At 39.3% G+C, this 914,903-nt stretch overlaps 14 protein-coding genes, 4 non-coding genes and 1 pseudogene across 33 annotated transcripts; 12 read left to right on the plus strand and 7 right to left on the minus strand.

Annotated features, from left to right (window-relative positions):
- Nucleotides 1–668: 668 nt before the first annotated feature.
- On the plus strand, nucleotides 669–138,556 carry UBR1 (ubiquitin protein ligase E3 component n-recognin 1). 2 transcript variants are annotated; one of them, XM_063089130.1, is made up of 48 exons: nucleotides 736–813; nucleotides 5,427–5,501; nucleotides 14,114–14,370; nucleotides 16,410–16,488; nucleotides 36,089–36,199; nucleotides 46,626–46,756; nucleotides 48,255–48,393; nucleotides 52,730–52,792; nucleotides 53,057–53,180; nucleotides 53,650–53,757; nucleotides 55,607–55,695; nucleotides 57,228–57,326; nucleotides 58,422–58,579; nucleotides 63,678–63,777; nucleotides 64,351–64,479; nucleotides 67,292–67,472; nucleotides 69,725–69,786; nucleotides 70,073–70,183; nucleotides 70,927–70,992; nucleotides 71,236–71,337; nucleotides 72,603–72,666; nucleotides 74,931–75,055; nucleotides 77,145–77,197; nucleotides 78,300–78,402; nucleotides 79,276–79,324; nucleotides 79,719–79,873; nucleotides 81,415–81,514; nucleotides 82,463–82,572; nucleotides 85,106–85,192; nucleotides 86,780–86,961; nucleotides 92,037–92,242; nucleotides 93,656–93,749; nucleotides 94,524–94,673; nucleotides 97,956–98,053; nucleotides 100,387–100,480; nucleotides 101,604–101,752; nucleotides 103,798–103,853; nucleotides 104,959–105,055; nucleotides 109,505–109,572; nucleotides 110,574–110,724; nucleotides 117,672–117,759; nucleotides 119,422–119,555; nucleotides 121,042–121,150; nucleotides 123,098–123,154; nucleotides 124,040–124,117; nucleotides 132,717–132,887; nucleotides 134,233–134,334; nucleotides 135,976–138,556. In XM_063089130.1, the coding sequence occupies exons 3-48, from the start codon at nucleotides 14,195–14,197 to the stop codon at nucleotides 136,115–136,117; spliced, it is 5,100 nt and encodes a 1,699-aa protein (XP_062945200.1). In that variant the 5' UTR covers nucleotides 736–813; nucleotides 5,427–5,501; nucleotides 14,114–14,194; the 3' UTR covers nucleotides 136,118–138,556. The 2 variants fall into 2 exon arrangements, with proteins under 2 accessions (XP_062945199.1, XP_062945200.1); XM_063089129.1 differs by lacking the exon at nucleotides 5,427–5,501 and having other exon boundaries at nucleotides 669–813.
- Nucleotides 138,557–164,890: 26,334 nt separating this feature from the next.
- TTBK2 (tau tubulin kinase 2) lies at nucleotides 164,891–311,459 on the plus strand. 2 transcript variants are annotated; one of them, XM_063089106.1, is made up of 15 exons: nucleotides 164,891–165,155; nucleotides 193,271–193,409; nucleotides 198,653–198,800; nucleotides 225,715–225,788; nucleotides 240,120–240,260; nucleotides 242,171–242,275; nucleotides 254,847–254,912; nucleotides 258,619–258,711; nucleotides 259,356–259,481; nucleotides 267,980–268,137; nucleotides 274,573–274,789; nucleotides 289,600–289,811; nucleotides 291,112–291,700; nucleotides 301,097–302,373; nucleotides 309,121–311,459. In XM_063089106.1, exons 2-15 carry the CDS (start codon nucleotides 193,341–193,343, stop codon nucleotides 309,581–309,583), a joined length of 3,738 nt encoding a protein of 1,245 aa, XP_062945176.1. In that variant the 5' UTR covers nucleotides 164,891–165,155; nucleotides 193,271–193,340; the 3' UTR covers nucleotides 309,584–311,459. The 2 variants fall into 2 exon arrangements, with proteins under 2 accessions (XP_062945176.1, XP_062945178.1); XM_063089108.1 differs by lacking the exons at nucleotides 164,891–165,155; nucleotides 193,271–193,409 and adding an exon at nucleotides 211,948–212,059 and having other exon boundaries at nucleotides 198,763–198,800.
- Nucleotides 242,915–243,021, minus strand: LOC134374166 (U6 spliceosomal RNA). The gene has a single exon (XR_010023041.1). It is a non-coding gene; the product is annotated as a U6 spliceosomal RNA (small nuclear RNA).
- Nucleotides 311,460–317,753: 6,294 nt separating the features above from the next.
- Nucleotides 317,754–330,259, plus strand: CDAN1 (codanin 1). The gene is made up of 28 exons (XM_063089738.1): nucleotides 317,754–317,843; nucleotides 318,028–318,524; nucleotides 318,753–318,959; nucleotides 319,155–319,324; nucleotides 319,453–319,557; nucleotides 319,646–319,724; nucleotides 320,150–320,270; nucleotides 320,426–320,535; nucleotides 321,002–321,091; nucleotides 321,757–321,832; nucleotides 322,330–322,535; nucleotides 322,870–322,990; nucleotides 323,128–323,274; nucleotides 323,437–323,603; nucleotides 324,170–324,257; nucleotides 324,489–324,578; nucleotides 324,783–324,837; nucleotides 325,033–325,166; nucleotides 325,250–325,353; nucleotides 325,587–325,745; nucleotides 326,140–326,203; nucleotides 326,383–326,461; nucleotides 326,607–326,755; nucleotides 327,901–328,008; nucleotides 328,157–328,220; nucleotides 328,349–328,530; nucleotides 328,768–328,875; nucleotides 329,475–330,259. Exons 1-28 carry the CDS (start codon nucleotides 317,754–317,756, stop codon nucleotides 329,598–329,600), a joined length of 3,696 nt encoding a protein of 1,231 aa, XP_062945808.1. The 3' UTR covers nucleotides 329,601–330,259.
- A 6,423-nt stretch (nucleotides 330,260–336,682) lies between these two features.
- STARD9 (StAR related lipid transfer domain containing 9) lies at nucleotides 336,683–476,034 on the minus strand. Its single transcript, XM_063090064.1, has 33 exons — nucleotides 475,988–476,034; nucleotides 471,082–471,151; nucleotides 469,229–469,345; nucleotides 418,326–418,442; nucleotides 417,093–417,125; nucleotides 416,942–417,003; nucleotides 415,268–415,380; nucleotides 394,499–394,568; nucleotides 393,049–393,121; nucleotides 385,798–385,865; nucleotides 384,524–384,621; nucleotides 383,896–384,105; nucleotides 383,611–383,708; nucleotides 382,581–382,658; nucleotides 381,933–382,004; nucleotides 378,131–378,310; nucleotides 374,800–374,851; nucleotides 374,331–374,468; nucleotides 373,469–373,551; nucleotides 373,089–373,192; nucleotides 367,642–367,832; nucleotides 366,675–367,158; nucleotides 355,071–365,288; nucleotides 354,678–354,881; nucleotides 354,088–354,265; nucleotides 353,544–353,681; nucleotides 339,087–339,204; nucleotides 338,766–338,887; nucleotides 338,425–338,489; nucleotides 338,051–338,253; nucleotides 337,710–337,789; nucleotides 337,306–337,464; nucleotides 336,683–336,784 (listed from the first exon to the last, which is right to left on the minus strand). The coding sequence occupies exons 1-33, from the start codon at nucleotides 476,032–476,034 to the stop codon at nucleotides 336,683–336,685; spliced, it is 14,145 nt and encodes a 4,714-aa protein (XP_062946134.1).
- Nucleotides 454,471–454,544, plus strand: TRNAI-GAU (transfer RNA isoleucine (anticodon GAU)). The gene has a single exon. It is a non-coding gene; the product is annotated as a tRNA-Ile (tRNA).
- A 12,406-nt stretch (nucleotides 476,035–488,440) lies between the features above and the next one.
- HAUS2 (HAUS augmin like complex subunit 2) lies at nucleotides 488,441–501,563 on the minus strand. Of its 2 annotated transcripts, XM_063090783.1 has the most exons (6): nucleotides 501,446–501,563; nucleotides 496,000–496,092; nucleotides 495,174–495,243; nucleotides 493,639–493,771; nucleotides 492,301–492,409; nucleotides 488,443–490,629 (listed from the first exon to the last, which is right to left on the minus strand). In XM_063090783.1, the coding sequence occupies exons 1-6, from the start codon at nucleotides 501,536–501,538 to the stop codon at nucleotides 490,420–490,422; spliced, it is 708 nt and encodes a 235-aa protein (XP_062946853.1). In that variant the 5' UTR covers nucleotides 501,539–501,563; the 3' UTR covers nucleotides 488,443–490,419. The 2 variants fall into 2 exon arrangements, with proteins under 2 accessions (XP_062946854.1, XP_062946853.1); XM_063090784.1 differs by lacking the exon at nucleotides 496,000–496,092 and having other exon boundaries at nucleotides 488,441–490,629.
- Nucleotides 501,564–501,632: 69 nt separating this feature from the next.
- Nucleotides 501,633–506,993, plus strand: LRRC57 (leucine rich repeat containing 57). Its single transcript, XM_063088515.1, has 6 exons — nucleotides 501,633–501,716; nucleotides 501,962–502,067; nucleotides 502,176–502,314; nucleotides 502,882–503,150; nucleotides 505,507–505,692; nucleotides 506,116–506,993. The coding sequence occupies exons 2-6, from the start codon at nucleotides 501,984–501,986 to the stop codon at nucleotides 506,155–506,157; spliced, it is 720 nt and encodes a 239-aa protein (XP_062944585.1). The 5' UTR covers nucleotides 501,633–501,716; nucleotides 501,962–501,983; the 3' UTR covers nucleotides 506,158–506,993.
- Nucleotides 506,994–507,320: 327 nt separating this feature from the next.
- On the minus strand, nucleotides 507,321–540,144 carry SNAP23 (synaptosome associated protein 23). Of its 2 annotated transcripts, none has more exons than XM_063088518.1 (8): nucleotides 540,039–540,144; nucleotides 526,851–526,921; nucleotides 526,231–526,272; nucleotides 525,767–525,815; nucleotides 524,839–524,956; nucleotides 513,995–514,147; nucleotides 512,736–512,880; nucleotides 507,321–511,781 (listed from the first exon to the last, which is right to left on the minus strand). In XM_063088518.1, exons 2-8 carry the CDS (start codon nucleotides 526,905–526,907, stop codon nucleotides 511,716–511,718), a joined length of 630 nt encoding a protein of 209 aa, XP_062944588.1. In that variant the 5' UTR covers nucleotides 526,908–526,921; nucleotides 540,039–540,144; the 3' UTR covers nucleotides 507,321–511,715. The 2 variants fall into 2 exon arrangements, with proteins under 2 accessions (XP_062944588.1, XP_062944587.1); XM_063088517.1 differs by having other exon boundaries at nucleotides 526,851–526,953.
- A 1,362-nt stretch (nucleotides 540,145–541,506) lies between these two features.
- Nucleotides 541,507–541,580, plus strand: TRNAL-GAG (transfer RNA leucine (anticodon GAG)). The gene has a single exon. It is a non-coding gene; the product is annotated as a tRNA-Leu (tRNA).
- A 1,575-nt stretch (nucleotides 541,581–543,155) lies between these two features.
- On the plus strand, nucleotides 543,156–605,776 carry ZNF106 (zinc finger protein 106). Of its 3 annotated transcripts, none has more exons than XM_063090386.1 (22): nucleotides 543,156–543,285; nucleotides 558,489–558,574; nucleotides 562,464–562,525; nucleotides 569,434–569,634; nucleotides 572,872–575,058; nucleotides 576,282–576,918; nucleotides 578,195–578,264; nucleotides 580,170–580,324; nucleotides 580,409–580,469; nucleotides 580,955–581,296; nucleotides 583,297–584,074; nucleotides 584,484–584,539; nucleotides 585,277–585,422; nucleotides 587,009–587,143; nucleotides 592,193–592,309; nucleotides 594,744–594,935; nucleotides 595,640–595,702; nucleotides 596,422–596,541; nucleotides 597,073–597,144; nucleotides 599,255–599,326; nucleotides 600,925–601,071; nucleotides 601,702–605,776. In XM_063090386.1, the coding sequence occupies exons 2-22, from the start codon at nucleotides 558,521–558,523 to the stop codon at nucleotides 601,756–601,758; spliced, it is 5,724 nt and encodes a 1,907-aa protein (XP_062946456.1). In that variant the 5' UTR covers nucleotides 543,156–543,285; nucleotides 558,489–558,520; the 3' UTR covers nucleotides 601,759–605,776. The 3 variants fall into 3 exon arrangements, with proteins under 3 accessions (XP_062946456.1, XP_062946457.1, XP_062946458.1); XM_063090387.1 differs by lacking the exon at nucleotides 543,156–543,285 and adding an exon at nucleotides 550,809–550,904; XM_063090388.1 differs by lacking the exons at nucleotides 543,156–543,285; nucleotides 558,489–558,574; nucleotides 562,464–562,525 and adding an exon at nucleotides 564,624–564,661.
- Nucleotides 565,664–565,736, plus strand: TRNAV-GAC (transfer RNA valine (anticodon GAC)). Its single transcript has one exon. It is a non-coding gene; the product is annotated as a tRNA-Val (tRNA).
- On the minus strand, nucleotides 566,690–568,464 carry LOC134371723 (GPI-anchor transamidase-like; annotated as a pseudogene).
- Nucleotides 605,777–606,298: 522 nt separating the features above from the next.
- On the minus strand, nucleotides 606,299–665,716 carry CAPN3 (calpain 3). 2 transcript variants are annotated; one of them, XM_063088423.1, is made up of 24 exons: nucleotides 665,097–665,716; nucleotides 631,714–631,783; nucleotides 630,099–630,217; nucleotides 628,436–628,569; nucleotides 627,556–627,724; nucleotides 626,566–626,706; nucleotides 624,566–624,649; nucleotides 623,560–623,645; nucleotides 621,347–621,424; nucleotides 620,375–620,535; nucleotides 619,076–619,245; nucleotides 618,734–618,745; nucleotides 617,860–618,068; nucleotides 617,038–617,074; nucleotides 612,749–612,766; nucleotides 610,685–610,798; nucleotides 609,593–609,670; nucleotides 609,137–609,194; nucleotides 608,987–609,051; nucleotides 608,448–608,516; nucleotides 608,278–608,356; nucleotides 607,961–608,077; nucleotides 607,282–607,340; nucleotides 606,299–606,911 (listed from the first exon to the last, which is right to left on the minus strand). In XM_063088423.1, the coding sequence occupies exons 1-24, from the start codon at nucleotides 665,403–665,405 to the stop codon at nucleotides 606,885–606,887; spliced, it is 2,463 nt and encodes an 820-aa protein (XP_062944493.1). In that variant the 5' UTR covers nucleotides 665,406–665,716; the 3' UTR covers nucleotides 606,299–606,884. The 2 variants fall into 2 exon arrangements, with proteins under 2 accessions (XP_062944493.1, XP_062944494.1); XM_063088424.1 differs by lacking the exon at nucleotides 612,749–612,766.
- Nucleotides 665,717–670,981: 5,265 nt separating this feature from the next.
- GANC (glucosidase alpha, neutral C) lies at nucleotides 670,982–734,809 on the minus strand. Of its 3 annotated transcripts, none has more exons than XM_063089838.1 (25): nucleotides 734,707–734,809; nucleotides 733,800–733,883; nucleotides 732,396–732,458; nucleotides 730,852–730,960; nucleotides 723,134–723,261; nucleotides 717,238–717,420; nucleotides 710,734–710,779; nucleotides 707,244–707,310; nucleotides 705,706–705,802; nucleotides 704,477–704,657; nucleotides 704,094–704,247; nucleotides 702,809–703,044; nucleotides 699,158–699,284; nucleotides 698,174–698,253; nucleotides 696,159–696,302; nucleotides 693,398–693,494; nucleotides 691,692–691,793; nucleotides 690,290–690,533; nucleotides 688,817–688,881; nucleotides 687,323–687,399; nucleotides 677,791–677,865; nucleotides 675,406–675,519; nucleotides 673,940–674,052; nucleotides 673,258–673,361; nucleotides 670,982–672,642 (listed from the first exon to the last, which is right to left on the minus strand). In XM_063089838.1, the coding sequence occupies exons 2-25, from the start codon at nucleotides 733,826–733,828 to the stop codon at nucleotides 672,533–672,535; spliced, it is 2,745 nt and encodes a 914-aa protein (XP_062945908.1). In that variant the 5' UTR covers nucleotides 733,829–733,883; nucleotides 734,707–734,809; the 3' UTR covers nucleotides 670,982–672,532. The 3 variants fall into 3 exon arrangements, 2 of the variants coding, with proteins under 2 accessions (XP_062945908.1, XP_062945909.1); XM_063089839.1 differs by lacking the exon at nucleotides 734,707–734,809 and adding an exon at nucleotides 734,525–734,534; XR_010022904.1 differs by lacking the exons at nucleotides 670,982–672,642; nucleotides 673,258–673,361; nucleotides 673,940–674,052; ... (2 more) ...; nucleotides 690,290–690,533; nucleotides 734,707–734,809 and having other exon boundaries at nucleotides 687,368–687,399; nucleotides 733,800–734,492.
- A 102-nt stretch (nucleotides 734,810–734,911) lies between these two features.
- On the plus strand, nucleotides 734,912–789,521 carry TMEM87A (transmembrane protein 87A). The gene is made up of 20 exons (XM_063089078.1): nucleotides 734,912–735,071; nucleotides 736,360–736,420; nucleotides 739,494–739,579; nucleotides 742,402–742,515; nucleotides 744,794–744,847; nucleotides 744,926–744,970; nucleotides 750,744–750,861; nucleotides 755,335–755,396; nucleotides 756,189–756,372; nucleotides 757,392–757,491; nucleotides 759,953–760,046; nucleotides 761,503–761,571; nucleotides 763,346–763,454; nucleotides 764,424–764,482; nucleotides 765,218–765,321; nucleotides 773,660–773,733; nucleotides 774,112–774,173; nucleotides 780,782–780,837; nucleotides 781,340–781,370; nucleotides 788,284–789,521. The coding sequence occupies exons 1-20, from the start codon at nucleotides 734,916–734,918 to the stop codon at nucleotides 788,323–788,325; spliced, it is 1,680 nt and encodes a 559-aa protein (XP_062945148.1). The 5' UTR covers nucleotides 734,912–734,915; the 3' UTR covers nucleotides 788,326–789,521.
- A 2,222-nt stretch (nucleotides 789,522–791,743) lies between these two features.
- VPS39 (VPS39 subunit of HOPS complex) lies at nucleotides 791,744–830,646 on the plus strand. Of its 7 annotated transcripts, none has more exons than XR_010022908.1 (26): nucleotides 791,744–791,970; nucleotides 799,306–799,371; nucleotides 803,978–804,042; nucleotides 804,338–804,380; nucleotides 805,745–805,839; nucleotides 806,909–807,007; nucleotides 807,521–807,613; nucleotides 809,630–809,813; nucleotides 810,700–810,820; nucleotides 810,929–811,049; nucleotides 816,335–816,464; nucleotides 819,504–819,646; nucleotides 821,612–821,755; nucleotides 822,232–822,373; nucleotides 822,502–822,588; nucleotides 822,923–822,996; nucleotides 823,343–823,441; nucleotides 824,248–824,365; nucleotides 824,877–825,005; nucleotides 825,677–825,779; nucleotides 826,005–826,050; nucleotides 826,926–827,075; nucleotides 827,240–827,374; nucleotides 827,621–827,712; nucleotides 828,537–829,527; nucleotides 830,297–830,646. XR_010022908.1 is itself a non-coding variant. In XM_063089867.1 (25 exons), the coding sequence occupies exons 1-25, from the start codon at nucleotides 791,898–791,900 to the stop codon at nucleotides 828,610–828,612; spliced, it is 2,628 nt and encodes an 875-aa protein (XP_062945937.1). In that variant the 5' UTR covers nucleotides 791,744–791,897; the 3' UTR covers nucleotides 828,613–830,646. The 7 variants fall into 7 exon arrangements, 5 of the variants coding, with proteins under 5 accessions (XP_062945937.1, XP_062945940.1, XP_062945941.1 ...); XR_010022907.1 differs by having other exon boundaries at nucleotides 828,537–828,708; nucleotides 829,385–830,646; XM_063089867.1 differs by having other exon boundaries at nucleotides 828,537–830,646.
- Nucleotides 830,647–832,652: 2,006 nt separating this feature from the next.
- On the plus strand, nucleotides 832,653–846,413 carry PLA2G4F (phospholipase A2 group IVF). The gene is made up of 20 exons (XM_063091473.1): nucleotides 832,653–832,763; nucleotides 833,632–833,704; nucleotides 834,393–834,529; nucleotides 834,634–834,762; nucleotides 835,293–835,333; nucleotides 835,621–835,663; nucleotides 836,129–836,195; nucleotides 838,192–838,361; nucleotides 838,487–838,600; nucleotides 838,810–838,847; nucleotides 839,110–839,245; nucleotides 840,959–841,095; nucleotides 841,375–841,597; nucleotides 842,458–842,572; nucleotides 842,791–842,928; nucleotides 843,012–843,119; nucleotides 844,105–844,299; nucleotides 844,603–844,769; nucleotides 845,661–845,847; nucleotides 846,161–846,413. Exons 1-20 carry the CDS (start codon nucleotides 832,653–832,655, stop codon nucleotides 846,379–846,381), a joined length of 2,550 nt encoding a protein of 849 aa, XP_062947543.1. The 3' UTR covers nucleotides 846,382–846,413.
- A 39,021-nt stretch (nucleotides 846,414–885,434) lies between these two features.
- Nucleotides 885,435–913,421, plus strand: PLA2G4D (phospholipase A2 group IVD). Its single transcript, XM_063090065.1, has 20 exons — nucleotides 885,435–885,494; nucleotides 890,149–890,221; nucleotides 890,379–890,515; nucleotides 891,099–891,230; nucleotides 892,026–892,066; nucleotides 892,423–892,465; nucleotides 893,748–893,811; nucleotides 894,183–894,319; nucleotides 895,283–895,393; nucleotides 895,522–895,559; nucleotides 895,742–895,877; nucleotides 896,234–896,370; nucleotides 897,535–897,757; nucleotides 909,668–909,785; nucleotides 910,160–910,297; nucleotides 910,560–910,667; nucleotides 910,807–910,998; nucleotides 911,287–911,453; nucleotides 912,088–912,274; nucleotides 913,174–913,421. Exons 1-20 carry the CDS (start codon nucleotides 885,450–885,452, stop codon nucleotides 913,419–913,421), a joined length of 2,475 nt encoding a protein of 824 aa, XP_062946135.1. The 5' UTR covers nucleotides 885,435–885,449.
- The last annotated feature ends 1,482 nt before the right edge of the window (nucleotides 913,422–914,903 follow it).

The following is a 914,903-nucleotide window of genomic DNA, read 5'->3' on the forward strand; positions in this document are numbered from 1 at the left end:
TTCAGAATTATTCCTTTGCATGTGCAAATATATAGCTTGTGGAAACTGGGTTTTTTTTTCTCACTTACTTTATCTTGGTCTTTTTAATATAGATTTACCTTGTGCAAGAGCTGCATGGTTTTCGATAACATGGATGTACAATAGTTTATTCTGTCTTCGCTCTACCAATGACGACTAGAGATTTTCAGTTTTTCACTATTTCCCCAGCACCACCCGCAATAAAGCTGGGCCCGATCTTTTTTCGTACGCATATGCAAGTGCCCACGGGCTTGACTTCCAAAGATGGAAGAGCTGTGAGTACTTTCTTTTTCATTTTGTAGCCTCTGGGGAACCACCGCACGTCCATCGGGCGACAAAACACTCCCAGGCCCCAAACCGGCTAGCCAGGACAGGTTCTCCCTTAGCCCCTGACAGCTTTCTTCCTTTCATAATGGACGATGAATTTGGTTTTTTTACCTCGCAGATGCAACAGTTCCCAACACCAAAACCAGATATACAAATACCCAGCAACCAAGCTGTACAACTAACAAATAACAGGTAAAAAGCCTCCAGCCCCCTCAGGTCGTGACGTTTGCTTCCGGGAAGCTGACCGGAAGCCGCTCCTCGGTTCTGCGTCAAATCCGACTTCAGGGACCGTCGTAAAAGTGTCGCCCCTCGTCTCTCGGACCCGCCACAGGTTTCCGCTTTCCTCTGGCCGGGGGTCGGGAACTGCGGGCGTCAGTTTACCTCAAGATGGCGGATGAAGAGACCGGGGGTGCGGAGAGGATGGAGATCAGCACCGACTTGTCCCAGACCCCTCAGCGACTGGCATCTGTAAGTCCTTTTAGGCAAGTTCCTTTTGTCCTCCCCCCAGTCCCTTCCTGCTTCTCTCAGGAGGGCTTCACCCCTTGTGGAATCTTCAGGGAGGGGAAATCATAAGGATTGATCTGGAAAGGAAGTCACCTAATAAAAAGTTATTCGTAACCGACATTCCTGCCAGCCTGGTCTGCGGAATATAATGACTTTGCCCTTTATTAGCCTTGACGAGCTTGAGCATGCATGTCTCTATCCTGAAGTAGAACGAACTGGTGATATTAGACGGTTTGATATGGGGCCGAACGGAGCGGGGTTGAAGAAAGAGCGGTTTTCCGATAGACGCAATGCTAACCTCTCTTGATAGGAATCCAGGACGCGGTACTTGGTGTTGTATTGCATAGCTGGCTGGATGGGACCTGATAGTGGCAGGGAATGCTGCCACTGTCAAGTCATGTCAAGATGTGGGCTGTGGGAATTGTAGTCCTTTATTATAGCATCTGGAAAAACCCAGGCCTGATCCTCAATGGATAAGCCCGTCATCCGTCGCTGAAGGGACTCCTAGACATTTCAAGTCAGAGCAATACTTTTAATATTGGAATGTATACTTTGCTCTTGTATTTTGAAAGAATGGGAAGGCAGAGATAGTGAGCAAATTCAATCAATAGTTTGGCTACAGGGAGAAAGCTAACTGAGGAGGATAAGAGGTAGCAGCCAATATTAGGGAATGTTCTGGGGGTCCCAGGCATCGAGCGGGAAGATACATAGGAAATATTCAAACATCAATCACTGCCTGTTGTTTTATCAGTTTGTCTTTATAGCTGCATATAAAAAGCTGTGGGATGTATACCTCTTTCTTAAGTTTCTTTGGTTTATAATTTTAATAAAAGCGTTCTTGACGTATTTTAACCCTGCAGACACTTGAGCATTGTTTTATGAGAGAACAGAGTGAGCTCCAGAAATGAGTCAACCCAGTGACTAGACAGACGGGCTGGAACATAGAAATCAGGTAGGGAGGGAGTTGGAATAAGAGTCTGGCCACTGTCTAGGTCAGTACTTGCAACCTTCCTCCACCCCTCACAGCAGTTCAAACTCACTTCACTACTGGTAGCAAAGGAGGAAGCATTCATTTAAGATGATAAGGAATTAGAAGATAGGACAAGTTGTAGAAGCAGCCGAAACATCTTGTCTTAATGGTAGCTTGTGCTTTTTACATGTTAGAAGGAGTAAAGAAACTATGCTGTGGCTAGAACAGTTGTAGTTTTGTACTGTTGAAGATGACTGATATTTATTTAAAGGTTTGGTATATTCATTCCTTTCAGATGGCACAGTAAAGCCTCATCAATTGGGACTCCACTAATTTGGAATTGGAGATAATGGTACAGGAATTGAGCTAGAATTTATGTGGCAAACTCTTTATTTCAAGAAATATTATTAGGCCGAGCCCGTGGCGCACTCGGTAGAGTGCTGCGCTGGGAGCGCGGCGACGCTCCCGCCGCGGGTTCGGATCCTATATAAGAACGACCAGTGCACTCACTGGCTGAGTGCCGGTCACGAAAAAAAAAAAAACGACATAAGAAATATTATTAGATTTCTTTGGGCAAGTCTTGGATTTTTCAAAGTAGTAGGTAGATAGTGTAATGCAGCCTCAGGGAGCTCAGTCTAGTGAAACAGATAATACAAGTTCTCAAAGAGTTTAAGTTCAAGATAGGGTCTTGTAAGTGGATATAGACCTGTGACTGTTTACCTTCCACCTTTTTGTCTTGAATCTCTCTATTTGCTTGAGGAACCCAGAGATCATCCTACCTTCCTTTTCTTTTTAAAGCTACTATCTTCAATTTTATTCTGGCATTGTAGTAAGATACTGGCTTTCCAGTTTACTACTTCTTTGTTATTAAGCAAAACAAGCTTAGTTTTTTGTTTTTGTTTTTTTAAATTTGAATGATTTATATTTTAAATCACCATTGAAGGCAGGGGAAAACAAAAATAATAAATACGGGAAGTTATAGACATTTAAGAAATCTCACCATTCCATTAGAGTCTTATCCCTGGTTATACCGTCTGAGTTCCTTAAATCAAACTTTCTTCTTAGACCCCAGATCATTTTTCTGTCATATTGCTATCAGCCATCATGAAAGCTGTCATATTCCTAACATCACCTAACATGCAATTAGGCTTAAATAATAGGTATGAATTATTGGACATTTATATAAAAGCCATTGCTTAAGAGTCACCAGGAGAGCTGATTCTGTAGGTCTGGGTTGAGGTCCAAGAATATGCATTTTCACAAGCATCCCCTGCTGATTCTGAAATTCTGGTCTATGGCCACACTTTGAGTAACACTTAACTAGACATTGGAAGTTATCAGTGCAGAATTGACAGTTGAAGTTATGTGAATAGGTAAGATCTTTGAGGAGGAAAGTGTATGTGTGTGTGTATATGTATACACACACGGGGGGGTGGAGAGAGAGAGAAAGAAGGGGGAGAAGATTCCAGGAGTGATTGAATTTCAGGGGTAGAAGATGGAGGAAGAAGAACTAGAGAAAGACCTGGAAACAGAACTGCTAAGCAAGTAGGAGGTGATAGTAGTGCACATAGGGTGTAGTTTTCAGGAGTGGATGGTTTATTAGGTCTATGATGATGAGGACTGAGAAAAATTGGGAATACAGAGGGTATGTGGTGTGGTCTGCCAGAACTTCTGCCTTCTTTCTTCTTTGACTGGATTTTCTTCCTTAAGTCCATCTCAGAAGATTATCTCTCGGCATAGTACCAAGCTCTTTTCTTTTGCCTGTCTATACCCTCTGCCTAGGTGATTTCACCTAGTTTTGTGGCTTTAAGTACCATCTGTATGTGTTCAGTTCCCCAACTTATACCTCTAGGTTAATCACCTCTGAACCCCAGAATCATAAATCCAACTGCCTACTTGGCATCTCCACTTGGATGTCTGATAGGGGTTTCAAACAGGGGGAGCAAAAAGGAAGTTACTGTAGCAACACTAGCCATAGTTGGTGTTTGCTCACACTAGGCAGATTATCACTGGAGATGGAGAGGAGTGGATGAATTTCAGAGATTTTGGAAGTATGGTAGAAGCAAAAAGACTTGCTGATGGATTAGACATGGGGGGAAAGGGATGACATCTGGATCCCAGCTTTTGGCTTAAAGCATTTGTGGTAATGTTTGTGTCATATACTGAGAGGAAGGACCAGGTTTTAGGAAGGAAGAAGAGGAAGGCAAATCAAGAGTTTTGTTATATTTGCCTCAGTAGATGTTACCTCCATAATAGCTCTTGAACACAAACAACTCTCTCTGTCTCCATTCTACCTCTGTAGTCTAAGCCACCGTCTGTTGCCTGGGCAACTGCACTGACCTCTTAACTGGTCCCTTTGCTTCCACGTTTGCCCTCTTCTGTTCATTCTCCACAGAGCAACCAGAGTAATCTTTTAAAGACTAAATCAGATCATGTCAGTCTCCTGCCTAAATCTTTCAGTGGCTTCCCACTGTACTTAGAATAAAGTTTAGACTCATTATAAGCCCTGTAAGTCTTTGCCTGGTCTGCCTCATTTCCTTTTACTTTCTCCACACACTTTCAGCCACCCTGTTGCTAAAACAAGCCCAAGTGCTGTGTTGCTTTAGGGCCTATGCCTTTGGTTGCTGTTCCCTTTCTGAGAGCTTTATTACTATGCTTTTTCTTGACATACACCCTATCTAAGAGATGGGTTCCTCTTATTCTCTGTCAAAACACCCTGTTTATTTCTTCCACTACACAATTACAATCTGTAATTACTGTATTGCCTTTACTTACTTACTGAAATGTCTGTCTTTCTCATCAGAATGTAAGTTCCATGAAGGAAGAATAATGTTTGACTTGTTCACTGATGTATCCTGGTATGTGCTTGATATGGCAGATACTCTTAAATGAATGAATAACTGAGGATTACCATCAGTGATTCATTTTAAGAAGATTGGTAGTGAGTGGGGGATGGAGGTTGTGGATGGAGGAAGGAAGGAGGGAATGAGGGGGCATATTAGGATAGTGGCTAATGTTGGAGTCCAGGCTGACTGGGGAGACAAACAAAGCCCAAACAGGGATTCTGGGGGCACTGGTGGGATTTGAAGTATTAAAGGTCATGATGTTGACATAAGTGGAAGGACTAAATATTATGATCAGAAAGGGGAATTTTAGAGTTTGAGAACATGGGAAAACATCAGCTTTTTGTGTTGGTAGAGCCAGGTTAAATGCACCTCTTATGTGTTCCTATAGCACCTTTTCCATACACCTTATGTATGTAGCATGTCTCAGGCTATATGCTACGTTACCTGTCATACTCTGTGTTACTATCTTTACTTCTAGATAGTAAACTCCTTGATGGAGTTTGGATGTATTGTTCTCCCAGAACTCATGTGGAAATCTGATCCCCAATGTGGCAGTGTTGGAAGCTGTTTGAGTCACGGGGTGGGGTGGGGGCAGATCCCTCATGAATAGATTAATGCTCTCTCTAGGTTGGGGGAGTAATGAGTGAGTTCTTGCTCTATTAGTTCCTGCGAGAGCTGGTTGTTTAAAAGACCCTGGCACCTCCTCTCTTTCTCTCTCTCTCTTGCTTCCTCTTGCCATGCGATCTGCTTGTACCCGCCAGCTATCTGCCACTATCTGCCATCGCCATGAGTAGAAGCAGCCTGAGGCCTGCGCCAGATGCAGCTGTCCCAGAATCGTAAGCCAAATAAACCTCTGTCCTTGATAGATTACCCAGTCTCAGGTATTCTGTTATTAGCAACACATAATGGACTAATACACTCTTTGAACTGTTCTTTGTTCACATCTGCATCTCCAGTACCTAGCACATTGCTTCAGAATTTTTATTGAATGCATGAGTGAATAAAGACACACTATATGAGATAGAATGGAGGGAGAGATAATAGGAATTGAAGAGGTTAAGAGACAGCCTAAAGTTTAAAATTGAATAGAGAAGTTTTTTTTTTTTTAATTAACATTATTGAGGTATATTTTACATACAGTAAAATGTACCAATTTTAAGCATTTGCTGAATAGATTTTGACGAATGTATATACCTATGTGATTACCACCAAATCAGGATATAGAACATTTCCATTACTCTCCAAATTGTCTCGTGCCTAAATGGGGGGACTTTTTAAGTTTAATATTGTTATGCTTATACAATAATCATGGAAATCAAGGAAAAAATTATCCACAGTCTCATATATGTAGGGCATCTTTAAAAGATAGTTGACTTTAAAATGTTGAGATATAGGAGTGATTTTATTGAAGGTGATTCACTTTCATTGAAGGTGATTTTCTATAGATATTTGGATCTATAGCATTTTAGGCCAGAGCACAGCTTTCTGTAGTAAGGACACACTCTGAGTGGGAAAACTGTGATGAAAACCTAGTTCTCTTGAGTCCTAACTGAAGTGCTTGATCACCAGATCTTAGCAGGGCCTAATGCCTGTTGGTTTTTCACCATCTCATAATTTCTATCATGGGCAGTTAGGGAAATTCTGATTTTCAGTACCAAATTCTGTAGAGTTAGATATGAAGTGGTTCTAAAATCCCAGGTCAAAGTGACAGATTCAGTCCAACTACTTGTAAGAGGGTGGGGATGGGACAGTATCTTCGTGTAGATGAGTTGGTGCTGGAAACTGACTTCTTATGTTTAATAACAGACAGTATACTGTAAATAAAGATTTTTGTCTTTAATATGGCACAGAGAGCCTGTCTGGGTAGATATGTATATAAATCAGTGAAGTAGGGTGAACCAGTGAAGTATCTTCCCGTCCTTTCCTAGTGTGCTGACTTTGAGGGTTGCCTCAGATTTCCCTTGCCATCACTTCGCCTATTTCTCTGAAGATGTTAATCATATTCTGTGCTCTGTGAAATAGTTTTCTTTAAGCTTTTAAACCATTTCCTCAGATGGCTTAGACAACATATTAGGAACTCTTTAGTCCCAGATGATTTACTGTGAACTTTTATGTGTTCTTTCAATATATTATGAATTAACATGCCTCCTTTTGAAGAAACAATACTTATTTGATGAGTTTGGTTTTTAAAAGTACTTGGTACAGTCTTTTTTTTTTTTTTTAAATGTTGTTACACACCTGTGATAATGGAAACATGCTGTACTAAATAAACATTACTTAAAGACTCTGGAGGAGTTATTGTGTTTCCCTAAGTGCCTACTTGCTACCTGGGAATGGCATAGGTCCTGTCCATAATGGAATCTACTGTTATTCACTTAAATATAATTCTTCTTCTAATGGTTTACTTAATACTGCTCTTCAGAACGAAATCTGTTTGACTTGTTTAGAGGAATGGGGCTATAACCACTTAATGTGTCTTTATGGACTAACTTTTAAAATGCCTTTGAACTTTCGGTATTTATGGGTAAGCTAGAAATAAGCCACAGGTCTTAATTTATCCCATTCATTTTTTTATACATACATGCTCTGCCTTGTAATTGAAGAAAAGATTTTAGTTGGTTTGCAAGTATATATTACATAAAGCAGAAAGAGAATGTGAAATATGTACCCCAGAGTTTAGGAAAGCAGATTTCATTTATCCAAAGGCTTCAAGGAGAGCCTAGAAAGTTGGGGCATGAGCTATGGTCAGAGATGAAAAAGGAAGAGAGTAGTTTAGGAGGGACAGGACACTTTCAAAACCCAGATTCTGACAGCATGTTTATACATTATCTCAACAGGAAAGAAAAGAGAGGGGCCTTGTATGTCACATGGCTCTATATTTGACCATGGCTTATTTTATCAATGCCATAAAGACGTAGAAGGCTTACTTATCGTATTTACAGACAGCACAAGGCTGGCAGGGATAACAAATATGTTATAGGGTGAAAAAAAAAAATCTCCTTACGCTGAAAGTTGAGTGAAAACTAACAAGGTGAAACTTAATTGTGGTAAGGCTTTATACTTAGGTTCATTTGTGTATAGGACTAGGTTTCTTATATGTGATTGGTCTAAGGGTTTTAGTTGTCTGCATACTAACCAAGTCATAAGTGTGATGTGGCTGCTGAAAAAAATAATCTTTTAAAGAAGTGTAGTGCCCAAGATAAGGACAGTAATAAATAGTCCCAATCCTCTGTATGGAAGCATATCATGCATGTCCATAAAAGAATAATCAACATGGAAAGTGGTCTGGATACCATATCTTAGGGATGGACAAATTTCTTTAGTCTCTTCATTCCAGATTAGTCCTGGAATGAAGAGGCTAATGAGAGACATAATAGTTATCTTCATTTATTTGGAAGGCTGTTTAATGAAAGAGCAGAGTGAATTGTACTAGATTATTTCAGGTAGTGTAGGATAAAAATTACAGGAAGGTGGATTTTGGCTTAGTTATGAACTGTAAGAATGGAAATGGGCTAAGTAGTGTTTAGTTAGCCTTAGGTAGTTAACTTAATATATGACAGGTGGAGTTTCCTGTGGGGTAAGCAATTGAACTAGAGTTTTTTGTTGTTTTTAAACTTTATGAGTCTGTCAAATAGTATTACAACAAAACTTTGTATAACCAAAAATTTCTTGTTGCCTAGAGATGCTCTAATGACTAATACAGTACTGGCTATGAAAAATTCTAGAGCCTCCAGTTTTTGTTTCCACTTCAAAAAAGAAGAATTAGAAAAAGAATTGCAGGGCTTCTGAAGGCTCTGTAGATTTCCAGCAGTTGTCTAAACAAGGATAAGTTGTGGTTTGAACAAAAGGAATCTACTGTTCTTAAGTAAGTTCCTTTTTCAGAATGATGTTCCCAGACAGGCATCCAAGTTCCTGGGTCAGAGTTGAGAACATATCTTTTGGTCTCCATGGGGATGAGGAAAATGTTTGGAATGTTTGGGAATTTAAGTGTTGTGAGAACTTGTTTTTACAGAGCAGTCAATTAGGCAAGCCTTCTCTTAATTCCAAATGTTGAAAAAATTTTGTTTTTTTCTGGACATAGAAGTAAAAAATTCTTAATTTTATTCCTGTCACAAATCGGGGAAAATATTAAAAACCACACAAAGAAAAAAAGTCAAACCTACTCCAGTCACCAGTGATAATTTGTGAACATGTCACCCAGTAAAATACATACTGTGTAATTTTTCTTATCTGGCAAAAAAAATTTTAGTTGAAAAATATTTTCCATAGTTTTGTGGCAATAATGGGAAAAAACTTTGTGAAAGAGTGTAATTGTACTTTGTCTTCTGTAAGGATTATATAAACAAAGTTATAGAAGGCCTGATGTTGTCAAAATTCGCTTTGTTCTCTCTAGTAAGAAGCACTTAGCATTTACCAGTTACTGAGAACTTTAGTCGTATACTTGTGCAAGGCCTGTGAGAGTTACAGGGATTTGAAAGGCAAAGTTCCTCTCCTCAGGGAGCTTACAGTTTAGTTGAAGAGGCTAGATATACGCATTCAAAGGTAACTGATGATATCAGGCTGTGGTGTAAGTACAGAATGAATACCTCCTTCAGTAAGTGCTGTATTGGAGATAACAGAGGAGAGAGATTTTCTTGGGCTGATCAGTGAAGGATTCACTAAGGTGGGCCTTGAGCTGGGCATTGAGGAATAGATAAGGTAGGGTGGAGGTGAAGGGATGGAGAGCTAGTGGTGAGATGGATGGAAAGGGTGTTTAAGGCATTAACACCCAGACTTTCTGCCCAAATCAACCAACAGTATAATGTTTTAAAGTATCAGTTCTTCATGCTAAGCCATGTAATGACAAAAAGATACAATTTAAGAATATTTAGTAGTATTCAGAAATAGTAGGTAGTTGTTAGCAAAGAGACTTCATTTAGAGGAAAAGATTAGAAAGAAGTCAATGTTTTTTGTTTGTTTGTTTGTTTGTTTTTGTCTTTTTCGTGACCGGCACTCAGCCAGTGAGTGCACCGGCCAGTCCCATATAGGATCTGAACCCGCGGCGGGAGCGTCGCCGCGCTCCCAGTGCCGCACTCTCCCGAATGCGCCATGGGCTCGGCCCGAAGTCAATGTTTTGTTTTACTGTTAATGTGAAATTGAACAAGTCAATAAGGGTAAATTTAAAAGAACTGTATATTTATTTTTGGTTTGTAGAAGGAGCACTGAACTCTAGGAGTTAGGATACCTGCTTCTGTTCCTGACTCTGATATTAACTGGTTATTTCATGATCTTGGATAAATCAATTTACTTCCTTGTGACTCAGTTTTCTCATCTATAAAATGAGGGGCTTGTACTGGAAGATCCTATGGGTCTTTGGTGACTTTCAAGTTTCTCCTATTCTTGAAAAGAGAATGTGAAAATAACTAGTTCCATGCCTTCTGTTACTGGGTAGGATCGAAAGGTTTTTTGTTTGATTTGTAGCACTGAATATAAAGGATTTTTTTTTTTTCGTTTAGTACTGTTTGAAGAAAAGAACCTTGGGTATAGCACAGAACATTAAATGTTATCTATCTGCTAGTTGAAGGTGTTGCCAGGTGTATGGAGAAAACAGGTTGGTCTGTGACTATCGTAGAAAAGTTGGAATTGGAATACTGGAAGGTATAGTTTTTAAAAAAGGTTTTAGCAAAATATTTTTAATTTTACAATTACAAAATTACTCCTCAAATATGGAATCACTGTAAATATATTCCATGACAAACAAATTCAATGAAAATATACTAAAATTTCATCACCCACCCCTGTTAACATTTTACTATCTATTCCTCATGGTTTTTTGCTATGTAAATATACATATATTTAACCAAAATAAGATTTTTTTTGGTGGCTGGCCAGTATAGAGATCTATACCCTTGACCTTGATGTTACAACACCATGCTCTAACCAACTGAGCTAATGATATCTAATTGCTCCTGCACCATTTTTGAAAAAACTATCTTTTCTCCTTCAAATTGGGTTGGTTCCTTTTCAAAAATCAATTGATTATGTATGTGTAGATTGATTTTTGGACTCTTCTGTTCCATTGATATTTATGTCTGACAATGCTAATACTGCACTGTCTCAATTAGTATAGCTTTATAGTCAGTCTTGAAATCAGGTACTACATATCTCTTTTAGGTCCTTTATATTTCCATATTCATTTTAGAATCAGCTTGTTAATTTTTACAGAAAGTTTGCTGGGATTGTGTGGAATTTATAGATCAATTTGGGAAGTATGGACATCTTAATATTCAGTCTTATAATCAATGAACATGGTATATCTCTTCATTTATTTAGCTCTTTTAGGAATTTATCTCAATGTTTTGTTTTTCAGCATAGAGGTCTTATACATCTTTTGTTAAATTTATGCCCAGATATTTTCCATTTTTTGATACTATGGTAAATGGTTTTTAAAAAATTTTTATTTTCCAATTGTTTGTTTTTAGTATATAGAAAGAATTGGTTTTTGTACATTGATCTTATATCTGGTGAGCTTGCTCAATTCACTTAAAATTTGTGTGTGTGGGGCCGAGCCCGTGGCGCACTCAGGAGAGTGCGGCGCTGGGAGCGCGGCAACACTCCCGCAGCGGGTTCGGATCCTATATAGGAATGACCGGTGCACTCACTGGCTGAGTGCTGGTCACAAAAAAGACAAAAAAAAAAAAAAAAAAAAAATTTGTGTGTGTGGTGTGTGTGTGTGTGTGTGTGTGTGTGTGTGTGATTCCTTAGGAAATTTTCTGAGAAGATGATAATGTCATCTGTAAATAGAGTTTTATTTCTTCCTTTCCAATCATGCCGTTTTTCTTTTCTCTTTTTTTTTTTTTTGTCTTATTACACTAACAAGGCTTCCAGTACAATATTGAATAGGAAATTGCCTCTTTTCCGATTGTATTGGTCTTTTTCTGTTGCTTATAACAAAAAACATGGAACTGGGTATTTTATAAAGAAAACGAAATTTGTTGCTTACAGTTTCTGAGGCTGGGAAGTCCAAAGTCCAGGGAACACAGCTGGTGAAGCCCTTGGTGGTAGCAACAGTAAAAGCAGGCTATCATATTGCAAAAATGGCAAAGGGAGCAGAGAGAGACAGACTCTTTGTGCTCCTCTTTTGAAACCCTCCAAACTATGCCCATGACCACCATTTTTAATCCATCCACTATGGTGTGCTCCTATAATTTCATCACCTCTTTAAGGCCCCACCTTTCAATTACCATAATAGATTTTCCACCCTCAACACTTACAATGGGGATTAAGATTCTAATATATGAAATTTGGGGGACACAATTCAATCAATCCACAGCACTGATCTTGGGGGAAAACATTCAGTGTATTCTTGCATATACTTTTCTGTCAATCTGTAGCTCTCCTCATTTTTTAAAACTATGTCCTTTTTTATTCACTTTTTAAATTTACATAAAATAAATTACTATTTATTGTTGTACAGTTTTGTGAGTGTTGACAACTGCCAATAGTTGGGAGACCACCACCACAATGCAGATACAGAACAGTCCTCTTGCTCTCAAAAATTCCTTCTCTGCCACTTTGTAGTCAACCCTGCCCCACACTCAACCCCTGGCAACTGCTGTGCTGTTCTCTATCTCTCTAGTAGTTTTGCCTTTGCCACAATGTCATATAAATGGAAACATTTTTAGCGTTTTTAAAAATTTAAATTATTTTAATTAGATTGTAACTTAAATGTACACAAATATAAAACTAAGTTTAAATACTTTATACTTACAGTTTTTACATAACTGTAAAACAAACATGAAATGCTAATAAAACCAGAAGGTGAACCAATTTCAGATGAACAGTGTTAATTTAATTGGAAGGATGTTAACTGCAATTAAATTGCCAAAGTTAGGTTGATAATAGAGAGCTATGCCCTCAGCTCTCTTTGTTTCCCCAGTCTCCATTCACTTGAGCCTGCTGTACAGAGTGGCATTAATAATGTTGGGCTGGTTGAATGGTTTAGGGTAATCAGACCTCACCTTTAAGCCCAAACTGCCAGTAATTCCCAAATGTCTATTTTTAACAGAGAATGCTCTGTTAAATGCTTGAATACCTAAAAAGATTCCTTGTTTGGTTGAAGATAAGAGTAAAATGGTGGTTTTATAGAAATCTGCATATAGTGGCTATTAAACCCACCGTTTGTGAGAATCAGGAATTTGGCACAAACAGAGATGGGCTTTGCTTAATTCACACAGATGCTCTCAACATGGTCCCACCTACTAAGAGGCAGTACATAGCCTTTTGGATTTGACTTCTTTAACAGTAATGCATTTTGAGATTGTCCATGATGTTGTGTGTGTTGATAGTTCTTTCCTTTTATTGCTGAGTAGTATTCAATTGTTTGGATGTACCACAGTTTGTTTATTAATTTATCAGTTGAAGGACCGTTGGGAAATTTCCAGTGTTTGGCCATTTTATAAATCAAGCCGCTATAACATTTGCATACAAGTTTTTGAGTGAACGTAAGTTTTCCTTTCTTGGGTAAGTAGTAGTTTGACTGCTGGGCCATATGTGTATGGTGAGTGTATGTTTCACATTATAAGAAACTGTCAAACTCTTTTGTAAAGTGGCTGTACCATTTTGAATTCCCACCAGCACTTTCCTATTCAACTTTCTACATATTTTTTGGCATTTGGTATTGCCAATCTTTTTTTTTTTTTTTTCCTCTAAAAGATGACAGGTAAGGGGATCTTAACCCTTGACTTGGTGTTGTCAGCACCACACTCTCCCAAATGAGCTAACTGGCCATCCCTATATAGGGATCCGAACCCACAGCCTTGGTGTTATCAGCACCACACTCTCCCGAGTGAGCCACAGGCCGGCCCTTTGCCATTCTTTAATTTTAGCCACTTTAATAGGCTGTGTAGGGGTATATCATTGTCATTTTAATTTGCATTTCTCTAATGACTAAAGATGTTGAGCATGTTTTCATGTGCAAATAAGCCATCTGTAATAATTGCTTTTGAAGAGCAAAATGTTTATTTTTGATGAGGTCCAATTTATCCTTTTTTTTTTTCTTTCTTTCATGGATGATGCTTTTTGTGTTCACAGAACTCTGGCTTACATTCATTTTGATCTCATTAAACACTATGGTTCCCTAAAACAAACTAAGAGTATGGGGAATGCTTTGTCTGTACAGTTTATAATAATAGGATCACCTTTACAGAGCAGAAGTTGGCCATTCTACAATGAAGGGTAATTCTCATCTACTATAGCTGCTCTTCTTTTTTTCAGCTGTGATATGTGGGCAACTGCTTATTTCCAATGTTAATTTTTTTTTTAATCACCCACTTTCCTTTTGTATAGGTGAAAGATAAAATATATAATAAATCACTTTGAGATTACAGAATTATACCATTATTTTTGCCACTAGATCTTTAAGAAGGAACTTGTAAGAAAGTCTAATCTTTGTCTTCTTTTCTTTCAGGTGTGGGATCAGCAAATTGATTTTTATACTGCTTTCTTGCATCATTTGGCACAATTGGTGCCAGAAATTTATTTTGCTGAAATGGACCCAGACTCAGAAAAGCAGGAAGAGAGTGTACAAATGTCAATATTCACTCCATTGGAATGGTACTTGTTTGGAGAAGATCCAGATATTTGCTTAGAGAAATTGAAGCATAGTGGAGCATTTCAACTCTGTGGAAAGGTTTTCAAAAGTGGAGAGACAACATATTCTTGTAGGTAAGAATTAGAAATTTATAGATTTGTTATAATTACAGTGTTGGTATTTTGTACCTCTTTCATGATGTACCTTTCTTGGTTTGTTACTATTTATAATATATTTAATTCTACTTCATTAACTTCCTTTTTCTGTATACTTATACGTATGTTTTTGCTATTACAGCTTATTTCTGAATATATGACTTCTAGTTAATCAGCTCTCTCACTTTTTCTTCCTGTTCTCCAAAAGTATATGTGATAGATTTTTGCCTTGTTTATAATGTAGTTGACACACTCTTATCTGAAACCCTTGGGGCCATGTGCATTTCAAAATCCTGAATACTTCTCCAGCAGAGTCAGAGCAGGACCCTGTAATCAAACATCACATTTCTGTAAGAAATCTATGAATGTTCACAGTAATTAATATAAATAAAGTCTTGTGTCAGGTCAGGTCATTTTTTGCCACCAAGTGAGATTTAGTGCAAAACCTACAGAAAAACAAAACCTTTCTGTTTCAGGACTTTTTGTATTTTAGAATTGTGGGTATGATATTGTGGGCCCGTAGGAATAGTTGGAATTTAGTTGAATAGAAAAGTCCAGTGGTAGGAAAAGTGGAAGCAGTTTTAAGCTTTTTGTTCTTTGTAAGAGCAGTTTCCTTAAACATCATGGTAACACAGAGAACTTTTTACTCCCTACCCCTGCCTGAAATTTTCAACTTTAAGATCTTAGCAGCACTTTTAGTTTTCTTCCTTCATTAGAGGTAGTTCAGGTTAGGAGTGTGAATTTTTAGACTATAATCCTAGGCTTGACTGGTGTATGTATAGGTAAAAGTTGTTTAGAACATATTTTCTTTTTTATACAGTTCTTAGAAAAAAAAATTAGTTTCTACATTTTATGTACTGTTTAGCTATGTATCATATAGTAAGTTTCATTTATTTTCTTATGTATTTTTAGGTAAAGCCCAATCAGTTTTAACTAAGGCATAGTGGATATTTATAGACCTCATGTCTCCGAAATTTTCATGGAAACATTTTTAATTATTACAACCAGGGGTTGGTACTGGCATCTACTGGGTAGAGGCCAAGGTTGCTGCTAAACATCCTACAGTCCCCTTTACTGCCAACAAATAATCTGGTCCAAAATGTCGAAATGCTGAGGTTGAGAAATCCTGTTTTAAATAGTTCAGAAATCATACGTATTTTACAGAATATTATTAAACAACCTTTATTTCCTATTAGCCTTTTAAATTTCATTTTAAAACTTCATAATTTCATCTCTTCAAAATAAAATACTTTAAAAATTAATCCTGTACTTTGCACTAATTTATATTGTTCTTAATGTTTCCCTGAAAATGTTAAATAAAATATTACATTTTAAAAGTTGTTATAGGAAAGGTTAAGAGGGATTAAATTTATTCTATTCATTCAGTAAATATTGAGTATCTACTATGTGCCAGGCACTGTTCTAGGTGTTTGGGACACATCAGTGTCAAAATAAATAAAAATCCCTGCCCTTATGTTGCATGCATTCCAATGAATTTTGTCTTTATCCAGTTTAACAATGAGCAATCAGAATTTGTAAAATATATTTATAAATGTAATAGGGTAAGGTGATGGCAGATAATGGAAAAAAATTGATCATTTTTCACAAAACTGATTTTGAATTATAACAAGTTTGAAACCAGCTGGTCAGTTAGCTCAGTTGGTTAGAGCATAGCCTTTTAACACCAAGGTCACGGGTTCAGAGCCCTTTGCCGGCCAGCTACCAAAAAACAAACAAACACAAACCAAGGCAGGAAACCAGGTGAAGTCTCAAAGTTATGAGGATGAATTAAACAAAATCAAATATTCAATCTTTACACTCAAATATGACTAAAATGAGGCTAAAATTATGCTGTCATTGTTGTCTTTTTAAAAAATATTTTAGGAATTCAGTTTTTGAAACATTTTCATAGTCAGTTTGTGCACCCTGTAGGAAACTCATTCACTTTATATTGTAGTCATACCTTAAGCAGCAATGGGAGTCATCTAAATTAAAATCTAATTATCGATCTTTTTCAGAGACTGTGCAATTGATCCAACATGTGTACTCTGTATGGACTGCTTCCAGAAGAGTGTTCATAAAAATCATCGTTACAAGGTATGAATATAGATTCATAAAATCTCTCAATTAATAGGAATCTGATGGCCATCTAGTCCACATTCTTTCTTGACCAGTGCTTGATTTCCTGTTATAACAGCTGTGATATGTGGACCATTAGCCTCTAGTTTAACATATCATATGATAGGACATCTACTACAACAAGAAGTAGCTCCTTAAAATTTTTTGGTAAGATATATCATTTTTATAAAAATGATTATATAAAGCATACGAACAGTTTTAAAGAAAATAACTATAAAGCAAATGGCTGTGTAACACTTCTCACGTCAAGAAGTAGAATATTGCTAGATCTCAGAGGCCCCCGATTTGTCCCTTCTGGATCATAATCACTCTCTCCTCCACTGAGAGAACCTCTCTCTTATGTTTTGTGGTAATGGTTTCCTTGATCCCCTCCCCCCCGTTTAGCTTGTCACCCAAATCATATTGAATACTTTTATTTGGTTTTGAACTTTATGTAGGTGGAGTCATATATATTTTTCTTGTTGAGTAGTATTATGTATGTAGCTGCATAGTTTGTCCATTGGCCTTATAGAGTTCAGTAAACCCTATTGTCTTTATTTGCTGTGGTGTGTGTGGATATGTACACTGTTTCCAGTTTGGGGGTATTATGCACAATTTTGCTCTGAACATTTTTCATATTTTTGGTACACATGTACAGGAGTTTCTCTAGGTTATGTATCTGGAATAGAATTGCTAGGTTCTAGGGTATATGGATCTTCAGTCATACTTAATATTGTCAGACTGTTTTCTAAAGTGATTATACCAATTTATAGGCTCTCCAGCTATATATGAGAGTTCCCATTGCTCTACATTCTTGCAAGATTTGGTGTTGTCAGTCTTTTTAATTTTAGCCAATCTGGTGGATTTATAATAGTATCATATTGTGGTCTTAATTATATTTTCTTAATTACATAATGAGGTTGAGGACTTTTTCCTTTCCTGTTACATTTTTAGACAACCTTGTTATTTTGAGCTGAAATGTATTTCTCAAATAGTAGTGCTGGTTCTGTACTCAGGTCTTGGACAGACATAATAATTGATGTTTCTACTTGTATGTATAACATGCCTAAAATCCTGTGTAAATGTAAATAACATCTTGAAGTGATATAGACCATATCTTCCATAAAGCTGAAAGTTTTATCATGTTTTTAGACTGGCCTCAATTACTCCTTCCATCCCAGGAAGTGATGGGCTATTGGTAATATAGGTTATAGGTATTATTGTACACAAGAAAAAACAATTAGGGAATCTGTGCCATAGTGAGATTAAAATGTTTTCCTAATATTGCAAAGCTAATCATTGGTGAAATTTACGAAGTTGATCATTGGTTATATTCCATGTTTCCCAATCTTCTCCATTTATTATAGTTTTTCTTATACTGGAGAATTCAAGAAATAATGCCAGAAGTTCAGACAAGGAGAAGTCATTAATTTCTTCTCATTTTTACTCTGACTAAAGGGAAGGAAGGCTCAAGATCAGAGTTTTCAAGTTCCTCAGATTTAAAGACTCCTAATCCAGTGCTTCCCAAGTTTTGAGATTTTGTGGGTCAATACAATTTCAGAAAACTGTGACTTTGGGTACAACATAAGGTTTCAACTTTTTATTTGGCCAACTAAGTTGAATTTAAATTAAAAAAAAAAAAAGGTCACACGAACAGCAACCAAAAAATACTTGCCATCTCCTGTCAGTTTATAAAGAAAACACATTTCAATTCCAAGAAATTAAGATAATTTCAGAATAAGGAATAGTTTTTTAAATTGAATGCATGTAGCTCTGTGAAAGGGCTCACCACATTGTCCTTTTTCTGATTTTTCTGTGGACTGGTCAAAACTTGTGTATTAATTTTTGGGAACCTCTTCACTAAGCTACATTCAGATATTTAAATCTTACCAGTTTACATCGCCACCACAAAGCACACTTTTATGGAGCATTCTTAGGTTTGCTGTCTTTGGGTTTTTGCAAAGCTCTACTTGGTGCTTACAAACCTTACACAGGAATCTCTTTAGTCATCAGAAAGATGGGTTATTGTGTGACTAATAGAAAATTATGTTTTACCTAAAGCTTTAAAAAAATGACCCATCAAAAGTGAATGTGAAGAGAATGGAACACTTTTGGTGGGACAGTAAGTTGATAGAAGCTTTCTGGAATACAAGTATATTACAATATACAAGAGGTAAAATTTTTAAAGGAAAGCGAGGAAATGACCAGTAAACACAATTCAGATGAGTAGTTACCTCCAGTGTAAGGGTATGGGACTCTAGATGATCACACAGGGAGCTTCAACAGTACTGATATTCATTCTCCCTTTCTCCCTCCCTCCCTCCCTCTCTCTCCCTCTCCCTCCCTCCCTCTCTCTCTCCTTTCTTTTTTTTTATCTTGGAAAAGAATTCCAGAAAGTATCGATATTCTCTTAGAGTGGATGCTGGGTTTATGGGTGTTCATTTTATTATACTTTGTAACTTACCTCTACATTGTGTATATTCTTTTGTATAATAAAATACTTCATAAAAGAAAAAAAGCCATTAAAAAAAGATTGGAAGACATAAGAAAGGATTATGTGTTGCTTCAGAGAAGGGGAAAAAGGGGAGAGTAATGGCAGGGGAAACTCAAGATTGGATATTATGTGAGGAAAGGAACAAGAAAAACAACTTTTGAAAACAAGAAAAAAACACAATTCTGAGTTCTTTGCTCTGAAGTGTGTAATGTGACACTACTTGGTGATCTCCAGCTTTTTAGTAGTTTACCTCTTTAAAAAAACTTACAATAAACCTTTGCATTTTTCTCTTCATAAATAAATAAGTAAATAAAAACACACACCCACTGTTAATGATTATTTTTAACACAGATAAATGTTTTCTCAGTGTTGTTGAATGAGTAAAGTGAGTTACATAGAGTATATTCCTACAACCATTTCTTCTAATCAGAAAAAATGTTTTCAAATGAAGTATACAAAGTTGTAAAAGAAAGAAAAAAATTTTATCATATATTTTTAAACGGAAAAAGCAAAATACATAAGATTGTGCATTAAGTTTTTGATATTTCTTTTAGAACTTATTGTGTGTATAATATTTAAGTGTATTTTAACACTTACCTGTAACTGGGGAATTTATTTGGGTTTCTTTTTTTGTTTGTTTTTAAAACATTAAACAGTGTTGCAGTAAACATCTTTATATGTAAATCATTTTTCCATATGTAGGATTATTTTCTTAGGATAGGTTCTCAGAAATGGAATTCTGGATTAAAAAATATGGATCTTTAAGACAATAAAGAGACAAGCCACAGATGGAGCAAAAATCTTTGCAGAATATGCAAAGAACTCTTAAAACTCAAGAATAAGAAAACAACCCAGTTAAAAAAATAGGCAAAAGATCTGAACAAGCACTTCACCAAAATACATACAAATGGCTGCTCTTAACGAGACCCGGGATCCCTTTGGAGAGGCCCTCGGGAGTCGGCGGCGGGGCTGTGAGTGGCGTGGTGTACACAGCTCGACGGTTCCAGTGGTTTGAGAGCTTCAGCTGACACTGGGACAAATATTGCTTTTCTCTAGACATTTTAAGTATATATAAGAAAAATAAATTCAAGGAATATTAGTTATGAAGCATGACACTACCACTGAGGCAGCCAAATCCGAACAAATTTGCCTGATTGTCAAAATTCAACATGAGGCGCTTTAGAATGATTACTGTTTCACTTCTGTGATAGTCAGGGAGCTGAATGTGCATAAAATTAGAAATTAAGTCATGTGGGAGGAATCATTCAACTCTTTCACTTATAAAATCAATTCATGACTTTGCCCTTGGCAGGAGAGGCTGCCTCATTTACAGGCAACAGCTTTGAAGTATGGAGCAGGAAAAGAACTGTTTCTTAGCTGCAAAAGCGAGTCTCTAAACAGGGAACACAGCGCCAGGGCTGCTGTGGATGCAGACAGGATCCCGGAGGCCAGGGCCGCGCTGAAGGCGGCCAGCGGCCCTATTCATGATTCAAGGTTTCAGGCCAGTATAAAAGAAGATTCCTGGGAGCGCCCGAGCTGCTCTGCGGGACCGACTGAACAGCCCGAGGCGGCAGCAGCCAAGAACGGGGAAGGCGACAAACCAGAGGCAGAGAGAGAGCACCCGACCTGGCACAGCCCTGTGAGTGACCCCTGGCCCAGCCCTGCTCGGGGGGCTGACGCCCACCCGGCTTCCGGCTGCATCACCGGTTCACGCACCGCCCCAGGGCTGCCTCCATTTTCCCAGGTGCTGGCAGCTCCGGCCCGGCTCCACTTGGTTCCTCACTGAGCCTTCCCACTTGCTTGCCCCGGCACGGGGCTTCCCGGGGCCTGCGGGCCGGCCCCCCCTCCCACTCCCTCCGCGGTTCTCTGGTGGGGCTGGTGGCGTGGGGCGTCCCCAGCCAGTGTTGGGAGGGCAAGGAAGTACGGGCGAGGCCAACTGTCATTCCACCACACCCTGGACTCCGGCCCCGGTGAACTTCCTGTTACTGGGAGGCAGATACCATCTCTGCGGCCACCTGTTTGGAAAAACGCCTAACCAATTTCTGGTTGGGAACAGTGTGGTAGGAGAGTTCCCAAGTCCGCTTGAACCTGCCGGAGAGATGGCTGCAGGCGGGCGCTAGACTCAGTCCATACCGGGGGGATACAAAGGTGAACAAGTCCCGAGAAAGATCTACACAGTGCTACAAAGGCACGCAGAGCGACCGGTCGTCTGTGCCTACCAGAAACCTGCTAGACTTCCTGGGCGAGGCGGTGCCGAGCAGGGTCTTGAAGGCCCAGCTGATAGACGAGGGTTGCAGAAGACACATCCCAGCCCAGCCCAGTGCGCACAGAGTGGGGAGACGTGCGGCCAGGGAGGGGGAGACTCGACAGAAACCACACACCCTGTGGGGTCGCCACTGCACGATCTAACAGCCTGGGCCAGAGCACACGGAACAGGGAGAAGTCCTGCACAGGAAGTGAAAGCTCAACAGAGATCACACACCCTGTGGTACGTGATCCAGCAGCCCATCAGAGTCCAAGCTGACCAGAAAGGTGGCTCCCCGGAGAGGCCCAAGACCTGAGGCAACCATACACACAAGGCACTAGAGGCCAACTGAGCAGTCACGGAGGTAGCCATACCAAATTGGCAACTACAGCAACATCTTAGTTAGTCAATAATCTCAAACCAGTGGACTGTGAAACCCCCTGCCACAATGAATAAACATCAAAAAAAAGATAGCAGAAATACAAAAAATCAAGAAAGTACACCACCAAAAGTTAATAAATCTCAAACTCTAGATCCTATAGAACAAGAGCCCTTGAAATGACTGACAAGGAATTTCGAGTGATAATTCTAAGGAAACTGAATGAGATACAAGAAAACTCAGCTAGACATCATGATGAAATGAGGAAAAGTATACAGGATCTGAAAGAGGAAATGTACAAGGAAATCAATGTCCTGAAAAAAAATGTAGCAGAACTTGCTGAACTGAAGAAGTTATTCAGCGAAATAAAAAACACAATGGAGAGTTTAACCAGCAGGCTTGTCTAAGGTGAAGAGAGAACCTCTGAACTTGAAGATGGGCTGTTTGAAATAACACAAGCAGACAAAAAGAAAGAAAAAAGAATCAAGGACATTGAAGAAAATCTGAGAGAGATATCAGACAACCTTAAACGCTCAAATATCCGAGTCATGGGTATTCCAGAAGGGGAGGAAAATGGAGATTCCATTGAAAACATATTCAACAAAATAGTGGCAGAAAACTTCCCAGGTATAGGAAAAATCACAGATCTTGAGATCCAGGAAGCACAACGATCTCCAAACGTATTCAACCCAAAAAGGCCTTCTCCAAGACATGTTATAGTCAAATTGGCAAAACTCAGAGACAAAGAGAGAATCTTAAAAGCTGCAAGAGAGAAGCATCAAATCACCTATAAGGGAGCCCCAATCAGGCTAACATGAGGCTTTTCATCACAAACCCTAAAAGCTAGAAAGGAATGGGATGATATATTCAAAATACTAAAAGACAAAGATTGCCAGCCAAGAATACTCTACCCTGCAAGGCTATCCTTCCGAAATGAAGGGCAAATAGTACATTCCTCAGACCAACAAAAACTGCGGGAGTTCACTACCACACGACCACCCTTACAAGAAATCCTCAAGGGAGTACTGGGTTTGGTTCCTGAAAAATAACTACCACTGCCATAAAAACCCACAAAAAATCAAAACCCACTAGTATAATGAAAATGGCATTCATGAAGAGAAAACAAGCAAACAAGAACGCTATCAACAACCTAAGGAACCAACAAACACAGGAAACAAACAGTAAATCAGAAAGCAAGGAACAAAAGACACCTAAGACAACCAAACAACCAATAAAATGCTAGGAATAAATCAACACCTTTCAATAACAACTCTTAATGTAAAAGGCTTAAATTCCCCAATCAAAAGACACAGACTGGCTGACTGGATCAAAAAGGAGGACCCAACTATATGCTGCCTACAAGAGACCCACCTCACCCATAAAGATTCACATAAAGAGTGAAAGGATGGAAAAAGATTTACCATGCAACAGAAAAGAAAAACGAGCTGGAGTAGCTATTCTTATATCTGACAAAATAGACTTTAAACTAAAAACCATATAAAGAGACAATGAGGGACACTACTTAATGATAAAAGGACTGATCCATCAAGAAGACATAACAATCATAAATATGTACACACCCAATGTTGGAGCAGCCAGATTTATAAAACAAACTCTATTAGACCTAAAGAAGGAAATAGACACTAATACCATAATAGCAGGGGACCTGAACACCCCACTGTCAATATTAGACAGATCATCTAGGCAAAGAATCAGTAGAGAAACACAAGATCTAAACAAGACTCTAGATCAATTGGAATTGGCAGATATCTACAGAACATTCCATCCAACAACCTCAGAATATTCATTCTTCTCATCAGCACATGGATCATTCTCCAGGATAGATCACATATTGGGTCACAAGTCTCAATAAATTCAAAAAAATTGGAATTATCCCATGTATCTTCTCAGACCACAATGGATTAAAACTAGAAATTAATAACAAACGAAACTCTGGAAACTATACAAACACATGGAAATTAAACAGCATTCTACTTAATGACATATGGGTCCAAGAAGAAATCAAGCAGGAAATCAAAAAATTTATTGAAACTAATGAAAACAATGATACATCATACCAAAACCTGAGGGATACTGCAAAAGCAGTATTGAGGGGGAAATTTATTGCATTAAACACTCACTTCAGAAGAATGGAAAGATGGCAAGTGAACAACCTAACACTTCACCTTAAAGAACTAGAAAAACAAGAACAATCCAAACCTAAAGTTAGCAGACGGAAAGAAATCATTAAGGTCAGAGCAGAACTGAATGAAATTGAAAACCAAAAAACAATTCAAAAGATCAATGAATCAAAAAGTTGGTTGTTTGAAAAGATAAATAAAATTGACAAACCATTAGCATGGCTAACAAAAAAAAGAAGAGAGAAGACTCAAATAACAAAAATTAGAAATGAAAAAGGCGATATTACAACTGATTCATCTGAAATGCAAGGAATCATTCGAGACTCCTATAAACAACTATACGCCAACAAATTTGAAAATCTGGAGGAAATGGATAAATTTCTGGACACACACAAGCTCCCAAAACTGAACCGTGAAGACGTAGAAAATTTGAACAGACCAATAACAAAAAGGAGATTGAAGCTGTTATCAGAAGGCTCCCAACAAAGAAAAGACCAGGACCAGATGGATTCACAGCAGAATTTTACCAAACATTCAAAGAGGAATTGACACCGATTCTTTACAAACTATTCCAAAAGATCGAAATGGATGCAAATCTCCCAAACTCATTCTGTGAAGCAAACATCATCCTGATACCAAAACCAGGTAAAGATATAACCAAAAAAGAAAACTACAGGCCGATATCCTTGATGAATATAGATGCAAAAATCCTCACTAAAATACTAGCAAACAGAATACAGCAACACATACGTAAAATTATTCACCATGATCAAGTGGGATTCATCCCAGGGATGCAAGGTTGGTTCAACATACACAAATCAATAAATGTGATACACCATATCAATAAAGTCAAACACAAGGACCATATGATCATCTCTATAGATGCTGAAAAAGCATTTGATAAAGTTCAGCACTCATTCATGACAAAGACCCTCTATAAGTTAGGTATAGAGGAAAAGTATCTCAACATAATTAAAGCCATATATGACAAACCCACTGCCAATAGCATCCTGAATGGGGAAAAGCTGAAAGCTTTTCCTTTAAGAACAGGAACTAGACAAGGATGCCCACTCTCACCACTCCTATTCGACATAGTGTTGGAAGTACTAGCCAGAGCAATCAGAGAAGAGAAGGAAATAAAGGGCATCCAGGTTGGAAAAGATGAAGTCAAACTGTCCCTGTTTGCAGATGACATGATCCTATATATCGAACAGCCTAAAACCTCTACAAAAAAACTCTTGGAATTGATAAATGACTTCAGCACAGTAGCAGGATACAAAATCAACACACAAAAATCAGTAGCATTTCTTTTCTCCAATAGTGAACATGCAGAACGAGAAATCAAGAAAGCCTGCCCATTTACAATAGCCACCAAAAAAATAAAATACTTAGGAATTGAGGTAACCAAGGAGGTGAAAAATCTCTATAATGAGAACTACAAACCACTGCTGAGAGAAATTAGAGAGGATACAAGAAGATGGAAAGATATCCCATGCTCTTGGATTGGAAAGATGGAAAGATATCCCATGCTCTTGAATCAACATAGTGGAAATGTCCATACTACCCAAAGTGATATACAAATTCAATGCAATCCCCATCAAAATTCCAAAGTCATTTTTCTCAGAATTCGAAAAAACTATCCAGACATTTATTTGGAACAATAAAAGACCATGCATATCCAAAGCAATGCTGAGCAAAAAAATAAAGCTGGAGGCATAACACTACCCAACTTTAAGCTATACTACAAAGCTATAATAACCAAAACAGTATGGTACTGGCATAAAAACAGACACACTGACCAATGGAATAGAATAGAGAATCCAGAAATCAACCCACACACTTACTGCCATCTGATCTTTGACAAAGGCACCAAGCCTCTTCAGTAAATGGTGCTGGGAGAACTGGATATCAATATGCAGGAGAATGAAACTAGATCCATACCTCTCACCGTATACTAAAATCAACTCAAAATGGATTAAGGATTTAAATATACACCCTGAAACAATAAAACTTCTTAAAGAAAACATAGGAGAAACACTTCAGGAAATAGGACTGGACACAGACTTCATGAATGCGACCCCAAAAGCACGGGCAACCAAAGGAAAAATAAACAAATGGGATTATATCAAACTAAAAAGCTTCTGCACAGCAAAAGAAACAATTAACAGAGTTAAAAGACAACCAACAGAGTGGGAGAAAATATTTGCAAAATATACATCTGACAAAGGATTAATATCCAGACTATATAAGGAACTCAAACAACTTTACAAGAAGAAAACAAGCAACCCAATTAAAAAGTGGGCAAAAGAGCTAAGTAGGCATTTCTCTAAGGAAGATATACAAATGGCCAACAGACATATGAAAAAATGCTCAACATCACTCAGCATCCGGGAAATGCAAATCAAAACCACACTGAGATACCATTTCACCCCAGTTAGGATGGCTAAAATCCAAAAGACTATGAACGATAAATGCTGGCGAGGTTGTGGAGAAAAAGGAACTCTCATACATTGTTGGTGGGACTGCAAAATGGCGCAGCCTCTATGGAAAATGGTATGGAGTTTCCTCAAACAATTGCAGATAGATCTACCATACGACCCAGCTATCCCACTGTTGGGAATATACCCAGAGGAATGGAAATCATCAAGTCGAAGGTATACCTGTTCCCCAATGTTCATCACAGCACTCTTTACAATAGCCAAGAGTTGGAACCAGCCCAAATGTTCATCATCAGATTAGTGGATACGGAAAATGTGATACATCTACACAATGGAATACTACTCAGCTATAAAAACGAATGAAATACTGCCATTTGCAACAACATGGATGGACCTCGAGAGAATTATATTAAGTGAAACTAGTCGGGCACAGAAAGAGAAAAACCACATGTTCTCACTTATTGGTGGGAGCTAAAAATTAATATGTAAATTCACACACACACACAAAACCGGGGGGGGGGGAAGAAGATATAACAACCACAGTTACTTGAAGTTGATACGACAAGCAAACAGAAAGGACATTGTTGGGGGGGGGAGGGAGAAGGGAGAGAGGTTTTGGTGATGGGGAGCAATAATCAGCCACAATGTATATCGAGAAAATAAAATTAAAAATAAATAAATTAATTAAAATTAAAATAAAAAAAAAATAAACTGAAAAAAAAAATGTAAAAACCAACTCTAGAGAAACACAAATGCAGTGAATAACAAAACAAGAGAAAAAACAAACTCCTGTTTATGAACTGACAAGAAAGTTATGGTAACCCAAAAATCACAGCATTGGCTAAATAAAGATCAATGTTCTAAACCAAAAAAAAAAAAAATTAAAAAAAAAATAAATTCACACATACACACACACCAAAAAAAAAAAAAAAAAAAATCGGGGCGGGGGGTGGGAGAAGATATAACAACCACAATTACTTGAAGTTGATACGACAAGCAAACAGAAAAGACATTGTTGCGGGGGAGGAGGGAGGGAGGTTTTGGTGATGGGGAGCAATAATCAGCCACAATGTATATCGATAAAATAAAAATTAAAAAAAAAAATAATAATAATAAAATCAATTCATGTGGCAAAAAAAAAAAAAAATACATACAAATGGTCAATTAAGTGCATGAATAGATAAATGCTCAATATCATATATCATTAGGGAACTGCAAATTAAAGCAACAGTGAGATATCACTGCACACTTATTAGAATGGCAAAATTCCAAAATACAACACCAAATGCTAGTGAGAATATAAAACAATAGGAACTCTTATTCATTGCTGGTGGAAATGTGAAATGGTATGGCTACTTTGGAAGATAGTTCAGCAGTTTCTTATAGAACTAAACATTCTTTTACCATATGATCCAGCAATAGTGCTCCTGGGTATTTACACAAATGAGTTGAAAACTTATGTCCACTCAAAAAACTGCACACAAATGTTTATAGCAGCTTGGAAGCAATCAAGATTCCTTCAATAGGTGAATGAATAAACTGTCGTACATACAAAGGATGCAATATTATTTAGTCCTAAAAAGAAATGAGCTATCAAGCCTTGAACACACATGGTGGACCCTTAAATGCATATTGATAAGGTAAAGAAACCATTCTGAAAAGGCTGCGTATTGTATGATTCCAACTATATGACATTTTGGAAAAGGCAAGCTATGGATAATATAAAAGATCAGTGGTCGTCAGCGGCTGGGGTATGGTAGTGAAAGAGTTTGAGAGATGACTAGGTGGAGAGGAGCATAAGGGATTTTTCAAGTAGTAAAACTATTCTGTTTGATGCTAGAGTGATATGTGCATGTCATACATTTGTCAAACTCAAAAATGTATAATACCAAGGGTGAACCCTAGTGTAAATTACGGACTTCAGTTCATGATAATGTATCAACATCAGCTCATCAATTATAACATTGACTCATCAGTTGTAACAAATGTACTAGACTAACACAAGATATTAATATTAAGGGAAACTGCAGTGGAGGGGAGAAAAGGTATATGAGAACTCTGTACTTTCTGCTCAGTTTTTCTTTAAACCTAAAACTGCACTAAAAAATAGTCTATTAATTTTTTTAAATGAGCTTTTTAAGGTTTTTGGTACATTTTGCCAATTTGCCTTAACAAAACAATTATTCCAAATGTATAGCAAGCAGCAGTGCCCAAGAACCTGCAGAAACCTTTTACCTGAAACCTTTCAATTGAATCTGGCTTTTGAAAGTTTACCATTGCTTTTGGAGTATATTTTGTTGATTGTTTTGTAGGTTGTGTAAATTTGTCTTTTCTTATTTTGGAAGGATGAGTATAGACTACTCTTGCATTGCTACTTAACTTTGCTATCTTTTTAGATAATAGGACAGGGTCTTTTGCTGCTTATTTTGCTGTCATCCTTGCAAATGGGACCAAGATTTTTGATTTGATGAGTAGCTAAATTCTATGAAGCCAGGGTCAGAATAATATCATAACATGATTGGGCTGACCCCATGGCTCACTCAGGAGAGTGCAGCGCTGGGAGCGCAGCAGCACTCCGGCCACGGGTTCGGATCCTATATAGGGATGGCCGGTGTGCTCACTGGCTGAGCACGGCACGGGTGACGCCAAGCTAAGGTTTGCGATCCCCTTACCGGTCACAAAAAAAGACAAAAAAAAAAAAAAAAAAAATCATAACATGATCAAATAGAAACCAAAATAGAGGCTGAGTTCACCTAACTAGGATGTTCTTGTATCTTGGAAGCTGACACCAAAAACCCACGCCTGCTTGTAACCTTGAGAATGATATGGTACTCTTTAATTGAACACATCCCAAAGCCAATTAGATTATATCTGGAGAAGAAAACAAAGGCCACTAACAATCTTCTTTTTCTCTGTCCTTTTCTTCTGCATGCCTCTATCTTCACTTACCAAATTGTAATGATACATTTGTGTGTCCTTCATCCCCACCTGACTATATACCTCTCAAGGAGAAGGCTCAGGTTTTATGTACGTTATACCTCCTGTGTCTGTCATAGTTTTTAGGACATAGAGGCTTTCAATAAATATTTATTGAATGAAATGCATTGAAGTTTAGGACCAGAAGGGCTACATCATAGGTAAAGCTGACAACTATGCCCTGGTAGATTAAAATAACCATCGGGATATATTTTAGCATCAGCCTGCTTTATACATTCTGTAATCCTACATGATGAGAATTTATATTCCCATATTGTCTTTGAAACAACAGCATTAAAAAAATTATTTACTTTATTTAGCTAGGCAATACACCAAAAACTACCTTTTTAAAAATTTCAAATAATGCAGAAGAATGTAAATAAAAATTATAGTTGCCTTTTTGCCCTATCATAGTCCTTCCCAGAGGTGACACTGTTAAAAGTTTAGTGTATATCCTTACAGATCTTTATTATGTTTAGTTGAGGTGTGTGTGTGTAAGTGGGATTCTACTGTATATTCTGTTGTTTTGCAACTTGTTTTTAACTTAACAGCATATCATGGGTATCATTCTGTGTTGATACATATAAGTCTTGGCTTTTAATGGCTGTAGATCTTCCTTTGCATGAATATATCATCATTTATTTCACCCTTACCCTTTTTCTAGACAACTAGATTGCTCCGATTTTTTTCACTGATCAGTACAATGTTGCTTTGAATGAACACATTTACCTTTGTTTTTATATAAACAAGTATATCTTAAAGAGTGCCTGAGGCTAGATTCTTTTTTTTTTTTTTTAATTTATTATTATTATTATTTTACATTCTAAGATGTGGAGCAGTTGGTGGGGAGGGGGAGAGAGGAAAGGTGAGAAGGGTAGGGTGGGAAGAGGAGGAAGGAGAGGAGTGTGGCCAAGGCCTGTGACACCCCCATCATTCTGACAGGGGAGCCCAGGGGGCTTCCAGAGGCAGCTCAGTTGTGGCTACGATGTGGACGTCGGGAGAGCATGGCTGAGCCCTTGGTACACCCAACCTGGGCTTGGGAACCTGGGACGCTTCTGGCAGCTGCTTGGTGGTCATCACTGGGCTGGATGCAGATGTGGGGGTGTGTAGCTGAGGCCCTCAGCATCTCCCCTCCCCCACTCGGGAGCATGGGGAGATTCCAGTCTTTCTAGGTTTTATAGGCATTCTTTGGTGGTGGTAGACCTTTACTGGTTAATATCAGAACTTTGTCTCTGATCTGTGGGAATTTTGTGTTCTCTTTCAGTTCTGTGTTGGATTATTAGCTACCCCCACCACTTAAACTCTGCACTGGAACTATAATTTGTTATCCTTTGCTTACTTCTAAAATGGGGGGACTTCTGTGGGAACCTGCACTTGAGCCCTGTGGTTGAGCTAAATTGCTGCTTTGCTGCTGATTCTCTAGGGAAGGCTTTTTGTGCAGCTCAGGTTTTAATTGTTGACCTTGTAAGCACTTCTGCATCTTGTGAGGTCTGGTACACCTGGGTCGTGTGAAAACTCTGGTCTGGGCTTGAGTCTTTTTTAGCAAACTGTACCCCTTGCAGTTCTATATTCCTGACCAGTCTCCATTGAGTGGGCATGTGCTGACTGGAGAGCAAATCAGCTGTCCTTGTTGTGCCCCGGTGTTCCCCTGGGGGGACCATCTCCCCCACTGCCCTCACTCTAAACAGTTCCCATGGGACAGGCCATGTACCGGTCCCGTGTAATGACTCACTGGCCTCTGAATGGCTCCTTTTTTCAGTTGTCTGTGGCCCCTGACTCCTGTGTGGGTCCATAGGAACCCTATTAGTGGTCTTGTTGGCCTGGGTGTCACCAAGGCCCTCTCTTCCCCTGCAGCCTCCAAGCAACTTCATACAAAGGGCACAGCAGTGACTTTTGCCAGCTTTTGCTCCATGTGCTTACCAGGGCCAGCCTTGAAGTGGCTGGGGCTCAAAATGGTTGAAGTGGTCCTTTCTTTCCCTCATTGTGGCTTCTCCCACCTTCATGGACTCCATAGGTCTCTCCTCCTCCACTGAGCTCTAGTGGCCCCAGCTTGGCAGTTGTTGCTTTTTAATAGTTGTAAATTGGTTTATTGTGGAAGAGGGTGATGCTAGGTACTGTTTATTCCACCCTGTTGATTGGAAGAAGCTAGATTCTTAAAGGTAGATTTTTCTGGGTTGAAGGGTATATATATGCGTTTAAAATATTGATAGATTTTTTTCCTAATTTTTTTTTATTGTGATAAAATACACATAACAAAATTTACCATCTTAACCTTTTTTTTTTTTTTTTTTGACTGGTACTCAGCCAGTGAGCGCACCGGCCATTCCTATTTAGGATCTGAACCCGCGGCGGGAGCGTTGCTGCGCTCCCAGCGCCGTACTCTCCCGAGTGCGCCACGGGGTCAGCCCCATCTTAACCATTTTTAAGTGTACAGTTCAGTGGTATTAAATACATTCATAATATTATGCAAACATTACCATCATCCATCTCCATAGCTCTTTTCATCTTATAAAAGTGAAACTCTCTACCCATTAAATAATAGCCACCCATTCCCACCTCTTCCCAACCCCTGACAAACACCATTCTGCTTTCTGTCTCTATAATTTTGATTACTCTAGGTACCTCATATAAGTGGAATCATACAGTATTTGTCTTTTTGTGACTGGCTTATTTCACTTAGCATAACATCCTCAAGATTCATCCATGTTGTAGCATGTTAGAATTTCCTTTCTTTTTAAGGCTGAGTAATATTCCATTGCATTTATATGCCACCTTTTCCTTATCCATATATCTGTCAATGGAAACTTGGGTTGCTTCTACAAAATTTTGATAGATTTTTGCCAAATGTTTTCTTGAATTGCTTTGTCAACTTACCTTCCCATTAAAAGGATATGATGATGTTCTTTCTCCATTCCAGTTCCCAAACTTTAATCAGTTTTTTTTAACTTTTGCCAATCTGTTAGTCAAATCATTTTATTACTGTAATTTACATTTCTATTATTACTAATATTATTAACATCTTTTCATAATTTAATTGTATGTTTAATTTCTTTTATATATTACCTGTTTTTATCCTTTACTCATTTTTGTTTTTCTCTTTTGGCAGCTGGCCAGATTGGTGTTATAACACTGCACTCTACCTTTACTCATTTTTCTGTTGCCTTTTTCTTACTGCTGTGTATATGCTTTACAAACATTTTCTCCTGGTATACTTGTCTTTTTAAAATTTTTATTTTTAAAATCAGATTTATTGAAGTATAAATTACATGCAATAAAATCCACCATTTTAAGTTTACAGTTTCATAAGTTTTGATAAACATATATAGTTGTGTAACCACCACCACAATCCAGCTATGAAACATTTATCCTAAAAAGTTCTGTGGTGCCCCTGTGGTGCACTCAGTCTCCCCACCTCCTTCTCCCTCAGCTCCTGGCAGCCAGTGATCTGTCTTATATCCCTATAGTTTTGCTTTTTCAGAATGTTATATAAGTATAATCTTGTAGGTAGTCTTCCTGTGTGGCTTCTTTCACTTAGCATAATGCCATTGAGATCCACTCATGTACCAGCAGCTTGTTCCTTTTTATTGCTGTGCCACATTTGTTGATGAACATTTGCGTTTTTTCAGGCTTTTGAATAAAGCTCCTATAAACATTCAAGTACAAGTCTTTGTGTGGGCATATGTTCTCATTTCTCTTTGGTAATCTAGGAGTGGGATTGCTGGATCATAAATTAAGTGGATGTTTGACTTTATAAGATCTGTTTTCTGTTGTTATTATTTATCTTATTGACATTTTAAATTTGTATGTTGTTAAATTTTCTAGATTTTTTAATGCTTCTAGATTTTGTGCATTGATTCTGTGGCATTCCTTATTCCAAGATTATGCTTATACTTTCTTTTGATACAGCTACATTTTTAGTAATTATCGGTGAGTCCAGCATTCTTTGGTATACTGTGTATCTGAAAGAAGAATTGATTTGTATATTTTAATTTCTTTTGTTACTTTTGTTCTATTGGTTACTTCAGTATTAATAATTTTATAGTGCCCTAATCTTTTTTCCCTTTACTTAACCTTTTATTGTCTAGTCTGTCAGTTTGAATGGTATTGTTTGATTCCTTCCTATTACCTATATAGTTGTCAATGATCTTATATTACTTTAGCTTTCCCCTCTCTCATTTTTTTAGTTTTAGTTTTTCTGATAGTCAGATCATATAATGTTTACATTCTTCTATGCCCCATCCTTGATTTGTTCTTCATAATTAAATAAATAAAATTTTATCCTCCATCCTTTTTCTGAAGTTTCCCAAGTCACCTCTTTTTTTTTTTTTTTTTTTTTTTGCCTTTTTCGTGACCGGCACTCAGCCAGTAAGTGCACCGGCCATTCCTATATAGGATCCAAACCCGCGGTGGGAGCGTCTCTGCGCTCCCAGCGCCGCATTCTCCCGAGTGCGCCACGGGCTCGGCCCCCAAGTCACCTCTTGATTGGATAAAGCTTATCCTGTAGAACAGGGGTCAGTAAACTAAGGCCTGTGAGTCAAATCTGGCTCACTACCTGTTTTTGTATGGCCTGCAAACTCAGAATGGCTTTTATATTTTTAGGTATTTAGAAAAAATAATAAGAAGAATATTTCATGATACATGAAAATTATATGAAATTAAAATTTCAGTGCCTGTAAATAAAGTTTTATTGGGACGTAACCATGCCCATTTGTTTATGTACTATTTATGGCTGCACCTACATTACATCAGTAGAATTGAGTAATTCAAGAGAAGCTATATGGCCTGCAAAACCTAAACTACTTATTATCTGGTTGTTTATACAGAAAGTTTGCTGATCCTTGCTCAAGTAGATGCCTCAGAAGAGCATATGTGTACAGTATTCCCTAAGTTCTGACATGTTCAAAATTGAGTTTGTATAGCTTGGCTGGAATTAATATCCTTAGTTTACGTTTTCTTTCATTAGTAATGTTGCTCTGCTGTTGTCTTGTTTTATATGTTATTGAGAAGTCTGATGGCAGTCTAATTTTTTTTACCATTTTAAAAAAATCTTTTTACCTGAAGGCCCTCAGGACTTTTATTTTTAAAATCTAATAGTTTTACTACAATATATTTTGGAGTTGATCACACTGGGTGCATTTTTCATCAGTCACTTGTGGGCCCTTTCAATGTATAGATTCAGTTTTCTTTTATTTCCTGGAAGTTTCTTAGTTCATAGTTTTGAATATTAGCTCTGTTCCAGTGTTTTGATTTTCTTCTTCAGTGACTCCAGTTGTATTTATGTTGGCTGTCTATGCCTATCCTCCATTTTAATCACTTTTTCTCTGACCCTACTTCTTTACTTCGTCTAATTTTCATTCTCTTGGTTATTTTCCTGCTTCCTTTCAATGCTATTTATTAACTTTCCATTTGAGTCTATATCTTACACACCTTGTAATTTAGAATTAATTTCTGGTATGATTTTCTCATTTTCTTTTTTCTTTTCTTTTTTTCTTGAGTTTAGTCAAGCCTCATTTTATTTATTCCTGTTTTTGTCCATTTCTGTTCTAGTTTTTATGTTTCTGATTAAAGTTGTTTTAGTCTGATTAAGGGTTTCATATACCCAAATGCTTGTTTGAGGCTATGTAATTCAGTTTGGAATATTGTTACACTTTTCTTCAGCATAGTAATTGGTTTGGGCCCTTATTTATGCTTTTTACTTTTTAAAAAAAAAAATCTGCGTAGATATGGTCTGCTCTTTTCTATTCTTTTTTAATTCATGGACAGGAGTCACAAGTGCTCTCTTCTGTCAATTCTGCCCTTTTCTGTATAATTTCTTTAATAGATGGTGGTGGTGGTGATGTGAGGGTTTGGCATTCTTTGTTTCTCTCTCATTTCTGTAGGATCCTTAATTTTACCTTTGTGTTTCCCTCTTTCCTTCACTGCCACATCTTTAGGGGTTACCACCTTTTTTGCATGTATTTGATTTTTCTCCTAAAGCAATGCTTCTCTGAGGTTGCCATCTCTGGTCCTGCTCACTTTCCCTGTGAACCACCAAGTCCCAACCTGTGTTCAGTTATTGCCCTTAGCATTGAGCTTTCTCTTTTGGGGGGTGATTTTTCTCTGTGTTTCATTTAAATTCTCTGTACTTCTCTGCTCTTTTTCATGGAATGTCTTAAGCTCCCCTCTCTTGCTGTCTGCACCTACAGGCTTGAAGTGATAGACAATGGGAACTCTGTTGGAATAAGTCATATGAAGGCTGTGGTATTTATTTTTGTCTCCTAATAGTGCTGAAAGTGTGGATTACATGTGGTTTTAGTGCATTCCCTATTCATTGTATGTTTGGGAGGAGGAAGTTTGGAGGAAGATTCAAAATCAAGTTGTTGACATCATCATCTACCTGAGTTTAGTATATTTTAGATAACTTTTTTTTTTTTTAGGAACACTGAAAGGAAAGAAGTTGTAAATAAGTTTTAGTAGCTGTGGGATATCAAAGTAAATGGAATGTTTTATACATTTATGTGCTATATGGTATCATTATAATGATTTTTAAATCTGTTTAATTAAAAAATCTCATCACTCAAGCATTCTAGGTGTTGTATATATATTTTTGCACACTTTGCAATGTGTCCTCCATTTTCCATTGAAAATTTAAACAACTAATTTTATATTAAAAATTAGAGTTATGTTTCAAAAGTTTATCAGTTTTGAAGGTCCGTGTTTGTTATGGTGAAATATTCAAGATTGGGGGGGGGGGTTGTTTGTTTTTTAGGTAACTAATAAAATGGTATATGTCACATTAAATTTTTATTACATTAAAGGCAATTAAGGTTGAAGTATTGGTTTGCATTTATTATTTGAGTTACCTTTATCATTCTTCCTTGCTTTTCAAATGTTTTGAAATCAAGAAAAATATTTCTTATTTATCAGATGCATACTTCTACTGGAGGAGGGTTTTGTGACTGTGGAGACACAGAGGCATGGAAAACTGGCCCTTTTTGTGTAAATCATGAACCTGGAAGAGCAGATACTACAAAAGAGGTAAGAATTAGTATTATTATATTATTATTATTATTATTTTAATTGCTAACTATTTTAAGCTTGCTAAAGTTAGAGAAGAATGTTTTGTGTATGGGTTAAACTGAATTCCATTTAGAATTCTGATACTTTTGTTCTCCACCTATGAGAAGTTAAAGATTTGATAGTTTCTCTAAAGAAGGAATGGATTTACAATAAAAAGATGAATAAGTAAGAGTAAACAATATATAAGCTTAAAAGAACAAAAGGAAGTAATTATTAATAGATAAGAGAAGAATGTAATGAATTAGAAAACAGTAGAATTGACATATAAATTCAATAACTGCTTTTTTTAAAGAAAAAAAAGTCAGATAGATTATTAAATAGATACATCCTAATCAAGAAAAAAAAAACTTGAGCAAGCTCAGATATAGACAGTCAAAGATGAGAATGGGGAAATAACCATAAAACCATAGATACAGAAGGAATTAAAAGGACTATGAAGATTCTTTGAATGACTCTCTGCAAATACATTTAAAAATGGATTATTTTATCAGACAATATAAAGTGACATAATTTTTTCAAAAGCAGAGAGAAAACTTAGTAACCATTGAAAAAATTCATATAATTGTCACAAGAAAATGCTTCCTCAAAAATGCCATGTTCATACAGCTTCACAGATGAATCATTTCAAAACTTCAAGGAATAAATACGTTTTGTACTTTTTAAACTGTTCCAAATACCCCTATAGCAGTGAACACCGCAAGGGCCTGGATGTCGAGCTCTTTAGTACCATTCCCCACTAAAAGAAATCGGGCTTGTTGTTAAAATACCTGATTCCAGGCCTGGGTCAGGAAATGTATAAGGAAAGCTTCTGTGGATGGATTTGTGTCAGAAGAACCTAGGACCCAGCGTGAAAAGACTCCCATTGACCTTAGTTGGGTAATCGGAGCATCCAAAACATAATAATAAATAACCATTATAATTAATTGAATCATATTGAATATATAAAAATCCATGAGTTCTTAATGAACCTTAAATGAGAGCTAAGTAACATAAAACCTTCTAGTCACCTTGGCAGTAGCTATATATCAATTCCTTACTCTAAAAAGTGGTAATTAAAAGGATTAAAATAAACATTTATTCTGCATTTTCAGTAGGAATTGTATTTCGTGGTAACTACATATTCCTAGTTCATCAAGAAAAGCTCTTCTTTTTAGAGGAATGCTAGCTAATACAGAAGGGATGATAGAAATAGAAAAATTAACATTTTACAAACCCTAAGAAAATATTAAGTTCAGACAAGGATCATTAATGGATGCTAAATCATTAAGACTTAGTTTGACAAGGAACTATATTCACATGGTTCTAAATTATTTCCTATCATAGATTATTTGTCTAGTCAAAAGGGAAAAAATGAAACTTTACGGTGGAGGTATCCTACTGTCATCATCTGAAGACAGTCATCAATGTTAACATCATCACTAATAGCAGAATGACATAGTGTCATAAGCTTCTCTATATTATGTAAAACTTAGTTTTAACATCTGAAAAATCAATCAATGTAATATACCATACAAATAGAATAAAAAACAAAACTACATGAGCAAAAGCATTTGACAAAATCCAATACCCTTTCTTGATAAAAATATTTAACAAAGTAAGAATAGAAGGGAACTTCCTCAACCAGATAAGGGCATCTATGAAAAACTCACAGCTAATATTATACTTAATGGTGAAACACTGGATACTTTCCCTCAAGAATAGGAACAAGACAAGGATGTCTCTCTTGCCACATCTATTCAATATTGTACTGGAGGTTCTACCAGGGTATTTAGGAAGAAAAAATAGTAAAAGATAACCAGATTGGAAAGGAAGAAGTAAAACTAGCTCTATATGCAGATGACATGATTTTGTATATAGAAATCCTATGGAATCCATAAAAAATTATTAGAACAAATCAAGTTCAGCAAGATGACAGGATACAAGGTAATTCTACAGAAATCACTTGCATTTCTATACATTAGCAATGAACAAAGATGAAATTAAAACAATTCCATTTATTATAGTATCAGAGAGTAAAATATTTAGGAAATTTAACAAAAGAAATGTAAAATTTATGTTCTGAAATCTATAAAACTCCTTTGAAAGAAATTAAAGATCTAAATAAATGTAAAAACATCCCATGTTTCTGGATCAGAAAGCTTAATATTGCTAAGATGGCAATACCCCCAAATAGATCTATATAGATTAAATGCAGTGCCTAAAAATCCCAGCTGGGTTTTTTTTTTTTTTTTTTTTTTAAGAAATTGACAAGCTAACCCTAAAATATATATGCAATTGCAAGGGACCAAGAATAGCCAAACAATCTTGAAAAAGAACAGAGTTGGAGGATTCTGCTTCCCTGTTTCAAAACTTACTACAAAGCAACAGTAATCAAAATGGTGTGTGGTATTGGCATAATGATAGACATAGACCAATGGAATAGAATTGAGAGCCAAGAAATAAATCTGCATACCTGTGGTCAACTGATTTTTGGCAAGGGTACCAAGACCACCCAATGGGAAAGAATAGTATTTCCACCAAGTGTTGCTGGGACAACTGGATATTACATGCAAAAGAATTAACTCAAAATGCATCAAAGACCTAAACATAAGAGCTAAAACTATAAAACTCATAAGAAAAATATAGAAGTAAATCTTCATGACCTTGGATTTGGCAGTAGATTGATAGATATGACACCAATAGCATGAGTTAAGAAAAAATAGATCAATTAGACTTCATCAAGTTAAAAACTTTTGTGCTTTGAAGGGCACTATCAAGAAAGTAAAAAGACGGCCCACAGAATAGGAGAAATATATTTGTAGATCACATAGCTGATTGGAGACTTATGTGTAGAACTTATGAAGAACTCTTAAAACTCAATATATAAAAAAGACAACCCAATTTAAAAAATGAGCAAAGGGTCTGAATAGACATTTCTCCAAAGAAATACAAATAGCCAATAATTCCATGAAAGATGCTCAACATCCTTAGTCATTAGGGAAATGCAAATCAAAACCACAATGAAATACCCCTTCATACCCTCTAAGGTGGTTATAATCAAAAAGGCAGATAATAACAAGTGTGTTGAAGAGGATGTGACAAAATTAGAACCCTCATATGCTGGGGTGGAAATATAAAATAATACAGCCACTTTGGAAAACAATCTGGCAATTCCTCAAATGGTTAAATGTGGAGTATATACTCAAAAGAATTGAAAACAGGCTTTCAAACAAATATTTGAATGTGAATATTCATAGCAGCCTTATTCATAATAGCCAAAATATGGAAACAACCCAAATGTCCATCAAATGATGAGTGGTTGAACAACATGTGGTATATCCATATAATGGAATGTTATTTGGCTATAAAAGGGACTGAAGTGCTGATATATGCTTCAACATGGAAGAACCCTGAAAACATTATGCTAAGTGAAAAAAGCCAGTCACAAAAGACCACATATTATATGATTCCATTGATATAAAAAGTCCCGAATAGGCAAATCCATAGGGATAGAAAGTAGTTGGCTTATTGTTTAGGGATAGAGAGGATGGAGGCATTGGCAGGGAGGGGCAATAGCTAAAGGCTGTGGGGTTTTATGGGTTTTTTTGAAGTGGTGAAAATGTTCTAAAACTGACTGTGGTAGTGGTTGATGTATCTGTGAATATACTAAAAACTATTGACTTGTACACTTTAAATGAGTGAGTTAATGGTATGTGAATTATATCATAGTAAAGCTGTTTAAAAAATTTAACGACATAGCCCTACTTATGAAATATTCTTGCTAAAATGTTTAACCTGAACTTCATAAAGTTTTCAGATTTAACTTCTGGTTATAGGAAATATGGGGGATAGATAAACGAGAAAAACAATAGCTGAAGGAAAATAAATTTAGAATGTGGGACATTTAAAAATAAATTTAGAATGTAGGACTTTTAATAGGAAAACTGGCGAGGTCTCCTTCATGAAGAACAAAAAGCTGAGGTGGGGATGGGAGATTCTTTTTTCCTTCTCCCCCCAATGCTGGGACCCCTTGTTTAACACGGTGATCTAACACTTGAGCTCAACAGTTTAGATGTTCACTCAGATTCATTTAGCTGTAAATTACTTAAAAGACATAACATAACAACTAAATGCAGTGTGTGGATCTTGTTCTCGCACACATTTATAATAGATTTGGGGGACAATTAGGAACATTGAATATGGTATAGGTATTAGATAATATTTAGTTATTGATAATTTATTAGATGAAATAATGGTATTATTATTTTATAGGAAAACGTCCTTTTCTTTTTTTCTTTTCTTTTTTAAAGATACATTTCAAAGTATTTAGGGGTGAAATGTCATGATGGTTATGTTTTACCTTAAAATACTAGGAACAGAAAAAATGAAGCACATATGGAAAAATATTACATTATTAAGTTTAGATTAAAGGTGTATTTATTATACTGGTCTTTCTATTATTCTGTTTAAAAATTTTACTAACAAAAAGATGAAAACTTAAAATTATCACTCAATTAGCTAAACCTAAACAAATAACAAAAGCATACAAATTGATCCAGAGCTGGGGATGAGGGGCAGTTTCCAAATTTGTTATAGAGGGGCCGGCCCGTGGCTCACTCGGGAGAGTGTGGTGCTCATAACACCAAGGGCCCGGGTTCAGATCCCATATAGGGATGGCCAGTTAGCTCACTGGGTGAGCGTGGTGCTGACAAATTTGTTATAGAGAGCCAACATTATACTGACCTCAGATATGACAAAATATAGAAATTACAGGTCATTTTTATTAATTATTATTATGCTGAAATCCTGAATAAAACGTTAGCAGGTAAAATCAAGCATAAAAGAGTAATGTAACGTAACCATTCTTACATTCCTGGAATGAACCCCTCTTGGAATTCACCTGTGAAACATTTGGGAATGTACTCTTTGATAACATTCTCAATTTCTTTCAGGGCTTTGGCCTCAAAATGGAAGCCATAAGTCATTATTAGTAGAGACCAGATAAAGGACCATTGTTACTGTTATTTAACACTGTTCTGGAAGTACTGTCAATCACATAGACAAAATAGAATGAACTAAGGTACATAAAGGAGGTGAAATAGTCATAATTGTATACCTGGAAAATTCAAGAAAATTAACTGATAAAGAATTAGAAACTACGGGCCGGCCTGTGGCTCACTCGGGAGAGTGTGGTGCTGATAACACCAAGGCCACGGGTTCGGATCCTGTATGGGGATGGCCGGTTAGCTCACTGGGTGAGTGTGGTGCTGACAACACCAAGTCAAGGGTTAAGATCCCCTTACCGGTCACCTTTAAAAAAAAAAAAAAAAGAATTAGAAACTATACTATAGTCCAGTTATTGGTTACAGAATTTATATTAAAAATCATTAGTTTTTTTATTTAATGAATCCAGCAATTATTTCTTGAATGCCCTTACAAACAATACTTTTTAGAAAATATAATGGAAGAAAAGATCTCATTCACTATGGCATCAAAAATGATAAAATACATAGGGAAACCAAGAAGAAATATGCCAGCTCTGCTTTAAGAAAACTTTAAAACTGTACCCTGGGCAAAAGAAAAAAAAAAAAAAATTGGAAGACGTACTTTACTCTTGGATTGGAAAATTCAGCATTACAAAGATAATTGTTTCTAAAATTAATCTATAAATTTAATATATTCCCAATTAGAAGAACAACTAGATTTTGGGGGGGAAATTGACACACTAACTTGGTTCTTCTGGAAAAATAATTCATGAGAATTGCTAGGAAAAGCTGGAAAGAAGAGTTATGAGTGTGAATAGGCCTAATAGATTTTAAAATTTATTCGAGAGCTGTAGTAATCAAAACAATGTGACTCTTGGTACACGAACAGACAGTAGATAATGGAGAATCTAAACCCAAAGTGGTGATAAAGATATCATTTTAGATTGGTAGGGGTAACTGGCTATGCATTTGAGGGAAAAGAGCTTAATATCAGATAAATTCCACAAATGTCAAAGATTTAAAGTTTTTTTTAGAGAAGAAAGAAATTATAAACTTATTAGAAGAAAATTTGGGTGAATTAAGAAAAAAAAAACTTGAAGCAAATGGTCTATTCTTAGATTTTTGAAAATTTCAGAAGCTATACAAAGGAAAAGATTGTCAAATTTGAGTCCACAAAAATTTACAACTTCTTTACAGCAAATAACTAAGTCATGAGGTAAGTGACAGACTAAGAAAATTATTGCAATATGTCGCAATGGGTAATGGTCTGTCATTAAGAACCCCCTGGTATTCTGTATATCTGTGCGATGAGAGCACTCACATGTGTATTATACCCTATTTTACAAAATCCTAAAGGGAAAGAAATCCAAGAATTATATTTGGAGAACTAAAACATCTTCCTTTCTCTTGAGTAGAAGCAGTAGACCACAATATCACAGGCACTAAGACAGGTGTTCTTAGTTTGATTTATAACCCCACAAAGTTCTGTGACTTTGGCAAAGTTATTCATCGTTTCTGTACTTCAGTTTCTTTCTCTAAAGTGGAAATATTAGCATCTTCTTCACAGGGCTGTGGTGTTAAAATGTGATAATACATGTAGAGTACTTAGTCTTAGAACATGCTTGGCATATTGCAAGAGCCCAGTTAATGTTAACTGTTATTGTTAGCTATCATCATCATCATCATCATCAATACTTTCAATATCTAGTTATTTTCCCATTATTTGTACTTACTCTGATACTAATAACACCTCTCATTTGTGTAATATTTTAGATTTAACAAAGTTCTTCCACATGCATTATATCATTTTATTCTCATTACTACTTTTATGAGGTAGACACAGTAGCCCCATTTTAACAGATGTGGAAACAGAGCCTCAGTAAAGTTAAATGACTTGCTCAGGTTTGCATATCTAGCCATTGGCAGAGTTGGGCCTGAAATTCAGATCTCTAGTTTCTAGGCATCAGCACATTTTTTTTAAAGCTTGAATTTGGAAATAATTTCAAATTTGCAAAAAATTGCAAAAATAAAAATATTACAAAGAATACACATATACCCATTTCCCATTCACCTATTGGGTTAGCATTTTACCCCATTTTATCATTTAGCACTCTTTTAATTCTGATTATTTTTATTTCCTCCTCTCAATATTTTTTAAAGCATATTGGAATATTTTGGCATATAATCAGAGGGTACTTTGTAACTTGATTTTTATGTCCTCTTCATTTCATAACTGGTCTTTCCAGAATAACATTTTTGAACTTAAAAGTAGTTGAGGAAGTTGGCTTAGGGAGTTTATAAAACCAACCCCCTGACCCCCAGCCATGGCATTCCAGTTTGTTTGGGGTTTTCCTGAATCATATGACCTCAGAATACTGAATTCAGTCCCAGACTAACCTGATCTTGGATTTCTTTGGAATTATAATTAGATTCAGAAAGTGATTGGTTATTCAGACTTATCCTGAAGGTACATCTGGATATTCTGGAAATGATTCATGATCTGGATGTGAGAGAAGGGCACCTATGGCTAGCATATAACGAATCAGTTCAGCAGCACAAACAGTTCTGTATACTTCGTATTTTGTTTATCCTACTTTGGTGAATGTGAAATCCATACTCTGCCAGGTGCATGGGCTTGTGCCAGGCCCAGTGGGGATTTACCAAGTGTAACCAGACCTGGCTGATACTAATAGCCTATCATCCAGCATTTGACAATATCTTTTGAAGAGAGGATCCTCTCCACTATATGTAAATGCAGTTTCTTTCTAGTTCTGCAATACATTTCTGGTTAATTATTAAGGTGTTTGTTTGTTTGTTTGTTTTTTGTTTTTGTTTTCATTTAGGTTATAGCCCTTTTTTTCCCTCTAGGATTTTATTTTCTAAGTTATAAATGCTTTTCTTGAAGATTTCTTACATACTCACCAGATCTCTTCCAAAGAAATCAGCTTCTGATACAATATGGAAGTAACGAGTAGTTTCTCTGCATGCTTCACCTCAGATTACTTATATGAAGAAAGGAAATGTTGAGCTGAAAAAAGATAAGAAACAGGAATGCAGTGGACCAATATTGGTCTTAGTACCTTAGCATTCTTTTTTTTTTTTTTTCTTTTTTTTCACATCAAGTGAAGCAGTAGGAGTGGAAAAAGGACCAAGAAATCTGTAACTGGTTGTGATCAATTTAGTTGTAAACACCACTGTGCTTGGACCTGCCTGTCACTCTTTTTTATCTCTCTCTAACAAAGGCTTCTGAGCAAAATCTCCAGAAAAAAGATGACATGTTGAGGAGAGGGTAAACAATTGAAATCATGAAGCTTTGGGGAGGGAGACAGAATAGATGCTAAAGAGTAAGTGGATAGGTTAGTGGTTTGGTAAACACAGAATAAATACAGTTTATTAGTACAGTCTGTAGAACCTAGATTAAAATTTGGTGTTTAAAGCCTTATTCTGAGTTGCTACTGAGTTTTTTTTGTCTTAAAGACCTACCTTATATTTTTTCTGTTTACTCCCTTTTTAAAACAGCTTATAGAAATGTAATTTTCATACCTATAAAAAATTTATCCATTTAAAATATATACAATTCAGTGGTTAGTATATTCAGTTTTGTAATCATCACTGCAATCAATTATAGAAATTTTCATCACCCCATAAAGAAACTCTGTACCCATTAGAAGTCACTCTCCATTTCTCCACAACTCCCCAGCCTTAGTTAACCATTTAATACTTTCTGTCTCTATAAATTTGCCTATTCTGGACATTGAAAAAAAAAATAGGACCATGTAGTATGTGGTCTTTTGTGATTGGCATCTTTCACTTAATGTAATGTTTTCAAGGCTTATCTATGTTGTGGCATGTACTTCACTCCTTATGGCCAAATAATATTATATTGTATAGATATACCATATTTTATTTATTCATAATTTGATGGACATTTGGGTTGTTTCCACCTTTTGGCTATTATGAGTAATGTTGCTATGAACATTTGTGTATAAATTTTTGTGTGGACATAGGTTTTTACTTCTCTTGGGTATATACCTGGGGGTGGAATTGCTGTGTTATGAGGTAACTATGCTTAACATTTTGAGCAACTGCCAAACTATTTTCCAAAATGGCTGCACCATTTTATATTTCCACCAGTAGTGTATAACAATCCCAATTTCTCCATATCCTGGCCACCATTTGTTATTATCCACAGTTTTTATTGTAGCCACCCAAGGAGGTGTGAAGTGATATCTCACTGTGGTTTTGGTTTGCATTCCCTAAAGGCTTATCATGGGGAGCATTCAAATGCATTTTATAATGGATTGGTTTGACAAGTCTTTTATTAATGTTCTGTAATGAAGAGAATATTGTTTTTTGTGGGAGTCAAAAGACCCAGGTTTTAGTCTAGCTTCTGCTATTTATAGACTCTGACCTTGAATGGGTTCCCTTTTTTTTTTTTTTGGTGTGTGGTTAAAAAATACTTAACATTAAATTTACCTTCTTAACCATTTTTAAGAATACAGTTCAGCATTATTAAGTATATTCACATTGTTGTGCAACGGAACTCAAGAACGTTTTCATCTTGTAATACTGAAACTCTACACCCACTAAACTCTAATTCTCCCTCCCCCCCGCCCTTGGCAAACCACCTTTCTACCTTCTGTTTCTATGATTGTGACTCCTTTAGATACTTCATATGAGCAGTCATACAGTATTTGTCCTTTTGTGACCGGCTAGGTTCCTTTTAAATGTCATTAATAGGGGGCCGAGCCCGTGGCACACTTGGTAGAGTGCTGCGCTAGGAGCGCGGCGACGCTCCTGCCGCGGGTTCGGATCCTATATGGGAATGACTGGTGCACTCACTGGCTGAGTGCCGGTCACGAAAAAATAAATAAATAAATAAATGTCATTAATACCTGTTCTGCCTTCTTACAGAATGGCCATAAGGATCTGTTGAAATAAATTATGAGGAAAGTTTTTAAAAGCTATAAGGAATAACTAATTGTTATATGATATTGTCATAATTAGGCTACTCAGAAAGGTAGAGAAGGGCCGCGCCGGTGCTCGGGAGAGTGCAGCGCTGGGAGCGCAGCGACGCTCGCGCTGCAGGTTCAGATCCTATATAGGAATGGCCGGTGCGCTCACTGGCTGAGTGCCGGTCACGAAAAAAGACAAAAAAAGAAAAAAAAAAAAGAAAGAAAGGCAGAGAAGAACATAGGGAGATCTGCCTTCTTTCCTTTCTGTCACCTGTAGCTCCAACTTGGCCACAAAGGGTTAAGCTAAATTCTTGTGAATAGCAGTCCTCTTGAGCTCAACTTGAATTTATTCCTGGAGGATGCTGTAATAAACTCATTAAAGTGATTATTTTAAAATAATAACATTATCTTCCTCATCCATTTATTTGTATACAGTCTTGTATGCTTTTCCCTGCTTCCTTACAGAATCCACGTTGTCCGTTAAATGAAGAGGTAATTGCCCAAGCCAGGAAAATATTTCCTTCAGTGATAAAATACATCGTAGAAATGACTATATGGGAAGAGGAAAAAGAACTGCCTCCTGAACTCCAGATAAGGTGGGGAAAATTGTCAAAAGGGATGAGTTTTAGTTATGGTTACATTGCAAAATAAGTGTTGAATAACTGTTCTTGTTGTTATTTACTGATTACCTTATTATCATTATGAATAATAGAGAATTATCTCAGGAATATTTTTATTTTTTATTTTAATTTTTATTTTTTTCAGGAATTTTTATTTTTTAAATGTCCATTTATATGAGATGCTTTGCTAGGCACTATAGAGAAGTTAAGCTGAAAGAGCCAATTGGGTTTTTTTTAGAATTTTTAGGAAAAAAATCAACATTTTGGGGTCTTGTTCTAAATGATTTATAGGGATCTAGCAGCCTCTCATCCTAGTATATAAGTAAATTGCCCAGTTTGGTCCTGGCTTAGACCAACTTCCAGGTTCTTCAAGAGGTTTGTGACAAAGGTAGGGAGTTCAGAACAGTGTGTCTCCCTTTAGCCTAGGTCTTTAGCCCAGGCCTTTAACCCTTTTACTGAGGAAGAAAAGTTCGATGATGGGAATGAGGAAATATTCCTTTCCCTGGTGCTTCAGTATCTAGAATTATTGAAATTGTAGGGATTTAACATTTTTTAGCTGAAACTCAGCAATTTCTACCCAGATTTCTTTTTTCTCCTTCTTCTTCTTTTTTTTTTTGGCAGCTGGCTGTTACAAGGATCAAACCCTGCAGCTTGTTGTTATCAACACCACACTCTAACCAACTGAACTAACAGGCCAGTCCTAAACTCAGCAATTTCAAATAGTCATAAATCTTTAAGTGACAGTAATATTTGCTCTTAACTCACAGATGCAAGGAAGAATTCTGGATCTGATATGAAAATACAGTTTGAACCTTATGAGAATTTTTCTACCTGTGAAGAAATTAGGAATTTAACATAACTGAAGCACAAATCTGAATACAGCCATTCTTTGAGTTTACTGGGTTTTTTTCTTTGTTTTGTTTTTAGAAGGAGAGAGAATTACAAAATTTAACTTATAGACATATAAATGTATTATTTTGACTCTTTCTGGGCCTTAAACTGCTTGGAAATAAAGTTTACGAGAAATCATGTCCACAAATATTTTAATTTCAAATAGGTGATAATGTCATTTAAACATTTTAAGAGCTTTGTGTCCAATGAATATTTTCTTTGAGTGTCATGTCAGTGCTCAAAAAGTTTTGGATTTTGGAGCGTTTCTGATTTCAGGTTTTCAGATTAGGGATACTCCACCTGTATTAAAGACAGACTGCCACTAAACTGACACTTCTGAAAGTAAAAAGGAAAATTGGAGGAAAAACATGGAAAAGGCAGTATTTTTTATCAGGGTTTTTAAAATCCCATGGCAGTATACCACTTAAAATCATTTCCTGTGTCAGTATTATAGTGTTACTTTTCTACATATAGGAAACTACATGGTGTTGCTTCAGCACAGACGTTGTAATCACTTTTGTCTACTTTTTACTTTTTCCTTTATTTGTTGCAGTATCTGAATATATATCTTTTTTTAAAACAGGGAGAAAAATGAAAAATACTATTGTGTTCTTTTCAATGATGAACACCATTCATATGACCATGTTATATACAGCCTACAAAGAGCTCTTGACTGTGAACTCGCAGAGGCCCAGTTGCACACCACTGCCATAGACAAAGAGGTTTGTGGTCTCCATTTGAATTACACTACTGTTGGGGCTGGCTAGTTAGCTTACTTGGGAGAGCATGTTGTTGACAACACCAGGTCAAGGGTTCAGATTCCTGTAGTGGACAGTCACCAAAAAATAAATAAATAATAAAAAATGAATTATGCTGCTCTCTTACATCAGCTTCTTGGCAGTCAGGTGTTAACTGAGCCCTTGCCAAGTGCCTTAGTATTATGTTAGGTACAATGATCCTCTCTCCATTTATTCCCTACGTCCTAGGTAAATCAGTTGGAATTTTGACTTTTTGTATGTATATGTCATAGTTTTAGATAACTATAACTTTCCTCTTTTATTCTAAATAATTAGAAAGTTACTGAATATGTTGACAAAGTATAGGTAAGAATGTCAGATCAACTTTCATCTGTTCCTATAATTATTCATTGAATGAATGAATAAATGCATGAATTATGAAAAGTTGATCATTTCTGAGGTTTTAATGTGATTTATTTAAATTAATTTTGGAAAAATATTAATTCTGTGACTCAGCTTTTATTTAACATCCTTCCAAAGCAAAATGGATTCTTCAGGTGATACAGGTATATAAAAGGAACATTAACCTAATCCCTGCCCTTGAGAGGAGTGTAATCTAGTGGAAGAAGCAGCATAACATTACTAACTCAAAATTCTTTATTTTCCTTGTATATATTTTTTTAAACAGGAGGTTTAATATAGAATTAGAGCTGGTGTTTAACTTCCTTTTTTGTGTTGCTTATGTATGTCTATGTGATTGCATATCATTAATGAAAGGGCAAATTAAGTAAAAAAAAATAAATAAAAGGATATGAACAGTTAAAAATAATAATATTAGCCAACATTTACCAAGCATTTACATGTGTCAGACATGGTGTACTTTATGTGTAATATCTTGTTTAATCCTGAGAACAACCCTTTGAGATATACCATTTTTATTTCTATTTCATAAATCTGTGCCTAGTACCTTGTGGACGAAGAGGATCAATATCTTGGCACACCTGTAACCCTTTCCAAGTACATGAGAATTCTGGTTAGAACAGTGCTTTCAAACTTTAGTTTTCATGTGAATCCTATGAAGATTTTACTAACAATGCAGATTCCGATTTTAGTAGGTTTTATGTGGGTTATTGCAGTTCATTTCTAACAAGTGAAAACCACTGAAATTGGTCATCCTCATATTGAGAGCAAGATATCCCTGGCCAATGGTCCTCTGACTTCTGCTCGAGTATTTAGAGAGTTTGGCTCTCTCTCTGTCTGCTTGTTAGACAACTTTCATTCTTAGAAAAAAAAGTTTTTTTCTATGTTCAGCCAAAATATGAGTCCATGTATTTTCAGACTAATTTCTTTTAGAACAACCCAGAAAAGATCTTTTTCTTTCAGAAAGCCCTTCAAATAGTTTAAGAAATCTTATAATTTCTTATGGCTGCTTTCTTCTATTTTCTTCAACTGTTTGTCTTGTGATAATAAACTGATACTGGTCAAGCTCTGTTTCCTTCTCTCCACCCCTCCCCCCGGATAAATACCGGTTTGTCAAAGACCCTCTTCAGATGTGGTACTCTGAATCAGTTCACTAAACATCAGTTCACTAAAGGCAGTTTGAGGTGAAAGATGAGTCAGATTGTTTTCTGTCTTCAGAGAATTATTCTCTGCCATTATTATGAAAGAAAAAAGCATTCAGGAAAATTTTAAAAATGTAATGGTAGTCTTTCCCAGTCCACATTTTGCCATCTATGTGCAAGGTTAATATTGTACATTGTAAGAGAAAATCTTGGTCAAAATCAAGATACAGTATTTCTATAGTATTATGGTGAGCTACCATGATCCTAGGACTCTGAGAACACATGCTGGTATGACAAACCAACTCTCTAGGAGAAGAGTTGGCTTGGGAAAGCATGGGACTGGGCTTTGTTGGCTTTCAAATAGAATGGAAAGATCTAGGTATCCCAAATCTTTGTCCAATCTCTTCCTAGCCTTTATCCCTTCCCCCACTTTTTTCTTTACTACTCTCCTCTACAGTCAAAATTGAGAAGGCTCGTGGCTACAGCTAACTTATCTACTAGTAGGTTGACTTGTTTTTGAGTCCCAAGTCTCTATAAGGCGATGCAAAAAAAGCTTTTTAATAAATGATCGCTTGGGGGTGACTGGTTAGCTCAATTGGTTAGAGCATGGTGCTGGTAACACCGAGGTCCAGGGTTTGATCCCTGTACTGGCCAGCCGCCATATAAATAAATAAATAGCCACCAAGTAAATACATACATACATACATTCATACATACATACATACATGCATCCTTATTCAAAAGGGAAAATAGGACATTAGGTAATGTATACGATATTAAGGTGAAAAATGTACTTCTTGGCTATATGAGATTGTGTTGCAGTCAGTCTGTTTAACAAACCTATAAAGATTTATACTTGTAATTCTGTTTTCAGCTATAGGATGAGAATAAAGGGAACCTTTTAGAAATCACTTAGGAATTTTTTTTCCAAAGTAGACATACCAGCCCAAACCTAGTAAATTATTAGAATTGGGGGTATATGGAGAAGAGGAAGGGAAAGAAAGACCCATGTATTTTGAAAAAATTGCCTCCCTCCAATTGATCTACTTCCATCCCATTTTTTTGGTCATTAAAATGAAAAAATTTTAATGGTGGTAAAATCCACAAACATATAAGTTAACATCTTAACCAATTTTTATGTGTACAGTACAGTAGTGTTTAACTATATGCACATGGTTGTGCAACTGATCTCTAGAACTTTTTCATCTTGCAAAACTGAAACTGTGTCTATTGAACCTCCCTTTTATCCCATCTCCCCATCCTTTGGCAACCACCACTCTATTTTCTAAGAGTTTAACTGTTTTACATATCTCATATAAGTGGATCATGTGATGTTTGTCTTTTTGTGACTGGTTTATTTCACTTAGTACAGTGTCCTTAAAGTTCATCCATGTTATAGCATATGACAGGATTTCCTTCTTTTTCAGGGCCGAATAATATTGTGTGTGTGTGTGTGTGTGTGTGTGTGTGTGTGTGTGTGTACACACACCACATTTTGTTTATCCATTCATCCATTGATGAACACTTGAGTTGTTCCTACATTTTGGCTATTGTAAATAATACTTTTATGAACATGAATGTAAAAATATCTGTTTGAGTCCTCATTTTCAATTCCTTTGGGTTTATATCCAAAAATGGAATTGCTGGATCATATGGGAATTCTATGTTTAATTTTTTGAGGAACTGCTCTACTATGTTATATAGCAGCTGCACCATTTTATATTTTCTCCAGCAGTGCACAAGCATTCTAGTTTCTCTATATTCTTGCCAACCCTTGTTATTTTCTGTTTGTTTTGATAGTAGCCATCCTAATGGATATGAGGCAGATCTCCTCCCCATTCATATTGAAATCTACTGCTTTAGGTTGATTGCCAGTATCTCATGCATATAAGCTTGGATATATGGCTATTATTGTCTTACCTCTTCTTTTTAAAATCTCTTATGGCTTGGTTTTTTTGTGCATTTTTTCTCCTTTGTAATGGCAACCTTATTGGTATAACTAATAGTCCAAATAAATTTGGGTAGTTCTTATACATACATACTAAGGAGTTAAAGAGGAAATGTTATAGAATGGTTAGAAGTGCAGGCTGTGGAGATGTGCTGCTTGTCATAGATTACTGGATCTACCACTTACTAACTTTCTGATTTGGGGACAAATTACTTCTCTGTGTCTTGATTTTCTCATCTGTAAAATGGGATACCTTCCTCAAGGGTTATTGTAAAGGTCAAGTGAGAAAGACAGTGCTTTCTAACTATTTTCACATGGCAAACATAGAAAATGGTAAATTTTTACAAGTGAGTAAAAGAATGAGCTACCGGGAAATCCTACATAGTCCTTGCTTGGCTGCCCCCAGGGCTTGAGAAATCAATAGCCTGGCCAGACGTCCAACCAGTTAACAGACCACAAGTATGTTATAGAACACACATTGAGAAGATCTAAATTCATTCATGAAAGTATTTAAAACACATAGTAGGAGTTTAGTAAATGTGAGTTATTATCTGATGCAAGTAAGGAGTACACTACAATAAGTAAAGAACCACCATTCTTGCTGGGTTTCTTGCCTAACAAATTATCTTCTAGAGGTATTTAAAGTTTTGATGCTCTGTAAAGGTGTTAAATATTTATGTGAATCTTATGAATTTCAGTCAGTCAATAAGTGATTAATAATTGAGAGCTTATTAAGTCTTTGGGCTATATATTACTTATTGATTGTGGTTATCATTCTACTACCTAATTGTCATTTTTTGTCTATAATTAGGGTCGTCGGGCTGTTAAAGCAGGTGCTTATGCTGCTTGCCAGGAAGCAAAGGAAGATATAAAGGTAATTTTCTGAATTAGGGACAAAAAGAGAATTTTAAGAGGAATGTACAAGAGCCTAAGTAGAATGATTAGAGTGATCATATTGTTGAAGTGGTTTGACATCAAATGTAAAGATAGGATTCGGTCACTTAGACCCAGAGATTTGGAACTGGCAGGGTTATGCAATTTGGTTGTTTTTTTTTTGAAGGATAGATCACTTAGCTAAAAGAAAAATTTAAATGCTAGTTTTCTGGTTTTTTGTTTTTTAATGTTTCCTTCATTGTAGAGTCATTCAGAAAATGTCTCTCAACATCCACTTCATGTAGAAGTATTACACTCTGAGGTTATGGCTCATCAGAAATTTGCTTTGCGTCTTGGCTCCTGGATGAACAAAATTATGAGCTATTCAAGTAAGCATATAGCCTATTTTTCTTATTTCTGACAAAATTCTGTGTTTTTTATAGCCACAACTTTTTAAATGTCATTGAGTATAACAAAAAAAATTTTTTTTTGATTTGTGCATTTTTATTAATTTTCAGGATTGCATTTCAAATGTGTAATATCAAATAGTATCCTTTAAAAACTCTTGAGTCTCTGATGTTGACAGAATTATTCTTTTTTTTTTTTTTTTTTTCCTTTTTCGTGACTGGCACTTAGCCAGTTTGTGCACCGGCCATTCCTATATAGGATCCGAACCCGCGATGGGAGCGTCGTCGCGCTCCCAGCGCCGCACTCTCCCAAGTGCGCCAGGGGCTCGGCCCGACAGAATTATTCTTGACATCAAGTGTTGGAGGATTAATGTTAGTCTTTTCACATGTTATTAATATAGGAATTGTATTTTTAGGAGAAATATTATTATAATACTTTTTTTGTTTGTAGGTGACTTTAGGCAGATCTTTTGCCAAGCATGCCTTAGAGAAGAACCTGGCTCTGAGAATCCCTGTTTGATAAGCAGGTTAATGCTTTGGGATGCAAAGCTTTATAAAGGTAGGTAGACCTTTGCTTATGCTGCTTGCCAGGAAACAAAGGCAGATTATGACCTTAAAGTGGATCTGTAATATCTTTTGTTTATTAAATCAGCTATTAAATCTGTGATCTTGATTGATAACCTATTATATGTGAAGGTAAGGTTAACCAATCACTATGTATTCTTTGTCAAAATCCAGGGATATTGCCTTTTAATTATAGTACCTTTTTATTTAGTCAGGGCCAGTTAAAAAGTGTGTATATGAGGGGACTTCAAAAAGTTCATAGAAAAATGGAATTAAAAGATAAAATATAAACTTTATTTCTCAATGTAGGCTTCATCAAGTTTAGGATACTTTTGTAAGTGATGATACCAGCCATTTAGTCCATCACTAAAGAACTGAGAATCCTAGGAATTTAACTATGTCAGTGCACTCTTTTTCACATTATTAACTGAAGAAAACGGGTGCCCTTTAAAGATTTTTTAAGATTAGGAAACAAAAAGAAATCAGAAAGAGCCAAACGAGGACTGTGAGGTGGATGCCTAATGATTTCCCACCCAAACTCTCGCAAAATTGCCGTTGTTTGATGAGAAGAATGATAGGAATGTTGTGATGGAGAACGATAGTGAAGCTTTCCCGGGAGTTTTTTTTGTTAAAGCTTTGGCTCACTTTGTCCAAACACTCTCTTAATAAGTAGATGTTATCGTTCTTTGGCCCTCTAGAAAGTCAACAAGCAAAATGCCTTCAGCATACTAAAGAACTGTTGCTATGTATGACCTTTGCTCTTGACTGGTCCATTCTTGGTAGCCATGGCTTTGATTCTGTTTGTCTTAGGCATCATACTGGTAAAGCCATGCTTCATCTCCTGTTACAATTCTTGGAAGAAATGCTTCAGGACTTGATCCTACTTGTTTAAAATTTCCATTGAAAGCTCTAGTCATGCCTGTAGTTATCTTGAGTGTTTTGGCACCCACTAAACAGGAAGTTTGCTCAGCTGTTATTTTTCAGTCAGAATTGTGTATGCTGAACCAATTGAGGTGTCTATAGTGTTGGCTATTGTTTCTGCTGTTAATTGTCGGTCCTCTTCAGTTAGAGCACAAACAAGATTTATTTTTTCTTTGCAAATGGATATAGATGGTCTGCCACTGTGAGCTTCATCTTCCACATCATGTTGTGCCTTCTTAAAATGAGTTATCCATTTGTAAACTGATGATTTCTTTGGGGCATTGTCCCCATAAACTTTTCATAAAGTATCATTGATTTCACCCTTCTTCCACCCAAGCTTCACCATAAATTTGAAGTTTGTTCTTACTTCAGGTTTAGCAGAACTCATGTTGCTGTGATAGGGGCTCTTTTCAAACTGCCGTCTTATCCTTCTTAGTGCCTCAGACTAGATCCTGTTTAGATATAACAAGTTAGTATGAGTTTACTTTGGGGCAAAAAATTTTTGAAATCCATGCCTAGTTTTTTCATAATACCTATTTTCCATGAACTTTTTGAGGACCCTGCCATTATTAAAGCTATGTTAAATTTCGTTTTAAAAATTAAAAGTCAAGGGAAAGACTAATAGGTATGGAGAAAGAAAAGTGCAGAAAGTAGTTTTGAGTGAAAAGGAATGGGAGGGGTGCAGAAAAAGAGGGAAAAGCAATATATGTATGTACTTTAAATTCTAACTATTAAATTAATGCAGCAGATACTTTCATATCTGAGTCCTTGAGGTCTATTACCATGTGAAATATTTTTATAATACTCTGCCACTTCTAATAGCTGGAATGATTTTTTTTTTTTTTTTTTTTTTTGCCTTGGTGATTCTTCCTTTACATCCCCCCTTTCCCCTCTTCCCCTCCCTTTCTCCCCATGATCTATAGGTGCCCGTAAGATCCTTCACGAATTGATCTTCAGCAGTTTTTTTATGGAGGTGGAATACAAAAAACTCTTCGCTATGGAATTTGTGAAGGTAATTGCTCTTTATAACTAATATCAATAAATAGATATAGAAGGCGGTCTTTATAGATGCAATAATGGAAACATGTGGATAATAATGAATCAAAATAATTGAATTTTATGATTCATTTCTTTATCAAAAGTTTATTTATGTTATATAAATATTTTCACAAATGGCATTTGGTAATATGGAAATAACAGTCTTGGAGAAGAGATAGGTGGAAAATGACCTATTTGCCCAGATAGAACAAAGGGAGGTTATCACATTCACACATATATTCATTTTTTCTAATCATTCATTTGCCTGTTAGTAAAATTATAACAAGAGTAGAAGTGACTTCTTGAAAAGAATAGTAGGAAAGAGGAATTAGACACATGCTAAGGGGAGGCAGGAAGGAATTAGGTGGCTAAAACACAAGGATAAAATTTACAGTTGTTTTATGTTGTTTTATTGATATATTGTATATCCCTTACACTGTTGTGTCTTTTCATCTATTTCCCAAGTTAGATTGCCAGGTTATGCAGAGGAGGGACTTCTTTGAATCTTCTATTTTGCCTTATACAAAGATATCTAATACATACTTGTTGATTTCCTCTGATTCTGAGTTATAGGCAGTTCTGTAAGACTTAAGACAGGGCATAGATAGGACCCAGGGTGGAGTTGGAAGCAGAGAGAGAAGTAATGATTGTTGTAGGCAGATGACATTTTGGGATAAGATACTTGCATTCCCTACATTTCACAAGTATATAGATAAAATATAAGACATTTGGTGTGTCTTATCCTTCAGAGATGATGGAAACTCAGGATGTCAACTTTATTCTAAAATTTAGAGAGAATATTGGGTCATATGTGCTATCTAAAATGAAATTTTGTTTTCTTATACAAAAGCTAGTCTTGCTACTTAGATGTTTGTTTGTTTTTTGTATACCTTGGTAGCATCTTAAAGTTTGTAGAAATTTTGGAGGGTAAAATTAAATATATAGGTCAAATATCCAACTCTGTGATTACACATAATAGATATTGGGTATATTATTATTTTTGTTCTCTCATTATATCAGAGTTGATTTTTAGGTGGTGTGCACCAGTATGGATAAGAAGTTGTTTGCAGCCAGCATTCTTTCTGTTTAAGTCTGGATTGAATCTGATTGTTTGGTTTTCTGGGTTGTATCAGTTCTTAAATACTTCGAATGTATCCCCTGCCCTATACCATTGGAGTAGAATCTGCTAAAGATTGCCCCAGATTCTGTTTGAAGAAGGGATAAAATACACTATTGCAGTCCTCTGTGTTTTTTTGGTTTTGTTTTTGTTTTTTTTAACAGTTCGCATTCCCAACTGCTCTAGATTGTACCTGAATTCATATTTGGTCTTTTGTTTGTTATTCTCTTTCTAAAATATTTTTGTTGATCATAATATCTTGCCTTAATAAATAGGAATTGTACTACTTATCATCTTAGAGATAGAAACAAACTGCAGCAGTTACTAAAATTGGGCTTTTAAAAGTTTTGATAATGACTTATAATTGATTCTCCACTTATATTTTTCAGTATTATAAACAGCTGCAGAAAGAATATATCAGTGATGATCATGACAGAAGTATCTCTGTAACTGCCCTCTCAGTTCAGATGTTTACTGTTCCTACTCTGGTATGTATTGATTATTTATTTGCAGTCTTTCTAAATAAAACTTGTTTTGCTTTTTAAGAATTTCACTTAATGTTGAGTCAAATTAAAACAACATCAGGGGCCGAGCCCGTGGCACACTCAGGAGAGTGCAGCGCTGGGAGCGCGGCGCACTCCCGCCGCTACGCTCCCGCTTCCACGCTGCTGCCGCGGGTTCAGATCCTATATAGGAATGGCCGGTGCACTCACTGGCTGAGTGCCCGTCATGAAAAAGACAAAAAAAAAAAAAAAACATCAGAATCACTAAGTTGGGCAGTTACCATTTGGAAATAATACTTCAGTGGTATCTGCATGTGAATAATATTTTAGTGGTATCCAAGGACTAGATAACTAGTCTACTGCTTTTGTCTAAATGTCCTGATCCCTGCAACTGACATCTAGAGCTGATTTGTCACTTACTAGGGTAACTTAGGAGCACTGCCTTTTTGCTACCAAAACTTTTCATTTTTTAAACTATTTTTTTGTTCTTTAACTATTGTTTGGGGGAGTGGGATAGATAGTTAGATAAAACTGAGAAAGGGGTGGCCGTGCCTTTTAAGCATTTGTGTGAGATGGTGTTACATAGGCCTGGGAGGAGAGTGTGTGGAAGATTCTGCTCCCTTTTTTGTACTACTCCTTTCCCTGTTTCTTCTGGACAGTTTGCTTAACTTTTCCTACTTTCTCTTTTTAAAAAGCTAGAGAAAAGGATGGGGAGGAGAAACTGGACTGGGAGTGAGGGCGAGATGCCAGAATAGATAGTAATGTGATAGGAATTATGAAGTATATCTTTGTTCTGCTTTGCTCATGATGTGATTACTGATGATAAGCATTTATCCAGATAACCAATATAATGGGCTTGGGGTGTCCAAACAGGTGTTTTCTAGTTAGTGAGGAGCAGGAGATTTTCACTTTTAGAAAATAAGTTAGCAGTAGTTGCTGTTCTGTGAGACTAAAGACTATGTTTAATGCACAGTAAACATTTGTTAAAAATGACTCCCTGACCAACCAAATGAATGAACAAAGTAAGTCCATACTACAATGAGTTAATGCTAAAGATAATATTCTTGAAATATTCTGCAGGCTCGACATCTTATTGAAGAGCAGAATGTTATCTCTGTCATTACTGAAACTCTGCTAGAAGTTTTACCTGAGTACTTGGACAGGAACAATAAATTCAACTTCCAGGGTTATAGCCAAGACAAATTGGGAAGAGTATATGCAGTAATATGTGACTTAAAGTAAGTTGTTCAAATCAAAAGGTGAGGGCATCTGCTAAACACAGTGTGCTTATTTGCTCTGTCTTATAAGTAAACTCTGATCCTTTGGGTTATCTAATATTCTCTTTATAATGATGGCAAGTATAAAGAACTATTACTGCCTCATGTTAATAAACATCTTCAATGAAGGCTTCTGATTGAGTTGTAAAACTAGGTTAATAAAAAAGGTATCGAAGAGAGGCCTGTCACAGGAACTTGGGGTCTTCTGGGATCACCACATGAATCTCCGTCATGATTACCATGCCTTTCACTCACTTCCACTTACATGCTTTGGTTCTGTCCTTCTTGTATAGTCTTTGTGCATAGTTTCAGATGACCTATTGATGTAAATTTGTTTTTAACTCCCTTCTTCATATGTATACCAAGTTATTGATGTTCATTGAGGTTTCTTCTTTATGTTTTTCTCCCTGAAGAGGATTGAGAGTTATTTTTAAACTGAAACTGAAATCACATGATACATCATACTTGGGATTGTTGGACCTAAAGGAAGATAAATTGCCATTTATTTTAGAAATAGAGGGTGAATATTATAAGGGTATGACAGACCAACTATTCAATAAATCATAAACTTCAAAAAATTATTTTCTTTGAATTATATATTGAGACAAAATATATTTCATTTAGTTTACAATTTAATAATAAAGAGCTCCATGGTATATACGATTATTTCTAGTCCTAGAAAAAAAATCATTCTAGTTTTATCCACTTCTTCTAGTGACCATGTAGGGTATAGAGGGATAGAAACGGGCTTCCGATCAAACTTAGAAATAATTTAGCCTATTTAAAAAATACCTTTGACAAATTTCTGGAACTATGTAGTAGATCCTTGATATTACTGAGGGAAATGCTTCAAGATCTTTTCAAATTCCTCAATTTTTAAATAAGAATATAGCATAAAAATCTTTCTTTAAAATTTAGTAAATTATGTTACCTACCACATCTTCAGTGCAAGTAGAAAAAGGTGGGTGAATTAAGTGGTTTAATCAACATATAACCATTGTGATTCAAATTTATTCCTCAGCCATATTATGCATAAATTACATGTTATGCAAGGCAAAACATAAATAAACAAAAACTCTAACAGTAGTACTTAAAGTTATTGTCTGCAAATATCCTCAGTCTACTTTACTGAAAAAAATCTCTACTGTGGCTCTCACTACTGTGAAATATTCTTATAACTGAGTTATTTTTATATCCAGATAAGTGATCTCTAATCACTTGTTTTATCATATTTTATGGATCTCTGACTATAATTATTCTCTACAGTGAATAATTTAGAGGCAGCACATCCTTAAATACCTACCCATGTAGTAAAACTTCAAGATCCCTGTTTGTAAGGTAACTTTAAAGTTTTCCCATTCTTCTGATGCTTACAACTCCTCTCCTACACCTTCACCTAAGTACAGATATCTCCAGTGACAGAGGGAAGGGAAAATTAACATATTTTGAGCACCTGTTCAGCAGGTACTGTGTAATTCACTCTCACAAGGATCTTGTGAAATTTATTAGAAACTGCTATGTGCTAAGGAGCTTTGTTTATTTTATCTCATTTTATTTTTGCTACATTCTTATATGGTAGGTAGTATAATCTTGATTTTTGATTTATAATTATTTGCCTAAAGGTCACAAAACTACTAAGTGGCGGGACTGGGATTTGAGCATAAGCACAATTTATCTGTAAAACTCATGTTCCTTTCACTATATCATGTAGACTCACAGAATATATAAACAATAAAACTTACTCTGAAATCTGGCCTAAAATACCAATCAGAAATACCCTTGGTTTAGCAAATGCTTATTGAGCCCATTTTCTCAGTCTCACATTGTAGAAAATCTATAGTCATATCTTGTTCTTTTCCTGCACATTTATTTACTACTTTTTCATGAAACCCTGCTTTTAAATCAGTTAGAAATGACACTTACTGCATTTTAATTGTTTGCAGAATAAAGTCTAAATTCTTCCAGATTTTGTAATTCTCCATAGTCTAGCCTTATACTTAAATGTGACTGTACTTCAGCATGAAATAAGTTTGTTGGTACTAGTAGATCCTTTGTTCAGCCTGCCTCAGGAAGTTTTCATTCTCAAAGTAGTGCATTCCAACCTTGGGTAACCCTTTCCAGCTGTTAGAAAGTTTATCATTGTATACTGAACTCTTTATTTTTGCAGCTTTCATTTTCTGGTTCTAGCTCTCCTTTTGTTCATTCAGAACAACTTCAATTCTCATTTAACTTGAAAAACTACAGTCATGTGCCACTTAATGACATTTCGGTCAATGACGGACTGTACATATGTGAAAGTGGTTCCCTAATGGAGTTGGAAAATTCCTGTTGCCTAGTGAGACTGTAGCACAATGCATTACCTTTTCCATATTTAGATATAATTAGATACACAAATACTGACCATTGTGTTATGATTGCCTGCAGTATTCAGTGCAGTAACATGCTATGCAGGTTTGTAGACTAGGAGCAATAGGCCATACTATGTAGTCTAAGTGTGTAGTAGACTATACTATCTAGGTTTGTATAAGTATACTTGTCATGTTTGCACAATTATGAAATCACGTAGCAACACATTTCTCAGAACATATTCCAGTCGTTAAATGACACATGACTGTTTTAAAGACAGCAGTCATATCTGCCAAGTCTTTTCTAGGTTAAGTTACATCCGTTTCTTTAACTGTTCTCATTTAATATTGTTTTAAATTCCTTCTAAATCATTGTCCTTATCTGTTTCAATTGAATTTATACCACTTACATGCTGAGAAGTGGATACAGAACTTCAACTGAGATCTGCCTAGTAAAGCACAGAAGGGAGGGATTACTACCTCCTTCATCCTAAATAATATATCTCTATTAATTTTGTTTTGTCACTCACTCTATGGAAGGTATCTGGTGGGGTATTCTGCTTCTCAGTTGCTAATTCATTATGGAAATGAAACTTAGAAAAGAGATGCAGTTAAACCTTGGTTCTATTAAGGAATAATATAATCTTTTTATTACTCTAACTTGTTCCTGTGTCCCAGTTCTGAAAAGTATAGCAGATTCTCAAACCAAGTATCTCACTCTCACTCTCCCACTCTATCCGTGCCTTTTTCCCTCTTCTCCCACTGCTTTTGCCTCCTATTTTTGTCTAAAGACTCCCTTTTCTTTCTCCTTCCTTGCCTTACCCCTTTCTTCTTATCCCTTACATCTTCTTTACTTGCTAGGTCAACTACAGAGGTCAGGCATGAACTATGTGAGGTCACTAGAAACTAGAAATGTAAATTCTCTTTTACTGTAGATCAGTGCTTCTCAGATTTTAATGTGAATACAAATCTTCTGGGGAGCTTATTAAAATGCAGATTATTTTTCAATAGGTGTGATTAGAGCCCAAGATTCATCATTTCTAAAGAGCACCCAGATGATGCTAATGCTGCTGGTTTGTGGACCACACTTTGAGTAGCAGTGCTCTAGAAAACAACCAAACTTTGATGCCATTTGTTCATTGTGACAGATTTTAAACTTTCGTCTTTTTTAACCTTTACTTTAAAAGATAGATTTATTTATTTATTTATTTATTTTTTAATTTTATTTTGTCGATATACATTGTGGCTGATTATTGTTGCCCATCATCAAAACCTCCCTCCCTCCTCCCTCCCCCCCTCCCCCCAACAATGTCCTTTCTGTTTGCTTGTCGTATCAACTTCAAGTAATTGTGGTTGTGATATCTTCTCCCCCTCTCCCGGTTTTTGTGTGTGTGTGTGTGTGTGTGTGTGTGTGTGTGTGTGTGTGTGTGTGTGTGAATTATATATTAATTTTTAGCTCCCACCAATAAGTGAGAACATGTGGTTTTTCTCTTTCTGTGCCTGACTAGTTTCACTTAATATAATTCTCTCAAGGTCCATCCATGTTGTTGCAAATGGCAGTATTTCATTCGTTTTTATAGCTGAGTAGTATTCTATTGTGTAGATGTACCACATTTTCCGTATCCACTCATCTGATGATGGATATTTGGGCTGTTTAGGTGGTAATTAGCACATTTCAAAGTTATTTCTTTGATAAGGTTCTGATCATTGTATTTTAAATGTATATTCACCATGATAACGGATATCTAAAGAATGGTAAATACTAAATCACAATCCCCACTATCTTTACAATTCCAAAAAATTTGTTTTTGTGTGTTTGTTGCCTTGTCATTTATGTTCCTACATTACTTCCTTTGTATGTTTCTTTTAGTTCTTTACATTGGATTGCAGCATGCACGATATGTATCTGTTTTTTGCACTGCACTTTGAATTTCCAGGGCAGAATGTGTCTTGTTCATGTTTATGTTCTCAATTCTTGTTATATAACAGAATGTATTTCAATTGGTTGAGAACTAAACAATTTTTAATAATTGCTAATGATTGCTTTTTGAGAAGTCATTCCATGATAAACCCTGTTCTCACTGGATATGAAACCAGCCATTGTCTTTACAGCCAAAAGAAATTTTTTTTATTGTAACGTAGTTGATTGTACATATCTGTGGGGTACAGAGTTGAATATCATTAAGAAATATTGATCTTCTAAATTGTAGGCTAAAATGTCTGCATATCTCTTGAAACTAGTACATCCTAATGTGTAAGGCAAGAAGACATAGGTTCTTACATCGTTCTTCCAGAATACGTCTGGGTTCTGAAAACCTGGTGATAGGAAATCTGTTCCAAATCTCCTGAGGCTGAAAGGATTTCAGCTCGCCCTTTGGGTGATTGTTAGAAGTCCTAGGAAATCTGTACTGTGATTGTCCAGAGTTAGCTCTGACAGGCTAGGTCAATTCTAGACTCAGTCAGATTAACCTCTGAGGGCATAGTGTGTGGAGAAGTCAGGCTTAGCTTTGATCTCTGTCTGTTGCAGAGCATTCACATTTTGCTGGTTGTATAATAAAGTAGAATAAATAATTCTAGCTCTGCCCCAAGCTTCTAATTATTGTAAAAAATTAGAATCCATGATTTTGATAAATCACATTGTTTGTAACCCTGAGAACCTTCAGATGATCTCAAAATAGGGAAGTAAAATATTTCTTTCTTTTGTGAAATGATAGGTATATTCTGATCAGCAAGCCCACAATATGGACAGAAAAATTAAGAATGCAGTTCCTTGAAGGTTTTCGATCTTTTTTGAAGATTCTTACCTGTATGCAGGTATGATGATTCTTCTGTAGATGAGTAAGCAAAATTTATTTTAAAAAATTTAACTCATCTTTTCTTCTTCATCTTTCTCTCTCTCTCTTTTTATAAGCAAAGTGTGCTTTTTATATGAGAAAGAATTTAGTAAAGTAGAAATAAGATTTAAACACTGACTCATTGATCCTGCTTTATAGATCTTTCTGTATACCTTAGTTTACTACTGCTACTACTGTTAATGTATATTGAATGTTTTACCGTGTGATAAATGTGTAGTATTATCTCTTTTGAGCCTTATAGCAATCTTATGAAGTAGATACTATTATTATTCTCATTTTACATGTAAAGGCAACTTAGAAATAATTTGCCCAGGGTCACACAGACAGAGCTGGGATTTGCAGTCAAATGTTTTACCCTGAGTAGTGCTCCCAAGAGCTGGAATTTGAACCCATGTATTCTGACCTACTGTAGCAACCATGTTGAAATGCTGTGCATATATGAATATGAATCCTGATCATTTTATATTTTGCCAGCAGGGGAGCAAAGAAAGAAGGCCCATATAGGTATATGTTGACCAATCTTTTCTTGCAGGGAATGGAAGAAATCAGAAGACAGGTTGGACAACACATTGAAGTGGATCCTGACTGGGAGGCTGCCATTACTATACAGATGCAATTGAAGAATATTCTACTCATGTTCCAAGAATGGTGTGCTTGTGATGTAAGTAAAATTTGTTAGTAGGATCAGTGCCTTTTTAAGTTCTCTAATAGTTAGTGCAGTTTTATCTTTTTTTTTTTTTTTTTTGTCGTTTTTTCGTGACCGGCACTCAGCCAGTGAGTGCACCGGTCAGTCCTATATAGGATCCGAACCCGCGGTGGGAGCGTCGCCGCGCTCCCAGCGCAGCACTCTACCAAGTGTGCCACGGGCTCGGCCCAGTGCAGTTTTATCTTGCAGCATCCTTGATATAAAGTTTTATTATTTAAGTAGTTTCTATTCGTCTTCTTAAATTTAAGAGGAAAATCCATCTTTTACACTTGATTGGAAAATGTGCCCCATGGTATTGCTTATTTGGGGGAATAGCAGGGTTTAAAAATATATATAGTTTTATTTGTACACACTATTTCCTTGAAAAAGAATAATATGATAATTAGGGTCACATAGGCTTTTAAATATTCCAAGAATGGAGAGGGGTGGATATTTATTCCATCAAGAGCTTCGTTATATTGGTTAAATTATTAAGAAAATTATTTTCAAAATATAGAACTAATGTATTTCCTTAAGGAACAATTTAGACCCTAACTCTCTTTAAACACACAATCCTACCCCAGATTCCCTTTAGAGAAGGTGACCTCATTTATTTCTTTTCTGAGAAAAATTGACATCTGAGTCAAATTCCTTCACATTCGCCAGTTTCTCTGTACCTGTCTCCGTTCACTGAAGTTTTCTTGTATTTTTCACTATTGGTCTCTTCTTTTTTGTCTCTTTCTTTCTAAAACTAATGCCTCTAGGTAGGTAGGCTTTTGGTCTCAACTTATATTACTTTTTCCTAGAGTTTGCTTCCTCAGTTGTCTCCACTTGTATTTCCCACTCTTTTACTCGCCTGCCTAAAAATGCTTAACTCCTGTCCTTAAAAACAGCAATAATAAAAGCCCCCTTACTTGTCTTTGTTACCTCTGTGAACTGTGTTCTCTCTCTTTTTACCTCTTCACTTCTGCTCCACTATCAGCAGTTGGTCACAGGTTCAGAGTAGCAGTCATACTCACAAATGCAATAGGCTTTAAGCTAGCACAGTAGCTTTATAGAACAGTAAGAACAGGAAATATTGTCCAGTAGCAGCAGTACTTATTTTTTGTCATGTACAGTTGTTGCAAGATGGGGTCAAGGTGTATATAGTTCATTTTAACATCTTCTAAACCTTGTGAAATCATCTGCATTTACTGTTTTCATTCTTTAGCTTCTAATACTTCTTTAGAGTCTGGTTTCTGCCCTTACCAATTGACAAGAACTGCATTTAGAAAAAAATCTCAAAGGATCCATTTAGTAACCAGATTCAGAGATCTTTTCTTAGTCCCCATCTTCTCAAACTATTTGTGACATTGTATTCTGTTGAGTACCTTAATCTTGAAATTTTTCCTCTGATTTTCATAAACCTACATTATCCTAATACTTTTATTATCAATTGCTCATTTCCATCAATGATTGCCTTTTTTTCCAGTTCCTTCTGCCTGCTAATATTCCCCAGTGTTCTGTTCTCTTTGTTACAGATCTTTTATTTCTGCCACTTAAAACCTCACAGGGATAACTCTCCCAAGCTATAGTATCATTTCTGTTTGTGTGCCAGTCATTCCTGCTTAGACCTTACACTTATATTTCAAACTCAGAATATCTTAATTTGATTTGTCATCATTTCCTTCCACTTCCAACTTTCATTTTCTCATCTTGACTTCTCTTGTTCTATTAATGACACTACTATCCCTTCATTCATTCATACAGGGAGTCTCAGATCCATTGTATTCTGTGTGTTCTATGTTAACAGATGTTTTGTTGGGGATTTCTGGGTTCACATTAAATTGGGAAATGTTAGGTTGAACAAATTCAAAGAGGATTTTTTTAAAGCTACTTAACTTTTGAAACCTTTAATTAGTCAATATGCTAGTTTCTAAGAGGAGTGTTCCCAATTTGTTTGACCATGGAGTTCCTTTTTCAAGATAAAATCGGTGTGAGAAATACTGTATTAAGAGAGTGAACTTTCACTTTTCTCTCTCTCTGCCATACTCACCCAGATTTGATTCTTCCTTCTCCCAAATTTATTTATAATTCTAATTTATTTTCTATGGGTTCATTCTTTTCTGTTCTGACTGCCCCATCCTAGTTCAAACATTTATCACCTTAGACCACAACTTTATAGTAATTTTCCTTTTGGTTTCCTTATCTCCTGACTTTACCCTGTCCAATCTGTTATCTTCAATGATACACATTAATTCTTCTTAAAGCAGTGTGGTAACTACATTATTACGCTATAGACACCACCAATGTAATCACATGCGGATACCAAGGCATATTTCCAGTTTAATTGCTTGTTAATTCCATCGATACATTCTTTGATTTATCTAGTTTTTATTTCTTTCCACTGCCTGACCAAGAGTTGTATTTTCCTTTATTTTTGTCTTTGTTTATTCTATATCTCTGCTGAGAATGCCACCTTCTCCTCATTTTTCTTCATACTTAAATTCTGCATATTCTTTTAGGGCCCACTCAAAAGCTGCTTTCACAAATATGTTTTCCCAGTTATTTGGGATTCTTTTCTTTACCCTCTTATGGCAACTCATTTATACTATTTACATAGTACTTACAGTTTTTACTTTGATTGTAAGTGTGTATATCTTATATTTCCTACTGGTTTGCAGATCCTGTAGAGATAGCCCTAGTAATACATAGAACAATTTTATACTCACTTAATAAATATTTATTGAATGATGAGTGGTAAAGTAAATAACTTGTCAACTTATTTGCATTTTTATTTTTCTTTTAGGAAGAACTCTTACTTGTGGCTTATAAAGAATGTCATAAAGCTGTAATGAGGTGCAGTACAAGCTTCATATCTGGTAGCAAGACAGTAGTACAGTTGTGTGGTCATACTTTGGAAACTAAGTCTTACAGAGTATCTGAGGATCTTGTAAGCATACATCTGCCACTTTCTAGGACTCTTGCTGGTGAGTGAGTGTTTTTTGCTTTTTCCATGTATCTGTTAGCTTTGTTTCCTAGATATTGAGAGTAGTAGAATCATTTCTATTTTTCTTATGTGTGCAGTATGTAGAGACAGATCAGACATCACAGTTAAGGGCTATCACTGTCACAATCCTTCAAGAACATCTGTCTAAGGATGCTTGTTTTTCTGGGCCTTTTAAAATCTGGATCAACTAATGGATTCTTATAGTATACACTTAAGGTCTAACTTGTTAACTCATCTTCCTTGTAAATTCAAATACAATAAAATCTTCTTGCTGGTTTTTAACCCACCTCTGTGCCCAATTTCACCACTGTATTGTCTGTCACTCTTCCTTCACTACTAAAAGAAAGTAATTATAGATTTTCTTTAATAATTTGTATTTCCGTGTAAATCAGCACTTCATCTGTCAGATTTTCTTTTTAATAACTTTATTGAGGTGTATATATTTATATTTTTAGTTGTAAAAATGTATAACATAAAATTTACCATTTTTAAGCATTTTTAAGTGTATAGTTCAATGGCATTAAGTACATTCACATTGTTGCACAACCATCACCATCATCCATCTCCATTACCTTCTCATCTTCCAAAAATGAAACTTCCAATACTGAAATATAATATTATTATTATTATTAAGTAATGACTCCCTGTTCCCACCACCACCACTACCACAGCCCTTGGCAACCACCACTCTCTGTCTATGAATTTGTCTACTCTAGTTACTTATTGAATCACATGGTATTTGTCCTTTCGTGACTGGCTTACTTCACTTACCATAATATCCTCAAGGTTTATCTGCATTGCAGTATGTGTCAGAATTTCTTTTCTTTTTAAGGCTGAATAATAGTCCATTGTGTATGAACATTTTGTTCATCTTTTCATCCATCAATGGACACTTGAGTCACTTCCACATTTTGGCTATTGTGGATGATGCTGTTATGGACCTGGGTATACAAATATCTGTACAGGTCCTTGCTTTCCATTCTTTTGGGTATGTACCTAGTCATGGAATTGCTGGATCTTATGGGAATTCCATGTTTAACTTTTTGAGGAAATGCCATATTGTTTTCTTTAGCACTGTACCATTTTACATTCCCACCACCTGTGCACAAGGGTTCTAGTTTCTCCACATCTTTGTTAACACTTTATTTTCTGTTTTTTTTAACAATAGCCATCCTAATGGGTGTCAAGTCGCATCTCATTGTGGTTTTGATTTGAATTTTCCTAATGATTAGTGATGTTGAACATCTTTTCATATGCTTATTGGCCATTTGTATATCTTTGGAGAAATATCTGTTCAAATGCTTTGCCCATTTTTTAATCCGGTTGTTTATTATTTTGCTATTCAGTGTAGGAGTTCTTTGTGTATTCTGGATATTAACTTCTTATCAGATATATAATTTGCAAATATTTTCTCCCATTCTGTGGGTTGCCTTTTTACTCTGTCAATAGCGTCCCTTGAAGCATAAGAGTTTTTTTTTTTTTTTTTTTTTTTTTGTCGTTTTTTCGTGACCGGCACTCAGCCAGTGAGTGCACTGGTCAGTCCTATATAGGATCCGAACCCGCGGCGGGAGCGTTGCTGCGCTCCCAGCGCAGCACTCTACCAAGTGCGCCACGGGCTCGGCCCGAAGCATAAGAGTTTTTGATGTAGTCCAATTTATCTTTATTTTCCTATTGTTGCCTGTGCTTTTGGTGTCATATCCAAAAAATCATTGTCAAATCCAGTGTCATGAATTCTTTTCTCTATGTTTTCTTCTAAGAGCTATAGTTTTAGCTCCTCTGTTTAGGTCTTTGGTCAATTTTGAGTTAATTTTTTTATATGGTGTAATTTACAGCAGGTGATTTTTATATTGCTTCTATATTTATTCTAAAATACTTAGATTAGTTTTCATTTCTTTTTGGTTAAGAGCAGAATATCCATATCTTGAGAGGTAGCATATTATTTTTATATAATGTATGAGCACACCTTGCACAGTGTAGGATTTTAAGTATGCTAGTAAAATTTTGTTTCAAAATTAGAAACCAAAAATTTGCATCTAGGGTGTTATTTCTTTTCTTTTTTTGTTTTTTTGTTTGTTTGTTTGTTTGTTTTTAGAGTGTTATTTCTAAACTAAACTAAAAAATAAATAAATGTATATTTAAATCACATGAGTTTCCAAACTTGGTAATGTTAACTAGTAAACAATTTGAGTTTAATTGCTTTCTCATTTTCTCTCTCTTTTTTTTTAACTTTAGGTCTTCATGTGCGTTTGAGCAGGCTGGGTGCTGTTTCAAGACTGCATGAATTTGTGCCTTTTGTAAGTGACTGTACCAAGTGTTGATTTGCATGTATCCTATTTCTAAACACTTCTTGGTTCATGGGTGAGAAGGAAAATAGTATTTTGAAACCCATCTGAGTAATTCCCTTTTAGTAATTTTATATCCATATATAGCACATTGAAATCTGAATCATGAGGACTTGGAAGTTATCTAGTTCAAGCCCTTCCACTTTACACATGAGAAAACTAAGGAATTTGTAGTGCCATAACTTTGAGACATATCCAAGCCCTGTGAGACGTAATGAAATTGACCTCACTGTTTCAGGAGGACTTTCAAGTAGAGGTGCTAGTGGAATATCCTTTGCGTTGTCTGGTATTGGTTGCCCAGGTTGTTGCTGAGATGTGGCGAAGAAATGGGCTGTCTCTCATTAGCCAGGTATGGCAAGGTCTATTATTTATATTGATGAATGTGTTAATTTTCTGATTTTTTTTTTTTTATAATTTTACCCTGTGTCCCCAGATTTAGCTGAGTATTTGCTTCTCTTCTCTTGTATAAACTCTTAGAAATGAGAGTTCTAGGGACCGTATAGGTATTTCTCCTTTTATTCTATTTATTGCTTACTCTATCTGAATTATAGGAAACTAGGGTACCTGAGTAAATAGATTAGATGAAAGCCAGTAGTACCACCGGAAGCCTCTCCATTAACATAGCTCTTTCATGAGCCCTTTAGTCTTCCTACCAGCTGTCTTAATTGAAGGCCACTTTATAATTTTTCCTTCCAGTTAGGAGTAAGTATGGAGAAGTGTGTTTCTGAAAAAGTAGAGAAATAGGACTTGTAAAGTTACCACTTGGGAAAAAAATGGTATAATAATTAAGTGTAGAAATTGGTTTATTTTTTTTGAAGTAGGTATTTTAAACTTAGGAGAAATACTTTTGTTGCACATGTTAAGAGTAATAACTAATATGGAGCATTTTTAACTCAAGTGTTTTCATGCCATATTTTTCACTTTATCCTCACAAATCTCTTAAATTCATAGATTTACAACTTATTTTTTGCCACTAAGGAGTTCTAGGGGTTTCTAGCTTAGAGAAAGTTCTAAAAATAGGTTTTGTTAAAAATTTTGCTCGAAATAAAATAATTCTTTTAGCAAGCATCTAGTCTACCTTTTATTTTATAGGTGTTTTACTACCAAGATGTTAAGTGTAGAGAAGAAATGTATGATAAAGATATCATCATGCTTCAGGTACCTATTTAAATTACTTCTGACATTTATGTCTTCACCTTCCTTCTTATATTCCTTGTAATAAGAGAAGATATTGTAATTATTTTTAACTTTACTTAAGTTTTTTTCACTGTTAGACTGAATATGATATCACAGAAGTAAAGTAACTTCAGAGTTACTTTATGATTTTCTGACATTTCTACTAGAGACAAAATGTTTCACCATTTAATACACAAGAAATGTGATGCTGGATTTCTTTCACAGATTGGTGCATCTTTAATGGATCCCAACAAGTTCTTGTTACTGGTACTTCAGAGGTATGAACTTGCTGATGCTTTTAACAAGACCATATCCACAAAAGACCAGGTAAGCAACAGAAACTATGTGAATCAATTTCAAAGGAAATATTGTTGTTACTGTTTTAGTCATATAAAAGTTTCTTTCTTTTATGTATACCTCCAAAATCCACATGTATACATATAGCCATGTACATATATGCACACACACATACTCTTTTTACTCTAGAAAAATTAGAATATATGTATTTTTTACTTTCTTTTTTTTCTTTTTTTCTTTTTTGTTCAATCTTTTTCTTATTATATATTTTTAACAAAGAGAAGAAAAATCACATGAAACACTGCCTCCTGGAAATTATTACTTTTAAAGTTTTAGAGTTATTTGTTTTTAAAGCAAAAATTGTACCATTTTGTATGTGCTGTTTTGTAATCTGTTTCCTTTGCTTAACAAAATGTTGTGATAAGTTTTTTTTAATTGAAGCTTAATCTCAACGTATGTACATCTTTAATGGCACTGCTATTTTTAATCTTTGTTGCTCTCATAGATGAAAGTTTTTAATTTTCAGTATAATTGACCATGTTTTCATTATTATTGGCATTTTTTTTTTTTTTTTGGCCAAGTGAAGTATCTGTTCCTGTCCTTCACGCCTTTTCTGTTTTTGTAAAAGCTCCTTATTTAGTGAAGATATTAACTCATTTATTACAATTTGTGTTTTGTTCCATGGTGTTTTGTCATATCTTTATTGTTTTAATATTTGAAGTACAAGCTTATAGAGTAGCCCTTGAATACTTTGAATTCTTAAAATCACATTATTTTATTCTTTCAAATTAGAAGTCACTTGCAAATAGCCAAAAAATAGGATATAAAGTTGATAGCTGATTTTTAGTTGTATGTTATAGTTAATTCGTGAAAATGAATATCTGATTTGATACAGTTCTGAAATAGGGGTGTGTTAAGGATGCGTACCCTGACTGTAACTGTTAGATATCTATTTGAAGCCACTTTCTCACTAACCCAGGTAAAAAGGAAAGCAATAGTAGAGTAATCCTTAAAAATTAAATTAGTTTGTTGACTTAAGACTATATAAGGACTAATGATAATGAAAACAATGACAATATTTAACAATTGATATTGAGTTCTTATTATGTGCCAGGTATTATGAACCTTGTTGAATTTGATGTCAAAAGGGGAACTGTTCATCTCTGTAACTATATGTTGTTGTGTTCTGAAATAAAGTACTAGATTGGATAGACCATGAATCTGATCCAGAAATGTATGTTTAATGGAGGTTTTTGGTTTTTATGAAACTAATTTATTCTTTTTCAATTCTATAGGATTTGATTAAACAGTATAATACATTAATAGAAGAAATGCTTCAGGTCCTCATCTATATTGTGGGTAAGATTAAAACAAAACAAAATGTTTCAAAGTAGAACATGCGTTATTTTTCAGAGAAAACATTAGTAAGAACTATAATTAATCATTTTTGTCCTCTTCCAAATACAGCAAAGAATGTTAATTAGAGATTAATGTGACTGATGTGATTGATACATTTAGAAACCCACCTTTAAAAAAGCACAGATCTTACATCTTTATTGTTTAGTACCTGATTTATAATTGTTTGGACTTATTTGGAGGTCTGGAATATAGTTATGCAAGGTAGACATGTAGATGGAAAAAACCTCATTTAGTGCTAAAAATGTTTTATGTATATATATGAAATTTAAACATAACACAGGTCTTAGTAAAATTTATTTTCATTACGTCATTCTCTTAAACTACTTTGTGCAAATATTGGCCATACTTCGCTTCATTAAGCTTACCTAGGGAAAGAAAAAAGAATGTTCTTTGCCAGAAATAAAAGTTATTATGACACTGACCTTTTGAAATGTGTTTTATAATTCAGCTAAAATTAATATAGGAGTTCCTTGCAGAAACACTTATAGATTCTAAACTATTGAATACAACATGGTCCCTGTTGATTTTGCCAGCTCGATGCATCAGTGCCATCATCTTGTTCTTGACTTCTCATTCTGGCTTTTGTTATTTACTTTACTACTTCAGACACTGTTTTGTTTTAATATTTCCTAATGAGAATTCTAGCCATTAGCTATAAGTTTGTAAACATGGTTTCATTTTCTTGTTTGTCAGAGAGCTGGTTGCTGGACTAACTGCTTGTCTCAGTAGAAAGTGTTGTAAGCTTTTATTGCTAAGTGAGACTTAAATCTTCCAGGCTGCTAACTTTTCCTGTCCAGAATATTTCAGTAAGAAACTGATGGGGAAAAAATGAGCAAATTAAAAGTGTATAAATGATTCTGAAGTTGATTATATACTTTATCAAATTATAGGAACTTGAGGGGAATTTTTGTGTTTGTTCTTGTATAAAGAATTTCTAATATTGTACTATAATTTTACTGTTGTTTTTTTTTACTATTATTGCTATTATTATTTTAATGTTATTGTGTTTATCCAGATTTATTGGGTTTTTCCTCCTACGTGATAGGATTTTTAGTTAAATCTTGCTGTATTCCTGAGTATAAGTTTGTTACTTTGAGGAGTCAACATTCTTGTTGAAAAGAAATTATAATCTCTGGTTTTATAGTGGAAAAAATATTAAGAAGTAGAAAAAAATTCAGGTTAAAAATCAGAAGATCCAGTCTTGGCCTTATTTCACCTATTAATAGTATGCCACTTACATTTTTTGGGCCTCAGATTCCTGATTTGCAAAATGTGGGGGTAATCTACATGATCTCTAAGGTTCCATCTAGCACAAAAATTCTAGGTGGTACTGTTTTTGGTGAAAAAAATATGAAAATTACAAAATATTTTACAAGTGTCAAGAGGATGAGTGTGTTGGAAATGGATTCACTTAACAAAAAGTCATTCTATGACAAATTCATAGAATTCATCAAATCTCTTAGGCCAGGGGTTTCTTTCTTTTTAACCCTTCTGTAGATATCATGGGACTTTGTGCAGATGTTATACTGTTGAAAATCAATGGTTGTCATAAAGCCAGATGTTGTAAATGTTGTAAGCCTTCTTGAGGCAACAGGAATTAGATGCTCTTTACACAAGTGAAGTTCCCATAGTTAATTTAGCCATTTCTCTCTCCATTTGGCAGTTTATTGTGATAAAAGATGAAAACCTGACCATGTGGGTATTTCCACAACACGAATCATTCCTGATACGTATTACTGTTTTGTCATTTAATCCATGAAGACATTTTTAAATATTTTCTTTTTCAGTTTTCACTTTGTTCTTTCTTAAATAACAAGTAGAGATAAAATTGAGGAACATCTTGAAAGAAAAGCTATTGAGTGATGGGCATCTGCCTTGTTTTCTGGATTAGAGACACATGCTAATTTAAGTGAGAGGCCTTGTTTATAATGTGTGAATATGTGTATGTATACATATGTGTGTCTGTATGTATGTGTGTATGAGTAAGTTAAAACAAGGCCGGGATTCTCCTTCAGGTCACTTCAATTTTTTCTGTCTTTCAGCAGATAGACTGTTGTTCAGATTTGGGAACATGTCCAAATAATTTTTGGTCCCTTTCTTATAGACCTAATTTAATACAGTGTTCTATGTATAAGTGCTCCTGGCAGGGAGAGATTTAAATAGAAAGCAATTAACTATTCTACTTTTTCTTTTCATTGTATTAGGAGAGCGTTATGTACCTGGAGTGGGAAATGTGACCAAAGAAGAGGTCACAATGAGAGAAATTATTCACTTGCTTTGCATTGAGCCCATGCCACATAGTGCCATTGCCAAAAATTTACCTGAAAATGTAAGTCCAATTTTGTTTTTCTCCATTTACTTCAAGATAGGATAGCTTTTTCTTTTTCTTTTTAGTTGGAAGCTACTTCAAAATTTTAGAAAAATTTGTTTAGCAAAAAGCCCTATATTATTACCTTACAGATGTATAATCATCATTCATTCTTTAGTGATACAAACTTTAATTCTGGGAGAAACTTCTTTTCATTTTCTTTAAGGTTTCTCCAGAGGAAAAGAGGGCTCCCTGAAATATTGAGACTGTTTGGGTGGTGTGTTAATCTGGGTCTTCTGAGGAGCAGATCTCAAGACAAAACATTAAGATTTTGTTCAAGAAAATGGTGAGGGAGCCGGAAAGGCTAGGGAGCCATCAGAGTATGATGCAAGTTCTGACTCCTGCTGAAAGAAAGAGGGAAGGAAGGTTAAATAGAAGCATCCTAGACTGCTGGGCTTTGGTGCCTTCCCACCAGTGTCTTCCCATGTCTCCCAGAGTGAGCCTGCTTTAGTATCTCTGCCTCACTCATTGTCTGGGAGTAGCTGGTGAGAAGGTTGGCCTTAGTGGGACCAGAACACAGCAGCCAAAGCACGTGGTCATTTATGCTCCCTCTAATTAGAGGTCTTCAAAGTGCATTCTCATGGCCTCCACAGGTGGTATTTGTCTTTGTATATATAGATATTGAAGTAATAGTCCTAAAGATTATGAGTCTCATACTGAGATTTGAGTATTAATTAGAACAATGATTCTTTAAAAAGAATTATACTTACCTATCAAAGTATCGAATGCTATTAAGGCTTTCCAGAGAGGTAGAATAGGGATAAGCTCTGACTACTCGTCATCTCTTCCCCCGCTTTCCCCCCAATTATTTGTATCTTTTTTCCAGTTTTATTGTTAACTGATTCTCAAACTGTAGTCATTTGGCATATCACCTTTATAATTTTTGCATATTCATCTACCAACTTAACGATTATTAATACCAAGTCATATTTTTTATATCAACTCACATTTTTCCTTAGTATCTTTCCAAGCAGTAATATCAATGAAATAGTATGCTTGATGTTGTAGATCATTTTTTCCCTAATATGTATTTTTTTGTTTTTTTTGTTTGTTTTGTTTTCTGGAGGTTGGCCAGTATGGGTATCTGAACCCTTGAGCTTGGTGTTATAATACTCCTCTCTAACCAGCTGAGCTAACTGGCCAGCCTTCTAAAACAGGTGAATAACTATTCAATATTTTAAAAATATATAACTTGTGATACCTAAAATAATTTCACATAATACCAGTGAATATGCATACCATACCTTGCCAAAAAAAAAAGAAAAGAAAATGCTTTAAGGCATACCCTAATTTTTGCTGCTTACTCCAAATACTTTTTTTTAAAAAGGAGGTTAAATTTCTTAATTTATACAAGACTGTAGGAATCCATGAGATTACTGTAGTAACTTGGCTGGTCCTTATTCTGATTTTTAATGACTTCATAAAAAAATAGTGTCTGTCTTCAAAGAAAAGTTGAGGCCAACCAGAAAAAAACATATAATTATAGAAGGTAGAGTACATTAAGGTAACTACACATGTGTTTTGCTATAGAAAGTAATTTGATCCCATTTATTTGGTTTTAGGGATTAGTACAGCGTGGGCATGTGCTTAAATGAGAGGGTGGTGAACATACTACATAAAGAAAAGCTTCCTTTCTTTGAACTATTGGTAATGCCGTTTGTGTTTGCACACACACGTGTACATATATACGAGGATACTTCAGAAAGTTCATGGAAAAATAGAATTAAAAGATAATACGAATCTTTCCACAACCTTTTTGTAGTATTTGAAGTACACTCATATGTATATGTGTGTGTTCACACACATATGAAGGCAAATTTAGATAACATCTCTTTCTTAAGCAGTTTATACATAGCTCTTAACTTTTAAGAAATTGGTCTCCCAAAACATGGCTAATTGGTTTCAGAGCTAATTTTTTAATACTGGAAATTGATCTTTTTAAATTATTTACAAAGTACTTCAGAGTTGCAGTTGAAAATATATTTCAATTCACAGTAAGAGAAGAGAGTTATTACATGAAGGTAAAAATGACAAAATATTATCTTTGCAGGAAAACAACGAAACTGGCTTAGAGAATGTCATAAACAAAGTAGCCACATTTAAGTAAGTGCTTAATATTTATGCTTATTCTAAGAGATAGATTGATCTTTGTTCATGTACTTTGGATACTTAGTGGAAGCTCTGTAATTCTTGCCTGAACTCCCAAGAATAAGAATGGAGTACAGATTAGAAAAAGTGAGAATGAGGGGCACACAGTAGGCACTTAACTTAGTACATGTTTGTTGAAGAAATGAGTCTATTTGGTAAATGAATGAGAAATATCCATTTGTGATATTAGATGATTTAGATAATAAATAAATCTTTCTGATAGTCTCTTTCCCATTAATTTGAAGCCATGACTTCATTTGTTGTCCCATAAATTTTTATTTTATATGCTTGTTTTATATTTTTCTCTATTAGAGCTAAAGCAGTATTTTATAATCCTTTTATTCTTTGAAGTATATGAAATGAAATAAGATTTTAATTGGATTAATTTTTAAAATTTGAAAAACTGATACTGATAGTGAATTCCTACTGGCTGTAGTATTGTGCTTATAGATAAATTACTAGTTTCAAATAACTTTTAAAATAGGATGTTGCTTTTCTTGTACTCTAATTATGTTTAGTGAAATATTTAACTTAAGAATTGGGTAGAAACCAAAAGCTATTTAATGTTGAGAACAAATGCAATGGTGTCCTTTTTGCTTTTCCTTATAGTACTGTATGATAGATACAACACTATATGTTCACCTACAATTTACTAAAGATATGATCTCTTCCTGCCATGTTGATCTTAGACAACAGATTGTGCTTTAGTTGAATAGGCAACCTGTAGGCTTCAGAGGTGATGAAAGAAGCCATAGGGATTTAAGTAGGGCATGGAATCAGGTCTAAATAGTATAAAACAAACTTCCCCAGATTTGTTTGAATTTCATAATTATAAAACACAACTTAGTAGTTATTAGGACTTTGTGTTCACATGTAGGCCTTTCTTTTTACTATTGCAGTGAAATTTATCATTTCAGCTTAAGAAAGCTGAATGAATTATAATTATGGGGGGGGTTGTTAAATTTTGACTTTTAGATTAATTTTTAGGTTCTTATTTTGTCTGTATGCTATACTTCAAGAACATTGCAATTCATCTCTGTATTTTCCATCTATTTAGGAAACCAGGTGTATCAGGCCATGGAGTTTATGAACTGAAAGATGAATCATTGAAAGACTTCAATATGTACTTTTATCATTACTCCAAAACACAGCATAGCAAGGTATGAAAAGGTAGCCTTTTCAGTAAATAAACCAAAAATGCTTTTTGCTTTCTAACTCCAGAGAAAAGTTCCTGGTTTTTCTGTAGTTTCCTGCTGGTTTTCATTCATAGAGGGTATTATCTCACCCGAGAAATTAAAATTGAATCAGTTATTTTATATATTATACAGGCAGTATTTAGATTTTCCTGATTATACCAAAAATGTTCTTTATAGCTGTCTTAGGGGGAAGAGGGTTCGATCAAGCATTATGCACTTCATGATCATGCATTTAATTTGGTTGTCATGTTTCTATAGTCTCCTTTAATTTAGGATAGCTCTTTTGTCTTCTATGTCTTTTATAACAATGACATTTCTGTAGAGTACAGGCTAGTTGTCTTTTAGAATATCCTACATTCTGCATGTTTGATTGTAGTCTCATGATTAGATTGAAGTTAAACATTTTGGGGGACGAATACTACATAGATGATATATTGCATTATATCATTAGGCACATGTCTTTTTGCCCCATGAAGGATCACATTAAATTTGATCACTAAGTTAAGGTGATGTCTGGCTTTGTCCTTATAAGATGAATAATTTACAGCTCACAGCACAGTACCCTGCACATAATAGGCACTAGGTAAATATTTTTCACTGAAAAGAACAGGGACTCAGTTCTTGACAAGGGATATTCCTCATCTGTTTTGCTGTGGGCTTCCCTAGAATGGCCATTTTGTTTCTAAGACAAGGTAGCATTTTGAATATGTGCTTCACTATATTAAATATTTTAGTAGGTAGTTGGGTCTTTCCTGCCTACTTTAAAGTATTTCATTTGTTTCATTCTTGCTAAGCAGTATGTTTAATGATAGTTTTTTGTTTGTTTGTTTTAAATAGGCTGAACATATGCAGAAGAAAAGGAGAAAACAAGAAAACAAAGATGAAGGTAAAAAGTGAGATTCTGCATGGACTCATTTGACTATTTTCTTTGGTTTCGTATCAGGAAATTACATACTGTTTTGTTTTTGTTTTTGTTGGCTTTTGATTGTGGGTAACTAAAGTGTAGAGAGCCTTTTGCTTTTCATTCACATATTAAGATGTGGCCTGTATCAGTGGTAATAGAATTTTAAATTGATAGCCAGTGGAGTTTATTTTGAGTGAATGGCATAGTGACTTAATTTCCTTGACATTGATATTTTCAATGCTTTAAAGGTAGCAAAAAATCCTGTGTTCTTTTGCACATAATCTATTATTTTAATTTTTGACATTTAGTATGCAGGATAATCCAAATAAAAATGTACCTGTTTGTCTCGTTTTGCATCCATCCCCCACCCCTGTAGCATTGCCACCACCACCACCTCCTGAATTCTGCCCTGCTTTCAGCAAAGTGGTTAACCTTCTCAACTGTGATATCATGATGTACATTCTCAGGACCATATTCGAGCGGGCAATAGACATAGATTCTAACTTGTGGACTGAAGGAATGCTCCAAATGGTATGTTCACCTGAAATAATTGTTCTACATTGAGTGCTAGAGTTCTTAGGGATCTGGAGCAGATTCCTGGCCTAACTTCAGTCGGAATCACATCTAGAGCAACCTGTCTCTAGGGGTCATTAAAAATAGCTTACATGTGGCCCGAGTTTCCTTAGTGATATATTCCCATGTTTTTAGCATCCTTACTTTTAGGAATTATTTATGTTTAGTAAAACCTACAAAAACAGGCCGAGCCCGTGGCGCACTCGGGAGAGTGCGGCGCTGGGAGCGCGGCGACGCTCCCGCCGCGGGTTCGGATCCTATATAAGAATGGCTGGTGCACTCACTGGCTGAGTGCCGGTCACGAAAAAGACAAAAAAAAAAAAAAAAACCTACAAAAACAAGAAAAGGCCTACTCATGCTAATAGTAAATTGACATGTCGTTATTGCATCATGATTTTTTATATTCTTTATGTCACTTGTATTATAAGGAGACAGTATAATAAGATTTGAAGACAGATAGGTTTAAGCTTGAATCCTGGGTTCCCCCCACCTTCCTATTTAGGAGCAAATAATAATTTCCTCATTAGTAAAACAGGTATAAGTGTAATTATTTCATGGAGTATTTACAAGAATTAGCTCAAGTGGAAGCAGTTATTTTTTCTTGATACTGTTATAGATAAATTACATAATCATGCCACTTTGTGGTAGTTGTAACTGGATATTTATTTCGTATCTGCCTAACTAAATTTTCTTTTTTCCTTGGATATTGTTAGTTTGCAAGCTGTAAATGCTGTCGTGCTGTATGTGTATTGCAATTTTTGTTATAGCAGTGATAAATACATGCACTATTAAATTTCAGACCACAGAGATATATTTGAAAATCAAGTTAAATTTCTCTCCCTGTCTCCCAGTACCCTACTTAGGAGATAAGCACGCTAAAGTTTTGTGTATTCTGGAAATCATTCCACATCAGCATATATAGGTCTCCCTTATTCTTGATAGCTGCATATTCCATTGTATGGATATACTTACTATAATGCATTTTACTCATCTCCTGTTATAATAGGTTCAGGTTGTTTTTAGGTCTTTGCTGTAAAAAAGAGGACTAAAATGAACATCCTTGTACAAATATCTTTGCCTACCTAAATGAGTATATATATTACATTAATTCCTGGTACTGGATCTGTACCTTTACATTTTTGATAGATATTGTCAAATTGGCCTCCAAAAATATTACATCTGCTTACTTTCCCATCACAGTGTGGTGAAAAGTGCTGGTTTTCCAACACATTTGCTAGCTCTGTGTTTTATTAAACTCTAAAGTTTTTGCCACTCTAGTGAGTGAAAAATAGGATGATATTTTTTCAACTCACATTTTGCTAATTTTAAGTGAGGATGAACATTTTTCATAGGCGTATTCATCATTTCTCTTTCTGTGAACTGCTTGTTTATAACCTTTGCCCATTTTTTACCTGTCAGGTTGCTTATTTTTATACCTCCACTTAAAATATACTTACCTAAAGAAGCATTATCTTAAAAGATCTCTTATTTTCCTCCAGGCATTTCATATTCTGGCATTAGGTTTATTAGAAGAGAAGCAACAGCTTCAGAAAACTCCTGAAGAAGAAGTGACATTCGACTTTTACCATAAGGCTTCAAGTATGATTAAGTATCATTTTTCAGCACAGTTCCAGCTAATTACCAATTTGTAACTGAAAGTTTAAATATTAAAGAGCTTTAATCTATCAATTCTTAAAATGTAGAAAAACCCTGAAATTGTCTTTTCCTAGCATCTTTAGATTTTAGCTAATATTTTCTAGTATGGTAATATATTTTTTAATCCCCCACTGCAGTCCTTTTACTACATGATCCCCCCTCACCCCCTTTTTTGGTTGCATACATTAATGGTTTCTTATTTTCGTTCCTTATCTCATTACTGCCAAGAATTTACTGCTACATCAACCATAACATTCACACAACCTATCTGTGGAAGATAATATTTTTGAATTTCAAATGATTGTAGAAGTCTGAATGAATGGAAAATGTATTTATTTTGCAGTTTTCAACTTGAAAGAACAGGTTTAGATTAGATTTCTAGTAAGTGCTACCTAATTAAGGTAGTTTTTTCAAAGACATTGATTGTAAAACGAATGGTTGGGAGAAAAGCATCTCATTTTCTATTTACCTACTGTATTTTTTAGATCCCTGAAAACATTATAAACCTATTCAGTTTATGGATTTAACATCTCCCACTTTGATATTTTTGGCAGTTTTGTTTCTCATTAAGCACTTTTGCTTAGACTGTGAGCCAAGTGAAGGAGAGGCAAGAGACAGATCATTAAGGGTAGATTTTGCTACGCTTTTTCTTTTTTGTAATTCAAGTCTTTCTCATATATCATTTTTAATTTATTACTTAATACTTTATATAACTGTAACTCAGTGTTTCATTTAATTTCAGATTCTTCCATTGAAAAGTTAATGTAGTTAAGGGATTGATTAGCACACTTTGGTTATCAATGTGAATAACATTAACTAAAAGTTGTAATTAGTACATAATTATGAAGATATATATTTACTTATGATATGTAATTTTGTGTTTTAAAAAAGGATTGGGAAGTTCAGCCATGAATGCTCAGAATATACAAATGCTTTTAGAAAAACTCAAAGGAATTCCCCAGATAGAAGGCCAGAAGGACATGATAACATGGATACTCCAGGTAAACTAGAGAAGTGAACCGATCTTATCTTGGTATAAATATTTAAGAATCCTGTGCTTGCCTTTAGAATTAAACCACTATATTCTTCAATTGTAAAGTCATTTACTACTGATTTGGAAGATTACTTGTATATTTCCATGTTAGTAATTTTTCCTATGTTTTAATGGAGTTTTTAAAAAAATAAAGTAAGATTTATTCATTTGTGTCATGAAAGTACTTCAAAAAGTTCATGGGAAGATTCATATTATCTTTTAATTCTATTTTTCTATGAACTTTTTGAAGTACCCTCGTATTTAGTCAACACGTACTGAATACCTACTATGTGCCATGCTTATTTCTAGACTCTGAACAAGAAAGACAAGTTATCTGCTCTCATGGAGCATATACTCTAGTTGAGATACAGACAGTAAACATAAGTAGGAAAGTATCAGAGTAATTCAATAGATAAGTAGGGGGTTACACTGGGTAATCAGCAAAAACCTCTCTCAGAAGGTGACATTGGAGCTCAAACCTGAATAACATGGAGTCAGTCTGGAAGAGCACTCCAAGAAGGAACAGGTTTACAAAAGCTCTAAGGTGGTCGGAAAGAAGGCCAGTATGACTAGAACCTAATGGGGGAAGGAAAGAAAGGTAGGTAGTGAGGTTAGAGGGGCAGCCAGGGCCAAATTGTGTAGAACCTTATAGGTCAGAGTGAAGTGGTGGATTTTACTTTTATAGATATCAGGAAACCATTGGAGGATTTTAAGAGACATTATTTGATCTACATTTGTAGAAAATCACTTTGGCTGCTGTGAGGTAGATGGATTACAGAGGACAGGTATGAAAGCAGGAAAAACATTAGGAGAATATTACAGTAATCCTAGTGAGAAGTAAGCATGACCTAGGCTAAGATTCAGGTGGTGAGAAGCCGGACTTATTAAAGTATACTTTGAAGGTAGAATCTATACTGGTTGAGTATCCCATATCCAAAATGCTTGGGACCAAAAGTGTTTCAGATTTCAGATTTTTTTAGATTTTGGATATTTTGAAGTCCAAAATGCTCCAGTGAGCATTTCCTTTGAGCATCATGTCAGCACTCAAAAAGTTTCAGATTTTGGAACATTTGGTATTTGGCATGCTCAACCTGTAGGACTTGCTGATAAATTTGTTGGAAGGGATGAGGGAAATTAAGGAATTGGTGTTTGAACAATTAGGTGAATGGCAGTGCCTTTAGGAGAGTGAATTAGAAGAGGCCAGGAATGTTACTTTAATGGAAAATCCTCCATATGGAAACATGAAGCCAAAGTTATAGAACTTCCTCCCTCATTGTATTCATTAAAATATTTGATTTCAGCTGGATGTTGTTTTGATAATTAGAATGTATAGAGTGCTTACTTTCCACATTCTTATCAATTGGAAATCTTTGTATTGATTTATACTTTGAGGTCAGCCCCTTTTACTACTTAATTAGAAACACTCCTTAAGTGAGCTTGATGTAATAGGATATATAACTATAAGATAGTGATGTTATTGTTAAGATTTTTCTTAAAGTAGATTTCATAAATATTAAGTACTGTATTTGTGTTAAATTTACCAGTGTAACCATTTTAAAACATACAATCAAAACAGAAACAAAAGAAGAAGATAACTATTCTATTCATTAAGAAAGTAAGTTGAGCTGTTATGTAGTTTGGCATTCATACCCTATAGGCACAGTTTTATAAATTGGAGATGTATTCCTGAATATTCATTTTTCTATTAGAATACCAAAGTTTATTACCAAAATATATGAAAAACACAAGTATCTGCTCTTAGAAACATTAGGTATTTTACCCAGAGCTTAAAATAATGCCATGTTGTAGTATTCCTCGTGGGATACTACATGACACTGAGGCTCCTTGAAAATATAAATAAGTTTTACGGATGCACCATCCTATTGTTGAAACCTTGACATTTATTAAAAGAATGAGGTAGATCTGTTGTGGAAATGTCTCCAAACATAAGGAAAAAGGAGGTATGAAATAGTACATAAAGTAGGATCTCTTTTTGTGAAAATATATGTAAATGTGAAAATATATGTAAACATAAAGGTTATATATGATCATTTTTTTCCAGGAAAGAAGTATTGATAATTTTTATTTTACTAGCTGCTTTTGGAGAGAGGGAGACTGCAATCAGGGAGAGGAGGATTTCACATTCCACTTCATATCCTTGTCTTTAAATGTCTTTGCACTAAAAATGTTATTTTAAGGTAAAAAAATTTTCTTTTCCCCTGGAAAATCTCTGTAAAGCAAACAATCGTGCTCAGAGCTGCACACTGAATCAGCTGATTTGCTACCAGTGACCCCCTCCTCAGCTGGATTACTTATTGACTAGGGGAGGTGTTTGTCACAGTCAGGGTCACTTTTCCACCCCCCGTATATTGAAATAGTTTAGGTCAAAGACATTTGGAGACATGATGACAAAACCAGATTAGTGAGTTTTTCTTTTAGTGAATTAGTGAATTTTTCTGGTCAGTCTAACCAAGTCTTAACATTTCATCTGTTTTTCACAGATGTTTGACACAGTGAAGCGATTAAGAGAAAAATCTTGTTTAATTGTAGCAACTACATCAGGATTGGAATCTATTAAGAATGATGAGGTAATAATAATAATAATGGTGACATTCATCTCTGTCTTTGAACTTTACTGGTATAAGGGAGCTGCTTCTTTTTGTTGGGAGGAACCTATTTTTCATAAAGTATGTGATGTAAAGCTACATGACTATGCCAGTTGTTGAGTAAGGCAAATCATAACTAAAGCCAAAATGTTTCATTATTTTAGTTATACTAAGTTTCCATTTGTGTCATCAGGGCTAGGGCTCAGACCTTTCAAACCCATTGTATAGACTGGGTCACCAGACACTTCACATGCCAGGCTGGGTCACAAGACCCCTCACATGCAGGTCCATGCTAGGTAATTGGGAAAGATCCCAGGAGCTGTTGGCAGATGACGCAAGCTCAGTCCTCAGCAACAGCAGCATCAGCTTACAGGTCTGGTAGTGACAGCAGCGGCATCTCAGGGCATCCCGGGGACAGTGGCAGTAACAGCTTACAGCAACAGCCTCCAGCAGCAGTAGTGGCCTCCCCGTTGCCCCCTGGAGGCATCCTGAGGGCAGGAGGGTGCCATGGATCAGAGACACTCATCCTTTATACTTAAGTCATAACCCAGGACATCTGAGTGCACATGCACAATTACGTTAGACAGTAACCAAGGAACATCTGGGCACATGTGCCTATCTACATCAATGCTTGGCAAGATTCTGAACATCTGAGGGGCCCTGACCATTTTCCTATGTTTTCCCAACATGTGAACTCTGTCCCTCTTTTATTCATTATGCTTCTGTACTTCAAGGATTAACAGTACTTAACAGATACTTATTCAGTATAATTTATGTATTTTTCAAAAGCAGAGGAAATTGAATTACAGTGGAGCTCTATTAGAAATACCTCATCTTATTAATTTTTAAAACATTTTAATGTGTAAAATTGGGATATGTCTCACAATCAATGGCTTCTCATGATTTATTAATGTTTATTAATTTATTATAATTTATTAATGTTTATTAGAAGAATGTAAGATAATGGTACATCTTAGATTCAATGAAATGCAGTAATATTTAGGTTACTAATTTCCATAATATAATGAATCATGTTTTAATGATTCTAGTCTTTAAATTATTAGAATATTATCACTAGGGGTTATTAACTGTCCTTCCTAAAAGAAAAACACACTGCAATTATGGTAGAATAGAAAATAAAAAGTCATCAAATACTTCTCAGGAACAGTGTGAAAGTTCTCAGTCTTAGCAGTGCAGTTATGAGTAACTGTTAGACATCATCGAGTTGTTTTAAATTGATTAAATGTCAGTGATTAAGTTGATTGACAAATTATTTAAAATTTTGTCCCATCTAATTTCATTTCTTGATGTACTTGCATTGAGTATAAAAAGCAGTTTATTGGATATTTAAAGGATGTGGCCTTTTACATTAAATCATTGAAATAACCAGAGAAGCTGTATGATGTCATGAAGCCTGCAATGCTAACTTTGAAACATAATTGAATCTAAGCCTTAAGGGGTGATCAAGTTTTTCAGAATCTTACTCTAGGAAATTTTGCCAACTGAACAGTGTATGTGTAAATTTTTAACAGTGGATCTTACCTAATTTTGTGGTTTCTTAATACCCAGATTACTCATGATAAAGAAAAAGCAGAACGAAAAAGAAAAGCTGAAGCTGCTAGGCTACATCGTCAGAAGATCATGGCTCAGATGTCTGCCTTACAGAAAAACTTCATTGAAACTCACAAACTCATGTATGACAACACGTCAGAAATGGCTGGGAAAGAAGACTCCATTATGGAGGAAGAGAGGTAAAACAAAGCAAAACTAAAAATTAGCAACTCAAATTTGGGAAAATTAAATATTTACTTTAAACCATGCTTTTCCAAAATGTATTTTATAGTAAGTGAAATTAAACGGTTTTTAAGCTTAGGAAGGTCAGTAGTGAAGGCTTTAAAGCACTTACTGAATGTAATTTTATGTTGATACATTGTTCGAGTGCATAATAAAGTTATGTCAGGAACCTTTATACACTGAAAGATATGAAGGTGGGAACAACAAAAATAGAAATCAACACCTGTTATTTTGTATGCATGAACATTTTTTAGATACACATCAATTCACAGATTTCCCAGCATTTTTATGATTTCTGATAAAAGACTGCAGGTTTTTATTTTTTTGGCAGCTGGCTGGTCCGGGGATCTGAACCCATGACCTTGGTATAATCAGCACCACACTGTAACCAACTGAGCTAACCGGCCTGCCCAACTGCGGTTATTGCAAATTGAAAACAAATTATTTGCCCAAAAAAGGTAGTTTATACAGTCCTAGTTTTTCTTTTTTTCTTAAAGAGAAAGAAGACAATGCCTATAGTTATAGTCATGGATAGCACATTGGAGTGGAAATCAGTAAATCAAGATTTCTGAGTCCTGACTGGTGTACTGTTAACCTTCTGAGCCATACTTTTGTGAGGCTGTTATAGATATAGTGAGAAAATGGAGAAGGCAACATAATGACACTTTGAAAAGCACTCCAAGAAATTTGAAATACTGAAAATACCCTCTTATGCCCATTTAAAAAAACAAGCTTTCGCTGCTATTTAAAACAATGTATATTGTGGATACTTTTAGGAAATTGTGTTTTTGCAATAATAGTAGACACATTATATTTTATGTAACATGTCTGTAACCCTGAAGCTGAGTATGCTAACAAGAACCATAAAGAATAATGACTATTTTAAAGACTAAAAATAAAAAGATATGAAGGTAAGCTTTCCTTCGCTGACTATCGTGTACTAAAACTAGATATAAATTAAAACTTTCAGTAACAAGCAGAAGTCCCAACTCTTGAGGTATTATGTATTAATGACGTACTATTTAGAAAGTAGTGAAAAAGAGACTACTATCAAAATAAAAAGATGTAATCAGGGCTGGCCAGTTAGCTCAGTTGGTTAGAACATGGTATCATAATGCCAGGGCCCATGGTTCAATCTCTGTACCAGCCAGCTACCAAAAAAAGAAAAGAAGATGTAAGCAAAGGTGTACTCAGAGTTAATTGACGGCTTTAATTGTTTCATCATTTATTTTTATTGCCTGGTTGATTGGACATGTAATTTATGAATGTGTTCTCATTGAAAACAATTCAAATTATGTAGTAAGTTGACCATCCTCTACATTCTTGATGTTTCTCCACACATAACTGTGGTTATAAATAGCCATTGTTCTAGACCTCTTTCTACGCATTTATAAACGTATACATAAGGAAATAATGAAGCTTGTTTTATGTTTTTTAGTGGTTTATTTTTATTTTACCATACATTTTGTCCTGTAGCTTGCTTTTTCAATGCCTTATAAATCTTTCTTTTTTTTTTTTAGATTTGAGGTGAATTTTCATTTTTTTCTTTTTTTTTTTAGTTTTATTAATACTATTTTTTTACATTCTATGATGTTATTGTAGAGCAGTTGGGAGGGAGAGGGAGAGGGGAAAGGGGAAAGAAATGGGATGGAAGAGGGAGGAAGGAGGAGGGGTGGGATTTAGGCCTGTGGCACCCCCCACATTCCCATAGGGGAGACTGATGGGCTTCCAGCAATGGCTTGGTTATTGCCAGGCTGGGTGCAGGTGTCAAGGGGGCGTAGCAATAGCCTGTGTCTCCCCCACCACCCCAGCTCAGGAACACGGGGCTCTTCTTGCTGAGGCTTGCTAGTCGTCACTGGGCTGATTGAGCATTGGGGGGGCGTGGATGAGGCCCTTGGCTCCCCTGTCTGTCTCCCTCCCCGCCCCCCCTGGCTTGGGAGAGCCCGGGGTGCCTCCTGCAGCAGCTTGGTGGTCACTACAGGGCTGGTTGCTCATGTGGGGGGTGGAGGGAGCATGGACATCAGCCCCCTGCCGCTCCAGCTTGGGAGAGCCCAGGGCTTTTCCTGCAGCAGCTCGGTGGTCGTAGTGGTTGCTGGGGTGGTTGCACTTGTTGGGGGGTGTGGCCGAGGCCAGAGGCACCCATCCTCGGAACTGGTTGCAGGTGTTGGGGGGCATGGCTGAGGTCCACGGCCCAGGGGACTTCCAGTCCTTCTAGGTGTTATAGGTGTTCTTTGGTGAAATGAGTTGTTTACTAGTTATCAAACTTTGTCTGGTTGTGGGTACTTTGTTTTTTCTTTCAGTTCTGTGTTAGATTATTTGCTATTCTCACCACTTAAACTCTGCACTGGAACTAATTTGTTGTCCTTTGCTTACTTCTAAAATGGGGGAACTTCCTGCAAGGATCAGTACTTGAGCTCTGTGGTTGGGCTAAATTACTGCTTTGCTGCTGATTCCCTAGGGAAGGCTTTTTGTGAAGCTCAGGTTTTAATACTCCTCTTTATAGGTACTTCCGGTTCTGGTGAAATCTGATGTACCTGGGTTGTATAGAAACACTGGTCTGGGCCTAAGTCTTTTCATCAAACTGCTCTCCTTGCAATTCTGTATTCCTAACCAGTCTCCTCTGAGTGGTCCTGCACTGATTGGGGATCAGATCAGCTGTCCTTGCTGTACCCCAGCATTTGCCCAGTGGGCCTGTCTCCCCCACCACCCATGCTCCAAACACTTCTCATGGGACTGGCCATGCTCTGGTCCCTTGCAATGACTCACCATCCTCTGAATGGCTCCTTTTTTTCAGTTGCTGCGACTCCTCTGTCCTATGTGGGTCCACAGGAACCCTGTTGGTGGTACTGCTGGCCTGGGGGCCACCAAGGCCCGCTTCTCCCCTGCCGCCTCCTAGCAACTCCATCTGAAGGGCACAGCTGCGGCTTTTGCCAGCTCCTGCTCCGTGCACTCAGCAGCTCCAGCCTTAAAGTGGCCGCAGCATGAAACAGTCGGAGTGGTTTTTTCTTTCACTCATCGTGGCTTCTCTTGCCTTTATGCACTCCATAGGTCTCTCCTCCTCTTCCTCTAAGCTCTAGTGGCCCCAGCTTGGCTGTCGTTGCTTTTTAATAGTTGCAAATTGGTTGGTTTGTGGGAGAGAGTGATGCTGGGGACCATCTATTCCACCATCTTGACCAGAAGCCTCTTATAAATCTTTTTATGTCAGTATGTATAGATCTACAGTGTAGATTCAACATCATCCTTTATGTCTGCTGCATAGTCTTTCATGGTGTGGATATATAATTATTTATCTGATTTTGGACATTTAGGTTGCTTCAATTTTTCCTTATTACAATTTGTCAGACCATTTCTGTAGGAACCTCCTTGTGCAATTGTGCAAATAGTTCTCAGGTGTGGAATGCAATAAGTGAAAGGGCTGGGTCAAAATTGTAATAGATGGCCACATTGCCCTCCAAAGTGGTTTTCTCAATTTCTACTTCCAGCAGTGTATGAGAGTGCCTATTTTCTTCATTCTCAAATAACTATTATCAGTGCTTGAAAATATTTGATATTGTCAAAATTACAAATTTGTGTCAATCTGATCAAATTTCCCTGATTACTAGTTAGTACTGACTGGTTGATTGTTCACTGACCTTTTACATTTTATCTTCTAGGAATTGCCTGTTATTATCCTTTGCCGATCTCTGTTGGGTACTTTGCTCTTGTCTTAGGACACTAAACTTTGTTATATGTGTTTCACATATATTGTCCCTATTTCTTTAACATTAATTATGGGGGTTAGCCAAAGAAGAGTTTTCAGTATTGATGAAAACATTTAGAGTTCTAACTTTTTTTTTGGCAGCTGTTTGGTACAGGTATCCAAACCCTTGACCTTGGTGTTATGACACTGTGCACTAAGTTTTAACTTTTTGTATCTTGTTTAAGAAGGCTTTTCCTATCCAAAATCACAAGTATATTCTCTTATGTTTTTCTTAAACCTATATTTTAATTTCATGGTTACATTAATACATTTTTTCTTTTAAAAATCAAGTTCCATTTGAGCACCAGCCCAAATCCTGGATCTCTTTCTGTTCTTCCTCAGAGATTCTCTGATTATAATTTTCATGTTTTCTTGTCAATATTTTTACTGTACTATTACATACAAATATATATAACCACAGAAATTATATAGTGTCATTCAGCTTTTTTTTTATTTTCATAAATGGTTTTATGTACATATCATTCTGCAACTTCACATTTTCTTTCTCTTATAGGATGTCTTAGAAATCTGTATATGTTCTTATATACAAATTGAGCTCAGTGTTTCTCAGTCTTGGCATTTGTGCGATGATTCTTTTTCATGTGGGACTGTTCCATGAACTGGAGGACATTTAGCCTGCTAAGTTTTTTTTAGTTTTAACAGCTACCAAAATCAAATAGAAACCTAAATGCCTAATGAGTGGGAATGGATAAAACTCTTAGGGCACATATACTAAGAATACTATGCAGCCATTTAAAAATGTTTCTAAAGAAATTTTAATGACATAAGAAAATAAAGATATAAAGCAGGATACAAATCTTTGTATGTAATGTGATCTTATTTATGTAAAAATGTATAAATAGAAAGCTGACTAGAAGGAAATATACAAAGTTATTAGTGGTCATCTATGTTGTGGGAGTATAATGCTTTTTATATTCTTCTTTATACTTTTCTAGATCTTACAAAATTTCTTCAATAAGTGTGTATTATTTTTATATTAAAAAAAAATAACCCATCCTGTTGGTACAGTACGTTAAATATAATTATAATATACATTCTGTTTTGTGATCTTTTTTTTTGCACTTATCAACAAAAAATGTATTTTCTAATAAGCAAATTAACTGATAAAAGCCAGAAAGGTCAGGGGGAAAGCTTTTAAGCTAATGTTGCTAAATATTATTTTTATTTGTATTCTTATTTTATTCTACAGTTACTTAAAATCTACCAAAATATAAAGACAAGTGACCAAAACATGTGTCCTCAGTCCTCATTTCTGGTCATTTCTTTTGGTAGCACCCCAGCAGTCAGCAACTACTCTAGAATTGCTTTGGGTCCTAAACGGGGTCCATCTGTTACTGAAAAGGAGGTGCTGACATGCATCCTCTGTCAAGAAGAACAAGAGCTGAAAATAGAAAATAATGCCATGGTATTATCAGCCTGTGTCCAGAAATCCACCACCTTAACCCAGCACAGGGGGAAACCCATAGAACTCTCAGGGGGTATGTATTGTTTAATAAATATCCTTTCAAGCATTTCTTTTCATTCCTATGTAATTAGAAAAAATACTATTTGAAAGAAATTTGGGAGCGAGGTTGTATTTAGTTTTATTTGGTTAGATCACGGTTTTACCCATATGTAAAATAGACTCTAGGTTTTTACATGCCATGTGGGCTGCTTTGTTTTATTTTTATTTTTTTATTTTAATTTTTGTTGGCGCTTGGCCACATTGCTCATTTTATTTCTCTGTTAGTCTATGTTTCTTTTTGCTGAACCATTTGAAAGTAGGTCACAGGTGTCATGACATTTCATCCCTGAATATTTCCACATGCATTTTCTAAAACTAAGGAAATCTATATCTACCGTACCCTTATCATATTTAAGAAAGTTCATAATTCAGAAATATCATCTAATATAAAATTCATATTTCTCCAGCTGTTCTCAAAATGTCTACAATAGAGAGACTTTTTTTTTCATGCAGGATCCAAACACATTTATGAGTGGCTTTGATTATGTTTCCTCTAGTCTATTTTAATCTAGAATAGTCCGTTGCCTTTTTTTTTCATGATAACTTTTTTGAAGAATGCAGGCCAATTGTCTGTACGATGCCTTTTACTGTGAATTTGTCTATTGTTGTCTCATGATTAAATTTGTGTTAAACATTTTCTTGGCAAGAGTACTACTTAGGTAATGTATTGCTTTTCTTACATCAGGAGTTAGATGCTTTATTTTTAAAGTACCTCTGGAAAAATAATGATGATAATAACAGATAATATTAATTGAATACTTAACATGTGCCAGACACTTAAGTGCTTTTTGTGTATCTATTTACTTAATCTTCATGACAGTCCTATGAGTTAGGTACCAATATTGTCTCCATTTTACACATGAGGGTAAGAGAGGTTATATAATTTGCCCAAGGTCATGAGTTTTAAGTGATGAAAGCAGAACTTGAAATTCCTTGTCTGTGCTTTTTTTCTCCTAGGTTATAATGCCCCTATATATCTTTCAAAATTATCATCCAGTCAAATTACTCTTAAAATTACAGAAGTAAAATATACTTGAGTCATAGAAAGTCATTTCAACAGCCAAGATAATGCAGCTTATACCTAATGTTCAAAATTAAAATGTTAATAAAAGAAAGAGTTGTTATTAATTCATACCAATTTTAGAGTCATACCTCATAGTCTAGCTTTATATTTTCTCTTTTTCGTTTTTTTTTTTTTTTTTTTTTTTTGCTATTAAGAATATATATCCTGCTGTCATGATATTGTGACACTTTCCTTAGACATTCCTGAGAAAGTTTGTGATTAGAATTTTAGACCTGATAACCTCTCTCTTTCTCTTTTTTCCCCCTTTATATAACTTTGGAAGCAAGGTGAATACATACTCTTATTTTTGTCTTCCTGTACCAGAAACCTTGGACCCACTTTTTATGGATCCAGACTTGGCATATGGAACTTATACAGGAAGCTGTGGTCATGTAATGCATGCAGTGTGCTGGCAGAAGTAAGTTGTTCTTCTGACATGTTCTTGAAAGAGGCTAGAAACATTGAAGTTCACTAAAGGCCAGAAAAAGGCATGTTTTCTCATGTCTTCTTTCCTTCCTTCTTATTTGAATAATTTGAGCAATTTTAATTACTAATTCAGTTTGCATGATACTAATTATTATCTGCCTTGGAAATTAATATGTAAAGTTGTCAATTTAAGATTTTCACTGTTACTTTAGGTGCTTCCTCTCCACAAACTAATCAGTTGCTCTTTATCAGTATTCATGTAAAAGAAGCAGTAATCTTTGTAAAGATTTCATTACCCTGAAAACATACAGTGAAAAGTAACTTTGAGAAAGAATAGGACAAGAAGTTCTAGTTCTATCTTTGGAAAAGATAAAATTCAGAAATGTAATTTCTGAGAAGTCTTACATAGGGTTTACCTGTTTGACATTGGATTAAAATATATAATTTTCCTGTGATAGCCCTTACTACTTCAGTTCATTGGAAACTGAGGAAAGTAGTGTCTACTTTGTATCTCCATGCTGTTGAGGCAGGAGACTAGTTGTGAGTCAGTAAACTTATTTTAAATTTGTATCTGCCATGATGTATTTTCCAGTTTGCCCCCAAAAGAAATGGGCAGCCTGTTTCTTCTATAATTATAACTTATGTATTTTTGCATTTAGGTTCTAAAGATGTTTATTGGGACAAAAATAACAGATTTTTTTTACTTGGATTAGAACAAAGTTTCATGTGCAGTTCTAAATGGACCTGTATCTCTGGAATTTTGCAGGTACTTTGAAGCTGTACAGCTTAGCTCTCAGCAGCGCATTCATGTTGACCTTTTTGACTTGGAGAGTGGAGAATATCTTTGCCCTCTTTGCAAATCTCTGTGCAATTCTGTAATCCCCATTATCCCTTTGCAACCTCAAAAGATAAACAGGTATATTTTAATTTATGTTTTGGTTAGTTTTTTAAAAGCTGTCTTTAATCCTTTAATTTGTGCCTGTTTTTGTTAGATTATGAGTTTCTTTTTAACTCTTTAAAGGAATTAATATTTTTTATTTCTTAACTTGTATCATACTTTAAAAATGTGACTAAAAGCCCAAAATTTGGTCTCTAAGAGAACTAGAATGTTTATTTACTCAAATCTATATGTTGTACGTATATCTTCCAACAGCCATTAAAGCAGTAGAACTCTAATCTCTGTTTTAGCCACTCATAGAAGGAGAAGAGATATAAAAAAAAAGAAATTCATTTCTTTCACATGGCCCCTTGCCACTAGTGGAGTTGCTATTTGGAGTTAGGTAGCTCTAAAGATCTTAGTATTACTTTTTTAATTCTACTATATATCTGAAGATCCAAATGCTATTTTAGAGACATGGACAAAATGTTATCTGTAAAAACTAAAAAATTAATTTAAAAAAACCCATTAGATTCATCATATAACTTTGGATAGTGTTTGAGTGTTTAGAGTTTTTAAAATTTTTTATTCTGATCATCTGTGAATGGATTTTAACAGCAAATTTATTAGTTTTTTTATGACAACTAGGATACTTAATTATATATTTCTGTATTTTCACTGTTCTATATCATAACAGTACTATTTATAATTGTTATTATTTCAGTGTCTTTGAAATTCACTGGATTTGTAATGCTAAACTAAGTTTTGCTAAAGAAAATGGTTTTGTTGATAAAAAAACCTTTAACATGTCCCTACAACAGGAGAGTTCAAAGATGATAGGTTTGGCAAGCAGCGTCAATAAGTAGTTATCCTGTCTCTGCTATTCCATGTAACTGGAAAACCTAATTGGGAAATTGTCTTCTTCAGCCTACTGGGACATGGAAGTCATCTTATAGGAAAAGGGTAAAAAAAGATTTATCTTTTTAGTCTTTGTTGAGTAATTACTGTGTTCTAGATACTCCACCAAGCACTTGATACATTATCTTATTTAATTCTCACAGTAGTTTAATGGAGTAGATACTGTTATTTCCATTTAAAAATAAGGAAGTGGTCTGGTGCTGGTAACACAAAGGTCAGGGTTCAGATCCCTATACCAGCCAGCTGCCAAATAAAGATAAAGATAAGGAATTGGAGACTCTAAGTAGTTTTTACTTGTCCCAACACAGACAAAGGATTTGAATTCAGACATGACTTAAAAGCTTTACCTAGCTATACACCTGAAGACAAAGGTAAAATAAATCATAATGAAATAAGGTGACTTTCCAACATCTTGTTAGACAGTACAAGCCTTTTTTACATAGTGGTTCCCCAAAATAAGGATTATTAAACATGCAAATTACTCTGAAGGAATATTCAGCAACTTCTTTCTTTGATGTCTTTAAGAATAGGATTCTTCAAGGAAATCCTTTCTAAAGTCAGAAAACTGATCCTTATGACCATGTCTCTTAGAACTCTGGGGCACTTTTAATCTATAGTAACAATTTTGTTAGTCAACAAATTTATTACTGAAATATATACTTATACATAACATGTTTATTAGGTATTTGAACTTACCTGTGTGGTTGAATATATTTGCCTTTTTGTATTTTAGAAAGTCAATATGAGTATAATGTAAGATATTAAAGGTAGAAGCATATGAAAACATCAAAACTAATATTTTTATTAAATCTATCAAAATTTATAATTTATTAAAAATTTAAAACTAATATGATAATATTTTTAAAGAAAATTTATCGTAACCAGTTATAGTACACTTTTATTTTTGAGAACTGAAAAAATTCTTTAGGTTGAATTTGTGCCCAGGTATATAAATTTCGGTACTGTTCATTATATATTTTGACTTCACTCAAGACTGTCCTTTCAATAAACAGATTTTTATTTTATAGTCTTTTTTAATAATGCTGTTTCTGATCCCTTTTTGGATCTTTAATCAAGTCCCTGCCCTTATGAAATTTACATTATAGGAAGGAGAGACTGGCAATAAACAAATAAATACAAAATGTTGAGTAGTGAGAAATATGAGTACTATGAGAAAACTAAGGCAGCAGAGTAAAGGCCTAAAGACAGACTGGGGCATGAGGCTATTTATGGACAGAGTTGTCAGAGAGCTCCTCTCTGAGATGGTGCCATTTGAGTAGAGACCTGAATGAAGCGAAGGACAAGCAGTGCTGCTCTCTGGAAGAAGAGAATTTTAAGCACGGGCAATATCAAGAGCAAAGGACCCAAGTTAGGAATGCAGTTGGAATGTTCTAGGAATAGCAGGATGGCAGCATACCTGGAATGGAGCAAGCGAAGAGCCAGATCATGAGAGGGCTTATGAGCTAAGATTAGAAGTTAGAATTTTATTTTATGTATGATAGGAAACCACCAGAGTGTCTTGAACAGGGGAATGATATGATCTGATGTAGATTTTTAGAAGATTCATCTGGCTTCTGTATGATGAACTCATACTTAATAATGAAACACAGGAGTAGAAGCAGGAAGAACAGTTAGGAGTCTTTTAAAGTAGTCCAGGTGATAGATGAGGTGACTGAGATGTAGTAGTGGTAGTGGTAGAGGTAGAAAGAAGTGATCAACTTGGGATATATTTAGAAGTAAAACCTGCAAGGCTAGCTAACAGATTAACATGTGAAGTGTGAGGGAATCAGAAATCAATGATAACACCTAGTTTTTGACTTGAGCAACAAGAATGTGACTCCACTTACTGGCATTTATTACTTCTGGGTGGTGGGTATATGGGTGGTGTCTTATTACTTGTACTTTTAAAATTCTCCTCCCCTCCCAAAAAGCTATCCTTTTAAGTACATGTTTCTTTTTTTTTAAATTTATCAGTATACAATGTAGTTGATTTTCATGTCCCTTTATCAATTCCTCCTTTTCCCCCTCTCTCCCTCCCCTCCCCTCGCATCAACATCATATCTGTTCACTTGTCTTAACAAGTTCACGGAATTGTTATGATTGTTGTGTCTTTTTCTCCCCCGCCACCCCCACTGTTTATTTGTGTATTTATTTATTTATTTTTATTAGCTCCCACAAATAAATGAGAACATACGGTATTTCTCTTTCTGTGCTTGGCTTATTTTATTAATATAATTTTCTCTAAGTCCACACATAAATACATGTTTCTGTGACCCAGAAGGTTAATCTGGAGGAATTTGACTTTTTATATAGCCATTTATCCAAGGAAAGACTCTACAAGTTCAGTTTTTCAGTTTGACTTTGTACCAATGGCTTTAATAATTTTTAAATATCATTTTTCAGTGAGAATGCAGAAGCTCTTGCTCAACTTTTGACCTTGGCACGATGGATACAGACTGTTCTGGCCAGAATATCAGGTTATAATATGAAACATGCTAAAGGTTTGCTTAAATTTATTTTATATTAGCTGTGGGAAAACTAAGTGTTAGGATTGCTAGTTAGCTCAGTTGGTTAGAACATGGTGTTGACCACACCAAGGTCAAGGGTTTGGATCCCTGTACTGGCCAGCCACCCAAAAATAAAAAATTAAGTACCAGAATCTTTAAATTTTTTTTAAAAATTATTATTATACTAAAATATGGCTTATAAGTACAGATTTGTTGAGTATCAGGAAATAGAGGTTTTTGAGGCCAAGACTAAGTTTGGCTTAAACCACTTCACTTAATTTAATCATTTTTCATACTAGGAGGTAGTATAGACAGAGATTAATCTGGAGTCAGACTGCACGAATTTAAATCTTAGATCCAAGATCCATCTAAATCCAGTAAACCAGTTTCTCTGGCCAGAGGAACTGGGAAAAGGGGTCCCTGTGTTCCAAAGAATGCAAGATGAGTCCTTATTTTTTTTTTGTCTTTGCCTCACAACTTCACCCCAAGGGCAGCACCAGTCATGTAAATCTGCATGATAGCATGCAAGACAAAAACTGAGAGAAACGTGTCATTTTGGCCAAAGGAACTAGGGAAAAAGGGCCCTTTTGAGCTAGAGTTTGGGAGAAATTCCAGAGAGGAGAGAACTGTAGAAGGGGAATCTCCTATTTTTGAGACCAGCTCAAGTCCTGGACTCACCTCCAAGCTGCATAAGTGCAGAATAGGCCCAAAGAAGCATAGCACAGTCTTTAAGAATTAAGCTGCATTTAAATCACCACTCAAGTCCTTGACTAATTCCATGAGTAGTACATCTGCTAGGCAGATCAAAATAGCATAGCATCCATTGAAGATGAGACAGAATTTGTTGAACCTGAGTTGATTGCCTACTAAAACACTTTAAAAATGCACATTTTTCCAGATGATTTTAATAGGACCTAGAATCTCAAACATAATATTCAAAATATCCATGATACAGTCTAGAATTACTTGACATACAAAGAACCAGAAAAGTCTGACCACCTCTTATGGGAAAAACAATCAAATGCCAATTCTGAGATGTTTTAAATGTTGAACTTATCAGACAAAAAGTTTAAAGCAGCTATATAAATGTAAAACATAAAGTAAAGGTAAACATTCTTGAAATGAGTGAAAAGTACATAGGAGCAGAAAAGTACAAACTACTTAAAAAAAAAAACTATATGAGATGATACGATGGTATGTCCAAAAGTTCATGGAATGATTTGTATTAAATTTCAATCCTGTTTTTCCACAGACTTTTGGAAATCTCATAGAATTGAAAAAATAATATGTGAAATAAAAGTTAACTACATGGGCTCAATAGGAGAATGGAGATGAGGAGATAAGTGTCAGTGAATTTGAATTAGATCAGTGGAAATTATCCAATCTGAAGAACAGACGGAGAAGAGATGGAGAGGGACTGTTCGGTTAACTCAGTTGGTGAGAATGTGGTGCTGATAACACCAAGGTCCAGGGTTTGATCCCTGTACAGGCCAGCCACCAAAAAAAAAAGAAAGAAAAGAGATGGAGACAGAGGGAAAAAAAAGAAAATGGGTCCTTAGGAACATATAGGACAATCTTTTAAAAATTCAACTTTTGTGTCATTGAAGTCTCAAAAAGAAAGGGAAAAAGGATGATGTGGAATAAAATCTTTAGAGAAATAATGGCTGAAAACTTCCCAAATTTGGTGAAATCATAAATTTACAGATTGAAGAAGTTGTGAACCTCAAACATATAAACTTAAAGAAAACCACACTCAGACACATCATAACAAAACTGCTGAAAACAAAAGATAAAGAAAAAATCTTGAAAGCAACTAGAGAAAAACAACCAATTCCATTTAGGGGAATAATGTTCAAATTTGATGAGGAAATAGAGCCGCAGAGAGGTTTAGTTCTCACATAAAGTCCTACTAAGTGGCAGAGCTAGGATTCAAATCCAGGCAGTTTGGCTCCAGATCCTTTACTCTTATTCACTGATATATGCTGCCATACTAAGAGAACACATATACATTCATTAAAAATGGAAATATAGAGGGAGAGTTACTGATATGGAAAGACATTCATAATATGTTAGGTGAAGAAGCAAGATGCAGAACAGTACTATATGGTGTTGTCTATTTTAAAAAAATTTATGTGGAGAACAAAAGAACATCACCGAAATGTTGTTTGTGGTTATCTGGGTGGAGAAATTTCAGGTGATTGTTTATTGCCTATTAGCATGTTCTAAGTTTTTTTCTAAAATGATCATATATCATTTTTAAAAGCTAGGAAAGTATATGTCAAGACTAAACCTATTTATGATTTTTCTTTTTCCTTTTAATTTATAAGGCGAAAACCCAACAATTCCTGTCTTCTTTAATCAAGGAATGGGAGATTCCACTTTTGAGTTTCACTCCATCCTGAGTTTTGGAGTGCAGTCTTCGTAAGTACCTAAATAGTTAAGAGAAGTTTGTAAATGGTTGTGAAAATAAGAATGAGAAATAGTCCTTCCTTTTTCACTTTCTTCTTTATTTGTAAAATTGTTTTATTCCATTTTTATCTTGTTTCCTTTTCCCTGGAGTTTTATTTGTAAATTTTATTGGTAAATTAAGTGGTTTGAACCAAAAAATCAGACTGCCACATACATATGTATAATTACAATGTGTCAATTAAAATTATTTAAGAAATTGAGTGATTTGAGATATTAATCTCTATTTGGGTGAACCATGCCTCTAACCAACCATTTTTGATCAACCAAAATGCCAATTTTGTGTGGTCTAACCTAAAAGAGGACCGGAATTTAAGAGACTTCAGTTAAAGTCACATCTAACTTACTCTGTGACTTAATAAAATGTCTCAGGTCACTTCACCCCACCCTCAATTCATTTTTCGTGTATGTAGAATTGAGGCAATAAGTCTATTGGAGAGATATTTAGGAAGACACTGAAAAATATAATGTTCCCAAATCAGGTATTATTATTTTATGAATACTTACTCTCTGGGGTTCTTTTTTCTAGTTGTAATCCTTGTTTATATTATCCCATTGCTACTGAAAATACTTGTTACAAATGAAGGTTCAGAAAACCAGAAAGTATCACTCCAAGTACACAATAGTCCCACACACACGCACACGCACACGCACATGCACACACACACACCCATATTAACACAAAAGTACTTTATCCCTTTTCCAAACACCAAAACATGTTAGGTCAGATCTGTTTCCTCTAAATTTTATTCCTTCTCTGTCCAGTGTATCCCTTAATTTGGACCTGAACCCTTCCAGCCGATCATTTACTGTATGTTTTATAAGGAGTGGAGTTATTTGGGTCATTACCATTTCGTAAGAGATATTTTTCTACCTTCAGGAGATACAGTTCTGTTTTTCCTATTTTTTTCTTACTGAATAAATCTTTAGAAGCTCTAATCTCTAATTTGGCAAAGAGCAGTTTATTTATGTCAAAAGGAGCTAAATTTTTTCTGTTGTTTCAGTACCTAATTGGATTTCTAAGTAAGTAACCCCTTTTAATAAATCATTATATAAATTTTTATTTTTTTATTTTTAGGATCAAATATTCTAATAGCATCAAGGAAATGGTCATTCTCTTTGCCACAACAATTTATAGAATTGGACTGAAAGTGCCTCCTGATGAGATGGATCCTCGAATCCCAATGATGACTTGGAGCACATGTGCTTTCACTATCCAGGCAATTGGTAAAGCCTATAAGAAAACTGGTTTGGAGGTTTCAGTGAAACAGAATTAACACTGATTGACCAAAAATTATTCCTTTTTTTCCCTGATGGCTCAAAATAGTTTTCCTTTTTGAAGACTATTAGTATTTCAGTATATTGGTATGGCCTTCTGCCATTTGATCTGAGAATTTTTTTATATTAATCTCTTTTCAACTATAATTGTGAACATATGCAACATAAGATAAAAATATTTTAAAGGGATAGATTGAAGCAAGCTGTATTCAAAAGCTGGCAGATTTACAACACTAGAAGATCAGGAAAAACAGCCAAATGATGAAGAATCAAACCAGAAATGTACAGTAATTTTTGTTTCTTTTATACTTTGAGAGAAAAAGAAAGAAAAACCAAAGTTACCTAAAAAAATAATTACCAGAAACGGGAAAGGAAGACAGGCAATCAGGAGAGACAGATTAGCAGGCAGAAACTAACCAGGTCTGATAGGAAGCCTACTGTCAATTTCTGTCATATACAAAACTTCTCAGAGAAAAGTTTAGAATCACTTAGATTTTTAAATTAGCACTTTTGCTCATTACAATCACAAAGTACAGAAGTATATGGAAAAGATTAAGAACTGTAATTCTTTCATATCTTTATCTAAGCTTGATCTCCCTTTCCAATATATATTTTTGGAAGTTGTTTTTAATGGAGTCTGCTAGACTTTTTTCATTTAAATATATTTTTGTAACAACACATTATTTCACTATTTGAATGAAGTAGCATGAAGCCACTGTTTTCCCAGAGTCTTCCTACATACCCGTCTCAGTCTCTAAACAAATTTTAGAAGTTACTTTTAAACCTGTTAGACTTAAATTGTGGGTATAGGATAATACACCGGTTTATATTTGGTATGATTAAATAAAATGAGAAATAGGAAAAAATAGGTTTAAATAAAATAGAATCTGAACAGATTGATAAGAAATGCAAAATATTCTGTTGGAGTCATGATCTGCTAAATCTCTTTAGACTTTCAGTGAAGGTATTTCATACTTTGCTATCTTTGGGAAGACAAACATTAGGAATCAGGAACTTATATTTAGATCTTGAACATAGAAAATAAAGGAGATGAGAAATTAACTAGAAGTAGAACTGAATCTTTTTATGTGTGGTTTGTAATCTAGTAATTGGATTCTAATTAATACAGTTGTATATTGTGTTCGATCTAATGCTTATTGCATTGAGCAGACATAATGCTCTGCTTTATTTGTAGTACATAAGCAGCTAACTTATCTCATTTCCTGTGGGGTTTAAGAGACCGTGTACAGGATGTGTTGGCATAGGATAACAGTTGAGGGATCATAACAAAGGGTCTTTTATTACTGTCCATTCAAAGATGGAAAAAGAAAATAGGAAATAGGCCTTCCACGCTCATAGCTATATCTGTTACCAAGTATCAGTGAAGATAAGAGCAAAGTACATTTCTAAATCCATAGTTTAAGTATTTTCAATTTCATCTTTTTTCCTATAAATCTGTTCTAATTCTTTTAAAATTGTACCTAAAAGAGCAATAAAGTTACTTGCATCTGCCTTACATATTATTTTTAAACAAAATAGGTTATGATTATATATAAAAATTATTTAGGGCTGGTCAGCTCACTTGGTTAGAGCATGATGTCATAACACCAAGGTCAAGGGGTTTGGATCACTGTACAGGTCAGCTACCCACCCCAACCCCACCCAAAATTGCTTATTTTAAAATGTTTTGCACAAAAGTGATGTTAAAAGGAGCTAAAATAAACCAGGCTACTTTGTTTTCCCTAAGCATTCTTTATAGATTGCTGCAGGGACTTTATACTAGTAATTTGTAAATGATCTACATTTGCTTCTCTAATACTCTCACTCAAAAATTAGACAATTTTGGCTTAGACTTAAACATGAGACCTTGAGAAGAAAAGTGCAGATTATTGTTCAAAAATATAATTAAAGAACATGTGTTAGAAACTAAGTACAATATACAATTATAGCAGTATTCAGGATATTTTATTTTTATGTTTTTCTTATTCTTTGAGAAAACCTATTGGGAGATGAAGGAAAACCTCTGTTTGGAGCACTTCAAAATAGGCAGGTATGTATATTTCAACAGGGTACATGTACTCCTGGTATGCTTTTTTTTTCTTTTTATTTTTTTTTTAGGAATTCCACAGTTAATTTAACTTCTAAAAAATTTTTGCTCCTTTTTCTGTGAAGATTAGCAGAATTCTGTAGGACAATAAAAAGGAGCTGCTTTAGTCTCATGGGAAACTGGATGACCAATATTGTGCACTTTACAGAGCTTACTCAATCCAGGTGGTTAAATGTAATTCACACGGAGATTTCAGGTGATACCTGATTACTTTTACTCCTCTTTCTGTTTATTGCTAAATCAAAATCCTGGTGTCTTCTATATTTATCCCCCTCACTAATTTTGCACCATTTTATAATATTAATTTTTTATAGTATTAATGCTGGCTTAGTTCTAGATAAATCGTCGTACTGAATTCAAGAATAAAGCTAAGCCATGGCTCCTTGATGGGCAGATCCTGACAATACTACAGAACTATACTCTTGCCTTAGTCCTAAGCCTCATATAGGGGACCCTGGAAAACAGTACTCAAGAAATGTGCTCAGTAGGCCTGTGAAGACAGAAGGGGGCAACTGAGGATTTCCTAGATGCCTGCCACCCCACCCCCCACCCCCCACGCCCCACCCCCCTGCCTGCTCCACCACCCGCCATTTTCCTCTTATTTTCCTGACAGCTGGCACGGCAGACTTGTAGTCCACAATGTGCTTCCCAACAGTTCTCATCCTCCTGTTAGGGAAACAGAAGATCTCTTTCAGTGGTTTTCTGTCATCATTCAGAGTTTTTAGAAATACATTTCCACAGGCCTCAGTACAATAAATTAGACCAAACATTTAAGAAATTGACTCTGGGCGAAATGAGTACTTAAATGAGAATTGGAATGATTATAGCTTTAATACATCCATGTCATGGGAAAATCTATTACAAATTTAGTAAGGTCATAAGACTTTTTACAGGTGTTAAGAATATTTACAGGTAATTTATTTGCAAGCAAGTAAAGCATACGATAAGTCTGCAGCTAATTCTGGTAGACTGGAATTGGTTTTTACAGTGAATGACTTAAATCTGTCATCATCTTTATCTTTTTATCTTCCCCTCTCTTATAATCTAGCATAATGGTCTGAGAGCCTTAATGCAGTTTGCAATTGCACAGAGGATTACCTGTCCTCAGATCCTGATACAGAAACATCTGGTTCGTCTCTTATCAGGTAGGATTTTCTCTGAATTATTATTATGTTATTACACACATGTCTTTTTCCACTGCATTTCTGGCACTGTATTTCATTAGGAAACAACACACTGCACTAATTTTGGCCACTTACTAATGAAATATTGCTGCCTACAGCAGTCTTACAATCAATCAATCAATCAAAAGAAATGCATAATTGCCCCTGTAATACTTGAAATCTTATTTTTAAAATCAGGTATTTTCCAAATTCGGTCACACATTGCTTAATGACAGGGATATGTTCTGAGAAATACATCGCTGTGCAAACATTGTAAAGTGTACTCACACAAACCTAGATTGTATAACCTACTACACACCTAGGCTATAAGGTATAGCCTATTGCTCCAATGATTGTCATATATCTGGTCCATCATTGACGGAAATATTATTATGCAATGCATGACTGTATTTTCAGCCTACGTTCCTTCTACACATCTTGGTTATTGAATCAGTGTCCACAACCACTGATATCCATGTATCTCCAGTCTGGTTAGAAAAGGTAACAATGATGTGGATAAATCGTTTTAAAATATGTTTAATTCTGTTGAAGTCAAAGCCATGTAAAATAATAGAAATGCTATGTGTGGTAATCTCAGAACTCAGGCCCATGCCATTTTCTCTGAGAGGCAGGCTATATAACAACTGGTCTTGGGTTCTAACAAGCTAGAAGTTTACTAAGAGCTCATGTGGTGTTCTCAATATAAAAAAATTTTTTTTTTTTTTTTGTCGTTTTTTCGTGACCGGCACTCAGCCAGTGAGTGCACGGGTCAGTCCTATATAGGATCCGAACCCGCGGCGGGAGCGTCGCCGCGCTCCCAGCGCAGCACTCTACCAAGTGCGCCACGGGCTCGGCCCAATATAAAAATTTTTAAAAAGGATAAGAGGTTACACAGCAGTAGAATGATTTTGCTTTCATTTTGGTTATCTGTATTTCCATTTGGGCATTTAACGTCTGCTACAAGAGCTCCTCTGCACCCAAACAGGTCAGCCTTAAAGGACTGTTTGTAAATAAATCTATTTGTTCATAAGTCCAAAATATCGTAGGTAAGGGAGGTTTCAGCTTGCATTTCGCAGATATATTACTACTAAATAAGAAAGTTATTCAGGTTTTTTAAGCTTTAAAGCCAGGCATAGTTTTCTTCTAGCTGAACTAGCAGGCAATTTTTTTCTAACAAGATAGAGCAACTTCTTTACCTTGAAAATATGTTGAGGCCGGTAACTTTCCTCCTTGTTAATCCCCACAAGCTTCTTAGGGAGCTCTTCCTGAGCAGCTTTCTGCTCACTCTGATGGTGGGGGGATTACACAACTCTAGCCAAGGCTGCCGCCCAAGTTTCATTAGAACTTCCATCATGATTAGCTTTTATATTTTCAGATTGACTTCCAGCTATCTCCTGAATTAGCCTCATGCTAATAGGAATCTAATGTTGATGGTGTTTACCTAGCCACACACTTAAAAGTTTTTCCTTTTTTTGCTTTCTTTTTTCTCTTGTTAGTCAGTTGCACAAGGCCCAAACTTTCCATATGTTACACATGCCTGTCTTTGTTCTTAGGAACTATTCCTGTTGTTGAACAACTTATCCTATTTGCGTATTACTGTTTGAGTTTTGTTTCTCAATTTTTAGTGTCTTTTTCATTTCAGTAATAAATTAGGTACCTTGTTTTATTAGCACTTACAAATAGTCTCTCTGCTTTTGCACTTGTTGTACATTATGGGACTTATATTGTTTAAAACACCTCAAAATCAGCACCAAACAAGGAGACTAACATCACACATGACAGAGACTAAAATGATGGTGTGTAATGTCTAATTTGCAGTAAGTGGTGAAATAGATGTGCTTTTGCTCTGTAATGTTGCTCAGTGCCTATTCGTGTGAAAATTTATAAGCAAGAAAATCTTTATTTGCAAGGTGTTAGGGCTATAAACTTTATAAAGAGGTATAAGATATGTAAGGCTTAAAGTTGTATTAAAGAAGCAGAACCTTTATTTTATAAAGGTTTTTAACACACATTATGAAGTAGCCAGATGCCAGATGTGTTCTTAACAGTTGCGTTCTTCAAAAATTAAGACAAGGACAGGTCAGCCCATGGCTCACTTGGGAGAGTGTGGTGCTGATAACACCAGGGCCATAGATTCAGATCCCTGTATAGGGATGGCCGGTTAGCTCACTTGGAAGAGTGTGATGCTGACAACACCAAGTCAAGGGTTAAGATCCCCTTACTGGTCATCTTTTAAAAAAAAATAAAATAAAAAATTAAGACAAGAAATCATCGTGGGGCTCTGGTGTGATCTCCTCTAATGGACTAGGATTTGAACTGAGCCTTGAAAATAGGGTACATAACAGGTAAGTTGAGAGGAACAGAGACAGCATTTCAAACACAGTGTACATTTGAACAAGATTGAGGGGATAGGAAAGCATGTAGTGTGTTCAAATAGACAAGTTCAATAGGAGTAGTGGCACCTATGTTTTTATAAAAATAAAGGACCTTAAATGTCCCAGTGAGAAGTTTGAACTTTAGGTAATTGGGAATTTTTGAAAAGTTTTGGCAAGAGTATTCTGGTGTTAATTTAAGGTTAAACAATAGTTTGGGTTGGATTTCAGGCGGAAAAACTACAGATAAATTATGTATCCAGATATAGTAGCAGGAATTAGGGAAGGAATTAGGGTGGGCTGGGTAAGGGCAAGGTTTTAAACTAAAATGAATAACAAAATTTGACAGAAATGAGGAAGTCCAGAATAGAAAGTTGTTTTATGTATAAGGTGATGAATGTTGTTTTACTCTGTTGATTCTGTACTAGGAATAGGACATACAATGCTTATTGCTAACTATGTGCTGGGCCCTGTACTAGAATCTTATTATGTAATTTCATTTCTTCTAATCACCATCCTTCAAGGAAATTATCATTATCCCCAGATACAATGAGAAAACTGAGGCACAGGGAAGTTATATGACTTGCTCATAGTCATAAAACCAGTAGGAGGAAGAACTAATATGTGAACCTGGGCCTGACAATAAAGCCGATGCTTTTCCCACTGTATCGCATAAACTTTGCCAGGATGTTTAATTTGGCATGAAGGGACCATTTGACCAATAAATAAAATGAAAATATGCATGCCAAGATTGACTTTTGATTTCAAAGTAAATATTTTCAGCAACCAGACAGAAAAATAGTTTCACAACTGCCTATAAGAACAATTTGATGACAGAAACAGTATTCCACTGGCTGAAAAGATAGTAGAACTTAGGACAAGGGACTAGGAGTTATTTATATGCTCTAAGAATAAAGCAAATTGTTAACACTGAGAAGAGAATAAGATAGGTAGTGTCATGGACATGCTAACTGACATATCAGAAATATTACTCAAAAATTTTAATATGAGAAAATGAGATCTAGAAACATCAGGTGACTTGTCAAGTCATACCACTAGTTAATGTCAGAGCCCTGTGATCACTTTATTTTATATACCCAATATTAATAACAGTTATTATAGGATTATTATATGCCAAACTTGGGATAAGTGCTTTAAATGCATATGTTAATGAACCTCCCCAAAATCTTGTATGTACTCTAGACTTAGAGAAGTTAAGTCACTTGGCGTATGACAAATAGTCACGGGCAGTACTGGAACCAATTTCAGTCTGACTTCAAAGCCCATGACCTTAACCTGTATGCTTTTTGTTTAGAATCTTGGATTTGGGGTTAAGAAATTGAACTAGTCTGAAAAGAGTCTTCTCTCCCTAATTTTTTAAAGTAATAGCTTTATTAAGATATAATTCATTATCTTATTTATATCTATATAAAATCATTCCTGTTGTCTTGACTTCTTGATTTCACTTCCTTGCCTCTCTTTCCCTTACTTCTGAATTTATTGCTCTTCTTTAGAGATTAACCAAATTAGAAAGACAATAGCTTTTGAGCTGTCTGTGCTACCTCCAGATCATCAGTCCATATATAAACTGTTACCTTATTTTGTTCAGGAGGATCTTCTACATCCTCATTTCACCTACACCGCTTTACAGTCTCCCTGCTCCCCACCTCAAATTTGTTCACATGTTATGTATCACAGAACATTTAGAAATGTACAGTTAGGGGGAAAAGTAATAAAGGGAACACTGTTAGAAGTAACTCTTCTTATTCATTAAGCAAGTATTTCTGGAACAATCTCTATTTCAGTTGTCCTAGTTCATTTACCTTTTCTTTCTAGATCTTATCTTTCAACTCTTAAATTGTATCCAAGGCTTTCTGGGAGCCTTTTCTCAGTTCAATTTTTCTTTCATTATGGTTCCCATATCTTAAAGGTCTGATGTACTAGTTTCTGTATTTTATAATCCTGTTATATTTTCATTTTAGATATTTCTAGCTTTCATTTTATTTAATTGTATTGCTATCTTACTGAATTACATGAACTTTTTGTTTATTTGTTTTAGTTGTTCTTCCTAACCTAAAATCAGAAGATACACCATGCCTTCTATCTATAGATCTGTTTCATGTTTTGGTAAGTGTTCAGTAATTTTTTTTTTTTAAAGCAACTCAGGTTTATAATTTCATTTCCTCATTCAAATGTATGCTGTCTAAGATTATAAATTATTGGTGTTCAGCCTATAAAATTTGGTTTCTTCTGTCCATTCTGTTTACAAATAGGTACAGATTTGACTGTGACCATCAAAATCACTTTAAAAATGAAAGTGCATTTACTTTTTCTTTGTAATAGGTATTATCTAGTTGATTATATTTGTTGTTTATATAAGCAAAATTTAAAAATTTCTGTATTATGCTTCCTCCCCCCTTTTTCTTAACTGGTTTACATTATTAAGCAGTGAGTGGTGATGGTGTGAGCTATCTTAAAATCATTAATTATTTGGTGATAGGGACCAGGCCATGCATAGATACATTTAGTCTTCCCAAAACACCTATGGATGGGTGGCAACTTTTGTGAGTGTCTTGCAGAGCTGTTCCATCCCTGTGATGATCTCATTACTTCAAACTGAATTCTATAGAGAAAGCAGTGGTGGGGTTGGGAGCATGGAGTTTATGTAGGGTTAGCTAGCATCCCCTTCCCTCATTATCTAGACCTCTACCGAATGGTTGTCCACCTTGACTGTCTTTTGGAATCACCTGGGGAACTTTGAAAAGAATGCTGGTAACTGGACCCTACCTCTTGAGATTCTGATTTGGTTGGGCTGGAGTGGGGCCTGTTGTCTCTGTTATTTGAAGAGCTCCTCAAGTGATTGTAATGTTGACTCTTCTGAACCACACAGCTGAGAACCACTATCTAAACCTAGACTAAGTAGAGCCAGCAAAGTAATAACCTATTTGGTGATGACTTTTGTCCTCCTTTTATGGTACATACTGGAAAAATATGGTGGTTAATTAAAAAAAAAAAAAAATCCCACACAAACACAGTGCAGCATCTGGTGCTCTTTACATTTAGCAGTGAGATTAATTTGTGTTGGTCTTTTGTTGTTACCCATGTTGATGTACATTTTTCTTTCATAGGTAGGTGCTGTGTTAGCATTCCCATCTTTGTATTGGGATGACACTGTTGATCTGCAGCCTTCATCAATTAGTTCTTCCTATAACCACCTTTATCTCTTCCATTTGATCACAATGGCACACATGCTTCAGATACTTCTTACCATAGACACAGGTAAAGTTCCCATCTGGATGTTGACTATAGATAACATATGCCCATGCTTTATTGGTAAAATTAATTATGCTAATGATTAATCATACTATATTTCTAAATTCTATATTATGTCTTTTGTTGAATCTATATTATGTCTTTTGTTGAATTTTAGATCATTCGTTTCTTGACAGATGCTATTTAAGCAGGGAATGGTAAAATAAGCTGTGAAAGGAATAATTAGCTGAAACCACTTAATTCTCTAACTTATTTGCAGCTGCTCTGCAGATATGTAGTAATACCATTTGGACCTGCTTTTCCCTTTTTTTTTTCCCTCAAATTTCCCATTCTCCAAGGTTTGTCCCTACCTGAGTACTTTCAACATTAAATCATTCTTGATTCCTCCAGCTAGAATAATAGTACTGTGTTCACCTTATAGCATTTATCACCTGGTATCTTCTTGCATAGTTATTTGTGGTGATATCTTATTGAATTTCCACTCCTTTCTCTGTTTCTCCTTTCTCTGTGTTCCTCCATCCCTAGTGTAAGTTTCTTGAAGATAGGGAACAATCAAATTTTAAAATCTTCCCTCTTAAACCTCAAGTATCTGGCAACCTTTGTTAAACCCAATAAGTGCTCATCAAATGTTTTTTGAATAAATGTTTATTTGAGAATACATGAGTAATATAACATTATGGAATTAAGATATAGTTGTCCTTTCAGAGTATGGTCTTTAATGGAAAGGAAAGTGTGGTTCTAGGTACCAGTGACCAATAAGAGCTACTGAAAGTTCAGGTAATTTAGAGTACAGATTGTTAAAGTCAAATTAGAATAAAATATAGCAAAATAATATATGCATTTACCCTTTGACTCACTAACTCCGTCTTTAGGAATCTATCCCAAAGCTTTTCTGGCAAAAATAGGAAATGATACAAGCACAACGTTATTCATTGTGGCATTATTTGGAGTATTAAAAAACCAGAAACAATTCAGTTGTCCATTAATGGGGAATTGGTTGAATAACCTGTGGTATATCCATGTAATGGAATACTATGTGGCTATAAACAGAAATGAACAAGATCTATTGATATGAATAATCTCCAGGATATATTATTAAGTGAAAAAGGCAGGGCATGGAACAATGGTTATAGTATAGCACTTTTGTGAAGGTATTTTATGTGTGTATATATTACATATATTCGTATTTGCTCATGTTGTTTATAATAGGAACAACAGAAGTTTAAACAAAAAACTAGGGCCAGCCCGTGGCTCACTCGGGAGAGTGTGGTGCTGATAACACCAAGGCCACAGGTTCGGATCCCATATACGGATGGCTGGTTAGCTCACTGGCTGAGCATTGTGCTGACAACACCAAGTCAAGGGTTAGGATCCCCTTACCGGTCATCTTTAAAAAAAAAAAAAAAACAAACTAAAAATAATTGCCCCTAAGGTAAGGTAAAGACACAAAGATTCAAGGAAAGGCTGCAATGAATGTTCTTTTTAAGTATAGTTTAGATTTTAGAGCCATAGAAATGTTTTACGTAACTAAAAAAAAATAAGATGGGGAAAAAAAAATTTTTTTTTTTTTTTGACCGGTAAGGGAATCACAACCCTTGGCACGGTGTGGTCTGCACCACGCTCAGCCAGTGAGCGCACCGGCTTTCCCTATATAAAATCCAAACCCGCAGCTTCGGCGCTACTAGTGCCACACTCTCCCAAGTAAGCCACGGGACCGGCCCATAATTTTTAAAAATTGAAAACAGTAAATGAAACTAACTGTTTTTAAATGATGTTTTAGGATAGACTAAGTAAGTAATTATGTCAGTGTCATTGGGAATTATGATTTTCAGTAAAAGAGGGAAGAGACACAAGAATAAAATCAGAAAAGTTAAGTAAGAACCCAATAATCTTTCAGTCAAAATCCCAGCAAGTTATTTTGTGGATGTCAACAAACTGATTCTAAAGTTTATATAGAGAGGCAAAAGACCCAGAATAGCCAACTCAGTACTGAAGGAAAACAAAGGTAGAGGGCTGACACTACCTGACCTCAAGACTTACTATAAAACTACACTAATAAAGACTGCTGTGGTGTTGGCAAAAGAATAGAGGAATAGATCAATGGAACAAAATACAGAGCCCAGAAATATACCCACAAAATTGTAGTCAACTGATCTTTGACAAAGGAGCAAAGGGAATACAATGGAGCAAAGGTAATGTTTTCAGTAAATGGTGCTGGAACAACTGGACATCCACATGCAACAAAATGAATCTAGACACAGAACTTACCTTTCATAAAAATTAGCTCAAAATAGATCACAGGCCTAATGTAAAACACAAAAATATATAACTCCTATGAGATGACATAGGCAAAAACATAGATGACCTTGGGTATGGTGATAACTTTTTAGATATGACACCAAAGATGTGATCCATGACAGAAAAAAAATTTTAATTATTGAAACAGAATTGATTGTACATATCTGTGGAGTACAGCATTGAATATCCATACCTGTGTGCAATATGTGATGTTCAAATCAGGATAATTAGTATATTCAATATTACACAATGTAATCATTTTTTGTGGCCCTTTACCAATTCCTTGCTAACCCTTCCACCCCCTCCCCTTTCCCACCTCTGGTGGTCTCAGTTCTGTTCTTTCCTTTTGCAAATTCAGTGAATTATTGTGATCATTATATCCTTATTATTTGTTTATTTTTTTTAGCTCCCACTTACAAGTGAGGACATGTGATATTTCTCTTTCTGTTCCTAACATATTTCACTTAACATAATTTTCTTTAAGTTCATCCATGTTGCTGTGAATGGCAGAATTTCATTCTTTTTGTATGGCAGAGTAGTATTGCATTGTGTATATATACCACATTTTCCTTATCCAGTCATCTCTTGAAGGAAATTTAGGTTGGTTCCAACTCTTGGCTATTATAAAAGGAGCTGCAGTAAACATGGGAGTGCAGTATCCCTTCAACATGATGATTTCCATTCCTTTGGGTATATATTCTGTAGTGGGATTGCTGGATTGTATGGCAGTTCTATCTGTAGTTGTTTGAGGAACCTCCATACTCTTTTCCATAATGGCTGCACTAATTTACAGTCCCACCAACAGTATAGGAGAGTTTCCCTTTCTCCATATCCTCACCAACATTTGTTATTCTCTTTTTGATAATAGCCGGTCCAGCTGGGTTGAAATGCTATCACAATGTGGTTCTGATTTGCATTTCCCTGATGTTTGGTGATGTTGAGCATTTTTTCATGTGTCTGTTGGCCATTTGTATATCTTCCTTTGAGAAATGTCTATTTAACTCTTTTGCCCATTTTAAAATTGGGTTTCTTGTTTTTTACTGTTAAATTGTTTGAATTCCTTCAAAGAATGCCTGTTCAGCTCCTTTGCCCATTTTTAAATTGGGATATTTGGTTTTTTACTGTGTAGTTAAGTTCCTTGTATATTCTGGAAATTAATCCCCTGTCAGTTGTATAGTTTGTAAATATTTTCTCCCATTCTGCAGGTTGTCCTTTTGCTCTGTTAATTGTTTCTTTTGCTGTGCAGAAGCTTTTTAGTTTGATATAATCCCATTTATTTATTTTTCTTTTTGTTGCCTGTGCTTTGGGGTCATATTCAGTCTCTGCCCAGTCCCTAATTCCTGAAGTGTTTGCCTTATGTTTTCTTTTAGGAGTTTTGTAGTTTCATCTCTTATATTTAAGTCTTTAATCCATTTTGAGTTGATGTTGGTATATGGTGAGAGATACAGGTCTAGATTCATTCTTCTTCATATGGATGTCCAGTTTTCCCAGCATTATTTATTGAAGGGGCAGTCTTTTCCCCAACGTATGTTCTTGTTGTCTTTGTCAAAGATCAGTTGGCTGTAAGTCTGTGGGTTGATTTCTGGATTCGCTATTCTGTTCCACTGGTCTTAGTGTCAGTTTTATGCCAGTACCATGCTGTTTAGGTTACTATAGCTTTGTAATATAATTTGAAACCAGGTAGTGTTAGGCTTATGGCTTTATTTTGCTCAGGATTACTTTGGCTGTTCAGGGGTTTTTGTCATTCCATATGTATGTTAGGATTTTTTTTTTTTTTTTTTTTTCTATTTCTGTGAAGAATGTCATTGGGATTTTGGTGGGAATTGCACTGAATCTGTAGATTGCTTTGAGTATAATATAGACTTTTTCACAATGTAAATTCTTCCAATCCAAGAATATGGAATGTCTTTTTATTTTTTTGTGTCCTCTTTAATTTCCATGAAAGAAATAATTGATAGGCTGGACTTCAGTAAAGTCAAAACCTTCTGCTCTGCAAAAGTCAGTGTCAAGAGAATAAGACAAGCCACAGACTGAGAGAAACTGTTTCCAAAGGCAGTCTGACAAAGGACTGTTATCCAAAGTTTACAAAAAAAATCTTAACACTCAACAGTAAGAAAACAAGCAGTCCAGTTAAAAAATGGGCAAAAGACCTGGCTCTGGCAACTAACCAAAGAAGATATACAGATGGCAAGTGATAATATGGAAAGATGTTCAACATCTGTATGTGGTTAGGAAATTGCAAATTAAAACAACAATGAGATACCACTACACTTTTTTTTAACTTATTTTTGTCATTGTACATGTTTGTGGGTTAAACTTCGTTGTTTCAATACATGCATATATTGTATAATTATCTAATCAAAATAGTTAGCATATCTGTCACCTAAACATTTATCATTTCTTTGTGGTTATAACAGTCCAGATCTTCTTTTCTGGCTATCTTGAAATATACAATACAATGTTGTTAGCTATGGTCACCCTAGGGCACCAGATCTTATTCTTACTATCTAACTGTAACTTTGTAACTCTATACCAGTCTACCAATCTTTCCTCAATTCCTCCCTCCCTTTCCCTGCCTCTGGTAACCACTCTTCTACTCTCTATTTCTCTCTTTTTTTTTCTCTCTTTTTTATTTTTCTTAATTTACCCATGATAATTGTACATATTTATGGAGTATAGTATGATATTTGGGTACATTCATACTGTGTGCAGTGATCATATCAAGGTGCTTAGTATATCAATCATCGCAGACATTTGTCACACCTATTAAAATGGCCAAAATTCATAACACTGATAACTCCAAATGCTTCTGAGTATGTAGAACAACAAGAGCTCTCATTTGTTGTTGGTGGGAATGCAAAAATGGTGTACTCACTTTGGAAGACAGTTTGGCAGTCAAAGCTGTACCTTTACCATACAATGTATTAGCCATACTCTTTTGTATTTACCCTTATGAATTGAAAGCAAAACTGCTTTTTACCCTGAGTGAATCATTGTGCAGTATATGCACATATTGAAACAACACACTGTACCCCCAAAATATGTATAAATAAATGTTAAAATAAAAAACTTTAAATAAAAATATTTTTAAAAGGAAAAAAGAAAACTTATTTCCATACAAAAACCTGCTCGCAGATGTTTATTGCAGCTTTATTCATAATCGCCAAAACTTGGAAGCAACCAAGATGTCCTTTAGTGGGTGAGTGGATAAGTAAATTGTGGTACGTGCATCTAAACAATGGAATAGTCTTCAGTGCTAAAAAGAAATGAGCTATCAAGCCATAAAAAGACCTAGAGGAAACATAAATGCATATTTTAAGTGAAAAAAGCCAATCTGAAAAGGCTACCTACCATATGAATCCAACTATGTATTACACTCTGGGAAAGGCCAAGCTGTGAAGACAGTGAAAAGATTAGTGGTTGTCAGGAAAGGGGGCAGGAGGTTAAACAGTCAGAGGACAGAGGATTTTAAAGGTAGTGAAACTGTTCTGTAAATAATGGTGGGTACATGTCATTAAACATTTGTCTAAGCCCATATGATGTACAACACCAAGAGTATTGTAAACTGTGGACTTTGGGTGATAATGATGTGACAATGTAGATTCATTGATTGTAACAAATACATTACTCTGGTGCTGCATGTTGATAGTGGGGGATGTTGTGCATGTGTAGGGATGGAGTATATGGGAACTCACTGTACTTTCCACTCTATTTTTCTGTGAACCTAAAACTGCTCTAAAAAAATAAAGTTCATTGATTGAAAAAAAAAGCACAATAATCTTATTTGTGTGTATACATTTGTCGTACTCATCAAATGTTGCACTTAATATTTGTACATTTTATTGCATGTAAAATTTATCTCATTAAAAAAAGAATCATATACAAATATTGAATTCTTACATTTGGATTGCAAAAAATCAGTATGAACTATGATATGTTTTTTTCTTTAAAAAAAAAGATGTGTATTTCCTAAAGAGATCTTATTTGGAAAATGAACTAGCAGTATTCATATAAAATAAGATAAAATTACTCAGGGTAATTTTAATTGTGACCTTTCAGAATTAATACATAAACAAAAGCATTTTTTTAAAAAGAGAGCACTATTCAAATGTGTTGTAACTATCCCTCACAGCAAACTGCAAGGTGTAGGCATTTTCATCTCCATTTTAATACAATAAAATTAAAGTTCGAGAACATAAGTGGCAGAGTTGGCAATTGCCAGAAAGTTTTAAGATGATCCTCCTTAAGGATAGGTCAATGGAAGAAAATGACCTCACAAGGCTCTTTTTATGGGGCTCTTTGCTTGAACTTGAAGGCAGAACAGCCACCTACTTCTTTCTAGAAAGGTTGAATTTCTACCTACTAGGGACCCAGAGCAGATAGCTGGCCACTAATTTATTTCTCTGGTCATGCTAATATGAAGTAAATATTAGACATCCAAGTTTAGTGATTCTGCTCTATTTGTTTCTCCAGTTAATATACAGATAAAGTTTGCCTAACATTTTTAATATTCACAATCAACTATTTAGATCGAGAACAAGAAAAAGAATTCAGATGAATCAATATTGTGTATTATCTTAGAACCATGAAATTAACACTTAATTAGTAAATTGAATAGCAAATTTGTAAATTCATCTTGAGAATTTCTTTTTCAGGTCTCCCTCTTGCTCAGGTTCAAGAAGACAGTGAAGAGGCTCATTCTGCATCTTCTTTCTTTGCAGAAGTTTCTCAATATACAAGTGGGTGAGTAGCAGTCCATTAATCCAGTCAATTTCAGTATTGTTTTAATAATTTTACATGTTTGTTCAATTGTTTGGCAGTATAACTCTTACCATTTTAATTCCAATTTTTAAAAATCAGTTAAGGGCCTTTAATATATGACTTTGCTACAGATGGGCTTATAGTGAAGAAAATTTACTTTGATTATTTTACCTTAAAGTAAAAAAAAGGCTGTAGGTTGGAATAACAAACTTGTTTCTGAGACTGAAACAAGTTTGACACATATTTACTTTTATAAACTGTTCTGGGAATATTGACAAAAGATGATAGAATTTCAACAAATGGCAGTATTTAAGTAAATGTAGAAAATAGGTCATTCTTTTACAGAAATTCATACAGTTGATGTGCTTGATGCACTTAACTAATTAGAGGTTTTTTTAAGGCTGTTATAAGTGATATAGGAAATATATTGTCATTTATATTTTAATATGCATTTTATATATACATATATGTATATATTATATAATAGTTATATATGTAACATATAATTTATACTTACATATAACTTGAAATTTATATACAGACGCTCCTCAATTTATGATGGGGTTACATCCCGATAAACCCGTCATAAGTCAGAAATATCATAAGTTGAAAATGCATTTAATACCCCATGAACCTATATGATTAAGTCAAAAAATCTTAAGTCCAACCATTGTAAGTCAGGGACTGCCTGTATATTTTACCTCTGGATAAAGGTTAAAACCAAAAGTACAGTAGGAATGATCTGCTGCCAACTTTCCCTCTTTGTTTTCATCTTCTTTACCAGTCTTTTTTTTTTTTAAGTTAATAGTTTTTTAGAGCCATTTTAGGTTTACAGAAAAATTGAGTAGAAAATACAGAGTTCCCATTTACTCCTTCTTTCTACCAATTTCCCCTATTATTCATATGGTTCTTTTTTTTTTTTAATAGATGGTTTTTTAGAGCAGTGCTAGGTTTTCAGAAAAATTGTTCAGTGTTCCCATGTACTTGCCCCCAGTTTCTTCATTATTAATGTCTTGTATCTTGTGATACATATGTTACAATTGGTGAACCAGTACTGATACATTATTAACTAAAATCCATGGCTTACAATAGTGTTCAGTCTCTGTGTCATTAAAATATTGTACAGAATAGTTTCACTGCCCTACAAATCACCACTCAATTGTATTATAAAAACCAGGAAAGTATAATTTCTGTAGCTAACTCAGTTGCTTTGATTAGTTACGGATAAATTTTTCTTCTTTACATTTCATTACAAAGGTTTGTAATCTCAAAAAAAATGAAAGCTTTAGCAAGCTTGAAGTTTTATGTTGAAGAGTGAACTTTTTTTTATAGTCACGTTTCTTTAAAGTAGATTCTTTTTTGGTCACCTTTTTGTCTTTGGTTTTGTGTTTGATCTCCACCTAAGAAAAATAGAGTAGTTCTTTGCCTTAAAAATGCACAAGATCTGTGGCTTTCTTTAGGAAATTATTAGATTTAAACACTGAAGCTACTAGCTAGTTAAGTATTTTGTTTTAAATGTATAAAAATTAAATGGGTAATAAATTATTTAAGTGTTTAGCTATGCTTTTGAAAGAGGATGTGCTTAAAATCTGGGGTTTTAGTCTGATAAGTCTTCTGTTCTATTCTGGAATTATTGTCTCTTAGCTGCATTGGGTGTGGTATTCCTGGCTGGTATTTGTGGGTTTCATTGAAGAATGGCATCACCCCTTACCTTCGCTGTGCTGCGCTGTTTTTCCACTATTTACTTGGGGTAACTCCACCTGAAGAACTGCTAACCAGTAAGTAGAAAACTGAAATTACAGAATAGAAAATGGTAGACTTTTTTTGTTCTTAACTTCGAGCTCAAGAATACAAGGTTAGAGTAGGCAAAACTGCTTCTCTATTTCCTACTCTTTAACCTGTGTTCACCCCAAACGTGTGCCTCTGTCCTGGTGTTAATAGTAAGGCCAAAAACCAGATTAGCCTCATAATCTGCAAGATCTACTCTTGGCTCCTATCTATGTATAGTTTATATACTTGAGCGTATAAAATGCCTGCATGGAAAATATAACTGATTGATATACAAGAAGTTAGAAACATTGGTTGCCTTTTGGGAAGAGAACTGTTTCGCTAGATAGGAGGAAGACTTTATTTATTGTACACCGTTATTTGAATTTTGAACATATGAACATATTAAAGAAATAAAATGCTGCTGGGAAAAGCCTGCTGGAACCAAGCAAGGCTGTGTATATTTAAGCAACAAGATCATTTTCTTTTTCATTTACTTTCCTCTAAATCTTGACCAAAGTGGAAAAGGCTTTCTTGTGGCTTTGTATGGGTAAAAATCAGAACATTTGTATGATTTTTGAAGAGTCAGCAAAATTACTCAGAGATTTTTTTACTTTTGTCCTTTGAAAATAAACTGACTAGTCAGTCGATTTTAATGGCTGTTAGCATCATTATCTTGAACTCAGTTCAATAGAGTTTATCTAATCTAGGTTTGTCATGTCTCCATAAAATAGGACTCCACTTTCCAGGTAATTGCCAGTGCAGATCTATTGTTCGCACACACACACACACACACAAATGTGTATTTATTTATATAGTAGTTGCTACAGTACAGCAGTGAAGAAAATAAAGTCCTTTCTTTTACTGGGAAGAAACCAAATATAAACAAACAGATAAATATATGTAATATAATGTCAAATGGTGATAAGTGGTGCAAAGAAAAATAAAGCAGGTCATGGGAATAGAGAGTCCCAATCTGGGGAACTCTTTGACATAAGTATGGAACGCTTCTCTGTGAGGAGACACGGAACAAAGAGCTGCATGGATGGGGTTGAACTAGACAGACAGATAGTTCAAGGAAGAGTATTCCTAAACAGAAGGAACAATAAATGCAAAGGCTTTGCTTGGCATAGTCAAAGAACAGTGAAAAGATGAGTAGGGCTGAAGCCTAATAAACAGGGGGAGGGTAGCAGGAGATGAGGTCCAAGAGGCAGCCAGGGGCTGAACATGTAGGGCTTTTATGCAATGATAAGGACTTGTATTTTATACTAACTGTGGTGATTAGACATTGGAGACATCTAATAAGGAGAGTGATGCAGTCACTTTTGTTTTAAAAGGATCACTGTGGTTTTTATGCCACTCACAGTTTTCTAGAATACAAAATATTCTTTCTGCGTATAGAGTACAGAAATGAGTATAAACAATGAAGAACCTCTTTTAACAGATTGGCCAGGTTAGAATAACATGCTTATTAAGTGTATTTTTATTCTTTTGCAGATTCTGCAGAGGAAGAGTACAATGCACTCTGTAGCTATCTATCTTTACCTACAAATTTGTTCCTGCTTTTCCAGGAATATTGGGATACTGTAAGGCCCTTGCTCCAGAGGTACTATAGGGACAAAACATCATTGTTATTATACAGTTTGAAAATTTTTAATTATTATTATTTGGTAAGCTTTAAGATTGATTAGCATTGATTGAAGAGGTGACCGAAGTATAGGAGATTCCTTATTCACACACTTAAGGAATAAGAATAAGAACAGCACCATGGGCAATTGGAATTCCTGCCTACTCCACATGACTACAGTTCATTTTATTTATTTTCCCACAGCTGGTGTCTTATCCCAATTTTAATTTGGGGAAAAATTTTGCTAGCAGACATAAAGTCACAGTTAAGTATCAAAAGAACCCAAATTGGGGCTATATCCAAAATGGTAGCATATTTCATATTGTAGCACATATCTCAGGAGGGTAACTTAAGACAGAGGGAAAGTCATTTTGTGAAACAAAGATGTATCAGAGAGAAGTGTGTCTTCCCTTCAGAAAAACTTCCTTTCCATCTCATTATTTACTGGCCTTCTTGTTCACTGTCAACCCTCCCAACCACTCATCTCCTTACCCTATCTTTGCCTACACATTTCCCATCATTTTTATAAACAGTTCTCATGCTGTTACTCTTAATTTCCCCCATGATTTTCTTTAATCCCCTTGCTTCTGCCTTTTTATTTCTCCTTTTTCTTCAATCAATCTCTTTTTCCCTCCATCCTCAGATCAGGATTTATGTGAATGTCAGCCTCTGTCTCCTGCCACCCTTCTTGTGCATTTGGTTTTCTGTGTTAGGTTCTTTTCTTTGTTTCCTCATTTCTCATGATGTATTCTGATTTCCAATGTGATAAAAATGAATTGTTTAAAAAAAATCAATATCATGCTTTGTGTTGAGTATAATTTTACTTTTATATTCTTGGAGTAGGTAAGATTTTAACTTGCTGTTCTAGTTTAGTCAAGTATTAAAAATTTAAACGTTGAAACAGAAAGTCCTTGCCCTTAGTATCATTCCTGGCTCTGCTTACCTCAAAGTCTTTCTTCATCCTTATCTGCTCTTTATTGCAAGAGAATGACCCCTGCAGGCCATATTTCCCAGTCTCCCTGTCAGCTGGCTTCTGCCTGGGTTCAGCCACTGGGAGGCACTGACAGGATATTGGAGGCCAGGAAGAAGAGAGAAGCCTAAGTGTTTAGGCTGCCTCTTTCTGCCTTATGGGGCATCTCTGACAGTAACAGAGTTCTTCTCTGGCTCTAGTTCCCACCAGATAAGCCTACTGTGATTCTCTAATCCACTAGCTATCCTAGTCCCTGGGCTCCAATAATACCACTGTTTTCTTTTGTTCCTCCAGCCTGGGAAGGGGGAGGGGGTGGTAATCCTTAGGTTGCCTTGCCTTTTTGTCTCATGGTTGGTTTCTCAACCCTTTCATTACTTTTAGCATACTTCCTGGTATAAAATTCTCTTATATAAATACTTAGAATAGTTTCTGTATTTTTCTAGTAAGACCTTGGTTGCTATACCCTTTAAAAAAGAAATCAATAAAAGAGGGAAAAAATAAATAGACACAAAAAAGAAGGGGAGGAAAGAAAGGAGGAAGAAAAGGGGCAAGATGTAAGAAAAGAAATGTAGAAGGGGGAACACAAAGAATTAGAGACAATGGCTTTTTGACAGATACTGACTGCACTGAAGTTGTGAGGATCCATTTGTTTTATTATTATTTTTTTAAATTTTAATTTAACTTACACAGTGTAATTGTACATACCTATGGGGTACGGTCTGATATTTTGATATGTATATGTTGTATAATAATTGGGCCAGGGTAGTTAATGTATCAGTCACCTTATGCATTTATCATTTCTTTGTGAGGAGAACATTGAAAAGCCTCTCCTCTAGCTGTTAAGTAATATACAAAACTTAATTGTTAACCATAGTCACCCTACTGTGCAGTAGAACACCAGAATTTATTTCTCCTGTCTAATTGTCATTAGCTTTTTCTCTTGGCTCCACATACAGGTGGTGTGCAGATCCTGCTTTACTAAACTGTTTGAAGCAAAAAAGCACTGTGGTCAGGTTGGTTTTATTATTCAATCCTTTTTCTTCCCGTCCACAAGTTGTGTTTCCTAAAGGAGTTGGTTCATTGAGCATACTTTCTAGTCTGCCTTCTTCATTCTCAGTACATTGTTTCCTACATTTCTGGTAGGTCTTTGCCAGAAATTAGACTCTTCCTACAATTGTTTTTTTCTTACAGTGGCTGTCCTGTATTTCATGTTAGTTAGACAATCTTCCCCAAGGCATGCAGGCAAGGCTTTTATTGTGCTTAGTGTGATAGGAACGAACAATAACACTTGCAAACATTTATCAAGTACTAAGTATATTATGTTTCACTTTAGTATCTCATTTAGTCCTCAACACCTCTGTGAGTTTCTTTGATACTATTATTCATATTTAACATTTCTTAAATCAGTATGAGTTCATTTAATGTAATGTTTCTCTTTTCTTTTTTGTCCTGAAAACTTATTATTAAATTGATGGTGTGTCCATGGTTAGAGTATAATATATTCATGCCCAGTTTACAAATGAGGAAATACAGGCTTAGGTTCGGAGACTTACCAAGTATCAGCAAGTTTAGTATTTGTGACCAGGTCTGATTTCAAAGGCTGTGTTCTTAACAATTACTTTATGTTACCTTCCTAGTCAGTATAGAAATATTGCTGGAACAATTTAGTCTTAGGAAAGAGTGGGAGTTGAGTTTGGAAAGGAAGCCTGCTGATGAAAGATTTGGAATTCTAGGCTGAGAAGTTTGGATTTAATCTAGTCAACAGTAGGAATTACTTTGGATTGTAAGTATAGATCCTTTCGTTATTTTTAAGATATTCTTCCTTCTATCACCTTGGTCAATTTTTTATCTGGGCTTATTTACTCATAAATAAAATTGCCTTTAAATTATATTTCTAGGTATCCTAGAAAAAGAAATAGTTTGATAGACCTTCCTGATGACTATAGTTGCCTCTTAAATCAAGCTTCTCATTTCAGGTAAGAAGAAGTGTGTGTGTGTGTGTGTGTGTGTGTGTGTGTGTGTGTGTGTGTGTGTGTGTGTAAATCTTTTAAATCTTTTTCTGAGCTTACAATAGCTTCTCATTTCAGGTGAGAAGAAGTGTGTGTGTGTGTGTGTGTGTGTGTGTGTGTGTGTGTGTGTGTGTGTGTGTCTGTAAATCTTTTAAATCTTTTTCTGAGCTTACAATTGATCTACACCACCACTAACAAACTTACTTTATTTAAAGCAACCACAGAGAATCTCTATAACAGTGATTCTCAATCTTTTTTTTTTAATTGAGGTAAAATCCACGTAACATTACAATTAACCATAATAAAGTATATAATTCAGTAGCATTTATTGTATTCACAATGTTGTGCAACCACCACCTATCTCTAGTTTCAAAACTTTTCCACCACCCCAGAGAAACACCTTATACCCACTTTCTATCCTCCTCATCCCCTATCCCCTGGTAACTAATAATCTTATCAGCATATAAGTTATTTGAACAGCATAAATTCATGAGCAGCACACTACCAATGAGATGTCACTGAATGGAGGTCTTTTGTTTGTATCTGCTTTAGCCACTGGGATGTGAATATTTCATATTTGGTTCACAATGCATCATAATAGTAAGTCAAAGCTTTTATTAATGCAGTTGTGTATCCTGGATACTGAAGTGGCATAACATCACCTCCCATAGCAAATCAAATTGATAAGGTGACAAGAAACTAGGAGTAACTTGTAATTAAAAGACAGGAATCTCAGCAGCCTGAAAAACAAAGCCAATTCAAGACTTTATTGATGGAGGGGGGGAGCTCCAGGCCCTCCTCCTGCGCCCTGAACCAGCAACGTGCAGGGGAGGCAGCCTGCAGCAGCACCAGATGTTAGAACCGGGCAGCTACACGCGGCCCCCCCCACCCCACCGCCTCGGACCCAGGCAGTAGGGGAGCTCCAGGCCCCGCCCCCATGCCCTGAACCAGCCTCACACAGTGGGCACGCCAGTGCTGGCCAGAGGAACCACAGCTCCATGCAGCTCCCTCACCTCCCCGCCTTGGACCCAGGCACTTGGGGAGCTCCAGGCCCCACCCCCACGCCCTGAAAGGGCACCGCGCAGGTGAACCCACCTGCCAGCCAGCAGAACCGTGACTCTACGTGGCTCCCTCACCTGGCTGCCTTGGACCCAGGTGGGGTGGAGGCAGCTCCGGGCCCCACCCCCGCGCCCTGAACCAGCCCCACACCAGGGAGCCCACTGGAAGCAGCCCGCAACAGCACCAGACAGTGGAACCTGGCAGCTACACATGGCCCCTCACCCTGCTACCTCTGACCCAGGCAGGGGGGAGCTACAGGCCCCGCACCTGCGCCCTGCACCAGCACCACACAGGTGAGCCCACTGGGGGTGGCTGGCAGCAACACCAGCCAGTGGAACCACACAGCTCCGTGCAGCCCCTCATCTCGCAGCAGACCCAGGGGGGAGCACCAGCCTATGGTTCCGACCCACTGAGTTTGGCCCAACAGAACTCCACATGCTAGAGGCTCATTCTACGACCACAGAGTATAGAACGGGAACCAAGGTGGTTTAACATAACCTCCACCACACCTACTGTCAAGCAAAGACAATTCATCCCCCACAGTAGCAACCAAGGCCGCTCCACGGCCAACCTCAGTGTAATAGAAGAAGCAAACACCCTACCAGATGACCAAGCATCAGCGAAAAAACACTATAAGCATAAACAGTCAAGAAGAAGTGCCACCACCAAAAGGATACAGTAATGCCCGAAAGTCAGACTCAGGGAATCCTTGAAATGTCTGAAAAGAATTTTGAGCAATGATCTTAAGAAAACGTGAAGAAATAAAGGAAGACTCAATTAGAGAACACAATGAAACAAACAAAAAAAACATCCAGAATATGAAGGAGGAAATCTACAAAGAGATTAATACTATAAAAAAGAGTGTAGCAGAACTTCTAGAAATGAAAGACTCACTCAGTGAAATAAAAAACACAACTATGGGCTTGAGCAGCAGGGTAGAGCAAGCAGAAGAAAGAATTTCAGAGCTTGAAGATGGTCTTTTTGAAATAAGTCAGGCAGACAAAGAAAGAAGCATTAAAAATAATGAGGAAAACCTACGAGAGACAGCAGACAACCTCAAGCACTCTAACATCCAAATTGTGGGTATTCCTGAAGGGCAGGCGAAAGGAAAATGTATTGAAAACCTACTCAAGGAAATAGTAACAGAATACTTCCCAGGTGTAGGGCAAGATACAGACCTTCAGATCCAGGAAGCTCAAAGGTCCCCAAACAGATTCAACTCAAAAAGATCCTTCCCAAGACATATTATAGTAAAATTTGCAAAGCGCAAAGACAGAGAATTCTACAAGCAGCAAGAGAAAAGCGTCAGGTCACTTATAGGGGAACCCACATCAAACTAACAGCAGACTTCTCAACTGAAACCCTACAGGCCAGAGGAAGTGTAATGATATATTCAAAATACTAAAAGAAAAAAGCTGCCAGCCAAGAATTCCTTACCCAGCAAGGCTCTCCTTCAGAAACGAGGGAGAAATAGTGTATTTCCCAGATAAACAAAAGTTGTGGGAGTTCACCACCACACAACCAGCCTTGCAAGAAATTCTCAAGGGAGTCATTCATCTGGAATCTGAATATGGTGACCATCATCACAAATATACAAGAAAGAGCAAAACCCACAGTTAAAACAAAAATTCCAGCAAGAAAGAGAAAGAAGCTAAATTATTCCACTGTAAATTCCCAACTCACATTAAAGGAGAGAAATAAAAGGGGAAACAATGATCAAAAGATATTTAAACCACCTAAACAAGTAGCAATTAAATGACAGGAATTAAACAACACTTCTCAATGACTACTCTGAATGTGAATGGACTAAACTCCCCATTCAAAAGACACAGACTAAAAACTGACTGGATTAAAAAGCTAGACCCAAGTATATGCTTCATGAGACCCACCTCACCTGTAAAGACACTCATAGACTAAAAGAGGGGATGAAAAAAGATACACCATGCCAATGGAAACCAAAAATGAGCAGGAGTAGCTATTCTTATATCAGACAAAATAGTCTTTAAACCAAAAAACATTTAAAAAGACAAAGAAGGCCATTATGTAATGATAAAGGGAACTATCCAGCTGGAAGACATAACAATCATAAACATGTATGCACCCAATACCGGAGCACCCAGATATATTAAGCAAACACTCTCAGACCTAAAGAAGGAGATAGGACTGAATATATTAATAGTGGGTGATCTGAACACCTCTCTCTCAGTATGAGACAGGACTTCCAGGCAACAAGTCAACAAAGAGACACAGGATTTAATCTACACTCTAGACCAGCTGGGCTCGGCAGATATATACAGAACATTTCACCTAAAAGCTAAAGAATACACTTTCTTCTCTTCAGCTCATGGTACATTCTCCAGGATAGACCACATATTACGTCTCAAATCTAGTCTCAGCAAATTTTTAAAAATTGAAATCATTCCACCAATCTTTTCAGACCACAATGGACTAAAACTGGAGATAAACAATAAGCAAATCGCTGGAAGCTATACAAGTACATGGAAAATAAATAATAGGCTCCTGAATGACCTATGGGTCCAAGAAGAAATTAAACAGGAAATCAAAAAATTTCTAGAAACTAATGAAAATAAAGATACATCATACCCAAACTTGTGGGATACTGCAAAAGCAGTACTAAAAGGCAAATTTATTGCAGTAAATGCTTATATCAAAAAATGGGAAGTCTCCAAATAAACGAGCTAACGCCATGCCTCAAAGAACTTGAAAAACAACAGCAATCCAAACCTAAAGGCAGTAGACAGAAAGAAAGAATTAAGATCAGAGCAGAACTATATTAAATAGACACCCAAAAAACAATAGATAAGATCAACAAAACTAAAAGTTGTTTTTTTGAGAAGATAAAATAGACACACCATTAGCTAGGTTAACAAAAAAAAAAAAGAGGGAGAAGACCCAAATAACAAAAATCAGAAATGAAAAGGGAGACATTACAACTGACACCACAGAAATACAAAGAATCATTAGAGACTATTATAAACAACTGTATGACAACAAATTTGAAAATCTGGAAGATACAGATAAGTTTTTAGACACTTATAAATTACAAAGACTGAACCAAGAAGAGATTGAAAACCTGAACAGACCAATAACAAGCAAGGAGATTGAAGCGGCAATTAGCAATCTTCCAACAAAAAAAAGTCCTGGTCTGCATGGCTATACAGCTGAATTCTATCAAACTTTTAAAGAGGAGTTAATACCAATTCTCATGAAACTGTTCCAAACAATTGAAATAGACACTACTCTCCCAAACTCATTCTATGAGGCCAACATAACTCTGATACCAAAACCAGATAAAGACACAACAAAAAAAGAAAATTACAGGCCAATATCCTTGATGAACCTAGATGCTAAAAACCTCAACAAAATATTAGCAATTCGAATACAGCAACATATTAAAAAAAATTATACACTATGATCAAGTGGGATTCATCCCAGGGATGCAAGGATGGTTTGATATATGAAAGTCAATAAATGTGATAACATCAGCAAGCTCAAGGACAAAGTCCATATAATCATCTCAATAGATGCTGAAAAAGCATGTGACAAAATTCAACATTCCTTCATGATAAAGACTCCCAACAAATTAGGTATAGAAGGAAAGTATCTATACCTAACACAATAAAAGCCATTTATGACAAGCCCACTGCCAGATTATTCTGAATGGGGAAAAATTGAAGGCCTTCCCCTTAAGGACAGGAACAAGACAAGGATGTCCACTCTCACCACTTCTATTCAACATAGTACTAGAGGTACTAGCTAGAGCAATCAGGCAAGAGAAAGAAAGGGAATCCAGATTGAAAAAGATGAAGTCAAACTTTCACTATTTGCAGATAACATGATACTATATATAGAAAAACCTAAAGACACTATCAAAAGACTCCTAGAGCTGGTTAATAATTTCAGTAACATTGCAGGATACAAAATAAATGCTCCCAAATCAGTAGCATTTATATACTCAAATTATGAATTAACAGAGAGAGAAATAAAGAAAGTAAGCCCATTTACAATTGTCACCAAAAAAATACTATACCTAGGGATCAATTTAACCAAGGAGGTGAAAGACCTCTACAATGAGAATTATGAACCACTTCTGAAGGAAATTAAAGAAGACACAAAAAGATGGAAAGATATTCCATGCTCTTGGATTGGAAGAATTGACATTGTGAAAATGTCTATACTACCCAAAGCGATCTACAGATTCAATGCAATCCCCATCAAAATACCAATGACATTCTTCACAGAAATGGCAAAAACAACCTTACCTTTCATATGGAAAAACAAAAGACCCCGAATAGCCAAAGCAATCCTGAGCAAAAAAAAAAACAAAGCCGGAGGCATAATTCTGCCTGACTTCAAATTATACTACAAAGCTGTTGTAACCAAAACAGCATGGTACTGGTATAGAAATAGACATTCAGATGAGTGGAGTAGAATTGAGAACCCAGAAATCACTCCTCAGGCTTATAGACATCTGATATTAGACAAAGGCAACAAAAATCAACATCCGGGAAAAGATTGCCTCTTCAACAAGTGGTGCTAGGAAAACTGGATATCCATATGCAGAAGAATGAAGCTAGATATGCATCCCTCACCATACACTAAAATCAACTCAAAGTGGATTAAAGACCTAGGTATAAGACCCATAACTATAAAATTACTAAGGGAAAATATAGGTGAAACACTTCAGCAGTTAGGTCTGGGCACAGGCTTTATGAACATGAACCTGAAAGCACAAGCAACAAAAGAAAAAAATAAACAAATGGCACTATATCAAACTAAAAAGTTTCTGCACAGCAAAAGAAACAATCAGCAGAGTGAAAAGACAACCTGTAGAGTGGGAGAAAATTTTTGCCAACTATGCATCTCACAAGGGACTAGTATCCAGAATATACATAAAACTCAAGCAGGTATACAGTAAAAATATTCATGACCCAATTAAAAAATGGGCAAAGGAGCTGAATAGACATTTTTCAAAGGAAGACATACAAATGGCCAACAGATACATGAAAAAATGTTCAACATCACTAGTCATCAGGGAAATGCAAATTAAACCCACATTGAGATACCAGCTCTCTCCGGTTAGACTGGCTGTAATCAAAAAGACGGTGAATAACAAATGCTGGCGAGGGTGTGGAGAGTAGGGAATACTACTGCACTGTTGTTGGGACTGTAAATTAGTACAACCACTTTGGAAAACAATTTGGAGGTTTCTCAGACAACTACAGATAGATCTTCCATATGATCCAGCAGTCCCTCTTCTGGGTATATATCCAGAGGAATGGAAGTCATCACGTTGAGATACCTGCACTCCCATGTTTATTGCAGCTCTGTTTACAATAGCCAAGACATGGAACCAACCTAAATGTCCATCAATAGATGATTGGATAAGGAAACTGTGGTATTTATACACTATGGAATACTACTCTGCCATAGAAAACAATGAAATATTCCCATTTGCAACAACATGGATGAACCTGGAGAAACTTACATTGAGTGAAACGAGCAAAGCACAGAGGGATAAATACCGCATGTGCTCACTCATATGTGGGAGCTAAGAGAGAAAGGAAGGCAGGAAAGAAAGAGCACAATAGTGCCATGATCCAACAGAGGGAGGGACCATTCCTAGGGCTATAAATTGGAGTTGAGTGGAGAGGGGGAAGGGGAGGGAGGTTGGGGGATTATTGGAAGGGGACAAAGGGTACAAAAGTAATTTCTGGTAATGGATATGCCCCCAGTATGAATCTGGCCCCACATCATGGGCAGGAGGGGGGACAATCAGCTTTGTGTCTCATAAATATTCATAATAAATAAACAAACAAATAAATAAAATATATTTTCTCACACACAAAAAAAGACTTTATTGATAATGTACTCATAACAAATCACCCTTTTTCCAAATTGCAGGAATTCCAAAGCTCAGTTAGGAGTTTTGTAATGTTACTAAGCATTGTGCATCAGCCAGACTTCTTAGTAAATTAATTAGTGCTCTCGGGAAACACAAATAACTCATATTTTGTTTTAAGGATACCAATTAGTAACCCTAATTAACTGCTTTGATGTAGTAGTCCTTAGTCATACTTTAAATAACTTGTGATCTTTTGAAGGAATCAGAGAAAGGGATTGTAGTTTAGAATCATTTTGAGGACTTGCGGAGCCCCTCTTTGGCCCTCTCTGAGAATCACTGCCCTGCAGAATGACTAAGGACATTCTCTTATTTAATTATAGCCATTGCTTTAATTCATGAGGCCACAGGATTTAACTGTCCCAGCAGAGGACTGGATAGCCCACACTCCAGCCTCCATTACCAGATAAAATTAACGTCGATGTTGTAGTTCCCTTGCTAGGCAGCCAGCTAAAGGAATGGTTGAGTTGCTTTACCTTTCCACCCTCAAAAAATTAGCTAGATAATTTCAAAAATTGCATCCAGCTCTAAGTTAAGTGATTCTCCTAATCATTGCTACCACAAAAACCCAGTGAATAGGTATTAGTTTCCAAGCATAAAGGGTATCAAGTTTTTGGCTCCTAGGGGTATCTGAGAAGAGTGTTAAGTCTTTAATCACAGTGAAGATCCTCCTAGATGATATTACTACTTACTAGTTTCAAGTAAGAATGAAAATAAATCCTATGATCTCTTCCAGTTTTATTGTCACCACCAGTTTCCATTAAGGCTGAAACATCTCTAGTTGGAGGCTGGCTGCTCAGTTGCTATACTTTAGGCACCCTCCCCCCTTTTCCTCTCTAGAATGGCTAGTAACTCGGACTCAGCCATCACCTGTTAAAGGTCAAAGATATTGGCTTTACCCAAAAAGGGCTGTAATTATGTTCTGAAGCACCGCTCCCCAGCAGTATAAATAGCCCCCTCCTTACCAGAAATGGAATGTGCCTATACATAGAGTTCCAATGCTCCTACGTAGACGATGGTGGTTTTATCTTGCCTGAGAAACTGGGCTTCAGAATAAACTGTCAATACCCTATTGGAAATTCTTTTTTGATGCTCTTTATTCTGACTCCAGTGTGGGCACTGTTGGATCTCTCTAATTGCATTTATTTTTTACTGCCCAAATTAAGGAATTCTTGATGTTTCCCATTGTGTCCATTATACAGCAGAGATAGGAGAACATTAAGGACACAAGTGTGACTAAAGCAATACGGGGGAGGCAATTGACTGGAAATTGGTTATGTCAGATGAAGACTGGATTCTGTAAATCTCAATTGCAAGGCATATTTAATCACCAGACTTTATGAAAATTATCAGGACACCATATATTTAATAATAGATTTACCATGGATTTATCAGAAGATTTTTTGTTAAGTTCTCTTAGGGGGAAGTATTAAAGAGGAATAATCTAATTAAATGTTTCCTTGTGTTTTAAGAGCTTTCTTTGCTGGAAAGTGGCCAGTGATGAAAACAAGCTTCATTCCTAACTGAATATATGGTGCTTTTTTTTGTATTTCCACCATACTAAATGTTTCCTTCCCTTTTGAGGTGCCCACGGTCCGCAGATGATGAACGAAAGCATCCAGTCCTCTGTCTTTTCTGTGGGGCCATACTATGTTCTCAGAACATTTGCTGCCAAGAAATTGTAAATGGGGAAGAAGTTGGAGCTTGCATTTTTCATGCACTTCACTGTGGAGCAGGAGTCTGCATTTTCCTAAAGTGAGTAGTGAGTGATCTGGAAGCTTCATAATGAACTTAGGGAATCTGGATCCAATCTGGAGGCCATTATGGCAGCACAGTGTGTTGACAGGAGATAATTGACCAGAAGTTAGAAGTATAAATCTGTTATTCACAGAAAATTGCACTTAAGAAGATATTATATGTACTGGCCAGCCATCAAAACAAAAACAAAAACAACAAAAAAGATATTACAGAATAAATAGTATGGGGGAAAAAAAGGTAGGATTCTCTTTACATTTCCATTATTTGTGGAAACAAATAGGCTAGACTTTGTATTAATTACTGTGGTGTTGTGTAATACTCAGGTATAAGGAAAGAACTTGGAGTCCTAAAACTTATATTTAAAAATTACATGTAAATTGTTACTTTAGGTTGTCCTTTAAATGTTTTGAGTTTCTTTATTTCCTCTTCAATCCACTATTTCCCCTGGTCTTTCAGCAAAGATTGAGAGTAAAAAAATAGTCACTAACTTATATGAAAAAAGAGTATAAGTTGCCTGAGAGAGAGAAATAAACTTCAAAGTGGATTTGTATGCTTTTCTTTCCATTCTTGCCATGTAATGCAGTTTCTATTTACATAAATAAATAAACCCAAATAGCTTACTAACTGTGGAATGTATAATCATTACTCATAGGCATCTTTTGGACCAAGGGGAAAGAATGCGTGGAAGCCAAACCCAAACACCTATTTTCTTCTAGGGAACCCACAGCAAGTAAACTCACTACCTATCCCAGCTACTTATTCTATAATTTCTCTACATATTACTTATCCTTTCTGTCTACATGTACACAAGCTTTTTTTATTCCTCCATTTCTCTGCTGTAAGAGTCCCAAGTGCCTTCAAGGTGGCAGTGGTTCTTTTTAATCTGCACTATTGGAGGCTGGCTCTAATCAGAAAAGCTTTTGCACTTTCCCAGTTAACGTTCTGTCTGGCCTGAGGTTTTCAGACTAGGACATGTTCTTTTCTTATTATGCTCCCTCCCCTCTCCAGGTTGTGATTCAGGAAATAGAACAGAAACAACCCCAGCCACCATTTTTCAGTGTCTGTGGTTTAAGTAAGACAGCCTCCTCTCTCCCTTCAGTGTGTTCAGTCAGTATTACGGATCTCATTTCCCTAAATCCACTAATTCTTTCCTATAGCTTCAACAAAAATAGCAATGTTTGTTCTCTTTTATTTAGACAAAACACAATTTAGTCTATCTGTCTATGCACAGAATTCCTAACAGATACTGGCCATATCTATTCTCTAGATTAACTTTGATGAAGTGTCTATTATTTGGACACATACACTTAATAATACTTCCTGTTGGTTCTTTTTCCTTCAGAATCAGAGAATGCAGAGTGGTCCTGGTTGAAGGTAAAGCCAGAGGTTGTGCCTATCCAGCTCCTTACTTGGATGAATATGGAGAAACAGACCCTGGCCTGAAGTAAGTTTTTCTTTTGATAGGAAGATTTCAGTTCTTTTCTGTATTGTCCTTTTTTTTAATTATAGTCACATTATTGTATGTGGATAATAATTCTTTAAACACAAACTAATGCTAAATATTGAGAGATATTTTTAAATAGCTGTAAATTTAAAGAAATATGATGCCATCCTAAATGTAATACATAACTTTCGATAACTTTGTGCTTCTCCAATATTTAAAGGTAATACTTCTCCAAAAATTTTAAAGACACCAGCCATCCTAATGTTTGAATTTTCTATTATTTAATCAAGCTTTCTTCAGAATTACTTAGAAGGTTTTACACTGTTATATCAAAGAAAGAAATTTGTAGTGTCCAGTGATGGAGTTTGGTTTATAGTAGATATTTATTATTTCCATTGCAATACTTAAACTTTTTATTAGCCAGCTATATCAACATTAGCGAAATATTTAGAAGTATAGAATACAACAGCCAAACTTTAGTCATTTTGGATTAGCTGTTACATCGTGTTGCAAACTGTTCATCCCTAGGATTGAAGTGTAGTATTGAAGTGTAGAATACTTTCCATGTTCTTCCCCGAGGTAGGATCTGGGGTCCTACTAATGGCTTATGGTAAATGAGGCAGTAAGGCCTCTTTAACAGTAACCCAAAAGTAAATACAAAGATTAGATCCCTTTATAATAAACTGTCTTTTTGTTTAACTGAAATTTTGTTCTTTTGAAATATTGCTCAGAATGAACAGGCTCACTAAATGGGATTTGGGATTTCTTTGACATAGAGTGTGACAACATTTGACCTGTCTTTAGGTTTAAGGAGAAAAAAACTGATGGTGAAAGTAGTTAAAGACTGAGGATAATCTGAATTGTTCTAGAAAGGTACAAAGAAGCAGAATTTTTAATTAATGAGGCAGTTTGAAAATTCCCAACCAGCTGAGACACTTGAATGCTTCAAGGAATGAGGAGGATCTCACAGTTCTCCATTATTGGCAACAGCCAAACTTTAGTCATTTTCGATTAGCTGTTATATTGTGTTGCAAACTGTTCACCCCTAGAAATGTAGTTATTTTGTTTATGTATTTGCTAATCACCAGAAAGTTTGTTGTATCATAAGAACAATTATAACCAAATATTTCTGAGTAGCAGAAAATAATTTGAGCACTTAGTGTTATACCTCAGTCCTAACTTCTACTGTGCAAAGCTCATTAATCAGAGTTGGAGAAGCTATATGAGGCCAAAAGCTATTAGAGTCCTATTCAGGCTAACAACCCAAAAAGAATAAATAGTGCTGCTCTAAGTTATAAACCTCATTGGCCATTTAAATGAGGTGCCATAATGCCCATGGTATACAACGATACTTCAGAAAGATCATGGAAAAATAGAATTAAAAGATAATACGAATCTTTCCAAGAACTTTTTGAAGTACCCCCGTACTTGACCTATTTTCTTAATAGTCAAGGAGTAAATTTTTGTTTCATTAGCTAAGTAACCTATCAAGTTCTCAGTGATCAACCATGAAAAGAAAATATCCCTTTTTAAACCTTGTCCTGGTGATTCCTCCCAACTCCAGGAATGCATACTAATTTAGACAATAAAAATGTAGCTGTTACTTGATTCAAACTTACATGTTGTTTTTTTTCCCTGAAGGAGGGGCAACCCCCTTCATTTATCTCGTGAGCGGTATCGGAAACTCCATTTGGTCTGGCAGCAACACTGCATTATAGAAGAGATTGCTAGGAGCCAGGAAACTAATCAGATGTTATTTGGATTCAACTGGCAGTTACTATGAGCTCCAACTCCGCCTCAAGACAATCATGAATGACGACAGTAATAAAGACCGATTCAAAATTATGGAGACCTTTCTGAGGGCTGGGGAAGTGCTGGAGGGTCTTTTACTCCATGTCCACATTCACGTACATCAGTAAAATATTCCTTAATAGAGTATTGCTTTCAATTAGCAAACATATGCTTCAAAGGAAAAAAAGGACATATATTACTGATCTGTTTTATGTTCTAGAACACTAAAGAAATGTTTGTTCACCCCAAGTGTCAGATTCTACTAATATTTCCAGGAAACTAATTCCCCTTCACAATCTGTCCCATTTCATTTCACTTCGTTCACCTTGTAAATGAAGTCACATCAAGCAATTGTGGACATTTTTACATGTTCTGCAATTTTTTTTTTTTTTTTTAATTGACGGCTGGCCTATAAGGAATTCCAAACCCTTGACCTTGGTCTTCTGCAATTTTGTATTTGATGTTTTCTACCCAAGTTTAGTTCAGCTAACATCAAATCATTGACAAGATTCTAATAATCTGTGATAGCCCTCCGTGCAGCTAAAGAGGAATTGCAGAAACCATGCAGTATACTTCAGTTGAGAAAGATTTCAAAAAAGTAAATATTTTATTTATCTTTTAAGGAAACACCCTTAATGTTCCACCTGCTGCTTTAGCCACAGATTAAACTAAATCTCTGTGTGAACAGCATGCAATTTTTACCAGTGTGGAAAAGCTTTTTTCCCACTGTAGATATCAAAAAGAGTTAGGATCATGTATTCGTTATTCATTCCTGATGGTACAGAAAGCCTGTAATCCTCACCTCTGTCTACAAATAGCTTTACTGAGTTTTGAAATAAAATTTTCCATTTTCCGAAGGCAAGTTTCTATAATGAGATCACTTGGATCTTGATTGTGGCACCATTATTTGACTCTCAGAAACCTGTGGCAGTTCTGATGTAAACTATTTGTAGAATGAGGATAAGAAAATTCTCCCGATGAATAGAGCATGACTGTTGTAAATTAAAACAATCAGTTTTAAGCCGGTTCTACAACCTTCTATGTCTTTGTAAAAGACAAATCCTTGACGTTATCTGTGTGCAACCTTTTCATAAACTCTGGTTTTATAACAGTATAAACAACCAGAAAAGCCATGTGATCAACAGTGTGCGTCCTATTATAACATGCTATGGTTGAGCCTCTTGTTTATAAATAATAGAGCTCTCCTGAATCTGTGCATATACTTCTTGGTTCTTGGCTTTAACTTTTTATATCAAGAACTTGAGATATAAAACAGCAGACAGAAGATAAATTGAAACCTACACTTTAGCTTCTCTTGTCTCTGGGATAACGTTAGGAGTTTGAAAGATGCATTCAAAGACTGTATCATATTTTGCCTTTGGCTACTATTGTCTTATAGATGTGTGTAAATGTTTTCCTACCTTTTTGTTCAGCAGAGGCAAGCAGGTAAAAATACATTTGCTAAGTGATTAATGGTGCACATTTGGGACTAGATTTCTTGGTATTTCTATATAAAGAAAAGTGGATTTTGTAGTAAAGGATTGGCATGAGCAGGCATCATAATCACATTCATGATTTTCTACTTGAATTATTACTATTGAGAAGTTATCAGGAATAGATACAACTCTAGCGAACAATTTGTAATTAATGGGCAAAGATCAGGAAACTCAGTATTCAGTTTGTCAGATTTGCCAGTATGGTTAAATGAATTGAACTTTTCCCTTTGTTTCTTATTTAATTTTGTGGAATGGATTGTTTGGCTGGAAGTCTGGGCTAGAATAGTCAACAGAAGATGCTGACTTCTGCCCTGAGTGGTCCCAGCTTAGCAAAGATAAACTGACTTTATTTCTAGTCTTTTTATACTCACTTGATAAATCCTGGAATTAAGCTCTCCAGCTGCCAGAAGGACTAGGTGGCAATGGCCAGCCAGAGCTTTACTGCCAAAGAACCCCCTTCATATTGAGTTCTGCTTGCTGAGATTGATTCAGATCTCTGCACTGTAGATGAACATATGTCTCAGTGCTGCCCCCAGCCCAAGGGATTTTTAATTATATTTTAATGTCCTAGTGGTTTGCCTTCATCATTGCAAACAATTTAATCATGCTTATGAAGTTTACTTACAAACAAGCAACTGAGTCACTTTATTTTCTTTAGTATAGTACGTGAAGGAACTGGATCAACAGATGGCTCCAAAACTGTGTTTTTCTAATGTTTGTTGAGGGGCTGGCAAGAACTTTAATGATACAGTGAAGAAAAACATATCTGTATAATTAATTTATTATGTTGGTGTATGGGCTGTGAGTTCACCTTTCAGTGGTCATTTGTCATTTCATAACAACTATGCATTTTGGTTCACTGTGATCTATATTTAGTGACTGCAACATGTTTATACCACTGATTCAAATTCCATCCATGATGAAATTATACAAATAATGCATATATTGATATCTTTTATTGCAAAAATGTAAATTAAAAACTTGTATAATGTTCTTGTGCTTTTTGAAATAAAATATATGTGTATATTTAAAAATAAAAAAGGGACTTCTCTTGTCTGGGGATTTAGGTTTGAATTATAAAACTCAATACCTAGAAAGGAGCTCTAGTTAAAAGATATCTTTGTCAGCATAAGAAAATGTTTTCAAATGTTTTAAAGACATAGGTTTGGGCCGAGCCTGTGGCGCACTCGGGAGAGTGCGGCGCTGGGAGCGCGGCGAAGCTCCCGCCGCGGGTTCGGATCCTATATGGGAATGGCCGGTGCGCTCACTGGCTGAGTGCCGGTCACGAAAAAGACAAAAAAAATAATAATAATAAAAATAAAGATATAGGTTTTTAGTGTAAATGGGTCTCCAAACTTTTTGACCATACACTGTATCAATAAGTAATTTTAAGCATGCACACCAAGTGTGTGTATGTATGAGTATTGTATTAGTACATTTTTGTTGCTTATAACAAAATACAGTGAACTGGGTAATTTATAAAGAAAATGAAATTTATTGCTTACAGTTTCTGAGGCTGGGAAGTCTAAAGTCCATCTGGTGGTGTTGTCAGTGACCCAGGGATCTCACATTGCAAGATGGTGGAAGCAGAGAGAGAGAGAGAGAGACTCCCCTCTTCTTTTAAAGCCCTCAGAAACATGCCCCTGACCACCATTTTTAATCCATTCACTACTGCATGGTCCTACAATCCAATCACCTCTTTAAGGTTCCACCTTCCAGTTACCATAATAGGATTTCACATCCCCTTAACAGTCACAATGGGGCCTAAGTTTCTAATACGTAAAACTTGGGGGACACAATTCAAACTTCAGGGAGTTTTGGGGAGACACAATTCAATCCACTACAAGTATATATATATGAGGGCTCTTCAGAAAGTTCATGGAAAGATTCATGCTATCTTTTAATTCTATTTTTCCACGAACTTTTTGAAGTACTCTCATATATATTCATGCAGTGCTGTACTAATACATTAAGTACATTATAAAACATAACTCCACAAAAGGAGGTTTAAAAATCAGTCAAAAATAGATTAAAATCTTTGCATCCCTTTGAGTATGCACACCCGATTGTGGAGACAGGTGTTTAAAGCAGCACTGTCCAGAAGAGCTGCAGTGATGTAAATATTCTGTGTTTGCACTGAAGTATGGTAGTCACTATCCTTATGGCTATTGAACATTTGAAATATGGCTAATGCAACTGAGGACCTGAAGTTTTTATTTTATTTTAGTTCATTCAAATTTAAATAGGCATGTGTACGTAGCTGGTGCTGCCATTATTGGGCAGCATATGTCTAGTGTAATGGTTTTTAAACTTTGCTGCTTTGAAGTCACATAGAGAATGTGTTGCTTTGTGTTGCTTCACCCCCCACGGATTTGTCACCCCACTTCCCGAGTGACGGAGACGCAAAGGATTACTCAAAGCCCATCTCTTCCAAGCAGTGAGAAAGCGACCCGAAGTGGTTAACTTTCCCCGGACCCTCCAGCAAGAGGCATCCCTTCCTTGGGAAAATTAATGCTGAATTGTGGTTCTCTTCCTGCATTTATTTTCCAGACCAGGAAGTTACAGGAAGAGAACAAAGGTGGGGTTATAGTTTAACAGTATAGGCTGGTAACTTTCAGTGAAACAAGCCAGATGACATTCTAGTAAGGCAATTAAATGGTCTTATCAACACAAGCTTGATCTTAGCAGACATTCCTTCTTATAGCAATTTCTCATTATCTTTACATAACAATCAGTACTAGTCTGTCTTTGAGCCAGCAACCTGCTGTGCCACAATTCTTATCTTGCAACAGAGACTTATAGCCTGAGGAAAATTTCCTGTCCTTGCAAGGTCAATATTTGAAACTGCAAGGCTTTGGAAAACCAGGCCCTGTGAAGTACATATCCTTTTTAGTATATTCCACAAGATTGTTGACAAAATACAAATTCCCAGTTCTCACCCTAGATCCTGAATCAGAAACTCCTGGGACCAAGCCTAAAGATAATCAGTGTGATTTCCTTCTGTTTCTATGCTGCAACTCTTCACTTAAAATGTAAGGCTTTCATGGGCCGGCCCGTGGCTCACTCGGGAGAGTGCGGTGCTGATAAAATGTAAGGCTTTCTTTCTTTATATCTCAGTGATTTTCAGACTAAGTGCCAGAGAGCTTCTGGGAGAAAAATAGACCAGAGAGGGGAAAGAATGCCAAACTTGGATAGCTGTGATTTTTCATTTTGAGTTTCTATGTAAGCTTTCATGTGAGGAAAGGGTACCTGGAGTTAGGGGGTGGGGGGAACATTGCTTTGGTCTTAGTACTTTAAAATATTCTAGGAGGGGTAACACTGGAGGCAATGAAGGAAGGTTTTTTAGGGGTGGGGAGATGAAAATATAAGGCACTTGACAGGGATCTTCTCCATGCTTATACTGGAGTAACTGGGCACTATTAGGAAAAACATCATACAACCAGGCAAATTGTACATAATTTGATTGCATTAAAATTCAAAACTTCTAGGGGCCGGCCCGTGGCTCACTCGGGAGAGTGTGGTGCTGATAACACCAAGGCCACAAGTTCGGATCCCTATATAGGGATGGCCAGATACCAGTCATCCTGTAAAAAAAATAAAATAAAATAAAATTCAAAACTTCTGTACAGCAAAGAGCACCATTAATAATTAAAAGATATCTAGAGTTAATTTGTATTATCACAACAACAGTATAGCTTTTAAGTCTCCCTAAGATTCTTCCTGAAAAACACACCAACCAGAATAACAAAAGAAAAAGGCCGAGCCCGTGGCACACTCGGGAGAGTGCAGCGCTGGGAGCACGGCAACGCTCCCGCCGCGGGTTCGGATCCTATATAGGAATGGCCGGTGCACTCACTGGCTGAGTGCCGGTCACGAAAAAGACAAAAAAAAAAAAGAATAACAAAAGAAAAAACCCAAAGTCAACATACTCAACAAAACTAGATAACAGGGTATCTGTCATACCCAAAACACCAACAACAGCAGGACTTGTGCAGTGGCAGTGGTGGGAAATGAAAGGGGATGCTGGGTATGAGTTACAGAACTAAAAATTTGCCAACAAATAACCTCCAAATAGAACCTCACTAAAGAGGAAACATGGACAATCAGGTCTGAGAATTCTCCAGCAAAGCCAAGAGAAGTCCTCACATACTTTAAACTGAGTGTAGATGAAAAAACTGCATAGTCTTGAGAGAATCAAACAGTGTGGTGGCAGTCTAAGTCTTCCTTATTCTTATAAATAACCATTAAGTACTGCCTTCGTTAAGGTAATAGCCTGGTTTCTGGAAAACTGCTAGAAACAGAAACCAAACAGAATAGCAGAAAGACTGTGAGTAATAAAGTTTAGATTGTGTACATGTGTGGTATATAAAGTAATACATTAGCAAAATGTAGCACTTAAAGATGTAAGTACAATAGAGTACTACTCTTATGAGTACTTGACATTAACAACAGAGGAGGGAGCCCTGGAGCTGTAATGAGAATCCAGTAGAAAATTGTGGCCACAAAGCATACAAAAATTGTATAAAAAATTAAGAAAATGATCGAAGCTTTGACAGAAGAACACACTCAGAAATGTAATAGGAGATCTTTAAAATGATATAGCAAAAGAACAGGAGGATGTGAAACTCAAGTAAAATTAGGGGAAAAATTTAGAAATGAAGACTAAATTAGAAGGAATACAAAAGTGAAAAGTCAACTATGGAAAGCACAGTAAGGGGCTAGCCCGTGGCTCACTTGGGAGAGTGTGGTGCTGATAACACCAAGACCACGGCTTCAGATCCCTATATAGGGATGGCTGGTAGCTCACTTGGGAGAGCCTGGTGCTGACAACACAAGTTAAGGGTTAAGATCCCCTTACCGGTTATCTTTAAAAAAAAAGAAGAAGAAGAAAGCACAGTAAAGAACTAAAAGATGAAAAGGAGAAACAGATAAAAAGGATTTGAGTTAAAGTGAAAGATAACATACAAGATAGGCAAAGAAGATTCAATATATATTAGAGTCCCTGAAGAAAACCAAAGCAATGGAGCAGAACACAAATGGAAAACTGTAATTTGATAAAACTTTCTTGGAAAAAATTTTTTATCATACACAAGTATTGATAATCAACTCTGTACTCCACAAGTATGTATTATCAATTATGGTTTAATTAAAAAATAACACTTTAATACACATTGAAAGGGAACATTGTACAAAGCAACCCAGAAGAGTAAATACCAAGAGATATCCTAGTAAAACTAAAGCTATTGGATTTAAAAATTGGAGAAACAAAATCATTTGGACATCCAGGCAAAAAATCCACATTGCTTATAAAGGAAGATTGTCATTAGGCTTCTTGGGAGCAACATTTTTAAGATACTCAGTAAAAAATTTCAAGGATTTTTATATACATCCAAACTGCACAAGTATAAAGTCTGCACCAATAGTTAAGAACATGTTAATACTCAGGGAGTATTTTTTCCCATTAGCCTTTCCTGAGAAATTTATCAGAGAACAAGCTTCACGCAATCACAAAATAATTATAGAAGCCTTGGCATAAGGTCTTGGGGTGAATGTTGCATATGTATAATTGTTGGAAGACTAAAGAAAGGGGGATAAGGGAGACAAAACTGTATGCTCTGATAATGTAAAATTGATACAACTAACAAAAAATGGGAGAAAAGGGGTGAGTAGGTAGAAAGTTAAACAAGCTCACAGATTACATCAATGATATTAGCTTGAAGTAAAATATCACCTGAAGATGACAATCAAGAAATAAAAACTTGAGTACACAAGTTAACACTAGGATAAAACTAATGGGTAGATGGTGAGAAAGAAGGAACTTGCTAAGAAGCAGTTTCAAAATTGCTCATATATTAGGGAACCTAGTCAGTATTTAAAGAAAGAGAATTTTACATAAAGATATTAGTATAAAGTTTACCACTAGAAATATGATACAATACCAAGGGGGGTTAGGGGAATACAAAATAGACCACATAGTAAAACAATACGACAAAATTAAGACCAAACACCAGTTCTATTAATAAATGTAAATGAACTGTACTTTAAAAAAAATCGGATGAGCTAGCAAACAGATTGAGGTTGAAAATGAACAGATGAACCCAATTTAAAATTGGGCAAAAGTTTGAATGGATATGTCTACAAAGAAGATGTACAAATGGCCAATAAGCACACAAAATGATGCTCAAAATCATTAGTCATTAGAGAAATGCAAATCAAAACCACAGTGAGACACCACTTCTCATCTACCAGGATGGCTGTAAGCAAAAAGATGGACAATAATGTGTTCCCAACGATGTGGAGAAATTGGAACCATCATACATTGCTGGCGAGGATGTAAAATGGTACAGCTGCTTTGGAAAACAGATTGGCAGGTCCGGAAAAGATTAAACATAGAGTTATCATATGACCCAGCAATTGCACTACCAGGTATATATGCAAGAGAATTTAAAACATGTTCACACACACACACGCACAATTTACACACAAATGTTCATAGCAGCATATTCATACTAGCCAAAACCTGGGAACTACCCAATTGTCCCATCAACTGATGAATGGATAAGCAAAATGTATATCCATACAATGGAATATTATTTATCCATAAAAAGGAATGAAATTCTGATGCATGCTACAACATGGATGAATCTTGAAAATATGCTCAGTGAAAGAAGCTAGTTACAAAAGACCATATATTATACAATTTCATCTATACCCAATGTCCAGAATAGACAAATCTATGGAGACAAAAGTAGATTAGTGGTTTTCAGGGGTTGGGAAGGGGGGAAATAGGAAGTGACTGCTAATGGGTATGGGATGATGAAAATATTCTGGATTAGATAGTGGGATTGTTGCACAGCCTTGTGAATATCCTAAAAAATACTGAATTATACACTTTAAAACGGTCACTTTTATGGTATGTAAATTATTTCTGAATTTTAAAAAATTAAAGCAACACAAAGCAATTTTTAAATAAAGGGACAAACTACCCAAATGTCCATCAAAGAGTGAACAGTTAAACTGTGGTGTGTTCATACCATGAAATACTACTCAGCAATAAAAAGTAATGAGCTATTGATACACACAACAATTTGAGTGAACCTCACAGAAATTGTACTGAGTGAAAAATAGTCAATCTCTAAGAATACATACTGCATAATTTGATTTATTTAACAACTACGAAATAGATCATTATATAACTAGTGAAAAGATTAGTGGTTGCCAGGGCTTAGAGATGAGGAGAGAGAGGATGAGTGTGGCTATAAAGGGGTGACAGGAGGAGTCTTGTAATGGTACAGTTGAGTATCTTAATTTTGATGGTGGTTATGGAAAGCTATATATGTGACAAAATTGCATAGAGATTTACAGACACACAAGTGAGTGGAGATATATACAAGGGTACTTCAAAAAGTTCGTGTAAAACTGGAATTGAACTTTTTGAAGTATCCTTCCTGTGTGTGTGTGTGTATCTTACAGAGTTCGTAGGAAAAACAGAATTTGGGGCAAGTATTAGCTTCCTGGGGCTATTGTAACAAAGTACCACAAACCGGGTGGCTTAAAACAACAGAGATTTATTCTCACAGTTTTGTAGGCCAGAAATCTGAACTCAAGGGATCAGTATGGTTGGTTCTTTCTGGGGGATTTGGGGAAGAATCCATGGTTCTGGTGGCTACTGGCAATCCTCGGCATTCCTTGGCTTGTAAACACATCACTCCACTCTCCTCCTCTATCTTCACAAGGCCTTCTTCCCCGCGTGCCTCTGTGCGTCCTCCTCTTCTGCCTGCCTATTCTCTCTCTTCCTCACTCGTAAAGATATCTGACGTTGGATTTAGGGCCCACCCAGGTGTTCCAGGATTATTTCATCTTGAGAGCCTTAATGAAATTTGCAAAGATGCTTTTACCAAAAAAGTTCACATTTACAGGTTCCTGGGGTTAGGACATGGACATATCTTTTGGGGTGCCACGATCCAACCCACTACAAGATACAACATTCAAAAATTTTGTCATAGAACACATTTTAAAAAGGAAACAAGGGCCGAGCCTGTGGCGCACTTGGGAGAGTGCGGCGCTGGGAGCACAGCGACGCTCCCACCGCGGGTTCAGATCCTATGTAGGAATGGCTGGTGCACTCACTGGCTGAGTACCGGTCACGAAAAAGACAAAAAAAAAAAAAAAAAAAGGAAACAAAATGGTAACAGTTTTACGTATGTTAAATGTTTAAGAAATGCATAAGTATAATAAATATGGTGCTTGAAATTTTTTTAATAAAAAATTTCATGTATCGAAAAATTATTATAAAGAGATGGCCAAAGATGGAGCAGATAAATGAAAGCTGGAGTTGTGATCTTAATGTCAGACAAAGTAGAATTCAGGTCAAAAAAGCATTCAGTGATACAAAGAATGACACCTTTTAATGCTAAAGGTTACTATTCACAATGAAGATTACTGTCTATGCACCAAATCCAAGCAGCAGGGTCAACAGTTCCATGGTTAACTATTTCTTCTATAACTCCTTTTTCATTTCATCCAAAGTTCACTTCCAGCGTTATCATTTTGTTTCTTTGCTGCACTTTTTATCTTTTTTGGCTATTCCCTCCTTTGATTATTCATATTTGTGAAACATCACATGGTTTTATCACTTGCAGACAAGTAGACAACACAACTACAGTATGCTTTTCTCTCTGTCCCTGAACTGAATAAACAGATGGTCAATGTCCAATCACTGACAGACTTCGAAAGAAGTGACATAATTGGTTAATGATCATGAATGACACACATCTGTTATTTAGTGGTTTGTTGGCTGAAGAGCTAGCTAGCTACAACGTTTGAACTTCATGCATTTACAGTTAATATATCAATGAAGGACCAATATTAATTTAATTATGCCATGCTAACTGAAAATCCTGCATGTAGGAACCATGCAAACTGAGGACTGCTTGTAATGGACCAGCAATTTTCATAAATCAAAACAACACAATATGGAAGGATAAAGAGACCTTAATAAAGGTGACTTTAACAAATATCTCCCAAACCTAGAATGATAGAGTGGACAAGAAATTAGTAAGGATATGGTATAAGCAGATACTGAGACAGATTTGGGAAAACAAATGTTTCAGTTGCTGCACTAATCCATTCAATCACAACTGGACAAAGGAGTAAGTGTAACTCATCTAAGATTCACACCTGTTCCTCCTTCCTCTCTTTATTTAACAGCAGGCCTACCTTCTGCTGATCTAGGTCAATTACCCCTGCCAATATGGTGACTCCTCTTCTTGCTTGCTAGTCCCTGGTCACTTGCAGTCCAAAGGGCTCAGGCTGCAGCCATAACTTGTAGTCCAGTAGGACCTGTGCTGTGACCTCTGGCAAGAGTGAGTCCCCTTTAGGGGCCAAGACCTATCCTGTAGAGTCCAGAGTTCCAGGGACAGAAAGCACAAAGTCCTCCAGTGGGCCATTGAGAATGATGTTGAGTGGGGCCATTCCTCTTCCACTCCTTGGTTCCTGAACCCCAGGTATTCTTCTGTTGGAAACATGGCACCATGTAACAATTTCCTACTCAGTGCATATACTGCATCCTGGAGGATGGCACTCCACTCTCACAGAGCATTGCCTGGCAGATGACACTTAAGCTGTACCTTCAGTAGGCCTTTTCAACATGCTGTCAGCTCAGCTGTTCCTGAATGGTGCAGTATACAATACAACCAATGTATCTCATAGTTGTGAGCCCACTCCAGCACTCCTTAACTGTGAAGTAGGTTCCCTAGTTGCATTCTATGTTGTGTGGAATTTTATGCTTGTGGAACAGATACTCCATAAGCCACTGGATAGTGGTATTGCCTGAAGCTTTGTGGGCAGGAAAGGCAACCACATACCCTGAATAGGTATCTATCCTTGTGAGAATGAATCACTGACTCTTCTAGGATGGAAACATCCCAGTGCAGTTCACTTGCCACCAAGTAGCTGGCTGATCTCCTTGAAGAACAGTCCCACATCAATAGAACATTGGTGTGTGTTGCTGACACGCTGGACATTCAAGGGTGGCAGTAGCTCTATCAGTCTTGGTAAATGGAAGTCCATGCCACTGGGCCAATGCTTAACCTCCATCTCTCCATTTATGTGCCCGTTGTTCCAGTTTCTAAAGGTTGCTAATGTCTGATTTTGACTACTTGATTTTTTAGTACTTCTTCTGTGATGGATGCTTTTGGTGGGTGTTAACTCATAACACAAAAATCTTTACACTTTGTGAACACACTTATATGCCCATCCATAGTATCATACAGTATATACTCTTTGTGTTCAGCTTCTTTTACCTTTGAGATTCATCCATTTTGTTGTATGTACCAGTAGTTCTTTTCTTTTATTGCTAGGTAGTATTCAATTATATGAGTATGTAACAATTTATTCATTCTTCAGTTGACGGACATTTGGGTTGTTTCTAATTTTACTATTATGAATAAAGCTGTTATGAACATTCTTATACAAATGTTTTATTGTAGACATATGCATTCATTTCTCACGGGGATAATATGTATGGAGATGTGTGTGTCTGTATATGTCTTTGAAATGCTGGGTCATGTATAACTTTTAAGACATTGTCAAGGGCCGAGCCTGTGAGTGCCGGTCACGAAAAAGACAAAAAAAAAAAGATGACCGGCAAGGGGATCTTAACCCTTGACTTGGTGTTGTCAGCACCACGGTCTCCCAAGTGAGCAAACCGGCCACCCCTATATAGGATCCGAACCCATGGCCTTGGTGTTATCAGCACCACACTCTCCCGAGTGAGCCACGGGCCGGCCCCAAATGTCTTTTCAAAGTTCCACTTGCTCCATATTGTTGCCAATACTTGGTATTGTCTGTTTTTTATTTTGTGTGTGTGTGTGTGTGTGTGTGTGTGTGTGTGTGTGTGTGTGTTTTGGCAGCTGTCCAGTCCCAGGATCTGAACCCATGACCGTGGTATTATAAGGCTGTGCTCTAACTAACTGAACTAACTGACCAGCACTGTTTTTTAAATTGTAGTCATTAATTTTAATACTTTTTCTTTAGATGCTTTTGGGATTTACCATGTAGATGACAAATGTGTTTTTTTCTCTTCCCTTCCAGTATTTATACCTTCTTTCTTTCTTTCTTTTTTTTTTTCTTCTTGCATAAACTAAAATATAAAGTATGGCAGCTTAATGGCAAGAGTGGAAAATGATCATGTAGAGCTTGTAAGTCATGCTAAGTTCAGTGAGGAATCACTCATATTTTTTCATAGTTGAACAATGTGTTAAATTTGCATTTTGAAAGAGCTCTCTGGCTACCATGTGGAAAAAAAATAAAGACACCAGGGAAGACTGGAAGGAAGACCAGTTAGAAGGCTCCTGAACATTGTTGGGTGGGAGGGAGGTGAGGGAGGAGGGAGGGAGGTTTCGGTGATGGGCCATAATAATCAACCACATTGTATATCGACAAAATAAAAATTAAAAAAAAAAAAAAAAGAAGGCTCCTGAAGTTGTGTAGATAAGAGATGGTGACCTAAGCTAGGGAAGCGGCCATTGGAATGGAGAATTGTTTTTCAAAAGATAAAATATATTTCTATCAAGTCTGCATCAAGTGTGATTTGAGTGAACCAACCCATAAAAATATGCACGTATTTTAAGATGTTTTGGGAAGAACAGACATTTCCTTAAGGGGAAATTCATCTCCAGAAGCCACTATAAAGAACATTCTGATAAGGATTTTTAAACTGTTAACAAATAGAACTTGAATCAAATGAAACAATTGGGTTCAATGTAAAATATAACAAGAAAATAATGAAATTCAATTAATGCAAAATCAGTTCCTGGAACTTATATTCTTATAAGCATGCCCCAATCAGGACAGGTCACAGGCTGTTTAGGCCAGCTTCTAGAACTGGTTAACTAAATTGTAGCAATAGCTGATGTGGCCCTTTATAAGTGATACAGATCAACTGAAAAAGGTAAATTACCCATGGCTGATATCAAAATAATGTCATTAAAAAAATGACATTCTAAGCAGGAGAAAACGTGACAAAAGCAGAAGTTTTGAATTATGGAGGAAGACAAAAGCAGGTGACTTGTAGAGAATGTAACTCACTTAGCTGTGATATTTATTTATTTATTTTATTTATTATTTTTTTTAGGATATTTTATTTATTTATTTATTTATTTTTTTGTCTTTTTCGTGACCAGCACTCAGCCAGTGAGTGCACCGGCCATTCCTATGTAGGATCCAAACCCGCGGCGGGAGCGTCGCTGTGCTCCCAGCGCCACACTCTCACGAGTGCGCCACGGGCTCGGCCCTTAGCTGTGATATTTACCCAAAGCATTAATAACTCTAGAACTGCCTGTATCTACTACTCATCCTCCTTTACTTTTTGTCTTCTTTACTTTAACCCTGAGCCCTCCCCTCATCTCACTTGTTTAGTGGATGCCCCACTCCTTAGAGCTTTTCGTAGCTTCTATTTCATTCTGCGTGAAAAATTTTCAAGTCTATGTGTCCAGTCTTGACCTCAGGTCTACATTTCCAACTTTTTACTTGGTAGTGCTGCTGGAACTTCAAGCTCACAGAGTCTAAAATCAAACTCATCTTCTGCCACCAACCAGTTCTTCCTGTCTTCTATTTCTGTTAAAAGAACCAGCATTCTCCAAGTCATGCAAGTTTGACATAGAAGTTTTCTTTGCCTCTTCTTTCCACAGTGAATCACTTGCCAAACTTGCCAAATCCCATCAATTGTTTCTTCAGATTATATCCTGCACAGTGCTATCACCAGTCCTATTTCAGGCCCTTCCTACACCTTTTCCAGAACAGTTGCAATAGCCTTTATGCTGGTCTTCTTATCCCTACTTTTTTAACTTTTTTGAACTAATTCTGAACATTGTCACAAAATTAATCTCCTAAAACACAGATCTGGTAATATTTCTGATTGATACAATGGCTCCCTAGTAGGCTCCCTTTGAGTAAAAACCTTCAGAGGCTCATGAAACTCAAGTCTCCAAAACATGGCTCCAAGTTATTTTTCTGGAATTTTCTTCCATTCCTTTGCAACTAGCTATACTCTAACTTAAAGTCAGTAATTTTAATAATTCTGTAAAATTTCCCATTTCCTCTCCACTCCTTAGGCAGGGGCTATAGATGGTGACTTTCTTTTTTTTTTTTTTTTTTTGTCGTTTTTTCGTGACCGGCACTCAGCCAGTGAGTGCACTGGTCAGTCCTATATAGGATCCGAACCGGCGGCGGGAGCGTTGCCGCGCTCCCAGCGCAGCACTCTACCAAGTGCGCCACGGGCTCGGCCCTAGATGGTGACTTTCTTACAAAGAACACAGGATGAAAAGGGGGAAGAGAGTGACTTTACAACAAGTTACTGCTGGAAGTGCCCACAGCTCCCCAGCCTGGGTGGGGCACACGAGGGCCTCAGCCACACCCCCTAACATCCATATCCAGCCCAGCAACAACCACCAGTTCACCACGTGAAGCACCCTGGGCTTCCCAGCTGGGGTGGGGGGGGGGTCCAAGGGCTTCAGCCATGCCCGCTGACATCCACATCTAGCCCAGAGATGACAACTGAGCCACTGCCAGAAGTGCCCCAGGCTCCCAAGCTGAGGGGGGGGGGGCCTGAGGGCCTCAGCCACACATTCCCTCATGTCCGCATCCAGCCCAGTCACAACTGAGCCACTGCTAGAAGCCCCCTTGGTTCCTCTGCTGGAATGAGGGGGGTTGCCACAGGCTTTGTCCATGCCCTCTCCCTCCTTCTTTGTCCTCCCACTCTATCCTCCTCCTCCTTTCTCTCTCCCTCTCCACCCCAACTGCTCTGCACCATCTTAGAATGTAAAAAAATAACAGTAAATTAAATCATCAAAAAAAGAGAGTAGCTTTACAGTGGAGAAAACAAATATTACCTCAGCCAGGTGATCAAGGTCAATATCAATAGTGATAAATCATGTTGATAGTATGTATCTTTGATGTGATATGATGAAAATGGCACTTTATGTGATTCCCTCCCCCCAAAATCCTTAACTCCAGTCTAATAATGAGAAAAAACATCAAATTCCAGTAGAGGGAGAATCCTAAAAAATCCTTGACCAATATACCTCAGAACTGTCAAAGTCATCAAAAACAAGGCTGTCATTGCCCAAGGAGACATGATTAGTAGATGTAGTATGGTACCCTGGATGGGATTTTGGAACAGAAAAAAGACATTAGGTAAAAACTAAAGAAATCTGAGTAAACCATGGACTCTAATAACATTGTATCAATATTATTTTATTAATTGTAACAAATGTACCATGCAAATATAAGATGTTAATAGCAGGGGCAACTGGATGAGAGTGTATATGGGAACTCTCTGTACTACCTTCTCAATTTTTCTGTGAATATAAGACTATCCTAAAAAATAAAGTCTGTTTTTTAAAAATCTTATTTCCAATTGAATATTATGCAACCATTTTAAAAATGAGGCAGGTCTTTATGGAGCAATATTGAATCAACTATAAGCATATTATTAATGAAAAAAGCAAGTTGCAGAACAGTGCACAAAGTGCTGCTTGTTATTTGTATAATGAAAAAGATCTATAGCTGTATTTGCTTGCATATGTGTAAGATATCTTTGGAAATATACACGAGAAACCAGTAATAAAAGTAGCGGAATTCTGTGACTGAGAGACATGGTTGAGAAGGAGGCTTATTCTTCACAATATACTCTTTTTAAAACTAGAAATAAAGCCTTTCTCTATAAAATAAAGGTTGAATTTTCAAAAGCACGAACACTGGAGGTGGTTAATATATTTGGTGTGAATGCATTCCTATCAAAATTAGAATGCAGCTGACAGTGGCTTAAAGAGATCAAGCTCTCAGAGGACCCCAAGGATTTGGCCTGAAGGCTGTAGTTTACTACCCCTAACCTAGAGCATTTATATGTGCTATATACGTATATTATAACAGTTATTACAATGCATTGTAATAGGATTGCATGCTTGCAGATCATTGCACAGCGAAACCTTTAAGGACAGAATTGAGTTTATTCATATTTGTTCTTTCATTGTCTAGTAGCGTGGTTAGCATTAGTAGGCCCTAAAAATTTTGTTTATAGTTTTGTTTGCGGATTAAGTAATGTTCAAACAGAAACTGGTTTGATGAAAAATGTAATAACAAGGCTGTTTGCTGGTTTGCGGAAACACTTGAGCAGCAATCCGCTATTGAGTTTCATGTTTCAAAGACTGTTCCCTGAGTTTTTTAAAACAGCTTTATTGATATATGATTAACATACCATAAGATTCACCCATTGAAAGTGTATAATGTGAGATTTGTTTTTAAACGGAGATAGAAAAGGGCAGGGGTTTCTTCCTTGAATTGCATACTGTGGTGTTGTCCTGGTAACAATGTCATATAAATGACCCATCTAGATAATTTCCTCCTTGGATTAGTGGAAGAAGCGTGGTGGACACGCTTAGTGGAAGAAGATAAGGAGGACACAAATGGAAGAAAAGGCAAAGAAGAATTCTCCTGTATATTATTTATTTCATGCTAGGAGAAAAGAGCTGTGTTGAAAGGGACTTTATGTCCTGTGTGGGGACTCAGTATAAATCTGAACTTTCATCAAACCCTTGACCTTAGTGTTATCATCATCATGCTCTAACCAAGTGAACAGGTCAACCCCCATAATTATCCTTTTTTTTTTTTTTGGTGGCTGGCCAGTACAGGGATCTGAATCCTTGACCTTGTTATGACACTGTGCTCTAACCAACTGAGATAACTGGGTAGCCCACGCCCATAATTATCCTTGAATATGCTGTAAGACTGATCCTAGAATCAGAGTCTTATTCCTTCAGACTTAGTTATCCAGGACACACATCACTAGATTTTAGTCATTCCTCTCTCCTTATTTTCCCAATCTTAGTGTACTAGTTATCTATTGTTGCTTGGCCAATTATCCCCAAACTGAGAGCTTAAAGTAATTATATAATTTAATATTTTATTATTTTATTAATTAATTAATTTATTTATTTCATCAATATACAATGTGGTTGATTATTGTGGCCCATTACCGAAACCTCCCTCCCTCCTCCCTCTCCCACCTCCCTCCCAACAATGTCCTTTCTGTTTGCTTGTCGTATCAACTTCAAGGAATTATAGTTGTTATGTCTCCCCCCGCCCCCCGGTTTTGGTGTGTGTGTGTGTGAATTTATTTATTTATTTTTAGCTCCCACCAATAAGTGAGAACATGTGGTATTTCTCTTTCTGTGCCTCACTTCTTTCACTTAATATAATTCTCTCAAGGTCCATCCATGTTGTTGCAAATGGCAGTATTTCATTCGTTTTTATAGCTGAGTAGTATTCCATTGTGTAGATATACCACATTTTCCGTATCCACTCATCCGATGATAGACATTTGGGCTGGTTCCAGCTCTTGGCTATTGTAAAGAGTGCTGCGATGAACATTGGGGAACAGGTATACCTTCGACATGATGATTTCCATTCCTCTGGGTATATTCCCAACAGTGGGATAGCTGGGTCGTATGGCAGATCTATCTGCAATTGTTTGAGGAACCTCCATACCGTTTTCCATAGAGGCTGCACCATTTTGCAGTCCCACCAACAATGTATGAGAGTTCCTTTTTCTCTGCAACCTCCCCAGCATTTATTGTTCAGAGTCTTTTGGATTTTAGCCATCCTAACTGGGGTGAGATGGTATCTCAGTGTAGTTTTGATTTGCATTTCCCGGATGCTAAGTGATGGTGAGCATTTTTTCATATGTCTGTTGGCCATTTGTATATCTTCCTTTGAGAAATGCCTACTTAGCTCTTTGCCCATTTTTTAATTGGGTTGCTTGTTTTTTTCTTTTAAAGTTGTTTGAGTTCCCTGTATATTCTGGATATTAATTCTTTGTCAGGTGTATATTTTGCGAATATTTTCTCCCACTCTGTTAGTTGTCTTTTAACTCTGTTAATTGATTCTTTTGCTGTGCAGAAGCTCTTTAGTTTGATATAATCCCATTTGTTTATTTTTCCTTTGGTTGCCCATGCTTTTGGGATCGTAATCATGAAGTCTGTGTCCGGTCCTATTTCCTGAAGTGTCTCTCCTATGTTTTCTTTAAGAAGTTTTATTGTTTCAGGGTGTATGTTTAATTCTTTAATCCATTTGAGTTGACTTTAGTGTATGGTGAAAGGTGTGGGTCTAGTTTCATTCTCCTGCATATTGATATCCAGTTCTCCCAGCACCATCTGCTAAAGAGCCAGTCTCTTCCCCAGTGTATAGGCATGGTGCCTTTGTCAAAGATCAGATAGCTGTAGGTGTGTGGGTTGATTTCTGGATTCTCTATTCTATTGCATTGATCAGTGTGTCTGTTTTTATGCCAGTACCATACTGTTTTGGTTATTATAGCTTTGTAGTATAGTTTAAAGTCAGGTAGTGTTATGCCTCCAGCTTTATTTTTTTTGCTCAGCATTGCTTTGGCTATGCGTGGTCTTTTGTTATTCCATAAAAATGTCTGGATAGTTCTTTCCATTTCTGAGAAAAATGTCATTGGAATTTTGATGGGGATTGCATTAAATTTGTATATCACTTTGGGTAGTATGGACATTTTCACTATGTTGATTCTTCCAATCTAAGAGCATGGGATATCTTTCCATCTTCTTGTATCCTCTCTAATTTCTCTCAGCAGTGGTTTGTAGTTCTCATTATAGAGATTTTTCACCTCCTTGGTTAACTCAATTCCTAAGTATTTTATTTTTTTGGTGGCTATTGTAAATGGGCAGGCTTTCTTGATTTCTCATTCTGCATGTTCACTATTGGAGAATAGAAATGCTACTGATTTTTGTGTGCTGATTTTGTATCCTGCTACTGTGCTGAAATCATTTATCACCTCCAAGAGTTTTTTTTCAGAGGCTTTAGGCTGTTCGATATATAGGATCATGTCATCTGCAAACAGGGACAGTTTGATTTCATCTTTTCCAATCTGGATGCCCTTTATTTCCTTCTCTTCTCTGATTGCTCTCGCTAGTACTTCCAACACTATGTTGAATAGGAGTGGTTGAGTGGTCATCCTTGTCTAGTTCCTGTTCTTAAAGGAAGAGCTTTCAGCTTTTCCCCATTCAGGATGATACTGGTGGTGGGTTTATCATATATGGCTCTAATTATGTTGAGATGCTTTCCGTCTATACCTAACTTATAGAGGGTCTTTGTCATGAATGAGTGTTGAATTTTATCAAATGCTTTTTCAGCATCTATAGAGATGATCATATGGTCCTTGTGTTTGACTTTATTAATATGGTGTATCACATTTATTGATTTGCGTATGGTTTTTTTTGGATTTTTTATTTTTTATTTTTTTTTTAAATTTTATTTTGTCGATATACATTGTAGCTGACTAATGCTCCCCATCACCAAAACCTCCCTCCCTTCTCCCTCCCCCCCTCCCCCCAACAATGTCCTTTCTGTTTGTTTGTTGTATCAACTTCAAATAATTGTGGTTGTTATATCTTCTTCCCCCCCCCCCGGTTTGTGTGTGTATGTGTGTATGTGTGTGTGTGAATTTATATATTAATTTTTAGCTCCCTCCAATAAGTGAGAACATGTGGTATTTCTCTTTCTGTGCCTGACTTGTTTCACTTAATATAATTCTCTCGAGGTCCATCCATGTTGTTGCAAATGGCAGTATTTCATTCGTTTTTATAGCTGAGTAGTATTCCATTGTGTAGATGTACCACATTTTCCGTATCCACTCATCTGATGATGGGCATTTGGGCTGGTTCCAACTCTTGGCTATTGTAAAGAGTGCTGCGATGAACATTGGGGAACAGGTATACCTTCGACTTGATGATTTCCATTCCTCTGGGTATATTCCCAACAGTGGGATGGCTGGGTCATATGGTAGATCTATTTGCAATTGTTTAAGGAAACTCCATACCATTTTCCATAGAGGCTGCACCATTTTGCAGTCCCACCAACAATGTATGAGAGTTCCTTTTTCTCCGCAGCCTCGCCAGCATTTATTGTTCATAGTCTTTTGGATTTTAGCCATCCTAACTGGGGTTAGATGGTATCTCAATGTGGTTTTGATTTGCATTTCCCGGATGCTGAGTGATGTTGAGCATTTTTTCATATGTCTGTTGGCCATTTGTATATCTTCCTTAGAGAAATGCCTACTTAGCTCTTTTGCCCATTTTTTAATTGGGTTGCTTGTTTTCTTCTTGTAAAGTTGTTTGAGTTCCTTATATATTCTGGATATTAATCCTTTGTCAGATGTATATTTTGCAAATATTTTCTCCCACTCTGTTGGTTGTCTTTTAACTCTTTTAATTGTTTCTTTTGCTGTGCAGAAGCTTTTTAGTTTGATATAATCCCATTTGTTTATTTTTCCTTTGGTTGCCCGTGCTTTGGGGGTCGTATTCATGAAGTCTGTGCCCAGTCCTATTTCCTGAAGTGTTTCCCCTATGTTTTCTTTAAGAAGTTTTATTGTCTCAGGGTGTATATTTAAATCCTTAATCCATTTTGAGTTGATTTTAGTATACGGTGAGAGGTATGGATCTAGTTTCATTCTCCTGCATATCGATATCCAGTTATCCCAGCACCACTTGCTGAAGAGGCAGTCCCTTCCCCAGTGAATAGGCTTGGTGCCTTTGTCAAAGATCAGATGACAGTAAGTGTGTGGGTTGATTTCTGGATTCTCTATTCTATTCCATTGGTCAGTGTGTCTGTTTTTATGCCAGTACCATACTGTTTTGGTTATTATAGCTTTGTAGTATAGCTTAAAGTCAGGTAGTGTTATGCCTCCAGCTTTATTTTTTTGGCTCAGCATTGCTTTGGCTATTCGTGGTCTTTTATTGTTCCATATAAATGTCTGAATAGTTTTTTCCATTTCTGAGAAAAATGTCTTTGGAATTTTGATGGGGATTGCATTGAATTTGTATATCACTTTGGGTAGTATGGACATTTTCACTATGTTGATTCTTCCAATCCAAGAGCATGGAATATCTTTCCATCTTCTTGTATCCTCTCAAATTTCTCTCAGCAGTGGTTTGTAGTTCTCATTATAGAGATTTTTCACATCCTTGGTTAACTCAATTCCTAAGTATTTTATTTTTTTGGTGGCTATTGTAAATGGGCAGGCTTTCTTGATTTCTCATTCTGCATGTTCACTATTGGAGAATAGAAATGCTACTGATTTTTGTGTGCTGATTTTGTATCCTGCTACTGTGCTGAAATCATTTATCACCTCCAAGAGTTTTTTTTCAGAGGCTTTAGGCTGTTCGATATATAGGATCATGTCATCTGCAAACAGGGACAGTTTGATTTCATCTTTTCCAATCTGGATGCCCTTTATTTCCTTCTCTTCTCTGATTGCTCTCGCTAGTACTTCCAACACTATGTTGAATAGGAGTGGTTGAGTGGTCATCCTTGTCTAGTTCCTGTTCTTAAAGGAAGAGCTTTCAGCTTTTCCCCATTCAGGATGATACTGGCGGTGGGTTTATCATATATGGCTCTAATTATGTTGAGATACTTTCCGTCTATACCTAACTTATAGAGGGTCTTTGTCATGAATGAGTGTTGAATTTTATCAAATGCTTTTTCAGCATCTATAGAGATGATCATATGGTCCTTGTGTTTGAGTTTATTAATATGGTGTATCACATTTATTGATTTGCGTATGTTGAACCAACCTTGCATCCCTGGGATGAATCCCACTTGATCGTGATGAATAATTTTTCGTATGTGTTGCTGTATTCTGTTTGCTAGTATTTTAGTGAGGATTTTTGCATCTATATTCATCAAGGATATCGGCCTGTAGTTTTCTTTTTTGGTTATATCTTTACCTGGTTTTGGTATCAGGATGATGTTTGCTTCATAGAAAGAGTTCAGGAGACTTGCGTCTGTTTCAATCTTTTGGAATAGTTTGTAAAGAATTGGTGTCAATTCCCCTTTGAATATTTGGTAAAATTCTGCTGTGAATCCATCTGGTCCTGGGCTTTTCTTTGTTGGGAGCTTTCTGATAACAGCTTCAATCTCCTTTATTGTTATTGGTCTGTTCAGATTTTCTACATCTTCATGGCTCAGTTTTGAGAGCTTGTGTGTGTCCAGAAATTTATCCATTTCCTCCAGATTTTCAAACTTGTTGGCGTATAGTTGTTTATAGTAGTCTCGAATCATTCCTTGTATTTCAGATGAATCAGTTGTAATATCATGTTTTTCATTTCTAATTTTTGTTATTTGAATCTTCTCTCTTCTTTTTTTTTTTTTTGTTAGCCATGCTAATGTTTTCTCAATTTTATTTATCTTTTCAAAAAACCAACTTTTTGATTCATTGATCTTTTGTATTGTTTTTTGGGTTTCAATTTCATTCAGTTCTGCTCTGATCTTAATGATTTCTTTCCGTCTGCTAATTTTAGGTTTGGATTGTTCTTGTTTTTCTAGATCTTTAAGGTGAAGTGTTAGGTTGTTCACTATCCATCTTTCCATTCTTCTGAGGTGAGCATTTAATGCAATAAATTTCCCCCTTAATACTGCTTTTGCAGTATCCCACAGGTTTTGGTATGATGTATCATTATTTTCATGAGCTTCAATAAATTTTTTGATTTCCTGCTTGATTTCTTCTTGGACCCATATGTCATTAAGTAGAATGCTGTTTAATTTCCATGTGTTTGTATAATTTCCAGAATTTCATTTGTTATCGATTTCTATTTTTAATCCATTATGGTCTGAGAAAATACATGGGATAATTCCAATTTTTTGAATTTGTTGAGACTTGATTTATGACCTAATATGTGATCTATCCTGAAGAATGATCCTTGTGCTGATGAGAAGAATGAATATTCTGAGGTTGTTGGATGGAATGTTCTGTAGATATCTGCCAATTCCAATTGGTCTAGAGTATTGTTTAGATCTTGTGTTTCTCTACTGATTCTTTGCCTAGATGATCTGTCCAATATTGACATTGGGGTGTTCAGGTCCCCTGCTATTATGGTATTAGTGTCTATTTCCTTCTTTAGGTCTAATAGCGTTTGTTTTATAAATCTGGCTGCTCCAACATTGGGTGCATACATATTTATGATTGTTATGTCTTCTTGATGGATCAGTCTTTTTATCATTATGTAGTGTCCCTTATTGTCTCTTTTTATGGTTGTTAGTTTAAAGTCTGTTTTGTCAGATATAAGAATAGCTACTCCAGCTCGTTTTTCTTTTCTGTTTGCATGGTAAATCTTTATCCATCCTTTCACTCTTAGTCTATGTGAGTCTTTATGGGTGAGGTGGGTCTCTTGAAGGCAGCATATAGTTGGGTCCTCCTTTTTGATCCAGTCAGCCAGTCTGTGTCTTTTGATTGGGGAATTTAAGCCTTTTACATTGAGTTGTTATTGAATAGTGTTGATTTATTCCTAGCATTTTTTTGATTGTTGTTTGGTTGTCTTAGGTGTCTTTTGTTCCTTGCTTTCTGATTTACTGTTTGTTTTCTGTGTTTGTTGGTTCCTTAGGTTGTAGATAGCCTTTTTGTTTGTTTGTTTTCTCTTCCTGAATGCCAGTTTTATCATACTAGTGGGTTCAGATTTTTCTTGGGTTCTTATGGCAGTGGTAGTTATTTTTCAGGAACCAAACCTAGTACTCCCTTGAGAATTTCTTGTAAGGGTGGTCATGTGGTGGTGAACTCCCACAGTTTTTGTTTGAGAAATATACTATTTGCCCTTCATTTCGGAAGGATAGCTTTGCAGGGTAGAGTATTCTTGGCTAACAATCTCTGTCTTTTAGTATTTTGAATATATCATCCCATTCCTTTCTGGCTTTTAGGGTTTGTGATAAAAAGTCTGATGTTAGCCTGATTGGGGCTCCCTTATAGGTGATTTGACGCTTCTCTCTTGCAGCTTTTAAGATTCTCTCTTTGAGTTTTGCCAATTTGACTATAACATGTCTTGGAGAAGACCTTTTTGTGTTGAATACGTTTGGAGATCGTTGAGCTTCCTGGATCTGAAGATCTGTGATTTTTCCTATACCTGGGAAGTTTTCTGCCACTATTTTGTTGAATATGTTTTCAATGCAATCTCCTTTCTCCTCCCCTTCTGGAATACCCATGACTTGGATATTTGAGCGCTTAAGGTTGTCTGATATCTCTCTCAGATTTTCTTCCATGCCTCTGATTCTTTTTTCTTTCTTTTTGTCTGCTTGTGTTATTTCAAACAGCCCATCTTCAAGTTCAGAGGTTCTCTCTTCAACTTCCACAAGCCTGTTGATTAAGCTCTCCATTGTGTTTTTTATTTCGCTGAATAACTTCTTCAGTTCGGCAAGTTCTGCTACATTTTTTTTCAGGGCATTGATTTCCTTGTACATTTCCTCTTTCAGGTCCTGTATACTTTTCCTCATTTCATCATGATGTCTAGCTGAGATTTCTTGTATCTCATTCAGTTTCCTTAGAATTATCACTCAAAATTCCTTGTCAGTCATTTCAAGGGCTTCTTGTTCTATAGGATCTAGAGCTTGAGATTTATTATCTTTTGGTGGTGTACTTTCTTGATTTTTTGTATTTCTGGTATCTTTTCTTTGATGTTTATTCATTGTGGCAGGGGGTTTCACAGTCCACAGGTTTGACACTATTGACTGACTAAGGTTTTGCTGTGGTTGCCAATTTGATATTGCTACCTCAGTGACTCCCTGTTCCGTGTGCTCTGGTCCGGGCTGCTGGGATGCGCCGAGGCACCGCAGAGCATGTGGTCTCTGCAGAGCTTCCCCTTCCCCTGCAGGATGTCTCCCTGCTCTGTGCGGGCTAGGCCGGGCTTGGGATGGAGCTGGGTGGCGGTGGTGAAGCCTACCTGCTGCTGGATTGCGCGGCAGCAGCGTGGAACCTGTGGAGTTCCCGCCTCCCCTGCCGGACGTCTCCCCACTCTGTGTGCACTGGGCTGGGCTGGGAATGAAGCTGGGTAGCAGCAGTGAAGCCTACCTGTTGGATCACGCAGTGGCGGCCCCGCATGGCGTGTGGTCTCCGTGGAGCTTCTGCCTCTCCGGCTGGACATCTCCCTGTCTCGGCTGTGGGTTGATTCGCTTCCAGTTCCAGGGACGCGGGTCGGGGCTGGGCGTCAGAAGTCGTGGTCACCGCTGCAGCCTGGGGTGACACACGCCTGCTCAGGCCTCCATGTTTCCACGTCTGCAGCTGCGGCGCACCAGTGGGTCATGCGCGCGGGTTGGGGGAAGATTCCCGGTTCTCGGCAGGGTAAAGACACCCTTTTGAAGCCGTTTCTTTGTGCTGATTCTGCTACAGCTGCATCTGGCGGGGGCCTCAGGCTGCTTCTACTCATGGTGGAAAAGTGGCAGGCAGCTCTCCTCTTCTACCATCTTGACCTCCAGCACCACCTTATAAGTATGAAAAACCCCTTCGTAATTATATAATTTATTATATCACATAGTTCCTGTGGGTCTGGATTTTAGGAGTGGTTTGTAGTGTCTCACAGGGTGGCAGTAAAGATGCCAGGTGAGTTTTCAGTCTTCTGAAGGCTTGACTGGGGCTGGAGGATCTATTTCCAAGAATGGCTCACTAACATGGATGGCAAGCTGGTGCTGATTATTGGTTCGATACCTCGATTCCTTGCCAGGAGACCTCTCCATTGGAGTGATTGAGTGTTCTCATGATATGGCAACTGACTTCTCTCTACATAAGTGATCCAAGAGAATATAAGGCCTGGCTGGCTGGTTAGCTCAGTTGGTTAGAGTGCAGCCTTATAGAAGGTCAAGGGTTTGGATCCCCTCATCAGCTAGCTGCCAAAAAAATAAAACAGACAAAAACAAGAGAGCATAAGGCAGAAGCTGCAATGTCTTTTATGACCTAGCCTTGATATTCACACACCATAATTTCTGCAAAATACTATTTGTTACACAGGTTGGCCCAACTCAGTATGGAAGGGACTAGAGAATACCAGAAGGCAGGGATCACTGGGGGCCATCTTAGAGGCTGGTTACCACATTTCTTTCTTTTTTAAAAATTTATTTTTTAGGGGCCGGCCCATGGCTCACTCGGGAGAGTGCGGTGCTGATAACACCAAGGCCCCGGGTTCGGATCCCATATATGGATGGCCGGTTCGCTCACTGGCTGAGCGTGGTGCTGACAACACCAAGTCAAGGGTTGAGATCCCCTTACCGGTCATCTTTAAAAAAAAAAAAAAAAAAAAAAAAAATTTATTTTTTAACTGACATGTATTAATTGTACATATTTATGGGGTAAGGAGTTAAATTTCAATATATGCATACAATGTGTGATTATCAAATCAGGGTAGTTATATCTGTCATCACAAAAATTTATCATTTATTTGTGATGAGAACATTTGAGCTCCCCTCTTGTCACCATTTGAGAGCATACAAAAAATTGTTAATTATAGATGCCTAGCACTAGTGTACACCACTAGAACTTATTTTTCCTATCTAGCTTAAGATGAGTATAGTTTATAAGAGTATACACACATCTAAGCTATCTCAAAGGGGATTCTTGTACCAAGTCTTGAATAATATATTACCTTGCCATTTAGCCTAACTGAAAAAGTATTTCTGGAGTCAGACCAATAATTCTTAAGTGGAAAAGACCAGAGAAACCAGGAGGCTTTTATTGCTAGGCATTATTTCAATGAATCTGGACATTTTCTCCTATTCTTTAATTTTAAAGAAAAATATTTACAGAAACCGTAATCTTTTCCTATTCAAATTACGTGCCTGGTCAATACTCTGAAGTAAACTATATTCTATTAGACAAAGTAATGGAAAAAGCAACCTGTGGTTTTAATCAGCAGAAAGAAAATAATTTTGCAACTTCTTTACATTTGAATAGAACAAGATGAGCTGCATTATCAATTGCTTTTAATGTAAATTTTGCCGTGCTTTTTATCCAAGGGTCTGAACATGACAGACAGTAGAGGCGCCTGCTGTTTTTAAAAGACTGTCAAGAGGCTGTGGCATTTCCTGAACAAGAAACAGGTTCTATAAGAACAGTTCTGAGATTGAATATAGGATTTACGACTATATTTAATCTTTGTATATTCTTAATCAGCTTTAATGATAATGTCACTTGAGTGAAGAAAAGGATTTAAAGTAAAAATGAAGCTTATAATTTATTACATCCTTCCTGTCCATGGCAGACCCCTGGGAGTCATGGTGAGTACTAAATGGAAATAGCATTGGACATGGGAGGTTTAAGAGACCTGAGTTTTGGTTCTGCCACTAATCAGATTTATAGCTTTCGGAAAATTGCTTAACCTCTTTAACTGAGCTTTCTTAGTAAATTGGCGGGTAAAGATGGGAGAGGGGCTTAATCTTAAGGTATAATTCACCAAAGCAGCAGACACAATCAACACTAAATACGAATTTATGCCACAGAGTCTCACTCATTGTTCCACCTTCCTCGGGTTTTTTTGTTTGTTTTCTTTTTTTCAGCCTGTTCTTGCCTAGTATCTTATACAGGTCCGCACTGGGGCTGCTCAATTGAATCTTTAGCTGGTGGTGTTTCAAAAAGGGAATGAAATCTCGTTTTTCGTGGGCTGTGAAACATTCCTTTACGGAAGTCCCCGTGTCCGTTCCTCCTCACACCTTTAGGGCTTTCCCCGGGCCCGGCGCTCATTTGCTTCAAGTGAGGAGGTTCTGGGCACAGCGCCAATTTGCGAGATCCTGGTTCTGAGGAGGTGGATGGGTCCCTTAAGGCATTGCAGGGCCTCACGATTTGGGGCTCTCCATCGCGACTGCCTTCGCTGTGTTAATTTGAATTGTGACAAAGCATTTCCGATTTTCTTCCGAAAAGCCCAACCTGGGGTCACAACCACACCTCTATAACCAAGTTAACTGCTGAGTTAGGAGAACACCTACGTGCGCCAACGACTCTTCTCAGAAGCCCTACTTTTCTCGGGACAGGCGGGCGGTTGCGGCAGTGGCTAGAACTACGAGGCCCAGAATTCCCGCGCGCATGCGCACTGCCATTGTGATGCTCCTTTCCCGGTAACTCGCCCTCTCACGCAAACCTGAAGATAGCGGCAGTTCTCCGGTGGGGGGCGGAGACGCTCTCTGACCATCTCTCCGCCCCCTTCGTGATAGGCAATGGGACAAGCCAACGGAATTTGCAGGCTCGGAACGCACTGCCCAATCAGCACCTGCGGCGGAGAGGTGGGCGTGCGCACTGGCAGGGCAGGTGTGCTAGGCTGTGCCGGGTTGCGAGGGGGGAGAATAACGTCGGGTCGGGTCAGCGGGCGCTGCAGTAGTCGCCGCAGCGGCGATGGGAGCGGTGGGGACAAGGCGGCGGCGGCGGCGACAGGAGGGGGAGCAGGGGCTGGCACAAGAGCAGCGGCTGGGGGCGGCCAGAAGCAGCAGTAACAGCGGCAGCCGCCGCCGCCGCCGCCAGTAAACGTAGACGGTACCCGAGGGGACTGCCCAAACGGTCGGCACTCAAAGCAGCGCTTGGGTCCCGCTGCAGTCTGCGGCGGGGGATGGGCAGGCGGCGGCGGTCCCGCCTGCTGAGGGTTGACCCCTGCCGGTCCCGGCCCTGAGCTGGTCCCGAGCCCTCCACCCGAAATCCCTGCGTCCTCCACGGCCCAGGTAGGACACACCCCCCGAACCCCAGGGCGCAGCGAGGTAGCCCCGGGTCCCACCCTCCCCCGATCCTAGCCCCCTCCGGCCGCACCCCTCGTCGAGTGACCGACCCTGGTGAGGACGGGAGGGGTATCAGAGATTCCTAGGTCGCTGCCCAAGCCCTGGGTTCGAGCCAGACCCGGTCACTCTCCACCTCGGAGACCATTCGGATTCTGTCCCTTTTCCCCCGAGGCTTTGGGTGTCTTCACTGAACTTGGAGGGTCACGAAGCTTCGTTCTGTTTCTCTCTCTCTGTGGTGACCCACATATCTCTTGTACTCATGCCGCTCGTGGTATTAGTACCAAACACAGAGGATGCTTAGGAAATATGAGCGCTTCTTTCTCACCCTACCTCCCCAACTGTAATGGAAGAGGGCATGGGACTATAGAATCTGTTTGCTGTGTTGTAAGGACAATGAAGGCCGTGACTTTCTAGTACTTTAGGGTGCTGAAGAAGTGACCTGAGGGATTTGTCATTTGCTTTGATAAAGATGTTGACATCCTTGCATGCTGTGGGAGGGAGAAAAGACAACACATAAATGCGTACTGTCAAATCAGAGAGGTAAATAACCCGTTGGGATGCCAGGATGCTTTCTCCTACAATGAAGTTAATTTTGTTTCAGTCATGGCTACATTAGAGGTAAAAATGACATTGAGTTGTACTTTGCTTTGAATTAAAGTTGATAGGTGGCAGCAATCTTGGTATTAACTCTACTCTTCCCTAGCTTCAGAAATTCTATCTTTGAACGTTAAAGAGGACGATTTTATTATACAACCTGTGTATGATGTAAAGATGTTTTGTTATTCAGTAGAAATTGATTTTGTGTGTCATATTACGAATGGGTGAATCGGCACATGTATACACACACACACACAGAGTATCTACTCAGTGTGTTTTATTAAAATGTTTTGTTCTGAGCCGTTAATAACAGTTGCGTTGGTATTTAAGAGCTGATTTGCCAGGATACACCACACAGATGTGTCTGCTGTTTTCTTTTGGCTACATGGAAAAGAGTCACTTCATTTATGGGGGGATGGAAGAATGATTTTAAAGTATTGAGGGAATTGAATGCTGTCTGTTGCTTTCTTTCCTTTTTTTGTTTATAAAGTAGAAGTAATGATGACAAATATATAAATATGACTAATTTTTCGAATAATAGTTTTGTGGACTTGGATCGTGTATTATGATATATTTAAATTTGAAAACATATTGAAATCAGTCTTTAATTTAGAAGCTCATGTTTCCCTGTATGATACATTTTTTAAAAAGGGATGTTTGAAGCATGATTATAAAGGAAAGTTTCTCTATCATTTTTACTTTTTTATAGAAAGTTAGGAAATGCTTTTTCCTCTTCTAGTTTTAGAAACATAAATTAAAGTTCATAGCTTCATTAATTTAATTTATAATATCAAATTGGAACAAATTTGATCATTGGTAGGGGACTAAGAATATCTTGCCTGTTATCTTGTACTGTGGTTAATACATGATTTAGTGAATTCTCTGTTACATTATGTGACCTCAGATTTGTGTGTCTTCTTTTAAATACTGATTATTTTAATATCTTAGGAAATCTTCATGATTATAGAGCTCATCTGCCTTAGCAGATTGAACTCATTTATATAGGTCTTCAAATGTAATATTAGAAGTGGAGTTTGTATAATTTTTAGACAATTTTCAAGGGTATTTTACATCTAAAAATGTACTAAAAATGTGACAGTGATAGGTTGTTGGTTTTTCAAAGTAAATGAATATTACAGAGCTGAGTTAGCTATGATCATAGAATTTAATTTTCACTTTGGTGGGGTATAAGCAATTCCTTATATGCCTTATATATAACTTTAAAAAGTAATATATACAGATGACAACTTGGTTGTAACTCGTGAGAGACCCTGAGCTGGAATAACCTTGCTAAGACTCTTTCAGATTCCTAATCCTCAAAAACTGTGAGATAATAAATGCTTGTTGCTTAAAAAAAATGTGTGTGTGTGTGTGTATACACATATAAAAAACAAGAAAATGTTTAATGAACATTATTGAATAGTGGGGGCTGTGTTGACCAGCAAAATAAAAAAGCCTTTGGGAATTCATGGAGAAGATAGCTTGCTTACTTCTCCACCTTTTTTGTTTTTTAATAGCTCTTGTAGGAAAAATTCTTTCATAGATATGTGGCAAACAGTCTTTTCAATTTGAGGGCATGTTACTCAAAATTACTCTAACCATGTATTCATTTTTCGTTCTTTTATGATTTTTGAGAAATATTCAAAATATAGCTGGAGCTGTTTTTGTTTGTTTGATTAGGAATATTGCAGGATATCGTCAATATTTATAGATTTTAAAAATTAAACACTTTTACTTTTAAAAGTAAAACACTGTTTTAAAATTTATACTGTTTTACTTCCTTGTCATCTTTTTGTTGTTGTTGTTACCAGTTTATTGTAAACAATAGTGATGTTAGTGGTGGTTTTTTCCCCAGGTTTCAGTGGATAGAATTTTTTGTGCTGAAAATAGTACTTCCTGGTTAAATGTCATACTTCAGTATTTGGTAAAGGAGATTAAGTTCACGTAAAAAAGGTGAGTTTTTTAGAGCTAAATTTTGAGCATAAGGAAAACACACATTACTATTCAGTGTAGTTTCTGTCCTTATTAAAATCTGGTGATCATTGATTGTAGACTTAGGATACTGATTGAAATTATAATATTTACATAATGTGAATGTTGACTTTGCCAGAAAATTTTATCATTTAGGCAGGTGATTTTTTTTCTATTTTGGGGGGGCGGGGTGTGGCTGGCTGGTAAGGGGATCTGAACCCCTGACCTTAGTGTTATCAATAGCGTGTGCTAACCAGCTGAGTTAACCGTCCAGATCAAGTAGGTGATTTTTAAGCAGACTTCTTGGTATATTTTCATTTAAGTTATATGACTATAAGTTAAACATAATTATTCTCTTTGTGGTTATATTTTATATGTTCTAGATATTTAATTGAATATGTAGTACTTACAAACTTAAGTGAACATTTTGGATTTTTTCCTATGATTTTTTTTTTATCATTGTATATAAGATCTTTGTTTTGGGATATTGATAGCTTTTTCATTATATTATTGGAATTTGCTTTCACTTCAATCAGGGTAAAGCTTCCCAAAGTAAAAAATTAAGTGTTTTTTGAAAAGAATTTGGGGTGTATTAGCATCTCCTGAAGAATGAGAGGTAGGTAATAAGTAGCTTTTTTGCTCCCTTTGGTAAGCTATCAAGATTTAACCTAACCATGTTTTAAGAATCATTATTTTTTTAACAGAGAATTTACATCTCTATTGAATAGAACAATCAGTATTTTATTAATGTTTGAATCAGAAAACTTATTTGCCATTATATCTGTTTTTACTGAAATGCTTTTTATCATTAATATTTTTATACTTGTATTTTTTATTTCTGCAGAGTTTCAAAGTAATCAACTTTTAAAAAAATGAGGATGTATTGATTCCTTTATCTTTTTTTAGCTATATGTTTATCTAAATACTATGTTTTGTTAATATTTGTCTGACATTTAGATTTCCACGCGTTGTATTTTATGGATTAAGTTTGTAAGGTCTCATTTTTTCTTAATCAACTAAGTGGCTTAGTTTCTAAAATATCTCAAAAATGGTTTTAAATATTTTTCAGTGATCATTAAGGCAGAAATGAAGGTAGGAAAATAGGAAAAAATGAATAACCAAAGACAAAAAATGTGAGCCTTGCCTCTCAAGAAATTTGATTTTAAAAAATCATCTGGAAGCTAAATTATATGGTAGATAGTAAACTAGATTAGGACTTCATTTCTGCTGGACTTCCCTAGCACTTAAAAAATACAACATTATCCAATACAAAAGTCATCTCTCTTTTTAACTTTCTTAATTCTGTAAATGAGGGTATCACCATTCAGTCAGTCACCCAAGCTCAAATATCTCAATTTTTTTGGACTCCCTATTTCTCCTGCACAAAACCTCTCCTTTTCATTTTCACTGCTACTACCTTAACTTAGCCTCTCTGAACCTTTGAACTATTGTAATAGCCTCGTTATTCATATTCATTAAATACTTGTTAGACATCTACCATGTTATTGTGCTGGGGGTTAGAGATTCAGCAGTGAACAAGACAGAAATAATCTCCTTACTTTTGGAATTTACAGTATAGTGGAAGCAGACATTTGTAGAACAAGGAATTATAAGTGTTCCAAATTATTATGAAGGGAAAGTGCAGACATGAGCATGTAACAGATAGTCCTAACAGTTGGAAGGTGGATTCAGGAAAGAAGTTTCTCTTTTATTAACAACAGTTTGTTCTACATACTCCACTAGATTCAGAGGTGAGCAGCTATATTATAGCTATAATTAAATGGTTAAAAATAAATAAATAATTGAAAAGAAATGTTTTTAAATAAGAAAAGTTAATAAAAATTAAATGTTGACACAATCCCTGAAACAGCTTTAGACATATCTTTTCAGAGCATCAGAACACTTTGGAAAGTTCTGTTCTAAAGAGTTCACCTCTCCGTCCAGTATGGGTTTCTACTTTGGGTTCTCCCATACCTCAATTGTTTAATTACTGATAGAGTTCCTATGTTAGGTTTCATACACTCTGTTTGAACCATCAGAAGTTAGCGCTAGGTATTACGTAGCCAAGGCATAAGTGGTTACAAGAAAGAGGTTTTCCATGTAAGTAGTTAAGAGTGTCTCTGTTGCTAGGGTCCAGCAGCTTATAGGTGATTAATTAAATGTACAAGTAATTAAAATGTAATTTGAAAATTTTTCTTAGTCTGAAAAATACATTTATAAACCAAAAAAATATATATCTTATCATACATTGGCACCTAGTTTTTGGTTTAGAAAATAAGGTTAGTATAGTCACTACTGGTAATGAACAAGTCCTGTGGGATTCCCCTTGGAAGGTGGGAATCCCTCACCTGTACAGGTCCAAGTGCTCACTGCTATAGGATTGCCAGTCACACTTGCCAGACAAAACTTAAAGGAAAGCCTTTTAATTTGGGAAGACATCGAGCGGGAGACAGAGGATAAAGTCCCAACTGCCTCCCTGATTGAGTGAGGATTGAGGTTTATATAAGTAAATGTATCGGGTGAGACAGCATGCTTTGAGAGATGTATTGGTATGTATTGGGCAAGACAAGGATGTCTGCTTTTGATACAACCTGAGTTAATCACTAAGGGTGAGCTATAAAGGGAAAACAAAGTTAGTTTTGTAGTGTGTATACAAGTGTGGGGGTTTTCTATGTTTGCACTTCCTCTTAAATGCTAATGTAATGAATGAATATAAACTTAATTGTGCATCAAGGTGGGATTTGAATCTGTTCTCATCTTCACTATAACATATCATAGAACCTTAGATTACTTAACCACTCTTTGCCTCAGTTTTGCTATTTTTAAAAAAGGAAGTTAATATACTTGAAATCTTATTATAGTGAAAATCATTATAGAGAAGGTTCTGTATTGATTTTTTTTTTCTTTGTCTTAGAGGGAGGATCGTAGAAATAATGCTTTGCTTGGTTTATCCGGTTACATATTTCACCCAAGGAATGATTTTGTTTAGCGTTTTTCTTACAATCTGGCCATGTAGGTTACACTGTACTTTTTTTTAAGGAAATAATTTATGCGTTGTTAGTATCGTAGCCAGGGAGAGAACTAGGTTGTTTACACTTTTATTCTTTTGTCAATAATTGTAACCATACTGACTTGTAAAGTTTCTCTTCACTTTCAATAGATATTTTACTTTCTTGGATATATTTATTGAGCTCAGAGAGGTTCCATGCTGCCAGTTTACCTCCTGTGAAAATTTAGAAGGGACATTTGAAGTGTTAGTTGTGATTAATGTTTCTTTCTCTTCTTTTGCTGTCAGCAAATAGAGTTATTCACACATCTTCATCTCTTCTTACTAACTTCAGAGGGGCTCTTGCTAAGACCTATGGGGTAAAAAAAAAAAAAAAAAAAAATTCCTTGAGTTTATCCTATCCTTGAACCTTATTTTTTGTTGCTTACATTAATTAGTTTATTAGATGCCTTAAAAAACTTAGTTGATATGTAGTCTTTGTAAACTTGTGTTTATATCTTATCTTGTTTTATTTTAAAACAATTTAGATAACTTTTTATAATGTGAAAAATGTAATATTACTTTTGTGATAGCTAGCTACTGTACATCTCACTATATTTTAATCTATTTTTGAAACATAGATCAGGTATTGTAAACTATTTACATAATAGATTATGATTACTTTGAAAACATCTGACCTTTTTAATAATAGGGGGTGTTTGGTGCAATTATAGTTTTGATCAAATTCAGAAAATTTTCAGACATTTCTTTTTCTTCTTTTTTTTCCCCCCCAGCTTGGAATCTCTGGACCCAATAAGTGTATCCAGAAAGTAAAATATCTATTAAAAGTAGAGAAAAACTTTTCAGACAGTATGGTTACAATAACTAACAACAAATAGAAGTATAAACAACATCTTTGTTCTCTCCCTCTGGGACTCCAGTTAGGCCTTTTGATGTTATGCCACAGCTCACTGATGCTTGTTCATTTGGTTTCCATCTTTTTCTCTATGTGTTTCATTTTGTCTAGTTACTTTTTAACATATCTTCAAGTTCACTAATCTTTTCTTCCACATTGGTTGATCTGGTGTTAGTCCCATCCAGTATATATATATTTTTAATGTATTTTTCATGTCAGATATATACTTTTCATGTCTAGTAGGGGTTTTTTTATATGTTACATTTCTTTCCTCCTCATGTTTATGCTTTTCTCTACTTTTTTGAACATATTGAATAAATTTATATGTTTTATTAAAGTCCTTGTTTAACAATTTAATCAAATGCAGTTTTTTCTTTGTCTGATTGGTATTTCTCCTTGTTTGCATTCCTGGTAATTTTCTTTCTTCTTTCTTTTTCTTTTTTTTTGGCTGGTTGGTACAGGGATTGAACCCCAGACTTCGGTGTTATGAGCACTGGTCTTTGGGTTGGTTGGTTAGCTCAGTTGGTTAGAATGCAACTTTATAACAACAACAACAACAAAAAATGATCAGTTAGTTAGAGCACTGGTCTAACCAACTTAGCTAACTGACCAGCCCCTGGTATTTTTTGACTGGGTGGCAGACATCATGATTTTACATTGTTGTATGCTGTATTTGTTTGTTTTGTATTCCTTTGAATATTTTTGGAATTTGTTCTGGGATACAGTTATTTGAAAGTAGTTGGACATGTTCAAGGCCCTGGATGTTTGAAGGTCTTTTTCACTCTGGCTAGTGGGTATACAAACTGTTCATAGCCCTATGTGAGCCTCAAGGATTGTTCTGCCTTTCCCTTTCTAGTGGTTCTTTCCTTGGCCTTGATCGTTTTCTCATACACATGTACTCAGTCATAAATACTCAGCCAAAGACTCAAAGGGAACCTGTAGTTCTCCAGAGCTTTCTCTCTGTGCAGTTCTCTCCTCTCCAGTATTCTTTCTCACAAACTTTAGCCTCCTTGACCTCCCCAAACCTCTGAAGTTCTGTCATCTCAACTCATTGAGACCTCTGGACTCTGTTAGGGTTTTCCACTTCTGTGCTGCAGCCTGAAAACCAGGCAGTAAGCTGGGACAATCATAGAATTCACTTCATTTATTTCCCTTCTCCCATGGATCTTTGTCTTGTGCCAGATCTCTGTCCTGTGCCACCCATTATCTAGCATCTGAAATTTTGTTGTTTTGTATATTTTGTCTGTTTTTTTAGTTGTTTAGGTGGGAGGATAAATCTGGTTCCTGTTACCCTATCATGGCCAAGAGCTAAAGAGGTCCAGTGGGTGTGTTTAAATCTCAAACAAAGGGCCGGCCCGTGGCTCACTCGGGAGAGTGCGGTGCTGATAACACCAAGGCCCCGGGTTCGGATCCCATATACGGATGGCCGGTTCGCTCACTGGCTGAGCGTGGTGCTGACAACACCAAGTCAAGGGTTAAGATCCCCTTACCGGTCATCTTTAAAAAAAAAAAAAAAAAATCTCAAACAAAGAGAAGTCATATTTCACACTTAGGCTGTCACTAGAATAGGTATTATGTTTATGCCCAAATTTATTTTTCTTACCTGTAGACTTTTCACAAGCTCTTTTGATGATTAGTTTTAGCACTGTACCCATTGAGATTAAAATCTTAGGTAGAAATAATTTTCTTGTATTTTTTTGTTAAAGAGAAGAATCTTATATAAACTATATACAACACTTGTAAAACCATGCTGTTGGGCTGGTCAGTTAGCTCGTTTGGTTAGTGTGTGGTGTTAGAACACCAAGGTCAAGGGTTTGGATCCCTTTACTGGCCAGCTGCAAAAAATAAAGAAAGGAAAATTTAAAAAAACCCGAAAACACCCTACAATTAAAAATGAATAAATAAGCCATGCTGTTTAGTGAACTATCTAGTTTTCACCTAAAACATAGAAGTTTATTTCTTTAGGCTGTCTAGATAATAGTAATAGTCTCCTAACTGGGGGCTGGCTGGTTGGCTCAGTTGGTTAGAGCACAGCCTTGTAACACCAAAGTCAAGGGTTCGGATCCCTGTATCAGCCAGCAGCCAGTTGCCAAAAAAAAAGAAAAAAAGTCTCCTAACTGAACTTCCCCTCCACTTACATTATATCATTCTCCTGTTCTGAAGTCCCTCAGTGGCTCTCCCTTGACTACTGAAACAGAATGAAGTCCATCCTCTTCCTAACCTGCTTTTTACATTCTGAATTCAGTTTACCTTTCAGGCCTTTGGAAGGCAGCTATGCTCACCACAATACCACCACTGTACTTCTTTCAGGCCTTTATATTCTTTCTTTCAATAAGAACTTTTTTCCATTTAAACTAATCTAATCATTCATTTTCCCATGCATATGTATGTTATGCTCATTTCCTCTTCTGTGCCTTTTTTTATCTCCTCAGTCAGTTAGCTTTTACCTTGAAACAAACCACCCCAAAATTTAGAGACTAAAACAATAATCATTTAGTAGTTAATCATTCTGTGGGTTGGCAGTTTGACTGGGCTCAGCTCAGTAGTTCTTCTTTTGGTCTTGTCAGGACTCACATGTGAGGCAGTCAGCTAACTTCTTCTCATGAGTCTGGGTTCCAAAATCAGCAAAAGGGGGCAAGTCCAGTGCACAAGTGCTTTTCAAGCTTCTGAACCATGTTTGCTAATGTCCCATTGGCCAAAGCAGTCACATGGCCAACCCCAATTTCAGAGATGGAGAAAGAATCTACCTCTTTATGGAAATACAGTGAGGTCATATTGCAAGGGATGTACATACAGGAGTGGGAGAAATTTGTGGCTGTTTTGCAGTTTACCAAATGGGCTCTAGAAATCCTATCTACTTCTTCTAAGAAACTTTGCGTGATGATCCTAGCCCATGTTTACCTTCCCTAATCTGATTTCTTGTTTGCATTTGGCCTTTACAATTTGACGTTGATTAACTTTTTATATTTTTACCTTTTAAATCCAGAGAACTGTTAATTTCTGTTTTTTTATTATGTGTTCTATTTCAAAGATTATTTTGGAAATAATTGTTTAACTTTTCTCCATCTCTTAACTTGATTGTAAACTCATTGAGGGAAAGCTATGCATTAAATAGACTTCTATCTACTCTTCTATGTATTAATGACATTTTATTGAATGAGTATATGTTAAAATTTTAAGTCAACTCTCAGTTATTTGCCAGAGGACTACTTAGTTTCATTTAACTAAATGTGAGGTGAAAGACATTTCATCTAGGGCCGAGCCCGTGGTGCACTCGGGAGAGTGCGGCGCTGGGAGCGCAGCGGCGCTCCCCCCGCAGGTTCGGATCCTATATAGGACTGGCTGGTGCACTCACTGGCTGAGTGCCGGTCACGACAAAGACAAAAAAAAAAAAAAAAAAAAGAAAGAAAGACATTTCATCTATTAAACATTATTGAAAGATTGTTCTGTGGTGGTGTGTTCTATTATGCTAGATACTAAGAATACAAAGATGAGTAGAACTGAGTGAGTAGATGCTCTTGACCTCAAGAAATTTATAGTTTGTTAGGAAGACATTGTTAATTATGTGTGTGTTTCTAAGACTGTCTCTTTACTCTGAACCTAGATTTCTGCTCCATGCTCAACTCATAGGCTAACTGGCTTTTTACCATTGCATAGATGGGGTACTCTCCTGCTGTCACACTGATAGATTATTGTTGCCTAACCTATTTTGTATCTGGCTTTAGCTGCCTCTGGTTTATATATCTATTATATGTTACTGTTCTTTTTATAAGAGATATTAATCATAGAGTTATAAAACATGTGAGGATACTTCAAAAAGTCTGTGGCAAAATGGGATTGAAAGGTAATACAGGGCCGGGCACACTTCCCTGACTTGGATAGAAGTCCTTCAGCCTCAGCTTGCTGCCCACACCAGAGCTCAGTTCCTCAAAAACTGTAAAACAAAAACTCAAGACAAAGAAGTTCAACAAGACTAGTGATTTCAGCACTGTGGCAAATTGGCCAACACCAAGTGAATTAGTGAACACTGAATATCAGAGTGTCGTCAGCCAAGGAAATAAGAAGCCACAAAATAGAAAAGAAAAAGAAGAAAAGGTTGAAAAGAGAAGTAATAAAGAAAACTGGGAAACAAAATTAGATGGTCCTTGTGAAAATGTCAGTGAGTATGAGGCTCGGTCAAGTAATCAATGGAAGAGAGCTAATAGGCGCAAGTGGGACCACTGCACTGAAATGATGTAAGGCCAGACAATTAAGAAAAACCTGGATCCCAGAACAGCTCAAGACGTCAACCTGAAGCAAATATATCACACATGAGAATAGGAGAAATGATACATGAAGTTGGAGAAAAGAAGTTAGAGAAAAGAAGAGATGAAGTTAGAGACAAGAGAGAGGATCAAGATGAAGTTTCCAGTGTAAGAAGTGAGGGTGGTAATATTCGAGGTTCCTTTAGAGGCCAAGGAAGAGGCTGAGGATGGGGAATAGGACAAGGCAGAGGAATTCCTTGATGTATGGCTTCATTTTTTGTTTTATTAAATTAGATAAACTTTGAAAAACGTGAGCAAGCCCTCGGTTAGTTTTTTATGCTGTTCTCTATTATGTTTTAACTAATTTTTTGTCTGATAATAAAGATGTTTTATATTTGTTAAAAAAAGGATAATATGAATCTTTCCATGGACTTTTTGAAGACCCCTATACTCATCTGTGTGCATTTTAAAGAATTATAAAGCCAAGAGTTCAAAAAATAGAACATTGCCAGAATCTCAGAAACCTGTTCCTGATCTCACTTGCCTTGTTTGCTCCAAAGATATCTATTTCCATTCTTATGATTTTTGTTTTAATCATGTCCTTGCTTTTCTTTATAGACTTACTACCTGTGTTTGCATCACTATTTAATATAGTTTAGTTTTACTTATTTTTGAACTTTAGTAAATGACTCACATTGTGTGTATTCTTTTGTCTTGATTTTTTTCTGTGTCTGAGATTCATTCATGTAGTTCAGCATAGCAGTAGTTTCTTCATTTTCATTTTAGTATAGTTTTTGTGGTAGGTGGAATAATGGTCTCCCAAAGATGTTCACATCCAAATCCCCCATATCTGTGAATATGTTACCTTACATGGCAGAAGGGACTTTGCAGATGTGATTAAATAAAGGCCTTTGAGAGGGGAAGATTGTTCTTGATTATCCAGGTGGGTCCAGTGTATCACAAGGGTCCTCATAAGAGGGAGGTGTATATAGTTTGTCAGAGAGAAATAAGGAGATGTGACAATTGAATCAGGGGAGGGGGTGGTGTGGGGAGAGAGAGAGAGAGAGAGATTGATTTGAAGATGCTACACCACTGGCTTTGAAGATTGAGGATGGGGCCATGAGCCAAAGAATTCAAGCAGCATCTAGAAGCTGGAAAAGGCAAGGAAATGAATTCTCCCCTAGAACCTCCAGAAGGAATGTAGTCCTGCTTACACCTTGATTTTAGCCTAATGGAAGCCTGGACTTCTGACTTACATAAATGTAAGATGATAAAACTGTTGTTTTTGCCACTAAATTATCACAGTTTGTTATGAGAGCAGTAGGAAACAAATAAAATTTTCTTACCGTACGAACATACTACAATTTATCTGTTCTCTTGCTGGATGCTTGGGTTGTTCCAGTTTGGGGCTTTTATCGATAATGTGACTGCAAACATTCTTGTATCTGTTGCCTTGTGCACGTGGGAAAGAGCATTTCTAGGATGTATACCTAGGAAAAGAGTTGCTGGATCACAGAGTATGCATATTTTCAGCTTGACTTTAAAATATAGAATTATTTTCAAAGTACATCTCCACTAGCAGTGTACAAGAGTCCTCGTTGTTTTGCTTTTTAATGATTTCTTCTTTGATGATATTAGCTATGATAATGCTTCCTTACTTTATGTAGATGGGTACTCAAACTTTTTTTTTAAATGGCTGGTCAGTATGGGGAACCAAACCCTTGACCGTGTTACAAGGCTGGGTACTCAAAATCTGCTTCAAGTTAAAATGCATTCGGGAACTAATTTATACTTTTTCCAATCTAGAGATAGTAGGTGGCATTAGTTTATTTTTATTATCTTTTTGATCAACTACTTTTCCTATTAATTTGAAAAGCAAAATTATAATATTGTAAATGCTGTAATTTAATTTGTTAATCACAGTTGTAGAGTAATAATTTTCTCTTGCCAACAAATATTTTTATATTAATTTGATAAGTAGTAGTTGTATAATAGGTTTCAATTCTGGGCCTCCATGCAAACGTGATCATTTCCTTTCATCAAGCAGTATAGAGACTGTTTTGGACAGTATTATGTCTGTAAATGAGACTATTTAACCTCCTATTGGTTAAGAAACATGCAAATGACATAATAAGTAATGACTACCATTTATTGAGCATAGTCGTGTGCTAGGCACTGTGATAAACACTTTACATATATCATATATTAGCATTTTTAATCCTTAGCCACCATTGTTATCCTATTTTAATAGATGAGAAAATTGAGGAACAGAGAAGTTAAGTAATGGGCCCAACAACTGGGATTTGAATGTAGGTAGTCTGGTTTCAATCTGTATTTTGTGAGGAGTCCCTGGAGTTAGAAGACAATAAGTTTACTGCAGTCTTATGTTAATTTCTCAGATAATACACTTGCAGGGAGTTCTCTTCATTAAGTCTTGTTTGGTCTGGTTTATGTTTTTTGAAGTTCTTATACAATTTTTAAAACATTTCCCTTTGTGCCTCTTATCATGTTTATTTTTGCTCTCTTTTTATAAAACTTTTTCCCTCTCTTATCTTTCTATTATATATGCATATGTGAATCTATATGACTTTACTTACAGTTTGATGTCTCATTTTGAGCCAATTAACTTCACCAAATATCTATTGATTAAATACAAAGTTCAATATTGGTTATGGCAGAGGATATAATGATAATATATGGTATTCATCTTCAAGGAATTTGTAGTCTAAGAAAGTGTTTACTTATTAATTTGTTGGCTATTTTCATCTCAATTTTTTCCTGTCTAACAAATGTTTCAAATGATTTTTTACCACATGTTATTTTATGTTTACAAATTGAATTCCCATTTAGTACGTTCTGTCCATATTTTGATCTTCTTTGAGTCTGTTTTGGCAACACCTCCAGATTTAGCATCTTTGTCAGAATTCATTAGTGTGTTATTTACTTGTTATTTTAGGTTGTTAAGGATATTACCAAGGAGGAATGTATTTAATTTCTCTGTAACAGTATCCAGTCTTCTTACTCCAAGACTGTTTATTTTTAAGTTATTAGTCTTATGGAAAAAATGAATCCAAAACAATTATTGACAATGTTGGTACTGCAGCCAAGTTACATTGGTTTTTCAGATACAGGTTGAACATCCCTAATCTGGAAATCCAAAATCAAATGCTCCAAAATTGGAAACTTTTTGAGCATCAATATGATGGCCTAAAGAAATGCTCATTGGAGCATTTCAGATTTTGGATTTTTAAATTAGAGATGTTCAACCAGTAAGAATTCTGCAAATATTCCAAAATGCAAAAAAAAATTGAAATCCAAAACTCTTCTGGTTCCAGGTATTTTGGGTAAGGGATACTCAACCTGTATAATCCATGATGTAGAATCAAAAAGGAACCTTGTGGTCATACATAACTTTGAGAAACTATTGCCCCATACCAGTAAAGCTTGATGTAGAGTTATCTATTGCTGCATAACAAATTACCCAAAACTTAGTGCTTTCATAATGTCTGTGGGTCAGGATTTTGGGTGTGACTCAGGTGGGTACTCTGTTTCAGGGTCAGTCACAGGCTGCAAACACGGTAGGCTGTAGCCATCCCAAGGCTGAACTGGGGAAAGATCTGTTTCCAAGCTCATTCTGATGGTTCAGTTGGGAGGATTCAGTTCCTGTGGGCTGTTGGACTGAGGGCCTCAGTTCCTTGCTAGCTGTTGGTACCTTAATATTATAAGATGAATCATATAAAATTCTAGTAGAAGCTGCCTCAGTTCTTTGCCATGTGGGCCATTTCATGGGGCAATGTGGCAGCTTGCTTCATCAGAGCAAGTAAGTGGAAAGAGCCAGAGAAAGAGGATGTGAGCAAGATAGACCTTACAGTCTTTTTTGTTGTTTTTTTTTGGAGGCTAGCTGGTCCAGGGATCTGAACCCTTGACCTTGGTGTTAGCAGTGTCACACTCTACCGATCGAGCTAATAGGCCAGCTCTATGTCACAGTCTTTTATAATCTATCTAGGAAGTGACATCCTATCAATTTTGCCATATTCTCTTCATTAGATGCAAGTCACAAGATCCACCCCACACTCAAGGGGAAGGGATTGATAGCAGGATATGGGGATCATTGGGAGCCACTTAGAAGTAGTCTGCCACACCTGGATATCTTATAGGATTCTGGGCCTTTCCCATAGTGTTCAGTTCCTAATTGGAACAGGTCTGTTCTTACATTTTTTCAGTTTTCTGTAGGACTCTACCTGGGATACCATTTTGTTCCATGATCTTCCCATTGGTGATTTAGAGTGACATAGTGAAAATTATTTGGCTTTTATAGTTATATCTAAGGGGTACCTAGTAGTAGTCTTATTTAAAATTTAAACTTTTTTATTTTGATACAATATACATAACATAGAACTTACCATTTTGACCATTTTTAAGTGTACAGTTAGTTCAGTGGTATTAAGTACATTAACATTGTTGTGTAGCCATCACCACCATCCATCTCCAGACTTCTGCATCTTCTCAAATGGAATTTCCATATGCATTTAACACTAACTCTCCATTTCTCCCTCCCCATAACCCCTGGCAACTACCATTCTATTTTCCGTCTTTATGAGTTTGACTACTCTAGGTACCTATTTACCCATATGATCCCTGGTGGGATCATATATTTGTCCTTTTGTGCTGGCTTCACTTAGCATAATATCTTCAAGGTTCATCTGTGTTGTAGCATGGGTGAGAATTTCTTTTTGAGATTGAATAATACTACATTGTCTGTATGTACCACATTTTGTTTATCCATTCATCTATTGATGGACATTTGGTTTGCTTCCACCTTCAGCTATTGTGAATACTGCTAAGTACTGCTAATCACTAATCATTCTCAGACTTTCTGTCAATTGTATAAATCTCCTCTAATTCATTCTCAGACTTTCTGTCAATTGTATAAATCTCCTCTAATTCATTCTCAGACTTTCTATCAATTGTATAAATCTCTCAGTGCATTCAGGTTCCTGCAGATGTTTTATCAATAGCACATCTTGAAACTAACTAAGGACTGTCAGCCATCAGTCAACTACTCATTAGCATACGAAAAGAGACGCATCACTTTGAAGAGTCCAAGGATTTTAGGAATTGTATGCCACTCATCTCACCAGTTTGTTTCTCTGTTTTGGAAAATAACTCATCAATGAACAAATTGGTGAGATGAATTATTTTCCAAAACAGAAACAAATTGGTGAGAAATAAGTTGGCATTGTTTTACATTTTTCACATCTCCTGAATGTTTGGCATTATAGAAGACAGCTGGATTCTCATGCTTCACTTTTAATCTCTTGTAATATGTTGCTTTTGTTGAAGTATGTGAGCAAAATATGGCCCCGTGTAGGTATGAAGCTGGAAAAGGGAGGAATATTTTGCTAGCCTTTTTATATAATTGTGGATTTCCTTTTAGAAACAAAAAAATTATTTAGAAAATTAATACATTATAAATGAACTCTTTTTGGGTATGATTGAATTCTTTTTTTTTTTTTTTTTTTTTTTTGTGACTGGCTGGTACAGGGATCGAACTCTGGACCTTGGTGTTAGTAACACACTCAAACCAACTGAGCTAACTGGCAGGCCCAATTCTGTGAATTCTAACACATGTACAGATTCATGTAACCCTCACTACAATCATAATAAATATTCATAATAGTTCATAGGTATTCATAATAGCTCCAACACACCTAAAAAACTTCCTCATACTATCCCTTTATAATCTCACTCTCACTCCTGGGATTATAACTCTTGGCAACCACTGATCTGTTCTCTGTCACTATAGTTTTGTTGTTTTGAGAATGTCATATTGTTACAAGGCATACTCAGCTTCTGGCTGAGGCTCCCCAAAATTGATACCAAACTCACAGGTCCTGCTGCCTGCTCCCAGACAAAAGCAAACTACTGAAAAGTCAAATGTTGGTGAATATGGAAGTCAGCTTTTATTTTGGAATACCAAACCTGAACGAGAATGGCCAAGCTTAAAGCCATCTCAAAGACTCAGGTTTACTGAGGGGTTTTTAAAGAGGGGGATGAGGGAATGGAACATGGGAAATGAAAAGGAGGAGGGAGAGGGACGTGAGCAGTGAGGGCTTCATGCAAGGTCTCAGGTGCAAGATCTTGCCAAGACTGGTTTCTGCTCCCATCCTTATCTCATGATCTGGGTAGTATGTGCAAGTCTACAGCTTCAGTCTGGCTGGAAAACAACTTTACCTTCATGTAAATAATGGTATCTTACCCCATAACCAAGGTTCAAAATATCAAATAACCATGGGAAAAGAGGGAACTCAGAGAAATGCATGCCAAGGAAAAAAAACTGTCTTTTAAAAATCTTATAGAGCCCATGTGATTTTTAGGTTCCAACAAGGCATCGGTCCTGCTCACTCCAACAATGTAAATATAATCATACAGTATGTAATTTTGTTTTGAGACTGGCTAGGGATGCCAGACATCCTTTCATGTATTTATTTGCAGTCAATATATTCTCATTGATGATGTGTCTGTCTTTCGCCCATTTTTAAATTGGGTCATTTGTTTTCTTACTGTTGAATTTCAAGTGTTCTCTGTATGTTCGGAATATAAGCCCATGGTTGGTTATGTGATTTGCAGACATTTTTCTCCCAGACTGTAGCTTGTCTTTTCATTCTTTTTTTTTTTTTAGCATTATTTATTATTTATTTATTTATTATTATTTTTTTTTAAAGATGACCGGTAAGGGGATCTTTTTTTTTTTTTTTTTTTTTAAATTTTATTTTGTCGATATACATTGTGGCTGATTATTGTTCCCCATCACCAATCTTTTCATTCTTTTAACAGCATCTTTTACAGAATAAAATTTTTGAATTTTGGTGCTGATAGCACCAAGGTCAAGTGTTCGATCCCTGTATTGGCCAGCTCCCCCCAAAGTAAATAAATAAATAATAAATAAACTGTGATGTTAAAAATTATTTGGCCGTATTTATAAATCAAGGTCAAGGGTTCAGATCCCCTGTGCTGGCCAGCCACCAAAAAAAAAAAAAAAAGGCTGTATTTGTTTGGGTCTATTTCTGGACTCTTTATTTCATTTACTATATTTCTGTCCCTTTGCCGATAATTCACTGTTTTGATTACTGTTGCTTTATATAGTAAGTCTTAAAATCATGTAGTATGATTCTTCCAATTTTATTATTTAAAAAAATATTTTGGGTAGTTTTTGCTTATGCACATAAATTTTAGAATTGGCTTCTCTGCATAAAATATTCTGTGTGGATTTCAGTTAGGATTGTGTTAATCTGTCAGTTTGTGAGAGCTTTTTTGTTATTTTAGATGCCCTTTATCAGTTTAAGAAAGTTTTCTTCTATCCCTAGTTTGCTGAGAGTTTATATTGTAAATGAATATTGAATTTTGTTAAATGCCCCTCCGACATTAAGTGACAGGTCATGTGGTTTCTTTTATAGACTGTTAATCTGATGGGTTTACATGAATTGATTTTTCAGTATTGAACCAGCCTTTCATCCCCAAGATAAACCATACTGGGTTTGTGGTGTATTATTCTTTTCATGTAATGCTGGATTGAACTTGCTAATATTTTATGAAGGATTTTCATGTCTATGTTCATGAGTAATATGAATCTGTTGTTTTGTTTTCTTATATTGTCTTCAACTAGTTTTGATATTGGGTTAATGCTGTACTGAAAGTGAGTCGGGAAGTGTTTCCTCCTCTTCTTTTTCTGAAAGTGATTTGTTTCATTTCTTCTTTAAATGTTTAGCAGAATTTGCCAGTGAAAAAAATCTAGGCCCAGAGATTCTTTTGTGGAAAGGTTTTAAATTATGGGTTCAACTTCTTTAATAGACTGTTCGCAGGCCGGCCCGTGGCTCACTCGGGAGAGTGTGGTGCTGATAACACCAAGGCCCCGGGTTCGGATCCTATATAGGGATGGCTGGTTAGCTCACTGGCTGAGCGTGGTGCTGACAACACCAAGTCAAGGGTTAAGATCCCCTTACTGGTCATCTTTAAAAAAAAAAAAAAAAAAGGACTGTTCAGACTATCTTTTTTATCTTGGGTGAATTGTGGTAGTTTGTGGTTTTTGAGGATTTGGTCCATTATTGTCCACTTTCTGTATGTAATTGTTTATAATATTTCCTTATTATACTTTTAATGTCTGTGGAGTCAGGAGTGATAACCCCTGTTTCATTCCTAATATTGATAATTTGTGTATTCTCCTTTTTTCAGTTTTCCTAAAAGCTTATGAATGTTACTGATCTTTACAAAGAACAAGCTTTTGGTTTCGTTGATTTTTCTCTATTGGTTTTAATTTCATTATTTTTCTGCTCTTCTTTCTTTCCTTCTGCTTGTTTTGGGGGTTTAGTTTGTTCATTTTTAGCTTTTTTAAGTTGGAAGCTTAGATTATTAATTTGAAAGTTTTTCACTGTTCCAACAAAAGCTTATAATGCTATAGTTTTCCCTCTAATCACTGCTTTAGCCATACCCCACAAATATTTATATGTTGTATTTTAATTTTTGTTCACTTCAAAATATTTTCTAAATTGCCTGGAGACTTCCTCTTTAAACTATGAGTTATTTAGAATAGGCATTGGCACTCCTTTTCTTAAGGGTCCAGATAAGTTAGGCCCGAGTGCCATAGAGTCTCAGTTGCAACTACTTAGCTGTACCCTAGTACACTAGTCCCCCTTCTCCACAGTTTTGCTTTCTGTGGTTTGTTACCCATGGTCCAAAAACATTAAGTGGAAAATTCCAGAAATAAACAATTCATAAGTTTTGCACCATTGTGACTAGTGTGATTAAGTCTTGCACGATGCTTTCCACTGGAATGTGAATCATTCTGTTGGCCAGTATATCCATGCTGTATACACTCTCCACCCATTAGTCACTTAGTAGCTGTCTAGGTTATCAGATCAACTGTCATGGTATCTGTCCGGTTCAAATCAGTGGTGGTAAGTAACAAAAGGAGCCAGGCAATGGGTTCAAGGCAAGCTTTAATGGAAGCGCTCTTGGGCGAGGTTCCGTGGCCTGCAAGGGAGTGAGGCCAGGGAAGTCACGCCCAGGGTGAATACAAACAGGTATTTATATGGGAGGGCTGTGGGTGGGTTTTTGCCCATATATGGTGTGGAATTGAGCAGGGTTCAGTTTCTGGTTCCCGCCTAACAGGGGTGACATGGCCCTGGGCCATTACTCTGCCAGGGAAGTTCTGGGGAGGGTAAGGGGGGAGGGGTGGAGTTAACAGGGTAGAGGCTCCTTGGTCACTTTGTCTCCACTTTCCGGTACTACTGATCCCACCAGCCCAGCAGTATCACATTGCTTCTGTTCAAGTAACCTTTATTTTACTTAATAATGGCCCTCACACACAAGAGTAGTGGTGCTGCCAATTCTCCTGTGCCGAAGAGAAGCTGTAAAGTGCTTCCTTTAAATGAAAAGGTGAAAGTTCTTTTCTTTAAATTAAATTTTATTTTATCAATATGCAATGTAGTGAAAAGGTGAAAGTTCTTGACTTAATAAGGCAAGGGAAAAAAATCATATGCTGAAGTTGCTAAGAGGGCTGGCTGGTTAACTCAGTTGGTTAGAGTATGGTGTTATAACACCAAGGTCAAGATTTGTATCTCATACTGGCCAGCAATAAAAATAAAGAAAGAAAAGAAGTTGCTAAGATCTATGATAAGAATGAGTCTTCTGTCTGTGAAATTGTGAAGAAGAAAATGTAAGTTTGTTCTAGTTTTGCTTTTGCATCTCAAACTGCAAAAGTTGCAGCCACAGTGCATGATAAATGTTTCCTTCAGATGGAAAAGGCATTAAATTTGTGTGTGGAAGACATGGACAGAAATGTGTTCCATTTGATGGCAGTCAGGTTTGGTATGGTTTCAGGCATCCACTGGCGGTCTTGGTGAGGATAAAGGGGGACTACTGTAGTACAAAAGCAGTGGTGGACAACATATAAATGAATGGGTGTGGCTTTGTTCCAAAAAAATGTTAGTTATAGAGGCAGACCCCTGGCCCTGTTGTTTTTATTTAATTTCCAAGTGTTTGTACAGTTTCTTATTATCTTGCTATTATTGATGTCTAGCCTAATACCATTATTATAAGAAAACATATTATGTGTGATTTCAGTTCTCATTGTTTTGTGACCTGGTATATTATATGGTCTTGGTGTATGTTCCATGTGCACTTGAATATGTATTCTGCTTTTGCTGGATGGAGTGTTCTATAAACGTCACTTTGTTCCAATTGTTTGGTTGTGTTCTGATTCAATTCTCTGATACAGTCTGGGTGTTCTATAATTCAGTTCAATTCTGACACTAATTGCTTCAAGTTAGTGTAGACCCCACAGGTTTCAGGGCTCAGTTCCACAAGACTACTTCCACTTCAGACTCCAGCCACAAGTCTTGGATGTCCCCAAGGCACATGAATTTTGCCTGGTTGGGTACAAATTTGGTACTTCCCACTAAAACCTTAAGTTCAATAATGACTCACAGAACTCATGAAAGTGCTATATTTAAAATTACCCTTTTATTATAAAGGATATGAATGAGCAGCTAGATGAAAAACAATAAGTGGCAAATCCGTAAGGATCCCAAGTACAGGAGCTTCTGTCCTCATGGAGTCAGGGTGCACCATCCTCTTGGTGCATCAATATGTTCACCAACCAGGAAGTCCCTTGAGACTTATTCAGAGTTTTTAATATCTGGAGTTTATTATGTAGGCCCGATTGGTTAAATCATTGGTCATGTGATTGAACTCCAGCCCCCCTTTTCCAGGAAAAGGTCTTGGGGTAAGGATGAAATTCCCAGCCTTCTAGTCATAGGCTTTCTGGTGACAGCCCCCATGCAGAAGCTTGGAGTCACTTCATTAGAATAACAAAGGCTTAGGAAATTCCAAACTTTGCCAGGAACTGGAGATAAAGACCCGTTCCCTGACACTGAAATGTAAAGTAGGAGAAAACAAACTTTTCTCTACTATTCCATTCCACTCAGTACTTCTGGCAAATGGCAGGGAAGTGGGATTTGCTAGAGTGGTTCACAGAACTCAGGGAAGCACTTTACTTATGCTTATTGTATGATAAAGGATACAGATAAACAGTTAGATGAAGAGATACATAGGGCAAGGTCTGGAAGGGTCCTGAGTACAGGAGTTCCTGTCCCTTTGGAGTTGGGGTATGCCACCCTTCTAACACATGCGTATGTTTACCAGTCTGGAAGCTCTCCATACCTCATCCTTTTGGGTTTTTATGGAGGTGTCATTAAGGCATGATTGATTAAATCATTGGTCATTGGTGATCAACTCAACCTTCAGCCCCTCTCCTCTCTCTAGAGCTTGGAGGGTGGGGCTGAAAGTTCCAGACTTTTAATCACAGGGTTGGATCCCCTGGCAACCAGCCCCCCTATTCTTAGGGGCTTCCCAAAAGTGACATCATTAACAAAAACTCAGATAAGGTTGCAAGAAACTATAATCAATAACAAAGATATTCCTATCACCTTTACCTCTCTGGAGCTATTTCAGGAACCAAGGATAAAAACAAAATATTATAACAAAAGACGCTTGTATCACACTAATCACTTAAGAAATTACAAGAGTTTTAGGAGCTCCGAACAGAAACCAGGGAGGAGGACTGAATATATATATTTTTTATTATAAAACAATATAGCAATCAAATATAGTTTTAAATTATACCACAGTGGTGCTGTTTAATCTTCTATAATCTTTCTGACTTTCTGTTTACTTATTTCTTTGTGGCAGGAGTGGTGAAGTGAAGTCCATAGTTACAATTATGGATTTCTCTATTTCTCCTTTCAGTTTGTTAATTTTTTATTTCGTGTATTTTGATACTCTTTTTTTAGGTGCATACACACATAAAATTTCTTTGTAGATTGGCCCTTCCATGATAATATAATGTGTCTATCTCTAGAGATTTTCTTTGCTGTGAAGTCTACATTGTCAGACATTATAGATACTCCAGCTTTCTTTTGGTTAGTATTTGCAAGATATATCTTTTCCCATCTCTTTGCTTTTAACCTACATGTGTCATTATTTTTGAAGTGATTTTCTTGTAGGCTCGTATTCATCCTGCTGATCTCTGTCTTCTCAGTGTTTGGGCCATTTGTATTTAATATAATTACTGACATGTGGATTTAGGTCAACCATTATTTGTTTTATGTTTATCCCTCTAATTTTGCTCTTTTGTTTCTCTTTTCTACCTTCTTTTGAATTTGAAAGAAAGTGAGCTAAGATGCTGGGTAATGTTCAAGCTTTATTAAAGAAGGAAATCTGCTGGGCTGTGCTCAGAATGGCACAGGGTCTGGGGCTGCCCTGAAAATGGTGGACAGCACCAGGTGTGGAGGTGGTAGAGCTTATACAGTGTGCAGGGGCTGGCTGATACCATCAAGGAGGATCATTATGCTAATGTGGATTGGGGTGGAGAACTGCATCCTTGCAGAAACAAAAGGGGTTTCAGTTTAAGTCAGGAGTCTTCTCGTAAAGGGAAGGCGGTAGGGGAGGAGGTGGGCGGCATCATTTGTACTTGGGCTTGTCTAAAGTGGCGCTGGTTATGTTGCAGATCTATTAGAACTAACTTGGGCCAACCCCGTGGCTCACTCGGGAGAGTGCAGCGTGGGTTCCGATCCTATATAGGGATGTCCGGTGAGCTCACTGGCTGAGCGTGGTGCGGGCGACACCAAGTCAAGGGTTGCCATCCCCTTACCGGTGACAAAAAAAAAAAAAAAATTATCTTAACATGTTTTGTATTTTACTTTATTTTATTTTTTTGCTTTTAATTATCTCTCTTTGTATAGCTTTTAAAGTGGTTGTGCTAGGCTTTAAAATATACCTACTTAACTTTTTACAGTCTACTTAGAATTATTGTATTACCATTTCAAGTGGAATGCAGAAATCTAAGTATCAACACATAAGTTCCTTTACCATTTCACCTTTTTCTGTTGGAGTAGTATTATGAATTATATCTATATACATTGAAAAATCTCTTTAGGCAGCATTTTAATTTTTGCTTTTAACTTTCAAACTTATTTTAAACAACTCAAGAGAAGATTAGTTTCTGTTGCTTTCCCTGTTACTCCAAAATTTCATTCCTGTTATTCCAAAATTTCCTGTTATAATTTCCGTTTTCTCAGAAGAGCTTTCCTTGGCAATTCTTTCTGATGAGAAATCCAGTCAATTAAATCATTGTTCTCCTATAAGTAATGTGTCATTTTTCACTGGCTGTTTTTAAGTGTTTTTCCTTGAGTTTAATTTTCAGCATTTGGTTGTGATGTGTTTAGGAGCAGTTTATTAATTTATTTTTTGGGGTACTTATCCTGTTCACTCAGCTTCTTCATGTTGTTTTATCTCTTTAAAAATTTTAGGAAGTTTCAGCCATTTTTCAATTTTTTTCTTTCCTATACTTTTCCCCCTCCTTCTATGACTCTAGTGACACAAATGTTAGAATATTTGGTATTGTCCCACTGGTCCCTGGGGTCTATGTTCACTTACAAAAATCTTTTGTTTTCAAATGGGGTAATTTCTGTAGATTTATCTTCACGTTTACTGACTCTTCCCTCTGACACCTCCATTCTTCTATTGTCTTACTAGTGAAGTTTTAAAATTTCCGTTACTGTATTTTTCACTTCTAAAATTTCCATTTACTTCTTTATATCTTCTGTTTCTTTACTGAGACTTTATATCTTTCTATTCATTTCCAAGGTGTTCACCTTCACTACTTGGAGCATTTTTATAGTAGCTGCTTTTAAGTTTTTGTCGGATAAGTCCTAAATTTGTGTAGTCTTGGCATTTGCATCTGTTTATTGTCTTTTCACATGTAAATTGAGATTCTCCTGGTTCTTTGTATGCTTGGTAATTTTGCATTGTATGCTCATCATTTAAAAAATTGTGTTTTGAGATATGCTTTGGTTTCTCTTCAAATCCTATAAACCTTTTGCCTTTTACTAAAAAATTATGTTTTGAGATCAGAGTTTTATATAAATTCTATGGAGAATGTTGATATTTTTTGTTTTAGACATCCAGTTGTGTTCAGGTTGCAAGTTCTGACTAGCCACCATGTGTTTTGGTTTTAATATTATTTCAGTTTTCAAAGCCTTTGCAGGGATATTCAGATCTGTTGCAGATGTGCATCACTAAGTAGCCAATCAGACCTGGGCCTTGGGGTCTAAGCCTTAGTTCAGTTCCCAAAGTCAATGGTATGCTGTTTATTGTCAGATCTTTTAGTGATGTTACGTTTGATCAGCCTAAATAGTATCAATCTCATCTATCCACTGTAAAGTTCTATGTTAACTACCCTTTCACCTAAGAGTTTTAGCAGCCACTAATATAATCATTGCCTGTATCATTTCATTAGATGCAACAAAATGGTGCATTTTAAATTTTACCATCATCAATTTCTTAGTTTCCTTGAAGTGCAGTTAATACACAAAAGATGGGATAAGTGATTGATTTATTTTCCTTTTATTTATACTCAGAGTACTGAGTTCTGGTGCCCTAACAATTGTTTCTAATGTTGATTAGTTGGGGCTTTCTCTCTCTTTTTCTTTTTTGAGTGTCGTTATGAACTCGGGTTTTTATATACTTGTTATGTTTCAATTCATTGCAATCATTTTTTTTTTTTTTTTTTTGATGCTCAAATTTTCCCACCTTTAACCAGTTCTAGCCCCTTCCAGTTGGCTCCTGTGTCCTTTTGACTTGTCCCCATTATCTAGGACACAGGTGGTGGATTTACATACCATGAAGATAATGAAACTTAAGCTTCCTGGTTCTTTATTTGCCATGTGCTTTTTTCAAGGCTTTGGGACCAAGACTGAAGCAATTAGTGATATGATTTTGTAAAATTAGGAAAAGTAAGACATAAAAAAGAGGGTAGGCGGGTGGGTACTTATATAAGCTTCAGGCCCCATAAAACCTGGATATGTCCATAGTCTTTGGTATGTTCCTCTTAAGCAACAGCAAGATTCTAGGCTCATCTTTTACATTTTGTGTCCCAGTCTTGGTAATTTCTCCAAGGAGCCTTGTTTCTTTTTCTGAGGGAAATGGTATTTTGAAACCTCAATCTGGATTCTAGGGGTACTGAATGCTACTGGGTTGCGTTGCTTTTTAGGATTTCTCAGTGGTTAGAGTTGTAAAATATACATTTAAATAAAGATCATAATGTTTTCATGTTTTCTTTAACATAAGAGTTCAGAATTTTTACCTAACCTTTTTGATTTTTATATTTATTTCTTTTTATATTGAAATTTTGACTCCTAATGACTTAAAATACTTATTTTCTGTGTCCTGCAATATATTTATAATAGTTTTTAAATATCAGTATTGATATTACTTCCAACTGTAACACTACTGAATGCAGTTTTAAGATTTCTTTGTGGTTCTTTTATTACTTAAGATATATCCCACTGGGGTGTACTATCAAAATACTATATTTTAAAGCCACTTTAATTATTTTCTATGTGATTATGCCACAAACTTGGTACGCAATGGGTTATTAGTTTCAGTTTGTTTTAAATTTTTAGAGAATATCCCCGCTCCATTTTTAGTATTTGTCTTTTCTTTTTTTGATTTAATTTTGCCTTTTAATTATCTTGAAGATGGCACCACTCAATATCTGAAGAAAATGCTCAAATTATTGTACATTATACAAGTGAGAGTTATGATTGTAGGACATAATATCTCTGAATGAAACAAACTGCTCATCTTTTATTGGGTTTTAGGAATTGTGAAGTTCAAGGATTGGTGAAGCAGGAGTATTTAGCAATTGGCTTATGTTTTGTTATACAAATATGATTATGAAGCGTGGCTGTTATTGATTGGTTGACATTCTGAAGTGGATCACTCATACATAGCTATCATTAATAGACCAGGATGAGTTTAAAGCCAGTTCTGATGATTCCTTGTTGCTATGGTCCTCTCTTGAATTTGGAGTACAGACAACATTTTTGTCTTATGTAAAACATTTACATGGTTCCAAAATCAAAATTATGTCACAGGTAGTCACAGAAGTCTGGCTTCATTCTTATCCGCTCCATCCTCTTTTCCTTTCTAATGAATAAAGGTTGGTAAACAACAGGCTGCAGGCCAAATTTGGCCAAGTACAAGTACTTTTAATTTTGTAAATAAAATTTTTTTGGAAAATAGCTACACTCATTTGTTTGCATATTATCTATGGCTTCTTTTGTGCTCCACAGGCAAAGTTGAGTAGAATGCATGAATTGAGTAGAATATATGGCCTGCAAAGCCTAAAATATTTACTTTCTGGCCCTTTACTAAAAAAATATGCTGAACTGTGCTGCTATGGAGAATAATTTTCATCACTTTTTAGCTTATACTCCCTTTTTTCTTTTTCTTTCTTTTTTTAATAATAAAAGCAAGGGGCTGGCCGATTAGCTCAGTTGGTTAGTGTGTGATGCTGCTAATACCAACGTCCAGAGTTTGATCCTTGTACCAGCCAGCCACCAAAAATAAATAAATAAAAAATAAAAGCAAATACTTACATATACTCAACATATACCTCCCTTTTACATAAAAGGTAGCATACTATAAACCCTTTGCTGCATCTTGCTTTTTTTCACTGAACAATGTATCCTGAAAATGACTCTATCAATATATCTCTTGTTCCTGTACTAGGTTACAGTTTTCATCTCCTTTAGGCCATATTTTTCTGCTGTATCTTCATTTTCTACAGGTATGCTATTCATTTTACATCTTTTTTTTTTTTTGGCAGCTGGTGGGTATAGGGATTGTGAACCCCAGAAGTTGGTGTTGTCAGTACCATGCTCTAACTTAACTGAGCTTAACTGGCCAGCCCATTTTACAATTATCCTCTTTTTCTTACAATATGATTATATCAGGATTGATCAACAGCCCTTTTTTGTGTTTGTGTTTATTTCATATGCATTTTAAGTGCATTTTGTAACATTAAAATATTATTAGCTCTAATGATGTTAAGATCTAAGTTACAACCTATTAAAACATATGCTGTTGTAAATTAGGTACCATGTCTTTTTCTTCAGCAGTATGTTGTACTCAGAATAGTGGTCAGTCTGGGTCAAGTGCCATTGACACCCTATAGTCTAGCAATCTCAGTTAATGTAAATAATTTGTTTTTTGATAACATTTTTATAAAGTCTAGCTATCTCATTTGGCATCTGTAATGGAAAGATATTTGCTTTTTTTTTTATATGCATTAAACAGTTTTTGGAAAGTTTGTGGATTTTTTCCCCCTCTTTTCCAAGACAGCAACCTAATTAATGTATAGGATTAGTAGTGCTTCTTGGAGCTGGAATGTTATTTCTGTTAATTAGTTAGCCCTTATATGTTGCTGCTGTTTCTTTTGTTTTAGGTTAAATGGAAACCATCCTTGGGAACTGGAATCCTGTGTAGCTAGCTTTTCACCATATCAGCGTATTGCAATGAGTGGGGGAGGAGAGCAGCCGGATATCCTGAGTGTTGGAATCCTGGTCAAAGAAAGATGGAAAGTGGTAAGTATACATGAGAGAGAGAGAGAGAGAGAGAGAGAGAGAGAGAGAGAGGAGAGTGTGTGGGTACATGTGGGGAAGGAATTTTTTGGTATCCTGATAAAACAGCATTTCAATTAGGAAATGTATTAGTCTGTTTTTATGGCTTATAACGAAGCACACTGAACTGGGTGATTTATAAAGAAAATGAAATTTATTGCTTACAGTTTCTGAGGCTGAGAAGACCAAAGCCCATCTGGTGGTGGTGACAGTGACCCAGGGGTCCCTCATTGCAAAACGGTGGGAGCAGAGAGAGCAGAGAGAGGCAGACTCTCTTCTTTTGAAGCCCTCAGAACCACTCCCCTGACCACCATCTTTAATCCATTCACTACTGCACAGTCCTACAATCAAATCACTTATTCAAGGCTCCACCTTTCAATTACCATAACAGGATATCTCACCCTCTTAACAGTTACAGTGGGGCCTAAGTTTCTAACACATAAAACTTGAGGGACACAATTGAAGCTTCAGGGAGTTTTGGGGTGACATAATTCAGTCCACTACAGGAAATAATACATTCATTGCTTATATGCCTAAAGCAGTTATTTTCTGATATTTTCTTATGATTGTTTATGCCCTAATTCTTTCTCTTGTTTCATATAGTAATAAATTATCCTAAGTTTCAATACCTAATATTGAGTAAGGTAAATAAATGTACTTAGGGAAAGAACAAATAAAAAAAATACAATGTTTGAAAGTACAGTGAACTACTCGTTCTTTATTTTTTAACTGTCTATTAAGGAAAATTGTACATGTACATAAAAATAGATGGATATAATGAACCTCCATGTATTCATGACCCAGCTTAAACACTCAGCAATTATGGTTAATCTTATTTCATCTCTTTCATATCACTCCCATAATATCTTGAAGTGATCTTTAACCTTAGCATTTCTTTTGTACATACTTTGTTGTCTCTCTAAAAGATAAAGACTTCTTTTTAAAAAATGTAATCATAATATTTATCACACCTAAAAAAAGTAGTAATTTCTTGATATCATTTAATATTCTTTCAATTTCCAGATTTCTCTGGTTGTTTTGTAAATTTTTAACAGTTTGAATCAATATCCAAATAAGGTCTGGATATTGCAGTTGTTTGACATCACTTATGTATCTTTTAATTTCTAGATTTTTCTTCATCAATATTTTTTTCTTTATAATTTATTTACTGAAGAAATTAGGTGATTTGTCTGTAGAACTTCCCATGGTTTAAATTTTGCTGATTGCTTTAATGTGGTGTTAACATTCTTCCCTGTCTTATGTATTTCACGTAAATTGGTAGTTATAGCTAGAGGCTTGCTTAGATCTGTGTTCAAGTTTGTTTTTTGAAGTGGGGGCTTTTTTTTTTTTTTCATAAATGATATTGTGAGCTTTCACCAGGAGGCATATAATGTATTATTGTCCATTTTTTTTTGTGGAGTTAGCAGCTATTGATGATCATTGCCTAGGTCTATTAATTCATTAGGGATTGCAAATTGGTGATGTTGTATCATTCTTTCATTTATTAGTTGAAATATATTTATAAAAAGAAATTGCCTATCATCAACTATTTGATTGTCCTGGGATACAGTTTAATTAGGAAAGCAAGATAAATGCTTGCTTGTTTTTTTTAATTTACCAGTTTTCAAAATAATGAATTGGTTTCCTAGCATCCTCCAAAAGTGATCAGTGAGATTTGTTTTTTAGTATTATTAAGAATTCATGGATATAAACATATTTGATATGTTTTAGTTCATTGTAGTTATTGTCTTTATAGATGTTCAAATTGTCTACTTTGACTAAGGGGAGACATCCTTCAGGTTGTCTCCTGAGTTCTTTTGATGTGATCCTAATAATCTTTTAATGGCTGATACTAAATGATCCCAACAGTTGGTAATCTTTTACATAAGTCAGACACCAGTGCTGCTTTGGTGGGAGCATTATACTAAGTACTATGATAAGGGTTGGCCGTTCTCCAGTAGACATATCAAAAGGTGACAAATAAACCTCTGCCTGGCGTGGTTCTCCTTTCCTAATAATTAGTGTTAATGTATTTGTGGAACTTATCCCCAAATTTGGGAAGCATAGTGGCCTTTTTTTTTTTTTTGACAGCTGGCCAGTAAGGGAATTCAAACCCTTGACATTGGTGTTATCAGCACTGCACTCAATAGTGGCATTTTTAGTAAGAAATCACAGGCTCATTGTTAAGGATGGTGTTTTAGTTATCTATTATGTAACAAATCATCAAAATTTAGAGGCTTAACACATCATTTTATTTTGCTCACAATTTTGTGGATTAGGAATTTGAGAAGAATTCACCTGGGTGATTTGTCTCTTAGCCATGTGGCACTTGCAGGATTGGTTGGTTTGGAGAATCCACTTCCAAATGGCTTCTTCACTTATTTGTCTGATACCTTAGGGCACCTTAGCTCTCCCTACCACCTCCAACCTGGTGGCTGATTTTCTAGGGCATCTCCACATGGTTATGGCTTCTCAGGATGGCCACACGTGGTGGCTGGCTTTCAAGAGAAAAGAAATGGAAGATACCAGAGCTGTCCTCAGAACTGTCACAGTGTGACTTTGCCATGTTCTGTTGGTTAAAGCGGTCACAAGATTCACCCAGATTTAAACGAATGAGAAAGTGGACTCTACCTCTTGATGGGGGAGTGGCAAGGTCACATATCCTTCTTCAGTGTGGCAGGTCTTCTTCACATTAAAGAAGAGCAAGATGGGTGATATTGTTGTGGCCATCTCTGTTTTTTGTTTGTTTTTTAAATTTTTATTGAATCAAAATTGATTATACAAATTTTTTGGGTTCAACATTGAGATATGTTGATCAAATCAATATTACTAGCATATATATTGTTACAAATTGTAATTATTCTTTAGGCCCCTTGTCCAATTTCTCCCCCCCCAATTACCCTATATTTATTTCTTCTCTCTTTCTGAAAGAATAATGGTTACTCTGTCGATTTGTTGCCTAGATGATCTGTCCAATGCTGAGAGGTGTGATCAGGTCCCCCAGTATTATAATAGAGCAGATGCTTCTTCTGTCACTCTGAAATGGGCTTTGTGGAGAGAGACGTCCTCTTCTTTTCTGTCTCTGCTGGTGATTCTCCTTGTGTCAATGCACTCCAGTGGCTGGCAGACCATCTGTGTGGTGGTTGTGGCATCTAGCCACTTTCGTGGCAGCCATGGTTATAGTGGTGGCTGTGGTGGGCCACCCACATGGAGGTGATGTTTTTGGCATCCTCCTTTGTGCTGGCAATGTGCCTGGTTGTGGGGAGTGTCTGGTCCCCGGATCCATGCCTTGGATCCCTGGGTGGGCCCTGAGGTGCTGATGGTGTGCCTGGTTGTGGGTGGGGGGGTTCCAATCCCTTTTTCCATGACTCAGGTCCCCAGGTGGGCCCAAGGCCCTGGCGCAGTGTGCCTGGTTGTGGGAGGGGGTGTCTGGTCCCTGGCTCCATGCCTCAGATCCCTGGGGTTGTGGCCATCTTTGGAAAGTACAATCTGCCACAGGTCTTACCTCTATTCTTTCTCAATTTGTGTACCCCTATCATACTAAACTGCCTCTGACTTTTTGCCTCACAAGCATTGGTAATGTCTTAGGGCTTTGTTAAGCCAATAAAAAACTTAATGCTCTACTAATGTTCAAATGGCATTATAGGAATAAACTAAGGAGCAAAAACATTCACTTCAGCCTGTATTTTTTGTTCTGTCATTTAGTAAGTTTTTTGTGAGGTAAAACATGAAGCCACTTCTCATTAGTCCATAATTAGAAGGATGTCCCTTTGGTACTATTGATGAATTTTTAAAGTTACACTAGGCTGTGTGTTAATGGACAAAATATAAAGAATCATAAGGACCAATCAGGCCCAAAAAAGAGTAACTTATTTAACTGAATATTTCTGGAACTTTTTTTAAATCCCAAACTCATCCTTTACTTCCTCATAGTATTCCCTTTTTATCACCAAACGAAAATAAAGAACGATTATGGCTCATATACACAAAGCAATAAATAGTTCTTAAGCAATAATTATATAGTTAGCACTTTGCCAAATGCTATGGGGGACACAAAGAAATAGAGCAAGTCACTCACTCTTTGAAGAAGCTTAGTTTCTCTGTAGTGGGGTAGGATATTGACTGGAAAGTTAAGCAGCATAAGAGTTAAAAAGCAGTATAATACAAGTGATATCTGAGGTATTGCCTAGTAAGATGATTAATTGAATGATTAAACAAATAATTATCATAGAAATTCAGAGGATAAAGAAATTAGCCTAGATGTGGTAATCAATGAAGATCCAGTAGAGAAAGAAGTAGGACATGAGCTGGGCCTCTTGGATGGTTAGGATTTAGGACCCTGTAGGCCTGTGATGATTTGCTACATTATATCACATCCTAGATGTTTGAAAATATGTTAAGGAGAAGAAGACCTAGTTTCAGGAAAAAAGAAGAGAGCTAATTTCTTGATGTAACTAGCTTGAAGTATATCACCCACCCACACCCACCCCAGTTTTTCAGAGCCCTACAGGTCCAGTTGTCACGAGCTCTTCAAAATTTGCTTATAATACTCAAAGATCCTGATGTTCTCCAGTTAAGCTAGCATGTTTTATGAGGAAGAATATTAAATGTTTGATGAAAGTGCTTAAATTGATTAGAGTTTACTGTTATTTGAACATATAGTTGTATAATAAACCTGGGATAGTTTAGAACAGGAGCTGTCTGCCTGCTCTGTGACCTGTTATTGCCTCAGAGAGGAGGATAAATTCTCTTTGGCTCCACCCTCCTCTCCACATCCTCTCAGATTGGTTCCAAATAAAATTTCAATTGGCATAAGGATTTCACGGTTGAAAAAGTCTGCAAACAAAGGCTGCCTTAGAATTAAAACAACAAATCTGGTTATTGAATGGCATTTGTGGAAAGTGATTCTTTCAGAAACTGTATTTTTTGTGACATTTCTGATGCTGGCTGTAGACTAAGTTTTAAAATTGTTGCTGAAATAATTTCATTACTTTTTGTGGACAAACCTGTTGGAAAAATTTTTAATGTTATTTCTAGGCATTTGTTTTCTTCTTGGCATAGACAGTTAATTTAACAATATTGAAATATTTCATCATAAAATAAAGATAGTAAAATTATATTTTATTTTCTAAATGTAAGAGAAGAATTGCTTTCCAGTTAGAATCTTCTGGTAATTTTGAGTGTGTGTGTTCTTATTTTCTGTGCAGTTGAGAAAGATTGGGGGTGGGGGCTTTGGAGAAATTTACGATGCCTTGGACATGGTCACCAGGGAAAATGTTGCACTGAAGGTGGAATCAGCTCAACAACCAAAACAAGTTCTGAAAATGGAGTTTGCTGTTTTGAAAAAACTACAAGGTAAGCTGCTTTGTATGATATGTAGTATACAATTTGTATGGTAATAGTTATTATCTTTCTGAACCTCGATTAACTGCTAGCTGAATAGTCTGGTGTCAGCTAGGTATAAACATGCTGAGCATTTTTTCTCTTGGAAATTTTGTCACTAGATAGTAGAGATAGAAATGTGTGATTGTTTGAAATAATTTGACCTTGGAATTTCTTTTCATGGTAAAGATGAGAGGAAGTGAATTAGCAGAAATATTCCACTGCTTTAGAAAGTGTTGCCAAAGTCTGCTGTAGTAAATTTCCCTTGTTTTTTTCTTTAAGGATTTTACTTTTTAATTGAAATGTATTGTGCATATTTATGGGATATAGAGTTATATTTTAATACATGCATATAATGTGTAATGGTTAAATCAGGGTAGTTAGCATATTCATCATCACAAAAAATTTATCATTTCTTTGTGATGAGAACATTTGAGCTGAACTAGATAGGAAAAATAGTTCTAGTGGTGTATAGTAGTCCTAGCCATCTATAATTAACAACAATTTATTGTATGTTCTCAAATGGCTAGAAGAGAAGACTCAAATGCCTTTTTTTAAAACAACCAATGCTAAACATGCTTTAATTACATTAAGGAATCTGCCTTCAAATCACACTGAAGGATATGTTAAAAATAACAGTATTTGTTATGTGTTGATTGTCATTAACTTCAGTTTCACAGAATAACCTCTTTCTGGTTCTGTCGTCATTTTTGAGGTCCATTTTACTCTCGGGTCCCTATTTTTTTACTATAAGGACATCATTTTTTTCTGACATCAATCCAGTGTTGTAAAACACTAGATTTGCGTTCATCTTTGTGTTCTTAGTTTAATGACATACTCTGATATTACTGATATTTTAATGTTTGATCTGAAACAAAATTAAATAGAGATGATCATTGCCCTTTGCCCTAAGCTTTCCAATTTCTCAAGTTTACCAGTTGGCTCAGTTGATTAGATCATGATGCTAATAAAATTATAGAACTGTTTAATAGTCATTTATAGCTCAAACTTAGCTTTCCCACAACATGGTAAATCAAGAAGTCAGTAGATAGATCAACATCCATTGTCACTACTAAAAAAATAAATAATCGGAGAAGGAAGAATGGAGAAAAAGACGGCTCTCTCTTTATCTCATCTTTCCTCCCTTCTCTCTATTTCTCTTGAGTTGTTCTTGATTCAGTGATGTAGAGGCCACAAACAGGTGCATTTGGAGCTACCTCTTCATGGGTTGCACAGATCTCAGGATATCCGTTCTACTCTCAGCCAAGTCCATAATGTGTATGTTAGTTTCAGCCTGGCCTGGACAGTGCCACTTCACCTGTCTTTCTCCTACTAGGCCCTGCAGAGATGCTTCTGGGTGAGGCAGGATACAGCTCTGCAGCCTCTTCAGGAGGTTCTCCATCCTGTTTTGGCCATGGTTTACTCAGGATTCTATGTTATAAAGCTTGAAGATCAGTTTACTACCTTTTATGAATGACTTGAAGACCCTTGGGTGCTAGCTCTCTCCTTTCCTTTTGTCTGTTAACTTTTCATATTATTATCTAAAATGTTTTTCCTACCTGCTTGTGACCATATGGCATGCTATTTCTCAGAACGCTTTATTTTCCAAAAATAAGTAGGTTTTTAATACTCTGGTTTATATTTCAATGAGGCAGCCCTTGACTCTGTCTCTTCTTTTGGCTTCTTAACTTATGCCTGCTGCATATTATACCTTACAATTACAACTTCTTTTTGTTGAGGGTGCTTTGAAATCCAGACTCTTTTGAGAACATTTTTATGGGGCTGAGCTGCTCTTGCGTTCCTGTTGGCATAATGACTTCGTATTGTATGACACCAATGAAAAGGCCTAGTGTTTAAGGAAAAGGTATATAACCAGATGTCAACCCTTTATAGGCTTGGTTGTTTTTAAGCTGGTGTTCAATTTTTAATAGCTGATGTAAGGATTTGGTTCTTTACAAGATAAAAAGATATTTTATTATGAATTTAACCTGAACCCAAGTATTGCTCTTTTTAATAAATTAATCCCCCTTCTCAAAATTGACATAATTCCCTTTTTCAGATTCCCTCCGTTCTCCTTTGTGCAGTCTTTCCTGTACTTAACACACCTAGATTTCCTCAGCTCATGCAGAACTCTCATTACTAGTATGTTCCTTTCTCATTGGCCCTAAAGTGTGAAGGCCTTCGCATTTTACCCCATATTTTCTTTTTTTTTTTTTAAGCGAACCCTTGACCTTGGTGTTATAACAACACCATGCTCTAACTAACTGAACTAACCAGCCAGCTCACTTTTTTTTCCCTTTTTTTCCCCGCATATTTTCTTCTGAGTGCCCATCACCACACTACATCATATTACTCTCTTTTCAAAGCTCTCTGAAATATTCTGGGTGCAATCTGTAATTCTCTATGAATCAAGCCGGACTCTTCAATTTTACTTAGTTTTTACAAATGTATTTGAATGTTTTAGTCACTTGTAAACTAAACCATCTATTTATAAGGCTTATTACGTAGTACTTCTTCTACACAAGTTATTATTCTCTAAATTGTCCCTAATAAGTAGAGCCATAAAACTTATTAAGCGTTTCCTTTTGGTTATCATTTTTTAGAGATACATCTCTGTATAACCATTTATTTGTGTCTCTTTCTTCTCTCCATTAGTGACTATCTTCATCCTTTGTTTTTCAGTTTATTTGATTTGAAAATGTGCAAAGGAAATAATTACCTCCATAGGCTGTTAGATTGTTTTTTCTTTCTTCTCTCCCACCTTAAATGTTTTATAGTAATAGCCTGCCTGTCTTCACTTCTCCATCTCATAATCTCTTGTGCTGTATCTCAACAAACCATTCTTCTTCTTTTTTCTTTTTAGTAAATATTGTTTTATTTGCAGTGCTGTTGTAAGAGGAGTAGTAAGTCTTCTGGCACATGTCTAGAATCCTGAAGTGAGATAGGAAGAGCTTCAATTTGCTTTTTCCCCTAATTTTAAGAGGCCTTATTTTTTAGAGCAGTTTTAGGTTCACAGCAAAATTGAGAGGAAGATATAGAGGAACATCACCTGCCTTCACATGTGCACCAGAGTGGTACATTTGTTGATTGTTGGATGTACACTGACACATCATTATGACCCAAAAGCCATGGGTTACAATATGGTCCACTCTTGTTGTTGTACATTCTGTGGGCTTGACAAATATACAATGACATGTATCTACCATGTAATGTCTTTGTATGGTTTGGTCTTAGGATAATGCTGATATCATAGAATGAGTTAAGAAGTATTTCCTCTGCTTCTGTCTTCTGGAAGAGATTGTAGAGAAGTGGTATAATTTCTTCCTTAAATGTTTGTAGAATTCATCAAGTGAAGCTATCTGTACCTGTGCTTTCTGTTTGAGGAGGTTATTAATTATTGATTCAATTTCTTTAATAGATAAGACATATTGTCCATTTCTTCTTGTTTGAGTTTTGGCAGATTGTGGCCTTCAAGGAATTGGTCTGTTTCATCTAGGTTATTCAATTTGTGGGCACAGAGTTGTTAATAGTATTCCTTTATTATCCTTTTAAGGTCCCTGGGATACGTAGTGACCCTCTTTCATTTCTGGTATTAGTTATTGGTATGCTCCTTCTTTTTTCCTTAGCCTGGCTAGAGGCTTATCAATTTTACTAATATTTTCAAAGAACCAGCTTTGGTTTCATTGATTTTTTTTTTCTGTTGATTTTCAATATTTCATTGATTTCTGCTCTCATTTTTATCATTTCTGCTTTAGATTTAATTTGCTCATTTTCTAATTTTCTAAGGTGAAAACTTAGATTATTGATTTTCGATATTTTTCTTTCGTAATATGTGCATTGAATACTATAAATTCCTCTTCAAGCACTGCTTTCATTGCATCCCACAAATTTTGATAAGTTGTTTTTATTTTCATGTAGTACAAAATACCTTAAAATTTCTCAAGATTTCTTCTTTGATCCGTGTGTTGTTTTATCTTCAAGTATTTGGGGATTTTCCAGTTATCTTTCTGTTATTGTTCTCTAGTTTAATTCCATGTGGTCTAAGAGCAGACATTATATGATTTCTGTTCTTTTAAATTTGTTATTGTGTTTTATGGCTCAGAATGTGGTCTATCTTGGTGAATAATCTGTTTGAGCTTGAGAAGAATGTGTTTTCTGCTGTTGTTGTGTGAAATAGTTTAAGATGTCAATTATATTCAGTTAGTTGATGCTGTTGTGGAGTTCACCTCTGTCCTTACTGATGTTCTGCCTCCTGGATCTGTTCATTTTTGATAGAGGGGTGTTGAAGTCTTTAGCTGTAATAGTACATTCATCTGCTTCTACTTGCAGTTCTATCACTTTTTGCCTCATGTAGTTTGAAGGTCTGTTGTTAGAAGCATATACATTTCTAGGTGTTTTTAGGTACATACTATATAGCTTTTTTGGAGAATTGACCCCTTTATCATTATGTAATGCCTTTCTTTATTCCTAATAATTTTCCTTGCCCTGAAGTCTGCTCTGTCTGAAATTAATGTGGCGATTTCTCCTTTCTTTTGAGTTTTAGTAAGGTACATAATTCTCCACCCATTTACTTTATATTTAAAGTGGGTTCCTTATAGACACCATATAGTTGGGTGTTGTTTTTTAATCCACTCTGTTCAATCTTTTTTATTTGGTGCATTTAGACCACTGATGTTCAAAATGATTGTTGGTATAGTTACATTAACATCTCCCATATTTGTACTGTTTGTTACTGTTTTCTGTTTGTTGCCTTGTTGTTTGTTTCCATTTTTGTCATCTACTCTTTTTCTACCTTTTTTAGTTTTAATTGGGCATTTTACATGATTCCATTTTCTCTCTATTCTTAGCATATAGCTATCTTTTTTTTATTACTTTTTTTAGCGATTGCTTTAGATTTTACAATATACATTTATAACTAATCCACTTCCAAGTAATTCTATACCACTTCACAGGTAGTATGAGTACTTTATAACAAGAAAATAATCCTAATTCCCCCTCCTGACCCTTGTATCATTGCTGTCATTCATTTCAGTTATACAGAAACATACATAAGCATACATACACTCACACACATACATAAGCATACATAATTGAATACCTAGTCACTATTATTTTAAAGAAATGATATCTGTTAGTGTAATTAAGAAGAAAAATAAAAATTTTTATTTGACTTTGACTTTTTCCTTCTTCAGTGCAGATCTTAGTTTCTGACCTATATTATTTTTCTTCTCTCTAAAGAACTTCCAACATTTCTTGCAAGACAAGTCTACTGGCAACAATTTACCTCAGTTTTTGTCTGTCTGAGAAAGTCTTTGTTTTTCCTTCATTTCTGATGGATAATTTTACAGGGTACAGAGTTCTAGATTGTGGGGTGTTTTCTCTCAACACGTTAAATATTTCATTCTACTCTCCTTGCTTGCAAGTTTTCTCAGGAGAAGTCAGATTCAATTCTTGTCTTTGTTCCTCTATAAGTAAGGTATATTTTTCCTCTGTTTTCTTTCAGATTTTTTTCTTTATCTTGGATTTTTTTGTAGTTTGAAAACAATATGCGTAGGTATAGTTTTTTTGGTACTTATCCTGCTTGGCATTCTCTGAGCTTCCTAGATCTGTGGTTTGGTGTCTGACATTAATTTGGGAAACTTCTCAGTCATTATTGATTCAAATATTTCATCTGTCCCTTTCTCTCTCTCTTCTCCTTCTGGTATTCCCATTATGTGTAAATTATATCTTTTGTGGTTGTCCCACAGCCCTTGGATATTATCTTCTTTTCTTTTCTTTTCTTTTTTTCTTTTCATTCTTTGTTCTCTTTTATTTTCTGTTTTTTTTTTTTTTTTTTTTTTTTTTTTAAAGATGACCGGTAAGGGGATCTTAACCCTTGACTTGGTGTTGTCAGCACCACGCTCACCCAGTGAGCAAACCGGCCATCCCTATATGGGATCTGAACCCACGGCCTCGGCGCTCCCAGCGCCACACTCTCCCGAGTGAGCCACGGGCTCGGCCCTTATTTTCTGTTTTGAAGGTTGCTATTGATAGATATCCTCAAGCTCAGAGACATTGTTTTCAAGTGTGTCTGTCTATTGATAAGCCCTTGGAAGGCATGCATCATTTCTGTTACAGTGTTATTGATCTCTAGCATTTCTTTTTGGTTCTTTCCTAGAATTTCCATGTCTCTGTTTACATTGCCTATCTCTTCTTGAATTCTGTCTACTTTATCCATTGGATCCCTTAGCATATTAATCAATGTTGTTTTAAATTCCTGCTCTGATAATTCCAATATTACTGCCATGTCTGGTTCTGATGTTTTCTCTGTCACTTCATATTGTGTTTTTTGCCTTTGAGTATGCTTTGTACTTTCTTGATAGCTAGATATAATGTACCGCATAAAAGGAACTGCTGTAAATCAACCTTTAGTAATGTGGCAAGGCGTGGGGAGACAGGAAGCTTTCTATAGTTCCATGATTAGGTCTCAGTATTTTAGTGAGCCTATGCCTCTGGACTGTGAACTTCCTAAGTGCTTCTCAGTTCTCTACCTATACCCCCCTCCCCACCCGTTAGGTGGTAAAGGATGGCTAGGGTGGACTGGAGCTGGGTATTTCCCTTCCTCCAGGTCAGTTTGTTTCCAATAAACTCCAGCAGGAGTTTAGAGGAACAGAGTGCTCTGGCATATTTCAAAATGGTTCCTTTTCTCTCCCCCCACTGGAAGTGTGAGGGAATTTTTCTCTGTTTACTATAAGGACCTGCTTGAACCTAGAGGTAAAACTCATAAAACACAGGAGGCCCCTATGACTGACTGGGTGCCCCTGGAGTTTTAACTCTCAGGCTTGTGTATACCTAGCCTTCAGCAATTCATCAGTTACAATTCAGGTTTCCCTACCCTGGCACTGGTTCCCATGGAGGCTTCTATGCTAGTATGTCATGATTCTCTGTATCTGCCTGTCTGTCTTTCCAATTTTGGGGGCAGCAGTTTGCTCTGTCACCTCACTTCTCTTCTAAGAAGAGTTGTTGATTTTTCCATTTGTTCAGCTTTTTACTTGTCAGGATAGAGTGACATCTTCAAAGCTCCTCACATGTGGAACTGGAAACCAGAAGTCCTTTCCTCTTAGGTTTTTAAATATAAAATAAAATGTACATGAAATTTTCAAATATACACAAAGATAGGATTATATAATGAACATTGAATTATATAGGAACAATGAAAATAGAGATAATTATATAATGAACATTCATGTATCCAAAACTCAACCTCAGGAAGTATCAGAATTTGGCCAATCTTGTTGCATCTATATCCTACTCCTTTAACATTTTTTCCCACCTTGCTGAAGTATTTTAAAAGAAATTCTAGACATTATATCATCTGTAAATACTTTAGTATGTATCTCTAACAGATGAGGACTCTTTTTTTTTTAAAAAATGAAAATATTCTTTATTTTATAGATGTACTTTATAGGATTGTGTTTTTAGCTAGTTAGGGAAAAGTGGGATTGGGGGTGGGGGTGTTTGGAGGTATATCAAAATTTGGCAGACACTACTTTGTGAGAGCTTAGTTGATGATTAATGATTTTGTGAATCCATTAAATTACATTTATTGGAGCATAGAAAGTTTTAACCACTTATCCATCACTCACACACACAAAAAGAATGGTATTAGAACACATTAGAGGTAACTTATGTTAAACATTAGGAAAACTTGGAGGATCCATATTGTGGAAAAAGTGAAATAATAGGCTCAGGCGACCAGTTTTAAGAATGGAATGGAGAACCTTATTGGAGAGGAAGCCCATGTTCCCAGTTTTTCTTTTTTTAATTAATGGTCTTTACTTTTTAGAACTGTTTTAGGTTAACACAGGAATTGAGCAGAAAGTACAGTGTTGTTGCTCTGCCGTCCAGTTTCCCTTATTATTAACATCTCGCATTATTGTAATACATTTGTTAAAATTCATAAACCAATACTGATAAATTTTTATTAACTGAAGTCCACAGTTAACACAGTTTTTCCCTTGAAATATAATTAGTATAGGAAGGGCAGAATACAGGCTTTTTTTCTTCTCAAAAATTTATCAATTTTTAGAATAATGAGTTGTGCCCTTATGTGATCAGTGAGTTGTTTTTTGTTTGTTTTGATTATCACCATGAACTCTTGTATTTTTATATATTTTATTTTAAAGCATTTTAGTCATTATCTTTTTGATGCTCAAATTTCACATTTTTGGCTAGTGGAAGCCCTTTCAAGTTGTCTTCTGTTTCCTTGTCATGTAACTCCAGCATTTTTTGATGACTTTTTGTTTTCTCATATAGCAAAGTATTTTAGGTTTTTCTTAAATTTTCCATTTGCCATAGTTAGGATCAGGAGCCCTGTTTCCTTGTATTAGGAAATAATTGAGAGACCATAATATGGCCAGTGGGACACTATTTGCTATTGGGCTGTCATACTTTTCTCAAAAGGTTTTAATAAGTACTATTATTTGGTCTTTTTATTCGTATGTGCACTTTTTAATTTTTTTTTAATTTTAAAAATAAATTTGTATTCTCTTTTAAATTACAAGCTTCTTAAAGGGCAGGGATTATGTGTATTTAAACTTATTTATATTATGCTCAGTGGTAAAATGATAGCACAAAGTAGCTTCATATTTAGTGATAGCATGCATTTGTAAATGTATTAAGAGAGCTTTTCTATTTCTAGTTGTTATTTTCTTCATAAACTTCATTGTTGATTTTTTCTAAGTAAATAAAAGAAATATTGAGGTTCTGGAATAATTTGTTAGAGAGTACATAAATAGAAGTTGATAAAAATCACCTTTAGATGACTAGAGCTTAGAGTCTCAAAATCATAATAGATAGAGATTAAACTCTTCATTGTAATGCATCTTCCAGAAAATAATTTATATTTGGTTTAAGAACTCGAGTTTCTTTCTTTCTTTTTTTGTTTTTTGGTGGCCGAACCCTTGACCTTGATTTTTAACACTGCACTCTAACCGACTGAGATAACCAACCAGCCCCTAAGAATTTGAATTTTTAATTTTTTCGTGTAGGTGGGTCTAATGTTTCGGAAATTCATAATATTGCAAAATTACTTTTTTTTTTTTTGAAAATGGAAGTCAAGTTTTATTCAGGAAGAGCAGTGACATGAGTAGAGATGTTAGGTTAAGACATTTGTCTGGTAAAAGTGAAGGAGAATTATCACACAAAAGCCATCTCAAAGACTCAGATTTAGTGAGGGATATTTAAAGAGAGGATTGAGGGAATGGAATGTAAGAAATGAAAAGCAGGTGGGAGGAAGAAATGAGCTGTGCTGACCCCCCACCCCATGCAAGAAACCTGGTGCTTGGTTTTGTCAAGTCTCTGTCCAGCCTCCGTTCTCCTCCTTGACACTATCCTAGGGTCCTGCAGGATCTTGATTTGGCTTGGGGTAGGATCAACACAGCTTTGCTGATGTCTTCCTCAGCATTTCAGGGTCTGGATAGTATATATCTGGTGGCAAATTTGCAGCTCCAGGCTAACTGATGACTTTACATTTATGTAAATACTGTCATCTTGCCCCTTAACCAGGGTTCATAATAGCAAGTACTTTGGCCAAGAGGACATCAGTAAATGTGTTGCAAACATAGGTTTAAAAATTACTTGCTGCTGGGGCTTGCCTTCTTGGACACAGTCATATTTGGATGAAACCTTGGACTATCCTTCATGGACACAGAATTTAGCCATAGAATCTGAGGAACAGCGTGAGGACAGCAGTAGGGTGGGCGCAAAATTACTTTTATTTATACTTAGTATATCTTTACATCAAAGGAAGTCTTAGGATCTTTAAAATTTATATGTTGTTTACTTACTTCCAATCGATATATAAATATATACATAAGAGTAAGAAAACATAATTTGTAAAAAATATTCTGTGCATATAATTTTTCACTAATTCTTAAGTGTGTTCCCTTCATAATATGTTCAATTTAACGAAGTTTGTTGTATTTATAAATCACTAGTTAAGTCAATGAGTGACTAGAAAGTCGTCCAGCCTTTCTGTCCTGTTATAGCTCCCTTACTTCATTCTGTGAATAATTAGCATCATCTCTTGTACTCTGTCAAAGCACCAACTTGAGTAAAACTGAGATTTTTCTGTTTATATATTCTCTTGGATAAGAAGATAATTAATTAAAGGATTATTTAATTAAGGATTATTTAATTATTTAAAATTTTTCTCCTTTACATCCTCTAAAAGCAAGTAAAGATTCTATTAATACCAAGAAATAATAGAGTAAATGTCATTGTTTAATAACTGAATAATTTTATTTTCAATAGATGTACTTGGGAATTAATTTGTCTTGACCCATATAATTGCAGGGAAAAGTTACCTTTTTTTTTTATAGCCCATAAGGAGGAAGTGATTTTGTTTTGATTTTGGGGGGACTTTTTTTTAACCCTGAAATATTGGTCCTGGATTTTATTTTTGCCCTGTAGGCTGCAGAGCAGAAGCTGAGAGCTGGGAAGAAGGGTACTACTACAGGAGAGCAACTATAACTGTCTGCCTTCCTTGCTTGAAGTCTGCAGCTACTGCTATAAAGTGTGACTACTCCCTTTCCCCAGAATATGAGAAATATGTAATTTCTGGATTAGACCACTGGTCTATCCGGTATAGAAGATCTTCTATGAAAGTTACTTCAAAGGGACTTTTTATGGGAGAGCATAGCCTCACTCTGAAAGGTTAGGGATACACCCTTAACCCTCAGTATATCCTTTAACTTTGTGTAAACCTATAAGCTGCTCTTTTGTTTGTTTCAACCTGTGCATTTTTCCCCCTGAGGTAATGTTTGCATTGTCCCATCAAAGGGTGCTAGGAGGTCTCTGAGAACTTTATCTGTTCATTTGTTCATTTTAACATTTTCTTGTTTGGGAGTTTTAACATTATCTGCAGGCTTTGGGATTTGTTTGTTTGTTACTCTGGTTATAGAAAAGTGACGTGTAGAGAATAGAATAGTCTGGATTATTTTAAGGAGCAGAGATTCATTTCTTTGCAATGGAATATAGTGTATATATATGTGTCTCTGCATACACATACACATGCAGATTTATATATGCTCTTTATGCACAAAGAAAGATTGGAATCATATGTAACTCAGGAAGCCCTTGAGAGTATTGGAATTAGATGGGTCAGAGAAGGAGAGGATCTTTTATTTTTTCCTTTATACCTTTTGATGTTTAAGAAACTTAAAATAATGCAAATATATCTCTTTCATAGAAAAAATAGACTATATGGTTAATTATAAATATCTTCAACATCCACTGTTACTCTTTCTCTTTTCTTTAAATTTCTGTGTGCTTGAAAATAGTGCAGTGTAATGTAGTTAAAAGCTCTTTTGTGTCATGAACTTACTTTTGTAAACAGTAATATCTTATTTGTAGGGAGATCAATAGCAGTGTTTGAGTACTAACTATGTGATAGAACAGTGCTACTGAATGTTAGGCTCATTCATACTTTATCTTGCTTTGATATTATATATATCTAATATGTAGGTCATACATAAGGCCTCCCTCCATTTTTTCTTTTTTTTTTACAAACTTTTTTAGGAATGTAAATGTTCACAGTAAAAATTTATAAATCAAGTACAACAGAAGAATAAAGTGAAAAGTAAGTTTCTTTTCTCTCAGCCCCTCACTTTCCTTCTCTAGAGTTAACCACTGTAACTGGTTTCTTGTGTTTTTTTCCAGAAATGTTTTGTGTGTTAGAATCATATTTATAGGTCTATTATACATATGTACACATAAACACATATGAAATAATATATATGAAATATATAATCATATATATGATTATGTATGTGTGTGTATATATAAAGTCTCCCTCCCTTACACCCCTCATCAACATATGGAAACTGTATTAGTCCATTTCTGTTGCTTATAACAGAATACCTGAAACTGGGTAGTTTATGAGAAAACAAAGTTGATTTCTTACAGTTTGGAAGGCTAGGAAGTCCAAAGTCCAGGGAACACATCTGGCGAGGGCCTTATTCTTGGGGGTGACTCTCCACAGCAAGGTGTCACATGGTGAATAGTTGAGCAAGAGAGAGCTCACCTTCTCACTTGCTCTCCTTTTAAAGCCATTAGAACTACACCATTACCACCCATTAAACCATCAATGGATTAATCCATTCATGATGGTAACAATCCTCCTAGTCTGACTACCTCTTAAGGGCCCCACATAATAGGGGTCTTTCAATTACCATAATAGGATTTCCCCACTCTTAACACTGTTACAATGGGGGTCAAGCCTCTGTAAGTTTTGGGGGGACGTTCAATCCATAGTAGAAGCATCCTATATATACTGTTTTGTGTCTTGGTGTGACCCCTTAGAATCAGTCAGTAAGACTCATTTTTTGTCCACCTTAAAGTTCTGCAGCAGGAGTGAACCTTCAGGCATACCTATCAGATGTGTCACTACCCAGCCCTTGCTAAAAGGATTCAGGGCCTTCCCTTTCTCAGGTGAAGGCCACACACCTTAAAGTAGCATATAAGACCCTGAAATGACCCGTGCCTGCATCTCCTGCCTCTTCCCTTGAAACTGTTGGGCTTACACTCAGAGTGCTTGTCATCCTGAACTGTTTTCAGTTTCTTAAAGTTTATAGCCTCTCACCTGCAAACTGCTCCCTCTGACAACTCCTGTTTTTTTCTTTTTTCTTTTTTTTTTTGTGGGGGAGGTGGGGCATGGCTGGCTGGTATGGGATCCGAACCTGTTACAAGGCTGTGCTCTAACCAACTGAGCTAACCAGCCAGCCCTTTTTTTTCCTTTAAAAAAAATTTATTTAGTCCTAATATTTATAAAAATCCACAGGTAAAACAAGATTTGGATAAATAAAGCAAAGTGCAATTAAGAATTCCACTTTTTCATAAACACTAATGTCCAAAAGTATATATGCTTAAAAAAAAGTGATCCTACTAGCTTGCTTTTTCTCTTTTCCTCAATAAGATTATTACAGGATTTATTTATTTTTAAATTTCTTAAAATCAAAGTTATACAAGTAATTTAAATAATCAGTTCTACAAAGTTTATTATGAAAAACAGTAGTCCAGGTTCTGGTTCCAGATAAGATGGAGTAAGCACACTTCGCCCTGTCTTTCCCACTGAATGCAGCTGTAAAACCTGGACAGAATGCTTGGAGTGGCTATTTGAGGACTCTGAAAAGTAAATAGTAGGAGGCAGATTGGGAAAGAAGACCAGAATGCAAAGTACCACTGAACCGGCGGTGAGTTTACCATTTTTTTTTTCTTCCAGTATGCCCCAGCCTGAACTTAATGTAGCCTGAAACTTGGAAGTGAGCATTAATACAGACAAAAAAGGGACCAGGAGAAGTCTGACTCAAGGAACAGGAAAGGGGTCCCCTAATGCTCAGAGAAAGTATGGATATCCCACATCTTTCTCTTTTTTTTTTTCTTCTTTTTTTCCCCTTCATTCCTTTACACTCAGGCCTCAAACAGTCCTTGGCAATGGCTGCTCTGGCCTCAGTGGGGGCAGGCAGGAGCCTAAAACTCAGAGGGAAGGGACCCTTTCTCTCATTTGGAGGAGCTGTGGTCTAAAGAGTGGGGCAAATCCCCATTGCTTTTCTTCTCCTTCTTGCCTACTGTTTGGCCCTGATGTGGGTATAGTCATGGGAAGTATATTGTAGAATGGAGTAAATAAAGCCCTAGCTTTCTGCTGGAAGGCTGGAAAAGGGGAGGACCAGGGAACTGAAAGATTGAAGAAGAGGGAGGAGCTTGGGAAACTGACCACTTAAAAGTTGCTCGTCAGGCTGGCTGGTTAGCTGAATTGGTTAGAGTGCAGCCTTATAACAGTAAGGTCACAGATTTAGATCCCTGTAATTGCCAGCCTCCAATAAAAAAATAAAATAAAGTTGCTTATTGACTCCTGAGCTGACTTCCAAGCTGTTTGCATGGGTCTGATCATAAACAGCCTATATAGATTTTGAGAATTGAAATATGAGATAGACCACTGCCCACATCCCAGACTGGACACTGTATGGGGCACTTATGGAACGCACTCAGTAGAACTGCAAAGTCTTTGAAAACTGAACTTACATTAGAAATATAACCCACAGAAGGCTGCTCATAACTTGAAGTGTGAACTCATCTGGGTCAAATACTGTCTAAAACAAAAATACCAACATTCTTGGTGGAACTTAAATAAGCCAAAATGTCCAGAACGCAATCTAGAATCACTGGTCTTTAAAAAGAACCAGAAAAATCTGAACTGAAAAAAGATAGAAAATAGATGACAATGCCAGGATTGCACACATCTTAAAATCATATCAAAAAGACTTTAAATCAGCTTTTATGACTATGCTCAAGGAATGAGCAGGAAGACAAAAAGTCTCAGTGAAGAAATAGAAGATATAAAGAAGGACTAAATGGAGTTTTTAGAACTGAGAAATACAGTAATGGAAATGAAAACTGGATGGGCTCAATAGCAAAATGGACATGACAGATGAAAGTCAGTAAACTTAAAAATAGGTCAATAGACATGATGTAATTTGAACAACAAAGAAAAAAGATTAAAAAAATAGCCTCAGGGACCTATGAGACAATATCAGAAGGTCTAATATTTATATCACCAGAGACTCAGAACAAGAAGAGAATGAGTTTGATGCAGCAGAAATATGTGAAGAAATTAATGCCTACAGATTGAAAAGGAGGAAATAAAACTGTTCCTATTTGCAGATGACATGATTGTCTATGTAGAAAATCCCAAGGAATTCACCAAAAAATTCCTAGAATAAATGAGTTTTGCAGGTGATACAAGCTCAGACCACAAAAAGCAATCATATTTCTATATATTAGCAATGAAAAATTGAACCTAAGAAATACTTAGTTATAACAAAATATATGCAGGCTCTTTATGCTGAAAACTATAAAAATCTTCTTTAAAGAAATCAAAGAAGATTTAAATAAGTGGAGAGCCTTAGCATATTCATGTATGGAAGATTTACTGTGGTAAAGATGTTGATTATCCTGAAATTGATCTATAGATTTAATGCAGTAATAATAAAAATCTCAGCGGCATTTTTGTAGTTATTGAGAAGCTGATTCTAAAATTTCTGTAGAGAGGCTGGCTAGTTAGCTCAGTTGGTTAGAGCATGATGCTAATAACACCAAGGTCCAGGATCTGGCCAGTGTCCAAGGGAAAAAAAAAAAAAAAGTAAATAAAAATTCTGTAGAAAGGCAAAGGACATAGAATAACCAAAATAATTTTCAAAACAAAAAATAATGTTGGAAAAAAATCAAACTACATAGAGTAGATTTTAAGTGTTCTCACCACAAAAAAGTATGTGAGGTAATGCATGTTATTAGCTTGACTGAGCCATTCTACAGTTTATACATATTTCAAAACATTGTGTTTACACAGTAAATGTGTACAATTTTTGTCAATTAAAAAAAAAATAAGCCCCCCCCAAATTCAAACTATATGATTTAAAAAACTTAGCATAGGGCTGGCCCATTAGCTCAGTTGGTTAGAATGTGGTGCTGGTAACACCAAGGTCAGGGTTCGATCCCTGTACTGACCAGCTGCCAAAAAATAAAAAACTTAGTACAAAGCCTTTGTAATCAAAACCATGGTATTGGTAAGGGGATAGACATATGGATCAATGGAATAGAATAGAGATTTCAGAAGTAGACCCCACAAATATGGTCAATAATTTTTTACAAAATTGCAAAGGCAATTCAGTGGGAAAAGAACAGTTTTTTCAATAAATGGTGTTGGAACTATTTGACATCCATGCACAAAAATAATGAACTTTAACCTAGACCACACACATGATACAAAAATTAACTTAAGATATACTACACATCTTAATATGAGATATAAGGCTATAAAACTTTTAGAAGAAAACATAGGAGAAAATCTTAGTGACCTGGATTTGGTTTGGTCTTTTTTGTCTGTTTATTTGTTTTGGTAACTGGCCAGGGAGTTGAACCCTTGACCTTGGTGTTATAACACCATGCTCTAACAAACTGATCTAACTGGCCAGTCTGCTTTTGGGTTTTTTGTGTGTGTGTGTGTGACGTGGGTTTATGCAGTAAGTTCCTTGGATGACAGCAAAAACATGACTCATAAAAGAAGCCCAATTTTCATTAAATTAAAAACTTTGCTTGCAAAAGATACTTTTAACAGAATGAAAAGAGGCAGGCTACAGACTGGGAGAAAATATTTGCAAATTCAGAATATGTAAAGCACTCTGAAAATTCAACAGTAATAAAACAATCTAATTAAAAGTGTTTAATAGGCTTTGGCAGGTACTTCCAAAGAGGATATAGAGTGGCAAATCAGCTCATGAAAAGAAGTTTAACATAACTATACTGTAGGGGAATGCAAACTGAGATACCACTGCACACCATTAGAATGACTTTAATTTTTTTTTTTTTTTTTTGGTGGCTGGCTGGATTGGCTTTAAATTAAAACTGTTGACAATACCAAGTGCTGAGGAGGAAATGGAGCAACTTTATCCCTCACACATTGCTGTTGGGAATGCAAAATGATACAGCACCTCTGGAAAAGAGTTAAACATATACTTATTTACCACATGTTAAATTTGGGCTTACTGTAGGACCCAGCAATCCCACTCCTAGGCATTTACCCTAAGGAAATGAAAACTTATGTTCATATAAAAACATGTACATGAATGTTTATATCAGCTTTATTCTTAATTACCAAAAAATGTCTTTAAAGGAGTGAATGAATGATAAACTGTAGTACAGTCATATGCTGCATTAACAGCATTTTGGTCAACAAGGGACCACATAAACAACAGTGGTGGGAGCAACAGGCTACCATATAGCCTAGGTGTGTAGTGGGCTATACCATCTGGGTTTGTGAAGAACATATCGCCGTCGGTAAAATAGTGCATGACTGTCCATGCAATGGAATGTTAGTCAACAATAAAAAGGAATGAACTATTGATATACCCAACAGCTTGGATAATCTGCAAAGTTTTATGCTGAGTAAAAGAAACTAATCTCAAATGTGTGATTATATTTATATTTATACAACATTTTCAAAAAGAAGACTTTGTAGTAATGGAGAACAGATCAGTGGTTGCCAAAGGTTAGGCATCAAGGGAGGGTGTGTCTACAAAGAAATGGCACAAGGGAGTTTTTGGGGTGATGGAACTATTTTGTCTCCTGACTGAGGTAGTGGTTATATGAATCTCTACGTGTGTTAAATCAAACTGTATACTTAAAGCATCAGTTATACTGTATGGTAATTTTTAATTGAATCAAAATTGATTATACATATTTTGGGGGTTCAATGTTGACATATGTTGATCAAATCAATATTAATAGTGTATATATTGTTACAAATTGTACTTACTCTTTATGCCCTTTGTCCAATCTCTCCCTATCCCCCTCTCCCTCCCTGCTCCCACCACTGATTACCCGAGATTTCTTCTCTCCCTCTGAAAGAGTAATGGTTACTCTTGATTTGTTGCCTAGATGATCTGTCCAATGCTGAGAGGTATGTTCAGGTCCCCCAGTATTATCATAGAGCAGATGCTTCTTCTGTCACTCTGGAATGGGCTTTGTGGAGAGAGACATCCTCTTCTTTTCTTTGATCTCTGCTGGTGACTCTCCTTGTGTCAATGCACTCTCTTGGCTGGTGGACCATCTGCATGGTGGTTGGGACGTCTAGCCACTTTCGTGGCAGCTGTGGTTATAGTGGTGGCTGTGGTGGGCCTTCCATATGGAGGTGATGTTTTTGGCATGCTCCTTGGTGCTGGCAGTGTGCCTGGTTGTTGGGAGGGTCCATCCTGTTCCATGCCTCAGGTCCCTGGGCAGGCCCCAAGGCACTGGCAATGTGTCTGGTTGTATGGTAATTTAAAAAGCGAAAACAAGGGGCTGGCCCGTGACTCACTTGGGAGAGTGCGGTGCTGATAACACCAAGGCCACAGGTTCGGATCCCTATGTAGGGAAGGCTGGTTCACTCACTAGCTGAGGGTGGTGCTGACAACACCAAGCCAAGGGTTAAGATCCCCTTACTGGTCATCTTAAAAAAAAAAAAAAAAAAAAATCAAAAATAAAAAACAAAAAAATGGTAGTCCGTTTCTCTGTGTCCCGTCCTCTCAGACCCTTTACATATCCATCTGACCCTCTCATTCCTCCTTAGCAGTAACCTTTTAAATTCTATTACTAGATTGTTTTGGTTTTTGCCTCTGTGTTTTTAAATAATATACCTAAATGCCACTTCTTGGATTATTTTTAGTTTTAGGCACCAGTTGTTTAAAATTTATTTCAAGCTGTTCAGATGCTTTGGACTTAATTTCCTCTTCTTAGGGAAATCTTTCCTAGAACTTTTAGTTTTCTCCAGTTAGGGCTTTTTATTCTCTATGTTCACAGTTATCATTCTTGGATCACCCCTTAACATCCTCCTGGGGATTTCCTTTGCTTCTCTTTTATGTTGTATGCTTTACTAAATTCCATGTATCTTTTTCATTTATTCTCATTTTAGTGAAGCATCCCTCTACTAGCTTCCTGAGTGAAGGGTACATGGGAGGTATATATTTAAATGAAAAACTGGCTGGATATAGAATTCTGGATTGAGGGCCTGGCCAATTACCTCAGTTGGTTAGAGCACAGCCTTGTAATACCATGGCTGAGAAATGGAATTTCATTATGATTCTTGTGACTTTGGCATCTTGTAAGTTCTTTTTTTCACCAGTGTTCTGCAATTTCATGATGATGTATACCTTGTTATGGGTGTATTTTCATCTAGTGTGCCAGGTTGTATCCTTTACTGAAACTCAAGATCTGGTTTCTCTGGAAAGTTTTCTTGAATTATTTTGCTGGTGATATCCACTCCTGTATTTTCTTGCTCTTCTCTTTTGGAATTCCTGTTATTCTGATACAGGGCCTCTTGGAGTGGTTCCACTAATTCTTTTTTTTCTCTTTTATTTTTACATATATTTGTTTATACGTTTTTGTAAAAGATAAGTACATTTTTGAAATAGATAAGGTGGTGACATTGTGCTTATTTTTTTCATTCTAACCACAAAAGCCTGGTGGTTTTAAATTGGCCATTAGGACAGGATAATAGAGAGTCTTGTTTAAATGATGGAATTCCCTGTGATGGTTATCTAGAGTGAAGAGTTTGGAAATTTCCTTCTGCCTTTGGCTCCTAGTGAGCTACTTATAACCTAGGGAATTGTTAGATGGGAATCCTCAAGAGCCAATGGGAGCCTTTCTTCCGTGGACTCTGTAGCTGAATTTTTCCTAGGTGCTTGATTTAGAGGAAACACTTTTCTTCTTTTTATATCACTATCTTAGCATTTAACTCAATCAAGCCCCGTTATTCCATGATGCTTTCTAATCCAACTAATCTATTGATTTTTCTGTAATGCTTAGTCTTTGTTCTCATTAATTGCCATTTGATCTTATACTGTTCTGTAATAAGTTTATTTCTTTCAACAAAATGACCAATTCTTTGAGGACAGGACACCATGCCTTATGTTTTTCTGTCTCCCATGATATAGGTATTTGACGAGTTATTATTATTAGGATGGTGATTTTTTGTTCTTTTGGTGGAGAGTGGATAAATATGAGATGTAGATGGTAAATGGGTAATGAAGCTAAGATTGGTTTTGTTGTGTCCTCTGCAGTCCAGCTTCACAGAATCCCAGTGTTTGCTAATTTTTGATTGACCTGGAATTTGTTCTTTAAATCCCAGAGCATTCCCTATACTGGGTTTGGAATACCTTTAGCTCAGCTTTCACTTAATTACTAAATGGGTCTTTTACTTTAAAAGGGAAATAATTGATATGCCTTTCTGATTGTTTTACTGCAGCAAGTCATGTACAATTACTTGACTTTTGCATGACATTGTTACTTGTATGAATATTTAATGCTCTGAGTAGACCACCACATCACCATGTGCCAGTTTTAGGCTGTTGAATGGAAAGCAAGAATAGTAGTTGGCCATCTGAAATTATAAGAACAAAGAGATTTACAAAATTTATAAATTCATATGCATTTAGTTTAGAGTACCTCGGATCTGTTCTTTTAAAAAGAGACTTCAAACAGTTAGAGATTTTATTACTAGCTGTCTTAGATGAGTGGGAGTAAAATCTATGTTTAACTGGCAAGGTGCTACATTGTCTGTAGTATCTGTATTATATCTATCTGAATTAAGTCTGCTTATTATTTATTTATTTTGGTTGGAGATATCACTGATCATTTCTCTTTTGTCAAAGAGCTTGGTGACAGACCACAAACATTCCCTGTTGGGTTAGAGTGGTCAAGAGCTAAAATATTAAGAACAAGTGTTAATGGTGCTATTTTGTCATGTTTGGTCTGGTCTAGTGAAGTGTAGTCAGATTTTACAGAATGGAGACAGGGAGAGGTACATGCTAGGAGAACCTGGTCAATAGACAATAGATAATATTCTGTTATAGCAGTATGCATCAGGAAATTCCAGTAGGATGTATATAAGAGACAGGCGAAGCCCAGGACAGGACAAACTGGCACCTGTCATTCCAGGATGCACTGCTGGCCCTCTAGTGGTGTGGGGGGAGGGGAGGGGATTGGGGGACAGTGGAATGGAGAAGAGGCAAATGGCCTTAGCCCTAGAAGGCCCAGGGTATTGAACAGTTGTGTAATCCTTACTTTTCTGTCTCTCTTCTTTCCTTCTTAGGCACCTGGTAAATTTGAACCATTATGCTAAGTGCTAGGGATATGAATAAGCATGGTGTTTGTCCTCAGCAGCTTAGAGTCAAGCCACACTGACACAGAGAGACTGAATAATGACCTTGTAGAATAAGTTATGAGAAGTATATAAAATATATAAAAAAGAGAAATATATAAAAAAAATGCCATGGGAGCATTGAGAAGGGAATGAAAAAGGAAACTAGGCAGAAGCGCAGTTAGGTCATAACAAAACTAGCAGCAAGGGTGAATGGACACTGACATTCAGAGTATAGTGGTGGATAGAACTCCATAAATCTTTTCTGCTGAGCATAAGGGAGAGAGTGAGGTGAGTTTGAGTCTTTAGGTGAGTTAAGTGGCACCAATAATATGGAGAGGAAGGATGTAGAAGCAGGGAAACAGTGAAGGCCTTTAAGTGTTTGGAGAACATAGAGGCAAAGTATTCCAGTTAAATGCTCTAACTATGAGATAGTGATGTCAGTCACAGGAGTGGGCAGATGGGCAAAGGATAAGAACTGGCAATTCATAAAAAGGAAACCTAGGGCCAGCCCTTGGCTCACTCCGGAGAGTGTGGTGCTGATAACACCAAGGCCACGGGTTCAGATCCCGTATAGGGATGGCCATTTAGCTCACTGGGTGAGCGTGGTGCTGACAACACCAAGTCAAGGGTTAAGATCCCCTTACTGGTCATCTTTAAAAAAAAAAGGAAACCTAAATGATCAATAAATAGATGAAAAGGTGCTCAGCCTCACTAGTAATTAGAGAAATGCAAATTATAGGAAGAGGAAGACACCACTTTATTACCCATCAGATTAGCAAAAGTAAAAAGCCTGAGCACACTAAGTTTTGGTGAGGATGTAGAGAAATTAGAGCTCCCTCATGTCCTGATAGTAGAAGTATAAATTGGTACAACCACTTTGGAAAGCAATTTGTATTTATCGTATAGTAATGATGTTAATAAAGATGTTACTATGTACCAGACATTGTTTTAAGTGTTTCTTTCAAAATATTGTTTAATTCTTACCACAACTTTGCCCCGTTTTATTTTAGTTTAGTTTTTTTCCCCCATGTTATAGCTGAGGAAAGAAATGAAATATTGATGCATTTATAACATAGATGAACCTTGAACACATTATTCTAAGTAAAAGAAGCCATTCACAAAAGACCACTTATTGTATGGTTCCATTTATAGGAAATGTCTAGAATAGGCAAATCTATGGAGATAGTAAATAAATTAGTCAATAATACTCCTTTATATAGATATACCACATTTTTTTAGCCATTCATCACTGGATTGTCCGTTTGGGTTGTTTTTAGTTTAAAATCTGTTTGGGTTATTTCTGGAATAATGGTTAAGAAGAAAGATTCTGGAATCAAATTGCTCCATTTTCTAGCTGTGTGATTTTGAACAAAGTAATTAACCTAACTAAGTCTCCATTTCTAGATCTAAAAAATACAGAAAAATACTTACATTATTGTGAGGATTAAATGTATATAATGTGCTTAATATGGAGCCTGGCATAAAATGTTTGCATATTATGTGTGCATATTTTATTATCTATTATTTTTATTAATTAATTCACAAATATTGATTGAGCATTTCACTCTTTGCCAGGTATTGTGCTAGGTACCAGAGCAAGATAGATATGGTCCCTATCTTTAATATGTACTAGTTATTATAAAAGTTATTTTAACAATTGCTTTAATGGTGAAGAGTTTCTGTTCCAGTTAAATTGTAGTTTCCCCATGCTTCCAAAAGTTTGTACATTTTATTGAACTAACTTTATTAAGTAGTTTCATTAATTGCATGTATATAAAATGTAAGAGCAGCAGTACACTGTGCCCTAAAGTAAGAGATAAGAACTCATTAAATTTTTACCTGAAGCAGTGAAGATGTATTGATGAATCCTAGAAAATTTGCTACACTCTTTGTGTTTTGGTTACTCAATAAATGGTTTATTCAATTTCTTTTTTTTTTAAAGGTAGGGTGCTTTTAGTATCAAGGGATAAATAGTGTTTTGGTATAACTTATCGAGATATTTTAAAAGGAACATTTTAAGAGAAGTTAAATTTAGTGTGGTCTTTTGTTTATAGATGGTTGAAATGTCTTTGTAATAGAGGTACTGTATGTAAATGTTACAGGGTAGGAAGGTAGAGTCTTAAAGAATGGATAATAAGGGCCGGCCCCGTGGCTTACTCGGGAGAGTGCAGCGCCGGTGGCGCTGAGGCCACGGGTTTGGATTCTATATAGGGATGGCTGGTGTGCTCACTGGCTGAGCATGGTGCAGACCACATGGTGCGGAGGGTTGCAATCTCCTTACCAGTCAGGAAAAAAAAAATGGATAATAGGAGGAAAACACTATTTAAATTATTTCTTATCTTTTCTGTGAAGCTGAGGAAAATATTAAATTGCTAACTGTCATTTTATGCTTTCCTTATTACAATTTACTAGATGACACAGTTTTTGCAGGTACATATAAAATATATTTGAAGTTATCAACATGTACTGTACATGTAAATTATTGTGGTCACATTGCACCCATTCTTGCTAGTTACAACTTTTTAAAAAATAAATATATATGTATATTTTTTACATTCTATGGATGTTATTATGGAGCAGTTGGGAGTGAGGGGGAGAAGGGAAAGGGGAAGGAAATGGGATGGAAGGAGGAGGGGTGGGATTGAGGCCTGTGGCACCCCCCTCATTCCCATAGGGGAGACCAGGGGGCTTCCAGCAGTGGCTTGGTCATTGCTGGCCTGGGTGGGTGCAGATGTCATGGAGGTGTGGCAAAAGCTCTTATCCCCCACCACCCCAGCTCTGGAACCCAGGGCCCTTCTTGCTGCGGCTCGGTGGTCATTACTGGGCTGGTTGTGTGTGGTGAGAGGTGTGGCTGAGGCCCTCAGCCCCCACCCTCCAGACTGGTTGCAGGTGTTGGGGGACGTGGCTAAGGTCCCTGGCCTTTCCGGGACTTCCAGTCCTTCTAGGTTTTATAGGTGTTCTTTGGTGAAATGAAACCTTTACTAGTTAATATCAAACTTTGACTCTGGTTTTGGATGCTTTGTTTTTTCTTTCAGTTCTGTGTTGGATTATTTGCTGTTCCCACCACTTAAACTCTTTGCTGGAACTAATTTGTTGTCCTTTGCTTACTTCTAAAGTGGGAGAACTTCCTGTGGGGACAAGTACTTGTGCTCCGGGGTTCAGCTAAATTGCTGCTTTGCTTCTGGTTCCCTAGGGAAGGCTTTTTGTGCAGCTCAGGTTTTAATGGTTGACTTTATAGGTACTTCTGGCTCTTGAGAGATCTGATGCACCTGGGTTGTGTAGAAACTTTGGTCTGGGCCTGAGTCTTTTCATCAAACTGCACCCCATGCAATTCTTTATTACTGACTAGTCTTCTCTGAGTGGTCCTATGCTGATTGGGGGGCAGATCACCTGTCCTTGCTGTGCCCCAGTGTTCCCCAGGTGGGCCTGTCTTCCCCACTGCCTGTGCTCCAAACACTTCCCATGGGACTGGCTGTGCTCTGGTCTCTTGTGATGACTCACCTGCCCTAAGTGGCTCCTGTTTTCACTTGTAGTGGCTCCTCGGTTCTGTGGGGGTCCACGGGAACCCTATGAGTGGTCTTGCTGGCCTGGGGGCCACCAGGGCCCTCTTCTCCCCTGCCGCCTCCAAGCAACTTCATCTGAAGGGCACAGCTGCGGGTTTCACCAGCTCCTGCTCCATGCGCTCAGCATCTCCAGACTGGAAGAAGCCAGGATTTGAATAGTTTGGAGCAGTTTTTTCTTTCTCTCGTTGTAGCTTTTCCTGCCTTCGTGCACTCTGTAGGTGTCTCCTCCTCTTCCCCTGAGCTCTAGTGGCCCCAGCTTGGCTGTCATTGCTTTTTTATAGTTGTAAATTGGTTGATTTGTGGGAGAGAGTGACACTGGGTACTGTCTATTCTTGACTGGAAGTCATCTGTGGACAAATTTAGATCAAAACTAGAAAGAATCACAGCTTACTCCCTGACCTTTCTCATGCTCTCCTTCCAGAAAGATTTGACCCTTCAGTTGCGCCCCTTTTTTATCCCAGGGACCGGGACCTAGCCCAGGACCTCGGGAAGAAGGACTGGCTTCTCTGCTCTTTGGAGATCCGACCGTCAAGATTCTGTGCCTTTCCTCACAGGCCCCACCCCCTAGTTACAACTCTTTTTAACCAAAGTACAGAGATTGAGAGAAAAAATAATAACTAATAATACAGGTGCAAAAAAGGCATGACATTATTAACTAGTAAGTTTTATTTATTTTTTAAGGTAATCAGTGGACAAATTATTTTTGAGTGTTTCATTATTCCATCAAATCTTTATCTTCTGGCTCTTGGCCTGTCATTCCCCTCACTTTACAAGCGAGCTTCTTCAAACATTGTCAACCCTCATTGTCTCATTCCATTACTCTTTAACTGATTATAAACTGGTTTCTGCCCCTTCCACTCACTAGTGACTTCCTAATTATTTATATTAGTGAGGACTTCTCAGCCTTTCTATAGCATTAACGACTGGTCATTTGCATCTTTGTGAGGGTACTTCAAAAAGTTCGTGGAAAGATTATCTTTTAATTCTATTTTTCCACGAACTTTTTCAAGTACCTTCATATGAAATGTTCTTTCCCTTGGTTTCTGTGAAACCCCTTTGTCAGAGTTTTCTCCTACCTCTGAGGCTATTTCTCTATTTCTCTGAGGAGCTCGTTTGCTTTTGCTTGTGCTTTAAATGTTGCATATTCTAGAATTGTGTTCTTAGGTTTCTTTTCTTATTTTTTATTCTTTCACTTGTCAATCTTCCACGTATGTTTATGGTTCCATCTGTTTTCAGGAACTAATGGTTCCCCAGTGTATATTTGGAGCTCAGCCTTTTTGTCTTAGCACCAGGTCTGAAATTACAATTTTCTATTGAATTCAGCTGGTTGTTCTCAAACTCAACATTCTCGTATCCCTTAAAATCTATACAACTTACTATATTCTCTTATTTTGATATAACTTTTCATTTAATTGTACCAATTTGTAGTAAAAAACATCATCTTTAGTATCTCTCAGATTGATTCTATTTTATCTGTCTCTGCTATAGTACTTACCCTTCAAACCTTATTCTCTCTCCTGGGGTATTCTTAAGTGTCCCCATAGTAACTTTTTTGCATCCAGAATTCACCCCTCTCTCTCTTGTCTAGCCTCCTCATTGCCATTCTAAAATGTAGTGTTTTAGTATGGGATTCCTTATCTTAAAACCTTTTAGATGCTTCTTATTACCCAGCAGTAGTTTGCGAATAAACATCCGTGGCCAGCCTGCTTTTGGATCATTTAGAGAACTTTTGAAAAGCTCATATTCTGTACCTTCCCCCACAGTTTCAAAATCAGTATAGAATTTAGGAATCTTTAAAAAGTTTCCCAGATGGTTTTGATAAACAGGTAGTACTGGAAAACACTGACCTCTACATGTGGTTTAAATTCCTTATCATGGAGTACAAGGCTCTTGAAGATCTGGTGCCAGCCTGCCTCTCTAGCACCATTTCACTCTGCTTTTCCTCACCTTATTAACTGTGCTCCATCCGGATGCCTTCTGGCTCTGGAATCCACCAGGCTTGATCCTCTTTTGGGACCTCTGTATAATATTGTTTAATCAGAGGCAGGACCCAATTTCTCTACCTACTCCACCTCTGCTCCCTCCTAAACCCCAGCCAGCACCTCCTTGGATTTCACACATGGATATAAGGTTAAAATCCACTGGGCTAATTCAAATCAATGAGTCCCAGAAAAATTACTTGACTTACTCAAGTCATATCATATTAATGGCAGAACATATCTAAAATTCAGGATTTATATTCCTAACATAGTTCTTATTTATTGCTCTTCTGTGCTTTCAAATGTATTGTGTCTAGGCAGTTGATCTGAATTGATCTTTTAATCCTTTCCTTCTTAAATAAATTACCATTCATTTCTTTCCTCATTCATGTATTTATTTGTTTATTCATTCAACAAACATTTATCTGACTATAGGAGCAGTGCTGGCAGGAGTGTGTGTGCAGAAAATTTGAATAATGTATATTTCCTCTCCTTAAGGTTCTCAAGACATATTTTATATATTTTATATTCAAACATAAAATATTATAAATAAATATAAATTATTAATTTTTTAGAAAAGAAACCATAGTATGTCCTTTTCCACTGTTTTCTTTCTTTTTGTTTTTATCCAGGGAAAGACCATGTTTGTAGATTTATTGGCTGTGGGAGGAACGATCGATTCAACTATGTGGTCATGCAGTTGCAGGTAGGTTACCTTGAAAATTTATCTTAAAGTCTTTCAGTTTTGATCAAAGTACCCAATTACAGTAAATACGAATAAAAATAACATTCTGGGTATCCTCTCAGAATGTTTTACACTGTGCAGATGGAACTTTATTTAAACAGACTTGATACAGATTTTCCAAAACAAAATAGTTGTCTTTGTCAGCTATTTTAACTGACCCCGTATCTTCACATATTGGAGATCTCTGCAAAGTTTTCAATCCTTTCATGTATTGTGGGCTATGTTAGATTTGCTCTGTCTCTTCCCCTTCCCCCCTTCATTACCTTAGGAATTCCAGTTTTCCATTTATGTTCTCAAGTACTGTATTAGTCCATTTCTGTTACTGTAACAAAATACCTGGAACTGGGTAATTTATAAGAAAATGAAATTTATTGCTTACAGTTTCAGAGGCTGGGAAGTCCAAAGTCCAGGGAACACATCTGGTGAGGGTTTTCTTTGGTGTTGGCTTGACAGCAATGCAGGGGTCTCACATGGCAGAAAATGGCGGAGCAAAGAGAGAGAAAGACTCCATGTGCTCTCCTTTTCAAGCCCTCCGAACCACGCCCGTGACCACTATTATTAATCCATTCCCTATGCCATGGTCCTATAGTCTAATCACCTATTCAAGGCCCCATCTTTCAATAACCATAATAGGACTTCCCACCCTCTTAACACTGTCGCAGTGGGGATGAAGTCTCCAACACATTAAACTTTTGTGGGGACACAATTCAATCCTAATAAGTACTATGTTCATTTTGTGCTGCTCTAGCAGAAAACCTGAGACTGGGTAATTTATAGAGAACAGAGATTTATTTCTTATAGTTCTGGAGGCTGGGAAGTCCAAGGTTGAGGGGCCCACGTCTGGCTGGGGCTTTCATGTTGCATCATCCCATGGAGGAAGGGCAAGAGAACATGTGTGAGGCTGGGGGGAAGGGGATCAAACTCATCCTTTTCATTAGAAACCCATGTTAGTGAATGAGCATTAATTGATTCATGAGGTCAGAGCCCTCATGACCTAATCACTTCTTAAAGGTCCCACCTCTCAGCACTGTTGCATTGGAGTTTAAATTTCCAACACACCAGCTTTGGGGGAAACATTCAAACTATAGCAAGTATCAACCTTGACTACTTGGAAATTTAAGCATTAGTTGAGATAGAGGAGAAATGCCATTCCTTTTTCTCTTTCCATCATTAACTATTCCCTGTTTTTTACATGGGGGTGTAGTTGGGTTGAGGGAGCAGAGGAAAGAAATCCATAAAGGGAATGTTGAATAATGGCTGCACCAGGGAGAAGAGAGAAACCATTCCATTTTCTTGGACACTTCCTATGGCCCTGAAAACACACTACACACACACCACACATACGTATCACACATACACACCACACACACACACACACACAACCTGAACTATAGTCACCCTCAAAGTTTAAAAGCCATGGTTCACTTTGCTGCCTAACTTAGAGTTCTCAGGTTATCCTTTCTTTCTTTCTTTCTTTCTTTTCTTTTCTTTTCTTTTTTTTTTTTTTGGACATTTGGTTCCTTTGTTTTTTTTTTTTCAACTTATCTATATAACAGTGATTTCAGAGACATAGTTCCTGGTCATGTGTGCTTCCTTTTCTCATCAGAAGGCTTTTCTTGTTTCTGGCAGCCATCCTTCAGCATTTGATTTAGATCTAAAGATATCAACCTCTCTGTAGACTATAGCCTTATGGTCATTTGAGTCTTGTGATTCACTGTCTCTGGAGCCAGCATAGCTTTATTTCTTGAAGCAGTTATCCCTGTACCTTTTTAGGTTATTAATGTGGACCCTGCTTTCTCTTTGGCCAGTAATAATATAACTTTTTGTATAATATTTTATAGTTTTCATCTGGATTTATCGAGATTTATCATCTTAATTGATCTTCCCATGGGGAGGAGAGGACAGGTTTTATCCCCATTTTGCAAATAGAGAGGCTGAAGCCCAATAGCTTTCTGGTTTGCCTGGGACTAACTTGCTTGATGGGAATTAAAGCTGGTGGAAGCCTGAGGCCAGTATTCTTGCTGTAATAATAAAAAAATTGTTCAGTTTGTCTTCAGGTTACTACTGACTGGAGAATTATGGAGAGGAGAATTTTTAGTCGGGAGAGTCTCTCAGTCTCAGCACATAGTCACTTATTTTTATTCTTACGCTTACCTAAATCTTACTGTAAATGGGAAGGCTCTTACTACTGGGAAAACTAAGGAGACTGTTGTGTATCCCGATGGCATTTGTGGCCTCTGGCAAGCTCCTGTGGATTCATCCAAGAACCTTTCCATTTGACTTCCATGCCATATTTTTTTCCTGTCATAAGAAAGTTAACCCACCATTAGACTCCCATCCCTATAGTTGTGATTGACTTGATTTGGGTCAAGGCTAAAGCTAGTATAACTGCAAGAGCATACGCTGTATTATTTAACATATGAAAGATAACTCGTAGGCTTCTCCCATACATTTTGATAAAATTCAGATGCTCAGATCTCGTTTCCCACTGATAGTTCTAATTTCTTACAAAAATTCTTTGTCTTTTTTCTTTTCTTCTTTCTGATGATCCAATCACATAATATCTGCCTTACAAATTGTAAGGATTAAGAAAAAAATTTTTTTTAAAGAAAAAAATAACAGTTTTAAAGAGTTACCCTATCTCTGTTGAAATTCTAGCTAGTTACCATTAAAATGAGTAACCATTAAAATGAGTCTTAATGGGCTTGCTGGTTAGCTCAATTGGTTAGAATGTGGTGTTGGTTACACCAAGGTCAAGGGTGATATTTTGTGATAAACATATCACCTAGGGAGGAGCAAAAAAATATTTGGAGTCCTGTAACCAATACAAATGTAGATCTAGATCACCTAACATAAAAGCTGCCATATTTTTGTAACTTTTAATTATTATAGGAAAAATAAAAATACACAAATGTAGAGAGAATAGTGTAATGAACACCCATCTACTTATCACTCAGCTTAAATAATTATCAATATTTGGCCAGTCTTGTTTTCAGGTGTATTATCTATCTCCTATCCCTCCCCAGATTATGTTAAAATAAATCCAAGGCATATTTTATCTGTAAATATATCAGTATATATTTCTAAGAGACAAGGACTCTTTTCTCCCCTCTTACATTAAACACTATAAATAATCATTTTTTAATAATAGTATCAGATATCAATTCAGTCTTCAGATTTTCTTGATTGTCTCTCTCTCTCTTTTATGTTTTTTACATTTAGTTTACTTGAATCTGGTTCCAAACAGGGTTTACACATTGGTTACCTCTTTTTTTTTTCCTGATTTATTTTTTATCTTTTACGTAAAGTTTTTTATTAGCATATTCATTATTACAAATCATGATTTTTGGAGGAGTTTCAAGATGGTGGTGGCTGCGGCGGTTGGCATGGAGTAGCTGAGGTGGAAAAGGCAGCCACTGGGCCTTAGGCAGCTGGGAAACTTGTGGACCTTCCTCTTGCTGTCTCTTAAGGGAGGACCGCTGCTGGTGGCCGGTTGTGGGGGCTGACCGCCACTTTGCCCTTGGTAGGAGAGGCTGCCTCATTTACAGGCAACAGCTTTGAAGGAAGTATGGAGCAGGAAAAGAACTGTTTCTTAGCCGCAAAAGCGAGTCTCTAAACAGGGAACACAGCGCCAGGGCTGCTGTTGATGCAGCCAGGATCCCGGAGGCCGGGGCCGCGCTGAAGGCGGCCAGCTGCCCTATTCATGATTTGAGGTTTCAGGCCGGCATAAAAGAAGATTCCTGGGAGCGCCTGAGCCGCGCCGCGGGACCGAGTGAGCAGCTGAAGGCGGCGGGAGCCGAGAACGGGGAAGGCAACAAACCAGAGGCAGAGAGGGAACGCCTGACCTGGCACAGCCCTGTGAGTGACCCCCGACCTGGCCCTGCTCGGGGGGCTGATGCCGCCCGGCTTCTGCCTGCATCACCGGGCCACTCACAGCCCCCGGGGCTGCCTCCATTTTCTCAGGTGGTGGCAGCTCCGGCCTGGCTCAGCCAAGCCTGTCCTCCTCGCCCGGCTCGGCTCCTCACTGAGCCTTCCCACTTGCTTGCCCCAGCGCGGGGCTTCCCGGGGCCTGCGGGCTGGCTTCCCCTCCCACTCCCTCCGTGGTTCTCTGGTGGTGCTGGAGGCGTGGGGCGTCCCCGGCCAGCGTCGGGAGGGCAAGGAAGTACAGGCGGGGCCGACTGTCACTCCACCACACCCTGGGCTCCAGCCCCCGGTAAACTTCCTGTTAGTAGGAGGCAGATACCATCTCTGAGGCCACCAGTTTGGAAAAACGCCTAACCAATTTCTGGTTAGGAATAGTGTGGTTGGAGAGTCCCCAAGTCCACTTGAACCTGCCGGAGAGCTGAATGCGGGCGGGCACCGGACTCGGTCCGCGCCGGGGGGGATACAAAGGTGAACAGTGTGCTGCGGGCTCCTCCCCCGAGGAGTTCACGCTCTGGTGTGGGAGATAAGACAAATATACAAATAACCGCGATACCAGGAGGAAGGTGATAAGTCCCGAGAAAGATCTACACAGTGCTACAAAGGCACCCAGAGCGACCGGTCGTCTGTGTCTAGCAGAAACCTGGTAGACTTCCTGGGCGAAGTGGTGCCAAGCAGGGTGTTGAAGGCCCAGCTGATAGGCGAGGGTTGCAGAAGACACGTCCCAGCCCAGCCCAGTGCGCACAGAGCGGGGAGACGTGTGGCCAGGGAGGCGGAGACTCAACAGAAACCACACACCCTGTGGGGTCGCCACTGCACGATCCAACAGCCCGGGACAGAGACAGGGAGAAGTCCTGCATGGGAAGTGAAAGCTCAGCAGAGATCACACACGCTGTGGTACGTGATCCAGCAGCCCAGCAGAGTCCAAGCTGACCAGAGAGGTGGCTCCCCGGAGAGGCCCAAGACCCGAGGCAACCGTTACACACAAGGCACTAGAGGCCAACTGAGCAGTCACGGAGGTAGCCATACCAAATTGGCAACCACAGCAACATCTTAGTTAGTCAGTAGTCTCAAACCGGTGGACTGTGAAACCCCCTGCCACAATGAATAAACATCAAAAAAAAGATACCAGAAATACAAAAAATCAAGAAAGTACACCACCAAAAGTTAATAAATCTCAAACTCTAGATCCTATAGAACAAGAAGCCCTTGAAATGACTGACAAGGAATTTCGAGTGATAATTCTAAGGAAACTGAATGAGATACAAGAAAACTCAGCTAGACATCATGATGAAATGAGGAAAAGTATATAGGACCTAAAAGAGGAAATGTACAAGGAAATCAATGTCCTGAAAAAAAATGTAGCAGAACTTGCCGAACTGAAGAAGTTATTCAGCGAAATAAAAGACACAACGGAGAGCTTAATCAACAGGCTTGTGGAAGTTGAAGAGAGAACCTCTGAACTTGAAGATGGGCTGTTTGAAATAGCACAAGCAGACAATAAGAAAGAAAAAAGAATCAGAGGCATTGAAGAAAATCTGAGAGAGATATCAGACAACCTTAAGTGCTCAAATATCCGAGTCATGGGTATTCCAGAAGGGGAGGAAAACGGAGATTGCATTGAAAATATATTCAACAAAATAGTGGCAGAAAACTTCCCAGGTATAGGAAAAGTCACCGATTTTCAGATCCAGGAAGCTCAATGATCTCCAAACGTATTCAGCCCAAAAAGGCCTTCTCCAAGACATGTTATAGTCAAATTAGCAAAACTCAGAGACAAAGAGAGAATCTTAAAAGCTGCAAGAGAGAAGCATCAAAACACCTATAAGGGAGCCCTAATCAGGCTAACATCAGACTTTTCATCACAAACCCTAAAAGCTAGAAAGGAATGGGATGATATATTCAAAATACTAAAAGACAAAGATTGCCAGCCAAGAATACTCTACCCTGCAAAGCTATCCTTCCGAAATGAAGGGCAAATAGTATATTTCTCAGACAAACAAAAACTGCGGGAGTTCACTACCACACGACCACCCTTACAAGAAATCCTCAAGGGAGTACTGGGTTTGGTTCCTGAAAAATAACTACCACTGCCATAAAAACCCAAGAAAAATCTGAACCCACTAGTATGATAAAAATGGCATTCATGAAGAGAAAACAAACAAACAAAAACGCTATTGACAACCTGAGGAACCAACAAACACAGAAACCAAATGGTAAATCAGAAAGCAAGGAACAAAAGACACCTAAGACAACCAAACAACCAATAAAATGCTAGGAATATATCAACACCTTTGAATAACAACTCTTAATGTAAAAGGCTTAAATTCCCCAATCAAAAGACACAGACTGGCTGACTGGATCAAAAAGGAGGACCCAGCTATATGCTGCCTACAGGAGACACATCTCACCCATAAAGATTAACATAGACTAAGAGTGAAAGGATGGAAAAAGATTTACCATGCAAACAGAAAAGAAAAACGAGCTGGAGTAGCTATTCTTATATCTGACAAAATAGACTTTAAACTAAAAACCATAAAAAGAGACAATGAGGGACACTATTAATGATAAAAGGACTGATCCATCAAGAAGACATAACAATCATAAATATGTACGCACCCAATGTTGGAGCAGCCAGATTTATAAAACAAACGCTATTAGACCTAAAGAAGGAAATAGACACTAATACCATAATAGCAGGGGACCTGAACACCTCACTGTCAATATTAGACAGATCATCTAGGCAAAGAATCAGTAGAGAAACACAAGATCTAAACAAGACTCTAGACCAATTGGAATTGGCAGATATCTACAGAACATTCCATCCAACAACCTCAGAATATTCATTCTTCTCATCAGCACATGGATCATTCTCCAGGATAGATCACATATTAGGTCACAAATCAAGTCTCAATAAATTCAAAAAAACTGGAATTATCCCATGTATCTTCTCAGACCACAATGGATTAAAACTAGAAATTAATAACAAACGAAACTCTGGAAACTATACAAACACATGGAAATTAAACAGCATTCTACTTAATGACATATGGGTCCAAGAAGAAATCAAGCAGGAAATCAAAAAATTTATTGAAGCTCATGAAAATAATGATACATCATACCAAAACCTGTGGGATACTGCAAAAGCAGTATTGAGGGGGAAATTTATTGCATTAAATGCTCACCTCAGAAGAATGGAAAGATGGCAAGTGAACAACCTAACACTTCACCTTAAAGAACTAGAAAAACAAGAACAATCCAAACCTAAAGTTAGCAGACAGAAAGAAATCATTAAGATCAGAGCAGAACTGAATGAAATTGAAAACCAAAAAAACAATTCAAAAGATTAATGAATCAAAAAGTTGGTTTTTTGAAAAGATAAATAAAATTGACAAACCATTAGTATGGCTAACAAAAAAAAGAAGAGAGAAGACTCAAATAACAAAAATTAGAAATGAAAAAGGCGATATTACAGCTGATTCATCTGAAACACAAGGAATCATTCGAGACTACTGTAAACAACTATACGGCAACAAATTTGAAAATCTGGAGGAAATGGATAAATTTCTGGACACACACAAGCTCCCAAAACTGAACCATGAAGACGTAGAAAATTTGAACAGACCAATAACAATAAAGGAGATTGAAGCTGTTATCAGAAGGCTCCCAACAAAGAAAAGCCCAGGACAAGATGGATTCACAGGAGAATTTTACCAAACATTCAAAGAGGAATTGACACCGATTCTTTACAAACTATTCCAAAAGATCGAAACGGATGCAAATCTCCCAAACTCATTCTATGAAGCAAACATCATCCTGATACCAAAACCAGGTAAAGATATAACCAAAAAAGAAAACTACAGGCCGATATCCTTGATGAATATAGATGCAAAAATCCTCACTAAAATACTAACAAACAGAATACAGCAACACATACATAAAATTATTCACCACGATCAAGTGGGATTCATCCCAGGGATGCAAGGTTGGTTCAACATACGCAAATCAATAAATGTGATACACCATATTAATAAAGTCAAACACAAGGACCATATGATCATCTCTATAGATGCTGAAAAAGCATTTGATAAAGTTCAGCACTCAGTCATGACAAAGACCCTCTATAAGATAGGTATAGAGGGAAAGTATCTCAACATAATTAAAGCCGTATATGACAAACCCACTGCCAATATCATCCTGAATGGGGAAAAGCTGAATGCTTTTCCTTTAAGAACAGGAACTATACAAGGATGCCCACTCTCACCACTCCTATTCAACATAGTGTTGGAAGTACTAGCCGGAGCAATCAGAGAAGAGAAGGAAATAAAGGGCATCCAGATTGGAAAAGATGAAGTCAAACTGTCCCTGTTTGCAGATGACATGATCCTATATATCGAACAGCCTAAAGCCTATACAAAAAACTCCTGGAATTGATAAATGATTTCAGCACAGTAGCAGGATGCAAAATCAACACACAAAAATCAGTGGCATTTCTTTTCTCCAGTAGTGAACATGCCGAACGAGAAATCAAGAAAGCCTGCCCATCTACAATAGCCACCAAAAAAATAAAATACCTAGGAATTGAGTTAACCAAGGATGTGAAAAATCTCTATAATGAGAACTACAAACCACTGCTGAGAGAAATTAGAGAGTATACAAGAAGATGCAGAGATATCCCATGCTCTTGGATTGGAAGAATCAACATAGTGAAAATGTCCATACTACCCAAAGTGATATACAAATTCAATGCAATCCCCATCAAAATTCCAAAGACATTTTTCTCAGAAATGGAAAAAACTATCCAGACATTTATATGGAATAAAAAAGACCACGCATAGCCAAAGCAATGCTGAGCAAAAAAAATAAAGCTGGAGGCATAACACTACCTGACTTTAAGCTATACTACAAAGCTATAATAACCAAAACAACACGGTACTGGCATAAAAACAGACACACTGATCAATGGAATAGAAGAGAATCCAGAAATCAACCCACACACCTACAGCCATCTGATCTTTGACAAAGGCACCAAGCCTATACACTGGGGAAGGGACTGCCTCTTCAGCAAATGGTGCTGGGATAACTGGATATCCATATGCAGGAGAATGAAACTAGACCCATACCTCTCACCATATACTATCAACTCAAAATGGATTAAAGAATTAAATATACACCCTGAAACAATAAAACTTCTTAAAGAAAACATAGGAGAAACACTTCAAGAAGTAGGACTGGACACAGACTTCATGAATATGACCCCAAAAGCACTGGCAACCAAAGGAAAAATAAACAAATGGGATTATATCAAACTAAAGAGCTTCTGCACAGCAAAAGAAACAATGAACAGCATTAAAAGACAACCAACAGAGTGGGAGAAAATATTTGCAAAATATACATCTGACAAAGGATTAATATCCAGAATATACAAGGAACTCAAACAACTTTACAAGAAAAAAACAAGCAACCCAATTAAAAAATGGGCAGAAGAGCTAAGTAGGCATTTCTCTAAGGAAGATACACAAATAACCAACAGACATATGAAAACATACTCAGCATCACTCAATATCGGGAAATGCAAATCAAAACCACACTGAGATACCATCTAACCCCAGTTAGGATGGCTAAAATCCAAAAGACTCTGAACGATAAATGCTGGCGCGGTTGTGGAGAAAAAGGAACTCTCATACATTGTTGGTGGGACTGCAAAATGGTGCAGCCTCTATGGAAAATGGTATGGAGGTTCCTCAAACAATTGCAGATAGATCTGCCACACGACCCAGCCATCCCAGTGTTGGGAATATACCCAGAGGAATGGAAATCATCAAGTCGAAGGTATACCTGTTCCCCAATGTTCATCGCAGCACTCTTCACAATAGCCAAGGGTTGGAACCAGCCCAAATGTCCATCATCAGATGAGTGGATACGGAAAATGTGGTACATCTACACAATGGAATACTACTCAGCTATAAAAACGAATGAAATACTGCCATTTGCAACAACATGGATGGACCTTGAGAGAATTATATTAAGTGAAACAAGTCAGGCACAGAAAGAGAAATACCACATGTTCTCACTGATTGGTGGGAGCTAAAAATTAATATATAAATTCACACACACACACACAGACACACACACACACACAAAAAAACCGGGGGTGGGGGTGGGGGGAAGAAGATATAACAACCACAATTACTTGAAGTTGACTCGACAAGCAAACAGAGGGGACATCGGTGGGGGGAGGGGGGAGGGAGGAGGGAGGTAGGTTTTGGTGATGGGCAGCAATAATCAGCCACAATGTATATCGACAATAAAATTTAAAAAAAACAAAAACAAAAAACAAATCATGATTTTTCTTTATGCCCTTTACCGGACCTGTCCCTACCCAAATCCCCTCCCTCCCACCTTTCTGCACTCCCCATCTCTAGTAACCTTAGGTTTGTTCTCTCCTTCTGAGATTTCAATTAATTTTAGTTTTTTCTTCTTTTCTTTCTTTCTCTTTCCCTCCCCCTCCCCCTCCCCCTCCCTCTCCCTCTCTCTCCCTCCCTCCCACTCCCTCCCTCTCCCTCCCTCTCCCTCCCTCTCTCTCCCTCTCCCTCCGTCCCTCTCTCTCCCCCTTTCTCTTCCTCCCCCTCCCTTCTTCCCTCTCCCCCTCCCCTCCCCCTCCCTCCCCCTCCCTCTCCCTCCCTCTCCCTCCCTCTTCCTCCCCTCCCTTCTTCCCTCGCCCCCCTCCCCCTCCCTCCCCCTCTCTTCCCTCCCTCCCTCTTCCTCCCCTCCTCCCTCTCCCTCCCTCCTTCCCTCTCCCTCCTTCTGCCTTCCTCTCCCTCTCCCTCCCTGTTCCTCTCCCGCTCTTTCCTTGTTTCTTAGCACCCAGTTATAAGTAAGAAAATGGAGTATTTTCTTTCCTAGTCTGACTTACTTCACTTAACATAGTTTTCTTGCTTATCTCTTACACTTCTTTTAATCTCTTGGTTCTCCCTCTGTCTTTCATTTACTCACAGTTTTCTTTTTGTTGTTGTATTTATTGTCATTGACAAAAAGTCATTTGGTCTGGCTGGTTAGCCCTGTTGGTTAGAGTGCAGCCTTATAACACGAAGTTCATGAGTTGGATCCCCATCCCCATACTGGCCAGACACCGAAGAAAACCAAAAAACAGAACAAAGCCCAAAGGAATCATTTGACATGCAGAAATTTCCATATTTTGGATTTTGCTGATTGTTTCTCTGTGGTCGTGTTTATCATGTTCTTCTGTTTCCTGTATTTCCTATAAGCTGATAATTAGATAATATTCCAGTTGTGTTTTATTTGGCAAGGATATTTTGGAAGTGGGTTGTGTGCTTTCTATTCCATTACATCATGGTGCAGTGTCTGGTTTTGTCTCTTTTAATGGTGCTAAGAGAGACACCATTGATCAGTGGGTTCAGGGACTGTCAGCCTGATCCATCCATTTTAAAGTTCCTAATGGTTTTATCAACACATTAGAATCATTGCTTAGATCCATTATTTCAATGAGGGGTTGCATATATACTATTCTCTTCTTTTAAAAAATTTTAAAAAAATATTTGTTATTAGCATATTCATTATTATAAGTCGTGATTTTTCTTTATGCCCTTTACCCAATCTGTTACTCCCCAAAATATATACTATTCTCTCATTTCTACTTCACTTATTAGCTGGCATTTTTCTTTAAAAAACATTCAATCCACTATTATATTGTTTTGAGGTACATTTTGTATAGAAAAGGTAGGACTCTCATTTGATTGTCTTAATTTACTGGTTTTCAAAATAATAGTTCATTCCCTAATATTTTCCTAAGGAGACTAATGAGCCTTCTCTCTCTTTTTAAATATAATTATGAACTCATGGATTTAAGATTCATAGTTGATGTCTTCCAATCATTGCAGTTGTTTTTCTTTTTAATGTTCAAATTGTCCCATCATTGGCTAGCAGGTCATCCTTCAAGTAGGCTTCTAATTCATTTTGACAAGATAAGGCTGCAGCAGTCTTTGATAGCATCTTTATTTTCTGGTACAACTCCATGTACCAGGCTCATTTTGTTTATTTCATGCTGCAGATCTCGAATCAGCCATTTCTTCATTAAACCCTGGTTCCTTTTAATAGGAAATAGTATTTAGAGACCACAATCTAGATGGTGTGGGTGCATTTTGCAATTGGGTTGGTAATTGTTTTTAATTCTTTCCAAGTGGGTGTATTCAGGAAATATTTTTTTTTTAAAGAGAAAGTATGCTGTGGTTCATATCAATGTTTCTAATTCAAATTTACAATGATAGAAATGCTAATAACTTAAAAATTTGTTTTATCTCTTTGCTCTTATGTACTTTTTAATATATATAGATGAAATGCTATGATTGGAATTTACATGAAAACAATCCAGTTTGTATGTGTGGGAGGGGAGAAGGGTATGTGTGAGGAAGTGGATAATAGATGAAACAAAATCCTTCATTTTTTAAATGGTTGCATATTAGTCAGTAGGATGATTATACCATAATTTATTTAACCATTCATTTGTTGAAGGACATATAGATTATTTTCAATTTTTTCTGTAACAAATAATAACCATTAGTAGTATTTACTCTGAAGTATAATTTGGTGGGTCAAACCTGCATATATTTACCATGTTAATAACTCTTTTTCCCATTCTCTTGTCAGCTTTATATTTATTTTTTCAGATTTTGCCAATGGATACGTTAGATTTACATTTTAAAATATTTGGCTTTTAAATCATTACTAATATCATAAATCAATTTTACTGATTTCTTTTTGAAGTTTTTTACAATGGTGGAAATTGTTTACAAATAAAGTTCTAATATTAGGTATATTTTTGGCAATCAGAATGTTGGTTTTTGAAGAAAGTACTATTGGAATGCTAATACAATTTATTAGGGGGCTGGCCAGTTAGCTCAGTTGGTTAGAGTGCTGCCTTGTAACACCAAGGTCAAGGGTTTGGATTGTGGTACTGGCCAGCTGCCAAAAACCAACAAACAAAAAATTATTAGGTACTCTCATGGGGTTATAACACTCATTGCTCTAAATTGGTGCTTATTTTGTATTTGCTAGGGATGCAGAGAACAACAAATTTCCCTGATATTGAAAAATAATTGTAAAGATAAATACCAATTAAATGCAGCTTGGAAAACTGCATTTTAAAAAGAATGTATGAAGTATTAAAGGCTCTTGACTTTTTCCTTTTTGGCTAAGCTGGTACTGGGATTGAACCCTAACCTTGATCTTATCACCATCACTCTCTAACCAAGTGAGCTAATGAGCCAGCTATGAAAGGCTTCTGACTTTACTGTAATTTTTAAAGTCTTAGATTATTTGAGTAGTATTTAATATTTGGAATGATGCTTAAGTAAGCTAAGAGTTTATTACTTTTTCAAAAGTGAATCAATGATGAAGTGATGGAGTAATGTATTAGTAGCATGGTAATCCAAACATACACTACAAAATTTAGGAAATAGAGAGATGGGGATATTTGAAGTGATAGGAGAGCCAGTCTCTACGTTTTGGGAGGTAGAACTGCAGGGTGTTAGCCCTACTCTCTTGTTCAGATTACTGGTTTGTTGTCTAAGTGGCAAGGAACTTTCTTTCTGAAAAAGCGCTGTAGAAAAAGGACACCTTTCAGTCAGTCAGACTTAGATTTGAAAAACAGATTTACCTTGAAAGGTTAACATTATGTAACCTCTTTGGACCTCAGTTTCCTCCTCTATAAAACAGGAACAGGAGCAACATCTATTTAAGGTGCTGTGAATACAGTCATGAATGTAATACATTTGGCACAGGCTAGATAGATATATCCATTGCTTTTATATACTGCTACAAGTAATTGAGTGTTTGTCATATCATATTTGGTCATAGTAACAAAAGTTAGCATTTGTTGAGTACCTAATGTATACCAGACAGTATTCTAAAAACTTTACATAGATCTTGTTTAATCTTCACAAAACTGTGAGTAGGTATTATTAGCCTCCTTTTATTAGAAAACTGATACAGGAAAGTTAAGTAGCTTGTATAGGAGTATATGTTAGGCAGTAATGAGGAATTACTTGTCTGGGTATATATATTTTATATCTTTTTAAATAATCCAGTCAGTATTTTGTTATGACATCAGAGATAAAGGGAAACATGATGAATCAGAAATATGATATGCTCAAAAACTGGTTATTCTTAAATTTGTTGAAAACATTCATGTTATTAAGAGAATCTCTTCTGTTGCGGGGGTGGATCACGATTTGGGTAAAAACCTTGCTATTTCAGTCAAAACATTTTTTAATGGTAAATGAGTAATTTCCAAATCTTTCTTACAACAGAGTTTTAGGACCATATTTGAAAGTGTTCATTTGGTTTTCACAGGGTCGGAATCTGGCTGATCTTCGCCGTAGCCAGTCCCGGGGCACATTCAGCATTAGCACTACTCTTCGGCTGGGTAGACAGATTCTGGAGTCTATTGAGGGCATCCATTCTGTGGGATTCTTGCACCGAGACATCAAACCGGTAGGGGCCTTCTCCAGTCAGAGCACAGAATGAGTTGTTTGGTACTCTCAATGTTATGATGGGTCACAGTAAATTACAAATGTAGTCTTCTGTATTTTCCAGGTTAAATACAAAGTAATATTTCTATTTCAGTGGAGACCTGGAAGCAAAAGTATAATTTACCTCTTTATTTTTTTAAAGTGATAATTACTACAACTTATTTTTAAGAACTTTTCTCATATAATGATAATGTTGCTCAGCAGCCAAATTAAAAGTGGTTTATGTTTATATTGTTTGTTAACATTGCTCATTACTTGGCCTTATACCAAAATTGGTAGGTTTTTTTTTTTTTTGGATTTTCTCTCCCTGATGTTGGTTAAAAAAATATGTATTTATGTTGCTTTTATTTTATTTTATTTTTTTAACTTGATATTTTTTACTAAATTGACTCCCTTTTATTTTATTTTGTTTTATTTTATTTTATTTTATTTTATTTTAGGTGGCTGGCTGGTACAGGGATGGAACCCTGGACCTTGGTGTTATCAGCACCATGCTCTAACCAACTGAGCTTCTAGTCAGCCTGTATGTTGCTTTTAGATGTTTGCATTGTGTTCTTTTTAAACTATTTCTCAAGTCACAAATTGCATTTAGGAGAAAACATCAATTGTGAAAGACCTTATTTTTCTCATGAGTGCTGCTGTGGAAGTACAGTGTTCTTTTGTTATTCTGTTTTTCTTGGAAATTGTCATTTTCATAACTGTGAAATATGCTTTTATTTTTTCCTTTTCAGTGTTTTATTGTTCATAAGGGGAAATGACCCATTTCTGATACACTGTATTTACTATAAATTTATCATATATTGGTGCAGTTGCAAAGTGTAGTCATCTGTTACATGATTTCTAAAATTAAATAGTTTACATGAAAATGCTAACTAAAATTAACATAGACCAATTTAATGTAATGTAGCATTTCTTCTGCTCTTATTTTTAAGCATCAATGTGAGAATCATGGTGATTGAAGAGTTTCGATTTTCATCCAACAGCTCCATAAGTAGAACAGTATTTTAAAAGAAGAGCTAACAATTATCTAGTAGTTTGGCTTTTACTTTCACAAAATCTCTTACTTACATATCCATCTTTGCAAGTTGGTGATTATTTAACATTATATTAATTTTTATTAAGGGAAGATGCAAAGTATATTTTCCTTGTTTGCTTTGAAATGTTTTCTTAAATTTTATTTTAATTTTAGACTTAGTGACATTCAGCTTTATGATGCTTTTAGGAAATTCTTCTAAATTTCTGAGACTTTTTTCCCCCTGTTTCTATTTTGTGTCATTTTAAAAAGTGGAGGTTGGGTTTTCTTTTTTTTTCTTTTTTGTGGCTGGCTGGTATGGGGATCCAAATCCTTGACCTTGGTGTTTATGACACCATGTTCTAACCAGCCAGTGCCCCTGGGTTTTCATTTAAGTAATGACTTAGACTAGAATTTCAAGGAACTTAGAGTTCTGAATCTAGTTAAGTCAATATTGTATTGTGTGTAACTTTATACAGTTGTTTAAATTATTTTTTGCTCAATGTTTACCTGGTACTAGGCATTAATAGAATCCACAACTAAATAATATATTAATATCTAGTAAACATTATTGATAAGAATAATATATTTGGAACACGTGTTTTATATATATATATATATATATATATATATATATATATATAATTTTTTCAAAATTATTTATTTATTTATTTATTTTTATTTTTAATTTCTTGGCAGCTGCCTGGCATGGGGATCCAAACCTTGGTGTTACAAGGCTGAGCTCTAATGGAAAGTGTGTTATATAGATTTAAAATAGAAAAATTAAAATATGGGAAGAGTAAGATGTAAGGATTGAGTGTTATTAAGATTATGTATGTTTTTCTTCTTTGTTTTTCTAGTCGAACTTCGCCATGGGTCGCTTTCCTAGTACATGTAGGAAATGTTACATGCTTGATTTTGGCTTAGCTCGACAATTTACCAATTCCTGTGGTGATGTCAGACCAGTAAGATTTTTCATATTATTATATATTTGATGATTAACCTATTATTTATAGTATGTCTCCTTTTAGAGAAATGATAATTATGTATCAGATGGATGTTATGTAAGAAATGGCATATGGGATTTTATGATTAAATTACAGTTTTGTTGTTTTTGCCCACTATTTAATTAGATTATTTGTTTTTGTACTGTTAAGTTGTTTGAGTTCCTTGTGTGTTTTGGATATTAATCCTTTGTTGGATGCATAGTTTGCAGATATTTTCTCTCACTGTGTAGGTTGTCTTTTTGCTATGCAGAAGCTTTTTAGTTTGATATAATCCCATTTGTTTATTTTTCTTTTTGTTGTCTGTGCTTTGGGGGTCATATTCATAAAGTCTTTGCCCAGACCCACTTCCTGAAGTGTTTCCCTAATGTTTTCTTTTAAGAGTTTTATAGTTTCAGTTCTTATATTTAAGTCTTTAATTGATTTTGAGTTGATTTTGGTATATGGTGAGAGGTATGGATCTAGTTTCATTCTTCTACATATGGATGTCCAGTTTTCCCAGCATCATTTATTGAAGAGGCAATCTTTCCCCCAGTGTATGTTCTTGGTACCTTTGTTGAAGATCAGTTGACTATAAATTTGTACGTTGATTTCTGGGGTAAAAATATGTAACACTTCATGAATTTGTGTGTCATTCTTGCCTAGGGGCCATGCTAATCTTCTCTGTATTGTTCCAGTTTTAGTATAGGTGCTGCCAAAGTGAGCACAGGAATCCCATTTCTATTGCATGTATCAGGTTTTTAGGTTTTAGAACATTACCAGATTATTGCTTATTCATTTATAAAACATATTTAATGAGTACATACTATGTACAAAACATGGATTTAGGTGCTGTGTCCACACAGTGAACAAGTAGACAAAATCAAGGCTCTCGTGGGTGTTATAGTAGGGAAGATAGATAATACACATAAGACTTACATTGGTTCAGCTTAAAATTTTTCAACTTTATGATAATGCCAAAGCAATGCACATTCAGTAGAAACTGTACTTCATATTTTGAATTTTGATCTTTTCCTGGCTAACAGTATGTGATATGAATATTCTCTTGCAATGGTGGGCAGTGGCAGTGAGCCACAGCTCCCAGTCAGCCACGTGATCATGAGGGTAAACAACTGATATTCTACAGTGACTGTGTTGCTAACATTTTTTGGATATGATTTTGACCACTTGTAGGCTAATATAAGTGTTTTGAGTACGTTTAAGGTAGGCTAGGCTAGGCTATGGTGTTTGGTAGGTTAATATATATATTAAATGCATTTTCAACTTACGATATTTTAACTTATGATGGGTTTATCAGGATATAACTCTATCATGAGCTGAGGAACATCTGTATGAATACATAATTTTAGATAGTGTTGCTATGGAGAAACAAAAAACAGGGTATTGACATAGAAAATGATGAGCAGTGAGGATATGAGAGTAAGCCATGTGAATATCTGAAATGAGAATGTTCTAGGCAGAGGGAACAGCAAGTGCAAAGGCTCTGAGGCAGAATAAGTTAAATGTGTTTAAGGAAAAGCAGGGTCACCGCTATGGCTATAGTATAGTAAATGAATGGGTAAGTGGAGAAAGACAAGATTGAAGAAATCAGTAAGTCCCAGATTGCGTATGACTTTGTAAGGAGATGGATTTGGTTTTTTGTTTTTCTCCCACACTCAGCTCTCCAAGGTAGGGTTTTATTCTAAATATGATAGAAAGCTTTTGGAAAATTTTGAGCAGGGGAGTTACATAATCTGTTACATGATCTCTAATGAGCTAACTATAGAGTTATATACATAAGTATAAATTATATTTAAGACATAACCACATGAGAATTTAAGTGCCTAGAAATTGTAGGGACACTCTTCAGTTTGGTAAAGTTCGCGTGTTAATTGGCAGCCATGCAGGTCAAGAACTTAGGTTCTGTGTAGTTTATTGGATTTGAATATATTTCTGGAGTCCCATTTCTAATCCAAATATTAGTTTTTCAGTTTTTAGAACTTTTAAAAATCATCCTGGCTACTATGTGAAGAGACTATTGAGAGCAAGACGGAATCAGAGGCAAGTTAGAAAGCTAATGCCATGACCCAGTGATAATTGATGGTGGCTGGGACCTAGCGCATTAGGGTGGTACAGTGATGGTAGTGAGAAATGGTCATAGATTCAATAAGACTTACTTCTAGATTGGATATGGGATGTGAAGGAAAGAGAAGAATAAGAATGACTCCTAGGTTTTTGTCCTGAGTGGTCATGCTATTTATTCACCATAATGGGGATAACAGGATGGGCTGTGAGTTTGGTGAGAGAAAACCAAGAGTTCTATTTTTTACAAGTTAAGTTTGAGGTGGAAATAACAAGAATGGTGGTTGGGTGTAGTAATCTGTAGCTAAAAGTAGAAATCAGGGCTGGAGATATTGTAAATTTAGGAGTCATTTGCTTCTGATGTTTAAAAATCAATGTGTTTTTGAAAAATGGATCTGGATGAGATCACCTAGGGAGAAGATATAGCTAGACAAGAAAAAAGGTCTTGAGTCTCAGCCACTGGGGCACTTTAACAACTTGATGATAGATAGGGGAGAACTATGAGCCAGCTGAGAAGGGTGAGGAGGATCAGCCAGTGAAGTAGAAGGAAAATCAGGAGAGTGTGGTATCTTGGCAGACAAGTGAAGAAAGTGCTTCAAGAATGGTGGAGTGGTTATCACTTGTGTCAGATGCTACTGATAGGTCAAGTTAGATGGAAACTGAGAACTGACCATTTGGATTTTGCAAGATGGAAGTTCTTGATGACTTTTACAAGAGTGGTTCAGTGGAGCAGTGAAAACCTAATTGGAGTGAGTTAAAGGGGGGAGTCAGGGAGAAGAAGTGGAGAAAAGGAATATAAGCAGCTCTCTGGAGCAGTTTGTTCTGCTGTAAAGAGGAGCGGTGAAACAAGGAAGTAGGTGAAATGAAAGCAAGATACCTCCCTCCACTCCTTTACTTTTTAAAAGATGGCAGTTATTATAGCATGCTTGTGTGTACTGATGGTCCAGGAGACATGAAAAACTGACGACGTAGGACAGAGCAAGGATCATTATAGGGGCCAGCTTCTTGTATAGCTAACAGGGAAAGAAATCCTGAGTACAAATAGGGAAGTTAGCCCTTAGATAAGAGCAAGAACACTTCTTCCGTTATAAAGGAGAGAGGGCAGAATAAGTAGACACAGATAAAGGTAGATATTTAGATTCAGCAGTGTGAAGTTGAAGAAGTTCTCTCATGGCTTTTATTTTCTCAGTGAAGAAAGAAGCTAGGCCTTTTGCTGAGGGTGAAGAGTTATGTTGGAGGTTGAAGGAGAAGAGGACATGTGAAATATTTATCTGGGAGAGAGAGAATAAACTGACTAGGGAAATAGAATAGGATTACTGGGCTGTGCTGAAAGGTCTTTTGAGTACTAAGGTAATTTAAGATAAGGTTGACAGTAGAGTTGTGTGTTTTTCCTCAAGCTACCTTTAACTATTTGTTTAGATGTAATTTAGTCCAAGAATTGGCACTTTGGAAGAGAGAGAGAAGGGAATTGAGAGAATATGCAAAAGAATGATTATTGAGGCTGTGTAAGCAGTGAACTCTCCCTTTATTTATGTATTAATATCTAGTTTCTTGTAGGATTTCATAGTTTTCTTTATATCTCTTAACTCTGCACATAGACCATCTGTCTGAACAAATAAAATTAAATTCAAATAAAATTAATTTCATACTTTTTTTGCATCATGATTATGATTGAAATAATTTTCTCATATTATTCCACTAATATAAATCAAATTTGCCTTTGTAGATTGTTTCATATAGTACAATTTTGTTTATTGCTTTTAGGCAACTTGAATTATTTAGAATATCTAGGTATGCCATCATGTTACCTGCAAAAATCTATCTTTTGATTTTGTTTATTTTGTCTTGCTATATATATTCCAGAATAGTGTAAAAAACATACATAAAAAATTTAAGGAAGAATAATAAAACATCCATGACCTCCATCTATGTTTCGAAATGTCACACTACCACCTTAGAAGTACACTGATCACATCCCTTTTCCTTCCTTGAACAACACTGTACAGTGGAACTTACTATGATGATGGCAGTGTTCTGTATCTGCACTGTCTAATGTGGTAACCACTAGCCACATGTGGCTAATTGAGCATTGAATTGTGGCCAGAGTGAATGAGGAACTGAATTTAAAGTTTTCCTTAATTTTAAGTGGTTATTATTTGGGCTAAATGCAGCCCTAGATATAACCTCAATTTCCATATTTTGCGTTAACCAATTCCTTGTTTTTCTTTCTTCTCTTTTCTGCAGACCTGAGGGTACTTATGTTGGAGTTAGGGAGCAGTTTCAGGCAGCTGCCAAAGCAGGCCTTCATGTCCAGTTTAAAAGTTTAACCCATTCTGCTTTTCCTTTTTATCCAGTCCCTGCTTCCTTCCCTCCCATATTTTTTTCACTCTGCTTTTCTTAAAAGACAATCATATTTACATAATACCTTTAAAGCTTGTCATTTTATTATTATTATTATTATTTTTGTCTTTTTTGTGACCAGCCGCACCACTCAGCGCACCGGCCATCCCTATATAGGATCCGAACCCGTGGCGGGAGCGCTGCTGCGTTCCCAGTGCCGCACTCTCCCGACTGCGCCACAGGGCCGGCCCTAAAGCTTATCATTTTAATTAAAATGTTTGTGGATAACAAATGTAGTTTTATTGTTACGGTAGACACACTCTTGGCTGACTAATAAGGAATAATAGTACAAAGGCAGAGGATGGGGGGTGGGGGACGATGCAAGGAGAACTCTAATAAAACACCCAATGAAAATAAGAAACTAGCTCAAAGTCAGCTGAAATTTGGAATGCTAATAGAGAAAAAGACTTAAAAATTTTCTTACCCAGGTCACTATAGCCCTAAGCACTGGAAGTTTCAGCTGAATGGTTAGGAAGGAAGTAGCAGGAGAAAACATGCCATTCCAGGCATGGCATGTTAGACCCAAAGGGCCAGTGTGAAATGCCAGGTGACAGGCTGAGGAAACTGGGGCATGCTTCAGGCATGATTCAAATCATTAAGCAAATAAAAGTTCAACTCTGAAATTGTAAAAATCAAAGTGTTGTAAATATACGCAGTTCAGGACTTCTTTGCACTTCACAACCCTATTTAATGTAACTAAAAAAATTTAAGATGATAAATAGTGAATGCTCAGGCTCTCAAAACCAACTGCATAAATACCTTCCTGGTGTGACAGATACTCTCTCCACTATTCCTTCTGTAAAGTGTTCTCACATTTGTGTTCTGAGAAAGTTTCTTTGTGGTGATGGAAAAGTTTTGTATAGTGATTATGGTGTTGGTTATACAAATCTGTATACATGTGATAAAATTTCATATACCATCCCTTTCCCTTTGGTTAGCAGTAGGCCAGGGCTCATTCCTAGGGTTCTTCCTTTCTCCTTCTAGATTTATTCTCCTAGGAGTTCATGCTGTCTCTAACATTCATCCCCTCCTTTACATTCACACTACTTCTGCCTTTGTACTAGTCTTATGGTTTCTTATTTAAATTATTAAAAGTTTCCTCACTACTCTCCCTATTTTCTCCTTCCAGTCTATCCTTCATACTTCGACCAGAGTTAACATCCCAAGCACTTCCTCAATCATAATCCTTCCATACTTAAAATTATTTGATAAATTGCATGTGCCTGCACATTATAAACCAAACAACTTAATATGACATTTAAAGTCTTTCCTAATCTGGCTCCAACCTACTTTTCCATTATTTTGTCTTACCATTTGCTTCAGTCGTACCAGATTATTTCCTAAACATTTACAGCACTTTTCTCCCTCTTTGCATTGTTCACCATCTTGTTTACCTAATGTGTTTCCTTCTTTTTATTGTAATTCTATCAGTACCAAGGTCTGATTTATTTTTTCTTTTTCATTTTCATTGAAATATCTAATTTATTTTAATAAAACAAGCTTAGATTGTTGAGCACTCTCTTTTTTCTTTTTCTTTAAAAATATTTTTCAATATAAATTTGAATTGACTATACTCATGTGCAAGAATAAAAGAATTAAAAATACATTGAAGTTAAACATTTCTGTTCTTTGAAAGACACTAGTAAGCAAATGAAAAGACAAGTCACAGACTGAGAAAAAATATTTGCAAAACACACATCTGACAAAGGACTTGTATCCAGAACCTATAAACGATTCATACAACTCAATAAAAAGAAAACAACCCAATAAAAATGGACAAAAGATTTGAAGACATTTTATTAAAGAAGATATACGGATTATAAATAAGCGTATTAAGAAATGCTCAACATCAGTAATTATTAGGGAAATGCAAATTAAAACCACAGATACCACTACACACCAATTAGAATGGCTAAAACAAAAAACTGACAATACTAGATGCTAGTGAGGGACAGAAATCAGTGGTTGCTAGAGACTGGGGGTGGGGAGGGATAGGTGCAGGGCCTGAGGGAGAAGGGATTGACTACAAAGGGGCGTTAAGGGAACTTTTTCGGGTGATGGAAGTATTCTGTATCTTGATTGTGGTGGTAGTTACATGACTTTATATCTTTGTCAAAACTCATAGAACTGTGTATACCTAAAGTATGAATTTTACTGTATGTAAATATACTTCAGTAAACTTGACTTGTAAATAATTGAAAAGGTAAACAGTAAAATACATTTTCATTTCACCCCTGCCTATCCCAAATCCATTCATTTCCAATACTCATTTCCTGGTCCTTCCCCTCACCCCCGACATTCACCTTTAGGTAGATATACCATTATAAGTTTCTTAATATATTCTTTCAGAATTTCTTTATGCACATGTAAGAAATACAAATGAATATTCCTGTTTTTCCTTTTTTGATTCATTAGGTAACATGATGTACATTCTTTGCCTTTCTTTTTTCACTTAGTGTGTCTAGGTGATATTTCCATGTCAGTATATAGAGCTTCCTTATTCTTTTTTGCAGCTGTAAAGTGTATTTCATTATATGGATGTACTGTAATTTATTTAAATCAGTCCCCTATTGGCAGATATTTAGGTTCTACCCAGCCTTTTGCTATCACAAACACTGATGTAGTAAATGACTTTGTACATCCACTGTTTTTGCACATATCTATAAGATAAATTTCCAGAAGTGAGATTGCTGAGTCAAAGTGAATATCTGTATTTGCAATTTTGATAGATATTGCCAAATTGCAATCAATTGGGGAAGTTTCAAAATAGCACCTATTTCAAGGCCCAGTAAAATGCTGCCTATTTTTAAGACTTTTCCTTTTTCTCTCCTACCAATTGGAACTAATCTTTACCAATTCTGAGCTTTCATAGCTCATTGTATTTTGTTAATGGTGTTCACTGTAAACTGCTCTGAATTAGAATTATTTGCACAGATGGCTGTTTTCCCCAATTGGGTTTGAGTTGTCTTTATTACATTAAATAAGGTGATTGAATTTCCTTGACCTAGTATTATTGCTTTGATTACTTACATCAAGATTTCTCTAAACAACTGATCTTTGTTTACCTCTGTTTCAACCATTCTGTGGTAGAAGTAAGGTCAGATCCAGGGCAGGGATACTGAAGTGGAAAGAATCTCCTGGGCTTGTCTAGGGTAGAATCCATCAGGGGTTTGATTAGATGCCCAATTAACTGTGGACTAGGCTGCAGAAAGTAATAATAGGTCTGGAGATTTTCATCCTGACAGTTATGGGAATGAAAATAACTGGGCAAAATTTCATGCTACAGAAAACAATTTTGTATTAGATGAAGGCTCTTGTAAGGTAATGAATAAAAGTACAACCTCTGAAATGTTATTTACTGAAAAGGATTGGTAGTAAGCTTTCCTATATCCTCTTTGACATTTTTCTTCTAGAAAGAGAAATCTTTGACCTCAGAGTTCTGTCCATCACACCGAGAATATTAGATATTCCTGTTAGTTATGATGTCTTAGGAAAATATTGAGATCTACTGACTATGAGTGTTAATGAATGGTAACTAAGAAAATAAAGGGGATTTTAAAAGATTGCAGAAACTTTTGATTACTGACAGTTGACATTAAAGAGAAAGAGAATGTTTTAAAAATAGTTAACTATTAAAATGAAAACAAAACAGTGTAAAGGGAAAGTATTTAATGAAAGAAGAAATTAAATTAATAGATAATGAACTTAAATAGATTAAACATATTACAAAAATGAGCAAATGGAGGGAGAGTACATAGATTGTTTATTTTATGCTGTAGCAAATGATCAAAATGATTCTGGTAAGTAGGATTTTATTTTATTTTTTATTTTTAAATTTTTATTTTATTTTGTCAATATACAATGTGGTTGATTATTGTAGCCCATTACCGAAACCTCCCTCCCTCCTCCCTCTCCCCCCTCCCTCAAGAATCTCCTTTCTGTTTGCTTGTCATATCAACTTCAAGGAATTGTAATTGTTGTGTCTTCTCCCCACCCCCCAGTTATTTGTGTATTTATTTATTTATTTTTAGCTCCCACAAATAAGTGAGAACATGTGATATTTCTCTTTCTGTGCCTGACTTGTTTCACTTAATATAATTCTGTCTAGGTCCATCCATGTTGTTGCAAATGGCAGTATTTCATTCTTTTTTATAGCAGAGTAGTATTCCATTGTGTAGATATACCACATTTTCCATATCCACTCATCCGATGATGGACATTTGGGCTGGTTCCAACTCTTAGCTATTGTAAAGAGTGCTGCAGTGAACATTGGAGAACAGGTATACCTTCGACTTGATGATTTCCATTCCTCTGGGTATATTCCCAGCAGTGGGATAGCTGGGTCATATGGTAGATCTACCTACAATTGTTTGAGGTACCTCCATACCATTTTCCATAGAGGCTGCACCATTTTGCAGTCCCACCAACAATGTATGAGAATTCCTTTTTCTCTGCAACCTTGCCAGCATTTATCATTCACAGTCTTTTGGATATTAGCCATCCTAACTGGGGTGAGATGGTATCTCAGTGTGGTTTTGATTTGCATTTCCCGAATGCCGAGTGATGTTGAGCATTTTTTCATGTGTCTGTTGGCCATTCATATATCTTCCTTTGAGAAATGCCTATTTAGCTCTTTTGCCCATTTTTAAATTGGGTTACTTGTTTTTTTGTTGTAAAGTTGTTTGAGTTCCTTGTATATTCTGGATATTAATCCTTTGTCAGATGTATATTTTGCAAATATTTTCTCCCACTCTGTTGGTTGTCTTTTAACTCTGTTAATTGTTTCTTTTGCTGTGCAGAAGCTCTTTAGTTTGATATAATCCAATTTGTTTATTTTTCCTTTGGTTGCCCGTGCTTTTGGGGTCATATTCATGAAGTCTGTGTCCAGTCCTACTTCTTGAAGTGTTTCTCCTATGTTTTCTTTAAGAAGTTTTATTGTTTCAGGGTGTATATTTAATTCTTTAATCCATTTTGAGTTGATAGTATATGGTGAGAGGTATGGGTCTAGTTTCATTCTCCTGCATATGGATATCCCGTTATCCCAGCACCATTTGCTGAAGAGGCAGTCCCTTCCCCAGTGTATAAGCTTGGTGCCTTTGTCAAAGATCAGATGGCTGTAGGTGTGTGGGTTGATTTCTGGATTCTCTTCTATTCCATTGATCAGTGTGTCTGTTTTTATGCCAGTACCGTGTTGTTTTGGTTATTATAGCTTTGTAGTATAGCTTAAAGTCAGGTAGTGTTATGCCTCCAGCTTTATTTTTTTTGCTCAGAATTGCTTTGGCTATGTGTGGTCCTTTGTTATTCCATATAAATGTCTGGATAGTTTTTTCTATTTCTGAGAGAAATGTCATTGGAATTTTGATGGGGATTGCATTGAATTTTTTTTTTATCACTTTGGGTAGTATGGACATTATCACAATGTTGATTCTTCTAATCCAAGAGCATGGGCTATCTTTCCATCTTCTTGTTTCCTCTTTAATTTCTCTCAGCAGTGGTTTGTAGTTCTCATTATAGAGATTTTTCACATCCTTGGTTTACTCTATTCCTAGGTATTTTATTTTTTTGGTGGCTATTGTAAATGGGCAGGCTTTCTTGATTTCTCGTTCTGCATGTTCACTATTGGAGAATAGAAATGCTACTGATTTTTGTGTGTTGATTTTGTATCCTGCTACTTTACTGAAATCATTTATCAACCCCAAGAGTTTTTTTGTAGAGGTTTTAGGCTGTTCGATATATAGGATCATGTCATCTGCAAACAGGGACAGTTTGACTTCATCTTTTCCAACCTGGATGCCCTTTATTTCCTTCTCTTCTCTGATTGCTCTGGCTAATACTTCCAACACTATGTTGAATAGGAGTGGTGAGAGTGGGCATCCTTGTCTGTTTCCTGTACTTAAAGGAAAAGCTTTGGCAGTGGGTTTATCATATATGGCTTTAATTATGTTGAGATACTTTCCATCCATACCTAACTTATAGAGAGTCTTTATCATGAATGAGTGTTGAATTTTATCAAATGCTTTTTCAACATCTATAGAGATGATCACATGGTCCTTGTGTTTGATTTTATTGGTATGGTGTATCACATTTATTGATTTGCGTATGTTGAACCAACCTTGCATCCTTGGGATGAATCCCAGTTGATCATGGTGTATAATTTTGCATATGTGTTGCTGTATTCTGTTAGCTAGTATTTTATTGAGGATTTTTGCATCTATATTCGTAAAGGATATTGGCCTGTAGTTTTCTTTTTTAGTTGTATCTTTACCTGGTTTTGGTATCAGGATGATGTTTGCTTCATAGAATGAGTTTGGGAGAATTGCCTTTATTTCAGTCTTTTGGAATAGTTTGTAGAGAATTGGTGTCAATTCCTCTTTGAATGTCTGGTAGAATTCTGCTGTGAATCCATCTGGTCCTGGGCTTTTCTTTGTTGGGAGCCTTCTGATAATAGCTTCAATCTCTTTTATTGTAGGATTTTAAAAATAACATTTACTACTATAGTCTTTTTCTGACTACAAAAGTAATACATGTTAATTCAGGAAAATTTGAAGTTACTGAAAACAAAAACACAAAAAGTCTACTGGTGAAAATTACTGGCTATGATCATTTTTAAATTTGTCAGTTTTCATATTGAACTGCAATGCCATCCATGAACCTTCAGGGTGCTGTCTTGATTCTTGTGAAGCAGTAGAATAGAAACTGTGTGATTTTAAATCGAAAGACCTTAGTTATGTCTGGTTTTATCAGTCACTGACTTTGTGTCCTCAGACAAGTCACTTCTCAGAGCCTGTTACTGAGTTTGTGAAATGATCAAGACAAAGACCTCCCAGAGTTTATACTCCATAGAATGGAAGAAGACAGACAAGAAACAAATTAGCATATAAATAAATAGGCAATAAACAAAGCTAAAATATTAATAAAATTGATTTTAGGTAGTAAAAGGTTTTATGAGAAAAAAATAAATCAGGGTAAAAGAATGGAGTGGTATTGCAGGTAGCAGGAGTAGTATTTTAGATTAGGGTGATTAAGGAATATGTCTCTGAGGAGGTGTCATTTGAGCAGAGGTCTTAATATGGAGTCGAAGAGTTAGCCATTGGAGGCATGCAAGGAGATGGCATTTCAACTGGAAAGAATAGCAAGTGCAAAGTCTTGATCTAGAAACAAAATTGGCCATAGAGAAAACTACAATAAATCCATTATGGGGGGAAGCAAGTGCCAGATCATGGGAAGTCTTGTAGGCCAAATTTTAAAAGTTTGGCCTTTATTCTAAGTAGAGCTCTCTGAAGGCTAGAGTCATGTATTATTCTTATTGGGCTTTATTTCCAGTATGTGGCACATACTACGTACCCAATAACTTGAATTTTTAATATATGAACTGCATATATAGGTAGTGTACAAGTTGCCACCAACTTTGAATTGAGTTTGAAGAGTCAAAATATGAATATTTTGTCATCTTAGGTTGCTTAGTGATTCCTCACGGTCTTAATATATTTATTTGTAGCCAGAACCTGAATATTAAAGTATATACTCTTGATGCTTGGCATGATTCTGAATATATGAAAGCATTTAATGTTTCCTGATGTATAGAGTTGTATATATTATCATAAATGCCACTGTATTTTAAAATGTAGTAGGAAATAATGGGACTCAAACAAAATTAAAGTGTTATCAGTGTGTTTTTTTTTAAGGTGTGATTTAGAGATATTCTCTCTTGTTTCCTATAATTTCACAATATAAAGTTAGATACTAATATAAGCAGTGTTTTATTGTGACAGTAATAGGCATGTTTCTCCCACTTACTTCATGGGATCAAGTGTGTTGAATCTATTGCTGTTTGAAATTCAATTATTAGGGCCGACCCTGTGGCTCACTCGGGTGAGTGCAGCTCTGGGAGCACCGAGGCTGCGGGTTCGGATCCTATATAGGGATGGCGGGTGCGCTCACTGGCGGAGTGGTGTTGAGTGCTGTGCGGGCTACACCACTCCAAGGGTTGCGATCCCCTTACCGGTTACAAAACAAAACAAACAGACAAACAAAAAATTCAATTATTATCCTTTGCTTGGCTTTGTTGTAGCCTCGAGCTGTGGCAGGCTTTCGTGGGACAGTTCGTTATGCATCAGTCAATGCTCATCGAAACAGGGTAGGTATCTGAACTAGAGTCATATCTGTGTAAGCATGCTAAATATCTTGAATCAGACTGACTTCTTTACATTAGAGTGCAAAGATGTGGAAAGTGCCTGGGAGCAGAGAATCCCCTTTACAGCTACAAAGTTACTTGGAATGGTTGTTCTAATTCACTTTTTTTTGTGTGTCACTGATGGTAAAGGAGTTAGTCATACTAATGAATGGTAAGGTGTATAATGGATAACAGATATGTGCAGGTGCATAGAAAATAAAAATTGGATTTTCCAGAATAGATAATAGCTAAGTATATTTATGCCTATGGGGAATCTCTGTCCTTAATTAGGTGTGAGTATTAACAAATTAAATATAGAATTTTGAAGAGATAGAACATCTGTGTTCTATTTTGAAAAATTATTTGGGAGTATCATACTGTCGATACCTAGTGAAATGTAGGGGTCATCATTTTATCTATAATATGTATATAATCTGTAGTATCCCCTCCCCACCAATTTTTAATTTTGTTGAAGATCTCAAGTGCAGACAACTTTTAAATTTTCATTTTATTAAATTATTCCTTCTTGGGTTAGAGTTTTAAAATGTCTTTCTCTCTTTTTTTATTTTGATTACTTTGGTCCTGTTTGTTGTTCTGCTCTGATGTTTTTTCTTATCCTGGACTTAAGGATTCACAATTCTTGAACTTACTTGCATGGAGTTGAAAAATTTCACAAGTGATTCCTTGATAAAATACAGTAATCTTTTCTTGACACTTTTTTACCTTGTTCCTGTTCTGTGAAGGCAGAATTGCTTTAACGAGAATTTGACCAATATGAAATATATTAGGAAGAGTGTGCTGTGGTCTTACCTGCTATGACTCAGTTAATTTGGTTTCTTATGACGTGATCATAAACTGGAAATAGTAAATCTGTTTTTAATATGCAGCACTATGTCAAGCATTTTAACTCATTTGGTTTGAGTCAATGTTCCTTTATTTTATGGTGTCTAGTCAGTTATTTTGCCTCAAAAAGGAATTTTTCTTTTTTTACAGGTAGATTCTTAAAAATTTTTAGAAATACTAGGTTTTCTAGTTAACTGTATTAAAGAATTATGTCAACATTGGAATCTTGTAAATACAACATTCTTTTTGAGATAAGCATAAATATTTTCAGAGATTATAATAGCTATGTGTTTCCAAAATAGCTACTAGAAAGAGATTATATACTTTTTTTAAATTTAGAAAGTGAAAATTTCTTCTAAAAGCCTTTCTCTCATAGAGTGCTCTAACAGTTACTTTGTTAACCTGCTTATAATTTGTTATTCATCTAACCTTAGCAGAGGAATTTGATGGTGTGTAGCAATGGTTTTTAACCTTCTTTTCTGCTCCCAGCACACACAAGGTCTAGAATGCTTTTCACATAACACAGCTTCACAACAATGACTGTTAGTTTATGTGGTGATGCAACTAGTGGAACCTCCAGAGTTGCTTGTCTAATTTTAAAAAGTTTCCCAGGTAATTCTAATATGCTTCTTTCTTTCGTACTCTGTGAACCTGATGTAACGATCTCTAAAAATAACATACTACATTTCTATATTTTGGGTTCCTTAATCTTAAACTTTTAACACAGGTAATTCCCAAACAATACAAGGACTTTCTCAGAACACTGAATTCTGTTCACTCTGTCTTATTGCTGTCTTACATTTTAATCCTGTTATTATTTGTTTTATCTCAATAACTCTGAATAAATTATTATTATTATTATTATTATTATTGGCAGCTGGCCAGTACGGGGATCCAAATTCTTGACCTAGGTGTTATAACACCTCACTGTAAGCAATTGAGCTGACCAGTCAGCCCATGAAGAAATTATTTTACTTTCTTCTGGCTCAATGGTTATTATTGAGAAAATCTTATCTATTTAATTATTGTTACTGTATATTTAACTTGTCCTTTTTATTCAAATCATTTTGACATTTCCTTGTCTTCTGTGTCCTGCAGATACACTTAAATGTGCACAGGTTTGGATTTTTAAATATTCTGTTTGGGATTTGTTATACTTCCTAAATCCAAACATTCATGTCTTTCATTGTCAGAAATCACTTCTTTATTTTATTTTTTATTTTTTAATTTTTTGTCTTTTTTGTGACCGGCTGCACCGCGCTCAGCCAGTGAACACACCGGCCCTCCCTATGTAGGATCCAAACCCGCGGCGGGAGCGCTGCTGCTCTCCCAGCGCCACACTTGCCACGGGGTTGGCCAAGAAATCACTTCTTTAAACATTGCTTCTCTAAAGGGACATGAAAATCAACTTGTATGTTAGACCTTCTTATTCTGTCCTCCATGCTCTTCACTCTCAGATTTTCTCTTTTTTGTCTCTGTGCTGCATTCTAGATAATTTCTTCAGATCTGCCTTTTAATTCATTAATTGTTTTTTTTTTTTTTTTTCTGCTGTGTTTGATCAGCTTTTTAACCTGTACAATGAGTTTTTAATTCTATAATTGTGCTTTTATTTCTAAATGTTCTTTTTGGTCCTTTTCAAATATCATTGAGTTTTTTTGCTTGTTTTTTGATAGAATATGGTTCCTTTCGCAAGACTTTGATTCTATTTTTTACTTAAACATTTAAAAATTTCTTATTTTGTATTTTATACCCTATAATCCTATGGATATCTTGGATATCTTATTAAGCTCTTTGGAGTTTCTCTTGACATTAGCTTGTGGTAGCCTGCTTCCTAATATATTTTATAGTTTTGAATAATGAGCTTATGTTTGATGAGCTTTTATATGTAGCGCTCCTTTGAGGCCTAAATTTAAGGGTGCTTTTATCATGAGAGAATTTTCATTTGCTTCTGTCATTACTGCAGGACACGATCACCTGGAAAACATTTGAAGTTAATTTCTGGTCTTGGTTTCCCAGACCACACAGATAGTATAAATTTAATCCTCAAATCTGAATGAGGGGCAGGCCCGTGGTGACAAATTCTCAGGGCAGTTTTTTTAAACCACCCACTTTGTCCCTCTGCTAGTGGTTATATTTTACAGAAAGAAAAAAAAATGTATACACACACACATAGCTATAATATATATATGTGTATATTTATATATATTGCTATGTAATGTACACACCAAAAGTTGCACTAAGGATCTAGCACTTTGAGAGTCTTAGCTATGTGGTGGTGGGAGGGGATTGTTTCAGTTACAATTCCTGTCTTGTGTAGGCACAAGGCCTTTACTCCTATCCCTTTCCTGTTTGATAAAACCTATGACATATGCCCCCGGAATGGCCAAAGCCAAAGCTTCAGCATCAGCTTGCTTCTCGTTTCCAGCTTTTAAAAACATTTTGGCTCAGAATTTTCTTTACTTCTTAATGAACTCATTAATTAATGTACTGTTAATCATATTATTTCCAGCATTTCTGGAGTTTTGGGTGGTATTTGTATCAAAAAGTTTTTCAGGCCTGGCTGGTTAGCTCAGCTGGTTCGAGTGTATTGTTAAACACCAAGGTCAAGGGTTCAGCTGCCAAAAAAAAAAAAAAAAAAGTTTTTCAGTATATATATTGAGCCATATAGGTTGCTATATAGCTATGTAGATATATTTACCAGATAATTTTATGGGAAATACATTAAAAATTTTAGGCCTAATAAGATGAAACAAAATGGTTAGGCTATAAACAACGTAGTGTACTCATAAGGAGTGGTAATGTGACTGATTCTGTTTTGTTTATGAAGGAAATGGGAAGACATGATGACCTTTGGTCCTTATTTTACATGTTGGTGGAATTTGTGGTTGGTCAGTTGCCTTGGAGAAAAATAAAGGACAAGGTAATTTTGGAAATAGACATGTCAATTTTTGTAGGGGTGGGACTAAAAATTTCTTCTGAATAAGCATTTTTGTCAAAAATATACTTAATTAAAAGACTTAGACTCTATAAGCACTTTTAGTATATCCCAATATGTGTGTTTTTCTCTCTATGAGCTGGTATTAGGGATCTAATTAATGTTAACACCTTTTTTTATGTACATGAAGAATAGATAGTAATTTAATCACAATCATTGCTTGTGATTTGATTTTTAGCCTTCCCTTAGCTTTTAATTTCACTAGTCCTCTTTTAATTTTGTAAGTCAAGTGAGCTTTTATTTTTTAATTGTCATATTGTTTGCTTTGAAAACTGTAAGCACAAGTGTTGATAAAGAAAAGTAAACCAGATTTAAGATAACCTCTTTCTTATGGGAATTGTCAATTCACTGATGCAGAACTCTTTGTTACCCATTTGGTTCTGAATTACAATTTTTCCCCCCTTTAAAGCACTGTGCATTAAGCTATTAGTGAGTTCATTTCTTGATTTATGCTTAGTTACCTGCTATCTCATTCCCTAGTACATACCCTTGAGACTGTTACTGAGGGGCTCTTAATGCATAACTGCCAAGAGAAATTGACTTTGGTTCCTTTTCTCTTTACTTCCCAGGAGCAAGTAGGTTCTATTAAGGAGAGGTATGACCACAGGCTCATGTTGAAACATCTCCCTGCAGAATTCAGCATCTTTCTGGACCATATCTCCTCTTTGGATTATTTTACAAAACCAGACTACCAGGTAACCATCTTCGTGAGTTCTGTGAGTTAGTTCTTCTCTCTCTTTTAGTATCTTCCTTCACTCATTGTAGCTTTGTGGATGTTATAAATGAGTATGAATAATTATACTGTTTTAATACATCCTGATAAATGTGATGAAATTAACTGACAATGAGAGTGTCAGTAAGTGTGTGTGTGTGTTTCTTTCCTTCTTAATGAGCTTACTTCATTGGAGTTTTAGGTTTGTTTACATGTAACATTTTACTGTTCCTGCTGGGATTTATCTAGCGTATAGAACTACTGATCGTTCAAATTATGTAGGTTCTATAGCTAATTTTTTGACCAGAAGTTAATGTCCATCTAGGTAATGTATCTGTTGAGGGCTTGAGGGCTGCGTATCATATGTCAATATGCTGTGTGACAGTGGTCAGTGAAAATTATTGGCTCCATTTTGTGTGTAGTAAGTGAGTCATTTCCTTAGAGCATCAGTTAATGAGGACTTATAAAGGTCACTAGTTTTACCACAAATTGTATCCCTAACCCCAGCCAGCTGTATTACAGAAGATACTGTTGCTCTCAGGGAGAACTTGGTCAGGGCTTAATGCAAAATAATTGGTACTGCTGAAAACAAATGAAGCCACACATAAATTAATAGTAATAATGTATATTAGTATATTATTTTATCTACAAACAACAACACATAGGCTTTACTACTTGTTAATGGAAGTTTTAAATTCTAAAGTGTTTTCATTGGGGCCGGCCCATGGCTCACTTGGGAGAGTGTGGTGCTGATAACACCAAGGCCACGGGTTCAGATCCCTATATAGGGATGGCCGGTTAGCTCACGTGGGAGAGTGTGGTGCTGACAACACCAAGTCAAGGGTTAAGATCCCCTTACCAGTCATCTTCATATATATATATATATATATATATATATATATATATATATATATATACACATGAAGAAAGAGAGAGAGAGAAAGAAAAGTGTTTTCATTGTTGTCCAGTCAAAAGACTTAAGAGTGTGTACAGCACAGTGAATTTATTTACATATGATAATTATTTTTCTGTGAAATGGCAGCTTTCATATAAGATAAAAACAGGACATAAAGCAGAGAGGCAGCATTTAACCTTAGATCCTTAGTGACCTTAATTTGGTGAGCTCTTTGTGGTATAAATAATATGGAATGTCTAACAAATTGAGAAATTACATTGCATATGAGTTGCTTTGTAATATGTTCTTATATCTACATTTTATATTTATTTTCTGAAATGTAGAGAGTTCACATTACTTGTAGTAAAGTAATGAAATTATACCTGCAAGCTAGGTTCAAGAGGAGCTGGAAAATGTTCCAACTTTCTCATCGTGGGCACTAATAATGTTTTTATTCTTAAAATTTTTATATGGGGGTAAAAAAAGTTTAAGACATTAAAACTTTTTTATCACATCTTCCTCTTAGTTATGCCTATAATCTAAAGACTCATATTCACCAGCTAAAGATTGAAATTTAGGCCTATAATTAATTTAAATTAAATTAACAAATTATTGTTCTTAGGTTTTTTTATTTGGACATTCTCTGAGTGGCTTCTCTATCACTTAATAATAAAACAAAGTATAGTAGTTTTTCTATTTTTAGAAGAGAGAGAGCAGGCATAACATTTTCTTCGTTTCACAGATTCTATAATCTGGTTCTTGTTCTCCGATCTTTCATAAGCAGTGAGTGGAAGCAGAGGGCAGGTGGATAGCATAAGGATAATTGGGAAGGAGATGCTGATGTAATTGATTGGTGTGTCATCAGTGTGACATCAGTGTGACACCAAATTCCAGAAAGGTCTGAGCGTTTCAGCTTCTGTCTTTTGTTTCTTGCACAAAGGCATGCTGGGGTCTTCATTTTGAGAAAAATTACTCTTCTTTGAATCTGAATGCTCTTTTGTGAACTAATGCTGTCCATATAGTTACTTTTACAGTTTGAAATTCATTCCTGAATTTAATCTTAATTACTTTTTTTTTCTAAAGTTTAATTTCCTTATGGGACAACCATTTTAGTTAAGAACAACAATAAACCTCCTCCAGCAGCAAGTGAAAATCAGATCAGTATTTAGCATGACTGCTTCCGTAGCTACATCAAATGTCAAATAGCAATGATGAATCTCCAACTTTGCATATTCTAAACTAAGACCAAAGTGAATATGTTTTTTCTTTATAATCAAGAGGTGTTGAATGGTGCAGTTTTACAGAGCCACTATCAGTTTGAATGTATATTTTGTAAATCTTTAAGAATTAGATTATTAGAACATTTAAAAATTAGAACATTATTACCTTAACAAGTTGTACATGGCCAACATCTCCTCCAGTAGCCTCCTACTGCTCACCCTGACAGCAGGTGTAGATCTAGAGAGAATAGCTATTTTGTTTTCTACCAGGAATCATTTATGCATGTCTCCTTTAGAATACAGGCTGACACTTGCTTTTGAGGTATAATATTGTTCAGGGAAATTACAATACGCTTATCTGTACTTAGTATTTATGTATGAGTCCATCTTCCTAACTGATTTTTAAATCCTGGAGAAACAACCATATCTGATTTTTTTAATCCTGTACTGTACCTGACACTGTGCCTGGCACCTAAATTTTTGACAAATGTTAGGTAAATTTAATTGAATCTTACTTTGGTCCAATAGTCTCCTACTCAGGAAACGTAAGAAAAATCAGCCCATAAGTGGCACAAATACTATTTTTTGTTAAGCTAAACGTGATAAAGGTGAAAATATCAGAATTATAGCCAAGATTAAAGCAGATATCTTATTACAAATATTGTTTTTATTATTAGATTCTGAAATATTATAGCAAGTATGAGTCAAATTATTGAGTCATGAATCTGCACAGATGGTAAAATTGCATAGAACCCCCCCCCCCACACACATACACATAGTGCACATAAAATGTGCTAAATTTGATAAGCTCTGTGGATTCTACCAATGTCATTTTCCTGATTTTGGTATTGTACTATAGTTATTTAAGATGTTAGCACTGGGGGAAACTGGATGAAAGGGGCCTCTATGTACTATTTTTGCAACTTCCTATGAATCTGTAATTATTTCAAAATAAAAAGTTAAAGTGCTGGGCCAACATTTTCAATAATGTAGACAGTGATAAAAATCTTCAATCTTGTCATGGCCCTCTAATAATTTAGGTAAATTCTTGTAAAGCGTTTTGAGAAAGGAAAATATCTCTGAGTGGTGCTAGGTAAAATCTTATCTTGAATTCCGCCACAGGAATTCCATGTATAGGTGACACTCTTACTAGTGAATGTGAAACTAAGAAAGCAGCATCAGGTTGGATAAAGAAGAACCCTGGTGCCATTACACATTATTTTCACAATAATGACACACAGTAATGTCACAATAATACCTGGGTGGTATTATTACCCCCATCTTATGGAGTCTTAGTTTAGGCTTGTCGCCTAGGATCACAAAACTAGTAGTGCAAGGTGGCATCTGAACTCATTTCTGACTCATTCAAAAAAGCCCAAGCTTTTTTCAGTTTACCATGCTGCCTCCCTTGGAGAGGTGACCACAGCACAGTAGACACTGTAAAGTAAATGCTAACATGACTTGTTAATGAAAATGCAGTAAAAGAACTAAAAAGTTAAACGAAGATTTACCAGAGATTATTGTCACAAGTGACAATGATTATTAATTCATAGTAATTAATAGGATCACATGATCCTGATAAGAACACAAGTAATATCTTTATTAGAGTGTTCAAATTATGTTAAGTATTATTTAGCAAGTTGTGAAGACTAATGAAAACCATAAATACACACACTGTTGGTGAGCCTGAAACTAAGATGTGTATACCAACCAGTTCACACAGTGCCACCTTTGCTAAAATCAGCAGATAAGACAGAGGAAATCCGAAGCCGAACAAGCTTCATTAATCTTAATAAACTTTCCAGGCTCAGGAATAGGACTATTTATACAGAAATTACATCAAAATGTAGTAGATTTGCCTCTTGCTTTGGAGGACTTAGAGCGGTTGTAGTATCCCCTGACTCTACTAACATCTGAGTTAAAATTTTCAGAGAGCATAGATGGACTGACTGCTTGTGAAGAAAACAAATAAGAGATTGAGCTACAGAATAACAAGGGGAAACCTCTTATAAAATAGGATGGTCAGGAAAGGTCTGTCTCTACAGCTGCCACCATTTAAGCCAAACCCCAAAAGATGGGACTGTATTGACCATGTGAAGAGCAAAAATAAGAATTTTGTAAGCAGAGAGATGAACAGGTTTGTAAGCCCTGATGTGAGAAAGGAGTTGAAAGAAGACAAGTGTGGCCAGACATAGTAAATGAGAAGCAAGAGTGGTTTGAGATGAGGTTGGAAAGAGAGCTAGAGCCCAGATGATGGAGGGCCTTATAGGCCTTTTTAAGGAGTTTGGATTTTATTCTAAGTACAACAGGAAGCCTTGGAAGTGTTATAAACAAGAGCATGGCAATCCACTTTGTATTTTAAGAGATTACTTTTGTAGTTGTGTGCATTCAAAATGAAGCAAAGGAGAATTAGAGAATAGTTGGGACGGTATTAAGATAGGCTGAGCTGTGCCTTGGAAATAAATCCCGCCCCCCGCAATCAGTGTCTTAACACCACAAAGGTTTATTTCTTGATCACATAATACACTAGTCAAGTTGGTGGGCTGGCTCTCCTAGTCAAATCTCAAGTGGTAACTTGAACATCTAGGCTCCACCCATATTTTGACACTGCTGTCTTCAATATATGGCCTTCACAGTCACCAGGAAGGGGAAGAGCAAGTTTGGATGATCACTTAGGAGTTTTATGGCCAGGCCTGGAAGTGATCTACAACACTTTGGCATACACCCAGGTAGCTAGAACTCAATCACAATGGCCGAATTCTAAGGCTGAGAGATGTCTCCCCTTGTGGCCAGGAGGCAGGAGATGATAATGGCCTTGACTTGGATATTAATAGTGAGATGGAGAAAAGTGACTGAATTCTTGCTTCTACGCATTTGCCCTTATCTTCGTTCATGCCCCATTGTACTTATGTGATCTAGCTACGTTGGACCCCTTGATGCAGTCAAATGGCACTAGTAGCCCTTCTCCTGGCATGCTCTGCCTGGAATGCCTGTCTTTCATAACATAGCTTGTCTTAAGAAATTGAAAGCCCAGCTCAGATGTCAACTTCTTTACAATCTCCTCTGATTCCTTCTGCTCAACTCTTAAAGCAGTACTTTGTTTTGTCTCCTTATTAAATAGGTTCCTTGAAAGCCAGGGCTTTGCACATTTATTTCAATTTCCTCAAGAACTTAGCACAATGATAATCATTTAATAAGAGTTTGCCAGATTGAATTAAATCTGCTTAATTTGATTATTGCTTTTATTGAATGTAAACTCACTGAAGACAGGACTGTGTTTTGTTAGCGTTTATATTCCTAGCATACAGGACAGTAGGCATTCAGTATACGTCTGAATCAATGAGTGGGTATTTGATGTAACTGTAATACAGTAGAGTCACAGAACAATCCTGTTTACCTGGCTCAGTTGAATTCAGCTGTACATTCAGAAGATAGAAAATTTTTAACATCTCTGATTTTGCCTGTCCTTTGACTCATCTAGCCATGCCCTATGAGGAGGATAACAATTCAGTGCCCTTTTGAATCTGCTATTCCCCCAGTCTTTTTTTCATTGACAGCAGCCCAGGGCCCCCAAATCAGGCTGCACCAAGTGTGAGTCTAATATTTGAAAGAACAGTACTTTTTTTTTTGGTATAATGTGACCACCAAATGCAGCCAGCCAGCTTACTTTTCCTACATTCATCTGAAGAAATAAACATCTATTCCATTGCTGGGGGAAAAACTAGCTATGTTGCACCTGTTGAAAGATGGTAATATTCTGTACTTCATGGGCATTTCAAGGGACTTTCGAGTATAATTTCTACTATATGCTGTTTTGCTTTGCCTGCTGACTGGCTATAACTCTTCTATAGTGAAAATAGCACTGCCCTTAAAAGACCCGTTTAAATTGGGGTTTTGCGGCACGCCATTTGTTTGACCATTCTAAATCTCAGTTTTGTAGTCTGACATGGTGAAAATACCTACCTCACAGTGTTGTTGTTATGATTTTAAAGTAATAATTGTGAGAATGATTTGCAAATTGTAAAGCATCATGTAAATGTAAGTGGTTTTACCTGTCCCTCAGTGACACTGCACTTGCTTATAATTGCCTCATTTTCTTCATTCTTGTATTTTATTCAACATTACTTCTATTTTAATAGAACTTCTTATTTCCTTTATGCTGCTTTGTTTTGTAAAGGCAATAAGAAAATATTGTTTACATTTTTTTATTGGCCTTGTTAGGTGGTGATGAGAAACCTTAGTATAGTATTGCCAGGCAGTTTACCTGTGGGCTGATTAAGCACCTGAAGGGGAAGGCATTGACATCAGCCAGCACTGTTGGCTGAGGGAGCAGTCGTGCTCAGGTTCTGGGGCTGCCAACCGTGGGGGCACTCCTGAGTTGCTTCAGTATCTTGATATAAATGGTGAAAACATCTAAAGCTCTGCAGCTTCTGTAACTCTTTCTCTTTATTTGGTTTTTATCTTTTGCTGGTTCTGTTCTCCAGAGGATGGGTGCAATTTAATTTTTTTTCCCTCTATCACTGGTGCTAAAATCCCTTGGAATCCACATTACCCTGTAATAGAAACAGATCTTTATTAACTTTTTTATGTCTTGAATAATTTGCTTTAGAAAAATCTTCTTATTGTATATTCCATTAGAATTTGGCTTAAGAAAAATGGACTGCTTCTTATTCATAAGTGCAAGTAGAAGGGAGATTGACACAAATAATCCACATCAGTGGTCAAATAAAAAGTAATATTGCATTTATGCCTATCTATACCCTCTTCAGGTTCTCCGACTTTCCCTTCCCTCATTTGCTTCCCCTCCTTGTTTCCATTCAAGGAAGAGTCACTTTCCTGATGAAGTTATGTTTTTTGTTTCTCGCATGATTTCATCAATGGCTCCTCTTATAGCAAAATATGAACATGTTTCTCAAGAGGTCTGGGAATAATAGCCTTAAAGTGTCAGCCAGAAGTCCAAAATTTCTTTGCATTCTCCGGGTTTATCTTAAAGGTTTATGTGAATTTTGCTTTCAAAATTTATTGTGTTCATTATATTTTAAAATATTATAATAACTATCATGCCTTTGAGTAAAATGCTCCAGGAAGCTGTGCCACATCTATCAGGTGACTTTTAAACTCTCTGGCATATGGTTGCATCCCCTGGTGGTATACTTCACCCTAGTTTGAGAAATCTGGACTCTAAATTTAGATGAGTTTGTATTTTCTAACAATATTATTAAATAAAAGAAATTCAAGGGTTCAGATCCCCAGATCACCCAGCCATCAAAAAAAAAATTTAACAATAACAAAAAATAAGTAGTAAAGGAGCCAGACATATACTAGATTTCTAGTGATTACCAATGGAAATATTCCTTCCTAGAGGGAAGTATCAGAATCATCTGGAAGGATTTTTCAGATTTTGCCCTGCTCTCTTTCCAGTTTGAAAAAAGAATGAAGGGCATTCAAGTTTTACATACATGCACACGCACACATGTACTACTGTATGAATCATTTATAGGGTAGTTACCTTATTATATTTATATTATAATAAGTTACCTTATTATTATTATTATAAGGTAGTTACATTATTCTCAGATATTTGATTGAGTAACTGAATTGGAGTTTTCTGGTTTTATTGTTTATCTTAGCCAACTGTGATATAATTAATTTAGTTACCAAAAAAGGTGAGGTGAGTTGTCTTATTTCTACTATCCCAATCTGATGAAGGTTGGGATTTAGAGCTACCCTGCTTATTTCAGGTCAGGAGCAGGAAATGTACAAGGTGAATCTTAGACTAATGGAGTAAGAGAAATGATAAGGAGAGAATGAAACCATAATCGTAAAATTGAAAATGGTGCATTGTGAAAGAAAAAGTAAAGGTATTTGTGAGGTCTTTTTCAAGATGAGTTGAAAATTTAGGAATTTGAAGACAAAAAAATGAAATAATATATAAATGTTCCTTCCCTAGACACTGGTCACTTATTTAGGTTGAACCATATAAAAATGTATTTTTTGTTGTTGTTGTTACAACTAAATGATCAAATAGATGGTTCAACTGAATACACACATACATACACATACACACAATGTATATTTCCTTTTGCCAAACCATCTGAGGGTAGACTATAGCTGACACTTCATTATCTATCTTTCAAAAACAGAAACATTCTCCTATATGACTATAAACAGTACCACAACTAAGAAGAATTAACATTATCATCATCCACATATAGTCCTTATTCAAATTTTCCTATTTGAATCATCAGTTTCTAAAGAAAATCATACTACAAAAACATTTTTGTGAGTCAGGGGTGCTTTTTCTTATAGAGGAGAGGGACTGTGTTTACTGTTGGTTTACTCTAGTTCTTTTTCTTTGTGGTTTAGCTTCTTACATCCGTGTTTGACAATAGCATCAAGACCTTTGGAGTTATTGAGAGTGACCCTTTTGACTGGGAGAAGACTGGAACTGATGGCTCCCTAACAACCACCACCACTTCTACCACCCCTCAACTGCATACCCGCTTGACCCCTGCTGCAATTGGGTATGTCCTAAACAGATAATTTAGTGGTGTCTTTTCCTTGTTGCATTGTGTTTTCAGAAATTTCTTTTATTTCATCCAGATTCCCTCAGATGACCAAACTCTAAGATACAGGGGAAAACCTATTGATTTCCTTACATTAACATTGTTTTCGTATATGCCTTTGGAATTATTTGTCTAAGAAAGTACTAATAGATCATACTGTGAAATGGGAGCTTAGAGCTTATGTGACTTGATGACAGATTTACAGTGGGCTTTCTTCAAAAGGAGAAGAGAGCATTAATGGCATTTCTAAAGAATATATAGAACCTTGGAAAGAATGAGCCACAATTTATCTAATTAAGCTGTGCTTAAGTTTAGCGGGAACAAAATATGTAGCATGTTCCTCTTAAGAAAGTGATTTAATTTTCATAGTGTGTTAGGAAGAAGTTAAGGTGTATTTCCATGTTCTTGTTTTTTCTTTTTGATGTTTTTTCCTCTAGTGCATTAAGTACTATTCCTTTTGTTTTTTATTTTGATTTGTTTTTTGATTTGTCTCTCTTTTTTCTCTGACCTATTTTTATCTGCTCTGGTTGCTTTTAATTGTTTGGTTAAAAAAAAGTGAATAGGGAAAAATTATAATGCAGTATAAGTTAATGGGGACATATTACTACTAACCCATTGCTTTGATTTTTTTAATATTGAAAGATGGGATTGGTAGGACTTACTGAATCAGAAAAGCTTGCATGGACTCATATAACTAGAGATGATGTCACTAATTATCTTGTCTAAAGGTTCCTAAATGTGGGACCTTGGCTAGCTGTGTTAGAATCATCACAGATACTTGTTTAAAATATCCTTTCCTGGAACTTTCTCCTCCTCCAGACCTACTGAATCAGTGTGTCTAGGGGTGGGGCACAGAAATCACTGTGCATTGAGTGAGCATTTCTCACGTTTGTCAGAGTTTGGGACGTACTGCGGTAGTCCAGCCACCCCATTTACAAATGAGGAAATAATCCTAGCATGGAAGTGAATCGTCCAACTTTAAATAAATATTAGTGGCAGAGCTGGAACCTAGAGTCTAAAAATTTTGATTCTTGTTTTAGTGCTTTTATGATTGTCTCAAACTTGTAAAAATTCAGACAATAGAACTTCGAGTAGCTGAAGACAATGAAGGCAATTTAAGTTACTGTCTCTCAATATTTCCTCCAAAATAACACAGAATGATAAGAAAGCAAAAAGAAAACTACAGAAAGACCTCAGCATAACTGAGATTTTAACTTGGAGACAGAGGATGCCCAAATTTTTAAATAACTGTAAGTAAAAAGAGAAAAAAACATACCAAATCCTAGTGCAGTTCCTCTCATGCTCTTGCCTCACCTAACCCTGCCAGAAGACTTTATAAAGGCCAACCAAGAAAAATTGTGGCGAAGAAAGGAATTAACAATGGGACTTAAGGTTGATCTAAAAGCAACACTAGAAAAACTAAACCCATCCTAAGAGTGAAAATACTCAAAAAGTGTCCAAACAGATCAGATGTGAGGTACAGGGAAGTAAAAATATGCATGATTCAAAGAAAAAAAAAAAAAAAAAAGAGAGAGAGAGAAGTGCCCTTTGTCAGTTGAGTGGTGAAGGAAATAAGATGTATCAGTTTGGGTTAAATCAGGAGAGAAAAACTACACAGTAATTTGAACAGGAAAAAATTGACATTACCTATAACAGAGAATTGGAATAGTATAGAGTTGACTAGTAACAAGTAAAGCAAAATGTAAAGAATACAGGAATAACAAATATAAGGTGCAGCCACTACTACTATGGTTGAGATTAAACATCCAAGGAAGAGCTGCCCTGTCCCTGTCCAAAGGCTGACGTCCGGATCTTGTTGAGAGAGGAAGAAATGAAATGAGAGTTGATTGAACTTAGGAAAGAAATGGAAGAAAAAGAAGAAATTATCTCAGAATTGAAGAATGTATTACAAACTGAACAAAGGAGAATAGACTCAGATGAAAGTTTAATAAAAGTCATTGAATAAAGGTAGGGAAAAAAACTCGAGAATGAAAGTGAGATAGAGATAATGTAAAAGGATTAGAGAGAGAGTAGTGCACATCAGAGGCAGACAGAGAAGAAATAACATTCATATTGTTGGAGTCCCTGAAGAAGAAAAACAATACTTATTAAAACTGAGAAACCCAATAGCAAAAGGTTAACTAAGAAAACAGAGAACTAAGCATTTAAAAAGGTATATGTTCAAAGATAACCATTGGAATAAAAAAGTGAAGCATGTAAAAAGGTATATGTTCAAAGATAACGATTGGAATAAAAAGGTGAACCTTTTGAAATACCAAAAAACCCAATTGTTTATAAATTAAAGTTCAAAGGATACCCATCTTGAAGAGAAAGAAATATGGCAAGTATAACAGAATACACATAATTATAAAATACTATGACAGAGTTAAGACCAAACATATCAGTCATAGCAATAAATATGCATCGGCTTAATTCACATATTAAAATTAAAAGATACTCAGGCTGGTTGGCTAGCTCAGTTGGTTAGAGCATGGTGTTGTAACACCAAGACCAAGGGATCCTGGTACTGGCCAAAAAAAAAAAAAAAGATTTTCAGTTTGGTTATAGCTAGGTATATATGCTGAATACAAGACACACACCTGAAAAAAGTGTTTCAGAAAGGGATGGACAGAGATATATCAGAAAAATGGAAACAGTCAGAAAAAAGTAATGATCCTGATATCAGACAATGTAGAATTCAAGCCAAACTTTAAAAGTTACAGGATGGAACGGCACTTTTTTTTTTTTTTTTTTGGGCAGCTGGGCAGTAATGGGATCCAAACCCATGACCTTGTTGTTACAAAGATGCATCTCTAACCAACTAAGCTAACTGCCAGCCAGAAGGACAGTTTTTAATGCAAGTACCACAATTCACAAGTGAGATATAAAGTTTATTAATATTTAGTCATCGGAATCATGACACTCACCTTTAGGAAGTAACAACTAGAGGAGATTCAAGGAGACATACACAGACACACACTAGTAATCAGGGATTTTAATGCACCACTCTCATTTCAAGACAGATCAAGTGAACAATGAGTAAGATAGAAGAGTTGGGCTGGCCTGTGGCTCACTTGGGAGAGTGCGGTGCTGATAACACCAAGGCCACAGGTTCAGATCCCTATATAGGGATGGCCGGTTCGCTTACTGGCTGAGCGTGGTGCTGACAACACCAAGTCAAGAGTTAAGATCCCCTTACCGGCCATCTTTAAAAAAAAAAAAAAGAAGAGTTAAACAACATGATCAGTAAGGTTTTATTCATATTTTTTGAACTCTACACACTGATGATAGAGACTACAGCTTGTGCTCAGGTACCCCTGGAACATTCACAAAAATTGATCAGATATTAGGTCACAAAAAATATATAAATAGTTCAATAAAGTAGAATATTATACAATCTGATCACACTGCAATAAAACTATATATTACTATCAAAAACAAAAATATCAAAGGCCTTTCCACCTGGAAATTAAAAAACCTCGTATGAAAATATTTTTGGATGAAAGGGAAAATATAAACTGAAGTAATAGAAAAGAAAATGATAATGTAAACATTATGTATCAGAATCTATGGGATAAATTTAAAGCAAAGATCAGAGGAAAATTTATGGCATAAACAAGGAGGTACATAATATCAATATGTCTTATTACTGATGATATTAATGTTGATAATTTGGTTACAGTGGCCAGATTTCTCCACTGTGAAGTTATTGTTTTCTCTTTGTTAGTAATAAGAAACTTGTGGGCATATACTTTGTGACTATGTCAGTTTCTTTTTTCTCATCATACTTTGCCCAGTAATTTTAGCATCCATCTGTGAATCTCATCCACAACTCTGGCTCTCTAAGAAAAAGTTTGCCAACCTCTGAATTATCTTTCTTTGCAAATAATATGGTAGAATAACCTGGAAAATCATAGAGAATCAATGTTAAAGAGAAGAATGATGATGTATGTCACACGACTCTGAATTTCTTAGTAAAGGGAGAATGAAAGTTCAGAAGAATGTAAGATGATGCTTTAAATCAGGAGTCAGGGCATGGCCTGTTAGCTTGCTGTTTAGAGCAGGATGTCATAACACCAAGGTTAAAGGCTCAAATCCCCAATTAGCCAGCGGTAGTGTCACCCACCTGCCCCGCAAAAAAAAAAAAAAAGGTATCAGCAAACATTATTCGTGAAGGGCCAGATAAATATCTATAGGCTATGCTGTCTCTGTCATCACTAGCACTGCCATTGTCAAGCCAGAGCAACCACAGGCAATATGTAAACATGTGCATGTGACTGTGTTCAATAACACTCTACTTTAAAAAATAGGTGGGCGGCCAGATTTGGCTTACAGGTCCTGGTTTGCTTTAAATTATGGGGAGGGGAATATAGAAAGGATGTCCATTCTTACTACTTTCCTTGATATTTCTTTAGTTCTTCCCTACGTCTTACCTTTTTTCCCCTTATCTGCTTCTGTTATATCTTGATTTCAAACACAGACCATGCACTAATAATACCCTCACATATACTTTCTGACTCATTCATATTCCTGAACATGATATAATTTTCCTGGAAAGGAATTATTTCTTTCCATATATCAGACTTCAGATTTGGATCAGAGTTTAGGAAAAGGAAGAAAATAATAATAATTATGGAAGGAGTAAAAAGTGGGGAATAAGTACAGACGAGAGGCTACTGGAGGGTGGGAGAAGAACCTGAGTCATGTGGAAGAGAACCTGTGTGGAGAAGATAGATGAGTTCCTTGAAGTATGTGGTATTATACTGAAACACAAGAGAAGAGAGGGACACTAGGATTGAATGAAAGTAGAAGCGGCTTCTAGGTGGAGGCATGGTTTACTTCCTGAAGAATGGGAGAAAGAAATGCCAAAGAATTGGGGTAATTAGAAGGAAGCAGAGTAGTGGCTAGGCAGAAGAGGAAAGGAAGAAATAGAAAAAGAGGGTGGCTAGTAGACTGAGCTTCTTGAGTTTAAATATTCGTCCATTTGCCTTTCCCTTTCCTCAGGGATAGAGAGAATTCTTTCAATAAATATTTGGATTACCACATAGCACATATATGTTAATGTCAGTTGTAATTCTTGCATCAGTAAATATGTTAATCTCATATCTGAAATATCTTTTAATAGCCAATTTATTTCTGATCTTTAATTATCTTTATAATAAATCTGTTTATTTTAACTAAGTCCAAACTACCTTTTTAATATGCTCTCATTGTCAGAACTACAGTGACTAGTACATTGCTAGGATATAAGGTTTTTTCCTGAGAGCCATTATCAGTGCTTTTCTAGATTATATGCCTATAACCTATTGATAATGAGGTTCATCTTCTAGCATTGACCCATTTAAGTAGAGGTGGTAGTGAGGGACATTAAGTCAGGTGGAACATGTACCTGACAACTCATTGATCATTTCACAAGCATATTAAGTATTTATGACACCTGTGTGAGTGTACCCTTAGAGTGGTTCATAAGAGAATGCTTATTTTGCCGCTCACAACAATTACATGTGTCAGTATAATCTATTGAAGACTTTTTGATTTTTAGACAGATCACTTCTAACAAGAGGTTTCATTGTGTGCTAAATATTGTGTTCAGTCAGCAATATTAAAAAGAAATAAACTAGTGTATAGAGTTATAGAACATTAGAGTTGTTGCAGGCCTTTTTCACTCAGTGAATGATAGATGAGAACTAGAAAGCCTACTCGTGGACCAGAGTCTTAAGGGAGAGATGACCAACCATGTAAATAGGATGTGGAATTACTTTGAAGGAAATGTACAGATAAATATACAGATTAATATTTTCTATTTTTCTCCAGGTCAGTTCATGCAGAACTATATGAATTATATAATTACCGAATTTCCAATTTCCCATTTAGGGCAAGAATTTTCTTCTTCCTGTTCATGTTGCTACAGGCCTTGTGTGTAGTAGGTGCTTAATAAAAACTCTGTAAATGAAAAAGCAGTACACATTTCATATTATAAAAAACATAGCTGATATGAAACCTGTTTATTTCCTTATGGATTAACATTTTACTGTTTATAATTTTTTTTATTCTCTAAGAAAAATGGGTAAAGAATAGAAATGTTATTATAATTGAGGAAAGCTTCTTGCAAAATTGGCCAAATGTTTCTAAATTTTAAAGTGATTTTAATTCAGTGAATTGTTGTATTATAATTTGTATTTTTAAGTCAGCTTGAAAATTCTAATTGACCAAAACTTATGTTTTATTTTGTGGAATTGGCATGACCTAAATTTTCAAGGTTTTTTTTTAAACGTTCTTAATTATGTATGAACTTCATGATTTAAATCCAGAAACAAAATGTTGGATAGTCTCATAGTAGTTTTTGATTCTGGTCTTTTAAAGTCCTACCTTTTTCTCTTCCCTTATTTTTAGAATTGCCAATGCCACTCCCATCCCAGGAGACTTGCTTCGAGAAAATACAGATGAGGTGTTTCCAGATGAACAGCTTAGTGATGGGGAGAATGGCATCCCTGTTGGTGTGTCACCAGATAAATTGCCTGGATCTCTGGGACACCCTCGTCCCCAGGAGAAGGATGTCTGGGAAGAGATGGATGCCAACAAGAACAAGATAAAGCTTGGAATTTGTAAGGTGTGTATTTCTTGCATAGGAAGTGATGTCTTTCTATATACTTATATTTTTCTCCTATTGTTGCAGCAAAGTATCATGATTGTCAATTCTGAATGAGAAGTGAACAGAATATTGTATTGCTAGTTATTTAAATAATTTTAATTGCAATATTTTGGCTAATTTGGACCATAACATCCAAACATTAATCTTCATCTTGTATTTTGTGGAAAAATTAAAGTACTTAAAAAAAATAACCAGATGTTGAGACTAAAAGAAAAGACATCTATGGAACAGAATAATGGGACGAGGCTCCGTGCCCTTTCCTTAGTATGGACCAGAGGAGCTATGAGTGTCCACTCTAAACATTTTCTTAAATGGAGGTGGGGAAGTGAGGGTTGGAAGTGTAATGCATCAAACTGATCATGAACTTACAATGTGGATATTGAGTAAATGATGTGATGTTTTTCTTCATTAGAATTGCAAGCAGGCCCACTTGTCATTATGGGGAGACATATACAAGGGTACTTCAAAAAGTTCACACAAAAATGGAATTAAAAGATAATCTGAATCTTTCCATGAAATTTTTGAAGACCCTTCATAGATTTCTGAATTATATGGCTAATTTTTAGTTATCTTGGGGCAGATTTGTCCCTAACTTTTCTTTATTCTTACTGTTCCTTGTCATTTCTCCTTTCATAGAAGATAAAATAAAGATAATGGGATAGAAGGGCAATGAATTATTTTTGATCCTTCTTAAGTGTTTTTATAAAGGTTTGGTTGGGAGGGAGGTTAAATTTACAGGTGTGAAATGAGGCTTTGGGCTCAAGCCTATTAAAATGATTGATAGAATGTTAGCTAGTCATGCTTTATGAATGGGGAATATATCTCAAGAAGAATCTTTCATGATCAGTTTCTAGGAGCTTGGCCTACCTTTGGAAAATTGTTTAACTGTGTAATTAAAGAAATTAACTTAAGGACATTGTTTTAGTTCATTCAGGCTGCTATAACAAAATACCATAAAATGGGTACCTTATAAAAGACAGAAATTTATTTCTCACAGTTTGGAGGCTAGGAAGTCTAAGATCAAGGCAGACTTGGTATCTGGTGAAGGCCTGCTTTCTGGCTCCTTCTTAATGTGTCCTCACACGGTGAAAGGGGCAAGAGGTCTTTCACTTGGGCCTCTTTTATAAGGACACTGATGTCATTCATGAGGGCTCCACCTCCATGACGTAATCACCTCTCAAAGTCCCCACCTCCTAATACCATCACTTTAGGATAAGGATTTCAACATAGGAATTTTGGGGGACACAATTGTGCAGACCATAGCAGGAATATACTTTCAGCCATGGGAGTCGCTGACAGAAAGTTCTCTGCATAGATGTGAAATGTCACAACGTGGTCTGGCTGTTGAATAAGTACTTCTCTGGACTAATAGTAATCAGGAATGAGTAGTGAAAAGTAGGCAGGGAATCAGTGTCAGATTTTTGTAGTGTCAACTGTGGCTGTCTTTAAGGCACCAGGAACAAATTCTTCTTATGGCAAAAAATCACTGGTGACATTTTCAGTTGGCAGCCCGTATGAATATCTGTGTATATGAGAGAGTGAAATGGCACTTGACATACAAGAGCTTAATTACTTTAGTTTTCTGTCTTTCACCCATTATCACTTTTTTTTTTTTTTTTTTTAAATTTTATTTTTATTTTATTTTATTTTTTTTTAATTTTATTTTGTCGATATACATTGTAGCTGATTAATGCTCCCCATCACCAAAACCTCCCTCCCTTCTCCCTCCCCCCCTCCCCCCAACCATGTCCTTTCTGTTTGTTTGTTGTATCAACTTCAAATAATTGTGGTTGTTGTATCTTCTTACCCCCCCCCGTTTGTGTGTGTATGTGTGTATGTGTGTGTGTGAATTTATATATTAATTTTTAGCTCCCACCAATAAGTGAGAACATGTGGTATTTCTCTTTCTGTGCCTGACTTGTTTCACTTAATATAATTCTCTCGAGGTCCATCCATGTTGTTGCAAATGGCAGTATTTCATTCGTTTTTATAGCTGAGTAGTATTCCATTGTGTAGATGTACCACATTTTCCGTATCCACTCATCTGATGATGGGCATTTGGGCTGGTTCCAACTCTTGGCTATTGTAAAGAGTGCTGCGATGAACATTGGGGAACAGGTATACCTTCGACTTGATGATTTCCATTCCTCTGGGTATATTCCCAACAGTGGGATGGCTGGGTCGTATGGTAGATCTATTTGCAATTGTTTAAGGAACCTCCATACCATTTTCCATAGAGGCTGCACCATTTTGCAGTCCCACCAACAATGTATGAGAGTTCCTTTTTCTCCGCAGCCTCGCCAGCATTTATCGTTCATAGTCTTTTGGATTTTAGCCATCCTAACTGGGGTTAGATGGTATCTCAATGTGGTTTTGATTTGCATTTCCCGGATGCTGAGTGATGTTGAGCATTTTTTCATATGTCTGTTGGCCATTTGGATATCTTCCTTAGAGAAATGCCTACTTAGCTCTTTTGCCCATTTTTTAATTGGGTTGCTTGTTTTCTTCTTGTAAAGTTGTTTGAGTTCCTTATATATTCTGGATATTAATCCTTTGTCAGATGTATATTTTGCAAATATTTTCTCCCACTCTGTTGGTTGTCTTTTAACTCTTTTAATTGTTTCTTTTGCTGTGCAGAAGCTTTTTAGTTTGATATAATCCCATTTGTTTATTTTTCCTTTGGTTGCCCGTGCTTTTGGGGTCGTATTCATGAAGTCTGTGCCCAGTCCTATTTCCTGAAGTGTTTCCCCTATGTTTTCTTTAAGAAGTTTTATTGTCTCAGGGTGTATATTTAAATCCTTAATCCATTTTGAGTTGATTTTAGTATATGGTGAGAGGTATGGATCTAGTTTCATTCTCCTGCATAACAATATCCAGTTATCCCAGCACCACTTGCTGAAGAGGCAGTCCCTTCCCCAGTGAATAGGCTTGGTGCCTTTGTCAAAGATCAGATGGCAGTAAGTGTGTGGGTTGATTTCTGGATTCTCTATTCTATTCCATTGGTCAGTGTGTCTGTTTTTATGCCAGTACCATACTGTTTTGGTTATTATAGCTTTGTAGTATAGCTTAAAGTCAGGTAGTGTTATGCCTCCAGCTTTATTTTTTTTGCTGAGCATTGCTTTGGCTATTCGTGGTCTTTTATTGTTCCATATAAATGTCTGAATAGTTTTTTCCATTTCTGAGAAAAATGTCTTTGGAATTTTGATGGGGATTGCATTGAATTTGTATATCACCTTGGGTAGTATGGACATTTTCACTATGTTGATTCTTCCAATCCAAGAGCATGGGATATCTTTCCATCTTCTTGTATCCTCTCTAATTTCTCTCAGCAGTGGTTTGTAGTTCTCATTATAGAGATTTTTCACCTCCTTGGTTAACTCAATTCCTAAGTATTTTATTTTTTTGGTGGCTATTGTAAATGGGCAGGCTTTCTTGATTTCTCCTTCTGCATGTTCACTATTGGAGAAAAGAAATGCTACTGATTTTTGTGTGTTGATTTTGTATCCTGCTACTGTGCTGAAATCATTTATCAATTCCAACAGTTTTTTTGTAGAGGTTTTAGGCTGTTCGATATATAGGATCATGTCATCTGCAAACAGGGACAGTTTGACTTCATCTTTTCCAATCTGGATGCCCTTTATTTCCTTCTCTTCTCTGATTGCTCTGGCTAGTACTTCCAACACTATGTTGAATAGGAGTGGTGAGAGTGGGCATCCTTGTCTAGTGCCTGTTCTTAAAGGAAAAGCTTTCAGCTTTTCCCCATTCAGGATGATATTGGCAGTGGGTTTGGCATATATGGCTTTAATTATGTTGAGATACTTTCCCTCTATACCTAACTTATAGAGGGTCTTTGTCATGAATGAGTGCTGAACTTTATCAAATGCTTTTTCAGCATCTATAGAGATGATCATATGGTCCTTGTGTTTGAGTTTATTAATATGGTGTATCACATTTATTGATTTGCGTATGTTGAACCAACCTTGCATCCCTGGGATGAATCCCACTTGATCGTGATGAATAATTTTTCGTATGTGTTGCTGTATTCTGTTTGCTAGTATTTTAGTGAGGATTTTTGCATCTATATTCATCAAGGATATCGGCCTGTAGTTTTCTTTTTTGGTTATATCTTTACCTGGTTTTGGTATCAGGATGATGTTTGCTTCATAGAATGAGTTTGGGAGATTTGCGTCCGTTTCAATCTTTTGGAATAGTTTGTAAAGAATCGGTGTCAATTCCTCTTTGAATGTTTGGTAAAATTCTGCTGTGAATCCATCTGGTCCTGGGCTTTTCTTTGTTGGGAGCCTTCTGATAACAGCTTCAATCTCCTTTATTGTTATTGGTCTGTTCAAATTTTCTACGTCTTCACGGTTCAGTTTTGGGAGCTTGTGTGTGTCCAGAAATTTATCCATTTCCTCCAGATTTTCAAATTTGTTGGCGTATAGTTGTTTATAGTAGTCTCGAATGATTCCTTGTATTTCAGATGAATCAGTTGTAATATCGCCTTTTTCATTTCTAATTTTTGTTATTTGAGTCTTCTCTCTCCTTTTTTTTGTTAGCCATGCTAATGGTTTGTCAATTTTATTTATCTTTTCAAAAAACCAACTTTTTGATTCGTTGATCTTTTGAATTGTTTTTTGGTTTTCAATTTCATTCAGTTCTGCTCTGATCTTAATGATTTCTTTCCGTCTGCTAACTTTAGGATTGGATTGTTCTTGTTTTTCTAGTTCTTTAAGGTGAAGTGTTAGGTTGTTCACTTGCCATCTTTCCATTCTTCTGAAGTGAGCATTTAATGCAATAAATTTTCCCCTCAATACTGCTTTTGCAGTATCCCACAGGTTTTGGTATGATGTATCATTGTTTTCATTAGTTTCAATAAACTTTTTGATTTCCTGCTTGATTTCTTCTTGGACCCATATGTCATTAAGTAGAATGCTGTTTAATTTCCATGTGTTTGTATAGTTTCCAGAGTTTTGTTTGTTATTAATTTCTAGTTTTAATCCATTGTGGTCTGAGAAGATACATGGGATAATTCCAATTTTTTTGAATTTATTGAGACTTGATTTGTGACCTAATATGTGATCTATCTTGGAGAATGATCCATGTGCTGATGAGAAGAATGAATATTCTGAGGTTGTTGGGTGGAATGTTCTGTAGATATCTGCCAATTCCAATTGGTCTAGAGTCTTGTTTAGATCTTGTGTTTCTCTACTGATTCTTTGCCTAGATGATCTGTCTAATATTGACAGTGGAGTGTTCAGGTCCCCTGCTATTATGGTATTAGTGTCTATTTCCTTCTTTAGGTCTAATAGAGTTTGTTTTATAAATCTGGCTGCTCCAACATTGGGTGCGTACATATTTATGATTGTTATGTCTTCTTGATGGATCAGTCCTTTTATCATTAAGTAGTGTCCCTCATTGTCTCTTTTTATGGTTTTTAGTTTAAAGTCTATTTTGTCAGATATAAGAATAGCCACTCCAGCTCGTTTTTCTTTTCTGTTTGCATGGTAAATCTTTTTCCATCCTTTTACTCTTAGTCTGTGTGAATCTTTATGGGTGAGGTGGGTCTCTTGTAGGCAGCATATAGTTGGGTCCTGCTTTTTGATCCAGTCAGCCAGTCTGTGTCTTTTAATTGGGGAATTTAAGCCTTTAACATTAAGAGTTGTTATTGAAAGGTGTTGATTTATTCTTAGCATTTTATTGGTTGTTTGGTTGTCTTAGGTGTCTTTTGTTCCTTGCTTTCTGATTTACTGTTTGGTTTCTTTGTTTGTTGGTTCCTTAGGTTGTAGATAGTGTTTTTGTTAGCTTGTTTTCTCTTCATGAATGCCATTTTTATTGTACTAGCAGGTTTAGATTTTTCTTAGGTTTTTATGGCAGTGGTAGTTATTTTTCAGGAACCAAACCCAGTACTCCCTTGAGGATTTCTTGTAAGGGTGGTCTTGTGGTAGTGAACTCCCGCAGTTTTTGTTTGTCTGAGAAATATACTATTTGCCCCTCATTTCGGAAGGATAGCCTTGCAGGGTAGAGTATTCTTGGCTGGCAATCTTTGTCTTTTAGTATTTTGAAAATATCATCCCATTCCTTTCTAGCTTTTAGGGTTTGTGATGAAAAGTCTGATGTTAACCTGATTGGGGCTCCCTTATAGGTGATTTGACGCTTCTCTCTTGCAGCTTTTAAGATTCTCTCTTTGTCTCTGAGTTTTGCCAATTTGACTATGACATGTCTTGGAGAAGGCCTTTTTGGGTTGAATACATTTGGAGATCGTTGAGCTTCCTGGATCTGAAGATCTGTGATTTTTCCTATACCTGGGAAGTTTTCTGCCACTATTTTGTTGAATATGTTTTCAATGGAATCTCCATTTTCCTCCCCTTCTGGAATACCCATGACTCGGATATTTGAGCGCTTGAGGTTGTCTGATATCTCTCTCAGATTTTCTTCCATGTCCTTGATTCTTTTTTCTTTCTTTTTGTCTGCTTGTGTTATTTCAAACAGCCCTTCTTCAAGTTCAGAGGTTCTCTCTTCAACTTCGACAAGCCTGCTGGTTAAACTCTCCGTTGTGTTTTTTATTTCGCTGAATAACTTCTTCAGTTCAGCAAGTTCTGCTACATTTTTTTTCAGGACATTGATTTCCTTGTATATTTCCTCTTTCAGATCCTGTATACTTTTCCTCATTTCATCATGATGTCTAGCTGAGTTTTCTTGTATCTCATTCAGTTTCCTTAGAATTATCACTCGAAATTCCTTATCAGTTATTTCAAGGGCTTCTTGTTCTATAGGATCTAGAGTATGAGATTTATTAACTTTTGGTGGTGTACTTTCTTGATTTTTTGTATTTCTGGTGTCTTTTTTTTGGTGTTTATTCATTGTGGCAGGGGGTTTCACAGTCCACCGGTTTAAGACTAATGACTAACTAGGATGTTGCTGTGGTTGCCAATTTGGTATGGCTCCCGCCGTGACTGCTCAGTTGGCCTCTAGTGTCTTGTGTGTGTGGTTGCCTCGGGTCTTGGGCTTCTCCGGGGATCCACCTTTCTGGTCAGCTTGTACTCTGCTGGGCTGGTGGATCACGTACCACAGGGTGTGTGATCTCTGTTGAGCTTTCACTTTCTGTACAGGACTTCTCCCCGTTCAGTGTGCTCTGGCCCAGGCTGTTAGATCGTGCAGTGGCGACCCCACCGGGTGTGTGGTTTCTGTCGAGTCTCCGCCTCCCTGGCCGCACGTCTCCCCCCTCTGTGCACACTGTGCTGGGTTGGGGCGTGTCTTCTGCACCCCTCGTCTATCAGCTGGGCCTTCAAGACCCTGCTCAGCACCGCCTCGCCCAGGAAGTCTACCAGGTTTCTGCTAGGCACAGACGACCAGTCTCTCTGGGTGCCTTTGTAGCACTGTGTAGATCTTTCTCGGGTCTTGTTCACCTTTGTATCCCCCCGGTATAAACCGAGTCTAGTGCCCGCCTGCAGCCTGCTCTCCGGCAGGTTCAAGCAGACCTGGGAACTCTCCTACCACACTATTCCCAACCAGAAATTCGTTAGGCTTTTTTCCAAACTGGTGGTCGCAGAGATGGTATCTGCCTCCCAGTAACAGGAAGTTTACCGGGGCCGGAGTCCAGGGTGTGGTGGAGTGACAGTCGGCCCGCCCGTACTTCCTAGCCCTCCCAAAACTGGTCGGGACGCCCCACACCCCCAGCCCTGCCAGAGCACCGTGGAGGGAGTGGGAGAGGAGGTCGGCCCGCAGGGTCCGGAAAGCCCTGCGCCAGGCCAAGCAAATGGGCTCAGTGATGGCCGAGCAGGGCGGAGCTGCCCGCACCTGGGAAAATGGAGGCAGCACCGGGGCAATGAGTGGCCTGGTGGTGCAGGCGGGGAGCCGCGTGGGCATCCACCCCCCGAACAGAGCTTTGCCAGGGATCACTCACAGTGCTGTGCCAGGTCGGGCGCTCGCTCTGTCTCTGGTTTGTTGCCTTCCGTGTTCTCGGCGCTGCCGCCTCGGGCTGTTCAGTCGCGGCGCCGCTCGGGCGCTCCCAGGAGTCTTCTTTAATGCCGGCCTGAAACCTCGAATCCTGGATAGGGCAGCTGGCTGCCTTCAGTGCGGCCCCAGCCTCCGGGATCCTGGCTGCATCCACAGCAGCCCTGGCGCCGTGTTCCCTGTTTCAAGACTCGCTTTTGCAGCTAAGAATCAGTTCTTTTCCTGCTCCACACTTCAAAGCTGTTGCCTGTAAATGAGGCAGCCTCTCCTGCCGGGGGCAAAGTGGCGTTGAGCCCCCACGACCGGCCAGCAGCAGCAGTCCTCCCTTAAGAGATGGCCAGAGAAAGGTCCACAAGTTTCCCGGCTGCCTGAGGCCCAGTGGCCACCTTTTCCACCTCAGCTACTCCGCGCCAGCCGCCGCCGCCGCCGCCATCTTGAAACTCCCCATTATCACTTTTTAATCTCAGTGAAATTTAAATGGCAGATGGTTTCGCCACTTAAGTCAGTGTCTATTATTTGCTATTGTGGTGATATGAAGTTTCTTGAATTTATAATGTATAAAGGGTCTTCAAAAAGTTCATGGAAACATTTGTATTACCTTTTAATTCTATTTTCCCACAAGCTTTTTGAAGTACCCTTGTGTGCTGCTATACATTATAAGCTCTCTACTTGTTTTGAACATCTAGATAAAGCATTAAGGTAAATATTAAAGAGAAGCCAAGTCATTACCTTCTTGATTCATTCATTCTTTCATCACTTCAACAAAGTTTAATTGAGCACCTTCTATTTGCAATTCACTAAGCAAGGGGCTATGCGGTTTAAATATATGTTTTACCTTTAAGGAGCTTCTAGTCTGTTCGGGTAGATATGTGTGTACACAACCAAATATAATACAAGGCAGAACATGATACAAAACAAGATCATTAAAAGGAATTGGAATGCATGCAAATAGAGGTGGAAGTTAGGGACATGCCTTATGGAAAAAGTGGTTGAAGTAGAAGTATAAGCAAAAGTATATAAATGAGAAAATCCATGGATGGAGATTGTAACTTTAGGAATTTATTGCTCATCTAGAAAGAAAATTCTAAGCAGCTATTTGTATTATCTTTTAAAATCTACTTATACTACATATCGAAGAGTATATGTATCACTTCAAAGCATAATAATATAAGCATGTAAACCTAGCAACTGACCCAAGAACTATAACATTATAACATTATTTCTTTTGTATTTGTGCCTCTAATTCCCACTGAGATAACCACTGTCTTAGGTTAGATTCCATAGAAGCAGGGCCACAAAACAAACCTTAACAATTTAAAATAACTGAAATTATACAGAGTATGTTCTCTTACCATAATGGGATTAAACTAATAATCAATAACAGAAAGACAACCGGAAAATCTCTAAACACTTGGAAATTAAACAACGGGCTTCTACATATTTATGGGTCAAAGAGAAAGACTCAAAGGAAAAATTTTTTAAAAATTACATAAAACTATATGAAAGTAAAACTATATCATATCAAAATATGTGGAAAAGCAGTGCTGAGAAGGGAAATTTGTAGCACTAAATACTTACACTGGAAAAGATAAGGTTTCATTTTCTTTTTTTTTTTTGGACCGGAAGTAGGATTTATTAATGGGTGCAGGTAAGGAGGGAGCTGCACAGTGAAAGCCCTCATGAGTGCAGGGCGTGCCACTTGTTCAGGGGGCCACGGTTGGGGATGTATTTAAGCCCACAACCATATGAATGAGCTGTTTCTCAGCCACCATGTCTTCAAATTCATCCGCATTAAACTTGGTAAAGCTCCACTTCTTTGAGATGTGGATCTTCTGGCGGAAAAGGTAAGGTTTCAAATCAATAATCTAATTTCTGCCTCAAGAAATGAAGAAAACAAAAGCAAATGAACCTCTGACAAGCAGAAGGAAGGAAATAAATCCCTTCGTTATTGGATCACAAAAATTTTGATATGTATTCATTCTAATTCTGCTCTATTTTTCCATAATGATTTTATTGCACATGAGTTGTTAAGTGCATACAAGTTTAGAATCTTATATCTTCCAGGTGAATAGAAATTTTGTTTTTTATTACATAGTGACCCTTGCTTTTCTAATCCCACTAATTATTTTTAAGATTAAAGCCAATTTTTTTAGATATTAATATAGTTATGCCACTTTCTTTTGGGTGGGACATGCCTGGTATATCTTTTTTCATTCTTTATCTTTTCCTGTCCTTATTCTTTATTGTGACTTTTGTAAGTGGCATATAACTGGATAGGCTTACAATCTTTGTTTTAATTGGTCAGTGTAATTTATTTACGTTTAGAGTTATTTTTATTTGAACTTTTACGTTACTTTTAAATTTCTATTTGTTCAGCCTTTTTATCTTTCTAGCTCAGTTTTTTTTGGATTACAGTTTTTATTGGTTTATTATTTGATTTTTCTGTTTTCTCTTTGTACTTATTTGGGATTTAAACATTCTAATTTTGTTCTTTTCATAGTTATTCATGAAATTTCCCATGTATTATTAACTTAAAGTCTGAAGTTAAGCAATATCTTAACCACCTTTGTGATATTGCAAGGACCTTAGAACATTTTAACTTTAGTGCCAGTATTTTAGTTCTTTTGTATTTTTTAAATTCTTTCCTTTTTCTTATTAATTTTTTTAAATGGTGTGCATGGCTGTGTTCCAATAAAGCATTATTCGTGGACACTGAAATATGTTCACATAATTCTCACCTGTCACAAATACTGTTCTGTTAATTTTTTCCCCCCAACTATTTGAAAATGTGAAATTTATTCTTAGCTCACAGGCCACACAAAAACAGGTATTTGGCCCTAGTTTGCCAACCACTGAATTTCACTGGCCAAAAAGCTAGAAAGGGAACCTGTTTGGTGCTGATCCCAATCTAATCATTCCTGAGCCCAACTTTATTCTCTGACCTTTCTTGTCTCTCTGCTGTCCTTGAGAAGGAGTTTTCTGCTGTAGCCCTTTCACCCACACCTGAGACACAACCATCTTTTGAACAACCTGCTCCTGGTTGCTGGCATTCTACTAAAGTAGCCTGTATCATGTCAGGAGAAGGCAGAGAATGTGCCCCTGGGGGCTAATAAAGCAAGTGCAGCCTGGAGAAACAAACTTGTAGATTATGTGGGGGTCCTATGTAAACTGGGTAAGAATCCACTCCTGAGACAACACCAGGGACTTCCAGCTAAAGAGGGAAAGAAGAAAGACCTCCATTGACTACACCAAAACAAAGAGGTTCAATAAATACCTGCCTTTTTGTTTTTATCCACATCCCAGCAACTTGACACAATAGCCGGAGAGAAAGTACTTATACGTAGCCTGGCTGGGGAGTTGGAGTGCTGGCACGTGGAATCTCAAGTCAGATCCCAGAACTGAGCAGGGACAAAGGCCTAGGATGGGAGCTGGAGCCAGTCAGACCCTTAGTCCTCCCTGTTTAGGACTGGGAGCCACAGATGACCCTGTGACCTGTCACTGCCCTGATCTGGGTTTTGAGCCATAAAGGCTCAGTGTCATCTTTAGTCACCAATAGGGTCCTGGTGTCCCCTCATCCCCCTTGGACCAGGACAGATAAGCTTTCCTCATTCCATGGTGATGGGAAAAATCTTCCACATCTCGGGGGACTGCGCTCTGAAGTTCACACCTGATTTCGGGGGACAGTTGCGGATGGGGCGGTAGCCGAAGCAGTTCCAGGAGCGCCTCTTTCTGATCTGTTGCCAAGTCTGTCTTGTAGCACTGAACCAAAGTCAGGAGGCACTGGTGCCAGATCACAGGCAGCTCCCGCTTCTCTGTCCAGAACCCCACGAAGTGGAAGATAAGGGCGTCCAGCACCTGGTAGGGCAGTGCATACTTCTTATCCAGCAGCAGTCGTAGGAAGATGCTGTTGGCACCACTGTATTCCATCTCAGCAGTCTTCAGCATGGCTGCACTGGAGTGCAGCACAGGGATGGAGCATTTGGTGATGATGCTACCCACGATGATGGCTTCCCGGAGGATACAAGTGCCTGATCGCACAATGGGATCAGGATCCCTGCAGGAACTCCAGCCCCTCCCTTTCTTCCCTGCCTCTGGGCTTCTTCTACCTTTGAACCAGACTCCAGGCTTGAACAGGGCCTTCTTGAGTGCCATGTAGAGGTGGAAGTTGAGTAGCTTGTATTTGGCAGTGTCATCTCGAACCCCTGGAAGCAGGACAAGGTTGTAGAAGTGCTGGGCTATGCGTTCCTTCAGGTCAGAGGCGAAAATCCTAGTCTTAATTCTTTCCTTTTTAAAAAACATACTCATCATTATTTTTTTCTGCTTTTGAAAAAATAACCTTTTATTTGTTTTTTACTTAAATTTTAAAATTTATTATTAGCATATTCATTCTTACAAATCGTGATATTTCTTTATGCCTTTTGCCTGACCTATCACTTCCTAAACCCTCTCCCTCCCTTTGCCTCATCTCTAGTATCCTTAGGTTTGTTCTCTCCTTCCGAAAGTTCAAAATATTGTTGTGGTCTTTTCTTTCTTTCTTTTCTTCATTCTTTCTTTCTTCCCTCTATCCTTCCCTCCCTCCCTCCCTCCTTTACTTCCTTACTAGCAGCCAGTTATGAGTGAGAACATGTGGTATTTCTGTTTCTTGTGTGGCTTATTTCACTTAACATAATTTTCTCTAGACTCCTCCATGTTGCTGCAAATAGCAGAATTTCATTTTTTTATGGCTGAGTAGTAGTCAATTGTGTATATATACCACATTTTCTTTATCTAATCATCTGTTGATGGGCACTTAGGTTGGTTGCATATTTTGGTAAATAGAGCTGCAGTGAACATAGGAGTGCAGGTATCCCTTTGACATAATGATTTCCATTCCTTTGGATGTGTATGCAGTAGTGGCATTGCTGGATCATATGGTAGCTCTATCTGTAGTTGTTTGAGAAACCTCCAAGCTGTTTTCCATATGGCTCTGCTAGTTTACAGTCCCACAAACAGTGTTGAAGAGATTTTGTTTTGGTGGCTGGCCGGTACTGGGATCTGATCCCTTGACCTCGGTGTTATAAGGCTGTGCTGTAGCCAACTGAGCCAACTGGCCAGCCCCTTAAAAACCTTACTCATTATTAATGTTGCTGTTCTTTTATACATGTAACATTCACATGGACATTCAAAGATGTTTACCATTTTCTCTGATTTCTGAAAGTCCTGGACTCATCTTTCTTCCTGAAATATTTCCTTTAGAAGTCGCTTTATTTCAGGTCTTCTAGTAGAGGATTCTTTCAATTTTTACTTATCTATAAATTTCTTTATTTCAGCCTTGGTGTTCAGAAGTCTGCTGTTCTAATTGGTTTTTTTTGTGTGTTTGTGTGTGTAGGTGATCATTTCCTCCTACCCCTCACCCCCATCTTTCTTTTTCAGCTGCTTTTTAGCTCTTCTCCTTGTCAGTGGTGTTCTGCATTTTAACTACAATGTGTCTAGGCATATATTTCTTTTTGTTTATCTTGCTTGGGATATCTTGTGTTTCCTGAATATTTTGATTCATATTTTTGTATAAGTTTTGGGAAATATACAGCCATTCTCTACCTAAATATTGCCACCTCTTCATTCTTTCTATTATCTCTTTCTGGGACTCCAATTAGATATATATTATTATGCCCTTTTGTTCTATCCATCATATCTTTTAATATATTTTTTCACATTTTTCTTCTTCTTATCTTGCTGTGCTTCATTCTAGATAATTTCTTTGGCTATTCTTCCTGTTCACTAGTTAATAATTGTGGCTTTTTTGTGTGTGTGTGTGTGGCTGATTTGCTGTTTAACTTGTTAATTGGATATTTAATGCTAAATTAATCAGTTAATTCCAAATAATCCTTTGTTGATACTTGTGATAATGACCTTTATTTGTTTAAATATTTTATCCATAACTTTTCTATATTTTGTATCTGAACAAGTTTGATATCTGAAATCTCTGGGAGTTTTAAATGTTTTCTTTTAAATTATTATTCCTACTGACTCTTAGTCATGGTGGCATGCCTTCTCATGTGTTTGATTGTCTTTAGTTTTTTGCCCATTAATTAATAATTGGTGAGAGTCCTGTAAACCTAAATTGGGGGGTTGGGAAACCTTCCTTCAGAGAAGGCTGGTTTCTGCTTCTGGTAGCCAGAGTGCACCCGCAATTTGAGACCAGTTGTGTCTCTTCTTAAGAGTTTCTAATCAGAATAGATGTCCCTGACTTCCCTCTCTCATAACACACCTGGTGTAAGGCTTCATTTCCCTAGTAATCGTGTTGCTGTAGGCATCTGTCTTTAGACAACCCCACCCCTTTGCGCTGCCTCACGCTCAGCCTTCTTCTGCTCTGCGCAGCTCCTTACTGTTCTTACCAGGGGTTGTGGTTGTTTGTTTTTTAGAGGAGGAACAAGTAGGGGGAGTGGGAATTCAGGTTCAGTTACCTCTCATAACTCTTGTGAGACTTCTTTCTCAAAGAGAGTGTCCTTCCCAGGTTTTAGTTTTAGTTTAGTGGATTGGGGTCCTGCAAACATCTAGTCAGACATAATATAAAAAACCAAGGTTGTTAAACATTTTTAGACTATCCTTGTTCCAAAAATATAAAAAACTAAAATAATACTGAAACTTAGTGTTAAGAAAACTTATTTAATAAAGATCAATAGACAAGAATGTAAAGAAGTGAACTGGACAAATTATCCTAATCTTCTGAAAACACATCTAATTATTTGTTTATATTATTTTGAAAGGCTTCAGTGAATCCTCCCATGTATAGTGCCTGGAATATTTTTCATGGTTTTATTTTATGTTTTGTCTAGGCTGCTACTGAAGAGGAGAACAGCCATGGTCAAGGAAATGGTATTCTCAACGCTCCAAGCCTTGGTTCACCAGTACGTGTCCGCTCAGAAATTACTCAGCCAGACAGAGATGTTCCACTGGTGCGAAAGTTACGTTCCATCCACAGTTTTGAGCTGGAAAAACGTCTGACACTGGAGCCAAAGCCAGATACTGACAAGTTTCTTGAGATCTGGTATGAAATAGTTTTTCTTTCTTTTTAAAGCTTTTAAACTACCATCTTTGTTGTTGTTATTATTATTATTGTTATTAATTTCTATTATGTAAAGTCTTGCAAATAAGAAATTTGTGCATTTTTGCAATACTGATTTCATTAAGCTCTCATTTCCATCTATGTTTTTAATTATTATCATCCTGATTCTTAATGTGAATTGTCTTCTAATGTTATTATAAATTCTGTAGTATAGCCTTTGGCTTTGGGAGCTGAGCAGTGGAACCTGGTAACTTCATAATACTAGGTACAAGTTAAAAGAACATTTTGCATTGACTTTGCTGGAAGGTTATCTCTTCCAAACAACAGTGTAGAGTTAGAGACAGCACAGTAAAAATGGCAGTAGTCAGGAATGAAGGGAATACATGTAATTTATGCACAAGGGACAGTCAGTTCAATCAAATTAGTAAAAGCCTTCTATCAATAAGCTGCTGTAGGAAAGTAGATATCAATAAGTTTATCATTCTTGCCCTCCAGAGCTCATAATCTACCTAAAGAGAAGGAAGTTGAAACTTTAGAGAGCTATGCATAGATGTTGACTGTAGTTCATGGTTATGAGGCACATTATCCCTACAACAAATTTTGATAACAGAAGACAGAAATGAAACTTTAAAAAGAGTTTGGGATATATTTATGAATTACAGAAGGCTTCAGTAGTATTAAGTATCTTTTATAGTAGTCATACCCTTCAATTGTACATCTTTGGTGGCTACTATTGGCAATGAAATATTAGAAGGACCATGGATTTGACTAACATGGTAGTTGCTGTATCCCAAGACAATTCAGCCACTTCTGGCCTAGTCCAATCTCACTTCCACTTTAAACAGTCCTTCACATATGTGTGTTCTTTCTCATATGGCAATCATTCAGTCTCATAGCTCTATGATGTAAGCTTGTGTCTACGTGTTGATATGATCAAAAGGATGGACTAGGCTGAGTTAGTGTTTTAAAGTTTTTGAGTTGTGGCTAATATTGGGAGTAAATATAAGAGCGCAGTAGGGCTAACAGCTTAGTTTGGTAAAGAATTATTCTGACAAAAGAAGGGAACTTAAAAGAGGGCCATGCTGAGGAAAGAGCTGAGCTCCATCTTCCACAGCAGGATTATGGCCGGTGGAGGAGAATATAACCCTGTGAAACTTTCTTTATGCTTTATCTGTATTTTTTTCTCTCATATTCATGTGTTGTTATTTCTGCATAGAGCTTACAGGTTATGGAATAATTGTTTCCCTAGGACAATTGATTAACTTCTGTCCATTTCCTTAAGCCTGGAGAAAATGCAGAAAGATTCCAGTGCAGGAAAGGAATCTGTTCTCCCGGCTCTGCTTCATAAGCCTTGTGTTCCTGCTGCATCCCGTACTGACCATATTTGGCACTATGATGAAGAATACCTTCCAGATGCCTCCAAACCTGCCTCTGCCAACACCCCTGAGCAGGCAGATGGTGGTGGCAGCAATGGATTTATAGCTGTTAACCTGAGCTCTTGCAAGCAGGAGGTTGATTCCAAAGAATGGGTGATTGTGGACAAAGAACAGGACCTTCAGGATTTTAGGACAAATGAGGCTTTAGGCCATAAAACAACTGCAAGCCCTTCTGATGAGGAGCCTGAAGTGCTTCAAGTCCTGGAGGAATCACCCCAAGATGAAAGGCTTCGATTAGGTCCTTGGGCAGAAAATGATCATTTAAAGAAGGAAACCTCAGGTGTGGTCTTGGCACTTTCTGCACAGTGTTCTGCCACTGTTGCTTCAGAACAGTATACAGATAGGCTAGAACTCCAGGCTGGAGTTGCTAGTCAGTTTATTGCAGCAACACCCACAAGTCCAATGGAAGCACAAGCAGAAGGACCCTTTACAGTGGTAAGAAATTTGTTCCTGTCATTATTTTCTGTTATCCACTTGAGGTGCTATTAAGAAAGGACCAACAGTTGATCAACTAAGATTCTTTAGCAGAGGCCTGAGTTTGACAAATGGGTATAGGGAATGATGTTTGGACTAAATTCTATATTCAGCTTCCAATATGAAATTTTTCAAAAAGTTGGGTTTCCTTTCATTATATCAAACTCAATGCATGAAATGTCATTATAACCTACTTTTAGAATAACATTTATAATTAGACCACAAGAACTATCTATGTATGTGTGTATATATAATGATTTTTTTTAAATTTGTAATTCTAGAGATTTTTATTATACATTTAGTGAGGAAGGTATGTATTTAACCATTTGGGGTTTGTTTTTTTACACTGTACACTGTTGCTAGGCCTAAGCCTTTTTATTCCTTATTTTTTTAACCCCCACCCAGAAATTTCTCATATTTTACATTTCTCTTAAACAGTAGTTTTACAGCTTTGATGTCCATTGTTTAAAAACAGAGTTCCAGTCCTCACTTCCAGAATTTCTGCTTTAGTAAGTCTGGAGGAGAGTGAGCTCAGGAGTCTTCATTTTAACCAGGAGGTGAAGGCAGTTATGATACAGGTCTTATGCAAAGGCATATTTTGAGGAAGCACTACTATTTACTCTTGTTCTTCGGTATACAGCTGGAGATGCCTGCTACCCTGTTATAGTAAGCAGTGATGCACCTACTGACTGTGTGAGCAGGAGGACCCCCAGAAAAGCCAGAGATGGCCAATCAAAGCCCTGAAAAGCCCCCAGGCAATAAGGAACTGTGTACACAAATCTCAGGCACTCACAGGTACATCTGTCCTTACATGGGTGGGAGTTACCAGGTTTCCTTAAATTCCATAATCATCTAGCAACCCTCCCTTTCACTTCACCAGAGGAAGCATTTTTCCCCGAACTGAAATGTTTTCTATTAGAACACAATTTCACATGCAGGTGCAAATCAGTGGGAAAAGATACCAACAAAATCGCATTTTGTGTACAGTTCTGTAGGAATTTGCCTGTGCTCCAAAACAGGGAAATAAATGCCAGTCTACTTCTTCCTCAGGGTTAGTTAGTTGGTCTTTGCCTTTTTCCCAGGACTGTTTTATACATTTACACAGGTTGTTCACAGCATAAAAGGGCCTAGCCAAGGGAACAAGTTGGGGCTGAAATCTAGCCCAAAATTTGCTTGCCAAAGTGTGCGTCTTGGCGCAGGGCTATTTCCTCTTTGAAGGGCATATTTTTCTAAATTGTACAAAGATAGCATGTGGGCTAGAGGCAGTCCTTACTACCTTCCTCCCTTCTTGCCCTATCTCTTTTTCTACCCCACCTTTCCTCTTCCATTCATTCCCTTTTCCACCTTCCCAGGTTCACCTTTTTCTTTTCTTTGACTCTATTAGGTGATGTACTAAGTGCTGTTCAAGCATTTTTCCAACAGCATTCTGGTGTGCGTCCCTTCATAGAGGCTTTCGAAAACCTTTGCTCCATTTCTCCCAGTATGTTTTGCCCCCTCTCATCAATGCTGTCCTGTCCACAAAGATTATTCTCAGGGTTCTCTTACACTATCTGCAATGTTTTTTTAGTCAGGTTGTTAATAGACTTACATTCATGTATTTGATAAATTTGACCTTACTTTCAGATATCTTTACATAAAATTATTTTTCTTAACTGAAAGTTTCTAATAAAATGTCAGGTGCATCACATGTATATTTATTTCTAAGGTATTAAACTTCCCATTTCTTTTATTTTTAGGGGCTTGGGATAAAATATATTTATCTTGATTCTGTTCCTGAGGCTTAAATTGAGAGTTTCCTTTTTCAAAGCAGATGTTATCATTTCACCAACTTAACACAGATACATTAAATAGGGAGCACTGCCAATTAATTTCTCCAGATCTCTTGCAGCTTTAACTTTACACTCTTGCTTGGATGATACAATAAACAATATTATTGTTCTATCTGAATATTTTAAAATAAGACATTCTTATGGGAAACTGAGTTTGTTTGTATTATTCAGGCTTGTTTCTTTTATATGATGATATGAAGGGGAAATATACTCATATCTTAATCTATAGAAATAGTCAAAGTTAAAGTTTAAATATACGTATTATAAGTATAGTTAATATTAATATGATAAGAGCTTCAGGCACTCTTTAGTTCTCTTAATTTCTTAGTGCAGACTTGTGAGCCTTGTTTAAGACTTCCTAAACACATGAAAACTGATTATCAAATAGCCTTTATAAAATTTTTGGATAAAGTATTTTGAAAGATGGATAAATTTGCTAGATTGTAAAGAAATTAGTTTGGGGTTAATATTTTAAATCAGATTTTTCCCCAGGATAAACAGTGATTAAATTGGCCCACTATCAATTATTTCTAAAAAGATGTTGAACAACATGGGTTTACAGGGAGTGAAATAAAACCAAGCTTTGTCTTACAGAAGAAATATTAGGGGCTGGCCGGTTAGCTCAGTTGGTTAGAGTACGGTGTTAGAACATCAACGTCAAGGGTTTGGATCCCCATACTGGCCAGCTGCCCCCGCAAAAGAAACATTAAATTACATTTTTATTAGCAAATGGAGAGGCAAAATTAAAGTGGTATAAATGAACAAGTGTAGAGAAGAAAAAGAAAACGACTTGAACCACTTCCAAAGGAGTTCTAACTACTTGTCCAGAATTGTAGTAGCTGTAGGAAAGAAAGTGCCTGGATTTAGGTGATGTTGGGTAATCACTGTTGATAGGGAGAATGGACCTGAACAGTGATGTTTGCAATCTTGCAGAATATCAAGGCAGATTGTACATGATCTCTTGGTTCTAGATAGTCCTTTAGAAAGCTTCATTTTCATATTACCTTCAGAAAGAGTATAAATGTGACTGGGGACTAATAGTACCACCTACATGTTATCTATTGCTGTGTAAGAAATTACTCTAAATTTAGTAGCTTTAAACAACAAACAGTCATTATTTCACATAGTTTCTGGGGTTTAGGATTGCAGGAGTGGCTTAGTTTGGTGGTTCTGGCTTAAAGGGTCTCTCATGAGGTTGCTGTCAAGCTGTCAGCCAGGGTTGAAATCATCTTCAGGTTCCACTGGGATGGGAAGATCCACGTCTAAACTCACTCACATAGCTGATGGCAGGCCTCAGATTTTCACTGGCTGTTTGGCCAGAGTCTTTACTTCTTCACCAATTGGTCCTCTCTGTACTTGACATGGCATCTGGCTTTCCCAGTGAGTGAGGAGAGAAAGAGACAGAGATAAGGGGACAGAGAACACACCCCCACCACATTAGAAGCCACAGTGTGTTTTATAACCCAGTCTCAGAAGAGGCATATCATTATTTCTCCTTTATTCTGTTGGTAACACAGACCAACCCTGCTGTAGTGTAGCAGGGGATTATACAAGGGTTTGAATACCAGGAGGCAGAGGTCATTGGTGACCACCTTAGAGGCCGACTACCTTATTACCTTACATTTGTGTTTTATAGAATACTTCCATATTTGGTCTTAACAGCAACTCCATGGAGCAAACAGAGGGAATATTATTATCTCTCTTTGCACCAAGGGCACCAAGCCTCAGGACAGGGAAATGATCCGTGAAGAGTCAGATGGCTGATGGACTAGAGTTGGTGTTCTGTTCCTCACACCAGGACATTGTAAACATACTACAGGACTTTCTTCATTGACTTGTTTCTCAAAGATGAGAAGAAAGGGGGTATAAAATAATGCACATAGAGCAGGACCAAAAGAAAGAGTAACAGAATTTTTTATAATCTGTTAGCCAGCATCTGTTGAGAGAATTCCTCTGATGATGTTTATAAGAGTACCAAAACCAGTTCTAATAAAATTTAAATTAGAAGTTAATTGCATTGCCTTAATTCTGTTCTTTTCATTTCTTCAGACCTGTTAAGTGTCTGCTAAGTTCCAGGCTTTAGGCTGTACTTAAGGGATAGAAAGTTGACACCAACCTTTTAGGTTGGCAGTGAAAGCCTACATCTGAACAGGTACCTTAAAAAACCTGAAGGGATTGTAGTGGAGTTATGTACAGGAATGAGGACACAGAAAAATCTGCCTAGGACTGAGGAGTGCGATTTTGGGTATTTTTATTTTCTAATTTGTTTTACAGTGGTGAAGATGCATTCCTTTCATAATTATGGAGGAAAGAAAAACTAAACATCTTTCTGGGAAGGTTAAAGAACACTTCAAAAATAAGCAGACTGAATAATGACTAAGTTTGCTGGAAAAGGATATGAGAGTGTCAGGCAAAAAGAATAGCATGTGCAAAGGCCCAGAGGCTTGAAGCACCAGTGTTCAGGGTATTTAAATAAATGATCCAGAAATGTTAGGTAAAAGAAGGAGGCTGAAGACAAGCTGTACAAGGTAAGGTTATAGTATGAAGGGCCTTGCTGGCCATGCTGAGAGATGGGACAAGAAACCATTGCACCATTAAGGAAGGGGAGCAACATGTTCTTTGACAGCAGGATAGTGGAGAATGGGCTGGGGCAGCAGTGAGGAGGCTTTGGCAGTAGTCCAGGGAAATGTGATGAGGGCCCGAACTGTGAAAATTTCAGTGAAAGTTTGAGAGACATTTCAGTGGTACAACTTATTTGAAATAGTAGCTCCATGTGGTTTTCCCAGGGAGGTATGTTTCACCTGTTTGGGGCCCTTGTATAAACTGTGTGAAAGCTCATGGAGTTACTCAGAGCCCTCATTGAAATAGGAATGATCCATAGATGTATTAATAGTTGTATACTTTAATAATGTGAAAAGGTGAAGACTTTTTGGATTGATTGCCACCTGATTAACTTATTAAAATGAATTTTTCAGGAGAGTTGAATGCATGTACATTGATTGGGCATGGCCAAATGTCCTCTGTTGACCATAGATTCCTGTTTTTGACCTGGAAAATTGGGTCATTATAATCATAGAAAGTTTTTTTTTTTTTTTGGCTATGAGATTACATCTCTGGAATGATCTTTGATAGTATAATTCAATCTATGTATAGTCAGAAAAAACTAGAGATTAAATAGACTGCATTGGGCAGTGAAGAAAACCCATTTTGTAAAGTGTTCAAATATAGACTGGACTTCCACTTGGGAGAGGTTTCATGGGAGGAACCCAAGCATTCAATGGTTGATCACTCTATTGAGCATCTACTATGTATCAGATACTGTGTGAGGTACTGAAAAGCCCAGTGAGTCACCTCACTGCTTTTGAGGGTCTTCAGTCTAGTAAAGAAACACAATTTAAGTGTTATAGGTGCTGTGGTAGAAATCTATAGGTGATGGAATTTGGACTAGATTTATCCCTAAAGTATCCCTCAATATTGCATGAAGGGGCTAGAAAACTGACTGTTAAATCCTGTAGCCATATATGTAATATGAAATTACATTCCTGTCAAGAAATATTTTTATTTTAGTCCATCTTTTTTAGGATTTCTATTCCTTGGGTGTGAGTTGTAGCTTGCTTATGATTTTTAGTACCCCTACAAAATTTTTATAGTTGCAACCCCCTTAAACAGACATTAACTATTAATAATGAGTGACATGTCTCTGGGGACTGAGATAACAAGGGAAGGAAAAAGGCAACTTTTACTTTTCATTTGCTTTGGTCTTGAGGCTTTAGGTTTTCAGTTTTACACACCTCTGTAGCAAAGACTGCTGCTGCCCTCGGCATCTTCCCCTCTCCCTTACTCCCTCTCACCCCCCAATCCACCCAAATAGGCCAAACAACTATGTAGCAATACTTCAGCATGAATAACTAATGTAAATGCAGATAGAGTAAGCAATATGTGTAAAGAGTGGGAGATAGCATTATGGCCTCTTAATATTCACATGTTACCACTGCTGTGGACTGCTTTTTATATGAGGGGTCTTCAAAAAGTTCATGGGAAGATTTGTATTATCTTGCAGTTCAATTTTTCCATGAATTGTGAAGTACCCTAAGAAATTAAAATTTGGTACATAAAATCATGGTTCAATAATAGTGCTTTAGTTTTATTCATAATTTTCAACACTTGTATAAATTGTTATAGAAAGATGCTTTAAACAAAAGAAGTCTCTATTGGAATTTGAATGGCCCGTAGAAATTCAGATGGTTAAAATTTAATTTTTTAATAGGCCAGGAATTTGTTTCTATAACTCAATTATTCTTGGCTGTAATAGGAACCAATAAATTATTCTATCTCTACCTCTTCTAAATTATTTGTCTTTGTCAATAAACCGAAATGAGATATGGATATTTTGTATACCACATACCTTTCATTTTGAAGAAAGGCTATTTGGTATGAATGTTGAATTTTCCAAAGTTTTTCATCTTAGTAGCATTAGAATCTTGAATGGGAGAAAAGTAAAAGGATAATATGTAAGTTGAAATGCAAATGTTAGTTGATTTGCAGTTCATTGTCTTTTGCTAGTGGCCAGTTCTAAAGTGGAGTGACTGGAAAATAATGAGGCTGCTTTATCTGAACTATAAAGTAATGAGACTGATGTTAGTAACACTTAGTACTAGGTGTTAATAAAAATAAGAAAATATGAAAGAAATGGAAAATATCAAGGTTATTTTCTAATTCTGTAGAAATGTATACATGATACAATTAGAGATTTGAACAAAGGAAATGCCTTAAATGTTTGTGAATTATAGAAATTAAAGATATAAAAGATGCATATGGCTTACTGGCAGATCAATTATTTAGTCCATTTATACAGAGTCCCAAGTATGGGAATTGCTTTTGTGTCTTTATAGTTTAAGGTTAAGAAAGCTATTTTTAGCTACACTTATAAGTAGCTCTCTCTTCTCTGAATTCAACTATTGATCCTGGGTTTTCTCCTTTTACCGTGTCAGATAATATTTCGCAGACTTGGCTTCTCAGACTTTATTTGAGAGTGTGCAGTACATGTCAGTAGGCTATGCTGTGCTGTGCACGACTTTCAAAATCCTGAAGTGTTATCCATGCATTTTCTTGGATGTTTTTCCTTATTTGTAAATTTGTATCAATAATAGTACCCAATTTAAATATAGGAAAGCCATGAAATGGGATTTGTCAATGATTTTAGAACAACTTTATAAAACTTAAAGTGCTTTGGAAATATTATATGAGAGTAATTTATGTACAGTTTATTTTAATTACTCAGAATCTTCAAGAAAACAAATCTCCTGTCTGGTGGTTCATAAATGTGAATATTGTCTATATACAAGATTGTCATTCCTTTTTTCATACCACACATATACATAGGTATGTATCCTGAATCTGAAAGGAATTAATCTCAGAACTGCAGAAGTTAACCCTAGCTTTAATCTCAGAAGACCAGTGGAGTATTATTTTATTTTATTTTTTTGACGTCTGGCTAGTATGGGATCCAAACCCTTGACCTTGGTGTTACTGTGCTCTAATCAAGTGAGCAACTGGCCAGCCCTTATGTATTATTTTTGTAAACACTGCTGAGTTCATTTTGGCAGATGTACTTAGAATTACATAAAATGATAAGTTGACTATTATTGGCTTATTTTGAATGTAGGTATTCATCTTCCTTGTTCTTTGGCATTTAATATCATTTCGCACCTGCTTTTCTTATCACGGTCACTCTAGGGTCTTAAAAAGTAAATTTTGAAAAGTGAATTACTATAAATTTTAGATTTGAATATCATTTAAAAAATCTAGACCGGCTGGCCAGTTAGCTCACTTAGTTAGAGTGTGGTGCTGATAACACCAAGGTCAAGGGTTTGGATCCCGCTACTGGCCCGCCAACAACAACAACAACAAAAGTACTCACACACACACACACACACGCTAGAAAAAATTTATGCGTACATCCATGCATTAGAAAATACCATCTGCCTGAATATATTTTGGAATATTTAAAGAAAGGTACAAGTATGAGGTGGCATCCAGAATGGTAACAGCACCAATTCAACTTCATGCTTTTCCCCAAGATCATTCTATGTCTGGGCTGTTGCGAGTGTTCATATCTGAACCCAAATAGTCTGTCTTTGATTAATCTGAAAAATCCTCAGGTCCCTGGTTCTATTTGGGAGCTATTCTAGAAAGTTAGTTAGGTGTTTTCTCCCTGGGCTGGGCTTAGGACAGGCTTTACATGTCTATAAACCTAATCATATTCCTGACACAAAGTGAAATAGATCTAAACACCTTAGCTGACTTTGGAACCATACCGATTTCTTGGTGTCTTTGGACTAGCGATTGAGTCTAAACAAAATCTCCTATGACTGTTCCAAATCCATTTTGTTTTGAATTCAGACCAATTTCTATAGTCTTCCTAGAACCTAATGGGTTTCATTAAGTAATTTGAGCTTATTTGATTTGTCAAAAAGGCTTTTTTCCTTACCAGTTTATGTAGTTATTTTCAGCCTCCTTACATGTCACTCTTTAACAGATGTGAAGATGTGGAAACTTTAGGTGTCTTAAGAAAGGACATTCTTATTAGATATTGAATCTTTTCACATAGAATTGAAATGACCTCAGTGGAAGGATGTTAGAATTTCACTTATCTTAGGCTTTATTTTAAAAAATTAGAGAAGACATGAAATATTACATGAAGTATCTGTATGTCTTTGCTTATAGGAAGATATAATGTTCCTAACATTGATAGATAGAATTTAGATAGAATTTATGGGAGACAACAAAATGCATGAAAATTGGGGGTTTTTCAATTAACAATTATTTGTCAATAATTTTTTTCTATAATCCTGTATCTGGACACTGGCAGGAAATACATGGCACACTGAAAGGGAGTTAAAGAGAACTTAATGAAAGGAACTTTTTACAGACGTGTGGGCAGAGTTAAGAGAACCAACAGGACCAGCAATAGGGAGGAATCCATTCCTACCATGAGTCCCAAAATGGTAAGGGGCAGTTAGTTGAACTTGGTGGGAGTCATGACTGTTGAAAGAGGGGCCACGTGATAGGAGCTGTGGCCAGGATGGTGTAATGTAGCCACCACCAAAACTGCAGTCCCTCAGGAAGTAAGCAGGGAGAACCATTACCCTGTCCTCTCTTTCCTCCCATCTTCTGATTCTCTCTCAGTGCTGCCCATTGGGCAAATCTAACAAGAAATCAGAAAGCAACACAGCTAGGATGGTGCAGTCTGTAGAAATCAGTCTTCCAGAGCACAGAGCATGCTACAGAAAGAGCAGGAATGAACCTAGAGGGAGACTGTTCTGTACAGTTCCTGAGTAGAGGAGCTTGAGTGTCATTCATTTTTATTCAGAATTTCTCTTTCTTAGTATGAGTTAAACAAATTGGTCAACATGTGTGTTACTCTTATAAATTAGAATTTGAGGTGCTGAATTTCAAATCGTGCATCTTCACTGATATTCCACATAATTGCGCTTTATTCCTGCCCTCCCCCCCCCCCCTGCTCCAGATTACAATTCCTAGACCTTCTGTGGCATCTACACAGTCGACTTCAGGAAGCTTTTACTATGGTCAACAACCAGAGAAGAAAGATCTTCAGCCCATGGAGCCCACTGTGGAGCTTTATTCTCCAAGAGAGAACTTCTCTGGCTTGGTTGTGACAGAGGGTGAACCTCCTAGTGGAGGAAGCAGAACTGATTTGGGGCTTCAGATAGAGCACATTGGTCATGACATGTTACCCAGTATTAGAGAGAGTGGCACATCTCAAGACTTGGGACCAAAAGACCTACCTGACCATAGTAGACTGGTTGTGAGAGAATTTGAGAATCTTCCTGGGGAGACTGAAGAGAAAAGCATTCTTCTAGGGTCAGATGATGAAGATGAGAAGTTAAGAAAAGGGCAGCATTGTATTGAAATCGCTCCTCTCCCAGGAGATTTGGTATCTGTGGAAAGGGATCACTTACCTGCTGCTGAAACTCTTGATGTGCCGAAGACACAGACTTTTAGTGTGGTGCCAAATCAAGACAAAAATCATGAGATAATGAAGCTTCTGGCAGTTGGAACTTCAGAAACTTCTCCAAGAGTCATTGATCCACATGTTGAAGGACAGATAGGCCAGGTGGCAGCAATGCAAAAAAGTAAGATATCTAAGGATGATGACATCAAGAGTGAAGATTTGCCAGGTCATCAAGGAGACCTCTCTACTTTTTTGCACCAAGAGGGTAAGAGAGAGAAAATTGCCCCTAGAAATGGAGAACTATTTCATTGTGTTTCAGAGAATGAACATGGTCCCCCAACTCGAAAGGATGTGGTTAGGTCATCCTTTGTAAGTAGACATAGCCGAATCCCTGTTTTAGCACAAGAGATAGACTCAACTTTTGAATCATCCTCTCCAGTCTCTGCAAAAGAAAAGCTCCTCCAAAAGAAAGCTTACCAGCCAGACCTAGTGAAACTTCTGGTGGAAAAAAGGCAATTTAAGAATTTCCTTGGTGACCTCCCAAGTGCCTCTGATAAACTGTTGGATGAGAAGAAACTAGCTACTGTTCCTGTTCCCTTTTCTGGGGAGGAAGTCTCCACTCCCTTTTCAAGACTGGCAGTAGATTCTCACCTGAGTAGGTCAGCTGAAGATAGCTTTCTGTCACCTATCATCTCCCAGTCCAAAAAGAGCAAAATTCCAAGGCCAGTTTCATGGGTCAACTCAGATCAAGTCAGTAGCTTAACTTCATCTCAGTTCTTGCCTCGGCCACCACCAGGAAAGCCACCCATGAGGCCTGGAGTAGAAGCCAGGTAATGCTTTGTGCTGTCCCTATGTGCTGTCCCTATGTTAAGTGTGTAACATTATTTTATATCTGCTTTATTGTACTATGTCAGTGGCATCATTTCTTTGTAGTCTGCTTCTGAGCCACTGCTTTCTTTCCTGCCTTTCCCAGGCCTTATAGCATAATGCAGTGGAAGTGGTCAGATTAATTCAGATTAATGTTTTTTTCTAATTTTTTCATTGTGATAAAATACACATAACATAAAATTTACCATCTTAACCTTTTTAAGTGTACAGTTCAGTGGTATTAAGTACATTCATTTTGCTGTGCAGTCATCACCACTGTCCATCTCCATAACTCTTTTCATCTTAAAAACTGACACTCTATACCCATTAAACAGTAAGTCCCCGTTCCTCCCCACCCCCCAGGCACTGGCAAGCACTAATGTACTTTGTATCTATGATTTTTACTACTCTAAGTACCTCAAGTAAGTAGAATTATACAGTATTTGTCATTTTGTGACTGGCTTATTTTACTTAGCATAGTGTCCTCAAGGATCATTCATGTTGTAGAATGTTTCAGAACTTCCTTCCTATTAAGGCTGACATAAGGAGGGACTTCTGTCATTTTGGTATTTCTTTTCTACATGACTTATAGCTTTTGCCTCTCATTTCCTGCATCATTGTCTTCTTTTGTGTTTAGTTGATTTTTTGTAGTGAAACATTTAAATTACATTCTCATTTCCTTTAGTGTATATTCTATAGCTATTTTCTTTGTGGTTACCATGGGGATTACATTTAACGTCCTAAAGTTAAAACATTCTAATTTGGATTTATACCAGCCTAACTTCAATGGCATACAAAACCTGTGCTCCTGTATATCTACATCCCCACTCCTTTTAGTTGTTAATGTCACAAAATTTTATCTTTATACATTGTGAGCCCAAAGACATAAAATAATAATTTAAAAACTGCATTAGTCTCTTAAATTATGTAGAAAACAGAATGTAGAGTTACAAACCAGAGTTAGAATGATGCTAGCTTTTAGACTAATAATTACTTTTTAAAAAAAGAATTGGTTTGTTAAATTATGCAGAAAACAAAAAGTGGAGTTATAAACTGTTGTTACAATAATACTAGCTTTTATAATTGCCCATGTATTTACCTTTATTGTGATCTTTATTTTTTCATAGGGCTTTGAGTTACTGTCTAGAATCCTTTCATCTCAACTTGCAGGACTCCCCTTACATTTCTTACAGGGCAGGTCTGATGGTAACGAACTCTTTCACCTTTTATCTGGGAATGTCTTAATTTCGCCCTCACTTTTGAAGGACAGTTTTGCTGAATATAGGATTCTTGGTCAACAGTTCTTTCTTTCTTTTTCTTTTCTTTTTTTTTTTTTAGCACTTTAAATATATTAGTCTACTACTTTCTGGCCTCCGAAGTTTCTGATGAGAAATCTTCTGATAATCTTATTGAGGATCTCTTGAATGTGACAAGTCACTTCTTTGTTACTGCTTTCAAGATTCTCTCTTTGTCTTTTGACACTTTGATTATAATGTGGCTCAGTGTGGGTCTCATCCTACTTGGAGTTTGTTGAACTTCTTGGATGTAATATACTTCTTGGATGTTTTGAAAGTTTGTGGAAAAGTAGAATGAAAAGATAATGAATCTTTCCACGAGCTTTTTGAATCACGCTCGTATTCGTGACTTCCATTAAATTTGGGAGGTTTTCAGCCATTATTTCTTCAAATATTCTCTCTGCCCCTTTCTCACCTTTTTCTGGAACTCACACAATACATATATTGGCCCACCTGATGGTGTCCCACAGCTCCCTTGCTCTCTGTTTATTTTTCTTTATCTTTTTTCTTTCTGTACCTTATACTCAATAATTTCCATTGTCCTGTCTTCAAGTTTGCTGATTCATTCTTCTGCCTGCTTAAAGCTGCCTTGAATCCCTGTGGTGAATTTTTTGATTAAGTGATTGTACTTTTCAGTTCCAAAATTTTTTTGGTTTCTTTTTAGGATTTTTGTCTCTTCGTTGATATTTTGGTTTGTTCATACATTGTTTTCTTGACTTTCTCCACATCTTTCTTTTTTGACCACCTGTAAGACAGTTGTCTTTGTCTGTTAGAGGGGCTGCCTGGTTAGCTCACTTGGTTAGATTGTGGTGCTGATAACACCAAGGTCAAGTGTTCAGATCCCCTTACTGTCCAGCTGCCAAAAAAAAGTCTTTGTTTATTAGATCTGACATCAAGTCTTTTTCAGGTATAGTTTCTATTGATCTGTTTTTGTTTGTTTGTTTGTTTGTTTCCTTCGAATGGGTCATCCTTTCTTGTTTCTTTGTATTTTCTTTTTTTACATTTTTTTTGGTAAAAAATAGGATATTTGACTCTAATAATGTGGTAACTGTAGAGATCAGATTTTCTTCTATCTCCAGGATTTGCCGGTTTTCATTTTTGTTTTTTTTTTGATGGTTGTTAAGCTGTCTCTGTGCTGAGGATCAGATTGAAGTATGAACTTAAGGTCTTCTCACATCTTTTCTGAGCCTGCACATTTCTCTGGGTACACATGGTGGCTCTCTAATTTCCCCTGTATATATGGTTGTTTTTGAATGTCCTTGTCGTTAATGTCTGGCTTCTAAAAGGGGAAGAGAGAAAAATGAAGGTGGAAAATAAGAGTACTAGCCACTTCAGCCAGTGGAGAAGGAGCCTGCAACAATGAGGGGAGATGCAAGAGTGACCGCTTGCCTTTTTGTCTACCTCTGTCATTAGAGGCAGCAATGAGCACTCAGAGCACACATCCCCAATAACTGGAGGACAGGGTACTTTTTGCCCACCCTGAGTCCGGCAAGCTGTTCTCAAGCTGCTCTAGGAACAAATACATAGCTACCTACCATGGGGCCGAGGTGGGGGACAGATAGCTGCTATGTGCTAAGATCTGCAATTGGCCAAAACTAACTGCGATTTATAGTCCAAGCCTTCCCCTGGAAGTTGCAAGCCTTCAATCGTTTCTAGATTTCCAAAATAGTTAGGTCGGACAGACTTTCCCAGTGGAGTTGTTGTCTAGGTGGGGAGACAGATTCCTGGTACTTCCTGTTCTGCCATCTTCCCAGAATCTTCCCTGATCCAGGTTCATTCTTGGCTCTCCCACATTCTAGCAGTGTGAACCTCAATCTCCTCATCTATAAAATATGTAAAACGTTTGCTTCATGATTTTTGGAGGATGAAATAAGGTAGCATACATCCAGGACTTAGTGTAGTACTTAGCATGCGATAAAGATTATGTCACTCTCTAGTTTATTTTGATACTCAGTGATTCTCTAGTTTTGTCCAGTCAGAATCTCATTATGTGCCATAATGTCATTTTGATGTCAAATGCTAGTGAAGTGCTAGTCAAACACTATGTCTATAATTTGATGAATGGACCCTGGTAACAGTGCTGTTTGTTTGATTGTCATGAATTAAACAAAAAATCCTATAGGTTTCCAAGGTCTGCTGAATATATACTACCATACATAATAAGGATATTATAAGTATACTAGCTTACTTAAATATTTTTATGATATATTTGACCATAGAATGTTTATATTTTGAAGAAGAGGGAAATATATTAGGAAGTTAAAAGTGCTTTTCTTGGAGCCATTTCTTACTTTCACAAAGAATGGTCTAAACCCTTGGAGAAGAAAGACAAAAAGGGTAGTCTTTTAACAAAAACAAAGTGAAAATCAAAATACATTTACATGAAAACCATAGCCTATTCTAGACAGTGTAACAGTAGGCCTCCACCTGTTGCAAGGATTTCTGGAGTATGTTATGATATGAGACTCTATTTGTATCATTCCCTACATGATAGTTTTGACTTGCCCCCTAGGGTTTCAGATCTGAGGGTAACTAAATGTTGGATTTGAAGTGGCAGTGGGACTAGACTTCCACAGAAAGAATGGTGATATATAAATAGCAGTCATTTAGCTGAGACATTTTAAAAAGGTGATTCCATGAGCAATATTTACACATCCCCTTTTTCTTCTGTTTGGCATTTATGCTTAATAGACTTGGAATATTTGTGTCTTGAGTTGCTTTGGAATGTACCATAAACAAATCTTATCATGAATTAGCACTTTTCGGTGTCCCCTAAAATTAGCACTTTGTAACCAAGCCAAGGGTGTGACACTGTGCTAGAGCTGACTAGCCCAGAATTCATCTGGGCCTTGGAACTTTCCTACTTAGATCCTGGCACAGAGGAATTAATTTATTCCATTCCTTGGATTTTACTACAAGGTTCATGAGGGTAGGTTTAACCAAAATGAGTTTCATGTCACTTGTCAGAGTAAGTAGATGGTGAGGAAGGAGGAGGAGAGAAAATTGAGAGACAACATCAGTAACTTGTTGACCTGTGATGGTGATTGACAATTGCAAGTATTATCAAAAAGACATTGACAGTACTTAAAATTTCTATTTAGACCCATATTAATGAAATGATCACTGTATCATAACTTTAAAAAAACCTTTATTGCAGCTGGCCAGTTAGCTCAGTTGGTTAGAGCTCGGTGTCAATAACACCAAGGTCAAAGGGTTCGGATCCCTGTACTGACCAGCCACCAAAAAAAAAAAAACTTTATTGGTATGTGTAAATTATGAAAATGATGTTTGGGGCTGGCCCATGGCTCACTTGGGAGAGTGCAGTTCTGATAACAGCAAGGCCATGGGTTCGGATCCCTACATAGGGATGGCCGATTAGCGCACTTGGGAGAGTGTGGTGCTGACAACACCAAGTCAAGGGTTAAGATCCCTTTACCAGTCATCTTTAAAAAAAAAAAAAAAAAAAAAAGTTTGTTGTAAAAAAAATGAAAGTAATGCAGAACTATATAAAGTCATTTTCACTTTCCTATTCAAGCGTCTATACACACAGTATTGGAATTTGTGTGTGTGTGTGTGACCAAAATAGGATCTTATAATATTATACATGTGGCTTTTTTACCTGATAAATCTCAATCATATTTTCTTATTGGTACATGGAGATCTATCTCGTTCTTTAAAAAAATTCTATATAATACTTCATAGTATTGATATACTATAAATTATTAGATTATTTCTCTATTGATAGACATTTAGGTTGTTTCCAGATTTTTGCCTTTATAAACAGTGCTGCAGTGAATAGGCTTATACATAGATTTTGAGGCATCTTTTTCCACATTTCTAGAAGACGCTTAAAAGTAGAATTGCTAGGGTTTGCATATTTAAAATTTTTATATATTCAAAGTACCCTCCCCAAAAGTTTGTTGTAGTAATTTATCTTCATACTGACAGTATATAAGGTCTCTTCTTGACACTCTTACTGGCAATTGACAATATCACTTAACAAAGTTTTTTTTAGTCACTCTGACAAGCAGTTTATTTCATTATTTTAATTTGTGCTTGATAATTCATGAGACAAGTCTTTTCATATATATTTTTACTTGAGCTGCTTTCATGAGTTGTTGGCCATATTCATGTCAAAACCTCTACTGGTTTGCTTTTCTTAATTATTAACCCCTTTGTTTGCAAAATATATTGAAGATATTATATCCTATTTGTTTGCCTCTTAACTTGGATTATGGTGCCTTTTGCTTGATAGAAAAGTTTAGTGATCATGGAACTGAATTTTTTTTTTTTTTTTTTTTTTATGACTTCTGTGTCTTATCTTATGCTTAGGAAGATCCCTTTAACCTGAAGATTTTTTTAAAAGGTGGTCTCTCCCAGTACTTTTATAGTTTCGTGTATAGATTTTTAATCCATCTAAAGTTTATTATTATATATAGTGTGAAGTTTTTTCCAAGTAGTTAGTGATATCTCAAATATTCATTTTCAATATAAACACAGGATCTTCTTGGATTCAATGCTCTGTTCTATTCATTTGTCTAATCCTTTGTTTTACACTTTCAATTACTGTAATGTTTTTATACGAGGGCCCTAAGAGTCCCTTATCACCACATTATTTAGTATTGCCGCTAAAATACTCTTGTAGAATGCTTTATAGTTATTAAAACACTTTGACATGTTCCATTTTATTTGATTTTTAGGCCAAATCTGAAAAACTTTTAGGGCAGAGAAGATATTGCTATTCATATGAATATTCTCTAGATTAAGAATTCTGGAGGCCCCAGCTCAGTCGCCAGTGTAGGGGCCAGTTAATCCTCACAGCCACCTTTTCTGAATCCCATGCTATTGACAGGGACAGAAACTGAGGTCCAGAGAAACCAGTAACTCAGTGACTACTCTTTTTGGGGGGAAATTATTAAGTGAGGTAGAAATACTGTTATCCATAGTTCGTCCTGTTTGTGAGTGTAGTTCATGTTGAAGACTTACATTGTGGGGTTTAATGTTTGCAGAATTCCTGATCTAGCAAACTTGCACAATATGGTTTATTCTCTCTCTTGAGCTAATGTACTAGAGACAACTCATTAAGTTAATCCTAAAATTTGAAGAACAAACATGCCATAGGAGTTAGGGAACTAACATCATTTAAATGCCGTTGCATGGAAGACTTCATCTAAGTACTTTGGTCATTGCACTTGGTCTGCTCAGTGATCCGTGAGCATTCCCATTGAAAGCTAGGAGAGGTTAAATAATTTGCCCAGGGTCATACAATGAGTATGTGAAAGAGTGACTCTGTATCCTGTTAGTGTATTTTCTGATTTTGACACACATTATACACATTATGATTTGGGGTTTTGTGACTTTTAGGCACACTTGAAGTGAATTAAAATGAAAATATTTCTCCTCTGTTCTTTTAAGGCTGCGCAGATATAAAGTTCTAGGGAGTAGTAACTCCGACTCAGACCTTTTCTCCCGCCTGGCTCAAATTCTTCAAAATGGATCTCAGAAACCCTGGAGCACTATTCAATGCAAGAGTCCAGGATCTCCTCACAATCCCAAAACACCACCCAAGAGTCCAGTTGTACCTCGCAGGAGTCCCAGTGCCTCCCCTCGAAGCTCGTCCTTGCCTCGCACGTCTAGTTCCTCACCATCTAGGGCTGGACGGCCCCACCATGACCAGAGGAGTTCATCCCCACATCTGGGGAGAAGCAAGTCACCTCCCAGCCACTCAGGTTCGTCCTCCTCCAAGAGGTCCTGCCAACAGGAGCATTGCAAATCCAGCAAGAATGGCCTGAAAGGATCCAGCAGCCTCCACCACCACTCTGCCAGCACTAAAATGCCCCCAGGGAAGAGTAAGCCAGCCAGTAAACTCAGCAGATAGGAGCTGGGCTGCATCTCTAAGAAAGGTGTGAGATCTTCCTCCTAAACCTGATGCATGTGTGTTCCTGTACTGTCTATTTAAAAAATCATTGTTGATCTTCTCTTGCAAAAGAAAGTAACATGATCAATTATTTATAAGAAGACATAAATATATGATAAGGAATTACCTAAGGCAGGCAGCAAGCAGATCAAGAATCAATGCCTTTGTATAGGAAGGGACAATCCAGCAAAATCCAAGGGGGAGAAACTCATTAAATGAGCTCTCATTTTTTGCTGTCTTTGAAAGAGTACTCTTTTGTCTACAAAAGAGTAGAGAATGGGAGACAGAATGGAATTTTAAGGGATTTTGCCTAATTTTTTAAACCTCTACTCAAAGATTATATAGCAAAAGTGAAACTTCTTTGATATTTTCATTCAAAACTTCCCAACCTTGGAGATTCATTGCTCACGTATTAGAGTATGTAAGAAGTCTGTTGTCAGGGAACCAGTACTCGTGTATGTTTTGCTTGTGTGTTTATTCAGTGTAATGAGAATTCATACCTTTACTTTGCCTCATTCCTAATACTGTCCGTGGATTTCACATTTTTTCACCTGATCTGATCTCTTCTCTTTTAACAATACATTCTAATAGGCATTTAGCAGCACGTGCTAAGAATTTCAAATCCAATTACCCTTTTTTAAAAAATTGTCCTAATATATTTTCTTTTTCTTTTTCTTTTATTTTTAAATATTTTTCTTTAGAGCAACATTTCTTAACCTAGTATATTTTTATTATGGAAAGTTACTGAGAAACTTAGGTAAAGGAAAGAAAAGTCTGACTAGAGCTACTTTGCAGGCTTTAGTGTTTAGAGAGAAAGGAACTGTGTGTGGAGTAATATCCTTTAAGATAAAACAACCCCTTTTCTCCTTGTTAAGTTTCCTCCTTTGTTGGAGGAAAATTGACCATAGTAGACTGCTTCCTTAAGTCTTCTAGGTACCAACTATTTCTAACATCAACCTCTAAGATGATACCAGAGAAGCACAGTGCTTTAGAATGTGACTTTATGCTTTTAGAGATTTAGAAAGAAAAATAGAAAGAAATTAGGTATGGTATTGAGGCTAATAATTCTCAGACTTTGTATTTGATACATTTAGCCAACAGGGAATGAATATCTGGGAAAATAAATTTAGGCTAAATATTTTTATTTTAATGTTTTATTACCTGCTTCTATGCTTTGGTTCAGTATTTGGGCTTCTTGGCCTGATTTCCATGTAATCTCAATTTCTGAAGATATGAAGAGGATCATATTTGTCCTAATCTCAGTCTTCTGCTAACAAGAATCAGGCAAAATTAAAGTATACCAGACTTTTAAAATAGGCTCTTCTGTATTCTCTAGATGTTTTTGTGTTGTAAAGACCTTATTAAGGTCAGGTAAATTGTTCTGCTTGCTGTTGAAATTTGCCTTCTAGCAAACATCTGTGCTTTCTTTTTGATCTTGTGTTTGCTGCCAAACCTTAATATGGTTGAATTGGAAAACAAAAAAAGAAAGAAATGTATTTTCTCAGCCAAGTGAAGATATTCTAATGCTGCATCAAAGCTGCCCTGAAGCTGCACCGAACTTACCTTGTTTTCTTTATCTGTGTTGCGTTTTTTAAAAAACAAACTCAAAACACCGTTGAGGCATATAAGGTCTTCTATGAGAAATGTAGCATACTATGGACTCTTAATTTCTTTCCAGTTTCAAGCACTACAGAGGAACGCAATAGATAAGACATATTTGCTGTTTACCTAAAGCAACTGTAATATTGGAAGACTGATCCGTCTGTATTATATTGTATAATAGTTGCTATAACACTACTTGCATGTGTTCATGGTAAATTATATAAATATTTATAAATATATAGAGACATATGCTTATATAAACTCATTCTTTCTCATTCTCCATTTGTAATTTCAAGATCTCAGATGGTGAAGTTCCTTTTCCATTGTGTGCCGCACATACACTTGGGCCTTGCCCTGTCTTCAGCTTCTGAAAATACGTTTTTGGCATGTGACATCTCAGATTCTGCTTGCCTTCCCTATTATGCAAGGGTTGGCAGTCTTTAACAAGCCAAGATAGGTTATTTAATTTTCACTTACAAAAGATTTAATAGGGGGGAAATTACTGGGACATGCTTGTAAAACTGGTTCAAAGATTTGTCATGTTTATCACATAGTTCTGTCCTTATGGTTAGAGTGGATAACTGGGATGATAATAATGGGTCTGACATAAATTGTTTTTTAAAACGTTTCTTTAAAATTGCCATTCTACTTTCTTCTTTTCACCACACTTTTTGGGGTTGGGGGTGAGGGTATAATTAAGAAATTATCCTTTTTCTGTCATATTAGCTAAATTGTGCTAAAAGTAGCCCACTTTAAATCCTGGTCCCTTTAGTCAGAAACGTGCTAGTAGTAACCACTGGAAAAACTGATGAGGCTACAACTGTGGTATGTGTGTATTTTATTTCTTATTGGCATTCTCAAAACTGATAGTGATGGCAACTGAATGTTTTCTCTTTGTTCCTTCTGTTTTTCTCCCAACCTTTTCACTGTGTCACCCTCTTTTCTAAATGGCATTGACAAACTCATCAAGATCCACAACAGCCTTGTTACATAAGAATATTTTATTTTGCACGTAAAGGAAAGAGTTAACCAAAGATGTTTCTGCTCTGATACTTTCAGAAGAAAACAGACTAATTATATCTTATGTATCAGTAGGTCCCGTTATAAGTATTGTCCTGTATAGAGATTTACTTTATGGTTTTTAAAAGTATAGTTTGTGATTATCTTAGATGTTAGATATCTCTCAGGCTAAAAACACAAGTTGGCAGCCCTGAGCAAGCACTTTTAGCACAAGGATTTTTGTTTTTGTTTTATTTTAAAGTATGATACAGAGAACAAGATTTTGGGGGGTTTTATTTTTTATTTATTTTTGGGTTTTTTTAGTGATGGCATATTCCAGATTTCAGTGATATAGATCATCCAAGTTTGGTTATTCTCCCTAAGATGAGGGTCATGGCCAATTGTAGTGTGGGGCAGAAGTTAAAATTATCTTGTGAAAATCACCCTCCTGGTTTCCTCTATCACAACAGAATGGCTAGTTACCTAGTCACACTTGCACTTGCCCTCCCTTGTCTAGTCCCTGGAATTACTTGGGTGGAGGAGAAGACAGAATTAGCAAAGCTCAATCCCGTTAGGTAGCATTCTTCCTGAATGAGGCTGCCAAATCTCCAGGGTCTATGGATTGTTCAAAATACTAAAATCCCATAGTAATCTCATAGCTTAAAGGCGTTCAGCATATAGCGAACAAAGATGGAAAATTGGGTAATACCAAATTTAATCTTAAAACACAGATTATAAATATCCTTGACTATTAAGTCTTAGGCAGGTAGGCAGGTGCTCTCATTCTCAACTCTGGCATGCAAGCTGGCCTTGCTGACAGGGTCATAGGTACATTTACTGTCTTTTGGTTTTGTTTTTTTTGGTGGCTGACCAGTACAGATTTACTGTCTTTTAAGTTGCATGTTGTCAAGTGAACTCTTTTTTGTAAAAGTTGCCAAGTTAATCAAGTCCTAAATAAGTAACAAAATGGTCTTTGAGACCCACTGTAGTTGTTATCCACCTTATATTATTTACTTTAAAATTCTAAATGAATCTCGACTGCTTACTAATTGAGCGTTCTAGATAGGCAGTATCTCTTGCTGTTTAACTTCTAGCCACCATGGGAACTTGAGGTTTTTCAGTAGTGATCAGAGATTTCTTTCAGACCACAGATTTTTATGCGAATGTTTCTGTGGTTGCATTCAAACTACAAGGAGAAAGTGTACATTGGTGCACGTTTTATGGTACATTGGTACCAGATACAGATAGTTAAAACCATAATTAGTTTTTCTGTACCCAATAGCTTTGAATTAAAAACAAATGCTTTTTCCCCAAGAGCAGACAATTCTACATTCCTAATTAGCATTAGGAATAGGTGAGAAGAGAAACAGGCTCCAGAATTCAGAATTTAGTGACTTAGGGAAAAAAAAAAATGCATCTTATTCTGGCTATTTGAAAATGTTTATTTGTAGCTAAGTCTAGAGTTAATCTTGGAGATCAAAATTTTCATATTTTAAAAACTTTTCATTCCTTTATATATATCAAAACAAAGCATATGTTAGAGAACTGTTTCTTCTGTCATGTTCATTTATTTTGGAATTAAGTTGTTTGCATTCTCTCTTTTAAAATCTGCCCATTTCTGTTTATGTGCCTTTAGCACAGATGTGTTGGAACTTTGGCTAAGGGGAGAGATGCTTATAAAGCACCTGTATCACTGAGGAGATGGAATGGTTTACAGCAACTTCACTGTTTAACTTTCTTGAATTTGGTTCTATAGACAATATATTAGTAGAATAGCTACTTGTCTATGATTTAATACAAAAAGTATTGCAGGATTAAGGCATGTAACTACTATGGTAGTCCTTACTTGTCCACATATACCCAAATTCAGAAACCACAGGGGCATAGTTAGACCTTAACTTAGAGAGGGGAACTCGAGGCAGTTCCAGTTCTCAGACCATATGGGAGGATGTAGTGTATGAGAAACCCCAGGTGGTAGTTGGGATATCCCACTTCTGTGTCCTCACACAGTAAAACTGGTGTGTAACTTGAGTATGTGGAAGTAGAGTGGAAACTCATCATATCATTGGGTATTCTCAATATTTTGGCTGTCTTTCCGGAACTATGAGAAATTTAACCCAGGTGGTCTCAGGAACCTTCAGAATCTGTTGCCCAACATTGTTATGGAGAATTACAGGAGATATATATGGGGAATTCCTATAGTTTTTACATAATTCCAGGACACGGGACAAGGATCCCTATCCACTTAAAGGGAAATTTGGATGTCACACACCTCAATCCCTGAGAAATCCCTGGCTGGACATGGAATGATGACATTTAAAGTCTTGGCCAATCAAGACATTTTCTAATTCAGTTGTGATTATCATCTGTCTTTAAAATGCACAAGCTTAGGGCCGGCCCGTGGCTCACTTGGGAGAGTGTGGTGCTGATAACATCAAGGCCACGGGTTTGGATCCCTATGTAGGTATGGCTGGTTAGCTCACTTCGGAGAGCGTGGTGCTGACAACACCAAGTCAAGGGTTAAGATCCCCTTACTGGGCTGGCCTGTGGCTCACTTGGGAGAGTGTGGTGCTGATAACACCAAGGCCATGGGTTCGGATCCCTATATAGGGATGGCCAGTCAGCTCACTTCAGAGAGTGTGGTGCTGTCAACACCAAGTCATGGGTTAAGATCCCCTTACCAGTCATCTTTAAAAAAAAAAAAAAAAGAAAGATCCCCTTACTGGTCATCTTTGAAAAAAAAATTAAATGTGCAAGCTTGATGATTAATTATTCCCCTTGAGCAAATTTGGATCAGAAAATTAAAGTATGTGACAAGATCAGGATGACCTTGAGATTTCACACAATCTCATGACACTGAATAGCAAAGAACTAACATTTACTCGGTAATGATTTGAGTATTTCCTTAGACTTTGCTGGATCCTTGGTCCTAAGAAGACACGTAAAGGAAGTGAATTCTTTACTTTCATTGCCCCATGCAAGTTAACAGGTTTCTTCCTCTAATTGGAAGTGATAGGGTGACCACAGTATGTACACCGGTGATGCTAACCATGTCTCCCAGATACCCTGGGCCAGGATAAGGCAGGACTGTGAGTCCACGAGACTATGGAATTTGCTGGTGACATAATTTTATACAATGGATAGGAATTTTGCCTTTCTTTTTAGTAGTTTAATATTGTTTCGTATTGTGTGTGTAAATGTTCACTTGCCTAATTAAAAACATTGAATAAACCAAGTTCTTATATAGAGTACCCTTGCCATATGAAGCATTTTTCCTCTTAATAATATATAGTTTAAATCCTTGAAAATTCATTTCACCCACCATACTTGGACTCTGTCTAGGTTACTCACCTCAAGGGGTAAGCAAGGCTACCAGAGCTTGGATGTGATTTATTTTAGGGAGCTGCTCAGGGAGGGGAAATCCCTTGGGACTTTTTCCAAAGTAGTTTTTTTAAATTATTCACCAGATAGGTAAATTAGTTCACTAAGGTAAAATTTAAAAAATACAAAAATAGGAAGATAAAGGAAATAAAATACTGGGCCACTGAGGGCTTTGAAATTGGATTGAATAAAGAACAGATCAGTTGACCCAGGCTTGAGCCCTCCCTCACTTCTCTTTGATACACAGTTCTTGGGCCCCTCTCCCCCGACTCTTTCCCTAAAATAGCCAGTGCTTATTTCCCTGGGCCATTTACTTAAAAGTTCCCAGATTTTAGGAAAAAGGGGAGTGGGAGATCATCTAGTTTTGAATTAGATACACATCTTGAAAGTTACAAGCAATTGGAAGCTGTTAAATGAGATTCGGCCACAAACCAGAATTCTCTTATTGAACAAGTCCAATGAGTTAGATTAGATGACTTTAATAATCCCATTGTCTTTCCCTCTTTTCTCTTCACAAAATCAGAGACATGAGAAACTCCAAAGGTATTGTATATTGTGTCCTTTTCCTTTCCAAGCAGCTCCCTTTATGTGTTTTGGCTCAGGCAACCAAGGACACAGAGTATTAGCAGAAACATGGAATGCTTTTGTATAGGCCATGTGTACATAAAAGTAATTATTTATTTAATTTTCCCATTTGTATCATATTAAAGCTTTGTACAGTGTTTTAAGTTCTGTTTTAAAATTATTTTGTATTTTATTTTTATAATCTAGTAATAAAATATTCATTCCGCATGCAAACTCTAGTTCTATTTGTGTGATGGTTTGGATTTCAAAAGTGGGAAATATAATTTTTCAAATTTAGTAAAGTTATTGAATGCACCAGAGGTTACAAGATCAACTGGAAGCAGAAAGTGTTACTGTAAATGCAATACCACATCCAGAAGTGAACTAGAAAAAGAAGCCCTGGCCTGAATAGAAACCAGGTGCTCATTGTTCCTGCAGGTGAAAACCAGGGTTTAGGGATATGAGGAGATGGTTCTTCCATGATAAAATTAAAAGCTCTCTTTCAGTCTGTCATTCTCTCTCTGGTTGAGGGTACTTTTTTCCTTCTCCACAGCAAACACTCCTTGTACCACTAGAGGGATTCCTGCTCCCCCCACCTCCCTGCAGGGTATGACCTTACTTTGATCCAGAGGAACTCTCAGGAAGCATCCTTAGTAGGCAAGCGCTGCTTTTACCCCTTCGGGTTTGGATTGACCTGCTATGTTACTTGCCATCTATTTTTCTGGGCCTGGATTTCATTTCTTGATTTCTCACTGAGCAGCAACATCCAAAATGCTCACTGTCTCAACTTTTTCAAAATAAGGGCGATTAAGAAATAATTCAGGCTCCCAGAAGCTAATCATGAAAATGTCTATTGACTCAGCTCCAAAGTAGTTGAACTAGTAACTTGATGTAAACCCAAGATTACAAATGTTTAAAGGAGAAAATAAAGCTACAGACAAGCATTCTGTGTGCTGCATGGCCCGAAGCACTTCAAGGGTTGTGGCCTGGGGATTATAAAAAGCCTCCCAGCAAGAATTCTGTCCTAGATGGTCAATCAGTGGATGATGAGAGCTGGAAAGCCGGTGAGTACTGTTTGGCCAAGGGACTGAAAAATTAGCCTTTGAGAAAGACAAGGTCAAAATGAGGGGTCAGGTTAACTTCTTTAGGGTGGTGATGGTTGAATCCAAAAAACTTTAACTCTTGAAAGAAAGAATGTGCTTATCGCAGAAGACGTAGGCTGGTGTGTCTCTGGAGAATTCTTCCCCTTTTCTGTCCGGCCGTTCTCCTGGGCACTCGGTGTCCCCCGAGCTGCGTCCGTCCCACAGTGGCCCCAGTGCCAGCTCGCGTCCCGGCGGGTCGCCACTCGGGTCAGGGCAGCCGGGGCAAGGCCTCACCGGGAGCTGCGGCAGCACTTGGCCCATTACCGGGCCTGTCGGCGGGTACTACGAACCCCGAAAGGCCTTCGCCACAGGCCTGAGCCGCTGCCGGCCCCGCCCCGCCGCTCCGCGGCCCAACGGTCGCTCTCCGCCACCGGCCCCGCCCCTCCCAGGCCGCCCGTGGCGCGCCGGCGCCTGCGCAGTCACCCCAGCGCGCCCCGACCGGGATGGCGGCCGTTTTGGAGTCGCTTCTGCGAGAGGAGGTGTCGGTCGCAGCCGCCGTGCGGTGGATCGCGCGCAGCACCCAGAGTTCGGAGGTAACAGCGCCGACACGCCCCCAGGCCTGACCCCTGCTTCCCGCGGTGGATACCAGCCCTCCAGTGCCCTCCCTCTTGGGTGCCTGGCTGCCAGCCCAGGCCGAGTGCGCGCCCTGCGGCCCCGGCTGCTCGAGGCCCCTGGCTGGCAGCTGACCCTCTCGCCCCTCGACGTCTGCTTCCTCAGGATAACCCCGGCGAGGCGGCCACGCTGAACTCACTCCAGCCACTGCGGAAGGAATTCGTGCCGTTCCTGCTGAACTTCCTGAGGGAGCAGAGCAGCCGCGTCCTACCGCAGGGTCCCCCAACACCCGCCAAAGCCCCGGGCGCCTCGGCTGCCTTGCCAGGGAGGCCGGGGGGCCCGCCGCGGGGCGGCCGCGGGGTGCGCAGCCAGCTCTTCCCCCCGACCGAGCCCCAGAGCACCGCTGCCGAGGCCCCTCTGGCCCGCCGCGGGGGCAGGAGGCGGGGCCCAGGGCCGGCCCGCGAGCGAGGAGGCCGAGGCCCCGGGGGTCTGGAGGAGGGGATCAGCGGGGAGAACCTGCCCTGGGCCGGGGGCCGGAGGCTTAGGGGCTCCGGCAGCCCCGACAGCCCCGACAGCCCCAGCCTCGCGCTCTCGGATCCACCAAACCTCAGCAACCTGGAGGAGTTCCCTCCCGTAGGCTCGGTTCCCACCGGCCGTGCAGGGTGAGAATCAGCCCTCCTCCAGGAGATGGGTGGCACGAAGGCTCTGCTAGGGGAGTCAGTAAATCAGGGCTGGGTGCACTGCTGTAGAGCACGGGAATGGTTAGAAGAAGGTCGGGGGTGATATAACTATAATGCTGAGGGGCTTTTTATTTGCAAGAGGCCCAGTGTTGTGATGGAGGGGGATATATTTGAAGTTGGGATTTTGAGAAAAACCTGTGGCTATCTCAGCAGGACGAAGCCTTCACGCAGGATCAACCCAACTCCGGTGAGCGAAGAGCGGTCACTCTCCAAGCCCAAGACCTGCTTCACCTCACCCCCAATCAGCTGTGTCCCCAGTTCCCAACCCTCAGTCCTGGACACTAGCCCCTGGGGCCTTGGCCTTCCCCCAGGGTGCAGAAGTCTGCAAGAGGAGCGGGAGATGCTCAGGAAGGAGCGGTATGGTCGTGCCGCTCCCTGGGATGTCAGCTTCCTCCTTTTCGGGGATCTGCTAGGCTTTTTCTTGAAATTGATTTCCCCTTGGGGACTCTGGGTTTGTTTCTTGGGCTGTTGATGTCTTCTCTGGAGGGACCTGAGTGTGGCTGTGGTAGGGAAGCCAGGCTGACTGCTCAAGACACCTCTCTATCCCCATAGCTCTAAGCAGCTGCAGAGGTCACCTACCCCTGCCTGTCCCACCCCAGATTCGGGGTCTCCCCTCCCCAGCCGGACAGGAAGACTCACAGCTGAACCCGCTGACCCTGCCAGAGTGTCTTTCCGCCAGCGCCTGGAGCTGGTAGCCCATGTCTACTCCTCATGCATTGCTGGTGAGAGCAAAGGGGGCTGGAGTGGAGATACTCGAAGAACTGCAGGGTAAAATAATTGATAAGTCAGGTAGAACTGAGCCTTAGCTCCAAACGGTGCCCAGTACCTTGGGATTTCTTTTTATATCCAGAGAACCTAGTACCAAACCTCTTCTTGGAGCTTTTCTTCGTCCTTCAGCTCCTTACTGCCCGACGGATGGTGGCTGTCAAGGACAGTGACGTTGAACCAAATCAAGGTGTGTTAGGTCAGTGAGTAAGCCTCCTTTTGAGAAATGGGGTGTGGAGATGGGACAGTTCTTAACTGACAGCTTGGAACTATCCTAGATTCCCTGGAAAGTCCACTGTTCCAGAGCATCCATGATTGTGTCTTCTTTGCAGTACAGGTTTTGGAGCATCAATTTCAGTGAGTTTCCCTGGCTGAGGCATTTGGGCCTTATTCTCATTGTCTACTTGATTCTCTGGCCACTTGGGATGCATGCTCATGCTTAACGCAGGTGCAGTGGCCTTGGATCTTTTCCTACCTGTTACCTTTAATTTTGTGTCACTTTAACCCCTAAAAGAGTCAAATGGACCCCTGTGGTCTTGGCAGCTGTCCTTTGGGTTTATGACCAATGTTTCTCTCCTGCCCTCTTGCTCCCTTCTCCATAAGGTCTTATTTCTTCCCCCTTTACCCGCATCATCTGTGATCCTTGGCCTGTGACTTTGCCGTACATACCTGACCTTACATACCTGCTCTATGCTCCAGATTTTCTGTGTGGTATGCAGTTGCCTGCTTCCTGTTTGCAGTCTATGTACCAGTCTCAGTCATATGTGCTCTTGTCCCTGCAGAGTTCTTTCCTACCTAGACAAAGGGACCTTGAAGCTGCTGGCTGAGAATGAGCGGCTGCTGTGCTTCTCACCAGCTCTGCAAGGCCGCCTTCGAGCTGCTTACGAGGGCAGCATTGCCAAGGTAGTGACCCCAGCTTGGATGCTTACTAGCCTGGACTTGACCCTTCCTAGCTTTCATGAATTCAGGCTACCCTGCTCACGACATTTAACTGTCATGTGGGCTAACTGGGCATAGCCCCTGCAGCTTCAGTTCCTAATGTCACTGCCGTATTTTAGGTCTCTCTGGCGATGCCACCCTCTGCTCAAGCTGTCTCCTTTCAGCCAGAGACTGACAATCGTGCCAACTTCTCCAGTGACCGAGCCTTTCATACTTTTAAAAAACAGAGGTGATAAGAAAAGAGAACTTTTGGGGAGGGAGTGAGGCCCCATTATCTCTGGAATAGGCAGCTGTTTTGTTTTCATAGAAACCAGTTTTGCACTAATAGGTGGTGGGTTAGTACTACCAGGCTCTTCTTCCCAGCCATCATAATGGCCACTTGGCTTCTGTTTCATGCCCATGGACTTGAACCCTGAGCTTAGCCAGCCGTTTCACAGGTTATGACTTTAGTCTCAGGGTTCTCAGATAAGAGCGTGCCGGGATCAGCCTTCACTGCCTTCAGAAGTTCGTGCAGCCTGTGGTATGCTGCTGCTAGGTCAGTAAGCATTATTGTCACATAGACAACTTTGGAGAGATTAAGGAATAGGGCTGTGGCTAGTCCTATCCTCAGTTCTTCCAAGTGAGGGAGGGTGCTACTGGGCACAATTTAGAGGCAGCTGTGTCCTAGCTGATCAGGTATCTTGTGTGTCTGACAGGGATGTGTTTTATGAGGTGCTTCGAGAGTGGGAAGATCGCCATGAGGAGCCTGGCTGGGATTTTGAGAAGGGCTTGGGCAGCAAGATCAGGTGGGTGCTCAGACACTGGTCACCTTGTCTTCTGGCAGTGAGCAGCTCAATGATGCTTGGGGAGCTGATTGGTGGAAGGCTTTCCCCTCATTCCTTCCAGCCCAAACTATTTTCTTCTATCCTTCTTAATCTTTCTAGTTATTGACAACTCTGCTTCTACGCAAGAGGGATTTCTTTCTCTAGCTACTTCCACTCAAAAGTGCCTCATACTTGTTTAGTAATGGCAAATGCTTGGAAAAGTGCAAAGCTCTTAATCCAGGTAGCTTGAGTTTTGGCCCAAGTTGCTGGTTAGGCTCCTCCAACCTGTTTGCTCCATGGTCTCATTTGGGCAAGTCTGATAACTTCTCATAGGTAGATGACTAGGTTGCAGAATGCATATCCTCTGTCCGGTCATCTACCCTTCCACATTGGTCATGAAGCTCACTGGCACTCAGTGGGGACTAAAGATTAGAGAGGTGGTATTATGTCTTGTTTGAGTAAGTGTGTCTCTAGCCTTGAGGGATCTTGGTGCTAAGTGGAGTATCCTTTACTTTGCTGTATCCCTGTGTGGGCCAGCTCTGTCAGGGATGCTCAAGTCCCTGGTAAAGGACTGGAAAGTCCAAGGATTGGCTTGTTTTCTCAGATCTTTCTTCCTCTCATCTTTTGTAAACTCTTTTATTCCTCAGAACCATGATGGGTCAACTCTCTGCAGCTTGCAGCCATAGCCACTTTGTTCGGCTTTTCCAAAAACAACTTCTCCAGGTAATGGCTTCAGCAGGAGATTAATCTACAATGAACAGTAGGTATTGTAGGCAGCCAAGTAATGGCTGGTATTGTGGGATCCTGGGCTAGAGTCTGAACAGTTCTACTTCTTGGGGGGGTGGCTGAAAACTCAAGTGGCGAGAGAAGAACCAGAGCACTTCCTCACGTGCCCTGTACTCCATGCCCTCTCCCCGCCTCTCATTTGCCTCAGGCCCCATGCCCTCTCTCTGCCTAATACCTCCTCTTTTCCTTGATTTGAGCTGTGGTAGATCATGAGATTAGTAGCTAGGCCTAGCTCTAGTGATTCTAGGCAAATACTTAACCTTTCAGTTTCAGTTTCTTCACCTATAAAACAGGAATATAATTCCTACCTCAAAAAATGTATCTAAAGCACCTGACACAGAGTTGGCATTCTGTAAATGTTCATTACTTCTTATTTTGTTCAGTCTTTCTCACTTGCTGGTTTTTTTAATTCTCTCCTCCCTCCCTCACCCCAGATGTGTCAGAGCCCTGGTGGTACTGGGGGCATGGTCTTGGGTGAGGCTCTGGATGTGCTGAGTATGCTGGGAGCCGACAAGCTGGGGCGGTTGCGACGCCTACAGGAACGGCTTGTGGCCCCTCAGAGCAGTGGGGGGCCCTGCCCACCCCCCACCTTCCCAGGCTGTCAAGGCTTCTTCAGGGACTTCATCCTGAGTGCCAGCAGGTAAAGGCCCCCTGGGTCTTGCAGGAAGTGGGGCAGAGGCCAGGAGAGGGTTGGCTTCCCAGAAGAGTAAATAGTTCTCCTCTCTCCTTTGCCTGGAAGATAACAGGATGGGACTAAGCGCCTTCTAGCTCACACTTTCTGACTCCATTTCACTTCTCATTCTTTCTTCCACATAGTGATTTCATTACTCCTTGGCCTCCCCTGTCTACCCTGCTGATCCTTTCTGTCTGGAGCACCTCTTCTTGATTCTGGTTCTTCCTGCACCTCTTCCAGTGCTTTTCTTTTTTTTTTTTTTCTTTTTTTTTCTTTTTTTTGCTCCCCTCCTCCTTCCTAGCTTCCAGTTTAATCAGCATCTCATGGATAGTCTGAGCTTGAAGATCCGGGAGCTCAATGGCCTCGCCCTGCCTCAGCATGAGGCCAGTGATGAAGATGGGGAGTCTGATGTAGACTGGCAGGTTAGAGAACAGAACAAGGGAAATACTGGGGTCTGACCTAGGAGGGAAGGGGCATGTTCAAGAATACTTTATACAGACTTGGAGTTGTTCTAGAAGCCTTATGCTTAGGTCTTTTTACTTCTCTTGACTCTACACAGGGTGAACGGAGGCAGTTTGCTGTGGTGCTGCTTAGCCTGAGGCTTTTGGCTAAATTTCTAGGCTTTGTGGCTTTCCTGCCATACCGGGGGCCAGAACCACCCCCGACTGGTGAGCTTCAGGACTCCATTCTGGCCCTCAGGAGCCAGGTGAATGGGTGGGAAATCCTGGTAAGGAGGGAGCTGGGAGGACAAGCAAGGCACTAAAGTTGACTGGTTTCCATGGCTATTCTGGATACCAGGCAGGTTAGAGGGCATTACCAGCCCCTCCCAGGGACCTACCCACTCACTGACTGAGCACTGGTCCTCCAGGTCCCTCCAGTCCTGGATGTGCGGACTCTGCTGCTGCAGGGGCTGCAGGCCCGCCGAGCAGTGCTCACTGTTCCCTGGCTGGTGGAGTTCCTTTCCCTTGCTGACCACATTGTTCCCTTGCTGGACTATTACCGGAGCATCTTTACTCTCCTGCTGCACCTACATCGGTGAGTGGAGAAAGGCTAGGGCTTGAGAAAAGAATGTGGGTAAACAATGCTCAGGACTCAGGGTCGAGCAATCTACCTTCTGTATGGGTAGCAGAGCCGTACTGAATCTCACAGGAGAGGCAGGATTTGACCCACAGAAACAGACTGTGGGCACTATTAACATTTTCATTGGCCCTTTTCTGTTTCTGTCATGGCCTAGCTGAGGGGGAATAGAGGCATAGGAGTAGAGACTGAGGAGATTTTGGTTGCCTACAGGACAGCAGTCCCTTTTGGGTCTGCTGTTGAGAATGACCTACCCAATGATGGCTTTTGTTTAGTCCATTACATTCCTTTTTTTTTTTTTTTTTTTTTTTAAGATGACCGGTAAGGGGATCTTAACCCTTGACTTGGTGTTGTCAGCACCACGCTCAGCCAGTGAGCAATCCGGCCGTCCCTATACAGGATCCGAACCTGTGGCCTTGGTGTTATCAGCATCGCACTCTCCTGAGTGAGCCACAGGCCGGCCCTACTCTATTCCATTCCTTTCTTTGCACAAATTCTCTTCACACCCTCCATTTACCTTTTAGGAGCTTGGTCTTATCACAGGAAAGTGAAGGAGAGATGTGTTTTCTGAACAAGCTGCTGCTGCTTGCTGTCCTGGGCTGGCTTTTCCAGGTGGGCAGAGTCAGGGTCCACATTGAGGGAAGGGGGACTTCTGTGGCGGGAGAGGGGAGCGGAAGAACAAGGTAGGGGCCAGAAGATGAAGGTTTGGAAGAGGTATGGGGATTACCATAGTTCAGAGGATGTTTAGTTTACCTGGTGCCTGAACCCTGGCACTATGAGGTTGGAAGGTGGGATAAGTCAGCAGTGCTGACTGGAGTTTTAACTGCCATCATCTCTTGCCAGATTCCCACAGTCCCTGAGGACTTGTTCTTTCAGGAAGATGGTCAGTTGGATGCCTTTGAGGTGGACATAGTAGCCTCAGAGCATGGGTTGGTGAGTGTTGGGGTCCAGTCAGAGCCATGGGAACCCCAGGAATAAAGGAAGCGGGCTTTCCGGGAATGCCCAGCAGGAGACAAGCCAGGATAGAGACTTAACCCTGATGTAATTCTCCTACCTGACGGTCCCATTTTTGGGCACGGTGGGGAGGAGGGGAAGCCTGCCTGCCCACCCTCCCAACACTGGCCCATTCTCCCCCAGGACAGTGTGCCTGTGGTGGACCAGCAGCTGCTCTACACCTGCTGTCCCTACATCGGTGAGCATTCTGGTCTCCCCCAGATGGTCCTTGGTCTTTGGCCTGTCCCTTCATGAGTACCCAAAAGGCACCCAAGTGGCCTAATTTAGGTGCTGCCTGGGAGCCTCAGCTTCTTTACACCACACCTACTAAAGTCTAGGATGTTTGGCTAGCAGAAGGGGTTCTGGAACTAAAAACTTGGACTTCCTGATGCAGGAGAGCTCCGGAAACTCCTTGCTTCATGGGTATCAGGCAGCAGTGGACGGAGTGGGGGCTTTGTGAGGAAAATCACCCCCACCACCACAACCAGCCTGGGATCCCAGCTTCTTCAGACAAGCCAGGGGCTGCAGGTAAGGGCAGGGCAGAGGATGGAGGCAGCTCAGTGGGGAAGGATGAAGGAAGCCCTCACCGTGCTGCTCCCTCCTTCCCACAGGCACAGCTTGCCCAGGCTTTTTTCCACAACCAGCCGCCCTCCCTGCGCAGGACTGTGGAGTTTGTGGCAGAGAGAATTGGATCGAACTGTGTCAAACATATCAAGTAAGAGTGGGTTGAGGGTTCCCGTGTCATTACTTTACCATCTTCCCCCCCTTTAACTCTTAACATCTCCTTGGCAAAATGAGGAAGCTCAGCTGCGGTGGGGGGGGGGGGGGGGGGGGGCTGAAATTAACAACATCGTTTGTGGGAGATCCTGACCAAATGTCCTTGAATTTACAGCCCTTTTCTGATTCAGCCCTTCCAACTACCCCCAAACAGTGCTGTCCCTGTTGCAGGGCCACGCTGGTGGCAGATCTGGTGCGCCAGGCAGAGTCACTTCTCCGAGAGCAGCTGGTGATGCAGGGACAGGAAGGGGGAGATCCAGCCCAGCTGTTGGAGATCTTGTGTTCCCAGCTGTGCCCCCACGGGGCCCAAGCCTTGGCCCAGGGGCGGGAGTAAGAAGTTCCAGTCTGTGTGCATCCTCTCATCTCCTCTACTCTCCTCTTAGTTTTTTTCCTGTCCTTTCCTCTTTCACACTTATATTTTTTATTCCATTTCCTCCCTTTACCCCCCCCCATTTTCTCCTCTTCCTCTGTAGACTCGTATCTTTGGCTTTAGGATTTCTGTGGCACAAAGTCCAAATGTTGAATTGAGTGTGTGTGTGCAATGCTGTAGGGCTGGTGATCGGGTTTCCTGTTCCTCTAGCACCCGGGCTGGGGCAGGAGGGCAGATGGCACTTGCTCCTGAGGTACAGCCTCCCAGATCAGGTGCCTGGTGCACTCAGGGCATTTACTTCTTGAGTCAGGCTGAAATTTAAAGACATCACTGACCTCCCCTTTCTCCGTTCAGATTCTGCCACAGGAAGAGCCCTGGGGCTGTGCGGGCACTGCTTCCAGAGGAGACCCCGGCAGCTGTACGTAGGAAGAAGGCTGGGAGCTAGCAAGCCAGGCGGTTGTGGTGGGAGAGGCGCATGGTGTAGTTGTGTGCGTGTGTGTGTGCAGTTGCCATAGGGTGGGTGGGTCGACTCCGGCATCCATTTGTTGTACCCAACCCTTTCCTGCCTGCCGACTCTGCAGTTCTTCTGTGTCACAGGTTCTAAGTAGTGCAGAGAACATTGCTGTGGGGCTTGCAACAGAGAAAGCCTGTGCATGGTTGTCAGCCAACATCACAGGTAAGGTCCAGGAGAGGGAAGTGGAGTGGCTGTGTTTAAAAAGTAGACTGGCATAGATTTGGAGGCAATGGGATTCAGGGCCAGCTGGAAACAGCAAAGGGCAAGGGTTGGCACAGTGACCCCTTTCCTGTTCTCTGCTCTGCAGCGCTGATTAGGAGGGAGGTGAAAGCGGCAGTGAGTCGCACACTTCGAGCCCAGGGTCCTGAACCGGCTGCCCGGGGGGAGCGGAGGGGCTGCTCCCGCGCCTGTGAGCACCACGCTCCCCTCCCCTCCCACCTCATCTCCGAGATAAAAGTACACAGCTACCCTACTCCCTTTGGCTTCTCTACTCCCTCTCCCTGCTGTTCCTGGTTTCTTTCCTCACATCAGCGCCAGTATTTTTGTGTAGAAGCTTTCTGTGTTGTCCAGTTAATTCCTGTTTCATTCATTACAGAATGGGATTAGGTAGGGCAGAGCTGAATTGAGTGGTTTCCTAATTATTCTGACTTTTGGTACTTGAATCACCGAAAAAAGGAAAAGGGTAGATATGACATTTTTGACTAAATGCTTATTACACAGATGGTGGTGAATGGCTGTAAAGTGTAAAAGAAAACACTCCAGTATTTGGATATTATTTCAATAATGTTCTTCTGTGTGTATTTTGTTTACTTACAGGCAGTAAGAATAAACTGTCAGTTCTAACTTGATTTAAAAAGTTCAGAGCCAGTCTAGAACAGGGGTCAAGCAAACAGCCCATGGGCCAAATCTATCCTGCCCTCGTGATTAGAGTTTTATTGGAACATAGCCTCATCTATTTATCTACAAATTGTCTGTGTCTGCTTTTATGTTACAGTGGCACAGTTGAGTATCTGGGTCAGCGACCTTATAGTCCACAGAGCATAAAATGTTTAGTAACGGGCCCTGGTCTAGGACTAAAGATTTGGAATAGAGTCGAGGAAGCAATGACTAAAAATGGAGAGTATATGGGAGGGAGAGGAAAAGTGTTAGTGGCCATTGGATACTGGTTCTTAATGTGTAGAGGATATCTCTGTTGAAACCTCAGCTCTCCTGAGGAGATAAACAGAGAAGCCTGAGGGACAGAAAATCTTCATAAGACTGTGTATCTAACAGGACAGTTTCCCTTTAAGAATAAGGTGCTCTCTGGGAGCTGGGTAGGTAGTTCCAAATTGAGTGAGCATCTTCTGAGCTCTCTGGTAGCACATTGTCCCTAAGCTTACTGCTCCGTCTGTTCCCTCTTGTTGTTCACATACATAGGTGCTTCTCCTGGCTATGCCGTTCTGCAGAGTCCCAGATCTAGGGGCACCTTGGCCCAGTTCTTCACCCCCCTGTGGCCCTGTTTTCCTTCTGCCTCTCTCCACTGGCTGATCCCTGCCCCAAGCCTAGTGTCTGTGGCATCTCAGTCCCCAGCCTGGTGTGAAGTCTCACCCTGCTCTCTTTAGGATGTGCTCTCCCTGGCTGTGGGGCCTCGCGATCCTGAGGAGGGAGTTTCTCCAGAGCGTCTAGAGCAGCTCCTAGGCCAGTTGGGCCAGACGCTGCGGTGCCGCCAGGTAAGACATGGCATCTACCACATGAAGAATGTTTTGCTGTGTGTTCTTGTCTAATGCCTAATAACCAGAACCACATTGGCTCAGGGCCAGTCCTTAAAGCAGTAAGGATGGTGTTAATATCTAGGCTCTCCCTTCTTTTTCCCCACAGTTCCTGTGCCCACCTGCTGAGCAGCATCTAGCAAAGTGCTCTGTGGAATTAGCTTCCCTCCTTGGTATGGTTTCTTTCCATCAAATCACTTTTGCCAGATCCCCATTCTCAGGGTTGGGTACAAGCAAGATTAGAAACACGGAGCCCTGTTCTGCCTCTTTCTTAAAGCTTGGTTTTCCTCTCTCCCTGTAGTTGCAGACCAAATTCCCATCCTAGGGCCCCCAGCACAGCACAGGCTGGAGAGAGGGCAGGCTCGAAGGCTTCTGCACATGCTGCTTTCCCTGTGGAAGGACGACTTTCAGGGGCCAGTTCCCCTACAGCTGCTGCTGAGCCCAAGAAATGTGGGGCTTCTGGCAGACACACGGCCAAGGGAGGTAAGTCAGTGAGATGGGGGGACAATAGGGCTTCTTAGCACTCTGCAGTCACATTCTTAACATCTACCACCCTCACCACAAACTTTATGAGTTGCTTTGTTTCCTTTCTTTACCCTCTCTGGTTCCATGCTAAAATGGACTCCTTTCATGCAGATCTTGTGAGATCTCAATCTGTCAGTCAGGGTCACTGTGCAGTCCTCCTAGCAACTCTGACCTTTTCTGTGATGTGTTTTACAGTGGGACCTGCTGCTGTTCTTGCTCCGGGAGCTGGTAGAGAAGGGTCTGATGAGACGGATAGAGATAGAGGCCTGCCTGGGCAGCCTCCATAAGGCCCAGTGGCCAGGGGTAAGGAGTTCTTACATTGAGAGAAAACTGTCATGTATCCCACTTGTCCTGAAGGGAGGCAAGTGATGGGGCCAAAGGAAGTGGATTTTTGTCAGGTGTTTCAGGACCATCTTGAAATTGAGCAGTGGCTGTTCTGGTTGGTCACCTTCAGATTTGAATAGCCATTGTATGAGGGACTGTGTTAGTGGAGGAAGCAAGGAAGGCAGTTAGTTGGAAGGCACAGTGACTATGAGTTTTTAAAATCAGAATAACCTGGATTTTAATCTCAGGTAGTTCTTACTGTTTTTGTGATTTGGAGCAAAGTAATTAATCTTAGTTTCCTCGACCATAAAATGGGACTAATAACTTCAAGACAAAATAGATGTACTCAGTAGATGGTAAAGCCTGAGCCTCCTATCAGAGTTCACTTGCCCTGCTGTAACTTAACCTAGGATGAGGTTTCAAGTCCATTTCAGAGTAGAGGGCAGTTGGGGGAAAAAATAATACAGCCAGGTTTTTATCTACTTACTGGTTAGCTTGATGTTTGGGATTGAGCTTCAGTTGAAGGGATGAACTGTCCATCATGTCTGCCTTTTCTGTCATATTTCTACTTGCTCCAGGACTTCTCTGAAGAATTAGCAACACTATTTAACCTGTTTCTAGCTGAGCCCCACCTGCCAGAACCCCAGCTAAGAGCATGTGAGCTGGTGCAGCCAACCCGGGGGACTGTGCTGGCCCAGAGCTAGGACTGGAAAGTGGCCCTGCCTTGGGCATCACAACAGAACCTTGGAACCCTACCTGACTGTGCCTCAGGAGGAACCCCAAGTGCCCACTGCTGACCCTTGCTGGAGCAGGTGTAGATGGATCTGTAATGAGATTTCCTGCTCAGATGTGAAGGAAGTATGTGGCTGGATGGCATTCCACCAACTGCAGGCTTACCACTTGAATTCTAGAGGAAGAAGAGGTCACCTGATTCAGGATTATGGTGGAAAACCCTAGAGCCTCCAGTCCTGGAGCAGAAGAGTTGGTGTTTCATCACTTGGATACTAAATTAAATGATGTGTGTGGGCTTGTTGACATAGGATTCAAGCCTTATTTGCTGCTCTCCCAGCATCTCTCAAAACCTTGTGGTTCTGGGAAATCATGACAGAGGCAAATGACTTCTGATTAACTTGTGAGGACAGTTAACATCTCGGGAGTCTACGTTTTCTTACCACTAGGAACTGGATTATCTCCTTAAAAATGCACAACAGATAAGAAGGTAAGACTCACTGGACTGAAACCTGGCTTTACCCCTATATCTTCAGCCCCTGGGCAGGTAGTAACTCTTTAGACCCTAATCTCTGTCCAAGGACCAAGCACAGGGCAGAACAGTAGAGCTTTTTAAAATAAACTGTTTTCTTTAGCAAGGGCTTGATGTCTCGTTATTTTCACCTGTCTTTTCTCTTTAGAAGTCTGCAAAGTTTCAGGTGGACTTTGAGTTGGCAGTTAATTGCAAAATGAGCCACCTCACATCTTTGTAACGCCCACATGTCCCACTGCAGAGAGCCAGTCTCAGGCACCTGAGACAGTGACTGCTATTGACTTACTGCCAATAGTATTGACTTCTCCCTTTTTTGTGCATTGGAGAAAGGTTTAGGATAATGTGCGAAATTTCCACTCACAAGCGTGCTTTTTCTGTTTGACGACTATGTAAGATCAAGTTCTGTTGGGGGAAGTAGAGGGTACTCAGTGAAGCTCTTGTGGCAGCCTGCAAAATCATTTGTACATACATGCATATTTCTTGTGGGGGAAGTTCATAGCTGTCAAAGATTCTGACCCAAGGAAGGTTAAGATTTTCTGGGCCTAGAGGGATCCACTTATGTGACTATAGTAAGGCCAGGAAATCTTATCAACACAAAATGAATAATGGGAGTGTTTCTCAGTCACCACCTTATGATCATACTTCTCCCAAATACCCAGTCCACGCTTTTCCTTCCCCTCTACTCATCCCAGTCACTCCTTTAACTCCTTTAAGAAGATTCTACATCTGAACCTTATTTCCTAATCTCTTCATTTTCAAAGGCCTTTATCTTTGTCCTTTAAATCCTATTTGTTCTGAATGCCTGGAAACCAAAAAAGTATTAAGAAATGTTTTCTCTATGCCCAGAAACCAGCATTAGGTGTGGCTGAACTACAGCACTGCCCTGGAAGCTGAGGTAAGCACCAGCTCATGGCCTCTTCTTGACTTGTTCTAGACAACCCAGCTGAGTGCGACATGGGACCAAACTGAAGCCCCAATGATGCTGCGGTTGAAGGGCTGGGCCATAACCCAGTCCTGGTGTAAGGTCCGGAGTTAAAACCATGTTCTTGTGAATCTGAATGGAAATTTAACCTGGTCCCAGTGAAGGAAACTTCCTGCTGGGCTCTGTGAGCCTTAAAGGCTCCTTGAAGGATTATGGAGACAGCTAATGAACCAGTGAACTAACTGATTCCTTTCTATGCGTCTACTCTCTACTAATTGTCTAAATCAACTTTTTTTTTGTTTAGCCACTTTTCTGTTCAATTAAACTTTATGTGAATTATTGAATGTATCAATATATTCTTCACTGAAATAGTACTTGAAAAGAGATGGGACGTGCTGCAGGCACTTTGTGATGTTTGTGGTGCATACAATGTCCTTTTAATGCCTGCAAGCCCAAAACTAGGGCTACCATTTTAATTAACCTCATCTGCAGCTTTTGGGGTAACCACTACCTCTTCCAAAATCTGCCAAGTGGAATCCATTCCCTTCTAAAATAATGTGAACCCTCTTCCGTCCCCTGCCTTCTAGGAGAGAACCAGTTTGGCCCAGGGCCTCCACCAAGCTCAGACCCCCCCAGTAGTGTCTGTAATCAGGGTAGATGTGTCTTCAGCTTTCCCCACCCCCAGTACAGCACCACCTACTCTTGGCCTTACTTAGGTGCAGGGAATGGTCTGCAACTGAATCCAGGATGCCTTCCAGGGGTACACCTGTCCACCTGCTTAGAAATATGTAGGGAAAGTGAAGGAAAATGGTCAGAGCCCCTCAGATGTTCAGAATCTTGCTGAGCATTTGCTGTAAATATCCACGTGCACCCAGGTGTTCATTGATTACTGTCTAACGTAATTGCATGTGCACCCAGGTGTCCTAGGTTATGGACTGAAGTATAAAGGACTAATGTCCTGGGTTATGGACTGAAATATAAAGGACTAACAGCTCTGACACGGTGCTTCTCAGGATGCTCTGGGAGGCCACTAGGGCGGCTGCTCCTAGCTCTGAATAAAGCCTGTTAATTTTTTACCCACAGCTCCCAGGATCTTTTCCTATTACCTGGCTCGTGGACCTGTGTGTGAAGGGTTTGTGACCCGTCTGTACAACAGGCTTTAAGGGTCCATGAGCCCTAGCCCTAGCCCTAGTCCGACAACTGGCACAGTCGGCAGGATTCTGGGCAGGTAAAAGAGCCCAGCAATTCATGTTACGGGTAGGATGCCAAGCAGGTAAAGAAGCAGAAAGCCCCTTAGGAGGGGGAGGAAATGTGGCTACACTACACTTGGGTATGTGATGCTCGGTGGCTGCTTTCCCATTGAATGTGATCTGGCTGTTGCTTGCTATACTTACTGCAAGCCAACATGGACCAGAAACCCCATGAAGCATCACAGTTCCAAGATTTGCAGCAGAAAGCAGACAGGTTGGAAGTGTGGATACATGCCCTAGGGGTTAAAGTACAGCAACAGATTATCCCTGCTTCTGACATCAAAGACATACGATGAACCTGACATACGATGAGTTGGGGGAGACTGCGTCTCCTGGAAGCATGAGCAGCCTATGGGACCAGGCAGACTGGTAGGCAACCCACAGGTGACCCAGTTCACTACCTATGTCCCATATACCCAGGTCGAATTGGTTGGCTTGGGGAAACAGTAAAACAGCAGAAACAGGGAGAGCCCCTGGCTGCTGCAGCTATAGGACCTAGGGGTGGATGGTGTAATGTGCTCTGGAGAAGTGTAGTAAATGCATGTCACCTTTGTCTGAAGGCAGATGGCTTGACGGGTGTCACTTAAACCCGAGAAGGCTTGGAGGGTGCCATTTAAACCCAATGGCTTGACAGGTGCTGTATAAACCCAAGAAAAGTGTGTCACATGCAGATGGGGAGACGACCTGAGGATGGGTGCCCCTGCAGAATTTCAAGTATGTTTTCACCTGGTGAAAAGGTGGAAAAGCTAGCCTCTCTTACTAACGCCTGTCTTTTTGGCAGTGGTAACAGAATAACTGCAGATATGCACAGGGACAGGGCAGCTGCTCCTTGATGGACTGGGTTAATGCTGCAGAACTGCCCGAGACTGAGTGAATAGCTGGTGTAAGCCGAGCTGATTCAAGTGGTTCAAGAGCGGGGATGGGGCAACTAGATGCTAATAGCCAAGACAATGGGAGATAAGGCCCTGAGGGTATTTCAGAAGTTTGGGAGAGCACCCCTCCCATCTTAGACCGAGGCCTAGGAGAACTGACTCTCTGGAGGACAGACCTGGGGCACTGCTGCTCCTGGGCTGCTCCCTGCACTCCAGCTGCCCTGGCTGAAGAAGCCCTGCATTGGGTGGCCCCAAGTGTGGTTCATGCAACAGCTCTGGAGAGCACAAGCCTTGGTGGTGGTCAGGTCGTGTTACAGGCAGCAGAACTTGAGAGCAGTGGCAGCATGGCAGCCTCCACCCAGGTTTTGGAAGATGTATGAAAAAGTTGGGGGACTCACAAGGCCTGCTGCAGGGGTGGAGTTGCTGCAGAGGTCATCTACAGAGCAATGTGGAGCAGAAAAGTGGGGTCGGAACCCCTACAGAGAGTCCCCACTGGGGAAAGGTCTAGTGGAGCCAGGGTGGTGGGACTGCTGCCGGGAGCCCAGAACTGTGGGGCTGCTGGCAACGTGCAGCACTGGCCTGGAAAAGCTGCAGGCACCAGGGCAGCTCAATGGGCTGCACCTGGCGGAGCTGTAGGAGTGAGGTTGCCCAATGCTTTGGGGGGTCCAGATGCCCGAGTGTGCTTAACGTTTGCCCTGTTTGGGTTTCAGATTTGTTTGGGGACTGTTTTTCCTTTCTTGTCTATTCCTCCCTTTTGGAATGGGAATGTGTACCCAGTGTCTGTCCCACTGTATCTTGGAAGTAGATAAATTTATTTTCGACTCTTTACAGGTTCACAGCTGAAAGGGGCTTTGCGTTTAGTCTCAGATGAGACTTTGGACTTTTGAGTTGGTGCTGCAACAAGATAAAAGACTTGGGACTGTTGGGATGGTATATGTAATATGTGAATGTAAGGATTATTTATCCTCACTAAGGGACCATCGTGGAAGATTCTGAACGTGTAGATTGTACGGCAAGTGACCCTGAAGGGATGGATTGTAAGGAAAGTGAAAAGGAAAATAGTCAGGGCCCCTCAGATGTTCAGAATCTTGCTGAGCATTTGATATATAAATAGGCACGTGCGCCCAGGTGTTCCTTGGTTTTTGTTTAATCTAAGTGTGCATGTGCACCCAGGTGTTCTGGGTTATGACTTAAGTATAAAGGACGAGTGGCTCTGATCCACGGTGCCCCCTGTCACCAGGGGGCCACAGGGAGGCCACTATTGCTGCTGGAGGCTGTTGCTGCCAGGGTCCCCAGGACCCTCTGGGGGGCCACAGGGAGACCACTTCTGCTGCTGCTGCTTCTGCGGACTGAACTTGTGTCATCTGCCAATGGCTCCCGGGATCTTTCCCAATTACCTAGTATGGACCTGCATGTGAGGGGTCTGGTGACCCAGCCTGGCATGTGAGAGGTCTGGTGACCCAGTCTGTACAATGAGTTTGAAGGGTCTGAGCCCTAGCCCTGACAAGACAAATGGAAACTTAGTATAACTAAAATAATGAAACATTTTGGCTTTAGTTGTGAATTGCCTAGCCATACAATTAGCGTAGCTATTGCCTTAACCTGACAACTGGCATAGTCATGTAGCTTGACAATCATCCTCCATTAATATTTTTCGGACTGTTGACTCACTCAGGTCTGGTGTGTGGCTTCTCTAGTAAAGGGGATAAGGTTACGTCTTGGTTATCTATCCATTCAGATTCCCAAAGCTGGCTCTGCCTCAGAAGCCCCAGGGCACTATGGTCACTGTTAGGTGTGGCAATAACTGTTCTGGCATCCTCCCTCCTGTTTTATTGGGCTGTAGTTGGGCAACTAATCTGGTTGCTATTTACCTTGCAATCAGTGCCAAGCTCAGGAGAAGCTCTCAGTACATACAGGTAAACTGAACAGCATGAAACTGGGCCATGAGTAGGTATTGTAGCCATCATGATCTCCAGGCTAAATTCTGTTAAGTTCAAATGACACATTTAGGCTATCCCAGGATAGTCCACTAAATAAAAGTATACATAGGACTTTTAATTTACAAATGTTCTGACCTTTTTGGCCAATAGTCTTAGAAAGAGATTTATATGAAAAGAGGTGGGAGTACATAAATAGGCTGTTAAATATATCAAGTGTTACCCAAAAAAAATTAACCAAGAAGATGTTTAAAAGCAATTTTTAAAACCTTCAATTAATAATATATAAATAACTTAACCTGAGGTAAGAGGAAAAAAAAAAACAACCTTGCAAACATTTTTTAGAAAAATAAATTTCTGCTGAACTACCCAGAAATTTACCCTTTTTACCATACATCATTTCAATTCCCATATAGTTACTCTCCCACCAAAGATTTTGGGCACCAAAACTAAAGATGGAACTCTCCCGCCCCTACCACTTTCAGATAAACATACAGAATATTCAGATCCCAAGTTCAGCCAGGCTAAGATACAAGAAAACTGAACCCCTCTCCATCCCATCCTAGAACAGGTGGGGCCAGAGCAGCAGCATGGAAATGCTGGAGACCATGCCTCTGAATGAGGTGAGGTATGGAATTGAGTTTCCTTCTAACAAATCACTTATGTCCGCGGAGTTCATCTATCTTCTCTCCCATCTTCAAAGGACAATTTCTAATCTCTAAAATTCCTCTTGCCTTGTCAACAGCTGGCATCTGGCTGCCTCCCCCACCCCCCACAGTCCTCAAAGATCTAGCCCCCTGACCCTGATGCCAAATCTGTCCAACCTGCTTCTCCAGTGATCTCCCATTTTACTGAGCTCTAGAGTGACAGCTCCATAACAGAGCATTGCTCAACACTCCTGACTCTGATGTCAAATGTCCTCTCCTGAGAGGGAAAGGAAAAGGGAGGAAAAATGCAAAAATGAATGAGTATTTTGCAAAAATTCAGGAGGGATTAAAGATTCTAAATTGGTATTCTGGTTTGTGCAGCTGTTATTTTAAACCTTTTTTCTGTTTTGGTATTTTCTAACACTCCGTCACACAGTGGAGCTGAATGCTGGAGGCAGATTCAGAGCAGAGTCTTGGCCAATAGCTGCTTGCTTCCCTCCCAGCCTGAGGGCTGGGCCAAACTAAGGAAGCACCTTGTCACGGCATTGTAGTCCTGCAGCTCTGCTGGCTGTGCCCAATCCTGGTCTTTGAGTGGCTTGTCTGCCATAAAGTCCCAGAGAAGGGAAATAAAGGTGAGAAATCCAAAAGCTGAGTTGAGCTTCATTCACTTGGGGTAGCCAGGGCCAGGAGCTCAGGTGGCTTGCTCTGTAGTGGTACCAGCTATGACCAAGTACTGACTGGGCTTGCTGGGAACTCTGGGCTAATGCTGTCTGCCCAGTCAGCCAGTAGGTAGCCTCGGCTCTTCTTGCACTGAAGAGAAAGTAAAGAGGAGCTGCCACAGTGTCTCTGGAGCGTCACAGGCCTGCATCTCAGCAACACCATCTTGACAGCAAGATGCTAACTACCAAGGAAGGAAGCCAGTCTGGCTATAACCAGTGGCTGCTGCTTGATAAAGGAGCTCAAGAGCTGAGGGGGGAAACCTGGAGCACCAAGTTCTACCTGAAAGCAGAGAGGGAAGAGTTAAAGGTGCAGATAGACTTGAGAGAGTGCCAGGCACACTCCAGCCACACAGAGCCACCCTAAACTGTGGTGATGGGAGAAGTACCTCAGACTCTCTATAGGCCTCTGAGCTCTGCTGTTCAGACTGAAGCACCAGCTTTCACCAGCCAATGACAAAGTTCAAGTCAGGGGACTGGGAGTAGAGAGCTGAACAAAATGGGTCATCATCCTGCTCTTCTGAGGCTGCTGCTTTTTCCTGGCATTGACTCATGTATCTCCTAAGGATGCTAGGATCAGCCACAGAATGTAGGTTGCTAGGTCTCTGGTAATGTCAGCTTCAGAAAAGGTTGATAAACTATCTCATTCCTTCCTCTCTAATTCCCCAGTGACTCCCCTTACTGTGAACCCAAAAATCTCTCAAGTCTCCAGCTCTCAGGCTAAAGGGCCTGGGCACAGGATATTAAGCAGATGGACAGAAAAATCCCTGGGGGCTATAAGGCTGGCTGCAAGGGGGGTATCACCTGAACCAAGTAGATGACTCTGGTGATTTCCTTCCCTCCCATGGTGACAGGCTGTAGGATCCAGGCACTGGGCAGGATCTCCCCTCGGACCATTTTTCTGCTGGGTCTTGGCATGGATGTGTCGTACACAGACTGAGCTGCCAGGATAGATAGGTGCCCCTGAGGACAGAGAGAGATGTGAGTCCTGCCTATGTAATGTGGACAAAACAGGAACAGGCTCAAGTGGAGTCGGTATGATTGAAGGCAGCACTGGCCCAGTGGTAGCACTTCAAGCCATCCCCACCCTGGCTCCAGCCCCAATTTGCCCTCTCCCCAAGAGGACCCAATGCCCACGTAGATTGCTTCTCTCACCAGCCCAGCGCAAGATCTTCCCACAACATCTTTACCACAACAAAGGCAGGCACCTCTTTGGCCTCCACGCAGACACAGCAGAAATCCCGTGGCTGCTTCAACGCACACAGGGTGGTATTGCACACCAAGTATACTGGAGGAGCAGGGATGAGAGAGTCAGGAGGCTTCTGGACAGACCTTGTCCTAAATCCTTCTTGGCCCAGGAGCGCCCCCATCACCCCAACTTCCATGACTTGACACCCAGCTAGACCTCGGCTGAGCAATCTGCAGATAGCCTGAGTACGCGGCCTCCCAAGAAGGCTACCTCCAACTCTCTATCTCTGTTCCCTGGCCAGAGCCCAGTGGATACACCAGAAACCAAGCCTCATGAAAGTCTTCCGTTCCCTGGGCTCACCCAAGTTGATACTGTTGGTCACCCGCTGATGCAGCCTCGCAGTCTGGATGGGCTTGTGATACAGAGGCCACAGGGTAGGGTCACTCACAGCTGCCCACACATGAGACAAGGGCTGGGACACCACACCTGCCCCCAGGAAGCCATGCCGAGTAGAAGAAAACAGCTTGTAGTAAAACTGCACCTCTTGCTCCTCACCCTGATAGCTGGCGGGAAACACCAAGGATAAAAAAGAGGAGGAGGTAAAAATGGGTTCCAGAAGTCACAAAGGAGGAGCTCAGGGTGAGAAACAGGAGACAGAATAGAGAAGGGAAAGGAGAAGAGAAGCTAAGCAGGATAACAGAGTTAGGAGCATGACACTGTGCAAAGGAACTTACTTCCAGCCAGCTGTTGCCTGGCAGCTGAAGAGGTTGTGCAGGTTATCTGAACAAGCAGCCATTACCTGGGTACATAGTGGCCACACCAAAATTAGTAGGTACAGTACAAACTGGGCCCCTAGAATGTTCAATCTGACCAGCATTTACTGAATTCCCCTTTTCTCAAGATGGAGAGCCACTGAAGAAGCCCACAAGCTTTGGCTGGCCCTAATCTGCCTGGCTCTTTTCCTCCTTTCTCTTCCTCTCCACCCAGCAGAGTAGTGGTGGAGATTGCTTAAAGTAATGTTTAAGCGATACACTACTTAAAGTAGTGGTGGGGATGAATGGGAGCAGCTACTCACATCAGCCATAGAAGTGTCCACAATGTGCTTGGCCAAATCCTGGTAGGAGGTGGAGAAGCAGGTCCCCAAGCTGGACATGCTAGATGGAGAATAGCAGCAACTGCCTGGGGAGGCTCTGTGGCCTACAATAAAAAGGTGGAGGCTCTGTGATGGCACTGAATATCAGAGCCTCGGGACAGCAAAAGCTGTCCAGCAGGGCAGAGACATGGGGGCTGATACTCTCAGGCCTGTGACTCCTAAAGATCTAGAAGGCATCAGCCGTCAAGTCCCCAAACCAGGTAGGTGGCTATGTCTGCCCGCCCCCACCCCCCCACTACTCACTGTAGGCGGAGCTCTTCCAGGTGGACCCGGCCAGATACAAGTGACTGTTCCTCACTGCAGAACGGCCCCACCCATCCCCTATCCAGGCATCTCTGGAATCAGGCAAGTTTGTGTCTCCCTGCAGAACAGAGGACGCTCAGGACTACAGAGCCAGAAAGCAAGCACAGAATTATCTCCTCTACCTCTGAGCTGCAACTAACAGCCTTCAGTATGATGGATCAATTGTAAAGATCCTCCCTGTTGGGAGTATAAGAGGCTAATGCTCCCAAGTGGTCAACAGCAACAGAAACCAGCCCCTAGACTATCTCTCCTCACCCTTCAAGCCACAGGCTTAAAGGTTGCTTGTAGGAGAATTCCAGTAGGGATCAGAACAACTGGGGCCTGAGAGTACCAAGTACTCTGACATCTGACAGTCTGCCAACCTGGTGGGGAGGCATGGCAACAGGGTTCACTGGGGTAGGAGGCCCTCTGCATCACTGTGGTAAAAGAAATTAGGCTGGAGGGGGTTTAGTGTGGGTAATAAAGCTGAAGTGGAAAGTGAGATGGGGAGGAAAATCAATGGGCCATGAAAAGCTAAACCCTTGGTCTCAGCCCCAGGTGCAACCAGCAAGCCAAAGGTCCTAATTTGGGACCAGATGGGGATGATCTTCTGGATTTGCCAACATGGTCACCACACCTTCATCTCAGCCAGCTCCATAATGACATGACCCTTGACCTCTACTGGATCTAATAGGCACCCGCCATCCTACCTCTATCTTCACTTCCTAACCTTTCACTACCTTCAAGGAAGGGGTGAACAAAGACAGTTCTATCTCCATTCTCACCTCCTTCCTTCCTGCTGTGACTGCAGGTCCTTCCACTTCAGATTTAGATCTCATGTCACTCCCTCAGGAACCTTTCACTGCTGATCATCTCTCTCTTCACTGGATCCCTTCTATCAGCATTTAAGCATGCACAAAGTTCTCCCATCTTTAAAACCTTTCTTGATGTCACTTCCCCTCCACTACAGCTATCTTTGCTCTCTTGCCCTTCACAGATAAGCTTCTTGAAAGAAGTGTCACTGTTTGCTTTTTCCCACCTCTCCTCACTTCTGAACCTGCCCTAATCTAGCATTGTCCTCACTACCCCTCCAAATAGCAGTCGCCAAGGTCCATGATGTTCATGTGGCTGGATCCGGTGAACAACTTCCGGTCCTTATCTTCCTGAATCTCTCAGCAGGCTTCAACTCAACCAGTCTCTCCCTTTCACTGAGAGGCTCGCTTGCCCAGTCCTCAGGCTCCCAGCTTCCCATCTCTGTGGGTGCTCCTCCCCATTTTCTTTTGTTGACTCATTCTCCTTAACCATAAATTGATATTTTGAGATTCTTTCAAGATTCAGACTGAGGCCCTATTTTCTCAATCTATAATACACTCCTAGGTGAACTCATCTGTTCCCACTGCTACACTGATGATTTTCAGAAATAAATATCCATGAATTAATCAATAAATATTGCTGTGACAACTGGGTAGCCATCTGAACAAAAGATTACATCAGAAGCCCATTTCAAAGATCATGCCAAAACAAATATATATGGGGGTGGGGGGAATAGAAAATAATATTATTGTAAGAACATATTTATAAAAATAGTCTCATAGTGGAGAAATGCCTTTCTAAGCAAGGCACAAAATCTAGAAGCTAAAAAAGAAAAGACTGATAAAACGATAACATAAAATTGAAATTTCTTACATAGTAGTAAATATCATGAACAAAATAAAAAGCATAACACAACTGGGAAAAACCAATGGCATCTCAAATGAAAAAAAGGATAATTTTCTTAACATACGGAAGGGCCATCACAAACCAAAGGACTAACAACCTAATAGAGAAATGAACATAAAACACTGGCAGTCACAGCAAAAAAGGACAAAGGGCTCTTAAAAATCTAAAAAGATATTAAATCTCAGACACAAGAAAAGAACTGCAAATTAAAACCAAAATGAAATACTATTTTATGCCTATCAGATGGCAAAGGTTAAAGAAAAAACATATCATCACTCTGTTAAGTAGAGTGTGGGTAAGTAGGCACTGTTATTATATATTGTTATTTGAGAGAACTGGTATAATTTGGAAATATTTATCAAAATTAAAAATGCACCTATCCTTCAACCTAGCAATCCCACTTCTAGGAAATTTAACCTGCAGATATTCTCACACACAGTGGAATACTTTTATATAAGTATATTAAGAAATTTATATACAGGCAAACTTTCATTTAAGTATAAAAGATAATAAACAAACATTTTCAAATATGAACTCAGAGAACCTGGAGAATATAGTTGCCACGAGTCTTTCTTGAAGAAATTACTACATGAAGAATTACTAGAGTAGAAAAAAGAATGAATGACAAAGAACCGGAAAGTGAGCAGAATTCATTTAGTCTAGTGCAAGGAAGGACTAGAACATTTGTGACTGCAAACATTACAAATGACATAGTAATACCACAACAAAAGGTAAAGAGAAAAAAGGAGAGAAAAGGTGGGAGATAGTGGAAAACTATTTCCTCATGTTTCATAGCCAGGCCAAAAAGATAACAATAAAAACTGCTAAATAAGTAATAAAAATTATTTAAAGATAAAAAAGTGATCATGAAAAGAATTTAAAAAACACACTTCTGAATGATCAGAAAGAAGAAACGTATATACCCCCAAAAGAGAAAACACAGACTGCAGGATGAAGAAAAAAAAAATTTTTTTTAAATGCCCATCAAATATGCATCACCACAAATAAACCTTGATAAATATAAAAAATAGAAATCAAACTTTCTTTAAAATCATACATTTTTATCCCACAGCAAACCAATTAAAAATTAACAAAATCAGAAAACACAAGGGCCTTTCTACCAGAAAAGTTTTAAGAAACTCTTAACAACAATTGGATCAGGGAAGAAATACAAACTAAAACTGCAAAATTACTATACCACAATGATATTAAAATATATAACAAAATCTGTGAGAAACAGTTGAAGCAATGCTCAGAGAAAATACTATTCACAAGTGTCAACAAATTAGATAAAATGGACAAATTCCTAGAAAGACAAACTACTGAAATTGACTCAAGAAGAAATAGAAAATCTGAGTAGACATTTAACAAGATGTTGAATTAGTAATTAAAATATTCCCACAAAAATATTTCAAGATAGCTTCATTAGTGAAATCTACCAAACATTTAAAGAAGAATTAATGCCAATCCTTCACAAATTCTTCCAAAGACTAGGAGGGAACACTTGCCAACTCATTCTATGAGGCCAGAATTACACCGATACCAAAACCAGACAAAGACTTATCACAAGTAAACTACAGACCAATATCCCTTACAAATACAGACACAAAAATCCTCAACAAAATACTACTAAACTGAATCTAGCAACACATAAAGAGGATCATACATCATGACCAAGTAGGATTGATCTCAGGAATGCAAGGTTGGCTCAACATTAAAAAAAATCAATCAATGTAATATACTATATGACGGAATTTCAGAAAGTTTGTGGAAAAATGGAATTAAGAGATAAAAATAAAAAATATAAACTTTATTTCTCAGCATGAGCTCCATCAAATTGAAGACACTTTTGTAAGTGCTGAACCAGCCATTTTGTTCATCCCTAAAGAACTAAGGGTCCTGGGAATTTAACCATGTCAATATAGTATTTTTTTTTTACATTATTAACTAAAGAAAAATGGAGGCCCTTTAAAGATTTTTTTAAGGTTAGGAAACAAAAAGAACTGAGAAGGAGCCAAATCAGGACTACAAGGTGGTTTCCTAATGATTTCCCACTAACACTCTTGCAAAATTGCCCTTTTGGGGGGCAGGAGCATTGTTATGGTGAAGAACTCTCTGTTGAAGCTTTCTTGGGAGTTCTTCTGCTAAAGCTTTGGATAACTCTCTCAAAACACTCTCACAATAAGCAGAGGTTATCATTATTCAGCCTTCCAGAAAGTCAACAAGAAAATGCCTTTTATAAAAATCTTATTTTATTATTTATTTATTTATTTTTTGGTGGTTGGCCATACGGGGATCCAAATCCTTGACTTTGTTTTTATAACACTGTGTTCTAACCAACTGAGATACAGCTAGCCCCAAAATGCCTTTGGCATCCCCAAACACTGTTGCTAATACCTTTGCTCTTGACCGGTCCACTTCCACCTCTTGGTAGCCATTGCTTTGACTGTGCTCTTTGGGATTGTGCTGATAAAGCCAAGTCATCTCCTGTTAACAATTCTTCAAAGAAATGCTTCAGGATCTTGATCTTGTTTAAAATTTCCATTGAAAGCTCTGGTCACATCTACAGCTGATCTGGGCACAACAGTTTTGGCACTCATTGAGTAGAAAGTTTGCTCAACTGTAATTTTTCAGTCAGACTTGTGTAAGCTGAACCAGTTGAAATGTCTATGGTGTTGGCTATTGTTTCTTCAGTTAGCTGTCAATCCTCTTAATTAGGGCATGAACAAGGTTAATTTTTTCCTCACACATTGATATGGATGTTTTGCTGCTGAGTACTTCAACATTGTCTCATCCCTTCTTAAAATTAGTTTTCCATTTGTAAACTGCTGATTTCTCTGGGGCACTGTCCCCATAAACTTTTCATAAAGTATCAGTGATTTCACCATTCTTCCACCCATGCTTCACCATAAATTTGATGTTTGTTCTTGCTTCAATTTTAGCAGAATTCATGTTCCTTCAAACTGATGTCTTATCCTTCTTAGTGCCTTAAACTAGATCCTGTTTTCAGATATTTTATAATAAGTTAGTATGAGTATATTTTGATGCAAAAAATTTTTGAAATCCATGCATAGCTTTTTCATAATACAGAGACATGTGCTGCATAACGATGTTTCAGTCAACCACTGATTACATATGACGATGGTCAGAGCAAGAGGCTATACTATATAGCCTAGGTATGTAGTAGCTTATATTTACCACATACGTCAGTGTAAGTATTCTCTATGATGTTTGCACAATGACAAAATCTCCTAATGATGCATTTCTCAGAATGTATCCTTGTTGTGAAGTGACACATGACTGTATTAATAAAGGGAAAAAAACCCCACACGATCATCTCAATAGATGCAGAAAAAGCATTTGACTAAATCCAGTACCCTTTCATGATAAAAACGCTCAACAAGCAAGAAAGGGAAGGGAATTTTCTCAACCTGGCAAAGGTCAGCTATGAAAAATTCACAGCTCACATCATATTTAGTAATGAATGACTAGATGTTTCCTCCTAAAATCAGGAACAAAATAAGGATATCTACTCTCACCACTTCTATTCAACATTGTACTGAAGATTCTAGCCAGGGCAAAAAAAAAACAAATTTGGAGGGCAATTAGGCAAGAAAACAACAACAAAAAAGGCAGATTATATTATCTTCTATATAGAATATCCTAAGGAATCTACTAAAAAACCATTAGGACTGAAAATGAGTTATCAAGGGTACAGAAAACAAGATCAATATATAAAAATCAATTTTATTTCTATACAGTAGCAATGAGAAAACCAAAAATGAAGTTAAAACAATTCCATTTATAATAGCATCAAAAGGAATAAAATACTTAGAAATAAGTTCAATAAAACAAGTATAAAACTTATACTCTGAAAACTTCAAAACATTGTTGAAATTAAATAAAACCTAAATAAATAAATAAAAAGACATCCCATGTTCATGGATCTAAAGATTTAACACTGTTAAGATGGCAGTGTTCCCCCAACTGATCTATAGGTTCCATGTAATCCCAATCAAAATCTCAGCTGACTTCTTTGCAGATATTGGCAAGCTGATTCTAAAATTCATATGGAAATTCAAGATACCCAAATAGCCAAGATAATCTTGAAAAAAAAAAAAAACAAATTTGGAGGATGCATACTTCCTGACTTCAAATAAAGCTACAGTAATGAAGAAGTGTGGTACTGGCATAAGGATAGATACGTATATCAATGGAATAGAATTAGGAGTCTAGAAATAAACCCATACATATATGGTCAATTGATCTTTGACAAGGATGCCAAGACAATTTGGAGGGGGAAAGAATAACCCTTTCAACAAATGGTTTTGGGAGAATTGGATATCCACATGCAAAAGAATGAAATTCAACTCCTACCTTTTACCATATATAAAAATTAACTCAAAATGGATCAAAGACCTAAATGTAGGAGCTAAAATTATAAAACTCTTAGGGCCGAGCCCGTGGCGCACTCAGGAGAGTGCGGTGCTGGGAGCGCAGCGACGCTCCCGCTGCGGGTTCGGATCCTATATAGGAATGGCGGGTGCACTCACTGGCTGAGTACCGGTCATGAAAAAGACAAAATAAATAAATAAATAAATAAATAAAAATAAAAGTATAAAACTCTTAGAAGAAAACATAAGTATAATCTTTGTGATCTTGGATTAGGCACTAGTTTCTTAGATACGAAACCAAAAGCAACAAGGAACAAAAGAAAAAATAGGTAAAATAGACATCATCAAAATTAAAAACTTCTGTGCTTCAAAGGACACCATACATATAGGCAGTGGACAACCAGGCAAGCAACGGAGCCAGCTGCCCAAAGTCCCGAGCTGGGGACCATGGGCCTCAAGCCCTGCTACTGCCCACAACCAGGCAAGCAACAGAGCCAGCCACCAGGGGTCCTGAGACAGGAGCTGAGGGCCAGCCCCCACAACATCTTAGAATGTACTTATTAGCCACGTGTGTTTCTTTGGGGTGTGTGATCTATCTGCTCATGTCCTTCACCAAATTTCTGCTTAAATTTTTCTAATTCATTCTTATGAATTCCTTTTGCTTTAAGGATGTTAATCTTTGCGTGTTAAATTTGCTCTTTATCAATTGACTTTAAATGCAATTTGTGATGTTTTCCTTTGTTTCTATGTTGAGAAAAGAATTTTCTATCTAAACATTAAATAAATAAACAAAAAGAAATATAGCAGAATTCATGTTGCTCTGATAGGGACTCTTTTCAAACCAATGTCCTCTTAGTGCTTCAAACTAGATTCTGTTCAGACATGTCATAACAAGTTAGTACAAGTTTATTTCAGTGCAAATTTTTTTTTTTTTTTTTTTTTTTTAAAGATGACCGGTAACGGGATCTTAACCCTTGACTTGGTGTTGTCAGCCCCATGCTCTCCCAAGTAAGCGAACTGGCCATCCCCATATAGGGATCTGAACCCGTGGCCTTGGTGTTATCAGCACCACACTCTCCCAAGTGAGCCACGGGCCGGCCTGGTGCAAAAAATTTTTGAAATCAATGATATTTTCATAATACTCATTTTCCATGAACTTTCTGAAGACCCCTCATATATATCCTTCTAAAGGATATCTATTGTATGCCCTATTCCAGCTTACCTCCTACAACTACACTACCTGATATGACAGCCACTAGCCACATGTGGCCAGTGAGCACTTGATTTTGAAGTCTCTAAACAAAGAAAAAGGAATGTAAAATATCTTATTAATGATTTTTATGTCAATTATAGTTTAAAATTTTAATATTTTGGATGTATTGGCTTAAATAAAATAAAGTCTTAAAAAAAATAAAGGCAGTAAAAAGGCACACAGAATGGGAGGAAAATTCTGTAAATTATATATGATAAAGAACTGGTACTAGAATACATAAAGAACTCCTAATAATAAAAAGACAGCCCAATTTTAAAATGGGCAAAAAATCTGAAGACATTTCTCCAAAGAAGATGTACAAATAGCCATACACACATGAAAAGATGATTAGATATCAGGGCAATGCGAATCAAAACCACAGTAAGGTACCACTTCACATCCACTAGGATGGCTATAATAAAAAACAGATAAGAGCAAGTTTTGGTGAGAAGGTGGAGAAATACACGCTCATATACTGCTGGTGGGAATGTAAAATAGCACATTCATTTGAAAAACAGTCTGGCAGTAATCCAGTAATTCAACTCTAGGTACATACCCAAGAGAAATGAAAACATGTCTCCATACAAAAACTTGTACAGGAATGCTCATAGCAGCATTTTTCATAAGCAAAAAGCAAAAACAACCTAAATGTCCGTCAACTTATGAATGGATAAAAAAAAATGTGATCTGGTCTATTCATAAAATGGAATGTTATTTGGCCATAAAAAGGAATGAAGTTCTGATATATGCTACAGCATGAATAAACCTTTGTTGTGGGTTGAACGACTATCTCCATTAAAAGATACACTGAGTTGGTTAGAATGCGGTACTGATGACACTAAGGTCCAGAGTTCAATCTCCGTACCGGCCAGCCACCAAAAAAACCAGATACATTGAAGTCCTAAATAACCTCTGGTATCTGTGAATTTGAACTTATTTGGAAATAGGGTCTTTGCATATGTAATCAAGTTGAGATGATATACTGGATTAGAGTGGTCCCTAAATCCAATGACTAGTGTCCTTAGAAGAAGGCCGAGTGAAGACACATGGTCACAGACATCCACCGCAAGAATGCCATGTGAATACAGAGGCAGAGATTGGAGTGATGCAGCTGCAAGCCAAAGAATGCCAAAAATTGTTGGCAACCACCAGAAGCTTGGAGAGAGGCACGGAATAGATTCTCCCCCAGGAGCTTTCTGAGGGAGCATGGCCCCACTGACACCATGATTTCAGAACTTCTGGCCTCCAGAACTATGAGAGAATAAATTTCTGTTGTTTTAAGCCTCTGTTTGTAGTAATTTGCTATGGCAATCCTAGGGAGCCAACACACTCCTGAAAAAATTATGCTAAGAGAAAGAAGCCAATCAAAAAGGACCATAAATTGTATGATTCCATTTATATGAAATGTCCAGAGTAGGCAAATCCACAAACAAAAAATAGATTAGTGGCTACCTAGGGCTGGGGGATGCTGGGTTTGGAGATTGATAACTAATGGCATGGGGTTTCTTTTTGGGGTAATTAAAATGTTCTAAAATTGATTGTGGTGATGGATGCACAATTCTGTGAATATACTAAAAGCCAATGAATTTTAATAACAACAACAAAATGAATTAAAGTAAGAAAGCACTTAAAAAAGGGTGGGGCATGTCAAAAGAACACAGGACCCAAGCTGAAAGAACTCCAAATGACTAAGGCTGAAACAAGTTGAACAATTAATAATCATAGTACTGTACTGAATTATAACCCACAGAATAAAATATTTATAAATATAAACTGAAAGAATTAAATAAACTGAAAAATAAAGTCACCGAATAAATCAAATCAATGGGGAAAGAAAGGATAGCACTTCCTTACAGAAAAGTTCCAATTAATAAATGTAGAAGAAATGAGGGAAATACAAAATTTCCATTAATACACCACAGTTATATAATTTTTAAGCCAGCCAATATTTTTTTTTAGCAGTGGCGGTTGTATACCAACTTTAGTGACAGTAATTGTCAGTAAGTTCTGATAACATAGTAATAATTTTTACAAACAAGATATACCAAAGATGCTAAAATTAGTGAATAAAAGTTTGCTGAAAAAATAGGATAATCAAGTAGTCTCAAAGTATCTCTCCCAAGATACTTATTAATTATAAAAGCACTGCATGGGACATACTTACACTACATAACTATTTGTTCTCTCTCTAAAATTCTAACTTAACTGACATCCTGTATTTTTCTTTGCTTTATCTGTCAACCCAAACTGAGAAAGGCACACCACTTCCATGGTATTCTTGCCAAAAATGTATAATGTTTTCTAATCATGAGAAAACAGCAGACAAACAAACACATTCTACAAAATTACTGACTATGAGATAAGGAAAGACTGAGAAACTGTCACAGGAAAAGGAAATTAATAAAAATAAAAGCAGAAATCAACAAGTTAGAATCAAAACTTACTGTAGAAGAGATGAAAAATCTAAGCCAGGGGTTGGCAAAATTTCTGTAAAAGGCTAGATACTAAATATTTAAGACTTTGTGGGCCACTTGAGTAGCTGCAGCTACTCAACTCTGCCATGGTAGTGTGAATGAGCGAGCAAGACTGTGTTCCAGTAAAACTTTCTCTACAAAGACAGTGAGCAGACCAGATCTGGCCAAAGTGTGCCAACCCCTGATATCAATAGACCATTTTCTATTGAAGAAACTTTTCAAAGATCAAATCCCTCTCTAAAACACCAGGCTTTGTCTGTTTCACAGGACAATTATACCAAACTTTAAAAGATTAGACAATTCTAAAGAATTTTCAAACTTTCATCCCCACTTCCTACTACCACCCACCCATGCACCCACCCACAAGAGTATATCTTTTTATTTGCATGTATTCTTGCAAAAAAGTGACTGTTTTGTATATACATAGTTTTTTGTGTACATATTGTTTAATTTACAAGTAGTAATTTGCCACTTCAAATAATGCTTTAACAAACAATTCCACACATGTTCTCTCCTAACTTATGCAAGCACTGTTGGGTCACAGGAACCTATAAGGGCTCCTATGTCCCCAAAGTCCTGCCAACATCTGGTATCATCTGGTTTTCAAATTTCTAACAGGTAAAAGTTTCCATTACTTTTGTTAACTATTTCTGAACATTGAAAAAGAAAGAAAATTTTTGCCTTTCTTTTCTATAAAAAGAGTATAACATTGATATCAAAACCTGAAATATATCACAAAACCAAAAACTACAGAAAAAATTCAAATACTGATGCAAAATCCTAAATATTAGCAAGACTCCAACAGTACATTAAAAAAAAAATCAAAATACATCATATGCATAAATATACAATGTATTATAGGATTAATTCCAAGAATGCAAGAATGGTTCCACATTAGCAAGCAAGCAAGCAAGTAAATAAATAAATAAATAAAATGGCTATCTCCACAGACTCTGAAATATCCATTCTGGATAGGAATACTCTATAAAATATGAATAGATGAATACTTCCGTAGTATTGCAAAATAGATCTACCAGCTCAAAAGTTAGTGTCAAACCTAAATGAAGAAACTATAGAAGCATTCCCACTAAAGCCTGGATAGGGCTGGTTGGTTAGTTTACTTGGTCAGAGCTTGTTGCTGGTAACACCACGATCAAAGTTTTGGATCCCCTTACCAGCCAGCTGACAATAAACAAACAAACAAACAAAAAAGCCTGAAATAAAACAAGGATGTTCACTGTCATGTACTGGGGATACTAGCTAATGCAGTAAGAAAAGAAGAAAATAAGAGTACAAAAATTGGAAAGGAAATGGTAAAATGGTCATTATTTGCAGATGATGTAACTGTATACCTGAAAAAATCTGGAGAAGGGCTATCCAATATGATAGCCACAAGCCACATGTGGTCACCGAGCATGTGAAATGTGGTGTGATTTGAAACAAATGTTTTCATTTTAATTAAATTGCATTTAAATTAAGATAGCTTTATGTATTAGTGACTACTGTATTAGATAATGCAGATCTAGAGAATCAACCAAAATGCGATACAGACACATAATTGATACATGGCAATCAACAGCTCTTTTTTTTTTTTTGGTGGCTGGCCTGTAAAGAGTATCAATAGCTTTCATACACACAAAATAACAATCAGATAAAGGACATAAAGGAAGAGAAAAACCTATTTATAATAGCAACAAAAAAGAAAAATCTTAGGAATAAATCTAAGAAATGTGAGATTTGTGGAGAATACTTCAAAAACATAAAAAGAAGGTTTGAACCTACTATGTTCTTGGTTAGGAAATTCCATGGTATATGATGTGATTTCTCCCAAAGTCAATCTATAAATTTATACAATACCACTAAAAATACTAACACATTTTTATAATTAAACTAGACAAGCTAATCCTTAATTTCATATAAAAAATAAACAAGAAAGAATATCTGGAAAAGCTCAGAAAAAGAAGAGCAATGAGGGTAGAAGGAGGACTGATGCTACTAGAGAGTAAAATCTATTCTAAGCCTTGGTACAGAGAAAGGGGACACCTTAGACTGGTGAGGCAAAAACGAACTATCTACTAAGCATTACAGGGATAACTGGATAGCCATCTGCAAAGAATAAAGTTGGATCCTCACCCCATATTATATATCAAAATAATTCCAAATGAACAAAGACTTAAATATAAAATATAGAACCATAGCAGTTCTAGAAGAAACCATGGGAGAAATTCTTTATAATTTTGGAATGGAGAATGTATTTCTAATTATTATTCAGAACATAGACACTGTAAAAGGAAAACTGATAAACGAATCTTTCTGAATGACCTGAAACACAATGAGCAAAGTCAAAAGAGAATAAAGCACTGGGAGAAAATATTTATAATTCATATCAATATTTATAATTCGTATCACACAAAGGGCTATTCTTGCTAATATATAAAGAACTCTCAGAAATTGGTAAGAAAAAACAAAAATGAGTAAAGGATATGAACGGATTACTCATGAAAAAGGAAATAAAAATACTTAATCATATGGGAAAAATGAGATATTAATCTTCAGCAAAAAATCCAAACATTTGATAACATGTTGCTGTGTGGGGTAAGGTGGATTCTCATCTATTGCTGGTGGGAGTATAAATTAATACATCTGGAAAATTTTGTTAATATCTATCAAAATTTAAAATGCATATACTCTTTGTACAAGTCTACTTCTGGAAATCTATCCGACAGATTTATGTGCACAATATGAAACAACATATGCACAAAGTTATTCACTACAACACTGTTGATAACAGCATAATATTGAAAACAATTCAAGTTGGAGGACTGGTTAAATAAATTACAATGCATCTCTACAAAGGGATGTTATACAGTAATGAAAATGAGAAAGTTCTCTATGTACTCAAATAGAAAGAACTCTAAGATACACTGAGCAAAAAAAATAACAAGGTATAGAAAAGTGACATAACATGCTTTATTTTATATGCATGAAGACCTCCAGGAGGATCCCACCCCCCCCAAAAGACACTGCTTTTCTTAGGTGAAGTGAGGGAGAAGGACTAGGTTGTTTGGATCGGGGATGGGTATTTCCATATATACCTGTATATATTTTTTGCTTTTTTTACTATTTGAATATATTATCTATACAAAAACAACACACAAAAATACAATAAAAGGAAAAAAAGACACACTATTCAGCTTTAAAAAAAAAATGAGTCAGCACTAGATTTAATGATATGCAATCATATCCAAAACATATTTTTAAGAGAAAAAAGCAAAGTGACAATGTGGGTACAGTATGCTTCCAATAATGAGCTTTACAAAAAGATACATATTCTTATAGATGCACAGAATATCTCTGGAAAGATACACCAAACTGAGATAGATGATTGCTTCTGGGGAAGGCAAGTAGAAGACTCAAAGAAGCACCTGATATTACATGTCCTTTGTTATTGCTTGAATATTATTTATTTTTTACTATATGACATTTTATTATAAAATGAATTTCAAATGTTTATCTCCCACCAGATCTTATCTCTAAGCTCCAGATCTGTATTTCCAATTGCCTACCTGATTCCAACTGCTCCACCTGGACTTCTCACAGGCACGTTCAACCCAGTAAGTATAAATCTAAACTCATGATCTTCCCCACAAGACCTGGTCCTTCTCTAGTGTTCTTTGTCAGTGTTGACATTACCACCCTCTCTGCTGCTGAATTTAAAAATGTGTGAGGTAGCTGACTCCTTCTCCCTCCAACCTCCAACCAGTCACCCAGTCCTGTTGACGCTCTCTCTTCATTGCATCTGCATGTGTTCATCTTCATTAGCGGTGCCATAAACCAGCAAACATTATCTCTCACCCAACTTTGCCACAGTCATATACCATTTTCCTTATTGCTTCCTTCTCTTGCAATCCAATCATTCTACTCCCCTAGTTAAAAGCTTCCTATGACTTTTGGGAAGTAAGATGATCAGAGAGATTGAAAAAGACCCAGAATTCTCAGTGTAATCTACATGATCTGACTTTCTCTAGTACTTTCTCATCTCATGCTCCCATCTTACTCTTTATATTCCAGCCACACTAGCCTTCATTTAGCTCCTCAAACTCTCCCTTCCTCAAGGCCTTGCATGTGCCCACATCTCTCCCAACACCAGCACCACTAAGTTTTCACTGAGTTAACTACCTCTCATCCTTCCTGTCTCAGTTTAAGCACACTCTTCAGAATATCTTTACTGACCTTTCAGACAAGGTCTGACCCCCTGTTTTATGCTGGCTTATCACCCCTTTGTCAAATAACTTATTGCAACAATAATTAAGTAATCATAAAATAATATTTATCCTTCTAACAGTCTAAGAACAGTTTTACTCACTGCTGTATTCTAAAATAATGCTATAACATAAACATTTGTTGAATGAATGAATAAACGTAAGGACAGGGAGGCAGAACTAAAGGGAAGACCAAAGGCCACAGCACATGAGAAAAGCTCGTGTCAGCAGAGGCCTGCAGGAGGCGTCACATGCTGCCCAAACTCTCGCCTCAGCAATCCTGGACCCTGGCTCATTGTCAACATCTGCCCACTCACCACACTGTTTGGGGACTGGAGCTGCCCTGACAAGGCTGGGCTGCTATTGTAGCCAGAGGTGATGCCAGAGGAGAGGCTTCCGTTGGAGCTGGTGCACAGGGAACTGGAGTTGGCCAGGGTGTGTAGTTTTTCTTCTTCCTGGGAAGGACAGATCCTTATCAACCAGCTTCTAATGCAGCCTCAATATGCACACTCTCCCTTCCCACCTCCATAGCTCCCATCAAACACTTCCCAGTGCCTCCCCACCTCGGTCTCACACCCTGTGCCTTCCCAAAGCCATTGCTCTTCACTCTTCCCCATCACACGCCAAAGCCTCTTCTTCCCAGACTCTAGCCTGGGCACAAGAGCTGGTCTGATGAGGGTGTAAAGAAACAGTGTAAACAGAAAGTGAGCGCAGCTTTGAGCTGGCACCAGGAATCCCATGCCCTCCTCTAAATGTTATATCCTAAGACTCAAAGGCAGCCACAGTGAAGGCTGACCCAGTCTGAGGTCTGCCCCAGGCTCCAGACCTATCCTGAAATCAGAGGTTCACCCCACTCCCCACCCTCAGCAGCTGAGAAATGATCCGCTGGCGGATTCTTAGCTTCTCTTGTTCAGTCCGCTCCTGCAGTCGGTCCCGGGCTCGGGCAATCTCCACCTTGGCCTCCTCACGGGCCCGCTGGTAGTCTCGAAGCATCAGCTCTATGCCAGAGGGTGGGCCAGCAGACCTTGACTCTTGGCTCCTGAGGAAGACCACAGGATGTTAAGATACCGTCTAACATGGGGGATGAGTGATAGCCCTGGGCCTGCCCACCCCAGGCTAACTTAACCACCTTCTTGAAAGACCCATCCTCCCTTTGTCCACTGGGTCCTAGAGTTTGATTTTACATCCTCAGGAGAGGCTGCTGGACAGAGAGGAACAAGCCATTCTGAAACCCAGGCCTGCAGACTTGCAAAGCATGTCCCTCCTTTCCCATGACTTCTCTCTGCCCCCAACTCCCTCCTATATCCTCTTCTTTCCATTTGCCCCAGTTTCCCACATCCATCTCCACTTGTCCAAAGGCACTGAGGACCCTCCAGAATGCTAAAACTCCAGTCCCTGAGCTCCACAATCCCCTCCCCCCAACAGAGCCTGCTCCCTGCAGGAAGTTCAACTCTCGCCTGGTAGTCTCCACGACATCCTTCCTCAGTTGCTGTAGGTATTCTCGGCGCCTGCTGGGCAAGTCAAGGTCCCAGGTGGGGAGATCCCTGTTGGGCAGGAGGTTCAGTTGTTTCTGGGGGCTGAAGCTTCGTGTCTGGGGGGAGTTCTGAAGTTGCTCAGTCCGCTCTCTCCTGAGGGTCTCTATGGCTTTTTTTTGCCTGGACAAAACATGATTGATTCACTGAAGCTGGCCCTGAAGGTCCTTCACCTTAAGTTCTATCTCTGACCCCTGGAAAATGCCAGAGATGAGCAAGGGCAGAGGGAATAGCCAGCTATTAGCTTTCTCAGGTTCTCTTTCCTCTTAGCCCCAACCTTTTCCCTCCCAACTTCAGGCTGTGGGCCCTTACCGAGCATAGAGATCCTCCCAGGTAGACAGCACAGGTTCATCAGGAGCAAGCGCCTCCCCTGTCCCACTCTGCAGCACCTGCAGCAGGGCATCTGTCTCCCCAAAGCCATGGTGCAGTTTTGCTTCTGTGAGTTCCATGCTGAGTGAGAGGTTCTGGGCCCCAAATTGGAGGGGCATCTGCTCCCTCTGGGACCAATCAGGATACTGGCTCTGGTCATCAGGAGGTTGTAGGGGTCTCCTTTCCTGCTCTCCAGAGCTGAGATCACAAGTGACCCCCAGTTCCTCAGCCACACCCAGCCCCCTAGGAGAGGCATCCTGAATCCCACACCAGTTTCTAAATTTGTTATGAACTGGGAGGTCCCTCGGGCTGTGAAGCTGGGGCTCAGAGGCCACGCACATCTGGGAACTAGAGTACAACAGTCCCTCAGGGTGGCAGGACTGAGGTGGGCCCAACGTGGAACCTCGGAGCCCTGTACTTTCAGTCAACTTGGAGATATGGCAGGGGCTGAGGTGCTGGAGGCCTCCCCATGAAGAAGAAACGTCCAGAGTGGGTTGTGGCTCCCTTAGAGATGCTGAACCCCCATTTTCTGTACTGATCTGCCATCGACTTGGCCCCCTACTGCTCAGTGGGCCATGCTCTGGAGAAGCCATATCCTCAGGCACAAAGCTGCTGGCCAGCCTCTGACTCTTGTGCCTCAGTGGTGGAGGCGACAGTCTGCTTTGAACCCTGGTGGTGGTCCTAGGCTGAAGCTGCTTATGGGGCTGCCCTAAGAAATTAACTTGGAGTTTTGAGCTCTGCTGTAGGCTGTGTGGGAAGCTTAACTCAACAGAGGACCTCCCATCACTCCTTTCTAAGGGACTTCTGCCTCCTCCATCCAGAGCCTGAACTCTCTGGGAGCCACCTGATTCATCAGTGGTTTGAGAATAATTTTCCACTGGAGGTTTTGAGGCACCAACAGGAAGGTCTGGGCTGGAGTCAAGCTTCTGGTGGCCTTCAAGAGGAGAAGCTGAGGGTGCAAAGAGAGTCAAAGAGCCTAGGGGTAGACCTGACTCTTGGGTGCTGGCACTAAGTGTGAGGATTGGGGAAGAAGCCCTGTCCACCAACAAGGCACTTGTGGGGCCCAGCTTCTGGACCCTATGCTCCCTGATGGTCTCTGAAGGATTGGGGAAGAGCCCTGGAAAGTGAGAGAGGCTGGGGCTGCTGACAACCAGGCAAGAAGTTTCCTCCAGCTGGGAGCTGGGCAGCAGGGAAGCATCAGGAGAAGCTGGGGGGCTCACAGAAGGAAGGTTCTGCCCAAGGGGTTTCTCAAACCTCAAGTGGGATGAAGGTATAGGAGGGCTCTGAGGCCTGCAGTGGGTGCTTTCTTCCTGAAGATCTGGGGGCTCTGCCATTTTCCATGCTGTTTCCTCTGCCTCTCTCTTCTGAAGTACCTCTGGGACATCTCCCTTTTCTTGAGACCTGGTCAAGATATCTGAGCCCAGCACTTCAAGGATCATACTGACTTCCTGAGGTTTAGCCTCTGGGGACTGGAGGTGTAGAGGGGCTGAGGCCAAGTCAGTCTGGCTGCCCTTATCCACAGTGGTCTGAGTAGAGCTGTCAATCATAACGGCCTGTGGGGCCTCATCGCGAGCGTCCTTCTTGGTGTTCTGTTCTTTTTTGGCTACACTTGGCTGGGAGAGACTCCCGAGCAGCTCCGAAGTACTGTGCAGGAGCTGTGACAGGTGGAGAGACAGGTTGTGCATACTGACCCATGAGGCCAGATCAGAGGCTGACGCACTGACTTCAGGCTGAGCAGAGGAGACATCGGCACAGCTCCAATGGAGTGTGCAGCCCAGGGTCTGTGTGGCCTGCTCAAAGGTGTTCATTCTGGCCTGCACCCCAGGACAGCCTGCCTCTGAAGGATACAGCATCATCATCTCACCCACTGGAGTTGCAGCACTTCCTTCAGCCAAGAGGAGCTCATTCCTCAAACACCCTGCTTCATCAGGGGGGCTCTTGACCTGGGGTCTCTTGATGAGACCCGAAGTGGGGGCTGCTCCTTCAGAGCTGATTAGGACTTGGGGGTCCCCCGAAGCAAACGAGGAACTCCGTACTTTCCAGGCCTCATTTGAACCTTGGGCATTCTCAATGCTGCTACATGTACTTGACAGGTCCCTAGTATTGGCATAGGTACTGAGGCGGGAGTGGAGTGGGGAGTTCTGGTCTTCCAGGCCACTGTCCCTGCTGGAGCACTGGGCCACATTTGATGGTACTGTGCCCTGAGGTTTCTGGCTGCAGGAGATATCAACTGCACTGTCAAACACATATTGCTTCCAGCAGATGTGTGCAGGCTCCTCTGGACGCCAGGGCAGGATGTAGGGATTGACTTCACTGGAACCAAAGTGCAACATTCTTTTGTCCACCTGAGAGCACCAATTCTCTGGCTTTCCCTGCCAGGCCTGTTCCAAAGTACCAGACATCCAGCTGGTCATGAAATCAGAGACTGGCATACATGAGAGAGCAGAAAATGTTGGGTAAGGAGGGGTGGCAGGTTTCAGGGGCCTGTGATAAGCAGTGCCATTGTCCAAGTTAGATGAGGCTTTTTGATTGCAGCCCTCAGCCTTCAGAGAGGTTCTAGCCACTGACTTTCCTGAGGAACAGCCCCTGGGAGGTGGGTTCCATGATCTGTTAGACCCCTCTGAATCCTCATCTGTAGGGGAAGGAGGCTCCACACTCAAGTTCAGCTCTTGAAGAGATCGAGAAGAGCTGATCAAGGAGAACTGTGGTCTGAGGGAGCACTTGGAGTGTTTGGGGCCAGAGAAGATTGCAATCACAGGAAGTGAGCGTCTGTGGTGGGGAGCTGGCTGCTCCCTGCCAGAGTAGGGATGGCCAGGCCTCTGGGCAGCAGGCTGTGGTACTTCACTTTGCCCCAAGGGCACAGCATCTGAGTCTTTGAAGACTGATGAGAATGTCTTAGACACAGGAGGCTTGGCCAAAGCAACCTCCTTTCTCCCGACATCTCCAACCTGACAGCCGTCCAAGCCTCCATCAGCAGCAGCAGGGAGATTCTTGCTCTGGTAAGGGTCTTCACCACCACCAGAAGCCTGGTCTCTCTGCTGCTCTTCTTCCTCCCTGGAACCATCAACCGGGGGTCTACAGACATGATTTAACTTTGCTACAAACTTGGCTTGGGGATCCAAACAACTGTGATCCCTGAACTCAGAGGAAAGTTGTGGCTTTTCTGAAAGGAATCTGATGGTATTTTCCAAACATCTATGCTGTGGCTCTACCACCAGCTCACTCTCAACAGACCCTTCACTTAAATTTAGGGTGTATAGGCCCCAAGTTGTTGCAGGTGGTTCTGGCTTGGTTTGAGACATCTGTGCATTTTGGCTACCTACTGAGCTATCCTGAAACTTCCTCAGTGGCTCAGGGTACATGCCTGAAGGGAAAAGGGCAGCCTCAAGTTCTGTGCTAACTTTCTTCTCAGGAACCTTTTTCTCAGGACCTTCTACTGACCTTGAGCTTCCATCAGCAGCTGAGTGGCTGAGAGAACTTGTCCTCATATCAGGGGCAGAAGGAGAGCTATAGCCTTGAACTGGAGATGGGACAGTGGCCGTAGTGGAGGGCTTAACAATGTTGTTGTCTGTTGGCCCAAATTCCATATTAATGCCTTTGGGCTCAAGACCATATGACAAGAGCATGTCAGGTTCTTCGGAAGAGCTCTCTCCTCTCTCATCCACTTCACAGGCCCTGGAAGGTACTACGCAAGGTGGATGGATAGTATGTGGGGTAGACTTGGAAGTTGCCTTCCCCAGGTCTGCATTTCTATAACACAGTGAAGTGGAGGAATGGGTACAGGCATGAGTAGCAATGGGTTGAGAATTGCAAAGAAGTTGGCAAGGAAGAGATCTGCTCTCTTCCCCTCTAGATGGACTGAGACTCCTGCTGCCTCTAATTCTCCCTGAGGAGACGTGGCAATCTAAAGTTTCCTTTGGGCATCTGCATGGGGCTTCCTCTCTGACTCCCCCAGGATCTGGGCTAGGTCTTTGATCTGGCAATGGAGTTGGCCTGGGATGTTCGCTGGCAGCCCTGCAGGCTTCCATCAACCCAGACCCAACATTCCCCTTCCACTTCACACACTGCTGTGCGTAAGCTTCCAGTTCAACCCTCAGGGCACAAGGTAGAATGATACCTTGTTTGGGACTTGCTTTCCCTTCTTCTAAGCCAGTTGAAGCCTCACAGCATTGGACATTATCTTGCTTAGGCCCTGAGAGACCTGAAGAATTCTGAACATCACAGATCACAGACTGATTTTCAAAATGGGGTGTTTTTTCTTCCTGTGTGATCACTAAGAAGTTACCTAAACCTCCTCCATATGTGGTGTCTAGAGTTCTATGTTCCTGGTGATCTCCATTGCTGTCCTGACTGCTAAGGGGCATGCGTTCTGCAGTCTCCCATGGGAGTAGCTGATTTTGCCCATGCAGAATCAATCCAGGATCATCACAAGGGACCTGGGAAGATAAGGCAGTCACTACTTTCTCTGATCTTACCCTCCTGTCCCTCTCTACAGCTGCTGAAGAAAGAAGACTGTCAGAAGCCAAAGGATCAGCAGAGGAAGCTGTTCTTATCGCGTCTTTCTTTTCCTCTACGACTCTAGAAGAACTAGGGTGACGTGCAAACTGTTCGCCTGCTCCCAGGAAATGTCTCAGTTCTCCAGTACACTGTCTTTTGCCTAGAGCAGGTGCAGGCTGAGAGGAAGCCTGTGAGGGATGCCATGTTCCTCTGTCAGTTTCAGTGCTGGGCAGAGGTTGAAAGCTGTCTGCAGAGAGGGGTATGACCTGGTTCCTCTCATCAACTGACAGACATCCTAGTTCAGCAGGTAGAGATACCACATGAAATCCCTGTACTTCACCTTCATTCCTGGTCCTGTCTGATACTGACTGGTCCATTTGTTTACACTGAGGCCTGCCAGTGGCCCTTGAACATTCAGGTTCTAGTAAAGTTTCATAATAAGGAAGTATTGTCCCCCCAGCCACAAAGTCATTAAGCTGCTTTCTCTGGGTCTTTGCCTGTCTGATCTCCTCTGAGATAGCAAAACACATGGACATATGGACAGAGGGCTCCAACAGCTTCGCCTCTGGATTAGGCACCCTCAGCCGAGAAAGAGGTGCTAAAAAAGCACCGCTGGTAACACTGAGGTTCTCAGCCTCCTTGTCTGCCTTCTGCCTTGCCTCCCTACTCTGATCATTATCCTCTTCTAAGGAGACACTGACCCTCTTTTCAAGCTGGCTAGTAATCCTGTTCAGGGAATTGGCTCTTACTTCTTTTTGTACAGCTGCCTCGGCTTCAGAAGCAAAACCTTCCCAGGTATTCAAACTCATCCAGGGAATGCTGAGGTCCTCTCCTTGGTCTTGGGTACTATTGCTTGCTGATATCCTGTCCTCTGTCTCCAGGGGAATACTTTCTGGTATACCAGACTGACCATGAGATCCTGTGGCCATGGATATTGCAGACACACACCAAGCAGTGTGTGCCACATAGGAGCGCTCTCTAACATTTCCCTGAGGGCTGCAGCTTCTGGTCTCTCCATTCTGGTCCTGATACCCTACTCCTGTTACCAAGGGACTTTTGTGAATTTTCACCATTGTGGTATCCATCATATAATCAACTGAAGAGATGCCTATAGTTTCAGGTGTGTGAAGACAGCTTCTTGGAAGCCTTGGATAATTCAGGGGCAAGGCAGCATTCAGGTCTTGGTGGGAAGGAGCTGTAGAGATGTCTGTCTGGCTCAGTAATGGGCAGACAGTCTCCTGGCTGAATAATGTGCCCATACAAAGTTGGCTCGGACTGGGAAGTTTCTGTGTCAATGAGGCCATTTTATGTTTTTCCTGTAGGCTTCCTCCCTTTTGCATAGCCATTTCTTCAACTTTGCCTTGAGCTTTTGGCTCCTCTTGCTTAGAAGTACTTATGTGTTCAGCAATTTGGCTTTCCTGAAAACCGTTCACAGTCTCCAATTCCTGAAGATTTCCCAAGCCCCAAGGCTGCCCTTTGGGGCTTGCTGATGGTTTTACCAACTCGCTATCATTCTCAGAAGACCTCTCTGGTCTGGGCCACAATGGTAGAGCTCTAGCCAATGCTTTCATTCTCCTTGGGTAAAGAGAAGTGTTGGTGGACTCTTGGCAAGTTGTGCATGTCCCTAAAGAATCACATGTGTCCCTGGCGGGTCCGAGTAATCCAGCTGGGTGGGTGTGCTCTCTCACAGATTTACTCTCTTGTATACACTCCTTCAACCTGAAGGGGCTCAGGTTGATTTTCTGGACCTGAGGATCATTCCCAGTGCTGCTGTTAACCTCCATTTCCCCAGCTTCACTATCCCTAAAGATAACATCACATGTCTGTTTTGGAGAAGATGGTTGATCCTTGAAGAGCAAATGGTTTCCAGAGCTGCCTGGTCTCAGGACATAGTCAGCCTTCTCCTGATCCTTCTGGTCCTGCAACACAAACTCCTTACTGCTTCCTGGTAAGGGGGAAGCATGAAGCTGCTTATTCTGCTTGGATTCAATTTCTAAGATGCCATTTTCCAGCAGCATTACACTCCTAATTAGCCTAGTCATTTCATCAGCTCTGTTCACTCTTTTATTCTGTTTCTTTCCAGAAGGTTCTTCTTTGTGGTTTAATATTTCTTGTGACTTTCCAAGGCCCTTGTATTCACTGGGGTTTCTTTCTTGAGAGCATGTAACTGACTGGAATCTTTCATTTGTAGACTCTGTCCCTGGAAGCTTAAACTCTTCTAAGCTGTCTTTGGGATGAACAGCATTTCCAGGAAGACCAATTTCATTCTTCCCTTCCCACCTGTGGGCTGGACTCTCATCCTCAACCACTATTACTGGGCTGCTTATTCTATGATGTACTGATCTGGACTTCAGTACAGAAATAGCAGTTTTCCTTGGCATGTCCTTCTCAATGCCTAAACTGATGGTTTTACATATGATATCAGACCTGGCCCTGGAAGGAAACTGTCTGTTCATATTACAGGCCTGGCTCTGCCTTAGGACTGCATTCTGACCCTGCTCTTTTTCCCCACCTGCCTCAGATTCACAGAGGCGGAGGAGAGGCTTCCCAGGCTCAGAGCTGTCTGAAGAAACACTGCAAGAGGACTGCGCAGCAGTCTTTTTGCCCTTATTAAGTGCTGGAAGACTGAGTTTTTTATTTAAAATTCCAACTTGATTTTCAAATTCACACACTCTTGTGCTGGTAGAAGGAAGAAAATGTCTGTCTTGAGCAACAAAAAAGTAAACTGAATTATGGTTTTCTTCTCTAATATTTCCAGTGCATTTTCCTAATTCTCTGATAACTTCCCTGGTATTCACATCAACTGGCCTCTCTGCTATGACCTGCTGAGATGAGGCAATCTTAGAATTTTGGTTTTGTAACAGCACTGGCAAATTATTCTTCAAATAAGAATTTTGGAGGGCTTGGTGGTTGTGACCAAAACCCCAGGCTTCCCTGGGTGGTGGGGAAGGCACCCTTACTTCTCTGCAAGCTGGAATCTCTAAGGCAGTTTCTGTCAGGGCATCCCTGCTTTTTGTCACATAGAATGTTTCCAAGGGAGGTGGCTGCAAGGAAGATGGGAGAGGATTCCAGGGAGCAGAGTGGAGGTATAGCTCTGGACCTGATGGAAAGGCAAAGGAAACATTTGTGTGTCTTCGAACTACTTCCTTCTGGCAATCTGCCTTCTCTTCCTGTTGGGGGTGGTGGCTGTTGTGACTTAACTGCCCTGGCTGAACTGCACTATTTTTCCTGAGAGGAGCCCAGCCTTGGGGCCAACAGTCTGCTTTGGTGGCTATGGTGACATTATTGTGACAAGCATTCTTCTGGAAGAAATACTCATCAGAGGAAGTAATCAGTTCAGGTTTCCTGCTACCTTGAAAACACTCTTCCAAGTTGTTCTGTTTGACTTCACATGCTTCTTCCATGGAATTTGATATCTTGCTCTCTGCTGCAAAGACCTGTGCATTTGTAGATTCAGAAGCCAATGATTCTATATCTGCTGAATAAGTTCCACTATAACTCACCTCTTTCTCACTAGTGCTAAAGAAATCTGAAGTACCTTCTAACTTAGCACTCAAACTGTCCTGTTCTTTCTCTGCTTTCAAATGCCTGATTTTGGATAGATGGATTGAAAAGTTGTTCAAACCCAAATTGCTAGCTACCCCAGAACCAACTGTCAATAGAGTATCTTCTCCTTTGACAGAAGCTTGGCCCAAGGAACCAGAGTCTTCCTCCAGGCAGAGGAAAGACAGTTTGGGTTCTCCTACGGCTTCCAAAACAGGATGAGAGAGTTCAAGGAGGTACCTCTGCTGAAGGGCAGTCCAATCCCTTTCATGGGTGCTGCCTACATGAGTGAATGAGGTGGCAGAGGCAGCCAGCACACTTGACACATTAGAGTTGTGGGATGCTTCAGAGCTGCCCTGCTGGGTTGTGTCAAGGATACCTCTGCCCTGACAGTTGCCATCAGATCTTGGTTGAAGAAGCCTTTGAGTTCCCCAAAGTGACAGCTTAGACACATCAGAAGCAGAGGTTGTGTACTCATCTCTTGTATTGCAGGATATCTCAGTACTGCCTTGGGGCAGTTTGGAGCTACATGGCAGGAGTGTTTCTGCACCTGATGAACTTAGTTCTTCAGTATCTAGCCAGTATCCAGGCCTCTCCCCACCACAGGGCTGAAATTCCTGGACATCAGGACTTGTACATAAAGAACTTGCAATTCCTGTGGGACTATTGGTATTGATCTTAGAGTCACAGGAAAACCAGGAATCCATGGATATCAGTGGGCTCTCTCTTGAAAGCTGCATGCCTTGGAGAGAGTTAGCTTGTTCATTGCAGCTTGCCTCCACTTCTGACTCAGGCTGCTCACAATGGGGCTGGAACTGGGGATCAAGGTAAAATGAACTGCTCATTGGCAGGTTGGTAGCCAGCCTAGCTCCTGTTCTATGATTGATGGGACCAAGTGTGCACACTGCCTCTTGGTCCACTACAGGCAGACTAGAGTTTTGCAGATGCCAAAAAGTCTCTGTGGGCATCTCATCAGCTGAACCAAGGAAAGGCTCTTCTTGCTGATCTTCCCCCAGTTCTTCCTCAGCACCAATCAGGCTGTCCAAGGAAAAGCTTCTGTGAGTTTGAGCAAGTAGCACACTATCTGAGGGCATGGTGAAACCTCTCACAGAGGCTCTAGTTCTGGTCCTAAGGTGGCCATGGTCATTGGTGAGATGATTGTCTCCTGGGCTATCTTTTAGGTTTTGGTACCCCTTCTCAGCCAGTGAGTCTTCAGATATTTGGCTGTCATCACTTTTGGAGTTCTCTGACTCTGGGAGATCCCACTTCTTCACCTGAGGGTCCTCTGGCTTCAGCGGCTCTGCCATGGCTTTGGCATAGACGCAGGTGAGAGAATCTACTGAGTAATTGCTATCTGTGTCAGACAAATCATTGTCTTTTTCTCTTGCGTGATCCACTACTGGGCTGGAATCTGTGAGTGGGGCCATGGTGTCTACGTCCCCTGAACTGTGTTGTCTCTTCAAAGGACTGCCACGAGGCAAATGAGAAGACCTTTTGGCAACATCTCTGACACTAGCTGCCAGCACCCTCTGATGCCTTTTTGATGCCCTTCTTGGAGAAGGTGGTTTGGAGTCTGCTGGAAAAGTCTTGGTCACCTTTCCACATCCAGCTGCCCGCTTGGGTCCATGGGAATATAGGGAACTGCAACTGGCTCCCTTAGCAGGCTTGTGGCTCCCAAGGTTCCCTTCTTTTTGCCATACAGCTTGTGTGTGGCCAGAGTTTGCTAGTCTCTTAGCTCTTCTGGTCTGGGTGGTAGAGGTGAGGGTCTTTGGCTCATGCCTTGGCTTTAGCTTGTTAGCTGATTGGCTCAGAGATGCTAAGCCCTGGGACACCACCCGATGGGGCTGTTTACTCTCTCTCTCCATTTCCCGGATGCTGACAGACTCGAGGCTCATAGTGAGGCAGATGCCTGGAGCTGAGGCTCCCTTCCTGGCCAAGTCTCCTCTGGCTGTGTAGAACTTCCCCTGTCTTGAGGAATGGAAGCCATTCTTGCACAGATCTTCTGCCCTTGAAGAGTAAGAAACAGTGTGGGACAAGTGCTCTTCTGACGAGCTTTTCTCTGATACTTGGTGAGTAGGCATAGGCGGTAACATGGTAGAGGGATCCCAGTTAAGGAAAACACTGTGGAGACAAGGAAAGCTATCTCAGAAAAAGTAAGAGGTCCCCTATTTCCTGAGGACAGAGGAATATAAAGTTCTACTCAGTCTGCTATGAAAGAAGTTGAAAACCAGACCAATGTCACTGTCTCCTATAGTCTTCAGGGACAGAGAAAAGCTATATAGGTACAAAAGGAAGCTGTGGACTACAGTACTGGCTCTTCAAGAGGCCTCAAGTATACTTTGTTCCTTGATTTCTTCATCTCAAAAAAAAAGTTGAACTGAATCTAATCCCACCATTATGGAAAACTTCCAGTTAATAGGCAATATGAGGAACAGAGAAATAGTATAAATAATACTACAAGGAATCAAACAGATAAACCTAAAAGGGATACATTCTACAGAACTGACCCACTTTAACAAATGAATGATATGAAGAAATAAAAATAAAACAAAAAAAAATGATTAGAAGAAACTTAACAGACAATGATCATATGCAGTGTGTAAAATCCTATTTGGATCTTGTTTTGAAAAACTAAATATTTTTTAGTCAATTAGAGGAATTTGAATATGGCCTAGGTTTTAGATTATAGAGTAATTAATTTTAATTTTGATAGTTGTGATAATGACATTGTGGTTATAAGAAAAGTCCATATTTTTTTAGAGCTGCATACTTAAGGATGTAGGGTTGAAATGACATGATGACATGATGTGGGCATTACATATACTGTTCTGTCAACTTTGTGAATGTTTGCAAATTTTTCATAATAAAAAAACCCACCTAGTACTCTGAAAACAAGAGTGGTGAGCAAACATAACACCAACAGACATTAATTGTGAACCTCCCATGTACAAGGCCCTGTGCTAAGCTCTGAAGATATAAAGAGGTGTAAGATAAAGGCCTCTGCTCCAAGAAGTTTAGGAGATAACATATACTCCCTTTGACTGCATGTAAGGAATAAAGGAGAAAAGAAACAAGGAAGATCCCACCTTGAATCTGGGAGTCAAAAAGACAGCTCACTTGCCCGGATGAGGTGGGCTCAGGAAGCTCACCTAATGTGGTTGGTCAGGGAGAGAGGCAGCATGTGGGAATGAAGAAGTATGGTTTGAGGCAATGATATGACTGAGGTGGTGGTAGCACATACAAGGAAATGTATATAGAGAGTCAGGGTCTAAAGAGCAGATGAAAAATGAGGATAAGATCCTTAGAAAGAAGATATCACCAAAGCAAGAGTTGCTATGCTGAGGGTGAGTGAGAAGACTGAATCTGAAAACATATACAGAGAAAGAAGAAGAATAGCCAGAAGGCGGGAAAAGTGATGAAGAAGAGAGGAGTAAACATGTGTTTTCCATTTCACAGATTGAGGAAACTAAAGCACTAGGGAGTAAAGAACACTGCCTGGGCAACTACCTGTATAGCCGGGGGAAGTGCTGGCTGCAGAGCCTTCGGAGGCTCAAAGAACTGCAACTTGTTGACATGCTTTTACATTGAGGCCCTGGGAGTGTGGCATCAGGGCTGGGAACCTGGTATGGGGGCTTCTGGGTGCTATCATCCTGAAGCCAACACAATGCCCTGAGCTGCTCCAGTGTCTTCTGGGCCTCCAGTAGCCTCTGCTTCTTGATGATCCTCTCCAGCTGGAATGAGATCTTTTTTCGCCGGATTTTCCGCTCTGCTGCCCTAATAGCATGTCTCTGCAGGAGCTGCAGCTGCACCATCTTCTTCTGACTTCGGACCAGTGGGGATGGTTGAGTCTCAGGATCTGTCTGAAGCCAAGCATCAGGCGCCACAGACACCTCAAGTTCTTTCTCTGCTACATGGTTTTCTCCTTGCTGATGCTTTGGTTGCTGCTGCAAGCTGGCCAGCCAGGTCTCTTCTCGGAGCAGGCACTGCTGGTCTGGGAACCAAAAATACCCAGAGATAAAGTCAGTACCTCCCTCCCCACCTGTGGCTGCCTGAACTCAGACACCTCCAGCCACACTGGACCTGTGTGGAATGAAAAAGCTGGTTAGGGGAGTGTGACAGTATGAGGACTGCAGGGCTCCCTTACCACAAGGTAATGGAATGAAGACAACTCAGGCCCCAGCACAACAGTGGACACATGCTAGGGCAGGCAGTAAAGCATGGATAAATGTGCAAGTGAGGAGAAGTGAGTAGGAAGCCCATTGTTCTGAGGGACAATAAGGAAGTTAGGTTCCTTATTCTTGCTTCTAGCCCCTTCACAAGAGCCTCTGGTCTCTAAAAGAAAGGAGAGAACACCTAATGTCAAAGATGCCAACATATCACAAAGAAAACAAAGGAGAGAATACAGAAGGCTAGGGAAGTATGAAAATGAAGAAATTAGAAGGTGAGACAGACATCTTAAATAGTGGCCACCTACTGTCTTTAATCTGCTGGCTAATGCAAGCCTGGTCGAACTCCAGTTCCTTCTCAGCTCTAATTTGTCCTGCTAGGATTTGTTGCCTCAAATCCTGTACATAGCACTGCTGCTGCTGAAACTGGGCCCTCTGGGACATTTCTCCATCCCTCGGTGGCTGGTAGTTCTTGTCACACTGCTCTTCCAGCACTCTCCTGTCACAGAAGGACCTGGGGTTACTCAAGGTGAAATGCAAACCAAGCTCAGAACAAACTGGTGGCTGTCTAAGCCCCTCTGAGAGAGCCACTGAATTCAGCAGGGTAGAGAGGGCTTTGGACTTCTGGCAACTTGGGACAAATAGGCATGGTGTCATAGGCAGCTCATGATGTCACAGTGCAGGAGGGAGAACAGTCATTAGACTAGCATATTCTTAGAGTTCTGGGTTTAGCAGAAACACAAATTCATTTTGGTTAAGTAAAATCACCAGGAAAGTAAAGCAGATGTTTTTAAAAAAATCCACAAAAACATTTTAGCTAAATGAAGAAGGCTTGTCTTTTTTTTAAAAAAGAATAAAATAGCATCTGCTAAAAATCTGCTGGAAATACCAAGTAGAGCAGATGCTCTGGAAACACTGAGGAATGGAAACTCTCCCCTACAACTGCACCTCCATTCCCAAAACAGAACTCCCCTGTGATCGGGTAGTAAGATACAGCCAATCCAGAGGAGAGGGAGAATTTATATGCACATCACACCCGTGTGTGTGGTAGGAGGCCCAGAGGAGAGCTGGTCTCCACTCAAGGGTTGTTACCAGTGAAGGAATTAGGGTTCAAGAGTTTAAGACTCTACCATACCTTTCAGAGATATATACTGAAGCATTTACTGGTGAAATACGCCATAAATTTGTTTAGCTCCAGTGGGGAGGAGTGGGGAAAAGTGGGTGTGGATATAAATGAAATAAGATTAACCATGAGTTAATAGCATGTGTAGTATTTGAAAAGTTTACAGGGAGTGGGCCGGTTAGCTCAGTTGGTTAGATCATGGTGTTATAACACCAAGGTCAAGAGTTTGGATCCCCATACTAGCCAGCTGTCGCCCCCCACCCAAAAAAGTTTACAAAGAATTCTAGATTGTAGTAATGCTTTACTCTGCCTCTATATTCCTGGATGACTATGGATGAGTCAGAAACTTCCTCTGAAAATGGACAGCTACTACCTACATGCTGACCTATCCCTGGGGTCATGCATGGTCTATGCAAGGACCTCAAATGCTATTTCTGCAGGGCATCCCCATCCCTGTCTAAGTCAGGGGCAGCAAACTTTTTCTGGGAAGGGCCAGTTATTATTTTATGCTTTGTGGGTCATATGATCTCTGCTGCAACTGCTCAACTTGGCCAGTGTGGCACAAAAGCATCCTTAGACAACAGATAAATGAAGGGATGTGTTATTTAGATTTCTAAAGGAGCCAACTGCATGGGTGCTCCTGAGGGTGCACAGGAGGGGAGTGGCTGGGAAGAGTCAGATTCTACCAGAGGCTAACAAGACAGAATCAGGACTGCTTCACCCAGCTCTCAGCTCTCACTCCAATCCAAGGATGTCATGACTCAAAGGCTTAAAGAGGCTTGCTTATTGGTTTGACACTAGAACCAGATCTCAGGTAGTATGAATAGTGTGCTCTAAGGAATTCACTCTTTTTAGGAGATTTACCACATGGTAAAGCAGAATGAAATCAAAGAATGTATCAAAGCAGAGGTCCACAAACTACAGACTGTGGGTCAAATATGATCTGCTGCCTGTTTTTGTAAGTAAAGTTTTAATGGACACAGCCACATCCCTTCATTTGTCTGTTGTCTAAGGATGCTTTTGTGCCACACTGGCAAAGTTGAATAGTTGCAGCAGAGATCATATGACCCACAAAGCATAAAATACTGTCTGGCCCTTCCCAGAAAAAGTTTGCTGCCCCTGACTTAGAAGAAATTAAGATTTTGCAATTCAGCCTTAGGAGGACAGTGAAGGATGGATGGGTGATGAGTGGAACAGACAGATGCAGAAGTTGCGGGGGCAGGCAGAAGATCGGCGCTGACACAACCGTGGTCTCTTCCCTGGGGAACAGGCTGTGAGGTGAGTCAATCTGCAACGGATCCAAGGACTAAACAGGCCCAGATACTTGAGCGAATGTGCTCAGGTGAAGACTGGTGCTGACTGCTTTGGGCAAATGGCCAAATACACACAGTTGATGGTACCCAAAGAGGAAAGGTACCTTCTTGTCATATGTGAAGCAGAAGGTTAGGTATAGTAACTGGAACAGAAAACTAGTTAGTGCCAAACAAATAGAAAAAACAGTTAACGGGAAGCATGTTATACATATTTTTATATGTATCATACCTCTATTATTCCAAATTTTGTCTGACCACAGAAATGGCTAATTTACAAACGTGAGCCCATCAGAGGTTCCTAGAAAAACCCACCACCAGATGCAAAAGGCAGGGAGAATATTTATTCTGAATCCCATGAGATTACTCAGTTTCCTTCTCTGGTTGTCTTCCCCGCACTCAGATTTACAATTTGCTTCTCCCTAGAAGAGAGCGCCCTCTATCCTTCCCCTAGGAAAGAAGCAACTATCATACAGTTTCCTTCACAGCAGCAATATAGCCTCCAAGGAGAGGCTGCCTGGAGTGATCACTACAGATATAGGGCATTCACCCTGTGCCACCCACGGACAGACGGGACGGCTCCTCTGCTAAGCACATCAGTCAAGTTCCCTGAAAGCAGGTGAAAAAGAAAATACCAACCTTATGCTACATGTCTGGGTAGATTACCAAGGCAAGTCTTTATTCACCTGCCAGCCAAAGGACCTCTGTCTCTATCAGATGACTGCCCTTCATCTTTGATGGCTGCAGCATCTCACACCTGCTGCCTGGTCACCTGCTTGTGCCTTCCCTCTTCCTCTCTTACAGCCCTCCCCCGCTGTCTCAGGCTGGCAGCTTCTGCAGAATGCAGTAGCATCTACTTACTAAGGCAGCAGTGGCAGCATCAGCAGCAGCAGTGACAGTATCTCCCAGGTTCTAGGCACTTAAGGTTAAGCCCCCAAAATTCCAAATGGGAAAATGCCAAGATCACAGGCAAGAGTTTTCAAGGACAAATTCCTCTCTGGTCCAGATCACTGCTGCAAGGATAAAAGGAGGGCAGACTGGCCAATTTCCCCTGGCTCTGGAGTCAGCTCTGGCTTTGCATGCTCTCCATGAATGCTCCTCTAGAGAGATAAATGAGAAAGCAAGCCTAGGACAAGAGGCTTTGGAGCCAAACCCATCCAAGAGCAGAGGGACAGACTCTTGTGGAGACACAGCCACAAATCCAGACTGGGAGCCCAGCTGACAAGTGCATATTTCTCTACTCTTACGGGTTCCTCTACCTGGTCCCTTTACCCAATCACAGGCTTGAGCACCACACCACTCCACCTTCACCAGGGAATGGCACACAGACTCTTGTTACGGTAGCTGGGCAGGGCTAATCCAGCACACAGGCTCCTAGAGCTGATGCTGAATAGTGGAGGCAGTGGGTGAGAGAAGCCTTGATTCTGAAATTCCTCTCTGTCCTCTCTGAATAAAAGAGTACATTCTTAGTGTTACTGAAAGGTCATGTCAGTGACTGTGGAGCTAGAGAGCCCTAGAAGGCTTTAAAAGAGCAGGAGGAGACCATAGCGTACTCTGGGGTAAACGGGTCAACAGGGTTGATGGTAGGACAGGAAAGAGAAAGGGAGGCAGCCTTCCCAGGCAGCTCCTCCCCAGAGCCTCCTTGCAGTGGGGGCTGTGGAGTTTCAGTATGTGCACATATACTAGACTCGCTCTTTCAATCCTTATCACAAGGATCACTGGGAAAGAGATACCAATATCTTTATTATTATTATTACAATATATATATATATTTATTTTTATTTATTTTTGGCGTCTGGCTGGTACGGGGACCCAAATCTGTGACCTTGGTTTTACAAGGCTGTGCTCTAACCAACTGCACTAACCAACCAGCCCCTAATATCCTCACTTTAGAGGTGAGAAAACAGGCTCAGAGGTTTGATGGCTTGCCTAAGGTCACATAGCCTTTATGTAGTAGGGCCAGGATAGGAATTAGTTTTGTCCAACTCCAATGTATCTTCCACATCCATAGCTTTTTAAGTTGCAGCATTGTTCTCTGTAAACCTCTGAACTCTGGGAAAAATGCATCTTCAATGTGTCTTCTCAACAGAAACCTTAGTAAAACAAAGACTCTTTTCATGACTTCACTACAAAAAGGGAGGTCCAGTCTGACAAAGCAAGAGCTCCAGCCTCGGTCCTGCATCCACTCTGGCCTTGATACTCTCCACCCTGTAACACCTCTCCCAACTTACACTTCACCCACAGAGCTCTCAGTCACTTGACGCTAGGATCATTCTCCCTTAAACCTCTGTTGCAGCATCTTTCAACCCTTAGCAGACATCCTGTAAGGATTTGTCTGCTGTTCATGCTCCCTGAATCACAACACTTCTGCTCCTGTATCCAGCATCCCTCACTAGCGAGGTTGGACCCAAGACTGCCTTCATCTACCATCAAATGCTGCTGGTCTGAGGAAAGAGCAGCTAGATCCCTCTGAAGGGACCAAGGGCCATCCCAACGCTACTGAGTAGCCTATGCTCAAGGTGCTTGGCAGCCTCCCAACACCGGTGATTTCACAGGCAGTAAGTTCCCCGCTGAAATTTTCTACAGGAAATCTCTAAGGCAGAGGTCACTTTGGCTTATAGAAGCAGATGGATTCCCAGCACTAAACCCATAAGGCCTCTAGATCTGGGAAGGGGATTCTATGTAAAAATGGATGAAGTATGACTATGAAGTAGAAAAGTAGTTGCCATCAATCACACATAAAACTCTATCCCAATGCCTCATAGTCATAGTACAGGTTAAGTGGGTATGAGAAAATAGAACCCCAAGATATTTTCATATTGTCCCTGTAGTTCCTGCTCCCTCCTATGCATAGTTCTGGATTCTTGGTTACGATTTAAAAAAGGATTCTTGGTCACATACTATCTTTACAAACTCAGGGGAAGCCATAAGTTCTGGAAGCTAACTGACTTATACTATGAGTCCACACAGAATTTAAACAGCTATACAGGGAGTATACTTTGATACTCAGAAGGAGTATCAAAGATATCTGCGAACACATCACAGTTAAATCTTGTTAACAGAGGAAAGTGGCCATAGGAACACCAAATGATATACCTCTCTCAGTGATGAAGAAAGTTGAAATACTACAGAGGAAATGAATAAGGGCCAAGACCACTTCCCTGCCAACCACAAACTTAGCTACTAGCTTGGTCTCTTCATATCATTTGCTTAAGTCAATTCAGACCAGGCCTCGTTCAGACCTTGGCTGCTCCACTAATCACCTCCCTGTTCGTGTTGTAATGGACTAAGAAGAAAACCCAGTAGAGCAACTCTTTCTCACCTTTCCTTCCAAAGCAAAGGGCAAATACTCTGCCAGGAGGCAATGACATCTCCATCCAAGTCCAGCCATTCCAAAGAGCCACTGCCACTAACATTGTCTCCAACCTGGAACAAGGAAGAAAGCACAGTGAGGTTGCTGTCATCACCCCTGCCCAAAGCAACCAGACAAAACTCAAGTTTCTCCCCCAGTAAGGAGAAATAGGTAGCCCAGCAGCAACCTAAAAAACACAGCCACAGGGGGCTTGCCGGTTTGCTCAGTTGGTTAGAATGTGGTGTTATAAGGTTATAAGGTCAAGAGCTCAGATCCCCGAACTGGCCAAATAGTCAGCTGGAAAAAAAAAAAAAAAAAACCAAAGAAAAAGAAAACACAGCTATACTAACCTGCCTTCGCTGCCGCAGGACAGCAGCCTCTGCTGGGTGGTTGAACCGGAACTTCTGTGCTTTCCCCAGGATTATGACAGCTCCTGGGGCATAGAGACAAATGAGAATTAAATCAATAGATCATGTTTTGAGTACATTTTTTTTGGGTTTTGGCGGATGGCCAGTACAGGGATCAAACCCTGGGCCTTGGTGTTATTAGCACCACACTCTAACCAACTGAGCTAAGCAGCCAGCCCTTGAGTACTTATTATGTGCAGGGCACTGTTCTGTGAGACAAAGTCATGCCCTCAACAAACTGATAATTTAACTGAGTTGATAAGATATGAATTAATTATGTATCTCATAGCATATGTACTGAATTAATGAAATTAACAGGAAGAGCTGTAGTACACCAAGAAAAAGCAAGAAGAGTTCCAGGTAGAGTATTCAGAGAAAACTTCATGGAAGAGGGTTCTAACAGTCTCAAAGGACAGACAGAATTTAAATAGATTAATAATAGTAGTGATAGTAAACACTCACTGTCATTATTACTAAGTACCAAGCACATTGTTAAGAACTTTGCATGCATAAGGTTCATTCAATCCTCACAATGACCCTATTATCCTCATTTTTACAGATGAGGAAATTGAGGCTCAGAGACTTCCCCAAGGACACAGAGCTAACACACACAGGTACAAATTTCAGAGTCATTCTCCACTCTGGGGCCCCGGAATTGGGCCTGTTTATGGGAAGAGGATCATATTAAGAAATCTTCAGATCTCTGTGTGCAGAGGCTGGGTGGTCTAACTTTAAGACTGCTTCACTGAACTCTCCAGGCCCATGAGATTGGAGCTGGTGTAAACAGGGTTGTAGACAGTCCTACCTTGGGTGAGACGGCAGGAGGCAGTGACTTCCTGGCCATTAACTGTGCAGCGGGCCCCCTGGGCAGGCCGGAGAACAACTACTCCACAGGTGCTGGTGATAGTGCAGTGGTCTCTCTCGATCCATTCACCCTGCAGGACTACAGAAGAGGTGGTGGTCACTTGGATGGGGGAAAAGTCCAGGTAAATGCCCTCTCCATTCTTTCTATGAGCTCAGAATCCAACATCTGGAAGATCTCACATCACGACGAGAAGAGCCACCACCTGAAACTACCCAGACCTAAAATCATCCACTGGGTAGATCTCCTCCTATCATGTCCCAGACCTAAAACCTAGCAGCAGAAAGAGAAGCAGACCCTTAATACTTCAAAGATTTCCTTCCTCTCAGATCATCATCAGATTCCTCTGAAGAAACCTTTCAGGCACAAACACCTGCCACAAAATGTCAGACCCATATGCCCTGTCACTTACCAATGTCATGTTCCTGGTCTGAGTCAATCCTTCCTATTTTTGTTGTTCCCTCCTGAAGGGGAGAAAAAAAAGCCATTTTAGTGAAAATAAAAAGGGACACAGCCCTGCCCCCAAATGAGAGTTCATATTTTGGTGTTGTCCCTGTCTTCTCATTCCCATCCCAACCTTTTCTGTACCACTTCTCAACTTTGACCCAGGATGTTCTGACCCTCTGCCCACTCACTCGAGGAAGCCCCTGAGAAAGACTAGAGGCAAAAAATATATGACAAAGCAGCACCAACTATTTGCAAAGTCCAATAAGTGTTGACAAACTCCTTTCTGTCTTGTAGCCTGAAGTTAGGGAATAGCCACACCCATTAGTCAGAAATTCTCTAGTCTGAGGAAGTGGGCACACAAGCATAGCATACCGTCAAGGGGCTAAAGGTCAGTATGGTCCAAGTTTTATCCAGTAAGTCTCAAAGAGACAAGCGTTTTATAAAGATTTATGGAAACAGGATTTTTACCTTCTTGGTCCGTAGATGAAGTTTAATAGACACCAGATTCTAAGAAGGGTAAAGCACAAATAGGAGAAAAGCACCTCTAGAATCAAAAAGAACTGGAAGAGAGTATAAGAGAGGAGAGGGAAACTGGAGTTAGTATAAATGAATCACTGGGTTAGTAGAAGGCAAAGGCCCTTTGGCCCTCGGATTATGGCAAATCTGTTTATGACCACATAGCTCTGTTTGTGGAAGGCAGCAACATGGCAACAAAGATGCTAAATTTTAGATATATTTTTACCATTTACTGAATAACTATTAAGCATGTTCTAGGCATTATGCTGAGTGCTTTATAGACATCATTTTTTTAATCCTTTAACAATCCAAAATATAGGTATTGTCATAGGGGATAAATTGCCCAAGGAACAATTTAGCTCTCTCCTAAACAGGAGTGCTATGACTATATTCAGGTCTCTGTGGGTCGTAAGGACATGCTTTTCCAACCTCACCCATACCACCTCCCCAGTAACTGATGTTTTCAAAGTGACCAGAGTCCCCCACTGGCTTCACTGTCAGCAGCCAGAGCAGGGAGGTCCCTGCAGTACCACCCAAATAGCCTGTGAGAAGGAAGAACCCTGGAAGTAATGAAAGGGGCTCTGGCCTCACTGTGTCCCCCTCCATACCTCCTTCCTGCACACACAGACAGAGCCCGGCCTTTCCTGCTCAGCCACTGAGGATCACACAAGTCAATGGATGCTAGCCATCACAAACACTGTCAAACAGAATTAGAGAACAGTTCAAAGGAAAGGAGTCAAAACCCTTTATGAGAGTTCAGGGACAACCCTGATGATATACATTTGTCCCAGAAGGATAAAGGCCACAGCACATCACAACTTCTAGATCTGCATGGGAGAAACTACCAAAAACGGTGATGGCATCTCAGATAACAAGGATTGAGTTAGCATCTGTGTTTGCTGCCCTTTTCTGCCTCTTTATGCAGGGAGAGTTAGTGGTACAAAGGCAATTATGAGGATAGAGTCCAGGATCTCAGTAACCTGTGCTGTACCCATCCTTCCCTCTGCCCTCTTGCTACCCAAGGAGCTTTCCAAGGTGACCCAAGGGAAAATAGCTTTCAGGGTATTGCAAGGGACTAATTCTAGGTCTGTAACCAAGTTACCAAAGTAAATAAAAATACAGAGAGTCTTAGGCCATTACTGCTATACTATTACCTAAACCAGGATCCAAATAAACAAAAATGAAAAAAATTAAGTACATAAAAGCCAGAAATGCCAGGATTAGAATGAGTCTAAAACCTTATCACCCAGGTCCATGGGAAATGCACCAAGGAGGGAGCAAAATCCTCACTATGCTCTGACTAAGCAATGAAAATCAGTTCTATATACAAATGAGGTCATCCCTTGTCTCCATTTCTATGAGTCAATCTAACAATCATGTCCTTTAACCCTATGCTGCTACCCTAAGCTCTACTACTTGACTTCTAGCTTCATCTGCTCACTCTACATCCAATCAATGTATCAGACAATATACTCAAATATTGACCATTTTAATTGATCTGGTCTCTTCATGACCCCCAACCTCTTCCTGTGGTTCAGACTAAAGGAAGGATCTATAGCCTTTTGGTATTTATATCTGTTAAGGTAAAATTCAACAGCCATTTCTGCCTGAGGCATTTTCACTGATATAATTTATGCCCAGTGTGCCAAAGAATAAGCTACTTTAACTTTCTATCTGAGAGGCTCAGTCTCTAACAATTTCCCAAAGGGCTTATCCTAAGAACACAGTTGAGCTTTGCTAACACCTCACTTCCATATGCACTGCAGCATTAGGAGCTTAATTTCTCCAGGGATCACAGCAGCATTACATATCCTCCATAAACTCTTTCTTAGTTCTTTTCAAAGGTCATGTGGGGACAATTACAAGACTGGAAATTGGATTTCAGTCAAATTGGAAATAGGTATTTTGGCCACATGAAGTATGTTTTGCCATCTGAAGGAAATGTCCTCCCACAGTAGGACATATTTGATGAGGACAGGATATAAGACTCTATCTACCATGGGTCATTAACTCTCAAAACTGCTTCATTTAGAAATGAGCACCTGGCCTCCAGGTGACAAAGCCAGGCAAGACTCTCTTCTCTTTAGAGAGTCTTAACTTCACTCCATTTTTTTTTTTTACATAGATCATGTTGTCCCCCCTACCACCACCACACTCAGCTCTTTGGACCCTCCTTCATGCTTAAAACTTCCTTTAAGCTTTCTCTCTCCCTCCTCTCTGCTTTACCAGGTAAATGTAGTGATGAAGAAATGAGAGGTGCATTTTTTTGTTGATTTGGGGTTTGAATGAAGTGGGGAAGTATGAGAAGAAAACTTTCAAATCTTTTAAATTCCCCCTTTAATCTCTAAAAGCCATCTTTCAGCAGCTTATATTTGTCGAGGTTAGGAGCACTGACAGTATCCTGAGTTTAGGATTTCACTCTCCATGACTGCGTCCTTGTGCTTCAGGAAGCCAGGAAAGGCATATTCTTACTTTAAAATGAGGAAATTAAAAGTACTTTTAAATGACAAAATTAAGGCACAAAGAACAAAAGTAAGTTACAATAGCAACAGAAGCAGCAGTTGGAAAACAAACGATAGCTCTGAATTCCAGTCTTCTGTCCTATTCATATAAAAGAAAAACAGATCACAATTTATCAACCAGACCAGTTTCCTAAGCGCAAACATGAAAGTAGCTCTGTGGTATCTGTCTCAATTCACAGAAACATGGCTGCTGCTTTTCCCTCCTTGACCTCTAGGGCCAGTGGCTCAGGAAGAAAGGGAGTGCGCCAGCCTCCTCACCTTGAGGTGATAGAGCACAACCCCCGTGCTGAGCACATCGTCCTCCAAGGCCATGAGGTGTGGCAGGCTGGAGTCAATGACCACACCAGCCCTCTTCCTGTTGATGTCCACATTGTAATGCTCCATGAGGGCCTGCCAATCATTCCACTTCTGGGTCCAGTCTTTAGTCAGTTGATCTATCTGTAGAGGTATAGGAGGTAATCTGAGACACAAGGCATGAGGGGTGGGCTAAAGGTCAGAGGTCACCCTGACCTGCTTTCCCAGGGTATTACTTTCTTTTTTTTTTTTTTTAATTATTATTATTTTTTTTTAAATTTTATTTTGTCGATATACATTGTGGCCGATTATTGCTCCCCATCACCACAACCTCCCTCCCTTCTCCCTCCCCCCCACCCCCCCAACAATGTCCTTTCTGTTTGCTTGTTGTATCAACTTCAAGTAATTGTGGTTGTTATATCTTCTTCCCCCCCCCCCGGTTTTTTTTTTGTGTGTGTGTGTGTGTGTGTGTGTGTGAGTGTGTGAATTTATATATTAATTTTTAGCTCCCACCAATCAGTGAGAACATGTGGTATTTCTCTTTCTGTGCCTGACTTGTTTCACTTAATATAATTCTCTCAAGGTCCATCCATGTTGTTGCAAATGGCAGTATTTCATTCGTTTTTATAGCTGAGTAGTATTCCATTGTGTAGATGTACCACATTTTCCGTATCCACTCATCTGATGATGGACATTTGGGCTGGTTCCAACTCTTGGCTATTGTAAAGAGTGCTGCAATGAACACTGGGGAACAGGTAGACCTTCGACTTGATGATTTCCATTCCTCTGGGTATATTCCCAACAGTGGGATAGCTGGGTCGTATGGTAGATCTATCTGCAATTGTTTGAGGAATCTCCATACCATTTTCCATAGAGGCTGCACCATTTTGCAGTCCCACCAACAATGTATGAGAGTTCCTTTTTCTCCGCAACCTCGCCAGCATTTATCGTTCAGGGTCTTTTGGATTTTAGCCATCCTAACTGGGGTTAGATGGTATCTCAGTGTGGTTTTGATTTGCATTTCCCGGATGCTGAGTGATGTTGAGCATGTTTTCATATGTCTGTTGGCCATTTGTATATCTTCCTTAGAGAAATGCCTACTTAGCTCTTCTGCCCATTTTTTAATTGGGTTGCTTGTTTTTTTGTTGTAAAGTTGTTTGAGTTCCTTATATATTCTGGATATCAATCCTTTGTCAGATGTATATTTTGCAAATATTTTCTCCCACTCTGTTGGTTGTCTTTTAACTCTGTTAATTGTTTCTTTTGCTGTGCAGAAGCTTTTTAGTTTGATATAATCCCATTTGTTTATTTTTCCTTTGGTTGCCCGTGCTTTTGGGGTCGTATTCATGAATTCTGTGTCCAGTCCTATTTCCTGAAGTGTTTCTCCTATGTTTTCTTTAAGAAGTTTTATTGTTTCAGGGTGTATATTTAAATCCTTAATCCATTTTGAGTTGATTTTAGTCCAGGGTATTACTTTCTTATGATCCTCATTGTTACTATTCAAAGCCCCTTGCACCTATGGAGGCCCTTGCACCTCCTCCAACTGCAAGATCCATGTGTTTTCTAAGTTTTCTTCAATAAGCAAGTATTACTTTAATAAGCAGAAGCTCCCTCAATAAATGTTATTTTTAAAGTTTTCTTCAATGGGCATGTATTGTTTCTATAATTATAAAAAATCATAAATGTTATCTTTAAAATTATTTTTTAAAAATTAATTGGGATATTAGTAAGACATCTATGCGTTTAATTTCCTTGTCCCCATCCCATTTCTATGTGATCCATATTTGGGAATCCTTTTATGACCTAACATTTCTTTCTCAAAGTACAGTACCTTGAGTTCTAATATAAGCTTGCACATAGTTCCAAGACCTATGAAGCACTGACAGGAATCTCATCAGGTCAAATTAAGTCTATATAGAACCAGTCTGGAAGACCATGTAATAATAAAATAACAACAATAATAATAAAATACCGAGTGCTTACTATGTATCAGGAAAAGAGCTATAAAAATAAATATACAGAGGCTTAGAGGCCTTAAGCTAAGACCACCTGAGAGACTTGAACAAACAGTGCTGAATATAGGGTCCTTTTTCTTCTTTTGGTGGAAACTAATGCCTAGGCAAGAAGCTTATCCTGGGAATGAAGAACTGAGGAAGCTCAGGAAAAAAACTGGATTCAGGTAAGTACTTCTCTCATAAAGGGAATACTTAAGAAAAAAAAATTATACCAAGTTTAGGAACAAGTATTTTATATACCCTAGAAGCATTACTTTAAGTTATAATCACTGAGTTGAAATTTGAAAACCAGTGAAACTACAGGGTACCTGTAAGGGGCTGGGTTGGATCAGAACCTCTGGCAATGGTGAGCAGCAGGACACTCTGGCTTACAGTTCAGCCAACCCAGAACGGCGACCCCTCTGGCCTCTTGCATCACCCATTACTACACTGCCTAAGGTCATACTGCCAGCAAGTGGCAGATTCAAGTCCAGGTTGGCTGGCCTATATAATGTAAAAGTGCAAATAATCTTGGAATGATTTTGGCTTTTCTACTTCATCTCTCATTATAGAGGGATGATATTTTCTGAACCCAAAATCAGAATATATGGCTAAACAAAGAACTTCTGAGAAACTTCTGGATGTATGATGTAGTCCTGACGTTTAGTTAGGGTAACAAAATGTTGACATGGCCAGGATACTTTCATAACATAGAAGGATCATACAACAGAATATTGAAAGTTGGGACATTTGTTTTTAGGATCTAAATCTAACCTGTCACCAAAAAAATGCCTACCATTTTTTCCTTTTAAATATCTCTGGGAATCAGCATTTATTCTACTTTTCCAAAATGTCTTGTCCTCACCCTTACTATGTTACAATAACATTCTCTTTCCTGGTTGGCCTCTCAGCTTCCAGTCTTCCCTCATTTCAATTTATCCTACATACAACTGTCATATTAATTTCTCCAAGACACTCCTTTATTATATCACCAATCTGATTCAAGAAGCTGTCAATCCTGTTTATATCAAGTTCAAACCTTCTAAACTGGCCTTAACCTTACCTCCACTACTCTCTACCATGAACACCTATCTAGCCAGCTTCATCTTCCTCGCAGTGTGCTTCCACATGGCCTCTCACACTGCTTCTTTCTCCCAGTTCCATGGCTTTGCTTATGTAATCCCTCCCTCACCCAAAATGCCCTATCCCTTCTCCCTATCTAACAACCCTAAATCATGGTCTAGGTCAAGGTCCGTTCTCTGACTTACAGTTACAGCACATGATGCCTGTTCCAAAAATTCCAAGCCATAATGATTTCTTCTTTTCCTAAACTCTTTTCATCTTAATCATATAGCTGACCTAACACATCATTCTCTAAAATCTGTTTCCAACTAGACTGCAAGCTACTTGAGGGCAGAGACTTCTTTATATCTCTTGCAGCATTACGCTGAGCACCTATTTGGTGGTCAAGCAATGAATACATATTGATTGATTGATTTACTGACTAGAAAACAATCCTGTTGTTCTAGGCTACTCTCACTATCCAAAGAGAATTATCAGGAACCCCTGAGGGAACAAAACAGAAAGTCAGAAAGCCATTTACACATCCCTAAGGCAAACACATCCCCCATTCAAGGCTCAATGGAAACAAAAATTGTCTTTAAATTAGACAGACCCTCTCTACCCTGCCAAAGGATCAGCCCTAGCCCAGGAATAATGGAGAGAGCTCCTAGGGTGATGTAAAGCACAACTGCGTTCACCAATACACCCACCTTCAATTCATTTTGAAGAACCATCTCCTTCAGATTTTCATCCTTTTCATCATTCAGTGAACTAAAGTTCCTCTGTACAAACAGAGAGAGAGATGTGCTTTAATATTTTTTCCTCGTTCTGAACTTCATGTAGGTCCCACCCTTACACTTATGAAGAAAGATAGGTGCAAATAAAGGAAAGATTTTATCATTAAAATTAGAAATAAATCAGGAGCCTATGTATTTGGGCTCATATTTGTACAAAGGAGAATTCAAGTTAGCCAATTAGCTCAGTTGGTTAGAGCATGGTGCTTATTTTATAAGACCAAGGTCTGGAGTTCAATTCCTGTACCAGCCAGCAAAGAAAAAAAAAAGGAAGGAAGGAAAAATTCAAAGAAATTTTTCTGGACAGTCCCATTCCCAATATTTGCCCATACACAGAGAAAGGGCCATTCAGGCAAATGTCCTTTGAAGAAGACATGATATAGCGAGGATGCCCACCCTGTCTGAAGTGACACAGAGAAATCAGAGTAATCCCCCTCCTGCCTCTGCTCCATTAGTATCCATTGAGAACACGGAATGCAGCAGGGCTCAGTTTCCAGGCAGAAGAAAAGGGGCTCAGTAGGAGAACCTCACATAAGCACAGAAAAGTTCTGATTGCCTGCATACCAGTTCAAAGCTCAGCAGCATGGCTTTCAGTCTTTCAATCTCTTCTTTGAGTTCTCTGATCAACTTTACATTTGCGTCCTGAAACACAGAGCACTATCACCACTAATTGATATCAGGTCCCAACCAGCTATGAAATGCTATATGCAATCAGCTTGGAAGAAGTCGATTGGTCCTTTGGGGTAACTTCTAGAGCAGGCAGTCATTCTCAAACTGTAGTCCTAGGGCCAGCAGCATAAAATTCACCCAAGAACGTGTGAGAAATGCAAATTTTGGTCCCACTCCAGACCTACTCAATCAGAAACTCTTCAAGACTGGGCCCAGCTATGTTTTAACAAACCCTCCAAGTGATTCTGATACACACTAAAGTTTGAGAATCACTGCTCTACAGCAGGAAATCAAGTAGGTAACACAAATACCAGGGCATGTATAGGTAGTAGGTGCTAATCTTCCAGTATTGTGACTAAACTTAACACTTGCCTAATTACACTGCCTTTTAAAACAGTTTCTGTATGGGCTATATGTGTCTGGTCACCAGCTATGATCCTTGCTCTGGAGCTTTTCACTGAAACTGCAAAGGAGATAGGAACATTTGGAATATTCTCATGATTATTCAGCTTTCAAAACCAATAAATTATTTATACTCTCCTTTTAATCCAAAGCAGACAAGACACTGTAATTTGCATAGAAAAACAAACAAACACAGGCATAAATCAACATTAATTCAAAATAAAAGCAGTAAACAAAGAAACTTTTAAATAGCCTTTTTTAGAAAAGCAATGGCGCACCGGCATCTTAAGAGGAATGGCCTTACAGAAATACCTAAAATAAATTATTCATAAAAGGTTCTGAATGAAGGCAGTACAGATCTGAGAGAAGAATATGACATTAGAAGAAAGAATTTCACTCACTCATCCTTTGAAGAACAAGTCTGGCAAGTTGGGGTGAGTACGAAGGAAAGAAATCAATAAGAGAAAAAAATAAGAACTTTTTGTAAACCATACCAGACCAGGACTTTCAACGAAGGTCTCACCTCATTTACTCGTGGCTTGTTGATGATGTTTTTGGCACTGGATGCATATCTCAGCGTGCTCATTGTCTCACTGTAGCTAGTGTGTGCAGGTGACACAGCTGAGGTAGAAGAAGAAAGTTAAAAAAACATGCCAAGCTCTTCCAGCCCAGCCCTTAGTCACTTGCCTTGCTACTACTGCCCATGTTGTATGAGACCCTTGATGAAATGAGGAACCTGGGTGGTCATGGACCTTTCTCTGAGTCCAGTACTTGTCTGACACAGAACCAGCTCTAGCACTCCACTCACTGGCAACCATGATGGTTTTGGAGTTGCCTCCAAGGCTGTCCTTCAGCAGCCAGGTCAACACAGAGTCTCGGTATGGGATGTAAGACTGCCTCCGCGAGGGTCCCCCACCACTGCTGGTCTCAAAAGGAGAGCTAGGGATTCTACTGTCACCACCATTGCTAGCTGAACTGTTGAGGCTCTGGCAGCTGCTGAATACTTGGGAGTTCTGGGCTTAAAAGACAAAAAATAAAAGTGGAAGAAGAAATTATGAAGCGAATGAATTAAAACAATAGTTGAAGAACATACTTAAGTATCACACTTCCTAATCCCTTTCTGCATATCATAAGGGTTTTGATATGATAAAAACCCTGAATTTGAGCCCTGAATTAGACTTTGGATCCATGCCATGGAATGTTTGAGTCACACACTATTTTAGTCTCCCCTCTTTTTGAAATGATAGTTCTGGGATAATGGTCATATTATACTCTAAAATTAAAGACAAATATCATATTTTCATGCTCCAAACCAGAAAATACCCTTATCAAAAAGAAACTTGGAAGTGTCTACCCCATTTCAACAAAATGAAAATATGAGTTTATTTTCCAAAGTCTCCCTTCCACTCTGATAATCCAGTCAATCAGCAAAATACCTAAGGCAGAGATGACAATTCCCAAAGTCACAAGGGACTTGTTGATATTGGCTCCTTCAGTAATCCGGTCTTTACAGTAACTGGGATCTGCTCTTTCACTAAAACACAGGCAATGAAAACAAAAACAAAAGCAAACGAGACATTCTCCTTAAAATTCTGCTGTAAGATATTATCTGTTATGTTGTATATTACATTGTAAAAAAGTCACACAATAAATGCCCTTTAGAATTCAGTTCCAGAAAAACTGTTACCATCTTACAATGAACTGGTCTTCTTTGCTTTCTCAGGCAATAAAAATCAAATAATTCATTACACTTTTATTTTTATTGTGGCTGCCAGAGCACTTTAAGCTACATGTAATGTTCATGTACAGTAATGATATTCGCTTAGCTTTTTGGTATATTCACTTTCCTTCTATCTTTTTTGTTTTAAATTCACATTTTCATGGTTTTTTGGTATCTGTGTCATTAACTGTTAACTATCTCAAATTTCTTTAAGTGGGAAATATTAATAATTCACACTTCCAATTGGCTGATATAGTTTCCTTCATACAATGCATAGTTCTTAAAGGAGCGCTGTACCATATTAATTATTTAGCAGATTTAAATTAAGAAAATTTGCCTTATTTCATCTTATACTTTTTTGTGATTACATTATCCCCAAGGCTTTCTTCTTTCTGTATATATACACATATATATGTGTATATATGTATATATATATATATAACTACAATTCATGCTTCCTTCTAATACTTAAAAAGCAGTATCTTCCACCCAACTTCACAATATTTTTAAAACTTTTTTTTTTAGTGATGTATTTAGAGCTGCAAAAAATTAGTATTAAGTCAAAGAAAAAAGATGTGTTAACTCAGTCGCCTTCACTTAGAGTCATTTTCAGTCCTAACTATACACTGGAATCACCTGGGCAGCTTTAAAAATACAAGTACACAGATGCCTGCACTCTCCTTCCCCAGCTCCTCCCCAACCCTACGATATCTGATTTACTTGGTCTGAGGTGCAGGCACTGGGAGTTTTAAAAATTCCCTAGGAGATTTTAATGGGCAGCTAAGATAGAGACTCCCTGATGTAGAGAAACTTTTTAACCTCTGGAAAACTAACTTCTTTACCTAGCATTCAAAGGGTTTGTTTCTTTTGTAATTTTCTCACATGACTGAAATGTGAAAAAGATTGGAACAAACTTATTCCCTGTAAAATGGGCAAGAACAAGATCACTGTCAAGGGAGTAATTCCTATAGGCTTTGGAATCCTAATTACCTGCCTGCTAGGTCCACAAGGTTGATCTTGCTAGCTATTTCAGAGGGAAGGCTGTTCTCCAGGATTGCCTAAGGGAGAAAACATATTTAAAGTCTGTCATTTGGAATGATGTGTACTTTTTTCCCATTTAGACACTCTTCTAACCAAGGTGATATTTTGGATTTTTATCCAACTCACTCAACAAATCTGTATTCTTTTTTCGTTGTTGTTAATTTTATTGGTTATGCATATTCATAGGGTACAAAGCTGATCGTCGCCATTAGGTGTGCTTTCTCCCTCTGCAAGTCCAACACACCACTGTGGTCTTTCTTTCCTTCCTTCCTTCTCTCTTAGCTCCCACTTATGAGTGAGGACATGTGGTATTTTTCCCTCTATGCCTGGCTTACTTCACTCAACATAATTTTCTCCAAGCTCATCCACGTTTCTGTAAATGGCAGAATTTCATTCTTTTTTATGGCAGAGTAGTATTCCATCGTATATATATACCACATTTTTCTTATCCAGTTGTCCATTGATGGATATTTACATTGGTTCTATATTTAGGTTATTGTAAATAGAGTTGTAATGAATATGGGAATGCAGGTATCCCTTCGACATGATGATTTCCATTCCTTTGGGTATATACCTAGTAGTGGGATTGCTGGATCATATGGTAGATCTATCTGTACTTGTTTGAGAAACCTCAATACTGTTTTCCATAGTGGTTGTACTAATTTACAGTCCCACCAACAGTATAGGAGTGTTCCCTTCCTTCCCCATCCTTGCCAGCATCTATGATTCTCCATCTTTCTGATTATAGCAAGCCTAACTGGGTTGAGGTGATATCTCAATGTGGTTTTAATTTGCATTTCCCTGATGATTAGTGAAGTTGATCATTTTTTTAAGTGCCTGTTGGCCATTTCTATGTCTTCCTTAGAAAAATGTCTATTCAGATACTTTGCCCATTTTTAATTTTTATTTATATTTATTTTTTTATTTTTCTATTTTTTTAAATTTTAATTTTTATTGAATCAAAATTGATTATACATATTTTTGGGTTTCAACATTGAGATATGTTGATCAAATCAATATTACTAGTATATATACTGTTACAAATTATAATTATTCTTTATGCCCCTTGTCCAATTCCTCCTCATCCCTCTTTCTCTATCCCCTCCCCCCTCTAATTACCCTAGATTTCTTCTCTCCCTCTGAAAGAATAATGGTTACTCTATTGATTTGCTGCCCAAATGATCTGTCCAATGCTGAGAAGCATGATCAGGTCCCCCAATACTATCATAGAGGAGATGTCTCTTCCATCACTATGAAATGGGCTCTGTGGAGACAGACATCCTCCTCCTTTCTTTATCTCTGCTGGTGACTCTCCTTGTGTCAACTCACTCCAGTGGCTTGCGGACCATCTGCGTGGTGGTTGTGACATCTAGCCATCTTCACAGCAGCCATGGTTATCGTGGCAGCTATGGTGGGCCACCCATATGGAGGAGATGTTTTTGACCTGCTCTGTGGTGCTGACAAGTGTGCCTGGTTGTGGAGAGTGTCTGATCCCCAGTTCCATGCCCCAGGTCACCGAGTGGGTCCCAAGGCACTGGCACAGTGTGCCTGGTTGTGGGAGGGGGGTCCAGTCCCCTTCTCCATGCCCCAAATCCCCGGCTGGGCCCCGAGGTGCTGGCATGGGGTGCCTGGTTGTGGGAGGGGGGCTCTGGTCCCAGGCTCCATACCCCAGGTCCCTGGGTGGGCCCTGAGGCACTGGCGTGGGGTGCCTGGTGGTAGGAGGGGGATCTGGTCCCCTTCTCTATGCCTCGGGTCCACGCCTTTGCCCATTTTTTAATTGGGTTTTTTTTTACTGTGTAATTGTTTGAGTTCCTTGCATATTCTGGATACTAATCTGTTGTTGGATGTATAGTTTGCAAATATTTTCTCCCACTCTGTAGATTGCCATTTCACTCTGTTGATTGTTTCCTTTGCTGTGCAGAAGCTTTTAAGTTTGATATAGACCCATTCATTTTTCTTTTGTTGCTTGTGCTTTTGGGCTTCTGTTCATAAAGTCTGTGCCCAGTCCTAGTTCCTGAAGTGTTTCCCCTATATTTTCCCTTAGTAGTTTTATAGTTTCAGGTCTTAAACTTCAGTCTTTAATCCATTTTGAGCTGATTGTGGTATATGGTGAGAGGTGCAGGTCTAGTTTAATTCTTCTGCATATGGATATCCAATTTTCCCAGCAGCAGTCATTGAAGAGGCAGTCTTTTCCTGAATGTATGTTTTTGTTGTCTTTGTCAAATATCAATTGCCTGTAAGTCTGTGGGTTGATTTCTGAGTTCTCTGTTCTGTTCCACTGGTCTGAGTGTCTATTTTTATGCCATTACCATGCTGTTTTGGTTACAATAGCTTTGTAGTATAATTTGAAGTCAGGCACTATTATGCCTCCAGCATTAGAATGTCATTGGTATTTTGATGGGGACTGCATTGAATCTATATATTGCTTTGGGTAGTATGGACATTTTTACAATATTAATTCTTCCAACCAATTAATTCCATCCAAGAGCATGGAATACCTTTCCATCTTTTTGTGTCTTCTTTAATTTCTTTCAGTAGTGGTTTGTAGTTCTCATCATAGAGATCTTTCACCTCCTTGGTTTTAAATTGATTCCTAGGTATTTTTTTGTTGTTGTTGACTATTGTTAAGTGGGCTTACCTTTTTCATTTTTCTTTCTGTTAGTGCATTTTTGCAGAATATATGCGCAACTGATTTGGGGGCATTGAATTTGTATCCTGCAACATTACCGAAATTATTAATCAGCTCTAACAGCTTTTTAATAGAGTCTTTAGGTTTTTCTAAATATAGGATCATGTCATCTGCAAATAGGGACAGTTTAACTTCATCTTTTCCAATATGGATGCTCTTTATTTCTTTCTCTTGCCTGATTGCTCTAGCTAGTACCTCCAGTACTATGCTAAATAGGAGCGGTGAGAATGGGCATCCTCGTCTTGTTCCTGTTCTTAAGGGAAAAGCCTTCAGTTTTTCCCCATTCAGGATGATATAGGTGGTGGGTTTGTCATAGATGGCTTTCCCGTGTTGAGATATTTTCCTTCTATACCTAATTTGTTGAGGGTTTTTATCATGAAGGGATATTGAATTTTGTCAAATGCTTTTTCTACATCTATTGATAATCATATAGTGTTTGTCCTTGATTTTTTTGATATGATGTATCACATTTATTGACTTGTGTATGTTGAATCATCCTTGCATTTCTGGAATGAATCCCACTTGCTCATGGTGTATACATATTTTTAAGTGTTGCTGTATTCTGATTGCTAGTATTTTATTGAGGATTTTTGCATGTATATTCACCAGAGCTATTGGTTTGTAGTTCTCTTTTTTTGTTGTATCTTTGTCTGCCTCTGGTATCAAGGTGATGCTGGCCTCATAGAATGAGTTTGGGAGCATGATCTCTGTTTCATTTTTGGAATAGTTTAAAAAGAATTGGTATTAATTCCTCTTTAAAGGTTTAGTAGAATTCAGCAGTAAAGTCATCCACTCCTGGGTTTTTCTTTTTTGGGAGATTGCTGATTACTACTTCAGTCTCACTGCTTGTTATTGGTCTGTTCAGGTTTTCTATTTCTTCTTGGTTCTGTTTTAGTAGTTTGTATGTGTCTAGAAATGTATCCATTTCCTCCAGGTTTTCAAAATTGTTGGTGTGTGTGTACTTGTTTGTCTTAGCCTCTAATAATTTTTTGTATTTCTGTGTAATCATTAAAACTGTGTAATCAGTTTTAATGTCTCCTTTTTCATTTCTGATTTTTGTTATTTGAATCTTCTCTCTTCTTTAATTTTTGCTAACCTAGCTAAAGGTTTGAATATTTTGTTTATCTTCTCAAAAAACCAATTGTTTGCTTGATTTTTTTGTATTTTTTGGGGGGGTCTCTATATTATTTAGCTCTGCTCTAATCTTAATTATTTCTTTCTGTCTGCTAAATTTGGGATTGGATTGTTCTTGTTTTTCTAGTTCTTTGAGGTATGGCATTAGGTTGTTTACTTGAAATCTTTCTATTCTTTTGATGTAAGCATTTATTGTGATGAACTTCCCTGTTAGGTCTGCTTTTGCGTATCCCACAGGTTTGATATGACGTGTCTTTATTTTCATTGTTTACTAGAAATTTTTTGATTTCCTGTTTAATTTCTTCTTGAACCCATAGGCCATTCAGGAGCCTGTTGTTTAATTTCCACGTATTTGTATAGAGTCCTGAGTTTTGCTTGTTATTAATTTCTAGTTTTAATCCATTGTGGTCTGAAAAGATTATTGAGATGATTTCAATTTTTTTAAAGTTAGTGAGTCTTGATTTGTAACCTAACATGTGGTCTATCTTGGAGAACATTCTGTGTGCTGACTAGAAGAATGTATGTTCTGTAGTTGCTGGATGAAATGTTCTGTAGATATGTGCCAGGTCCAATTGGTCTAAAGTGTAGTTTAAATTCTGTATTTCTCTGCTGATTTGTTGCCTGGATGATCAGTCTAATGATAACAGGGGGATGTTTAGATCTCCCACTATTATCGTATTGGGATCTCTCTCTTTAGGTCTAGTAGTGTTTGCTTTATATATCTGGGTGCTCCAGTGTTGGATGCATATACATTTATGGTTGTTTTCTTCTTGCTGGATTGAACACTTTATCACTATATAGTGGCCTTCTTTGTCTCTTTTAATGGTTTTTGGTTTAAAGTCTATTTTGCCCAATATAAGAATAGCTACTCCTGCTCATTTTGGGTTTCCATTTGTGTGGTATATCTTTTTCCATCCTTTCCCTTTTAGTCTGTGTGTGTATTTACTGGTGAGATGAGTCTCTTTAAGAAAGCATAGAGCTGGGTCTTGATTTTTTGATCCAGCCCATCAGTCTGTGTCTCCTGAGTGGGGAGTTTAATCCATTTACATTTAGGGTTGATATTGATAGGTATTTTCCTGGCATTTTATAGCTTTTTGATTAGATGTTTTGAGTATCATTTGTTCCTTTGTTCTCCTTTGATTATAGGTCTTCAATGTTTGTGGGGGTATTTTGGGGGGTTTTTTTTGAGGTAGTATGAATTAATTTTTTGTCTTTCTCACTTGCATTTATGTTTTACTAGTGGGTTTCGTTCTTACTTGTATATTCATGGTAGTGATTATTGTTTTTCAGATTCCAGATGTAGGATTCCCATGAGAATTTCTGGCAGGAATGGTCATGTTGTGATGAACTCCCACAGCTTTTGTCTGGGAGATGCATTATTTCTCCCTCATTTCTGAAGTATAGCCTTGCCAGGTATAGTATTCTTGGCTGGCAGTTTTTTCTTTTTTTTTTTTTTTTGTCGTTTTTTCGTGACCGGCATTCAGCCAGTCAGTGCACCGGTCAGTCCTATATAGGATCCGAACCCGCGGCGGGAGCGTCGCCGCGCTGCCAGCGCAGCACTCTACCAAGTGCGCCATGGGCTCGGCCCGGCAGTTTTTTCTTTTAGTATTTCGAATATGTCATCCCATTTTCTTTTGCCTATACAGTTTCAGTTGAGAAGTCTGCTGTTAGTCTGATGGGGGCTCCCTTATAAGTAGCTTGATGCTTTCTCTTGCTGCTCTTAGGATTCTCTCATTGTCTCTGAGCTTTGCCAGTTTGACTATAATGTGTCTTGGAGAGGATCTTTTTGAATTGATACTGTTTGGGGATCTTTGAGCTTCCTGGATCTGAAGGTCTATGTCTCTCCCTATACCTGGGAAGTATTCAATTATTATTTCATTGAATAGATTTTCAATGCCTTTACTTTTCTCCTTCCCTTTAGGAACACCTATGATTCAGATGTTTGTGTGCTTAAGGTTACCTGCTAGCTCTCTCAGAGATTCTTCATTTTAAAAAAATTCCTTTCTCCTTTTTTTGTCTGCCTGGGTTATTTCATAAAGACCATATTTGAGTTTGGAAATTCTTTCTTCTGCTGTTCTAATCTGCTGCTTAAGCTCTCAGTTGTTTTTTATTTGATCAAATGCATCTTTCAGTTCTAAGAGTTCTGTTACATTCTTTTTTAAGGTATTAATCTCGTTGTAAATTTCATCCATCATATCCTGGGTATTTTTTCTCATTTCGTTGTTTTGTCTTACAGAGTCCTCTTTTATTTCATTGAGTTTCCTTAAGATAGTTACTTGGAATTCCTTTTCAGTCATTTCAAGGGTTTCTTGTTCTATAGGGTCTGGTAATTGAGAGTTACTGAATTCTTTTGGTGGTGTCATATTTTCTGATTTTTCCATATTTCTAGTATCTCTATGTTGAGTTTTGGTCATCTGGTAGGGCAACTGCTTCTTCTATTACTTTGGAGTGGGCTTTGAGGAGAAAGACTTCTTCCTCTTTTTCCAGGCTCTCTCCTCTTTCTGGGATTCCCATTAAACTTGTGTTGGTACACTGAATGGTGTCCCACAGATTCACGTGGCTCTATTAATTTTTCTTCAATCCTTTCACTCTCTCTTCTGCAAACTAGATGATTTCTATTGGTCTACCTTCAAGTTCATTAAGTTTTTCACCATCTCAAATCTGCTATTAGTCCCAACAGTGAATTTCATTTCACTTATTGTACATTTCAATTCCAGAATTCCCATTTAAAAATTAATTTCTATCATTTTATAGAAAAGCTGCTGGTTTTCCCAGCCTTCCCTTCCCTGGTTGAATGACCCCACTGACAGAGCTCAAGGTGTGGGTGGGAATGGAAGCACCCTAAAGCAAAAACACCATACATTTGCACTGTTCTTAACTGAAAGTCAGTATTTTTTTTTTTTTAATAAATGCTTCTCAGTTTGTTATATGCCTTGAGTCTATATGTAGAACACTGAAACAGTTTTGTCCAGCTTTATAGTTGCTTTTTGGGGACAGAATTTGTCAACCTTCTCACTCCATCAAAATGGAAGTGAATCTTTTAATTTTTCATTTTAATGCTATTTTCCTTTCAACCTTGATTTCCTTTTAAGTACCCATACTGATCACGTAGATGTGAAAGTGTTTTGAAATGGTAAATTTACTTTGAAAAGTAAAATATAAGAAGATATTTAGATTAGTCTTTATGATATGCTTCTACCCTTTCCAGGTGTATAGTTTAACAGATTGTATGTATATCTTCTTTATAAGATTAGATTATATCAGAAGACCTGTAAATAGGAGTGTACGAGGAAAGGAAAAGAAATAGAAAGGAAGACAAGAAAGTGGTCAAAAGAAACAAGGAGAAGAAGCCTCACCAAATATAAGGGGTAACCAACCTGCGTGTAGTGAATAGTGAAGATGGCATGGGATCTGCTGCTCGCCTCATGAACGTGGGTGGCTGCTGTGATTCTGGGTATACAAGGGAAGACAGTTAAGACAAGGATTGTTCATTTATGATGGATCCTTCAGGATCCATGGAGAACACAAGAAATGTTAGTGCTGAGTTTCACAGATAAGAATCTTAAAAACATCCATGTTTAGTGCAGTACAGTTAGGAGAATGGTCTGGCAGAAGCAGCACTCTAGGTGTTGCTATCTATAGCTAAGTATAAGAGGGAGTGTAGCATCATACTAAACCATGTTGGAACATTTTTAAAAAGCAATAGAAGCAAAAATCAGAGTGAAAAAGGGAATACTAAAGTGTATTCAACCTGGAAGACTATCCCCAAGACCGACCCATTTAAATAAGACAAGCCTGCTGAAGAAGAAGCCTCATAGAGAGAGAGGGTAAGTTGTGATTAAACACAAAATTTTAATCTTAGAGTGTCAGAAAGGCTTTTGAAATGAGATCTCGAATTATATCATTTGTCATTTAAGCCAGATGGAATTTATAATCTCCCTTAGAAATCCATTCCAGTGTTAACCCTTCAAGTCAGGAAAGTTTTCCCTTTATCTAAATCTGTCAGTCATGCTCTAGTTTAAGACCATCTCACTGACTTCTATCCTCGGAGGAGCTGTAGAACTAAAGAAAAGGGTCAAAATGTAGAGGCTGGTCTCATGACTGAAGGATAAACAATAAAAGGTGGAGCCTGACATTTAAAGATCAAGGAGTTCAGGGTATCCTGAAGACCAGAAGCAAGTACCTCCAGGAGAGTTCCATGAAACCCTAGAAGTAGACAACTAAATTAAAATTTTTTCCTTTATGTTAAATTAACTTGGGCCTGCTATTAATAGTGTAAATAGAAGACTCGAAACACCCTCCCCCCCAACCACGGAAAAAAAGCCTTTTTAAAAAAGGCATTTACTAATAACATTGTAAGTATTTCATAGTAACTGACAATATGGAATGTTATCACAATTTACAATAGCTTTCAGGAGAATCTACAGCACTTACTCATACAAGACTCAAAACAGTCTTTCGGGAGCAAAACTAGAAGAAATATGGTTTTCTGAAACATTTTACGCTATACTTGTCCTTATTTCTATCAAGCCCAAGGAAATAATCTTTTATTTGATCAAAACACCAGAAGCTATATATTATAAAATCAATTATAAAGTAACCCTCTGGGCTTACTGCCTAATATTATTACATCCAGAACAAACTCCTGCTTTGTTACTAGTGAAAAGAGCACTAAATCTTAGTCATCGGCTCTTATACTGGGTACATTACTGTTCTGGGAATATCTCTTCAGACATTATACGTCTCAAAATACACTCCTAAGGGGAATGAGAACACAGGACAGGAGAATGAGGCTGAAGGAATAATAGAAACAAACAAACCTGTTACCTGTTTGCTATTCCCTCCTCCAAGAGTTCAATTACTTGCTTATAGTCGGTAACTACATGTTGGGATAAACCTATAAGATTTGTGAGGAGGAAAAAAGATATTAAACACAATTTTTGGTAAAGTTTAACCCTTTCCTATAGATCTTTATCATTCCTATTTCATATCATTTGATAGACATGAATGAGGCAATTTGGCTAAATTCATTCAGACAATAAATTAAATCAACAAACATTTATTGTCAGTCTACTGTCAGATACTAAGATAGGCTCTAGGAAACAGGTCTCTGCCCTCACAGTAAGTATGGTCTAGAATTCATACAGTGGCTTTGCTAACAATGACAACTCCTTACAATTCTGCTACACAGGTTATAAGAAATGTTCTCATATATTACCTCATTTGGCTCTCACAAAATTCCTGAAGTAGGCAGGTGCTGTTTTCCCCACAAGGTGGCAGGCTCAGTTTGACATACAAAATATCTAGTACACATGTCCCTATTCTCCCATAGTATATAATCATGAGAACTTTTACTATATAAGACAACATGGCCAAGTGCTACAGGAGTGAGAGAGATAATAAATGCCAATGAGATCAGGAGAAGGGTCAGGGCAGGCTCTTTGGAAGAAGTAAGACTTGAATTTAGCCACTATAGAATGGGTAGGCTTTAGATAAGTGAAGAGGAGCCTAAATGCATGAAAGTAAATCTTCATGACTGGTTATGACCAAGTCACAAACGGCCTTCACAACTGTGCTAGAGAATATCTGTTTTAGAGATTCAGGAACAAAGTAACTGCACGGGATTACTGCTAAATATAATTACACCAATAATTAACAAAATAATTTGAGCACTGACTGAATTTTTATATATTAAGGAATAATTGTAACTTAGATATTATAATAGTTCTGTGGTTTTTTAAAAAAATTCCTTATCTCTTAGGGCTACATACTATAATATTAATAGACAAATTGATGCGACATTTGGAAATCTGCCTCAAGATAAGATAGGATGAGGGAAAGTGGACAGAAATTTAGATAGAGCAGGATTGGCTAAGACTTAATGATTACTGTGACTGGGTAATAGGCACACGGCAGTTCATTATGCTACTCTATTTTTGTGCATGTTTGAAATTCTCTATAATAAAGAGTTTTAAAAATTTATGGAGACTTTCTGCTTTTGACAATAGCAAGTTAAATAATATAAACCAACCATTCCACTAAAGAGTATTAGAAAATACTAAACAAAATATAAAAGACATCAGCTTGAAATCACAGAGAGATAACCAGATATTTAAAAACTTCCAAACCATTTACTAGGGGAGCATGGAAGCCCAGAGAGATAAGGCCAACATTTGGAGATGCTTTTCCCCTGGGGTCATCTGCCAAATCTTAAGGGCTAAGAGCAGATTTTGTAACAATCTCACAAAGATGGAGAGACAAAACTGCAGTACAGAGCCTAACCAGGGTAGATTCTTTGGAATCCCACTTCTTTGGGTTATAAACCCAAAGGGCTAAAACACAGGAGTAGGTTGAATTAGAAATAAGCCTTTGAAAGGACTGCAGCTCAACTTTGAACATTTTCAATCCTTACATTGCACTGAGGTGATTCTGGATCACTAGTATGTACAGAAACCTAATACAAATAAATGTAAATCTTCTACAGAGGATGAAATCATTGTCCTACACTTCCAAATTATTTCTACAAAAATTTTTACAAATATTATCTGGCAAAAAATTATAATAAACACATGAATAGACCTGACAACTTAATTGAAACCAGGAAAAATAATAGTTAATAGAAAGTGACACCAAAAGACCCAGATATTGGAGAACCTAGACAGAAGTTAAAGTAACTCTGCTTACTATATTCAGGGAGCTAACACACAAAATTACAAAATTTCAGAGAAAATTGGAAACTATAATAAAAGAATCAAATGGAAGTTTGAGAAATGAATAATACTATAAATGAAAACAAAACCTTGATATGTAAGTGTAACAGCAGATTAGACATAGCTGACAAAAGAATTAGTGAATAGGAAGAAAGATCAGAAACATATTCAAAATTTAGCAGAGATAAAATATAAAAATATATATGAGAGGGTAAAAGTTATAGAGCATATAGGGAATAGGTCCAACATAACTATAATTGGAGATACAAAAGGAGAGGAAAGTATGGGGTAAAAGCAGTATTAGGAAAGGTAACAGCTAAGAACATTCCAAAACTGATAAAGGAATATAAAATTACAGATTCAAGAAGTCCAGCATGATTTTTAAAAAGTCTAAATTTATCCCTCAGTACTTCATGACAACCTGTTGAAAATCAAAGACAAAAAGAGAGTCAGAAACCACAGGCACCCTCCTCTGCCAGAACAAAAGGCAGGAGAGTACTGCAAACACCGCTTCTACACAGGTGGTCCACCATAGCCACTGCCACAGCTTCTGCCACAGCAAGGACAGCTCATCGCCACAGGAGCAACCATGAGGACTGTGCAGGCAGTCAGATGCACACTTGACTGCACTGATACAAGAAGAGTCACCCAGGGATCCTTGAAAAAGAGGACGAAGTCTTTCTCCTCAATGCCCACTCCAGAGTAACAGAAGAAGCAACTGCTTTACCAGATGACCAGATATTAATGCAAAGATACTAGAAACATGAGAGAACAAGAAAATATGATACTACCAAAAGAATTCAGTATTCTCAAGTACTAGACTCCACAGGTCAGGAAACCCTTGGAACGACTGAAAAGGCATTCTGAGCAATAATCTTAAGGAAATTCAATGAGACAAGAGAATCCTCAGACACCACAATGAAACGAAAAAAAAAAAAAACAAGATATGAAGGAGGAAAGTTACAAGAGATTAATAAATTTAAAAAGAGTGATGCAGAACTCCTGAAACTGAAAGATTCATTCAATGAAATAAAAAACACAACTGAAAGCTTAGTAGCAGATTAGAACAAGCAAACAAAAAAATTTCTGATCTTGAAGATGGTCTTTTTGAAAAAAACCAAGGTGGACAAAAAATAAATAAATAAAATAATTTTTTAAAATGAAGAAAATCAGGGCCAGCCTGTGGCTCACTTGGGAGACTGTGGGGCTTATAACACCAAGGCCATGGGTTTGGATACCTATATAGGGATGGCCAGTTAGCTCATTTGGGAGAGCATGGTGCTGACACCACCAAGTCAAGGGTTAAGCTTCCCTTACTGGTCATCTTTAAAAATAAATAAAAAAATAAATAAAATAAAAATGAAGAAAATCTAAGAGAGCTAGCAGACACAAACATCTGAATCGTGCGTGTTCCAGAAGGAGAGGACAAAGGAAAAAGCACTGAAAAGCTATTCAATGAAATAACAAATAACATTCCAGGTATAAGGAGAGACATTGACTTGCAGACCCAGGAAGCTCAAAGGTCCCCAGATTGAATCCAAAAAGATCCTCTCTGAGACACATTATAGTTGAACTGGCAAAGCTCAAAGACAAAGATAGAATCCTAAAAGCAAGAAAAGTGTCAAGTCACCTATAAGGAAGCCCTCATTAGAATAAAAGCAGACTTATCAACTGAAACTCTACAGGCCAGAAGAAAATGAGATGATATATTCAAAATATTTAAAAAACAAAACAAAAACACTGCCAGCCAAGAATACTATACCCAGCAAGGCTATCCTTCAGAAATGAGAGAAAAATAGTGTATTTCCCAGACAAAATAAAACTGCAGGAGTTCAGCAATCCACAATCAGCCCTGCAAGAAATCCTCACATGAGTCTTACATCTGGAATCCAAAAAACAATTATTGCTACCACGAATACACAGAAAGGACAAACCCCACTGGTAAAACTGAAATGCAAACGAGAAAAAAATATACGTATCTTACCACCTCAAAAAACCAACATTGAAGATGAATAATAAAAGGGGAAGAAAGGAACAAAAGATATTTAAAACATCTAAACAAAAAGTGATAAAATGCCAGGAGTAAGACAAAATCTTTTTTTTTTTTATTTTATTTTATTTTATTTTTATTTATTTATTTATTTATTTTTAAATTTTTATTTTGTCGATATACATTGTGGCTGATTATTGCTCCCCATCACCAAAACCTCCCTCCCTTCTCCCTCCCCCCCTCCCCCACAACAATGTCCTTTCTGTTTGCTTGTCGTATCAACTTCAAATAATTATGGTTGTTATATCTTCTCCCCCCCCCCCGGTTTGTGTGTGTGTGTGTGTGTGAATTTATATATTAATTTTTAGCTCCCTCCAATAAGTGAGAACATGTGGTATTTCTCTTTCTGTGCCTGACTTGTTTCACTTAATATAATTCTCTCAAGGTCCATCCATGTTGTTGCAAATGGCAGTATTTCATTCGTTTTTATAGCTGAGTAGTATTCCATTGTGTAGATGTACCACATTTTCCGTATCCACTCATCTGATGATGGGCATTTGGGCTGGTTCCAACTCTTGGCTATTGTAAAGAGTGCTGCGATGAACATTGGGGAACAGGTATACCTTCGACTTGATGATTTCCATTCCTCTGGGTATATTCCCAACAGTGGGATGGCTGGGTCGTATGGTAGATCTATTTGCAATTGTTTAAGGAACCTCCATACCATTTTCCATAGAGGCTGCACCATTTTGCAGTCCCACCAACAATGTATGAGAGTTCCTTTTTCTCTGCAGCCTCGCCAGCATTTATCGTTCATAGTCTTTTGGATTTTAGCCATCCTAACTGGGGTTAGATGGTATCTCAATGTGGTTTTGATTTGCATTTCCCGGATGCTGAGTGATGTTGAGCATTTTTTCATATGTCTGTTGGCCATTTGGATATCTTCCTTAGAGAAATGCCTACTTAGCTCTTTTGCCCATTTTTTAATTGGGTTGCTTGTTTTCTTCTTGTAAAGTTGTTTGAGTTCCTTATATATTCTGGATATTAATCCTTTGTCAGATGTATATTTTGCAAATATTTTCTCCCACTCTGTTGGTTGTCTTTTAACTCTTTTAATTGTTTCTTTTGCTGTGCAGAAGCTTTTTAGTTTGATATAATCCCATTTGTTTATTTTTCCTTTGGTTGCCCGTGCTTTTGGGGTCGTATTCATGAAGTCTGTGCCCAGTCCTATTTCCTGAAGTGTTTCTCCTATGTTTTCTTTAAGAAGTTTTATTGTCTCAGGGTGTATATTTAAATCCTTAATCCATTTTGAGTTGATTTTAGTATATGGTGAGAGGTATGGATCTAGTTTCATTCTCCTGCATATCGATATCCAGTTATCCCAGCACCACTTGCTGAAGAGGCAATCCCTTCCCCAGTGAATAGGCTTGGTGCCTTTGTCAAAGATCAGATGGCAGTAAGTGTGTGGGTTGATTTCTGGATTCTCTATTCTATTCCATTGGTCAGTGTGTCTGTTTTTATGCCAGTACCATACTGTTTTGGTTATTATAGCTTTGTAGTATAGCTTAAAGTCAGGTAGTGTTATGCCTCCAGCTTTATTTTTTTTGCTGAGCATTGCTTTGGCTATTCGTGGTCTTTTATTGTTCCATATAAATGTCTGAATAGTTTTTTCCATTTCTGAGAAAAATGTCTTTGGAATTTTGATGGGGATTGCATTGAATTTGTATATCACTTTGGGTAGTATGGACATTTTCACTATGTTGATTCTTCCAATCCAAGCGCATGGAATATCTTTCCATCTTCTTGTATCCTCTCTAATTTCTCTCAGCAGTGGTTTGTAGTTCTCATTATAGAGATTTTTCACCTCCTTGGTTAACTCTATTCCTAAGTATTTTATTTTTTTGGTGGCTATTGTAAATGGGCAGGCTTTCTTGATATCTCCTTCTGCATGTTCACTATTGGAGAAAAGAAATGCTACTGATTTTTGTGTGTTGATTTTGTATCCTGCTACTGTGCTGAAATCATTTATCAATTCCAACAGTTTTTTTGTAGAGGTTTTAGGCTGTTCGATATATAGGATCATGTCATCTGCAAACAGGGACAGTTTGACTTCATCTTTTCCAATCTGGATGCCCTTTATTTCCTTCTCTTCTCTGATTGCTCTGGCTAGTACTTCCAACACTATGTTGAATAGGAGTGGTGAGAGTGGGCATCCTTGTCTAGTGCCTGTTCTTAAAGGAAAAGCTTTCAGCTTTTCCCCATTCAGGATGATATTGGCAGTGGGTTTGGCATATATGGCTTTAATTATGTTGAGATACATTCCCTCTATACCTAACTTATAGAGGGTCTTTGTCATGAATGAGTGCTGAACTTTATCAAATGCTTTTTCAGCATCTATAGAGATGATCATATGGTCCTTGTGTTTGAGTTTATTAATATGGTGTATCACATTTATTGATTTGCGTATGTTGAACCAACCTTGCATCCCTGGGATGAATCCCACTTGATCGTGATGAATAATTTTTCGTATGTGTTGCTGTATTCTGTTTGCTAGTATTTTAGTGAGGATTTTTGCATCTATATTCATCAAGGATATCGGCCTGTAGTTTTCTTTTTTGGTTATATCTTTACCTGGTTTTGGTATCAGGATGATGTTTGCTTCATAGAATGAGTTTGGGAGATTTGCGTCCGTTTCAATCTTTTGGAATAGTTTGTAAAGAATCGGTGTCAATTCCTCTTTGAATGTTTGGTAAAATTCTGCTGTGAATCCATCTGGTCCTGGGCTTTTCTTTGTTGGGAGCCTTCTGATAACAGCTTCAATCTCCTTTGTTGTTATTGGTCTGTTCAAATTTTCTACGTCTTCATGGTTCAGTTTTGGGAGCTTGTGTGTGTCCAGAAATTTATCCATTTCCTCCAGATTTTCAAATTTGTTGGCGTATAGTTGTTTATAGTAGTCTCGAATGATTCCTTGTATTTCAGATGAATCAGTTGTAATATTGCCTTTTTCATTTCTAATTTTTGTTATTTGAGTCTTCTCTCTTCTTTTTTTTGTTAGCCATGCTAATGGTTTGTCAATTTTATTTATCTTTTCAAAAAACCAACTTTTTGATTCGTTGATCTTTTGAATTGTTTTTTGGTTTTCAATTTCATTCAGTTCTGCTCTGATCTTAATGATTTCTTTCCGTCTGCTAACTTTAGGATTGGATTGTTCTTGTTTTTCTAGTTCCTTAAGGTGACGTGTTAGGTTGTTCACTTGCCATCTTTCCATTCTTCTGAAGTGAGCATTTAATGCAATAAATTTTCCCCTCAATACTGCTTTTGCAGTATCCCACAGGTTTTGGTATGATGTATCATTGTTTTCATTAGTTTCAATAAACTTTTTGATTTCCTGCTTGATTTCTTCTTGGACCCATATGTCATTAAGTAGAATGCTGTTTAATTTCCATGTGTTTGTATAGTTTCCAGAGTTTTGTTTGTTATTAATTTCTAGTTTTAATCCATTGTGGTCTGAGAAGATACATGGGATAATTCCAATTTTTTTGAATTTATTGAAAGACAAAATCTTTCAATAATAAACTTAAATGTAAATGGATTACACTCCACACTCAAAAGACACAGACTGATGGACTGGATTTAAAAAGCTTGGTACAACTATATGCTGTTTTCAAGACACTCATCTTACCAGTAAAGATGCACACGAACCAATAGAAAAGGGATGGAAAAAAATATACTACACAAATGGAAACCAAAAATAAGCAGGAATAGCTATATCAGATAAAATAGAGTTTAAACCAAAAACCATAAAAAGAGACAAAGAAGGCCACTATATAACGTTAAAGGGATCAATCCAGCAAGAAGACACAATAATCATAAATATACATGCACCCAATGCTGGTGCACCTAGAAAGGTAAAGCAAACGCTACTAGACCTAAAAAAACAGAACCTTAAACGATAATAGTGGGGGACCTGAACACTCCCCTCTTCTCATTAGACAGTTCATCCAGGCAATAAATCAACAGAGAAATACAGGATTTATTTATTTTTAAAAAGATGACCAGTAAGGGGATCTTAACCTTTGACTTGCTGTTGTCAGCACCACACTCTCCCAAGTGAGCTAACCAGCCATCCCTGTATAGGGATCCAAACCCGTGGCCTTGGTCTTATCAGCCCCACACTCCCCCAAGTGAGCCACAGCCGGCCCAGAAGTACAGGATTTAAATGACACTTTAGACCAATTGTACCTGGCACATATCTACAGAACATTTCATCCAACAACTATAGAATATACATTCTTCTCACCAGCACACAGAACATTCTCCAAGACAGACTACATGTTAGGTCACAAATCAAGTATCAGTAACTTTAAAAAACTTGAAATCATCTCAACTATCTTTTCAGACCACAATGTATTAAAACCAGAAATTAATAACAAGGAAAACTAAGGACTCTATACAGATACATGGAAATTAAACAACCTCCTCCTGAATGACCTATGGGTTCAAGAAGAAATTAAACTGGAAATACAAAAATTTCACGAAACTAAGGAAAATAAACACACATCATATCAAAACCAGTGGGATACTGAAAAAGCAATACTAAGAGGGACGTTTATTGCAATAAAACACTTACTTACATCAAAAGAATAAAAGATTTCAAGTAAACAACCTAATGCTATATCTCAAAGAACTAGAAAATCAAAAACAATCCAACCCCAAACGTCATGGACAGAAAGAAATTATTAAGATCAGAGTAGAAGTAAATGAAATAGAAACCCAAAAAACGATACAAAAGAACAATGAAACAAAAAGATAAACAGAATAGACAAACCATTAGCTAGGTTAAAAAAAAAAAAAAAAGGACAGAGAAGACCCAAATAACAAAAATCAGAAATGAAAAAGGACACATTACAACCAATAGCACAGAAATACTCTTGTAAACAACTAAACACCAACAGATGTGAAAACCTGGAGGAAATGGATAAATGTCTAGAGACATACAAACTGCCAAAGCTGAACCAAGAAGAAATGGAAAATTTGAACAGACCTATGAGAGGCAAAAAGATCAAAGCAGTAATCACCAGTCTTCCAACAAAGAAAAGCCCAGGACTGGATGGCTTTACTATCAAATGCTACCAAACATGTAAAGAGAAATTAACACCAATTCTCTTCAAACTATTCCCCAAAACTTAAATAGAGCCCACGCTCACAAACTCATTTGATGAGGCCAGCATCACACTGATACCAAAGCCAGGCAAAGATATAAGAAAACTACAGGCTAATATCTCTGATGAATGTAGATGCAAAAATCCTCAACAAACTATCAGCAATCAGAATACATCAAAAAATTATATACCATGATCAACTAAGATTCATTCCAGGGAGGCAAGGATGGTTCAACATATGCAAGTCAATAAATGTGATACACCACACTGACAAAATCAAGGTTACTATATGATTATCTCAATAAATGGAGAAAAAGCATTTGAAAAAATTCAATACCCCTTCATGATAAAGGCTCTCAGCAAATTAGTCACAGAAGGAAAGTATCTCAACACAATAAAAGCCATCTACAACAAACCCAGTGCCAATATCATCCTGAATGGGGAAAAGTTTTCACCTTAAGAAGAGGAACAAGAAAGGATGCCCACTTTCAACACTCCTGTTTAACACTGTATTAGAAGTACTGACTAGAGCAATCAGGCAATAGGAAAAAATAAAGGACATACAAATTGGAAAAGACAAAGTCAAATTGTGTCTATTTGCAGATGATGTTATCCTATATATAGAAAAACCTAAAGATTCTACCAAATAACTTTTAAAGCTGATAAACAATTTCAGTAATGCTGCTGGGTACAAAATCACACCCAAAAATCAGTAGCATTTTTATTATCCAAAAACAAACTAGCAGAATAAAAAATCAAGAAAGCAAGCCCATTTATAATAGTTACCAAAAAGATAAAATGCCTAAGAATTAATTTAACCAAGGTGATGAAAGGTCTCTACAATGAGAACTTGAAATCGCTACTGAAAGAAATTAAAGAAGACACAGAGGTGGAAAGACATTTCATGTTTTTGGATTGGAAGAATTAACCTTGTGAAAATGTCCATACTACCCAAAGTGATCTACAGATTCAATGCAATCCCCATCAAAATACCAATGACACTCTTCACAGATATAGAAAAAACAATCCTAACATTCATATGGAACAGCAAAAGACCCCAAATAGCCAAAGCAATCCTGACCAAAAAGAACAAAGCTGGAGGCATAACACTACCCAACTTGGAATTACACTACAAAGCTACACTATCCAAAATGGCATGGTAATGGCATAAAAATAAACCCTCGGACCAATGGAATAGAGAACCCAGAAGTTAACCCACATACTTACAGCCAACTGATCTTTGACAAAGACAAGAACATACATTGGGAAAAAGACTGCTTCTTCAATAACTGGTGCTGAGAAAATTAGATATCATATGCAGAAGAAGGGAACTAGATCTGTACTTCTCACCATATACCAAAATAAACTCAAAATGGATTAAAGACTTAAGTATAAGACCTGAAACTATAAAACTACTAAAAGGAAACATAGGAGAAACACATCAGGAAGTAAGACTGGGCAAATACTTTACAAATAAAATCCCCAAAGCACAAACAACAGAAGAAAAAATAAATAAATGAGATTATAACAAACTAAAAAGCTTCTGCACAGCAAAGGAAACAATCAACAGAGTGAAAAGAAAACTCACAGAATGGGAGAAAATATATGCAAACTATCAAGGAATTAATATTCACAATATATGAGGAACTGAAACAGTAAAAAAAAATACAATTAAAAAATGGGCAAAGGAGTTGAATAGACATTTTTCAGAGGAAGACATACAAGTGGTCAATAGATAGATGAAAAAATGCTCAACATCACTAAGCATCAGGGAAATGCAAATTGAAACCACACCTCCAAAACTCATGTGGAAATTTGACCCCCGATGTGGCATATTAGTGAGAACATACGATATTTCTCTTTCTGTACCTGGCCTATTTCACTTAACATAATTTTCTCTAGGCTCATCCATGTTGCTGTGCATGACAGAATTTCATTCTTTATTTCTGAGTAGTATTCCATTGTGTGTATGTACCACATTGTCTTTACCCAATCATCTGTTGACGGACATTTAGGTTGGTCTCATATCTTCGCTATTGTGAACATAGCTGAATGAACATGAGGATGCAGGTATCTCAACAAAACCATGTTTTCCATTCCTTTGGGTATATACCTAGTAGTAGGATTGCTGGGTGTTTTAGTCCGTTTTGTGTTGCTATAAGAGAAATACCTGAGACTGGGTAATTTATAAAGAACAGAGGTTTATTTGGCTTATGATTCTGGGACAGCTGCATCTGGCACAGGCCTCAGGCTGCTTCTACTCATGAAGGAAAGTGGCAGGTAGCCGGCGGGTACAAGCAGATCACATGGCGAGAGGAAGCAAGAGAGAGAGAGAGGAGGTGCCAGGGTCTTTTAAACAACAAGCTCTCGTGGGAACTAACAGAGTGAGAACTCACTCATTACTCCCCCTTCCCCAGGGAGAGCATTAATCCATTCATAAGGGATCCACCCCCATGACTCAATCAGTTTCCTACACTGCCACATTGCGGATCAAATTTCCACATCAGTTTTGGCAGGGACAACACATCCAAACTCCATCACTGGGTCATATGGTAGTTCTATCTCTAGTTGTTTGAGAAACCGCCATACTGTTTTCCATACTGGCTGTACTAATTTACAATCCCCACCAACAATGTATAAGGGTTCCCCTTTCTCCACATCCATGCCAGCATTTGTTATATTCTTTTAGATAACAGCCAGTCTACCTGGAGTGAGATGGTATCTCAGTGTTGTTTTGATTTGCATTTCCCTGATGCTTAGTGATGTTGAACATTTTTTCATATACGTGCTGCCCATTTGTATGTTTTCTTTTGAGAAATGTCAATTGCACTCACTTGCCCATTTTTTAATTGGGTTATTTTGTTTTTTACTATTGAGTTGAATTCCTCTTATGTAGTGGAAATTAGCCCCTTGTCAGATACATAATTTGCAAATATTCTCTCATTCTGTAGGTTTTCTTTTCACTCTGTTGATTGTTCCCTTTGCTGTGCAGAAGCTTTTTAGTTTGATGTAATCCCATTTGTGTATTTTTGCTTTTTTTGCTTGTGCTTTTGAGATCTTATTCATAAAACCTTTGCCTAGTCCTATGAACTAGAGCATTTCCCCGGTGTTTTCTTCTAGAAGTTCTATAGTTTCATGTCTTATGTTTAAGTTTTTAATCCGTTTTGAGTTTTAGGTATATGGTGAGAGACAATGGTCTAGTTTCATTCTTCTGTACATGGATATCCAGTTTTCCCAGCACCATTTATTGAAGAGGTTGTCCTTTCCCCAATGTATGTTTTTAGAGCCTTTAATGGGTTTATGTCTGGGCTTTCTATTCTGTTCCATGGGTCCAAGTGTCTGTTTTTATGCCAATACCACGCTGTTTAGGTTACTATAGCTTTGCAGTATAATTAAGTCAGGTAGTATAATGCCTCCTGCTTTACTCTTTTTGCTCAGGATTACTTCATCTGAGGTCTTTTGCTGTTCCACAGGAATGTTAGGATTGCTTTTTCTATTTCTGTGAAGAATGTCATTGGTGATTTGATAGGGACTGCATTGAGTCTGTAGATTCTTTTGAGTAGTATGGATGTTTTCGCTTAATTCTACCAATCCACTAGCATGGAATGTCTTTTCATTTTTCTGTATTCTCTTTAATTTCTTTCATCAGAGTTTTGTAGTTTTCATTATAGAGATCTTTTACCTCCTTGGTTAGATTTATTCCTAGGCATTTTATTTTTTGTTAGCGATTGTAGATGGGATTGCTTTCTTGATTTCTTTTTCTGCAAGTTCACTGTTGGTGTACAGAAACACTAGTGACTTTTGTATACTGATTTTATATCCTACAACCTTACTGAATTTGCTTATCAGCTCTAAGACTTTTTGGTGGAGTCTTTAGGTTTTTCTACATATAAGATCATGTCATCTGTAGACAGGGACAATGTGACTTCCTCTTTCCAATTTGGATGCCCTTTATTCCTTTCTCTTGCCTAATTGCTCTGGCTAGAACCTCCAGTTCTACAATAAATAGGCATGGTGAGAGTCTTGTTTCTGTTTTTAGAGGAGAAGCTTTTAGCTTTTCCCTGTTCAGGATGATGTTAACTGTGGGTTTGCCATATATGGCTTTTATTGTGTTCAGATACTTTCCTTCTATACCTAATTTGTAGAAACTTTTTGTCATAAAGTGATGTTGAATTTTATCAAATATTTTTCTGTTATCTATTAAGATGATTATATGGATTTTATCTTTCATTTTGTTGATGTGGTATATCACATCTATTGTCTTGCATATGTTGAACCATCCTTGCACCCCCAGAAGGAATCCCTCTTATCATGGTGCATGATCTTTTTGATGTGTTACTGGATTCTGTTTGCTAGCACTTTGTTGAGAATTTTTGGATCTAAGTTCATCAAGAATATTGGCCTATAGCTTTTTCTGTTGTGTCTTTGTCCGGTTTTGGTATTAGTGTGATGCTGGCCTCATAGAATGAGTTTGGGAGGGTACCCTCTGCTTCGATTTTTTGGGATAGTTTGAGAAGAATTGGTATTAAATCTTATTTAAAATTTGGTAAAATTCAGCAGTGAAGTCATCTGATCATGGGGTTTTCTTAGCTGGGAGACTGTTAATTATTGATTCAATCTCATTACTTGTTATTCTTCTTTTCAGGTTTCCTATTTCACCTTGGTTCATTCTTGGTAGGGTGTATGTGTCTAGAAATTTATTCATTTCCTCTAGATTTTCAAATTTGTTGGCATATAGTTAATCATAATCTCTCATGATTCTGTTTTTCTGTGGAATCAGTTGCAATGTCTCCATTTTCACATCTGATTTTTGATATTTGGGTCTTTTCTCTTCTTTTCTCAGTTAGCCTAGCTAAATGGTTTGTCAATTTTATCTTCTCAAAAAACCAACTTTTTGTTGCATTGATCTTTTGTATCTTTTTTTGGTCTCTAGGTCTCTATTTCATTTAGTCTGTTCTGATCTCAATTATTTCTTTCAACCTACTAATTTTGGGGTTGGACTGTTCTTGTTTTTCTAGTTCCTTGAGGTATAACATTAGTTGGTTTATTTGGGATCTTTCAACTTTCTTTGATATAAGCACTTATTGTAATAATCTTCCCTCTTAGTTCTGCTTTTGCAGTATTCCATAGGTTTTGGTAAGTCCTGCTTGTATTTTCATTTGTTTCAAGGAATTTTTTGATTTCCTGCTTTTTCTCTGACCCACTAGTTGTTCAGGAGCATGTTAATTTCCCTGTATTTGTATAGTTTCCCTAGTTTTGTTTGTTGTTAATTTCTAGTTTTATTCCATTGTAGTCTGAAAATATACTTGATATGATCTCAATCTTTTTAAATTTGTTGAGACTTGATTTGTGGCCTAACATGTGGTCTATCCTGGAGAATGATCCATGTGCTGATGAGAAGATTGTATATTCTGCAGTTGTTGGATGAACTGTTCTGCAAACATCTATGTTGTCCATTTGGTCAAAGGTGCCATTTAAATCCAGTATTTCTCTGCTAATTTTTTGCCTAGATGATCCATCCAGCGCTGACAGAGTAATGTTAAAGTCACCAACTATTACTGTGTTGGGGTCAATTTCTCCCTTCAGATCCAATAATATTGGCTTTATATATCTGGGTGCTTTGATGTTGGGTGTATATATACTTATGATTGTTGTATCTTCTTGCTTCACTGATCCTTTTATCATTATATAATGTCCTTATTTGTCTCCTTTTATAGTTATTGTTTTAAAGTCTATTTTATCTGAGTATAGCAATTCCTGCTCATTTTTTATTTCCATTTGCATGGAATACCTTTTTCCAACCCTTCACTATTAGTCTTCTTTATTGGTAAGTAAGTTTCTTGCAGGCATCCTAGAGTTGGGTCTAGTTTTTTAATTCATTCAGCCCGTCTATATCTTTTATGTAGGGAATTCAGGATTGTTATTGACAGGTATTGACTATTCCCATCATTTATTAATATCTTTATGGTTTTGTATTTCTATTGTTCCTTTCTTTCCTTTTGTTTGTCTTTGCTATTTGGTGTTTTTTTTGTTTTTGTAGTGATAAGATACATTTTCCTTCTGTTTCTCATTTGTGTATCTGTTCTACTAGCAGTTTTTATTCGTTCTCATGTATTCATGATGATAGTCATCGCTCTTTTGATTTCAGATGTTAGGACTCCCTTGAGGATTTCTTGTAGGGCAGGTCTTGTGGTGATGAATTCCTGCAGTTTTTGTTTGTATGGGAAAGATATTACTTCTCCATTTCTGAAGGATAGCTTTGCTGGGTATAGTAATCTTGGTTGGCAGATTTTTTCTTTGAGTACTTTGAATATATCATCCCACTCTCTCCTGGCCTGTAGGATTTCTGTTGAGAAGTCTGCTGTTAGTCTGATGGGGATTCCCTTATAGGTGATTTGACACTTTTCTCTTGCTGGTTTCAGAATTCTTTGTCTTTGACTTTTGACAATTTGACTATAATGTGTCTCAGGGAAGTTCTTTTGGGTTGAATCTGTTTGGGGATCCTTGAGCTTCTTGGATCTGAGAGACTGTATCTCTCCCAGTACTTGGGAAGCTTTTGACTATCATTTCATTACATGCCTTTTCCTTTCTGTTCCCCATCCATTATACAATGTCTGTATGCTTAAGATGGTCAGATAGATCTCAGGACATCTTCATTTTTATAAATTTTGGGGGGGGATCTACCTGGGTTAATTAAAAAAGCCTGTCTTGTAGTTCAAAAATTCTTTCTTCTGCTTGTTCCAGACTGTTGCTTAAGCTCTAGTTTGTATTTTTTATTTCACTGAATGAATTCTTTAATTCTAGGATTTCTGCTTCATTCTTTTTTATAGTTCCTATCTCTCTATTGAATTTCTCATATATGTCCTGCACTGTTCTTTTGACTTCATTATGATTTCTATCTCTTTCTTCTTTCATCATGTTGAGTTTCCTTAAGATTGCCATTTGGGATTCCTCTTCAGGCACTTCACTAGTTTCTTGCTGTTCAAAGTCTGGTATTGGACAATTATTGTCTTCTTCTGGGGGATCATGTTTCCGTTTTTTCATGCTTCTCATATCTCTGCATTGATTTCTGTGCATCTGGTGGTGTAGTTGTTTCTTTTAATTTTTGGAGCAATTTTTGAGGGGAGAGACTCTCACCAATAGAAGTGTTCTATATTGATCACTAGATTGGGCATCATAGGTTTATTTCCAGGTGAGCATGATAGTAAGTGCCATCTCACTCCCCACACTCTCCCTATTGGTGTGGGTGGGCTCAGTGTGTCAGGTGGGTCTCTGAGCTCCTGGGGAAGGTGGGCATGGATCCAGGTGGCCAGTGCAGGGGACCAGCACAGTCCCTGCTCACTCTCCACTGGGATGGAGTGCTGCTGAGTCAGGTGGGGCTGTGAGATCCCAGGGGTAGGAGAGCATAGATCCAGGCAGCTGGCTTGCTCCCCACATTCTCTGCTGCTGCAGGCAGGTCTCCTATGGCAGACAAGACTCTGTGGATCCAGGAGGGCGTGGATACAGGGGACTGGCACAGGGGATTAGCACTGTCCGCTGGGGGTGGGGCACTGAGTCAGGTGGAGTTCTGAGTTCCTGGGTGAAGGAGGGTGTGGATCCAGGCAGCCAGCACACCCCTGCCATGTTCTCTGCTGGGGAGGCAAGGCTGGGGAGGCAGGACTCTGAGCTCCCTTGGCTTCTATCCCAAAATGGTAATGTTCAGTGGCAGCCCAGGACCAAGGGAGTTGAGAGCAGGGAGACTCAGGGTGTACTTCCCCTCTGGACAAATACAGTTGTGTGGGCTCTTAGCAGCTTCACATGCTGTGCTCATTGCCCACACGGGCCATGCGGTTACTTTGCAGCCTGATTTGCAGGTGTCTGTGGTGGGAGTGCCAGCCAACCTCCAACCTGTCTACCTTATCCCACTAGTGTAGGGTTTCTCCAGTATCTGCACTGGTCTTGGTCAGGTGCCTCCTTTATCTTTCTATTTTGCCCTCTCAAGTTTCTAGATCTTGGGGGGGTTTCCTCACTGTTTTGCTGGATTCCATCATTTTCTCCTAGACACTCTATAGGTGACTATTTACTTGTTGCTTTAGACTTTTTTTGCACTAGAGGTGAGGGCTGGCTGCCTCTAGCCAGCCATCTTGCCAAAGGAAAGAAACAACTAACCCCAATCTTATTTAAAAAAAAAAAAAAAAAAAAAACCTCTCAGAAAATAGAAAAAGAGGGAGCATCTTCCAGCTGATTTTAGAAAACAAATATAACCTTTATACCTCAACCTGATGAGAGAAAAGGAGAAACAGAGGAAGAAGCAGAAGAGAGGAAGATGAGAAACAGGAGGCAGAAGAGGAAGAGGACAAAAAAAGATGATCATTGTAGACAAATTTTACTCTTGAATATAGATGCCACAACTGCAAATAAAATATTAGAAATCCAAATCCAGCAATACATAAAAATAATGTATCATAACTAAATTGGATCTATTCCTGGAATGTAAGATTCATATATTTATAGGTTAATCAGTGTAAAAAAAATCAATCAGTGTAATTCACCATGTTAACAAGATAAAGGACAAAAAGCATACAGTATAGAAAAGCATTTATAAAAATTCGGTAGGTTATTCATATTAAAAATTCTTAGCACCCCTCTCCTTTTCCATGCCTGAAAAATTCAGTCTTAAAGTCATTAAAGGGAGCAGAGCAAGGTACTCAACAATGTCAGGGTAAGGGGACCTGTGGTGACCCAGGGTGTCTGTGCCTGAGAAGAGTGAGGAGGGCATCCATGCAGGGTTGGCCTCGCACAAGGGTGACCACACATGTGGGAGCCTGGCACAGAAAGAGGCTGAGTGGGCTGAGGAAAGCATCCACACATGAAGGCAGCCCAGCACAGGGTATCCAAGCTCAGGCAGGTAAGAGGCTGTCCACATATGGGGGCGGCCTGCCATGGGAAGTCAGGGCCCAGGTAAATTGAGAAGGACATCCTCCCAGAAAGACAGGTGAGGGGAAGACAGTTTCCATGTGGGGGTGGGGAGGTGGCCCAGCAAAGTGATACAAAGATCAAGAGGGGTAGAAAACGCACCCACACAGCAGGGGGCAGGGGCAGCCATCCCAGCACAGAATACTGGGACTGAGTATAGTGATCAGGGCTTCTGCTTCCCGTAGCGAGGTGGCCCAGCATGGGCACCAAAGCACAGCAAGGAGAGATGGCCAACCATATAAGAAAGAGGACAGCAATGGCAATGGAGAGTGATAAGACACAGGTGGCAGATCAAATAAGTATCTCCACTGTCAGATAAGGGAATTACAAATATGGAAAGGGAGAAATCCAGAATGAACCTTGTTGCAGTAGAATGGAATTGGAAATACTGGTGTGAACATATATTATCTTCATGTGTCCACTCAGCAAGAGTTACAACATCTCAAAAGCAATGAGCATAACTTAATATAAGTAAATAACTTACGTGCATTTTTCCCCTTCAATTCCAGTCTATCTGATCACACAATGCCTAACTTCCCTTAACTTTCCATATTAACTCTGTGACCATTTTACTTGTATAGTACAAAAGATTTCTAGGAAATAAATATTACATACCCAAGGCGGGAGGGCGGGTGGGGGAAGCAATGAGCGTACTTAGCACTCAGATCTTGGCTTCTAATTACCATTCTCCAATAATAGGAACTAGGGGTCCTGGAAGAAATGGCTGATTCTAGGACTGAAGCAGGAAAAGTAGATGATGAGCCACCTGGAATATCTTATCCCAGAAAGCAAAGAAGTGCTCCAGGAATGATGGCAATATGGCAAAATGTCCCAGTTATAGGGATCCCACTGGCTAAATCTGGGGTAATTTGAGCATTAAAATAAAAAAATAGTAACAGAAGGTGACCCACTGAATAAAATAGGAAAGCATGAATCCATAGTGACATAAATAATAAATTGAAAGTTTGATGAACATAGAATATTTACATGGTTTCCAAGCACCAATCCACAAAATACTTGTTGATTACAAAGGGAAAATAATAACTTCAGAGTGAAGAAGCATGACAGACAACACCTTAAATGATGAAATTTTAAAAATCATGAGTAATGGGACAAATCAAGTGTGCCTCACTTGACAGTGTCAAGTTGATGAAAGTCAAGGAAAGACTGAGGAACCCTTACAGACTAAAGGACACTACTAGAGAGACACTCTAATTAAATGCAACCCATGATTTCAACTGGACAATTATTTGAACAATTAATAAAACTTAAACGGGATCTAAGGATTAGATGGTATCATTAGATATATCGTTATATAGATATATAATTAGAAAATATCAAAGATAATTTCCTGATTTTGTTGGATGTGTTGTAATTATGTGGAAGACTATTTTTGTTTGAAGGAAAAACACCCTAAAATTTTTAGGGGAGATGGGTCAAGTCAAAAATTTACTCTCAAATGGTTCAGGAAAAAAGTTCATTATAGTGCACTTGCAACTTTTTTGTAAGTTTGATTTGTTTCAAAATTTAAAAACTAAAAACTCCTAGAAAACTAAGAAGAAAAGAGAACTCCCTTAATCTGCTACAGCAGTGCTACTCAAAGTTGGCCCACAGACTAGGGCCGGTTCTCGTGTTGTTACTGGCGTGCAATGAGGTAAGTATAGAAATTGAGAGTGTTAGAAACTTTTATAACAATAAAGGAGTAATTTTGACAGAGTAATTTTATATATGTTGAATCTAGTAAAGAAGAATTTGGGCTTGTAATTAAGATATCTTTTTCATTTTTCTAGTAACTCATCCTTATTTTATTTTTTAAGTATATTGGTATACTACAGATAGGAATTTTTTTTTTTTAAACTGGTCTGACCATAGACTATTTGAGAGGCATGTGGTAGAGTATCTATTAAAACAACTGCTATTGCAAATATATTACTTAATGGCAAAAGGTTGAAGCTTTCCCCTGGGAACAAGACTAGATTCTTTTACCACTTTTATTTAATATTGTACTAGAGGTACTAGTCAATGCAGAAAGGCAAGAAAAAAAGGCATAAAAATTTAAAAGGGGGGAAAACCTTCCTGTTATTTGCAAATTGAATACAAAATAATTTATTTAGAGTTCCAACTACCTACCTCCAAAATCTACTGCTTTGTACCCACCCCTTCATATTAAAATGAAGGTCAAAGCAAAAGTACAATATAGTCCCTGTAACCACTGGCATCTTATGTGTGATTTGGGCTGAGCCCTGTACTTTTCAGATTCAACTTAACCTGTCATCTAATCAATAAACTTCTTCAATGGAAAGTGTTAAACTACCCCTTTTCTTTCTTTGAATTTAGGCAGCTATCAAGTTCCATCTCACAATTCTGAATTGGAACTGCAAATTCTTTAAGGGCCTTCATGTGACCGGCTCCTATACACCCTTCAGGTCTCAGCTTAAATGTCACCTCCTCAGAGAAGATTTCCTTGACCACCCCAACAGGTGGGGTGGGTCACCTACTCCTCCCAGAGTTTTTTCCATCACCAGATCTATTTTTTTTATTAGCCTTTATCACAATTTGTAATTAAGTGTTTGTTTTCTGACTCACACCCACTAGACTCTAAGCTTGCCTGAAGGGCAGGACCATGTCTTTTCTACTTAACAGCACATACCCAGTGTCTAGGACAGTAGCTGGCACACAGTAAGTAGTCATTACACACATGTTGAGTGAATTAGTGAACGTTAGGAGAGCTTTAGAAGGTTCAGCTTGGTCTTAGATTTCCAGGACCACAGTATCTCACCTTGTACATATGGCCCCATCTCTGGATGCTCCCTGACCCGCAAAGTAAAGGACTTTTTTCGATCAGATTGCTTCAACAGATCCCGCACCCGTTCATTATAGATTTCTAGAAAACTAGAGACAAGTAGAAAAAGGTAACATAATTAGATTTTGAAAAAAGTATGAAAAACCCTAAGCCAAGTATCATATTTCCTGTTCCAGTGTCTACCTCTGATATTCTAAAACTTTGATTAAGTCAGAGGTCTCCCTTGAGTCTCTTTCTACATGTGTACAATAGGGTTTTGAGTACTGACTGCCATCACTTCACAGTTTTAGGTTTGTAATGTCAGTGCTGATTCATACTTAGTCCTCAAGGAGCTATTTCAGCACGGTTTTGGTGGTATACTGCCACCAGTCTGTGCCTTGATCAGGCTGCCATAGAGTTTGTTTCTTGAGTGATTTTCAAATGTGATCCTTGAGCTCTATTTTTCTGTGAAGGCATCTTACGGGTTACTGCAACAAGGGAAGTTAAGTGAGAAGGATTCCAGTCCCTGTCCCTGCTTTTAAGTAGGACAATTCTCATTCTATCTGTTTTTATACACTGGAGTTCTGTATAAGATATGCTCATCTAGCATTTTATTCCTTTTTTTTGAAAAAAAGTTCCAATTCTTTATTAAAACCAGTAAAGATTTTGTTAAGAAAGTAGACTTCTCACAGAAGGGTCTTCCTCACCAGAACATAGATGCTTGCCAGTGCAGTCAGCAGTCAGAAGAAAAAATTCCAGTTCAAAGCTGAACTATTATGTACACTTGTCTCATAAATTTTTTTCTCCCTAACCTTCTCATATCTGAACATAGAAAGTCCAGCTGTCTCTCAAAATAGTGGCGCACAGATTTTATCAACAGTAAAACATTTAATATATGTATATATTTATATTATATAAATGTATATTCTTTATTTATATTTACGATATATTTATACATATATAGAGGTTTACAAATTTTTATTTTTTAAACTTAGAAAATGTAAAAATAACATTCAAAATCATTTAATTTTTAAAAAGGAAATTTGTTCTTTTTGGGGTGATGAAAATGTTCTGGGATTAGACAATGCTGATGGTCGTACAACCTTGCAAATATTATAAAAAGCACTGAAATGTACACTTTAAAATTTTATCATAAGTGCATTTTACGTTAGGTGAATTACAGCTCAGTTTTTTTTAAAAGGGCATTAAACACACACAAAAGAAGAATATAGAGAATAAAGCAAAATTGGTAACCTTACACCAACATTTTCACTACAGATTGGTTAAAACTTTATCTTGGACTAGCCAACATTACTGTGAGAACTAGAGTTTGAGAACTACTGCCCTGGAGAACAACCCAGTAGGGAGCTGAAAGAGAAATCCCAAAAGCTAGTAGGAAACTGTATTGAAAGTGAAGGAAAGAGAAACCAGACAATCAGGGTAAACTGGACCACAGAAGGAGAGACTGCTTGTTAAGACTAAGAGTAGAGAATGAAGTTTTCTACAACCCAAGGACCTAAGTGTTTTTCTCATCTCCCTGTACTACAAGATACTTCTGTGGCTTTTCTCCATCCCTCTGGTGACTCTGGAAGCAGAGAAGACAGCTGAACGTGCTAGGATTTGGAGTAGATATAGAAACATTTTAGCTCACAGAGATTGATAGTTTCTTACCTTATCTTTATCCTACGGGAGGAAGGTAGTGAGGCATAGTCTTCCTCCCTGACAAAGAGACCCTGCACAAACCAGAGGGTTGGGGTTTCATTGAAGGGGGTGTACAAAGGAGACCTACTTTGAGAGGATCCATTCAAAAGAGAGCCTATACCTCACATATCCGTGGTGTCAGCCCAACAGAGGCCTGGAGAACAGAAGAAAGGAAAGTATTATTATTTACTTAGGATGATGTGCTCCCACACCCAATACCCGAGGACCATCCTCAGCATGGGGGATGAGCATATGGGCTCCTTGTGCTAGCCTCCTCACTTTAGGCAGTTTCACTGGAGGTATATAGGATTCTTGCATGCCAGTACTCTCAAGAAACACTCATGGGAGAAATGTAGCAGATGACAGGCAGATTACCACCATAAGAAGGAAAAGAGAAGCTAGCAAACCCAGTTACCTGCTTTTATACAATGAAGGCTACATTCTTCTTGTATAAGAAGGTGGCTTCTTTCCTCATCCTATACCCAGTGCTAACTTGTACTTAGGTTAAGGGCTTTAAACCCCTGGTTTAATGGACAATTTCTTCTTTAATTTCAAATACATGAAATTACACTAAACATAGACAAAGTAAATAATGAGCTGGACCCAAGGCATAAAGGATAATCTTTCAGGAGGAACGGTGTCTTAGAGAATGTCCCTGGGTAGTGTTATTTGTCACTCATCCTACCAGTTCATCTCACCATAATCTTCTAAACCTAAAACAAAGAGGTATTCTTAAAGAATTCTATTTTCCTAATTTTCTGTGATAAAGGACAGCTCACATTAAACCCTACATATGAGGGTACTTCAAAAAGTTTTTAAAATTTTTTATATTATTTAAAAATTCTATTTCTCATGAACTTTTCGAAGTACCCTCTTACTTTTAAAAGCCCCCAGTCCAGTACCTGGTTCTCCTGCTTCCTTCTAACACATGAATCTAATACGTGTAGCCTTTGAGCTTGACCACAATAATCTCATTTCTGCACAGCTCTATCCAGCACTTAAGATTCAGTCCAGGTCTTGCCCACACAAAGATGTTAAAAAGCCTTCAAGTGATGAACTCAGAAATAATATGAGAAATTTCATTATGGGACTGCTAAGGTCTGCCTTGTCAAAGGGAGTTGTAAAATTCTAAGATTCTTCAGGGTTTTAATAAAGAGGGGCTGATTATTCAAAGTTTACCTTTCAATTAAAGTGCTGAAAAACCCATTCTAAATACAGAAGAGGGCTCATTAAATCTTGTTAAAGTTGTCTGACTATGAGAATCACACTATCTCACAGTGGCAAGGACAATGCAAGATTCAGGCTTGCTATGGCATTAGGAAGATATCTCATTTCAATACTAACTAATACTCACTGGGGTCCCCAGCATGGTATATGTCTTCCCAGAGCCTGTCTGCCCATAGGCAAAAAGGCATATGTTGTAGCCTTTGGCAGCTCCAGATAGTACTTCAGTTCCCAAATCCTGGAAAACCTGTAACAACAAAAGCAGAGAGCATACCACTGTGGTCCTTCTTCCCAGAGCAAATTTAGAATTAATCTAAAAAATTATTTAATCAATAAATATTTAATCTAAAAATATTTCAGATATACATGATTATAAATTCCCCACCATTTCACAAGAATTAATGCAGCATCAGAAAAATATAGCTAAGAAAAATTCATATAGTCAGTCATTCAAATATTTTTAAAAGTGCCTACTATATGCTGGGCACAATACTAAACACTAAAGATACAAAAATGATGTGGTCCATAATCATAAGGCAAAGAGAGTCTAGGGGAAGGGAAAAGACATGCAAGCAAAATAATTCATTTTCCTTCTCACAACAAGAAAATGTTTAATATGGTTAATTGGGTAAAGCCCCAGTGAAATATTGCCCAGTAACATACAAATTCAGGGTCTCAAAATATCACACTGAGGATTAGTGAAGCCCAGAAGTTAGGGAGGGGTTTTCCCAATGGGTCCATTTTCCATATGCTCCCTCCTCAGATTGACCCTAACAGTTGGCAAGTTCTGCTAGTTATTTACCTCTGTGGTTGGTCAACTTTGGTGAATAAGAAATAGCCAGAGGTCCTCATGTGAAAACTCCTATACTTTGTGTACTGCCTGAAAGTCCTATTGAACACTGTTAGGCAGACCCTGGTCTCAGGAAAAAACAGCCAGGTTTATGGGGTAAGGCACAGCTTCCCAGTTCAACAAGTGCTCAGTAGAATGCCACATGGACATCTACATACAATAGCTGGTATGGTGAACATTTATCCTTTGTATTGTTGTTGCCCACTATCCAAATACTCTTCCTGTTGGGGGCAAATCTTTGATCCTGTCAGTATTCACGGGAAACAGGGCCCAATCCACTACAGAAGGCAAACAGACCAGATACTCCTCTCTACCTCCTGGTTACTAGAACACTAGCACATGAAATGAGGCCTACCAACTAGATGCTCCCACCCTAATTTTCAAAGACACGAAAACAAAGCAAGAGTTGATAAATTCTCCCTGGTGGCATCAAGAGTCCTATAGCACTGCATACTGAGTATACAATGGAAGAAGTGCCAAGTGTGGTGCTCAAATCAGACTATTCTGTATATGGCTTTGCCTGGGGTTCCCTGATACCTGGAGTCTCATGCTTCCCTGCCCAATTTCAAGTTTCACTTCAATTCTGTGAATTGTCTGTTATATTTCCAAATTGTAGTGTGGTTCTTACACTTCAAGCTGTGTGATCTTGGGAAAATTACTTAAACTCTGTAAGCCTCAGTTTATTTAGCTGTAAAATGAATATTTTGTAACTATAATCACAGGTTTGTTGTGAAGAATAAGTGAGATAATACACATAACTAAGGACAACAGGGATGACATAGTAGTTGCTAATTCAAGACTATACTATCTATTCTATGTTTTAGCAGCTGCAGTTAATGCTTCTCGGCCAGTGAACTATTTATGTTTTGTTTGTTTTTTAATGAGCCAAAAGAACCCAGGGAGCAGTGAAAAACTTGGGACTTATACAGTTCCCACTCCCTTCCCCCATCTCCCTGCCAGCAGTGTACCTCTCTCTATCCACTCATTAATTCTATATTAGCAAAGTGGAAAATGGGGCAGGGTTCTCTTTGCCTCTTGAAATCTGTCTGGGTGAAATTCCTAGAGATTGAAGAAGGCAGGGTATTTTTCTCTTCAATAGACCATTTGAGTCAGCTGCCACGTATTTACGTTGGGAAAACAGAATAATTTAATCAGGCCCCTTTGCCTTGGGGCAGTTTGGGGATGGTGCAGCATTCTTTGTGGGCGGGTTGTGTGTGGGTGGGTTAGTGCGCCTGCGCGGTGCAACGGGCATGGGTGGAGTTTGCCTCTGGTGGAGCTGCTCCATGCAGCCATGCTTTCCAACCCATGGCTTCCAAGGACCTGTTTGCTGGTAACCTCGCTGATAGACCTGCGTGTGAGGGGTCTGGTGACCCAGCCTGGCATGTGACAGGTTTGTGACCCAGTCTGTGAACAGGCTTGAAGGGTCTGTGAGCTCCAGACCCAGCCTTAGCTTGACAATTGGCCCACTCAGTGCAGGATTAGGGGCAGGTAAAAGAGCGCCACAATTGGTGATATCGGCAGGAACTGACCTTAGCCGTAGGAACTGACCTTAGCCGTAGGAACTGACCTTAGCCGTAGCGCGACAACTGGCCCAGTCGGCAGGATTCCAACATTAGCCAAGCTTTATGATTTACTAATTGGAAAATTTTTCACAAAGCTCTGTCTTTCTTTCTAGTGCCCCAGCAGGAGGTGGGAACAGAGGTACAGACTGAGCAAGGCCACATCTAAATCTAAATGTTATTTTTTCCCACTGCTCACGCACAGCTGAGTAGAGTGAGGTCCGTGGATTCTGAGAAAAATAACAGAATGTTACATTGTCTATGTCTTTATCTAAATTCAAATATGAAAACATCTTTGAAGATACCATTTTCACTCAACAGTAAAAGATGTAAAAAGGCAAAACCACTGGGCTCCAAACCTGGGATTGTTGAAAACTGTTAAGATGCAGCTACCATACTTCAAGAACTGTGGGGTTTAGCCCATTATAAGTTCCTGGAAAAAGCACAGCTGATGGAGTACCACAGGGCCAGATGACACCATGTTCTACTCCCAGCATGATAATATAATGAAGCAAATAGAAACAACTCATTGTGAATACCAAGAACAGCCTGAAGACTAAAATACATCACCAAAAAGCATTTGAAGCTAGAAGATCGAGTTCAGGAGGACAGATCGGCAGTCTGACCTATTTGGTGGAGTACAAGTAGGTGAAAACTTTAGACATGTTACATGTAATAAAGCACTTCCGGTTTTTTAAGTATTAGCTGGATAAGTGACAGCCTACTGGATGCTGCTGTATGAGGGACTCCCAAAACCTGAAGCCAAGACCAAAAGCCCTAGCAATACCCAGTATCCTAAGGACAAATGAATCTGAGAATCAGGATTTTTAAATAGTAAGTTTTCAAAAGAATAAGAAACCAAGCCACAGACTAGGTGAAAGTATTCATAAATGACATTTGATAAGGAACGCTTAAAAAGAACACTTAAAACTCAACAATAAGAAAACAAACATTAAAAAATGGGCAAAAGATCTGGACAGATACCTCACCAAAGAAGATATGTAGATGGAAAATAAACATGAAAAGATGCTCAGCATCATATATTATTTAGAGAATTGCAAATTAAAACAATGAGATATCACTACACACCTTACTAGAATGGCAAAAATCCAAATACTGACAACACCAGTTGGTGAGGATGTGGAGCAACGGAAACTTCTCATTAATTGCTGGTGGGAATGCAAAATGGTACAGCCACTTTGGAAGACAGTTTGGCAGTTTCTCACAAAACTAAACATACTCTTACCATATGATGCAGCAATCACACTCCTTGGTATCTACCCAAAGGAGTTAAAAACTTAGGTTCACACAAAAACCTGCACATGGATGTTTATAGTAGCTTTATTCATAGTTGCCAAGCCTTGGAAGCAACCAAGATGTCCTTCAATAGGTAAAAGGATAAATAATCTGTGGTACATCCAGACAATGGAATACTATTTGGCACTAAAAAGAAACGAGCTATCAAGCCATTAAACATGGAGGAAACTTAAACACATATTACTAAGTGAAAGAAGTCAATCTGAAAAAGAGAACATATCATATGATTCCAACAATATGACATTGTGGAAAAGTCAGAACTATGGAGCCAATAAAAAGATCAGTGTCTGCCAGGAATTATTAGCAGGGAGGGAGGAATGACTAGGCAGAGCACAGAGGATTTTTAGAGCAGTGAAATTATTCTGTATACTATAGTAGTGGACACATGACATTGTACATTTGTCAAAATCCACAGCATGTACAACACTGCTGTGGGTCAAATGTGTCCCTCAAAAGTTCACATTTAGAAATGAAATCTCGAGGGCCAGCCCATGGCTCACTCGGGAGAGTGCGGTGCTGATAACACCAAGGCCCCGGGTTCGGATCCCATATACGGATGGCTGGTTCGCTCACTGGCTGAGCGTGGTGCTAACAACACCAAGTCAAGGGTTAAGATCCCCTTACCAGTCATCTTTAAAAAAAAAAAAAAAAAAAGAAATGAAATGAAATCTCGGGCCGAGCCTGTGGCGCACTCGGGAAAGTGTGGCGCTGGGAGCGCAGTGACGCTCCCGTCGCGGGTTCGGATCCTAAATAGGACTGGCCGGTGCACTCACTGGCTGAGTGCCGGTCACGAAAAAGACAAAAAAAAAAAAAAAAAAAAAAGAAATGAAATCTCCATTGTACTGGTGTTAAGAGGGTGGAAAATTCTATTATGGTAATTGAAAGGTGGGGCCTTTGAGAGGTGATTGGATCCTGAGGACTACACCCATGTGAATGGATTAACTTATAGATGGTTTGATGGGTGATCACAGGCATGATTCTGATGGTTTTATAAGGAGAGTTAACTTTATAAGGAGAGCAGGTTAACTCTCCTCATTGCTCAGCCCATTCTCACCATGTGAAACCCTGGTCACCCGGGACTCTGTAGCGAGTTCCCAACAGAAGAAGGCCCTCACCAGCTGTGCTCCCTGGACTTTGGAATTCCCAGCCTCTGAAAGTGTAAGAAATAAATTTCACTTTTTTATACGTTACCCAGTTTCAGGTGCTCTGTTATAAGCAACAGGAAATGGACTAATGCAGATACCAAGAGTAAATCCTAATGTAAATTATGAACTTTGGATAATATTGATGTGTTAATGTATGCTCACAGACTGTAACAAATCCACCACTTTGTTTAGGGGCTGGCCAGTTAGCTCAGTTGTTTAGAGTGTGGTGTTATAACACCAAGGTTGGGGGTTCAGATCCCTGTACTGGCTGGCCAAGAAAAACAAAACAAAACAAAAAAACAAAGTGAACTCTGTGATACTGCTACCAAAGATGCATCATCTAAATCTAATCATGAGGAGACAACGGACAATCCAAATTAAGGGACATTCTGCAGAATAATTGGCCTATAATCTTCGAAAGTGTCAAGATCATAAATATCAAGAAAAAAGCGAGGAACTATTCCATAGACTGAATTAGACTAGAAAAAAGATAACTAAATGCAACAAGTGATTCTAGACTGAATCTTTTTGCTATAAGAATATTACTAGGTCATATCAGTGAAACCTGAATGGGGTGTAAGGATTAGCTAGCAGTAATGTAACAATTTAATTTCCTGATTTAGAAGACTGTGTTGTGGTTATGTTAGAGAATGTCCTCTTTACAAATGTCCTCTTTACAAATTGCCCCAAATACTTTACTCAAGTATTTGGGGTAATTGGGTATCAGGTTGGCAACTTGTAAACAGTTCAGAGAAAAAAATTATTTGAATGTAGTCCCTTCTTTGTAAGCTTGTAATTGTTTCATATTAAAAAAATTTTTTTTTAATTAATAAAAAGATATAAATAAAAACAACAGAAAGTACACTGTATTTTGAGTTAGGCCTAGGTTCATATGAATATTACACTGCCACTTTCTAGCTGTGTAACCTAGTGTGGGTCACATGCTGTTTCCTTTTTCCTCATCACTAAAATAGGGATGATGATGAAACCTCAAAGTTTATTGCAAGAATCAAATTAAGTGAACTATAAGAGAACATTTAATATATGAAATTGCTGATAAAGCATAAGATATTTATTTTGCAGTCCTGTTGAGACAAAATTAACAACTATAGAGAGAAAATGAAACACGTACTATAGGTATAATAAACATGTAGCACTGTATCAGGATCTGAACAAGAACAGATGGTACACTCAAATTAGAATAATTCAAGATCAGTTAAATAAAAAGACTATTTTCTTACAAAAGTAGGGAGAAGGAAACCACAAGCAACCAGAACAGTACAGCAACCCAGAACCAGTAACAGTGGAAATTCACTACCCCAGGGCCCAAAGGGACAAGTAAGGAAGGAGAGAGTCATGCGGAGAGAGCCAGTTTAGGAGAAGCTTGACTTTAGGTTAATGGATGCCATACCAAGACAATCCTACAGGAGGAAACCCCACCCTCTTATTTCCTACTAGGGTTCTCCTTTGTTCAACTACAACCTCAAGCCGGAGGGCAAGGGAGCCCAGTGATTAGTTCCACAGGTCAGCCCTTGGGGCAGAGAGTAAGTGGGACAAAGGTAGACTTGATTTGGAGGAATAAAAAGACACCAGAACACCAAAGAGGAAGCAAATGCTGGCTGAAGAACAGGGAAGAATGAAATAGGGGACATCTGAACTGGGCCCAAGATATGAGTAGGATTTTAATGATGGGGAAGATTTTCTAAGCTATATGAACATGTAAAGCTGTAATGAAAATGCACTGCTTTCCAGATGAAATTTAGAAAATCAGATCTGCTGGAAGAGAAGACTAAAATATTGCAGCCATGCTAAGATTAGACTTTATTTCTTTCATACTAATGTGCACTGCACTATTTATGGCAGAGCTTCAAGGAATATGATATGGGAGCCATTGCTCCACCATGAGAAATTAGCAGCACAAGGACTACCAGATAGGATAGAAATTATGAAATTACTTTATAGATAATCCTTAAATGAAAGAGGAAATCAAAACTGAAATTATAAATTGATAGGTTCTGGACGTGACTGGCGCCATTTTACACACACTCAGCACAAAATGGCCACCAGCCTTTCCCTTACGATAAACCTCATGGTTTCTGAGAAATAGAAACTCCTCCCTATCAGCACCAAACCCCTCCCTGATTACGTCAGCCTTCCTTACAGTCTACATAAGCTCTCCCACCCCCACACCTGGTGCTGTCCTCCATTTTGAGCGCAGCCCAGTAGATTCTTTCCTTTAATAAAGCTTGATCGGTACCCAGTGTTTTGGCTCACTTTCTTTCATTTTGGTGCCAAAACCTGGGAATGGTTCTGGCCGATATTCTTGTACAATCCCCACCTGGGTTGACTGGCCCTCAGCCACCTTTTCCAGACCTGCCAAACTGAGTACCTCTGGGACCCTTTCCTCTTGTCATTTCATACCAATGCATCCAACATCAGCCTCAATTCAGGGTGAGTCAGTGCGTAAGTCCTCTCTCACCATGGGTTCCCCCAACTCGCTCTCTCTCGCTACTTCTCAAAGCCCAGGTGCCTGGCCGAGGGAACCCCTCTTCTGCCCCCCAGCTATCGGAGGATGCTCCTCTTGCTGGTCAGTGGCTTTTCTCTTAAAAAGCAGGTGCACAGCAAAGAGGACACTCTTTGTTGGCACTCTTCTTCTACTAGGACTGCCTGTTTCCTTTCTCACCCTCTAAATGGGATCCTCACAATCAAACCTCCACACTCCACACCCTTGGATTGTCTCCTGGCCAATTTACCCCTTGGCCTCCAGGGAGATATTAAACCTAAACATCTCGTTTTCTACTGTACTCTGAGCTCTATGCCTCTGGGCTGTCTCCTGAACAATCTCTTGGCCTCCAGGGAGACATTAAAACTTGAATGCCTCATTACACTGGATCCCCGCAGCCACAAGATGGCACTCTCGATTTAGATATTCTCAGAGATTTGGACAGCTTTTGTCACCAAAACAGCAAAGTTGGAGAGATTCCTTACGTTCAAGCCTTCTTCTATCTCTGATCGTGTCCTTCTCTCTGTCAAAACTGTCCTATGTCTCAAATTCTCCTAGCTCTTGCTCAAACTCCCCTTCTGGACTCGGATCAATCTTTTGATCCATCAGACCACCTCCTTATACTCCAGATCCTTCACCAGCTCCTTCACCTTTTCCCTCTCTTCCCCACACCTGGTCTTGAGACGCTTGTCCTCAGCCACCCAACCCCTCATCATCTCCCCTTTCATCAGGTAACAACCCTGCCTCAGCTCCAGCTCCTTTGTACCCCCTCCATGAAGTGGCAGGGATGAAAGGAATTATCTGGGTATATATCCCCTTTTCTTTTTCCAATCTCTCCTAAATCAAAAAATGACTGGGATCTTTCCAGTCCAACTCAGACACATATCTTAAGGAATTTAGATATCTCACCCAGTCTTATGATCTCCCCTTGTATGATACTTTTATGATCCTCACTACAACTTTGTCCCCCAAGGACAGGGAGCAAGTCTGGATAACAGCCCAATAGGCAGACAAGGTGCATGCTCAAAATAATAGGCGGCTGTGGGAGCCATTGCCATACCATGCACGGACCCAAATTGGGACTACCAGGCTGGCCACAGGGATCAGGATCTCCAGGATAACATGATCACACACTTGATTTACAGACTCCAAAAGGCTACTCACAACTTGGTCAATTATGACAAACTTAGAGAAATCACACAAAGATCCACTAAAAATCCCAGCGAATTCCTAAGACTTTACATAAAGACACATGTATAGATCCAAACTCCCCTGCAGGCATGGCTCTATCACACTTTCATTTCATTACTTCTTGGCCCTTGAATGCTCGCCTTTTCTCTTCCTTCTGCTTCTTTTCCTAACAGAGACATATGCCACACCCTGTTCACAATGTATAACCAAGGTCTTGGTGGGTGGAAGGACACTTTCCAACCTCCCAGGTCTGCTACCCAGAATCCTCGGGGGAACCTTACAGGACACATTCACATCCCTGACATACATTCCCACAACATGCTATGACCAGACAACTGCCACATCGTGTTCTTACGGGTGTAAAAACTACTGGGTAACTCTTTCCAAAGGGGATTCTGCTGGAGTGCAGTGCCCCTCCCCACAACAAAAACATTTCTGCTTCACCCAAACTACTCACCTAGGCTATAGTGATAGGGGAGGACTTCAGGACAAAACACATCAGACCCCTGACCATGATGGGACTTATCTTTCTTCTTGGTCCCTGCCTCTTTCAGTGTTTCTCTAGTTTCTTACAGGAATGTATGCACACCTTCACCAATCAAAAGGTCACTGAATTCTTCATGGGAGGAGGATATCAGCCCCTCAGAATCAGCAACCCTCCCCCAGAAGAATACAGCCTCCCCACATGAAACCAATACCCTGCCACCTAATTGTTTTACCCACCACAATAAATCTTTTATTTTTTTCATATCTTCGCCCCTCTCCAGCAGGAAGTAGCTTCAGAAGAATAAGACCTCCACTCCTTTTTCCTTCTCCCTATACTTAAAAGGCGGGAAAGATAGGTTCTGGACGTGACCGGCGCCATCTTGGATGTGACTCGCACCATTTTACACAAACTCAGCACAAAATGGCCCCCAGCTTTTCCCTTATGAGAAACCAGCACCAAAACCCCTCCCTGATCACATCAGCCTTCCTTACAGTCTATATAAGCTCTCCCACCCCCACATCTGGTGCTGTCCTCCATTTTGAGCACAGCTTGGCAGATTCTTTTCCTTTAATAAAGCTTGATTGGTACCCAGCGTTTTGGCTCACTTTCTTTCATAAACTATCCAAAAAGCAATGAAAAGAATATAGCAAATATGATAGCAATGAAATATAGCAAAAGTTGTGACTGGAGAATAATTTATGGCCTAATATACCTTAATTATTAAAGAAAAAAGCTTAACTATATTTTACTTTATGTTGATCCTAAGGAATTAGGGGGAAAATAGCAAAATAAACCAAAAGAATTAAGTAGAGCTTGAGTGAATGGATAAACAAACTGTGGTAGATCCACACAATGGAATACTATTTAGAAATAAAAAGAAACGAGGGCTGGCCAGTTAGCTCACTTGGTTAGAGGAGTGACACCAATAATACCAAGGTAAAGGGTTCAGACCCCCTTACTGGTCAGCTACCGAAAGAAAAAAAAAAGAAACTCCTCACACATGCAACAACATGGATGTATCTCAAGTGCATTATGCTAAGTGAGAAAACCATGTTTTAAAAAGTTACACACTGTATTAATTCCATATATAAGACATTCTGGAAAGTGCAAAACTACAGGAACAGAAAACAGATCACTGGTTGCCAGGGGTTAGGGTGAATACAAAGGGGCAGCACTAGGAAATTCCTTAAGGTGTTGAAATTATTCTGTATCATGCTCTAGTGGTGGTTACAGGAATCTATGCATGTGTAAAAACTCACAGAAATGTACACCCAAAATATGAAATTGACTGTACATAAATTTAAATTTTAAAAAGTTCAACAAAATTAGGAAGAGTTAATTAATATAGAAACTGAAATTAATGAACTGGAAAACAAAATGTTAGAAAGGATAAGTATGCACAAAACCAATTCTTTGAGGGAAAAAACCCAATGAAATAGATAATGCCTAATTAAGGAAAAAAGAAAATATCAAAAATATGTAAAACTAGGGAAAGGAAAAGAGACAGAACCATACATAAAAGACAAAAATTTTTTTAATTAAAAGAGGACATTCATGTGTAGTGAATATACTCTAGGACCACAAATTTGGAAACATTGGAGGATATGGATGATTGCCTAGTCTAATACAAATTGCCAAAATTAAGTCAAGTAAAAGTGTATACTAAATGAAAGAATGAAAACAGTGAAAAAAGAATTTAATAAACAAATAGGAATACAATAATCAAAACTGTTTAGTAGATTACTTTTCCATATAAAGTTGTTAAGCTTCATAATGATTTTTAAAGTACAAATTAGTACCTTCACATTCCCCCGCTGAAAACTGTTTATATTTAAGTACATAGAAGTCTCATTTATTCTTGAATCTGTTAACTAAGATTCACCCAAATTATCACCCTATAGATGCACTTTTCCTTGTAATTTTCTGAGATCAAATAGAAATATGTGAAATAATGTTAATCTAATCAGAGATTCTAATAAAATCATGTGAAAGAAGTTAAAATTTAACTAGCATTTATAGACATCTACTAAAACAAGACACTGTTCTAGGTACTGCTCTTTTATTTAAGGTGAATTGTTAGGATTAGTTTACACAATACTTCATTAGAAGTGTTCTATTCAAAACCAACGTTTTAGATACATACAAGGATATTTTTTAAAGTTCATGGAAAGATTCATACTATCTTTTAATTCTACTTCTCCATGAACTTTATGAAGTACCCTTGTATAGCTAATAACATTTACTAAGCAATTATTTTGTATTAGGCTCTTTTTTTTTTGTCTTTTTCGTGACCGGCACTCAGCCAGTGAGTGCACCGGCCAGTGCTATATAGGATCCGAACCCGCGGCGGGAGCGTCACTGCGCTCCCAGCGCCGCACCCACCCGAGTGCACCACGGGCTCGGCCTAGGCTCTTTTCTTAGCACCTTAAACGTTAACTCATTTAATCCTCACAATGCATCTAAGAGGTCGTTACTACCATCCTTCTCTAAATTTCACATGACAAAACTAAAGTCACACAGCTGGTAAATACTGTACTTCTAAAGCTCTTGCTCTCAACCACTGTGATGCTCTGCCACTAACAAAATAACTGTTGGTAGAGTTGGCAGGAAAGGCAAATCTTATCTGTTGAACACTAAGCTGTTAGCCTACAATTAAAAACTGTTTTTCAGGGTTTCCTTACTTCTTGTTTTTTACACTGGAAGAAACTTAAACATGTCTCCTTTCAGTATTTCTGAATAGCAGTTTCACTAATATTTTGTTCCTTAGCCAAAAATAATAAAATCTGACCCTACAAAACTGTAATCATTTTTGGAGTCTTTCTGCTCCATTAACATTTTCATTTGCACATGAAGAGAATTATAATCTCATCCCCAAGTTTCACCCACATGGTCATTATTGAATGACCAGAATTCAAAGCCTTCTTAGAGACTGACACAATTACATTTTTTCTTCTTTCTTTGCTGTTTCTCAAATTACAAAGAATGCTCACCTTTTACGCCAAGTGAAAAAAAAAAAATACAATGATGTATGAGGAAAAGTTCACCCCAATCCCACTCAAGTATCAACAGGTATCCTTCTATATCTTTCTCCACATTTACAAGTATATACAGTTGCTCGTTTTTGTTTATTTGTTTTTACTGAAATAGATACATACAAAACATATCAACCTGCAATTTGCTTTTTATCACATATCCCAAACATACAGTTTATATCTATGAGCCATAGATATAACTCTCCCTTTCTTCATGTGAACACACACAGCAACAGTTACACAAATACAGCTTAAAATAATTGAGCTACCATTCATTTTGTCAAGGGAATGCTTTGTTTTATATCCTTTTCATCTGCTTCCGCTCTCCTCCCTTTCTTGTCTACTTCCTCCTATATTAACCCCCCCTGTCAGGTAACATGTTAAAAATTGGCATCCTTTCTTGTTCTTCGCATAGTCATAATCATTCTCTCTCTCTCTCTCTCTCTCTCTCTCTCTCTCCTCTCTCTCTCTCTCTCTCTCTCTCTCACACACACACACACACACACACACACACACACACACTCTCTCTCTCTCTCTCTCTTATGGGCTTTGGTTACTTCTTTTAAAAAGAGGGTGTTATGGGCCGAGCCCATTGCGCACTCGGGAGAGTGCGGCGCTGGGAGCGTGGCGACGCTCCCGCCGCGGGTTTGGATCCTCGGATCCTATATGGGAATGGCCGGTGCACTCACTGGCTGAGCGCCGGTCACAAAAAAGACAAAAAAAAAAAAAAAAAAAGAGGGTGTTATTATACACTTTGCTATTTTTTTTTTTTTTTTGTCTTTTTTGTGACCAGCCGCACAGCGCTCAGCCAGTGAGCGCACCGGCCATTCCTATATAGGATCCGAACCCGAGGCGGGAGCGCTGCTGCGCTCCCAGCGCCGCACTCTCCCGAGTGCGCCACAGGGTCCGCCCTACACCTTGTTTTCCTCTGTCAACACCATCTCATAGAAATTCTTCCAAGTCAGCTGCAATATATTCCATGCTGTGAATGAATTCCCCTATGAATGGTCGATCACTTTGTTTCTACTGTCTTATCCCTACTAATAATGTTTTAATAAACATCCTTGGCCATATATCTTTATCAACTGCTGTTTTTATTTCTACAGAATATGTTTCAGGAATGGGACTGTTAGGTTGAAGGGTAAAATATTTATTTTAATAAATATTGCCAGATGACTTTTCAAAAAAGCTGTAACAATTTACATTTCCATTGCCAATATATGAGAGTACCCTCTTCTGCACATTCTTACTAGCAATCAGTATTATTTTTAACTCTTCTTAGTTTGAATGATACAAACTCATATCTTGTTACTATGATAACAGTCAGTTTAAATTTATTCATTTTTTGACCACTTGGATTTGCTCTTCTGGGAAATGCTACCGAGCTCTTTTACCTGCCCGTAATCCTGCCAACTAGGCCAATTGTTGAGCTAAGGCTGGGTCTGGAGCTCACAAACCCCTCAAGACCATTCACAGACTGGGTCTACAGACCCCCTCCACTCCAGCCTGGGTCACCAGACCCCTCATATGCAGGTCTATGAGCTAGGTAACCGGCAAAAAGGTCCTTGGAAGCTGTAGGTTGGAGAGCATGGCCACCTGGCGTGGACGCCCAAGGCAGACGCCAGCCAAGTCACAGCACCGCACATGCGCACTAACTCCAGCCACACACAACTTATTTACCAAGAATACACCACACCACCCCCAACCAGAGGGGCAGGCAAGAGGGCCTGATTAAATTATTCTATTTTCCCAACAAATGTCTACCAGTATCCTTTACCTATTTTTCTACTGATTTTTTCCTTGTCCATTTGAAAGACATGTTATAAACAGCAATCCTTTATCTGCCATATGCATTGCAAATATCTTTTTCCAAATATACTGACATTTTTAAGTTAATAAACTTTTTTTGAGTAGTTTTAGGTTTACAGAAAAATTGAGCAGAATGTACAAAGTTCCCATACAACCCCCTCAATACCCCTCAACACTCCCTCTCCCTGTTTCCTTTATTAACATCTTGCATTACTGATGTATATTTTTTAAAACTGATGAGCCAATATTGATACATTATTATTAACTAAAGTCCACAGATCACATTAGGATTCACTCTTTGTGTTGTACATTCTATGGGTTTTGACATGTAAATATATAATGTAGAATATCATGTATCCATCATTATAGAATACAGAATAGTTTCACTGCCCTAAAAATCCCCGTACTCCACCATTTCATCCCTCCCTCCCTTCCCCAGAAACCATGGCAACCACTGATCTTTCTACTGTCTCCATTGTTTTTGCCTTTTCCAGAGTGCCACAGAGAGGAGCCAAATCATACCATATATAGCCTTTTCAGATTGCTTCTTTCACTTAGCAATATGCATTTAAGGTTTCTCCATTTCTTTATAGCTTATTTCTTTTGATCACTGAATATTAATCCACTGTATGAATGTACTACAGTTTGTGTATCCATTTACCTATTTTAGGACATCTTGGTTGCTTCCAAGTTTTGGCCACTATGAATAAAGCTGGTACAAACATCCATGCACAAATTTTTGTGTGGACATAAATTTTTAACTCATTGACAAATGTCGACTTTTCCCTCATCTCACACCAAGATCTCCCAAGAATTCATGCATTTCAATCCTTACCTCTGGGCACTCCAAAACATTCCCCAGGTCTGTACAAAAGTCCCATATCAGCTTCCCCAATTAGAACTGCAACGAAGCCTAAGGCCTCCCCTGAACTCTCCAGGCTCTGACTGCCAGCTGACCCCAGTAACTTCTCAGCTTAAGAAAAGCTCAGACTAGGAATGGAAGGAAGATGAGACACATTCAAGCCTCGATCTTTCTAGTTATCCCCTAAAGATGTGATTTTCCCTGATTCTTCAACCTCTTGGCACATGTGTCCCAAATGACTTTCTCCATCATCATGTAGAACTAGAAATCCTCTCCATTACAGTAATTCATCTGAGTTAGCTGTAACTTCAAAGTGCCCCTAGGGCTGGCCCATGGCTCACTCAGGAGAGTGCGGTGCTGATGGCACCAAGGCTGCGGGTTCAGATCCTATATAGGGATGGCCGGTTCGCTCGCTGGCTGAGCGTGGTGCTGACAACACCAAGTCAAGGGTTAAGATCCCCTTACCGGTCATCTTTAAAAAAAAACAAAAACAAAAAAAACAAGTGCCCCTATTAAAATGATTATGCTACCAGGATAGAGCATTATCTATTTTTTATTACCACATAATCCAGGTTGGATGGATACTTTATTTTGAATGAAAAAACGATTGGAGAAATTATAATATGCTGGATAAGATCTTAATTCTGGTATCAGAAAAGCCAGTAATAATAACAAAAGACAACACTTATATAGTGTTTATTACCTGCTAAGCACTGTTTTAAGTGCTTTACATTTATTAATTTAGTCTCATGACAACTCTAAGGTAGTATCATTATTATCCCCATTTTATAGATGAGATACCTGAAGCACAGAAAGATAAAGGGAATGGCCCAGGATCACACCCAGTATGTTGTGAATCAGGGAAATAAGCCATACTTTAATCACTATGCTTGCCACCTTTTACCTAGAAAGGGGTTGGGGTGCCAGGAAGGAAAGTCTATGGTCTCTCTGGTATCAGATCTTAAAACATCCCCTCTCTGCTGAATGCAATTCTTTTATTACCTTTTCTGGATGATAAAAACAGAAATCCCTCTCTGTCTCTAGGCCAGTTCCTCAGTCCCCTTTGTCTAGAGCTTCCTTTCCTAAAAAATTTTTAAAAAGAAAAAAATGAGAGAGAGAGAGAAAAGAAAAATAACAAATAGCAGTAAAAGCTTATACAGAGGTAATAGATACACTTATTCATTTATACAGGCATACATACATACATGCACATAGAAACATAAATTCACATTCCCACCTTAAGTCCCGAGTCCCTAAAGGAACCAGAAAAACTGAGCTCTGAGATCAGCAAAGAAACATTTATTTGTTTATACAAATTTTGATATTTCTAACGGTGCTTTTTTTGCTCAAGAAAGTTTCTATGGACAACTTTCGGAGTGGTATGTGAGATCTGGTAGGTCCCATCTGTGGCTGTCCTACTCTCTGGATATAAGCAAGAAATTCACTAAACAGTCAAATGGATATTCATCTTTAATGTGCCTCTCCTCTTTTTTTCTTTGTGGCTGGTCAGTATAGGGATCTGAACCCTTGACCTTGGGGTGTTACAAGGTTACGCTCTAACCACCTGAGCTAACCAGCTAGCCCCCTCTCTTTACAACAAGATGTAGTCATTAGACAGGACCCTGTGAGAAATAATGAAAGACGGCTTTCCTGGAGTAGAGTCCAGAAGATTCTACGTTCTTGCCATTCCCACAGCCTCTTCTAAAAAGACAACCACAAATGATTCCTTGATTTGATCATAACTGTCAATCATAATGTGTCATGTTTTGATCATATGTGTCATGTTTTATGTCATCTGACCCTGCTTTCCAGGCCCTCACTGACTAGACCCCCAGCAAAGGTAAGCATATTTAGCGTGGACATAAGACAGACTGTCAGTTATTAGGTGACCCAAATAAGAATGCTAATAAGAGTATGATAAATCAGATTGGAAAAAGATTAACTGACACTCTCAACTCTCTTGGGGAGCTCTTGATGGGAAACAAAGAGCTACCACTGGTTTCCTATAGTTACTGTTGATTCCGGGCAGTAATGAATAATGTTCCAGTGTCATTTAGCCTGGCTATCTGACTACTGATGGTTTTTAATTTCCTTATTTCTCTGCATAGCTTTACATTCGTGACCCTCTGTGTGAGATAACCTAATCACTTCTCTTCCTTGCAGCCTGAAAAAGCTCTTTCACAATGGCAAGTTTAGCCAACAGCAACAAGCACAAAGCAGAAACACTGAACAGCAACTGCATGAGAAGTGGACTTGTTAGCAGTCTGCCTAGCAGCTAGCCTGAACAAGGGCAATGAGGGTGGCAATATGAAAGATGGTCTGTTTATCAGGGTTGGGAGACTCTTTGCCTAATCATAGGCAGAATCCAACAGAGGTAAGCTGTGTCACTGCCTAAAGATTAGATAAGGGGATATTAGAGATCTTGAAGAAGGTCTTCATTCCATCAGATAGAACTTCTAAGCACAAGGATGTCTGCAACAATTGAGGCAAATCATCTGGGAACCTTTCCATTCCTAATAATTTAGGATTCTATAGGGTAGAGATCAGCAAACTTTTTCTATTAAAGGCCAGATAGCAAATATTTTAAGCTTTGTGGGCTATATGGTCTTTGTCACAACTATTCAACTCCACCTTCATATACAAAAGCATCCATAAACATTACATAAACAAATGGGCATGACTGCATTTAAAAAAATCTTTAATTACTAAAACAAGTGGTGGCCAGATTTGGCCCACAGGCTGTAGTTTGCAACCCCTGCTATAGGGCAAAAGTCCTTTTTAGAGCAAACTTCTTGAAAAATATAAGTGGATTTGTGGTTTCCAAGAGGAAAAGGGAACAAAGCAAGATTGGAGAGTCCTGCGTATGTGAGCCTTTCAATACTTAGAAATGCAATAAAATAATTATCATTAAAAATAAAATGAAAGTACATGTACAGATCACTTTGACCCTTTTTCTTGCTATGATTGATACTGTATCAAAGTTAAAGCCATTCAATAAGCTCAACATTGAATACTGTCAGGAAGTTAGGAAAGGCTAAATTAGGTTATTGTAACAAAACCCCAAAACATAGCAGCTTAAAATAACAAAGGTTTATTTCTGGCTCATGCTACATTTGGGTCAGTAAGGGGCTCTGATTGTTCTAGGTTCTCCAGGACTCGAATGACAGAACAACCTATCATGTTGCTGATCCTGGTGACAAAAGGAAAGAGGGCTTTGGAGGATCATACCCCCAGCAATTAAATGCCCAGATAACACACTGTCCAGAACTAATCCCATGGCCCCACCTACCCGAGTAGGGCCAGAAAATGAAATACTATCATGCAGTAGGAGATGAAGAGCCATGAGTATTTGGTGAGCAGCATGAATGACTATCACATTGCTATGATTAAGCCACTTTTGCCTAAATGACCACAAAATGAAACTCATATTCAAAACTATTTCTCATTAACTGGTTAGCCAGAAACCACTGTCTCCTTCATTTATATTAAAATTTCAAATTGGTATATTTTTCTTTAGTGTCTAAGAACTTCAAAATTGCAGGAACCTGAAGTCATCGTTATGAATATCAATTCTTAATGTCCACAGTGGTCGATGCAGAAGATATAGGAGATTGAGCTGAGTGTTTACAGACCAAGGGACATAACCGGAAGCTGCCTGGGGAGCAAGGCTCTCCTGGAAAGTTTTGTGGACAGGATATACAGAGTGGTTTCACCATACCCCACTTCAGGACCACCTTCTTAATTCTCTACTGCAATCTTCTAGATCACCTTTGATGCTGTAGCAGACACTGTCAGAGTTCCACCAATATACACTTTACCATTCTCATGAACACCAGGCTGCTAGTGTGTTTTCACTCCCCAAAGTCAGTGCCTGTGTCTCTTTGTCAGAGGGCAACCCTTAAGTTGCTGGAAACTCCCTTTGCCTTAACCAATGACTGATAGGTGCAGGAAAACTGATGAGAAAATTCTTGATCAAGAAAATTCTACACCCTGTCTGCAAAACACCCCTTGTAGTTGAGCCAAAATTACCTTCCAAGGGACCCTTGCTTGGCCTCTGTCCCTTGTTGGTCCCACTTCCCCACCCCACTTACCTTTTTTCCCCCACTGGCAATATGTCCTAATAAATTACTTTCACACAAATTCTCATCTCAGGGTATGTTACTGCAGAAGTCAACCTGAAAATTGCTTTAGAATAGAAAGGCCATGTGGTACTACAGAAAGAGACCAAAATTCAGTCTTAGAAGACTCCAAATGACAGTCCCAGCTCTACAACTTATTAAATAAAGGCAGCCCTCTATGAGCCCTTCTAAAATGTAGAAATAATGGTAACTACCACAATAATTTTGTGACAAATACATGTGAACGTGACACTACACATGAAAGCACTTTGTAAACTAGAGAATACCTACTATACTATGAAGTCAGCTCATTTCAGATGGCTGTTTTCCAACTTACAGCAATCCCTCCCCCAACCTGTAATTATAAGTATGCTCCCACCTGTCCATAAATAGAAAATTTGTAGAGTAGTGGGTCTCAGATTTTAACATACATCACAATCACCTGGAGGACTTGTTAAAACATAGTCCGCTGGGCCCCACCCCCAGAATTTTTGATTCAGTAGGCCTCAGGTAGAGCCCAAGAATTTGCATTTCTAACAAGTTCCCAGGTAACACTGGTGCTGCTAATCTGGAGACCTCCTTCTTAGAACCACTGTTATAAGGAAAACTTCAGCCACTTTGCAAATAGAACTTATAGAAGCTTACTGTGATTCTACCTAACTGCAGAGTAAATTCCTAGGAGAAAAACTAAGCTTTAAAAAAGTATTGTGAATAAAAAATTACTCTTCCCATACTATGGATGTCCTCATCTTATGAAATAAACATGTGCAAGCAAAGTTGGTTGTAAAGAAAATTTCTTTACAGCAAACTTTATATTCCATCTTAATCTCAAACTGACTTGCATTTAAAAAACAAAAACTACTTCTATCAGGCTGGCCAGCTTGGTTCAGTTGGTTAGAGCACGACAAAGGTCAAAGGGAGGGTTTGAATCCCCATACCAGCCAGCCACCAAAAACACACATACACACAATTTCCAGTAGAAAAGAATCCCCTCATATGGGGTTAAAAAGCTTTTAGTAAAAAAAAAAATAGATTCAGATAGTTGCCAGTCTAGCATCATGATAGATGTTTAAAGTATCAAGAACCAGGAGTTTCAGTCAAGATGGCAGAATAGATGGTCCCCAGCATCACTCTCTCCCACAAATCAACCAATTTACAACTACAACAACAATTTACAACAACAGTCAAGGTGGGGCTGCTAGAGCTCAGGGGAAGAGGAGGAGAGACCTACGGAGTTCATGAAGGTGGGAGAAGCCACAATGAGAGAAAGAAGAAACTGCTCAGAGCATTTCGGGCCATTGCTGCTTTAAGGTTGGAGCTGCTGAGCGCATGGAGCAGGAGCCAGCAAAAGCTGCAGCTGTGCCCTTCAGATGAAGTTGCTTGGAGGCGGGCAGGGGAGAAGAAGGCCTTGGCCCCCAGGACAGCAAGACCACTAATAGGGTTCCTATGGACCCACCCAGGAGTGAGGAGCCACAACAACTGAAGAAACGTAGAAATTTAGAGGCCAGTGAGTCATTGCAAGGGACTGGAGCATGGCCCGTCCCATGGGAAATGTTTGTAGCACAGTTTGTGGGGGAGACGAGTCCACCTGGGGAACACTGGGGCACAGCAAGGATAGTGAATCCACCCCCAAATCAGCACAGGACCACTCATAGGAGGCTGGTCAGAAATATACAATTGCATGGGGTGCAGTTTGATGAAAAGATTCAGGCCCAGATCAGAGTTTCTACACAACCCAGGTGCACAGGTCTCTGGAGAACCAGAAGTACCTATAAGGTCGACCATTAAATCCTGAGCTGCACAAAAAGCCTTCCCTAGGGAAACAGCAGCAAAGCAGCAATTTAGCTAAACCACACAGCTCAAGTACTGGTCCCCATAGGAAGTTCCCCCATTTTAGAAATAAGCAAAGGACAAAAAATTAGTTCCAGACCAGGCACACCACCAGCACCTTGGGGCCTACCAGGGGATCTGAGGCATGGAGCAGGGAACCAGACCACCCTCCCACAGATGGGCACAGTTCCAGCGCCTTGGGGCCAGTACTTCCTGTGGGGACCAGTACTTGAGCTGTGTGGTTTAGCTCCGGTCCCTTGCAATGACTCACTGGCCTCTGAATGGCTCCGTTTTTTCAGTTGTTGTGGGTCCTCGCTCCTGTGTGGGTCCAAGGGAACCCTATTAGTGGTCTTGCTGTCCTGGGAGCCACCAAGGTCCTCTTCTCCCCTGCCACCTCCTCTTCATGTGCCAAGTTGTAGGAGTGGGGGTCTGGTCCCTGGCTCCTACACCAGTGCCTTGGGGCCTGCCAGGAGACCTAAGGCACAAAGCCAGGGACCGGACCCCTCACTTACAACCAGGCACACTGCCAGCGCCTCGGGGCCTGCCCAGGGACCCGAACCACAGAGCCAGGGACCAGAACCCCTTCCCACAACCAGGCACACTGCCAGCACCAAGGAGCATGCCAAAAACATCACCTACTGTGTGGGTGGCCCACCATAGCCACCACAGTAACAACAGCTGTTGCAAAAGTGGCTCAACATTGCAACTACCATGCAGATGGTCCACCAGCTACCGGAGTGCACTGACACAAGGAGAGTCACTAGCAGCATCCAAAGAAAAAAAGAGGAGGTCTCTCTCCACAAAGCCCATTCCAGAGTGACAGAAGAAGCATCTGTTCTACAATAATATTGGGGGATCTGAACACACCTCTCAGCACTGGACAGATCATCTAGGCAACAAATCAACAGAGTAACCATTACTCTTTCAGAGGGAGAGAAGAAATCTCGGGTAATTAGAGGTGGGAGAGGGGAGGGAGAGGGAGATGGGGAGAGATTGGACAAGGGGCATAAAGAATAAGTACAATTTGTAACAATATATATACTATTAATATTGATTTGATCAACATATGTCAACATTAACCCCCAAAATAGGTATAATCAATTATGATTCAATAAAAATTTTTTAAAAATAAAAGTATCAAGAACCACAATTTATTCAGTGTTTATGATGTACCATGTAATGTTCAAAGTACTTTACATATGTTAAGTCATTTACTTCTTACCATAACCCATGAAGTAGATACTATCATTATCATCTTCATTTTACATAAAGTGGTCAAGAAAGGTGCCCTAAGTCATATAGCTAGTAAATGGCAGAGGTGGGATTCAAACACTGGCAGTTTGGCTCTAAAGTCCACAGTCTTAACCAAAAACTATATTGCATGATGGATGGCCTTTTAAAACTCTGCCCAGGTCACAAAATTTTAACTCCATAATCTTTCTTCTCATTGGCTCTCCTTTATGTATATACCTTCCATTTCTATGTAGGCCATATGATCAAGCTTGGAGCTACTCTCAAAACACATTCATAGTTACAGTCCTACATGTAACTATTAAATATGGCATGTATTCAACATGAACAGTACCAAAACTGAGAAGGGGTGATAAACAGTAAACAAACTAAAACCTCACTGATTTACTCTACTTTGAAGATGTTCTGTATAACATATAGATTTACTAATGAAACACTTTTTAACTTTCAGCATATTTTAAAAATATAATACAGAGTTTCAAGATGGCGGCGGCTGCGGCGGCTGGCGCGGAGTAGCTGAGGTGGAAAAGGTGGCCACTGGGCCTCAGGCAGCCGGGAAACTTGTGGACCTTTCTCTGGCCATCTCTTAAGGGAGGACTGCTGCTGCTGGCCGGTCGTGGGGGCTCAACGCCACTTTGCCCCCGGCAGGAGAGGCTGCCTCATTTACAGGCAACAGCTTTGAAGTGTGGAGCAGGAAAAGAACTGATTCTTAGCTGCAAAAGTGAGTCTTGAAACAGGGAACACGGCGCCAGGGCTGCTGTGGATGCAGCCAGGATCCCGGAGGCGGGGGCCGCACTGAAGGCGGCCAGCTGCCCTATCCAGGATTCGAGGTTTCAGGCCGGCATTAAAGAAGACTCCTGGGAGCGCCCGAGCGGCGCCGCGACTGAACAGCCCGAGGCGGCAGCGCCAAGAACACGGAAGGCAACAAACCAGAGACAGAGCGAGCGCCCGACCTGGCACAGCACTGTGAGTGATCCCTGGCAAAGCTCTGTTCGGGGGGTGGATGCCCACGCGGCTCCCCGCCTGCACCACCAGGCCACTCACTGCCCCGGTGCTGCCTCCATTTTCCCAGGTGCGGGCAGCTCCGCCCTGCTCGGCCATCACTGAGCCCATTTGCTTGGCCTGGCGCGGGGCTTTCCGGACCCTGCGGGCCGACCTCCTCTCCCACTCCCTCCACGGTTCTCTGGCAGGGCTGGGGGTGTGGGGCGTCCCGACCAGTTTTGGGAGGGCTAGGAAGTACGGGCGGGCCGACTGTCACTCCACCACACCCTGGACTCCGGCCCCGGTAAACTTCCTGTTACTGGGAGGCAGATACCATCTCTGCGACCACCAGTTTGGAAAAAAGCCTAACGAATTTCTGGTTGGGAATAGTGTGGTAGGAGAGTTCCCAGGTCTGCTTGAACCTGCCGGAGAGCAGGCTGCAGGCGGGCACTAGACTCGGTTTATACCGGGGGGATACAAAGGTGAACAAGACCCGAGAAAGATCTACACAGTGCTACAAAGGCACCCAGAGAGACTGGTCGTCTGTGCCTAGCAGAAACCTGGTAGACTTCCTGGGCGAGGCGGTGCTGAGCAGAGTCTTGAAGGCCCAGCTGATAGACGAGGGGTGCAGAAGACACGCCCCAACCCAGCACAGTGTGCACAGAGGGGGGAGACGTGCGGCCAGGGAGGCGGAGACTCGACAGAAACCACACACCCGGTGGGGTCGCCACTGCACGATCTAACAGCCTGGGCCAGAGCACACTGAACGGGGAGAAGTCCTGTACAGAAAGTGAAAGCTCAACAGAGATCACACACCCTGTGGTACGTGATCCACCAGCCCAGCAGAGTACAAGCTGACCAGAAAGGTGGATCCCCGGAGAAGCCCAAGACCCGAGGCAACCACACACACAAGACACTAGAGGCCAACTGAGCAGTCACGGCGGGAGCCATACCAAATTGGCAACCACAGCAACATCCTAGTTAGTCATTAGTCTTAAACCGGTGGACTGTGAAACCCCCTGCCACAATGAATAAACACCAAAAAAAAGACACCAGAAATACAAAAAATCAAGAAAGTACACCACCAAAAGTTAATAAATCTCATACTCTAGATCCTATAGAACAAGAAGCCCTTGAAATAACTGATAAGGAATTTCGAGTGATAATTCTAAGGAAACTGAATGAGATACAAGAAAACTCAGCTAGACATCATGATGAAATGAGGAAAAGTATACAGGATCTGAAAGAGGAAATATACAAGGAAATCAATGTCCTGAAAAAAAATGTAGCAGAACTTGCTGAACTGAAGAAGTTATTCAGCGAAATAAAAAACACAACGGAGAGTTTAACCAGCAGGCTTGTCGAAGTTGAAGAGAGAACCTCTGAACTTGAAGATGGGCTGTTTGAAATAACACAAGCAGACAAAAAGAAAGAAAAAAGAATCAAGGACATGGAAGAAAATCTGAGAGAGATATCAGACAACCTCAAGCGCTCAAATATCCGAGTCATGGGTATTCCAGAAGGGGAGGAAAATGGAGATTCCATTGAAAACATATTCAACAAAATAGTGGCAGAAAACTTCCCAGGTATAGGAAAAATCACAGATCTTCAGATCCAGGAAGCTCAACGATCTCCAAACGTATTCAACCCAAAAAGGCCTTCTCCAAGACATGTCATAGTCAAATTGGCAAAACTCAGAGACAAAGAGAGAATCTTAAAAGCTGCAAGAGAGAAGCGTCAAATCACCTATAAGGGAGCCCCAATCAGGTTAACATCAGACTTTTCATCACAAACCCTAAAAGCTAGAAAGGAATGGGATGATATTTTCAAAATACTAAAAGACAAAGATTGCCAGCCAAGAATACTCTACCCTGCAAGGCTATCCTTCCGAAATGAGGGGCAAATAGTATATTTCTCAGACAAACAAAAACTGCGGGAGTTCACTACCACAAGACCACCCTTACAAGAAATCCTCAAGGGAGTACTGGGTTTGGTTCCTGAAAAATAACTACCACTGCCATAAAAACCTAAGAAAAATCTAAACCCGCTAGTACAATAAAAATGGCATTCATGAAGAGAAAACAAGCTAACAAAAACACTATCTACAACCTAAGGAACCAACAAACAAAGAAACCAAACAGTAAATCAGAAAGCAAGGAACAAAAGACACCTAAGACAACCAAACAACCAATAAAATGCTAAGAATAAATCAACACCTTTCAATAACAACTCTTAATGTTAAAGGCTTAAATTCCCCAATTAAAAGACACAGACTGGCTGACTGGATCAAAAAGCAGGACCCAACTATATGCTGCCTACAAGAGACCCACCTCACCCATAAAGATTCACACAGACTAAGAGTAAAAGGATGGAAAAAGATTTACCATGCAAACAGAAAAGAAAAACGAGCTGGAGTGGCTATTCTTATATCTGACAAAATAGACTTTAAACTAAAAACCATAAAAAGAGACAATGAGGGACACTACTTAATGATAAAAGGACTGATCCATCAAGAAGACATAACAATCATAAATATGTACGCACCCAATGTTGGAGCAGCCAGATTTATAAAACAAACTCTATTAGACCTAAAGAAGGAAATAGACACTAATACCATAATAGCAGGGGACCTGAACACTCCACTGTCAATATTAGACAGATCATCTAGGCAAAGAATCAGTAGAGAAACACAAGATCTAAACAAGACTCTAGACCAATTGGAATTGGCAGATATCTACAGAACATTCCACCCAACAACCTCAGAATATTCATTCTTCTCATCAGCACATGGATCATTCTCCAAGATAGATCACATATTAGGTCACAAATCAAGTCTCAATAAATTCAAAAAAATTGGAATTATCCCATGTATCTTCTCAGACCACAATGGATTAAAACTAGAAATTAATAACAAACAAAACTCTGGAAACTATACAAACACATGGAAATTAAACAGCATTCTACTTAATGACATATGGGTCCAAGAAGAAATCAAGCAGGAAATCAAAAAGTTTATTGAAACTAATGAAAACAATGATACATCATACCAAAACCTGTGGGATACTGCAAAAGCAGTATTGAGGGGAAAATTTATTGCATTAAATGCTCACTTCAGAAGAATGGAAAGATGGCAAGTGAACAACCTAACACTTCACCTTAAAGAACTAGAAAAACAAGAACAATCCAATCCTAAAGTTAGCAGACGGAAAGAAATCATTAAGATCAGAGCAGAACTGAATGAAATTGAAAACCAAAAAACAATTCAAAAGATCAACGAATCAAAAAGTTGGTTTTTTGAAAAGATAAATAAAATTGACAAACCATTAGCATGGCTAACAAAAAAAAGGAGAGAGAAGACTCAAATAACAAAAATTAGAAATGAAAAAGGCGATATTACAACTGATTCATCTGAAATACAAGGAATCATTCGAGACTACTATAAACATCTATACGCCAACAAATTTGAAAATCTGGAGGAAATGGATAAATTTCTGGACACACACAACCTCCCAAAACTGAACCGTGAAGACGTAGAAAATTTGAACAGACCAATAACAATAAAGGAGATTGAAGCTGTTATCAGAAGGCTCCCAACAAAGAAAAGCCCAGGACCAGATGGATTCACAGCAGAATTTTACCAAACATTCAAAGAGGAATTGACACCGATTCTTTACAAACTATTCCAAAAGATTGAAACGGACGCAAATCTCCCAAACTCATTCTATGAAGCAAACATCATCCTGATACCAAAACCAGGTAAAGATATAACCAAAAAAGAAAACTACAGGCCGATATCCTTGATGAATATAGATGCAAAAATCCTCACTAAAATACTAGCAAACAGAATACAGCAACACATACGAAAAATTATTCATCACGATCAAGTGGGATTCATCCCAGGGATGCAAGGTTGGTTCAACATACGCAAATCAATAAATGTGATACACCATATTAATAAACTCAAACACAAGGACCATATGATCATCTCTATAGATGCTGAAAAAGCATTTGATAAAGTTCAGCACTCATTCATGACAAAGACCCTCTATAAGTTAGGTATAGAGGGAATGTATCTCAACATAATTAAAGCCATATATGCCAAACCCACTGCCAATATCATCCTGAATGGGGAAAAGCTGAAAGCTTTTCCTTTAAGAACAGGCACTAGACAAGGATGCCCACTCTCACCACTCCTATTCAACATAGTGTTGGAAGTACTAGCCAGAGCAATCAGAGAAGAGAAGGAAATAAAGGGCATCCAGATTGGAAAAGATGAAGTCAAACTGTCCCTGTTTGCAGATGACATGATCCTATATATCGAACAGCCTAAAACCTCTACAAAAAAACTGTTGGAATTGATAAATGATTTCAGCACAGTAGCAGGATACAAAATCAACACACAAAAATCAGTAGCATTTCTTTTCTCCAATAGTGAACATGCAGAAGGAGAAATCAAGAAAGCCTGCCCATTTACAATAGCCACCAAAAAAATAAAATACTTAGGAATAGAGTTAACCAAGGAGGTGAAAAATCTCTATAATGAGAACTACAAACCACTGCTGAGAGAAATTAGAGAGGATACAAGAAGATGGAAAGATATCCCATGCTCTTGGATTGGAAGAATCAACATAGTGAAAATGTCCATACTACCCAAAGTGATATACAAATTCAATGCAATCCCCATCAAAATTCCAAAGACATTTTTCTCAGAAATGGAAAAAACTATTCAGACATTTATATGGAACAATAAAAGACCACGAATAGCCAAAGCAATGCTCAGCAAAAAAAATAAAGCTGGAGGCATAACACTACCTGACTTTAAGCTATACTACAAAGCTATAATAACCAAAACAGTATGGTACTGGCATAAAAACAGACACACTGACCAATGGAATAGAATAGAGAATCCAGAAATCAACCCTCACACTTACTGCCATCTGATCTTTGACAAAGGCACCAAGCCTATTCACTGGGGAAGGGACTGCCTCTTCAGCAAGTGGTGCTGGGATAACTGGATATCGTTATGCAGGAGAATGAAACTAGATCCATACCTCTCACCATATACTAAAATCAACTCAAAATGGATTAAGGATTTAAATATACACCCTGAGACAATAAAACTTCTTAAAGAAAACATAGGGGAAACACTTCAGGAAATAGGACTGGGCACAGACTTCATGAATACGACCCCAAAAGCACGGGCAACCAAAGGAAAAATAAACAAATGGGATTATATCAAACTAAAAAGCTTCTGCACAGCAAAAGAAACAATTAAAAGAGTTAAAAGACAACCAACAGAGTGGGAGAAAATATTTGCAAAATATACATCTGACAAAGGATTAATATCCAGAATATATAAGGAACTCAAACAACTTTACAAGAAGAAAACAAGCAACCCAATTAAAAAATGGGCAAAAGAGCTAAGTAGGCATTTCTCTAAGGAAGATATCCAAATGGCCAACAGACATATGAAAAAATGCTCAACATCACTCAGCATCCGGGAAATGCAAATCAAAACCACATTGAGATACCATCTAACCCCAGTTAGGATGGCTAAAATCCAAAAGACTATGAACGATAAATGCTGGCGAGGCTGCAGAGAAAAAGGAACTCTCATACATTGTTGGTGGGACTGCAAAATGGTGCAGCCTCTATGGAAAATGGTATGGAGGTTCCTTAAACAATTGCAAATAGATCTACCATACGACCCAGCCATCCCACTGCTGGGAATCTACCCAGAGGAATGGAAATCATCAAGTCGAAGGTATACCTGTTCCCCAATGTTCATCGCAGCACTCTTTACAATAGCCAAGAGTTGGAACCAGCCCAAATGCCCATCATCAGATGAGTGGATACGGAAAATGTGGTACATCTACACAATGGAATACTACTCAGCTATAAAAACGAATGAAATACTGCCATTTGCAACAACATGGATGGACCTCGAGAGAATTATATTAAGTGAAACAAGTCAGGCACAGAAAGAGAAATACCACATGTTCTCACTTATTGGTGGGAGCTAAAAATTAATATATAAATTCACACACACACATGCACACATACACACACAAACCGGGGGGGGGGGGGGAAGAAGATATAACAACCACAATTATTTGAAGTTGATACAACAAACAAACAGAAAGGACATGGTTGGGGGGGAGGGGGGGAGGGAGAAGGGAGGGAGGTTTTGGTGATGGGGAGCATTAATCAGCTACAATGTATATCGACAAAATAAAATTTAAAAAAAAAAATAAAAATAAAATAAATAAATAAATAAATAAATAAATAAATAAATATATATAATACAAAGTAAGGACAAATTAAAATCCATCTCCTTAGCTATAAACCAGGCCAAGGCTGGATGTAAGGAGAAGGTTAATGGGATACTGACAGCTCTCAATCTAATCTCATTAAGATCCTACATAAACTATGCACAATATAAACAGAAATAAAACAGAGAGAGAGGAAGAGGGGCATTATCTTGTTCAAGGAGTCCACACAGAGTCCTGGAAGTTAGAAAAAGAAGGAAAGGTTGAAGAGAAATCCTGGCAGAGCCATGTTTGGCCTATGTCTGCCCTCTCTTACATTCAGAGATTAACAGGTCAGGTAGGGACATTACTGACGTCCAGAGAGAAGTAATTTGCTCAAGATCACACAGCAAGTTAGTGGTAGAAGGAAGATTTATACCTAGGTCTATATTTTCTATCCACTTATACCTTTAGACACTTTTAGAAGATCACTCTGATTTCTCCACTGCTGGTGCTTCAGCCCCTCTTCACCCAACACACTCTAAGACTACATATAAGAGTAACCCCTGCATAAACCCTATTGCCTTGAAGCACTGTAGCATGTAATGGGGTCTGAAGAAAGGCAGAGACTGTCCTCAAATCATTTTTACAAGATTTTCTGCTGGGTCTCCTAGGAAGCAGCATGATGAGAGTCACTCTTGAACTGAAATAAAAAGACCCATCCACAAGAAGCTCACCTCTCAACATTTTACAGCATTTGAGAAAAGAGATGCACAGTCCCCCTGGAATTGGGTTTCAGACCACTCCCCTGGATCTCAAACCACTCCCCTAGGACTCAAGTGCCACCTCTGAGTCCTGAGCTGCTGAGGCATAGCATCTATAGCACCTACTTTGGGGACCAGCAGGTGGAGATTGAGACTGAAGGGGCAGCTCACTGGCTGAGCTCAGTAAAAAGGAGTTTATCCCTTGAATGACCTCCCACTGGAGGAGCTAGAGAGCACTGAATGTATTTGAATGTATTTGGTGCATGTGATAGAATTTAACCAATGAGCATGCTCTAAAAGAGACCAACTGAGCATGTGCAAGACTAGGTTAAATAAGAGGGAACCATTCCCTTAACTGAATATTCATTAGATATCATGAATATGTATGAGACAGTGAAACTATAAAAGTGGAATCCCAGCAGAAGGCAGGGCTGCTGTTCATTCTCTCTAGAGCTAGCCCTGAACTTCACCTGAGGCAGTATTTCTTTCTTATTGTATCAAACTTGCCTTTGGCAGGCTGTTGTTCACTCTAGAGCCAGCCTGTACTTTGTTCTGTGAATGTGTATTTCTTACTTTTGTATTAAACTTGGTGTGGGCCCTGCTCTGTCTCTGGAGCTAGGCTGTACTTTGTGAAGTCTTATGCTCTTATCCATTACATTAAACCTGCTTTCACTTTCTATTGTGACTCTACTCTTGAATTCTTTCCTGCAGGAGAGTCTAGAACCTGGTAAGAGGATAGGGTGGGTTGAGGCCGGCCATCAGGCTTCGCCAGACCCTCTCCTCCGGTATCATGTTCACTGGAAAAAATCCTAGAAAAGAGCTTTACAATGTATTTTAACAATACAAGCAGGACTTTTGAGATGCTGAAAATGTTTTACTTCTTGTTCCTTACAGAAGAAGGGAGAGGGGACAAGGAGGAAGCTAAAAGCTATAGAGGCAATTCTCTTTTCTTCCTCCCCCACTGTGATGTCATTTTGCCTAAATGAGTCCAGTGTTGAGAAATGTCCTCTTTCCTCCCCCAACTATCCTCAGCATCAAATCATGCAAAAGTGCAGTTGTCCCAGGAGTTGGGTCCCTAGACTGAAAGATACCCTGGGCTAACTGTCACAAGCAAACCCTAGAAAGCCCAAGGTACTAAAGAGGAAAGAGAGTATCGCACATCTAAGGTTGAAGCTGGGACATGACTCCCATGCACAACACACAATGCACACTCAGTTAACATTGACTGAATAAATGAATATAAAATCTACAGACTGAATCCAGAATATTCACAATAAATATGTGTTGAATAAAATTAAATTATGGCTGTTCTCTAGGTTTGCTCTAAATTCTGCCTGCATTAATTTCCACATATTTGATCTTCAGCCAAGATGAACATCACCAGGTCAGTATCTTCCACAGAGCAATGTTTCCATATTCTTAATGTGTTCATGAGGGCTCTTTACCACTTTTTTATAATAAGTCCAGTCAGGCAGCACTCTGAGAGATAGTCAAATAAGACAAAGCCGCTTCATGTTGTTTGAGTTGCTAGTACTTATACATATATATATATATATATATATATATATATATATATATATATATATATATAAAGCCTGGAGGATAGAGCTTCTGTTTTTAATATTCATTCCTGCCTATGTAGAAAAAGTTTTCCTGCAACCATGCTGCTAGGAGCAAATTTCCTGTTTTTAACATTGTTTAGTCTGAATGGGTCTCTTGAGATCATTCTTAATGCTGGAGAAGCAAGTGAGCTGAGCCACAAAGACAGTTCCAGTTTCATGGTTGGGCTCAGCTGGCCCAGGTGAAGCCCATATCATTCTCAGCAATCCAAGGTCTGGTTAAAGAGATTAGTTTCATGTTGATCTGAACAGCATCTGCCTCATACATCCCAGTGGCATGGTACCTTCTGTCTGTGAGTCACACTTCCCTCCCCCAGTCCTAAAAACTAACTTGTAGAAGGGAAGTGCTATATATTAGAGGCACAAGATCTCTAACCACACTATTCTTGTGGCTCTTCTCCCACCTCGACCCTTCATATCAAGTCATTTCAACCAAGTAAACAAAACCTGACTCCAACCATAGCCAATATCCCTGGAACAAAGGTACTTCTCAAGGTTGTCTCAGCCACTTACCAAAGTGCATGCAAAAGACAAAAAATAAGGTGATGCAAGAGAGACCTGAGGCAGGTGAGCACTCAGTGCAACAATTACTTGCAAGTTTGTTTTTTTTTTTTACAACTAATTACAACTAAGACATATACTGACACACCCTGGATGGTCACTCAGAAACTTGGGGCTGGTTTTTTTTTTTTTTTTTTTTGGCAGCTGGCCAGGACAGGGAACCAAACCCTTGAACTTGGTGTTACAAGGATGTGCTCTAACCAAGGGGGTTGATTTTCAATGAAGCATACTTAGTAAGTCTCTAAAAATGCGAATGGAGCTGACAAATGCCTAAAATTTTATCCTCTCTGCTGTATAAGTACTTCTATGTAGAAGATACTGATCCTTGCTGGAAAATAAATATTTTGAAATTAAAGCACGTGGAATTTAGGATAAACCTATAAAACAATATATGATTTAGTTCATTTCAAAACATATATTAAAATTCTTCTGGATTCAGTCTACATGTCCTGTATTCATTCTACATGTCCTATATTCATTCTTTTCCTTCCTAATATGAAATTAGACTCCCTAGGGTATTTCATAGATGAGAAAGAAACTACTCAGAAAGAGAAATACCAGGAAATGCTTTGTTATTTTGGGAAGGAAAAGGAACACAATGGCTACAGGTTTAGTGTACAGACCCCAGACTCCTTCATGTGCACCTCTGGTTACATTTTATCACTTTTAAAGTACACTTCAGAACCTGGCCCCTGGGTCAGAATAGGTGAAATAAAGCATCCATCTGTTAAGTGTGAGCTATTTTTTCTGTTTCAGAGAGTAGATGGGTCAATTAGGGCTATTCAGAGAATTCAAAACAAAACTCTCTGACTGTACCTGTAGACAAGCACTTGCTCTTAAACTAAAAACAGGTAGTGTTGTCCACATCTCAGAAAGAGGAGTCAATAGTGAGGCTTGAAAACACATGTTCTTCATTCATGACTCTTGGTCCTTCCCTACAGTAAATGCAAGATTTAATAGTCCAATATTTTCTAATTGTGGGCTAATTCACATCATACTTCAAGTATCTGTGGCAAGCACACAGTAAGAAGAAATGAGTTTGTATTGCAGGTAGCAGGGTGTAAAGGAAAGAGCAAGGGCTTTGGAAGCAGCAGACCTGGGTTTAAATCTGGGCTACACCTCTTAGTAGTATGACTGTGGATATGTTACACAATCTCTGAATCTCAGTTCTCACATGTGTAAAATAGAGATGGTAATAACCCACTTTACAGGATTGTTGTGAAGAGTTAATTCTAATATAAGTACTCAATTCAGTGCATGAAACAGAGAAGGTTCTCAAAAAGTATCATTTATTTTCCCTTCTCATTGAAGCAAGTTGATCATGAGAACATTTTCCATAATTGAGACTTTTCCAAACCCTGACACTGAATCTCCAAATTCCATGGGAATGTTTCCAGATGCTTATGGAAGTAGGAAGTTGTTTCTATTTTCTTAAAATCTCTGATGTGGGAGAAAAGGAAAAGCAATACCAGCCAGAGACCATTACATGTTTGTGCTTTAAATATCACCACAATACCACCACAACACCACCATGAACAAGATGGGGTTAGTTTAATAGGGGAGGAATAGTAAAGAAAGAAAATTAATTAAGGGTTTCCATTCCTCTCAGATCTCTTCTCATCTCAGCAGAACCGCTATCTCAACCAACTGCATAGAAGCTGTATTAATCTTCTTCCTACATCAATTCAGCACATATCCCCGGAAAGCATCTGGATCTTGTCTAACTGACTACCTACAGAGACAAAAGTTGAGCAATGATACAACTGACAAAGGAGTAATCCCACTTCTAAGAAGAGGAGCAAGAAAAATGAGTTTGGGTATGCTCTTCTCTTTACCTCTTCCACTCCTGAGAATCAGCTGTGTAAGGGGCTGTTTGTACAAGCATACAGACAATAATCTTATAGGCCTGAGTCCATCCCTTCTGCCTGTAGACAAACTTCCCAGGGACTCTGCCTTTTACAACTTCAAAATCCAGACTGGGAGATGTCTGGGCACATCTGGTTACAAATTGATTTCAGGCTTCTATTGTGTTCAGCCTGTGGGGGAAGTGAGTATATAAATAGTTCATGCTCCTCTGCCTCACACTTGAAAAATAGGAAACTGTCAACTCTGCCTTTCCTGCAAAAAGAAGAGGTTTTCACTGAAGTTTAAACATCTGAACCCAGCTCCCTCCATAATGATCATATATCAAGTTAATATGTTAAGTAGCCAGCTTCAACCAAATGATTCATATGCCTATCTTATTATAAAACTAAATGGTATCTAGAATGAAACCCAGGAGAGAGCTCCAAGTTAGGATTAGTGAACAATTCATATGATTCTTTGAGAAGTCTTTGATATTTTTGGAAACTCACTGAGCTGTGAGGTTAAATCCATGTATGTGAAATGCCAGCTTCAACTCTTAAGAAGAAATGTCTCTCCCACCTTTGGAAGAGAATCTACAAATTTAAATCCCATCTGATCCTGAATAGAGCAATCATACTGTGAACTAGGTTTTTGACACCCTCCCATCCCCACCCCTCACAAAAAAACCCTACCTCTCCCTTCAAGTTTCTTCAAATGCTTGATTAAAATATTTATTATAATATTTACCACACTGTGGAGTAATTATCTCTTTATGTATCTGTCTCCCTCAAGAACTACTAGTTTTTTTCTTTTTAAATTTATTTATTATTATTATTTTACATTTTAAGATGCTGTTGTGGGGCAGTTAGAGGAGAGAGGAAGAGGGAAACGGGGAGAGAAATAGGGTGGGAGGAGGAGGAAGTAGGGAGGGAGGATGTGGCACGGTGGTTCGGTCATTGTTGGGCTGGATGCAGATGTCACGGAGGTGTGGCCGAAGCCTTCAAAGAACTATTAGTTTTCAAAGGGCAAATACAATATCTAATTCTTATTGGTTATTTCCAGTGCCTAGCACAATTCTTGGCATATTTTAAAGTAAATGTACATCAAATGAATGAATGAACAACGTAGAATATAATTATATATTATACGACCTTAATGAGCTTTCACAAATAAAAGAAACATCAAATTTGATGGTGATTTAAGGGAAAGGTAAAAGAAAAGGGAGTTAACCAAGTAGAAGTAGACAGAAGATACAAAACAAATTGTTACCTCTTTACCCTCACACCCGCTCACAATCTTATTTTTGCTAGAAGCTGAGCTTATATAAATGTATGAAAATCATAGAATAATTACAGCTACCATACTATAATGACCAGCCCTGACTTCAGATCCTGGAAAAGAAAATATGAGGCCAAACCCTTGTCCCAATAAAAGCAGCTCAGAAAGAGCAGCAAGTAGCAGCAAGGATCCATGTTGGATATATCCAAGATCTGTAACTGAAAATGCTCCAAGTGTTTCATAGTAAATTATCAATTTCTCTCTATTTGCCTTTATAGTATAAAGAAAAGTCAACCAGCCATGTTTAGAAGCCACAGCATACTATCATTATGCCTGGCAAAGGCTCTGTGCCTTTGGTTTAGGAGACAAAAACTAAATTAAAATTTGCTCTGGAGTCCATAGGATCATCTCCTGACACCAGACTTAATACTATACGGCTTATGGGATATAAATCAAACACATTCTCCATCTTTGCAGTGTCCAAAATATGACAGCTGAAATAAAGTAAAAGAGTATACAGTCAAGTGCCACACAACAATGTTTTGGTCAATGATGAACCACATATAAAATGGTGGTCCTGTAAGATTATAATGGCTATGCCATATAGTTCAGGGGTGTAGTAGGCTGTACCATCTAGGTTTGTGTAAGTACACTCTATGATGTTTGAACAATGATGAAATTGCCTAACAACACATCTCTTAGAATGTATCCCCATTGTTAAGCGATACATGACTGTACTAACAGACAGAAGGAAAATGACACCAAGTGGAAATATAAATCTACAAAAGGAATGAAGAGCACCAGAACTAGTAACTTCTGTAAAAGATAATTTACTGTTTAAACAAAAATATTAACAACATATCATGGGATTCATAACACGTGTAGATGTAAAATGTACCACCAGATAGCATAACAACTGGAGGGCAGAAATAGAAGTATTCTAATGTATCTTACTTTATATGGAAAGTGGTATATTATGATTTGAATGTGGACTGTAATAAGTTAAAAACATATATCCTAGGACTGGCTTGTTAGTTCAGTTGGTTAGAACATGGTGCTGATAACACCAAGGTCCTGGGTTCGAGCCCTAAACCAGCCAGCTGCAAAAAAAACCAAACAAAAACGAACAAAAAAACCCAAAACATATATCCTAAAGTACCCATTAACACAACAGAGTTAAAGCTAATAAACCAACAAAGAAGATAAAATGGAATGAAAAAATACCCAATCCAAAAAAAGGGCAGAAAAGTACAAAATAGGGAACAAAGAACAGATAGAACAAATAGAAAATAAATAGCAAGATGATTAATAATTACATTAAATGTAAATGGTCTAAATAACCCCAATTAAAAGGCAGAGATAGTCAGATTGGGGGGAAAAAGCAAGACTCAACTACATATATCCTGCCTACAGAAACTCACTGTAAATATAAAGACATAGTTTTTTTTTTTTTTTTTTTGGTTTTGTTTTAAAGATGACCAGTAAGGGAATCTTAACCCTTGACTTGGTGTTGTCAGCACCACACTCACCCAATGAGCTAACCGGCCATCCCTATATGGGATCCAAACCCATGGCTTTGGTGTTATCAGCACCACACTCTCCCAAGAGAGCCACGGGCTGGCCCAAAGATATAGTTTAAAAAGTTCATAGTAGCAAATAAATTATGGTAAACCCATACAGAAGGTTACTACATGACCATCAAAAAAAGATGATCTAGTCTATATATGGATATGGAAATGTCTCCAAGGTATATCAAATGAGCAAAGCAAGGTGCAAAATATTAGGTGTATAATACTATTTTTTTAAAGAAATGAAAATATACAGTTACATGCTTATATTTGCATAAAATTCTCTGGGAATTCAGGTTCAGCATCCCTAATCCAAAAACCCAAAATCTGAAATGCTCCGAAATCCAAACTTTTTGAGCACTAACAAGATGCTCAAAGGAAATGCTCACTGGGACATTTCAGATTTCGAATTAGTAATGCTCAACCTCTTAAGTACCTGCAAATATTCCAAAATCAAAAAAAATATGAAATCCAAAATACTTCTGGTCCCAAACATTTCAGATAGAGGATACTCAACCTGTATATAAAAGAAATTGACAACAGTGGTTACCTCAGCACAGGGGAAGGAGGTAGCAGGGGATAGGAGAGACTTATTTTCACTGTATATCCTTTTATACTGTTTTTTTTCCTGACAGGTATACATATTACCTATTTTTAAAAACTAATAAGTTACATTATTTTTAGAAGAAAAAGGTTTTTATTAAGAATTAAGAGAAGATACTTTCATTGGCAATATATAGGACTCCAAAGAGACAGTGTTTTTCCTGGTATAGACACAACAAAGAAGTAATACTACCAACTGATATTTATTTAATATTTCTAATTTTTTTCCAAAATCCTCCTCTGCCTAATACTTCATTTTATTCTAACAATACTCCTGTGATGTTGGTAGGTGGGGAATTATCACTCTATCTTGAAAAATAAGAAAACAGAGGCGATTAAATCACATAATATATAGCTCTTCAACTAGATGAAAAGTCATCAAGGTTTGCTTGAGAGGGCAGGTATGTAAGTGGTTATGAATCTAACACAGCTTCTTCCTTGAGTCAGCCAGACAGACAAGAAAAATGTCCATCAGGGAAAAATACACATTATACAACCAAAGCAAAAGCATACGTAAGTGGTCCTTGGAAAAAGTAGTCAACAATTCAGAGTTGTATAGATTAAGGTGGAATATATCATGTACCCTAAAATCTTGTTAATAAAAGTGTGCTCCACAGACTAGCAGCATCTTAAGCTCTATCCAGACCTCTTGGGTCTGAATATGCTTCTCTAACTTTAATTATTTTCACATGCATATGATTCACCTGGTGATCTCAAAATGCAGATTTTGATTCAATATGTTTAGGTTGGGTCTGAAACTATGCATTATCAATTTTTTTCTCTGTTTTTTAAAATAGGCTCTAGGCAATGTCCACACTTTGAATAGCAAAGCAGAAAAATCCCAGGCTCTCTGTGTTCCCAAAGAGCAGAAAACATGTCCTCTTGCTTTCATGGTAAGGAGAAATCTGGACTTAAAAATCCTTAGTAAAGCTCAACAGGCACTTCCAGAAGAAAAAACCAATAATTTCCTCCTGGGAGGCTATGTTTCTACAAGAAAGAAGCTTTAAATGTTAAAAGCAGAAAATTCTAGTATTCTGAAACAAGAACAGATCTGTATAATGTCCCATGGGTAGCCTCCTGAGGAGAGCAGCAAAGACAGAGATGGTCCCAAGCTCAGGGTCTGGAAAGAATGGAAAGCAGTGGTCTCCAAGCAATGGTGGAGTGGACAGAAAGATGATATGGGCATTATAGCCTATTAGAACATCTAGAAAAGAGAACCTTGAGTGTGACATTAGACTTGCTCAACATCTGATGTGTAGAAAAAGAAATATATCAAGTGAGTTAAAGAAACTAAGAAAAACCCTCTCTCTCTCACACACACACCCCATTTGTTTACCCAGCACCTATTATATGCCAGGCATAGGCTAGATAAATGTTTGAGTAAGAAATGCTTCTATAACACTGCAACCTTGTACCCAGGATACACCACTTCCTGTCCTCAGGTTTAAAATCTTCCTACTCCGCCTCCCTCCCCCACAAATTATCTAAAGGCAAAGTACTCATCCTTCTTTTCTGGCTTCTGGAATGGGAGTGATGACATAATCTGTATCTGTTGGACTCACCCAAGTATCCAGCATGTTCCTGAGACCACTTTGCCACTGTGCCAGAGATTAGCCTCCATATCCCCTAGGAGTCTGGAGCAGCTCAGAGGTAGAATGTGGGAGTCTGGCCTCCTGGAACACTTGGAGAGATGAGCGCAGGGACTACATCCTCTTACCTTCACCCAGACTGGCACCACCTGATGCACTTGAACATACCTTGTACATTTCTGCCTTAGAATCTTTGCTTCTTGGGCCGGCCCGTGGCTCACTCGGGAGAGTGCGGTGCTGAGAACACCAAGGCCCCGGGTTCGGATCCCATATACGGATGGCCGGTTCGCTCACTGGCTGAGCGTGGTGCTCACAACACCAAGTCAAGGGTTAAGATCCCCTTACCAGTCATCTTTAAAAAAAAAAAAAAAAAAAAGAATCTTTGCTTCTTGGATTCTCCTTCTGACTGAAATGACCTCCCCTGAACTCATTCAAGGCAACCTATGGATATGTTATTCCTCTGGATTCCTGAGATGTCTACCATAAGTACCACTCATTTAACACTTGAATGCTTGGTACTATTGATTATTTTTATGTGTCTAAAGCCTGGTAGTCCCAACAAGACTGCAAGCTTTTTGAGGGCAGGGACCACGTCTTCTATCATTCCATATTCCTCACAGCTCTTAACCCTACAGCGTTGCAGACTGTAGCCGCTTCCTAAATGCTGAATGAATGAATGAATGAATGAGTGGTCACTGTGCTAGGGAATGTGGAGTGTTCAAAGATGGATGAGACCTATTCTGCCTTCATTCAGATTAATAAAACAGATAAGTCACGTACCCAAAGAACATTAACTTAATAAACAGAAAGTGTCACAAAAGAGTAACAAGATACTATGAGAATCCAAGGGATGGTGACTTCAAGGAGGAAGTACCATTTTAATTGGGTCTTAAAGAATAAGCAGCATTTTGAATGGTAGGAACTGGAGAGGTGAGATGTATTAATATACAGTACTAAAAAGAGGAGCCAGCATGAGCAAAAGCAGAAAAGCACATGGCATTTTAGGGACGGGCAATAACCTAAATAACTAAGATAGTCTGAGAAGGAAATGAGAAAGGACTAGTCCTGACCAATATTAACAAGTAGTTAAATAATCTGGTATGTGTTTTTATGTACATTTGAAAATTTCTGAAACAGTATGGTTCTGGCACAAAAATGCAAACAGACAGTGGAACAAAATAGTTTTAAAAGAGACCCCAAGTATATATAGAAATTTATTAAACGATAAAAGTTGCTTTTCATATCTGTGTAGAGAGGATGGGTGCTCAATAAATGGTACTGGGAAAATGAGCTATCTATCTAGAAAAAAATCAAAGCTGAAGCCCCACCTCTTTTCTTACACCAAAAAAATTTCAAATGGATCAAATATATAGATATTAAAAAGATAAATACATTGCCATGCCAGGAAAAAAAAAAAGACACAGTGAATATGTTTATAATCTCAGAGTGAAAAAGTCTCTCTAAGCTTAACACACCAGGAAGCCATAGAGAAAGGGTGATAAATATGACTACATTAAAAAAATACACACACATACACTCATAAAAAGAATCAAAACAAAAGTATAAACAGGGAAAATGTTTTCAACATCTATGACAGTGGATCAACTTCCTTAATATGCTAACTCTTCTTAAAAGTAAGTAAGAAAAAGATGATGTCAGGAAGGACATCAAAGAAACTGTATAGAGTGCTTACCTCTACAGAATATATCTGGGGAGGTGTGTGGAAATGCAGGCTTTCTTTACTTTCTATATTATACTCTTTTGTATTGTTTGAATATTTCACAATTAGTGTTCATTGCCTTCACAGCAAAATATTTTAATAAACTAAATAAAGAGTTGACGTTTTGATTTATGCCACTGTCTGCTATCTGTTGAGCACAGAACTAGAGAGAAACCAGTTCCTTTTCTTTCCCCACACTCTCTCTGAGCCCTTTTCTGAACACTGCATTTAGAAGCAGCCTTTTGTTGGTCAGCTGCACTTGCTCCCCCAAACAGAGGACTATTGAAATAGTACTGAGAGGGTACTTGGACACAGGCTTACTGTGCAAGTATGTGCAAAGAAAATTTAGCATCTGGTAAGGCAGCCCAGGGTAGCTTCCTCTAGAGAAGCCTAATGTTATCAATCTGCCTGCGCATGCTTGTCTACTGTGGTAGACATACAGATCTTTTGTTCAAAGGGCTGCTCTTAGCCTCTATGGAAAATGGTATGGAGGTTCCTTAAACAATTGCACATAGATCTACCATACGACCCAGCCATCCCACTGCTGGGAATATACCCAGAGGAATGGAAATCATCAAGTCGAAGGTATACCTGTTCCCCAATGTTCATCGCAGCACTCTTTACAATAGCCAAGAGTTGGAACCAGCCCAAATGCCCATCATCAGATGAGTGGATACGGAAAATGTGGTACATCTACACAATGGAATACTACTCAGCTATAAAAACGAATGAAATACTGCCATTTGCAACAACATGGATGGACCTCGAGAGAATTATATTAAGTGAAACAAGTCAGGCACAGAAAGAGAAATACCACATGTTCTCACTTATTGGAGGGAGCTAAAAATTAATATATAAATTCACACACACACACACACACATACACACACAAACCGGGGGGGGGGGGGAAGAAGATATAACAACCACAATTATTTGAAGTTGATACAACAAACAAACAGAAAGGACATGGTTGGGGGGGAGAGGGGGAGGGAGAAGGGAGGGAGGTTTTGGTGATGGGGAGCATTAATCAGCTACAATGTATATCGACAAAATAAAATTTAAAAAAAAAAAAAAAAAAAAAAAAAAACAAAGGGCTGCTCTTCATTTTATATACTTGTGTTTAAATGATTTTGCAAATCAGTTCTCCCAAAGACTCTCAAAGTAATCATTGCCATTATCACACTTCTCTTCTTCAAGCAATTAATTGACAATCCCTTTAAACCCTAGGACAAACCCAATTGTATGGGGCACAGTGGGAGTATAAGGCAATTTCTCAGCATTGCAAATGCAAGCAAGAGAACTTCTAGGTAACGTCAAGGACAACTGTCTCAGGAACTCTGTATTTATGCTTAGGCTGTCCTGAATCTGCAAATCACTATCAAACTTCGGGCTTGCCTCCCCTACAGATCACCTCACTCTCTAGCCTAGATCTCAAGGGCTCCCACTACGGGCAGGAATTCCTGTTATGTTTGACTTGCAGGGAAAAATAATCCAAAGAAGGTTTTTCATTTAAAAAAAATTCCTCTAGTTTCTGCTGTTCATTTTTGAACAGGCATTTGGCACCAGCAGCAAACATTAAGTGTCAAGGATCTCGGTCTTTCAGATGTTTCTATGAGTCTCAAAGCTGCTCTTAAAACACTGACAGTCAAGTTTCTAGAAAGGGGGAAAACAAGTTAGATAAAGCCAAAAGAATGACCTTATTCCTTTAAAATCTAGCTCATGGACATGCTTATGCTGAGCAGCTGTGCTGCTGGCAAAGGGAAAATACTGAAATGAAACACTCATGGTAATATCCCTTCCCCCATCAGGCCTGGAGAGCCCCATCCAATTATTGCACAAAAAAGCTTTTTCTTATAAACTTCTGTCACTTCTAATTCAGTCTCCATCTTGATTGGAAAGAAACAGCACTAGTTATGGAATGTACACAGCTCTGCAAATATTCATGAGAAAATACTTTGACACCCACACACTCCCCAGCTCCCCTAGCACATATATGTATCAGGGAAAGGGGATGCACAGAGAAACTGAGACATCTGCAGTTCTCTAACTTAGGCAAACTGCTAGACCTTCTCAAAAGAGGCAGCAAGATTTGAGAAGGCACCAGAGTCCTATCTTGTCTGTTATCCATCGAACCATTAATTGAATAATTAATCCAATAGCCATTAATTGATCATTTAAGATGTGCAGCACTGGGAATACAGGAATAAATAGAGCTGTGTGTGGTATAGGGTGTGACAGCTTGGACTCTGGAGTCACTCAGTCAAGGGTTTGATTACTACTTCCATCACTAGGTTGACTTTAAGCAAACTACTCAACCTACCGCAAAAACTGATATAATCCTAACAGCATCTGCCCCTCTGTGAGTTCTCAAATTCATTCTCACCTTACTTTCTTCTTCATGTTTCCCTTTTTCTTGCTCTTCCAAGGTCTCTCCTCAGTTTCAGTAACTCTTCCATCTTCTTTACTCTTTTCCCAAAGCCTTTATTCACACTCCAAGTTCAGGAGACACAAGAGAAGTGAGGCATAAAACAAGTGGGGGTCATACTCCTTCTCTCTACTCACCCTACTTACTTTCTGAGGCAGTGGATAATAGATCACTTCCTTTTGTAACGGACGGAGGTCCCCAGACAGAAATGCTGCTTCTGTGGCAGCAGTATGTAATCATAGAGAACCTGGTCACATTAGAGAACCCGTTATAAGGCACTCAATACTTCCGCATACTACTAAATGACAGTAGTGCAATTTCCTCATTTCAATTGAGTATGGAGCCAGGAAAAGATTCAGTCCAATGAACAAGATCTTTCCTTGGGATCCTGATAGCAGCACACTGCCTGCCATGCTGGGAACTTTGTTGCTGTTCATGGCCCCTACCATTAGAATAAGCAGGCATTTCCCTGCAACATCAAGATCAATTCTGGACTGGACAAAAAGAAAAAAAAATTCTGTTACTGTTATTTTTGTCTCTCTAGGCCTTCAGCTTTAAAATAAATGTCTTGAATGGTCTCTAGCCATTTCTTCCAATATTAAGTTCTGGAATTCTAAAGTCAAACTATTTAGCTACCACATCTCTAGAATCAAAAATCCTGTACAAATTAATCTTCATGTCATAACTGTATACAATTCTCTGTGATGTAATTGAAATCCTCTATTTTATCCAAATGGAAATGAAGACTGAGTGGTTCTCATGCTACACAAACTGTAAAACTCGTCATGTTCTGTACTCATGGATCGTTATCATCTCCCTATCTTCCTGTCTCCAGAACAACATCGCTTCATTAAATAATCTACACGCAGCAAGCTCATGAAGTGTAGTCATACTACACTACACTAATAGTGGCTTTCCTCTTGGTCCCTGCAGTTCAGGTTTTCCTTTTTTTTTTTCTTTTTTTTTGGTGGCTGGCCAGTACAAGGATCTGAACTTTTAAAATCATTTTTGGGGACATGTGTGATTTCCCTCTGAAGGCTCTCCAAGTTCCTGACATCTTTACACTAAAATCCAGAACTGGAGAAAATATTCACCAAAGAATCTGTAACTCTCTGTCTTTCTGTCTTTCTCTCAGGGCTCTTTAATGGGAGGCAATGATGTACTCTGGTGTTGTTTGGTGTTCAGTGTATCGTGGAGACCAAACAAATATTAAAACAAGAAGCACAATCATATTACTACTATAATTTCAGTCTTAAATTTGGTGGTTGTGGGGAGAAAAATCTCCTGCTCCCTCATATGATTTTATCTGGAAAAGCTACAAGTGTTTTAGGTATTGTGTTTTAGCCAAATAACAAACCATTCTAAAATAAAGATTCCCAGGAGAACAGGAGCAATTGCTTTCCACAAAGGGCTGGGTTGCTTTTTGTTCCTGGATATGCTATTTGTTGACTCAGTCTGCATTTGTTTTGAATAGCCACGTACAGTTCTTGGTGGGTAAAGCTGAGCTAATGCTCCTCATGGAAAGTTTTACAAACACACAATCACCCAAACACAATAAGCTTGAGCAGAGGACTCCTGCTCCAACAGATGTTCCTCACCAGGAGGAAGGAAGGGAAGTTAGTTTAGTTTTCCAAGTGAAGCATGCTGGTCCCAGAATGGATCATAAACTGATTCAGAAAAGATTTTCAAATCTAGTTCAGCTCTTAAGTATAGGCCTTATTTCTCTTGTACTACAATAATGGTAAGCACAAGAAGGACCCAAGCTACAGCATTCATGATCTCATTTATTTACCTCCTAGGTGCCAAACACTGGGCTAGGGACTTTACATAACTATTTCATTTCCTCCATACAATAACTCTTGGAGGTACATATTATTATCTCTATTTTAGAGATGAAGAAACTGGGATACAGAGAGGTTAAGCAACTTGTCCAAAGTAAGCCAGTTAATAAGTGGCTTTGTCTGAATTCAAATACAGGCTTAACTTCAGAAAAGAAGTAGATTGACTTTAACACAGATTCAAGCCAGAAAAAATGCAGGCCAAGTTTGAAGAAAAGCTTTGGCTACAAGTACAAATGTTAACAAAGACTGAAAACACAGCTTAGACCAATAAAAACCTGGTTTAAGAATGGGAAGCTGGTGACACCAGGGTCATGGGTAACAGACAAGACAGGTGGTATGATCCCTACCACTCTCCATTCACTATAGTCTTTTCTCTATTTCCCCTTCCCCAATTTTCCATCTCATCCTTTTCTCATGTCCCTCTTTTTTTTTCTTTTAACACTGTAGCATAGTTTGCATTCAGATGATCCTGTCTTCAAATTCAGGACTCATTTATTATTGTGTGACTCTGGCAAATCATGTAACTTTTCTAAGCCTAAATTTCCTCAACTATAAAAGAGGGATAAAATCCTCTACTCTTTAGGGTGTTGACGAAATTAAATCAGATAATATGTGTAAAGGTCACTAGTAGGCTAAATAGGACTTTTTAACTTTGAGAGTTAATGAGGTATAGTGGAGATGGCACACAATTTAGAGTTGGACAGTCTTAGATTTAAAACCCTGCTCTACAACTTACTGTCTTAGTGAATTGGGACAAGTCTTGGAACATTTCTGTGCATCAGTTTTCTCATCTATAAAATGGAATAAATACTATAGACTTAAAAGAAATTAAATGAAATAATAAGCATTTACAATTGTATCTGGTCATCAATAGGCATTTAACAAATAAAGCTGCCTCTCAGTAGAATCTGGAGTAGCTGACTTGTTCTCTAGTGGCCCATAGTTGTCACCTGATCTACTTACTCAGGTATGTCACCACTAAGGAACAGGAAGTGCCAAAGCACTAAAGAATTCTAACCTTGAACCTGTCTTTTGAGGCTATAACATAAAAAGAGGGAAGTATAATGATACAATGAAATGAAAAGACCACCATAAGGAAAGAATGGGTACAGTACTGTTTGGGCAATTGCCCATATAACCCCATATATGTTATGTGGCTGTATCTGAAACATGAGTCCTAGCTTAGTGGGCACTGTCTGGAGACATTTTTGATTGTCACAGTTGGGGGATTGCTGATGGAATCTAGTGGGTAGAAGCCAGGAATGCTGCTAAATATTCTACTATGCACAGGACAGACTCCCACAACAAAGAATTATCTTGTCAAAACGTCAATAGTGTGGAGGTCAAGAAGCTCTGGCCTGGATGACTCCTAAATTCCCTTCAAGCTCTAACATACTGAGAGACTATGAGGAGGCAGCACGAACAATGAACAGGCAACATTCTTGTCAACATCTATCTATGAATGGCTTCTTATGATGCTGTTCAAAATGCCCCTAAAGCCAGATATTTAGATATTCTCTCAATATCCACTGAGGGAAACTTGAATCTTTCCCTCAAATATTTGGATATCTGAAATCAGTGCTACACTTCTGAGGGAAATGGCAGTCCACCATCACACAAGAAGAGGGATGAAAGAGGCACTGTCTTCCAGAGACTTGGTCCCTCACCCTCTACAGTTAGAATCAGTGCCTCCAAAGCCACGCAATTCCTTTTGGGTGAGCAGATGATTTAAATAAGTCTAAATGAAGGTCAGAAGATGTGATACACATAACGGAAGAGATGAATCTCAAACACATCACGCTAAGTGACAGAAGTCAGACTCAAATGGCTAAATACTGTATGATTCAATTTATACGACATTCTGGAACAGACAAAACTGTAAGGGCAGAAAACAGATCAGTAGTTGCCAAGGGCTGGGGGTAAGGGAGACAGTTAGACTACAAAGGGGTATTACGGAATTTTGGGGATGATGGACTGTTTTATATATTGATTCACTACACACCTATATGTATTTGTCAAAACTCATAGTGCTGTACACTATATACCAAAAAGGTGAATTTTACTGTATCTAAGTTATACTTCATTAAGACTGACCCCTGCCTCCCAAATGTGATCACAAATGCTGTGGAGAGAATGAACTGTGGAGAGAATAACATCTAAATTACTTCCTACCTCAACTTCTAAGATTTTGATATTCTGCCTCTCTTACCCCTGGGGCCCTCAGAGCCATAGTGACGAGAGATAAGTCTGAACTCTAATTTCTGTGTTAAAGCAATGAGGCCCTCTGACTGAATCATGTGGATATGAGTCCTGCCACCATTCTGGGACCCCTGGCCCTACTCCAGCCTATGACAAAGGTTCCCTTCCTTCTGTCTTCTATCCTGACTCCTCTTGGATGAGGGACTGATGAGGGACTCACGCAATTAATAAACATGCCAGAATAACCTCGAGAGACATTGGTTTTATCTAGGTACACAGGCTTCCTGTCTGGATCCCATTTGATCTTTCCATTAAATTTCAAACCAGGGCTGGCCAGTTGGCTCAGATGGTTAGAGTGCAGACTTGTAACACCAAGCTCATCGGTTCAGAACACCATACTAGCCAGCCACACAAAAAAAAAAAATTCAAATCCAAATCAGAAAGCAGAAGAACCATATTTATGAATTCCCCTCCTCTATGGCCTTTCAGACTTCCACTAGATTATTTTTATACAATTAAGCCACATAAATGTAAATCATGAGCCTCACACCAAACATATCCAAGCTCACTGATACTAAAATACGTAATGGCAGTTTTAACACATACATACTCCCCCCCCCCCCAGATTATTGATTTATCAAATGTTATACAAAATAGTTAATTCTTCTTCTGTACAGAATAGCCATAGGTGTTCCATGGCCAGGGAAGTCTGAAACAGCTATCAGAATGCTCATACTTTCTGCTAATCGAAAGACCGTTGTCTTTTTTTGCCACAAATACAGTCACAGCTGTGGACTGCTATAGGAGTACCATCCACTTATGGAAAGTCAGTTCCTTTCCTGGCTCTTCTTAGAGGATTTCAATGGGACAGTTACAGATACCAGTAACCAGATACCTCATACACACTTGAATACTGGGATAAAAATAAAGGGCCACAAGGGTTCGGACCCTTACCGTCAAGCCACCAAAAAAGGAAAAAAAAAAAAAAAATCAAGGGCCACAACACATGCCTGGACCTGCCAGTGTCCTCATATTCCAAGGGACAGAGAAGATTTGACAAGGGACAGGTAATGTCCACATTGTCCTTTTCTGCTGAGCATTTATAGCAAACACATCAGAACTAACCAGGGTGGGGTGCTCATAATATATAGAAGGGGCCCAAAGAGACAAATATCACAGTGGTCTAGGGTCTTGTTTCCACATGTTCTCATCAGAAGGGAAAAACAGGACAATTACATTTCCATGGTTTAGAACTATCCAATCTTCAGAAGTGTAGATCAGCAGAAAATCAGTACTGTCTCCTCTGAGTTACTGTTCCTTTGGCACAATTAGAAAAAGTCTCACAAAAGACTAAAATACTTAGTAGAAAACATAGCTTGGCTTTTTAATCAAAGGTATATAAACTGATAGGCAATGGCTGTCCAGGTTCTCCCCCAAATATTCCCATTCCATTGGTATTTCCTAAGGACAGATTCCTGTAATGTTTTCTTTCATATGTAAGTATGATGGTACCAAAACATGAAAGGCCAAATAAACGGTTTTTCTAATTTTAGGGATGGACTTTCACAGAGTATTCTGATGGCTGCTGGAGTGAGGGCTATTGTCTGTGGTCATAGAAGTAAATGAGGCAAGGCTTCCTGGCTATCATGAGGACTGAATGTATAGCCAAAAATTTTTGCTAACTATGCATCTGACAAGGGATTAATATGCATAATATACAAGGAACTCAAGCAATTATACAGTAAAACAACAAATAACCCAATCAAAAAATGGGCAAAGGAACTGAATAGACATTTTTGAAAGGAAGACATACAAATGGCCAATAGGAACTTGAAAAATGCTCAACATGACTAGTTATCAGGGAAATGCAAATTAAAACCACACTGAGATATCATCTCACCCCAGTTAGACTGGCTATAATCAAAAAGAATGAGAATAACAAATGTTGGCAAGGATGCAGAGAGAAGGGAATGCTCCTACACTGTTGGTGGGACTGTAAATTAGTACAACCACTATGGAAAACAGTATGGAGGTTTCTCAAACAACTACAGATAGATCCTCCATATGATCCAGCAATCCCACTTCAGGGTATATACCCAAAGGAACGCAAATCATCATGTCGAAGGGATACCTGCACTCCAATGTTCATCACAGCTCTGTTCACAATAGCCAAGATATGGAACCAACCTAAATGTCCATCCATGGATGATTGGATAAGAAAACTGTCGCATATATACACCATGGAATACTACTCTGCCATAAAAAAGAATGAAATTTTCCCATTGGCAAAAACATGGATGAGCTTGGAGAAACTTACGCTGAGTGAAATAAGCAAAGCACAGAGGGAAAAATACTGTATGTACTCTCTCATAAGTGGGAGCAAAGAGATAAAGAAGAAAGAAAGACCACAGTGGTGCATTGGACTTGCAGAGGGAGAAAACATAGCTAGGGATACAAAGTGGAGTGGGGAAAGGGGGATGGGGAGGGAAGTCGGGGATAACTGGGTGAGGGACACGGGGTATAATCACAATTTGTGGTAATGGACATGCTGTCAGTATGGATCTGGCCATCACATCTTAGGCACAAGTAGTGACAATTTGCTTTGTACCCCATGAATATTCATAACCAACAAAAACAAAACAAAACATTTAAAAGAAAACCAAGACAATGCTGCTGCTTCACAGAAGCAGAGAAGGCCTGCAGACCCACTGGGCAGACCTCCTGCTGCCTCAGAAACTTGAGAGCGAGTGAGCCAAGGAGAACTACAAAACACAGAAAGAGTGACCAACAGCCTCAGCAGATCAACAGAATCTTTCCCCTACATATCCTGCAGGCTGATAAACTAGCTGTCTAGCCCTTTCACACTCTGCCTAGGAACAAAAATTCAAGCCTAAGACTCAAAGAAGATACTAGCCTCTAGGACTCCTGGTCCCCTCTGCTGCATAGAATACACCACCAAGTTTGAGGTGAGCCCACTCACCTATTACAGGAGTAGAACACTACCTGAACTAACTTATAGCTACCTGAATCATGCTGAGACCCAAGCCTAAATGGACACTTCCCAATTTCCATGCCCTGAGCAAGCAGTCTTTTCCTACCTCCTTTGTTCTTTCTGGAACTGATGCCTCCCACTACCACTTCTCAGACCAAAACATCATTAGTTTTTGACCAAAATATCATATATAAAGAATAGCCAGAAAAAAAAAAAAGAAAACAAGTAGAAAAAAAACAAGAGAGAGAGAGAGAAAAAAAAGCCAGGTCCCAGATTCCATGTTAATTTCTCAACAATTGTCCAGTTATGGAGAACTGAGGAGATACACAATGAGATGATTACTGCATTTGAAATGAATTTCTTTGTTAATGCTACCATGGAAATGAAATAGGTTTCTTTTATTAATGCTACCATGAAAATGATTAGTTGAAAAGGCCAATGGTTTCTCGATGAATTAGAGTTTTTTCCTTTGAAAAAATGTCTGCTGTATTGAAATTTTCTTAAAGTTTAAAGTACCAATTTAGAGTACAGTCATGCACCACATAATGACATTGCGGTCAACCACAGAAAGCATATCTGATGGTGGATGGAGCAATAAGCTACATATAGCCTAGGTGTGTAGTAGGCTGTACTATCTAGGTTTAAGTAAGAACACTCTATGTTAGCATAATGAAATCACCTAACGATACAGTTTTCAGTATGTATCCCTGTCATTAAGTTACACATGGCTGTACTTCCAATCTGTGCAATTGTGCCTTAATAACCTTGAAAAGTATCTTTATAATATTTTAAATAATAATAAAAAAGAACTGAGGAGAGTGAAAGAGAAATGACATATGGCATTACCACATCCTGAGATGCATACTGGGGATCCTCCGGGTTGACTGACCAATAGCAGTAATCAAAGCCGAATGCCACAACCTTCTCCTGGGAGTCCCCAAAGCCATCTGGTCGATTGCCCACCTAAAACCAAACATAGGATACTGTGTCTTCTCTAGCATAATATCAGAATCTGGCCAGAGGCACTTGATTACCCTCTACTATAGCTGGAGAGACCTGGACTGGTCATGAGAATGTTTATGATATCTACCTAAAAAAATTTTAAAAAGGTAACCATCTCTCCATCTCCTTAGATATAAATAAAGCCCCAGAGAACTAAATGTGTCTATCATACTATCATATATCTACCTACATATAAACCAACTATATGACACATAAGACAACTTGGGAGAGGAAGCCTCTCCCTCTCTGGGCTTCTTCTCATCACTATAATTTCTTCATTAAATATTTCTGCAGAGGATAATAGTGGTACATTAGTAGTTCAGCCCCTAAGCCTGACAGACTCCATCAACTTGAGGCTTTCACTGAGGTCCCTGGAGTGTCCATCCCCAGTGAATGAGAAACCACATTGGACAGAAGAGCCAGAGCAATCCAACTGCCCAAGGTAAATGAGGGTAAAGCCAGGTCTTGGAACTACACTGATCTCCAGGTACTAGGGAAAATGGCACTATTCACAGAAATGCCTTGTCTTACTATTTAAAACTCAGACTCTGCGCAGGGAAAGACAACCCTAGCAATAGCCATCATGATCTGCACAAGAATGAGGCTGTCAAAGTGACCGAGAGATTCTTAGTGGATAACTGACTTCAAGGAAATAAGCAGCCAGAGAGGTATATAGGGGCAGATTAAAGTTTTATCTTGGCTGAGATTTATTCTTAAGAACTAAAAATATGAGATCTCAGAACAAAGCAGCTGAATTCAGTGATTAGGCAACAGAGATATGAATAAGAGACAGCCAAGAATAAAAAGTCCTTTGTCCCCAGGGAGCTGCTGTTGAAAGTTGGGCAGGTCTCATTCTTTTAGCAGAGCTACTGACAAAAGAAAATGATCACATCATAGGAGTAATATAGGAGTGGGCATGGCTGCAAAGCCTAGGGTCCAGATAACCCTCACTCTTGCCGGTCAGCTTCCTCAGCTTTCAGGAATACCAAGTACCACCTGCAAGCTGACTATAGCAGTAGTCACATGGCCAGATGACCCTAAGTCCTAGAAAGGAAGAACCCCTTTCATCTTCTGCTCGCCTGGTAAGTGGAGGAACAAAATGAAGGAAATTAGCCTTAGAAGTGGGTAAGGGGTGGGGGAGGAAGTTCCCTATGTCTGTCCAATTGTGATCCAATGTTCAGTCAGATCTTTGAAAGAGAATTTGTAACAAGACTCAGGCTAGTGACCAACTCCCTTCTGGGATCTGAAGGCTGTTACTTGGACCTCACTATGGTCAAATGAATCCTGTATACTAAGGTACATAATAAAATCCCTAATAATGCCTCTAGATGAAGTGCTATCAATTGAGTGGCTTGAGACAAAGTCTAACTAGTGGTCAGGTGAGTTATATAGACATAGGAATTGCCCCTGCCATGATTTAAGCTAACCATGGCTCCCATAACAAAGTAGCTACCGACCAGTTTCCAAAACAGCTGCACCATATTTGATAGAACATAGGCTGCAGCAGCCCATCCCCTGCACTTCTTCCTGGTTTATTTTTTATTTGCTTTATGATTGGTCCAAGCTCTTCCAACAATTCTCCTTATAGGTCCTTCTTTCTCCCACTCTAAACACACACACACACCTTCACCCCAGAAGCCCCTGTAATACTATTAGCTCCTCAGTAGAAAGAAAATGAAAAACAATTTCAGACTTACCTTTAAATTCCTGATTTTTGCCACTCTGCCATCAACTTCCACAATAATTCTTCCCCCTTCTTTGGTCTCCCTAGAAACAAGACCCAAACCCATATAAGAAATACTGCCTTTTTTTTTTTAAATCAAAAAAAGAGAAGCTGAAACCAGCACTAGTGAGACAAAATGTTTCCCTACTGCTATACATATAAGTGGAATGTCTGTCTCCACAAGTAGCTATAAGCATTATATCAAGCAGTCCCCTAACCAGCATGCTTCCCTGCATTGTTAGAATTTGGCTCTGGAATGGCTAATAGTCACTACTTACTGAGCACCCTCTATGTGCGAGGCATTGTTTTAGGTGTGCTATACAATGTACTTCATTTTATGCTATCCTAACACAGCCTCCTGACTTAGCTTCCTAACATATCTTCACTTTTAAAGATGGAGAACTAAAGCTGAGAGAAATTTTGTAACTTGTCTAAGGTCACATAGATAGTAGTGGCAGAGCTGTGATTTAAACCTAGATTTGTCTGACCACAAAGCCTGGGCTCTTAATTATACCTTAGAAATTAGGCTTGGAAATCCTAGAGAGTATCCTTGGCGCAGCATATAACATGGCATCCTGTTTCATTTTCTCTGGAATTTTGAGCATGGATATTGATGAAAAAGGTATTGGAGTCCTCTCTGTTGAGATCCTGAGAACATATTTCTCAAATCCTTTCCTTTCATCTTGTTAAATCAGAATGAGAGCCAAGACCTATGTTGCAGTTACATAGTAACACTGCTAACAACTAATCAATGTCTACATTCACTTTATTGAGCTTAACTCAGGTTACCCACATATCTGAAAGCCTGTCCTCTTTCATAACAGAAAGAGCTTCAGCCAAAGTGCTCAAGGTCAAAATGTTAATAGATGAGAATTAAATTCATTAGCACCTTCTCCACTGTGAAGAAAGTTATTAAATTACTCCCAGCACGAGATTCGAAAGTTGAAAAAAAACCTTCAGTCTAATTTTTACCACTCCTCAAGCTCCTCAGGATGTGACCTAGAGGACTGGGGGGAATGGGTGCCATGGTGAGACAAGGGTCTTTAGATTTAAGATTATTTTTTAAAAACTGTCAGTGAGTCTGGTATAAAGCCCTGTATAGAAAATTTCCCTTTCTCAGGCAATGACATTTCTGTTACTTAAATTTCCTCAAGGCCCTGATACACTTTCTGCCCATTTCATACTAGAAAGTACTCAAGGCAGCAGAGATATTCTTAATCCCCCAGGATCATAATCTGCCTATCAGAAGCTAAAACTCACACCTTCCCCCCCCCCCAAAGTCCTCAGCTCTCCTAAAGAAAAATTTTCATCTTTGGTTTCAACATTTTACAAGATAACATCTTTTTTTCTTTTGTGCATCTTAACCTCATTTTTATTATCCCTCTACCCACTATAAAAGTAATACAGAGATTATAGTAAATTTGGACAATAAGGAAAATAAGAAACAAAATCATGCAATAGATTTTTCAAATCTATTATCTAAGTTTTTTTTAGTTTGCCCTTTTGTGAGGATTCATCTGGGACTTTCTGGCATAAAGCAGCAAAAAAATAAGTATCCTGAATTTGACCTCTTTGCAGAAAGATGTGACAACACAAAAGGGTGAGACGCTGCTCCTCCACTACCTAGACCACTGCCATTGGTAACCTAGTGGTTTCAAAATATTATAGAACAAAATGAGAGCTAAATTAAAGCTGAACAGAAAGAAAGGGCACCCACCTCAATTAGACAGCTGGCCTCAAAAAGCTCAATGCAAGCCTACTGAGGAGGATCCTTAAATAAGGCAGAGTAGCTGCTACCTCTCCTTGCCTCTGGGAAACACCAGCATGCCTTCATTACTTAGAGGTAAAGGTTTTGAACAAGGGTAAAACCATAGGCTGCCTATGTCAGAATTATGGGGAATGGGCTAGTTAATTCAAATTTGTTTTGGGGACCCAGGAATGATAACAAACTGTAGTATAACAAGCTCCCCAGGTGGATTTTATGTATACAATAGTTTGAGAACCACTGTCCTAGAGAGGAACATAACCAAGCTGTTACCACTTTAGGTATCTACTCCTTTGTAAAACTTGAAAAAAATATATAGCTAAGAACAGGGGCCTGAGGAATAAAAATACCTGTTAAAAATCATACAGCTAAGGGCCAGCCCGTGGCTCACTCGGGAGAGTGTGGTGCTGATAACACCAAGGCCACGGGTTCGGATCCTATATAGGGATGGCTGGTTAGCTCACTGGCTGAGCGTGGTGCTGACAACACCAAGTCAAGGGTTAAGATCCCCTTACCTGTCATCTTTAAAAAAAAAAAAAAAAAAACATACAGCTAACACTTTATTGTACATAAAATGAGCCAGGAGTTGATAACACCAAGGTCAAAGGTTCTTATCGCTGTATTGGCCAGCTGCCAATAAATAAATAAATAAATAAATAAATAAATAAAATAAAATGAGCCAGGCACCGTTCTAAGTATTATTCAATGTATTATTTTATTTAATCTCCCATTGAAGTTGTTATCCCTATTTTACAGATTTAAAAAGAAAACGACGACAACAACGAAGAAGAAGACGAAGAACAGGAAGCTATACAGTGTGTCAAAAGTACCTTTTGACAGGGCAGTGGGGAGTGTTACAGAGCCTACAGTACGAGCAGAACACATATTCTCTCAATGGTGAATGATTTTGGATAGACAAGGTGCAGCTTCTCATTATGAGATGGAATTTCAGATTACGGAAACTGTGAGGCAGAGGGAGAGGACATCAAAACAATTCCCTATATTATCATTTTATTGAGGGTCAGTTCTAGTCCTACAGAACAAATGGGCATTTGAGAAAGAAATGCAGCTTCTCTGTAATCTCAGGAAGGAGGAGTGTGGTCTGGTAAATCAAATCTTGGCTCTACCTACTTTTAGATCTTAAGACCATTTTCTCATCTGGAAAAACAAAAAATGGAAGCTTGGGCCAGATGATCTTGTACTTCTTCCCAAGTACAACACTGGATCCAATGAGTCTTTTAACTGAATGTGTGCCAATAACTTATTTGAAAATTGGAACAAACCACATAATCAGCAGATTCCCCCCATTCAGATGAGCCTCGGCAAAGATGGTAGAAGTTAACACACCCTGGAGTATAGCTGCCACCTCTGCAAGATTCTGTGAGAAGATGGGAGTGGTCTGGACTTCCTAGCTAGAGTCACACTGAGTTTATCCATATCTACTTCTGAATCTGTGCTCCTGAATCTTCAGCCTGCTATAATCTGCTTGCACCTGGATAACTGCAGTCTTGGCATTCTACCACTTGCTACTCAAGGCTCTTAACTTGAGTTAAAAGTAAATGAGCTTTTGTGCTCTTCTTTTCTCTTCACGTTTGTTTGATAAGATATGTTATTCTCTACTGTGGCTGCAAATAACCCAATTTCAACATCATTTTCTTAATGTAATCCATGCTATTATAAATTCCTAGTACCTAAGGAACTGGAATTACTGTTAGGAATGGTCAATGTTGTTATCTTGAGAACCCTAAAAGAACAGTTTTGCAAAAAGAGGCTCTACTCCCCCCTCCCCCCCAAAAAAAGGAAAAAAAAGAGGCTCTACCAATCTACCAGAGGCTATCCCAGGGCAGCATCAGCAACTATGAAACCCCCAACCCTGAGGCACCACATCCAGTTATACAGAAGCCAGATGTCATAAGCCATTACCAATTAAACACAGCAGTTCAGGCACCTGCTGCTTTCCTTCCTTCTTCATTGTACCTCTTTTAACTTTTTCCTATTCTCTTTTCTCTTTTTCTTTCTTTCCCCAATCTCATTGCTCTCCTCACTACCCTGTCAATACAAGGCTTTTCAAAGCCACCTATATGAGGACAAACATAATCCCCACTAGTAGCAAATTTTGTTATGGGAGACAATGCCTTTCTTGACCCTTCTGCCCAATTATCAAGTCATCTTATGCCCCGGAAAATTTTAATTTCTCAAATAATTCTACTACGTGCCTCTGGTCCCAAACCACCTCTACCAGCTTTATCTCTATCATTCACCTCCCTCCACACCAACTCCCCCTCCCCAACCAAAAGTTATCTCTATTGCCTAATAGCCTAAGCCCTTTTCTCTCGATGTTCTTACTACACAGAAGGCTTTTTACATTTTTTCCAACTGCCAGCAAACTCTAACAGATCATTAAAAACAGTTCATACACCAACGCTTCCCTGACTTTCCAAAAGTATGACTTAAAAAAGTGAAAAAGAGAAGAAATTATGTGCTGGACACTGGATGCCTCAACTGCAGGATCAGTTCACCCACGAGAAAATGGGCACAAGGCCGTTGATGGAAGGGGTTAGAATAACTTCCCCTACTTTACAGTTCTGCCCTTGACTAAGACAGCTGTGGAGTGTAGGATAAAGCCACCATCTGTCTGGGCCTCAATTTCCCCTCAGGCCCTTACAATCTGCCTTTCTCCACATCTTCGCTGAGAAACTCATGTGCACTCAGGAACACACACCATTCTTTCTTAGTCCTCACGGTACTCCAGAGCCACCAAGAGAGGAGAATGCCCATCCTCTCCAAGCCTTTCTCGACGTGCACAGCGAGAAAGGCCCAATCCCATGCAAAGGCTTGAGACACGGTCCCTCGAAACTCCTCTGGCAGGACGGCAGGGACACGCACTCAGGGCAGCCCTCCCCCGAGGCCATCAGGGAGCCGCTATCCCCCAAGGCACGACGCGAAAGCTCGATCCCAGGCCCTGTGCAGCGGGACCCTCATGGTTTCTAGACGCTGAACCTCAGCGTCACTTTGCGTCTGATCTCTCCGCGCCAGAATCTGAGGGGGAGGCTGAAACTTCGCGCTCCTCTCAGCTCCTTTGACACCTCAGGGGCCCTCTCCCGCCCATACTCACCTCTTGCTGAGCGGCCGGACCCTCACGGCCACCCGCACGTTCGCCATCCCTTGGCCACAACCAAAGCCTGGCAGGTCAATCCAGGGGCGGCATCCTGGGACTCAGCGCCAAGCCCAACCCAAGCCCAGCTTCAGCCCCAGCCCAGCCAGGCGCCGCCCACCCCACGCGCCTCCGGGGACGCCCTCGCCCAAGCTCTCGCCGCAGCCCCAGAGGGGCGGGGCCTGACGAGCCTCGGCCAATCCTAAGCCTGGCGGGCAGGAGGACGCACGGCCCCGCCCCCTCGCTCCTCCCCGCACACCGCCCGGGTCGCTCGCGAGCGGGGCGGTGTCTGCCGAGCCTTGGCCAATCCTGAGCCGGTGGGCGCGAGGACGCCACGCCACGTCTGTTCTTCCTGGGCATTGCATGCAGGGGGATAACTTTTGTTCTCTGGGTTGGTGTTTTACAGAGTCAAGTAAGTTGTTACGTTTCGGTTAACGTCCGAAAGCTTAGAAAGTAATTTGCTAAATATTTTTGTGGCTCCGACGGTCTGAGCTGTCGATTATGTGGTTAAATTTTAGGGGTGAGCTGGCCGGTTAACTCAGTTGATTAGAGCGTGGCCTTATAACGACAAGGTCAAGGGTTCGGATTCCCGCAATACTGGCCGCCGCCAAATAAGTAAATTTTAGGGGCAAAAATGAAATGGGCAACACCGATGTTTTTGCAGTTCCTAGCAAGGAGCACTTGGAATGTGAAGAGGAATTTTCTCTTTTGTGCTGGAACCTTACGTCAACCTCGGCAGTGTTTGTGGTAGCAGGGGGAATGCTGTCTGTTCAGAATTGGTTTAAATTCGTACAAGAACCTAACAAGAGTCAAGCACTGATCTAAGGCGCTGAGGATACAGTGGCGAACAAAAAAAAGTCTCTGCCTTTGTAAAAGTAGAATCTACTGGGAAGGGAAAGGAGACAAATGCATGAATAGGTAACATGTCAAGTGGTGCTGGATACAATGGTAAAAAAGGGTAGGGAGATATAGTAATGGTCTCTGTGCATGTAAGGGGAAAGGTGCTATTTTATGTAGGATCTTCAGGAAACGCCTCACTGCTGAGGTGACATTTGAATAGATTTGAAGAAAGGGAGGAGCCCATGAAGGTACTCAATTATTTAACAAATATTTCCTAAGTAAGCACGTATTATGACAGGCATTGTTCTAAACATCAGTGACATAGTGAAGGAAACAGGCAGAACCTTTGAACTTATGGAGCTGAATGAGAGACTAATGATAAGTAAAACAATTTAACTAAAATGTATAATGGATTAGCTAACAAGAAAAAAATAAACTAGGAAGGGGACAGGTGAGTAGGAGGTGATGAAATTTTGGATAATTTTAGACCAGGTAAAGCCTCACTGAGAATGTAACAATTGAGAAAAATAAGTATGTAAAAGAAGAGCCATGCTATTTATCTGCAAGAAACGCAGGGAACAGGCCAATACAAAGGCCCTGAGCTTGGAGACAACCTGAAAAGTTAGAATAGCAAGAAAGCTAGTGGAAGTAAAGTGGAGTGACAGAGGGGAGGGGATGAGGCAATGGTAAAGTCTTTGGATTTTATTCTAAGTGAGTTGGGAAACCATTAGAAATGGTTTTTTGTTTGTTTTTATCATGACTCCATTTATTCAGGTGAAGTACAATAAACTGCCTCTGTTCCAGAATATTTCCAATGCTCATGTGTTACACAGCTATTTTTTTTTTCTTTTTGGCAGCTGGCCAGCATGGGGATCCAAACCCTTAACTTTGGTGTTACAAGGTGGTGGTCTAACCAACTGAGCTAACTGGCCAGCCCACACAGCTCATTTCAGAGGTAGCCTGAGTGGACTAAGATCAAAGGTCCATGCAGACAGCATTCTGTTATACTCTGATTTCCCCTCATTAAGTGGGAAATCAAGTGATTTCATTCACTTTTTTACATATAGTCACTCAAGGTCTTGGAAAGTTTTGAGAAGAGTAAATGGTTTTTTGTTTTGTTTTTTGTTTATGTTTTTTTGGCAGCTGGCTGGTATAGGGATCCAAATCCAAGATCTTGGTTTTAAAAGGCTGTGCTGTAACCAACTGAACTAACTAGTCAGCACTGATTCATATTTTTAAAGGATTACTCTGGCTGCTGTTTTAAAACTAGGAGGACAAGTAAGGAGGGATGGAAGCCCAGAGAGACCAGTCAGGAAGATATTTTAGTACTCCAGTGGTAGTAATAGAAGCAATGAGGTCTCAGATATGCCTTTATTATGTGTGTCAGGCATATTCCAAAGCAGTTTACCGATCCAGTCTACTTTTTCTCATGTATTTGAAAGTACCATTCCCTAGAATAAGTTACTGGGACAGCTGGTTTACAACTCAGACTTGTTTAGAACCCTGGTCTCCTGGATGGCTTCTCTACCCACTGTGCTTTGCACTGAAAAGAATCACTGTATTGACATATTTCTGCCTTCAGGTTAAAAAACTTGGCATAACAGTTTTCTGGATTTTCGAAATTATTGTACTCATAAATATTTCAGTATGTGTCTTTTTAAGATTTTTAAATTCCTGTTTTAATTTAACCACAGTACCATTATCACACTCAACTTTGTCTTATAAGTTTTCTTTTTTTAAAAAAACAGCCTCTATGTTTGAATCAACATCCAAAATAAAGTTTGGTTGGTGTGCCTTTTAATTTTTTATTCTATAGCTTTCTTGTCTCCTCCCTCCCACCCACGTGGCATTTATTCATTAAAGAAACTAAGCCATTTTCCTGTAAATTGCCAACAGACTAGATTTTGCACATTAATCCCTGTGGTGATATTTAAATGTTGTTCTGTCCTCTGTATTTCCTGTAAATGATAGTTCGATCCAAAGACTTCATTAAATCAATATGCACCTGTCTTTTTGTGCTATTTACAACTGCCAATGGTCATCATCTGACTCATTAGGCCATCATTTCATTAGGGTTTGCAAAGTGGTGACACTCTAGTGTTATCCCTCTTTATGAGCTAAAATACTTATATAAAGAGCAACTTCTCAATAATTTGAACTGTGAGGTACAGTTCACACAGCAAAGGGAAGACAAATGCCTGATTCTTTCCCTTTATTTACCAGTTTTCAAAATAAGTTGGTTTCCTAGCACTCTACAAAGACAGCTAAGATTTTTTTTAGTACAATTATAAATTCACAGATTTAAGCATATTTGATTTGCTTCAGCCCATTATAGTTACAACTTCTATTGATAGTAAAAAGTCCAAGTTTGGTCAGTGGGAGCCTCACTGCCTTTTTCTTTTTTTTTGGCACCTGGCTGGTAAGGGGATCCAAACCCTTGGCCTTGGTGTTATAACACTGCCCTCTAACCAACTAATCTTTTTTTTTTTTTTTTTTAAAAGATGACTGGTAAGGGGATCTTAACCCTTGACTTGGTGTTGTCAGCACCACGCTCAGCCAGTGAGCGAACCGGCCATCCGTATATGGGATCCGAACCCGGGGCCTTGGTGTTATCAGCACCGCACTCTCCCGAGTGAGCCACAGGCCGGCCCTAACCAACTAATCTAACTGCCCAGCACCTCATTGACTTTTAACTCAGCCCCAGTAGTCTTTGATAGCTTCCTTTATTTCTCATGTGACAAGATGTTCCAAGTACACCTTGGACATTTCCTACCCAACTATGAAATCAGCCATTTCTTCAAGGAGTTCTAGTTCCTATTAGTAGGAAACACTATTTAGAGGCCATGATCTAGGTGCTCAATGCTATTGGGTTTGATTTGATCTTAGGACTTTCTTCCAGCTGAAAACTTTAAATTCAGGACCACAGAGTTTTTACTTAGCCTAAATCTGACGTCTATATATACCGTTTTCCATGTTGCTCTAATTATTACAATAAAATTACTCATATACTTTATCTCACAGTATACTCACACTATCAACACTATCATCAATAACAAGAGTACTGATAACAATGTTTTTTTTTTCAGTTGTTTTGTCCTTAGAGAATATCCCACTAGGAATATTCAAATTTACTGAAATTTAAAGTCACTTGAAATAACTACTTCAACTTATTATACCACAAACTTGGTATACAGACATTTGTTTCATTTTGCTTTGAATTTTAGGGATACTTTAATTTTGTTTTATAATTATGTAATATATTTTTACATGGTTCCAAAGTCAAATTTACAAAACAAGATCTATTCAGAGAAGTCCAGCTTCTACCCTATTCCTCCCACACTGTTGCCTCTCCCCCATAGGTAACCATGCTTTTTCAGTTTTTTTTTTTTTTTTTTTTAATTTGTCGATATACATTGTGGCTGATTATTGCTCCCCATCACCAAAACCTCCCTCCCTTCTCCCTCCCCCCCTCCCCCCCAACAATGTCCTTTCTGTTTGCTTGTCATATCAACTTCAAATAATTGTGGTTGTTATATCTTCTTCCCCCCCCCCCGGTTTGTGTGTGTGTGTGTGTGTGTGTGTGTGTGTGTGTGTGTGTGTGAATTTATATATTAATTTTTAGCTCCCACCAATAAGTGAGAACATGTGGTATTTCTCTTTCTGTGCCTGACTTGTTTCACTTAATATAATTCTCTCAAGGTCCATCCATGTTGTTGCAAATGGCAGTGTTTCATTCGTTTTTATAGCTGAGTAGTATTCCATTGTGTAGATGTACCACATTTTCCGTATCCACTCATCTGATGATGGACATTTGGGCTGGTTCCAACTCTTGGCTATTGTAAAGAGTGCTGCGATGAACATTGGGGAACAGGTAGACCTTCGACTTGATGATTTCCATTCCTCTGGGTATATTCCCAACAGTGGGATAGCTGGGTCGTATGGTAGATCTATCTGCAATTGTTTGAGGAACCACCATACCATTTTCCATAGAGGCTGCACCATTTTGCAGTCCCACCAACAATGTATGAGAGGTCCTTTTTCTCCGCAACCTCGCCAGCATTTATCGTTCAGAGTCTTTTGGATTTTAGCCATCCTAACTGGGGTTAGATGGTATCTCAATGGGGTTTTGATTTGCATTTCCCGGATGCTGAGTGATGTTGAGCATTTTTTCATATGTCTGTTGGCCATTTGTATATCTTCCTTAGAGAAATGCCTACTTAGCTCTTCTGCCCATTTTTTAATTGGGTTGCTTGTTTTCTTCTTGTAAAGTTGAGTTCCTTATATATTCTGGATATTAATCCTTTGTCAGATGTATATTTTGCAAATATTTTCTCCCACTCTGTTGGTTGTCTTTTAACTCTGTTAATTGTTTCTTTTGCTGTGCAGAAGCTTTTTAGTTTGATATAATCACATTTGTTTATTTTTCCTTTGGTTGCCTGTGCTTTTGGGGTCGTATTCATGAAGTCTGTGTCCAGTCCTATTTCCTAAAGTGTTTCTCCTATGTTTTCTTTAAGAAGTTTTATTGTTTCAGGGTGTATATTTAAATCCTTAATCCATTTTGAGTTGATTTTAGTATATGGTGAGAGGTATGGATCTAGTTTCATTCTCCTGCATATGGATATCCAGTTATCCCAGCACCATTTGCTGAAGAGGCAGTCCCTTCCCCAGTGAATAGGCTTGGTGCCTTTGTCAAAGATCAGATGGAAGTACGTGTGTGGGTTGATTTCTGGGTTCTCTATTCTATTCCATTGGTCAGTGTGTCTGTTTTTATGCCAGTACCATACTGTTTTGGTTATTATAGCTTTGTAGTATAGCTTAAAGTCAGGTAGTGTTATGCCTCCAGCTTTATTTTTTTTGCTCAGCATTGCTTTGGCTATGCGTGGTCTTTTATTGTTCCATATAAATGTCTGGATAGTTTTTTCCATTTCTGAGAAAAATGTCTTTGGAATTTTGATGGGGATTGCATTGAATTTGTATATCACTTTGGGTAGTATGGACATTTTCACTATGTTGATTCTTCCAATCCAAGAGCATGGGATATCTTTCCATCTTCTTGTATCCTCTCTAATTTCTCTCAGCAGTGGTTTGTAGTTCTCATTATAGAGATTTTTCACCTCCTTGGTTAACTCAATTCCTAAGTATTTTATTTTTTTGGTGGCTATTGTAAATGGGCAGGCTTTCTTGATTTCTCGTTCTGCATGTTCACTATTGGAGAAAAGAAATGCTACTGATTTTTGTGTGTTGATTTTGTATCCTGCTACTGTGCTGAAATCATTTATCAATTTCAACAGATTTTTTGTGGAGGTTTTAGGCTGTTCGATATATAGGATCAAGTCATCTGCAAACAGGGACAGTTTGACTTCATCTTTTCCAATCTGGATGCCCTTTATTTCCTTCTCTTCTCTGATTGCTCTGGCTAGTACTTCCAACACTACGTTGAATAGGAGTGGTGAGAGTGGTCATCCTTGTCTAGTTCCTGTTCTTAAAGGAAAAGCTTTAAGCTTTTCCCCATTCAGGATGATATTTGCAGTGGGTTTGGCATATATGGCTTTAATTATGTTGAGATACTTTCCCTCTATACCTAACTTATAGAGGGTCTTTGTCATGAATGAGTGCTGAACTTTATCAAATGCTTTTTCAGCATCTATAGAGATGATCATATGGTCCTTGTGTTTGACTTTATTGATATGGTGTATCACATTTATTGATTTGCGTATGTTGAACCAACCTTGCATCCCTGGGATGAATCGCACTTGATCATGGTGAATAATTTTACGTATGTGTTGCTGTATTCTGTTTGCTAGTATTTTATTGAGGATTTTTGCATCTATATTCATCAAGGATATCGGCCTGTAGTTTTCTTTTTTGGTTACATCTTTACCTGGTTTTGGTATCAGGATGATGTTTGCTTCATAGAATGAGTTTGGGAGATTTGCGTCCGTTTCAATCTTTTGGAATAGTTTGTAAAGAATCGGTGTCAATTCCTCTTTGAATGTTTGGTAAAATTCTGCTGTGAATCCATCTGGTCCTGGGCTTTTCTTTGTTGGGTGCCTTCTGATAACAGCTTCAATCTCCTTTATTGTTATTGGTCTGTTCAAATTTTCTACGTCTTCATGGTTCAGTTTTGGGAGCTTGTGTGTGTCCAGAAATTTATCCATTTCCTCCAGATTTTCAAATTTGTTGGCGTATAATTGTTTATAGTAGTCTCAAATGATTCCTTGTATTTCAGATGAATCAGTTGTAATATTGCCTTTTTCATTTCTAATTTTTGTTATTTGAGTCTTCTCTCTTCTTTTTTTTGTTAGCCATGCTAATGGTTTGTCAATTTTATTTATCTTTTCAAAAAACCAACTTTTTGATTTGTTGATCTTTTGAATAGTTTTTTGGTTTTCAATTCCATTCAGTTCTGCTCTGATCTTAATGATTTCTTTCCGTCTGCTAACTTTAGGTTTGAATTGTTCTTGTTTTTCTAGTTCCTTAAGGTGAAGTGTTAGGTTGTTCACTTGCCATCTTTCCATTCTTCTGAAGTGAGCGTTTAATGCAATAAATTTCCCCCTCAATACTGCTTTTGCAGTATCCCACAGGTTTTGGTATGATGTATCATTGTTTTCATTAGTTTCAATAAATTTTTTGATTTCCTGCTCGATTTCTTCTTGGACCCATATGTCATTAAATAGAATGCTGTTGAATTTCCATGTGTTTGTATAGTTTCCAGAGTTTCGTTTATTATTTCTAGTTTTAATCCATTGTGGTCTGAGAAGATACATGGGATAATTCCAATTTTTTTGAATTTATTGAGACTTGATTTGTGACCTAATATGTGATCTATCCTGGAGAATGATCCATGTGCTGATGAGAAAAATGAATATTCTGAGGTTGTTGGGTGGAATGTTCTGTAGATATCTGCCAATTCCAATTGGTCTAGAGTTTTGTTTAGATCTTGTGTTTCTCTACTGATTCTTTGCCTAGATGATCTGTCTAATATTGACAGTGGGGTGTTCAGGTCCCCTGCTATTATGGTATTAGTGTCTATTTCCTTCTTTAGGTCTAATAGAGTTTGTTTTATAAATCTGGCTGCTCCAACATTGGGTGTGTACATATTTATGATTGTTATGTCTTCTTGATGGATCAGTCCTTTTATCATTAATAGTGTCCCTCATTGTCTCTTTTTATGGTTTTTAGTTTAAAGTCTATTTTGTCAGATATAAGAATAGCTACTCCAGCTCGTTTTTCTTTTCTGTTTGCATGGTAAATCTTTTTCCATCCTTTCACTCTTAGTCTCTGTGAATCTTTATGCGTGAGGAGGGTCTCTTGTAGGCAGCATATAGTTGGGTCCTCCTTTTTGATCCAGTCAGCCAATCTGTGTCTTTTAATTGGGGAATTTAAGCCTTTTACATTAAGAGTTGTTATTGAAAGGTGTTGATTTATTCCTAGCATTTTATTGGTTGTTTGGTTGTCTTAGGTGTCTTTTGTTCCTTGCTTTCTGATTTACTGTTTGGTTTCTGTGTTTGTTGGTTCCTTAGGTTGTAGATAGCGTTTTTGTTTGCTTGTTTTCTCTTCATGAATGCCATTTTTATTATACTAGTGGGTATTGATTTTTCTTGGGTTTTTATGGCAGTGGTAGTTGTTTTTCAGGAACCAAACCCAGTACTCCCTTGAGGATTTCTTGTAAGGGTGGTTGTGTGGTAGTGAACTCCCGCAGTTTTTGTTTGTCTGAGAAATATACTATTTGCCCTTCATTTCGGAAGGATAGCCTTGCAGGGTAGAGTATTCTTGGCTGGCAATCTTTGTCTTTTAGTATTCTGAAAATATCATCCCATTCCTTTCTAGCTTTTAGGGTTTGTGATGAAAAGTCTGATGTTAGCCTGATTGGGGCTCCCTTATAGGTGATTTGATGCTTCTCTCTTGCAGCTTTTAAGATTCTCTTTTTGTCTCTGAGTTTTGCCAATTTGACTATGACATGTCTTGGAGAAGGCCTTTTTGGATTGAATACGTTTGGAGATCATTGAGCTTCCTGGATCTGAAGATCTGTGACTTTTCCTATACCTGGGAAGTTTTCTGCCACTATTTTGTTGAATATGTTTTCAATGGAATCTCCATTTTCCTCCCCTTCTGGAATACCCATGACTCGGATATTTGAGCGCTTAAGGTTGTCTGATATCTCTCTCAGATTTTCTTCAATGTCCTTGATTCTTTTTTCTTTCTTTTTGTCTACTTGTTTTATTTCAAACAGCCCATCTTCAAGTTCAGAGGTTCTCTCTTCAACTTCGACAAACCTGCTGGTTAAACTCTCCGTTGTGTTTTTTATTTCGCTGAATAACTTCTTCAGTTCAGCAAGTTCTGCTACATTTTTTTTCAGGACATTGATTTCCTTGTATATTTCCTCTTTCAGATCCTGTATGCTTTTCCTCATTTCATCATGATGTCTAGCTGAGTTTTCTTGTATCTCATTCAGTTTCCTTAGAATTATCACTCGAAATTCCTTGTCAGTCATTTCAAGGGCTTCTTGTTCTATAGGATCTAGAGTTTGAGATTTATTAACTTTTGTTGGTGTACTTTCTTGATTTTTTGTATTTCTGGTATCTTTTTTTTGATGTTTATTCATTGTGGCAGGGGGTTTCACAGTCCACCGGTTTGAGACTAATGACTAACTAAGATGTTGGTGTGGTTGCCAATTTCGTATGGCTCCCTCCGTGACTGCTCAGTTGGCCTCTAGTGCCTTGTGTGTGTGGTTGCCTCAGGTCTTGGGCTTCTCCGGGGAGCCACCTTTCTGGTCAGCTTGGACTCTGCTGGGCTGGTGGATCACGTACCACAGGGTGTGTGATCTCTGTTGAGCTTTCACTTCCTGTGCAGGACTTCTCCCTGTTCCGTGTGCTCTGGCCCAGGCTGTTGGATCGTGCAGTGGCGACCCCACCAGGTGTGTGGTTTCTGTCGAGTCTCCGCCTCCCTGGCCGCACGTCTCCACACTCTGTGCGCACTTTGCTGGGCTGGGGCGTGTCTTCTGCACCCCTCGTCTATCAGCTGGGCCTTCAAGACCCTGCTCGGCACCGCCTCGCCCAGGAAGTCTACCAGGTTTCTGCTAGGCACAGACGACCGGTAGCTCTGGGTGCCTTTGCAGCACTGTGTAGATCTTTCTCGGGTCTTGTTCACCTTTGTATTCCCCCGGCATAGGCCGAATCTAGCGCCCACCTGCAGCCTGCTCTCCGGCAGGTTCAAGCGGACCTGGGAACTCTCCTACCACACTGTTCCCAGCCAGAAATTCGTTAGGCTTTTTTCTGAACTGGTGGCCGCAGAGATGGTATCTGCCTCCCAGTAACAGGAAGTTTACCGGGGGCGGAGTCCAGGGTGTGGTGGAGTGACAGTCGACCCGCCCGTACTTCCTTGCCCTCCCGACACTGGCCGGGGACGCCCCACGCCACCACCCCGCCAGAGAACTGCGGAGGGAGTGGGAGGGGAGGCCAGCCCGCAGGCTCCGGAAAGCCCCGCGCTGGGCCAAGCAGGTGGGAAGGCTCAGTGACGGCCGAGCCGGGCGGAGCTGCCCGCACCTGGGAAAATGGAGGCATCCCTGGGGCGGTGAGTGGCCTGGTGATGCAGGCGGGAGCCGGGTGGGCGTCAGCCCCCCAAACAGGGCTGGTCCTGGGGTCACTCACAGTGCTGTGTGAGGTCGGGTGCTCACTCTCTGTCTCTGGTTTGTCGCCTTCCCTCTTTTCGGCCACTGCCGCCTCGGGCTGTTCAGTCGCGGTGCGGCTCGGGCGCTCCCAGGAATCTTCTTTAATACTGGCCTGAATCCTCGAATCCTGAATAGGGCAGCTGGCCGCCTTCAGCGCGGCCCCGGCCTCCGGGATCCTGGCTGCATCCACAGCAGCCCTGGCGCCGTGTTCCCTGTTTTGAGACTCGCTTTTGCAGCTAAGAAACAGTTCTTTTCCTGCTCCACACTTCAAAGCTGTTGCCTGTAAATGAGGCAGCCTCTCCTGCCGGGGGCAAAGTGGCGGTCACCCCCCACAACCGGCCAGCAGCAGTGGTCCTTCCTTAAGAGATGGCAAGAGGAAGGTCCACAAGTTTCCCGGCTGCCTGAGGCCCAGTGGCCGCCTTTTCTACCTCAGCTACTCCGCACCAGCCGCCGCAGCCACCGCCATCTTGAAAACCCGTGTCCTTTTTCAGTTTTTAACACACACACACACATCCCCCTTGCTTGGGTAAGCAGTAACATATAACACACTCTTCTCCTTTACTTTTTTAACTTTACAGTAGACCCTGGAGAATACCTCATATTACATGCACAATGATCCTAGATAGGTAAAATATCTGAGCATTTTGCAAGGTAAACCTGTGCCTTTTTCTTTGCCTGTTCCTATGCCAGTGAACATACTCAGGAATTGTTATTGATCAAAAATAAGTGTATGTTGCCATCCTGAGGTAAATTGGTTTTTCATAAGGAAAAGCACTTAACTAAGACAGAGAAATTAAGTGTAGAGTCTCCTTGAAAATGTAATCTCACCTCAGCTTTTAGGAAATGAATGGCATTTCACTTTCTAGTCTTCCATATTAAGAAAATAAAGTGGCTCTAAGTCTAAATTAAGGTATTTAACTCTCGTAGGCAACATTAGAGGTCTAAAACATTAAGTCTCCCAGGGAAGGTTGATAAACTGATAATGGGACTCTTCTGTTCTTACCATATAATCTTTTCCTACAAACATTTATAAGAATACTTTTCCAAAAGGAGAGAATATAACTTGGGAATGGGAAAGAAAAAATAGGATGTGATCTGCTTATCTCTAATTATTACAACTTTTTTAGTAAACTCATTCACATTAGTGGATGCCCTAAATTGTGAAATAAATCTTTTATATAAATTCATTTGTTTTACATCCATCTGAGGAAATCCCACAATACCCTAAATAGTTTTATTAATATCTTAACTCTATTCTAGGTTTTGCATGTCAAGAAAACTTTTAGGATCTCCTATTTCTCAGATTGTCTTCCTGACTTAAGGTTTAAGAGGATAAGTCAGGGTGCAGGACTGGCAGAGTCACAGATCAGAGAAAGGAGTAAAATAAGAAAAATGCTAGAAAAACCAGGCAGCACCTCAATTCCTGGACACTCATCTTCACAAATTGGCATATTATTATGCTGGAAGTAAATGTGCAAATCTCACATACTTCTCCTGGTGTAAGTAGAAAAATGACATTCCAGAGCTAACTTTTTGTTTTTAGTTATCCACACATATTAAAACTGAATAATTTTAAAAAATTGATCAGCACTTATGGACTCTAGAATAGTACTAAATTAGCTTTTCTCTTCCAGGTAGACCCCACACTTAACTTACTTTAAGCTTTTGTTAGATAGTTCGTATGCCTGTACTGTGTAAGCTGAACAGAGAATCTGTCCTTTATATGACTTAGGATTCAGACCAGGACCACAGAATTTTAGAAATTACAGACTTATTTTTATATTTTGAAAAAGACATAATAGAAAACAAAAATAAAAAACAACCAGGCATATCAATATTTGTAATATATGTGTATTGTATATGTATATATTTGTAATATATCTGATATTAATATATGTAGTATATGTATAAACTAATATTGAAAATGACATGAAGAAAAAGTATAGTAGCATATTTTGAAACCAAAGCTGGGCATGAACAGATATCTGATGAAATACAACTTTAGGGCTTTGCTTAAGTGTCTAGGTAATGTTCAAGATATTACAACCAGTCTTCTATATACCTTTTGCAAAAGCCAGCAAAGTAGGCTTCAAAACATGAATTTTAGCAGGCTATTTTTTTTTCAGTGATAATACTGCTTCCTTATAAACAACTACTTTACTAATCACTGTTGAATTCTTCTTGTGTTAAGACTGTGATGAATACAAGATTTGGTGAACCTCTGTGATGCAGAGAATGTAACAGTATAAAAAACTGATCAGTAAAAAAACTGATGCACATATTTTAAAGCAAAACAGAACCCTAAGTCTGAAAATAAAGCAAGCCAAGGGTATACTACTCATACAAATGAGTACATCCAGAGGTAGTTTTTAGTATCAGTATTCCATTCCCTATTTTACAGATAATAATCTCAGATAGATAAAATATGTGAGCATTTTGCAAGGTAAACCTCTAAAGTTTTACCACAATGTGCCTTTTTCTATGTTTTGCTCTACCTTTCTTCTTTATATATTCCTAAGGCTTCTCAGGAATTGCTTAGTGTGTCAGGGTCCCCAAAACTACCCCCAGGTTCAATGATTTGCTAAGAGGATTCACAGGACTCAGCATATCATCATGCTCACAGTTATCATTCATTATAGCAAAAGCATACAAAGCAAAATAGTAAAGGGAAAAGGTGCATGGAGCAAAGCCTGAGAAAAACCAGGCACAAGCTTCCAGTCTTCTGCCAGTGGAATCACACAGGATGTGCTTCATTCCCCCAGCCACCAAACTGTGACAATATGTGTGAAATCTTGTCTACCAGAGAAGCTTGTCAGAGATGCAGTGTTCAGGGTTTTTACTGGAGGCTGGTCACATAGGTACCTTCTACCTAGCATGTACCAAACTTCTAGACTCCCAGAAGGAAAGCGGGGATTCAGCATAAAGTACACTGTACAAACAGCTTAGTCTTACCAGTGAGAGTGGAGGGAACCCTCCTGCCATGGTCTAATTATGTCCCCCAAAGTTCATATGGTTCTACTCTCATAAATGGATTAATACTGTTATCATGGGAGTGGGTTAGTTATCTCTGGAGCGGGATCCTGATAAAAGGATAACTTCAGCCACATTTCTCTCTCACACACATGCTTTCACTCACGATGTGATGCCTTCCACCATGGTATGACCCTCACCAGATGCCAGCACCATGCTCTTGGGACTTCCAAGCATTCAGAACTGTGAGCCAAATAAACTTCGTTTCTTTATAAATTACCCAATCTGTGGTGTTCAGTTACAGCAGCAGAAAATGGACTAAGACACCTCCCAAAATTAAGTTCCCAGATGTGCCAGCCAAGGACCAATCTCATAAGCAGACTTTTCAAAGGATAAGTCAGGCCTGTTATGTTAGTCTTTTCTGCATACTTGGTGACAATCCCACAGGAATAATCATCATAGATATTTTCTGATTCAAGAAGACTCTTCTAAGGGCTGGCCCATGGCTCACTCGGGAGAGTATGGTGCTGATAACACCAAGGCCACGGGTTCAGATCCCATATAGGGATGGCCAGTTCGCTCACTGGCTGAGCGTGGTGCTGACAACACCAAGCCAATGGTTAAGATCCCCTTACCGGTCATCTTTTTTTTTTTAAAAAAAAAAAAAAAGAAGACTCTTCTAATTCAGAATCATGCATTTTAAAAAAGGATATATTAGAGAATTTGTTGCCTGAGAAATGGTTAATTCACTTATGTTTTAATAAATTGTCATGGCTGTATTTGATCTTCACTAGTTTTACTGAAAAGTGGAATGAAAATATATGAAAAACAAAAGCCTATAAATACCCATAATAATTGACTAGAAATGAACTTCATTTGACTACATATAATTAAGCAGAAATAAAGCTGATGATCACTTAGCATTAACAGTTTGGACATGAACTTTAGAAGCAAAAGGTAGAGGAGGCATTATTATGTCATGTTTTTTAAGAGAATTTTCTTCAGCTAATATTTTGGGGATAGAAGAGGAAACTTCCTTTTGTTGTTCTCGCCACTTAAGTATATTCTCTGCCAATTCTTCTGTCTCAGTCACCAAAATATCCATCTCTGCTAAAGCTTTGCTCTGTATCATTTGAAAGAAAGAGAAAATAAGAGAGAAATTACATCTGTCATTAATTCATTATCATACATCACAAATCGTTATGATACCAAAAGTTAACACCTGATTTACAATACACACCTTTTTACAATACACACCTTCTCTTTGAGTTCACCTCTCCTTTGTCTTCAATGATTACCTCAATGCAGATGACCCTCAATCTATACCATCAAACCTAACCTCCTTCCTAAAATTCAGTTCCAATTTAAGTCTGTGGCAATCTCCATCTGGATGTATACTTGATATCTCAAACTCAATTTAACTACACTTCAACAATGATTGAACATTTACTACACATTCAAGACATGTCAGAAAACAAACCCATTAACTTCTTTAACCTGTACTTGATCCTACTCACTCTCACATCACCCAGGCTAGAAACTTCATTATCTTGGATGTGTACTTTGTCCCAACAGCAGCCAAGTTCTAGAAATTTAACCTCCAAAATCTAAAAATTCTATACAATCCTTTGTATTCCTATGCTTTAACTATTTTATCTGAATGACTGTAATTAGTCTCCAAGTTTCTTTGCCTTTGGTTTCTCTGCCTAGTCCTCTAACTCGGAGCTGATCAAACTTTAATGTGCATAGGAATCACCTGAGGAACTGTTAAAATGTAGATCCTGATTCTGAAGGTCTAGGGTAAATAAAATCTGCAGCTCTGCATTTTTTACAAGCTTCCAGGTGACTGATGCTTTCTGTCCCTACTTGGAGTGGCAAGACTCAGTTTACACTACCCAATATTTTCTCCATGATTAAGGCACAGTTCTGATCAAGTCACTCCTCTGTGCCTTTCACTAAAAAAAAAATTTAAAACAAAAATTCATTCAGTGGCTCCCTGGTACTCAGACAGTAAAGTCAAAAGTTCTCAGTCTGGTTTTCAAGGCATTCCATAAACCAGCCCTGAGTAATCTCCCCCTTAATACTCTTAGGCATCAGCCAAAGTGGACTAGCACTTTGCCCCCAAACTACCTGGGTGCTCTTTCATGTCTTTCTTCACACTGCTGCTTTTGGCCAAACTATTCTTTCTGATGCATGTCCAAATTTTACTGATTCTTCAAGATAAAGCTCACCACTAACTCCTATATAAAACTTTATTTAGGCAGCTGGCCAGTTAGCTCAGTTGGTTAGCACACAGTGTTATAATACCAAGGTCAAGAGTTCAAATCCGTGGATGCCCGTACCAGCCAGCCACAAAACAAAATACAAAAACTTTATCAAAGTCTTCCTTCCTCCTTATCCTATTTCCAATCCCCCTAAACCAGAAGTAATTCTTCCTGTCTCTTTGTTCAATAGATAGCATCTCTTTATAATTCTATGCCATACTCATTATGCAAATACAATCCTATAAAGTAGAAAATACTATCTTATAGCTGTCTCACCAAATCTTGAGAATTTGAGGGTAGGAATTGGTCATAGCTATCTTTCACAATAAAAGTAGCATAGCCCTTGAACAATGAAGATAACAAATGTTGGATCAAAATAACTTAAAATGACTTCCAAAGAAAAATGATGTAAAAAAGAAAAAGCTTCTTGACTTAAAAATAATTAGCTCGCAATATTAACCATATAAACAAGAAGACCACACATTTGAGATTCTAGTATAAAAGAACTAAAGACATATATTAATACTCACCATTTTCTTTAGATTTGTATCTAAATGAGGGATATTTCTAATTGTTTCAAGATGAGTTTCTAATCTTTCAATGAAAGTTACAGCCATCTCCAGCAAATGTACTATATATCTGAAAGAGAAGAAAAAAGTCAATTATTTTTTTAGTTTAATTATTTTGTGTTCTCTTTCTTTTCAGTTAGGGCTTTTAATTTGACATAAGAGAATTACCATCCACCTAATGAGCCAATAACAACTTTCCTGCATTCATGCAAATATCAGTGATAAAGAAAGGTCCTTCTCTTTCCCTTTAAGCAAGACTTAACTTGTCATCCAAATAGAAAAAGGGAAAGAGACAACACTAATCATATATGGAACCCAACCTAACGTTAGACAAACCTCAATGTTAATAATTTTCTAAGTGAAGACATTTCCTTAGATAAAATCTCATTCCATTTCAATCTACTTATCAGTGAAAAGTAAAGACAATAAGGATAAACTTACTTCATTGAAAGAGTCTACACATAAAGTTACTTTGAAACTTTGCATTTGCAAAATGCTTTAAAATCATTACTTGGTGGTTCTTTGATGTAGTATAATATATACATTAATAGTATATACTGTGCTGAATAGATACTGAATATAGCCACAAGAATGGGGTTTTGTATATTTATTATTTTACCACAAAATAAAAATTTTGACACCAGGGTCAACTGGTGAGGTACTAGTGGAGAAAACTAGCAATCAGATCCCCAGGTACTTGCTTCTTTATTTTATTATTTATTATTGATAATAAGCTACATTTTCAATTTGATACTTGTAATGCTCTTTTGAGATAGAGTGCAATAGAAATTATCCCCATTCTATGAACTGGGAAACTGAGACAAAAATTTAAATCATTTGCCCAAGAATTTGAGGAATATAAACAGTAGAGATGAGACCAGAATTCAGTTTCTTCCTCCCTTATTTGACATTGTTTTTATGTGTCCCTGTTAAACCCCAACAAAATTTTTACATACAGGCAACATTAACTCAATAAATTTACTTCACAGAAAACAGTCTATATATAATAAAAATGATTTTTACTCACCTCGCTACATGTTATGGATCTAATTGCTTTCATTAAAGTCATAGTTTATAATTCCCAAAACACAATGGGCAAAAGGAAGTTCTTTCTTTTCACCATAGTATAATTCTTTAAAAGCAAAAGATTCTCTCTCAGTGTGTCAACATTAATAATGTTAACAAATACAATCAATGATATATTGTTTCATGAATTATGCTACAAAGTAACTTCTAGTATAAACAAAAACTACCCTCAGAAAACATGTGTGACTATTAATTTCTACTTTTCAGTCTAACCTGTGATATACAGCTTCAATAGGTAAGTTTTCCTGGCACATGGGTTTCAACAGTCTTTGCCTGAGGGACCGCTTCTCTTTTAGCACCGTTTCCAAATGATTATTCATGCTTTGCAGAGAATGACACTTCTGAGCTACAAAAACCAGAAATACTAATTATAATTAGCAACAAGACAAGTTTTGGAATCACTAATAATTTCTTCTTTGCTTTGGTTTGACATTACCAATGTCAAAATTAATCCCACCATTTCTCTCTTCAATATCACCCCTTTGCTATCTTTATTATTCTCAACAACTTTCTCTTGCTTTTCCTACTGACAACCAAATCTAATGCTAAATTCTTTCTCTGTGTTTCTCAGCTCTACCTCCTATTCAGTTTTTATAGCCAGAGCCATTTTCTTCACATAAAGTCTCTTTTCCTATCCCTGCCTCTTACATTCTACATGGGAACATTAAAAAAACCAGTCATCTTACAAGCTTTTTCTGGTTATCTCAGTAGTTTTCTCGGAATTCAGTTAATGGCTGCCAACTGCCTCCCTTTTTTTTTTTATAGTTTTATGCTGAAAAAATTCAGGGCTGGCCAATTAGCTCAGTTGGTTAGAGCATGGTGCTGATAACACCAAGGTCCAGCGTTTGATCCATCCTGTACTGGCCAGTCGCCTAAAAAACAAACAAAAAAACCCCTTCTCCCTGAAAAAATTCAAAACTTACAGAAAAGTTCAGTAAACTCCTCTATACATTTCACCTAGACTGACCAATTATTAACATTTGACTACATTTTCTTTTTTTCCTCTTTCTTTCTCTACACACACACACACACACACACACACACACACACACACACACACACACACACACACACACACACACACACACAGTTTTGCTGTTTTGCTGACCGAATATAAATATTTTCTTTTTTTTAAAAGATGGCCGGTAAGGGGATCTTAACCCTTGACTTGGTGTTGTCAGCACCACGCTCTCCAAAGTGAGCTAAATAGCCATTCCTATATAGGGATCCGAACCCATGGCCTTCGTGTTATCAGCACCACACTCTCCCAAGTGAGCCACAGGCCGGCCCGAAATATTGTCTTATACAACTACAGTATATTATCAAATTAAGGAAATGTAACATTGATACAATACTGCCAATCTTCAATCAGCCCATATTTAAACATCACCATGTGTTCCACTAATGTCCTTTTCAACAACAAAAAAATTTTTCTGATCAAATATTCAATTCATGATCATACCGTGCTTTAGTTGTCATGTTCCCTTAGTCACCTTTAATCTGGAAAATTCCTCAGCCTTTGTCTTTTAAATTCTCCTGACTTTGAGGAGCCAAATTGGTCACTTTTTATGCTATTTGCACTAGTCTTGCCAACAGGACTTCTACTTGAACATAGAAATAGAAGACTTTGTTAGCTTTGGGGCAACGCCTGGAAAAACTGTTATACCATAATTTTGCTGCCTGGTGCTTACTTACAGTAATCCAAGAAAAAGTTGAAATTCCAATGATTACCCACTTAATCTACTTACCCAAAAAGAAAGGACGAACAACATCTGCTGTATCCTTTTCTAGTTTCAGCAGTTCAATTTCCAGGTTTTTCTACATTAGGAACAAAAGTAACATTTAGTTCACTCAGAAAGTATCCTGAAGCTAAAGGCTTAAACTTTGATAAAAATGGGTAACCCAGGAAGGAACATGCTACCAAGAGTATATTCCTTGAGACGGGGGATGATTTGTTATAAAAGCTCTGCTGCTACTACTGTTACAACTACTAACCACTACTATTACTAAGACTACTACTATTAACTACTATGTAGTGGATTGAATTATGTTCCCCCAAAACTCATCGAAGCTTGAATTGAATCCCCCACGTTTTATGTATTAGAAACTTAGCCCCCCCACTGTGATGGTTAAGAGGGTGGAAAATCCTGTTATGGTAATTGAAAGGTGGAGCCTTGAAGAGATGATTGGATTGTAGGACTGTGCCTAGTGAATGGATTAAAAATGGTGGTCAGGGGTGTGGTTCTGAAGGCTTTAAAAGAAGAGGAGAGTCTGTCTTGCTCTCTCTGCTTCCACCATCTTGCAATGGGAGACCCCTGGGTCACTGTTGCCACCACCAGATGGACTTTGGACTTCCCAGCTTCAGAAACTGTAAACAATAAATTGTTTTCTTATGAATTACTCACTTCCACGTATTTTGTTATAAGCAACACAAAACAGACTAATACATACTACAAGTGGACACCTATCCAGCTATGTACCAGACAACTGTTCTAAGTTCAAAATAACTGCTGTTTGAACCAATAAAGTTTTTTTGTACTATAAGTAGAAAGTGAAAAGTTCAATCTAATTTACCTGGTAGATTTCAGCTTGAGTATTTGTGATCTGCTGTAGCCTGGAGAAGTTTACAAAACAAGAAGCTGTTTTCTTAGATATGTTTAACATCTCCTATTGGTAAAAGAAAGTGGAAAGCAGCAATATATTACAAAAAGTTTCTGTGTACACTGGAATAGTATGCCCATGGATCTAAAATATGAGAATACATTATGTCCAACACTGCCCCTGAACATGAAGTACAGGAGTAAAACAGCAATGTGTATTTCCTGTTTTTAGAACCTTCACTATCACAAATACCTTGACCAAACATTTAAGAACAATAAAAGAAATAAACAAGACAATCATTTTGAACTGTTTCCTAAAGTACCATATATAATACATTTGTATTACTGATGGCTTCTCAGAGGATTCTAAGATGAGGTTGCTGGAGAATCACCTCTACCTTTCCAAATGACCCAGGCCTAATGTCTCTGACCTTCCTGGGGCTAAAATAAAACAATTTTCCCCAGTGGAATCACTTACCTAATTCATTAAATGACCTTGACTGGCTACAAGTCATTTATACTGTCTCTGTTCTCATTCTCTTAGATAAAGGAATGTTTGTGTCCAGACATAATCACCCTTCTAAAAAAGCTACCCTGTCTTTTTTATCCTTTCATTCTTTTATTCTCTGTTATATTGCCCTCTTAAATTGCAGGTTATCTCAGAATATAAATATTATCGTGTTCATCCCTTGACTTCATCCATAATTTTCTATATCATTTTCTTTTCTAGAACGTTAACACAGGAAAGAACTTTAGAGATTATGCAGGCCAGGGAATAGAACACTAATCCGGGCTGGCCGGTTGCTCAGTTGGTTAGAGCACAACCTTACAACACCAAGGTCATGGGTTCAGATGCCTGAACCAGCTAGCTGCCAAAAAAACAAACAAAAAACCCCCACTAATCCATGGTTCATTTGGTTTAGTGCATGAACTAAATGCAGCCCATTGACTGTTTTTGTACAGCCCGTGAGATAAGAATGATTTTTGTATTTTTGAATTGTTGGAGGGAAAAAAAATCAAAGAAAAATCATATTTTGTAACACATGAAAATTACATAAAAATTCAAACTTCAGAGTCCAGAATGGAAGTTTTACTGGGATACAATTTCTCTCATTCATTTACGTATTATCTCTGGATGCTTTTATACTATAAGTGCCTAGTTGAATAGCTGCAACCATATGGTCCACAAAGCCTCAAATATTTATAGTCTCTGGCCCTTCATAACCAAAGTTCACTGACTTATGATAACCAATCTTACAAACACTTAATTAAGTTAGGCAATGGAAGATACAGGATGAATGAAACAAGCTCTCTGCCCTCAAGAGGCTCATGATGGATGGGGAGGAAAAGGTATTTTTAGATAGAAGGAACAAAACATTATAAATGGTCAATAATTGTCAGTATTAACACATGAGAGAAAAAGGGAAAGATGAAGCTGGAAACAGTTTCCTACATAATCATAGAAGACCTTGAGTGCTACGCTAAGCAATCACAATGCAGAACATGGAAGCGACTGAATGATTTCTGGTGAAGAAGTGATATAATCATATATAATGCTCATTTTAGAAATTAATGGGGTAGTATGAAAAATAAAACTAACGGAGAGCCAGGGGCTGGAGGGAGAAGAGGGGGAATGACTGCTCAACGAGTACAGGGTTTCCATTTGGGATGATGAAAAACGTTTTGAAAATAGTTGCACAACATTGTGAACATACTTACTGCCACTGAATTGTACACTTTAAGATGGTTAAAATGGTAAATTTTATGTTATGTGTATTTTACCACACACACACACACACACACACACACACACACACAAACAACAACCTGGTAACTAGCCAACATAAAACAAAAAATCTAGCCGAGAGATGAACTAGAGGTTGGATATTTAAACAGATGGCTACCACAATATTCCAAGTGAGATGATGAAAATGTGACTAGGTCAGTAGCAGTTAAGGCAATGAAGGCAGAGATATGAATTCCTGCGAAGACAAAATTGACAAGTCCTAGTTGATACGGGGAATGAGGGATAAAGTTGAGTCAATATTGACTCCAAGGATTCTACTTCAGGTTACTAGACAGAGAGTTGTGCCATCCGCCGAGGTAAGTAACACAAGATATTTTACTAATGGCAATATTGAGGACCAGGGAGGGTATTAGTCCAACTTCACATGTCAATGTGTGTCAGGGCAGAAGTGAGAACATATCTAATCTACTGCCTTTCCATCATATCAGCCTCTCTTACTTTTCTTTCTTTTCTTTTTGGTAGAAGGTAAAAAAGTAAAACATCTCCCACAGCACATTTTAACCCACACACTCACTAGTATATCCAAATATCTCTAGCAAATATAAATTCTAATATTTGAGGACTGTGACTTACACTTAAAAAAAGAAAAAAAAAAGCAGGAATTGGGGAATACAGAAAAGTCTTTACCTTTGGGTATTACTACATTATATACTTCACATGCCACTGGGGCAAAAGGACCCTGAAAATGAAAAGATCCTGAGACAAAATCTCAAAAAAAAAAGAAAAGAAAAGATCCTGAGAAAAAGAAGTCTGTTTAGGGCATTTCTGTTTATTCTGTTGCTAGGCACAAGAAAAAGCTGAAATTCAGAAACTTTAATACTTAATATAAAAATCCTGATAACACTGTGTACTTTATACATATATAAACTTGTAATCTGTGGGTAACCTTTCTTCTTTTTTTCTGTCATTTCTTTTTAATACTGAATTCTAGCTAAGGGACATCAAAAGGGAGGCAGTAGAGCAGAGAAGAGAGGAGGCTCTTAAATGGGGGAAAGGGTGCAGAGGAGGGCGGGACAGAAGTTGAGAAAATAGAATTAGTAGATTCTGAAGTTTTTTGTAGGTTCACATCCTTATCTTATGCATTGCCAATAAAGGAAGCTTTGATCATAACTTACTCAAGCTTGCCGGAAAAACAGTTAGCATGTAAGGCCACTAAAGCAGTCATAGGGGCATAAACTAAAGCAAATACTCTATTATCTTACAGTTAACCCTACCTTTCTCTCACCAAATCACTCTCCAATGACTAGATCAAAACAGAACAAAGTTCAAATTATGTTTTCTGGAAGATTTGTATAAAATAGCAATTCTAGGCATCACTTTTAATTTTTTTTTTTTTTTTTTTTGGTCTTTTTCGTGACCGGCACTCAGCCAGTGAGTGCATCCGCCATTCCTATATAGGATCCGAACCCGCGGCGGGAGCGTCGCCGGGCTCGAGCGCTGCACTCTCCCGAGTGCGCCATGGGCTCGGCCCATCACTTTTAATTTTTAATGCACATGAATGATGTGCACTAAATGGATGGACTGTTGAAAAGGATTATATGACAAATCATTTTGAAAGAACTGGTGCTAAATTCTTCTAATAAAAATAGGTTTTCATATGTAAAGTTTGCTTAAAGTAAAATCAACCTAGAAATCTGTAAATAGTTCCTTAATTGGGACTAGCTGTGCAGTAAGATTGTAAGAGGGTCTTAAGGAGCTATACAGTGGCAAATGTTAGCAGTAGTTAAAACAGGTAACTGACTAATTAACGTACTTGAGAGACAGTAGGATCATCACTGTAAGAACCCAAATGCCCCAAGGGATCACACCGAGGAATGTAAGAACCCAAATGCCCCAAGGGATCACACCCTGATCACATAAGTCCTTCTCGGCCACACCCCATCATGGCGCTGGTTGCCCTTCTCTTCCCGCCCCCCGAATCGCACACCAATCAGCTCACCCCAGGCCCCATGCAGTATGCTAAGTAGGGATTGTATTTTAAGCCAATCAGCTTTCCCTAAAAGCCCTATATATATGTGTGTGTGCCGCCTAATAAACGAGCTCTCTCCGGTGGATGGTCAAGTGGTGTCGACTTGTCCTTTCAATCACCTCCCTCCCAACAACCACCACACCAAGAGCTCACTCGTCAACGGACTAAAATTCTTTCAAGGGTGCCTTACTTTTTTGGTTTAGGCATTTATATTTCCTACCAACACTTTCTGGAGGGATACTAAGCCTAAATGTCCTACAGTATGAGTTTACCAAATTATTTTGTGACAAGAAAATTGGACATTACAAGAGAGTACTAAGTAACTTGGCCAGAAGAAAACAACGAAGAGAAGTGAGGAAGGATTCAACTGGCCAATCCCTGGACATGACACTGTCTTCAACAGAAGTTAAAAATCTTTCAAGATAGCATCACAGTATATTATCACAGTTCATCTTAAACAATGATACAATGTGTCAGAAAAGGGATAGCTCTGGGATCTAATTCTACCTCACTAGTTGAGTGACCTTGGGCAAGTTTCCTGGTCTTTTAGGCTTATATGTTTCTTAATATAAAAAATACTGCTAGGTATTAGAAGTCTTTAATGACTCTAAGTATAAAAAGTTGCATTTTTTCCTTATATCTTCCATCTTATTTATACTGCTACTTTCTGCAGATGTTTACCTTTTAACTTTTCTGTTTCCTTTTTAATGAAATTCCTCAACTTCCTCTTTATATCAAAATTTCTTTTCCTCAATCTCAATGTTCTTGATTCCACTTTCCCGTTCCCGTCTGTTACTTCTGCCTCTTGTATTCCATTATTCCTTCACATGTTCAATTTCTCCTTGTATTGGCTCCTTCCTCCTGACCTATGAACATGCCCTTCTTACCCAATCTAAGCCACCCCTTGGGCTCTTCTTACCCAACCTAAGCCATGCCTTGGGCTAATCCCTCTTTTCTTCTCAAAGTTAATCTCTTCCTCCATTCACGTTTCAAGGTCTTTTATGTCTCTTTCGCCAATACTCTTTTTTTCCCTTTAAAGATATAAATAAATAAACAAACAAATAAATAAAAACTGCCTCTGGCGCCTTCGGTACACAGCGTCTCCCGCTCCAAATATGCTTCAATTCCTCCCACAAACGACAGTTGCTGGGAATGCTTGTTTAATTACCTAGCCTTATTTCCCAACCCCATCGCACACTACAATTTAGAGGCGGTTATCAGTGAACGAAAAAAAGCAGAGGAACACTGGTCTATCTTATCTCCCACAAACTGGCCTGGGACAACTTGCCTGCAGACACTCAAAACAAAGTCTACTCAGAACACCATCTACTCATGCCCTCGTGAACGAAAAAAAGCAGAGGAACACTGGTCTATCTTATCTCCCACAAACTGGCCTGGGACAACTTGCCTGCAGACACTCAAAACAAAGTCTACTCAGAACACCATCTACTCATGCCCTCTTTCGAAGAGCCCACGGCAGAATGATCACTGCTGTTGCCTGGAAGGGGCTCTATCCGCCCTTACGCTAGTACAGCCCCAACCAGCACCTTCAAACTCTTCTGCAGCCAGCAGCACCACCTCACAGCCATATTCTGTCGCCAACATAGGCACCCCTTTGATGACGCTACTGCCGTCAACACGCACCTGAGTGACCACCCCCGAAGCTACGAAGTGACCTAGCAGTAGCCCAGCGGCGTTTGGCTCGGACTCCGGGTCCCTGGGGCTGGCAGCAGCCATGGCTCAGACGCACCTCCCCGTTGGCGCCCAGAGTGAGCGGAAAGCTGGGCAAACGCGCGGCGCGCCCCGATGACGTCACAGGGCGTTCCCACCTGGGCGGAAGCCCGAGGAGTGCATCCCAGGCTGGCGCGGGTGCCGGCCCCCATTGCGGACCCCTCTGTCAGACCAGCTGTAGAAGGCGAGTCCAGGGCTCCCTGATCTTCCGTAGGCTTTCAGAGGCTGCTGGCCTCGGCATAGCTGCAAAAGCGGCAGGGCTTGGTATTCAGGCTGTCTGTTCTCTTTCTTCCTTGCCACTCTTGGGCTGGCCCCCCGGATCCAGGGATCGGCGAGGGGTGACAGCTGGTGTGGGAGACCCAGCCGGGAGGCCGACGGGGTGGCTGTGTGCCTGGACTGGGCGGTGACAGCTGCGCTTCTTTCCCGCAGGGACCTTAGCCGCGGCGCTAGGATGGGAAACAGTGCTCTCCGCGCTCATGTGGAAACGGCGCAGAAAACTGGTGTCTTTCAGCTTAAGGACCGTGGATTGACCGAGGTGAGACTGGCAGGGACCCAACTAGGGAACTTAAGGGGAGAGAGGGACGGCGGGGGCGACGAAGTTAATTGGTGAGGGATTCTCCACGCTGTGAACTCCCTTCTCCAGTTCCCCTCAGAGTTGCAGAAGCTGACGAGCAATCTCAGGACCATCGACTTGTCCAACAACAAGATCGAGAGCCTACCGCCTTTGCTGATAGGGAAGTTCACTCTGTTGAAGAGCCTCTCCCTGAACAACAACAAATTGAGTATGGCTTTTGCGCCTGGGAAGCTTTTGCTAGTGATCCGCTGTTAGGAAGGGTGGTCTTCTCTTGCAAGCCTGCTTTTTGTTGTTATTGTTATGAAACCGTTCAGAGGGCTCAAGATGTAGAATGTCAGAGTCCTTGAAGCTTTCTACCTCTTGTAATTACATCTACAAGCCTCCTTGGGTGGTATAATGATTGTTACTGGGTTAATTTGGACTTGAAAGGGAAGAACATCTTTGGGATGTGATGTAAATAGACCTACCTAATTTGAAAGGAGGGATGGAAGAGGAAGGGGAGGATCTTCCAAATCCCACAAATTACTTTTGCATTGTGCCTAGGCCCCTTTTAAAAGGAGCCCATTATACACATAAATGCTCTCCTGCATTTTGATGCTACCCTTACCTTCTGAAGACTATGTCGGTAAAATGTAATACCCAAAAATGGCACATGTGGGAATTATATGTATATTAACAAGAGATGAAGCAGGCTGCCATATGGTCTTTATAAACTTCATAAAAGGTGTTTTTAAGCTCTATCAAATTCAGGTTTTAAAAAATTTTTCTTTGCCAGCTGCTCTTCCTGATGAGTTATGCAATCTGAAAAAACTAGAGACGCTAAGCCTAAACAACAATCACCTGAGAGAGCTGCCATCTACCTTTGGGCAACTGTCTGCCCTCAAGACCTTGGGACTCTCTGGGAACCAACTGGGAGTACTACCACCACAACTTTGTAGCCTACAGCACCTGGATGTGGTGGATCTCTCCAAGAACCAGATTCGGAGTATACCTGACATAGTGGGGGAGCTGCAGGTCATCGAACTCAATCTCAACCAGAACCAGGTCTAGAGCTTATGGTTTTTTTTTCTACAGCATATGTTTGGGTTTATGGTCTCCTGATAACCTCTAGTTCCCTAAATTGTAATCATGGAGCTAGGTATCAGAGGCTAGATGAGAGGTATATTCTATAGGCTAAACTAATTTTAAAGCCCCAAATGCCATGGGGTTAGTTGAGACACAGGATATGTTTGTTGAGTAGGTGTTTTGGAGAAGGTAGGATGGATAACAGGCAGACATAATTTCAGAAATTAAATTACCATCTCACAAATCTTGAAGAGTTCTTCAGATCCTCCTCAAGTAAGCCCCTAATCATCTAGTGATGTCGGGGATATAGAATGGAAATGAGGCTTCAACTTACAGGATTTGAGAGTCAGACATAAAATTTCAGGGTTTTTTTTTTTTTTTTTTTCCTTTTTACATCTTTGTAAAGTGTTGTGTCCTGCTTTTACTCAAACCTTAAGTGATAGGCTTCCTAAAGATAGCTCTTTTTCATTGTTGGACAGTTTTTTTTTTTTTTTAAAAAGATGACCGGTAAGGGGATCTTAACCCTTGACTTGGTGTTGTCAGCACCATGCTCACCCAATGAGCTATCCGGCCATCCCTATATGGGATCCGAACCCGGGGCCTTGGTGTTATCAGCACCGCACTCTCCCAAGTGAGCCACGGGCCGGCCATGGACAGCTTTAGTTACATCTGAAATTTGTTTCCATTACTTCGGAAGTTTTTTTGGTTAATATTTATCCATCTAGAGAAAATCCAAAGATTGTTGTCTAGGCATAAGGCACAAATAATGAAACGTTAAACATTGTGACACTGGGTGGCCTTTAGTTTTCTAGTGTCTGTGCTTCTACATGTGCATGGTCCAACACAGTAGCCACTAGCCACATGTGGCTATTACTGTTCTGGATTGTAGTGAACTTACATTATGATGAAATTCAGTCTCTTAAGATTAGCCTCATTTTTTCCTTAGAGTGGATATTCTTTTTTTTTGCTGGCTGGTATAGGGATCAAACCCTGGACCTTGGTGTTATCACACCATACTCTAAACAGCTGAGCTGACTGGTCAGCATAGAGTGGATATGTTCTTGAGCTTTTTGGAAAAAAACTGAATTGGTTAAGCAGCAAGTATTACTTGAAGACTTACTCCACATTCATCTCTGTTGATGCCTTAGTCATTGGTTCTCAGACTTCAGTGTGCATCAAAATAACCAGGAGAGCTCATTTAAAGAGATCACTGGGCGCCCACCGTTTCTGATTCAGTAGGTCTGAGATTCTGAATTTCTACTAAGTTTCCAGGTGATGGGCTGAGATACCAGGCAAAATCAATATAATTTAGTGACTTGGAGCATTTAAAGGGCAAAAGAGGTGAATGAGTCCAAGACAACTGATTGGTATTGAGCTTGAGGGCCTTAAAGAACAGTGGTGGTATTGAGAATGGATATGCTGAGTCGGTCCTGGTGAATCATCTAAACAGAAATGTTTTGCTGAAAGTTGGAGACATAGGAGTGGAATACAGATGAGTAGATATGAGTGTAGATACCAATTCTGAGGTCTTAACAGAAGTGATGGCTTTAAGAATGAATGAGCTTTCTAGGAGAGTTTTAAGAGAAGATCAAATATGAACTATTAGGGACTGCTGCTAAAATGTCTATAGGAACAAGAAGGGAAGCTAAAAATCAGTAATGTTTCAAAAGATAGAAAAACCAAGTACCCATGCACAAGAAGAGGGAGTTTCAAGGAAGGGATAGATAGTACAGTTAAATGCAACAGGGAATGAGGACAGCGGATCCTTGATGTTGGTAGTAAAGTGGTCAATAACTGTCTTACACATAAAACATTGGCAGTAAATGTACCAAAATATTTATGGTGGTTATTTCTGGATGGCTGATTACAGGTAAACTTTTTCCTTTAAACTGTGTGAGTCTCAAATTTTCTTTAATAAACACACAGTGCTTTTATTATTTAAAAAATTTTGTTTCCGGGCCGACCCCGTGGCGCACTCGGGAGAGTGCGGCGCTGGGAGCGCAGCAGTGCTCCCGCCGCGGGTTCGGATCCGATATAAGGATGGCCGGTGCAGTGACGTGTGGCCGGTCACAAAAAAAAAAAAAAAAAAAAAAAAATTTGTTTCCAAAAAGCCACTGGTGACTTTCAAAAAGGCGTTTTTTTTTTAAGTGGAGGAGTAGTAACAGAAGCTAGATAACAGAGGCTTCTGGAGTGAGTAGGTAGTGAGAAAATGGGGGCGGTAAAAGAAAGGAGAACTAGGACAAATTGTCAAGTAAAGATGTTTTGTTTTAATATATTAAAAAATAACCATTATAGTGCTTATGCTTTTTCCTGTTATTCTTATGTTGTTCAATAGATATCTCAGATCTCAGTAAAGATATCTTGCTGTCCTCGCCTTAAAGTTCTTCGGCTGGAAGAGAACTGTCTTGAGCTCAGCATGCTTCCACGGAGCATCCTCAGTGATTCCCAGATCTCTCTGCTTGCTGTGGAAGGCAATCTTTTTGAAATAAAGAAACTTCGAGAACTGGAAGGCTATGATAAGGTATGTATTAGTATAGTACTACATTTGTAGTCACTACCCTATAGAAGAAAATGATGAAGTAGCCCCCATGAATGTTTATAGCTAATGTCAACAGGATTTATTTTTCCCATTTTGGAGGTGGATTTTAAGAACTGTTCAAATGATATTGTGCCAAGATGACTTTTTCTCTATAGATATCTTATTGTAAAGCATTTTTGTCTTTTGAAGTATTCCATTAAAATGCACAACAAATTTTAAAAATATGCTTAAAATTAGCACTTAGAATAGGTAGATTTTGTAGGAAATGAAGGACCATACCCAGTAAAAACTAAAATAGAAATAGAAATAGAAATATATATATATATAAACTTAAGTAGCAAATAGCTAGGCTTATACTTGCCACGCCAGACTACCACATATATATTATTCTTTCACGGTTTTTAGTACATGGAGAGGTTCACGGCCACAAAGAAGAAGTTTGCATGATGTTCTCCAGGACCACGGGAACCCTATAGAACACGGACTTGGAACCTCTGTTGGAATCTGGCTAAATCAAAGCCTCCTGTTTCTGTCAAGGATACCTGCAGTAAGGAGATGACACTCCAGGAGATATTTCAATGATCTTTTTCCTTTTCAGGAATTATTTCAGATAAGCTCAAAGAAGAGGAATCAGGAGACAGGAATAATCTTCCAATTTGAGTCATGGATAAGGCAATGGACAATGGTGATCTTCAAAACCATCATTAGTTTGGCTTTAAGAAACTTAGCTAGTTGCTATTTATATGATGGGGGTGGGTGCTGCCTGGTAACAAAATAGCTCCACACCACAGCTTGAGATTTCCTTTAGTGTCAGTGTGTGAGCCTTCATAAAGTCAGCTGCCATTCCACCTCTGTGTAAACACTTCATATTTTTATGAAATGCAAATAATTTGTGAGAAACTGCTATGGCTAAGCTAAGATTTATGATCTCAGTCCATCAGTTCAATTGTAGTGTTCATACTTGGAATTTAGGATGTAAATATGTGACTCCGTCTTGATTAAAAGTGCGCCTTGTCAGAGAAGTAGCAACACAACACTAAGAGATGTTCCTCAAGGCTGCAGTAGCAAATTCTTTACTATTGCAGGTGCCTTATTGGTAGAGGGCTCTAAAGAGCTATAACCATATATGCAACACTTGTAAGATAAAAGAGATTTTAATAATCAAGATTTTCCTGAAGCTTTGTTGGAAATAATGTTTTATTTCTGGTAATCTTTCCCCCTTTTTGTATTTATAACTCTACTAATCAAATTACCTATCAAGAAACCATTGCTACGATATTTAAAAAAACCTATATTATCAAGTTTATTCTCTGAATGAGAGAATAAACTAAATAAAGAATTATTAATGAACTTTGGCTGAAAGCAAAATTAATCCTTTATTTATTTATTTATTTTTTGTCTTTTTCGTGACTGGCACTCAGCCAGTGAGTGCACCAGCCATTCCTATATAGGATCCGAACCCGCGGAGGGAGCGTCGCCGTGCTCCCAGCGCCACACTCTCCCGAGTGCTCCACGGGCTCGGCCCAAAATTAATCCTTTAAAGGAAGAAGATAGGAGAACTTAAACCTGTAAATGGTCCTTTGTTCTTTGAAAGTAAACTCCGTAGGAAGAAACGTTTCATGCTTTTATTCACGTTGCATGAGTAGTGAAATGCCTTTATGTGACTGATGATAAACATTTTGTAGTACTGGAACCATGCTTATTAAGAAAATCTGAAGGTACAAAGGTAGAGGATTTCAGATTGTCACTGACATGGATATTAGAAAGCTACCATTTTGGTCACTTTCTGAAGTTTTATCTTAGCTAAGGAGCTATTAACCATAATACTGACACTTCTCAATAATGGTTAAACCTATCTTAACCATTAAGTCAAGATATCACAAGACCTACTTTTTAATCTATATGAGGAAGTCTCTCTGACCTTCAATCTGGTTGTTATTTTCTGTTTTTCAATTTGGGGAGGGATAGGGGGTGCTAGTTTATCAGTATCAGTTGATGAGATTTTTTTCTAAATTTAAATGTTTCATTTATTAATCTTATTGATCCATTGGACAATTAATATTACTCTATTTTATCCATACTTCTCATCTAATAAATCAGAACTTATAAATTTAACAATTTAGATGTTCCCATTTCATTATTAGTTTAATCCTCACACCACTATAAGAATCAGTAACTACAACCCTTCACAACTTAGATCCAGCCTTATTTCCAGATACCCTCTCTTCACTCTCATTTTGCCTGCCCAGAATATCAGTTTATTCTCCTTAAACTCATGGTGGAGTCTCTTTTTCCTCTGCCTTTATATTGTTCACTCAATCAGGAATGCCCTCTCTCACTAACATTCTCCTTTCCTATGTCTAAAGCCCTTCCCTAAGTCTAAGCCGAATTAACTGCTCCCCCATCTGTTACTATAACACTTCTCGCATTCTATATTTATCTGTCTCTTGCTAGACTGAACTATTTGAAGGCAGGGGTCATATAAAGTAATATGCTCAGAGTGATAGTAAACAAGATTTAGACTTAAATATGAGCTAAAAAAGTAGCTTGACTTGTGGTCTGAAAACCCAGATTCTAGTTTGGCTGTCAGCCGTAAGTCACCTAAATTTTTATTTTTTAAATTTTTATTTATTTGTTTTTTTTAAAGATGACCGGTATGGGGATCTTAACCCTTGACTTGGTGTTGTCATCATCACGCTCTCTGAAGTGAGCTAACTGACTATCCCTATATAGGGATCCAAACCCATGGCCTTGGTGTTATTAGCACCACACTCTCCCAAGTGAGCCACAGGACGGCCCCTCACCTAAATTTTTTAGAGCTTGGTTTGGAAGTCAGTGTAATATACTAAGATCATAGATCTTGGAGTGAGAAAGACCAAGGTTTGAATCCAGATTCTGTCATTAACTAGCTTTATAAATTTGAGCAATTTACTCATCTGTAATATTCTCCTACCTCTACGGTATGTTACAAGGTTATGGTGAAAGATACATTAAAAGTACTTTACATAGTGTCCATGACAGAGCACTCAATAAATCATGTTCTTTATCTCACCTGTAAGGCATGAAAGTAGAATTTAGCAAGTTGTATAGAAATAGAAGGCTTGGAGCAGACACTACAATAAAAGGATTAAAAATGGCTAGAGGATAAGGAACTTTGAATATCAATCTAAGAAATATAAATCTGATTAGGAATGTAACTGGGATAACCTAGAATTTTAGTGAGAGAGTGACCTAAAAAAAACAGCATTCAAAGAAGTTAATTCTAAGTGCAATTGAGTGTGGGATGTCTGGGAGGTAGATGTTTAAGGTGATATTTATAATCTCCATACAACATGGACAGATCTAAAGTTGAAGTGTGGAAACAAAGGATGAGTTAAAAATGAAGAAAAATGTAGTCACAGCTATAGAGGATAAAGATCATTGTCATTATAAGACTAGAAACTTGCAGCTTACTGTTTAAAAAAGAAAATTAAGTTCAGTGGCAGATACTGTTTTTTTTACCTGCTTAGTTATAGGTTAATATTATGCTCAAGGTCACACAACTAGTAAATGAGCCAAAATTTGAACCAAGGTGAACTTATGTTAACCACTTTAAAAGTAATAGAAACAAGTTTCCAGACAATGTTACAGGAGAAGATGAGAAAAAGCTTTAAGTCAACAGCTTCTGTTGCTAATACATTATGAGCTTCTATGGCCTCACCTCTCTTCTCTCTCAGTAGCAGAAGCTGTGGAAAAGTTTGTAATCTAGAATCCATGGATGAGCTTTCAAGACCTCCATGATTCTCATTTATACATGATTCATATTTGTGTGCCTGTTTCTCTGGGAAGAGGGGCTGTGTTGTCTTTCATCAAATTCACCAGGGATTCGTGACCAAAAAAGAGCTCCACTAGAGAGAGAAGAGCGGTTATCATTTTATCAAGCTCTTACATTTGCCAAGCACTGTTCTATGTGCTTTACATGTATTAGCACTCTAAGCATTACAACACTATGAGGTAGGAATTATTAATCCCATTTACAGACAAGGAAACTAAGATACAGAAGTGGGCTTACAGTCACTCTAGCCACCACAATTTGGTGCCTTAGCTCATGCTTCTAACTAATTATACTGTGGGGTGCAGAATATTGGCATCCTCAGAACTAGGTCTTTTAGCCAGAACATTGTTAAATTTTTTGGGGGGGGGGGGGCTGGCTGGTGCATGGATCCAAACTCTTGACCTTGGTGTTACAACACTGTGCTCTAAAAAAAAAAGAAAAGAAATTTTTTTTCCTTTAAGTGCTTTTAGGAAGGGCATTTAGGTAACAAAATCCCCATTATTTTCCACCTTCTTACTTTAGATATCTACTATCATCTGCCAAACTACTCATTCTGACATGGAACATTTCTATTAAAGAGGGCCTGAGTCTCACTTTATTTAAAAGTTTTTCTTCTACAGCTTTTGAAAGTTCCCATGTTAACTGTATTTTCTCCAGTGAGTGGATTGTAGCTCTCACTTTGAAACATTATCCTTTCAGTCACTAGTGTATTTAAGCTCAAATGAATTAAACACTAGTAATGATTAAAATGAATCTCATGACAAATCATAGAAAAGTCCTGTCAATATTTCCAATAAAAATTGGAAGGATGCTACAGACAGCTTTCTATTGGAATGTTTCTTGATTTTTGGACTTTTGTTTTACTCAATTTGTTAAACAAGAGCTGATGGAATTACAGCCCCCACAATAACAGTCATAGAAACATATTACCTCTTTGAAAGAACAATACCATTAGTTAGTTATAAAATTTAATTGTTAGGATCAAGCAGTGGTTGTTAGTCAAACCAGTCCATACTGATAGCTTTAAAGTGTGCAGATGTTAGTTTTTAAATGTGACAAATACCAAACAGATTTTTATAACACTGTTCAGGATCTACATAAAATTGATTCTGGACATAGTTCAATACAAAAGGCTAAGTGAAATGACAGTGCAAGCATCAATAATTAAACCAAAGTTGTAATTTTCCAAATCACTTCTAGTAAGACAGAATAAATTCAAACTTTTTTAAAGTCTAAAGCTACATAAAACTCCAAGCAATCTATTTTTCTGCCTGAGATCAAAATAAGTTTCCTTTTTCCTATCTAAACATAATTCTTGGCATTGAGGTAAATCTGCATTCATGTGATATATGGTGTCAAACTTTCCAAAAAAAATTTTAATCCCTGCTTTAAAGAGAAATTCTCATGTTACACATATATATATACATATTTTTGAGGTTAATAGGCCTGTAATGGGACCATGATACTACTACTAATATGAAAATAAAAAAGCCATTCATTTATACAAAGTGTTCCTAAATGGTGCAATATGAAATGGGATCACAAAATCTATGTACATATATGAAATACTAAGAGTTCAGAAATTAAGCTCACTTTAAGATAACTCATTCTATTCTCTTTGGAGTAGAGGTTGCAAAACTGTGATGTACAACAAAAATATTGTGTATAAAAAGCTCCAAAACCAAGCATTAGCTTAAATTGGCAATAACTGCAACTTAAATTAAAAACTAAACTCAACTAGATCTTTACTGTGGATATTCAACTTTCTGCTTTGTGGCCTGCAAGTTTCTACTGAGGGTAAAAGCTCTTCTTGTTAAACCTCTTACCACCACAAAAACACACCAACACCAACACCACCTATACAGCTTCCTTATTCATGGCTGTCTTTGGCAAAAATCTTGAAAGCAAAAGAACGTGCTGAAGTACATGAGGAGGATGAAAACACTACATGTGATGTATGAAAACCTATGTAAGAGTATGTACTAAGAAAGAAAATACTAGAAGGCTGAGTGAGCAGCAGTATACCCTCAAAAGAAACAGAGAAAATAGGAAGACTGTTACTCCTCTAGCCCTTCTTCCACACTATCTCCCAATTAGAAGAGTGGGACCAAATTTCAAAATCTGAAAAGGTAACAACTTTGGAAGAGGAGCTAGAGAAGTGAATAAATGATAAAGAAGTACAGCAGTAACTTTAGCTGTCAATGAGTTTCTTTGCTCTGACATTGGCATTATCAATACGATCTTTGTTGGTGTCAGCCTGAAAAAAAGAAACAGATACTAGCATTACTTCACAAGGTAAGTCACTCTAATAATAGTTGAATTTTATACACTTGTAATAATAGACACAATGAAAAAATTCTAGAAACATTTGATGTCATATTACAAAACTCATTTTGGGCAAGAAGTGACAGAATATGAAATTCACTTGGAAAACCCCTGGTTTATAAACAGGACAAAAGTATAACAGAACAACTTGCCAGTATTTCATCCATTCTATAACATGTTTTTTCATAGTTTAACATATCTGAAACTGGGATGCATCATATAATCAATGGCACTTTTGATGCAATGAAATATAAGAATGTTCTTCTCTGTTATAGATCTGGACCTTGTGGGAGTCCTCTGAACTGAATCATAGAATCTCATCTGGAGCTATCCTAAGTCTAACCCAGAGAGAATGAAATAACCTTCCCAAAGATCTCTGGAACAGATGTATTACCACCCACATCAATATCGGAATTAAAATGATCGGTAATATGTAGTCTAAACCCAGACTATTATCTTATGAGGCATTATTTACTTTGATTTTCACGTACTGACTCTTTCATGAGATGAGTATTCAGGAACTTACTAACTTGTTATTTAACAAATAAAACTCCAAAAGCTAACTTACTCATTCAGGGGGAGGGAAAAAAAAAAAAAAGCACACTCAAACGATAGAGAAGATTCTAAGCTTCGTGTGTGAAGGTTTAAGTAAAATCACTTCATTCCAAGACTATGGTTTTATAGTGAACCAACTGCCATGAGCAAGAGATGTGAGGACTTGGCTCTTGTTTCTTGATGTGTTAGAACTGCTGCTTCATCAAAACTGTAAGAACTGTGAGGACAGAGTCTTACCCTATTGTTTTCCCTTGAAGTATCTAACACAGATGTCTATTACTAACACATTGGATCAGATGTCTCATTTTCCTGTGGCAATAAAAAGCTTTACCTTCTCCGTGATCCGTGTTATTTGTTGATTTTGAGCTTCAATTTCATTGCCCATGTCCAGGGCCATGTTTTTTAGATTTCCCAGGATACTGCCCACTTGAGTCAGGTTCTCTTCCATTTCATCTTCTCTGGCATCATTAGTTATACTATCACAAAAAGACAGTTAATTCAGTACTTCTTGTTGAATTAAAATGGACCAAGTCTGGATTTAATTTTCATAAAAATAAGCAAAATGACTCTTAGCAAGTGTTAGATCCAAGGGAATGTACATTACTATTCTTGGGAAACATTCTATAGTAAAAAGTGAAAGACTGATCAAGGACAGCAGTGTTTTAAAGTGATGTAAGAGAAAATTATGAAACAACTCTAGAACAGTGTTTCTAAAAGAGTGATTCCCAGCATCTCCTGGGAACTTAGTAGGCAGGGGAACATGCTAATTCTCACACTCCACTCCAGATCTACTGAATCAGAAACTATAAGTGGATCTTAGCAATATGTGTTTTTTTTTTTTTTTTTTTTTTTGACCGGTAAGGGGATCATAACCCCTGGCTCGGTGTGGTCCGCACCACGCTCAGCCAGTGAGCGCACTGGCCATCCCTATATAGGATCTGAACCTGCGGCCTTGGCGCTACCAGTGCTGCACTCTCCCGAGTGAGCCACGGGGCCGGCCCAACAATCTGTGTTTTAATAAGCCCCCAAGTGATTCTAACACATGCTTAAGTCTAAAGACCCACTGCTTTGAAACAGAGGTTGGAAAACTGGCACAAGGGCCAAATCTGGCATGCCACCTGATTTTGTATATAAAGTTTTATCAAACATAGCCATTCTCATTGGTTTATGTATTTTTTAAGGCTGCTTTCACTCTACAACAACAGAGTAGAGTAATTGCAAACTGTATGGCCTGAAAAATCTGAAATATTTACTATCTGGACCTTTTATAGATATCCTTCCAGGAATCTAGCTGACCCCTGCTCTATATGATACATTTTAAAACATTTTTCCTATTTATGAAGTAAAACATGCCCCCTACTTCAGTAATTTGGAAACTACTGAAAAGTATAGACAAAAGTTAATCCCATTATCCAAGGGCAACCACCACATTCAATATTTTGTCAGAAGGCAAGTTTTTAAATGCATTTTAAAAATGGAATAAATACTATTTCTATTTGATGAGTTAAGGTTCATGTACAGGTGCACCCCATCTCCTAAGTGAGCCATTCATTAGGAAAGGGGTAGAAATACTGGGAGGAGCTGGCATACCGTTTAATGTATCCACCACTGGCTGCTCCTGGTTGCTGAGGCTGACCATTTGTCACTGGGCCTGGCTGCTTAGATATTACATTGCTAGGTGAATTGTCTCCACCATCTCCCCATGTTGTCTTATAGGCCTTAGTAGACTCAAAGTTCTTCACCCTGTATAATAAGAGTCAGGAGTATAGAGAGTGAAAAGCAGGAGAGGGAGAGATAATTATTAGTGCTTGTTATGTTGAGGATGACCCTAACACCTTTAGTAGATAAGCTGCACAAAGCTAAATATTATCTACACTATGCTCCATGGCAGTATGGGATAGGAAAAGATAAACTAGGTAAACCCATTGACATTAAAACATTTTTTAAAGGTCCAAATACTACTTCTACCAAATCCTCACTAAACTGTTAGCAAGGAGTAGCAAAATGCAATTATTTGATTTTTCAGGTTCCGTTATCCTCTAACACTCTCTAGAAAGAGGTTAATGGATGCTAGAAAAAAAAATCCCTTAGGAAAGGTGTTCTGGGATGCCTTGAGAGGTTCTTTGGAGGCACTGCAGAGGTTGATGAGGGACAACAGAGTAAGAAGGCTAAGTAGGTAATACTTTGACCTCAGCTGCGCACTCTTACTTGAACCAGAGAGTAGTTCCAGCTAATCAATATTTTTAAGTTAGAATTTTGCATAAATTTTTTTCTTTCTTTCTTTCTTTTTTTTAAAAGATGACCAGTAAGGGGATCTTAACCCTTGACTTGGTGTTGTCAGCACCACGCTCTCCAAAGTGAGCTAACCGGCCATCCCTATACAAGGATCCGAACCCTCGGCCTTGATGTTATCAACACCACATTCTCCCAAATGAGCCACGGGCCATCCCTTAAATTTCTTTTTTTAAAGTTTCTTAAAAAACAAAATCATGAAAGAAAGGCATGATTATTTTCAAATTGGACAATCAGCCCATGAATAATTCCCTCAACCACACTGGTGCCAGTTTCAAATCCTTTGGTTTGGGCTTTTTCATTTAAGAATTTACTTTTCCTCCTTTAAAAAAAAAGCGATCCTAGTCTAGGCCTCTTAAAAACAAAGGAATAAACTTAAGGTATAACTGATATAGCCAAAAATCAGTCAAAGCCAGAATTTTACCATGGGATTTACTACTCAAACGAGTAGAATTGGCAAGAAAAAGAGCCTAGGAAAGTGACTTTCAAATGGCTATTACGAAAAAGTGACACAAAGCTTTTTTTCTATTATGTGGCTAGACACAGTCAAACTTTCACTCAATTTTAGTTTTTGCTTTTTTATAAACAAAAACAAAGTAATAAGTTGCTATAATATTCCACATTATACCTTAATGAAGAAGTTTCAAAATTGCAAAAATTGCAAAGGCAGAGAAAAGATTTTATGAAAAAAGTGGCTCCTTTCTTAATAGGCATGTACACTTTCATTTTTGGCAAACCTAGAACTGGATCTTAGACCTTAATCATTAATGCTACAGAAAGAGTACTACTACTTTTTTTGTCAGAGGTACAGCAAATGTAAACAAATTTATCAATACTGAAGAGCTAGTGCCTTTCTTGGTTCCACTTTAAGTTCTCACAATTAACTATGCTATTTTGTTTTACTAATTAATTGATTGATTTATAAATAAGCCATGTTAAAGTTTTCCTGGAACAAGGTGGGATATACATTTTTTAAATGGATATTTTTCACATAATTATCTGTTAATTTGGTGAAATCAATTTATGTGTATTCTTTGTTTATAAAAGATAGGTCCCAGGCAAAATTCTAAAGCAGAGTAATAGCTAGTAAACAAAATAAAAAACTTATCAGAAAGTTAATACCAGAAGAATTAACAGAGGTATTCTAAGTGGAGCTTTTATTAGGATGTCAGCTTGTGAAACAGGTGGAAGAGAAAAGGTTGTAATTCAAAAGTGACAAATGAAATGCTATGTCTCAGAGAATCTGAGCACAGGACTTATAGACTCCTGGTCTATCAAGGGATACACAATATATATGCTCCAACCTCTTTCCTAACCTTAAGAGGCAAGACTTGAAATTGTTTAAACTTATGAGAATTCTTCCACAATTAGCTATAATGGGTATAAGATGCAAATGAATCATTTTAACATGATAATGTGAATGAGTTTCGATTAAGCATAGTCTATAACAAAGAATCAGATTGGTTATCAAACTCTGTTCCGTTTAAAAGGGCTGGATCTTTGAAGGGCTGGATCTTCCATTATCAAGGGGAAAAGATACAAAAAACTGACTTTGAATTTTTCCAGCTTTGCACTGGGTTGGCATGTTTACTTTCAAATAGGTTGGGGAAAAAACTGCACTTTTTCATGCAGTTATGATAGGTTCTGCAAGTTTATAGGGGTGATTTTAAAACGCTGTTGATTTCTTATCTTCAACCTCATGATAACTCCTTGTCTCTCTTTCAGCACCTCCAGTCCAGGTAATATCCTTTGTTTGCTCAAGACCTTGCCACTTGCCAATACCCTGGAGCTTCCCCCACCAACTTGGAACAGCCTTGAAAGTTAGCTGTTTTTAAGGCATTGCTACGTAGGTGCCTACCTAAGTTCATAAAGTAAAAAAATGTTTAAAAATATAATAATGGGTTTAAACTTTATCTTCGTTCCAAAGGGTCTTAAATGCTTTAAAGGTAGTATTTCCCAGACTTGTCCGAGCATCAGAGTGACCTGGGTGCTTTTGAACACAAAGATACATAAGTTATACTCTGAAGATTCTGTCTCAATACATACAAGGTAGAGCCTGGGAATCTTCTGTTGTTGTTTTTCAAAGCTCAATGGGTCATTTAGCTTCCAAGGAGGAATATTTTAGTTTACTCTGATAGGCTATCTAAAGACTCTAGTAGTCTATATATTGGGACACAGGAATTAATCTGGAGGAAGCAAAAGGACACACCAGGATTTAAAAAAAAAAAAAAAAAGCCACAGTATTTGGAGTAAAATGACTTGAATCTCAATCTTAGACCAGTCATCCAGTAGCTATAGAACCTTAAGCAAATTTCAATCTCTGAACATACCTTTCCTTATATGTAAAACTAGGATAATAACAATACTTAATACTTCACAGGGCTGTGAAAACGTTGTTGATAATGGATATAAAATTGCTCTGTACAGCACAGGATAAATATTTTTATTCATTGGCTTCAGCCTCAACCTAACTCTTAGTTAACAGTTCATGCTTATAAGTACATAGATTACCAACTAGCATATCTACTTTTTGGCCTATGAATATTACCTACCTTTGAAATCTACAGATAGTTGAACATAGTTGGAATATGGCCACATAAAACACATCTAGGCCCAGGTTGTTTTAGTCTACAGTAAGAAAGAATGGTTCTAATCTGTGAACTCTTTTGCAAAGACAGCCCTTTCTGGAAAGAAATTAGCCTTCATGATAGAATGCTTAAGCAAATCTGTGATAAATTTTAAAGAGATTAAGAACTCCATCTGGAAAGTAAGATTTACGCCTGTCAGTTTTGACAAGTCTAGTAATCTTTAACTATTACTTTTTTTCATTTAAATATCTTATTCAAAAATGGCAAATTTGAAAAATAAGAATTTGAAAGATCTTTAATCCATTCAAAATCTGCTATAAAAGCAGAAAATAGTAAGTACCAAGATATGAGCCCCCAAATTTTAACAATTTCATTTTCTAGTTTTGGTTATCATCAACATTAGTACTAACAGAATAAAAACAGCAAAAAGAAAGACCAATATTAGCTATTATCCTTTCACATCAAAGAGAAAAGGGATCAAAAATATAAATTGTAATATGAATAAGTATGTGTATGTGTGTGCACACATGTGTGTGTTTTGGATGGTTAAGCTAAGAGAAGAAGAAAAAGGAGGACAGGAAACAAAGGGTAGAAATCAAATGCTTAATTTTTTAACCTTTAATCATGGTCTTCATGATTTTTATAAAGATCTAAAATTAAGGAGTCAGACATTATAATAAATAATAAGATGACTAAAGGGCTAAGCACTATGAAAAATTAAGATTAGTTAGTTCCATATTAATTCAACATGAAATCATAACATGCTAAAACATGATGTAATAGAAATTATGGAACAGATTATAACATATATAAAGAGGGGAAACCCTTATTTAAAAAAAGAAGATACTAGATACGGCAACATTTAAAATTTATATCCCACCTTGTTCCAAACAGGATTTAAGATGACTAGAATGGGTATTAACTCCCTGATGTGGTAGTGGCCTAAATCATGAGGGATCCAAATCATTAGAATCAACACTTTAATAGAGGAAATCTTGACTCAGGAACCAGAAAGCAGTAGGGAAATGTAACAGAAGATAGGATGCTGAAATCAAAGTTCTATGAAGCAAGAGATGCATTCCGCCTTACCTTTGATCAGAACTAGACTGCAGCAGCTGTCTACAAAGATCAACCTATTTAAAACTTCTTAGGAAACTTCAGAAGTGTTGTTTTGGTAACCTTACATGTTATTTAGCAAAAATTTAGTTATCTGAGCCATTAGTCAAAGGGTGGAATTATAAATTAAGATCCTTTTGTCAAGTCCATCTTTTGTCAGACAGCACCCATTGAGAACAAATTCCCCTTACATTATACACCACAGCACAGTTTTTGAGACAGTCTCCACCATTCACAAAATCCATGCACATGCACAGAAAAGCCATTTGAAGCATCACCTTGAGATAGCAGGTTAGCAGCCCAAACTGCGCCACAAGACTGCATCTTAAAGTTCCCCTTGATCAGTTATTGAGCCCGGCTTCTGATGTTAAATCTTCATTTTTAGTAAGCAGATTAGGAAGGAAGAGATTAGGTGAGAGAATGTAATGCAGAAAATGGTAAATGGCAGTCAAACAGAAAGGAAGCAGGTTTAGAGTTTTAAAAGCATAATACATTCAAATTCCTGCCTGGTTTCATAAAACAACTGACATCTGAGAATCTAGATCAAAAACAACAAGAACAACAAAAACTATTTAAACCAGAGCACACTTCATTTTTCCTCAGATGGTTTGGGTGATGATATTCTTTCCTAAAATTATAAAAATTAATACAAGAAAAGGCAAATACTAAAGGGAGATATCATGAAACTTCCTAACTCTTTCCTTAGTGATTACAGATTTCTCACAATTATTTCTATCATGTATTTTATTTGCAATGTAATTTTAAAAATCTTTTTACATTCTAACTTTTCCACCAACCAACAAGTTTTTCAAGGACATTCAATCAACAAGTATTTATTAAGTACCTACTGTGTGTCAGATACCATTTGAGGAATGAAAAACAGAGTAATGATAAATAAAACAGACAGGGCCAGAGTTGTGCCTTATTCATATTTGTATTTCCAGTGAGTAGCATGGAGGAAGCACTCAACTGCTGAATGAAATATAATTCAATATTTAACCATTCAAATAATTTTTATATCTGAATATGACATAAGATTGGAATAGTAGAAAACCTGTAGTACCAATTTTGAACTTCTCTAGTAAGTGGTCCAGAAAACACCAATTTATCTTCAAACTACACACCATTATGTTTCAGTTTATAAGACAGGCAAGGTAAGACAGAAGAATACCTTGTCTAAGAATGGTTAAACTGGGACATCAGGCAGTTTACTATTCCCATTTTAAGTCTGCTTCCTTTTAAACTCTTGTTAATTAAAATTATAGCTTATCAGTTACTGTCAAAGATACAGGATTTTTAAAAAGGATCTGTGCTATTTTAGAATTCAAATGTAGCAAGCTAATAGAATGGCATTTATTCACAATTTTAAACTTTAATTCTGGCAGTCTGTTACTAAATTCCAGTACTCCTTTAGAAAGAAGTAGCTAGTTAAAATTTTATGTATTATTTAAAAAAAGAAAAAAAAAAAGATTTGCTGACTGGGCTTCAATTAATCCCACTGAACAAAAGAAATCTCAAAGAACAAATCTACTCAAGACATTTTCTATACAGCAATATTTGTACATCTAACAACAGCAACAACAAAAAGGCTCATTCCTGTCAAAGTCAAAGAATATAGTATATAGTCAAAAGCAGGGATACTGTCTGGTTTTGAATACCAGCCCTTCCACTTGCTAGTGTAGCCTCTTTGTGCCTCTGTTTCCCATGTAAAGTGGTGATAATAAGAGCATCTATATCATATTAAGGCTATTGTTTATGAATTAAACTTAAAGTGCTCAAAGTAGTAGCTTAAATTAATATACAGGCCCACAATTGTCATCCAAAACCCTTGGATATGAGATGTTTTGAGAAGTACCACATAATCAAACACATCAATATTTCTGCAGTTAATATTTACACTAAGAGTGAAAAGGAGTATAAATAGCTGCAGTTCAAGTTACATTATGTAGCCTACTGAGCTGTGGCATCATTATGGAAAAAAAACCTTGGCTTTTAGAGTTTTTTATTTTTTTTATTATTATTATTATTATTTTTTGCCTTTTTTGTGACCGGCACTCAGCCAGTGAGTGCGCCAGTCATTCCTATATAGGATCTGAACCCGCGGCGGGAGCATCGCTGCGCTCCCAGCACCGCACTCTCCCAAGTGCGCCACGGGCTCGGCCCTAGAGTTTTTTAGATTCCTGAATGGTAAAGAGACTGTGGACCTGCGTTGTTATTACTTCTACAAGTTACTACTACTACAGGTTGAGCACCCCTTACCTGAAATGCTTGGGACCAGAAGTGTTTCAGATTCCAGATTTTTTTTTATTTTGCAATATTTGCATATACATAATGAAATATCTTAGGGGATAGGACCCAAGTTTAAACACAAAATTCATTTATGTTTCATATACAAGGGTACTTCAAAAAGTTCAGGAAAAATAGAATTAAATAATATAAATCTTTCCACGAAATTTTTGAAGAACCTGCGTACACCTTCTACACATATCCTGAAGGTAATTTTATACAATATTTTTAATAATTTTGTGCAGGAAATAAAGTCTGTGTACACGGAACCATTTGAAAGCACAAGGTTTCATTATCTCAGTCATTCGTGTGGAGCATCTGTGGTTGTTTGGCCCCTCTTATCTGCCATTCAGGAATCTATCAACATCATTCAGGAATCTGAATTTATATGCTACCAGTAAGCAATCATTTTCTTATACTTATTGACATATTAGTACTTAACAGTAAAAAATATGACATACCATTAATACAGCAAAAAAATAATGTGTTCAGGGTAACTAGGCAGCATAGTTGCATCACCAGGATACCTGTATTAGCTGCTAAATAGTAACAACTAACAATGGCAGGCTTTCAGTCTCCACCCACAATGCTGTGTTTTGATTAAAAGGTTATCATATACTGTATTTTATGTTTTTAAGTGAGAAGAAATATCAGAAGCAGTTGAAACCAGGAAGTGGGTCGTGTCGGGATGAGGAAGCATTCTGCTAGACGGCTTTTTAAAATGTTTCCTCCAGAGTCATCTGCATCATTAACAACAGTTTTTGTCTTAGAAGTCTCTCTTTGAACTTTTAAACTGACATGATATCTTGTTCTGTTATGAATGCACACTTTCTAGTTCTTTAACAAGCCCATCACACATTTTCATCATGTCATCTATAGGTATTTTTTTCTGCAGTGTTAAGGTCATCTTTATCGTCACAGATTGAGTATCCCTTATCTCAAATGCTTTGGAACAGAGGTGCGGAATTTTCCACTTGTGGCATCATGTCAGTGCTCAGAAAGTTTCTGATTTTGGAACATTTCAGATTTCGAATTTCCAGATTAGAGGTGTTCAGACTGTATCAGAATTAATACTACCCTTGTACAAAGAGAACGAAGATCCTGTGTCTGCTTTTGAGAAGTTCATGTTATGGCTATTTATATAATGAGCCTAAATGAAACACAGATTCACAGATAAGATTAGAAAGATCAAGACACTGGTAGCAATGATGGAGACTGAGCTGAGGAAAAGAGACATCACAGCGGCCAAGGTCTCAATGTTGTAAAGGAGAAATAAGTGAAAGAAAAGCAATTAAAATCAGACATCTTTAAAGTGGAATATTAGTGACTGCTGACAGGGAATGAATTCAGTACTGCAGAAAAGAAAGCTGTGTGGAAAAAAAATAAAATAAACTGGAATATTACTCTCTCCTCTTCAGGGAACAACTGTTCTGTTATAGCAGCCCCTTGATTCCATTTGTTAAGGAGTGCCTTCTCTTGACCCACTGAGAAAAGTTTCCACTGAGAGTGAGGCTAAAGCCTGCTTCAGGACCATACTCTACCTTCTCTTCCACCAGTGTCCAAGAAAAGCTTGCCTGTGCTTGGCTGGGATACACAAAGAGAAATAAAATAAATACTTCTGAAGCTCCATTTCTCACTTTCTATGATATTAGACAATTGTAGGATTCACTGCTCCTCCTGTTCATCAACCCATGGCTCAGAGCTGATCTTGCTATAGATTCTAGAGAGGACTTCTTTCTCCTTGTTCTTCTCCTAACATCTGATCTCAAGGAAATTCATCTACTTTCTCTCCTCTACACTCTTCCAAGAGAGCACGTGGAACACAGGAGTAAGGCACAACAAATAAATCTGCAAACACAGCTAAAATTTGAATCAAATAGTCTGTGCATTTATAACTTATTCATTTAAAATAACCTGCTAAACACTGACTGGCAAGTCATAGTTATTAAAATATGGACTTTCAGAGAGTCAACCACGGTCAACAGGCTTGTGTTAGAATAGAAAGCCGGTGGACAAGACTAGGAAGAGCACTGTCAAATCTTGACTTCTCATGACCAAAACAAACACTAAAGTTGACCAACAAGCAACTACATTCTATTTTCTCTAACAGAAATGGCACAGAAAATGTTGTCATATGCAAACACTTTTCTGAAAGTATGACAATATAGCAAAAACTCCTCCATTTCTAATTCCTTTAAGGAGTAAAAGTGCTGAAAGTCTGTAGACTTTTGTATGCCACTCTTGGTTTACCAGACCAGCTGGCACAACTGGATGGTAGTACAGTAGTTCCCCCTTATTTGCAGTTTTGCTTTCTGTAGTTTCAGTTACCTGCAGTCAACTGCAGTTTGAAAATATTACATGAAAAATTCCAGAAAGAAACAATTCGGAAGTTTTAAATTGTGTGTTGTTCTGAGTGGCGTGATGAAATGCCATTCTGTCCTGCTCCAGATGTGAATCATCCCATTGTCTAGCATATCTGCACCATATACAGTACCCACACTTTAGTCACTTAGTAGCCATTTCGGTTATTGTATCAAAAAAAACATAGCATACAGTACATAAAGTTTGGTACTGACAGCAGTTTTAAGCATCCACTGGGGGTCTTGGAATATGTCCCCCCAGATAAGGAAGGGACTACTGTACTAATTTTTATGAAGCTCTTTAAAACTGAATACTTTCAGCAGTAAATATAGTCATTCCATCTCCAAACACTGTCATTTCAACTAAGGATAAAGTTCAAAGTTGTTTTGTTAATTACTTTTTTAAAAACAAAAAAAACTCCTTCTAAGAGAAGGGAAGATGATAGTTGAATGCCTTGGCCCAAACCTCATCTTGATCTGAATATATAAAATATTTGTCAACACAATGATGTTTGGTTTATCCAAAGGTAAGTAGATAATTTAAATATTCACAATGGAGTCACCAAAAAGAATGAATTCCTTTGTGTCAAGCATAATTTCATACATTACACACAAATGGTTTGAAGACTCTTCATCTCCTAGTTTACTAGATTCCAGATCTTCAGAGTCTTCTTTGATTCTTCCTTCTTCATGTTTCATATATAATCAATTGATTTTAAATGAATTCTCTGATTTACACTTTCCTCTCTTATCTCACTGATAAAATCTTACATCATAGGCCTAGAATACAAAAGGTTTTTAACTAGTCACCTGGTGTGCAGAATACAAAAGGTTTTTAACTAGACCCCTGGTGTGCAGAATACAAAAGGTTTTTAACTAGACCCCTGGTGTGTACTCCAACCTATCAATTCCTTAGTTTGGCACTCCAACCTATCAATTCCTTAGTTTGGCATTCAAGTTTCTCTACTACCTATTTATATCTTATTTTCCACTTCTCATCTACATGGATGATGCAGTTCAGTTGTCGAACTCTTCCTTAATCTTTGTTTACTTTCAACCTTCCATAGGAAATACCTTCCCCTCTCCATTCCTTCTAACCACTCAAAGCCCAACCCATATTCTATCTCTTCTTTGAGATGTTCTCCAACCCAACCTTTACCAGTTTTGTACCCCTAGCCTTAGATGATATCATATGATCTAACACTAAATTTATATATTTTCTATTTTTTGCTATTCTTTCTCATATATCCAACCACATGGTAAGTCTTCTGAAGACAGGTCCAAGTCCTTTACACCCTTGGCCATCCCTCTTGTGTCTACCATAGAATATATATTTTGTCAATACTTCTTATTTAAAAGAAAAAGACAATAATTCCATCTCGCTCTGTATCATCCAGGTGCATATTTTCAACCTTTTTGTATATTACTACAAATTGAAATTGGGACTTGCTCCCAGGATTGGTCAAATTTAAGCCATAGTTTTCTGTGAACATGCCTATTCACATGAAAAGCTTGATCTGCTTGAAGGAGAAATATCTTAAGTTTATCTAACAAAGTTTCTCATTTAGGCCTAGTCATAATTCTGACCTTATTTGGAGGAAGGGGATGGATAGGGGATGGGACTCAGGGAATGCTATCATTTATCTATCTATCTATCTATCTATCTATCTATCTATCTATCTATCTATCTATCTATCTATCTATCTATCTATCTATCTATCTATCTACCTATCTATCATCTATCTATCTATCTATCTATCTATTTTTAAAAGGTTTTGATTTATCAACTCACCTATTACATGGGCAGACACAAAGGCCACAGCACTTGTTGAGCTCTGTTAAAGTCTTCTCTGCCTCTCTCATGTCTTTATTTATTTGGTCCATGCCTTCTTCTATGCGGTTTAGTTGTTCTAAGAATAAGTTGCGGAAGTTACATTTTGTGTTATAATTACGGTGTCAACCAGAAAATGCTATTATTATGCCACAGCAAACTTCAACCTTAAATCTACCAACAACCCACCACAGTGAATATATTAGTGCCAGAAAGTATTACGAGCTGTTCAACATGAAAACAATCTTTCTTATTCCGATCCTGAGCACCTGGCCTCTTACTGTGAAAAAATTTGTTCTAAAGAAACTTGTACACTAGGATCATATGAGGATTGTTAGAGATCACCCTTGCAACCAAGTTAAGTATACTTTGACCAGACCAGATCTCCAGCATTTCTATCTATCATTTAATAGGCTCAGGGCTGGTGAGTTAGCTCAGTTGGTTAGAGTGTGGTGCTGATAACACCAGGGTCAAGGGTTCAATCCCTGTACTGGACAGCCACCAAAAAAAAGAAAGGTTAAAAATCTGAGGCTGTCACAGGACTAATTAAAACTAGACCAGATTATTCACAGCCAACTCAAATCAAATGTTTCCAAGTTCATCTAAATCTAGACCTGTATTTAGGATTTATCTTGACTTCTGAGGATGATGCAAGAATATCATACTGTGTAACTTACATATGACCAATGCACACAATAAACCATGCTGGCCTTAACACATACATGGTATATAGCTGGGCATTGTTCAAATCAGAACAAAAGAAGTAAACATATCACTCTTATCTTACAAAGGGAAGGCACTCTCAAAGGCAGCAATTTATGACTGATTTGATAGGGCTCTTTGGCATCTCATGTCAACTTAAGAGTTTCTGCCAATGACTTCAACTCACCTCCTTGTTCATCCAGTAGAGTGATTGTCTTGATTCCTGCATCCTGAGACTAAAAGAAAGGGGGAAAAAGCCAATAGTACAACAAAACAAACCCCAAACAACAGAAACAAAACCTATAAGGATTGACAAATAGCAAGACAGAATCATTTAGAAATCTAAGCTCTCAGGGGATTAGAGCTACAGACAGAACTAGTATTCTTAAACCAACACACTTTAACATATTAACCCCCCAAAATAATTAAATGACAAACTCTGGTGAATTCATCTTCCCTGTCATATTCCAATACTGTCAAAGGGAAAAACAGAAAAGGTCTGTTAGTGCATAGTTTGACAATTTCAGCAAATACTGGGTTCCAGATTATAAAGTGTATTGATGATACTCTTTAACACCAAGTCCATCTAGTGCAATTAGGATTCCTCCAATAAATTTCTACACTTAATTTAATGATTAAACATTTTCTTACCTCAATGGCTAAACCCAGGATTCTCCTTGTACTTTCCAGAGACTAGGAGAAAATATAGAGTTTCAGCATTCCAAGACATGTAGCAAAAAAATAAAAATAAAAAATCTGATCACAGGCCATATTTATGATGCCACTCTATTTTTAAAATAAAGTCCATCCCTCACTTTAAAACAAGGGAAAGAAAGTTGATCACTATACTTTTACTTATTTTCTTCCTACCAGGTGCTTGTTAAAAGAAAACATAGATGGTGCAGTTAATGGGAGTCATAAAAATGTTACGAAGTCAGAAAAATTTAATGTAGGTAGAAATCTAAGTATATTACACAGATATTAGAAAATTGTTAACTAAAAGTCCAGAATTCATCAAATCTAGTGTATCTTTGTTGCATGTAACTGTTAAGTAATGACTATCTAAAATAAATCATACACAATTGTTTTCATTTATTTAGCTTTTTGGTGAGTTGAAAAAAAAGGAGCTAGCAATGGTAGTATGGGGCAAATGCAATCTTTGATATAAAAGGACCAGGAAAAGGTCAAATGGTCTCTAAGTAGGCCTTCTCATTCCTCCAATGTGAAAACTGAAAATGGAATTAATTATTCAATCTGAGTAAAACATTTACCTCATCTGTAACCTGGTGAGCCCTCAGCTGAATTTCTTCTGATGACAGATTATCCATGATGAATCAAAATTCTATCAGGTACAGAAACAAAAATGTGGATATTCTATAAGAATAAAGATACAAAAAAGTTTGTTTGAGCAAAGAGTGTAGATTTATGGAATTCAGATACTTAGGACAACAATATAAAAGAGGTTATCTATACCACAGGTAAAGAAATTAAGGCTGAGAGAGGCTAAATGAATTTTTAATGCTAGTTAGTACCTGTAGTGGATTGAGTTATGTTCCCCCCAAACTCCCTGAAGCTTAAATTGTGTCCCCCAAATTTTATGTGTTAGAAACTTGGGCCCCACTGTGACTGTTAAGAGGGTGGGAAATCCTATTACAGTAATTGAAAGGTGGAACCTTGAAGAGGTGATTAGATTGTAAGACTGTACAGTAATGAACGCATTAAAAATGGTGGTCAGGAGCATGGTTCTGAGGGCTTTTAGAAGAAGAGAGAGGAGAATCTCTCTCTCTGCTCTGCCATTTCACAATGTGATACCCTGTGTCACCGAAGTCACCACCAAGACCCTCACCAGATGTGTTCCCTGGACTTTGGACATCGCAGCCTCAGAAACTGTAAGCAATAAATTTTATTTTCTTATAAATCACCCAGTTCTGTGTATTTTGTTATAAGCAACAGAAACAGACTAATACAATATCAAAGGTAAACTCACAATACAGGTTATAGGACTTCTAGTGAAGTACTCTTTCCACTTGGAAAATGGTCCCTCTACTTTGAGAGGCAAAGCCTTATTAGAAGACAAGCTTTGAGAGACTATTAAAATCCTACCAGCCAGCTGCCTCCTCTCCCCGCAAAAGAGACTATTAAAATGAATTCTTTGTTGTACAATGTTCTTCATATGTTGTCTGAATACGGAAAAGCAATAAGGTGAAGAAGTCCAAGTTAGTAAAGTAGCAAAATCCAAAGTCATGTGCCTGAAGAACACGGAAGACATTTCTAAAATATTTCAGCTGCCCTGGCTACTCACTGGAGAAAATGAAATATATTCACTCTTAACAAGAAAAGGGTAATACAGGTACAAAGAGCTCAGAATAGAATTAAGGTTTTTATTATGGGTCAATTTTCCTCCTCCAATTACTTGTATTATTTGTTTTAGTGAAGTCTCTAAGAAACTGAACAATTATTTTTCTGTACATAGTAACTCAGAAAGAGAAGACTTTAGGGACATTCAAACTATAAAATAAAACATTTAGTAGGTGTTACTCAGTACCACTGTTGTGTATTCCTCTTTGAGAAGTCATGTGGAGTAATAAGCACTGTGTGATGGATCTAGGTTTTATTTACTTCATTACACTTGCTAGCTTTGTATTAAATTTTTGAAAATGAATTTATCAAAGCTCTTTGCCAATGACAGAGATAAAGTCTGGTTCACATTCTAAATTTGCCTCCTAGCATTTGGCAATATCTGGAGACATTTTTGATTGTCACAACTTGGGGGGGGCATCTAGTGGGTAGAGGCAGGGAAGCTGCTAAGCACCCTCCAACAAAAAAGCCCCCCGACAAAGAATAATCCAGCCCAAAATGTCAAAGTGCTGGGGTGAGAAACCGTGCCGTGGAGTATACTTACATTCACTGATAAGCAAGGAACCTAATTACCCAGGGATTTTACTTTATCTTTGTACCTCTAACACCTAACAGGATCTGACAGTAGGTATTCTGAAAATGTCCGTTGAAAGAACAGATAAGTAGATAAAAGAGGATGTATTCTCAAAGTATTTAAGGGGCTCTTGGAAACAAAGCTACGTGTAACAGTAGCACAAAGCCTACAAATAGCCACTAGAACCACAAACCAAAAACTGCCATTGCATATGTATCATCTGGAACAGCTTGCTGTTCACATACGAATCTTTTCATTCACTTTTAGTAGAATCATCTTGGATAACACAAAACACAACCACATATATTCCCAGTCCGGGAAGGCATTGCAATTAGAGTCCTATCTATAACTCTACTGTTATACATAAGTGTTTTAAGGTCTAATTAAGATTTTAAGCCTTGTTTTGGCAGCTGGCCAATACTGGGATCCGAACCCATGACCTTGGTATTATAAGGCTGTGCTCTAACCAGCTGAGCTAACCAGCCAACCAATATTTTAAATCTTGATTTAAGTTCCTAATGCTCATTTTAAAAAGTACTTTAAGTTCCAAATTTAATTTTTTATTTTGCTTGCCATAGTAGGACTGTGGTTCAGGCAAAATGCTCATCTATTAAGATATATACTCAAGATATAAAGTCCTTTCTTGAATTAACAACTGTTCATTCATTACACATAAGCATAAATAGAACTATGTGCTTTATTAATTTGCTAATTGTTTTATAAATCTTTAGCTTTATCATACATATGTCCATGCTACCGTTCCTCTTTTGCCAAGAGAAGAAAAGGAAGTTAGTTTTTTTGCCCTCTCACTTCCAGATTTTTGTACACCTTTCCTTTCTGTAATACCCCACCTGCCTACCCAGGTAAGCTCATGCTTCTCCATCACTTCCTAGAACCCCAACCAAGATAACCCTCCAAAGCCTGCCCTTCCCAGACAGTATGGTCTAAAGTTACCTATTCCTCTCATGTATAACTCCTCAATACCCAACGAAGAAGAAAGTGATAAGAAAAACAATACACACCAATCCACTAGTGTCTGGAAATGGCACCTCTAGTCAGGTTTTCAGATATAGTATCCTGTGGGTAGGGATATATTTGGGGGGAAGGAAGCCCAGATTTCTCAATTTTTATTATAAAAAATCTTATAAGTTTGAAATTCTACTCCTAGAGGTGATCCTTGCCAATTACAAGCCAATACTGGCTATCTTCCTAGTTAAAAACAAGCAAAACTCCATGAAGGTTCAAAGAGAGCCTTGAATGCACAATTGTCCTTTGTTAAAATAGAAGATTCCAAGAGTCCTGCCTTCTAAATATTAAAAAAAAAAAAAAAAAAAACAGATGTACCTGGGAGGTGGGTGTTAAGAATCACTCCTAGGGCTGGCCTGTGGCTCACTTGGGAGAGTGTGGTGCTGATAACACCAAGGCCATGGGTTTGGATCTCTATATAGGGAAGGCCAGTTAGCTCACTTGGGAGAGCATGGTGTTGACAACACCAAGTCAAGGGTTAGGATCCCTTACTGGTCATCTTAAAAAAAAAAAAAAAAAAAAAAAAAGAACCACTCCTGATACGGTAATGAGGTCATCTTTAAGACACACTATTTCAGTGAACTCAAAGTTCTGCCTAATAACTGCCTTTTTTTTCTTCCCTGAGCAGATGACACACAATACAAGGATCAGATCAAGGACAAGGACAAAGAGAGACAAGATGTAATACTCCTCAGGCTCTTACTGGTCTTTGCAAATCTGCTCAGAAATGTCAGAGTATAAACTAGAATTAGCTATATAGCTCTACTTATTACTATCTTCAGTTTTTTGTGGTTTTTTTTTTTTTTTTTTTTTTTCAGGAAAAGGCCTCCCATAATGCTGAGGAAAAGAGAATTGGTGTGTGAGGGATGAAAAACAAAACAACACTTGACACAAAGATGCCATTAAATTTACTTTTCTCAGATTTAATCTAATAGATTAAATATCTGTTATTTTTCCAATATTCCTGGAAATTTAATCTACTATGCTAATTGTGTTCCTTTGAGAGAAAAATGCAAGATTCTTTTCAGTGCTTTTACACCCTATTTCCTTTCCTATGGTTCACTTGGACTTACTAAGACTCCTAACTTAACTTTAACTTCTTTTCTATTTTAAACCTGGGTGGGGGAAGAAATGTTCATTTAGTACCTACTGTGTGTCATATACCCTACTAAGTATTTATATACATCATTATCTCCATTATTCTATTTTATAGATGGGGAAATGAAGGCTCAGTTTAAGTAAATAATATATCCAAGGTGACTGAGTCAGTAAAGAGCAGATTTATTATTCAAGTCTGGATCTACTCTGAAACCAAGGATAGCTCACAGTCTGGTTAATAGTCTTATTGTTGACTATATCCCCCTTAATAAATATATCAGATCCTATGAGAACTCCTGAATATTGGAAAATGGGCTAAGCAACACTACCTGATGACTCATTTCAAAATTTCAGATGCCTTCTGTAATAAGACCATGAAATCTTATCTATTCCAGAGATTCAAATAAAACAGCTAAATTGAAAGAAGAAATAGAAAGACCAGAGTAATCATGGTTTTAGCTGCCTTCTAGTATTTTAGAACCTGGAAATATCTACATTAATTTAGACAATAAAAATAAAACTATTGGGAAGGAAAACACACAACAAAAGGCCTTGTAAGATCATGTGGTTTCATTTTAAAACTGGAGAGCTACTCAGGAAGTAATAGAAAAAAGAGCATTTTAAATCATCATCAATTCCACAAGGTCCTGCCAGGAATGATTTTATAAAATAATTCACTTTATACTGGAAAGCAAGAATTTTGCAGCTAAAATATTCTACCAAATTAGTATCTTGCCTAATTCCTTCTCTTAAAATTAATTTCAATGAAGCTGATCTACAAGTTACACTCATAGGGTTTATTACTGTAGTCTTAACAGTTTGATAACACTTGCCATTTACTTGCCATTTACTTTGGCATATTTTGATTAAATTTTTATGGTAAATAATGCATTTGCAACAGTGGAAACTTCTGTTTGTGGTAGGGTACCATAGTAGTTAAGAGTGGGAGCTCCCGTATACAAATTCCAGCGCTACAAAGTATCTGTTGTAAGACCTGGGGCAAGTTACCTAACTCCATTAAAACTAAGTTTCTATATTTGTAAAATAGGGATAACAATAACAATCTGTTCCACAGGGTTTTTGGTGAGGATTAAAAAAAGTTGATCCATCCAAAGTGCTTAGCACAGTGCCTGGCACATGTCTGGTGTTCAATAAATGTTAATCATTATTTTTACATTACTGAAGCAGAAAGAAATAGTAGGCAAAACAAAAGTTAAGCAACAGTGTTAAATATTAGCGACAACAATGTAGATGCAGTTTAAAATAATAACTACTAAATATCAATTGTTCATCTGCAAGAGTAAATTTGCATATTAAAGTTGATGATACTGTATAGGCTATATACATTTGAACTATTTTCATGCCAGTCATGAGTCTGTATACATCAAGACAGATATCAAACAGGCTTACATTAAACCAAATTTCCTGTTGATAGGTACCTCTGTAGACAAATATATATTGCTTTGCATGTTTTAAAAAATAAAAGATTATTCTTAAATAGTTCTTTTTTTCTGGCTAAGAAACAAGGAACAAAGTGACCCAAACCACAGAAAGGGGCTTAGATTATGAAAGTTAGTAATAAGGTAAACAAAGTATGACTTTAACAAATATATGAGTGTGTGTGTGCGCATGCGCGCGCGCACGCTATAATTACCCAAGGGGGGAAATATGGGTAGAAAAAAGTCTGGTAGGTAATTATCAAAATATTGCCAATAGCTGTGGTGGTATTACTAGAATTAAGAGTAATTTTTCTTTTCCCAATTTTCAAAGTACTTTGCAATGTAGTTATATTTTAAATTTCACACATTTCTTTTTATTGTAAAATATGATAGCTTCTGACAACCAAGAAAACAGATTTATAAGACTGGAGAAAAACACAAGGAATAAATTCTAGACTCTAATTCATAAGCATAATATCAATTCTTAGCTTCTCTTGAGAGAATCTTCCAGTTGGCACGTACAGTAAATATAAGTTTGTGGATTCCCATCCTTTGACAGATGATCATCCATTTCAAACCATAAAAGTATAGAAATAATACAGTAGAACACTTTTCTTAAATGCTGCCCTTGCTTAGGTTAGGCTGAAAAACATATTTCACATTAGGTGGCAGGAATGGGTTATAATGGGGTCTGAACAAGTTCTTAGTACTTTCATGGCAAAACACTAAGAGGTAGATAAAAGAAGATCTTGTAAAGCACACAGACAAATTAGCTGGAATAGAGAATTTATAACAGTCCCAACCTGGAGTACAATCTCCTGTCATTGCCCCTCACCACCAGTATATCCTTTTTCTCTAAACTTTCCACCAACAATCAGCATCTCAGGAATTTCCCCCCCAACCTCCCAAAAAAGGTATGAAATTAGAAGCCATTTAAATGGTAGTCTGTAGGATTTGCTTTAAAATAATTCAGAGGTGGAGTAATAGGTGGGAGTATAGAAGAAAAGATTGGCTTTGACTGTTGAAGCTGGGTGAATAATACATGGAGGATCATTACACTTTCTCAACTTTTTAGTATAAAAACAGTCAAGCATCACAAAAGTTTTTTAAAAATGGCAGCTGACTTTTCAATAGTCTGTTCACCATTTTGAAAGAGGCAAGATAGTGGGTAGTAAATTGAAAGGAATCACAGTAACAACTACAATAGTTAATACTCATGTGAGCTGGCCTGTTAGCTCAGTTGGTTAGAGTGTGGTGTTGATAACATCAAGGTCCAGGGTTCAATCCCTGTACCAGCCAATTGCCAAAACAAAACAAAAAAACAACTTATAAAGCACTATACATGCCAGGCTATATTCTAAGAAATATAAAATATGTATAAGTATATTATATATATACATAAACAAACTCATTTAATAAAAACCACTAAATTACACACTCAAATGGTGAATTTCAAGTTATGTGAATTATATCTCAATTTAAAAAGCTGAAAAAAAATGACAGGGATAGAGAAAAAATACTTGAAAGAAGGAAATGGTCAAGTTAAAAAGTATAATGTGTAGGAATTAAAAGGAAAATGAGAAGGAAAAAATATTAATTTTGTAGTTTTGCTATGCCAAACATACTATTTGCTGCCAAAGTATACAGCTCACATTAGAGATTCAGTTAAAATAGATGACAATAGCTATAGAGTAGGCACAACTACAAACTTATATTTTATACTCAATGAATCACCTCATTTCTTCTCCATTTGGAAAATACTAGTTTACAGAAAATTTCTGGGCCGAGCCTGTGGCGCACTGGGGAGAGTGCCGCGCTGGGAGCGCGGCGACGCCCCCGGTGCGGGTTCAGATCCTGTGTAGGAATGGCCAGTGCACTCACTGGCTGAGTGCCGGTCACGAAAAAGACAAAAAAAAAAAAGAAAATTTCTGCTTAATTTTACCTTAACCACTTATTTGAGGACAAAGTTTCTTTTAATTCTCATCTCAAGAGAATTCTCTCTGAAGAGAAATAAACCTCAGAGATCACCTCATCCAACTTGTTCATGCTAAGAGAGTAAAATGCAACTCTCTTGTCTCTCGGGTTCTTTCTATAATACTAGAGGGGGGTGGGGTGCAGATGTTGGAGACTAGTAAGGTACTTCCCGGAACAGACTTGATGGTCGCTGAGGAAGAGAAAGCAGTTGTCTGCAGAAGTCTATGGTCTTAGGAGGGCAGGCCAAGTTAGGGCCCAACTGAAAAGGGAAACTATAGGCTAGGGCTGATATCTCATGTGAAAACTACCGTCTACTTATGGTGAAACACCCTGAGAAAGCTGAAAACTCCCTTACACTGGTGGATGGAGGGCAATGAGGAGTCAACAGCCTGTCTAGTCTGAAGGCTTGGCAAGAGACCCTTGAGCTAGAACACATCCCTCTTAATTCATTTCACAAGCATTATTCAAGCATTTACTATCAATTAAGGGAACATATTTCAATGTCAAAAAAAAAACCCACTCATAACTTTAAAGTCATATCATATGTTACTAAGTATTTTTTTTTTAGAAACTTATTTCAATGTATTTTGTTTTTTATGGAAAATAGAGCATTCCTCTCCACTGCCTCCAAACATACACAATTTTCCTTTTTTCAGTTTTCTAGTTGTTTAATGCATGTACATTCCTACAGGACTAAAGTCTTCTGAGCTAAGGCTAAGATTATTTGAACTACTGTCAAAACCTACTTGGGTTGCATGGTATATGACTTTAGTTATTATTAAATCTCCTGTTACTAGGGCCGGCCTGTGGCTCACTCGGGAGAGTGCGGTGCTGATAACACCAAGGCTATGGGTTTGGATCCCTACATAGGGATGGCCGGTTGCTCACTTCAGAGAGCATGGTGCTGACAACACAAGTCAAGGGTTGAGATCCCCTTACCTGTCATCTTTTGTAAAAAAATAAAATTAAATAAATAAATAAATAAATAAATAAATCTCCTGTTACTAAGCTTGCTATTTCTAGATAAGGTGAGAATACATTGTATTGAATGAGCATAATGTAGTGGTTAATAGCACAGACTTTGAGGCCCATAGACCCTGAGTTCATCCTAGCTCTGATACCCAGGCAATTTACTTATCTATTTAGGAAGTGCTTAGCACAGTGCCCAGCACAGAGTAAAGACTCATGAAATGACAGTTATTAATGAACTGAACATTTACATACATGTTACCAGTTACGTTCTCTGTGGTATCTGACACCTGGTATAAGAGTGTTTGAGAAGCTAATTAGAAAGCTTCTAGGTGAACTTGGAATCGGAGCCAAGTTGGATGGTTTAGGTAAATATTTTATTTAGGCAGGGTGAAGCCCTGCCAATCACCCCCAACCTACCCCTGGTATCTCATGTCATGAGTTATTCTAGGTGCCTTCATTCTATGCACCTAAGTATGAGTATACGCACAGAGCACACCTAAGCAGCTCTTACTTGAAGACTTTAAAGATAAATAATAGAGAATGGATAGAAGTAATAGAAAAAGGATTACAAAAAATAAATCAGAAATTCAGATACAGACTATCATTTACTGGGGAAAAGAATTTAGTTTCTCTTCAGGAGTATATTTTTTGCTCCTAGATTCCATTTCTAATACAAAACATTTAAAATGTTCACATTCATACTCAAAAACTGTAGGTACATGCATAGGGCCGGCCCGTGGCTCACTTGGGAGAGTGTGGTACTGATAACACCAAGGCCATGGGTTTGGATCCCTATATAGGGATGGCTGGTTGACTCACTTGGGAGAGCGTGGTCCCGACAACACAGAGTCAAGGGTTAAGATCCCCTTACTGGCCATCTTTATATAGTGAAAAAAACCAAAAAACAAAAAAACAAAAAACAATGGGTACATGCAAACTATGGGTTTTTAAGTATTTCAGAGTACTCTAGTTTAAGCCAAAAAGAAACTATACTCTGATTGGGAAATTTAATTCTTCTTGAAGGAATTTGGATGAGATAAGAGTCTCATTTATGTTAAGGATAGTGCAGTGGATTGAATTATGTCCCCCCAAAACTCACTGAAGCTTGAATTGTGTCCCCCAATTTTTATGCATAAGAAACTTAGCCCCCACTGTGACTGTAAAGAGGGTGGGAAATTCAATTATGGTTAATTGTAAGGTGGGCTGTGAAGACATAATTGGATTATAGGACCCTGCAGTAGTGAATGGATTAAAAATGGTGGTCAGGGGTGTGGTTCTGAGGGCTTTAAAAGAAGAAAGTCTGTCTTTCTCTCTCTATGCTCTCTCTGCTTCCACTGTCTTACAATGTGAGACGCCTGGGTCACTGTCACCATCACCAGATGGACTTTGGACTTCCCAGCCTCACAAACTGTAAGCCATAAATTTCATTTTTCTTTATAAATCACCTAGCTCCAAGTATTTTGTTATAAGCAACAGAAACAGACTAATACAGATAGTTTCCTCCTTTTACTTCCTCTCTCATTTCCTTTCTACTTTCTATACAAATAACTTTAACCATTCTTATATAAAGGCCTCAAAACTATGCAAATATTATAAGTTCACCACAGATTCATATCTATTAAGCATCTTGGTTTCAAAGTACACTGAAGCACATGATTCAAGACAGAAATCATACTAAAGAGTGGGAAAGTACCACTAAAAATCAGGAACTAAAAAGAAGACTAAAATTACACGTCAGTTTTACAGAACCTCCTATTGCTACTTAATTGCTTGATGTCCAGCACCTGGTCTTCAAGTCCCTGTGAACCTTGGAACTTCCACAATTATACTCAAGTCACCCAGAAGTAATCCTGGGGAAGCAGACGTAGGTGTGATTGTAATCAATTATATTACCCCTGTCCAAAAGAACGGCTGTGGGAACAGAAAGGGGATGCTCTATATGAAAGACAAGAATGAAACTCAAGAGCCAGAAGCTGCCAATCTATCCAGAGAAGAGAGGCAAACAATCTGGCAGATATAAGTATGATATCCTCCTCCAGGAGATACCAAGTGTGGGGTGGGGCTGACCAGTAAGGCTTCACCCCACCTGAATGAAATATTCACCTAAACCATCCAAGTATTTTGGCTCTGATTCCAAGTTCACCAAGAAGCTTTCTGGTTAGCTTCTCAAATATTCTGACACCAGGAGTCAGAAGCCACGTACAGAGAACATAAGCTTTCAGGTCCCTGGAAAAGAATAAACCCCACAGAACATTAAAAGAGTGGCATTCTTATTTATACAAAAGGCAATATAATAGAGTGGGTAAATGCCCAATATCTGAAGGCAGAATGGTTTCAAATCCTCACTACTGCTACTTAAATTCTCTGTGCATAAATTTCCTCATTAAAAAAGGATAATAATGCTAACCAAGTGTTGATATATAGGTTGAGTTAATTCATGCAAAGCATTTAGAACAGAGTCTGGCACACAGTGCTCAATAAAGCTATTATAATTTTTCATAATAATTATTAAACATCTCTTTGTGATTTTGATTTGTGTGAGTCAAAATCCAAGTATGATCAATTCTAATAAAAATTATGAGTTCAGATTATCAAGGAAATGCCACAATATAACACCTCAGTGATCAGGCAGGAATAGAGTATGTAAGTGTTAATGTGAGTGTGTGTGTACATATGGAGAGGGCAGGGTGGCTTTAAAAGGCAGACAGAAGACAGATTATGAAGGGTTTTGCATACCGTACCAAAAAGTTTGGATTTTATTTAACAAGCATTAAAAAGCTATCTAAAGTAATCTCAATTGTCAGAACATTGTCAAAATAAATTTAAAACAAACTTTAAATCTAAGTTACAGAACTCAAAAAATCAACAAAATGATGAGGGAATTCCAGAAAAATATAGTGATCAGTGATTTTTATTTTATTTTATTTTATTTTTTTAAAAGATGACCGGTAAGGGGATCTCAACCCTTGGCTTGGTGTTGTTAGCACCACGCTCAGCCAGTGAGCAAACCGGCCATCCCTATATAGGATCCGAACCCGTGGCCTTGGTGTTATCAGCACCCGCACTCTACCGAGTGAGCCACGGGCCGGCCTTAGTGATCAGTGATTTAAATATTTTAGTAGCAACACAACCTATATTGAAACCAAAACATCAATGAACTTAGATGAGTGCAAATGGAGGCCTCCCACTCTCAATATTAAAAAAAAAAAAAAGCACAGTACATGCTGTTTCCTGGCTCCATAATCCACTTCCTCCAATTGTTGGAGGTTTTGGATCCATCTATTTCAAGTCTCTACCCACCACAGCAAAGAAAAGACTAGTCCCTGTCATCTGTCCCACCATCAACCTGTAGATCTGGAAACAAAATATGGTGCTAGAATAAAAAGTTCAGCACCCTTGCGTGCAAGCAACATAATATATTATAAATGCTAACATATATATAATGCAGAATACAAACATAGCCAAAAAAAAAAGACTTCCAGAATGTTTGGGATATAGAAAGCAAATAAAGGAAAAAAAGACTTAATTCATGAAGAAAAAAAAAAAAAAAGCCAGCTGATTTCACAAAAATGTCAAAGAGCAAACATTCTCTTTTTCCCTTTTGCCACTCTAATTCACTCAGTGTAAAAAAAACAAATCCCAAGATGAATACAGATATTCTACTGTTTATAGGATAACATTGTTAGGAAAATGATGGTACAACAGGTCATTCCTTTCTGGAACTAAGATAACAGTAATATTCTAGTACATAACCACATACCACAAGCACCTAAAGAAAACAAAACAAAACAAAAAACCAAAAAAACCCCTAGCAAGACTGATAAATATTGAAGTGGCAAGCTAAGTTATATGATCATTTAAGTTACTTTCACATGCCCTGTGGCAGCAGCATGGTAATCGGAGAAGTTATGCTTCTTCTATTTCTTAGTATTTATAGGAGTGTGTTCTTTCCCATTACTTGTTGCCAAATGAAGAAATGACAAGTGATCATTGGATGCCTTAGGCATCAACTCTGCTGGTAGCAGAAATATTTTTTCTTATTTTGTTATTAAATATTTCAAGACTAGATCTCAAAGCATTCTAGCTAATGATGTCTCATAAATTTCAAGAGTAGTATTTTCCAGGATAGGCAAGAACGTGGGAGAACCATTTCTATCTGGCTATGTCTGCACTATTAATAGTTTACTAGGTACTGGGACATCTAAGAACCAGTCTTAAGGGTAGCAGGTTAGAGAGAGTAATATCTCTCTCGATTCTTGAAATATTAACTATGAAGAAGCTACACTATTTTCACAAAGCTGAGGAAACACTGTCAGAAAGCTGTCAGTAAACAAACTCCCTTCTCCCAGTCGCCGTCCCAGGAGATGACAAATAGTAAAAAGCAAAATGATACTCCCTTCTCGTCTTCTTTTCCCATCTTTGATGTCTTTTGGTTTCCTATACCATCAGTTGCCTTTGCTAACATTGTGGTGACTAATGATTAAAGACGAGATAAAGTACGAGGAGAAACAGCAGTTTACAGTACTTCCCTGCCCCTCCCACCCCTAATTGTGAAATTCCTTCTCTTTGTGGGTCTGCAGTAAAGCCTTTGGGTAAGGATGGACTTTCCTAGAGAGCAAGGACTATCCAATGCCATGAACACTAGCGACCTTTCTTCAAACAATTATCTCAGAGTGATCTGATCGATGTGGTCACCATATAGTCCACTAATACCGACCACAGCAACACTGTGCGTGTGCGGAGGTGAGGAGGTGGGAGTTGGTCTCTGCTTGGTTTCGAGGAAGGACTCAGGGAACCACCATCCCGCCACCCTTCCTCCGCCGGCCTCTAGATCGTCTCCTGGCGCCTCGCGTCCACACTCTGGGCCCGATCTGCCCAGTCCGGGCCAGAGCGCCCCCTCCTCCCCTCAAAACCGACTGCACCAATTTTTCAACCGTCACGATATACTCTTTCTCCTCGGGACATGATCTCAATCTTCACCCCTCCTAGCTCCCTCCGTTCCACTCTTGGGGACTCACCAATAGGTTCCGGCCACTCCTTCTTCGGCCAAGGAAGCTCGGACACCACCAGACCCGACTAGGGGCTGCGCCCTTGTCGCGCCTGCGCTTGCCCGACCCATGCGCCTGCGCAGTTCCCCAGCGCAGCGGGCGCGGACACACCCCTGCAGCTGGAGCCAATCACGGTGCGGGGGGTTTAAATCTCCCTGTCACGCAGGCTGAGAGCCTGGGAACTCACCCGTTAACCGGATAAATTCCCGTCCCGCCCGAAGGTGGAAGGTGTTCATGCAACAAACACTTACAGACGGCAAACCATGTGCCACGCACTGTGCGGGATGAACGCCGAGGAAAATAGGCGAATAGAATGTCTTCCCTGCCATACATGTCTTTTGATCTGTGTAGACTGGGAGATAGATATGTAAACAAATGATAGTGGATAGAATACAGTATATGGCACGTAGAAAATCCGAGGCGTCTTTGGCTCAGAATGAACAGAACGTTTTGTTCTTAGGGGTGTCTAGAAGGGCTGCTGCAGGAAGTGACTTCTGAGTAATGAAGGATGATTAGGAGTTCTCCCGGAAGTCCGGGAGGGAGGGCGATAGAGTTTTCCAGGTTGTGGGAACAGTTTATGCCAAGAACAACATAACGCCTTCTGGAAATTTCTTGTAGTTCATCCCTTTTAGAGGCTTAGCGCTCATCGTACATCCTCGGGTGTAGGGCCAGATCTCGAAATGGAGAAATGCAGGAATAAGCTTTAAAAGACCAGCAATGGCCAGATCTTGGAAGGTCTTGGAATTTTAGATTAGTGAGCCTGCACTGAGAGTTATTGGAGAGTTTTAAGCAGGTGAATGATTATTTTAAACCATTTGATCCAGAAACCCTTCCACACACTTCTAAGAATGAAACAAAGTGCTGGAAACCATGAAAAGTGTTTCTGAGGAGTAGTCTATTCCTGAGAAATCAAGGAAGATGAAGACTAAGAAATGTCTTCAAGTCAGGGCTGGCCCGTGGCTCACTCGGAAGAGTGCGGTGCTGATAACACTAAGGCCACAGGGTCTGATCCCTATATAGGGATGGCTGGTTAGCTCACTTGGGAGAGCGTAGTGCTGATAACACCAAGGCAAGGGTTAAGATCCCCTTACCGGTCATCTTTAAAAAAAAAAAAAGAAAAAAGAAATGTCTCCAAGTTAATAACACACAGGTTATTGGTGATCTTAGCAAAAGCTGTTTGGCGGAATGATGGGATTGAAAAACATTGCAATAGTTTGGGGGGGGGGATGCAGAAATGGAGACAGGTCGTAGAAAGAAAGTACATATGTGTCTGTGACTTTGTATGTTTAGTAACAAGAAGTTAAAGAAGTTTTCATTTGATGACCTGTCTTCTCTGTGAAGTAGGTGACAAGGTCATGTGCTGATAGAAAAGGAGGTGGTGTTGGGATTTTTAAGGAAAGTTGAGAAGATTTGGAATACTGTTGTAGAAAGTGGGGCTGGCTGGTTAGCTCAGTTGGTTAGAGCATGTTGCTGAGAATGTCAAGGTCCAGGGTTCAATCCCTGAACCAGTCAGCTGCCAAAAAAGAAAGAAAGAAAGTGATAGAACAAGTTGACAAGAACAAGTCCTATTACTACAAAGGTAGTAGGACTGGTATGTAATGTTGAGGACCCGTTTAAGACTGGTAAAATGAACTCACCCATTTCTGTCCCCTATGTAGCTTTCTCAAGCAGTAATCACTTCTTAAGGGCAGAGGTAGAGAAATTGTATTAAATTTAGGGTTGGGATGGTCATTGATGTAATGCCATAGTTCTCAACCAGGGAGAGTTTTGCCCTCCAGAGGACATTTGGCAATGACTGGAGATGGTTTTGATTACTGTGATGATGGGGGTGAGAGGGTGTCAGATACTGCTGGAATCTAGTGTCCAGAGATGTTGTTAGACATCTTACAATGCACAGGACAGTCCTTGACAACAAAGAATTATCTGCTCCAAAATATCAATGGTTGCAGGGTTGATAAACTCTCATCTAGGCTTACCTTGGTGCTCGCCAATGTCTGACCTCTGTCTTCTACAGGCTTTTCCTTGGACTATGGCCAAAGCTTACAGGGTGAAGCAGTTCTTTCACTGCATGCCTTTAAAGGAGAGTGGAATGAGCAGCATACCACAGAGTATGGCTATTTCAAAGACTTGTGATGTCACAAATACAGAATTGGAAGTTTCTTACACCTCTAGAAACAAATCTGGATTTACACATAGATGGAGGTAGCTGCTTACTTTGAGGCACTGAAGGTTTAGTTAAACAGAGATGTAATTATTTTTCAATAATATAGGAGGATTAACACTTCACATCATTATCAACCTTAGTGTAACTTTGTTTATGTGACTAGTCAGTCAATAAAATAAGGTCCTAAGGGATGGGTATGGGCTAAGTTTAATAATAAACATAAATCCTTCAGGTGTGAATAAGAATATAATCATCGGTGTTAATGGAATGTCTGCTCTCTAAGGGGCACCATTAATGGTTGGGCACTTGACCTATGTTATCTCTAATCCTAGCAACATCTTGTGAGATATCATTCTACTTTTAGCTCAGGAAACTGGGATTTCAAGAAAACTTATAATTTGCCCAAAGTCACAAATTACTAGTAGCCAGGTCAAGATTTGAACTCGGATCTGTCTGTTCTAAAGCTCTTGTACCTTCCATTAAAGTTCAGTAAGTTTTATAAGGAAGGACTGATCAGCTACAATGTATATCGACAAAATAAAATTAAAAAAAATATATATATATATATATAAGGAAGGACTGGTTTGGAAATTAAACCCAAAGAGTTGCCCCTGCCTAAAGGGAATAGTGGGGGACTTAGAGAGTAGGAGATAGAAGGAGGCCCGAAAAGAACAGGAGAATGAAAAAGGGACCACGGAGGCTAGTCACAGCGTCCAACGCAGCGGACTGACTCTCGAGCGAGCTGGCCTGCTTTTATTCTTCCTCCATTCTTTTTGAGTAAAGCCTGTTCCCTTGTGTCCGTTGTTCATTCTCTTGTGTTCAAATAAAGCTAGATTATTGAGAAAGGCGGACCTCACGGAGGGGCGGGGGGGAAGGTGCGGGACGGCAGCGGTGTGCGCCTGCGCGCTGGCGGCGGCGGCGGCGGTGGCCGGCGGGGAGCGGGTCCGGAGCTGGCTCTCGGACCCAAAGCCGAGGGTGGGCGTCTGGGGCGTCAGGGAGCTCCCTCGCCGGGCCCTTGGGGGCTTGATGGAGTAAGAGGGGTCGGCTGTGAATGTGAGTATTGAGAGGTCGGCCTGCGTTGAACGTATTGGAGCCCGAGAGTCCTAGTGGTTTGCCCCTCCAGGAGGTTGTGGAGCTGCAGGACACCGCCAGGTCTCTGCTCCTGCTGCTGCGACGTAGGGGCAACCTGGTGGTCCCCTCTCCCGGAGCCAGCGCGGATTTATCCGCAGGAGGTGCTTCTGATTTCGTGGTAGAGATTCTTGCGGGGGCGTTCTGTCTCTGCTCCCCGCTCCAGAGGGAAACGTGGCTCCAGAACCTTGACCTGTAGGGGAGGCCGCAGATCTCCTTCGGCCTGCAGTTGAGCAGGGAACCCAAAGACCCTGGTGCTTAAAGGCTTGCATGTCTCAGGCCAGGGCCACTTTTCGACCTCTCATGACTAACAGCCTCCATTCTTTTTCCTCCTTTCGTCTTCGCTACTTGTAGGATGCGTCTTAATAACAGCAACTAATTATGGGGCGTTTACTGTGTGTCCATTCAGTATTTAGTCTGAGTCTCGGTGCCTAAGTATGTCGAGGAAATGCATTGCAACCTCATCCCCTTCAATCTGTTCAGTTTAATCGTCTTTTAGAGTAAGATTAAGCCGTATTGTTTGAGATTTCCGTGGCTTTTAGCAACTTGGGACTGTTATCCTAGTTAAATGAAGTTCTTTTGCTTAGCAAATGAGTGCTTTATCCACCATAATGGTTTATTCCTAGTTTATACAAGCCACTGATAACTTTTGAGTACTTACAGCTTAGTACTGTTCCAAACCCCGTGGGAAACCTTAAAATTTGTTTTAAGCCCTGTTCTCAAATTTGGTCATGAATGAAACAGTGGAAGATAATAGTCAGATTCAACTAGGATTTGTTTAACACCTACATGTGAATGTGCCTGATACACTCAGGTGTGTCACAAAAAATTAATGATATTGTATTGGGAGGTGGTTTTTTGCAGCTCATTTCAGGCGAGATCACTGAGGTTCCGATGTAATTTGCTCAAGCTAACCTAGCTGGGGTAAGTGGTGAAATTTGCCTAATGTGATGCCAAATCTCATCTTTTTCCCATCACACCAAGTTAGATATTCTGAGCACTTCTGCTGAGTAAACAAATTGTATTACAGTTATAGTTTTTATAGTTTCTAGGGTTGACTCTTGAGTCTAGGAAATGGTAGGACCTATTAATTAGATTTAATAGGTGGTTTTTGAAGAGAACTCCAAAATGACCTGGAAGAAGGTAGAGAGTGTGAAGTAATCTGATTAGGCTAGTTCAGAACTGATTGCTTTAATTAAAAGGAAGACATTTAAAAAGGAAAAACTATGAATGGTGATTATTGTCCATCTCGATTAGTGCACATACAGTCTGAAAGCTACTCTACAAGAGAAGCAAAAAACAACGGTAGATGCTGGACAACTATGTTCTGGGAGCAGGAATGGCTTATTGAGAGGTATAAGTATTGTATGTTTTGTAATTGGAGTATCTTAGTGGGAATTTTAGGATAAATTTGTGTACGCAGTGAATAAGAGTACTTAGACAAGTTACATATGAATATTCTTTTTTGGTGGCCAGCTGGTAAGGGGATCTGAACCTTTGACCTTGTACATATGAATATTCTAATTGCACATCCGGTGTGTGAAATCGCTCATTGAAACTTTACAGTTAATTGTTTTTGTTTTTTAAAAAAAAATCCGAAAGAAACTATCTAGAAACAGGAATTCCTAGGTTTTCATCAATAGAAGACTGGTTACATAAACTTACGCACTTGTTAGAAAGAATGAGCCAGGTCAATATGTGCTAATATTGACTGACCTTTAAGATATAATGAAAAAGAAAAGGTGCAAAAGAGGGTGCATTGTGGCTTTAAAAAATATGTATTGTATGTATATGCATAGAATATCTGCCGAAGATAGTAGAAATCATAGAGGCAGAAAGTAGAATGATGGTTGCCAGGGGCTGGGGGAGGGAGAAATGAGTTATTGTTTAATGGGTATAGAGTTCCAAGTTTCACAAGATAAAAATAGTTATGGAGATGGTGGTGATGGTAGCTCAATTTATGAACCTATTTAATACCATTAAACTGTACACTTAAAAATGATTAAGTTGTTATATTTTACGTTGTGTGTATTTTAACACAATAAAAAATTGGGGAAAAAAATCTCTGGAATACATAAGAAACTGGTAAGAGTGGCCGGAGGTGGTGGTGGCTGGGAAACAAAAGGGGGGAATGATTTTCCCTATAAACTTTTTAGTTTTACTTTTTATTATGAAAATTTTTAAACAATCAGAAAAGTAGAGAATATAGTATATTGAACCCCTGTAAATCTATCACTCTGATTTTAAAATCCATTATTTTATTTTATTTTTGGCAGCCAGCCTATATGGGGATCTTTAGACCTTGGTGTTACAACTACAGGCTTTACTCTAACCAATTGCACAGCCCTAAAATTTGTTAATATTTTGCTGTATTTGCTTTTATTCCTAACATTTCACCTGTGTTTTATATAAAAAAATTTTTTTCCTAAATATTTTAATGTCTCTGATAAAATCATTTTCTGCATAATCCCAAAATCATAATCACAGTGAACAATTCCTCTGTATTATCTTATTAATATATCTACAAACTGTCCCCCCTTTTTAAAATTTAAACTATTTTAACACTTGTACATATTTTTAGGGTACAGTGGGTTGTTTCAGTACATATATATGCTACACATTGATTAACTTAGGGTAGATAGCATAGTTTTATACCCATTAGTCCACTACTCCTCTCCCCTACCCTCTGGTAACCATTATTCTACCCTCTACTTCTATGAGAACCACTTTTTTTTTTCAGACTCTACATATGAGTAATATCGTACAGTATTTGTCTTTCTGTGCCTGACTTACTTCACTTAACATGATGGTTTCCAGTTCCATCCATGTTGCTGCAAATGATAACTTTTTAAATAGCTGAATAGTATTCCATTGTGTATATATACCACACTTTTTTAATCCACTCATCTGTTGATAGACATTTAGGTTGATTCCATCTCTTGGCTATTGTGAATAGTGCTGTGATGAACATGGGAGTGTAGGTGTCTTTTTGATATATTGATTTCATTTCCTTTGGGTATATACTCAGTAGTGGGATAGCTGGTTCGTAAGGTAGATCTATTTTTAGTTCTCTGAGGAACCTCCATACTGTTTTCCACAATGGCTATCAATTTACATCCCGACCAACAGTGTAGGAGAGTTCCTTTTTCTCTGCATCCTCACCAGCATTTATTTTTCAAATTGTCCCTTTTTTATTTAACTATTTTGACGCAATTTCCAATTAAAGGTCACACATTACATTTGATTATGTCTCTTGAAGTCCTTTTTAATCTAGAACAGTTACATTTTCTCTCTCTCCCTTTTTCTTCCCCCGTGACTTGTTGAAGAGACCTGGTCAGGTATGTAGACTTACCTAGTTGATTCCTCGTGATATCATTTTACTCTTTACTACAAAGTGAAAGCTAGAGTGAAATACTTGGTTGTATTCAGGTTAAACACTTCAAGGGTGATATCATAGTCTATGCTATGTACTCTAGTTTTCCCATCAGCAGTGATGCTGAGATTGATTGGTGGGTTCAGGTGGTGAGTCAGCGTCCTCTATTGTTAAATTGCTCGTCTCCCCTTGAAACTAGCTGTTAAGCCCTTTTGTATCTTTTAAATTTTGAAACATCTAGTATTATGTATTCAAAATATAAATGATTACCTTAAAAAGACAAAGCTCACTGCAAGAAATTGCTGCTGCTTTTTTGTTTTTTAACTGAATTCGTATTAACTATTACTTTTTTATAGAGGAGGAGTTTGAAGTTTGGGGAGATTGCAATTTACTCAAGGTAGTAGACATATGATGTATTTTTGTCTAATTCTATGGTCCATGCTTTTTCCACTGTACTTAGTAAACTATAAACTGGTCTACAATGTAAAATATTATTATTCTAGTAGTTATGCTGCTAGTTGTATCTTTTTGGACAGGTAATCAGTATTGGGTAAATTATAATTTTTGGAGTATATGAGTTCAAAAATTTCATGGAAAGATTCATGTTATCTTTTTAATTTCATTTTTCCACAAAATTTTTGAAGCAGCCTCATAAGCAAACCAGGTAGATGTATGTAATGTGATAGTCTGTCGTGAGCTATTCTGAAAGTTCAAAATATGTGAAAGTCAAACCTCTTGATTTTTGGAGTTCCAAAAAAGTTTCATATCTGGAATCATCATGCAGTCTTGATTCTTAGGCCCAAAGTCTTCTAAGTTTAAAAAAAAAAAAAAAAAAAAAATTATACGAATGAAAAAATGGGTGTGGTGGGTTTTTAAATTTTTATTTATTTATTTTTTATTTTTCTTTGGTGGCTGCCTGGCATGGGGATCCAAACCCTTGACCTTGATGTTATAACACCATGCTCTAATCAACTGAACCAACTGGCCAGCCCATTTTTTTTAGTTTTAAAAACAATAATGTGTGTTGCTTAAATTTTTGGAAGGTACAAAAGGATCTTTATTTATTTTTTATTTTTTTTATTTTTTTGTCCTTTTTCGTGACCGGCACTCAGCCAATGAATGCACCAGCCAGTCCTATATAGGATCCGAACCCGCGGCGGGAGCGTTGCAGCGCTCCCAGCGCCGCACTCTACCAAGTGCGCCACGGGCTCGGCCCCAAAAGGATCTTTAATGAGAAGTAAATTCAGCCCTGTTGACCAGGCCCTCACTTCTTTCCCAGAGGCAATGACTGTTACCAGTTTGTTGGGTATCCCTCTAGAGATATTGTGTATCATTAAGGTAAGTTCTGACATTCATATATATAAGCATCTTAGCAGTATAACCTGAAATAATACTGTTAAAGTTATACTCCAGTTTTTATTATTTATGTTTCTGTTCCAAACATCTTTGTTAATTTGTATTCATTTATTTAATACACATTGAATACCTAGTCTATACCAGATGGTGTGCCAGGTAAAGGGAATAAAATAATGAACAAGAATACATTCCTTCCAGCCATCATGGAGCTTACAGTCTCCTAGGAGAGGCAGTCATTAAGCAAACAATTACACTAATAACTAAATATAGCTAACACTTAGTGAGTACCTACTTTGTGTAAAACACTTTATATGGATTTACCACTTTATTCCTCACAATAGCCCTATGACATTGATACTAAAATTATTTTATAAATGTGGAAACTGAGGCACAGAAGATTAAATTACTTGCTCAAGATCGCACAGCTAGTGATAGAGACAGGTTTCAAACACAGGCGGTCTGGCTACAGAGATCTTGCTCTTAACTTTTAACCCTAACGCAGCAGTTTTCAGTGAGTTTGGGATTCACCCCCAGGGAGGTCTGGAAATTTGTGAGGGTGTTTTTTGGGTTCAAAGGATTGGGAGGGTGACACTGACTTTAGCTAATTGGAGATCAGGGATGTTAGACATCCTGCAATGTAAGGGGCATCTCTGTACTGTAAAAAATTGTTCCACATCTTTCATCACTTTCTTTTAAAAAAAAATAATTAACTTTTTAAATGACAAATAAAAATTGCATATATACGTATGATGCTTCAAAGTATGTATACATTGTGGAATTGCTAGATTGAACTGATTATTATATGCATTACCTTGCATACTTATTTTTTCTGTTGAGAACACTTAAATCTTGCATCACTTTCTCATGTCTCAGAGGATGTTCAAGTAGGCAAAAAATCTGTTTATAATTATCTGAGCTTAGAACCAAATTTGTTTTACATATAAACATAGTATTTTTTGCAAGAAGCATAGTTATCACGTAAATCAGAGGATTGTCCTTTCTCTAATTCAGAAAGGTTATCAAGAGTTGGCCACTATTTTTTTTTTTTTTTTGTCTTTTTCGTGACCGGCACTCAGCCAGTGAGTGCACCGGCCATTCCTATATAGGATCCGAACCCGCGGCGGGAGCGTCGCCACGCTCCCAGCGCCGCCCTCTCCCGAGTGCGCCACGGGCTCGGCCCGAGTTGGCCACTATTTTGCAAAATCATGTCAGATAGCGATGCTGTTCATGTATTTTTATCAACAGTATAACACATTTATCTATATCAATCTGTTTTTGTAGCTGTCACATTCATAGTTTTATATCTTCTCATATAGTCATGCCCAACCATTTATTTATTTATTTATTTATTTATTTATTTTGTAGTTAACATACTTTTTATTATTTATTTATTTATTTATTTATTATTTTTTAAAAATTTTTTCTTAATTTTATTTTGTCGATATACAATATGGTTGATTATTGTGGCCCATTACTGAAACCTCCCTCCCTCCTCCCTCTCCCCCCTCCCTCCCATCAATGTCCTTTCTGTTTGCTTGTCGTATCAACTTCAAATAATTGTAGTTGTTATGTCTTCTCCCTCCACCGTTTTTGTGTGTGTGTGTGTGTGTGTGTGTGTGTGTGTGTGAATTTATTTATTTATTTTTAGCTCCCACCAATAAGTGAGAACATGTGGTATTTCTCTTTCTGTCATGCCCAACCATTTATATATTAAAATACATATTGTTTTCTAATAAATTACTTTCTTTTTCTCTTTTTTTTAATTATAGTTGTTAGTACATTGTATTGACATTTTAAATTTTACATGTGTAAGTTACAGTAGTTCTGACTTTTATTTCAGGAAGGATAAGGAAATATTACAAAATAGTTACAGTAAAAAGAGGGCATAAACATACCTTTAAAAAGAAAGTTTGTGTGGTGACAGTTGGGGAAACTGGTGGATACACAGGAGAGTATTATAATAATCCTACTTTTATGTATGAAACAAAATTTCAATAATGAAATGCTTTAGGAAAAAAAAGGGGGGGATATTGAGTCTGATGTGGTTGAAAATTTCTGCTCTACTGCCTGCCTCAGAAATAGTCACAATTGTGATAAGTTCTATAAAAAAGGAACAGGATTTTAGGACAGCAGTACACAGTGAGGAATATGACCTAGTCTGGCAGATGTGGGAATGCTTCCCCAGGCAACTGACATTTGGTCTGAGATTTGAAGGATGAGTAGTTAACTAAATGGAAAGGGGTAAAGAAAATTCCAGGGAGAGGGACCGGCATATGAAAATGCAGTAAGGTGGGGAGGAGAGTTGTAGATGGAAAGAACAGAAAATGCTGTTTTGTCTAGAGCTCAGAGATCTTGGGGGAAAGTAGCTCTAATCTATGTAGTACATATTAGCAAGGATCATGTCAAGTGGTCCTTGTAAGACTTTTTACATATTTTGGTTTATATCTTAAATAATTGGATGCCATTGAAGAGCTATTAAAAGTGAGGGACTGAGGCATAAAACATAGGCATGTGTGGAAATAGTTTTTTCAGTGTATGGCTGAGCGAGCCTTAGAAATGCATGTTTAGATGGAGGTGCCATAAAATTGAAGTAGACTTGAATGCTGAGCCACCTCATGAAGGACAACTGTCATTTAGGAGTCACTCAGATCCCAGCAGACTTTGTCACTAAATCTAGCTTTTCCATTTTACCACAGGATTTAGGATGTGTCATCTTTGATCAGCCCCACCTGCTTGAGCATTGTCTGGAGCCATTCAAACAGGCTGGTGGCTCTCAAAAGGACAAACACTGGAGTTCAGTTCTGGACATGACTGAGTAAGCTCCTACTGGCAGACCCTTCTGCAGATTACAACTAATCATTGGAGAATGACCAAAACCAAACAGATTCTTGAGGGCAATTGACATTTACAGGAATGGAACTACATGAAATGGTTTCCCATTTTCACAGCTTCTAGCTGAAGGGCAGGTCCCAATCTATGCCATGTAGGGAGGTTAAAATTCCAATAGTAAGCTTTTAGTCTTTGTGGCCTGAAGAACCAGAAGATAAGGCTCAAGGCAACCAAAGCTGTTGAAAAGTGACAGGAGAGTCCTGGAAAGTAGAGAGGCAGTGAGGAGAAGCATCAAACTCTGTGAATAAACTCTGGCCAAATCTTAGCAGATTGCTGAACTATGCATGTGTGGAGTAGACTCCAAGACAGCTAAGAGTAAAAGAACTGAATTGAGATTACATCTGCTAAGTGACAGAGTTTGCAGTTTGAGTCAACCAAGTTAGATACCTACTAAAAGTAAAAAAAAAAAAAAAAAAAAAAAAAATCTGTGCTCTTTAGAAGAATATAAAGGAATCCAAAGTCTCCACAACCTAACATTCATGATATCCAGGATATATTCTGAAGTTACTTATGTACAAAGATACAGGAAAATGTAACCTATTCTCAGGAAAGGATTTTAAAGTTTTATAACTATGTATTAGTAAAGGAAAGGAAAATGATGCAAAGGAAAATATCCTCATGAAGAATGAGTATGAAATTAAGGTAAACAAATGGACAATCTAGAACTGAAAAGTATGATCTATGAAATAAAAAATTGAACTGGATGGGCTTAACAGTAGAATGGAGAAAATAGAGGAAAGAATCCATGAAATTAAAGATCAGTAGAAATTATTCAATATGAAGAACAGGAAAAAGAGTGGGAGGTCAGGGGAAAAAAAAAAGGGAAAAAAGAAACAGATCCTCAGTGAGCTGGGAGCAATTTAAAAAATCAAGTACATGTAATTGGAATCCCAGCAGGAGGGGAGAAAGAATGGGGAAGAAAAAAATATTTGAAAATGTAATGGCTGAAAGTTTCTCAAATTTGGTTAAAGGTATAAATTGATAGATTTGATAAGTTTGACAAACCTCAAAAAGGATAAAGACAAGAAAATGACACAAACTCCAAGATAAAGTAGACTTCAAGATAAAGAGTACTGCCACAATTTAAGGGGTCATTTCATAATGATAAAAGGGTCAGTTCATCAGGAAGACCCCACAAAAGCATAGATATATTTGTGCCTGATGTAAGAACTTCCAAATACATCAAACAAAGATTGATACAATTAAAGGAAGAAATAGACAGTTCACAAACGTAGAGATTTTAACACTCTTCCCAACAATTGATAGCTAAACAAAAAATCAGTATGGATGATTTCCACCCAACAACTGCAGAATACACATTTTTCCCCCCAAGTGTACATATAGACCAGATGCTGGGCTGTAAATCAGTTCTCAATAAATTTGAAAGGGTTGACATCATACTCCATATGTTCTTTGACCATGATATTAAGTTAGAAATTAAGATATGTAAAAAAGCCCCAAATATTTGAAAATTCAGTAAAACTTCTAAATCTGTAAGTTAAAAAAGAAATCACAAGGGAAATTAGAAAGTATTTTGAACTGAATGATAATGAAAATACAGCATCAAAATTTGTGGTATAACTGTCATAGCCAAGAGGAGCCAAAGGAGACATGATAACTAAATAATGTGGTATGCTGGATGAGATGCTGGAAGAGAAAAAAGATAATAGGTAAAAAATGAGGACTTCTGAATGAAGTATGGTTTAAGTTAATAATATACCAATGTTGGTTTATTAATTGTGAGAAATGTACCATACTAATGTAAGATGTCAGTGTGGGAACTCTCTGTACTAACTTTGCAACTTTTCTGTAAATCTAAAGCTATTCTGAAATAAAAAAGTTTATTAAAAAGTACTAAAAAAAAATTGTGGGATGCAGCTAAAGCAGTGCTTACAGGGATGTTTATAGCTTTAAACACATTTCCTAGAAGCAAAAAAGATCTTAAGACAGTGACCTAAAGTTTTACCTCAAGGAGTTAGTAACAAAATTAACTCAAAGTAGGTAGAAAGAAAGAAATAATAAAGACAACAGATGAAATCAATGCTATAGAAAAAGACAAATAGACAAAATTACAAAATCGGTTCTTCGAAAAGATCAACAATATTGATAAACCCACGATAGACTGTTAAAATAGAACACAAATTACTATTTTCAGGAATGAAGAGAATTTATCAGTACAGATTCTTTAGGATAATGAGGGGATTTTATAAACAACTTTATGCCAACAAATGCGACAATTTAAATGGAAAATTTCTTGAAAATGTCAATATACTGAAACTGTCAAAAATTTAAACAAAATCCAAATAAGTTTATTAAAGAAATGGAATTAATGGTTTAAAAAACCTTCCCACAAAGAAAACTTGGGCCACAATAGTTTCTCTAATGAATTCTGTCAAGTATTTATTTATTTATTTGTTTGTTTATTGTTTTTGGTGGCTGGTTGGTGTAGGTTTTTTTTTAACTTTTTTATTTTTATTTTTTATTTTTCAATGGCTGGAAGGTATATCAAGTATTTAAAGAAGAAATAACATCCATCTTACATAAACTTTTAGAAAATAGACCAAGAGGGAATACTGCCACTCATTTCACAAGGCTAGCATAGCCTAACAACCAAAACCCAAAGATGTCACCAAAAAAAAAAAAAAAAATTGTTAATGTGCCTTATGAACATAGACGCAAGTTCTAGGCAAAATATTAACAAATCCAACAAAATATATATCATGATTAAGTGACTAAAGATAGATGGATAGGTATCCAGGAATTATGTGCTGTTCTAGTGGCGTTTGAAAATTTTGGAATTTGTAAAAATCTCCTACATATTTTTGTAAATATCAGTAGTCTAATGTATACTAAAAGCTTATCCTAAGGCATAATCCTTGCCATGTTCCAGAATTGAGTAAGGAATTGGAAACTGACACTAGTTCTAATTCTTGTTTTTTATTATTTTTTTGTTTTATTTATTTAAGTTAGTTTTATTTATTTAAGTTCTAATTTTGAGTTAGAGAATCAGGTGAGGATCTACCCTGTCCATTTCTTTTTCTGGTGATGGGGATCATGAATACCTTCATTTGCTGGACTTCTGCCTGTTAAATCATTAATGCCTTTTCCTGAGTCACAGCCTTAACTCCCTGTCTTGTTTCATTCCTATGCTTACTCATAGAGTGGTTGGCACATTTACTAAGTGTTAGGGGGGGATTCTGGCTTGTAAATTGCCCATGAACTTATGTTTAGTGAAAGATACTAGATACAGAAAACCACCAATCACTTGCCTTTGGAAAGAGGGGATAGCCAGTTTAGAACTACAAATAGTATAGCTAGCCTTTGAAGTTCTGGTAGTAGGTTGATGTGCCCCAAAATACTTCCTGACCTCAAGCTTACTAAAATGTCTTCCTTTGCTAGGAGCCTTGAAACTTTTTAGTGAGGCCTACTCAGCAAAGTGAGGACCTTCCAGAAGTGTCAGTCATATCTTTGTTCCATGATCTCTGGGCAACCAAGGGATAGGGGCAAGAACTTGTTCTGTAGCTAAACACTGCCTCCCTGTTGCCCTGTCTTGCTCACTGGGATTCCATTAGTTTTCTGTCAGCGTTAAGGTGGAAGCATAGAAAGTCACCTGTGGAGTTCAGAAAAGGGATTCTAATCTGAGTACCACTCCTCCTTGCCACCCCTCCCCCCCAACAAACCAATAGTTGAGCTTTTTTTTCTTCAGTGTTTTACAACATATTATTGCTATGTAGAATCTGAGTTGGCTTTAATTATGTCACAGTTTAAATTTCTTAAGTACTACTGGGTTTATTGTACTGAATGCTATGAAATATATAAAAACACAGATCCTTTCCTCATAGTAAGGTTAGGGAGATCTGGCATACCTACCATCAGCCAGCCTATTTTTGCTTATTTCCAGTTGTTTTAACAATAAAATGGGATAATGTGACAATGTTCTGAATAAAGTTCTTTGATACCCCAAAGTGTTTTCGAGCCTCAAGTTACAAAATAAATATTTGGAGAATATTCTGACATTAGAATTTGAGGTGGGCCACAGTGTTATAAAATAGTGGTTACTTAGAAGGCCGTCTTGCTGACTAATGTAGATCTCTTGTAAGTAACTACCTATGTATTAGGATGGGGAGAATATAATGAAGTACAAAATGGTCTCTGGAGAGTCTAACAAGATAACTCTACTCTGCCTACACAACTACATTTCTTTTTATTAATAAGCTACATGGGTGATTCTGGTGAATCAGCTTGGGTTTAGAACTTGTTTATGTATTGGGGGCAAGAGTCAAGGCAGGAAACAGTAGTGAGTAGAACAGTTGGGTGAAGGGAAAAGAATAGATGTAAGGACATGCAGGTTTATCACATTGGAAAATAGAGAACAAAAATGAAAAATAGAAATCTGTCTGGACTTGGTGACTAAGTGATAAGTGTATTGATAGAATAGTAGTTAGGATGTTGAGAAAAGGTGTTTGTTACAGGATTCTTAGGATATTAGGTCTAAGAAATATCACAGATATTTTTCATAGTTAATTTGGAAAAAAGTTGAAGGATTTCATGGTGGACATTTAATTGATATGGGGGAAAATATAAAGTGGTTAAAGTGAGGATAGCAGTAGTTGAATTACTTATTTACTTATTGGTTGAGACTGCAGAGTTGGATGGTTTGTCTTTCCTTGGCATCTAATCTTTGTTAAGGCCTTTAAAGGGAGCAGTGGTTTCCATTTAGAAGGCTGTGAGCTAATTTCAGTATTTTAGAAAGCTTAATGGAGTTTACGTGTTTATGCAGTTTGAGGATGTACAAATTAAAGTTCCATTGTCTTTGGCTGGAATCCTATCAACTCAGTGTCTAAATACTAAATCTTCCTTATTGATTGAATACTTTACTAGCAGTTACTCTTTTGGATTTTTTTAAGGAAGTGAAAATGAATATACTTGATACTTGCAGATTAGAAACATGGAGCTTTTGAAAGGAAAAACTACAAAGAGGGAGTCTTTGGTTAAAAGTTTTATATAGAGTATTATAAGGCTTTATTTCTTTATCCATTTACTAGGGGTTGATGTCTTTGGCTTTGTTAAATAGAAACACAGTTTGTATTTTAGTGCTTGATTCTCAACTGAGTGTGTATACATAAACTTTATAATAACTGCCGTTGCTTGTGCCAGAAAGTCACACTTTTTCATTGACTTTACTGCTTCTAAGTTTTTGTTCCTGTTTTGCTTCGATGATTAATAACTTGAAGCAGAATTTAAAACATTTCTGGATGTGTCTTTCCCAACCCTTAAAATAGTGATTGGAGCTCAATAAATTTTTGTTGAATGAAATAACAAAATAGTACATGTAAGTAGTAATTAAGGTTTAAGTAAATGTTAATATATAAGAGAATTAAAAGAATAAGTTTGCTGTAACACTTAATACCAGAGTGATTTGTGTTAATTTTGAGATTTAGGAGATTATTAGTAATACTGAAAGCATAAATAATAGCATACCTATCCATAAAGATATATTTGTTTTGGTAGCTAGTTGGCATTCAGCTTTCTTAAATGTCCAGATTTTTACCCAGTAATCTTATTTTGGTGTTTTCAACTGTATTATTGAATAAAATTATTTTATGCTTTCAACAGTGTTATGAAGTGGGTTGCAATAGCAAGAAAACTGAGTGACCAGAGAAGCGGAGAACCTTAGGCCACTTTCATTGGTCCTTCTGCTAGATTGTCTAGGAGTTATAGATGAAACTAGGGTAGCTTATAACCTCATTATATCACTGTTTTAATATCAACACCAGGTGAGAAAGCAGCCTGTTGTTTTGTAGAGGGAAGAACAGTGCTGCCTTGGGAGTAGATTTAAAGTCTCACGTAGAGCATCTCTAGCCAGGGACTCAAGAGGAAAGTATGCTAGTGAGAGAGGATTGTAAAATAGATAACCTTTGGGTCTTATGCCAAACCCCAGTATTTACCTAGCTCTCTCTCTTGCACATTTAGTAACCCAAGATAGATATTTCCGTTTGGCATAATTTGATAAATATTTATGGATAGCCTACAATATGCCAGACACTGTTCTAAGTGCTAGAACTATACTAGTAATATACAAAGTCTCTGTTTTCATGGAACTTAAACTCTAATAGGAATAGAGAATAACAAACGTACTGTGTCAGGTAGTAAAAGGTACATATTTCAGACACCTCTTGCTGCATAACAAACTACCCCAAAATTTACTGGCTAAAAAAAAAATAAAACTATTTTATTGTTTTTCACAATTCCATGGGTTGAAAAGGGCTTATCTGGATGATTCATGTTTTGGTCTCGCTTGAGGTCTCTCACTGGTGACTGGACTTGGAACCCCCAAGATGGCTGACTCATGGCTGTCACTTGGTCCTGGTTGTTGCTGGGTGCTCTATCAGGGACTCAGCCCTTTTCCACTTGGCTTCTCCTTGCAACTTGGGCTTCTTACAGCCTGATGGCTGGGTTCCAAGTGGGACTGTAACCAGTGGGCAAAGACAAAGCTGCAGATTTATGAAAGCCCAGCCTCAGAAGTAATACAAATGTTACTTCTGCCACATTCTGTTGGTTAAAATAGTTCACAGGGGTGGGGAAACAGACTCCACCTTGTGGGTGGGTGGTAAGATCACATTGAGAAAGAACACATTGGGTAGGAGACATTGTTGTGGCCTCCTATGGAAACACATCTACCATAGTGCTATAAAAAAAAAATTAAGCAGGTTAATAGGGAAATAGAGGAACTCTGGGGGCAGTGAGCAGAAAGTGCACTATTATATAGGGGGTTGGGGAATGCCTCCCCAATGAAACAACATTTTAGATACCTTAAGGAAATGATAGAGTGAGCCATGAGAACTATAAGGACATCTTAAGGAATAATAATATTCCAGGCAGAGAGAACAGGGAATGTAGCAGCTTTAAGGTGGGAGAATCCCTGTTGTGATCAAGGATTAGCAAGGAGGGCAGTGTGACTGGAATGGAATGATAGAGAGAGAGCGGTGGGGCATAAAGTCAGAAGAAGTGAGGAGCAGATTTTGTAGCCATGGCAAGGACTTTAGATTTTCTGTGAGTGAGATGGGAAGCCACTGGAAGATTCTGAGCAGAGGAATTATATGATCTAACTTAAATTTTAAAAGAATCCTGTTCTAAGAATCTTTGGCTAATGTTTTGAGAGTAGACTGTAAGAGAACAAGAGTGGAAGAAAGGAGTCAAGTCAGTAGGCTAATGTCACGTGAGAGATGCTAGACGTTTTAGGTAGTGAGACATGGTTGGAATTCGGATATATTTCAAGGAAGGACTGATAGGATTTTCAGATGTTTGTGGATATGGAATGAGAAAGACGGATTAAGGGTGACCTATTGGCTCCTGGAAAGTCGTAATTTCCATTTGTCAGGATGGAAGACTGAGGGAGGAACAGGGTGGAGGTGAGGAAGATAGAAGACGTGTAATTTTGACTATGTTAAGATTAATTTAAGGAGATACCTGGAGAAAAAGGTTACTAAATGTTACTTCCTCATTGCAGGTGTGGCGTTGAGTGCTTCAGATCTGGTCACTATGGTACGGGAGCGAAAATGCATATTGTGCCACATTGTGTACAGCTCAAAAAAGGTAATAATGGAAGAGGGAGAATCTTAGGCTTTCATTTTTTCAGAGACGTATGTTACTAACAGATCAGTAAAAGCTTTTAATGTATTATTTATGCTTCTTTCCTAAACCATAGTCTCATTCCACTGGTTTCTTTCTCATTACTGCCTCATAAAGCCATTATTAAACTTCTACCCAGAATTTGAAAGTACTCAAAGGTAGATAATATAGAGAAATTTAGTTACTAACCAGTTATAGTGAAAATACCTTAAAATTCAGGTTATTTGAGATTATGCTACTTTCTAAGATTTTAAAATCATGTACTTTATGATTAGCTAAGGATATGACATTTATTATATGTACCTGCATTCCGTTTATGCCTGTGCTTGTGACAAGTGCAGCACAGAAGAAATGGTATTAACGGTATCCTAGATCTCCACAAGGTGGAGATGTTGCTCAGAGAAAAACCTTTTTCTTTTTTCTTTCTTTCTTTTTTTTCTTATGGTTCAGCTGCAACTTGAAAAGTAGACCTTTATAAGAACTAAAAGAATTTACCCGTGCCTTAGGGAAATTGACTGCAATTTGTTTCACTTTTTGCATTTTCTTGCCTTGATCCTTTGCTTTCAAAGTAGTGCTGCTAGCCTAAATACTGAGGAATTGATTGTCTATGCTTTTCGGATGTTCTTGATCGTCATTGGGAACTGTGAAGATCGTGGGCTAGGCTAGCCAGGGAAGTCTGAGTGGAAGTAGTGAACCTTGAAAGATGTCTGAGAGTAAAATAGCTTAAAAGAAATGGGGAAGAGATATTTTAGGTAGGAGAACAACATGTACAAAGACACAGAGATGGAACGGAGCATGGCAGTTCTAGGAGTTGGTAAGAAGGCTCATCTGATTAAAACAGTTTTGTCTTGGGAACAAATAGCAGGACCATAATTTGTAATTTAATTGAAGAGAGTTGATAAACAATGTAACTAGATGGAGGGACCAGTTATGATCCATCCAGTAGGATGGGCAAAGAATGTTTTTTTCCTATTTAGGATTTCTGTTAGTGATGGAAATATTAATTGAGCTATTAAAATCATGTTTAATAATATAACTAATACCTGCTACTTTTTACAAAAGTAGAACTGCCCTTCTCGTTTTAAAAATTTAGATCAGGGTTTCTACAAATTGTCAATAAATCATAATTCCTTATGGAAACTTTCAGGCTGGAGGGAGATGAGGAGAAGGTGTGAGATGGATAGATTGATGCTCCGAGGTGTGGTATCAGAGTTTTGTGGAGTAGAAGCCTTATTTTGTGAAACCGTGATTTTGCCATTTTAAATCTTTTTGGCATTTCATCTACTCTGGTTTAAAACATGCTTTCATCTCTTCATTCTTTTCCATGATCATAATGAAGTTAAATCAAGGGCTGGAGTTATCCACTCCTGCATTAGGGAAAGCCAGTTGTAGGTTTTTAAGCAATGGAATGTCATGATTTAAGTGAGTAATATGGTTTAAGAAATTAACAGAATCGGGGGATGGTCGGTTAGCTCAGTTATAGCACAGTGTTAATAACACCAAGGTCAAGGGTTCAGATCCCTGTACTGGACAGCCACCAAAAAAAAAAAAAAAGAAAAAGAAAGAAATTAACAGAATGGGTTACTGATACTTATTTTTAGATAGTCTATGAGGAGTTAATGTTGAAGCAGTGCTTTTTTCCTCTATATTCCCAAACTAGTGTAACCCTAGTTTTTCCAAATACACTGTGGAAGAGAAAAGGCTCTAGGGTTACTTGAGTATGTGAAAAAAAGCTGTATACTGTATCTCTGAGTATCCTGATACCCATTTAACGTATAAAAGACTGAGAAGCCCTGGAATTAAAAGATATATTTATTTTTTGTATTAGTCAATGTTTTCCAAATTTGTTCAACTATAAAATCCCCCCCCCATTTTAAAAACATAATACTGATTAATATACAAGAAACTAAATAGAAACCTGTATCTGAAAAGGTGCGCATTTGGGGCTGTTACCTTTATCCTGTCTGTGGATCTTTTCTAATTATATTGAAAGCTCAGTTTTTTCACTATTTGTATTCATTCCTTGAAGCAGGGTGGGAGAGGATTATGTATGTAACTTTAGGAAAAGATTAGTGAAGTATTTTAGAAAATCAAAAGTCACATTAAAACTAGTTTTGAATAGCACTTTTCTAATAAATAGGATATAGAATCAGTTTTATGTCAGAGAGAATAACTCATTTCAGTGAATACTATTTGGTCAGGAATGGTTTGGTTGTAAGGAACAGAACCCGCTTAAATTTAGCTCAAGAAAAGGGAAATTGGCATGTGGATAATCAAAATCAAGAAAAAATTGAACATCAGGAAGCGTAGGTACTCAAAGATGTTGTATGTATATTCATGGATTTTTTCATTCTGTATTCTGTCACTAACTTGACTCAGTTTTCGGCTTGCAAGTGTTAGTTCTAGGTAGTGGTCAGTCAGTTGTGAATAGAAGGGGTCACATGTAATGCCACTTTCTCCAAATGAAGGATTTGCAGAGATAGGAAGGAATCTTAAGCAAAATTGCCATTTAAAAGAAGTTTGGAATCACAATCCTGCTTATCACATTGTAGTAGATAAAGTAATAATGGTTGTTGGGTTGTACTATTTTTGACAAATGAACTGTACTCATATCTAATGAAAAATCTCAATGCTCTAGATTCTTACTGTGTGATATGGTGTTTGATACATTGGTTTTGATGTCAGATGTGCCTGGGTTTGAGTCCCAGTTTGACCATGAGGTTATCTATGACTTAGAGAGAGCAAGACTGAATATTCTCACACTTACCCTTTCAATGCCTAGCTCTGTATTTGGCAGGTAATAAGCACTTGATAAATATTTGGTGAATGAACGAGTTAACTTCTTTACATCCTTATGAAGTTAATAGTACTCAATCAGCAGTATTTTGAAGTTCATGAGAAAATATTTGAGGCACCTAACAGAGTAAATGGTAATACTCAACAATTGCAGTAGCCCTTTATTATTATATATGTAAACAGCTATTCTTTAATTATGACATGTTGGTTATATATACTTTGAGTGACAAATGGATAGACATTTACAGCTTTTTGAGTTGTGTGTGTGTGTGCACACATACATGTGTGCATAATTTTAAGTGGCAGCTTTTCCACAGATTTTATTTCCTTCCCACTAAGGGTTGGATGAGGAGAGGTGGAGTATGTAGTAAATGTTCAAACTGTTCATTAGAACCAAAGAAATCAATTGGGGAAGTGGGAGAATGGGCAGAGAAGATAAAGGAATGATTGAGCTGCTGTGCTCAAAGTGTATTTTAAAACTTCCTGATCTACCATAGAGAGGCTCTGTTATATTTGTAACTCCTATCTAGAATTGATCTATCTATCTATATTCATTCAGGAAGTGCTTACTGATGACTATATGCCCAGCCCTGGCCAAGACATGGGTAAGAGTTGTAGCTTACTCTTGAGAAACTCTCAGTCAAATAGGGAAAGAGAGTATGGATAAAAGTAGCCAATAGTTGAAAAGTTAAGTGATTTGAGTGTTGTTTTTTTTTTTAATAAACTTTAATACATTCTTTATAATGGGATAGAATCTAACCTACATAGTTTACTCTTAAATCTTTTGCCTCCTAAAGACAATACTTTCTAACCTTTTCGGAAAGCCATATAAATATGTTTTTCTAAGAATTCCTTTTATTTAAAAATGAAATATGTCAAAAACACAGCAAAAGAATTATTTAATAAGGAACTGATTTCAAAATTATATTGAGAAAAGTAACGACAAAAATATTTTGACACAAGTAGCTTGAGCCCAATTGTTGATTGAATAAGAACAGGAATTTTTTTCCCCAAAGCAATCCACCATAGTTTAATCTGCTTTTTTTTAATTTTGAAGGAGATGGACAAACACATGCGGAGCATGTTGCATCACAGAGAACTTGAGAACCTGAAGGGCAGGTATGGGAATGGCTCTATTCCATAAATTTGTGAATGTGGGGGGATATGAGTGTTGATACCTGTCAGTCTATTTTATGGTATTCCATTGTAAATGAATGTTGTCTTTGACACAGGACTATTTTTTAGAGTTAATAACAAGTACAGTAGATTTTTGCCATTCAAAAGGGATAAACATCTCAAATGTGTAGAATTCACAATTCCAGCAAGTAGATTGCAACAAAGCTGACTTGGGATGAGCTAGCTCTCTCATTAGTAAGCTTTCTCATCCCTATACACCACCCTTGCAACTAGGACAGTTTATATTTTTGCTTCACCAGTGTTACCAATTATTGCATGCCATAAACTTTTAGTGTTGCTGGAATAGTCTGAGAAGTCCAAAGTCTGCTAAATAGCACCGAATCTCATTAGTGTCAACAAAATGGAAGTACATACCTTAAGTGCATAAATGCTGTTTTGTGATTTAAAGCTTGAGATGTTTAAGGAAAGAAAATCCAATAAGTAATCACCTTTAAAAAATGAAATGTAGCATGTGTGTGTATACCATGTCTTCTTTTTCCACCTGTGGTTCCTTTTTCATTGTTTTTGACTTCGTGAGTTTGAAGTTTGGAGACTGAATAGACAGAAATATTGGGAAACTGAGAAATATGAATTATATTTTATTCCATGATTAATACTTACAAGTTTTGATCAGTATGCCAACCTAGGTCATTTTAAATTATTTGTATTTTAAGTCATATAGTTTTAGATTGTGTGGGCAAAATTAATGCGTTATTAAACTTTCAGCATCTCTTCAGCATATTAGTGGAATTTTTCCTTGCCCCAGTTTCTTAGTGTGTGAAAGTTGAGTCTTAGCATCAATATAAAAGATGCTTTGACTTAGATTTAGTGGAGAGAGCCCTTATCATAATACTTTATATATGATCTTTAACTCATTAGCATTGGAAACCTGTGAAATAGTCAACTTTTGATTATATGTGGATTATTTTAATTATTTAAAAACTCCATTTCCAATAGACTTCCTTCTGGAATTCACGTTATTCTGGGCTATTTACCTGCCATCTGCCCCATATGTACTAAATTATAAAATCAAACAAAACAAATGAGGTGGAAGTAAATCTAGTCGGTAGGAGAGAAGCCCATTGCATTCCAAAGTTAATATCTTATTTAATTCACAGGTCACTAACCAGCCATTTAAAAAAAACAAGTTTTTAATGACATAAGATTCATGTTCATAATCAATACAGAATCATAAAAAGTAAAAAAAAAAAAAAAAAGCAAATATCTTCTCACTCCACCCTCCTCTAAATCTTACTTCTTTCTTACAGGTGAGTCAGTAGTTTGGTGTATATCCTATCCAGACCTCTTATATGTTTATATAGATTTATATTTATACACACACATTTTGTTTTGTCTTATAAGCATAACTGAACCACATGCTATATATGTATTGTTCTGTAACTTTGTTCTTCTCCCATTTCCCCCTCAACTGTGCCATGAAGAGTTTAATCTATCATTTTCAATTATTTGGAGCATAGTCAGATAATTAGGAAACAAGCATTAAAAGCCTCTGAGCTGCTAATATAAATGTCAGCTTTAGTACCCAAACTCATTTTATTTAGAGGAGATCACTTTAATACTTATTTACTCATGTATTAGATATGGTGTTAACAAGTTTTATATGATTTCCTAGCCTATAACAAATTATAAAGGGGAAGGCAAGCAGGTAGCAAGTATAAACAGCTGACAAAACTATTTAAAAAATCCCATAAAATCTCAAAAATCATTTACTGACTTGGAGCATTTACTGTTAAGGACAAATGGTCATCACCCATTTGTACCATAGGGACAAATGGTCATCAGTTGTTATTCTTTTTCCCTTTTATCCTCGGTTTGTGATTATTTCCTCTGGGTTTCATGTTTAATTACTAGCTTTCTGATGTTAAGACTTTCTGTTTCTCTTTATAGTTGTATCTATAATTTTTGGTTGTGGTCTGATTAAGAACTGTAAAGCATGTATTTTTTAGGTTTTGAATGCAAGCTTGAATGAGAAGTAACTGGTCCTGTTTGGTTCACAGTTGTGGACATCTGGAGCATTTCCTGATTTTTTCCTAATATGCTTGTTCAGATGTGTGGGCTGTAAGTAATTTTTCCACATAGATGGTACTAAAAAGGCACAAACCTTTATTTATCAAGCAGCTGTTGTGGTGTAGTTACAGCGAGCTTAATAAAAGCTATGCAGAGAATATCTTAGGTCTTTGCCTTTCACACATGAGGGGAAATTGTGTGGTAACAGGATGAAACTAATTTGGGCCCTTCTTTAAACACCCGGAGAAAAATTATTGCCTTTATTAGCCAAGAAGCAAAGCAGTACATTTTCTCCATAATTATTTTATGTATTTACACAAAGTAGTATCTTAACTGATTATTGATAAAGAATTGAAAAGTACCATCATTAAAATATTATTGACTTTGCTATTAACTTTTAAAACGTGATTTCCCAAACACCACTGATGAAAGCATGACTGACTGTTGTATATAGAACAGAAGTAATATGGTTACCTCCAGACAATTTAAATTTTCAGAAGATGTGGTTGTCTACCCTGTTTTTTTTTTTTTTCTCTAAGTAAATATGGATTATCTGTCTTCGAAGTTTCTTGTAAAATTCTTTTCTCTTTTTTTTTAAAACTAGACTTCATTTATAAGAAAAACGTTGGGAATTTCTGTCTTTTTAATAAATCATTTTTAGTGTTAACTTTTATGTTGCACTTATTGCTTCTGCCCTTCTGGGCAGGATCTCTGATGTGTTTCCCTATTAAATAACTTTGAAACTATGGTTATATTCTTTTTCACAAGGAAAGAAAAATGTTTTTAAAAAAAATCTGTGTTTGAATGTCTGTGAAGTAATATGCTTGTGCTTTGAAGGTTGCAAAGTGTCTGGGTTTATGATTATGGATGTTTATTTTTGACAGAGTTAAATTCTGTCTACTTTATACTATATTCCTTCATATTTTAAAAAGCCTTTGTGACCTTCCAGTTGTGTCTTTAAAGAGAGGAATTTTGAGGGCCGGCCAGTGGCTCACTCGGGAGAGTGTGGTGCTGATAACACCAAGGCCACAGGTTCGGATCCCATATAGGGATGGCCGGTTAGCTCAATTGGGAGAGCATGGTGCTGACAACACCAAGCCAAGGGTTAAGATCCCCTTACCGGTCATCTTTTAAAAAAAAAAAAAAAAAAGGATTTTTGATGGTTTGAACATGGGAAAAATTCTAGAATTTTACGCATTCTGCATTTTAGAAATAAGGGTAAAAATCAAGGACACAGTGAGAAGGCAAGAAAAAAAAGAAATAAGTGTAAAAATCAAAGATTTTATTTTAAAATATCTTTTAGAAATTGTATTAAAGTCCCATAATAGAATGATGTCCCTGGTATTGCAATATTACAGTTTAGCATTCCTATAACTTTTTAGGTAGAAAAATGGACTTAAGCATTTTCCACAGTTTTTGAGAGTTTGGAGAAAAAAAAAAATTCTAACTGGAAAATTCAGTGGATTCCAATTTTTATTATGGTGTAAATTAGGTATTCTAGGTTTGTTATTGTCTTCAGATACTTCTGATGCTGCTCATTGTGGATAGATTTGTATTTGTATATTTTTAACTTCTGTGTTGCTGTGAACACCTTGTTTTCTGTTACGAGTTAATGTTCACTTTGAATGAGCTACCATCAATATAATTGTTTGAGAGGAGTATGGCTATTCCTGTACCTGGAGAAAATTGAGGATTATTTCCTCTTTAAGTATATAAATGTAGTAAGTACAGTTAAACCTTAAGAGAAAATAATGTATTTAAGTACTTGCAGGATTAGATGGAATTAGAATATTGATTTCAGGGTAATCAGATGTTGATTTTTTTAAGGACTCTGATCAGTGCTCATTAAAATGAATCTTTAAAATGTCAGCATTTGTGGTTACAAAGTCCAAAAAGTGAAAACTTGTAAATTTTCTCCATTTTTCCAAGGTGTTTATGATCCCCCCCCTCTTTTTTTTGGTTTCCTTATACTTTTTTCTAATTCACACAAGAGCAACGTATTTTTAAAAATACATAATGACGTTAATTTGTATCTAAGGTTGTAGTCTTCTAGGTTTTCTTCTTCATACCTCATCCAGTCTAAAAAATGAATTTCATGTGCTTGATTCTATAAGTTTTGAAGAAAACCATGATAACGAGTGCCCATAATCCCAGAATAAAGCCCCCAGAAGGATGCCAGTTTTTCAGCTTTGATTTCTGGTGTATTATATGAGCTACAGGAAGTTGTTCAGCATATTTCAGAGGTTCCATTAATTCTGCATCCATCCGGTCTTCCTTATAGTTGCTTTCCATGATTTCTGAATCTTGTTGCAAAGTAATAGACTTTGTTGTAATTTCCACTTTCTGTACACTTCCAAAGAAACTTTTATCAAGACATTTGTAGTATTACTCTGAAAAAGATCAGTGCAACGTCCAGGAGTAGACACACACAGAGTTTTGGGACATACCTGAAAAAGGTCATTCACATTAGTTTGGCTGGCCAGATTAATTTCTTCCAAAAACTCCAAGACATAAAATGTCTATCCATAAGTATCTATCCATAAGATGGACTCCACTTGCAGGATCAGGTTGATGCAAGAGGCTACTAGCTAGAGCCATCATGTTAGATGAATAAAATCACTCATACATGGATGCTCCTTGACAAGTATCAGTAATAAAGAGTAGCTTGTAGCATCTTTTCTGCCACGTTTGTTTAAAAGAATCTGTAAGTTCTATGTTGGTAATTTCTTAAGAATCTTGAAATATCAGGGAACCATTTCCACCATATCCTGTCATATAAATAAGAATATCGCTTCTATCATCAGAAAGAAGACGTTTTGACTGAGGAGTACTAGGTGGGATCCTCCCAGTTAATATCCGTAAGAAATTCTCCACAGTTACCTCATAGCTTCTGTAATCCGCTTCCACATCATCTCCATGCACAATTAATTACATATTCTTGTAATTAAACACTGTAGCTAGTTTGGGATTTCTAAGATTGCTTGCCATATCATCTGTAAGCATTAAGACAATATGACTATCAGGAATACCTAGCCTCTTGACACTTCTGTTAACAGAAAGAATATTTGCAACATGTTGATAATTAAACCAGAATTGGAATTTACACACCAAAGCAGTCCAGTTGTCTGTATGACCACTTCTAAAAAATTGTTCTGCTTGATCCGTAGATCTGCTCCCAAACTGTATTAATTACCAGAACAATCAGAATGCCTGGGTTCATATCTGGGCTCATGCTTACTAGCTGTGTAAACTGAGGAAAGTAGCTTGTCTGTGTCTCCATTTCTCCATCTCGATGTGACTAGTGGCCAAGCTTCTGAAAGACAAGAGCAGCAACACTGCCAGAGCAGTCGCAGCCTGGCTGAGGCAGTAGGTGACGGCCGTGTTTCTGTTCACGATTCTTAAAACAGTGTGGTTGTTTTTTTAAATTTACTGGGCATTGTTTCAGTGTTTATACTTTGTCATCCTAGACAACAGTGACCATCTACTTATCATGGCAGCTGGAATTTAGTAGTTGCTCAATAAGATTATTTTTTGAATGAATGTTCAGATGATCTGTAATAGAAATCATCTTCTAGTAAATGAGATGCTCAGTTTTGAGTTTCTCTTGTGGTTAGTTGATATAAATTCTGCTCGTGTCTTAGGTATATGTGAAGGAAAGGTGGAGCAGAGGTGCATGTGTGTTTCTGTCTGGCTGGGCAAAGACAGCAAGTCTTTTTATGGGTTTTTTTGTTGTTTGTTTTTTTAATAGATTGTCATAGGAAGTACAAAAATATCACTAGTATAAACCCAGGGCACATGATATAGAGTTAAGCCAATTTGGATTATTGAATTGGATACTGCTGTCCTGCAGCCATGGTGTTCAGATGTTTCTCATAAATGGCTACGTAGGCAGCTGATTCAATCAAGGAATTTCAGGAAGCTCAGAAGTAGTTAAATTAATGATCTGTTATAGTCTGGACATTGATTCAAGACTTTAGCTTCTTAAAACTGGTCAAGTATGGGATTTACAATTAAGTGTATAAAGTAAAAGAAAAAAAAAAGACAAAACCAGTCTGCCCAGTTTAACTAAAAACCTGGTTTAAAAACAGAAAACCTGGTTTGCTTCTCTCTGAACTGTAGCATTTTCTGAAACTTGAGAAAAAACATTTGCCTAGCACAGCTGTTAACTTCCTACAACTGAAATGCTTTCCATTCCCTTTAAAATAAGCCCTTCTGAAGCAGAATGTAGATCACATGTATCATCCAGACCAAAAAAGTTTGCCTGGACTACTCCTATCGTTTGACCTGGGGTCCGGAATCTTCACATTCCGGGCAGAGCTTCAGCTGTTCCGATTTAGTTACCCAGTTGGGATTGGCTGCACTGTCTGCTCTTTTCTCCACCCCTTTACTTTCACTGGAAGAAAGCTCAAGAGCCAGAGATTAAATGTAAGCACTGTCACCAGGCTTTGTGAGTGCAGCTGGCACCATGGGTGTGCTCCAGAGCAACTTCTGTTTGCTCTGAGCCCCCTGCCCTGCCTCCCCTTTCACCATGTTTCCTCTGGCAAGATTTTAAGTACAGCAATTCAAGAAGATTTCTCCTCCTAAACTACGTTAACCTGAAGTGTGTTGCCTCTTGATTGCTGGAAAAGAATCTTAAATTCATTTCAAAAGTAACTTATGAACAAACTTATTAAAAGTGATGAAAGGAGCATTGAAATTGATTAGCACTAATTTTTCACTGCGCCAAACTGTGCAGTGTCTTTCAGAGGAAACTATAATAGATTTGCTGAGTGTGCCATGCCAGTGGGGAGAATTGAATGTCCCTCATCTCCCTCTTTCCCTAGGGACAGTAGTCATGAGTGCCGAGTGTGCGGGGTCACAGAAGTGGGTCTTTCCGCATATGCAAAGCACATTTCTGGCCAGTTGCACAAAGATAATGTTGATGCCCAGGAAAGAGAAGATGATGGAAAGGGAGAGGAAGAGGAAGAAGATTATTTTGACAAGGACCTTATTCAGTTAATAAAACAAAGGAAAGAACAAAGTCGGTAAGTAATGATTTAACTTTTAAAAAAGCTATCTGTAACAGAACATAACAGAGAATACATTTTACATTTTTGTATTTTTCAGCCTATAACATTTAAACTTAGTTATAAAGTTTAGCTTGAGGTTGCTGTCTCATGAAGAAAAAGACAATGGAATGCTTTTTTGAACTACTGTACTATCTGCTTAAAAAAATAACAAACCCAATATTGTCCCTACATAAGCTAATTACAGCTATATATCTGAAATTTTTACCATGTTGGGAACTACAGGTATGTTTAGAACTGTTTTTATTGGTATCCAAAGATTGTTTTTATTTGGAATTCAGATTTCCTAGTGGAAAGGCAACAGAGTACAAGCTTCATTGAATAAATTATATAATCTTTCTCACTGCCAAAATAACATTCCTTAGGAAAAAAATTTTTTCCTGACATGAATTAACATGGTGCTTCTGCCAAATTTGATTAATCTCTATCTTTGAATCCCCAATGACTACCACAGTGCTCAGTTCACTCTAAGTGCTTCTGTAAGTATTTACTGAATAAATTTATATTTTGAATTTGACAGTGTCAAGACCATTTGAGTAATATAAGTTTTCTAGCTTGCGCTGCATAATTTTATATCTATATACATTCAGGTATTGGGTGTTTGTGTTTTTACCTTCTGATTTGTGATCTAAAGAGTTTAAGTAATGATGTAGTAATTTTCAGATATTAGTAAAAGAATGAACCACTTATGAGGTGGGATAAGTTTTCAAGTCCTATGATATGATGAGAAGCACTTCAAATTCTGAAATAAAATTTTAAACATCCTTTGTGAATACTAGTTATACCTGGTCTGCACCTCTTTTTTTAGTTAGTGGCTTGAATGGAAAAAGGAAGTCCTTTTTTATTTTTTAAAGGATAACCGGTAAGGGGATCTTAACTCTTGACTTGGTGTTGTCAGCACCACGCTCAGCCAGTGAGCGAACCGGCCATCCCTATATGGGATCTGAACCCGTGGCCTTAGTGTTATAAGCACCGCACTCTACCGAGTGAGCCACAGGCCGGCCCAGGAAGTCGTTTTCACTCTATATATTTTAAAAGGTTTTTGAATAAGTCCCTGAAGACTAAGACTTTCTTAGTCTTAAAATGTCAATAGCAACGTGTTTCTTACATTGTACAGTTGCTTAGTCCTTCATATGACATTCTCATTACTTTTAATATAGCTGTAGTTTAGTCTTGCTCTTCTTTTAGGGAGTTGGAGCCTTTAGGAGACTAACTTCTGTTTCATTCTCACACACTGATGCCATTGGCTTATCTGTGTAAATGATTAAATATTAAATCAGAGGGTAAAAGAGCTTCTCAGTAGATTTGACATTCATATTGTAGTTACTATTCTTTGAGTCTTCTGATATGCCTCCTTGGTGACCTATTTATAAAATCATCTGCTTATTTCTTCATCAGATCTTTTTTCTTTTTTCCTTCATGAGATTTCTAATGAAAATGTTCTTTCTGGGCTGTGAGTTTAGCTATTATCACCTTGCTCTAGCCAATTGATGATCTAGGAATTGTACTTTGTGTGTGATTTATCTTCCAATTCTCCTCCCATTTCTGATCATATTAGTATAGCTGAGCTAGTGGTCCCCTTGCAAGGTTACATAGTGATTAGAAACAAAATATAAAAGCAATTTGATTAATTTGGTTAAGTTTTGGTTAATTAAAAAAAATCCTTCTAGTGTATGTAGTAACACATTTCTTAGTAATACATTTCTTGGGGACTTAGGGTCTCATGTTTAGAATTGGTTGTAATTTATAACATAAGTGAATGTTTGAACTTTTAGGTAAATTAACTTATAATTCTATCTTGTGAAAAAGGAAGAAATTCTTGACCAAAATATTGTAGACGTTAAAAGCTTTTAAAGCCAATTAAAATCTGTACTGAATTTAAGATTTAAGTCAGGTTCAGAGGAAGGAACACAACTGTGGCATTTTCATTCTGTCAAGGCCTACTGGTTAGGAGTATAGACTCTGGAGTCAGATTGCCAATGTTCAAATCTCTGCTCTATCACTTTTTAAACTTTTTTGGGGGGTGGGGGTGGCAGGGGTGGGTGGCAAGTACAGGGATCTGTACCTGTAACCTTCGTGTTATAAGGCTGGGCTCTAACCAACTGAGCTAACCAGCTAGCCCCTTTTGCTCTACCACTTTCTGCCTTCTTACACTAGGCAAGTTATTTGACTTTTCTAATCCTCAGTTTTCTCATTAAAAAATAGGATTAAGAATGCTTGCCTCAGGATTGTGAAAATTAAATGAAATGATCTATATAAAGTGCATAGAATTAAATTCTGACAGTAGGAACTTAGTAAATTTTAACTAATTACTCAATATTTTGAGCACCTACCATGTGCTAGGCACAGAATAAGCAGTTTGTAGAGGAAGATGGTTTTATACCTATTGCTATGGTCTTTCCTTAAATTTATTCACATTTCTACAGACTTTTTATCTAACATGAATAGTTCAAACAGCTGTAGCTTCTTTATAAAAACCTCTAGCTCATGGAACTCCTTATAGCATTTATTGTGGATACTACTATTTGGTTTGTGCTATTTTACTCCTGTTTATGACGTTACTTTCCTCAGCTAAGTTTTAAGCCCTTCATGAGCAGGGACTATACATGAAAGTTTATCTTGTACCAGTAACAGTCATGTGTACTTGATAAAGTGTTTATTAATGAAAGTAACCATGCAAAGTGTAATCTTACCATTTAAAATAGATTAAGAAATGGGTTTTTCAGAAAGAACCTACAACTGGAGAAATCATGATATTAAGGACAGCTGAACATAAAATTGTATTAACTATGATAACTAACCATAGCTACAAAATATAATTGTCCTTATTTTGAAATTATTATTTAATAATAATAATTATTATTATAAATAATGATTGGATAAAAGGAACAGAATCCTAGAACATGCCAAGAAAAACAGGATCAAGAAAGGAAGGATAGCATAAATGTGTCAAATTTTTTATATTTCTGCGATGATAGGGGATATATTATTTGATATTTAAGTTAATCAACTGAGAAATTTGTTAAATTATATCATTTAAAAATATGACAGCACCCACTATTAGAAATAAAAATACTCTTTTGCATACTCTGAGTAACAGGAGAGGAGTGGTAGAGGGGAAGTTTGGTGAGTTATGTGTTTAAAAGAAGCATATGAATTGCTTTAAATCACTAATAAAAAACCTTTTTCTTCTAGACAAGATGAACCTTCCAATAGCAGCCAAGAAATAAACTCTGATGACAGGCGACCGCAATGGAGACGAGAAGATCGAATCCCTTACCAAGACAGAGAGAGTTACAGTCAGCCAGCATGGCATCATCGTGGGCCTCCACAGCGGGATTGGAAATGGGAAAAAGATGGCTTTAATAATACTAGAAAAAATGGCTTTCCACATTCTTTAAGGAATAGTGGTGGATCAAGAGGATGTTCCGGGTGGCATAAGGGTGTTGCCGGAGGCTCCTCAACTTGGTTTCACAACCATACTAATTCTGGAGGTGGTTGGCATTCAAATAATGGAACGGTAGATTGGAATCATAATGGTACAGGAAGGAATTCCAGTTGGCATTCTGAAGGGACAGGTGGCTTTTCCAGTTGGCATATGAACAACAGTAACGGAAACTGGAAATCCAGTGTACGTAGTACAAATAGTTGGAATTACAGTGGCCCCGGAGACAAATTTCAACCAGGCAGAAACAGAAATTCTAACTGTCAAATGGAAGACATGACTATGCTATGGAACAAGAAATCTAATAAGTCAGGCAAATACAATCAAAAAAGATATAGTTGGACACGACAGGAAAATGACAAAGTTGGTACAGTTGCCACATATAGAGGTCCTTCTGAAGGATTTACAAGTGATAAATTTCCTTCAGAAGGCTTACTTGACTTCAATTTTGAGCAACTGGAAAGCCAAACCACAAAACAAACAGACAGTGCAGCTCCCAAAATTAGTGGAAAGAATGGCAATGTAGCAAGGGAAAAGCCCCGTCGCTGGACTCCTTACCCTTCCCAGAAGACTCTGGATTTGCAATCAGGATTGAAAGAGCTGACTGGTAACAAGTCAGAAATGATAGATAAGACTTTGTTTGATTTTAGCTTGACAGCCACAGGAACACAAGAACCCCAAACTGAGGAAACAAATAATTCCCCAATGTTGAAAACACAGAAAGAAATACATTCTGGATCTCTTAATCACAAAGCCACTTCTGATTGTACTACTTTCTATGAGGTGGTGAGAGATTGCCCCACTGCAGAGAAATCCGACCAAGAGTATAACTCAAGTAAGATGCCATCGTCGAAATCTTCACTCCTTGCAATTCCAGCCACTAAATCAGTTCCTCAAAAGCAAGATTCAAAGAATCTCTCAAAAAACACCAAAACTAATTCTTTTTGTCCTGGAGAACATTCAAATCCCTTGAACAAACCCACTTTGGACGATAACCATGGTTCTACTTACATCTCCAAATTGCGTAGTTCATGTCCTCGTGTTTTAAAAGGGGATAAAAGTACATTTGGCACTCAAAAGGAACCTGATGGTAATTTGAACAGCACATTACGGAAGGCTGAAGAGCTGCTACAGTGTCATGAGTCGTTGCAAAGTCCACTTCTTAGCACTTCTAAAAGGACCAGGAACTATGCAAAAGCAAGTAGGAATGTAGAAGAATCTGAAAAAGGATCTTTGAAGATTGAGTTTCAAGTGCATGCGTTAGAAGATGAAAGTGATGGAGAGACATCTGACACAGAAAAGCATGGAGCAAAAATTGGAACCCTGAGTTCTGCAACTACAGAAGTTTTGTCCTGCAGCACTCATACTGCTGATGAGAAAGAGGGGGATGACCATGTCCTGAATACATCAAGAAAACAATCCACTTCCCCATGTAATTCCACAGTTCACCAGAAAGAGTCCGAGTTACAAATGACATCTGCAGCCAGTCCACATCCCAGCTTATTGCTAGACTTGAAAACTGCTCTAGAAGATGCACAGGTTGATGACCATGTTAAATCTCATATATCTTATGAAACAGAAGGCTTTGGGAGTACTAGTTTGGATGCAGACCTTCAAAAAAGTGATATTGGTCAGCCCTTGGGACCTCTCCTGCCTGAACTAAGTAAGCTTGGCTTTCCTGCCTCACTCCAGAGAGATCTAACCCGGCACATTAGTTTGAAGAGCAAAACTGGAGCACACCTTCCTGAGCCAAACCTCAATAGTGCTCGCCGCATTCGCAATATTAGCGGTCACCGAAAGAGTGAGACAGAGAAAGAATCTGGGCTCAAGCCAACCCTACGGCAGATTCTAAATGCATCTCGGAGAAATGTCAACTGGGAACAGGTTATTCAGCAAGTAACCAAGAAAAAGCAAGAGCTGGGCAAAGGCTTACCCAGGTGTGTGCCTCTTTTCAGTATATGTTTTTTCTTCCTTGCTTTCTTTTAAAGTTACCCTTTGACCCTGGTCAAGAGAATTCTACTTGTTCCATTTAATTAAATGTTTGCCAAAAATATCCATTGTAGATGTCTAATTTTATATCAAACAATGACTACTACTCTATGACAAATGGAATAAAGTGTTTCCTAGCAGAGAATGCATGTTAAAATGGAAGCACACCTACTTCTGAGAAACAAGATGCGGACATAGAAAAAAATCATCAGAAATCCATCGCTTTGGTTTATAGGGGCTAGAACGTGACAGCATAAAAAAAAGTCTGTAAAACTGTACCTTTTTCTAGATCTTAATTTTGGAATGAGTGGTACAATTTTTAAGCAAAACTATTCCCATTACTTTTTACTTAGAACCTATAGTTAGTTACCTCTCTATATGTATTCTAGTCATTATATTTATGATCATAAAATGCTTTCTCTTAAGCACTTTTATAATATTTTGGCTATTCATCTTATGTTGGGTACCAGACTTTTCTCACTGGTAAAGCAGTGTTCAGATAGGTTTGCTACTTGGAAAATCATAATTCTGCTGCATTATATAGCCCTTTAGGTTTAGGGGGTATATTCTGTCCTTGTTGAAACAGTGGATTTACTTTGCCCCCTTTTCCTTTCCCATACTTTGAGTAAAGCTCCTAACATAGTGCCTGGCAATTGTGAACGTTCAATAAACGTTTTTTTGTTTGCTTGGTTTTAAAAATCATGTATTTAGGGCCGAGCCCGTGGCGCACTCGGGAGAGTGCGGCGCTGGGAGCACGGTGACGCTCCCGCCGCGGGTTCGGATCCTATATAGGAATGGCCGGTGCACTCACTGGCTGAGTACCGGTCACGAAAAAGACAAAAAAAAAAAAAAAAAAAAATCATGTATTTATTATTATATGTTTAGAGTGCCATATGACATAAAACCTTCAATTTTTACTTCCTCAAATGTATTCTAATAGCTGTATAAAAATTTAGTGCTGGTCACATCGCAATATTTATAATATATTTACTATTCATGTGGATCACTTAGTAGATCACAGTAGACTGTGAGCTCCTTAAGGGCAGGAACCATCTTATTATTTTCTGTAACCTCAGTGCCTGACAGAGCATGGAATATTAAATGGTACCCTTTCCCCAATCATGTCTGATTTATGTTCTTTTTTTTTTTTTTTTTTCCTTTGTTCCTTAAGGTTTGGCATAGAAATGGTGCCACTGGTTCAAAATGAACAAGAGGTCTTGGATTTGGATGGGGAACCTGATCTGCCCAATCTAGAAGGATTCCATTGGGAAGGTGTTTCCATTTCCTCATCCCCTGGGTTGGCAAGAAAACGAAGCCTTTCTGAGAGCAGCGTGATCATGGATAGGGCTCCTTCTGTGTATAGCTTCTTCAGTGAGGAAGGTACAGGCAAAGAAAATGAGCCCCAGCAGATTGTTTCACCTAGTAGTAACTCAGTGAAGTCTTCACATAATGTAAAAACAACTGTGAGCCTTAAACATGAGGCGACACCTCTGGCTGCGACCCTCAGAACAGGTGAAAGGGCTGAAAATGTTGCTACCCAAAGGCGACATAGTACACAATTACCCTCTGACCACATAATACCTTTGATGCATTTGGCAAAAGACCTGAACAGCCAGGAAAGATCTGCACCACCTTCAGAAAATCAGAATGCCCAGGAAAGTAATGGAGAAAGAAACTCTCTATCATCAAATGCATCCTCAGTCCCTGCAATCTCCAGTTTAGCAGATGCAGCCACAGATAGTAGCTGTACCTCTGGTGCTGAACAAAATGATGGCCAGAGTATTAGAAAGAAACGAAGAGCCACTGGAGTGAGTATGAATCTCTGTGCTTTTTGTAGAATATCTCATATGTCAATTGGTTGTTTATAAGAAAGGTTTAACTGTTTAATTTTTCTTGGGTGTCTGGGGTTGTGGTTCTCTCCTCTCTGGAAGAGAATTTTGAGGCTCTTATTTATTCTTGCTTTCATCCTTCTGGTTTCTTTCACTGAGTAGTTCAACTAAATTAGATGTAATCTAATATAAAAGTACAGTACTAGGAAAATATGAAGTCATCTCTAAAACTAGTCTTCAAGCCAGTGATTCTTTGTGTCACCTGACCAAGGATAAGTCACATCTTCAGCTGTAACTTAATCTGTTTTCATAGATACATTCCGTACTGCTACTAAAGAAAGGCCTTCTACTGTTGTATTTGTAGGGCATGAATGATTTTTGGATTCAGAACTGCTGGGCTTAATAACACTAAAGTGGTCTTAATACTTTTAGAGTGCATATATATGGGTATAGTATAGAAATATTTTTAGTCTGTGTAACTCTATTGTTCTTCAGTTACCCAGCCTGGCGCTTTAAGAATCTATTCCTTCACTGACACCACTTCTGCTCTTCTGGCATTTCTGCCACTAATATTGCTTACTCCTCTCAGGATCCCTTTCTGAAAAGAAAGAGTTGCTGGTGGATATATAGTCTGGAATCCAGCACTGTGAGAAAATGGGCTTTTCCTTTAATACTGAGATAATAAACAGTAGTTAAGGGCGTGGGTTTTAGACCTGCTTTAAATTCTAATTCTGCTCCTTTGAGCTAGACACTGTGTAGTGGGTGTTGTTGGATGCTTTGAAACACATTATCCTGGAAGATTGTCTTAAGACAAAGCTAACATCTCGGGGCTTGTCTCATAGTCTGTTTAGCTCTTTGTTGTAAAGGTTTTCTTGCTGAAATTTAAAGTAGAAACTATGCCAAGATGAAATCAGATGTATGTATTACTGGCATTGCCCATGCTTCTATCTTTGCCTTACTTCACCAAGGCGAAGTACTTTGCCTAAACTCTGTGGGCTTTACACCTCTAGAATGCTGTGAAGGCATTTGACCTTTGTTATTTTATTTTATTTCTTTTTTCTTTTTTTTTTATCAGATACATTCATTCAACTGATATTTGAGTTTGTACCATGTGCATAAGACTCCAACTACCTTGTTGGAGATGGTAGCAATAGTGAAGAATAATGTATGACTATCTTAGTATTGGTTCTTTTTTTCCATTTTGAGTAATAGCTATTACATATTTAGTATCATTCAGTTTTCTTTATCACCCCAGGATGGATCCTCTCCTGAACTCCCAAGTCTTGAGAGAAAAAATAAAAGAAGGAAAATTAAAGGAAAGAAAGGTATGGTGTACAATATTCTGGTAGAAAGAATTTGTTCTTATAGCAATTCATAGACCTGTAAGCTAAAGTTAATATATCTCTTGGACAATGTAAAGCCAGAAAATCTCACTGGGCCTTTTCAGTGGGATGAAAGGGAATAGGCCATTTAGTGAAAGTTTTGTTCCTTTTGGTCATTTAAAGCCATTTCCCTCACTTTCTGTCTTTAAGGCATCTCGGTTGCTTTTCTAGTGTGAACTAAGAAGAGAAGTTAGCGTTGCTCCCTCACTATGCTTCTATGACTCTTGCTTTCCAATAACTGTAACCCAGTTCCAGTGTAAGGGCTCAGCAAGAAGTGATTGGATGAGCTCTGGGTAAGTGGATGTGATGGGTAAGGGAGAAGTCAAGGGCAACCCCATTTTCTGGTTTCAGCATCCAGCTGGATGTTGGTACCATTTGTAGAGTTAAGAAACTCCATAAGAGGAGCAGGTTGAGGGTAAAGAAAGATAGTGAGTTCTCATTTGGATTCTTTGATTTAAAGGGCCTTTGAGATACCTCGGTAGAGAGATCATAGTTGATAGTTGGAAGTGTGGGTCTGGAGTATAGTGGAGAGGTCTTGGCATATCGAATAGGAAAGAGACAGACATAAAGATGATAAATACAGCTTGGAGGACATTATGTTAAGTGAAGTAAACCAGGAACAGAAAGAGAAATACCACATGTTCTCACTCGTATGTGAAATCTAAGAAAGTTGATCACAGAGAAATAGAGAGTAGAATGGTGGTTACCAGAGGCTGGAAAGGGTAGGGTGGAGGGGGCATAGTGAGAGGTTGATTAACGGGTACAAAATTACAGCGAGACAGAGGAATAATATCTAGTGATTGATAGCAGTGTAGGGTGACTATAATTACAGTCAATTTACAACAATTGACAACAATTATTGCATACTTTCATTTAGCTAAAAGAGAGGATTTTGAATGTGCATAACATAAGTGTATGAGGTAATAGAGGGAAAAATCAGTGGTTGCCAGGATTTCATTTTGGGAGGAGAGAAGAAGGGATGATAGGTGGAACACAGGATTTTTAGGGCAGCTAAACTATTCTGTATGATACTGTAATGTTGAATATATGACATTGTACATTTATATACATTTACATTATACATTTGGCAAAACCCATACAATCCAAAGAGGGAACCTTAATATAAAATTGAGATAATAATAATAGATAAGCATTGGTTCATAACTGTACCAAATGTACCACACTAATGTAACATGTCAGTAATAGAAACATGGGGGGCACGTATGGGAACTATCTGTACTTTCTGCTTAATTTCTTTGTAAACCTAAAACTGCCATAAAAATTAAGTCTATTACTTAGAAAAAATAGATGATAAAAAGTAGTAGATTTTATTTAAAGTAAGTTAGACGTACTATTTTAAAGCTATATTTTCTTCAAGAAGCCTTCTCTGATAAAGAGAACTATTTTAAATTAACTAACAGACTGGAAAAAATACGGATTGGGAGGAGAGTGCAAGTAGTTTAGGTCTAGGTCCCTATCTGAGCAAAAGCCCTGTGTGAAGAAGGTGGCAGATAAAGGAAGAATGGGAATTGAAATCTAGAACAGTTGATTTACCCGGGACAGAGATTTCACCTGGAAAGGTGGTGGTGGAAGATAGCGATTAGGTAAGACAGTGTGATGTGGTGGTACTGTGAGACTTCTCCATCTTACCAGTTCTCACTTTTGGTTTCTATCTTTGATATAGTTAGGCTTGACTACATGTTTTGTGAGATTTATGAGTCTTCAGTGACCTTTTTGAAACCATAAAGGCTCATCCTAAATAATTGGTATAGTTTAATCTTCTGAGGAGCTGTATTATTAAAGGGAAGTCTTCAGTGTTAAACTGAGCCTTATGGTTTCTTTTGGCAGAACGTTCTCAGGTTGACCAGCTACTGAATATTTCTTTAAGAGAGGAAGAACTAAGTAAATCATTGCAATGCATGGATAACAACCTTCTGCAAGCGCGTGCAGCACTTCAGACAGCTTATGTTGAAGTTCAGAGGCTACTTATGCTCAGGCAGCAGGTAACAGCATATGGAAGGTTTAATGAAAATGAATCACTTCTGAAGTGAGATTTCAAAGTGCTTAACAAAATACTTTATTTTTAGATAACTATGGAGATGAGTGCACTGAGGACCCATAGAATACAGATTCTACAGGGATTACAAGGTATTCAGAGGGCATCTGATGAATTGGACCCACTATAGCTTATTACTTTTTTGTTCTCTGTAGAGGGGAATGAAAAGTACTCATGAAAAGGTCGTATGATTTCTCTAATGTCTCCTTGGTTTCCTCCTACTATAGAAAAGCCTGCAGGCTGTACACCCCAAAATGTTTAGCAACAGAGACAGTATGTTATGGAAAGAGCTTTGGGTTAGGAATCAAATGACCTGAGTTCAAATGTGGCTCTTCCATTAGTACCTTGGCCAAGTCACTTAAAATTTGAAAAATTGGAATGTTGATGCCTATTCTATTTGTTCCTCAGTGGTTGTATAGGTTATATGACATTCTATTTTGAAGAATTAGAGACGATACTAATGTATTTATTAATTTAAAATTCTCTTCTAGTCTTTAAAAATACAAATTGGCTCAGAAAAGAGTGACTTTTCAGATAACCTTTTTGAGTTTGTATGTATGTATGTTTTTCATTCTAGAAACATACGAACCTTCTGAGCACCCAGACCAGATTCCCTGTAGCCTCACACAAGAACAAAGGAACAGTATATCTCAAACATCTGCTGATGCCACACTGCTGCCTACTCCTTTTTTCCCAGTTTTTCTGGATCCTCCATCTTCCCACATGTCTCCATCATCCACTGGAACCCCTCTCCAAGTAACCACATCTCCTACTTTCCAAGCCCCTGGCAGTGTCCCTGCTCCAGACCTATCGGTTCAGATTAAACAAGAGCCCATGTCTCCTGAACAAGATGAGAATGTGAATTCTGTGTCACCAGGCTCTACTTTCAATGGGTCCAAGGAATTACTGCAAGCTAATAGTATGTAAGCTTTTCTCTGGGTTAAGGCCATCCCTGTAGTGGGACTAGGGCAGTATTATATCAGTGATGTAAAGCCATACTTGCCCATTAAAACTAAAGTTATTAAAATTAATTTTTCATTGAAATTCCCTTTATACAGGAGAATTATTTTAAAATATTTCAGAGAATGTAATTTAAATATCAGTAACTTTCCCTAATTTTCTCTAATCTAGGGTTGCTGAGTTGACTTTGTATTAACACCTAAAAGATTCCATTTATCCTAAAAGTATAGGGGCAGAATTTGATTTTCGTGAGATAACTGAAATAACGAAAGTTGAAGGTAACTTTGGTTATCTCATGAGTTTTCTCAGCTAATTTTCTAGTTAAGGTATAGCCTCTGAATTTCTCAGCACTTAACTGTCTTGATCATCTCAAATAGAAGACAGGATTAATACAAGTTTGCGAGGCAGGTGGCCATGATGCAAGGCAGAGGGCTCTGGGGTTTAGAATCATCTATTAGGAGCTTGGAAGGTTTTGAGAAATAGCCAGGATTTTTCCTCTTTTCATAAAATAACACTCACCTGGTTAGCATTTGAGACTTAACTTCTAAGCTATTCAAAAATCCTATTGGAAATTTGCATAACCACAATGATGCTGTATTGAAATAAGTCAAACAAACAAACTAGCATTGTGTGGTCTATTGAGCAGAAACAAAAAGTCTGAAGAATTACCCTAGATTTTGCTACCAGTATTCTGTCGCAATACTAATCTAGATATTGGTATCAAATGTATATTCTTTCATATTGAATTTTAAATTACTTTCATGTGGATAGTATTCAGGATTAAAAAAAATAGAATGAAGCCTCATAGTGAGTTTTTAAGCTGGTTTTTAAAATAAAAATAGCTTTTATTAGATTTCTTTTTCTTTTTTTGGCAGCTTAAGGGTACAGGGATCGAACCCTGGACCTTGGTGTTAGCAGCACCATGCTCTAACCAACTGAACTAACTGGGCAGCCCTAGATTTCTTTTTCAGATTGTAAAATTAAGTTGTGTTCATTGTAAAAAGTTGGGAGACTATAAAAATGTAGATATGTTATTTTGTTATACATTATTTCAGTCTTTCCTAAATCATGTGTTTGTCTTTATGTGTAGACTTTGTACAAAGGAGAAATCCTAGTCTATTATAATCTGACTTTTTTCACTTAAAAAAAGATTTTACTTTTTTCACTTAAAAAAGATGTTATCATACTTAATATCTTTTTCCTGTGTAATAAAAATAATTCATTCCAAATTTTTAAAATTTTACTAGTTGAATGATATTTGAATAGTTGTGTAATCTGGATATACAGTAATTTATATAATTTCCTTTGAATATTTAGTTTTTCCCACCTTTTTTTGTATTCTGTATAACACCACATTGTGTGTGTATGTGTATATATATATATATATATATATATATATATATATATATATATATATATATATGTCTTTGAGAACACCTGTGATTATTTCATCAGTTTAAATTCCTAAACATGAAATAACTAAGTAAAGAAAATGGACGTTTTTAACTCAGCTGACTTTTTAATTACTATTGTGTTGTTAAATTGGATGGGTGTGGGTACAATGTATAACGAAAACTTCTAAGAAGTAAAAGTGAAAGCACTTTAGCTAAGTAGATATTTAAGTGTCTATTAAGAATAAAACACAGTGTTAAATAGATAGACATTTAAAACAAGAAAAAAGATCTATGGGAACAATTCCTGCCCACAAGGAGCTTTTGTGGGGAATAAGACATGCATGTTATTTGTGAGAATAATGCAATGCAAAAGGTAGTAAGTGCGGTAACAGGAATATGTATACATTATGGGAAATTGAGGGGTAGGATAATAGCTATAACAGTCATAGTTTTGTGAACATATTGAAATAATATTTGGTAGAGGTTCAATCAGTGATAATTTGTAGTTTGTGACTGTACACAGCAGACAAAGATGCAGTGATTTTTTTTTTTCTTCTCAATTTAGGAGAGATCAGTGATAGTTGTCCAGTTTATCCACTCATCACTGCAACATTGTCCTTATCAGAGCTAACAGAAAATATCCCCGAGCCTAGGCAAGAACTGAAGTTTTCTGTGGGGCAAGGAAATGCCAGAAACAGAGAAAACTCTTCCTCTTCCCAGTCAACTGGCCTTCCTAGCATAAATAAAGAAGGTGAAGAGCCAACCAAAGGCAATAGTGAGTCTGAAACCTGTACCAGTTCTTTTCTGAGATCGTCTTTTGCATCAGAAACCCCTTTGGAGAAAGAACCCCACTCTCCAACTGACCAGCCTGAGCAACAGGCAGAATCCACACTAACATCAGCTGAAACTAGGGGAAACAAGAAAAAGAAGAAACTTAGAAAGAAGAAAAGTCTACGGGCTGCCCATGTTCCTGAGAATAGTGATACTGAACAGGATGTATTTACTAAACCTGTAAGGAAAGTAAAAACTGGAAAGTTAACTAAAGGGGGGAATGTAACAACCTCCACCTGGGAAGATAGCAGAACTGGTCGGGAGCAAGAGAATGTCAGAGATGAGCCAGACAGTGACTCGTCTCTGGAAGTCCTAGAAATTCCTAATCCTCAGTTAGAAGTAGTAGCCATTGATTCTTCTGAATCTGGAGAAGAGAAACCAGACAGCCCATCTAAAAAAGATATTTGGAATTCCACAGAGCAAAACCCACTAGAAACTTCTCGTTCTGGTTGTGATGAAGTAAGCTCTACCAGTGAAATTGGCACTCACTATAAGGATGGCATCCCCGTAAGGTAAGGATGTCATATTGGTCCAGTCAGACCAACTTTCACCAATCTTCTTGGTTGATAACTTTTGGTTATGAATCAAAATTTGTTTAAAAATTGAAATGTATGTAAAAACAGTGGGAGTTATGTATATGAAATTCTCTGCTTTCTCTTTTGAGAAAATACTGTTTTATTTCCCTTCATATAGAAGTTTCAGATGGAAAAACTCAGTGTTGTAACACCAAGGTCCAGGGTTTGCATCCCCGAACTGGCCCACTGCCCCCACACTCCAAAAAAATTCAGATGGCAAAACTGATTTCATATCATTGCTACTTTATGCATTATTTAGAAAAATCCTTTGAGTCAGGAAATTTTTAGTTTTACTACCTGTCCTGATCACACAGATGCTAAGAATATTTTTGCTATTATTTTGTAGTGTGGCAGAAACTCAGACTGTGATCTCCTCCATAAAAGGATCAAAGAACTCTTCAGGTATTTGGTTGTTCAGTTTTATTTCAATTAGCCACAGAAAAAAAGGCTTGTAAATATTAAAGGCAGGGTTTAAATTTGCTTAAATATGTTTGTAGAAAGAGGGGTGGTTATTACCAAGAGGATTGCATTGATCAGCAGTTCTGGTATCCACCTAAATCCTCAAATCCTGGCCTTTTCAGTTTCTTACTCACACCTCTCTTATCTGGCTCCCTTATCCATAAGTTCAACTAATTAGTATTAAGGTTTCATTGTCTCCAGGGATTTTTTGCTTTGAAAAAGAACTGCTTAAAGAATAATGCCTTACTCAAGGAAATAACCATTTTGAAGCAGGGGAAACAGGGTATACAGAGATACTGAGTAGCTTCCAAGTATAGATGATGTGGAGAGGTATTGTATACTTTCTGAGTATCCCTCAGAAGCTCCTTATATAAATACCTGTCCTTTTCCTAAATGAAAGGCCTTCCCTGCCTTCTCTTATGGAACCTTCATAGTGAAGATTTTTAATGAAAATCGTGGTATTCTGCTAGGGGAGCTAGGCTTTAAGGAGATCTTTTGGTTTACTTCAGGGACCACTATATAAGGGTACTTCAAAAAGTTCATGGAAAAATTTGTATTACTTTCAATTCTATTTTTCCATGAACTTTTTAAAGAACCATCATATTGTGTAATGGTTTGATTTTTGAGTGTCTTTTCAGATTCTGGCAGACATGTCTGTGAAACCTATTCTTGGTTTTCAGAAATATCTTCAGAGCCCGGAGATGATGATGAGCCTACAGAAGGCAGCTTTGAGGGGCACCAAGCTGCAGTGAATGCAATTCAGATATTTGGAAACTTACTATATACCTGTTCAGCAGATAAAACTGTCCGAGTTTATAATCTGGTGGTAAGTTGATGTAACATTCTGAATGTTTTTGGTTGCAGGTTTGATAAAATCCAACACATACTTTTTTTGTGTGTGTGTGTGTGTGTGACCGGTAAGGGGATCGGAACCCTTGGCTTGGTGTCGCGGTGCCGCACCACGCTCAGCCAGTGAGCGCACCGGCCATCCCTATAAAGGATCCGAACCCGCGGCCTCGGCGCTCCCAGCGCCGCACTCTCCCGAGTGAGCCACGGGGTCGGCCCCAACTCATACTTTCTTAATAAGGGGAATTTATTGGCTATCCACAGGTAGAGGTCGGCTTTCAACTGACTTTAGATGCAGTTAATCTAGCAGCTCAGCAGGGTCACTGGGGACTTAATTTCTTTCTGTTTCTCTACTTTGCCTTCTCTGGTATCACTTCTTTCTAAAATCTAGTTTCTCTCCTCCTCACAAGATAGATGTCAGCAGCCACTGGCATTTCTTTTACTTACCACCACCAGAAAAGGGTCCCATTCTTTACTCTCTGAACAATCATCTGAGGCAAAGGAGGGTAGGATTACACCAGTAGGCTTGGGCTGGTCAGATTCCCACCCCTAGTGTTAGTGATGGGGTCATTTGCATAGCTGCGACATAATAGAGGAGAGATGGAATGAATATTGGGAAAGTATTAGAGGAAGCATTTTCCCTGACGATTGATTAAGTACAGAATCCAAGTTATTAAACTGAGCATCACTTTCCCACTACCTTATACTTAGTATAATCTGATGCTCATTATTCTCAAAAGAATAAACTTTTGAGTTTTGAATTTGATATATGTCAAACTAATTCTGTTTATCAACAATGATAGTCAAGAAACCTTAAGAACACTATGTTGTCTGAACAAACACCAAAAAAGTATTTAAAAATTGTTGAAGTGAGTGAAAAAAAGTTAGGTGATGGACCAGGAAAATGTGTTTGCTATAGACAGCAGGTATGTAGGTTGCTTTAGCTTAATGATATGAGGAGTAACAGGGAATGACTGAAGGAAGCAAGCAATGATACCAGGAAGTATGAGTGTAATATCTAGGAGTTTGGGTTTAACTCTGAATTGCAAGATGTGTGTGTGTGTGTGTGTGTGTGTATGTGTGTACATTCTTAAATAGATGTCAGTATGTGCACAGAGATAACATTTAGCATGTTACCTTATGAAACCACACCTGGACTACTAGGACCTGTGATAGCACCTGACATGCTTTTAAAGACTGTGGAGCATTCTCACAAGCTACTGATCAAATGCACAGTTTTTCTGGGTAATTAGCTACAGTTTGGATTTGCTAGGTCCTCGGTCCATATGTTGGAGAACCTTGCCTTAGGAATTAATTAAAATTCTGATCTATATTATAGTGAATTACCCTAAATATTTTTTGGTATGGCTCAGCTAATGTATACTTGCAGGTACCTCAGTATATGTGACTGCTGGATATTCAGTCAAGTATTTACTGAACACCTTTTGTGTACCGTGTACTATAAGGATACAGCAGTGAACTGAAAGTTGTAGCATCTTTTTGTTGAGGAAGTGTGTTATCTTTCTCTGTCCTACAAATAATGATCTGATTTGTGCTTGACTTTAGAGTCGGAAATGTATTGGCATCTTTGAGGGCCATACCTCCAAAGTGAACAGCCTGCTGGTTACTCAAACCTGTGGAAAGAATGCTACCCTTTACACTGGTTCCAGTGATCACACCATTCGCTGCTATAATGTTAAGGTAGGTGGGTCCAGAGAAATCAAGAGTGGTAATATTGAGCTGCTATTGGCTGTATTTACTGTGCACAGTGGAGACACTATGGCAGATGCTTCATTCTTCCCAGCTGACTGCCTCTTTTTTGCTTCTGAACATATTTTAGCACACTGGTATAACCTTAGGTAGATATGAGACTTAGACATAATCTGCATTTGCTGTCTCTCCACCAGTGATTTTTTATTTCCCACTATTAATGATATTCCTCTCTTGGTCTTTTCTATATGTATTACTCTTAATTTTTATTTTTATTATATCATATGCCAAAATTAATCCTAGATAGAATAAAGAATAAAATGTTTAAATTTTTTAAACCTGCAGAATTAGAAGTGGATATCTCCTCTGAGTTTGTTAAACCTAAATGCATTGAAAGAAATGAGAGAAAATTGCATTAAAAATTATATACGTATTTTCTTAATTTCTTTAAAAGATATACCATATGAAGTAAAATTTACAACATTATATCATTAGGTTTATAACATATATAGATGGAATATATATGATAACAGGAACATAAAGGAGGGGAAGGGAATGGAGTTGTACTAATACAAGGTTTTTATATTTTTTACTGGTAATAAGTATTAACTTGAACTAGATTGTTTAAAGATGTAATCCCCAGAGTACTACTGGTCCACAAGTTTAGCATGCATCAGATTCACCTGAAGAGCTTGTTCGAACACATTACTGGACTCCACTCCCAGAGTTTTTGATTTAGTAGGTTTGGGATAGAGCTCAAGAATTTATATTTCTTAACAATTTATCATGTGATGCTGATGCTGCTTTGTGAAAGACTGCCCTAGAGCAATTGCTAAAAGAATAATGCAAAGAAATAAAGTTTTAAAAGTCAATTGAGGAATTAAAATGGCATGCTAAAAAATTGTGTTTTTTTGGCAGCTGGCCAGTTCAGCAATCCAAATCGTTGACCTTGGTGTTATCAGCACCACCACGCTCTCCCACGTGACCTAACTGGCCGGCCCCAAAAATGTTTTCTTAGCATAAGACAAGGTAGAAGGAGGAATAGGTGAATAAAAGTGAGACAAATAGAAAGCAGATAACAAATTACAGACCTAAGTCTAATTATATTTAATAATCGTATGAACTGTGAAAGAACTAACACTAAAACCAAAAGGCAGAGATTGACTAGATACAGAAGTAACATGAAAATCTTTGCTATCTATAAGAGACACTTTAAATTCAAAGACATAATAGGTTGAAAGTAAAAGAATGAAAAAAGATAAACCATGCAAATAGTAACAGAAAGAGCTGGAATGATTATGCTAATATCAGGCAAATAGACTTTAAGACAAGGAATACTACTAGAGAATTTTATTCTTTTATCATGGTGAATCAGTATAGCAGAAAGAGTCACAATTATAGTTGGAGATGTCTACAACACTATCTCAATCATTGATGAACTACTAAATAGAAAATCATTAAGGATATAGAATAACTGGATAACACAATTGACAAACAAGATCTAATCTCCGCTGAAAACAGAATACACATACTTTTAAAGTGCACATGGAAGATTCATCTGGACAGACCATATGCTGGGTCATTAAATAAGTGTCAATCAATTTAAAAGGACTGAAATCATACAGAATATGTTCTCCAACCACAACAGCATTTAATTAGAAATCCCCAAATATAGGGAGATGAAATAACATACTTCTAAATTACTGTGGTTTAAAGAAGAAATCACAATGGAAATTGGAAAATATTTTGAACTAAATGAAAATACATCATTTCATTTGTAGGATCCAACTAAAGCATTTCTGAGAGGGGAATATGTGGTTTTAAATGCTTATATTAGAAAAGAAGAAAGGTTTAAAATCTAAGAAGCTAGAAAAAGAAGAGAAAGCTAAACACAAAATAAGCAGAAGGAAGGAAATAATAAAGAGTAGAATGGAAAGCAACAATATATAAAACTGACAAACAGTAGGGGGAAATCAATGAAACCAGAAGCTAGTTCTTTGAACGAATAAATTAGATAAACCTTTAGGTAAATTGATCAAAAAAGAGAGAACATAAAAGTTATCAATATCCAGAATGAAAGAAGGAAACTCTTGACAGCAATAGTACTCATTATAGGAAAAAAATGACATATATATATCTATCTACTGGTAAATGGACAAATAAAATGTATATAAAAATAAATGTATGTCAAAAGTGGAATAATACTAGCAATGAAAAGGAATAAAAGGCCATTCTGCCAAGTGAGATTCTTGCCTCACTGTTACCACCACCAAGACCTTCACCAAATGTGTTTCTTGAACTTTGGATTTCCCAGCCTCCCAAACTGAGGTAAGGACTCCAACCCCGAGATGGCATCAAGGGCTTGAAGCTGACTGCAGACTCTGTGATGCCGAAGTTCCCAATCCATCATGGGACCCTGACGTCTGACTGAGACCATTTGCTGATCCCAGTGCTTGCCCTCCTTAGACTCCCCCTTATTCGCAAAGACCCTTACCTCATCTTCCTGCCTCTTCCCTTTTATAAACCCCAGAACAGGCATTGGGTTGGGATAATTTTAGCCTGGTCATCACCTAGGTGCCGGTTATCTGAATAAACCTTCCAATCCTTGCACCAAAAAAAAAAAAAGAAAAGAAAAAGCAACAAAACTTTGATACACATAGCAACATGGTGAATCTCAAAAACATTCTAGGTGAAAGAAACCACCTTTAAAAGACTATATACTGTATGTTCTCATTTTATGGAATTCTGGAAAAGGCAAAACTATTGTGGTTGCCTGGGGTGGTGGTAGGAATTGACCAAAAGAAGGTACAAGATAACTTTTGGGGGTGGTGGAAATGTTCTGAAAGTTAATTGTGGCAGCAGTTGCATGACTGTATACATTATTGAAACTTAACTAAGTGTATCTTTAACATGGGCAAATTTTATTATATGGAAATTATATTTCAATAAAGCTGTAACAGGATTGTAAGCATGTTTTGGCAAGAAATAGTCTTATACAAAAAACAGGGAAAAATAGTTGTAACATAGGATAGGACAAACATAGGGTTAATATATGTTGTAAGGACCGTACACCTTTAAATTTCTATACATATATCGGAAAAAAACAATTTCCTTAAAAAGAGTAAATATAAATTTGAAAATAATAGTCTTGCTGGTAAATGCAAATTAAAACAAAAATATAGTACTATTTTTACTTATAAAAGCAAAAATTTTTAAAGATTTTCAGTATTTTTAAGAGTTCTAACATGTAGTATTTGGCATAGTGTGGACTGTATATTGGTGAAAAAGGTTTCATAACCATTTTTTGAAATTGAGGTATAACTTCATGCAGTGAAGTTCACGGATTTTAAGTGTACAGCTTAAAGAATTTTTACATAGGTATGTTTTGTGTAACTAACACCAAGGTCAAAATATAGACCATTTTCAAACCCCTGAAGTTTCCCTCATGAGCCTTCTCAGTCACCAACCCCCTCTAAAGATAATAACTATTCTGACTACTGTTGTTATAGATTACTTTTGTCTGTGCTTGACCTTCATATAAACTATATTGTGTTCTCTCATGTCTAGCTTTAGCTCACCAAAATGTCTGAAATTCATCTATATAGCATTTACCAGTAGTTTGTTCTTTTTCTGTAACTATAGTGTTCAATTTCCCCTATTAGGTTGCAAGAGATTTCACATGGGTTAACCAGAGGCAACATAAATCTTAATATTTGGGCACATTTACTGTCTTTTTATGTATTTTACAGTTTCATATGTGACATTCACATTTGTAATTTTATGTGGGGAAATTTTTTATAGCCTTTATTTTTATGGCAGTGTTAGGTTTACAGAAGAATTGAGCAGAACATACAGGTGGTTCCCATACCCCCTACATACACACGCACGCACGCACGCTCTTACAGTGTCTCCTGTTACTAACATCTTACTTTAGTGTGGTACATTTGTTATAATTATGAACCTATGTTGATCCATTATTATTAAATAAACTTTACATTAGGGTTCTTATGGGGGTAAATTGAATGATTTAAGAGCCAGACTCTTTTAGGTACAAAAGAAGGTTGGGAGAAGGAGATCAAAGGATTTGGCAGCCCACAGCTTCTCTCATCTTATCCTATCCTACCTGTTTATAACCATCTTGATTTTAACATCTGTATCCAAACCCATTTAAAAAGCTACACCTGGGCCTTTAATCATTTTGTATGTGATTGGCCCTTTCCTCAGTTCTAGTTTATTAGATTTGCTAGTATAATCCAGTTCTGGAAAATTCATGGAAATCATTTCTTGAAGAGCAGATCGAAGAGTGCTCCTCAAACCTGCATGTGCAGCCTAATAACTAGGAAATATTAATTTTATTTTATGGCAGCTTGTCAGAATAGGGCTCTGAACCCTTGACCTTGGAGTTATGGCACCACACTCTAACCAACTGAGCTAACTGACCAGCTGCTAGGGAAATTCTTAAAAATATAGATTCCAGAGCCTACTGAATTAGAATTTCAGGGATTGGGTTTGGAGCTTGGGGTTTTATATATTTTAAAGCTTATATATATATATATATATATTTAAGGTAATTATGGCCTAGCTAACCTAGTACCAGTTTGAAGAAGGCATTTAGGAGCTATTGAAATAGGGAATCCATTGCAGGAAAGCACATATTTGATTAATGCATTTATCAAATATCCAACTATAATCCCCATTTTCCATTTTAGATCCCAAATAGAGCATTCTCTTTTATCTTTGGCCACTTAAGAGGCTGAAACCCAACTCATAGTGCCTTTTGAAGAATTTTTACATTCTAAATTAGAAAAACGGGTAACGTTATTAGAGCTTATATTTGTTTTCATTATTACATAGCTTGGGTGTCTTTCGCCTCATATTTCAAAGGGGGAAAAGGTCTAGGATAGTCCTCTACTTTGTAGAGGATGCCATGTTTTCTTATAAGAATTATTTTAAACTCTGCTTTCAGGAATTTTCAGGAATTCTTTTCACATTTCATTTGCCACTAGCCTCTGCTGATTAGATGTTGTGTGCTTTTGTCAGACCCAAGAGTGTGTGGAGCAGTTACAGCTAGAAGACCGGGTTCTCTGCCTTCATAGTAGATGGCGAATACTCTATGCAGGACTGGCAAATGGCACTGTGGTCACATTCAACATAAAGGTTGGTAGTTGGGGGAAAGAAGGCTGAATCCCCATGCCACTTGAAAATGGTATGAGCATGTGTGGGAAGAAGTAGCTGACAGGCATTTTTCCATTTTGTGGAGCAACAGAATTAGCTGCTACTCAAAAACTATTATCTTCTGATGTAAGTGAAACAGGATCGTCCATGCTATTTGCTTAGACTCAAATGTGCTAGGACTAAAATGTAACTCTGCTAAATTAAACCAGGCCTGAAGACTTGGGGCCAAATAATGAGTCACAGTTTAAACCAGTCTGTCTCTTTTTAAGAATGATAGATGAAAAATGAACTTAAATTCCTTTGAGTATGACATTGTGTGGTTTGGAACTAATTCAGGGTTTCATGAGGGTGGCCTATTCTGTAAGGTGAACTAAGTCAGAGGTTTGTTTTAATGCATTACCATGTGGCCTCATTTCTTTCCTAACCAAAAGATAAATTCATTTATTGAGCACACCTTTATTGAGCCTCTGTTATGTGCTAGGCCTCAGGATAAGGTTTAGGAAGTTCTCGATGGTCCTTTGTGCTTTGTTAAAGTAGTTGGAGTTCATCTTGTTGGCTTTAAAGTATGAGAGACATGATCCAATTTGTATTTTACAAAAAATCACTATGGTGTTGATGAGATTGGGAGAGATTGATATTAGTAGAGGCAAGAAGATCGTTTAGAAGGCTTTGTAATGGAAGCTGATGTGAAAGGTTAGACTAAGGATGAAGAGAAGGGAATGGATGAAAGACGTCTAAAAGATGGAATTGAAAGATTTGATTACTAATTAGTTGTAGCACCATATCCCCTGGTCATCTTTTAACAGTATGTGAGAATTTTTACTATTACAGTATCATTTATATGGTAAATGCTACCTGGAACTACTATAAGGAATGCAATAAAATATGTCATGGTTTCTGCCTTCAAAGAGCTTAAAATTAAGTTAAAATCTAGCACATATAATCAAGTTCCAATTTATTTGGTCCGTTTGATATGAATAGATCACAGAAGGGTAATTAGTGAAGATTTTTGCATTCTGGATGCAGAGTGCTAACAGCCTGATTAGATTGGATTGAGATAATAAGAATAGAGAAGGAGTAAATTAAAAATATTTTAATGGATGAAACTTGATAAATACATAATTCTCTTCTTTGAGATTAGTGTTATCAGAGTAGACAGAAGTTAGGAGCAAGACTTCTGAGACAAGAAATTCAAATGGAAATGTTCTTTAAATGGTTGAAAAGCCCTGGAAAAGATGGACCTAGAGACAGAGATTTGAGAATCTCTGCATTGATGTGAATTTTGAAGATTAGGGATGGGCTTTTTCTGGTTTGCTCATACTCCTAGAATTTAGTGCTCTGGGGTCTCAAGAGAAACCACGACTGTTTCCTGGGCCTATCCACCGTTGGGTCCTGAATGCCAATCTGTCCATCACCCTAGCACTTCAGGATGGCTGAAATCATTGTCAGCTCTATAGGCTCCCAGCTGCTTAGTTTTCTGGGAGTTTTACTCCACACAAGCACCTAAAGTACCTTTTAAAAGGTTTTGTGGAAGTGGGACCCTTTATGAACAAGATTGGTGAGAGAATGAGGGAACCAAGTCTAAGATGTGAGATAAAAACAAGTTGTGGGATTCAGGATATGACCATGCCACTCTGATATAAAGGCTTCCATAGTCCACTAAATGTCATGGAGATGCTATAGAACCAGAGGTCAGAATAACATCAGAATGACAAAAAGATAGAGAATTTGAGATTCTTATTGAAGTTATCTAGGAGGGTTCTCAATAGAGATTTCTGGAAACAGCATGACAAATAGATCACATAAATTTTGGATGATAAAAAACAGTGGAAAAGTTCCTGGGTCTTTGGCAGGGAAAATGTACTAGAATATGAAAAAAAGATTGATCCTACATTGATCTACATTATCATTAACTTAAGGTAAGTGAAAAGGGGCATAAAACGGAACCAATTTCTTTTTTTTTTTCTTTTTTTTTTTTTTTAAGCGTTCTAATTTTTAACATACATTGCCTTTGTCGTGTCGGAAGCTGTTTTTTTTTCTTTTTTCTTTTTAAAGATGACCGGTAAGGGGATCTTAACCCTTTTGACTTGGTGTTGTCAGCACCACGCTCAGCCAGCGAGCCAACCGACCATCCCTATATGGGATCCGAACCCGGGGCCCCGGTGTTCTCAGCACCGCACTCTCCCGAGTGAGCCACCGGCCGGCCCAAAAGGAACCAATTTCTAATTACGATCAGGATAGTGTAGGTTGAAGTTATAAATTAGCTTATAATTATATAAGGATGCAGAGCAGGTATGAGAATTTGAGAACAGGTAATAGAACCAAGAGTTTGTACCAAGGTAGTAATTCGTTAGTTGATTTTAAGGTTTTCCAGGTAAGTTGCTTTTACTTTATGTAATGGTGGCTTATTTTTCAGAACAATAAACGACTTGAAATCTTTGAATGCCACGGCCCTCGGGCAGTCAGCTGTCTTGCCACAGCTCAGGAAGGTGCCCGGAAGCTGCTGGTTGTGGGATCTTATGACTGTACCATTAGTGTACGTGATGCACGAAACGGACTGCTTCTCAGAACTCTGGAGGGCCATAGCAAAACCATTCTTTGCATGAAGGCAAGTATAATATAAGAGAACAGGAGTTGTCTGACACAAATAGAAGGTTTTGAATGGCATTTCCTGTGTTATCTAATGCATTATTGAGAACACAGCCATCTTGAAAAGAGCAAAGAGATTGCAATCCTTTATGCCTGGGTAACCAAGTGATCTACGATTTTTTAATATATTAACTGAAAAACAGTGAGTTTATTTTATTGCAGAATTTGGGTATATGCTAATGCCCTTCTAGGCTACTTCATAATCATTCTGGAGAGGTAACTTAATAATACATTGTCAATTCATCAGAGTACCTGGTGGTACGGCTTAAGTTTCAGTTGAGAAAATCTGAGAAACTTATTACAGGTTGGGCATCCCTAATGTGAAAATCTAAAATGCTCCAAAATGCAAAACTTTTGAGTGCTAACATGATGCTCAAAAGAAATGCTCACTAGAGCATTTTGGATTTTGGATTTTCGGCTTAGGGATGCTCAATCAGTTATGTATCTGCAAATATTCCAAAATCTGAAAAAAGTCTGAAGTTTGAAACACTTCTGGACTCAAATATTTCAGATAATGGGTACTTAATGTGTATTTTATATTTAGTATTTTATACTCACCTCAAAATAAGATGGAAATTAGAATTCACCAACTGTGTGGTATAAGTTACAGAGGAAACTGAGAACTTTATACAGAATCTAACTCATTGAATTATTTTCTTTAAGGTGGTGAATGACCTTGTGTTTAGTGGCTCCAGTGATCAGTCAGTCCATGCCCACAACATTCATGTAAGCCATGTTGGTATAGTGTAAAGAAATATTAAATAGAATGGTGATTAAAGACTGAAGGTTTCCTCAGACCTCTTGCAATTTAAATTAAGCCCTTTATCCAGGGAAAGGATTAATAATCCCTATGCATAAGCTCTTGGATGATATTAGGAAACCTAGAAATTCTGCCCTCATCAAAATTTGCAGTGGGGGACAGCCTCAAAGTTTATGTAAGGTTTAGATTTAACGCCTCATTTAAACTTGAGATAAATTGGGCAGCTGAGGCTCTCAGAAAGTGGATATGATACATAGTTTAAAATAGAACGAACAAAAACAACTGAGAGACTGTGCTCAGGTCATAGAGGCAACTCTCTGAGGCTCGGTTACTGGTCTGTAAACCTGGGTATAATGTCACCTGATGGAATTGTTGTCCAGATCCAGTAAAATAATAAAAGTGAAAGTATTTCAAAAGCTATAAAATATAGATAGAATTGTGGCCTTTCTGTGACGTTAGGTTCTATCAGGATACATTTATTTATTTATTTATTTATTTATTTATTTATTTATTTATTTAACTAAAAAATGCTTGTGGGAGTACTTCACCTGTTAAAATGAGTACAGCTACATGTGTATGCAGGTAGCCTCAGAATTATGCCTGTTAGAATTACAGAATCATAAATCTCAAAAGTAGAGAGGAATCTTGAAAGTCAATTTAGTGACTCTTAACTCTCTTCTGACAGACTGGGGAGCTTGTGAGGATCTATAAAGGTCACAATCATGCAGTGACTGTGGTGAATATCCTAGGAAAAGTGATGGTGACTGCTTGCCTGGATAAATTTGTTCGTGTCTATGAATTACAGGTAGAATTTAGATCCAGTATTTTGCTTGAAGTATTTGGGGAGATTGTCTATTTAGGGGGAGATTGTCTATTTGGGTTTGATGGGGATTTTTGATATAGTAAGGCTGGGGTGGAACCCAGTTATCTGCAATGTAATAGCTGGCCCATCATGGATTGACTACACTTTCAGAAACACTGCTCTGAGATATTTGGTCAGGCTTATGGGTGTCAAAATTTAAATGGTTTCTGGAGAGCAACTCCAGACTCTTAAAACCTGTGTAGTTCTATTTGTATGCAATTTCAAATTTAAGACTTTTTTACTAAAGAAATTGGTTTTGTTATCTCTAATTACCAGCCCTCCACCCCTGTCTCCCCTCCCTTCCTCATTAGAAAGGAGGCCATTAGATTATATTTCTGTTAGAAAGCTATAGATACTTCAACTTAGTGCCTCATGTATAGTTTTAAACCTGCCAAAGGCCCTCAGGGACTGTGCATATTAAACATCACCTCTAAATAACTTTAATTCGCTGTCTACTTTTTTCTTTTGCCCAAGTCCCATGATCGATTGCAAGTTTATGGAGGACACAAAGACATGATTATGTGTATGACTATCCATAAAAGTATGGTGAGTGTTATTTGTCATGTCAGTTATTTACCTTTAAGCGTGTTTGCTAAAAATTCTGTATATGTGGGGACTTCAAAACATTTGTGGAAAAATGGAATTAAAAGATAAAATATAAAATATAAACTTTATTTTTCAATATAAGCTCCTTCAAGTTTGAGACACTTTTGTAAGCGATGATACCAGCCATTCAGTTCATCCCTAAAGTACTAAAAGTCCTGGGAATTTAACCATGTCAGTGTAGTCTTTTTTTACATTATTAACTAAAGAAAAATAGGTGCCTTTTAAATATTTTTTAAGATTAGGAAACAAAAAGAAGTCAGATGGAGCCAAATCAGGACTGTAAGATGGATGCTTAATGATTCTCCATTGAAACTCTCACAAAATTGTCCTTGTTTGATGAAAGGAGTGAGCAGGTGCATTGTCATGGTGGAGAAGGACTCTGCTGAAGCTTTCCTGGGCATTTTTCTGCTAAGGCTTTGGCTAACTTTGTCCAAATACTCTCATAATAAGCAGATGTTACCGTTCTTTGGCCTTCCAGAAAGTCAGCAAGCAAAATGCCTTGAGCATTCTGAAAAACTATTGCCATGACCTTTGCTCTTTGCTTTTGCTTTGACTAGACCACTTCCAGCTCTTGGTAGCCATGGCTTTGATGCTGCTTTGTCTTCAGGATCATGGTTGTAAAGCCATGTTTCATCTCCTGTTCTAATTCTTGGAAGAAGTGCTTCAGGATCTTGATCCACTTGTTTAAAATTTCCGTTGAAAGCTCTGCTCTCATCTGCAGCTGATCTGGGTGCAACAGTTTTGGCACCCACGGAACAGAAAGTTTGCTCAACTGTAATTTTTCATTTGGAATTGTTTAATGAACCAATGTAGATGTCTGTGGTAGATATCTGTGATTTTGGCTATTGTTTCTGCTGTTAATCGTTGGCCCTTTTCAATTAGGGCATAAAAAAGATTAATTTTTTCCTCACAAATTGATATGGGTGGTCTGCCACTGCAAGCTTTGTCTTCAGCGTCATCTCATCCTTTCTTAAAATGAGTTATCCATTTGTAAACTGCTCATTTCTTTGGGGCATTGTCCCCGCAAACTTTTTGTAAAGCATCAGTAATTTCACCGTGCTTCCACCCAAGCTTCACCATACATTTGATGTTTGTTCTTGATTCAATTTTAGCAGAATTCATGTTGCTCTGAGAGGGGCTTTTTTCAAACTGACGTCTTATCCTTCTTACTGCCTCAAACTAGATCCTGTTCAGACATGTTATAACAAGTTGGTCCAAGTTTATTTTGATGCAAAAGTTTTTGAAATCCATGTATAATTTTTTCATAATACACATTTTCCGTGAGCTTTTTGAAGACCCCTCATACTGATAATGTTTCTACTTGTCATGACCAAATGTGACATCTGTTTCTGATATGCCTTATTATTGAATGCCTTTGTATCACTTGCCCTAATAATAGTGAGAAGTAACCCAGTGACATTGTTGATTATTCCATTTCCTATTAATAGCTAAAATAATTACAATAAAAATCTAATAGCACCATTAAGTAGAAGGTAAATTTAAGATTTTTCAAAAAATTGAGTGGTGCTTTTTCCAGAGACATTAATAATCTGAATAGAACATTGGAATGGAGTCAGGAGATTTGGCCAGTGTTGCATAGTTACAGTAGACCTAAAAATAGAAGGTAACTCATTTAACTCTGCTAAGCCTTGGTTTATTTTATTTTTAAGTTATCGGATTGAACCAGAATGGATATTTTTCAAACTCTGAACAGTAAAATCCTTTCTTTCAATGAAATACAGATGCTTAATATATAATACCCGATAAAAGCCAGAGCTACACTAGTTAAAAGTGAGTGCTTCCAAACTCTGCCACTCCTGCTCTCAGCCATAGCCTCAGGAGTGTCTCTCTAAGTAGCACAGCTTCAAAGTGTCTAAACTAGAAAATCTAGAAAGTGCTTTCCGATTCTAGCACTCTGGAGCTCGTTTTGGTTCATGTTTGTGTTTTTTTATTATGACCACTGAAAGTGGATTTAACTCTTACTTTGAGGGTGTTTTGTAGTTTGTGTGTGTGTGTATTTTGGTCTGATATCATAAACCTCTTTCTCCAGATTTATACTGGCTGTTATGATGGCAGTATACAGGCTGTGAGGCTAAATCTGATGCAGAACTACCGCTGTTGGGTAAGGAGTAAAACTGTTCTTGTCACCAAGAGTTACTTAACCCTGGGCTAAGTAAATTTACAGATCTTCATTATCATCAGTTTAGCATTTTAATATTTGCACATCTACTTTATGCCTTCCGTAGGAAAAGGAAGCTTATTTTTTGAAACTGTACATAAAGTGCTCTTATACTTTAATGAAAAGGCTATTTTAGTATTAGATATGAAGTATATTTAAATACATTAAATATCGTCTACTCAGAGGTTGTCTGCTAGGTGGTTTTTGTTTTATTATAATATCAATATATGCTTACAAAAATCTCAAAAATACTCAAGTATATGACATAAAAGGTGCTTATTTTTGTGACCTGCCCCCTCTACTACACCCACTCCTTAGAGAGCAAAAGTATTAATGGTTTGGTTTATGTCCTCATTTGTTTTTGAGAAATAGACAAATAAAAATTTATAGTCTTGAAGTTCTAAACCTTAGTTCGTGGGGCAGAATTATGTGGTTTTTAAATTTGGGGTGGGGGCTGATGATTAACCCTTAAAACTGTCACGCTATTCTTTATAAGCCTTAATTTTTTTCATCAGTTTTAATATTTGTAGTGACCAAAGAAAAATTTATGGCACTGAATTTCTTTTCCCTAAAACCCTAACCTCCTTTTTAGCATTGATGGGATAAACTTGACACTCCCTATTTTTAGATTTGATTTTAGGCTTGTCCACAGTCTAATTACTTTTCAGCTTTTTACACATTACTGTCTTTGCTTTTAAGTCTTTTCAGTGAAGGCAAGCAAAACAGGATCCAGAATACACAAATAGAATTTATCTAGAAAAATGGGGGAAATACCTTGTTGTTTTAAAGGTAGAGGGATGGGGATAGTGCTGACAGAGGAAAAACTCAAATTTGCATTATTTTTTAGAAATGTACGTGTTAGAATTAGAATCACATGGTTTATTACAAACAAGCCTATAGGGAAAAAGCCAAGACAAAGAGTCTATATTTTCTGACTAATACATGAAATTGAGTCACATTTAAAAGTAAAGTTACCATTAAAAAAAAAAAAAGTAGGTGGAGGTTGTGAGTTAAGTCAGGCTTCCATGGCAAATACACTTTTGTACAATGTAGAAATATTTCTACAAATGTAGTTTTCTTTATTAGACATTTTTATTTTCAAGTTTACAGTTCTTAGGATTGTTTAAAATAACCCTTTCAGTATTATAGGAAAGCTCTTTGCCTTTTGTAATAAATGGACTAAGATAGAAACTCTATTTTATGATGGCAAGATAAAGAATAAGGAAGCTTTTAACTGAATTTTATGATAATTTATTTATAAATATTTGTAATCTTTTCCTTATCTGTATCACAAGATGTAATGGCTACCTTAGTGGTTTGCTTTCTCAAAATACCAAAGTGTTAAAAGACTTTCCAGTGTTTTCAAGGTTCTTCATTATATTGATAATTTGGTTGCCTCTGGTGTTATTTTCTCACTAAGAATAAATTAAAGAATAAAGGGCTTGCTTTTTGCTTCCACAGTATTTATGGACTATGAGTAAGAGATGTTTTGATTGCTTGTTTACTCTTTTTAACCTAGTCCCCTGATTCTTTCTTTACAGTGGCATGGTTGCTCTCTTATATTTGGCGTTGTAGATCATTTAAAACAACACTTGCTGACTGACCACACTAATCCAAACTTTCAGACTCTGAAATGTCGCTGGAAGAACTGCGATGCTTTTTTCACTGCTAGGAAAGGATCCAAACAGGTACAGCATTCGGACTTGAGGTTAACCTGGGGTTTAGTAGACTGCTCAGAGCAGGAGCTGGCAAGCCTTTTCTGCTTTATTAGAATGTTCAGAATTGCAATAAATATGGAAGGCGTAGGGATTTTTCTGTAAGTTTAGAGATTTGGGGGGATAGCTTAATGAGTTCTCAGATAATGAATTAGGTAGTTTTTGAGAAAGAGCCTAAATAGAATGTTTTTAGGTGTTTCAAATTCAGTAACTGAGGGCCGGCCCGTGGCTCACTCTGGAGAATGCAGTGCTGATAACACCAAGGCCATGGGTTCGGATCCTATATAGGGATGGACGGTTCTCTCACTGGCTGAGCGTGGTGCTGACAATACCAAGGCAAGGGTTAAGATCCCCTTACCGGTCATCTTTAAAAAAAAAAAAAAAAAAAAAGTTCAGTAACTGAACCTAGAAGTTTATTACAGTGCTCTTGTAAGACAAGAACTTGTCTTTAAGTGCATAACCTCATGTAAATTAGCTGGATCCTAACTGCCTTTTACGGATGGGTTCTAGATAGAAAGTATTCATATGACTTTCCTTGGCTTTGACTTTTTGCTGTCCTACTCCCAACATTTCTCTCATGGGGCCTTTTCCCTTTTTTCCTAGGATGCTACAGGACACATTGAAAGACATGCTGAAGATGACAGCAAAATTGATTCATGAAGTTTTTTGCCTCCCATGTTGGGAAGTCATTAGTTGAACTATTTTCACATGGGCCCCTTATGCAGGCCACTCTCTTCCCTTCCCCAGTGAAGCTAGGAAGGAGAAAGTGGTTACTAGCTTAAGTCTGGGCATAAGTCTGGGCAGCTTATCACTAGCATAAGTCTGGGCAGCTCAATGGGTTGATAGGTTACGTTTTAAGTTCTTGCTGGAGGTTTTAAACAGTCAAATTTAAACAGATTTTAAGGAACCGTACTTCTCTGGGACAGCATGACATATAATGATTTATGCTACTAGCATTCTCCAGATGTTTATAAAAGATAAAAATTTTAATTGGTTACCCAGTTTGATCCTAATCATATGTATATTTTATTGATTTCAGTTTATGATTTTTAGTTTATATTTTTATGATGGTTTAAACCTGTAGTCAGGCTTTTAGGTACAAGTTTGTTCAAATGCTAAATTTTCAGGATTAGTTTTAATTTCTCCAATTGTAATGACTGGGTATTTAAATTGGAAGCAAATAGCCTCCTTTCTTAACAATTATGTGCAGCATGTTTTTCACTATTCTCTTGCTTTGTAGATGGACAGAGCTGGCTTTAAATGCTAAAGGACACAGTAGATTTTTGACAAACAGCTAGCATGGTTACTCTACAGACTGTATTTTAGGAATTCAGAAAGCAAATTACATAGTAAGTCCTTACAGACACCACTTCCTGATGAACCTCTGTGCAAGTTTGGATAGAGTGCTCATGTGAGAGGCAGCACATAGACCTAATGTCTACCTTTAAATTTTGCTGTTAGACCTGGGCACTCACTGCTGCAGATATTGTCAGGATGTTTGAATTGGAGATGAGCCTTTAACTCCTCTTCCAGTTTCTCACTCTCCAAGCCTGATGTGAGTTTGAACCTTTTGGCTTGCTCCATTGCCAGCCCCCATCTCTCTCGCTGTCTAGCTGTGCCAGGACCTCTAGCAGTTATCAAGTCCTTTGGGCTCACAGGGTGCTTCCCACCCACCTGCAGCACTGAGATGGGGAGGTTAGAATAAAGCGTCTGAATACGGTTTTTAGGGCCTCAAGCAGGCTTTCTAGAGACTTCTTTCTGAAACCAGTGTCTTTGCCTTCACCTCCCCTTAAGCTGGAAAAGAAATGTGGAGTATGGTGAAGGGAAAGGCTCTACCTGTCTGTTGAGAACAGTCAAATTAACAAAGCCTTAGTGAGACCGCTTTGTTTTTGGATTTTCTTTTGGACGCTTATGAGTAAAACTGTAGAAGTGTTGCTTTCCAACCTTTTGTTTCTGGATCCTCAAAACTCTGATTCTTCAGAGAGGTAGCGAGAAGAAGGGGGAGGAGCCCAGTACCACATGCCAACCTTCAGGATGTGACTCTCAATGTGTTCTAGGATTGCAGAGCATCCAGATTTATCCCCACCCCTGTTAGTGCACACACATCTACTTACATGTCTTCCCTCAAGCTCTAGGGCAGGTGGACTGCACTGAGGGTTCATTGATAGGCCTCAAGAGGGTCTGCAACCCCCCTGAAATTGTATGTAGGCTAAGTATGTGTCCTTTTTTTCCAGGAAAGGCTCCAGTGGTTCTTACTGGATCCAAAAACTGTTAAGAACTAACCTAGGAGCTACTACTAGATGATGAATGGACCCACAGGCTATTTACTTCTGTCCTTGTGAGTGGGAAAATTATTTTAACCACATTGTTGAGATTTGCATGATGCTTAAGAGAGAACAGAGAAGATCTTGTTGCATAAAGTGTATTTGTGCTGTTTCTGTATGAGATTAAGAAGCTTTTCCAAAACACCTCTCACCCCCATTTCCTGTAAGGGTGACCAGAGAAGCCAAGCTGTTCGGTGAATTTGGGAATTTTGATTTCCCAGGAAAGTACATTTGGATATATTGCTAAACCTGGCATTTTTCTCTGGGCTGTAGGGAAGCTATATTTCCATGTTGGCTGTTGCATAGGTGCCTCCTGTCCTGCCCAAGGATATGTCTGAAAAGATGAAAGTGGTGGAGCCTTTGTACAGCAGGAAAGGGGTATGTGCGGTGTTGGGAAGTAGTGGGGAACTTTTGAGGGTATTACAGACTGATAGAATCAGTAAGAACTATGATTTGGGTTTAGCTTTGGTAGAATCATGTGCATATATCTTCCTCTCTGTGTGCGTGTGTGAAAATTCCTTTGTATCTGTGTATACACGTGGGCACCTATACTTGTAATGTTTTTCCTCATCTCATGAAAGTTTTCTTTGAAGCAGTGGCAATGTCTTTGTTTCAAGGACACCTGAAATTCTTTTAACACCAAGTTAGTGTGTTGTCCAGAATGAACCATACTAGCCCTTTGTTCAGAAATAAAGGGACCATAAGCATCATGGCTGCTTATGGTTATGTGTCATTACTTTTAAATGTCTTGAACGTTGGCTGTTTTTTAAGTCTTCTTCAATGTCATGACTGATTATAGCCCTCTGTTTCCCCTCAGAGAAGAGGTGTGGATCAGTGATATGTGTTGACTGTCATTTGTAGAACCTTAATGAAAGAAACTATTGGGCCGGCCCGTGGCTCACTTGGGAGAGTGTGGTGCTGATAACACCAAGGCCACGGGTTCGGATCCCTATATAGGGATGGCCGGTTAGCTCACTTGGGAGAGCGTGGTGCTGACAACACCAAGAATCTTTTAAAGAATAAAAAAAAGAAAGAAAGAAACTATTGTATGACCTGACAAAAACCAACTCAGTACTTATTAAGTAGTTGGAGGCTATTTTTATAATGTTACTTTTAATTGATTGTGCCTATTCTAATGGCTCAAAGCCAAGAAAACCCTAATATAAATCCTTTTTTGTGCGTATGCTAGTGTTTTAATGGCAGTTCAGAGAAAATATGTCATTTCACGTTTTATGCAAGTTTTGATTAGATTCAAAATATATTTTGGCATACTCCTCTCTCAGTTGTAATCAAACACAATGCAAACAAAACTCTAAGAACAAAGAATTATCTTGACCTGATGTTACTTGAATTTGAGAGAAAGTCATTACTTACTACTACACTCCTGCTTTTGTGGGGAAAAATTTTTTCTCCCTCGGAAGAGTTAGCAGTCGAGTGTTTAGTTCCTGACCTACCTATGATTTATAGGCAATACTATTGCTGTTTAAGTGATTATTTGCCTTACAAAGGTTTTGTGTCTTTTTCCTTGTAGATTATACAATGGACAACTTTAGTAACTAGGCATGTGGATGATTTGGGAATAGGTGTACACTTAGTGGAATGGTATGGTATATTTTATGGAAGAGAATTTATTGGAGGGGAGATTGAAATATATCGTAAAATGGGATTTGAATAGCATGTACTCTCTGATTTGCTCAAATAACTGCAATTTATATGCGCTTACTTATAAATTTGTTCCTAAAGGAGAATTACTAGAATTACTATGAAGGCCATGCCTACCACATTTATAAAATAGTGGTTTCATCCCTGCATCAAATCATCAGTATCCTCAGGGTTTAAGAGAAGTGGTCTAATGGATAGGAATAGAAGCTGTGGTGGAGGTGATTTGGGCTTTACTGAATTCCTTATGCAAGTGGATATGAAATGCTTATGTAAACCAAACTTAACTACTTATCAGACAATAACCTCTAACCTCACCTCCAACCCCAGGTATGTAGCCCTCCTGGGTCATGTGGTGACTGAAGTTTCCCAGATTTGCTCTAAATTCAAGTAGTGACCCAAATGGATTGAGAAAGGACGGGGTTAAGGAGGAAAGGCTGTTGAAAATCTTTCTCCTGTTAAAAAGAAGTATATGCCCTAGAGCTGCTCTAGCACCCTTGGTTTCTGATTTTTTTTTTTTTTATATGGAGTATGGATTAGAAGAATGAAATCAGATTGACACTTGACTGTGGAAATGTTTATAAGCAAATAGCCTAGCCTTCTTACATTTTGGTATAAAGCTGTGAACTTCGTAACTTTGTAAAGCAAGATATAAAGCAAATACAAGAGGAAAATAAAGTACTTTTACTAATTGACTGTTCACTTTGTTACCTTGTCTGCATATTCATAGTCAACCCCACTTTTTTTTTTTCCACATGTTGACAGAGAACAAGGAGGAAAATTGGGCGGAAAAAAAAAGATGCTTATAGGTATGGTCCAGATAGTTTGGTGAACACCTACATTCAAAGGTTTGCCCCAGGTCATATAACAGATTAATTAGTGAGCAGAAGAGCTAGGATTAAATACTATTTTACTTTATTACACTCAGGTAACTGGCCCCTCCACTTATAAGTGACCAATTTATTCTTAATGTTCTACACACCAATAACTATTCCCTTTCCTTCCTTATATATCTTGGAAAGTTTCTGAATGATTCCTATGCTTAAGAAATAGCAATAGGCATGATTAAAGTAGGGTTTGGGGGTTCGTTTTTGTGTGTTTTCCATTGTCCTATTCTGAAACTAGGGTTTTCTGTAGGTGATAGGTGAGTGTACGATTGGAAGCCATTCAGTCCTGCTGTGGCTGATATCTAAATGTGAGAAAACAAAACACGGTGGAACCAACCATACACATGCCTTTATTTAGATCAACTTTCTTCAGAATGCAACCAGCCTTATGAGGCAGACAACCCAAAGTATCCAGCCCTTTTCCACTGAGTGAGTTTTCCCCAGAGCAGGCCCATCCTAAATCAATCAGGCAGACCAAGTGCTAGTTTGGTTACTGTCCCATGGGTGCGAGAGCATGAGGGGATAGAGGACTCCAGCACAAAAAAGTGCTGAGTGACACTGGAAAATGCTTCTGCCAACAGCCTAGCACAAGCTAAAGACGGGAACATTTGCTTCAGAGCTGGCGCGGCTGGAATCAGAGCAAACCTCTCAGCTGGACTACAGTTAGCTGAGGCAGACACTTGCTTCGGTGTGGCAAAGCAACAAAGTTGTTCTCCATGCCTCATTGCTTTACTTAAGGGTCAGGTTGGACATGACATATCAAGGCCGAGTAGGGAGTAAAGTAGAGGAGGAACAAGACTGCCGAGGTGCCTGGAGGCTGGGGGACTCGGTCCTTTGAGGTAAGTGGCTCTAGCTATATTTGGTGAATTTGAAATCCTGAGCGATCCTGGATGGCCTTGGATGAGGCCAGCCTGGTTCAGGCATACATAGTGAGCTGCAGCCACTGAAAGAGTAAGTCCCAGGATTAGAATGTAGACAAGAAAAGAGTTTCCCAGTCCTAGAGATCTTATAGAGAAGGTGGAAAGGGACCAGTCCCAAAAATCACCAGGAAGAATTTTGAAGAAGCAGCTGTTTTTACTGCATCCTTTCCCCCAGATCTTTCCTAGGAAGGTACTTGTTTTCCAGCATAAAGTAATTTTGGGAGCTGAGGGCCCTTTGGAGCCTTCCACTAATGCACATACCCTGTGAGCCTCATTCCCCACTGAGCCTCCCCTTTTCTTGGAAGTGAGGAGCACACAGTGGTTCCAGTGTGCCTTGCTGAATCCTCAAATTTTAAGTTTCGGGGGGAGTATGTTGTATCTGTTATGCTTTACCTCTAGAACGTTGAGTTTAATGATGCCATCTCCATCCTTGTCAAATGCATTAAAAGCTCCTGTGTGGAAACAAATACCACATGGTCTCACTTATTGGTGGGAGCTAAAAATAAACGGGGGCACGGGGAAGAAAACAACAATCACAGTTCCTTGAACTTGTTAAGACAAGTGAACAGATACCATGTTGATGGCGGGGGAGGGAGGAATCAGGGACACAAAAATCAACTACGCTGTATATTGGTAAAAAAAAATAGTGTTCCTGGAAAAAGGAAAAGATGATGGACAGTTATAGAAGTTCACTACCTACACAATTCTCATGTAGAACTTTCAATTTTAAATGTTTTATTAAAAATTATTTCCATTTAAAAAAAGTGTGAAAGAATGCGTAAGCCAAAGGCCAGTTACAGGATCACTGTGCCTCCACTGCTGTAACTTCTTAAGAGGACCATGAGCTAAGTGCTGTTCTTCAGCACAAATACCTGAAGGCAGAGTATCACCCATAACCCTCCCTTTTCCATACTAATCTGGGCCTAAAGAGGGCCTTGGCCTTTGTTCAGCCTGGACAGAGTGGATTTGGAAGATTTTCAGGCTGAGATACCTACTACCATAGCTGTCCCTGTGGAAGGGGGCTTGAAGGATCCAAGAGAGGAGAAGGGCATCCCCCCACCCCATCACTTACTGAACATGCCCTCCAGCCTGACAAAGCAGCATATGAAACTGTCGAAGTCGATGTTCATGTGTTTGTCTGCGTACCGCATGGTGATGATGTCGTAGAGCTGGCTGTTGAGGTGGAATCCTGTGGAGGAGGGTATGTTAGAGGAAGAAGTAATGTTGGAGTCCTGAGGCCTGCATCCCATTTTCCCTGCCTCTTGGCCACTCTGTGGCCTGGGAAAAGAAAATGGAATACCCTTCATCCTTCCTTTTTCTAGCAGGGCCCTAGTTCCTGCTTCCACCAGCTTCTATCCACATCCCTGCCACCCCCTTTGTCCCCAGCACCTGCATCATTGACTGCATTTCGCATCTCATAACTGTTGATGGTACCAGATTGGTCTGTCTCATAGTGTTTGAAAATTTTCTGGCAATAGAAAATTTGGGGACAGAGATCACACACTGAATCCCTGAGTCGACCCCCTCCTTCACTCCCACATTTCGTTCTCTCTTCCCACCTGCCAGGCCTTAATCTTCTTCCAGAGGTGATGGAACTCTTGTAGGTTTAGCCTTCCAGAGCCATCCGTCTGGAGGAGGGAGGTCAGGGCTACAGGGCACATAGCAAAATCTCCCTGGATTTGGAGGGGCATCTAGGGGACTCCGCAGGGAAGGTGGCCCCATAGGAAGTCTCCGCCTGGGCTATGCTACCCACTGCCCTGTTTTGGTATTTAACCCTCCCCTCCACTCTTCCACCAATCAGAGTTCATTCCTACTCTATAACCTGTCTCCTAAGGACCACTTGTGCTTGGGCAGGGCCCCCAGCAGGATCCCAGCCTGAGGTAAGAGCAGGATCTCGGGATCAGTTACAACCCAATGTCCTTCCCCTCTGCCTCTAACAGCCCCTTTCAGACCATCATCAAGGATATTCTGAATCAGGATCTCCTTAAGTATTTCCTTGGGCACGAATTTGGGCCCTCTGGCTGACTGGGCACCCCTCATTGTCCTGGCCCCCATGGGCTGATGACGGAGGGTCAGGAAGGGGTGACAGAAAGGATACATCCATGAGAGCAATCATGCTACGGCAGGACTCCAGCGTGAACCCCTGCGTCTTCAGTTCCTTATCTGGGGGGATGGAGAAGACTGAGCAGCTGCCTTCGGGCGGCCACACCCCTCTGCCCATCCCCCACGTCTGGTTTGACCCGCTCACGTCTGTTCACAACTGTGTTAAGGACACTCTTGAGCTCATCTGCACAGATCTCCATGTCCTGTGGAGGAAGGAGAAGAGAGTCACAGCTCAAGAATACAGCGGCTGATAGAGCAAATGCTTTGCCAAACAAATCCCAGCTGCCCACGTTTGTTATAAATCCCTGTCGGTGCTCTTCTGTCATGGGAAGCTGGGGCTTTACTGAGGAGGACAGGGACAGATTCCACCCTCAGCTGTGCAGACTGCAGTGGGCAGCTTGGAGCAAAATGGCCACCCCGTGGATGTGTCAGTCCAGAACTCAAGTACTTGTGGATTTCTGCGCTATTCACATAATATCCCTGGGTTCCACCAAAATCCAAAATGACCTCTACTGAACAATAACAAAATAACAAGGAATTTGAGCAGTTAATCAGGGAGAGAAGAGAGCACTGTGGGAGTCCTAGGGTTGGACATACTCACATCGCCTGCTATCTGCTTGAAAATGTTCCGGAAATGCTGCTGTTCCTCACTTTTCTGGTCAGAGTTGTCAGGCTGTGGCTGTGGAAGCACAAAGGAAATCTGGCTCACAGGCATCAGAGAGATGGACAGACCCGTGAGGAAAGCTCCTCCAGGCCAAAGGAGCCAGAGCGCCTAAAACAGCCGTAGGTGGCAGCAGGAGCTGGGACGGGGCAAATGCGCTGTTTTCTTAGTTGACCCTGGTGGGCTCGAGTGAGAATCATCAAGGCCTCAGTGGCTCTTCACTCCACTCCTCTCCAGCCCTGACACCCCAAGCCAAAGGAGACATATTAGCCATGCAGACATGCAGACAGCCTCCTTGGTCCTCTTCCCACTCCGTCCCCACCAGCTAGAGCCCTCTCCACTGTTTTAAGCCAGACTATTCCAACGATGAGCTCCAGCAAGTCAAAGGGGGGCTGATCACTCTGATTCCTCCAGCCACCTCTGTCGGCAAGGCCAGGTCCTCAGAAAACACTCCCCCATTCCACTGCATGTGCCCCAGGATAGGGGAGGTAGCCCTAGATTTGTTTGGGGACTTTTGCTCCTTGGCCTCACCTCTGCTAAGCTTTATACAAATGCCTCTCCTGATTCTAACACCCTCCTCTGAGTTCTGGAGGACATATTTCTAGTGTCAGTCCCCCTTTTCTGCTACTATTCTTTATCCTCCTATTGCTAAGAGCTCGAGGACACCAGGAAGTTGTTCAGTCTCAGGACTGAACCAGGGTTATTCAGTCTCAGCTCTCTCAAGCTGGTTCTCAGACTTTGTCTCCACCTTCTCTCACTGTCCTGGCTGGAGAACCCCAATGGGGAGGCTCAGCTTGTCATTCCAGTCCTAGGACCAGTTTGGTGTGGTAGCCAACCCCTAAGACACTCACCTAAGCAGCATCCCAAATTTTAGAGGAACTTGCTGAGAAAAAAAGGTCAGTAGGACAAATCCAAACCTTGATATGTTAAAGAGACACCCCCCGGGAACCCCTCCAGCCCCCATGTACTCCATAGCAGAGGAGGACTCCTGTCATGCATTAGCCACCCCGCTCATGCCACACGCTCAGAAACCTGTGGGGATTTCTCTTGCTTATCAGGGCTTGTTTTGCCTCTGCCCTCCTCTGACTCCTGGTCCACACCCAGCTCCTTGTTGCTGTTTGCTCTGTCTGAAACGAAGATGATGGGCTGGAGAGAGGAGGGAAGTAGGGAAGGGCAGGAAGGAAGCAAGGATTACAGGCTGAGTAGCCTTGTCCAGTGAGAAAAGGAAAAGATCAGAGTTGGGAGATCTTGAACCTCAGTTCAAGTTCCATCTCTGCCACTAACAATCTGTGTGACTTGAGGAAAGATGCCAAGCCACTCTGGACCTCAGTTCTTTGTCTTTTAATACCCACCCCATCTCTCCTCATGGTAGATTTATGAGGGTTCAACAAGGTAGCACGTGTGAAAATGCTAAGAATGGTAAAAAAGCAGCATGATCTAGTGCAGTGATTTTCAAATATTTTGTAGACTTTTGTTCAAATAGAAACACTGTTCAAATTAAAATTCCCCAGAAACCCTTGTATATAAAGCCATTTAAAACAGTTTCTCTGATTAATGAGGAGTGCAGAGTTCTTTCCCTTCTGTATCCCACATCACAACAGCAGCTACTGAGGCACCTTCAAGGAACATCTGGGACTCTGCAAAGCATGGTTTGGAAAAAGGCTCTGATTAGTGGCATGGTCAAGGAGTGAGTGATCAGAACACTGGGGTGGAATCCCAGCCCCACCTGTCATATAAGAAATATCATCTCTGGCCTCAGTTTACTCATCCATTAATGGGGATGGTAAAACCTGCTTTTCCCTCCTGATAGGGTCCTTGGGATCAAATGAGATACTGAATGTAAAATTGTACTGCAAAAACATTTAAGATGCTACACAAATACAAGGGATACTTTCAAGACATGTTCATGCAAGTGAAGAGGATATAAAAAGGGTGGGTAGTGGCTGCCATGTCATGTCAATACTGGTGGGTGCTGTGCACCCCACAGGAAAAGCCAGGGGAAGGCTAGGCTGTAGGAGTTGGAGTCTGCAGTGCAGAGAATAGGGCAAGCAGGGTCTCTCACAGCAGCAAAGTGCATCTCTGAGTCCCCATCTACCTTTCCACACTGCTCATCCAGGACAGCTTGAGTAGACAGACCTATGAAAACAGCTCCCCCAGCCTTGGCTCCCATCGGTCCCCATAGAATCTGGCTTGCTGTGCCTTCTAAGCAAAGGGTCTTGCCCAAGCAACTGAAGTTTATGGGGATCCTGGAGTAAGTGGAGGTCATAGTCTGAGGGGGGACGGGTGGACATGATGTGTCATGGAGCATCCCTGCCAGGCACACATCTCCAGGCCCAAGTGTGGGTCTGAACAACACAGGCCTGAGAGTGTGAGGGGAGGCACCAGAGAGGTAAGGGCTAGAAACACAGGAGGGGACAGATGTGGTTTCCAGTTCCAGTTTTCCCACTCATTAGTGGTGTGTCCTTGGGCAAGCCACCTCACTTCTCTAATTCTGTACTCACCTGTAAAAGGGGAATAATGACAGCAACTACCTTGTAGATACTGACATAACTGAAAATTTTTTTACCCCCAGATAGTGCCTGGTACACGGTATGGGCTCAGTGAATGTCAGCTCTGGTCTAGACCAGCACCAGTATTTGGAGGATCCCTGTGACAGATCCTCCAGGCACCACCGTAAATGTTAGCACCAAACTTTGATGGCCTGTGGTCGCTCAGAGCACAGACTGGGGGAACGGACCCAGTGGCTGGCTTTGCCACTTCCTGGCTGTGTGGCCTTGGGCAAGTTAGTCAATCTGTACATTTTCTCACTCTGCAAATGGGGATAATAATAGCACCAGTCTCACAGGGTTGTTGTGAGGATTGAGTTAATCCCCAGAAAGCACCTAGAAGAATGCCCGGCACATAGCCTTCCCCTAGCAAGTATTAGCTCTCATTATTAAGGACTCTTGCTCCAGCAGAGCTCTGGTAGATGGGGAGGAAGAGGCAACTCTGGTGTGTGCACACACATGCACACACGCACTGCACGTACACATGCATACACACACACACAAACACACACACTCCATACCCTTCACCCACTTTTCCTGTTACACTCACCTTGGTTTTTTTCTTTTTCTGCACGAAAAAAGGAAACGGTAAGTGCAGAACAAGTGCAAAGGAAGTTCCCAGAACTGCCAGTGGCTTCTGGCTTCCCTGAGACCTGTCCTTAGCTTAGGGTGAGGCTCTAGGGTCCAGAAATCTGGATCACAAGGAGCCAGAAAGGGGCATGGAGGGTGAAGGGAGGAGAGAATTCTTCCTTTTCCCTTTTCCATGCCCAGAGACTGGAGGCTGCTATGCCTTTGTTTTTATAGTCCACTGCTATTGGATACAGCCAAGGAAAGGGATCTTCTGGCTAGTTTTTTTAAAAAATGAAATTGGTTATTAAAATAGCAAAAACATGGCTCACTCAAACTGGCTCCAAAATGAATTTTGACTTTAGAATATTAAAAAAAAAATTTTGAGAGCAAACATTTAACATAGGGAAATTTAATATGGAAATCCAGGTTTGGGCTTCTTTTGTAAAATTACAAGGTCTGTCAGGCTACACCAGGCCTGTGATCCCCTCTGGCAACAATCAGCTGAGCTGAGAGTGGCTGCTCTCTGCACCCTCCAGATTGCCACAGTTGCCACCACTCCAGCTGTCCCTCCAACACTGCAGCCAAGAATCGGTTGAGAACTGCAGACAAATATGCAGTGTAGAGGCAGAGAACCACTACGCCTGCCTGCTCTACTCAGCTGGGTGACATGCCAGCTCCTATAAGCTTTTCAGTTTGCAACTCCTGATAGACACTGTACACTGAACACCAGTGTTCAAAAGAATAGAACCAAATGCACTTAATACTAAAACCAAATGTCTGTGATAATTCTGAAGGCTCTTGGAGATCTGGTGTGGGTAGAGGGTCAGGATTATGACCATGAGTGTTACTATCCAGAAGAGAGTTCATGAGACATTTATCTATCTATTGGCCCAGGTCACACCCACAGAGCTCAAGGGTATGTTTACTCACCAGAGCCCAATGCCCCAAGGCATCACAAGACTCCTCAGAACAGAGACCCCCAACACACACCAACTCTGTGCTTCTGACTTGGGGCTTCTCACCCCTGGGGGCTGGCCTCCACATGGAGGTGGGGAAAACTCAAGTCTGGAGTCAGAGAATCTGGGTGTGAGCTCTAGCTCTGTCACTTAATAGCTCTGTGAACTCAAGGAAGTCATGTAATCCCACTACGTCACCTCTCCCTTGCTTGAAAATCAGGGATTATAACCTCATCTACTTCTCAGAAAACTTGCAAGGATCAAGTGAGATAACACATGTGAAAAATACCTTGTAAGATGTAAGACATGTGAATGATAACCTCTATTTAAGTGCCCAGGCTGTGCCAGACACTTCACACGTGATCTCATTGATTTAAACCTCACCAAAGCCTTGAAAGGCACGTTATTATTGTCCCCACTTCACACAGTAGGAAACAGAGTCAAACAGGTTATGTAACTTGTCTGGGTCACCCAGCTGGTACGTGGAGAATCCAGGTTTTGACACTGAGTCCAGAGCCAGTATACTTTCTTTTCTTTATATGAGAAATCCAACATTATACAACCCCATAATCCAATGTTAGCTGCTGTTCCTGTTGTCATTTATTTCTTCCTTTGGCCTTGTTCCCTCCTTCTAATTGTTCAAACTGCTTCTTCCTTCTGGGACCTCTTCTATACTTCCCAGCCCCTAAACTTACTAAATGGCGTCAGGACCATATGGCCCATTACTTTTGGCCATGCTGATGGAGTTTGGATGTGTTGTCCCCGCCAATACTCATGTGGAAATTTGATTTCCAATGTGGCAGTGTTGGAAACTGATTGAGTCATGGGGGCAGATCCCTCATGAATGGATTAATGCTCTCCCTGGGGGAGGAGGGTAGTGAGTGAGTCTTTGCTCTATTAGTTCCCACAAGAGCTGATTGTTTAAAGGACCCTGGCACCTCCTCTCTCTCTCTCTCTCTCTCTCTCTCTCTTGCTTCCTCTCACCATGTGACCTGCTCGTACCCACCAGCAGCCTGCCACTTTCTGCTATGAGTAGAAGCAGCCTAAAGCCCATGCCAGATGCAACTGTCCCAGAATCGTAAGCCAAATAAACCTCTTTTCTTTATAAATTACCCAGTCTTAGGTAGTTCTGTTATAGCAACACAAAATGGACTAAAACAGAAAAATTGGTACCAGAAGTGGGGTATTGCTATACAGAGACCTGAAAATGTGGATGCAGCCTTGGAACTGGGGGCATGAACTTGGAATGGGCAAAGGTTGGAGGAGTTTGGAGGACTTGGAAAGAGACAAAAAGATGAGAGAATGTTTGGAAGATTTTAGAGATAGAAATGTGGACAGTAAAGGCCATGCGGATGATGAGGTCCCAGATAGAAATGAGGAACTTATTGGGAATTGGACAAAAGATAACCCTTGCTATACCATAGCAAGGAACCTGGCTGCATTGTGTCCATGCCATTGGACTTTGTGGAAGGTGGGACTTAAGAATTGTGAACCAGAGTATTTGGCCAAAGAAATTTCTAAGCAGCAAGGCATTAAGGAAGCTGCATGGCTGCTTTTAAGAGCCTACTCTGAGTTATGGCACCAAAATCATGATGTAAAGCCAGAATTTAAAAGGGAAGCAGAGCATAAAGATTTGGAAAATTTGCAGCCTGGCCATGTGGTAAAGAAGTGGAGAGCCAGAGAACAATGCAAGGGTGAAGCAGATAAACTGGTTGCTAAAGACATTATCTTGGTGGTGAGGCAGCCAGATGCTAAGAGACAAGACAATGAGAGAAAAGCCCTAAGGGCATTTGAGAAGTCTGGAAGAGTGCCCCACCCATCACAGGCCCTGAGGCCTAGAACAACTGAGTTGTCCCAGAGGACAGACCTGGGGCACAGCTGCCCCTGGGGAACCTGCTCCCTGCAACCCAGCTGCTCTAGCTGGAGCAGCCCCAAGTATGGTTCCCGCAGCAGCCCTGGAGAGTAGAGGCCCGAAACCTCGGTGGCATCTATGTGGTGTTAAGTCTGCAGGTTGGCAGGATGTGAGAGCAGTGGAGGTGTGGCAGCTTCCACCCAGATTCCAGAGGATGTATGGAAAAGCGTGGGGGCCCAGGCAGAGACCTGCCACAGGGGCGGAGCCACTGCAGAGGACATCTACTAGAGCAGTGCCAAGCAGCAAAGTGGGGTCAGAGCCCCCACAGAGAGCCCTCCCAGGGAAATGTCTAGTACAGCCAATGCAGCAGGGCTGCTGCCAGGACCCTAGAACTCAGGGGCCACTGGTAACATGCAAGACAGGCCTGGAAAAGCTGCAGACACCAGCATGCCCCACAGGGCTGTGCCTGGCAGAGCTGTGGGAACAAGGCTGTCTGATACTCTGGGGGCCCACATGCCCAATTGTGCCCAGGATACAGGACTTGGAGTCAAAGAAGATTATTTTGGAGCTTTAAGACATAATGTGTACCCTGCTGGGTTTCAGACTTGTTTCGGACCTATTTCTCCTTTCTTCTGGCCTATTCCTCCCTTTTGGAATGGGAACATGTACCCAATGTCTGTTCTACCATTCTGTCTTGGAAGTAGATAAATTTGGTTCTGATTTTTACAGGTTCACAGCTGGAAGGACTTTTGCTTTTGGTCTCAAATGAGACTTTGGACTTTCAAGCTGGTGTTGGAGCAAGCTAAGACTTTTGGGACTGTTGGGATAGAATGATTATATTTTGTATGTGAGAGCGACATGAGTTTTGGGGGGCCAGGGGCGGAATGATGGAGTTTGGATGTGTTGTCCCTGCCAAAACTCATATGAAAATTTGATCTCCAATGTGACAGTGTTGGAAACTGATTGAGTCATGGGGGTGCAGATCCCTCATGAATGGATTAAAGCTCTCCCTGGGGGCAGGGGGATTAATGAGTGAGTTCTTGCTCTATTAGTTCCTGCAAGAGCTGATTGTTTAAAGGACCCTGGCACCTCTTCTCTCTCTCTCTTGCTTCCTCTTGCCATGTGATCTGCTTGTACCCACCAGCAGCCTGCCACTTTCTGCCATGAGTAGAAGCAGCCTGCAGCCCGTGCCAGATGCAACTGTCCCAGAATTGTAAGCCAAATAAACCTCTTTTCTTTATAAATTACCCAGTCTCAGGTAGTTCTGTTATAGCAACACAAAACGGACTAAAACACATGCCAAACAGGAGTTGCAGTTACATGGAGTAATTGCTCTGCACACCCCGACTCCCATCTCCCTCTGCCAGTACCCACTCTCCCCTCCGCCACCACCTGTCCCCTGCCTGAATCAGGGAAAGTGACCCTCTAGACTTTCTCACATGTAAGAGCTAAACCACTCACCACTGGCCGATCCACGGAGATTGTATTTTCAACATCCCTGTGAGGAACACAAATATGCAGCTACCTCAGTGACATCAGGAGCAAATAGGAAGCACATGGAGATTTGCTCAGGTCACATGCCTTCTCGGCAACCAGTCAGGACTAGATTCAGAGAACCCCTGGAACTAACCTCCCCCACCCCAGGAACCAGCCCTGTGTGCCCCATCCCCCACAGCCAAGCCCATGCACATGAGTTCTTGTTGGCATTGCACAGAGCTCCCCAAAGTCATGACCCAGCCACCTACCCATGGACAGTGCACTTTTTCCAGGGACAGAAATGTGAGTGGCAGAGCCTATGAACTCATCTGTGGTGGCCATGGGCCAAGGATAGGATGTGGCCTTGCTGGCTTCCTTGATCACACTAACTTAAAATTTCAATTGCTCCCAACACCTCCTATTCCTCTTCCCCACTTTATTTTTGCTCCTTATCACTTCTCCAAATCTAAAATACTATATATATTTTCCTATCTATTGTTGTTTCACACTAGAATGGTAAGCTCCATCAGGGCAGGAATTTCTTTCTGTTTAATTCACTGCTCTATCCTCAGTGCCTAGAAGAGTGCCGGGAACATAGTAGATGCTCAGTAAACATCTACAGGATGAATGCAATGAATGAATGAAGGTGATGTATCCAGTGAATCAGGAGTGAGGGAAGAGGTGCAGCCTAGTCAACATATCCCAGGACCCTGGAAGAGACTGGTCCAGGTGCCTTATACCTCCAATCTCTAGAATGGGCCGTGTGAGCTTTCAGGGACAGGTGGGGAAAGCCAGGCTGGGACTCACTCAGAGAGGTTCCTCTTTTCAGAGAAGACCCGGAGGATGAATTCCCCCTCCTGGTGGGGCTCATAGGTGGAGGGTACAATGACATACTCGCTGGGGGGCAGGCGGAAGCGCTGGGACACCTCCCGCATGTTGATGTAAGTTTTGCTCCTGGCCTTGGAGGCGTTGTACAGGAAGAAGTCCTTCTGCAGGTGCTGCTTGTTCCCGTGCATCTGGGGGACAGAAGAGCCCATGGGACCTGAGTATCTTGGGGGGATGCCCTGTCTTGATCACAGTCCCCTCCAGGATCCCTTCCCAAGTCCCTGATCACCCATTTCACAGTCTCAACCTACCTACTTCTGATTCCCAAGGTCTCAAATAGCTCAATATCCCTGGAGCTCCCCACCTTACTTCCTCTTCCTTTTCTGCTGTGATTTAGAAGTGAAGGTCAAGTCTGTCATTCCCACATGCAGGGCCACTTACCAGAACTTCTGCTCATCAACTCCAAATCCCCTCGGCTGGGAAGGACCCAACAAGGCATAGGGGCCTTGGCTGGGTTCTGAGGGAAGTGATTCCTCCATCCCAGAGTGCAGACACCCTCCGAATGTGTCTGTGTGACTCTGTGTGTGAGTATGTATTGTGCGAGCGTGAAGAGTTGAGTATAATAAGTGCATGACAGGCAGAGTGTCTGGTGGGAGGGAGAAAGTGCCCATCATGGAGGTGATAGCTATGGGTCATGCAATGCTCTGAGGCACCTGCTCTGCAGTTGATATAAGGCAGGCAAAGACTTCTATCATAGTCCTGCCCACAAACCCCCCAGGAAGCTTGTTGAGGAGCCACAGACTCGGGACCCCCAGGTAACGTTGCACACGGCTGCTGGCCGCTGCCACTGCTATACCTCTTTGGGAACCTTGAGGAAAAACAGAAAAAGATGTTTCAGGTCTGAATGAGGAAAAAGCTTGCAGAAGTGTTTGCCAGCAATTGCAGCATGAATGCAGAAGTCTGACTCTCCACAAACCTACTCCGCCAGCCGCGGCCCCACTCCACCTCCCCCACCCATGCCCCCAGTGTCTTCTGCTTGTTGCAAACACAAGTGAGCCTGATCCCAGGAGCTCGGGGTGGGGGTGGGGGGTCACTGAGTAGCAGGGAAACCAGAGGACCCTTCTGGAAGCCCCCCAAAAGTCTCCTCGCTGGGAGCTTTTTGTGTTTCCTGGGCTGGAGCTGGTCAGGGACTGCACACCTCGTAGATGGCAAAGCCGATGGTGAAGAGATTGGCCCCCAGCTTCCGGTCCTTCCGCCTGTTCTTCTGCATCAGGGCCACCAGAAAGCTGCAGATCACCTCAGAGTCATCAGGGTCGTCGTCTTCCTCCAGGAGCTTCAGACGGTACTGCGGGTTGGTCCAGAAAGTGTCTGTGCCCCCCAGAAAGGAAATGCACATTCAGATCTACCTCTCTAAGAAAGGGCAGGAAGGGAAATGAGACAGAAGAAACCTGTTCATCTCTACCCTCCTGCACCTAGGTGCTCAATTAATGTTTGTGGAAAACATGATTCAGGTATTTGTCTAATCACTGGGGGTGGTGGGTGGGATGGCAGTCTCTACCCTTATCCAGATGGAGCTGCACGGATTGGATGTGTGGTTCCTCTTCCCTCTCTGAACTTGAATTCTCAGTCTTCCGATGGCTTTACTTTCCTCACCTGCCTCTTAAATGTTGTTGGTCCCTGGCATCTGGTCCTAGGCCTCTTCTCCTTTCACCCCACCTGTCCAGCCTCCCTAAGCAATCTTACCCGCTTCCACTTTTTAGCTGCCCCTACACGCTGATGACGCCTGAGCTATATATACCAGCCTCATCCTCTCTTCTGACTCCCTCTCTTCTTTCTTTTTTTAAAAAAATTTCCTCCTACTTCCCTTCTTTCCTTGTTTTCTTCCTTTATTCCTTAGATATTTATTGGGCTCTTATAATACAACCAAGCACCGTTTTAATATGTGCATCCAATCTCTATTACAAATCTTCACTTGGATAGTCTACAGGTACCTCAGACTTTCCATGTCCCGATCTAAACTCCTCTTCCTACAACTCCACAACAAACCCCACCAAAGACAAATGCCATACCAATTTTTTTCTCTTGTGTCTTATACTGCAATGCTGACACCAACCACTCTGGTCCCTAAACTAGGAATGTCATCACCCAGTATGTTCTCCCTTAAGTCTACCCTCTCCCATCTGTGCTGCCACTGACTTGGTCTAAGCTGTCATCATCTCTGACTTGAATTACTGCAGTAGTTGCTAACTCTGTCCTCTAGGACTACCCTCCACTTTACTGACACAGTATTGTTCTGACAGTTTGCTGCTTAAAAGTTGTTGCCAGCTCCCTATTTCAAACTCCTCAGCATGGCAGTTTCCTTCTCAGCAAAATGGGGAGGATTTAAACAGATGATGGATGTCTGGAACTTAGTAGAGACTCCATAAATGATAGTCAATGTTATTCTACCTGGAGCTGGTTCTGCTTGGGCCCTTCCCCCATTGAGAGTATCTCCCACCTGGGAAGTTGCGGCAGCCTCCAGCAGAGCAGCCCCTCACCCAGCGGCCCTCATTCACGGACACTGTCCAGGTCTGGAGCTTGTCAGACTCCAGGGCATCAGCTGTGAGATTGCAGATCTCCAGCTTTGTGAAATGGTAGATGAAATCGTCGTATGACATCCTGAGAGGATGGAAGAAGAGAGACCCATATGGGAGCAAGAGGTGGGGTGGGGCTGGAAAAGGGAAGATCCAGTGCTAACAACACAAGATGAAATAATTCAGAGGATCTTGGCCAAGGTCCTAGAGGGTCCTGTCCTTCCTTTACAGGGTAAACACTGTCAATTCTGATGTGTCTACCCCAAAATATCATCATCTCTTCCAATAATGACTCAAAATTATGTGTCCTTGATGGGAGACCATGATAGAAATTCAGTTCTCCAAAAAGTTATGGAGTGCCCTACCACTGTGCACCAGGCACAGTGCTAGGTACAGGGGAAAGAGATACAATCTGGGAAAGGACAATTAGGTAGGAGATTTTAAGGGTGATGAGCATTACAAACAAGTTAACCCCAGTCCTGGAGAACTTAGGGGGGGGTCCCCAAAAACGTTTCCATTAAGCTGCAACTTGAAGGCTGAGTAGAAATGATCTGAGTGAGGGTGAGGTAGGCATTGGGAGATCAGGGTAAGTAGAACTTCCTGGGCTTAGAAAAGCCAGGGAGCACATGGGGCTGGAACACGGTGCATGGCAGAGGGGCACAGGTGAGGCAAGAGCTACGTTTTTGCTGGCCTGGTCCTGGCTCAGTTATTACCTGGACCTGGCGGCCTCCTCTCAGAACCTCATCCTTGCAGGGCCTCCAGCTGGAGAAGGAGAACAGGGCCCAGATCTCCCCAGCGCTGGAATCTGATAGCCTCTTTCTGGGGACCGAGGTCTGAGATTTCACCTCCCTGCCCCATCCCTTACCCTTCTGGGTCCTCCTGAGTCCTGGACTCACCAGAACTCTCCATCCTCTGTGACCTGGTGCTGCAGACGGGCCTTCTCATCTTTGTCCACAAAGCTCCAGTCCTTCCAGCTGGTGGGGAAAATGTAGGAATTATGGAAGGAAGAAGATGGGAAGGCCTGATGTGGGTTGGGACAGGAGGTAACAGAGAAATCTGAAGTTGAAAGAGTAGCCAATCTCCAAATTGTAGCCAGTGTGAACCACCAGAATGCTAATCTGATCTGTTACCTGCAGTGTAAAACCCAACCATTGCTTCCCACCATACTCAAAATTAAGACCAAACTCCTTCAATGGGTCTATAAGGACTTGACCCTTCTCTGGCTGAATCTTTTCTCCTGCTCACTCTCTAAGCCTTAAGAGTTGGGCTCTGGAAATAGAGAAACTGAAATTTCCACTTAATAACAGTACTAACTATGTAACTTTGGGCAAGTCACTTAACCTTTGTCAGATTCTGTTTCCTCAACTGAAAAAGGAAAACAATTGCATCGACTGCTTACAGGGCTGTGATGAGTAGAGGAAATATGCATGCAAAGCTGTCAGCATAGTGCCCATGGGATAGTAAGAAAATGTCTGCGTTACTAAGAAAAAGACCAAGTATGTAAACATCTCCTTTCTCCTGTCAGGAAATAGCCCAGCATTGAGTTTCTAAAGGCTGGGCAGTTTTTACATGCTCTTTCTCCTCAAGAGGGAGGAAATAAAGCACACTTGTGTTTCAGGCTGACTGAGGAGAATTAAAGTAACCTGGGTGTCCTTGGATCGGTAAGGGGTTGAGGAAGTGCCTGGAATCAGGGAGCACTGGAGGGGAAATGGAGATTCCTGAGATTAGAAGGAGGGACATGGCGGGAGGAGCCTCGTGGAGTGACCAAGGGTTGGGCCCTATTTGTCAACAGCCCCCGCAATGAAGCATCAGCAGCAAGTGGGTCAAGGCTGGACACCAGGCTCTGAGGGTGGAGAACATGCAAGGGTCCCTGTGGGTGACTAGAGCCAGTGGAGCAGACAACTGATGGGGCACTGAGGGTCTTCCCAGAGCAGACGCTGCTCCCTCCGGGCTTTTTCTCCTCTTCCCATCCCACTCAAACCAGGTGAGGGGCTCCCTCTTTGTGATCCTTATCACGGCATCGATCTCAATTATTACTGTGTTTATCCTTTCCTCTGGACCTTAAATCCACAGGTGCAGGACCGGTGTCTCTGTGTTCATTTCTGCATCCCCTGACAGTAGCATAGGGCCTGTCACATAGTCAGCACTGAGGAAGTAGGGATCTGTCACATGCATAAGTGCAGGAATGCGTGTGAATGTCTGCAGGAGGCTGTAAGGCACCGTATCACAGTCTATTGAGGGAAGCTGCTTGTTCACGGAACATCCCCAGTGCTGAGAACTGTACCTGCTATTTAGTAGGTGCTCAATAAACACTTGCTAAATGAATGAATGGCTGGATGAACCAGTAATTACAGTAATTACCTGGGATAAGAGGGACATGGAGGTCCATAAGCACAGAGGCTGAAGGGCCCGCCAGCCTGGTGTGGTCCTTCTCACCTCCCGAGTCCTGCTACCTCCCTCTTGAAAGTAAAAGAGGAGTCCGAGGGGCTGCGCACCACTCGGTGGAGGCCACCAGGAGCCAGTTCTGGGTGGGACTATAGAGGCTTTGTAGATGCTCTGGGACCTTCATAATAACTTCTCCATGTTTGTTATTTATATTGTCCTCAGTCTATTCCTTTCAGTGATAAGCATTAAAATTATTTCTAGGGCCCATGTGCCTTTGTATGGGGATAGCAAGGGAGAGGAAATCTCAGCACTAGCCAAGTACTTTCTAAAAACTATCACATTTACTCCTCATAACAGCCCATGAAGGTAAGCACTAATATTGTTCCTATTTCATAGATAAGGCAAGAAAGCCTCTGAGAAGGGAAGTCACTTGTCCAGTCTAGACCCCTGCATTAAGACTCTACTCCTGCCTGGGCCTAGCTCATGCTTTCTGGAATCTTTCCTTTCCAGCCGTGGGCCATTAGCAACCTCTCATTAGTCGCTGGTTTCCCTGGCTCCCCTGGCTCTGCTCCCGGCCCTTGCCTGGAGCCCACACCTGTGCCCCCTCTTCTCCTCTGTTTTTGGTTTTGAGTATGATTTTACATCAAGCATTTGTAGTGCTCAGTACCCAACCCAGCCTTGCCCTAGGCCCTGTTGCCCCCACATGAGGGGCGCCCTCACCTACCCGTCACTCCAAGAGCCGTTCCACTCCACCTGGCCCCAGGGGTTCCGCAGCCGTACCAGCTTCACTTTCTCACCTTTGAACAGGGTCTTGGGCAAAGAGAAAAGGCTCTCATACTCTGGAGCCTGTCTGGAAAGGGGATCTTCTGTCTTGCCCTGAGGGCTGGAACGGGGATGGGGAGAGTCCCTTATGTGGGGCTGTCCTGCCTGGCCCTGGCCAAAGAGACTAATCAGAAGTGTGCTGTGGAATGGCTGGATGAAGGGTCAGAGCCTTAGGACTAAGTCTGCAGGAGTTAGGGCCTGGCCATCACCTCACTATCTTCCAAGACGTGATTTTCCCGGAGAACATCCCAGCCATTATGAGCTTCAGGGGAGGAGGCAGGGCATATACAGTAGGGCTCTGCTAGCACATTAGGTGTCTGTGTGAATTAGAAAAAAGGCCCCTGACAGCTGAGGAACTATAGACAAATGTTCCCTCTAGATGCACCAATTAGAAGAAGGTGTCCCTTCCTCCAATCTGCTGCAATGGGCTGAGGCAGACTACCGCCCCTCTCTGGCCATCCTTTTGTTCAGGGCACAACTTGCTCAACTGTGTGTGACGGGCCTGACAAGGTTCCTGTCTCTGACATGACCCAGGAAAGCCCAGATATCCTAGAAGGAGCAAAACATTGTAGCTGTTTGACCTAGAGAACAGGAAACCCAAGAACACATGAAACTAACTTTGTAAAACCAACATCAACATTTTCTAGAAAATGCTGGGAAAACTGCTATCTTTAGCACTAAAACAAATATAAACTGAGCACCATCTGTGGCAAGATCCCCTTCTACCACTTTCCACAGGCCCCTCTACTCCCAGGTGCTTGGCTTGGACATTGGGCAGAATCCTGGCTAGCTTTCTAGAATTGGAGGCAAGCTCTGTAGATGGTAAAGGGGCACAGAGAGCTAAGTCCTGACTTCAGAAGCTTAACCCAATTAGGTCCCCATGCCCTGCCGAGCCCCACCAGGCTCACCTCCTCCAGACCAGTGACCGAGTAGGCATGACCTTTGACCAGCCCGCAGGCCATTCTTGTCTCATACTGAACCGGAACAATTGTCTGTGGAGCAATAATCAGACATCCCATCAGGGGCTGGGGAATGGAAGTTCTGCTGCTTGGATTTTCTGGGTTCTGCAAGAACACGGGCTACTCCACTTCCTGAAAATGTACCTCATGACCATGAGCACACTGACGCTTTAAGAGTGTCAGGAAGAGACAGCCCCAGACAAGCTGGTTACCCCAAGAAGGCTCTGTCCTGGCCACTACAGAGCAATGTGAATGCTGAGACGTGAGGTGGGTAAGAGCAGCCCTATCCCTCCTTTCTGGAACCCTTAGGGTCTTTCAAAAGAGGAAGGGGGATAGTTGGAAGCTGCCCTGGACTTCCCCTGAGCCCATCCAGGGTTGCCTATTCCTGGAAGAGAAAGGTATTAAGGGTTAGATGAAACATGTAGGTCTAAGCCTTTTTCTTTACATCTCATCATCTCCTCCACACCCACCTAGAAAACAATATTCAAGAAATCGAGAGTCACAGCACCCAGGGAGAGAGTTCTGAGGAGGCCAGAGGACATGTCTGCTCAGACATGACTGTGCCTACAAGTGCAGGGGGTGGCACTTCCATTTGCAGAAACTTCCCAGGTGCAGCCATGGGGGATCCTTGGCAGAAGATTAGGATCACCAGTGCCCACTGAGTCCTAGACAGGCTCTCCATGGCTTCAGTTTGCCTAGTAACATAAGTTTTAAGGGGAGCTTCCTAGAGCCATGCTGGGCTTTAGAATTCGTGGAGCCTTTCTCAGGGTGAGTGATGCAGGTGGGGCCAGGGCGTTTGGCATCTCAGCCTCTCCCAGATCTCAGTCCTCATATGATCCAGACCATGCTGAATAGAAAGGGAGGGGACAGGAGACACGTCATCCTCATTTCTAGACTTGAGAAGCTACTTGAAATGACTCCTTTGGCATGACTTAAGCATGTCATTCAGCCTAGCACTTCTACTGCTGGGAATCTATCCATCATGGATGCACACAAAGAGGCATCTATTGGGATGTTCATTATAGCATTTTAGAATAACAACAAAAAAAAAAAGAGAAAGAAAACAAGCTAACTTTCCAATAACAGCGTATTGGGTAAATAGATTGTAACATATCTGTACGTTTGACTACTGTGCAACTTCTGAAATATGTTATAGGAGAATACTTATTGGCACACAAAGAATATAAATCTAATTGGAAAAGCAGACTGCAGAGAGGTACCTATAGTATGACAAAATTTTTAAAATAAAAATATAGATTAAGTGTGTACATAGAAAAATCCTGGAAGGACATATGCCATATGTTAACAGTGATTATCTTTAGATCGGGAAAATATAGGTTAAATTTTCCTCTGTGTCTTTATGTATGGCTCAGTATTCCTCAGTGAGCATGTGTTACTTCTGAATGTACTAGAATATAAACTCTATGAGGGGAGAGACTTTGCTTTTTCACTAGAATAGTGAACAAAGAGGAGAGTTAGCCAGTTGTTAACTCAGTTGATTGGAGCGTGCTGCTGCTAACACCAAGGTCAAGGGGTTCAGATCCCCGAACCGGCCAGCTGCCAAGAAAAAAGGGGTTTGGGGGAGAGGATTTGCTTTGTTTGCTAGAAGAGTACCTAGTGCACAGTAGGAGCTCATCAGTAAGTGTTGAATAAATAAATCAATGATTAGAAGAGGAAAAATATTTTAAAGTAAATGAAGTCTCTCTGGTATTTCTGCCTGTTAGTTCACTATCAGGGAAACTGACTACAAAGATTCCCTCCAAATCCTGGCTTTTCCCCCTTCTTCAGGAGCCTTGGAGTGAGCAAGTTATTCCAACCCAGACCCTCAGAAAGCCCCAGGTGGGGGTCTGTGAGCAAGGCACCGGCTGCTGAGGGGAGTATGACACAAACAGGGCTGGGTCATGCAGGTTGGAGGGATAGTCAATCCCGACAGTTGGAGGCGTACACACCCGGGCTGGTCTGTCATCTGAGCCTCTGGGGTCGAGGTCTGAATCCCTGAGCAGCGAATTATCCATATTCCGCACCATCCGTGCAATCAACTCCCCCATGTTCAGACAAGGAGAGGTTCCATAGGTCATGTTCGTGCCATCCTGAGGCCCAACAGGAAGGGTCGGGGACAGCCCAGGTGAGTGAGAGAGAACAAACAAAGGAGGGTGGAAAGGGAAGGAGACAGAAAGAAGGGAGGTGACAGACAAAGGAAAAGAAGAGAGATCAATAGAACATGAATGGAGAAAAGATGGAGAAAAGTGGTAGAGAATGAAAATGTCCACCCATGGTGTTTTATGCTAACACCTTTCAAGCTTTTCCAAGCTTTCCTATCCATTGGGAATGCTGGAGAAGAAGGAGCGGAATTCAGCTTGCGTCCCTCCTCAATGGAAATTACCGAGACTGTTATACATATATATATAGCTTCCTCAGGGAAGGTCTGTCTCCCAAAACTCAGGAGGCCTGGCCATGGTCTGCCATCTCCTGTGTCAGTTCACACCACATTGTTTTACTGAGAGGGGTGAGTTTCTATCAGATAACAACACAAAGCCCATGTCCCCAGTTGCGGATATGGTCAAAGCTTGATGACTAGAAGGTTTTCTTGGGGAAATGGTGGGCTCAGGTCCATAGCCAAGAATGTGGCTAGCTTAATGGGGGTGTCCTGGGACCAAGCAGCATTGACAAGTAAGGCCTCCACTGACATAGGCCTCTGAACCCATTTCCACCTGAATTCCAGGGCTTGGAATGTCCTTACCCAATCTCTTTACTAAAAATCCCCAAGAACTCTTCTCCCTTGAGAATTTCCCAACATTCAAAGTAGAGAGCCAGTTCCCACTTTCTAGAACAAAATATTCACCCTGTTCCAGAAGAAAGCTCCGTGCCACCATTCACTGGGTAGAAGGCTTCCCAGTACTTGGCTGCTCCCTGCCCTGCTCCCCACACTCCAGACTTACATCAATGGAACAACCCATGAGGGAGCCTCTCTCAATGGCTTTCTTCATGATCTTGTACATGTCTCTGGGAGCATCCTTGATCTCGAAAAACTCTGTCACCCCTCCTGTGAAGTCCTCCATGGCCTCTGTAGTGTTCCCACCTTTTAGGGCTTCATAGGAACCATGGAGCCTTGGAGAGAGAAGACCAATCCAGTGTCACGGAGTTCCAGGAAACATGACCCATGTACCATTGCCACCAGAACTTTACTCTTGGGTCCTGTGATGTTCTGTCATCAACCCTGTGAGCTAATTGAATGGGTACAATGATTCTCTTTCTTCACAATGAAGAAATTGCACTCAAGAGGCTTAGTGACCCACCCAAGACCACAGAGAGCCAGAAGCACTGGGATTGGAATCCAGCTATACTCACTTCCTGATAGTTCTCTTTCCACTATATCCTGAACCCTGAGGTAGGCATTAAAGCCATTACTAGCTGGAGTAGAGCTTCTAAGTTGAGAGACAACATGGCTTTATGAATATGCTACAAGCTTAGGAGGTTGAGCCAAGCAAGAACATGAGATCTGAGCTCCAGAGATACAGTGCTCTGATCCAAAACTTGTAATATCACCATGAAGGCAAAACTAAAGAATTCACTGTGGGAGGCTAAAACTAAAGATTTCCTACACAAATCTTCATTTATATTCTTAAACTTAGTGTGTTTAGTTAGAGCTGTTGGTGCCTGGTCTTGATTTTCTCTGACTTTGGGTCACAATTGAACACCCACTCATGCTCATACCATGTACATACACACATGCACCCTACTATGAGTGAGATCTCAGCTGGATTTGCAACCCACTTCCTCACCTCTAGCCCTGCCTCACATTCTAAAGCATTGCCTTACTTAGCATAGGCCTTCTCCAGCAAAGCACTCCAGAACTCATTGCGGTGGTTGGATTTGGTGAAAACCAGTTGATTGTTGTACGTTGGTAGACAGTCATCAATAACCACATCCACCCAGTCTCCATAGCGCCAAAACTGCACAGAAGTGTGAAGCACAGAGTCACATTCTCAGCAATTGGAAATACGTCCTTGCTCCAGAGCCCTTGGGAATCTCTTTGATCCCAAAGCAGTACAATTTCCTAGGCTCTGCATCTTATTGCTTGTTCTTCCTATTCTGTGTTTGGGGTATGTGAATCTATCCCTTGAGGGCAGAAAGTGAGTTACATACCATGTCTTGTCCACAGAGTCCAGCCCAGTACTGGAAACAGTAGGTGCTCTGAGAGTACCTTAGGACTTGAGATTTTCAGTCTCTTATTCAGGAGGTCTGGGGTCGGGCCTAGGTATCAATATTTTTAGGTGTCCCACATGGTTCTAATGTGCAGCCAGGATTGGGAACTACTGGTCTAGGTGAAGATGCTGTTTTGATTTATGTATTTCTTGATGACAAACAAGGTAGAAATTGCTGCTGAAGGAGAAGGATTGAAGTGGAAGGGGAAAGTGACCCAGACATGCTCTGGCTATAGCAGGAACATTGTCCAATCATTTCAATTCTGGATATTCTTTTTTGAAAAAATCAGTTCTAACTGAAGAAAGCCACATGTAGTTTAATCTCCTTTCCAACGGCACTTTCTCCCTCGTTGTAAAGAGGACAGAAATCTGTCTGGTCTTTCTATTTATGGTCCTTTAGATAACAGGCCCTTTATATATCAGAGGGAAGCTAGTAGTTTGATGGCTTAGGGAAGAAACAAAATTCAGGGCCTGGCTGCCTTGCCCATGTTCCATGGGCAGCAGGACGTGGAACGCTAATCTGAATAGAGACTTTTTCTGAGGCCTTCAGTCCTGAATATGGGACCAGCAGGAACATCAACTGATGATTTGGGTCATCCTGGGACATTAAGGAGCCTTCAGGGCTGGAGACAGACTGACTCCTCAGAATCCCAGTATCTGCTTGATCCCCACATTTAGAGTTCACTTTGGTTCTGGGTTACATCAGAATTTAACTCTACAACAGGACAATTTGAGCCAAGAAAATTTCCAATGGGTAAATTGCTTCTGGAACCAAGAGACTCAGTTCTGGGCCATATCAGAAGCCTGATCCCCAGATTAACCAGACTTTTCTTTCAGGGCCTAGAAGAAGTGAGTGGTAGACTTGGTACAGACCTGCCAGAGAAGTGAGAAGTAAACAGGAGCTGCAGTTTGTGGACTAGGGGTTCCTATACAAAAGGACCCAATGGCTTCTCAGGGCTAATTCTTTAGGAATCTACTTGAGAAGGGTTGCAGGCAATTAAGCAGCAGCCAGCCAGCTGGAGAGGCAAAAATAGACTCACAGGCCAGCAGAAAGATGTCTTCCTGCCTTTTAGGGCCTAGCAGAAGGTGGGGGGAGGGGGTTGGGGAATAGAGATAAGAAACTGCTTCCTCGCAGGCCTCAAGCCTTAAGAAGGTCACTGCCCACTGTCACGGCTGGGGAGTGGGGTGGAATCTTTCCTGGAGCTGCTGGGAAGTCAAGGCCAGGACATCAGTGGTGGGTGGACCGCAGCTGTCTCTCTTAACCACATTGCCATTACCTGGAAGTGAAAGATCCCCGCGTAGTTTTCGGTGAAACTCTGATCGTGCGGTATGACTCGGAAAAGTAACCGCTCATTCAGAGTCAGGCAGGCGATGGCTGCAAGAAACCAGCAGTCCCCTGCAGGCAAACACATGGCACAGGTCGTGGGTGAGCCTCTCCCTCCAGGGAAGAAAAAGACCCAGTTCCAGCCAGCTGCTCCATTTCTCTGAGGAATGGGGAATCACTTGGTGCTCACTGTCCTACTTCCAGTGTCAACCCAGGGAGGAGATTTAGACAGGAGTCCCTTGACAATATGATCAACAAGGTAACATGCCCCGGTGACTGGATGTTTTCCTAAAGGCAACTACTCCATCTGCAATACAAACTCACTTCCTTTTTGGCCTCAGTGGAGACACAGCAGAGGTAGATCATAATTGAGTTGTTCCTAAATCTGCCCTGCCCTGTACCTTTACAGTGTGAGTTCATTTCCCCTTCTGAGTTCAGCAAAAACTGAGCATCAGAGAACCACCAGCCAAGATTTGTACTGTAAGGGAGCCCAGTTAGGCAGCTGCCCTGGAACCAGTCTATAGGGGGCACTAAGACATTGCCAGCAACGGTATGAGATGAGAATATTTTCTTATTCCCTGGACCTCTTTTCTGGCAGAGTACTGTATGTATGTAGTCAGAGGTAACACTGCCGTGTGCGTGTGTGTGCGTGCGTGCGTGCGTGTGTGTGCGTGCGTGCGTGTGCGCGCGCGTGTTGAGAACCGCACGCAGCCACCTTCCCTGCTTCTCCTTCTGAAGCAGCCAGTCTCTCCTTGGAAACAGTGTATTGGTTTGAAGAGCCCATATTAGTAGCTTGCTCAAAGTTCTGCAGGCAGGCTTCCCTCAGGTGCAGGAACCTAGATATCCAGTTTGGCTTCAGCCTCTCCTTCTGGAGCCAAATAAGCCAAATGCCTTTCATCTGGTCTTGAGTGCCCTTTCCCCCCAAGTTTTAAATTGTGTGTTGATGTTCTCTCCAATTGTACTTCATGGAGCTTGCCCACAGTCCACACCAAAGAAAATACTTTTTCAACAAGAGACTGAGAGAGAGGAAGGTCTGAGGGAACAGCCAAGCTAACTAACCAAACAGAAAATTGGATGCTTATCCATGTGGCAAATGTTATCTTTGTTGAAAGACTCCTTTAATATGGAACTGTTCTGGGGCAATTCAAACAAGAGTTCAAATTACAAGCGCTCTTTTTGAATAATGTGTTTCTTTATGTGTATATAGATTCTATATACTCAAGGGGCACGCTTGGTACACACACAGTCATAGCACTGTCTTCTAAGGAAGATGGGTACAGTTAGAAGCAGGGCTTCTGCCGTGCTGAGTGGGGTGTGTGTGTTCTAAAACTCTGTAGGATGCGGCATGCCTTCTGTGACACAAGGCAAAGTACTGATGAGAAATGTGGGAGGAAACAAAGCAATCACCAGCATCAGCTAAATGAGCATCAAGTAACTGTTATTAAAATCTTTCAAAAATTCATTAAAAGCAAGAATAGATCCTTGTCCCTTTACCTCCTGGAAAAGGATCACACCTTTTAATTACCTCTTGATCAGCTGGCTGGATATGACCTGAGGGACTTTCCTACCTAGATCTCCTTGACAGATGTCCGTTCTATTGGCTCCACCAATGATAAATCGGGGATTCTCGCAAATTTCCTGTGAAACAAAAAGGAAATGACCAGGTAATAATAATAATAGTAGCTATTATTTATTGAGTTCCATTATGTAGTATAGGCACCATATGTCAGGAGCTTCACCCATACCACTCATTTAAGCCTCAAAAAATAGCCCTGTGAATTGGATACTTACTGTCATGCTTATTTTTCAGATAAGAAAACTGAGGCTCAGAGAGGTTAAGAAACTTGCCCAAGGACATGCAGCTAGTACGTGGTTGAAGCCAGAAGCATGCCTCCTTTTCACTTTGTCCCATAACGCCACACTGTCATACTATCTCAGTAAGGATGCACCTTGAGAGACAGAGCAGTGTCATTCCTGTCACAGTTTTGGCAAAGTGACAGCTGAAAGCATGGCTCTTGCTTTTTCTATGCCAAGAGAAGAGATGCTGGAAGGAAAATAAGGATCTTTCTCCCCAAGATGTAACAATATAGATATTCAGAGTGAACATATGTCCCAGTGTCCACAGGACTTGAATGCTGGGGAAACAGAGAGTCAATAAGGTGTGAGCCTCTCAGCCTCCCTGTCTGTTGGAGGGTGCGCTTCTCTATTCAAGTCTACCCAGTACGGCACCATTGTCACCAGCAGTTTTCAAGTCCAGTTACTACATATATGTGCAGCCCAATAGAGCCCAACAGAGGGTGCTCTTGTTTCTATTTGGATGTGTCTTATGTTTGTTTATTTATTTATTTTAACTTTTTAAAATTTAAGATAATTACAGATTCAGTGTTTTGGTTTTAACACCATTCTTCACAGCTGCAAGAAGGCTTGCTATTCCTGTGCCATGGCTCTCTTGAGCTTTCTATCTCTCTTTTCTCCTCTCAATCACAGCAACCCAACGTACCCTAGTGAGCTGAAGCTGCCCGCACTCTGTGGTCTATCCCTCCTATTAGATGGAAAGTCTTGCTCCTACCACACCACAGCATGCCTCCCAGATGGGAAACTCTGAGTGCAATGGAGGGATAAACCAAAATCAATAATTTTTTAAAAGGTTACCAATATGGGGAGGGAGGGAATAATGTGGAGGGAATAAGCGTGGAAGTAAAATTCTAAATATAAATGATTGAAAGTAGTTTTGACTTAAAAACCATGTAAAATTTTGCATAATTAAAAGTCAAAATTAAAGTAAAAATAATTTTAAAAAGCAATCTGTAAAAGCTGAAAGCAAACTGAAGCGAAGGAACTTAAGTGCATATCAAGTTGGTGGGATAACCACACACATAAAAAGGATTATTTCAAGTGATTTAAACCTTTTGGCTGTTTATCTCTTTTGGGATATAGTGTAAGGACAAAATCCAAAACCGTAAAGATATATGAGCCATAAGAAATAAAAATATCATTATTTCAAAACTTTGAAATATACACTATAGGATAAAGCTAATAAGAACTTAATATTATTAGAAACAAGATTTTTTTAGTGTAAAAGAAAATATGTAAAATTATAAAATCAAATAACTAACAACCTTGCAATGTTAACTTGCATATAGAAGTATAACTCATGATTTATTTTTGTCTCTCTAAAAAAAAAAATTTTCCTATCTCTATGTACTAAAAGCAAAACTGTTAGCAACAACAACCCTGTAGAAAATAAAACATCGATATCCGTGTTGTTGTATTTAAACACCATTTTCCACTAAAACAAACCAGAGCTCATTGAGGAAATTGCCAATTCAAGTTATGGGGCAAAAAATATACAAAAGATGAGCCTAGGGAGCTTTCCTCAGAGAGCAAGGAAATTATCAAATTCTTCTTGGTGGTGTCAAAAGAACACAGAAGCCAATTTGAAGAGACTCCCACTGGTCAAGGATGGTACAATACGAGCATTAAAAAGAATTTTAAGAAATAGGGAGAATAAGAAACAGATTTCTACAGTGAGTAAAACCCTGACTAAGATATGCCCACTAAACAGATCAAAACTGTAGCCAGTTATTTCAATAAGCTAAAAATATTTTAAACTTGTATATGTCATAAAAAATAACACAAATAAGAGTTTGAAAAACTTGGAAACAAGGAGACAAAACTTAAGAAAGACTTAGAAATAAAAGAAATCACCTTGGAAATGAACACTAACCATGAAGGAACACAAGAGCGAATGAACACAACAAATAATACCCAAAGAAAACAGAAGTGAAAGAGGAAAATTATAAAAAGAAAAAAGAAATGAAAAAAGAGATAAATAGGGTTCAAGAGAAAGTGACAAATAAGGCAAAACAAATTCAACATACAGGTAATAGGGGTCTCTGAAGAAGGAAAGCAAAGAAAAGTACAAGAACAAGTACTAAGAACTATAATTTGAAATTTTTTTCCCTCAAAATGAAAGAATATATTTGATACTACATGTTGAAAGGACAAACCGAATACTGAGAATATTGGCCCAGAATGACCAAGATGAAGGTATAGCCTAGAAAATCACTAGGCTTAAAAGAAAAGAGGAAAAAAATTATTTGTGGGAAAAAAGAGCAAGGGACTTACAAAGGGAAACATGAGGTTATCACCAGACGTTTCAATGCTTTATGCCAGAAGAAATTGGAGCAATACATGTAAGATACTTAAGGAAAGAAAATACGAACCAAGGTTTTACATACAGCATAACTTTCAAGTATAAAGGTTCTGAGCAAACTGTTTTCAGTACGTAAAAATTTAGGGAATATTGTTCCCATGAGCTCTTCTTGAGGAATCTACTAGAGAATGAACTTCAGACAACCAGAAGGATTGGAAGGACATCAACATAAGGACTGGGGGTATCTAATATATAGTTACTTGTAGAATTAAAACTAAATGATGGTTAAAAGGGAGAATGTATAGTATGTAATGTATTGCTTGTAATGTTCAGGCAATGCACAAGTATTTAACACTATTTTAGATGGGAGGAAAAAGAAGAGAGCATATGAAAAAAATTAAATGGTTTTCAGGAATTATTTTGGTAGTTACGTTATTAACACTGTTATTATGTAGCTTAATCAGACAAACAAAAGTTGAGATAATTCATTACCAGCAGACTTACCTTGCAAGAAATATTAAAATAAGTTCTTTAAGGAGAAGAAAAATGCTATAGGTCAGAAACTTGGATGCACATAAACAGAGAAAGAGCATTGGAGAAGTAACTGAAGGTAAAATAAAATCTTTTATTTTATTATTCTTAATCTAGAAGATCACTTTTAAAAGTAATAATAAAAACAGCATGTTGGAAAATTATAGCATGAGGATTAGTGGAGTGAATGACAGTGATGTCATAAGCAAAGGGAGGAAGGAATTGGGAATAAAAGTGTAGTTGATGAACCAAGAGAAAATACAAGATGGAATCATATAAAATGTTCAGCTAAACCAGAGAAGCCAGAATAAGGGAGAGGGTACAAAGAATAAATGCAACAAAGAAAACAGACACAATCGCGGTAGATATTAATCCAACTATATTATAATCACATGTGAGTGATCTAAATACACCAATCAAAAGAAAGAGGTTGTGAGAGTGTATAAAAAACAAGACCCAACTATATGTTGTCTACAAGAAACCTACTTTAAATAAAAAGACCCAGGTAGGTAGACAAGGATATAATATATTAACACTAATCAAAAGAAAGTTAGAGTAGTCAGACAAAGCAGACTTCAGAACAAGGAGAATGATCAGAGGTAAACAGAGGCATTACATAATGATTAAAAGGTTGATTCTTCAAGAAGACATACAATCCTAAATGTGTGTGCACCTAACAACAGAGCGTCAAAATACATGAGGTGAAAAGTGATGTAACTGAAAGGAGAAATAGACCAATCCAGTAGTGTAGTTGGAGACCTCAACGCCTTTCTTTCAGTAATTATGGATCAAGCAGGCAGAAAATCAGTAAGTATATAGTTGACCTGAGCAACACTATCAATCAACTTGATTGAATTGACATTAATTGAGTTTTCCATCCAACAACAGCAGCATAGTCTTCTCAAAATTATATGTAATAAGTCATTAAGACAGATCACATTCTGGGTGACAAAACATACCTTAAATTTAAAAGAATAAAAATCATACAAAGTATGTTCTCATACCACAAAGGAATGAAACTAGAAATCAACAACAAAAAGATAGGTGAAAAATACCCAATTATTTGGAAACTAAACACGCTTCTAAATAACACAAAGTTATTTTGTGGTCAAAATAGTTATTTTAGGGTCAAAGAAGAAATTTCAAAAAAAGTTAAAAAATATTTTGAACTACAATAGTTCCCACCTCCCCTTATCCACAGGTTTACCTTCTGTGGTTTCAGTTACCTGTGGTCAACCATGGTCCAATAATATTAAATGAAAAAATTTCAGAAATAACCAGTTTATAAGTTTTAAATTGCATGCTCTTTTGAGTGGCATAATGAAGTCTCATTATGAATCATGCCTTTGTTCAGTGTATCCACACTATAGACACTTACCTCCCCCCACCATTAGTTGCTTAGTAACCATCTTGGTCATCAGATAGACTATCATGGTATTGCCATGCTTGTGTTTGAGTAACCCTTATTTTACCTAATAATGGCCCGAAGCACAAGACTAGTGATGCTGGCAATCAGGGCATGCTAAAGAGAAGCTGTGAAGTGCTTCCTTTAAGTGAAAGGATGAAAGTTCTTGACCTAAGAAGGAAAAAAAATTGTATGCTGAGGTTGCTAAGATCTATGGTAAGAATGAATCCATGAAATTGTGAAGCAGGAAAAAGTAATTCATGCTAGTTTTGCAGTCACACCTCAAACTACAAAAGTTACACCACAGTGTGTGATAAGTGCTTCATTAAGATGGAAAAGGCACTAAATTTGTGGGTGGAAGACATGAACAGGAACATGTTCTGATTGATGGCAGTCAAGTTCAGTACTATTTGCAGTTTCAGGCATCTACTGAGGATCTTGCAATATATCCCCTGTGGATAAAGGGGGACTACTGTAAATGTAAATATAACATCAAAATTTGTGAGATGCAGCAAAAGCAGTGCTTAGAGGGAAATTTATATCATTAAATGCGTTTATTAGAAAAGTAAGATCTAAAATCAATAAACAATATTCCACCACTTTAGGACACTAGAAAGAGAAATTTAAGCCTAAAGCAAGAAGAAGAAAGGAAGTAATAAAAAATTAGAACAGAAATCAATGAAATTGAAAACAAGAAAACATAGAAAATCAGTGAAAATAAAAACAGTTCTTTGGAAAGATCAATAAAATTTCTAAACGTCTAGCCATGCTAAACAAGAAGAAAATAGAGAAAACCAAATTACTAACATCAAAAATGAAGAAGCTATTATTACTACTGATTCCATGAACATTAAAAGGATAATAAAGGAATTCTATGGACAGCTCTATGCCTATACATTTGATAGCTTGGATGAAATGAATAATTTTCTTAGAAGATACAAACTACCAAAACTCACCCAAAGAGAAATAAATAATCTGAATAGGGTTACACCTATCAAAGATATTGAGTTAATAATTAATAATTCCAAAAAAGAGCACCAGATCCAGGTGGTTTTCACTGGTAAATTCTACCAAATATTCAAAGAAGAAATGATATCAATTTACCACAATCTCTTCCATGAAATTGAAGCAGAGGGAACACTTTCTAACTCTGAGGCCAGAATTACACTAAAATCCAAACCAGAAAAATAAATCATAAGAAAGGAAAACTACAGACCAATATCTGTTATGACATAGAAGCAAAATCCTCAACAAAATAAAAGCAACTCAAATACAGCAATGTATAAACATAATTATGCACCATGATGAAGTGGGATTTATCCCAGTCTTGCAAGTCTGGTTCAACATCCAAAATTCAATCATGTAATCCATCACATCAGCGGGCTAAGAAGAAAAATCATATGATCATATCAATTAATGCAGAAAAAGCATTTGACAAAATTCAACTCCCGTTCATTAATAAAAACACTCAGCTGACTAGGAATAGAGGAGAACATCCTCAACTTGGTAAAGAACATCCACTTTTGATAAGAATGGCTAACTTTATACTTAATGGTGAAAAACTAGATGCTTTCCCCCTAAGATCAGAAACAAGGCAAGATGTTCCCTTTTTACCACTCCTATTCAACATCATACTGGAAGTCCTAGCTAACACAATAAGAGGAGAGGAAATGAAAGATAAAAAGATTGGAAACGAAAAATAAACTGCCTTTATTCACAGATGACATGCTATTCTATGCAGAAAATCCCAAATAAAAGACAAAAAATCCCACCTGGAACTAATAAGTGACTATAGCCCAGTTGCAGGATACTAAGTTAGTATATAAAAGTCAATTGCTTTCTTGTATAACAGCAATGAACAACTGGAATTTGAAATTTTAAAAAATCCCTTTTATACTAACACACAAAAAGCAGCGAAATACTTGAGGTATAGGTCAGTATGAACTCAAGTTTAGCTTAATATACGCATGGTGATATATAGAAATATTTATAGCTATGTATGTGTACATGGTTAGTATACACACATTTCTCTGTCAGCTGAGAGGGACAGAAGCAATGGCACTCCAGTAGCAACCAGATATTGATTTTGTGGCGGTAGAGATAACCCCCAATCTTTTTGGTAAACAATACCAGATACTTAGGACCTTCCGTTACCAGGTGTTTAAGACCTTCCGTCGCCAGAAGATTAGGACTTTCCGCTGCCGGGGGGAAGGGACTTTCCAAAGAGCCCAAAGTTCACCCTGTTCCAGGAAGGGAGTATGCTCACCTGATTCCAGGAACAGCATGACCAGTACCTTATCTTTGGACACCAAGGGAGGAAAGGGGGGGGTGGACCGTTGGTCAATACCTCAGTCCTTCCTTTGCCCGCCAAAAGCTAAAAGCCCAATGGTTTTAAAAATTGCTTAAAGTGGCCAATAAACGGCGTACAACGCAGCCTGTTACCAAAGCCTGTCTACCAAACTGTATAAAAGATGCTTGAGTCAAGAGCTTGGAGCCGCTTCTGTCCTGAAAATGGAGCAACCCCAGCACGCTGGAATAAAAACCTCTTGCAGTGATTGCAGCGATCTCTGTCTCCTGGTCTTTGCGAGATGAGCCTTCCCAACAAGTAAGATTCACGCTTTTGGGCCAGTCTTACAGTTTCTAATACCATTTTCCAGTAGAAGAAACCACTGCCCCCTGGAGAAATGACTGATTGTAGGACTGGGGCAGGACATATACAAGGTGAGTCTGGAGCATCACCAGAAAGTAAGAAAGTGCTGAAGAAAAAGACCCAAAATAACCCACAAAAATAGGGGTATGTTAAATAGATACATGAACCAACTGAGAGCTCCCAATGACTAAAGTTGGAATAATCCAAGCAACAAAACAAATCAGGATTGGATTATAACCCAAAATAAAAAATAAACATCTGTGAGTCCATATTTATATAAATAAGCAATTTAATCAATAAATGAATGGGGACTACAGACAAAGCTTCCACGCAGAATCATTCCCAATAATTTATGTAGATACGCTGCCCTCAAGGGCATGGAGCATAACTTCCTATCACTTAACTGTGGGTTTATGATTAGTGTCTTTCCTCCAAAGAGTATAGTATGGAAAAGTGAGGAAAAAGTAACTTTATAGTAGTGAAACCTGGCAAACACTACTTCAGCCAGGTTATCAAGTTCAACATCAAAATGATAAGGCATGTTTACAGTCTGTACCCTTGATATATAATTTGATAAAAATGACAATTTACCTCAGTGGTCTTCCTCTTCATAACCCATAAGCCCTGTCTAATCAGAAGAAAAACAGCAGGCAAATGCCACTTGAGGGACATTTTACAAAATACCTAACCAGTACTCTTTAAAACTGTGAAGGTCACCAAAAACAATAAAAATCAGAAGGACTGTCACAGCCAAGAGGAGGCTAAGGAGACATGACTACTCAATGTAATGTCATATCTTGAATGGGGATCTTGGAGCAGGTAAAGGACATTAGATAAAAAAACTAAGGAAATCTGAGTAAAGTATGGATTTCAGTTAATAATAATGTATCAATATTGGTTAATTGATTGTAACAAATGTACCATACTAATGTAAGATATTAATAATAGGAAAAACTGGGTGTGAGGTATATGGGAACTCTGTACTATCTTCTCAATTTTCTATAAATCTAAAACTATTCTAAAATTAAAAGTTTATTTAAAAGAATACATAAATAGTTCAAATATTTTTTCATGAACTCCAGTGGATCATCTTGTAGATACATCTTGTACCCAAGCCTCAGAGCCCGATGGTTTAGAGTTCCTTGTCTGCTCTAAGTGCACCTTTTGGGGTTATGGGCACCTCCATGCAAGAAGAGGCTTGTTCTACACGCCCCCAAGCACTTTCACCTCTTGCTGCTGATATAAACAGGCTCCTCAGTGACCCCATAAGGTAGCCTGGAGCAAACTGCTTCACCCTGTAAGGAGTTGGGTTGGTCAGCATGGGCCTTTCTGTTTAACAGAAGTGACACTGCACTGATGAGCCAGCCTTAGGTGACAGCTTAAGAAGGCAGGTCTCCAGCCTGCCATTTCTTTACCATTCACCACCTTCCATGGAACTCTTCCTGAAACTGTGAGCCTGAGTACTCTGAACCACTCCACCCTCCCTCCCGCACACGAAATACCTGCTCTTAAGAGGAGACATGATAGATACTTGATTATACCTTACAATCTTACTAAGAATTTAAGTCGATGCGTTAGCTCCCTTAAAAATATTTACAATTTCAAAGACCTATAAAGTATTATAATAATCCCCAGTTCAGGAATAGAAAATAACTTTCCAGTTTCAGGAGGAAGCAGGAAGGTATCTGGGGGGCACCTGTGTGAGGAGATAAGCCACTTGATAAACCACTTGCTCAGAGGGAGGATTAATGGCTTCAGGCTCTGGACCACGTGACTTCCTGTTCCCCAAGAGCTGTCTCCTGACACCCCATCCCTCCCATCCCTACCTTTGGCCTTTTCCATGTGATGGCCTTCATCTTGGTTTTCTGGCTCAGCTCATGGGAGCCCAGGGCTTGAATACCTGCTGGAAATATACCATCTTCAAAGAGGCACTGCTGAGCCAGACACTGTTGTTTGAGAAGAACAAAATCCTGCCCCTCATACTTGAGGGGCTGTGCGATGGTGCCCTCTCCATTTCTCCTGTCCCTCTCTCGGATCACACGGTCACAGAAGAATCCTGGCAGCAGGTAGGGCATTGTGATCACTCGGGGAGTGGAGCTGGGCCTTCACTGCTGCCTCTCTCCCACTGCGCCCTCAGCCCAGGCCTAATCCTCCCGTGAATGGCCTGGAGCCTATATAGCTCCTCCACCCTCAGCAGCGCGATGCAAATGAAACAGCTCAGAGAAAGGCCTGTGGTCAGAGTCAGCAACTTTGACTGGAGGCCCCTAAGCACACGGACTAGGGGCAACCCCTAGCGGACTAGGGGCAACCCCTAGCGAGTCAGAGAGGGAGCCAGCAAGGGGAGAGAGAGCGCCAGGGACAGTCCCTAGACAGACCACAGTGGGCTGCAGACCTTTAGGAAACCTCCATCAGCCTTGCTAGGATTCTTTCTTTAAAAAGAGAAAATATATTTACAGTGAGGCTTACCCTGCCTCAGCAAAAGGCATTCATGCCTTTGATACTGGCGGTCAATGGGATATAGCATGGGGCCTTCTAAACATGCTGTATACACTAATCCTATACAGGCTGCTGAATGCATAGGAGGAATCTGCTCCATGCCATTGTCTGAGGGTAATGAAGCCTTCATTCTCCTGCCGTCCCTGCCCCACCCCCGCAAAAACCTTGACCAGCCATTTAGGGACTCTACTTCATGAGAAGGACCCAGAGAGTAGGTAACTGGATCACAGATGAAGGTCCCTGTTAGAGTAGGCCCCAGGGGCAGTGAACAGACATCCATTGTTGCCAATTTAGGACCTTTGGGGCAGAGAATGTGGTGCATGGGAAAGGCGGATGAATGTGTGTTGGAATTATATTCACAAGAAAACTCAGATTTTTCAAAGTTTCACCATGCTTAAATGGGCAACTCCAGTGTGAGAGCAGGGGGCTGATGCAGGTGCAAACCCAGGTCTGGCAGTGTGCCCACAAGGAGAACGTCCAGTCTCCCCGTCTACTCAGTGACTCCCATTGGCCTTCATCTACTCTGTACTCCTCAAAGTGTAGTCCTTGAACTACCTGCATCAGAATCACTGGGGTGATCTGGGGTGCCAGTTTAAAATGCAGATTCCCAGGGCAGGTCCCAGACCTGAGGATTCAAATACTTTGGGTAGGGGTCTGGGACTCAGCATTTTGAATAGGCTCACCAGGAGATTCTTATGGTTTCTTCAAACTAAAGTTTGAAACCATGACTTTAGCCATTACAGGTTACTATAATAGTTCAATAATAATTTTTGAGGTCAGTTCTATTAAGAAATAATTTTATTTTATTCAGTTTGTACATAAACAAAAAAATCAAATAATACAAAAGGCACATAAAGGAGTAGCAGTCTCTTGCTCTTCCTCTCTCCACCTCCAAATCTCTCTCCTCAGAGACAGCTACTTTTAAATTCTTTCAGCGTTTTCTTCTGCTATTTACCTGTATAAAACTTTAAAATTTTTTTTTTGCAGCTGGCCAGTATGGGGAGCCAAACCCTTGACCTTGGTGTTACAAGGCCATGCTCTCACTGACTGAGCTAACTGGCCAACCCAACCTCTATAATACTAAATGATATTCTTATATTATTACTTTTTAATTTGTTATTTTTAGAAAGTACCAATAGAGTTCCTATTTTGGTCAATCAGATTTAGGCTTCTTACACTATATTCTGCCCACGATCTTCCCAGAATAGTTTTATCATAAATTTTGGTAAAATCAAAATTTGGTATTGACTTTAGTGTGATTAGGTAAATAGCATTCACTGCTTATCTAAGTGGTGTGCTGTGATTACATCTCCTTTCTGTGTAAATGTTTCTTTCCTTTTATTTTTAATAATTCTCTTATCTTTCTATGTATATATCACACTTTTCACCAGTAATATTTTTCCCAAATACTTAAGCTCATCAGATAATCTAGCAGTTCCATTTCTCCTCCACCAAGGTCTTCCTTTGCAACCTCCTACTCCCACATGGACTAGCTGCTCGCCAGACCTGAAGCAGTGTCCTGGGACTTACAGTACCTTTGTCCTGTGTGGAACTCCATTTCCTGGATCTTAAACTCTTTGGTTTACTCTTTGATTTTATTGACACATAACTTTCAGCTTCTTAAGGATGGGTAGATGGGAGGTAAGCCTTGCCGGTCTAACTCTATCTCTTTTCTACCATTATACTTGACTAATAATTCGGCTAGGTATTTTAGGTTGAAAACCAATGTCCTTCAGAATTTTTAAGGCACTGTTCCATTACTCCTATCATCTGGTGTTGTTGAGAAGTACGATGCAATTTTGATGAACATTCCTTTGTACGTATGAACATGACCTATGTTTTCCTTCCTAAAGCTTTTTGGTTTTTCTCTTTTCTCTATCCCTCTTCCCCCCAAAAGTCATATTTATGTGTCTTGGTATGAGTTTATTTATTTTTTAATTCTTAGTGCTGAGCACTCAGTGACTCCTTTCAATATAGAGCCTTTTGTTCTCAAATCTGGGATAGTTTTATATTCTTGCTTTGGCGTTTTTCTCCCTTTCAATTATTTTATTTCTTTTTTGGAACCCCTAAAAATCAGAGATATTAAACCTCTTCTAATTTTATTGTATTTTCCTATTTTTGCTTTCTACTTTCTAGATTTCCTTGATTTTATATTCTAGCCCTACTACTGAAATTTTAAACTTCAGCTATTGCAGTTTTCAAGCTTTTTATTATACTCACAGAAAAGTTTAAAGAATGGATACCCACAGAGCCTACATCTAGATTTGACAATTGTTAACATTTTGCCATCTTTGTTTTACCGATCTATATGTATCCATAGATTTTATTTCTTTTGCTGAACCATACGAAAGAATGTTGCAGGAATGATGACACTTCACACCAAAATACTTAGAAATATGCTTAGGGTACAGCAGGCATTTCCTAAGGACAAGAACATTCTCCTACTAACCATAATACCATTATCACCAAGAAAATTAATAATTATTCTTTAATATTATCCAAGATCCAAGTCCATATGCTAATTACTTCACTTATTCCCCAGTTGTCTTTTACAGCTGCTTTTATTTATTTATTTTTATTTTAACTTCTCAATATACATTGTAGTTGACTTTTGTGACCCTTTACCTATTCTCTTCCCCGCTCCTTCTCTCCCCTCCCCCCACATCCACATCATATCTGTTACTTGTCTTAACAAGTTCAAGGAATTGTTGTGATTGTTGTGTCTTCTCCCTCCCACCCTTTATTTGTTTGTGTATTTATTTATTTATTTTTAGCTCCCACCAATAAGTGAGAACATGTGGTATTTCTCTTTTTGTGCCTGACTTGTTTCACTTAATATAATTTTCTCTAAGTCCATCCATGTTGTTGCGAATGGCAGTATTTCATTCTTTTTTATAGCTGAGTAGTATTCCATTGTGTAGATGTACCACATTTTCCGTATCCACTCATCCGATGATGGACATTTGGGCTGGTTCCAACTCTTGGCTATTGCAAAGAGTGCTGCGATAAACATTGGGGAACAGGTATACCTTTGACTTGATGATTTCCATTCCTCTGGGTATATTCCCAACAGTGGGATAGCTGGGTCGTATGGTAGATCTATCTGCAATTGTTTGAGGAACCTCCATACCATTTTCCATAGAGGCTGCACCACTTTGCAGTCCCACCAATACTGTATGAGAGTTCCTTTTTCTCCGCAACCTCGCCAGCATTTATCATTCTCAGCTGCTTTATTTTTTGAAACAGAATCCAATTAAGGTTCACACATTGAAATTTAATAATTCAATGACTGAATTAGGCACTGTTGAAGTGAGAATTAATGAATTGGAAGCTAGGTTGGAAGAAATCATCTAGAATGTCAGAAAGGAAATCAATGAGATGGAAAATTTTTTAAAAAGTAGTAGAAGAAGAAGAGGTTAAGATATATACAGGATAGAGCAAGGTAAGTTCAGCATACATCTAATTGGAGTTCCAGAAGAAGATAATAGAAAGAATGAGGAGAATTAATATTCCAAGAGATTTTCTAGAGTTGATCAATGACTCCAATCCTTGGATTCAGGAATCTCAATGAATCCTAATCAGAAAAGATATAAATATATATTTAGACACACATAGTAATATTGTGGAATACTATGAATAGAGAGATGATATTAAAAACCAGAGAAAAAAGACAGATGTCCTTTTAAGGTACACCAATTAGAAAGACTGCTGATTTCTCAGTAACAGCGATGTAAGCCAGAAGACAGTACTGGCATCAGCCTGGGAATGATTATACAGAAAGACATTTTCAAGAGTGTGAGCAACAGTATGTGAAGCGGGGATTCTACTGCAGGGCAGTCTGACTCCAGACAAACCTGCCATCTTATCTGCTGTTCTCCACTGTGGCTCATGCTGTTGTGTGCTGAGAAGGTTCCCTAAGCCCCAAGGTGGAGTGGGCAGAGGAAACTTGATTTCTGTCAGGGAGCTGTCCTAGGTTCCTCCTTCCTGGGGAGCTCAGGAAACAAGGTTGCTGGTGTTAGCAGAGAATGATTAGTCTGCATCCCTGGGGGGTTGTCACGGTCTCAGCTGTGTGTCATTCATTTACACCTCTCTGTGAGTGACACAGACCTTTCCTGGGGCTTATTAACAGTTGGCCATGTCAGCATCTGCTCCCAGCTGCCCTGCCTATGCATGCCCTGCGTGGGGCTCAGGCTGAGTCGGCCAAGTGAACCCAGGTGACACATTTGAACTTGACCAGTCAGGTAAATGAAAGGATGGAAGCTTCACCAAGCCTGGAGGGATCTGGCTGACTATGTTTTAAAGAAAAAAAAAAAAAAAGAGTGTGAGCAAATTTCATATAAAATAAAAATTGAGACTTCTTCCTACAAATAGACCCACACTTAAGGAACTTCTAAACAAAGTACTTCAGGAAAAAGTAAAATTATTCTAGAAGGAAAATTCTGAGATGTAAGAAAGAACAGTAAACAAAGGCATTGGTAAACAGTGTAAATCTAAGCAAATATTGACTGGATTAAAAATTATAATATTTTATCAATTTTTAAGGTTGAGAAATCAAGACAGAGCTAAAATTCTGAGCAATAATGACATATTTGTTAGGAAAGGAGGTAAAATGCTCTGTGGTACTGTTTAAGAGAAAAATAAAGTTATTGATTAATTTCAGACTTTGTTAGGATAAATATGTATGCTAACATTTTTAGGGCAATCACCAGAAAAATAAAAATAGTCTTTAACTTACAAATTAGTAGAAAGAAAAAAAATAAGAGAAAACACATATTGATTTAAAAGAAGGGTAGAGAGAGGAAAAAAGGGACATTTAAAAAGCAATATGAACAGAAAGTATACAGTTAAGAAATAGAAGTAAATCCAGAATATATCAATATCCATAATAATTTTGTAATTAATTAATTTTTAAAGTTTATTTATTTATTAATATTATTTTTTTTTTACATTCTAAGATGTTTTTGCAGAGCAATTGGGTGGTAGGGGGAGAGAAGAAGGGGAAAGAAAATAGGGTGGGAGGAGTTGGAAGGAGGGGGGCATGGTTGAGGCCTGTGTCATCCCCCTCATTCCTGCAGGGGAGATACAAGGGCTTCCAGTGGTGGCTCGGTCATTGCTGGTCTGGATGGAGATGTCAGGGGGATGTGGCTAAAGCCCTGAGTCTGCCACTGCCCCAGCTCAGGAGCCTGGGGCACTTCCTACAGCGGCTCGGTGGTCAGTGGTCATTTCTGGGCTGGTTGCAGGTGTTGGGAGGCATGGCCAAGGCCCTTGGCCCCCCATCACCCTGGCTTGGGAGCTAGGGCACTTTCCATGGTGGCCTGATGGTCATTACTGGGCTGGTTGCAGGTGTCAAGGGGCATGGCTGAGGCCCCTCCCTGCTCCCTGGCTTGGGAGCCCAGGGGGCTTCCTGTCCTTCAGGGTTTTACGGTTGTTCTTTGGTGGTGTTAGACCTTTCTAGTTAATATCGAACTTTGTCTCTGATATGTGGGTAATTTGTTTTGTTCTTTCAGTTCTGTGTTGGATTATTTGCTGTTCCCACCACTTAAACTCTGCACTGGAACTAATTTGTTGTCCTTTTCCTACTTCTGACATGGGGGAACTTCCTGTGGGGACCAGCACTTGAGCCCTGTGGTTGAGCTAAATTGCTGCTTTGCTGCTGCTGATTCCCTTGGGAGGGCTTTTTGTGCAGCACAGGTTGTAACTGTTGACTTCTGGGTCTTGTGAGTTCTGGTACACCAGCCTCTGAGTGGCTCCTTTTTCAGCTGTTGTGGCCCCCCGCTCCTATGGGGGTCCTCAGGAACCCTGTTAGTGGTCTTGTGGCCTGAGGGCCATGAAGGCCCTCTTCTCCCTGCCACATCCAAGTAACTTCATCTGAAGGGCACAGCTGCAGCTTTTGCCAGCTCTTGCTCTGCGCACTCACCAGTTCCAGCTTAGAAGCGGCCAGGATTTGAAATGGTGGGAGCGATCCTTTCTTTCTCTCATTGTGGCTTCTACCTTCACGCACTCTGTAGGTCTCTCCTCCTCTTCCCCTGATCTCTAGTGACCTCAGCTTGGCTGTGATTATTTTTTCTTATAATCATTTTTAAATAGACTAAAATCTCTAGTTGAAAGACAAAACTTTTCAGATTGGATTTTTCAAAAAAGCTATGAACAATTTAGAAAAAGCACACCCAAGGTATTAGAATGTAGAAATGTTAAAAGCAAAAGAATGAAAAAATATATACCATACAAAAACTTGTCACGGGAGTGATGTCATCATGACGGCAGAACAGACGGTCCACAGCATCACTTCCTGATCAATTTACAGCTATTAAAAAGCAAAGACTTCCAACCTTGGACTGCAGGAGCTCAAGGGAAGAGGGAGAGAGACCTGTAGACTTTGTGAATGCAGGAGAAGCTGCAGTGAGAGGAACAGGAAACAACTGTGATTGTTTCAAGCCCTGGCTGCTTCAGGGACAGCCCTGCGAAAGGCAGGAAGAAGCTATAGCACATGGAGCAGGAGCCAGCAAAAGCCACAGGAGCCAGCAAAAGCTGCAGCAGAGCCCATTGCATGATGTTGCTTGGAGTCTGAAGGGGAGAAGAGGGCCTCAGAGAGCATCATAGCAGCCCCAAGGCCAGTAAGACCACTGACAGGGCTCCTGTGGACCCACATAGGAGTGAGGGCCCATAGCTGACAGAAGAAAGAAGCCCCCCAGAGGCCAGTGAGTCATTACAAGGGACCTGCACATGCCTGCCCCATGGGAAGTGTTTGGACTGTGGAGGTAGGAGGCTGGCCTGCCAGGGGAAGATCAGGGCACAGTGTGGATAGCTGATCTGCCTTCCAGTTGACAGAGGCCCACTCAGTGGAGAGTGGTCAAGGTGATAGAACTACAGCAGGTACAGTTTGCTAGAACGACTCAGTCCTGGCCCAGAATTTCCACACAGCTCAGGTGTATCTGACCTCACAAGACCCAGAAGTGATTAAAACCCAACAATTAAAATCTGATCTGCACAAAAAGCCTTTCCCAGAGAAACAGGAGCAAAGCAGCAATTTAGCTCAACCACAGAACTCAAGTGCTGGTCCCCACAGGAAGTTCCCCCAATACTGGGATTAACCAAAATACAACAAATTAGTTCCAGTGCAGAGTTTAAGTGGTGGTGGTAGCTAATAATCCACCAGAGAACTGGAAAAAAAAACCCCACAGACCAGCTCTGATATTAAACAGTAAAGGTCTAACTCCACCAAAGAACACCTATAAAACCTAGAGGAGGTAAAAATCTCCTCAATACCCAGGGATCAACATAAAGACACAAAGACTGAGAAAGAACAGAGAAACAAAGCACCAGCAATGGACATAGAGGAACCGTGGATTTATAATGTCTGAAAAAGAATTCAGAATAACCCTCTTACAGATGTTCAGGGAGTCACAAGAAAATAGAGATAGAAAATTAAATGATATTTGGAAAACAATCCAGGAGCAGAATGAGAAACTTGGCAAAGGAATTGAATCAATTTTAAAAAGTAGAAATTATAGAAATAAAGAATACATTATCTGAACTGAAAAAGCCAATAGAAAGCTCCAACGGCAGACTTAATCAAACAGAGGGAACAATCCGTGAACTCAAAGACAGAACATATGAAATTATCAAATCAGAGGAGCAAAAAGAAAAGAAGAATAAGAAAAAATGAAATAGAAATATAGCAAATACGGGACACTTCAAGTGAAATAACCTCCACATAATTGGCATACCTGAAGGAGAGAAAAAAGGAAGAGATGTAGAGAGTGTATCCAAGAAAATAATGGCTGAAAATTTCCCAAATATAGAGAAAAATGACATCATCCAAATATTGGAAGCTCAGAGGTCACCAATCAAATTCAGTCAAGGAGGAACGCCCCAAGGCACATCATAATCAAGTTACCAAAAAACAAAAACAAAGAAAGGATACTGAAAGCAGCAAGAGAAAATAACAGATAACATTCAATGGAGCTCCAGTACATCTCTCAGCATATTTCTCAATAGAAACCCTACAGGCCAGAAGAGAACAGGATGGTATATTCAGAGTGCTGAAAGAAAAAGACTGGCAGCCAAGAATTCTGTATCCAGCAAAACTAACCTTCAAATATGAAGGAGAAATAAAGTCTTTCCCAGACAAACAAAAGTAAGGGAATTCATTGACCTGCCTTACAAGAAATGCTAAATGAAGTTCTTCAGTCTGAAAGAAGACAATGCTAAGGAGCAGCAAGAAAACATTTGAAGATACATAACTCATTAGTAAAGTAAGTTCACAGACAACCTCAGAGTACTCCAATGTCTTAAGGGTGGTGAATAAGCTGCTTACATCCTTAGAATGAAGACTAAAGGACAAACCTAACAAGACAATAACATATACAGCAACCATATAAGAGATAGGCAGTATTAAAAGATGTAACTTGAAACAACAAAATGTCAAAAATCAGGGGGGAATGATGCCAAAGCATAGTGTCAGCTTTGTTTTTTGTCTTTCTTAGATATCAAAGTTAAGTTGTTGTTAGTCTAAAATAATCTGTTATAATGATAACATGTTTTTTGTAACCCTTATGGTAACCATAACACAAAAACTTAAAGACATACTAAAAATAAATACTGAGAAAGCAAAATATATTGCTAGAGAAAAACAATCACAAAGGAAGACGGTAAGATCAGAAAAAAGGAAAAAAGAATCAATGAAAAAAGTAACAGAATGGCAGTAACAAAAAGTCTGTATATATCAGTAATAACTCTAAATGTAACTGGATTAAATGTCCCAATTAAAGACACAGAGTGGCTCAATGGATTATAAAACAAGAACCAACAATATGCTGTCTACCTGAAACTCACTTCACCTATAAAGACACACACCGTCTGAAATTGAAGGGATGGAAAAAGATATTTCATGCAAATAGAAACCAAAAAAGAGCAGGAGTAGCTATACATATAACGAATAAAATAGACTTCAATACAAGAAAAGTAAAAAACGATAAGGAAGGTCATTACATAATGATAATGGGATCAATTCAACAAGAGGATATAACAATTCTAAATGAATATTCACCCAACTGTGGAGCACTCAGTTATATAAAGCAGTTATTATTGGACCTAATGGGAAAAATAGAATCCAATTCAATAATAGTTGGGGACTTTAACAATCCACTTTCAGCAAAGGACAGATCATCCAGACAGAAAATTAACCAGAAAATGTCAGAATTAACCTCTGCTCTAGGCTGATTGGACCTAACAGACATATAGAAAATCTCATCCAACAACTGCAGAATATACATTCTTCTCAGCAGTCCATGGAACATTAGACCATGTTAGGTCATAAAACACATCTCAACAAATTTTTAAAAATTGAAGTCATATCAACTACCTTGTTCAGCTACAATGTAATAAAACTAGAAATCAACAACAAAAGGGACACTAGAAACCATACAAATACATGGAAATTAAAAACCATGCTCCTAATCAACAGATGGGTCAAAGAAGAAATCAAAAAGGAAATTAAAAATTCCTGGAGATAAATGAAAATGAAAACACAAACATAGCAGAACTTACAAAATACAGCAAAAGCAGTTCTAAGAAGGAAGTTTATAGCAATAAATGCCTACATCAAAAAAGAAGAAAGATTGCAAATAAACAACTTAACAATACACCTCAAGGAACTAGAAAAACAAGAACAAAACAAACCCAAAATCAATAGAAGGAGAGAAATAACAAAGATCAAAGCAGAAATAAATAATTGGAGATTTAAAAAAAATACAAAAGATCAATGAAACAAAGAGTTTGTTTTTTGAAAAGATAAAATTGATAAGCCTTTAGCTAGACAAATGCAGAAAAAAAGAGAGAAGACACAAGTAAATAAAATCATAAATGAAAAGAGAGACATTACAACTGATATCCTAGGAATCCTAAGAGACTACTACGAACAAATATATGTGAACAAACTGGAAAACCTAGAAGAAATGGATAAATTCCTGGACACATACAACTTACCAGGGGGGAATCATGAAAAACTAGAAAACCTAAACAGACTAATAATGAGTAATGAGATTGAAGCAGTAATAAAAAGTCTCCCAACAAAGAAAACTCCAGGATCAGACGGCTTCACTGCCAAATTCTATAAAACATTTAAAGAACTAATACCAGTTCTTTTCAAATGCTTCTAAAAAATGAAGAGGAGGGAACACTTCCAAACTTATTCTACGAGGTTGTATTAGTCTGTTTTTGTTGCTTATAACAAAATAACTGCAAGTGGGTGATTTATAAAGAAAAACAAAATTTGTTGGCTTATAGTTTCTGAGGCTTGGCAGTCCAAAGTCCATCTGGTGGTGGCAACAGCGACCCAGGAATCTCACATTGCAAGGTGGTGGAAGCAGAGAGAGCAAGAGAGAGACAGATTCTCCTCTTTTTTTAAAGCCCTCAGAACCATGCCCCGACCACCATTTTTAATCCATTCATTACTGCATGGTTCTACAATCCAATCACCTCTTTAGGGCTCCACCTTTTAATTACCATAATAGGATTTCCCACCCTCTTAACAGTCACAGTGGGGCTAAGTTTCTAATACATAAAACTTGGGGATGCAATTAAACTTCAGTGAGTTTTGGGGGGACATAATTCAATCCACTACAGACACCAACATTAACCTCATACTAAAACAGGAAAAAGATACATCAACAAAAAAGAAAACTACAGACCCATATCCCTAATGAACACAAAGGCAAAGATCCTCAACAAAATACTAGCAAACAGAATACAAGAACACATTGAAAAGATCATTCACCATGATCATGGGTCAAGTGGGATTCATCCCAGGGATGCAAGGATGGTTCAACATATGCAAATCAATAAAATGTGATACATCTCATCAACAGAATGAAGGAAAAAAAAGCCCATATGATCATTTCAATAGATGCAGAAGAAGCATTTTTTTTTTTTTTTTTAAAGATGATCAGTAAGGGGATCTTAACTCTTGACTTGGTGTTGTCAGCACCATGCTCACCCAGTGAGCAAACCAGTCATCCCTATATGGGATCCGAACCCATGGCCTTGGTGTTATCAGCACCACATTCTCCCGAGTGAGCCATGGGCCAGCCCCCAGAAGAAGCATTTGATAAAATCCAACACTCTTCATGATAAAAACACTCAATAAACTAGGTATAGAAGGAATGTACCTCAACACAATAAAGGCCACATATGACAAACCCACAGCTAATATCATACTAAATGAACAAAAATTGGATAATTTTCCTCTGAGATCTGGAACTAGACAAGGATGTCACTTTCTGCATTCTTATTCAGCACAGTACTGGAAGTTCTAGCCAATGCAAAAAGGCAAGAGAAAGCAATAAAGGGCATCTAAATTGGAAAGGAGGAAGCCAAACTATCCCTATTTGCAGATGACATGATCATATACATAGAAAACCCTAAAGACTTCACCAAAAAATTACTAGAAGTAATACATGAATTCAGTATAGTTGCAGGATACAAAATCAACACACAAAAATCAATAGCCTTCCTTTACACCAATAACAAAATAGCCAAAGAAGAAATCAAGAAAGTAATCTCATTCACAAGCTACCAAAAAAAGAGAGAAATACCTAGGATTAAACTTAATCAAGGAGGTAAAAGACCTCTACAATGAAAAATACAAAACATTGCTGAAAAAATTGAAGAGGACACAAATAAATGGAAAGATATCCCATGTTCATGGGTCAGAAGAATTAACATCATCAAAATGTCCATATGACTCAAAACAATCTACACATTCAGTGCAATCCCTATCAAAATACCAATGAGATTCTTCACAGAAATAGAAAAAACAATCTTAAAATTTGTGTGGAACCACAAAAGTTCTCATATAGCTAAAGCAATCTTGAACAAAAAGAACAATTTTGGAGGCATCATGCTTCCTGACTTCAAAATATACTGTAAAGCTATAGTTATCCCATGGCACTGGTGTAAAAATAGACAAATAGACCAGTGGAACAGAAGAGAGGCCCAGAAACAAGCCCTTGCACTTACAGCCAACTGATTTTCAGCAAAGATGCCAAGTGAGGAAAGGACAGTCTCTTCAATAGGTGGTGCTGGGAAAACTGCATATCCATATGCAGAAGATTGAGACTGGACCCCATTTCGCACCATACATAAAACTCAACTCAAAATGGATTAAAGACCAAAATTTAAGACATAAAACTACTAGAAGAAAACACAGGGGAAATACTACATGAAATCGGAGTGGGCAGTGCTTTTTTGAGTGAGACTACAATGGCTCAGGCACCTAAAGTAAAAATACACAAATGGGACTATTAAACTAAAAAGCTTCTGCACAACAAGGGACACTATCAACAAAGTGAAGCGACAACCTACAGTATGGGGGAAAGTGTTTGTAAACTACACATCAGACACAGGGCTAATATCCAGAATATATATGGAACTCAAACAACTTAACACACAAAAAAATAAGTAACTGAATTAAAAAATGGGCAAAGGATCTAAACAAACATTTCTCAAAAGAAGACTTACAAATGGCCAAAAAGCACATAAAAAAGTGTTCAAAATCACTAATCATCAGGGAAATGCAAATTAAAACCACAATGAGATATCATCTCACCCCAGTTAAAGTGGCTGTTATCAACAAGTCAGAAATGAACAAATGCTGGTGAGAAGGCAGAGTAAAAGGAACCCTCCTATGTTACTAGTGGGAATGTAAATTGGTACAGACATTATGTCCTCAGAGAACTAAAAATAGATCTACTTTATGACCCACATATCCCACTACTGGGTATATACCCAAAGGAAATGAAATCAATATATCAAAAAGGCACTCCCATGTTCATTGCAGACTATTCACAACAGCCAAGAGATAGAATTGACCTAAATGCCCATCAACAGATGATTGGATTAAGGAAACTGTGATGTATACACAATGGAATACTATTCAGCTATAAAACGAAATGGTATCCTATCATTTGCAGCAACATGGATGGAACTGGAAACCATCATGTTAAGTGAAGTAAGTCTGGCACAGAAAGACAAATACTGCATGATCTCACTCATATGTGGAATCTGAAAAAAAAAAGTGCTTCTCATAGAAGTAGAGAATAGAATAGTGGTTATCAGATTCCAGGAGGGGGAGGAGCGGAGGGAGAAGTGGTGGAGTAATGGGTACAAAACTATGCTGTCTACCCTAAGTGAATCGTTGTGTAGTATATGCATGGATTAAAACAACACACTGTACCCCACAAAAAATGTACAAGTAAATGTTAAAATAAAATAAAAAACTTGTCCCCAAAGCTTGTGTACCTACATTAGTATCCAATAAAATTGACTTAAAAGCAAAAACAAACAAAAAACAAAAAACACCTTTGTTAGAGATGAATCACTACAACTTCCTAGAATAAGTATTACCACTGACTCAAGACAAAAAACAATTTCAAACAATCTCATGATTATTAAAAAGGCTGTATCAATAGATAAAAATCTTCCTTTAAAGAAAACACTGACAAAATTCTACCAAATGTTTAAGAAACATTTAATTTCCATCTTACACAATCTCTTTCAGAGAATAGAAGAGGGAACATTTCCCACTCATTTTATGAGACTAGTATAACCTTAATACCAAAATTGGACAGCACGAAAAAGGGAAATAAAAAGCCAATCTCACTAATGAGCATAGATGCAAAAACCTAAATAAAACATTAGCAAACCAAAATTCAGTGATACGTAGAAAACATAATGTAGTCTATCTTAGTGCAGTTTATTCTAAGAATGCGAGGAGTCAACATTACAAAACTCAACATAATTTTGTATATTAATTGTTTAAAGGAGGAATATCACATGATTTTCTCAACAGATGCATAAAAAATATGTGATGAAATTTAACACCCACTTATGATTTTAAAAGAAACTCTTAGCAAAGCAGGAATAGAAGGGGACCTTCTTAATGATAATTGATGTCTACAAATAAATCTATGGCATATCTATTTAATAGCAAAACATTAAGAAAATCCCTTTAAAACTGGGAGCCAGACAAAAATGCTTGCCTTTTATCTCCTTTACTACTAACGTTATGCTGGAGGATTTAGCCAGTTCAATAAAACAAGAATTAGGCTGCTGCATACAGTTGTGCATAAGGTACTTGGCAGCACTGTCATTGTTTGCAAATGATCTATCTAAGTAGAAGCATAGAGTCTACAGACAAAGAACTTGGGATCTACAATCAAATTATTAGAATTACTAAGAGTTTTGTAAATGTACTGCATATGAGTCAAGTGCATGTTTATAGCTGAGAAATTGAGTACCATTTTAAGAAAGATATCACTTACAAAAGTAACAACAAAAATATGCCTAGGAATAAATCTGGCAAAAGACGTGCAAGACGTTTATGGAGAAAATTATAAAACCTTGATCAAAAGACACCAAAGAAGACCTATTTAAATAGAGAGATAGACATCCCTTCCTCATGGATAGGAAGATTCAATATTGTCACAATGTGCATTCTTCTCATACTGATTCAATACAACACCAATAAAAATCCCAGCAGGATTTTTTGTGGAACTCAACACCCTGATTCTAAAATTTATTTTAGACTTTACAAAGAAATGTCACAAAGGAATATCTCTCTATATAGAAATATATCTACATATGTATATATAGATATATACATATAATTTTGGAGGCTGGCTGGTAAGGGGATCTGAACCCTTGACCTTGGTGTTATAACACCATGCTCTAACCAACTGAGCTAATCTGCCAGCATGATTCTAAAATTTAAATGGAAAGGAGCCAGACATGGCTAAAACAATATTGAAGAAGAAAAACAAGTTGGGAGGACTTTCTCTATTGGATGTCAAGACTTATTGGCAGATGGTGTGGTACTGGCACAAAGACAGACAAGTAAACCAATGGAACAGGATAAAGAGTGCAAAAATTGACCCACACATATATAGACACTTGATTTATTTAAAAAGTGGCATTGCAGAACAATGGAAAAGCATGGTCTTTTTAACAAGTTGTGTTGAGGCTTTTGAATTCCATATGGAAAAAACCAAAATGTGATCTCTGTCTTATATACAAAAATGATTTTTATAAAAAATAATTTTTATAAAAGTATAAAATAACTTTAACTGCTAAAATTAATTTCTGACAAATATAAAGGCAGAAAAATAAAGCTTTTAAATGAAAATAAAGAAGAATGATCTTGGTTTAGAAAAACTTTCTTAATAGAACACAAAAGTTATTAACCATATGGGAAAAAAAATCAATAAATTAAGAATTAATTTAGAACCTTTAATCAATTAATAAACTTTTTAATTTAAAAAAATCCCTTAGAGCAAAAATGCAAGTCACAAAGTGGGAGAAGACATTTGTAACACATCTAACCAATAAAGGATTAGTATTCAGGATATATAAAGAATGTCTATGATTCAAACTGAAAAATACAGCTCAAAAGAAAAATGAGCAAAAGACATTAATGTGTTTCATAAACAGTGAAGTAACAAATGATCAAGAAATATATGGATGTACAAAAAGATGCTCTGGTGTATTCATAATCAGGGAAATGCATTTTTTCATAAATTTCTTGGCCATTTCTGTTTCTGCGCTTCCCATTTTCAGCATTATACTGCAGAGTCATTTCAGCTTGTTCGCCATGATGTCTAAAGCTCTGTCCCCATAATGACCCTCAAGCGGAGCTGCTGTCTTATGGAATATGATAGGAAGCAGTCCTAAAAATTATTTGTAGAGTTGTCATTTTCACTAAAACTTATGTGCCTGCACTCCTGGAATGGCACTGTTATGATTCTCTGCTGAGTAGAGTGAGGGCTAGCTCTCAATTGGGGACCTCATTTTGCCTTTCAATTATCATCATCACTACTTATTAACTCATTGTGCTAAGCATGCCATATGCAGTATCTCATTTAATCATTATGACAACTCTATGAAAGGAGAAATTTTCATTTTCTGTTTGCAGATGAGGAACCTAAGATGTAGGAATGGTAAATAACTTGACTGAGATCACACTGTTAAGTGGGGTAGCTGGGAATTGAATTGAGTCTGTCCAACTTCAAGGCCTATGCCTTCATCACTGTGTTATGCTCCTGCCCTTTGCTGCCTATGCTAGTAGTAATTGCCACCTTATCTTGAGCACCTACGAGGAGTTAGATGTCACTTCAGAACAGCTATATGATGAGAATATCCTTATCTCCATTATAGAAGAGAAAAGCAAAACTTAAAAAGTTTATGTGACTCGCTAGTGACAGAGCCAGGGTTCAGACCAGGTCTGTTTGGTTCTAAATCTAGCTATCTTAACCACTCTGCACAATGCCACAGTGTTTCTTCTTTGTGGCTAGCCTAGTGACCCTACTTCTGTCTAAATGATGTGACAGAAGGTGACACTCCAAAGCAGATCATGAGCAGACCTCTGGCCAAGCCAGCTTCATTGGAGAGAGAAATAATTTCTCTGGGAGAAGAATCTACACAGTGACTGTGCTCTAGGCCTTAGGAACAGAGGGCTGCCTGCACACTGCCTAGGTTTTTCTGTAGCTCAGCTCCCTCCCTCTCATTTCACACTAGTATACAGTAACTTTTATTTTGTTCCAACCTAGGATTTCTTCTTTTCAGAATTGAGTAAGACAGGTCAAGTGACACCTGGCTGGGAAGATACACAGCATGCAGTGTTAATTTTAGAGATGATGAGCACTGGGAAAAGGTCTTTGGAGAAAGAGACCTTATGGTGTTGGCAGAAAGCTTCCAATTTAGGAGTGATGATGTGATGGCCAAGCTCCTAGGAAGTTGGTGGCCAACTGTCCTCTAAATTTTATCCCCTTTCTTTAACTCCATTTCATACCAGAAGGAGCCAAGTTTCTTGAAGGAATGATTCATTCTAGGTCTGAGGATATGTACACAATGAGCATGGGACATTTTGTTGTGGCCAGAAAACAAGGAAGCTATCAAAGATTATTCAGGGAATGTCAAATGATGCAGGTAGTGTGTAGGGGCTCCTACTGTCCAAAGACAGGATAATTTGAACATCAAAAAGAAGAATGACTGCAACGGATTAAAACATCTTGCAATACTTCTCACTGATCACACTCATAATAGAGTATTCCTTCAAGCTGTAGTACTTAAGAATACAGAGAACATAAGGTACAGTTGATTTTCATTATTTGGGGTAGTTATGTTCTATAAAGTCACTGTGAACAATGAATTAGTGAATACTGAATGATTGCTTCTAGTGGAAATACAGGGTTAGGTTCTTGAGTCTCTGGTGACAACATTTTCATCAACCAATCATTACATAACCTTATTTTATGTGTGTTTCTATTTAAAGCTATCTTATTAATATATATTGTTGATTCATTAATATTGAACTCACAGCCAACAGCATCATAACTCATACCTGAACAAAGCTTATCTAACACCTCTATTTTCTCCGTAAGGCACATCATAGTCTCCTAGAACACTAGACAGCACTTCAACACTACATGTGGGGGCCATTTTAAACAGTAAAATCATCAACAGAAAGCGCAAAAATGAGAAAAAAAATACAGCACTAAAGAGACCATGGAAGGGACACTTGTTTAGAGCGTGAGAGCTGGAACAGAACGCAGAGTATTGTCTTGTCCAGCCCCAGCTGGAAACGTGAGTGTGGGGCAACTCAGATTTCTCACGGCTCTGTGCATGTCCACAAATGACCCCAAAAGTACCTCAACTATTGATTTTGGAGTTACAAATAAATTTTAGTGAGTAGGCAAATTTACGAATACAGAATCCGCCAATAAAAAGGATTGACTATGTATGGATCATAGAACTAACATTCCCAGTGTTGGAAAAACCATACCTAGGAGATAAAGTTAGAAGATTTTTGTGACTATTTGATCTGAAGTGACTGAAAGAAAGATGACATGATTCAAGAATAGAGATGATTACAATGTAGAGAAAATCAGTTATTTCACTATCTTCTGGGTCAGAGCCAGAGATAATGTGCTACGCTTGCACCTGGAAGAGTTCTGGTTGGAAATAAGGATAAACTTTCAGACTGTGAAAGTTATCAACTGTAGGTTATTGAAGGAGATGGGGACATCCTTTCCCTTCCAAACCTTCACTTCAGGAAAGAAAGCCATCCACTGGGAATGACTGAAAGAAGTAGTTCCCAAACATTTTCAGTCCTATGATCTATGAGGAGTTTTTTTATATTATATTCCTGATGTTTTGGGGTATATAGTACCCTTATGAAAGTTCTTATGGTGATTACTTAAACTTGAAGGTTAGATGAAAATCATAGAGCAAGCGTCAGCTCCTCTGAAACAGAATGCTTCCCAGGAGTTAGCTGGGGCCTTGGCTTTCCTGGAGATTTAGGTAAATGTGTCTTGAACCCCCACGTCATAGCCTCTGAGAGTGCAGAGCCTCCTCCCCCACACCAGAGCTTGTGAGTTCCTGGCATTTCCTTCTTTGTGCTTAGTCTCTCTTTCCACACTCCTGTGCTTTCCACACTCTGACTTCCGGGGCTATTGGCGCAGTCCTGCCTGTGTAAATTAAGATACAACTTCTGCCCTCGACCAAAAACCTACTTGCCTCAGGCGTTTCACAAGTTGGTCGGTAGAGATGTGTGTGGGGTCAGGTCACTGGAGAGGGACAGCACTGGGTGGGTGGCTGCCTGCCCCGTGCTACCCCCACCCACTTTCCTTCCAGTTCTAGCCCTCCTCCCTCTTGTAAGTAAACCAGCACGTTTTCTTTTTTCCCTCTAGAAAACGATCATGTCCGCCCCCCAGAAAAAAAAATATTCTTTTTGTAATGACACTAATCTTCCTAATCTTTCTTACAGTTTTTCTTCTTGAAGAGAGAAGCAGAAGTTTCCTCCATGTAAAGGATTCAGAGTAAGCACATTTGGCTAAATATGCAATAAAGAATTGAAGATAACTCTGTAGCAGTAACAAGACCTAATCTGAAGAATGTAATGACTTTTTCACTGGTGTATCAGCCTTGGGACAAAGGAGAAGTAGGTTCTGCCTGGATAGTGAGGATCTTGGGAGATGGCAAGAGACCAGGTCACACAGAAAGCAGCAAAAACCAGCTGGTATGGTTGGATCTATGCTGATAAGCAGATGCAAGAAAGAAATAGTTTAGAAAGAGGAGTACGATGGGGATGGCAGAACTGTGAGTTACATGGGAAAGGCCCCTGGGTCACTGTGGAGCGATTTCGGGATCCTGTGTTACCAAGGGCCAGGAGGGGGCCAGATGCCCGTTTCATGACAATGCCCTGCAGCTGGCCTCTCATTTCTCAACCCTCCAAAAGCAACAGGGATCTAAGTTGCTCCTGATTTTGGGAGTGATTTCAGAAGAGCAGAGAGAAATAGCATGAGAAACTCTTAACCTGGCGTGAATGAAGCAAATGCAGATGGGAAAATGGAAGCATTTGCACACCCTCTTGATCTCAGTCTTTACAACCTGTCACTAAGCAAGTTGCCAAGTTTCCCAGCCAAGTGTGATTCCACTTTGTGTGGTCACCTTCCTGGCTCTATGATAAACCAACATTTTCACAATCAAACACACATTGTATATTTGATGTAGATGACTTTACAGTCCCCCGTGTCCCAAAAGGACAAGCAGTCCTCTGCCCATGAGAGAAGTATTGACACACACCTCCTCATGTCCAGTTCGACAGATTCATTTAGATCAGGCATGAAGTACTCAAATACACTGCTATGGTTAATATCTTGACTGGTCATAAACACAATTAAGCTGGAAAATGTTTATAATGTTGCCTCTTTTAAGAGACTGCACAACTGGATGTAGAAGGTAATAGAGTGGTCCATGTTTACTGAGCACTTACCCTTGTGCTGGGCACCCTTTAAACCTTTAGTATACATTAACTCATTTAATCCTCATTTAATCATGAGATGGGTTCTTTTATTATGGTTATTCTCCATTTTTCAGATGAGGAACTTGTGGCAAAGAGAAGGTAAGTATGTGCCCAAGATTACCCAAGTGGTAAGTAGCAGAGCCAGGACTTGAATGTGGATGGTTTGGCCCAGAGCCAGGCTCTTAGCCACTGTGCCATTCTATCTCCAACCCACAGAGGCTGCTGCTTCCAGGGGCTAAATTCTGAGGCATCACCAGATGCCAGTTGTGGCTTGAGGAGGCCCAATAGATGACACCTATATTCATGCCTGAATTTTGAACCAATGAAGGAACACTACAAAAGTGTAGAGCAGGTGGGAGTCCAAAATTTATTGCCACATTTATTGTTAATAAATCTGATACTGACACCTAAATCATAGAATTAGATAGATTTTATTGTTGAGAGTTAGGGCTAGAGCCAGATTGCCTCAGTGTAAATCCCAGCTCTATCTTTTACTAATTGGGAGATCAGGAGCAAGTTATTTACCCCTCAGAGACTCAGTTTTTTCCTTTGCAAAGTGGGACAATAACAGTACTTAGCCATAGGGTTGTTGCGAAGATTAAATGAGTTAATATATGAGAAACACTTAGAATAGTTTCTGGCACATGGTGAGTTCTCAATCAAGATTAGCTGTTATCTTTACTACTAACCATGTAGTCCTGGGTGGCACAGGACCGCTGCATGACTCCCCATGGGGGCCTGCCTCTGAGAGACTTGCTGCAAGGAGGAGCAAAGAGCAGAAGTCAAACTTCTTGCAGGCAACTTGCTCCCAAGACAAAGAAGGAAGACAAGGGCTGGGATTTGCAGGTCAAGTTCTCTTTACAATTCCACTTAAGGGAGGAGAGAGGCCAAGAGTATCGTGTGACTGAAGTTCCCACTACATGGAATGAAACACATGTTCCCTCCATTACACCTCCCCGCACCCATCCCCAATGTATTGGGCAATAGTATCCCAGAGCCCTGTTCTAGAAGCCATTCTTTTCTGCCCAGGGATCTGTCATGAAGAAAACTTGGGTTAACAATTGGGAATTACTGTATGGTTTGTGTGCTTTCTGATCCTAGAAACAGATCATCTAAAGAAAGGCTAGAGGAAGCAGATCATTTGGCCTGGAGTCTCTATGCATGAGGCTTCCTAACAGAGGAGGAAAAGCAGTGAGGTGGACTGGTGAGCACGTGAGAAGAGATTATTGGTGTGCTGGGGACAGGTGGCTCAGGTCTTTTTTTTTTTTTAAGTGAAAGGCTGGATGTGCAGCATGTTATTTTGACTAGAACTGTAGTTGGTCGTGAGTACTTCTCCCTTTATCATGATCACATCATCATCATTATCATCATCATATGATTGTAATAAATAATACTTGATGTTGAAGAAAAATTTAGATTTTATTTTTAATGATTCTGTGTCTTAGATAGTAAAAGCAAGGATAGCCTTGGTTCACTTGCTTGGTGCTTTTCCTCAAAGGACGTATTCTCCTTTTCACACTGCTTGGGCCTGGCAAAGGCCACTATATCTAAGGAAGTTCATGGAAAACTGCTGCCTCCAAGAAGTGCTTTACATTTTGGAAAGTTCTGGAGTCATTTCAGTTTTTCAATTTTAATCAACTTGTTGTATGATTGTAGATAAGTCATTTGCCCTTTTAGACTTAATCATTTCTCCCGTAAAGTGAGTGAGCTGAGCTTCATCTCTAAGATCCATTCCAACTCTGACCATCTCTAATTCTACATTCTGTTTTATGCTAATGAACCCAACAGGCAGTGTTTTCTGTTCTTAATCTCAGGGGAACATGTGGGCATTTTAACCAAGAGTGGTCTTTGCTGTCTGATCTTTCAATGATTCAAACAGTAGAAAATTCATGATCTTTATTGTTTGTGATGGTAGTGGGAGGAGCACAATTTGAAATAAACAGTTCTTCTGGTGCCCCTCATTTCTCACACCAGCACTGACAGTAAAAATTTCAGGACCAATTTAGTGCCTGGAGCATAAAAAGCCCGTTAAAGATTTTTTTACTAATTTGCAAATAGAGCTTTTAAGACTCAAGTCCACCAATGATTTTACTAAAAACAGTATTTGAAGGTTTTGTTTTTCCCCCTCTCTGCAGTAGCATTAGAAGAGGAAGGCTCTTGGGAACTCCCTGCCTTGGAATGCAGGGCTCTCCTATGTCTTGGTGGTCAATGCCCACAGATGTGGGTTTTCGTCCACCAGCATCAGCTGAGTACCTACTGTGGGCCTGGCCTCTGCTAGGTAAGGGGGGGCCATGAACAGGAATGGTCTCGGCTCTCAGCGAGAGGGGGAAACACATGAGAAAGCTGGAAGGAAGTGACACTTGAACAGAGTTTAGAAGAGAGCATGAGGAGGAGCAAATTGGACAAAAACAAGAAGGGCATTCCAAGCAGATGGACAGCATGAGCAAAGGACTCGGGGTGTGAGAACACGGGACAACAGAGCAGCTCTATGTCTACCTCTGCAGGTGTGTTGGAGTCTAGGGAAAAGAAGGTGAAGATATGACTGGACAGGTAGGCAGGGGCTAGCTGAGAAGGGCCTATATCTCAGCTAAGGGGTTAGAACTTATCCTGAAGGTAGAGGTGGACAGGATGGTGTCAATGAAGATATTTCAGCAGGGGTGTAACATGACCAAGTACTCTGGCCGCAGGGCAGCTACGGGGTTGGAGAATGAAGTTTTTTGCAGGGTTATCTCCTAAACTGTGGGCTCCCCAGGACAGTCATGTGCCTTACTATATAGCCGTCAGGAGAGGAAAGAAGCCCTCGTGGAACACACGGGGCTGTGATAAGGAGAACATGGCTAATGAAGAGCATGGAGTCTCAGCTCAACAGTGTTTCCTCAGGGAGGGTTTTTCTCTGTGGACTAGGTTAGCTCTCCTCGCCATATGATCCCATAGCACCCTGAACATTGTCTCCTGACACTTGTCACTCTCGTTCAACGCCCCTCTTCCCCTCAGGACTGCAGACTCCAAATGCCATCTCCCCACTTGCTTGTGCAGTGTCTTGCCCTAGTAGACATTCAATAAATGTTTCTTGAATTAAGAACTAGAGTCATACTAGAGGCATGGTCAGAGAAGGGAGCCAAGAGAATATGATTTTCCTTCTGGTGGATCACTATAAATGAAACCCAGATGCTGGAAGAGTTCCTAAAGGAGAAGTTTTAATCCAGGCTTTGTCATCATGCACTCTCTGGATACATTTCACTCTGGTGTGCCTTGATTTCTTGATTTGTGAGGACAGGTATATGGATAAAAACAGTTGCTAGGTCTTTCCCTCTACTCCTAACATTTTATGCATGAAAGAGTATCTTTGCCTGCCACTCTCCTCTTTCTAGGGCTTCTGTTTTTCAGAAAGACACAGCCACTAGCAAACTAAGAATGACATTATGATCTTAGTCCAAGAAATTGAAGGAATCTTACAAAGATGCAAGATATTTAAACAGAGAGGGTAGATCTGGACTGTCTGGAATTTGTTCTGGAAATATATATTTTTATAGGATGAATTTAACTGAGTTTCAATTCACTTTTATAAAAAGCAAGGCTTTTTTTTTTCTTTTTCAGAGAGAGAGAAAGCAAGAGCGAGCGAGAGAATGAGAATCAGCCCTGCCTCCCCTGCTCTCAATGTTGGTTTTGCTGAGATTTGGTGAAATCTAAGACTTGTCTCTCTCCTGCCTACTTCACACTTGAGGACAGCTCAGTGGAGCTGCTGCCAGGATCCTTCTCCCAGAGCCCATGTGCACACTGAGCTGCGGGGAGGTGCTGAGTGGGAGGACTTCTCTGAGGGAAAAAAACCCAACCAGCAATCGGTAAGCTACTCACCGGAGGTCTCTTCCAGACAAACTGGATGGGGAACTTCTGGCTGTAAAAGAGAGAGGTCTCATCCGGTGGGAACTCAGGATCCAGATAAAGAACTTTCTTTTCCAGACATTTCTTGTGAAGCTGCTCAAAAGTCTTCTCTTTCACTCCAATAATAGGAAAATTGCGGCTGATGATTGCTGAATAGAAGCCACTTGAGTTTCCACCCCCACCTTCGGTGGTCTTGCCTTGGGCTGTGCAGGGAACCGGCCCTGGCGACCTGGGCTCAGCCCCTGTTCGTGAAGCCACAGATGCACTGATGACTGTTGGCATGGCAGGCAACTTTGGAAGGAAAAGATTTTCAAAGAAAACAAGATACAACTACCTTGAAGAAAAGGAAGCAATCGCAAAGGGGAAGTTGGAGTGATTCTGTCATCCGAGAGAAAAATGTCCACATCCAATTCAAAGTTTAAAGCCCATTGAAGGTTGTCCAGCTTATGTCCATCTTACAAATAGCTGTTGTCCAGGAGCCATAAGTTTTCTTGAGAAAGAAGTACTAACAGATTTCTGAAGCAATTTTTATGTGGGGGCTCCTACCAGCGGCAATGCATGCCAGAGGGAGAGACAGAGAGTGAGGGTTGTGTTTCAGTGGCCCGAAGAAACTTGAGCCAGGAAAACTAAAAATAGACATGAAGAAAGATCGTGAGTATGAGAGCAACAGAGAGGCTAGCGTGTGGCTGGACTGCGTGGTAGACGGAGGAGGACCTGGCTAGGGATATTTCCGTGTTGCCATGAAGTGCTGGTGTTGTCAGGAAATGAAAGGGGAAGACGTGAGTAAGTTGAACACTGAAAATTAGCAAAGAGCTGCTGATGCATTATTGAATAGGCATTTATACAGAATATCAAACTATTGGCAACTAAATTAATGGAAAACAATATTGAAAAAAGCTAGCTAGGGCAAATGTGAGATACTGAATTCTAGAGGAATATTCTGTACATTTTAGAGAACATGATTTTTGACTTTCTCAAACTCTAGGATATCAGAATGTTATTCAATATTGGATTCAGCATCTCTTCTAGAATGTTCTGGTGCTAGCATTCAGCGTAAGTGTCTGGGTGGAAAAATGCCATTCGGCAGAGTCCTCAGTTGGAAAATCCCTGTTTCTTCTTGCCCACTTGACCTAGCCATCTCTTGTCTCTCTCCACCACCAAAATAAACCCTGGGGCCAAATCTGCTACAAAAAGGGCATCTGAGTAGATAGGACTATTCAGCCATGCCATGTTAGGCATCTGAGATAGAAGATCGAATTGGATACTGAACCAGGTTGGCTGTCAAGTCTTGGGATGTCATACCTAAGGAGATGGTTTCAGGGCTCTTCGATGAGAGTATAAGTGGCTCTGGGAAAGGAATTCTCTGCCTGGCCTCCACTTTGTCTTCTACCCATGGTAGCTGCTTCCTGAGCTGTGAGGAGATGGCACATCCCAAGTCTGGCAGAGCAGAGGTTTGCTCCACACTGCAGCCATCCCTGTTCCCATGTGACCAGCCTTACCACTCCAAGGTTAGAGGCCATAGGAGAAGGTGGGAAGTGAGGGCTGAAATAGGAAGAACTACAGGCTCATGATTCCTGGGTTTGCAGCTTTGAGGAACCCTATGTCTGGGCTTGTAGAGACCAGCAGCCTATCCTTCTGTCCCTCCAAGAAAATGTCCAAGGATCTTTACTACTCTTGGAAAGGCAGAATAGAGGACAGCAATATCTGGAGACTGTCTAGATTCAAAATCTGGGTTAGCCACTTACTGGCTGTGCCTGTGTAACTTTAGGTGAGTTACCTTTTCCTTTCTTCCTATGCCTCAGTTTTCTCACCTAAAACATGGCTACAATGATAGTCATTCTGTTATTAGGTTGCTGTATGGATTAAGCAAGTTAATTTAGGTAATGCACTTAAAATAGTGGCAGGATTGTTTTAAGAACTCAGTAAATAGTATTGCTGTTAGAGAAGACCTGCATTTAATGTTACTTTGGGGTTAGATCAAGTTGAATGATACAATCACTCACTGATATGAATCAACATTCACTCTGAACATTTACTGAACATCTTCCATGTGTACAGCACAGTGGGTAAGTGCAATCTGCCCAGGCTCACATGGTACACATCATCGCCACTCCGAGGCTTGCTCATCTACCTGCACTAAAAGAGTCTCTGAAAAGATTGACTTCCACCCTCAAACTCACCAATGGCACAGACAGCAAGGGTGAAGTTTCCTTCCCCACCATCATAAGTGTGGGTCCTAGCCCAGTGCCCTATATCACCCTGACCCACATTTTATTGTTTCTGCTTATTTAACTTCCTGTTTGCCCACAAGACTGTGAAGGTGGGTCTGGGGCCCTTAGTAAGTAGGTGTGATGTATCTATTAAATGAAATTTCCCTTTGTGAAGAGAAATTCTTACACTCACGACTTTGTCAATGTAATCAAAGTTCCTTGGCTGATTTGCCCCTGGGGGAGGAGCTGTCACTGGGGCACACACCTGCTGAGCTTTCTTTCCTCAGCTGTCTAAGCAGCTCCATCTGTTAGTAATTAAGATGACTGCATGATAGAAATGAGCCTCTTGTCAGAGCAGGGTGGGAACAGCCGACACAGAGGGCCAGGTGCTATTCATTTTGCTTTATCAAGTACTGTGCATAAAATGTCCTCTTAGATTAGCAAGTCCAAGCTCAAGGTTTATTCAGCAGCACAGCTGTGGAAACTCATGCTATCAGGGAGAAATCCAATCTGAACCCATGAACGAAGGGTAGATGATAAGCATATAAACAGCTGTACATTTTAATTTCTGGAAGCTTCTTCAAGGATAAAGAAGTTTTTACAACATTGTTCAGCCAAGATCATGCAGTATCTGTGGCTGGAATGGTTTGTGTTGTACAACAATGCCAATCAATGGCTCTGTATCACTCTTTTCCACCAAAAAATATTTCTTTGATTCAGCACTATTGGATGTAATGTATTTGCTTCAATTATAACACCTACCATTCACTAAGTGCCTACTATAAGTAAGCCACTTCACATAGAGTGCTTTAAAAAAATTTTTATTTTTAAATAATTTTAGCCTTCCAAAAGAGTTGCGAGGATAGAATTCCTTAGTGTCCTCCAATCTCTGAGCATTCCATAGCCTTTGTCTCTCATGACTCTGACACTTTTGAAGAGTACTGGTCAGGATTTTTGTAGAATGTCCCTCAACTTGGGTTTATCTGATGTTTTTCATATAATTAGATTGAGGTTATGAATTAGGGGGAAGAATATCAAAAATATGACACAGCCTTCTGAAATCATATTTGGGTGTACAAGATATTGATATTTTTATTCTAGGTGATATCAAACTTGATTATTTGGCTAAAGTGGTGTCCATTAGGTTTCTCCATTGTAAAGTTACAATTTGTCCCTTTCTATACACAGAGTATTTTTAATCTGTAGCACAACTCTGCAGGTTTGATTAATTCCATTTTACAACTGAGGAAATGAGCTATTTGCTGTATTTTTACAGTTAAGTTGCAGAAAACTCACAGAATTTTGTAGATTATCTTTTTTCTTTAACAAACGAGGAAACCAACGCTCAGAGATTAAATGGCATGACCAAGATCACTCAGCCAGTTCACTGTAGAATCAAATTAGACCCCAGGCCTTCTGACTTCCAGTGAAGAAGTAAATGTATACTAAGACTCCATTAATATGAATTAGGCATAAGACATTGGGATCCTTGAATATAAATAGTCAGGGCTCCCGTTTCCCTAGCTCTGATTGTAGAGCAATCTAACAGCATCAGCCGTGCTGGAAACAAATGTCAAGAAGCAGCTGTCTAATTCTGGCAGAACTTGCTGTGGCACTGCAGCCTTCAGCAAGGCCAGTCATAAGACAAGCAGATCTGATATCAGATGCCAATGTCTCCTTTACTTCTCCTAGAACAGTAGCTATATAGCTTCCATTGTCTGTGACTAACATGGTAGCCTGTTTCCAGTGGAGCTGTTGATGACTTCCTACCTCCTGGGCTGAGAAGTTATTTTATTCTAGAGTGCCCTCTGGAATTATGCTAGGCATTTAGAAGGTTTGGTAAGTGGAAATCTTAAAAGCAGCATAGAATGGTTGGCATTGTCATAGGAATTCTATTACCCAGAAGGCTTTTAGGTAGGGTGGTTAATTATGAGCTAAAAACCATGCAGCCCCAGATATTTATGTTTTTTGACTATGTTTCTGCTGGCTATCATTGTGATACCCTGATAGTGAAAGTGATGTGAAAAAATGGAGGGATTCTGCACACAGACCAAATACCAGAATTATGTTTTTCCTAAAACCAAGGAAATTTCTCTATACTCACATAATCATAGTACAACACTCAAAATCAGAAAAATTACCATGTAATCAAATGATCCAATCCAAATGTTGCCAACTGTCCCAATAATGTCCTTTATAGGTCCATAATTCAACCCAGGATCACACATATATTGTCACGTTTATTTAATATCAAGTCTCCTTCAGTCTGGAACAGTTACTCCTGTTTTTCATGGCTTTCATGTTTTGAAGCGTATAGGATGTCCTTCAATTTGAGTTTGTTTTATTATAACTTTAATGTAGATGAAATCACTCAGTGAACATTTTATCAAAAACATTTCTATGTTGATATACATAGATTATTTTTAATGGTTGTGTAATATTCCAATTTATGGAAGTGCTATATTTAACAAATCCCTTGTTAAAGAAAAATGAGCTTATCGCCAGTTTTCCACCATATAAACTGCATTGCAGTTAGTAGCTCTGAACATTTATCTGGTTTATCTGAAGTGGAATCTCAGGGTTAGAGTATGCAAATTTAAAATTTTGACACTATGGCCAGACTGCCATCCTGAAAGATTATACTTATTTATAACTCTACCAATGAAGCACAGGAATGCTTATTACCCCCACCAACATCAGTACCAGACATTTTTACTCTTTTTAATCTTGGTCAGTTAGGGAAAAAAGTCATTTATTTGATTATTAATGAGGCTGGGCATCTTTCATATGCTTATTTTGTCTGTTTCAATTTCTTGTGAATTACCTTTGCCCGTTTTTCTGTTGGGCAGTTTCTGTTTTTAAACTGACTTGTCAACTCATTCCTTGGCATGTAAGACCTGAAGGAAAGACACACTATGCATTCATTTTAGAGCTTTGTTAGAATCCCTGTTGAAATGATTCTAATTTCTTACCTAAAATCCAGTTTCCTGTGAAAACATCAGGAATTAGCCAGAACAAGGTAACTGAATACCTGGAGGCCAATGCAGCCCCTCATAGCTCTTTGGTAAAATTTCAGAAATAGGAGGTGGGTAAAGTGTAAGAAGCAATAACAGCAGAGAACAATTAAAAATACACAGGCTATATTTCTCTCCACTTGTCTTCAGTCAAATGTGTTATTATAAATTTGGGTCAAGAAAGAACAGTTCCTCAATAACTTACTTGACTAGCTCTTGTTTCATTCCTTCTTCCAAAAATTTTTTAAGTGGAAGAGTAAGCATGCAATCATTGTTGATCTAAAGATATTTCTTAATTATTAAGCTTTAAATGCTACTAAAAACCATTATTCATATTAGGGAAGAGCACCCAGTTTTCAGGCTAGGTCTTATTTTAAGTTGGCAAAGAAAATTTGAAGCTGGCATCTATGCTTTTGGCTAATGTAGGATGCATCCTTTCTCCTCAATTGCAAAACGTACAGAAATAGGGGTAAAGAATCTACATGTGTCTATGTAAGCTTACATATGGTACAAAGCTCAAATCTCAACTGATACAACAAAATGTGTCCCCGAGGAAATGCATAACGATTAGTGCATTTGGGGAGAGTTCTGTGTCAGAAAAGTAAATCAGAAACAAATACATTCAATTCTCACTTTTTAATTAATCAAAATCAATCAAATCCACCAGTTAACCAATCATAGCTAACAATTCCTGAAAGTCAAGTGTAATGGTGCTCTGTTGGATATCAGAGAGATAAAACATGCTCTTAAGGAACATACAGTCTAGTAGGGGAACAGAAAGACATACCTGAAACATTAAGGTATGATCGCTGAGAATGCTAAGTAGAGCACAAAAGTCAGGCAGCATTTCAGAGAAGGGCAAAATCACTGTTAATGTTCATGGGGGAGTAGGGGTGTTAAGGTAGTTAGAAAGGCGGCTTCATGGAAAAGCAGGATTTGAGTTGGGCCTGGAAGGATGGCAATATTTGCATAGGTGGAGGAAGGGGAGGATACTGCGGCCCAGGGAACAGAAGGTACAGAGGTGGTAGTTGGCAAGCTTTTAAGTGGAGGAAGCCTGACAAGAAAATGTGCATGCTGAGGAGAGCTGAGGACTTGAGGCTCCCCCATCAGATGCTGTAGCAGGCAGCAGGGAGTCACTGGGTCTCTAGAGCAGGGAGCATCACGATGCAACTGGTATGTTATAATGTTCTATCCCATGCCAAGCCATGTTGGATCCTGAGGCAAAGGGAAAACTTTGTAATACTGATCCTGTCTTTATTTAAAATATTGATATTTTATTCACCATGGGTTTGGTTTTTTTGGCATTAATTTTGCCTTTTGAAAATAGCTCATTAAAATATCATTTTGATTATTGCTTTTTTTGGGCAGCCCCTTAAATTTTGTGCCTGAGGCAAGTGCCTCACTTGCCTCATCCTAGTCCCAACCCTGTGTTCTATTTCCACTATAACCACTATGTGGTTATTTTTTCCACTATTATTAATTGTAGTTTACTCATGTTATAAATATTCTTTGGTTCATAGATAGTATTTAATTTTTTAAAAAAAGGAAATTTGAATTTTAAGAAGATTAATGTAGAACTTTTGAGCCTGAGAAGGATGAAAGGGAAAAGAATACTCTGTGCTCCTAAATCAGTCTTTAGGAGAGAATAACTGCCCATTGCTACAACATATGCTGTGCATGCAGAAGAGGGTTGTTCTGCTCATGTCAATGTAGTAAGAGATAACTGCGGTAGGGTGGTGTAGCAGAGGCTGCTGTCCACTTGGAGATCACCAGAGCGATTCTGCTGCATGGCCTGAGCAAGCCCCAACAAATGGGCCACATAAGTAGGCATGGCCCACATTAAAACAAACCCATCCAGCCCTGCTCAAGGAGAGGCTGCTCAAGGGGCCATACTGTTTACCATGGCCCATGGCCCAAGAGGCAATGGAAGACTCATAACTCTATAAATATCTCAGGGCTACTTGAGTCCAAGACATGAAGAGTATCATTAGTATATCTTAAAATATAAAATCTGAAATCTTAAAATATGAAATCTATTGTTCATTATATACTGCTAATTAATGAAAGATTATTTTGAGCCAGAGAAGTCAATTAAACTACAGCACAAATCTCAAAAAAAAAGGCCAAGGGAAGGGTGAAAAGGTGTAGGCAGCTCCCTGTGTGTGTCACCAGGGGTACTCTTTTGTCAACTGATGTGGACTTCCCAGTCAGCACCAATGTTCAATGAGAGTTTCTCCAGGCTCAGCGTGGATGTTTTGGCACAATATGTAAAAGTCACAGGCTGATCTTTACCATCTAAACAGCAAGACAATAAAAGAGGGAAACTTTGATGAATATCTAGGAGGGAAAAATCTTTTCTTTGAATCTGAAATGTTTTCTGACTCTATCATAAAACCTTATACCCCACTTAGAAGAATCCAAATTAATAGCACTTTTACCCATGAACTTCCATGAATTTTTTAAAACATGAAACACTTCACTGTTTTAAGTGCAAGACTGGTTGAAAAGAAACTGTAAGGAACAAAGTGATTTTTCCAAGAAATTCAGTATGAAAGGAAGGATATAAATCCCATCCTATGCCCTTTCATAAACTCCATAAACATGGGTAGGATCTCCAGGGCTTCAGATATTTATAGTTCAAAAAAACATTCAGAGAAGCTACAATATTTTTTTAAGCCCCAAATAATTTCCCTTAGAAAAATATTAACAGTGAGCAGAAAGACCAACTCATGAAAACAAGCAGGATGGCCTTGCTCACTCTACAGACTAGTATATTTGACCTCTACCAGAAAGCACAGAGTCTGCTCAGGGTAAACTCAGGGTAATTAGTTTTGGAACTAATCTCCTCACTGCAGATACTCCTGTGTTTACAAAAACAAACAGTTAGGTAAGAATAGACTGTCTCCTCACCAGATGAGTGGGTGGTCACAGAAGATGGTTTCTTCCTGAGCCCCAAGACCAAAATCCGCTCCACCACACACTTGCTGGGATATTGACCCCTCTCATCAGCACAACTGAAACAGATACAAATGGTATTAGGAGAAGGAGAGGGATGGGGGTTTAAATTGGTCAACAGGTCAACATCACCAGCTTTGTGAGATTTCCCCCTTCCATCTGTCCCTATGGAGGCATGATCCATACAGGATTCATATTTACTGGGATGAAGAGATGAAAAAAGGTGACTCTGTGCCAAGGACTAACTAACCAGTGGTCATGTCAATATCCCTTTATAAGCCGTTTGGAGAGAAATCACTGAAGGACATAAAAGTCACAAATGTGACTTGGATACTATAATCCAATTGTAAGAAATCAGATACTTAATGAATTGGTGAATGGATGAATAAATGGAATTAATGGGAGCTTAAATTGAATCCTTTTAAATTTTTTTTAGAGGGCGGGAAAGGAAGGTGGAGAAAATAAGGAAGGGACAAGGAAGAGACATTCATGGTAGGATAATTAAAAATACTCCACAAATGGCCTTCACCATTTACTTCTTTAAATAGTACCTTAAAACATCAGCTGGGCATTTGAAGATGACAAAAGATAAAATGATTTATTTAGGAAAGCACACAGATTCTTTAGCTGCCATTACCTGTTGATCAAAGCACCAGAACAGAATAAAAACTTCCTGTGCAAGAATTGCTTCTGGTGGAGGTACTGGAATGAATGACCATCATCCAGATATAACTCACCCACTGCAGAACCCTAGAGAATGAATCAAATGAATCACAGATAGACAATGTGTTTATATAACAGCTTTATAGGAGAATGATATCAGCCCCTAAAGGGAAACAAAAGAATTTAAAAATTGTGAAAAATTATGTTGAACAAGAGCTTAATATTGAAGCTATACAAAGTAGTCATACAAATACCTAATATATTCAGTGCCTGATCACTCCTGAATAAATAGTGAAATAATATAAATAAGGAAGTCACATAAGAGGACCACAAAGAGTCAGGCCTTGTTGAAATTTAAACTATGAAATACGGTCAGTGGTGCAAATGGCTTCCCAGAAAATGCTATTCCAGAATGTTACAACAAGGCCAAGAAAGTTCACAAAATGAAACTCAAGATAAAAAAAAGAGTCAGTATAAAATGGACAAGGTCAACTATCTTTAGAAGACCCTCCACTTAAGAGAACAGTATCTGGTTCCTACTCTTTTAGTAGGAGGACCCCCTTTGCATGTCAAACAATGTCACAGCACTCCAAGTGGCAGTTTACTGTTATAGACAATGCTTGATGTGTGATGGTTCAAGTTTCTTGCATTTATTCTGGGACCTCACGTGGGTCCAAAGCCCATAGTTTGGCCCAAGAAGACATGCCTAAGTGAAACAGATGGAAAAGAACACTGTAACTTACTTAATTATTTTATAATATTAATACAAGGGTACTTCAAAAAGTTCGTGGAAAAATAGAATTAAAAGATAATATGAATCTTTCCATGAACTTTCTGAAGTATCTTCATATAAATAAGAGTAAATATTAATATAATAAGAGCAAGAATTTGTGTTTGGCCCTGTACTACATTTGGGCAAATGGACAGGAGAGGAGTCTGCTACAGGCTTCATTTGGATCAAAAGATCTTCTCAAAAAGCCAAATCAATTCTGGATTCTCCCAGGTTTAACCCAAGGAAATTTTAGTTGTTTGAGCCACATGATGAGAATAGATATCACTGGGTGGGATTGGCATCCCTAAAATGGTGCATAGACACAGGTACCTTTTTATGGGAGACTAGGTTTCAGAGCTAATCCACGTGGGTAGGCTGCCTATGGCCCAATGAGCTTTAAGTCCAGTAGTAATCAGTGCCAAGCCGAACAGTCACAGTGCCCACAAAGGTGGTTTCTATCATTCCAAGGTCTCAGAGTTCCCTTTGGAACAATTCCAGGAGAGGCAGACAAGCTGGACAATGATTCAGAAAGGATTTAAAACTGTGATTTCAGAAGCACTTGTCTCATAGATGGGGCTCATCACTTTTAAGTGGAGTCACACACTCAAAAGGCTACCTCTGTAAAGATATAAAATAATAACTAATAGGGTGATCGATTTTCCAAATACCTTACTGCTCAGAGCAACCCGGAGTCCATATGGGGCATTAGTCATCCAGCCTGTGGATTTTCCTGTAGTTGTCTTTGTTGGTACCACACTTCCACCTCGTTGAAACACTGGTATCTACAACATAGCAACACTCTAAGGGGAGGAGTATTCATATAAGGAAGTTTTGAAGTAGAATTTAAAAATATTTCATTGTATAAAACTCACACTCTCTGTAAGTACAGACTCCAGGACAACACAAATCTGTGGGCACAGGGATGGCAAATTTCGGGGCCCTGACATTAAAAGGAAAAGAACTCAAACACTAAAAAATGTCCATTTTTTAATTATTAGGGAAATTTCTCACCCTTCATCAATTTATTATCTATACCTGCATTTGCTGTTTTTTCTTGTAAGTGATGAATTCTATTCTATCTATCCTATAAGTGGCCTTTCCTATTTTGTATTTTTAATTTTCCTGCGAATATAATAAATGTGTTTATTTCTAGAGCCCTGCTAAAGAGTGAATTTTTCTAAGTGGGCCCAAGTGTATGTGTGTGCATGTGTATATATACAACAGATGGTGGCTTTTTGGCTTGGGGAGGTGACTTTTGTCCTTACTCACTGCAGCCTTTACTCTTCTTGCTCCCTGCTTCTCTGGATCCCCAGGATGACCGACTCAGTTCTGAGGGTAAATCTGGTGAAACTGCTTCTGTTATAGAAATCACCAAGGGTACTTTAAGTGACTCTAACAATAGGGTTGTAGGCATGGCCCATAACTGTGTCTTCTGGAATGGCACTCCAGGCAGAGAAAACTGGGTAGGTTTCCTGCCTCCTGTAAGGAAGCTGCCTGGATCACATAAGGGTTTGTACTTGGCTCTAAGTAAAGCACTAGCAAGGAAAAGATCACAAGAACATATATGAAGTTGGGAGTGAGGGTGGAGTAGTTGAGATGACACCTTCTGCTCAACTTCCAGTTGGCAGCAAGAAGTAAAGCACATCTATCTCCTCACCACACCTCCCTACTTCATTAACCAATAAGTCTCTTCTTTTCTTCCTTTTTTCCCAAAGAGCAAGGTGGTAAGTTAGAGTGGAATGGGCTTTAGAAGGGCAGTTCAGCAGACCTGGGGGCTTGCCTCAGTTCTGCCACAATCTAGCTGTGGCCCCAGACAAGTAATTTAACTTCTCTGAACCTCAGTTTCTTCACCTGTAAGTGTGAGGGGTTAGAGTAGATAGATTGTTAAAGTCTCTTATAGATCTGAAAGTTGATATCTGAAATAATTTTCTTTATAATGGGGTTCTTATTGAAGCTGGCAATTTTAAAAAATAACATTAGTATTTAGTATCTACTTAGGGCCTGTGGTGGTGCTTGTGATTCAGCTGCAGGAAGAAACCTCCCTTTAGAAACTCAAGACAGTCTGGATGTGCCACTTAGATTCTAACATCATAACTGATGCATTCCCTTGGGCCTAGAGGCCCAGGGTTACAACTGAAAACTCATGTTTTTTGACTTGGTCCTATACAAGGACATTCTACATGGCACATGTGACCACCATGTTTTCCCTGTTTTTAGTATTATTGTTCTTCTTAGACATACAAATGTAAGCATATGGAGAAGAGTTACGTTTGTACCCAATGTTTCATACCATGCAATCAGAGTTTATGTTATTTTTTAACTCTTATTTTCCCTCACATTTTAACGGTTTTATTGATATAATCCACATGCTGTATATTCCCAATTTAAAGTGCACAATTAAACAGTTTTCAGTATATTCATAGTCATGCAACCATTACCACAATCAATTTAAAACATTTTCATCATCCCAAAAAGAAATCCTCTACCCATTAGCAGTCATTCCCTATTGCTCCCCAAACCCGCCCCCTGCCCCAGCCATGGGCAACCACTAATCTACTTACTGTCTCTGTGTGTATGTTATCATGCAGAACACTAATGTCCTTGGTTCTTTCTATATAGGAACATATTACGGACTGAATATTTGTGTCTCCCCCAAAACTCATATGTTGAAGCCCCAATTCCCAATGTGACTATATTTAGTGATAAGGCCTATGTGGAGGTAATTAAGATTAAAAATGATTTCATAAGGGTAGGGCCCTGATCCGATAGAAACAGTATTTTCATATGAAGAGACACAGAGCACTTTCTCTCTTTCTCTCTCTCTGCCATGGGAGGGCAGAGCAAGAAGGTGGCAGTTTACAAGCCAGGAAGGGGTTCCTCACCAGGAACTGAATCCACTGGCACCTTGATCTGGGACTTCTAGACTCCAAAACTGTGAGAAAATAAATTTCTGCTGTTTAAACCACTCAGTCTGTGGTATTTTGTTATAGTAGCCTGAGCAGACTAACACTAATAGCATGATAGGTAAAAATAATAGTCTGAAAATAACTTACAGTGTCCAACGCTACTGGGATCTTCACAGCACATCCTCCTTCCCAATGAGCAAATGTCTTATAGTCATACCATACCTAAAAGTAACAGACCCCAGTGAAAAAGAGTAGATGAGCAATTCTGCTCACAACTTCATTATTTTTTTTTTTTTTTCTTTTTCGTGACCGGCACTCAGCCAGTGAGTGCACCGGCCATTCCTATATAGGATCCGAACCCGCGGCCGCTGGGAGCGTCGCCGCGCTCCCAGCGCCGCACCCTCCCGAGTGCGCCACAGGCTCGGCCCACAACTTCATTATTAAGTAAAACATCCACTTATCTGGATTTCAAATAACCAGAAAAATAAAATAATTATACTTTAAAAAAAAATCTGGAGAGACTGCCCAGTGGAACAGAAGATACTCTGCTCATTTCATCTGATCTGTGGACTGTGAAACCCCCTGCCACAATGAATAAACATCAAAGAAAAGATACCAGAAATACGAAAAATCAAGAAAGTACACCACCAAAGGATAATAAATCTCAAGCTCTAGATCCTATAGAACAAGAAGCCCTTGAAATGACTGACAAAGAATTTTGAGTGATAATTCTAAGGAAACTGAATGAGATACAAGAAAACTCAGCTAGACATCATGATGAAATGAGGAAAAGTATACAGGACCTGAAAGAGGAAATGTACAAGGAAATCAATGCCCTGAAAAAAAATGTAGCAGAACTCGCTGAACTGAAGAAGTTATTCAGCGAAATAAAAAAACACAACGGAGAATTTAACCAGCAGGCTTGTGGAAGTTGAAGAGACAACCTCTGAATTTGAAGATGGGCTATTTGAAATAACACAAGCAGACAAAAAAAAAAAAAGAAAAAAGAATCAAAGGCATTGAAGAAAATCTGAGAGAGATATCAGACAACCTTAAGCGCTCAAATATCTGAGTCATGGGTATTCCAGAAGGGGAGGAAAATGGAGATTGCATTGAAAACATATTCAACAAAATAGTGGCAGAAAACTTCCCAGGTATAGGAAAAATCACAGATCTTCAGATCCAGGAAGCTCAATGATCTCCAAACGTATTCAACCCAAAAAGGTCTTCTCCAAGACATGTTATAGTCAAATTGGCAAAACTCAAAGACAAACAGAGAATCTTAAAAGCTGCAAGAGAGAAGCGTCAAATCACCTATAAGGGAGCCCCAATCAGGCTAACATCAGACTTTTCATCACCAACCCTAAAAGCCAGAAAGGAATGGGATGATATATTCAAAATACTAAAAGACAGAGATTGTCAGCCAAGAATACTCTACCCTGCAAGGCTATCCTTCCGAAATGAAGGGCAAATAGTATATTTCTCAGACAAACAAAAACTGCAGGAGTTCACTACCACACGACCACCCTTACAAGAAATTCTCAACGGAGTACTGGGTTTGGTTCCTGAAAAATAACTACCACTGCCATAAAAACCCAAGAAAAATCTAAACCCACTAGTATAATAAAACTGGCATTCATGAAGAGAAAACAAACAAACAAAAAGGTTATCTACAACCTAAGGAACCAACAAACACAGAAAACAAACAGTAAATCAGAAAGCAAGGAACAAAAGACACCTAAGACAACCAAACAACAATCAATAAAATGCTAGGAATAAATCAACACTTTTCAATAACAACTCTTAATGTAAAAGGCTTAAATTCCCCAATCAAAAGACACAGACTGGGGCCGAGCCCGTGGCGCACTTGGTAGAGTGCTGCGCTGGCAGCGCGGCGACGCTCCCGCCGCGGGTTCGGATCCTATATAGGACTGACCGGTGTACTCACTGGCTGAGTGCCGGTCACGAAAAAACAACAACAACAAAAAAAAAAGACACAGACTGGCTGACTGGATTAAAAAGGAGGACCCAACTATATGCTGCCTTCAAGAGACCCACCTCACCCATAAAGACTCACATAGACTAAGAGTGAAAGGATGGAAAAAGATTTACCATGCAAACAGAAAAGAAAAACGAGCTGGAGGAGCTATTCTCATATCTGACAAAGTAGACTTTAAACTAAAAACCATAAAAAGAGACAATGAGGGACACTACATAATGATAAAAGGACTGATCCATCGAGAAGACATAACAATCATAAATATGTACGCACCCAATGTTGGAGCAGCCAGATTTATAGACCTAAAGAAGGAAATAGACACTAATACCATAATAGCAGGGGACCTGAACACCCCACTGTCAATATTGGACAGATCATCTAGGCAAAGAATCAGCAGAGAAACACAAGATCTAAACAGTACTCTAGACCAATTGGACTTGGCAGATATCTACAAAACATTCCATCCAACAACCTCAGAATATTCATTCTTCTCATCAGCACATGGATCATTCTCCAGGATAGATCACATATTAGGTCACAAATCAAGTCTCAACAAATTCAAAAAAATTGGAATTATCCCATGTATTTTCTCAGACCACAATGGATTAAAACTAGAAATCAATAACAAACGAAATTCTTGAAACTATACAAACACATGGAAATTAAACAGCATTCTACTTAATGACATATGGGTCCAAGAAGAAATCAAGCAGGAAATCAAAAAATTTATTGAAAGTAATGAAAATAATAATACATCATACCAAAACCTGTGGGATACTGCAAAAGCAGTATTAAGGGGGAAATTTATTGCATTAAATGCTCACTTCAGAAGAATGGAAAGAGGGCAAGTGAACAACCTAACACTTCACCTTAAAGATCTAGAAAAACAAGAACAATCCAAACCTAAAGTTAGCAGACAGAAAGAAATCATTAAGATCAGAGCAGAACTTAATGATATTGAAACCCAAAAAACAATACAAAAGATCAATGAATCAAAAAGTTGGTTTTTTGAAAAGATAAATAAAATTGACAAACCATTAGCATGGCTAACAAAAAAAAGAAGAGAGAAGATTCAAATAACAAAAATTAGAAATGAAAAACATGATATTACAACTGATTCATCTGAAATACAAGGAATCATTCGAGACTACTATAAACAACTATACGCCAACAAGTTTGAAAATCTGGAGGAAATGGATAAATTTCTGGACACACACAAGCTCCCAAAACTGAGCCATGAAGATGTAGAAAATCTGAACAGACCAATAACAATAAAGGAGATTGAAGCTGTTATCAGAAAGCTCCCAACAAAGAAAAGCCAAGGACCAGATGAATTCACAGCAGAATTTTACCAAACATTCAAAGAGGAATTGACACTGGTTCTCTACAAACTATTCTAAAAGATTGAAACAGACGCAAGTCTCCCAAACTCTTTCTATGAAGCAAACATCATCCCAATACCAAAACCAGGTAAAGATATAACCAAAAAAGAAAACTACAGGCTGATATCCTTGATGAATATAGATGCAAAAATCCTCACTAAAATACTAGCAAACAGAATACAACACATACGTAAAATTATTCACCACAATCAAGTGGGATTCATTCCAGGGATGCAAGGTTGGTTCAACATACGGAAATCAATAAATGTGATACACCATATTAATAAAATCAAACACAAGGACCATATGATCATCTCTATAGATGCTGAAAAAGCATTTGATAAAATTCAACACTCATTCATGACAAAGACCCTCTATAAGTTAGGTATAGACGGAAAGTATCTCAACATAATTAAAGCCATATATGATAAACCCACTGCCAATATCATCCTGAATGGGGAAAAGCTGAAAGCTTTTCCTTTAAGAAAAGGAACTAGACAAGGATGTCCACTCTCACCACTCCTATTCAACATAGTGTTGGAAGTACTAGCCAGAGCAATCAGAGAAGAGAAGGAAATAAAGGGCATCCAGATCAGAAAAGATGAAGTCAAACTGTCCCTGTTTGCAGATGACATGATCCTATATATCGAACAGCCTAAAGCCTCTACAAAAAAACTCTTGGAGGTGATAAATGATTTCAGCACAGTAGCAGGATACAAAATCAACACACAAAAATCAGTAGCATTTCTTTTCTCCAACAGTGTACATGCAGAAAGAGAAATCAATAAAGCCTGCCCATTTACAATAGCCACCAAAAAAAATAAAATACTTAGGAAATGAGTTAACCAAGGAGGTGAAAAATCTCTATAATGAGAACTACAAACCACTGCTGAGAGAAATTAGAGAAGATACAAGAAGATAGAAAGATATCCCATGCTCTTGGATTGGAAGAATCAACATAGTGAAAATGTCCATACTACCCAAAGTGATATACAAATTCAATGCAATCCCCATCAAAATTCCAATGACATTTTTCTCAGAAATGGAAAGAACTATCCAGACATTTATATGGAATAACAAAAGACCACGCATAGCTAAAGCAATGCTGAGCAAAAAAAAATAAAGCTGGAGGTATAACACTACCTGACTTTAAACTATACTACAAAGCTATAATAACCAAAACAGTATGGTACTGGCATAAAAACAGACACACTGATCAATGCAATAGAATAGAGAATCCAGAAATCAACCCACATACCTACAGCCATCTGATCTTTGACAAATGCACCAAGCATATATACTGGGGAAGAGACTGCCTCTTTAGCAAATGGTGCTGGGAGAACTGGATATCAATATGCAGGAGAATGAAACTAGACCCATACCTTTCACCATACACTAAAGTCAACTCAAAATGGATTAAAGAATTAAACATACACCCTGAAACAATAAAACTTCTTAAAGAAAACATAGGAGAGACACTTCAGGAAATAGGACCAGACACAGACTTCATGAATACAACCCCAAAAGCACAGGCAACCAAAGGAAAAATAAACAAATGGGATTATATCAAACTAAAAAGCTTCTGCACAGCAAAAGAAACAATTAACAGAGTTAAAAGACAACCAACAGAGTGGGAGAAAATATTTGCAAAATATACATCTGACGAAGGATTAATATCCAGAATATACAAGGAACTCAAACAACTTTACAAGAAAAAACAAGCAACCCAATTTAAAAATGGGCAAAAGAGCTAAGCAGGCATTTCTCTAAGGAAGATATACAAATGGCCAACAGACATATGAAAAAATGCTCAACATCACTCAGCATCCGGGAAATGCAAATCAAAACTACATTGAGATACCATCTCACCCCAGTTAGGATGGCTAAAATCCAAAAGACTCTGAATGATAAATGCTGGCGAGGTTGCGGAGAAAAAGGAACTATCATCCATTGTTGGTGGGACTGCAAAATGGTGCAGCCTCTATGGAAAATGGTATGGAGGTTCCTCAAACAATTGCAGGTAGATCTGCCATATGACCCAGCTATCCCACTGCTGGGAATATACCCAGAGGAATGGAAATGATGAAGTCGAACGTATACCTGTTCCCCAATGTTCATTGCAGAACTCTTTACAATAGCCAAGAGTTGGAACCAGCCCAAATGTCCATCATCAGATGAGTGGATACGGAAAATGTGGTACATCTACACAATGGAATACTACTCAGCTATAAAAAAGAATGAAATACTGCCATTTGCAATAACATGGATGGACCTTGAGAGAATTATATTAAGTGAAACAAGTCAGGCACAGAAAGAGAAATACCACACGTTCTCACTTATTGGTGGGAGCTAAAAATAAATAAATAAATTCACACACACACACACACACACACATAAAAAAAAAAAAAAAAAGCCGGGGCGGGGAGGACATAACAACTACAATTCCTTGAAGTTGGTACGACATGCAAACAGAAAGGACGTTGGGTTGGAGGGGGGGAGAGGGAGGAGGGAGGGAGGTTTCGGTAATGGGCAACAATAATCAACCACATTGTATATCGACAAAATAAAATTAAGAATAAATAAATAAATATAATTTAAAAAAAAAAAAAAGAAACCCAGTACAATAAATCCCTACTAAATTTCAATAAATAAATAAATAAATAAAAAATAAAAAAATTCTTGAGTAGAAGATGGGAAGAACATGTACTTTTAAGAAGATCCCAAAGGACTGTGACTGATTAATTTAACTAAAAAGCCATTCATCTGTCCATCTATCCACCTAAAAGTTATTTATTGAACAACGTACCATGTGCCTAGCACTGTGCTAGGTGTTGTATATACCTGAGCAAACAGAAAAGACATAGTTCCTGCCCCCATGGATCTTATAGTCCACTTGGCTTATAAAACTTAATGCTTCTAAGTAGTAAAAAATGGTGGAAAAGGGGGAAGAAAAGAATAAAGAAAAAAAGCACATTGCAGGCAAATGAATTACAAATGAGGCAGCAGAAAAGTAAAGCATCAGAGAAAGAAATAGACCTGGGGGTAAAACAAATGGAAACTTGGATTACTATTATAGTATCATTTTTTTAATAGAGTACAATTCAGGGATAAGACTCAAACTCTTACCTGGGATCCCTATCAAGGGGGTTTAGTTGCTGAAGAACCAAAAATGTCCCACAATATAATTTGATGGAATAAATTCTTTTTTTTTTTAAAAAGCTCACTTTTATTTATTTATTTATTTTATTTTTTTGTCGGCACTCAGACAGTGAGTGCACCGGTCATTCCTATATAGGATCCGAACCCGTGGCAGGAGCGTCGCCACGCTCCCAGCGCCGCACTCTACCAAGTGCGCCACGGGCTCGGCCTGGAATAAGTTCTTAATATACCATCAGAAGCAGCATGAAAACAAAAACCTCTTTTTCTCTCTTCTAGCCCAGTACACTTTCTGGCAGCCACAGAGTCTATGTTGCAAGTTCACCTCCTAGGATTATCATGTCCTTTACATAGCACAGCTGCTGAGTCTGTCACTGTACTGATGTGAAGGAGATAGGGCTGTGATTTGACCATCACTAGCCACAGTGAACTCTCAATTCAACAGAATCAGTCCCACCGTGGTCATGATATATTATCCTTGGATGGATTTATTTATTTATTTATTTAATTTTTTATTAGCATGTTCATTGTTACAAATCATACTTAGTCTTTATGCCCCTTATCCAATCCCTGCCTTGGTTGGATTTAATTTGCTAATACTTTGTCAAGGATTCCTATATCTGTTTATGAGGGATACTATCTTAACTTTCCTTTCTTGTAATGTTTTTCTCTGGCTTTCTCTGGCTTCTTTCTTGCCAATTCCAGTAGCTTTAGATAAAGAGCTGGTGGGATTGAAAGGTAAAAAGCTGATTCAAACAAGGTTTGGGAATGACCTCTTTACTATTTCTAAAACTAATTAAAGTGAGAGGAATAGAGTATGTGCTCTGGTGCCATGTACAAAGACCTCCAACCTGGGAAGGGTATAACTGGTATGAAGCACCTTGTAGATTAGACCTAGAGCTCAGTCCCAAGCTCCTCACCCAGCACATACTTACTGAGGGCCTACCATGTGGCAGGTATCCATCCAGGTGTGGGGGATACAGCAGTGAACATAGCAGATAAAAATCACTGCCCTCAAGGAGCTAATGTTCCAGTGGGAAAGGCAGATAATAAACAAAACAAATAAGTAAATATATAGAATGTTAGAAGGCAAGTTCTGTGGAGAAAAAGAAAGGCTGAAGAGGGGCTAGATAGCATCAAGGCAGTGAGAATGGTTTGTAATCTCCAGCTGGTGGTCAAAGAAGGCTTCACTGAGGAGATATTGAGCAAAGACTTGATGGAGGAGAGGAAATGGGCCACACAGAAATATGGGGGAGAGTGACAGTGAGGGGCTTCAGACAGCCCCTTTGCATAGTGTGATGTGTACTAGCTAGCCAGCCGAGGTAGAGGCAGGTCTGGAAAGAAATAATTTGGCTTTTTTTTACGCAGTGTTTGTGAAGATGTAGCAAGAGAAACAATCACAGAACATTCTGAGAAATAGTCTTGATGGAATATAGTACACAGTCACAACAATGTGATTGTAGTGATGATAAACATTAGTAGAAATTTGTGGCTAAGTCAGAAAGGCAGTCAGTTACTCTTAATGGGAGTCTACTGCTTTGTTAGAATTAACTAGAGAAACTCTCAGCAGAAATGCTCGCCAGAACCATTTATTTAGCTCTTGTTTTTATCCTTTTTCTCAGGTTTCTACTTGGCAGGGGAACCTTTGTAAAGAGCCCTCAACTTCAGAACTCCAAATTACTAGAGAAATCAAGAGGAAAGATGATAGTTCATGAACATTCTGGATAAAAACCTGGTTATTGTCATATCAATAATGAAAAATGTAGTAGGCTGAATGGTGATCCCTCAAAAAGATATATTCACTGCCCTATCCCTGGAAAGAGTGAATATCACCTTCTATGGTCACAGATTTGATTAAGTTAAGGAATTTGGGATAAGGAGATTATCCCAGATTATCCAGGTGGGCCCTAAATGCCATCACAAGTGTCGTCATGAGAGACAGGTGACACAGACACACTGAGAAGGCCATGTGAAGATGGAGGTAGAGATGGGAGTGATGTGGCTACAAACCAAGGAATAGCAAGGATTGCCAGCAGCCACCAGAAGCTAGAAGAGAGGCATGGAACAGATTCTCCCTTACACCCTCCAGAAGGAACCAACCCTGCCAACACCTTAATTTTGGATTTGAAGCCTTCAGAACTGTGAGAGAATAAGTTTCTGTTGTTTTAAGTCAGCAAGTTTGTGGTAATTTGTTACAGCAGCCTCAGGAAACTAAAAAGACGTTTGTGTGAAGCTAGGTTGAGGGAGAACACTAGATGTGGTTTCGTGGTGTTGCTATCCCAGCGCTGGACAGCACCGAGCAGTGAGTGTGGCCTGGCTCAAATGCCTCATCCCAAGGTCCAGCACTAATGTGACATGGCAGTCTCACACCAACTCAGTATCCTCAATGAGTCTCCCCTACCTGCTGAAGCCTGTGGCTCAAGGACTCTCAAGGGTCTGTTTCCTTCCTGCTCTCCAGTCCATACTCTCTTTCCCTAGTCTGGTGCCCCAAGTTTCTGCACCATCTCTTCTCCTGGACGCTGTTGCTCTTATTACCCATGGCTCTCTGCTCTGCAGACCATGGGGTTGTTCCCGCCTCGCCGCCATGCCCTGCCTGTGTTCAGTGCTCTGGGTTCCAGCAAGTCCAGGATGATATTTTATATGGTGACAATAATTAATGACAATAAGTAATAAAAGAGCAGAGGAAGGTTGGAGGGGCATAGAGGGAAGTCACTGTTACTACTTTTTACCCACTTTGGTGAATGTCTGGAGATGAGATTTTGGTACCAAAAATTCAGATAGAGCCAAAACCAAAGAGCAAAGTTTCTTCAAACTTATGTTTTCCCCCAGAGTTTGACACCTCATAGTAGACTGAAGATTTCTTCCTATCCAAGCCTCAGTGTGTTTATACAAGTCAAAGTGTAAAGGTAAAAAACCATTCTGATCCTCCTTGGAGTCATCAACCTATTCATCTTTCTCCCCCCACCCATGAAATTTCTTGACCTCTGAGGACAATGGTCATGACTCACAAGAAACATCAGTTGCTACAGTCATTTAGGCTGTTTTCACAACTGCATGACGAAGAAATCTCTTTCTTTAAAGAAATGGAGGGACGAAAGATATGAGACATGCAAGACATGTGGATGTTTGTTATTACTCTTACCTCATTTGATCCTGGTAGAAACACGTCAACCACGGTGGCTTTTGGTTCTGTAACTGGATGAACCAATAAAGCACTTCCTAGAAAATGGAGAAGAAATAATGTTGAGTATCATCATAAGGATGTCTAAGACATCCTTTCTCTTTAAATGTGTGCTATTGTGATAAAGACCACTTGATTGTGAACTTCTGGAAAGCAGAGACTGGTGAGTTGAACCAATGATTCATCAGAGAGACGCATTGTTAGAAAGAGAACAGGTGCTCAAAAGGTGCCTGTATTATCACCTGACATTAATCCACTTATGGTATATTAGGATTACAGGGAGGGGCCCTGACACAGTCTGTCGGTCTCATTTTGTGCATAACTACGAGTGCACCAGTAGTCTGAAACCTTTCCAAGTCCTGCACCTCTCCAAGTGTGTCACTGTTGCTGTGAGTGAGGCTGACGATGGGGAGCCCACAACTGTTATCCAGAAGTGTGGTCAGTGTGGATACTCACATCTTGCTTGGGTAGTTATCACTGGGAATGCAGTAGTTCTCTTAAAGGCAATATAGATTATCAATTTTGTTTTGACCTTGGCACCACAAGTGTGTAAAATTCATGCATTTATGAATTCACTCTTTTATTTAATAAATATTTATTTACTGAGTGCTTACTGAATGCTAAGTACCATGCTCAGCTCTGGGGATATAGTGGTGAATAAGACAAACATGGTCCTTGCCCTCATGGAGTTTACAGTCAGTGAAGACAGATATTAAAAGTAATTACAAATTAGTTAGAGTTAGAACAAATAACAAAAGAGGCAAAAATACAAAATAGAATGAAAGTTATGTAACAGGAGGGACTGACCTTGACTAAACAGGGTAGAATTAGGTATAAGGAAGCAAGGAGTGGTTAGGAAAGTTTCTCCAAGGCAGTGACTATTAAGCTGAGACCTAACGATGAGTGGAGACTTAAAGAGCTCAGCTTTCTTTACATTTGGGAGTTTCTACTGTTCAGAAATGAGATTTACTCTTTGGACACTATGTTTAGCCTGGCTTCTTGAGCCCTGTTCCTAAGGAAATAAACTTCCAGGTTCTGGGTTTGATGGTTAATCCTAATTAAAAAGGCCAACCAAAGAAAAATTCTATTATTGCATATGAAATAAGTTCTTCTGGTTCTTTACTATAAATGTCTGATCTACTTTTTTCTACTTCTCTTCCCTGTGGTGGTCTTACAAGGCATAGAGGAGTGGACCCAGAACAAGAGTCCCAATTTACATCCAGAAAAGAATGGATTTATTTGAAGTTAACAGGAACAATATTATGAAAAGTGCTATATCACAACAGGATAGAGCTATGATCCCACTAGTGCATTAAAAATCTTCATGAAGGAATTTCTTTTATTTTTTGGCTTTCTTGGGATTAGGAATTTTTTTTAGTGCTCTTACACTAGAAAATATAATAAAAACATAGTCACAGTATCTATCATAACTATAATTAATTAAGAAATGCTCACCCAGCATGTATTCATCTTCTATACCAAAAGTCTCTAATTCATCAGGAAATTCTACCCACAGAGGTCTGTGAAAAGGAAAAGACATTCTCATTTTAACATCATTAGATGTTTTATTACAATTCAATCACTTATATTTTTAGTTTTATAACTATTAAAAGGAAAGTGGAAAGTATTAAAGAGCCAAGACTCTTTTTCATATGATTCAAGATTTTATGAGCAATTGCTGTAATTAGTTTATATTTTTCTTATGTGAAAGAGCTTTCTATTAACTCAAATGTTCCAATGAAATATTGAGAATTCTAGTACCTCAATCTTTTCTTCTGATTATTTAGCACTAAATACTACTCTAACAGGCAGAAGCTGAGCTTTGTGCAAGTACAAATGCCTAACACCTTTGATGTAAAACAAACTAAATGTTTGTAAAACTATATTTTACAGTGATAATTCTGCTCTGCTTTTTCATGCTCTCACTACCTATTTAAATGAAAAGAACTGGCTTTTCTTGTTTTCAAGCAGCCAACACTTTTGGAAGGTTGAGAAATTGCTGTGTGTTCTTGTTTTGATTGTTGTTATTGTTGCACACAACTATCTATGAGGCATCTGGGCTCATAAAAATAACAAAGCTTTCAATATCTATGTATCTGGATATTAACTTAATGGCTGTAATCATTTTTCAATTTCATGAGGGAAAGATATTTTTTAATAAGAGAAATTTATTTTTAGTTTATTCACTAACTTTTGTAATAATATATTCCTTTCCTGCTAACTGGTAACAAGACAGTTGTCTCTAAACCTGGCTGATGTCTAAAATCACTAGGGAAACGTCTAACAAACATAGATCTCTGGATCCTACCCAAGGAGATTCCTGGCAGGTTTGAAGGGGTGACCTTGGAATGCGTATTTGTAAAAAGCTCCCTAGGTGATACTAATCTGAGCCAAGTTTAGGAACTGCTGATCCAGAAGTCTTTATGTATTATGTCTGTCTGTGTGTATTGTTCTCTAACCTAGAAAGTTGGTTTTTTGTATTTTGCCTTCAAAATAGAAGTAGAATATAACTTACACCCTAGGAAAAATGCTCACCTCAAACTTGGAACGGTTTAGCCCTAGGGGTGAGATAAAGCTTAAGACTGGCAGAATAAATTATTCTTCATGAAAGGATGCTTGTGGGTTAAAATGAATCCAGTTACAAAGTCACTTCCTTTTTCATTGAAATATCTCTATTTCTGTTTCCTATCAAATATTAACACTTTAGTCACAAAGTAGCAGGGGATGTAGTTTTTAGCTTCTGTGTCCTCAATAGCTAGCACCTTGCACACAGTTGATGCTCACTAAGCTGACAGAAACTGGATTAAACTCAGGGCTTTTCTTCACTTTTTCTTTTGAAGTCACTGTGTAATTACTCCACTCCCTAATCACTGAAAGGATCTTTTGTTATAGATCGGTTGCTGGGCCCCTGAATACATGAAGCTTTACCTCATGACAGGCTTAGAAGCCATATGCGCATGGTAGAATAGAGAATACCAATAGGGCAGGAGGGCATAGCGCTCTCTGATGGCTTCTCGGATGAGCCAGGTGTGCTCCTCCCCAAATAGCCAGGGCTCCCGCCGCTTGGTGTTCATGGTGGCATGGCCACGGAAGAAGGGCTGGTAGGCTCCAGCCTGGTACCAACGCACTAGCAGCTCTGCCTCTGGATTCCCAATGAACCCACCTACATCAGCTGGTTAGGCAAAGAAAGACCAGGTAAGGCAACAGGCTTTGCATAAATGATGTACACAGGTAAATAAGGCCCTGAAGACTGACAGGAGAAAGGTGCTGTATGTGTACTCAAAATGACAGATTAAAACTGTGGCCTCAAGTAGGAGAGCCCAACCTATAAAACTTAGCCGGTTTAGGGATCTGACAATACACTCTCTGGTATTCTTTTCTTGCCAAAAGATCAGAGGCTTTACTGCAAGAATAATAATTCTGTATGTTCCCAAAACCTAGATAACTCAAAAATTGCAAAATGTCTGCCCTATTAAATAAGTAAGTAAGTAAGTATGTGTGTGTATGTGTGTGTTGGGGGTGGGGAGTTGACAATTGATTTCTTTTGAAAAAACAGCTGAACTAAAATAAACATTATAGAAAGAACTAAAGCAAAGCAGATAATCAGAATTGGAGTTTTAGGTAGAATTTCACCCTGAGCCCTTAAGCAGGACATATATACCTTATTTGTGAATTAATGCCATAAAAACATATGTATCAAAAAAGTGACATCAATTTGCTTCTATTCCTACAGAAAACAAGCAGCAGCTGGAACTGCAGTCATACTGAGTAACTTCCATTGTTAGATCTCATGTCTGCAGAGAATTCTTAGGATTCAGGAAAGGCAGTCCATCAGAAAATCTCATTTTAACTAAATTTATTTTTCCCAAGAGCATATCTTTTTTTAAAAAAAAAACAGCTAAAATATGTCATGGAATTTTAGATCTGATGAGTAGAAAATGTTTCTGTAAGGCTGATGTCTGATTTGCTAACTTCTTTGTAGTTCTATTTTTCTCACTTTCAAGAAGAAAAGATATGTGTCAGGAACAGAGCCTCAGTTGTCAAGGGTGTGTAAGGAGGAAGTGATAAGAGGATGAGGGGAAGAAGCACTGTGGTTCCCTCTCTGACAATTTGATTACACATCCTCAATTCAGACAAGACGCAAGTAGCTCTGAGGCAACCCTTTCACTCTCCTCTCTAATCCACTCTCCTTCACTCTCTCTCATTTTGTTTCCCACATTTATCCGTGCCCAAAACAGCCAATGAGAAAGGATTTGTGACCAGCTTTGATGAAAACATTCTTGCTTTTTATTTTCTCTCCCTTCAAGCCTCAGCATAGGACTCTTCTTACCTCCACAGAAAGAGATGCCAGTGACGCTGAGAGTGAGTAACATCGGGATAGAAATCTTCAGGTAACTCCAGTCTGCTGTGTTGTCACCTGTCCACACAGCACCTTTGGTCACCAGTAACAATTATTTTAAAAAAAAAATCACAAATGTTTTCAATTTCATATTTATATTCCTCATTCATAAAAGACAAATTTTTAAAAGTATCAATTTTCTAATATGAAAAAATTATTAAAATCCACAAAAGAAGTGTTCTATGAAAATATTCCAAAATTGCACTTATATTTGAAGTATAATGCAAGTCTGATTATCAAAGAAATATTTTAAAAAATAAACTTTATTGAGGTATAATCTGCATACAGTAAATATACCTATTTTAAGTGAAAAGTTTGATGAGTTTTGAAAAATGTATACATCCATGTAACCACCTCCACAAGCAAAGCATGGAACATTTCTGTTAACTGTAAAAGTTCCCTCTCTCTGACTATTAGTCTCAGCATATGACTTAAATAGTGTTCTCTGTAATGCCTTGCTACACAATGGGGCAAAGCTGATAGCTTCATACAGAGTACTGAAGAGTAGACAGTGGGCCAACATTTAAGAAACCAAAGATTACTTAGTATTCACATCTCCTATTAATTTTTAAAACTGCTGCTCGTTTTTTCATTAAAAGTACCTTTTTTAGCGCTTAAAAATGACACTTGTAGAGAATTTGGAAAATAAAGATAGTAAAAGAAGAAAATTAAAATCACTCACAATCACCAAGGTACTAAATTTTCTTGTATTTTTATCTCTGCCTATCTATCTACCTATTTACTGATTTTAATTACTATCTTACATTTAATTTTTTATAAAACTGGGATAACATGTAAACATTTAGGCATTCTTTTCTTCATTTATCATTTTCTCATGAAATTAAAGCTACCTATTTAAATAGCCTCATGATAGTCTATCATATTGGATATACCATGCTTCTATAATTATTTTCTTATTGTTACATATTTAGATTTTCTTTCTTTTTTCCCTTTTGTTTCACGGACTAATGCATCTCTGTACATGAATCTTTGCCTGAGATGATAATATTTTGGCCTTTTCCAGAGTTCCACAGGGGCTGGTTTTCAGGGGTGCAGTGGGAGGCCTAAGGATGTCTATAGTACAGTTAAGTCCTGGATTCTTCAAACTAGGGCCTAAGCTCTCAGTTATTTATTCAAGGCTAGGGAACTTAAAATAGCTTTCCTTCCACAGAGTGGTTAAGTTGAACTAGAACTTCATTAGCTAGTAAACCAGATCCAGTTATAGATGACTCTGACCACGGCAACAGCCAGGTCTATTTTGAAGCATATTGCTAAGTGGAACAGGTAGTTGAGGAAATGTGTTAGAGGTATATTTCCCTGGTTTTCATAAATCAAAGAGACAGGATCAGAGATGACCATTCTGCATACTCAATACTCTAAAGTCTCTCTCCCAACAACTAAGTGGCCATTTCTTCAGTGGGAAAAAAATATCAAACTTGATTAAAATTGATCTACTCGGTTTTATAGGACAAAAGGCATACTTTAGGGCATAACACTCTGTACAATCAAAGGATCAAAGGCCTGAACAATGGCTATTGAAAAGAAAGGCATCAACACGGTAGCAGAATACACCATAAATGGTCAAAAAAGGCTGCTAATTTTTGTTTTTCAGTCTGATAATAAGAGCGATTCCTTACCATACTTTTGTGATCCAGCAAAGAAAGAACGTGTAAGAACAAAGGGTCTCTCTTTCCCTTTAGATCGCTGTATCAGTCCTTCTGCAGTAGCCATTTGCTACAAAGTCAAAGGAGAAAAATTTCAAAGAGGTGACTGGATTAGGGCATTGTGTAGACGTCCCCAATAAGCTATCTAACATGCAAAATGTAAACAGTAGGTGGAAATATAAGATTAAAAATATTAATATGAATCCATCAAATAATTTGCATGACGTAACAATGAAACTACTCTAAATTCTCCTATTAGAAAAATAGTAGGGGCTTCTGGTCAAGATGGAAGAAGAGACAGTCCCTAGCATCACTCTCTCCCACAAATCAACCAATTTACAACTATAAAAAAGCAATGACAGCCAAGCTGGGACCACTAGAGCTCAGGGGAAGAGGAGGATAGACCTACGGAGTGCATGAAGGTAGGAGAAGCCACGATGAGAGAAAGAAAAAACAGCTCTGACCGTTTAGAGCCCCGGCTGTGTCCAGGCTGGAGCTGCTGAGTACACGGAGCATGAGCCAGCAAAAGCCACAGCTGTGCTCTTCAGATGAAGTTGCTTGGAGGCGGCAGGGGAGAAGAGGGACTTGGTGGGCCCCAGGCCAGCAAGACCAGTAATAGGGTTCCTGTGGACCCGCATAGGAGGAGCCATAACAAATGAAAAAAAGGAGCCACTCAGAGGCCGATGAGTCATCACAAGGGACCGAAGCACGGCCCATCCCACGGGAAGTGTTTGGAGTATGGGCAGGCAGGGAGACGGGCCCACCAGGAGAACACTGGGGCACAGCAAGGACAGTTGATCTGCCCCCAATCAGCACAGGACCACTCAGAGGACACTGGTCAGGAATATGGAATTGCATGGGGTACAGTTTGATGAAAAGACTCAGGCCCAGACCAGAGTTTCTACACAATCCGGTGCACTGGATTGCATGAGAACCAGAAGTACCTATGAAGTCAACCATTAAACCTTGAGCTGCACAAAAAGCCTTCCCTAGGGAATCAGCAGCAAAGCAGCAATTTAGCTCAACCACAGAGCTCAAGTACTGGTCCCCACAGGAAGTTCCCCCATTTGAGAAGTAAGCAAAGGACAACAAATTAGTTCCAGCACAGAATATAAATGGTGGGAACAGCTAATAACCCAACACAGAGATGAAAGAAAAAACAAAGTACCTGCAACCAGAGACAAAGTTTCATATTAACTAGTAAAGGTTTCATTTCACCAAAGAACACCTGTAACACCTAGAAGGACCAGAAGTCCCTGGGCTACCAAGTGGGGAAGGATGGGGAATGGGGGGTCTCAGCAATGCCCCCCGACACCTACAACCGGTCCTGAGGGTAGGGGACGAGGGCCTCAGCCATGCTCCAACAACATGCACAGCCAGCCCAGCGGCAACCACCAAGCCACTGCAGGAAGCACCCCAGGCCTTCTGAGCCAGGGCAGTGGGGGGCCTTGGGCCTTGGCCACGGCCACGCCCCCCGACATGTGCATTTGGTCCAGCAATGACCACCAAGCCACAGCAAGAAGGGCCCCAGGTGCCCGAGATGGGACAGTGGGTGGCGAGGGCTTTTGCCACACCCCCCTGACATCCACACCCAGCCTGGCAATGACCAAGCCACTGCTGGAAACCCCCATGGTCCCCCTTGTGGGAATGAGGGGGGTGCCACAGGCCTCAATCCCACCCCTCCTCCTTCCTCTTTCTTTCATCTAATTTCCTTCCCCTTTCCCCTCTCCCCCTCTCTCCCAACTGCTCTGCAACAACATCCTAGAATGTAAAAAATAATATTAACAAAATTACATTTTCTTTAAAAAAAAAAGAAAGGAAAAATGATAAAATTTTTTTGATTAACACACTATGCTAGCATTCTATTTGGTGCTTACTATTGCTAGGCATTTTATAAGATTTTCTCATATAATCTATACAACAACCTCTGAGACAGAGAATTTTCATTGGTGAAAAAAACTGAGATTCAAAGAGGTTAAGTGACTGATCCTGGCCTACATAAGAAAATTCTATAGCAAAAGCAGTTTGCAGTTATAGCAACAGGTTGTTAGAGAAGTAAGCACATACTACCTGAAAACTGTGGTATATCTAGACAGTACCTCCCATTGGAAAATACCATTTGGTGGGAGGGCCACAGAATTAGTCACATTTTGAAAATAACAAAGAACCATGGGTATAAATTAGGGTAAGTGACTGCTAAATCTTTTGGATGTGATTGGCAAATGAAAGACAATTCTACCACTTTTATTGAGAAGGCTAAGTACTTACCAAAAGCTTTTTACATTTAAAAAGTATATTTATTGAAATTTTATATCTGTGTTCTAAATCTTACTCCCTTGGTATGAACATAAGACTTGCTGTATTTATATGTTTGTGAAATTTTAAAACATTTGTTTTAATTACCTTTGTTTATAAGTTTATATACTGCCTGTATCAATAAAAGTTTTGAGGTAGTATCCAGTGCATTTAATAATGGCTTCTATAAAGGCAGATGCTTCTATGTTATCATTAATCTAAGATATTTTAAAATTCATCAAGTGCACTATGGAAGGAAAAGAAGCAAAGGGAGAAATACTAAAAAGTCTCGTATCAACTATTACCTAAGACTTGTTGCAGTTGTCAGAAAAGACACAAAGAGAAATGAACAGTATTGTATGGCTATTATAAATCAAATGACTTTCAGTCCAAAAGTCAGGGCACATGAGTCCAGCTGACTTCTTTTTGGATATTTTACCTGATAAAACCCATAGATGTTGTGAAGGTCTCTGTGCTCCCAACTGCCATGATGAATGGCATTCTTCTGTATAGTTAGCTCTGGTCCTCTAAAGACAGAGGGTTCATTCATGTCATTCCATACAAAGAGGATGTCTGTAGATCCCTAAGAAGTAAATCTTGGTCATAATAATACTCCCACATTGATGATGTTAATATAATAGCTGACCCTATGCCTCTTTCCTATCCCATTTAGCTTACTTATTTTTTATGTTTATTATCTATGCTCTTGTCCTCTGTTCCATTGCTAGAATATAAGCTCCACAGGGCAGGGAATATTGTCCACTGTGTTCGCTGATAAATCCCAAATACCTAGAATAGTACCTGGTCCACAGAAAGTTCTCAATAAATATTGTTGATGAATGAAAGAATGCTGTACTGTATTGTCTGTGAAATATATATTGCCCAGCAAGTTCACTCTGAGATTTCCCTGGAGAACCTCCTACAGGAAAGGTGAATGTTCAGTTAGGCTCTATATCATCCATCATCTGTTACAACTCTTAACTAAGGGCAATTATAGCTGTACATGCCAAAGATTCTATCTTCTCTCTAATAGTCTGAAAGATTTGACAGCTAAGATATCATTTGTTAGCATGATCTATAGTTTGCGTTCTACATAGAATTGTTCAGTTTAGAGTGGGAAGGGACAGTTGAGTCATCTAGTTAAGTAGAGTCGTAATCCCTTTTATAGAATCACTGGTCTCTTAGCATTTGATTGAATAACTACAATGACATGGAGTCCCTCAGGCAGCTTATTTCATTATTTTCTGAAAGTCCTCCTCCTTGTAACATCCCCTCACAGGGCCTAGCTTGCCTTCTGGGACACCACAAAATATATCTGCTGCTGTACCCGCATGATAGTCTTTCAAATGCCTGGAGGTGGCTTATGTGTTTCCTTTTCTTACGTGTCACCTTCAAAATATGGTACTTCTGTGAACAAGATTATATGGTTTCCAAATATTTAACTGCCTTAACTGTTCTTCTTTAGCTCCCTCTAAAGGCCAGATAGTAAACATTTCCAACTTTGCAAGCCATGAGGTCTCTTTTTCAGTTACTTAGTTCTGCCAGAGCCATGTGAAAGCAGCCATAGACAATAAAGAAATGAATGAGCATGGCCATATTTGGCCCAAGGGTTGTCTATCCTGGATGCCAGTTATGTATCTAATCATCATTAGATATTAGTGTCCTAATACATGATGCTCAGAAAGTAGAGTTTAGTGGTTAAGGGCTGGGCTCGGGAGACAAACAGAGCCTACTTCAAATCTTGAATCCACCACTTTCTATGTGGGTGACCTTGGTGGGTTTTTAAACTTCTCCATGCCTCAATTTCCTCATCTGTGGGATTAGATATAATTATAATTCCAACTTCAGAGGGTTATTATAAAGATAAAATGGTATGATGTGCATAAAGTTCTTAGTACAGTGCATGGCACATAGCAAGTACTCATTTTGTATAGGTATTATCATCATCACCATCACCGTCAATATCATCATCATCACCAATATCATCATAACTGTTTGAAAACAATTCTCCAGATGTGGCCTCTCCAGTTCTCTCTGGTTCTTATAAGATTTTCTATTAACTGATTTATTATTATACTTTACTTTTAATGACACATTATACTTTTTAAAGATATTTTCACATATATGATATCATTATCTTTAAATAATAGTTATAGAGAATACAATTTTATATAAAATGTACATAGTAATTTGAAAATATAATAAATCTCTGTTATAAAGTACTTTGATATATCATACAGCCTATTACAATAGAGTTCAAAATCACAGCTTTGGTGCATATGGCACCTCTCCTGGCACCACCAAGTCTGTAATGTGGTAGCCATCTTTGCCTTTTCATACAAAAATTATATATCAAGAGCTACTCAGTGAAGCAGAGTAGTTCTATTAAATCACTTTTTTCCCTTCTCTCATCCTTTCAAGTAACTAGGAAAGAGTAAAAGAATAAAAACAAACCTGATAAACAGAGAAAGCAAAAAGACCCGAATACCACTCTCTGACCTTGGGATTGGTGAAATCCAAGTAAGAGGAGAGACCTGTAAAAGCAGAACAGTAGACAGCCTGTTAGGAACAGTGGTCCTCACACTAAGATGTGTTGTAAAGAAGATATCAGATTCAAGAGCTGGGTAATCAATGGACACCAAACATAAAAGATAGCTGATAGAGGCATGGACTGGTGAGAAGTAAATGAAAGCAATGCTGGACTCCAGTGACAATCACCAGATCTTGTAACACAAGAGGCACAGGGGAATGCCAATGAACAAACATCAAGATGGAGCCTGTCCCTCACTAATGGCCTAAGATGGCCCAAATAAGGACAGCAAATATCTTGCAGTGACCCCTTGGTTCTTAAAGAGAATAGAAGAGTGTGTTCAAGTGGTGTAAGGGGAGAAAAGGAAGTCATGGTATCTCTACAGTGCATGGATTTATGAGAGTGCTATATGGAAGAGTAGAAATTTCCTTTTGTCCTCGGGCAGTTTCTACCGAGATGTTAAACTAATAACTTTTGAAATGAAGAATCGACAGTTGCCAGAGGCAGCTGAGGTCACTCATGAAAGGCTGGGAAGTCAAAACTATGGGCTAAAAGGGCAAAGTGCAATCACAAGGAGAGAGCCTGCAAGAGTCTGCTTTTTTTCTTTCTTCTCCTCCCCTTTTCTCATTCCGACTTTTTATCTTTATTTGCTTAGAGAAATATCATGCCACTGAGGTTTGCTTGTTTATTTTTCTTTCATTCATTCATTTGCTTATTGATTGATAAATGTATATAAAGCACACAGTACCAGGTGTTGTAAAAGATACAAAAGATGTCTTCCTTAAAGGTGCTTAAAATGTAGCTAGAGGAGAAAGAAACATCTACAAGGAATGAGAATGATGGTATACAACCTTCATTAATTGGGACTGAACAAGTAGAAATAGTAAGTGCATAAAGTGATATCATACCAGGCCAGCAAATCCCTTCAAAGTTTCTCCCTTCAGGACTCCTCACAAAGAAGCCCTGTTCTTTGGCCTTAGCGTACACCGAGTAGTCAGGGTCAATCTTGATGTGGGGGTCACTGATGACCACAAGCTGCCAGGACATAAAGGTTTGAAGATCACATCAGTTTTATATGAGATATATGTTCATTTATACATTTTCACCATAGTTTGGGGGTTCAAATTTTACTCAAAAAAACTACAGCTAGTACTTTATTGAAATATTTCAGACATCAGTAAAACCCTATAACCTTTCCTGTTCTTATGGAAATTTAAATTGATGTCAAAGCCAGGCCAATGCTCTTTTATAATTATGACTGTATAACAAATACATGTTCTTATAAGACAGCATTTATTAAGCTTCTGTCTGTGATGCTGATGCTGAATACAATACATAACGGATTAAGTAGGTAGGATCCCGCTCCTCTAGAGCTCCTTTATCATTTAGAAGCTAAGATAACACTGATAAAAGCAAACATTAAAGAAACCCAGAGAATAACATGTAAAGAACAAACAAACAGAAACCCCCAAGCCCAGTGGTACAGGAATATTTAGGAAGGAGGTTTGAGAAAAGCTGTGAGCCGCAGCTCCCTGTCTCTAGCATCTCTCCCTGCCTTTCCAATACCATCACTCTTACCCAGTCTAGGGCCTCAATACCACTTCATTTCTTAGAACAACCTTCTAATCATCCTTCTTCATCTCCATTCTAATCCATCCTACATACTTAAGTTTAATTGGCTATTGCTCAAAACTTTCTAAAATTTTTAATTGTGGTAAAATACACATAACATAAAATTTATCATCTTAACCATTTTTCTTAAATTATTTTTTAATAAAAAAAATTTTTTTGGTGGCTCATCAGTTTGGGGATCCAAACCCTTGACCTTGGTGTTATAACACCATGCTCTAACCAATATTTTAAAATTTTTAATTGTATATCTTAACAATTTTTAAGTGTACAGTTCAGTAGTGTTAAGTACATTCATATTATTATGCAACCAATCTCCAGAACTCTTTTCAACTTGCAAAACTGAAACTTTATACCCTTTAAACAAAAACTCCTCATTCCCTCCTCCCAGCCCCCAACAACCACCATTCTCCTTTTTGTTTCTATGAAACTGACTATTCTAGTTACTTTGTATTAGTGGATTTATGCAGTATTTCCCTTTTTGTGACTGACTTACTTTACTTAGCATATGTTGTTTCATCTATGTTGCAGCATGTATTAGAATCTCCTTCCTCCTTTAAGGCTCAATAATATTCCACTGTATGTACAAGTATATACTACATTTTATTTATCCATTCATCCATTCACTGATGGACACTTGAGTTGCTTCTACCTTTTGGCTACCATGACTAATGCTTCTATGAAAATGGGTGTACAAATATCTGTTCAAGTTCCTGCTTTCAATTCCTTTGGGTATCTACCCAGAAGTGGAAATTGCTAAATCATATGGTAGCTCTATTTTTAATTTTTTGAGGACCTGCTGTACTGTTTTCCATAGCAGCTGCACCATTTTACCTTCCCACCGATAGCTTACAAAGGTTCCAATTTCTCTACATCCTCACCAACACTTGTTATTTTCTTCTTCTTTTTTATAGTAGCTATCCTAATGGCATGAAGTAGTGTTTCATTGTGGTCTTGATTTGCATTTCCCTGATTATTAGTGATGTTGAGCAACTTTTCATGTGTTTGTTGTCTATTTCTATGTCTTCTTTGGAAAAATGTCTAAGTCCTTTACCAATTTTTTAATTGCTTTTTTGTCATTGTCATTGAATTGAAGGAGTTTGTTAGGTTCTGGATATTAACCCCCTATTGAAAAACTTTTAATGTCTCCAGATGCATACAAAGCAGCCTACGATAAGGTCCACACCTTTCTGGTCAGATTCCCCACTACTCATGCCTTGTTCCCCTGTCAAACCAGCCTGAACACTGTTTCCCAAACACCCCTGGATGCTCCATCCTCTGGCTGCATTATTCTCTTTACCCTGCCCCCTTTCCACTAGTTAGAGACTCAGCCTTCAGGACTCATCTAAAATACACCTGTGGCACAAAGCCCTGCTTGAGTCCTCTAGCAGAATATACTCTTTCCTCTCTTGGCCTATCCTCTACCCCCAACTTTCTTTGGCCCTTATGTTACTGCTCTGTATTGTGGTGGCTGAATTCTTGCCTTTCCCCTCTCATTGTAGAATCCCAAGGAGCTCATCTCTGCATTCCTTCTCGCAGTAGCACAGCATCTTGAACATTCAAAGGCCTCAACGAATAGTCGCTTATAAGGAAAGAAGTTCTGGAGTCAGTCACACCAGGGTTCAGATTCTTTCCCTGCTACTTATCACTTTGTGCAAATTACCAAACCACTCTAAGCCTAAGCTTCTTCATCTGAAAAATGGGGTAACAAGACCTACCTCATAGTTTTGTGATGACTGGACAGAATAATGTGTTTTATTATACTGTCCAGCCCATAACAAGTGCTTGATAAATGGTAGCTATCTCTTAATTGGGAAATTAGGAGTTAACAGGATTGGTTCTGGCCACCTGTGAAAATCCTGGGGGATCAAAGGAATGGACTGAAATGAAAGGGCAACTTTAATTTCAGGGAGGGGGATTGTACTCATTTATATGATACATATGGGGTTTTGGCCCCTCTTTTCCTCTATCTTCTTCTTTCCCTCCCTCTTTTCATTACTGCTATTACCACCACCACCTTTTCCTGGAACAGAAAAGCAGCATCATACACTTTCCAGTGGCTTCTCCCCCTCCTCATTTCCTATTTCAGTTCTTTCCTTGGCCAGACTGAGAGGTGGAGTCCATCAAGGAAGCATGCAGGAAAAACACTGTAATAAAGAATCTGACTCCATTTTTGATATTTGACTTTCAAGCCCCACCCCCTTACCTTTCTGTCCACATCTGGGCAAATTGACAAAGGAAGCCCTGGAGCTCCCTCCTCTAGAGTCAGCAGGAAGTTCTAATCATGTAAGCCCCAGCCCATGTGCAAGAAACCTCACCTTAGCCCTACCCTCTAACCACCATAAAAGCTGATCTAGTTTCTTTTCTCAGAAGACATTCACTGATTACACTGCAAAGCCTCTGGTAACAGAGAACTGCCAATACAAAGACAAGAGCTATGACTACATTGCAGTGGTTTTGTTTCTTCTGTAAGTATGGCATGCAGCTATGATCCATTTCTCTAAAGTCATTCTAAACCAGTTTGGGAGCCAGCCCTGCTTCCCGCAGAAAGCCTCATTATGTGAAGAATAAACTTTTTCGTATACTCTTGGTACATGTGTGGTGTCATCGGTCTTGACACTGGCACCAAATTTTGAGTGGGGAGCAGGGGAGTCCATCATATCATTATGGGTTGGCCATAACCAATGGGACTGAAAATGGTAGGGCCCTTCATCATTACAGGGACCTAGGCAACTAAGGCAGGGATGGATGGAGTCAGCACCGTTTCACTGTTCATTTTCTTGGTCATCACAGTTACGATTACATTTGAATGTACTATTTTCATGGCCATTTTTTATCAGATGGTTCTCCTCCACTAATGTGCCAAGACAAATTCAAAAATTTTTAGGAGCTTTGTAATTAAAAGGTTCAGAAATGTTGGCTTATTTTACCTTACGTTTTTTGCTCCTAAGCAGCTCTTGCATCCTTTTGGGATTTGGAAATCTTTTTTTGTCCCAGGTGAAGTACCTCTTGCCCTCAGTGTGCTCTATGTCCAGCCATATGACATCATAAGGAATGTCATGCTCATCAAATCCTGCATCCACTGCTTTTACATCCTGCTCATCTTCATAGTTCCAGCGGCATTGGTGGTACCCCAAGGAGAAGAGAGGAGGCATAGCTTGTGTGCCTAAGAGAGGAAGACGACAACTGAATCAACCACCACAATGATCATTATTCATTTGATGAACATTTCCTGAATGTCAACAAGGTACTAAGCACTGAGCTTGATACTTAGAATATCCAGTAGAAGAAAGCATAGTCCCTGCCTTCAAGGAAGTGACAGTTTGGCTAATGAGGCAGATATAAATAAACTGCTCTGCCCTGAGGTATAACTGCTATGTTAAAAGTGTCAGCCTATTGTTACTGGAATATAAAGAGGTTAATAAATTCCACCTGTGGTGAAGTGAGGAGTCTTAAATACTTCACAGAGGCGGTAACACTTGGTTTAGACCCCGAGGAATAAGTAGGAGTATACAAGACAGGGAAAATATGCACTCTATTCTATTTTCTATTCCCTGTGCCGAGAATGTGCATTCTAAGCCCAGGGAATAGAAAAGACACAGAGACAGAGAAGTACATGACTGGCTTAGGGAAAAATAAATTATCTAGGGTGTTACAGTATGAGAGACACCAGTAGAAGATAAAATGGGAGAGAGTCAGTTTGTAAAGGGCCTTGTAGTTCAGGCAGGGAATTCTGAATCTTTTCTCAAGGGAAGCCATCAAAATTTTGGCAAGATGCAACCTTAGTAGACCTATGTTTTAGAAAAATGAAGTCAGGGAGTAGTGCTGAGACCAACTTGGAGGTGAAGAGACCGAAGTCAGGAAGAAGTGTCATGAAATTATTGTCGAAACATCTACAGATAACAAGGAGTTCTGGTCAACTACTTGCATTTATCTCCTTCCCCTCCTAAAATCCAACTAAAATCAGAGTAGAGAAAAGAAAAAAATAAATAAATCCACAAAAACAAGAGAATGGGGGAGAAATAATTTTAACAAAAATTTGGAAGGTGGCGGGCAGGGGACCGGTGGTAACCATTGAGCAAAGCCAGGGAAGCTCTCACCAGAGTGCTTGTGAGGAGGATAGTGATGATGAGAAGAGCTCACCCCCACTCCTAGAACACTAGCAGACAGTGATGATACAGGGAATAGAGGAAACAGCACTTCCAATGCAAATACCTGTGAGTTGTGAGTACTGCTTGAAGATGTCAGAAGGTGTAGGTCCTGTCAGCAGAAAAACATCAATGATTCCACTCTCTGACATCCAGTGCACATCAGCTCGAGATCTCACCTTTTGTTTAGCAGCAATTGGGCCCATCTGGGTCAGTGTATACTGGAAAAGAAATGGAATGAAAATCTGAGAAATTTCCCTCTAATTTAGAACACCCATCCATATGTAAGTAACAGTCTGTTCTTCTAGTAGATACTACTGATATTCACTGATTACACTGCAAAGCCTCTGGTGGCAGAGAACTGCCACTACAAAGACAAGAGCTATGACTACACTGCAGTGGTTTTGTCTCTTCTTTAAGCATGGCATGCAGCTATGATCCATAGCTCACCTCTACTGTGGGCTCTGTATTGATCTCCACTAGTGTTTCTGAGGCATTCAGCCAGAAAATGCCTAGGGTCCTGCTCAGTTTGTGGGCCAAAAGATAAGGCACTGAACCATAAATGCCCATTTTGTCATGTATTTTATATCCATAGACATCCAGGTTATAAAGACGGTAAGCATCTCCATCACTGAAACACAAATAAAGATTATCATCAATTACCATCACAGATGTATAATCAATGGATAGAACAGCTCCACTCTCCTCTGCAAACACTTAGGTCCTATGTATCTTTCAAGGCTCAACTCTTACCACTTCCCTAAAGGTTTCTTAACCCAACCTGGGTGAATGTGATCCTCCTTCTTTGATTCCTTTGGCATTCCCTCATGTGACAACTGGTATGCATAATCCTATATCTTAGATATCTTTTCTAAATATCTCTTTTGAGGGGAGGACTGTCTACCATGAATCCTCCACAATAGCAAGTACACAATAAGTATCCACTGATGAATTTTGTGAGCACTTTTCTACAGCTAAAACAAAAGGATAGTGTCCTAACAGGCTAGATAGGGAAAGAACGGAATTGAATAGGGGTGGGGAGTGCAGAGCTCAGGTTACTGTGAGAGCAGCACAGTTTCTGAGGGACTTGCTTATCTGTCAAGTAAACAGCACCTGAACCTGGCAACCCAAGCAGACCCTGTTTTTCTTTGGTTTTGTTTCTTCTTAGTCTGATGCCTCTGGCACCTATTTGTCAATAGTGTTAGCTTGAAATAATTTCCCTGAGGGAATCAAAAGTGATATGAGAGGCTACACTTGTCCATTCTCTGGCTCACTGTCCCCTTTTGGTAAATGCCTTTTTCTAGGTCAGTGATTTTTCAAAGTATATTCTCTCAGGGTTCCACAAAAAGGCCTTGAGAGGGTGAAAGTGAAACCCAGAGATAAAGATCTCCACTCTACTTCAACCATAGCAGCTCTGTATTTTTACCTCCTCTATATTTTTAGGTCCAGTATTATAATTTTTATAATTGTCTAATTTTTAACAAAAATTAAAATAAAAATTGAAAACCATTGCTCTGGGTGATCACTCTAGAAAGGTTCTTAAAAATCCACAAGCCATATCAAGGAGGAAAAGGCCTGGCACATATTAGCACTGGCTCAGAAATCTCACCCATGTTCCTTTCAAATTTTTTTCAATCCAGAAACCAGAGCCTCCTGCAAGAATTCTTATTTTCACTTACCCAGTATTTTTAAGTTGGTGTGATTCTGCATGTTGTGGGATCCCGTAGAGATGCTCAAATCCATGCAAAGAGAAATCCAAACCAATGGAGGCAGGACCTGCAGAGACAAGGATACTGACTGAGTTTTTTTTCTCAATAGGACAATCAATTAAGGACATTCAGTTAACTATGAGCATAGCAAGATGGACTAGGGATTAAGAAACCCAAGCTTGCGCTGATCAATCAGCAAATGCTGTATATTGATTCTCTGTAAGATGTTACTGTCAGGTGTTATGGAGATACAAAAATGTACAAGGCAAAGTTTTGGTCACTTAGTTATGTTGCTTAGCTGTGTGCTAAAGCTCCTTGTGTCCTCATTTATAGTAAATCTCATTTCTATTTGTAAAACATGGTTATATAGCTTTGGATATTTTCCTAATTAAAATTTTCCTAAAATATATTGTGTACTTCTGTGCTTAAGGAAGCAAAGGATAGTGAACACTTTCAGTTCACTAGATGAATGACTGGGTGTCCTCCATCTGATCACTTATTCTTACTGTCAGCCTCCTATGTGACTACCTACAGGGACTACAATGTTAAGGGCACCAGGAGGGCTTTTCTGACTCCTCAAAATACTAATTCCCTGTGATTGTAGGTATATAAACTTCTTTTAAACAAAGACAAAGTCTTTCATTTTTAAATTGTTTAGCAATATGGGAAAATTAAAATAACTAGGAGGCATAACATTGACTTAAATTCATGCTTAAGTATTTGATATCAAGTGATCCTTATTTGTAGGAGTTTGTGGAAAAGGGCTGCTACAGAGAAGGTAAAAAAGATTATGACATTACAGAAAGGAGAGCCTGAGACACACCCTACGTATAAATTTGGGGCATTCTGTCAGCCCTGATCATCATACTATGCTGTAGGTGTAGATGGCTATAGAATAGGGATTCTCAAGGAGGCAGTGTTTTGTTATTCCACAGGTTAGGGAGGAGGAAGGAAGAAAGTGAGTATTTTTCTAACCACAAAAGCCCCAAATATCAGAAAGGTATCTCCTAAAGAGACAAACTCCCCATTTCAGCCCCTCCAAAATCACATCACTAAGCCTTGAAAGAAGTGTCACATATGGGCATGTGAATGACCCACGTGAATGATGGGGAGGCCTGGAAAAAGTTGAGAACCACTGGCTTGTAATGTTGGAACTGATGAGCTCTAGAACATGGCTTCTCATCACTTTATTTTCAAATAAGTAGAATATGGAATTTGTAGCTGTCTGATTTACTAGACAGTGCAAGCAGTGTGCTGGCCCAGCCCCTGCATGAGACCATAAGCCCCATGTAGCCTATACTTCTCTTACACTCCCCATAAAAAGCATATAATCACTATTTCTCTGTTGCAATGCATTATTAAAGGACAGGAGACCCAAATCTGAGATGTCTGTTCACATTAAAGAAGTCATTTGTTTTAGGTGCCAAAGTGTAAGGGACTTTTAGAGAGAAATATTTAGCCATTTTGTTTTATGATCTGTTTTAATACTACACCAGTTTCAATTTTACCATTAGCTTTGACATCCACAAATTTTCCAAATTTCTCTTCCCACAGGCCCAGATCCTCCTGATTTTCCTGTTGGTACAAAAAAGGGAACAAATTGAGTTTATAAATTGCAACCAATGTGCTTACCACAATAGCATATTTTATTTGAATTATTAAAAAACAAATAAATTCATCTCTAAGAAGACCAGTTTGTGATATTACTACATTTACAGATTAAATCTGTGTTCTATATAAATGTCAATAATCATCCTTATGAACCATAGCTCACATGAATTTATTTTTTGATTGTGCTAAAATATACATAACATTTACCATTTTAACCATTTTTAAGTATACAGTTTAGTGGCATTAAGTACATTTACACTGTTGTGCAACCATCATCACCATCTATCTCCAGAGTTCTTTTCATCTTGTAAATTGAAACTCTATACCCGTTGTACAATAACTACTCATTTCTCCCTCCCCACACCCAACAACCACCACTCTATTCTGTCTATGAATTTGCTACTTTAGGTACTTCACATAAGTGGAATCATATGGTATTCATCCTTGTGAGACTGGCTTATTTCACTTAGGATAATGTCTTCAATTTTCATCCATTTTGTAGAATGTATCAGAATTTCCTTCCTTTTTAAGGCTAAATAATATTCCACTGCATGTATATACCCACATTTTGCTTATCCACTTATCTATTGATGAACACTTGGGTTGCTTCCACCTTTTGGCTACTGTGAATACTACTACTATGAATATGGGCTTAAAAATATGTTTGAGTCCCTGCCTTCACTTTTGGGTATATACCCAGAAGTGGAATTGCTGGATCATATTGCAATTCTATGTCTAATTTTTTTGAGGAATTGTCATACCATTTGACATGACTACTTTTACATGAACCAAAATGATGTGAAAGCACTTTAAAAAATGCAGTCAAATTTTTTTCTTGGTTGGCTGGTTAGCTCGCTTGGGTAGAGTGTGGTGTTGGTAACACCAAGGTCAAGGGTTCAGATACTTGCACTGGCCAGCCACCAAAAAAAAATTTTTTTTTCTTTAAACATGTGAGACAAACATTTAGAATTAAATAACTTAGATCTGTTTTGAGAGAGCCTAAGCAGAGATTTACTTTTGCTGAGACAAGCACTTTTCCCCCTCACTTAATTAGCCAAACTACTGGCTATATTCTTGTGCTGGTTTGTGAAGTCAAGTCAACTGAAATGGCAGTAACTATTCAGGCCCATAATCTTCTGATCTAGAGCTGTAAACTTTCTCAGCTTTAAAACGTCTCCTTTTCTTTAGTGGATGAAAAAGTTTTTTAAAAATTGTGTGTGAAATGCGTATTTCTTTAAAATGAGCTCTTTGCCCATGTTAAAGGTTAATGTGATTGTTTCTTCATAATTTAAACTTCTATAAAGAGAGCCTATGCATTTTTTTATCCTACCTGAATCCTTAATGTAGGAGTTATTATCCTGAGGTCCATGGATAGGCTTTAGAGCCTGTGAATTCCCTCAAACAGTATGAAATTTAAAAAACTTTTTACAGAAATGGTTCATAGCTTTCATCAAATTTTTGCAAAGGGGTCTGTGACTCTGAATCACCACCTAAGCTATCTAATTTGCCATCTCCCAAAAGCTGATTTAACACACTATCACAAAACTGTGTAAGGCTATGCCTTAGTTGCCCTTATCTTCTCTATTTGGAAATGGAAAAAATATTCTCCCATGTTCATCAATAGGGGTCAGTTCTCAAGAGGAAGAAGCATTTGTCTTCATTGCACTGAAAATATTTTTCACCATCCCATGTGGCCATAGCTAAAAGAAGACTTTTGGAGTGTCCATTCTTCATAAGTCAGCCAAAATAATCTTTTAAAAACAGAAACAAGACCATGTATCTCTGCTACTTAAAACCTTTTCATAGCTTTCCTTGCTCTTAGGATAAACTCAAAAAGGTTAATATGGCTTAGAAGAAAGTAAGTTCCATGATAAATAGGGGACTTAGATTTTTTCAATGATATATCACCAATTCCTTGAACAATGCCTGGCATATAGGAGGTATCCAACAAACATTTATTGAATAAAATGTTAAGAGAGATAACAGGCATAGAAATAGAAATACCACATATTCTTACTCATATGTGGAAGCTAAAAAAGTTGATCTCATAGAAGTAGAGAGTAGAATAGTGGTTACTAGAAACTAGAGACAAGAGGAGAGGAATGGGGAGAGGGTGGTCAGTAGATACAAAATTGTAGAGAGATAGGAAGAATAAGATCTAGTGTTCTGTAGCAATACAGGGAGACGACAGTCAACAACAATGTATTGTGAATCTTTGAATAGCTAACAGAGATGATGTTGAATGTTTCCCAACACAGAGGTGACAAATGTTTGAGGTGTTGAATATAATGAGCACCCTGATATGATCATTGCACACGGTATGAATGTACCCAAATATCATATCATACTCCATAAATATATACAATTATCATATTCCAATTAAGAAAAATAAATTCAAAAGAAAAAAAGAATTATTACAAGTCTCTTCACAGAACTGCCCCTGCCTGTTGTCTCTATCTTGTTACATACCACACTTTCCTTTTTCTAGCTAAAAGGAATATACAATCATGCAATGGACCACATACATGATGACTGTCCCATATGATTATAATGGTGCTAGAGGTGTATAGTGGGCTACACTATCTAGGTTTGTGTAGTACACTCTATGATGTCCATTCAACAATGAAATCGTCTGATTTCTCAGAATGTATCCCTGTTGTTAAGTGATGCATGACTGTGTATACAAGAGTACTTCAAAAAGTCTGTGAAAAAATAGCAGTCAAAGATAATACGAACCTCTCCATAAATTTTTTGCAGTACCGTGTGAGAATGTATGTGTGTGTGTGTGTGTATGTGTGTATATGAGTATATATTTTTTCCATTTCTTCAAATGTGCTCTTTCCTATCTCAAGATCTTTGAGTATGCAGTTCCCTCTACCTGGACTATTCTTTTCCCAACTTTTTGACTCGCTAATGTATATTAATGCATCAGTTTCAGCTTCAACATTATTTCCTTCAGAAAGTCTTTCCTGACCCTCACCTTTGTCAGGTTCCTTGTTCTGTTCTCCTATAGCACCTTCTTGTAACACTCTTCATGCTTGTAATTACTTAGTCAATGTCCATCTTTCCCAATTGATTCTAAGTTCCATGAGGACAGTTTTCAGATTTGTTTTATTCAACGCTGATTCTCCTTGCCTAGTATAGTGCCTAGCAAAAAGCAGGTATTCAGGAGGTATTTGATTTTATGAGTAAATGAATACATGAATAAACAAATAAATGAAAGAATCAATGAGTTAAGGTGAGCAAAAGAGACAGGTCCCACTTATGTGTAGTAGAGCATTTAACAAGTACCCTTCTGTAGAAGGGAGAAGCAGAATTCATCACATGCCACATAATTATGATGACAGAGAAGAAGACAGCAAAGATAAATTGCTCCTTCTAGATTACCTGAGAGGTGTTAATTGATGCACTCTCCTCATTTTCTTTGGTAGCTCTGTTTGAACATAAATAAAATTATTTTATTCAATGGTAAGACTGATAGAATTTTGCCCAACCATGAAGATTTTCACTTCCAACTTTTGAGAACTCATAAATCATGTCCTTCAACTTGTTAAATATAACACTATAAAAATGAGTTCACAAAAATGAACATTAATGATTTCTTATAAAAATGTAGATGTATTTGAATTTTCTTGTCAACCCTTCTAAAAATACCTTTATCAATTTTCTAATATAAATGTAATACATGCTCACAAAATTTCAACAAAACATAAGTAAACAAGTAAAACATAGCTCCCTTCAATCAGTTACCCTAGTACACAGTAACATAATGTACAGTTTTTCAGAATGATTGTGGTTATTTATTCTTCCACCCATAGTTGTATTTGAGTATTGATTTCCCCACATTATTAACACTAGACTTTATCAATGTTTTGAGTCTTTGCCAATCTAAAATTTTAGGAAAGATAACACATTTTAATTTGTATTTCTATGACTCCAATGGAGTAGACTACATTTTTACACACTTACTGATACCTCTATTTATTCCTCTGTGAATTATTTATTCTTACTCATTACACATTAATCTTTGTCTTCAGTATAAAACACAGCACGTATAGTAAGAGTAAGAGTATATAATGTATATGCAGAGTTTAAAGAATAATACTAAAGTGAACAACCATGAACCCACCACTGAGTTAAAGCAACAGAAGTGACTTGTTCCTTTGGAGTTTCTGTGCTCCTCTCTTAAACGCATCTGCCTCCTTCACCACGCATCAAAGGTAACCTCTTTACTCAATTTTGTGTTAATCATTCCCTTGGTTTTTTTGTAGTATTTCCACATACATATGAATACACAAATACTATATTATTTGGTTTTGCCTTTTAAAAAAACTTTTTATGTAAATAAAAGTATACTATATATATTCTTTTGTGACGTGTTTTTCACTCAACATTAAATTTTTGACAATCATATATTAATATGCATTGCTGCAGTTAGTATCACCCATTTTTATTTTCTCATTGTTCTTTTTCTTATTGATTTGTAAGAACTCTTTCTGTATTGTGCATGTTAATTTTGACTCTTATAATGCCAAAAATTTCTCTAGTATGTTGCCTTACAATTTTTTAAAATTAATAAACTTTTTTAGAGCACTTTTAGGTTCACAGCATAACTGAAAGGAACACCTCCATCCCCACATATGCACAATCTCCTCCACTACTGACATCCTGCACCACACTGGTATACTCGTTAAATCTGCCGAACCTACATGGACACATCATTATCAACCAAAGTCCATAGTTTATATTAGGGTTCATTCTTGCTGTTGTATATTCTATGGGTTTGGACAAATGTATAATGACATTTATCCACTATTGCAGTATCATAAAGAGTAGTTCCACTACTCTAAAGTGCTCTGTGTTCTGTCTATTCATCCCTCTCTCTCCCTGAATCCTGGCCACCACTAATCTTTTCACTATCCCCAGGGTTTTGCCTTTTCTAGAATGTCATATAGTTGGAATCATATAGCACGTGGCCCTTTCAGATTGCCTTCTGTTACTTAGTAATATATACTTAGCTTCCTTTATGTTTTTTAATGGCTTGACAACTCATTCCTCTTCAGTGCTGATGGATAATATTCCTTCTGGATGTACCACAGTTGATTTGTCAATTCACCTACTAACAGACATTTCTTGGTTGTTTCCATACTTTGGCAATTACAAATAAAACTGCTGTAAACATCCATGTGCAGGTTTTTGTGAAGACATAAGCTTTCAATTCATTTGGATAAATACCAAGGAGTATGACTGCTGGATTGTATAGCAAGAATATGTTGATGTGATATTACTATATTTACATATTGGCTTTCATCCGTGGTTCCTGGCTCATGTTACTCTGTGACCTCTCCTGCCCTCTTTTCATCTGCTCCTTTTTCTCCTCCAGACAGGAAATTCACAGATCTACCTTAGCTGACTGTAGGTCATAAGACCCTCATTTCAGGAGGAGTCCCACCCTATGCCCAGGAGGAAGGAATGCTACACAGAGAGGTCAAGAACCTGTAAAGAACAGGCTTTGTTGGGTTTCCCCAATCTGTTAGTGTAAGAGCATACCCTTTTTGTCCAATCACATTTCTACATGGTTGTCCATGCTTCAATCATACCTACATAATGAAGCTCCCTTAAAAACCCAAGAGCACAGGGATTGGACAGCTTCTGGACAGCTAAACTCATGCATGTGCTGGGAGGGTGGCACGCCCCAACTCCACTGGAACAGAAGCTCCTGTGCTTGGGACCCTTCTAGATCTCACCCTAGGTATCTCTTCATCTGGCTGTTTCTTTGTATCCCTAAAAATATACTTTGTAATAAACCAGTAAACACTGGTAAGTGTTTCTCTGAGTTCTGTGGGCCACTCTAATAAACTAATCGAACCCACAAAGGGGGTTGTGGGAACCCTGATTTATAGCTCGTTGGTCAGAAACTCCAGAGGCCTGGGCTTACAACTGGCATCTGAAGGCAGGGGCAGTCTTGGGGACTTAGCCCTCAGCCTGTGGGTTCTCCAGGTAGACAGCATCAGAGTTCAATTGGAGGACACCCAGCTGGTGTCTGCTGAAGAATTGCTGGCTGGCTTGCCAGTGGGGAGAAATTTCCACACATTTGGTCACAGAAGTTGGAGGTCTGTATTCTCTGTTGATTGTTGCTGAGTAATAGTATGGTAAAACCATTGTGTTTTTCTCTATTTATTCTTACAATTTAGTTTTGTAGGAAACTGCCAAAAATGCCTACCAAGGTAGCTGCACCATTCTTCATTCCCATCAGTAATGAATGAGAGTTCTTGTTGTTCCATATCCTCTGCAGTATTTGGTGTTGTCAGTGTTTTGGATTTTGGCCATTCATTTGGATTTTGGTGTGTAGTGGAATCTCATTGTTTCAATTTGCAACTCCCTAATGACATGTGATATTGAATATCTTTTCATATCCTCACTTGCCATCTGCAGATCTTCTCTGATGAGGTGTCTATTATGATTTTTGCCCATTTCTTAAGAGGGTTTTTTGTTTTCTTACTGTTGAGTTTTAAGAGTTCTTTATATATTTTGGGCAACAGTCCTTCATGAGATGTGTCTTTTACAAATATCTTCTCCCAGCCTGTGGCTCATCTTCTCATTCTCTTGACACTGTCTTTCACAGAGAAGTTTTAAATTTTAATGGAGTCAAGTATCAATTATTTCTTTCATGGATCATTCCTTTGGTGTTATATTTTTAAAAATCACCATAATACCCAAGGTCATCCAGGTTTTCTCCTATGTTATCTTCTAGGAGTTTCATAGTTTGGTTTTTTATGTTTAGGTCTCTGATCCATTTTGAGATAATTTTTGTGAAGGGTGTAAGGTCTGGGTCTAGATTAACTTTTTTGCATGTAATGTCTAGTTGTTCTAGCACCGTTTGTGGAAAAGACTATCTGCTCCATTATGTTGCCTTTGCTCCTTTGTCAGAGATCAATTGACTATATGTATGTGGGTCTGTTTCTGGGCTCTCTTTTCTGTTTCACTGATCTATTTGTCTGTTCTTTCACTAATACCACACTGTCTTGATTACTGTAGATTTATAGTAAGTCTTGATGTTGGGTAGTGTCAGTCCTCTGACTTTTTTCTTCTCTTCCAACAATGAGTTGGCTATTCTGGGTCTTTTATCTTTCCATACAACTTTAGAATAGATTTGCCAAAATCCACAAAATAACTTGCTGAGATTTTGATTGAGATTACATTAATTCTATAGATCAAGTTGGGAAGAACTGATATCTTGACAATATTGGGCCTTCCTATCCATGAACATGGAATATCTCTCCATTTATATGGTTCTTCCTGGAAATCTTTCTCAGAATTTATAGTTCCCCTCAAATAGAACTGTACATATTTTGTTAGATTTATACCTTAGTATTTCATTTTTGGGGTGCTAATGTAAATGGTAATGTGTTTTCTTAATTTCAAATTCCACTTGTTTATTACTAGTATATAGAAAAGCAATTGACTTTTGTACATTAACCTTGATTATAGCAAGGTTGTAGGATACAAGGTTAATGCACATAGACAATCATTTCACCTGTCAAAAAAGACAGTTTTGTTTCTTCTTTCTCAAACTGTATACCATTTCCCCCCTTTTTCTTGTCTTACTGCATTAGCTAGGCCTTCTGGTATGATGTTGAAAAGTAGTGGTGAGAGGTGAAATCTTTGTCTCCTTACTGAGATAAGCAGAAAAGCTTTGCAATTCTCACCATTAAGTATGATGTTAGTTGTAGGTTTTTTGCAAATGTTCTTTATGAAGTTAAGAATGTTCTCATCTATTCCTAGTTTGGTGAGAGTTTTTATTATAAATGGGCATTGGATTCTGTCACATGCTTTTACTGTATCTATTGATATGATCATGTAATTTTTCTTTGCTTGTTGATGTGTTGAATTACATTAATTGATTTTTGAATGTTGAACCAGCTTTATATACCTGGGATAAATCCCACTTGGTCATATTGCATAATTCTTTTTATACATTTTTGGATTCAATTTGCTAATATTTTGTTGAGAATTTTTGCATCTATGTTCATGAGAGATTATTAGTATGCAGGGTTATAAATTTTTTTTGTAGTGTCTTTGTCTGGTTTCGGGATTAGGGTAATGCCGGCCTCATAAAATGAGTAAGGAAGTATTCCTTCTGCTTCTATCTTATGGAAGAGATTGCAGAGCATTGTTATAATTTCTTCCTTAAATGCTTGATAGAATCCACCCATCTGGACCTGGTGCTTTCTGTTTTGGAAGGTTATTAATTATTGATTTGATTTATTTAATAGATATAGACTTATTCAGATTGTCTATTTTCTTCTTGTGTGAGTTTTGGCAGAGTGTGTCTTTCAAGGAATCAGTGTATTTCATCTAGGTTAGCAAATTTGTGGGCATGGAATTGTCGATAATATTCCATTATTTTCCTTGTAAGGTCCATGGGATCTGTAGTGATGCCCCCTCCTTTATTTCTGATATTAGTGATTTGTGTCTTCTCTCTTTTTTTTCTTAGTTAGCCTGACTAGAGGCTTATCGATATTACTCATCTTTTCAAAGAACTAGCTTTTGGTTTTATATTCTCTATTGATTTCCTGTCTTCCATTTCATTGATTTCTGCTCTAATTTTTATTATTTCTTTTATTCTTCTTACTTTAAATTTAATTTGCTCTTTTTCCAGTTTCCTAAGGTGGAAACTTAGACAACTGATTTTAGATATTTCTTCTTTTCTAATATATACACTCAATGCTATAAACTTCCCTCTAAATACTGCTTTCACTGAATCTCACAAATTTTGATAATTTCATTTTCATTTAGTTCAAAATACTTAAAAATTTCCCTTAAGATTTCTTCTTTGATCCATGTGCTATTTAGAAATGTATTGTTTAATCACCAAGTATTTTGGAATTTTCCAGCTTTCTGTTATTGAGTTCTAGTTTAGTTCCATTGTGGTCTGAGAGCAGACATTGTTTGATTTCTATTCTTTTAAGTCTGTTAATTTTATGGTTTAATTATGGTTTTAGGGACCATAATGTGGTCTGTCTTATGAACATTTCATGTGAGCTGAAGAAGAACATGTAATCTGCTGTTGCTGAACTAGTCTATACATGACAATTATATTCAGTTGACTGATGGTGCTGTTGAGTTCAACTATGTCCTTAATGATTTCTGCTTTCTGGATCTGTCCATTTCTGACACAGGGGTGTTAAAGTCTCTAACTATGACAGTGAATTCATATATTTCTCCTTGCAGTTTTATCAGTTTTTGCCTCATGTATTTTGATGCTCTATTTTTAGGCACATATTCATTAGGATTGCTATGTCTCCTTGGAGACAGTGTAGGCAAATCAGTCAATTCTGTGATAAGAAAATAAGATATTTTTAATATTAAAATTTTAAAATGGAAATAAGTTGAAACCCAGAAAAAATCACTATGCGGGAATAATAAATGTTGAATGCTTTCTGCAAACCATACAATATGTTCATTATTATGATAAAAATAGAAAGAATTACAGACTGGTTTGTAACAATATTACAGTTTTAAAACAATATTGGCAAAAATAGAAGTATCTCCTCTTTAACATCACCTTCCAATTCATGTGACCCCACACAAACAGCTTTGATCAAGTGGACAGTCCCAGAAAATTTCTGCATAACTATTCAAGTCAAGAGAGATTCAGGTAAGGGAGTAAAATGAAATTCTGAAGACATGTTAGTTCACATTTTTGAACTTTTCACTTTAATAAAGACTATATTTACCTGCATAGATGAAAAGATGGAATTTCTGAGAACAGTACTACAGCTAACAAGGCATATCAATTTTCTATGAGAATATGTTATCTGCTTAGGCATCTAGAATTCACAATCAGGTTTTCCTAAGGTCTTTATGTGTCATAATGTGCAAAAATACCTTTGTTTGTGAGGAATCTGTAGGTGCTCAAAGTATAACTGGCCCAGGGAATTTATGCTCATCACAACCTCTTTCTCAGACACCAACTCTACTTTGAATGGGTTTGAAGTGATACAGCACTTCAGATCTCCTTTTCCATGTGCGAATACCAGACTTCCTGTATTCCCTGAGCATGAAATCAGCCTACAAAACAAAGCAGGAAGAGAAAAAAATATTGCTATAGGTTTACATGGCTCAATGCAATTTGTAATTCAAAGTAATTAGCAAATCAATATTTGTGTGACATAGCATAGATAAGGCAGTAGAGAACTGTCATTGAGAGCATGGGTTTTGGTGACAGAGAGCTTCAATTGAATATAACTCCACCACACACTAGATGTATAACTTCAGGTAAGTTAATCAATCTTTCTAGGTCTCAGTGTCCTTATCTGTAATTTATAAAAGCAACAACAAATAGAGTTTCTGAAGAGAATTAAATGAGATCATGCATGTAAAGCACTTGGCACAGTGCCTGAAATATAATAAACACTCAAATGCTAGCTATCGTCATCATCATTATTACCTTGGTCTGGAAAGTCTAGTTACATCGGTGCACAGAATCTAAACATTGTTTTGTTTTGTTTTGCTTTGTTTTTCTCATTCCATCAATAGACTCAGAAACTATGGAAATAACACAGATTGAGTCCACATTAAGATACAGCCAGGTCAGTTTTTTTATTTACCTATTTATCTTCTGATTCTCATTAGCTTCCAATTCCACAGGTAGACAGGATGTTTAGGATCCTCAGGAATTATGTAAGCTCAGAGTCAGCACTTTAAATCCCTCAAATGTCTAAGTATTTCCCCTTACGCATTGATAGTCACCTGGTAAATGGTCACAGAACTCTTTAGGGAAGCTTAGCAGGGATGGTTTATCTTCTTTTTATGTCCTTTCAGTCCTTCTCCATGGATTCTAGGCCTTGCCTTCAAGCAAGATGCTCAGGATCTAGAAACCAACTCTGTCTGGAGTTGCTTGAGAGGCTGTGCCTCACTGTTCATTAAACTTAGAGTTCTTTTGATTATTCCATCAAGTAGGACTTTAGTCCATCTATTTAAGTCTAATGGATCCCATGAAAAAAAATTGTTCACTATTCTGAGAGTTAAATCATTCTGAGTACCACATGGGCCCTACTGCATGTAATGATTAATGGAATTATGTCCACCTTATCTCTGACAACTAAAATGCTGCTATTTTGCCTCTGCTCCTGGAGTCTCGTCGTCTCTACTGAAATCAAAGAGCCCATTTTCATGGCATCAATACCCACCATTATCTCCAGCCCACAAAAGAAGCATATTCAGTAAAATGCTTTCCAAGTGTTCCCTCACCAATGTATTTCTCAATGAAGGGGGTATCTTCTGGATCCTCTTGGGAAACAGAGTTGGGGGCTAGATGGGCTGGTTGTATATGACAAATCCACTTCAACATCTTTATCTCCCTAAGTCTGTGGATTGTTTCTTCTACACTGTAACAAGGAATTCCTGGTATCTCAGCTTCATTCAGCAGAATCCACAGCTGAGTTTAGACTATAGTTAACCAACCAAGAAAACAGAACCACTCTCAGCTTCCCAAGCTAGCATATCAAATCCACTTGGCTTTGGTACATGCACCTGTGTCATAAATTTAGCCTGATCTAAAATTATGTTCCTTCCTTCATTCAGGTCTAGGAATCCCATAGAAATTATTTTTATGCATATTTCCCAGGGTTTTGCCATTATAAAATCTTATAATTCTTTACACATGCTAGCCTTCTCCTCCTGGGTTTTGACTGTAATTGGCTCTCTGAGCATGTTGAGATCTGAATTGGACAGTGGGTCTGGAGGCAGTAAAGGATGGTAAGGGTGAGGTACAAGGATCATTGGAATCCCCTGGCAAGGTATGTCTTAGATGAGGTCCATACAGAGTGTTCAAGCAAGGCAGGATCAGCTTTATTGGACAGAGTAAGAGGTGCTTCAGCTGGAATGGGAGGCTCAGGGGAATTTTGAGATTTGGGTATTTACAATTACCCAAATCTTTCCAAATGTTGCTATTCAATTTTGAGGGGTCCTACCTTTACCCAATTAATGCCCTAAATTTACAGACCTAATAAGTCTGTAAATTCAACTTATAGTCTAATTCAGCTATCTGTATCTGATTTTCAGCTATAAGAACTCTGCAGCTACAATAGATATGAGAGACTTTTAGGAATGCACAGAAACTTACTATTTTTTTGACAATGCCTTGAACCAAGAATTTAAGGCCCTGAAACTGTTGTTTTCTTTCTTTAAGTTCTTCAGTGAAGATAATAGGAGTCAGGCCACTTCAGAGTTTTGAACTCTACATGACAATTATAATGTGGTATGCCCCTACCACTTCATCTGCTTTCAACAGGCACTTCATTTCAGTTGACCACTGGTAGTAATTTAAGTAACTTTGCTATGGAATGCCATGGTCTATTGTTAGTTTTTTGCCATAACAAAATACCATAGCCTGGCTGGCTTAAACAACAGAAATATTTATTTTCTCACAATTCTGGAGGCTAGAGGCCCAAGATCAAGGTGTCGGCACGTTTGGTTTCTTTTGAGGCTTATCTCCTTGGCTTGCACATGGCTTCCTTCTCCCTGTGTCCTCACAAAGTCATCTCTCTGTGTGTGTCTTAATCTCTCCTTAAAATGACACAGTTATAATGGATTACAGTTGATCCTAATGACCCCATTTTAACTTAGTTAACCCTTTAAAGGCCCTATCTATAATTATAGTCACATTGTGAGGTACTAGGGGTTAAAGCTTCAACATATGAATTTTGGGGAGCACACAATTCAGCCCGTAATCTAGTACCCCATCTCCTAAGGGTAACCAGATCCTCACTGCCTTCAAATCCAGCTAGGTCAGCCAGCCAATCTTATGCTCCCATCCTGGAGGGTCTGTTGCTTATACCTACTTCTGATACCAAACAGGTCTCAACAGCAGATAATAGAAACAACTGTGGCTATTTTAAGCAGAAAGTAAATGACTTAATATGGGGAATTAGTGGCTTATATCACCACGGGAAGGGTTCAGATAGTAGGTTTCAGGCTGGGTGTCCAGTAACAACCCCTAGAACAATACTGCATAACTGTATGTCCATGGAACTTCTATCTCAGTGAGAATCAGGAAGTTGGGTAATCAGAAGTCACTGTGGCAACTGCTGGGCTCCAGGATCATACCACCTTAGATGTATTTCAGAGATCAGAAAACCAGGGTCCTAACTAATGGCCTTAGAGCCACTTTACAGATGCCAGATCCATACAAGCAAAACAGAGAACTCAGTTCTGAAATCGAGATTTCTGTAAGTGCATCTGATTGGTGGAAACTAAATTATATCAGAAACTCTAGCTACAAGGGCGTCTGGAAAATGGAGTAATGTAGTTTTTAGCTTTCTAGTCACTGCAATAGCCAAAGGCCCTCTAGAAAGGGGTTGGAACAGAAACAGAACTAATATACCACATTTACCACACAAAGCTATTATCACCCTGGCCCCCAAACATGGTAAAGATAGCACAGAAAAAGAGAATGACAGACTCATTTTACTTATGAACACAGATGTAAAAGTGTTAAAGGATCTAGCAGTAAAGTGAATCCTCCAGGATAATAAACAAGATACTGTGACCAAATGGTTATACATGTGCATTGACTCAATTGTCAAACTGCAAAAGCCTTGAGAACAGCCTCGTTTTAGTTCCTATTTCCTAAGCTCTTGGCATATAGCCACAGTTCAGTGAACAGATATGCTTTAAATTTATGATGGTTCTACCATAACTGAATTAATTTTTCCTTATAATCTATTGACTTTTTATTAGATTTTCAAGAAAAAAATAATGTATGTAAAACCATGATAATTATATAGTAAAATTAAAGCATCTGGCATAATCTTATATTGCCTTAGTAAAATAACAGAAATCAAAAAGGAAAACCAAGTTGAAATATCACCAGAAAGTATGATGAGAACTGATGAAGATTTTGCAGGTACTTGAAAAATGCTTCAGTCTCCAAAGATTTTTTTCATCTAGACACTGATTATTAATTTATCTCTGACTCTAAGTAAAATTACGTTAGTCTTCTGAGAATACTCTTAATTAAACGTGAGTCAGTCTAAATGTATAAATTTTGGTAGGCACAGGAGTTTGGCTAGTGTATTAGGTCTCTGGAGCCCTGCTGCTAATCTGAGTGAGTAAATTAAGTAGTTTTCCTTCTACTTGCTCCTAAAGTCTGGCTAATAAACTGCTTTCTTTTTGAGAAGAACAGAGGTCAAAGTTCTGCCTCTCTCCATTAATAAGTGCTGATGAGTCAAATAGTGGATAAAGAAAAAACAGAATGGGTAACAGAGAAAATGAGTAAACTTATCCCCAAATATATGAATACTAACTCTGCAAATGATTGTAGCAGAAAAAATAGGAATTAAATATAAATTTCACTACTCAAGGTATGATAAAAGAACGTTCTGAATATCAAAATCAACTCAAAGTGTATTAAAGACTTAAACTTAAGATCTGAAACTATAAAACTACTAGAAAAAAACATGGGGGTAACACTCCAAGACACTGGTATGGGCAAAAATTTTATGGAGAAGACTTCTAAAGCATAGGCAACAAAAGCAAAAATAGACAAATGGGAATACATCAAATTAAGAAGCTTCTGCACAGCAAAAGAAACAATCAACAGGGAGAAGAGACAACGAGCAGAATGGGAGAAAATATTTGCAACTATTCATCTGACAAGGGATTAACACCCAGAATACACAAAGAACTTAAACAACTCAACAGCAAAAAGCCCAAAAAATCCAATTTAAAAATGGGCAAATGACTTGAATAGACACTTCTGAAAAGAAGACATACAAATGGCCGACAGGTATATGAAAAAATTCTCAACATTACTAATCATCAGAGAAATGCAAATCAAAACCACAATGAAATATCATCTCACCCCAGTTAGAATGGCTATTAGAAAAAGACAAAAAGTAACAAATGGTGGCAAAGATGTGAAAAAAGGGTAACTTGTACACCATTGGTGGAAATATAAATCTGTACAGCTATTATGGAAAACTGTATGGAGGTTCCTCAACAAACTAAAAATAGAACTACCATATGATCCAGCAATGCCACTGCTTAATATTTATCCAAAGAAAAGGAAATTATCATACCAGAGAGATATCCGCACCCCATGTTTACTGAAGCCCTATTCACAATAACCAAGATATGCAACCAACCTAGGTGTCCAGTGACAGATGAATGGATAAAGAAAATGTGGTATATATACACCATGGACTATTATACAGCCATGAAAAAGAATGGAACGTTGTCATTTGCAGCATGAGTGAGCCTGGAAGACATTATGTTAAGTGAAACAGGTCAGGCACAGAAACATAAATACTGCATGTTCTCACTTATATGTGGTAGCTAAAAAAGAAGCTGAACTTTTAGAAACAGAGAGTAGAATTGTGGTTACTATAGGCTGGGAAGAGGAGGTGGGCAGAGGGACAGGAAAAGGTTGGTTAATGGACACAATTACAGCTGGATAGGAAACATAAGTTCTAGTGGTGTACAGTAGTGCTAGGAATCTATAAATAACAATAATTTGTCATGTGTTCTCAAACGGATAGAAGAGAGGAGCTCAAATGTTCTCATCACAAAGAAATGATAAATTTTTACAATGATGAGTATGCTAACTACCCTGATTTGACTATCACACATTGTGTATATATATATATTGAAATATAATACTGTACCCCATAAATATGTACGATCGACACATTTCAATAAAAAAATGCCTTTATAGTAAAATTAAAAAAAAAATAAAGACAGCATATTGAGCATATCTAAGATACCTTATTCCTTGGCTTACCTTACAGTACTTGGTTTGCTTGTGAGGACATCGGGAACTTCATACCTGGGTTTCAGGGGAGTCTCTTCATTGATTTTAAGCCTGAAAATGTTTCCCTCTATACCATAAATTTCAGCCAGGAGAGGAACCTGGAAACAGATACATGAGATTGGATTCAAAAGTGATGGTCAATTCTACACCAATTAATCAGAAAAGTATTTGTTTAAATTATGATAGGCCAGGCAAATTGGAGAAAAATGGCAATAATAAAAAGAAAAATCTCCTTAATCTATGTATGTACTTGCTTGGTTATACCGGTGGTAGCTACAAAAAATACCTTCATTGGATTCTATGGCTAGGTAAACATGTAATTGTCCAAACACAAATCTTTAGAGTGTAAAGGGTCTCTATTAATAATTACACCAGATGACAGGCATAAACTGAAACCGGCCTTGGAAAATTGGGACATATGGCTACTGTATGCATGATAAACTACAGATACATTTACAGTGTTTGGGTATTAAAACCAGAGTAACTAGACACCATCTGAATGAAAGATGAAGGGTAGCAGGCCACAGCAGAGAAAAGAATAGAGTAAAATGATGACCATTGGAGTTCTCTAGTGGTGGATGAAATGTGGCTTGTTGCACTAAAATCAAGGGACTTCTACAGCTAGGAATAAGGCCTGGGGAAGTTTTTCAAGAAGTTGGGGAATTTAGATAATATTCTGCCTACAATGGGAGATGGAAGCAACATAAAACTATGAATACAGAATTTGAAAAATAAAACACAAAACAACTTTATACTCCAAGAGAACAGAAATGGCTGATTACAAAATGAGGCATCCAGATCAGAGAAACATTTTAAGACAGTGGTTTTCAACTGGTGTGCCATGCCACACTGGTGTATTGCAAGTTCTTCATGAAGTGTGATGCCAAATTTGTTTACAACTGGGAACCTATATTGTTACTATTAGTTTGTTAAATGAAGGACAAGCTAAGTAGACTGTACAATATAATACAGAATAGGTACAATGTGGAACAAGTAAGAGATAGGAAGTACAGAGAATATCAAGCCAGCACCAAAAAAATATTACTGGAACTTTAGTTCTTGAGAACGTAAGAGAGCAATCAGGGCACTTAAACAGCAACATGATACTGAAAAGGGAGCAGGTAAATAGTGCTGTGACTGTGGATGTTTTTATAGACACTCTGAAACAGGGTTATGATGAAATTATAGAAATTATTACAGAAATTAATTATATTAATTAATTAATTATAGAAATTAATACAGAAATTATTGCTTACGTGTTTAATATTCTTTTGTATATGTGAGTTACTTCAAGTGTGCCATCAGAATTTTAACATTTGAAAATATGTCCACGTACAAATCCAGCTGGAATCCTATTAGATTATGTGTTTTCTCCTTAATTAGACATACACTTCCATTGCTCTCTCAAATTCAGTTCAACTAATATTTATTTGGCATCTAATATTGCGATGACTAAACTCTTGGAATTTAAAGGAAACAAAAGATACAAATTTAACATTAAGCATTCTAGGGTAAGTGCTAAGATAGAAGGACAAGAATAGTGTTGTGGCAGAACAAGGAGAATATTAATGATGACTCTCAAGTGAGGGGTTCTGGGACGTCTCTCTGGAGGAGGGACTTAAGAGAGCCTTCAGGGATTAGGACTTTGGATAGGCAAAAATGGGCAGGAACATCCTAAGCACAAGACACATAGTTTGTCTGCCCGTCTATGACTAACAAACTGTGTCTAGGTAGGCACCAGAAATCCTCTCATTTTTAGTAAAATAGCTTTCTCAAAAAAATTTTTTAAACCAAACACTGGTCTGTATGTTCTGTTCTTGAGGCTGCAGCCCAAGAATCTTAATTATATGAGAAGAGTTAGCAATAACCCTGCTTTCACCATAATGACCTTATGTGCAAATCAGAGTTAAAGCTCCATTTTAATTTTAACTTAATTTAGCAAGCAAATGTTTCCGATAGGGTGGCCCTTTTCAAGGTCAATATCCAGGTTGATTCTTATCTCTTATTATCACCAAAATACCTTTTATGTTTCAGGCACATAATTTCCTTAGACCCTAGTATGCATCTGCTCCTATGATCTAGCTCACACTATTTTTTTTTTTTCTATTGACTCAGTTTTTTTTTTATTGTCAGCCGACTCCCAGCAGTCCAGTAAGTAAAGCTACTTGGGTTGAAGGCAGTGGGGACTGGCTCAGAGCCCCCACCACTGAGCCCTTTCCCTCCCTGCATTGAGCTCTGAGGCACCTCCATGGAAACCTCAGCTTTGTGGCCAACAGTTTCTCCCTGGGGCTTCTTAACTGACAGTTATTGCACAATCCTTCCACCAAAACCTTCCTCTTTCACAAAGCCTAAACATGCATGTTATATTCTTCTCTCTAAAACATTAAGAATTTCTACACACTCATGTTCTTACTTGGTAGGGACCTTTTTGGATATTTATGAAAAACTAATATATAAATAAGTTACCAAATCTCTTCCTATTAGTGATCAGAAATGACAATGAAGAAACACATTAAGAAGATAAATTACGGAAGCTGGATAGCTTAAATTGAGAATTTAGTATTAATCCTTAGATAATAGTAGCAGTTATACTCAAACTGAAGCCAGATCAATTTATGTACAATAAGTGAACAAACATACATCTAAACATTTTAAATAGATATTTTAAATGAGGTAAGAGAGCATGGGTTTTGCTCCCTTGGAAATATTCAAAATGTGTAAACGTCCACTTAAGCAGAGAAGCTGAGATAAATCCTCAGAGGAAGGAATACACTTTGGATTTTCTTTTAGTACTACAAGGCTCTACTTGGTTTTTCATACACCTTTACTCAGAGGCCCATCTCTCACAGCTTGGGAAAAAGAGTATTAATTCCCTCTTCCATACTTATTTCTCTCATAATCAATAAAAACAATTAGAATATGGTAGTTTGTCATCCATAACTTTAGTTTTTTTAATGGCCACAAATCAAAATATCACTTTGTAGAAATCATGGTGGTAGAAACACCTTTGTCTACATATTCAAGCAAGACTGATCACAATTATATTAAAACTTTTTATTCACGCAGAGCTGGAAATCACAACTGGTAGAGACTGTAATCGAGTTAACAGAATAGACCTAGAACACACATTTAAATGGCCCTGGGGGTTAAGAAGAGAAATTATGACTCTATAACACTTTGATGGGTTGGTCTTGCTTTTCCTCTGGCACCAGGTCTCTGCTTTATGATATAAGGAACACTACACCTAAAAGGCCTAGATAAGTGAGCAACCACCTCTCCCAGCTGTTGATCAAGACCTACCAGCATCCAGAGAATGATCTAAAGAGCTCATTAAACTGCTATGGGGCACAAATTACCCCTTCCACAGTTGCAGTCAGCTGGTTTAGTGCAAGCACTGATTCTCTACAGACTACATTGCCGACCTCACACTGGGCATTAGTGTGATTCCCCAAAGAAAATTAGCCTGCCCAGGTGTGCTTCTGATTGTTTCAGAAGTCCCCAAATTAGGTGCAAGTTCCTGGCCATTTCTTTTTTTTTTTTTTTTGTCTTTTTCGTGACCGGCACTCAGCCAGTGAGTGCACCGGCCACTACCTATATAGGATCCGAACCCGCGGCGGGAGCGTCGCTGCGCTGCTAGCGCAGCACGCTACCTAGTGCGCCACGGGCTCGGCCCGTTCCTGGCCATTTCTGCAGATACAGTACTGGCTAGCAAGTGGTAGTTGCATCTCATCTGCTGAGGAGGGGGCTGGCAGGGCATAATGTCATTCTTATCAGGCTTAGATAAAGAGGCAATGGTTAACTTCATTGAGGTGCTCAGAGATATCCTCGCATCCTTGGAGAAGCTGCTAGAAAAAGTGTTGTCTCTGGTGAAACCTTGCAAACAGATTGAAAAAGAAAATAAATATGTTGCTAAATGGTCATCCATATCATGAAAAAGCATAAAATTAGAAATAAAAAGTAGATGAAAGACAAAAATCTGTTCCAGATAACCTTGCTAGCAATGATTTTTAGCTGGACTCAGAAGACAGCCTATATTTCCTTGTACTGAGGTCACAAGACTAGATTGTTTCTGTTTCTCAATCCAGGTCAAATTTTCATTGAAGGTAGAATATTGATAATAGAAAAAACAAAAAATAAAACAGTTCTGAAAGAGCAGTCAACACTTTCCTGATCACTTTCTTTTTAGATTTTCTTCTGGAAGCTTCTTTATCAAAAACGACCTGATTATTCTGTCATCAGGAATAAGCGCAATACTATATTGGGACCTTATGTGAGAAAACTCATGCATCTGAACCTGCAATCAACTCTTCTTCAAAGTCTGGATGTCCTGACCTAGTGGTAATACACAGGTCAACATTTCAGCTTGTTCTGTAACATTACTGTGTTCTAGGCACATCATGTCTTCTGTGGACTGAATTGTTTCCCACCAAAATTGGCAAGTTGAAGCCCTAACCTCTAATGTGATGGTGTTTGGAGATGGGGGTTTAGGGAGGTAAGCACGTTTAGGTGAGGTCATGAGGGTGGAGTCCTCCCTCATGGGATTAGTGCCCTTACAGGAAAAGACCAGAGAGCATTTGTTCTCTTGCTCTCACTCTGTCTCTCTCTGTCTACCACGTGAGGACACAGCAAGAAAGTGGCCATCTACAAGCCAGAAAGAGGGCCCTCATCAAACAGCGAATCTGTTAGCACCTTGATCTTAGAATTCACAGCCTTTAGAACTGTGAGAAATAAATGTCTGATATTTAAGTCACCCAGTCTTTGGTATTTTGTTATGGTGGCCTAAGCCAACTAAGACAATGTTGAATGAAGCTTGGTTCTGTTTTCTGATTGTTTATTAAGGGGCAGATTGGGGGAAGGGAATTGGGAGGAAGGATTTTGAAAAGTAACAACAAATTTTGACAACACCAAAGTTATGGCTTTAAGGGTTTTGAAGGTGTGGGGACAGGCAGGCACTAAGAGTTCTGGGTTTGTTAGAATCTGCCTCATCAGTGCAATTTGAGAACTGCTGCCATGAGCTGAATCTGATCCTCTTAGACTTTGGGCTCTGTCTCTCTGAACTTAAAATAGAAAGCTATCATTCTGAATAAGTGGATGTGTGCAATTTGTTTTAAATCTCCAGACCACACTCATACTATATTCAAATGTGAAATCCCCTTGAAATAGCCATCTCATCACAGAAACAACCTTTAATGGAGGCTCTTCGACTGTGCAATGATCTGGATACAAGGGGTACACAACTTTTGAGATTACTTTCTGGACCTCTGTCATCCCTATCAGACTGACAGAGGGCACGAAACCTTAAGTCCTTATTAATTATCTCAACTCCATGTGACAAGGAGGACATTAAAATGGAGTTCATCAGGGTGACCTCCCAGCATATACATTTGCATGTATTTGCCATATATCAGAGCCCACAGATTCCCTATGCAGCTCCAATATTTTCAATACCTGAACATGGAGTCTATTCCAAGGGATCCTCAGAGTTCTCAGTCTTGGGAGCTACGTTGTTGACATCCCAGATAATTTGTCCTTGTTTGTCAGGTTCCTCAGCTCCCTTCTGAGCCAGGTGCTGTCTTGTGCTGAGATCCTGTGGGTCCTCCTGGACTGTGACTTCTTTTCCTTTGAAGGCATCCAGATCTGCTGGCCTCTGATCCTGGCACCTGACCTGAACCGCATTGTCCCTCATATTTTCAGGATCTGAAGACAAAACTGATCTATGGTAATGTAAAAGGGCGTGTGTGGGTCCATCACTAACTGCACTGATATCAAGCTGTGTTGAGAATTTTCATTTTGGCTCATCACTGATATTCAGAGTAATTTTTGCCTCATTTATTTTGCTTCAGCATGTGTCTTCATGACAGTAGATTGTTCAGATGCTCAATATACTAAGCTTACCCATGGGTGAACAGGGATTCTTATCCTAACCACGAACAACTACAATTCTCTGAAGTTAGGCACAATGGAGACAAGAAGGAAAATGAGAAAATGACAGAAAGTTTCCTGACATCTGGTGGCAGGCCTAAAAACTCCCGGAAGGCCTCTAACTCGTTTCACTTCCTGGAGCCAACTGTTTCTGCTGACCCTGTATAGATGGGTTTGGCTGGGTCTAAACCACACGTAAATAGTGGGTGATTCTTCAGGAAGGAAATTAGTATTAACCTATTTTTTCCCATGAATAGCTATCAATCTAGGCTACAAAAGGATGTAGAGTATGGCAGACCTGAATGAGCAGTAGAGGACCTATGACTCTGGGGGTATTATGAGATGGGAACTCAAAGGTATCAAAGATGCTGAGCAAGAGGGCAAATTCCTTCAGAAAAATGGGTAGTATAAGAATCAGCACTAGGTGTTGGAGAAAGGCTAACTGTCCCGTCTGTGCAGCTAAGAGAGATGAACTTAAGTGTACTGCCACCATAACTATGACCCTAAGTAAGTAGAAGTCCATACTTTGAATTTAGGCAAGAAAGTTATAGTACAGGATTTCACATCTATAAAATGACTAAAATCTCTAAAACTTCATAATGAAGATAGCATTCCTCATTGTACAATTGATCCTTCTGTCTGAAAATAAAGTTGGGACCCCTTTCTAAATTAAAGAACTTCCAAATATTATAGAGAACTCTACATTAACAAATTCTATAATAAGAAATATTATAGAGAACTGATGTTGTGAGCAGTTTTTGTTCTTTCTTCTCTCATGAATTAGTTTCCTCAGTACAGTGCTATAGGGGAGGAGCTATGGTAGTCACAAAAAGATGTCTCATAGGTCTGCAGTGAAAGTCAGCTACCCAGAATTGGGATTTATTAGTATGTTGGCAGAGTTACTATCCAAGTTATTAGGGGATCCAGACTGCATTGCCTTAACTACATCTTTCAGTTACAAGAATTATAAGTTAGACTGGTCTGAGAGGATTAGGAAACTTATGATGCCTTTAGAAGGTGGGGGACGACCTGGAAGTGAGGGTCAGGTTGAGAGCATCAGGCACTTGTGTACAGTCTCACTTCCTAGCACAGCCCATAGTGCTTCCTTCATGACTGACCCATTTGAAGTAGTGTGATGACTTGGCAGGTGAGAAAGCACTTAAGATATATTGCTCTAATCCTTTCAGTATATAATAACTATGGTAATCTGCTAGTGAAGATGGAATACTTGTGACTTAGGTTTTCAACTACATAGTCTCTTTCCCTGTCCCCTGTTCCCCTGGTCTACCCACACTATGAGGTTTGGACATTCACTGAATCTGTACCTTGCCCAGGCTGCATGGGCAATTATTTGTTGTGTAATGGTACTAGAAAGCATGTGTGTGTTTGATGGAGTCTGATAGATGCAGGAGAAAATTCTGGTTAGTAGCTGTGTGACTTTGGGCAAGTGACTTTTTAGACATCACTTTCCTTATCTGAAAATTGGGGATAATACAATGTACATGTTGGGTGTATTATGAAGATTAATTAAAAGGAAATAATATTTGTAAAACATCTAGGAAAACATCTGATGCACAGGCAATCTATATGTTGATATTCATACTATTAAAGTAGTATTAGTGCAGATATGAAAAAGATGACATTCCTTCTCTAACAAAGTTTATTTTTGAAGCATATGTGGTTTTAATTAGTTCTTGAAGAAATTTACTTCAATCCAAATAAATATAGAAACAAATTATTCTCTGTAGAAAATACTTCTATCTCACCTTAGTTGCTTCATTGATGATATGGAACCTGATGCTTTCTTCACCTGTTGTGACTGAGTCTAGTAATGCCCGATAGGTGGACTTCTTGGAGAGCTGCTGTTTCTGACGCCTACAAATATGGAGTATATAGATGCTTGAGAGTTAGTTGTGACTGTCAGCATTCAACAGACAGTATTATCACATGTAAGTCATTAAAATTCACTATGATATTAAGTGAACTGGGCATAGACAGTGTTAGTACTCTAATAAAGAACTAATAAATGTACTTTATTATTATTAAAGTGCTAATAAGATTAGTAACAACAAGAATACTAATGAAATTGTCCAACATAACACTGTTCAAAGGATGGCATCTTGTTTCCTTTATTGAGAAAGTAGGGCAATTTTCATAGATGACATTTATGAGCTTGTTAATTTCCCTCTCTCTTTCCGTGAAATGGACATTTTAGTAATAACTTGATACATTCTACTGGAAATCCAGTATAATCTAGTGATTTAACAAGGTGACCAGGCATTCACTGTAGGCTTCCCTCTAGGTATCTGCTCAAAATTAAAACATGCTTTTCTTCCTCTAGAAAACAGAGTGAATAATTAGAAAGTTAAAATATATGGTACAATTTTTTATGATTTCAATTTCAGGATCACATAAATGCAGACATTCAAAAAAATGAAAATTTTAAAGAGTTTTTTTGAGTGCTAGAGAAACAGGTAATCTCATATAATGGTAATAGGAGTACAAAATAGTACAATTCCTATGGAGGGAAATCTGGTAATAGTTAACACATTTCAAATGCATTTACTCTGATGCAGTAATCCCGCTCCTTGAAATCTACTGTATAAATACACCTACATGTATAGGAAATGATGTATGTATAGCTCTTCATTGAGGTAGTGCTGTTATAGCACAAGATTAAAAACAACCCAAGGGTCTAGCAAGAGGAGACAGACTGAATATATGATGGTATATCTACCCAGTGGAATTCTATGCAGCTGTAAAAAGGGAAGACAATCTCCATGTACTCATATAAGCTCTTCAGATTAAACTATAAAGCAGAAAAAAAGAGGCACACAACAATATATATAAAAACTTACTTGGTGTAAGAAAGGGGGTGATATAACAATATATGTATTTATAAAAAAAACTGGAAAGATAACTAAGAAATTAATAAATCTGGTTACAGGGACAAAATAAGGAATGAGGTGGAAGGCAACAGGAGTGGGAGTAACACTTTTCAATGTATAATCTTTATTTTTTTTGAACTACATAAAAGTATTATCTATTCAAAGACATAAAAACTTTAAATTAGCTTTAAAACAATTTGCTTTTAAAACTAAATACCTATCCATTGAAAAATGCAAATAATATACTAGCAAGTATATAAAGCTAAAGTGAAAGTTTCTTATCTGATGAGTTCCTTAATCATTAAATTTCCTAATTGACCATTTCCTTAGAAAGCCTGCCAGTTTCCAAAAATTTAATAAGCATCAATTTTGAAATATTGTCAGAAATGTTTTGATCTAAGTAATATATTTAATTTCCTTACCTGTAGAAAGCGATCTTGCTGCAGTCTCTGAAAATGTTTTTATCCACAGCTTCATCTTCAACACTAAATAAAAAGACATTTTAAGAAACTTATTTTATACAGTGTTTGTGAATCTAATTTTTGTACCTTCTCTAACTATAGTATGAACATGCAAAATAAACCTTTGGAGTCTATTGTGCAATGCAAAATTGTGTCAGGGCCATAACATAACACAGCATATGTGCTGCAGAACAACATCCTTTCATAAATCATCCAAGGTAAACAACAAAATATCAAGTTCTGGGATTACTCTGAAAGTAATGAAAAAAGAGCACTGTTACTTATGAGGAAGGTTTCTTTTAAAATAATGACTGAAGGCTATGACTGCAATAGTAAAATCTGAAGGAGCAAAAACCAACCAAACAAAAAACACTCTCAACCAACCAACCCAAACCCAAACCAACCAAACAAAAAATAACCACAACCCACCCACCTATTTATTTAACAAAATATTTTCAGGATATTCTTACTGGGTGGTGAACTCTGAGGAGGATATGAAGGACTGTGTTCAAGCTTTCTGCATGAGCCTAACCAACAATCACAATAAAGCTGGCAAATGCTATAATGGAGGTGTAAAGTGCTAGAATAAAAATAGTAACAGGTGCAGAAGGAAAATCTTTTCTTTTTTAAAATGAGTCTGACAATCTAGCCATTGTTTATTAAAACCAAGTTTCTGGAAGAGCTGTTTCTGGAATAAAACATTAACAAGAGGTACATATATTGCTACTTGATCATATGTATTTAAATTAGCGTCCATCTGATTAAAACGACTATAGGTTATAAGGGAAAAAACCCACATCAGCTTTCATGCAGAAGTGTGGCTGAATACATGTGTAGTAAGCATGTTCATGATATGGAGGAAACTATGATTGAACACAAATTTCAAAATATTTTGAAAACAAGCCCAAACAGATACACTTGGCTATACTAAAAAATTGTTTATCCTTCATTAAACTCAGTCTTTGCCGCTTTTTTAAAATCTAGTGTGCAAAGATTAGAGAAACCTGCAGTCTCCTCTTTTCAACTTTGAAGAATGAACTCTGGAGTGATATATAGGAAGAGGTGGGTGTACAGCTGAACTTGGAATGCAACATGCTTGAAATTCATGCCTTAGAGTTCTGATCTCAACATTTCCACTGTTAATGTTATTTAACCATTCCGAAAGTGTTTATGACAGGCTAACCATTAATATCAACTCCCTGCAGAACTGAGAAAAAATGATAAAGATTAAGCGCACAAATACATTCAAAAAAGAAGTGAAATAATCAATGCAACCTTCAAAGCCATGATGTTGCTTTTAGCCACTTTAAGGTACTATCGCCTGCCCTGGGGTCAGTCCCTGCAGAAGCACCAGTAACTTTTTACCTGATTTCCTCGTTCCCGGCTGCTTCCATGGCTCCTCTGTCGTTCCGACTGGCTCCCAGCTCCCAGACCAAATCCCTGGGTGACCTTTTTAAAAAGCCGATTGGCCCGTGTTTCTAAATTACAACCAGCACTTCACGACTAGCACTTTACCACCGTCAAGTTTCTGAGAAATGGAATCCCCCCAGATCCTTGGGGAGTGATATATACTGAATTTTGCTCCTGGGTTTTTTCAGGCCCAAACTAGCGTTTCTACGTGGATTTATTTGGCAAATTTTTCTTACAGGTAGCTGACGAGGAACGTGCTTTTATTAGGAACCGAAACTGTCTTTGAAGGGGAGAGAGCGGTACGCAATGAGCCCTGGAGGATAAAAATCAAGAGCGTGAGAACCTGGAAGACCGAGACGGCTTCCTTGGTTGGGGCGAAACATCTATAGGTCTATCTCAACGGTGGTCACGCCACAGATATTGAAAATTGACTCGCTCTCTTCCCGTTTAGTTTTGAGTGGGAAGTGCCGGCCGGGCTTTGCTGGAGACTGTAGTCTCCGGCCAAAGTCTACGGCAGCATCGTACTTTTTAGGGTTAGAAGGGGCTTTTGAAGGGTACTTATTACACCATCCAGTCTCCGAATCACTTCTACTCCACCACAGCCAAATTCCAGCCTTTGCTTAAATATCTCCAAAATCGCACAACTCACTACTAGACGCCAATCGGGCAGCCAGACTTACGGCTTTGCCAGACTTCTGGCCCCGGCGTCCAGCTTTGGCTTAGGTGAGGAGCTGGGGCGAGCGAGAGAAGGAGAGAGCCAAACGTTGCACGAGGTGCCTGCCTCATCCCCAAACTCTTTAAGGGCTGGGAAAAAGGAGAAGAGAAGACGGAAGCTGGGATGGCATGAGGCGACCACCCTTACCCGTTGACTGTGTTACGACAGGACAACGCCTGCGCAGTAGGCCCAAAGCCTCACCAAAGAGTGACAAGCGTCCGGGGGAGGTACCTCTGGGGCTCAAGGCAAACAATCCCCGCCATCTTTCAAGGACCCGGATAATCCCGCCTATAGAATAGAGCCGGAAGAGGGCGGGACGAACCGGAAGAAGGTGAAATGCTTTGGGTAAGCATTCCATGGCTGTGAAGATGGCGGCGGCTGCGTGGCTTCAGGTCTTGCCTGTCATTCTTCTTCTTCTGGGGGCTCAGCCGTCCCCATTGTCTCTTTTCGGTGCAGGACCGACACCCGTATCTGCTGCCGACCGGTCCAAGTGGCACATTCCGATACCGTCGGTGAGTGTTCACTTCAATAGTGACTGAACCCGCAGGAGCAAGAGGTGGGGCTACGGCGGCCCAGGGAGTCCATGCGGGTTCCTCAAAATTCACTTCCAAAGGGGTGGGATTCCGGGAGTGTCCGTGTCCCTGGCCCACAGGGACCCACCTCCCTGGAGCGGAAAGCAGCGCACTTCTGTAGGTGGGCTAGTAGGAATGTCAGGGCCACTAAAGAAGCGGGAAGGAGTTGGTGGACCGGTTTCTCATCAGGAAAGTAGCAGAACTTTTCAGTGCCTCACTTGAGGGAGAAGCAAACTTGATGTGTAGACGGAGAGTGGTTTATCTTTCAGCTGAAGTTTCACAGAATCCAGTGAACCCGGGTTGGATGAGAGGAATATATGTAGGTAGGCGTCTTCATTTCTTTCTTTTTTCCTCTGCGCTTTTTTTTTTTTGTTTCTGGGTAGTTCAACTTACTAGGTGGTTTGATTTTGTTTAAACTTTAAATGGTTATTCTAAGCTTTGCTGTGTGATTAGGAAGCCTAGGAACTTAAAAAATGTATTTTAACACGGGAGTGACTAAAGTGGAAGAAATCGTATTCTCAAATTTAATGTATTAAGGCTAGTCTTTACTTTGGACAATTAACTAGGTAGGTGGACCCTTTCTGCCCCTCCCCCCTCTTAAAACCTTATTTGAGTAAGAGGAATAGTAATATGAGCGGACAAGAACCGGATGCAGGCAGGAAATGCTGAAGCTTAAAGCTACATTGGCCTTTTTGTTTCATTCTGCTCTGTTCACTGATTGTAATGCCCAAATCTTACTTGGACTTTTATAGGGCAAGCATTATAGCTTTTATTCATTTGCTGAGGATCTCCAGGTTCTCAATTTTAGGATTTTACTTGTTATTAAAGTGGTTAATAGTTAAGTCCTTTTAGATTTAAAAATAAAACTCTGGTTGTCTGCTCATAGAATAGTTAATTTGAAAAAAACGATTGGTTATTCTGGGCAGTGATTAGTGAGTAAAGGGAATGAACTGATTAAAGGGTATGTCCCATGAAGATTTAAGTTAAATTAAGATTTCTAGCAGCTTCTCTTCTAGAGTACTTCATGGCTAGTGGGAAAAAAATTATGTTTTTGCATTAGGGGCAAAATCCTGCAGTTTGGATATGGTTGAATTTTACTAAAAGGGAGGATGTTGATGTCTTTTTGGTTAAGGAAACTAATTTGAACATTTTGTAAATTTAGGTAGTTATAGTCTGCCTTGGGAATTGAAGTGATCTGATACTAATTATGTTTCCTTTATCTTTGCAGGGGAAAAATTATTTTAGTTTTGGAAAGATCCTCTTCAGAAATACCACTATCTTCCTAAAATGTGAGCTTTTTGAATTTCATGAAGTTTTCGTTTGAGTTTTTAAAAGGTGTAAGCTTTTAAATTACCTATTTTCTTCCTCTGATGGTCATTTGCAATGTATATTTAAGTTCTTAAATTTAATAGTCCGGCACTATCTAGGTATAAACGTTTTTGGTGTATGTTCAGAATACTTACTTGTGTGAGCTTTATTTTCTTCCCGTGTTTTTCTGGTGTTTACTTTACATATATATGTACACATATATATATTATAGGTATTATGGGTAATATGTACATAAATATATATTACTATATTCTCTTATGTATTTATTTTACATATATTAACATATATGTTAATACAGTCATCTGTTGCTCAATAAGAATACTTTCTGAGAAACGCATTGCTAGGCAATTCATCACTGTGCAAACATCATAGAGTATACTTTCACAAATGTGGATGGCATAGCCTGCTACACACCGAGGCTATGTGGAATAGCCCACTGCTCTGACCACCCTCATATATGCGGTCTGTTATTGACTGAAACATGTGATGCATGACTATATATGTTTTTATACATATATACACATACTATATTGAATATATATGTTGAGTATATACCATGTATCTTATATGTTATCTGTGTATATATTATATAGTATATGAATATATATTATATAGTATATTAAATATATGTATGCAATCACATCTCAGTTGAATTACATTTAATTATGTTGGTTGATTGCCTGCATGGTGTTTTCATCTGTTCTGAGTCATAGAGATACCACCGATTTTACTCTTGTGTCCTAGATTTTTTTTTTTTTTTTCCTGGCTGGTGCAGGGATCAAACCCTGGACCTTGGGTGTTACCAGCACCATGCACTAACCAACTGAGCTAACTAGCAGGCACCGTTTTAGACAGGGAAGTGATAGAAAAATTTCTTTCCCTCATTGAGCTTGCATTCTACTTGGGGTGAAAGGAGCAGATAGAATTTCTATGAAGAATATACTACTTCCATTAAAATATAATTTCCTGGGGCCGGCCCGTGGCTCACTCGGGAGAGTGCGGTGTTGAGAACACCAAGGCCCCGGGTTCGGATCCCATATAGATATGGTCGGTTGGCTCGCTGGCTGAGCGTGGTGCTGACAACACCAAGTCAAGGGTTAAGACCCCTTACCGGTCATCTTTTTAAAAATATATATATATAATCTCCTGAGTAATGACTTAAATCTACTCTTGCACACTGTTCTTTCTTCTGAGATTGGTTTAGTAGGTAAGAGTAGCTGTTAGAGATAGCAAGATTTTGTCTTTGGGAATACCTGATAGCCTGTTTGCCATTCTGTCCTTTTTTTTAGGTACTGTATTTTTCTCACCTGCATTTTCATCTAATGGTGTTTTACCAAGTTAAACAAGCTGCATTTTTTAAAGTGTCTACATTTCATTGTTTTTGGAGGACTTGAAGCTCCTTAAAATTTATATTGTCTTTTTCTTTTGTACTTCTATGCTTTTTCATATGTGCCAGTTGTCTCCGATTTTATACTTTTGTCAAAGTATGGAATAGGCAGTATAGAAAGTATAGGAAGTATTGAAAGTTATGGAATAGGCAGGACCATTTTCATTGTCTCTTAAAGCCTTCCATTTAAAGTTCTAAATGTTGGCTTTTAACGTAAGCAATAATATTTTTGCAGCTTAATTTCCTTGCAAATCTCCTATTAGGGGATGTATTCTTACTGGCTTTTAATTAATTAATCCGATTTCTGCATGGGTTCTTCTGAATAGTTCATAGCCAGATTGCAGTATCATTTTTATCATTTCTATGTATTCTATTCAACAGGTCAGACTTTTACATAATCTAACAAAGCCCTGTGAAGATATGTTGGTCATTAACTTACAAATTAGTTTCAGAAAACAATTTTTAAAACAAAGGGGAAGCTTTGTTAGGCTGCTACTTTTGTTATGAACCAAAGGTAGATTACTAAATGCAGTCACGTGTATTTTTGTTACATTTGCATGCAATAGGGAGTCTGTAGTATGTCTTCCCTTCCACAGCTGGAATCAAAGATAAAAGGGAATACCGATAAGACAGCTAATCAGTCATATAGTCAGATTTACACTCCCAAGTCTTCAGACTAATGTCTAATCCATTAGAAAATTATGTTCCAAACTATATTTAATGAGTTATATGAAGCTTTCATGATTTCATGAGATTTATTGAGGCTTTTCTTAAGGAGGGCTTTGAAAAAAAAAAAACTAATACTCTATCTTGGCTTTTTCTATTTCTAACTTCCCCCCACCATGTTTGCTTTTTGTTCATTGTTCTTTTTATCCAATCTTGATAGTTGTCAAGATCCAAGCCAGGACTTTCTCTCTCAGTGGAACTATTATTTGTACTACTAATAATAGTCATGAATATTGCCTTATGACATCTCTAATGTTGTTTCTTGTCTCTCCAACTAGAATGTAGCATTTTTTTTTTTTTTTTTTTTTTTTAAAAGATGACCGGTAAGGGGATCTTAACCCTTGACTTGGTGTTGTCAGCACCACGCTCACCCAGTGAGCGAACCGGCCATCCGTATATGGGATCCGAACCCGGGGCCTTGGTGTTATTAGCACCGCACTCTCCCGAGTGAGCCACGGGCCGGCCCCCAGAATGTAGCATTTTTAAGGGTCCTTAAATAATTTGTTCCTGCTGTTCTTCTCTTTGTCTTAACACTGTGCCATTGTATCTCTCTAGACTTATGCTCTGCTCAGTAAATATTTGAATGATTATAGAAGACTGATTTTAATTTAGGACTGCTTTATCACTCCCAGGTTTTTCCCAGTAGAATCCAGAAACTGAGGTTTTATGGCATAAAAACATACACAGTTTCAAAAGGTTAAATAACGTGTAACTGCTGTTTCTTTTTATGAACAGTACTTTTATCTGAAGAATATTCAGTTCTTTTGCATATATTGTTTGATTACTTTATCTTTGAAGAAGGGATGGTCTTTGAGGATCTCAGTTTAGGGTAGGAAATAAATAGGATGTAGGTTAACATTTTAAAAATCATCTTTTATGTTGGGAATCGTCTTTCGTTACAAAGATTTCTTCTTTTATAGTTGATGGAGAACCTTGTGATCTGTCTTTGAATGTAACCTGGTATCTGAAAAGTGCTGATTGTTACAATGAAATCTACAACTTCAAGGTAAGGAACATAAAATTACAGACTTTTCTTGGACCATAGGGGTCATTTGTCCCAACCTCTTAATTTTATAGAGGAAGGTGTATCATGTAGCTATGGAGAAGCTGAGCTGAAACTAGAATTCATGATTCCCAATTTACATACCTGACACATCAACATTTTCAACCGTTTTGATCTCAGAACTCTTATATTCTTAAAAATTCATGTGGGTTATTCTATTAGAAATTAAAACTGAGAAAATATAAAAATATTTATTAACTTATTTTAAAGTAGCAATAATAAATTCATTACATGTTAATATAAAATTTTCAGTGAAAAATTATTTTTCCAAAAAGATATAGAGGAGCAGGTTGTTTTGCATATTTGTAAATCTCGTTGATATATGACATAACAGAAGCCACCTGGATTCTTATATCTCCTTCACTTAGTTTGTTGTGATATTTTGGTTGATGTACATGTAGAAAATCTGACCTCATACATATGTATAGGTAGAAAAGGGAGTGGTATTTTAATAGCCTTTTCAGCTAATTGGGAAAATTCTTCTTTGATTCTGTACCAAAACTCAACAAGTGAAGTTTCTTAAAGGTCACTTGCAATATAGAATCTGAAATCAAATTAGTGAACTTTTTGTACTCTTTAATATAAAATCCACTGGTGTGTCTTGCACTTTTTTTTTGGTGGCTGGCCCGTACAGGGATTCAACCCCCTGACCTTGGTGTTACAACACCATGCTGTCCAACTAAGCTAACCAGTCAGCCTCATGTCTTGCATTTTGAATGGATCTTTTACCCATGTATGATTTTGTAACATTATTCATTGGTCATTTAGAAAATATTGGTTGACCGAATTATATAAATCTCTTAAATATTAATTCATTTTACATTTAACTAAAAATTACATTGCTTATAGTAAACATCCCCAGACACCTCACCTCCACTCTCATTAGGAGCTTCTTAATTATTGGAAGTCATTAAGCTCATAGTAGTTGATACAACTTATCAAAATTCCAGTTTTTGCTTGAAAGCTCAAATTTTGTCATTGGCAATGAATACTGTCAGTTGAAGTGCATTGCTCATTTTTAGGAAAATATCTCCTAAATAACCAAGTCTGAATAACTGTAGTTTGTCAGTCATTCTTTCAAGTAAATGTGGTCTATGAAAAAATAAACTAGTTTAGCTCACAGTTCAAAACAATTACAAAGTGCTTTGTCTCAAAACAATCATTTATTATATTTTGCTTTCTTCCCATTTTGTCACCTAGATTATTAAAAAAGACATGTACTCAGAGGTCCAGATTTAATAACATAATAATTTTTATTTCTTCATCAAGAACATTCTTACATAAAACTGGCTTATTTTTAGGGGGGAGGTGGGGGTGGCTGGCCAGTACGGGGATCTGAGCCCATAATCTTGGTGTCATAAGTCTAACCAACTGAGCTAACTGGCCAATCTAGTTGGTTTTTTTTTTTTTTTTTTTTTAACTGTAAGTTTGTGACTATGAAGAGTACAACCACTAGTACAGTTAAGTGCTGCTGCCTTGGTTACTGATAAGAGGCAGCAGTTTTATCCACCATTGCTTTGGTACTATCAGTGCAAGACAAGTAGCATACTATTATTATTATGAAAGTAGTTTTGACCTCTTAGACCTTGTGAAAGGGTTCATGGATCACACTTTTGAGACTTGCCATAGTACGTGATACTTGAGCACTGGAAATATATTGCTCTGGGATCGGTTTTTCAGGCCTTTTCCATTCTCTTTCCATCCCCCTGTTCATAGTTTATTTCCTTCCTTCCTTCTTTCCTTCCTTCTCTCTTTCTTTTTAAAGTTTCTCTTATTCTTGAAGTTCTTTTACACAGATAATTTGACTGGTCTTTAAAAAAAGTCCATCGTCCAGTCTGTTTTTCAAAACTTAAGCATTTTGAATCTTTCCTTAGTATTAGGTTTTACATGATCTTTTTTGGAGTGTTAGTGATTGTTTTTTACTTTTGTTATATAATATTGGGTAGGATTGGTATGACAAGGAGGACTGGAAAGACTGAACAATTTAGAGAGAAATAAAATTTCCAGAATACGGTTTGAAATATTGTTGATCATTTTCACTTAAGTGATCACTAATTGAATTTACAGTAAAAGGTTCATACATTTGAAACTTGGGATAAACTGATCAAGAGCTTAGCAGATCCTGACTTCATAGGGAGTGCAAGTTTAGGAGTGTAGAAGTTCTCTGTACTGGCTAGCTGATAAACAAAAAAAGAGTGTAAAAATTATTTTGGGTTGCCACAGGATAAAAGTTTGGAGATGACAAGCAGATGGTGGGAGATGTGGTATTGGACCTTAGAAAAGAGAACAAGACTAGAGATATGGGTATGGGAGAAAAATCATAGAATCGATAGGTGGAGCCACAGAAATGGTGAGGTTTTTTTAGAGTATTAGTATTGGGGTGTGAAATGGGTGCAACAGTTTTGTGCTCTATCTTAGCTTATGAGCACAGTATATCTTTTTGTTGATGTTGCTAATTTGGTCAAGTAACTCTTTTAAATATATTTTCTTGTGACAAAACCCTCTGGACTCTGGCAGTTTCCCAGTCTTTCCAGAATTGTTAGAGGAACTACCCTTAGCGAGCCAAAGACTACAATTCTGTGCTTTAGAATCTAATAATGTTAGATTCTTGGATACTGTTATATAGAGTCTTTATCTGAGGCTGTTAATTTTTGAAGCAGCAAAATGAAAATTGTATTGCTTCTATAGGAGATCTATTTGTTATCCTTTAAATATCCTACTTGTGAAAGATAACTTAATGCTTTGTGCCTTTTCTATTTTTCTAGGCAGAAGAAGTAGAGACGTATTTGGAAAAACTTAAGGAAAAAAGAGGCTTGTCTGGGAAATATCAGACGTCATCGAAATTGTTCCAGAACTGCAGTGAACTCTTTAAAACACGGGTAATCTTTGAAAGTTGGAGAGAATAGAAGTAAAAAATGTAATGTATGTACCTTTGGTTATATCCCTTTCCCACCCCCCACTCCCCACCTCCAATTATTTTTTCTGGCTGAAGTAAGTTGGAAGCATGTTCTGACAGGTGCATAGTCAGCCACTTACATATTCATTTTATCAAAGAAAGGATGTGCTTTCCTTTATGTGTAAAAACAAACCCCTATTTTTTTATTGTGGTGAAATATACATGAAATATACATAACATAAAATTTACCATTTTCACCATTTTTAAGTGTACAATTCAGTATCATGAGGTACATTCACATTGTTGTACAGCCATCACCACTACCCATCTTTAGAACTTTCATTACCCCAAACTGAAACTTTGTATTCACTAAGCAATAACTTCGCATCCCCTGCTTCTAGTCCCGAGTAACCACTGTTCTACTTTCTATCTCTATATGAGTTTGATTATTCTAGATACCTTGTATAAGTAGAATCATACAATTTTTGTTCTTTTATGTCTTCTTTTACTTAGTGGGTTCATCCATGTTGATGCATATGTCAGAGTTTTCTTCCTTTTTAAGGGTTAATGTTCTCTTATATACCACATTTTGCTTATCCATTTGATGATGGACATTTGAAACCTCAAATTTTTAATTCTCTTATCACCTCATCTAATTCATATGTTCACAGAAAAATCACAGTATTTAGATTTTACTGCTACAGATCTGAATTCAAAAGGGTATCCCTGCCTTAGGGTTGAATTTCATACCTTGTTTTGGGGAAAGAAGAAGAAATGAATAATACTATGGTTTTTTTGTTTGTTTGTTTGTTTATTTTTTTTGCCTTTTTCTTGACCGGCACTCACGGCCATTCCTATATAGGATCCGAACCAGCGGCGGGAGCGTCGCTGCGCTCCCAGCGCCACACTCTCCCAAGTGCGCCATGGGCTCGGCCCAATACTATGTTTTTAATGCTTACATATATGTAATCATATGAGGGGCATTTCTCATGAAATTCTGTTGTTTTTCGAAACAGGATCTAATACAATTTTTTGTTTGTTTGTTTGTTTAAAGATGACTGGTAAGGGGATCTTAACCCTTGACTTGGTGTTGTCAGCACCACGCTCAGCCAGTGAGCTAACCGGCCATCCCTATATGGGATCCAAACCCGTGGCCTTGGTGTTATCAGCACCGCACTCTCCCGAGTGAGCCACGGGCCGGCCTAATACAAATTTTTTGATAGAAAAATTTTATAGGTGTTAAAAATACTTACTGTAACTATAGCCCTTTGTCCTTACTGCATCTAAAATTTGCTTTGGAATGTTTAGCAAATTGCCTTGAAGAGGCAAGGAGTTCATGGAAAGCTGGGTTTTCTGTCCACGTACTAGAAATAAAGTTTATTGACAAGACTTTATTTAATAATTGATCATTGATAAACAGATGAAGTAGTTGATTGAATTATAAGGGTCGGCTCTTGTTATGGCTTATATTTTATGGACTTGGAGGGAAAAGAAAATAGCTTTAAAATGGTGGAAGATTGGTGGGAAAAAAGCTAGGGACAATGATGTTGAGTAGTTCTTATGTTTTCTGTTGGTTCTCTAAATTTATCCCACAGGCTAGGAGATCAGTTGGCCCTTCTTAGATTTGATTATGGAAAGCTACCTGTTGCATCCTGTTGCCCAGGGTTCACTGCTTTTAGATCTGGCATAATCTTGCCAAGGTGTTGTCATATACCCCATGTTGATAAGGTTTCTTCTCCTCTTCTACACTAATGTATCAGAGTTGAATTAAACAATCTAATTGCTCAGGAAGGAAAATGCCTCATCTACTGATAAATGGTAAGACAGGTAATTAGTATTGTTTTTTTACAGGCATTAATGTGGTGTGGGGGAAGGAACAATGGACTTTAGAGTCAGAAATCTTAGGTTCAAATCCTGTTTCTGCATCTAAAGCTTTATAGCTTTGAGCCTCATTTTCCTCATCTGTAGGATGAGAGGGATTTATCTAATATCCCTTTATCCTAAGCATATATCCTATATCTAAGATTTTGTCATTTGTAAAAAAATTGAGTGGCCAATTTAGTTTGATAGTATTTTTCAGTTCTCAGCAGGGTTTTATTCACTTGTTTTTGGTTAATTGGAAATCTTTTGTCTGCTGATGCCATATTATTAGATTTACTGTTATAGTATTATGTTTTGCTTTAACCGTTTCTGTGTATTTTGAACTACACTTTTCTTTTACTATTTATACATATTTAATTTTACTTTTGTTTCTTTTATAGAGCTTTTCCGGGGATTTTGTGCATCGACTACCTCTTTTAGGAGAAAAACAGGAGGTAATTGCTTTTGTTATATATTTCTGAGAGTAAAGTAAAAATTCTTGATTAATGTTCTTTTTTTTTTAATGTTTAAAGGCTAAGGAGAATGGAACAAATCTTACCTTTATTGGAGACAAAACTGTAAGTATATTTGGGAATTTGGGGCAATGAACACATATTTTAGTTTTCTTATGTTTGTGTATTTTTGAATTGTTCTCTCAATATGCTAACATTTTAAAAGAAACTTAGAGACTGGAAGCTATACACCAAAATGTTAAAAGTGGTTGTCTCTGGATATTGTATTTTCTTTATTTTCTACAATAAACCTGTATCGCTTTTGTAATCACCCTGCCTAATAAACATTTGTAAATAGGAAGAAACTTATTAAAAAGACTTTTAAACTCCATCTAAATTTATCTGTAATAGAATACAATTGGAAGAGAGTTTGGAAAATTGAAATAAGATCAAAATGTATAAATGTGCCTTAAGTTTTCATAAATACATATTTTATGGATGCTTATTTCACCTTTTGATTCATAATTACTAATTCCTCAAAACTTTCCGAGTTTAAAAATATAGAGGAAGTAAGATAGATATTCATGTTGGGTCATATATTTTGCGAAGTTGATCAGTTTTTAATTTTATAACAACTGTATTGAAACAATATACAAGTGCATATCACAAAATTTATCCTTTTAAAGCATACAATTTAGTGGGTTTTGGTATATAAACAAATTGTGGCAACCCCCACCACTATCTCATTCCAGAACTCTTCATCACTGCAAAAAGTAACCCCATACTCATTATTAGTCACTCACCATTACACCCTTCCCCTAGCCTCTGGCAATTACTAATCTACTTTTTGTCTCTATGGATTTGCCTATTGTGGACATTTTATATAACTAGAATCATGCAACACATGGACTCGTGTCTGGCTTCTTTCACAATTTACAACTCTGTCTTAACTTTTTCTTCCTGTCTGCACAGAGCCTTAAGATCAGCCAGAGGTGAGTGATTAGGGCCTTCTCAAGTCTTTCCTGGGCCTATGCACAGCTCTGGGCCTTTGTGCACAGCCCTACACATACTCATGGCCTTCTAGATTTCCAGGAATATTTTGGAGCTTTTCATAGTCCCTGTGGACATCTCATTCTCCAATTTTTCCTTTTAAGTTTTTGGTTAGCATTTTGATAAGCCCCAGCTGGCAACTTCACCTCAGGCAGCTGTGATCTTTAAGAACTGCTGCTGAGTGTTTTTGACAAATGCCCTGAGTGCAGGGTTGTTGACACTGAGTGATCTCTGAGTCAGGTCAGATAAAGGCAAGCCTTGAGAATGGAGCTTTTCAGCAATCTACCATATAGCTCAGGTGATTGGTCTTTTAAAAGGGATTGCCAAACCTGTTTTCTTTTTTCCAGTGGCTGTAAAGCTGCTGTTTTTCACAGTTGTAGTAGTTTCTTAGTTCCGAAGACTTTAGTTTAACGAGCGTGGGAAAGGGGGATGGAATTAGGGTGAACAAAAACATTACAAACTTACTTTTCTTACCAAGATTCAGCTGTTTTTCTTGAAGAAACACTCTTGGATTTTTGCAAGTCTTTAAATTTTGAAGTTCCAAAAATCTTAACTTTTATAGATTTTGCCAGTGTTCTTGTTGCTTTTATGGATGGGTGGATTTTTGGACATCCTTATTCTGCCATTCTGCACATGTGTGCACTTCCTCCCCCACCAATTTTAGTTGTATAATATTTTAACCTGAAAATGAATTAGGGATGACAGTCTTTAATTTTTTTTTTTTTTTTTTAACAACAGTAGAGATCTATTGGGTTTTTTCTTACAGCTAATATGTATATAGTCACTATCAAAAATTTAGAAAATACACATAAATGAAAAGAACATAATCTGATATATTTATCTTCTAGTCTTTTGTCTACGTGCATATTTATATTTATTTTATTCTAAAAAGGGAATCTTAGAGTATATATTCTATAGCAACTTTTTTTTGTAGCTTACCAATATAATATGGACATCTTTCCAGTTCAGTAAATGTTGTATTACATCATTACTTAAATGCCTGCATAGTATCTTATTGTATGAATGCATTGCAATTTGTTAAATTCTCTGTTCTTGGGTCTTTGTGTTTCATTGTCTTACAATTTTAAACAGTGTTACAGTGAATATTGTTGTAGCTACATTTGTTTTTAAATATTTTCTGATTTCAAAAGAATTTCATACTGATAAAAGTTTTTGATTCTATAACTTAAAAGTAAAGGTCATTTGTAATTTTATTGTCTAGCAATTTTAGCAGTTTGGTGTGATTATGCAGAGCACAAGCGTATTAAAATGAGATCATGTTATATATAACAAAATGGGATCATATTATATTTACCACTATGTAATACTTTGTTTTCATTAACAGATTAGTAGATTGAGTAGTACTTTGGCTGCATAGTTAGGCTAAATTCCTAGAGGTGGAATTACTGGATCCAAGTGTATAAACAGTTTAAAAGTTCTTTTTCTGTGCTTTGTCAAAGTGCTCTGCAGAGAAGTTGTGGGAATTTATGGTCCTAAAAAATTGAGAGTGAATTTTTTCCTCTTTCCTCACCAATAGTGACTGTTATAATTTAAAATAAATTTTATGCAGTTTGTCTAGTTAAAGCAATAATTTATTGTTGTAAGTTGTATTTCAAAAATTGCTGTTGAAGGTCCATGTTTATTTATATGCATATTGGCTGATTTTACCAAATATCAAATAGCTGGAATCATGCAAATATGTGGCCTTTTCAGATTGGCTTATTTCACTTAGTAGTGTACATTTAAGGTTCCTTTCTGTCTTCTGGTGGCTTGATAGCTCATTTCTTTTCAGTTCTGAATAATATCCCATTGTCTGGATATGTCAATTAATCCATTCACCTATTGAAGGACGTCTTGGCTGCTTCCAAGTTTTAGCAATTATGAGTAAAGCTGCTATAAACATTTGTGGCAGGCTTTTGTGTGGACATAAGTTTTCAGCTCTTTTGGGTAAATATCAAGGAGTGCATTTGCTGGATTGTATGGTACGAGTATGTTTAGTTTTGTGACTACTATAATTTTGTCAATGCAGTGCTTAATCAAAAATAGAATGTATTGGGAACAAAACTACCCTTGTAGTATATATTTCTCAGAGCATCAATAACTGGATTACCATATGCAGCTTTAATTATCTTACCTTACTGATGGAGTTAGAAAAGTTCTGTTGAAGGGGAGTTACAATTTTGAGACAATAACAGTGGGGACAAGCAATAAATAGACTGTAAAGCCAGGGAAGGAAAAGGTCTGGAAAGGAGACATGTAGGAAAATAATGGCTTTTAATAGCTCCTGTGTGTACCAAGGGATTGAGAAAGCCATGTGCATGCCCAGGACTGGACACATGCTCAGTGAAGACTTCACTCAGTAAAGATGACCCTCAGCTTTCACTCTGGCTGGCCTTCAGACTGCACAAGCAGAAAGTGAAGACTAAGGAAGGGCTTTAATTGGCCCAGCTAAGTATTGAAGGACTACCTCAATCTGCAGAGACTAGGAGAGTTTTTTTTTTTTTTTCTTTTCTCATTCTGGCTCCTGATGTTTAAGGAAATCTTTGCTGAAACACTAGCTGACTACTAAGCTGAGGGAACATATACTTCTGTAGTTACGTAGGACAAAGAATACAAAATTTACAAAAATAATTTAGAAAAGTTACTAAGCAAACAAAAAAAGAATATTATACACCAGCAGATACAACAAACTCTGGAGAGGGAGCAGAATCTGATTTCCAGAGTTGCCACTTTATAATATTCAGAATGCTTAGTTTTCAACAAAAAATTACACGGCATGCAAAGACATAGGAAAGTGTGACATTTGCAGAGGAAAAAAATAACAGGGCCTCTGAAGAAGCCTAGACATTAGACTTACCAGACAAAGACTTTACATGAACTGTCTTAAATATGCTCAAAAAGTTAAAGCATGGGTGAAGAACTAAAGGAAACCAGGAGAACAAAGCGATAAAAATTATAAAAAGGAATCAAACAAATTCTGGAGCTGAAAAATAAAATAACTAAAATGAAAAATTGGTTAGAGAGTTTCACAGCATATTTAAGCAGGCAGAAGAGAGAATCTGAACTTGAAGATAGGTCAGTTAAAATTCTCTGTTCAGAGGAGCAGAAAAAGAAAAGAATGAGGTCAAATGGACAGAGCTTAGGAGATCTATGGAATACCATCAAGTATACCAATACAGAATGGGAGTCTCAGAGGGAAAAGAGAAAGAGAAAGGTATGGAAAGAATATTTGAAGAAATAATAGCCAAAAATTTCCAAATTTTGGTGAAGGCATGAATTTCAAAAAGGCTGAGAAGCTCACAAAGCTAAAACTCCAAGCAGGAGTAAATAAACAAAACGTTGTATGTCCATAAAATGGAATATCAGTCAGCCATAAAAATGAATAAAGTACTGATACATGCTGCAACATAGATGAACCTTGAAAACATTATGTTTAGTGAAAGAAGCCAGACACAATAGGACAAATATTATGTGATTCCATTTATATGAAATGCTCATACTAGACAAATCCATGGAGAGAGGGAACAGATTAGTGGTTGCAAGTGGTGGGGGGAGGGAGAAATGGGGAGCTGCTGCTTAATGAGTAAAGGGTCTCCTTTTGGGATGATGAAAATGTTTTAGAACTAGACAGAGGTGATGTGCTGTTGAGTTGTATACTAATTCAAAATGTTAAAGTTGTAACTTTGATGTTATGTGAAATTTATCTCAGTTTAAAAAAAAGGAGCTAATAGTACCTATCTGATAGGGTTGTTGTGAGGATTTAAAAAAGTCATAAATATTACATGCTTAACAGAGTGCCTGGCATATAAATGTTATTTTTACAGGGTAAAAATCCCTGTAGTCCAGAGTTATACACTTTGTCAAATCCGTATGAGAATTAATCAGTACCTTTTGTAATTGCGAGAGGGAGTTATAAAGATATATAAAATTAATAGCAGAGCAGCTTGTTACACCAAACAAAGTTTCATTGGTTAGTGGACAAGTAAGTTCAGGAAAGGTTCAGTAATTATGGGTAATAGAATATATGATACCCATAACTTTGGAGCTGTAAAGTTTCCTCACGTACTGCTCCTGGATCTTGTTAGAGAGAGGCTATTTGGCAGAGATAAGTCAGTGTATGAGATTCAGCATGACAGTATGTTCTCAAGTTACTAAAATAATCTAGTAAATGTATAGCTAAAGAACTGGTTAATCTGCTTTATTTGACACTTTGGATTTGTATCATGGAATATAATTTTTAATTTCTTATTTAACCTTTTCTTGGGTTGTAGGACATTGAGAAAAGCTGTGGTTCTACAAGAAAAATCATAAATGTGCAAAATCTGTTATCCGCTTTGAAGGGTTTCATAGATCAATGAAGCTTACCCAGAGATCTCTAGATAAAAGCTTCTCCTTTTAAGATCAGACAGTAATAAATTGCAAGTCTAAGTAGCAGTACCTCCTTTCACACTTGAGGAAAAAGAAACCAATCGTTTTCTGTGTTCATCTCCTTTATCTTTATATCTTACTTTTGTGTTTGTGAAGATTAATCTGTGTGGAAACTGAGAGTCACTGCCCCCCAAAGTCAGGGACTTGGCAGCTGTTAATTCGACTTCCCTGACCGGGGGACAGTGACTCTTGCCTCCCACATAGACTAGCCCAAAATTAAATTTTTGATGTAAATGTGAGACCATGTCAGCAGGACTTCTGGTAATCTTGAAAATGGCATTGAACAAAGGGAATTAGATTCAGGAATTGATGTTTATAATTCACATTTACTGACATCATCCTGGATTTTTTATATTGTGCTATTAATGTGTGCTCTTAATTCTTAAGACTTGAAGGTTTGATACTTTTTTCCCCTCTGTAGGCAATGCATGAACCGTTGCAAACTTGGCAGGATGCACCATACATTTTTATTGTACATATTGGCATTTCATCCTCAAAGGAATCATTAAAAGAAAATTCACTGAGTAATCTATTTACCAGTAAGTTCAGTCTGTTTCTTTTTAACATTTGTTTTACTATCTAATTGTCCTATGCATGGTAGGTAGTGTAAAATTCCTTTTTGTGAGGGGATGATCCATTAAGAATGTTTGTTGAGAAGTGGAAAAATTGGGAAAGAGAAATTAACATTGTTCTGCACCCAATATTACCAGACACACTTCTAGGCACTTCACATAGGCTTTCTTTCTAGGTATTACAGATACTAGATTTCATTTTTCTTCATTTGATCCTCCTGCTTTTTAAATTTTTAATTAATATCACTTTCTCAGTATTCTGAACTAGAATTGTCAAAACTTGGTCACCAGGTCAGAACTCGGAAATTTTTAAATTAATTAGCGTTGGTAATTTTTAATTATTCAAGAATTTTTCTTAAGTTTTCTCCTTTCCACTGTTGCTGCCCAGTGCATGGAGTCATTGTCTCTTATCTGGAATTTTGCAGTAACTTCCTAACTGGTCTAATTTCCTGTGGTTTCCTTTTTTGTTTCTTCTTTCTACTTTGCAGTTTCCTTCCCTACTCAGTTTTCTCAAGTAAAATATTGAATAGAAACAGTGATGACATCCATCCTTATCTTGCTCTTGACTTTACTGGCAGTATTGGTACATTTTACCATTAAGTGTGATGTTTATTGTAGATTTTTCAAAATATTCTTTATTTGGTTAAGGATGTTCCTTTCTATTCCCAGTTTACTAAGTATTTTTCTTTTTTTAAGTATTAAGAATGAATTCGGTTTTATCAAATGGTTTGATTGTATTGATTAAAATGATTATATGTGCTTTCTCATTTAATGTTAATGTGGTGTGCGTTATATTAACTGGTTTTTTTTCTTTCTTTTTTTTTTTTTAAAGATGACTGGTAAGGGGATCTTAACCCTTGACTTGGTGTTGTCAGCACCACGCTCAGCCAGTGAGCTAACTGGCCATCCCTATATAGGTATCCGAACCCGTGGCCTTGGTATTATCAGCACCACACTCTCCCAAGTGAGCCATGGGCCGGCCCTTACATTAACTGGTTTTCTAATGTTAATCCATACTTGAATTACCACTAGTTGGTCTTGATACACACACACGCACACACACTCACACAGTCTCATACACATACATACATATTGCTGGGTTCTGTTGCTAGTGTTTTATTGTTTGTTGCCTGTGTTCAAAGTAAGATTGGCCTATATTTTCTCTTCTCATACTGTCTTCCACTGGTTTTGGCATCCAGGTTATGCTAGTGTCATATAATGAATGGGAGAATGTCATTTTTATATTCTGTGGAACAGTTTTTTGTAAGGGTAGGATTATCCATTCCTTTAATGTCTAGTAGAACTCACATGTAATACTGTTTCCACCTGATGTTCTTTTTTTCTCCCCCAGGTAGATTTTTAAATGATTTATGTTCAATAGTAATAAGTTTCATTTTAGTTTTTCTGTTTTTCCTTGGATCAGGGTGGGTTTGTTTGTTTTTTGGTGTGGTTTTTTTTTTTGAAGAAATTTATTGACAGTGTTATTCATGATATTTCTTTACAAAAATCTACTGTATCTAGTCTTTTAAAATCCTTAATATTGCTTTTGTGTCTTCATACAAAAATCTACTATATCTAGTCTTTTAAAATCCTTAATATTGCTTTTGTGTCTTCTTTTTTTAACACGTTAAACCTTCTTAGAATTTTATTTTGTTGTATTTTTATCCCGATGAATCAGCTTTTGGTTTTGGTAATTTTCCCAACCATTTTTTGTCTATTTGGTTATCTTCTTCTTTATCATTTTATTTCTTTTATCTGACTTAATCTTAAACTTTTGTTTTTTATGATTCTTGTATTGAATGCTCAACTTCCAATCTAAATGTGTCTTATTATGCCCCATAGTGATATGGGGGTGTAGCAGATTTAGGCAAACCAGCAGGTGGCCTGGCACAGTTTCTGGACCTCAGAATATATGTGTATCCTACTGCCTTTCTAGGCTCACAGTTTTTTAGTGGGTAATGGTGTCAAGGAGCAGTTGCTAGCGTTTATTTTCAGCCCTCTTTCTTTGAAAAGGATAGACTAGAAGCCCTGTTCCACTTCACTTCAGCCTCTTCATTGCATCAAACCTGGCTCGGTCCCTGCTCTTTTTCTTTAAATTCTACTAGTTTTAGTGATCCCATAGGAACTGCACTTCTTTTTTTTTTTTTTTTTTTTTGGTCCTTTTTTGTGACCGCGCTCAGCCAGTGAGCGAACCGGCCATCCCTATGTAGGATCCGAACCCGCGTGTGCGCTCCCAGCGCCGCACTCTCCTGAGTGAGCCACGGGGTTGGCCCAGGAACTGCACTTCTAACTACCATAGTCTGCTTTTGAGTCCAGAGTCAAACATGACCATTGATGCAGCCTCATGCACTGTTGTGAGTTTCTGTAAAGTTATGATTCTTGGAAATGTTTATCTTGTTTTTGAGCTAATGTCCTTTTGTTTTCTCTTTTTTATATTTTATCCATCTGTTGTTTGGTGGTGAAAAGGTACATTAAAGGATGGACTTTACTACATTATCTGAAAGTCCTAGAATTATTTATCTAAAGTAGTTTTATCATCTTTCTTTCCTTCATTAAAACCATTGATGATTCCTCCTTGCCTATAAAATGTCCACATTTTGCAGCAAGGTTTATAAAACTCTTCACAGCTTGTCCCAGTTTACCTTTTGCTGCCTTATGCCAAAACACTATTGTATTGTACTATGTGCAGTCTCACACTACCTGTTCTTTAAGTATACTACACACTTTCACAACTGTTTTTATTCATGATATTTCCTCTACCTGGAAGGCTTTTTACTTTGTCCTAGAAAATACATACTCATCCTGCATCTGGTTCAGAGGGCTAGTTCTCTATGTTGCTTTCTGGCTCCCTTTACCCTTCTAGATGGTAATCCACTAGATAGCAGAAAATATCTTACTCATCTTTCTGTTTGCTGTGTTTTCTAGGATTGTCAAATACTAAGTGCTCAGTAAATGTATATTTTAGCATAGAGCAGGGGTTAGCAGACTTTTTCTTAAGGGGCCTGATAATAAATATTTTTTCCATTGCACCTACCCAACTCTGCCATGGTGGTTCAGAGGCAGCCATAGACAATCCATGAATGAATGGATGTGGCTATGTTCCAATAAAACTTTATTTAGGAAAAAAGTGGATGGCCACATTTGGCCCATGTGCTGCATTTTGCTGATTCCTGGCATAGAGTTAGCAAAGACTGTGACAAATACTCACTAAACATTTTTGTTTGCTGTTTTATTAAATTAGGAAGGTATAGATTTGATAACCAGTTCGGCTCTGAAATTTTTATGATTGCTATATGGGAAGCTCCTTTTGTTCATACGAGTATTATTAGACCTGGTTAATGGTGTGTCCTTTTATCATGCCTGATAAAAGCTAGTAGAAAACTTGTGTTGAATGGGAAATTATTAGTCTGTCTCTGGAAATGATCACTTCTGAAATAAGTCACATTTTTATTTATTAGTCATACCTAGAATTTATCCAAATCATTTGATCAATTACAATCTTAAAATAGTTTTATCAATTACAGATGATCTTAAAATAGTCAATAGGTTTGCTTCAGTAAGGCAAATCTGTCTTTTAGATTCATGTTGTTACTATCACTTTTTCTGCTTCATTAAAAGACTATTTAAAAATTTTTTAACAATTAATGGACATTAAATATAATTAAATATAATTTAATTATAATTAATATATTAAATATAATGCTTTTGTTATTATTAACAAAATCTTTGAAAAATATTAACTACCAAGTTTTGGGAAAGTTCAGCTCTATGTTTATTGGATGGTGTCTTGCTTCCATCTGAACTTTTGACTTATTTTCATTTTGGAGTGAGGATCTAGGGTACATGATTGGGAAGGTGGATTGTTTTCCACCTTATTTTATCAGGAAGGGTACATTATTAGTGTGTGTTCAGATGAATTTCTAGGGTTTTTTTTAAATGCCTTACTTCATAAAATTGAAGTTGGTTAAAAAAATAGTAAAACAGTGGGAAAACATAGGTAAGGAGGGATAGCAAACAAAGAAGGTGGCAGAATGAAGAATAGAAGTCCTACAAAGCATATTAATGATGTGTTATAAGAATAAGTATATGTTTAATGTGTTTGGAATTTAGAGGAGGTGGGAAATAGTTCTGGATGGGCAGCTCAGAGGAGGCTTTGTGGAGGAAATATCATTTGATGTAGTCTAAAGGATATGAGTATGGGAACAAAAAGGGCTTTCCCACTTCAGACTAGAGTGAAGGCATGAAAGCCTGTACAGGACATAGCATAAATTATGAGGACACTTAATGAATTTCAAAGTGTTGTACAAATGAAGTATAATATTCACCAGGATTGAAGTGGTTAAAAGTAAATAACCCAATGAAATTAATTTCATCAAATATTAGTGTTTTTGTTTAATTTCTGCATCCTTTAAATTAATTCTGAGGACTGTGTTTTGGCAGTGACTGTTGAAGTGAAGGGTCCCTATGAATACCTCACACTTGAGGACTATCCATTGATGATTGTAAGTGAACTTATATTCTTTAACCTCAACATTAAATGAGTTTAGCTTGAAAGACTTTCCATGTTTTGTGGCAATATTCTCTTAAAAAATTGTTTCTATACAATTCAGAAAATGTTGCTTATAGTTCTGGACTTACTTCTTATTAGATTGTGACCCCAGGAGGCTCAGTATACCCCTGTGTGCCTCATTTTCTTAACTATAAAATGAAGGGGTCAATAACTTCTGGATTTTAGACTTGGAAAATACCTCAAAGATCTTTCACATCTCACATTCTCTCTAGGATCCAAAGTAGGGCACTGCTTACTACAACCCTATAGTTTCTGATCCCACTTAAAGTAACTAAATAATGAAGCTTCCTCCTCTTCATTGTGCGTGTGCACACACATGTTTGTGTCTGACAATATCCATAATCTGTTTTCAGACTTCCTTTGTTCATGATTATTCTCTTCTTCCTTTCCCTTTAAGAGTTTACCTCTAGGTGTGTACTCATGCTGTCATGCCTTTTTTCCCATTGAGTGTTGTCTTCACTTATATAATTTTTAGATTGTGAGCTGAAAAAGCTTATTTAATATAGGAGAGCAGTCATTCTTGAGGACAAGTCCTTATATAGTCTCTCTGTGCTCAAGAGTAGGTAATTTTTTTATATTAGTATTAAACTCTAAAGAAATAATTATTTTTTAAATAGAAGATAGAATGTGTATTTTTTTAAAAGACTATATATTGATTCTAAATTTAGATACTTAGCTCTTGGCTCTAATTCTGCTTTTTATGTCTTACCCAACTGGATGACAGTTTTTCATGGTGATGTGTATTGTATATGTCCTGTTTGGTGTTCTTTGGCTGGCATGGTCTGCCTGCTATTGGAGAGATCTTCTGAGAATTCAGTTTTGGATTGGTGCTGTCATCTTCCTGGGAATGCTTGAGAAAGCTGTCTTCTATGCAGAATTTCAGAATATTCGATACAAAGGAGAATCTGGTATGTAACCAAAAAGTGTTTGCCAGTTTGTGTAATTGGCAGGTGAGTTGTGTGAAAATTTTCCTAAGGTCAGCAGTCATTAAGTAGGTCTAACTCTTCAATTATTTAATTATTAGAATTACTTAAGCAGAATTACTGTGATTGTGGCTTTTTTTAAATCTCATAACCTGTGGTTCAGTGATGTGAGAGTAATTTCACAGAAATATACTTGCAAAAGTTACAGCAGTAGTGGCTACTTTGGGAATTACTGTCATTGAATCTCATTTGCCATTGATTTCTAAGGCACCAATAGTGTATACATCTAAGAAAGAAAGTAAACAATGCCAATTTAATTGTAAGATGCCATTGATTGTAAGACACGCCTTTGATTTAAAAGATTTTAAAATGTGGGGTGTGGGGGAGTGCGTCCAAGAATTGATAAAATGCAGTAATACCAAGAAGATAGTGCTTATGGTTTGGTAAGGTGAACTGATAATGACAGAAATTTTGTACTAAAGCTTTTTGTGATAGCTTTGGTTCTGTCTCATAAGACCATTTGATTATTAATGGTTATTGTTGTAGGATACACTAATTAGGTCTTTTCCTGGTCTTTGAAAGGACTTGAAAATAGTAGATGAGAAAATGAGTTGAAAACTGTACGTGCATGTGTGCATTTTTGTGTTTTGTGCTTTTCTCTGTATATAGCTATATTTCAAAGTTATTTAAAATAGGGGGAAATTCCATTGTTGCTATAAACTGTCCTTATAGGATGAGGTAGTCTTTTATGGTTTTAGTGAAGTTGGGGGTGGGTTGGGAAGGGAGGTGAATTGAACACACTCAGATTGCTATACATATGCATAAGATTGTAAGTAATACCAGATTGTGTACTTGTAAAAATCACAGAGGTAGTATTCTTTTTTAGTAGGACTAATAGCAATGCTTATTCTGAAGAATGTTAGAGATCAACTTTCTGATATTGGAATTGTGCCTTTGCTGAACCTAAATTATAGTGCCATCTCTCCCTTTCTTCTTTTTCATAGTCCAAGGTGCCTTGATCCTTGCAGAGCTGCTTTCAGCAGTGAAACGTTCACTGGCTCGAACACTTGTTATTATAGTCAGTCTGGGATATGGCATAGTTAAGTAAGTATTAACTTCCTGTATGGAAGAGCAAATTAAAATGCTGATTAAATTAAAATAGTAGATTTCCAATGTAGTAGTTCTCAGAGAGATGATAAAAGAAATAATTCTGGAATAAAAGGTATCTGAAATTTTGTAGCATTGTAAATGCTGGAAAAATGTTAATGTTTTATTTCATTTAGAACTCAGAGATCACGTGTAGGAAAACCTGCAACGTAACAAATGATATTGAAACATCAAACTTTTAGAGTAAACTTATAGTGACTTTATTCTTCCAAAATATTTTTGCAAATGAGGTTTTTTATGGAAAGAACATTCTTGCTGTAACCATCTGAAAATAATTTATTTTATATTCAAAAAAATTTTATCGAGTGCCATTTATATACCACACATTTTTGTAGGCCCTGGGGATACAGCAAATAAAGAAAAGACATGGAGTTTACCTTTGCAGAGGGAGGGGGTACAGACAAAATTTAATTGAGTAAAATATCTAATATGAGGGTACTTCAAAAAGTTCATGGAAAAATAGAATTAACAGATGTTGTGAATCTTTTCATGAACTTTTTGAAGTACTCTCGTATGTCAGTGAAAAGTGCTATGGAGCAGATAACGCAGGGAAAGGGGACAGGGAGTGCCAGGCAGGAGTTGGAGCTTACAGCAGTTAATAGAGTAGTCGTGGAAGGCTTCACTTAGTTATATTTAAACAAAATCCTCACAAAGGTGAGGGAACTAGCTCTATATACACCGAGGGGAAGAGATATACACGTGCAGTCAGATTCAGTATATATTTTGAAGGTAGAACCAGTGGAATTTGCTAATGGGTCAGATGTGCGATGTAAAAGAGGAGGAATCAAACATGGTGCCAACTCAGAGTTTCGGTCTGATCAAGTGGCAGGATGGCATCGACATTTAGAGTTCAGGAAGACTTTAGGTGGAATAAGTAGATTGGGGGTAAGATTAGGAGTTCAGTTAAATATCCAAATGGGGGAAACAAGTGGGAGGTTGGGGCAGAGATACAAGTTTGGGAGACATCAACGTGTAGATTTTAAAAAGTTATGAGACTGGATGTGATCAACAAGGACGTGAATGTACATGCAGAAGACGTCCAAGGACTAGGCCCTTGAACATTTTCTATTATTTAGAAGTTAGTGAGATGAAGTATAGTTAGTTAGCAGAGGAAATTGAGGAATGACCAGTGAGTGAGATGGGAGGCAAACTGAAGACTGTGTTTCAAGGAGGGAGTGATTAATTGTGGTGAAATGTTCCTGATAGGTCAAACAAAAAAATTGAAAATTGACCACTGGATTTAACTACATGGAGGGTATTAGTGACAAGAACAGTTTTGGAGAAGCGTGAGGGACAAAAGTCCTACTGGAGGGAGTTCAAGAGAGAACAAGAGGAGGGCAATTGGACTTAGCCAGGTATAGACAATTATTATCATTATTTTTGGCAGCTGGCCAGTAAGGGGATCCAAACCCAAGACCAGATAGTTATTTTAAGGAGTTTTGCTTTAAGTGGGATTAAATGGTGGTGGTAGGTTAATTTTTAAAATTTATTTATTCAATGAAAGGAGTTTTGCTTGAAATGGGATTAGAGGAATGGGGGGGTTTAATTCTTAGAATTTACTTATACATGGAACAAATATTTAAGTGCCTGCTGTATGCCAGGAAGTATTCTAGGTTTCTATGATATACCACAGGGGGGAAAATTCCCTACTCATGTGGGAGCTTTTCCTAGTGTATAACAAAAAAATATGAGAACACATATTGCCAAGGCTTAGGAACACATGATTTAAGACAGTGCATCTCAAACTATAGTATACTGAATGAATCTCCTGGGGATCTTATTAAAATGTAGATTCTGATTCAGGAGGTTTTTGAATACCAAGGTTTTTTCTCCTTCAAACAGAAATTGCTCAAAAGACTTCATATTTTGTTTGGTTTTCATCTTTCAAATGTACTATTTATTTAATAAACTATAATAGGATATTTGATTATATTAAGGAATTATTAAAATTTTTAGTGGTATTATGGTTATGTTTTTTGAAAAGTCCTTATCTATTAAAAACATACTGAAATATATACAAATAAAAACATACACAGTCTAGGATCTGCTTAAAGATAGTATGAAAGCATGAGAAGTGGATGGGGTATGCATGGGGCAGAATTGACCGTAGGTTGATGGTTGTTGGGACTCATTATACTACCTTTGAATATTCAAAATTCTCTGTAATAAAAATCTCTTTAAAATGTAGTAACCGGAGACCACATCTTAAGTTCTTGTATTCTCTATCTTGTTTTAAGACCATATGTTCTTATGAGTTTTCTTCTCTCAGGTGAATTAAGTATGTGTTGTTTATCTCTTTAAATTGTTTGCCTCTGTTAATCAACATGAGTTCCTGTTACTTTGCTTGTCTTGGGGTTTGTCACATTTATACTCAACTATCTCTTTGCTTCCTCTTTAGGCCTCGTCTTGGAGTTACTCTTCACAAAGTTGTGGTAGCAGGAGCCCTCTATCTTTTGTTCTCTGGCATGGAAGGGGTCCTCAGAGTTACTGGGGTCAGTACTGCTTAATCTGAATTTTTGTGGTCAGTTCAGTTATATTGTTTCTGTCTTGAGAGAAGCGGAAATGTCTGTGGGCTTCTTTACTGTTTCCTCTAAGTCACCTTTGGGCTATGATTTACAAAATGTCTGTGCAGTTCTTTTTTTCTTTTTAATCTATCTTTTAGAGCTTTGTAAATTTAATGTGTGAACTAGAATGAATGCTTTTCCACCTATCCCCAGATTGATAATTATTTAGTTCCTCCGTGCAGTGGACTCTCATCCTTGTATAAGTGGCAAACATTGGAATCATGTACTTACTGGTTAATCTAATCTAAAGTAACAGAACTCTTTCTTAACCAGTACTTGAATTTAAGAGGCTTTCTTAAAATGCAACTAATTAAGTTTCACACCATTTTTGAGAATTATGTAATTATTTCCTTTGACAGAGAAGGAAACCAAAGCACTGAGATCTAAGTGATAAGTTTATGTTATAGCTGTATTAATGTGAAGAAGAAATAGGCTTCCCTGGGCTATTCTGATTACTTTCTTATTTATTTAAAAATCAGACACTTTAATAACCTGTTAGATTCAAAGTGGTAAATGCCATAAACTTGGCTTTGCCATCAAGAAAACTGGGCTCAATAAGTTTTGCAGTAAATTACCCCTTAAATAAAACATTTTGTGGATACAAATTTGTTTTTCAGATCACGCTGCTCTGTGTGTAGTTTCCTTAGACTTAGCAACTTTAACTCTCTGTCAATTTTTTTTTTTTCTTTCTGCTGCTGTTGTAGTATTTTTCTCATCCCTTGGCTCTGATAGTATACCTGGCTCTATCAGCAATTGATGCCTGTATTATTTTATGGATATCCTTTCAGTAATGCCCTGGTGATTGGGTAATTAGAGTTACATAAAAAGCATCTTATGTATAAACTTGTGGAAACAAGCAGCATTTTTTTGAGGACAGATAAATGCCTTACATTTTATTTTGGGGTGAGCTCTTGTTTGTAAAATTCCATTATATTACGGTTCTGGAAATCAATTCTTAATATATTAATGGTACAGTAATTTTTTAAAAATATGCAAAGGGTCTTTTTAGACTTGTAACCTAAATCATGTTACTAGGAAATGATAGGATGAGAAGGAGGCTTATAAACACTAGAACTATTTGGTGTGGTCACTTCCTAACATGGATCTTAGTGTGATAGGAACTCTGTAGTAGTTAGAAGCATGTTTCATTGTATTGAGATTGTAATTGACAATTTGTGTGAAATGCTTGTAGCTATATATAATATGTGATGGTTTGTATGAAGAGAAGAATGATTAGGTGTCAAGTGTTAGTCCTTTTTATTTTCTTTCAGTTCAAATGCAAAACCATTTCAGATGATTATATAAATGCAGAATTGTGTGCAGGTTTCTTCTCTGTGCCTTTCTAGACATCTGTTTTTCACTGCCTCTTTTTCTTTGTCTGCAGGCCCAGACTGATCTTGCTTCCTTGGCCTTTATCCCCTTGGCTTTCCTAGACACTGCACTGTGCTGGTGGATATCCTTCTCATTGGCTTGTGTGATGGCAGTCCGTTTTCTCTCCTTGGAGATGGGTTTCCATTGATCTTTCTGCAAAGAGTTTTTACCAGTTTTGTTGATTACTCCTTAGTCTGGAGAATAGTGTATGTTAAGGCTTAATTACCTGAGGGTTCAGGTAAGCAGGTTTTTTTTTTTGTTTTTTTTTTAATTTTTAAAATCATATCAGAAATTGGTTACTATAGACTGAACACAGGAGAAAAGCTTCTGACTTTTCTCTTTGTTTTAAAGAGCATTTCACTTTGATTTTGGACTCATTTGTGCACCTCACTTAGTGTGAGAATCACAGGCTGCTCTGGTCCTGCTCTTTCTTTAGCCTTCAGCAGTTATTAAATGCTTTGAAACTTATGAAAATATTTTGGTCCTTAAAATGTGGTTTGACTCTTCTGAAACTCTGTAGGTTTAGCAGGTTTTAACCTTTACAGGATGAGTGTTTTGTTCCCTCACTCAAAAGCTGACTTGAGATTGTCTGAAGACTTTCACCGTTCAGAATAAATATTGATTCATTTACAGGCAAAGTCAACCAGCAGAACAAACAAGTTTCATCTGAGTAATCTTTTTTCTCGTACTCCTTAAAATTAAACATTTGTTTATTAGGGCCTTGGCCTATTGGATGAAAGATTCAATCAGGTTTTGTGACTTTATCTTTTTGGGGTTATTTTAAATTTATTTTGGTTTTTATATATTTGGTCCTATGGATAATTGAGCAATATTACTATTTTGATAGATAATGACTATTGCAAAAAGCTGAATGTGAACAAAATTGTAATTTTTTGAATTTGAGTGGATTGTCATATAGCTAAAATGTTTGAAATTGAAGTGTCTTAGGTCGACATGACCAAAAGTTCTCAAGATCGGTATCTTTCCAAGTGTTTTCTGAACCTCTGCGAGTATTGGGAAGAATTGAGAGGGCAGTGGGACTAAACCATAAAATAAGATGGCCAAATGACTAGGTAACAGCTAAGACTCTGTCAAAGGGCAGAGCAAACTCCAACTCCCTTATTTTTGTATCTGTTCTTCATTCTGAAAGTAGCACATGAGAGCAGATACTGTCTTTAGTAGCCAACAGTTCCCTCCTCCTTCTCTGGCAACTTCTACTTGGGAATAATGTTCTAGAAATGGAGAGTCGTTGCTTTTGAAATCTAACTGCCTGGGAGTCTCAGCCAATTGTAGAGTTCTCTTAATTCGGGGTGGGGCAGGCAGCTAATGGCAGGTTCCTTCAGATGGTAGGAGGGGACTGAGTGTAGAACTCTAGGAGGTTGTAGGTATGAGTGTAATTATGGCCCTAGACTGGATTAGCTGGGACAGATGAGAACAGAACTACATACCCTAAAGGAAAAGAGAAGATGTCCTTTGCCTGTTACTCATTTTCATTTCATCTTCTTTCATTTGTCTTCCTATTTCTTTTTCATCTTTTTTTTGTTTGTCTAGAAAGCCTCTTCCTGTCTTCATTTCTCCTTTTTATGTTTTTCCTCTTATTTTTGCATTCTTTTTTTATCTTGATTCTGCCTTCTCTTTAATGTCTCTTTGAAAACAATGGCTTTCTTGGATAAGAAAGAATTATCTTGGTGAGACCTGGGGTGTTTGTGAGATTAAGTGAGAATAAAAGAGTTATACAGCCTCTGAGATCAACAATTTTGTCAGTATAACCCCAGATCCTCAAATAAACCTGAGGATTAATTTACTGGCTTACTACTATTTTTTTCTGAAATTTGAATTCCTTGACCTGCAAACACATATTTATTAGCCTGACTCAAACAATGAAGCTATTAAAACTTCGGAGGAACATCGTAAAACTCTCTTTATACCGACATTTCACCAACACACTTATTTTGGCAGTGGCAGGTAAGTCTGGGACTTTCTTCCTGCTGTTTAAATGTGATCCTTTCAGAACAGAGATACTTAATCTAAGAGGCTGTGAGTGGGTGTAGAAAGTTTTCTATGTTTCACTTGAGGAAGGGATTCTTAGCTTTTGTCAAATTCTCAAAAGGACCTATGGTTTAAAAAAAGATTAAGAAAATAAATTAAAAAATAAGAAAGGTTAAGAACCACTTATTTTAAGTGTAATACCTGAAAATGAACCTCATATCATTTTAGCTTTTAGTATATCCCTCTTTTCTCTCTAGTCTCCTAAGGCATTCTTCTTCTTGAGGCAAGTTAACTTGAGTGCCAAATAGCATTTAGATTCCTTTTAGAAGACAGTACTACATGCTTATTTAGTTTTATTAAATAGCTGTTGAATTTTAGGTTTAGGGTACATTGCTATTATCGTGCTTTTACATATATATCTAAGCATCATAAAACGTAGACATTAGCTGTACCGTAGCCAGACTAGGCCAATTTGCCTACCTCTTGCCCCTTTTACCAGGAGTAATGAGGTCTAATCTGTGGATGTAGATCCACTCTTCTGTTTGTGTTGCAGTCATTTTATCAGGCATTTTTTTTTTTCCATTTGACCAGACAAAAATGAGCATTACTATACTAAGGGTAAAAGAAGGAAAATTATGTTGGTAATGCTTGAAAAAGCCACATTTTCAATACTGTCTATTCCAATTCTGAGGGTTAGTAAAGTAGCCAGATGATAAACAAAATTATTACAGAACTGTACTTGACAAGTGTATGTATCATGGGTCTTGCTTATCGTAGGTGTTTAGTAAAGTTTGTATTGTATTTGTTAAAATAACTAATAAAAAATAATTGTGATATATCAGGGATGAGAGGGGTGTGGAATTCCACATAATGAGAATTAGGGGAATGTTATTGGGCATGTAAACCAACATTCATACTCTGATCAGTGTTTTCATTTACTATTAGCTTCTATTGTATTTATCATCTGGACAACCATGAAATTCAGGATAGTGACTTGTCAGTCGGTGAGTTACAAGCACATACATTTATGAATAATGTATTGTCTTATACCCAGACGATGATGATGACAGTAGTAAGATTCTTATAAGGTATGCAGCTTAAAAGAACTTAGGGCTAGGTCCCCACTCTGAGGGTTGTAATACTTCCCTCCTCCTAAGTACTATCATAGTGCTTGGTGTGGTGGTTGGTTTTTTGTTTGTTTGTTTTGTCTGACTATATCCCAATAGTGGGAGAGAATTTTATAAGTGGTAACCATAGTCTATCATAATCCTGTCTTGCTTTAACTAAAAATCTTGAATAAGAATTCCAGAGTCCTAAACATTTAGTGGTGTTTGAGTAATATTAATCTGAGTAAAAGCCATATCGTTAAGACCATGTCGTTGAGCACAAAGACAGTGCTCAAAAGGATTTCTTTGGAGGTAGCTAAGGCTCTATTTTGGTGAAAATAGATAAATGAAAATTATAAAATATAACAGCCTAACGTTACTCTCTTGCCCTCTATGAACCCTTTCCTAAAGATTCTCAGAGCTATGAGGATGCTTTGACAAATGTTCTGTTCAGTTGGTACCTTTTCTTTAACAGTAAGCACTGCAAGGGAAGAAACTGTTCATTCCCTTTGTATCCCCAGCACTTAGCACAGTGCCTAGCACATAGCAGGCTTTTAGTAAATACAACTTGAATGAGTAAATAAATGAACAGAGTGTTAAGATAATGTGTATAAATGTACTTTTCCCCCTTAGGACTGGCGGGAGCTGTGGGTAGATGATGCCATCTGGCGGTTGCTGTTCTCCATGATCCTCTTTGTCATCATGATTCTCTGGCGACCGTCTGCAAACAACCAGAGGTTCTTAGACTCTTATTATTTGTTCTGCTAACCATTATAAGGCCATGTTATCAATTAGGGGTGGTGCATTGCAGGGGACAGTGTCAGGGCTGTGTTGTATGGTGGAAGAAACACTATGTCCAGGATCAGGAGAACTGGGTTCCTATCTGAGCTCTTTTCTTAACTTGCTTTGTAATTTTTGGCATGTTGCCTCTTTGGGCCTTAGTTTCCTTTCAAATAATGAGGGGGAGTTAAACTAAGTGATGTGAGGTCCATTTCAACTCTGACATCTTCTGATAATATAAATATTTAGATTGGTAAGGGAGGTAGGTATATCGTATTACTTACAGTAAGAGTCTCTCCTGTCTAATGTCCAAAAGGAAAGAAACATTTCTGAAGTCAGCAGCCCAGCTCACTTCGTAATGACACAGAGGGTAAACTGAAAACTTATGTGACTAATTTTTGAATTAAAAATCCACATGTGAATATTTTTTGTCCAACTAAAGGCAAATCTCATTTAGGAACTGCCTATCTTTATTTTGTGAATATCTATGAATATCTATCTTTTGTTTCTCTTTTTCCTCCCTTCTTTTGCATTTAGACAGTTAAGAGTTTATATTAAATAACCACAACACCAAGAAGGAAAATGGTAAGATGATATAACTAAACAGCTAATTTTATAATCAGACATACCAATTTAGGGAAAGAAAATAAGTGACATTCTTTTACCCCATGAAAATAGCCTTGTCTTTTCTTTTCTTTTCTCTTCTTTTTAAAAAAAAGATGACCGGTAAGGGGATCTTAACCCTTGACTTGGTGTTGTCAGCACCACGCTCTCCCAAGTGAGCCAACTGGCCGTCCCTATATAGGGATCCGAACCAATGGCCTTGGTGTTATCAGCACTGCACTCTCCCAAGTGAGCCACGGGCTGGCCCCAAGCCTTGTCTTCTCAAATTATGCAGTTAATATGTGTTCATTGAAAAAAAAAAAAAAAAAGAAAAGGCAAATAATAGAGAAAACCCGTGGTAGAAAATAAAGATCTGAAATCACACTGTTCAGAAAGAACCTAGACATTCTGGGGACTTTTCTTTTACACTGGTCTGCTGATCTACTGGTTACTTGCTAGCTATATTTAAATTTAAAAATTTTTTGCATTGCCTTCCCTCTTCCTTGTTACACCTCTCACTGTGTAACAGAGATGCAAAAAGATTACTCAAAGCAACATGAATACTTTGAGAAGCCCAAAGGGACTGCACCTCAGCAAGTCCTCTGTTAGAAGGAGAAACTGGGTACAGCCCCAAGTCGGTTTTTGCTTCAGTTTTTATTGAAAAAATAAGGAAATTACAGGAAAAGAACAGTGGTTAATCAGTCTTAATAAGAACATACAGAAATTGGCTGTGTAACAATCTTCATCCAAGCATGCATTGTTCACAATAGTTTAAACACTATACTATCAAAAAAGTCATAAAACAATCATGAAAGTGCCTGACTTCTTGAGAAACTCAAAGAAACAGCTTAAAGCAAAATGTGGAATAACCCCCATGTACTAACTAATCTAGTAGAACGTCCTTGGAAATCTTAATTCACATATTTTCCCATCATTTAAGCTTTGTTTTATTAAAGGTTATTGCCCTCAGAACAATCCCTGTTTTGTTTCAGTTCTTTTGCTCACAATAAAGGCTTTAAACCTGTGTGTGTTTCCTTTTCACAAAATCTTCGAATGAACCCATTATATTAACAGTCAGTGTATATAATCCCTTACCTAAACAGTGATTAGAATTGATTTGGTGGGTTCTTGCCCTCTAGCTGTAAGTTCTTGCTTCCTGTCTGAGGACTTTTGTCCCATACGTGTATTACATAAAAACCCTATACTAAAAATCAACTGAGAATAAACATACTGGACTAGAATTGATTTGGGCCAACCCCATGGCTCACTTGGGAGAGTGTGGTGCTGGTAGCACCAAGGCCACGGGTTCGGATCCTATATAGGGATGGCCGGTGCGCTCACTGGCTGAGCATGGTGCGGACCACACCATGCTGAGGGTTGCGATCCCCTTACCAGTCCAAAAAAAAAAAAAAAAAAAAAATTGATTTGGTGGCCTCTTGCCTCCTATCCAAGGACTTTTGTCCCATGCATGCATTACCTAAAAACGCTATCTAATAATCAAATAGGAATCAAAATTTCTAACCCTCTACACTTCCTTTTTCTCTCTTTTATTTTAAAACATTGCCTTTAAGGGCTCTCACTCAGAGAGTGGTGCTGATAACACCACGGTCAAGAATTTAGATCCCCATACCTGCCAGCCACCAAGAAAACCCCCAAAAACAAACAAAAAAATGCCTTCAGTTCTGTGACATCAGTGTTAACAGTCTAATGTGGTGAATCATTCCACATTTTATTTCCTCTTCAAATACAGAATCTTCCTTTACTCACCAACAGTACATTGTGGAAATTCCTTCCAAGGTAACTGGTTTAAATTGAACACATTCATTTTCATGGGTGCCATAATATTACGTGGTACAGATACAGTACAGTTAAACTAATGTATTCCCTTCTTAATGAGTATTTGGGCTATTTTTAATTTGAGGTGTTTCGGGGTTCTTAAGACCACCCTTATGTTCAGTGGTTTACTATAAGGACTCATGGGACTCAGCTTAGGTGTACTTACAGCTAAAGTTTTTTTACAACAAGATGCTGATATCAGCAAAGGGAAAAGACACAGGCAGACTCTATAGAAATTCATTTTCTTTCCCTGTGTTCTTTCCCTCCTGAGGAGGTACATCAAATGTGTTCCTTTCCCCAGCAACAAAAATACAGTAACACATGTGCATTGTTCCTGCCCAGGGAGGCCCATTAGACACTCAGCACTCAAGGTTTTATTGGAGACTGGTCATGTAAGCACCTTCTGCCTAGTACATAGTAAAATTCCGTGTTTCCAGGAGGAAAACAAATGTTTATCATAAATCACATTGAACCAACAGTCTAGGCACAGTGATGATTCACCCTTACCAGCTAGGTTACAGGTCATGTGCCAAGTTCCCAGAGCCAACCATGGGCCAATCTTGTAAGCAGGCCTTTCTGAAGGCCTGTTATGTTAACTCTTTTATTTATAGGGGGAATTAAAAATAGGAATAAGGTACAATAATATAAATACCTGTGTATGTTTATTCTTATGCAGTCCAGTGACACCTTGTTCCATTCTTTTTTTTTTTCCTATCACACTTACTATCTTCTAAATCCTATATATTTTATGTATTTATTGTTTAGTGTCTGCCTTCCCCCTCCACTCCCTGCCTTCACCCACTCCCAAAATTGTAAATTCCACAAGGACAAAGAGCTGCTCCTGGCTACCCAGAGTTAGCCAAAGTTTAGAATTTGAAAGAAGAGTCCCAACAAGACTGCCTGCATAAGACTTTATTATATAGAGAATTTGTCTTTACCAGCACTCCACCTTCTGTTCTATATTGTTAGAAATTAATGACCTCTGAGGGCTCGGGCAGTCTTACTGGTTCCCATTTAGTATGTCCAATCAATGAGGGCAGAAGGACAGATATATATGCCTTCTGCTTTATGCTACTAGGTAAGGGAAGTATTCCCCATTCAGTCACAGTCTTCATCCTTGTGGTAATGGAGATACAGCTACTTCACATAGAGTCTTTAAACCTTCCAGTGTTCATCCAAACTTTTACCTTAATCCCATCAACTGTTGCATTTATATAGCCTTCCAATTATAGTTCCATTAGGACTTTATTAACAGGTTTTGGTTTTACAGTACTAGGTAGGCGAAGTGTTCCCTGTCTGACGTAGCCATTTCCATAATACATTCAGGTAAAGAAGACACAACCACTTTACATAAAACCTTTTCAAACATACTTTTCATCAAACTTTTACTTTAACACTGTCAACCTATATCCTCCTAATCTAACTGTAGCCCCATTTGGACTTACCAACAGGTTTTGGAGCCACAGTGCCTGGGGCTCCCATGACAAGGAGTCCCAGAAATGCCTCTTCTCTACCCCTTGACCATTTTATCCACTCATGTGCATATAGCTGTGAGTCCCCAGCCAGGGATTGGGTCACGGGACCCAGGCTTTCTCATCAGTCTTTACCTTGATTAAATTGTGGGACAAACACCCCAGGTGATTGGAGGTCAGACTTTGAATTCCTCCAGACTAGGGTAAATGAAACATTTGTTTAGGGCCTTTCAATGTTGGGGGACCAGCAGGTGTTCCCATTAGTCTACCCAACTTCCAAGAGTGCTGTATTAAATCTTGTTTTGACCCCATCAATTTCTGCTTTATTCATACCATTCCTTAATAACTGTTTAAAGACTTCAACCCTGCTGGGACAATTCTCTTGACTCTCCCCTTTCTCCTTTCCCTTTCTTTGTCCATTCTGCGAATCATTCTAACCTTTGCTGTCTGTTTATTCCAGCATAATTTTTCCCTTTTGAAGTGACTCTTAGGCTAGTGGCTATAGCTTAGCTGGCTAGAATCCAAGCTTGGCCCAGTATCAGGATCTCTCTACCTGTTTCTTTGGTAGGGGCTCTGAGACTAGAGGCTCTAGCTTGGACTGGCTAGAATCCATGCTTGGCCCATCATCAGCATCCTACTTCCTTACTTTCATTTTAGCTGTCACAGATAATGATAACCAAAGGGCTATATGTTTTACTTATTTCTTGTTATTTGTATTTCCTTGTACATCCAGTGAGCTAACTTGTTACCAAGAGTTGGACCATTTCTAAATTTCATTGGTAACTTTTACCTCTGGTAATGATGGCAGCACAGCTGCAGTTTTAAACCATGGGGGACCTTGTGTCTGTCTGGGATTCAAAGGTTTGTTAATTCTATCCTCTTATCCTTTCTGTTACCAAACCACATGTTTCAGTGAGTCAGCGTCGTTCTAGGGAATCTCACTTCTCCTGGCCCCAACTACCCAGAGTTAGCCAAACTGCACAAAGTCTGTGGGAACAGTCCCCACAAGACTGCCCTCATTTATGACACCAGTTGCAAGTTCGGGGGTTCCTAAAACCATCCTTAGTTTTGATCATTCACTAAAACTCACAGAACTAACTGAAAGCTGTTAGGCTCATGGCTACCTACAGAGGAAGGGTATAAATTAAAAATTAAAATCAGCCAAGGGAAGAGACACATAGGGCAGAGTCTAGGTGGGGTCTAAACATAGAGCTTCCAGTAATTCTCTCCCCATAGAGTCATGGATGGCATTACCTCCTCCAGGCTACAGCATGTAACAGTACACAGAGTTTTGCCACCCTGGGAACTTACTTGAGCCTTTGGTTTCCAGAGTTTCCATTCCATCTGATTGGCAGCTCAATCATATACCACCTTCCTGCAAGTTTAGCTAATACCTTTAGTTTCCAGTTCTCCAGAGATTAGAACTGATATGATGTACCCAAAGCACACTGTTAGACTGTCTGGTGGCCCAAGTTCTCAGGCAAACAAAAACACTCCTATCAGGCAGGATTTTTCAGCAGCAGAGAGATCACTTCCCACTAGTCAAAGGAAAGGCCAGACTTCTTTTTAGGTAAGGTTAATTTTTCATTACACTCTGGTACATAGCAGATGCTTAAGAAATATTTAATGAGTGGTTTTGGAATTGCTGGGTTAAGGGTATGTGTATTTGTAATTTTTAAAGTATTTCTAGATTGCATTCCCAAAAGAAACCTGAAACAAATTATTCATCTAACAACAATGGTATGAGAGGAGCTTTTTCTTTCCTTCCTTCCACATCTCCCATCATTTTATTTAAGCTTTGTAGACCTGATGGATGAGAATTAATATTTGGTGTTGCTTTTATTTGCATTTGAGGAAGGTTGGGTTACTTTTCGTATCTTTTTTCTGTTTACTGGTAATATAATTTTGTGAATTAGCTTGTTATATCTTTTGCTTACTTTTTATTGGCTTATTAGTAATTGTCTTAGTTCATTTTGTGCTGCTGTAACAAAATACCACAGACTGGATAATTTATAATGAACAGAAATTTATTGGCTCACAGTTCTGGAGGCTGGGAAGGCAAGATCAAGGTGCCATCATCTGGCGGGGGCCTTCTTGCTGCATCATCATGTGGTAGATCGTGGAAGGGCAAGAGGGAGAGCCCACTGCCATAAAGACTTTTTATAATGGCATTAATCCATTCATGAGTATAGAGCCCTCATGACCTCAGCAGCTCCCATTAAGTCCACCTCCCAATACTGTTGCACTATAGATTGTTTCAACATGAGTTTTGGAGGGGACACACGTTCAAACCGTAATAATCATTTGTGTATTGACTCGTAGGAATATGTAATATATTTTGGATGCAAATATTTTGTTCGTTATAAGTATTGCACATATTGCAGAAGAACCTAGTTGATTATCTTTTAAATTTTATGCTGTTTTTGTTCATAGAAAAACCTGGAAATATGGAGTCAAATTTGTCATTTTTTTTTTCCTTCTTGGATTGTACATTTTGTGTCTTAAGAAATCCTTTCCCAGCCTGATGTGAAGTCATAAAGTTACTCTGCTATAATTTTTTAAGAATTTCACAGTCAAGACTTTTCATCCACCAAGAATTGATTCTGGGCTCTCCATTCTTTCTTGTTATACTAATCCTGCATCAGTAGTACACTGTCGTAATTACCTTAGCTTCCTGATTAGTCTTAGTATCTGGAGGGCCTAAGCCTGTACTCTTAATCTTTTTTTAAAAAAATAGCCTTTGCTATTGGATCTTGGCTTTTTTTTTTTTTTTTTTTTTGGCAGCTGGCAGTACAGGGATCCGAACCATTGGCCTTGGTATTGTCAGCACCGTGCTCTCCCAACTGAGCTAAGCAGCCAGCCCTTGGATCTTTGCTTTTAGTAAAAAAGTTAGCTTGTTTTTTTAATTCTAGGAAAATCTTATTAAGGTTTTGATTGTAATTTAACTTAATTAATGGATTAATTTGGGAAATTATTGTGTATCTTGATAACTTCATTTTTGAATATGGTATTTCTCCCTATTTTTTAGTCCTTTCAGTGCTTCAGTTGTGTTTTTTAACTTTTTATTTACCTTTTTTTGTGGCTCTTGTGAATACAGCTTTTAAAAATATATATATATATAGCTTTTCCAAACATGTAGGAATGCTATTGATTTTTGTATATTTATCATAATCATCAATCCTCCTATATTATCTTCTGATAATTTCTAGATTTTCTCATCAGATAGGTTTTTGTCTAAAGTCATTATAATGCAGTTCCTTCCTTGCCAAATAATCTCCCTATCTCATACCTGATTGTTGTATTATTATGTTGGCTAGGCCTTCCTGTATAATATTGACTAGAGGCAGAGTGGGCCTTCTCATCTTATGCTGACTTTCAGTGCTTCTTGTGTGCCTTCCTGTATAATATTGACTAGAGGCAGAGTGGGCCTTCTCATCTTATGCTGACTTTCAGTGCTTCTTGTGTATCATCAACCAAGATATGTAACACAAAATTTTGTTACTTACCCTTTAATAAGTTACAGATGTTTCCTACTATTCCTAGCTTATTGAGAGATTTTATCATGAAAGGGAGATTTAAAAACAAGGTAGAAAGAAAATAGTATGCAGCAATAAAATAGGAAGTACTCGGTAAGGTCAAAGCTAAAGCATTCTAGAAATTACCTGCCTGGCAGCTGCTTTGCTAAGTCTCTTAGAAGTTGTGAAGGAAAGTCATCTGTGATGTATCAGATCAGGCCTTTATATTCTGAGTGCCCCACTTGGAAACTGAGATTTTAAATAAGCTGGAACACACGAGATTAGACCATCCTTATCTTAACTCCAAATTTGAAGGCTGGGATTTTAAGTTAGATGAGAATTTACTTACCTCTGTGTGATATATGAGGGTTCTTCAAAAAGTTTGTGGAAAAATGGAATGAAAAGATAATACAAATCTTTCCATGAATTTTTGAAAACCCTTTGGGTATCTTTATAAATGAACATTGATTGACTGGTTACTGAATGTGTTGGGTATTGTTCTAAGCACTTTATTTGTAATGACTTATTTACGTTTCGCAAAACACCCCTGTGAGATTAATATTCTATTATCCCCGTTTACAGATGAGGAAACTGGTTTTACAGAGAGATTAAGTAACTTGTCTAAGATTTTAGGTAGTCCTCATGCGGCTGAGCCTACACTCATAAATATCATATTGTCCTGCTTTTCCCTTGCTAATGTAGGCAATTAAGAGCTTTCCGAAGGGGAAGAATTATTTTTTTTATTCACTAACTGATTTTATGAATTATTATGATCGCAGTGTCAGTAACTAGTCCTATAAAATCCAGATGGTAAAGCAGTTTTTGTAGTTTTCTAATTTTTTTCTTCTGTTCTACCTTTGTTCTGTCAGGTTTGCCTTTTCACCATTGTCTGAGGAAGAAGAGGAAGATGAACAAAAGGAACCTATGCTGAAAGAAAGCTTTGGTAGTGATAAAATTCCCCTTTTATCTGTGCTTTAAATATTCTTTTTATGTAAGTTCACTGTTTATTATTTTACAACTGTATTGTTTCTCAGTTTGGTAGGTGGTAAAGTTAGGGTGAAGAGAAAATAAGGGTGTGAATCTTAAGATGAAGCCATGGTAAATTCAGTAAATGACTGCACGTTAAATGTCCAGTTTACTCGCTACAAATGAGCTGACAATTTAGCTTTGAACTTCCTAGCATGGATATGAAGGTGGAGTAACATCTGTTGCATAATTCACAAGTTTCAGTAAGCTTAAAATAAAGCTCTGAATCCATTTTTGCAGTAATTGCTGGTCTGTTGACAGAGTTAACCAATCTACTTTTTTTTTTCTTTTACAGAAGGAATGAAAATGAGAAGCACTAAACAAGAACCAAATGGAAATACTAAAGTAAACAAAGCAGTAAGTATGACTTCTTATCCTTTCCTCTGTGGGCTTTGTTCTGTCCTCCAGCTCTTGGTGGAACTCAAGGCTTTAATGGTGGACCTGAGGCTTTAATGATTTTTGTACATCTGCTATTATTAGGCCTGTTTTATAAATCTTTTAATGTATATTACATTTACATTTTCAAAAACAGACAGCAAGTGAGGCTAAGATCGAATAATTAACTAAGTGGTTTGCTACTAAATTTTGAAAAAGTACAGACCAGTCTGGTTGTTCTGTTTAATGGTTTCGTCAATGAAGTCACAGCCCCATTAAAAACCTAAGGTCTTTTTTGTAGTAAAGACCAAGATTTTCTCAGGAAGGATATTTTTTTATTAGAACTGAGCATTCTTCTGCATTAAGGGACTTTAGTATTGATCTCAGCTTTAAAGAGCAAAGCCTGCATGAAGCAAACTATAGATATTAGATCACTGAGAAGAGATTTAAGGATATAGGACATTGTTTTATATTTCTGATACCTAGTTTTAAAAATTAAATTATTTGGTTCTAGCCAGAACAGTTAGGCAAGAGAAAGAAATAAAACATACCCAAATTGGAAAGGAAGAAGTTAAATTGTCCCTGTTTGCAGATGAGATGATTTTATGTACCTGAAACCCTAAAGATTCCACCAAAAATTTGTTAGAACTAATAAACAAATTTAATAAAGAATACAAAATCAACTACAAAAATCAGAAGTGTTTTTATGCACTAACAATGAACCATCTGGAAGAGAAATCAAGAAAACAATCCCATTTGCAATAGCTACAAAAAATTAAAGTACTTAGAAATAAACTTAACCAAAGATGTGAAAAAGCTATTCACTAAAAACTATAAAGCACTGATGAAAGAAATTGAAGAAGACACAAATAAATGGAATGATAGTCCATGTTCATGAACTGGAAGAATTAATATTGAATTGTCCATACTACCCTAAGCGATCTACAGATTTGTTGTAATCCCTATCAAAATTCCAATGACATTTTTTATGGAAGTAGAAAAAAATAATCCTAAGATTTATATGGAACCACAAAGAACTCAAATAGCCAAAGAACTCTTGAGCAGAAAGAACATAGCTGGAGACATCACACTGCCTGATATCAGAATATACTACAAAGCTATAGTAATTAAGACAACATGGTACTGGCCTAAAAACAGATACATAGACCTGTGAAACAGAATAGACAGCCCAGACATGAATCCACACACTTACAGTGAACTGATTTTCAACAAAGGTGCCAAGAACACAATGGAGAAAGGGCAGTTTCTTTAATAAATGGTATTGGGTATACACATGCAAAAGAATGAAATCAGACCCTTATCTCACACTATGTACAAAAATGAACTCAAAATGGATTAAGAATTTAATGCAAGCCCTAAAACTGTAAAACTACTACAGATTATCCCTAATCTGACAATTTGATACCCAAAATGCTCCAAAATCCAAAACTTTTTTAGAGCTGATGTATCCTCAAAGGAAATGCTCATTGGAGGATTTTGGATTTTCAGATTAGGGATACTCAGCTGGTTAAGTATCTGCATATATTCCAAAATCTGAAAAAAATCCATAATCTGAAACACTTACGGTCCCAAGCATTTTGGATAAGGGATACTCAGCCTGTAGAAAAAAACATTACTCCATGACATTGGTCTGAGCAATGACTTTTTGGATATGACTCCAAATGCATAGGTAATAAGAGCAAAAACAGTCCAGTGGGACCACATCAAACTAAAAAGCTTCTGTACAGCAAAGGAAGCACAGAGTAAAAACACAACCTACAGAATGAGCAAAAATATTTGCAAACCAGGGGACTGCTAGACAGAACTCCCTCTGCATCTGAGTGTCCTTTAAACTGGGCTGGTTGGGACCGGTGGCTGTGTTCACCTCTCTTCATGGCTCTCTCCCCCTGTCTCCTTCCAAAGGGGACCGGAGGGAAAGAATAATCCAGGCCATTTGCTTGCCCACCAAAAGAACGAGGCTAGGGCTGTTCGGGTCGGCCGGCAGGCAGTGGAACCGACAGAGTGGTGCCCCATGTAAGGCATTTTTTAAAACTCATGGGTGAAAGGCGAGCGAGTGAGGCCCCCAGCTGCTCAGTCCTGAAAGAAGGTCGATGAAGGGTGATCAACCAGCGGAGTGGCCCCTGCAACCGCGGTAGTCACTGTGAAGTAATCTGCCTGCATGTCAGGTTTATCAACTCTTCAGTGTTGTGAAGAGCAACCAGCCAACATCATTATAGTCCTCAGATTTCCACAAATACTCAAAAGTATTATGTGTAGAGTCACTGAATCCCTTGCCTTTTACAAGCGGTGAATCAGGACCATCAAACGGATTTATCTCGCATGTCTCTCTAAACAGTTCACACCAAGGACTATATCAGTGCTCTTCTTATTATTAGAAGTCAAGGTGTTAGCATTTTTAGGTCTAACGCCCTGAAACCAAATGAAGAAATTCATCTTTAAGATTCTGTTTCTCTAGAACCACTCCTGATACCAAAATCTGTCCCATCTACCAAGTGACATGAAAGGCTGCTAGTTTTGATTGGGGCCAGAGCAGGAGAAGGCTCTGCAACAGGTCCAGGCTGCTGTGCAAGCTGCTCTGCCCCTTGGATCATATGATCCAGCAGACCCCCTGAAGTATCAGTGGCAGATAGGGATGCAGTATGGAGCCTTTGGCAGGCCCCTATAGTTGAATCACAGTGGAGACCCTTAGAATTTTGGAGTAAGGCTCTGCCATTATCCACAGATAACTACTCTCCTTTTGAGAAACAGGTCTTGGCCTGCTATTGGGCCTCAGTAGAAACTGAACACTTGATTATGGGCCACAAAGTTACCATGCGACTGGAGCTGCCCATCATGAATTGGGTGTTATCTGACCCAGCAAGTCATAAGGTTGGGTGTGCACAGCAGCACTTGATCATCAAATGGAGTTAGTATATACGTGATTGGGCCCAAGCAGGTCCTGAAGGCACAAGTAAGTTACATGAAGAAGTGGCCCAAATGCCCATGGTTCCTACTCCTGCTACACTGCCTTCTCTTCCCCAGCCTGCACCTATGGCCTCATTGGGAGTTCCCTATGATCAGTTGACAGAGGAAGACAAGGCTAGAGCCTGGTTTACAGATGGTTCTGCACAATATGCAGGCACCACCCGAAAGTGGACAGCTGTGGCACTGCATCCCTTTTCTTGGACATCCCTGAAGAAGAGTTGTGAGGGCAAATCTTCTCAATGGGCAGAACTTTGGGCAGTACACTTGGTTGTGCACTTTGCCTGGATGGAGAAATGGCCAGATGTGCGATTATATACTGATTCATGGGCCGTAGCCAATGGTTTGGCCGATGGTCAGGGACATGGAAGGAACATGATTGGAAAATTGGTGAGAAAGAAATTTGGGGAAGAGGTATGTGGATGGACCACTCAGAGTGGGCAAAGGATGTGAAGATATTTGTTTCCCATGTGAATGCCCATCAAAAGGTGACCTCAGCAGAGGAGGACTTTAATAATCAGGCAGACAGTATGACCCATTATATGGATACTAGTCAGCCTCTTTCTCCAGCCACCCCTGTCATCGCCCAGTGGGCTCATGAGCAAAGTGGCCATGGTGGCAAGGATGAAGGTTATGCATGGGCTCAGCAACATGGACTTCCACTCATCAAGGCTGATCTGACTACAGTGACCACTGAGTGCCCAATCTGCCAGCATCAGAGACCAACACTGAGCCCCCAATATGGCACCATTCCCCGGGGTGATCAGCCAGCCACCTGGTGGCAGGTTGATTACATTGGGAAATTTCCATCATGGAAGGGGCAGAGTTTTGTCCTTACTGGAATAGATACTTACTCTGGATATGGATTTACCTTCCCAGCATGAAATGCTTCTGCTAAAACTGCCATCCATGGACTCACAGAATGCCTTATTCACCATCATGACATTCCACACAGCATTGCTTCTGACCAAGAAACTCACTTCACAGCTAAAGAAGCGTGGCAATGGGCTCATGCTCATGGAATTCACTGGTCTTACCATGTTCGCCATCATCCTGAAGCAGCTGGTCTGATAAAATGGTGGAATGGACATTTGAAATCACAGTTACAGCACCAGCTTGGTGCCAATACCCTGCAGGGCTGGGACAAAGTTCTCCAGCAGGCTGTATATGCTCTAAACTAGCACCCAATATATGGTACTGTCTCTCCCATAGTCAGGATTCAGGGGTCCAGGAATCAAGGGGTGGAAATGAAAGTTGCACCACTAACCATTACCCCTAGGGACCCATTAGAAAAAACTTTGCTTCCTGTCCCTGCAACCTTATGCTCTGCTGGTCTAGAGGTCTTGGTTCCAGAGGGAGGCATGCTTCCATCAGAAGACAGAAAAATGATCCCATTGAACTGGAAGTTAAGGCTGTCACCTGGCCACTTTGGGTTCCTCATACCTCTGAATCGGCAGGCTAAGAAAGGAGTTACTGTGTTGGCTGGAGTGATTGACCCAGACTACCAAGGGGAAGTTGGACTTCTACTTCACAATGGAGGTAAGGAAGATTATATCTGGAATACAGGAAATCCTTCAGGACCTCTCTTAGTACTACCATGCCCTGTGATTAAGGTCAATGGAAAATTACAACAACCAAATCCAGGCAAGACTATGAATAGCCCAGACTCTTCAGGGATGAAGGTTTGGGTCATTCCACCAGGTAAAGAACCACAACCTGCTGAGGTGCTCACTGAAGGCAAAGGGAATACAGAATGGGTAGTAGAAGAAGGTAGCTATAAATACCAGCTTTGACCACGTGACCAGTTACAGAAACGAGGATTGTAATTGTTCTCCCTGTTGTGTTAAGAATATGTCTCTATGTATATACACTGTGCACATATTAAGCAATTATCTTTGTTTTTGTTCCTCTTGTTCTCTATCATGTACCATGAGACTTACTGACTTTACACCAGCATTTAAATGTTGTTAACCTTACTTCATAGTATTTGCAATTTTAAGTTATGGGACATTGGGAGAAGGATAAATATCATTTAAGGACTTTACCTTTTTCTTCTTGGAAAGGGATTAATGCATTTCCAGTTGTGTGTAGGATAATGTGTCATGTTAGGCAAAACTATTATGTTATTGTACCATTTGAAAATTAAGTGTGATTTAAGGAGATAGTATGGACACCAAGTTGACAAGGGGTGGACTTGTGAAGGTTAATTCTAGATGTCAACTTGGTTAGATGAAGGAATGCTGAGAAACCTGGTAAAGCAATCTTTTCAGGTGTGTCCATGAGGGTGTTTCCAGCAGAGATTAGTATGAGAGTCTGAGGGGCCTGGGTGTGAAAGACCCACCCCCAGTGTGGGTGGGAACCATCCAATCCACTGGGGGTCCAGAGAGAACAAAAGACAGAGGAAAGAGGTGAAGCTCTCTCTCGATCTGCTGGAGCTGAGATACACTCTTCTCTCCTGTCCGTGGACATCAGAGCTCGAGACTCTTCAGCTTTTGGGTTCCAGTACTTACATCAAGGATACCATCAGCTTCTCTGGTTTTGAGGCCTTTGGACTTGGACTGAGCCACACTACTGGCATCCAGTTTATAGACGGCCTATCATGGGACTTTTCTTCATTGCCACGTGAGCTAATTCCCCTAATAAATCTCTCTCATATAATTAAAAAAAAAAAAAAAAATTTGCAAACCATATGTCTGGTAAAGGGTTAATATCCAAAATATATAAGGAACTCAATTCAATAGCAAAAAATCAGCTAACCCAATTAAAAATTGGGCAAAGGACCTGAACAGACATTTCTCAAAAGAAGACCTACAGATGGCCAACAGATACATGAAAAAATGTTCATCATCACTAATCAGTCAGGGTACTGCAATTTAAAACCACAGTGAGATTTTCACCTCACACCTGTTAGAGTGGCTGTTATCAAAAAGATGAAAGATAAAAGTGTTGGTGAGGATATGGAGAAAAGGAAACCCTGGTACACTGTTGGAGGGAATGTAAACAAGAATAGCCATTATGTACAACAGTAAGGAGTTCCCTCAAAAAATTAAAAATAGAACTATCTTGTGGTCCAGCAATCCCAGTACTGGGTATATATCCAGAGGAGATGAAATCAGTATGCTGAAGAGATATCTGCACTCCCACGTTCATTGCAGCATTATTCACACTAGCCAAGATATGGAATCAACCTAAATGTCCATCATTGGATAAATGGATAAAGAAAACATGGTGTATACACAGTGGAATAATATTCAGTCTTAAAAAGAAGGAAATCCTGTCATTTGCAACAACACAGATGAACCTGGACAACGTTAAGTGAAATAAGCAGGGCACAGAAAGACAAATATTGCATGACCTCACTTGTATTTGGAATCTAAAAAAGTTGAACTCATTAGAAGCGATTGTTACCAGGGACTGGTGGGGAATTGCAGAGATGTGGTCAAAAGTATTAAAAAAATTTTTTAAATTATTTGACTTTTTTATAGTAGTCCCACTTGTTATGTGAATTTGGAGATAAAAAAGAGTAAAGATTTTAAGAACTTTAGATTTTTACTTGAGATGTATTATGTGGTGCATTTTAATAACAACTGGTATATGTATGTTCCCAGCAGGAAGATGATTTGAAGTGGGTAGAAGAGAATGTTCCTTCTTCTGTGACAGATGTGTAAGTTTGAACTAGTACCACAAAAATCATATTTCAAAGTTAGTGCTACTCTTTTATTATATTAAACAAATGAGCTGAAGAGCATACTAATGAGAATAAAAGATGTCAAAAAATAGTTAAAAGATTAGGAATAATATACAAACAAAAATAATTGGGATTATTTATTCAGATGACATTTCTGCTTATAAAGATTTAGCTATAGATCTTCCTAAAATCAGTGGGATGATCCTTTTGAAATATTTTAGTTCCTTTCCAGGGCAATTAATTTTCATTGGTCCTATCCCATTGTAGAACATCATTTTTTAAATTTCCTATACAATTCTAGTAACTCTGATTCTTGTTTATTATATTTGCTTTTTTCCCTGAAATGTCCATTATTAAGATGCAAATCTTATATGATTACAAAAAAGCTTTAAATTGCATTCAGTATTTCATTGTCCTTTGTGAATCATTTATGGCTTTATTTTACATTGTTCAATTTAGTATTTGTCTTTCTCTGCAGAGCACTTCCAGCCCTTCTGGATTCAGATGAGGTTAGTAATCAAATTATGTGCTTAAACTCTGTGGATCTGGTGTCTTAAAAAGGAAGTCATGAGTCCTCTAACCAGGGAGACTCTATTCGACTCAGTAATGGCCTGAAGAACTATAGCTGTTGTAGTTGAAAAAGACAAGAATGGAAATACTACTATTAAAACTCAAACATTTAAGAATGTGTCCTTTCTTTACATTTGTCTATACATGTTCCAGTTTTTTTCAAAGCAATATGGTCATACTTGAGAATGTTTTTGTCTAAATTGGGTAGCACATGCTGTACTCTCCACTGTCTAGTTGCTTTGTCTTTAAGAAATTCAAATTAAATGCTAAACTGATCTTGGCAAAAATAAAAAGGAATAATATTGAAAAAAGAAAATAGTAGATAAAAACAAAATATAAGTTATTTTAAGTTACCTACTTTTTAATGTTATCTGTCACTACCCTTTTCAGATAATAGGGATTATACTTGGTTCCTCTAATACTTAATGTTGGCTTTTAATCTTTTAATATGCTTCCATATAGTTCGTCTAGAAGGCTTTACATGAAGTCTTATGTAAGAATGTGGCCTGGATTTATGGAAACTAGTTCTAGACATGTTCTGAATTAGATTGTTCCAGAGTCTCTTAATTTCAGAAAGCCTTTTGGAAGCATTGTGGCTGATTCTGACTCATTGCATTAAACTGGCTGCTAAAAATGGTTTGTTCATTTCCCACTGACCTGCTGTGCGACACAGCATACAGTGTCAAATTCCTTAGCTGTCTTGTGCCTTGAAAAAATTGAGAACTCTACTATTCGGATTTGAACCTAATAACACATAAGATTTTGCATTCTGTGGTATATTTTGCAGTTCCCATATTTCCCTCTTGGGATCTTCCTCTGCTAAATATTTGTCTTTAGTGCTTATCTTTGCCTTTATTAGCTCTCCAGCTATGCTATATTCTAGTCAGAAAGGGCTGACTATGAGAAACCTGATTGTGCCATTAATGCGAGTACAGGTTTACTGTAGTGCTTTTGGTGTCACTAATTTCAGCTATCTGTTCATTATTTTCCTTTATGGAACAACTGTGCAAAAGTTTGCAAGTATATGTAATAAATATCAAAGACCTTTTTTGTGGTAGGAAAACATAACCATGAGATTTTCCCTCTTAATATTTTTAGTGTACTTTATACCACTGTTAAGTATAAGCACAGTGTTATATAGCAGATCTCTGGAACTTCTCATCTTATTTAACTGATACTTTATACTGTTGAATAGCAGTAGCAACTTTTCCCCTTCTCCAGTCCCTGGTATCCACCATTCTATTTTCTGCTTGTAGGAGTTTGACTGTTTTAGATATCTCATTCCTCATATAAGTGGAATCATGCAGTATTTGTCCTTCTGTGAGTTGCTTGTTTCACTTAGCATAATGTCCTCAAGGTTCATGCATGTTTTCACATATGGCAGGATTTCCTTCCATTTTTTTTCTTTTGGTCTAGATTTTCCTTTTCTTAAAAAACACTGAATAGTATTGTATTATATGTATATACCACTTTTTCTTTATCCATTCATCTGTTGATGGACACTTCGGTTGATTTCATATCTTGACTATTGCGAATAATGCTACAGTGAGCATGGGAGTGCAGGTATCCCTTTAACATACTGATTTTAATTCTTTTGAATATGTACCCAGAAGTAGTATTTCTGGATCATATGGTAGTTCTGTTTTTAATTTTTAATTTTTTTTTTGGTGGCTGGACTGCATGGGGATGCAAACCTGTGACCTTGGAGTTATAAGGCTGTGTTCTAATCAGCTGAGCTAACTGGCCAGCCTCCTTTTAAAAATTTTTTGAGGAACCTCCATACTGTCATCCATAGTGGCTGCACCATTTTACATTCCTGCCAACAGTGTACAAGTATTCCATTTTCTCCACAACCTCACCAACACTCGTTATTTTTTGTTTTTTGATAATGGGCATTCTAACAGGTGTGAGGTAATAATCTCATTGTGGTTTTGATTTGCAATTCCCTGATGGATTAGTGATGACGAGCATTTTCTGTCATGTACCTGTTGCCCATTTATATATCTTCTTTTGAGAAATGTCTATTCAGATCCTTTGCCCATTTTCAAATTGGGTTAGTTGATTTTTTGCTATTGAGTTATTTGAGTTCCTTATATATTTTGAGTATTAACCCCTTTTCAAATATATTGTCTGCAAATAGTTTCTCCCATTCTGTGGGTTGAGTTTTCACTGGGTTAATTATTTCCTTTGCTGTGCAGAAGCTTTTTAGTTTGCTGTAGTCCCACTGTCTGTTTTTGCTCTTGTTACCTGTGTATTTGGTGTCATATCCAAGAAGTCTCATTGCCAAGACAATGTGAAGAAGCTTATGATTTCTTCTAGGAGTTTTGCAATTTTAAATCTTATGTCTTTAATCCATTTTGAGTTGATTTTTGTGTATGATGTAAGATTAGAGTCCAATTTTATTCTTTTGCATGTGACTATCTAGGTTTTTCAGCACCATTTGTTGAAGAAACTATTCTCTCCCCACTGTATAATCTTGGCACCGTTTTTGAAGATCAGTTGGCCATCTATATGAAGGTTTATGTCTAGGCTTTCTATTTTGTTCCAGTGACCTATATTTCCATCTTTATTCTAGTACCATACTGTTTTAATTACTGCAACTATGTAATGTATTTTGAAATCAGGAAGTGTGGTGGCTCCAGCTTTGCTGTTTATTCTTGAGATTTTGGCTGTTGGTGTCCTTTGTGGATCCATATGAATTATAGGATTTTTTTTTATTTTTGTAAAAAAAAAAAAAAAATGCAATTGAGATTTTGATAGGGACTTCATTAAATCCATATATTGCTTTGGGTAGTATGGAAATTCTACTGATATTAAGTCTTCCAGGCTATGAACACAGAATATGTTTCTGTTTATTTGTGGCTTTAATATCTTTCATCAATGCTTGTAGTTTTCAGTGTATAAGTCTTTTACTTCCTTGGTTAAGTTCATTCCTAAGTATTTTATTCTTTTTTATAGTATTGTAAATGGATTTTTTCTTAATTTCCTTTTTGGATAGTTTGTTGTTAGTGTATGGAATTGCAACTGATTTTTTTTTTTTTTTTTTTAAGATGACCGGTAAGAGGATCTTAACCCTTGATGTGGTGTTGTCAGCACATTGCTCACCCAGTGAGCTAACTGGCCATCTGTATATGGGATCTGAACCCACGGCCTTGGTGTTATCAGCACCACACTCTCCCGAGTGAGCCACGGGCTGGCCCCGAAGTGCAACTGATTTTTGTATGTCGATTTTGTATCCTGCAATTTTACTGAATTAATTTATTAATTCTAACAGTTTTTGGTGGACTCTAGGAATTTATACATATATTATCATGTCATCTGCAACAAAGATAATTTATTTTTTCCTTTCTGATTTGGATGCCCTTTTTTTTTTTTTCCTTCCTTGCCTGGTTGCTCTGGCTAGGCCTTCCAGTACCGTGTTTCATAGAAATGGCGAGATTTAGCATCCTTGCATTCTTCCTGATCAGAGGGAAAGTTTTCAGTATTTCACTGTTGACTATAATGTTAATTGTGGGCTATTCATATATTTCCTTTATTATGTTGAGGTAATTTCTCCCTGTTTCTAGGTTTTTGAGAATTTTTATCATGAAAGGGTGTTTTATTTTGTCAGATGTGTTTTCTGTATCAATTCAGATGGTGTGTTTTTTGTCCTTCATTGTGTTAAAGTGTTGTATCACGTTGGTTGGCTTTTGTATGTTGAGCCATTCTCGCTTCTCAGGAATAAATCTCACTTAGTTATGGGGTATGATCCTTTTAATATGCTGTTGAATTCTCTTTGCTGGTGTTTTGTTGAAGATTTTTGCATCTGTTTTTCATCAGGGATATTTTTCCTATAATTTTGGGTTTTTGTAATGTCTTTGGCTTTGTTATCAGGGTATGCAGGCCTCATAGAAGGAGTTTGGAAGTTCCTTCCAAATGAGAAAAATTCTTTTCTCTTTAATTTTTTGGAAGAGTTTAAGAAAGATTGGTGTTAATTTATCTCTAAATATTTGGTAGAATTCACCAGTGAAGCCATTTTGTCCTGGGCTTTTTTTGTTGGGAGATTTTTGATTATCAGTTCAGTCTTCTTGCCTGTTATAGGTCTATTCAGGTTTTTTATTTCTTCAATAAAAGTCTTGATTCAGTCTTGGTGGGTTGTATGTTTCTAGAAATCTATTCATTTCTTCTAGGTTATTCAGTATGTTGGCATTTGAAAAATATTTTCTGTCTCTTTGTTCAGATTCTCACTTTGTTCATGCATTCTTCTCCTGAGCTTGTTGAGTATCTTAATGATAGTTATTTTAAATTCTGTCAGGTGATTCATATACATCTTTCTCATTAGGGTTGGTTTCTGGAGATTTATCTTGTTGCTTTGTCTTGGTATCTGTACATTTGAAAAAATATCCACCTCTCTCAGTGTTCATTGACTGGCCTTGTACAAGAGAAGATCAGCCCAGCCAGAGATTCTGGGGACTTCTCCAACCTTCTCTGTATAAGCGTTCTCTCTGGATTTGTGTATCTAAAATTCCCAGAGGGATTTGCTGGTTTCCCCCCACCGGAATGTATAATCTCTTGCTCCCTTTGGTATCTGTCTACTCTACCATGGGACTTCTAGATCAGCAGCATGCCATAGCTCTTTTTTAGTTCACGTTGGCCCCCAGGCACCTAAACTACTGTTTTCCTAGACAGGCAAGACAGAAGCAAGTCCCTTGGGCAACCTCCTGAAAAGTTGGAACATTGGATTCACAGTCCAACTCTTTCCTCATCAGAGAGAGACTGGAATTTAGGGGTTTCTGACTGCTTGCTCTGCACTGAGCTGGGGGAGTGGCTGTGATGAGTGCATGCATGCTAGTCCAAACCTACACCTTTGTCTCAGTGACTTTCAACCCGGGATCTTTTGCTGTTAGTATTCAGATTCAGGTAAGACTGAAACCAGTTCCTCAGGCAGCTTCCGGAAAAGTCAGAATGTTAGATGTACGTCCCAGTCCTTTCCTTCCCTCTCCAAGGAGAAGCTAGGAGCTGAGGGTTTCCTCCTGCTCATGTGATGCTGTGCTGGGTTTCAGGAGAGGGAGGAAGTTATGACCAGGAGGGTACCCAGATTCTCCTACTGGCTTTAATATGGCTGATTTCATGCTCTACCTTGGTACTGGTGCCCCTCGACTGGTTTCTGGATTTCTCAGAGGCAATTGCTCTGTGTATTGTTGAATCAATGTGTCTGTGGGGAAAGGAGGGTCTAGATCTTCCTTGTCTATCATCTTGCTGACATCTCTTTCTCCAAGGCCTTTTTTTTAAAAAAGCTGAAAAAGAAATAAATTACAGGAGAGACAATTTACATGAAGGACCAGGAATCAAAATGGCTTCAGACTCTTCAATAGCAATTTTGGAAGCCAGAAGATAATTAGAAAAATTCCCTTGAATTCTGAGGAAAATTATTTTAGACCTAGAATTCTATACCCAACTAAACTATCAACATAAGGGTAAAATAAAGATGTTTTCAGTTACCCAAGAAATAAAACAATTGATGTCCTTTCTCAGGAAAGTAATGGAAAATGTTCTTCAGATAAAGTGAGGTATCTGAGAAAGAGAAAGACTTGTGAAAGTAATGGAAAATGTTCTTTACAAAAATGAGGTAACTGAGAAAAGAGAAAGACTTGGGATCCAGTAATAAAGGGTCCAACAGAGAGTCAGAGAACATTCCCTGTGTGATGATGTAAGAAATTCTCAGGATGACAGCTGGGCAAGAGGCTTGGAAAACAACTGGAATGGAGCAGAACAGAGGCAATTGTTCTGTGTATTGTTGAATCAATGTGCCCACCCTGTGGGCAGTGTGTTTGTGAGGAAAAAAATGAAAAGGATATAGATTCTCTGATGTGTTGATCATATTCAAAAGGAGTTACAGTTCTGTCAGAGTTTAGGATACATTTGTGATAGGTACTTTAGCAAATGAAGCAAAGAAAAAAATGAAAAAAATATTAACACTAAGGTAAAAATTGCATAAGAAAGGAAATTTAATGTTAGTACATTTTCTTAATTGAAATGGGATACTCTAAATACCATTTTTAATCAAATGCAGTTTTTTAAACATGGTTTTCTAAAATTGTAAAAAACACATCACATAACCTACCCTCTTAACCATTCTCAAGTGCTAAGTGTTAACTATATGCACATTGTTGTGCAACAGGTCTCTAGAACTTTTTCATCAAATGTAATTTTTTTGTTGTTTTTAAAGATGACTGGTAAGGGGATCTTAACCCTTGACTTGGTGTTGTCAGCACCATGCTCTCCCAAGTGAGCAAACTGGCCATCCCTATATAGGGATCCAAACCTGTGGCCTTGGTGTTATCAGCACTGCACTCTCCCAAGTGAGCCACGGGCCGGCCCTTCATCAAATGTAATTTTAATGAATATATAATATTTCATTGTAAGGATGTATCATAATTTGTTTATGCAACCCTATATTTTTGAACACTTCGTACTTTCTAGTGTTGATTGGTGTGGCTAAATCTTTGTACACATCGTTGGGTCTTCAAGTTAAATTCCTGAATTAGAGGAGGTACAGACTTTTATTAAAGCTTAATCTTAAGTAAATACTTGCTTGATTATCTTAATTGACTCTAAAACATACATTTGCTTCTGAGTTGTGATTTGCTGTCCAGAAGCCTAGAGATTTTGATCCACTTGATCTTGGGTGGGGCCTGGACATCTGTATGTTTCAAAGTCTTCGTAGATGTTTAGGAACCATTGCTCTAAACCTTTAATTAATATAAACAAGTACTTGTGGAAAACGTGTTTGGATAGTCTGCATAGAAGATATTTGGAATGTAGACCATTTTAAATTAATATACCTAGGATAAACCTTTTTTTCACCCCTAGGAACGAATGATCACACACTTTGAAAGGTCCAAAATGGAGTAAGGAATGGGAAGACTTGCAGTTGAAGATGGCTAGTATCAGGGAAGAGATCAGCTTCTGTGTCAGTCTTCTATACTGCTCCGTGAAATTAAAGGAGGCAATGAAATCCTGATCTATTCCTTCATCTTTGTGCATTGGAGCTGGCAAGAGGTGTCAAAACAAGGAGAACATCTTACTGAAAACAAGTTCACAGGATGAGAAAAATCTACGAGCTTCTTATTTACAACATTGATGCCCCTTTCCCTCCCCAAACCCTGACATGGATGTTTATGCAACTTATGTGTGTTGTTCCTGAACTTTGTATGTTTCAGTTGTTTAATCTGTCAAACTAAAAAGTTTAACATCTTCTATAGGACTATGTCATCAACACCATAATATGTAATCTCCAGGAGCAACTGCCTGTAATTTTTATTTATTTAGGGAGTTACATAGTGATGGGGGAAACTTAATTATCTTTCAGTTTCCGGGGAATTCAAGGTTATGTCTTGAAGAAGTAATTTTAAGAAAAAGGGGCCCTTCTGAGTTAAGGAGCTATGGTTCTATGAATGATTAACAGAAAAAAAAGAAACTGTTACAGTGTGATTCAGATCATTTAAAAAAGAAAAATCAAGTGCAATTTTGTTTACAAATGGTGTATATTAAAGATTTTTCTATTTCAGATGTACTTTAAAGAGAAATATTAGCTTAACTCTTTTGACATCTGCTATTGTGACACATCCCATTGCTGGCAATGTGGTGCACACTCCGAAACTTTTAACTACTGTTTTGTAAGCCTCCAAGGGTAGCATTGCAGTGTCCTAGGCAATGCTTTGTTTGCTTTCTTGCCTCATTCACTGGGTGTGGCACTAAATTTAGAGAGGCACTCCATTCCATCTAGGTGCTGTGATTAAGCACCCTGCTAGAGGGACTGTAATGCTTCAGAAGAGGAAGCTTATATAAAGGAAATAGGTGCTGCTGGCTTAATTTAAACAGTTATCCTTGCATGTAGTGTGGAGGCCCTGGACTGCTGCTTGTTCTTTGGAATTAACTGTTCTAGTATCTGTTTGGTGTAAAGACTGTTTATAAGGGGCATCACAAGGTGATGGGATTCATTTGAAGCACTATATTTCTGTTTTAATATTATCCAATTTTGCCTTCCCAAGATTTTTGTTCTACATAAAAAGTTCATGCCATTTTTAATATAAAAAATTTTAACAAAATTAATATGTTTTTCTCATTTTTTTTTTCCTCAAACTTTCTCTAAAGACCCTTCATTCTCTCCCAAAGTGTCACTTGTGGAAATTTTCTTTCCATGGCTTTTATTTCAAGATTGTCTTATCTTCTGTTGAAACCAATGACCATCTGACCACAATCTTCACTAACTCATACTATGGTGAAAGTGTTAACATTTATGTAGCATTTCTCTACAGTTCTTTGCTATGGGGATTTTTAAAAAAATCACCTAGGCAATATCTTTAAGAATAGCAATATGAAGAACTGACTATATTCTCATGCTAATCCATTAGCAAAAGGCTAGTGGTCTTGTGTCCTGCTATTGCATACTAAAACTTAGTGGGTGAATAACAATTATAATGTGGTAGGATAGTTAGATATTTTTTGAGCTTGTTTGATGTTGACTTGAGACTAGAAAAATACCTATTTTGTTAAGCAGGAGTGTATGGAACAAATTCTGTAGTCTGGGGCCTGATAATTCTACTTTTTGCTATGTGTGTTACTGGGGTTGGATATAGTGTGTCATTCTTAGGACAGGTTAAGAAAGAATTTATAGTTTCACATTGCCTGTTGTCTTAGAGTTTATATTGTTTATTTTGGTCTTGGTCCTTGGTCCTGGGACTAAAAGGTATTGGACCTTCTTCCAGCACAACAACTGGTAATTCTAATTTTCAAGAATGTGATCAGCTTCTGTGGTGAAAATCAGCCATAATGCAAGATTTTGTTTAGCAATTTTAAAGTTTTTAACTACTTGAAAATATACTTTTGATTATAAGAACAGCATTTGATAAAGATGGGACAAGGATCCCTATTTTACATATGAAGAAACTGGCGTGCAAAAATAAAGTGTCCAGGACCAGTTTTTTGACTTCATATCATAGACTAATAACCCTTTTCTTTTACATTTTTGCTTTAAACCCAAATGCTTAATTTTATAACATACCTGATGTTTTCTTTGGCAGAAATTACCAGATACAGATCATTCTTGCAGCTCAAACTCAGTTTTGTTGTTAAGTCTCCAGGGGGAATGCTAAGGTACATCAGACAGTACAAGACCCATAGGAGGAAAGAGCCATGTCACTTACCTTCCTAAAAGGAGTATTAGGATGTAAGATACAGCTTGGGAGGATTGAAGTGGTTGAATGTGACCATCAACTTAAAAAGAGGTTCATTTTACTGACTCCCAAGAGTTAGTGCATCAACTCTTGCTTCCTAAACCTTTGCTACTCAAAATGTGGTACAGGGACCAGTAGCGGAGCCTTACTTTGGTCCTACTGCATCAAAATCTGCATTTTAGTAGTATTTCTTGGTGATGTGAATGCATATTAAATTTGAGAAGCATTGGCCTCCATCAGTGATTTTCAACTAGGGGTGATTTTCCCTCTTGGGACATTTGGCAAAATGAGACATTTTGGGTTGTCATCTCTGGGGAGGGTGCTACTGGCATCTGGTGGGTACAACCTAGGGATGCTGCTAAACATCCTACCACGCACAGAACAGCCTCCTCCCTGCCCCACCCCTCCCCCCATTATTCTTCCCTAAATGTCCATGGTGCTGTAGTTGAGAAACCTATCCTAGAACGGTGGTTCTCAAGCTTTTAGGTGCAGGGACTAACCTTGGGGGGTTATTAAAACAGATTGCTGTTCCTCTCCGGAATTTCAAATTCAGAGCTGGAGTGAGGCCTGAGATCTTTTGCATTTCCAGTAAGTTCACAGGAGATGCTGATGCTGCTGGTCTAGGGACCACTCTTGAGAACCACTGGCCTAGAGCAACTTTAAAAATGTAAGGGTAAAGTACTTGAACTAGTTGGGATATAGTGGTAATGTACTGAGTGCTTAAGAGTGTGTCAGGTGTTGCTAAGCACTCGGGACACTAGGTCATAGGTACTCGACACTAAAATCATTTTGCAGGTTAGTACAGTAAGGCCTCGGAAGATTAAATTTCCTGAACGGCACAGCTAATTTCCTAAATGGCAGATCTCCATCCCAGTTCTGACTGACGCCCGAATTTTTAATCACTACGCTCACTGCCTAAGACAGTTCTTCATTCCTGTCAAGCCTTTGGCTACTCGGGCCCCATGACGGAGAAGATAAATCGAAGGTGAAGAAGGGTATCCAAGACCAACACATTCCTTGAGAGTACTTTGGGAGCCAGGGCGGAAGGGGTGGGACTTGGTTGCGGAAGGGGCGGGTTTAACCTAGCAGGAAGTCCGGGGTTGAGGATGGCTGTGTTGCTGAAGGCCCTGTAGCCAGGTTCTCTGGCCTGGTGGTCTCGGTCTACCCTTCCCCCGGCCGGGTTCTGGCCCCAATCCCGGCCCGGCAACCTCGGGGCGAGACGGCGGTGACGACTTCCCGCTCGCAGCCATGCACGACGCTTTCGAGCCGGTGCCGATCCTAGAAAAGCTGCCTCTGCAGATCGACTGTCTGGCTGCCTGGGGTGAGCTGTGGGGGCCGCGGGGCCAAGGCGGGGATAGCACGGGAGCGACCCGGACCTTCCGCGAGGCTGCGGAAGTGGACAGACATCTGGCTGTGTGGGCTCCTATCGGGTGCTGTCCGAAAGGGGCCTGGGATGAGGGAGGGCAGGGAGGTGATTACCCGCCGTAGACAGCTATGGCCGTGGGTCGGCTTGGGCGATCCCCAGGAACCCATGCAATTCCACCTGCCCTTGCCGCTTTGTGCAGAGTTGGACGTGAGCTTTCCTTATTAGTTATGCTCAGCTTTGGCCCATTTGGATTCTCAAGAAGTCTTCAGTTTAGAGGAGCAAAGCAGTGGGAAGTTCTCAGCCTGCTAGGGCCTTGAACTTGGGCACTGAACAAGTTAAGACCATTGACTTTTTTCTCCTTAGTGATCACTCATAGTTCACTTCCCATTCCTGTAGGTAGCTCACAGAGTCACTATAAACTCTTAACCTAGCCAAACGGCTGATTGCTTTATATCCAAAGTGCCCAAATTACCTAGCTCTGTAGATAGAAGAGCATCACTCCAGACTGTCATGAAACCTAACTCAAAAAATTGCGTAATCCTTTTGGGATTGACTAGTACAAAAAGCAGGGTCAGGCATCTCTTGTGTGCTCTAGAATATAAATGAAGATTTCAGGAATCTAAACCTTGACTCTTAACTATGAACACTGTGGTCTTAACATGAGTGGTTGTGTCTGATAACAGCCTCCAAAGAACAAGCAGAAATAATTTCAGTCTTTCCTGTTAATGTCCAGGTCCTAGAAATCAAGGACCATAAAAAGGTGGCTCAGACCCTTAATCATATCTTATACTGAGCTAGGTACCCATGATGGGCCTCATGGAATCTTGGTGGTGACTGGCATCCTATGCATCATGTGTTGACAGTGCCATTCAGTTATCTTTGCAGAGTTTTTCATAGCCTCCTCATCAGGGTTCTTTTACTGCAAATATTTGTGCTTGTGTGTGCCCCTTCTTCAGGTTCTAGGCCTCTTTAAACTCACACCTCCACAATAAGCTGTTCTAGTCCTTTAGGTTAAGGAGTGAATCCTACTTCCTTCAGACATCTCAAGAAAACCTCCATTTCCTGTCATTAAATGCTCTCAATAAAAATTAGAAATAGAGAACAAAAAATAAATTTAAAAAAATGAAGGATCTGTCACTCTCACAGAGAGATTCATTCTCCTGTTTTTTTTTTTTTTATCAAATAAGTACTAGCTGCCTACATTGGCCATTTTCTCTGCTAGGGACAGGAATAAAAGGATGAATAAGAGACAGTGCCTGTGCTCCTAGTATACGCAGTGGGGGACAAAGACATATGGACAGATTATGATACAAAGTAAATGATACTAGAGACATATGCTGCCTATTATGGCGAAATGGAGGAGGGGTACCCAACTCAGCCTAGGACATATGCTTCTGAAAAGGATAGATGCAGCTGCTTACCACACTTGACTTAGCTTGTTAGAATCATTGACTCTGATCCCCTGTGGGATCACTAGTACATACATCTCACCAACTCCACTTTGTCACAGTGAAGATTCATTGTACCTGTGCTTTTTAGGAACACAGTTTTAAAATGGTAGGTAGCTTTTGGCCTTCCTTGATCAACCACCAAATGGGAGAAATGCCCTTTGCCTCCTAGGATTCCATGGTAGATATTGGGCTACAAGAAGCCATTTACTGCCTTCTTCATCAAAAATACTTATTTCTAGACTTTAGCAGCAATAGTTATTGCCATTTCTAGTCATTACCCCTTTTATCTGCATTGTGCTCTTAGATGGAAAGTCCATCCAGGAACCTCCAGGAATCAGATCACACAGGGCCAGACAATATTTGAGCTGGAAGGTGTCTTAAGAGACAACATAAGCCCTTTCCTAAGAAGTGGGAATGAAGAGGACACTGATGATAATGATTTCTACCTAAATTCCAAAGTTGTATAATCCAGATGTCTTTTCAGCATCTTCATTTAGATGTCTAGTAGCATGACCAAAATGGTTCTTGATTCCACTACCCCAAAACATACCTGTCCTCCTGAATCCCACATCTCAGCAAATGGCATTTCTGTTTACCTCTTTGGCTAAGGCCAAAAGCCTTGGAATTATTCCTCATGTCTCTCATTCTCTTTTACACACATCCAGTCCATCAGCAAATCTTGTCTGCTCTACCTCCAGAATAAATCTAGAATCAATCATTTCTCGCCATCTCCACTATTAATACCCTCGATGAAGGCACCATCGTCTCTCATGTGAATTACTATAGTATTCTTCTGACTGACAACCCTGTGTTTGCGTTTGTGCCATTTTGGATTTTTTATGTACACAGAGGTAGAGTGAATCTTTGGAAACTTAAGTCTGATTGCATCTCTCCTCTGCTCAAAACCCTTCAGTGGTATCACATCACAACTAGAATAAGTTCCAAAATCCTTACTGTGGCTCGCAGTACCTAACATGATCAGGCCCTGATTACTCCCTGATTTTAACTCCTGTGCATTTACTCTTTACTCTTCTCTGGTACCAGTCACACAGTCTTCCTTGTTCCATGAACACACAAAACACATACCTTCCTCAGGGCCTTTGCACTTGCTGTTTCCTCTGCCTGACGCTCTCTTGCCTGAGATATATGGCTCATTCCTCATTTCATTCAGGTCTCTACTGAGATGTCACATAAATCAGAAGGCCTTCCTTAAGTATCCTCTAAAGAAAATGCTGACGTGCTGATGTCTTACTCAGCCTTGATCTTCTTATCCTGGATTGCCACCTAATGTTGTATTATATGTTGAATTATTATTGTCTCTCTTACTCCACATTAGAAAACAAGTTCTTTCATTGCAGGAACTTTGTTTTGTACATTGCTTTATCTTCAGTGCACTGAGCAGTTCCTGACTCAATGGGTATTCATTAAATATTTGTTTAATTAATGAATAATGATATTAATAGTAATAGCTTCCATTTTTTGAGTACTAATTTGTATTAGGCTTTTATGAAATAATAACAATTCCATTTTACAGAGGAAGAACCTGAGGATTAGAGAATTTAAGGAATTTTTCCAAGCTCATATATCCAGTAAATCATGTCCAATTATAGAGCCTGGTTCCCAAACTTTAATGTGTCTTCAGAGCCTGTAAAAAGTGCATATTGTGTGTGTGTGTGTGTGTGTGTGTGTGTGTGTGTTTACGTACACATACATATTTACTTATGTTTTCCAAAGAGACAATGGAAGGATAAATAAAAAATTACTAAAGTGATACCTGTAGCAGAAGGGAAAGTACAGGGTGGAATGGACAATAATAGAAGCTAGACTTCTCACAGTTATAGCTTTGGAATTAAGTAAATGTTTTATATAATTTAAAAAATTAAATTAAAAAATGCAGATTTCAGGGTCCCACCTCAAAATCATTGAATTAGAATCTCTGGGTGCAGGGGTCAGGAATGTGCATTTTAATAAGTCCAGGTTGATTCTGGTGCAGCTAATCAGGGGCTTATGTTTTGAGAAACACTGTTCTTTGCCATATGACCTAAAGAAGAGAGGTGAGGGCCGGCCCGTGGCTCACTCGGGAGAGTGCGGTGCTGATAACACCAAGGCCTCGGGTTCGGATCCCATATACGGATGGCCAGTTCGCTCACTGGCTGAGCGTGGTGCTGACAACACCAAGTCAAGGGTTAAGATCCCCTGACCGGTCATCTTTAAAAAAAAAAAAAAAAAAAAGAGAGGTGACCACTACCTTTTTCATCTCTGTGTTCCCCGCAATGGCCAGCATTGGGCCAGGAGTGGAATTGTTTATTACATGAGGTTGGACTGCATTGTACCATTGGATGGAACTTCATTAGGGTAATTAAGAGCAAGAGGGCCCAGCCTTACTCACTTCCCAGGAGAGATCAAGTCCAATCTTGTGTGTCAGGACTAGGCCATCAGGAGTTTTCTAGGGCTGACTCTGGTTTGTTTTTGTGTGTGTTATCTGTTTATGCAGCTTGTCCCACTTTCTGGTATGCAGTATTGAGTCTCAGAAGACTGTGTACCCCGTTTGTCATTCTCTGTGTTGTGTGAGCACAGCTGTGTTACATAATGACATGTCCTAGAGAGTGGAGGATCATGGGTCAGGTCCTCTGGCCACCAGAGCCCCCGCTGACTTCTGTAACCAAATAAACCTCTTCATGGCTCCACGCCATTAGCACATCTGGATGATGCAGTTTGTCCTTAGGAATTTCAGGATTAGGAATGAATATGTATGTGGTACTTTCACTATTTAAAAGAAAGTTATTACACATACTATGCATATATGATAAATACATTTTTTCTCAGCACCTCCAAATGAAAGCTTGAGAAGGGTCAAAGACAATTTCAATTAAAAATCTTTTTTTAAATTTTAGGTAATTCTATCTGATTCCCTTTTATGACCAGTGGAGTAGACATTTGATAAGAAACATCTATTGGCAAATAAACATTTTGATAAAAATGGAAAATAGACTCTGGAATGTCATGCTTATGAGTTTTGGTAGTGCAGTTTCATGAGGATTTTTAAGCCCCAGTGTGACAGCATCGTAGATCTGCTGTAAGATAGCTGACAGCAAACATGAAAGAATGCAGAGTGACACCAATTGAGACTGTCACAGGGGGTCCCTGCAGAAAGACTCTAAGGGATGGGGGGCGCTGTCTCAAGGTACCTTGTAAAGGTAAAATTGATAGACCTTGGAAGAGGTAAGGATGGGGAAGATGGTGAACGCTATGTTGGCATTTTGTTTTGGTTTAGATATTTATATATATGTTATAAGTGAATTTTTAAAAATTTTCCACATCACTTTATTTTTATCTGAGCATACTAAAAGTCAATTTAATATTGCCAAATTGCTGAGCATCGTGATATCTATAAGTAGAGTTCTAAACATATTTTTTACAAAGCAAACATCATGAACTGTTTTGTTTTTGTTTTCTGTTCTGCTCCAACATAAATCTCCAGCATCCATTAGAGCTAGTGTTATTTCTGATTTCAACTTATGTCATTAAGAGCACACAATGTCTTACTTTCTGTGTCCTGCCTTTCTTTTAAAATGCAAAATAAAAGAAAACATAATCACTATCTTTTTCTGGATGATTGAGGACATTAACCTGGAGAAATGTTACTAATGTGGATTCTGACCTGTTTTTATAAATATAACTACTGCCTTTCAGATAGTCTCTGGCCAACACCCATTCTTTTGACATGGGATGCCTTAGTAAGTGCATCACAGCATGTGATAAAAAGTCAGACAGATGGGGTTGGAATCCTGACTCTGTCACTTGCTACATGTATTACTTGGGACAAGTTTTGTATCCCCTAGGCATTAACTTCCTCATCTTTAAAATGGGGTTGAAAAAATAGAACCTACTTCATAGGATAGTTGTGAGGATTAGAGAAATAACACATGATATGTGCTTAACAGTTCCTGGAACACACACATACTCAATAAAGTTTATCTATTTGTATCATTATCCAATATTTTATTTTATGGAGGATAAAGACAGTTTATGCAGAAAATGAGTGACCTTTATATTATAACATCAAAAAGGTGAGGAATGGGCTGGCTGGTTAGCTCAGTTGGTTAGAGCATTGTGCTGACAATACCAAGGTTTAGGATTCGATTCCTGTACCAGCTGGCTGGCAAAAAAAAAAAATGCTGAGGAAGTATCCATACATTCTTAATTTCCCTGAACGATATAATGTGGATCTGTCAGGGTAATTATTTAAACCCTTTCTGAACCTCTTTAATTTTAGCCTAGACCACTCCCTTCCAAAATGTAGTCCTTGAACCAATAGCATTAGCATCACCTGGGAACTTGTTAGAAATGAAAATTCCTGGGCCCACTTCTAGACCTACTGAATCAGAAACTCTGGGGATAGAGTCTAGTAATCTGTGTTTTAGCAAACTCTCAAATAATTCTGATATACACTAAAGTTAAAGAACCACTGGCCTAGACTATCTTTTTTTTTTTAAATAAGAGCTTTTTTGAGATTTAATTTATATCCATACAATTTATCCACTTAAAGTGTACAATTTAATGGTTTTTAGTACATTCTTAGAGTTCGGCAAGTATGTATCACCACAATTTTGGAACATCACCCACAAAAGAAACCCAGTACCCTTTAGTATTCACTCCCCATTTTCCCCAAGCCCACTATCCCTAGGCAACCACTAATCTTTCTCTCTATATGGATTTGCCTATTCAGGACATTTCATATAAATGGAATCATGTGGCCTTCTGTGTCTGGCTTCTTTCATTTTGCGTAATGTTTTCAGGTTCATCCATGCTATAGCATGTATCAGTACTTCCTTTTAATGGCTGGCTAATACTCCATTGTGTGGATATCCGTTCATCAGTTGGTGGACATTTGGGTTGTTTCCACCTTTTAGCTATTACAAATAATGCTGCTATGAGCATTTGTGTACAAGTTTTTGTGTGGACATGTGTTTTCAGTTCTGTTGGGTATATACCCAGGAGTGGAAATGCCAGGTCATAGGGTAGCTCTATGTTTAACCTTTTGAGGAGCTGCCAGACTATTTTCCAAAGCAGCTGTACCATTGTACATTCCTGGCAGCAATGTAAGAGGGTTCCAGTTTCTTTACACTCTCGTCAATACTTGTTATTATCTGCTAGACCATCTTTTGAGATAATGAGTTTTGTAAGCTTATTATACTATGGCATTTATTTTCCCCAAAGTAAAATCATTAAACCTTCAAAGGATTCCTCTTAGCTATTATTTCTGAGATTGGATACCTATTTCATGATTTTATAAACTTCCATCACATCACTTTTAGCTGAACTAAAAAATATATATCTATATCTTAATAAAAGTAAAATATGTATCTTAATTAAAATATGTAAATAATAAAAAATAAAAACCTTAATCTTATTATCTTAATAAAAAGCCCTTTTATCTTTTTGGTCAGTTATTTCAAAACAATGAGGCAGGGACATTTTTTATCCTCTAATATATCTAGCCTAGTAATTGTTCAATAAATATTTTTTGGTTGGTTGATTCTCCTTATCATTTTTGTTTGTTTGTTTGTGTTTTGGCAGCTGGTCGGTAAGGGGATTCAAACCCGTGACCTAGGTGTTACAAGGTGGCCCTCTAACCAACGGAGCTAACTGACCAGACTCAGATTGGTTGATTCTCAAACATTAATTGAATATAAACATTCCTTAACTTTGCAAAAAGCCTACATCAAAAGCAACTCATTTTCTTGACTCTTTGATTTCTGATTACAAGCCCCAGCTAAAGAAATACAGTTTTACTGAAGCTGATTGACAGCTTTCTCACAGCTCTTTTCTTTTTCAGAGGAATGGCTTCTTGTTGGTACCAAACAAGGACATCTTCTTCTCTATAGGATTCGGAAGGACGTTGGTAAGTGGTAAACTTTCCAGAACTTAGAAAGAGATGACTTATTGCTCGTGCAAAAAAAGTGTTTTGATAGTCAACTAGCATACTGTGAAATTGATGATTCCTGGACCATTAAAAGAGTGACTGGTGTTTGGAGGGAGCACAGTAGGAAAATGGGGAGAAATCTGTGAGAAACTCCTGGGTTTTTTGTTTGCTTTTTTTCCCCCCATATTTCCCTACTCCCATCTGGGAGGTAGGGTTGAGTGTTCCTCCCCTCCTCACTTCTTGGAGACTCACTACCAGTAATAAGAAATGTTACTGATGAGAATAAGATTTCTGTATAAATGGTGTGGTGGTAAGAAAAAAAATTAGGAACCATTGATTTAAAAGGTCTTGTTAATTTATGAGGGGTAGACTAGGAAGAGAGGACCCGGGTTTGTATCCAGTTTTACTTCTCCCTGGCCATATGACTGTGAGCAGGTCCTTTCCAACGTCAGTTTTCTCTTCTATAAACTGTCTGTCTGTCTTACAAAGTTGTTAGGGGCAGATACAGCAATAGGCTTGAAAGGACTTTGAAAACTAAAGCCCTAATCAAATGTGACTTTGTTGATAATGATAGTGTAGAATAATAACAAAAAGTATTTAAAATTTATTCTATTAAAGAGTATCTTCTGTTGGGGAAAAAGTACTTCTCTCCCTTCTCTTAATTTTATCTCTATGTTCTCTTTATGGAAAATAGGTGTGTTGGGATATTATGCCTTAGAGCCACAGCCTATAGAAATTTGCTGTTAATACTAGAGTAGGTTGAACCAAATTGTCATTATTCAATCATATTAGACCTACAAAAACAGCAATTTCATAGCTTTCAACCTAATATTTTCTTAGTAAATAGCTTAATAAGATTAGAAATAGAGCCCGCTCTTTGGAACCTGGAGCAAGGGTAACATTGGGAAAAAAGAGTATCTTATTGGTATATTAGGGAAAGAGGAAGGCACCCTGGGCAGGTTCTGCAGTGGGGTAAGAAGAGAAACCAGAGAGCTAAACAGAGAATATATTTCATTTCTAAGTTTTTCAACTTTCCTTTAAATAAAGGGTCAGCAAACTTATTCCAAAAAGCCCTAAACAGTATACATTTTAGGCCTTGCAGGCCAGAAGAGCTCTGTCATTGTAACATGAAAGCAGCCATAGACAACATGTAAATAACTGGATGTGGCTGTGTTTCAGTAAAACTTTGTTTACAGAAAAACATGGAAGGCTAGATTTGGCCCATGGGCAGTATTTTGCTGATCCTTGCTGTGTTTAGTTCTGAGAGCCAGAATATTTGCATTCTGTGACATCTACCTGGTCTATAACTTTAAAATTAAGCTTGGACCTTAATTTCCCCATAGATAATTTGAATAGCAGTACTAATCTACATTAGACAATGACAGTTAGGAAATCAAACTCTGATTTGAAACTTCATTTTAAGAAACTTCACTTCTCCCTATACCCTTAGAGAATAGTTTAGTTCTGGCCCAACTCTGGCCTGGTGTGGCCAGAAATAGACCTGGGCCTCTGTGAATGAGCCCCAGGACTACTTTGATTTCTAGATGTAAGATATTCCAAACCTAGATAGGGCTGCCACTAGACTATCTTTTTGAGGAAAGGGAGGGTGTAATAAGGTGTTGGGGAAAGTCTGGGGTTAGGGGGTCTGGGCTTTAATCTGATCTGAGCCATTACCCTTGAGCTCAAAAAACATCTCTAGGCTTCATTCTACTCTTATCTTAAACAGAGGGGTTAGATTAGTTCACATCTAAGGCTCTAACCCCTCTGTTTAAGATAAGAGTAGAAGAGGTTTGTGTCAGTGGTGCTGTCACCCTAGAGTAGCAGCTCTGAAAGTGTGATCTCTAGACCCCTGGGGGCCCCCAAGATCCTTTCAGAGGATCCACAAGGCCAAAACTAAGTTCACAGAAACACTAAAACATTATTTGTTTTTTTCACTATATTGACATTTACAATGATGGCACAAAAATAATTGTAACTAAAACTGCTAGCTCCTAAGCACAAGTCAAAACAATGATACCAAACTGTGCTGGTAGTTATTATATAATTCTCACCATACGTTCACAATGAGTTTTATTTTTTAAAGCTAGTTCACTTAAGAATATTCTTGGTGAGGCAGTAAAAATGATTAATTTTGTTGTATTTTGACCTCTGGTAACACAGCTTTTTAATAATCTCTTGTGGGGGGTGGCCAGTTAGCTCAGGTGGTTAGAGTACCACTTTGTAACAGCAGGGTGAAGGGTTCAGATCCCCTTACCAGCCAGCCGTCAAAAATAAACAAACAATAAAAGCAAAAAATCCAAATAAGAAAAATGTAATAATCTCCTGTGATATAATAGGAAGTACACCTAAATCACTTCTGCTGTGTGCCAGGGTACAAAGGCCGATGGCTATCTCGAGAAAAGTACTCATGCATTATTTGAGTTATGAGTTGAACTGGGCACAGAGTATCATTTTTGCTTGAAAGAATGACTGACAGACTATGGTTTTTCAGATCATTTGTGTATTTGGTAGATTGATTTTCAAAATGAACAAAGGGAATCTGTTACTTCAAAGAAAATGACTGGCACTATTTTTCATGAAGATAAAGTTAGAATTTTCAAGAGAAAATTGGAATTGTGGAAAACTTGTATCCCCCACCCCATGAACTTGACAGCTTCTCACTATTTAAAGATTTTTTTAATAAGGTTGGGGTTGATAATAATGATCGTGATTTCTTTTTTAATGTCCTGTAATGAAATGTGTTAACATTTAGAAAATCTGCATAACTCATTGAACCAATATTTCCCAGATGAACAATCATAAAGTTTCTAAATCATGTGTTAGTAAACAATCCATTCAAAGTGTGAGATATAAATTAATGGATTTTAATGTTACAGAATATGAAAAGTTCATTGTTAGGTTTGAGATTCCAAGAAACTCTTTGCCAAGTTTTGCTATAATATCGAAGAAGATCCGCAATTATCTGAAAAAGCTATTTATACTTCTCATTTTTCCAACTATATTTCCATGTGAGGACAGATTTTTGTCATATACTACAATATCAAAACAGATTAAATGCAAAAGCAGAGGTGAGAGTCCAGCTGTCTTCTATTAAGACAGACATTAAAGAGGTTTGCAAAAATATAAAACAATGCATTTTGTTGTTGTTTTGGAAAAATAGTTATCTTGCATTAAAATATGTTATTTATGTTAACATGTAATGTAATGGGCTTACTACTGTTATTTTTAAATGAGTTAATAAATATATACTTTTTAAATTTCTCAATTTTAATTTCTAATGTGGTAAACATTTATAGATATAACCCACATAAAAGTTCATTGGATTCCCCAGTAATTTTTCAGATTATGAAGGGGTCCTGAGAACAAAAAGTTTGAGAGTCTCTGCCTTAGAGAATTCTGCTTGTAAAGAGAATTATTGAACATAATTATAAGGTCCTTTTCAAAACCACAGACCTCCTTATCAAGGAAGAAGTAGCTGAATTGTTTTTTTCTTATGAAATGTGACAGCAGCATACCAGGACATGTTCCTGAATCTCCCTGCAACTTTAGGGCCTTTTCATCTCCTCTGCTGAGGGTCACATGGAGGATGTAAGAGTGGCTTTGGTGGTATGGGTCCTTGTGGCGTCCTCAAAGGGTTTCCACTGCCTTCCAGAAGGCAAGGGTACAGCCAGCTGTAGGGAGCAGCTGGCTCAGCAATGTGAGCATCTTCTCCATGAAGTAGAAGGCAGGTAGCAGGGTGTGGGCTCAGAGCATAAGCTTTTGAATAAGCTTGCTGCTAGGCTCTGTCTCTCACTGGCTGCTACCTAACTGCTTGACACATCAGGTCCTTCAAATACGAACTTGAAATAATAATACCTACTTCTTGGAAGTACTTGTGAGGTCACAAAAAATATATATGTAAATTTTTTAACCCAAAACCTGGTACCTAGTTATTGCTTAATGATAGCTGCTGTTATTATAATAAATATTCTCTTTTCGACTTTTTGGTTTCTTTTGAGGCTGAATATTTTTGTCATCCCCAGGAAGGCTGAAATCACATGTTTTTATGGTGTATAACTTTTCCCCCTTTTTAGCAACAGTGCCACCAGATGTAGCATCACCTGAAAGTGGCAGTAAGTGTAGATGCATTAAAGTGCTTTTGCCGTGGAGATGGTGTTAAGTGTTTGCTCTGTCCCCATGATACAGGACAGAGGATAGCTCCTGGAAATTTGCTGGTCTAGTGCTAAGGGTGCTTTGGGCTGGGTTTATTGCTTGGGCTTTTATATTTGACTATAACTTTTTACACTCTTCCCTGTGAAACACTTTGCCAAGGTACTTATTTTGTAGGGTAAAGTCTTCAGACTCACAAGGACCTTGCAGCTTCAGTAAACTTTGTGTGATCATTTCTGCTGATGGCAAGTGAAGGTACATGAAACCATCTGTTCTGAAATTGGAGTTAAGAACACCTTCCTATGCTCAGTAAAGGCAGCTGGCTATTTCAGATCTCTGTCTTTTTGGAATTTTAAGACTTATGTAGGAGAACAGTATGGAGCAGCATTGTTGTTGTAGTTGTTTGGAACAGTGAATGTTTATTTCTTTTGCGTAGGTTGCAACAGGTTTGAAGTGACACTAGAGAAATCCAATAAGAATTTCTCCAAAAAGATTCAGCAGGTAGGCAGTGATGGTGTTACTACAATAATATTTAACTTATATGAAACCCTGCCAAAGCTAGATCTTTGGTAATGTTATTTATCTGTTCACTCTATCCTTCCATTTATGCAGGGATCTCTGCCCATATAGCATGTGTCTGAGATCCTTTTTCACAAACAGAATTGTGATTGCACGTGAAAATAAGTCAGATCCCTGAAACTGGTCTTTAGTCCCTTTTTAGTACTGTTGTTAAATGAATGTTTGCTAAACCTTGTCAGAAATGTTTAATTGGGTCTAATGATTTGCTGTTTTCCAGATCCATGTGGTTTCCCAGTTTAAGATTCTGGTCAGCTTGTTAGGTAAGAAAAGGGGGTGCATTTGTATTTTATATGACAGAAAACAAAAGCTGTGACCTAACCTACCTTTTGTGGTTAATTTGGTAGTAGTTACTTAACAATGTACTGACATGTTCTAAAGCAGATATAGCAGGGTACCCAGGTAGTAAAGGCATCAGCATCCCCTATAAACTTAAACTCTGTTCTCCAAGGAGTCTCACTTCATTCATTTATTCATTCAGTCCATTTAATAATCAAATATTTATTGACCCCTACTCTGTGCAAAGCCTGGACTGGACATTGGGGATACTAAGTTCAGTGAAACATGGTTCTTATCTTTGATATTTATATTCTGATTATGAAGGCCAAAATAACAAAGTAATTATGATACAATGAGGTAAATTACAGTAGAAATTCATAAAAAGTGTTGTGGGAACTTACTAATAGGAGGGACTATCTGAGGGTACTTCAAAAAGTTCATGGAAAAATTGAATCAAAAGGTAATGCAAATCTCTCCATGAACTTTTTGAAATACCCTTGTATTGTCTAGAGGATGATTTGAATTTCGACAGGAAGAGAGAGGTAGGCAGAGCATTACAGGCAGAAGGAACAACTTGAGCAAAGGCCCTGAGATGTAGCAATACATGGAAAATAGTTCATTGTGGCCAGACTTGGTATATGTGGTGGATAGCGGTGAGATATCAGGTAAGAGACAGATCAGGGCAGACTGTTAAGGGCTTTGTTTGAAAAGCCATGGTTTCATGGAAGGCAGCCAGTGAATCCTTTTCTTGAAAAGCGTAGGGCTAGAAACTTGCTCACACTCTGCACTGCTCAGCCCAGGCCCAAATAGTAGAATCATTTTAAACTTAGATCCTAGGTCCACAGATAAACATTTAAGGTACCTAAATCTTCATACTAAAACTAGCTACGAGGCCCAGGTAAAGTTACTATTTTGCTTGCTTTGCTAGAAGAGAAATCCTTGCCAGGGGTTTTGTACAAAATTCACAAGGGATTTCCTTTTTCTGATTGGAGCCTCCTCATGTTAAGTAACTTTGAAAGCCATTTCTTTGATAAATACTGCATCACAAATTTCCAGACTTGAGAAGGACAGGGTATAAGAGTGCTTTGGAAGTGAAAGAGCTTTTTCACTCAAGTTGGCCCAAATTTTTAAGGAATAGAATATTCAAGTTCAGAAGATTGAGTGACCTCGTAAATGTTTTGTACTGGTAATAGCCCAGAATTAATCAGTGTTAGTGAGACTAAGGCACATCTTCAGCCAGCATCTGCCATTTGGTTCTTCTAGATGTTACAAAGTTACTTTTTTGTTTTGAAGGTGGCTATACTAGAGAATTGTATCATTTATAGTGGTTTTACCTCCTCCCAAACAGAAAATAACATTTATGTCCATGACCTCTTGACATTTCAACAAATCACCACAGTTTCAAAGGCAAAGGGAGCATCACTTTTCACATGTGACCTCCAGGTAAGTGTATGCAAGATGAAATTTGGCTTGTGCTCTTTAATCAATAGTCTTTCCTACATCATTCCTACCATTAGATGGGAAGAATGACATTGATGATCCAAACCCAGCAGAGACTCCACAGAGAATACTTGATTTTGGATGGCATTAGAGAAACTTCCCCCTTGGTATGTGGTGTGAAGTTGAAACGTTTGCATTCCCTGTGTGTGTGTTAGAGTGCCGGACATCTGTGTGGCAGGAGGCAACAAACCGAGGGTAAAAACACTTGTCATGGACAAACCATGAGAGGGAAAACAAGAGTGTAACAGTATCATGAACATAATTATAGAACAATAAATTGACTCTTGTTCTAAACAGATCACTGTGACCTTTGTCTTTAGGGAGTTTTCATTGTTCAAAGACTTCTCTTCTTATTTTTGCCAATTCATCATCTTTATATTCTTCAAAATCTGCCTCATCCCTCTGCTCAACTCTGATCACTATTAACTTTTATGGTCTCCATTGACGCTGCATTGTTTTATGCTTACAAATTTTCTTTTCCCCACTCCTTTATTGATTGATTGATTGGCGGCTGGCTGATATAGGATCCAAAACCTTGACAGTGGTGTTAAAAGGCTGTGCTGTAACCAACTAAGCTAACTGGCCAGCCTCCACTATTAAAGGATTGAAAGTGGACTTGCTGTCACTGGCACCTGCTGATCCCTGACCCAGCCTGTGTTGACAGCTATGAGTGAGAAACATTTAAGAAAAAAAAAAAGGAGGAAGCAGTTTTGTAGCGGAAGGCTTGCTCCTGGATTTTCCTCTCTGAATTGTGAACGTGCACGGTGCTTTGCTGGTGCTGGGGTCTTTGACTGGCAGCCCTTAGGGAGAAAGTACCCCTCAACCAATTGTTTCTGAATACATGCCAGAGACTGATGTTCTTTTGCTCAGTTTTTCTGGCAGCATGGCTTTATATTACAGGGGATTTTCAGATTAGTAGCCATTTCAAGGTAGAAATCTCTAATCTAGTTGTCACTCCTGGTGTGGAGTCATTGTATGCACATCTTCATTTGCCCTGGGTGTCTCTTCCCAGCACAAGGAGACCGGTGAGGAGGTGTTGCGGATGTGTGTGGCAGTGAAAAAGAAACTGCAGCTCTATTTCTGGAAGGACAGAGAATTTCATGAATTGCAGGTAAAGTCACTGCTGCCTCATCCATGGTTTGGGTGGGAGCTGCTGCTATTGTTGGCCCACAGCTTGAAAGACTCCTCTTCAGTTCTAGTGATATTCAGGACCCCAGTCCTGTAGTTCTCCCCAAATGAGTACTCTGGTATGAGGTACATGAGAGCTTGTTCTTCTCTACAGATTGGCTTATTTCTTTTTTAATTTTTTTGGCAGCTAACCTGTATGGGGATCTGAACCCATGACCTTGGTGTTATAAGGCTGCACTCTAACCAATGAAGCTAACAGGCCAGCCCCTAGATTGGTTTATTTCAAAGTGGGTTTTCAGCTTTTCCAAATGTACTTTGTCCAGTTCGTGAGTGACTTATATTTTTATTAAGGGTGGTTTTCTGGCCTCGTACTTATAGAATTGTGCTCAGATCAGGGTGAGGGTGATTTTGCAGAATGAAGGTGGAATAATATAGGAAGGTCATGATTTTTTTCTTTTAATGTGTTTTCAGTGAAGCTCTTGATCTCTTTCTTCAGGGGGACTTTAGTGTACCCGATGTGCCCAAGTCCATGGCATGGTGTGAAAATTCTATCTGTGTGGGTTTCAAGAGAGACTACTACCTAATAAGGGTAAAGCCATATTATTTTACAAATATCATCAGTTTACCTTGGGGAGATGATTATGTGCTTCTGAACTATTCAAGATACTACCATAAGTAGAGCTTTCAGGATTATGAGGTTTGTGATTGTTTGTATTTTTAGTTAATTTTCATGCTCTCAGCATTTTCCACAAATAAGGTGTCTGTGTAGCTTAAGCCAGTTAGAGTCAACTCTCAATTCCCTACATAATGAATTATCCACATCATAAATAATTATAATCATCTGTCCCAATAATTAGATAATCACCCTTAATAAGTAATTAGATAATTCCTAGGACAGATGATTAGGGCTGCCTGCCTCTGTCCAATAGCATTATTATGGACTGCTATCCTGAGGTTTCAATGCTTAGGAGTTCTAAATTAATTTTAGTATTAACATAAGTATTTTTAAGACTTTGAGTTTCCTGGCCCTGAAAACTATTAATGTATTTGTTTTTAAAATTATTCTCCCTGTTTTTTTTTTTCATTTCAAAAGTGTGTGCTTATTGTAGAAGACAAAATATACATAAGGAAATAAAGGAAGTGCAAATCATCCGTAATCCCCTACTCAGAAATAATCACTGTTAACATTTTAGCATATGGGCTTCCACCCTGTTTACAAAAATATCATATTACACACATTGTTTTATAACCTGCTTTTTCTCTTAACATAAGCGATAAATATGCATGTCATTGTTCTTTTTCTCCTATATACATGCTATATGTAGAAAAGATTGATATACCATTCATTTCATAGAATAATCTAAACCTCTTAACTTCACATACCTCTCATAATCCAGACTTGATAGTTCTAGGAGCTTTTCTCCCTACCTCCCACTTTCCTATCCCTCTATTGTGCAGGCCCTTTATTGTTTGTCTTATTAATATATTCGTTCCATTTTTATATAGTTGTAATATCCTAATTTTATCAGCATCAGAGCTGCAAACTCCTGGAGGAGTCACTGCTGTGCAACTAAATAGTAACCAGGCATATGGGTGCTGAGAAAAGTCTGCATAGGGTCGGGGGTTATGAAGTTGAAGTAGGGCTCTCTGTCCTCCGACCACTATGGAGGCTGCCATCACCTTGTTGAGGATGGAGTCTTCTGAGGTTGGGAAATCTTGCTTTAGGACCAGGCTGTTCAAAAATTATTTATTTATTTTCATATTGCAAAATTCATTCTTTTTGGTGTATAGTTCTGTGTTTTGACAAATGCCTAGAATTGTGTAACTAATACCACAATCAAGATTCAGAACAGTTCCCCAAAATTCCCTCAAATTGCCCCTTTGAAATCAGCCCTCCATTCTGCTACCATACCTCTGGTAACCACTGATCTATTCTTTATCTCTTATACTTTTGCCTTTTCCAGAATGTTTTATAAATGGGATCATACAGCATGTAGCCTTTTGAGTCTGGCTTTCACTTAGCATAATGCCTGAGATTCATTCGTGTTGTTGGGTGTGTATAGTTTATTATTTTTATGGCTGAATAGTACTCTGTGGTATGGATGTACCCCGGTTTGTTTATCCATTCATCAGTTGAAGGATAAAGTTCCTAATTTTTATCATTTATGAATACAGCTGCTATAAACATTTGCATATAGGTGTTTGTGTAAACATGAGTTTTCATTCCCTTGGGCAGATGCCTAGGAATGGAATTGCTGGGTCATATGGTAAGTGCATATGTAATTTTATAAGAAACTGACAAACAGAATGGCTGTACCATTTGCATTCCCACCAGCAGTGTGTGAGGGTTCCAGAGTGCTGCCTTCTTGCCAGTACCTGGCATTGTCAATTGCCAGGCTAGATGCCTTTCTCAGTGTTAAAGAAAAAGAAAACTAGTTTTACTTTGTGAGAAAGTTTGTCATAATGAACTCTATAATATGTCCTTATATCTAACAAGAAATATTATTGGCTTCTATAGGTTTTGGGTGTTATCTGTATTTTTCCAGGCTGTGTCCATGCCTCTGGCTAGGGGGTGCTAGGTAACTCACTTTGTGTCTTCCTGTAGGTGGATGGAAAGGGGTCCATCAAAGAGCTCTTTCCAACAGGAAAACAGCTGGAGCCCTTAGTTGCACCTCTGGCAGATGGAAAAGTGGCTGTGGGTCAGGATGATCTCACCGTGGTGCTGAATGAGGAGGGAATCTGCACACAGAAATGTGCCCTGAACTGGACAGACATACCAGTGGCCATGGGTGAGACCAACAGTAGCTGCTATTTCCCAGTTTGGGCTGGGGTTGTGTGCCATCCTGCAGAATGGAGTCCCATTCATAGCTTTAGCAGACTGGTTTACATTGTGTCGTTCACTCTCAGTTCCCCTTCTGATAAGCAGTGTTTTAGAGTGATTAAAAACGGTAGTCTAGTTTTGCAGGAAGCTGAGTTTTGCTTCAGAGGAGGGAGAATGGAAAACAGAAGTGTACATACTCTTTAGGATATGATTGTATACTGCCATTTTTGCTTCTTAGTTCCTTTTCTTCCACTCTCCTTTTAATGGTTTTATTGTATCCTCTGACAAATAGACTACATTTGGAAAGTAGTGGAAATTCCTTATTTATTCCTGTAGTACATGTAACTCAGTATTGAAGGGTTTTTGATGTGGTGGTGATGTTGCTATTGTTTTTGTAGCTTAGAGCCACAGATTGCATTCAGGTGTCTCTGTCCTACACATTCGGTATTTCTGTTCCTATGCCTGCCTTAGGCTCCCAGCTCTCTACAGTGGTATTGCCTGGAAGCAAATGACCACCCTCGTAGCATTTCATTTTTGGTCAGAAGAGAGATTTTGTGACTCATGAGAAAGGAGCAAGTGAAGGTTTTATTCAGTTTTTGGGGGGAAATAGGAGTGGGATAAGGTCACTCTCAGCAAAGCTGGATAAATCTTTTTGTGTCAGAAATTTCTCTTAGCATCACTCAGGCAAAGCAATTTTTTTTCTTTCTTTGTCAAAGTGTGGATCTTGGCTTAGTATTTGACTAGTGGACTTTTGGAAATTCATTTAAATGCGGCTTAGAATGAGCAACTGAAACACTCCACAAATCCAAAGCCTTCAACCAGTACCATAGCTCAACATGTTCTCTCTTGCACAGAGCACCAGCCTCCCTACATCATCGCAGTGTTGCCTCGATATGTGGAGATTCGAACATTTGAGCCAAGGCTTCTAGTCCAGAGCATTGAATTGCAAAGACCCCGTTTTATTACCTCGGGAGGGTAAGGAATTTCTTTTCTATGGCTGCCATATTATCCCAATTCTTTGACATCACCTGTGTTATCATAAAGACCGTGCTCTTTTGGTAATATTCTTACTCCTGCCTCCAGATCAAACATTATCTATGTAGCCAGCAATCATTTTGTTTGGAGACTCATTCCTGTCCCCATGGCAACCCAAATCCAACAGCTTCTCCAGGACAAGCAGTTTGAACTGGCTCTGCAGCTTGCAGTAAGTCTTGTTCCTGAGATTTGGGTGTGATTCTGCCTTCTCCATTGTTCTCAAAAGTAGGTGATTTTGGTTGAGATGTTCATATTTAGTTTGGTCTAGTAGAATAAGCACAGAACTGAAAGTCAGGAGGCTTGATTCAGGGTCTGACTGTACCATAAGATAGGTAACTCTAAGTGATTTTGCTTTTTCACTTTGCATATCTGTCAAATGTACAATGAATGTTAATTATAATAATAGTACCGTATAGAATTGATGGGAGAATAAAATAGTTTAATTGATATTGTATGGACTTGAAAAATTAAAGACAGTGCAAACATTAAAGTATAGTAACAGTCATAAATGTAATATTATAGTCTCATTCAGTGCAAAAACTAGAGGGCCCCTTAAAATTCCTTTCAACAGTAGACTCCTATGTTTGGGTAAATAGGCCTTCTTTAGATATTCTGAAACCACCTCAAGATGTTGCATTTAACCCGACTGCAGTCTTATTTTTTTAGATCTAATAGCCACTTTATTTTTATTTATTTATTTTTTAAATTTATTTTATTATTGAATCAAAATTGATTATACATATTTTGGAGGTTGAACATTGAGATATGTTGATTAAATCAGTATTACTAGCATATATTTTGCTACAAATCATAATTATTCTTTATGCCCCTTGTCCAACCTCTCCCCTTCCCCCATTCCCTCCTCCTCCACCCTCTAATTGCCCTAGATTTCTTCTCTCCTTCTGAAAGAATAATGGTTACTCTGTTAACTTGTTACCTAGATGATCTGTCCAATGCTGAGAGATGTGATCAGGTCCCCCAATATTATCATAGAGCAAATGCTTCTTCTGTCACTCTGAAATGGGTTTTGTGGAAAGAGACATCCTCTTCTTTTCTTTGTCTCTGCTGGTGACTCTTCTTATGTGAATGCACTCCAGTGGTTGGCGGACCATCTGCATGGTGGTTGTGGCGTCTAGCCGCTTTTGCAGCAGCCATGGTTATTGTGGTGACTGTGGTGGGCCACCCACGTGGGGGTGCTGTTTTTGGCATGCTCCTTGGCATTGGTGGTATGCCTGGTTGTGGGGTGTGTTTGGTCCCCTTCTCCTTGCCTTGGGTCCCCTGGCAGGCCCCAAGGTGCTGGCATGTTGTGCCTGGTTGTGGGAGAGAGGTCCAGTCCCCTTATCCATGCCCCAGGTCCCCGGGTGGGCTCCAAGATGCTGGCATGTTGTGCCTGGCTGTGGGAGGGCGGTCTGGTCCCCAACTCCATATCCTGGGTCCCTGGGTGGGCCCCAAAGCACTGGCTCAGTGTGCCTGGTTGTGGGAGGGTGGTCTGGTCCCCTTCTCCATGCCCCGGGACAGTGGGTGGGCCCCGAGGCGCTGGCTTGGTGTGCCTGGTTGTGGGAGAGAGGTCCAGTCCCCTTCTCCATGCCCCGGCTCCCCAGGTGGGCTCCGAGGTGCTGGCATGTTGTGCCTGGTTGTGGGGGCGTGGTCCAGTTCCCGACTCCGTACCCTGGGTCCCTGGGTGGGACCCAAGGCGCAGACTCAGTGTGCCTGGTTGTGGGAGGGTGGTCGGGTCCCCATCTCCATTCCCTGGGTCCCTGGGCGGGGCCCAAGGTGTTGGCATGGTGTGCCTGGTTGTGAGAGGCTGGTCTGTTCCCCTTCTCCATGTCCCGGGACCATGGGTGGGCCCCGAGGTGCTGGCTTGGTGTGCCTGGTTGTGGTAGAGAGGTCCAGTCCCCTTCTCCATGCCTTAGGTCCCTGGGTGGGCCCTGAAGCACTGGCGCATTGTGGCTGGTTGTGGGAGAGAGGACTGTTCCTCTTCTCCTTGCCTCAGGTCCCCAGGCAGGCCCTGAGGTGCTGGCTTGGTGTGCCTGGTTGTGGGAGGGGCATCCAGTCCTCTTCTCCATGCTTCAGGTCCCCAGGCTGGCCCCAATGCACTGGTGCAGTTTGCCTGGAAGTGGGATTGGGGTCCAGTCTCCAGATCCAAGCCTCTAGTTCCCAGGCAGGCCCCAAGGTGCTGGTGGTGTGCCTGGCCCAGAATTAATTTTTTGTCGTTTGCTTCTAACACAGGGGAGCTTCCTGTGGGAACCAGTACTTGAGCTGTGTGGTTGAGCTAAATTGCTACTTCGCTGCTGTTTCCCTAGGGAATGCTTTTTGTGCAGCTCAGGGTTTAATGGCTGACCTTATAGGTACTTCCGGCTCTCCAGAGACCCGGTGGATCTGTGTTCTGTAGAATCTCTGATCTGGGCCTGAGTTTTTTTTGTCAAACTGCACCCCATGCAATTCTGTATTCCTGACCAGTCTCCTCTGAGTGGTCCTGTGCTGATTGGGGGGCAGATCAGCTGTCCTTACCGTGCCCCAGTGTTCCCCTGGTGGGCCTGTCTCCCCCACCGCCCGTGCTCCAAACACTTCCCATGGGATGGGCCTTGCACCAGTCCCTTGCAATGACTCACCAGCCTCTGAATGGCTCCCTTTTTTCAGTTGTTCTGGCTCCTCGCTCCTGTGTGTGTCCATGGGAACCCTATTAGTGGTCTTGCTGTCTTGGGGGCTGCCAAGTCCCTCTTCACTCCTGCTGCCTCCAAGCAACTCCATCTGGAGGGCACAGCTGTGGCTTCTGCCTGCTCCTGCTCCATGCGCTCATCAGCTCGATCCTTAAAGCAGCCACGGCCCAAAACGCTCAAAGCAGCTTTTTCTTTCTCTCATCGTAGTTTCTCCTGCCTTCATTAACTCCATAGGTCTCTCCTCCCCTTCCCCTGAGTTCCAGCAGCCCTGGCTTGGCTGATGTTACATTTTTATAGTTGTAAATTGGTTGATTTGTGGGAGAGAGTGACGCTGTGGACCATCTATTCCGCCATCTTGATTCCCCGGCTGCAGTCTTATAATTATGGTTGTCACTCCCCTTTAGCGTTTGCGTGGGATGTTGTTCACAGCAAAATAGTGACTGTGCTCTTGTTCCGATGATGTGCCTGTTGCCAAAAACCATTTTGGAGATTGACTTCAGAGTCTGTGTGTTATTCTTTGAAATGTCCTCAGTGATGATTACTGTCATCTGTAGAGAGTGGATTAGATTTAAGGAAGCAACCAAAAGTCATTCTGAGCCTAACCTAGCCATTGAACTGACAGTGCTAATTTAATTATTATTATTTTTTTTTTGGTGGTTGGCTGGTGCAGGGATGGAACTCTGGAGCTTAGTGTTATCAGGACCACGTTCTAACCAAGTGAGCTAATGTGCCGGCCTTCTTAATTTAAAGAAGAAATTTTTATGAAGATTTTTATGAAGATTAAGTAAAACTTAATTTCTAGAATATCCTATAAACTATTTCTGAAAGGAAAGCAATAAGTAAATTTTGGGGGAGTAAATATGTTTATAGTCACCTATAGTGGCTACTTTTGAACAGCAACATTTATTTTGGATATGTAAGTTCTGGATTTAAAACAAAAATCCGGTCTTAATAGTTAGACATGGTTAATATTCAATAAAGATGATTTCCTTCTTGGGGCATTTAATTTCAGCATCTTACTAGTCTTTTTTTTTTTTTTTTTCCACTCATACATTGTCCTATACTATTTTATATTATTCCCTTTTTTTGTGTTTGAAAATAATATAGTCAATACCCATGAACTCATCATCCTACCCAAGAACAATAACTTTTGTAACCTACATCTCCTCCCCATCCCATCCCTCTGCCACCCTGATATAATCATTTTACTGAACTTTGTGTTTATTATGCCCTTAAGAATATTTTTAATCTTTTACATATATATTTAATATATATGAATAATATATTTAGTTTTTGAACTTTATAAAGAGTATGCAGTATATAATTTTTCAGTATCTATTTTTCTTAACAGGAAGACCTTGGAGTCTTTTCAATGATCTGCCTAATTCAGGTTGTCTGTTAATCTTTGGTAGAGAATATGGAAGTGGTTTCCCATTTTTCCTTCTCTTTTCTAGGCTCATACTTACAATGTGTTCTGCCCTTTTTATGACAGAAGGAGATTGACATTATCTTAGTCTTCAAGAAACCTAACTTGTATTTAAGTATATAAGAGAAGATACATGAAACTTTCAGAGGGCAATTACATATTAAACTTTGGCATCGACAAAACGTGGAGCAAAATGTTAAAGAAGGCACACTTCACTGTGGGCTAGAAAGGGCATCCTAAGGTTGGACACTGGAGTCAACCTTTTAAGCATAAGACAAGGTTTGATCAGGAGCAAGAAACAGGGAGTGTTGAAGATCAAGAGAAAGTTAAAGAAGGAAAAATACATGTGGCATATTTCTAGAACATTTGGAGCCTGTCCTGACTGGAGTAGAGGTGTGTCTTCAGTGTCTGGGAACAAGCTAGATAAGCAGGCCAGCACCAGGTTTTGGAAGCTTGTGAAGCACCAAGTAGGAGAGGTTAGACCAGGTGCAGTCACATGCTGATGGAGGTTTGGCCTGTGGCGCTGGCAATAGGAAAGGAAGCGGAAAGGGAAAGCTGAGAGACATTTTGAAGGAAGAAATTAAATGTGATGAAGATTGGTTAAAAGAGATATAAGAAAAAAAAAAAGCCTAGAAGAAAGAAACAGAGCTGATGATATCTCCATCTATTTAGCTTTTACTGTGAACAAGGACCTTTCTCAACTGTGCCGGCTATGGCAGATGTCTTTCATTCCTTGAGCACCCCATGCTTATCTCTTTGTCTTTTTAGGGCCTTGCACATGTGCTGTCGAGGACACGTTTCTTTTCCTGTCCCTTCTGTCACCTGCCCAGCCTCACTTGGCTAACACCAGCTGCTCATCTTTTATGTCTCAGCGTAGGTCCCTCTTGGAATCCATCCAAGACTCACACTCAGACTGGATTGGGTTCCCCTCCCACATGCTTCTGTCATCACTCTCACCCTGTTCTGTTTTGATTTTTTGTTTTTAAACCAAACCCTAGACTTTATTCAGATTTGGCCAGTTTTTCCTTTTTTCTGCTTCAGGATCAAATCCAGAAATCAAGTTGCATTTAGTTATCATGTGTCCTTATTATCCTCTGGTCTGTGACAGTCTTTCCTTGTTTTTCATTACTTTGACAGTTTTCAGGAGTACTGGTTAGGGATTTCACAGAAACCCTGTTGTATTTTAATTGCATAGTTACTAGCTATCTTATGGTTAGACTATAAGGGCAGTCTGTGAGAGCAGATACCATGTGGCTGTCTTGTACACTTGGGCATCTGTAGCTCCTACTATATTGTCTCACACTTAGAATGTACTGAATAAATATTCGTTGAATGAATGAGCTCTTACTTATCCTACTCTCTTATTAGGAAATGAAAGATGACTCTGATAGTGAAAAGCAGCAGCAAATTCATCACATCAAGAACTTGTATGCCTTCAACCTCTTCTGCCAGAAGCGTTTTGATGAGTCCATGCAGGTCTTTGCTAAGCTTGGCACAGGTAACAAGTAGATGTGACCTTAGGATAAGGAACTATTGGAGGGAGGGGAGATTGAAAGGACAGGGAAAAATGATACCAGACTTCTGAGAATAGGGAAAGTTTATGCTCATCTAAATTGATCCTCTTACCTGGCAAGATCCTGTGAGTAGCCACAATGGTTACATATTCATAGTCCTAATCTTATGGTCTTACCCATAAATACAGACTTCCAATTTCCCAGGATGATTTGCCTTCACCATTAGAGAAAGTAACAGAAAGTCATTCAATTCAATAAATATGTTAGAGTTATTTCCTTGTGGCAACCTACAACTTGTACATAAAAAGCTCTAATGCAAGCTAGAAAGGTAACTGCTACAGGTGTTTGTTTGCACAGGGCTTGATGAGAAGTCTCACTGCATTGGGGCCCTGGGAGCTTAGGGTCTTGGTGGTCGGGTGTGCATGGTGTGGAATGGCAGGGGTATGAGTGAGATAGCTGTTACATTTCTTGAGACCCATAGTTAGACCTTAAAGTTGAGCCTTGGACTGTAGAATTGGTTCAAATACTATATCCATTCTTTTCCTCAACACATGTTTATCAAGCTTCTTCATGTACTGAAGACTATTCTAGGTGCCAAGTACTGGGGCTTATATTTTGATATGGAGGGGGCAAACAACAAAATAAATAAGCAAAATTATAGTATGTTGGGAAGTGGTAAGTGCTAAGAAAAAATAAAGCAGGTGAAAGGGGATAAGGAGTACTGAAGGTAGGGGTCAGGATTGCAATTTAAGATGAAATGCTTAGGGAAGGCATCTCTGAGAAGGGGGCATTTCAGTTATAACCTCAAGGAGGTGATTCAACCAGCCATACAGATGTCCAGGGAAGAGCATTCCAGGCAGAGGGAACAGCTAGTGCATGTGCCATGAGGTGAGAAGTGGAAAGAATGCCTGTTATGTTCAGGAAACAGCCAGATCAGTGAGGTTAGAGCAGAGTTGATTTGTATCCTTTGTTCTGCATGACGGATATCATTTCTTTGTTAACTACGTGTCTGTATTGTACTGGGGTTTCCATGTGTGCCATAATCCTGGACTCAGAAATGTTGTCCCAAAGGCAGATCACTGTCAGTGTCAGCTGTACCTTCAGTCCTTGGCTTCAGGGATAAATAAGACATGTTATATGTCCACAGAGATCTTGCATGTAAAACCACTGAGTTAAACATTGGGGTAAGTGTAAAAAAAGTTCTTCCAGAGCATAGAGAAGTGAGTGAGCAGTTCTGCCCAGGAATAAGAGAGACAGGAGGTGAACTAGTCCCTGAAAGCTGAGAAGGAGAAGTGGAGTGCAAAGGGAGGCATGGAGGCAGCCAGCTCATGTCCTGTGTCTAGGACTCGTTAACCAGAACCCAGTATGGTGTTGGATGGTGTGCGACAGATCATGCTAGAAAGAGACATTGGGGCCAGATTTCAAAGGACCTTGAATGCCACGAAGGAGTTTGGACTTCATTTGATAGGCCTTAGTGACATAATAAAGTTTAAAGTAGAACAGTGTGATCAGATCCATGTTTATAGACATGAGCCTCGGTGGCAGGAAGCAGATTGGGCCTCAGTGAGGGTGACATGTGTATTTACAGTTCCTAGCAGCTGTCTTCTTCCCTCAGACTGTGCCTCCATGTGGCACCCGTGTAGAATTGTCACTTGTCTTGTTCAGTTGTCCCTCTTGGGAGTGTCCTTTTCAGATTATCATGATTCTCTGATCCTGAGTAACAGGGTCTTCCTGGCGGGGCAGTAATATGTGGATAGGCACAGGTGACTTGGGGGCGATGTGGGTTCTAGACTGTTCAAAGCGAGGCTGTGTAGCATTTGTCTTCGGGCCAGCTCGCTGAGAACTGATATGCATCATGAAAGGGACCCCATTCCGAGGTCCTTGGGATCCAGAGGTCAGCAAGTTGCTGCTGCTTCCACTCCTCAAGCCCCACAGCTGCCTTAGTTCCCCCAGAGCTGGTACTAGCCACGGCTGCTGCATCTGGGCAAGTGCCTCAGGATAATGTCAGAGCTGACAGTTAGACACTGGAATGCTGAGTCTGGCTGCTGGCACTAGTGAGCTGGCAGCTCAGTATGAAGAGCGAGGCCTTCTGCTCACTTCCAGTTTCCAAATCACACCCGTGCTTCTCATTGGTGGGACCAGATTTTTGTCTGGACCCTTGAGTGTGGGGATTTTTTAAAAAGTAGTATAGTGTTCAGCTTTATAGCCCCTGTGGGCAAAAAGGAACATAGAAAGGGGTAGAAATGAATGCTAACTGTCAGCTGACAAACAACGCAGTATTCCACAGTATTGATACACTATAAATTACTTAATCAGTCCCCAATGGTGGGTAGGGGGATAGGTAAGCTGCTTACAGCATTTTGCTATTACAAACATCTGTGAGCATCTGTGAGAATACAATAAATTCTAAGACGTTTTAAAAAAAAGTTACCTATGACATTTTTAATGTGTACCATTTTGATTTTTTATGTAGCAGACCATCTTCCCACTTGTTTGTATTCTTCTCTTGTCAGTTATTCTTGTCTTTTGCCCATTTATCAAATGAAATCTTACATTTTATTACCAATTGTGTGAATTGTTTTATATAATCAACCTATTAGCCCGTTGCCATACATACTCCAAACATATTCCCTAGCCTATTGTCTGTTTTTTTTTTTTTAGTAATTTTCCTTTTTTGACATATAAAAAGTCTCTTGATCTTTTTCACTTCAACATCATCAATTTACTCTTTGAAAAATTTTTATCCTCTACACTCAGTTGATAAATATTCAATTCTTACTCTGTATATGTGTCTGTGTCTTGCAATATAGTCATGCCATTTATGAAATGTTTTAGTGAAACATGTATATATAAAGTGCTCAAATCACAAGTGTATATAGCTCATTGAGTTTTTATAACTTAGAGCTATTTCTATTAAAAAAAAACAGTCTGGAACTTATTTTGCTATAGTGATAGTCTTGTTTTATTTTATCCTTAAATTGGTGGGCTCCTTTCCAGAGGAATCATGTTTACCTTCCGTGTAGATCCCACCCATGTGATGGGCCTGTACCCCGACCTGCTGCCCACAGACTACAGGAAGCAGTTGCAGTATCCTAACCCGTTGCCTGTGCTCTCTGGAGCTGAATTGGAGAAGGCTCACTTAGCTCTGATTGACTACCTGACACAGGTGGGTATAATACAGAGAGGTATGGAAGAGTTCACCTGGAAGTTCCAATACCTGTTTTTCTATGGCAGGGAATGGAGGACTTTCTGTAATGCCATAGGCGTTCTATAAGTGAATGCTATATAAATTTGTGTGGGGCACAGTTTCATTCTGCTGCTTCTCCCAACTTAACAGTACCACTGAGCTGTTCCTTGCCAAATCCTGATACCAGGAAACATACCCAATTCCTAGTATATTCACACTAAGCTGTTACAGGAACTAAACAGGGTACATTTTAGTTGATAGAAGTTTGTCTTTTTTCAACAAACTTTTTTTGTGCCATACAGAATTTGGGGAGGGAAATGCCTGCTGTATGTAGAAAACTTGGAAAACAGAAAAGTATAAAGCAGAACTATAAATCATCTATCACTAGAGATAAGTAACTAACATTTTAGTGTTGTCCTACACTTTTACATGTATTTACGAATTAGCTTTTAAAATTTATTTATTGGTTCATTTATTGAAAATGAATAACAAATTGTATATTCTGTTTTATAGCTTACTTTTTAAAAATTTAGCCATATATTGGTAAAGTCCTTTTTGTCAATTAATACTCTTCCATATTATGTTTTTTTGGAGAGATATGAGTCTACTTCAAAAAGGTCATGGAAAAATAGAATTATAGGATAATGTGAATCTTTCCATGAACTTTCTGAGGTACGCTTGTATTTAGATTTTTGATTTTTTCAATTTGCTGTTATGGACAGATAAGTGAAATTTTAAAGTCAACACCAAAACTTATACCTCCATTAACTCCTCTTAACCCCAGATTTCTGCCACAGAAGGCTTGTTTGTTTCCTGTGCACCCACTGAGTCAGAGACCTTATGAATATTTTTTCCTCTTAAGTGTTGGGCAGACCTTTGTAAGGGGCCTCTGTTTAGACACTAAAAGTATTGCTGGAAAAATTGTGATGCTGCTTTTGGGTCAGTGAGTGCCCACGGGCCTGATCAGGCATGTGTAGCTTTGGCACTTTCTTGACATTGGGCTGTAGCTGCAGGCTGCAAGAAGCATACAGACTTGCCTCTGCCTGCACACTACACAGCCATGTACCAAGTGGAAAAGGTTTCTGGGCGTATTATCTCCCAAAGCCTGTAGCATTATAGAGAGTCTTCTATTGCCAGTGTCTTAGCTTTAGGAATCTGAGCACACATTCTTCCTTGGCCTTCTTCACTGAGGTTGGGAATGCTGAAGTTAACACACTGGCGTTGTGCCACAGAGATGGTAGAGCAAGACCAGGGCTTTGCCAGACAAGGAATACAAAAGAATACAAACTGGATGATTCCTCTTATATGAAGTCCTAGAATAGGCAGAAACTCAATTCTGGTGATAGAAGTCAGGTCAGTGGGATGGGTGGTGGATGGGATTGTTTGGAAAGAGCATGAAGGAACTTTCTGGGATGATAGAAATATTCTATTCCTTGATTGAGGTGGGGGTTATGTGTTTGTATACATCTGTCAAAATGCATCAACAATGCACTTAAAAAGGGTACATTTTATTGTGTTTGAATTTACCTCAATAAAGTTGCTTTAAAAAAAATAAAAGACCATGAGCTTTGGAATCAGACCCTAGTTTGAATACTGCCTCTACCACTTCTACCAATATTCTATCTAATATCCATGCTTTGGGTTCTTCAGCTGTACAATGGGGATAGTAATAACTGCATTTGTTTTAGATGCAAGTTAGGATAATATATAAAGTGCTTGACACAGTGCCTGGTGTGTAGTAAATACTCAATAAATAATTGCTATTATTGTATCTGTGGCAATTTGGGAGTCATCTGTTTTGATCCCTGATAAAACTTGAATGCTAACATGAGGTCAGGTTCGATGGGCATGAGGTGATTTGGAGGTATTCGGAGTTACCCAGTAGCTCAGGTGACAAAGGAAAACTTAGTTCTGGCTTTGATCCCACATTTTTAACGTTCACAGAAACGGAGTCAACTGGTAAAGAAGTTAAATGACTCTGACCATCAGTCCAGCACCTCCCCGCTCATGGAAGGCACTCCCACCATCAAATCCAAGAAGAAGCTGCTGCAGATCATTGACACCACCCTGCTCAAGTGCTACCTCCATGTGAGTAACCTGAGTACACGGCTACCCACATCCCATCGTTGCCCTGCAATTCTGGGAAAGTGAAAGGGAGCACTACACTCTGGGGGACCTGCCACTAGTAAGAGTGAAATCTTTGATGATGGAACCTCTTGGTCTTTGCCTGATGCCTGTGAGTTTCTTGGACTTAAGAGGATAAGGTACAATATTGATCCAGAGTCTCACAGTGGGCTGTTCTTCTCTAGTAAGATTGGGGCAAGGTGAACAGAGTCAGTATTTCCTCAAAGAAAGTATCCCTTTCTTCTGCCCTCAAGAACATTAAAATACATTGTGTGTATTTTAGGGCATAAATGCTCCAAAAGCTACCACCTATTGTCCTGGAAAAGGGTTGTCTGCTTTCTCTTGCTTGTGTTACATCCCTGGCCTGGAGCAGATCTGGGCTGGAGGAGGGTGGGGCTCCCCAGGAAGCAGTTTCTGCTAAAGTCCTGCACCCCCTACAGACGAATGTGGCCCTGGTAGCCCCCTTGTTGCGCTTGGAGAACAATCACTGCCACATTGAGGAGAGTGAGCATGTGCTGAAGAAGGCTCACAAGTACAGTGAGCTGATCATCTTGTATGAGAAGAAGGGGCTCCACGAGAAAGGTGACTGGAGGGAGGGCTTCTTGGATCTGGGAGGGTCTCATATATGTTGACAGGGGAACCCTACTGAGGTGTGATAAATCTCTCATGGGCCAGAGACTCAGGACTTTTTTCTTGGGCTTTGTGGCCAGCTCTACAGGTGCTGGTAGACCAGTCCAAGAAAGCTAACTCACCTCTGAAAGGCCATGAGAGGACAGTGCAGTATCTGCAACATCTGGGTAAGTCAGCTTTTGAAAGCGGGTGGAAATAGCTCATGTTCAAATGGAACTGGTCTCCCTCCATTTCTAATTCTGGCCGGTTGGTCCCCTGCCTCCCTGGTCTTCACTCAGCTTTATTACTCCAGTTGGCGTAAAAGTCCCTCAGTGCTCAAACCATGACCTCCCCATGGCACGTAGCCAGCCCTGTAGGGCCAAGCAGCCCTGAGTGGCTGGTGCCTGAACAGAGCTATCTTGTCTGGAAAATGAATCCTGGTGTAACCTGCCCACCTGCCTTCCCAGTCCCATATGGGCAGAGTGGGTTTCAACTGCTGACAAGTCTTAATTTTCCCTCCAGGCACAGAAAACCTGCATTTGATTTTTTCCTACTCAGTGTGGGTGCTGAGAGACTTCCCAGAAGATGGCCTGAAGGTAGATCATGGGAGTGCCTTGGATTTGTTTGATACCACAGTTGGTCCTGATTATGCTTGGGACAGCGTGGATGGAGAGGGAAGATGGATTCATGCAGTTTCTTTGTGTTTGAAAGAGTAGACTGGGAAACATGAAACAACACTGTAGTAGAGGAGAAAGAGCCTTGCACAGGTGTCAGGAAACCTGCAGCCTAGTCTATGACACATTAACTAGCTACAGATGCCTACTTGTATGTCCTTGCGCCTCCAAAAATCTGTGCATTTGATCCCTACACTTGCATGCATGTGTGTTTGGCAGAATTGCAGTCGGATGGTTCTGCTGCTAGAGCTCCAGTTTATTCTGACAGATATTTACGGAAGACCTCCCAGAGGTGGAATCTCTGCCACGAGATCACGTGCTTGGCTTCTTAATAGAAAATTTTAAGGGTCTGGCTATTCCTTATCTGGTAAGATATTTTGGTCTTCACTAAAAAGCTTTAAATCCAGGATCCAGGACTACCTGGTTCAGTTTTTGGGCAGTTCAGATTCGGGGTTTGTGTCACTTGGGTATTGGTAGAATGTAAGAATGAGGAAAAGAGTTATTTCAACTTCCTCTGAAGAAAGAAATTCCAGGGCCGGCCCGTGGCTCACTCGGTAGAGTGCGGTGCTGATAACACCAAGGCCCCGGGTTCGGTTCCCATATACGGATGGCCGGTTCGCTCACTGGCTGAGTGTGGTGCTGACAACACCAAGTCAAGGGTTAAGATCCCCTTACCGGTCATCTTAAAAAAAAAAAAAAAAAAAAGAAAGAAAGAAATTCCAGTAGACCAAGCTGGAAATGTTACTTTTGGTGATACCTTCTAAATCTAGTAAAGTACAAAGGGATAAAAGAATGATGTTTGAGAAAAAAGTTTCAACACCATATTTGTGTAACCAAACTCAGCTGTGACCACAGGACAATCAAACAGGTTTTAAGTACCAGAATGCAAATATTTCACCTTAATTACACTGGCTAATGTAAGAGTTTGGAGGATTGTGGGACAAAATTAGTAAAAGGAGTTGAGATGAGAAATCGAGACAATAGTTCCTTACATTACTGGGTTGCATTGTGAAATTTCCCAGTGGTTTTAGAAGAGCTACCCCACTTGGTAATCTTTGCAGCTTAATTAGAGGATAATCTGGATGGGAACTGTTGGGTCTTAAAAATGTGAGGGAAACCAGGAGACCAGGTCATAGCATGGAGACAACCAGGCAGACCTACATCTTGCCTCAGGAACACATCATCCACGTCTGGGAGGAGACGGGCTCTCGGTTCCACAACTGCCTGATCCAGCTGTACTGTGAGAAGGTGCAAGGTCTGATGAAGGAGTATCTCCTATCCTTCCCTGCAGGTACCAGTTCTCTTACAAAACCAGTTGGCCTCAGGCCTGGGAGGTGAGCACACACCCAGGCGCCATGTGTGGCGTGGGGAAGCAGGCCTCATAATTCTCTGCCCAGGTGGGCGGGACGTTACTGAAAGGAACCAGGGGAGCTAAGGGACCAAGGGTTGGCATGCAGAACTCAGGAGCTCTTGTCTGGGTTTGGGAGTCTCTGAGCATCTCTGAGAGTCTTCCTGGGGGAGGGTGGAAGGAACAAATCTGACTGCAAGATGACAGCTGTGCTGATAAGAAACAGGTTTGTCTACCAGATTGCTTCTCTATTCAACTTGGTTTTTTTTTAACCTTAAGCTGATGTTTTGGGAACATATAGAGACCATAATTTAAAAGAAGTTCACCTAGAAACCATTGTGGAGGCCCTTTCTGATCATGTGGTGACATCGTTAAACCCATCCCCTTTCTTTTTCTTGATGGCCCCACATTGCTGCCTGACAACATCTTTTCATGAGCTTGGTTTCCTTTAAAGGCAAAACTCCAGTCCCTGCTGGAGAGGAAGAGGGTGAGCTGGGAGAATACCGGCAAAAGCTCCTTATGTTCTTGGAGATTTCCAGCTACTATGATCCAGGCCGGCTCATCTGTGATTTTCCTTTTGATGGTGAGTGTCTTGCTAAGGGCCAGAAGACACTTCAGCTGAAGGTGATGGAAAAACTTACCTTTCCCTTTTTCCTAGTTCCCCAACCCTCCACGAAGCTCAGCCTGGGAAAAACCAAGTGTTTCATGCCAGTGCTCCTGTTTTGTCCCCTCTGAAGACTCACATCTGTACTGTATCTGAGAGAAGTCTCTTTTCTGGGTGTGAACCACATGCTAATTGATAGTCAGGTTGCAACCTGTTTATTGCTTCAGAACACGTTTTTGGCCAAGTGCATCGTTCAGCAGTTTTTGTAATCTGGCATGATTTGTCTGAAAAAGACACACATTTGTTTAATGTATAATCTCCGTGAGAGCTGAGACCAAGTGTGTGCTTACCTTACCTGAAGTGCCTAGCATGTTGTAGGTGGTTATTATGTATTTGGCTGTTGAATGAGTGTTCTTATCCAGTTTATAATTGATCACTAAAAAGATGGGATATAGTACCCCCTAAAATAGCTCCCTCCCCCCTTTTTAAAATTGTAGTAATTTTCTCCTTGAAAAAAAACCCCAAATAATAAAAATAATAATTTCTTCCATTTTATATTGCCCCAATGTCCATTCCTCTAATGGCTTAGTCCCTGACCTTGTGCTTTCATAATGGTGGTGATGGTTACTTGTATTCCTTTTTCCTCCTAGGCCTCTTAGAAGAACGAGCTCTCCTGTTGGGGCGCATGGGGAAACATGAGCAAGCTCTCTTTATCTATGTCCACATCTTGAAGGATACAAGGATGGCCGAGGAGTAAGTTGGCCCTGTCATCCCACCTTCCGAGGAGTCTAAAAGTAGACCGCCCCCAGAGCAATGAGAGGTGAAGCAGGCCATCCCCCACACTCTGATGCAGGAGTGAGGCTCGCTCCTGTACCAGCCCCTGGTTTGGGCTATCGAGGCTGCTCACACAGGCCGCATGGAAGGCCTGTCATCTAGATGTGGCCCCCTCATCAGCTCTCACCACTTTCTCCCTTGCAGGTACTGCCACAAACACTATGACCAAAACAAAGATGGCAACAAAGATGTGAGTAGTGCATTTCCCTGCCCCTTTAGCATATCTCACCCCATCTGGTTTGGCTACAGGTGGTATGAATTGCTAACTAAGACAGGACATGGGTCAGCATGCTGATTGATTTTGCATGTGTGTATTGAGGGAGAGGCTGGGTGACCATATGTCCTTGTTTGCTTGGGGTAGTTCTGGCTTATATCTGTTGTTGTTCATGTGATTATTAGTAGCAACCCTGTCCCTTTATGCTCAAGAGTCTTGATTTGGATAATAAATTACGTGGTCAGCCTAGGGAACATTTGATGGTTCTGCTATACTATGTCTAGAATTGATTTGTCAATGTCTGGAGACATTTTTGATTGCCATGACTGGGGTGGGGTGCTGTTAGAGTCTAAGGGTAGAGGCCGGAGATGCTGCTAAACAATGCACAGGGTAGCCTCAACAGCAAAGAAGTATCTGGCCTAAAATGTTAAGTGTGCTGAGGTTGAGAAACCCAGTGGTGCTAGTACCAGTAGGAAATGGAGCATCTCATCTCGGGTTAATCCTCACTTGCCAAAATGTGGACAGGGAGGGTCTCAGCTTTCAAAGCCAAAGGAAATGGGGAATCTTTTTGAGTTATTTTGCAGTGTTATCATTTTGTAAATGGCATAATGGTAAACAAATTTAAGACATTTGTTTTTTTCTCTCAGGGACAAAACAGTCCTTAAGTAAAATCTTCAGTTAGCTGTTTGACTTTATCAAAATGTTAAAAGGTGAAAATGATGAGTGTTAAATGTCCCGTGACAGCTGTTACTGTAGACGAACCCCTGTAGTCTTTAGACATACCCAGTGCTAGGGGTTCTGGGAGGGGTGCTGCCAGCCTGACATGCATGGCTGATATCTGTCTGAGACAGGTGTATTTGTCCCTGCTTCGGATGTACCTGTCACCCCCCAGCATTCACTGCCTGGGGCCAATCAAGCTTGATCTGCTGGAGCCACAAGCCAACCTCCAGGCCGCCCTGCAGGTCCTTGAGCTGCACCACAGCAAACTAGACACCACCAAGGTCAGAGGTTTTTCTCAGGGAGATGGAGGGTGTTTACAGGGAGCACCGCATGAGAAAAGGGGATGGGAAAAGAGACGAGGGTCTGAGAGGTCTGTGGCTTTAGAAGTTTCCTTAGTCTCACTCCTGTTCGCTCACCCTGTTCCCATCTCTGTTCCTGTCCTTAGGCTATCAACCTTTTGCCAGCAAACACGCAGATCAATGACATACGCATCTTTCTGGAAAAGGTCTTGGAAGAAAATGCACAAAAGAAACGGTTCAATCAAGTGCTCAAGAACCTACTCCATGCAGAGTTCCTGAGGGTATGGGCCTTCTAGACTCTGGGGTGGGCTTTTATTCTTTGTATGAAACAGTTTCTACATGTTCCATTCAGACCAAGTCCTTCTGTTCCTGTACAGTGTAGCTCAAGCTGATCCAGTAGCCAACTTGACATTTAGTTGCAAGGTTTCAATCTGTAAAGGCTGAGAGATGGAACAGTGCCAGCCTCTGCCTTCTGTTTCTGTGTGCTGGACCACGGAACTTCTCCCCCAATCTCTCTGTTTTTCTAGGTCCAGGAAGAGCGGATTTTACACCAGCAGGTGAAGTGCATCATCACCGAGGAGAAGGTGTGCATGGTGTGTAAGAAGAAGATTGGGAACAGGTGAGCCTCCTCCGCACCTAAGCAGCATCTTTCTGTTGAGGGTTCCCTGGGAGGTGGGAAATGCTCAGGATGGATTTCTGCCCTTTAACTGAGGAGGAAGTGTGGCTGCTACCTCTCCTGACTACTTTGAGTTCCTGAGCCTTCAGAGAACAGTCTGTGCTGGAGGTGAACTTTGAGAATTTAGAGACTTGAAATGCATGGCTTGGGGCTGTTGAATTCTTGCCCATAAAATTCTGGGATCTAGAAATGATGATGTAGCCAGGGGGTTTATAAGAGATCCATGTAGGCAGAAAGTCATTTTTTAAAGATGAGCCTCTGAAGGAAGAAAAAGATCTTTGAAGCTGCTACCTCATGACCTTAGTAATCCTGATCCAGCATCATAGTGTTAAGACGTATGCTATAGTCCATCCCCTTTCCTTCAAAAAAGACTGATTTGTCTTTTTTCTTATGTGGCTGCAAGAATCCTTTTCTTTAGAAAGACCTAACTTGCTGTCCTTTGTCAGAATTAGCCTAAACTTGATGAGCATTGGTGGCTGCCAGTAAGGCAGTACAGAGTCGTGGGTTGGTGCACTGCCCATGTGCCACGTGCTTTGCATGGATTGCTAACAAACATCCCCATGCATTCCAACTATGTGCAACTCGTCCTCTGGTTATTTCACAGAGATGGTGGCTACAGAAATCCAGAGGCTCTCAGGGCGGGCCATGTTTTGGGGTTTGGGTGGGCTGCTTCTGGGATGGCCCCTGGGTAAGGTGCCTCTTACAGGTACAGGAGAAGTAGTTTGCTGGAGGCAGTCTTCACTCCCAAGCCATCTTCCTTCCTACAGTGCATTTGCAAGATACCCCAATGGAGTGGTTGTGCACTACTTCTGTTCCAAGGAGGTAAACCCGGCTGACACCTGAGCCCAGCATCCCAAGGATTCAGCAGATGGACAGTTCAGCTATCCCAGAGAGGCGAAGGAGCAACCAGCATTAGGAATTGGAGGCTGCCACCACCAGGTGTCTCTCCATTTGGACATTACTGGCTATTTTACGCCCTGGAACATCTTTGAGTTAATTAGACTTGTTGTCTGGCACGGCCAGCTTTTTAGTAGAAAAAGAAATTAGTTGAACCTTATACCATTATGTCGTGGGCAATTCCAGAGAATTTAATTCCTGCTTGGACAGGAGGAGGTGCACCATCTTGCCTTTTGCACACCAATCACCTGAATAAGAAAACTTATCTCAAGTTTTTATAATCACAGGGTTGTTTATCGCAAGTTTTTCTATTAAGTGCACAACTTCACAAGGACCCCTCAGCATGGCTGACTGGAGAGTCTTGTGAGATAATACTAGATCTACTCCAGCCGCATAGACCAAACAGCTCATTTTCTAACACCAGTTATTTCTGTGTCTTAGCTATACCCTGCTGGTCTCTTTAGTTTTTAGTATCCTTTTCTTTCTCACTATTTATTTTCTTCCTTTATTTCTCACCTCACCGCCCCACCCAGGCTTTCTCTCCAACTTTCCTGACACAGGGAATAACTAATACTTAAACAAGGTGAAATGAGAAGCAAGAGGAAGTCTCAGTTTCTAGGAATAAAATGATAATTGACTGTCAGATTCATTGTAAATAGATCCTCTCTGGCTGTACACCTATGCCTAGAAGCTTAGGAGAGCACCGTTGTCTGCCTAGGAAAGGGCCTGTGCACCTCCCCTCAGGGTTGGGTGTGACTGCAGCTCCTGAGGATGGGCCGGCACTGCATTGGTGTGTGATCACCTAGGCACACATCCCACAGAAGCATCTACTCCGGCTTCACTCACCAGCCTCTCGGGCAGGTAGGTTTAGTCATTTTGAGCGGAGTTCTTTGTGCTTTGAGCACCTTTCTGTTTTCCAGTCAGTTTCCATCCATTTGCCTTACGGCTTAGCCTGCCATCGTTCTGGGCTTTGTTTTGCAGAGGTTGGAGGATTGTGCTGGGTTAGTGTAGGAGGGTGGATCTCTGCTATACACAAGTAATGATCAGATCAGGAACTGACACTGATATGATGCCAGGCGTGCTTGTGAGGTGTTTGGGAACAGCAGAGAGTGGTGCAGGAGGGCAGGAGCAGCAGAACATGGGTTTGTAAAATAACTCACTGCCAGATATTTTGAGCATGAGGGACATTGCCAGAGGTGGAGTGTCTAGCATTGCAAACTGAGGACACACCAGGAGAGTGGTCCTGCAGCCTGTCGTCCCTGGGGTTTTTGCAGACTCGCAGTCTTGTTGCCTCAGTGTCTTTAGTGGTGGTGAGGGTGGTGATGATGTCCAACACTGACACTGTTTCAGTGGCCTGTCCTTGACATACTGTGGTCATTTTTAAGCTTCCGCATCGTGCTGTGTTGGGCCCTGTCATAGGCCACCTTGCTGGTGGTAAGTAGACTAGGCTTCTCCTAGACACGCTTTCTGGAGGGGCTGGGGAAGACTGAGTGGGGGCCGCCAGCATCATTCTCAGACGGGAGGAACTCTGCTCAGGTTTGTGAGGTGGGAGAGTGCTTCATGAGAGCCCTGTGGAGCAGCGTGTGGAGAAGGAAAAGCCACCGTCCTGACTGGCCATGCCCACCTGCAGGAAACAGTGCTGCTGTGGCCCTGTCTGCGCCAGCTCGGACTGCGCTTCCTCTGAGAGCTGCAGAGAAGGATCATGCCCAACTTGCTGTACGCAGGAACTTGCCTGCCATGCCAGCCCTGCCTCCTGGCCTGCTGCATTCGTATCTGCCATTCTTAGAAACTGTGTTTGCAGCAATAGAAAAAAGAATGTGTGTTTTCTTCCCTCTGGTGTATATATACCACCCTGTCTTCCCAAAGTCCATTCTTCCTTCCCTAGACTGCCCCCCACGGAGGTGTGGAGAAGGCTGGAGGTGAAGGCTCTGTAATGAGGACGGGTGAATCTCCCTTAACTGTTCCTCATAATAAACATGGTCAAGCAAGAAACCAAGCCTATTTGGGCCTCTTTTTTTCCTCTCTCCCTCCTCTGAAGTTTGATGAAAATAACAATGAAAGGATAGTGATTTGGCTAAGAATTGAGAAGAATAAGCCAATTTACTTACAGCTAAGGAAAAAAGTCAATATAACACTTTCACGTATGTCTTGGTGTGTGCTGCCCAGTACAGCAACTGTGGCTATCGGCTGATGTATTGACACACAGGTGTAGAGCATTTTCATCCACACAAAGTTCTGGGCACACTGGAACTCTAGATAATCCAATCGTTTTCCCTCTTCACTTCACATAGTAGGGAAGGGCCTAGTGCCTCTTCCTGCAGTTCAGGCTGGCTGGAGGAATTGGTCGGATTGAGGGACCCACGGATGTTTGAGAAGTGGAGAAATATTGGTCCACTGGCCAGCTCCAAAAAGGCAGTTTGGTCCTTTTGTATCATCCCTGCCTTGAGCTGTCTGTGACCATCCTGAGTTTTCTGGGAGTGAAAAACATCTGGAACTAAGAGATATGACTTTTTGAGGTATACAGCAGATGACTTCCAGAGGTTGTGGTACAGCCCAGAAAGCACTCAAATCAGTCAGGTGCCTGGGCCCCAGCCTGGCTTTGCCACCAGCTGGCTCTGGGCCTCAGGCTCCTCTGGTGTGGACCCATGGGTCCCCTCTACATATTCTCAGAGATCACAAAGAGGGCTGGACTCATTTCTGAGACGCTAACCCAGGTCTTGGTTTCACAGTTGAAATGAAGAGGAACAGGCCCTCCCTTGGGACCCAGCCACTGGCAGTCATATCCCCTTTTGTTCTGGGAGTTTCTGGTCTGAACCTGCCCAGTTGGTTCATTTTGGGAGTTGAATCACCTCTTTTTTAAATGTTCTTTCAACCTCTGACTCTAGGCCTTGGGAAAGATGGCAGAGATGACTAAATCTTGGTTTGAGGGACAGAAATGTATCTCCCAGTAGTTCTTTGCCCCAGAGATCCTTTCTTTCACTGGACACTGTGCCTGTCTTGGCTACCTAGATGGTCATGGTCCACAGAAAAGGGGACATTACATACCATCTGCAGCCTAGAGCCTGCAGTGATCAAAAGAGAACTCCCTAAAGCCTTTATTTCTAGTAGCTTTAAGGGTAGGCAGACCTGTCTTATCTACTGCTCTTATTTGTACCACCTGATCATATCCATAACTTTGTACCTTGACCCAGAAAGAAGTCCTTAGCAAAAGCCACAGGGAGTCATGAGGCTGTGAATTTATTCAGGGTATGGATGGGCCCTCCTCACCTTTATGTTCTTGGGCCTAGGACAGGTTGGCACACAGCAGGCTCTCAGTATTTGGCAAGTAAATGAGGGAGGCTGAGAGAGATAAGAAACATCTTTTACCCCATACTGGCCAGCTGCCAAAAAGAAAAAAGAAAACACGGTTGAGTCCAGATTAAACACTGAACCAGATTTCCATGCTTCTGCTTAAGAGCTGTGGGGAAGGTGGGACTTGAAGAATGGTTGGTTTTAGGCTTTTCCACAGCTGGAGAAGACTAGTTCCTGATCCAGCACTTACAAGCTGCTCTTCCATGGGCCAGCTGTGTCAGCATTGTCTACAGGGCTTGTTGGAAATATGAATACCTAGGTTCTATCCACACTCACCGAATCAGACCATCTGGGGGTGAGGCTCAGATGTCCATTTTTCACAAGCAGCCCGGTGATAACCAGAGGGCTTGGTTTGGGAACCAGAGTGCTAACCAAAGACAAGAGTCTCTTGGAGAGGGACTGAACTGCCTCCTACCTGAGGAAATTAGGCTCCAGTCACTTCCTGGAGTGTGTCAAACCCCACCTCCAGCTCCAGCAGGCCACCCAGCCCTGAGTCCTCAGCAGAGCAGGCAGCTCCACCCTTCCCACCCCAGTGCTACCTGTCAGACCTGAGCTAGCAGTGAGTGTAAGAGAGGACAGCAGGGTGGCTCTGGAAAGCAGGCAGGACTCCCTGCTGGGAACTGGGCTGCCCAGCCATGCTCTGGGCACTCTGGCCAAGGTGGCTGGCAGGCAAGGGGCTGCCCCTCCTGGGGGCTGTGCTGCTACGGAAGAGAGAGAAGAGGGGACCTCAGTGGAGGCACTGGCGGGTAACGTACCTGATCTTACCTAGGAAAATATAGACTGGAGGAATCTTGGGAGCTGTGGTCCCCTGTGAGGACTGAGGCCAGCCTGGCACTGGGTTTTGATTTAGGTTTCTTCCAGATAACCTGGCAGAGCTTAAATTAGAAAGTTTGGCCAAGACTTTGGCTCTTGAAAATAACCCTCTACAATTAGAAAATGGAGAGTGAGGTCATGTGACACTTGCCTTTGGTTGGTTGGTTTTTGCCAAGAATGTTGAGCGTGGCTGTAGAACGCACTGAGGGGTGAAGGAATAAGGAACTTGTTGGGATTTTGAGCTGTCGTGTGATGTTATCTCTCCTGAGCCCAAGCTGCAATTTCCTTAGTGACTTGTCAGACCAGTATGGCCGTGACTCTTGGCTTCCATCCACCTGCCCACTGCCTCCTAGGCTGTCTTCTAGCCTTTGTCGGGGAGCTAGAGGGTGTGGTGGATGGCAACTTTCTCTCTTGATACAGTATTTGATCTCTTTGGACACATTACCCCAGCTCTCCCTGCAGCTCGCAAGCTACATGGGGGCACTGTAGTCTGAGGGGAATTTCAAGTTTGTGGCATGTGATAGCCATGATTAGTTCAGCTGGTCCGTGGTGGACCTTACATTTGAACCCAGGCCCGACAGATTCCAGGGTCCAAGCTTATCACCACAGTGCTAAACTCCCAATGCCTGGGCCTTGCCAAGGTCTCCCAAGTCCCCGGGATAGCGACATCAGTGACCCTGTGCCAGACTGCTGCTCCATGATGGGACAAGGGGAAACCTGAGCTGGGAATGACTGGAGGGAGGGGACTAGGCCCCACACCCGGCTTCCTGGAACTGAGTACCCAGTGTTCTGGTGTTTCAGCGGGAAACCCACCCATACTATGACCTCCAGGTGAAAGTGCTGAGGGCCAAGAATATCCGGGACACAGACCTGTGTGAGTGACCCCCATTCCACTCTTTCTCCCCTTCCTTTCCCTGGGACCTCCTCAGAGCTCAGCCAGGAGTGACCTGAAGTGTGCGTGCATGCATGTGTGTGCATGTGTGCATGCGTGCATGTGTGCATGCATGTGTGCATGCATGTGTGCGTGCATATGTATGTGCGTGCGTGTGTTTGTGTGTGCGCGAGTGTGTATGGGTGTGCTAGTTCTGACCATCAAGGGAGGCAGCCCTGGGAAGGGGCCGACAGGCAGGGGCTGGAGGGAAGGGTTGTGCAGACTCTGGGCTCCTCCCTCAGTCTATGAAGTGCCGCCCTGGGTGAGAGGCCTGCTGTCACCACAAGTTGCCACCTGTTCTCTGGAGCGTTCCATGCCAATGCTCACACTGGGAGGGGATTTATTGCCTGAATCAGGCAGTATCTGGGAATTATTCAACTGCCTGTGCTGCCACACAACCTTTTGCACTGGCCACTGCAGGATTTCTGTTCAGTTGGATGGGAGGTGCAACTAATCAAGATGAAGTCGAGGACACCAAAGCTCTCCCCAGCTCCCCACCCCACGCCAAATGTGGGCAGCCTGCTCTCTCCCCTCTGCTCCTTTCCCTCTGGCCCCAGCCTCCTCCAGGAAACCTTGTCAGCAATGATAGCTTGAGGCTGAGGACCCCTGCTCCATCCCATTCCACCTGCAGTGTCCAAAGCTGACTGCTATGTGCAACTGTGGCTCCCCACGGCGTCCGCCAGCCCCGCCCAGACAAGGATGGTGGCCAACAGCAGTGACCCTGAGTGGAATGAGACTTTTCACTACCAGATCCACGGCGCTGTGAAGGTGAGGGCCATCAGGGGCTGGACCATGCAGGGAGAGGGGCTCCTCCAGGGTGCTGCCCTTCTGTCCTGCCTTGGGCTGCGACTTCCTGCCTGCCCTCTCCCCAGAACGTCCTGGAGCTCACCCTCTATGACAAGGATATCCTGGGCAGCGACCAGCTCTCCCTACTACTGTTTGACTTGAGGAGCCTCAAACCTGGCCAACCCCACATACACACCTTCCCACTCAACCAACAGGTAAGCCCCACCTGTGCTACTGGTGAGCCAACCTTGAGGAGAGGGGGCTCCGGTCAGCACAGGCCAAGCCTCCAAGACAGGCCCTCCTCCACCCTGCAGCACTGACCCTATAAAGGTTTCCCTCAAATACTTCCCCCCTGTGTGAAACCAACATGTGACTTCCCTGAGGGCAGAGTGGTTAGTCTGTCTCAGTCGCTGCTGAATCCTCAGTGTCTAGAACAGCACCTGGCACACATTTTTGAATGAAAAATGCTCTGCTGTGTGGAGATGCCACTGTCCCTCCTGTGTCCATAACAAGCTGCAGCAAAGTCTCCTCTTTTAGTCATGAGAGCCAAGCAGGGGTGGGAGGCAGAGATGGTCCCTGAGTCTTTTGGAATGTGTTTTTTTTTTTTTTTTGGTGGCTGCACCTGGCCGGTGCGGGGATCCAAACCCTTGACCTTGGTGTTATAACACTGCGCTCTAACCAACTGAGCTAACCGGCCAGCCCTAGATTCTTTTAAAAACTGGTGCTCCCTGCTCCCTCCATGTAGGATTCACAAGAGCTGCAAGTGGAATTTGTCCTGGAGAAGAGGTGAGTCCAGGCAGAGCTGATGTCCTCCCATTTTCTCTTGAGACTCACAGAGATTTGAGTCACAGCAGCTCCCAGCTGCCATCATCATGTCCTGTGCTGGCCTTGTGGGCCTGGCCTGAGAGGAAATGGCCTGGTCTTGCTACTCATTTGCATGTTGGCTGACAGGTCCACCCCACCACCAAGCCCAGCCATGCTCCCCAGGCTCTTGCAGCTGCTTTGGTCATCTTATTATTGCAACAGCCATCTCAAGCAGCCCAGATGTCCCATGAGCCCCTCGTCCTTTGCAGCCAGGTGCCTGCATCTGAAGTCATCACCAATGGGGTCCTGGTGGTGAGTAGGGAAGGTGATCATGGTGTCCTGGTGGTGAGTAGGGAAGGCGAGCTGTCTGGGGCTGGGGGCAGTGCACAGTCCATGACTGAGCCCCTGATGCCCAGTTGCCTCTGAAGGACACTCAGCCCCTCCTCAGAGGGAAGATGTGCTAAAGAGGCATCTTCAGAGTTGAGGGACCAGAGGCTGTCTTGCACCTGGGAGGACAGCCCAGGACCCAGGCTTCCTACCTTGTGCACAACACATGACTTACATTACTCCCTTGGGACCCTGGCTGCTGAGACAGCTGAAGGGGCCACTTCCTGAATCCTGGGAGGGGGCTGGGTGTGACCTTGGGGACCACAACAGAAGACCCCTGTCCATAAGGCACGGGTCCTGAGAAGGCTGTTACCTGGACACAGCCTGGTTGGGTCTCTGTGGAGGGGCCCTATGGGCTTTCTGGCTCCCACAGGCCTCTGCTTTTCCCAGGCTCATCCCTGTCTGAGAATCCAGGGCACTGTTGGAGGAGATAGGACAAACTCGCATCAAGAGTATGGTGAGTCTGGCCTGTGGCCTTGAGTCTTGCCTTCTCTCCTGGGGCTGCTGATGTCAAGGAGGAGGATCTAGGGTAGAAAGTTCTTAAATTTTTCATTGCTTAGAGCTGACCAAGGATGGATTGCCCCTAAAGGCAGTGAATTTCCTGTCCCTGAAAGTGTTCAAGCATGGAGGTTGTAACAGTCCAGCTACTGGTCTACAACACCCACAAAATCTCAGTGGCCTTCAACAGGAAGCATTTATATAGCTCACACTTTGGCAGTCAGCTGGGGCTCAGGTAATTAATACTGGGCTTGGCAGGAGTGGCCTGGCTCTGCTGCACGTGTCACTCACCCACCTTCTGTGACCAGCAGACCAGCCTGGGCATGTTCTTAGGGCATCAGCAGAGGTACAAGAGAACAAGCCCAATTGAGCAGGTGCTTTTCAAGCCTTTGGTCACATCCTGCCCACTGACTAACATTGGCCAAAACAAGTCACACGGTTGAACTCAAAGTTGGAGGGCAGGGAATACAGTTGGCCTCTTTAGCGGGAGGAGCTGAAGTCACATGGCAAAGAGCACACATGCCTGTGGGGGAAGTGAGAACCAGGGCCATCAGTGCAGTCTGTCATGGAGGGTAGCCACTTAGGAGATGGAATGCAGACCTGGGCTTGCAGCAGAGGTGGTGTGACAGTCAGGCCCCCTTCCAATGCTGGGAGTACAGCCTGTGGGATGAGCCCTGCTGGGTAACACAGAGCATTTACTCTGAGTCAGGCACTCTGCTAAGCATTTTACATATGTTTTATCTTTTTATTCACATAACAACCCCCATAAAGTAGGTACAATCATTATCTTCTTTTAATTCATAAGATCAAGGCTCAAAGAAGAACATTGCTTAAGGTCTGCCACCAGTAAGTGGTTAGGCCAGGACCAAACCCAGGTCTGTGACACTCCAGGATCTGTTCTCTTAATCACAGATTATATTGCTTCCTCCTATGAATAGCACATCTCCACCCGAGTGCATAGACCCTGGTTTCAGTGAAATCCTACTTTCCTTATTTTCTCTAATTCCATCCCACCCCAGGGGCATGTCAAGTCTCAGGTCTCATCTAGTGCAAGGAGGGGCTGTAGGGAGTGTGACCCCCTCTGGACCTTTGCTCCTGAGCTGTCTGCCATCCTTGGACCCTTTGGGTCTCTGTTGCTTCCATGTTGTGCTTGGGGTCTGGGACTCTTCTGTGAGGCTGTCAGTGGTCTCCTCTGCCTGGATGTCAGTGTAGCCATTTCTCTCTGGGGTCTGGCCTCCTCCCCAGAAAGCTGCTGGGAAGCAGGGCAGGAAGCAGCCCAGCTCCTCCATGGCCCACAGGCCAACCTCTTCGTCTCCCCCAGCCTGGGCCGGCCCTCCCCTGCTTCTCCAAGACGTACGTTCTCTCTGTACCCATCAATCTCATTCTTCCTTTTACCTCCTCTGCAACCCCGCTATGTTCTTCCAAGTCCGTACACCTTTGGAAACAAAGGCCACAACGACTTGCGGCCTATTTCTATTTTCTCTCTGGCCGCAAACTTCCCCCAAGGCAATGAGAATGGAGTTTGAATGGGAGCAAAAGATGGGGAAAACCACCAGTTGAAAATCAGTAATTAATATAACAATGAGCACATAATTAATTTTGTATAGTTATATGCTTAATAAAATAATCTCAAAATCATCAGCCCCATGGGCAGGGGCAAGGGCCCTCTCTCTCCCTACTCAATGCCTTTTCTCCTTCCCTAGGCATTTGTGTGTTTCCCACCTTTCCCACCTTTCCCCAGTTCTGACCAAGGCAGGTTTCAGGACCCCAAGTGTCCTACATGATGCTTTTTCTATGGCCTGAGTGCCTAAGAGAGAGCAGGGTGGTAAGCTGCCACTTCCTAGGGGAAGAGAAGGGAGGAGTTGTTGCTGTCCAGGTACTGCCACATGAGTGGCACACATACCCACCCACTCTTACCCCTCACCTGGGCACTCACCTGGGCCCTCTGCTCTCAGGCTCCAGGCAGATCCAGCTGGCAGTGCCTGGTGCCTACGAGAAGCCACAGCTCTTGCCCCTGCAGCCTCCCATGGAGCCAGACCTCCCACCTGCCTTTACCTTCCACGTGAATCCATTGCTGAGCTCCCAGCTGCATGTGGAGCTGGCAGAGAAGCTCACAGTTCTACAGGTGAGTGAGCCACAGGCCAAGGGCGGGATGATAGAATCTTTCCAGCCCAGAGGCATTCCAGAGCCACCCTGGAGGCATGTTTTCTTTCACGCTGGAGAGCTCCTTGGGTGTTTTCTTCTCCACAGAGCAGCCCGAGTGCTGAACAGGAGGCTCAGACCAGCAAGCTGAGGGAGGGGGGCATTCTGCTCTCCTCACTGCCCTTAGGCCAGGAGGAGCAGCGCTTCATGGCCCTGGGGGAGGTAAGGTTCTGTTTGGGTGCTGAAGGGACCCCTGCCTGCTCTGAAACCCCCAAAAGTGGCCTGGGGGAGAACTCTGGGAGAGGGGCAAGAGCAGGCCAGCCCAGAGCTCAGCCACAGTTACCAGAGCAACAGGGGCTGCAGGTGGAGAGCAGTTTCTCTGGGAGAATCCTGCTCAGCATGTTCAGGGATGGGGCTGCTGTCTCTTTCAGGGCCAGGAGGTGGCTCTGAGTCTGAAGGCAGAAGTGAGGTGAGATGGGACGTCATGCAGAAGGCCTCCTGGGGCTGGGCTGGAAGTGTGGGGAAACACCAATGTGTTCTGCTCTCCTGCCCACTCAGCTCAGGCCTAGGGACCACACCTTTCCCTCCCCGCTTCTTGTACTGGTGGGAAGTCCCTTAGGACCTTTTTCAAGAGGTTCCACAGAGTGTGGATCTGCTCCTGTGAAACACGGGCTGGGCCCGAGGCTCTCCTCCACTGGATAGTCACCCAGTTCCCACCCCACTTGTGGCAGATCTGGGGACCTGGACCTACGCCTTGGCTTTGACCTTTGTGATGGGGAGCAGGAGTTTCTGGACAAGAGGAAGCAGGTTGTGGCCAAGGCCCTGCAGCAGGTGTTGGGATTGAGTGAGCCTCTGGACGGTGGCCAGGTATGGAATGGAGGAGGAGCCGGACCCCAGGTTGCAGGGACCAAATCCAACCTCTTCCCTTGAGAGGACTGTGTGGCTAAGAGGTGACAGGAAGCCTAGAAGAAGTCTGGGGAGCAGAGGGGGAGGTAGTGGGCCTGCTCACCTGAGCTTGGCACAGTCAGGAGAGTCAGGACACAGTCAGGAGAGTCAGGACCCCTGTGCAATGAGCGCTGAACAGCCCCGGCCAAGGGTGGATGTATCAGTCTGCTTGGGCTGCCACAACAAAATACCACAGAATGGGTGGCTTAAACAATATAAATTTATTTTCTCACAGCTCTGGAGGATAAAAGTCCAAGATAAGGTGCCATCCATCAGGGTTGGTTCCTGATGGGGCCTCTCTTCCTGACTTGTACACGGCCGCCTTCTCACTGCGTCTTCACATGGCCTATCCTCTGTGCAAGTGCAGGGGGAGGGGAAGAGGAGGGGGGGAGAGAGAGAGCGAGAGCACTCTAGTGTCTCTCTCTCTTCTTATAAGGATACATGTCCTATGGGATTAAGGCCCTACCCTTATGACCTCACTTTACCTTTATCACCTCAATATAGGCCTTATCTCTAAATACAATCTCATTGAGAATTAGGGCCTTAACATATGAATTTGGGGGGACACAGTAGAGTCAGTAGTGGTCAAAGGAAATTGGAAGTGGAGGATCCATGTGATCCACTGAGCGAAGAAACAGTTGGCCTGTGGCTGGGAGTGTGGAGAGACAGGCCTAGGGCCTAGGATAAGTCAGGAGCAGGCTGATGGCTCCTCTGGGCTGCATGAGAGCTCAGAGGACGGAGCCTGTGCCCAGCGCTGACCAGGTGAGCAAGCCCAGGTCGTTCGTTCCGTCAGTAGGCGTGCCCATTCTGTGCCAGATATCCACTGTCTCATCCAGCACTCTGTAGCAACAGTGCTCTTGGTGAGCAGTAGCTAGGGAGCAATTTTTCAAGACAGAAGAAGAAAAGAGGACAGGGAAAGGAACTGAAAGTCTGGGGTGGAATGAGCCAGACCTTCGTGGAAAAGCTGAGCAGCTGAAAAGCTTTTAATATGATCCCACTAGGCACCTGTGATCCTGAAGAGAACCTTAACGTCTGGGTGCCTCTCACGTCTGGAGCATATCCAGGCTGCTTGCTGGTCTTTGTCGCTTTAGCTCAGTGGTTCTCAACTGGAGGTGATTTCATCCTTCCCTCCCCAGGGACATTTGTCAATATCTAGAGATATGTTTTATTGTCCCTTGGGTGGGCAGAGGCAGAGGGATGCTACTGGCATCTACTGGGTAAATGCCAGGCATGCTGCTAAACGTCCTACAACACACAGGACAGCCTCCAGAACAAAGAATTATCCAGCTCAAAATATCTATAGTGCCGAGGTTGAGAAACCCTGATTCAGCAGTTTTGGGTGAATTAAATATATCTCCTGGGTACATATCTTCCTGGTATAATGGTTAAGAGCCATCTCTGGAGCCATACTGCTTGGGTTTGATAGCTAATCACTTACTAATTGTATGATCTTGGGCACACTATTTAACCTTTCTGTGCCTCAGTTTGCTCATCTGCAAAATGGGATCTCATTGGGCTGCTGTGAAGACTCAGTGAGAAAATATATGTATGGCTCTTAAAATAATGTACAAGCAATCATATGTAAATGACAGTGGTAGCAGTAGTTGTTGTGATCATCATTATTCTTGTGTCCAGGTGCCTGTGGTGGCTGTGTTGGGTTCCGGGGGTGGAACTCGAGCCATGTCTTCCCTGTATGGCAGCCTGGCAGGGCTGCAGGAGCTTGGTCTCCTGGATACTGTGACCTACCTCAGTGGGGTCTCTGGGTCTACTTGGTAAGTGAGGTAGGGTCGGGCACAGAGTAAAGGAGATCCCTGAAGAGGAAGGGGTGTGGCCTGGTGATCTGATGGTATTGCTGAGGAGGGGCTGGGGATCCTGCCTTCAAGGGAGTTAAGAGGGGCAGGAAAGGGCTGAGTCCTAAGGGCTCTTCCGAGTGGGAGTGTGGGGTAGCAGGTGCATGTGATGCAGAGGAGGGGTAACTCACGGACTCCTGCATCCCTCTCTCCTAGCCATGCTTCCCTGCCCTAACCCACAGGTATTCCCACTGTCCCCAGGTGCATCTCCACACTCTATAAGGACCCAGCCTGGTCCCAGGTGGCCTTGCAGGGCCCCATTGAGCATATCCAGGCTCGGGTCTGCAGCAGTAAGATGGGGGCAATGTCCACAGAGCAGCTACAATACTACGCTCAGGAACTGGGGATCCGCGAGAGCAGCGGCCACAGCGTGTCCCTCATCGACCTCTGGGGCCTCCTTATCGAGTATTTCCTGTACCAGGAGGTAAGAGAAGAGAAGGATGTAAATGCACATGGCTCCTCTCTACCCCTTCTACCACTCAACTTGTTTCTGCCTTATCCCTCAGGCTAAGATCTGAGATTTGCAAAGCTGGCCCTGAGGTCTGAGCTACCCTGGGGGAAAGGGGTGATACACCAGGGTGGCTGACACCATTTCACTTTGCTGGCTCCTAACCCTTGTCTGCATATTAGAATCGCCTGCACAGCTTTTCAAAAACACCAATGCCTGCGCCCCACTCCCAGGGATACTGATTTTAGTTGGTCTCGGGTAGGGCCATAGCACAGGTATGTTTTGAAGGTGATTCCAGCATGCGCGAGGCACAGTGCCATGTCTTCTCATTGGCCAATGTGGCCATGACTCACGCCACCTGGCGGCTGCTCCTAGAACTGTAGGCCCAGCAAGTCCTGGGCAATGAGAAGATCCAGAGCTGCTGAACCACTGGTGTGTGGTCATCAGTTGTGGGTGCATGTCACAAACCATTCCTTATTTCTAAGTAAAGAATCTACATTTTCTGGTGACTTACTATTTGCATAAATTAGACTGGATTTTCAACGATTCCTTTAAAAATGTAACTCTGACTCCCTTGCATTCTGCTATGATTTCTCAAATGAGAAAGAAAGGGGAGGGTGTTCCCATAGCCATGGAATTGTACAAAACCCACAGTGGCTTTACCTCTGCTGCAGCCTAGAGCCTGTCCCTTAGAAAGCTGTCTCTGCAGCTCTGGCCTTGTAATCCAAAGCTCACTTATGGGCATGCCACACCCTGAAGGGTATTGGCCTCAGGCCATGGGGATGAAGAACGGGAACTCCCAAAAAGCTGAGCTGCCTCCCTTCTTTCCTGTCCAGAAAAACCCTGCCAAGCTGTCTGACCAGCACGAAGCGATCAGCCAGGGTCAGAACCCTTACCCCATTTATGCCAGCGTCAACGTCCACACCAACATCAGTGGGGAAGAATTTGCAGGTGCCTGGGTGTGGAGACAAAAGAAGGAGGTAGAGGAGGTGGTCGGTAGGAGGATGTAAGAACACAGGGCTGTCAGGGTGCAGATGGGAGGTGGATAAACGCGCCTTGGAGCACAGTGGGGTTGCTGCCTCTGTTCTTGGCAAGTCAAAGATTCCTGCTTGGGCACAAGGGCCCCGGTGGGAAGCCCTGGGTGACTTTCCCTTCACTCGGGCCCCCAGAGTGGTGCGAATTCACCCCATACGAGGTCGGCTTCCCCAAGTATGGAGCTTATGTTCCCACTGAACTCTTTGGCTCAGAGTTCTTCATGGGACGACTGCTGCAGCTCTGGCCTGAGCCCCGGATGTGCTACCTGCAGGGTAAGTGCAGGCTGGAGGGCGGGAGACAGGCAGGTGCCCAGGCCAGGCCCTAATATGGGATGGGGTCCTGCCTGTTTCGTCAGGTGTGTGGGGCAGCGCCTTTGCAGCCAGCCTGGATGAGATCTTCCTGAAGACTGCTGGCTCTAGCCTCAGCTTCCTGGACTGGCACAGAGGCAGTGTAAACGTTACAGGTGAGGGTAGAGACCCTGACCCCACTTCCACAACCACTTTCCAGCAATAGGGCCCTGGCAGAGGTATGGAGAGGTAAGGGAGGATGGCAAAGGACTTGGCTATCCCACTGGATTCAGGGAAGTCCTGAGGAAACGACTTCTAGCTTAGGGTCTCTAGATGCCTAGAGGTGTGATGAGGTCATACCTTCAAGTTCTCTGCTTTGGGCTCCAATTAGGTCAACTCAGCCCAGGCCCGCTGGGTATTCGGGTGATACTCTGTCCACACCCCTTCAGTGGCTCCCCTTCGGCCTGGTCCTTAAGTGGCCTGTGAGAGCCCTACTGCACAGAACACCTTTCCCACCTTCCTTCCCTGTGTAACTTTTGCTCATTTCTTAGGATCCAGCTCAGATGCTGTTTGGTCAGAGGTCTTCTCTTTTCTACTCCATCCCTCCAGGCTGATTGCGAGTCTTACCACTATGGTCCCATAGGACTGTGTGCACATACCCACAGTTGTTCTTTCCTTGGGGTGTTGTTACAAATTATTATCTCTACATGTGACCTCCCCCCACCGCCACACACACACACACACACACACACACACAAAGTTGGCTGTGAACCCTGGAGGGCCAGGACCAGGCTCTATTCACTTCTGCATCCCTCATGCATAGTACCACATGTAGTAACCACTCAGTGAGTGTTTAATAGATGGAATTCTAAACCGAAGTTGTATATACAACTTTATTTTCAAAAGGGTGGGAGATCAATTATTATTTAATAAATCCAGTGTCATAGGCAAGTTTCAAAACATGGGGGATAAAAAAGAAAAAGTCATTTAAAAGGGAGTTCTGTGGAGTGGTGGTCAGAGGCCTAGGAGGTGGGTTGGTGGAGGAGGAGGGATGCAGGGAGGACTCACAGTGTGTGGGGGTGGACCCCTGAGCTGTAAGGGTAGCTAGACAGAGGAGGGTACCACTTCTTACTGAACTTCACTGTCCCCACTCCTACCTAGATGACTGTCAGAAGCTGCAACTGCATGACCCTGCGCGGCTGCGAACTAGGCTCTTCACCCCACAGGGGCCCTTCTCCCAGGCTGTGTTGGACATATTCACCTCCCGCTTCACTTCTGCCGAGAACTTTAACTTCACCCGTGGCCTCTGTCTGCACAAGGACTATGTGGCTGGGAGGGAGTTTGTGGCCTGGAAAGGTGGGTGCTGCCTTGGGGGGGAGGTTGGACCCCTCCTGCCTGTGCCTCTGGCTCCCTGGGGTCAGCCCTGGCTTTTGTCTGGGGGTCCTGATGCCTAGGGACTGATGGGGAAGGACTCTGATTACTGTGCTGGAAGGTGGAAAGCAGGGCCAAGGTTTGGGGTGGGAGACCCCAAGGCTGTCATAGAGAGAGGGAGAGAGAGAGCGCTCTGCAGAGAGAATGCGAATGGGAATGCAAAGAGAAGAGGGCTGCTAGCAAGAGCTGCTGTCTTTCTCCCTGTGCGTGCACACGTGCACCTTGCAGACACGCACCCGGACGCCTTCCCCAACCAGCTCACTCCCATGCGGGACTGCCTGTACCTGGTGGATGGGGGCTTTGCCATCAACTCTCCATTCCCACTGGCTCTGCTGCCTCAGAGAGGGGTGGACCTCATTCTGTCCTTCGACTACTCCTTGGAAGCCCCTTTTGAGGTGAGGGGGGAGGTGAGGTGGGGCAGCTCCTGAGGTGAGCAGAGGGTAGGGGAGGAGAAGGAGGAGAGGGCTCTGCTGAGGGGCCTGGCTGCGTGCTTGGGGATCGCCCTTTGGGGACGGCCTGGGTTCTGCTCTGAGGGTGGGGTGCCTTCTGATCACTGTTAGCAGTACTGGCCTCCCCAGCGGGAGGAGAATTGCTGAGATTGTGGGAGGGGTGGGCAGAGGGGGCCAAAGAGAGTCCTCAGGAGGCTTCTATTCTGGTCAGTAGAAGACCCCCTATTCTAGACCCTGCTCGTTCAGGATTCCCTGGGTCTGGGTCTACATCTGGGTCTGCTGTCCTTTGTTACTATGGTAACAACACAGCCACCAGAGTCCTCTCAGGCAGACTCCAGCAATGACTCCCTCAGACTGTAGGGCAGCGGACAGACACTGCCATCTGGATGTGGGTTCTAGTGTGATGCTGGAGCAGCCCATCTCTGTTTGGCCTCCTCTTTGTCCTCCTGGGTCCGATGAGAGCCTGGGATTGGAGGACTGATGAAGCCTCGTCCGCTGCTAACCTTCTGTAATCACTGAGTGTCAACCTTGTGAAATCGGAATCAGCCCCCTAACAAGGAGAAGAGAGGGGTCCGAGAAGGGAAGGCCATGGGTGGTTATGGGAGGAATGACAGTGAGAAAGATGATGACAGAGGCACTAGATTATTGATTGTTGGTCATAATTGATTATTGCTAATCTTCATAACAACCGCACTACATAGCTCTTCCCATTTTTATTTTACAATGAGGAAACTGGCTGAGAAAGGTGATATCACCTGCATGCACTCTGTGTAAGTGCAGGTGGGGGCAGGACCAGGGTGGAGGACTGGCAGGTCAGGAGCTTGCCTCCCCACCCAGGTCTTACAGATGACAGAGAAGTACTGCCTGGACCGTGGAATCCCCTTCCCCAGAATTGAGGTGGGCCCTGAGGACCTGGAGGAGCCCCATGAGTGCTACCTGTTTGTCAAGGCCAAAGATCCCCACTCACCCATTGTGCTGCACTTCCCGCTTGTCAATCGTACCTTTCGCACACACCTGGCCCCAGGTAAGAGGAAACCCTGGGCCTGGGTCTGATTTACAGAGCCTGGGAGGTGATGGGATGCAATTCTGAGAGTAGCTCCCCTGGACAATGTACCAAAACGTGCCTCCTAGAGGACTTGAGCTGACCACTGCTGTTCTCTGCTTCCTGGACCTCAGCACCCACACTGGGCCATCTCCTCCTGATGGCGTGAGATGTGGGCCCAAACAGGGCCACACAGAGCCAGCCAGATGTCTTGGGGCAAGGCAGGCTTCTGGGCTGTCCCAGCCAGTTCCACAGAGTGCCCAGCCTGGCCTCTCCTCTACATCCCCACCCACAGGTGTGGAGCGGCAGACAGCTGAGGAGAAGGCCTTTGGTGACTTTGTCATCAATGGGCCAGACACCCCCTATGGCATGATGAACTTCACCTATGAGCCCAAGGAGTTTGATCGGTTGGTGGCCCTGAGTCGGTACAATGTCCTGAATAATGTGGAGACTGTGAGGCACGCCCTCCGGCTGGCTCTGGACCGGCGGCAGGCTGGGGAGAGGGCTGGGGGCTGAGCCAGACAGGAGTTGGAGGACTGTGACAGAGAGGAGAGACCATGGGGCTCTAGGCCAGGGCTTGTAGAGGGAGGAATGGGGGGACTGTGTGGGGCTTCCACTTTCCCTTTCTCCAGGACCTGACTTGAGGTTCCCCAGGCTCTAGAAAGCTCTTGCCCAATTGGAGCTTGAACTTGGGGCATGGCCCGCCTCATGTGTTTCTTAGAGAAGATGGAGGAATACATCTCTCCAGGGGCTCTTGGGGCGGAGAGTAGTGTTATTTTACAGCGATGGAGTGGGGAGGCGCTGTCAGACAGTGTTCTAGCCACAGGGCCTACCCCAGACACAGAAGGTCTGCAGAATGGTCTTCGGACCCTCACCAGAATGGGAGCGGTGAGAACTGAGGTACAGGCTGCACTTACATACACTGAGACTGACAGCAGAGATGCATCCACCCATACTTCCTGCAAAGCTGCCCAAGCCTGGATCCCACCTTGAGCTCCTGGACACAGTGCTGTATAGAATAAAGAGGGCCATATGGTTGCCAGTCTGCATTGTGACTCCATTGTCCTGCCTGCTAACTCTCCTTCCTTTTGGCCTGCCTTGTCCACTCTTCTCTGCTCAGCCTCCAGAAGCCCGTGGGATGATGGCCCATCCTGGCCAGGCTGCAGGTGGTGGGAGTGCACAATGTCTGCCTGCTAATTTCTTGTGCCTTTTAAACATGGGCCACATGCTCTAGTCACACATACAGCTGCCCCCTCATGCAAATAGTCTCACCATTCCCAGGAGCTAGATGGGTGTGTCTAGAAGGGCATCCATTCATCAGGGGCAGAGTGAATGTGCACCTGCATGTGCGTGCACACATTCCTAGTGAAGGCGGGTCGGTGAGCAAGGGATGGGCAGTGGTGGATGGGGCCTTGACCGGTTCCTGCCTCTTTCAAAGACATATCTGATGATCTGGGCAAGTCTTTTTCCCCCTCTTCCTCTTTCTCCTTTCCCCTGACCCACCTGGGGCCCTCCAAATATCTAGAGCCTCTCCCATGTGGGCAGATTTCAGTTTTGCAAAGAGGAGATCTGTTCTGGCCAGGCCCTCTCCATCCAGCCAGATGCCTCTGCAGCCCCGTTCTCTGTACCCCACCCTGCCATGGTGCTGGCCACCTGGGCCCTTCAGAGCCTTTCTCCTTCTGCCCTCTGTGCCAGCAGTGCCCTCTGGTGGCACTGCCTGCTCCACTCTTTCTCCGACACACATGAACACACTTACCAGGACCAAAGTCACAATTCCTTTTTTTTTGTTTGTTTGTTTGTTTGTTTACTTTTTTACCTTTTTATTTATTTATTTATTTATTTAAATTTTATTTTGTCGATATACATTGTGGCTGATTATTGCTCCCCATCACCAAAACCTCCCTCCCTTCTCCCTCCCCCCCAACAATGTCCTTTCTGTTTGCTTGTCGTATCAACTTCAAGTAATTGTGGTTGTTATATCTTCTTCCCCCCCCCGTTTTCTTGTGTGTGTGTGTGTGTGTGTGTGTGTGTGTGTGTGTGTGTGTGTGTGTGTGTGTGTGTGTGTGTGTGTGAATTTATTAATTTTTAGCTCCCACCAATAAGTGAGAACATGTGGTATTTCTCTTTCTGTGCCTGACTTGTTTCACTTAATATAATTCTCTCAAGGTCCATCCATGTTGTTGCAAATGGCAGTATTTCATTCGTTTTTATAGCTGAGTAGTATTCCATTGTGTAGATGTACCACATTTTCCATATCCACTCATCTGATGTTGGGCATTTGGGCTGGTTCCAACACAATTCCTTTTTTAATCAGAGACACCTATGCTGGGATGCCTCACCTGTCCTGGCTGTGGGAAGAAGACCCTAGTTCTGGCTTCCACCTGGGAGGAGGGTAGCCAGAGCTCAGGCTGTGTCCTGTCCTGGTCTGGGACCCACAGCCCCCCAGCTGACATGAGCAGCGAGGGCCACGGAGCCGGTGCTTTTGGCTGGCGTGGGGTGGGGCGGCTTGGTTACCCTCCCCTGCCACTCTACCCCCTGCTGCCTAGCATGGGCCCACACCTGCCTCTTGGCTCAGCAGTGAGAGGCTCACTTGGGAGCAGCCCCAGGCTGGCCCCCAAGCTCCTGCTGCAGCCATTGTCACCACTGCTGTGCCAAGAGCATCATTGACAACTTGTTTATTAGAACCTTTACAGAGTTCAAGACTAAGAATCTTCAGAGTTCTTAGAAATTGGAACTCACAGAGTTCACAGAGTTCTTAGAACTTCACTGAGTTCACGACTTAGAATCTTCAGTCAGTCTGTCTTTAATGCCTCATACACTGTCAGGCTGCCTCTGGCTCCTGGAAAGACAGCCTGATTTGTGTCTGGTTCACTGCTGTATCCCCAGTGCTTCAAGCAGCAGCTGTCACATAGTAGGTGCTCAGTAAACATTTGACAAATGACTGAATGGGGACCTACACTCTAAGAGATGGATCATCAACCACCACCCATAAAAACGTGTGCAACACTCTACTCCAGTGGCTCTTCACCCATGTGGACATTTTTGAAAAATTGACAAAAGCCACGGACCCCCTCCCAAGAGAAGTGCACATAGATATGAAAAGTTGCACATAATAGGGTCTCTGCTTCAAATATGTCATCATCAGCCCTAGGGCCATGGGGCCAGTGTCTGCCCTCCTGGGCCAGCAGGGTTTCTGAAGGAAGCAAGCACGTGGGCTTGTGCAGAGCTGGGGGTACCTTCACTCACACAGAAGTATAGGAAATACCACTTTGACTCTGATTAGGTCTGGAAAGACAGTGAGACAAGGATGGGAGGGCAGGGAGTAGTAGGCTGGTCTGGTGCTCTAGCCAAGAAATTGGTCAGCAGGTGCAGGGATGACCTCAGCCAGAGGATGAGGAAACATCACCAGGATTGAACCTGGGAGCCAAGCAGAGTGAGGAGTTGGGAAGTGTCAAAGATGACCTGGTCAGTTTGGCTCCTGCTCCTAGGTGAGGAGGGATCTGAGCCCATTTCTGTCCCATTTCTACTCTATTCCCAACCGTTATCTAGGATGGCTAGAAATAAGTTTCAAGGTCCTGAAGGTGACAAGGTTGGAGGGATTTGGCCAGAAGAACACAGCTGTAAGCTTGGTGCCTGCTGAGGCTGGGTAGAAACACAGGAGCAGGGGCTTAATTCCTCAGGTTGTCAGAGCCCCTCATCATGCAAGGGAAGAAGGGTGGCCACAGAGGCTGCCACATATGGCTGCACAGGTTGTGCACTGCACAACTCCAGGGTATGCCATTCACATATGCTGATGATATGAATTTATCTCCTGGAGTTGCCCCACATGGCAGCCCTGGGACCACAGCCTTAACTGAGGGAATGTGAGGACAGGGGCTGGTTCAAATATCAGGCCCCTGGCTTCTTCTGATCCATTTCTAGGCATTCACAAGAATCTCCTGCAGAAAAAAGCAAGCAAGCAATCATCTTCTCCCTTCCTTGAATGGTGCAGCACTGGGAGGGGGTCCTTAGGTATTGGCAGATGCCGGGTGGGCATGGGTGCACACCCACCTCCTCCCGAGCCCAGGCTGTGCAGCTCATTGCCCAATTGGTGGTGATAATTTGCTGTGGGTTTAATGAGATTTCCCTCATCTCTGATGGAACCATTCTTAGAGAGGAGAAAAGGAGGGCAACCTGCACAGCCCTGCGTGCGTTTATTTTCCCCCAAAACCCCTCTCCTGTGAAAATCCACAAGGATACCAAACAAACAGGGCAGGGAGTCCAGGACTCTTCTCCATGCAGAAGACAGGGGTCTTTATGGGACCGTCCTATGAGTTGGGAAGGCTCGTTACCACTGGAGTTCAGGGCTGGGGATTAATTTTTTCCTATTAGAACAATTGAGGCACAGGAAATATTAAGCAATCAAAGGCCCACATATGTTAAAAACCATTTATTTTAGTAAGATTTAGGTTTTGGTGTTGAAACAAATAAACAAAGTGTATATATACATATATATAGGTTTTTGTTTGTTTTTGTTTTTAAAAAGGATGACCAGTAAGGGGATCTTAATCCTTGACTTGGTGTTGTCAGCACCACGCTCTCCCAAGTGAGCCACGGCCCAGCCCTTAGAAAAAAATTATATAATAAAGGCCATTTAATTTTTTTAAAGTCTCATCATCAGTACTAAGTAGAGAGCTTTGGAAATGTAAGTGGTAAAAGCAGGCAAGGTTGGGAGAAAGAGACAAGAAAAGATAAAGGGAGGAAATATGAGTAAGGCAGAGGAGAAGAGGCAGGGCACTCCCCAGAGAGGGGCAGTCGGGTGGGGAGAAGGTGAGTGGGTGCTGCAGGGAGCTAGGTCAGCTGCTCTTGAGATAGGCTCCAGCTGCTTGCTGGTGTTTACAAGTTCTCTCTGCCTCTTTATCCTCTGACCTCAGAGTGGTGGGTCTCACCTAGGCTGCACACACTGGATTCACGTGGGGAGCTTCAAGACTAGTGATGTGGAGCTGTCCTTCTATGGCCTCCTGCAGGGCATATTCCTCGCCCCACCAACCCCACCCAGTCCCTCTGGATCTGGATGCTGTGATGTTTGCAATAAGCCCAGGTGGCCTCTGCCTGTGTCTCCTCTGGTTCTGGTTGGTGCCTCTGAAGCCTCCCCTCACTTTTCCTGCTTCCCTCAGCCTCTGCCTTCCTCAGCTCCCTAAACACCACCTGGATTTTCTGGGGGTACCTCAAGGCCTCTAAGGGCCTGTAGACTTTCACTTCCATCTTGAGCACCAGGAAAAGCTGTACTCCATCCCTTCCTTTCCTTCCCCACCCCCCATGTCTCTATTTATTTACCAACATTTGGTATCAAATTGTCCTCTTGAGGGGTGATAGAGTTTGGGTATGTTGTCCCCCCAAAGGTCATGTTGAAATCTTGGCAGTGTTGGGAGCAGTTTGGGCCGTGGGGGTGGATCCCTCATGAATAAATATTCTGGGCAGGGGAGAGGGTTGGGAAAGTGGGGTGATTTGGTTAGTGAGTGATTTCTTGCACTATTAGTTCCTGTAAGCGCTGGTTGTTTACAGGATCCAGGCCCCTCTCACTCTCTTGCTGCCTCTCACCATGTGTGCATCCCTCAGCTGCCTGCTGCTTTCTGCCATGAGGCTGATACCAGATGCAGTTGTCCCAGAATCATGAGCTGAATAGACCTCTTTTCTTTATAAATTACCCAATTTCAGGTATTCTGTTATAGCAACACAAAGATGGACTAGTACAAGAGGTTTTGTAGCAAGTCTTGTGTCTTGAAACACACTTGTCTGTTTACCATGCTTTTCTTTCCCCCCTCTCCTTTCTTGCTTTCTGATTCACTTCTCTTTTTTCCATTACCCCCCCCTCTGTTGAAGGTTATACATTCTATTTCTAGTACTCTGGTGGTTCCTCTTGTCAACTTCATTGAGGTTTAATTTACATGCAATAGCCTGCATCCATTCTAAGTGCACAGTAAGGGTACAAGAGTAAGTGTACAGTTCAATGAACATTGACAAATTTATATACACATAACCACCACCACAATCAAGGTATTAAACAGTTCCATCACCCTCAGAAGTAATCTTGTGTTCCATCCCAGTCAGTCTCCTCACCCCTGGCCTCAGGTGACCACTGATCTGCTTTGTCTCACTATAGATTAGATTTGTCTTTTCCAGAGTTTCATACAAATGGAATGTATAATGTGTACTCTTTTATGTCTGGCTTCTCTCACTCAACACAATGCTTTTGAGAGTCAGTCATGTTGTTGTGTCCTCAGTAGTTCATTCCTTTTTATTACTGGGTAGGAATTATATGGATATACCATAGTTTGTTTATACATTCCCCTGCTGCTGGAAATTAGGGTTATTTCCATTTTTAGTTCTCATTAAGCTTTTAATTCTTAAACTTTTATTTCTAAAAAGTTCATTTTAAAAAGGCAGTCAGTCTCTATTTTCTCCCCCTAAACAAGACAAGTAGCTTATCATGCTTTTAGTTTCCTGTGTTTCCTCTCCTACATCCTGCTGCCCTCTTCCCCAAACTTTCTAATAACTACCTGGAATTTTATTTTCAATTTATTAAAAACTTCAAAATAGGAATTTTTATTTTCACTTTACAATATATTTTATTGATTTATTTGCTTGCCATTGCTTCTTACAACTCCTTTTTTTCTTTTACATTTATTTTTCTTTTTGCTGGAGTACAAAATTGAATAATTCTTTAATGGAGGGTCTGTGGATCGTAAACATTCTGAGTCCCTGTATGTCTGGAATTGTCTTTTCTTGCCTTGACTTATTAATACTAGTCTGGATGAGTATAGAATTTTTGCTTCAATCATATTTGCTCAGATATTAATGACTTCTTGCATTATTGCCGACAAGTAATCTGATGTCAGATGGATTCTCATTCTGTTGTAGGTATTTTGTATTTTTTCCAACTTTTAGGGCTTTGTCTTTGTCTTTGATTTTTAAAAGTTTCACTATGATTTTTCTAAAGCGTGAGCTTAAAAAAATTATCAGTGAGCTCTTTCAATTTCTGATTTCATGTCTTTTTGAAGTTCTAATAAATTATTTCCCAATTTTATCAAAAGCGCTCTTCATTTTCTTTTTTCTGGAATTCCTATTAAATGGATACAGGAATATCTGAATCAATGCTCTAATCCCTAAACTTCCCTTTTATACATTCTTTCTTTTCACTGTGCTGCATTCTGGGGGATTTTCATAGCATGGTTTTCTAGTTCATGAATACAATCTTCACCTGTGTCTAGTCTGCTCCTCTATCCATCTTTTGGGTTTTTGTGTTTAACTTTTGACTATCACATTTTTCTTTTCTTTTCTTTCTTTCTTTCTTTTTTTTTTTTTTTCCTGGCGGCTGTTAGGTAGAGGGATCAAACCATGGAACTTGGTGTTAACAGCACCACACTCTAACCAACTGAGTTAACCAGCCAGCCCCTCATTTTTCATTTTAAGTTCTCTAATAGGATCTTTTCCAAAACTACCTGTTTGCATTGCACTAATAGGCTTCACTCCTTTAACTCGGATGATGATAATATATGTATTTTAAGGTATCTTCATGATTATTCCATGAACTGTTTCCTTGGGGTAGGGTTCTTATTTGTTGCCTCTCTTTCATGGACTTTGCCTTCTTTATATATTTGGAAATTCTTGGTTGTAGTCTCATCTCTAACAGAGTTCTACGCAAGCTTGGGCTGTGAGGGCTCCTGGCCATGTGTTGCAATGGTGATGGTGGCCTGCGGGTGGCAGTGTGGGGCTGGGGCGGAGGTCGAAGCTATGTGGTTACGTGACTGTCACAGCCTTGAAGTGACACAGCAGCCTCTGGGTAGTAGCAGCAGCCTTGGTGTAGATGGCGGCTGGGTAGAGTGGCAGCCTGTGCGTTCAGCTGATGCTACCTATTTACCTCCTTCCTTTAGGGTCACCTCAGAGTTTCTGACCATGAAGAGTTCCCTTTCTTAATTTGAATTATGAGCTATGAATTTATTATTCTATGTTTATATCTTATTCATCATTAGTATGATGAGTTCGGTGTTGGAGGGTGAATAAAATATTACAAAGGAGAAGTTCCAGTTTCAAGAGGAAAGAGAGAGGACAGACTAAGATCACCCTCAACATTTTTTTTAAAAATTAACTTTTCAGTTACACAGTAAATTTTCTGAACTTGTCTTTTTGAAATAATTTAGGTTAAATTAACTACTATACATAAAAAATAATGAAGAAATTTTAGGTATTATTATTTTATAATTTTTATCCTATTAATATCTGAGTTTTTTGATCACTAATGTGTTTTTGAATCCCCAAATGCACCATCAATCTGAACGGACATCCACTCTTCCACCACGCCAGATGAGTATGTGAGTGGATCAATCGAATCTGACCTGTGCAAGGATAAGGAGCCTCTTCATCTGAGGGCTACCGGGCCTCACTGAGGCTGTCAGAGACCTGCTGTCAGGTTGCTGTGAGGGAGAAATGACATAAGGTGTGGAACGCGCTGAGCGCAGTGGCTGGGGGTCATGAGTACATGGTGGTTATTATTTTACACAGGGTACTGATTGCTCCACGCTGCCAAGAAGGAGTGGCCTCTTGGCTGGTCCTAGATGGTTCAGTCGGCGTCACTCACTACTCCCTGCCAGATGCATTTGGAGCCGCCTGGCTCAGACCTGGGTTTGTTGCTGCCACACTGGGCTGGTGATGCCACTTCTCTGGTCTCAACCTTCCCTGGGCCAGGGGGAGTACCTGGCCTTCTGAGACATTTCACAGGATTCACTCTTTGTCTTTGTTCCATGAATTTCCCTCATTTCCCTCTCTCACTTCCTGGCCTAGAAGGAGGTGTTCCACTTTTTGTGCCCCTGTGTGCACACACCTGTGCTTCCTTTCTCTTTTATGAGCTGTGCCACGGGTTCCTGGTGGCACTGACTGACCTCAAAGAAGTAAGGGAAAAGCACTCAACCTGGGAGCCATCCAGAGGGTGGAGCGCCATATCTCTTCGTAGATCCCTATCTTGCTGAGGTTGGATATTTCAAAGTCCCGTTCCAGTGCGACTGTTGCTGCCAACACCCAGGGAGCAGGTGTCTTTGTCAAGAGCTGGCCTTGGACTGGAGCCAGAGCCTAGAGCATGGCTTCCCAGCCACTGGCTGCTGTACTGTTATATTCCTGAATGGGAGACACTGGGCTGCTCAGCCCTTGAGGTAGCTAGAAGAGCCTGGGTTGTTAGGAGTGGCTATGGTTTGAACGGTGTCCCCTTCAAAATTCATGCTGAAACTTAATTCCCAATGTAACAGCAGTTAAGAGGTAGGGCCTTTAGGCGGTGATTGAGTCATGAGGGTATAGCCCTCATGAATGGGGTTAGCAACCTTACGAAAGGGCTTGAGGAGGTGAGTTCACCCCTTCCATCCCTTCTGCCATGTGAGGACAGTGTTCCTCCCCTCTGGAGGATAAAACAACAAGACACCATCTTGGAAACAGGGAGTGACCGCACCATGCAACCTGCTGGCGCCTTGATCTTGAGCTTCTCAGCCTCCAGAACTGTGAGAAATAAATTTCTGTTCTTTATGAATTACCCAGTCTGTGGTATTCTGCTACAGCAGCACAAACAGACTAAGACAGGAGGCCTCTTGGCATCCTCTTCCAGCTGCATTCATACTTGTCCAGTTACCCTAGTGTGCCACATAAATGTCACCACTTTATAGGAGTGTTAAAACATGAAATGAGTTGGGAAGTACAGGCTTAAGGGACCACTTGGCCATCCTCAGCCATAATTTCTTTCCCCCCTGTGGCTGGCTGGTATGGGGATCCAACCCTGGACCTTGGTGTTATCAGTACCATGCTCTAACCAACTGAGATAACTGGCCAGCCCCTGTAACATTCTTAAATTACCTGCTGGGACCAACAGCTATGAGGCTACAGCCTTCATACAACCCCCCTTCCCTGCCCTCAGTATATTGGTCAGAGGCTCCTCAAAGTAGGGTTTCACACTCAGTAGAAACCCCTGTTGCCCCAGGCCTAGATGCCTCCTTCATCACCTCTCTTCTGATTCATGCCTTCCTCTGAGTAAGAAGTGCTGCAAGCAGTCTGTCTTCTCAGGTCTCCCCTGGTGTCCCACATGCTGGCTACAGTGGGGACCTACATGTGACCAGGGTCACAATCCTGAGGCTCCTTGTGTCATTCCAAGACAGTGCCTGGCTTCTGGAGACTTGACCCTGGGAATCTAGGCCTGAGCTGGTTCTAGACAAGCAGCTCTCAGAGAATGCTTGCTGTGGGGACCATCTGACCCTAGGGAATTGAGAATGAGAGGCAGTTTGAGGCTCCTTTCATTGAGGGATAATATGGCCAAGACTTGCCACCATGGCCTGTGCCAGCCTGAGGTCCTGATGCTTCCAGCTGCCCCAGAGGACTTCATCCATTAGCAGGAGGAAGTGCCCTGCTGTAGGCTGGAAGGAGCCCGAGGCTGCAGGAATGGGATGGGTGGGTAAGCAAGCAGCTAGGAGGCAGGCTGGGCAACCAGGACTGTTCTGGAACATGCTTGCTGGGTGGTCTGATGCAGGGAGGAAACTACTTCCCTATGGTGCCAGGCTCTCAGCTCTGTCTGCAGTTCCACACCTTTTCCCTAATTTCCCCCACCCCAAACCTCCTTACTACAAATTGGTTCTAGGTTACCAGCTAGGGAGGGTCAGTGATCTTCTCAGGGTGCTCTTCCTGCAGAGGACTCCAAGTCATAATCATGCTGGAGGTGCTTGTTTCTGATCCCTATGTCTCAGTCCCAGTGAATTGCCCTTGCAGAGTTAGTGGAGAAGCCACTTGGGGATTCCTTCCTGGTGGACTCAGCATGAGTGAGAATAGAGGTGCAAGCAGCTAGGGGAGAAGGTTAAGCTAGAAATGGAAGGGAGTTCCGAGGCCATCTAGGTTGTTTCCCTCATTTTAGGATGTATAGTGATGTCCCCTTTCATTCCTGATATTGCTCATATGTGTATCTCTTCTTGAGGAGTTTGGATCATCACTACAATCGAGTTAATAGACATATATCAAAGGTTCCTGGTGTCTTCATGTCCTCACGATATTTGTTATCTTTTGTGCTTTTTTAAAAAATAATAGCTATCTTAACAGATGTGAGGTGTTATATCATTGTAGTTTTGATTTGCATTTCCCTGATAATTAATGATGTTGAGCATCTTTTCATATACCTGTTAACTATCTGGTATACTGAAAGTTACAAAACATTGATGAAAGGAATTTAAGGAGGCACAAATAAATTGAAAGACATTCCATGTTCATGGATTGGAAGACTTAATATTGTTAAAATGTCCATACCACACAAAGCAATCTACAGATTTAGTACTATCCCCATTAAAATCCCAATGACATTTTTTTTTTACAGAAATAGAAAAAACAAACTTAAAATTCATATGGAAGAACAAAAAACCCAGAGTAGCCAAAGCAATCTTGAGAAAGAACAAAGTTGAAGGCATCAAACTTACTGATTTTGAAATATATTACAAAGCTACATTAGAGTACTGGCATATAGAACAATGGAACAAAATAGAGAGACCAGAAATGAACACATGCATATGTAGTCAACTGATCTTCAACAAGGGTGCCAAGAATGCATAATGGGGAAAGGATTGATTCTTTAACAAATGGAGCTGGGAAAGGTGAATATCCACATGTGAAAAAAAAAGAAAGAAATTAGAATCTTACCTTACACCACGCACAAAAATCAACTCAAAATGAATTAAAGACTTAAACACAAGACCTGAAACTGTAAAACTCCTGAAAGAAAATATAGAAGGAAACTTCTTGACATTGGTCTCGCCAATGATTCCTTGGATGTGGCACCAAAAGCACAGGGAACAAAATCAAAAGTAGACAAATGGGATTATATCACACTGAAAAGCTTCTGCACAGCAAAGGAAGCAATAAACAGAATAAAAAGTTGACCTACAGAATGGGAGAAATTATTTGCAAACCATATATCTGATAATAGGTTAATTTTCAAAATATGTAAGGAAATCCTACAACTTAATTGCAGAAAGAGACAAATACCTTGATTAAAAAATGGGCAAAGGATTTGAACAGAGATTTTTCCAAAGAAGACATATAAATGGCCAACAGATATATAAAAAGATGTGCAACTCATTAATTATGAGGTTCTTTTCTAATATATGCACTTAAAACTATAAATTTTCCTCTAAGCACTGCTTTAGCAGCATCCCACAAATTTTATCTGATATTGTATGGTAGAATTCACTAATGCAATCATATAAGAGAAAATGGAGACATAAGAATTGGAAAAAAGTAAAACCATCTCTGTATAATATTATAGTATACCTAAAAACAAAACAAAACAAAACAAAGGAATCAATGTGATACTAACACAGACAATAAAAGAATCCAGTAAGGTAGCGTGATAAAAAAATTAAGAGCCTTCATATACACAAACAATAACCAGTTAGAAGATATAACAGAAGTTAAAAATCTCATTCATGATAATAACAAAATAAATGTACTGTTTTAAAACTAAATTTAATAATAAATATGAAAAATCTGTATAAAAAACTATAAAAAAAACTTTTGAAAGGCATAAAAAGCAGGCTTGAATTAAAAATGCAAGATAGCTCTCCTGAAATACAATGACTCACTGTTATAAAGACAACAATTTTCCCCAATGTAATTCAATTAAAAATAACTATTTTTTTGAGCTAGATAAGTTAATTGTAAAGTTTATATGGAAAAATAAACACATGGGAATATCAGAAAAAAATGTGTAAAAGCAGCAGGAATTTATTTATTTATTTTGGTGGCTGGCCAGTACAGGGATCTGAATCCTTGATTTGGTGATATCAACACCACTCTCTAACCAAGTGAGCTAACCAGCCAGCCAAAAAATGTGAAAAAGAAAAGTATTTGTGGGTGTGAGTAGGGAGCAGGAGACTAGCCTTATCAAATATTAAAACATGGTAAAGTCTTTATAATTAAAGTTATATGCTACTGACACATAAATTAACCAGTGAACAGAGTACAAAGTGTAGAAATAGATGGAAATACGTATAGAAATTTAGTATAAAATAGAGGTGATATCTCAAGTCACAGGAGAAAAGATGGGCTTTCTTTTTTTTAATTTTTATTGAATCAAAATTGATTATACATATTTTTGGGGTTCAACATTGAGATATGTTGATCAAATCAATATTACTAGCATATATATTGTTACAAATTATAATTATTCTTTATGCCCCTTGTCCAATCCCTCCCCATCCCCTTTTCCCTCCCCCCCATTACCCTAGATTTCTTCTCTCCCTCTGAAAGAATAACGGTTACTCTGTTGATTTGCTGCCCAAATGATCTGTCCAATGCTGAGAGGCATGATCAGGTCCCCCAATACAATCATAGAGCAGATGCCTCTTCTGTCACTCTGAAATGGGCTCTGTGGGGAGAGGAGAGATGTCTTCCTCCTTTCTTTATCTCTGATAGTGACTCTTCTTGTGTCAATGTACTCCTCCAGTGGCTAGTGGACCATCCGTATGGTAGTTGAGGCATCTAGCCACCTTTGCAGCAGCCATGGATATTGTGGTGGCTGTGGTGGGCCACCCACGTGGAGGAGATGATTTTGGCATGCTCCTTGGTGCTGGAAGTGTGCCTGGTTGTGGAGACTGTCCAATCCCCGGCTCCATACTCTGAGTCCCTCGGCGGGCCCTGAGGCATTGGTGTGGTGAGCCTGGTTGCAGGAGAGGGGTCCAGTCCCCTTCTCCATGTCCCAGGACTCTGGGCAGGCCCCAAGGTGCTGGCACAGTGAGCCTGGTTGCAGGAGGGGGTCCAGTCCCCTCTCCATGCCCCGGGTCCCTGGGCAGGCCCCGAGGTGCTGGCATGATGTGCCTGGTTGTGGGAGGAGGGTCTGGTCCCCAGTCCATACCCCAGGACCCCAGGCAGGCCCCGAGGTGCTGGTGCAGTATGCCTGGTTGTGGGAGGGGGATTCGGTCCCCTTATCCATGCCCCAGGACCCTGGGCAGGTCCCGAGGCACTGGCATGGTGTGCCTGGTTGCAGGAGGGGGGTCCAGTCTCCTTCTCCGTGCCCCAGGTCCCTGGGTGGGCCCTGAGGTGCTGGTGAGATGTGCCTGGTTGCAGGAGGGGGGTCTGGTCCCCTTCTCCATGTCTTGGGACCCTGGGTGGGGCCCTGAGGTGCTGTCATGGTGTGCCTGGGTCTGGGAAGATGGTCCGGTCCCCAGCTGTTAGCTCTGTGTCCCCGAGCAGGACCCAAGGCATTGGTGGTATGCCTGGATGTGGGAGTGTTGTCTGGTCCCGGCTCTAATCCTTGGGTTCCTGGGCAGGGCCCTGAGGTGCTGGTCATATGAGTGGTTGAGGGCAGGGATCCTGCTCCTGGCCCCATGCCTCATGTCCTGTGGTGGGTCCCAAGGCATTGCTGGCATGCCTGGGCCAGAACCAACTTTTTGTCTTATGCTTACTTCTAACATGGAGGAACTTCTTGTGGGAACTAGTACTTGAGCTGTGTGGTTGAGTAAATTGCTGCTTTGCTACTGTTTCCCTAGGGAAGGCTTTTTTTCAGCTCAGGGTTTAATGGTTGACCTTCTAGGTACTTCTGGCTCTCAGATACTCAGTGCACCTGGGTTGTGTAGAAACTCTGATCTGGGTCTGAGATTTTCCCACCAAATTGCACCCCATGCAATTCTGAATTCCCGACCAGTCTCCTCTGGGTGGTCCTGTGCTGATTGGGGGGCGGATCAGCTGTCCTTGCTGTGTCCCAGTTTTCTGCCAGTGGGCCTGTCTCCCCCAGTGCTTATGCTCCAAAAAATTCCCATGGGACAGGCCCTGTGCCAGTCCCTTGTGATGACTCATCAGCCTCTGAATGGCTCCCCTTTTTCAGCATTCTGGCTCCTCACTCATGCATGGGTCCATGGGAACCCTATTAGTGGTCTTGCTGTCCTGGGGGCCACCAAAGTCCTCTTCTCCCCTTCCGCCTCCAAGTAACTCCATCTAAAGGGCACAGCTACAGCTTCTGCCAGCTCCTGCTCCATGCACTCCAGCATTAAAGTGGCCGCAGCTCAAAACGCTGAGAGCAGTTTTTTCTACCTCTCACTGTGGCTTCTCCTGCCTTCATGAGTTCCTTAGGTCTCTCCTCTTCCCCTGAGCCCCAGCAGCCCCAGCTTGGCTGATGTTACATTTTTATAGTTGTAAATTCATTGATTTGTGGGAGAGAGTGACGCTGGGGACCGTCTATTCTGCCATCTTGACCAGAAGCCAAGATGGGCTTTTTAATAAAGGTATTGGAACAACCAGATGGTTATTTAGTAAAAAATAAAATTGGATCCACATACAACGTACCATCTACTAGAAAAACTCCAAGTGAACAAGTGGTTATAGCAAGGTTGCAGGATACAAGGTTAATACACAAAAGTCAATTGTTTTCCTAAATGCCAGCAATGAACAAGTGGAATTTGAAATTTAAAAAACAATACTATTTACATTAGCATTTCCAAAAATGAAATACTTAGGATAAATCTAGCAAAATATATACAAGATCTATATGAGAATAACTACAAAACCTGTTGAAAGAAATCAAAGAAGAACTAAATAAATGGAGAGATATTCCATATTCATGGATAGGAAGATTCAATATTGCCCACAACTGGATCTACAAATTTAATGCAATCCCAAACAAAATCCCAGCAAGTTATTATGTGGATATTGACAAGTTGATTATAAAATTGATATGGAGAGGCAAAAGACCCAGAATAACCAACACAATGTTGAAGAACAAATTTAAAGTACTGACACTATTTGACTTCAAGGCTTACTATAATGCTAGAGTAATCAAGATAGTATAGTATTGGTGAAAGAATAAAAACACATCAATAGAACCCAATACAGAACCCCAAAATAGACTCACATAAATACTGTCTGGCAGTTTCTTACAAAACTAAACATGCTCTTACATTTAGTTTTTGAATATTTACCCAAAAGAGTTGAAAACTTATGTCCTCACAAAAACCTGTGCCTGGTAGCTTTATAGTATAGTAGCTTATATTATAGTATGTTTATAGTAGCTTTATTCATAATTGCCAAAACTTGCAAACAACCAAGATGTTCTTTGGTAGAAGAATGGATAAATAAACTGTGGTAATCCAGACAATGGAATATTATTCAGCACTAAAAAAATAAATAAGCTATCAAACCATGAAAAGACATGGAGGAAACTTCAATGCATGTTACTCAGAAAGAAGACAGACTAGAAAGTGTACATACAGTATGATTCCACCTATATAATATTCTGGAAAAGGCAAAACTATGGAGACAGTAAAAAATCAGTGGTTGCCAGGGGCTGGGGCAGGGGGGATGAATAGGTGGAGCACAGAGGATTTTTAGGGCAGTGAAATTACTGTGTATGATACTACAGTGGTAGACACATGCTATTATACATTTGTCCAAATATATAGAATGTAAAACACCAAGAGTGAAACGTAATGTAAACTACGGATTTGGGTGATAATGATGTACCAATGTAGGTTCATCAGCTGCAGCAAATGCACCCCTCTGGAGGGGAATGTTGACAGTGGGGAGGCCATGAATGTGTGGGGACAGGAGGTAATGGGAAATCTCTGTACCTTTTGCTCAATTTTGCTGTGAACCTAAAACTGCGTTAAAAAATAAAAGTCTTTCAGACAAACAGACAAAACAAAACAAAGCTCCAAGTGGACCAGAGATCTAGATGTACAAAGTGAAGCCATGAGGGCCACACACTGTCCCTCCAAGGGCTGGGGATTTAACCCAATCTGCAGCTGGGCACAGCCACACCCTCCCTTGGCTAGAGTTCCCAGCTCTCCCAAGCCAGGGCCACCTCTGCAGCTGGTCTCACTGCCCCGGGGGCTACATCCCACCCAAAGCTCTCCCTTACTTCTGTGGCTTCAGACAGTAAACTCTTTCCCAGACCTGTGTAGAGTATGGGTCCAGCCCAACGAAACATTCACACTAATTATTTTCATGGCCAAGCAGAATGAATTTGAAGTGCAGGCCAGAGGTGTCAGACTAGGGATTGGGGGCAGGAAGAGGCAGGGATTGCTTGGCCCAAGGGGCGACTCCAGGCTCAGAGTGCATGTGGGGCATCACAGCATGTCTTGAGGGCACTCACTTCCTATCTCCCTTTCAAGGTCCCTGAATTTCGTGTCCATGTGCATCTGTGGCTGCCCTTGCCCAGATGGTTCACAACAGGCATTTGGGACAGACCCTCCTTTGATGACCCCTCTCAGGACACTCCCTCTAAGGAAGCCCAGTGTTAGGGATGGGGCCTGTTTTAGTTCAAGCTCTCCAAAAAGAGACCAAGATGGGATTATTTGTGAATGAGAACGGGAAGGGAGTGGGAATGGCAGGGGAGCCTTCAGATGATAATGCTGTCTGGACACCTCTGAATGGGACAGGGAGGGCAGAAGTACCCCAAGGAAGGGTCTCAGACTCAGTGCAGTTTTAAGAAAATTCCAGCCTGGCTGAGGGGGAGTTCTGGAGCCAAAGTTGCCATTTAAAGGAGTCTCATGTCCCACAGGAATGGGCTGGCCCTAGTACCCCACCATGTTCTGTCTTTGGCTGGGAGTAGTTCTGAGAAGGTGTAGCCTTGGCGTGAACATCTGTCACCTATGCCCCTGCAGCAGGTTCTCTTGAAGGAGGTCTAAACATTCCCATGGTTGTCACAGGGACTTCAACGTTTCCCTTTTCCTTCTATCTCTTCTGCATTTGTTTTGGGTTTTCTGTCTGTGTCCTCTATTTTATCACAAACTCTTGTTTTTAATAAAACATTATTATATATCCTCTATTGAATGCTTATTTTGTGACAAATATTTTACATGTATATTTTCCTTTATCTTCACAATTCTATGAGGAAGGTAGTGTTATTATTTACATTTTATAGATTAGAGACTGCAGCTCTGAGAAATGTTATTTACCCAAGAACACTAAGGTCAAAAGTGACAGGTAGGTCTTGAACTCAGGGTTTTGTTTTTTTTTATTCCAGCACTCAAGCAATTAACCACACCACGTATGCCTTTGCAAACTTACTTTTTAGCATGCCCTGTGTTTTGGGTGTGGATGTGAAGAAAGTTGGAAGGGGCCCAAGTTAAACAACAATAACCAAAAAACTTTTGCATCTGGGCAAATTTTAATAAAGCCAGATGTAGGACTGAAGGGAGTAAGTGCCCTTTAGCCCCCAGAGTGGGCTGGGCTGGGCCTCAGGGACAATACTTGGTGTGGGTGTGTGTGTGTGCGTGTGCGGATGTGTGTGTCTGTCCTGACCTGACTGGCTGCTGTCACACCCAAGTCCCCAACCTCCCAAGGGGCCCATCAGCCCCACCCTGGTCTGGGTGAGGACTGTGACTCTTCACCAGCTGTCAGGCCCCACCCACAGGCTCTAACGTGGATTGCACAAGGTGCTTCCTGCAGCCTGTGGACCCCTCCAGGGCCAGGCCCACAGCCAGCTAGCAGTGCTCAAGCTCAGGACTGCGCCAGGGAGGTCCAGCAGGCTGTTAGTCATCTGGACTGGCCTATTGTTCGGCCCGTTCTGCACAGCTGAGCAGCCCACCCATCAAATAGGCATCAGTCTGCAGTGCCACCCCCATGACCAAGGCTCAGGGATGGAACAGTGGAGCTTAGCCTGTGGAATAGTCCAGTTCAACAGTTTTTGTGCTTAGGGCAGAACGCGCTGCTGAGGGAGCTGAGCTGTCTGGTGCTGGCTGCATGTGTGAGGAGACAGTGAGGAGAGAGGTGGTGAACCCTGCATAAGAAGGACATTTCTTGAAGGGGTCTAATGTGGTCATAGTTGGGAGTCAGATGATGGGGCAAAGGCCATCAGGGTGAGGGCAGAGCAGGAAAAAAGGGTGGGAAAGGGGGTGGGCCTGTGAGCCCCCATAGTGGACTGGGCCGAGTCTCAGGGACAACAGTCAGTGTGGGGGGGTGCGCCCGTGCAGTTCCTCTCCAAAGAGAGACTGGCTCTGGTGCCATTTATGTTGCAGAGTTCCCCATGGGATCAGGCTGAAGCCAGTCTGCAGCTGAGAGACCATGTGTTCGTTCAGCTACTTTTCCTACCCTGCCTCCCTCACTCCCTGTCTCCTGAGACTGGTCCCTCGATAAAACAAGTGCACTCAAATCCCTGCCCCAGGCTATGCTTCTAAGGAACCAAATCAAAGACACTGTGATAGGTAATTTTATGTGTCAAACTGGAGGGTGTTTTTGGATGAGATTAACATTAAAATTGATGAATTTGAGTAAAGAGGTTGCCCCCATAACATAGGTTGGCCTCATCTCATCAGCTGAAGGCCTGAAAAGAACAAAATGACTGGCCTCCCCAAGTGACAGGGAATTCTCCAGCAGACTGCCTTCTGACTCCTCTACACCATTAGCTCTCCCTGGTCACCCTGGCTGCCAGGCCACACTGCAGATTTTGAACTTGCCAGACCTCTGTGACCTCATGAGCCAATTCCTTACAATAAATCTCTTTGTATGTATACATCCTATTGGTTTTTTTCCTCTGGAGAATGCTGACTGATACAGACACCAGCTATTTACAGAAAGTGAGTCTTAGAGAGAGGCCTGGGCTGCTGTGCCCCAGCAGGAACTATCCCGCAGGGTAGTGTGCATGAATGAGTTCCTTTGACAAAGGAGATAGGCAGCTGTTGGAATACTCAGCTTCTTGTTAAAGGGGCTCATCCCTGGGATTTGTCAATTAGACCTGCTTTCTATATTTCTCATAACAAAACCAGTTCCAGGAAGTTACTGCCACAAGCCCATGCACCCATTCATTATTTTGGCTTTGCAATTCGGGTGTGTTCCTTTCCTTGGTATGTACTCCCTGCATTTGTCTCTGAGCTTAGCAGCTGCAGGCATCCTCAACTCTTTTCCCTCCACACCCCTGTTTGATCTTCATTGTTTTTGGAGGTCCTGATATCTTTGTGGATTGGGATTCAAATATTTTTTAGTTTCATCAAAGGTGGGGCTTGTGTATCTGTTATTATTTTCTCCCATTGCCTTTGGATGACATCCAAGAGGAGAAGGGAAAATGCTGAATTTGCTGCACCATTTAAAATCAGAAATCTTGTAAGGCTTTTGAATTTTTACAGATCTGATGTTCGAAATAGTACCTCACTGTGGATTTAATTTGCATTGTCCTGAATACTCGTGAGATGGAGCATTTTTTGTGTGTTTCTTGTCTATTCTGGTTCGTTTTTCTCTGATACAACAGTCTATATACTCTGCCCATTTTTCTATTTAATTCTTTGTCTTTTTCTGACTGATTTGTAAACATTTGAATGTTTTTTATTCCAATATATTTTTGGCTAAATTTATTGCAAATATCTTTCCTCAGTCTGGCTTATTTTTTCAATTTTGGAAGATGTCTTTTACTTCAAAAAGGTTTATATTTTAATGTAATTGAATGTATAATTGTTTTAATTTAAGGTTTATGATTTTTGTTTCTTGTTTAAGAAATCCTTCCTTACCTTGGTGTTGCAGATATCATACATTTTATTCTAAGAATTTAAGCCTTTTGCTTTAAAAATATAGGGCCTGAATTGATTTTACGTTTTCCCTGGTATCATTTAATTAATAAGCCATCTTTTCTGCTCTGATCTACACTGCCACTTGTATCATTAAACAAGTTTTCATATGTGTGTGGATCTGTTTCTGGGCTCCATATTTTGTTATATGTGTCAATTTGTCTATTCCTGCACTAAGATTCAGCTGCTTTTATTAACTTATAGAAAAGTAAATCTCCTTCTTGTTCTTCTTTAGAATTGTTTTGGTTATTTTTGTTTTGGGGATCTTCCAGATAAATTTTAGATTTAGCTTGTCAAGTTTCACTTAAAGCCCTTCTGGGATTCCATTTGAAATTGCATTGTGTACAGATTATTTTTGGAGAGAATTGACATCTTTCTATCTAAGGAACATGGCATATTTTTTCCATTTTTTTTTTTTTTAGATCTTTATTAATGTCTTTCAAATGCACATTTAAAATTGTGTCTACTATTTGTTTGTTTGTGTTGGCAGCTGGCTAGTACGGGGATCTGAACACTTGACACTGGATCTCTTAGGTAGATCTGGTAAATTCTTCATTCAATGCTCCATCTTAGATAACAACACTACGCTCTAACCTACTGACCTAACTGGCCAGCCTAAATTGTGTCTATTATTTGAATGCTTGGTAAGATATGCCTGTAAAACAATCTGGTTTTGAATTTACTTTTTGTTGTTAGATTTTTGAAAACTGATTGAGTTTTTTAAAAGACTTTTGAATCATTAGAATGAAGAGTGTGGTACTGGATTACAGTCAGAGACATCAGTATGAACTCATGTTTAGCTTATATTTGTATATAATTGAACATGGATTAATATATACACAGGCTTATATATACATATATATTACATATATGTAAACAATATATACATATAATTTAGCTTAAATCTGTCTGCTGAGAGAACCTAGAAGCAATGACACCTAAGTAGCAATGAGCACATCCAGTGCCCAGATTTTGGTTTCTAATACTATTCTCTAATAAAAAAGAACCAAAGTTCCTTGGAGAAATGGCCGATTCTAGGGTTGGAGCAGGAAATATACAAAATGAACATAAAGCATCTTGTAGTGCCAGAATGTAAGGAAGTGCTCAGAACGCAAAATCATGGGTGTACGTCAAGAGGCACAAAGGAGCCATTTGAAAGAGCGCATCGATGGCTGGGGCTGGAACAATTTGAACAACAAAATAAATAAAGTAGCATTAAATTATAACCCAAAGTATAAAATAAATATCCATCAGTCCATACTAATATAAATGAATGAATAAATAAATCAGTGGGGGAGAAGAGACAAATCTTTCATGCAGAAGAATTCAGAATAATTTGTGTAGATATTTCCCCCCTAAAGAAGGTGAAACATCTCCCTACCCCTTATGTGAGAGCTCATCTTAGTGACTTGCTTCCAAAGAGTACAGTATGGAAGGGGGAAGTGACTTTACAGTAGAGAAAATCGACAAGCATTGCCTCAGCCAGGTGATCAGGTCAACAGCAACAGTGACAAGGCACGTTGGTAGTAAAGGAAAAGGGTCCTTTATCTCTGTGGTCTTCCTCCCCCAAAACTATAACCCAGGTCTAATCATGAGAAAAAACATCAGACAAATCTCAATCGAGTGACATTTTACAAGATAACCTGATCAATACTCTTCAAAACTGTCAAGATCATCGAAAACAAGAGAAGCCTGAGAAATTGTCACAGCCAAGAGGAGCCTAAGAAGACATGACTACCAAATGTAATATCATATCCTAGATTGAATCTTGGAAAAGAAAGAAGAAATTAGGTAAAAACTAAGGAAATCTGAATAAACTATGGATTTAGTTAATATATCAATATTGGTTAATTAATTGTAACAAATATACCACACTAATGTAATGATAATATTAGGGAAAGTTGGGCACAGAGTATATGGGAACCCTCTGTACTATCTTCACAATATTTCCGTTCTAAAAAGTAAAATTCATTTCTTAAAGTAACTTTATTCTGTATTTCTGTTTGGAAATGTATTTCATAATTTTCAAATTACAGATTTTATAAGGCATATTTTTTTTTTTTTTTGACCGGTAAGGTGATGCAACCCTCAGCACGGTGTGGTCCGCACCACGCTCAGCCAGTGAGCGCGCCGGCCATCCCTATACAGGATAGGGACCCACGGCCTTGGCGCTCCCAGTGCCGCACTCTCCCAAGTGAGCCACAGGGCCGGCCCTGTAAGGCATATTTTTTATGAATGATTTCTAACTTATTTACATCTTGGTCAAAGAATGTTATCTATATGATACCTCTTTCAAATTTTTGAGACTTACCATAAAACCCCATTCATGATCAATGTTTGTAAATGTTTCTTTGTGCTTAAGAAGAAGGTGTATTCTCTAAATGTTGTAGCTATAGGGGTCTATATATGCCCAGTAGTTTAAGCTCATTAACTATCTTGTTCAAATCTTCTATATTCTTGATAAGATTTACTATGTTTTATTTATCCATCAGTGAGAGAAATGTGATTGTAGATTTGTCAATCTCCTTGCAGTTTTGTCAAGTTTTGCTTAGAACATTTAAAGGCTATTTATTTAGGTACATGCAAGTAGAAAACTGTCATATCTTCCTGGTGAATTATTTCTTTTTTGCGGCTGGCTGGTAAGGGAATCCAGACTTTTGACCTTGGTGTTATCAACACCGAGCTCTAACCAACTGAGCTAACTAGCCAGCCTGAATTATTTCTTTTATCTTTACATAGCAATTCTCTTTAGTCTTAGTGACTTTTGCCTTAGAATCTCTTTTATCTATACACACACCAATTTTCTTATAATCAGTGTTTATCTGGTGTAGCTTTTATTTTCAACTTTTTTGAGTCCTTCTGTTTTCATGTGTCCTTGCAAACAGCCATTGGTGGGTTTTATAAAATGCTAGATTGACAATCTCCCTTTTAAATACTTGTTAATATGAAAAAAATTCAAGCATACAGAAATTAAATTTATACTTTTTAATTAATGAATTTAGTTTATTAATTTTTATTGTGATTATTGATATATTTGGATTTATTACTACTATCTTATTTTGTGCCTTCTATTGACCCTGCTTTTTCTAAGTTTTTTTTTTTTCTTCTTGAATTCTTATGGATTCCTTTTCTTTTCTCTCCCCCTCTATTATTTTGGAATTTATATGTTCTATTTCTATTCCTTTTGTAAGTACCTATGAATTTTAATCTATTTGCTTAAATTAACAAAGTTTAAACTTAATCATTTACTTTACCTACTCCAGAACAACACCAGGTCCTTTGTATGCTTAGCTTCATCGTGTCTTTCTATTTCACTGGTCATTGTTTGGTGTTTTAGTTCCTTCTTTCATTTTTCATTCCCATGTTAGTCATCATTATGATACTATTTGTATAGTCAATATTTTGGTTTACCATATATCTAATGACTTATTTTCTCATCATTACTTATTGCATTGCACCATCTGTTCTGGGTTGTATTTCCTTCTTCCTGAAGTAAATCTTTAGAAATGCCTGGTGAGGTTTGTTGATAGTAAATCTTCAGTTGCTGTTGATCTGGTAAGTTCTTCATTCAATGCTCCGTCTTAGATAATAGTTTGGCTGAGTGTAAAATTCTCAGTTGGCAGGGTTTTTTTCCCAGCATTTTGAAGATATTTTACTTTATTCTGGACTCTATTACTACTGTTGAGAAACCTACTCCAGCCTAATTATCAATCCTTCGTAGTCCACTTATCTTTTTTCCCTGAGGGCTTTTAATATTTGTTCTTTATTTATTTGTTTTATTTTTTAAAAGATGACTGGTAAGGGGATCTTAACCCTTGACTTGGTGTTATAAGCACCACACTCTCCCGAGTGAGCCACAGGCCAGCCCCTGTTCTTTATTTTTGGTGTTCTGCAGTTACACTATAATATATCTAGGATGAATTTCTTTATTTGTCCTCCACATTTGTTGTGATTCCTAAATAATAGCTTATAGTAAATAATACCTAATACCTGTTAGCTATTATTAGGTATTAGGTAGCTATTGTTAGGTGTTAGCTATGCACCAGGCACATTTTAAGTACTTTATGATGTCAACTCATTTCATATTCACAACAATACGATTATCATCCCCAATGTATAGGCAATTCAAGTATCTTGTCCAAGTCACACAATGGTACATGCCAAAGGTAGAATTTGTTTTTTGTTTTTTTAATTTTTATTGAATCAAAATTGGCTATACATATTTGGGGGTTCAACGTTGAGATATGTTCATCAAATCAATATTACTAGCATATATACTGTTACAAATCATACTTATTCTTTATGTCCCTTGTCCAGTCTTACCCTATCCCCCTCCCCTACCCCCTACCCCCTCTAATTACCCTAGATTTCTTCTCTCCTTCTGAAAGAATAATGGTTACTCTGTTGATTTGTTGCCTAGATGATCTGTCCAATGCTGAGAGGTGTGATCAGGTCCCCCAATATTATCATAGAGCAGATGTTTCTTCTGTCACTCTGGAATGGGCTTTGTGGAGAGAGACATCCTCTTCTTTTCTTTATCTCTGCTGGTGACTCTCCTTGTGTCAATGCACTCCTCCAGTGGCTGGCGGACCATCTGCACAGTGGTTGTGGCGTCTAGCCACTTTCGCAGCAGCCATGGTTATTGTGGTGGCTATGGTGGGCCACCCACATGGAGGTGATGTTTTTGGCATGCTCCTTGGCACTGGCTGTGTGCCTGGTTGTGGGTGAGGTCCAGTCCCCAGCTACAGAGGTAGAATTTGAACCTGGGCTTTTCCCAGGGCTTTTCATGGGCTTCATGAGACCCCATGAATTACTCATCTGCTTAAGCCAGTTTGAATTTGGTTTCTGGTACTTGCAACTGAAAAAATCCTGACTAGTCCATTGGGCAATGGGGTGGATGTTGCTGCTACTTACCAAAATAGAAAATCTGGGAGGTAAAAGTTTCTCTTTTGGAAAAAATGGGCACAGCATGGTATTATCTCATCCAGGAACCTGTTGAATGTCCACCTGGGTGTTAGGAAGTTTCATAACCGTCTCTGGAACTTGCTATTACTGCACTCCAAATACTTCCTGCCCCTGCGGCCTCTCCTGGAACTGAGCGTCTGAAGGGAACGAGCCACCTCTGAGCTGTGATTTGCAGCAGTGGCTTCTGAAACACTGGGGAGTGGCTATTAGTTGTGATGTATGATGTGAGTGATTTATTATTAATGAGAAAACACCCACACTTTCAAGTAATTTTCTTTAAACTTTAAATTTGATCAAGGCTATTCATGTACTTATTTTTTTTAAATCAAATAGTTTACAAACTTATAATAAAAAAAATTAATTCCCTACCTCACTGCTACCCACCTAGCAGCAACTACTTCGAACTCTTTTAGTTGTTTCTTTAGGTACTTATCTTCATATTTCTAAATAACATGCTTATACTATTATTTCTTGGTTTTTATTGACTTCCTACTGTGAAAGAGGAGGGAGGACTTAGTTCTTTTACCCTAACCTTCTTCAACTTTTCATTATTGTTATAATTTTTTGTTAACATTTATTGTCTACATTATTGCGATTATGTAGTATGATATGATTGCATTTCTTTTATTCTTAACTTTTAATTTTCCTTGGAATAAATAATTGCCTCACTTTTTCATTTGTTTAGTTTTCCATACTACTATCACCAATTTGTCCTCAAACTCTCCACCAGAAGTATAAATCTCCTTTTAACATATCAGGTAATCAGCAATTTTATTATTTGTTCCTCTTTAATTTCCTCCTCCTTTTGATACTTCCTTTATGTCCCAAATTGGACTGGTTTCCTTTTAGGTAATGTCTTGGGTTTTCCCTTTAGCATCATTCTGGATATTAACTTGCTTTTATGTTGGATCCTCAATTTAGTGGATCCTATTCTTTCCTCTTGTTGGTTTGTTCTCTCGTTTTGGTGACACACATACTCTTGTACCTCACTTCTCAGAGTGTGGTCTATGGATCAGCAGCATTGCCATCACTGGAGAGCTTGTTAGAAATGCTGGATCTCAGCCTCATCCCAGACCTATGAATCAGAATCTGCATTTTAGCACGTTCCCCAGGAAATCCATGGCACTTAAAAATTTAGAAAGCAGTGCTCTGGTAGCTCATCAGAAAGGTAGGAAAAACTTTTGAGACCTTGCATTTCTGCATATGTCTATATTCTATTTTCGCTTTTGACTAACAGTTTGAGAATAAACTTTATTATTTTTTATTAGCATATACATTATTACAAATCATACTTATTCTTTATGCCCATTATCCAATCTCTCTCTATCCCCCATCCCCTCCCCCCTGTAATAACCATAGGTTTGTTCTCTCTTCTGATAGATTAACTGTTTCTCTGTTGGTTTGTTGCCTAGATGGTCTGTTCAGTACTGAGACGTATGTTCAGGTCCCCCAATATTATCATACAGCAGATGCTTCTAATTACTCTGGAGTGTGCTTTGTGGAAAGAGAAGACCTCTTCTATTTTTTGAAGTTTTTTTTTTGGTCTTCACTGGTGACTTTCCTTGTGTCAGTGCAGTTGAGTGGCTGGTGTGTCATCTGCATGGTGGCTGTGACTACTACTATAGCGACCAGCTGCTTTGCGGCAGCCATGGCAATTGCGGTGGCTACAGTGGGCTACCTGCGTAAAAATGGTGTTTTTGGTCTGCTCTTTACCTGGTGGTGGCTGGGTTTGGCTTCCCCTGGCTCCGTACCTCAGGCCACCAGCAGGGACCCTGGGTGGTGGCGGCGTGCCTGGTTGCGGCTGGGTTGAGAATAAACTTCTAAGTTAAAAATAATTTTCCATCAGAATTTTCAAGATGTTTTTCCATTGCCTTCTAACTGAAAGAGACCTTAGCCAGAAAAAGGCCATCTTTGGAGTAACAAAGACAAAGCAGAGAAATTCAGTCAGCCATTAATTTAGGAAGTGATAATCATCAATTCCTTCAGGTTAGCAGAGGAATTGAGAAATGGACTGTAGGGCTGAAACTGCCTGGGGATGAAATCATGCTCCAAAAGTATCCTTCTCAAAAGTCTATTTCTGTTTATCTCCCATTTCACCCTCTTTTGTTGATTTACTTTAGATGTTGTACACCTAAAATTAAGAATTGAAACTAAGTCTTCTTGTTTTTCTTGCCTTTCCTAATCAACTGCAAACAAAAGAAATCCAAGAGAAAGGCAAAGCACTATAGCTGATTATTAACTCACCTTCTGGCTGAAAGGAAAATTTTATCCACATTAGTTAGAGGTAGAGTCTGGTATTGTTCTATTCCATTGATGCGTGACTGAGATTATTGTCTTTGAGCGCTCCCTAGGAGATCAGGACTCCAATCCCAAGATAACATCAACAGTTTGAAGCTGACCATCCAACAACTGCAGACTCCATGACACCAAAGCACCCAGTCCATCACGGGACCCTGACATTTGACTCAGACCCTCTGCTGATCCCATGACCAGCCTCCCCTTTTGCCTGCAGGACCTTACCTCACCTTCTCACCTCTTCCCCTTTATAAATCCCAGTGCAGACATCAGAAGGCAGGATGATTTTAGCCTGGTCATTCCGCAGATGCTGGTTATCTAAATAAAACTTCCAATCCTTGCACCAACTTTTGGATTTTCAGGTCATTTGTTTAGTGTGAGAGGGCAAGCTGAGCCTCTTACTGGTAACATAAATTCCTAAGTTCAATCTCATTATGATTTTCAGTCCTTTGTGTGTGACCTTTATTTCTTCTGGGGGCTTTAATTTCCAGGTTTCTGAAATTTTATGATAATGTGCTTTGGTGATAGGTTTTTGTTTGTTTGTTTGTTTGCTGAGTGTTCTGTGTACTCAGTGAAGCTTTTTAGTCTGGAGACTCTTCTGGTTAAGCAATATTTTCTTGTATTATTTCTTTAATAATTTTCTGTAATTATTTCCTCTATTTTCCATTCCTAGAATTCCCAATAGGAAGATATTGAACTTCCTGGCATGCTCCTATAAATTTTTTATCTTTAATCTCTTATTTCCATTTCTTTCTATTTTTGGTTTGCTTTTTTAGGGAGGTTTTCTCACCTTTATCATCTAATTCTTCCATTAATTTTATTTATTTCTGCCATTATATTTTTAATGTATAGTGGTTCTTTATATTCTCTGAATGTTCCATTTTCATGACATCCTTGCCCTTTTTTTTTTTTTTTTTTTTTTTTGCATAGATGCATCATCTTTTTATCTTGGTAAAGACACTGATTAGTTTTGTAAAAAGCTTTCTCCTGGCTCCTGCATTGTCTCAGTTTCCTTTGAGACTACTTGGTTTGTAGTTTTAATGTTCAGTCATGTTGGAAGATTTCTTCATATGTTTGGTGATCCCTGGTTGTTTGCTCACATTTAAGACTGAGGCACTAAAGTGATCACTGGAAGCTCTGTGCACACAGTCTGACCTGGCTGAGTAGGGACTTCATTGTAGTTAGATCAGGCAGGGACCTGGGACTCTGTGGCACAACAATTACCTATTGGTAGTGGTAGTTTTTTGTTTTTAGTTTGGTTTCTTCCTCTTGTGTTGGTCAGTATCCTTGGAAGGGACTCCTCTGTTCTCTTACCTCACAGTGGTAGTGGCAGGGGAGGTGTATAGCTGGCTGCCAGAGCTCTCAGGGCTGATGGGGTAAGAGATCTGTGGGTGGTGACTCACACTTTAGTACTCAGAGTCCCAATTCTGCCTGTTCACAGCTGTGCCTGTTGTCCTTGAGTCTTTATCCCTTCCAGAAAGTAAATCTTTTATTTTTTTCTTTTTAAAATTTACTTATTTTTGATTATATGTATTTATGGCATACAGAGTTGACTATCAGTATTTGTGTACAGTATGTGATGGTTAAATCAGTATTACTAGCATGTTCATCATCAGAAAGTAAATCTTCAGTCTTCTATTGGGTAGGTGATCTGTGGAACTATTATCCTTCTGCCAATTTCCAACCAATCCCCATCTTTTCGGGTTCATCTGCACCTTTACCTTTAGAGGTGCCTTAGCTTTTGTAGAGTTGAAGTCATCAATCAGTTTATTTATAGCTGTCTGCCTCCACCCTCAACTGCAAATGTGTTTTTTTGTTTTAATTTTTTATTGAGTATAACATATACAGTCAAGCACAAAATCATAGATGTACAGCTGGATGAATGTTTACATACAGGATACTTCAAAAAGTTCATGGAAAAATAGAATTAAAAGATAATATGAATCTTTCCTTGAACTTTTGAAGTACCCTCATGTATACATTTGAGCAACCACCACCCCAATCAAGATAAAGAACATTTTTATCATGGATGAAGGTTCCCTTGTGCCTTTTTCCAGAAAATACCCCCAACCAAAGTTAATGACAATTGTAACTACTGTCACCATAGATTAATTTTGTCTATTCCAGAACTTGGTATGCATGGAATCATGCAGTTTGTACTCCTCTGTGTCTGGCTTCTTTCGTGCCACATTACGTCTGTACAGGTATTTTGGTTTTAGCTGCTGGTCTCGGTTTCTAATTCACCATCCTTTCTTCTTTTCCCCTTCACTCTCCAGCCTCCTCTGTCCCTTCTCCGATCAGCCTTCCGATGGCTATGGTATGGTGGACCCATCCTGGCCTGGCTCCAGCTGGTGGATGTGCACTGTTTCCTCCCTAATTATCCACAGTTGGCTCTTTGAACTTGGGCCAGGTGTACAGCTGCCACCCCATGCAAGTATGGGCTCATCATTCCTGACAGCTAAGCAGTGTGTGAGAGAGTATGTTGTACATGTATGGATGTGTGAACTTGGTCTGAATTCCTGGCTTTTTCACAGATGCATCTTTTGAACTGAGTGAGTCTGTTTCTCCATCCCTCTGTTTCTCATTCTCCCAAGCCCCTAGGATCCACCAAATATTGCAAGCCTCTCCAAGCCCAGCAGATTTTAGGTTGGTGAGGAGGAAGCTCATTCTGACCTGCTGGTCTTCCCCTTTTAAAGACCAGTGGGAGTGGGAGCAGGCTGCTTGCTGGCAAATAGCCTGACTTCAGGCAGCTCAGCACTGACAGGGTGCAGAGTGGGAGGGAGGAGACTGCTGGGGCAGAATGAGAGTAATATTATTTGATATGTTTGAAGAGTATGATCTGAAGAAACTAAGTGTGTCAAAGGTTTTATCTTGGAGTTGAGAGCCAATAATTCCAGCTCCTGGATAAGCTCTTTTTGAATCTATATAAGCCAGAGGAAAGGTAAAGAGCTAGTGTGAAGCTAACTTCAAACTTTCAAACCTCTAACTTTTCTCTGGGTCCTTCATTTTCAAATAAAGCCGCCCCTTATGTGATAACATTGAGGACATCTTATTAATAAAATTTATTTAATATCTTTTTGTAGAAGTTGCACTCTTTAAGATCTAGCTATGTTTTTTGTTTCAAAGAAAGCATTTACTGATTGTCTTGGTCTTTAGTTTCATCATGCACAGACAGCATATTCTGTACACAGTTATCTTTATTAATTTCAATACTGCCATATTTACAGTCCAGGCATTCAGAAAAATCTTTCACTAGACTATGCATTATTTTTGCAGTAGAGATTTGTCTCATTGATTATAATTTTTTCCTTTTCTTAAAGGTTAAGGAAGCATAGAGACTTGTTTTTAAAACAGAATGTACCTTAGTTTAGTTCACAATTTTATTGCAGTGCCTGCCTGTCTGTGCAGGGAAGAGTTGTAGTCAGCAAATATTTTCAGCATAAATGGAACGATAGAGTCATTGATATTGTTCTCAAGATGTAAAGACTCTGATTTTAAATGCTGAAAGAAAGGTTTCTAGGTCTCTGCCAGGCTGGGTCTGACTCCTCTGATCTCAGTGCCCTCTTCCACGGCTGTCCTGAGAGCAGCAGACCCTAGTGGAGCTGGTCCCCTCTGCGCTCTCCAAGGCTTCCAGGCAGGGGGCTCACAGGACTTGTGCTTCTGTGCTGCTCCTCTGCCCTGGTGGAGGGGTCCTCTACTCAGCCTTTTTGGGGAAGAGCTGGCAATATGATATGGTAAGAGGCAGGAGATTTTAGGAGCTGAGTGATGAAGAGGGCTTAGGATGGACTTTAGTGAGAAAGTCTGGGAAGGAGATAGGCAGGGAAATGGGGAGGGTTACAGACAGCCAAAAAGGCTGAACACAGCTGATGATTACCTCTGAAATAACATCTCACACCAATACAAATACTGGTACTCCACTTTAAAATAGCACAGAATACTGTAAACTGATGTTGCAATACAAGCACCAACCCATCTTCCAAGTCCAAACTTAAGGAATGCCTCTGTGAATCTTTTTCCAGACATCCCATGTAGATTTCTTTTTCATAACTTGTGTCACCTTATTTCACAGTCCCCAGACCTCTGGATAGCTGCGTAAGGAGGAGGTTACAATGGGCTGGAAGGAATATAAATTTGCCACATAATATAAACAAACATCAGGTTTCGTTTTGTGTAAACTCAGCTTCTTTTAGGAAATGCTCATTTCAGAGCTCTCTCTATCCCCATCCTTGTAGCCAAATGGCAGCTAAGCATGGGGGGAGCCTCAATGGCCTTGTGGGGGTTATAGTCTAGGATCTACTTGGGGTCTTCCGAAACCTGTCTGGCCTGGCCTTTGGGCTCCTGCTTGTACCGATAGCTGAAACCACAGCTGGTGGAGTCACTGCCCTGTCCTATGCTGGCCAGGTCAGGGCCAGACCCTGGCTCAGGCTGACTACCCCAAAGCTTCTACCACACCTCACCCCTGTCCATGCAGTCCCAGGCAGGCCTTTGGTTCTCAGTTTACCTACCTCTACACCCCCCGTGGGAGCTCAGGAAGACATCTGGATCATTCCATACCACAAAGGGGCTTAGGAAGATTAGGGGACACCACTGCTGGCCCCTTCCCTACCCAAACCCTTCCTCAGTCATCTCTAACACCATGTGGGTGTCACCATATTGGACATGCTACTTCTCTCCAGCACATGACTTTTCCCAGGATATACCTATGGAGAGAGGTCTAAGTCCATGCTTATGGGATTATTCCCTTGTGTATAATATCTCTCTCCAGGGTTTGGGGCTGGGGCTGGGAGCTAAAACACAAGACCCTCTGACCAATTGTCCTTCTCCCTGCTCCCCTCCTGGAAGGTCAGGGGCTTTCTCCTTTCATCTCATGTTGTGGACACTTCCCCTAAGTGCTTTCTCTTCACGGGACTCACATTTCAAGGTTTGCTTATAATACATGAAAGAAAACTTCTGGAATATAGAAAACCCTTTACTTTCCTCACAGTGGTCAGCCTGGTTTCTAGAGAGCTGGCTCTGAGCCTCAAAGCAGAAGGAAGGCACCATTCTTTCCCTCATTTGCAGCTTTAAGGATGGGTGCCATTGGCCAAAGAGGGGAAAAATGAATAGGAGGAGGGGTCAAAACGTTGAAAGCACATTTACATATATGCTTAAAATCCTGGCACAGGAGCTGTAGCTGTTATGAGGGAGTGTGATGAGGGGGCTAGGCGTGGCCCTCAGCACTGCATCTCATGTCACTCACTGCCTGCCCTGGGCGGTGGTGGGGGGTGGGGGGTGGCTCCTCAGCACTGGGTGGGGCCTCAGGTGCTGCTTCCTCAGGTGCAGGAAGGGAGCAGCTTGGCTGGGGCTCCAGGCCTTACAGGTGGCATAAGTGTACCCCACATCCCTCCTGAACCCAAGGCCTCACAGCCCTCCTCCTCGGGGGTTGTTGGTTTGTTGAGTGTTTACAGGAAAGCTATTGCATTTCAGATGAATCAGTGCTGTGTGGGCAGAGGAGGATGAAATTTCACATGAACTCCTGACAGCAGAGCAGTAGTCTGAAACTCTGGACATGAGGCCTGGATTGCGGGGTCTCCTGCCAAATCTGTGGTCAGGGGGAGATCACCACTGGAGTCTGGAGACTTTTTATATTGAGATCAACTAACCTACAAAAAGAAAAATCATTAGAGGGCCTTATTCATGTTTAAAACAGTTTCATTTTGGTGTGTGTTTTTGAAATGTATAAAAATCTTAATTAATCTATTTTTTAAAATTATGAGCTAGAATATAAAAGTTATAAATACAATAAATTTAAAACACACACACACAAATTTCCCATGTGTGAAAGGTTTATGAAAAAAGGAATCAAAGAAGAAAAGGCCAATAGGGTGGAGTGAGAGCTGGGGAGAGCCCTCCAGAGATGGAGAAGGCAGGTTGTAGGGAGGCACAGGAGTTGAGGGAGGGTGGCCCAGGTACACCAGCAGCTCTTGAGACGTGCTCCTATTTCTTAACTTATCCTGAAGCCCAAGTGCCTGCTGTAAGTGCCTCACAGAGTTAATTAGCTGAGTAATGTTTGTTTATAGTTCTTCCATGGCTCTTTCACCTTAAAATTTCAGAGGTTCTGTTCTGGGTCAGGTGCCTGTCCTAGCACTCAAAGGCCCGCAGTGTAACATCCCAGGTTCTAAAACACTGACATGTTATATTGGCCCAGAGACACGGAATGGAAGCTGGATTGTACACTGGATGGAAGCTTCCTGAGGTGGGGACCGAGCCTGTTTTTACTCACCTGGCTCTCTGTCTGGTACCTGGCAGACACTCAATAAATATTTGTCTAATGAAGGAATGGTTTGGCTGGGTGGTATCCTGCCCCTTGCTTAGTAAGAAACTCATCCTTTCCATGGCCTTAGAATGAGAGGAGGGGCCTGGTGCCCCATTCCTGCTTGGTCATGAGCACTCCTGGACAGGAAATTGTCCCTTCTCTCATGTCAACAGAGTGAATAATGACTTCCACATGAGGCAAGAGCACAGACCTGCCCATACCTTGATCTTGACATGGTAATTAGTGCTGAACTCTGAAGCATGTGTCATCCCTGCCTCTTGCCACCTGTCCCACAACCTGCTTCAGGGCTTTTGCCTGAATTGAGACTCACCTCCACCCCCTCGCGTCAGCTGCCTCTTCTCCTCTAAGACACTGTCATCGAGTGCTGTTCAAGTGGAAGGAAAAGGGAGGGTAGTGACTGAACCCTTCTTTCCTGGAGCTAAAGTAGGAAGGGAAAGACTGAGACCCAAATGGAAAGCCCAAGACTAGATCTTCTCTTTCAGGCAAGGCTTGATCCAGGGACTCTCTCATGCTCCCCTTGCCTGCACTTCCTCTGGAGAGAGGACGTATTGCAGGAGGTGGCAAAGAGCACTGCCTCTGGGCTCGATTCCCAGTGTGACCTGGGGGCAGTTCCTTAACCGATTTCTGCCTCAATTTTCTCATTTGTTAAATGAGGATAATGAAAGTACCTGCTTCATAGGGTTTGAGGGATGAATAAAGATGCTCTGTTTATAAAGTGCTTTGAACAGTCTGACACAAGGGCTATGTTCTATGAGCCTGAAGTTTATACAAGTTGATTCAAAATTAGGTACAAAAGCAAATATTTATTGAGAATGATTTTTTAAAATCACACAAAAAATACAAATTTTAAAAGGCTGACAAATGCCAAAAAAAATCACAAAAAATTTTTAAATACTGTGATATTTGTGTTAATCAAATGCTAGGCGCACCTCTTTCCCTTTCCCTTCATCAATTGCTTGCACACTCCTTGTTTGCCTCTTTATTAAACAGCAATTTTGTAATATTTTCTTTAGTGTAAAATAGATAGCAATCTCTCCTTTAGTCTGACTGAAATTTTTAAAAAATAATTGATAGTTAATAATAGTTTATAGTTTCTTCCTGCTTTACAACTCTTCATTAGTGCTATCACATAAAATTTTAGGATTGTTGGCTATGTAACAAATTATCCCAAATGCAATGTCATAAAACAGCAACCACTCTATAAGGCTCACAGATTCTGTGGGTTAGAAATTCAGAAAGGGCACAGGCAGGGGGTGATTCAGCCGCAGGGGCTGTAATCATCCAAAGGCTCATTCATCCACGTCTGCAACCTGGGCTGGGCCAGACTGGAGACTAGGGCGGCCGACGCCAGCGCCGCCTAGTGGCCTGACCGTGTGGCTTGGCTTCCCCACAGGTTGGGAGCCTCAGGGGAGCTGGACGTCCTACCTGGTGGCTCAGGGCTCTGAGCGGGAGTGTCCCTGCTACTGAGGAGAAGCTTCATTGCCTTATAATCTAACCTAGGGAGTCAAGCAGTACCAATTTCCTCACATCTTATAAGTTTGGAGACAATCACAGCCCACCAGCTTCAAGAGGACCGGGTGGGGGTGGCAAGAAGAGTGAGGACAGGAGACATTGTTGCAATCATGTTTGGAAAATAAAATCTGCAACAACCTCTATGAAGTTTCTCTCACATATGAGCTATTGTAGGTGTGCTAGTTACTTGTTTTACAGGAATTATAAATTCTATTTCTTGAAGTTACCAACGAATAAAGAAGAAAATGCATTCAAGGCATGACTGAAAACATCCTTCTTGAGAGAGAACTTCTGTTTTGATGAGATGTCAATGAAAACGAGATCGTCCATGTACAATTTGATGTGTCTGATTGGATGAATTTTCCACAGACTGGTTTCTGGCTCTGTATATTTCAGAACTTGTTTCTCTTCCTCCACCCAATTTTGGCACCAAAGGACACATTCACAGCACATTACAGCCTCTGCCTTGTACCTTTGTGTCACAATTCCAGATGAGTTGGCACAGTGCGTGGCAGGAGTATTTTTGGAAATTATCCCTAAACCACACATCTAGCAATAACTTCATTGTCCTGTACATGAAACTGACTGCAAACCAGTCAATATATCCCACTAAACTGAAATTAAATGTATCTCTAATTCAACTTTTCCTTAACCTGATCCTAAAAATAGCCACAATCACATCAATGTTAACAGAGATGTAGGAATGGGAAGACAGCAGTTTTAATCAGTTATGGGTAAAATAGCTTACTTTTGCAAATTTTACTAAAACATATGATCACAAGAATCTATTGCTAGAGCTCCCCTCAGAGTCTTGGAAGGACACACGCAAGAGGAAGACCCATCTTCACACTAAAGCCAGCCCTGCCTGGCACATAGTATTGCGTGTGTGTTAACTATTGGCTCCGTTTTCTCACAGGTTTTCCTCTGTAGTGGCAAGGTGGCTGCATTCAGCAGCTCCAGCTTCATATCCTCCCAGGTTCTGGTCCAGCAGACAAGACAAAGTGTCTCTTCCAGAACTTCATTTACCAGCCTCAGCCACGTGCTGCATTCTTGCAGCTGGAGGTAGAGTCAGTACCACCCAAACCAGGGGAGCAGAGGGTCGGGGAAAGGCTGGCTCCCCAGAGAAATTTGGGGAAATTAAAGAAGCTATGAATGCCAAATGAAAAAAATAAAATAGATGTTCATTTACTGTGAATATGGAGCAAGCTTTGAGAAGAGAGGGTGGCATGACAGATGGAAAATAGGGGTACCCATGACCTCCTGTGGCTTGACAGCTTGGGGCAGGTCTGCTCTGATGGACCCTACCAGCATGTAGGATCCCATAGGCCTGGTGATTAACATGTGGCCTCAGCCAGGGCAGCCGTGCCTGCCAGCCTTGTCCCAGACTGACCACCTCCAGATCGCCTCCGCCTGTCTTCTGTCTTCCTGTCCTGACCTTTTCCTTCTTGGCCTATTCCCTATTCACAGCCCTTGGGAGCTCAGGGCGGGGAGACCTTCAGGACTTAAGCCTGAGGCCAGCGACTGGGCTTCTCTGCTCCTGGTCCCTCCCCCTTCCCACTTGGGTCTCAACAGAGTAAAATCCTAAGTGTGGGTACATAATTCTTGGGAAACTGCTATGGGAGGGTCCTAAATATTTCCTCTCATCCATTCAGAACCCTATGGTCCTCCTATGATGGGAGTAGCCAAGTGATGAATTGAGCAGTAGTTTTCAATCTTTTTGCAGTCATAAAACTCTTTTGGGGAGTCTATGAAAGCTATAGACCTGAACTCTGCAGTAAGGTAGCCTCTAGCCACATGTGGCTACTGGACACTTGAAATGTAGCTAGTCTGAATTGAGATACACTGTAAGTATAAAACACACAGTGGATTTTGAAGACTGCCTATTTAAAAAATGTTAAATATCTCCTTAGTAATTATATATGGTAAAAAAAGAAAAAAGAAAAAAAGAATTATGTATGTTGATTATATGTTGAATTGATAATACCTTGGATTATTCAGTTAAATAAAATATTAAAATGAAGCTTACCTACATTGTTTTACTTCTTTTAGTGTGGCTACTGGAAAGTTGAGTGTGACACATGGGGCTCCCATGACATTCACATACATATGAACCCATGTGATTTTGTACTCAATATCAGGGACTGTTGGAAGTACCATCAATTCCATTCATGAGCCCTAGCCCCAAATTAAGAATCTCTTGAGTCAGGAATTTCATGGTTTTCACCAGGCCCAGCGTCTACCACACTATCACTGCACAGATGGGAAACTGAGGCCTAGCCCTCCTCCCTGTACAGGGAGGTTGGGGGTGCCTGGCCCTCCTACACTGGTATGGGGATCTGGGGCTGGGGTCACCTCACAGAGCATGTTGCTGCAGCTCCAGGTAGAGCCTGCATCCTTCGGGGAGAAAGTGTTAAATTCACTCCATAGGGGGATGTATTTCCACAGGACTAACAAGGTCCCAGGATTGTTCTGGGACCAGCCTAGGCCATGGAGGCCACCAAGGACCAGGGAAGTCCTTCTGGGTAGGTGGCAGGGCAGGCTGAACCTGGACTGGGGAGGGGAGTACAGGCTTTCAGTCCAGAGAGTATAATCCCAGGCCCCACCTCTCACCAGCTGGACAACTTTCTACATGGCTCCAGCTATGACCCACTCAGAATAAGTTGTTCTTTGTAGTTTTCCACATTTCACACTTACTTTTTCATTCAATTTTATATATGGTTCATGCCAATTAGAAGAATTGCCCATTCAATTTATTTTGACTTGTTCATATACCATTATTAATTTTCAGTTTTGGCCGATTTTGTAATAATACATTTTAGATCCATTTGTAATCATTTAATGCTAATTCCATTTCATTTGCCTAGAAAAACAAATCATTACTATGCAATGAAATAACGAACTGATAGTAAGATGACTGAATTCATGTTATTTTAGGACAGCATTTAATAGTAATGTGCACACTGAAGAGTTTAAACAGTTAGGGGGCTTCACAACGTTTTCTTCTACGGTTTTCATGACCTAAGAGTTTCCTGATTGGTCTCTTTTATCACTTTTTTTATTTTTTTATTTTTTGGCAGTTGGTCGGTTACGGGGATCCAAACTCTTGACCTTGGTGTTATTGACGCCAGGCTCTAACCAACTGAGCTAACTGACCAGCTTTTACCTTTACCTTCCTTACAAAGTCTGCCGTTCAATTCTTTTTTTTTTTTTTTTTTTGGTGGCTGTCCAGCGTATGGATTTGAACGCTAGACTTTGGTGTTATAACACTGTACTCTAACCAACTAAGCTAACCAGCCTGTCATTCAATTCTAACAGAAATTCCCTAAACTAAGACCAGCTGAACTGAGAGTGGAGTTGAGGCTGAGGGACCTACGGTCAGAGGCTCTCTGGGGCCGGCGAGGAGGACACACTAGCACAGGGCCCGCCACAGTGACTGCTCTTACTGTTATGACCTGGACTCCTGGCTGTGCTGAGCTGCACAGAGCTCCGGCCTCTCGTCAGTCTCAGGTGCTCAGCCCTCCTCCCTGCAAGGCTGGCCAGGCTCAGGCAGGGCTGGGCCACAGGGGCTTTCTCAGCTCTGTCCCTGCTCATCCTCTGCCCTCAGCCTCAGGGGAACCCGCTTCCTGCCCCTGCTCCTGGGACTTGTCTGTCTTCCGCTGGCTGCATCTTCTGTTGTGACACTCCAGCTCTGTAAGAGGATCTCCACCCACGGGTCCAGGAACCCTGCCAGAGGCTTTTGGAGATGCTGGTTGACCCGGCCTCTTGAGGAAGAGGGAAAGGTGCTGGGCTGAAGGAGCGATCTGGGGGTGGAGCCCCAACCTGTTTATAGGATCCTGGCTCCTCGGAGGCTGGCAGAATCACAGCTGATCTTATCCCATTGGGACAGTTCCTGCCACCCAGCAGGGAGTGAGCATCTTGGCAAGGGCTGGGCCTAGAGTGGAGACAAAAGGATTGGCATGGAGAGCCTGTCACCTAGAGGACCACCTGGCCATCCTCAGCAGGTAACAGTGTCTGCCAAGCCCATGGGTACCAGTCAGGTCAGGGCCTGGGGCAAGGGTGAGTTCTGAGAAGCTTGACACAGCTGAAATCAAGGTGATTCTGGTTTCGGCCTAGACTGAGGCAGAGGGTAAGGGAACCTGAGATTGGAGATGGGAATGGGTGGGGTGGGTGATCTGCATTCATAGAAGCAGAGACCCAGGAAACATGAGTCTGTTCAGCAGAGCCTCCCCCTCCACCACAAGTGATCAAGCAGCAGCACCCTTAGGGACCCTTCCCCTCCTTCTCCCAAAGGCTCACATCTCCTGTCAGACAACATGGTGGCTGTGTGTCACAGGAGACCCACCAGGCCCATGGCCCACCACTGCGGGCCAGTGGACTTCCTGAAACTGGCTGGTGCCCTGGGATCACTCTGTGTGTCCCAGGAGCTCTAGGAGATGAAATCCCCATCCACTGCCAATTCTTTACTAAGGCCCAAGAGCTACGAGGATGCACCCAGGCCAAGGAGGCCTACAGACTGCCAGCCCCCAACCCTGCCATGGATTCCCATTCAGCCCAGATTTCTCATCCTTTGCTAGGGACCAAGGCCAGCAGGACTGGATCCTTAGATCTCCCCTGGTGCCCCAGACAGTGGCCAGGAGGGGGACTAAGTGTGCCAGGTCACTGTCCTGAGGTCCTTTACCTCATGTGTGGACCTTATTGGGTTTCTGGAGCCTTGGCCCCCAGACCCAGGCCGAGCTGAATCCAGACAAGCAGCTCTGGACTGGTGCTTCAGGAAAAGACTTGGGCTGGGGCAGGCCAGACACCAAGGAATCCTGGGGGATAGAGAGGGATCCCTGCATTGAAGGACAATACCTGTCCTGTTGCCCCAGCCTGAGGTCAGGAGGACCCATCCTCAAGTCAGACATCAGTGAAAATGTCCCAGCGGGGGTCTGGGAGGATCCCAAGGCTGCAGGGTGGTGTAGGGGCAGGACAGCCCTGGCTCCATCACCCCCTCCTGTCAAGAGCCCCGAGCCCCAGAACTGAGTCTGCCCCACACCTGGGAAGCACCCCTCCCCCAGCCCGTATTCCCAGGACTGAGTCCCCAAGATCGGGTCCTCAATCCCCAGCCTTCAAGTGGGTTCCTGTGGAGGGTAAGCCTCAGCAGCGTCTTCACCCAGCCTCGTTCCTGCTGGAACCAGGGCCTGGGGCCTGGCCTGGTAGCATCAGTGTGGCTGGCAGGGCAGGCTGGGCATCCAGGGCTCATTCGGTGTGGTCAGAGAACATCAGTCCATCCTGACTGAGCGGAGTGCCGGGCCTGAGTCTGTGCCCTGGGCTCCCCTCCTTCTCTCACCAGCCTCCTCCACTGCCACACGACCAGTCACTGGGTGACAGCAGGAAAAAAGGCGGGTCTGCTCATTTCTCTCTTCCTGATGAAGACCGGGATCATGGTCACAGATATTGCAGACCCCTGAGATGGGCAGGGACCAGCACTGAGCCTCTCACAAAGCTTTCTGGCAAACATGGGTCCTGGGCCTCTCCACAGGGAGGAGAATGGTAGAGGCTCAGAGTTCCTGCACAGGGCTCGGAGTGAGAGTGGCTGGGACCCTCCACAGGGAGGCACTCCCATGATCCTGTGGGTTGCCGGGCTGGAGAATCCCCTCCAGAAGCATCCAGAGCAGTCATCAATTAAGGCAGTGCGTCAGAGGGCAGGACCTTTCAAAAGGGAAGATGAGACCCCAATGCCCTCAGGAGAAAAGAATCACATTATTTAATATGTTAGTTAGCTCAATGATCATATTAGTCAAAAATAAATCTGTGAAATTCTAGTGTTGCAGTGGGGAAGGAAGTTGAGTGCTTTTACAAAGAGGCAAAGTCCTGGGAAGATAGAATAGCACAGGGGTTGTGAGCTCTGGCCTTGAAGTTTGAAACTCTGTCACCTACTCTGTGACCTTGGGCAAGTTTGTCTTTCTCAGCCTTGATTCCCTCATCTGTAAAATGAGAAAAAATGGAAGTACTATCTTATGAGGTTGTGAGAGGGTAAACAAATTAGAATATGTAATATGCTTAGTACAACATCTAGTAACATAAAAAGCGTATTTAAATAGCAATAAGAGCAATTACCTAAAAACTGCTTACTTTTTTGGTGAGTGTTCTTCTGAGCATTCTATAGGCATTAATTTTTTAGCCTCAGAACAGCTTGTGCAGTCAATACTATTATTATTCCCACTACAGATGAGGAGATGGAGGTACAGAGAAGCTTAGTGACTTGTCCGGGGTCACACAGCAAGTAAGTGGCAGGATCAGGATTTAAATCCAGACAACCTAGCTCCAGAGCCTGTCTTTCGACCTCCAGCGAAGACCAGCCATTGTAATTATTACCACAATAATACAATGCTGTGGGTGCTCTATGTTAGCAATGATCTTTGTGGTAAAGAGAATCAGGGTTTCACCCTAGGAAAAATAACCTGCCAGGGAATTAGGAGCTTTCTGAGTTTGAGAAGCTCTCGGTGACGGAGGGAGAAATGGACAACACTCAAATTGGGGATGGTGACTGGTTAGAAAGTGAGCAATTGGTGACACTTCCTAGTAGCCCCAAGTGGCTTTTAGAGCAGCCCACAGGCTGTGAACTTGTGGAGCCAGGCCTGTCCCAAGGAGCAAGGGAGTGAGGCAGGGGTTCTCTGCCCTTCCTCTACCTTGGGGCAGGGCACTGCCACTCAGCATCCTGCAGGGTCCCAGCAACCGAGTCATCACCTTCCTTAAGGCAGGCGGTAGAGGAATCGGTGTGGGAAGGAAATGAAGGCAGGTGTCTAAAAAGTCATTAAATGCCTGCCAAATATAACCTCTGGCTTGAGGCCTCTAGAGTCGAAATGTTGTTGGTGTCACAAGAGTTAATCCCTAAAAAGAGAGAAACAAGCCCACCTTGCTGGGGGGATCACGTGAGCTCTGCAGGGGGGCTGACCAGAATGACAGGGACGCTCAGCGTGGAGCCACAGCAGAGGGAAGGTGCCAGGGCAGGGCCAAGAGTCATGAGTGGCTTTGCTGTGGCCCATCGTCCTTTATGGTTCCTTGTGGGGAGCGGAGAGTCAGGTCCCCGTGGGTGCTGAGCCAGCCCCGCAGGCAGCCCCTGCACGTAGCAAGGACCTGCTCCTTGTGGACACTGAGGCCGTCGACTACGCGCATGGCAGTGGGACGGTTGTGGGAGGACGCCAAGTGGCGAACAGCTCTAGTCCCGCAGCACCACCGCCTCCCGGCCACGTGGAGGCAAGTGTCCGCCACTGCAGCACCGCTGCCTCTGGCTCGCTATGGGTGGGGCGGAGGGGGCGGGTAGAGGAAAGGATCTGAGAAAGTCATACTCACTTAGTGTGGGTCTAACCCGGTGACAGAGCCCGATGAGTGGCAGAAGCCCCAGCGTATGGGTGGCGTGGGGTATATCTGTGGGTCTTTTTCTAGGACTGCTATTTTGCACGTTTGCAGGGGTTACCATCTCATACACCTCCGTGTGAGTGGTGTCCCTTGGGGTCCAGCCACCCTGTGCCCTGCAGCGTCCCCTCCTAGCTGGGGGCTCCCTCCGCACTGTTCCTTGATAACCCTCATGCTAAAGGCCCTCCCTGCACAGGCTCTTCCCGCTGGGACCACATACTCTGTAGGTGGCCCTCTTGGGCAGGCTCCCTTTCAAGATGCTGCAAGGTCAACGACCTTCCTTGGCATCAGCCCAAAGAAAAAAATGCCCCTTTGTCTTGCCAGACCCATCTGAGATACCCCAGATCACAGGGGCTTATTCAAGGTGCCCAGCAAATGCCATGCAGCTGGACCCCAGGAAGAACAGAAACCCCAGGGCCACTCTGGGTCCCAGCAGTGGGGTGTGAGGATACCCCCTAGTGCCCTGTCCCCAACAGGACTCAACCACGCCCTACCTTCCCTCTTGCTTTTCCTCCTGCCACCTACACTCTTCTCATCTTCTCTGCCCCTCCCGGCTTCTGCCCACACAGTTTCTTTACCTCATCACTTGGGCTTGTCTGTGGCCTGACGTGGCTTCGGCAGCGTCTTAATTCACGGGGCCTTTCACCCACAGCACCCACTTCTCACTGTAACGGCTGATGTTCCTGCAGTCTTCTGATTCACACCACAGACAGTGCAGATGGACTGGGCCCCAGTTTGGTCCCTGTGGATGTCACAGACACTGGGCTCCCGGTGCCCAGCCTCCATTGAATCATTTGTCCACTCCCTGTCCAGAAGGGCTGCGGGTAAGGGTGGGCAGCAGAGTCATACGCTTCACCAAAGGCTGCCCTCCTTGGGAGCTCTGGGTATGGTCGACCCCAAACTGACCAGTGTGGTGACCACTCCTTGGCCCTCAGTTCCTTGCTTTGTCCACTACACTGTGCAATCCTGTCCCTGAAGGGGAGAGAGTCCCACAGATTCCGCCCCTGGGTGTTCTGCCATTTCCTGACTGCTGCAGTGCAGCACCATGACCCTGAGGACATGGACTAAAGTAGACTAAGGCTGTTTGGTCCCCAGAGAATGTCCCTAGAATGCCTGGCAGTGTGTTAGCATCACCAAGTATCAAGAGATTGGTGGAGGGTACCGGCAGCCAGGGATGCCTGCAGCACAGCAGCTCCAGGTTTGGGTGAGGGTGAGGGATGGGCAGGAGGGACTCAGTAGTCTTCTATTTCTCTCCAGGGGGAGGCCTCTGCCTGCTGGCGGCTCACCGTGAGGGTCCTGGAGGCACGGAGCCTGCCCTGGGCTGACCTGTGTGAGTCACTCTCTCCTGGGCTCCTGCGGGTGGAGAGAGATCAGCGTCCCACAGGAAGGCAAATACATGCCCCAGGTTGGGCTGGTAGAAATCTGTAGGGCCCCTGGAAGAGGGGTGTGAGGAGCTCAGTTCACCACCATTCTCTTGACTTTGACAGTGAGTGAGGCAGACCCATATGTGATCCTGCAGCTGCCAACCACACCTGGAACAAAGTTTAAGACCAAAACGGTCACCAACTCCAGTCATCCTGTGTGGAATGAGACCTTCAGTTTCCTAATCCAGAGTCAGGTCAAGGTAAAGGCCAGGGTACCCCTGGCCACTCTCCTGCGGACCCTCATGGGGGTGGAACACACTTCCTCCAGGCCTTGGTCAGAGAAACTCTGGGGAGGAGGGTGTCTTTGTGCTCCAGCCTGTGCGTGTTGTGTGTGAGAGAACGTGTGAATGAGTGGCCATGGTCCTTCCACTGACTGGCTGTGGGACCGGCCTTCGGCAAGCTGCTATTCCTCTAAGCCCGTCAGTGAAACGGAGGCAGTAAGAGTCCCCCGCTGACTGGGTTGTTGTGGGGTTAAATGAGACAACGCGCAGAAGACTGCCGGTGCAGGCACAGTGCCTGGCACATAGGGAATCGGGGAGAGAGAGAGAGAGAGCATTTCCTGACAGATTTTATTTTTGACAAAAACAAACATTAGGAGGGGAAAATGAGGAACTTTGCTAGATTTCCTTATACTTTTTGTGAGTGTAACAGTTATTTTTACCTTGAAGTACAAAATTGTGGGGCATAATAATCTTTTCCGGCCTGGACATCAAGAGTTCAACAGAGGTGAGCTGTTGTGGCCATAAGTAGATAATATGCTAAGTTGCTGTTCCTGGTCCCTAGAATGTTCTGGAGCTGAGCATCTATGATGAGGACTCAGTCACAGAGGATGATGCCTGCTTCAAGGTTCTCTTTGATGTCTCCGAAGTCCTCCCTGGCAAGCTGCTCAAGAAGACCTTCTCCCTGAGTCCCCAGGTGGGTGGGGAAGTCCCCATGGGCCCCACCTCTTCAGCTCCAGGCTGAGGAAGTTGCTCAGTTTCTCCCATCTGTTGGAATGCTGCTGGGTTGAACTCAATCACAGAAAAATGTGAACTCCTCCCAGAAATATTTGTGTTTTAATAGGAAAGGAGAAGGCTTTACAGGTACAGACTTAATCACCCAATGGAGGAATTTTAGTCATCTGTGGCAGGAAGTTTTCAGGAGGTGGAGAACTTCCTCGTGTCCCTCAAAACACAGCTCAGTGTAAGCAAAACTTGGGGCAGTGTGGCTCTGTCACTCCTGCTCTAGATGCCCAAGGCTGCTTTGTGAAGGTCTTGGCACTCTTCCTGCTGCAGACTGGGGGAGGGAGAGGGCAGAGTTCTGGGGTCTGGGTCATACTCAAGAGGAAGAAGTGGGTCCTGAACATCCTTGACCTCCTTTGGCTGCACGCCATGTCTCCCCCTTTGGCCTTGCCCAGAGTTTTGGGACCCAGAGGGAGGGAGACCTGTTCCCTGCGGACTTACTAGCTGTGGGCAGGTAGCCCATCTTGCCCTACACCTGTTTCCTCATCTGTAAATTGGAAATAATTGTAATTATGTGCCTCCTTTAAAGACTGCTTGAGATGATGAGATAATGCATATAAAAGAACTGTGTACACTGGAAAGATGTGTGAGGGGCTTCAAAAAGTTCATGGAAATATTAGTGTTATCTTTTAATTCTATTTTTCCATGAGCTTTTTGAAGTACCCTCATATATGTAAATGTTGATGGCTTGCTCATCCTCCGATTTCAGGGAGAGGAAGAGCTGGACGTGGAGTTCCTTATGGAAAAAATGTGAGCAATACCGCACAGCCCAGGGAGCATCCCGGGGCCAGGCTCTATGTAGGGAAATGGCCCTCAGTCCAGCCAAGATTCGCCGTCCCTCTTCTCCCCGCCCCTGCCAGAGGTCTAGGGGGTCTTTTAGAGAAATGAGAAGAGGAAGGCCAATGTTTTCTCTGCCCTGCTCTCTCCCTTCACCTTCCATTCTGCAGAAACATCTCCCTCTCCGAACATTTTCCAGGATGTTGGAGCCCTCAGCACCCCCCAGGGAGACCCCGTATGGGCGGGAACCTCAGCTGTGAAGGGGGCAGGTCAATGCAGGAAGTGTTTGTCTTTGCAAGGCTGGACTCTGGATGGTTTGATTTTTACAGGTCGGACTGCCCAGAAAACCTCATCACCAACAATGTCCTTGTGGTAACCAGGCTTAGGGGAGGGGCCCCAGAGCAGACACTTGGTGGGGAGGGGCAGCTGCCTGGGGTGTGGATCAGAAGGGACAAGGCAAGGGCAGGGCTTGGTGGTAAGATCACCTGTGGCCTCCCAGCCAGATGGTCATCTGGGGCTGTGGGGCTTGCAGGGGCTTGGAGCTAAAGGGGACAGGGAGAGAAGAGAGGAAGGGCTCTGCTGAGAGAAGGTTCTTGCCCGAGGCTGGATGGCAGAGGGACTGTTGGGGAAATTTTAGGTTCTTCCTGGTGGTGTTGATTCATGCGTGATGAACTCATAGTTCTTAGGGATTGACTCTGAGTTCTTCCCTGGAAGGTGGTGACGAAGACATGTAGGCCAGGCCACCTTCAGGTGGTTAATATTGAGGTCACTGACGCTCAAAGGGAGTTGCCAATCTAGGTAGATTGGGAGAGGATCAGGGGGTCAGCTCCACCTTGGGACTGTGGAGAGTCCCAATCAGGTGTCCTAAAACAGCGAGCTCCTAAAGCTGCAGTGAACAGGAATGGTCACACAGTGGCGATCGATGCATTAGAAGCTTTCTACTCCAAGCCTGGTCCTCAGGTCAGCAGCATAGGCACGACTGGGGAGTGGCTGGCTCTAGGGTCAGGTGAGATGGCACCTAGAGCACAAAATTTAAAGAGGCAATCACTCTCAGGTCATGCATGGTCATGCACTCTCGGGTTTGATGGGCTAGTATTTCTTTTAAAAATAAACATTAAAATAAAGTCATGCCTCTGGTGCCTCTTATCTGAGGTTATGGAGATCAGCAGTGGGCTGGTACATGCTGCAGTTCTACAGAGAGGGTTAGTGGCAAGAGCAGGCAGTGGGCATCAGCTGGCATGCTTCACGGACAGAACGCAGAAGGCTCATGTGGCAGGCCGTTAGGCAGAGACACTCTAGTCGCTACAATGTTAGTGTTTCTCTGACACCCCATTCCATCATCTTGTGGACCAGTGGGTTGCATACACTATTTCAGAGTTGCAACAGAATACATCCTCCAGGTCCAGGCCACAGAGAAACAGAGAAGAAATAACTATGTCTGAGGGCTGGGGGGCTTCCAGAGATTCCAGAAGTTTGGCAAAGCTAGGAGAGCTGGGCGGTGGGGGGGAGACGGGGCTCTGGAGGGTTTCTTCATCCAGTACCACTCGGGAACCCACTTCTTGTTCTGTGTGTGGTGGATTTGGGAAAGTGGGGCTCAGAGGGGTGAGGTTGAGGGGACCTGAAGAGCCCCCTGCCCATGATGTGTCTGCCCCAGGCTCGAGAGCTGTCATGCCTGGATGTACGTCTGGACAGCACAGGGAGCATCGCTGAGGGTGCAGGTGAGAACTGCTGGCACCGGTTCTGGACTCTGCCTGGAACGTGGGGGTAGATATGGGGTGCTGGGAAACCTGCACAGGGCGGGAGGTGAGCAGAAGACAGAGCTTACCTCTCCCTTCTCACACACGCAACACAAAGAGCAACACATTTTCCCGGGCAGGAGGGTCGCCTAACCTGGGGGAGAGCATGTTGCAGGAGGTGGGATTCCCATGGGGGCTGTGAGGCCTGGAAAGCTGAGGAGGGCCCTTTTCAGCATGCTGCTTGCCAGCCTCCCTGGCCTCCACCATGTCCACACAGCACTGCTGGCTTCTCAGGTCTGAGCTGGGTTCTGGGCTCTTGTTCCCCTCATGTCACCTGCCCTCTGTCTCCCTAGGTCAGGACAAGCTGGAGCTGGAGCTGGTGCTGAAGGGGTCATATGAGGACACACAGACATGTGCCCTGGGCACAACCACTGCCTTCCGTTTCCACTACATGGCAGCCCAAGAGACAGAGCTGAGCGGGCACCTGAGGGTGAGTCTCAGCTCTAGAACTCTCCTACCAATCCCAGCCTTTGGCCAGCTCCAGCTGCTGTGGGCCCCTCCCTGGCCTTCCCCCTGCCAAAGCCAGGCCCGCTGTGGCCTTTTCGGCCTCCCGCAGATAGGCACCTTACCACTGGCAGACAGGCAGAATGACCAGGGGCCGAGGTGGGTGTAGGGGCTACCACACCATGTCAGTCTTTGTGTGACTCCTCAAATGGCTCCTTTAGTGATGTTCTTAGAATAAAACTTAATGTCTGTGTCCACAAGGCCCTGCAGAGCCAAGCCCCACCCACTTCTGAGGACTAATAACTATATCTGAGAGCTGGGGGGCTTTCAGAGATTCCAGAAGTTTGGCAAAGCTAGGAGAGCGGGAGCACGGGGGAGATAGGGCTCTCCTGGCTTCTTCCTGAGCAAGAGGAAGCAGGTGGTGGCTTTGGCCCTGAAGCAGGCCCTGCCCACCTCTGCTTCCCCTCGTTCTTGATGCTCCAGCCATACTTGTCTCCTCTCGCTTTTCCAACATGCAGAGCGCTTTCCCTGTTCTCCTCTGACTCCTTCCAGGGCTGCCTCTTCCTCCTCCTCCTCCTGCTTCTCCTCTACATCTCAGCTCAAATGGCACCTCTTCAGAGGAGCCCTCCCTGACTCCCCACTTCAGATAGACCCCACACACCCACCTTTGGTTACTCTATCGTATCACTCTGCTTATTTCCTTCACAACACTTACTAACATCGTTTCATTATCTGGTCTTTGTAAATTCATACATGTGATTCAGTGAAAACAATGCCTTTATACTAAATAAATATTAGCTCTTACTATTTATAATTATTAGTAATTGTAATTAAACTGATTGTAAATATTGTAGTTATTTTTGTATTATCAGAGAAGGACTGTGTCTGTCTGGATTGCAGTCTAGATAGTAAGAATTAGTTGAATGAATGAATGAATATTTCTCTCCAGAGCTCCACAAGTAATGGTGGGAACTGGGACAACCCAGCTGGGCACCTCACTGTGCCCCTGAGGCCCTTGGCTATGGGAAAGGAGATGACCATCAATGTTCCTACTACAAATGTAAGTGACCTCAACTGGATGGCAAGTGCCAGTAAGAATGAAGATGGGAGAGTCCAAGGCCCCAGGGGATACATATGTCCCCCTCAGGGTCTAGGACAAACTGAGCAGGGTCTTTGCTTTGATTTCAGGCCCCAGGAGTGAAGCTGAAGTTCAAAGCAGAGGGCTGGTAAGGGACGTTCTTATCTGTGGGGAGAGTGAGAGGGGGTCATGGGGGAGGGGAGTGCTGTCGAAAAGGGTGGTCTTTGTGGTTGGAGCAAGGGGGTTATTTGGCAGCTCCCTGTGGCCTTAGCCAACCAGTGACTGAGCTATGCAGGTGCCCCCTGACCCTTGAATCCTCCACTGCCACAGCTCAAAGGAGCTGGCCGTGCACCTGGGATTCGATCCGTGTGCGGAGGAGCAGGCCTTCCTGAGCAGGAGGAAGCAGGTGGTGGCCGCAGCCCTGAAGCAGGCCCTGCAGCTGGATGGAGACCTGCAGGAGGACGAGGTCTGGAGCTATAGTCGGGATGTGGATGCAGATGCTCTAGACTGGCCTTAAGGGGGTACCTGATTCCTATGCCTCTCCAGACATTCCAGTCAGCAGAGAATGGAGAGTGGGTATATGGGGGTAGATTTGGGGGCATGGGTAGGTTTGGGGGCTCTTGCTCCCTTTGGGGCTCTATCTTGGGCTGACAGCTATCACTTTCTGGGTAGCTGTTAAGCCCAACTCTAACCCTGACTCCATCAGGCCCTGACCACAAGGTCTCTTCCCTGGAGGCAGGAAGCAGGGTGGGGCCCTGGGTAAGGCAGGAGGCAGCTCATCCCTGTCCTTGTTAAGGCAACGTGTGTCTGTTTGTGGTCCAGGTCCCCGTCGTGGGCATTGTGGCCATAGGAGGAGGTGCCCGGGCTATGACCTCGCTCTATGGCCACTTATTGGCCCTGCAGAAGCTAGGCCTCCTGGATTGTGTGACCTACTTCAGTGGCACCTCAGGATCTACATGGTGAGGGTCCTGAGAACTGGAACAGCAGAGGGGGATGGAATGGACACCATAGGGACCCTCTATATGGGGAAGCCAAGTGGGTGTGGGCAGTGCGGTCTGATGGGTGCCACACAGCTTTCTCAAAAAGGAGGAAACAGACATTTACGGAAGGCATGAGCAAGGCAATGCTCCCATTCCCAGATCCACTCCCAGATATTACTGAAGAGCTGTAAGGTAGCTGATTCAGAAGGAGCTGGTTTGAGTCTCGGCAACAGCCCTTATGGCTGGGTGACTTTGAGCAACCTGTTTCCTCTGATTCTCAGTTGACTCATCTCCAAAATGGCATAACAATAGTACATAGTTTGTAGGGTTGGAGTGGGATAGCCTAAGTAAAACACTTAACATAATGCCTGCCACATACCAGTATCTCCAAATTGGTAGCTCTTTTTTTCTTTCATTGTTATTACTTCATTTAATCCTCACCACACTCTCTGAGGTAGTTTCTCTTATTGTCCACATAGTATAGATGAGGAAATTGAGGTCAAGGGATGCTTTAAGACAACACTGCCTCCCTACACCCCCACCCTGACTATGATGAGGTAGAGCATTTCACTGTTAGAGATTCATTCCTTTGAGTCTTATTGAAATGTAACTCTAAGGAGCTAAAGTGGAGGAAACCCCTCAGAGGAGTTTAGGTGACACCTGTTGACAAGCAGACTCTCAAAGGGCTTCAGGACAGAACAATGGAGATGGGAGTAGGGTCCAGAAGTGAGCTGTCCAATATGGTAGCCACTAGCCACGTGTGGTTATTGAACATCTGAAATGTGGCTAGTTCAAACTGAGATGTGTTATATAAATACACTGTGAATTTTGAAGACTTAGTTTGAAAAAAATGCAAATTACGTTAGTAACTTTACGTTGAATACATGTTGAAATGACAATTTGGGGATATATTAAGTCAAATATTATTATTTTTTACTGGTTTCTTTATAGTTTTTACATGTGGTTACTAAGAAATTTAGTTTTACATATGTGTATGGGACAGCGCTGATCTAGAAAGAAAGCCCTGAGACACATTTTCCAGATCAGGGTAGACTTGATGCAGAAGCCCCACGTTGGGAGAAGCTGGCAGGTGGGAAGGAGGAGTTGGCGCCCCATGCTGGGCCTCAGCCTCCTACTGTCCAGGACAATGGCCCACCTGTACGGTGACCCTGAGTGGTCGCAGAGGGACCTCGAGGGACCCATCAGACACGCCCGGGAGCATCTGGCCAAGAGCAAGCTGGATACCTTCTCCCCGGAGCGCCTGGCAAGCTACCGCCGGGAGCTGGAGCTGCGGGCTGAGCAGGGCCAGCCCACGACCTTTGTGGACCTGTGGGCCCTGGTGCTGGAGTCCATGCTGCACGGCCAGGTAGGGCGCCTGCGCATGTGGGCGGAGCGCGTGCGCACCGGCTGGGGCGGGCGCGGCCGAGCTGCTAACAGGCGCATGCGCATTTCCTACTGGTGGAAGAGACTGCAGAAGTATTGTAGCGGGCGCCCAGCAATGGGGTGCTACCTTTCTGAGTCAGGCTATTCTTCAATTAATTACCATGGAACAGAAATTTCTGTATCTCCCAAAGGCTAGGGATCAGTCAATATCAAAGCCAATTAAGCAAACAAAGCTTTTGTATTGTCTGAGCCAATGGAATGGCTGGAACCACTTTTCCTTATACTTCAGTGTGAGCTGCGGCGTTCCTCATCTTTAGAGTAGTGGTAAAAGCTCAGACTCTAGAGCCAGATTCCCTGGGTTCTAATCCTAGTGCCTTTTACTAATTATGTGTCCTTAGGCAGGTTCAGCTCCCTGTGCCTCAGTTTTCTCATTTGCACAACAAGAATAGGAATAGTACTTACTTCCCAGGGTTGTTGTGAGCACTCCGTGGTATCTTGGCATAGAGTAAGCGCTAAGTGTTAACTATTATATTTCTTTCCTGTTGTCCTAACAACATCAAGAGAACACTGACCGTACATATTTTTTTATTACAATTCTCCTAAGGAAAGCTTAGTAAATTAACTGCTGAATCTTGCACTAACTGATACAATTAGTAAAATCAGGGATTTTTATTCACACTGTTGTTTTAGCGCATATAACTATCTGAACAAAATTTCAAAAGCATTTGAAACAACTAAAAGTTAAGTATCTTTAACGTGCATAACAAAAAAAGTAAACTATAAGATACATTAGTAACAGAAGGATTCTTATCTTCTTTATCTTTGGGTATCAGGAGTTTGATCAAAAATGTTACCATGTAATCTAACCAAAAATGAATTTGCCTTGAATTTTTTTCTTTCAATTTTACTCTTACTGGCAAGCACAATGCTGCTTATAAACTACCAACCATTCTTATTTGTTATTAAAAACATTTATTATGCAAATTTTAATGTTTATTGTTATTCATTATGAAAATCTTCACACCTAAGGAAACAAAGCATAAAGAGTAATGTAATGAATATGCATGATCTCACCTACCAGCCTAAGGAATGAAATGTTACAGATACAATTGAAGCTCTCTGTATACCTCTCCCAGTCCCACTTCCCTCCTGCCCTCAGAGGTAACATCATCCTCAAGTTAGATTTATCATCACGTGCATATCTAAAATCTGTTATACTTTATTCTACTACGTAATCTATAACATACAATTACATATAATACGTACGTTTTATTTTCCTTTATTATATACAGCTTTATTACACGTAATTTTAATACATATATCCTTACGAAAAATATATCATTTGCATGAACAATTTTGCACGAGCCACCTTGTACACATGTATTAGAGATTCTCTAAGCCTTCAAGATATATACCCAGTGGTTGAGTGTGGGGCCATTGTGTCCGTGTTCCTTCAGCTTTCCTAGCTATTGCCCATGGTTCTCCAAAAGAGTTGTATTAACTCACAAGCCCTCTACCAGTGTATAATAGTTCCTTTTTCTCTACGTCTGCTGCAGACTTTTAAATTTCTGTTCATCTATGGGTGTGAACATTTATGTAGTTTTGCATTTCCTTGATTTTTAGTGAGACTGATCATATTTTAAGTATATTTATCATTTGGGCTTCTACCTTCATGGATTACTTCCTCAAATCCCTTTCCATTTTTCTATTTAATTCGTGTGGGGGGTTTTGTTTGTTTGTTTGTTTTCTTGCTTTGTAGGAATTCGTTATACATTCTGGATATTCACCCTTTACCAGTTATAATGGTTTTGATGCATTATTTTAATATAATTCAACTTATCATTTTTCTCCTTTAAGGTTTGTGCCTTTGGGAGTCTTCCTTTTTCCTCCCCCAAAGTTATAAAATACTTTCCTATATACTCTTATAAAAGTCTTAAAGATTTGTTTCTTACAAATAGGACTTTAATCCACCCAGAATTTATCTTCAGGTATGATGTGAATAGGGATCCAATTTTATTTTTTTCTCATATGGATAGCAAACTTTCCCATCTCATTTATTGGATGCATTGCTACTTTTGTCATGTATCAGTTTTCATGTATTCGTGGGACTCTTCCTGAGCCCTCTATTCCATTCTAACAGGACTGGTTCTCTATCCCTATGCCAAGAGCATCCTGACTTAATTACTATAGTTTTGTAAATAAATCTTGGTATCTGTTAGGGCAAGTCTACCCCATCTGCCACCTTGGTTCTTCTTTAGAATTATCTTGGCTACTCTTGGCCCTTTGTTCTTGTATTTACATAATAGTATCAGCAAGTCAAGTTTCGTGATAAATGCTGATGGGATTTTGATTGAAATTATAAAATTTCATTGAATTTATAAAACCAACATAATTACTTGAAATATGTTTATTTTATTAATATGTCCTATGCATTCTTTAAACCTATTGTTTAAGTTTATATTCAGTTTTGAAGGTGATGTGTTTTAGTAACTGACTTCTCTGCCCGGTGACAGCAATTTGTTATTATAGAGTGGGAGAAGCTTGTTTTAAAGTTCACTTTATGAGGTGCTAGAATATGCAGTTTGATCCTAGGCTATAAAAAAGACTTTAATTACCATTTGATCCACCAGTAATGACTTAATGCATAGTTTTAGGTGTAAAGTTTATAGTCATTTTTAAGAAGACAAACAATTAGTTTCTTATTGTTCACAATAAAATATAAATTCTTGTGGCATTACTGGATATCTATCTGTTCTTAAAAATGAGCACCTATGTCGTTTTTAAAAATCTGTCCCGATATGAAAGCTTTTCAATTTATTGTTTCTTTTTGTTTGTTTGTTTTGGTTATCAAGCCTGACCTCTTAAAGATAACATTTATTGTACGCTTTTTTTTAAATAATGTATTTTATTTATTGAATCAAAGTCGATTATACAAAATTTTGGAGTTGAACATTGAGATATGTTGATTAAATCAGTATTACTAGCATATATATTGTTACAAATCATAATTATTCTTTTTTTTTAAATTTTATTTTGTCGATATACATTGTGGCTGATTATTGCTCCCCATCACCAAAACCTCCCTCCCTCCTCCCTCCCCCCCTCGCCCCCAACAATGTCCTTTCTGTTTGCTTGTCGTATCAACTTCAAGTAATTGTGGTTGTTATATCTTCTTCCCCCCCCCCCCCCGGTTTTTTTTTTGTGTGTGTGTGTGTGTGTGTGTGTGTGTGAATTTATATATTAATTTTTAGCTCCCACCAATAAGTGAGAACATGTGGTATTTCTCTTTCTGTGCCTGACTTGTTTCACTTAATATAATTCTCTCAAGGTCCATCCATGTTGTTGCAAATGGCAGTATTTCATTCGTTTTTATAGCTGAGTAGTATTCCATTGTGTAGATATACCACATTTTCCGTATCCACTCATCCGATGATGGACATTTGGGCTGGTTCCAACTCTTGGCTATTGTAAAGAGTGCTGCGATGAACATTGGGGAACAGGTATACCTTTGACTTGATGATTTCCATTCCTCTGGGTATATTCCCAACAGTGGGATAGCTGGGTCGTATGGTAGATCTATCTGCAATTGTTTGAGGAACCTCCATACCATTTTCCATAGAGGCTGCACCATTTTGCGGTCCCACCAACAATGTATGAGAGTTCCTTTTTCTCCGCAACCTCACCAGCATTTATCGTTCAGGGTCTTTTGGATTTTAGCCATCTTAACTGGGGTTAGATGGTATCTCAGTGTGGTTTTGATTTGCATTTCCCGGATGCTGAGTGATGTTGAGCATTTTTTCATATGTCTGTTGGCCATTTGTATATCTTCCTTAGAGAAATGCCTACTTAGCTCTTTTGCCCATTTTTTTAATTGGGTTGCTTGTTTTCTTCTTGTAAAGTTGTTTGAGTTCCTTATATATTCTGGATATTAATCCTTTGTCAGATGTATATTTTGCAAATATTTTCTCCCACTCTGTTGGTTGTCTTTTAACTCTGTTAATTGTTTCTTTTGCTGTGCAGAAGCTTTTTATTTTGATATAATCCCATTTATTTATTTTTCCTTTGGTTGCCTGTGCTTTTGGGGTCGTATTCATGAAGTCTGTGTCCAGTCCTATTTCCTGAAGTGTTTCTCCTATGTTTTCTTTAAGAAGTTTTATTGTTTCAGGGTGTATATTTAAATCCTTAATCCATTTTGAGTTGATTTTAGTATACGGTGAGAGGTATGGATCTAGTTTCATTCTCCTGCATATGGATATCCAGTTATCCCACCACCATTTGCTGAAGAGGCAGTCCCTTCCCCAGTGAATAGGCTTGGTGCCTTTGTCAAAGATCAGATGGAAGTAAGTGTGTGGGTTGATTTCTGGATTCTCTATTCTATTCCATTGGTCAGTGTGTCTGTTTTTATGCCAGTACCATGCTGTTTTGGTTATTATAGCTTTGTAGTATAGCTTAAAGTCAGGTAGTGTTATGCCTCCAGCTTTATTTTTTTTTTGCTCAGCATTGCTTTGGCTATGCGTGCTCTTTTATTGTTCCATATAAATGACTGGATAGTTTTTTCCATTTCTGAGAAAAATGTCTTTGGAATTTTGATGGGGATTGCATTGAATTTGTATATCACTTTGGGTAGTATGGACATTTTCACTATGTTGAATCTTCCAATCCAAGAGCATGGGATATCTTTCCATCTTCTTGTATCCTCTCTAATTTCTCTCAGCAGTGGTTTGTAGTTCTCATTATAGAGATTTTTCACCTCCTTGGTTAACTCAATTCCTAAGTATTTTATTTTTTTGGTGGCTATTGTAAATGGGCAGGCTTTCTTGATTTCTCGTTCTGCATGTTCACTATTGGAGAAAAGAAATGCTACTGATTTTTGTGTGTTGATTTTGTATCCTGCTACTGTGCTGAAATCATTTATCAATTCCAACAGTTTTTTTGTAGAGGTTTTAGGCTGTTCGATATATAGGATCATGCCATCTGCAAACAGGGACAGTTTGACTTCATCTTTTCCAATCTGGATGCCCTTTATTTCCTTCTCTTCTCTGATTGCTCTGGCTAGTACTTCCAACACTATGTTGAATAGGAGTGGTAAGAGAGGGCATCCTTTTCTAGTTCCTGTTCTTAAAGGAAAAGCTTTCAGCTTTTCCCCATTCAGGATGATATTGGCAGTGGGTTTGTCATACATGGCTTTAATTATGTTGAGATACTTTCCCTCTGTACCTAACTTATAGAGGGTCTTTGTCATGAATGAGTGCTGAACTTTATCAAATGCTTTTTCAGCATCTATAGAGATGATCATATGGTCCTTGTGTTTGAGTTTATTAATATGGTGTATCACATTTATTGATTTGCGTATGTTGAACCAACCTTGCATCCCTGGGATGAATCCCACTTGATCGTGGTGAATAATTTTATGTATGTGTTGCTGTATTCTGTTTGCTAGTATTTTAGTGAGGATTTTTGCATCTATATTCATCAAGGATATCGGCCTGTAGTTTTCTTTTTTGGTTATATCTTTACCTGGTTTTGGTATCAGGATGATGTTTGCTTCATAGAATGAGTTTGGGAGATTTGCGTCCGTTTCAATCTTTTGGAATAGTTTGTAAAGAATTGGTGCCAATTCCTCTTTGAATGTTTGGTAAAATTCTGCTGTGAATCCATCTGGTCCTGGGCTTTTCTTTGTTGGGAGCCTTCTGATAACAGCTTCAATCTCCTTTATTTTTATTGGTCTGTTCAAATTTTCTACGTCTTCATGGTTCAGTTTTGGGAGCTTTTGTGTGTCCAGAAATTTATCCATTTCCTCCAGATTTTCAAATTTGTTGGCGTATAGTTGTTTATAGTAGTCTCGAATGATTCCTTGTATTTCAGATGAATCAGTTGTAATATCGCCTTTTTCACTTCTAATTTTTGTTATTTGAGTCTTCTCTCTTCTTTTTTTTGTTAGCCATGCTAATGGTTTGTCAATTTTATTTATCTTTTCAAAAAACCAACTTTTTGATTCATTGATCTTTTGAATTGTTTTTTGGTTTTCAATTTCATTCAGTTCTGCTCTGATCTTAATGATTTCTTTCCGTCTGCTAACTTTAGGTTTGGATTGTTCTTGTTTTCCTAGTTCTTTAAGGTGAAGTGTTAGGTTGTTCACTTGCCCTCTTTCCATTCTTCTGAAGTGAGCATTTAATGCAATAAATTTCCCCCTTAATACTGCTTTTGCAGTATCCCACAGGTTTTGGTATGATGTATCATTGTTTTCATTAGTTTCAATGAATTTTTTGATTTCCTGCTCGATTTCTTCTTGGACCCATATGTCATTAAGTAGAATGCTGTTGAATTTCCATGTGTTTGTATAGTTTCCAGAGTTTTATTTGTTATTAATTTCTAGTTTTAATCCATTGTGGTCTGAGAAGATACATGAGATAATTCCAACTTTTTTGAATTTATTGAGACTTGATTTGTGACCTAATATGTGATCTATCCTGGAGAATGATCCATGTGCTGATGAGAAGAATGAATATTCTGAGGTTGTTGGGTGGAATGTTCTGTAGATATCTGCCAATTCCAATTGGTCTAGAGTCTTGTTTAGATCTTGTGTTTCTCTACTGATTCTTTGCCTAGATGATCTGTCTAATATTGACAGTGGGGTGTTCAGGTCCCCTGCTATTATGGTATTAGTGTCTATTTCCTTCTTTAGGTCTAATAGAGTTTGTTTTATAAATCTGGCTGCTCCAACATTGGGTGCATACATATTTATGATTGTTATGTCTTCTTGATGGATCAGTCCTTTTATCATTAAGTAGTGTCCCTCATTGTCTCTTTTTATGGTTTTTAGTTTAAAGTCTACTTTGTCAGATATAAGAATAGCTCCTCCAGCTCGTTTTTCTTTTCTGTTTGCATGGTAAATCTTTTTCCATCCTTTCACTCTTAGTCTATGTGAATCTTTATGGGTGAGGTGGGTCTCTTGTAGGCAGCATATAGTTGGGTCCTCCTTTTTGATCCAGTCAGCCAGTCTGTGTCTTTTGATTGGGGAATTTAAGCCTTTTACATTAAGAGTTGTTATTGAAAGGTGTTGATTTATTCCTAGCATTTTATTGGTTGTTTGGTTGTCTTAGGTGTCTTTTGTTCCTTGCTTTCTGATTTACTGTTTGGTCTCTGTGTTTTTTTGGTTCCTTAGGTTGTAGATAGCGTTTTTGTTTGCTTGTTTTCTCTTCATTAATGCCATTTTTATTATACTAGTGGGTTTTGATTTTTCTTGGGTTTTTATGGCAGTGGTAGTTATTTTTCAGGAACCAAACCCAGTACTCCCTTGAGGATTTCTTGTAAGGGTGGTCATGTGGTAGTGAACTCCCGCAGTTTTTGTTTGTCTGAGAAATATACTATTTGCCCTTCATTTCGGAAGGATAGCCTTGCAGGGTAGAGTATTCTTGGCTGGCAATCTTTGTCTTTTAGTATTTTGAAAATATCATCCCATTCCTTTCTAGCTTTTAGGGTTTGTGATGAAAAGTCTGATGTTAGCCTGATTGGGGCTCCCTTATAGGTGATTTGACGCTTCTCTCTTGCAGCTTTTAAGATTCTCTCTTTGTCTCTGAGTTTTGCCAATTTGATTATAACATGTCTTGGAGAAGGCCTTTTCGGGTTGAATACGTTTGGAGATCGTTGAGCTTCCTGGATCTGAAGATCTGTGATTTTTCCTATACCTGGGAAGTTTTCTGCCACTATTTTGTTGAATATGTTTTCAATGGAATCTCCATTTTCCTCCCCTTCTGGAATACCCATGACTCGGATATTTGAGCACTTAAGGTTGTCTGATATCTCTCTCAGATTTTCTTCAATGTCCTTGATTCTTTTTTCTTTCTTTTTGTCTGCTTGTGTTATTTCAAACAGCCCATCTTCAAGTTCAGAGGTTCTCTCTTCAACTTCCACAAGCCTGCTGGTTAAACTCTCCATTGTGTTTTTTATTTCGCTGAATAACTTCTTCAGTTCAGCAAGTTCTGCTACATTTTTTTTCAGGACATTGATTTCCTCGTACATTTCCTCTTTCAGATCCTGTATACTTTTCCTCATTTCATCATGATGTCTAGCTGAGTTTTCTTGTATCTCATTCAGTTTCCTTAGAATTATCACTCGAAATTCCTTGTCAGTCATTTCAAGGGCTTCTTGTTCTATTGGATCTAGAGTTTGAGATTTATTAACTTTTGGTGGTGTACTTTCTTGATTTTTTGTATTTCTGGTATCTTTTTTTTGATGTTTATTCATTGTGGCAGGGGGTTTCACAGTCCACTGGTTTGAGACTAATGACTAACTAGGATGTTGCTGTGGTTGCCAATTTCGTATGGCTCCCTCCGTGACTGCTCAGTTGGCCTCTAGTGCCTTGTGTGTATGGTTGCCTCAGGTCTTGGGCCTCTCCGGGGAGCCACCTTTCTGGTCAGCTTGGACTCTGGTGGGCTGGTGGATCACGTAGCACAGGGTGTGTGATCTCTGTTGAGCTTTCACTTCCTGTGCAGGACTTCTCCCTGTTCCGTGTGCTCTGGGCCAGGCTGTTGGATCGTGCAGTGGCGACCCCACAGGGTGTGTGGTTTCTGTCGAGTCTCCGCCTCCCTGGCCGCACGTCTCCCCACTCTGTGCGCACTGTGCTGGGCTGGGACGTGTCTTCTGCAACCCTAGTCTATCAGCTGGGCCTTCAAGACCCTGCTCGGCACCGCCTCGCCCAGGAAGTCTACCAGGTTTCTGGTAGGCACAGACGACCGGTCGCTCTGGGTGCCTTTGTAGCACTGTGTAGATCTTTCTCGGGACTTGTTCACCTTTGTATCCCCCCGGCATGGACTGAATCTAGCACCCACCTGCAGCCAGCTCTCCGGCAGGTTCAAGCGGACTTGGGAACTCTCCTACCACACTATTCCCAACCAGAAATTGGTTAGGTGTTTTTCCGAACTGGTGGCCGCAGAGATGGTATCTGCCTCCCAGTAACAGGAAGTTTACCGGGGGCCGGAGTCCAGGGTGTGGTGGAGTGACAGTCGGCCCCGCCCGTACTTCCTTGCCCCCCCGACACTGGCCGGGGACGCCCCACGCTACCAGCCCCACCAGAGAACTGCAGAGGGAGTGGGAGGGGAGGCTGGCCCGCAGGCCCCAGGAAGCCCCGCACCAGGGCAAGCAAGTGGGAAGGCTCAGTGAGGAGCCGAGCCGAGCTGGGCCGGAGCTGCCAGCACCTGGGAAAATGGAGGCAGCCCCGGGGCAGTGAGTGACCCGGTGATGCAGGCGGAAGCCAGGTGGGTGTCAGCCCCCCGAGCAGGGCTGGGCCAGGGGTCACTCACAGGGCTGTGCCAGGTCGGGCGCTCACTCTGTGCCTCTGGTTTGTCGCCTTCCCCGTTCTCAGCCACTGCCGCCTCAGGCTGTTCAGTCGGTCCCATGGCGCGGCTCGGGCACTCCCAGGAATCTTCTTTAATGCCGGCCTGAAACCTCGAATCCTGAATAGGGCAGCTGGCCGCCTTCAGCGCAGCCCCGGCCTCTGGGATCCTGTCTTCATCCACAGCAGCCCTGGCGCCGTGTTCCCTGTTTAGAGACTCGCTTTTGCAGCTCTATTGTACGCTTTTTAAAATAATGTTTTATTCAGACAACTTAAGCGTTGACTTCCAATTTCTTAAAGTCTATTATCTCTATATATAAAGTACTAAAAGTGATCTTTAAAATGTCAGAAAATATAACTCCATTCATGAAAAAGTACAATTTCATTAATATTAAATATTATTAGAGAAATACCATACTCTGAAACTTTACTATGAACAACATTATTAGACTACATACAACTATAATATTGGCTCAATTTTTATAAAAACCCATTTGTAAAATACACCAGTTATGATCAGTCCTTCTCAAACTATCTTTGAAACTTTTTTCTTTAATCTTTTGCTGGCAAGCACTGAACTGCCTAGAAACTTCTTAACATTCCCCAAGGAGAAACTCATAGTTTTTCTCCTATCTTTTCCTGAGTTAAGAAGGTCGTCCATATTTTTCTTCAAATTTGAGCAAAAGGTTTTGCACACCCTTTTGTCTACCACATAACAATGCCCAGACAATGTCAACACATCACCAGCATGGCACCAAGCTCCAACATTTCTGGTGTTTGGCAGGGTTGGGGATACCCATTTAGAAACTGGGAGGCTAGAGACCAAAGGTCCTGCCCCAGCTTACTGGTGAGCTCTTAAAGGGGATATTGGGTGCTGTTTCAGTAGATGGAGGGGTGTGCCGACCCTTTTCCAAAACTTTCCCCAGAGTGGGAACTGTGCAACTGTGTAATACATATCATCGTACATATCAAAAGAGCAACAAACAGATTCCTAGAAAAAAAGGCCTCAAGAAGGAAAATCACAGGTATTAGTCAAACCCCTCCCTCCCCATCAAGTATACACATTCACAGCTACAGGCCTGACTCGTAGATATCAACATCATCAGTGGCCAGGGCTCGAGACCCATTTAGGGATTTTCCTGCGGGTTCACTATAACTCAAGTCATACTGGGTACCACTGAAGAACTAGGGGAAAGATAACTGGGGTTGGCACATGAGTGTTCTCATCAAGTGACAGAAGAGCTGCTGGGGAGGAGGAAATATACAGGGTGTGTTGGGTTCTTGCTATGGATATGGGAGGGGAACTCCTCATTGGGTCAGCTGGGCTAGAATCCTGGGACCCACATTTGGGTGGTCATTAGAACAACCATCTGGAGAAATTTTTTTAAAAGGCAGATTCCAAAGTGACCTCTGATAGGCTGATTCTCAATAAAGTCCCAGATATCTGTATATTTAGCATGTTCTCTAAGTAATCTGATGATCAGGGCTGATGTGGCAGGTTGGGAGCTCCCTAGGGCTAGACATCCTTCAGCCTGGAGAGCCTAAGAAAGAGATGGCGCATTCATGACATATGTACTGCCCTAGAAGAAAGAGCCCAGGGCTGGCAGCATCCACCCCAGCGGTGGCAGCAGAATCCTTCCCAAGGTGGTGCTCCAGGCAGCCACCACCACTAACCTTGTTGGTGCTTGAGATGAGCATGTTGGCATCTCTGGTCTTCAGTAGAATGAGACCTTTCTGAGCCCCTAGAACTCAGGGAGGCTCCACAGAGGCTCCCCCAAAAGGCTAGACACAGTCCTTGCCATTAAAGACAGAGCTTGGAGCTTTACTGAAGGGAAAATTAGGAACAGGAGGCACAAATGAACAACAGGGTACAGCCTCATACCATGCGAAGTGCTTGTCAGTTGTGTTTGGGCCTATTCATCCTCACTGCTTTCAGGAGTCAAAACTGAACCCCTATTAGAAATATCACCTCCTAGTAAGGAAAGAAGGGGGACAAACAGGGACAGGCAAGGATGTCAGGAAAGCATTTGAGAGGGACTGAAACTTGAACTGCATTAAGGTGAACCTGGAAGGTGTAGCCCACTCCCTGGCATAGCTTATAATGCATAGTAAAAGGGGATTGCTGGGTCCTTTCTGGAAAGCTGTGTGTGTGTGTGTGTGTGTGTGTGTGTGTGTGTGTGTGTGTGTGTGTGTCTGTCTGTCTGTCTGTCTGTCTGTGTCAGTATCTACATTCATTCCACCCTTAAACTCATAAAGGTGGGGCCACAGGACACAGGGAGGGAGACTGCTGACATTGCAATTCTTGTGAATGGCCCTCCCTGGAGATATGCAGTACACAACCTGCATAGCTCTGGATGGAGACTCTGCATGTGGGGCTGGTCAGAACACGGGGACAGGCATGAGAACTGACTCCACATACCCACCCTTGTCCCCTGCATCCCAGTGAAGGAGCTGCCTCCTCACCGCCAGCCCACACTACCACCTGCCCCTGTCCTGGTGGAGTTGCTGCCTCCAGGGCACTACCAACCTCCCTGAGATTCTCATGCCCTCCGACCCCAGGTGATGGATCAGAAGCTGTCAGGACAGAGAGCCGCACTGGAGCGGGGTCAGAACCCTCTGCCCCTCTACTTGAGCCTGAATGTCAAAGAGAACAATCTGGAGACACTTGACTTCAAAGGTACAGTCCTGTCTACACCACCATCCACCACACACACACACACACACACAAATCCTCTGCACACTGAGAATCTCCAGAGAATTCAAACATCTGCTGCACAGATGCCACAACCTCTGGACGGGTGGTGATGCTGATGGGCTCCGGAGCTGGCCCAGAGCTCTCTGTTGTTGGGGTGGGGAGTATTTGAGCATGTGAATGAGGGACTGGGTGGGGCAGTGGTCAGCCCAGGAGTCTGTTTTTCCTCATGTTTGCTGCATGAGTGGCAAGCAGGATGGAGACTGAGGCCTGCTTGGGGGCAGCATCTTTGGCCCTTGCCAGAGCTAGGGTTCCCCCAGCCCACTCTCCTCACATTCCTGCCTCTTCCTCCCCATTAGAGTGGGTCGAGTTCTCCCCCTATGAGGTCGGGTTCCTGAAGTATGGAGCCTTCATCCCTCCTGAGCTCTTCGGCTCTGAATTCTTCATGGGGCGACTGATGAGGAGGCTCCCCGAGGACCGGATCTGCTTTCTGGAAGGTGATGGAGGTCACTCTGAAGGCCCTGGCCACTCCCAGGCCAGGCTTCTCTGCCTAGATGTGACTCTTGTAGCCCAGGTCTGGGCAGAGTCCCAGGATGAGGGGCGGGGACTGGGTGGTGGGGAAGAGCCATTGCAGGAGCAGTCCTCTCCCATTTCCCATTTTCCACCAGCACACAAGGGTGGGGACCATTGGCTTCCAGGTGGTGGGAGGCAGGGCGCTGGGGCCTGAGGGCTGACCTCTCTTGGGGGTTTGGCCTTCAGGTATCTGGAGCAACATTTTCTCCCTGAACTTGCTGGACACCTGGTATGACCTCACCAGCTCTGGGGAGGCCTGGAAACAGCACATCAGGGACAAGATCAGGAACATAGGTAGGAAAGGGGGCACTGAGGGGAGCCTGGAATGAGGCTGCTCCTTTCAGACGCTGCTTGGGGGTGGGTTTCAGAGGGGAAGAAGGGTCAGGCGTTTGCAGGCCCCTCGCTGGACCAAAGTCTGTTTTCCTGGCTGCAGAAAAGGAGCCCCCTGCTTCCTCAGGGACCTCGTGGCTGGAGACCTCATGGCTGCAGCCTGGAACAGCACTGGCCCAGGCATTCAAGGGCTTCCTGACAGGCAGGCCACTCCACCAGTGCAGTTCCAACTTCCTCCAGGGCCTCCAGCTGCACCAGGACTACCGTAGCCAGAAAGACTTCTCCACCTGGGCAGGTAAAGGCCGTGACCATGTGTCCACAGGTAATAAGACTGGGCTCCTGGGGGGGGATGGGCCATAGCTGGGGACTGGCAGAGGCCTTGGGAGTCATAGCACCCACTTCTGGGGTGTGGCCTGGAGAAGATCTCATTGGGAGGTCTTGGGGAAGTGCTGGGGTGGCATGCACATTCAGGGAGTGACCCAGAGGTAAGAAGGGGACCTGGAGGTGAATGTCGTATGAAGGGGGAGGGTGGATGAGCTGAGGCAGGGTGGCTGTCTCTGACTGTCACTGCCTTTCCCACCAGACTGCCAGCTAGACTCCATCCCCGGCCAGCTGACCCCCCAGGAGCCCCAGCTCTGCCTGGTGGACGCTGGCTACTTCATCAACACCAGCTGTCCCTCCATGTTCCGACGGGGCCGCAGGCTGGACCTCATTCTCTCCTTCGACTACTCCCTATCCTCGCCCTTTCAGGTGCCTCTGGTCACTCCATAGGAACCCAAGGCCCTCTGCCCGGCCAGGCCAAGCTCCAGAGGCGAGCAGCAGGGCCATTGAAACACTGCCCCATACCTCCCAGGTCTCCAGAGGCAAGGAGGGGTGACAGGCTCTGATCCACGGGCTCCTGCCAGGGTCCTCAGTTGGGAAGGGTGGTGGTGCTGGGGCCCTGGGCTCCCAGGGCAGGTGAACAGGGAGAAGCGCAGCCACCTCCCACCCTGCAAAGAGGAACGGCTGTAAGAGCTGGGAGGAGAGCCTGGGCATCTCCACCTCCATCGCACCAGACCTCCCGTGGGGACTCTGTGGGGGCAGGGCCCTGATGCAGATGTAGGTCCCCTACTGAGGCCCTCTAGACTCTGGGAAGTGAATAATCCAGCAATAGCAATCCAAAATGGAGGGGGAGGGTGCTTAGTCTCCCCCACCTAAAGATTTTAACCAAACAACATTGCAGACCACCAGAATCTTTAGACTCCCTCCAAGGCACCATGCAGCTTAGCTGGGCCATGAACAGGACAGAACTAGGTTGTTGTCTTGACACTGAGGGAGCCAGTTTGGGCTGGAACCATCCTAGCATTTTCTAGAGTGCTGATCTGGGCCGCCCCCTCCCAACCAGGTGCTGCAGCAGACTGAGCTGTACTGCCGGACCCAGGGGCTGCCTTTCCCCCGCGTGGAGCCCAGCCCTCAGGACCTCCGCCAGCCCAGGGAGTGCTACCTCTTCTCAGACCCTACCTGCCCTGAGGCCCCTGTCCTGCTGCACTTCCCGTTGGTCAATGCCTCCTTCAAAGATTACTCAGCCCCTGGTGAGGCAGCCCTCTCTAACAGCCACGCAGCCTGGCCCCTCAGAGCCACTGCCCAGGCCCCTCCCAGCCGCCCAGCAGAGGGAAGAGAGACTGCCCAGGGAAGGGCTTAAGGCTGGTCCCAGCCAGCTTCCGGACAGGTCACTGTGCCGGCCTCCTCTTTGTAGTGTCACCAGGCTCCTTTGGCCTCCCCCTTCCCCAAGTGCCCTTTGCCACCCCTAGCCTCTTCTGTTCTCCTGCCTATGGGGTGGTTTCAGTTGGCCTCTCTGTCATCCTACCCCAGCCCAGGCTGGGCCCCTTCTCAGGGGGCTGGGCTATCTTCAAGGGACCCCCAAGTCTAAACCCTCATCACATTCTTTTCTATCCTCTCCTCCCACCAACTGGTCAGAATTGTATCTCCTTTTGGTGAGAACTAATTTCTGCCTTTGTGCATTATTCCCAGCTTTCTAGTTCCCACCATAATAACAAATCTTCCCGATTTGCTCTTATACTCAGCCCACATCTTAGAATTCTAAAGAATTTTTCTCTCTCAACAAAGATTAGTTTTTGCAAAGCAAAAGCCCCCTTGTTTTCACCACGAGCATTTGCTAACCCAGTTGACTTCCTTGTTCTGGCTCTTTCCACCTTGCCCAAAAGCAATGTAGAGAGATGCTGGGGGGCTGCCTGAATAGTGGAAGTGTCAAGCTACTACAAGGAAATGTGGGAGTAGCAAACTCTTCATACCTTGAAATAGCACCCTACCACCCACAATTGTATTTCTGTGCAAAGGACACAGAACTGGGAGAAGAGCAAGGACCCCTTCAGTGGGGCGCAGCCCTCCCCTGTGCCCTGCTGGGAGGCTTGGTCCCTCCCAGCTATGCGGCCTCTGTGCCCTGCTCCTGACCCCCTTCCTCCGTGGGCAGGTGTCCAGCGCAGCCCCGCAGAGCTCCAGGCTGGCCAAGTGGATCTCACTGGGGCCACCTCCCCCTATGCCCTGTTCAACATGACCTACAAGGAGGAAGACTTCGACCGCCTGCTGCAGCTCAGCGACTACAACGTGCGGAACAGCCAGGGCGACATCCTACAGGCTTTGAGGACCGCTCTGAAGCACCGGAGGCGCACAGACCTGAGGCTGCTCAGGGGCCCCAGGACCCTGAGGGCCACACTCTGACCTTCCAGGGGCTGGGGGCTTAACCCAACCTGCATCTGGGCATAGCCACAGCCCTCCCTGGCTGGAGTTCCGGGTCTCCCAGTCCAGGGCCACCACTACAGCTGTCTCACTGCTCAGTAGGGGCTGCACCCCACCCAGAGTTCTCCCTTATGTTCATGGCTGGCTTGAAAGGAGCTGAAAATAAACTCTTCACCAGGCCAGTGTGTAGAACGGCTGGTCCAACCAGACAAACTTCCACAGAATGGATTTGGGGTGCAAGCTGGAGGTGTCAGATCAGAAGGGACAGGAAGGGTTGGGAATGGCCTGACCTGACAAGAGGAGGCTTCAGGCATCGGGAATCACAGCATGTCCTGGACACACTCCCTTCTCCTTCCTCTCCTCATCTTCCTCCTCCTCTTTCAGTATATGAGGGTACTTCAAAAAGTTTGTGGAAAAATAAAATGAAAAGATAATACGATTCTTTCCATGAACTTTTCGAAGTACCCTTGTACAAGTCTTGCACTTATTTAGTTAAATTTATTCCTATTTTGTTCTTTTTGATGATACTGTAAATGGAATTATTTTCTCAACTTCATTTTTCAGATTGTTTATTGCTATTTTATAGAAATATGATTGATTTTTTATATTGATCTTGTATTCTGCAATCCTGCTGGACTTGTTTATTAGCTCCAACACTTTTGTAAATTCCTTAGAATTTTCTATATACAGATCATGTCATCTGCAAATAGAGAGGGTTTTACTTCTTCCTTTCTGTTCTGAACGCCTCTTATTTCTTTTTCTTGTGTAATTGCGGCGACCAGAGCTAACGTTGAACAGACAAGGCAAGAGCGGACATCCTTGTCTTGTTCCCGATAGGGGGGAAAGCATTGTCTTTCACTGTTAATGTGATAATAGCTGTGGGTTTTTCCTAGATGTTAGGTTGAGGAAGTCCCCTTCCATTCCTAGTTTGTTGAGTGTTTTTTAACATGAAAGTTTACTGAATGTTGTCAAATTATGTTTTCTGTGTCTATTGAGATGATCGTGTGGGTTTTGTCCTGAATCTATTAATGTGTTTTGCCTTAATTGATTTTTGGATGTTAAATCACCCTCACATTTCTGGGACAAATCAGTTTTTTTTTATGTACCGCTGGCATACTTCTTAACTCCCACAGTCTAAAGTATACACACACACACAAACTCACAAACAACTCTGGCTCCTCTGGCCCCAGGTGGAGGTCATGGTGGGAGCTTTATGACAGACCTCGGCTCAGTGACTGCCCTCATCTGACATCCTCTCTCAGGACCTTTATTTCCCTCTGTGTCTCTGTATTTGGCTTTATTTTTGATTGCCCACTTTCCTCATTTTATCACAAACTTATTTTTTAACAATGATGATGAAATTTACTGGTTATTGTGTTTTATTTTGTGCCAGGCATTTTACACTGTTTCTCTTACTTCTCACAGCTGCCTAATGTGTTAGGTAGGATTATTATCTCCATGTTA

This window comes from Cynocephalus volans, chromosome 3 (genome assembly GCF_027409185.1).
Source record: "Cynocephalus volans isolate mCynVol1 chromosome 3, mCynVol1.pri, whole genome shotgun sequence".
NCBI lineage: Eukaryota > Metazoa > Chordata > Mammalia > Dermoptera > Cynocephalidae > Cynocephalus > Cynocephalus volans.

Coding starts and splice junctions, on each gene's coding strand:
- TMEM87A (XM_063089078.1), top strand. CDS start 734,916: ATGGCTGTGAAGATGGCGGCGGCTGCGTGGCTTCAGGTCTTGCCTGTC. Junction 755,397..756,188: donor AGGACTATCCATTGATGATT/GTAAGTGAACTT, acceptor ACTGGATGACAG/TTTTTCATGGTGATGTGTAT. Junction 781,371..788,283: donor CCCTTCTGGATTCAGATGAG/GTTAGTAATCAA, acceptor TTTCACCCCTAG/GAACGAATGATCACACACTT.
- CAPN3 (XM_063088423.1), bottom strand. CDS start 665,405: ATGCCAACAGTCATCAGTGCATCTGTGGCTTCACGAACAGGGGCTGAG. Junction 621,425..623,559: donor AACGGCTCTTGGAGTGACGG/GTAGGTGAGGGC, acceptor TTTCCCCACCAG/CTGGAAGGACTGGAGCTTTG. Junction 606,912..607,281: donor TTAAACTCAACGTTCTAGAG/GTAAAGCATAAC, acceptor TTACTCTTTCAG/TGGCTGCAGCTCACTATGTA.
- LRRC57 (XM_063088515.1), top strand. CDS start 501,984: ATGGGAAACAGTGCTCTCCGCGCTCATGTGGAAACGGCGCAGAAAACT. Junction 502,315..502,881: donor CCTGAACAACAACAAATTGA/GTATGGCTTTTG, acceptor TTTCTTTGCCAG/CTGCTCTTCCTGATGAGTTA. Junction 505,693..506,115: donor AACTGGAAGGCTATGATAAG/GTATGTATTAGT, acceptor CACGGTTTTTAG/TACATGGAGAGGTTCACGGC.
- STARD9 (XM_063090064.1), bottom strand. CDS start 476,034: ATGGCGAACGTGCGGGTGGCCGTGAGGGTCCGGCCGCTCAGCAAGAG. Junction 471,152..475,987: donor GTCCGGCCGCTCAGCAAGAG/GTGAGTATGGGC, acceptor TCTTGTTTCTAG/GGAGACCAAAGAAGGGGGAA. Junction 374,852..378,130: donor TTGTGCTCTATCACCTCAAG/GTGAGGAGGCTG, acceptor TCTCCCCTTCAG/GAGGGAACAACAAAAATAGG.
- VPS39 (XM_063089867.1), top strand. CDS start 791,898: ATGCACGACGCTTTCGAGCCGGTGCCGATCCTAGAAAAGCTGCCTCTG. Junction 791,971..799,305: donor CGACTGTCTGGCTGCCTGGG/GTGAGCTGTGGG, acceptor TTTCTTTTTCAG/AGGAATGGCTTCTTGTTGGT. Junction 822,589..822,922: donor GCAGTATCTGCAACATCTGG/GTAAGTCAGCTT, acceptor TTTTCCCTCCAG/GCACAGAAAACCTGCATTTG.
- PLA2G4F (XM_063091473.1), top strand. CDS start 832,653: ATGCTCTGGGCACTCTGGCCAAGGTGGCTGGCAGGCAAGGGGCTGCCC. Junction 832,764..833,631: donor CTCAGTGGAGGCACTGGCGG/GTAACGTACCTG, acceptor CTGGTGTTTCAG/CGGGAAACCCACCCATACTA. Junction 835,664..836,128: donor TCACCAATGGGGTCCTGGTG/GTGAGTAGGGAA, acceptor TGCTTTTCCCAG/GCTCATCCCTGTCTGAGAAT.
- HAUS2 (XM_063090783.1), bottom strand. CDS start 501,538: ATGGCTGCTGCCAGCCCCAGGGACCCGGAGTCCGAGCCAAACGCCGCT. Junction 496,093..501,445: donor CTTCGGGGGTGGTCACTCAG/GTGCGTGTTGAC, acceptor TTTTACCAATAG/GAGATGTTAAACATATCTAA. Junction 495,244..495,999: donor CTCAAGCTGAAATCTACCAG/GTAAATTAGATT, acceptor TTCCTAATGTAG/AAAAACCTGGAAATTGAACT.
- ZNF106 (XM_063090386.1), top strand. CDS start 558,521: ATGGTACGGGAGCGAAAATGCATATTGTGCCACATTGTGTACAGCTCA. Junction 599,327..600,924: donor TGCAGAACTACCGCTGTTGG/GTAAGGAGTAAA, acceptor CTTTCTTTACAG/TGGCATGGTTGCTCTCTTAT. Junction 601,072..601,701: donor CTAGGAAAGGATCCAAACAG/GTACAGCATTCG, acceptor CTTTTTTCCTAG/GATGCTACAGGACACATTGA.
- GANC (XM_063089838.1), bottom strand. CDS start 733,828: ATGGAAGCAGCCGGGAACGAGGAAATCAG. Junction 710,780..717,237: donor CAGATTCCTCACAAACAAAG/GTATTTTTGCAC, acceptor ATGTTCAAACAG/AGCTACCAAAGAAAATGAGG. Junction 696,303..698,173: donor TTGCTTTCTCTGTTTATCAG/GTTTGTTTTTAT, acceptor TTTACTTCTTAG/GGATCTACAGACATCCTCTT.
- UBR1 (XM_063089129.1), top strand. CDS start 733: ATGGCGGATGAAGAGACCGGGGGTGCGGAGAGGATGGAGATCAGCACC. Junction 53,181..53,649: donor CAAAATTATGAGCTATTCAA/GTAAGCATATAG, acceptor TTTTGTTTGTAG/GTGACTTTAGGCAGATCTTT. Junction 124,118..132,716: donor AATCAAGCTTCTCATTTCAG/GTAAGAAGAAGT, acceptor TTCCCTTTTGAG/GTGCCCACGGTCCGCAGATG.
- SNAP23 (XM_063088518.1), bottom strand. CDS start 526,907: ATGGATAATCTGTCATCAGAAGAAATTCAGCTGAGGGCTCACCAGGTT. Junction 524,957..525,766: donor TCTACTGGATGAACAAGGAG/GTGAGTTGAAGT, acceptor ACTTATTCTTAG/AACAACTAAACCGCATAGAA. Junction 514,148..524,838: donor TGTGTCTGCCCATGTAATAG/GTGAGTTGATAA, acceptor CTTATTATACAG/GGTGAAGAACTTTGAGTCTA.
- TTBK2 (XM_063089106.1), top strand. CDS start 193,341: ATGAGTGGGGGAGGAGAGCAGCCGGATATCCTGAGTGTTGGAATCCTG. Junction 193,410..198,652: donor TCAAAGAAAGATGGAAAGTG/GTAAGTATACAT, acceptor TTTTCTGTGCAG/TTGAGAAAGATTGGGGGTGG. Junction 225,789..240,119: donor ATGTGGTCATGCAGTTGCAG/GTAGGTTACCTT, acceptor TGGTTTTCACAG/GGTCGGAATCTGGCTGATCT.
- CDAN1 (XM_063089738.1), top strand. CDS start 317,754: ATGGCGGCCGTTTTGGAGTCGCTTCTGCGAGAGGAGGTGTCGGTCGCA. Junction 324,838..325,032: donor CACCTGCTGTCCCTACATCG/GTGAGCATTCTG, acceptor TTCCTGATGCAG/GAGAGCTCCGGAAACTCCTT. Junction 328,009..328,156: donor AGACGCTGCGGTGCCGCCAG/GTAAGACATGGC, acceptor TTTTCCCCACAG/TTCCTGTGCCCACCTGCTGA.
- PLA2G4D (XM_063090065.1), top strand. CDS start 885,450: ATGGAGAGCCTGTCACCTAGAGGACCACCTGGCCATCCTCAGCAG. Junction 897,758..909,667: donor AGTCCATGCTGCACGGCCAG/GTAGGGCGCCTG, acceptor CTCCGACCCCAG/GTGATGGATCAGAAGCTGTC. Junction 911,454..912,087: donor CCCTATCCTCGCCCTTTCAG/GTGCCTCTGGTC, acceptor CCTCCCAACCAG/GTGCTGCAGCAGACTGAGCT.